Source organism: Typopeltis vanoorti, chromosome 9 (genome assembly GCF_054136105.1).
Source record: "Typopeltis vanoorti isolate ZY-2024b chromosome 9, IOZ_Tvanoo_1.0, whole genome shotgun sequence".
NCBI classification, from domain to species: Eukaryota; Metazoa; Arthropoda; class Arachnida; order Uropygi; family Thelyphonidae; genus Typopeltis; species Typopeltis vanoorti.
Genome location: NC_143557.1, coordinates 21,137,379 through 22,290,811, shown reverse-complemented (window position 1 = coordinate 22,290,811; position 1,153,433 = coordinate 21,137,379). Strand labels below are relative to the sequence as shown.

General features: G+C 36.5%; 3 protein-coding genes and 1 non-coding gene across 11 annotated transcripts; 1 reads left to right on the top strand and 3 right to left on the bottom strand.

Annotated features, from left to right (window-relative positions):
• Positions 1-92,624: 92,624 nt before the first annotated feature.
• On the bottom strand, positions 92,625-92,739 carry TRNAL-CAA (transfer RNA leucine (anticodon CAA)). The gene is made up of 2 exons: positions 92,702-92,739; positions 92,625-92,670 (listed from the first exon to the last, which is right to left on the bottom strand). It is a non-coding gene; the product is annotated as a tRNA-Leu (tRNA).
• Positions 92,740-143,406: 50,667 nt separating this feature from the next.
• Positions 143,407-237,874, bottom strand: Atg12 (Autophagy-related 12). The gene is made up of 4 exons (XM_090398168.1): positions 237,486-237,874; positions 218,318-218,454; positions 194,325-194,387; positions 143,407-143,854 (listed from the first exon to the last, which is right to left on the bottom strand). The coding sequence occupies exons 1-4, from the start codon at positions 237,649-237,651 to the stop codon at positions 143,795-143,797; spliced, it is 426 nt and encodes a 141-aa protein (XP_090254294.1). The 5' UTR covers positions 237,652-237,874; the 3' UTR covers positions 143,407-143,794.
• Positions 237,875-316,562: 78,688 nt separating this feature from the next.
• On the bottom strand, positions 316,563-658,961 carry LOC150102918 (FERRY endosomal RAB5 effector complex subunit 3). Of its 6 annotated transcripts, none has more exons than XM_090398559.1 (13): positions 658,824-658,961; positions 583,520-583,702; positions 573,849-573,991; positions 544,927-545,108; positions 499,220-499,319; positions 484,310-484,434; positions 473,714-473,814; positions 420,697-420,781; positions 413,924-414,045; positions 376,572-376,747; positions 343,780-344,013; positions 330,524-330,649; positions 316,563-317,013 (listed from the first exon to the last, which is right to left on the bottom strand). In XM_090398559.1, the coding sequence occupies exons 2-13, from the start codon at positions 583,677-583,679 to the stop codon at positions 316,924-316,926; spliced, it is 1,644 nt and encodes a 547-aa protein (XP_090254685.1). In that variant the 5' UTR covers positions 583,680-583,702; positions 658,824-658,961; the 3' UTR covers positions 316,563-316,923. The 6 variants fall into 6 exon arrangements, with proteins under 6 accessions (XP_090254685.1, XP_090254682.1, XP_090254681.1 ...); XM_090398556.1 differs by lacking the exon at positions 658,824-658,961 and adding an exon at positions 598,467-598,665; XM_090398555.1 differs by lacking the exon at positions 658,824-658,961 and adding an exon at positions 597,899-598,138.
• Positions 658,962-659,036: 75 nt separating this feature from the next.
• Positions 659,037-1,083,307, top strand: LOC150102917 (UNC93-like protein MFSD11). 3 transcript variants are annotated; one of them, XM_090398563.1, is made up of 13 exons: positions 659,037-659,322; positions 708,075-708,139; positions 724,956-725,063; positions 773,263-773,342; positions 788,249-788,345; positions 808,462-808,638; positions 862,639-862,676; positions 881,045-881,110; positions 914,714-914,839; positions 965,335-965,503; positions 990,211-990,274; positions 1,037,714-1,037,785; positions 1,083,052-1,083,307. In XM_090398563.1, exons 1-13 carry the CDS (start codon positions 659,287-659,289, stop codon positions 1,083,208-1,083,210), a joined length of 1,257 nt encoding a protein of 418 aa, XP_090254689.1. In that variant the 5' UTR covers positions 659,037-659,286; the 3' UTR covers positions 1,083,211-1,083,307. The 3 variants fall into 3 exon arrangements, with proteins under 3 accessions (XP_090254689.1, XP_090254688.1, XP_090254690.1); XM_090398562.1 differs by having other exon boundaries at positions 659,037-659,712; XM_090398564.1 differs by having other exon boundaries at positions 659,041-659,406.
• Positions 1,083,308-1,153,433: the final 70,126 nt, after the last annotated feature.

The window sequence follows — 1,153,433 nt, the reverse complement described above, 5'->3', positions numbered from 1 at the left end:
TTGGAGGGGAGTGATTGACAGTGTCCTTTCGAAAAAATACTTCCCCCAGTTCCTTTCGAATTTGAAAAAACTGCGTGAACTCCCTATTTGAATGAAATGGTGATATAAACTTTCCTAGAAGTGATCATAAACTATTGGTAATAATCTCGTGCATAATTTTAATATCAGATTCTTATACAAGTATTTTAAAGTAAGTTTAATATCAACTTGTAGGTAACATGCCTTTGCGCTCGAAATGTGTTCCACTGTTAAGTTGCTTTCCTATCTGGCATTGAACAGAATTAGATATCATTCAAGTACCACTGGAAAAGATGTGCACCGTTCAGAGGAAGTACTGTGCATGTACAGAGTTCCATACTAGATTTCGTTCAGTCATCGGATCATTTACGATATCGTCCGATTTCAATCGTATTACAGATGCAATATTTATGAAAATAACAGAAGTTAGAGAGGCACAGTGTACAGCTGACATGAAGAGTAATTGGATATCCGAATCATTCTCGACGGATAGCGAGATCACGTTTTCATAAACTTCACCATTAAAAGCTTCTGCAAAGTACTACCTACGTTCCTTTCATTTTGAAACCCTTTTTCTAATGATAATTAGTTTTACAAATAACTTTCAACACACTAAATGAGATATGAGAATACATTCAGCAGTACGAGAGTCATTACTCGTAACAGGGATGACATCCGCAATAGAAAGATATACAATATGGTTGCGAGAGTGGTGTGTGTGTGGGGGGGTGGACGTAGTACTGTACGACACAGCAGGAAAGGATCAAAAATCGGTTCTGTTAATGTTGGATTCATCCACTATCTTGTATATTTGAATGCGGACATTCTGGTAATCGTTGAATAATTTATTTATTTTCTTTCCGTTAGACAGACTAATCTTTTCCATTGTGAAATGGGAATATTCAAGCAAGTCGATAATTAACCAAATTCACAGTCGTACAATGATTACGAAGACGAAAGTTGCTTGCTCTACCGCCATACTTCCGAAGAGTTCCATTAATGAATTTCACCTAAAAGGAAGAAATGCCACCAAGAAAAAGCTTCTTTCTTAATTCTGAGCGACGTAAAAGCCTCGTTATCATTCATTCGCAGTACAGCGCTTTTTACGAAATGGCTAAAATCCATTAGCTGCCTTGCATGCTTTTCCATGTTGCATGGCGATGTTGCCTTGTTATTCCGAACAAGTCATTAAGGCGACTGAAATACTCTGATTGTTCCCTCATAAATTCATAGTAATTGGGATTAAATTAATGCGCACATCATAAAAACGGTGTTAATTTCACGAGTGCAGATTATTACAATATCCCATCGTAGCTTTCGTTAATGCACTTAAGTGTAACGAGCTAAATGGGAACATTGCGAAAACGAAGGAGGAATTAATTGCTAGAATATTTTACAAGTTGTTGGTCTTTCTCATTCGCGAAATTACAAACCGCAAGAGTATAATGGCTTATCAACCCCCAGTATTCACAATTCCCACATATTTTGGGATTCAGCATTGCTGTATTTACATCCTCGTCAACGGTTTTCTTGTATTTGGCTTCAAGTAAGGAGGAAGTTGGTTGCTGTGAATACACTTTGCAGGAATTTGGCTTTCATTGGTACCAAACGGCTTTCCTGTCCTCATCCGTTCCTTAAAATGGATTGATTCCTCCTAATGAGGGGCTTACGACGAATTAATGTAGCCGGCTCATCACTCCTCTGCTGCATCCCCTAAGGGCAAGTATTCATAACTGTAATCCGTGTGTTTAACGGGGCCGATTTATCTGTTCTGGGGAATGAAAAACCAAGTTTCCGGCTGAAAAAACCCTCTACCTCCGTAGGAGACCGGTTAACTCACCTTTAATCGAAAGAGACCAGATAAAGGTTCCTCACGCCAGTAACACTATTAAACAGATTATTCATTCGAATGTCTCGAATTCTCACTTCAACTGGCTTTGTGAATAACAAGCAAAAGGGATTTCTCCGTTTTCCAAAATCACATGAATAGATTTAAGAGGGGGGGGTCTTGGTTAATTAATTTGTTTGATGCATCGAAAGTGGCAAATGAAAAAACATTTCTCATTCTAAACATATCGCATATGTTAGTTGTCCGACTAAGTTCGCGAGCACGTGATTTCTTGAACTTGTTCATTTGCTGTTAATAAAAATAAAAAGCACACTCCGATTTCTCCTTTCGGATCATTTACTCCCTCTTAGCCACTGTTGTTGCCTGGTTTTGCGCCATTAACAAACGAAACCCCCAAACCACTGCAAAAGCCGAATAATAAATGAGAATATTTGCATGCGGGTGAGCAAATTGCATATCGCTAGGCTAACGGAATGTTGTGACAAACGGCAGCCTTCACACGAACGGCATCGCACTGTTGTTACACAAAAGACCCGGTTGTTAACAGATGGGGTGGCAAAAGAAAGTTGGCCTGAAAAGATTACTCCTCTTTCTTAAGAAAGAAACTTGAAATGTATTTTGACAGTAAGAAAATGTCCATTCTCACATACACGATTGATGGCTTCGATAAAAAGAAAACTATAATCAAAACTTGAAGGGGGGGGAGAAACTTTTAGAAGTAGATTATGGAGGGGAATTAATTTTAATAAAATTTATTAGTCCTCGCTATCGCTTTGGAGGAGAAAAACTGCCATCAATAACCCGATGTTATAAATATTCATGAAATTAAAGCACCCCGCACGAGGTTCATTTATCCGATAAGCAAGACGAGATAATACCGCCGAGTAATATTAGCATGATTGGACAGAGCTTAAGTCTGTTCTTCGAAAAAAGCTAATATGGTCGAATAAAGGAGGGGTGATCTAATTGATAAGAGGATTCTCATTGCTGAAAATAACCCAAAAGATGTTTTTAGATTTCAAAAATGTAAGCATTTAGAGCAGAATAAATTGTTGCAAGCAATTCAATACTCATGCTCTTCATTAACGGTATTCTGCTGACACCCTTTGATCCTCCCTAAAAGCGGTCGTTCACTCAAACTGAACTCGACAGTTGTTGGTTACTTTATAGCTTATTTCTATGATTGTTAACAGCGAGAGTTCAGAATTCTGTGAGGAGACCTCGCAGATCCTTAAAAACCAAATGAAAAAAAAAAAAAAACAATTAAAGACAATTTGAATATTTCTGTCATAAAGTTAATGTCAAGTTGTTCATTGAACAAAACTAAATGAACTCTCTTGAGCAAAACTAATTTATTACAGTGTACAAATCGTAGATCTGAGTGGCTTTGACTACTGACGTTGTCTAGAACTAAATCGGGACTTTGCAGTTGCAAAATCCTGTTTTAATTTTGTTTAAAAAAAGTCCAGTTAGTTTCAAGATCTTAGACCAAGGTTCGTTTTATATTTGTTGAACAAATAAGTCATTCGGGTGTATGTTTAACGACGTTAGTTGACCTTTCGCAATGCCATTATTTCATTCTATTTCAAAGCTGGTTTCAGTAACGAGCAGTCGTATCTGTGATTGAACAGAGAAATGCACGAAGTTCAAGCTGCTGCCACACTCAATGCCAGCCAGGAGATGAGTCGCAGGAAACCTTCGCGAACTACATATAACGCAATAAGTAACATGAATGCAGCACGTGTAATTGCAAATATCTTTACAAACCGCCAGATGTGGGGCTTCTCTATCGCGTGTTTTTGAGAGCGCTTTATGATGGTCGTACTTTCGAAACAGTTTAAATATTTCAAGTTAGAACTCAAAGCTCCCTTAAGCACAAACCACAGGGGATGCCAGTAATACTAAATTAACATCCTCCGAATACTTGTTTATTGTATTATGTTTCAATATTGAAAGTTCGCCCCATTTCAGAATATTGACAGCATTGCAAACTTGCAGTAAACACACGTGAACAAACGAAAATAAATATTGAGATGAATCGAATTTTAATTGTAATTAATCATCACGTACATTACTTGTGTATTCTTTTTGCTCTCAGTTTTAAGAGGGGATCCCAAAAGCAGTGGCTTGCAGGAAACTGAAAGTTGACAGACGCAAGGGGGGGGGGGGGAGTAACTATAAAAGTTATGGATTAGCAATATTCAAGTCACATTTTACCATTTCTTAAAACTTGCACTATTACGAAAACCATTAGCTTGTTAATTTAAAAATGGCTAAATCGTTCTTTATACCCAAAAAACAATGTCAAGTTCTATAAATTAAAAGCTAAACGAATGTGTTATCACAAGTCGACTGATTAAATTTAACGCCGACTCAAACGCGGCTTAAATTTGCAACTTCAATAAACCTCTCACTCAAGTGTTGCACCAAACTACTACTAGTTCGGTGTGCTGAAGTTCTATTGACGTAACCGACGTACTCGTTTAAAATATTTACACAAAGTCCAAAACACTATCGCAATTAATTTAACTACAATCAAATTTCCAGACTGTACAGTACCTCGGAGGCGGCAAGCTCGGACTGCCTAGCCATAATAGCCAATCAATCACCAATTCCGAAGCAACCGAAGAGGTCAAGACGACGGCAGTTTCTTCGAATTTCTCTTGATTAGTTGCTTCAGCGAAATAGTGTCAAACAACACACACCGTACAATAAGACTCCACATTTGCCTTTCAAATCAGTAAATAACGCCGGCTGTATTCTACTCAAGCGTACTCCTCGCAAACTGCAGCAATGACTTGCAATGGCCGATTAACTACAGAACTTTCGCAACTCCTTCCTTCCCTCCCTCCACTAAAGCTGCTCAGAAATACATCGACGTGGCAAAAATAAATGTGAAAAAAGTAATAAAATAATAATAAATAGAATAAAGTAGAAAGTACCGGAATAATTGACGGAGCAAATACGTACAGTGAAACGTAAAATAGATTTCTCCGTTTATGTTAATCGTGGTGATGATTAACATAAATAGTTGCAAACGTGGATGTGATGTGTCTGAACTCAAGACTAATCTCTCAAATATTCCTTACAAAAAATTATTCGTACTGGGAAATTTTTCAGACTTTTAAATTTGTAATATGGGTAAAATGTGTAAATCCGTTTACCACGGCTGTACTCAACGAGGACAAGTGGGATGATAAGTCATTCTTGTCATCCCACTTGTCCTCGTAAATCCAGCCCTACCAGGTATCAGCAACAGGTAATATTTGCCCAGAAGAGCGAAAATAATCACTTGTAAGGATTTTTGAAAATTTCTCTGATTTTTGAAAATTTTATGTCCATTTCCTAAATGAAGTACTTCAAATTTTACAGAATCGATAAAAAATTTGATAAATTAAAATAATTTCGATTTATGGGTGCATTTTTTTATTTTACCTAAATCTTTGGGTTGACTGAAGAACACGTGATGATTACTCCACTTAAAGTCCAATGCCAAAGCTTTGTAGTAAACGGCACAATTAATAACCCTTTACTGGAGTCCAGTTCCTCGTGTCTTCCACTAATGTAGTGGAGCTCTGACTGTATTATTTGAAGACATTAGCAGTGGTTCACGGCTAAGCATCATGCCAAGCACTTATCAACCACATTCGCTCAGTATCTATCATACTTTGCTTTGAACTCGTTCACAGTCATGGCACCCACAACAGACTCTGGCAACCTATTCCACTCATTCACTACTCTCAGCAAAAGAACCTGATTTTAACACCCTTGTTAACTACACCTCTTACTCAGTTTCCATGGAGTGGCCCCTTGTTTTCCTCATCACCAAGAAACCCTGGCGCCCAGATCTGCACGCAGCAATCAAGAATGGGTCTTATCAAGGCTCGATAAAGAAGAACACTAACATGCTTGTCTCTGCTCGTCGAAGGATTCTTCAGTAACCAAGTGATCTGATGAGCTGCTTTACCCACTTTTGCTATGTGCCCTTTAAACTTCAAGTCCATATTCACCAACACTCCCAAACATCTGGCTTCGTCAATTTCCTGGAGTACAGTTTCACCAACGGGGTATAAGCTGTAATCCTTTTACCCCAAAATGCATAACCTTACACTTTGCCATATTAAACTGACATTCATTCTCCTTTGCCCAGTCTGCCAATCTCTCCAAATCATCTTGCAAAAGTTTAACGTCATCTGTAATAATTATTTTTCTACCCAACTTCGCATCATCGGCAAATAACTGAACAGTTACTCTCAGATCCTTTGCTACATTATTAATGTACAAATTAAACAGTAGGGCCCAAGAACGGAACCCTGCGGCACACCACTAGTCATGTTACTTCTCATACGCTATCCAGTTTCTGTCTATGCATTCCTGTATTTTGCTCTTGACCAACTTGCTTGACTACGACTCCTGATATGCTGACGGGTCGGTAATTTGCTACATCAGTCTTGAAGTTTCCTTTCTCCTCTTTCCATCTACTCGGACTAGGCCAGAGCGTTGCCTCTCTTGTTACTGCAGTATCTCAACCCTGATGATATATTCTTGAGAAGTGTTCACTTAGTAATTCTGTTATTCATCTGATTCAATAACCTCCCTACCATCGGCATTCATTAAAATCATTCTACCATAAACATTCTTCCTTTTACTTGAAGCATCCAGAAAGAACTCTTTGGGATTATTTTTGGACTTATTTCCTTCTATTTTCCTTTCGTTCTTTGCTTTTGCGTTTCTTATCACACTGGTTACCTTTCTGACCTGTTGTTTGTACTGCTCATGTGCCTAATGGTCACATTTCTCCTTGAATTTCCCTCCAGAAATTTTTCTCTTTTTGTAGCTCAGCTTAATGATGGTATTCATCCGCTTAAATCCCACTTGATTTATTCTCCTGATTCTAGGTGTGCAGTCTGCTATTACCGCTCTCAAACACTCCTTTACCACTTCATATGCACTGTCAATCCAGCTCTTGCAGTTTCACATGCCATGGCACTGATCCAAGCAATCTCCTGAGCTTGTAAGTCCACACACATCCCTCACGTCATAACCGAAAATTCCACACATTTCACAATTTCCCAGGTCAAAACCATTCACTGTTTGCAAAGCAGTCAACGGACACCATAGTGTGAGGAACAGACAACTATGAAACCCATCTTAATAAGATGTACGACCTCCATTTGTTGCAGTGACTGCAGGAATCCTGCGGACATGCTTTTTCCTCAAGTATGCGATAACGATCAGTAAGAATTTAAGAACATTCTTCCTGTAGGCATGTAAGGAGGCCTTGGATTGTGGTGAGACAGACGTCCCTTGACCTCACCTGACCCTTCAGTTCATCCCACAGATGTTCAATAGGATTGAGACCAGGACTCTATGGAGGCCAGTCACATATGATGACGTTCATGTCCACAAACCACGCAGTTACAAAAACAGCCTTATGGGATGATCATGGTCTCTTTCAGCAAGGCAATGCACCAATAATCCGTAGAAACGCCATAATGTAGGATGCATTACATTGTCCAGAATGTCCAGATACTTCCCATAGTTCAATGTTCGTGTTACCACAAACAGAGGTCAGAGGCCAAAACAGGAAAAACAGGACCATAAAATCACACTGCCTCTTACGAATTTCATACATGGGGTTATGGGGGGGGGGTTACGCACTCTGCTAAGAGACATTCATTGGGCATCTGCTACACCCGCTCTTGTCCATCTGCTTGGTACAGGGTGTAGCATGATTTATCTCTCTTTACCGCAGCTTTTCAAGCTTCCACGTCTCAATATACATGCTCTTTACACCACTGAAAACAATGAGGGGGCTTGAATATTGCCGTCCTACAATGGAAAACCATGTTGTGAGCCTTGGTCGTGAATGTTTTTTTGCAGAGTCGTGTTTCAGTCGATGTCCAGAATTCCGCATTCAACGTGTCGGCTGACGAATCGCAGCATTTATATATTGTCTTTCGTAGCATCCTAAGGTCACGTTTATCCTATTCTATTCCCTCATCCATACGGCTGGTGGAGGTAGCTACCAAACAAGGGAGATGATTATGAGAAAGGTGGTTTCCCGTTGTCTTCCTTGCCGTAGTATATTTTATGACGGAAGCGATGTGTGTTCACGGGGACCAGTTTGCCTGTTTTGCGGGATGAAAAACCCGAGTGACTGGGAGAAAAAACCCCACCTTCGTATGAGACCGGTTAACTCACCTTTAGTCGAAATATACGAGATAAAGGTTCCTCACATCTTGGACGGGAATCGAACCCAGTTCTTTCCGACCAAAGGGCTTCATCTATACTGACTGAGATACGGAGGCTCCCTACGGTCACGTTTAGTGAGTGAATTTTCCGATCAGATAGGCCTTCAAGATGGCATTCTGTCACAACGCTACTTTCTAATTCCGTCAGTTCCCTTCTCGCAGCCATTTCACGCGTACGACACAGTTCAGTTGCACCAATTTGGGAGCATCATATTCCTCCTATTTATATCTGCTACAAACAAGTTACATGGCACGATGCACCTTGCGTATCGCGGTGTCCGTTGGATTCTTTCCAAGCAGTGCATGATGACTCTCACCAATTGCCGAGAACGTGGTCATACTGGTTATAGACAAATTCTCTGATTCATTTACTCAATCTAGCACTCTCAAACCCCCTAGTACATTCTATGACATGTGCCTCAGGTAATTATACCTTAGCAACTGCATAAATTCCATTTCCTTCCTTCCATATGTCCTCTCCTCCTTCCAGTCAATGTTCCCATAATAATTAACTGCCTACCATTCATTGAGTGCATTTTCCGATGCATACCATCCCCATCATCTTTTCCATCCACTGGTATATAGCAACATCCAACTGTATATTTTGTTCTGCTGGCTTCAATCTCACAGATAGCCTCAATGTTTAATAATATATTTTCCCCATTCTTTTTTCTCTATCCTCCTTGAACACACTGTACCCTTCACATTCTATCCCACTAACTATATCATCTTCTTTCAGCCAAGTCTCACAAATTCCAATAACCTTTGTCCAAGATGAACTAACCAATACTAAAAACAAATTTCTTTCCCATGTTCCGAATGCTCCTGGCATTAGTGTATATAAAGTGCAAAAACCCCTTAGCCCCCACCAATATCCTGACGCTTTATACTAACTATCCCATTCTGGTTTGTTACCGTTGGTACTAACTTGGGAATTTTATGCACATTCTTACACTCAACTGCTTCACTGATGTCTGCATATTCGCTCAACAGCTTCCCTTCACCTCTAAAAGTTCTATTTTCCCTGATTCTGAACATCCACTTTCACTTCGTTCAACACCTTTTTCCAGACTCTGAACATTAAATCCATTCAGATGCAAAAGGTCCTTCTTGTATAAGTCTGCCAAACTCGAATACGTTTAATAAAAATTAAGTTTAATTGTCTTCAGTCTTCCAATAAACAAACTAATGGGGTTGTACTTGTGATGAAAAGTCACCCATCACCACCACTTAATAAAGAACTAATTAATAAGAATAACAATAATCATTTTTAACTTAGAAGGCTTGACATGTTTTTGTTTCTGCTTGTAAACATCAGCAGGCAACAAAGAAGATATCAGCAACTTTTAAACTGATCTAAATTTTTCCCCAAAAAAAGTGGTTTGTTAAACCACTCTGTAGTAAAGCCAACTCCAGACTCGTTTTTTTTTGTCATTACGGTTGCCTCCTAAATCTCCTCTCCATAACGATGAGAGAAGAAACATTTACATAACACAATCATGACAAAAGTATTTGCAAATTACTTTTGATCTCTGACATGTAATTCCTTCTTCTCTCTTTTAATTTTGGAAAGCATCCAAAGTTCCAATTAAGAGACACTTGCTTGATAATAATATACCGAATACCCTAATTGCGAAAAATTATAAACTTCATTCATTTGTTTAACGAAATGAAATAATAAAAAAAAACTGGAATGAAACCCACCAAACGTCAGATTTATCTGTTTTGAAATGTAATTCTCTCTGATGTGTCTGGAAATAAGGGAATATATCTATTGAATGTTCAAGCCATTACAAGAAGCGGTGGCCCTCCCACCTTACACGCAATAAGACGCTCATATAAATACACAATTAGTGCATTTTTCCATACGTGTTTATGATCACAGGCGAGTATTCCACGGTGGGCAATTTACAATTCATGACAGAGCGAGTTCCTGAACATCACAATTTACGAAATACTAATTATTAAGAGTGTTAATGAAATTACTGTTGGACCTCTGTGTCAACTACAATTTGCTTGTGTGAAGATAAGTGGAATGTTTAATTAACTAAATTATATCATAATTAGTTTACATTAATATGGCGAGCGAAGCATTTATTTACGAACTTTCATTTCTTTGCGATTCTTTTGGACAGTTACTCATTCGGTTTTGTATTTTTTAAATTCTCTGTATTTGCGTTATTTTTTACTGTTTAATTTTGCTTTTCAAGATGTATAAAATATTACAGAAAATATTAATACAAAACGCATCTTTACAAGAAAATGGAGTTCAAAGACATGGAAATCATTGGATAGCCTAATGCAGCTGCTGAATGGAGTATAATGAAGTCGAATTCCTCTCGTATTGAGACTAGATGGGCACAACAAATCTTTTATCTTGCTGACCCTCCTGTGCTTCGAATTGCTTGGGGATCCTCCGGAGAAAGCAACCTCAGTTGACATGTTTTGAATGAGTTGCTTAGCTTTAAGTTATAAAATAATAATAATAATAATAATAATAAACGACAATTGATATGCGGTAATAATACGATATTAATGACCGAAACCGTCAGCAGATTGACTCCAACACTTTTTCAACTCAAATAATAATGATAATGCGGTGATTTGAACCTTCCCATACCTTCTCTTGAGAATACTTCGAAGAGGAAGTTCTTTTACCACAACCGCACCATAAATATACTTTATTATGATTAAGAAGACGGAAGTTTAACGGAGTTTCGCTGATGAAGGCTCGGGGGATAAGAGAAAGCGGATTCTAAATTACAATCAGTGAGGCTTCTTATACTCGGAATGTTAATGGAGTTTCTCTGACTGTCACTTGTCAGCGTTCTTTGTTGTGGTGATCATTAATATTCAGGGCGCGTGCTAGTTGGAGATAAAGTACTCAAATTTTCGCCGACCATATTTACCCGTTTACTTTCTCTTGCATTTTAAGAACACATAAACAACTTGGTAATTTTAGGACCTTCTTCGTATAAAAGTGTTCTTCATCTTCTGATTGAGGAAGAGCCTTCTATTCTCGAATACTTTGAATAAGCTTGAATACTTTTTTGTGATGTGTTTAGTAACTGCTGTGCTTGCAGAAAAATCCATAAAGCTGGCGAAAAGTATGAATAACGTGCGAATGTTACTTCGCATTTTAATTAAATGTGTTATAAATTGGCGAATATGGAAACAGTCATAAAGGATACTTCAAAACAGTGGATGCGCAATCCCAGAGAAAAGTGCTTCCGAATATAAAGTAAGTGTCAGCTAGGTATTCGACATTAATTACATTGTCTTAGAGTTAACCGAAATCACGGTTCACCGAAATTGCAATCAGTGAGGCTTCTTATACTCTGAATGTGAATGGAGTTTCTCTGACTGTCATCACATATCGGCGTTCTTTGTTGTGGTGATCATTAATATTCACGGCCCTTAAACAAAATATTAATATTCATTAATATTTTGTTTAAGGGCCGTTACTGGAGCACTTAACTAAACCATCTACGTAATTCGGCCATTTTTAATGCTTCTCCCTGCTTAGTGCTGTTCAGCTCCATCAGTTGTGCTCGCTTTTCTTTGCTTTTATTAACCGCCTCCGATTGGACAACTGTTTTCATTCTACGAATCTAAACAATTACCTTCGCTCTGATCACGTTTACCGAAATAACTTGTTGGAATGAAACCTTCGTTGCTCTTTTTGTTTCCGTCCTTTTCCTCAACGTTCGTTTTTCACGTGCCACAAATAGTTAACAGCAACTTTTCAAAAAATGTAAAAGGATCCCAAATACAGGATGCGAATACTGTGAAGGGGAAAAAAATAACATTAATTGTTTACTAAAATAAAGAGCCAAAAGGCTTCCCTTCGGCGATGCAAAATTTATAACAATCAAGTGGATATTAAACCTGCAATATTTCAAAGCTGAATGTAGAAACTACGAAAGTTTCATATGAAATTTGACCAAAAAGCTTACGGGAACACTAACGGCCCTCGTAAATGCCGGCGAGTGTATTCCCGTAAGCTGTCTGGTCAAATTTTACACGAAAGTTTCATAGTTTCTACATTCGGCTTTGAAATAATGCTGGTTTAATATCCACTTGATTGTTATAAATTTTGCATCGCCGAAGGGAAGCCTTTTGGCTCTTTATTTTAGTAAATACTTTTACGCACCGACCGAGAGTTTGCTTACGAGAAATACACCTCTCCGACGTTTCAAGTTCCTTAGTACTGAAAAGGGAGTTTTTGCTCTCTTGGGTTTCTTCCGGAATTTCGCTCCCGGTGCTAAATTTCAGGGGGATTTGCCTTGAGCGAGCATTTTGAGTCTCCGACGTGGCCCGTGAGGGGCTATGTCGGTGAATGCTTTTTCCTGGAATGTGGGCGGTTCGGCTCAGTGGTAGGGTGAGCCTGTCAGTGAGTGGAACCAATGCTGAGTTGGACGATCTTTCGGTCACTCGTAGGGAGAGGCCGGAGGATCGCCTAATTTTTAGAGTGGGCTTTACCTAACTATCTTCCTGGACTCTGACGAAAACCAACCAGTTTTAAACATCTGTCAGGCCAATGAAATCTTATCAAAATAGACCAATAGGAAGGGAATATATGGACGTTGGGCACACCGATCATCTCTCCTATAAGGTGCGGCTAGGGCTACTCGTAAATGCCGACGAGTGTATTCCCGTAAGCTCTCTTGTCAAATTTCATAGTTTTTATATTCAGCTTTGAAATAACGCTGGATTTAATACCCACTTGATTTTTACATTAATTATATTTATGTGCAGGTCAAGTATAATTTGTTTAGGAAATACACCTGAAGAGCGGTTACTCAAAGAAAAAGGTGGAGCGGGATGGGGAAAAGAGAGAAATGAATAGAAAGAAAAGTCGTTCGCTTTTGGAATTATACGGTGGCGATCTCCGAAATTTTTTCATCTTTTCTTTAAGAAAAGCGGAAGTGCTGATGCAAATTCTGAAGGACAAAAGCCATTTTAATATTATATGATTGGGTGAATGCTGCGAGTGTGGTGGGTTGATAGTTGTTTCTAAGTAACCTGAAGCCTGCACAGTAAGAAAAAGCTTAGTTCCTTACATCTGAAAGAACGTGATGCACATCATAAATTTATGTCAAGAAAGGCTACGGTTTAAAGATAGGCTGAAGAAGCACATCTAAGAAACTTCTAAGAAAAAAATCATTTATAGCGATTTGACTTATCGGATAGTACGAACAGAATATTCTTTTCTTTTTTTTTTTCAAGAAAGAAAGAAAGTTGGATTGTGTTTTACTAGAATTCAAACTATCGAATGCCTCGCATATTGGAATATCAATATTTAAAGAGTTTCTTCAAGTAAACATTACAAGAATTTTATTATTCTGTTAAAAAGAAGAAATGTGTTATATCTGCACGAGAGTGAAGTGGGTTTGCAGGCAGTTGAAGAAACAGAGAGAAATAGTTGAGAAGAATCTGCTGATACCTCAGTGCCATTTGAGAAGTTCGGGAAAAGATGCGTCCATTGTCACACGAAGTGCGTAGCAATTGGGAGAAAGGGAGAGAGAGAGAGAGAGAGAGAGAGAGAGAGAGAGGTGGGATTCTGCTAACGAACTCATGACCTGGAATTATTAAGTTGGTACTCTTTTATTTTTTGACATTTCCAGAGAGTTTCGATCTCATCTGAACCAAGATTCTGTTCATCCGAATTGAAATTAGTTTCAGATTCTATAAAATTTGTGAATGCACGAGCAGTTAATCGCTATTATATACTTTCCAGGCCAACTTAAAATCTCCCAAACAGGTTTCTTTCGTCCACTCTGTTTGGTTCCTTGTTGTTTCTTCTTCAGAATTTTCCACCATTTACGACCGTAGATTATTGTAGCCAAATGATTAATAAATTTCGGCTGTTTTTAATGTTTTGCTCCACGCATAGCACCAGAGTTTTTTAAACTTCTCTTTGTAGTTATATTAGTGGCGGTAGAAAGAGAGAAAGAGCGAGCGAGAGAGAGAGGGGGGAGAGGTGTAATTACGATTAATAATTTCAGCCTGATTACGGAGCAGTCAAAAATGTCGTTTGAAAAGTCCCCCCCCCCCCCCGATCTTCCCTTTTCGGCATGTATGCATGAACAGTTCAGAAGCTTAGACGAGGGGAACTTATATTTCTCTTGTTTTGATGGACAACTTAATCATTCTCGAAATTAGTTTTCGTTTCACAGATTTCTGTTTCTCGCTGTTTTGAATAATCCTATTTTTTTTTTTTTTTGGAAAAAGGATTATTTTAATGAGTGACCAGTAAAGTACGAAATGCTTCGCTGAGTAACGAGCGGAGATGAAATTTTTCTGCGACTGATATTTAAGCAACGCAATAAAAAAAGCGCAGGGTGGAGGTCGTTTAAATATCAGTTGCAGAAAAATTCCGATGTAAAATATACGCGCACGTGTCAAGTTGAATGATTCATAAACAATGACACGGTTAATGATGAAACGAAAAGCTTCACGAGCCATTAATTCCGTCTTAGCCAAAGCCGAGGGAGTTATGAAAATCGTGTCACCGTCTTAAGTGAAATCGCATAAAAGCGATGTCACCGTTATTAAAACAATCAGAGCGTCTCCGTCGTCTCGACTCGGACTCGCAGGTTGCAATTAAGTCGCAAATATCATCGCGTTTATATGAGCGGGCATTCGGAAGGAGTCCGTTACTGCTGATTCTGTTTATGAACGCATTTTGCAGAATAACGACCGTCCGTCGTTATTCTGCAAAATGCGTTCATTATTCTGCAAAATAAGCGCGCAACAAGAAATGACATCGTAATGTAACGCCAATACAAACATTAAGAAAGTTCTTGCTGAAAGGCTCGCACTTCATTTTGTGAATTTTACGGAGATTCTGTTTTCTTAAGTAATCCCATAAGCGCTGTCATTTTTCATCCATTTTTAAAAGTAAGCACACACATCGAATTAAATATGTATTTTCTTTCGTTGTCTGTATCATTCAGTCACATTCCTGCAAAGATTTCAATTTCATTTTTAAGATTCCTTTATCAATGCAAAGGAAACGCATGTGACAGTTTCATGTTCATCCTTTTGACAGTTTACAAATATTTCGCACATCCTTCTTTTCACTCTTATTGAAGACTAGTGAAATCTAATAAACAGATATTATACCAACGTTCTATTAGCAGTAACATATCAAATGATATAAACAATGATCATTCAGAAGTCTAATCCGGAGCTACTACTCTCCGATAACAGGGAAATTAGTAACAATACGTATGCCACGTGATTGACATCACAGAAGTGATGTTATTGATTGTTTTAAATCGTTTTTTTTTTCAAGAGGCTTTTGATGATGGTGTTTCGAAAACTATGTCGATTGCATTGCATGCGTTTTTCATGATGTTATGTGGAGTGTAATCTTGTTGGTGGTGTTTTTTATGTTTAAACGAAGAGAAACGAAGAATACTTATAGGTGTGCTTAATGCAATGACTGATGGACGACCCATCACAGTGCTGACAATGGGTTAATCGAAGCATAAATTCGATATGCTTATGTTTTCAAAACTGTGAGGCATTCTTTGGGGAAAATGAGCCTTTACTCAGAAAACGCAAGGCAATGTCTACTGCACTGTTTGCTGAACTTTAATATACGTCGCATGCATCATCTTTCGCACATTAATTCGCAAATAAAATTAAAGATTATTTAAACAGAGACCAAATCCTTTAACGCCTTTCCACTTCCCTAAAGGAGTGAATGGTACTCTTCGAGCCATAAGATTTAGAAATCAGCAGGCAATCCATTCCCTTCTCTCATTATCATAAAGGTTCAGCGCAGCCTGATGAAATGTGGTTTTTTGTTTTGTTTTTATGTGAATTTCACTCCCGAAAAATTGCAAACCTTGCGTGCATTTTGTACTACTAGTCGACTAATAACGGATAGACTAGGAAGAATCTTGTCTAGAGACCAAGCGTGGATCTTTAACTTGAGGCTTACAATAATAATAATTATTATTATTATTATTATTATTTGACACCTCCAGGGAGCCCAAAAATTCATCCTACTCTGCAACTCTGTCTCCACCACTCAATCCACAAACTACAACGAACCACAACTACCATCATCATCATCATCTACACCAACGCCATCTACCGCCACCACCACTGGTATTTGCACAGACAATCACAAACATCCATGCCCACGGCGGGATTCGAACCCGTAGCTGGAGAGCCGATACGCTAATAACTCGGCCAACCAGGCCGGCGTGGTTAGCATGGCGAAGCGCTCATACGGAAGATTAAAATATCTCTCGTCTAAAGCATCCACAATAACCGAGCTACAATGGCATTCGAAGAAACAGCATGTGTTTGGACAGAGATGCAACGTTTCCTAATTCTTTAGTGTGTATTTTATGTCGATTTTGCTAAATTAATTAAAATTCCAAATTTCTTTTGGGAAGAACAAATTCTACCTGCTACGTCACTCATCGGATAACTTTTATGATGGGCCCATAAAAAAAAGCTCCTCTTGTTGCTGACTAGAATCGAACCTATAGGGGTTTTTCTTCTTCTAGAGTAACGTCAACGAAGTTTCCATGACGTCACAGCGATATCACTGGAAAATATAAATTCCAGTTTGCCAGAGAATCCAGCCAAGCCGGAATCTGAACCCTCCAGCGTAGGCAGTGAAAATTAAAACGCCAGAAAACTCACGTTTCAGTCTTCAGGTTTCAGCCAAGAAAACTGAACTCTGATGGGCGAATATGGGTCGGTGAAGAAAATGTAATCAAGATGATTTCGATCTACAGGTGTGAAGCTTGGAAATAGAAAAAAAGTTATCTACTCATTACCTCGATGGACCTGTGATTTCAGTCAGGATTTCTCCATGATTGCAGGTCGTAAAGAGTCCAGCTGTTCCTGTCTTGGGTCTTTCTTCTCCATTTTCTTCCGGCTTTCTTAATCATTGGGTCTTCCCACCTTAAGGCTGGTCTTCCAGGTTTCCTTTTGGTATCTCTCGGATACCAGTTTGTAACTCTGACTGTCCATCTGTTGTCTCTCATTCTGGCGAGATGTCCTGTCCATCTTCTTTTGCTGTTGTAGATTGCTTTTATTACATCCGTGAGTCGAGACGTCCTGATTTCTGTGTGTCTTACGTGGTCTGTTTTGTTTATATTACCCATTCTTCTTTCTATTGCACGTTGAGTTGTTATTAAGCTTTGTTCTTCTTTCAAAGTTATTTCACTACCATAAGTTAATGCTGGTAAGATATGACTATCTGCTCATCTAATACAAAAATCTGTGTGAAATCGCCATAAAGAAGTCGATTGTTTGCTCCGAAAGCAAATCCCGTCCCACACACGTGGATTTGATGTGAAAGCGAACGTAGCAAGACGTAGAAATGTGCAGCGATTAAAGTGGTTTAAAATTGGGTTCGCGTTCATATAATGGTGGACACAAATTAGAGCGACATATAATTTAATTAGTTCACGTTTAGACTTGAACTTTTTTTTATTCTCTCCCTCTCAGAAAATGTTAACAGCACTTTTTAATCTTAGCAGCAACTTTGTGTTTTCTTCAGCCTGAAAACAATAAATCGCATTCTACATTAAACGTTAATTAAGCTCGCTCCTAAAAGCCATTCCAATTCGAATTACTCTCCTTAACTATTCTTGTATTTCTCTATTTTAAATCATGTTACCGACAAAGTTTAATTTCTTTCGTTTTTAGCTAATTAAAATTTTATGGCATCTATTACTCTCGCATATTACTCTCTTCGTAAAATTTTAGGCTTTTTTTTTTGGTATTCACTTGTGTGTGTGACGTAGAGAGAGAGAGAGAGAGAGAGAGAGAGAGAGAGTGCATACAAAATGCACGCATCATGGATCTATTAATAGATCCAATAATACGGGTGTACACTGCTAGCACTATTATTACTGCATTAGCATATCAAAGACGTGCGTTTTTTACATCTGCTGAAGGCGAGTTACTTCATCACAGTGTTTACTGCTGCAGCATCCAATGGCGAGATCTGATCTAACAGAAACACATCACCGCGAAAACTCAATGTAGAGCTAAGGCCTCATCATAATACGAATAGAACGAGCAAGATCGCTTCGTGTATGTACTTAAGTTACTCTCAGAAAACACGATAAAAAGAATTTCTGCTCTCTATCGATGTTGACCTCGAAGATTTATTTACCTCATTTAAGTTTTTTTTTTTTTTCCCACATCCAGTAGGCCTTGAGGGTGAAGTTAGTCGCAAGTGATAACACCAGATCGGTTAACTCTTGCAATTCATGACCCCCTGCCCACAATTTAATTACCCCTCAGGAATGACAATCGTATTTGGTCAGTGTAGTTCTGTATTCTGCGTATTTTAGTTCTGTCGGCAAAACCAGCCTTAGAGTACACCCGCTTTGTGGTATTGGAAAACTATTGACTGAACCACTAATATCTATTGATCTGTGATCGGTTTTGAGCAGATGGTCGGAGTGATGATATCCGAGTAAGTGGGGAAAATGTCAGGCTAGAGAAGGCGTATATGCGGAATACCAAAAGCCCACGACAGTTAAAAATATCAGTTGTGCCTGAAGGTGAAAGCAAATAAATACTGTTCAGAAATTTTGCATTTTCTTATTTTATCTCCAGCGAAATCATTAAGGTTCGAAATCATTGAGGTTCGAAATCATTGAGGTTCGAAGTCCTTTAAGGTTTCGATGAAACTTTTTGTACAACATAAACGGTAAAAAACAAAACAACAGCAAAAAAAACCAACCATCGAAAAAGATTAAATGGCTAAAATGACTCCTTTCCACAAACATAGTACCGAAAAATTCCCTCCCCCCCAAAAAAGATGTTAGTAATCTGAAGCTCCACTGTCCAATTCTTTAAGAATTAAACCACTTTCTAAACAGACGTTGAACTGTTTTCTTTAGGGTAAAAGGTTTTAAGGAATTCCAACTGGTTGTGGATCTTTCTAGAATAATCTACGCTGCACGATGTATTTGGATAGTCATCGTTCAAGTCTTAACGATAGCACAGCGCTGACAAGAACAGAAGACGATCACCTTCGCTGACTGGAAAGCAAACATTTTACTGCTGGATGGCAAAAAATAGCCACCTCCCTCCACGACGTTGACGAAATAGTATTTCGAATTTCTGAGCGTCTCCATCGTTCTCTCAGTAGAGGACACATTTTACTGGTAAAAACCGAGGTTCAAATCCCGTCTAAGATGTAAGAACGTTCTTAAAGTCATTTCGCTCGAACATCAGTTAGATCAGTACCTGTGTATAAGTCAGACAGATAAACTGACTCTGTGTGTGTGTGTGTGTGTGTGTGTGTGTGTGTGTGTGTGTGTGTGTGTGTGTGTGTGTGTGTGTGTGTGTGTGTGTGTGTGTGTGTGTGTCAACTGCTTGTACTATCTCTCTCTCAAGTCAGTTTATCTCTCTCACAAGTGGTTTAAGAAGTCTAAAGATTTTTTACCACGGAGGAATTATTGAAATAAGTTTCAAACATCCTGAAACCCCTGCTCAAAAAATACATATACAGTAGAGGTATATACCTGAGCTCCGTAGCTCAGTCGGTATAGACGAAGTCCTTTGGTCGGAAAGACCTGGGTTCGATTCCCCTTCATCTGGTCTCTTTCGACTAAAGGTGAGTTAGCCGGTCTCATACGGGGGTAGTGTTTTTTCTTTCACTCAGAAACTCTGCTTTTTCGTCCCCCAGAACAGGCAAACCGGCCCCAAACACACGCATCTACAGACATAAGACACACACACTGGAAGGCACGGGGCTAACCACCTTATCCTCGGGACGGGTAGGGAGGGTAATGAGCAACAGGCCACTAGGCCTAATACGTAAAAAGGGAGAAGATATATACACTCTGCATGTACTATATGGATGTTTTTATTTTCATTCACGTTCTCTGGTGAAAGCCCTAGCGACATCTCGCAGAACCCAGAAGAAAAACTCTCGACTTAGCAATTGGTGAAAACTGTAATTACTTCTCTTTTAGTCAGTTTGCCCGGTGCTTTGTAGGTATTTTCTCGCCACCCACCCCATTAACTCTGCGGAGGTCGCGGCTGATCTAACAGATACAAACAAATTGTTAAATATAAATATTCTTACACATATCCAGTGTGTAGCTTGGAGGTCATGAGTAGCTGCGCATGCATATATTACGAGTGATATTCCACACTGTTTATGCGGTCAGTTTTGGTTCAACACGTGTTATGTAAAGGTGTGTGATATTTCAAAGTAAATTGTATCTGAGAGATACCGCGACCTCTGATGTCAGTATAGTATTGCTTTAGTTGTTTTTTCTTTGTTCAATAGTTTCTAGATTGTAACTGAAAATAAATAAACCATCATGTATTATATTTGCAGTGTTTTTTTTTTTTTTTAAGTTTTATCGCATTTTAGCACATACTAGTAATGAATGAATCTCTCAGATACACGCGACCTACGCTGCAATTTTTTCGACCGCCACCTCCGCAGGGTTAAACTGTGGTTATAGTAAGTTTTCTAATTACTTCTATCAGCATAAGCTACAGAGGCCTACAATTATCAACGGCGTTAATTATAATTTAAGCTGTCTGATTGAAATATTAAGATCGCACATTCCAAACGGCAAGGTTCTTCACGGTCCGCGTTCTCCAATTTCTCAATTCAGGCTGCTCCTCCCCCCCTCCACCAACGACCACGGAAACAGTTCCCGTTTCGTGCGCGCGCGCGCACACACACACACACACGCACACGCACACACACAAAGTTATAACGCTAAGCTAATTTCAAAAACGAACTCCAGAATAATTGCTTCTGCTCCAACGGGAAAGTGTCGGGAGAAACTGATAATACAGCTCGACTCAAATCTGATTAGTTATGCCCGTCCATGAAAGAGAGATGCATCCGCCATTTATCCACCTGTTTCGCGACAGAATTCTATAAGCAGACGTTGCTGCATAATAATTGAATCCATTGGGAATCCACTTATTACTCGATCAAACCAAAATCATATCGCGCACAATACGTTGCAATTAGAATTAAGTGCTACAAAGCGAAGCGCATGTTCGCTCTTTCTCGCGTTAACAGACTGCTTCGCGTGCTATGCGCAGATTACTTGCAGCAGTCCACGCAGTTTATTACACTTGTAATGTTTGCATTAATTATTAGTGCTTGATTCTCTCGCATTTCAAACTTCGTTTGCATTTTATGTTGGTTTCATTTTTGGAAAAAAAATTCAGAAATTATCCGTTTGAGTTATAATTATTATTACAATTTGAGGAGTTTCTTTCTTCTTTTTTTTTTCTTGACTTTATACTGATGATCGCAATTCATTGATAAGCACAATTTTTTTTTTGACATTAGCATGAATTTTTATAAATTAGTTGTGGTTATGTAAAAACTATATTCGCGATGTTCACTGCAAATAGAATAGCAGAGCACACTGATCACATCCACATCACAATATTGGATAAAACCTCTACGGTCTTACATTTTAGATAAAGATTTTATCTAAAATGATTTTAGATAAAGACTTACGAGCAAAAATCAGTGATTGATTTCTTGTTTGTCATGAAGACTACGGCGGTAATGTGCAGTGAAAAACGAACCACGCCTGCCTGCTAAATTTTCCGAGCTCATCGAGCAGTAGTCCATAACTTGATGTAACGTTAAGCGTGCTTTTGATATTCTTTCACTGCAAGAAATGAAAACCCTCTCACTGGTTGTCGAAAAGAACCCCGTGTGTGTTGTCTTACCACTGGCAACAAGCTACGGTTGAGTAGAGGAAAGACATAATATTCAATAATTCTGAATTCTCTTCACATCACCTCTTCATTGAAACCCACAGAATTTTTCCCGTTCTGCCGCTGATCTAATTCTAATCACTCGAATGATCTAACAAAAAAAAACACTTTTTTTTTATTATTGCATGTTCTTTATGGCTACAGAAATATTAGCAAAAATAAAAGTGTGTGTATGTATGTATATATAGAAGCGGTATAGAGTTATGACGAACAAGAGGGCAAAGCATGCGATTACATTTTTAGCAAAGGGAGTAACGTTGACAAGACTGCGTCGCCCGGTAAGGTGGTATGTATGGACAGAGAATGATTTTTAATGAGCGTCCGGTCCACGACGTTGGCTAAGGGCGAGATAATCCGAAACACTGCTCTAGCGATCAAACATGGAACTTTTTTTAGATGACTTGAGCTCCCCAATAACGGGATGATGGTCCCACATCGGATGATGATATCCATCTCCCACCTAGAGACCCACATTCAGCCACAATAGGATTTGAACCCATGGCTATTGGAGGGAGATCAGAAACCACCCGTTTGGATAATAATGTACGACGAATACCGACCGTGACTGTTAGATTATTTCCTTCTCTAGTTAGTATTTTTAATAATATTAATAAATATTAAATTTTATAATTCATAAATCGAATTTATTTTAATTAATAATTATAATAAAATAACATATGCTATTATTGGTTTCGTGAAATATTTGTGTTTCAAAACGAACAACAACGGAATACGCGCATGTGCAGTGTAGAAACTGACTTCGTGCGCTAAATGTTTTAGGAGAGATGTCCAGACGGTATAATATCACTTCTTGCTTCTTGTTGTGGATAGTTTTACGTTTCAGACAACTCTAATAGCTCTGCAGATGAATTTGTAATCTACGCTGATCTCATTTCATTGACACAATGCTGTTATAATGTAGTGGACTGCGTCATTTGTAATAAGTCTGCGTTCTTATTACACAGCTTTGCTTTATTCGAGAATGGTCGGCTGCCGCCATTTATTTATTTCTACTATATTTTAGTTATTACGCTCTATAGTCTAACAAATTTATTTGTTTTAACGAACTGCGCCAGTTAAAGTATATAATGAGTATGAGAATATAAGATCTTAAATCAAGACTAAGCAGATATCGTTTATATACCCCGCTTATATTATTCTTACTTTAAATTGGTCGTGGGTTAAGTATAAATCCCATATCTTATGCAGGTCCGAATTTTTTGGGATAGTGCATTATAAACAATAGAATCAGAGTTGTTTACAAACCATTTAATTAAGTCAAACAGAAATATGTATAGAATGAACAGAAATATGTTACATTCACACACACACACACACACACACACACACACACACACACACACACACACACACACACACACACACACACACACACACACACACATATATATACAATGTCGTTACAATTCTCTTTCTAATCTTAGTTCTAAGCCAGGGGTGTTCAACCCATCGATCGCGATCGACCGGTCGATCGCGGAGCGCTTTTTCGGTCGATCTCTTGTGCAATCCTCCTTACTTACAAATTTAATTAAAACTGAAAACATATTTTATTTATCATTATTTTGTATTATTTTAATTCGCTTTAAGTGTATTGCTATTGTTTATTTATTTTTCGTTAAAATTGTCAAATCAGTAATTTTCTTATAAGTCCGGGTAAATGAATTAATTTGGATCAGTGGAAGTCAAACAGTGAGCCGAGTGAATACGATTATAAGCAAAGTGTAAAAACTCGATTCTAGCTTAATATTAAATATTCCAAAGCACATTACATCGATTTTTTACTTAGGTGAATATTGTAAAAAAATAAACTTTGTTTGTCTCAGTATAGTTTGTATTAGATGTTTTTTGTAAATAACTCTTTTGAAGCTAACTGTATATACTGCTTTAATAAGGATATGTTAGAGTGTTAAAAACAAAGGCAATGTTTTTATCCCGAAACTGTACATGGCGGCATTAGAAAGATTATTATTGAAACTTGTATATATGAGGAAGGCTTGCAGGCTCTTAAGTGTAAACATCTCCGAAGTCAGTCAGAAAAAGTTCAAACAACTTTCCGATAGCCGACAACTTACAACCAAAAGAAAGCGGAGGAGAACAAAAGTCGTGCCGAACTTGAAACTTAAGATGAAAGACTCATATCGATTCTTTGGGGGTTGCCAGACTTCATGCGAGGTCTCAGAGGAGGCCTAATAAAAAGGGACTGAAGCAAGCAGAAGGGATCCCGGTTCCAGAATTGCTGTCAGTGAGGAGGCCGCCCGATCCAGAGTCGCCATCAGAGAGACTGCCCGGATCCACGTTGCTTTAGAGAGGAGTTTCCCGCTTCCAGAAAGAAGCTTCTCGGTTCGAGACGTCGCTAGAGAGAAACTACTTCTAGGCCGCAGACAAGGTATCAAATTGCCGAAAGGAAGAGTTCCAATTGCCGAAGAAAAGTTTCCAGGCCAGGTTAATGTCAGACATTCACCAGTGTGTTGCGTTTTCATTACAATTCGATGAATCAAACGACTTCGCTGATATTGCTCAGTTAATGGTATTTATTCGCATGGTATTTTAAGATTTCAAGTAAAGAAAACTTTTGAAAATTATACCATTATTGAGAAGGATTAGGGGAGAAGACTTTTTTTGGCATTTGATGAATTTGTGAAACAACACAAACTTCAGCTTTTTAAACTTGTGTTTATTACTACTGATGGTGCTCCTGCAATGATAGCTAATAAATCAAGCTTCATTTCATTATGTAAAAAACCTCATCATCATCATCATACGTATCAAGGATTTAGGCCTAATATGGCCTGTTGGCCTTAGAAGTCATCGTTGAATCGTTTAAGAGGACGTCCTGGTTTTCTTTTTCCTAATGGCTTGTACTTTAAGGCTTGTTTTGGTAATCTTTCTGTTTTCATTCTTTGAACGTGTTCCATCCATCTATGTTTATATTTTTTAATTTTTTCAATTACTGGTTCTTGGTTTAATTCTTTCATAATATCTTCGTTTCTTTTGTGATCAAATAGGGTATACTTTGCAGTTTTTCTCATAAACTTCATTTCTGCTGTTGTTAATCTTTGTTTGTCTTTTTGTTTTATTGTCCAGATTTCGCTTCCATACATTAAGACCGGTAGGGCTAATGTATTGTATACTTTTAGCCTGGTTTGTTTTTGAACTAGGTTTGGTTTAAATATAGAGTTAATTACTCCTGTTATTTTTAAATATTTTGCAATTTTTATGTTTATATCTTTTTCATTTTCATATGTGATCATACATCCTAGGTAGTTAAATGAATTCACCTGTTCTAAGATCTTGTTATCTAATACTATTTTAGTTCTTACTGGATCTTGTCCTTTAAAGGCCATGGTTTTTGATTTTTCCGTTGATATTATCATACCATAATCTTTGGATATCTCATTTAGATTTAAAATAGCTTTCTGTAAGTTATCTTCAGAATTTGTAATTATTATTTGGTCGTCTGCAAAGAGGAGAGTGTTTAAGTTAACTGTAGGTGAAAGTTTAATTCCTTGATGTAAATTTTTACTCCATTTTATTATTATTTCATTTAAGTAGATATTAAAAAGAGTTGCTGAGAGGGGACATCCCTGTCGGACCCCTTGGTTTATCTCTCTTGTATATGATAGCTTATGATTTAATCTTATTTGTATTTGATTATTTTCATATATACTTGTGACAGCTTTTAGGATATTATTTGGTATTTGTCTTTCTTTTAATATGTTAAATAATATGTTTCTTTTAACTTTCTCAAATGCTTTTTCAAAGTCAATAAATGCAATATGTGTTTCTAAATTATATTCTCTTCTTTTCTCTATTATTAATTTTAGGCAAAAGGCTGGGTCTATACATGATCGTCCTTTTCTAAATCCATTTTGTACCTCTAGAATAAAGTTTTCGGAATATTTCATTAGTTTGTTATTTAAGATTCTGCTGTATATTTTGTAACATGAATTTAGTATACTGATACCTCTATAGTTTTTAGGGTCATCTCTATTACCTTTCTTAAAGATAGGAATCACAATTGCTTTTTTCCATTCTATTGGGGGGGATACCAGTTGAGTGAATTTTATTTAAAAATAATAAGAGTCTTCCTTTGAATCTTGTTCCTGCGTATTTATATAGTTCTGAACCTAGCTTATCTTCTCCAGGTGATTTTCCATTTCTTGTTTCTTTCAGGCTGATTTCTAATTCTTCTTCAGTTATTTCCTTTTCATTTTCGTTAATTGTTTGCCAGTTGTCTTTTTTAAAATATTTGTCTGTCCACAGTTCTGTGTAGTAATTTAGAAATTCTTCTAATTTCAATTCAGTGTTTAATTTTATGTTTTCTTTGGTATCTGCATTTAGGTGTTTCAAAATCTTATATACATTGGGTCTTATTTTATATAAATCATGTTCTAAATTAGAAACAAATTTATTCCATGATTCTCTATGTCTTTTTCTGACTTCTCTTTTAGCTATGGCTCTTATTCTTTTATATTCTATTTCATCTTCTAATCTTTTACTGCTTAACCATTGTACATTTGTGTCATTCAATAGTTTAGTTTTATAAACAAATGTTTCAATTTTTCTTTCTGTTCTTGTTACTTGTAGCCATTTAGGTGGTAATCTTAATTTTATTTTAACAAGGAAGTGGTCACTGCTTATTTCATATCCTCTGTGAACTCTAACATCTAGTGAGAATTTTGATGTCTTTTCATTTAATATGAAGTAATCTAATATTGATTTCCATCCTCTTGCTGCCCAAGTATATTTATGTATGTCTTTATGTTTATAGAAGGAATGCATTATTTTTAGGTTATTATAAACTACAAAGTCAATCAATTTTTTACCATTTCTGTTTAGAGTGTGTTCTCCATGTATTCCTATATTATTATTAATTTTCGTGTTTCCAATTCTTGCATTTAAGTCTCCTGCTAAAATTACGTAATCATTTTTATTTATTTTATTATATATGTTTGTAGCTGATTATAAAAATCAATATTATCCTGTTCTCTTCCTTCTTCTGGGGCATATAAACCAATTATTGTTAAATAGCCTCTATCTATTTTTATTCTAGCTTCTATTATTCTTTCATTCCATAATTTATAATGTTTTAACTGTTTTGAAAGGGAGTTATGAATCCAAATCATGACTCCTGCTTGTGCTCTTTGGTCTCTGTCGACTCCACTGTATATCACATTAAAATTTTCAGTTCTCATAGTTCCTTTTAATTTCTTTTTTGTTTCAGTGATTACTGCTATTTTAAAGTTTCTTTCATTTAATAACTGGTCTAATTCTATTTCTTTATATGCTATTCCTCTTACATTCCAGTTTGCTATGTGTATTATATTTTGTCGTTTCCATTTTCGTTTTCCCTTTTCCATTCCAGGGTCGTTTCCCATAGATTCAATCCGATTATCTTTTTCTGTCAGCTTACAAGTATGGTTATGTTCTCCATGTCAGGGGACTAGCCTGACGATGGAATAGTTCAGTGGTAGGGCTGCTACCTTAAGGCTTCTGAACTCGCCTTCTTCCGAATTTAAACCCATAGGAGGAATAGGGTATATTGAAGGGGAAAGGGTAGATTATAGAAGAAATATAATAAGGTTTATAGAGAGGACATAGTTGTAAGGCCAGAAATGAAAAGACCCCATGGCCCTCCAGTACTCTAATAGCACAAGGGTCATAAAGTAAGAAGAGTTGGCTGATAAGGCCTTATAGGAAAGATTAAAGTAAGTGGGTCTTCCTCAAAGTAGAAGAAGGAGAGGATAGATCCAGCTAGGGATCCCTGGAAGTGCCGCTTCCCTTACAATCAAGATGATTGCCCCTTATGGCCCTGTTGGTCCACGAGTCCTTATTCAGTATATTCGGACCACCCCACCATATATATATACACACACACACACACACACACACACACGCGCGCGCATGTACACACACACACATACACACACATGGTGGGCTCCCCTATCCGCCACCCAGGGGACGCGCTCTCTAGGGGTTACAGGGTCCCCTGAGATCTACAAGGGCGGTTATTTAAATAACAGGCAGATGATGATAGGGAACTTCTGTTGTACAATAATGTTCGCTGGCTCAGCAGAAATCAATTTTTAGAAAGATTTCTTGAATTAATTAACGATATAAACATTTTTCTTGATAAAAAAGCAGATATTTATCCACAATTGAGTGATAAAAGATGGTTTTTACACTCATCATTTTTAGTAGATTTCTGTACGAAATTAAGCAATTTAAATTTAGAGTTACAAGGTAGAGATAAAAATTTAATTGGCATGTTACGTTCAAGAAAAACTTTCCAACAATACTAACTTTTATTAAAGAAAAAAATATAAATGACCGCGAATTTAGACATCTCCCATAGTTATTAAAATTTTTTGAACAAAAGCAAGAAATGCTTCGCTATGATTTAAAAGAATTTATTCGTGAAATAGAATTAGTTTAAGAAATAAATTGAAGATTTAAAGATTTTAATAAAACTGAAATGATTGTATCTTTTATCAATAATCCATTTCAAGAAAACCTGAACATCACAGAAATTTCAAATAAAATTAGTGGGCTGTTTGATATAAACCAAGCTGAAGTAGAACTTGAGATAATAAACATTCAGAATAGTTCACATTTAAAATCAATAAACAATGAAGTCATTTGGAAGTATGCACATGAAAAATTCCCAATATTAACGGATATTGCGCGAAAAATTCTGTCGTGTTTCGGATCGACGTACTTGTCAGAATCCGCTTTTTCAAATATGACCGTCATAAAAAATCAATTTTTAAGAAACCAAATTACAAATGATCATTTGGATGATTGCCTGCGGTTGGCCACTTCTTCATATCAACTTGACGATGAAAATATTGCGATTTCCAAACAATGCTAAATTTCACATTCACTTTTTTTTTCTTTTCTTTTTTTTAATCAACCAGCATTTCCTGTAACTTGTGAGTTTGTAATCAATCTGTTTTTTTTTTTTAACTTTGGTTTTCCAAAATAGAGAAATAAATATTTTATTCCAATATATTTGTTTTGTTTTGTTTTTGTTGTATTAAAATAATTAAAAGTGATAAATAAATTTTTAAATACACAAATAAAATTTTTAGTTGGGTATTTTTTTAGTTGTTTATTTGTGCGTAATCAGATATCAGGTTGGGGGAACGTAATCTATATAAGAGAGTAGATCGCCGAATAACTTTTTATAGAAAAGTAGCTCGCGTAGTAAAAAAGGTTGAACACCACTATCTAGCTAATTCACAATCTGGCCTAACATTCTGAATATAAGACATACCTTGTTTAAGCCTAATTCACCATTAGCATAAATTATCTCACAGAGACGCTTGACGAGTACATTCTTGTTCAGCATGATTACTTACAATTCTTTTCAGCAAACAGTCTTTCATATTAACCTTTTGTTCAAACGTAATTTTTTATCTTGTCTTTCTTTCCGTTTGCTAACACGATCCTGTTTTTCCGCTAAAATTCTTCCTTGTTGGGGTTGTCGACTACGATTTGCCTTATAGGACCCTTAACATGGTGGCGATGTACCCAGTTACAGTAGAAGACTCAGACCTTACGACGCTTCTCTTTCAATTTCCGACAGCGAACTTGGCGTGACGGGGACTTTGGTAAGAAAACCCTTAGACAAAATTCCTCGCATAACGTTACTAGCTGGATGGGTGAAGCAAAAATGCTTTTCTTGTTCCCCTTTATCTGTGTAAGTGATACAATGAATGAGGTATTATTGAGCTACCTGCTCGCCCTCTTGGGGCCTGAGGCTAGTTATGTTCGGTATGTAGTAGAATTGATTTTGGTCTTCTGTATTTGCAGTGTATTGCTTCACTGTAGTTGTTGGCTTGTTTGATCAGTGGATTTGAGTGCAGGTTTGCCTTGGAAAAAATTTTTTCAGCTAAGTCGTGGAGACGACAGTGGATATAAGGGATGTTTACTTCTCGGTGGATCTGGGAGTTTCTTATGTACCACGGAGCATCCAGGATCATTCTTTGGCACTTATTCTGGATTCTTTGTAGTTTTTGTATGTTGGTTTCTGAGGTATGACTCCATGCTGGAGAAGCGTAGGTGATAACTGGGCGAATTACAGTTTTGTACAGAGTTAGCTTGTTTCTTATATCTAATTTGCTTTTGCGGTTGATCAGGGAGTAGAGTTGTGCAATTACTCTGGATGTCTTCACTCCTGTTAGTTTAATGTGATTACTAAATAGGAGTTTGCTATCCAGTTTCACCCAAAATACGTAACTTCTGTTACCTGGGATCTTGAGTCTGGGGGCTGGATGTCATCCTTGCTGGTGACTTTTCTTCTAGAGAATAGTACAGCAGAGCTTTTCAGGGGGTTTACCTGGATCCTCCAATCTGTTAGCCAAGTTTCTAGTGTGTTGATGCTGCCTTACAGCCTTCTAATTGCCAGCTGAGGGCTGCGAGATCTTGATAGTATCGCAGTGTCATCTACATATAATGCTGTAATGATAGTTCTCGGGTTTGCGGGGGGGGGTATCAGCTGCAAATCTAGAGAACAGTAGAGGTGCTGAGAGGAAGCCCTGTGGCACGCCTGCACGTATCTTGCGTCTGAATGACACTGTTCAATTTAGTTTGATTTGCATGTGTCTGTCACTTAGGTATGCTTTAATTAGTTTGACTAGTTTTATTGGGGACTTAAATTGTATAAGTTTGTAGAGAAGACCCTGATGCCATACCTGACAAAATTCTTTCCCGACGAATTGCCTTATATAGGCCTGGACCTCCGTTGTGCGCATTTCTCGAAATTGGTCACGTATTTACCTTCGGACATGCGACGTCATTCTTCGGGCGTCTTTGGAATTCTTTATCCACGGCAACTATGGTCACATATTGACCTTTGGTCGGGATGACGTCATTATTCGTGGGTCTTTGGAAATTTCAGTCTATAGCAATTCTCAGAATTCTTCACTAATCTTAGCATTAGACTTACTAATTTAACATTACTTGCATACCTTACATGATGACGTCATGCGTCACATTATTTTAACAAAGGCACAATTCGATATTATTGCAGAAAAGATTATTTCAGTCAAAATAATCAACTCTACTCTACGTGCATTCTCCTAAACAAAAAACATGTAAAAACGAACGTGATAAGTTATGAAGTCACATATCATGACAGATTTTACAATAGTATGTATTTGGATTCCTTTGAATGTGTTGCTTGCCAATCCTATCTGGGTTTTCTTTTTCTTTTTTTTTTTCTCTACTTCCTTAAAGTGTTAGGAAATAGCCTACCCCTGTTTATCTTCCATAACAAATACCGCAAGCACAAGTGATTTGTAAACGCCAGATTTCTTAAGTGGTGGTGGGGGGGGGGCGACTAAAGAGGTTAGAACTTTTGTTGAGAAGGAAGAAGAGACTTTGTTCGATGAGGTTAAATTCCGGCATTACATTTTATTATGTCTTCATATCACAGAAACCTTCTTAATGACATGTTTCTAAGGGAAACGAAGAGCATTTCAAGCCACATGAATGCAAAGATGAAAAAAGGGGGAAATATATATATATATATATATATATATATATATATATATGAGTTAAAATATCTGAGATGCTCTTAAAAGTATCTAAACACCGTAAGAAGATGAGAGGAAGCTACTTTGCGTGTTTATTTTCTTCAGAACAATCGACTTAAATGAATTTCACATCACGGACTAGCTAGTTCTCGCTCCCACTAGCGAGACCTCAATAAAAGTCGGAACCGGTCTGAGTAGTGATTCTTCCCGTAATGGGTTTGCATTATGGGATAGCGAGGCCACTGATGCGAAGTCAACGCCTTCATGCGCAAATAAAGGAGTCGCGATGATATTTCACTCGCAAACTTTGCTTATGCTTTGGAAAAGGATTAAACAAGAATATAATTTCTTGTCAAGTGGAATTTACATTGTAACCAAGTGAAAATACCTTATGTTTGATGTTAACAACAGTATTAATTTTTCCCCAACTAAGTTCCCAACTTAGTTGGGGAAAAATTTGACCAACTAAGTTCCCGCTATCGATACGCACGCATACGCGTATGTTCAAAATGCGCCTAGTAGCATGTCTTTCTAGCGCCAGCACGTGTAATTTAGAAACAGAATTATTATTATTATTATTATTATTATTATTATTATTATTATTATTATTATTATTATTATTATTATTACTACAGAGACAAACTAATCTCTTCACAAAACAACATGAAACAAACCTGGCATTTGATTAATGAGTGCTACATTTTGTTCCCAACACCACCGCCTCCGAAACCATAAAACACAGCTTCATGAAAGATGCAAAACCTATCCAACAACTAGCAAATGACTTTAACCAATACTTTGCAGACTCCATCCAAGAACTGCACAGAAATATTCCCCCAATCACAAAACGAGACCCTCCACTTGGACCGCAATCAAAACAGACATTATGGTTCCCAACCATAAAAGAAGCAGAATTTCTCTCAGCAATACATCAAATCAAACTAAACAAAGGCCCAGGAATAGATAGTATCAGACCTAAAGATATAAAGCAACATGCAACTAGTTTAAGTCCTATCCTACTAAAACTAATAAATAAAATATTTAAAACAGGACAGATACCAAGTATGCTAAAGACCGCCATAATCACACCCATATACAAACAAGGAAAAAGAAATTTAATCAGCAATTACAGACCCATAGCAACATTACCAATTGTCAATCAAATTATGGAGCGGATCATACTGAAGAAACTCACAGCATACACTGAGATCTTTCATATTATCCCCAAAACACAATATGGTTTTCAGAAAAATAAGGGAACAACATCTCTCTCTTGGAAGACTTTACAGATGTAATTAATACGGCCTTAGACAAAAACAAAATTGCCATGGTAGTCTTTATAGATCTAACTAAAGCATTCGATACACTTACACATCAAACCTTGTTAGAAAAGCTGAGGCATGTTGGAATAGATGGGCCTCTTCACAGGTGGTTTACAAACTACCTCCAAAATAGAAAGCATATCACACGTATCGGATCAAACCGAAGCAGAGAGCTACCAGTAACCTGTGGAATGCCACAGGGAGCTGTATTCTTCCCAACTCTATTCAACATTTACACGCACGATATTAATCAGTTACCACTCAAAGGTAAGATATTCCAATATGCAGACGATACAGCAATAATATCCATCCATAATAACGCAAGCATAGCTCAAACAAATATGCAACATGATATAAATCTGATCATAGACTGGCTCACGAAAAATTCCATACACCTAAACTCAGAAAAGACAAAATTAATGATATTCAGAAATCCTCTGACTCGACCAGTTGATAACAAATATATAACCATCCAACATCCACTTTCCAACATAAAAAACACACAGAACAGCAAAACCACTATAATCACTCAGGTTGAAACAATACGATACCTTGGAATTTACTTCGATGCAGATATGAACTGGAATAGCCACATAAACGATCTACACAACAAACTCCGAACAATAAGTGGCAAACTCTACAGGTTAAAAGACATAGTTCCCATACGCCTAAAAACACTAATATACAAAGCGTTATGCCAAAATATACTAAGATACGCTATAACAACGTATGCTTTCTGTGCACCCTACAAATTAAATAGATTAATGTCGCTACAGTACAAAATGACAAAACTGATCTTTTGGGAACAAAGAGAAAATCACGACCTTATAAACATTGCAATGTCAGAACACAAAATACTGACAGCAAAACATTTATGTCACTATGCAGCCTTGCTAAAACATTATTTCGATGCCAACTACCGTATAACAAGACCTCAGACTACTAATTATATCACATATAAATACAATAATCTCTACGGAAAGGCCACGCGAAACTTCTACATCCCAGACATGATAAACAAATTACCTTTTGAATACAGAAACCTTACAAATTACAATAGCCTGAAAAGAGCTCTAAGGACATACTATGAACAAGAAACACGCACCCAAAATACCATACAAACTTAATGAAGCACAATATATTCGCTCAGGTTTCCAGTTCAGCGACGCATCAATGCATTCCAAGTTATTGTGTGTGTGTGTGTGTGTGTGTGTGTGTGTGTGTGTGTGTGTGTGTGTGTGTGTGTGTGTGTGTGTGTGTGTGTGTGTGTGTGTGTGAGAGAGAGAGAGAATTTCTCAATCATAGATTTCGTAGCTTCCCAACACAGCAAAAAAAAAAAAAAATACCTAATAACCAACTGGTGTCATCCTCAGATAAGCTTACATTTAAGCTTCGAGGATGAAAGGAAAAAAAATTAGTTCTCATCCAAGATGTATCATGTAACCAAATGCATGTAATGTACGTATCACATGAAAACCAATGTATGTGATGTATGTATTATATGTAAACCAATGTACGTAATGTAAATATCACATGTAAACAAATATAAGTAATGTAAATATCACATGTAAACAAATGTAAGTAATGTAAATATCACATGTAAACAAATGTAAGTAATGTATCATATATAAACAAATGTATGTAACGTATATAATAACTGTAACAAATGTATGCAATGTAAAAAAAAAAAAATTATTTTAAAAGTAAATCATGAGTTTACACCGTATGTTTGTGAAAATAAGGACACATAATATTCAGATTGCATATGTGTAAATACTGTTGTATAATCACACCTTTTCAAACTTGAAAAAAAAAAATAGTAAACCACAACATGTAATATTATACAACTTATGTAACTCTGAACAATATAATTGTAAATTGTTATTATGATTGTTATTTAAAAAAAAAATCTGTTATCATCATTACTATTTAAATCCCATTATATGTAGCACAAAGTGCTGAACCTTGTAAAATAATAAACTGAATAGATGATCATTGTACATATGCAAATATTTGAAAGAACAATAAAAAAAAATTTTTTTTTAAATTATTACGCTTTGAACAGAATAAGCCAAGCAGTATTTAATAAAGTGAGAGTTTTAATTTATTTTAGAATTGGACATTCTCAGAAACCTTGCTAACCGTTTCCAAATAGATGCATAATTTGGAGGAAGAATATGGATGAAACACAAGACACGTTCTTTGCCAGAAATAGTTCCAGTATTAAGCAGTTCTGAATATTCCCTTTCAGTTACTGAAATGTGAACATTTCGATCACTTCCCAAGCATTTCTTTCCCGCTGAAAGCAGGCACGTCTTTGGGGTGCTTTGATAACACATTTATTGTCAATTCTCGTTACCGAAGCTCCCGCTGATGGCCCATATTCACATAATACTCCGATTTATCCAGTTATTTTAGGGGATCTCTGGTTACAGTGATGCCGGAGGGAAGGGCCAGGTGGCTTGTCAATATTCGCGCAGGTCATATTCCACTGACATCGCATAAATTTTCGCATATTTCGGTCGTAACACTCACAGAGAATCCGCGAGTGTTGCGATCGATAGTGAAAGACAGAGTGACCGGTGGGAAACAATTTATTGGCTGCCAGGTCAGCCCTTTTTATTTCTGTCACACTTTCGGATAGACGCTTCCGAAGTGTTAAACACGTGAGATTTACTTTGCCGTAAAGTTTCTCCCAACTGTCTGCTGGAGGAGTCAATTTTCGCGGAGGAACTTGAGGAATTTCTCAATCATATCATTCGCAATTCGAAAAGTTCTTTTTGCCCTTAGACAGGTGAAAGTGCCTTATTTTAATATCTTCCTAAAGTTTTCTTTCTACGCAAAGAAAGAAAACACGATGGGATGGCGAAATTTATTCGGCAATGTTCTCACTCTTTTCGTTTACTGAGGGAACCAATCGGGAATGCAAAGAGCTCACACAGCATGAAAATGTCTGCAGAGAAAGCTCAGTTAACTATAAACGCAAACCTACTTAACTTGTTTGAAATGAATGAGTAGAAGCAATTTTGAACTCTTTTTAAGTTGTGCCGAGTATCATATTGTTAAGAACGTAAGAAAATTGATATACAAAGGAAACTGTTACGCATATTAAATGCTAAATTCCTTCATTTATAAATATTAATAACTAAGATGTGTTGAACATTTTTTATGTCTGAAATTGGAACGATTTTTAAAAAAATGCCATTTTGCTTACAGGAAAAAAAAAAAAGGTTTATGAGGACATTTTCCCACATCATTTCCGTTCCTTTTCTAACTGCAATACACGAATAAACGCGAATGTCTCGTGACTAACCGAATTCTAGTTGCTACTCGTTTATCGAAAGATCAAGAAGACCATTCCAACTCAGCATGGAATATCAATTTCCTTATAGAATAGATGAGCCTGCAGTTTGACAAAATCGGTTTCGTCATTCAATCTTCAGGTAATATGAGCAAGCAGTTTTCATTATTCAAAGTGCATTTCTGAAATGAGACGAGAAATACAATCCTCGACAAATTCTAATTAAGAATTCTTTTTATTTCTCCATCTAACAAAAGCACCTCCATCTCAGGAGTGTAGTAGTTCAGCTAATGCAAACAGATGGCAGAACTGCTTTAAAAAGTTCGGCGGGCAAACGAAGAAAGAGAATGAAGTGGTGTCAACTCTACAATCTGACAATTAGTCGTTTCGGGGCAAATAATTAAATTCACGAAACACAAAAAATAAAATTTTTAAAAGAAGGATGTCAAACGCCTGCCTATGAAGTAAAATTTAACAATAAAAGGAAGAAATTAGCCTTATTTTTTTAAAAATAACACCTGACTACAACAGCACATCGCTTATCCTCAAATATAGAAAACACAGGAGGGAAGACAGTGAAATGAACGTCTTAGAGTGTACTGTTTCATGCGCTTACGTGAACACTACGTTCATTTCAGCGATGAGACCATCGGGACAGCATTCTCATTGTACGGTTCAGAATTCTGTTAGCATTGGGATGTTACTGTGCATTTCGCATCCTCTTGTTACTTATATTAATCAGTAGCATCGACGATGCTGTCCTTGGTGCAGGATGCGCCACAATAACAGCAATCTACCGTTTCCTGAAACAGCGTAAACAAATCCCTCTACTTCCACTAAACTGCGCAAAGAGATCGCAGTTCTCTGCAAGCTGATCATCAGCATACCACATCAGCAGTGCAATCAATCACATACCTCTTCGTGGACAGTGCAAAGCAATGATTTGAATGGGTTGAGAAGAAGAAACTCTACAGTTGACGACAAAGAATGCTAATTTTGCAAAGATAACAGTGTAATCTAATCATTACATAAAAATTACGCATTTTTCGCTACGATATCCTCCTTTATTTGGCGACAGAGCACAACAGGCAACACTAAACTGGACAGAATTGTTCGGACTCTCCAGAAGTGGAAAGAGTTCATTCGGTCTCATCATCATCCACATAGATGTTGGAAGAGAGAAGAAGAAGAAAAATAAAATTCCTACTTACATTTCTTACATATTATGATTATACATAAAAAATAAACCTCCTGCTGTTCTTGTTCAACATTTACTTTCTTTCAATACGAATACTAATTCGGAATACCTCAGGTTCGCAAACGACCTCTGACTTCTATTCCCCCCCCCCCTGCTTTCACCTCAAGACGTGCTACCACCAGACGTCTTCTGCCACAGACAGAAACAGAACAAAGTATATCTTCAGCCAAGATCAGGTTTCGCACCTCCATCCTTCCCTCACATATAATATCGTATAATTCCCTACTTACGATCCCTTGGGAGTCTCCTGGTGCAGGAGCCACCTTTCCGTTGTAGGCCTGGCGTGAAGAAACAGACCACGATTATTTGAGCAGGTTTCCTAGATATCCAACTCTTAACATCCACATTAGTGATTTGCTGTGTATTTTCAAATTTGAGTGTGTGTGTGGGGGGGGGGGGGGAATTGACATTTACAAACTTTAAAATACTCCCATCTACGAGTTAAGTCTACTATGTCTGTGGAAGCAAACTTCTGGTGCTACCGCGTCTTGAGATGAAAACCAGAGGGGGGGGGGGGAGTCAGAGCTCTTTTGCGAACTTGAGGTATTCCGAATTAGTATTGGTTGGTAGTAGTCATATTGACTAAATTGCTACAGACTGCATAAGCACAGACAGCACTTGTGGAGGTACTCAATTGTAGGGGGAGCAAACAGGCAATTTATTAATAGACATAACGCGCGCATCCCATAGCAGTCTTAGGCATGATTTAGATTGGTGTTCAAATATGTCAAAAATGACTTCGTGTTCGTCATGCACCTCTCTCAACTCTTTTCATGTGTAATTTATAGCTACGATTTTAATTGCTTTTGCACCGCTGCTACTCTTGTTGTATGGCAACATTGGTTGCCAACCGAGAGTTTGTGAGTTCAACGAGTAAGCTGGCATGCAATAATTATGGAAAAAACTCAATTCAATAATCACAGCAAAAACAAATGTTTTGCAGGTTTTATCATTAAAGATGTCCAAAAAATATCCACAACCTCTCATGCCACAATGGAATTCGAATCCAGAATCTGTCGGAAACAGAGACGCTGTCCCCTCGGCGATTCCCTTTTTCATTTGAAGATGAGTTAGCTGCTCTCGTACGGCAGTGAAGGAATTCTTTTCTACCCTAAAGTGGAATTAATTTTTCATCCAAACTGGCTAGAGAATGCACACAATTAAGAGAATCAGAAACCATCATACTTGTCAGTGATTCCCCAAGAAAAGCTGTATTTAATACACAGAAAACTTTCCTTTGGAAAATTACTTGTAATCGCATTTTTTTCCTTTCCAACTTTGAGCAAAATTCTCAGTGTGTGTGCTGAGATGCAGAACAGACACCGCTTTGCAGTATCTGTTCTGCATCGCATGCAGAATGCAGCTTTACGATATCTAAACTTCTGCACTTGAGATAGGTTCGTGAGCAAAACTCAAAAGCAATTGGAAATGCTATTAATCCCCAGAATAAAATAATTCTCATTTTAGCAGGAGCGAAGTGTTAATCGCGTAGAAAATTTGTCGCCGTATAACATCGAGGCAAGCAGTGTGAGCTCTCTGTAAGGAGATCATTTTCATTAGTATGATGATGCGTTGTAGTTTAATTAGAAGCTGCAAAAGGCTAATTTCATCGGAATATTGACTACACTCGTCATAATTATGTATCTTAAACGATAATCGAATGCGATTCAGGACGATTCTCCAGCGGCGAAAGAGGAATGTGGGCCATCAAGAGCGGCGTGAATCAATATCTTGTTACAGATGGGACGGGAAAGGAAGTGACAAAAATGAACAAACAGCAGTTCACAGCAGTGTTTTCGGAGGAAATGGAATATTTCCAAAGCTTATAGGGATAATTATTCAGTGTAAACGAGAACCAAAAGCCATTACTTGCAGATAATGGCTTTTTCTTCTCACTGCCGACAGCATGTGTAAATAGCGGAGCAGATATCTTCACCAAGAGATTGGCTCTTTCTTCATCCAACCGCCTTATGCATGACTTTCTTTATCAAGGCTTACTAATGATTCAAGAGGACGTTTCATGAAGGATAGATGTTTAGTATGCTTAGAAATAATTACAACTTGTAAAATATTTGTAAGTAACTGTAGAATGATGTATAAGCTTAAAACATTACGAGTAATAAACGTTGGTCCTATTCCATTCATTCTAACGAAAAAAAAAAAAAAAAACGAGACTTGCCGTCTCTCTTCGCCGTTTATCATTAGTGATAGTTTTGGGCCGGCTATCTCTGATTGGCTACCGATGGACACTGAATTTCCCCCTCATTCTCAAAAAAGTTAGGGAAAAAACGGCCTCGCCTACTCCCTCGGGGAATAAAAAGCATTAGCAGTTTTTTGTGTGCGTGTTGGAAATAGATTACCGTTCAAACCTAATCTCAAAGCATGCGCAGTGGTGTATGATTTTGTACATCAACTGAAAATCAGAACGCGAAGCTGTTACTCCAGGTTTTGGTTATATCTGATGAGTACGAAATTCCAAAATATCACAACGCATAGTGACAATATTGTTCAATTCTCCAGGGAAGTGTATCCCAATATAAGTTATTACCTCAGGTTGCGGGTTATCTCCTAAGTCGAATAAACTGGCTATCTACTTTGGAGCAACGGGGCAAGTTGGAGAACACCAGTGTGTGTGTGTGTGTGTACGCGTGTATGTGCATTTAGTAAAAATACATTTAAAATTTATTGTGAATTAATTCACAATAAATTATTAATTTTGAATATCAATATACGCTGACGGCAAACTTAAACGAATCAGCGGCTGGGTTTGTTCTTCTGGTATGGTATATAAATGGAAGTGGAATAAATACAACAGAAGTCATCATAAAAAGAATATTGGAAAGCACAGTCGAAGACCCTGTCACAGATGAGAGCGAATGACCTCACCAAGCAGCCAGGTGTACTGGGCACAGGAACACTGACACCGGATGCTTGCAGATGCCAATTCTGGTTGATCCACTAACTGCAACTGGTACAGAAGCAGAAGATGGATCAATGGAGCCATCATGACGGGTAGCAACACTGAAGTAATGATGTGATGGCACGAATATCCTTTTATGCTGTCAGCTTATCCGTCTAGCAATGTCACTTGCAGAAGAACATTGCCAAAAAGCATGCTATTCAGGAATTATTTCATGAATAGGACGTTATTGGTCTGATTACTCACCGATCTCCACCGATTGATCATTTGCAAGATTAAGTATAATGAAATTCGGGCGAGAGAACTCCCACAATTCTCTTTGATTCCAATCGTAGCTAGCCCGGGTGACCTATTGGGCAGTGTTTCCACTCGGAAACTGACAGGCTGTGAGGTGGTTCGTATCCCACCATGGTTACAGATGTTTATAAAGTCTCTAGGTAGACGATTCCATCGTCCCGATGTGGAATTAAGACCTTGCTATTAGAAGCCTGAAATGGCTTGGAGAAGTTTCATGTTTGATTTCTAAGTAGAGATTTGTGATTATCCAACCCTTAGCTTACCAATAATCTATAGTCCATTTCAGTACTTGAGTAAGTTAAGCTAATAATCTTTCGCAGGCCTAATTAACATTAAACGGAGGCAGCTGTGAGACCCGAGCATCCTCTACATGAGCAGGAATTCCTGCAGAACTTTTTCGAGTACTGATTTCATTCACCAGCGAGTCGTGCTGTGACACCTGCTATTCGACATGAGCATGTATGTTTGGCTTACTCGATTAGGGTACAGATCTGAATTCCTCTCCTTCCCCAAACTATATACCACTCTTCCAAAAGATCAGCATACCAGAATGACGATTTTTCGTCTTTATTTTGGCTGCGTTTCGTCCTTTGCACCCACCAAACTATGGTATATACGTCAGTTATAGTGAAAAGATTTTGTTTCCTCACAGGAAAATCCCGCATTCAACACTAATCTAAGCGTAAAAAAAATTACGAGAAACATCGTTAAGCACGAATTCAATAGAGGCATCATCTTCAGTTACTGCATTCAATCTAATGTATGTTTCCTTGTTCAAAGGTTAAGTCTTCTTAATGATGCATAATTACAAGTTCAATCCTATTAATTCACGGCACAAAGCCGTTTAAGAAGGAATGGGTCTTCTTTATCCAAAAAGAAAAGAGCTGGTATGACATCAAGTACTTGTATGAGAGAGAGAGGGAAGGAGGGATTCTTATGTAGGCCATTAACGTAACAATGCTAGTTAGTTAACAAAACGTTTCCATGCAAAATGCTTAATAAAGAGCAATTCTCTTCTTCGAAACGAACGCCACTAGAATCCCATTATTCCGACCGACAGCAATTAGTCTTCAAGCATGATCAGCGGAGGGGCTTTTCCATTGCGCTTTACTTACGGCATGTCAGAAATTTAAGCACTCAGGAAAAGAAACTCATCTAAACTCCTGTACACCCACCGAAAACGTCAATGAATAGTAGTAATAATAACCAAAACAACGTTGCTTTGGAAACTGGTGATTGAATATGCAGTTTTATAATAATACTGGAAAGAATATTCCTAAGATCGACAGATGTCATCCCATTCACTGTTATTACAGTGTAACTGTTGCTACACATACGATCCAGAAATGTTCTCTATGCCATTCATCTTTATTCACCTAATGAATCAATAGAATAAAAGGGAATTGGTTGGCACACTGTTATTTGTCAAAATATCACCAACCCTGAGATCAGTTGAGCTATTTCCAAAGCACCAATTTTTGTCTTCCAACGCTGCAATAAAGTGCAAGGCAAAATTGCTTTGGTGAGATTCTACTGCGCAACAGAGAAACTTGGGCTTATTTTATTTTCTGCGGCTTGGATTAAAGAAGATGAGATTGAATTATATCGCACATTAAAGGAGTTTAAAATGATCTTTCTATGCAGATCTCAAATGTCACGTGATGTTGTGATCCGTTGGAATTTCCGAAACACCAGCAGTTTGTTGGATGGCAGCAATAAAAACCTAATTCATGTTGGGGTACAATCTGAATAGTTACGTTAGTTATTTTAATATGGAACGAAAGGAATGTATGAGTGTAATCCAAGTGGAAATTTAGCTTTTGTAAGCGATGTTAAAGTAAACAAAACATGCTAATAACTTCTTGAGTATAATCACATGCTTTTGATTTGAATAATATGTTAATACAACTACTCGAGTAACAAGAAACTGCTCTAGTTGCCCGGATCATTAAAACAAGGACGATTTTCATACTTGGATGCAGCCATTTTCTGAGACAGAATCATATTCCGAATTAGTTTGAATTACAGAATGTAAATAAAATTAATTTGCAGGCATAATTACTAGTTGGCCGAGTGGTTGGAGTATCTGTTCTCCGACAGGCCACGGCTTTAATCCCGCCGCGGTCATGAATGTCTGTGAATGCCTTTAGGTGGGAGACGAATTTCATTGCCTAATAATGTGATTTCCTTCCGGCTTACTGGGAAGCCCGAAGTGTCTTGAAAAGGTCGTGGTTTGTCTCTGGAGCAAGATATCTAAAAAAAAAAACTGCGCAAAACACCACATAATACGCAATTTGAGCTGTAATAAAAGATGCCGAAAGCAAGATGTGCTCAAATAAATGAACTAGCTGTGAGAATAACACGCGAAAGCAGTGGGAATTTACAAACCGTGAATTTGTGATAACAAAAAGAAACGGTGTGATCTCTCGCTGTTACCATGAAACTGACTGATGGAATGAATTTCACTTTTTATGGGCAGAAGTTCTGACAGTGAAAATAAATGATTCTTTTCTAGATTCTAAAAAAAATCTGCATACTAAAAAGATTGTAACAATGCTAAAGTAAACACAGACATGTTTTCCACATTGGACAAATGTTATCAATTTTGGCATTATTTACAAAGGCGATCGAAAAAATATGAAAAACAGGATTAACTTTTATAAGGAAAACAGGTATTTGGAGGGGGGGGGAATCTTACGCGACTATTGCCTTTCAATAAATAAATAAATAATAATAAATTGTAAAGGGAATCAAAATTTATATGTACAATATTTCAAAATACGTATTTAAACAAACACAAGTCCGATTAATCTTTCCCAGCGATGGATTCCATCACTCGATCAAATACAATTACACAGTTTAAAATTTGCAAAGTGCTTTCCGAAACTTAATCTTTTTTCTCAGTTCTTACCAAGAGTAGTTCAATTACACGTTTTTTTTTGTTTTTTTTTTTCAACTAGAAATTCGGTTCGCTTTATTACCATTCGTACACCATCCACTTCCAGGTAAATTCGAATATTTGCATACAAATAACGCCTGTTCAACGTTCCTTACCGGCAGTTTCTTTGGGTAAGTTGAATAGGAAGAAGATGCCGGTTGATATGTTGGGGGCACCAAACCTCTTGATACAGCGGACGGTAGTTTGAGTGAGATGTTTTGAAATGTGTTAAAGAAACTGAAAATATCGCTTGTCGCATTGTTCAGTAAGAGTTACAGAACCAAGATCCTGAAGGAATGAGAAAAGGCTGAAATGTATTCGCTATACCCGAGCGTATACCAAACTGCGGTTACCCAAATAGAGGCCAGTTCGTTTGATTTTATCGGTGGGTATCGTGGAGAGTTTGTCCGCGAGGTTAGCTGAGTAGTTACGCGTTCCGCTACCCTATACATGGGAAAGGAGTGTCCTGCGTTCGATTCTCGTCGCTGACGTGAGGAGCTTAAGGATCTTTTTCAGACTTAGCCAAGTTAGCGGGACGTGGACAGCAGAGTTTTTCTCCCCAGTTTATCTGGGGTTTTCCCCCAGCAACGCAGGCAAACCGGTTTTAAGAACACAACGATTCACAGACAATTACATATGGTTGATCGTTACCCCTACGCTCATAACCCACCTCGTAGTGAGTTATGAAACCCAAAAATGGGAGGCCAAGGCCCTACACGGGGCTGTAGTGCCGAAGAAGAAGTCATGGAGAATTTTTTTAATGTAATTCCATCCATGAAAGGTTGTAAATACACACATTAATACCTTGTGTGAACTAATGGTTAAATAAATTGCTTGAGAGACCAAACATAGAACTTTCTCAAGCCAGGTCTGGTCTGGTCTGTCTACCAAACATTCATGTTACGGTTGAATTGCGAACCAGGTCACAACTTGTAGTCTAGAGAACGGAGATGTTATCAACCAGGCCATCGGACCGATTATTAATTATATTGATAATGTAAGGAAGGAAATAATGTAATTTCTATTTTATCAGAAGCAAGCTGAATGCTAGTTCAGCACCACCAACGTTTTAAAGGGTCCAATTAGTATTTTCGTACGCGCCACTGCCGCTTCTAAGCGTGGTAAGATTCACGTGTTTCTATGCGGCGTAACTCATGGAACTGGGCGGTTGAATCGTGTGGACATGTAGGAACTGTGGCTATGTCATTCTGAATGGCCTGGGGACCTCCTGCCGTAAATGAGTGGCAGTGAGGGTGTTAATCTATTAGTTTTACATTTTCCAACTGCAGTTCCTCTGCTATATATTGTTTATCTTCAGGATTTCCTTTCGTACATTTTTGAAGTTCCCGTTTTGAAGGTGAGTGGACATCAATACATTTCACTAGCTTCGGCAATAGACATTATTTTGAAACTTTTAAGTAACTGAGAAGGAGATGAAGAGGGAAGAAACTTCATTTGGCCTTTTTAATACAATGCATTAGCAATCTCAGACGGGAGCACTTTCTCTCCCGCAATACAGGATCGTGAATCCCAGCAGTTTCACAGACATAGATTACGGGCGGGAACAACCATCTTATCTTACTAACAGAACATCAAATACCGATAAACTCCACGAACATCTGGCAGATATCACGAGTGTGTCTCGCCTACCAAGAAGAAATTGAAGATTAAATGAAAAAATTACATGAACCTTAAATGTTATCCTAAACATTATAATCTCTCCAAATGAAGTTTTAGTTACTGATCTAAGCACCCCTTAATTACTTGAAAATACTCTTGTACCTTCTAAAAAGAAAACTAAGTCTTTTTCACCTAATCAAATGTGAATCAACTAAGGATCTATTTTTTCTCCCAAAACAGCCAGCATATTTTAAAATTTTTCAGCGTCGCTTTGGGTTCTTTTCAAGTAATTTTCGAAGTTTTTATCTTAGCAAAGACAAAAAAAAAAAAAACCTACAAAAATGGGATAAACGTAGGCGTCTGTCAAGTGAATGTGTCGCAAAATGTAACCGAAAAGGTGTAAAAGAAAAAAACGGCACACTTCATCCACTTTACTCGAAACCACATTAATCACTGCGCTGCTACTTGTCGTGCTAAGTAAATTACATTTCGCGCCCGACGCAGTGCGGTAATTAATAAAATCAGAAAGAGCATCATTAGCCCATGTTTATTTTACTAACGAATAATTACTTAAATATCCTCACTCCTAATCCTCATTTAATGGCGCATGCAACCTCTCTCTCTCTCTCTCTCTCTCTCTCACTCACACACACATCTTGCAGACGATGTTTGTTTTCAAATAGAGCAGCTAATCAAGAAGTGCAAACACCCTTCTTGATAAAGTAATGCCGTGAATGAGAGAGTAAACTGGTGTTTATCTCTCACTTACAGCGGAAGTAATAATTGTCAATCAATTACGTGTTTCCTTTTGACTTTCCTCATTATGAAGCAGTTCGGCATTCACACGGTTACTGATTTCATCCGCAAAAAGTCCCCACCGTCACTCGAACGAATGCGTTTACATCGTGTTGATGGGAGTGCAGGGGTGACCTCCCCCGTTGGATATACATTTGATCTAATATTCATTCCTTTAAAATGATAAGTTTACTATTTTAAAAGAAGGGATATTTTTACGATTTAAAAATGTTTAATGTAAGTGTAGATTCGCTGGGGGATTCGTGAAGCAGGAGAAATTCGGAGGTGCAGAAAATATTCATTCATTCAAAAAAAGTCATTTTTTTACTATTTTTATGCTGGTTCTAAGTATGTATTCATTATTACAGAAGGCTTAATTTACATACATATTTTTTCACTTTCATTTATATTCCTATTTGATTCGTTGAGTAAAGTTCCTAAATCCCCCAGCTTAGACAGCTACACTTAAATTAAAGATTTTTAAAGCATAAAAATATTCCTTCCTTTAAATCTTTGAATTTGTTGTTATTTTTTTCGTATCCAGTACATTCACGTCTGGTTACTGTTGTGGGAAGAATCTAGTTATGTAACTGTCTTCTATTATTTCTGAAGGGAAATCTTATCATCTCCAAGTCGTTTTAAGAATTCTCCAAGGATATCGTTAAATCCCGGTGCCTCGGTAGCTTGTAGTTTCTTTACTGTATACAGAATAAATAAATATTTTTAACTCTTCAGTGGAATGATTTTTTTGTTGTTGTTGGTTCTTCCAGATATATTACCGTTATATAAATACCGGAAGTATTCCCTCCGTACTTGTGTAATATCCTTTAGTCATATCATTTTGACATTATATGTCTACTCCGGTTTTTTAAACCCTTTTTTATCCTACTGTATAATTAATTTTGTTGGTCTAATTACTCAGTTAATCTGCATTTATTATCAAGCCATTTACTTTATTTTTCTGCATTTCTGATAATTCTACCTGGATTATATTTTTCATTTCTATTCTCATATTTTCTTGTTTCATCCGGTGTGAATCCACCACTTCCAGCCTGCGTTCTTACCAAACGTCTGCTAGACACATTACTAGTGCTCTTCGTATACGGTTATGAAGAAGAAGAAGAGGGGGAGAAAAAAAAAGCCACTTGATTTTCAAACTGCCCATTGGAAGATATCCACGTATTGTCTGACGTTTTGTTTTCATTGGTAACAGATGTAGTTTACGATCAATTCATATTTATGAATTGATCGTAAAGAAATGAAAACGTCTCCGTTTTCATTTCTTCTCCATAATCCTTACGATCCAATGTATTTGGTTACTGTTCATTTTCGACTTTGGAATTCCCGTCTTTCGTTATACTAACGACACTGTCTGCTTTTCCTCCATCTTCTTTTGAAGTTAGCTCACTTTCTTCAAGGAAGAACTCTGCCGACATGGACTGCTTCATTTGTTGTCAGTGCACATACTGCTCTCAACAGCATAACGTTTGGATATGCATGAACTTAGGCAGCTGAGTAATATTTTGCCAGTGCTGGATTATATCTATTATAACACCTACACCTCTAGAATCTCCTCTACTTGATCGCTTTGTTATTTCCCCTTTTGGAGTGTCGTTATAAATACTGCTAGCTCAGCTCTTTAGGTAGTTTTTACACAGCCCTAGAAAAGGAAGGGTTGTTCATTCTGTAAACACGGGATTACACTTCATCCCTCAAATAGGCAAGCGTGAAATTAACAAACATAAATATAGTGGCCAATCACATTTACTTGACTCATAATTCAAGACAACGACGCTGGAAGTTTAATTTTTATTGCTGGAACGAAGCACTTTTTTAAAGAATGCATGCAAATTATCGTGAATCTGCAAATTACTAATTCTTCTTTCATTTTTGAGAAAGCCAACTAAAGAAGCATAAGAAAACAGGGATATTCTAAGAAAAATATGACTTCTAATCAAATGACCTGCAAGACAAAGTCATGAAGGTCGTTTGAAGGAGGGGATCGGATTGTCGAGAAATATTATTTTGACATTTGCTGCGTTTAGAAGTGAACTATGGACGCTAAAGCAACATGAAACAGTAATAAAGACAGGAACGAAAATAAAATGCAAACTAAGCAGTGCGACTCGGAAACTGGACTGTTAAATCGAAAGCAATAACTAATTTAATAATTATACAAGAAAAACATGAAACTAGTGTGCATATCAGACAAAGATATAAAATATGCACAAAATAAACTACAAAAAATACAAATACCGGAACGTATAAATTAAATGCAACATATGTTAGTGGAAAACAACATAAACAGTAAAAGCAATATGAGCACTTTGAAACTGATATAAAAAGAATGGGAATATGATCAGAAAGAACACTGCGAATGAAAATAAAAATGCGAAATAAAATTTTAAATGTAATAAGAGCGTAGTCAGAGAAGGAAGAAACTGAAAGCAGAAACAAAACAATTCCAGGAAGCTAACAAAATATTATCTGTTGAACTAATAACACCGACTGGAGACAGAACTGCAAGAATTGTAAGCAAATGTAATAACCAGAAACGTGACATGAGAAAATGATTGAGATACAGAAGATAGAGAAGCTTAATTCAGTTTTATAGGTATAATAAAATTAGAATAAATAATACTTTTCTTTTAATCATAAGAAATCGGCAAACAAAGCAATATGGCGAAATAAAAGAGAATGGATAATATAATTGCTAAGAGAGTATTAAAACGGGGGAATAATCAAAGTTCTTGCAATATGGGAGTGATCGCGGAATACGAAGAGCAAAGATGTCAGTTTCAACAAAATATAAGTAAGTGAAAAATAAGGAAATGAATTGTAGATGGAATTGTTACGAAAATGCGGTATAAGAATGCGGGACCAAAAAGTAATAAAGTGACAATTTAAAAAAATACTAATGCCGAGGAAAATGTGGCTTACTATTGAGAGTTAAAACAAACTTCAAGCAACTAGCTTAAGAAGCATTAAGAAAAATGTAAAGCTAACAGGCATCCTGGTGTGCAGAAGAAATCAAAGAACTATCAAAATATAGACAATATAAAATGTATACAGCTAAATAAAGAAGAATAAGAAATAAACGATAGAGAAAAGTAACCTTGTAAAGCAGAATTACTAGAAAGATTATTCTTAGCCCTCCCTACGCAAAGACCGCTCTCTTTCGCCCTACCTAGCGGAGTACATAAGGGTCTCCGCATTTCAACTGACAGACTGACAGAATCGAACCTTTCTGATTTGGGCGTTTCGAAAAGTCCTGGTGTGGTTTTCGTTGTCCAATGAGATCATCATCCTGCTTATTGGAGGTCTGAAGTGGCTAGAAATATAATGGTATGTTCTCTTTTAGTCTCCAGAGAGATTCCTGAGAAATCTTTAAAAAAAAAAAAATTCAAGGAATACATTTATTGTTTAAAATGTTTTAGTGTAAAGATGAAATTAGATTATTGTAGGATTCCCTAATGGCGATTAGGGAATGATGAAGCGTTTGTTGGAAAACAAATATGACACAAGTAACAAACTAAAATTCATCTGATGTAGAAAAAGCTTTTGTTAAAAACGAATTCTTTTAAACAGAAAAAAAATTAATGTGTAACAGAATATCATAAAAACAAAGACAACGAAAATCCATAAAAGGAAAGGAATCGGACAAAAAGATTCTTTGGGTCCATTTGCCGCTTCGGTCAAGGGGACAGCTCACCCCGCTCTCCCATGAGTATGAAGACAGATTGAGGAAATGCAATTTGCAGAGACTGGCGGATAGGAGGAGAAGGTGTGTGTGTGTGGGGGGGGGGGGGAGATATAAGTGAAACATATAAGTTGCTAAGGGGATATTACCAGATTAATGTGGAAGAGGTTTTACATGGCATGGGGAAATACAGGGGGGGGGGGGACAAGAGGTCATCCCCTTGTGTAAGGAGGGCGTGAGCAAGGGGTTGAAGGACTTTCGGCGATGAAGATTTTGATATCCATGAAAGTCTGATGAAGACGATAATAATAATAATAATAATAATATATTTTACATGAAAAAAATTTTAAAATGTCTATTTACAAGGAATAAACAAATAGTTAATAAAAAAAGAGCAAAAATGTATTAGCATTTAAATAGGAGGGACTGGAAACAAACAAACAGTAAAATTAGCAAGAATGGAAATCAAATACAAAAAATGATCAATTGGCAGTCCGGAAAAAAAAAAAAAAAAAAAAAAAGAGCGAGTAGGCGATGTACATTGAAATATAAAAAACGCAACACGCATCAACTTAAAATGAAAAGTGGCTGCGCATGCTCTTTAATCCAACCTTAAACGGAGCATTTTTAAAGAAATGTTTTAACAGGACAGCTACTGATACTTTGTTCTTACCGTTCAAGCATCACAAAGGAATTTCTATAGAAAAATTTGAATTTCTGCCGTCACTTAGTGCTGTATGGCTCGGAAGATTTTTTATTTATTTATTTATTTTAAAGGGCTACGAAGGGAAGGGAAAGAAACAACAAGTAGGTCCCTGAGGGGTTATTAATAAGGTAGGAAAACTCAAAAACTCTATTTTGGTGAGATTATTGAAAATTTTTTTATTCATGCCAAAATATAGAAATAATAAACAACATGGAAATTTTATGAAAATGCAAGCGCCATCAACACAAGAAAAGACAAAGCCACAAAACATCTCATGGGAAAAGAGCATGTCAAGTTAAGCGCAACTAAATATCATTGATAGATGGATCTGTCTGCTGATGGCGAAAAATGTCATCGTGACAAATGACTGATTTTTGCGGTATTGCAGCTATTACAGCGAAGTCTTATTAACGCAAAAATTTGTCCGTCACAATATGTTTGAAACTTTCATTAGCATTTAAATTCATGCCAATAATGAAAAGAAAGAATAATTAATATCCAATAGAGTTGTCGTTATATTAGCTAAATAGCAAGAATCTTTGCCTTGGAAACTTTAAAATAAAAAACTTCAAAAGTGACCAAGAGTCTCTGAGAACGGGTTGTCTGATATCGCACTACTCAAAAGGCGAAGAACTCTGCTCAAGAGCATTTAACTTTCAAAAATTCCTAAATTTTATAAGTAAACACGAATTAGGCAAAAAGTAATATTGGATACTTATTACTTTCTTTTAACAGCTCTCGTGCCAAAATGAAGCTCTTTCGTCTATTTTTATCAACAGGTTTTACACATTCACTGAGCGTTCACACATAGTCCAGATTCCATGCTGTTGAGAAGAGGGTGGTTTGTCCTCGTAAAGTTTCCGTTGCCTAACTCCAATGAGAAACTAACAGTTGAAAACTAGTTGTCACCTTAATCAAAAAGCAAAGCACTACTAAACGGCAATGCGGAGTCGCATCGTTTTGAATCATTTCGTCAAATTTTGCTAAAGAAAATGTGTCCATTTAAACTAAATTAAATCCCATAGATATCTGTTTTTGCTCCGCGAGGTTAGCGGAGTGCCTGGTTGCTTCGCAACCAAATGCCTGGGAAAGGAATGTACTTGGGTCGATTCTCATCGCTGACGTGAGAAGCTTAGGATCATTTTCAGACATAGCCAAGTCTTGGGCGTGGACTGCAGGGTTTTTCTCCCCGATTTATCTGCGGTTTTTCATCCCGCAAGCAGGCAAACCAGCCTGCTTGCGGGATGAGATTGGATAGGTACACAAGGATAGGGCCAACCACCTTATCCTTGTGTACGGTTTCGGTTAAATGAATAGAAACCGTCGACGCCTTGTTAAGGTAAAAGAGGGAAAAAGGAAGAAGTAGTTCTTTTTTGCTTGCGTTAAAGTCCCAAATTTTATTAAATGACATGCCCCAAAAGTGCGATTATTGTAATCCATAATTTCAATGTATGTTCTTCCTTTATATTCTCTTCCAACAGTTCAACTGAAACAAAACTTACGCTGGCTCAATATTTTCAAAGAATTCCAGACACCAGATTTAACAAAATGCACTCAATCAAAGTTCCCGAATAACTTATTTGTAATACAAACGGAAGGAATCTAATAAGTGCTTACGTATTTTACAAAAACACATAAATTAAATAAATTATCAAACTCCGAAAATTGCTTGTTTCACTTAGAGTCTGGAACATGAGACTCAGTCTATCATCAAACCTGAAATAATCTTATTTCTATGAATCCCGCAAAGAAGCTAAAAACTGAAGCACGTTACTACGGTAGATGATGAGGGTTACAGAAATCCTACACTTTAAAGATCAAACGGAACCTTTCCAAGCCGCATCAAGCAGGGTTATGATCTTATACTGGAAAATTAAAACCGTTTACCACCTAAATAGTCTTTCATGGCATGATGGAATTCGGACCCACAGGATGTTGGCTGAAGAGCAGAATCGCTATCCACTCTGCCAATCAGTCAGAGTGGACAGCATTTCTGCTCTTTAGTATTAATATTCTGTTAACGAAACGTTTGACTCTTGTTACGACAGAGATGTTTGCAAAAGCTTTTTAGATGGCAGATAATTAATTTTCACTCACCCATGATTACGGAAGGCCTAAAATAGCTTAGAAAGGTTCCGATTCTCAGATCATATAATCTTTGGTTATTATATGGACCACAGTACTCATGTGCTATAGGATTCCAATCTTTCATTAGTAGAATTATCATTAAAAATCATAATTAAAACACAAACACATAAATCAGCTCTTAATGGGTTTTTGGATCCTGCACTTAGATTTTTTCACTTAAAAAATCCACGAATTACTTGCATCTTTTTTGAAACGACTTATATGTAAGCGAACTCTCTCTCTCTCTCTCTCTCTCTCTCTCTCTTTCTCTCTCTGTGTGTGTGTGTAATAAAAATAAATTTGCTCTGTATGTTACGTTATGGTTATGTTAATTTCACAGATCCAGCTTCAACCGCCATTTCTGTATGAAACCAAGTAACTCAGCTTCAGTTATAGATTCAGCAAGTATGCTTTAAGTTTAAATAAATAAGTGAAACTCACTGAAGAACAAAATGAATTCACTTAATAGTGCCATGCATTAGTCATAAATGGAACTTTACTCATAGTCCTCGAATATTTTGCTGTTATTCCTTTACATCTTTCAGTCACCGAATTCTTCTTAAACTTGTCTGAATTGTTTCCTTCAAAAGTGTTTTCAAGAGTTTCTCCCCAAATCTATTTGAATTTCTATCTCTTTGCAAGATTAACTAAAGGCTACTTCAAGGTTTTCGCTTTTTCCTTTCCCGATCTGGGGATTTGCGTTTGGAGCAAACGCATTTATTTCGCCTCAATCACATAATCTTAAGCGATGCAAGTTTCGTGAAAATGTTACCGCATGATACGACACCACCGCAGATATGAATTCCACGTATTCAATCTGAGAAGCTCGGCGATTAATATTTCTTTTCTAGCTTTTCTCCACGAAGGTTTCTTTGTCATTCAAATTGGTTCCACCGATCAACATCTTTTTCCTAAATCTTGGTATTCTGTTTCACGCTTTGTGAATGGTAATGAATTATCACCGAAGCATCTCTCATTACATCAGTGCGTCGTGTAAATATTTCCTTTCTTTTACCAAATGCTCGCCAATCGTCCACTTCTGTTGATTTAAATTATTTCTAATTAGTAGTGTATATGCGCCAAATAATTAATTCCCTTTTCTATATTTATTCGTGTCTTCATTGCAACAACAGGAATTTGAACTTCGAATATCGAAAAAAAGACCTGAGCAACGAGAACTACGTATTTCTATTGCCTTGAATTACGTAATAAGGAAATCGCTAATTAAAAAAAAAAAAATCGTGCCGATGCCCTGCATGAGTTCAGAACCGGTGAGATGGAATAAAGCCCACTAAGGTGACAGAGCATGAGGAAAAATGGTGAAATTTGCACAAGCGTAATCACTTTTATATTAAATGTAGGCGAATCCAACACTGAACAGAACTGCCAGATTATTATTATTATTAGGTCCTTGGACTCCTTTGTAGACCCAAAAAATTTGGACACTATACGATTACACACAATTTACCGTCTCGCTTACTCCATCCTCTAACTAAACTACGCCACCTACCGCCCACCACTACCACCACTAATATTTTGGCTATAAACTGCGTATATTCTCTTGGCCGATTTGCCTGTATGCTGGATAAAATTATCCTCCATACACAAATGATCTAATAAACCCGTAAATATACGAAACATTTAAAAATAATTCTGATAAACAGAAATATGCTTAAAACCAACTAACTGCAGAACTTATAATTACAAATCATTACATTTTAATTAGAAATGTCGTTCAACATTTCGCTTGTATAAATTACGTAAACAGAGGTTTGTCGCTTTACTTTAATCAGCTGTTTTAATCTGGTTAATCCCTTCTTCCTGCACTCGGTTTAAACTTCTTCCAAGATGAGTGTTTTGTTGCCAAGATTAATTTCCTCAGTCTTTTCCGCGGCTTTAACTTATTACTGAAAGGAGAGCGCTAATGTGCTTTCATTTTCGTCCCGTCAGTCTGCTACCGCACGCCATAAAGGTGAATAAATATGCTGAAGCAGATTCGGGGATGGGGGAAAGAATGTATCTTCTGCAAACTTGAACATTGATGTAAATGCAAAAACTGTGGAAAACGTAAAGTGATGTGCGGCTGCTCGTATTTAGTTTCCCCTTAGATTTAAAAATCTAATTATACTAAAATGAACCTGCACTGATTCCTGAACACTGAATAAATTAGATGATTCCTTTTTAAGACTGGCACCAGTCGTATTTTACGTATTAACTCTCATTTCTCATATTTGAGAAGAAATATTAGTTTTTTTCAACATGAACCGTTGATTAGAATTGTAAACGTTGAATTGGATTTCAACGGTATTGATGCGAACATACTGTTAAGAAAATAACTATTTATTAACTTAAAATATTTTGCTCTTCAGAGCACACAAATAAAGTTTGTTACAATAGCGAGACAACCACAGTCCGGTGTAATAGTGCGGCTAGTATAAGTAATTGCAGCGTGCAACACAAGACTCAAGTCCTAATTAGGCGCCATATAAGTTATTTAAAAAAAAAAAAAAAACAGTAGCCCAAAGTTTAGAAAAATAAAATAAAATAAATAAATATTAATTTGGTCTTAGGATGACTGTCTCCCAAATCTTTCGTAGATTTATACAGCCATACTTGTTAAGGTTTGGAGTATGTTTTAAGGCTTCTGTTGATTATTCCTGGAACAACCTCTCTGGCTTGTAGAAGCTTCTGTGCAGTAGTTTTTTTTTTGTTTTTTTCCAATTGATCCTGTGTGCCGGGGTATCCAAAGCATGGTCTGCCAGATCCGACTTGCCATAGCGAAAGTGCCGGATATATTTTTGTGTTTTCACTGAGGCGGATGTCCACAGTTCTTCCGTAGTAGGCTCGTTTACATGAACAGGCACTTCATAGACTCCTGAATGTGATAAAGGAGCGAAGCTGTCCTTAGGTGAACGGATGAGAGTTGCCAATATCACATAAGGTTTAAATACGGTGAGCAGTGCTTTTGATGTATGGGATGGTGATAGTTTTGTTGTAGTCTTCTGTGGTAGATAGTGTGTGTGTGAAGGGGGGGGGGGATTTCTGAGGGATTTCATCCTTTCATTTATTCATTCATTCATTCACATTGCTTGCACTCACAACATCCAATGCAATCCATTCCAATCACGCACCACCCTCTGAGAGAAAAATCTAGTCCTCACACCTTTCTTAGCGGCCTTCATTCTCAGCTTCCAAGGATGTCCTCTTCTCCTTTCCCCACCCTCCATAAATTGAAAAATTCCATTAATTGAAATCTTGTATGGCTCTTTCAGAAGATTGTAATTCTCAATCATATCTCCCCTCTTTCTCCTGTTTGCTAGTGTCTGCAGTCTACAAATTCTGAATCTGTCTTCATAATCAGTATTCCACAATCCTGATATCATTTTTAACAATCTCCATTGCACTCTCTCTCTCTCCACTGTATCAGAATCACAACAGAAACCAGGAGACCGGAACTGTACACAATAGTCCAAGTGAGGTCTTATCAAGGCCTTGTAAAGAGGCAAAATAACATCCTTATCTTTACATGTGAAAGTTCATTTCAGCATTGCAATAATTCCTAAAATCTCAGCTGTGGTTAAAACACAATCCGTATAAACAACGAATTCCTCTGGGCCATACGTACCAGTTTAGCTTAATGGAAGCCGTACAAACACTGCCGACTTTGCGAATCTTTTCTGATATTTTTTCATGTACATTTTGAGCTCTGGTTCGCCTTTCGTAATGCCTTTGCAGTATTTTCTTATTTAATAACAAGAGAAAATGCCAGAGTCAGCAATATTATTTATGCATTTCAATACGTACGTAGGAATATCCGCATCAAACCGAAGCGACCAAACAATAATCGGATTACAGACGAAAGAGAGAAGAATGATAATGCAGAATTCTCAAAACAATTCCGAAACTGTTTATCATACATAAAAAGATAAACAAAGCGATTATATAATGTTAGCAGATCTAAATAAAAGAATTAGAAGAAAAAAATCAATAATATTATGGGTATACACAGACAACATATAGGTGGATTTTAATAGTTCATAGCAATCTGAATGGAGTAAGTTTTTTCTATACAATTACTTCAAAAGTTCTGCACTCTGCGCATGCACGGCCGATGGTGGTGGGTGATGTAATAGTTTTCGCCTTCACGTTAATTGTAAACAAGCCTATGAGTAAAAAGATCGTGTGCTAATTTTCTGTTTTTAGTTTTCTAGTTCTGCGAAGTAAGACTTCAAATGGGCGAATGGGCGAATATCTTGCAATGATCCGCTTTTACACATCAAAACTGAATGAAGTTTAGATCAAAATTTAGAATGAAAATTGGAGAAAAGTATGGATGGCAAGTAGTCACCCACCTCCCATCCCCCCTCCATGCTTCGATCTCTTCCAGAAGTTGAAAACCACTCATAGTAAACAATTCACTAGTATGTACAAGGGTTCTACTAAGGTGACCCACTTATCCAATTCACCAACAACAGTCTACTGACCAGAATACAAGCTTTATCCAAATGTTGGGCAGCATCGATAACACAGAATGGAGATTATAATGAAGATCTAAAAATGCGATTTGTTAAATAAAGAGTTGGTTTAACGCACCGAATTCAGAACGTTTCAAATGAACCTGGCAGAAATATAAAGATGTGCCTATAAGTTTAGTTGCTCAGAAAGAGAATGGAAATCAGTTATAGATTATTTTAGATGAAGGAGTTATAAAGAGATGTAATAAATGAAATAATAAAACTGAATGGAAGAAACTATAAGGAATAGAAATATCTTCTAATATGAATTTAACTGCACTACATTTAGCAAATGATCAGGCAATCAATACTGATTCTAAAGATAAGCTTTAGAAAGTTATTCTAAACGGAAAGAAAATAGCCGGAGATTCCGGAATGATAATCTCATCAAAATAATTGAAAACAATGATTAGAGATGGAGATCCTAAAAGTGAAATAGTAAAGATAAATAACAAAGTCTGAGAACGAGTTAATTTTTTATGTATTTTAGGATGTACGATTTAAATGAAGATAAAATTGATATAAAAAAAAACTTCAAAATTTCTGAGAAAAATTGCATAATCCTCCCTATTTGCCAATATATAATCCTCCTTATTTTCTTCCCGAGATTTCAGGGAGAAATTCGTAATTTTCGAACTCTCGATTCTCTGGAATAGTACAAATATTTATCGAGAAATTCGAGATTTCTTGTAAATCTTTTCTGATCTGGAACTTCCTGCTCTCACCGCATAAGAAAGAAAATAACTGGGATATTTATTTCTCGAGTTCGCCGTCATCCTCGGTCCCTTCGTGTGTGGCAAACACATGCAGAGTGAGATCGAAGCTGGTAAAATAGTTATAAATATTTAATTATTAATAATTCTTTTATTGTACTTTATTACTTCCTAAACAGTGAAAATTGGGAATGGTTGCAGCATTTAAAAGAAAAAAATTATCGAATGTGTTCCAAAACATTGCAACGCAAATCCTCATCAAAAAGTGGACTTCGTCGTCTCGAGCATATTCACAGCATGAAAAGAAAGAAACGCAGTGGAGACAATGCGCAAAGCACTTAATGGAAGTAGATGAATTGCTTGCTAAACTTACAACATGGAATTTCTACCAATACAAAGCGATTATTTTGAGAAAGTTTCTCTAAAAGAGGAATGCGGTAACCAATAAATATAACAAAACGTTAATAACAATTCCACGGGACGTGTTCTGTAGCAAGTTACAGATATCTGTTCTTTAGTTAAAGAAAGATCGGTGTCCTTCAAGATTTGTTTTAAACGGGTGCAAAGAGCAGTGATGGCGCTGCAGTTATGAAAAAATTCGGGAAATTACCACTGGTATGTCAACCACGTACTTTATCTTGCTGTGATAAGTATTTTATGTCAAAAAATCGAAAGACAGCAATGAAAGCTATGATGACGTAAACGCAATGATGAAGAAACACAACGGATTACATTCCGATAATATGCTTTGTTTCTTCTTCAGTGCCTTGTATAGGGAGAATTGCTAAATTGTTTAAACACTCTCTAACAAGACGTGATAAACAGTGAAAAAATAGAGTTTCAGGTATACGAGGCTACTGATGATTTTTGTGCTGTGAAAAATAAAAATGATCTGTGAAATCGATAACGGGACGAATTGTTTTGAAAGAAAAGTGTATTTTAATAGAAGCTTGAAAGAGAAAATGATACGAACGAAGAATTGGGAAATTATTATCATGGAGAATTAATTAAGAAACGGAATTAAAAACAGTGAGAGATGCGCAGTCTCGTTGAGACGGAAAATCAAATTCAGTAAGAACATCGTTGAAGCGACATCTACACTAGCACCGAACCCAAGAATTAAGCACATTAATTAAACCTATACACGCACACACACACAGCATCGTGTCGGAATCCTCATTATTACAAAATCCAAGGATATTTGTAAGGTCATGAGCGGCGCTTAAGGACCACTTAGAACAACTAATGATCATATTAGTAATAACTGTGATAAAAAAGTAATATGGCAGTTAGAGAATAAACGTTTAAGCAGATAAATCTTATTAGCAGAACGTTGCGTATGCCTGTGCATGTGGAAAACGTGATAGTTAGGCACACAACAAAATCAAAGCTACTTAAAAAATTGCTCGAAATGCTGTACATTCGCATTAATTACCTTCCCCTCCCCCCTAAGATTCGGCTGTTTGTTGAGGACTTTGTCCAAAAGTGAAGAAAAGCAGATTTCTGCTTAATTATGTGAGAAGTGTTTCCGGTAGGCCATCCGCTATACTGCAAACTGGAGAGGTGCGTCTTTGTTACCGCTGGCAGCAATGGAGACTGAAATGTACACAATAATTCGAACTAAGAATTTTGTATTTACTGTTTGGGATTAATTGGGGTCGTGTTAATTTACTTGTAAGCATTATTCTCAAGCAAGACTCATTTAATCCGGATGAGAACTCGTGTATCAAACCACTTATATAGAGACCTATTAAAAGCTAAAATGATGGTTGAATTGTTTGAATAGGAATGATAATTAGTGCTGACTACAGAAGCGAGAGCAATCGTTAGCAGAGTGCCAAGAAGAGTCAGTTCATGTTGAAGGGGAGAAAGGAATAAGGCAATGAACGAATTCATCACCACTTTAAAAACTAAAATTTTCATAAAGAAAAGCTAATTTTCTGACGTATAATAATAAACACTCATCCCACTAAACGCACTGATTACCCTATTATCCGAATCGATTCTTCTGCCATGCGCAGAAGTGTCGAGGGATATCGCATCTGTGGTCGCACAGTATGTGCTTAATACAGAAGGTCAGTTCCAGCCGTGGTTAATAAGAGGCTCGAGTGGGGATCATTTTAGTTGGCCCCTAATCTAAGATAATTAAGTAACGGGGATATGTGCTATTAAACAATGTTAAAAATTAAATAATATATTTTATTCATTTTATGTTCAACAAAATCTTCCAAAATGTTCTCAAAATTTAAGTTTCTTGCCTCATCACATTGCGCTAGGTCCGACGGGCCAAGGGCTATTTTTTTTTTTTATTTCACTTTCATTCTAACACAGTACAGTAATTGCTAGACAGAAGTTTTACGAAAAGTAATCTAATTATAGGACTGTATACATTTAATGAATGACCATAAGACAATATATGCAACTGGGCGATTATTATATCATGAAGACGCGCACCATATTCTTGTAATTAATCTTCTGCATGTGTTACTTGACTGCACCAGCTACTGGCATATTTTTTTTTAAAAAAAAGTTCTAATTTCAACTGAAAACTCCGAAAAAAAATTTTAAGGTTGAACTTGTTGAAAGCGTTCTCACTTATTACGCTTGAAATGTGTTGGGAATGTCAAGTCATTGAGATGCATTTATTCTACACTATACTATTGCTACCATTTCTTTTTTACTTTCATCCTTATTGATGCCTCAGTAATTATTATGATTATCAACACTCGACCTCCATGGAGTCAGAGCCTCATCATGGGAGGTACTCACTATTGCATGCAATGCTCATCCAACCTCGTCTTAAACTGATTCAATGTGTCCACATCCACAACACACTCAGGCAATGCATTCCACTCACCAGCCACCCTCCATGCAAAGAACCTGCTTCTCACTCCTCTGCTCACACCCTCCCTATACAGTTTTCAGTAATGGCCTCTTGTTCAACTTCTCTCTCCAATTCTATGAAAAACTCTTCCATATCTACCTGATAATAACCCCTGACCAGTTTATATGTGTCAATTATATCCCCCCCCTCTTCCTCCTATTCACGAGGCTCTGCAACTTACATTCCCTCAATCTATCCTCGTACTTCTCATTCCAAAGACCACTGACTACCTTTGTGAATCTTCTCTGTACCCTTTCCAACATATCCTCGTCACCATGAAAATCCGGCGACCAAATCAGTGCACAATAATCCATATGAACCCTGATCAGGGCCTTATACAATGGAATCATAACCTCTCTATTTCTGCATGTCAGGGTTCTCCTCATAATTGCCATTATCCGATGTGATGTCTTCACAACTTGTGCAATGTGGCCCCTGAATTTCAGGTCCTTGACCACCATCACACCTAGATCTCTCATCTCCTCTACTTTTCTTAACGTTTCCCCGCCAAATGTATACTTTACATCCCATCGTTGCTTATCAAAACTCAAAACCTTACACTTGGCAACATTGAACTGATAGTTCCACTTACCTGCCCATTCATGCAATCTATTCAAGTCCTCTAAGGCATTAACATCAGCCTGACCGTGCATTGCTCTCCCCGTTTTGCATCTGCAAACAGCTGGATATCACTAGTTAAACCCAACCCACTATCATTAACATACAAATTGAACAGCAATGCCCCCAAAACTGACCCCTGTGGCACACCACTGGTGACCTTTCTCTTTCGAAATACTGCATCCCCATATACAACTTCTGATAGCTATCTGACAGCCAGTCACTGATCCAACACAGAAGTCTGTTATCCAATCCCATCTATTTCAATTTAATTAAGCGCTTTTCGTGTGGAAGTCTATTAAAAGCCTTTGCAAAATCCAAGTACACCGCTGTATAAGGTGACAAATACATGCAAGGTATTTGTCACCTTGTTTTAGTACATAAGTAAGTTAGTGAAACATGATCTTCCCGTAACAAACCCATGCTGGTAACCACAGAGAATACTGCTGTTGTCAACCCATTTCTGTATCCTACTTCTCACCAATCTCTCCAGGACCTTCACCACAATTCCAGATATACAGACCGGGCTATAATTTGAAGCTACAGCCTTATCACCACCTTTATGCAGTGGAACAATTTTACCCTCCTTCCACTCCCTTGGAACAACCTGTGCTGTTGCAAAACTCTTGTTAAACAGGCATGCCAATGCTATTGCCAGTTCCCTGGAACATTCTCTTAAGACGTGATATTTCATCAAATCCTATCCCCTTATTAACATCAAGGTTAAAGACAAAAAAAAATACATTTTCATACATCTGGTTAGGAAACATTAAGTTACATTGAATAAATGCAACCGAAAAATGAGCGCAAATATAGCGAAAGAACAGAAGCAGTGTGCTACTGAACAGCATATGCACAGAAGTCGGTTATTTCGTTTGGTTTTATCAGTCTACATAATGGTAAACATTTATCTATTGTAATCGCTGAGAATTCTTAACAAACTTGGTCGAGTATTAATTCCATCTGTTGTGTATTACGCATTTGTATTCTTTTGGATGAATGCATTAGCGATGTGAGACGCTCAGACTGAAGAGAATGTCCTACTCAGGTGGGCCAATAAACAGATACTTCTCGATGTAAGATATGTAAGATAACGAGAATGGCTAATTAGATTAATTAGTTATCTAATAATTTGCTGTTTTAGATCTATGGATTACAGATAAGCGGTGCATAATTATCTATCGCTCTTTATGGAAACTACACGAGCACGTTGAATTCACCGTTTGTAAACTGCACATCAACTTACTCGATAGTTAGAAGATAACGGACGAAGATCAGAAAAAAAATGCATTGCGCTTCTTTCAAGCAACCCCCCCCCCCACACACACACACCTATTTTCCTTAGCATTACATCATTGCTTATGAGAATGCTTCTTAGATAACTTATAGGTGAAATTTAAGCTGTGCTAAATGGAAGAAGAATATCCTGTAGGAGATATTTATCAATAATAATAATAAACAGAACTATATGAATTATGGTGGACGCGGTAGCTTTATGCACACTTTACGTTACCCATGCCAGCAGACAGACTGATCACAGTTTGGTTCACTTTGAATTATTTCGCGTGCCTCGAAGTAATTAGCATCGTTTATTTGATCAAGAAATCATTTTTGAACTAGTCGGTCATAATTGACCCATCCATAAGAGTTATTTCTTGGACGAAATAATTTCATCAAATACGTCTTCTTAATGAATAATTTATGAAAACATGAACTATAAAAAATATAATCATTATAAAAAAATTCCATCTGTTTTCAGGAAAACCTTTTAGCACAAAATATATGAGTGGGGCCATTCTATGAAAGCCACAAGTACGCATTTAGAACATTTAGCTCGAGCGTAAATGCACCCATTACGTTTTAATTATACAGTAGAAAGCGCGCATGTGGTGGAAAAGCCAATTCAGTTGTGTTCTTATAGGTGGCATAACCATCGCAAAGGATTGAACAGAACAGAAATGTGCTATCAACGAACTTGATGGTTATTTGCATTAAACTTGGTAATGGGCTATGGTTTTATAGCCTAAAATGTGGCCGTACAGAAATTCTTACTTGACCGCAATTGCTGCTCTCAATCTGTAGATTATTCTGAACGTGGGAAGTAGACAATAGGCAGCATGCTTCGTTCAAACTGATGTAATAATTTCACATATGCAGAATAACAGGAAAATTTAAGGAAATAAATACCAAGTACGGGAAGAAGGCAACTAATTTAAAAAAATTCATTTGTTACATTTCGCTTCAATGTCATAACAGATATGATTCTCCAATTTTGTGATTTTTTTTAAACTACTTGAACGATAAATGAAACTTGTTTGCAGTATTCAGCAAACAGTAACAAACATTTACAACCCAACATCACCTTTACGTGGGTTGTGTATCATGAGAGAGGGAGAGATAGAGAAATAATAATAATAATGGGATCTGTTGGACTTATTTGATATGAACGGTGTGTTGTTTTGCACGTGCTCTTACTCAAACCAGTATAGATTAATAAATGAACAATTAGGTTTACTAAGATATGATCTTATTAGTTTTCATTAGGTCAATTTTTTAAAAAAGTGTAGTTAACACAAACTGAAAACAATAACAGTCCTTTGTAGTTGAAAAGCAAACGAATCACAAAAATGAACACTTAAAAGTTATAATGGCATGAGAATTTGTGTGTGTGTGTGTGTGTGTGTGTGTGTTGCCGCACGTACATTTTATTCTCAAGTAATGTTTTATAGATAAAAATATCTGACGTTCTAAATAAGCGCACGTTGTCTTCCTGGTTCCTGAATATTACAGAATGCTATGAGCGATACCAACGCACTGATTTCCAGTGCGAGTTAAATATAGTCAAGTAATCTTGTTTCGAATATGAACATTTCATGTGGAATACGATGTAGTATGCGATATGACTGCGGGAGAGAAAATGCATTATTAGCCATCTGGTCCCAAAGCATCGGAATTAATAAAGCAGAGTTCAGTTGTAATGAATTAATATTTTATTTTTTTTTTTTTTGTAGGTGAAAATTCTGCGGAAGACCATATCTATTATAAAGTTGTTTCTTCATCTCATCGCCAATCACGTGACAACAGTGACGCATTTGTTTATTTCTCTGATGAATTTACGACCTCGTTCTTTTTAAAGGAATCAATTTTTAAAAAATACTGTTATTCTGGAGTATTTTCAAGCTGAACGTAAATGTGAAGCATTTTTCCGGTTAGCCGCCAATCTACAAAGCGCAAAACAGAAATTGAAGTTTCTCTTATTGCTGCCAATTTTTTTTTCCTGCTGGAAAAAAAAATGGTCTTAATTACTATGAATGCGACACATGAAAAAAGGACCACGTTCCTAGGTAACAATATCATATTACCTTTAAAAGTATAGCTCTCTGTCTTTCTCTCTCTCTCTCTCTCTCTCTCTCGAGACAGGCGAGCCGCTCGCAAGAGTCACCTTAAGATTTGCTCTTGTAAAGTATTGGATCTTGAAAGTTTACTGAGGGCAGCGCGGAGAGGTTAATTTACCTCCCCTTTCAATTTTGCTCGTGACAGGAGATGTTGTACTGACTGACATCGAAATTACCCCGCCAATGCGCGTGACAGAAGTGCTGTTGCTAGTACAACTTTGGAACTTCTAACTGCTTTACTAGCGGTGACACTGAGGTCAATAAATGTGCGCCCAACTACCTTTATTTGATTGATATACGAGGCTCTTCTGGCTCAAAAAATAACTGCGCTGAACTCTATCTAAGGAACTTGTCACCAGTGAGAAGAATGAAGCTCCGATATCCTAATTGTAAGAAGGATGAACGATCTAAAACAAGACCTACGAGTGCAAACGGGGACACCTTCGTTTCTTTAATCATGCATTTCAAACAACATTACGGCTTTCATAACGAGAAAGCATAGGGCAGAGGTCAGATAACTGAGAGAAGTTAAAGAATTAAAAAAAATAATAATAAAAAATTGATGTGACTCCACAAGCGAATATTTCAGAACATCACGAACGTCAACACTCCTACTTAGCCGGTCATGTAATTTTGCCATGTTGGGAGAAAAGCTTGTCTCCGGTTAGCCAAGTCCGAAATCGATCCTGGATGTGATGGAACAAAATGTAGTTCTACTGAAGAATGTCACACTGTTTTTGTTCTTAACTAGCAAAAAGAAAAAAGTCAGGTTGTTTGAGTGGAGGCAGTGCTGTCATCGTGGTAACAAGCTGTCCATCGTAGTTCGGAAAAAAAAAAAAAAAAAGGAAGGAAGAAAAGAAAACGAAGAAAACACACGCGCATATATACACACTAAAGGACATCGTCGAAACAAGACAGCTGCATATCCTTTTTTTCTCTCTCCTATAAATGGCTTGAATAGAAAAAATAAGAACAATAAATAGAAAAACAGAAAAGGAAAACTGTGAAAGCTTTAATAATTGCGTAATGGTTTCAAATGGTAAATATCGATGTAATCAGTCCAACCGTTGTTTTGGCATTTTGTGAAACGCGTCTAAAAATTTTGATATGCATAACTCTTGAAAAAGAAATTATTTTGATGGTTATTAACCAAAATACAACATATTTATTATCATGTACCGTTCCTGCCAGTTTATGATGAGTGCTTTTAATATCTCAACGGAATATCTAAACTGTCGTTCGGTGAAAATGCAGTTTTGCAGATGAACGAAACAGACTGTTTCGTGCCTCGTATTCACGCTGTTTCAATGGTATGTGGATGTCATTTCACTTTCAATGGACACTTCACATGCATGTTTTGACTGGAGTGTCAAGGGTGGTAGGGTAGCATATGAATGTGCCTACCAGATTAACAGTACAGATGTTTCGATCATTTATTTATAGGATCTATTTATATGGAATAACTCGTTTCCATAAAAAAAACTCAACAGATAATTGAATGTAGAAACATTTTTCTACAAATTCCTGCATCATCTGTGTTTGAACACTTCAAAGGCACTGCAAAGTTTTGAAGATGAAAAAAAAAAGTTCAATATTCCAGATACTAAAAGGTCTTTCCGTTGTCATAGTGACAAAAAAGACGTCCTGCATACCTTGCTGATTATGGAAAAGCGAAAGATATGTCGACGTGCATCATGATTTTGTTGGATTATGCTTAACTGTACTTTTCTGGATTACACAAAGTGTTCGGATGACTGGTGTGAGTACCATGTCATGAAATTTCGTAATGGGGGAGGAGCAGTAAGCTTAGCGATCCCAATGAAAGCGCTGGGACGTAACAGCTGTTACGTCTCAGCTATCAGTAAGACTGATGGGTTCGGCGTGTGTGTGTGTGTGTGTGTTGTGTTAAAATAGAAGAAAATGATCCAGAGAAGCATAAAAATGGTTAGCGAGTTTCGTAAGCCTGCTAGTGGTGGTCTTCATATTATAAGAACTGATTTAGGGATAGAAGATCCAGGTTATTGGCTGCCTAAATGTGCGAGATATTTAATGTTATGAAAGTTCATACCTCATATTGAGAGGAAATGCATGAAGTGTGAGAAACCTAAAGACAAATAAAGATCATCAGACATCGCAAAAATTGTTAGCGAAGTCATTTAACCTGACGGGTGTCGCTATGAAATTATTGTTGACATTGCGTAGGAGGTTCAAGCACCAGGAAGAGATTCCGAGGTTAACGGAGATTGTCCTTCATAATTTAATTTTATTTCTACTCATGTACAGCTATATAAAAACAAGCCAGACGCGTGCAGGATGAATGAAACATTTTTAACCCGAACGCACTGACGAAATGATTTTGGCAGAATCGTTCTTGGTGCTCAAATCTCGAGTGAAAATTCATCTTGAGATCTTTCTGTTGATATTTAGTTTCTTTGCTTTTGTTTCAATAGTCAAACCTTTATCTATCGGTAACAGTTGTTTGTTAAAAAGTGCTTCGCAAATTCGCATCAAGAAAACAATCCATGAATATTTTACTTTACACGCCAAAAATATTCAACAAATTACCTTTTTCAATAAAAAAAAATCTGCCCAAACAAACACTAAAATGTGAGCGAAGGAAATTATTTATCCTTCTATGAATTATTTATCCTTCCACCAGTTGGTGAGAGTGACCACGAGGTGATCACGTGCAGGGTGACCAGTCATTCGAGGACGTCTGTTAGAAAGGGATATATGTGGAATTATAAGACTGGTAATTACGAAAAGCTCAGGAAACAGCTTGCGATAATAAATTGGAAAGAGGAACTGGATGGAAAGGATATCAATGCTGCTTGGGCCATACTCAAGAACTATTTGGTGGAGGCAATTTCAGAGTGCATTCCAAGGGTCAAGATGGTAAACAGAGTGGGTGTAAAATGGATGAATCAAGAGATAAGGTATGCAATATGGAAGAAGAGGGTATTATGGAAGAAACACAAAATGAGTATATATAACAACCAGTTGCATGAGAAGTACAAAGAGCAGGCGAGGAAGGTGATTAGCTTGATAAGGGTAGCAAAAATGCAGTATGAGCAGCAGTTAGCTAAAGCGGCCAAAAAAAATCCTAAGGAGTTTTTTCGATATGTCGCTAGTAGAAGAAAGAATGATTATAGTAGAACGGGATTGATTGGTGAAGACGGAGGAATGAAACCCGCTGCGGAGGATATAGTTGAGATATTTAATGAGCAATTTCTAAAGGTATTTCATTCTTGCGAATGTGATATCATGCAGAACTTGAAAGTAGTGGGAGAAGAGGAGGAGGAACTGTTAGTAAGTGAACAGGAGGTATATGAGGAATTGAATAGACTTGATGTAAATAAGGCTGTGGGACTTTATGCTATTTCACCACGTGTCTTGAGGGAATGTGCCAGAGAGTTAACAACAGCTTTTGTATATCTTTTCAACATGATTCTCTCACTGGGTCAAGTTCCAAAAGAGTGGAAAGAGGGTAAAATTGTTCCAATTCATAAGGGAGGTGATAAGAGTAAGGCTTTGAATTATAGACCAGTCTGTGTGTCTGGAGTTGTGGTCAAGGTATTAGAGAAGTTAGTTAGGAATAAAGTTCAGAATTGGGTTGACAACAGAAAAATACTCTTTGGTGGCCAGCATGGATTTACTAAAGGAAAATCATGCTTTAGCAACCTGCTTACTTTTTATAATAAAGTGACAAATGCGTTGGATAAGGGTATTGCATATACAGTGGTATTTAGATTTTGCAAAGGCGTTTGATAAATTGCCACATGACAAGCTGGTAATTAAATTGGAACGGATGGGGCTGAACAGTAGATTGGTTCACTGGATTGGAGATTGGTTGTCTGATAGGTATCAGCGAGTTGTCTATGGAGGAGCGATATCCCAGAAGAGGAAAGTTACTAGTGGTGTACCTCAAGGGTCTGTTTTGGGTCCATTGCTGTTTAATTTGTATGTAAATGATATCTGGAGAGGTTTGAATGGTGATGTGCAGTTGTTTGCAGATGATGCAAAGTTGGGCAGAGCTATCTGGAGTAGTGTGGATGCTGTAGCTTTGCAAGAGGACTTGACTACACTGTCTGAATGGGTAAATAAGTGGGGATATCAATTCAATGTCTCAAAGTGTAAGGTTTTGAAATTTGGGAAGCAGAGATGGGATGTAAAGTACACAAGCGGTACAAATATCTTGGAAGAGGTAGAGGAAATGAGAGATCTGGGAGTGATTGTAGACAAGGACCTAAAATTTCGGGGACATGTTACTAAAATAGTGAAGACAACACAGCGGATAATGGGAATGATGCGGAGGACATTGACTTGTAGAAGTAAGGATGTTATGGTTCCTTTGTATGAGGCTTTGATGAGGCCACATATGAATTACTGTGCACAGATCTGGTCACCTGGTTTTCAAAAAGATGAAATTGAGTTGGAAAAAGTTCAGAGGCGATTGACTAAGGTGGTTTCTGGTCTCTGGAATGTAGAGTATGAAGACAGATTGACAAAATGCAATTTGCAGAAATTGGTGGATAGAAGGAGGAGGAGGGGGTATATGATTGAGACATATAAGCTGTTGAGTGGTTATTACCAGATTAACGTTGGGTAGGTTTTGCACAGAATGGGTGAGGATAGCAGGAGAACAAGAGGTCATTCCTGGAAGCTGTATATGGAGGGTGTGAGCAAGGGAGTGAGGAGCAGGTTTTTTGCATGGAGAGTGGTGAGTGATTGGAATGCTTTGCCCGAGAGTGTGGTGTGTGTGTGCAGAGACAGTGAATATATTTAAGGCACAGTATGATAAACTGTGTGTATAACAGTGGACCTCCCACGATGAGTCTTTGACTCCATGGAGGTTTTTATAGTAATAATAATAATAATAATAATGAAAACAAGAAAAATCCCTCCACAATAATTGTATAAATTGAACGATTAATAAAGATTATGCAATGATACACGTAGAGTGTATACACTTTATGTTAGACTGGATCCTGTAGGAGATGTAAATTCTTTTTGTAACTAAACTAACTTTGCATATCGCATTTATTTCCTGTATATACTGATAATGGATATAGTTTCATTATTATTACATGACACCTCCAAGGACTCATCATTCTACTCCAGACAACTAACCGTGTACACTACATAATCTCCCATCTACACACTATGCCATCTACTATCTGCCAATAGTATTTCTGCATGAAAACTGCGTATGCGTTCTGGCCGATTTTTTCTATGTGTGAGATGAAAAACCCCATCTGCTTTATATTGGATCAGCGGAGTCAACTTCAGTTGAAAATACCCATATAAAGATTTCTCGTCACGCCGAGAACTGAAGTCGGGTATTGTTTTATAAAGATAATTACTATTTTTGATATTCACTAGCATAAAAATTGCACATATTTTTCAAAAAAAAAAAAAAAAAAAAATTTACAAAAATTGATTACATGTGGCGAGTGTGAAATAAAAAAAAGTTGGACAACGCTGTACTGACCACAGCCTCTTCATGTCGAGGTCCACACACGCTGTGAAATCGAGGGAAAGAGTTCTTGTTTGTTTTGAAGTTTATGTAGTCGTCATTTTTCAGTTAATTTTTATGTCTAATTGCAATTATTGTTGTACAGCAAAGTTATTCCGGCACTAATGATATTGTCCTTGTTTTTACTTGTACTCTTAAAAATGGAAAATATGTTATTATATTCAGCAAAAAAAAGACTGTACTATGATATATTTATATCGAAAAAAAATAAAATAAAATAAACTGAAATAATCTTTATGTTCATAGAATATCACTTTTAGAAATGGGAGCACGCCGTGTCAGGGTGGCCGAGGGGTCTTCTATTTCAATTTGTGTTAGTTTTGCTTTGAGTTAACCGAATTCAAGAAAATTATAAAATCTCTATCACTACACAAATCCCCAGGACCCGACGGCCTCACCGTGGAGTTTTACAAAGCGTACTAGCCCCTGTTTGAGACACAATTTGTGAAAATGCTACCCGAAATACACAATTCGGAGAGCATCCCAAAACATTTCAACCTCGGCTACATAGCATTAATACCAAAACAGAAAGACACAACAATCAACGAAGAGACACAATGGAGAGGAATCACACTCCTCAATACAGACCAAAAATTTTAACTAAAAGTATTTCTGAAAGAGTACAGAAACACATAACCCAGATCATATCCAAATCCCAAACCTGCGGAATAAAAGGCCGAAAAATAGAGGACAATATCCTGAAAGTTCGATGTATATACGAGCACTACCAGGCAACACAACAACCATGCTCACTGGTAGGTCTCGACATTGAAAAGACTTTTGACTCAGTGAGTCATCGTTACCTAAATGAAGTCATCAAAGCTGCAGGTTTTGGGGAAAAATTTCAGAATCTGATTTCAAATATTTACACCACAGCAGAGTCGCGCCTAATCATAAACAAGAAACTGTCTGCACCGGTCAAAATTAAATGCTCGGTCAGACAGGGAGACAGCCTCTCTATGATCCTCTTTGCTCTCGCCTTAGAGCCGGTGATACGAGAAATATCAAAACATCCCGGCATAGCGGGCACTCACATAGGAGATGAAGGTATGTCGCATATGCCGACGATGTAACATTAACTGTAACTAGAGCCGAGTCCTTCAAACTCGCATACAACATACTCAAAAAATTTGAAAAAGCGTCAGCACTCAAAGTAAACCTTCACAAGTGCCATGCGATGTTCGTCGGAAGGTGGGTAAAAAGGCCTACCATACCGAACGACATAAAAATAAACAAACACCTACCACTTCTGGGGATCGTCATAGGGAAACAAATCAAACACAACACACAATGGGAGCTTGCACATACAAAAATAACCAAGAAAATTACACAGATGAGACACAGACAACTATCACTAACAAGTAAAGCTAAAATATGCAATCAATACTTACTGTCTAAGATATGGTACCTCATGAACAATATTAACTACAACGGTCAAGAATTAGACAGAATATACAGGGAGTGTGCAAAATTCATCTGGGGTTCCAAATACGAACCCATCAGAAGATCAACAATATTCCATGACATTGAGGCGGGAGGACTCGGCTTAATAAACGTACACCTAAAACATCTAATTGCTAGAGCAAAAATCATAGAGAGAGCTTACACAGAGGAAAAAAGCGTGGAGCGCATATATAATATATTATATGCAGAAGATAAGCCAGACAAAGTAATATGTTCCCTTCCGCATTCGAGTGGCAAAACACGAAGAATGTTCCACGAGATTGCGGAAGGCTACAACTTTATCAATAAATCCATAGGAATAAACGAATTCTTGAAGATGAGACCTAAAGCAGCACACATCAGTAGTAGGGGGTCACTAGTGACCAAATGTTTCCGGTGGGCGTGGCTTCATGAGTTAGGAATGTCAGGAATTTCCCTGAGGGTGTATGTGTCAATGGCTTCGGTTCTTGTGCTTTGGTTCACGTATGGAATTATGGGTGATTTTTTTGGTTGGCGTATGGAATTATGGGTGATGGTAGAGATAAGGAATCGTGTCATGATTGGTGGACACTTCTGACCAGATCAAGATCAAGATAAGATAAGGAATCGTGACGTGAATGTTTGTTGTTATGAGATGTAGATAAGTGACGTCATTTGTTAGTTGTAAATAAGTGACGTTGTTGTTTTGAATGGAAAAGGGAAATATATTAGAGATAAGGAATCGTGCCGTGATTGGTGGACATTTCTGACCAGATAAAGTTCAAGATAAGATAAGGAATCGTGACGTGAATGTTTGTTGTTATGAGATGTAGATAAGTGACGTCATTTGTTAGTTGTAAATAAGTGACGTTGTTGTTTTGAATGGAAAAGGGAGATATATTAGAGATAAGGAATCGTGCCGTGATTGGTGGACATTTCTGAGCAGATAAAGATCAAGATAAGATAAGGAATCGTGACGTGAATGTTTGTTGTTATGAGATGTAGATAAGTGACGTCATTTGTTAGTTGTAAATAAGTGACGTTGTTGTTTTGAATGGAAAAGGGAGATATATTAGAGATAAGGAATCGTGCCGTGATTGGTGGACATTTCTGACCAGATAAAGATCAAGATAAGATAAGGAATCGTGACGTGAATGTTTGTTGTTATTGAGTTTGGAATGATAATTTAATTTAATTATATGTTATGTAACTCAAACATACAGTTTTTTTTTCTTTCTACAGATGGTTGTACTAATTTTCCAACACATTTTGGGGTATTTCTTTACTGTTAATGGGTGGGAATTCTTAGAGTATGTCGTGATGACGGGTGTGATTAGGTTTTCTGAATAATTTTATTATAATAGTGTCCTTAATCACACACACAAACGAACACACACACATATACATTAGACATGAAAAGTCGCTAATGTATCCATGTTGGTACTTTAATATGTATCCTATGATTATTCTTATGAAAAAAAAACTATTCAGTATTAGAATTACGCTTACCAAAAAAACATACGAACAGTGATTATTTTATTATAATTACCAACTGTTATGTTCAAGTTAAAAAAAAACAAAAAACTTACATTTCTTTCCAGAATGGGAACATCTTGGTACTAACTAGGTTTTCTGAATATTCCAAATTGTTGATTAACATATATTCACAGAACACAAACACAAGTCTGAAAAGACAGTTCACTTTTTCATTATAGGTTACTGTGGCTAACACATTCACACCACAAAACACACAAAACATAGGAGATGAAAGATATTTCTGTAAATAACCAGAAAAGCTAGTGTACTACTTAATTTACTTTAGTATCCGATTGGTTCTCTGTATTAATTCTTGCCCACTGTTGCCCAAGCTTGGTGGGAAAGTCTATGCGCCATTTTGTTTAGGGTAAGTGTTATTTCCATTTTCGAATTCCGATTGCTGTTAGAGTATGGAATTCTGACAAGTGAAATTATTATTTTTTTTTTCAAATTGATTGGTTATTTTCTGTATTTTACTTTTAAAGGTCATATTCTAACAGAACAACTGAGCAAAATTAATTCTGAATTTTCCAAATTGTTGATTATTAACATATATTCACAGAACACAAACACAAGAGTCTGAAAATGCAGTTCACTTTTTCATTATAGGTTACTGTGGCTAACACATTCACACCACAAAACACACAAAACATAGGAGTTGAAAGCTATTTCTGTAAATAACCAGAAAAGCTAGTTGATTACTTAATTTAGATTACTATAAGAATCTTTCCCACTGTTGCCCAAGCTTGGTGGGAAAGTCTATGCACCGTTTTGTTTAGGGTAAGTGTTATTTCCAGTTTCGAATTCCGATTGCTGTTAGAGTATGGAATTATGACAAGTGAAATTATTATTATTTTTTTTTTCAAATTCATTGGTTATTTTCTGTATTTTACTTTTAAAGGTCATATTCTAACAGAATAACTGAGCAGAAGAATTAATAAACGTATAAAGTGTATGTGAATTTATTTTCCAACACTGTATATTTCTCATTAAGTTTTATCTTAACGATATCTCTCTTATCCGGTCGCCATTTGTTGTACGTAGGTGAGAAATCGTGTGTTTTGGTTCGAACTCTTGGTTTCCGTTGGGAAATTACCAATATAACTATTAATTTTACCTTCGATTCCTTGTGCTTTTAACCTATTTCTGTAAGTGGAATTTATTTATTTTATTTATTTTTTTCTTTTGCATTAGTAAATTTTAGGTAACTGATATGAGACAAACAAGGTTTTGAACTCTCCGCAGCGTTTTTCTACAGCAATCTTTTTAAGAGTTTTTGTAACATGTCGTTGGTTTTAAATATCTAATGGCTCTGTAAAATAACCAACCTCTAAGAGTATTGTGACTTTTCAGGTGAAAAATCTTCACCACTAAAATTCTAGCTATTAATTTAACACCTGATTATTCCTTTTGCTTCCAAGATTTGTAAGTTTCTTGAAATATTTGAGGGCTTGCATGAACAAATAAGACTTTTAATTCAATGAATCAAAAAAAAATTCTCTGGTTATTTTGTGGCATGAAATTTCACAAGGAAAAAAAAAAGAAAAAAAAATGTTATCCTCCTTCATAAAGTTGTATATAACATATCAACGCCACCCAAGTGTTCATTTAAATTTACACATTTTATTTGAATAAAATATTTTTTACAAATTGTATTAACTGAATCTAACAATACAGAAAATAAATAAATTGAAAAATACATCAAAGGTTCTTCCATGTTTGTGGAATTGCCATCATATGGTTTTGACAATGTGAACCTCATTTGAAAGTTAATTTTTCATTTGGTGAACGTTGGGAATTTATTACTGTAGTAAAATTAAGGGTTGCATATTTATATTTTCGAATCCAATACATATACTTCTGAGAATTATTAAAAGCACAGAATCTTTCGTTATGTTTCCAAAAGCATTTAAAAGTACACGTTATGTTTTAAAGTTTCGGGCATCCAATTTCATTTAAATCAAGAACAGGCCTCCCTATTAACATCGTTAATGTTTTTGATTTTTCTCTTCCTTTCGCAAGTAATATGTGATATTTCCATGTTGATTCTATCATCCAATTTCTTAGTTTGTCCAAAGATAGTGAACCAATTTCCCACTTCAGCCGATGGTTATATTTTATTAACCAAGAATTCTGTTTTTTTAACTCTTTCAGGTAATTTTTTCCAACTGCAAGGTGATTTTGTTAATGCATATCTTACACTAATTCCATCAGAAATACAAATTTCTTTAGGAAATAAATTTGAACTCGTATTCACAAGAAATTGTACATCAATTATAGCAATGATAACTGAAACTTCGTATTTTTCACCCACTGTCGATTTTTCATTATCGTTTTCCTTCATTCTTCTTCTTCTTAGATTACTTCATATAGCACCACAAATAAATAGTTATTTATTATTATTACACTGATTACTAGCTCTGATCGTATACTTTTTGCTAACTTTCGTTTACAAAATTCTAAGCAATTAGAACTTTTCATAAAGAAACTTTCAAAGAATTTGTGACTCACCCATTATTTTTACATTACCAAACACAAATCACAAAACAGCAGCTGCAGTGGATGAATGAAGTCACTTGACTCTATGGTATTTTCTTATAGCTAAACTTTAAAGAAGAGCTAAAGTCACATTTTGTTGGGTTGATTAGGTGCTTCTCTCTCTCTCTCTCTCTCTCGCTGTAAAATAACCAAATTCTAACAGTTCGGATTTTCGATTATGTGAACAAATTGTTTTCAGATAACTCAAATAATGTCAATAGGTAGCATTAGACAATTTCTAAAATAATCAAGACATGGATATTAGTTTTCAACACTTTTTGTTGAAAACTAATGTTCCATCCTGGCATTAATTTCACAATTGTGATTTTTTTTTAAATAATTAAACAGAATTGCATTAAGATATAAAGTTGTGGATTTAAATATCAACTTCTAATCGGAATAACTGAGTAAAAAATTCACTGTGGAAAAACATAACAACAAAAGCACACATCTTTGTTCATTTAAGTTTACAAATGCATATTTTGTTTTGCTGAAATACTATTTACAATTATATTCACTGAGAAAAATTCGAAAACATGTAATTACCTAAAAAAATATTTCACAATATTTAGTTTAGACTCTTAACATTTTCCAAAGAGTTCAATAAATAAAATTTTTGTTACTCACTGTTTCTTGGTTACATTACATCAAAATAGTTGGTCATGCAAAAGAATTTTTAATCAGATACCATGTTAACCACACTTCCATACATTTGATATTGTGTCAGTCTGGATATTAAAGCATGCCTCCCTAAATATTCTGTGTATTCTTTTGTCAGCAAATATACACAAACAGTTTTTGTAAAATGTTCGTAAATGTCCCAAAATAAAGAATCTTTATCAAATTGGATAAAATTTTGAAAGTCTAATTTTACCATTGATGAATTTAAATGATTAGTGATAATTTTCCCCATGATACGGACAGATGGTAATTCAGTTTCCAAAAATAGTAAATGATTATCAATGTCATACATTTTTGGTGAAAATCTCTCAGCTTCTTCACAACTAATAGAAAATACTTTACTTCCTTCAGCTCCTGTATCATCAAGTATTAGTTCCCCATCTTGGCATTTCAGAATATAACACTCACCGAGGTCCATTTCGTAGTCAACTCTTCTTTGCAAGTAGCCGAGGATATCAGACCACTTCCTGCATAATTTTTCCCAAGTGGTCCTGGATAAATACATCACAATGTACGTGTCTTCTAAAATAATAATCGGTTTCCATCCTTTTAGAGCTAGGTGAAGAGTTTTGTCTCGTGCTATTTTCCTGAAGAAAGAAAATTTCAATGACTTTTGTGGCTCACCCATTATTTTACTTTACTTTCCTGGATACCAATCACCACAACACAATATGATAACTTCACAGGATGAACGAATTGTCATAACTGCAAAGACACTTAACTCGTTTATTTTTTTTTATAGTACAGTTTACCTCACCCTTAACCCTGACCATTCCTTCCAAAATGAAATTTTTGCACAGATGATTTATGGACATGTTTCTACATGCTGTTGGATAAAACATGACGACAATGATGGATGTATGTCACCCTGGGATAATTCCAAGATATCTTATCTCAAAAAGATCACCCACAATTCCATAGCCAAATAAAACATGACAACAATGATGTTATGTGTTTGGAAATTTCTGGGGAACATATGTCTCTCTTTCTGTGATATCACAGAGGGTGACAGATGTCTTCCATGCAATGCCCACCATCTAACCACATCACCTAGTCTTTCCCCTCTCCTCCAGAAGATGTCTGCTCAGCCTAGTGGAGATGAGTGAGCTCATCTTTTGCAGATATCTTTTAGTCGTCACCTCCAACTGATACTCATAACTTTTTTGGGAAAAAAAATTTAAAAAATGCGTTTTTTATGATAACTTTTTAGAAAAGAATAAAAAAACGCGTTTTTTTATTTTTTTCCAAAAAAGTTATCATAAAAAATGCTTTTTTAAATTTTTTTCCCAAAAAAGTTATCAGTATCAGTTGGAGGTGATATCACTAAAAGATATCCACAAAAGATGAGCTCACTCATCGCCACTAGGCTGAGCAGACATCTTCTGGAGGAGAGGGGAGAGACTAGGGTGATGGAGTTAGGTGGGAGAGCATTGCAGGAAAGACATCTGTCACCCTCTGTGATATCACAGAAAGAGAGACATATGTTCCACAGAAATTTCCAAACACATAACGTCATTGTTGTCATGTTTTATTTGGCTATGGAATTGTAGGTGATGTTTTTGAGATAAGATATCTTGGAATTTTCCCAGGGTGACACACATCCATCATTGTCGTCATGTTTTATCCAACAGCATGTAGAAACATGTCCGTGAATCATCTGTGCAAAAGTTTCATTTTGGAAGGAACGGCCAGGGTTAAGGGTCAGGTAAACAGTACTATAAGGAAAAATAAACGAGTCAAGTGTCTTTCTAGTTTGACAATTCGTTCATCCTGTGAAGTTATCATATTGTGTTGTGGTGATTGGTATCCAGGAAAGTAAAGTAAAATAATGGGTGAGCCACAAAAGTCATTGAAATTTTCTTTCTTCAGGAAAATAGCACGAGACAAAACTCTTCACCTAGCTCTAAAAGGATGGAAACCGATTATTATTTTAGAAGACACGTACATTGTGATGTATTTATCCAGGATCACTTGGGAAAAATTATGCAGGAAGTGGTCTGATATCCTCGGCTACTTGCAAAGAAGAGTTGACTACGAAATGGACCTCGGTGAGTGTTATATTCTGAAATGCCAAGATGGGGAACTAATACTTGATGATACAGGAGCTGATGGAAGTAAAGTATTTTCTATTAGTTGTGAAGAAGCTGAGAGATTTTCTCCAAAAATGTACGACATTGATAATCATTTACTATTTTTGGAAACTGAATTACCATCTGTCTGTATCATGGGGAAAATTATCACTAATCATTTAAATTCATCAATGGTAAAATTAGACTTTCAAAATTTTATCCAATTCGATAAAGATTCTTTATTTTGGGACATTTACGAACATTTTACAAAAACTGTTTGTGTATATTTGCTGACAAAAGAATACACAGAATGTTCAGGGAGGCATGGTGTCATTTCCAGACTGACACAATATCAAATGTATGGAAGTGTGGTTACCATGGGATCTGATTAAAATTTCTTTTGCGTGACCAACTATTTTGATGTAATGTAACCAAGAAACAGTGAGTAATAAAAATTTTATTCATTGAACTCTTTGGAAAATGTTAAGAGTCTAAACTAAATATTGTGAAATATTTTTTTTAGGTAATTACATGTTTCGAATTTTTCTCAGTGAATATAATTGTAAATAGTATTTCAGCAAAATAAAATATGGATTTGTAAACTTAAATGAACAAAGATGTGTGCTTTTGTTGTTATGTTTTTCCGCAGTGAATTTTTTACTCAGTTATTCTGATTAGAAGTTGATATTTAAATCCACAACTTTATATCTTAATGCAATTCTGTTTAATTATTTAAAAAAAAATCACAACTGTGAAATTAATGCTAGGATGGAACATTAGTTTTCAACAAAAAGTGTTGAAAACTAATATCCATGTCTTGATTATTTTAGAAATTGTCTAATGCTACCTATTGACATTATTTGAGTTATCTGAAAACAATTCGTTCACATAATCGAAAACCCGAACTGTTAGAATTTGGTTATTTTACAGCGAGAGAGAGAAGCACCTAATTAACCCAACAAAATGTGACTTTAGCTCTTCTTTAAAGTTTAGCATAGAGAAAATGTTTGTACTCTCCAGATAACACATATACAAATTTTACCTTTCCCTACATAAAGTAAGATAAAAACACACCAACAGTATATCCAACAGCATGTGAAAACATGTCGTTAAGTCATCTGCGCAAAAGGTTCATTTTGAAGGAACGGTCAGGGTAGGGTATGATAAGTGTAAACAGTACTATAAGAAAATACCATAGAGTCAAGTGACTTTGGACTTAAGGTAATCGTTCATCTACTGCAGCTGCTGTTTTGTGATTTGTGTTTGGTAATGTAAAAATAATTGGTGAGCCACAAATTCTTTGAAAGTTTCTTCGTGAAAAGTTCTAATTGTTTAGATTTTTGTAAACGAAAGTTACCAAAAAGTATACGATCAGAGCTAATAATCAGTGAAATAATAATAAATAACTATTTATTTGTGGTGCTATATGAAGTAATCTAAGAAGAAGAAGAATGAAGGAAAACGATAATGAAAAATCGACAGTGGGTGAAAAATACGAAGTTTCAGTTATCATTGCTATAATTGATGTACAATTTCTTGTGAATAAGAGTTGAAATTTATTTCCTAAAGAAATTTGTATTTCTGATGGAATTAGTGTAAGATATGCATTAACAAAATCACCTTGTAGTTGGAAAGAATTACCTGAAAGAGTTAAAATACAGAATTCTTGGTTAATAAAATATAACCATCAGCTGAAGTGGGAAATTGGTTCACTATCTTTGGACAAACTAAGAAATTGGATGATAGAATCAACATGGAAATATCACATATTACTTGCGAAAGGAAGAGAAAAATCAAAAACATTAACGATGTTAATAGGGAGGCCTGTTCTTGATTTAAATGAAATTGGATGCCCGAAACTTTAAAACATAACTTGTACTTATAAATGCTTTTGGAAACATAACAAAAGATTCTGTGCTTTTAATAATTCTCAGAAGTATATGTATTGGATTCGAAAATATAAATATGCAACCCTTAATTTTACTACAGTAATAAATTCCCAACATTCACCAAATGAAAAATTAACTTTCAGATGAGAGTCACATTGTCAAAACCATATGATGGCAATTCCACAAACATGGAAGAACCTTTGATGTATTTTTCAATTTATTTATTTTCTGTATTGTTAGATTCAGTTAATACAATTTGTAAAAAATATTTTATTCAAATAAAATGTGTAAATTTAAATGAACACTTGGGCATCGTTGATGTGTTATATACAACTTTATGAAGGAGGATAACATTTTTTTTCCTTTCTTTTTTTTCCTTGTGAAATTTCATGCCACAAAATAACCAGAGAATATTGTTTTTGATTCATTGAATTAAAAGTCTTATTTGTTCATGCAAGCCCTCAAATATTTCAAGAAACTGACATATCTTGGAAGCAAAAGGAATAATCGGGTATTAAATTAATAGCTAGAATTTTAGTGGTGATGATGTCACCTGAAAAGTCACAATACTCTTAGAGGTTGGTTATTTTACAAAGCCATTAGATATTTAAAACCAACGACACGTTACAAAAACTCTTAAAAAGATTGCTGTAGAAAAACGCTGCGGAGAGTTCAAAACCTTGTTTGTCTCATATCAGTTACTTAAAATTTACTAATGCAAAAGAAAAAAAAAATAAAATAAATAAATTCCACTTACAGAAATAGGTTAAAAGCACAAGGAATCGAAGGTAAAATTAATAGTTATATTGGTAATTTCCCAACGGAAACCAAGAGTTCGAACCAAAACACACGATTTCTCACCTACGTACAACAAATGGCGACCGGATAAGAGAGATATCGTTAAGATAAAACTTAATGAGAAATATACAGTGTTGGAAAATAAATTCGCATACACTTTATACGTTTATTAATTCTTCTGCTCAGTTATTCTGTTAGAATATGACCTTTAAAAGTAAAATACAGAAAATAACCAATGAATTTGAAAAAAAAATAATAATAATTTCACTTGTCATAATTCCATACTCTAACAGCAATCGGAATTCGAAACCGGAAATAACACTTACCCTAAACAAAACGGCGCATAGACTTTCCCACCAAGCTTGGGCAACAGTGAGAAAGAATTGGATAGTAATCTAAATTAAGTAGTCAACTAGCTTTTCTGGTTATTTACAGAAATACCTTTCAGCTCCTATGTTTTGTGTGTTTTGTGGTGTGAATGTGTTAGCCACAGTAACCTATAATGAAAAAGTGAACGGCATTTTCAGACTTGTGTTTGTGTTCTGTGAATATATGTTAATAATCAACAATTTGGAATATTCAGAATTAATTTTGCTCAGTTATTCTGTTAGAATATGACCTTTCAATGTAAAATACAGAAAATAACCAATCAATTTGAGAAAAAAAAATAATAATTTCACTTGTCAGAATTCCATACTCTAACAGCAATCGGAATTCGAAAACTGGAAATAACACTTACCCTAAACAAAATGGTGCATAGACTTTCCCACCAAGCTTGGGCAACAGTGGGCAAGAATTAATGCAGAGAACCAATCGGATACTAAAGTAAATTAAGTAGTACACTAGCTTTTCTGGTTATTTACAGAAAGATTTTTCATCTCCTATGTTTTGTGTGTTTTGTGGTGTGAATATATGTTAGCCACAGTAACCTATAATGAAAAAGTGAACTGTCTTTTCAGACTTATGTTTGTGTTCTGTGAATATATGTTAATCAACAATTTGGAATATTCAGAAAACCTAGATAGTACCAAGATGTTCCCATTCTGGAAAGAAATGTAAGTTTTTTGGGTTTTTTTAACTTGAACATAACAGTTGGTAATTGTAATGCATAATCCCTGTTCGTATGTTTTTTGATAAGCGTAATTCTAATACTGAATAGTTTGTTTTTCATAAGAATAATCATAGGATACATATTAAAGTACCAACATGGATACATTGGCGACTTTTCATGTCTAATGTGTATGTGTGTGTGTGTTCATTTGTGTGTGTGATTAAGGACACTATTATAATTAAATTATTCAGAAAACCTAATCACACCTGGCATAACGACATACTCTAAGAATTCCCACCCATTAACAGTAAAGAAATACCCCAAAATGTATTGGAAAATTAGTTCAACCATCTGTAGAAGAAGAAAAACTGTATGTTTGAGTTACATAGCATATAATTAAATTATTAAGAAAACCTTGAAAGACTGTCGCCATCATGAGTTTAAAAAAAATGTATGTTTGAGTGACATGGCATATAATTAAATTAAATTATCATTCCAAACTCAATAACAACAAACATTCACGTCATGATTCCTTATCTTGTCTTGATCTTTATCTAGTCAGAAATGTCCACCAATCACGGCACAATTCCTTATCTCTAATATATCTCCCTTTTCCATTCAAAACAACAACATCACTTATTTACAACTAACAAATGATGTCACTTATCTACATCTCATAACAACAAACATTCACGTCACGATTCCTTATCTTATCTTGATCTTGATCTGGTCAGAAGTGTCCACCAATCACGACACGATTCCTTATCTCTACCGTCACCCTTAATTCCATACGCAAACCAAAACACAAGAACTGAAGTCATTGGCACATATGACCTCAGGGAAATTCCTGACATTCCAAACCCATGAAGCCACGCCCACCGGAAGCATTTGGTTTAAAGTGTCCCACCAATCACAACACGAATCCTTATCTCTACCATCACTGATAATTCCATACACGAACCAAAAAAATCACCCATAATTCCATACGTGAACCAAAGCACAAGAACCGAAGCCATCGACACATATACCCTCAGGGAAATTCCTGACATTCCTAACTCATGAAGCCACACCCACCGGAAGCATTTGGTCACTAGTGACCCCTGTACTACTCACATCAAACTCACGTGCACGGTTATATCACCACCACAACACCAGGAGATTGAAAGAGGGATATTAAGACTATCAAACGCACTAAAAAAGCTTTCAATCTGCCCATAAATCCAAAATTAAAAACCTTCTACTAAAAAGTACACCACGCTTGTTTGCCCACCAAGATAAGGTGCACAGCAAAAGGGATACCACTTCAAGACCCTGCCAGATGTCATTTTTCCCCCAACCAGATACACTTCACCACTTAATGATGTACTGTCCTCACACCTCCCAAATATGGAACACGGTTCAAACATTCATAAAACACAAAGAACCCTTAACAGAACATACATTATACTGATTAAACAAAGGTTTAATTAACACAACTAAAGCAATCATCATCATAACAACAATCAATGTACTCGATTTCGACATACAGATGCGACAAAATCTTCGGAAGGGAAACAGGAGCAGACATACTCAGGAAAATAAACAACATATTAAAAGAAACAATCACCGATACCATAAACAGAAACAAAATAACAAAACACCAATGGCGGAAAATAGGTCTCATCTCAGAATTCGAAGAACAACTGAAAATCATAGAAATAAAGGACCCACCATAAATAAATACATAAACAAACCCATACGCGACCGTTTGTAGAACGCGAAAAGATGAAATAGATATACATAAGTGAATGAAAAACATATTTCATTCGCTTATATAATTAGTTGTATTTTTGTGCATAATATTTGTGAACTATAGAGGTTGTAGTTTAGTTTTATGTATCAAAAAATGTCAATGACAGTCTATATAGTGTAAGAGTGTGACGACACTCTACTGATCCGCTGGGTAATCTCAACTCTCTGCCAAAATGTAACCCTCTCTTTTATGTTAAAGCAACACTGCATATGTATATGCAGAGTTGCAATCCAAAAGCGATAATAATGGCGGAATAAACCATGTAATGATGTACTGCAAAAACAAATTTTAAAGTAATTATATGTAAAGAATATGTATGATATGTAGAGTAACTACCCAAAGAATGGTCAAGTAGTCTAGGTGGAAATAGACACTGAGCATGTTATAGTGTTGTATATGAAAATAAAATATCAATGTAAAACCATTGTATATAGAAACAAACATCGTATGTATGTCAATAGCAATTCATTTCCTTAGATAAGATAACAGCATTGTATCAAATCAATATGTAACTTATGCTATATGAAGAAAAATTACTGCTCAAAGAAATGAAAAGGACTTTAGGCGGAAATAGACTCTGAGCATGTTATAGTGTTGTACATGAAAATGCAATATCAATGTAAAACGTTTCCTTTGAAAAGCAAGCTATGTACATATTGTAGAGATCGGTAAATAGTTGTATATATATATTTATTCTGAATGTATACAGATGCTTTGGATTAATAAATATCAGAGTGCCTCTAGCTTTCATAGAGTGCAGACGTGTTTTCTAGTGCTCCCTATTGTTAGTCACCCGCGTGACCCTTGCCCCGACCCCCAAGCTGCAGGCCGCAGAGGAAGACCGAAGATCAACTGTAGCTTCACAGGCTAATGCGAAGGTTAACAAAGAAGGAACTGTAAGTACCTTTTGGTTTCAACCATCTCGTGATATGAATACCATAATGAATAGAAATAACGATATTGAACTTAAAGCAGATAGTGAATAAGAAAATCGGTCTGAAGGTTTTAACTCGCAGGACCTATTAAAATCGCTAAACTTACCACTCGAAATAGACTGGTCTAAAACTGTTATTCTTAAATGTGACGCAAAATGCGGTCCTTACACCAAGGAGGACATAATTAAAAGTCTTACGAAAAACAAAGTTAAAGGAAGTGATGTGTGGCATTTAGGTCATCTAAAATACAATTATCTTTTTCTACTGTCGTTCAAACAACTGACCGTTAAAGAACGATTTGCCAGCATGGGGAACATCCAAGTGAGGAATGGCACCTGTGAAATTATTAATATAAACGCATGTAGAAAATTAGAAATTTTAATACACTGGATGCCACCCCACATACCAAATCACTTGGTTGCTCTCCACTTTGAACGATTCGGAAAAATAGAATTTTTGGATAACATATCAACAATTAAGAATGATGACTGGACTCATGTCCTAAGCAACAAAAAAAATTAGTCATAGAACTCAACGAGGTGCAAACATTGACGATATCCCATATACTATACGAGTGAAAAAGGTTATGGGAATAGTCGTCGTCCCAGGAAGACCGCCATCCTGCTTCCGCTGTAAAAAAATCGGACATCTACGCAGACATTGCAATGAGCCGAAATGTGAAAAGTGCAACCGCATAGGTCATGCAGCAGATCAATTCAAGGGTAGCACGTATGCTTCCATATTGAGGCAAAACAAAGAGTCCCCAGACATAGAAGGCGGAGAAGAGGATGTGCAAGACACAGATGGGCTTAACAAAAGTAAAGAAGAAAATAGGGAGAATAACAAAGGAAGCAACAACTCTTCAACAGACAGGGAAGAAAAAAAAATTAATGTTACAAAAAGGCAACAAAACCACTGCTCCAGAAATGGCTATATCAGACGATAAGAGGGGGGAAAGCAGAGAAAGTGAAATTCCAGAAAGTCGCCCTGAGCCATTACCGAGGGAAGAGATTAGTGGAAAGAACTGTACAGGTGACAAGCAGGAAACCTCAAATGAGTCACAAATAACTTCTAATCCGAAATCCCAAGGGGAAACAAGTAGCAAGTCGCCAGCAACACAAAACGTAGCTCCTAAAACACAGCGAAGAACAAAAATTAAGGTCACGCCAAATACCACCAGAGCAAGAAGCAAAACATAAAACAACCCGAATAATTGTAACAGAACAAATCAGAACCAAAATGAAGTTAAGGAGCCTAAATTGTAACGGGATAAATACCAAAGAATGCCAAAACCTTCTGATCAATGAAATTCACAAAAAATTGCCAGACATCGTAATGCTGCAGGAAACAACAATTCACGCACCAGAGCCAGTAACACGATTAGAAAAAAGACTAGCCCATCACTACATCCTAATCAATGAACTTGCCAGCAGTAGTTCTAGCGGTGGAGTAGTTATCCTTATCAAAAAGGCACCACACATACAACTGCTGTCCCACGAAGTCTCTGTCAGGCACAGAACCCTAGAAGTTGACATACATCTCGACAATAAAATAATAACCTTAATGAATGTGTACGGGCCAACAAAACGTGAAGAAAAAACAACATTTTGGCAGATAATCAAAGAAAATCTGCAACAGAAGAACATAGCAGTAATTGCAGGTGACATGAACTTCGTGGAACAGCCCTTCATTGATCAGGAGAAAGGGTCACAAGCGCCACAGTAAGGACACATCAAGACCTTTGTAGATTGCGGGCTAACAGATGCCTTCAGATTCTTGCATCCAAGAAAAAAGGAGTTCACACATTTCGCTCCAGGGAACGCCTCAAGAATCGACAGGGTTTACGTGTCCCAATACAGAGGCTTCACTGCGAGCAGTGTTGAACATATCCCTGTAACTTTCAGCGATCACTACATGGTAATAGCAGAATTACAACCCCTCACAAGGAAAAAAGAACAAAATTCGACAACAGAAATTTCCCACTGTATAAATTTAATCAGAACTTAACGAAAGATGAAGAATTCAACAAAGAAGTACAAAATATAATATCAGACGTAGAAAAAATATTCAATCCAATCATAGCCTGGGAAACCTTCAAAAGAAAAATTAAAAACGCAGCCATAAAAATTAGCACTAAAAGAAAACACCAGCAAAACCAAGAAAGAGAGACAGATCTAAACGAACTATCCAGCTTGTACTACATGGATCGGACCAAACCAGAAGTTAAACAAGAAATAAACAAATTAGAGAAAAAATTAAAGCGCAACAACTTCAGGAAATAGAAGGAGCATGGCTCCGCTCCCTGATAAGAACCATAGAAAATTAGGGCAAAATATCCACAGCTTGGATTTTCGAAAAAAGGAATTACGAAAGAAAGAGAATAGAATGTTTACACTACTGTGGGAAAATTATTCAAGAAGATGCGGAACTACTGCATGCTATTCACGAATACTTCGCAACACTGTTTTCGGAAAAACAAAGCGAGGAACGGGACAGAAACAAATTCCCTCCCTTCATACCAGATAACCCAGCAGGAGGCGGAAGAAATTGACATCCCGATAACAGCAGCAGAATTCAGGCAAACAGTAAAGCATTTACCAGACAAGAAATCCCCAGGAGAAGACGGTCTTACAAACGAATTTTACAAGCACTACTTCCAAAAATTCGAGCATTTATTTATGAGAATGACGCAAGAAATATACCAAACACAAATAAAACCAGACAGATTCATCACAGGGTACATCACACTTATCCCGAAAACTTCAGATGCAGAGAAATTAAAAGACATAAAGCAATGGAGAGGGATAACTCTTTTAAACACCGATTACAAGATCATCTCAAAAATCCTGTAACCAATAGAATACAGAAGTACCTACAGAAATTAATATCTCCCGCACAGACTTGTGCAATTAAGGGCAGAAACATAGCAGACACAATTACTCATTTAAGATCAGTATATGAGTACTACAATCTGACTGACAAACCCTGTGTCCTACTAGGCTTGGATATAGAAAAGGCGTTTGACACCATAAGCCACGTGTATATATTCAAAGTTGTAGAGGAAATGGGATTTGGGCCAAATTTAGGAACTGGCTGCAAACTTTCTACGAGAATGCAGAAAGTCAAGTAATCGTGAACAGGAAGCTATCCGCATCTTTTAAAATGAAATGCACAGTGAGACAAGGAGACCCCTCTCTATGGCCCTCTTCGTCCTTGCACTAGAACCAGTCATCAGAGCGATCAACTCCAACAAAGAAATCAAGGGAACAAACATTCACGGGGAGAGCCAAGTAAAAATATTGGCATATGCTGACGACATCACATTAACCCTAGAGACGGAAACATCCATTGAAGAGGCAATGAAATTACTAGACGGCTTTGCAAGAGCTTCTGCCCTGAAAGTAAACCTAAATAAATCTCATTACATGCGAATAGGAAAATGGGAAAAGAACCCTGAGATTCCTCAAGGCATAAGAGCTCAGAAATTCTTACCTGTTCTGGGAGTTAAAATAGGCGGCCCAGAAACGTATGAAGAACAGTGGAAAGAACTCCACGCAGCTGTTGCGTGGAAAATAAATACCATGCGCCCAAGACAACTATCTGTAGGAGGAAAAGCGCGAATATGCAACATATATTTATCCTCTCGCATCTGGTACAAAGTGAACAACATCCCGTACCATGGGCAATGGGCAGACAAGATCCACAGGCTGTGCGCCACCTGCTTCTGGTGCTCTTGGTACGAACCGATCAGGAGAACAACGCTCTTTCACGAATTAGAAGCCGGAGGTCTGGGTCTACTTAATATCCACTTAAAAACAGTTATCAACAGAGCGAAGACTGCAGAAACAGCAAACACTAAGTCATACCACGGATATGCAATGCAATAGCATTCCTACAGAAATGCCTTCCACACAGAATAATCAGCACGATGCCAGAGATTCACGGAAGAGTTCCCAGAATGTATACAGAGATGGCGGAAGGATACGTATTTGTAACAGAGCGCATCAACACTGAAACTTTAATATGTCAAAAAACAAAAGCAGCTTACTACAAACTAAGCAGAACAACCATTCCCATACCACAACATAGAGAATTAAGAAGAGGACAAATCACACTCAGTCCGGTATTAAACAATGTCTTCAAGCTCCCAATACATCCAAGGTATAAAACCTTCTTCTTTAAAGTGCACCATGCCTGCCTACCAACCAAGATGTAGATAGTGGCTAAAGGTATACCTATTGAAGGGCATGCAACATGTCAGTTTTGCCAGGAACCGGAAACACTATATGACCTAATGTTATATTGCAAGGAAGCAGAAGTAACTTGGAAAGCCGTTAAAAGATGGCTTCCCGAAATCAAAGTAATAAATGAAAAAATGTTATTCTGGCTAAAAGGAAAACATATAAACAGGGTGCAAACAATTGTTCTAATCCTAACGATGTACGCAATTTTGGCTCGCAGGTGCGACCAAGCGTATGGAAGGGAAGACAGTCCCGGAACAATATCGAAATTACATCACTACATCCAGGAGGAGATCACCAATTCGGTCCAGTCCAGAAGAATGACTACAGAAGAATGGACACACTTAACCTCCAACCTTACATCAGATGAACCCTCCAACCAACAACAGAACGACACCTTCATCACTCCTAGTGGAAATGGATCAAATCGGAAGTAAATTTGGAAGGATACTAACTCTCCACCTCCATCAGAGGAAACAGCGCCTGAGTCACTTGGAACAGATCTCCTACAGCAGGAAAAAAGAGTGCTCTCCTACTTCATTGCATGTGAATGTTATTTCGCTCTACAGATGTATATATGATTTATCTTGTAGAATATATAGATTGTTAAATATATAATAAGTGTGATATATAATTATATATATGGTATGTAAATATAATTAACTGTATATTTAAAAAAAAAAAGCTGAATTATACCTTAATTGATGTAATAGAAAGTAATGTGTAGGTAATGGAAGTTAAGGCATTATAAGAGAACAGTAATGTAACAACTACATTATAACATGATGATATAATATTAAATGAAACTTCGATTGAAATAATGGAATAACAAATGTATATATTGTATATATAATTCATTATGATGTAAATAATTGCAAAAGTTGATAATAAAGTTGTTAAAAAATAAATAAATAAAAAATAATAATAAAACTAAATTAATAAATATCGGTGGCCGATCGGTCTAAGGCGCCAGACTTAAGGAGGATTTCTTTTCGTGTAAGCGACTGTAAATTCTGGTCCACAAATGTGGGGGTGCGTTCGAATCCCACTCCTGGCAGTAATTTGTTTTCCTCTTCATTCATTACTTGAAAATAATTTTGTTGATATTTCTCCGAATACAACTAGGCTTTCTTTTGCGTTTCTCTTTTACATATTTCGAAACATTCTTAAACGAACGAAAGTTCGGTACTTTAAGAAATAAAAAAATAATAATAAACATTAGAAATAGCAATATATTATTCAAATTGCATACATTTTTTACGTGGAAGTTGAATAGCACACAACGCTGACTTCAATAATCATTCTTGTTCTAAAGACGAGCACAATTAATTTTCTTAAAAAAAGTTCAAAAACAATTTTAAAAATTAGCAGTGAAGTCAATGCTTTCTTTACGAAAGCTTTTCATGGTTGTTTGCAACCACCGATAATAAGTTCTGCTGATTAGTAATTAATTAATCTGCTGCCGTAATATGCTTGTGAAAATATAACAACAATGTAGATACGGTGCGTTATTATTATTATTATTTACAACACAATAAACAGAATAATAAACTTTGGATACAAAGTTTATTATTCTCATCACGTATACATAATATTTATAAATATACAGTTCAAGCATTATTATCATATTTTTTGTCTTTTTACATTTATTTTTGGCTGATTATTTTTTTATAGACTAATAAGAATATTTTCCCTATATATACAAAGAGAGTAAGATACATTATCGGATAATGTTCGTAGTTTATAAAAATGTTTAAAATAAGTTAATGTGTTAACAATTTTTTTTTTATGTGCGTAACCAAGGGCCACATCCACACTGGTTACTAGAGAATTAAATTAGCTCGATACAGTCACTGCAAAATCGAGTGAGTGTATCTATGAGCGCTCGCAGAACATGGGATATACTTGTAATATATTAGAATCACAATTGGACATGATATATAAGTTATGCTGATCTCTTATAATATACGTTTAAAATAAAAGTCAACATTACTTAGTCTCATGAGGTAGTTTCTCAATCTTTTTCTGAAAGCATATTCTGAGGTTATTGATTTGATTTCATTGGGAGTTTATTGTAGCTGCTTGTTGCTAGGCATTCAAAGAATTGATGAAAATGTTCTTTGTTTGTCTTGGGTACTACCAGCAAGTTCCAACCACAGCCTAAACCATAGTCTACATTACATAGAGAAAATCTTACAGCGTTCTTTATTACATACAACCATAGAGAGAGAGAGAGAGTTTCTGTAATGGCAAAATATTGTGAATGGCAAAGAGATCGTTGGTTGAATATGCGAAGAAATTCAGTAATGACTATAGCTCTAATTATTCTGCTTTGTATTCGTATCAACGGAAGCAGATTGCTGTAGTAATCAATGTGGTATCATCCCGACAGGTGATACCACATTGCAGTGAGGAATTTACCCAAGAATAGTATAAGCAGCTGCATTTACAAATTTTTTCACGTAACATATTCTGTTAATTATGAACCTCAACTTATTTGTTAAAAATGTAATGTGGGAGTTCCATTTCAGATTGCTATCGATATGAGGAGCTAGAAAATCGGAATAACCATAAAATAGCATGAAACAAATGTAGTGATATCCAAAATTGTAACTTAGTCAAAAAAAAAAAAAATCGGTCAAATATTTGGGTCTCCATATACTTGGATTCCATAGACTACCTCATGGGAATAAATAATGTTGATCTTTATTTTAAACGTATATTATAAGAGATCAGCATAACTTATATATCATGTCCAATTGTGATTCTAATATATTACAAGTATATCCCATGTTCTGCGAGCCCTCATAGATACACTCACTCGATTTTGCAGCGACTGTATCCAGCTAATTTAATTCTCTAGTAACCAGTAAAATAAGTTAACACATTAACTTATTTTAAACATTTTTATAAACTACGAACATCATCTTATAATGTATCTTACTCTCTCTGTATATATAAGGAAAATATTCTTATTTGCCTATAAAAAAAATAATCAGTCAAAAATAAATGTAAAAACCGATAAAATATGATAATAATACTTGAATTGTATATTTATAAATAGTATGTATACGTGAGGAGAATAATAAACTGTGTATTGTATTGTAAATAATAATAATAACGCACCGTATTTACATTGTTCTTATATTTTCATAAGCATATTATGGCAGCAGATTAATTAGTAATGTGTTGATTAAATCAGCAGAACTTATTATCGGTGGTTGCAAACAACCATGAAAAGCTTTTGCAAAGAAAGCATTGACTTCAATACTAATTTTTTTAAATTGTTTTTGAAATTTTTTAAGAAAATTAATTGTGCTAGTCTTTAGAGCAAGAATAGTTATTGAAGTCAGCGTTGTGTGCTATTCAACTTCCACGTAAAAAATGTATGCAGTTTGAATAATATATTGCTATTTCTAATGTTTATTATTATTTTTTATTTCTTAAAGTACCGAACTTTTGTTCGTTTAAGAATGTTTCGAAATATGTAAAAGAGAAACGCAAAAGAAAGCCTAGTTGTATTCGGAGAAATATCAACAAAAATATTTTCGAGTAATGAATATAGAAGAGGAAAAAAAATTAATGTCAGGAGTGGGATTCGAACCCACGCCCACATTCGTGGACCAGAATTCACAGTCGTTTAAACGAAGGAAAATCATCCTTGAGTCTGGCGCCTTAGACCGCTCGGCCACCCTGACACATACAGCCACTTTTCTAAAAGGGATATTCTATGAAAATAGAAATAATTCAGTTTATTTTATTTATTTATTTTTTCGATATAATTATATCATAGTACAGTCTTTTTTTTTTTACTGAATATAATAACATATTTTCCATTTTAAGAGTACAAGTAAAAACAAGGACAATATCATTAGTGCTGGAATAACTTTGCTATACAACAATAATTGCAAGTAGATAAAAAATTAACTGAAAAATGACGACTACATAAACTTCAAAACAAACAAGAACTCTTTCCCTCGATTTCACAGCGTGTATTGATCTCAACATGAAGAGGCTGTGTGGTGAGTACAGCGTTGTCCAAATTTTTTTTTTTTTTTTTTCACATTCACAATTTTTTTTTTTTTTTTTTTTTTTACAGTTGCACCAAGATCTAAGTTATTCATGTGCTCTCTTAAGTCCATTTACTTCATCACTGTTTTTATCCGTATCACTTTTGTGTTGCCGCCCTTTCTCATGAACAACTTACCGTCTCTTACCCATACATACTTGACTGAACCACTTGTTCTCTTTTGCTTTGCTTTGTAAAGAAGTTGCTTATTAAGTTTGGTCAAGTGGTCGTTTATATAGACGAGCACCGGTTTTAACTGTTCATCAAACTGTTGGGCTTTAATCTTGTTGCGTTTTCTTGCCTCCGCTATCCATTTGCTTTTAATAGTTTTGCTCACTAATTGGATAACAACTGGCATGATGTCTGTTTTTCTGCTGGTGGGTATTCTATGGGCGTGCACGATGTCTTCCCTTTTAATTCCAAGTGGATTCACCGATTTTTCAGTTATAAGTATGCATATTTTCATTACGAGCTTCTGGTAAACCGTTTATTTTGATATTATTCAACGTGGTGGAGCACTGCTGAATTTCGTTGACTTCCCATTTCAATTGGTTCATTTGAGCTTTCAGTATTTTCTTTTTCGTTTGTTATTTCTGCGAGTGCACAACTCTTTGATTAGGTTTTCATCGCATTCGACTTTGTTCTTTAAATCCTGAATGCATGCAAAATCCTGTGCTCCAGCAATGACTTCAAATCGTTTATTTCAGCTTTAAATAATTCTTCCAATTCCCTTCTTATCGCGGAGTTATCGCCTTCAATTTCTATTTTAATCCAATCGAAAGAAACAATGTGCTGCCGTTCTTCGAATTGCTCCGCTAAGGCACTAAAGTCGTTGACAACCTTATGCTTGTTGTAACTAATACATTTGATGTTAATTTTCTGCTGTAAATATTTCCCACTCGTATAATTCTTCTCTTTGTTTAATTCTTCGGGTATATTTAAAACTCCGAGTATGTCATTTACTATTTTAATGGTACAAGGAAGCCAACAAGTCATGCAAGTGATTAGTGGCTTCTGCTTAACAAGGATCTTTTACTTTTACGCAATGCTAAAACACGGAAATAAAATTCTCAAAACTTGCCAACAGCATGAAACCAACACGTAATGATTAATTCGTAAATCATGTGACATATCTGTGAAAGTGGATCTATTACAGTTCTAGCACAGTAACTAGAACCTTACAACAGTTGCTTACTTCAGTTGGTAAGCCATTGGATTCGAATCCATCCAGTAGGCCAAGAATCTTCATAAGGGCTTTTCAAATGAAGGTATTCTCTATTTGAATTTTTAATGCGCGAATTAAAAAGAAGTCAAGAGATTTTTGTTTGAAAATGATGTTATCTCCTTGTGCTTGTGATTCTCGTCATTCGCTCATCTGCATAATGGATTAAGAAAGCAAAAAAATCTGAAAAAAATGTTATAACATTAAAACATCGATCGGTCAGCGATACCTCCTTTTTTGTTTCTTGCCACCTGCTCCTTCTCTCTTACTTTTCTGTTGCATTTTCGAAATTTTCAATGCAAGATTAACGGAGTTGGTATTAATTAAGCAAACATTAATTACACTGCCAAGGTTTAAAATGCCGTCAAAGTAATTTTTAAATAATTACACCATCAGTGTATACATCCAGGTGAAAAAATGCACTGAAAAAACGTAAAATGCACACAGCTGTGCTACTCAAAACACTGTGTACAAAGCATCAACTTTGCCAGCTCAAAAATGTGCTAAAGCCACTTTGTTGCGGTCCTACAGCTAAACGTTCCTTCCGGTCTACATATATCTGACATTTTGAAAGTGATTTAATTAAAAGTTACACTGCTTTTCATTGTCATTTCGTCATGCTGTCCATAATTTTAATAGATAGCGAATGATTCACTTTTTTGGCATTGTGCTTACTAAGCTCGAAGTATTTCTGAAAAACTTTAAAATCTGCCACTTCTGTTTCATGACTCCTCTTACGTGGCACAGTCTGAAGTATTCTATGAAAGTCCTTTGATTAGAATGATCCAATCAAGAGAGAGATTGAAAATAATTGTGTTCTCTCACGATTATTTACTGCATTATATAAGAATTATTCTGTTGTTATTGTTGTCTTTCATAACGTGTTATTAATACGAAACCAGTGATTTTTTTCCCGTTTAGACAAAAGCATATAAAATAACTAAACAAACAAACCTTTAAAAATAAGAGTTTTCCGGAAGGTATGCTAAACAGACACCTCCTGTAGTGACAGAACAATAAACAAGAGATTATATGACATTTCCCCTTGATAGTTATGACCTAGAGCAGTGGAGTTCAACCTTTTTTACTACGCGAGCTACTTTTCTATAAAAAGTTATTCGGCGATCTACTCTCTTATATAGATCCCGTCCCCCCAACCTGATATCTGATTACGCACAAATAAACAACTAAAAAAATATACACAGCTAAAAACTTTATTTGTGTATTTATAAACAAAAAACAAACAAATCTATTGGAATAAAATATTTATTTCTCTATTTTGGAAAACCAAAGTTAGAAAAAACAACAGCTTGATTAGAAACTCACAAGTTACAGGAAATGCTGGTTGATTAAAAAAAGAAAAAGTGAATGTGAAATTTGGCATTGTTTGGACCTCGCAATACGTTCATAGTCAAGTTGATATGAAGAAGTGGCCAATCGCAGACAATCATCCAAATGATCATTCGTAATTTGGATGATTTGTATACTTGTAATTTCTATTAATTATTTGTGATGTGTTTACTCTATACTTTATTCTCCGTTATTCTAATTTGCTGTGCGACTTTCTATCTCTCTTGTTTATCTTATTACGTGATATGTTTATCTACTTTTCGCATTACGAGTCTTATGCCCAGAACCGGTGCTAGGGTCTTTGCCGCCCGCATGCAATTTCTATCTAAGCGCCCCTGAAACGATCCGGGCGTGTGTGTGGTTCTTTTACGATAATAAAAATTCAAATTATTTGAAATTTCTTAAATAAATTTTGACAGAACAGTCACACGTTGGTTCGCTAAATGTAACGAACCGGGGGGGGGGGGTGACTAGGCAGGATAATCGTTAAACACCCGAATATTCAAAAAATTCTCAAAAGTTAAAGCAAATTTTGATAAAGCCACTTCACTTTAATCGTTGAATATAATGATACAGGGATTATAGCCTTCTCACCGACCCGAATTGCTAACAAAATTAAAATGAATTTTAATTAAAGTTAAAATTTATTTGAACTAAAGTTTAAAAAATTCTTGCATTTTACAAGTTACTCAATTCTTACTAACTTATAAAATTTTTTAAATGATTTTTATAAGTTGAACTTTTTTTAGGAAAATAAAAGAAACTCAAGATAGATGAGAAAATAAGAAAAGAATTCAGAAATAATTAGAACATTTAATATAAGTATTCAAAAAATAACATCTTTACAGAATAACAGAAAATAAATTAAATTACATAAATATACTTGAAATTTTTTTAATTAAAATTTTAGGGTTTTTGATTTCATATTCACAAAATTAGAAATAACGGTCTTAACGTCTAATTCCGCACATTTATCATTTTCGATTGCTATTAACGCCAAACTAACAAGCTTTTTTGTGACATGCTTGTTCTTAAGTAGGTTTTAATCAATTTCAACTTGGAAAAGGAACGTTCACCGCTCCCTACACTAACAGGTAAGGTTAATAGTATTCTTAAAGCAATTGAAAAGTTAGGGAAAGATAAATTATCGGACACAATAAAATTAAGAATATCGAAAAAGTTTTGAATATTTAAATTATCCTTCCGAAAAATATCCCGGAATGCACATAACTCGTCATATAGTTCTATTGCATTCACATCTTTATTGTCGCCGTCCTTCAAGAGAATATCTAAATCGTCACAATTTTTTCGTAAATCTTCATTATTAATTTGTAGTAATCTATACAAGAAATTGAAATTATCATAATATGTTTTTAGTTGTTCAAAACGTTCTATTAACGAACTCATTGCAACGCCTAGAAGTGTAGCAAACACATTCACTCTAAGTTTATCTTCTGGCGATTGTGGCGTTTCGTCATAAAGCTCGTAGTCAAATTGTCGTGTCTTCTTTCGTCGTCGAACTTCCGTACCAGTTTTAAATTCTTGTTCTCCATCCACCTCTTGACTCAGTTATTTTGCCGTTTTTAGAACGTCTTTAAAATTTGTATCTGATCGATACTCTTGTGAGAATATTTTTAAGTTTTCGATAGATTCTAAAGCAAGTATAATGTTCATATTTTTGTCTTGAAGCATTTTACTCACATGATTTACTTAACATTTCTGTTAAGTAAATCATGCCCAGTTATAAGAGAGCAAATAAATTTGTAGTTCTTTATTTTAGCACATAATGTTTGTGCTTCATGCTGAGTTTCTTTATTAAAATTTTCATTATTTAAAATTTCAAAAAGTGCATCGTAAATTTCGCCTAACGCGGAGTGCATTAATTTTACTTTCCCATCGCGTTTTTGATGGCTGTTTCAATGTTAATTTTTTACGAACTTTAAAAGGATTGCCCAACGTTTGTAAGAGAATGAAAAGAAATTGTATATTTCTTGAATAATTGCAAAGAAACTAATTGTATCTGCATTCACTTTAGCTGCATCGTTGGTTAATGATTAAATTTAGAGTATGAGCAGCACATGGCACGTAAACTGCTCGAGGATTTTGGTTCAAAAGCAAATTTTTGAGCCCATATTTTTTCCCTTTCATATTTGCCCCATTGTCATACCCTTGACCTCACATGTCTTCAAAGGGAATGTTCCATTTTTCCAGTTGTTCCATTATTGTTGCACATAAACCACGTCCTGTGGAATCTGATATATTTACAAAACCTAAAAAGTTTTCCCTGATCTTGAAAATTCGATTGTCACAGGAAACAAAGCGAATAATAATGGTCATTTGTTCTGTTTTACTTGCATCAGGTGGGAAGTCTAAAATTATGGGATAATAATTAGATTTTCGAATTGATAATAAAATTGCATCCCTGATTGATACTTTCCAATATTTCATTTTGACTGTCTTTACTCAAATAGTGTACTCTATTGTTTCGTTGTAGGGCCTTTTCAACATGATTTTCCATAACGGGATCAAACTTCGCAAACAGTTCGACTAATTTTAAAAAAATTGCCGTTATTCTTTTCATATAAATTATCAGATGATCCGCGAAAAGCTAAATTTTGGCTACCAAGGAATTTTATAATTTCAATCGAGCGTTCTAAAACACTCGTCCAATGTTTCTTTTTCATTTCATACATGCTTTGAGTGTGACAGTCAATAGTGGTTTTGTTTTTTAAATTTTAAGAAATTCTTCATGTGAGTTAAACTAGTCTCATGTCTATGCAAAGTTGTACTTACATTTCCCCAATCGTTATAATCTTCTACAAGACCACTTGATTCAGTAGATGCGAAAAGTTTGCAACAAAATCAAAACACAGAATTTAAAGTTTCGGAATAAGTGAGCCATGTTCTTGGCAAGAGCTCCCTGTTTTCAATTTTTCTGTTATAATACGTGTCGCCAAATTTACGACCATATGTACCTCTGGGATAGATTATATTTTTCTTTTGAACAGGTCCCATTTCAATTGAAACAACTCATAATTTTGCATCAATATTTCCCCATTCACCTAGATCTTCTAAATTTACAGAGACTAACGATGTGTTAGTTTCTGTAAATTAATAGCAGGCAAGCATTTAGGCCTCTCGCTGCAAAATTGTAAACAGCCGGCTGATCAAAGAGGCGGCAATATACAATTTTTTTTTTATTCGGTGTATTCGGCTTTTATTTATTTTAATATTGATCATTCTTAGAATTTTTTTGTTTTTATGATAAAAAGTTTGTTTCTTAAAAATAACTTATAAACCATTCCCCGGGCGGCGGCGCCCCCTTCGTAGCGGCGCCCGCATGCAACGCATGCTCTGCATGCCCACTTCCACCAGCCCTGCTTATGCCTAAGATATTAGAAAATTTATTTAAAATGAGACTGCGCCCCTAATATCTTTGATTAGCAAAAAGAACTCAAATATACGGCTGGTAGATTTCTCTCTCTCTCTTTCTCTGACACAAATTCCTACATTAAAACTTTCACAAACAGGCGTGGTCTATTCTTTTTCTTCATTTCACGCTTTGGCCAACTCACTTTGATTCCCGCTCAACAAGTCCGATTTATTTTGGAAACAGTGCAGTTGTAAATAAACAAACATGCAGCACTCTTTTAACAAGGAAATCAAATGGCAATTATTTACATTACTATGAAATATACACAATTTTAACGTTAGGGAGATTGCTTTCTCTACCCATCTATAAAACTCTTTAGCAAAAATTAGAACCTTCTTTCTTCAACATTAAATACTTTCTTTAACACATAAGGTTACCTACTCTCAGTTTACAAAATTTTACTTATTAATCTCTAAGCTTACTCGTAAAGAGGTTACCTAAATCTGTGTTAAGTTATCTTTACACATTTGATATCAACCTGTAACATGCCAGTTAATTCTCTTATGGACATTTCTTAACACTATTAAACATATATCTTAAAAGTCTTTCTTGTATGAACTATAACAGGAATTATATAAAAGTTTTGAACTTACAAAGGCTCTGTATCTCACATTCAGTCAAATGTCTTTCACTAAAAGTTCTATGGCAATTCTTTAGTCTCAGATCTTCTTCAGGAAATTTTGGCTCGGCTGCATCTCATCGGGAAAGTAGCTGGCTGTGGGCTCATTGAGCTCCAGCAAAAGGTTACTCTCCCTCGGCGAAAAGAAAAACTTACGAGCGAAGGTGCTTCGGAAAATTTGCCTGGCCTTTTCTCCTCTGCTTCGGCTCGCCGAAAATGCCTGGACGACTGCCTTCTTTTTCTGCCGTTTCAACAGCTAGAATTGCCGCTAACTTCTAACTGGATCCCTCTCTGGCCTGGAAACTTTTCTCCGGCAATTGGAACTCTTCCTTTCGGCAATTTGAAACCTTGTCTGCGGCCTAGAAGTAGTCTCTCTCTGGCGACGTCTCGAACCGAGAAGCTCCTTTCTGGAAGCGGGAAATTCTTCTCTCAAGCAAACGTGGATCCGGGCAGTCTCTCTGACGGCGACTCTGAACCGGGCGGCTTCCTCTCTGACAGCAATTCTGGAACTGGAACCCCTTCTGCTTGCTTCAGTCCCTTTTTATTAGGTCTCCTCTGAGACCTCACATGAAGTTTGGCAACCCCCCCCAAAGAATCGGTATGAGTCTTTCATCTTAAGCTTCAAGTTTGACACGCCTTTTGTTCTCCTCCGCTTTCTTTTGGTTGTAAGTTGTCAGCCATCGGAAAGATGTTTGAACTCTTTCTGACTGACTTCGGAGATGTTCACACTTAGAGCCTGCAAGCCTTTCTCATACATACAAGTTTCAATAACAAACTTTCTAATGCCTTTGTTTTTAACACTCTAACATATTCTTATTAAAGCAGTATATACAGTTAGCTTCAAAAGAGTTATTTAAAAAACATCTAATACAAACTATACGGAGACAAACAAAGTTTATTTATTTATTTATTTTTTTTTTTACAATATTCACATGGGACTTAACCTAAGTAAAAAATCGATGTAATGTGTTTTGGAATATTTAATATTTAAGCTACAATCGAGTTTTTACACTTTGCTTATAATCGTATTCACTCGGCTCACTGTTTGACTTCCACTGATCCAAATTAATTCATTTCCCCTGACTTATAAGAAAATTACTGATTTGACAATTTTAATGAAAAATAAATAAACAATAGCAATACACTTAAAGCGAATTAAAAATAATAAAAAATAATGATAAATGAAAGTTATGTTTTCAGTTTTAATTAAATTTGTAAGTAAGGAGGAATACACAAGAGATCGACCAAAAATCGCGATCGACTGGCTGATCACCCCTGACCAAGAGAAATATACTCGAACTATTCTAGTAGTAAGCATTGGAAACATTAATTCACAGCATAAAATGGTTGTGCGTGTGTGTTCGCGCGTGTCGTATCCATTACATCCTTTATTGAAGAAAATATTTATTCTTTTAAGTTAAAAAGTTTGACGAGCGAAAAGAAAGGTCAGACATACCGAATCAAGCCATGACTTCCGCAGCTTCTTGAGCTATCAGAGAAGACCAGCCTATTTTAAGCCGTGATTCGTTTAATAAACTTACAAATCTCAAACTCTAAAATGTATAATCAAAAAGTATGGTAAATTTAGGGACAATATTTATTAAGCTCTTAATTTTGACGTCAACATGCATCGCTTTGAAGAAAACTATTAGTGAAGATAATTTTCCAAACCACAAGCATTCTATTGAGACTCAACCAGCTGAGACGGCACCCCTCACCAGCAGGAGATTAAATTGCCTAACAGATAATGGGGGAGGGGATATTTTCAGTTGAATAACGGTAAAATCCTATTTCTGTTAGAACACATTGGATTAAATTAGTCACTTCCTTGTTTTTTCCCCAATGCGTAATTGTTTTATTAATACTACAGTCCGCTTTAATATACTTCTACGTTTTGGCGAGCATTTATAAGGAAGCCGTTCTATTAAATAAATAAATAAATCATCGTAGAAAACCACACGAATACTGTTTATTATCACAACAACTGAACTCTAGATATAATTTTCTTTTAACCAATTGTGTCATCAAAGTGCTTCCATTGCAAAGAAAACCAGCATGACTAAGAATTTAAATAGTAATCGTAAATACCTAATTCATAAAATCACATTTAGCAGGAGGAGGAGGATTTGCTGTTATCATTTAGTCAATAAAAACGTTTTCCAATTATAACGAAGTAGAAAAACATTTAGAAACCATTCTTGAAATCTGTTAGCATTCCTTCCTTTCACGATGCCTGTGACAGAATTTGAGGTGTTCAAAGAGCTCTATTTACTGGTGGTACTTTCGTAAAAATCAATCGAGTGTGTAAAAGTTAGGAGTGTTTATGAATCTGACCATTCTTGGCTTGTGCTGTAAGACAAATAATTACTGTTCCTAGATTGTGTCACTGCAAATCCGGATCAAAACTAAAACTGGCAGTGCCGTAACGAAGGCGTGGCGAAAGAGGCGCCCGCCATGGGCGCAACTAGGTTTGGGGCGCAAAACATAAAAAATTTAAAAAATAAGAATAAATAAATAGATATAAAAGTCTGCTATTTTATATTGTATTTTTAAATTTCGGCAACACGCCCCTTTAGACACATACTTCTGCAAGACACGGAAACTCATTTTGATGGGGTTAATAGTAAGTATTTAACATATTGCATTTAGTAAAATTTAACTTGTTACCGGTATATTTAAATTTTTCAAAATTTTTGTCATTTTTGGGTTAGGGGGGCGCAAGTTAGACACTTGCCACAAGCACTTCATACCTCGTTATTGTACTGAAAACCAGAATGACGTAAGGAATTTTCATAGCGATTTCAAATACAAAATATCATTAAACTACAATCACTGTGGAATTATAATATTCGAAGAAAGACGTTCCCATTGAAACCCAACGTAGACATTCTCATACGTGTACTTAAAACAAATAAAGATAAATCAGCTAACGTCTTTTATTTCCTTACAGGGAGTAAGCGAGGCGTTTATACCCTATCTGGCTTATGGAGGCTGAATGGGCAGTTCAATCTCCATCAGTAACAAATCAGAGATAGCTGGCCCATGTCTATCACTAGTTATAGGCAGCCACTGATGAAGAGACCGGCAAATAAGTGCTGCCATCTTTTGGTATCTAACCCTGACAGAAAGTGTTACTGTCTGAATATGTTACGGTCGATTTTCTTGAGTTTACGGGACGAAAAACCCGAGTTTCCGGGAGAAAAAAATCCGCTTACCCGTGCGAGAGATCGACTAACTCGTAAACGGTCGAAAAAATGTTTAGAAAAAGTTCCTCCAGTGGTCGACTAGGCTTGAACCTAAGCCGAACCTTCGAGCGACCAAGTGCCACTTCCACTGAGCTACATTTTTTTTTTTTTTAATAACTTTATTATCAACTTTTGCAATTATTTACATCATAATGAATTATATATACAATATATACAATTGTTATACCATTATTTCAATCGAAGTTTCATTTTATATTATATCATCATGTTATAATGTAGTTGTTACATTACTTGTGCTCTTAAAATGCCTTGACTTCCTTTACTTATAAACAGCGAATCTCATAACTGGTAGTTACACACATTACTTTCTATTACATCAATTAAGGTATAATTCAGCTTTTTTTTTTTTTAAAGAATATACAGTTAATTATATTTACATACCATATATATATAAATATATATCACACTCATTATATATTTAACAATCTATATATTCTACAAGATAAAGCATATATACATCTGTAAAGCGAAATAACATTCATATGCAATGAAGTAGGAGAGCACTCTTTTTTCCTGCGGTAGGAGATCTGTTCCAAGTGACTCAGGCGCTGTTTCCTCTGATGGAGGTGGAGAGTTAGTATCCTTCCAAATTTACTTCCGGTTTGCCCATTTCCATTATGAGTGATGAAGGTGTCGTTCGGTTGTTGGTTGGAGGGTTCCTCTGATGTAAGGTTGGAGGTTAAGTGTGTCCATTCTTCTGTAGTCATTCTTCTAGACTGGACTGAATTGGTGATCTCCTCCTGGATGCAGTGATGTAATTTCGATATTGTTCCGGGACTGTCTTCTCTTCCATACGCTTGGTCGCACCTGTGGGCCCAAATTGCGTGCATGGTTAGGATTAGAACAATTGTTTGCACCCTGTTTATATGTTTTCCTTTTAGCCAAAATAATATTTCTTCATTGATTAATTTGATTTCAGGAAGTCATCTTTTAACGGCTCTCCAAGTTGCTTCTGCTTCCTTGCAATATATCATTAGGTGGTATAGTGTTTCCGGTTCCTGGCAAAACTGACAAGTTGCATGCCCTTCAATAGGTATACCTTTAGCCACTATCCACATCTTGGTTGGTAGGCAGACATGGTGCACTTTAAAGAAGGTTTTATACCTTGGATGTATTGGGAGCTTGAAGACATTGTTTAATACCGGACTGAGTGTGATTTGTCCTCTTCTTAATTCTCTATGTTGTGGTATGGGAATGGTTGTTCTGCTTAGTTTGTAGTATGTTGCTTTTGTTTTTTGACTTATTAAGGTTTCAGTGTTGATGCGCTTTGTTACAAATACGTATCCCTCCGCCATCTCTGTATACATTCTGGGAACTCTTCTGTGAATCTCTGGCATTGTGCTGATTATTCTGTGTGGAAGGCATTTCTGTAGGAATGCTATTGCATTGCATATCCGTGGTATGACTTAGTGTTTGCTGTTTCTGCAGTCTTCGCTCTGTTGATAACTGTTTTTAAGTGGATATTAAGTAGACCTAGACCTCTGGCTTCTAATTCGTGAAAGAGCGTTGTTCTCCTCATCGGTTCATACCAAGAGCACCAGATGTAGGTGGCGCACAGCCTGTGGATCTTGTCTGCCCATTGCTCATGGTACGGGATGTTGTTCACTTTGTACCAGATGCGAGAGGATAAATATATGTTGCATATTCGCGCTTTTTCTCTTACAAATAGTTGTCTTGGGTGCATAGTATTTATTTTCCACGCAACAGCTGCGTGGAGTTCTTTCCACTGTTCTTCATACGTTTCTGGGTCGCCTATTTTAACTCCCAGAACCGCTAAGTATTCCTGAGCTCTTATGCCTTGGGGAATCTCAGGGTTCTTTTCCCATTTTCCTATTAGCATGCAATGAGATTTATTTAGGTTTACTTTCAGGGCTACTGAGCTACTCAGGTCTTCATACGTGTACTTGAGTGTCAAATTTTATTGAATTCTATCCAACCAGAGAGGATCTATCGCTGTCTAAAATTTCGAAACGTTTTGCACTTTCTTTTGTCTTCGCAAAAGCATGGTTTACAAAATTTATTATTTTAACAAAATTTTCGTCAAGCAATACAGATTCTAAATTCCGCATTTCAATCATATCAATTCAAACGAACCTCGGGAATAATTTGGATGCACAAAACGAATCTAATAGATGTTCACTTATTTTGTGATACACGTTTAATGATGTGTATCACGATGGGAAGGAAGACGCTGGACAGTGATCCCACTGAATGACAGCATCACTTTAAGCCAACCAGGTGGTTACCTATAGGCCTAAGAAAGCATTATGACCAGGGATTCAATGATGAATCAACACCACAGTTTGTAGTTCATACTCCATTGGAACAACTTCTATCAGTGTATGCATGTTGTGTTTCATTTCGTATTTTCACAAACATTTGGCCTCCAGAAGGTTATTTGTGTCTATCCACACTCGAGAATTTTTACAAAAGTACCATTCTTTGATGAGGCTCTTTGAAAAACGCAAGTCTATCGCGGTCATCATGGTAGCTGTCGTGTTGAAAACGACAGAAATGTGGACTTGCGGAAATTCATTAGTTCCAACCTGTATTGAATGAAAACAATTGTAAGCTTTTTAGCGAGATATTTCGTTATACGCGTAAGTTGCAATATAATCATATAGTTTGAAGGGTTTTTTTTTTTTCATTGACTATAAGGTTGGTTTCTATTGGCAACGCTATTTGAAATAATAATTGCTCTCTGGAGTGGTGAAATTTAATCGAATTTAGTATTTTGGATCTCTTTTAAATTTTGTGGTTTTAATTGAATCATTTTAACTCACTCATGCATAAGGGCCTCATATGAGGACATCATTTGCACTGTTCTTCTAGTAATCCAGTGTCTTCATTAATGAATTCAGGGTAATACTGTAAAATTAAATGGTACTGTATCGTCATTATAATTTTTTATAAATGAATATAAAAATTTATGCATGAGAGGGTTAATGTCAAAATGTAGAAAATTATGTAGATATAAGAAAAATATTCTTAGTTCAATTGTTCAGGAATAACGAATTGTGTCTCTATTTACAAGCTATTGCGAAGAGCACATCTTTTTATTATTACTGACTATCATTTCCTCTTTATATATATATATATATATATATATATATATATATATATTCTGCAATCTTCGTGCCTGGAGATGACGAATCGAACGAGACTGCCAACATGATGTACAGGTACACGTAATTATTATGTAGATTAAACAAAACAATCGTGTAAAAAAGCACGCGGGGATGGGTTGAAGTGTCTTCATTAATCCAACAACATACTGAGGTGCTCACTATTTCCCTACTTTACATAAGGGGAATTGTAGTATAATTTTAAAAAATACTTTAAGTAGAGAAACTTAAGTGAAAAATTGTTTTGATTAAAACAAATGTAATTCAATTACATTTGTGCATCAAGAACAGAAACTTGAAATAAATCAGCTTATGGAATAAACATTTATGGTGAACTCTAAGAAAACGGTAAGGACAGCAACAACAGAAGAGGAAGGGGGATGAACAGACAAATTCTGATGAAAATAGAGAAGAAGGCAGTGTAAGCACCCATCAGCTGTGTTCTACTTTTCAATGAATAATAAATATGGGGAGATTTTAGTTATCTTGATATATCGACCACGTGTACTTCAAAGAAACGCAGAGCTAAAGTGATCGTCCCTCGTCAGAGCAGACTTGAGGTGGCCGGGGCCTGTGAATAGTACTGTATTCTAATTCCCGCTCAAGGCAAAGCATTCAAGAAGTGAAAGTTGTTGTTGTTGTTTTCTTTAGCATCTACGTGGTACGGTGGATAATTCACCTTCAAGTTCATCTTCAGTTGAACCCACCTAGTAAATGTTCTCTTGTCGTTTTTGGGATCTGAACCAATGACGTATTTTCTTGCGACAATGATTTCACCTTAGCTTCCGTTATCTTTTATAGTTCGATCCACAGATGAGATAATTTCGCTTCTCAGCCGGGTGTTTACTTTTCCCACGAGATCAAACACGTTTCACATGTTGTAGAAAAGAATGTCAGGAAGCTACTTATTTAACAGAGACATGCGCGTTACACATGCTGTACTTTTTGAATAACGACTTCACACATGTAAGATAATGTCACGATAATTAAGAATCTTTCTTTAATGTCTTCGTTTCCTGAGTGAAAGAGGTGCTTATGCTATTTTTAAATGTACTCCTATGGGAGCTGTTCAGCAGAAGCGATGTTGGTTTAGATATGGCATTTTTATTATTTCTTACCTCTTGAAGCACATAGAATTTTATATTAATTTTTATGTTTATTTGGGTTAAACTGATCCTAAATTCTGACGAGAAAATTTTTATTTTTTTGAGGGGAAGAAAGCAGTATCGGCCTAACCTAAATAATTACAACTGTGTGAAACTCTTCAAGATAATTGGAATCTAATCTTAAAACCCTTCCCTAACAACAAATGCGTTTGACTATTATCCACAGGGTATGCCCTTCCTTGGACTTCAGATTCTAAATCTAATTACTTCTATTCCTTTCGAGTTGCTGGTGTGCAAGCTACAGTTTTTCCCCTCCCCTGATGTTGCACGATGTCTCTGTTACATGAGTAAACAGTGGAAGTATTAAACTGATGATGAATACGATTCCTCAGTGATGTGCTTCCTCCATTTACAATTAAATTATCCAACATAAAGATCGTGTTTAATTGTGCAAGATTAAACACGATCTTACTTAAATAAAAAAAAATAAAAAAAGTCTGCCAATACTTTTCCAATTTCCAAAACACAAAATTGGAATTTAAAGAACTTTAGATAAAACTGCTCGTGTTTCTGACTTATCAAAAAACAAAAAAGCACGCACTACTCTTGTTTGTGAAAAATAAAATCTTCTTACACAGTAGAGCAGTGGCGCACCTAGAGGGGGGGGGGGCAAGGAGCTCTGCCTCCCCAAAGAAAAAGGAATAAAACAATAGAAAATTTTCCAAAAATCTTTTCCTAATTAATAAAATTCACATTTCTTATTTATGTTGTGTCTGGTCTCCTATTTCTATACTACTTATGAATTAGCGATCATCGCAGATGCTCAGTCATAGGTCGTATGCGATGCGTAGTGTGTATTCTCAAATCGTCTACCCAACTCGCCCTCCCCCCCAAGATTAAATCCTGAGTGCGCTACTGCAGTAGAGAAATAGTGGTAGATTCAAGCTTGGTTGGCTCCGGATGATGAGCTCCACTGTTTTAACCGTCTTTTCTACTACAATACACACACAAAGAAAAAAACTACGATCAATGCGGAATTAATCCATCATTAATTGGGGTTCAGCATTTCGTCAACTGAATTCGGTTTTACAGTTGTTGTTTTTTTTCCGTAGTTAGATGTAAATGTTTGCCTGCAAATTCAAGAACCTTCCTACATTAATCATAAGAACAAGGGTTTTTTAAAAGGTAGAACATTTTGAAATGTAACTTACTTTGATGTCTAAATTCTAACGGAGCATATGTGGAACATTTCATTTAATGAAAACTGCATGGAGGTTGGAAACAAATTCAAGAAAATAAACACGAGGCAGAATTGTTATTTAAATAAATATGAACTGACATTTGATACGCCAAGGACCGTAAGCAACATTTGTCCTCTTCGTATTCTGATAAATATTCAGAGAACATATCCGAAAATGAACGCAAATTAAATATTTATTTGCTTGATTTGATTTAGAGCTTTACATTAAGGGCACAAAGAAGAAAATTAAAGTGAATATGAATTCCTTTGATGCTCTGAACTGCTATGCAATATAATTTTAGCCTGAAATATTATTAGCTTTCGTAAGTTCTTTGCTCTTATATTAAATAGGTTTAATATAAGAGTTTTTGCTTTGTTGCTTTTATTGAAGACGTCACCTCCTGAAGTGCACTAGGAACTGCATGCCTGATACTTAAGATGGCCCAATGTGATTAAAACTTCATTACTATTTTTGCATGAACGACTTTCTTCCAAAAATTTCTTGTATTTCTTTCTCCAATTTGGTCAGTCCATTTCTTCTATTTTTCTTAAGAGTTTTGCCATTCTAGATAGCCAATAGCCATTTTCAGTTCTTAATTTATTTGTTCATTTTTTCTCGGTCTACATCTGATCCTTCCCCCCCTCCTTAAGTATCGTGCAAGAGTGCATGGATGTTCTTTGTAATGTCACAATTCCATCTCGACAATTTAGAAACAAGCCTCAGCACATAATGCGTAGACGAAGTATTTGTTGGTGAAGTTAATATAACACACACACACACACACACACACACACACACACATATATATATATATATATATATATATATATAAGCGGCTTTTCCGGGGGGGGCAAAGCTTGGAGACAAATAATTACATCAATAAAATTTTATTATTATTGATTTAATTAAATAATTACATCAATAAACATCTTTTAGCTTTTTTATGTAATTATTTGTCGATGTAAACCACATATGGACAACCCGTGGGCCGGATCCGGCCCTCTGCTTCTTTTGATTCGGCCCTAATCTATTTCAGCGAAGTTTGTCTGATTCATGGTGGGAGAAAACATGGTGTGTTCTACTATAACTCACATTAAGCTGACGTCATATGACGCGCAAAACACACTATGTTTTCTCCAACCGAGGTCTCTTTCTGTCTTTGACTAGCGGCGTGTGTGAACGTGTAACAACGTGTCAGTTCGGTACTTGCGTTGGTGTTGTGCTTTCTTCAGTGCCTGCATTGATGTTATGTTCTGTTCAGTGCCTGCGGTGTAGAAGACAGTTTTGTTTGACAGTTCTGAATACCGCTTATAAATTTGGGACCATGTCAGGGGTTATTGCAAAAAAAAAAAGAAAAGTAGATGCAGAGAATCGTCAATTTTAAGACAACTAGACGGAGGATTATGATTTTATTCTGAATAAAGGTTTGCCTGTATGTTTGCTGTGCAACGAATCCGTATCCGTCATCAAAGAATACAACTTGAAGAGACACTTTACTTCGAGACATGCGGATCACCCAAAAATTGATGGACAACTACGAAAAGATGAAATACAGAAGTTGAAGAAGAACTTGGATACCCAGCAACAAATGTTCAACAAGCAAAGAACGCAGCACCACAGCATTGTCAAAGCCACCTTTGTGGTAAGTGAAAAAATCGCTCTGCATTCTAAGTCATTTGGCGAAGGAGAATTTATCAAAGAATGTCTGCTGGATGTTGCAAGTATAATATGCCCTGAAAAGAAAAAAGATTTCGAGAATATTCGTTTGTCGAGACGTACTGTTGTCCGACGGATAGAAATTATGGCTGATGATATCAAAAAAAGTTTAAAAGAGAAGATTGCTAGATTGGAAGCATTTTCAATTGCTTTGGATGACAGCACCGATGCCTCCGATATAGCACAACTAGCAATAATTATTCGAGGAGTTGATGCGGATTTCAACATCACAGAAGAATTATTGGCGCTTCAGCCATTAAAAGGAACAACTACCGGTGAAGATATATTTGAAACAGCCAACACAGTCTTCGAGAGATTTGGGCTTAAATGGAGTTCACTATCTGGCATATGCACTGATGGAGCCCCTTCGATTAAATTCACAAATGTTATGGAAGTTGTAGTAGCCAGTATTAACTTTATTAAGTCACCTGCACTTAATCACCGCCAATTTAAGGAGTATTTGGCAGACCTATTTTCGGATTATGAAGATGTGTCTGATTATTGTGAAGTGAGGTGGTTGAGTAAAGGTTAAAACGATTTTATGACCTGCGACAAGACATAGCAGATTTAATGGACATAAAAGGAAACACAATTAACCAAGTAAAAGATGACGAGTGGGTGTGTGATTTAGCATTCCTTGTAGATGTCACCGGATACCTAAACGAACTGAATCTTAAATTGCATAAACAAGGACAATTGGTTCATGAACTGCATGGACATGTCAAAGCTTTTTGTAATAAACTAAGATTGTTGCAAAAAGTCAGATAAGAGCTAAGTATTGTTATCATTTTCCTACTCTAGCAACTCATAAAAATATCCCTTATAATTGTTATGGAGATGAATTGAAGGCACTAATAGAGCAATTTGATACAAGGTTTGCCAACTTCAAAAACAAAGACTCCACATTCGTTATATTTGCTCGTCCGATGGATGCTGATGTAAATAATGTGCCAGAAAACTTACAGGTGGAACTTATTGAGCTTCTGACGGATTTAGTGCTAAAATCACAACTTAACAAGATAGCTTTGACGGATTTTTATAAATTTTATTTGGTGGAAGAAAAATGTACAAAACTACGCGCCTTTTCAAGAAAAATCATTTGTCTTTTCGGCAGCACATATATGTGTGAATAGTTTTTTTCGAGGATGAAATACAATAAATCAAAAATTCAGACAAGAATAACGGACGAATACCTCGAAAATTCTATGCGATTATCATTAAGTAATATTAACGTCAATATTGATAGTCTCGTAGTTGACGTACAAGGCCAATCTTCACATTAAATTGTTATCTCATTCATTATATTATAAAATGTATATAGATCTTTATACCAAAGCATTATATTATAAATAAATGAAATATGAAGTAGCAACTTGTTTTAATTCATTTAATATTAATTTATTTTATTTAATAATTTCGTCCGGCCCTTGACTCGGAGACAGAATGATAATTTGTCCCCCGAACTAGGAAAGGTTAGTAGTATACCAGGCGCTTTGAATCAGATCAAGATCAAGACAAGGTAAGGAATCGTGACGTGATTGGTTGTTGAGATGATGACGTCATTGTGTGTATGGCGTCATGAGTTGGGAATGTTTGGAATTTCCCTGTGGGCATATGTGTCAGTGACGTCAGTTCTTGTGTTTTGGTTCGCGTATGGAATTAAGGGTGATGGTAGAGAAAAGGATTCGTGTCTAAATACTGAATCTAACTAAATTACTGAATCTAACATACAGAAAATAAATAAAGTGAAAAATACAATCTCAATTTTTGGTCCTTAATCCTTAATGATAGAATCAACATGCAAATATCAAATATTGCTCGCCAAAGGAAGAGAAAAATCAAAAACATTATCAAGGTTGTTAGAGAGACCTGTTTTTGATTTAAATGAAATTGGATGCCCAAAACGTGAAAACATGAGGTGTACTCTTAAATGCTTTTGGAAACATAGTGAATGTTTCTGTGCTTTTAATAATGCACAAAAATATATGTATTGTTTCAAAATAATAAAAATGTGACCCTTAATTTTACTGCAGTAACAAATTCCCAATGATCTCAAATGAAGAAATGTTCAGATGAGAGTCACATTGTCGAAACCCACATAATGGCAATTCTGCAACCATGGAAGAACTTTTGAACAACAGCGCAAAATTTACAATAAGCAGATTAAGGACCAAAAAATGAGATTGTATTTTTCACTTTATTTATTTTCTGTATGTTAGATTCAGTATTTACATAACATTGTAAATAATATTTTCACTCAAATAAAATGTGTAAATTAGAATGAATAAATTGGGTGTTGTTGATGTGTTATACAAATTTAAGTAAGACATTTTCTTTTGTATGTGAAATATCAAGCCACAAATATCAAGTGAAATATATGAAAGAATATGAAATATCAAGCACTTCTGACCAGATCAAGATCTTGATCTGGTCAGAAGTGCACCACCAATCACGCCACGAATCGTTATCTATACCATCACCCATAATTCCATACGCGAACCAAAACACAAGAACTGATGTCACTGACACATATGCCCACAGGGATATTCCAAACATTCCCAACTCATGATGTTATGCACACAATGCCGTCATCATCTCAACAACCAATCACATCATGATTCCTTATCTTATCTTGATCTTGATCTGGTTCAAAGTGCCAGGTATACTATTAAGGTTGCCCATGCCTGATGTAAACTGTAAATACATTATTTTTATTTTGCATCTTTTTTAATGATCTTTAATTCTTGGGAAAAAATAGGTATTCAGAATTAATAGTTTTTAGCACAATTTCATATATTAAAAAATTGATCAGCATATTTTATTAAAAATCAACTAATTATTTAATCCTAAATTAAATTATTTCAGTTTAAAAGCAAAACAAAAAATCATAAAACTAACAAGTAAAATAATATTAAATTACATACACTTACCTTTTAAAAATGTATTTTTTGTTTAAATTTGTTTTACTATAAATTTACAATTCACACTTCACTCTGTAACTCACTAGAAACAGAGGGCAAACTGACCAGTTACTGTTCACAAATCAGAAAAAGATGAACCATAAAACAGGGGGACGTGTTTTATTTCTGCAATAAAACATGTGTTCTATGGCTACCATGCAACATGCCAACCCATAATAAAATTTTAAGACAAAGCGTTCCCAGGGTCGAGGGTGTAAGATTATATATCTCAATCAATTTTAATTATAATTTGTGGAATTTTTTAATCGATCCCAGGGGGAAGTAATCCCCATTCCCTGCAGACACCCATGACTGTGTGATTGCATTTTATCGATGTATGAAAGTTTTGAGAGAACATAGCGCATCAGCATTAATCTTAATTAGTTCAATGCAATTAATTGCAGGATAACTTTCAATACTTCTGCATAGAGTGGGGGAACAATCTATTTTAGGATTTATTAGAAAACAACAATGAAGGAGAATGCTATATTTGGGCGGTATATTTGAAATACTCAAAGATGAAAATATGTGAACCATCATTTATGAGACATGTGAGAATAGGAAAGAATAAGTGTGAGTAGAAACACTTTCATTAATGGTAAAGAATAATTAATAATTATCATTTGTGATATGTGTGTCCTATAAGTTGCTGAGTAGAGCAAATAGCATGATCCTATAAATTCTAAACATGAATAAGTGAATTTATGATGGCATAATTTAAAAAAAAACTTATGAAGAGAGAGAGTATTGCAGGAATAAATATGGTTTGATGGAGCAGCAAATCATCTCGTAAAATTTGTTGCACATGTTATGTGTATTTCTCTGGTTTGTGTAAATTTCACTCCGTTTTCCAAGAATTTTATTTTGTTTACTGAGACTCAGTGTACATAACATCCGATCATTATCGGAATTATCCACACTTTCAGGAATCTTAAATTCATTAGTTTTTTTTTTAGTATCAGCGGTTCTTCTGTCTTATCAATCTCACATATGCTGGTATTTTGTTGTAGATTAACAACGTCTTATAATATTCAGAATATTAATTTTTATTCAGGAATAGATATTTTTACTGTCTGCTGTTTCTGAAGATTAGAATAAAAATGTCTCTATATACCTTTAAAAACTTTGCAACCTCAACAGATGCTATACTGCACAAACAAAAGAAAAAACAATTAGCATTTTTCTCTTAACATCCACTTTCAAATTTTCAGTTCCAGAAAATATGCATAACAACTGTTTGTAATATACATCAGATACGAAAAGCGCTCAACTCATGACAAGCGACAACGTTCAATTGGATTGGTTGATGCAATAACCAATCACATCCCTAGGTGCTGAGTGAGTTCAAAATTTTAGCTCGCCAGGCCCTGCCTTCTCAGTAGTTTAAAAATATTAGAAAGCAAAGAATTTGACCCGCTGTACCTTCTTTACATCTTTTCGAATGGTTCAAAGGTGTATGCATTTCGAAAGCACACTGGGCTATTAATGCGAATGTGACGCAATGCTTATGCATCAAAAAAGTGCCTTCTTCATAAAGCAATAATGCTTTATTACCCTCCTCTTCAGGAGGGTAATAAAGCAATGAGAGTAATATTATTATTGCTTTATTACCTGGGGGAGTCTTTAATGGGAATAAATGCCAAAATATAATATGAATGATACTGATATTTCGTAGATTTCGTAGATGAGCACTGCACACCTAGCATACCCTGAATATTCGCCCCTGATATATATATATATATATATATACATACAGTATATATATGGGAATAAATTTTTAACTTGGGTATATTGTATATTAGGATTAGGATAACCAAGCAATTTTATGTATGCTTGGTTATTTTAGCTCCTAATCCCAAGTATGCAAACAATTAAGTTTGCGCCTGAAACAAAGTTCAAGTCTAAAGATGGTACAACACCAGGGCAACTCATTGTAAAGGTGATTATATATATATATATATATATATATATATATATATATATATATATATATATATATATATATATATATATATATATATATATATATATATATCTGAAGAACAACAGAATTCCAGGTCACTAGTTATTAGTTTTAAAGGCAAGTGTTTTTGCTGTTATGTAACCCCACCCCACACACACAAAAAATAAAATAAAATAAAATAAAATAAAATAAAAATAGCGTTAAGATGTATACTGTTCGCTTGAATGTGATAAGTTTTCTTGCTATCAGACTCAATCGGATCTCCTCGGGCATGATCCGATTGACAATTAGAGCGAACTCAAAACACACCGAAAGTAGATTTCTGTTTTCGCATAAAAGTTCTTTTTTTTAAAAAATTTTAATGAGCTGTAATTATATTGATCGCATACGTTTTGTACAATGAAGAACAGAGTTTAAAAAATATGGTGTTTATTTGCAAAAATTAAAAAAAAAAAAGTTAAATGCACATTTTACACACAAAAAAATTATATTTATGAGGTTTTAAATAAGCAACATTTTTCTCATTTAAGAAATGCAGAAAAAAAAACGGAAAAGAGCTGGCACTCTTAGTGGAACTGTGCGAGTGCTAGCTTTTCCGCTCATAAGAACGCTTGATTAACAAATATAAATACATTGATCTCGTGGCCTTAGTTGCTTCAACCATAATTCCAAAGCAGGCGAAATTTGGAAACATATTCTACAGTTAAAAGAAAATAAACAGCAGTAAAAGAAGGAGGTAGATAGGCAGAAGTTAGAAACTCTTAGTGGAACTGTGCGAGTGCTAGCTTTTCCGCTCATAAGAACGCTTGATTAACAAATATAAATACATTGATCTCGTGGCCTTAGTTGCTTCAACCATAATTCCAAAGCAGGCGAAATTTGGAAACATATTCTACAGTTAAAAGAAAATAAACAGCAGTAAAAGAAGGAGGTAGATAGGCAGAAGTTAGAAATGTATGGGTGTTCATTCCATGGTGGAGAGCAAAACAGCAAGAATATTGTCATAGGATCTGTACAACAGTTAAGGTAATTCAAGTGTTTTGACTAGGAGTTGATGAAGCGGAATCTGCTAGCTGTATCCGAGAGGGGCGTTTGATCGGAAGAGAAGATCGAAGTTTTCTGTACCATACGACGATCTTGGTACTGCTAGATCTTGGAGTTCTCAGTATAGGATTTACACAGGCCATACTTTTATTAGAAGAGTTCTTGAAGCAAGATGTTAAATTTCAAAGCATATTTGGATTTAGAAATAGCCCTAGTGTTTCGGAAATAAAATATTACGATGATCTAGAAAGGTGATAAGAAAAAAGATATCACTTTGATGTTGCATTTCTCACATATCTAAGTCAACTGTGATTACTTTATTGATATAACGAGGTGGAAAATGAAAACAAAAATGTGGACATAAAAATTAATTTCTTTTTGTGTTGGTAGTTAAAGTGAATTCTGCTAAAAACAAATTTTCGAAAGGAATTTAAAGAAAAATGTAGCTAAAGAACAACCATCCATTTTATTTATTTTTCCCCTTAAGGACTCATTAAAGATAACTGGAGACTTTACATAACAAATTTAATGGCGTGCAGTTCTATTTAATGATTGCTGGCAGTAATGCTCATTATAAAGTGAATGGCTCTGATCACGTTATTTCTCAAATTAAAAATAAACATGTATTCGCTCTCTTTATTGGAGTGTCAGGAGCCTTTTAAATAAATATTTCTTTTGTTAAGGAAGGAAAAATAGATGGAAAGAGAGTCTATTTCATTATGGAGTACAGTGAATTAATATTCTATTTTACCACAATATTTAATATACTTGTATATTAAATATTGTGGTAAAAGATATTATGGTTAAAGCGATATTTGAATTTCAGTTGAAATGGCTTCGATTCGAATTCAGCAATAAGATGCGAGGGACTTTAATCATGGCTTTCATCTGATGGCGAATCATTTGAATTCATGAGGAGATGTCAGTTTTGCCTCCTAGAAAGTCGAATTTTCGTGCCACAGAAAACACCCATGCCGATTGGAGAACACAATAACAGAACTAGCCTTTAGCCCCTTTAGGTAAAGCTAAGCTCGAGCTGTGGTCGTAATTCGTAAGCCACCACAACGTATGCCACCCCCATTTTAACTCAATATCAGGGTTACTTTCCCGATCTTAGTGCAGAACAGTGTTAATTATTGTATGAAAAGTGTCCAGTGGAATATGAAACCCTAATGGATAATCGAATATTGTCTAGCTGAAATAAAATTTTTTTCGAAGATTTTGAAGTCGTTTTCAGAAAACAAGAAAGATAAAACAGACATAGTCTTTGATGAGTATGAATACAAAATAATTTGATTGTGTTTTTGAAAGAATGGAAAGAAAATTATTTTTACAAAAGTTCACATTCCGATTTACACTTAGTTTACGGAAATTAATGGAGAAAATGTGAACTAAAATTGCTCGACAAGGTTCATCAATTTTATTTCCTTCGGAAATGAACTGCTCGATGTTGAGAAACTGTTCTAGAGCATAATGTTAATTAAACCTCAAATACCCCTGAGAAAAAGATTTTTACGTTTACAGATATCTAGTAAGGAAGGAGAATGATCGTTCTTTCAGCAAAAATTAATTCTGAAAAATATTTGAAAAACACTTTACTGAAAACAAGCTTTTAAACTGTGCACAGATAAGAATTCTCTTAAAAGATTTAATTTTTTATGTGATTTCCTTTCATCCTTAATATAAAATAAACATTATTGCAATAATTATGATGATTCAGGACTTCAGTGGGTGGTGAGAATATTCGTCGGAAGTCTGTTGTACTAATATTCCTTAATCTCATCAACCGTCTGCATCGTCGTCACCTTCTCAGACAATACATTTCACTCTACAGCTTAAATGTCTCAGTCGTATCACCCCTTCGTCTTCTATCCACTCAACTCTGAAGATTACATGCGTCTGTCTTCATAATCAACATTCTCAAGTCCTGATATCAGGACTTGATACCTCCTCCTCCTCCCCTCTATTTTTTTTTTCTTCAAGTCCTGGCCACTAGATGTGAACACAGATCTGTTCAGTTCGGATGTGTTCAGGGTGTTACACAACAGAATTGTTACCGTCATTATAGTCTCATTACCGTCTTATCTCTGCTAGTTAATGTGCTTCTATTGCAACAATCCCCCTTGGGCTCTTTTACCAAGAATATCTCTTGAACTTTGGAATTTAGTTTCATTATCACGCCAAGATCGCTTACTTCATCCAGTTTTTCAAATACAGCTTATGCTGCATCACAGAGGCTGCGTATTCTATACCAATACAGCATGCCGCCGCCACCCATCTATGAGTCTCAAAGTCGAAAACTTTACACTTGGCTGTAACTGGTATTATCCCAGTTCATTTACTCGTTTTCTCAGTTTATTGACTTCTTCACGAAGAGCCACATGCACAACTATTAACCCTCCCTTGCTTCGCATTATCAGCAAATAACTGAATATTTCCCCTGCAAGCCAATGGCAATATCGTTAATGCGAAAGGTCAAATAATAGGGTCAGCAGTTGGCACTATAAAAGTAAGTGTCAGTACTTGAGTCCTCCGAAACCCCAAATGTAATCTTCCCTCTCCCAGACGCTGCTCTCCATATCTGAACACACATTTAATATGTTTGTTTGCTTAAAATTTACTGTGTATTGCTTTCGAGGATCTTAATGAGACTTTACCTACAACATCTGAGCAAAATTGCACTGATTAACGATATGTGGGATTTATTGTCGCTCAAATAATACACATCACATTAGTGACATGTTTGGCTACTTAAATTTAGTAGCTTTATCAAGGCAAGATTCCGGGCCGCAATTATAGCCGAGAGATATCCATCCGGAGGGACGCTAACTCTCGCATTCAAATTAGAAAACTGAATTAGTCCTGAAGATAAAGGACACAATAGCCTCGCATCGGAGGTCAATACAAACTCAAAACGTTCCAAAGAATAAATGGTTTGTGAAGTGTACCAATGGGTTTTGTTAACGCTACGCAGTTTACTCCATTTATGGTTAAAACCTTGTATTGCAGAAAATCTCCATTGTAATAACTGAGATTCAGAGATCTCCTCTTTGAATATACTGAGGGGGACATAAAATTTTTTTTATGGAAAAGATTCAAAATGATTTGATTATATTTCTCTAGTCTTAATGAATACCATGAGGATGAAAGTAAATCCAAGAGGTGAAGGAAATATTGCTTGACTGGCATTGTTTCATTAAACTGCGACTTCCTTCCCCACTTCCGCACTAAACAAACTAAGAGGATGAAAATTTCACAGCTATCCCCCAGCTTGTATGAACAATGCCACAGTGTTCGCTCACGACCTCACTCTTGACTCCTACTAAGCGGGAAACAGAAAGACTCGTTTTCTATATAACTAAAGGTGAGTGAGTCGGTCTCCTGTGAAGATTTTTTCCTCCCGAAAGTAACAGGCTTTCTTCCTTCCTTCTGCAAAACTGACAACAAACGGAGAAGAAAGAAATCTTCGCATTTTATAAACTGAGATTATATGAATGGATATCGCTAGTGATTTACTCAAAAAAAAAAAGAAAGGCTGAAGAACATTAATATATGTCAACAGCTGAAATTCAAAAGCCTTCTGTGAATAATCTAAGCCAAAAAAAAAAAAATCTGGTTTGGTTGGTACAGTGGGTAGTGTGTTCCCCCACCTCTCAAAAAGGCTGAAGTTTTGAGAGGGTGTTGAAGTGGTTGGCGTTTTTTTTTTTTTACTATACTATAATCCTAATCTAGTAATTATCCATTCCACTCTCCTTCCACCGTCCTCAACAAACCATTAACCGCCACGATTCCAAAGCGTCCTTGAATTTCCTGTTCCTTCCGGATAGGATGAGTAACACCATGCCTGTCTGGAAATTGTGTCTTCTCCCGCAGCTTTGCTTGTATGCGGAATGAAAAACCTGAGTTTTAAGGAGGAAAACTCTTCCACCTCCATATCAGACCTTCACTGAAAAGCTCTGTCTGATAAAGATTCTTCGCCTCCTAGATGCGATTCGAACTGATATCTTTCCAACCGACGGCATTGTCGAAACTGACTGGAATACGGACACTCATTGCCAATATCCATGCTATTATAAGCTTGAACCTTTCGTGTATGGAATATAAGGAAAAAAAACTGCAGGTTATGTACATGACTGTACACCCTTCCCCAAAGAAAAAAAAAAAAATGTTTGTGCCGGGCACGCGCATATTTCTTTTTTCTTACCATACTTCTTTTTTCTTAACAATATATATATATTGTAATTTATATTGTAATTTAGGTTTCAGTTTCAGGAATGAGAGATAGAACTTATCTGTGATAACTAAAATGTGAGACACACTTGTGATCGCAAATTACAATCTCCGGTGGAAAACTACATTTAGAGAAGTACCGCTTCTTGTCGTATATGGATTACTCGCTAACTTTTTACTTATTTTGGAATCTATGGATTAATGTGGATTTCCAAATCCGTGGTGAAAGGTCTTAATCACCGGTAGGAAAACGATGTAGAGTCCTTTGATGACAAATTGATGTGGTGCTTTTCACATTCGTGCAAAACCGAATCGCAAGACCTCAAGACTTATGAATGGTTATGACGAAAGTCGAAATGAAGAGGAAAGTAATTCTGTTTAGCTAACATTGGTTTATTGATAATCAATACGCACTGGCCATGCGGCGTCCGATCGGAGTAAGGGCGTTACCATGCGATATGATCGACAAAAAGGAAGTCTCCTTTCTTGAGTAGGGAGCCAACACGCTGAGCATTTCGAAATTTGAGCCCAAGTCGTTTAATGTTTAATGTGTATTCTGCAAATTCAGTGCTTTCCACTTGACAAACAACATCACAAATCCACCAGAAACACATTTTTATGTATCTTCTATCTTATGACTTCTTACTCTGGGATTTTGTACCCAGTGATTATGACATGCTCAGCTGAAGCCACCTTGTCTTGATGAGTTAGGCGCTGAGTTATTATAACAATTTACAGAATTTATTTATTTATTCATATGGAGTTTCCTCCCTTTTCTCCCCCGTCCCTATTGAGGTGAGTTGAGCCCCCTCATGGGGGTTAAGTATTTATGGCTGTAGATCCGTGTGTGTTCACGAGGCGGGTTTGCCTGCTTGCGGGATGAAAAACCCTGCTGTCAATGCCCAAGACCGGCTAACTTGGCTATGGCAGATCCTTAAACTTCTCACGTCGGCGACGGGAATCGAACCCAAGACGCTCCTTCCCTGGTTGCGAAGCCCAAAGTCACTAGGCTAACCGCGCGGACACTTTAGAATGAGTACAAAGAAATAGCCTTTGGGGAAAAGTCGATCAACTTTTTCTTTAGTCACGAAACGCGATTCAATCAGTTATCTTTCCGAATCTTCTAACTTGATTCTAGTTAACATGGTGGAGGACTTAAGCAATGTTAGACGGGCTCACCACTATTTAGTTGAGCTGGTAGTCCATGCAGCAGAGTGAGATGGCGATACGCTGCCTAAATAGTAGCTGGTACTGGGGGGAAGTTAATGAAGATCTCCTATTAAATACATATCCTTCCACCCAAAATATATAATGAATATGATCCGTTATTTATTTTAATCTCACAGCAACTTGAGATAACAGCTCGGCAATTTTATTTCTTCGCTTATTTCTCTCATTCGAACGGTTAATTTCTTCGATAAGAGCATTCGAATTTTTTCAAACAAGATTCTTTATTGCTGGACAACGTCGTACGACAGCGGCATGTTCTTGAAGGTCAATTTTTTAAGGCTGTATGCACCGTCGTTAGTGACTGCTGTCTTTTTCGAATCGCAAGTAATTCTCGTTATGTTAATTATTTCATAACTTCTCTCAATGGCGGTAATACCTATCTGGGTTGGAGGGTGCGCAATAAGGAACAATGTTTCCATGTGATTTTCTAGTTCCGATGTTTTGTTCCTGCGCCCATGCAACAATTATACAGTTAGCTCACTTCAACACCCCTTTGATAATCTAATGTATATATTCCGCTACAAAGTAAGTTACCTCTCTTCATTGTACACTGCAGGAGTCTACAAACTACGGCCCTCGAACTAAGGATGGTTTTTTAAATGAATTTCGTGAGAGAATCATGAAATTATTGTTTATGTCAATATTGCGCCGCCTTAGTGCAATCGGAAGAACGATGGTACTTTGCGTCCTTCGGTTGAAAAGGCCTAAATTTACATCGGTAAATATTGGTGTGTGTTTGTACCAATATTCTCCGACTGTCTATGTTAAAAGACATTTTTCTAAGATGAAATACGACTGATTAAGGAGATTTTACGTATTTGGTGAGTTTTTGCAATCGGTTTCGTTGATTGGGAACACCAAATCTGAACCCCAATTAAAACGCAGTGATGTCTCAAAAAAGAATTCCATATTTCTCACTAATTTCTCAATAAGCTATTTGTACACATTAAATTCTGTATTTTTGTTAATAAAAATATTGTGCAAATTTTGTTTACTGTCGTATGTATAAGTCACATGATATCTTCAATTTTATTTCTTGGCCCACTCAACCTACAATATTTACTATCTGTCCCTATTCAGAAAAAAGTTTGCCGAACCCTCGTTAACTGTATCTTCACTAAATCCAGTATGTTAGTCACAGTATGTAGCAAAATGCTTTTATTTTTTCTTGCACGTTTCGATTATTACTGGAGGCTATATTATGTACGCATAAAGCTAAAAATAGTGTAGAATAACAGAGATAGTGTATTATTGACTGGCAGTGAAACAATTTGACGAAAATCGTATAAGTTAAAAGCCAATCACTGAATAATGTATTGCAGCAAGTTGAAGGAGGAAAAGAAACAAGGGAGTAGCTAATAGTATTTTTGTAGAAATATCATTTGAACGTACTGAACTTGCTTAAGAGATGTTTTTTTTTTTTTTCATTAGAGGAAGAAGAGTATGCAGGTGGAAGAGGGACTGCCACTCCATCTAGGCTTGCAATATTGTACTAATAAGAATTTAATATACGCGTGCATGTACACATAGACAGTTTTAACAAGACTTTCGTTGGAGACTTAGTAATACGTAAACTAACACATCTTACTGAGTATTATATGGACACACTTCTTCTTCTTCCTATGGCTCTACAACCTAAACCGAACCTTGGCCTCCTGGATTGGTTGCCTCCAACCCTGTCTTTCCAGAACCTTACTTCTCCAGTTTGGACATTGCAGTATGATGTTGCTATATTGATTAATGACAGCTATCCATCTTGTTCTTGGTTTTCCTTTTGGACTTTTACTACGAATTTCATATTTATAGTCGTCTTAAGAACACTCATTTTTGATTCGAAAAATAGTCTCTGCCAACTGAAACTTTTTGAACTTCATTAAACTACAGGTTCCTTATGGTGTTCATATAAATTATGTTTGTACACTACTTGGAAAGAAGTCAACGGACATCCCAATAGGCAAGGTGTATCGTGCCATGTAACGAATCAAGTGTTTGTAGCCGGTATAAATTGGAGGAATATGATATTCCCAACTCAGTGCAACTGTGTCCGGGTGAAATGGCTGCAAGTAATGAGGTGGATTAGTAGAGGTGTTAAATGAGCAGTTCATTAAAGTATTCCATCCTTGTGATTGTAACATAATACAGAATTTGAGAGCAACGGGAATGGACGAGGAACCACTGATGGTGAATGAGTAGAAGGTATATGAAGAATTAAGTAAACTTGATGTCATCAAGGCCACTGGACTTGATGGTATATCACCACGTTACTTCAGGGAATATTCCAGAGAGTTAACATTTGTACTGTACATTTTTAACATGAGTCTTAGATTAGCCCAGGTCCCAAAGAAATGGAAAGATGACAAAATTGTTCTGCTTCATAAAGGAGGTAAGAAGACTGCGGCTTCGAATTATAGGCTAATCTGCTTGTCTGGAGTTGTGGTCAAGGTGTTGGAGAAGCTAGTGAGGACAAGGATTCAGAATTGGGTGGACAGCAGTAGAATGAACATCATGGGTTTGCTAAAGGAAGATGGTATTTTAGCAATCTGCTTACGTATATAACAAGATGACGAATACATTGGACAAGGGGGATGCATATATAGTAGTATATTTAGATTTTACAAAGGCTTTCGATAGATTGCCACATGACAAACTAGTGACCAGATGGGTTTAGATAGAAAATTAGTGCGTTGTATCAGATTTTGGTTGTATGATAGGTATCAAGAGATTGTGTGGGGAAGTGATATCCAAGAAGAGGAATGTCGATAGTGGCGCATCCCAGGGGCCACTGTTGTTTAATTTGTATCTGAATATCAATTAAAAATGGTCAAATGGCGATATATAGTTATTTGGGGATTGTGTGGTTAGACACTTGAAATTTCGTGGACATTTTGCTAAAATAGTGAGGACGACACAGCAGATTATGGGAATGATGTAGAGAACACTGACATGTAGAAGTAAGGTTGTTTTGATTCTATTGTACAAGACTTTGATCAGACCACATATGGATTACTGTGCACAGATTTGGTTGCCATGTTTTGAAAAGAATGATGAGATGCTGGAGAGGATCCAGAGAATTAGAGGCCATTCATCAAAGTTATATAAGGTTGGTGTAAGGGAAGGTGAGGAGCAAATATTTTGCATGGAGAGTGGTGGGTGATTGGAATGCATTGCCTCAGAGTGTAATGAGCGCAAGGACAGCGAATGCATTGAAGTTGAGGTACGAAGAGCTGTGCATGTGAGAGTGAGACCTCCCACGATGAGACTCTTGACTCCATGAAGTCAAGAGACTCATCGTGGAATAATAATAATAATAATAATAATAATAATAATAATAATAATAATAATAATACCATACTGAGATGAAAGTGCAGGGAGTCAACTGCAAGTGCTACCCACAGTGGACAACCCACCACACTCACTAAAAGTGACCGTAAGTTGCTACGAAGGATAATACATAAAATCCGCCATTCGTCGGCAGAGGGGAGAGGAGAAAGAGAAAGAAAATAGCCTCTGCTCATAGTTCTCATCTCTCCAGTGCAATGCTATCAGACGATGTCTGTGTTCACCATACTCAGACATAGTGCGCAGGATGGAAAGGACCACAGAGGAGGCAACTACCACCCTTTTTGGGCTGACGCCTAGAGTTGGCCTTTGCTGACTGAGTTCTTCTCCGAATTTCGCCCGTGGACTAAGGACTATCATTTCAGCATATTTTCCCTCGCCTTTCAAATCTGGTTATTTATTTAGTAGAATTTGCAGGTAGTTGACTTTTCCTGCCCGAATAGTGGAATGAGGAAAATTCGCAGTCTTCTCCATACAGCCAAGGAATATACACTTATAGAAGGCATGCTCAAGTGTCCAATCCCCAGCAGAGGGAGATAACGGCGCTACAGACCCTCAAGATGTTAAAGTTCACTGGAAGGTCGCTATATACTATCCTCCATGCAGACCGTTTCTCGACAGTAGTCTCCATACCTGACCAGATTACACAACTGGATGTTGTTGGCATTTCCTAAATCCGAGGTGTCGGTACATAAGATATAAGAGGATATTATACCAAGGTTTGCAGCCACAGGTATTGGTACTCAAAGAAGAGAATTTTAAAAGTTGGCAGAGTGGATTGTACTGTTCTGAGACAATTTCTGATTTGGGATATAGTGGTCTGTGATATCGAATAAGGGAAGATAACAGCTTAGAGAAGTATCGTGCAAGATGACTGCTGTGATGGCTAGTTTGCAGTATCCTGTTGAGATGGAATACAGTCTTACTACTCCTATGTGCTTACGACAGGGAGATCAAAGCCACAAACTTTGGCCTCCCTGCATGAAGAATGTGGAAAAGAAATGAGTGAATGATGATGCTGTGAAACGCTTCATTCACTTCGACTGAGAGAAATTCAAATTTATTGATGTTAACCAGACTGAGCAGATCTCTTATGAGAAACAGATTAAATTCTATCGATCGACTTGAAACGCGATTTACTTGGGTGCTCTGCATGATGTATTTCATTCCTAATTGTGGGTGACATGGGTTGGGATCCTGTAGTCTGTCTCAAATCCATCTGGCCCAGGTGCTCTCCTATTAAAGGTTGTTGTAATTTCGGCCGCAGCGATTTTTCGATCAAACCCTGCTTTGATGTGGGCAAGAAAGGCGTTGATGCTCGAAGAAAAAGTCTTGGGAGGTATTACCCTCCTCCTGATAGAGTGGTGAATAGTACCTCCAGAAGGCTTCGGAGATGCCAGGTGTTGTACGATCCAGTTCCTCTCGTTGAATAGATTTGAAAAGGTAGGCATGTTTTTGATCCAATTCAATCATATTTTGTTTAATAATGGTTTTCAGTTGTGCCAACATTGCTTCAATTGGAGTAAAATAGTAAAGTTTGGCAAACAAGAGAGAAAAAGAACCTGGTGCAACTTCCAGATGCCCCAGAGCAATTTCTTCTTCAGGACAGTGATATGTGAGCAAAACTAATGGTCGGAGATAGTATTACTGCTGTATATGTGCTTTACCTTTTAGACTCTAAGGAAACGCGATGATATTAAGTACACATACTAGTCACTGAATTAGAAACGTTTATGTAATATCGTCTTGGACCTCCTTTAGCCCGAATTACAGCACATATGCGGTTTGACATAGATTCCACAAGGTGTTGGAATGCATCTACTTCTACAACATACTAGGCGTTCACCAGTCTTTTAACTGGCTCAGGTTTGATGAAAGATGACTTTACTCCCAGATCAGGCTTCCTAAAATATCCGATACATTCTCATTGGGATTCAGATCCAGGCTTTGTGGTGACCAGAAAAGATGGTGGAAGTCGCCATCATGCTCGCTGAACAATTCTTGCGCGATGGAGAGTAGCATTGTCATTCATGAAACAGCTAAAAGTCAACATTGCAGGATAGATTTGATCAGCAACAATGTTCAGATATTAAATGAAGACACCTAACCTTCTAGCAATATGAGGGGAGCAGTTCCATACCAACACATCATGCCTCACACCATGACATCACTTCCAGAACCTTGAATTGCATTTACAAGGCAAGCTGGATTTATTACTTCATGGACTGCTCCAAATTATGCCTGCCGTCGGTACATAACAAAGTGTACCATTACTTTTTTCCGTCTTCCAGTTTTTAGCCAGTCTTCCTGACACCACTGTAGACGAACTTTTCGGTTCTTCGCAGAAATCAGTCGGTTTCGTAATGCATTCTGCTACCAATATCGATTCTCTTCAATTCCCTGAGCACAGTCGGGAACAGTCTTGGTTAAATGCTCCGGTCAATTGCTGAATAAACTACTTGTCCGTACACGCCTTTTCGGATAACTTTGATCTCGTTCCTGACAAACTGTCTTAGGACTACAGTCGCACCACTTAGGCAAGCAATGTGGGTTTTATCTCATTTTTTGAGAAACCAGTCGGCTTTGCTGTTTTCAAACTCGTGGCTCCAGCAAGGCGGATACCCAAAATAAGTCCTTTATCGAACTCGGAAAGATCCTTTGTTTTTCTCATTGTGATGAACAATTGACGATTGACCAGCAGTATTCTTAAATAGTTGCTTAGAACATATGGTGACGCACGTGACCACGTATTTTGCGATGATGTAAGGTTTTTCTAATTTAGTGGCTGGTATGTGTAGGACATTGATGAGGATATGAAAAGCAGTCCATTACTGACCCTGACTTTTTGATGTTGAATAGAAAGTGATGAAGAACACTGTCAAACCCTCGAGTTCGTATCGATTGAGATCGGTGCTATTGAATATTTCTTGATGTTCACTAAAAGTAGTAGATCTCTTATAAGAAACATTAAACTATACCGTTCGGTGAGGAATAACATTCATTTGAGTGCTTTTGATGAGATATCTCATTTCCACTTTCAATCAGTAATTAATAAGGATGGGCAAGGATTTTGTAATCCATGTTAGTGAAACAGATGGATCTCCAGTTGGTGATGAATGAGAGATCTCTGTTAAGAATGAAGACCGTGTGGCATTCCATGAAATCTGACAATTTTCCAGTGGAACGGATGTTGAACTGTGCCACGAGAATGGCAAAGATGAATCCAAGGCCTCACGATATAATTCTATCCCCATCCCATCTAGTCCAGGAGCTTTTCTGGTCCGAAATGTGCTTAAAGGCTGTTTCAACTTCGGTCACCGTAATGGCTCAAATCTTGCGAGTAATTCTGGCACGGGAACAATTGGTGACCAGGTGTTCTGTTGAGCCGCCTCGCATGCAATGCCTCTGCACTCCGGGACAGTTCATCTTTACCAGAAATGCTCCGATGATGACTAAGTTGGGCACTGGTAAACGCATATCCGTGGTGAATGGTACTTAATCGTACCACGAAGGGTCTTCTTTAGAGACAGTCTTTTTTTTTTTATGTTGCTCACTTTACCTTATTTAATGAATAAGTACATCGTCAAGATATACCACAGAACGCTCTATACTTATTTTCACTTATGAGCCTACCACAATCAGTGCTATTTCCATCTAAAAGTTTATCTCTCGAAGCTACGTTTTTCACAAACTATTACATTTTTTTCCCCACAGTCGGGAGTGAAGGAATAAATGTTCTTCTCTATTATCTTACTTTGATGAGAACTCTGGGTTCCTCGCACTCTGGTATCTGAACTGCTAATGTTCTGATCCTTGCAAGGGGGGGGGGGGATTATCTTGCTCGTATTAAATCTCTGCGTCTGAAAATAAAATAAAATAAATAAATAAATAAAAGTTGGGTCCTGAGACTCGAAATAGATCTCGTAGCGTTTAAACGCTACTAGTAAAACTGAGTAGCGTTCAAATATTAAATAAATAAATATACGGTTAGCTAATGTAGCAAAAATAAACAACGTTAGTAAATTGTGATGAAAAGATATAGGAAGCGACTCCTCGAAGGAAAACACGGAAATGGCCCTGGAATCAGAAGGTATAAGAATATATAATGCTTAATTACATTATGATGATTTACAATATGATTACGAAAACAGTCCAGAACATAGGAAATGCTGCATTCTTTGAAGAGTTTGGAGGTGGGGGAGAGAATGATTACACACGACGGCAAGACAATCGATGAATCAAAAGTTAATGAAAACAGAAACAGAAAAGTGGTATCAAATTATAAAAGTTGTAGCTAACGCAATATTGTTCTCTGTAAAGAAAAATCTCCGTTTGAGAGGTACTACCAACAGAGTACATCCTACATGCGTTTTTTTTTTTTTTTTTTTTTTTTTTTAAATTGAGCTGTCGTCTCAGTCTCCAAAAGTTAGATAGGGCTAAACCGCCTCGCCTACTCCCTATAAAGAAATAAAAGGCGTTAGCGATTTTTTTTTTTATGGGAAATAATTATCACACAATTATTTCAGAACATATTGAAAATATATATATAAACAAAGAAAAGATCAGCCGTTTCCTTATTTTTGCCGACAATTCAGAACGAAATTATTGAACTGATTGGAAATAATTTAAGAAAATAAATGAAAAAAAAAAAAAAAAATCAGCTAACGCCTTTTTATTCCCGTATATACGGGAGTAGGCGAGGCCATTTAGCCCTATCTAACTTTTGGAGACTGAGTGGGCAGTTCAATCTCCACTGGTACCCAATCAGAGACAGATGGCCCAAGGCTATCACTAATTAAGCGGTACGCAGTGAAGAGAGACGGCTCAAATGTGCCGCCATCTCGTGGTCTCTAACCCTAACACAATATATTTAATGTCTGAAATAATGTGGGTTCTACGGTCGATTTTCTTGAGTTTACAGGACGAAAAACCCGAGTTTCCGGGAGGAAAAACCTGCTTGCCCGTGCCAGAGTTCGACTAACTCGGGAACTGGTCGAAAAAAGGATTAGAAAAATTTCCTCTAGTCGCCGACTAGACTCGAAACCAAGACTTCCTTCGTGCGGCCTAGCGCGGTGGTGTGCAAACGCCACATCCACTGAGCTACACAGGCTCTTAAATAAATGAAAATAAATGATTACTAGAATAAGATATGCTAAATATTATCCGATTGTTTTCCCTAATATCGCACATACGGAGCAAATAGCATAAATACAGTATTATATATATATATATATATATATATGTGTGTGTGTGTGTGTGTGTGTGTGTGTGTGTGTGTGTGTGTGTGTGTGTGTGTGTGTGTGTGTGTGTGTGTTTGTTAGCTAATTAGAGTTTGTATCTTTAAATGAAAGTGAGTGAACTTTAGGCCGCTCATAAACAGGATTTAGCTGGTCCAGAATTTTGCTTCGAAATAGAAAATTTTAAGATACAAATACAAACTTTATTCAATAATTCTGATGATCTCATTAATGCTTTCCCACTTGATTTCTTACAAGGTGTACATTTATATATATTAACTCAAGATGCATATCTCAACACAGAAATAGGTTTACCAATATTTTTAAATTTTATATATTTTTGACGGAGCTGTGAGCCCGGCGTCTTCAGTGGCTGGGGCACTTGCACCGTATGGTTCCCGAAAGGACTGTGAGACAAGTGTGGGAGGCCCGACCCTGATCGGGGTCGGGGATCTGCAGGCTGTCGAGCTGGAGACTGGAACGTGGCGAACAGTCGCAGAGGATCGTGCCCAGTGGCGTCAATTGGTGCTTGACGCAAAAAAAAAGTCCCCCCGGGCTGACAGCGCCTAGATAAGTAAGTAGTAATATTTTTAAATAAGGCAAGTATCTGTAGCATCCTGTGAGCGTTAATTAAGTAAACTAGAATTAACCAAACTTATTTTAGACAGTCCATGTCGCGAGGCAGAAATAATTTTATCTATAATTTCAATAGAAAGGAAAACAGCCTCCTCCTCCTCCTGCAAAGGAGCCTGTTAAAACGAGGGGAGTGAACTTTAAAACTGATTTGCATCTAGCCACAATATTTAATTTTGTTATGTGCTATGCTATGTAAATCCTATTGTAATGCATTATTGGTTATCTTTTTCTTATTTCCAAACTTCTTGAGGTCTGACCAATGTAATTTAATCCACATGAACAGGGGATATTTTAGACACCGGCGTATTTGAAGAAGGCATTACTGTCTTTCGGAGATCTTAAAAAGTGGCAGATAGTCTTTAAAGGTTTAAAAGTCACTCGTATTTCATGTTGCTTGAGGAGTGTAGCAATCTTTTTAGAAACTGTCCCAGCATAAGGAATGGCAACGGTGGATTTGTAACGTATTTCCTCAGATTGTTGTTGTGATGGGGTGGGTCGCAGAAAAGTATCTTATGGATCAGGGTTTTTGATATATGGGATAATTCATCTTTGAGATCTTTTTCTTCTGTTGTGATGCGAGTGGCCCTATTTAAGAACACGTCGGAGATGTAAATAACAATAGAGAAGACAACTCTCGGTTAGTCCTTCATTTCTCGAGAACAAACCATACCATCGAATGGGACAAAAGCTCCATGCCCTATTTAGAGGAGGATTTCCGCTAAACATAAAAGAAGCTATAGCAGTCATCCATTCTACACACAACCTCAATAGAAATCAAGGATTAATGCTAGAACTAATCCTTTATTATTTTAATCCTATACATCCAGGGCCGAATTTAGACTTGCCGAGACCCTAAGCTATACAAAACTCAGAGGCCCCACTGTTTTAAATTACATCAGCTGGTCTCAGAAAAATTTAAAATATTTAAAATATATACGGTTTTTTAATATATGAAAATGTATTGTCTTTTAATTTTTATTAAAAAAATAATAAAGTATGCATTTATTTTCTAAATAATGATTTTAAAAATTATTTAGGTATTAAAGATAAAAATTTTAATTAATACGTTTTGGAGAGGGAAAAAAACTTTTTATATTTTGTATATTTAAAATTATTCAGAAATTATAATCGTGATATGTCTGACTTCATTCCAGTGATTTTTCTACGAATATTTTTTTTTATCAAATTTTATATTTTTTTGTTTTTTTATTTGAGGCCCCGGCAGATTGCGAAGCCCTAAGCTGTAGCTTTTTTAGCTTATACGTAAATCCAGCACTGATTCTAGCTGATATTTGGAAAACCCTCATAAGATCATAGCACGCCAAAGTTAAATTTCGCTGTTAATTACAGAACGTTCCTGCATAACAACAGTTGATATCATACATACTCCATGCGTTTGATGTACGCGTTCTTCTGTATTTGCAAAAAATACAACTGTATTCGGTTTATTCCTTCACGAACAGTTTAAGTTGTTTTGTATCTCTTTTATACACCTTGACGAAGCCAGACAGCTAAGCTAAGTTAGCGAAACTTGGTGTTTTTTTTACTTAGTATTAATTATTAAAATCCTTCGGCCAATATACAACCCAGTTTATGTTAATTTCTTGCATTCATTAGATGGTCAAAAATAATATAGAATCGTTAAAAAATCAAGAAGTTTTGACTTAAAACCTATTGAAAACAAGAAGAATTACAAAGAAAAACTCAATCAAAAACTAGACTTAATAAATATATCTGAAGAAGACAAATAAAATAAGCAAAAACATAACGGAAGTAATAATCTCAGTAGCCAATGAATTCAAAAGCCTTACAACTACTAAAAACAGAGGAAACCTTACAACTACTAAAAAAAAAAAGAGACGAAATATGAAACAAGACAAAAACTTAACTTTTAAAATAGAATATGCAGAACTATGTAAAACAATAAGGAAAAAGACGAAAAATGAAATAAGATCTTATAACACTACAAAAATAAAAGAAACAATTGAAAACACTAAGAAAATATTTATCAGTTGGCAAAAGTCAAATAACTGCAATAAAAGATAAGAATGCAACTACAATAAGGAACCAAGAACAAATCCTAAGCAGGCTAGAAGGATTTCATAAAGAACTCTATAGTTATCCTTCAATAGATAAATCAAATATAAATAACTCTTTTTGATTGTTAATATTTGGTCCTCTTTTATACTAAAAGAGCACTTTGGATTTTATTGGACCATGATTCTTTATAAACATATGTAATCGTCTACCAGTTTCGCCAGCTGGAGTCTGTCTGGCTTCTTCAGGAAGAGAGTGGTTACACTAACATTAAATGCTACAATAGAAGAATGCAGTAACGACGTTAAAATCATTTAAAAAATTGAAAAGGACGAGTGACATTAAGAGCATAAAGCGTGGTACTTAATCATTGTTAGTAGATCTCGTTTTATAGTTTTTCGCGTAATTCAGTTCTGTTAAACACAGTGAATTTATTAAGCTTTTCCAAATGTGTTTTAATATCATGCCTTCATTTCTATCGAGATCGTCTCCTGTCCGAGTACCACTGTGGCTTCTTTAAAGTTCCTACATTTCAAATCTTCAATGTACGGCATGGAGCTGTTGTCCCAATCAATGGAATGGTTCGAAATTGAGAAATGATGGGGTAATCCTGAGGTGTCTGTCTGTTCTGTTGACATTTCTGATATGCTCTTTTTTTCGGATTTCTAGGCTTCGTGATGTTTGGCCAACATAATTATTTATTAAATACGAGACATTTTATTGGACCATGATTCTTTATAAATATATGTATGTAATCGTCTACCGGTTTCGCCAGCTGGAGTCTGTCCACAGGAACATGGGATGTTGTATACTCCTGCGTATTTGTAGAAACCGATGGTGTCCTTAGGAGATCTTAACATGTGCTGTGTAGTTAAAATAGGTTTAAAGGCAACCCTGATGTTCAAAGACAATGATTTTTGCTATTTTGGTGGAGACTGAGATTGCATAAGATATGACGATGTGTACTGTGTCACTTCAGGTTGTCGCTATGGGTTGTTTCTACAGAGAATCTTTTGAATTATATTTTGTGGATAACCATTTTTGGATAGCGTTTTTGATATGAGTGAGAGCTCAAGTAGATATTTATTGCTCTGTTTTTGAGCATATGTATGATGCTAAGTTTTTGTGCATAATGAAGTAGATTTAAAATGGAGATAACGTCCAGTGTCTGTAGGTTTGCGGTAGATTGTGAGCTTAATTTGTCCATTATCCTGTTTTTTTTACTAATATGTCCAAAAAAGGCAATTGCTGATTGTTTTCTAACTCTAATGTGAACTTAATTTTTTGGTGGAAACAATTTATTTTTTGAAGGAACTCATGTAAGGCATTTTCCGTGTCTCTCCAAACAATGAACACATCATCTACATATCTCCACCAGACTGATGGTCTTGGAGTTATTTTTGATAGGATGTCATTTTCTATTTTTTCCATGATCAGATCCATGCACGGTGGTGACAGGGGACTGCCCATGGCTAAGCCTTCCAGTTGTTGATACAATAAGTTGTTTACTTTAAAATAGTTTGATTTTAGGCAATGGCGGAAAAGCTGCGTAATGTCGTTTGGAAAAAGATTATGATCTTAATTACTTCTTCGACCAGTACGTTTGTGAATACACTACGTCTAGACTTGCAAATATATCTGTATTTGATATATTGATACTTTTTAGTTTTTTAATGAAATGCTGAGAATTCTTTATGAATGAGGTTGATTTCTTTATCTTCTCTTTCAACAGACTGGCTAGGTGTTTGGCTAGTAGGTATGTAGGAGAATTTCTGCCGTCCATGATCGGTCGAAGCGAACTCTGACTTTATGGACCTTTCGCACACCATATAGGCATGGTGTGGTAATGGATGTAGAAATTTTAAATTTCTTAATTCTTGAGGCCATCTAGTCATATTGCGTATTAAGAGATTGGTCTCTTTGTGGTTTTTCATGGTTGGATCAACATCTAATATATGATAGGTAGACGAGTCAGAATTCATAATAGCTATCCAAAAATGGTTATCCACAAAATATAATTCAAAAGATTCTCTATCTATAGAAACAATCCACGACAGCCTCAAGTAACACAGTACACATCGTAATACTTATGCAGGCTCAGTCTCCACCAAAATAGCAAAAACCATGATGTTAAGTCTTTCAACATCATGGTTGTCTTTAAACCTATTTTAACTACACGGCACCTGTTAAGATCTTCTAAGGACAGCATCGCTTTCTACAAATACACAGGAGTATACAACATCCCATGTTCCTGTGGACAGACTTCAGCTGGTCAGGTAGACGATCACATACATATATTTATAAAGAATCATGATCCAATAAAATGACTCATATTTAATAAATAACTCTTCCCATCGCATATGGAATTCATCCCCCCCCCATTCACTTCAGAAGAAATAAAACAAGCATTAAAACAAATGAAAAATGTCCAGGTGAAGACCTAATTCATACAGAATTAATTAAATGGGGAGTAAACAACATAATTCACCATATCACAAACTTACTAAATATATGCCTAGAAGAGGGGAAGATACCAGAAAACTGGAAAAATGCTACTCTGATACTGTTATTTAAAAAAGAAGACAAAGAAGAAGTAAAGAACTATAGACCAATTAGTATTCTTTCTAATCAGTACAAAATTCTCACAAAAGTAATAACAAACAGGTTAATCCTTCTTCTAGACTCAAATCAACCAGTAGAACAAGCAGGATTCCATAAAGGCTTTAACACAATTGATCATATTCATGCAGTAAAACAAATAATAGAAAACGCAGAAGAAAACCAATTGCCTCTCTGTTTAGCCTTTATTATGAAAAGCATTTGATTCCATCAAAACTAATGCAATAATCAAAGCACTCCAGAATCAGGGATTTCCTGAAGAATATATGGACCTCCTCCTCCAGGAAATATACCACACTGCAACAGCAACAATCCAACTTCACACGAGCAGAAATAAAATATCAATTGAAAAAGGTGTCTGACAAGGAGATGCTCTATCACCCAAAAATCTTTATAGCAGTCCTTCAAGAAATATTTAATAATCTAAACTGGAAAAACCTTGGTATAAAAATTAATAAAAAAACTTAACACACCTAAGATATTGAAGATGATATAATTTTTGCAAACACTCCAGAAGACCTTAATATAATGATAGAAAACCTATATCATGAAAGCAGAAAAGTCAGTCTAAAAATAAACAGAGCAAAAACTAAAATCATGTTTAATCATTTTGTAATACCAAAAAACAATAATAGAAAACAATTTCTTGGAAAGAGTCTCTTCATATACATACTTAACATTACATTGATCTAAACTGTGGACTCCAAAAGGAAATAAATAAAAGAGTTCAACTTGCCTGGAGTGCATTTAGAAAATTGAAAAGCATTTTTCAAAACAATGATGTCCCGCTCTATTTAAAAAGGAAGACATTTAACCAATGTATACTTCCAGTCATTACATTTGGTTGTGAAACTTGTTCTCTAACAAAAGCACTGGCAAATAAACTAGCAACAACTCAAACAAAAATGGAGAGGTTGATGCGAGGCATCATGTTAAAAGATAAGAAGCAAAACACTTGGATAAGAAGACAGACTCATATCACCGACATCATTCTTCACCATAAGCAACTAAAATGGAAATGGGCCGGACATCTATCCAGAAGAGAAAATGAGTGATGAACCACCATACTAATGAACTGAATTCCAAAAGAAGGGAAACAAGGTCAAGGATGTCCTAAAGGAAGATGGAGTGATGAATTGTCAAATTTGATGAATTGGGGAAAATTGGTCAACCACTGCCAAGAACAGAGAAAGATGAAAAGAACTGGAGGAGGCCTTCATCCAGCAGTGGACAGAAAATGGCTGAACAGAAGATGAAGAAAAGTGGTATTAAATCTGATATCAAAATTGGAGATGTTAATCTCAGCTCCTTACTTTATGAAGATGATGAATGGAGACTCTTAGGACAAGTAAAGCAAACATTTCAGCATTTAGACACAATTTTTAACAAAAATGGCAAATTAAATATGAAAATAGATATGAGAATTAGCAAAGCTAATGTTAGGAAGTCAACTAAATAAATTTATATAGAATAAGAGAAATTAGTGAAAACACTAAATTAGCTGTATACAAGACAGTGTTTAAATCAATTTACCGTATGAATCCGAGAGGTGGGTTAGAAATAAAACACTTGATCAAAGACTACAAGCCACAAATATAAGCTACACAGTTGTTGAGATATCATTAAAATTGACAGCTGCATGTAGTCAAAAGTTTCTAGCAGTGCATAAACATTCAACATGTTCCTGCAGTTCATTAACATTTCCCAGCAGCATACAGTATGCCAATGATTTCAAATGGCCAACATAAAAATCCAAAAAGGTGAGGTCACTGAGTAGGCCATGTAATTAGTCAAGTGCACCTAATCTATCTTTCAGGAAACTTTATCAAGATGCCCTTGAGCTTCAGTCATGAAGCAGAAACATGAACTCTATATTTCTCATCTGCACCCAAGGACAGAGAAGGTTTCATCATTAGGCGAGCCTAGGCAATCGCCTAGGGGCGCCAAGACTTCGGGGCACCAGACTTGTACGTGTGATTGTGTGAGTATGACAAAATATATATAACGAGATAATGTATAGGGGCGCCTAAATTTTTATTGCCTGGGGGCATCGGATACTCTCGGACCGCACCTGCCCAAGGAACATCATTGAGCACATCTTGGAAGGTGCTTTCTACCAGGTTTAACAAGAAGTCACAATGAAAAGTCCTGTAAGCCTGTTTGACATGGCATTATTAATCTGTCTCCAAATGTACCTTCCCATATATTGATGTCACAACTGAATAGCTACTTGGGAATTTTGATTGGCCATCATGTGATTAAGAGCACTTGAGAAGTTGTTGATACTGACAAAATACCTACCAACGATTACTATTCTGTATCTGTAGAAGTGCTTGAACCTGCTGAAAATAGTATGGGTAAAGTGAAATTTTCATGCAGAACCTTGAGAGACACCCCTCTTCCAATGTAATCCTCAATGTGTTAGTGTCTGAATTCCATGCCACTATATACACAGTGTTCTTTCCAAGCACTCAGTTTCTAGCACCTTCAGTTTTTCATCCCTCCCTCCATTTCATTATCCAGAAACTGTGCCACACTTACAAAGGCAATGATGAAGATGAATGAGTGTTGAGAACATGGAAATAATGACCAGGAGAAAGCCTTTTGATAGAGCCATTATATTTCATGTATAATGGCTCTATCAAAAGGCTTTCTTTTTTCTGCCATGGAATTTGCCTTCCATGGCAAAAAACCAATGTATAACATAGAAACACTAAAACAAATAGTAACAGTCACTTGATCAAGGCTAATTAGACTTAATTTAACTGCAGCTTTGTCTTGCATATGATTCTAGTTACATGTAATTCATTAAGATTCATCTATCTGTTTTTTGGCATGCTATAAGTAACTACAAAGGGTTGTATCTCAGAAATGTAAGATTATTGGGACCTTTTCTTTAGTTTTGAAGAGCAGAATATGTCTTTAAAGTTTTGTACTTTGACCAGAGAGCTTATGAGAATACAATAAGTCAGCACTGGAGTTACAGTTTGCACTACATAAAAGAACATGACCACTGTCTAAGTATCTGTATATTTGCCTTTTATTAGTGCATTTAAGAAAGGTTTCATTGGCTTGACAGCTGTTTAGCTGTCAATCCAGTGAATGGGAACTTGTCAAGCCAGCGAAAAGTAAAGAACACAGCCACTGTTTACTGGTCGTGTTCTTTTAAGTAGTGTAAGCTGAGGTAACACCAGTGCGAGGATTGTATTCTCATAAGCTCTCTGGTTAAATTACAAAACTTTCATAGTTTCTACATACATTCGGCCACTATTTCAATATAATTCACATCACCAAAATGAAGCCATATGGCTCTTTCCTTATTAATTACCGGATTATCTAATTCTTAGTCACACAATGCAGTAAATGTTTTATATAAATCATGGTACTCAATCTTAAGTGGCTGGATTCACATAAAAAAAGTGGATCATTCTATGAAAAAATCACAGATTAATAAAGCCTTGATCCATTCATTTCCTACACTGTCTTGTTGCAGAAAGAAACATCCAAGGTGACTGAAAGCTTCCCAGATGTCTACACTTCACAGGTGTGTATGTTGGTCACATTCTACTTTATTATGCAAGTTGGCTTGTCTTGTTTCCTGAAGATTAGACTGATCTACTGCCACAAACAGGAATTTACAAAGTGATGCATTGTTGCAATTTTTCTTACTTTAGCCAAATGGAGATCAGTGCATGTTCACATAGAACAATGTGGATCTGTTTAACAGCAATCCAACAAGTTCAATCATCATCAACATATAATCAAAGCCCAAAATAATAATACCATAATTCTCCATAAAGGCAGTCTTCCAATGGAATGAGTATATAAAGAAAACTATGAAGCTATTCTCTGTGGAACATATGTAAAACGTAATGAACTGTGACAATTTTTTTTTAATTTTGGGAAGTGATTCATTATTTTATTTCTTGGTTTCATGTATTACATCATTACTATATAAGTTCACCTTACTGTTCTATTATTTTAACCTAACATGACTATGGAAAAGCAGATAGTGATGGAACTTGGCAAGAAATAATTATCAAAGAAGACCTCCAAGTCAAGAACTCAACAAGGGAGGCTATACAAAACCCACAATAACCATCTCTCTCTTGAACTCATTCACATTAGATACATTACAACTTTAACAGGTAAACTATTCCATTTGCTGACTGTTCTGTGAGAGAAAAATCTACCTTCCTCCTCCTCACTTCCATAGACGCCATCTTGTCCTCTCCCACCTTTGATATAATAAAAAATTCCATCAACCATTACCCAATAACACCCTTTAAGAAGTTTATATGCATCTATCACATCATCCCCCTCTTTCCAAGCAGCATACATGGACTGCTTGGAAAGAAGTCAATGGACAACCCCTACGGGCAAGGTGCATTGTGGAATGCAATGAGGAACGTGTTTATAGCCAGTATAAATTGGAAGAATATGATGCTCTCAAGTCAGTGCAACTGTATCCAGGTGAAATGGCTGCAAAATGGGAACTAACAAAGTTTAATACCTTCTTGACAGCTTCTTCATACCCTTGGACCCTAAGATATCAAATCTGAGCACAGAATCCAGGTATATGGTTGAATCAAGACCTTGTAAGAAAGCAAAATTATTTCATCTTTACATATCAGTGTCTGTTTTGGAGAGTTGCAATTTTCCTCTGGATTGCATCTGCAATTATTGCAATGTGTCCTTTGAACTTCAACTTCCTATTCATCATAAATCCAAGATCCCCAATTACATCAATTTCACCAAGCATAATCTGATCCATATAATATGCTGCTGGAAATCTCTTCATGTAAAAGTGCCATAATTTTATGCTTATTAACACCAATTTCACAGGCATCATTTACCCATAGTTCCATGCTTAAATTCATTATGTAGATGACCTTTCTGTATGTATAGATGCAGTGCATATCAGTAGCATCCATGATTACCTGGCTATCTTTGAATTATCAGTAAATATTTGCTGACATGGTTGGCTGAGTGATTAGCATACCTGCTCGCTAACCTACATGCCGTGGGCAAGGATGTTCATCATTGTCTTTACGTGGGAGATGAATTTGATAACCCTGCTCTAGAGACCAAAGTACCTTTAGTCTCTAGAGCAGGGTTTCCAGACTATGCAAAAAAAAAAAAAAATTAATAAAAGTGTGGAAAAAAATTCTTAGTCCACCCACAATACAAATGTACTATAGGTTTATAAATAAATCTTTCATGGGTGGGACCAACATAACCATAAATAAAATAAAATAAAAACTGAACATTTCCTGGAAATGTCAGGTCATTTCCAGTATCATTAATATATGGACTGAACAACAGTGGGCTAATGCCTGATCCTTGGGGTACACCACAGGTCACTTTAAATCCGGCAGATTAACATCCCCACATAAACCACTTTCTGATACTCCTTAAGTCAACTGCTTATCTAGGTCATTAGTTTATATGACAATTACTATATCCTCATATTTATGCAACAAACCTTTCATGTTGTACCCTATCTAATGCCTTAGAAAGGTCCAACAGTATTATAGTACATCCATTCCCTTTATCCAACTCAGAAATAACATTATCATCAAATAAGAGCAAATTAATCAGAAATGATCTCCATTTAATAAAAGGGATGCTGTTCTTTGCAAAGCATAGGTTGTCTTGCCAACCCATTTTTGTATGCAAGCTCTTATTAACTGCTTTAAAATCTTTACTGCAACAACTTCAGATACTGATAAATGTCTTCTGCACCACTCTTGTACACAGGAATTACCATACATTCTTCCCATTCCTGTGGGATCTTTCCTTAGCTGAAATCACATTATATAAACATTTCAAGGGCCTAACCAGTTCAGTTGAACATTCCTTTAGCCTGAGTGCTGATATCCAATCTGTCTCTATTGCCAAATTCTGATCAAAGTTACACGACTCTAGAACCCTCCTTTTCATGCATATCTCTTCATCCAATGTAGTCATAGCAGTGTCTGCCAAATTGCATATAGCAGGTTGACAGATCTTAGTGAAACGAGCATTATTATTTGAACAACTGCATTTGCTTCTAACACAAGTGGACAATCTGCATTCAATAAAGTTATTCTTCGACATTCATTCTTTTTTATACTTATACTTGAAGCATAAAATTCCTTTGATTTGCCTTTAGCTCGATTTCTTTCATTAATTGGCTTTGCTTTCTACATAACACTCTTAACTTTTCTGGTCTGTACTTTATATATTTTGTAACTCCTGTCATCTTCTCACAATATTCCTTCCACATCATCCTTTAGATATCTTGCTTAATGGGGTTGCACATCCACTGCATTCCAGTCCTATTGTTCTTCAAACTTTAGGACACATTCAGATACTGCATCATTTAAACATCTTTTCAAAGCTTTCCATGTGCATTGCTAATGTCCTTCCATTCAGTAAACGATACCATGGGACCATACACCGTATTCTCGAGTTTGACAAAATTTTCTAGCTTTGTAGTTTGACATGTAACCATTCCTTAATGGAACATCCATATACTTAGCAACTTTCCAGGTCAATACAGCAAGATCACTGTCACATCCTTAACTGAGACCCCCCCCACCACCACCATGATACTTATCAACTTTAACACTCTTTGACCTCACGTTCCAACTTTCACTGCTTGAGAGCGTTTTCTCACAAATGATCAATTAATTCTTCTTCTTTATACTTAAGGATTTTTGCTATCCAATCAATGTTTGGATAGGTTAAGCCACTCCCAATGTTTACTCATTTAGTACTATAAGGAGAATTTGGTGATGCATTTTACTGTCTCAGCAAATGAACAGTCAGATCCATAGCAACATCCCACCACATATTTCATCCTGTTAGTTTCCATTTCTCAATCTCACTACTAAAGTGGAACATAATTACTAATATTGCTTTCACAAGTTTCTATCCTAACCTAACTCAAATGATGTGATATTATTAGTAGAATCCCCCCCTTACCTTCCTGACAATACTATACCCTTATACACTCGATTTCAGTTACTGCATCTGTCCGAGAGAGCCAGGTTACACTAATGCCAACAATCTTAGACTGCAACATATTCACTAAGGCAACAAACTCAAGCCCTCCATTCATGATGCTCCTGGCATTAATGTATACACAAAAGTTACCTCTCAGCTTGTTTTGTATACTTTTATCTGTGGTTTGTTTGCCCTTAATGGGCAACTTTCCCTTCTCCACCCCCCCCCTCCCCATACCAAATCCAAACCCAATGTGTACAGGTTTGGACTTGGTGTGTGTGTGTGTGCTCATGCTCAATGATATTTATATCTATCATTTAGTGACTTCAGTTGAGACTTTTCAGTAATTTGTTATAGTGATTACAATTTCTACAACAGATTCCCTAAAATACAGTTGACTCCCTATAGCAAACATTGTTTACTTAGTGAGTATCAAATGTATTTTAATAATTTATTCTAATTACTTCTAAAGCTTAAAAAATATCATCAAGTATTATCTGATAATCACTGAATTATCTATCAATCCCATCCAAAAATAATGGAGATTTTCAAAACAACTTGTAAATGTTGTTAAGCAATTTATTTCTTCTTCTTTAGCCTCTTTTCATTCACAGCCAGATATAGGCATCTCCTTAACTTTCCAGTCCTTTTTGTCTTTAGTTAATGTCCACTAACTCATGTCAAACCTTTGTAGACCATCCCTTTATCTTGTTCTTTGATCTTTTTTTCTCATTTCATTTTTATTTTATTTTCTTCTCCTGTCATCTACTTCATTTATAAGTAACTATATGACCTTAATAAAGTGGAGTTTATTACTCAGGAATTATTTTTATTACTGTTTTCAAACAAAAGAAATGTATACTTTATGCTGTTAAACTGCAGAGAAAAGTTTTTAACTGTTCTGTATCATAAAAACACTACATTTCAAATAAATAAATAAACTAACAACAATAAAAATTTTATTTTATCCAACAACAGAAAAGGAAAATATCCGAGTAGTTCAAGAAGAAATTATATTATAGTAGTTTCTTTAATGATATTCTTTGCCTTCTTAACAGTATTTTATTAATTTAATATTTTAGTTCATGCTTGATGTAATCAGCTTGTTTGCAAGCCTCTCACTTATAATTAAGTAAGTAGATAACTACTGTGCTAAAACATATCATAATAGCCATATTTTGGGAATTAAAATTCCCAAAATATGTTTCTTTAAATCCAGAATTACAGGGTACAAATATTTACATAAATTTATTAATTAACAGCTGCTCACAGATTTCAGAATACCATACATGACATACTTCTGGAAAACATCTGCTTGAATTCATCCCCATGCCTGTGTTATGGCATAGTGTAACACAAGTTTTTTATCAGATCCAAAGCACTAAAATGAGGACAAATGAGGGGGAAAAAAAATAAAACAAAATAAATTTTACATTTAAATAAGAAAACACTAATCTATTTCTTATTTAATGAAGTAACTGAAATATATATTTTCCAAAAACATGAAGAAAAAATAAATGCTACTTAACCAGTTAATAAAGTAAAACATTTTATCTACATGTGGATAACACTATAATGAGTTTTTCAAAGACAAAAGTCTATATTATTATTATTTGGCAACCTCCATGGAGTCAACAGACTCATTGTGGGAAGCCCACTCAACCATCAACATGTCTATCATAATGAACTTTGAAGTTATTTACACTACCTGCGCTCAGAAATGCATTCCACTTACTAACAACCTTCCACGTAAAAAATCTACACCTCACTTCCTTCACCACATCTTTATACAACTTCCATGGATGGCCTCTCATTCTTATCATCTTAACATCCACTCTTTTTAATAATTTCTTCTGTATTAATCTGATAGAATCCTTTAACTAACTTGAAGGTCTCTATCATATCTCCTCTTTTCCTCCTATTCACCAATCCACCAACCTCTGTAATCCACATTCTCTTGAATGCTCTTCATAACCAACACTCCAGAATTCTAATATCACTTTGGTTATTTGTCTTTAGACCCTCTCTAGTGTTTCCACATCACAATGAAAATTAGGTGACCAAATCTGACACAATAGTCCATATGTGGACTGACCAATGCCTTATATAGATGCCCCACCACCTCCTTATCCCTACATGTCAATGTACTTTTTATCATAGCAGCAATACAATGTTCGCTCTTTGCAACATGTACAATATGCTCTCAGAACGTCCATCCACTGTCCACCATCACTCCAAGATCCCGAATCTCATCCACTTCCTGAAGTACAGCTCCCCCAATACAGTATTGTAGCCTTATATCTCTGTAACCCAAAGTGTAACGCTTTGTATTTATTAACATTAAAACTACAAACCCACTCATTTATCCAAGCTAAAAGTATAATCAAATCTTCCTGCATTATATTAACTCAATGTCTCTCATATTATATTCATAATTTACAATTATAACTAAATAAATTGAGAAGTAGTCAATTTATTTTATTATTATTTGACACCTCCAGGGAGAGTGTGGCAACAGCAACGAACAATTGATCTCCTTCTAACTACTAACTGCACTCAAACTTGTTTAACTTTTTGGTGTGGGCCATTAGTAGCAGAGGCTCTACCAATCGACCAACCATTGCTGGCAAAGGTCAGATATACTTTTTAAACCATCTGAAATGGTTTAAAAGTATTATGTTTGGATATCTATAAGTATGGTCTGAATGATCTAACTCTGGTACCAATGTTTTACAGCTTTACAACCTTTCAAGAGTAGAACAGCCATTTAAAAAAAAAAAAAAAAAAAAAAAATGAGAGAAGAGACATAATGGCACACTGAAGATTGCTTTCTCAACCACAACAATGCTAACACTAACTCTACCATTTCTGTTCAAAAGTTTCTCACCGAGAACAGAACAAGATACACCTTTCTTATTCCCAGTATCTGAATCTTATAACTTTTTGTTTTCTAAAAAGTCTGATGACATTTCCAACTGTGATAATACTATCAAATCCATCTTTACAGAGAATGAGAACATTATCATGCTCAAATAAATAAATAAAACAAATACAAAACACAAATTTCTGAAGCATTTTCAACAACAATGGCATGAATCCTGGGCACTCAAGTTAACTACATGCATGGCAGCTGAAAATGAAAGTAAATAGTATTTTCTTAGAGTTGAAAAATCATTATAATCAATTTTCTCACATATACCTACAATGGTGTACAAGATAACAGTACTACACAATTCAAGTTTACGTTATTACTAATCTTTATCAACATAATGTAATCTGTTGGGACTTTCAATCGAAGATGCTAACAAATTATGCTATGAAATTGTTGCGTCATTCTTCAGAAGCAAATTACCTCCGTGTAATTTATCTACTACTGAATTCCATAAACTTCTTTCATTAAAGCAAAAGAACCATATATCTATTTCAAAATCAGATAGAGGAAAAGCTACTATAGCAGTAATGGATATGGCTGACTATGAGAAGAAAATACACTGTCTTTTACAGGACCTTCACCTATCAAGAAATTAGTTATAACCATACAAAACATGCAGATTCAACAATTAAATAAAATGGGCTCCTTGAGGAAGTTGTTACCTAAGATCAAATTACTTTGTATAAGTTATGCGGTCATTTATATGATCTACAAAAATTTCATAAAGAAGATTGCATGGTAAGATCCATTGTGAATTGTATTGACTCTCCAATACACACTGCTTGGAGAGAAGTTAACGGACACACCAAGGTGCATCTTACCACGTAATGAGTCGTGTGTTTGTAGCCAGTAGGCTGCTGTGTTTGCAAGCCTATCTGTTCAGCAAATTGTTGACAAACTGGATCATCCCGTGGTTAGTGTTTCATCCTTATCCATTGTTAGCATTTATACTAATTTGTCACTAGAGGCTACTATGAGTGCTCAGTGCATCAGCTTGTTTTTATAAAAAAAAAACCATAAGTTTTGCATGCATGTTCTATACTCACTGCTATCATATTCATTGTCATTTTATAACAAGCTGAAGAAGGTAGAAGTTTTTGTTTAATCTGTTTATTAATTTTTTTTTAAATTTTATTTGATAGCTCAAGTATGAAGAAAAGAACAGTTAAGGAGGAAAACAGAATATTTAATGAAGATGGGAACTGCAGTACTACATGCTTGTAGTCAAAGATAAAATGATGCATTTACTTTGTGAAACTGTGACAATGCTCATTAGCATTATGGTACAAAAATATGCAAAGTTGGAAGAAGAACCAAGAATATCTATACTTATAAATATGAAGCTTCAAGAAACCAACAATAATTGTTTAAAGTGATGACAGGACAAAGTAATGAAATTAAAGCACCTTATAAAGTAGAAGGAGAAAAGGTAAGCAATATAATGATGTCGTCATCATCACACGTATCAAGGATTTAGGCCTGTTCCGGCCCTTAGAAGTCATCGTTTAAGAGGATGTCCTGGTTTTCTTTTTCCTAATGGCTTGTACTTTAAAGCTTGTTTTTGGTAATCTTTCTGTTTTTCATTCTTTGAACCTGTTCCATCCATTTATGTTTATATTTTTATTTTTTTCTATTATTGGTTTAATTCTTTTATAATTTCTTCGTTTCTTTTATGATCAAATAGGGTATACTTTGCAATTTTTCTCATAAACTTCATTTCTGCTGTTATTAATCTTTGTTTGTCCTTTTGTTTTATTGTCCAGATTTTGCTTCCATACATTAAGACTGGTAGGGCTAATGTTTAGTCTGGTTTGTTTTTGAACTAGGTTTGGTTTAAATATAGAGTTAATTACACCTGTTATTTTAAAATATTTTGCAATTTTTACATTTATATCTTTTTCATTTTCATATGAGATCATACATCCTAGGTAGTTAAATGAATTCACCTGTTCTAAGATCTTGTTATCTATTACTATTTTAGTTCTTGCTGGATCTTGTCCTTTAAAGGCCATAGTTTTTGATTTTTCTGTTGATATTATCATACCATAATCTTTGGCTATCTCATTTAGATCCAAAATGACTTTCTGTAAGTTATCTTCAGAATTTGTAATTATTATTTGGTCGTCGGCAAAAAAGAGGGTGTTTAAGTTCACTGTAGGAGAAAGTTTAATTCCTTGACGTATATTTTTATTCCATTTTATTATTATTTCATTTAAGTAAATATTAAAAAGAGGCTAAGAGGGAACATCCCTGTCAGACCCCTTGGTTTATCTCTCTCATATATGATAGCTTGTGATTTAATCTTATTTGTATTTATTTTCATATATACTTGTGATAGCTTTTAGGATATTATTTGATATTTGTCTTTCTTTTAATATGTTAAATAAAATGCTTCTTTTAACTTTCTCAAATGCTTTTCAAAGTCAATAAATGCAATATGTATTTCTAAATTGTATTCTCTTCTTTTCTCTATTATTAATTTTAGGCAAAACGCTGGGTCTATACATGATCGTCCTTTTCTAAATCCATTCTGTACTTCTAAAATAAAGTTTTCGGAATATTTCATTAGTTTGCTATTTAAGATTCTGCTATATATTTTGTAACAGGAATTTAGTATACTGATACCGCTTTAATTTTTAGGGTCATTTCTATTACCTTTTTTAAAGATAGGAATCACAATTGCTTTTTTCCATTCTACTGGGGGGGATACCAGTTGAATAAATTTTATTTAAAAATAATAAGTCTTTCTTTGAATCTTGTTCCTGTGTATTTATATAGTTCTGAACCTAGCTTATCTTCTCCTGGTGATTTTCCATTTCTTGTTTCTTTCAGGCTGATCTCTAATTCTTCCTTAGTTATTTTCTTTTCATTTTCATTATTGTTTGCCAGTTGTTTTTTTCAAAATATTTGTCTGTCCACAATTCTGTGTGTAGTAATTTAAAAATTCTTCTAATTTCAATTCGGTGTTTAATTTTTGGTTTTCTTCGGTATCTGCATTTAAGTGTTTCACAATCTTATATACATTGGGTCTTTTTATATAAATCATGTTCTAAATTAGAAACAAATTTGTTCCATGATTCTCTATGTCTTCTTCTGACTTCTATTTTAGCTATGGCTCTTATTCTTTTATATTCTATTTCATCTTCTAATCTTTTACTGCTTAACCATTTGTGATAGGCTTCTTTTTTCATTTTGATTATTTCCTTGATCGTATCATCCCAGATCTTCAGTTTTTTCTTTTTATTGAATTTTTGGTCTTTCCTAAGCTTTCATTTGCTGCTGCATTTAGTATCGTTTTTATATTAAGCCATTCTATTTCTATTTCTTCATTTTGTTTTATTTTATCTAGATATTGGTTATATCTTTGTTCATATAGCATTGTACATTTGTGTCATTCAATAGTCAAGTTTTATGAACAAATGTTTCAAATTTTCTTTCTGTTCTTGTTACTTGTAGCCATTTAGGTGGTAATCTTAATTTTATTTCAACAAGGAAGTGGTCACTGCTTATTTCATATCCTCTGTGAACGCTAACATCTATTGAACATTTTGATGTCTTTTCATTTAATATAAAATAATCTAATATTGATTTCCATCCTCTTGCTGCCCAAGTATATTTATGTATGTCTTTATGTTTATAGAAGGAATTCATTATTTTTAGATTATTATAAACTACAAAGTCAATCAATTTTTTACCATTTCTGTTTAGAGTATGTTCTCCATGTATTCCTATATTATTACTAATTTTTGTGTTTCCAATTCTTGCATTTAAGTCTCCTGCTAAAATTACATAATCATTTTTATTTATTTTATTATATATGTTTTGTAGCTGATTATAAAAATCAATATTATCCTGTTCTCTTCCTTCTTCTGGGACATATAAACCAATTATTGTTAAATAGCCTCTATTTTTATTCTAGCTTCTATTATTCTTTCATTCCATAATTTATAATGTTTTAACTGTTTTGAAAAGGAGTTATGAATCGAAATCATGACTCCTGCTTGTGCTCTTTGGTCTCTGGCTCCACTGTACATCACATTAAAATTTTCAGTTCTCAGAGTTCCTTTTAATTTCTTTTTTGTTTCAGTGATTACTGCTATTTTAAAATTTCTTTCATTTAATAGTTGGTCTAATTCTATTCTTTATATGCTATTCCTCTTACATTCCAGTTTGCTATGTGTATTATATTTTGTCGTTTCCATTTTTGTTTTACCTTTTCCATAGATTCAATCCGATTATTTTTTTCTGTCAGCTTACAAGTAGAAATATGTTCTCCATGTCAGGGGACTAGCCTGACAATGGAATAGTTCAGTGGTAGGGCTGCTACCTTAAGGCTTCTGAACTAGCCTTCTTCCGAATTTAAACCCATAGGAAGAATAGGGTATATTGAAGGGGGAAAGAGTAGATTATAGAAGAATTATAGTAAGATTTATAGAGAGGGCATAGTTGTAAGGTGAGAAATGAAAAGACCCCATGGCCCTCGAGTACTCTAATAGCATAAGGGTCATAAAATAAGAAGAGTTGGCTGATAAGGCCTTATAGGAAAGATTAAAGTAAGTGGATCTTCCTCAAAGTAGAAGAGGATAGATCCAGCTAGGGATCCATGGGAGTGCCACTTCCCTTACAATCAAGATGATTGCCCCTTATGGCCCTGTTGGTCCACGAGTCCTTATTCAGTATATTTGGACCACCCCACCACACACACACACACACACACACACATGCGTGGTGGGCTCCCCTATCCGCCACTCAGGGGACGCGCTCTCTAGGGGTAATGATGTGGAAATCATAAAACAGTGCATTGTCGAAGTTGTATAATGTCTGGATTTAGATCAAGTTAATAAACACAAACAACTTCCTCTTTCATTGAAATTTCCATGTTTTCATTGAAAATGTGAGGATCTGTGTTTGAAACAGGCTTTTATTTTACTATTTTTGAAACTTGTGGTGAACAATGACAAAATAGCAGTACAAACGAGATCAGGAAATCAGGTGGTGCAGAAATCAAATGTAATTAATGGTACGTGAGCAGATGATGCTCCATCTATGAGAGGAAAACATGAAGAATTTGTTGCACTGCTAAAATAAAATACCAAATTCACTCTTTTAAAAGAAACACTAAGGAAAGTTATTGATAATGTTAACTATATTCGAACAAATACTTCAGGGCATCACCAGTTTCATCATGTGCTTCAAACTGACGGGGTACATTAAGTGTGGATCTTCCTTATTACTCTGAAGTGCATAGGTTCCACATGAAAAAATTATAGAAAAAGTACTACAAAAACAAATTACAAATTTTTACACAGAGAAAAATAACCAATTTCATACATAAAATGAACCTTGTGAATTTTCTAAAGAGGATTTCTGCAGAAATGCTGCATTTTTATGTGACTTAATGTCAAAACAAAACCAGTTAAATGTTTGTCTACCAGGCAAAACTAAATCAATGTGAAATGTGGCAGAATATTCAGGCATTTAGGGAGTTGATTTTTTTGCAAAACTCCTGAACTGGCAAAAGCAGTTGAAGACCGGGACACTAATAAAACCTTAAGAAACTGTGATATTAACAAATCAGTGTTTTAGACTCAAAGTTTAAAGATTCTGAGAAAAATGATCTCACGCTAAAATTGGCTTTCCAACCACATCTTCGTTGACGTTTCTAGTGCACTGAAAATTTACAAATGGATCTGACTGAGCTCTCAGAAGATAATATTCTGAAATCTCTATTCAACGTGGGATCTTTCGATGTAAGAAAGATCTCACTGAAATATGGAATAAAATGTTGTTGAGTGCTCAAAAATGCATTGACATTGCTTAACATATGCTGTCTTGTTTCAATATAACCTACTGCTTGGAATCAATGTTTTCCCACATAATTCAAATTAAGATATGTCTGAGATCAACACGTGACAAACACTCACCTGAAGCTAAAGATAACAATGCTGAAATCAAATATCTGCTTCTTATCCAGCAATAAGCAATCTCAAATAAGTCATTAAATTATGTACCACTTAAATAAATTAATGTAAAGCTTATATTCCTAGAATACAATAAAATAAAGTTTTTTATTAACTGCTGAGATGTTCAGTTTGTAGAACTATTCTCAAAGTATTTTTTTTTTTTTTTTTGTAAATAAACACTTTTGAGTTTTAACAGATTCTAATTATTTAAGAGAGAGTGCCACTTAGTGAAAGGCTGGTGGAAGTTACTGCTGAAAAGATTAGTTTTATTTCTGTGGTAAAGTAGTGATATAGATTTGCATTTTGGTGTAGTTTTGTTTATTTTTTATTTAGTGTAATTGAGTGATTACAGAGATTTGTGTATTTGAAACAGGCTTTTATTTTGCTATTTTTGAAGTGAACAACAACAAAATGACAGTACAAACGAGATCAGAAAATCTGGTGGTGCAGAAATCAAAACATAATTAACAGAATGGAATTTTCGAGGACAGTATGCTGTTGTGATTACAACATGGTATAAGTGGCAGAATGTGAAGAGACTGAACACGAGAATATGGGTATGTGTGTGATATTCTTTTGGACCATGAGTTATCGGTAAATGCAAAACTGGCTGACGATGGAATGAAAGAATGCATAATTAGGGAAGCAAATGATCATATGAATCAGGGAACGAAAGGAATTGCAGGAGCGAATGATTGCATAAATTGTATGACTACAGAAATGAAAGAAAGTATAGCTGAAAAAGCAAAAGCCAGTGACATATCCACATCAGTCAGTTTGGTGGATAAGAATGGACAAGTACAAAAGGTTAGAATGAAGGAAAGCAAAGAAAAAGAGGTGACAGACGACACAAGAATAGCAATGTATGGAGATTCCATTGTTAGAGGAGTAGTAAATGAGAGATTTCATAAGGTGTGCTTTCCAGGAGGAAGAATTAGCAGGATTGATAATAGATAAGAGAAGCAGACAAACAAGCAAGATGATGGTGGTGGTGTTTGGAGTAAAGGACATAAAGAGTGTGTAAGAATGTATATCAGAAGATTGTTCAGGAAAGTGAAAGATAACAGTGTAGGTGGAGAGCTGGTCTGAGCATTGCCTAGGTATGATGGTGGCGAGTTGAGATGAAGAACAAGAATCATGAATGGTATGTTGACGGAGCTGTGTGAGGAGAAGGGAGTAGAGTTTTTGAATGTATGGAATGCATTTGAAATGTACTAAATGATGGAAAAGTACAAAAGTGACAGATTGCATATGAATGGATTTGGTGTGAGTTAGTTGGAGTATTGCTGCAAGGAGAAACAAGTGATGTGAACAAAAGAGCAGAAGTAAGAGGTGAAGCAAGAAATCAGGAGAGCAGAAATGGTGAGACTGAAGTAATTGTAAATGAGAATAGTAGTATTGTGAGTGATAATGATAGAAGGAGAACTCAAGATGGACAGGGAAACGGGGAGAGTCAGGGTAAATAAAGAGAGAGACACAGTATAATAAAGAAAGTGGATATTGGAAGTAGTAGTGAACGTATGTATGGGGATGGAATACCCTAAGATGTACAGGATAGATAGGTTAAGTGGTAATAAAGGCAAGTGGGAATGGTTAGGTGTGGGTAAAACATAACCTACATGTGGCATATGCTGAGAGGAATAGAAATGGAGGGGCATGATATTTTTCATGATGATAAAAAGTACAAGAAAGTGGGGTGGGGGTGCTGTTGATGACAGGAGGCAAATTATGTCTACAGAAAGTCGAGATGAGAGATGTAAATAGTCACAATGGTTTTGAGTCAGTATTTCATGAGATGGAGGTTGATAGGAAGAGATTTAGTTGGATTCTGCTGTAGGCCAGGGAATGTGAAGGGGGTGGTGATAAAGAAATGAATAAGCAACTTGGGTTAGTCAACAAGGGAAAGGTGATTATTATGGGTGATTTTAATTAAGGCAATATAGATTTGGAATGAAAAGGTAGCATTCGGGAAAAAGAAAAATGAGTTTGAGTTCTTGAGAGAAAAGCATCTCAGGCAGTATGTAAAGGAGAGCACACAGAGAAAATGTTTTAGATCTGATCACTTCAGAGGATGTGATTGCGAGTGAAGTTTTGCACTTTCCTTCCACTGGTGAGAGTGACCATGAAGTGATCACCTGGGTTGTGACTAGCCATATGAAGACTTCTGTGAGGAAAGGATATACACAGGAGTCCAAAAGCTAAGGGAGAACTACATTTTTACCTGAATATGAAAAAATTTTCATACTATAGCCACATACGACAAATTTATTGCCAGCATACTAATCAATTATATTACACAAAAAAAACTGTTATAAATTTTGTACAAATTAAATTGCAAATATGTTTTTGGCAAACATTACAAATTTCTTAATGATGTAGTTAAGGAATTAATGTATATGTCCACCCTGAACTGTAATGCAGCTCTCACAGTGTTGCACCATGCGTAGCACAAAGTGATTCAGGAGTTCTTGAGGCCAACTGGCCCACTCCTCTTACAGAGCAGCCTTGTTTGTTTTCTGGAGGGGAATTTTAAGCAGCAATGCGTCTCCCTATTGCATCCCAATCATGTTCTATGGGGTTGAGATCTAGGGGGCATTCTGGTCACTGGATTCGATTCTCCTCAGTCTCCAGAAGTATCTCAACTGCTCGTGTACGATGTAGTGTGTGCTGTCATCCATAAAAATGAATTGTTTGCCTACAGCATCACAGAACAATCAAACATGATGTTGAAGAATGTTGCAATATTCTTCAACATCTAAAGGGACTATGACCAATATTGGTCATAGTCCCTTTTTCCAGCACTTGTAGTTCAGTGCATTAAGCATAATGCCTCCCCACAACATGACCCCAGTACCATCAATATGTTCTTGGCAAAAGTTACAAATTTCCTAATGATGTAGTTATGGAATTAATGTACAATGCTTTCAGAAAACTAAGCAGAGGGACATTTCAGTATGGAATATGTCCATCCTGAACTACGATGCAGCTCCCACAATGTTGTACTGTGCTTAGCACCAAGTGATTCAGGCATTCTTGAAGCAAACTGGCCCACTTCTCCTTCAGAGAAAGGATAAGGCCTAGTTTGTTTTCTGGAAGGGAATTTTGAGAAGCAATGCACCTTCCTATTGCATCCCAAACGTTGAGATCTGGGGAGCATGCTGGATACTGGATTCGATTAATACCCTTGGTATCCAGAAGTATGGCCACTGCTCGTGTATGATGTGGTGTGGCACCATCATCCATAAAAATGAATTCTTTGCCTACAGCACCAGCGAACCATCAAACAGGATGCTGAAGAATTTCATTGCAATATCACTCGCCGGTCGTAGTTCCTTTTTCTAGCACTTGTAGCTTGGTGTGTCCATTAAGCATGATACCTCCCTACACCATAACCCAAGCACTACCATATCTATCCCTTTCAAGAATATTCCGACAGTGGTAAGCAGTACCACTGTCACACCATATCAAGTGTCTTCTAGAATCGGAGGAAAGACTACAACAACTCATCTGTGAAGGGTACATTAACCCATTGGTGTCTTGTGCAATTTTATTTTTATGCTCTACAACGAGCTATGAATAAAGGATGCAGACTATACACCTTCAGGAGTATAGGCCTACTTGTCACAGATGTCTTGCCATAGCTTATCAAGCCGACTAACAAGCTGACCTGCCATGGTGCGTCGATAACATTTTGCAGTTATAACCAAAAATCTATCTTCATGTTCCATGGTAGAGAGTAGGAAACCTCTTAGCAAATGTCTGGAACACGTTCCATGGGTTTGAAATGCTGCCCAGAGCCTGGATACAATGCTATATAAGATTCCAAATTCTCTGGAAATATCAGTAATGCTGCTGCTGCCTTCTTCAAGCTTTCTAATAATCTAACAATCATCATCATCATTTTCAATGATTTAGGCATAGTGCCCTGTTCTGGCCTTAGAAGTCATCATTGAATCTCTTAAGAGGACGTCCTGGTTTTCTTTTTCCTAATGATTTGTAATTTCGGACTTGTTGTGGTAATCTTTCTGTTCTCATTCTTTCAACGTGTTCCATCCATTTATGTTTATATTTTTTAATTTTTATTATTACTGATTCCTAGTTTAACCATGGATGCGAAGTGATATTAAAATTGTAATACCATTGATATTACATTAATATATCATGGATACGAAGCATCCGAGGATGCGTATTTGATCCATAATGGCCGGAAAGGTGGTTAATTCTTTCATAATTTCTTCATTTCCTTTGTGATCAAATAGTAATCTAATAATTTGTAATCTAATGATTTGTAATCTAATAATTATTTCCCATGTGAAATCACCTAGTTATGTCTTTGAGGCATTACAAAAGATTCAAGTTTGCAACCTTATTGCTTTTCAAAAACATCTCCCATTTAAACACAATTTGCTTAGTGCAGTCTTTTGCCATTTATCCTGTTGAGTGATTCCATGTGATTCCTTTGCAAGCAATTCTAAAATTTGAATATGTATCTGTTTTATATTCGAAATTGTAATCATCATCAAATTCTTGACATTCACCATCAAGGGGGTGTACGGGATATGATAGTACTACATGAAAAATTTACATCATTACTAACTTCCTATCTACAATATACATGACAATTCCTATGACAATGTTGAAGCAAGGCTTCAACATTGTCACAGGAATATATCTATCTTTTAAGGTATCTTATATTTCTATCGTCTAAGGCACTTTTTACCATATCAATCCACCTATATCTTGGTCTTTCTCTGGGTCTTTTTCCTGCCAACCTGGCAGAGAACACTTGTATTGCTAATCTTTCCTCTCCCATTCTGTTTAAGTGACCATACCACCTGATATTAGCTCTGCTAACCCATTCCTGGATGCCAACAATGTCAAGTTCTTTCCTAATATCCTCATTTTTAATATGATATTACCATTGATGCCATCTGTTTATGCCCCTAATCGTTCTCAGGACTCTCATATCTGCGATCTCTAGTCTTTGGTCAAGTGTTTTACATTTAACCCAGCTCTCAGATCCATAAGTTAAAACAGGTTTGAACACTGTCTTGTATACAGTTAATTTAGCCTTTTGACTAATTTCTCTGAGAGGAGACTTCCACAAAGCCTTTAAACAAATGCAGAGAACCGACCAGGGCTTCTGACCTAATGTCCAATTCTCAACTTCTCGTGGTGCACCCTGTTGGGTATCTACCTGGTTACTGAACGAACATGGATGGGTGGCAATCAGGGATTTAGACGAACAAATTGTATTCTTATTGGCTTAAACCAAATGATGGCACAACATGACAAAATTTCATGCCAGCTGGGGTGTCATCCAGTTCTATCAACATAAGAAGCCTAAATGGCAAAGAAATGAAGATAGCTGAGGAATTGATAAGTACCAGATCGACATAATAGGGGTGACTGAAACAAAAAAGACAAAAACTGGTGAGATCTTTTTGAGCAATAAATACAAAATGTTATATTCAGGCAATAACAATCAAGGAAAAGAAGCAGTAGCCATAGTATTCAATACAAAATACGAGGAAAATCTTCTTGAATGGCAGTCAGTCTCAAGTAGAGTAATGTGGGAAAATATGAGAATGGGGAACTGGACAATGAGACTTATTTGTGCCTATGGTCCCACAGAAGGTTCTACTAAGGTAGAAGTGGAGGAATTTTTTGATGCTTTAGAAAAAGCAACTGACACAATGAAATAGGAAAAGTTGGTCCTTGTTGGGGATCTAAACAGCAGAGTAGGAAATGTTTGTCAGACATACAAAAATATTTTGGGAAAGTTTGGAGAAAAGAGCAAAGCTAATAATAATGGCAAATACCTGTTGGATTTCTGCTCAGGACATGGACTAGTTATTACTAACACCATGTTCCAAGATAAAAATGTGCACAAATTCACATGGAGAGAAGAGGCAAGGAATAAGAAAAGTCTCATTGACTATGTTATTGTTGATAGTGATGTTTTCTCCCTAGTGCAGGACACCAGAGTGTACAGAGGATTTGAAATGGAAGTATTCACTATTTAGTCTTGAGCAGGATAAAACTGAATTTCATATTGAAAAGAATAACATGTAAGAAAGTTCTAAAGCGAATAAAAGTTGAGCAGCTCTCAGATGTGAACTGTAGACTAAAATACACAATGCTTATTGAAGAAAAAATGAAAGAGTTTGAGAACAGGAACTAAACCTTGGAGATTCAGCAGCAAGCCTGGAAGAAAACCCTGATTGATTCAGCCAGAGAGGCATGTGGTGAGGTTGTCTGCAAGGAAAGAAAAATCAGAACTCCATGGTGGACACATGAAGTTAAAGAGGCGGTGAAGGAAAAGAAGAAAGGCATATCTAAAGTTAATGGCAAATAAGTCAGCTTGTGCTCGTAGAGAATACAGACACAAATGTAAGAAAGCTAAACATACTTTGGCAAGAACATAGAAAATAAATATCAAGAAGGTGGCAAAATTTTCTGGAGGTTGTTGAAGAAGCTTAGGAATGGAGGAAAGAATGTGTAAAAGGAGTTAAAGATGACATGAAAACGGGAGAAAAAGATATCCTTGAAGTATGGAGTAATGACTTCGAAAAATTGCTAAATGAAACAAGCAGTTATAGTACAGTGGTAAAAAAATACTCAACAGGCATACAGTCAGGAAGACATATCCATACTTGAAGTAGAAAAAGCCATCAAAGGCTTGAAATCTGGAAAGGAGATGGAGTAGATGATATTCGAGCAGAAATGCTAAAGGTCGGAGGTATAAAAGTCTTACATGTTAAGAATTTGATGTGATGATGATGAATATTAGTTCCGATACTGAATACCAACTTCACTGCTATCTTTCTATCTAGAGTGATTTAGATAAAGAATGAATAAAGAAAGAAATCAGGAACCCTAATTAGGTGTACTACTACAAAATGCACCAAAAAAAAAAAAAAAAAAGAATATGAAACAAGATTACAATAAATAATACATATAAATAGCAAGCATCATTTTAGCAAACTCACTAACAAACTACTGAAAAATCCAGACTGAAGATCTACATGAGTAATTATTTGAAAAATTATTAAACGATGAAACTACTGAAAGAACAACAGTAGAAAACGATCATGAGGAATGCAATGTGGAGTGCACTTCATAAGTAGAAAAATGCATTACTGACCTGAAATATGGAGAGGCAGGAGGTAAAGATGATAATTTATCTGAAATATGCTCACCAAAGAAAGTAGTAAGAAATTTTACAATGGCTGTATTGTATAATTAAGAAAACAAAATTAGAAGGTCTTATCCCAAATGGCTGGAATACTGCCCTTGTTTAAAACATACAAAAAGAAAAATAAATCGATGTGGAGATTAAAAGAGAAATTTATTCACTGCATGTCCCAGACAAGATGTTGGCTCTTGTCCCAATGCTTAGCTAATATAGCTAATTATCCACTATAACAAATTATTTCTGCAAGTTTATTATAGTGAAGTCAATTGTAAAACTGTTTCAATGTAAGCAGACTTGAAAAGTAGCTGAGATAAATAAAGACAGCATCTTAGAGAAGGAAGCTGGTTTTGGGTGCCAAATAAGAGGATAAAGACCAATTTTATTTTAAAACGGCTAAAAAGTGATGCAATTACAACATCATCATCATCAAATTCCTGACATGTACCCTCAAGGGATGTACAGGATATGATAGTACCACATGAAAAATTTACATCATTACTAACTTTCTATCTACAATTCTCTTCCAAATCAGTCTGTTACTTGTCAAGACTCCAACATTATCATATCTTATATCATTTTCCTGCCAACCTGGCAGAGAACACTTGTATTGCTAATCTTTCCTCGTCCATTCTGTTTAAGTGACCATACCACCTAAGATTAGCTCTGCTGACCCATTCCTGGATGCTGACAATGTCAAGTTCTTTCCTAATATCCTCGTTTTTAATATGATATTGCCATTGATGCCATCTGTTCACACCTCTAATCTTTCTCAGGACTCTCATATCTGCGGTCTCTAGTCTTTGGTCAAGTGTTTTACTTCTGACCCAGCTCTCAGATCCATAAGTTAAAATTGGTTTGAACACTGTCTTGTATACAGTTAATTTAGTGTTCCGACTAATTTCTCTCTTATTCCATATGAATTTATTCAATTGACTTCCTACCATACCAGCTTTGTTGATGCTGTTGTCTATTTCCATATTTAATTTACCATCTTCATTAAAAATCGTGCCTAAGTAGCTGAAATGTTTTACTTGTTCCACGGGTTCTCCGTTCACAAAGCAGTTGACATTTTCAATGATTCTACCTATTTTCATTGTCTTTGTCTTTTTATTGCTGACCTTCATACCATATCTATTACAACAGTTATTCAATTTAGTCAGGGAATCTTGCAAACTTGTAGCGGATTTATTTAGAAGTATAACATTGTCCATATAAAACAAAGAGCTGACATTAACATCTCCAATTCTGATATCATTTTTAATACCACTTTCCTTCATAATGTGATCCATATAGATAATGAATAACAGAGGGGATAATGTACATCCTTGTCTCACACCTGATTTAACATTAAACCATCTTCCTGTACTTCCTTCAATTCTAACTGTTGACTTACAATTCAAATAAAGGCTAAGTATTGCTAAGTATAATGGCCCATTGACACCATATATTATTATTATTATTATTGTTCTGGGCAACTCCAAGGAGTCGACAGACTCATCGAGGGAGGCCCTAACATCATGTCAAGAACAACTATTCGACATTCACACAGTATCTATCATACCTTGCCTTGAACTCATTCATGGTCGTAGCACCCACAACAGACTCTGGAAGCTTATTCCACTCATTCACTACTCTCCAAGTAAAAAACCTAGCTCTAACACCCTTGTCAACCACGCTCTTGCCCAGCTTCCATTCATGGCCCCTAGTCCTCCCACCACCAGTCATATTTTCAAAAATATCTTCTGGATTAATCTTATAGAAACCCTTCAGTAATTTGAATGTCTCAATCATATCACCCCCTCCTTCGCCTATCGACCAATTTCTGCAACCTACAAATCTTCAACCTATTCTCATAAGGTTCATTCCACAGACCTGCTATCATCTTGGTCACTCGTCTCTGGATCCTCTCCACTTCCTTCCCATCACGAAGAAACCCTGGTGCCCATAACTGGGCACAGTAGTCCACATGGGGTCTTATCAAGGCTCGATACAGAGGAACAACAACTTGTTCGTCTCTGCATGTTAAAGTATTTTTCAGAAGCCAAGTGATTTGGTGAGCTGTTTTAGTCACTTTTGCAATGTGCCCCCTAAACTTCAATTCCCTATCCACCAACACTCCCAAATCCCTGGCCTCATCAATCTCCTGGAGTACGGTTCCACCAATGCGATATACTGCTGCTATTCTTTTCACCCCAAAGTGCATAACCTTACACTTTGCCACATTAAATTGACATCCATTTTTCCTAGCCCAGTCCTCCAAACTATCCAAATCATCCTGTAAAATTTTGACATCCTGTGCACTCATAATTGCTCTACCCAACTTTGCATAATCAGCAAACAAGTGAACACTTCCTCTCAAATCCTTTCCTATATCATTGATGAACAAATTGAAAAGCAGTGGTGCAAGAACAGAGCCCTGTGGCACTCCACTAGTCACAAGCTGTCTTTTAGACTCCACTCCTGAATAAACCACTTCTGGTATCTCTCCTTCAACCACCCTCCTATCCATCTCACCAACCCTATATCTATCCCCATCTGCTCCAGTTTACTGATTAGGGATCTATGTGGTATCCTATCAAAAGCCTTGGCAAGGTCCAGTAGTATTACTGTAAACCCATTACCCCTATCCAGTTCAGCCGTCACTGTGTTATAAAACGTGAGCAAGTTACTGAGGCATGATCTACCCTTCACAAAACTATGTTGTCCCCCATACAATATCCCATTTTCATTTATCCAATCCTGTATTCTTTTCTTGACTAATTTCTCTAAGACCTTGACAATGATTCCTAATATGCTAATCGGTCGGTAATTTACAACAGTAGTTTTGGAACTACCTTTATGCATTGGAACTATTTTCCCCTCTTTCCACCCCCTCGGGACTAACCCAGACCCGAGACTCAAATTAAACAAAATGGTCAAGGGTACTGACAATTCTTTAGCTGCTTCTCGTACAACACGAGCTGGTATACCATCCAATCCCACAGATGTATTGACATTAAGGTTATGCAATAGACTACTCACCTCCACTTCATTCACCACAATTCCCGTATAATCTACTGGTACATTCGTTTCTGCAATGTCACCACCTGGATGATATATTCTTGCAAAGTGCTCACTCAGTAACTCAACTATATCAACTGATTCAGTTACCTCCCTACCATCGGCATTCTTTAAAATCATTCTGCTATGTACATTTTTCCTTTTACTTGCTACATATCTAAAAAACTGTTTAGGATTCTCTTTAGCCTGCATGGCCAATGTTCTTTCGTAATCCTTTTTTGCTTTTCTTACCACACTCGTTACCCTTCTGGCCTACGCTTTATACCGTTTGTGTGCCTGCCAGTCACCTTTCTCCTTAAATTCCCTCCATAGTTGTTTCTTTTTTTGCAGCTCAAGCTAAATGGTGTTATTCATCCATTTAACCCCTACTTGATTTATTATTCGGACTCTAGGTATACAGTCAGCCATTGCTTCATGCAAACACTTCTTCACTACCTCCCATACACTATCGACTTCTAGTCCTTGCAGTTGTACATGCCATGGCACTGAACCAATCGAACTCCTAAGCTTGTCATACTTTCCAGCCCGATAATTCCACATGTACCCTGTCTTAATTGAAAATTCTACACCTTTAGCCACCTCCCATGTCAAGACCCTATGATCACTCTCACCAATTGGTGGCAATGTGGTCATATTTGTTACAGCCAAATCCTCAGATGTAATTACTAGGTCAAGCACTCTCTGACCCGTAGTATTTTCCATTACATGCTGTCGCAGATAGTTATCCCTTAATAACCGCATAAAATCCAATTCCTTCCTCCCGTGTGTCCTCTCCTCACTCTAATCAATGCGACCATAGTTGAAATCTCCCATAATAATCACCCTCCTTCCACCCATTTCTTCTATTTGCTTGTGCATACTGTCACCACCATCTTTTCCATCACCTGGTCTATAGCAGCACCCAATTGTATATTTAGTTCTGCTTGCCACAATCTCACACCAAATGGCCTCAAATGTGCTCTTTTCTCTATCCTACAATTCAACTTCTATTCTCCTTGGCTGCAGCTCATCAGCTATCATCAACAATACTCCTCCCCCCCATTTATTCTCCCTGTCATTCCTGAACACACTATACCCATCACATTCAATCCCACTAGCTATATCATCTACAGTCAGCCATGTTTCACTAATACCAATAACCTGTGGTCTGGAAGTGCCAACCATGGCCAAAAACTCTTCCTTCTTGTTCCTAATACTCCTAGCATTAGTGTACATGAATTAAAGACCCCCACTAGTCCCAACCCTACCTTGATGCCTTATATTAACTATCCCACTCTGATTTGTTGTCCTTATTTGCTCGGGCATATTATATTCATTCTTACATTTAACTGCCTCCCTAAGGACTGTATATCTACTCCCCCCCGCCTTAATAAATCTAGTTTCCCTGAATTTGCACATCCACCACATTCAGCAACACTTTCTCAAGTCTTCTTACACCGTAACAATTCAAATGCAAGCCATCCATCTTATATAGATCCTTTCGCCCATCGAACTCTCTCCACACGTCCACAAATTCCACACCACTCGTCATACATAACCCACGCATAAAGTCATTCGCAATTATGGCTCTCCTTTTAAACATTTCACTGTCATACCGTGGCAAAAGACTAATCATTCTAACTCTCTCACTCTTTTCTTTTGCTACCTCAAACAATTCATTCAGGTCTTCTATCATTTCCATTTTGTCTCCTTTCAAATCATTGTAGCTTTTCTTCCACAATTCTTCTCAACCGTTTCTCAAGCATGCTTGCATAAATCTTGCCAGGAACATTCAGTAGGGATTCAGTAATATTTCAAATATAACTGTAGCATATTGAATAGCTTCTCTCTTGGCACCTTGTCATATGCCTTTTTCAGATCAACAAAACTTAAATACAGATCTTTGTTATATTCCCATGCTTTCTCAACTATTTGTCGTAAAGTGAAGATCAGATCCTGACAGCCTCTATTTTGCCTGAATCAAGCTTGTTCTTCACCAAGCTTTTCTTCCACAATTCTTCTCAACCGTTTCTCAAGTATACTTGCATAAATCTTGCCAGGAACATTCAGTAGGGAAATACCTCTGTAATTCTCACATTCAGTTTTATTTCCCTTTTTATATATGGGTACTATGAGAGCTCTACTCCAATCATTGGGAATTCATCCGTGTGTTCAAGTCTTTTGAGCTATGCAGTGCAGCCACTGTAAGACTCTTATACCACCATACTTCAGCATTTCTGGTCGAATATCATCTACTCCTGCTGCCTTTCCACATTTCAAGCCTTTGATGGCTTTTTCTACTTCACGTATGGATATGTATTCCTGACTGCATGCCTGGTCAGTGTTTTTTATCACTGTGCTGTCATCACTGCTTGTTTCATTTAGCAGTTTTTCAAAGTAATTACTCCATACTTCAAGGATATCTTTTTCTCCCATTTTCATGTCATCTTTATCATCTCTAACTCCTTTTACAGCACTCTTTCCTCCATTCCTAAGCTTCTTCAACAACCTCCAGCATATTTTGCCACCTTCTTGATATTTATTTTCTATATTCTTGCCAAAGTCCTCCCATGACTTTTGTTTAGCTAGTTTTACACAGTGTTTAGCTTTCTTACATTTGTCTCTGTATTCTCTAAGAGTAGAAGCTGGCTTATTTGCCAGGAACTTTTGATATGCTTTCTTCTTTTCCTTCACCGCCTCTTTAACTTCCTGTGTCCACCATGGAGTTCTGATTTTTCTATCCTTGCAGACAACCTCACCACATGTCTCTCTGGCTGAATCAATCAGAGTTTTCTTCAAGGCTTGCCACTGAATCTCCAAGGTCTGGTTCCTGTTCTCAAACTCTTTCATTTTTTCTTCAATAAGCATTGTGTATTTTAGTCTACAGTTCACATCTGAGAGCTGCTCAACTTTTATTCGCTTTAGAACTTTCTTACATGTTATTCTCTTCAATATGAAATTCAGTTTATCCTGCTCAAGACTAAATAGTGAATACTTCCAATTTCAAATCCTCTGTACACTGAGACTCTGTACTCTGTACACCAGTCCATGTCCTGAGCAGAAATCCAACAGTTATTTGCCATTATTATTATTAGCTTTGCTCTTTTTTCCAAACTTTCCCAAAATATTTTTGTATGTCTGACAAACCTTTCCTACTCTGCTATTTAGATCTCCAACAAGGACCAACTTTTCCTTTTTCATTGTGTCAGTTGCTTTTTCTAAAGCATCAAAAAATTCCTCCACTTCTACCTTAGTAAAACCTTCTGTGGGACCATAGGCACAAATAAGTCTCATTGTCCAGTTCCCCATTCTCATATTTGCCCACATTACTCTACTTGAGACTGACTGCCATTCAAGAAGATTAGCCTCGTATTTTGTGTTGAATACTATGGCTACTCCTTCTTTTCCCTGATTGTTATTGCCTGAATATAACATTTTGTATTTATTGCTCAAAAAGATCTCACCAGTTTTTGTCTTTTTTGTTTCAGTCATCCCTATTATGTCGATCTGGTACTTATCTAATTCCTCAGCTCATTTCTTTGCCATTCAGGCTTCTTATGTTGATAGTACCGATCTTTAACTCTGGTGATGTTGAGGTGGGATGTGTTTTAGGGTTTGTTCCAGTAGCTGACTTTTTGCTGTTTGCCCTGGTTCCCTGGCAAAAACAATGGGGGCCTTGTGTAACCGGACAATGCCCCAGCCGGCATGAAATTTTGTCATGTTGTACCATCATTTTGTATATAGGTTTAAGCCAATAAGAATTCAATTTGGTCGGCTAAATACCAAATTGCCAGCCCATCCTCTTTCATTCAGTATCCAGGTAGATACCCAACAGGGTGCACCACGAGAAGGTGAGGATTGGATATTATGTCAGAAGCCCTGGTCGGTTCTCTACATTTCTTTAAAGGCTATGTGGAGGTCTCCTCTCAGTTATACAGCTTTGACCCTTAAGTATCCCGCAATTACAACAAGGATTTCTTATTCAATATTATAGAAATTGGAAAAAAAAATTTTTTTGATATGCTAAAGAAGAGGAAAGTGCCCAAAACACTAAAAGTACATCAGGCATATGGAACATATAGAACAATACACAGCTTATACCTAAGTTACAGGCAAGAAGTTATCATTATTAACGATGATATCAATAAATTGCCATGAAGAAGATTTTTTGCAGGTCTCATTCAGCCAGCAACATATCAAATTGAATCTTAAACTCCATTATAACAAGCTATTTCTATTGTCCCTATAAATTTGCTATAGTGAGTCGATTGTAAAACAGTTTGGCTATTTAAGAAATTTTTAAAAGACAGTAAATTAAATATGAAAACATAGAATAAACAAGTAATGTGTTGCAACCTAAGAAGGACAGCTGTATTAAACAAACTACTTGATAGAATGACTTGCAATTTCACAGGGATGCTTATGACAGATATACCGACTTAGAAAAAAAAAATCGTGCTGATAGTGTTGCCAACTGTGGTCGAGGTCAAGAACTTTTCAGACCACCCTTGTATGTATCAGGAATTTGATGATGATAAAAAAAAAAAAAAAAATCTTAAATATGAAGAATTCAATATAGTCAAATATAACATACAATTACTTCTAAAATTAATCTGATTTATACAAAAATCAAACACTTGCATAAGAGTAAAATGAATCCTATAATTATTCAACAAGAGAGCAAAACTGCTAACTAAACTTCAAAGTTAATTTCCTGGTTAGTTTTCCTTGAATTCTTTTACTGGTGATCTCAATCAAGTTTCCTTACAATTCCAAACTTGCAACATTCAATGCTTCCTTTGATTTTGTCAGAAAGTAAATATCAAAAGAAACTTGTCAAACTGGATACCAAGAAAGTCTCCTGCTTCCGATGGCATGTCTACAACTGTGTTAGAAGGGTTAATCTCTAGATCTGACTCCTTACATTGCCTTCTTATATTCTTCTGTACCACTGATTTTATTGTGCAGCTTGAAAATCAGCCCATAACCAAACTATTCCTGAGAAAGACAACCAATCTTTATCACCAAATGGGTTTCACTTCAATTCTTTTTGAAGTAATTGAGAAACCCATGAGCTGTCAGTTCCAGCTTCTATGCTGGAACTGACAGCTCATGGGAAAATCTCTCACCTAATAAGCAATCACTAGCATGGATTATGCCACTGTCAATTAACAGGGATCTTCTTGTTTATGTTATGGCATGGAAATTATTATTACTAAGAGAGACCTCCAAGGAGTCACGGAACTCTTCAAAGGAGGCCACATACTACATGCACCAGCTGTCATGCTTGTTCTTGAATTCATTCACACTGCTTGCACACACAACATCCAATAGCAATCCATTCCAATCATGCACCACTCTATGGAAAAAAAAAAAAAAAAACCTTTCTTAGCAGCATTCATTTTCAGCTTCCAAGGGTGCCCTCTCATCCTTTTACCACTCTCCATAAAATAAAAAATTCCATCACCATCATCTGTGGTCTACAAATTCTCAATGTATCTTCATAATCAGTATCCCACAATCCTGATATTTTTAATACTCTCCTTTGCACTCACTCTCCACTGTATCAGAATTGCAATTGAAACCAGGAGACCAGACGTATGTGCAACAGTCAAAGTGAAGTCTTATCAAGGCCTTGTAAAGAGGCAAAATAAAATCCTTATCTTTACATATCAAAGTTTGTTTCAGCATTGCAATTATCTTTTGAGTTGTATTTGTAATCTTTCCTACATGATCCTTGAACTTCAGCTTCCTATTAACCATGCCTATCTTCACATCATCAGCAAATAGTTGTAGCAAATGCTTCAAGTGTCATTAACATACAGATTAAATAACAGTGGACCAAGGAATGATCATTGTGGTACATCACTGGTTACATTAAATCTTGCAGACTCACATCTCCCATATACCACTTTTTGATATGTCAGTTAGCCATTCTCTTATCCATGTTAATATTTTATAATCCAAATCCATATTCTCCAATTTATGCAACAGTCCTCCATGCTGTATTCTGTCAAAAGTCTTAGCAAAATCCAAAAGTATTATGGTATATCCATTCTCCTTGTCTGGCTCACTGGTAACATTATTATGGAATGTGAGCAAGTTGCTAAAACATGACTTTCCCTCAGTAAATCCATGCTGTTCATTGCAAAGTAGAGATTCTCTGTCAACCCATTTCTGAATGTGAGCCCTAATCAACTTTTTCAAAATCTTCACCACTACTCCTAAGATACTGATTGGTCGATAGTTAGATTGCACCACCCTTGTGCAATGGGATTACCATACATGCTTTTCAATCCTTTAGAATCTTCCTTGTTCTGAGACTCAATTTATATAGCCTGGTCATAGGAATAGTAAGTTCAGCTGAACACTCTTTTAGAACCCATGCTAATATCCCATTGGTCCCTATTGCTGAATTCTTATTCAGTTTGTGCAACAGCTCTAACATCTCCTCTTTATACACTTGAGTTTCTTCATCCTCTGACAGTGAAGAGATAGCAGTGAACTCAATGTTGCATACACCAGGTTGATAGCTTTTAGCAAAATGGGTGCTCATTAATCGAACAACTTCTGCATCTGTCACCTTCACACCACTTGCATTCAGTAGAGTTATTCTTTCTTTTACTTGCAGCATATAGATAAAATTCTTGTGGGTTGTCTTTAGCTTGCAGATGTAGTTTCATTTCATACTCAAACTTAGCTCTCTGTACAACAGTTGTGACTTTTCTGGCTTGCTGCTTATAATTTTTATAACAGACATCATTCTTATGCGCACGGTATTCCTTCCACGTCATCCTTTTCCTACGAATCTGTTGCTTGATAAGACTACACATCCATTTGATTCCTACCCAATTTATTCTTCAAACTCTTCGGACACATTCTCATATTGCACCATTTAAGTATTTTTTAAATGCTTTCCATCCACTCTTGATATTCTTCCCATCCAACTACCGAATTGCACTGAACTCAGTATACCCCTTAGTTGGTCATAATTTCCTGCTTTGTAGTTCAGCATGCAACCTTTTCTGAATGGAAGATTCATAAACTTAGTCACTTCCCAAGTGAGTACCACATGATCACTGTCACCAATCAGAGACAGAATGGTTATGTCTTTAACTGAAACACCCTCTGACACTATAATCAAATCTAACACTCTTTGACCTCGAGTTCCTTCTGTCACATGCTGCTTGAGGAAGTTGTCTATCAACAGCTCAATAAATTCAGTTTAATTCTTCTCATGAGATTTTACTGCTACCCAATTAATGTTTTAATAATTAAAATCCCCTATTATGATTACTCATTACATTATCGGTCAGATGAGTCTCGATGCTCTGACTGTAAAGAAAAAAACACGATTGTTATCTGATGCCCTATACGATCAAATGACGGTGGAATACGAGATTGCATTAAAACAGAGTTCATAGTGTGAATTCTAATCACAGATTATAGGAACTTTTTCTAAGTTTATTCAGGCGATTCTGGTTATTTAATCTTTGGCATGACCAAGTATAGCTTTTTCCTCCCTTGAAACTCAGGTTTTAGCTCTGTTTCTCAAAATGTTCACCATATCACTCACTTTTAGAGACAATTTGAGTGATTGAAACTGCTGCTCATCTGTCTTCAGCAAGTTGGTTAGGGCAAAAGAAGCTCTGAACTCCCTCTGAGGAATTAGTCTTTAGAGAATTTATTTATTTTATTTATTCATTTTTCTTATTACCAACCATTACCAGATGGGGTACAAATCGTTGGAGATGACTGTGATGAATGGGATTATCATACATTCTTTCCATTCCTGTGGGATGCTTTTTGAGCTGATACTCAAATTATACAAATGAGTCAAGAGACTAACCGGTTAGACTGAACAGTCCATAAGCACATGTGCTGATATCCAATCTGTTCCAATTATGGAAATGTTATGCAGTAACTCTAGAATGTCCTCATACACCTCTATCGCTTCATCCAATGTAGTGGTAGCACTGTGTAACATGAACCAGGTTTATAGATCTTGGAGAAGTGATCAGTCATTATTCAAACTAACTCATCTGCTTCTAATATAAGGGTACTGTCCGCATTCAGTAAAGTTATTTTTCCGCATTCACCATTTTTTTTTCACTTGCAGGATAATAATAAAATTCTTTTGGGTTGCTTTTAGCATGTACAGTCAATTTCTTTTCATACACCAGTTTAGTTTTCCATACAATACTCGTAATTTTTCTCCCCTGAGCTTTATATAGTTCGTAACTCCTATCACTTTTACTCGCACAATATTATTTCCAATCATCTCCTTCTTGTGTATCTCTTGCTTAATGAGATGCCATCAATTTCCCTACCATTCTATTTGTTCTTCGAACTCTAGGGACACATTCAGATACCACATCATTTAATCATACTTTCAAGGCTAGCTATGCAATGCTGATATCCTTCCTATTCAGTAACAGATACCATGAAACCACCGATAGCAATCTTCTGAATTTTTCATCAGTTGGTGACATGATCCCTGTCACCAACTGGTGGCCAAACAGCCATACTCTCTTTTGTCCTCGAGCTTCTTCTTTCACATGCTGCTTGAGAAAGTTGCAACAGCTCAATAAATTCTCCTCTGTTCTTATTATTAAGTTTCTCTGCTACCCGGTCAATATTCTGATAACTTAAGTCAAATTACTCGTTTAGTACTCCTCAGTGTAATGTGATGATAAAGAAATACATCACCTTTGACGATGTATTTCTTCATCATCAGCATATGAATCGCCATGTTTATAGCAATGCATAGCATATATTTCATCCTGTTAGCCTCCACTTTTCACCATATAGCCTCAAACTCAGTGCTGCACAGAAATTATTGCCATCATTGCTTTCATTCATTTCTATCCTAATTATGGACTCGAGCCATTTGATATTATTCCTTTTCTATCTCTTTCTGTCATTCCTAAAAATACTGTGTCCTTTGCAATAGATTCCAGTTACAACTTCCGACTATGAGTGCCAGGTTTCCCTAATGCCAACAATTAAATTAAGGAGAATACTAGTAGGTATTGCAATATTTTTGTCTCTTTTTGTAGGAGGGGAGTTGTATTTTGTCTCACTCTCTTCAATTTTCATTAGTAGCACTGTTTCTTTGATATTTTACTGATATTTAGTGTTAATAATAAATATTTATGAACCCCATTCCTTCCTTTCCTCAGTGAAGCAAGCATGACTCAGTTAGCCATAACTAACTTTGTGGAAACCAATTGGCAGTCATTCTTCACCAGTTGTCTTCAGAGAGTTGACTCCAAAGCTATTAATGAATTACAATACCTTATACACAAGGTGCCACTATTCCGTAACCCTAAATTCTAAGATTCATATTGTTGCGTGAAACGGTATGAGTTCTATGGTCGATATACTTCCGTGGGATGACTGTGATGAAGATCAACTAATTTGAAACGGGAGGGGAAAAAGGTTTAATCAGAGTTCCTGTAGTCCCAAGCCTGAATAAAGGAGGAGGGTCAGCCAGATGAGTGTCAATGCTCTGACCGTAAAGAAAAAACACAATTGTTATCTGATGCATATACGATCAACCGATAAAACATGCTGGCTCAGACATCGCCTGAATGAACAAGGTCTGCGATACCAATCGAACGATCAGGATTGGATCGAAAAGTGGGATACCGAAAGGAAAGAAAAACAAACTAACATAACTGTTATCAGTAGGGACATGGAATGTACGGACACTTTGGATGTCAGGAAAACTAGAATTACTTCACGAGGAAATGAAGAGATATCGATGTGATGGACATCATCAGGAGAGTTAAATGGATATGAAGTCATATGGTCAGGACATGACACCAAGCATGAAGCAGGAGTTGATTTCCTTCTTAGCAAAAGAGCTAGAGGCACTGTTATGTTACAAACCAGTCAATGAATGAATCATAGTAGCAAGATTTCAAGCAAAACCATTTAATATATCAGTAGTCCAGATATATGCACCCACATCTGACAGCACAGATGAAGATATTGACTTATTCTACAAAGATCTGCCAGAGACAACAGAAACAATACCAAAGCAAGATGTACTAATTATTCAAGGAGATTGGAATGCCAAAGTCGGAATAGATAATGATGGTTGGGAAAGTGTCATGGGAAAATATGGTTTTGGAGAAAGACATGAATGAGGTGAAAAAATGTTAGCATTTGCTGTGGACCACAAGATGATGATCTGTAATACAACATTCCAGCAAAAGGAGTGTAGAAAATGGACATGGCAATCAAATGATGGAAAAACCAAGAACATGATCAATATGATTCCTATTAAAAACATTAGTATAGCAGTGTTGAACTTTTCAAGGAGTGGATATAGACTCGGATCATAGTTTAGTGAATGCCAACATCAGGTTGAAAGTAAAAAGAAAATATAAATCCCATCATCAGAAACGAAGACACATAGCAAGAATAAGTGAAGTAGAAATGGGAAGAAGGTACAGAACAGTGTTAGAAGCAACTTAAAAATGTGGACATAGAAGAAAATTCAAATCTAAAAGTGAAAGGAGTAATGAAGACAATAGAAGACACAGTTGAAGAAACAGTACCAGAAGAGAAGATCAAGAAGAAGTGGATTAGACAAGAAATACTGAAGTTAGTACAGGAGAAGAGAAGAGAATGTTGAAGATAAGAAGGGATACATCAGAACAAATAGAATAGCAGTATAGAAGAAAGTGTAATGAGATGAAAAAAGCAGTCAGAATAAATAAGATGAAATGGTTAGAGGCCCAATGCAATAATATAGAACAGCACTATGGAGAGCATAAAACCAGGGAGGTTTACAAAATGATTAGAATCATTAATAGCAGGTAAAAAAAAAAAAAAAAAAAAAGATCACAATTAAAGATGAAAAAGGCAAAGTATTGATGAATGAAGATAAAATTGTACAGTGGTGGACAAGGTACTGTAGTGAGTTATATGAAGAAAAACGATTTAGATAGCGTTGAGAAACTGATTGCAGAATTGAAGCTGATATCACCACTAGCAAATGAGTATGATGTAAACATTTTAAGAGGAGAGGTAGAGAAAGCAATAGGATGGCTAAAATACAACAAGAGTCCTGGTAATAACATCACCTAGAGAAATGATTAAATAGGGTGGAGAAAGTATGGTTACAGAAATGCACCAACTATGCAATATGGTATGGAAAGAAGGGAAAATGCCAGAGGAGTGGGTGAATTCGATATTAGTGACATTATACAAGAAAGGAAATAAGCTAGAATGTAAAAATTATGGAACAGTTGCTTTGACGAGTCACCTTGGTGAGGTGATGATGACAGTGACAGAAAGATTGAGGACACAATTGGAAGCATATCTTGCAGATGAGCAAGCAGGATTTAGGAAAGATAGAAGTACAATTCAACAGATTTTGACAATGCGGTTAATAGCAGAGAAAGTTAGGAGAAAAAACAAAAACATATATACCTGCTTTGTTGATTTTCAGAAAGCACATGACAGTATTGACCAGAAAGTGACATTAGCAGTGCTAGAATCCTATGGAATTGATAGAAAAACTAATAGCTATATTAAGAGATGTTTGCAAGAATGCAGTTGCAGCAGTTTGAATAGGTGATGATTTGGGGAAATGGTTTAGAGCAAGCATAGGTACTAGACAGGGGGAGGGGGGGGGCAATACCACCAAGCATTTTCATCGCACATTTAAAATGAAGGAAAGTGCAAAAGGAATATCGGTACATGGGATGAGAATTAACAATCTGAGATTTGCAGATGACATTGTTATTATGGAAGAAGAAGAAAGAGAACTACAAAAAAACATTGAAACTGTTAAATGAGGAAGAAAAGAGATTTGGACTTGTTATGAACTTGGAAAAAACAAAGACAATGGTGTTTGGTGAGAAGAACATGAAACAAAGGATACAAGTGGATGCAAATGATATAGAAAATGTAGAACAGTTCACATATTTGGGAAGTAAAATGACATGATTTGGACTGCAAAAAAGAAATAAAGATCAGGATTGCAAAGGGAAGAACAAATCTAAAGCCCATGGATAACATCTGGAAAAGTAAAGTGATCAGCCTGCAAACAAAACTAACAGTGCTGGAAACATGCATCTTTAGTGGTGTACTGTATGGATCTGAAACGTGGGTAATAAATAAGGAATCAAGAAAAGAATTTTGGCATTTGAAAGAACTTGTTACAGGAAGATTCTAAAAATAGGATGGGTACAGAAAATCATAAATGAAGAGCTCTATCGGAAGATACAACCAAAGGAAAATCTAATACAGAAGATTATAAAATGGAAGCTGCAATTATTTGGACACATCAGCAGAATGAGTGAGGACCAGAAGATAAAGACATTCATGTTTGGTATTATGAATGGTGTAAACAGGAGAGGTAGACCATACAGAGAATGGATAGATGACTTAAAGGACTGGCATGGAATGGATGTACAGAAACTGCGACACTGTGCACACTGGACAAAGAAAGGTGGAAGAAGAAAGTGAAGAAGGCATCGGACACCAACGGGCAGTGAGCCCATATTTCATGATGATGATTATGATTACTATTTTCACACTTATCATCTTCATTTGGTGTTGCATTTCTTCATCACTAGCAACTGATCCACGAGGTCTAACAACACCCCACTAGGTATTTGATCTTGTTAGATTCCACCTCACACCAGATAGCATCACACTCACTGCCACATGAAAAACTGTTACTTGTATTATAATCAACTCATCTGATTTCATTAGCAGCACACCCTCCTCTCTCCTATCCTGTCTATCCTTCCTAAAATTACTGTATCCTTTACACTTGATACTAGTTAGTATGTCTGATTTTGATAGCCAGGTCTCACTAATGCCTACAATATGAAGTCCCAATATATTAACCAAGATAACAAACTCTACTCCTTTGTTTCTTATACTCCTAGCATTCATGTACATACATAATAAGTTGTCTTGCAGATCTATGTTCTTCTCTAGTGTATTATATATGCAGACATATTTGCATATGTTGGATGGGTACGAATCAGATGAACACAAAGTTGAAATCGTTCTCTCCTTGTAATCATTTTCATGATAATGCCCATTCCAGTTATTGCTCTTGTACACATATTCTCACCATTCCTCCCATTATGAAATTCAAGTGGTTAATCTAAGTATCTCTAAGGAAGCTGACTAGATATGTACTAATATCTATTAAGTAAGATATCACCTTATAGTCTGTTTTACCTAACTTCTGTGAGTGAATAGTTGTTTTCTCTCTGTGAAGGATGATGGATCTTTACCTCAAGATCTGCTATAATTTATCATAGTGTATAATATCACTGGTGTATCATAGAGCTTCATTTCCCTCCAGCACACATTGCTATATATATATATATATCAATGATCTTTTGTAGTTAATTGCAAATCTAGTCCATAGTTTTGTTCCATTCCTCTTTGTATGTTAAATATCATATTACATAGATCACTAAAATTTCTAAATATCTACTCTGAAAACTCTAAATTCTCCAATTCACATTCTTCATCAGGGTTCTGACAACTACAACTGTATTAACTTCAATTCTTACAAAACTCATGCAAAAAAAGAGTATTAAGACATTACCCGCCTTATTTCTTGCAAACACTTTTCTTTTAATCTTATTTTTGACAACATCCATATGTTGTCAAAACTGTAACTCTGGACAAAAAAGAGAATGCAAAGAACAAACAGACTGATTAATGACCCATTCACCAATTCAGTATACTCATTCACACATGTGTTCAACTGCTGCCTAACTTTTCTACAGATATTTGTGGTCACTATTCATCAAAACAAACATCAATAATTCTCTCACACTTTTTTGTAAATCTGTGAAAACATGCATAACCTACTCAACACCTCTTCACGTTTCAACTCCAAACTTACAAAACAATTTTTTCTTTGTCCATTCCCTCTATTGCTGTCCTCTGGAATAACTTTTGCTCTTGTGCATTTCCTAAAGAGTATACAATCCGCAGATCTTTAAATCCAATGTTAACAAGTTTGTTTCTTCTTTCTCTTCAACTTCCTGCCTATCCATGGTTACTAATAATCAGTTTGCTGAACAAATGGATTGTTTCCACTTTGCTGGCATAAAGTAGATCAACACTTCCATGAATGACAGTGTAGTGTTATAATATGATAACTAATAATTAAGGAATTGACAGCGTACCCAAGAAATATATAAATAAACTTTAATATATACTTTCCGATATTTCGGCAACGTCACGTTGCCATCATCTTGGGAACTTAATACAAAGACAAGTGCATGCAAGTATTACATAACAGCAAAAGGAGAAACTAAGCGAAAAAGATACCGTTTTCCTAAAGTCCTGATCGTGCCCCCTGGCGCGCTATATCGGTCGTTATTGGCCTTCGGGCTGAAGTTCTTCAGATAAATATTTCCCAAATTTGGGGCAGTCCCATGCATCCAAATTTGTTGAGGTCTGGCATGTTTCTAAGGGCTAAGGCTGATTCCAATTTCATATTTGAACTTGCTGCGGTGAATTACTGTGGCTTTCTTCCACCTTATTCTGTGGCGAGTATCCAGAGTGTGGTCTGCAAGCCCAGAGTGGCTGTACTGGTGAAATCGGATGTAATCCTTGTGTTCTGAGATTCTCATATTTGCTGTCCTGCCTGTTTGGCCAAGGTAGGACAATTTACAGCTGCAAGGGACCTGGTATACACCAGGTAGGTCTAGGGGAAGTGGTTGGTCTTTAGTGGAGCAGATAAGGGATGCCAATTTTCTATATGGTCTGTAACAAGTGCTCAAGTCGTGTTTTTTTAGGATTTTGTTGATTTTTTCCAAGGTGCCTCGGATGTAGGGAATGGTGATGGATTTAGAGTAATCTTTTTGGTGAAGGGGGTGGGGGTGGGTTGTAGATAACTGGTTTAAGTATTTTTTGGATTCTTTTGGGGGATAGCCATTGGCTGAGAAAGTGTCAAGGATGTGATTTAGTTCAGTGGTTAGGGCTTGATCATTTGAACAGATTAGTTTTGCCCTGTTGAATAATGTCTTAATAACTCCATATTGTTGTGAGGGGGGGGTGAATGGATTGTCGGTGAATGTATCTACCTGTATGGGTGGGTTTTCTATAAACTGAGAAAACCAAGATTCCATCAGGTTGGCGGGTGACTAGTGTGTGTAGGAAGGGGAGGTTATTGTTTTTGAGAGGAGTGAATCCGGAGAGGAGTGAATCCGGGCCATGTGGCCAAATAGCGAACACATCATCAACGTAGCGAAGCCATATGGTAGGTTTTTGTGTTGCTGAGTTTAAGGCTTTTTCTTCAAAAGTCTCCATAAAGAAGTTGGCCAAGGGTGGGGAAAGTGGTGAACCCATGGCTGTCCCCTCTATCTGTTTGTAGAATTTTTTCCTGCCAAACGAAATAGCCTGAGTTCATTGTGAACTGAAATAGGGCTGAGATATCGGGAGGAAATTTAGCTTAGATGTGCATCTAAGGTTTCTTTGAGGGGGACATTCGTGAATAAGGAGGAGACGTCAAAACTGACCATTATGTCATTATGTTGAAGTGTAAGGTTTTCTATACTGGCTTGGAAGTGGGCTGAGTTTTTTTATGTGTGATGGTGTGTTGCCAGTATAGTGTGAGAGCGCTTTGGCTAAATGCTTAGCTAGTTTGTAAGTGGGGGAATCAGTGCCATCCACTATGGGACGTAATGGCACATTTTCTTTATGTATTTTTGGGAGCCCATATATGCGGGGGGAGGGGCATCAGAGTTATATGGTTTTAGTCTGTTGGTAATCTCCACAGGCCAAGAAGTGACCTTCTTAAGGAGCCTCTGGAGTTTTCTAATTTGTGAGTTGATGGGATTGTATTCAATAGGGAGGTAAGTAGCTCAATCTAATAGTAAAGTCTTAAGCTTACCTGTGTAGTCATTATGATTGAGTAGTACCACAGTGGCGTTCCCCTTATCCACTTTGGTGATAACTATTTCTTTGTTTTTCTTCAATTCTTGTAGTGACTTGTATTCATTAATGGATATATTGGTTTTTGGTGGTTTTGCTTTTGTGAGAACACAGGCTACATCCAATCTAATATCGTTGGCGATGTGGTTTGGAAGGTGGCGAATCCCGCATTCAATCTGGATCATTAATTCCTCGGATGGTAACGCTAGGAGCAGTGGCGAAGTTGTGACCACTTGACAGAGCGTTGAGTGCTTCAGGTTTCAAGATAACTGGAGTGTTGGTTTGTAGTTTAGGTTTGGATGCCGAGTTCTTTATTAATTTATCAAACTTGTTGATATGTCGAATCCGTATATGAAAGACTATTCATGGAATCAGCCTCAGCCATTAGGAACATGCAACCTCGGCTGGTAACGCTAGGAGCAGTGGCGAAGTTGTGACCACTTGACAGAGCGTTGAGTGCTTCAGGTTTCAAGATAACTGGAGTGTTGGTTTGTAGTTTAGGTTTGGATGCCGAGTTCTTTATTAATTTATCAAACTTGTTGATATGTCGAATCCGTATATGAAAGACTATTCATGGAATCAGCCTCAGCCATTAGGAACATGCAACCTCAACAAATTTAGATGCATGAGACTTCTCCAAATTTGGGAAACATTTATCAGAAGAACTTCAGCCCAAAGTCCAAGAACTACCAATATAGCCCACCAAGGGGCACCATCAGGACTTTAGGAAAACGGTATCTTCCTCGCTTTGTTTCTCATTTTGTTGTCATGTAGTACTTGCATGCACTTGTCTTTGTATTATGTTCCCAAGAAGATGGCAACGTGACGTTGCCGAAATATCGGAAAGTATGTATTAAAGTTTATTTAATTTATATTTCTAGTATACGCTGTCAATTCCTTAATTATTAGTTATCATGTTTAACCAGTGTATAAGCCTCTCTACAAGAATTACGATCATCCACGGAGATTTCTTCGCACGCAAGGCCTGCCATTACGGCAAACTGAATCTGAAGTTATCCAGACAACTGAACTGTCTGGCATTCCTAAAACGATGCTGGGATAATCAAGTCATCCCTAATTGTGTTAAATTTAAACACCGCTTCTTTTGACAGAAAGCTCTCCGTATTTACAACTGGGCGAGCCAGGCTTTACTTCGGGAGCAAATTACTGCTACACGTGGTTCCCTAGCCGACATAAACAGAGCTATTTTAGCGCTACAAAATGAGCTTTCAAATACGCTTAATCACGAGCTTTGGTCAGTTCTACATGAAGTCTCGTGTACGGCAGCAAATAAAGAATTCGAAAGAATACGGAGTCGACATATCAACAAGTTTGATAATTTAATAAAGAACTCGGCATCCAAACTTAAACTGCAAACCAACACTGTAGTTAACCTTTCTTCAGTTATATTGAAACCTGAAGCACTCAGTGCTCTGTCACGTGGTCACAACTTCGCCATTGCTCCTAGGAAATTACCGGAAATTACCAATAATCTGGTGAAATCAGATGTAATCCTTGAGTTCTGAGATTCTGATATTTGCTGTCCTGCCTGTTTGGCCAAAGTAGGACAATTTACAGCTGCAAGGGACCTGGTATTCACCAGGTAGGTCTAGGGGAAGTGGTTGGTCTTTAGTGGAGCAGATAAGGGATGCCAATTTTGGCTGAGAAAGTGTCAAGGATGTGATTTAGTTCAGTGGTTAGGGCTTGATCATTTGAACAGATTAGTTTTGCCCTGTTGAATTTACCGCTACAATCTGATTTCACCAGATTGTAGCGCTAAAATAGCTCTGGATACTCGCCACAGAATAAGGTGGAAGAAAGCCACAGTAATTCACCGCAGCAAGTTCAAATATGAAAGGCTATTCATGGAATCAGCCTCAGCCCTTAGGAATATACCAAACCTCAACAAATTTGGACGCATGAGACTGCCCCAAATTTGGGAAACATTTATCAGAAGAACTTCAGCCCAAAGGCCAAGAACTACCAATATAGCCTGCCAGGGGGCACCATCAGGACTTTAGGAGAACAGTATCTTCCTCACTTCGTTTCTCCTTTTGCTGTTATATAGTAGTTGCGTGCACTTGTCTTTGTATTAAGTTCCCAAGAAGATGGCAACGTGACGTTGCCAAAATATTGGAAAGTATATATTAAAGTTTATTTAATTTATATTTCTAGTGTACGCTGTCAATTCCTTAATTATTAGTTATCATGTTTAACCAGCGTATAAGCATCTCTACAAGACAATGTAGAGACGCTTATACGCTGGTTATCTGTAGCAATGGAATACAAATATAGAAATGTGGATATAAACTTTTCTAGGATGAACACATTTGGAAATCCTACTTTATGAATGTTATGATTCACTGACTGGATGGATAGTTGGAATTATAACTAAAGCAAGTAATGCTATGAAGCCAGTGTATTATGTATGTTAATTGCGTGTGTTCTCCAGCTGATGTATAGTTATGCAGATCTTCAAGGAGCTACACCAATTACTACTGTACAATTATCATAAGTACACAGATTAGTAACCTTGTGGTTCAACTCACCTCTTCTTTTAAATAGGTGAAGAGAGCAAGATGCACATGGGTAAGATTATGCTTATGCATGAATATTAGCTGCTGACAGCTACAAAATAAACACTTCTCCACTATGAAGTTTTATAACTCACATTATACTAAACAAGTGAGTCATCTGATTTTGTAAATTTTACCCATAAACTTAAAACTAGTAATAATAAATAAATGATAATAAAAGGTTATACATAAAATACAAAAATAATATACACCAAGAAGAGGCATGAAAAGAAAAACAAAGGAGAAGGACAAAGCTGGAAGTAAGCTGATATGAAGCTAACATATGAAATAACAGTGAAATCAGTCAAAACAACAAACTAGTATCATGTGAGACAGTGTTCAAACTAAGTTGAACACATGGAATTAAGAAGCACTGGTTTGTGGGATAAAAAATGCTGTCATTTTCTTATGAAACTAAGTCGTCTTTGGATGAAAAGCTCTTATGAAGGTTTTTATATTAGGATCCAAATCCAGATGATCAGGGATTAGAGAGAGATATCACATTTCTTAGGAAAATCAAGGGACTAACAGGTAGCTTCAAGAATGAAGCTAGAAATGAAGATGTATGGAGCCAGACATTATTATTTTTATTATCAGATGAGTCACCAAGAAGTCTAAAGACTAATCACAGGTAACCCATACTAGCAAGTGTTTACACAATACCTATCACATATCTCTCCTTAAATTCATTCAATGACTGAGTGCTCAATAACCATTTATTCTCCAAACAAAAAATCTAGTCCTAAAGCCCTTAATCATTTTTACACAACTTCACAGAGTGACCTCTTGTTCTTTCTCCCATTCTTGCCTTGAATTGAATAATTTCTTCTGCATCAATCCTATAAAACTCCTTTAGTAGTGTTCATGTTTCTATCACATCTGCTCCTTTCCACCAACTCAAATTTTGTAAAAACCATAAATCTTTAATCCATCTGCAGGAAAGTATTTCTCAGACCTACTTCCATCAGCAACTCACCTCTCATTTCTCATCACCACTTCCTCATCCCTAAAAACCCAGATGTAGCCATAAAGATGGATAATGATCTTATCACTAACTGTCAATGTGTTCTTTTCAGCCCAAAGAGCACCTTACAGTCTGTCATACTGAACTAGTAACCATTATCCTTTGCCCATACTATCAATGTAGTTATTCGCCTGTAACATCCGTGGGGTTAGCCTAGCGGCTTTGAGCTTCACAACCATATGCCTGGGGAAGGAGTGTCCTAGGTTCGATTCCCGTCAACGATGTGAGGAGCTCAAGGATCTTCCTCAGCCATAGCCAAGTTAGCCAGTCTTGGGCGTGGACAGCAGGGTTTTTTCTGCCAGTTTATCTGGTGTTTTTCATCCCACAAGCAGGCAAACCAGTCCGAGGACACACACAGATTACAGTCAGGAATACTGACCCAGCCATAGGTCTGATTCTTCAGCCTATGCTGGTTCCAGAGCCCGGATAAAATTTGGGGGGACTAGATGGTACCGCGAACTCCCGTAAAAAGGGGGAACGCTGTATCAACACACAGAATTATTATTATTACTACCTGTAACATCTTTCATCACATTTATAGGCTTTCCCAAACTTTGTACCATTAGCAAATAAGTAGATACTACCCTGAAATCATTCCTTATATCATTAATGTAAATTAAATAGTGGTAGACCAAGCACAGAAACCTATGATGTACCACTAGTCACATTCTTCAAAGGAGAATGTTACTAATGGTACATCATAGGGTTCTGTGCTTGGTGTGGACGATTCTACTCTTCCATATACTAAAATTTCATGTCTGTCCATCAACCATACACTTAAGAGGGTGGTTTTGTAAGTTACTAGCCTGACTAACTTTTAGAGGTGATAGAAAGAAAACAACTGTGTCACTTTTAAACATAATCTCCCTTTACTTCAACACACTTTTCACATCTTTGATTAACATTTCTATCATCATCATCATCATCAAATTCCTGCCATGTACCCTCAAGGGGTGTACAGGATATGACAGTACTACATGAAAAAATTACATCATTACTAACTTCCTATCTACAATTTTCCTCCAAATCAGTCTGTTACTTGTCAAGACTCCAACATTATCAGATCTTATATTTCTATCGTCTAAGGCACTTTGTACCGTATCAATCCACCTATATCTTGGTCTTCCTCTGGGTCGTTTTCCTGCCAACCTGGCAGAGAACACTTGTTTTGCTAATCTTTCCTCTCCCATTCTATTTAAGTGACCATACCATCTGAGATTAGCTCTGCTAACGCATTCCTGGATGCTGACAATGTTAAGTTCTTTCCTAATATCCTCATTTTTAATATGATATTGCCATTGATGCCATCTGTTCACGCTTCTAATCTTTCTCAGGACTCTCATATCTGCGGTCTCTAGTCTTTGGTCAAGTGTTTTACTTCTGACCCAGCTCTCAGATCCATAAGTTAAAATTGGTTTGAACACAGTCTTGTATACAGCTAATTTAGTGTTCCGACTAATTTCTTTCTTATTCCATATGAATTTATTCAATTGACTTCCCACGATACCAGCTTTGCTGATTCTGTTGTCTATTTCTATATTTAGTTTACCATCTTCAGTAAAAATTGTGCCTAAGTAGCTGAAATGTTTTACTTGTTCCACAGGTTCTCCAATCACAACACAGTTGACATTTTCAATGATTCTGCCTATTTTCATTGTCTTTGTCTTTTTATTGCTGACCTTCATACCATATCTATTACAACAGCTATTCAATTTAGTCAGAGAATCTTGCAGACTTGTAGCGGATTTATTTAGAAGTATAACATCATCCGCATAAAGCAAAGAGCTGACATTAACATCTCCAATTTTGATATCAGGTTTAATACCACATTCCTTCATAATGTGATCCATATAGATAATGAATAACAGAGGGGATAATGTACATCCTTGTCTCACACCAGATTTAACATTAAACCATCTTCCTGTACTTCCTTCAATTCTAACTGCTGACTCACAACTCAAATAAAGACTAAGTATTGCTTGATATAATGCCCCATTGACACCATATAACTGCAGCGTATTGAATAGCTTCTCTCTTGGCACCTTGTCATATGCCTTTTCCAAATCGACAAAACTTAAATACAGATCTTTGTTATATTCCCATGCTTTCTCGACTATTTGTCGTAAAGTGAAGATCTGATCCTGACAGCCTCTATTTGGCCTGAATACAGCTTGTTCTTCACCAAGCTTTTCTTCCACAATTCTTCTCAACCGTTTCTCAAGTATACTTGCATAGATCTTGCCAGGAACACTCAGTAGGGAAATACCTCTGTAATTCTCACATTCAGTTTTATTTCCCTTTTTATATATGGGTACTATGAGAACTCTACTCCAATCATCGGGAATTCGTCCCTCTGTCCAGGCTTTCTGAACTATGTAGTGCAGCCACTGTAAGACTCTTATACCACCATACTTCAGCATTTCTGGTCGAATATCATCTACTCCTGCTGCCTTTCCACATTTCAAGCCTTTGATGGCTTTTTCTACTTCACGTATGGATATGTATTCCTGACTGCATGCCTGGTCAGTGTTTTTTATCACTGTGCTGTCATCACTGCTTGTTTCATTTAGCAGTTTTTCAAAGTAATTACTCCATACTTCAAGGATATCTTTTTCTCCTGTTTTCATTTCACCTTTATCATCTCTAATTCCTTTTACAGCACTCTTTCCTCCATTCCTAAGCTTCTTCAACAACCTCCAGAATATTTTGCCACCTTCTTGATATTTATTTTCTATATTCTTGCCAAAGTCCTCCCATGACTTTTGTTTAGCTAGTTTTACACACTGTTTAGCTTTCTTACATTTGTCTCTGTATTCTGCAAGAGTAAAAGCTGACTTATTTGCCAGGAACTTTTGATATGCTTTCTTCTTTTCCTTCACTGCCTCTTTAACTTCCTGTGTCCACCATGGAGTTCTGATTTTTTTATCTTTGCACACAACCTCACCACATGCCTCTCTGGCAGAATCAATCAATGTTTCCTTCAGAGTTTGCCACTGAATCTCCAAGGTTTGATTCCTGTTCTCAAACTCTTTCATTTTCTTTTCAATAATATTTCTGTATTTTAGTCTACAGTTTACATCTGAGAGCTGCTCAACTTTTATTCGCTTTAAAACTTTCTTACATGTTATTCTTTTCAATATGAAATTCAATTTTATCCTGCTCAAGACTAAATAGTGATCACTTCCAATTTCAAATCCTCTGTACACTCTGGTGTCCTGCACCAGGGAGAAAACATCACTATCAACAATAACATAGTCAATGAGACTTTTCTTATTCCTAGCCTCTTCTCTCCATGTGAATTTGTGCACATTTTTATGTTGGAACATGGTGTTAGTAATAACCAGTCCATGTCCTGAGCAGAAATCCAACAGATATTTGCCATTATTATTAGCTTTGCTCTTTTCTCCAAATTTTCCCAAAATATTTTTGTATGTCTCACAATCATTTCCTACTCTACTATTTAGATCCCCAACAAGGACCAACTTTTCCTTTTTCATTGTGTCAGTTGCTTTTTCTAAAGCCTCAAAAAATTCCTCCACTTCTACCTTAGTAGAACCTTCTGTGGGACCATAGGCACAAATAAGTCTCATTGTCCAGTTCCCCATTCTCATATTTGCCCACATTACTCTACTTGAGACTGACTGCCATTCAAGAAGATTAGCCTCGTATTTTGTGTTGAATACTATGGCTACTCCTTCTTTTCCTTGATTGTTATTGCCTGAATATAACATTTTGTATTTATTGCTCAGAAAGATCTCACCAGTTTTGGTCTTTTTTGTTTCAGTCACCCCTATTATGTCGATCTGGTACTTATCTAATTCCTCAGCTAGCTCCATTTCTTTGCCATTCAGGCTTCTTACGTTGATAGTACCGATCTTTAACTCTGGTGATGATGAGTTGGGGTTTGTTTTCAGATTTGTTCCAGTAGCTGACTTTTCGCTGTTCGCCCTGGTTCCCTGGCGAAAACAACGGGGGCCTTGTTTAACCGGGCGACGCCCCAGCCGGCATGAAATTTTGTCATGTTGTACCATCATTTTTTATTTTGGTTTAACCAATAAGAATACAGTTTGGTCGGCTAAATCGCAAATTGCCAGCCCATCCTCGTTCGTTCAGTATCAAAGTAGATACCCAACAGGGTGCACCACGAGAAGGTGAGGATTGGACATTAGGTCAGAAGCCCTGGTCGGTTCTCCGCATTCCTTTAAAGGCTATGTGGAGGTCTCCTCTCAGTTATACAGCTTTGACCCTTAAGCACCCCTAACATTTCTATGCCCTTGAAAAATAGTCTGTACTTTTGTCTGCAACATGGCCTAAAACTGCATCTTTCACCTCATTGTCATCTACAAATTTTCTTCCTGGAAGGTCTCTCTTCCATTTCAAGAAGAGGTAGTGTAGTCGATGGGTGTGCTAGATCTGGGCTAGGGTAGGTATTCAATCTCCTGGAAGCCACGGTCCTTCACTGCAGCCTTTGCAACAATAGCCATATGGACTGGAGCATTGTCATGAAGCAGGCGAACACCATGACTTGGCATTCCTCATCTCTTCTCCTCTATGGTGTCGTGCAGTTTGTGCAGGAGCAAAGCATAATATTCTGTATTCATGGTGGTATTCCTTTCCTTGAAGTCAATGAAGAGAATTTCCTGGAAATCCCAAAAGATTGTTGCCATGATCTCTTCTTGGCCGAGAAAATCCAAGTGACCTTGAAGTTATCTGTTTAATCATTCTTCCATCTCCTCACAACTTAACTAAAGAATTCTCTAAGATTTCCTTTGGCTGATCACTAATTTCCTCTAATAATCAGTTTGCACTCCTTAGTCACTTCTAATAAAGGTAATCTGCTTTGTATTGCTCCTACAGATTACCTTTCTCTTTATGTTCAACTCTAACATTTTCTATTTGAAGCTCCTGCTTGATAGAGCTACTTATCCATTTAATTCCCACATCACTTCTCCTCCTAGGCCATAATCTGAATCTGATACTATCTCCCTCAAATACTCCATTGATTAATTACTTGCACACTGACATCCTTCCCTTGCAGCTTCTTATGCAACAAGACTGCTCCAAGCTGCTTTCTAAACAAATTTAGATTATTCAAATGTAGAATACTAAATTAAAATTCAGTATTCTATAATTGAATTATCATTATTATTAGACATTCAGCCACCATAGCTCAACCAGTATCAGCAATAACCTTCGGATGAAAAGATATGAGTTTGAATCCTGTCTAGGATTCAAATAACTTTATCAGGGTTTTAAGTGAAGATTAGTTAGCGTGCATGTAGAGGTGACAGTTTTTTTTTCCTCAAAAGAAACTCAGGTTTTTCATCCTGCGAAACAGGCAAACTGCAATGCAGATGGAATTAACCTATAATCCTGCAGATAGGATTAGCAATAAGCAGAGTTCTATGAAATCAAGTTACTTGGCTGTGACAGGCAGTTAAAACTAAAAAGAAAATGGAAGATGAAATGGGACAGATATCTCCATGGAATCCAAAGACTCATTATGGAAGGACCACACCAACTATCATTGACAATACCTATTAAATCTCTCCTTAAACTTGTAACTGACAAAGCAGTAGTGACTTCTTTGGTATATTGTTCCACTCGTTCATGACTAAGCAAAACATTCCTTACACCTTTGCTAACCACATTTTTACACAACTTCTGAGAGTGACCCCTTGTTCTCTCAAGTGATGTATTAACAGATTTTTCTTTAGCATGTACTCTAGAAACCTCTTTGGTAACTTATATGTTTCTATTATATCCCTCTTTTCTGCTTATCAGTTAAACTTTGTAATTCATAAGCCTTCAGTCTATTCTCACAAGCAGATGGAGATCTTAACATTTTGTTCACTTGCTTCTGAATCCTTTCCATCACATATTCAAGAAACCAAGGTAACCAAATATGCCACAGTCTAGATATGAATGTATTATCAATATCTTATAAAGAGATATTATAACATCTTTTTCTCTTCTTGTCAGCATGTTTCTCCACATCCAAGTGATCCTCTGAGCTAAGCTGCCCACTTTTGCAAAAAACTCTCTGAACTTCAAATCCTCTTCCACCATTACCCCTAATCCCTAGCCTCATTAATTCCTTGCAGTCCAGTTCCATTTATTTAATTATTATTATTATTTGACACCTCCAGGGAGTCCGAAGACTCATCGAGGGAGTGTGCACCAACAGCATCGAATGATTGAGCCCGTTCCAACTACTAACCTCGCTCAAACTTGCTTAACTTTTTGCATGAGCCATTAATAGCAGAGGCTCTACCAATCGACCAACCTTTGCTGGCAATACACTGCCTACTGTTTTTTTTCCATCCCACAGTTCATAACTATAGGCTTTGACACACTGAAATGGCAGCCATTATCATTTGCCCAAACTACTAGTTTATTTAGATCATTCTCACCTATATTAACTACTGTTATTCCCCAGTTCAGCATTATTAGTAAGCAGCTGGATTATCTTTCTCAGATCACTGTGTGCAAAAATGAACAGCAGCAACAGCTCTGTGGCACACCACTGGCGACCTGTCCTCTTCTTTGATTGAATTCCACCATAAACTACTCTGATGCCTGTCCATCAGTCACCCTCTTACCCATATCACTAGTTTCATGTCCATTCCCAAATAGTTCATATTCAAAAATGTGCAGAGCTAATCTCAGGTGGTATGATCATTTAAACAGAATGATTTAAGAATGATAAGCAAAACAGGAGAAGGAAGACATGCTAAATGGACAGATGTAGTTAAAAGTTCCTTAGAAGACAGGAAATTAATAACCATATTAGAACACTACAAACACTTTTATCAACAAAGATGTTTTATTAACGCTAATATTTCGCTGATTTTCAACTCAGCATCATCAGAGCACAACACACATGTAAACGCGATAGTGAGTGAGTGAAACAATATAATTCCAAAAGACAAAAGATCTAAAGTCTATTTTTGGCACCCTCTAACAAAAAAAAAAAAAACAGCAGTTATCCAGGAGTTTTTCTTAGGATAACCGTCTCCCAAATTTTTGGCAAATTAATGCAACCATATTTGTTAAGGTTGGGAGAATTCTCCAAAGCCATTGCTGACTCAAAAAATAATCTTTCAGATCTATAACGACTCCTAAATAGCAAATTCGTTTTCCTCCATCTAATCCTGTGTGAAGGAGTGTCCAAAGCGTTGTCTGCCAGTCCTGACTTGCCATAGTAATAGTAGCGAATGTATCTTTCATATTCTTCCAGGCAGATGTTCACTGATCTTCCTGTTTGCCCATAATAGGCCAAGTCACAGTCACATGGAACTTCATACACTCCTGGGTGTGCTAAATGGTGAAGTTTATCCTTTGGCGAGCAGATCAGAGTTGCCAGCTTGACATGAGGTTTGAAGGTGGTGCGAGGCTAGCTGGTGAACGGACGTGCTATCGGAGAGCTCCTGAGAGATTTGTGATTTTTGTTGATTTATTGATGTTTTGGATTCAATGTAATGGACTTAAGTGTGTAATTTTGGTATATTATTGGAGCTTTATTAGCGTGGTTAGTGTACTAAAGTGTTTTATAAATAATCTATGTCGGGAAGTCGCCGCTAGATGAATTCGTAATGTGTAGTGTTCGTGCAAGCTCCAGATAAGATAAGTAACATTTTCAGTTATCGATACAAATTACATAATATTGTGTAGTTTTGTTTTGTTTGCCTTGCGTATTTTAGTGCGTCTGTTTTTGGTGTGTTATAACGTATAATTTGACAAAACACGTTGCAAATAAGTATGGCACCTGTGCGAAGGAAAATGGCAGCCAGTAATGATGGTTCGCCATCATTATCAAAGAACGGTAGTATAAAAGAAATGAGTCAGTGTACTAGCTGTGAAATGTACGTTTTGCAGAGTGCGGTCGGAGTGTGGTTAGATGATAATAAAGGATTGAATGTGTGTAGAAAATGTAGGGAGAATGAGGAATTGAAGTGTATTTCGGATCGTGAGTGTTATATTTTTGTCAACCTTCAGAATGAAGGAAATAGGGATATGACAAGAAACGGCAAGGTTGTACATGAAAATTGTGAGTGTGAATGATAGTATAAATGGTTTCTCAGAGAATAAAAAAGATGAGATAGATGCATTGAGTGAGATCGCGTTGTTGAATAGTGCAATAGAAAGAGCAAAACAGCAGCTAGAGTGCATGAACAAAAGTAGACTGAATGAACCAACCAATAATAAAAGGTATGACAGGAAAAACAGACGTATGAATGTGAACATGAACAAAATGAAGGATAGAGTGCTGTATGGAGACTCGTTAGTACGAGGTGTGTTAGTAGAGGATTTGACAAAATCGTACCAACCTGGTACTACCATAAAGGACGTAACTGAGTCTATTAGAGAGCAAAAGGAAAGGGTGAAAGAAATGATTGTTGTGGCAGGTACGAATGACTTGAAAGGAGATAAAATGGAAATGATAGAAGACCTGAATGAATTGTTTGAGGTAGCAAAAGAAAAGAGTGAGAGAGTTAGAATGATTAGCATTCTGCCACGGTATGACAGTGAAATGTTTAAAAGGAGGACCATAATTGCGAATGACTTTATGCATGGGTTATGTATGACGAGTGGTGTGGAATTTGTGGACGTGTGGAGAGAGTTTGATGGGCGAAAGGATCTATATAAGATGGATGGCTTGCATTTGAATTGTTACGGTGTAAGAAGACTTGAGAAAGTGTTGCTGAATGTAGTGGATGTGCAAATTCAGGGAAACTAGATTTGTTAAGGGGGGTGAGTAGATATACTGTCCTTATGGAGGCAGTTGAATGTAAGAATGAATATAATATGCCAGAGCAAATAAGGACAACAAATCTGAGTGGGATAGTTAATATAAGGCATCAAGGTAGGGTTGGGGCAAATGGGGGTCTTAAATTCATGTACACTAATACTAGGAGTATTAGGAACAAGAAGGAAGAGTTTTTGGCCATGGTTGGCACTTCCAGACCACAGGTTATAGGTATTAGTGAAACATGGCTGACTGTAGATGAAATAACTAGTGGGATTGAATGTGATGGGTATAGTGTGTTCAGGAATGACAGAGAGAATAAAATGGGGGGAGGAGTATTGTTGATGATAGCTGATGAGCTCCAGCCAAGGAGAATAGAAGTTGAATTGCAGGATAGAGAAAAGAGCACATTTGAGGCCATTTGGTGTGAGATTGTGGCTAGCAGAACTAAATATACAATTGGGTGCTGCTATAGACCAGGTGATGGAAAAGATGGTGGTGACAGTATGCACAAGCAAATAGAAGAAATGGGTGGAAGGAGGGTGATTATTATGGGAGATTTCAACTATGGTCGCATTGATTGGAGTGAGGAGAGGACACACGGAAGGAACTGGATTTTATGCGGTTATTAAGGGATAACTATCTGCGAGAGCATGTAATGGAAAATACTAGGGGTCAGAGAGTGCTTGACCTAGTAATTACATCTGAGGATTTGGCTGTAACAAATATGACCACATTGCCACCAATCGGTGAGAGTGATCATAGGGTCTTAACTTGGGAGGTGGCTAAAGGTGTAGAACTTTCAATTAAGACAGGGTACATGTGGAATTATCGGGCTGGAAAGTATGACAAGCTTAGGAGTTTGATTGGTTCAGTGCCATGGCATGTACAACTGCAAGGACTAGAAGTTGATAGTGCATGGGAGGTAGTTAAGAAGTGCTGGCATGAAGCAATGGCTGACTGTATACCTAGAGTCCGAATAATAAATCAAGTAGGGGTTAAATGGATGAATAACACCATTAAGCTAGAGCTGCAAAAAAAGAAATAACTATGGAAGGGAATTTAAGGAGAAGGGTGACCGGCAGGCACATGAACGGTATAAAGCGCAGGCCAGAAGGGTGACGAGTGTGGTAAGAAAAGCAAAAAAGGATTACGAAAGAACATTGGCCATGCAGGCTAAAGAGAATCCTAAACAGTTTTTTAGATATGTAGCAAGTAAAAGGAAAAATGTACATGGCAGATTGATTTTAAAGAATGCCGATGGTAGGCAGGTAACTGAATCAGTTGAGATAGTTGAGTTACTGAGTGAGCACTTTGCAAGAGTATATCATCCAGGTGGTGACATTGCAGAAACGAATAAACCAGTAGATTATACGGGAAATTGTGGTTAATGAAGTGGAGGTGAGTAGTCTATTGCATAACCTCAATGTCAATACATCTGTGGGATTGGAAGGTATACCAGCTCGTGTTGTACGAGAAGCAGCTAAAGAATTGTCAGTACCCTTGACCATTTTGTTTAATTTGAGTCTCGGGTCTGGGTTAGTCCCGAGCGGGTGGAAAGAGGGGAAAATAGTTCCACTGCATAAAGGTGGTTCCAAGACTACTGTTGTAAATTACCGACCGATTAGCATATTAGGAATCATTGTCAAGGTCTTAGAGAAATTAGTCAAGAAAAGAATACAGGATTGGATAAATGAAAATGGGATATTGTATGGGGGACAACATAGTTTTGTGAAGGGTAGATCATGCCTCAGTAACTTGCTCACGTTTTATAACACAGTGACGGCTGAACTGGATAGGGGTAATGGGTTTACAGCGATACTACTGGACCTTGCCAAGGCCTTTGATAGGATACCACATGGAACCCTAATCAGTAAACTTCAGCAGATGGGTATAGATATAGGGTTGGTGAGATGGATAGGAGGGTGGTTGAAGGAGAGATATCAAAGAGTGGTTTATTCAGGAGTGGAGTCTAAAAGACGTCTTGTGACTAGTGGAGTGCCACAGGGCTCTGTTCTTGGACCACTGCTTTTCAATTTGTTCATCAATGATATAGGAAAGGATTTGAGAGGAAGTGTTCACTTGTTTGCTGATGATGCAAAGTTGGGTAGAGCAATTGTGAGTGCACAGGATGTCAAAATTTTACAGGATGATTTGGATAGTTTGGAGAACTGGGCTAGGAAAAATGGATGTCAATTTAATGTGGCAAAGTGTAAGGTTATGCACTTTGGGGTGAAAAGAATAGCAGCAGTATATCGCATTGGTGGAACCGTACTCCAGGAGATTGATGAGGCCAGGGATTTGGGAGTGTTGGTGGATAGGGAGTTGAAGTTTAGGGGGCACATTGCAAGAGTAACTATAACAGCTCACCAAATCACTTGGCTTCTGAAAAATACTTTAACATGCAGAGACGAACAAGTTGTTGTTCCTCTGTATCGAGCCTTGATAAGACCCCATGTGGACTTGTGCCCAGTTATGGGCACCAGGGTTTCTTCGTGATGGGGAGGAAGTGGAGAGGGTCCAGAGACGAGTGACCAAGATGATAGCAGGTCTGTGGAATGAACCTTATGAGAATAGGTTGAAGATTTGTGGGTTGCAGAAATTGGACGATAGGCGAAGGAGGGGTGATATGATTGAGACATTCAAATTACTGAAGGGTTTTTATAAGATTGATCCAAAAGATATTTTTGAAAATATGACTGGTGGTGGGAGGACTAGGGGCCATGCATGGAAGCTGGGCAAGAGCATGGTTGACAAGGGTGTTAGAGCTAGGTTCTTTACTTGGAGAGTGGTAAATGAGTGGAATAAGCTTCCAGAGTCTGTTGTGGGTGCTACGACCGTGAATGAGTTCAAGGCAAGGTATGATAGATACTGTGCGAATGTTGAATAGTTGTTCTTGACATGATGTTAGGGCTTCCCTCGATGAGTCTGTCGACTCTTTGGAGTTTCCCGGAACAATAATAATAATAATAATAATCTTTTCCGATGTACCTCTGATATAGGGAATAGAAATGGTCATGTTGTATTCTTGTGTATTAGGGGAGGGCAGAGTAATGGGCCTATGTAGTATTTTATCTATTTTGTAGGGATTGTAGCCGTTGGCTAAGAACGTATGGCACAGGTACTGGAGTTCAGTGGTCAGAGCTGTATCATTAGAACAAATGGCTCTGGCTCTGTGTGTAAGTGTTTTTAAAATGCCGTACTGTTGGACTAGATGATGATGTGATTGTTTATGTAGGTATCTTCCTGTGTGTGTAGGCTTTCTGTAAATAGAAAAAGATAGTGATCCATCTGAAAGGCGGGTGACTAATGTGTCAAGAAATGGTAAACAGTTATTTGATTCTTTTTCTACTGTGAAGTGAATTTTGGGGTGTTGGCTGTTTAGGTAGGTGACAAAAGCATCCAAAGTGTCTTGTCCATGGGGCCAGATGGCAAACACATCATCTACATAGCACAACCACACTTGTGGCTTGTATGTAGCTGTGGTAAGTACTTTGTTTTCAAAGTGTTCCATGTAAAAATTTGCTAACGGGGGAGAGAGGGGGGAACCAAGCTGGCAACTCTGATCCACTCGCCAAAGGATAAACTTCACCCTTTAGCACACCCAGGAGTGTATGAAGTTCCATGTGACTGTGACTTGGCCTATTATGGGCAAACAGAAAGATCAGTGAACATCCGCCTGGAAGAACATGAAAGATACATTCGCTACTATTACTATGGCAAGTCAGGACTGGCAGACCACGCTTTGGACACTCCTTCACACAGGATTAGATGGAGGAAAACGAATTTGCTATTTAGGAGTCGTTATAGATCTGAAAGATTATTTTTTGAGTCAGCAATGGCTTTGGAGAATTCTCCCAACCTTAACAAATATGGTTGCATTAATTTGCCAAAAATTTGGGAGACGGTTATCCTAAGAAAAACTCCTGGATAAATGCTTTTTTTTTTTTTTTTTTTTTTTTTTTTTTTTTTTTTTTTTTTCATTAGAGGGTGCCAAAAATAGGACTTTAGATCTTTTGTCTTTTGCAATTATATTGTTTCACTCACTTACTGTCGCGTTTACATGTGTGTTGTGCTCTGATGATGCTGAGTTGAAAATCAACGAAATATTAGCGTTAATAAAACATCTTTGTTGATAAAAGTGTTTGTGGTGTTGTTAATACCATGAAAAATAAGTCATGAATAACCATCAACGCCTAAGCTTATCTGTTAGATTAGAACCATATTAGAAGTAATACTAATTAAAAAAACTATTAAAGGAAATACTAAATAACCTTAATTGTGTTGGGCTACCACAGTATCCCATACATTTCTTTGGACATACACAGAGAAGTGATGTTTTAAAAGAGGGTTTCATTTCTGTCTATCCATAAACTGTGACAGTTTACTCAAACAAACATTATCAATATATGTGTATGTTATTAAAATAATTTTTACCTCATAAAGATTTCTAATTTCTTGATCTGGTGCTGGAGCAAATGCTTGATTGACGTAGAGAAACTAGGGAAGGAAAAAAATGCATATTCATCATCCACAAATTGTAAAGTATTGCAGAACAGAAAATGGTATACACTACAGTATATAAAACACATACATCAACAGTTAAACTTTCATAAACAATACTTCCATTCAAGTACAGTGATGTTAAAAGAAAGGTCAATTCAAAGGACCAGCACTGCAAGAGCACAACAAGAACTATGTTGGATTCTGACTATATAGAGATTGGAGTAATTATTATTTGTTTCAGAATCCAACATGATCATAGGCTAGACTTGTAAATATTATTTAATGTAATTCACTTGTTTATAATTTAATATTCATATAACTACCTTTAATTTTATCTAATATTTAATTAATCAAAGATATATGTATTAATAATGAAAAGACTGTATTAAATATTAAGCTATTTTATTCATTACTATATTAATATAAGAACTTGTATTTGATAATTTAACTGTGCATTAATTAAAATGTAAATATTCTTTATTTATTCCTATTTGTAGAAGTTTAGCATTATGCAATACCTCAATTTTATTATATTTTGTTTGGTTGTCATGGAGACATAAGTGAGCAAGCACGTTTTGAAACAGCACGTGGGGAGAATGTTGAAAATTATTGAAAAGAGTTTTCGTCAAAGAAGTCACGAGAACAATTTAGGCGGGAAGAACGCATATATATAAAGGAGGAACACTGAAAATAAAGGGAGAAAGGAAACAGAGACAGAGAGGACTGGCATTAGGTTGGAATCGAAGCATTCGGCAATCAGAGTGCGATGTTAGAGAGTCGGCAAGTCACTCAAGCAGCTATTTTAAGTCTACTAGTCGAGAAGCAGTTAGCTAATAAGTTGTAGGATAACAATTAACAGCTGAGAGACTATTAAATAGACTAGCGATACTTGAGTTGAGATTTAATTTCAGCGCCGACCTTTCAAGGACATATGGAACCTTGAAGCAAAGTACGAAGTTTCTAGAGAATAGTAGAAGCTGTGAAGTTGAAGTTTACCGTTAGCTGTGTTTAGAATTATAGTGCCTAAAGAATTATTTGAATGCAGGAAGAATGAACAACTGTGCATATAAAACCTCAAGATAAGGAATTATTGTGTATTGCCTTAATTCATGAGTGATCAGTAGTACTTTATGCAAGAATGTCTGATTATGTGTATTGTGACCGTGAATTAATTCAGTTATTGCTTAGAAGATTTATTATAATGAGTGCCGTTTATTGTTTAAAGTGTGTACAGTTATAAAAAGTGTTTGCGCATAAAGGTAGATGAATAAAGAAGATTACTGGTAAGAAAATTCCAACCATTAATATTCCTATACAGAGATATGCAACTTTCATCCTAGAATTTCCTTATATTAACAGTAACTATTGCGGAAATTAGCTGAAGTGTAGATTTAAAAGTGTTTGCTTCAGAAGAAGTGTTACTGAATTTTTATTGTATTTGGAACTTAAGAAACTGTGAGATATTTGTGCAATCGGTTACTGAGGAACTTTGTGACTTTGAGTTTTACCAAGTAATTAATTGAATTTTGTGAGAGCTAAAATGTTTATAATATCTTACTTAGTGATTTGAACTTAAGTGTAAATTGTGATTCTAAATTAAATGTTTGTTTTTGTTAATCAAAAGTGCCTGAATCTCTTTTACTGCACCATTCATAAAATATTCGGACCAAAGCGGGTAAGTTAAGTAAGTTAAATATACTCGGCCAGTATATATAATAACAACATATTAAGGAGAGATAGTTGAGAGTTGGTTTTTCTTCATTTTCTTGAACTAATTCAGATATAAAGTGGCGCAGTCTTTAAATATAAATTTTCTTTATATTTGAATTAGAAATCAACTTGCAACCTATCAACTAGTTAAGAACATCGTAATAACTATATATCGGATCCAAAGTATAGATTGAGAAGAAGTAGGATCCAACAACTACATAGTGGACTTAAGAACAAAAGAATTATCTGAAAATTCTGGGGTCATATTATTATTATTACTTAACACCTACAAGGAGTCCAAGGATTCATCGAGAGAGGGCATCACCTGCTCTACAACTGTCTCCACCATTCAATCACCAACTGACCACAACTACACCAACAGCATCTACCGCCACTGGTGTTTCCACAGACAATCACAAACATCCATGGCCACGGTGGGATTCAAACCCACAGTCTTTGGGCTGGAGAGCAGATACGCTATCCACTCGGCCAACCAGGCCAGCTAAGCAAAGATATGGCTTACATCCAAGAGGAACTTGTCCTTTGCCTAATCAAGATCTATTCATAGCTCAATGCTATAGTCTATTCAAGTATCAGAGAGCATTTGCAAACAAACAAAAACTCAGAACATTTGTAAGACAAACTCAAGAAATCACATAACTACTGTGAGAACTATCAGCTTCTTTCCTTCATGGCAGCTAGTGACAGTCAATGATAGCAGAGTATTTTTCCATTATATGTCATTTAAGTAACTGCCTTTGTTCAGTCCATACTCAGTTGTGTGAACAGAGAATTAACGAAGGATACAACTAGCATGGACCAAACATTGTTCACATAAGGCTGCACACATCCAAACAATGTGAATATTACTGGATACGATTTACAAAATTTCCGTCTATGAGTTAATATTAAATCAATTTCAATATGGTTGGCCATGGCAACACATCTCCTTATCACAGTTATTTTTTGTGGGTGTTTAAATTCCCCAAAATAATCCTCACATATAATTCCTCATACAGCTGAAGAATTACATGCAGAGATGAAAGTCATTTTTGGAACTAGTGATGAAAACATAGTAGGTGCAACAATTCAGTGTTTGTCCTTCACTTGTAGAGAATTACAGAGGTCAAGTGTCAGTGTATCTGCTTCCTATCAACAGGCTGTGGGTTTGAATTCCATTGTGGGCATGGATGTTTGCAATTGTCTTTAGGTGGAGAAAATTTGTGGGGGGGGGATCCACCACTTCTCTTACTGAAGGCTTGAAATAGTTTGAAAAAATCTGATGTTTGGTCTTTAGAAAAGGATTTTTGGACTACACATATAAATAAATAAAAACAAAAAATATATATGAAATTAATAAAAATAGAAAAAAAAATTTAACCCACCCATGGTACTGATGTAAAGGTTTACAACCTTTCATGGGTCGGAGTCGCATTAAAAACCTACTATATACTGAACTAACAACTTTTAACTGAAAACACACTGGTTATTAATTGCTTGATTGATTATGAAAGGAGTGGATTTCGCCACTCTTTCCTGTGGATAGTGACAACACCCACCTTTAAATAATGGTAAAACTGTCTCAAGATTTTAAACCCTCCAGTGAGGAATAACAGTAGATCCTTTCTATCATGTTGAAATTTGGCAATAAATCAGTAGTAATGTTAGGGATTGTTATCACTATTTCTAAGTTTCCATAGAATTACCTTGTTATGAGTTCACACAAACAATCACAAAACCTATCAAGCAAGAAAGAAATGTGAAAGAATAAAAACTGTAGGATTACTACCTAGATAATGATAGTATTGAGTTAAGAAGGAGGGCGATAATGGCAAATGATTTCATGTGGAGGCTATGTAGAAGATATGGATGTAAGTTTTCAGATGTGTGGGGTGTGTTTGGTTGCAGAAAATATTTGTATAAGAATGATGGCCTGCACTTGAACCTGGAGAAATTACTTCTTGGTATGAGACCCAATGCAGAGAGTCAGGGAAACTAGATCATCAAGGGAGGAATGGGAAAAATGTGTGTGAAAGTTCAGCTATGGTATACAAACATGATATGAATACCTTTGAACATGGTTATGTATGTGGCGAAGGAGTGGAAAAATATGCTTTGGGTTTGGACCTTTTAAGTATGTCTGGGGAGGGAAAATTCTAGAACAAGACCAAATAGATTGCATAGCTAATTATAAGAATAGGCTAGGTTGTAATTTATTATGTCTATATATAAATGCCAGGAGCATTAGAAACAAAGGGGTTGAGTTTATTGCTTTATTGAATATGATGTGGCCTAAGATTGTTGGCATTAGTGAAATCTGGCTATCAGAATCAGATATGGTAAGTGGGATCGAGTGTAACGGATATACTATTTTTAGGAATGACAGAAGAGATAGGAGAGGAGGAGGAGGAGTGCTACTAATGATATCAGATGACTTAAGTCCAGTTAGGGTAGAAATACAAGAAAACAATGATGGTAACAATGTCCCATGTAGCAATGAGTTTGAGTCTATCTGGTGTGAAGTGGAGGTTAACAGAATGAAATATATGGTGAGGTGTTGTTATTCCATGAAAACTTTCCCCTGCATATTTCTCTCCAATTAATATCTTTGGATATTAATAGCATGTCATAACAGAGATTTGCTAAAGGGAGGTCATCTTTGAGTAATCTACTTACTTATTACAATAAGGTGGCAGCAACACTGGATGCAGGTGATGTATACACAGTAGTATACTTAGACTTGCAAAGGCTTTTGATAGATTACTGCATGATAAGTTGATAGTCAAACTAGAGCAGATGGGATTGGATATTAGACTAGTGCATTGGTTGTCTGATATGTATTAACAAGTTCTGTATAGTGGAGCAATATCCCAGAAGAAGAAAGTCACTAGTGCGACTCAGGGGTCTGTTTTAGGGCCACTGCTCCTTAACCTTGTGTTAATGATATTGGGGAAGATTTGAATGAGGATACTGTTTGCAGATGGTGCAAAATTGGGACAAACTCTAGGAGTAGAGCAGGTGTTGTGACCTTACAAGGACTTGATGACTAAGTGAGTGGGCACAGGAGTGGGGATGTGAGTTCAATGTCGCAAAATATAAGATTTTAAAATTTAGAAAACAAAGATGGCACGTAGAATTGACTTTTAGTGGAGATATGTTGTTGGAATAGAGGAAATAAGAGATATTGGGGTGTGGCAGATAAGGATCTGAAATTTAGAGAACATACTGCCAAAATCAGATGAGGACAACACAAATTAATTAATGAATTAACAACACAAAGTAAAGAGATTCTGGATCAATTGTATAAGGCTCTGATTAGGCCACATATGGGATTCTGTGCACAGATTTGGTCACTTGATTTTCAAAAGGATGAAGAGATGTTGGAGAGGTCAAGAGGCGATTGACCTAAATAGTTTCTGATCTCTGGAATGTTGAGTATGAAGAAAGATTGAGACAATGCCATTTGCAGAGTCTAGGTACATAGGAGGAAGAGGGACGATATGATAGCGACGTACAAATTGGTAAGGGATTGTTATAATATTAACGTTGAAGAGGTTTTCATAAAATGGTGGGAGATTGGGGAAGAACAAGAGGTCATCCCTGGAAGCTGAATAAGGAAGGTGTGAGCAAGGCAGCGAGAAGGTTTTTTGCATGGGGAGTTGTGAATGATTGGATTGAACTTCCTCGATGAGTCTGTGACTACACGGGGTATTAGGATGATAATAATAATAATTATATAAATTTTATTAAATTGACTTTTTTTTCCCCCCTATTTGACAATGCCTGCAATCTATGCAATCTCTTAATTTATCCTAATAATCAACATGTTCATATTCCTAAAATCCTTTCTTTATACTGTCCTACAAGTGAAATCAAGTAAAACAAATCTGTACATTAAGATTAGTCCTTATATTAGAAACTGTAAGTTATGGTTGTTCCGTTATATGCATACCTAATACCTAACTATGAATCCATTGATTTTTGTTGTTACAATTGACTGAAGTTATATATATATCTGTATGCAATGGAACACCACTTAAGGATTCTCTGCTCCACTTTAACAGTTCTGAGGTCTGTCTTATTTCAGAGCATATACTTGTGACATGTGAAATAAGATATATAAAAGGGAAAATTCCTTCCACCGACCTCCATCTATTACTCCATCTTAAATTGTTACACTATGCTCAAACTATTACAGCACACCACAGATGAGACTAACTATACCTCCACATACTCCACTCCATCCTCCAATTAAGCAATCACCAAAATTGTTTACTGATGGCATCCCCAGGCCACCGAGCTGAAGCACATATAGTTTTCATGTCTCAGGTTGAGACATAGGACAACCATATGAGACCAACTCCTTGGAAACGCATATGATTCAGGCGGCACATGATACTCTCAGTATCATGTGCATATCCAACCCTCACTATCACTGTGACCACCCTCTTCCCCCCACCATTCTCTCCTATACAAGAGTAACCTGCGATGTTACTGCTACTTGCACTGCTGTGTTAGTCAAGCACCACCCTTATCAGTCATGAACACAGAGTGATGTACTCGGGATTCGATAACATCACCAACATACACATTGTAACATACTAAGTCCTTATATATAATGCAACTATTTCTGAGTTGAAACTTGCTAAGGTCCTCTTCCTTATTAGAACCTAATTTTTTGCTACTGTTGCTGTGTGTACCCCGAAGCTTGACTTCCCAACATGCTATCATCTTCAAATCCTTATAACTAACAAGAAATTATGTTCTTGTTCATATCCTTTGCCCAGGTTAGAGCAAGAAAAAATTTGCACTTGAAATAACGTCACGTCCTAACAACCAGACTACCTGCATGCGTACAGAGGCAAATGGTTTCACATCAGAATTGCTCTAGCATCCCCATAATACACACCTTCCTTTCAGACATATATGTACTATGCATTAAGGGAGAGTTGCTGCACAGACTGGTTTCAACCTCGAATGAAGTCTCACTACTGAAAGCTACACCCATAAAAATACTAAGAGATTTTATGTATAAAGTAACAAAACAGTGCATCCAAATATGCTGTATTAGATGAAGTCGTAACAAAGTTTTACTTAGTAAGAAAGTCGATTATACTTCACATTACTGATGTATCAGGAATGATCTTTCCCCTCCACATACACATATTAAGTACAAAGAAAATCCACAGCTGTTTCCCAAGATTTCACTACAAAATGAACAGTTGTCTTGCCAGCTCAGTCATCCAAGTAGTTAACTTATCCACCCTCCAAATGGGTAAGAGATGAATTCCATTGCCAGGTATGATACCATTGCCCTGCTTGTTGGCAGCCTGAAGTAACTTGAAAAGTTCTATGTTTGGGCAGGGTTTAAATATTATCTAAGCTACTAATGGTACTAATATTAATATACTTCATTGGTAGGATGTACATAAAAAAAAGTAGCTGATTAGAACAGATGTGTTCAGTTTCTAAGAGAAGGGGGGAGGGGAATCAGCTAACACCTTTTATTCCCTTATAAGGAGTACGCGAAGCCATGTTAGCCCTGGGAAAAGTTGGTCAATTGGTAGAGCCTCTGCTACTAATGGCTCAGTTATGTAAGTTTGAGCGCGGTTAGTAGTTGGAAGGGGACCAGTCGTTTGATTCTGTTGGCACACTCTCCCTCGATGAATCTTTGGACTCCCTGGAGGTGTCAAATAATAATAATAATCTAACTTTTGGAGACTGAGTGGGCAGTTACAATATTTTTCATCTTATGAGATGCACCATTGCACTGGAAGCAGTACATTTTCATGTCGAATTTTTTTGGGGAAAAAAAAATTCTTCGCAGCATAAGATGCACAAATTATGCATCAAATGTTTCATATAATTTTTTTTTTTTTTAAAACATGTATTATCCATTTATTAGATAAAAAAAATTTATTATTAAAAAATCAAATCATTCAAAAATCTAACATATAATATATATGTTAGATTATATTTATAACATATAACATATAATATATATGTTAGATCTTCTTTTCAAATCTTTATTCATCTTCACTCTCACAATTTTCTGACCTTGATTCTTCATCAGAAACTGAGTCATTGCTGTCTCGAAATAAGTGATTCTCCATACCATCAAGAGAATTACTAATGCCACACTTTTGAAAAGATGTTTTTAAAACTAATTTCTCATCAAATATTACATACTTTGTAACAAAGCAAAAAAAAAAAAAACTTCTACAATTTCTAACATCTATTGGTAAGCTATTGAATATGATCAGGTTTGGAGGCTGTTCTGACTTATCCTCCAGAATACAACTCATTCAGAAATTAGCGACTCTCTGAATACAGAAATTTTATTATTTGAATATTCTAATGATTTTTTTGCTTGGTTCAAATAATGTCAAGACTAATCCTTTTTTAATTCTAGTTTAAGCTGAATTCATACATATTTCCTGAACACAATAGAAACCTAGCAATAATTACAAGGAAAGGAGAATTCTCTTTATTATAATGATGAGTTACACAGAAATAATGAAAATAGAATATGCAATGAATATAAAATTGACAACCATACTGTTTCATCACCTATAATTTGCTTATGAAATTGTTTTTGTTTGGCAGAAGTCTAAGTCAACACTTCTATACATATGCACAAAGATGATATCACATCTTATGACATATGGCAAATGAGAATTTTATTCATATACTGTGATTGCATTACCATGAATAGCAAAAAGCAGAAAAACGTATGCTAACCGCTCTGTGTGACATGTCTGGTTTTATGCCTATATAATTTAGTACTTTCTCTTATCAGTGTTATGCATTTAAAGTAACATTGTGAAGTGCATTTTGGTGTATTTATTCATTTGTTGTTGCAGAAATGGTAGACTGCATAATTTTTTATCACCATCCAAAATTAGTTACAAAAAAAAATCAAAGTATATCAACAATGCAGACTTGTTCTGCTCTGAGTGTAGCAGAGTACTTTAAGTTCACTGAAACCAACATTCACTCCTCTGATCAAAACAGTGAATGCTCCTCTTAGTCAGAGATGCATTCACTCCTCTAAACAGTATAGGTTTATTTTGTAGTTACAAACAAAATACATTTTTCTAATATAAAATAATTTTAGTATATGTACTATGCCTTTTTTTTTTCAAGAGAAATCAGGATCAAATCTGGGCTACCACATACATTGCAGCACATGTGCATGGTTAAGAGGATAGTTAAAGGATATACAATTGTCAATAGTCCACTACTGCTCACTATAAGCAGATCTGTATGCAAATGCCATAGTAATGGTAGCAGACATAAAAGAGAAACTACAAAGATAAATATTTCGTTTCCAAAAGATTTGTCAAAAAATATAATACAAAATATCAATAGAAAAAAAAACAAAATATAATTAGCAGGCAAGCAATTAGGTATAAGTTAGAAATAAACAGAAAAATAAAATAGAGCAAATTCCAATTTTAAATATTACAGAATTCAGATTATCTCAAAAAGAATAACAGAAAATGATGAAGTAAATGAGAAGTCATTTAAGTTAAACAAGATTTATGGGTGTTTACATATAACAATATGGAAATATAAAATTTTAAATAGTATAATATAATAGCACCTCCATAGTGCAATTGGAAGAACAACGATATGCTGCACCCTTCGATTGGAAAAAGGTAAGGTTCGATTTTCGTTATGATGAGAGGAATCTTTATATGGGTTTTTCTTCAGTTAGCTGATCTCATTCGGAGGTAACAGGGTGTTTTCTCCCAGAAACTTGGGTTTCTCATCCTGCAGACAGACAAATTGACCATGAGAACACACAATTTACAGACAAAAAAATACTAGTGGTGATGGTGTGCAGTAGATGACATTGGTGTGGGAGCTGATGGTAGTTCACTGTAGTTGGTGGAATAAGTGGTGGACAGGGATAGTTGTAAAGTAGGTGCCCTCACTCGATGAGTCTTTGAACTCCTTGGAGGTGTCATATAATACTAATAATAATTAAGACAAGTATATATAAAAGTATAGTAAAACCAGTTTTAACTTATAGCTGAAACAGTTACAATCAAACAGCTAAACACCACTTTGGAAAATTATAGGAAAAACAAAATTTGATAAGATCTGAAATGAACAGACATACAAAACTGTGGCTTATAACCAGTAGATGAATGAAGAGCAAAAAAGAAAGAGGAATGGCAAAAGCATGTTAACAGAACATCAAAAATAATAATTAGAAGAATAGAAAAACAGAAACCAGATACAGTACTTGAAGAACAACTAATAAATTGGACTTTTAGTACTCAGTGGAATCACTTTTCACCAAGAATGGTGGAAAGACTGACTGCAGTGTCTTTCTCAATGGTATAGAGGAAGTGTGCAGGTTATGTTTTTGTTTGTGTTCAAGTTATAATTCTCTGGATTTCTTTCTGATAGGGGAAGAATATGGATGACATGAAGTGAGCAGTTCTTCATAAAGTTGGAGGGATAACGGTTGCCCTGATCATCAAGGCATAAAAAAAAAAAAAAAAAAAGAAGAGTGATGCCAATAAGTCAGCCTTGTCTCTGGGTGAAGTGGCTATGGTATCATCTGGATGGGAAAGTGATGGAAACATGGATGTTTCTGTTATTTCTTTAGGTCAAGATGCAACTTTTTTAAATAACTGATACACTTATTTTCCTTTTGAGATTTAGTGAGATCATTATAAGCTGGTAAGCAGAAGTCTTTTGATATTTGTTAATTTTTTTTATTATATTATTCTGTTTCATCTTATTAAGACAGTTGCAGTACTCTTATTTGCATTGGGTATAACAATATTCTGGCTGCTGTGCAAGTGTTTTAGGGCTATTTCTTTTGGTGGAGGATTTATTTCCTCCATTATCATTGCCAGTCTGGTTGGCCGAGTGGTTAGCGTATCTGCTCTCCAGCCAAAAGGCTGCTGGTTTGAATCCTGCTGTGGACATGGATGTTTGTAATTGTGAAAACAGTAGTGGTTGTGGGTGGTAGATGACGTTGGTGTAGTTGTGGTTTGTTGGTGGATTGAGTGGTGGAGACAGAGTTGTAGAGTAGGTGCCCTCCCTTGATGAGTCTTTGGGCTCCTTGGAGGTGTCACGTAATAATAATTATCATTAGTTGTCACATAGACAACACACTATATTAAGAGTCAAAGCTGGATAACCAGAAGGAGACCGCTACATAATCTTTAAGGAATGCAGAGAACGGACTAGAGCTTCTGACCGAACATTCAATCTTGACTTTCACGAGATGTGTCCCATTAGTAGGTATCTGCTGGATACTGAACAAATAAAAATCGGTTGGCAATTTGAGACTTGGCTCACCAAATTGTATTCTGTATTGCCTTAAACCAGAAACAAACATGATGGCATAACATGAACCTTCATGCTGGCTGGGGGACATTGCCCAGTTAAACAATGCTCCTGAAAACAAACAGTAAAAAATCAGCTTCTGGAACAAGTTAAAGTGAAGAGTGATACCTCTTATGTTGATGGTGCCTATGGACAAGAGGAACTGGCAAAAAAATCAGAAAAGTATCATGTGGACATAATTCGTGTTACTGAAATGAAAAAAGATTAAAACAAGTGAGATCCTGCTAAATAATAAATTTTCAGCCGTTTTCGATCCACTGCTGGATGATCTTTCCAAGATTGTCTGTCAATGGCTTTTCTTCCTCATATCACTACTGCAAATCCTATGATTTCTTTGTGATGTTGAACTTCTTTTGTTCATCACTGATTTTAAGTTCATTCAGTACACCCAGCCAATTGCCATTTCAGATGTTTCACACTTTCTATAATGTCAGAGACTTTGGTTTGAGTTCTTATCCTAGCATTCCTTTTGCAATTCAGTGTTATACTAAGCACATATCCTTTCATACTAAACTATGTTGTTCTTGGTTTGAGTTTCATTTGCATTTTAACATCCATGTTTCATAACCATGTGTCAATATAGGAAGAATACAATGGTTAAAAACATTCTTTTTCAGGCATAGTGGCAAGTAACTTTTGCATATCGACTAATTTTCTAAATGCTCTGCACAGAACAATTGTCTTTTGATTTCTTTCATGGTATTTTGATCCACTGATATATATATATATATTGTCCTTAGTATATGCAATGATCCACTTATTTCATTTCATCATCATTGATTTTTATTAATTCTGGTTGTACATAGCTAATGAGCATAACTTGGGTCTTCTTTAGGTTTATCTTTAAGCTAGCTGTGTTGCTAACAATTTATTTACAGATATGAGTCTAATTCATGTGGACTTGAAATAAAGATAAGTATGTCATCTGCAAAATGTAAATGGCTTAGTATCTTCCATTTATCTTCAGACTGTTTGCTTCTCAATCAAGAAATTTGAATATTTCTTTTAGGCATGCTGGGAAAATTTTTAGAGATATTTATCACCTTGTCTTATGCCTTTCTGTATTTCCACAAAGGAGATGTTTCCATTGAAATAAATTGTTGGTGTTGCATTAGTGTTATGCTGATTTAATGGTTTGGTATTATGGATGGTGTAAGCAGAAGAGGTAAACCATACAGAGAATGGATAGACAACATAAAGGACTGGTGTGGAATCGGTGTACAGAAACTGCAACAATGTGCACTGGATAAAGAAAGGTGGAAGAAGATAGTGAAGGAGGCATCAGACACCAACGGGCAGTGAGCCCATGGTTCATGATGATGATTTAATGGTTCCAACATATTAAAGACTTTCTCACAATTAATAAAACCAAGACATAATGAGTAGTTGGTATTCATTACACTGTTCAATAATCTGTTATAAAACTTTGTTCTGAATATGGTCCATTGTGCTAAAGCTTGCCTATTCTTTTGATCAGGAGCTATCCTAAGCCCTTCCAAGCCGTACCCATCCCGAGTGTGTCCTGTGTCTGTAAATACGTGTGCTCACGGGGCCTGTTTGCAGGAGGAAAAACCCAGATAAACTGGGAAGAAAACCCTGCAGTCCATGCCCAAGACTGGCTAACTTGGCTATGTTTAAGAAAGATCCTAAGCTCCTCACATCAATAACAGGAATTGAACTCAGGACACTCCTTTCCCAGGCATATGGCTGCGAAGCACATAGCCACTCGGCTAACCGCGCAGACTTCTTTTGACTGTGAACAGTCTAAAGTTGCACAAAGCCTATGAGCCAAGACTTTTGTAAACACTTTGTAAACCAGTGATAGTAACCTGATGGGTCAATAGTCCAAGTTTCTTACTTCACCTTTCCTGTAAATCAAAATAAGGAGAGCCTTTTTCCATGCTCTTGGGGCATTTTTTCTTCAAACACAGGGTAAAGAGACTTTATTGTACAATGAAACCTGTGGGGAATACATAACTAAACAAACACACATAATAACCACAGGTAATAGGTTTTAATAAGTAAATATTTCATCCTAAGTATCATAGGACATCGTCAGTACAGTTAATTCAAACAACATTAGGAATAACATACAGTTGGGGCACATGATTACAATGGAATCCCAATATGCGTGCAGTAGCATGTTATAGAATTAAAATATATCAAAAAAAAAAAAAATAGATTACATTAAAATAAGATAACATATATAAAAATTATTTTGCAAAATTTTGTATAATAATTTCCTATACATTAAGAAAAGCAGGAACGTCATTACGGTTTAAATTTGGTCTGTGAAGTAGGGCTTCAGCACTTTCTGTACAAGTTTGGTCTTTTTCCAATGGACCCTATGGTTTCGGTTTTCACTTCTGTGTTGTACAAGGCCAGATTTCTGTGGTTTGATAAGACGGATATGGTCTTGATATTCCGAAATGCATTTATGAACAGATCTCCCTGTCTGTCCATAGTAAGACAATTTACAGGAGCATGGAACCTCGTACACACCAGGTAGCATCAGGGATGAGAGTTTGTCTTTAGGAGAAGGTAACAAGCTATAGATCTGGTTGATTGGTTTGTAGTTAGTAGCAAGCTTGTGTTTCTTCATAATTTTTGAAAGACATTTGGAGATGCCTTTGACATAAGGTATGGGAATCCTATGGGCTTGTTATTGTCTAGATTGATGTGTGGGGAAGTGTCTGATGATTTTTTGAGTAGTTTTAACATTGTATCCATTTAGTATGGCTGTATTTTTGATTATTTCCAATTCTTGGTTTAGCGATTCTTCAGAGGAGCAGAATCTGTGTGCTGTGGTTACTAATGATTTAATGATGCCAATTTTTGAGATGGATGATGAACAGAAGAATTGTAAATGTAGCGAACTGAAAATGCTGGCTTGTGATAGACAGAAGTGGAAATGGAACCATCTTTTCTTTGAAGTGTATATCCAGAAAGGAGATACAACTGTGGAGATTCTTTTTCTAGCGTGAATTTGATGTGAGGATGAAGAAGGTTTATTTTATCTAGAAACAGGTGTAGTTCTTGTTCGGAATGACCCCAGACAGCAAAGATGTCATCAACATATTGTAGCCAAATTTTTGGTTTGGGTTTAAATGTGAACATTTTTTCTTCAAGGAATTCTAGAAACAGGTTGGCTAAGTTTGGTGATAAGGGAGACCCCTTTGCTGTTCCTTCCTCTTGCTTGTAAATTTTTCTTTCCAATTGAAGTAACTGGACAAATTATTCAAATTTGTTATCATATCCGGTTACTTCATTTGGAAAGAGAAAATTTACAAACAAGAGGAAGGAACAGCAATGAGGTCTCCCTTATCACCAAACTTAGCCAACCTGTTTCTAGAATACCTTGAAGAAAAAATGTTCACGTTTAAACCCAAACCAAAAATTTGGCCACGATATGTTGATGACGTCTTTGCTGTCTCAGGTCATTCCGAACAAGAACTACACCTGTTTCTAGATACAATAAACCTTCTTAATCCTCACATCAAATTCACGCTAGAAAAATCTCCACTTCTGACTATCGCAAGCCGGCATTTTCAGGTCACTACATTTACAATTCTTCTGCTCATTATCCATCTCAAAAATTTGGCATCATTAAATCATTAGTAACAGAGCACACAGATTCTGCTCCTCTGAAGAATCTCTAAACCAAAAATTGGAAATAATCAAAAATACAGCCATACTAAATGGATACAATCTTAAAACAGCTCAAAAAATCATCAGATAATTCCCCACATATCAACCTAGACAAGAACAAGCCCAGAGGATTCCCATACCTTATGTCAGTGGCATCTCCGAATGTCTTTCAAAAATTATGAAGAAATACAAACTTGCTACTACCTACAAACCAATCAACCAGATTTATAACTTGTTACCTTCTCCTAAAGATAAACTCTCACCCCTGATACTACCTGGTGTGTACGAGGTTCCATGCTCCTGTAAATTGTCTTACTATGGACAGACAGGTAGATCTGTTCATAAACGCATTTCGGAATATTAAGACCATATCCGTCTTATCAAACCACAGAAATCTGGCCTTACACAACACGGAGTTGAAAACCCAAACCATAGGATCCATTTTAAAAAAAGACCAAACTTCTACATAGATCTTTATATAAACATGAACGTTTACATGAAGAAAGTGCTGAAGCCCTATTTCATTTCTCAGACCAAATCTAAACTGAAATGACGTTCTTTCTATTCCTAAAGTATGGAAAATTGTCATACAAAACTGTGTAAAATAATTTTTTATATGTGTTACCTTATTTTAATGTAATCTATTTTTTCCCCTCTCCAGATATATTTTAATTCTATAACATGCTACTGCACACATATTGGAATTCCATTGTAATCATGTGCCCTAACTGTATGTTATTCCTAGTATTGTTTGAATTAACTGTACTGACGATGTCCTATGATACTTAGGATGAAATATTTACTTATTAAAACTTATTACTGTGGTTATTACGTGTGTTTGTTTAGACAGGGCAAAAAGTTTTCCCAAGATTCTGTTAAATAACTTCCCAATCAGCTTTTAGAAATTCAGTTTTGACTCCATCCTCACCTTCAGCTTTGTATGCTCCTCATAACTTATGGTAGAATTTGTGGGACTTCAGGTATTTTATAGTTTTCATTTGCTTTGCCATCTTGATATAATATTGAATAAAATCTTCAATCTTTTTGCTATATATATACGTATTATATACATATTTACAATGGGAAAGAGTTATCGATCTACTGAATGTCCTGTTTGCTGTCAGAGCTTTTGCAGATTGCATGATTGTAGTTGAAAGAGGTAAGCATTGTCCTACTCTTCCAAATTTTACACCTTTGGGACATCCTCTTTCATTACTGTTTCCTAATATATCTTAAAACAAACACTGTACCCTCCCTCGATGCAAGTTTGATTACAATTAATTGATAAAGTATTCAAAGTTATCCTACAATTAAGATCAGCACTGATGCAGTATGCACTCTTAAAACTTTCATACATTGATAAAAATGCAATCATATGATCAATTTGACTTGAATTTTGTAGTGTGGGTTGCATAGGTCACAACAGCACACCCAGCTGAAATGGGCACGCGACACCATTGATATACAGCATATCACTAGTTATGTTCCCTTCTTGCAGTTTGACTGCAACCATTTCCTGAAGATACTTCAAGCACAAACTTTGTTTGCTTACACTTGGATAAAGGATTAAACTAAACTTATTATAGTCTAACCAAGTGGAGAAAAAAAACCCTTCCAACATCTTTAAATCCAGAGTAATTTAATAATAAGTTCGTACACCTTTTGGCAACTCGTAAAGGTAAATATGACTTCTCCATTGCTTCTGCCTTAGTATCAGTTCTGGGTCTGGCTTCCACTGACGAGATCTCAATAAAGGTCGAAACCGGTCTGGGTAGTGGCCCTTCCCTTAATGAATAGCATTATACATGCCCACAAGGAGATGTGCTTTGCATTATGGGAGATACTAAGACAAGGAATGATGAGAGCTCTGTCCACCTTTACCACAAGTTGCCTCAGTCCTGAAGATACTTCAGGTGCAAACTTTGTTTGCTTACACTTGGATAAAGGATTAAACTAAATTTATTATAGCCTAACCAAGTAGGAAAAAATTTCCAACATCTTTCTCTAAATCCAGAGTAATTTAATAATAAGGTGGCACACCTTTTGATAACTCGTAGAGGTGAATATGACTTCTCCATTGCTTCTGCCTTAGTATCACTTCTGGGTCTGGCTCCCACTGACGAGACCTCAATAAAGGTTCGAAACCGGTTGGAAGCTTGGGTGATGAATGGCAATGCTGTAGCCCATGAAGTTTTAACCGAGGCTCGGCTGTTGCTGTCACCCAGGTCTTGGGTGGTGGAGGTAATGAATGGCAATGCTGAAGCCCATGAACTTAACTGAGGCACGGCTCTTACCCCTCGGATGAGATATGAGCAAATGAGTGGCTCTGCTCGGTGGTGAGGTGAGCTTGCTCCACCCTTACCATGAGTTGCCTCAGTGTTGCACTCCCTAAAGGGTCAGTTGTACACTATCCAGGTATTTGCTTACGCTTGGACTCGCCAAACTTTATATATATATATATTTACTATATGCGGCATGCAACTCTTTGAGTTTCTTATTCGGCTATGAAACAATATGGGATGTAATATCCCTTAACTTAAATAAGTTATGTCGCCAAATTGAAGCCTTTGGCTCTTCATATAATTAATAATATATATATATATATATATATATATATGTGTGTGTGTGTGTGTGTGTGTGTGTGTGTGGAAAAAATTTCAATAGTGTGGAGAAAAAACAAAAGCATAGGAATTAAAATAGGAAATAAAGAATTAACCAACCTTCTGTATGCTGACAATCAAGTTATTTTTGATAAATGAAGACCAATTACAGAAAAATCTACATGTATTGAACAAAACAATGAACAGTATGACATGAAAATCTCAATAAATAAAACAAAATCAATAGCATTTCAAGGTAAAGAAATTAAAAGATGCAAACTAGTCATCAAAAAAGTAATAGAACAAGAACAAATTTAAATATCTAGAAAATTACATAAGCCCCAATGGAGAAATCGACATTGCATATAAAAAGCAAAAATTCTTAGCAGTCATTGGAACTTTGAACAGAACTTCAATATACAGATGTCTAGAACAACCCAAATAAAATTATATAAAATAATTGCCAAACCAATTCTGAAATATGGAAGTGAAACATGGACTTGGGGAGAACGAGATAAAAGACAAGTGGAAGCTGCAGAAATGAAGTTCCTAAAACTACTCGCAGGCTATAAAAGAATAGACAAGATAAGAAATGAAGAAATAAAACAATTATCCATAATCAACATAACAGAAGACATCACAAACTATAGAAAGAACTGGAAAAACCATGTAGAAAGAATGAATGAAGACAGATGGCCAAATATTGCCTGGAAATATCAACCAAAGGGACACTGCGATCAAGAGGAAGACCCAGGGGGAGATGGGCAAAAGACTTTTTAAACCGTCGAAAACGTTACAGGCAAACAATTGCCTAACATGTGAAGCCAAGAAGAAGAAATCGTATGTTCCTATTTGTCAAATTATTTCAGAGCTTTACAGACAGCTAGATTCAAATCAATGCAACCACTGTGGAAAACTAATTAAAGTTTCGGTTTACACAAGTGAAATGTGTAAACCAAATTAGATTTCTTAAGAAGTGTAGAGTGGCCCAGGTAATACCTACCTGTTGCAGGTTAAGAGAAACCTTTCAGTCTCCCAAAGCTAAAAAGATTTATGCACAGGTCAGTAGATCACCATTTATCTTACACCTGTCCAAAGTAAAAAAATTAGCCTCATTAAATAATGGAATTAATTATGTTCATGATGAACTGGTTGTGCTGGTTCATCAAGAACATATTTAATTCCATATTTGCCACTATGCAGGAAAAGCTCTTACAAAAATTTATCTTTTTAGTTGTCATCAATCTTCTCTTTCGTCCACCAGAGATCCTAAAAAAGACAGTCATTAATATCTCAGGACAGCCTCTTGCTACTTAAGAATTAAATATAGTTTATTTTGCGTGAGTACCAAAAGTCATTCAGTAATGGATTTTTTTCTGGCAGTTGACAAAGTGCTCCATGATATTTCTTCAGATGTAGCTAACTGGCTTCAGTTCCAAATAGCACAACCACTTTTCAAAGCCAAACATCTCTGAATTTGTCTTATCTAGAAATGAAAGCCTTACTCTCTCTATGAAAGAAAAATAATTTTATTATTACAAAGGCAGTCAAAGGAAAAGCATTAGTTGTTCAAGATCAAAATGAATACTATAGAAAATTAACTTTAATATTACGTGACCACAAGACAAATATTCCATTATATCCCGTTATAAAATCTCGCGAGAAATAATTCTTTAAGAGAATTTTCGCTAGATTTCTAATTTTTTTTGAGCGAATTTTTATGAAAAAAATGTGTTTAGTAAGATGTAAAATTATTAAAGAATAAATTTCTGTTAGAATGCACCTGCACTTTAGACTTGTTTGTAAAAGCTTAATAGGAGTTAAGCCGGATTAGCGCTGAATACCACCAAAATCGTGAGGTCTGGCAGCCAGCGATGACATCAGTTCTTTCATTGCTTCTGGCTAATCCTGGAATACTCCGAATTTAGAACAAAGAACTGAGAATAGAATAAAAGGCAATGCAGCACGTGGTTTGGGGCTTTTTGGTCCTTGACTCTTCACCTACTGTTCTACGGGGTTCTTTCCCGAAATCCAGGAGGTTCGTTTTTCCACTGTTGTCGCCTGATGTTCACTGCTCGCAGCTAGCTCTAGGCTCCCGGTAGCTACGGCAGAACACCAGCGCATTCGAGAAAGAAACTTTCTCGATGATCGACCGGACGAAGGACATTTCAATGTGTATAATGGAATGTATGTCAGACTTTCCTCTCGAGATTGTTAGCAAGTAAGCAATTAATTTGTTGTAGTATGTTATGTGTATGTAACTCGAATTCGTAAAGGATTGAGAGAGGTTACTTGTTAACTAGCAGGAAAAGTGAATGTGAAATAACAGAAAATTATGTATTGTTAAGTATGTCTAATTCACAGGTTGATTGTGACAGTGTCTGAATTAGTGTCATTTAAGTTTTGAATATATTGAAAGAAAGTTGAATGTAATCCCTCCTGGAATACATATGCATACTTGTAAGCCAAGTTGTGTCATAGAAGACACTTTTATATCAAGGCAAGCCAAGGGTTTTTCTGATAGTGAAAGCACTATAGTTTCTGCTGCTCAGATAACAAGTAAATTTGTGTGTTAAAGTGCTTTTGATTAAGTTAATCTTTAATTAACTTTTATGTGCTCTTTTAGTTTGATAATAAATGTTTTGTTTTGTAACTACCTGGTTATCATTCCTTAGCCAATGCACTATCCCAAAGATATTAACGAGCCTGCGGGAATAGAATATAGTAATGAGCCACGACTCGCATATAAAGAATTGTTATAGAAGTGTTAAATTAATTTTGTCATCTTCTCACCCTGACTTTCAAACATAAAAGGATCAATTAAGTGGTGCAGTCGTTAAAGATCAAATAAATTTCTTAATTGATATTGTGCGATTGCTCAGGGACTATTACATTAGTTAGACTTACAACATGAGGTCTAACTAACAACAGAAAAAAAGGGGGGGTGGCCTGAATAAGTATAATAAGTACGCAGATAAATAAGCCAGAACAAGATAATGTCAAGAAAAGGAGATATTTTACACCGTGATGGTCTGCATTGGCTCTCCATGTTACAAAACTGAAAACACCTTTCCAAATTGCTCTCGGCATTCACAGTAAAGTCCTTCATTTATCAAAAATAGTTCTCATTTCAAAGAAACAATATCAGAGCTTTGTCTTTGCTCAGGTGATTTCCTTTTTAGTCTAGATAATGTGCTTATTCACAAATGTTCCTTTAGATCAGTGTTTCCCAACAGGGGGCATACACCCCACAGGGGGACAACTAGAAAATGATGTTGCATTCGTCACCTCATCATCGATATAATAAAAAAAAAATCACCATTGTTGGCGATAAATTATTGATGTTGCAACCCTAACTTTCCGAGAAAAAAAGCTGGCAACACTAGTACAGCAGTCCACATAAATACATGGCAGCATAAGTGTGTTAAGGTTAGCTCACAGCATCTGTCTGAAAAGTTAACGATGCCAGTTTAACTTTGTGCAGTGTTTGTTGTAGAAACAATGAAGCAAGTTTAATTAATTTTATGTATTGTCAATGTTTTTTTTATGCTAGCAAGTGTTGTTTTATGTAAAAATTTTACATGTTGTTAGTTTCTGATTACCCAAAAGTTGCATTACTATCAATTTAAATAAAATGAACACTTTGCCACAATTGTATTAGGTTTGTTTGACAGTTGAAAACATAATCTCTCATATTCCGTTGTTTCTTTTTTCTCTGCTTGTGATGGTAGACTTAAAATTTTACTTTATTATTATTTTAACTTTTTATTTATTATATGTGTTTGTAGTAGTATAAATACATGTTATACGCCATTAATTTCCTTGTATAATCCACACATGCATACAGTATACTTTATAAACCTTTTTTCCCCCTTTGAGTTGTTAACCCGATGGATAAAATGAGTAGGGTAAGCAAGAAAAACGTTCAGCAATTTTCACGAGTATTTGAAATTCAGTTTCATACCTGCTGCTCAGGATGAACAGCCACCATTCTGTCTATTGTGCAAACACTGTTTGACCAACAAATCAATGAAAAAAGGTCATTTCGAAGCGTATTTGAAGCCGAAACATAGTGCTTATGTAAACTATGATTTGAACTAATTTAAGTCTCTAAAGGAGAAGTTTGAGAAAAGATCAACGATAGATTCATTGTTCTCTGTACAAACTGCTACCCAAAATTACTCTTGAAGCTAGTTATGAAATTTCTATGCTCATAGCTAAATCAGGAAAAAAATCATACTATAGAGCAGTGTTTCCCAACCTGTGGTCTGCAGACCCCCAGGGGTCTGCAAGTAATTCAAAGGGGGTCTGCAGGATAGTTTATTTTCATTAAACATTATCTTATCATGTTGCTCACACCTGGGATATTTGCAATGTATATCTCTGGCTCTTGAGGCCCATGGTTTAAGTAAAATTTAACACGAATGTTGGTACCGTTACTTCTTCCCTTTGTAAAGCTGAGGTGAATAACCAACCCTTTGTAATTTAATTTAATTTAATAAATTAAAGGCTAAGATATTTGGCTTTACTGCATTTCTGCAATTATGTCAAAAGAATGTTTCAGCTAAAAAATTTGACCAATTTTATTGGCTAAATAAGTGTCAAGTAAACTGATGCTACTGTATTTGTTATTGCAGAACGCCTAAGGAAAATGGCCTGTGATTTAAATGACAGATTTTCTGATTTAAAAGAAATTGATTTTCCATCTTGGACAACTCAGCCAATGCTAGTGGACTTAGCAAGAAGAACTCTCAGAAATGCAAAATGATGAATCTATTAGAACTTTATTCAACATAAAAGGAACAATGGCATGCTTTGTGATGAGACAGAAATGAAATACCCAAATTCAACTAGTTTTGCAAGAAAATTATTGTTGCCCTTCCCATCATCATATTGAATGTGGCTTTAGTGCTGTAAATGACTTGTTACTGAAAAAAAAGAAATTGTCTGGATATCACAAACCATGGGGATTTGAGACTGAAATTGACTAAATTAGTACCTCAAATAAAACCTCTTTTCAGCAGACATCAGCTCAAGGATCATAAACTTGGATTTTATTTTCCCAAGTTGAGTTCGATTTATATTTTATAATATACAAAGTGTAATATAAAATTTATATTCATTGAATAATGCCAAATTAAAAACAATTTTACCTATGTTGCTTTTTTATTGGAAGTACCTATTTATATTATACTTTTTCATAACTTGGTTGACAAAAAGAAATAGCCAAACTACTTAGATCCATTGGCCTACAAGTGTCCTTCGGTCCTGTCAACAAGATATCTACATTTCTAAGCTAAAGATGAACTTCTGTCTTTAGCCCACCCTGAAGTGTATCAAATTCCTTGCCAGCATGGATTAATGTATTTTAGCCAAACAGGTACATCAGCAGCAGTGTGTCATGATGAACATTTAAACTATGTTACGTTCCATAACCAGAGCAATCCGCCAGGCCAGACCACGTTCTTTAGAAGGAAATTAAGCTTCTCCACAAAAGTAATAATCTCCTGAAATGTCTATACAAAGAGTTGAGACCTTGCCACATCAACCAAATCTAAACAGGAACAATGGACTTAAATTATCTCTCTTATGGGAAATAGTTCACAAATTCCAGAATTAAATTTAACTATGTAATTTTTTTATATTTTTTTATTTATTAAATCTTGTTAAGGTTATTTTTATTGAAAACTTAATCTAATTAGATCATGACACTCTACATCATGTATGTGCAGTTCGTATGAGTCATTATTGAATATACTGGTTTCTATTCTTGTTGTTTAATTGAGAAGTCATACTGAAGATGCTTTTAATATTAGAGAGAAAAGTTTCTACTCAAACAAACAAACACAAACACACAGACACACACACACACACACACACACACACACACACACACACACACACACACACACACACACACACACACACCATAAGTAATCCATTTTATGTTATTTAATAATACACATGTATATACATATAAACTGTAAATGTGTGTTATAATTTACAGGATATACACACACATTTTTATATAGTCATCTATTATTTATCTGACCTTCAAAACAATCCTTCAATTAACTGACACTTGTTGCCTTTCCCATCGCCATATCGTGTGACATTTTGCGTGAATACTGCATGCAAGTCGGTCAACTTCTGGAAGAGCACTATGTATTTGTACTTTATCAGAAGTATTTGTACTTGCCATTCTGATAATTGAAGGGTCAGATAAATGGCAAATTACTGTATATGACACACATGGTGAAAGTTTATACATTATAATTTATATGATAGGGATAGATGAAATTATTCATTATTTGTACGAAAAAAGGAGAAAGTCATCCCTGGAAACCGAGTAGGAGTGCATTTAGAAAGGGTGCAAGAGTTTTTTCGCATGGCAAGTGATCTTCAAGTGTAGCAGGAATCCTAAGTGAGTGCAATAACTACAAGCAACTGTAAGAAAATAGATTCATGCTGTGGAGAACTATTTGCATAATTTATTATAATAATTTTTTGCATAATCTACGAAAGTTTACAACATATATAAAAATGTTTGCCCTTATATATTGGTATTAAAAAACAAACTGAAAAACTGTATACCAAGGATGATGATTCTTCTAGTCTTAAATATTTCCTCAAGAAAGTAATAATCCAACCCACAGTATTTGATGAATCCACAGCCCATTTCTTCTGCTTTATAATTGGTGCATTTCCTGTTGGTTTCAGAAGGATATCAACTAAATACAAGACAGGCAAAAAAAAAAAAAAAAAAAAAAAAAAAAAAAAAAAAAAAAAATCAATGACAGAGATTTAACTTTTGTGAATTAATTTTCTGTCTATATTATTGTCTTTATCTATATGAACTTTTATGTATACTATCTATAATGGAAAAAAGATGCGAATCAATTGTGAATAAAATCTTACTTCAGTATAGTATTACTTATGAGGGTAGAGATTACTATAGTAATTCGAATTTCCTAATAAGAATATCTGAAACAAGAGTAACTGGAATTTTATCCATTTCTAGTTCATCCTCACATCTTGCAACTACTGAATGTAATCTTTGAATATGCTGCAAATATGAAATATACTTATACTGTTCTTTACTCTACGTGAGAAATATTATAAATTATCATTCATGTGTCTTATAACGAACTGGTGGTACTTGAAAAACATATTTGACAAATTATTTGCAATGCGTGGTCCCAGAGTTATAATAAATTACCTAATAAAAAACCACAATTCAAGCTGAATTGATTACAACAATTATTCAATTTAGTCAGGGAATCTTGCAGACTTGTACTGGTTATATTCAGATGTATAACATCTGGATAAAGTTAAAAATTAACACTGCCAATATTTAAATCAGATTTAACACCACATTCCTTCATAATGAGATCCATATACATAATGAATAACAGAGGAGATAGTGCATACCTTTGTCGCACACCTGATATTACCTCAAACCATCTTCCTGTACCTCCATTTTAACTGTTCACTTGCAGCTTAAATACAGACTATGTATTGCTCAATATAATGTCCCATATAACTGTAGCTTTTTGAAGAGATTTTCTCTTGCCACCTTGTCCTTTTCCAGATCAACAAAACTTAAATACAAATCTTGTTATATTCCCAAGATTTCTCAATTATTTGTCTGAAAGTGAAAATCTCAACCTGACAATCTCTATTTAGCCTGAATCCAGCTTCTTCTCCAAGCTTCCATTTCACAATTTTTCTTAGCTGTTTTTTCAAGTATACTTACAGAAATCTTACCATGAACACTCAGTAGGGAAATACCTCTGTAATTCAAATTCACACATTCGATTTTTATTTCTCTTTTTTATAGATGCTTCATGTCCATGCGGTTAGCCTAGTGACTGTGCACTTTGCAACCATATGCCTGGGGAAGGAGTGTCCTAGGTTTGATTCCCGTTGGTGACGTGAGGAGCTGAAAGATCTTCCTCAGTCATAGTCAAGTTAAAGTTCTTGGGTGTGGACAGCAGGGTTCCCCCCCCAGTTTATCCTGGGATTTTTCATCCTGCAAAGCAGGCAAACCAGCCTTGAGAACTCAACACTACAGGACATAGGATACACCAGGGAATAGGGCTGACCACCTTATCCTGTGATCGGTTGAGGTCCGATGATTAATAAACCCTCGACACTGCAAGGTAAAAGAGGGTAAAAGGAAAATGAGATGAGATAGATGCTTCATCATCTGGAATAAGACTCTCTGACCAGGCCTTCTGAATTAAGCAATGCAGCAACTGTAAGACTTTTATACCTCCATATCTGAACATTTCTGGCCGAATTTCATCTACTCCAAATGTGTTTCCACATTTCAGGTTTTTGGTGAATTTATATACTTTAAGTATGGATATGTATTCCTGATTGCATTCCTACTGGGAATTTTCTACCATCGTGCTGACACTGCTTGTTTCCTTTAGCAGCCTTTCAAAGTACTGTAATTACTCCAGGCACCTAGGATAGCTTTATCTTCAGTTTTCATGTCAACTTTATCATCTCTGATTCCTTTTACAGTACTTTTTCCTCCATTTCTAAGCTTTCTCAATAGTCTCATGAATATTTTGCCACCTTCCTGATATTTATTTTCTATATTGTTACCAGAATTTTCATGATTTTTTTTTTTAGCTAATTTTACACAGTACTTTGCTTTCTTACATTTTTCTCTGTATTCACTAAGAGCACAAGCTGACTTACTCGCCACGAACTTTTGATATGCTTTATTCTTTTCTTTAACTTCCTGCATCCACCATAAAGTTCTGATTTTTCTATCCTTACAGACAACCTCCCCACATGCCTCTCTGGCTGAAGCAGTCAATATTTTCTTCAGGATTTGACATTTAATCTCCAAGGTCTGGTTCTTGCTTTCAAATTCTTGCATTTTTTTTTTCTATGATGGTTGCGTATTTGAGTTTACAGTTCATCTCTGAAAGCTGCTCAAATCTTAATTTGTTTTAGAACTTTTCCCTTTTCATTGAACCAGCAGCCTTCTCTACTGACTCAAAAAATTCCTCTATTTCTTCCTTGGTAGAATGTGGTATCATAAGCAAAAATAAATCTTGCTGTCCAGTTCCCATTCTGATATCTGCCCAGATCACTGTACTTGATATTACCTGCCATTCAAGAAGATTATCCTCATATTTTGTGTTGAATTATCTACTGATTTTACCTCTTTTCCCTGGTTGTCACTACCTGAATATAATATTTTGTACTTGTCATTTAGAAAGTCTTACCTGTTTTTGTTTTCTTTGTTTCAGTCACACCTACTATGTCAATCTAGTACTTATCCAATTCTTCTGCTTGTTTCATTTCTTTTCCATTGAGGCATTTCATGTTGATAGTACCAATCTTGAACTCTGCTGATGCTACTAGAACAAATCCCAGGATGTGTTCTGAGATTTGTTCCAGTAGCTGACTTTTCACTGTTCACTCTGGTTCACTGACAAAAACAATGGGGGACTTGTTTAACTGGGTGATGCCCCAGCCATAATGAAATTCTGTCATGTTGTACCATCATTTTACATTGTGGTTTAGGCCAATAAAAATACATTTCATTCTCTAAATCCCAAATTTCTAGCCCATCCTCATAGCAGGGTGCACCACAAGAAGTTGAAGAGTGGACATTACGTCACAAGCTCCAGTTCGGTTCTCTGAATTCCTTAAAAGGTTACGCGATGGTCTCCTCCCAGTTATACAACTTATGAGATTATGTCTCATGAAACTAAATGATGTTGTCATGTGGGATTACCCCAATTTTCCTCATCTATCCCTTAGGACTGGTTGAGCCCTTCAATGAGGGATTTTTTTAAGTATGTATTTGACTGTAGATCCGTGTGTTCACGAGATGGTGTAAAATCTCGCAAGAAATTAATTTTTCAAGAGAATTTTCGCTAAAGATTTTCCAGGTTTTTTTTTGTTTGAATTTATAAAGAAAAAAAATGTGCTTAATAAGATGCTAAAATAAAAATAAAAAAATTGCTCTAAGAATGCACCTGCATTTTGACCTGTTGGTAAAAGCTTAGTGGGAATTAAGCCGGATTAGCGCTGATGAATTCCATCCAAATCATAAGGTCAAACGGCCAGCGATGACATCATTTTTCCTTGCTACTGTCTAATCCTGGGATACTCATAATTAAGAACAAAGGACTGAAAATAGAATAAAAGGGAATGCAGTGCTTGGTTCAAGACTTTTTTTTGGCTCTTCACCTTCGACTTCCACGGGGGCTCCTTCCCGTCGTCCAAGAGGATTGTTCTTCCCACCACTGATGCCAGACGTTTCTCTGCCGCCAGTCCTCTATCTAGGCTCCGGGTAGCTATGGCAGAACCCCAGCTAGTTTGATGTAGGACAACTCTCGAAGACTGACCAGACGGAAGATGCTCCAGTCTCAATGTAGGTTGCTGTGTGTGTAAATTGAACTTTCCACTCGTGATTGTTAGCAAGTAAGCAACTAATTTATTGTATTTTGTAAAGAGAGTGTAACTCGAAATTGTATGTGATTGCGAGAGGTTATTTGTTAACAGGCAGTAAACTGAATCTTAATTGAGGGAAGAATATGTTGTTAAGTGTTTTTATTTCACAGGTTGTATGTGATAATGTCAGAATTAGTGCTAATTAAGTATTGCATGTGGCAGAAGAAAGTTTTTGTTACTATCCTTTTTGGAAGATAAATGTTTGCTTGCAAGCGTATGTGGGAAGAATATGTGTTGTTAAGTGTTTTTATTTAACAGGTTGTATGTGATAATGTCGGAATCAGTGCTAATTAAATATTGTATGTGGCGGAAGAAAGTTTTTGTTACAATCCTTTTTGGAAGATAAATGTTTGCTTGCAAGTGTATGTGTGCTAAGTTGTGTGTTACAGGAGACACTTTTATGTTAAGGTACAATAAGTTTTCTGGTAGTGAACGCACAGTACGTTCTGTTGCTTAGATAGCAAATTGTTTTGTGTGTTAAAACTTTTGAGTGAATTAATCTTTCAGTAATTATTATGTGCTCTGTACCGATTCCATTAGATCGAAAATAAATGTTTTGTTGTAATTACCTGGTTCTTATTCCTTAGCCAATGCACTAGCTCGAAAAAATTAGAGAACCTGTGGGAATAGTAAGAAATGACTAACCACAACTTGCATATAAGGAAATTGTGTAAACGTATTAATTTATTTCTGTTATCTTCTCGCCTTAACTTTCAAGCAATAGAAGGTCAATTAAGTGGTGCCGTTAATAATAAAATATACATTTCTTAATTGACATTGCACAAGTGTTTAGGGACTGCTACGTAAGATAGGCTTGCTACACGAGGTCTAACTAACCACAGAGAAGGGAGGGGGGGATTGGTTACGGTAGGATTAACTTTTGTAGTACAGGTTAAGTGAACATAAGTCTAACCTTGAAAGTTAGTGTTGAAGAAGTTTCTAGTCATGAACTTAGTGAAGCAGAATAAAGTAAATGTTTAAGTAAAGCCACAGTTAATTAAATTTAAATAATTAACAATATTTATACCGGTTTGCCTGTTCTGAGAGGCAAAAAAACCTGAATTTCTGGGTGAAAACCCTCTACCTCTGTATGAGACCAGCTTACTCACCCTTAGTCGAAAGAGAACAGATAAAGGTTCCTCACATCATGGACAGGAATATAACTCAGGTCTTTCTGACCAAAAGGCTTCGTCTATACTGACTGAGCTAAACTAAAGAGGCTCTAAACCAAATGATGAAAGTATAATAAAATACACATGAACACAGTGAAGATATATTTATATATACAGATATTTTGGTTTGTGTGTCAAACCATCAATGCAAAAGAATTGTTAATGTGAAATTCAAAAACAACAACATAGGTACATGAAGAATGGTATCTTTTTCATGTGCAGTTACGAGAGACAGGTAACTAGAATGCTATTTAGGATCTGATAGTGTAGTGTAGATTTGTTTAGGGGTCAAAACCAAATAACTGGGAGGAGACCTTCACATCGCCTTTCAGGAATGTAGAGAACTGACTGGGGCTTCTGACCTAATATCCAATTCTCATCTTCACGTGCTGCACCCTGTTAATAGGTATCTACTGGGTACTGAACAAACGAGGATGGACTGGCAATTTGGGACTTAGCCAACCAAACTGTACTCTCTATTGGCCTAAACCGCATGTGCATATGATGGTACAACATAAGATTTCATGTCAGCTGGGACATCGCCCTAGTTAAACAAGGACTCCGATATTTTTGTCAGGGAACCAAGGCAAACAGTGAAAAGTCAGCTACTGGAATAAGCTCTAACTCAACCTGTAGAAGAAGAAGAAGAAACCCATCAACAGAAGAACTGAAGATGGAAACTATCAATATAAGGAGTATTAATGAAAAGGAAATCGAACTTGCAGAAGAATTGAAAAAGTGCCAAGGACATAATTGGTTACTGAGATAAAGATGACAAAAACTTCAGGTGAAATCTTAATAAATAGTAAGTATAGGATGTTATTTTTAGGCAATAATGATCAAGGAAAGGAAGGAGTAGCAATAGCATTCAACACCAAATATGAAGATAAACTTCTTGATTGAAAGGCAGTTTCAAGTAGTTATGCAGGAAAACTTCAAATTGGAGGACTTCTTCCATGGAAGAAGTGGAGGACTTTTTTGTCATTAGAACGGGCAGCTGACATAGAGAAAATGGAAAAAAGTGGTCCATGTTGGACCACTTTTTCTATCTAAACAGCAGAGTAGGAAATGAATTGGACTAAGTATATAGGAACATTTTTGGAAGATTTTGAGAAAAAGGCAGAGCTGATAATAATGGTAAGGATTTATTGAACTTCTGCTCAGGACACAGACTAGTCATTACTAATACCATGTTTCAACTTAAAGATGTGCACAAATTCACATGGAGAGAAGGCACAAAAAAAATAAGAAAAGCTTCACTGACTACATCATTGTTGATAGTGATATCTTCATGATCATTCAGGAAACAAGAGTGTAGAGGATTTGAATTTGGAAGTGACCATTACATAGTACTAAGCAGGATAAAAATGGATATCACATTAAAAAGAACAGTATGCCACCAAGATTCCAAACCCTTGGAATCTCAGTGGCAAACTCTGAAGAAGACATTGATTGATTCAGCTAGGGAGGTATGTGGTGAAGTCATTTGCAAGGATAGAAAAAAAAAAGAAAAACACCATGGTAGACACAAGAAGTTACAGAAGCAGTCATGGAAAAGAAGAAAGCATATCAAAACTAGCAAATAAGCCAGCAGATGCCCTAAAAGAATACAGAGAAAAATGTAAGAGCTAAGCTGTGTGTAAAAGTAGCTAAACAAACGTCATCGGAAGACTTTTTTGGTAAGAATATAGAAAATAAATATCAGGAAGGTGGCAAAATGTTTTAGAGGCTATTGAAGAAGCTTAGAAAGGAAGGAAAGAGAACTGTAACAGAAATCAAAGATGATAATGGTGACATAAAAACTGAAGATAAGGATATCTATCCTACATGTACAGCGTAATTACTTTGAAAAACTGTTAAATGAACCAAGCAGTGACATCATCAAACTAGAAAATTTTCAAGAGGAATGCAAAGAGTAGCACATGTCAGTACTTGAGGTAGAAAAAGCCATCAAAAACTTAAAATGTGGAAAGGCAGCTGGAGTAGATGAGTAGATGATATTCAACCAGAAATGCTAAGTATGGAGGTATAAAAGTTTTCCAGTGGCTACACAGCATAATTCAGAGGACCTGGTCAGAAGGTAGAATTTCCAATGACTGGAGTAGAGTTGTCATAATACCCATCTATAAAAAAAAAGGGGAATAAAACTGAATGTAAGAATTACAGAAGAATTGCTCTAATAAGTCTTCCAGGTAAGATTTATGCAAGCATACTTGAAAAGAGGTTGAGAAAGATTGCAGACAAGAAACTAGGAGAAGAACAAGCTGGGTTCAGACGAAATAGAGGTTATCAAGATTACATTTTCACTTTAAGACAAATAGTTGAGAAATCGTGGGATTATGATAAGGATCTGAAAAGGCATAAAACACTACAATTATATGGGGATGAATGGAACATTATACAGAGCAATACATAGTCTATATTTAAGTTATCAGTCGGCAGTTAGAACTGAAGGAAATACAGGAAGATATTTTGATGTAAAATCAGGGTTAAGACAAGGATGCACATTATCTCCACTCTTATTCATCATCTATATCAGGCCTGCACAATATGCAGCCTGCAATGCTATTTATTTTGGCCCGTCTGCCTGATTTAAATTAATTAATCATACAGAGGAATATGAAATTAGACGATTTGAATTAAATTTTACGTTCATGCGATTAATGTCACAATCATGTTTCTTTCAACTCGACAATAAATTGCATTTGGAGTTATTCCCACCGTTGTATTTCATAATAAATTATTACAATTGCTTCGAGGTTTTGTTAGCGCTAGTGTCGCTGTGGGGAAATTCAAAGTTACATCTCCGTGATAATGACTTGATATCTACGAATGAGAACGAATCGTATTACACAAAGTTGGCCGTGCCTTGACTGGCTTTGGCAGTATAGTGGTTGGTTGTAGCTGGAATAATACATTACATAACTGTTAACATAACCTGCATTATTGTGAGTTTTTCATCATTAGTTTTTTGTAATTAACATTGTCAATCTCGACACAATGAGCTTAAGTAAAAATCGTAAAATAGATTCGGAATATCAAGCATTTAACTCTGAGAGGTCAAACAATTATTTTTTTACGTTGTTTAAGGATAAAATAGTGTGTATTGTTTGCCGGGAATCTATCGCTGTGCTGAAAGAGTACAACCTGAGACGTCGTTTTGAATCGAAACATCCTAACCTTGACAAGTGGGATGCAGTGAAAAGCAAATAAAAGCAGCAAAGTTATTGAAAGTCCTTAGCGGTGAGTAACAAGCCTTTAAAAAAGTGACATCTGCAAATGAAGTTGCCACAAAGGTAAGCTTAAAAATATCGCAAGAAAGTCTGTGCTGGCAAATCATTTACTGAGGGAGAGTTGATAAAAAAAAGTGTCTGATGATTGCTGTTTCCGAATTGTGTCCTGATAAGAAAAATAATTTTGAAAATATCAGTTTGTCCCGTATGACTGTTCAGTGCAGGGTGGCTGATATTGCCGAGGATCTTAAAGATAACCTGCAAAAATCGGCTAGTGAATTTGTCCATTATTCGCTTGCTATGGATGAAAGTACTGACGTGAAAGATACTGCACAGCTTTTAATATATGTAAGAGGCATTAATAAGAATTTTGGGTGACGGAGGAGCTTGCTGGTTTGTGTTTAATGAAAGGAAGAACAGGAAAGGAGATCGCAGAAAATGTAAAGATGTATGTAACCAAACAACTGTTCTTAAATTTTAAGAATTTAGTAGCAGTTTGCACTGATGGAGCCCCATCTATGTGTGAAAAAAATGTTGGTGCTGTAACATTTATTGAACAGTATGCAGGTAGCCATTGACAAAATTTCGCTGCCTTATTCATCAGCAGGTGTTATGTTCAAAGGTTTTGTAGATTGATCATGTGATTAAAGTAGTATTTGCTCTGGTCAACTATATTCGAGCTCAGGGTTTGAAACACAGAATGTTTCAGGCATTTCTAGAAGAAAATGATGCCGAATATGGGGATCTACCATACCACACTGATGTACGGTGGTTGAGCCACAGTAAAGTTTTGTCATGCTCTGTAGCTCTAAAAAATGAATTAGTTGAATTTTTGGAATCTCAAGAAGATATGGAAAAATTCTCAGAAATAATGGATGAAGAATGGAATCAAGATTTATTTTTCTTGTGTGATTGTGGGTCACTTGAATGGCCTTAACTTACAGCTTCAAGAAAAAATAAGATTGTTTTTCAGTTAATGTCTCTTATAAAGGCATTCAAAATGAAATTAAGTTTGTTTGAAAATCAACTTGCTAAGGAGGATATGTCACATTTCTTAACTTGTCGACAGAATATTCCATTAGAATATCATTCGATGGTGGGTGGAAAATATAAGAAGCACATATCACTTCCAAGTGAAGAGTTTCAGAAAAGAATGCCATTGAGTAATGAAGACGAAGTCCACATAAAAGTGATTGAGGATCCATTTTCTGTCGAAACAGGAAATCTACCTGTCAAACTCCAGATGGCAGTTATTGATCTCCAGTGTTCTGAAAACTATCGGGTCAAGCACAGGGAGAGTACTTTACAAGAGTTTTATTCTATTCTGGATCAGGATAAATTTAAATGTTTGTTGGATACTGCCTACCAGGTATTTTCTATGTTTGGGAGCACATATACTTGTGAACAAAGATTTTCGGTCATGAACTTGAACAAACCTAACAGCGTTCATCTTTAAGTGATATCAATTTAGAGGCCATATTAAGAACGGCCACTTCAAACATGACCAAACTTTGATAAAATAGTGGCAGCAAAGAAATGCAATGTGTCACATTGTGACATTCTGAATGTCACAATGTAACATTCAGTCACTGATATTTCACTGGGAATAAGTGTGATATTCTCAGTGAAATTATTAGTAAACTTTGTGTTTATGTTTAAGTGGTTTTTATTGAGAAATTTTGCAGCTATATCTGTTTGTAAATGATATTGATTATAATTTTAATTGTAACTCTCTAAAAAATTTAAATATGCATATTAATTGGTATTTACTGTAGACCTACTAACAAATTTACTTAAGTTTAGCTGCAGTGGACTAGTCTAAGATTATAGGTCCGAAGTGATCTAGCCCTTGGTCAGGTGGTCCAAGTTGCGTTTGGCCCTCAAAGACAATCAAGTTGTGCAGGCCTGATCTATATGGATCACATTATTAAAGAAAGTGACATCAAGCCTGATATTTAGAATTGGAGATGTCAAATAGCTTTTTGCTTTATGCAGATGATGCACTCCTAAATACATCTAGTGCAAGGCTCCAGGATTGACTAAATTGAATAACAGCTGTAACAAATTTCGCCTGAAAATCAGCAATTAAAAGAACAAAAATATGAAAATAGGCAGGAGTAGCATAGAAAACTGCAGCTGCATTCTGAATGGAGATCCTATAGAACAAGTAAAATATTTCAGCTATTTAGGAACAGTTTTTAGTGAAGTTCGCAGGTTAAATCTGGAAATAGACAACAGAATAAGCAAAGCTGGTGTGGTGGGTAGCCAGCTGAATAAATTTATACAGAATAAGAGAGAAATTAGCCAAAACACCAAACTAGCAGTATACAAGACAGTGTTTAAATCAGTTTTATGTTATGGATCTAAGATATGGGTTAAAATAAAGCACTTGATCAAAGACTGGAGACTACAATATACAGGTTTTGGGAAAAATTAAGAGAGCGAACTGATGGCATCAATGGCAGAATCATGTTAAAAATGAAGATATTAGAAAGGAACTTGAATTATTAGCATTCAAAAATGTGTCAGCAGAGCTAATCTAAGGTGGTATGGCCACATAAATAGAATGGGTAAAGAAAAGTTAGCAAAACAGTTATTTGATTACAAGATGGCAGGAATGAGACCCAGAAGAAAACCAAAGTCTAGGTGGATTGATTCGGTCAGAATGTCTTAGAAGCATAAAATGTTAGATATGACACTATTTGCATGCTCACAAGTAATAAATTGATTTGGAAGAAAATTGGTGATAATAGATTAATAATATATTATTAATCATAGGTACATATCAGGAAATTGATGATGATGATGATAGTGGGGTATATGTAAAAGATTAACTATATAAGAAATTTAAAAAAAAAAATTTTTAAATACAGAAAAACTGAGAAATATAATTGATAATTTTGCACAGTGCAATAAAGTGCAACCTTTACTGCTACCTGGGGTCTATTCAATTACATGCAATTGTAAGTTACCTTAAAGTCAACCAGGCTGATCCTTCACAAAACATATTTCTGAATAAGTCCTGTATGCTTAAACCAAAATATCTCAGAAATCTGGCCTTACTGAACATAAAATTAACAATACTAGCCACAGGAGCCGCTGCAATAACACTAAATTATTGCACAGATGATCCCACAAATTTGAATTTTTTTAAAAAAAGTGCTGAGGTTCTTCAGTGTCCAAACCTCAATCTCAATGATCAACTGTTTAGCCCAAAATTTGGGAAATTTTCAAGTAAACTGTTCCAATGACTGCTCTGTGAGAGAAAAATCAAGTTCACACCTGTTTCTTAACAACAAAGTTTAGTTCCAAGGATGCACTCTTGTCCTCTCTCCACACTATATAGTATTATATTATTATTTATATAAAGATTCATCATGGGGAACCCATTCTATCCATTAACGCAATACCTATCATATATCTTAAACCTATTCACTGTTGGGGAACTTACATCCACCTCTGGCAATCCATTTCAACTCATTCAACACTCTCCATATTACCTCTCTTTCTCTTGTTACCAGTGTCTGCAGTCTACATACTCAGAATCTATCCTCATAATCTACAGTACATAACCCTGATATCTTCTTTGTTACTCTTTGTACCCTTTCCACAGCTTCTTTATCCCCTATGAACTGAAGAGTCCAAATCTGCACATAGTAATCTAGGTTCAGTCGTATCAAGGTCTTGTAAGGAGGCAAAATGATTTACTTATCCTTATATGTTAATTTTCATTTTAAAATCACAATTGTCCTCTGAATTGTATTTGCAATTTTTGCAACGTGTCCTTAGAACTTCAGTTTCCTACTGTACACTCAGAGATGCAAAACCCTTCGACACTTGTGCACGTCAGAAGAAGGAGAATCCATTCCGATAATACAGTAATGAATCCGTCTTGTTGGATGAATTGTTTATTATTACATGTCAGAGAATTAACTTTTCTTTTATGAACATTGTCATTTTTAAAGTGATAACTATTTTGCTTGTATAATAGTTGGAAAATTTTATGCATGAAGCACGTGATTTCACATGTTGGTGACCAATTCGTACATCCTTTATTTCTTTCTCACCTTCAGCATGAATTGCCTATTCTTGGCAATCTGCCAGATTCGGTTCTATGAACTGTGGGCATACAATATCCACCATAACTCAACCCCCCCCTTCTTTCTGAGCCTTCACCCTTGTAGCATAATACTACCACTATAACATACCATTAGGAATCTCATCATACCAAAGTGCATAAATTTACACTTACTAACATTGAATTGACAGCCATTTTCATTAACCGAATGTTCCAAGTTATTCAAATAGTTCTGTAAGCACTGTATAACATTAGCATTCCTGCTTGCCCCACCCATCTTTGCAAACAACTAAACATCTCTAAATAAACACACGTAAAACCACAGTAACAGGTTTTTTTTAATACATAAATATTTCGACCTAAGTGTCTTAGGACATCGTCAGTACAGTTGAGAACAATACTAGGAATAACATACAGGTAGGGTGCATGAATACAATGGAATCCAAATGCGTGCAGCAGCGCTTTCTAGCGTAAAAACGCATTTGGATTCCATTGTATTTATGCGCCCTACCTGTATGTTATTCCTAGTATTGTTCTCAACTGTACTAACGATGTCCTAAGACACTTAGATAGAAATATGTATTAAAAACCTATTATTGTGGCTTTACGTGTGTTCATTTAGTCATGAATTCTCCACAGGTTTCTTTATATAACCAACTAAACATCTGCTGTTGAACGTCAGCAAACAACTGACGTTCAACAGCAGATGTTTGCTGACGTTCCCGATATCATTAAAGTATAAACTGAACAACAGTGGTCAAAGGACTGATTCCTCTGGGAACATCACTGGTCACCTTAAATCTGGTAGATTCACACCCACCATATACCACTTTCCAATGCCTGTCAATTGCCCAGTTATTTGAGTTAGTTTATATCTCAACAACATTCATGTGGTATCCTATCAAATGTCTTCACGAAGTCTAACAGTATCATAGTATATCCAATCACTTTATCCAACTCAGCCATAACATTACAAAATAGGAGAAAACTGGTAAAACATGACCTCCCTTTATTAAACCTATGCTGTTCTTTCCAAAGCATAGTTTGTCTGTCAACCCATTTCTATTTGAGAGTTCTTACCAACATCTCTAAAATCTTCACCATCACTCCAGATATACTGATAGGTCAGGAGTGACAGTTTTTGCACCACCCTTGTACAATGGAACTATCATACATTCTTTCCATTCCTGTGGGTTCTTGCCTGAGCTGAGATTTAAGTCATACAATTATGTCAAAGGCCAAGCTATTTCAGCTAAATATTTCTTTATCATGCTTTCTGATATCTAGCCCTATTGCTAAATTGAGCCTCTGTAGCTCATTCGGTATAGACAAAGCCCTTTGGTTTGAATCCATGACATGAGGAATCTTTACTGGTTTCAAGTTTGGACTCTTTCAAGCAAAGGTGAGTTAGCCAGTATCATACAGAGATAGAGGGTAGGGTTTTTCCACCAGGAAACTCATGTTTTTTGTCACTCAGAACAGCAAACTGTTCTGTGAACACACACACACAGATTTATAAATAAATACGTACTCAATCCCTCATTAGGAGGGCTCAACTAATCCTACAGGATGGATGAGGAATGGGGGGGGGGGGGGAAATCCCATACAAATAAAATAAACTGCTAAATTGATACACAGCAGCTCCTGAACTTCATTTTTATGCACCTCTATATCTTTATCCACTGATGGTTGCATTGTGTACATGTTACATACACCTCGTTGATAGATCATCTCAGCAAAGTGAGTGCTCATTTAAACAATCTCATCTGCTTCTGACATAAGGATACAGTCTGCATTCACTCAAGTTATATTTTCATATTCATATTTTCTTTTCCCTGCATCATTGTGATAAAACAATTTTTTTTTTTTTTTTTTTTTACCATTCTTACAACATTCTAAGCACTGTCCCCTTCAAAGTAGTCCCCTCTACTGGGGATACACCATTCCCAAAGTTTCTTCTATTGTTGGAATGTTTCCTGGAACACACTTTCTGTGACAGTTCTCTTATTACATTTACTTGAATCTCCTCTATGGTTTGGAAATGTCCTTTCAAAGTGTTTTAAGTTTGGGAAACAGGAAACAGTCTGCTAGGATTAAGTCTAGAGAATAGGGTGGATGGGGCACAGCGGATATCTGATGTTTTGCCATATAATTGCGGATGAGGAGTGATGCGCGAGCAGGTGCATTGTCATGGTGCAACATCCAATTCAAGCCTCTTCCTGCACGCAGCATCCTCAAACATGCTAAAACTTCCTGGTACAACTCTTTGTTTAACATTTGACCATGTGGAACAAATTCATAATGGACAATGCCTTTCCAATCAAAAAACACAACCAACATCACCTTAACTCATCCATAGATGCTTAAACCACTCATAGCACTGTGCGGCTCATACAGTCCTCCTTGTATGCTTGGTTAAACAATTGAAATGTCTCTGTAAGATTTTATCAAGTTTGCAGCAAAATTTCACACACACTTTCTTCAAGCTCTTTCATTGTCACTAATCCGACAAACAGCTTGTGCACGTGCTCACTTCAGCGGATGTAACTTGATGACTAATGCTCATTGCAGAACGAGACAAATGGCAGTTTGTTGTCAAAACCTGGCACTAGGTGCACTCAGCAGCAGTGAGCTCTCTGTGCCAGTTGCCACACTATTTAAAAACTTCAGTCTTTTTTTTTTTAGAACATCCCTCGTATATTTCATAACTTCTATCACTCTTATAACAGTTTAATGAAGTGAAACAAACTAGAAAAGGATTAAAAATTGTATTTAATGCTTCCAATATTTCAACTCAGTTACAGAGACATACATCATTAGGGAATACAAAATGATACTTATAACTCACAAAGACAGCACAAAACTGAGATGTGGACAAAAGGCTAGCATCCTAATTAGGTGGTACACCCTATGTGGGCACCTGTCGGCAGTCCAGGATGTAAACTGGGTTCTCGAAGTATTAGCGTTTCCTATATTTTGGGAACTTTTAGGCAACCATATTTATTCAAATTATGGCTGATTTTTAAGAGCAGTAGAAGATTCTAAAAACAGTCTTTCTCTTCAAAATTGACTGTGATGGAGCATAATGATCTTTTTCCAATCGACTCTGTAAGCTGTATCCAAAGCTTGCTCTGCAAGTCCAGCTTGACCATAGTGATGACTGCAGATGTATTTTTTATGTTCTTCCACTTGGATGGTAGCTATGTTAGTGAACAATGAGGTGATGCCAAAGCTCACTAGAATATCAGTGTCATTAACAATTATATTTTCAATGGAGCTTTTAAAATAGGAAGAATTTTTTTTTTATATATGATGTGGTATGGCCAGTAAGGTAGGCAAGAATTTTTGATAACTGTTTGGATAATTTATAGCAGAGAGAATCAGTGGTATCTACTGTCTGCTACTTGGGGGGGGATTAGGTTTATGATCTTAGGCAAGCCATATAACCAGTGTGGGGGAAAGGCAACTGAAGGGTTTGAGTTTTTCTATGATGTCAGGAGACCAGTAGGAAAAGTCTTTGAGTATGCTTTTTAATTTCTTGATTTGCGATTTAGTGGGATCATAATCTAAAAGTCTGTAGGTGAGGCGGTGTCTAAGAATGATATCCATTTTTCTCATTGCATTTACTGGCATTGAGGGTCTGACAAGGGAAATGCATTCTCATTGCATTTCCCTTGTCAGACCCAGTGTTGACTATGCTGCTATTTTTATATAGTTTATTGAAGGCATCAAGCTGACAGTGAGAGATTTCTTTTGAGAAGTGAAGATCTAAAAGATGAACTGACACACATAACCACAATAATATGTTTTTTTATAAGTAAATATTTCGTTTTAAGTATCATAGGACATCATCAGTACAGTTCATTCAAACAATACTAGGAATCACATACAGTTAGGGTGCATGCTTACAATGGAATCCCTCTATGCATGCAGTAGCATGTTAAAGAATTAAATTAAAATGTCTGGGGGGAAAAAAATTACATTAAAATGAGATAACATATATAAAAAAATTATTTTACACAATTTAGAATGACAATTTCCCAGACTTTAGGGATAGTAAAAATGTCATCACGGTTCAAATTATTCAAATTCAATGTCGAATTATTCAAATTTGTTATTACTTCTGGATACTTCACACGGAAAGAGAAAATTTACAAGCAAAAGGAAAGAACAGCAATGGAGTCACCCTTATCACCAAACTTAGCTAACCTTTTTCTAGAACACCTTGAAGAAAAAATTTTCACATTTAATCCTAAACCAAAAATCTGGCTATGATACGTTCATGACGTCTTTGCTGTCTAGGATCATTCTGAACAAGAACTACACTTGTTTCTAGAAAAAAATCAACCTTCTTCATCCTTGCATAAAATTCACTCTAGAAAATGAATATCTCCACAGAGTATCTCCTTCCTCGATGTACACATCCAAAGAAAATAAGATGGTTCCATCTCCACTTCTGTCTATCGAAAGCCAATTTTTCAGGATGCTACATTCACAATGCTTTGACTCATCATCCATCTCAAAAATATGGCATCATTAAATCATTAGATTCTACTCCTCCAAAGAATCTTTAAACCAAGAATTGGAAATAATCAAAAATACAGCCATGCAGAATGGATACAATCCAAAAACAATTCAAAAAATCATCAGTCATGTCCCCACACATCAATCTAGACAAGAACAAACCAATAGGATTCCCATACCTTATGTCAAAGGCATCTCTGAATGTATTTCAAAAATTATGAAATATAAATTGGCTGCTACCTACAAACCAATCAACCAAATCTACAATTAGTTACCTTCTCCTAAAGACAAACTCTCATCTCTGATGCTACCTGGCATGTACAAGGTCCCATGCTCCTGTAAGTTGTCCTACTATGGACAGACAGGCAGATCCATTAGCAAACTCATTTCGGAACAGCAAGACCATATCCATCTTATCAAACCGCAGAAATCTGGCCTCGCGCAGCACAGAATTGAAAACCACAACCATTGGAAGAAGAAGCCCAAACTTCTACATAGATCTTCATATAAAAATGAACGTTAATATAAAGAAAGTGCTGAAGCTCTATATCACAGACCTAATTTGAACCATAAGGATGTTCTTATTATCCCTAAGTCTGAGAAATTGTCATCCTAAATTGTATAAAATAATTTTTTTATATGTTATCTCATTTTAATGTATTTTTTTTTGTTTTTGTTTTTTTTTACCCCAGACATAATTCTCTATCACGCTACTGCACACATAGAGGGATTCCATTGTAAGCATGTGCCCTAATTGTATGCGATTCCTAGTATTGTTCGAATTAACTATATGGACGATGTCCTATGATACTTAGGATGAAATATTTACTTATTAAAAAATCTTATTACTGTGGTTACGTGTGTATGTTTAGTCATGAATGCTCCACAGGTTTCATTATACAACAATAGAAGATGAACTGGCAACATTAAAATACAGTTTCATTTAAGCACTTTTAAAAGTTTCCCATGTACTGCTGATAACATTCCCATTCAGTAAACTGATACCATTAGTAATGTTCATATTTTACTAAGTTTGTCATAATTTCCAGCTTTGTGCTTTAGCATTTTAATTAAAATCTATGCATTAGATGATTATGATAGAGGGATAAACAGGTGCAAGAGACATTTCACACTGCAATCGCCATACCAATAATGCTCCACCGATGATATTTTTAATGTGACAACAGTGAACTAAGACTACCAAATATTTAAGCTTTTTTTTAAATTGTTTTTATTGTAACTGATATTACACTATCTAGTATAGCATTCTATATTTATAAAGTGCCCAGTATAGAATAATCGAAAGCCAAGTAATGAAACTGAAATGCTAGTGAGAATGAACAAGATAAAGAAAATAAATTAGGGAAAAGATTTTAAAAAATATGATGAAAATATGACTGATGCACAACACCAGCACTGCTGAAATACTCCTAGTGTAGTAATTATGACAACTATTTGAGTAAGATTATCAGCAAACTCTTCACTATATTCAAAATGACTGAAACCAAATGAAAGCTGAAATGATACTGCATAGACGTCTAACTTGGAAAGATGGATTCTGCCTAGACTGCTCAGGCAACTAACCCATGTGGGGAGAAAACATCAATGACAACACTGGGCCATCACAAACTGGAACAACTCCAAATGAATCACAAATCATAAAACAATTAGCGATGCTATTCAATTCTTACTCTACTGTTATGTTACAAATCATTAGACAGAATTCTACCTGCATTCCAATTCTAAGTTGAATACCATAAGTCCACCGATTTTATTTGACAGATATTGTGAATTAAAGTATGCGGAGAAATAAAACTCTTTTAAGTGATGGTACTGGGAATCTGCTGTTTGGTATTTAGAAAATCCTGCTCTAGAAATTCTTTGGCCCATGGTGTCATACTGGGCAAAGAATTTTTGTAATGAAGGGGGGAAAGAACGCAAAACTCCTCCACAGACACATCGACAAAAAGTCACATTATCCAATCATTTTAAGTTCTCTAACAATTTCGTTACAACCGAACGAAGTTTCACGTAATGGAGAGGGAAGGTAAGTTATCACTGATAGTGCTGTAGGTTGCATCATTCACGCGATTTCGATCAGGACTTCAGTAGCATTTACCATGTACTATTTCATGACTGCAACGAAATAAACAATGCGCAGGCAAGTATTAGCAAGAGCCAACTATCACCACCACATGATTTCATGCTATCATCCAACCCAACACTAAATAAAGTGTTTATGAATCTTGGATTGCTGTGGTAATACTAACCTTTATGAAGTTTCTCTTTTTCAGGTATACTACAGTCCTTTTTAGTAGTGGGTTCGCCTTCTGCCAACGGGGTTTTCGGGGTTTTCGGAGTTTCCTCACACTCAGCTGTAGATTTCGAAATTTCTTCCTTCACACTTGAATCGCTAACGGTCGTACCATCTTCCATCACTAAGCAACTTCAATTGGCTTTACAGAAGAGAAGAAAAAAAAAGTAATGAAAACCACTGCAATGTAAAATTTGATTCTGCATGCGAAATAAACATTATATCACTTCTGATATTTGAATTTATTCCTCAATAACTTAACCTCCATTCACAATTTCCAACAAATTCAGTTCTTACACATATATCAACGATTACCTCCTCATTGCTTACACGGTTGCTGATGGATATAAGTGCCACACAGCGTCTAAAAATCAAAACTTTTATGAACATGCGAAAAAAAAAAAAATCTTCTTCTTCTTCCTAACATGGATTTTAGGCCAGGTAGCCTGTTCCAGTCTCATACCATCTCCTTCTTGGTCTTCCGATTCTTACATTCGATTTAATTCTATCCATTTTTGTTTATACTGTCTTATGTAGTAATTAAATGGTTTTATACTCAGGGATTGTAAAATTTCTTCATTTGTTTTATGGTCCCACTTGGTATATCCAGCTGTTTTTCTGAGAAATTTCATTCCTGTTATTTGAATTCGTTTTTAATCTTTCCTTTTTATGGTCCATGTTTCACTTTCATATAGTAAAGTTGGTTTTGGCAAGACATTATATAGTCAGAATCTAGTGGTTTTTTTTATTGTTTTATTTTTTATAATAATGTAGTCAATTAGTGAATTGCATCCTCTGACTGATAGAAAAAAAATTAAAAAGTCTAATTTAAACTCGACAGAACTCATAGAGTTCTGTCGAAGAGAGAAAAAAAAATGAAGTTCTGTTCAGGAAGACTGATAATCTATATGCTTTATTAAAAAAGGTGGAAGTTTTTTTCCACTTGTTTTGACTACAATAAATTTTGTTTAATCCTTTATCCAAAGGCCTGTGTAGCGCAGTGGAAGTGGCGCTTGCTTCCTCTGCGCTTGACCGCTCGAAGTTAGATCTAGGTTCTAGTCTAGTCGCTGACTGGAGGAAATTTTTCTAAGCCTATCTTCGAACGGTTCCCGCTTTAGTCGATCTCTGGCACGGGTAAGCAGGCTTTTACTCCCGGGAACTCGGGTTTTTCGTTCCGTAAACTCAAAAAAATCGACCGTAGTACCCACATTATTTCAGACAGCAACATATCTTGTTAGGTATACCAAGAGATGGCAGCACTTGTTTGCCAGCCTCTTCATCGATGGCTGCTATAATTAGTGATAGACATGTGCCAGCTATCTCTGATTTGCTACCGATGGAGATTGAACTATCCACTCAGTCTCCAAAAGCTAGATAGGGTATAAAGGCCTCGCCTACTCCCTATTACCTTTTGAAGCAACTCATGGTAAAGGTGAACTGAGCTCTCATCACTCCTTGTCTTAATATCTCCCATAGTGCAAAGCACATCTCCTTGCAGACATGTATAATACTATGCATTAAGGGAAGGGCCACTACCCAGACCGGTTTCGACTTTTATTGAGGTCTCGTCAGTGGAAGCCAGATCCAGAGATAGTGATACCAAGGCAGAAGCAATGGAGAAGTCATATTTGCCTTCTGGAACTCAAATTGGTTGAATACAGGACAGTTGAATTTATTTATTACTTCTTATGTTTTTATTTTGCCTTTTCATTCCCTTTTATCTAAGAATGCATAAATAAATAAATTCAATAACGACAAGACAAATAATACCATCACCTGTGCCAAGAATTAACACTCCTTGTCCATAATTCTAGATAGCAGAATAAAATTATTATAGGTTCAATACTAGTAGTCGCCTAGAAACCCGCATTTTTTCGCTCTATAAATGAATCTAGCAAATCACTGTTTTTCAGACAATGATCCTTGTTAAGATTTTAAAATACGAGATCACGGTATTCCCTCAATGAGTCCTTGGAGGTGTTATGCAATAATAATAATGATAATAATAATAATAATAATAATAATAATAATAATAATATTCGCTGCAAAAGTCACCCATGTCTTTAAAATAATCGATAGCCATGAACACGCTAGTATTGGTAAAATTTTCTTGTAAAAGTTCTGCTGCTAACATCCCAGCCATGTCTTTAAAAGGGATCAATCATTAAAACAAGTGTAAACCGAACAGAATGCAACAGACTGTTTCTACAGAATCGTTATGAACAGATCAACATTTGGAATAGGAAAATCTGAATATACTAAATTTAGATAAAGAATTTAGTGCTGTGTCACATTAATCACACTGCTCTTCCACACAAATAGTGTTTGGAAAACTTGTGGCTTCCATGCATTGTGGATGGCATCATATCATGGAGATTACTAAACTTAAACCACTCTTATAAATGAAGGATGCAAACTTCACTTCTACAGGTTACAGGTATACTTTTAACACCACCTATGATTATGCTAATGCCTATTTTTCCCTATAAGGGAGTAAATTAAGTTCGTTTAGCTCTGTCTAACTATTGGAGAATGATATGGCTAGTTTAATCTCCACCAAGTAGCGAATGAGAGATTGGCTAACACAATGATATCACTAATTATAAATGGTAACCGGTGGAAAGAGGCAGACAAGTGCTGACATCTCGTGTTCCAGTACTCTAAAGAAGGATATCATCGTCTGAAATAACGGGGGGGGGGTATTGAGGTCTATATTCTTGAGTTAACAGCAGGACATTCCAAGTTTCCTGGAGGAAAAACCACTTAATCGATTCACTCAGGAAGCGATCGAATACAGGATTGGAAAACGTTCATATATCCGGCGACTAGATTCGAACTCAAAACGGTTTTATATTTGGATGGCGAGGGATGCAAACTTCACCTCCACAGGACACAGGTTCGCTTTTTTCGACATCTATTAGAAAATCTATTCCGTTTAATGTATTTTCTTGATTACTATCTGGAACCTTTAAAGATTATTATTTTTCTGTTTTAATAAATGAAAATTTGAAAACATTTTTGAATTTTTAATACTAATGTTACACTAATGTTATTCCTCAAGGGCTCACTTTCGTGAGTTGTTATGGCAAATCCGAGGTACCTGATGCTGGACCATGCCTCACTTCATTTAATATACATCTGTTATATGAAGTGTAGACTGGTTCCTTCCCTTCTTTCTTCTCTACTTGCTCTTTCCCCCAATGCTATCAGAGTATTCGAGGGCTAGGAGTGAATCTTTCCTATTTTGCTATATCATTTCATCTTATGCAGCCACCGAAGTGGGTCAGCTAGTTTCAATAGGTGCCGGTGCCAAGCCCGGATAAATGGCGAAGGTTGACGTCAGGAAGGCATCTGGTCGTAAAACTTCACTGACATCTCCAACTATGATCTAATGAGTCGAAAAGAAAGTGATACAAAGGCTAGTGCATACCCATTAGGCGACACGCAGTGATATCGCCCTACAGCTGCGAGAAGTGGACGAGGGCTACCGCTTCAAGGGTGGAAGCAGTTAAAGAGGCTAGCCGAGCATATGGAGAGAATGTTGCATGTGAGAACATTGAATGTTGGAAGCATGACTGGAAGGGGAAGATAATTGGCAAGACATGATGAGATAGCGAAAGTTGGACATATTATGTGTGCAGAAGACAAGGTGGAAGGGGGGGGAAGGTGAACGAACTGGGAGATGGGTATAAATTGTTCTACTCTGGAGCAAATAAAGATGGAAGAAATGGTGTCAGAATTGGGGTGTGTGTGTGGAAGAATGAAGGGTGGAATACTAAAAGTGGGTAGGAGGAATTTCGTAATCATGTGAATGAAACTGGTTCTTAGAGAAGAGTAAGTGGTCGTCTTATGTGTATACATCCCACAAGTTGGCTGTACAGCAGAGGAGAAAGATGAGTTCTGGAATGTGCTAGATGAAGAAATGAGGGAACTGAAGAAAAGAAGATTGTGATTGTCGGAGGAGACTTGAACGGACAAATAGTAAGAAGACAGAATAGGGACTGTGAAAGGGTGCATGGTGGCCATGGAGTGGGAATGATGAACTAGGAAGGAGAGAAGATTGGGGTCTTCACAGTAGTGTTTGATCTGGAAATTCTGAACTCATTTCTCTAAAAGAGGGAAGAACATTTGATAACATTTAAAAGTGCTAACAACAGTTCACAGATTGACTATATTTTGAGTAGACTAAGGAAGTGACAAATTGTAAGGTAATCGCAACAGATCAAGTGGCGCAGCAGCAGCAACACCATCTGATGTGTGCAGAGTTTAAAATAAGGTCGAAGATAAGAACCTTTGGAAGCCATGGGATGAAGACAATTAAGTGGTTTCATTTAAAAGAAGAGAGTGTGAGGAACCGTTTTAGGAAGAGGGTGTTAGAGAGTATTTCGGATGGACTAAAAAGTGTACAAGATTGGCAGTGACATAATTCAAAAGCAACTCTGAGCTGTGTAATTGAGGTGCTTGGTGAAAGATCTGGAAAGATTAGAGAACAGAAGGAGGGTTGGTGGTGGAATAATAATGTACAAGAAGCCATGATCGCTAAGAGGATGGCAAAGCAGAAGTGGGATGAGCCAAGAATGGAAAAGGGCAGAGAGGAGTAGAGAGAGAGAAAGCCAAGAGAGTTGTGGCGCAGGCGAAGGCCATGGCATGTCAAAATCTTTATGATCGATTAGAAAAAAAGGAAGAACACAGAAAATTTTATCGATTGGCAAAATGTAGATATAAGCCATCAGAGGACATCTTACATGAGAGGCAGATCAAAGACTGGAGGAAGAGTATTAAGGAGGGATGTGGATATAAGAAGCAGATGGAGAATATACTTTGAAGGACTTTTAAATGAGGAAAATGCAAGGTCTCACAGAAGAGATGGGCAGCCTTATGAGGGGATGGCACAGAACATCAGTAGAGTGGAAGTGAAGGAGGCCATGAAGAGGATGAAGAATGAAATATCGGTGGACCCTGACAGGATTCCAGTGGAGGCATGAAAGGCACTGGGGGAAGAGGGAATTGACCTGCTGTGAGACCTGTTCCTAAAAGTTTGCCAACAGGAAAATATACCCGAGGAGTGGAGGGAAAGTACTCCTGTCCCCATCTATAAGAGTAGAGGGGATGCACAAGACTAAGAATTACAGAGGAATAAATTTCATGTCCCACACAATGAAAATTCTTGAAAGAGTTCTTGTTGAAAAATTGAGGAAGAAGGTGGAGATTGTAAAGGAGCAATTTGGCTCTGGCCTGGTCGATCAATGGATGCTATCTTTGGGTTATGGCAGATGATGGAAAAGTTTCGAGAGAAACAACGGGACTACATCTGGTGTTAATTTATCTGGAGAAAGCGTTTGATAGAGTGCCAAGGCAAGAAGTCTGGAGGTGTCTGAGAGAGAGAAGAAAATACCAGAGAAATATGTCAGGTTGATGCATGAGATGTACAAAAATGTGAAGACAAGAGTTCGAACCTGCCTGGGAGAGACAGAAAGTTTTCAAGTGACAGTTGACTTGCATCAAGGCTCAGCTTAGTCCGTTCCTGCTTAATATTGTGATGGAGGTGGTGACGGAGGAGGTGAGAGAAGACGCGCCTTGGAAAATGTTGTATGCAGAAGCCATCTTATTGTGTGCAGAATCAAGAGAAGAAGTGGCAGCTAAACTGGAAAGATGGAGGAAACTACTGGAAAGGAGTTGAATGAAACTAAGCAGAAGTAAGACAGAGTATATGTGTTGCAAAGTGGACGGCTGCCAGGAGACAGATATATAGCTGGAAGGAAATATCATCAGGAAGGTTAGGAACTTTAGATACTTATCTTTAAAGACTTTATAGATACTTTAGATACTGGAACAGGACGGAGCAGCTGAGAAGGACGTGGGATGCAGGATACAAGCGGGACAGAGGAACTGGAGAAATGGCTGGAATGCTATGCGATAAGAGGGAACCAATCAATCGAAAAGGCGAAATCTATAGGAAAGTAGCTATAGAAGCTGTGGCGCAGGATGATCGCAGCAGAGATGAGAATGCTTAGGTGGATTTGCGTTGTGACCAGAAATGATCGTCTGAGAAATGACTACGTGAGAGGAACGATGAATGTTACGAACTGAGGAGCGAAGATACAGGAGAAAAATTCAGAAGGTTTGGTCATGTGATGAGGAGGGAGGACTAAGTGCAGGCGACCAAAGAAAAGATGGAGGGAGCTGGTGGAGGACGACTTAAGGGTGAAGAACTTGGATGTGGACAGCCCAAGACAGGAGGATGTGCAGGAAACTCACCAAAAACAGCAACCCCACTTAATTGGGGAAAGCTGTAGTAGAAGAAAATCAGCTAATGCTTTTTTCCCTTATACGGAGTTGGTGAGGTCGTTTTAGCCTTATCTTACTTTTGAAGACTGAGGGCACAGTTCAGTCTCTACTGACAGCCAAAACATTGTAAATTATATGGTCGATTTTCTTTAAATCACTGGACGAAAAACCAAATTTCGATGAGAAAAACACCCTCTTGCCAGTGTTAGAGATCGAGCAACTCAAGAACCAGTCGAAAGACAGAAATGTTCCTTTTCTCGGTGACTAGAATTGAACTTTGGTCTTTCTTTGGGCAGATACAATCGCTACTTCCACTGAGTTACAGTTCTTTTGAAAAATCAGATCAGCAAACGCCTTTTATTCCGATATAGGATGTAGGCAAGACCATTTCATCCCTGACTTTTGGAGGCTGAGTGGTGAATTCTACCAATAATTGCCCTGATATTTTAGCAATTTACAATTGATACCAGCTGGTTTTGATTGCCACCTGCATCCTTTGAGAGCGGCTTTCCACCAATGTGCAGCAGACATCAGGTGGAATTTTTCTCCATTCCTCCATCAAAGCAGCAACGAGTTCACCAACAGATCGAGGAACATGCTGCTCTCAACATCAATCGGCATTTCAATTCGTCGCACAGGTGTTTGAGGGAGTTGAGGTCAGGACTCTGCACAGGCCAGGGCAAACATTTAACACCCATCTCTTCATAACATTCAATAACAACTGCAACTTTTTGACAGGGGGAATTCTCGTCTTGATAGCAACAATGGTATGATCCATAGAAACTTCACACTGTAAGCAGCATCGGCTTATCCAAATTATCAGGACAGTGAGCTGCCTTCGTGGAACCATGGACAAAGACAAGTAGCCGCACTTCAAACCACCTAAATGTACTCCACACTATTACCCCACCACATCACCCCCAACGTTTACTGTGGGTATAACACGCTGTGGAAACAAGCATTCATAAGGCTGCCTCCACAGTCACAGGCTGCCATCAGAATGGAAACAGGTGAACCTTGATTACTCCAGGGCACCGTTTTCCAGGGGTCAATTGTCCAATTTACCCGCCCTTTTCACCAGGTGAGACGAACCTCCTGTTTCGTTGTTGTAATGTTCGGCTAGTGTGCCACTGCTTTTTTATGAAAATTCAGTAAATGGAGAGTTCTTTTTGAACAGTATTAGTGCTCATAATGGTGTTATTGGCGCTCTGGAATTCATCACGGATAGTTTGTGCCGACTGTAGTCGGATTTTGCGTGGCACCCTCCTGTCCTTGTCAGTCATTTGCGGCTGTCACCCTCGATGTTTTCCTGCAGTAGTGATGTGAGAACGTCTACATTTGTTTATCACATCACTAACTGCTGATTTTGGATGATACAATTGAGCAGCAATGGCACGTATTGACATTCAATTAATGTGACAGCAATCGATGACACATATCTCGAAGTTACTTAGTTCATGCATGTTGCCATACCATCTGTATTCAACTGCTATGATGAAATCCTGCTTCCTACTATTTGTAGAAAGCAGTATTTCAACCACTCGGTACTAGTTATGGAACTAGTACCGAATGGGACCACCTTTAGCTTGAATGACAGCAACTACCATCGAGGAATGCTTTCAACCAATTTCTGATACGTCACATCAGGAATATTCTTCCCTGGTCTGGAGCGAATTCGGTGTTTTAATTCGTCCCAAAGATGTTAAAGCGTTTGAGGTCAGACCTCTAAGTCTGCCAGTCCAACACTTCAACATTGTTTTGTGGAATCCGGTCTCTAAAAAGCAGTGGAGCACTGACGTGTTGGAAACATGCAAGGGCCACTGCCGAAGTACTTCCTCTGCATCCGAAGCATGATGTTGTGAAGGATGTTCAGGTAACCATCATTTCATGGTTTGGGGAACATCCACCAATGAACCAAGTCCCATCCAGCTGAAACACCCCTTACCATTACTGAGCCTTCACAAAAAATTGATAGAACGATGCATTACTGCGAAAACCATTCCCTGGGTTATCTCCAGATCCAAACACTATCATCAAAGTGTAACATTTGGATGCATGATTCGTTACTCCAGAGAACCTTATGCAATCATTTAAGGTCCAGTGTGTGTGAAAGACACCAGTACAAATGTCGTTTGGCATTGGGGACTTGTTTGCAGCTCTACCGAGTAAGCTGCTGAGAGTTCTAGTGATGACAAATGTACCTGTAGCGTTTTCCAGGTTAAATGCGAGGTCTGCCGCTGATAACATGCGGGATGTTCAAACATTCCGCTACAGAGCTCGCTGAACTCGGTCAGTGAATATCGATGTCCTCCCAGGTCATTTTACTGCTGTAGCCGCACCATCAACTTTCCAACCATGAATGACATGAGCAATGGTGGAATTCGGTATAGTTAGATGGGGAACAATGTCACAAACAGAAACACCACTGTTATAACACCCAACAACTACTTTTCCCCTTTAGAATTCTGTCAGTTCAGTTGAATGTTGCATAGTGACATCGGGTACAGCCCAAAACATGCAGCAATCGGATCTTTTATTACCAGACTTAAGCAGACACTCCCTAAATATGTGCATGTTGTAGAATATCCGAAATTTGCATGGCACGTAAGGTGTCCAGATACTTTTGTCAACAGTGTATTTCTCCTAACCATGCTGTGAATTGTTTTCGGGGTGCTGTGTCACCCTGTCCTACACCTCTGTATTTCCATCATCATCATTGGCTTGACAGCCCAGGATGGGCCAAGGCTTTCCTCTGAATATTTCACCGGCTACCTTTATTTCTGCCTTTGGCATGCCATTTTTTTCTCATTCATGGCTTGAAAACCCTTTTCAATGACATTTTCCCATCATAATCTTGGGTCTTCCTTGTTTTGCCTTCCTTGATCTTTTCGCAAGAAATAATTTTTTACAGGATTGTTATCATTCGTTCTTATGAGATGTACTACTCAGTAAAAACGATTAATTGTAAGAAATTTGCTTATGTCTGATTCTTTCAAATATCTATAGAGTTGAAGGTTGAAGCGTTTCTCCACTGATCATTTTCCTTAATACCACCAAGGATGCTGCTGAGTATTTTTCTTTCAAAAACACAATTTGATTTTCCTCGTTCTTTCAATATCAGGTTTCTGAACTATATGTCAACACGGGGCGAATCAAAGTTTGTAGAGTAGGCATTTATTATTTCTTGATATAAACTGCGATTTCATTATTTCCCTTAGACCACAGAAACTTTTATTAGCACCAATAATTATTTTCTTTACTTCTGGCGAAACAGTTCAATTCAGATCTAAGGTAGATAAGGCTAGAAACATTTTCAAATGTAAATGTTCCTATTTCAATAAAGGGTAGATTGTTTTGGCATTCGTTTCTGATGCAAGGCATATATTTAGTTTTATCCTGATTTATTTTCAGATGTGCATATTTTTTGCAGCAGCCTCAAGGGTAAGAAAGGCTTCCTTAAGAGCATTGATTGTCCTTGCAACTAAATCAATATTGTCTGCATAAGTAAAGATTTGTACAGATTTATAGATGTTTCATTCCATATTAATTCCTGAGTCGTTTATGACTTTTTTTTTAGAGAAATACCGCTTTCTCTATTGTAGCCTTAACCTAATGAATTTTGGAGGAATACAAAATTGCATTGCTTCAAGTAGCTTATTCCTATTAATGCTGTCAAAGGCGGCTCTGATGTCTACAAATAGATGATGAGTATCAATACCATATTCAATAGCCTTTTCAAGTATCTGTCTTAATTTGAATAGTTGATCAACTGTAGATTTTCCCCTACGAAAGTCAACTTTACAACTTATCAAATATACTTTTTGAAAGGCTATATTTAATAGCCTTTCAAAAAGTATATTTGAAAAAAAAATATATCTGCAAAATAGGCTAATACTTCTGTAGTTAAAACAAATCATGGGAGCTCTTTTCTTTAGTATTGGACAGATAATGCTTGTGTTCGAGTCTAATGGAGAGGTAGTTTATATTCATTATACCGTATTCAATAACGTATTGTACTACTTGAAGATGGACCGTTGTGCTAAAGCCACTTTGAAAGCCTGTATGTTCTTTTGCTTGTGCTATGTCTAGAGTCGCACAAAGCATATGAGATCTTTGTAAACCACCTACAGTAGACTGAAAGGTCAGTCGCTCGTCAAGTCTTCTACTTTACCTTTCAGAATAAGGGGAAACTTTTTCCATGTTCTTGCTAGATCATTGTTTCAAACATATGGTAAATAATTTTGCCAAGTTTTTGTAGATCATTTCTTCAGCTGCTTTTAGAATTCAGCTATAACTCTATCCTCACCTACAGCTTTTCCATTTTGCAAGGTTTGGATGCTCCACAGAACTTCCTTTGATAGAATCTGTGGCACTGTTTATTTCGTAGTTGTCTTCATTTGATTCGTCATCCTGATATAATCTCACTTTCCTTTTACCTTGTGGTATCGAGAGTTTATTAATCATTAGACCTTAACCGTTCACAGGATAAGGTGGTCAGCCCTGAGCCTAGGTATATCCTATGTCCTGTAGTGTTGAGTTCTCAAGGCTGGTTTGCCTGCTTTGCAGGATGAAAAATCCCAGGATAAACTGGGGAAAAACCCTACTGTCCACGCCCAAGACCGGCTAACTTGCTATGGCTGAGGAAAATCCTTCAGTTCTTCAGGTCACTGACGGGAATCAAACCTAGGACACTCCTTTCCCAGATATATGGTTGCGAAGCGCACAGCGACTAGGTTAACAACATGGACATCCTGATATAACATTGAGTAAAATTCTTCAATTCTTTTTGCTATAGAATATCTATTGCTGGTTATGGTCTCATCTCATAGACTGACTGCAACCATCTGTTTATAGTGGTTGGCTGAGTGGTTAGTGTATCTGCTCTCCAGCCAAAAGGCTGCGGGTTCGAATCAAGCCATGGGCATGAATGTTTGTGATTGTCGGTGAAAATTCTAGTGGTCGTGGTAGGGGGTACATGGCGTTGGTGTAGATGATTATGGTAGATGGAGGTCGTCGTAGTTGGTGGATTGAGTGGCGGAGACGGAGAGTTCTAGATTAGGTGCTAGTGGCTGTCGATGAAAAGTTTATGTGGGGGTAATGCATATACAAAAAAAAAAAAAAAAAATTCTTAATCGGTAACGAATTTTTTAATATAAATAAATTTACATATTAAAAAATTGCTTTATTAAAAATATTTCATCCTCACCACGAACAAACACCAATAATAAAAGTTTTGTATCAATAGCAATGACAAGTGCAAAAACGAATATCGGCGTTATATAATAACGTCGATATTCGTAGTGTCCTAGGTTTGATTCCCGTCAGTGATGTGAAGAGCTGAAGGATCTTCTTCAGCCATAGCAAGTTAGCCGGTCTTGGGCATGGACAGTAGGGTTTCCCCCATTGATCCTGGGGTTTTTCATCCTGTAAAGCAGGCAAACCAGCCTTGAGAACTCAATAATATATGTTATTATAATATATGTTAATTCTTCTTCTTCTGCAGCTTCTCCCACTTAAGTGGGGTCACTGTTTGTAATGAGTCTCTTCCACACCTTCCTGTCTTGGGCTGTCACCACATCCAAGTTCTTCATCTTCAAGTCCTCTTCTACCAGCTCCCTCCATCTCTTCTTTGGCCGCCCACGCTTCCGCCTTCCTTGCACATCCATCTGCATAACACTTCTTCACACATATTCGTCCTCCCTCATCACATGACCAAACCATCTCAACCTTGCCTCCTGTATTTTCGCTCCTAAGTTCGTAACTTTCACTGTTCCCCTGACATAGTCATTTCTCAGACGATCCTTTCTGGTCACACCGCACATCCACCTAAGCATTTTCATCTCTGCTACTTCCATCCTGATGATATTATTTTTCCTCAGGGCCACAGTTTCTATAGCATATGTCATAGCTGGCCTCACTACTGTCCTATAAATTTTGCCTTTCAGATTGATCGGCACCCTCTTATCGCATAACACTCCAGCCATCTCCCTCCAGTTCCTCCAACCCGCTTGTATCCTGCATCCCACTTCCTTCTCAGCTCCTCCATCTTCTTCCACTGTTGAACCTAAGTATCTAAAGTCTCTCACCTTCCTGATGACATTTCCTTCCAGCTCCAGATCTGTCTCCTGGCCGCCGCCCACTGCGCAACACATATACTCTGTCTTACTTCTGCTCAGTCTCATACCTCTCTCTTCCAGTACTTTTCTCCATCTTTCCAGTTTAGTTCCCGCTTCTTCTCTTGAATCTACACACAACAAGATGTCATCTGCATACAACATTGTCCAAGGCGCATCTTCTCTCACCTCCTCTGTTACCACCTCCATCACAATATTAAACAGAAACGGATTTAATGCTGACCCTTGATGCAAACCAACTATTACTTGAAAACTTTCTGTCTGTCCCAAACAGGTCCGAACACTTGTCTTCACATTTCTATACATTTCCCGCACCAACCTGACATATTTCTCCGGCACCTTCTGTGATCTATGTAAATACAAACTTTTTGGCAAAAGATATCCTTTGCTCACGATACGGCTTTAGTATTCACCGAAACAACCCTTGAAGATATAAAAAATCGGATTAATAGCGATATGTTAAAACTAAGTATATGGTTTAACAACAACGGATTTAACATTAATACCGACAAAACGAGATATATGTACTTTACATTAACAGACAAATTAGATCACAGTATAACTATAAAATAGCATGAAAGGAAATGTAGTGATACTCTAAATTGTAAATGTAGCTTAATCAAAAAAACAAAAAAACCGTCAAGTATTTGGGCCTCCATATCGATAGCAATTTGAAGTGGAAGTCCCACACCACTTTCTTAACAAATATAAGTTTAGGTTCATAATTAACAGAATATATTATGCTAAAAAATTTGTAAATCCAGAATTCTTAAGATGTTTATACTATTCCTGCGTAAATTCTTCATTGCAATATGGCATTACCTGTTGGGGAGGAGACTATTACAACAATCTGCTTCCATTATTAAGAATACAAAACAGAATAATTAGAGCCATAACTGCTACCGACTTCGCACATTCAACCAATGATCTGTATATCGTTTATAATATTCTACCATTTCAGAAAAAACTATATCTCTATGGTTGTCTGTTATATGTAAAAATAAACACTGAAAGTTTCTTGGTATATAATGTAGACTATGGATTGCGTTGCGGTCGAAACACGCTGGAAGTACCTAAGGCTAATAAAGAAATTTTTCATAAATCTTTCGAGTACATTGCGACGAGTAGCTATAATAAACTTCCGAATGAAATTAAATCTATAACCTCAGAATATGTATTCAGAAAAAGGTTAAGAAACTACTTCATAGCCAATTAAGGTATTTATTTACAAATTGGTTCATTCAATTAGGAATTAAAATATCAACATGTACATTATTATAACTGGTAAGGGAGCCCTTTTAGATGCGGTCCCCAGACTCTCAGTGTCTGTTTTGAGCTAATTACTTTTCTAGTAACCAGTATGGCTACGGCCCTTGGTTACACATATTTGCATTAACTAACTTACATTACTCTAAAACCAGTTACTTATCATAACTATGAAACCATTCGAAATATATTATATTCTACTTGCATATATGAGATCACAATAAAATAATAGCCAAAATAAGTGTTAGTACCAACAGAATATGATAGTAATCAGTGCCGGATTTACGTATAAGCTAAAAAAAACTACAGCTTAGGGCCTTGCAATCTGCCAGGGCCTCAAATAAAAAAACAAAAAAATATAAAAATTGATAAAAAAATATTCGTAGAAAAATCACTCATTTTATAGAAAACATTTTATTAACCTTAATAAAATAATAGCCAAAATAAGTGTTAGTACCAACAGAATATGATAGTAATCAGTGCCGGATTTACGTATAAGCTAAAAAAGCTACAGCTTAGGGCCTCGCAATCTGCCGGGGCTTCAAATAAAAAAACAAAAAAAATAAATAAAAATTGAAAATGAATATAAAAATAAAAAAATATTCGTAGAAAAATCACTCAAATGAAGTCAGACATATCACGATGATAATTTCTAAATAATTTTAAATATACAAAATATAACAAAATAAGTTTTTTCCCCTCTCAAAAACGTATTAATTAAAATTTTTATCTTTAATACCTAAATAATTTTTAATTATTTTTTAAAATCATTATTTAGAAAATAAATGCATACTTTATTGTTTTAATAAAAATTAAAAGACAATATATTTTCATATATTAAAACGACGTATATATTTTTAAAATTTTTCTGAGATCAGTCGATGTAATTTAAAACAGAAGGGGACCTCTGGGTTTTGTATAGCTTAGGGTTTCAGCAAGTCTAAATCCGGCCCTGACAGTAATACTTGAATTTTATTTTGTAACGTTGTACTGTGAATTGAATTGTATTGTGAAATGTTGTCATAATTATACAAGTTGAATAGTATAATATGTATAATTTGTATACGTGATGTGAATAATAAAAACTGTTATATCGCAGAGCATTTGTTTCGTGTGACGATAATTGAAAAAAATATAATTCTTTTCATATTTTCAACAGTGACGTTCGTCATAATTCAGCCTTGTATAACGCATAACGCATAGCGGTACTGACTTGATGGGTGAAGCATAAATGCTTTTCATATTCCCCTCCATCTGAAAAGGAAAGTTCTTTGGGTGGGGAATTATTGAGCTTTAAGCTCGCCCTGAAAGGGCAGTGAGATTAACTGTGTTCAGCTGAGCATAGAATTGACTTGGGTCGCTTGTACTTGCAGAAATCTGCTTCATTATAGTCTGATACTTGTTTGATCAGTGGGTTCGGATGATTAATTGACTTATTGAAGAACATTTCAGCTAGATCATGAAGAAGAGATGTGATGTAGGGAATGCTGACGTCTCTGTGAATTTGGGAGTTTCTGATGAACCATGGAACATCCAAACTCATTCTCAGACATTTGTTTTGTATTCTCTGCAGCTTTTGAATATTTGTTTTAGAAATATGACTCCAAGCAGGAGATGCATAAGTTATGACTGGGCGTATTACCATCTTGTATATGAGCAGTTTGTTCTGAGTATCGAATTTACTTTTTCTGTTGATCATGGGGTAGAGCTGCGCTATTGCTTTGGATGTCTTTGAACTTATGTGTTCTATATGGTTGGTGAATTGTAGTTTTTTATCCCGAATTAGTCCAAGATATTTGACTGAATTCTGCCATGGGACATTAACACCTAGTAAATGTATATCTTCCTTGATTTGAGGCTTTTTTCTAGTGAACAGTTTGGCTGAGCTCTTCTGTGGATTGGTTTGAATTCTCCAGTCCATAAACCATCTTTCCAGCGTGTGAATGCTGCTTTGAAGTCTCTTAATAGCTAGTTTTGGGCTGAGAAATATTGCTAATAATGCAGTGTCATCAGCATATAATGCTCTGATTGTTCAGCTTGGGTTTTGAGGGATATCAGCAATATAGATAGAAAACAGCATGATTCCTGCGGCACTCCCACCAGAACCTTGCATCTGGTTGATACAATTTCATTTATTTTAACTTACATGTATCTGTCTTTGAGGTATGAGTGAATTATTTTAACTAGATTAATAGGCATATTGAATGTGATGAGTTTGTAGAGAAGACCTTGATGCCACACCTTATCAAAAGCCTTTGCGGCATCTAAAAAGACTGCAGCTGTATGAAGGTTCCGATTGAAGCCTTCGGAAATGTATTCAGTCAGCCTGTGAATCTGCTGAACGGTGGAGTGGTTTTTTCTAAATCCAAATTGCTCATTTGGGATTATATCTAGTTTATCCGTTTGTAATTGAAGTCTTGTGAGGATTACTTTTTCTGCGATCTTTCCAAGGTTAGACAGAAGACTGATAGGTCTATAGTTTTCGGGGAGTTCAGCGTTTTTTCCCATCTTTTTGATTAGTGTGACATCTGCTATTTTCCATGTTAAAGGGAAATACTGGAGTCTGAGGATGGCATTAATTATGTTGACTAGATGTACAATTGCTTTTCTGGGGAGTAGTTTAATTATTTTGTTTGTAATTCCATCTGAGCCTGGAGCTTTATTGTTGTTCAGGTGGGTTATAATGTTTATAACTTCTGTTGGAGAAGTAGGTGTGAGAGGTTCTAGGTCATCTTTTTGTTGTGTTATGGCCTGCCTAATTCGGCGTTGAATCTTGTAGATGAGATTGATGTTCAAATTTTCATATGAGGGTTGCATTGATTTTCCAAGCTGTCAGCCAGAGCCTCTGCCTTTTCCCCATCAGTGTGAGCTACTATACCATTCGAGGTTTGAATTGGGGGTAAAAGTTGTCTTTTGGTGCGGAAGGTTCTCAGAAACTTCCATATGGAGTTGTCTTCAGGGTTTAATTTTGTTAGCTTAGATTCCCATTCTTGGTTTCGATGGTTTTGGAGGGCTTCACGTACATATCTGTTTAATTGATTCAAGTTTGCTTTATCTTGAGGGGGCTCTTGTGTTATGATACCTCTTTCTGGCCTTGTTTTTCAGTCTAATCAAATCCATAATCTCCTCGGGGATCCGTCCACTAGGGTGAAAAACTGTAGTTTAAGTAATTGACTTTATTGTATTTTTGATTTGACTGGTAAGGCTGTTTGCAGCCATTTCTATCTCCTCTTTAGTGTGAATAGTAGGGACTGGACCAATGTGATCAGGTAGGATTCTGGCGAGTTTGCCCCAAGATATGAAAGAGTGGGGAGGGGAGAATTGTTCTTGTGTACCAAGTTGAAGCAGAATAGGGTTATGATCTGATGAAAGTTCATTTATTGTTTCCAGCTGATATTGGTATCTGATGTTTTTGAGGACAACTATGTCAAGTGGATATGAACTTCCAATTGAGCTGTGATGGGTAGGCTCTGTGGGTCCGGTTACAACAATAGAATTTTGCGTTGAGTAATTATTAAGAATTCGACCTTTATCGTTGATTGTGGAGCTATGCCAAGCTGTATGTTTGGCATTCAAATCACCAGCCATGATGATGGAGTCAGTAAAGCCGCAAATGGAGTCCAAGTCAGATACCAGCAATGGAATGCCGGGCGGATTATATACAGCATAGATTTTAATAATGGTTTGGGGATTGGTCAGAACATTGTGGCTTAGGTAGTTTTTAATGTATATAGCTGTTCCTCCTCTGCTTCCAGTTAGTCTATCTGTTTTGTACATAGTATAGTTCCGTAATTTGGGATTATTAGCTGGTCTGAGATGTGTTTCGTTTACCAGTATTATGTCAGGATTATGCCTGTGAGAGAACTCTTGTAGTTCTAGAGTTTTGTTGCTGAGTCCGTTGGCATTCAATGCCGTGATCATGAGAGAGTTAGGATGGAATTTTCTTCTATTCATTGTTGAGGGCTGTCAGAATTGAGTGGGTGCCTTGTAGGAATCTTTTCGTGGAGGACGGCGAAGGATTCATCATACTAATTCTTGTAGCATGGTAGATAGTGAGGCAGTTAGTACTGATGTTAGATTTGAGCTTATATGATCATGAGATGGAGTAGCCTTTGTTCGTGCTGCAGAGGCAGCACGAACAAAGGCTACTTGTTTTAGGCATTTGTTTCCTTTCTTGAGTTGTTGGGCTAGAGATAGTTTGGGCTGAGGTGTGACTGGCACGGCTGTCTTGAGCATCACTGAATTGTGTTGGAAGGGTAGTTTTTTGTAACCCTCGGTTATTTGGGTGTATAATGCATCCCTTGTAGTTTGCAGGGTGAGGTCCTCCACAGTTGGCGCATTTAGCTGGAGTGGATCTTGGTTTTGTACACATGACTGTCTGGTGGTCGCCACATTTTAAACATCTGTAATTTGCCTTGCAAAGTTTTTGGGCATGGCCAAACCTTTGGCAACTATGGCACTGCCTAGCTGTTGACCTCTTCCTTAGTGGTTCAAGTAGAAATTCTGAGGCCACATATCGTTGTTAACTCATAGATCTCTTTTTGTGTCTTATCAATTTCTACAAGTATCAGTGGCATTGGCCGTTTATCTGCACTAAGCATCCTGCTCACTTTCACTGGTGTTAGGTTCTGACTCATAAGGTCAGTGGTGACTTCTTCACAGGTGACACCCTCAGTCACTCCGCGAAGCACAACCTTGAGATTTTTCTCACTGGGTGAAGCAAAAGTATGATATGGGAGACTTTTTTATCCATTAGTCTTGTCCGCTGTCTGTAGTCAGTGACTGAGGCTGGTTGGATTTTGACTCCTTCATCTTGATTTTTTGCCCAGGAATATGCAATTTTGTGTTCCCTAAGGGCTGTTGTGACAGTGGTCTATTTGTCCTTGTCCCTTAGTATTACTGGTGGAACCTTTTCGGTGTTCCTTGGGACTTCTAATGTACATGTGTCTTCATCCATCTGGTCTTCTATGATTCTTCTTCTTTTGTATGAGTGCTCCCCTTGAGAGATGTTTTGACAGGGGATTTTGGTGACAGAGCAGCAATGAGATCCTCTTGTGAAATCTCATTCTCCTCCTCCTCTCCATCATTAGAGTGAATGTACTCTTTAATAAATCCTGGCCAGTCAGTTTCTAATTTGCTTATTATAAGTTTGAACACCTCTAGAGACTGCTCCTTGTTAAAGAAATGGATGTGATGTGATCTTTGATGTTGTCCATCTCAAAGTGGCGATTTCCTGCCAGCAGAGATGGGTTAAAAGCAGTATAATAATTCCGCAGGGCCGGGGGGCCTGCCAGCAAAGTATCCTGTAGACCTAGACGGACTACTAGCAATATATGATCCCGCAGGGCTTGAAGCCTGCCAGCAAATGTCCTGTAGACTGAGTTAGTCTACTAGCAAAGTCTTCTTAGAACATACTAATTTGGGAAAAGGAGTATCAATATCTCACTTGGCCACAGTTAGAAACCTACCTCCCTATAAAACCTTAATACCACCACTGGTCCTCATTGCGGGTGGGGCCTGCCGGCCATTTGACCTCTTGCACTTTTCGTGCAGAGGGGGAGACAGTAGGAATCACACTGTGTTAGCACCAGTGCAATGTGAGATTACTGAGAAACCTTGTATGCAATGTAATCAGGCTCAGTCTAAAGTAACACGTCCGTTCCATTGAAGTTCCTCTAACCGGCGCCCCCTCGGGTCACCCATATAAGTCCAGCCTTGTATCTATAATAAATAAATAATTATATGTTATTTTAACAAAATAAAATAAGATTTACAAAAAATAGTTCACCATGAACACGCACCAATAATAAACGTTTCAGATCTCACAGAAATAACACGCGCCAGCTTATGATACACTGTTCAATCGGCAGTGTATCTAATGACGTAAAGTGTAATGACAAGAACAAACGAATATCAGCGTTAGATCGCATTGCATTTGTTTCGTAATCTAGAGCGTTAATCGAACATTCCAATTAATAACTATTCAATCAATGTCAAAATAAGCTGTAACCTTTAACATGTTGCATTGCATTTATATACTATAGTAAGCAATGTTATTAATTAAAAACACAGACAAATTTTAATTTTTTCATTTTTTCCTTGGGGGATGCTGCAGTGTCGATCGCCACTGGTAGGTGCCCTCCCTCAATGAGTTTTTGGACTCCCTGGAGGTGTCACGTAATAATAATTGCTGTTAATCAATTGTTGTTTGGCTTTTTTCAAATTAGATTTCTGAAATTATTTGTTGTATGAATTTCCAACGGCATTTTTTTTTTATTTCTTCCTTCATACACTGAGTGTTTTGCACAGTTCAGGGTAGCCAGTTTTGTTTCTTCACACAATTTATATTATTTCTGTTCTATTGTACAACTATATAGAGTAAGAATTCCAAAAGATAATAATACTGTAAAAATAACCATATTTCAATTATACATATTTGGTCGTTTTATAATAGAAATAAAATTTTATTAATACAGACAAGTTTACAATAAAACTTATATTCAAACCTAACAGTTTCGACAGCAAACTGTCTGGCTTTTTTCAAGGCGTTTACGGAGATATGAAACCTAGTAAATGCAAATTGAAGGAACATAACGTTGTAAACCAACTAGTAGCTATGGTTACACGTTTCGCGTGACAAAGAGGACATATTGTTCTTATTCATTATCACGCATGTGTTGTAGACGTGTAATGTGATTACTGGCTAGCTGTAGTTCAGATTGATTGAGAGAGAGGATCAAGTTTTCCCACGAACTATTTAGAATTATACCCTGATTTCTGTTGAGGTTTCCGCCGGTTATTGACACTATTGTGGCTTCCTTAAATAAACGATGCCTGTAGTCGTCATCGAGATATGGCATGGAGCTGTTTTGCCAATCTATCGTGTGGTTAGACGTACAGAAATGATGTGCTAAGCCGAAAGAGATGCTTCTATTGTGGTTTACATCACCAACATGTTCTTTTTGTCTAATTTCTAAACTTCGTGAAGTTTGTCCGATGTAGGCAAGACCACAGGAACAGGGAATGTAATATACTCCTGGATATTTGTAGAATGGCACTTTATCTTTTGGGGATCCTAAAACTTGTCTGATGTTGGTGATTGGTTTGAAGACCACTCTGATGTTATGGGCTCTTAGCATTCTTGCTATTTGATAAGAAATTGACTTGATGAAAGGTATCACTACAGTAGAAATGTGCTGACAGTGGAATTCTTCTTGTCTGGGGTTGTCATTGTATAGATATTTTTTGATGATGTTTTGAGGATATCCATTTTGTGATAATGTGTTGGCTATTAGTGAGAGTTTATTCTGTGTATCCTCCTCTTCTGATATAAACTTTTTGGCTCTATGTTTCGACATGTGGATAATGATCAGTTTGTGTGTCTTGTGATGGTTTGAAGTATAGTGAAGATATCTTCAGTATCTGTGGGCTTTCTGTAAATGGATAATTTGACACTGTTAGGTTTTTTTTAATCAAGATATCAAAAAAATGAGTTGGTTGTTGTTTTGCACTTCCAGAGTGAATTTTATCTTGCTATGTATTGAGTTGATTTTATCCCCAAACGATTTTAGGTTATCTAAGCTGTCTTGCCATATGATGAAGATATCGTCAACATATCTCCACCATGTAGATGGTCTCGGAGAGATTGCAGAGAGAATTTCTTTTTCAAGTTTTTCCATGAAAAGGTCTGCACAAGATGGTGATAGTGGGCTTCCCATTGCTAGGCCTTCTAATTGTTGGTATATGGTGTTGTCAACCTTGAAGAAATTAGATTGAAGGCAGTGTCTAAACATCTGTGTGATGTCTAGAGGAAAGAGATCTTGGATGATGTTTATTACCTCTTCTACTGGTACATTGGTGAAAAGGGATACAACATCTAGACTGGCTAGTATGTCTGTTGGTGCAATCTTATGGTTTGGAGTTTATTTACAAAATGTTGACTATTCTTGATATAGGATTCTGTTGATCTTATTTTATTATTTAATAAGTTTGCAAGATGCTTTGCCAAAAGGTAGGTTGGTGATGATCTTTCATCAACTATTGGATGGAGAGGTATATCCTGTTTATGTATATTAGGTGACCCATATAGTCTTGGAGTGATAGGATGTGAGGATTTTAGTGTTCTCTTCACTTCTTCTGGTCAAATGTTACAATTTCTGATTAGTTGGTTTGTTTCATTATGATTTTTTATTGTGGGGTCTCTGTCTAGGATCTTATAAGTGGAGTTGTCTGATAGTAATACGTTTAACTTAATTAGACAAAAAGAACATGTTGGTGAAGTAAACCGCAACAGAAGCATCTCTTCCGGCTTAGCACATTATTTCTATACGTCTATCCACACGATAGATTGGCAAAACAGCTCCATGCCATATCTCGATGACGACTACAGGCATCGTTTATTTAAGGAAGCCACAATAGTGTCAATAACCGGCGGAAACCTCAACAGAAATCAGGGTATAATTCTAAATAGTTCGTGGGAAAACTTGATCCTCTCTCTCAATCAATCTGAACTACAGCTAGCCAGTAATCACATTACACGTCTACAACGCATGCGTGATAATGAATAAGAACAATATGTCCTCTTTGTCACGCGAAACGTGTAACCATAGCTACTAGTTGGTTTACAACGTTTTTTATGTTCCTTTCAATTTGCATTTACTAGTTTTCATATCTCCGTAAGCGCCTTGAAAAAGCCAGACAGTTTGCTGGAGAAACTGGTAGGTTTTAATATAAGTTTTATTGTAAACTGGTTTGTATTAATAAAATTGTATTTCTATTATAAATCGACCAAATATGTATAATTTAAATAGTTTAATGAAACACAAAGTTCGGTGCATGGAAAGAGAAAAATGCAGAAAGGCCAAACTTTTGAACCACCTAACGTTCCTTAAACGTTGCAGGGAATTCTCCATCATTCCAAAGTTCCTCATAGTCAGAGGTCATATCAACTCTATATCCAGGGCCGCATTTATACTTTTGGAGGCCCGGTGCGCAACATCATTATGAGGCCCTCAAAAATAAGCATTTTTTTAGTTTATTGAAAATAAAAGTCAACATTTCCATAATATCTCATTTTAATAACACAATACAACATTGGTATACGTATATTTGCATTTTAAAATAAGTATTAAAATAAATCAGTTCAAATCAAATTTAAATAAAAAAATTAATAACTAAAAGTTTTTTTTTTTCTGGCTTTGGTTTTAGCGAATATATCTATAATGTCATCATAATTGATCGAGTCCATTACATCTGATTCAATGCATAATAACGACAGTTCACTTGTTTTATTTTGGTACAAATTGCTTCTTAAATAATTCTTTATTCGTTTCAACACTGAAAATGAGCGTTCAGCACTTGCATTTGAAATAGGCGTCAAAAATATTTTAAAAATATTTTCTACGTTTGGAAAAGTAGACCTTAACCCATCGTTTATAAATTTGTACATATTTTTAATTGAAGAATTTTCTTCCTTTATCATTATTAAAAATTGCTTAACTTCATCAGTAAATTTTTCTGGATCAATATCAGTCCCATAAGTTTGTAAAATTTTATCAATATTAATCTTGTACTTGTCTTGATCTATATCTCCCTTCAAAAATATGTCAAATATATCTAATGTGTCGAAATAGCTTTTTGTTCTTTCATTAATTTTCAAAATTAGCTTATCGCAAATGACATTAAAAGTGTTCAGAGCGAAATCTTCTTTCTCATGTAATATAATCCCATTGTTAGATTGTGAAACTTCGTCACTCATTTGTTTTTCGTTTTTTAACTCTCTCCTTTTCATCTTTAAATTTTGTCTCATCTGTTAATAAATTCGCTTCTTCATTTACATCAGCAAAACTATTTCTTATATCTAAAGTAAAACCAACTAAAGAGTGTAACAAATAATTAGTTAAAAACAAATCCATATCGGGATCTTGTAGAGATTTACTAGTAGCATTTATTCGTTGTAAAATTTTGTCCCACATAACTGTCAAAATTGCCGTTTCTGGTTTGCCAAAATGTTCAGCCAATGATGAGCTCTCTAATTTGGAAATAGATTTTTCATGAGGAGAAATAGATAGTTCAAGTAATGCGTCTTTAATTTGTTTATATCCACGTTTCAAAGCCAATATAGCGTCAGCTCTTGCGGACCACCTCGTTTCACTTAGTCTTTTAACTGTTAAAGATTTTTTTTCTAAATGAATAAGGAGTATACCCCATCTTCTTGTTGAAGATGAAAAGTAATTATATACATTTTGAATAAAACAAAAATATTGCACTGCTTCCGGACAAGATTCCGCGGCATAGTTGCCAATTAAATTTAAGGAATGACTAGAGCACGGTATATAATGTGCAGAGGGACTACGTTTTTTCAGCCTAGCTTGTTAACCTGTACAGATACCTTTTGTATTGGCAGCGTTATCATAGCTTTGCTCTCTGCACATTTTTATATCGAAAGATAATTCTTCTAATTTTTTTAACACTACCTCTTCTAAATATAAGGAATTATGTTGTGTAATTTTGATGAACCCGATAAATGTTTCTTTAATGTCAGAATTTGCGGCAACATACCTAAATATCGTAGTTAGTTGGTCATTATGGGCAATGTCTGGCGTTGAATCGAGTATTATTGCAAAATAAGCATCTTCCTTAATTTCTGATATTAATATTTCTCTTGTTTTTTTAGCTATTAACGCTATGAATTCATCACAGCTATGGTAAGAAAGATAATCTGATCTGCCAGAACCACAGTTGGCATACATTTTCATGTGATGTTTTCAAAAATCATCAAATTCACTTAAATAATGTAAACACGATAAATAATTTCCGGAAGAATCAGAAAAAATATCGTTTGTATTTCCTCTAAATGCTATCCCTAGTTTACTCAGTTTAAAAGAATAATGGCTATTATTCTTTTAAAAACCTCTCTCTGGTAATTATCTTCAGATTGTATTTGTTTGATCAATTCGACTATTTACAGAACTTGATTTTCTTTTGCAATATATGCACATCGCTCGTATATGCTCAGTAGAATGCTCGTGATCACATAAGGTTCGTGTTATATTTTCTCAGTCATTAAAATCCTTTATTAAGCTATTATTTGACTTAGAAAACAATTTACAAACAAAGCAGTAAATTGATTTGCTGGTTTCTGAAAACCACTCTCGTTTCTCCTTTGTTCCATTCGCCTTTTTACAGTAAAAATGTGATATATTTACATTTCTGACATATATTCTATTGCGTTCTGTGTATTATGTTTTTTTAAAATTTCGATTTTACCAACATTCTGTGGCATATTTATTAAAATATGCTCGATAAACTGTTCATTCATAGTAAGTGGCCACACTGCTATATCGGTAGGATAAGAGATAGCTTGCTTGCTGGTAAGTACAGACTCCAATTGAAAATTTTCTTCAGAATCCTCTTGATTTGTTTCATTTACTTCTTTCTCTCCTTCTATGTTTTCCACATCATTTTGATGTTCTTCATTTTCACTTTTATCTCCTCCTGATAATGAAAGGTTGGTTGATTGGTAGAGCCTCTGCTACTAATGACTCACAAAATGTTAAGCAAGTTTGAGCGCTGTTAGTAGTTGGAAGGTAAAATCGTTCTATGCTGTTGGCACACTCTCCCTCGATGAGTCTTTTCCCTGGAAGTGTCACATAATAATAATAAAATTCCGAGAACTGTGAAGTACAACTTCAAGTCTACGAAATTCTTCATTTTCAGAACGCAAGAAAGACAAAATTGCCCCCTTTTGACTATTTAGCTGTTTTTCATTTTCTCTAAGTCGTTTTCTTTTACTAGCTCCGGATTCAAATTTTCTTGGCATCATTATGTGTATTAATCTATCAAAAGCGAAATAAATATTTATTAAATCCAAAATAAACATATAAATAAAATAAACAATTATTAAAAGCTTAAAAAATACAAAAATAGAAACAGTAGCATCATGGTTTTGTTAAAATAAACGAATAACAGTAAAATAAGAATAATAATTAATTGAATAATATATTCTTACCGACTGCGACAACTACTTTAACCATATAATTAGGTATATACACTTGAATACAGTATACTGCTTTATAAGTACTAGCCAAATAACGCTAACAAACTATCAGTTTAATTACTGTTTTTTGGAATTTCCTTTACTTCTACAATAGTTAACCCTTTTTGGTGCACAATTTATTTATTGTGTCTCTTCCCCAAAATATAAACAAATTTCACATGTATACAATAAATATTAATGTTAAAAAAATCTCGGTAATATTAAACTAGCAACCTTGTAAGTCATTTTATATAAATAAATGACTAACTTATATCGACAGACTATAAATAATTATGCAACTTCTACAATACTTTATATTTAATATTAAATTTTCTAAATAGTTTAAAATCTTTTAATGTAATTCTAAATATATATATATTATTTACACTTTTAATTATTCCATATAAATGAATCATAATTAATTTAAAGAAAGATGTAATTAGAATCTTTCTGTGAAAGATTTCAATTGCAGTGTTGATTATTGATTTTGAGAACGTTGATTTTGTTTGACAAGTTTCGTTGACAAGCATCATAGTTGCTACAAAAATTCTGAATACCAAAAAAATATTAAAAGGTATGGTAATAATTCAGTATAAGGATAAAAGTTTTTTTTTTTTTTAAAAAAAAAAGAATTTAAATGCAATCAAATTAAGCTTGCTAACCAAGGTAAAAATTTGACCTTCATGAACTGTAAAGTTCAGATATTCTCACTAAAAATAAAAATTTTGAATGTACGGTAATAAAAATTATAGCAAAAATCATCATATATATGGAATTACAACATTTATTTATTACAAGATTTATTCAACTCCAGCTTTGATTTTTTTCAAGTTGCAGTAATAAGCATAATAATTCCAGCTTTAGTTAAAACGTAGAGGCAATAAATAGTAATGATAACTTGCTATGCTCGCTAACATCCACTTTTTTACTCGACATTTTACCCTAAAATGACTAGAATCTTGATACACAAAAAAAATGAACTGAAAAATAAACGAATTTAATCACTTAAGTAGAGCATAATAATAAACTTGATATTCAAATGCTCTACTTAAGTGATATAGGAACTTCTCTTACCCAACTAATTAATACGAATAGCAGCAGCACAAAAAAAACCTGTGTTATCTCTGGAACGTATTTCAAAATGATCCCAAAAACTTTCTTTAACTCAAAAACTTATTTACTCTGTTTACAATTTCCACTTATTAAACTTCTAGTATACTTGCAAAGAGGTTAGCTAACTTTCTAATAAGTTACTTTTACAAACTGTATATCAACGTCAAATATGCCAATAGATTCTCTTAATGACACTTCTTGCTACTGGTTAATCTAAATCTTAATTGTTCAACTAAAACACATTATAAGAGGAATTGTACAAAGGTATATAACTTACAAACGCTCTGTATCGCACATTCAGTCAAAGGTCTTGCACAAAAAGTTCTAAGGCAATTCTCTCATCTCAGATCTTGAGCTTCCTTCAGGAAATCTGACTTCAGAAATATCTCATTGGGAAAATAGCGGACTGTGAACTGTGCCCTGCGGTACTCATATACAGCTCCGGCAAAAAGTTATTCTCCCACGATGAAAGAAAAACTTCCGAGCCAAGGTGCTTCAGGTAATTTGTCTCGCCATTTCTCCTCTGCTTGGGCTTGCCAAAAATGCCTGGACAACTGCCTCCTTTTTCTGCCACCTCCACTAACTCGAAATGCCGCCAACCGGGATTCCTCTCTAGCCTGGCAGCTTTTCTCTGGCGATTGGAACATCTCTTTTCGGCAACTCGAAGTTCCAGTTCCAGTCCCTTAAGACTGGAACCAGAAGCTCCTCTCTGGCAACGTCTGGAAACGGGAAGCCCTCTCTCTAGCGACTTCTGGATCTGGGTAGCCCTATATACTTGGCTCTGTCCCCCTTTTATTATGCTTTTCTGAGACCTTGCATGAAGTTTGTAACCCCTGAAGAATTCGGCATGATTCTTTCATCTTAAGTTTCAAGTTTGGCCTGCTCTTTGTTCTCTTCTGTGCCTTCTTTTGATTGTAAGTTGCCGATCATCGGAAAGTTGTTGAACCTTTCTGACTGACTTCGGAGGTGCTACGTGCAAAGCTTGTAAGCCTTTCTCATACACATAAAATTTAATAAACAACCTTTCAAATGCCGCCATGTAGACATACAGCTCCAGCGAAAAACAATATCTTTGTTTTAACACTAACATATTCTTATTAAAGAAGTATATACAGTTAATTTTCAAAGGGCTATTTACAAAAATATCTAATACAAAATATACAGAGACAAACTAGGTTATTTTTTACAACATTTTTATGGGACTTCACCTAAGTAAAAAACCGATGTAATGTGCTTTGGAATATTTAAGCTACAATCGAGTTTTTACAAAATTGATAAGGACAATAGTCTAAAAGTCCAGGTAGTCCAGTGAAAACCATCTGTGACAAAATGAAACTAGTTTATTTATTTAAAAACACAAAATACAAATTTATTAAGTATATCTTTATAGAGTTCATAATTAAAAGGACTCTAATAATAATAGTAATAATAATAATAATAGATTTCTACAGATGTGTCTCATCTTCTATTGGTATTATCAAAATTATCAAGTTAATCTGAAGCATCATGAATTTTGCTATTTTATTATTATGCCCTGTGTAGCTCAGTGAAAGTGGCGCTTACGACCTCTGTGCTTGGCCGCTTGAAGTTAGACCTAGGTTCTAGTCTAGTCGCTGACTGGAGGAACTTTTTCTAAGCCTATCTTCGACCGGTTCCCGAGTTAGTCGATCTCTGGCACAGGCAAGTGGGTTTTTCCTCCCGTAAACTCAAGAAAATCGACCGTACTACCCACATTATTTCAGACAGTGACATCTTTTTAGGGTTAGGTACCAAGAGATGGCAGCACTTGTTTGCCAGCCTCTTCATCGGCGGCTGCTATAATTAGTGATAGACATGGGCCAGCTATCTCTGATTGGCTACCGATGGAGATTGAACTGCCCACTCAGTCTCCAAAAGCTAGATAGGGTATAAAGGCCTCGTCTACTCCCTATTAGGGAATAAAAGGCGTTAGTTGATTTTTTTTTATTATTATGCCGCTAATATTTCTTCAAATGCAGCACTTTTACAACACTAAGTTACGTTGAATATGTCTGTTCGCAAATATACTCAAAATCTCTTTGACCTAATAAAAAAGCAGAATGCTGATGAAACTTCATCAGCATTCTGCTTTTTTATTAGGGGGGGGTATTTGCTCTAAAATGCAAATACCCCCCCCTCCGCCGTTAACGCATTATTGTAGTTATATGCACTGTATTTCTTGGATTGATCCTTTTTTGCTGCACAATTTACTTATTGTCTCTTTCCAAATAAAAACGAATTTCACATGTGCGAAAGTAAATAATCAAAATGTTTGTTTGTATTGGAAATATTATGTCAAATATTTATATTTTTTAAATAATATTTATTGAAATAAATGACATTTTGCTTCCTTTCCTTGCAAAATAAGATTATATGGGTCGCACATTTCAATTTTAGCAACGATTTTTTTATTTATTTTTTTTTATGAACAACAAATGGTGTTAAAATGCATTACTCGGTGTTTTCGATTGCGAGTCTTTTTAATTTATATCCAATGGTATTTTATCAGAGATTCTATGCCTTTCTCTTTTGCTTAAAACTGCAACAGCACAATTACTTTGGAAAAATAAAGAATTCAAACAAAAAAAAGTGTGTCTGTGTGTGTGTGGTGATAATTTTGGGAAAGGGGAGTCAGTCATTAAAGGCAAATTAATTCTGTTATGAAAATTTTGGAAATAAAATTTCATTTTGACGCATGCACCTACACGTTTCAAATGATAAACTGTAGGGAAAATATCGCTACTTCAAAACTGCCACATAATATCGAAATTAGCCAAAAATATATACGTAACAGTTGACTTCATTAATTGCCATTTATTTTGATTTGTAGTGAGTGATAAGGTGGAAAACCAAGAAAGTTGAAATGCAAAAACTTACAGATTACGTTATAAAAATTATGCATTACATGATATGATTAAAGATTTACGTATGATAACTAATCTTTGAACTAAGATTATGAATTAAATAGGAAACTTAATTTGGAACAGATGGAGGCTGTATTCATTTATAGATTGGATTTTCATGAATTTATAAAATAATTGTTTGACAAAATTAATTATCAAGTTCTTGGAGAATTTTAAAATGTATTGGCGAATAAAATAATTAGCAAAAAAATTGATAGTTACATTGATCTTCCAAAGTGATACAATATGAAGTGAAAAAAAGTATGTACGCTGGCATTAAAAACAATAATTATACGATAAAACAAGCAGCAAAATGAATATAACTCATAGGTATTTTGTCTGATATAACTTAGATTCCGGTTACTGAGCAAATGGCAAGCAACTGCGTTTCTTGCTGTAGGCCACAGAACGTAGCTACTACGTACGCCTGGTAATGTAGTTAAGTGTTCTTTTCTACGTGAAGGATTATCGCACCTTCTAATGGACATGACGGTCAAACTACACTTCTTATCCATGTTCTTTCAGCAGATGGACAGAATATTATCCAGGTTTGCTGGACATGTATATACGTCCAGCAAAGAAATGGTATGCACTTACATACATGAATTTTATGGAATACAGAGTTCCTGTTAGTTTTATATTCTATGGAAAGAACAATGTATTTCGAATGGAAGCTGGAAGCCTCATAAATTTCTCAGCAGCCTCTAGTTTTTATATTATGAATTTAATATTTAAAAATAAGTATTTTATTTTGCACCTATAACTACGCTCTTTTTTTATTGTTCTTTGTGAGGAGTGAGGTTTTAAAATGAGGCCGCCCCCCACCAAGGGAGTAAGGCCCCATCTTGCGCCTCATGCACCTAATGGTAATTGCGGCCCTGTCTATATCAGCTAAAAAAATTATCTACGCACTTCATTGGCACATGTAAGAGAAAGGATTCAACACATGAGATAAGAACTTAATAAAAGTGATATTAATTGCCACAAGTTCTTTGATGAAATTTCCAACAATTTAGAATACACCATATGGAATCAATTAGAGCAAATGATACAACGCAGTCACGAAAAAACTTTCAAACTTTATAAGGACAAACAAATTAGGAAATTCAATGAACTATACAAGAAAAAATAGACACAAAACAACCTCCCGGATGACAAATTGATTTTCAATTTGTCAAATCATAGCCTCACAAAAAATGAATCTGACATTCTCAAAAAAAGGTTTTAATTTCGCTAGATATGACATGGAGCTGTTTTGCCAATCTATCATGTGGTTAGACGTACAGAAATGATGTGCTAAACCGGAAGAGATGCTTCTGTTGTGGTTTACATCACCAACATGTTCTTTTTGTCTAATTAAGTTAAACGTATTACTATCAGACAACTCCACTTATAAAATCCTAGACAGAGACCCCAAAATAAAAAATCATAATGAAACAAACCAACTAAACAGAAATTGTAACATTTGGCCAAAAGAAGTGAAGAGAACACTAAAATCCTCACATCCTATCACTCCAAGACTATATGGGACACCTAAAATACATAAACAGGATATACCCCCTCCAATAGTTGATGGAAGATCATCACCAACCTACCTTTTGGCAAAGCATCTTGCAAACTTATTAAATAATAAAATAAGATCAACAGAATCCTATATCAAGAATAGTCAACATTTTGTAAATAAACTCCAAACCATAAGATTGCACCAACACACATACTAGCCAGTCTAGATGTTGTATCCCTTTTCACCAATGTACCAGTAGAAGAGGTAATAAACATCATCCAAGATCTCTTTCCTCTAGACATCACACAGATGTTTAGACACTGCCTTCAATCTAATTTCTTCAAGGTTGACAACACCATATACCAACAATTAGAAGGCCTAGCAATGGGAAGCCACTATCACCATCTTGTGCAGACCTTTTCATGGAAAAACTTGAAAAAGAAATTCTCTGCAATCTCTCCGAGACCATCTATATGGTGGAGATATGTTGACGATATCTTCATCATATGGCAAGACAGCTTAGATAACCTAAATTCGTTTGGGGATAAAATCAACTCAATACATAGCAAGATAAAATTCCTCTGGAAGTGGAAAACAACAACCAACTGCATTTTTTTGATATCTTGATAAAAAAAACCTAACCGTGTCAAATTATCCATTTACAGAAAGCCCACAGATACTGGAAGATATCTTCACTATACTTCAAACCATCACAAGTCCACACAAACTGAGTATTATCCACATGTCGAAACATAGAGCCAAAATGTTTATATCAGAAAAGGAGGATACACAGAATAAACTCTCACTAATAGCCAACACATTATCACAAAATGGATATCCTCAAAACATCATCAAAAAATATCTATACAATGACAACCCCAGACAAGAAGAATCCCACTGTCAGCACATTTCTACTGTAGTGATACCTTTCATCAAGTCAATTTCTTATCAAATAGCAAGAATGCTAAGAGTCCATAACATCAGAGTGGTCTTCAAACCAATCCCCAACATCAGACAAGTTTTAGGATCCCCAAAAGATAAAGTGCCGTTCTACAAATATCCAGGAGTATATTACATTCCCTGTTCCTGTGGTCTTGTCTACATCGGACAAACTTCACAAAGTTTAGAAATTAGACAAAAAGAACATGTTGGTGATGTAAACCACAACAGAAGCATCTCTTCCGGCTTAGCACATTATTTCTGTATGTCTAACCACACGATAGATTGGCAAAACAGCTCCATGCCATATCTCAATGACGACTACAGGCATCGTTTATTTAAGGAAGCCACAATAGGGTCAATAACCGGCGGAAACCTCAACAGAAATCAGGGTGTAATTCTAAACAGTTCGTGGAAAAACGTGATCCTCTCTCTCAATCAATCTGAACTACAGCTAGCCAGTAATCACATTACACATCTACAATGCACGCGTGATAAGGAATAAGAACAAGAAGTCCTCTGTCATGCAAAACGTGTAACCATAGCTACTAGTTGGTTTACAACGTTTTTTATGTTCCTTCAATTTGCATTTACTAGTTTTCATATCTCCGTGAACGCCTTGAAAAAGCCAGACAGTTTGCTGGCGAAACTGGTAGGTTTTAATATATTTTATTGTAAACTGGTCTGTATTAATAATATTGTATTTCTAAAAATTATCATAATTAAAATTCTGAATATTTTTATGAATTACTTATGTTAAAATGTTTATTAGTTTTAGTTTCATAACACGCATTGTCGGCATTTGCGATGCACCCGTTATTGAAATTGTTTTGTCAAAAATGACATGTAAAGAAGTTAAAAAAATTACAAAGCAAGAAAAAGAATGTCAGTCGGAAGAAAATTAATACTGTATTCCAAAAAAGGAATCGTGGAACTATGAAGTTTTAATGTGGAATAAGTATGTGGATAAATAATAGAAAATATTGCTATATGCATTTTAAACAGAATATTGGAGGAAACACTAATTGAAAGATTTATATTCGATTCCGAAAAGGGAATCATAGAACTGTAAGTTTTTTTTAAATGGAAGAGTTAAGACTGTCAATAAGCATTTAGTGAATAAATGAAGAATTTGCTATTTACGTTCTAAAGGAATGTTCGAGAAAACTCTGATTAGGAAGTTTCATCTGTATTAAGGACGCCGGATCTGACTATTATTTCTACTGAAGAAAAAAGACAGAATTAAGTTCGGAAGAATTAATGCGTGCTACATAAGTGATGAGAAAGGATCCTGCAAAAATGAATAAAGTCATATATCTTCGGAAAAGGCCCTTCACAGAGAGAGAGAAACGGAATATGAACATTTTGTCATTGTGCAAACAAAGTGTTTAGTCTTAAGTGTAAGTTTATTTTTAAAAGGCCTTGGATCCAATTAATTTGTAGTTACATAATATTTGTTTGAAGTGTATATATATTGTTTTTGTTATATTAAATGTGTTTATTTTGTATTTTGGTCTTGAATCATGATTATTTGGATTCTGAAAGAGTTAAGATCACTGCACCAACTGGAAGCACCCTTGTGCACATATAGGTACACTCGGAATAAAAAAAAATTGTTAGAAACAGAGATTATCTCTATGGTAGGATTAATATTAAGATAATATCTATGAATATTCTCTATATAAAAATCTACCAATGGCGCAGTGGACAGGATTGGTTGACAACTTTATTTTTCGAATCCAGAAATTAAATCTTGACTCAAGTAAAATGGTTACAGGAGATGGCAATTTTAGTTGTGAAGTTTCAATTAAAGATGAGGAATTTTTTAGGTTAATTAATCCAACACTAGTAATACCTTCTTTCTCAGGAGATAGTAGTGAAAGCATAGAAACATTTTTCAGATATGCAGAAAAAATGAGAGCTTTAGGAAAATGGTCAGATTTTCATTTGTTGATTATACTTCGTAATAAATTATTGGGCAAAGCCAAAACATTCTTAAACACATCTCCTTTATTGAGATACACTGACAATTATGCAACCTTTAAAAGTTTGCTAATATCAGAATTTTCAAGTGTAAGAGAATTAGGGCCTAACATTGGAAAATTCATCAGTGCACTCAAGGTAGTAATGAGTCTGTTTCAGAATATTATCACAGATTTAGGAGCATTGCTCATAAATTTGTTTCATCTGAAGAGAAATCCTCTTTGGAATGGTTGCTGTTTAATCAATTTAGACATGGCCTTAGAGATAAGTTGAAAGAAACAGCATAGAAGAAAAAGGTTAAAAATCTTGAAGTGTTTTGAAATTGTTAAAGAAAAGGAAGAGAGACTTAGAGATATATTTCATTCTGAAAATAATAAGCAGGTAAATTCTTTTCAGTATAATGAAACTCATTCTCCTCGCATTGTGGCTGCAGATAAAGTGAGAGAAGGAAAGTTTCATAAATTAAAAGGTGCTAATAAAAAGAAACAGTCTAAGGAAACTTCTGTGAATTTCACTGAAGATATTCCAGAATCTGATTCCAAGGTACAATTACATTATTTGGGAAAATTAGAGGAACTGAAAACATTTCTTAGTGAAGAAATAGAAAGACAACAGAGACCAATCGTACAAGGACAGGAACTTCTGTTTAAGATGATATCGGATTTAACAATATCCAATAATCTTACAGATAATCAATCTTTCTCTTGTAAATCTAATGGTATTGATAGGAATAAAGCATCTCATAGGAGATATGTTCCAAAATGCTTTAGATGTAATAAACCGAGTCATTTTGCTAAAGACTGTTATGTTAGAGAAAAATATTGTTTTCAACATAAAGAATCACAGAATAAAGAAAAATCTGGAAATAATTATTATTCCAATATTATACTGGCAAGGACAGAAATGTCAAACTACTCATTAGACAATTGGGTAAAGCTAAAGACAGCTCAAAACCCTAAAAGAGAGTTTGATGTATCATTAGCTCCTTATGCTAATGGAGGTAATCCTTTGACAGTTCTACAAGGATTTATTGAAGATGTGCCTTGTGAAATCTTACTTGACACAGGTGCACATATCTCACTCATTTCTTATAGCTTATTTAACAAAATTAAATCTCTAATTCCAATGATATTTCAGTTTTAAGTTGTCCAAGTAAATTAAAGGGAATATTTGAATCAGATTTTTCAGCTGATAAGCAAATAAATGTTCTTATTTCAATTCCGCGCCATTGAAAGTTTGCCATCCATTAATAGTTCTTCCAGAATCATCTAATCCAAATGTACAAGTCATATTCGGAATTGATTTTCTGAAACATCGTGGTTTTGCATGTAATTTTGTTGATAATACAGCGTCCTTGTGTGGACTAGAATGCCGTTTAGACAGGAGACATCAGATGACAATGGAAAATTAGAGCAATCTCCTGAAGTTTTTAAACACCCTGATGATAATGATGAAAAATTTTAAGTGTACACTCTGATAGGTTAAAAAGGTACTTTTAAGGGAGTAGAAATTTAGTTACATTAGGAGACAACATGAATAAAATATTGAAAGATGAGCGTTGTTTTCCTAGTACTAATTGTGCATCTCATTCACAATCAAATAACGGGAAAGGGAATAGTTTTAAAGCTCATAATTCAAATAAGAGCAAAGGAGAAAATTAAATTTTGGTAAAATAAACCCTAATGCAGAAATTTTAGAAATCCCAAGGTACATAATTCAGATAATGTACAATGTAAGAGTGACGATGATCAAATTGACTCTAACATGGATGAAATTATAGCAGAATATCAGTTAGTTAGTATAGAGTTAAATAAGCCAGAGGAATGTGAAAATACCTCTAATTTAGTTAATAAGGATAAAGAATCTCAGAAACCTGTAGAATCTCACACCTGTAGAAATTGATTCTGATAACGATGATTCTGTAGATTTAGAGCATAATTCAAATAGTTTAAATATATCTGAAAAGTATAGAAATGAAATTTATAAATATAATAAATTGAAAGAAAAAATTCTGAATTATCTCTAGCATCAGATGATTCTGAGAGTGTAAATAATGATCAGCAGGAATCACGTTATTTTTTAAGATCTAGGAATAAGCATTAAAAGTTTTGTTTAGATATAGGTTAAATATTTAAAAAAATTGTTTTTCAGAGAAAGACGAAACTGATGTAAAAATAATCATAATTAAAATTCTGAATATTTTTACGAATTGTTTGTTAAAATGTTTATTAGTTTTAGTTTCATTAACACGCAGTGTCGGAACTTGCGATGTGCCCGTTATTGAAATTGTTTTGTCAAAAATGATATGTAAAGAAGTTAAAAAAATTGATGTACTTACTGGATTTGATATTTGTATTACTTACAGGAATTTTATTATAATTTAAAATATTAAGTTTTGCGTTTTATGAAGACATTCTCTTGTAGCTAACGGAAACAACCGTGTCAGCCATTATACAGTATTTAGTTTCTCGCTTGCCATTTTCAAGGAGTGCGCATGTTCGTCGAGAAGTTTGATGTGTGATTGACAGCTGACAATGAAAGCATTCGGTATCTGAGTAACGGCTGTAAACAAGAGAGTGTTCGGAAGGAATTTAGAACACAGGCCGGCAGATATTTAGGTTCGGAGGAACTTCGATTTTTTATGTGACAGTCGGAAGAAAATTAACAGTGTATTCCGAAAAAGGGATCGTGGAACTATGAAGTTTGCGTTTTAAATGGAATATTGGAGGAAACACTAATTGAAATATTTATAGTCGATTCCGAAAAGGGAATCATAGAACTGTAAGTTTTTTTTTAATTGGAAGAGTTAAGACTGTCAATAAGCATTTAGTGAATAAAAGAAGAATTTGCTATTTACGTTCTAAAGGAATGTTCGAGAAAACTCTGATTAGGAAGTTTCATCTGTATTAAGGACGCCGGATCTGACTATTATTTCTACTGAAGAAAAAAGACAGAATTAAGTTCGGAAGAATTAATGCGTGCTACATAAGTGATGAGAAAGGATCCTGTAAAAATGAAGAATAGTCATATATCTTCAGAAAATGGCCTTCACAGAGAGAGAAACTGAATATGAACATTTTGTCATTGTGCAAACAAAGTGTTTAGTCTAGTCTTAAGTGTAAGTTTATTTTTAAAAGGCCTTGGATCCAATTAATTTGTAGTTATGTAATATTTGTTTGAAGTGTATATATATATTGTTTTTGTTGAGTAAATCTATGTTTTACTTTGATTTTCGAAACATTTTCCTGCTTTCTTTGCGGAAATCTATTTGAATATTACTGGGTGCTATGCGATGATAAACAAAGTCCTTTGGTCGAAAAGACCTGGGTCTTTTTGACCAAAGGACTTTGTTTATCATCGCATAGCAAATCAAAGTAAAACATAGATTTACGCAGCATTAAAAAAAGATATATTCCAATGAGAACTAAACATATTTAAAAGTCTCTTCATAGATAACAATGAAAAGACCCAGGTCTTTTCGACCAACATGTTTGTTTTTGAGGTTTTTTGTTCTGGGGAACAAAAAAACCTCAAAAACAAACATGTTAACGATACCAAGCTATTTTATAAAATAGCTTGGTATCTTTAACATTTATTATACCCAAGGTAAAATACTTTCTACATTTATATCTCCTCCTGAGATTTTTATTTAATAAGGTTAAAACACCTCATTGTAACTTGTTTGGGTAAAATACTTATAAGCTCTGTATTACTAAAATCTTGGTATAAGAGATGCACTGAAAGCTCACAGAGACTATGTATGGGATGAAAAGTTATCCTCCATTTCACCTAGTGATCACTCCATCTGGGGACTACTGAAAAATACCAAAAACAAAGGCAGATCCCTTCCCCCAATATTAACTGATCAGGGCCTTGCTCACACAGATGTGGACAAAGCAGAGGTTATAGCGCACAGCTTAGAAGAGCAATGCAGGCCTTCGTATGGAAACCTTGACTTTGACCACATACATAAGATTCACAGCAAGGTCAGACACTCACTCAAACTTCCTATCACCAGCACTGACCATATTGCATCAACATCACCTGCTGAGATATATGACATTATTAAAAATTTAAAGAACAAAAAAGCTCCTGGACCAGACGGCATTACTAATCGTGTGATTAAACTTCTGCCCCGGAGGGCAGTAGTGTACCTGACCAGTATAATAAATGCAATTTTAAGATTTCACTATTTTCCTTCCACCTGGAAACTGGCTGACGTAATTCCCATACATAAGCCAGGCAAAGACTCACACCTACCCCAAAATTATCGTCCAATCAGTCTCATCTCAAATCTGGGTAAGGTTGCAGAGAAGGTCATCCTCTCACGACTTCAAACCTCAATAAATGACCTAAACATCCTTCCAAAAGAACAGTTTGGTTTTAGGCAACACCATAGTACTACCCAGCAAATCCACAGAATTGTTGAATACATCACAACCAGCTACAACTGGCGCCAGTGCACAGGTGCTGTTTTCCTAGATTTATCCAAAGCATTTGACAAAATCTGGCATTTTGGACTCCTGCACAAGCTTATCTCAGCCGGCATCTCACCTAAAATGGTTCATTTAATCCACTCATATCTTCAAAATAGATCAATGCAAGTAAAAATCAACGGTTCTACATCCTCCCAGCGCCACATCTTTGCTGGAGTGCCGCAGGGATCTCTGCTGGCTCCATTGCTGTTCTCTGTATACATGTCAGACATCCCACACAATCCGATGACTTCCATTTTGGCCCTATATGCAGACGATACGGCAATACTAACCAGATCTCTCAGACCCCTTTTCATTACCAGAAAGCTTCAAGAAAACATTCTAAAGCTGGAGGGTTGGTTCTCTAAATGGAGATTGGAAGTCAACCCCCAGAAAAGCTCAGCCGTTCTTTTCTCAAAAAGGCCAATGTCTCCTGTAGGAGATTTGTTACTATTCAATATTAAAATTCCCTGGCAGTCAGAAACAAATTACCTGGGTGTAATTCTCGACAAAAAGCTATCTTTCAATCAACACACCAAGTCTGCATGCACAAAGGCATCTAAAGTCATAGCACAGATCTATCCGCTAATTAATAGAAATAGCAAGCTCAGCAACAGAATCAAATTGCAGCTATACCAGTTGACGATTCGTCCTATAATCACCTATGCCTCTCCGGCCTGGAGCCACACCTCTAATGCTAACATCATCAAAATACAGCGAGTGCAGAACAAGTGCCTGAGAATGATTTTGAATGCTCCGTGGTATGTTAGAAACATTCAACTCCACAGAGACACAAATATTCCCTATATCTTCTCTTTTCTACGATCCTTAGCCACCAAGTTTTTCCTAAAGACGTCCACACATCCCAACGATTTGGTTCAACAAGCTACAGCATACGATCCAACGGACATATTCAAATACAGAAGACCAAAAGCTATATTGGCCTCCTTTAGTGATGCATAATCTCCATGCCCAATCAGGGCGAGCATTCTGCTCATAAATTTTACCTTCACTGCAACCACAACAGATAGCGGGGAATATGAAAAGCATCTTGCTTCACCCCTAAAGACATAAATGTCAATTGTCAAGTCAAATCTTGGTATTTCTAGCCTGGCTCCCACTGATGAGACCGTATTCGCCAAGACGTGAAAGACAGCTCCAGTTCGAAGAAGAAAGAACCTGTGCCTACCAGTCGAAAAGAGGATCCATTTCCCGCGGCTCGAAGAGAGAGCTCCATGCTCACTTTCTACAGAAGTACCTCGGCGTTGGTAAGACCTTTTTTCTTATTATTGGCTCTTTTACCCATTCCTTCTGGTATCTCTTTGCTTGTTGTGAGGGACACCGGGCGTTCCCCGACTTCGCCCTCCTTTACCTCCCTCCCCCCTTCTACAGCCAGTAGTTAGGTCTTCCCCCAACAATGCCGTTATTCTTACCCAGAACTAGAACGCTTGGCATCGAAGTCAAGCGGCTCCCAGATGAGCGGACGTTAGTGAAAGCTCTGATTGATACAGTAGGGGCAGAAAACATATACGGTTTCACACCGTACTCAAAAGAAAGATTCCAAATTGTAGTTAAAAATGACCAAACAAGAAGCAAATTATTAGGTTTTCCCTGTGCGGGACAAACAATTAAACCTTATTTAATAGGGAGTTTACAAAAAACGTTAAGAATAACTAGGTTTCCCTTGGAATACCTGGAGAATGAAGACAACGTCAAGAAATTTTTTAGCCAATGGGGTGATATTATTAATATCAAAGCATTTGAACATCCAGATTACAAAGGCTGGAAAACAGGCGACGTTGAAGTACAGATAGATATGAAAAAGGAAGTTCCCAACTTCATTTTAGTGGGCCAAACAAGAGTCATGGTTAACTACCCGGGTGTTAAAAGATTGTGTTTCCGATGTAACTCTGAGGGTCACCTAGGGGCAGAATGCCCAAAACTACAGTGCAAAAATTGCAAATCAACAGAGCACAAAATAGTAAACTGCACAGAAGCTTGTCTTAAATGTGGGGACTTGACCCATGAAGTGAACATGTGCTCGCACAGAACAACCTCAGAAGTAGCCGGAGAGACCATAATACCGATCAGGGCTATACCCCTCGGTACACCTGAGGTATCATCAGGGAGTGATTTTCCAGAGCTCCGGCAACAGACCGTAAAAGAAACACTAGCAGAAAACACAACCTCCATGAAACCCGTAATGGGTAAGACACCCAGGGCAACCCACCACATCAAGGAAATAACAGCCAACTCCGAAACCCGCAGCAAAGAGGAAGAAGTTGTAACAACCAGCGCCCCAATAAAGCGCACAAGAGAGGCAGAAACAGAAGAGGCAAAAAAGGCTAAACAAAGAAGCCTACTCTCGTCAGAAGATGAAATGGACAACATCCAAACTACAAGCCAACGTGAAGGCACCCAGCCCCTTGAGGAGGCGGTAACAAAGACAGGAAACCTATCCCCAGTAGCGGACCAACCTGCAGAACCCCATTCACATATCTGCAGCACGGACATTTATAGCATCACAGAAATGGAATTTCAAAACGACCTCGTTATGGATATTCCAAACAGCTCCGATAGTGAATCACAGGTGGAACATGTAGAGCAACAAACAGACAACATCCCCCCCTTCCTCCAAATACCAACATGGATTTTAAAATTGCCACTTTTAACACCAACGGTTTGCGCAACCCCTTTGCACAAAGCACTGTCTGGAAGCTAATGTTAAGGTACAAAATTAATATCCTCCTGATTCAAGAAACCCATTTTTATAAGCATTGGGACGTGGAGAACTTCTCGAGAAGCTACCCAGTCACTAGCTACTGGTGCTTTGGGGATGCTCACTCGCGAGGGGTGGGGATACTAATTCGCCCCCCAATCGCGGGGGGTTCTTCAACGTCCAGAAGGACGCCATGGGACGTCTAATAACGGTAGACTGGAAGTACGGTGGCTGTACCATCCGGCTTGTTGCAGTATACGCCCCGAACAGCCCATACCACAGAAGTGGTTTCTTCTCTGCCCTTGAAAACTACCTCTTGGGAGCAGAACACCTAATAGTAGCCGGAGGCTGGAATTGTGTGGAAGACACACGGTTGGACAAAGTAGGCAGGAACGCAAACTCCGGAACCGGCGGAACCGCCACTCTAAAAAGATGCTGTGTAAATTTTGATCTCGTCGATGTCTGGAGGAGGGATAACCAATCGAAGGTAGAAACAACGTGGTGCCGCGGCCAGATATCGATGAGACTAGATAGGGTGTATGTGTCCCAAAACTTGGAACAGTATGTTCAAAGGACACGTCACACCACAGCACACAACATGTCAACAGACCACAAATTGGTCATTTTAAAAATTACACTCCCAGAGGTTATGGAAACAGCCAGAGGTCCCTGGAGGCTTCCTCCTACCTTTCCCAGTCTTTTTAGCGACCAGCTACAGAAACTCTGTGATGAATGGACAAACATCAACTGGGACTGGGAAAACTGGCTGCACTTTAAGTGGCAGGGTAAGGAACTGTTTCAAAATGTGGGCGCGAAGGGGTCTACCAACAACGTAAACGGCTGAGGGATCTCTACAGGGAACTTGGCTGGTACCGGTCAAGGAAACGGAGCGGAGTTCCCTGCGGACATCTTATCAGACAGGTAGAAAGAGATCTGCAGCAAGAGCGGCAGAGTAGAGTCGATGACCTCGACTTTCGCACGAGACTCTATCTCAGAAATTTGGAAACACCCTCCGCCGCATTCTACAATCAACAATGGGTGGCAGCAAACGATGAAAGAACGATTTACCAGATCGAGGAGAAAGGCCAGATTCTAAATTCAACCCATGAAATACTCCGTCACTTTCACCAGCAGTATCTCGGCATCTTCGCTGACCAGCAGGGCACGGATGACTTCAGTGAGTGGGACGTCAAACGTTTTCCCGAGCATCTTAGCGCCCTGCATGACAGGCCGATAACTGCAGCTGAAATAAAAGCCATGTGCAAAGCGATGAAGACAAAAAAGACCCCAGGGCCAGACGGACTGGGGATAGAATTTTATAGATCTATCTGGGACCTTGTACTGCCAGCACTAGTAAAGATCTTTAATGAATTCCTCACTTCGGGAAACATCCCCGAGGAATTCGCTAAGAGCTATACAATCTTTATCCCCAAAAAAGACCGAGATCGGACTTTGTCAAATAACTGGCGTTCCATCTCCTTAACTTAGACTATAAACTTTTCACAAAAATTATCTGTACACGCATTAAGGGCGGAATAGAAAACATAATAACAAGTTCACAGGTCTATGGAATCCCAGGTAGATCTATGGAATTTAATCTCTTCCTGCTAAGAGACCTAATCAGACTGGCCAAGAAAAAAAAATACCCCCTGGCACTTCTCTCCACCGACCTGGAAAAAGCGTTCGACAGCGTCAGCCACACGTACTTACAGGACACCCTAAAAAAAGTGGGTATAGGCCCGAGACTTCGGCGTACAATTAAACATATGTACGCGGAGGCCTCGACACAACTGTCTATTAATGGGTTTCTGACAGAACCAATCCATATAAAGAGAGGGGTTAGGCAAGGCTGCCCACTAAGCCCCCTTCTCTTTTCCCTAGCATTAGAACCCCTCATTAAAAGAATAGAGAACACCCCTGCAATTAATGGTATTCCACTGCCCCAAGTTTCCAAACAGTGCAAAATAGTAGCATATGCAGATGATGTAGTGGCCACACTCAGAGACTCTGAGTCTATCTGCATCTATCTTGACATACTGCAAAACTTCAGCATAGTCAGTGGTCTCCGAGTTAATGCACAAAAAACCAAAATCAAAAATTTTGGAAATTTCCATAACACCGGACTTCCCTACGGTTTAGCTAACAATACTAGGAGTTCCCTTTTCTGAGTCACTAGCTTTACCAGTTAAAAAATTACAGGAAATAAGTACGGAAAAGATAAGTCTATTCAAACCGACCTTTTTCTCCTTTTATGGCAGAGCCACAGTGATAAAAACAATCATTACCCCAATGCTGATGCACACAATCAATATCACAGGCATCACACTGCTACAAGAAAACCAATTATCCAAAAAACTCGTAGATTTCTTCTGGAATGAAAAAAAAACATGAGGTTAAAAAACAATACTTGCAACTAAAACATGAAGAAGGGGGGTACGCTCTGCCTGATCTCAAAAGCTTGCTTTATGCAAATACATTCAAAACCGTACGGAAGGCCTTAAACTCAAACCATATTTCAGGCCTCCTACCCAGTCCTTTATAGGACTTTTCCTCCCCCTCTTTGGAACCACGGACTATGCTGGACCCCGTGCAAGGGTTGTGCCCAAGTGGTACCGCACACTAGTAAAATCACTCACAGTACTTAGAGACAAAGGAACAGAAATCCTCACACACAAACCAAAAGCAGTATACTGGGATTTCTTCCAACTCTCCAGGCGTGATACACCAAACCTCGGGACAAACAATGAAATTCTCTTTAAAAACATCAAGAATAGCTGGGGACAGCCTTTTCATCGGGATCTGGCCTGGCGAATAGCCTATGGGCGGCTCCCGGTGAAACAGGTTAAATCTAGGTACGTACCCAGTCCGTGCGATCCCTTTTGTGATGTCTGCCGGGGCGTGGAAACGGTGAAGCATTTCTTTTATTTTTGCCCACCAGCCCAACGCGTCTGGCAAAGACTGAGCACAGCACTGGGAATCCTGATGCTATCACTAGAAGAGGTCATATACCTGCAATTCCCGCCACCAGTCAACAAGACCCAAAAATTCGCCATTTTTTTAATTAACGTCTTAAAGTATCACATCTGGAAGGTACGGAAAAAATCCCAGGTACGGGACGCAAATTTAATGTACGCAGGAATAAGGAAAGGTTTCTTTTTTTACCTTCCTAAATTTCTTGCGCAAGAGAGACATCTACTAGGCGACTTTAAATTTGTGAACAAATACTGCAAACCACCGAAAATATGCTTTCTTATACAGGGACGCATCAAGCCCTGTATATTTCTTTAGTATCTCCAAAACTCCACCTAACTCTCCCTAGGAAAAGTAACAACCACTCTGTTCTTCCTCGCCACAAAGCTTTCGCTGGCACGGTTTCCTTTACTCCAAATAAGGGGGGTAGATCTGAGAACCCGGGCTGCGAAGGCTTACTGCGAGGCGGTGCTGCTCCTTGTGAGCGGCATCTCCCGGGCCAGTCTTCTACCCCATTCTAAGTCCCAGTGGTATCAAGTTTGCAAGTTCCTTATTTTGTTTCCTTTCAGTTCAACTGACCGGACCTTAAGTCCTTTGATTTTTATGTAATTTAAAAAAAAAAAAAAGTTCTAACTGAAATTATTGTTTTCAAAACAGGTCAATGGATCTCCTTCATAGATAACTGATGAAATTATTAAGGATAAATTTATAACTGAACTATTAGTCAAAATTTTTATGGTTAAATTTTCTTTTTTTTTTAAACAGATAAATTGAGAATATGTGTCACAGACCAATTAGCCATATAAGGCTAAACAGGTTGACTGAGGCCTCTTTTACCTCCTACTGTCCTACTCTATCTTTCATTATTCTCCTCTCTTACTGTTTGCTGACCCTCAGCATGCTTTATTCTCCAAAGGCCGATGATGAGAGACATGAACTCCCATTCGACCTCAATAAAGGTCAAAACCAGTCTGGGTAGTGGCCCCCTTACCTTTAATACAAAGCATCATACATCTCCTCCAGGAGATGTGTTTTGCATTAAGGGTAAATATTAAGATTAGTGATCAGAGCTTATTCTACTTTTATCATGAGTTGCCTTGGTCTTGCACTATGTTCAGGATCAGCTAGACTTGCAACACTTGTAGGCGTAAACTTGACTTGTTTGTCTGTTTGCTTACTTGGGAAAATGGAGTAAAACCAGGTTTAAAATAGCTTGGTATCTTTAACATTTATTATACCCAAGGTAAAATACTTTCTACAGTCAAAATCACCATCCAAGTGATACAGTAAAGGTAGGACACAGGCTGCAACCTCAGTAGGTTAGTAAAATAGAAAATCTGCTTGCCAAAACAGCAGTGATAGCCCAATAAACTAAAATCTGACTTCCCTTTGGCCATAGTAACATAGATATCAGTTTCCACTTTGTGCAGAAAGTGCATCATAAAAATCTATATGATAGGTGACCAATAGACTGTTTTTTTTTTTTTTTTATTTGTCCAGACACAGGTCCCAGTACATATGGTAATTGGTTAGGACAATCACAAACATCCATGCCCTTGGCAGGTGAGTGGATAAGCTAACCACTCAGCCAGCGTAGATTGTGAGAAAACATTTTATACGGGTTAGGTTGCAAATTTGCTCTACAAAGCAATAACTAGTGTGCTCTGATCTATAGAGAACCAGACACATGTTATCTCTCTAATATCTGTGAATAGTACACATTATTATTGTCTACTACATGGAGTCCTTAGACTCATTAAGGGAGGCACCAAACATCATGCCAAGCACTATTCTGCATTTGTGCACTACCTATCATACTTGGCTTTGAATTCATTCACAATCATGGCACATAGAACAGGCTCTGATAACCTATTCCACTCATTTACTATTCTCCAAGCAAAAAAAAAAGTCTAATTTTGACACTTCTGCTAACCATGCCCTTGCTCAATTTAAAACGATGGTCCTAGTTCTCTCACTAGCAAACCTGTTATGGAAAATTTCCTCATTATTATTTGTGTAAAAACTCTTCAGCAATTTGTATGTCTTAATCATATCATCCACTTCCTAACTGTCAACCAATTTCTGCAACCCATCCTCATCCCCAAGAAACCGAGGTGACTAGATCTGCACACAGTAGTCAACATGGGAGTCTTACCAAGGCTCTATAAAGAGGTATAAAACTGCTTGTCTTTGCTATTCAGGGTATTTCTTCAGTAACCAAATAATCTGATGAGCTTCTTTAGCCACTTTTGCAATATGCCCACTAAATTTTAACTCTTTATCCATTAATACCCCAAAAATTTTGGTTTAATCAATTTCCTGGACTACAGTTCCATCAAGGCGGTACACAGCTGGTAATCTTCCATCACAAAATGAAAGACCTTACACTCTACCAGAATAAATTGACTCCCATTCTCCTTTACCTAGACTGCGAGTTTATTGAAATCATCCTGCAGAAGTTTAATATCACCTTTATTAACAATTGCTCTACCTAATTTTGCATCATCAGCAAACAACTGAATAGGTCCTCTCAGACTCCTATATTTTTCAAGTCTAAATAAACAGTAGTGGTCCAAGAATAGAGCTCTGTGGCAGGCCTGCTACTGAACTCTACTCCTGAATAAACTACTCTGATATCTCTCCCCCAACCCCTTTAATCCACTTCACCAACTTCATATCCATCCAAATGTGATGCAATTTTCTGATTATAATTCAATGTAATATCCTGTCAAAAGCCTTTGCAAAGTTCAGCAGTATCAATGTAAAACCATTACCTTTATCCAGTGCAGCTGTCACTGTATTATAAATCATAAGCTAGTTACCGAGGCACGACCTACCCTTCACAAAATCATGTCCCCCATATAGTATCCCATTTGTGTTTATCCATTCCTGTATTTTGCTCTTGATCAAATTCTCCAGTACCTTGACTACAGCTTGTATGTGGATCAGTCAGGAATTTGCTACATCAGTCTTGGAGCTTCCTTTATTCAACAGTACTATTCCCCCCCCCACCTCTTCCCCCACCCCTGGGAATATAACCCAGGGCTGGTATACCATCTAATCCCATAGCCATATTTACATCAGGGTTGTGTAATATGTTATGCCTCTAATTAATTTACCCCAGTTTCCATATAAGCCTTTTCCTCTATTGTTACTGCAATATCTCCATTTGGATGATATACTCTTTCAAAGTATTTTCTCTTGGTAATTCTGTTATTTTGCCTTCAATTACTTCGCTACCATCAGCATTCTTCCTTTTATTTGCAGCACACTGAAATAACTGTCTGGGATTATCTTTGGCCTGCACTGCTAATTTCCTTTCCTATTCTGCTTTGCCTTTCTTACCACACTGGTTACCTTTCTGGACTATGTTTTGTACTGCACAGGAGTCTGTTGGTCACCTTACTCCTTGAAAAAGTTCAAAAGGATATGTGCTTTGCATTATGGGATACCGAGGCAAATGATGAGAAGTCATTGGCTTCTTTACACAAGTTGCCTAGACTTGAAAATAGTTCAGACACAAACCTTGTTTGCTTACACTTGGATAAAGGATTAAACCAAGAATATAATTTCTTGGCATCTTTAATTTATAATATAGCCAAGTGGAAAAACTTCCAACATCCTTCCTCCTTGAATTCCCTTTTCAATTTTTTCTTCTTGTGTAGCTCCAGCTTAATAATGGTATTCATCCATTTAACCTTGATTTATTTACTTAATTCTAGCAGCCCTTGCAGTTTTATATGCTATGGCACTGATCCAAGCAATTTCCTAGGTTTGGCATACTTACCCATAATTCCACATACCCCCCCCCCACCCTCCCTTTACTGAAAATTCTGCACATTTAGGCATCTTCCAGGTCACAATCATATGATCATGTTCACCAATTGGGGGCATGTGTTCCTATTGGTTATGCACAAAAAATTCTTTGATGCAATTACTAGATCTAGCACTCTCCAACCCACAGTACATTCCATCACATGCTGACTCAGGTAATTATTCCTTAGTAACTGTACAGATTACATTTCCATCCTCCTATGTATTCTTTCCAATCCAAGTTTCCATAGTTGATTATCCCAATAATAATTAGACACTCTGCTTATCAAGCTTATTTGCCAATGCATACTATTCTATCATCATCCTTTACATGATGATGAGATAAACAGATGTTATGGACATTAATGATTGCTTCTGTAGATATGTCAGCCATGTCTATAGAAGCAACCAACTGTTTATTTTGTTCTGTGGAGATATGCACAAGAATGGAGATTATGGAAGAAGCATTCGTCCAGTAGGGGACTTAAGGTGTTAATGATGATTCGTGAAAAAAATTTGTGCTGGCTTACCAGTCAGGTATCAGCCTGGCCAGAACTAAGGTTTTGTAATGAGTCGTGAGTTCCATTCTCATACTGTGCCAGTTTATAAGCTTTTATTAATGTTGACTAATTTTTATCATGTGTAGCTACCAGTGTTGAGGTAAATGAATTAACTGATATATTAATGTTTATTAGTTTATAAAGTATGATGAAAAAAATTATACCTTTTTTTTTTTATCAGTAATACATTACCCTATATTATTTATTACTGACACGTGATATTTTCACACGTTTTCAGTTCCAACAATTACAGTATGTTTTGAATCAATCTTTTATGAAAAAAAAAGAAAGAAAAGAAACCAGTTTCTTCTGTGATGTTTACAGCTGCTAAGGATAAAAACATCATTCTTTACATCGCTTGGTCTATAGAAGCAACCAACTGCTTATTTTGTTCTGATGGCCACCGTCTCTGGGGCTCCTCCTCATTGTTTGAGGCCCTAATTGTTTTTTTTTTTTTTTTTTTTTTTTTTGGGAGGGGGACCTCAGCTAGAGCCTTGTGCAACAGTGCAGGCCTGGTTGGCCGAGTGGTTAGCATATCTGCTCTCCAGCCCAAAAGGCTGCGGGTTCGAATCCCACCGTGGGCATGGATGTTTGTAATTGTCTGTGGAAATACTAGTGGTGGCGGTAGGTGGTAGATGCCGTTGATGTAGTTGTGGTTGGTGGAGAGAGTTGTAGAGAAGGTGCCTTCCCTTGATGAGTCTTTGGACTCCCTGGAGATGCTACATAATAATAATAATATAATAATAATCTCACATCAGATGGCATCAAATGTGCTATTTTCACTGGCTTGCAGTTGGACTCCTTTCTTTGGTTCATCTGCTATCATCAATAATAATCCTCCTTATTCTTTCTCTGTATCCTCACTGAACACACTATGCCATTCTATCCCACTAACTATATTATCTTCTGTCAGCCATATCTCACTAATGCCAAAAACTCTTCTCCCACTGTTCTGTATGATCCTGGCATTAGTGTACATAAAGTGCAATAGTTGCATAGGCCCACCACTCTCCTTACACTTTATTCTAACTGCCCCATTTTGGTTTGTTATCAGTGGTACTACTTTAGGCATTTGTTCACATTCTTACTCTCAACTGCCTCACTGGTATCTCTGAACTCTCTCAACAGCTTCCCTCCCTAAAAGTTCTGGTATTCTTGATTTAGCATATCCACTTTCACTTCATTCAAGACATTTTCCAGACTCTGAACACCTAATCCATTCAAATGCAAAACTATCCTTCTTGTATAAGTTTTTTGTCTGTCAAACTCACTCCACAAATTCCATATCATTCCTTCTGCACATAACCTATGCATGCTACTTTCAGTAACTTTTTTCATGTCTTTCCTCATACCATATTTTCTCCTTTCAAATCATTCATTCCAAACAAACCAATCAACTCTTTCACTTTACACTTTGCATTCTAATAGCCTCACTAACATTGTTGATTTTTTTGCACCCAGAAAGCACAATTTTGTCACTCTTTTGCTAATCACATCTCTTATGATATAATCGCTGTCTAAGGTCTATTGACCTTAATCCTGTTGAGTATGTCTGGGATGCTGTAGGTAGATGTAGAGTTCTGCAGGGACAATGGTTTTCATTATCGAGTTCCATTATAAATAGTATGAAACATTGTTATGAACACCATATTGCTGCAAAGGATGACCACATTCCTTACTTAGGCAAGTTTCACAATCTCCATCTTACCTCCTGTTTTTGACCACTGTGTTCATATACCCATTTGTTACTGAATTAAACTATTCATTTCTAAATTTTATGGATGTTTCCTTCCAATATCATATCATACTAAGATATGAGATTGGACAATAATCCAGACAAGAGAATGAGGCATAGAAATCTTGCAATCATCCCACTTGGTGTTTTTATAATGCCAGACAAGTCTTTGTTGAGAATGGCTGTGTGGGTGTTGCTCAGTGGTGGAAGAAATAAGCACCATGTTATGATTTGAATCCTAAGGGAGATGCAATCTTCATGGAATATTTGGAAGGACCACTAGTGAGGAAGAAGGAAGTCCAATGTTTGGAGAGGAGTTGGGGTTATATGGTACTCTGGTGGATATGTGAACAATTTGCATAAGGTAATTTGCGATGGCAAATGTCTCAGTATCTCTACCTGCTTGCAGGGCTGTACTTATTTTTCCCAAGGTGCTAGTGCTCCAGGGGCTCCTCCTCATTGTTTGAGGTCCTTAAATTGGCTCTAATTTTTTGGAGTGCCCCAGCAATATATATAGTTATATTGCTGGGGCACTATATAGCTATATAGTGCCCCAGCGATATAGTTAGCATATGAATTTCACAGAGGTGGAGCAGAGTTCCAAGTGGTTTGTAGCATTGGGAAAGTGCTATAAACAGCATATAAATTTGGTAGAGTGGGGCAGAGAGTTTTATCCATAGCAGATTGTGATTGGAAGATTCTAAGTTGAATAAATGACAAGGATATGATTGTGGGTATGGAAGAGACTGAAGGAATAAAAGTGAATGAATTGCAGGAACAGAAGAGAGCATGAATGGGAAAGAAAGCGTGATTGTGGGAATGAAAGAACATGATTATCAAAACATGATGTTTGGTGGATATGAAAAGGAATGTGTGTGAAAGAATAAAATGAAAGATAGTAGAGAAAAACAGGTGATGAGTGAATGAAGAATAGTAATGTATGGAGACACCATTTAAAGGTGTGGTGGATGGGAAGATGCATATGTCTATTTTCCAGAAGGGAGGATGAACAGGGTGATTGTTGCATTGGATAAAATAAGTAAATGTGAAAAGGAGTGGGAAAAATGATTTGGTTGGATACAGAGAGAATGTAGAATTGTGAAAAAGAGCATGATAGGAAGAGTAATTAATGTATTACCTATCTAGGTATTTTAATGATGAGTTCAGCGAAAATCATGAATGGTATGCTAGTGAAGTAATGAGAAGAAAACCATAGTCTTTTGATGTGTGGAATGCATTTGAGGAATGAATAAAATTGTATAAAAGTGAGCAATTGCATTTTAAATGGATTTGGTGTGAATCAACTGGAGAGACACTGTAATTAGAGAAGAATACTTTATTTTATTTGTGTGGGGTTCCCCCCCCCCCCATTCCTTGACCGACCCTTAGGACTGGTTGAGCCCTCCTGATGAGGGATTAAATACTATATCCTATGACTGTAGCCTGTGTGTTCATGGGGCCAGTTTGCCTGCTTGTGGGATGAAAACTCCCCAGGTAAACTGGGGGGGGGGGGCCATGCTATCCATGCCCAAGACCGGCTAACTTGGCTATGGCTGAGAAAGAAGCTCCTCGCACCACTGATGGAAATCAAACCTAGGACACTCCTTCCCAAGGCATATGGTTTCCAAGTGCATAGTCACTAGGCTAACCATACGGAGAGAAGAATACTGAATTACGCAAACAAGGGGTCAGATGTTATGTGAATGAGCAGGAGAGTGGAGGCAGGTAAGATTAAAGTATCAGTGATGGCGAGTAGCATAAGAGTTGGGAATGTGAGAACAGAATGCAAGATGGATAGTGAAATGAAGAAGGGGGATAGAGAGTTGCAGCATAAGCCAAAATCCATGTAAGAACGGATTTTGGAAACAGTGATAAATGAATGTATGATGGGGATGGTCAGCAAAGAATACATGGTGAGATATATGGGATGGAGCAGGTGTGAAGTCACAGATGATTAGGGAGATATGATTAGAGCTGGTTACAGAATATGAAATTAATGGCCATGCTTATTTATGCATATCAGAAATAAGCAGGATGAAACTGTTTCATTGATGAAGTTTTCATTCAAAAATTGTTGAAATAAGTGACACATGATTGGATGAGGATTATTTTTTTAATGAGAAGAAAGATGGAAAGATATATTTTTCATGAGAAAAGGAAGTGTAAGAAGGGAGTGAGATTGCTGTTGATGATAGTAGATGTAAATTATGTTTATAGAAGGTAGAGATGGAAGGGGAGAAAGAGCAGCAGTGGTTTTGAGGCAGTATGGTGTGAGGTGGAGGTTGATAGGAAGTGACATTTAGTTGAATGCTGCTATAGGCAGAGTAACGTGGAAGGTGGAGACAGTAATGCATTGGCAAATTGGGTTTAGTGAGACAAGACAAGGGTTAAAATTATAGGCAATTTTAATTATGGTAATATATGATGGAACGAAAAATCCCAGATGGAATAGCATCTGCAAATAAAGAGAATGAATTTCCTGAGGCCACGTGCAACAACATCCGCACGGTTAGTGTAGTGGCTTTGTGCTTCACAACCATATGCCTGGGGAAAGAGTCCCAAGTTCGATTCCTGTCAATGACATGAAGAGTTTAAAGATCTTCCTCAGCCATAGTCAAGTTAGCCAATCTTGGGCATGGACAGCCCCCCCCCCCCGTTATATGGGGTTTTTTTCATCCTGCAAGCAGGCAAACCGGCCCCGTGAATGAACGAACGAACACACACACACAGATACAGTCATGAATATCGCCCTTAGGGGATGCAGCAGAGGAGTGGAAAACCAGCTGCATTAATACACCAGTAACCCCTCATTAGGAGGGGACTCTACCTGTCTTAGATAGATAGGATGTGCAACAACTATCTTATACAATATGTAACAGAATGGTCATGAGAATTGTCTTAGATCTGATCACATCATCAGATGATATGATTGTAAATAGGCCAGCTAATCTTCCTTCACTTGGTGAGAGTTGTTGATCACTATGTCAACTGAGTTGTAGCCGGTCATGTGATGACAACTGTGAAGAAAGAATATATGTGGAACTAGAAGGCTGGTGATTATGAAAACTAAGGAGATAACTGGGAACGACAGCATGGAATGGGGAGTTAAGTGAAAAAAAGACAGATGCTGTTCTAACCAAGAGCTGTTTAAAATTATTTTTCCCAATGTTTGAGTGTATTAAGGCTAAATAAGGTAGAAGTAAAATGGATGAAAGAAGAGTTAATGAATTCAATCTGGAAAAGAAGGCTTTATGGAGGAAGGACAAGATGAAAGGTAATAAACTGCATGAAGAGCACAAAGTGCAAGTTAGGAAGGTGACTTGATTGGCAAGGACAACAAACACATTATATGAGTAGAATTTAGCCATTAACCACCGAACCAGCCATGATGTGTATACTCATCAAAGTTACCATTTTAATTATGGTAATATATGATGGAATGAAAAAACCGAGATGGAATAGCATCTGGGAATAAAGAGGATGAATTTCTTGAATTTAATATGTGAAGTGCATGTTAAAACCGAAATACGATATGATAGATATGAAGTGTATGAGGAGTGATGTATTTTATCCATATTGACTTTAATGTGGTTCAGGCCAATAAACCCTACAGGGTTATTTTGATACATGGTAAGTAAGAGAAAGAATGATTATGATAAATTTATGTTAGTCGATAACAATGGTAGATTGGTAATTGTTACTCAGGATATGGTTGAAGTAGTCAATAAGCAATTCATCAGGGTATTTCATTCTCATGAATGTGACATTGCAAGGAGCTTGCAAGGGTATGAGATAGTGAGTGAGCTGGATGAACATGAGGAATTAAGTAAAGCTATTGTAAATAAGGCAGTGGGAATTTACAACATATCACTGCACATCCTAGAAGGAATGTTCTAAGCTCTTAATGGCAACCTTGGTATACCTGTTTTACATGTATCTTGCAACTCGGAAAGATCACTGGTGAAGGTTAGAATTCAGAATTAGGCTGATAATAGCTGTATTCCTCTGTGAGGATCAGCATGGGTTTATTAAAGGAAGAGGTCATGTTTTAGCAACAAGACGCTTATGTACAAGGTGACAAATTCACTGAGATATCTCAAAAGAAAACAGTCACTAGTGTGTGCTACAGATCTGTTTTAAGACCATTATTGTTTAACTTGTATGCTAATGATATAGGAGTAGGCTTAACTGGAGATATGCATATAGTGCAAAGCTAGGAAGAGCTATGAGGAGTAGAGCAGGGTTATAGCAGGATCTGAATATATTGTGTGAGTGGGAAAGTGAGTGAAGCTATTAATTTGATGCTGCAAAGTGTAATAAGGTTCTGAAATTTGGTAGGCAAAGATGGAATACAGATTATCAATTTAACAGGGAAAATTTGAATGAAGTGGAGGAGATGAGAGAAACCTAGGAGTGGTGCACAAAGACGAAGTTTAGGGGTCACATTGTTAAAATTGTGAAGCCATCACAATGAATTATGGCAATGATGAGAAGGACTTGAACATATAGAAGCAAAATGGATATGGTTCCCTTGTATAAGATCTTGATTAGTTCACATATGGACTATTCTATGCACATCTAGCTTTAAAGGGGAATGAGTATATTTTAGAGAGGATCCAGAGAATATTCACTACGGCAGTGTTGGATCTCTGGAATGTGGGAAATGAAGAAATTGAGAGAATGCAATTTTCAGAGCTTTGTGAATAAAAGGTAAGGAGATAAATCGAGACATATAAGTTGATTATGGAGCTGTTACCAGATTAATGAAGAGGGAGATGGATATCATAAACAGTCATCCATGAAAACTCTTGTACAAAGGCTTATATGCTGGTTAAACATGATACCTAAATACTTAAGGAACTGACAGCGTACACTAGAAATATAAATAAAATCAACTTTAATATATACTTTCCGATATTTCGGCAACGTCACGTTGCCATCTTCATGGGAACTTAAGATAAAGACGTGCATGCAAGTACTACATAACAACAAATGAGAAACGAATCGAGGAAGCAACCATTTTCCTAAAGTCCTAATGACTAATGATGCCCCCTGGTGAGCTATAATAGGTGTTCTTGGCCTTTGGGCTGAAGTTCTTCTGATATATGTTTCCCAAATTTGGGGCAGTCTCATGCATCCAAATTTGTTGAGGTTTGGCATGCTCCTAAGGGCTGAGGCTGATTCCATGAATTGTCTTTCATATTTGAACTTGCTGCAGTGTATTACTGTGGCTTTCTTCCACCTTATTCTGTGGCGAGTATCCAGAGCATGGTCTGCAAGCCCAGAGTGGCTCTACTGGTGAAATCGGATGTAGTTCTTGTGTTCGGAGATTCTGATATTTGCTGTCCTGCCTGTTTGGCCAAAGTAGGACAATTTACAGCTGCAAGGGACCTGGTATACACCAGGTAGGTCTAGGGGAATGTTTGATTGTTTCGAGTTCATCTATTGTTTCTGTTAGTTTTGATCCAAGATATATGAAGTTGTCTACTTGTTCTGTTTGTTCTCCATTTAGGGTGGCTGAGATGGTAGTTCTGTTCCACCCTATTTTCATCACTTTTGTATATTTATTGTCATGTCATATGTTTTACAGGTTTCATTTAATTTGTTTATCAACCTCTGTAGTTCATGTGGAGTTCTTGCAATAAAGATGAGATCCGCATATTTGGACACATTATTTATGTTTAAACCATTGAAATTGATTCCAGGCTCATTGTCTACTGACTTCTTTACAACTTTGTTTGGGCATCCTTGCATTACTTATCTGTGTGTTCTGTTGTGAGTGTGTCCTTTTTTAATTATTGCATTTGTCTTAGAGCAGTGTTTCTCAACCTGTGGTCTCCAACGATTGGACAAGTAGTCCTCAGGCAGACTTAAATTAAATAAATATATATATATATATATATTTTAATTATCCAAACAAAACAAATTAAAATTAAATAAGTAAAAATCATTGAAATAAAATGGATACTTAAAAAAATCAACAAATAGGGCCAGAATGTTCATTCCGTGAACATTCTGCTGCTATTTGGCTTAGAAATTTGTTCTAAGTGGCTTAAAACTATGACCTTTAAAAGAAAAGCCAATGAAACAGGTGATGCCCGTAGAAAGACTTATATGTTGATTATACATGATTATTAATTAACTTAAGGAATTCACAACGTACACTAGAATATAAATTAAATTAAACTTTAATATATATTTCCAATATTTCGGCAACGTCATGTTGCCATCTTCAAAGGAACTCAAAATAAAGACACGTGCATGCAGTGACTACACATGATAAATGAGGACGAAGCGAGGAAGCTATTGTTTCTCCTAAAAGTCCTGATGGTGCCCCCTAGCGGGCTATGTGGGTATTCTTGGCCGTTGGACCGAAGGTCTCCTGATGTATGTCTCCCAAATTTGGGGCAGTCTCATGCAACCAAATTTGTTGAGGTTTGGCATGTTTCTTAGGGCTGAGGCTGATTCCATGAAAAGTCTTTCATATTTGAACTTGCTATGGTGTATTATTGTGGCTTTCTTCCACCGTATTCTGTGGCATGTATCCAGAGCATGGTCTGCAAGACCAGAGTGGCTATATTGGTGAAAACGGATGTAGTCCTTGTGTTCTGAAATTCTGATATTCGCTGTCCTGCCTGTTTGGCCAGAGTAGAACAGCTTTCAGCTGCAAGGGACCTGGTATACATCAGGTAGGTCTAGGGGAAGTGGTTGGTCTTTAGTGGAGCAGGTAAGGGATGCCAATTTTCTATATGGTCTGTAATAAGAGGTCAAGTCATGTTTTTTAGGATTTTGTTGATTTTTTTCAAGGTGCCTCGGATGTAGGGAATGGTGATGGATTTAGAGTAATCTATTTTGTGAAAGGGGGGGGGGGTTGGTTGTGGATAACTGGTTTTAGTATTGGGGGGGGGGGGGAAGAAACTATTCAACAGGGCAAAACTAATCTGTTCAAATGACCAAACCCTAACCATTGAACTAAATCACATCCTTAACACTTTCTCAGCCAATGGCTACCCCCCCCCCAAAAAAAATCCAAAAAATACTGAAACCAGTTATCCACAACCCATCTCTCCTCCTTCACGAAAAAGATTACTCTAAATCCATCACCATTCCCTACATCCGATGCACCTCGGAAAAAATCAACAAAATCCTAAAAAAACATGACTTGACCTCTGTTACAGACCATATAGAAAATTGGCATCCATTATCCGCTCCACTAAAGACCAACCACTTCCCCTAGACCTACCTGGTGTATACCAGGTCCCTTGCAGCTGTAAAGTGTCCTACTTTGGCCAAACAGGCAGGACAACAAATATCAAAATCTCAGAACACAAGGACTACATCCGATTTCACCAGTACAGCCACTCTGGGCTTGCAGACCATGCTCTGGATACTCGCCACAGAATAAGGCAGAAGAAAGCCACAGTATTACACCGCAGCAAGTTCAAATATGAAAGACTATTCATGGAATGGAATCAGCCTCAGCCCTTAGGAACATGCCAAACCTCAACAAATTTGGATGCATGAGATTGCCCCAAATTTGGGAAACATATATCAGAAGAACTTCAGCCCAAACGTGAAGAACACCTAATATAGCCCATGGGGGGGGGGCACCATCAGAACTTTAGGAAAACGATAGCTTCCTCGATTCGTTTCGCATTTGTTGTTATGCAGTACTTGCGTGCACGTATCTTTATCTTAAGTTCCCATGAAGATGGTAATGTGATGTTGCCGAAATATCGGAAAGTATATATTAAAGTTGATTTTATTTATATTTCTAGCGTATGCTGTCAATTCGTTAAGTATTTAGTTACCATGAAAACTATATAAGGAGGGTTTTAACAGGTTCTTTGCATGGGGAGTGGTTGGTGAGTGGAATGCACTCCATGAGAGAATGGTAAATGTGGAAACCATTAATAGGTTTAAGACATGGTTTAGCAATCTTTTTGTTTGAGAGTATGGACCTCCAGCAAGAGGCTTTCGACTCCATGGAGATCTGATGTGATTAATTTTAATAATCTCTAATTTTACATGATTTTAAATAATTTGCCTTTAAAATATAAAATAATAAAATAGATCTTATTATATGGATAAAAATTAAAATAACATACTACATATAGTGGCGACTAAATTAGAAACTTTGAATATCATGCTGGACCTCCTTTAGTCCAAATTACAGCACATATGTGGTTTGGCATAGATTTCACAAGGTGTTGGATTGCATCTACAACTTACCAGACATTCACCAGACGGTTCTTTAACTGGCTCAGATTTGATTGAAGAGGACATTGCTCCTCAATCTGTTTTTCTAAAATGTCCCATACAGTCTAAAGAGAGTTTAGATCTGGACTTTTTTTATGAATTGCATCTACAACTTACCAGACATTCACCAGACGGTTCTTTAACTGGCTCAGATTTGATTGAAGAGGACATTGCTCCTCAATCTGTTTTTCTAAAATGTCCCATACAGTCTAAAGAGAGTTTAGATCTGGAACAATTTTTTTATGAATGACAATTCAGTATCATTGTCATCCATGAAACATCGCCCGATGGATAAAAAGTCAACATTGCAGGATGGACTTGATTGGCAACAATGTTTCAGATATTAACTGGAGGACACCTGACACTATCAGGGGAACTATTCCATATGAACAGATAATGCCCCACACCATAACACAACCTCCAGAACCTTGAGTTGTGTTTACAATGCAAGCTAGGTTCATCGTTTCTCCCACAAATATTGGATACTCCAGTGTCTAGTCACAGTATTCCCGACACTACTGTAGACAAACTTTCTGGTTCTTTGCAGAAATCAGTGGGTCCCGTATGAGCATGCAACTGTCAATGCTGATCCTCTTAATTCCCTGTACATAGTTCAGTGAGATATGGGTTGGGAACAGCCTTCATTAAATGCTTCGGTCAAGTGCTGGACACAGGAAATTCTGTTTGTCTGCACAAGTTTTCTGAGATGACAGTGATCTAATTATGCCTCTTAGAGAAGCGATATTTTTCCACTGATTAAACACTCAATATATCTCACTTTTTGACCCAGTCATCTCTGCTGTTTTCAAAATCATGGCTCCAGCCAGATGGGCACCCACCATAAGTCCTTTATCGAACTCCGAAAGATCCTTTGTTTTTCCCATTGTGATCAACACTACTAATGAGTACTGACAAGGACCATTCTTAAATAGTTGCCTAGAACATGGTGATGCATGTGACCAAGTATTTTGCACATATGCTGCGTAAGCAATGTTTATAAATTAAGGATATCAAGAAATTATATATTTGGTTTAATCCTTTATCCAAGTGTAAGCAAACAAAGTTTGCACCTGAAGTATTTTCAGGACTAGGGCAACTCGTATATAGAAGCTAATAACTTCACATCACTTGCCTTAGTATCCCATAATGCAGAGCACATATCATTATGGGTATGTATAATGCTATGCATTATGGGAAGGATCACTACCCAGACCGGTTTCGACCTTTATTGAGGTCTAATCAGTGGGAGCTAGACCCAGAGGTGATACTAAGGTAAAAGTAATGCAGTCCCGAAAATATTTCAGGTGCAAACTTTGTTTTCTTACACTTGGATAAAGGACTAAACCAAGTATATAATTTCTTGGTATTCTTAATTTATAGCATTACCAAGTGGAAAAACTTCCAATAACTATCTGCATAATCCAGAGTATTTTAATAATAAGATGTGACACCTTTTGGCTACTCGCATAGGAAAATATGACTTCAGCATTAATTCTACCATAGTATTACCTCTGGGTCTGGCTCCTACTGATGAGACTTCAATGAAGGTTGAAACTTGTCTGGGTAGTGACCCTTCTCATAATGCACAGCATTATACATACCCATAAGGATGTGTGCTTTGCATTATGGGATACTAAGGCAAGTGATGTGAAGTCATTAGCTTCTATATACGAGTTGCCCCAGTCCTGAAAATACTTCAGGTGCAAACTTTGCTTAGTCTTGGATAAAGAATTAAACCAGGTATACAATTTCTTGGTATCCATAATTGATAGTATTACAAAGTGGAAAAACTTCCAAGTGATGTTTATATACATCTGCATCAAGGTTTTTAATTCAGTGGCGGGTATGTGTATATATAATCACACACACAAAACTTACAGAACTGATTACTAACTCTCAACAAATCAAAGAATCACAATGAGTGATTTCCCACCAGTATTCACTATATAACACAACTACCTGCAATGCAGTACATCTAAAGTTTCATTACAAATTTCATTTCATTTCATTTTATTTTATTTTATGTTAACCATGGGGACAATTTTAATTTATTTGCAGAAAATAAGCCCCCCCCCCCCCAAAAAAAAAAAATTATAATCAATTTATATTGAATAAATTGTCTTCATTTGCATGAATTGTTGTTTACGTACACATTCCAAGATGACAAGCATCAATCGTGACCACATTGTATTTGCCTTTTATTATTTATTAAGACCTCAATGGTCTGGCTGAAACATTTAATCTTATGTCTAAAAGTTGTAGTTTTCAAAAATGATTTAAGAAACTAAAGAAACAAAACAGCTATGGAAACTGTATTTTCATAAGTAAGCATTCAGTTGGTCCAAAAAAATCACTACTGTACAAAAAAAAAAAGGACGACTATAATGAAAATAATCTTTTAGGATCTATTCTGCACAACTGAAGTTTATATACTAACTGAGAGTTATAATTTACAGGCTAACTGAAAGATCACTTATGAGAAATACAACTTTTAAGCATGATTCCAGTGTACAGGAAGGCCTCATTTTACAAAAGGTTAGGTTTCCTGTCCAATGTTCGTGAAGTGAATTTGTAAACTGAGGTAAAATTATAATGTATTGAAAAGAGATTGGTTCCTTCAGTATGAAGAACTTCCACATATGACTGTTTTCCACCAGCTTCTTCATTTATTTCATTAAACAAGGACTATGCCTTGTCCACTGCTTGATTGCTGCTTGAATTACAGGAATGTTTTGATTCATATTTTCAATAAACAGCACTAATAATTTTTCGATATGTTTCATTACTTCACTCTTCAATATGATGCTCTTGACACTTCTTCATTAACAGTTCCTGCATGTGAACTCTTATTTTATCTGCATTGGTTACTGTTGTGGAAACTGTAGAAGGAGTAACTTTATTGCTTTACATCAGAATTATACTCACCTGATTTGATGCATCGAATCACTTCCATTTTTGCCTCAACGGTAAGTGATGATGTTTTAAGTTGAGGAAAATGTAGAATCAACTCTACATTTAGATGACAATTTTAATTTATTGTTTAAATACTAATATTAGTAAAACTTTCACTTTTTTAGCAATTTCCTACACAGTGTCATTCATGGTGGAACAACGTAAATAGTTTTGTAATCTCTACCTACAATACCATAGAATTTAAAACAAATGACAATCCTGAATATTGCCAATATGCTACATTTATTCTTTTGTTTTTTATGTTTTGGATTTTTTGTTGTTAATTTTTAAATGTTTATTAATTTGAATCTTCATAAATAGAGGAAATATAAAATTAGGCCTTCCCATATTGAGTGAGTTTTGTTAGTTTCTGAGTGGCCCTAATTCTTAAATCAATACTTTAAACATCCCCGGTCAGCGGGATCTATAAGCAAAAGCAATGCAGGCTCCTGGGTAGAGTTCATCTATTAAGTAGTGCAATAGATGTGTAGTACATAGATATTTTTTGAGTAATTTGGCCCCAAAACAAAATGTAGTTGCAATGCTCTGTGTGTGTAGATGAGAGAGAAAGAGGGATACCAAAGTTAAATACCTTCAGAATGACTCTAAAAACAAACTGCTGTAACAGTGGAGAAATTTAATAATCATGTAGATGGTAATTAGAATAAATGAAAATAAACAATGAGAAATCTGATATAACTTAGACAATCGCATGATATTGTTCTTGATAATTTATTATTATTATTAGGAGTTTTTTTTCCCCCTACATTTTTGTAGTACTACATTGTTTTTCTGAATACGAGTGTCCGTCAATGGTTGTTTTAGAAGTTAGTTGTTGGCGCTATATTGTGTATTTTGGTTACCGAGAAGACGAGGTCGGAATTGGAAGCTTAACAGTGGAAGACAAGATGAAGAAACACAAGTTTTCATTATTTAGTTTTATTTTATTTATACTTAATACACTTAAATGTTTTGTTTGTAATCGTTTGTACTTTTACTTATACAGTTATACTCCCTTATACATATTTAGTTGCAACAACACTATTTTGAATAATGGTGGCAGTGGCAGTTACAATAGCAAATGGCATATTACCAAGTCCTCCCCCATTTAAGGACTCCATTTTGCATGACATCACACGGGATTTTGAAACATGCGGAATCTGTGGAATGTATGCGTCCCGGCGGTTGTATATGTGGCAGGTGAGAAAAGGGAGAATACACATGTGCACAAAATGCAGGCAATGGGAGGAACTTGGTGAATTAGAGAATACTATAACTGACCTCGCTGAGTCTGAGAGAGGAAATTCTCCACAGAGAGCGATGAGTGGTATGATAGAGGGCGAGAAAAATATGAATAAAATAATGAGAGCAGGGAGTATGGAAAGGTTTGGAGATGGTCTGAATTGGGAGGATGAATGGCAAATGAGAGTGGCTGAACTTGCAGCGAGAGATAGATGAGCTGAAAGAGCAGGTGGAATGTTTAGGGAATGAGATGGGTGAAAGAAGAGATTCGGTAAATGGACGAGATGAATGGAAGGCAAATCAGAGTAGGAGAGAGAGAGAGAGTTATGGGAATGATAGAAGAGGAGAGAATAGGAACAGTAAAAGAGAGGGAATGAGAGTTATGAGAATGGTAGACAAGGAGAGAATAGGAACAGTAGAAGAGAGAGAATGAGAGAGAGAGTTATGTGAATGATAGAAGAGGAGAGAATAGGAACAGTGAAGAGAGGGAATGAGAGACAGTTATAGGAATGAGAGAAGAGAAGAGAGGGAATGAGAGGAATGCAAGAGAGCACTGGAACCAGGGATAGAGTGATGTTAGGAAGGCAGGTAAGTAGGGGAACAAAGAGAGAAAGTGTTAGAGGAGAGAGAGAGAGTGACGGATGCATGTGAGCAATCGAGAAACAGGGTGGTGAGAGGTGTAATGTATGGGGACTCAATGATCCGTGGTGTTCAAGATAGAATGCGTGAGGAGTGTTTGCCTGGAGGAACGATAGAAAGCGTGGCTATGGCAATTAAGAGGGGTGGATGAGATGATTGTGATGGTAGGAACGAATGACTTGACAGGTAATGTAAATTGGGCAGCAAGAAATATGAGATTCTTGCTTGAGGTTGTGTGAAAGAAGATACAGAGAGGAAAGATAGTGTGTGTGTTGCCTAGATATGATAATGAAGAGCTGAGCAGTAATACTGAACAACATAATAGCTAGAATGTGTGAGAAGAGAGGATTGGAATACGTGGATGCTTGAGGACAGAGAGGAATTGTATGCGAGAGACCGCTTGCATTTGAATGAGGATGGACGTAGCCATCTGGAGAGATTGCTGTTCTGAACGAGTCGGTGCATCCCAGGGTGGATGGTAGCAGGGATGGCCTCTTGTGGGAGTAGGTACTTGGGAGAAGTGGGACAACATCAGGTAACGCTGAGCCCAGTAGAGTCTAGAGGGGATAATGCTGGGTATAGAAACAATGGCATTTTTATGCTTTACACCAATGCCAGGAGTATCTGGAATAAAGGAGAGGAATTTGATGGCACTGATAGCATCAGCCTGGCCAAGGATTACTGGGATCACTGAGACGTGTTTGACAGAAGAGGATATAATAACAGGAATAGAAGTAGCAGGGTAGGAAGGGAAAGCATGGTGGTGGAATACTGCTTATGATAAGTGACGACTTATGTCCTCTAAGAGCAGAAGCTTTGGAAGGCAGTGACACTAATGATTTTGAAAGCATATGGTGTGAGGTAGAGGTGGGCAGAACAGGATATTTAGTGGGGTGTTGCTACAGACCAAGGAGCATAGAGGGAGGGGACCAGGAGATGTTTAGAGCTTGGCAAGTGAAAGAAGAATGATTGTTATGAGAGATTTTAACTACAGCAGTATAAATTGGGGAGAGAAAGATACATGTAGCAATAAGGGAATGGAATTTCTAGAATTCTTGAGGGACAAATGTCTTAGGCAACATGTAATAGAGGCAACAAGAGGTTCAAGAGTTTTGGATTTGGTCATAGCATCAGAAGAGTTGATAATAACTGAGATGACATCTCTCCCACCAGTTGGAGACCGTGACCATGTGGTTTTGACTTGGAAGATGAATAGACATGCAGGAGTATCAAAGAGATAGGAACGTACGTGCATGGGCGCGCCGGCAATATGTGCAATGTGTGCGACGCACACAGGCACCAGGATAGTAAAGGCACCAAAGATTCAGGCGAGGAGGAAATACTTAAAAAATATATTATTCATTAATTATATCAAAATAAATTACATTTTTGTTTAAATTTTAATTATATTTTATAGATTTGTCTTAAACTAATTATTAATCACTTATTCCTTAAGATCTTATTTTATTCTGATCCTAGTTTTTACAGGATGACGCGCGTTTGAATTTGTTTAATCTTGTTCACGCTCGCATTTGCTCTAAACATAAATAAGAAAATCTGCTGCAGTTTTTAACTTTATTCTACATTCTCCTGTTATCAGCAGAATATAGGCAACATCTTGCAATGTACCTGAATCGTCATTAGAAAAATTTAAATCATTTGAACAATTACAAAAAATGGACAGAATTAATTACATCCTTAAAAAATAAAACTTGTATTGATCCTTTGCAACAGGCGGTTTTAGGTAATGAAAGGAACCGTTGGTACGAAGTTATAAAAAGAATAATTTTTGTAGTACAGTTTTTAGACAAACAAAATCTAGCTCTTCGTGGTAAAAGTAATAAGCTTTACGATCGCAACAATGCCATTTTTTTTAAAATGCATTGAGATATTAGAAGTGTTTGATCCTTTTATATCGGAACACACGCGACATGTAGCTAATGATCCTGACTTTAAAAATATGCCCTCCTATTTAGGAGATAAAATTCAAAATGAAATACTAATTTTATTGGCATCAAATATCAAAAATAACATTTTTATAAAGTGCTTTTTTATTGGTGGGAGGGGTATAGGGGCACCAACTAAAGTTTTGCACACAGGCGCCAGACACTACTGGTGCACCCCTGCGTATGTGGAATTATAAGGCAGATGATTATAATAGTCTTAGACGTCAACTTGGGGAAGTTCCATGGAGGGAGGAATTGGAGTGATGGGATATCATTAGTGCTTGGGAAATTGTGAAGGAATATTTGTTAGACGCAATAGTAAGCTGTATTCCACGAGTGAAGAAGAGGACACAATTTGGAGTAAAGTGGATGACAAACAATATTAAACAGGAACTGCATGCGAAAAAGAGGTTATGGAAGAGATATAAGGAGAAGGGTGGAGAGCAAATGCATGAAGAATATAAGACACAGGCCAGGAGAGTGACTAGTATGGTAAGGAAGGCGAAACTGGAATATGAGAAGAGATTGGCCCTAAGATCCAAAGAAAATCCTACGGAATTTTTTAGCTATGTGGCCAGTAGGGGGAGAAATGACTGTGGAAGATTGACATTATGGGATTTCAACACGAGTTTTGAGAGAATGTGCTCAAGAACTGACAGTTTCATTGACCTGCCTTTTCAATGAAAGTCTGGCTTCGGCAAAGGTGCCCAGGGAATGAACGGAAGGTAAGATAGTGCCATTGTATAAGGGTGGTAGCAGACTGGAAGTGTCTAATTATAGGCCAGTTTGTGTGTCATCAGTAATTGTTAAGATCTTGGAGAAATTAGTGAGTAACCGTATACAGCATTGAGCAGATGAGGGTAATGTTATCTGTGAGACTCAACATGGATTTGTGAAGGGGTGCTCTTGTTTTAGTAATATGCTAGCCTTTTATAATAAAGTTACAAGAGCGGTAGATGAGGGAAAGGCATATACTGCCATTTTCTTGGATTTAGCGAAGGCATTTGACAGGGTGCCACATGATAAGCTGATATTTAAGTTGCAGCACATGGGTCTGGATGTCAGGTTAGTAAACTGGATTCAGTATTGGCTGTCCGATAGGTAGAGAGAGTTGTGTATGGTGGGGCAGTTTCAAAGAGGCAGAGGGTTCAAGTGGAGTCCCACAGTGCTCAGTACTGGGACCTATACTGTTTAACCTTTATATCAATGATATTGCAAGGGGATATTCAGTTGTTTGCGGATGATGTGAAGCTGGGAAGGGTTATTAGTAATAATGCAGATGTGGTAGCCCTGCAAGAGGATTTGAATAAGCTAGACAGATAGGCAAATGAATGGGGGGTTTTGGTTTAATGCAGCAAAATGTAAGGTCTTGAGGTTTGGGACACAGATGGGATGCTGCATACTTCATTGGAGGAGCTATACTGGAGGAAGTAGGGGAGACAAGAGATCTGGGGTTGATGATTGATAGAAACCTGAAATTTAGAGGACATATTGCAAAGGTGGTGAAAGAAACACAGAGGATTGCTGCAATAATGAAAAGGACACTGACCAGCAGAGATAAAAGAGTTATAATTCTGTTGTATAAGACTCTGATCAGACCACACTTAGACTATTGTTCACAGATTTGGTCCCCAGGATTTGAAAGGGATAAATTAACTGTGGAAAGGGTACAAAGGCAGATAACAAAAATGGTTTCAGGACTGTATAATGTTAGTTATGAGGATCGGCTGAGGGAATGTGGAGTGCAGAGTTTGGTGGATAGAAGGAGAGGTGATATGATTGAGACTTTTAGGCTGTTGAGAGGTGGTTACAGGGCTGACACTGGGGAGTTCTTTGGCTTGGTTGAACATCGTGAAGGAGTGATGACAAGGGGCCTGGAAGTTATGAAAGGAAATGGTGAGCAAAAGGGTGAGGAGTGGTTTCTTTGCATCAAGGGTGGTTGAACCAAGGAATGCATTGCCTGATAGAGTGTGAGAGCAAGAACGGTCAATGAGTTTAGGGAGTGTTATAATAGACTTTTTGTTTTCTAAGAGGGACCTCCCACGATGAGTCTTGATAGACGTTGTGTTTCCTAGGAAGGACCTCCTGCAATGAGTCTTTTGACTCCATGGAGGCCTGAATAATAATAATACAGGAGAAGAAACTTGTTGATATTTTTATCCAGCATGATTTATCTAGCAGGAATTAGAAATTATCCCTTCTGACTGGAAATTTGCAAGGGTTACTTAATCTGAAAGAGATATTCGAGGAACTTTGGACATCAAGAAATCTCAATTCACTGCCATGAGATCAGATAAGACAGTGGCCTTTGTATTTCAAGAACTGCTGTAAAATAAATTGGAGTTGCATCAGACCTGGCTGGTTAATTTAAATTAATTTAAATCTCTTTGCGTGGAGGGTGGTTGAACCATGGAATGCATTGCCTGATAGAGTGGTGAGAGCAAGAATGGTCAATGAGTTTAAGCAGTGTTATGATAGACTTTGTCCATGGAGAATGAAAAGAGGGTAAGATTGCTATATTATAATAAGGGAGGCTCCAAGACAGAGGTTGCAAATTATAACTGCAAACTGTCATTAACACGGAAGTGATGGTGGTTAAGGTTTTGGAACCCTTTTATGACCAGCATGGCTTTGTGAAGAGAAGTAGAATACATGTATTCATAGCAATTTATTCACATTTAAGTTTCAACACATACTTTGTTATAGTGTATGTTAGATTACAGTATTATGATAGTACTGGAATTTGCCAAGGCACTTGATAGAATAATGCACAAAAATATGTCAAGTAAACTGAATCAAATGAGAATAAATATGAAACTCATGATTTGGGAAAAGTGGATCACAGACATGAAAGAAGTATAAGATGGTACAAAATAAGAAGGCAGGTGGCTATTGCTGTGTCACAGGACTCTAAACTTGGTCCACTGTTGTTCATTTTGTAGATTAATGATAGGGGTATTATCAGAATAGAAATATCCAGTTATCTAAATAAATTATAATACTTGAATAAATCATGTAAAATATTATTTTATTAGTATAATTTTTTTAAATTTAATCGTGTGTGTGTGAATGTGTATATATATATATATATATATATATATATATATGTATATATGTGTGTGTGTATATATATATATATATATAGAGAGAGAGAGAGGGAGAGAGACAATTTTTTAGTTCAAGACCTTTTTTAGTTATCTTATATTAGCTACTTAGGTGGTGCCTTTTGAAATTGTCACATAATATTTTATGTGAGTTTATTCTGGTATTATAATTTATTTAAATATGCCAGTTATTTCTCTGGCAGGACAGCAATAATTAAAAGTAATGATAACATGATGGAGGGGGGGGGGGAGAAAGAAGACTAAAACAGGTGGAATAATGCTAAGTAATATCTATATTTGGACAATAGTGACCAGAGAAAGACAGAAGCAGCTGAAGTATTTGACACTAAACACAAAAATGAACTATTCGAATCATAGACAATTTTAAGAAGAGAGATGTGTTGAAAATTTTCAAAATAGAAAATTTGCTTTCCTTTGGTAACATCTTTAATCTTTGCACCTAGGAGACATAATTTCATTGTACTTTCATGCAACATTTTCTCTCTCTCAACCAAGCTGAATAATGTCTATAATTTTTGGTCAAGCTGAAGTAATGAATGCCAAAAACTCCATCTTATATATGATATTTATTATTATCTTCAGACCTCCATAGGGTCAAAGACTCATTGTGGGAGGTCCCTCTATCACACACACACACACACACACACACACACACACACACACACACACACACACACACACACACACACACACACACACAGCACCATACCTTATATTCTCTGCAGTCACTACACTGTCAGGCAATGAATTCCAATCATTCACCACTCTCTTTCTATGCAAAAAACCTGCTTCTTGCTTCCTTTCACACTCTCCTTATGAAACTTCCAGGGATAACTTCATGTTCTCCCCCATTAGCCAACATTCTATGAAAAACCTCTTCAACATTAATCTGATAGAAACTTCTTACTAACTTATGTGCTATCAACTAAACTCTGTAAATTGCATTTTCTCAGCCTGTCTTCATACTCAATAATCAAGAGACCAAAAACCACCCTAGTCAATTGCCTCTGAACCTTCTCCAGTATCTCTTTATACTTCTAAAAACCAAGTGACTAAATCTGTGTACTACAGTAGTTCATATGTGGTAATCAAGCCCTTATACAATGGAACCATAATCTTCTTACTTCCACAAGTCAGCATTCTCCATATCACTACCAGAATTAATTGTGCTGTTCTCATTTTAAAAACGTGTCTTCTAAATTAGGCAAATGACAAGGTGCCAAGAGGAAAGCTGTTCAAAATGATAAAGTTATAGGGTGTAAACGGCACATTATATCAGTTGCTATTTATTTTTGAGCAGGATAAAACTGAATTTCACAGTTTTATGAAAAGAGGAGTCTGTAAGAAAGTTTTAAATCGAATCAAAGTTCAGCAGCTTTCACATGTGAACTGTACACTTAAATACACAAACATCATTCAAGAAAAAATGAAAGAGTTTGAAAACAAGAACCAAACCTTTGAGATTAAGTGGTGAGCCATGAAGAAAACATTGACTGCTTCAGTCAGAGAGGCATATGGCAAGGTTGTCTGTAAGGATAGAAAAATCAGCACTCCATGGCAGACTCAGGAAGATAAAGAGGCAGTCAAGGAAAAGAAGAAAGCATATCAAAAGTTGCTAGAAAAGTAAATCAGCTTGTGCGCATAGAGAATACAGAGAAAAATATAAGAAAGCAAAGCACTGTGTAAAACAAGCTAAACAAGAGGATTGGCTGAGGGAATGTAGACTGCAGAGTATGGCGGATAGAAGGAGAGGTGATATGATTGATACTTTTAAACTGTTGAGAGGTGGTTACAGGGTTGACACTGGGGAGTTCTTTCGCTTGGTTGAACAGCGGGAAGGAATGACGACAAGAGGCCATCCCTGGAAGTTATGAAAGGAAACTGTAAGCAAGAGGGTGAGGAGTGGTTTCTTTGCATGGAGGGTGGTTGAACCATGGAATGCATTGCCTGATGGAGTGGTAAGAGCGAGAACGGTCAATGAGTTTAAGGAGTGGTATGATAGACTTTGTATTTCTTAGGAAGGACCCCCCACGATGAGTCTTTTGACTCCTCCATGGAGGCCTGAATAATAATAATAATAATAATAAGTCATGGGAAGACTTTGGTAAGAACATTGAAAATAAATATCAGGAAGGTGGCAAAATATTCAGGAGTCTATTGAAAAAAGCTTAGAAATGGAGGAAAGTGTACTGTAAAAGGAATCAGAAATGATAAAAGGAGAGATGAAACTGAAGATAAAGATATTCTAGATGTTTGGAGTAATTACTTTGAAAGATTGCTAAATGAAACAAGCAGTGTCAGCAGGGTGGTAGAAAACTCCCCACAGGAATACAGTGGAAATACATTTCTATATTAGAATTAAAAAAATTCATCAAAAACCTGAAATGTGGAAAGGTAGCTGGAGTATATGAAATTCGACTAGAAATACTCAGATATAGAAGTAAAAAGTTTTACAGGCTGCACTGCATAATTCAGAAAGTCTGGTTAGAGGATCGAATTCCAGATCATTGGAGTAGGGGTCTCATAGTACTTATCTACAAAAGGGAAAATTCTTCTGTGAGAATTACAGAAGTATTTCCCTAATGAGTGTTCCAGATAAGATTTATGCAAAATTTAAGATTTATTATGATTTTTTTAGACTTGAATAAATGGCTAAGAAAAATTGTCAAAGGGAAGCTTGGTGAAAAACAACTAGATTCAGGCCAAATAGATGTTATCAGGATCAGATTTTCACTTTAAGACACACAGTTGAGAAATCCTGAAAATATAACAAGGATTTGTATTTAATTTTGTTGATCTGGAAAAGGCATATGACAAGGTGCCAAGAGGAAAGCTCTTTAAAACGCTATAGTTATATGGAGTAAATAAATTATCTCCACTGTTATTCATTATCTATATGGATCACATTATGAAGGAAAGTGATATTTAATATGAGTCTTACATTGGATCAATTTCCAAAGGAGTGGAAGGCAGGCAAGATTGTACTTCTTCATAAAGGAGGTGACAGAATTCAAGCATCAAATTATAAGCCAATCTGTGTGTAAGGTGTTGTGGTTAAAGTTTTGGAAAGACTGGTGAGAATCGGGATCCAGAATTAGGTTGGCAACAATGGTATTATTTTTGATGGACAACACAGATTTGCTAAAGGGAGGTCACGTTTCAGTAATCTGCATACTTATTAAAATAAGGTGACGGCAGCATTGGATTAGATGTAGGAGAACCTCAGGTTTAGACAGTGGATTTAACATCTTATATCCCACAAATGAAATGCACATTCAACTAGAAAATATTAGATTTAAATAAATATGTAATCTTAATCTTATGTTTCAAGTGAATTCTGCAATATGCGAAGTGAGTAGCACCTTCTATTCATATACATATGACAATCTCAGTCTGTCTGGATGAAATTTAATAAGTCATCTCAATTTTAGTTTCGAATACAGGTAAAATTGGTCAAGATGATGAAAAATTACATGTTTAAAATGAAATAAATGAAAGTCGCTGAACATGGCGGTAGATTTGAGCTGTGCTAAAAAAAGTGTTTTTAATCGGTGTATAGTGTGGCATTTGTCGTGAATTGTGTTAAAAATTATTTTCAGTAATACAAGTGTCCTTCAGGGGTGCTGCTTTTGGAGTTTAGTTGTTGTTTATATTGTGCTATTTTTGGTTTATTCTTACCAAGAAGGTGTGGTCAGAGTCGGACACATCTGTGGTGGAAAAGAAGAAGAAGATATGTTTTCAGTGTTTAGTTTAGTATAGTTTATACTAATAGTATTGCATAAGTCAATTAGCTTATAGTAGAGCATTTAGTTGTAGTAGTTCCTCAGCACTATTTGAATAACGGTGGCAGTCGCAGCTCCAATTACGAATGGCATGTCACCAAATCCTTCTCCATTTAAGTACTACATTTTGCATAGTATACTACAGGATTTTGTCATATGTATATGTCCTGGCTGTTGGGTATGTGGTGGATGAGAGAAGGGCGAGTACATATTATGCAAAATTTAGGCAATGGGAAGAACTTAGTAAGTTAGAGATTACCATAACTAACCTCGTTGCATCAGAGATGACAGAATCTTAACCTAAAGAGATGAGTAGTGTGATACAGGGTGAGAATAATGAGCGAAATATGAATGAAAAAGTAAGCGTGGGGAGTGTGGAAAGTTTGAATAATTGTGAAGTTTTTGGAGTTGGTCTTAATTGGGAGGATGAATGGCAAGCAAGAGTAGCTAACTTGCAGAGAGAGAGAGAGAGATGAGCTGAAAGAGGAAGGAGAATGTCTCGGGAATAAGTTGAGAAGTGTGAAAGATGAGATTAGGCAAATGGAAGAGATGAATGCAAGTTGAATCAGAGTAGGAGTGAGAGAGAGTTATGAGAATGATAGATGAGGAGAGAATAGAAACAGTAGAAGAGAGGGAATGAGAGAGAGTTATGGGAATGATAGAAGAGGATCGAAACAGTAGGAGAGAGGGAATGAGAAGAATGCGAGGGAGTGCTGGAACCAGGTATAGAGTGATGGCAGGTAAGTAGGGGAACACAGAGAGAGAAAGTGTTAGAGGAGAGAGAGTGAAGGATACAGATGAGCCATCAAGGAACAGAGTGGTAAGATGTGTGATGAATGGAGACTTGATGATCTGTGGTGTGCAAGATAGGATGCCAGAGGAGTGTTTGCCTAGAAGAATGATAGAAAGTGTGGCTATGACAATTAAGCGGGGTGAAAGGGTGGATGAGATGATTGTGATGGTGGACACGAATGAATTGAGAGGCAATGTAAATCGAGGTGGCCAGAGATCTGAGATTCATGCTTGAGGTTGTACAAAAGAAAACACAGAGAGGAAAGAAGTGTGTGTGTTGCCCAGGTACGATAATGATAAGCTGAGTAGAAGAGCAGTAATAATGAATAGCATGATAGCCAGAATGTACCAGAAGAGAGGACTGGAATACATGGATGCTTGGAGGGCATTTGAGGACAGAAAGGAACTGTATGCGAGAGACCACTTGCATATGAACGAGGAAGGACATAGGCATCTGGGGAGATTTTTGCTGTTTAATGAACAAGTTGGTGTCAATGCAGGGAAACTAGAATTCCCAGAGTGGATGGCAGCAGGGGTGGCCTCTTGTGGGAATGTGGACTCAGGTAATGCTGAGTCCAGTGGAGTCTGAAGGGGATAATGATAGGTATAGAAACAGTGACTTTGTATGCTTTATACTAATGCCAGGAGTATCCGGAATAAAGGAGATGAATTGGTGGCACTGATAGCATCAGCCTGTCCGAAGATTATTGGGATCTCTGAGACGTGGTTGACAGAAAATAATATAATAACAGGAACAGCAGTAGCAGGATACAGCATTTTTCGGCAAGATAGGCAGGGGAAAAAATGCAGTGGTGGAGTACTGCTTATGATAAGTGATGACTCGTCCTCTAAGAGTGGAGGCTTTGTAAGGCAGTGACACTAATGGTTTTGAAAGCACACAACGTGAGGTATAGATGGGCAAGACAGGATATTTAGTGGAGTGCTGTTACAAGCCAAGGGGCACAGAGGGTGAGGAGCAGGAGATGTTTAGGCAGCTGAGCTTGGCAAGTGCAAGAAGAATGATTGTTATGTGAGATTTTAACTATAGCAGTATAAATTAGGAAGAGGAAAATGCATGTAGTAATAAGGGAATGGAATTTCTAGAATTCTTAAGGGACAAATGTCTTAGGCAGCATGTAATAGAGGGAACAAGAGGTTTTTGGATTTGGTCATAGCATAAGAAGAACTGATTATAACTGAGATGACATCTCTTTCCCCATTTGGAGAGAGTGACCATGTGGTTTTGACTTGGAAGATGAATAGATATGCAGGAGTATCAAAGAGAAAGGAACATATGTGGAATTATAAAGCAGGTGATTATAATAGTCTTAGATGTCAACTTCGGGAATTTTCATGGAGGGAGGAATTGGAAGGCCAGGATATTATTAGTGCGTGGGAAATTGTGAAAGAATATTTGTTAGTAGCAATGGTAAGTTGTATATCACGAGTGAAGAAGAGGACACAATTTGGAGTAAAGTTGATGACAAGCAATATTAAACAGGAATTCTATAAACATAGCCTCTTTTTCGCATTTTTCAGATGAGGGTAATGCGAAAAAGAGGCTATGGAAGAGATATAAGGAGAAGGGTGGGGAGCAAATGCATGAAGAATATAAGACACAGGCCAGGAGAGTGACTAGTATGGTAAGGGGGGGGGGGGGGAAGCAGAGATAAGAAATAATGTTTTATGCAAAATCTTCATTTCCAACCCTTACTGTGCAACTGCAAACACAATGAACTTGCTTCACCTTTTCCTCTTTCATTCCATCCACCCATGTCCTCTGGAATAGCCTTCCTCATGAAGTATTCCTAAAGAATTACTTATAGGTTGTTCGACCTCTTTCATGTAGGGGATCAATATAAAAGGCAATTTCAAGTAAAGTTGCATAGAGAAATTTCAAAATAGGGAATTGGAAAATGAAAGTTATTTGTGCCTATGGTCCCCACAGAATGTTCTCCTAGCAAAGACGTGTAGGAATTTTTTGGGTCATTAGAGAAGGCAGATGACATAAAGAAAACAGAAAAGCTGGTTCTTGTTGAAGATTTAAACAGCAGAGTATCCTACCTGGCATATGGAAAAGTTTTTGGAAAAACTGAAGAAAGGGACAATGCTAATAATAATGGAAAGTATTTGCTGGATTTCTATTTATGGACTAGTCTTAACACCATGATCCAACATAAAGATGTGCACATCCACTCTCCAGCCTAAAGGCTGTGGGTTCGAATCCCACCATGGGCATGGATGTTTGCGATTGTCTGTGGAAATACTAGTGGTGATAGTTGTGGTGGGTGATAGATGGCATTGGTGTAGTTGCGGTAAGTTGTAGCTGGTGGAATGAGCTGTAAAATTAGTCGGAGTTGTAGAGTGGGTGTCCTCCCTCAATGAGTCTTGGGACTCCCTGGAGGTGTCATATAATAATAATAATAATAATAATAAAGAAAGCCTCATTGACTATGTTACTGTTTCTAGTGGCTTCAATGATGATTCAGGATACAGGTATGCACAGAGGATGTGAAAATGGAAATGACCATCACTTAGTTTTAAGTAGGATAAAAATGAATATCACATTGAAAAGAACAATATGTAAGAAAAAAAAAAGTTCAGCAGCATTGTAAGTGAACTTGAGACTCAAGTATACAAATATTTATTCAAGACAAAAGGAAAAGTTCAAAAACAATAAACAACCTCATGGCAAACTCTGAAGGAAATATCAACTGATTCCACTAAGGAAGTTGTGGTAAGGAAAGAAAAATCAGAACACCATGATGGGCACAAGAAGTTAAAGATACAGTCTCATCCCCACAAAAAAATTATCAAATGGAAAGTTCTTAGCAAGTAAGTTAGCAAATGTTCTAAGAGAATATACAAAATAATGTAAGAGAGCTGAGCTGAGCTAAGCCAAAAATGGGAAGATTGGCAAGAATACAGGAGATAAATATCTGGAAAGTGTCAAAATGTTCTAAAGGCTATTAAAAAAAAAGCTTCCAAATGGAAGAAAGTGTACTGTAAAAGGAATCTGCAGGTATGGATGATATTCAAATGCTCATATATATATAGAAGTATAAACTGTTTACAATGGTTACACTGTATAATTCAAAAGGCATATTCCAGATGGAGTAGAGCTATTTGTTTTCATCTATATAAACGTTAATCACATTCTGTTTTACTAAAAATTGAATGTGAGAATTCGAAAAATTTCACTATTAAGTGTCCAGGTAAGATTTCTGTAAGCGTATTTGAAAAGAGGAAAAGAGGCCAAGAAAAATTATGGAAGAAAAGCTTGGAGAACAAGCAGGATCGAGGCCTAACAGAAGTTGTCAGGATCAGCTTTACAATTTATGATGAAATATTTGAGAAACCATTGGAATATATCAGGTGATCTGTACTCAAGTTTTTATAGATATGGAAAAATCATATGAGAAGGTGGCAAGAGAAAAACTGCTTGGAACTCTAGAATTATATGGGGTAAATGGAACATCATACACAGCAATATACATGGTCTATATTTATGTTGTAAGTCAGCAGTTAGAAATGAAGGAAGTACAAGAAGGTAGTGTGATATAAAATCAAGTGTAAGACAGAAATGTACTCTATCCCCACTCTCTTCATCATCTATATGGATATTATGAAAGAAAGCGGCATTAAATCTGATATCAAAGTCAGAGATATCCAACTCAGCTTTCGGCAGATGATGTTCCTAAACAAATCAAGTGCAAGTCTTCAGGATTCTTTAATTAAACTGGATAACAACTATACTATTAAGAATTTGGCATGAAAAATAGCAAGAAAAAGACCAAAAGTATGAAAACTATGGCATCAGTCAGGAACATGGAAAACTTCAACTGCATTTTCAATGGAGAGCTTGTAGCACAATTAAAACATTTCAGCTATTAAGCAGAACTTTTATGGTGGAGAGTCAGATGAATAAATTTATATGGAATTAGAAAGAAATTAGCCAAAACACCAAACTAGCAGTACACAAGACAGTGTTCAAACTGATCTTCCTACAGATTTGACAGCTGAGTTAGAAATAAAACAGTTGATCAAAGACTAGAGTCCACAAGTAGAGAGTTTTGAGAAAAATCAGTGGAGTGAACAGATGGCACAAGTGGTAAAGTATTATTAAAAATGAAGATATTGTTAGTATTTAAGAATGTGGTGAGTAGAGCTAATCTCAGGTGATACAGTCATTTAAACAGAATGGAAGAGGATCACTTAGTAAAACAGGCATTTTATGCTAAGATGGTAGGAAAAAGGCCAGAGGAAGACCAAGATCTGGACTGATTTAGTCAGAAGTATTCTATAAGAAAAAAATTTGCATCTGGCAAAATTAGAGTGTTGACAAGCAATAGAATAATTTGGAGGAAAATTGTTGACAGAAAATTAGTAATAATTCAAACTTAATCATGTAGTCCTGTTATAGTATCATGCATGTTACATAAAAATAAAACCTTTGCTTTTTATTTTGCATCTTACAAAAAATGAGCAACATGAAGTATGAGTTCAGAGAAAATATAAATGCACCTTTAGTTATCCAACCCTTCAATTATCTCACCAGCAAATTGCTCTCCCACTGTGGTTGGATAATTGAGGGATTACTATAGTTTCAGGTGATCTGATCAAGGCCTTATACAGTGCCACAACAATCCCTTTATCTTTACTTGTGTTATTCTTGTCACAGCAGCAATATGATGTGAACTTTGTAATCACACTCTGTGAAGTTCTGCCAAATGTAATCTCGAGATAAAATCTCAAATCTCATTCATCTTCCTGAAGCATATTTCCACTCAAAAAGGCAAATCTTAAACTTATTAACATTATTATTAATCCACACTATTTGTTTATGGTAAAAGTTAGTTTAATTTTTTCTGAAGGGACTTGACATTAGTACCCTTCCTGATTCATACTGGCATCATCATCATCATTATAAAACAAATAGATCCTGTCAAACCACACAAAACACATTAACAAACATGTTTTACAGCAATGAGCATTAGTCCAGGAAAGTGTATTCCAGAGATTTCTGGAATACTGCCACATTCCTTCTCCCCCTCATCCAAGTACATAACCACCTGATATTTTTCAGACAATCAATGTGTGTGTGTGTGTGTGTGTGTAGAGAGTTCAATGCAGAAACTATCAACTTATATTCAATGTACACAAAGGTTACTTCAAAATTAATTTTCAAATAAGGTACATCTCATCATCCTTTTATCCTCTTTTATCTTGCAGTGTCGAGAGCTTATTAATTTTTGGACCTGAACCGTTCACAGGATAAGGTGGTCAGCCTTACACCCTGGTGTATCCTATGTCCTGTAGTGTTGAGTTCTCAAGGCCGGTTTGCGGGATGAAAAATCCCAGGATAAACTGGGGAAAAAATCCTACTGTCCACACCCAAGACTGGCTAAGACTGAGGAAGATCCTTCAGCTCCTCACGTCACCGACGGAATCGAACCTAGGACACTCCTTCCTCACGCATATGGTTGTGAAGTGCACAGCCACTAGGCTAACTGCACGGACAAAAATTTGTTCTAGTCGCTGATTCAAAACGAAGTCTTCCTTCGTGCGGTCAAGCGCCATGGTGTGCAAACGCCACATTCACTGAGCTGCAAAGGCGCCATTAATTTACAATTAAATTACAATTAGCTGTCACTATAGCAAACATCATTACATGAACTCACTTACTTAAACTACTGAGCACTTCTGGACAGAGTCCCACACCTGTTTAAAAGAAAATTGCTTTAACAAATTATTTCTTGGATCCTAGGTTTGCTACAGTGAGAAAACCAACTATACACGAAAATGAGTTCATATGATTTCTTAATGAAAATTTGAAGAATTCAGAAATGACAATTTTATTTTTAACTGAATTACCACATCTAATACAAAATTTATTATATATTAGGTAATCCTCCATAAGAACAATTACACATTACTCTTTGGAAACTAGATTAGGTATAATGAGAATCCACTGCGTACAAGTGACATACAAAAAATAAAATAAAATAAAAAATTAAAAAAATAAGCAATGTTTCAATATTCTGAAAATGATTTCATATAATTTCTTAAGGAAATGTGAATTTCCTTAAGAATTTAGAAATGACTATAATTTCTTTGATCTGAATTACTATTTTTAATATGAAATTTATTATGTTAGATTATTTCCATAAGAAGAATCATGCTGACATCTCAACTCATTTTCATTGTGATTTTAGAACTAATGGATTGGAAACTCTGAATATGCCAGGTAACATTATGGAGAGTGCTGAAAAGAGCTCTTCTGAAACACCCTAAAATAAACCAAAGAAAAAGATGCCATCAAAATCTTAAAGATTTTATATTATTATTATTATATACAGTCATACCCTGAAGTTACGCAGTAGGTGGGACCAACAAAAAGCACGTAAGTCGAATTCGTGTAACTCGGGGTATAATTTTGCATCTAATTTATATATACAAACATACAAAATATTAGTTAATTGGGACCAAAGGTTTACAAAAACACCTATATTTTTTAAGAAATATAATCATAATTGTAGGTTTTCGTACATAAAAAAAAGAAAGTTATTTCGATGTCAATGGTTTCATAAGATCTAATAGATTCGTCTGACGGCATAATGTCTTTTTCTTGTCACGCAAAATTTCTTCATAGCAAGCTAATGATTTTTTTATTCCTTACCTTGTGGCTACAATTCATTCCTCGTTAGAATCTATGTCCTCCAAAGTCTGTAAACCTTTCTTTTATGATTGTTCTTACTGTGGATTCCTGTAGATCGAACTTCTTTACTACTCCCAAATTTTCATTCCGCCTTCAAAATCCTTAATAATGTTGAGTTTTGTTTCCAAAGTCAATGTTTTTCTTTTCTTGCTAGCTGTAGAAGAATCGGACTTGCTTCCTTTGGACGACATTATTATTTTTAATGTGATAAAATTTTTAACAAGAACATAACATAATATAGTGTTATCCCACGATGAGTCTTTTGACTTCATGGAGGCCTGAATAATAATAATAACATTAAACAATCGCAAGGTTTGTAGACTATAAAAATCATGTATGAATGGAGACCATGCAAAACACGTCAGTGCTTGTTCACAGCATGTGCGACACTGGCTAATGCGGCTGGCACTGGAAAGATGCCACTAGTGGTGAGGCGTGAAGCGGGATGGGAATACGTACATATAAGAAACTGCGTAACTCCGGATTCGTGTAAGTCGGGGTATGACTGTATCCAGTATACTATTATATCAAGTATACTATTATTATTATTATTATTTTTATTATCTTCAGAGCTCAGTGGAGTCACAGACATATCATGGGAGGCCCCTATATCACACACAATTCATCATACTGTGTCTTACATACATTCACATTATTCATCACTCCCCATCCAAAAAACCTGCTTTCCTTTGCATGACTTCAAAGAATGGAAAATTCTCTGAAAAAAACTCATAAATGTTAATTTGATAAAATCCCTTACCAACTTAAGTCTTTATCATGTCACCCTCTCCACTACTTTGCAAAATGTTTTAAGACCATGGTTTCAAAGATGAAAACCATGGTCTAATCAAGGCAATATAAAATGGAACCATAATTTCCTTACTTCTAAGTCAGTGTCCTCTATATCAGTGCCAGAATTTGTTGTTCTGTTCTCACAATTTTAGCAATGTGCCATTTAAATTTTAGGTCCCTGTTCAGCAGCACCCCCAGACTGTTATCTCCTCTACCTCCTCCAGTAGATCCCTATCAACTGTAAGCTGTGCATTCCAGCTATGTTTTCTGAATTTTAAACCTTGCACTTTTCAAGACTGAACTGGCAACCCCATTGCCATGCTCATCACTCAGTCTGTTCAAGTCCTCTAGTAAAGCTACAACATCTGCTTTATTTCTCATAACTCTTCCCAACTTATCATCATCTACAAATAAGTGACTATCGCTATTCAAACCTTTCCCAATATCAATAACATATGAGTTATATAGCAATGGCCCTAAAACAGACTCTTGAGGCACAACACTAAGGACTTTTTTTCTTCTGGGATACTGCTCCCCCATCCACAACTTGCTGATACATATTAAACAGCTCATCTCCACCAAAATCCCATCTGTTCTAGTTTAATTACAAGCTTTTCATCTTGCTATCTATCTATCAAATACTTTTGCAAAATCTAAATATACCAGTGAATGCACTGTCCTTGTCCAATGCATTTGTCACCTTGTTATAATGAGTAAGTAGACTGCTAAAACACAATCTTCCTTCAGCAAACCCATGCTATCTGACAAAGAGAATACAGCTGTTGTTAATACAATTCTGAATCTTGGTCCTCACCAACTTTACATTCCTTTGAACTCATGCTAAACAAGAACATCAAAGCTGATGTTAACTCTCTGGAACATTCTCTCAAAATGTGTGGTGTTATATCAAGCTCTATGACTTTATTAATATGAAGTATATAATCTCTGACTTTCCCACTGTACTCAAGTTATGCATGATGTCATATTCATGAAGATAAAATATCTTTATGAACTGCTCATTAAATATCTTCCACAATGGTAATGATTCTACTATTTTCACCAATCAATACCATCCTTCCACAATCATTCTTTCTTCTACTGGCCAACTATTGAAAGAATGATTTTTTTTTTTTTTTTTTTTTTTTTTTTTTTTTTTTTTGCCTTATTAGCTAACTGCAGCTCATTACCAACCATGCCACCTTCACTTGCTCTTTATACTCCTCATGCAATTGATTACTACCACTTATCTTGCGTTCCTTTCATAATGCCTTCTTTTTCCAGCTGCATAACCAAACCCTTTCAAATCATCTATTTTGCATCTATGTCATTTAACCTCCTGACCCTTAGAATACATTCAGACAATGCTTCTCCAGACAGTTTTTGAATGAGATCCAAGCAGCATTTATCTCCTTTCCATGATATAGCTGTAAGCTGTCTCCTGAGTATGGCTATACTCCATCAGTCACCTTCTTCCCACCATGGCCAGCTTGGAAAGGTATGGATGTCAGTCCTGTTCTCCGCCATCATCTCTACTGGAGAACGAGCCCTCTGGTGAGCATCTAAAATAACTGCAGTTCCCAAGCCAGGGAAAGACCTCAGCTCTGTTGTAAACCTTCACGTTGTAAACAGTTGCCCTTCTATGCTCAACCTACAAGCTTCTGGAAAGGAATCTCCCTGCTCATCAATGACTTTCCCTAAAGAGCAAGCTGGCTTTAGGCCTGACAGAAACTGCTGTGATCAAGTCTTGGTTTCAACAACTCAAATTGACGCCAGCTCCCAAAAGAAGTTAAAATCTGGAGCAGTCTTCATCGACTGGACATCGGCCTATGGTACAGTATGAATCAGAGGCTTGCTCTCAAAGCTCCGTTTCATCATAAGATGCAAAACAACCTTACACTTCCTAGAATTCATGCTCATAAACAGAAAAATTTGGGTCTATATTGGAAGAAGGAAATGTAGATCCAGATTCTTGCAGAATGGCTTGCCTTAGGATTCTGTTTTGGCTCGAATTCTTTTTAACATCTATATTCCCCCATTTCAGACATTCCTCAAACAAGATCAAGCAAATATATGTACACAGATGACATGGCTATACTCCATTAGTCACCGTCTTTCAATTCCCTGGAGATTGCCCTGAACACAGATTTGGAGACTCTTGAGAAATACTTCAAGCAGTGACACCTAAAGCCAAATCCCACCAAAACAGTGACCACACCTTTCCATCTCACAAACAAGGAGGCAAACCACCAACTCAACCTAATTTTCTGTGGAAGCCCAGTCAAGCATGATCCTCATCTGTAATACCTAGGCGTGAACATGGATAAGTCTGACCTACAAAAATCACATTCATAAAATAAAAAATAAAATAAAAATGAGAAACAACATCATCTCAAGACTAAGTGAACTAGCTAGGGTTGCAGAACTAAGGTACTTAGGATCTCAGGCCTGGCCTTTGTTTACTTTGCTGCAGTGTACTGCATGCCAGTCTGGGAAAGACGTGCTCATACATCATTACTGACTTCCAACTGAAAATGACAGTGTGCACGATTAGGGGGACCCTGAAATCCACCCCTCTGCCATGGCTACCAACCAGTGCTTTCCAACATAGTCTCACTAAATATATGAAGAAGGCAGGCTTCATTAAAAGAACTGCAGAAAATCGCAAATAACTCCCTACTGTCTCTACTCAACCTTTATAAATTCCTCTAGAACCCAGCTGAAGTCAAGGCACCCATTTTGGGACATAACCACAGCCTTTTCTGGTCCAGCACCTTCAACTCACGACATGTAGAACCAACAATGAACAATTATGAACTTGCCAACAAATGGCTCTCATGTGAAAGACCCTTGCAGCTGCCAGCTCAGCTTCGTCCTTCTGAAAAGACTATGGACAACAGAATCAGGATGTGCCAGGGCAGATGTGGCTACCTTCTACATAAATGGAATATGCCAAATAGCCCCTACTGTGACTGCACCCCATATTCTACAAACTACCAAACATATCATCAATGATTGCTCCCTTCACCGTTTCCACAGCAACTTGCAGGAGATACATGAAGTGTCAAAGGGGGCCCTAGAGTGACTTTCAACATTGGACATTGAACTATAGCTGAACTCTGTCATAAACATACATACTTCACTATATATATTAAATTTAAATCTTAAATATTAAGAGAGATAGGCAGGATAAGAGGGGAGAGGACATGCTGTTAATGATATCGGATGACTTGAATTCAGTTAGAGGTGAAACCTATGATTGTACTACTAGTAACAGTATTACATGTGCCAGTGAGTTTGATATCATCTGGTATGCGGTGGAATCTATCAAGATCAAATACATAATGGAGTGTTGTTACAGACCTAGTGAATCGGTTGCTAGTAATGAAGAAATGCAACACCAAATAAAGACGGTAGGCACGAAAAGAGTAATCATAATGGGGGACTTTAATTATCCAAACATTAATTGGGTAGCAGTAAAATCTCATGAGAAGAATTAAACTGAATTTATTGAGCTGTTGCAAGACAACTTCCTAAAGCAGCACGTGACAGAAGAAACTTGATTTCAAAGAGTGTTAGATTTGATTATAGTGTCAGAGGGTGTGTTAGTTAGCATGCGGTACTCACTTGAGAAGTGCCGAAGTTTATGAATGTTCCATTAGAAAAGGTTGCATGTTGAACTACAAACCAGGAAATGATGAACAACTTAGGAGTATACTGAGTTCAGTCCAATTCGGTCATTGGATGGGAAGAATATTGACAGTGGATGGAAAGCATTTAAAAAAATACTTAAATGATGCAATATGAGAATGTGTTCCAAGAATTTGAAAAATAAATTGGGTAGGAGTCGAATGAATGTGTAGTCTTATCAAGCAACAGATTCGTAGGAAAAGGATGATGTGGAAGGAATACCGTGCACACAAGAATGATGTCTGTTATAAAAATTATAAGCAGCAAGCCAGAAAAGTCACAACTGTTGTACAGAGAGCTAAGTCTGAGTACGAAAAAAAACTGCCTCTGCAAGCTAAAGACGACCCACAAAAATTCTATTGATATACTGCAAGTAAAAGAAGGAATGATTATGAAAGAATAACTCTACTGAATGCAGATAATGTGAAGGTGATAGATGCAGAAAACTAATGAGCACCCATTTATTTTGCTAAAAGCTATCAACCTGGTGTATTCAACATTGAGTTCACTGCTACCTCTTCTGAAGAAACTCAGATGTATAAAGAGGAGATATTAGAGCTGTTGCACAAACTGAATAAGAATTCAGCAATATGGACTGATGGGATAGCTTGTGTGCTAAAAGAGTGTGCAGCTGAACTGGCTATTCCTTTGACTAGGCTGTTTAATATCATCATCAAATTCCTGCCATGTACCCTCAAGGGGTGTACAGGATATGACAGTACTACATGAAAAAATTACATCCTTATTAACTTCCTATCTACAATTTTCCTCCAAATCACTCTGTTACTTGTCAAGACTCCAACATTATCAGATCTTATATTTCTATCGTCTAAGGCACTTTGTACCGTACCAATCCACCTATATCTTGGTCTTCCTCTGGGTCGTTTTCCTGCCAACCTGGCAGAGAACACTTGTTTTGCTAATCTTTCCTCTCCCATTCTATTTAAGTGACCATACCACCTGAGATTAGCTCTGCTAACGCATTCCTGGATGCTGACAATGTCAAGTTCTTTCCTAATATCCTCATTTTTAATATGATATTGCCATTGATGCCATCTGTTCAAGCCTCTAATCTTTCTCAGGACTCTCATATCTGCGGTCTCTAGTCTTTGGTCAAGTGTTTTACTTCTGACCCAGCTCTCAGATCCATAAGTTAAAACTGGTTTGAACACTGTCTTGTATACAGCTAATTTAGTGTTCCGACTAATTACTTTCTTATTCCATATGAATTCATTCAATTGACTTCCCACCATACCAGCTTTGCTGATTCTGTTGTCTATTTCTATATTTAATTTACCATCTTCAGTAAAAATCGTGCCTAAGTAGCTGAAATGTTTTACTTGTTCCACAGGTTCTCCATTCACAACACAGTTGACATTTTCAATGATTCTGCCTATTTTCATTGTCTTTGTCTTTTTATTGCTGACCTTCATACCATATCTATTACAACAGCTATTAATTTTAGTCAGAGAATCTTGCAGACTTGTAGCGGATTTATTTAGAAGTATAACATCATCCGCATAAAGCAAAGAGCTGACATTAACATCTCCAATTTTGATATCAGGTTTAATACCATATTCCTTCATAATGTGATCCATATAGATAATAAATAACAGAGGGGATAATGTACATCCTTGTCTCACACCAGATTTAACATTAAACCATCTTCCTGTACTTCCTTCAATTCTAACTGCTGACTTACAACTCAAATAAAGACAAAGTATTGCATGATATAATGCTCCATTGACACCATATAACTGCAGCGTATTGAATAGCTTCTTTCTTGGCACCTTGTCATATGCCTTTTCCAAATCGACAAAACTTAAATACAGATCTTTGTTATATTCCCATGCTTTCTCGACTATTTGTCGTAAAGTGAAGATCTGATCCTGACAGCCTCTATTTGGCCTGAATCCAGCTTGTTCTTCACCAAGCTTTTCTTCCACAATTCTTCTCAACCGTTTCTCAAGTATACTTGCATAGATCTTGCCAGGAACACTCAGTAGGGAAATACCTCTGTAATTCTCACATTCAGTTTTATTTCCCTTTTTATATATGGGTACTATGAGAGCTCTACTCCAATCATCGGGAATTCATCCCTCTGTCCAGGCTTTCTGAACTATGAAGTGCAGCCACTGTAAGACTCTTATACCACCATACTTCAGAATTTCTGGTCGAATTTCATCTACTCCTGCTGCCTTTCCACATTTCAAGCCTTTGATGGCTTTTTCTACTTCAAGTATGGATATGTATTCCTGACTGCATTCCTCGTCAGTGTTTTTTTTATCACTGTGCTGTCATCACTGCTTGTTTCATTTAGCAGTTTTTCAAAGTAATTACTCCATACTTCAAGGATATCTTTTTCTCCTGTTTTCATGTCACCTTTATCATCTCTAATTCCTTTTACAGCACTCTTTCCTCCATTGCTAAGCTTCTTCAATAACCTCCAGAATATTTTGCCACCTTCTTGATATTTATTTTCTATATTCTTGCCAAAGTCCTCCCATGACTTTTGTTTAGCTAGTTTTACACACTGTTTAGCTTTCTTACATTTGTCTCTGTATTCTGTAAGAGTAAAGGCTGACTTATTTGCCAGGAACTTTTGATATGCTTTCTTCTTTTCCTTCACTGCCTCTTTAACTTCCTGTGTCCATCAGGGAGTTCTGATTTTTTTATCCTTGCACACAACCTCACCACATGTCTCTCTGGCAGAATCAATCAATGTTTTCTTCAGAGTTTGCCACTGAATCTCCAAGGTTTGATTCCTGTTCTCAAACTCTTTCATTTTCTTTTAAATAATCTTTCTGTATTTTAGTCTACAGTTCACATCTGACAGCTGCTCAACTTTTATTCGCTTTAAAACTTTCTTACATGTTATTCTTTTCAATATGAAATTCAATTTTATCCTGCTCAAGACTAAATAGTGATCACTTCCAATTTCAAATCTTCTGTACACTCTGGTGTCCTGCACCAGGGAGAAAACATCACTATCAACAATAACATAGTCAATGAGACTTTTCTTATTCCTCCATGTGAATTTGTGCACATTTCTATGTTGGAAAAGTAGTAAAAACCAGTCCATGTCCTGAGCACAAATCCAACATGTATTTGCTGTTATTATTAGCTTTGCTCTTTTCTCCAAATTTTCCCAAAATATTTTATATGTCTGACAATGATTTCCTACTCCTGCTATTTAGATCCCCAACAAGGACCAACTTTTCCTTTTTCATTGTGTCAGTAAAGCCTCAAAAAATTCTCCCACTTCTACCTTAGTAGAACCTTCTGTGGGACCATAGGCACAAATAAGTCTCATTGTCTAATTCCCCATTCTCATATTTGCCCACATTACTCTACTTGAGACTGACTGCCATTCAAGAAGATTAGCCTCGTATTTTGTGTTGAATACTATGGCTACTCCTTCTTTTCCTTGATTGTCATTGCCTGAATATAACATTTTGTATTTATTGCTCAGAAAGATCTCACCAGTTTTGGTCTTTTTTGTTTCAGTCACCCCCATTATGTCGATCTGGTACTTATCTAAATCCTCAGCTAGCTCCATTTCTTTGCGATTCAGGCTTCTCACGTTGATAGTACCAATCTTTAACTCTGGTGATGTTGAGTTGGGGTTTGTTTTCAGATTTGTTCCAGTAGCTGACTTTTCGCTGTTCGCCCTTGTTCCCTGGCAAAAACAACGGGGGCCTTGTTTAACCGGCCGACGCCCCAGCTGACATGAAATTTTGTCATGTTGTACCATCATTTTTTATTTTGGTTTAACCAATAAGAATACAATTTGGTCGGCTAAATCCCAAATTGTCAGCCCATCCTCGTTCGTTCAGTATCAAAGTAGATACCCAACAGGGTGCACCACGAGAAGGTGAGGATTGGACATTAGGTCAGAAGCCCTATTCGGTTCTCCGCATTCCTTTAAAGGCTACGTGGAGGTCTCCTCTCAGTTATACAGCTTTGACCCTTAAGCACCCCACTGTTTAATATCAGTTTCAGAATAGGGAAGATTCCCCAGGAATGGAAAGAATGTATGGTAATTCCAATGTACAAGGGTGGTGCAAAAAGACTTATGTATCCAACTATCAACCAATTAGTATCTCAGGAATGGTGGGGAAGATTTTGGAAAAGTTGGTTAGGGCTCGCATTCAGAAATGGGCCGACAGAGAATTTCTACCCTTTTGTTGAGGTTTAAGTGCTGTGAGGACATCATGTTGCCGGCTTAATGGATTGTATACAGCAATCAGAAAGAATTAAAACAAAATTTAATACTTCCTATATTTCATCTCAGTCACTGAGATATCTTCAGGGATTTCAAAAAAAAAACTAATGTAACATATACACAAATAACACACAATACTCAGCCAGCCACGTGGGTGATTCTAAAGTCCTATCTAGGTGGAGCGCCCTCTATGGGCAGTTGTAGGTGGCCTGGAATATTAGGTGGGATCTCTGATGATAAGCGTTTCCCAAATCTTACGAAGCTTAATGCAACCGTATTTACAAAATATAAGACTTATTGTTAAACTGACCATAGATTTTTAATTCGTATGTATGTTCATACAATATTGCCTATGGTTTCGCTAGTAACTGACTAGCTTTTTCAAGGTTTGCACAGTACAAAAAAATGATAAATGCAAAAAAAGTTAGTAAATGTTAGGTAGCTAAGGTAACACATTCGTGTGACATTTCTACTCAGTATATTGAACATGCGTTACATGCAAACGCGTAATATGATTATTCGCGTACTGCAGTTCTGTTGAACTGAGGGAATTAATTACATTTTTCCAAGTATCGTTCAGCATGGCCCCTTAATTTCTGTTTAGGTTGCTGCCTGTACGTAGCACTACTGCTGCTGCTGCTGCTTCTTTAAATAATCGATGTCTGTAATCTTCGTGTATGTAGGGCATAGAGCTGTTATTCCGGTCTATAGTGTGGTTCGAAGTTGAAAATTGATGTGCTAACCCGGAGGTGATCGTTCTGTTGTGATTTACATTGCAAACATGTTCTTTCTGTCTTATTTCCAGGCTTCTCGAAGTTTGTCCAATGTAGGAAAGACCGCAAGTGCATGGAATATTATACACACCTGGATATTTATAAAATGGAACACTATCTTTAGGAGATCGTAGAACCTGTCTGATGCTAGTAGTTGGTTTAAATACAACCCTAATGCTATGGGCCTTTAACAATCTCGCAATTTTGGTGGAAATTGAACCCATAAAAGGGATGACTGCTGTTGAAATTTTCTGGGAGACTGTTCTTTCTTGTTGGTTATCTTTGTATAGAAATTTGTTGATGATGTTTCAAGGATAACCATTTTGCGATAGTGTTATAGCGATTTGGGACAGTTCTGCTTGAACTTCTTCATCGTCGGAGATAAAGTTTCTAGCTCGATTTCTCAACATGTGGATGATGCTCTGTTTATGTGACCTATGATGGTTTGAAGAGTAATGTAGATATCGTCCAGTGTTTGTAGGTTTTTTTGTAAATGGACAGTTTGAAATTGCTACCTTGTCTTTTAACTAGTATGTCTAAGAAGTGTAGCTGTTCATCGTTTTCTACTTCTAGAGTAAATTTGATTTTATTGTGGAGTGTGTTGATTCTATTGACAAACATATGTAGGTTTTCCACGTTGTCTTGCCATATGATGAAGATATCGTCTCCATATCTCCACCATATTGAAGGTTAGGAATAATGCTGGTGAAGATTTCATTTTCAAATTTCTCCATGAAAAGGGCTGCCCATGGCTAGGCCTTCTAATTGTTTGTATACCTTGTTAACTTTGAAGAAATTTGATTGTAGACAATGCTTGAACATCTTTGTAATATCAGCAGGAAAGAGATCTTTGATAATGTTCATGACTTCTACTGGTACATTCGTGAACAAGGATACTACGTCTAGACTGGCCATTATGTCTGTTTGTGTTATCTTCATGTTTTTGAGTTTGTCAACAAAGTGTTGAGAATTTTTTATGTAGGATTTTGTTTGTCTAATTTTTCCCTTAAGTTCGCTAGGTGCTTAGCCAATAGGTAAGTGGGGGAGGACCTGCCATCCACAATCGGACGAAGTGACACTTCTTCCTTATGCATTTTAGGTGCCCCATACAGTCTAGGAGTAATGGGATGTGAGGATTTAAGCTTTCTTTTTAGTTCTTCAGGCCAAGTATTCATGTTACGGATCAGGAAGTTTGTCTCATTATGGTTCTCCATGGTAGGATTTGTTTAGATTTGGTTGGTTCCTGAGAGCTGCTGCAGATTCTAAAAATAGTCTCTCTCTCTTTTTTGAATTTGCTCTAGTGGAGCATTGTGGTTTTTTCCCATGAAATCCTGTGGGCTGTATCCAAGACATGGTCAGCCAGGCCTGACTGACCATAGTCATGGTTGCAGATGTATGACTTGTGTTCCTATAGGCAGATGGTTGCTGATCTGCCTGTCTGTCCAAAGTATGCCAGCTTACAGGAACAGGGTACTTCATAAACTCCAGGCACTGAGAGAGGAGGGAGCTGATCTTTTGTAGAATGGATGAGGGTAGCAAGTTTGCAGTGGGGCTAAATGCTGTGTGTAGGTTGTACTTTTTTAAAATCTTGGCTATTTTTTCCGATGTGCCACGGATATAGGGTATGGTGATGGCATTTCTAAACTCTTTCTGAAGAGATGGCCAGGGAATGGAGGAGGAAGTGATTATTTTTTTAATATTGTGATCGCTGTAGCCATTGGAGAGGAAGGTGTTGTGTATGTGGTCAAGCTCAGTTGCAAGGGTGGTCCCACTGGAACAAAGATTGCAGGCTCTCTTGGTCAGAGTTTTAATAATGCCATATTGTTGAGTGGGGTGGTGGTGGGAGAGTTTGTGAATGTATCTGCCTGTGTGCATAGATTTTCTATATACAGTGAAGGAAAGTGTACCATTAGGAAGGCGTGTAACTAAGGTGTCTAGGAAAGGTAAACTATTGTTCTTTTCCCTTTCCATCGTAAACTGGATTCTTGGATGTAGGCTGTTGAGGAAGGAATCTAATGTGTCTGGGCCATGAGGCCAAATAGAGAACACATCATCTCGTGAAGGCTATTTATCTGTTGTAGAAAGGTGGACAGCTCATCTTCAGTATGTGACCAAATGGCAAAAATATCATTGACATAACGATACCAAAGAGAAGGCTGAGGGTGAATAGATGAAAACATAGTCTCTTCGATTTGTTTCAAAAAATAGTTAGTCAAAGGTGGAGACAAAGGTCTTCAGTATGTGACCAAATGGTCACATACTGAAGATGAGCTTTCCACCTTTCTAGAACACATAAATAGCCTTCACCCTTGTATCCAATTCACCATGGAAAAGGAAAATTCTGGTACTTGATCATTTTTGGACATCCTGCTTACTCAAACTTCTTCTGGTACCTTATCTACAAGTGTCTCTTGAAAACCCACATTTACTGGCAGATATATTCATTAAAAGTCTGCTCACCACACATCGCAAAAATTTGGCATTCTTAAATCTCTAATTAATACAGCACATGAAGTTTGCTCTTCTCCAGAAATCTTACAACAAGAACTTTTCATCATTAAAAATTAATGGAATCTAATAATTACCACCCTAATCAAATCCAACAGATAATTGAATCTTATGTTCCAATATCTAAGGTTTCTTCAACAGTCTGCAGAGTTCCAATCTCCTACATTCCAGGAATCTCAGAACCTATAGGTAGAATTTTAAAAAAGTACCAATTGATTCCCACATATATTCCTATCAACAAAATTTCTTTCTTATTGCCTTCTACAAAAGATCAACTGTCATCTCTGTCTTTGGCTGGCATTTACCAAATACCATGTGAATGCAATATTTCTTATTTTGGACAAACTGGCAATTATGTGGAAAAAAGAATTAAAGAACATCAATATTATATTGATTACAACAAACCTCAGAAGTCTGGTCTAACACAACACAGTATTACCACTACCCATAATATCCAGTGGGATAAAGCTATTCTCCTTCATAGATGCAGGTTCAAATATGAACGCCTCTTTAAAGAAAGTTGTGAAGCTATTTTATACCAACCGAATTTAAATCGAAATGATTGTCTCTCTCTCTCTCTCTCTCTCTCGAAGATCTGGGAGACTTTTATTTTATGTAATCGTTAAAAAACCAATTATCTTATATTAATTTCTTTCATTTCCTAGCTTGCGACAACAATGTATTTTAATAGGTGATCCACTGAATGTTCGTTACTTGTATTCCATTCCTATCTGTTTGTAACATTGAAGATGTACTATTAGTTTTAGTATGAAATATCTGTACCTTATTTATTAATTAAAAGTTATTACTGTGGACTTACGTGTTCCTCAATAATTATTCATCTCTGCCTTTTTAATAATATTATACCACACTAAAAGAATAAAAAAATGTATTAATCCATTAAATGGCTTGTATTCTGCTGGACTTCAAACCAGCTTCTTTAGAGCACAACTGCTTGTTACAATATGGAAATAATGAGTATAGAAAATCTGTTTATTATATATTGGAGGTGTCACGAATAATAATAATAATAATATAGCATTATTTCACCCCCCCCCCCAAAGTAACTGTTCATTAACTAATATACATTTTCTTACCTTTGGTACCATAAACTGAACTGTTCTTGTTTCATCCCCTGCTAAAGATGCCATTTCAATCATAAAGCCTTTAACACACTTATATACCAGTTCTGCTCGCTTCATGCACCATGGTATTGTCATTTCCTATAAATTGCAATTTTTTTTTTTAATTCAAAAAAATATATACTAAATTTTTAGTAAATAATATTCAACTCAACATTTGTAAAAACTGGCATGGATATCTTGGCCCAGATATCAAATGAACATAATTATGAATAATAACAAAATAATTTATTTATCATGTATGATTATATATTGAGCAAGAAAATATTTTTTTCTGAATAGTAAATAAAAACTGAAAAAAGTAACAGCACTCTGCAACTTGCATCAATCTTTGATTTGACTTTTGTACTAAGGCATGATCATTAGTTGTATGATTCAAAATACTTTAGTACCTTCACTTTATTGTTTACTGTTAAACAAATCCAGTGTGAATACTTAGATGTAGATTGAAGAAACAGACATCTAGGGATAATTAACTAAATTTTATTTAGTTATTAGTTCAATTTCACCTGACTCACTGAGATATCTTCAAAGGCATAAAAATATGAACATGAATATGGGTGCAGACATCCTAGAAGTTATTGAGTAGGAAATGATCATATAATGCTGAATATAGATCCCTAGGCTCTGAATGTAAGATAATGAATGCAAGGTTGAAAGGGGGGGTTTTGCAATTTATATGAGAATGTCTATGATGAATGTTGTATGAGAATGTCTGAAGTATTTAGAATCAGGAAGAGAAATTTCTAGCATTGGTGAGACTTGGCTGATGGAAGATAATATGGTCATAAGGATAAAATACAAGAAATATAATATTTTTAGAAACGACAACAGGATAACAGGAAGAGCTTTTCTAATGAGAGTGCAGAACTGAAGACAACATAAGTAGGAGTACATCAGAAAAACAAGGATACAAAAAACAGTTCATCTAAGATTATCAGGTGTGAGATAGAGGCCAAAGGAAGAAACGTAGTTGCCTGGTTGCTGTGATAGGAAAGAGTAGTACAAGGGACAATGTCGATGGTATGCACTGGCAAAGCAAGTGTAAAATGAATAATCATTATTATTATCATTATCATTAAGAGAGGCCTGCGTGTAGTATGTGCCCTCCCTCATTATTGAGGGAGAGCACATACTACACGCAGAAGCTATCATACTTATTCATGAATTCATTCACACTGCTTGCACTCAACATCCGATCGCAATCCATTCCAATCACGCACCACCTTCGGGGAGAAAAATCTAGCCCTCATCCCCTTAGCAGCATTCCTTCTCAGCTTCCAAGGATGCCCTCTTGTCCTTTCCCCACTCTCCATAAACTGAAAAATTCCATCAATTGAAATCCTATATGAACCTTTCAGAAGTTTGTAAGTCTCAATCATAGAACCTTCTTTCACCTGTTTGCTAGTGTGTGCAGTCTACAAATTCTCAATCTGTCTTCATAATCAGTATTCCATAATCCTGATATCATTTTTAACACTCCCCTTTGCATACTCCCCAATATATCAGAATCGCAATGGAAACCAGGAGACCAGACCTGCACACAATAGTCCAAGTGAGGTCTTATCAAGGCCTTGTAAAGAGGCAAAATAACATCCTTATCTTTACATGTGAAAGTTCATTTCAGCATTGCAATTATCTTTTGAGTTGTATTTGCAATCTTTGCTACATGGCCCCTGAACTTCAATCTCTACTAACACTCCAAGATCCTAGCCTCATCAATTTCTTCAAGCATAATCCCACCAATATAATATGACACTGGAAATATAATCACACTGAAGTGAATGATTTTACATTACTCATCCATTATTCATTAGGGTAATCAGGAATTCTGCTGATAGATATCAGCAGAATTCCTGATTACCCTACCTTTCTTTGCATCATCAGTAATCCTCAGTTCATTTAATGTATAGATTGAATAACAGTGGACCAAGCACTAATCCTTGTGGTACACCACTGGTTATCTTAAATCTTGCAGACTCACATCCCTCATATACCACTTTTTTGATATCTGTTATTCAGTCATCCTCTTATTTACGCTAATATTCTATAATCCAAACCCATATTCTCCAATTTATGCAACAGTCTACCATGCTGTATTCTGTCAATAGCCTTAGCAAAATCTAAAAGTATCATGATGTATCTATTCCCTTTGTCTAGTTCAATGGTAACATTATTATAGAATGTGAGCAAGCTGCTAAAACATGACCCTTCCTTAATAAACTCATGTTGCTCATTGCAAAGTACAGATTCACTGTCAACCCATTTCTGAATGCGAGCCCTAACCAATTTTTCCAAAATCTTCACCACCACTGCTGAGATACTAACTGGTCGATAGATGGATGCACTGGTCTTTGCACCATCCTTGTGCAATGAAATTACTATACATTCTTTCCATACCTGTGCAATATTTTCTTTTCTGGGATTCATATTAAACAGCCTGGTCAAAGGAATAGCCAGTTCAGCTGAGCACTCTTTTAGCACATATGCTGATATCCCTTCAATCCCTATTGCTGGATTCTTATTCAGTTTGTGCAACAGCCCTAATACCTCATCCTCATACATCTGAGTTTTTCATCCAGTGAAGAGGTAGCAGTTAGCTCAACATCGCATACACCAGGTCGATAGCCTTTTAGCAAAATGGGCATTCAGCTGAACAAACTCTTCCGCATCTGTAACCCTCATGCCGTCTGCATTCTGCATTTAGAAGCGTTATTCTTTCATATTCATTCTTTATTTTACTTGCAGCATATCAGTAGAATTCTTGTGGGTTGTCTTTAACATGCAGCACAAGTTTCTTTTCATATTCAGACTTTGCTTTCCATACAACAGTAATAACTGTTCTAGTCTGCTGCTTATAATTATCATAATGCACATCATCCTTATGCACACAGTATTCCTTCCACATCAACATTTTCTTACAAATCTCTTGCTTAATAAGATTACTCATCCATTTGACTCCTACCCTATTTATTCTTAGAACTCTTTGGACATACTGTGATATCATATCGTTTAAGTATTGTTTAAATGCTTTCCATGCACTGTTGATAATCTTTACATCCAGAAACCGATCCCATTCCACTGAACTCAGTATACTGCTCAGTTAGTCATAATTTCCTGCTTTATAGTTCAGCATGTAACCTTTTCAGAATGGAACATTCATAAACTTAGTCACTTTCCAATGAGGCAGAATAGTTATGTGAAAACACCAAACAGAGGCAGAATAGTTATGTCTTTAATTGAAAAGCCCTCTGACACTATAATCAAATCTAACACTCTTTGACTTCAAGTTCCTTCTGTCATATTATGCTTGAGGAAGTTGTCCTGCAACAGCTCAATAAATGCATTTTCATTCCTCTCATAAGATTCTATTGCTATCCAATCAATATTTGGATAATTAAAGTCTCCCATTATAATTACTTTTTTTTTTTTTTTTTTTACATTCAACTTTTCTATTTGGTGATGCATTTCTTCATCTCTAGTAATCGATCCGTCAGGTCTGTAACAACACCCTACTATGTAATTGATCTTGTTAGATTCCACCTCACACCTCACACTTTTAATTAGGGTAATCGCATAAATACTAAATCTATGCTATGCAAAAAAATAATGGATATGCATAGATATAAAAATAACGGATATAACAACACCACCTAACATTGCATTAATACAAGAAAGAAGAAATTGGGGGTCGTCTTATACAACCAATATAAGCTTAAAACCTAAAAAAGCCTAAAATTTAGGCCTCGTCTTATACACCGGTCGTCCTATACGCCAACATGTACGGTATTTGAAACAGTGTGAGCCACATGATGTTATATTTCCAGTAACGTTATGTTCTAACTGAGGAAAAGGTTAATCATAAGAGTAATAATAAAAAAAATACTGTTATGATTAACCTTTTCCTCAGTTAGAATATATGGAAATATAACATCGCGCGACTCACTTATTTCAAATAAATCCGTTGTTTGCATTCTACCTTGTATTAACTGTTTTTTGCCACTGAAGATGGTCTGTAATTTTCAAACGGAAATATATGGCCTAATAAATTATTACCTGCACCTTGTGTTTGTGTGTAAATAACTCATAGATGATGATTCAATCTTTCAGTCGTATCCGAATCTTGGTAACTTTGTAGGCAAGTGTTTTTGCCATAGTGTTTCTGGTGAGATTTTTTACAGGGTAGTTTACCATTGCTTCTTTCCCCACATTTTATCTCAGCTTAGCACCAGAAACATATATATGAAAATATATATACATGTTTTTTTTTTCAGTTAGCATGTAGAGGTGAGTACAAGTACCCAGGGACTACCACTGCATGAGTGTAGTTTGGCATTTGTGAAGGGGGGATTAGATTTGGATATAGCATGTTGGTGTCCTTGTAATGGTGTTTGAGAGGAATTCGTTATAGGTCTGTGTGTGTAATTTCCCTCTAATTTTCAGTCTCACTATAATATCTACATAGTGACTGTTTCAGTCTCTGTAAGTCCCTAGGTTTCTCTCATCTAATGCAGTTTGTTGATCATGTCAGGTATGTAGAGGCTTCAGGTGGCTTTTCTGTAGTTATTATTATATAAATATTGGGATAATGGACATATCAGATAACAAGACTGTGGTCTTGTTATCTGATATGTTGTTCTGATTACTCTGCAGGTTGGTGTAGTATTATAATATTTTGTTATAATATTATATTATATGTCTGCATGGTTAGCCTAGTGGCTATGTGCTTTGCAAGAATATGCCTGGGGAAGGAGTGTCCTAGGTTTGATTCCCGTCGGTGACGTGAGGAGCTGAAGATTCTTCCTTAGCATTAGCCAAGTTAGCCGGTCTTGGGCGTGGACAGTAGGGTTTTCCCCCCAGTTTATCCAGGAGTTTTTCATCTTGCAAAGCAGGCAAACCGGCCTTGAGAACTCAACACTAAAGGACATAGGCTACACCGGGGCGTAGGGCTGACCACCTTATCCCGTGAACGGTTGAGGTCTGATGATTAATAAAACCCTTGACACTGCAAGGTAAAGGAGGGCAAAAAAAGGAAAACGAGATGAGATTATAATATATAATATTACATTTATATAATAACAATACATAATATATTATAATATTTTATATAATAATAATATGTTATAATTATATTATAGTAATATTTTGAATGTCATTTATGTATATATTGAACAGCGTGGTGATAATGTTGCTCCTCGGGGGACTCCATGCTATATCTGGATTCTCTGGCTGTGATGCACGTGTCCATTTTTGTTACTTCCATTCTGTCTGTGAGATAATTTCTAAACTAGGTACGAAGTGTCCCTCTTATTCCAACTTAGTATAGTTTGGTCACCAGGTATTTGATGGTGAAATGTGTTAAAAGGTTTGGTTAGGTCAAGAAGTATGAGGATAGCAAATTTGTTCTTATCAAGAGCTGTATTTAATTTGTTTGTAATGTCCTCTAATAACATGGTTGTGCTGTTCATTTAAATTGCACTGCTGTTGTGAGATGATGTAACATCTCTGTAAATAGTTTGCATGTATTACTTTTCCAATAAGTTTAGAGATGTCAAGCAAATTAGCTGGAGGTCTGTAGTTCTGAATGTTATTTCTTTTTCCCTGTTTGTAAATAGGTATAACTATTGCAGGTTTTAGTTGTTTGGGAATAGTGCCAGTGTCAATTATCATGTTCACAAGTTTCAGAAGTACAGGATTTAGTTGTTCAAAATGATGTTTATATATATCAGCACTTCTTAAATTTTTTACACTTGCAACCCCTTTCACCCGAGAAATTTTTACGTGACCTTGGGTATATTGGTATATAAAATAAGTATACAAATCAAACATTTACTGATAATAAATCATAAAGAAATTTATTTTAAAACAATTCTTTGGTATACATATAATTTTACCATTTACATAAAGAATTACCAATGATCTCGAATCTGAATTAATTTTTAGTTGTTGCGCATTCAGAAACCTTTTACTGTTGCCAAATTTTTTGCGACCCCCACATTTGGTTATGCAACCCTATTTGGGGTTGCGACCCACAGTTTAAGAAGCTCTGGTTTATAACACAGGGCTAAATTAATTAGTTCAGATGCCCTCACTACTGAACTTGATCACCATCTTCACAAAACCTTAGTCAATGGTTACAATTCCTATTATATCCCAAAAACATTAAAACCTTGAACCTACACATCCTCTCCCCCCCCCACCTCTCAAGAACAGAGACTACACTAATGCTATCATTATTCCACATATTCAAGGTCACTCAGCACTTGCTGACCATGCTTTAGACAGCCATCATAGAATATGCTGGGAAAAAAACCACTCTACTCCACTGCAGTAAATATAAATATGAAAGACTTTTCCATGAATCTACTTTGCCTTTTGAAACTATCCTAACCTCAACAAAAATTGATTGTATGAAACTGCCCCAAATTTGGGAAGCTCTTATCCTCTGCACTTCAGTCCAAAAGCTAAGGATGTTCAATTTAGTTGACCTCTCAGTTGACATGCTTCATTATTTAGTATAGTGCCCATGTGCAAGTATATGTTTTTTATTCCCTGATAATGTCAATTTGACTTTGCCAAAAATAATGGAAGTGTTAACTAAATTTATTTTAGTTAATATAGTGGTCTACGTTGTTAATTTCCTAAAAAAATACAGCTGTCATTTAGCCATGTTTCTAATTCTGGAAGGAAGCTGAGTGGATCTGTATCTGGGGGGGGGGGTCTGTATATTGTTTTTACTGTGTTTATTGCATATTTGTGGTTGTTACTCTTTCTCTCTTTTTCTATTGTCATTGTTACTCACTTACTTGAGTCTGCTGTCAGTCATGATTCCACTGGAAGATGTTGTGGCCTTGCAAGAAGACTTGAATAAATTGAGTGATTGGGCAAGCAAATGGGGATATGAGTTCAATGTTGCAAAATGTAAGGTTTTAAAATTTGGAAAACAAAGATAGGATGCAGAATTCATGCTTGGTGAGAATATATTGTGGGAAGTAGAGGAAATAAGAGATCTGGGGGGTGATAGTGAATAAGGATCTAAAATTTAGGGGACACATCGCCAAAATTGTGAAGACAACACAAAGACTTCTGGGAATGATGCGGAGGACACTGACGTGTAGAAGTAGTGAGATTCTTGTTCCATTGTATAAGGCTTTGATTAGGCCACACATGGACTATTGTGCCCAGATTTGGTCACCTGGTTTTCAGAAGGATGAAGAGATGTTGGAAAGGGTCCAAAGGCGAGTGACTATGGTAGTTTCTGACCTCTGGAATGTCGAGTATGAGGAAAGATTGAAAATATGTAATTTGCAGAGTCTAGTGGAGAGAAGGAAGAGGGGAGATATGATAGAGACCTACAAGTTGGTAAGGGGTTGTTATAGGATCAATGGTGGAGAAGTTCAACAGAGAATAGTGGAAGATCAGAGGAGAACCAGAGGTCATTCCTGGAGACTGTATAAAGAGGGTGTGAGTAGGGGAGTGAGAGGCAGGTTTTTTTCGTGCAGAGTTGTGAGTGATTGGAATGCCTTGCCTGAGAGTGTGGTGTCTGCAAGGAGTTTGAATGTGTTTAAGACACGGTATGATGAGATGTGTGTGAGATAAAAGGACCTCCTAGATGAGTCTTTGACTCCATGAGGTCTTGTTTAATAATAATAATAATAATAATAATAATAATGTGTTCAGGAGGGACAGAGAGAAAAGAATGGGGGGAGGAGTGTTACTGATGATAGCGGATGAACTGCAGCCAAGGAGAATTGAAGTTGAACTGCAGGATAGTGAAGAGAGCACATTTAAGGCTATTTGGTGTGTGACTGAGACTAGTGGAACAAAATACAATGGTACTTTGGTTTGCGAGCATAATTTGTTCCGGAAACTTGCTTGTAATCCAAAGCACTCGTATATCAAAGCGAATTTCCCCATAAGAAATAATGGAAACTCAGATGATTCGTTCCAAAACTCAAAAATATTCATATAAAAATGATTAATACAAAATACATATACCTTCGTATACCTTTTTTTATTTTTATTATTGAAATGTAATATACATAAAGTAATCGAATTTATTAATTACATTATAATTACATATTACAGTAATTGTATTGGGTAGGACGACTTTCATTGTCACTAACGGAATCACTGCTATCTGTTGACTCTTTTTCTTTTTGTGCGACTTTAACAAGGAACCTAACTAATGATACTTGCTTTTGCCTCCTTTTGAGGATTAAACGGAAATATGACATTGCATCGTCATTAAACAGATTCATCGCTCGCACTGTCACAGCCTTACTCGGGTGGTGATTTTCTACAAAATTTTGCAGTTTCCCACATTTTACACACCTTCCTAATCTCATTTGAAGAGAGGGATGTCTCCAACTTTTTCTCCTCCTCCTCAGACGAGATCTCCTTCATAACCTCTTGCTGTTGCAGATCCATCAGTTCGTCAGTGGTAAACTACTGGCCATGTTCCTCCACCAGCCTCATTCACCTCTAGTCCCATGGTTTTCCCCAAGGACACAATTTCATCGACAACTGGCAGCTCCTGTTCATGAGCAAACCCCTCGACGCAATCAGACCACAGTTTTCTCCAAGCAGAATTAAGGGTTCTCTTGGTGATCCCATCCTAGGTTTTATCGATGATCTTGATGCAGTTTACGATGTGGAAATGATTTTTCCAAAACTCTCGGAGGGTGAGGTTAGTTCCTTCGGTCACCTCGAAGCATTGCTGAAATAGTGCCTTGTTGTAAAGCTTTTTAAAGTTCGAAATGACCTGCTGATCCATGGGCTGGAGTAATGGAGTAGTGTTGGGAGGAAGGAACTTGACCTTAATGAACTCGAATTCTTCCAGTAAGTCGTCCTCAAGGCCTGAAGGATGAGCAGGAGCATTATCCATAACCAGCAAGATTTGAGTGGCAATTCTTTTTCTAAAAGGTATTTCTTCACTGCAGGACTGAAGACCTCGTTAATCGACTCAATGAACAAGATATGAGTGACACGAGCCTTCAAGAAATGCACATTGCATTTCTTGAAGGCTCGTGGATTCTCAGAATGATATACGAGCAGGGGTTTGACTTTGAAATCACCGTTTGCATTAGCACACAGCAAGAGGGGTGAAACAGACTTTCATGGGCTTGTGAACGAGCAATGCATTCTCTTCTGCTGTAATGTAGGTCCTCTTTGGCATCTTTTTCCAAAAAATCCCCATCTCATTGCAATTAAAAACTTGCTGTGGCAGGTAACACTCAGAAACTATGAGCTTCTGGAACTCAGCAACGAACGCCTCAGCTGCCTTTGCAGCTATACTCGTAGCCTCTCTGTGCCTCACAACACTATGGATGCCACTTCTCCTCTTAAAGTTATCAAACCATCCCCTGCTTGCCTTGTCCTCGTTTTCTGTAGACGTATCTGGCAGTTTACTTACGATGTCAGTGTACAAGGCCTTTGCCTTCTCACAGATCAAGTTCTCGGTCACAGTATCACCTGCTAGTTGCTTCTTGTTTATCCACACCAAAAGCAACTTTTCTACATCTTCCAGAATACGTGGCCATTGCTTTGATACTCTCATGACTCCTTTTGCTACATCTAGTCCCCTTAGTTCTTCTTTCTTCTTTAATGCTGTGCAAATCATTGATGTAGACTTCTTATAAAATCTTGCGATGGTGGCCACTTGCATACTTTGTTCGTGCTTCCCGATGATTTCCTTCTTAACTTCCACCGTAGTCATCTCCTTCTTCTTACTGCCTTCCTTTTCAACCCTTTTCTTCATTGGGGCCATTGTCGTAGTACAGTTAATAAAGAACAGTCACTACATTTGGACACAAAATAAAAAAATGCTTTACGCACACACACGTGGTCACAACGCTAGCACGAATGTTTACTATACGAATGAGGTATGCCGACTGAGACCGAGCATGCGAGAGGATTACCCACAATCCCGAGCGGCTTGTGATCACGTGATGCTCGGCAGACAAAAGCATATAGGTAACACTCGTATGGCAAGACCTCGCTCATTTATCAAGTTAAAATTTATTAAAAATTTTTTGCTCGTCTTGCAAAACACTCGCAGACCAAGTTACTCACAATCCAAAGTACTACTGTATACAGTTGGGTGCTGCTATTAACCAGGTGATGGAATAGATGGTGGAGTTAGTATGCATAGACAAATAGATGCAATGAGTGGAAGGAGGGTAATTATTATGGGGGATTTCAACTATGGTAACATTGATTGGAAGGAGGAGAGGATACATGGGAGGAAGGAATTAGATTTTATGCAGTTATTAAGATATAACTGCCTGAGACCTAGTAATTGCATCTGAGAATTTGACTGTAATGAATATCATGTTGTCACCAACTGGTGAGAGTGATCATAAGGTCTCTGGGAGATGGCTAAATGTGTGGAATTTTCAATTAAGAAAGGATACATGTGAAATTACTGGGCTGGTAAGTATGACAAGCTTAGGAGATTACTTGGTTCAGGGCTATGGCATGTAAAACTGCAAGGGCTGGAGGTTGATAGTGCATGGGAAGTAGTAAAGGAGCGTTTGAAGGAGGTAATGGCTGACTGTATACCTAGAGTCCATATAGTAAATCAAGTAGAGGTTAAATGGATGAATAACACCATTAAGCTTGAGCTGCAAAAAAAGAAACAACTGTAGAGGGAATTTAAGGAGAAAGGTGACCTGCAGGCACATGAACAGTATAAAGCACAGGCCAGGAGTAACGAGTGTGGTAAGAAAAGCAAAAGCGGATTATGAAAAGAAATTAGCCATGCAAGCTAAAGAGAATCCCAAACAGTTTTTTCGATATGCTGCAAGTAAAAGAAAAAATGTATATGGCAGAATGATTTTAAGGAATGCAGATGGTAGGGAGGTAACCGAATTAGTTGATATAGTGGAATTACTGAGCAAGCACTTTGTAAGAGTATATCATCCAGGTGGTGATATTGCAGGAATGAAGGGAACAAATAGCTTATAAGGGAACTGAGGTGAATGAAATGGAGGTGAATAGTATATTACAGAACCTTAATGTGAATACATCTGTGGGATTGGATGGTATTCCAGCTCAGGTCTCATGTGACGCATCAAAAGAATTGTCAGTGCCCTTGACCATTTTGTTTAATTTGAGTCTCGGGTCTGCGTTATTCCCGAGGGGGTGGAAAGAGGGAGAAAATAGTACCACTGCATATCCAAGACTGCTGTTGCAAATTACCAACCGATCAGCATATCAGGAGTCGTTGTCAAGGTTTTGGAGAAAGTAGTCAAGAAAAAAATACAGGAATGGATAGATGATAACGGGATACTGTATGGGGGGACAGCATGGTTTTGTGAAGGGTAGATCATGCCTCAGTAGCTTGCTCACATTTTATAACACATTGACGGCTGGACTGGATAAGGGTAATGGAGGGTGGTTGATGGAGAGATATCAGAGAATAGTTTATTCAGGAGTAGAGTCCAAAAGACGGCCTGTGACTAGTGGTGTGCTGCAGGGTTCTGTTCTTGGACCACTACTATTTAATTTGTTCATTAACGATATAGGGAAGGATCTAAGAGGTTCATTTGTTTGCTAATGATGCAAAGTTGGGTAGAGCAATGGTGAATACGCATGATGTCAAAATTTTTGCAGGATGATTTGGATAGATTGGAGTTCTGGGCTAATGAGAATGGATGTCAATTTAATGTGACAAAATATAAGGTTATGCATTTTGGGGTGAAAAGATTAGCAGCAGTATACCACATTGGTGGAACTGTACTCCAGGAGATTGACAAGGCCAGAGATTTGGGAGTGTTGGTGGATAGGGAGTTGAAGTTTAGGGGGCACATTGCAAAAGTAGCTAAATCAGCTCATCAACTCACTTGGTTACTGAAGAATACCTTGACGAGCAGAGACAAGCAAGTTATTGTTCCTCTGTATCAAGCCTTGATAAGACCCCATCTTGACTACTGTGCCCAGATCTGGGCACCAGGGTTTCTTCTTGATGGGGAGGAGGTAGAGAGGATCCAGAGGCAAGTGACCAAGATGATAGCAGGTCTATGGACTGCATCGCCTTCTACAAGTATGCAGGTGTATATAACATCCCATGTTCCTGTGGACTGAACTATATAGGCCAAACATCATGAAGCCTAGAAATCCGAAAAAAAGAACATATAGGATATGTCAACAACAACAGAACAGACACCTCAGGATTAGCCCACCATTTCTCGATTTCGAACCATTCCATCGATTGGGACAACAGTTCATGCCGTACATAACCATTCTCGTCCTGAAGAAGCCAGACAGACTCAAGCAGGCAAAACTGGTAGATGATTATATACATTTATTTATAAAGAATCATGGTCCAATAAAATCCAAAGAAAATGTGTCTCATATTTACTGAAGGGTTTCTATAAGATTAATTCAGAGGATATTTTTCAGAACAGGTGTGGTGGTGGGAGGACTAGGGGCCATCCATGGAAACTGGGCAAGAGTGTGGTTAGCAAAGGTGTTAGAAGTAGGTTTTTTTATTTGGAGAGTGGTGAATGAATGGAATAAGTTGCTAAAGTCTGTTGTGGGTGCCATGCCTGTAAATGAGTTCAAGGCAAAGTATGACAGATACTGTGTGGAAGCTGAATAGTCGTTCTTGACACGATGTTTAGGGCCTCCCTCGATGAATCTAAGTACTCCTTGAAGTTGCCCGTAATAATAATAATAATAGCATGCAGAAAAAGGGAATTTCCTCTAAACAAAACTGCAAGTCTGTATTTACACATCAACCTGCCTTTATCAGTTATTGAATACTGCAATTATCAAAAAAGTTATAAAGTTCATATAACCAACTATGGTCTGATCAACTAGACGGTTTCTTCTTTACTTGAAATGTAAAGGAAAAACCTATATACACTATAAACATGTTTCTTCCCCTTATCTTAACTTGTTCTGTCTTAACTTAATTTTGCTATTAGCAACCTTTCAACAGAAAGGTTGCTAATAGCAAAATTGAGATTATTATAAACATACTCCAAAACTCCACTGTTCCTAGGCAGTTTCTCAGTGAATGCTCAAATACCACAATGGGAAACTACATACTAAATTTTTGAAATAAGAGAAGAGACTTTTTCCTTCAAAAATCAGTCTCATCTCATTTGCAATAATAAAAAACAAATTCAATTTACAAAACAAAAATTTCTTTGTTGCATAGGCTACTATAAAGCTTATGCAAAAAAACAAACAAACAAACAAACCTCAGACATTTCATGAACTAGGAGCAAAGGTAGTGTAATAGTACAAATATCACGTTCATGAGCCACTCTCAGAATATTTCTTACTCCCAAAATCACTGGATGACGGGAATTGATCTCAGCTGAACGTAAGGAATCATCAGTCACTAAGTGGAATACTGTATGAACATCTGACAAGTTTGAATGACGAGTAATGTAAAAATCTCCTGTTTTTAGAAGAGGCTTTGAAGTGAAAGCCTGAAAAAAAAAGTTTATTAAAATCTGTAAAACCATCATTGCATTAATTTTTGAAAAAACATTTTTCAAAAAGTATTACAATATACCACTCACACTCTGAAAGTAAAACTGAATCCTTATGGAATAAGGACTTCTCCCTTTTCTTTTAAAATAAGAAAGAATTGTGCTCATGAATAAGAAATAATATTGCTTTTCCAAGATTACTGTTACTACTCATTTAATAAATAATGTTAACACTTTACCATACAATGCACAGTCAGTAAAAAAATCAACAGAGATGAAATAGAAAAATTACATTATAACTAAGGTTTCACTAAAATATTTGTGCTCACACTCCACTTACAAAATATAAGCAATCACCAGACCCTGACTATTACAGTATTATATATTTACATTATTATTATTATATTATTATTTTTATTTTTTTATTATTTGACACCTCCAGGGAATCCAAGACTCATTGAGAGAGGGCACCTACTCTACAACTCTCCATCTCCACCACTCAACCTCATCCACCAACTGCCACCACCACTTGTATCTCTTCACAGACAATCGCAAACATCCATGCCCATAGCAGGATTCGAACCCGCAGCCTTTCGGCTGGAGACTACATACGCTAATCACTCAACCAACCAGGCCGGCTAAAACTACTACTTGGTGCACTCACACCACAATTCTCAAATATTCTCACATTGACTATTACAGTATTATATATTTACATAAAACTACTACTTGGTGCACTCACAGCAGAATTCTCAAATATTCTCCATATTCTCTAGAAGAGACAGCCACTGCTAATTTTAAGCTGATCTCAGATTACAGCTTTTGCACTTACCCAAGATGTCAAAAATAACATTCTGGTTTTCTGTAAGTAGCTGCTATTCTCCATGTAGGGTATTTCTAGTACTAAGGACTATATTAGTGTTTTATTTCATGATGATCACTAATATTAAAAATATCAAAAATTGTAGAGTTATATTGCAGTTATGATATTTAACACTCCAATACTTTCCAGAATGTGTTCCAATGATTAACCACTAATGGTGTGGCTTAAAAGGAAACAGACATATCAGGAAATCAAACTAAATGTCAGAAAGGCAAATGATGGGTATATTTACAGAGGTATTATAAAGGAATGTTCCTTAGTATATGGTACCAGCTAAGTAATTTGCCTTGTAATCCTAAAGATTTCATGATTACAGAGGAATAAAGTTGATGTCCCACACAATGAAATTCCTCGAAAGGGTTCTTAACAAAGATTGAAGCAGGAGGTGGAGACTGCAAAGAGCAATTTGGCTTCATGCCTGGTCGATAGACACCAGATGCTATCTTTGGGTTAAGGCAGATGATAGAAAAGTTTCAAGAGAAGCAACAGGAGCTACATCTGGTGTTTATTGATCTGGAGAAAGCATATGATAGAGTGCCAAGGCAAGAAGTCCGGAGGTGTTTGAGGGAGAAGAAGATACTGGAGCAATATATCAGGTTAGTGCAGGAGATATACAGAAATGTGAAGACAAGAGTTCGGACATGCCTGGGAGAGAGAGAAAGTTTTCCAGTGACAAGTGGTTTGCATCAAGGATCAGCGTTAAGTCCATTCCTATTTAATATTGTGATGGAGGTGGTGACAGAGGAGGTGAGAGAAGTGCACCCTGGACAATGTTGTATGCAGATGACATCGTGCTGTGTGCAGAATTAAGAGAAGAAGTGGCAGCTAAACTGGAAAGATGGAGGAAAGTACTGGAAGAGAGGTATGAGAGACTGAGAAGTAAGACAGTATATGTGTTGCAAAGTGGATGGCAGCCAAGAGACAGATCTGGAGCTGGAAGGAATGTCATCAGGAAGGCTAGAAACTTTAGATAACTTAGGTTCAATAGTGAAAGAGGATGGAGAGGATGAGAAGGAAGTGGGATACAGGATACAATCTGGATGGAGGAACTGGAGTGCTATGTGATAAGAGGGTGGCGATCAATCTAAAGGCAAAATCTACAGGACAGTAGCGAGACCAGCTATGACATATGCTACGGAAACTGTGGCCCTGAGGAAAAATAATATCAGCAGGATGGAGGTAGCAGAGATGGGAGTGCTTAGGTGGATGTGCAGTGTGACCAGCAAGGATCATCAGAGAAATTACTATGTAAGGGGAACACAGAAAGTTACGAACTTAGGAGCAAAGATACAGGAAGCAAGGTTGAGATGGTTTGGTCATGTGATGAGGAGGGGGGATGAGTGTGTGGGAAGAAAGGTAATGCAGATGGATGTGCAGAGGAGGAGGAAGCATGGGCAGCCAAAGGAGAGATGGAAAGAGCTGGTGGAGGAGGACTTGAGGATGAAGAACTTGGATGTGGTTACATCCCAAGAGAGGAGGATGTGGAAGAGACTCATTAAAAACAGCAAACCTACTTAAGTTGTATAAGTTGCAGAAGAAGAACACTAAAGATTTCATGATTCTTTCAGATTTTATGGAACAGCAATGCAACTATATTAGTTCAGTTTGAGAATGGTTAAATTATGGGTGAGTCAGTATGGACACAATGCTAGTATATTATTATTACATTATATATTATCCTTAACATATATTATTATCATCGTTTTCTAAGGCAATGCCATCAAAGATTCATTGTGGGAGGTCCAGCAACTATTACCTCCATATATCTCTGATATTTCTTCTTGAACTCATTCATCACTCACCAAGCAAAAATTTCAGTCCTCATGTCCTTGCTAACATTTTCTTACACATAAAACCTAGAATATTTTCCCACTTAACACCTATGGTATTTCACAAAATATCATATAATACCTATGATGTTTCTCCGTGAATTCATTTGCCAAAAAAAAAGCATTCATGAGTGAATCTGTTAATTCCACTCATTACCACTCTCCAAAGCAACAAATTTAGCCCTTGTGTCTTTGCGAACCAGGCTCTTACACAATTTCCAAGGGTAATACCTTGCTTTCTTCCTTCCTGAGCAGAGATTACTCAAAATCTACCATTCCATATATCTGGGAGCACATCCAAAAAATTGACAAAAATCTAAGGAAATATGACCTTATAACCAGTTGCAGAAGACATAAGAAATTAGTATCGCTTATCTGCTCCATTAAAGACCAGCAACATCTCCTAGACCTACCTGGAGTATACCAGGTCCCTTGCAACTGCAAACTGTCCTCCTGTGGCCAAACAGGCAGGATAGCGAATATTAGAATATCCAAACACAAGGACTACATCCGGTTCCATCAATACAGGAACTCATGACTTGCTGACAATGCATTAAACACCCACCACAGGATACGGTGGAAGAAGGCCACTCTATTACACTGCAGCAAATATAAGTTTGAAAGGCTATTCGTCAAATCTGCCTCAACTCTGAAAAACTTTCCAAACCTCAACAAATTTGGGCGCATGAGACTGCCTCAAATTTGGGAAGCATTCATTCTAAAATTGTCAGCCAAATGGCCAAGACTACCCAACTTAGCCCACTGGGGGAGGGGGGGGGGTTGAACTGTAGGCCTGACTTCTGTTGCCTTTTTCAGCCTCATTTACCCAGTGTTAGTGCCTGTGTGCACATATCATTGTTTTTTGTGATCACTGATGATGGCAATGTAACACTGCTGAAATACAGGAAGGGAGTCTTTTTTAATTAATATTCTACTATACATTGTTAATTCCTGAAAAATTAATATTTATGAGTAATCGACATATAAGTCTGTCTACTAGAAAAAACAACTAGATATTTCTATTTAAATCATTTACTGTATAAATTAAATAACAGACAGTGGACCAATATAGAGACCTGTAACAACTACTAGTCACCTACTTTCTATGGGATTCAATATGCCAATATGCTATTCCTTGATGTATGTCCAGCCATCCTCATTTCCATTTGGTTCTTATGTAACAGAGTTCCTTGTCATGTCATATCCTGTCAATTTATTATACAATGAAACCTGTGGTGAATTCATGACTAAACAAACACAAATAATAACCACAGTAATAAGTTTTAATAAGTAAAATTTAATCCTAAGTATCTTAGGACATTGTCAGGACAGATAATTCAAACAATACTAGGAATAGGAATATTGTAAGCAAAGTGAGGAGTTGAAATATGTGTCAGGTTGTGAGACAGTTATGGTTGAAGAAAGCCAGAATGTGAGTGAAAATAGTGGCTAGGAAATTGCGATGTACAAGATGGCAATGATAGCAGTGATCAAAGAAAGAGTGAAAGCAACTATACAGAGAGAGAAAATGGTTTAAATGATAAAAAAAATTAGGAATTATTTGTAGGAAGTGAGATCACTAGGTTGCACGCAGTGATACAAAATGTGCAACGGCAATTAGAGCACCTGCAAAACTCTTTCCAGAGTGATTCGGCTAACGTAAATAAACAATTGTTTGAAAGGAAAAATAAGCGTAAGAGTGGGAGAGCTTCTAAAATGAAGGAAAGATTGTTGTATGGCGACTTGTTGTTAAGAGGAGTGATAGATGGGAGTTTAACCAAATCGTACTTACCGGGTGCGAAATTTAAGGATGTAAGTGAGAGTATTAGAGTGCAAAAACAGAGGGTGAAAGAATTGATAGTTGTGGCGGGTACGAATGAATTGAAAGGAGATAAATTTTTTATGAGAGGACTTGAAAGTATTGTTAAAGGTAGCGAAAGAAAAGAGTGACAGAATTAGAATGGTAAGTCTGTTGCCACGGTATGACAGAGAGGAGTTTAGAAGGAGGGCCATAATCGCAAATGACATTATGTGCAGGTTATGCAGATGGTGTGGTGTGGTGTGGAATTCATGGACGTGTGGAATGAGTTTGATGGGCAAAAGGACTTATACAAGATGGGTGGCCTGTATTTGAATGGATTTGGTGTGCGGAAACTGGAAAAAGTGTTGCTGAATGAAGTAAAAATAGATGTGCAGAACCAGGGAAACTAGAACTACCAAGGAGGGGGGGGGGGGATATACGGACAGTGAGACAGCTGAGTGTAAGAATGTATATAATGTACCCGAGCCAGTACTAAGGACAAAAAATGGGAATGGGATATTTAGAATAACGCATCAAGATAGGAGTGGGACAAAGGGATCACTGCATTTCATGTATACTAATACCAGGAGTATTAGGAACAAGAAGGAAGAATTTTTGGCCTTCACTGGCTCTTCCTGGCCACAGGTTATTGGCATTAGCGAAACATGGCTGATGGAAGATGATATAGTTAGTGGGATAGAATGTGTAGGTTATAGTTTGTTTAGGAGGGACAGAGAGAATAAAATGGGGAGAGGGGCGTTATTGATGATAGCTGATGAACTGCAGCCAAGGAGAATTGAAGTTGTATCGCAGAATTGTGAAAAGAGCTCATTTGAGGCTATTTGGTGTGAGATTGTGACTTGCAGAATAAAATATACAGTTGGGTGCTGCTATAGACCAGGTGATGGAATAGATGGTGGAGATAGTATGCATAAACAAATTGATGAAATGAGTGGAAGGAGAGTAATTATTATGGGGGATTTCAACTATGGTAACATTGATTGGAAGGAGGAGAGGACACATGTGAGGAAGGAAATGGATTTTATTCAATTATTAAGGGATAACTATCTGAGACAGCATGTAATTGAAAATACTAGGGGTGTGAGAGTGCTTGACCTGGTAATAGCATCTGAGAATTTGACTGTAATGAATATGACCATGTTGTCACCTATTGGTGAGAGTGATCAAAAGGTGTGGAATTTTCGATTAAGACAGGGTATATGTGGAATTACCGTGCTGGAAAGTATGACAAGCTTAGCAGATTGCTTGGATCAGTGCCATGGCATGTACAACTGCAAGGGCTGGATGTCGATAGAGCATGGGAAGTGGTCAAGGAGCATTTACAGGAGGTTATGGCTGATTGTATACCTAGGGTCCGAATAGTAAAACAAGTAGGGGTTAAATGGATGAATAACACCATTAAGCTTGAGCTACAAAAAAGGAAACAACTGTGGAGGGAATTTAAACAAAGAGGTGACCTGCAGGCACACGAACGGAATAAAGTGCAGGCCAGAAGGGTAACGAGTGTGGTAAAAAAAGTAAAATCGGATTATGAAAGGAAACTAGCTATGCAAGCTAAAGAGAATCCCAAACAGTTCTTTCAATATGCTGCAAGCAAGAAAAAACTGTACATGGCAAAATGATTTTAAGGAATGTGACGATGGTAAGGATGTCACTGAATCAGTTGATATAGTGGAGTTACTGAGCGAGCACTTTGCAAAAGTATATCATCCAGGTGGTGACATTGAAAAAATGAAGGAACCATTAGTTTATACAGGAATTGTGATGAATGAAGTGGAGGTGAATAGTCTATTACAGAACCTTAATGTGAATACATCTGTGGGAATGGATGGTATACCGGCACGGGTCTTGTGTGAAGCGGCTAAAGAATTATCAGTGCCCTTGACCATGTTGTTTAATCTGAGTCTCGGGTCTGGTTTAGTCCCAAAGGTGTGGGAAGAGGGGGGAAATAGTTCCACTGCATAAAGGAGGATCCAAGACTACGGTTGTAAATTACCGACCGATCAGCATATCAGGAGTTGTTGTCAAGGTCTTGGAGAAAGTAGTCAAGGGAAAAATACAGGAATGGATTGATGAAAATGAGATACTGTATGGGGGACAGCATGGCTTTGTGAAGGATAGATTATGCCTCAGTAACTTGCTCAAGTTTTATAACAAGGTGACGGCTGAACTGGATAAGGGTAATGGGTTTACAGTGATACTGCTGGACCTGGCAAAGGCGTTTGACAGGATACCACATGGAATTCTAATCCGTAAACTACAACATATGGGAATGGATATAGGGTTGGTGAGATGGATAGTGGGTGGTTGATGGAGAGATATCGAAGAGTAGTTTATTCAGGAGTGGAGTCCAAAAGACGGCCTGTGACTAGTGGTGTGTCGCAGGGTTCTGTTCTTGGACCACTGCTGTTTAATTTGTTCCTTAACGATATAGGGAAGGATCTAAGAGGAACAGTTCATTTGTTCGCTGATGATGCAAAGTTAGGTAGTGTGATAGTGAATGCAGAAGATGGCCAAATCTTGCAGGACAACTTGGATAGATTGGAGTTCTGGGCTAAGGAGAATGGATGTCAATTTAATGTGCCAAAATGTAAGGTTATGCATTATTGGGTGAAAAGATTAGCAGCAGTATACCACATTGGTGGAACTGTACTCCAGGAGATTGATGAGACCAGGGACTTGGGAGTGTTGGTGGATAGGGAGATGAAGTTTAGGGGGCACATTGCAAAAGTAGCTAAATCTGCTCATCAACTCACTTGGCTGTTGAAAAATACCTTGACGAGCAGAGACAAGCAAGTTATTGTACCTCTGTACCGAGCCCTGAGAAGACCTCATCTCGACTACTGTGCCCAGATTTGGTCACCCAGGTTCCTTCTTGATGGGGAGGAGGTGGAGAGGATCCAGAGGCGAGTGACTAAGATGATAGCAGGTCTATGGAATGAACCATATGAGAACAGGTTGAAGATTTGTGGGTTGCAGAAATTAGTTGATAGGTGGAAAAGGGGAGATATGATTGAGACATTCAAATTGCTAAAGGGTTTCTATAGGATTAATTCAGAGGATATTTTTGAGATCAGGACTGGTGGTGGGAGAACTAGGGGACACCTATGGAAGCTGGGCAAGAGTGTGGTTAGCAGGGTGTTAGAGCTGGGTTCTTTACTTTTAGAGTGGTAAATGAGTGGAATAAGCTGCCAGAGTCTGTTGTGGGTGCTATGACGGTGAGTTCAAGGCAAGGTATGATAGATACTATGAGAATGTTGTATAGTTGTGTGGACATGGTGTTTAGGCCTTCCTCGATGAGTCTAAGGACTCCCTGGAGTCGCCCATAATAATAATAATAATAATAACAACATACAGTTAGGTCACATGATTACAATGGAATCCCAATATGCGTGCAGTAGTGTGTTATAGAATTAAATTAAAATATAACTGGAGGAAAAAAAATTACATTAAAATAAGATAACATAACAAAAAAAAATTATTTTACACAATTTTGTATGACAATTTCCCATACTTTAGGAATAGCAAGAACATCATTACGGTTTAGATTTGGTCTATGAAGTAGAGAGCTTCAGCACTTTCTTTATATAAACGTTCACTTTCTTAGATGAAGAAACAATAAAAAACTCAGGACATACCATGCTAGATCTCCTAGAATATACGGCTTACGTAAGCTTCACAAGAATAACATTCCACTCAGACCAGTCGTGGATTCTATTAGCAGCCAGACTTACAAGTTATCAAGATTTTTATCTAACCTTCTCCGTCTTCACATAGGCCACTCAGCCTCATCAATTAAAAATTCCACATAGTTTCATGCAAAAATAAAAGACATTCAACTAAACTGACATGCTAATTAGCTTCGACATTGTCTCCCTCTTCACTATTATTCCACATAAGGAAAGGGTAGACTTGTTAACTCAAAACTTTCTGTCTGATATTGTTGAATTATTCAAATTTGTTATTACGTCTGGTTACTTCACTTGGAAAGAAAAAATTTACAGGAAAGAGGAAGGTCTCCCTTATCATCAAACTTAGCCAACCTGTTTCTAGAATACCTTGAAGAAAAAATTGTCATGTTTAAACCCAAACCAAAAATTTGGCTATGACATGTCGCTGACGTCGTCACTGTGGGGTCCCTCCGAACAAGAATTACACCTGTTTCTAGATAAAATAAACCTTCATCCTCGCATCAAATTCATGCTAGAAAAAGAATCTCCACAGAGTATCTCCTTTCTGGATTTACACATCCAAAGAAAAGTAGATGGTTCCCATCTCCACTTCTGTCTATCGCAAGCCGACATTTTCAGGTCGCTACATTTACAATACTTCTGCTCATCATCCATCTCAAAAATTTGGCATCATTAAATCATTAGTAACCAGAGCGCACAGATTCTGCTCCTCTGAAGAATCTCTAAACCAAGAATTGGAAATAATCAAAAATACAGCCATACTAAATGGATATAATCTTAAAAGAACTCAAAAAATCATCAGTCACTTCCCCACACATCAACCTAGACAAGCCCATAGGATTCCCATACCTTATGTCAAAGGCATCCCCGAACTTCTTTCTAAATTTATGAAGAAATACAAGCTTGCTGCTACCTACAAACCCATCAACCAGATCTATAACTTGTTACCTTCTCCTAAAAACAAATTATTACCTCTGATGCTACCTGCCATATACGAGGTTCCATGCTCCTGTAAATTGTCTTACTATGGACAGACAGGTAGATCTGCTCATAAACACATTTCAAAGCATCAAGACCATATCCGTCTTATCAAACTGCAGAAATCTGGCCTCGCTCAACACAGAGTTGAAAATCCAAACCATAGGATCCATTGGGAAATGATCAAACTTTTACATAGATCTTTATATAAACATGAACGCTTATATAAAGAAAGTGGTAAAGCCCTACTTCACAGACCAAATCTAAACCATAATGACTTTCTTGCTATTTCTAAAGTATGGGAAATTGTCATACAAAATTGTGTAAAATAATTTTTTTTATATATGTTATCTTATTTTAATGTAATTTTCTTCCCCCTCCAGTTATATTTTAATTTAATTCTACAACACGCTACTGCACGCATATTGGAATTCCATTGTAATCATGAGCCCTAACTGTATGTTATTCCTAGTATTGTTTGAATTAACTGTACTGACGATGTCTTAAGATACTTAGGATGAAATATTTACTTATTGAAACTTATTACTGTGGTTATTATGTGTGTTTGTTTAGTCAAGAAATATATCCTTGCTATTATATATTTCACTTCATATTTCCAAATGAGGTGAAAGAGGGCAAAATAGTTACATTGCATAGGTACAAAATTCTGCCTCTGCCTCTCCAGTAACTTACCCATAACCACAACACCTGAGATAGTCAATAATTTGGTGCCTCTGTCTTAAAATCTTTTTGCAATGGAACTATTTTGCCCTCTTTCCATTCTTCCAGTGGGACTTTACCAGAGCTGAGACTTATGCAATACACATTTGCTATATATTATGAGCCGAGGAATGAACCAAAAAAAGCCTCTTTGCTTTATATCAACTTCTTTAGTAATTTTTTTATATTTTTTTATTCTTATGCAGTATTCTGTAGTGAAAATCAACAGCATATTCTTCATTGCAAAAGACTCATAAATTAAATTCCTGTCAATATTTTAGCTTTCATGTTTCTGCTGCCTTAAGAGTGTATAGATATTATTATTATTATTTCGGGCTACTCCAGGGAGTCCTTAGACTCATCGAGGGAGGCCCTAAACATCATGTCCACACACCTATTCGACATTCTCACAGTATCTATCATACCTTGCCTTGAACTCGCTCACTGTCATAGCACCCACAACAGACTCTGGCAGCTTATTCCACTCATTTACCACTCCAAAAATAAAGAACCCAGTTCTAACACCCCCCTACTAACCACGCTCTTGCCCAGCTTCCATAGGTGTCCCCTAGTTCTCCCACCACCAGTCCTGATCTCAAAAATATCCTCTGAATTAATCCTATAGAATCCTTTTAGCAATTTGAATGTCTCAATCATATCTCCACTTTTCTGCCTATCAACTAGTTTCTGCAACCCACAAATCTTCAACCTGTTCTCATATGGTTCATTCCATAGACCTGCTATCATCTTAGTCACTTGCATCTGGTTCCTCTCCACCTCCTCCCCATCAAGAAGGAACCGAGGTGACCAAATCTGGGCGCAGTAGTCGAGATGAGGTCTTCTCAGGGCTCGGTACAGAGGTACAATAACTTGCTTGTCTCTGCTCGTCAAGGTATTTTTCAACAACCAAGTGAGTTGATGAGCTGATTTAGCTACTTTTGCAATGTGCCCCCTAAACTTCATCTCCCTATCCACCAACACTCCCAAGTCCCTGGCCTCATCAATCTCTTGGAGTACAGTTCCACCAATGTGGTATACTGCTGCCAATCTTTTCACCCCAAAATGCATAACCTTACATTTTGGCACATTAAATTGACATCCATTCTCTTTAGCCCAGAACTCCAATCTATCTAAGTCATCCTGCAAGACTTTGACATCTTCTGCATTCACTATTGCCCTACCCAACTTTGCATCATCAGTGAACAAATGAACTGTTCCACTTAGATCCTTCCCTATATCGTTAATGAACAGATTAAACAGCAGTGGTCCAAGAACAGAACCCTGCGGCACACCACCAGTCACAGGCCGTCTTTTGGACTCTACTCCTGAATAAAATACTCTTTGATATCTCTCCATCAACCACCCACCTATCCATCTCACCAACCCTATATCAGTGAATATCAATCCCATATGTTGTAGTTTACGGATTAGAATTCCATGTGGTATCCTGTCAAACGCTTTTGCCAGGTCCAGCAGTATCACTGTAAACCCATTTCCCTTATCCAGTTCTGCAGTCACCGTGTTATAAAACTTGAGCAAGTTACTGAGGCATGATCTACTCTTCACAAAACCATGCTGTCCCCTGTACAGTATCTCATTTTCATCAATCCATTCCTGTATTTTTCCCTTGACTACTTTCTCCAAGACCTTGACAACGACTCCTGATATCTGATCGGTCGGTAATTTTCCATCATAGTCTTGGATCCTCCTTTATGTGCAGTGAAACTATTTCCCCCTCTTTCCACGCCTTCAGGACTAAACCAGACCTGAGACTCAGATTAATCAACATGGTCAAGGGCACTGATAATTCCTTAGCCACTTCACGCAAGACCCGTGCCGGTATACCATCCAATGCCACACATGTATTCACATTAAGGTTCTGTAATAGACTATTCACCTCCACTTCATTCATCACAATTCCCGTATAAACTAATGGTTCCTTCATTTTTTCAATGTCACCACCTGGATGATATACTTTTGCAAAGTGCACGCTCAGTAACTCCACTATATCGACTGGTTCAGTGACCTCGTTACCGTCGTTATGTATGTACAGTCAAACATACAAGCTGTATCATGATACTACATGATACAGGATACAATAACACTATATAATATGGTATCACATAATACTATACCCTGGAGGGTACCTACTAGAAATTTGATGATGATAAATATCATTAATGGCAGAATCATACAAAAAATAGATATTAGGAATGAATTTGAAAGTGTTCGTACAAAGATTGGCAAAACGTTCGTATAACTTTTACTTTTAGTATACGTTATCCATTTGTAGATCTTTGATTTCAATGTTCTGATAAATCTTTCTGCAATCAGTGCTTTCATTTCGCTCCTGGTAGAGTAGAAATGAATATTATGATTCTTAAATAATGCACGAATTTTCTTGTTGCAAAACTTTTCCTTGATCTGTGTTTATGTAACAAGGCACTTCTTTAAAAATAGAACTCGAAAATGACCAATAAAAAGTTGTTTGATGGCATGATTGCAGAAAAAAGACTCAGGAGAAGACAGAGATCTAGATGGATTAAGTTAATAGGCCCTTTGAAGACCAAATTAGAAGGTCCAAAAAAATAGAGTCCTACAAATAAAATATTAACATAGAAAAGGAAAACTGTTGACAGGAAGCTATTAATAATGCAAACATGATCATGTAGTACTAGCACAGTATCCAGTACATTCCTTGAGGGGACATATCAGGAGTTTGATAATGATATGGATAAATTTCAAAAGAGAGAACTAGAAGTCAAACTTATTTTTCTTTAGAGAGGATAGCATAAAGGAGCTCATAATTCTTGTTTGTGATGTAAAGGGCATGGCAATGTAGGAAACAAATATCACACATTCAGAGATCATGTGGGTAAATATTGAGAAAAGAGGAAATCTAATAATTATTTCTGTTCCACATTTGGATTATTAACACCATATTCCAGCAGAAAGGATGCACATAAAATAATATGGAGAAAGCATACAAGAAATAAGAATAGTCATATTGACTATGATATTGTTATGTTAGTGATATCTTCAGACTACTTCACAATGAAATGGCATACACACAGGGAAAACTGGAAGCAATGATCATTTGGTTTGAAGCAGGACATAAATAATGAGTACAGCATAGTGGAGGGGGCAGGGGAATGTGCATTGCTTGAGTCAAAGCAGATAACTAGATAGCCAGATAAATCTCCATGTAGCCTAAGGAATATATTCTAAGGAATGCAGAGAAATTAATGGGGTTTTTGATTTCATGTCCAGTGTTCACCTTTATTGTGGTGTGTCCCATTAGTAGCAATACATTGGATGCTAAATGAAACAAACTGCCAAAACTTCATTTTGGCAATTTGTAACTTAGCTGACCAAATTATTTTGTGTTGGCTTGAATAAGATACAAATATGAAGGCACAACAAAATGAAATGGCATGCCACATGGGAGGAGTCATTAAGTTAAACAAGGCCCAGTGTTTTTATCAGGGAATGAGGGGAAAGAATAAAAAGACAGTGACAGGAACAAAATCAATGTCATTATCTTTTAATGATTTTCACCGACCAGATTATCCCTTCTGCAATCATTATTTCTTCTGATGACTACATATTGAATCCCATTATGTGAATCCCATGCACATATATATCAGTGGTTTGGGAAATTCTAGAGGAAAGAGCAAAGCTAATAATAATGATAAGTGCCTGATGGATTTCTGCTCAGGACATGGACTAGTCATCACTAGTATGATACAACATAAAGGTGTATATAAATTCACAAGAAGAGAAACACATAAGAAAAAAAAGAAAAGTCTTATCGACTATTATTGTTGATAGTGATATCTTCTCACTAGTTCAGGATACAACAATATACAGGGAATGTGAGTGAGTAAGTGACGAAAGTATACAATAATGTTTTCCAGGTGCAAAAATAAAGGAAGTTAGTAATACTGTAAGTATACAGACGCATGAAGCGAAGAAGTTAATTGTTTTGACCAGCACAAATGAGAAATATGCAATGAGAGAAGATATGAAAAAGTTGTTAGTGGAAGCAAAAAAAGAAGAATAAGAAAGTAAGGATTGTGAGGCTGCTGCCTCGGCATGATAGAACAGAACTCAGAAGAAGGACCATGATTGCCAATGAGAAGATTGTACAGGAGCAATGATGTTCAATTTATTGATGTCTGGAGTGATTTTGATGAACGAAAGAATTAATATATGCCTGATGGACTACATTTAAATGGTTTTGCAGTTAGATGCTTGGAGAAGGTGTTATTTAGTGAGAGTGTGGTAATACAAAACCAGAGAAACTAGAGATATTAGGAAGGATGAAATCAAGCATGTGTCTGGCCACCCCTGTGATAAACGAGCATGTGTACAGTAATGCTTATGCAATGTCAAATGAGATTTCACAGGTCGCCAATTTTAATGGATTGATAATGACATTACACAAGGGTAACTATGGGTACAAAGGGATGTTGACATGTATGTATGAATGCAAGAAGTATCAGGAATAAGGGTGAGGAGATTTGGGCACTGATAAGCTTGACTTGGCCAAAAATTAAAAGCATCAGTGAAACCTGGTTGAATGAAAATGATATATAGTTACAGGGATTGAATGTATAGAGTATTGTATTTTCAGGGAGGATAGGACCAGAACAGGAGGTGGGGTATTGCTGATGACAGTTGCAGAATTACAACCAACAAAATTAGAAGTTAAAGAGGATTTTAGGTCCGAGGAAGATAGTTCATTTGAGGATGTCTGGTGTGAGACAGAGACAAATAGGACAAAATATGTTGTTGGGTGCTGCTAGACCGGGGGGAGGGGGGGTCCACAGGAAGATGTAGATGCCATGTATCATCAGATTAGTACAATGGGTGTAAGCCGAACAATTATTATGGGAGACTTTAACTATGTGGACAGTGATTGGAAGAAGGAAAGGGGGCATGGCAAGATGGAAGTGGGATTTATACAATTGCTAAGGCATAATTAAATGAAACAACATGTTATAGAGAGGACAAGGGGATTTGAGGGTGTTGGATCTAATAATAACATCAGAAGATGTATCCATAACCAAGGTAGACACTCTGCCTCCATCTGGGGAGAGTTACCATGCAGTCTTGTTCTAGGAAGTTGCCAAATACGTGGAGTTCTCTGTCAAGAAGGGGATAAGCTCATGATTATGAGAGACTCAGGAGTCATCTTGGAACTCTGCCTCTGACGAAGTAATTCAATCAGAGTCTCGGCTCTGGCAGGGTTCCAAGGGAGTAGTAGAAGAGGGTAAAATAGTACTATTTCATAAAAGTGATTCCAAGATAGAGGTAGCAAACTATAGACCAATTAATATATCAGGAGTGGTTGTAAAAGTATTGGAAAACTTGGTGAAAGGTAAAATACAACAGTGGGTGGATAGGAATGTGATACTCTATAGTGGGCAGCATGTTTTTGTAAAAGGAAGATCCTGTCTTAGTAACTTATTCACATTTTATAATAAGGTTACAGCAGAAATGGATAAAGGTAATGGCTACACCATGATACTGCTCAACTTTGCCAAAGCATTTGATACTGCAGATACCACATGGAAAACGATTACCAAAACTGGAGCAAATGGGAATGGATATGAGACTAGTAGCACAGACAGGGAGTGGCTGACAGATGGATACTAGAGAGTACCATATGGTGGAGTGGAATCTAGAAAAAAAGAGGGCAACTAGTGGAGTATTTCAGGATTCTGTACTAGGCCACTACTCTTTAATTTGTATATCAATGATATAGGTAAAGATTTAAGAGGGGATATTCAATTGTTTGCTGATGATGCAAAACTGGGGAGAGCGATAGTTGATAAAATTGATGTAGATATCCTGCAGGATGATTTAAATAAATTTGCATTGTGGAAAAAGGATAATGATTGTCAATTTAAAGTTGCAAAATGTAAGGTTATGCACTTCGGATTGAAAAGGTTGCATATGGTGTATCATATTGATGGTATCAGTTTTCAGGAAGCTGATGGAGTCTAAGGATTTGGGGATAATGGTGAACAAACAGTTGAAGTTCAGAGGGCATATTGCACAAGTTAGTAAAATGGTTCAATGAATTACTTGAAAAACACACTAACAGTGACCAAGATGGTGACAGTTCTGTACTCCCTGCGAGGATAGGTTGAAGGTTTGTGGGTTACAAAGTTTGGTTGATAGGCAGAGGAGAGGGGACATGATAGAAACTTTTAAGATATTAAAGCGGTTTTATAAAATTGATGTAAGTGAAATTTTTCAATATATCACAAATAGTCAAAAAACTAGGGACCATCTGTGGAAGTTGTGTAAAAGTGGTAAGTAGGGGTGTGCAAACCATATTTTTTGCATGGAGAGTGGTCAGTGAGTGGAATGGATTGCCAGAATTGGTTGCAAGTTTCCTGACAATGAATAGATTCAAGGAGAGGAATGATAGGATTTGTGTGTGTGATGGTTGATTTGGGTCTCCTGCAATGAGTCTCTGGACTCCATGGAGATGCTGTAAAATAATAACAATAATAAAGTGATCATTACTTTGTTTTAAGCAGAATAAATATGAGTATCATACTGAAAAAAAAGATACATAAGAATGTTTTAAAATAATCATACTGAAAAAAAAAAGATACATAAGAAAGTTTTAAAATAATCATACTGAAAAAAAAAAAGATACATAAGAAAGTTTTAAAATAATTAAAGTTGAAATGCTCACAGAGATGAACTGTAAACTCAACAACACAAATATTATTCAATAGAAAATGAAAGTTTTTGAAAACAAACTCTGAAAGAAACACTGACTTAGATAGGGGGTATTGTAATGAAGTACAATAAAATAAAACCTCATGGTGGTGGGTGGAAGAAATTAAAAAAGTATTCTTAGAAAAGAATGCATAATGAAAGCTCCTAACAAGTAAGTTGGCATGTGCCTGGAGAGAATACAGTAAATACAGAGAATAAATGTAAGTAAAAATAGTTAAACAAAAGTAATGGGAAGTGGTAAAAGATAAATATCATGAAGGGTAAAATGTTCAGAAGGCTATTGAAAAAGCATTGAAATGCAAGAAACAGTACTGTAAAAAGAATCAGAAATGATAAAGGTTATATAAAAATTGAAGATAGAAATATTCTGGTTATCTGGAATAATTATTCACGTGTTAAGGCTTAAGTGCTGGGAGAAACTCATATTACAGTCCTAATAGTGTGAAACAGCACTGAAAAAGGATTAAAAATAACATTAGTTTTATGTTGCTTTTGTGTGTGTGTGTGTGTGCACGTGCATGTACAAGTCTCATATAACTTTAAATTTTTCAGGAAATGACGACATATACTAAAATATTAATTAAAAAACTTTAATCAATACCTTCCAATATTTCAGCAATATTACATTGCCATTTTCTGGGAACAAAAAAACTATGATATGTGCAAGAAGGCACTAACAATGAGCAAATGAGGCTGAAGAAGGCAACTGGCGTTGGTCCTAGAGTCCTAAAAGTGCACCCTAGTGGGCTAAATTTGGTTGTCTTGGCTGATGATCTAAGGAATGTAAGCTTCCTAAATTTGGGGCAGTCTCATGCACCCAAATTTGTTGAGATTTGGTAAGTTTTTTTAGAGGTGAGGCTGATTACAGGAACAATCTTTCAAATTTATATTTGCTACGGTATAGTAAAGTGACTTTCTTCCAGCATATTCTGTAGTGGGTATCTAGTGCATGGTCTGCACGTCCTGAGTGGCTGTATTGATGAAACTGGATATAGTCTTTGTGTTCAGATATCCTGATATTAGTTGTCCTGCCTGTTTGGCCGTAGTAGGACAGTTTACAGCTGCAAGGGACTAGGAGAAGTGGCTGGTCTTTGGTAGAGTAGATAAGGGTTGCCAATTTCTTATGTGGTTTATAACAGGTAGTCAGGTCATATTTTTTTTTAGGATTTTTGTCAACTTTTCAGAAGTACCCCAGATATATGGAATGGCGATAGATTTAGTGTAATCTCTGTTAAGAAAGGGGGGGGGGAGGGATTGTGGTAAACCAGTTTTAATATTTTCTGGATTTTTTGTGGGTTGTAGCCATTGGCTAAGAAGGTGTTAAGGATATAGTTTAGTTCAGTAGTTAGGGCACTGTTGTCTGAACAGATTAATTTATCCCTGTTATACAGAGTTTTTATAATCCCATATTGTTGTAAGGGGGGGGGATGATTGCTAGTGAATGTATCTACCTGTAGATACATTCTCCAAAAAAGGCCGAAACCGGTCTGGGTAGTGGCCCTTCCCTTAATGCATAGCATTATACATGTCCGCAAGGGAGATGTGCTTTGCATTATGGAAGATACTGAGATAAGGAGTGATGAGAGCTTGGTCCACCTTTACTATGAGTTGCCTCAGTCCTGAAGATACTTCAGGCATAAACTTTGTTTGCTTACACTTGGATGAAGGATTAAACTAAATTTATTATAGTCTAACCAGTGGAAAATAAACTTCCAACATACTTTCTTTCAATTTGTCTTTGGTCTAATGGAAGATTTATAATAATAAGAATATTATTAAACAGGTATGGTAAGTTGATGATGGATTTCTGTTAAGTTTGGAGGAAGAAAAGAGGTGACAAGGCATGGAATTTGTTAAAACACAATGAACACAAGTAATGGACAACTATATACTGAGAGCCAAGTGAATAAAGGGCATAGGAGTGAAACAAGTGAAGAACAAAATTAAACAGTAAAAAATAATTAATTATTAATTTTTATGGCTATTTTGCCTATTTTTGTTTAGGAGTACCCCTTTTATGATGTCACTGGCTTTTTACTCAATTTTTAGGACATTATTGATATTTTAAAGACAGATGCATGAAAAATATAAGAAAGGAATAATTTTGGACATACCTTTGTAGGTAGGATATTCCTGGTTGTCATCTTATTGAGTTGCATCTGGCAATAAACATTTATATTACTGCTGAAGTATGACTGAAAGGAAGGGGTGGTTGGAAATGTGGAGATAGAGAGATGTGGGAGGATTGCAAGTAAGACAAAGGTATGTCAATTTAAAACCTGGGTTTCAAGGGTGAACTGTGAATTCTTTTGGGAAGAAGATGAACAATAGAATTTTTTTGGGAAAAGAGAAGGATAGAATATGATGAAACAAGATTAGGGGTAGGAGTAACAGGGTGTGAGTTGTATTGACCATGTATCGTCTTCAGAGCTCGTGGGAAAAGTGAAGGCTATGTCATGTCAGCTCGGTTTTTGTCTTGGGTGCATCTGTGTTGTTTTCTATTGGTTGGAGTTGTGACTTAATTTTTATGTTTTGGAGCTTCCTACTCTTGGAGATTATATAGGGGCAGTGAACATTTATTGAGTTTTTCTCACATTTTATGGCTATTATTTACAATATTCTAAGTATTGTTTCATTTTCCTGTATGTCTACTACTACGGCTTTGTCGATTTGTGGAGTATGCTTCTGTTCAAGAGCGTGGACTGCTATTTCTCTTTTTCCTGTATTTTGTATTCTGTTTTTCTTTTCGTTATTATGTTTCTTATTGCTTAAATATTCTGGAATTGGTATGTTGCAGTGCCTATAAAGATCTGATTGTGGAACCTGTGTTAGTGACATCACAGTCTTGTTGGCAAGGAAATTTGTATACAACATTGTGATGTTCTAGTATTTCTTTGTATGTGTGAGATTTGGTAGGTTTTAGAAGTGTTGCCAATTTTTGGTTCATGGTGAACACTAATTTATAGTGTGTGTTTAGAAATGTATTTGTAGTTCTGGATGTATGGAAGTTTAATGATTTTTTGTGCTGGGAAGTTTGCTTTGGTTATTGGATAGTTTTGATGGGTTTTCGCTGTTTCGGTTTCTAAAAATCTACATTAATTTCTACGTTGAGATAATTATGTGTAGTTGAAAACTTGTATGCATTTATAAATTGTGCCAGAATGCCTGATTTTTTGATAGAATAAGAACGATATGAGTTAAAGTGGAGGTAATTTTCAATGTGTGTGTGTGGGTGTGTAGAATATTTTTGTGGCTAATTTTTTGTTTCCCCTAATTAATGTCAGGTTTAGAAAATTTATGGATTTTTCATGCTCTGTTTCTATAGTGAACTTCAGTCTGTTGCTCATTAAGTGACGCTTGTAAAGTGGTGATGCATGTTAGTTCTCCAATGCATAGAATATTGTCCACGTATTGACCGTAAAAGGTGATGCCCAGGGGATGTGAAGGGAAGCACTGAGTAGATGTGATTCCATATGTGATAGAAACAATTCAGCTAACCGTCTGCTAATATTTTGGCCCATAGGGAATCCGAAAATTTGGATATAGATGTTATTGTTAAATTTTAAAAAATTTGCTGAGATTAAAAGTTTTATCAGGTTTACGATATCGTTTGGTGTTAATTTCCAACCTTTCATTCCCTTCAATCATACTTCAGCAGTAATATAAATGTTTATCGCCATATGCTAGATGCTGCTCAATAAAAAGACAACTAGGAACATCCTACAAAGGTACGTGCAAAATTATTCCTTCCTTATATTCTTCACATATCTGTCTTCAAAACATCAGTAATGCCCTAAAAATTGAGTAAAAAAGACAATGACATCATAAAAGGGGTACTCCTAAACAAAAATAGGCAAAATAGCAATAAAAAGTATTTATTTAGAGGAGTAACACGGAAAATATTTTCCAGAAAAAATATCTATAGTAAAAAAAGGAAGTCAAATTGTGTGTGTGTGCATGCACACGTGTGTGTTGGATAGAGCTATCATAGTGCCCACATATAAAAAGGGAAATAAAACTCAATGTGAGAATTATAAAGGTATTTCACTACTCAGTGTTCCTGGTAAGATATATGCAATTATATTGAGAAACGGTTGAGAAGGATTGTGGAAAAGAAGCTTGGTGAAGAACAAGCTGGATTTCGGCCAAACAGAGCTTGTCAGGATCAGATTTTCACTTTATAACAGATAGTTGAGAAATCATGGGAATATAACAAAGATCTGTATTTAAGTTTTGTAGATCTGGAAAAGGCATATGACAAGGTGCCAATAGAGAACCTATTCAAAACGTTACAGTTATATGGTGTTAATGGGGCATTATATCAAGCAATACTTAGTCTTTATTTGAGTTGTAAGTCAGCAGTTAGAATTGAAGGAAATACAGGAAGGTGGTTTAATGTTAAATCTGGTGTCAGACAAGGATGTGTATTATCCCCACTTTTATTCATTATCTATATAGATCACATTATGAAGAAAAGTGGTATTAAACCTGATATCAAAATGGAAGATGTTAATCTTAGCTCTTTGCTTTATGTGGATGATGTTATACTTCTAAATAAATCTGCATGATTCCCTGACTAAATTGAATAACTGTTGTAGTAGATATGGTATGACAGTCAGCATTAAAAAGACAAAGACGATGAAAATAGGCAGAAACAGTGCCTTGTGAATGGAGAACCTATAGAACAAGTAAAACATTTCAGCTACTTAGGCACTATTTTTAGTGAATATGGTAAATTAAATATGGAAATAGACAACAGAATCAAAACGGCTGGTATGGTAGGAAGTCAAATGAATAAATTTATATGGAATAAGAGAGAAATTAGCCAAAACACTAAATTCGCTGTATACAAAGACAGTGTTCAAACCAATTTTAACTTATGGATCTGAGAGCTGGGTTAGAAGTAAAACACTTGACCAAAGACTAGAGACCACAGATATGAGTCACAAGAAAGATTAGTAGTGTGAACAGATGGCATCAATGTTAATATCATGTTAAAAAGAAGGATATTAGGAAAGAACTTGACATTGTTAGCATCCAGGAATGTGATAGCAGAGCTAATCTCAGGTGGTATGGTCACCTAAATAGAATGGGAGAGGAAAGCCTAGCAAAACAGATGTTCTCTGCCAGATTGGCAGGAAAAAGACCCGGAGGGAGACCAAGATATAGGTGGATTGATACAGTAAAAAGTGCCTTAGAAGACAGAAATATAAGACCTGATAATATTGGTGTCTTGACAAACTGATTTGGAGGAAAATTGTAGATAAAAAGTTAGTAATGATGTAAATTTTTCATGTAGTCCTATCATATCCTGTACACCACTTGAAGGTATATGTCAGGAATTTGATGATGATGATCACACACTCTGAGTGGTTAAAACTCTTAAATTTAAAATAAAAAGAAAACACTGAAACTAATCTCCTAATTAATCTTGCACACTGGTTCATATCCCAGGATATCTCATATGTAACTAACTTCTTAAATTGACCTATTAACCCATTAAGAAACTGAGTCTTAACACTCTTTTTATAATCTTGCCTCCTAGAGAATTTTTATTCCTTCTTGACTTCACACAGGAGAAAGATTAACAAAAAACAAAGGTGCTCTCTATATGTCAGCAACAAAATAAAAATCTTTAATCTACAAATAACACACATATATCATCATCAAATCAACTACTTTAACTGGTATGCAAGCACTAGTGTATTCTTCAATTTACAACAAGAAAAACACAGATGTATACAACTTTCTTCCAATCATGTACGGCCTGGTTGGCCGAGTGGTTAGCGTATCCGCTCTCCAGCCAAAAGGCTGCGGGTTCGAATCCCACCGTGGGCATGGATGTTTGTGATTGTCTGTGAAAGTACTAGTGGTGGTAGTCAGTGGTAGATGGCATTGGTGTTAGTTGATGAAAGTTGGTGGAGTAGTGAGACTAAGAGTTGTAGAGTAGATGCCCTCCCTCGATGAGTCTTTGGACTCCCTGGAGGTGTGATGTAATAATAATAATGTACCCCAACAGTTATTGTTCTTTTTTGGACAAAACTCCTGGAAACTTAGTCTCTTATCTCCTAGAGAAATTTTATTTCTTGAGTTCACACAGGAGAAAGACTAACACAAACAAAGGTGCTCTCTGTATGTCAGCAACAAAATCTCTATGTGTGATTCTAAGATGCAATTTCTTCTTGCATCTTAAAATCACAGAACACCGAAGAAAACATGTGCTGAGTTGATTCGATGCACTTCTATAACTTGAATTTCTATATGAAAATAAAGACAAACTCCACTGAATAAATTACTAAAACTATCCTAATCCTGTGGCATCTCTTTGAAATGGTTGCAACTGATTACTAGGGAGATACAACATAAGGTAATTTCCCATTGCCTTTCTTGCCACAAGTATTTATGACTGTAGCCATGTGTGTTCAAGGATCGGTGTGTCTGTTTTGAGGGATAAAAAACCTGAGTTATCAGGAGAAAAAACCCTCTACTTCTGGATGAGACCAGATAAAGCTTCCTCACATCATGGACGAGAATCAAACCCAGGTCTTTCCAACCAGAGGGCTTCATCTATACTGACTGAGCTAGGGAAGCTCACTAAAATTATATCACTTTAGAATGAATTAACTTTCTATATGAAAGTCTTAACATTTTTCTTAAAATCTCATCAACATTTCAGGACAACCTTTCCTTTTATATGAAAGCATCTGAAGAAATAACTAAAACTTGCCAAGAGTTAGAAATCATCAATCAGACCGAGAATCCTAAATAAAACAACTTTACTGAGCCCATTCTATATGAACTGGAAATTAATAAAGTTCCTTTCAGCTTCAACTGAAATAAATCCTAAATGGATTAATAACTACTAAAAACTTTGCACTTATCTCTTTATACAAGGATATCCTCTCTCAATATTCTGTTTTTAACTTTTGTTCTAACTTCTATCCAGTTTTCACATATTGAAAACAAAAGAAACTCCACAGCTTTTCTCCTACTGTATTCCTTTTCAACTCTTTGGACAGTTGAATGCCTAGCAATGTTTGATAACATTCTTTTTGCTTCCACACATACTCAGAAATGTAACTGAGAAACTTCCACTCAAGTCTACCGTTGTATGCCACCATTACTGCTTTCTGGCATTGGGCTTGAAATTATGAAGTTCCTTCTTCACTGTGCAGAAAAGTTTATTTGATAACAATTTCAAAATGAAACAGCCAGTATTTATAACAGTTCTTTATTTCACAATCTTCTATTCCATGAGGTAAGTTCATTTGATTGTTCATGCAATGTAAATTATAACGGCAACTTTTGCTTTGCTCGTAATTGACAGCATTTTCATAAATAATGTTTGTTTATATACAAATGGCACCAGTATTACAAAACTTGACGGCTCATACAAAATTATAACAAATCACTGAATATCTAATTTAAACTCATTTATCTTCTAAGCAAGACTTCAGCAGCTAAAAATATTAAAATAGCATTGCAAATGTCTTACTCACAACATACAAAAAAACCCTAACATATGTTTAACTAACAACTTTATAAATACTACATTATTATTAACTTTAATTCATTTTTATATTTTAAAACTTGTGAGATATCTGAATTTCAATACAGATATCCTACAAAGTTGTTATGAGGAGATATAGCAAAAAGCAATAGATGAATAACAAAAATAAAAAGGAAGATAGCAAAAAGCAACAAGTACTGAAAGCAGAGAAACAGAAAAACAATGCAATACAAGAGGAGATTGGCCAGTGATATCAAAGGAAATCTAAGGGGTTCTTCTACTGTATGACAAAGCAAGCAAGGAAACAAAAGAGGAAAAAATAATTACAAAAAGGTGCAATGGTAAACAGTGATATGGCTCAGTGACTACTATAGAGAATGCAGTCAAATTATTTAATTAGTAATTTGTTGGCATCACTCACATCAGCGTGAACAAACTACACATAGATATTGAGGAGGCCAGATATTAATAAGACTGAAAAGTCGGTTTATATGCATATTTTTAAATAATGTGTAAAAAGGTTAACCATGCTATCTCTCTTTTGTTCCTAATGCAAATCTTACAAGAGATGCATTAAAAATGGGAGCGAGACCAGGAGTAGTGGAAGGAGACCAAAATAGTGCCACTGCACAAGGAGTGGCATGGTGCTAAGACATATATTTATGATCATCTGCCAGTTTATTTATCTGCATTTACAGTTAAAGCATTGGAAAGATTAGTTTAGAATAAAAGACAGGACTGAGTTGGTAGATATTGTTATCCAGGATGATCTATATTGTGTTTGTAAAAGATACATCTTACTTTAGCAATCTACTTGCATTTTACGGAAGAGTAATATATATATATTTATGTCAATCCCACTCATGAAAGATCAAAATCGACAGCATTAAGAAAAAATTATTATAATGGAAGAACTGTTTTAAGATTTATGTGAATATACATATTTTTTTAATAAAAAATTATACTTGGATGAAACTTTTATGCAAACAAATATTTAAACATATTCAATTATAATAATTTTTTCATAATATGCCTACTTATGTTCTGGTAGTTCATAAAAATAAATCTACAGCATGTTTTAATGCAATGGATGCAGTAAGGATTAGATAATCCAGAAATTCAGGCTTTAGAGTCTAAACATGAAATTTTTCAAGCCACTTCAATCTTCCCATTGTAGGATGGTAGCTGCACATCAGGTGATAAAAATTGTTTGCTACTTAAAGGCATTCAGAAATATTCATTTCATAATGTTAACCCATATATACAGGTTATAGAGAGAGTATACTAGGAAACTAAGCAAAAATATATGATGATATTTTTGGACTTCTTGAAGGTATCTGACAGATTGTAGCATGGTGAGTTGGAGGTCTATGAGCTCAGGGATATGAGGATGAATAACAGATTAGGTCAAATGGAAAGAGTACTGGCAGTCTGAAAGATGCTAGACAAAACACAGGAGCCAAACAGATCAAGTGATTTGGTAGATCTGACTCCTGTGGTTTTTCATACTTTGGCAGTCTGGCAGATCTGCAGTCACCCATCATGAACAACATAAATCTCATATATCCAGTATCTTTAACGTGTGCAGTCTGGCCTAGCAGAACATGCCATCTTGACAAAACATAGGGTTCTCTGGAAGAAAATTAAACTTTTACACAATAGTAGATTCTAGATTCCTTATACAATGGCTATACAAGGAGAGCTGTGATGTCTTTCTACACTAATTGAATTTAAACAGATCCCCTTTATGGGAAATATTATTGTATTAATTTTATGCAAATTCTTAATTATCATCTTATTACTTCAGAATTTACTGGCCATTTGTTTCCCTACTTACATTGTGTTGACACTTTTTTAAAAATTGATTATTTTATTGTAATTTATTTTGTGTTCCACTGTTATTAATGTACTGAAGATGCCGTTGATATTTAGGCTAAAATTTTATGGCAAATATATTTCACCAAAGTTAAAATTTCTGTCTTTAATTTTTCAAAAATTTAAAATACTTAAGTTGTCAATCAGAAGTTAGAATTGAAGGAAATACAGGAAGATGGTTTGATGTAAAATCAGGGGTAAAACAAGGATGCACATTATCTTCACTCTTTACATCATCTATATGAATTACATTATGAAAGAAAGTAGCATCAAGCCTGATATTAGAATTGGAGACGTCAAACTTAGCTCTTTGCTTTATGTAGATGGTGTTGTACTCCTAAACACATCCAGTGCAAGTCTCCAGGATTCACTAACTAAATTGAATGACAGCTGTAACAAATTTGGCCTGAAAATCAACAATAAAAAGACCAAAACTATGAAAATAGGCAGGAGGAGCCGAGAAAACTTCAGTTGCATTCTGAATGGAGATCCTATAGAACAAATAAAATATTTCAGCTATTTAGGCACAGTTTTTAGTGAAGATGGCAGGTTTCTGGAAATAGACAACATAATAAGCAAAGCTGGATTGGCAGGTAGCCAGCTAAATAAATTTATATGGAATAAGAGAGAAATTAGCCAAAGCACCAAACTAGCAGTATACAAGACGGTGTTTAAACCCGTTTCATGTTATGGATCTGAGAGATGGGTTTGAAATAAAGCACTAGATCAAAGACTACAGACTACAGATATGAGGGTTATGAGAAAAATTAGGGGAGTGGACTGATAGCATCAATGGCAGAATCATGTTAAAAATGAAGATATTAGAAAGGAACTTGACATTATTAGCATTCAAAAATGTCTCAACAGAGGTAATCTATGGTAGTATGGACACTTAAATAGAATGGGTGAAGAAATGTTTGAAAAACAGGTGTTTGATGCCAAGATGGCAGGAAAGATAACCCAGAGGAAGACCAATGTCTAGGTGGATTGATTCAGTCAGAAGTGCCTTAGAACAATGTTAGATATGACAATATTGGAATGCTCACAAGCAATTGATTGATTTGGATGAAACTTATTGATGGGAGATTAATAATAATGTAAACTCAATCGTGTAGGGTTGTCATAGTAATCTGAACACCCCTTGGGGACACATATCAGGAAATTGATGACGATGAAGATGAAATTTTCAAAATATGACAGCTTAGATACCTATATTGAAGCAGTTAAACTGAAATTTGATAATGACACAATCAATTGTTTGATAACACAAAGTTATGAAGAGAGTAATAAGGAGTAATACTTTTCACCAGTATTACCAGTTTCACCAGTATTTCGCAAGCCACTCTGGTCTTGCAGACCATGCTCTGGATACATGCCCTGGATCCGTTTTTACCAGTATAGCCACTCTGGTCTTGCAGACCATGCTCTGGATACACACCACAGAATATGGTGGAAGAAAGCCACAATAATACACCATAGCAAGTTCAAATTTGAAAGACTTTTCATGGAATCAGCCTCCACCCTAAGAAACATGCCAAACCTCAACAAATTTGGTTGCATGAGACTGCCCCAAATTTGGGAGAGTTGCATAAGGAGACCTTCAGCCCAATGGCCAAGAATACCTACATAGCCCGCTAGGGGACACCATCAGGACTTTTAGGAGAAACATTAGCTTCCTCGCTTCGTTCCTCATTTTCTGTGTGTAGTGCCTGCGTGCACGTTGTCTTTATTTTAAGTTCCTTTGAAGATGGCAATGTAACGTTACCGAAATATTGGAAATATATATTAAAGAAGTTTATTTAATTTATATTCTAGCATACATTGTGATTTCCTTAAGTTAATTAATAATAATAAGGAGTAATACTGATGTCAAGCCCCTTCAGAAAGCACTTGTTTTACCCAAGACACATGAAATGGGGATGGTTGCTCTTTTAATGTTATTAAGTGCAAGGTGATGATTATCAACTTTTTAGTAAAAATTAAGCAGGCATAACATATAGTGTACCAATAGGAACTCATCTCTAAGAGGAGAATGAGATTAGGGATCTCAAGAGGTGACAGTCAACAGAGATCTAAAGTTCAAAGGGCACAGTGAAAGAGATTAAAGACTACACAGAACACTGTTGCTTACTTTTCAGTGTCCTCTTCACAGAGGAGGACACTGAAAGTAGTGATAAGGTAGTTGTTATTCTAGTCTAAAAGGCATTAATTAGATGACCCATGAATTTTTGTGTACAGATTTAGCCATCTGGTTTTGACTATGATGAGTAAACTGAAATATTGTTTATGGAGAGCAGGATCGCAGAATTTATTTGATTGGTAGAATGGAAGTCATATGATATGGACATTTATGTTGGTAAGGGATTTTACAGGATTAATATGGAACTACATACAGAAGAGTATACAGAAACTGGAAGTTAATAGGGAGACAACCGTCATCCCTGTAAGTTGTATAAGGATGTGGTGAACAAGGCAGTGAGAAGCAGAAAAAAATCTACTCCTCACTGCATCAATGGCAGAATCATGTTAAAAATGAAAATATTAGAAAGAAACTTTATATTATTAGCATCCAAGGATGTGTCAGGGGAGCTAATCTAAGGTGGTATGGCCACTTAAATAGATAGCTTGTTTAGACACACAGACACACACAAACAGAGAGAGAGAGAGAAGTGAATGGAATACACTATAGAGTATGTGAATTCAATACGATACAGTTACTTCTCACTATGGATAAAGAGGAATAGTCTGTTATAGTGGATACAATTTACTATCATGAATTTTCAGAATAGTAGCACTGTGGTGCCTATGGGGATTTGATTGAGACTTTTCTGCAGCTTGTTAACAGCAAGAAGTTTCTTTTTTAATTATTTTTTAATATATATGTGTGTGTGTGCGACTTCCACCCACAAAAGTTTATAAACCTATAGTATGTTAGTGCCATAAATACACTAAGAATTTTTTTATATTTTTTTACAAAGTTTTAAAAATATTTTATTCATTTTTTTACATACCGTATTTACTCAAAAATAACTAGCCCTCGCATTATATTTCCACTTTATGGAAAAAAGAAATTAAAAAGTTTTGGATGTACTTTGGGCATGAAAAAAAAAGTTTAAAACTTTAAGAAATAGATAATAAATGTATGGCAGTTTCAGATATTTTGGAATTCAGTTGAAGATAATCAGCATTTCAACTCAACAGTAGTTGGCTTGTCTTTGTCACTGACTCACGTAATCTTTTGCTAATACTGCACCACTCATATGCATAGAAATGGATGCAACCAGTAGAGGAAATATGGGAGTGAGAGCATTGAATTTTACTCAATCTTTGACTGCACAGGAGTGGAGCAGTAAATGAAATAAGGTTAAGTTTCTATATGGACTGGATGATTTCACCAGAAATAATTGCAAAGAGTTTTTTAAAAACTGCCATCTCTAATGCCCTGGATGGGAGTGAAGATGATGCTATTTCGGTAGATGACCATTTGTTTTAATTTAATTACAGAAACATTGTCGCTAAAGATTCAAATATATCGCATGAAAGGTAAGCGGACAATTAACATTTAAATGCATTCATTTCATAAACAATGCGAGCAGTTATAAATTATAACGAATACTGAGGATATAAATATAAATGTCGATTTAGTTTTTCCCTGAAAAACTTTAGTTTCCAAAAATCCCCACAATTTTTTAACTTCAATTTTGGGAAAAAAGTGCGAGTTATATTTGAGTAAAGACGGTAAACTAGAAACCCTGCTCTAGAGACTAAAGATAGAACTTTTTCAAGCCACTTCATGCATCAAACAAGCAGGGTAAAGGTCTCATGCTAGGTGATGAAATTCATATCCCACCTACAATAATCACAAACATCCACTCATATGGTAAGATTCAAACCAGCAGCCTGTTTGGTTGGAGAATGAGTACGTCAGACTATAGTTGCCAGTTGAATAAGACTGCTTGCAATGAGTCTGTTGATTCATTGTAGGTTTGTTAATAACATTCATAAGAATATGCAATATGACATGTTTAGATTAGTGATGCATGATACTTTTTTTTTTACATATTCCGGTACTAATTATTTTAGGCAACTAATACAAGCTTTATACAGAATATATGGTGCATCCTCTCCTAATGATCATTATTTTTAAACCAAAAGAAGAAAGAGTTTCTCTCCATGGTATCCTGTGTTGGAACGTATATCCTAGTTCCGAATCCGACATCTTGTTGTAACGTACTCTTATTAATAAAATCAATTAATTGCTAATTGATCACTAATCCAAATGTAAGGAAATTTATATTTATACTGCGCCACCCTATATGTAGATTAGTCTATATAAAATAGTAGAATCAATTTTCAATTAATTTAGCAGTCTCCTTACTCATTCAGGCCGAATTTAATACTTTTCACTTGAGGCTCCCGCAAGATTCGAATTATTTATGAACGGTGCAATAAAAAAGAATCAGGCAAACACATATTGAAATTAACAAAACAAAACATTTAATATAAAGGTATATGACAAATACATGAATTCCACTTCTAAAATAAGACATTACAATTAAGTTAGTACATCAGGTCAAATCATTCATATTAATTCAGTCTTCAAAATCTTCACATACAAGTTTCACAGTTTTCTCTATTACAAGATTCCTTACTCAGATTAATACAACAGAAATTCTTATTTAATTAGTTTGCCCATATCTCTCAGTTATACTCCATACTTAACTCTCAGCAGGCACTTATCATATCATTAAATACGGCAGATATTATTTCAAGGCAAATTATTTTTAACTTCTGACTTCGGCGATATGCCACAGTAAATGTTAGAATAAGCGAAATGGAACTATCACTCAAATCTTCATACACAGAAACAAATAAAATATGACTGTCCTTACCGGAATTTATCTTCAGCACGTCAGATTTAAGGTGAGCACATCTTCAAATTATTTTTATTACACCCATGGAACACATTTAAAAGAATTCTTCAAGGTCATAACTAGATAATTATTTGTCGTGCTTCACAATTCTCGACGGCAACTATAGGGCAGATTGATATCCTTCTTTACTACTTCACAACAAACTAACCTCCATACAATTCTTCCTAAAAGCAATATAGAAGTAAGTAGTAATTCTAAGCTAACTAGGTCTATTCTGAATCCTTCATTAACCTTCCAGTCCTTTAATTATCCAAATACGGCACCAAATTCCTATTAATGCCACTGCTGACTTTACTTTCAGCTATCTATAAGTTTTCACTTCATCTTTGCTCACTTCTAAATACTACTCTCTTGAATTCCTGCCCTTCAAGTCCTTTTTATTTACTTTCACCCCCTTGATTATATCCTTCCTTCTTCCCCTTCAAAAACTCTTTCTTTTCTCTATCTATATTACTACTCATATATATTTTTTCTCTCCTCGTTATCGAAGCTCACGGTCTACCCACGCGCGTTCCATTTTATTTCTCTCTCCATGGCAACGAACAAAACGTAAACATTCGTGTTAGCGTTACATAAGGCTATACTTTTACATTGAGTAATGAAAAACATTAATAAAATATTACAGTTACTTAATTTTCTCTTTCATTTCATTTACAATTAATAATAATAAAATATATGTTACAGTATATATATAAGGTACATTAAATTATATACATATAATTTCTCATAATATTATTGAAGGAATAAAGCAAATAAGATAAATGATATTTATCACTGGGTCCTTCCAATAGTAAAATATACATTAAAATTATTTAATTAATAATAGCTGATGAAATTCAGGAATAATACATGAATAATAATTCTTAAGCAAGGGATTAACAAATAATTTTTAAACAAGTCATGCTTAATATATGATAGGTTATGTTAAATGTGAATGAAAGACAAAATATACATAATAATTTCATTCACAGTTTAACACCTGTAACACATTCTTGAATATGAATGATTTATGCTTATAGTTGTTTCAAATTATTCTAGTAAGAGTAATAATGTTTTCTTTCCATATTTATTGACTTCTTTTAGTCAATAAAAATGCACAGGTGACTTCTAATGCAATAATCTTGCAATTATCTGATCTCGAATAGCAGAGTCCTCACCTAATCCTTGAATTGTTCAGCATCTTAATCAACTTCTGATAGAGTACTATGTAACAATACCTTCAGCTAATCAACACTTAAATTACCTGATGAGAAAACTGACTTCAGTATGGTTAAATAACTGAAGGTCTGTACCTTAATATAATCATTACATTTAGAGCAATGTCGACAAGTCATGTATTATACAATCACTCATAGCAATTGAAAAGAATTCAACATTAATAATAAATTGACTTAAAATTATGTGAATGATTAATGCAAAAAAATCAAACAAATAAGATAGTAAATAAGAATATGCATGAATTCTAAACAAACCAGTTTGGGAATATGAGCGTTGGAGACTAAAATTATATATTGTCATTATAATTAAGTATATGGAAAAATAAATTTTACCTGATGTTCTACTTGATTTTCTGATATGTTATGTCCTTGATTATTGTGTTCCATCCTACAGCGATTAACTAGATGCCACTCAGCTGCTCGTAATGTTTGCTCCCGAATGAGTTCAAGTTGGTCTTCTAGATCACTAAAATGAAATTCTGTGGATTGTTGACAAACACTGGCAAATTCTAAAAAAGAAAATTATAGTACTTGAAATACTTCAGAACAGAATACCATTATATATAAGATAAGCATAATTGCCGGCCTGGTTGGCAGAGTAGTTAGCGTGTCTGCTCTCCAGCCAAAAGACTGTGGATTTGAATCACACCGTGGGCACGAATGTAGAATGATTGAATCCCACCATCGGCATGAATGATTGTCTGTGAAAATACTAGTGGTGATGGTGGGCGGTAGATGGTGTTGGTGTAGATGATAGTTGCAGTTCGTCGTAGTTGGAGAATTAGGTGGAGACAGAGTTGTATAGTAGGTGCCCTCCCTCGATGAGTATTTAGATTCCCTGGACATATCACATAATAATAATGATAATAATAATAAAATAATTTAGTTAACCCCTTAACGCACTCAACCGACTTAACTCAGGTCCAAGAAACTGAATTTTTTCCGTGCACCCAATTTAATATGTGTGACCATGAATTTTGGTTTCACATATAAATACAACCGAATATACACACTAGACAATTTTGTGCCCATTTCCTTTCAGCCGAGAAAAGTTGCCAACAGCGTGTATCAGCTATTTCGTTTGCGTTTGCACATTTTTTGTCCGCTATTGCCTGCTGCATCATCACCTGTGAATGTCAATTCTTTGTTTTGCAATTGCGCATTTGTTCACTAGAGTGCCGTTTACATCGAGGCCATTTATATTTTATAACATTTGTTTGTTATTTATTTTTACGTTATATTTATTACCCTATCATGGATAGTGATCAAGACTGGTTATTTAGTTCAGAAGATGAAACTTTAGAACACAGTGGCAGTGATTCAGAAGTTGATGCTATTTCAGAGGATGAAAGTACTGATGATGAAACTCTTGCTTTAGCCTGACAATGGTATCCAATACAACAAGATGCTCATCCACCTCCACCATTCGCTTTCACAGAAGCTCCCGGTATAAAAAATATTGATGTTAGCGATTATAACTGCCTAAATTTCATCGAGCTTTTTTTTGATGATCAATAGATTCAACGTGCTGTGGATGAAACAAATAGATATGCTTGGAGTCGTACCCTTGGTATGACACAAATCCAAATGAAATCAGAGTATTTTTGGTTGTTGTACTTTTGCAAAGTATAGTAAGAAAACCAGAATACCGTCATTATTGGACAAAAATATCCATTATTATATACACCATTTTTTCCAGATTGTACGAGTGGGAAACACTTCGAGGCCATAAAACAATTTCTACATTTTTCAAATAATGATGAATTTGATCCAGCAAATCGCCCTTGCCTAAAACTCAATAAAATCTGGCCAATTCATGAAGATTTGAATAGAAAATTTGGCAATTCGATTACGCCAGAGAAATTGGTGACTATTGACGAAAGTTTATTGCTTTATAAAAGTTGTCTGGGATGGGTGCAATACATTCCTCTCAAAAGGGCCAGATTCGGCATAAAAACATACTCATTATGTGAATCACAAAGTGGATATGTCTATAATTTTATAATCTATACTGGCAAGAATACCATTTTGGACAGAGATTTTAGCAATCTTCCAATGTCTTTGCAAGTAGTGATGACTTTGATGAAACCTTTATTGAATAAAGGTTATTGTTTGACTATGGACAATTTCTATAAATCACCTGGATTAGCGGATCTATTAATAATAAATAAGACTGATGTTTATGGAACATTACGCGTATCACGAAAAGAAGTACCCAGCGAATTGAAGAATAAAAAATTGAAAACTGGAGAAGTAATTGGTTTTCAGAGAGGGAAAGTGTGTGTAATAAAATGGAAGGCCAAGAAGGATATCTCCTTTATCTCTACCATTCACACTACATCAATGGTAGATATAGAGACGTGCAAAGGAAGAATAAAAAACCGCAACTTGTATTGGATTACAACCATACCATGGGTGGTGTTGATCGCATTGATCGGCACCTGTCTTCGTATGTTGTACCCAGAAAGAGAGGCAAGAAGTATTATAAAAAGATTTTCTTTTATCTCTTAGACCTGGCACTGTGGAACGCTTTCATGCTTTGCCAAAAATCTAGCAGTAAGATGGATTCACTTGATTTTCTCCTCAAAGTAATCAAACTCTCCACTGAAAAATATAAAACTACAAGCATTTCAAGAAGTGGACATCCATCAAATATCCCAACATCACTGAGATTATCTGCACGACATTTTCCATCTTTTATACCACCAACAGAAAAGAAAGAAAATCCAACTCGCCAGTGTTTCCTCTGCTCAAGAAAAAGGAATGAACACAATAAAAGGATTCGCAAAGAAACAAGATATATGTGTACTGACTGTGACGTTCCTCTTTGTGTCATCCCGTGTTTTAGAATTTACCACACAGTGGTAAATTTTGACTATAACATTATTATTTTCAAGATTTTTTTGTTGCCTGAGTTAAGGTTTAGCGAAGTAGATGCAGTTTAGTTAACCTTTTTTTGCAAAAAGAGAACATTTTTTGTGATTTTTTCAAAGATTTGTTAATGTTCTTTTGTGTATGAAGAAAATAAAGAGTAAAAAAATTGGCGGAAAAACGACTGCTTTCTGATTTTTAATTGGTGCATTAAGGGGTTAATTGATGTCAGTATGTTTCTCTGTAGAAAATTACACATTTCAAGGTTTGCTTGATAATGGTAGCAAAAGTGTATGAAGGCAGTCAGGTAATAATAATAATTGTCAGCATGAAGTTCTTTCAGTATGTAGCCAGCTGGAGAAACAATGATTGCAGAAAGAATAAGCTGGTCAGTGAAAATGGTTAAAAGACAATGACTGTGCCAGATTTAGTTGTGATATTAAATGAACAGTTCACAAAAGTCTTTCATCCTCGTGAATGTGACAACATGCAGAGTTTGAGCTCAGTGAAAAGGGAGGAGGAGAGAATGACTGTGAGTGAGCAGGGGGAATTGTTAATAAGGGTGTTAGACTAAATGATATATTATTATTATTATATAATATTTCCATGGAGTCCAAAGACCCATCATGGTGACCCAAAATAAATATTTTACAAACAAAACCAATCATACCTCTCCTTAAACTCATTCATCAGGGAACTCAAAACTAATTTTGGCAATCTATTCCACTAATTCACCTCTCTCTCTCTCTCTCTATGGAAACAATCTAGTCTGCACATCCCTACTAACCACACTCTAACACAACTTCCACAGATGACATCTAGTTCTCTGATTATTTGTCATATATTGAAAAATTTCCTTTGCATCAATTTTATAAATCCCCTTTAATATCTTAAAGTTTTTATCATGTCCCCTCTTTTCCACCTATCAGTTTAGCACAGTAGCTAAACTTTGTAACCTACAAACATTCAACCTATCCTCATAGGGAGCATTCCACAGACCTGTCACCAGCTAGCTTGGTCTCTCATCTCTGAATCTTCTCTACAACCTCGTAGTCCCCCCTCCCCCAAGGAACCCAGGTGACAAAACCTGTGCACGGTAGTCAAGATGTGGCTGAATAGCCTTATAAAAAAAGATAATAAACCTCCCTATTTTTACTTGTCAGCATCTTTTTCAATAATACTTTGAGCTATTTTACCAACTTTTGCAATATGTCCTCTGAACTTTAACTCTCTGTCCACCATTATCTGCAAGTCCCTAGCTTTATCCATTTCCTGCTCTCCAGTAGCATCAATATGACATGCAGCATGTAATGTTTTCAACCAAAAGTGCATACCTTACATTTTGCAATATTAAACTAATAATCAATATCCTTTGCCCACTATGTCAATTTAATTCCCAATTTATTTCAATATATTAATAATAATGATAATTATTATGGGTAATTTTAATTTTGGAGGTATAGATCGGAATGAAGAGATAGCATCTGGTAATAAGGAAAATTAATTTCTCGAGTTCTTGAGAGATTACTATCTCAGGCAGCATGTAAAGGAGGGCACATAAGGATTGAGAGTTTTAGATCTGATCATTTCATCAAAGAATATAATTGTGAGTGGGGTTTCACACTTTCCTCCAGTTAGTGAGAGTGATCATGGATCACCTGGGCTGTGGCTAGCCATATGCAGAATTTTGTGAGGAAAGGATATATGTGGAATTATAAGACTGGTGATTATGACAAACTTAGGAGACAGCTTGAAGCTATAGCATGGAACGAGGAGTTGAGCAGTAAGGAAACAAATGCTGCTTGGGAACTGACAAAGAAATACATAGTAGCAACAATGCCAAAGGCCAAAATGCTGAATAAAGTAGGTGTAAAAATGGAATGAATGAGGAGCTTAAGCATGAAATCTGGAAGAAGGTACTTTGGAGACAGTACAAGATGAATAATGGTAATAATCAGTCACATGAAGAGTATAAACAGCAAGCCAGGAGAGTGACTCAGTAAGGACAACAAAAGCGCATTATAAGCAGAAAGTAGCAAATCAGGCAAAGAAAAACCTAGAGAGTTTTTAAGATATGTGGCAAGTAGAAGGAAGAATGATCATGGTAAGTATGATGTTAATTGATGATGACGGTAGAATGGTAACTGCTGCAGAAGACATTCAGGGATCAATTTATAAGGGTGCTTCATCCAGATCAGGGTAGAATCATGAGGAACTTAAGTGTAGAGGGCATAGGAGAAGATGGATTAATTGTGAGTGAGTAGGAGATATTTTAGGAAATAAATAACCTTGATGTCAATAAGGCAATAGGATTTGATGACATATCACAACATACATATCTTAGGGGAATGTTCCAGGGAATTAGCAGCAGCATTGGCATGCCTGTTTAATAACAGTCTTACAGCAGCACAGGTTTCAAGGGAGTGGAAGGAGGGTAAAATTGTTCCATTGAATAAAGGTGGTGATAAGGCTGTAACTTCAAGTTATAGACCAATCTGTATATCTGGAGTTGTGGTTAAGGTACGGGAGAGATTGGTGAGAAGTAGAATACAGAAATGGGTTGATAACAGCAGTATTCTCTATGGTTATCAGCATGGGTTTGTTAAAGGGAGATCATGTTTTATTAACTTACTATGGACTATAACTAGGTGACAAATACCTTGGACGGCAGTGAAGCATACACAGTGGTGTACTTCGATTTTGCAAAAGCTTTTGATAGACTGCCACATGACAAACTGTTAAATAAATTGAAATAGATGGGACTGGATAACAGACTTCTTAGTTGGATCAGTAACTGGCTGTCAGATATGTATCAGAAAGTTGTATATGGGGGGGCAGTATCTCGAAAGAGCAAGGTCACTAGTGGTGTGCCCAGGGGGAAGGGGGAGGTCAGTTTTGGGATCATTGTTGTTCAATTTGTATGTTGATGATATTGGGATGGGTTTAACTAGTGAAATGCAGCTGTTCGCAGATGATACAAAACTGGTGAGAGCAATGTAGAGTCATGCACATATGGCCTTACAGGAGGACTTGAATAGATTGCATGAATGGGCAGGTAATTGGAACTGTCAGTTCAATGTTGCAAATTGTAAGGTTTTGAGATTTGGTAGGCAATGATGGGATGCATAGTATACACTTGGTGGGGAAACTTTAAAGGAAGTAGAGGAGATGAGAGATCTAGGTGTGATGGTGGACAAGACCCTGAAATTCAGTTGGCACACTGCACAAGTTATGAAGACGTCACATCGGATAATGGCAATAATGCAAAGGACCCTGCCATCCGGAAATACTGAGGTTATGATGCCACTGTATAAGGCCTTGATCAGGTCTCATATGGATTATTGTGCACAGATTTGGTCACTAGGCTTTCATGGTGATGAGAATATGTTAGAAATGGTCCAGAGAGGATTCACAAAAGTGGTCAGTGATCTTTGGAATATGGAGTATGAGGACAGATTGAGAGAATGTAAATTGCAATGTCTCTTGAATAGGTGGAAGAGTGGGAGTAGAACAAGAGACCATCTCTGGAAACTGTACAAGAAGGATGTGAGTAGAGGAGCGAGGAGAAGATTTTTTTGCACGGAGAGAGTGGTTGGTGAGTGGAATGCACTGTCCGAATGTGTTGTGAATGTAAACATATTGAACAAGTTTAAGGAATGGTTGGATAAGGTTTGTGTGCATTAGTGTGTACCTCCCACAATGAGTCTCTGACTCCATGGAGGTCAGATGTTAATAATAATAATGTTGTTGTTGTTTAGAAAGAGTTTTTATTCATGGCACCGATGCACACAAGGAAAATGGCAGCCAGCGCTTCCTTGTTTGCTGAGTTTAGCAAGAGTGTTGTACAATGTAGTGTATGTTGCATGTATTCATTGCCAAGGGTGAATGGGTTATGGTATGAAAGCGAGAATGGATTGAGTGTTTGTGTTTGTTGTAAAAGTTTCGAGTGCAAGTGCAAGAAAGGTGAGTCATGTAGAATGCAGGAAAATGAAGTGATGATTATTAATTATGTAAGGAAAGATAGTCTCAATCTAAATCTCAGGTGGCGAGGTTCTAGGGAAGTGGAAAGAGGGTAAGATCGTTCCATTGTGCAAAGGTGGCCCCAAGACAGACTAGTTCTAGCAAACTACAGACCAATTAGTATATCAGGGGTGGTTGTTTAAAGTACTGGAAAAGTTGTTTGAAGGTAAAATATAACAGTGGGTGGATAAAAACATGATACTGTATAGTGGGCAGCACAGCTTTTCTTAGTAATTTATTCACATTTTATAATAGTGACAGCAGAATTAGATAAAGGAAATGGCTACACCATGAATACCACATAGAAAACCATTACAAAAGTTGGAACAAATGGTAATGGATATGAAGCATGGATGGGAAGGTGTGGGGAGGGGGGTTAGCTGACACACGGACAACAGAAATTAATATATGGTGGAGTAGAATTTACGAGAATGAGGGTGACTAGTGAGATACCTCAGAGTTCTGTACTAAGGCAACTACTGTTTAATTTGTATATCAATGATATAAGGACAGATTTAAAAGGAGCTATTCAGTTGATTGCTGATGATGCAAAACTGAGAATAGCAATAATTGTAAAAGTGATGTAGATATCATAGGATGATTTTAATTATTATTATTAGTTAGGTATTGTTTCTGGGAAAATATCCATGCTACTCCTCTTAAACTCTATTGTTATTATTACGGCTATTATAGCCTGTTTTTGTTTAAGAGTGTCCCTTATTTTAAATACATTGGCCATTTTTACTCAAAAAAATTATATATATATATATTTTAGGGCATTATGGGTGAGTATTGAAGGCAATTATAGCAGAATAAAAGAGGAGGAAAAATTTTGTACATACCTTGTTTTGATACTAGGATGTCTTCAAATTCCATGTTTCTGCTGACGGTTGTTTATAACAAGGGGGAAGGGAACGTGGGGGAGGGGGTGTTTGATGCAGAAGAATAAATTGGAAACCTGGGTTTATTTTAATAATATATATATTATTGTGTTTAAGGTTGCTTTTTTTGGGGGGAGGATATACTCATGGGAAAACTGGGGCAGGGGAGAACGTTAACGGGGTGCAAACCGTTTCGGTCGACTGACCATCATCGGAACATTTTCGGAATGAGTGTAGTGCTATGTCATGACTGCAAGTTGAAACTGCCAAAAAAGGGCATTTGTTGTTGCTAAATGGCTGGAGGCGTGGCCTGATTTGTAAGTTGTGGATCGTTCAACATTCAGAAATAAGGTAGGGTCGGTGGACGTTGATCGAGTTTTTATCACATTTTATGGCAATTGTTTTGGATATTCTAAGCATTGTTTCATTGTCTTGTTTGTCTATGATTATGGCATTACCATAAACATATCCCATAAATCCTTGTCAATTTATGGGATATGTTTCAGTTCAAGGGCGTGAGCTGCAATTTCTGTCTTCCCTGTACTCTGTATTTTATTTTTATTTTTGATATTATGATGTTTTTTTGTGTTTAGATGTTCCAGAAATGGGGATGTTGCAATCCCGGAAGTGCTCTTGTAGTCTAGTCCATAAAGACCTAATGGTAGAGCCAGTGTAAGTGATGTCACAGTCTTTTTGACAAGGAAATTTGTAGACTACGTTGTGGTGTTCGAATATTTCTTTGTGTGTGTGAGAGATTTAGTGGGTTTTAGGAGAGTTGCTAATTTTTGGTTCATGGTGAATACTAGCTTATTGTCCGTGTGTTTGAAAATGTATTTGCAGGCTTTGTATATGTTTTGGATGTATGGCAATTTGATGACTATACGTGTAAGGAAGTCTGTTTTGGTTGTATTGTTGTTATGACGGGCTTTCCGTATTGGTTGTATAATTTAATAATGTGTGGGATAGTTGAGATTTTTAAAAACCTGTGTTAAATACTTTAATTCCGTGTTAAGATAATTACTGTTGGTTGATTGATAAATTGTGACAGGATGACTGCTTTTTTAACAGAATATGGGTGGTATGAATTGAAATGGAGGTAATTTCTGATATGTGTGGGTTTGTGGAATATCTTCGTAGCTATTTTGTTGTTGGTCCTGATTAATGTCAGGTTTAAGAAATTGATGGATTTGTTCTGTTCTGTTTCCATGGTGAATTTTAGTCTGTTGCTATAATCATTGAGGGATGTTTGTAAAGCAGTGATGTGTGAGGGTTTACCAATGCATAGAATATCATCTACGTATCTGCCATAAAAGGTGATGCCGGGGGGGGGGGGGGGAGTAGGAGTGATTCTATGTGTGCTAGGAATAATTCTGCTAGTTGTCCACTGATGTTTTGGCCCACTGGGAGACCAAAAATTTGAATATATATATACGGAGTTGTTGAACTTAAAGAAGTTGGCAGATATTGTGAGTTTGATCAAGTTAATTATGTCATTTGGTGTTAATTTTGTGCATGTGTCTGTAGGGTGTGGTCCTCTGTGAGTAGTGTGTACGATGTCTAATGTTCTGGGGACGTCCACGTTAGTGTATAATGAAGTTGCATCTAGTGAGATGAGGATATTATCTCGGTATGAAGTAATGTTAATTATTTTCTGGAATAGGTCGTCCGTATTTTTAATCCTGCAGTTAGACGTTGTCAATAATGGTTTGATGAGTTTGGCAACAAATTTTGATAAAGGAGCTGTGGTGGTGTTCTTGTAGGAGACTATGGGCTGTATCGGATAACTGTCTTTGTGGGTTTCGATGTTCCCCGAACATATAGGGATGCGTGTAGTGCGGGGGGTTGTGTGTGTCATAGTGGTTTTTGTCTATTTTGTTTTGACTTTTTAAGGTGTGTAGGGTGCTGTTTTGATTTGTTTTATGAGGTCGGGGGTGGGATCATTATGGATTTTTTGGTAGGTGTGTTGGTCGTTTAAGATGGCCATTATTTTGTTATGGTAATCGGTTTTGTTGATGATGATGACTACAGTGTCTCCTTTGTCAGCTTTTGTGATCATGATATCTGGGTTCTTTCTTAAGGATAATAGGGCTTTTTGCAAGTTGGGAGTAATGTTGGGTTTCACTATTATTTTGCTATTTATAATGTTTATTTTTTGGAATATAATATTTCTGTTTGGGTCATTTTTAAGTTTTGCTTGGACTTCAATAATAATGTCTTTTTTCGGTACGTATTTAGGGGATACAGCGAAGTTAAATCCTTTGTTTAGGATGGTGATTTCGTCGGGTGTGAGCATGTGGTGTGACAGATTTATGATGGAGTTGTCATGTGTAGGTCGTGAGGCAAAAACAGGCCATACATGATTCAGAAAGAAAAATCAAGCATATTCATACATCCACAATACAAAACGTAGACTGAAACCTTAATGACCCCAAAAGAATGGGTGGTTTTCTCTGAAAGTACCCAAACACACATCAACGACTATGCGCTGTTAATTGAAGCCCAACATGCATAAAAATGGAATGCCTTAACAGGCACCAAATACACAATACATATAGTCCCCAATCCTTCAGACATCACCGCCTCATGACCCACACATGACAACTCCATCATAAATCTGTCACACCACATGCTCACACCTGACGAAATCACCATCCTAAACAAAGGACTTAACTTTGCTATATCCCCTAAATACGTACCAAAAAAAAAGACATCATTATCGAAGTCCAAGCGAAACTTGAAAATGATCCAAACAGAGATACTATAATCCAAAAAATAAACAACAGTATAAATAGCAAAATAATAGTGAGACCCAACATTACTCCCAACTTGTAAAAAGCCCTATTATTTTTAAGAAAGAACCCAGATATCATGATCACAAAAGCTGACAAAGGAGACACTGTAGTCATCATCAACAAAACTGCTTACCATAACAAAATAACAGCCGTCTTAAACAACCAACACACCTACTAAAAAATCCATAATGATCCCGCCTCCGACCTCATAAAACAAATCAAAACAGCACCCTACACACCTTAAAAAGTCCATAATCATAGATCATAATCATAGACAAACAAGACAACGAAACAATGCTTACAATATCCGAAAAAATTGCCATAAAATGCGATAAAAACTCAATCAATGTCCACCGACCCTACCTAATTTCTGAATGTTGGACAATCCACAACTTACAAATCAGGCCACACCTCCAGCCATTTAGCGACAACAAATGCCCTTTTTTGGCAGATCCAACTTGCAGTCATGACATAGCCCTACGCTCATTCCAAAAATGTTCCGATGATGGTCAGTCGACCAAAACAGTTCGACCCCATTAATGTTCTCCCCTTCCCCAGTTTTCCCATAAGTAAACCCTCCTCTCCCCCCCAAAAAAGCACCCTTAAACACAATAATATATATATATTATTAAAATAAACCCGGGTTTCCAATTTATTCTTCTGCATCAAACACCCCCCCTCCCCCACGTCCCTTCCCTCTTGTTATAAACAACCTTCAGCAGAAACATGGAATTTGAAGACATCCTAGTATCAAAACAAGGTATGTACAAAATTTTTCCTCCTCTTTTATTCTGCTATAATTGCCTTCAATACTCATCCATAATGCCTTAAAATATATAGATAATTTTTTTTGAGCAAAAATAACCAATGTATTTAAAATAAGGGACACTCCTAAACAAAAACAGGCTATAATAGCCGTAATAATAATAATTATTATTATTAGTTTTATTATCATCTGACCTCCATGGAGTTAGAGACTCATCGTAGATACACACAATGCTCATCCAACCGTGCCTTAAACTGATTCAATGTGTACACATTGAATTGAATAATTAATAATCTGTTTACTTATTACAATAAAGTGACAAATGCATTAGACAAGGGACAAGTATATATATACTTGGATTTTTGCAAAGGCTTCTGCTCAGTAATAGATTACTGCAATCAATTGGAGACTGGCTATCTAAGAGGTATCAGGAAGTTGTCTATGGGTGAGCAATATCTTGAATGAGAATGAAAATCGCTAATAGGGCAATTGTTATTTTAAGTACTCTATTGCTATTTTTCTATGTTGATGGCATTGGAGGAGGTTTGAATGGAGATATTCAGTTGCTTTCAGATGATGCAGAGTTGGGAACTATGAGGAGCAGAGCAGATGTGGTCCTCAACAGGACTTAATTGAATGGGCATGGAAGTAGGATAAACAGTTCAGTCTTACAGAGAGTAAGGTTTAAAAATTGGAGAAACAAAGATGGGATGCAGACTATACAATTGATGGAGATATATATGGAACAACGTGGAGGAAAAAAGAGATCAGGGTGATGGATAAGGACCTAGAATTTAGAGGACACGTTACTAAAACTGTGAGCATTGCATAACAAATTCTGGCAATGATGCAGAGGACACTGACTTGTAGAAGTAAGGAGATTGTGGTTCCATTGTATAATGCACTGATCAGACCACATATGGACTACTGCACCAAGTTCCAAAAGGATGAAGGTTCTAGAGGCAATTGACTAAGGTGGTTTCTGACCTTTTCGGAATGCTGAGTATGAAGAATAGTTGAGAAAATGCAATTTGCAAGAGTCTAGTGGATAGGAGGAGTTGACACGATAGAGACTTATAAGTTGTAAGGGGTTTTTATTAGATTAACATGAAGAGGTTTTTCATAGAATGAGAGGTGGGAAAGAACAAGAAGTCATCTCTGAAAGCTGTATAAAGAATGACATGAAGGAAGTGAGAAGCAACTTTTTGCAAGAAGAAACTTTTTTGAGAGAGGTGAACAACTGGAATGTATTGCCTGAGATTGTGGTTACTGCAAAGTATGTGAATGCATTTAAGGCACACTATGATGAGTTGTGTGTGTATGTGTGACATTGGAACCTCTTACAATGAGTCTTTGAAATCCTTGGAGGTGTGAGGATGATGATGATCATAATAAAAATAGTAATAATTAATTTGCCACATGCTCTTTAAAATTATGCTTAAATAGCTAAAATACACTTTTCTGCCTATTTTCATATTCTCTGTCTTTTTACTGTTTATTTTCATACCAAATTTACTATAGCAGCTATTCAATTTAGTTAGTGAATCCTGCACACTTGTTCTAGATTTAAGCATCTGCATAACATAAAGAGCTAAAATTACCATTTGTTCTTCTCATCAAAAATTAGGCATCTGACTGTTCTCACTTCACTGGTTTTTCCATCTTGCAGCTAGTCTTCCTCTCTGTCCTTCCCTCTGGTCTATATCCACTTCTTTTGGTAGCTGATATCTTTCCATCTATACAAATGATCTTTTCCATTTCTCTCTCTTTGCATTCCATCATTGATCATTTCATTTACATTATAAATAACTAGATCCCTCTAATGTCTTCATTTTTATAAGGTCTAATTTTGTGCACACTTTAATTGTCTTTAAAAATCTCATTTCTTCTGCCTGTATTTTACTTTGATATTTCTTTTTAGCAGTTCATATTTCTAAACCATATTCCCATCTTACTCCCACCAACAGAGTGGGCATTGCTTTGTAAAATTTAAGATGGGTTTCTCATCTTGTTTTTTTATTCAGTTTCCTTTTAATTGTTCCACAGATTTTTGTAAATTTCTTTTTCATCTACATCTTTTTCTTTTAAATAAGTTATTATGCAACCTAAATAATAAAACTGTGTCACCTATTTTATTATTTTACATTTTATGACTATTTTTGATCTGATATGATCCCAGCATTTAAATGCCATGACTTTTGTTTTTTTATGGGATGTCAATAAGGAAGTGGGACTAGAAAGAATTTCCCCATGTGTTTTAACAGAATGTAGGGAACTGACAATGCCACTGATCTGTTGTTTAATGAAGATCCAGAAATTTCCTAAGAAATGGAAGAAGAGTAAGAGCTAGTGCATAAAAGTTGGTGCTAGAATGGGAGCATAACACTACAGACCAGTTTGTATTTCTCTTGTAGTTGTTAAGAATTTGGAAGAACTGATAGGCAGTCATATACAGAATTGGACAGATAGGGGTAATATTGTTTATGAAGGCTGGTATAAATTTCTTAAAGGGCAAGGGGACAGACACCCTTGTTTAGTAATAAGGCTGCCTTTTATAATAAAGTAACAAGAACAATAGATGAGAGGAAAGGCACATATGCTGTAAATTTTCTGGATTTTGTAAAGATGTTTATTATGGTAAGTTGATATTTAAGCTGCAATATATCAGTTTGGATAACAGGTTATTGGAGTTGATTGGTATTTGGCTTTCTGATGGATATTAGGAAATTGTGTACTGGGAAACAGTACTCTCTGTGTGTGTGTGTGTGTGTGTGTGTGTGTGCGCGTGCGTGTGGAGGGATTGTATACATGTTTACTTTACTCCCTCCCCACTCTGAGTGATTAAACACTTCATTTTAAAAATAAATAGACAACACTGAAACTAAACTTCTAATTAACTTTATACACAGATTCATATCCCAAGATCTCCCATAAACATCTTGTCTTCTAAATCAATCCAAAACATTTACCCATTAAGAGATTGAGTCTTCATACACCTTATCACTAAAATAAAAATGCTTAATTTACAAAAACCACAAATATATACTACTGAAAATCAATAAATACAAGTTAACTATGCAAGCACCAATGTATTCTTCACATTACAACTTCAAACAATATGAGAAACACTAGTTCCACAGCTTCCCTTCAATTCTAATAAGCCAATCTGGAATTTCAGTTTCTTGCTTCTTACAGAAACTTATATTCCTTCATGAATTCACACAGGAGAAAGACTGTCACAATCAAGACTGCTCTCTATATGACAGCAACATAATCAAATTCTTCTTGCATCTTAATTGTGACAGTCTTTCTCCTGTGCAAATTCATGAAGGAACACTGAAGAAAACATATCTTGTCTTCATCCAATGCATTTCAGTAACTTCACTTTTCTATAGGAAAGTAACAACAGATTCCAAGGAATAAGTTACTAAAAACTATATCAACCATATTGTCACTTAAGAATTAATTAATTTTCTATATGAAAGTCTCAACATTCTTCTTAAAATCTTATTGGATAGCTGACTGGCTGTCAGACAGGTAACAGCAAGTCATATTTGAAGGAGTGGTGTCCTAAAAGAGAAAAGTCACTAGTGAAGTATTACAGGGATCTATTTTGGGATCATTATTGTGTAACTTGTATGTTAATAACATGGGACTAGCTTAACTGGAGATTAGCAGCTATTTGCCGATGATGCAAAGTTGAGAAGGGATAAGAGCAGTACAGTAAATGTTGTGGCCTTGCAGGAGGATATGAATAGACTATGTGAGTGGGCAAATGATTGGAGCTATCAGCTTAATGTTGCAAAGTGCAAGGTCTTGAAATTTGGTAGGCAAGGTTGGGATGCAGAGTATACTATTAACAGAGAAATTTTGGAGGAGGAGGAGATGAGAGATATGGGAGTGATGGTAGACAGACCTGGAGCTAAAATTGTAGAAAAACATCCCAATGGATTATTGTAATAATGAGGAAGACATTGGCATGCAGAAGGAAAGAGGTTATGGTCCCCCTGTACAATGCTTTGATCAAGCCACATATGGACTACTGTGCAGAGATTTGGTCACCTGGTTTTCAGGGGGATGAGAATGTATTGGAAAAGGTCCAGAGAAGGTTTACTAAGTTAGTATCAGGTATATGAATGTCAGATATAAGGAGAGATTGAGGGAATGCAACTCGCATTGCCCTGTGAATAGAAGAAGAGGAGATATAATTGAGACATATAAGTTGGTATTCATCTATATCAGACTGGTGAAAACTTCTAATTAAAAGGAAAACTGATAGCCTTTGGCTATATGATGATATATAGCCAAAGGCTTCCTCCTAATACTATCAGGCTCTCTTGCACCCCTATACTAACTACTCTAGGCCTATGATGAGCAACCTTTTACTTTTTCACCTCAATAAAGGTCGAAACTGGTCTGGGTAGTGATCCTTCCCTTAATGCATAGCATTATGGAAAATACTAAGGCAAGTGATGAGAACTTATACCACCTTTATCATGAGTTGTCCCAGTCCTGGAAGTACTTCAGGTGGAAACTTTGTTTGCTTACATTTGGATAAAGGATAAAACCAAATATATAATTAGTAGCATAGCCAAGTGAAAAAACTTCCATAAAAATGATTACCTTTTCCTATTTTCTTGTCTAATCTGCTTATACATTTCACCTGCCCTTCACATTAAGAGGCATATAGCAACATCTAATTAATTATCCAACTAAGATGAAATTTAAAAAATTTGGGGAAATGGAATCCCTGAGTCATTTGGACTAACTCTGTGTGTGTGAGAGAGGGAGAGCCTTTCATCACACCTTCATTCTTTCCTTTCTGCAGTCTAGTACCACCAGTTCAAGAACTTATATACAATCTTAGAAGACTGTGACATTGAGCAACTTTTATTCTAAAGCCACAGTACTTAAAACTACAATCCTCTCTGCTATGTACATAATTAATGTCACATATATCATAAGAAGCTGAAGATAAACATATACATAGTTCTCTTGTATAATTTTTTTGGGTCCAGTAATATGAAAAAAAAAAAGTCAGAAAGGAATTTCTTCAACTCTATCAGAGAATGATGGAAGCTTCAAGTATTACAATTCTATTATTGGTCTGAAAAAATCTAAAATCTTATATATTATAGATCAATCACATATGCACAGACAATCTCTGATTTTACATCTTCCAGTGTTTGGAATAAATGATTATAATGGCCCAAGAGCTGACACTACTTTAGTATTCTTTATCCAGAAACTGATACATCATTCTGGCATTGATATTCCATCCATTAACAACAGCAAAACCTGATATATATCACTGCGATGACTGCAGCAATTCTACGGGCATACTTTCCATATGCATACGATAGCAATCAATGAGAACTTTGTACCATTCTTCCTGTAGGCATGTAATGAGGTCCTGGACTGTTGTGGGGCTGACATCTCTTGCCCTCACATGATGATCCAGTTCATCCCACAGATGTTCAATATAGTTGAGATCAGGGATCTGTGGAGGCCAGTCAAGTGTGGTGATGTTCATGTCCACAAACCACGCATAATAATAGTAGCAGCCTTATGACATGGTGCATTTTCCTATTGAAAGAGACAATGGTCAGTTCTGTAGAAATGTCACAAAGTAGAAAGCACTGCATTGTCCCGATACCTCCTCAGAGGTCTGAGGCCAAACTAGGAAAAACAGCACATCATCGTCACACTGCTATCTCTGAATTTCATAGTTGGTGTTATGCATTCTGGTAAGAGATGTTCGCTGGGCATCCACCACATCCTTTTATCTGCTCAGTAGATGGTATAGGGTGATTTGTCGCTCCATAACACAGCTTTTCAAGCTTCCATGTCCCACTGTATATGCTCTTTGCACAACTGAAGATGACATGATGGTTCAGTTAATGTGGGGCTAGCATATTGCAGTCCTACAATGGAAACCCATGTTGTGAGCCTTGGTTATGAATGTTTTTATGCAGATTCATGTTCCAATCGATGTCCAGAACTCCACATTCAAGTGTGGGTAGTACTTGCAGTTGACTCCCTGCACTTTCATCTCAGTATGGTATCACTGATTGTTGACCTGAGATGGCTGAATTTGTCAATGATCTTCTGAACCGATAGGCCTGCAACATGACATCCTATCATAATGCCTCTTTTAAACTCTGTCAGTTCCCTTCTCTCAGCCATTTCATCTGGACACAGTTGATTCCTCAATTTATACCAGATACAAACACATGACTCATTACATGGCATGATGCACCTTGCCCATGGGGATGCTCAATGAATTCTTTCTAAGCAGTGTGTTTATATATATATATATATATATATCCGCTTCTGCCATGAATTTCAATGGGTACTAACAACACTTTATTAACTAATCATAATGAAAATTCAAGGATATGCTAACAGAATTGCAAATGGTCAACTTTCAGTAAATGCCATCAAATATAGGTAATTTAACATTGGAGATCCAATTTGTGACTTTGCTACAGATTAGAAATAACAGAACACACATTTTGCAGTTAGCATTTGATCTGCACATCTGGAACAGGTTATGTAATATGTAACAGGGGATTAATGAGGGATGAACTTTATATAGGTGCATGAAATGTCCATGGCTACAGATAGGTAATTTTGACATTAGCTAGAGAGAGAGAGATAAAGAATCATTGGCACAACCTGGGAATTACAGAGACCAGATGGAATAGAGAATGTCATAAGGTAGAATGGTGAGCTAGTTGTTTTGGTGTGGAGAAGATTTAAAGCCCATGGTATTACTGTGGTAATGAGGTCGTAATATTTTTCAATTCATGAAGTTTTTTTTCAATACATGAGGAACAGGGCAAGAGAACAAGGGATCACTTGGAAGTTGTCTAAGAGTGTGGTTAGTAAGAGTGTGCAGACTAGGTTCTTTACTTGGAAAGTGTTGAATATGTGGAATGAATTGGCAGAAGTGGTTTGACGCACCCCAACAGCGAATAAGTTTAAGGAGATGTATGATAGGTATGTCAATAATAATAGTGTGGGTCTCCTGTGATGAGTCTTTTGACTCCATGGAGATACCTGTCTCTTGGTTATAAAACTATAAATGACAAGATACTTTTTTATTTGACTTAAGGCTCACCTATCAACGTGTAAATCATGATGGTTTACGCACTCCACATAAATATGCCCGATGAAAAAGGTTAGATATGCATGATGAAAAAGAGTTCTATGAAAACTTACAGACTGTTTTACACTATTTGCAAAGGAGAGATGCTCTCTTTATTCTGGGAACCTTCAGTGTAAACGTGGGAAAGGGTATGACAATTGGGCTTGTCTGTGATAGGGTTGGTTTGGGTAAATGTAATGTCAATTATGAAAGACTGTTGGAATTTATTCATGCTAACAGATTAGTTATTAATAATGCCTGCTTTCAGAAGTAATGAAACATAATCCACACTTGGACATTGAACACTGATAGGTCAAGGAATCAGACAGATTACATCCTGAAACTCCAATGGTGAAAGACAAGCATAAAATGTTAGAAACCCATTATTATTATTATTAAACAAGACCTCATGGAGTCAAAGACTCATCTAGGAGATGAGTCATCACCCATATACCATTAGTACTGGTGGTATTAGAATAAGAAATTCAGGAATCCAGCTCTAGAAACCAAACAAGGCAATTTTTCAAGCCACTTCAGGCCTCCAATAAGCAAAGTAATGGTCTCACACTGAAAAAAACTACCAGACAAGCTTAGGAGTTGAACATTACTCATAACTTATTTTACCAGTATTACAACACCAAACTAACTAAATTATATATATTAAAAAAAAAAAAAAAAGATGTTTAGTAAGTGGCTTACATTTCTAAATTTTTTATATTTTCTAATTATTATTATTATTATTATTCAGGCCTCCATAGAGTCAAAAGACTCATCGTGGGAGGTCCTTCCTAAGAACATAAAGTCTGTCAAGACTCATCTAGGGGAGGTCCACCCTGCCAAGAAACACAAAGTCTATCAAACCACTCCTTAAACTCATTGACCGTTCTCACTTTCACCACTCCATCAGGCAATGCATTCCACAGTTCAAACACCCTCCATGCAAAGAAACCACTTTTCACCCTCTTGCTCACAGTTTCCTTTCGTAACTTCCAGGGATGGCTTCTTGTCATCACTCCTTCCCACTGTTCAACCAAGCGAAAGAACTCCCCAGTGTCAACCCTGTAACCACCTCTCAACAGTTTAAAACTCTCAATCATATCACCTCTCCTTCTTCTATCCACAAAACTCTGCTGTCCACATTCCCTCAGCCGATCCTCATAACCAAAATTGTACAGTCCTGAAACCATCTTTGTACCCTTTCCACAGTTAATTTATCCCCTTCAAATCCTGGGGACCAAATCTAAGTATGGTCTGATCAGAGACTTATACAACGGAATGATAACCCTTTTATCTCTGCAGGTCAGTGTCCTTCTCATAATTGCAGCAATCCTCTGTGTTACCTTCACCACCTTTGCAATATGTCCTCTAAATTTCAGGTTTCTATCAATCATCAACCCCAGATCTCTTCTCCCCCTACTTCCTCCAGTATAACTCCTCCCATAGAGTATGCAGCATCCCATCGATGTTTCCCAAACCTCAAGACCTTACATTTTGCTGCATTAAACTGACACTCCCATTCATTTGCTCATCTATCTAGCTTATTCAAATCCTCTTGCAGGGCTACCACATCTGCACTATTACTAATAATCTTTCCCAGCTTCGCATCATCTGCAAACAACTGAATATCCCCTTGCAATCCACTGGCAATGTCATTGATATAAAGGTTAAATGATATAGTACTGAGCCCTGTGATACCTATCAACTCTCTGATACCTATCAGACAGCCAATCCTGAATCCACAGTTGACCAATCTGACATCTAGACCCATGTGCTGCAACTTAAATATCAGCTTATCATGTGGCAACCTGTCGAATGCCTTCGCCAAGCCTAAAAAAATTGCAGTATATGCCTTTTCCTCATCTAATGTTCTTGTAACTTTATTATAAAAAGCTAGCATATTACTAAAACAAGAGCACCCTTTCACAAATCCATGTTGACTCTCACAGATAACATTAACCTCATCTGCCCAATGCTGTATACAGTCCCTCACTACTTTCTCCAAGATCTTAACAACTACTGATGACACACAAACTGGCCTATAATTAGACTGTTACACCCTTATGCAATGTCACTATCTCATCTTCCTTTAATTCCCTGGGCACCTTTCCCACAGCCAGGTTAAAGGCACTGTGAGTTCCCTAGCACGTTCTCTCAAAACTCGTGGTGAAATACCATCCAATCCCAAAGCTTTACTGACATCCAGAGTACTCAGTATCTGAAACACACTCTCCTCCTGTACCTCTAAACCTTGAACCTGCCCTATTACTCTAGCATTAAAACTGACCCCTCTAGGATGAAATACTCCAATATAGTGTTCATTGAACAATTCCACTATATCCTCTGCATCAGTCACTCTATTCCCATTTTTATCCCACAATATCATTCTTCCACATCCATTTCTCCTCTTACTGGCCACATAGCTAAAAAATTTCCTAGGATTTTCTTTGGATCTTAGGGCCAATCTCCTCTCATATTCCAGTTTTGCTTTCCTTACCACACTAGTCACTCTTCTGGCCTGTGTCTTATATTCTTCATGCATCTTCTCTTCACCTGTCTCATTATATCTCTTCCATAGCCTCTTTTTCGCATGCAATTCCTGTTTAATATTGTTTGTCATCCACTTTACTCCAAATTGTGTTCCTCTTCTTCACTTGTGGTATACAACTTACCATTGCTGCTAACAAATATTCTTTCACAATTTCCCACGCACTAATATTATCCCGGCCTTCTAATTCCTCCCTCCATGAAACTTCCCAAAGTTGATGTCTAAGACTATTATAATCACCTGCATTATAATTCCACATAAGTTCCAGTCTCTTTGATACTCCTGCATGTCTATTCATTTTCCAAGTCAAAACCATATGGTCACTCTCTCCAACTGGTGGGAGAGATGCCATCTCAGTTATTATCAACTCTTCTGATGATATAACCAAATCCAAAACTCTTGAACCTGTTGTTCCCTCTGTTACATGTTGCTTAAGACATTTGTCCCTCAAAAATTCTAGAAATTCCATTCCCCTATTGCTACATGTATCTTCCTCTCTCCAATTTATACTACTGTAGTTAAAATCTCCCATAACAATCATTCTTCTTGCACTTGCCAAACTTAACTGTCTGAACATCTCCTGGTCCCCATCCTCTGTGCTCCTGGGTCTGTAGCAACACCCCACTAAATATGGTGTCTTGCTCACCTCTACCACACACCATATGCTCTCAAAATCATTTGTCTCACTACCTTCCAAAGCCTCCACTCTTAGAGGACATAGGTCGTCACTTATCATAAGCAGTACCCCACCACCACCACACTTTCCCCTCCTATCCTGCCAAAAAATGCTGTACCCAGCGACTTCTATTCCTGTTATTATATCCTCTTCTGTCAACCACGTCTCAGTGATCCCAATAATTTTGGCCAGGCTGATGCTATCTGCGCCACCAATTCTTCTCCCTTATTCCAGATACTCCTGGCATTAGTATAAAGCATATAAATGCCATTGTTTTTATACCCAGCATTATCCCCTCTAGACTCCACTGGGCTCAGTGTTACCTGATGTTGTCTCCCTTCTCCCAAGTATCCATTCCCACAAGAGGCCACCCCTGGTATCATCCTCCCTGGGACACACTGACTCGTTCAGAACAGCAATCTCTCCAGATGCCTATGTCCTTCCTCATTCAAATGTAAGTGGTCTCTCACATACAATTCCTCTCTTTCCTCAAACGCCCTCCAAGCATCCACATATACCAGTCCTCTCTTAATGGTGTAGCTCTTTCCACCGAACTTAATTATCTTTGCCATACTTTCCTGGCCAACTGCTACAGCTCCTACAAAATAGATAAAATACTACATGGTCCTCTTACTTCCTACTTCCTCAAACACACAAGAACAAAACATAACTATTACTATTCCCTATGTCTGAGGTACATCTGAAAATATGGCCGAAGTACTAATAAAATATAACCTTTGCACCATATGTTAACTTAGCAATTCTGATCTGCTCTCGTAAGGATAAACTCCATCCCCTGGGAGTGTATGAAGTTCCATGTGACTGTGACTTGGCCTACCATGGACAGACAAGAAGATCTGTTAACGTCCACCTTGGAGAACATAAAAAAATACATTCGCTACCATTATTATGGCAAGTCTGGACTGGCAGGCCACACTTTGGACACCCCTTTATAAACGATTAGATAAAAAAAAAACAATGTGCTTTATAGAAGTTGTTACAGATTAGAAAGATTATTTTTAGAGTCAGCCTTGGCTATGAAGCATTCTCCTAACCTGAACAAGTATGGTTGCATTAATTTGCCAAAAATTTGGAAGACTGCTATTTGTGGGGTGCATAGTGGGGTACAAAACCGAAGCCACTCAAAACTACATACACGGCACTCATATGACCCACTGAGAAATATGCCTCCTCAATCTGGGCTCCAGCTTCTACTAGCTCAAAAGAAAAACTTGACAGAGTACAATCAAGAGCAACAAAAATTATCATAGGTGCAGTCTCACCCACAAATAATTTAAAAGCTCTACAAGAGTGCAGACTTCATATACTAGAAGATAGGAGACTCTCCACAGTTAAATTCACTAACAGGATCAGGAGCCACCAACAGGATCACATCTCACTCAGGACTTTCGATGCTGGACAAGAAAATCTAGACTAAAGAGATCATCTATGCTACAATATGATCATGAAATTAGAAAACAGACTGACTTACAGCACCTATCCATTGAAATGAGCAAAGAGCCATTCTTTTCCACTTCTACCAAAAAACACAATGATAAACTTAAATCTCCTAGAACCTTGTTCAAAAAAGGATTCACAGCAAGAAAATAAAAGAAAAGGACTTGACACTATACATCACTTAAACAATCCAAACCATGTCAATGCCTACACTGATGGATAATCTTATGAAGCACTCAACCAAGGAGGTTCAGGGGTTTTTCTAACTCTACCTGGAGACAAGGAAATGCAAATCAAAACCACAGCTGGAAAAATAGCTTCAAACTTCACTTGAAATACAGCTCTCAAATTCTATCTCTCAAATCCAGTAATAAACATTACAGAAGGAATAACCATCTAAACTGACTCAAAATCAGCACTTGAGGCATTAAAAAATGGTAAAACAAATCTCACACAGGAAATTCACGAACTACTAACTACCTTAAATTTGAAAAATAAGAACTGCACACTGCAATGGATACCATCCCATGTAAATATTAAAGGCAATGAAACAGCATACAGACTAGTCAAAGAAGCAAGATACTTACCTCAAAAATTACACCCACTATCACTAACTGATGCTAATGCTGTCACCAAAATAAGACTGATAAAACAAACTGTCAATGAAATCAGTGAAATTAATGAAAATAGAGAAATAACCACAGTCATCACCAGAGAGAACATTTTAAAGGCATGAAAATTCAGCCAGACGGTAGTAGGAGCTATGAAACATACAAAAACTGTCCAGGAGTTGAAATAACACCTGTCCACATTTATTCTTGTCCAGCAATTGCTGCTGCTCTACAGAAAATTGTCAATAACCCTAGAGAAAAGCTCTACTCCATCAAAGTTCAACAGATTGCCGAAGCAGTTCTAGAGATCCACAGTCATATCTAGAAGCTCTTCAATGGACTCAACAACTTCTTGTTTACAACATTAGAGGGTGCCAAATTAGGACTTTAGGTCTTTTGTCTGTTACAATTTGAATTGTTTCACTTACTCATTGTTGCATGTTAATGACATGTACTCTGAAAATGATAGTTTGAAATCCAGCAAAATATAAGCCAGTTAATAAATATCTTTGTTTTTTAATAATTTAATTGGTTTGGTGTTATAATACCACTGAAATAAGTTATGAACCAGTAGAAACTGTTTTTTTTTATTAATTATATATATATTTTTTGTATTTTTTAAAATTTAATTTTTACATAGTCTGGAAACTCTGCTCTAAAAGATGATTGAAGCATTGGATAAAAGGAGTGAGTAAGCATCAAGTGGTAGTTGGCATAAATGATTTGGTTGGTAATAAGAATGTAAGAATTGATGTCATGAGGCAGTTGAAGAGAGTACAATAAAAGATAACGTTGTACATAAGGAAGTCAGTGTGTTGCTCGATTATGATAATAATGATTTGAGAAGGCAAGCAAAGATTATGAATGGTATGCTAGAACAGTTATGTGAGGAGAAAAAAAGTTCATTTTGTGGATATGTGGGATGAATCTGAGAGATGGATGGAGCTGTATAAAAGAGATGAGCTTAACTTAAATGGATTTGGTGTGTCAGCTGGAGAAATTGTTGCTGCATGAGAAAGTAATGACCAAAGTGAATAAAAGACCTGAGGAAGTGTTGTGCAAGAGCATGGGAGCAGGGTAGGAGAGTTTGTGAAAAGAGAGGTGTGTGGCATGAGAGAAGGAGCACAACATAGTGCATGTGTGTGTATGGGGTGTCAGGGTGAACAGGGAGACACTGTGTGAGAAATGTTGATGATGGTTTCAGGAGTAGGTATGCGAGTGTGAAAGAAAGGATTAAGATAGTCAGGGATGTGGGGGATAACATTTAGGTCTGGGTAGAGGTGGTGTAACATGAGTGATAATAGAAAGGAATGGCCTGAGGGGGAAAGAGTATAAAGGAGTCATATTTTAGAAGTGGAGTCAGTGGGACTAGTTATATAACCAGTTTATGAATACCAGAAGTATTTGAAATAAGGGGAATGAAACTGACCGAGTTCATTCACTCCAAAAGTATAGGAATAAGTGAGATGTGGTTGGATGAGGATGACATTCTGATAGAACTAGATATGGAAGGATATATAGTTTTTTGTGAGACAGGACAAAAAGGAAGGAGGAGTGCTGTTAATAATACCAAAGGAATTGTGATGCCCATCTAAGGAGGAGATGCAAGCAGCAAATAGTGAGAGTAGTTTGAAACAGTATGGTGTGAAGTGAAGGTGTTGCTATAGACCGAGTAATGTGGAAAGTGGTGAGAAGAAAATAAATAGGCAAGTTGATCTAGCTTATAAGAAAAGAGTGATCATTATGGGAGATTTCAATTATGGTAATATAGATTGCAATGAACAGTGAGCATCTGAAACCAAAGAGAATGAATTTCTTGAGATTTTGAGAAACAACTATTCTAGGTAGTAAATAACAGAGATTGAGTACATGAGGATCGAGGGCATGAATGTGACTATTATTAATGTTATTATGATTTAACATCTCCAGGGAGTCCAAAGACTCATCGAGGGAGAGTGTGTGCCAACAGCATCGAATGATTGGTCCCCTTCCAACTACTAACCACGCTCAAACTTACTTAACTGAGCCATTAGTATTAGAGGCTCTACTAATCGACCAACCTTTGCCGGCATTATCTCATGAGAGGATGTTATAGTAAATGAAGTCAAATCATTCTTCAGTTGAGAAAGTGACCATGAAGTGTTCACTTGAGCAGTAGCCATCCACATCAGGACTTCTGTGAGAAAGAGTTCTATGTGGAACTATCGTGAGGGTGGTTCATAATAGTGTCTCACAGAATAAACATCAAGAGATAAAAAGCTGAATTAATTTATTGAACATACTAATATTTTGCTGGTTTTCTACCCAGCATCATCAGAGCACAAATTATGACTGTGACAATCACTACACTAAAACATTAGAAACAGTTCAATCTGTAATTGACACAAAAGTAATGTCCTAACAAGGTGTCCTCTATGGACCAGTTAAACATAAAGTTCATTTGGAGAAGTCAGGCACTACACTATTAGTAGTGCTTGTGTGCTTGTCACAGTTATAATTTGTGCTCTGATGATGATGCTAGGTAGAAAACTAGCAAAATATTAATAAGTTTAATAAATTAATTTAGTTTTTCAACTCTTGGTGTTGTTTATACTGTGAAACACTAATATGAATAATAAACAATAACACCTAAGCCTTTTGATATGCAAGGAGGGTGATCATGACAAATTCATGAAGCAGCTTACTGCTATATCACGGAATAAGGAATTGGATGGGAAGGAAATCAATGTTACTTGGTCCCTCTGCAGAAATTATCTTGCAGAGGCAATGTATGTGTATTCCAAAAATCAGGAGTTTAAATAAGGTAGGTATAAAATGGATGACTGAAGAAGTGAAACATGTAATCCAGAAGAAAAAGTCATTGTAATTGTGGAGACAGCACAAGATGAATTACACTAATCAGTTGCATGAGGAGTACAAAGGCAAGCAAAGACAGTGACTCATTTGGTAAGGGTAGTTAAAGTGCAGCATGAGCAGCAGCTAGCAAATGAGACCAAAAGAAATCTTAGGCAATTTTTTCAATAGAAGGAAGGCCAGTAGAAGGAAGAATGATTATGGAAAGATGTTAGTCAGTGATAATGGCAGAATAATAACCACTGAGGAGGATATAGTAGAGATGTTAAATGAGTAATTCATTAAGGTATTCAATCTTAATGAATGTAACATAATTATTATTATTATTATTATGGGCCAGGGTGTTAACAACTTTAACTTACCTCTGTAACATGAGTCTTAGATTAGCCAAAGTTAAAAAGGAGTAGAAAGACGGCAAAATTGTTCCAATTCAAAAAAGGCATGATAAGACTAAGGCTTTGAATTATAGGTCAATCAGCTTGTCTGGAGTTATGGTCAAAGTGCTAGATAGGATAGTAAGAGCTAGGATTCACAACGTGGTTAACAGCAGCAGAATTCTCTTTGATGGACAGCATGAGTTTGCTAAAGAAAGATCGTGTTTTAGCAATCTGCTTACTTATTATAACAAGGCAACAAATGAATGCAGCTTGGTTGGCCGGGTGGTTACGGTATCTGCTCTCCAGTCAAGAGGATGTGGGTTTGAACCCCACCAAGTGCATGGATGTTTACAAGTCCTACTTACTCTGTGTGAAAAGAGCATCTGTGACCCTACCACTTATTCTAGCAGAAGACTTCACTCCCAAAACCCAGTGATGTACAGGAGTTACCATACGGACATCAAATGTGAAAAAAAAAAAAAAAAATTTAGATAAGGGAGATGCGTACAGTCTATCATTTTTGGATTTTGATATAGACTACTACATGATATGCTGGTAATTAAAATGAAGCAGATGGGGTTGAATGATAGAATGATATCCCAGAATAGGAAAGCCATTCTAGTAATGTAATTAGGTTTTTATTTCAGCACTCAAGGCAAATTCTAGGCTAAGCACTTTTTTTTTTGTTTGTTTTGTTTTTAATGTGGTAATTTCAATAATTGATAGGATATTTTAACAATTATCAAGGAATGCTATGGTACTAAGGCATTTGCCACTGAATCATTCTGTATTTAAATGTTTTTTTGTTTTTTTTTTATTAAAACGTATTTAAAATATTAAACTATTATTTTACTTGGGATCATTCCTGGGTATATATATTGACTAAAAAGTTGTTTAAGCATCAACTGTGTTCTGTGAAATACATGATAGTGGTACAAATATGCCACTATCATGTATTTCACAGAACACAACCCAATGTGAGATGATGATAAGCTATGCTTGAACTGGAAGATAAAAAGAACCAATATAGTCATGGCATATACATATGGCCAAATGAATATATATATAAGCATGATTAATCATTCAGAAATGGTATTAACTAAGTAGCAGAAGCATTTTTCTTTAGGACTTTATTTGATGAACTATTTTTATAACATGGGCTCTCACTGTGTGTGAATATTGACTAGAAGCCTATTTAAGCAACTATCAGAAGAAATCTAATATATGTCATGAAGAAAGTAATGTGGAACGTTAATAGACACCTCTTGCAATGAGGAAAAATAAATAACTGACAAAGTCTATAAAGAGATGAATCTGGATATATATATATATATATATATAAAAACTTTACAAAATGCCTTTTTTCCTTTTTTTTTTGATAACAATTCGAACAAACAAAAAGTTTTAGATTTATAGAACATTAGTGCTATTGGTGAGCTAAGGATTAAATAATCTGAAAACCATGGTCTAAAAGATATATATACACACACACACACACACACACATACTGGGGGGGGGGGGGGGGGTCCGGTGCCCAACCCTTGCGAGTTCCGGACTGGTAGGCCAGTTCTCCTTAAATTCTGATGATTGAATTTTGAAAACTCTAAAGGGGGGGGGTCTGTTCCCCTGGTGCCTACTGCACCCAACCCCCTGAGTTCCGGACTGGTAGGCCGGTTCTCCTTGAATTCTGATGACTCGAATTTTGAAAACCTGAAAGGGGGTTCGCCCCCTTTTGGGGCGAATCATGCTGTCCATCAAATATAACACCATTGTTGTTAACCCAACTCTGGATCCTAGTTCTCACAAGCTTCTCCAACAACTTAACCACAACACCTGACACACAGATAGGCCTATAGTTTGATGCTTGAGTTCGATCACCTCCTTTATGAAGTGGCACAATCTTGCTCTCTTTCCACTCCTTAGGAACTTGACCGAGTGCAAGACTCGTATTAAAAAAATATCTCAAGGCAGGTGTCAACTCCCTGGCACATTCCTTCAGAATATGTGGTGATATATTATCAATCCCACAACCTTATTAACATCTAGTTTACTCAACTCCCCAAACACCTCTTGATCACTTACAGTCAGTCACTCCTCCCCATCATTAACTGCTCTCAATCTCTCCATGAAGTCACATTTACAAGATTGAAAGATCTTCGTGAACTGCTCATTAAGTATCTCCACTACACATTCCGAACAGCTGTCTTTATACCATTTTCTCCTATCAACGTAATCCTTCCATAATCATTCTTTCTTTTGCTGGCTACATATCGAAAGAACTCCTTAGGATTCTTTTGGCTTCATTAGCTAACTGCTGTTCATACCTCTTTCAGTTACCCTCACCAACCAAATCACCCTCCTTGCTTAGTCTTTGTAGACCTCATGGAATTGGTTATTTCCACTTCTCTCATGCTGCCTCCACAATGTCCCTTTTCTCTGTATCGCATGCTTAATCTCTTTATTCATTCATCTCACACCTACCTTATTTAACCTTCTCACCCTTGAAATACATTTAGATATTGCGTCTACTAGATAGTTTTTGAAAATCCCCCAAGCTGCATTGATCCCTTTTCCAGCTAACTCCTCATTCCATGCTACACCCGAAAGCTGTCTCCTGAGCTCTTCATAATCACCCCCCCCCCTTGTAGTTCCACATATACCCTTTTCTCACAGAGGTCCTCACACTGCTGGTAACCACCCAGGTAATCACCTCGTCGTCACTCTCAGCAATTGGTGGATGATTTGACATTTCATTTATAATTACAACCTCTGATGAGATGACCAAATCCAAGACCCTCAATCCTCGCACGTCATCTGTTACATACTGTCCGAGGTAGTTATCTCTCAAACACTCAAGAAACTCATTTTCTTTACTTCCAGTTGCTATCTCATCATTCCAGTCTATTATTGCCATAATTAAAATCGCCCATAATGATCACCCTTTTCAAATTTGCTTGCTAATTTGATTATACATTTCATTATCACCACCATCTACATTATCTGGTCTATAAGAACATCCAACCAAGTATTTGAATCCATTCACCTCTATCTCACACAATACTGCCTCAAAACCACTGGCACTATTTCTCTCTTGCATCTCTACTTTGTATGGACATAACTCTTTCTCTATGATCAATAGCACTCCCCCTTCCTTTTTACCCCTTCTATCCTCATGAAACACATCATACCCTTCCATCTCTATTCCTGTCAGGATGCTGTCCTCTTCCAACCATGTCTCACTTACTCAGACAATCTTTGGGTGAACAGACACAATTAGTGCAACCATTTCATCTGCCTTGTTTCTTATACTTCTAGCATTTGTATACAGACACAACAGCTCATTTCTGGATCTACAGCTAGTTCCTGATACCACTCACTGGATGTGATCTCTCCATGCTCAACTAGGGCCATTTCCCTTTCTGCTTATTCATTTTAAAACTCTTCCCAATTCCAACTGTTTCCTCTTGATCCCAGGGCATCCCATTCCTTTCCTGTCTACACATGCTCTCACCTCCTCTCAGAGCATCCACCTTTCTCACGCTGTGTACCCCTGTCCACCCTGAGCTTCCCCGTTTCCCTGCTCCTCTTGCACACCCATTCATTAATTTTCTATACTCACTTCCTCATTCGTAACCACCTCTTCAATCTCTCCTGTCTTACTCTCCTGCTCTTCCACATCGCTTCCCGCTTGATCTGATTCATTCTCTCTCACTCTATTCACTTCTCTACCTTCCAGCAGCAGTCTCTCCAAGAGACTCATACCATAACTACTCAAATGCAATCCATCGCTCCCATATAGTTCACTTCGTCCTTCGCACTCATTCCAGACATTAACAAACTGTACTCCCATCTCTTCACACATTTCAGCCAGCATATCATTCATAATCCTTGCTCTCCGCCTCATCTCACCACATTCATATCTAGGTAACATGCTGACTACCCTTCCTGTCACACTATTCTCTTTTATCCTTCTAAGTAGCCTCTTGATATCCATTCTGACATGCTCTTTATCCACTGTCAGATCATTCGTACCTATTAAAACCATCAACTCCTTTGTTCGCTCCCTCCTCATGTCCAATGCCTCAATTATTCTCTACTCATTTTCATTTTACCACCTAGAAAACATACTTGGTGCATCCTATCATCCAGCACACCTTTAATAATGGAGTCGCCATACAATGTCACTCACTCATCTTTCGTTAACTATTTCATGCCATCATGATTTGTTTTAAGTTTTTACTTGAAATTTCTTAATTTCATTCTGCATCCATTTCATCTCTTTCCTCATCCAATCCAATTCAACTTCCAAATCTCGCATCACATTCTCTCTATCATTCAATCTTTCTAATTTTCTAACTCTCGACCCCCCCTTCTCACTTTCACTCTCATTCATCCTTCTGTGTTTCCGTACTTTCGGTCCAACATGCGTCCAACTTTCGCTATCATTCATTATTTTGATTTTTTTCCACTTTCAATTCCTGCATCATGCCATTTCCAGTTTCACTCATTTTCTCAATTTTGTTTTCTTCTGCCACACTCGCCTCACTTTTGTCCTTTTTAATATCCGTAGCAGTTTTTAAATCACTCTTTTTCTTTTTTACTGACCCTTTTAACATTCTTTCACCTCTCTTGCACACCACCCTTCTCTTTCGAATGTGCACTCATTTTTTCTGCGACATTCTCACTACTAACAATTTCTGTCATCAATTTCATATTAGCATTCATCAATCCTCATTCAGGTCACACTTCACACCCTCATTCCATCTGCCCTGAACATCCACAAATCATTTATGTAATCGAAAGAATACATACAGCACACCTCACACTTAACAAAACGACTGAAATCTAAATTAAAGTCATGGAATGACAAAGTCGCTGCCATGTTTCCTCTGCTGGTTACTACTCTAAGGTCTAATAATAACTAATTCAAAATTAAGTTTAGGCAAAAGCAAATCTCCTGCACTAATAATACTGGTAGCGCACAACTTTTACAGCAGCTCTTACTCAAACAAATACTCATATATACTTAATTATTCCAAGAATAACTTATCTCAATCCGGAGCTCTTCTTACACACGTCCGCCATGCTTGACTCATGAGCACCCTCTCCAAATCATCAGCAAACAACTGAATATTTCTTTTCAAATCATTTTCTATATCATTGATATACAAATTAAACAACAGAGAACCAAGTACTAAGCTCTGAGCTACACCACTAGTCACTTGTCTTCTCCTGGACTCAACTCCTCCAGAAACACAATCTAGTGTTGCAGGAGGAGTTGAATCTAGTGAAATGCTTTGGCAAAGTCTAGCAATATCAGCGAGTAGCCATTTCCCTTATCTAACTACATTGTCACTTGATTTAAAAAGTAAGCAAATTACTAAGGCAGGACCTATCCACCCAGTCATGTATTCTGTCTTTCACTAATTTCTCCAATACCTTAACTACTCTTTCCAAGATGCTGATTGGCCTATATGCTACTTCTGTCTTGGAACCTCTTTTATGCAATGGGATATTTTGCCCTCTTTTCACTCCAATGGCACCATCACAGAAAATTTTGCATGTCTGGCAATCTCCCAGGTCAAGACTACAAGATCACTTTCTCCAAGTGGAGTCAGCAGAGCTAGATTGGTTAGTGTTAAGTTCTTTGATGCAATGCTCAGATTCAGCACTCTTGAACCTCATGCCCCTGCATTACATGCTGCCTCAGGTAATTATCTCACAGCAGCTGTATAAATTCAATTTCTTTCCCTATCTGTGACCATTCTTCCTCCCAATCTATGTCCTCATAGTTAAAACCCCTCATAATAATGATAAAAAGTTATTTTAGACCAAATGAACTATGGAAAAGATAGACTTCAATTGGGTTTATATAGATCAAATTTATTTGAAACTAAGTAAGAAATACTGACAAGTTTCACCAACTTAGCTGTTTGGCTTCTTCAGGGTAAAAAAATAATAGATACAGAACAACTTAAACACAATTGTATATAATTATACAATTGATATATTATACAATTGTGTATAATTGTGTATATACACAAAATACAATTGTATTTGGTTCTTTCCGTCATGAACAGTTTTAGTGTTTAAGTTATTGTTGTGTATCTATTATTTTTTTACCCTGAAGAAGCCAAACAGCTAAGTTGGCGAAACTTGTCAGTATTTCTTACTTAGTTTCAAATAAATCTGACCTATATAAACCCAATTGAAGTCTATCTTTTCCATCCCTCATAATAATTAATTGAACTGCTCATCATGCTAATTTGTGAATGCATGTCATCTACATTCTCCCTTATACCCCCTCAATTATAGCAGCAACCAATTATATATTTGATCCTGGTGGCCTCTACTCACACTAGACAGCATCAAATGAACTGTCCTCTGAATTTCTGTCTCTATGATGTACTTCAACCCTTTCTGGCTTCGATTCCTCTGCTATCATTAGCAAAACCTCATAACTTGAAGACACCATAACCCATGCATTCTGTTCCTATGACCATATCATTCTCAGTCAACCAAGTTGTCTCATTAATGCCAATAACTTGTGGCTAAGCTGTGCTAACCCAAGCCAAACACTACTCAATCTTATTTTGAATACTTCTGGCATTAGCATACATAAACTGTAATACCCTCCTTCATCCCCACAACCTCCCTTACACCTTGTAAACTTAATCCATTAAAGTTAATCTAGGGTGCTACATTTTGCATGTGTGATCATTCTCCCATTTATTAACTCTAGGTTGCCTGTAACCAGTAGTGAGCTATGGAAATTTTAACAAAGGGCATGCATCGTCAGGAAAAAAAAAAAAAGGGGGGGGGGGAGAAGGGTAAAAATAGCACATGTGCTTATTTTATTTTCAAACTTGGGTGCATTCTTTATAGAGGAGTTGAAACAATAATTCCAAATAATCTATACACTGCCGAATAGACAAATTTTTGTTAGGTTACCGTATGAGTTTGTCGCTTAATGTTTCAAAAATAAATTTTTTTTTTTTTTTGAAAAAGTAAACAAGAAGAACAAGAGGTTCGCAAATTTGAGAAAAATTTAACAAAGTGCTCACACGAGCCCCCTATAGCTCACCACCTGCCTGTAACCATGTTCACTTATATCCCCCTAAACATTTTAGTTTTCCTGACATTGCACTTGCTTCAGTGAACAACACTTTCTCAAGACTCCTGACACTAAATCCATTTAGATGGAAGACATTCCTACCTACCATCCAGCATTACAGCCCGTCGCGACCCTTAGCCACCTGTACAACTTTTCTCCACAATCTTCTATCCTTGACTAATCTTTTCCAGCCTTTCACGTTCGCAGTAAAGTCTTGGATTACATTATCAATCCATCTTAATCTTGGTCTTCCTTTTTTCCTTGCTGCATATATCTTCTCTCTCAGCATTCTTCTTGACATATGGAAGTCTTCCATTCTCTCTACATGACCTAACTAACCATTGCAATCTTTGTGCTTTTATGAACCTAACAATATCTTCTTCTTTTAGTATCTGACTAATTTCTTTGTTGTACCGTATATTCTCCATACACTGTTTTCTACAACAGGTCCATAAAGTCTTCTTATAATCCTCCTTTCAAATTTCCTCAAGCTGGCTTAGTCTTTTATCACTAAGGGTTCACGCTTCACTTCTGTATGTAACCACAGGTCTAATAAGTATTTTATATATAAGTATTTTAGTATTTCTGCTTATTAGCTTACATTTAATCATGCACATATTTGCATAGTATGCTTTATTACCAGCTTGAATATGTTCTTTAATTGCTTTGATTGATCGTGCCTCATTCTCAACAATATAGATACTTAAATTTGGTCACCCCTTCAAACATTTTCTGTCCAACCTGTAGATTCTGTGGTTTTCTTCTTATTTCTGAAGTTGACATCACCATACATTTAGTTTTATTTACACTGATCTCTAATCCATATCATTAGTTTTTCTTTCCAGTTCATTATACATCTCAATTAACCATTTCTTAGTCCTTAACACAATGACTATATCATCAGCATAAGCACATAATTGACTTGATTTATTAAAAATTGTCTCTCTTTGATCTAAATCTTTAATTGTATGATATAAAACTATGATAAATAATGTTGTTGATAGTGCATCTCTCTCTCTCTCTCTTGTTTTACACCTTTATTAAATTCGAAGGGAGTCACTAAATTTATTATCTATTTTAACTTTTGCTTTTGTTTTTTTCATCGTCATCTACTAATCTGATTAATTTTGGTGGTATCTCTAATTCTTTCATAGCTTTTTGTAGACTATCTCTGTTTAGACCAGGGGTCGCCAAACTTCTTTGACCATCGACCCCTTCAAGAGTTTCTCGACTTTTTATCGACCCCCTCTATTTTACTATTACGTAATTATATTATGTACTTATAATAGGACAAGCAAAAAAAGATGCTTATGTGAGTTTTTAGATTGTTGTTTATTGTATGTATAATATAGTATATATTATTATATTACTATTACTACTACTATTACTATCACTAGTAATATCACTGGTATTACTAGTGATATTAATATACTGGTATTAATAAACTACTGGTATTACTACCAGCCCTGCTCAACTCTTCAACATTGAGAAGTTTAGTTCATGAATGAATAACGATTGAATTATAATATATATGTTGATGAATTTTAGAACATTAACACACACTTGTATGTCAATGCGCAAAAATGAGACTGGGATCGAATACGTGTAAGTATAAGTAAATAAGCAACGGCACACGTGTTGCAATTTCGCTCCCGCCGCGCTGGCTAGGCGGGAACCACATAAATCCGTTTATTGATAAATACGTCATTTTGGCCTACTTGATTGGCCTCCGTAACTATTTTCATGACCTTGCTCCATCTTACGGTCCTATTCATGTCACTGTTCCCAGGATTCACTCTTAATTGCGTTGTCATTCAGGATGGAGGTAACCCAAGTTAACCGAATTAAGTATTACCCGTACAATGATGTCTTATATTTTTCTATCGACCCCTGAGCCAGAATCGACCCCCTAATAATGTTATATCGACCCCTGGGGGCCGATATCGACCATTTTGGTGACCAAAGGCTTGCTTAAAGTTTATAAATAACATATGTAGATCTATTGCATGTTCAAAACATTTTTCCCATCATCTGTCTGATAATGAAAAGTTGATCAATGGTACTTCTGTTTAATCTAAATCCACATTGATATTCTTCTATTTTCTTTTTGGTAATTTCTTTAAGTCTGTCATTTATTATGGATGTAAGAATTTTACAAACTACATTCAGTAAGTAATACCCCCTGTAGTTACTACAGTCAAATTTATCTCCTTTTTTATAAATAGGACAGATTATGCCAACATTCACCTTATATAAATCCTTCCTTCCATTCGCCTCTAACATACCATGGCAATAGACTCACAACTTTTACTTTCTTACTCTATGTTTTGCATGCACCAGCAACTCTTTCATGTCTTCTTGCATACCACACTTGCCACCTGCTAAATCATTTGTACCAGCCAAAATACATATCTCTTTCACCTTACCTCTCTGCATCTTTACAGCATAACTGACATCCTCTATCTTAAGTATATTTAGACTATATTTAGCAATTCTGTATATCCTATAATGCACAGTCCAATTACAAAATATAAGACTTATTGTTAAACTGACCATAGATTTTTAATTCGTATGTATGTTCATACAATATTGTCTACCGGTTTCGCTAGTAACTGACTAGCTTTTTCAAGACTTGCAAAGTACAAAAAAATTATAAATGCAAAAAAAGGTTTAAGAATACAAAAAAACGTTAGTACCTGTTAGGTAGCTAAGGTAACACGTTGGCGTGACATTTCTACTCAGTATCATGAACACGTGTTACATGCAAACGCGTAATATGATTATTTGCATACTGTAGTTCTGTTGAACTGAGGGAATATCCAGGTGTGTAAAATATTCCATGCACGTGCGGTCTTTCCTAAATTGGACAACCTTCGAGAAGCCTGGAAATAACCAATTAAATTGGTTTAAACAATTTAAACCAATGTAAATCACAACAGAATGATTACCTCCAGGTTAGCACATCACTTTTCAACTTCGAACCACACTATAGACTGGAATAACAGCTCTATGCCCTACGTAGACGAAGATTACAGACATCGATTATTTAAAGAAGCAGCAGTAGTGCTACGTACAGGCAGCAACCTAAACAGAAATCAAGGGGCCATACTGAACGATACTTGGAAAAATCCAATTAATTCCCTCAGTTCAACAGAACTACAGTATGTGAATAATCATATTACGCATTTGCATGTAACGCGTGTTCATAATACTGAGTAGAAATGTCACACGCACGTGTTGCCTTTGCTACCTAACAGGTACTAACGTTTTTTTGTATTCTTAAACTTTTTTTTGCATTTATCATTTTTTTGTACTGTGCAAGCCTTGAAAAAGCTAGTCAGTTACGAGCGAAACCGGTAGGCAATATGTACGAACATACATACGAATTAAAAATCTATGGTTAGTTTAACAATATTTTGTAACATTTTACGACCAAAAACATGTATAATTTACACAGTCCAATTATTAAGGTTCGAACATAAATATAACTTTTATTTACTGAACTATGGTGTTTCAATAATTCTACTAGAAAATATCATATACACTATAACAAATGAAAATGACATAATACCTCTCTTGATTCCTGTATATGTACTGATCCTATTATCCACCAATAAAACAAGGCCACATAAATTATTGGAATAGAGAGAGATGGCAGTCTGAAGACGCTGTGGTTGTGGTGCTATTGTGCCTCTATGAAAACAAATACAGTATAACTGAAGTAGTTATTCAAAAAGTAAAGAAACAATTAAAACCAATTAACCCTTAATTCAGCACTAGGGATAAAAATGGCATCCGCTGTGCAAAGTTAAAAAGCTAACGACATCAGTGACATTTGAATTACTTTGCCCAAGTTTGCAATATATTTTCTGAACTTCAACACGCAGTCAACCATCACTCCCAAGTACCTGGCTTCATCATTTTGCAATTTCTTCTGTACATATGCCACCAGGTCGGCAGTGTATAACATCTCCAATGGTTGTTGTATGGGCTGCAGCAAGATAAGTTCATTTTTTATTAATTGTGCAATGATATGTACTTTTTAGACTGAACACTGCTGTGTGATATTTGTGGTTGAAACATGGTGTTAAGTTAAATTTTATTAGGAAGTATTATTTTAAGTTCTTTGTTTCTTGTTAGTGCTCTGGAATAAAATGGCAGTAAGAGGAAGATCGTTGTGTAGGTTGGTGTGAAAGAGAAATAAAGTGAATGGTGTGGATTTTTTGAGAATAGTACACTGCCATGAGCATAATTTGTATGTGTGGGAAAATATTGCATATGTTTATGTGGAGAGGTTGAATAAGACAAGGGATTGAAAAAGACAAAGAAATGTGGTTATGCAGGAAGTACGATACACTTATGGAGCCTGATGTTTGTTTGAATCAGGGTAGGGAGCATAATATCATAAAAACAGAGTGGAATTAATCAAAGATGGTGAGTAAGATTGGTGGCAGAAAAGGATAAAGGTTTGCAGATGTAAGAACTGCGTTTGTTCTAACCAGATGGATGCTGACCTGCCTGTTTGACCAAAGTAGGCAAGTTTACAGGAACAAGGCACTGAAAGAGGAGGGAGCTGGTCTTTAGTAGAGCGGATAAGGGTAGCAGGTTTATGGTGGGCTTAAAAGCTGTATGGAGGTTGTACTTTTTAAATAATGATCTGACTTTTTTTTCTGAAGTACCGTGGATGTAAGGAATGGTGATGGCATTTCTGAAGTCCTTCTGAAGAAATGGTCGGAGAATGTGGAAAGACGTGATTATTTTTTTAATTCTGTAGTCATTATAGCCATTGGAAAGGAAGGTGTTGTGTATATGTATTCAAAGACTATTCTTTGAATCTGCATCTGCACTCAGGAATCAACCTAATTTAAACAAATACGGTTGCATTAAACTTAGCAAAATTTTGGAAACTTTAATTATCAGAGATCCCTCTTTACATCCAGGCCACCTGCAAATGCTCATAGAGGGCGCACCACCTAGATAAGACTTTAGTTTCACTTTGTATTGTATTTGTGTGTGTGTGTTGTTACAAAAAGTTTTTTGTAATCCCCGAAAATGTCTCTGTGACGGAGACAAAATATTGGAAGTATTAAAATTAGTTTTAATCCTTTCTCAGTGCTGTTAATATTTCATTAAACCTCTAACATGAATTCTTCACAGCACTTAAGCCTCAACATATGTATAACTGTAGTGTATTGAATAGCTTCTCTCTTGGCACCTTGTCATATGCCTTTTCCAGATCGACAAAACTTAAATACAGCCTCTATTTGGTCTGAATCCAGCTTGTCCTTCACCAAGCTTTTCTTCCACAATTCTTCTCAATCGTTTCTCAAGTATACTTGCATAAATCTTACCAGGAACACTCAGTAGAGAAATACTGTAAAATCTCGATGTAGCTTAAAAATATCAAAGCGCTTTACATCGATTTTCTACAGAGGTCAAGTCCCATGAGAACTGAATATTAATATAGTCAACCCTGTGGGAAGTGAATGTATTTACTGTTTTTACATCGAAAACAAAGGCAATGCTTTGCCATCGGAACTTTGTATATAATTATGTGTAAGAGCACAGGAAAGTTGTTTACTAGTTTTGCGTATGAGAGAGGTGCTTACAAGCTCTGCGCTAACACCTTTAAAGTTAGTATCTAAGAGTGCCGCTAGGTTCAGAGAAGTTACCGTGGCCCGAAAGGACAAGAGAAGTATCAAAGAGGTCCGCTAATTTTAGACAAGTTCCGCACCCAGCAAAATACGATCAAAAGAATGCACAGAGGAGAACAAAGAGCAGGTCAAACTTAATGGAAGATGAAAGAGTCATGTCGAATTCTTCGTGGTTTACTACCCTTAGTGCAAAGACTTGTGATCAGAAAATAAAAGGGGACTTGAGATGAGCACAAGGGGCTTCCAGTTGTCAGCAGAGTCATCAGAAGTTGGAACCAGAGGCTATCGGAACCAGAGCGGAGTCCGAACCAGAACAGTGGGGGCAGAGAGAAGAGGTGAGGCAAGACCCCAGATACTGAAGAGGAGAGCCAAGATCCAGGTGCCGAGAGAGCAAAAGGCGAAGCACTGTTACCAAAGAGAGCCAGATCAGTCACCGGCAGTTACAGTCATCGCCGATTAGTAGCAGGTTCGTTCCCGAAGTAAGGATCCAGAGGAGAATTTGCCTGTATGCTGAAACCTATTGTATATATGTGCTATTCGAGTACTGCAGATTGCAGTCAAAAAGCCCGCTAATATCCCAAAGTGATACCGCTGTAGCAAGATACTCCTGAAGGAAGCCTAAAACTCAAGATGAAAGAAAAGCCATAAAGACTTTAGTAAAAGACTCTTGACTAAATGTGCGATATTTAGTCAAGATATCTACATATCTTGACTAAATATCGTATACCATATACAACATATCTCTTATAATCTAGGAGATATGTTGTATATGGACTATTAAGAATTTGTTTAATAGTAGTAAGAAGTGTCATTAAGAGAATCAATTGGCATATTGGAAGTTGATATAAAAATTGTAAAAATAACTTAACAGACAGTTAGCTAACCTCCTTGCGAGTAAACTAGAAGTCTAGTAAGTTTAATTTGTAAGCAGAGAGTAAATAAATTTTTGAGTTAAAGAGATTATTTAATGTTGAAGTAAAAGGGTTCTAATTTTATGCTAAAGATTTTATAGATGGGTAGAGAAAACATTCTCCCTGTCATTTGATTCATGTATATTTCATATTAATGTAAATAAAGGTGTTTTAATTATTTGTTAAAAGAGTGCTTCCTGATCCTTTATTTCACAACTGCACTGTTCCTAAATAAATCGGACTTGTGAGCGGGAAACAACTAAGGCATTAAAGTGCAGTTTAATTACTTAAGAACCACGACTATTTATGTAAACTTTGTCGAAGGAAGTTATGCTGGTAAGAAAGAGAGAGATCTAATGGACGTTTTATTGAGTCTTATGCCGAATATTTGATATACTGATGGCGCAGTCTGACAAATAAATTTTTCAGTGTTCATAGGCATACGACTAATAAATATGGAAGGTGGAGAAACACAATAAGCAGTAGAGTAAGTGAGAAAGGTTACGAGAGAGAAAGCGCACATAGCTAATTAGTAATAGTAGAATAAAGATAGTAATAAGGAATAAAAGAAGATATTACAATAACAAAGCAGACAGATATTTATTTTTATTACAATACCTCTGGAATTCTTGCATTCAGTTTTATTTCCCTTTTTATATATGGGTACTATGAGAGCTCTACTCCAATCATCTGGAATTTGTCCCTCTGTCCAGGCCTTTTGAATATGCAGTGCAGCGACTGTAAGACTTTTATACCACCATACTTCAGCATTTCTAGTCGAATATCATCTACTCCTGCTGCCTTTCCACATTATAAGCCTTTGATTGCTTTTTCTACTTCAAGTATGGATATGCATTCCTGACTGTATTGTTGAGTGTTTTTTTACCACTGTGCTATCACTGCTTGTTTCATTTAGCAATTTTTCGAAATAATTACTCCAAAAGTTCCTTTTGATATGCTTTCTTCTCTTCCTTCACTGCCTCTTTAACTTTCTGTGTCCACCATGGAGTTCTGATTTTTCTATCCTTGCAGACAACCTCACCACATGCATCTCTGGTTGAATCGATCAAGGTTTTCTTCAAGGCTTGCCACTGAATCTCCAAGGTTTGGTTTCTGTTCTCAAACTCTTTCATTTTTTCTTCAATAATCTTTGTGTATTTTAGTCTACAGTTCACATCTGAGAGCTGCTCAACTTTTATTCGCTTTAAAACTTTCTTACATGTTATTCTTTTCAATATGAAATTCAATTTTATCCTGCTCAAGACTAAATAGTGATCACTTCCAATTTCAAATCCTCTGTACACTCTGGTGTCCTGCACCAGGGAGAAAACATCACTATTGACAATAACATAGTCAATGAAACTTTTCTTATTCCTTGCCTCTTCTCTCCATGTGAATTTGTGCACATTTTTATGTTGGAACATGGTGTTAGTAATAACCAGTCCATGTCCTATGGATATCAAGATGGTGATATGGTGACTAGTGGTGTGTATCAAGCTCTATGCTCGAACCACTGCTATTTAATTTGTACATATATGGTACCGGAAATGATCTGAAAGGAAATATATGGTTGTTTGCTGATGATGCAGCATTGGTTAGTGTAATAGTTAATCAAGGTGATGTAGAGAATTTAATTATTGCACATAGCACCTACACATTTGCAATATGAATTCATTTTACAATGGTTTAGTGGAGTTATGTTCAATAATTTTTTTTTTTTTTACTCTCTCGGTGTTGTTTATACCATGAATGCTATTATGTTTAATAAGGACATGGTGGTAAGGTGACAGAAGTACATGAAACAGATGAACCGCTATTTTATAAGGTTATATCACCCAAATGAAGATATTGCAGTGAGAGATATGACAGGAACTAATGTGGGAATAGAAGCTGATGAACTGAAAGTACTTAAAATATTGCAGAAACTCGATGCAAATATGACCATAGGATTAGATGTCATATACACTTGTGTATTACAAAATGTGACAAGAAATTGGTTGCCTCTGACTGGACTATTTAACTTTTAAGTCTCAACTACGGTGAAGTTTCAAGGAAGTGGAAAGCAAGGAAAATAGTTCTACTGCATAAAATAGGCTCCAAGAGTGAAGCTGCAGGTTATTGTCAATTAGGTGGTATAGATATCGAAAAAGCATGGCTTTGTGAGGGATAAGTCATCCTTAAGTAATTTACTTTTTTTTTTTTTAATAATAAAGTGATAAATGAGATGGATAACAGGAATGGCTACATAATGATGACCGGGTATAAAATGAAATAGGGATGAATATCAAGCTGGTGATATGGTGACTAGTGGTGTGTATCAAGCTCTATGCTTGAACCACTGCTTTTTAATTTGTATATATATGGTAAAGGAAATGATCTGAAAGGAAATATATGGTTGTTTGCTGATGATGCAGCATTGGTTAGTGTAATAGTTAATCAAGGTGATGTAGAGAACTTGCAGAATGATTTAAATATGCTGATGGTATGGGCAAAAGATAAACAGGTCCAAGAGTTTGCTGTAGAAAAATGTAACATTATACATTCTGGATGAAAAGATTACAAGTTGTGTGCTACATTTATAAAACTGTATTTCAGGAAATTGATGAAGTGCATGAGCATTTGAAGTTCAGAGGACATAATACTGCAAATGTTGCCTGGGTAGCTCATAGGATTACTTGGTTACTGAAGAACAATCTAACAAGCAGAGATAACGAAGTTATCAATTCCTCTGATAAGACCACATTTGCATTACACATGCTCTCCAAGTCTGAGGGTTTGTAGGTTGCAGATTTTGGTTTACATGCAGAAAAGAGGAGGATGTGATGCAAATGTTTTAAGTTGCTAAAACATTTACTCATTTTTAATGGCTTTTTATAGGATTGATGCAGAGGAATTTTTCAACAGCTGGTTAAAGGGAGCTGAACAAGAGATGATCCCTGGAAATTGAGAAAGATTGTAGTTAGCAAGGATGCGAGGACTAAATTTTTTGCTTGGAGACAGGTAAATGAGTGAAATGAGTAGCCAGGGTCTGTTGTGTATGCTTTATTGGTGAATACAGTCAAAAAGAGGTACATCAGACATATGTGGATAGCATGAGTCTTCCACAATGAGTCTTTGGGCTCCATATAGGTTCGCATGAAATAATAATGATGATGATAATATTGATAAGGTCATTGATAAGACAACTCAGAGGACTGCTGCTGTATTGAGGAGGATGTTGACCTGCAGAGATAAGAGGGTAGCAGTTCATTGTATAAAACCCTGTTCAGACCACATCTGAATTACTGTGCTCAGATCTGGTCACCAAGATCTAAAGGGATGAAGTAATTTTGGAGAGGATACAGAGACAGATAACAAAAATAATATCAGAATATTAATGAAGGATAGATTGAGGGCATGTAATTTGCAGAGTCTGGTGAAAAAGAGATGAAGGAGCAATATAATTGAAACATTTAAACTGCTGAGAAAATTTACTGAAATGACACCTGAGAGATTTTTTGTATAACAGAATGGGAAGAAGGAAGAGGCCATCTGGAAGTTGTGAAATAGTGTAAATGATAAAAAGTTATCATTTACACTACATGTGTAAATGATAACTTTTTCATTCATGTGAAGAGCAGCAAATGTCAATGTAATTGCAGCAAAAGTCTGAGAGGATGGTGAGAGTGCAGACAGTGAACGAGTTCAAAGGAATGGCATGATACAATGTCTTGTCTAAGACTAGAATAATAAAATTTATTAATGAAAAAAAGTGTACAATGTCATTATAAATTCCTTACCCAATTTTGTTGAGCTTATGCCTGCACATATCCAACACACTAGCTGATAAAAGCCGTAAATTATGCATCACCTTTAACTGTGATCCTAGAGGGATAAGGAATGTGACTATCAATTCATTGTTAAAATGCAAGCTACTCAAATTTTATGATGACATAACTTATACAATACAAAATGCAGATATCTAAGAAGTGTTTTCTATCAGAATACTCAAAAGTTATAACAACTTTAAATCATGCTGCATGATACTGAAATGAGTACTAAAAATTTAGATATAACAAAAATCATAGAGAGAAACTTTTCATTATTTTAGTCTCTATAATTTAAAAGAAAACCAAATGCAATCAATTTTATAAATTTATACAATTATACTAGGCCTAAAGAATGTAAAAAAAAAATTATAGCACATCTTATTGAATGCTATATGAATGAGATGGATAAAGATTGAGGGAACATATCAAAAATGTGAACACAATAGTACATGGAATCATCCAGATACTGAAAAGAATACTTGAAAGAAAGAACGTTATTGCCTCTCTTATAGGTGTTTTATCAACCATTATTTATTGTTTACAGCTCTCACTATTTTATCTTCAAAAACATCAGTGCATCAATTCATTTAAATATGTCTTCCAATGGAAAGATTGAGATTTAGATTTTTATGTGGTCCCAACATGAAAGGTTTGAGTAAACATATAATACATTCTTACTGTTGATGGGCTAATTTTTGTTTTAGTAATTATATATATATCTCGGATCTCCTCATGTCTGAGGACTCATGACCTTCCTCATGATGCTTTGCCATTTCTTTCTCCCCTGTGCTTCTCTTATTGCTTGTTAGTCTAAGTCCAGTGATTCTTGATATTTGGTCAATCCACCTGTAGAGGAGGGTTCCTCTTTTTCTTTTCCCACATGGTTTACGTTTATCCTGGATGATTATTTTTTCCAGGCAGTTGCCTTCCCTTCTACATATGTGTCCAAAATATTGCACATGCAGATTGACAAAATAAGTAAATAAATGAATGTAAAAAGGATGAAGTAAAAATCAGGAAAAAAGGGTTCATATTTTTTATGGCTGAGCATTGGTTATATTAATTAAAGTCTTGCAAATAATGATTACATGTTTAGCAGAATTAGTGGTGTTAATGGGTATGATGAATGCCTAATATATCCATAAAATTGTATGAAATATCTTCATGAGCAACTACTTGTATAATGAAAACATAACTTCATTGAAAGATGCCCTTTGATATTCCACAATGGAAAGCTCACTTCGTAATATATATATATATATATATATATATATATATATATATATTCATATTTTTATAAACTGACTTAGATCCGAGAGTTAGAACAAACAATTAAATTTATTCACAACGCAACATGTTTCGTCGGAAGGCCGACTTCTTTAGGCGTTAAGACACACAGAAAGCAAATAAAAAACACTATAAAGAAACATTGTGTCACTGAAATTCGGCTATTATAAACTTCAGTTAACTTTGAACTGGAGCTACAGTTCGTGTTAAAGTTCTATAGTTAGGCATCTGTGCTCGTGTGACTTCACGAGTGCGCCAGAATCTGATAGCAGAGTTGAATGAGTCTGGTAAATTGTAACTAAGGTTACTGTTTATATGCTGAGGGTCCATAACAATTTCCTTAGACTCGACTATGTGGCATTCTACCTCATCGTGGCATATATGAAGGTTTGAAGTTGTTATCCAGTTTATCTCATGTTGGTGGCCTTCATTATTTGTGTCTACTGAAAACAGGACATGGCTTGACAGGGCACTTGCTGTAGTTCTTTTGTAAGCAATGTCGCTCTGGTGTTCTTCGAGACGTAGGAGGATGGATTTCTCAGTCTGCCATAGTATGGCTTACCACAGTTGCACATAATTTTGTACACTCCTGGGAACTGTAGATGGTTGTGAGCTGGTTTGTGTTTGCTTATAATTGATCTTAATTTGGGAAGAGTAGAAGCACGTTTTTATGTTAAACTTTCTTAAAATTCTTTGTAGTTTCTTGGAGAGCAAGCTGATGTATGGTAAGGAGATATAACCTTTGGGGTTGTCCTGTGTTTCTGAGTTGTTTTGATAGTGGCGGTATAGATGCTTGTTAATAGTTTTTGAAGAGTAGCCATTACTCGTGAAGGTTCTTTTTTTTTTTTTTTTTTTTTTTTTTTTTTGTAGTTCATTTTTTAGCTCTTCATCATCTGGCACGATGCGCTAGAGTTGAGATGATACACTTTCTGTGCTGTATAGTGATGTGAAGACACATGCAGGTACCTATCCGTGTGTGTTTTCTAAAGATGGAGATATTTATGGAGTCAGATGTCTTGGTAAGTTTTACATCCAGAAAAGGAAGAGATCCATTTTCTTCAACCTCCATGGTTAATTTGATGTCTTGGTGGAAGGTGTTTAAGTGATCTAAAAAAGTGTGAAGGTTATCAGTACTGTGTTCCCAGATAAGGAATATGTCATCTACATATCTCAGCCAGACTTTTGGCTTAAGAGTAGATGAGGAGATTGCTTATTGTTCATAGTCTTCAAAAAAGATGTTGGCTAGTATTGGGGATGGGGGGGGGGGGCTGCCAATTTCTAATTCTTTATTTTGTTTGTAAATTTTTCCTTCAAATTGAAAGTAGCCGGAGTTTACACAATGTGATAGCAGGGAAAACGTGTAAACTCTGGCTACTTTCAATTTGAAACAATTATAATTCATTGATTATAATCCTCTAATGTGATGAATACAAGACCATATATGAAAGCATCATATAACCATGAATGTCTTACTGAAAGGTTATGATCATTTTTATTCCAGTTATCCTGGAATAAAAATGATATTTCTGAATTTATTAGAAATTTTTGTAACATTTCATAACAGTACATTAGTCTAGTTATAATCCTTTTCTTCACAAAATTATATAAAAGTCACATGTCAATCTGTTTAGGTTCAAAACTTTGCACTTCATGTGACTTACCCCATATTTTTTAGTGCATAGTATTAATAATAGTATAAATATTGAAATATTTATACTATGAAATATTTATACTATTATTTTAATTTATATTAAAAATATAAATATAATTTATATTTTTAATAAATAAAAATACAAATAAATAAAAAATTCTCAGTTAAACAATACATATTTATCAAAACCACTCTAGAAAATTCTAAATATGTCTACTGGCTGCCCATTTTAACATTCACTCGAATATGGCTTTGCCATATTCAAGTAAATGTTAAAATAATATCAAGAATGCTAGAATCATATCAAGATGGCAGCAGACACTTACGGGCATTGGACCCATCGTTGTTGATGATGATGATGAAGTGAATCATCCATCCCACATCCATCTTTCTTCTTTTCAGCCATTTTCTGTCTGCTGCTGGACAAAGGCCTCCTCCAGTTCCTTCCACCTTTATTTGTTCTTGACATTGACCACATAGTACTAAAATGCATTATATTAACCAACTCAATCTAAATATCCACAATTAACTATATATGAAGAAGCAGTAAAACCTTCCCATCAAGTCTCTTTCAAATCATCTCTTATCAAATCACTCACTCCACTGTCTATCCACTAAGTTCTGTAATTTACATTTCCTCAACTTCTGCTCATACATGAATTGACTCTAAACCAATAAAGTCTCCATACATGATACTGTGCGACCACAGATGCGAGACCCCCTCGACAATTCTGCATATGACAGAAGAAGGCGAATTCATTTCAATAATAGGGTAATTAATGCATTTCATGGGATGAGTGTTTATTATTATACATCAGAAAATTAGCTTTTCTTTTATGAAAATTCTAGTTTTTAAAGTGGTAACTATTTTGCTTGTACAACAGTTGGAAAATTTTATGTATAAAGCACATGATTTTGCGTGAAGAATTTGTACATTGCCTTATTTCTTTCTCCCCTTCAACATGAACTGACTCTTCTTGGCACATTGTCAGCTGTGGGTCTTGTATCTGTGGTTGGGCAGTAACTATTCCCAAACACTATGGAAAAGGAAAGTGATTAGCTGCCTTAAGTCTCCAATCCCTTGGTAAACAATGGACACAGATGAGATTAAAAATGATATGTAAAGTTGCTGAGGACCTAGAACAGTTACATGGAAGGAAAATAACTTATACTTTTAATTGCAATATTTGACGTACTATACTGTTTTTAATGGAAATGACAGTATTGTTTCACTTGCCACAATGACCAATGGGCTATGGTTCATAAGTAATTAAGTGAAATATAATATTCTCCTACATCAGGACAGCTACAGATAATAAATACTTCATCTATAAAACCACTGATATCCCAATTTCTGGATCACCATGACATAATGACTTACAGACAATTCTTTCAACCAAACATTTCAATTGTTAAGCCTATTATGACTAGAATCATCAACTTGATGTATAGCACTTCTAACTCTGCCTGAGTTATCTTAGCTATTGCATCACTCCTGAATGGAGATGGCTATCTTTTAACAAAGATGCCAGCACAGGTTTACAACTCAGAATGCTGACAGTAAAAAAACAATTCCAATATGTATTATTATTTATTATTATTATTATTCAGGCCTCCATGGAGTCAAAAGACTCATCGTGGGAGGTCCTTCCTAAGAAACACAAAGTCTATCAAGACTCATCTAGGGGGAGGTCCCCCCTAAGAAACACAAAGTCTATCATACCACTCCTTAAACTCATTGACCGTTCTCGCTCTCACCACTCCATCAGGCAATGCATTCCATGGTTCAACCACCCTCCATGCAAAGAAACCACTCCTCACCCTCTTGCTCACAGATTCCTTTCGTAACTTCCAGGGATGGCCTCTTGTCATCACTCCTTCCCACTGTTCAACCAAGCGAAAGAACTCCCCAGTGTCAACCCTGTAACAACCACCTCTCAACAGTTTAAAAGTCTCAATCATATCACCTCTCTTTCTTCTATCCACCAAGCTCTGCAGTCCACATTCCTTCAGCCGATCCTCATAACTATCATTGTACAGTCCTGAAACCATCTTTGTCACCCGTCTTTGTATCCTTTCCACAGTTAATTTATCCCCTTCAAATCCTGGGAATCAAATCTGAGAACAATAGTCTAAGTGTGGTCTGATCAGGGTCTTATACAACAGAATGATAACTGTTTTATCTCTGCAGGTCAGCATCCTTCTCATTATTGCAGCAATTCTCTATTACCTTCACCACCTTTGCAATATGTCCCCTAAATTTCAGGTTTCTATCAATCATCAACCCTAGATCTCTTGTCCCCACTACTTGCTCCAGTATAACTCCTCCCATAGAGTATGCAGCATCCCATCGATGTGTCCCAAACCTCAAGACCTTACATTTTGCTGCATTAAACTGACACCCCCAAACTTCATTTGCCCATCTATCTAGCTTATTCAAATCCTCTTGCAGGGCTGCCGCATCTGCACTATTACTAATAATCCTTCCCAGCTTTGCATTATCTGCAAACAACTGAATATCCCCTTGCAATCCACTGACAATGTCATTGATATAAAGGTTAAACAATATAGGTCCCAGTACTGAGCCCTGTGCTTCCTTGAAACTGCCCCACCATACACAATTCTCTGATACCTATCGGACAGCCAATCCTGAATCCAGTTGACCAATCTGACATCCAGACCCATGTGCTGCAACTTAAATATCAGCTTATCATGTGGCACCCTGTCAAATGCCTTCACTAAGTCTAAGAAAATGGCAGTATATGCCTTTCCCTCATCTAATGCTCTTGTAACTTTATCATAAAAGACTAGCATATTGCTAAAACAAGAGTGCCCCTTCACAAATCCATGTTGACTCTCACAGATAACATTACTCACATCTGCCCAATGCTGTATACAATACCTCACTACTTTCTCCAAGATCTTAACAACTACTGATGACACACAATCTGGCCTATAATTAGACTGTTACACCCTTATGCAATGGCACTATCTCACCTTCCTTTAATTCCCTGGGCACCTTTCCCACAGCCAGACTTTCATTGAAAAGCCAGGTTAAAGGCACTGTCAGTTCCCTAGCACGTTCTCTCAAAACTCGTGGTGAAATATCATCCAGTCCCACAGGTTTACTGACATCCAGAGTACTTAGTATTTGAAACACACTCTCCTCCTGTACCTCTAAACCTCGAACCTGCCCAATCCCTCTGGCATTAAAACTGACTCCTCCAGGATGAAATACTCCAATGAAGTGTTCATTGAATAATTCCACTATGTCCTCTGCATCAGTCACTCTATTCCCATTTTTATCCCACAATATCATTCTTCCACAGTCATTTCTCCTCCTACTGGCCACATATCTAAAAAAATATTTATGAACTAAATGACAATGTTTATTATCATTATCAAACCACATCTGTGAATATTAATATACAGTAATAATTCAAGCTCAAAATGCAAAACTTAAAATGATTTTTAAATGAATTACTATTTGCTAAATTAAAAGTTAGTTTGACAGACAAGGGAGAGGCTGGAGGTGTCATGAATTCTCAACATTACGCTGTTCTCTACAGTTTCATAATCCTGCTTAGTCAATTCTGATGCCAATCAACTTATTCAAGATCCATCTTAACCATGACTTCAGAAACATGAATTGTCTATAATTCAGCACAACCCTTGTCTAAAAGGAGTTTATGCCACAAATAAGATTTGTTACATTAACTCTTTATTTTAACCAATTTCTTCTACATTTGGAGAAAGTGATTGCACTTGCTGATGTGCACAATTTTGTTTTCCTATGGGAAAAAACAAAATTGCAGACTCTGAACAAAGATTAGTTAACCACAAATAAAATATTTGGATAATTACTTTATGATTTCAGAAAAAATTATCTTTAGAATTCATCAGAAATTAATTAAACATGTATTATTATTATTATATGACACTTCCATGGAGTCAAAAGAACTTGTCATAGCTGGGAAATCCACCATCTACATTAATCTACTATCTCCATCCACACTTCATTATCCACTAGTCATTACCAGTGATCAATTTATAAGGGCATTTCATCCTGATCAGGGTGAAATCATGAGGAACATAAGTGTAGAGGACATATGAGAGTATAGCTTAATTGTGAGTGAGCAGGAGTTATTTGAGGAAATAAATAACCTTCATGTCAATAAGGCAATAGGATTTGATGATATATCACCACACATCTCAAGGGAATGTTTCTGGGAACTAAAGGGATGCATCAGTTTCTATATACTACTGCCAGAAGTATCAGGAACAGGAGAGAGAGGAGTTTTTGGCATTAGTTAGTGCAACCTTTAGGCATTAGTGAAACTTGGCTAACAGAAGATGATGCAGTTACAGGGACTGAATGTGAAGGGTTTAGTATTTTGAGAGAAGATAGAAAAGACAGGATTGGGTGAGGAGTACTGCTGAGGAGAGCAGATGTATTGCAACCAAAAAGAATAGGAGACAGGTGGGAGAGTGGCTGTTCATTTGAAGCAATCTGGTGTGAGATTAAGGCCCGTAAGACAAAATATACAGTTAGCTGTTGCTATACGCCAGGGAGTTCCACAGATGATCTGGAAGACATGCATCAGCAAATTACTACAATGAGTATGGATTGGGTGATTATTATGGGGGGGGGGGACTTCAACTATGGAGACACAGACTGGAAGGAAGAAAGATCACATGGCAAGAAGGAAATATAATTTATACACCTGTTGAGAGATAACTACTTAAGGCAGCATGTGATGGATGGTATGACTAGGGATAGGAGAATATTGGACATGGTCATACATAGGATTAGAAGAGCCATCCATAACTAAGCTGAAAACATTGCCTCCAGTTGGTGAGAGTAACCATGTAGTCTTGACTTGGAAGATTATAAAACATCAGGAGTGTTCTATCAAGAAGGGGTACTTGTGGAACTACAAGGCAGGTGATTATGACATGCTTAGGAAGATACTAAAATCTGTACCATGGCATAAAACATGGCAGGGTAAAGATGTTAGTAGTGCATGAGATATAGTTAAGGGCCATCTAGAGGAAGCAGTATTAAATTCCATACCTAGGATAAGGAGGGTTAATCAGGTAGGAGTTGGATGAGTAATATCATTAAGCATGAGCTGCAGAAGAAGAAAATACTATGGAGGGTATATAAAGAGAAAGGTGACCAGCAAACTAATGAACAGTGCAAGGCTAAGGGAAAGAAAGGTGAAAGGAAGGCAAAATCAAATGGTGAGAAGAATCTAGCCAAGCAGGTCAAAGGAAATCCCAAAGAGTTCTTTCATTATGTGGCAAGTAGGAGGAATTATGAATATGGAAGATTAACCTTAATGAGTGATGATGGTCACATGGAGACAGAAATGGATAAATTGGAGGTTCTGTGAATGAAATTATTATGTATATTTTGTTCATCATTCACATTTAACATAACCTATCATATATTAAGCATGACCTGTTTAAAAATTATTTGTTAATCCCTTGCTTAAGAATTATTTTTCATGTATTATTCCTGAATTTCATCAGTTATTATTTGATTAAATAATTTTAATGTATATTTTACTATTGGAAGGACCCAGTGATAAATATCATTTATCTTATTTACTTTATTCCTTCAATAATATTATGAGAAATTATATGTATATAATTTAATGTACCTTATATATATACTGTAACATATATTTTATTATTATTAATTGTAAATGAAATGAAAGAGAAAATTAAGTAACTAATATTTTATTAATATTTTTCATTACTCAATGTAAAAGTATAGCCTTATGTAACATCAACGCAAATGTTTATGCTTTGTTCGTTGCCATGGAGAGAGAAATAAAATGGAACGCGCGTGGATAGACCGTGAGCTTCGATAACGAGGAGAGAAGAAAAATATATGAGTGGTAATATAAGAGTAAAAAAAGAGAGAGTTTTTGAAGCTGGAAAAAGGAAGGATATAAGCAAGGGGGTGAAAGTAAATAAAAAGGACTCAAGGGCAGGAATTCAAGAGAGTAGTTTTTAAAAGTGTGCTAAGACGAAGTGAAAACTTATAGATAGCTGAAAGTAAAGTCAGCAGTGGCATTAATAGGGATTTGGTGCCGTAATTGGATAATTAAAGGACTGGAAGGTTAATGAAGGATTCAGAATAGATCCAGTTAGCTTAGAATTACTACTTATTTCTATATTGCTTTTAGGAAGAATTGTACGGAACTTAATTTGTTGTGAAGTAGTAAACAAGGATGTCAATCTGCCCTATAGTTGCCATCGAGAATTGTGAAGCGCGACAAATAATAATCTAGTTATGACCTTGAAGAATTCTTTTTAAATGTGTTCCATAGGTGTAATAAACATAATTTGAAGATGTGCTCACATTAAATCTGACGTGCTGAAGATTAATTCCGGTAAGGACAGTCATATTTTATTTATTTCTGTGTATGAAGACTTGAGTGATAGTTCCATTTTGCTCATTCTAACATTTACTGTGGCATATCGCCGAAGTTAGAAGTTAAAAATAATTTGCCTTGAAATAATATCTGCCGTGTTTAATGATATGATAAGTGCCAGCTGAGAGTTAAGTGTGGAGTATAACTGAGAAATATGAGCAAACTAATTAAACAAGAAGTTCTGTTGTATTAATCTGAGTAAGGAATCTTGTAATTGAGAAAGCTGCGAAACTTGTATGTGAAAATTTTGAAGACTGAATTAATATGAATGATTTGACCCGATGTACTAACTTAATTGTAATGTGTCATTTTAGAAGTGGAATTCATGTATTTGTCATATAACCTTGTATTAAATGTTTTGTTTTATTAATTTCAATACTGTGTTTGCCTGATTCTTTTTTATTGCACCGTTCATAAATAATTCGAATCTAGCGGGAGCCTCAAGTGAAAAATATTAAATTCGGCCTGAATGAGTAAGGAGACTGCTAATTTAATTGAAAATTGATTCTACTATTTTATATAGACTAATCTAAATATAGGGTGGCGCAGTATAAATATAAATTTCTCTATATTTGTATTAGTGATCAATTGGTAATCAATAGATTTTTTTAATAAGAGTACGTTACAACAAAATGGCGGATTCGAAACTAGAATGTACGTTCCAACAACCTGTAGGCAAGGATATATCATCCTAGTGAGGTTACTGTTTTAACCTCTGTAAGAGATACTAATGTGGGAACAGAGATGGATGAATTGGAGGTTCTTAGGATATTGCAGAATCTCAAAGTAAATACAGCCGTGGGATTAGATGGGGATATCAACTAGAGTTTGGCAAGAATGTGCAAAGGAAATGGCAATGCTTCTGACCAGCATCTTTAAGTCTCAGTTCTGGTAGAGTACAAAGGGAGTGGAAAGAGGGTAAAATGATTCCCTTGCATAAGAGAGGTTCTAAGATTGCAGTAGCAAATTATAGACCAATCAGTATCTCAAGCATGGTGATAAAAGTACTAGAAAAATTAGTCAAAAAGAGAATTCAAGAATGGGTAGATAAAAATATGATACTGTATGAAGGTCAACATGACTTTGTAAAGGGTCAGTCATGCCTTAGTAATTTACTAAATTTTTATAATAGAGTAACAGCGGAGTTGGATAAAGGAAATGTCTACATGATTTTGTTGAATTTTGCAATGACATTTGACAGAATACCACAAGGAACTCTGTTATGCAAATTAGAACAAATGAAGATGGTATGGCACTGGATAAGAGGGTGGCTGTTCTACAGATATCAAAAAGTGGTATATGGAGGGGCAGAATCGAGACGAAAACAAGTGGTATGCCGTAATGTTCAGTGCTGGGACCACTGCTGTTTAATTTGTTCATAAATGATATAGGAAATAACCTGAAAGGAAGTATTCAGTTGTTTGCTGATGATGCAAAATTATGTAGAGTAATAATTAATCAAAGAGATGTGGAGAGCTTGCAGGATGATTTAAATAGGCTGTCGATATGGCCAAAAGTTAATAGGTGTCAGTTTAATGTCGAAATATGTAAAGTTATGCATTCTGGGATAAACAGATTACAAGCCGTGTATTCCAGGAAATAGAGGAAGCTAGGGATTTTGGGTGGTGGTAGACAGAGAGTCTACATCAAGTTTAGAGGACATATTGCAAAGGATGCTAAGGTAGCCCATAAGATTACTTGGTTATTGAAGAACACATTAACAAGTAGAGATAAGGAAGTTGTTATTCCTCTTTATAAGGACTTGATATGCCCACATCTGGATTACTGTGCTCAAGTGTAGTCCCTTGGATTTCTTGGGGAAGAAGAAGCAGTGGAGAGGATTCAGAGGTGAATGACCAAGATGGTGAGTGTCCTGTGAAATGTTCCCTATGAGGATAGATTGAAGGTGTGTGGATTGCAGAAGTTGGTTGATAGGAGTAAAACAGGGAATATGACAGAAACATTTAAGTTGCTTAAAGGGTTTTATGGGATAGATGCAGGGGAATGTTTCAGCACTTGACTAGAGGGACCAGAACAAGGGGTCTTCCCTGGAAGTTAAATAAAGTTATGGTTAGTAGGGTATGTGAGGACTAGATTTTTTGCTTGGAGAATGGTGAATGCATGGAAATTGCCAGAGTCAGTTGTGAGTGCTTTGATTGTTAATGTGTTCAAGGAGATGTATGATAGATTGTGTGGATATATTAGGTCTCCCACGATGAGTCTTAGCACTTTGTGGAGGTGCCTGTATAATAATAATAATAACAATAATATGTGTCATGGGAAAGTTAACATTTTGTGGAATATGCTTCCATCATTGTTAAAGGCTGAGGAGTTGTTAAAAATTAAAGATTTTTTGAAAGTTGCTAGTAAGTACTATGATACTGTGGAAGACACACAGCAGGGAGCCTCAGGTAATGATCATTAGGAAGGAGGAAACTGAATATGAACAGTCATATTGTGTCTGGCCAAAGAAAGCTGCAATTAATTATGAAGACACAGATAAGTAATAGTTGACAAGATAAATCGTCAAAAAGACCTGTGATGGATTTAGATCACAATGTTATGAAAAGCCAAATGCCATGAAGAATTGAACTGTCTAATTCATTGTTTGATATAGGTGATGTTAGGCAGAATTTGTCAGGGGTTAAGCATCTTGAAGTGCTGGTTACCCCACTTAGAAGAATTAAACTACGTGAATATTTAAAAACATCATTTGACAACTCAAGCGACAGTATCATAGATGAATTGGTGTTATTAAAGTATAAGAAGTCAGACTTGCCTAGTGAGTATGGTCATCTACATCAACTTTCTGAATCAATACATACCTGTGCATTGTCCCTTCCAGTTTCTGATGCTTCAGTCAATACTCACTGCCAATCAAAATACTGGGTCCTGATGACAATAACCATTTATTTTCTAGTTTTGAACAGTCATCAGAATCTAGCATTTCTTCTGTAGTTACTGTAGATGTCCTGATTATTTAGCATCTTTATCATCCTGTGTATATCACCTCCTGTACCTGATATGAAGGCAAAATGGTCTACAAAAGATTATGTAGACCATTTTGCATCTTCTACTGTGTCTACTGTTTTTTCCTGTTTTATTTGACTCATATAAACACCGAAGTATTCGTGAGATATATGATGATACATCTGGTTTGTCTACTGTTTCAAATTTAAGTGAACATCGAGATTTCACATTTAAATGCAATTAGTCCTATAGGAAGCATGCCTTCTTTATACAACAATAACCCAATGTAACTAATACAGGCAATGTGGAGTAAATTGTGCTGACCAGGTTCTCCTGGGACAAAGGAACTGACATTTTTAAATGACTGGAATATATTTATGATTTTGAATTGATCAATTTGTATAGCTTATCTTGTACCATTCCAATCTGTCTGGATGTTTTATATGGAGCAGGAAGTATGGGAATATTGAGAATAATAAGTGCAGAAACACATATACAGAGGATACTACGCAATGTACAAAGGAATGTGCGAGAAGAACAGGGACAAAAACAAGAAGCAGTGGGTGTAAGGGGTGTGAAGATTAAAAGGAAGAAAAAAGATATATGTTGTATGGGGATTCGGTAATTAAGGGTGTGAAAGATAGTAGAATCATTAAAGCATGTAATCCAGGGTAAAAGCTTAGGGAGATAACTGAGGCTGTGAAGTTGCAGTGGGATACAATGAGTGAGATTATTGTAGTTGTGGGAATGAATGATCTACGAGGTAGCAAAAGATTTTCTGAGACAGGATTTGAAAGACTTACTCATAATTATTATTATTACTGTGCCCGACAGGGGATAAGCAGACTCATCATGGGAGGTTCATTCAACTGACAACATTTATCATATCAAATCTTAAAATCCTTAGCACTCCTTGCATTAACAACACAATTATAGTAATGCATTCCATTCACTGACAATTCTCCATATAAAAAATTTACTCCTCATACCACTCTTCACCACATTCTTACATAACTTCCAGGGATGACTTCTGGTTTTTCCCCTCTCGTCTTCTAATCTTTTTATAATCTCATCTGGATTAATCCAATAAAATCCTCTCACTAACTTAAATGCCGCTATCAAATCACCTCTTTTCCGCCTATCCACTTAACTCTGCAATCTACATTATTTCAACCTCTCTCCACAGCCAGCAGTCTAAAGTCCTGATGTTGTCTTAGTTACTCACCTCTGGACCCTCCCTCTCCACATCACACTGAAAACCAGGTGACCAGCTTTGAGCACTACAATTCAAGTATAGTGTGACCAGTGTTATATACACTCGAACAACTACTTCCTTATCTCTACATGTTAGTGTACTTCTTATCATAGCAGCACACTGATGTGCTGCTATGCTAAAATCCTCTCACTAACTTAAATGCCGCTATCAAATCACCTCTTTTCCGCCTATCCACTTAACTCTGCAATCTACATTATTTCAACCTCTCTCCACAGCCAGCAGTCTAAAGTCCTGATGTTGTCTTAGTTACTCACCTCTGGACCCTCCCTCTCCACATCACACTGAAAACCAGGTGACCAGCTTTGAGCACTACAATTCAAGTATAGTGTGACCAGTGTTATATACACTCGAACAACTACTTCCTTATCTCTACATGTTAGTGTACTTCTTATCATAGCAGCACACTGATGTGCAGTTTTTGCAATACCTGCAATATGCCCTCTAAACTTCAGTCTACTATCAACCATCATCTCAAATCTCGAATCTCATCCACTTCCTGCAGTACAGCACCATCAATATAATACACAGCCGTATATTTCTGCACTCCAAAATGCAATAACTTGCTCTTATTAATGTTAAAACTACATCCACATTGCTTGGTCCAAGTCAAAAAGTCTATTTTAATCTTTCTGAAGGGAACTAACATCAGCCGTGCTACTTATAATTCTTCCCAACTGAAGATCCCAAGTCAGTGCACATTATATATTGTTTACAAACAAGTTAAACAGCAGGGAGTCCAAAAACAGAATCCTGGTGCATGCCACTGGTTACCCTCCTTTTTTGTGACACTGCTCCATCACACATAACCTGCTGGTATCATGTGGAAATCTATCAAATGCTTTTGCAAAGTCCAAGAATATCACTGTATATGATTCTCCCTTATCTAATACACTGACTACCCTATCATAAAATTCAAGTAAATTGCGAAAACAGGAACTAACCTTTACAAATCAACATAATAAAGAATGTTATGTCCATCAGCCCAATCCTGTATTCTATTCCTAATCAATCTCTCCAATACCTTGACCACAACAGCAGTTATATAGACTAGTCTAAATTTGGAAATTTCTGTCCTAGAACCATGCTTGTGGAGTGGTACTATTTTGCCTTCTTTCCACTCCTTAGGAACCCTACCCACTGCAAGATTTTCATTAAATAACTAGGTCAAAGGTATAAGCCAAACTGTGGTGCACATTCCTTAAAAATACGTGGTAATATGCCATTTATGCCTTTCAATATGCTGCAAGTAAAAGAAAAAATGTGTGTGTACGGCAGAATGATTTTAAAGAATGCCGATGGCATGTATGTAACTGAATCAGTCGAAATAGTAGAATTACTAAGTGAACAATTTGCAAGAGTATATCAACCTGGCGGTGACATTGCAGGAATGAGGGAACCGATGGCTTATACAGGTGAATGAAATGGAGGTGAATAGTATATTACAGAATCTGAATGTGAACACGTGGGATTGGATGGTATACCATGTCGAGTCTTACGTGAAGCGACAAAGGAATTGTCAGTGCCCTTGACCATATTGTTTAATTTAAATCTGATTAGCTGTCTGATAGGTATCAGAGAGTTGTGTATGATGGGGCAATATCAAGGAGCAGAAAGTTACAAGTGCAGTTCCACAGGGCTCAGTACTGGAACCTGTATTGTTTAACCTTTATATCAATAACATAGTTAATTGATTGCAAGAGGATATTCAGTTGTTTGCAGATGATGTGAAGTTGGCAGAATTATTAGTAATAGTGCAGAAGTGGCAGCCCTGTAAGAGGATTTGAATAAACTGCACAGACGGGCAAATAAATGGGGGTGTCGGTTTAATGCAGCGAAATGTAAAGTCTTGACGTTCGGGATACATCGATGGGAGGCTGCATACTCTATAGGAGAAGCTGTACTGGAGGAAGTAGGGAAGACAAGAGATCTGGGGGGGGAGTGATGACTGAGAGAAAACTGAAATTCAGGGAGCATGTTGCAAAGGTGGTGAAGGTAACCAGAGGATTGCTACAATACTGAAAAGGACGCTGACCTGCAGAGATAAAAGATTTATCATTCCATTGTATAAGACTGATTATACCACAATCAGACTACTGTTCTCAAATTTGATCCCCCGGATTTGAAGGGGATAAATTAACTGTGGAAAGGGTACAGAGGCAGATAACAAAGATGGTTTCAAGACTGTACAATGTTAGTTATAAAGATGGGCTGAAGGAATGTGGATTGCAGAGTTTGGTGGATAGAAGAAGGAGATATGATATGATCGAAACCTTTAAACTGTTGAGAGGCAGTTACAGGGTTGACACTGGGGGAGTTAATTCACTTAGTGGAACATGGGGAAGGAACGATGACAAGGGGCCATCCCTGGAAGTTACGAAAGGAAGCTGTGAGCAAGAGGGTGAGGAGTGGTTTCTTTTTGTGGATGGTGATTGGACCATGGAATGCATTGCTGAGTTTGGGCAACAAACTCAGCTCTCTTGTTTCAAGTGCTCCTTACATTTGTGTACAAACATAATAAGCCTTGTGTCTTTGAGGCCATTCTACCAGCACCGACATTCTCTATTCTAGCTGCTATACCACACCTCTCTCTTTGGTCTGAGCACTGCTGTTTCCCTGATCATGAACTCTGATTTCCATTCCGACCCATCTCATTGCACCTTAATGCATTCTATCATCTTGTGCTGCTGCAACCACATCTTCAACCTCAGAGAGCTTGATCGACCTTTGCTATGAGTTGCCTAGGGATGTACCACCTTTCCTGTCCTGAAGATATTTTCAGGTGCAAACTTTGTTTGCTTACACTTGGATAAAGGATTAAACTAAATTTATCATATCCATCTTCCTCTTGTCATACAATCCATTTAGTGTGTTATCTTGCTTCACAAGTAGATTGATCATTTACTACATTAACTTCTTGAATCTGTGCCTTCTTAGAAGACAATAGCCTTTCTAAATGCCCAACACCAAACTCGTTCAAATGCAATCCATCCATTTTAAACCATTCCAACTTTTCTTCAAATTCACTTCACAGATTTTCAAATTGAACCCCCTTTGCCTCACACAACTCAGCCATCTTACTATTTATTATCTCTGCTATCCTTCTTAATTCACTGTTGTGATATGTGGGCAACAGGCCTACAACTTTCCCAACAACACTATTCTTCTTTACCTGCAGCAACAACTTTCTCAAGCCTCCATCAACATTCTTTTTTTCCCCAACTAAGTAATTTGTGCCCACGACTACCACTAATTTGGGTGCCTGGTCTTTCCTTTTCTGCTACACATCAGTTATTTGCTCCATTGTTCAACCAGGAAAGCATGTTTTGTGCACTTGATTAGTCATCACACCTGTAATGATCGAGTCCCCAAACAATGATATACGACTATTCTCTTATTCTTTCTTCGTAATACCAACTTCCTTCTTCTCATTAGCCAATTTCTTCTTTAGATGTTTAATATCCTCTTCTAGATAGCTGATTTTGCTTATCATTTTCACTAACTCTTGCCTAAGCTCTTCTACTACAGTCCTGATGACTGCTTCCATTTCTAGTCACTCTAATCTATCAAGATGCTTTTTTACATACATTAATGCTTTCCTTCTTTTCATTTACCCAAATTAACAGCCCACAAATCTTTCACATTTTTTGGTGCATGCATATGGCAATTTTTTCAAAGCATCCACTGCAAAAAATCCAAGGCAGAGCTAGACCTTCACACAGAAGTCTTTTGTGCTGCAGACGTATGTTTTTTTATGGATGCCACTTTCAGAAGCAGTACGAACAAACAAGTAGCAAAACACAATATAAACAACAAAAAATTTCAACACCACCACCACTGAAGGAAACTTGTATCAAAACTGAAAAAATGCAGCACAATTTGTGATAAAAAGCCAGACTATATACTAATTAAAAATGCTCGCTACTTCACTAGCATCAGCAATGAATGAAAAAAGTGAGAGTGGAAAGATCATGAGTGTGCTACCAAGATTCAACAGTGATAACAGAAGAGTGATTATAAAATATGGAATGATATCTAGATTGTCTAAAACCTTTTTAAAGAAATGAAACTGAATATTCATTTTATGAATGTCTGATATGAGTTTGATAAAAGGAAGGAGCTTTTTAAGAGTGATGGCTTGTACTTAAACAGAGTGAGCATGGCATTTAGAACATTTATTGATAAAGGATAGAGTGAGTAGAGTAAATGATCAAAAACAGGGAAATGGGATTTGCTAGGGAGGCAGGTGATAGAGTTGTTAATAATAGTAAGGTCAATAATCACTGTGAATACGGGATTAAATGTTCTCAGAAAATAAAATGTATACAGAGTGGGCTAATTCACACACAGGAGGTTATGGGAGGAAGGGAGTATTGCAGCTGATGTATACTAATGCCAGAAGTATTCAGAACAAGTGTGAAGAATTTTTGGCAATAGTCACTACAACATGGCTAAAAATTATAGGAATCGGTGAGATTTGGTTGACTAAGAATTATATAGTTACAGGGATAGAATGTGAGGGATGCAGTATATTCAGGGAAAATAGAGGGGACAGAATGGAGGGAAGGGAGTATTGTTGAAGCCAAAAAGAGTAGAAATGACTCGTGATAACAAGTATGCAGAGGGCAGTTCATTTGAGGCTATTTGGTGTGAGAGAAATCAACAAGATGAAATATGTAATTAGTTGCTGCTATAATTCAGGGGGTATATAAGGGAGAATGTATATGGGATTCATTGGCAAATTTGCTTGATGAGTGAAGGTCGAGTAATTACGATGGGGGATTTTAACTATGAGGACATAGACTGGGAGAAGGAATGGTCACAAGGAAGGAAGGAAATGGAGTGTATACAGTTGTTAAGAAATAATTATCTAAGACAGCATGTAACGGAAGGGACTAGAGGTTTGAGAGTGTTGGATCTGGTCATAACATCGGAGAACATATCAATAACCAATTTAAGTCACACTGTCTCCACTTGGGAAAGTGATCACGTGGTCTTGACCTGGACTGTAAGAAGTGCTGAATTTTCTGTTAAGAATAGATATGTGTGGAATTACAAGGCTGGTGATTATGACAAGCTGAGAAATCAGCTTTCAATAGTGCTATGGCATGAGAATTTGAAGGGGAAAGATGTTGATGGTGCATGAAAGATTGTCAAAGAGTGTTTAAGAAAAGCTTAAACACCTTTAAAGACTGGGTGTTTGAGGAGAAATCAAGTAGGAGTAAGATGGATGAATAGTATTATTAATCAGGAGTTGCAGATAAAGAAATGGTTGTGGAGGAAGTATAAAGAAAAATGCGATCAGCATACCCATGAACAGTATAAGGTACAGGAAAGGGGGTAACCTCTATGGAAAGGAAGGCCAAAGCTACTTATGAGAGGAAGGTTATAATATTGCAATGCTGAATGTGTCACTGACTGTTGAGAGTCTACAGACAGAAGAAATAGAGATGCTTAGAATATATTACAGAATCTTAATGCTAACAATACCATAGGATTAGATAGCATAACGCCCATGTGTTATGAGAATGTGCAAGAGAATTAGCACCTCTTCTGACTAAGCTGTTTAATTTAAGCCTTAGTTTCTGGCAAAGTTCCAAAGAAGAAGTTCCAGTGGAAAGAGGGGGAATATAGTAGTTCCATTGCATAAGGGAAGCTCCAAGACAGAAGTAGCAAATTACAGGCCAATTAGGTTTATCAGAAGTGGTGGTTAAGGTTTTGGAGAAATCGATAAATATTAGAATTCAAGACTAGGTAGAGAGAAATATGATAATAAGGGGCAACATGGTTTTGTGAAGGGTAGGTCTTGCCTTAGTAACTTACTTTCTCTGCACCCAATGCACAAAACATTAGACATACCTACCTAATAGCATGTCAGTAATCCTCGTGCAAATAACAGCCTGTACTCTCTGAGGCATTGACTCCATCAGATGCCAGAGGTAGTTCCAGCCGTGCCTATTGTAGCATTGTCCACAACCGCGCCTTAGATGTCAGTACCATATACATGGATCTGATGTCTTGCTCTACAGCAGGCATGTCAAACATGTGGCCCGTGGGCCGCATGAGGCCAAACTTTGTAACCAATATGGTAATTTAACTTTTGTCAACACTGAATTAAATAAACATATTTAAAAAAATTAACATTTCCACTTAAGATTATTTTATATGTCAAACTACTCTGCAATTTCTAAAGGAAATAATGTTCTATTTGTCATTTCAAAAAATTTTGTTACATCACTGCATAAATATTGAATTTTACCGAATTTTAACGAGCAAGTCTAAATACACGTCTATATCAGAAAGAAGGTACAGCCATGGGCTCACCACTATCCCCTCCAGTCACTAACTTCTACATGGAAACATTTCAGCAAAGGGCTCTTGATTCTGCCACGCTAAGACCGACAGTCTGGCTTAGATATGTTGACGTGTTCGCGATCTGGCCTCACGGGCGACAAGCGCTAAATACATTTCTCCTTAGCCACCTGAACAAACAACACAAACGCATACAATTTACCATCGAAATCGAAAATCAAAATTCGCTCCCGTTCCTAGACACACTAGTCACATGTCTTCCTTCAGGCAGTCTATCCTTCCCGGTCTACCGAAAACCGACACACACTGGCCAATACACGCTTGCTAATTCATACCACCACCCATCACAAAAATATGGAGTCATTAACACCCTTAAAAACAGAGCTACAACAATTTGCTATAACCAGCAAGCCCTGAAAAATACTATTAATAAAATACACCATAAAACAACAACAAAAATGAATCTAGATTACAGTAAAACCATAGCCATCCCATACATTAAAGGATTATCAGAAAAAATCAACAGAATCCTACAACATTATAACCTCAATACCACCTTTAAACCACCCACTAAACTTAAAACCATATTCAACTCCTCTAAGGATCCTCTCCTCCCATTAGCACATCCTGGAGTCTATTGCATCCACTGCACCTGTAACTTACCATACATTGGTGAAACAGGACGGACAATCCCTATAAGCAAGAAAGAACACATTAGACACATTAAATATAACCATTATGGTGAAGCAGGCCTCTCAGACCACGTGCTCAACACCTTACACCAAATCAACTATCAACTGGAAAAGCACCTGCTCTTTACACCACACAAAAACCTGGTATGAAAGGATATTTAAGGAAGCCTGCAAAATCCTGATAAACCACCCAAATATCAACAACAAAGATGGCATGAAAATTCCAAGGATCTGGATGGCACACATTCAGTCTACCTAATATACAGGGTGTTCGGGATAAATTTGACATATTTATAATTAATTATATTTTTCCGTAAGTTACATGTATTAACACACACTTCTCTTCATTTAAAAGTTTGGACCCTTCTTCATTCATATACAAGATGTCAGAAAGGATGGATAGCTGGAACCCACCTGAATCATGGAAGAGAATAACTTGTATCATGATGATTCGTGCCCGCCATCAAAATAAGGATATTACGACTGCTGCCCAATGCTCCCTGAATACAGCAAAAACAATCAGGCATGAACTAGAGACTTGCAATGGTGACTACGAGGATGTAGCAAGAAGAAAGATCCCTAGCAGACGATCTGATTGCGTTCGTACAGCAGAATTCCTCGCAAATCTGCAGGAACAGGTGTTGAAGAACCCTGGCATTGGAATTCGGGCTTTGTTCGTGGAGTTGCTAACTGTAGTCAAGCCCTGGATAACAAGGGTAGCCAATGGTAGGCCGTATGTATGGCAGCAGGATTCGGCCCCTTGCCACACCTCTGGGAAAAGTCAAAAATGGTTGTCTGAAAATTTCTACGACTTCACCAGTCCAAATGTTTGGCCTCCAAACTCCCCAGACCTTAACCCCATGGATTATTTTGTATGGGGCGCAGTTGAAAAAGACACCAATCGCACTTCCAGTAATACAAAAGCCCAGTTAATGGATAAAATTAAAACAGTTTTTGCAGCCCTTCCCAGGGAGACTGTAGCATCAGCTTGTTCGAGGTTCCGAAGCAGAATTGAAGCTGTGATCGATGCTAATGGTGGTTATTTTGAGTAAATCTTGTTGATAGTATTGTAATTAACTCTGCCTGTAATGTTTTTTTGTCAATTCATTAAATTTAATAGATACAAAGAAGATTTTCTTTTTCCTTACGAAACTGTCAAATTTATCCCGAACACCCTGTATAAGATCCAGCATAAGTCAGGACTCTAGCCAATCTTCAGCTAGTATTAGAAACCATTCCATACCAACTGGCTGGAATGTACAAGTATAATCATGATGTTAAGATATGTATATAGATAGATACTTGTTGTTACGCCCAATGTATTTCTACAACCAACAGATAACACTAATAATAGGACTCTAGTGTTGATGTATAATTTTTTTTTTTTTTTTTCACCAGAGGTCAGGCCAACAATTGTTGCAGCAGTTGGTCAGTATCTTTAACAAACCAGTTTGATTGTAGTGTAGCTTGATTTCTGTGTATAGTTGTATGCTCCAGAAGATGACCTTGACATAAAGGTCAAAATGTCGAATGTAGATTTTAGTTATATTAAACTAAAGTTTTTATTCAAACACGGTAGTTGTCTCCATAATTTTCAAAAATGCATTCGGATTACCGTGAGCTTAAAAGAAACAATATTTTTGTATTTAAGGAAAAAAAAAATTTATGCCTGATATGTAGAAACTCTATTGCAGTTTGCAAAGAATATAATATTGAAAGGCATTATGATACAAATCATAAAGAAAACTATGATAAATATGTTGCGAAACTTCGTGAAGATAAATTGTCAGAATTAAAGTTGACACTTCAAATTAACAAAGCGTATTTACCAAACCTATTGAATATCATAGAGCTAAGGAAAAAACCAGTTATTTGTTATCACATTTAACTGCAAGCAAGTCGAAACCATTCACTGAAGGTGAATTTATTCACGAATGTATTATTAAAGCAGTTGAAGTGTTGTGTCCTGATCAATTAAAGAAATTTAAAAAAATATGCTTATCTCGAAATACCATTGCTAGTAGAATTGATGATATAGTCGGGAATTAAGGAATCAACTAAAATCAATAATTCCAACATTTCAGTCAGACCTATTCCCTTGCAATTGATGAAAGTACAGATATACGGGATATCGCTCAGCTGGCTGTTTTTATTCATGGATGTGAGATGAACAAAAGTAAGCGAAGAACTTCTAGAAATCTATGCACGATACAACCACTGAAGTTGATATTTTTGATGCCCTTATGGAAGTCTTGTATGAATACAATTTACTGTTAAAAAAGCTAGTTTGTCTTGCAACTGATGGTACTCCTGCCATGACTGGTGTTGTGAAAGGAATTGCTACAAATTTAAAAGAAAATGCAAAGAACAAGGTAATAATAATTTTCAACATTTTCATTGCATTATTCATCAGCAAACACTATGCTCCAAAGTTTTAAATATTGGACATGTCCTAAAAATGTCAGTAAAATTATAAATTACATTCGTGCACATGGGCTTAATCATCGCCAATTTAGTAACTTTCTAGAAGATATAGAAAGTGAATATAGTCCACATAGTTTTAAAACCGAATAAGAAACTCAAAGATCGGAATCAGAGAGTTTCTTGCCGAATATAGTATAGTAAACTATAAAGTATCGGCGACACTAGCGTTAGCCAATGCAAGTGATCCTAGTACGTAGTACAATATCAGGCAACTCGTTGCAAAGGTGGAGGGAGAAGTTCAGATCGCTATTCTTAGGTATTTTCCATAATGTAAAAACACATTTCCTAGGAAATGTGGATTTAATATCCCCTTAATTTAAGTAATGTTTTCATTGCCGAAATGAAGCTTATTAGCTCTTTATACTTAAATAATTTAATGGTTGCACCTGTTTGGAAAACTCGTTCGCAGAGTACATAAGTTCTTTTCGCTATACACTTTGGTATTAGGTCTAGCTACTCACTGATGAAGCCTCAAAAAAGGCTGAAACTGGTCTGGGTAGTGACCTCCCTCCATAATGTAACAACAGCATACATTTCCTAGGAAATGTGTTTTTACATTATGGAAAATACCTAAGAATAGCGATCTGAACTTCTCCCTCCACCTTTGCAACGAGTTGCCCGATATTGTACTACGTACTAGGATCACTTGCATTGGCTAACGCTAGTGTCGCCGATACTTTATAGTTTACTATACTATATTCGGCAAGAAACTCTCCGATTCCGATCTTTGAGTTTCTTATTCGGTTTTAAAACTATGTGGGATTTAATATCAACTTAATTTAAGTAATGTTTTCATTGCCGAAATGAAGCTTATTAGCTCTTTATACTTAAGTGAATATAGTGATCTACCTTATTATACAGAAATTAGAATTTCTGTATAATAAGGAAGAACTAAAGGACAAAGAAGAACTAAAACTGGTGAGATCCTACTGAATAATAAATATATGATGTTATGATTGAGTAATAGGAGAGGAAGAATATTGATGGCATTTTTTTACAATTGAAAAATTATGAATGTGAAATATTAAAAAATGATCAATGGATAAAGGACCTGGCTTTTTCAGTTGACAATACAAGTCAACTTAATCTTAAGCTACAAGGCAAACATCAAGTAGTTACCATGCTATTTGACAATAGTAACATTTTCAAACAGAAATTATTACTTTGGGCAAAAACAAAGTCAAAAAGAAAATTTATCCCATTTTGAATGTTGTTAATCATTATTATAAAACTGTTCCACGTGGTTAGCCTAGTGGCTTTGCGCTTCGCAACCATATGCCTGGGGAAGGAGTGTCCTAGGTTCGATTCCCTTCAACGACGTGAGGAGCTCAAGGATCTTCCTCAGCCATAGCCAAGTTAGCTGGTCTTGGGCGTGGACAGCAGAGTTTATTCTGCCAGTTTATCTGGTGTTTTTCATTCCGCAAGCTGGCAAACTGGTCTGAGGACACACACAGATTACAGTCAGGAATACTGACCCAGCTATATGTCTGATTCATCAGCCTATGCTGGTTCCAGAGCCCGGATAAAATTTGGGGGGACTAGATGGTAGCGTGAACTCCCCTATAAAGGGGGAATGCTGTATCATCACACAGAATTTATTTATTTATTACAAAAATCAACAAAATTGAAATTTTCAGAATATGCCAATCAAATTAAGTTAAAAGAAAATTAATTCGAAAGAAGATTTTTACATTTTAAAAATATGAAAATCAGTTTCACCTATTTACTTCTCCTCTATCGATTGATGTTGAAACTGTTGATGACAATTTATAGTTGGAATTAATTGAAATTCAGTGCGATTCCATATTGAAACAAAAATATATGGATGTTGGAATTCCAAAGTTCAATAATTATTTATCAGTCGATCGATACCCCAATGTGTTATATGCAATTAGGTGTATTTTTTATTATTATTATTATTTGACACCTCAAGGGAGTCTAAAGACTCATCGTTTTATCTATGTTCAGTAGCACATATTTATGAGAACAACTATTTTCAACTTTAAAGAATAATAAAACTGAGGAAAGATCAAGATTAATAGACCAGCATGTGCAAGCAATATTGAAAATAATTATAGCCCAACAAATTCAACCAAATTTTGAAGATTTCGTTAATAAAAAACATTGTCAAGTTTCTTCAAAATAATAATATGTATAATTTTATTTAAATATGTAAACTTTATATTTTATATAAAGTTTATATAGCCAGGAATTAAAGAATCAACTAAATCAATAATTCCAACATTTCAGACCTATTCCCTTGCAATTATTCATTTTTGTAACATGGTTGTATTTTGTACTTATATACTCTAATGTTAATATTAAAAAATCTGTTTCCTCTTTATTTCGAGATTTTTTTTTCTGTTGCGGCCTGCAGCTTGATGTAGCCAGGAATTAAGGAATCAACTAAAATCAATGATTCCAACATTTCAGACCTATTCCCTTGCAATTATTCATTTTTGTAACATGGTTGTATTTTGTACTTATATACTCTAATGTTAATATTAAAAAATCTGTTTCCTCTTTATTTCGAGATTTTTTTTTCTGTTGCGGCCTGCAGCTTGATGTAGCCAGGAATTAAGGAATCAACTAAAATCAATAATTCCAACATTTCAGACCTATTCCCTTGCAATTATTCATTTTTGTATTTTGGTTGTATTTTGTACTTATATACTCTAATGTTAATATTAAAAAATCTGTTTCCTCTTTATTTCGAGATTTTTTTTTCTGTTGCAGCCCGCAGCTTGATGTATAATTCTTAATTGGCCCTTGGAGGTAAGCGAGTTTGACATGCTGCTCTACAGCATCTCAGAGAGATTCGATCAGATTTAAATCCAGGGACCTTGGGGCCACTGGATGGTCACAAACTCAGATAAGTGTTCCTCAAGCCATGCTTCAGTGATTGTGGCCTAGTGGGGTGGTGCACTGTCCTGCTGAAACAGACCATCATCTGCAGGATGCGTGAAGGCTCATGAAGGCCATGAAAGTGTGCAAGTGATCAGCCAGCACTTTCTGGTAGTTCAGAGCATTTAAGGATCTCTTCAGACACACACACAAAGGGACCTAATGTGTCACATGAAAAGGCTCCTTAAACCATGACAGAGCCACCACCTCTTTGAACAGAGCTGACCTGGCACAATGGGAATCCATGGACTCATGCTGTCGACACCACACTAGCATCCTCCTGTCAGCTCAAGTACAACTGATAACAAGATTCATCAGACCACATGACTATGGTCTACTCTGCAGAGGTCTGGTTTTGATGGTCTCAACACCAGGCGATGCCCAATGATGAGCTGTCAACATTGGTACATGATTAGGGCATTGGCTCCCATAGCACATGGTATGTAGGGCACAGCATACTGTTTGCTCACTGATGCTGCTCTGACCTCCAACATCGAAATTAGATGTAATTTGTGCTGCCGTTGGTCTGTACGAGTCTGGACAGTCTATGTCAATCCCAGTCATCAATGGTGTGTGGTTGGCCACCACTTGCTTTACTGAGCACTGGTATGTCCATTGATGGCATACTCATGGTGGACCCTTCATATGGTTGCCCTCAAAAACCTTAGGGTTCTTACCACTTGGGCAATAGAATGATCCATCTGTTTTGTGCCAATAATACGTCCACAATCCAAGTCGCTAAGATTGCCACATTTACCTATGTTTGTAGATTTCAATATACTGTTGGGAACTCCGATATCTGCCTTTTTACCATTATTTGGTTTGGGTACATTTCACTATGTGCAGGGGATGCCAGTGTCAACTTCCGATCACCTCTATCTCTAATGTTTTGTTCACTGAGTGTATAAGAAAGTAAATGGAATTGAAAAAAGGAAATCCTTAGTCAGTGATACTGTCAAACTATACAAAGGAATTTGACAGGATTCCACTTTTTTCTGTTGCATAAATTGGGGCAAATGGGAATAGATCCAAAGCTGGTGATTTGGATTAGAGATTAGCTGATGGACAGATATGAAAGAGTGATTTATGGAGGAGCTGAGTCCAGGAGAAGACAGTGATGTACCTCAGGGCTCAATACTTGGTCCTCTGTTGTTTAATTCATACATTAATGATATTGGAAATAATCTGACAGAAAATATCCACTTCTTTGCTGATGATACAAAATTGGGAAGAGTGATAGTCAATGAAGGTGATGGAGATATCTTACAGGATGACATAAATATGTTATCAGTATGGGCAGAGGTAATTGGCTATTAGTTTAGCATGGCTAAGTGTTAAAGTGATGCACTTTAGAAGGACAAGATCACATGCTGTGTACTATATTAATGGAACTGAACTGCAAGAAATTGCTGAGGCAAGGGACTTGGGGGTTACTTTTGACAGAGAACTTAGAGGGTATGTTGCAAAGGTTGGCAAAATAGCACATCAAACTATATGGTTGTTGAAGAATACACTGACAAGCAGGATAGAGTAGTTATTGTTCTACTTCACAAGGCATGAATAAAGCCATATCTGGTCACCTGGATTCCTTGGTGATGAAGAAGTGGTGGAGCGGATCCAGAGGAGAGTGACAAAGATTGCTGCAGTTCTGTGGAATGGTTCCTATGAAAAAAGATTGAAGGTCTGTGGGCTCCAAAAACTAGCTGATAGGCGTAAGAGAGGAGATATGATAGAAACATATAAGTTATTAAAGGGATTTTATAGGGTTGATACTGATGACTTTTTTCTGTATAGTGCAGGAAGACAGAGAAAGAGAGGTAATTCCTGGAAATGGTGTACGAGTGTGGTTAAAAAGAGTGTTAGGACTAGATATTTTGCTTGGAGTGTGGGGAATGTGCGGAATGTGATGCCAGATGTGGTTGCGAGTGCTTCATCTGTGAATGACAGTTACTCCTGTCAATAATTTTCCTCCAAATTATTCTCTGACTTGTCAGCAGTCCAGAACAGTCATATATCCATCTAGCACTTGTGACTCCAGCAGTCCATTTAGATCTTGGTCTTCCAGTGTTTCTTTTTTTCCTACCATCTTGGAATCAAATTTATTTACCATACCACCTTAGACATTCCTGAATTCTATAAATTCCAGGACCCTTCCCTATAATAACTTGATTTTTAATATGATTCTTCCAGTGATGTCATCTGCTCACTTACCTAATATTTTTCAGAACTTTCAATGTATGTAGTCTCTCATCTTTGATAACATGTTTATTTCTAAACCAACTCTTACACCTATAAGTTAAAATTGGTTTGAACACTGTTGATGCTCCTCATTTTGATAGTTAGACACCAACAATGTAACGAGTGTCAAGAGAAAGGAAATTGAACTGGTAGAAGACCCACATTGACAAAATTGGTGTTGCTGGGACAAAGAAGAACTAAAACAGGTGAGATCCTACTGAATAATAAATATACGATGTTATGATTGAGCAATAATAATCAAGGAGAGGAAGAATAGTGATGGCAATGGCATTCAACACAAAACATGAAGATAAATTTCTTGATTGGAAGACAATTTCCAACAGCGTTGTGTGCGCAAGTTTAAAAATGGGAGACTGGACAATCAAATTTATTTGTGTCTATGGTCCCATGCAAAAGGTTATCCAATGGAAGAAGTGAAGGAATATTTATTACTATTATTATTATCCTAAGACCACATGGAGTCAAAGACTCATCTAGGAGGTCCCTTTGTCATACACACAGCTCATCATACTGCATCTTAAACACATTCAAATTCTCTGTTCAAATTCAAAGATGATGTCTGTCCATAGTAAGCCTGGTCATGGGCTGACAGGAAGAACTGTTGATATCCTACTTTGTGAACATAAAAAATGCATCCGGCACTAGAGTTATAGCAAGTCAGGTCTAGCAAACCATGCCTTGGATACCACTTCACAGAGGATCAATTGGAAGAAAACAAAAGTGCTACACAGAAGTTGTTATAAGTCAGAAAGAGAGATTGTTTTTGGAATCAAAAGAAGCTTTAAAACATACTCCAAAACTCAACAAGTATAGCTGTATAAATTTAACAAAAATCTGGAGACCAAGGAGACAGTTATTTTAAGATTTTTTGTTTTTTAATGTCGGGCCCATACACGAGAGGTTGGTTGATCAACCTATAGTACAATAGCACTGTACATGGGTAGTGGGTTTGGGTTGGGAAAAGAGAAACTTGTTACATTTGATTTAAAAGTCTGTATATTGTATTCCTTAGAAAATAGGGAAACATCTACCACAACACAGTGTGCATCTAGACAGAAAACTGGCAATCCAACTGCAGATATCCTGAGACAGTCCAGATGATGGAAGTTTGCTTAGTAAGCCCATCAGGGGGAACACTGTTCCACAGTACAGCAGTAGAAGGGAAGGAGGAGGAAAAGAAACTTGTTCTGTGGGTTTCAAGGTGTACTGTGAAAGGATGTTGGGTGGCAGCTGTACATGTTCCAATGGGATTTGTGATGGAAAAATTTGTAGAATACACAAATTGCAGAGACCAAACATCTATGTGAAAGTGAAGAGAGTGAGTTGGTAAGAGATGGGTCATTTACCAACCTAATTGCTCTCCACTGTATTGAGTCAAGCATTTTGAGGAAGCTATTAAGAGTCCCACTCCAAATGTAAGAGCAGTATTTGATAGCTGAGCAGGTTTGTGACTTGTATAAGGTTAACAGCTGCTTGGAGGTGAAGTGACGTCTTTAGCAAAAGAGACATTCTAGTTTAAAGGAAGACGAGGATGCAATGGTTGTGACATATTTATGCAAGGAGAGGCCTGATGTCAGGGTAATTCCAAGAAGAGAAATCTCATCTTTTCTGGAAATTTGAGTGTTATCAAAAACAATATTGAGGGGGAAAATGGTTTGTTTTTGTGAGAAATAAGACAGGAATGGGATTTACTAGCATTGAAGTTGATGAGGTTATCTGAGTCCCATTGAAGGATAGCTTGGAGGTCAGAATTGAGGGCAGTGGTGGTTGATGTCCTGTAGGTTGAAGTGAGTTGTGTAGAGTAAGGTTTGTCAAACAAAAGGGAGGAGTACAATGTGCTGTCAACTGCAAAACTGTGTATTGGGTTGGAGGTCAATTGAAGTAGGTCATTGATATACAGAAGGAAGAGAGTTGGTGAGAGAACAGAACCTAATGGAACTCCAGCATTAGTTGAATGGTGAGAGGATAAGGAACCATCTGCCATCACACATAGTGTGCATCCAGACAGAAAACTGGCAATCAACTGCAGAAGTCCTGAGACAGTCCAAATGATGGAAGTTTGCTTAGTAAGCCTTTGTGCCTTTGAGATTTGTCAAATTTCTCCATGGCATTTGTCCAGAAATGGGTGATATATGAGAGTAAATCTCCTGTTTATCGGCAGCGACGGATTCCATACTGATGGTCGATTAACAGCTGGGTGCCTTCAAGGTAGTGTAGGAGTTGAGAATTGATGGTTTTCTCCATTGCTTTAAATAGGACTGAGGTGAGTGAGATAAGGCAGTAGTCAGATGGCAGTGATTTGTCACCCTTCTTAAGAATGGGGAAAGTATTTTTAACTTGGGTATAGTTATGTTAAAGATACCAAGCAATTTTAAACCTGGTTTTACTCCATTTTTTCCAAGTAAGCAAACAGACAAAATGTCAAGTTTGCACCTGCAATTTATGCAAGACTAGCTGATCCAACAGGTAGTGCAAGACCAAGGCAACTCGTGGTAGAGGTGGAGCAAGCTCTGATCACTAATCTTAATATTTACCCTTAATGCCAAAACACATCTCCAAGAAGGGGATGTATGATGTTTTGTATTAAAGGCAAGGGGCCACTACCCAGACCGGTTTCGACCTTTATTGAGGTCTCATCAGTGGGGAGCCAGGCTAGAAATACCAAGATTTAGTAATGCAGAGCTTGTAAGTATTTTACCAAAACGAGTTACCATAAGGTGTTATAACCTTATTAAATAAAAATCTCAGGAGGAGATATAGATGTAGAAAGTATTTTTAACTTCAGTATAGTTATGTTAAAGATACCAAGCAATTTTAAACCTGGTTTTACTCCATTTTTTCCAAGTAAGCAAACAGACCTGTGGGATCAGCTAGTCTTGCATTGCATAAATTGCAGGCGCAAACTTGACATTTTGTCTGTTTGCTTACTTGGAAAAAATGGAGTAAAACCAGGTTTAAAATTGCTTGGTATCTTTAACATTCTTAAGAATGGGTTGAATATAGGCCAATTTCCAGGCTTTGGGATATATACCAGTGGAGTAAGAGAGTATGTACAGGCAGCATAGGATAGGAGTCAGTTCTGGTGCACAGACCTTCAGGACAATTGGAGGAATACCATCAGAGCCAGGAGATTTTTTTGTTTAAACAATAAGTTTCTCATCTCTTTCTTGCAAAAGGATATAGGAGACATTGTCAATCCAATTACCCAATGGACTTAATACTGACTTTTTCTGTGAGTGATGATGCAATTGAGCCATCTGGGTATGATAGGGTGGGAATTGTGTAATGCAAAAGTTATGGCCAATTGCTTTTGCAAGAGACCAAAAGGCATGGCTGCCATTTGGACAGGCTGCAAGTTTCCTGCTTTTGGCCCATTCAAATTTTGTTTTGGAAGCATCGATAGTTTTCTTGCATCGGTTTCGGTATAAGCACTGAAGGTGGATGGATTTGATTTAAGCCAGTTGGAGTATGCTTGATTTTACATTTGAAGAGCCTTGGCACATCTTTTGGAGAACCAGAGTTCACATAGGGGATGGCAATTCAGATTGTGTGGGGAATGTATGTTTTCATGCCAATGAGGATTACTTTGGTGATACATTCGGTGCATATGTTTGGATTGGAAGACTGGAAACAACAGTCCAACCATGGAAATGAAGCATAGTAGTCTCGGAGGCTGTCCCACTTGTCACTTTTATAATGCCAAACTACTCTTGTTGGGAGTGATTGTGTGAGCGTTGTTGTATGGGGGAGGAGATGAGCACTAGGTGTGGTCAAAATTACCCAGGGTACCCACTACTCATCATCATCAAATTCCTGCCATGTACCCTCACTAGAGGTGTACAGGATATGATAGTACTACATGAAATATTTACATCATTACTAACTTCCTATCTACAATTTTCCTCCAAATCAGTCTGTTACTTGTCACGATTGAAACATTATCAGGTCTTATATTTCTATCTTCTACTGTATCTTTTTACTGTATCAATACACCTATATTTTGGTCTTCTTCTGGGTCATTTTCCTGCCAACCAGGTAGAGAAAACTTGTTTTGTAATCTTTTCTCGCCATTCTATTTAAGTGACCATATCACCTGAGATTAGCTCTGCTAACGGATTCCTGGATAATATCAATGTCAAGTTATTTCCTAATATCCTCGTTTTTAATATGATAATGCCATTGATGCCATCAGCTCATGCCACTAATCTTTCTCAGGACTCTCATATCTGCTGTCTCTAGTCTTTGGTCAAGTGTTTTATTTCTGACCCAGCTCTCAGATCCATAAGATAAAACTGGTTTGAACACTGTCCTGTATACAGCTAATTTAGTGTTCTGACTAATTTCTCTCTTATTCCATATGAATTTATTCAATTGGCTTCCTACCATGCCAGCTTTGTTGATTCTGTTGTCTATTTCCATATTTAATTTACCATCTTTACTAAAAATCAGCATAAGTAGTGGCTGAAATGTTTTACTTCTTCCACACGTTCCCCTTTCACAATGCAGTTGACATTTTCAATGATTCTGCCTATTTTCATTGTCTTTGTCTTGTTATTGCTGACCTTCGTACCATATCTATTACAACAGCTATTCAATTTAGTTTGGGAATCTTGCAGACTTGTAGCGGATTTATTTAGAAGTATAACATTGTTGGCATAAAGCAAAGAGCTAAGATTAACATCTCAAAATTTTGATATCAGGTTTAATACCACTTTCCTACATAATGCGATCCATATAGATAATAAATAACAGAGGGGATAATGTACATCCTTGTCTAATACCAGATTTAACATTAAACCATCTTCCTGTACTTCCTTCAATTCTAACTGCTGACTTACAACTCAAATAAAGACTAAGTATTGCTTGATATAATGCTCTATCGACACCAAATAACTGTAGCATTCTGAATAGCTTCTCTCTTGAAACCTTGTCATATGCCTTTTCCAGATCGACAAAGCTTAAATACAGATCTTTGTTATATTCCCATGCTTTCTCAACTATTTGTCATAAAGTGAAGATCTGATCCTGACAGCCTCTATTTGGCATGAATCCGGCTTGTTCTTCACCAACTGTTTCTCAAGTATACTGGCATAAATCTTGCCAGGAACACTCAGTAGTCAAATACCTCTGTAATTGTGACATTCAGTTTTATTTCCCTTTTTATATATGGGTACTATTACAGCTCTATTCCAATCATCATTAATTCATCCCTCTGTCCAGGGCTTCTGAACTATGCAGTGCAGTCACTGTAAGACTTTTATACCACCATACTTCAGCATTTCTTGTCGAATATCATCTACTCCTGCTGCCTTTCCACATTTCAAGCCTTTGATGGCTTTTTCTACTTCAAGTATGGATATGTATTCCTGACTGCATGCCTGTTGAGTGTTTTTTTACCACTGTGCTATCACTGCTTGTAGGTTACAGGGTTGACACTGGGGAGTTCTTTTGCTTGGTTGAACAGCGGGAAGGAGTCATGACAAGGGGCCATCCCTGGAAGTTACGAAAGGAACTGTGAGAAAGAGGGTGAGGAGTGGTTTCTTTGCATGGAGGGTGGTTGAACCATGGAATGCATTGCCTGATGGAGTGGTGAGAGCAAGAACGGTCAATGCATTTAAGGAGTGGTATGATAGACTTTGTGTTTCGTAGGAGGGACCTCCCTCGATGAGTCTTGATAGACTTGTGTTTCTTAGAAAGGGCATCCCACAATGAGTCTTGTGACTCCATGGAGGCCTGAATAATAATAATAATAATAATTTAGCAATTTTTCTAAGTAATTACTCCATACATCAGGGACATCTTTTTCTCCAGTTTTCATGTCACCTTCATCATCTCTAATTCCTTTTACAACACTCTTTCCTCCATTTCTGAGCTTCTTCAACAACCTCTAGAATATCTTGCCACCTTCTTGATATTTATTTTCTATGTTCTTTCCAAATTCTTTCCATGACTTTTGTTTAGCTAGTTTTATACAGTGTTTAACTTTCTTACATTTGCCTCTGTATTCTCTAAGAGCACAAGCTGACTTATTAGCCAGGAACTTTTGATATGCTTTAGTCTTTTCCTTCACTGCCTCTTTAACTTCCTGTGTCCACCATCTAGTTCTGATTTTTCTATCCTTGCAGACAACTTCACCAAATGCCTCTGTGGCTGAATCAATCAGGGCTTTCTTCAAGGCTTGCCACTGAATCTCCAGGGTTTGATTCCTGTTCTCAAACTCTTTCGTTTTTTCTTCAATAATCTTTGTGTATTTTAGTCTACAGTTCACATCTGAGAGCTGCTCAACTTTTATTTGCTTTAAAACTTTCTTACATGTTATTCTTTCCAATATGAAATTCAATTTTATCCAGCTCAATACTAAATAGTGATCACTTCCAATTTCAAATCCTCTGTACGCTCTGGTGTCCTGCACCAGGGAGAAAACATCACTATCGACAATAATATAGTCAATGAGACTTTTTTTTTATTCCTTGCCTCTTCTCTCCATGTGAATTTGTGCACATTTTTATGTTGGAACATGGTGTTAGTAATAACCAGTCCATCCTGAGCAGAAATCCAACAGGTATTTGCCATTACTATTAGCTTTGCTCTTTTCTCCAAATTTTCCCAAAATATTTTTGTGTCTGATAATCATTTCCTACTCTGCTATTTAGATCCCCAACAAGGACCAACTTTTCCTTTTTCATTGTGTCAGCTGCTTTTTCTAAAGCATCAAAAAAATTCCTCCACTTCTACCTTAGTAGAACCTTCTGTGGGACCATAGGCACAAATGAGTCTCATTGTCCAGTTCCACATTCTCATATTTGCGCACATTACTCTACTTGAGACTGACTGCCATTCAAAAAGATTAGCCTAGTATTTTGTGTTGAATACTATGGCTACTCCTTCTTTTCCATGATTGTCATTGCCTGAATATAACATTTTGTATTTATTGCTCAGAAAGATCTCACCAGTTTTTGTTTTTTTTTTGTTTCGGTCACCCTATTATGTCGATCTGGTACTTATCTATTGTAATTCCTCAGCTAGCTCCATTTCTTTGCTATTCAGGCTTCTTTTGTTGATAGTACTGATCTTTTACTCTAGTGATGTTGAGTTGGGGTGTGTTTTCAGATTTGTTCCAGTAGCTGACTTTTCACTGTTTGTCCTGGTTCCGTGGCAAAAACTTGTTTAACTGGGCGATGCCCCAGCCGGCATGAAATTCTGTCATGTTGTACCATCATCTTGTATTTTGGTTTAATCCAATAAGAATACAATTTGGTTGGCTAAATCCCAAATTTCCAGCCCATCATCGTTCATTCAGTATCCAGGTAGATACCTAACAGGGTGCACCAAGAGAAGGTGAGATTTGACATTAGGTCAGAAGCCCTGGTCAATTCTCCGCATTCCTTTAAAGGCTATATGGCGGTCTCCTCTCAGTTATACAGCTTTGACCCTTAAGTATCCCGTACTCACTAGTTTCACTACATATCTGGGAGGGTCATTTGTAAGGAAGACAACGGGTTATCTGGTATTCTTGTTAGCATGTGAACAATTTGTGTAAGGTTGTTAGTGATGGAAAATGTTTCAGCATCTCTGTCTGCAAGATCTGTATAACTGGAGGAGGACAGCCAGTTGGTGTTATAGACATTAAATCTCCTAGGATTTTGCTGTTAGGTGAGTGGGACTGGTGAAAATCAATTTTTAAGGAGAGGAAATTAAAGAGCTCAGAATGGTTATGGCATTAGGAGAGCAATAGAGACAGCAGATGAATTTGACTGAGTAGGAAAGGGATGTTTTCAATCAAAGAAGGTCAAAGTTGGGCGATTCTAGGTTAGGTGCTCTCTGTTAGGGTATGTCAGAGCAGATATATTCACAGACACCACCCTTAGGTCAATAGGAGCTAAACAGTGTATAGTTTGGAAGGTTGAGATGGATAGTGCTGGGCAGAGGTGATATTTGAGTTTCTACTAAAAAGAGTAAGTGGAGTTTGGTGGACTGCAGATGACAGTGGACACTACTAAGGTTGGAGTTGAGGCCATGGATGTTGGCGAAGTGGATATGCAATGTTCTGTGAGACATGTATTTGACCACAAGGGTCTTGCACATTTCCTATGCAGTGCCTGTATACTTGTCTCCTTGATGGCTACTAGTGGTGTCACTTGATTTTTGCACTAGTTTGGCTTGTTTGTAGTCTATGGTCCAACTGTTGTTTCCATTTTGGCATTTTTCTTCAAGTTGTTTTCGAAGTTGGTGTTTTTGTTCCCAAATTGTTCTCAAATTAATAACGGTTTATCACCGTTATTAATTTGGACTTGGGGAGACCACATACTTACCTGGCATGTCCCCCAGGTGGCAGATGGGGGAAACCTAAATGGTTGCTCTGAATAAAGAGTCGTGGAGCAAAAGTTGTAGCAGAGGCATGGCAAGCTGGCTACATTATTATGCCAGTAACTTCCATGAGCTGGGGAAAGTCTACAAACCGAGATAGTGCTCCTGCATATGGGGCAGCCGACGTGCCTACTCAAAGACCACATAGAGTAGGTGAGAAATCAGCAATGTGGTCAGCCAAGTAGCCACCCTCAACACAGGATCATTACACCGACCTGGAAAATTGCAATTAGTGCAGGAAAATTTAAAAAGACTGAAATGGGGTATTTTAAGTTTATCAGAGACACATTGGTGTGAAGATAGATGCATGGATTTACCAGAAGGAAGACTATACTTCTCGAAAAGGAAATATAACATACACAGAGGAGTTGCATTATTAATTGAGAAGAAACTTACACACTCAGTAATTGAAATAAAACCAGTGTCTCCTAGAATAACTACAGCCAAACTTCAAGCAAAAGAAAAAGGCCAAACAATTAAAATAATCCAAATACATGCAGACAAAAAAGATGTGATAGGGAAATTTGGATACGGAGAGCTTAACGACAGCGGAGCACAATTACTCCACTTCTGTAAAGCAAACGATCTAATGATTGCAAACACATTGTTCTATCAACACCCTAATAATAAATATACATGAACATCGTCAGATGTAATATAAAGAATTTCATAGACTATATCATCATAAACAAACAATGGAAAAGATCAGTAAATAATGTACGAACATAAAGAAGCTTTGATTTCAACACTGACTGAAATATTAACTGCCTAAGTGAAGATAAAATTCAACAGGGAAAACAATATCAGCCTATCAAAACTAAAATATAGCTCAAGCAGAAGTCGATTTTTAGAACAGATGTGCTTGAAATTAAAACCCTCCATCTTCTAGAATAGTGGAAAATACTGGGAAGAAGGAAAAGAAACAGTGTTATCAATTGCAAAAGACACTCTAGGTAAAACCCAAAATAAACAAACAGTGGATAACCCAAGAAATCCTAGCTACAATAGAAGAAAAAAGAGAGGGCAAGATACTTGTAAACCAACAAAACAATGAAGAGAATAGAGAAAAATACAGAGCACTAAAAAAATAAAGCTGATAACATGTGCAAAAAAGCCAAAGAAAAATGGTTAGAAGAAAAAGCTAAGAAATGCCAAGAAGCATACCAACAAAACAACCTAAAAGTTTTCCACGACACTATAAGAGAAATTACAAAGGAATTCTCAGCAAAACCAAAACAATGATAAACAACAAGATGACTGAAACCAGGAATATTGAAGATATAAGAAAAATCTGGTCAAACCATTTTAAAACTATCTTTCACCAAGGAAACAAAACAACAATGCCAACAATAGAAGAAAATAATGACCACCCAAAAATTTTACAAGAAGAAGTTAGATATACAATAAAACAGATGAAAAACAATAAAGCACCAAGCATTGATACTATCCCTACTAAACTGTAGTCATATGGAGACAGCACATCAACAGAATATTTAACAACCCTATTCAATAAAATACTACAAACAGGAGAGATCCCAGATGAATGGAGAACTGGAAAGATCACCGAAATATTCAAGAAAGGAAACAAAAGAAACTGCAGAAATTACAGACCAATCAATTTACTCTCCCACACCTATAAAATATTCGTAAGAATTATACAAAATAGATTAAAAAACACCTATGAAGAACTGATAGGCACAGAACAAGCTCGTTTCCAGGGAAACTATTCAACAATAGACCAGATTTTCACATTACACCAACTAGCAGAGGTCAGCTGGGAAGACCATAAGGAACTATATTGTTGATTTGTGGACTTGAAACAAGCTTTCAATAGCATCAATAGAGAAATCCTTCTTAAAGTTCTACTAGAAAAAGCAATAGACAAATATATAATACAGTTTCTGATAAAATATTACTCTAAGACAGCGTTTCTCAACCTTTCTAAGCCCAAGAACTAGTAAAATGCCTAAAACAAGTCTACAGACCATTGTTATGTAATTTAAAAAAAAAAAAACTATGTGGGGATTACTAACATTTGGGAAAATGTTTGACATTTATAACGTAATAAATCTAAAAGAATGTTTGAATACATATGGAAACAGAATTAAATTGGAAGTAAACGATTAAAAGTGTATCATCATTGAAAAAAGTTGCAATTTTTATTAAACAACTAAATAATATGATATAATTATGTTACTAGCTACTTTTAATGAGATGGTTAAACTTCTGGGCCCTTGCAGAGTTGCTGGATATCTGGCTCAATATTGGTCAAGTTCAGTCAAAGACCGGCACACACACCCTAAGACGATTTCTGTATTTTGTTTTTATTTGAAGGAGCAATGAAAATCCTTTCTCACAAAGATAAGTTGCAGAAAACTGCATGACGATTTTCAATGCTTCTTCAGATAATTCAGGAAATTCACTTCTCACTGAAGGCGAGATCCAGAATTGAGCCAAACCAAAATCATGGAATTGCATTTTAAGCCCACTGTCACTTCGAAGCTCAATTAACTGTTCTGTTTTCAATAACGAAAGGTCGTTCTCGTGACTGTAAGCCTGAAATGGATCGTGAACTCGCAGAAATTTCTTATAAAACTTATTCAGAAAATATGTTTCCAAATTTTGTTTCTGAATTTTGAGGCGGTCACAAACCCTTTTCAGAAACTCAGAATCAACAAAAATATCATTTTCCACTAAAAAGCATTCCAACATTGGAAAAGGTGCAAATTGTCTGTCTTTTACATAATTAATCCATAACACCAGTTTTTTCTCAAATGCCTTTATTTTGTCATAGGCATCAAGAAGAGTTAAAGAATTTCCCTGAAGGGAAAGATTTAGTTCATTTAATTTCAAAAAAATGTCTCAAAGATAGGATAGTGTTGATAACCATGTTTCATCAACAAGGAGTGATGCAAAATTAGAATTACTTTCATTTACAAATAATAAAACTTCGTGCCTTAATTGAAATAACCATTGTTAGTACTTTGTCCCTGGAAAGCCAGCGAATTTTGGAATGAAGGAAAAGTTGTATATATTCACTGCCCATTTCATCGCAGAGCAATGAAAATAACCAGTTATTTAACGATCAAGACTTAATAAAATTCTATCTTTACAGCATTGTATAGCATAGTTTTAAATTCTAGTGGTATTCCTTTGAGGCTAACGCTTCCCTATGTATGAAACAATGTACCCAATTCATATTCAGAGCTACATCCTTGACCTTAGAAACAACCCCACTATGCCTGCCTGTTAGGCCACGAGCTCCATCCGAACAGAAGCCATACATATTTCCCACTGGATCCCTTTGTGTATTATGTAATTATTGAGAGTGTGAAATATTTCTTCTCTAGTTGTTCAGGATGACAAAGTTCTAAAAAACAGAATATCGTCATGAATGTTGTTATCCTGTGCATATCTTATGTAACATATTAACTGCGCATCATTTGCAACATCAGTAGTCTCATCTATTTGTTACGCATAATAAGGGCTCTTAACTCTTTCGATTAACTGAGATTCTACGTTACCTGCCATATCATTAATTCTGCAACTGACAGTGTCATTCGAAAGAGGAATCAAATCAACATCTTTTAGTAACTTGTTGCCAAACATAGTTTTTACCACATCTTTTGTCTGTCTTTTACATAATTAATCCAATTATGAAAAACAGGGAAAACAAGTGTCCATGTTTTCTCTATGCACAAACTTCAGAGATAGGATGCTTCCAGTGCCTTGGTATTAATCAAACCGATGGCTGAAACTATATCTTTCCCATGATTTAATATCCCTAAGCATCACTGAAAAAATTCAATTGGCTTATTTTTCACACCACAATGTTTAGTTTCTAAATGTCGTTGGAGTTTCGCAGGTTTAATGCATTCATTCAACAACACTTCATAACACAAAACACATTGAGGTTTCTGTTCACTTTCATCTCCACACCAAGTAAACCCGAATTCCAAATACGAACTATATTTCCTACTGTATTTTTTCTTTGAAGTGCTTGTTTATTCTACTTTAATAGGATCAGATTTACTCGCCGTTACAACACGTGTATCAAAATTAGGATTAGCATCACCTGTTTCTGATTATTAATTAACTTAAGGAATTCACAACATACACTAGAATATAAATTAAATTAAACTTTAATATATATTTCCAATATTTCGGCAAAGTTGCCATCTTCAAAGGAACTCAAAATAAAGAACCATGCAAGCGGGCACTACACAGTAAATGAGAACGAAGCGAGGAAGCTATTGTTTCTCCTAAAAGTCCTGATGGTGCCCCCCTAGCGAGCTATGTGGGTATTCTTGGCTGTTGGGACAGAAAGTCTCCTGATGTATGTCTCCCAAATTTGGGGCAGTCTCATGCAACCAAATTTGTTGAGGTTTGGCATATTTCTTAGGGCTGAGGCTAATTCCATGAAAAGTCTTTCAAATTTGAACTTGCTAGTGTATTATTGTGGCTTTCTTCCACTGTATTCTGTGGCGTGTATCCATAACATGGTCCACAAGATCAAAGTGGCTATACTGGTGAAAACGGATGTAGTCCTTGTGTTCTGAAATTCTGATATTCGCTGTCCTGCCTGATTGGCCAAAGTAGAACAGCTTACAGCTGCAAGGGACCTGGTATACACCAGGTAGGTCTAGGAGAAGTGGTTGGTCTTTAGTGGAGCAGATAAGGAATGCCAATTTTCTATATAGTCTGTAACAAGAGATAAAGTTATGTTTTTTTAAGATTTTGGTAATTTTTTTCCGAGGTGCCTCGGATGTAGGGAATGGTGATGAATTTAGAGTAATCCTTGTTGTGAGGGGGGGGAAGGTTATGGCTTACCAATATTTTTTGGATTTTTTTTTGGGGGGGGGGGTAGCCATTGGCTGAGAAAGTGTTGAGTTCAGTGGTTATGGTATTGTCATTTGAACAGATTAGTTTAGTCCTGTTATTATAGTATGAAGTTATTAGTGTCTTAATAACTCCATATTGTTATGAGGGAGGGGGGGTTTGTTGGTGAATGTATCTGCCTGTATGGGTGGTTTTCTATAAACTGAGAAAACCAAGGTTCCATCAGGCTGGTGAGTGACCAGTGTGTCTAGGAAAGGGAGGCTGTTATTTTCCTCTTTTTCCAGGGTGAACTTGATTCTGGGGTGTTGGTTGTTTAAGTGTGTTAAGAAGGAGAGGAGTGTATCAGAGCCATGTGGCCAAATAGCAAACACATCATCAACGTAGGGAAGCCAAATGGTTGGTTTTTGTGGGGCAGAGTTTAAGGCTTTCTCTTCAAAAGTCTCCATAAAGAAGTTGGCCAAAGGTGGGGAGAGTGGTGAACCCATGTCTGTCCCCTCTATTTGGACTCCCAAAAATGCATAAAGAAAATGTGCCATTATGTCCCATAGTGGATGGCATTGATTCCCACACATACAAATAAGCTAAACATTTGGCCAAAGCGCTCACACACACTATACTGGCAACACACCATCACACATAAAAAAACTCGGCCCACTTCAAAGCCAGCATAGAAAACCTTACACTCCAACATACTGACATAATGGTCAGTTTTGACGTCTCCTCCTTATTCACAAATGTCCCACTCAAGGAAACCTTAGAGATAATCCAAGCTAAATTTCCTCCCGATATCTCAGCCCTATTTCAGTTCACAATGAACTCAGGCTATTTCGTTTGGCAGGAAAAATTCTACAAACAGATAGAGGGGACAGCCATGGGTTCACCACTTTCCCCACCCTTGGCCAACTTCTTTATGGAGACTTTTGAAGAGAAAGCTTTAAACTCTGCCCCACAAAAACCAACCATATGGTTTCCCTACGTTGATGATGTGTTCGCTATTTGGCCACATGGCTCTGATACACTCCTCTCCTTCTTAACACACTTAAACCACCAACACCCCAGAATCAAGTTCACCCTGGAAAAAGAGAAAAACAACAGCCTCCCTTTCCTAGACACACTAGTCACCAACCAGCCTGATGGAACCTTGGTTTTCTCAGTTTATAGAAAACCCACCCATACAGGCAGATACATTCACCAACAATCCCCCCCCCGCCCTTTAACAACAATATAGAGTTATTAAGACACTATACAACAGGGCTAAACTAATCTGTTCAAATGACAATGCCCTAACCTCTGAACTAAATCACATCCTCAACACTTTCTAACAATGGCTACCCCCCATTAAAAAAAAAATCCAAAACTATTGAAACCAGTAAACCACAACCCTCCTTCCTTTCAAAACAAGGATTATTCTAATCCATCACCATTCCCTACATCGGAAAAAAATCACCAAAATCTTAAAAAAACATGACTTGACCTCATGTTATATAGAAAATTGGCATCGCTCATCTGCTCCACTAAAGCCCAACCACTTCCTCTAGACCTACCTGATGTATACCAGGTCCCTTGCAGCTGTAAGCTGTTCTACTTTGGCCAAACAGGCAGGACAGCCAATATCAGTATTTCAGAACACAAGGACTACATCCATTTTCACCAGTATGGCCCCTCTGGCCTTGCAGACCATGGTCTGGATACACGCCACAGAATACAGTGGAAGAAAGCCACAATAATACACCATAGCAAGTTCAAATTTGAAAGACTTTTCATGGAATCAGCCTCAGCCCTAAGAAACATGCCAAACCTCAACAAATTTGGTTGCATGAGACTGCCCCAAATTTGGGAGACATACATCAGGGGACCTTCGGCCCACCGGCCAAGAATACCCACATAGCCCGCTAGGGGGCACCATCAGGACTTTTAGGAGAAACAATAGCTTCCTCGCTTCGTCCTCATTTATTGTGTGTAGTGACTGCATGCACGTGTCTTTATTTTGAGTTCCTTTGAAGATGGCAACGGGACATTGCCGAAATATTGGAAATATATATTAAAGTTTAATTTAATTTATATTCTAGTGTATGTTGTGAATTCCTTAAGTTAATTAATAATCATGTATAATCAATGTATAAGCCTTTCTACGAGCATCACCTGTTTCATTGCTTTTCTTTTAAAGGTCGTAGTTTTAAGCCACTTAGTACAAAGTTCTAAGCCAAATAGCAGCAGAATGTTCACAGAATGAACATTCTGGCCCTGTTTGTTGATTTTTTTAAGTATCCATTTTATTTCAATAATTTTTACTTATTTAATTTTAATTTGTTTTGTTTGGATAATTAAAATATATATATATTTATTTATTTAAGTCTGCCTGAGGACTACTTGTCCAATTGTCGGGGACCACAAGTTGAGAAACACTGCTCTAAGACAAATGCAATAATTAAAAAAGGGCACACTCACAACAGAACACAGAGGAGTAATGCAAAGATGCCCAAACGAAGTTGTAAAGAAGTCAATAGACAATGCGCCTGGAATCAATTTCAATGGTTTAAACATAAATAATATGCGTCCAAATATGCAGATCTCATCTTTATTGCAAGAACCCCAAATGAACTACAAAGGTTGATAAACAAGTTAAACGAAACCTGTAAAACATATGACATGACATGACAATAAATCTACAAAAGACAAAAGTGATGAAAATAGGGTGGAACAGAACTACACCATCTCAGCCACCCTAAATGGAGAACAAACAGAACAAGTAGACAACTTCATATATCTTGGATCAAAACTAACAGAAACAATAGATGAACTCGAAACAATCAAACACAGAATAGCGATAGGATGGTCCACCATGGGAAAATGAAAGAAAATCTGGAAAACAAACAATATATCTAAGAAAGCCAAAATCAAATTATATGAATCAATAATTATACAACAGTCATCTATGGAGCAGAAGCATGGACAGTTAAGAAAAGAGAGGAGAAAAAACTGCTGGCATTTGAAATGAAATGTTTAAGAAAAATAAATAGAACAAGTTGGATAGAAAAGAAAACAAACAGCACAGTCAGACAAGAATTATTGTATAAAAAGACAATAATAGAAAAAATCAGAAAACAATTGAGATGGTTTGGCCACACTACGCATGGACGCAAACATATTTCCTAATGTCCTAATCAATACTTTTCCAACTGAAAAAAGAAGACTCAGAAGACCATGAATTACTGGCTGAAATTAATAAAGAACATTTCAGGATGCAGAACATATAAAGAACTTTTTTGAACAGCAAGGAATAGAGAAGACTGGAATATGCTGCTCAAGGGAAGACTCAACTCATCTTAGACGGAAGAGAAAAAGAAGATTAATTTGGATGCACTTATTGGTATGTCACAGGTCACTTTCAGCAGACGATGTTTCTGGGATCGAAGTTGCATTCTCTTGTTAATTTGCTGACATCTTCTTTTAATGATTTACCATTTTCTGTTGGAAAGTTCAAATTAATATTTGTTTTCTCTCTTTTTCCAACATTGATGGTGCCTAATATTAGGACTTTAGTTCCTTGTGTTGTCCATTACAATTTTTTAAACTAGTCCCCTGCTATACCAAATTGTTGCTGTTTCATGTACTGTGACTGTTTTTGTGTACCCTGAAGATGCTGGATATAATACCAGCGAAATATCAGCAAATAAGTTAATAAATATTATTTTTTTATCATTTTGTGTTGTCATCAATACCGTGAAAATAAATAACGTACTGTGAACACATAAACCTTTCCATGCGTTTAATAAAATATGGTGGTGGATATTGCATCAAGTTAAAGTGCATAATTCTATATTTACAACATTGAAAACCATTACCCTTTGCCCACAATTCCAGCCTATTCAAATCACCCTATAAATGCTGCAAATCAGTTGTACCTCTGATTATTATTATTACAGGTATCTCCATGGAATCAGTAGACTCATCGCAGGAGACCTAAACTATCAAAACAACATCTATCATATCTCTTCTTGAATTCATTTACAGATGAAGCCCTCACAACTGAGTCAGGCAATGCATTCCACTCGTTCATCACCCTGGAGGGAAAAAAATTTGTTTTCACACCCTTGTTAACCACACTTTTCCTTAATTTCCAGGGATGACTTCCTGTTCTTTCATCACTATCACACAGCTGAAACATTTCCCCTGCATCAATCTTATAAAAACCTTTTAGTAACTTAATTGTTTCCATCATATCCCCTCTTCTTTGCCTATCAACCAACCTCTGCAATCCACAATCTCTCAATCTATCAATGTAGGGAGCATTTTTTAACATCACTCACCAACTTGGTCACTCTCCTCTGAACCCTCTCCACAACCTCCTCATCTCCAAGGAATCCAGGTGACCAGACCTGAGCACAGTAATCCAAATGTGGAAGTATCAACGCTTTATAAAGGTGAATAATAACCTCATTATCGCTGGATGTTAGTGTGTTCCTCAATAACCAAGTAATCCTATGTGCAATCTTGGACACCTTAGCAATGTGTCCCCCTGAACTTCATCTCCCTATCCATCAACACCCCTAAGTCCCTAGTCTCATCAATCTCTTGGAGTACTGTTCCATCAATATAGTACACAGCTGGTAATCTTTTAATCCCAAAAGGCATAACGTTACACTTTTCCACATTGAACTGACATCCATTACCTTTTGCCTATTTTGCCAGCTTATTTAAATCATCCTGCAAACTCCTCTCAACATCAGCTTGATTTTTTATTGCACTACCCAACTTTGCATCATCAGCAAACAACTGAATATCTCCCTTTAAGCCATTTACTATATCATTTATGTACAAATTAAACAACAATGGCCCAAGCACAGAGCCCTGAGGCACACCACTGGTCACCTGCCTCATCCTGGACTCTGCTCCTCCATACACCACCTTCTGGTATCTCTCCCTGAGCCATTCTCCTATCCATATCACCAGTTTAGTATCTATTCCCATCTGCTCCAACTTACGCAAGTGTTCCGTGGGGTATCCTGTCAAAAGCCTTAGCAAAATCCAGAAGTACCACTGTGTAGCCATTCCCTTTGTGCAACTCAGATGTCATTCTATTATAAAAAGTTAGTAAATTGCTAAGGCAGGATCGACTTTTAACAAAACCATGTTGGTCCCTACAGAGTATCATATCCTGATCCACCCATTCTTGAATTTTGTCTTTAACACTTTTCCAATACTTTTACCACCACTCCCAAGATGGTGATTGGTCTGTAATTAACTACTGCAGTTTTGGAGCCACCTTTATGCAAAGGAACTACTGTGCCTTCCTTCCTTCCACTCCCTAGGGACCATACCAGAGTTCAAACGAGGCGTTGATAATTCCTTTGCACATTCATGCAACACCCGAGCTGATATTCCAGCTAAACCTACAGCAATGTTTGCATTTAAATTTTGCAATATACTAAGTATTCTGATTTCTTAACTTCAATTCTCACATTAGTTATTGCTACAGGTACAGAGATATCCTCACTTGGGTGATAGACGTTTGAAAAGTAATCACTCACAGCTGATTGCCCTACCTATCTTTGCATCATCAGAAAACAACTGTCAGCCCTTTTCCAATATCATTAATGTATAGATTAAACAACAATCGTTCAAGTACTGATCACTGGGGCATACTACTGGTCACCATAAATTTGGAAGATACACAATTCCACATATACTACTTTCTGATACCTGTCCATTAGCCACCCACTTATCCAAGATAATAGTTTATGTTCCAATCCCATATCCTCTAGTTTATGCAACAGCTTTTTATGTGGTATCCTATCAAAGACCTTAGCAAAATCCAACAGTATCATAGTGTATATATTCTCTTTATCCAACTCAGCCATAACATTATTATAAAATATAAGCAAACTCTTCAGACACGACTGCTCTTTAGTAAACCCATGCTGTTCCTTGCAAAGTACATCTCGTTTGTCCACCCATTTCTGTATACAACTTCTTATCAACTTCTCTAAAATCTTTACAATTACTCCAGAGATACTGATAGGTTGATAGACACGTCAGTCTTTGCACTACCCTTGTGCAATGGGATTATCATACATTCTTTCCATTCCTGTAGGATCTTTCCTGGGCTAAGACTCAAATTATACAAATATGTCAAGGGTCTAGCCAGTTTAGCTGAACATTCCTTTAGTAGAAGTTCTGATGTCCCATCTGCCCTTGTACATTGTTTCTTTTACTTTCAGCATAACAATAAACTTCTTTTGGATCTTTTGACTGTGCAGCCAATTTCTTTTCATATTCCAATATAATGTAGCTTGCTGTACAACCCGCATAACTTTTCTGGCTTTATATATTCTTTATTTTCTGAGCTTTACATATTTTGTAACTTTTCTCACGCTTATTCTCATGATACTTGCTATTATGGACCTCTTGTTTAATGAGATTGAACATCCATTTCACTCCCATTCTATTTGGCTTTCAAATTATAGGTACACATTCAGATACTGCATCATTTAAGCATGTTTTCAAAGCTTCCCATGCACTGTTGATATCCTTACCATTCAACAACTGATAACATAGAAGCAAAGATAGCATTCTCCTGACTTTTTCATAATTTCCAGATTGTAGTTCAGCATGATCACTGTTACCAACTGGTTGCAAAATAGTCACATCCGTAACTTAGACACCTTCTGATGCTATGATCAAATCTAACACTCTTTGTATTCGAGTTGCTTCTTTCACGTGCTGCTTGAGAAAGATGTCACGTAAATAGTAAGAAATTCTCCTTTGTTCTTATCATGAGTTTTCTCAGCTACCCAATCAATATTCAGATAATTTAAGTCACTCATAATAATTATTCATTTAGTGCTCATCAGGGTAATTTGGCAGTACATTTCTTCATCCCCAGCAATTGAGCTTCCAGGTCTGTAGCAAAATCTTCACTTGTATTTCATCCTGTTACCGTCCACCTCATTCCATATAGTCTCAAACTCAGTGCTACAAGGGACATTATTACCATTACTGCTTTCATGTGTTTCTATCCTAACTGGATCTGGACTCAAGTCATCCGATATCATTAATAGTAGTCCCTTTCCTCCTGTATCTCTTCGACCATTCCTATAAATACTGTATCCCTTGCACTCGATTCTCGTTACAACATTATTATTATTATATGACACCTCCAGGGAGTCCAAAGACTTACTGAGGGAGGGCAACTACTCTACAGCTCATTCTAACTGCAACTACACCAATGCCATCTACTGTCCACCTCCACTAGTATTTACAGACAATCACAAACATCCATGCCCACAGCAGGATTTGAACCTGCAGCCTTTTGGCTGGAGAACGGATATGCTAATCACTTGGTCAACCAGGCTGGCAACTCTGAAAGACAGGTTTCACTAATGTCAACAATTTTAAGCCACAATGTATTCACCAAAGCAACAAACTCAACCACTTTGTTTATAATTATGCTGGTATTTGTATATACATATAACAAGTTACCTCCTCACTTTTTCTTATACTTAAATCTACAGTCTGCTTGGCTCTGTTAGGCAACTTTCTCTTTTCCTTCCAACAAATACTAAAATGCTCAAACCCAAAGTGTAGTCCATTTACACTTTGGGTTTGTAGTCCATCTACTCAGCAGATTCATAATCATGCTCACTGATATTCATAACACTATTATATCTACAAATCCCAGCTACACTTACATACACATCCTTAATGTTCATCCCATGATGATCTAGTTTCTCTGACTCTCTGCATTGGGTTTCATTCCGATAAATAATTTCTCTTAGGCACTTGGTACCAAATCCATTCAAGTGCAGACCATCCCTCTTATACAAACCTTTTCTACCATCAAACTCACTCCAGACATCCAAATTTACACCCATCATCTACATTGCTTGCCTGCACATTTAATCATTTGCTATCATTGCCATCCTTCTCAACTAATTACTATACTATCTGGGTAATAAACTAACTATTTTTAACTCCTCAGTTTTCTTTCTCACTTTAGGTGTTAGATAATTTTTGTCAACAAATGAGAACCACCACTGTGATAGATGTGAATAGGACTGGTTTGAAAAAGTTCTTGCTTGGGATGTCACTTTTCATTGGATAACTTTTAACCCAACACCTGCAACACTAATATACTTCAGGATTACAACCTTTCATGGTAGGATTGCCATTAAAACAAAAACAGTTTAAATGTCACTGTATTTTATTTAAGATGCCAACGAAAGGATTAATGCACATACATGAATCTCCCAACTTGTGACAGTGCTAATGTCATGATGAACTTTCATTTTGCTGTATGCCTAATAAATAAAATTTTAATGAATATACAAATTTATATGAATCAACACATTCATATAAATCTGGTAGAACATCTGAAAATCAGAGATTCAAATAATAATTTCAATCATAATCTTGAAACAACATATTTAGTTTCAAGATTATAGCAGTTCCAAGAGTTTTCCTGCCAAATTCAGTAAGTTGCAGTCTTTTTGTTGTTTTTATGTGTCATCTGGTCATTTTCAACTCTTGATGACCTTGTGAAAAAAAGCCCTCCAATCTCACTCAACCTCTTGCCTTTCTTTCAGCAATTGTAGGTTCAAGTTGGTAAGTTCTTTTATGTTGTCCATCCAACTCTTTTGTGATCTTCCTCTTCTTCTCATTCTCTCAATCTTTCCCAGCATAATTGTCTTTTCCTATGATTCATCAGCTCACATAATATGTCCAACGTACAGGGTGGCCATAAAATAACTTTCCCTCTTTGGAGGCATCTGCAGCTAAAACTAATAAACAGAATGAGACCAAATTTTATATCGAGACATTTGAAGGCATGGGGAGATGATTTCTGCAGAAAAAAGATTTAGTACCAAAAGTCGCCGATAGGGGAAATTCTGGCGCTGGAGGAACTGAAAACACGTGGATAATTACATTAAAAGCAGATAAAATGGAATAATAACATTTCAACGTTGTAAGCGACAGCCGCATCGCTCATTCCAGCTGGATATGTGGTGCGTTACAAAGATAATAATAATAATAATTAAACTAACACAACAACTTGCGAGAGAAACAGAAATTAATGCAGTGATTGAACTCACAGGAAATAATGTTTTAGTCATCAGAATCGGGATACCCTGGACCACATACACGATTTTCAATGTGCTGCCCTTTCTTGTGTACAGCAAATTGCATCCGGTGTGCGATATGCTCTACAGCTGAGCGTAAGGAGTCGGGTTGGATGTTCATAACAGCCCATTTTATGTTCTCTTTCAAGACATGCAAGTTGGGAATGCCCCCAACATACACAACGGATTTCAAATACCCCCTCAGCCAAAAGTCACATGGAGTGATGTACGGGATCGAGGCGGCCATGCCGTCGGAAAGAACTGACTGATAACCCTCTCATTACTGAAATGCTGCCATAAAAGGTGCTGTACTGAACGTTCAATGTGTGGCCATGCTCCATTCTGCATAAAAATTATGGAGTCCAAACATTGTCTTTGTTGCAATGCAGGAATGACAACATTTTGCAGCATTCGTCGATAAATCTCTCCAGTAATGGAGCAGGTTACACGACCTGTACGTGTAATACGCTCAAAAAAGTATGGTCCTATTATGAAATTGGCTGTGAAGCCACACCACACGGTTACTTTTGGAGAATGCAGTGGTACTTTCTGGATCGCTTGAGGACGTTCAGATGCCCAAATTCTGCAGTTGACCCATTCAGATAAAAATGAGCCTCATCACCCCACAATATTCTCCAAGGCCAGTCGTTGTCAACCTCCATTCAGGCAAGAAATATTAGCACGACGGTCATGCGCTTGTCATAATCTGTGGTAGTTAGTGCTTGCACATGACTGAACTTATATGGATGGAAGTGAAGCATTTTCCGTAAGATTTTCCAGACTGTACCATAAGCCATATCAAGTTTGTGAGCTATGGTATGAGCGCTTGGACCAGTACTGCTCCCTGTGTCGTCGAACACCGCAGTAGCAATGTCTGTTACTGTCTGTTACTTTCCATCCTCTGCCAGGTCTAACCCCTAGTGATCCAGTTTCTTCAAACTTCTTAATCATAGCTCTTAGTGCTACAGTTGACATAATCTGTAGCATTATGTCAACTGTAGTTTACATACCTACAGTTGACATAATACACAGGTCCTATGCCAACTGTAGTTAATCATAGCTCTTAGTGCTACAGTTGACATAGGACCTGTACACAGGTTATGAAGCCTAAATTCCCGAAGGGCCACTATGGCATTGCACTGTTTAAGGTAAAACAACTTAACAAGTAAAGCACTCTGAGGCAAGGTAGGACACACATTGAGCACAATTCATCAGTCATTCGAATAACAGACTGAACGTTCCCAATCCCTTTTTAAGTGGAATTGGTGGTGCTGCTGTCATGTATGCACAGTAAAATTTGCATAATCCTTTTTACCTGTGTTTACTGCAAATATTTGACTGCTTTCGGCTCCACCAGCACCAAAATTTCCCCTACCGGCAACTTTTGGTACTAAATCTTTTTTTTGCGGAATTCATCTCCCCATACCTTCAAAAGTCTGAATAGAAAATATGGTCTCATTCTGTGTATTAGTTTTAGCTACAGATACCTTCAAAGAGGGAAAGTTAATTTATGGCTACCCCTGTACATCAACTTCTGTTCAGCAATCATCACCTTCAAGGAGCATTCTGTCTTTATACTCTCTAAAACCTTCTTATTGGAGTCCATCAGATTCATTCTTGAAGTCCATCAGATTCTTAATTCAAATGAATCAATTCGCTTTCTATCTTTCTTCTTAATAATCCAGCTTTCACATCCATACATTACTGGAAATACCACTGCTTTGACAATTCTAACTTTAGTGGACTTACTCACACCTCTACCTTTCATAATTTTTGTCAGATTTAACATAGTTTTTCCCATGACTATCCTTCTTTTAATTTCATCTTCACATTTACCATCATTTCTGACTCTGGACCTCAGTAAATCTTAACTTAAAACAATTTCTATTTTATCTCCCTCTATTAAAAATTCATTTAAATTGCCAGAGGCCATCACTTGTTTTGCTGATGTTTAAATTAAGTTCGGATTCATTACTTTCTCTCTTAACCAATAGAATCAGCTGCTCCAGATCTTTGTTAGTTTTTGCTACTATGAGGACTGCATCATCTGCATATCTTAAATTATTTATTTTCCTGCCACCAATCTTAATTCCATTGGGAACTTTGTCTTTACATGTATCTTAATATGAAAAAGGTAAAAGACATTATACTACAAAAAAATTGCAAATACTGACAAATGTTGATTTACAGAATATAATAAATAATGAAATTAATATAGAACAATGATTAAGATATGATTTGAGCAGGAATGGAGCCCTCTAATAATAAAAATAACCTTATACTAACTTCCAATCTATCCTTATTATAAGTAATACAATAACAGAATTTTCTGAATATCAATATCTGATTTTATTTTTCAAATATTAATCATTTTATTAACATACCAAGATGAATTGTAAAACTTTCTTCCATATGATATGGCTGTGGTGTCCAACCTGAATCAGCAGTCATTGGAACAGCATCAGAAATACCCCGAAGACGCTGCCTAGATTTGAAAGTCTTAACATCAATGGCCAAATTATTTTCAGAATCTGCTTATAAATTTATAAATCAGTGAAACTTATGATATGAGGGTCATTTCAAAGAAAGGTGTTTTCACCCTTCAAATAGAATAAAATGTCTTGATCAAAAGTACTTGAAATTTTGATTATCAAAGCCAAGGCTCTAGTCTATAGATGCTCTGAGAATGATTTTATATGAAATGTTATAAGCAATGACAAGAATTCCTGATCACCCTACCCAGTCTATCAACATATGAACTTTTTCTCACTAATATCCCCCCCCCCATATTGTTAACAAGTTCTGCAAAAGGTAATTAAAATCACAATTTAATACAGTCACTGCATTATTATTGTGATTTTGCTAAAATTTGCTTTTACAGGAACGTTACAAAAAAATATATAAAGAGGAAAAATAATAAGCAAAATAAAAAAAAATGAATATTCATTTGCCCAATATTTATAAATAAACATTGAAAGTTTTTCACTTTCCTTTTCACTTCCTTTCATGGTTTCAAGATAGCAGTGATAAATTACTTTTGCCAAGAATCAAGAAACTCTTCCCCTGCAAGTATTCTGTTGTATATTAAGAGGAGATCCATTGATAATGGTAGATGTTTTATCATTTCATGATGGATGTCATCAGGCCCTACTACACTAGATCTCTATTTAGTTCCTCCTTAAAAATAGCTGATTGTATGGCTCAAGCCTATTGGCAGAAAAATTTAGCCTTTGTTTCTCTTGCTGCTCTTTCAATATTACAAATTCAGGAGGATATGAAGCTCTTGCTGAGATTCTGGCAAAATTTTCTCCCAAAGTGCAATAGCTTTGGGATCATCAACGACATATCCATTGTAGTCTAGGTAGACAAATAGTGTGTTCTATATCTACCTTTCATTTTCCAGATTTTATCCCACACAGTTTTTACAGTGATCATTTGATTAATTTACAAGGATTGTTTTTGATTCTGATGTCTCACATAATGCGCTTTGGCCTGAGCACATTTAAAAGGTATAAAGTTTGATGTGGTGGGGTACCTGCGAAATATACCCAATGCTCTGTGTTGATTTTTTTGGCTGCCTTGCATTCTGGGTTCCATCAAAGCTTTGGATAAAGTGGAAATCAAGATGATGTTCTTGGAATGGAGGCCATAGCTGCCTAGAAAATGTAGTCTATTACATACTGTACCGCTTCATTAATAGGTGTGTGATTAATTGTATCAGTATTAAATTTTGCGAGATGGGAAAAAGTGTTCCAGTCAGCCTGATCCGTTTTCCATATGGGCATCCCTGTAGGAGGACAATGTTTCTGTGAAGACATTGTGCAAAGACCAGGAAACAGATCGCTCCTACATATGTTCTCTTCAACATCCCATGTGAGCAGTGGAAGAATGGAAAGGTAGCAGATTGTAAGATTGATTGCGGAATGGAAAAAAGTACTGAGTCTATTATTCAAAAGGGAGAGGTCGTTATTGTCAAGGATTTGTTCAATGATATGACCTCATCTATTTGTGTTGGCACTACCCCCCCACAGAGTATTGTAACCATTAAAGTCACCCATAAGAAGTATCATACTTCTTATGGGTGACTTTAATGGTTACTCGGTGGTAAATAAATTGAACGTACTGTCATAAGAAATCCCATGGATAGTCAAATCACTACAGCTTTCAAAGCAGTATTAAACTGGACATGATGGAAAGGAGCATGACTGTCCATTAGGATAGCCATTCTGCCATGAGCAGGACAACCTCTAGTTCTGTCCTTGCATACAACAGTGAAATTCCTTAAGGTAGGGTCCTGGTGGGTCTTAAGTATATTTTATATTTCCTGTAGACAGAAACATAGATGTTTGTGTTTCAGCAGCCTAATCTTGATATCATCAATTTATATTTATCAACTGTTTTTATTAAGTATGGAGAGCAAGTATCCATCTGTGTGAGGGTCAGTTGGCAAGTTTAATTTACTTTCTGAAAATTTTTTCTTTGTTATACTATAAATTAAAGATGCCAAGAAATTATATTCTTGGTTTCATCCTTTATCTGAGTGCAAGCAAACAAAGTTTGTGTGTGAAGTCACTTCATGGACTGGGCTACTTATATATAGAGACTAATGACTTCGCATTAATTGTTTTAGTATCCCATAATATTTGGGATATTATGGGATATAATAAAGAATATTTGTTCATAACCAAGGTAATGACTATCTCCAACTAGCAAGAGGTCTTGACCTGGGAGGTAGCTAAGCATGTGGAATTTTCAATTGACATATTCATGCTGGGCTATGTTTCACATGTGTCACACATCTAATGGGAGGTTATCTGATTTTGTAACGTGTCTCTTCTGAATCAGGTGGGCAGACACATTTTTACACAGTCAGCAAAACAAAACAATTTCAAGTTTTTTTTTCAGTACAATTTTCATAAATCTAATACAGTCATCCCTTGACTTAGGTCGAGGTTCCATTCCATCCAGCAGGATGTAACTCGATCGGACATAAGTTGATACATTAAATCAACATAGTTATAGGGGTTAGGGACTTAACCATGATAAGTATACCATTTTAATTTTTAAACCTTACTATGCATTACTTACTGCCACTATAAAACAGGAGAATAATCACCCAAATCTTCCTCCACAATCACATCTTCATTACCTTCCCTATGTGAAGGACAAGGCTACGGTTCTTCTGGTATAACCTTTGCTTTTTTTGATGAAAAGGTCTTCATTTTTTTCAAAACTTCCAAAATCGTGCACAAACCTTTTTAATATCTTTTTCCATATGCAACTCATACATTGAGAGGTCACTTTGTCCCAAGCCACAGCAATATTTTTAATAGCATGATAAATATTGAATGCTTTTAGAATTGCATCAGAGTCTGATTATTTCCTTCAGTGGCAGAAATGGCTTGTGAAAATGTTTTCCATAGATAATAAGCCTTAAACACTGCAAGAACTCCCTGATTCATCAGTTGGATCAATGAAGTAGTGTTTGGAGGGAGACACATGACTCTTCATCCCAAGATCACCTTACATCGGTCACTCTAGGGATGACCTGGAGCATTATCTAGAATTAATAAAATTTTACATTCTACATTTTTTTTGCACAATATAGCTTTTCCATGTCACTTGCATAACAGTTGATTAAAGGCATCCTGAAACAATTTTTGAGTCATCCACAAAGTCTTATTGCTCCGATAATGAACTGGAAGAGTATGCTTCTTAATGTTTTTGAAGTCTCATAGATTCTCGCTGTGGCATATCACAAATGGTTTCAGTTTATACCCAGCCACATTACCCCCTCCCCCCAACAGAATCATAATATGGTCTTTAAGAGCCTTTGAAACCAGGCATAGATTTCAGCTTTTTTTGTGGATGAACATCTGCTCAGGGATTTTTTTCCAAAACAAGGAGGTCTCATCCATATTAAATATTTGCTGTGGCGAATAATTTTCCTCCATAATAATTTTATCCAATTTCTTCACACAAACACCTTGGCAGCTAGGTTTTTTATGTTGAATCTCATGAACCAACCATTAGAAGCATTGAATTCATAGTCATAATCGGGCCCTGCTTTCTCCTTCAACATGTTGAAGAGACTTAATGCCTTAGTGGTTATGGTCACAGTGATAAGGGGTATGCACTTTTGGTTCAGGTCCTCTATCCATGATACACGTAGCTTTTCCATATTACCGATAGGACTTTGTCGTTGCTTCTTCACTACTGTCAATTTAATTAAAGCAGATCCTTTCACAGCCTCTATGATTTTATCCTTATTTTTCAAAATGGTCATCACAGTAGAATGAGATCATCCAAAGTCATGTGCAATCACACAGACAGGCTTACCAGCTTCATGTTGCTTTATAACTTGCAACTTCATTTCAAGATCCATTGCTCACCTCTTTTTCTGTGATTCTTCACTAGGTTTTTTGATTGGGCGTGTAGGAACCATGTTGCAAAATATCATGAAATATTTAACAACAGATAAAATTCTGAGAAATAACCTATTTCTCAAACACAAAATCAACAGAGGAACTGTTGAATACATGTGCCGATTGCTGAGGGAGGTTGCAGCTGAATGTGCTCTTGCCACTGCGCATGATGCATTGTTGCTAAATAGAAACCTTTTTTACTTTATGATCACTTGCATCTTATTCAAAAGGACAGTCATAAATGTCATTTATTCCCTTATGGATCACGGACATACCTTCGAGCAGATGTAACTCGAGGGATGACTGTACTTGTAAACTATTCTCACAGCATACCTACACCTTTAGAAATTTTAAAATACAAACAATTATAGAATTTTTTTTAATTATCAGTGGATTACATAAGCAAAAACCCTTTTCCCTTCAAAGATAACTTTGGTATCACTGGAAAGCACACAATAATACCTGACAGATAGCAAACTGGAAGTACACAATGATTTATCCCACGAGCAAGTGCCAAATGACATAATTTGTGTTGTGCCTGGTGTGAATGTGTTAAGAAGGTTATGTATATCTGGAACTGGTGATCATGACAAACTTTGAAGAAAGTTTGGAGCAATGGAATGATGTAAGAAACTGCAAAGGAAAGATGCTAGTAACACATGGGAAATGGTCAAGCAGTAATTAAGGAAAGCAGTTTTGGACTTCATATCTAGGATATAGAAGATAAATTAGGAAAGAGTTGAATGGATAAACAGCACATTACATACAAAAAAAAAAAAAAGTGTGTGTGTGTGTGTGTGTGTGTGTATATATATATATATATATATATATATATGTCCTGTCAGGTGTCTTCTCCCTCCAGGAGATCAACTACCATGTGTCACCACTATGTCCTATTCTGCACCTCTCTGCTGCATTCCTCATATGAGAAATAGCTCAAGTCTTCTATATTTTTCATCTGCTCCACTCCAGTCTTTGTCTTCCTCTCCTTCTCTTTCCCTCAACAGTTCCTTCCATAAGTGCCATTTGTAGGCAGTTATGTCTCAAAATAGCTGACTTTTCTCTTTTTAATTTCTTTCATCAGGTTCGTGTTTACTCTACCATCTCTATTACCTCTTAATTTGTCTTTTTGTCTTTCCATGGTATCCCCATAATTCTTTGCAGTATCCATATTTCAAAGGCCTCCAGTTTTTTCACACTCAGATTGGAGAGTGTCCATGTCTCTACTCTGTATAATAATGTGGACAATATGTAACATTTGGAGATGCTTAGTCTTGTTTTTAGATTTAATTCTCCAGATGTCAGTAAATTTTTCACACTGTTGAAAGCTGACCTTGCAATTTCAATCCTTTTTCTAATTTCACTTTCAATTCTCTGTGATCAAGTGTCTGAGGTATATGTATGTTTGCACCTGTTCTAATTTATTTCCTTTTATGTTGATGCATATTTTTAGTATTTCCTTTTCTCTTGAAATTATCATGATTTTTGTCTTTTTAAAGTCGAAACTGAGGCTATTCTGTTCGCTGCACTTGAGGGTTTCATCTATAATATACGAGGGCTGTTCAATAAGTAATAAGACTAATTTTACTGTCGCAAAACCACTCATCACAATATTAATTTCTGTGGAATAAAGAAATCTTACTGTCTGTATTAACAAAAGAGGTTGATAGATGGCGTATATATGGGCTGATGTGCCAGAGTGTCACGTGACTAAACGCAAGCTTATTTCGGCGCGCCTATGAGTCGCGACCAGTTGTCAAAATGGAAGCGTCCTTGGAACAGCGTTATGCGAATAAATTTTGTGTGAGTTTGTAAAAATCGGCATCGGACACTTTTAACATGATACGCAAAGATTTCCACAATGAAGCAATGTCGAGGGCAAGTGTTTTTCACTGGCATAAACCTTTTAAGGAAGGAAGGCAAAATGTGGAAGATCTTGAACGTGAGGGAAGACCTTCAACGTCCATCACAGAGACAATGATCAACACAGCAGCGATTATCATCAAGGAGGATCGCAGAATTACAGTACGCCAGCTGCATGTTGTCCTGAATATTTCTGTGGGAAGTGTTCACTCAATCATGGCTGAACATTTGGGACTGAAACGTGTTTGTGCCTTATGGATTCCCAAACTCTTGACACCAGAGCAAATGCAGCATTGAGTGGATGTGTGCACAGAATGGAAAGAAAGATTGGAACAAGAAGGCGACAACTTCTTAAAATGCATCATTACAGCAGATGAAGCTTGGTTGTATCACTATGACCCTACAATGAAACAACGAAGCAGTGAATGGAAGCATCCATCTTCGCCTACCCCCAAGAAAGCAAAAACTGTAAAATCGGCTGGTAAAGTTATGACCATAATGTTTTTTGACTACAAAGGCATTGTTTACCAACAAGCTGTAGAACCCGGGAATACTGTAAATGGCTCATACTATGCGGATGTGTTTACAGACAATGGTACAGCACGTCAAAAGGAAGCGTCCATTGCTGAAGAATGGCTTCTTATTGCACCACGATAATGCAAGGCCACATATTGCTGGTGGTGTAGTGGACGTTTTGCAGAAGAACAACATAGATATCCTACCACACCCTCCATACAGTCCTGATCTCACACCGTGCGATTTCTGGCTGTTTCCTCAGCTCAAGAAACCACTAAGAGGCTGCCATTTCGAAAACAACAAAGCATGTGTAAAAGCTGTGGAGGCGGTTTTGAAAGAACTCTCAAAAAACGGACTTTCACATGTGTTTAAGAAGTGGACGCAATGTTGGGACAAATGCATCGTGTCTCACGGTAGTTACTTCGAAAAAGACCATGTAAATGATGACGATTAAAGGTAATCTGTTTTCTGTATAAATATAGTCTTATAACTTATTGAACAGCCTACGTATATATATGTAGAAAGTATTTTTACCTTGGGTAAAATTATGTTAAAGATACCAAGCAATTTTAAACTTGGTTTTACTCCATTTCCCAAGTAAGCAAACAGACAAAAAGTCAAGTTTGCGCCTGCAATTGATGCAAGTCTAACTGATCCTACAGGTAGTGCAAGACCAAGGCAACTCGTGGTAAAGGTGGGGCAAGCTCTGATCACTAATCTTAATATTTACCCTTAATGCCAAAACACATCTCCAAGAAGGGGATGTATGATGTTTTGTATTAAAGGCAAGGGGCCACTACCCAGACCGGTTTCGACCTTTATTGAGGCCTCATCAGTGGGAGCTAGGCTAGAATACCAAGATTTAGTAATACAGAGCTTGTAAGTATTTTACCAAAACAAGTTACCATAAGGTGTTTTAACCTTATTAAACAAAAATCTCTGGAGGAGATATAAATGTAGAAAGTATTTTTACCTTGGGTAAAATTATGTTGCCTCAATAAAGGTCGAAACCGGTCTGGGTAGTGGCCCCTTGCCTTTAATACAAAACATCATACATCCCCTTCTTGGAGATGTGTTTTGGCATTAAGGGTAAATATTAAGATTAGTGATCAGAGCTTGCCCCACCTTTACCACGAGTTGCCCTGGTCTTGCACTACCTGTAGGATCAGTTAGACTTGCATTAATTGCAGGCACAAACTTGACTTTTTGTCTGTTTGCTTACTTGGGAAATGGAGTAAAACCAAGTTTAAAATTGCTTGGTATCTTTAACATAATTTTACCCAAGGTAAAAATACTTTCTACATTTATATCTCCTCCAGAGATTTTTGTTTAATAAGGTTAAAACACCCTATGGTAACTTGTTTTGGTAAAATACTTACAAGCTCTGTATTACTAAATCTTGGTATTCTAGCCTAGCTCCCACTGATGAGGCCTCAATAAAGGTCGAAACCGGTCTGGATAGTGGCCCCTTGCCTTTAATACAAAACATCATACATCCCCTTCTTGGAGATGTGTTTTGGCATTAAGGGTAAATATTAAGATTAGTGATCAGAGCTTGCCCCACCTTTACCACGAGTTGCCCTGGTCTTGCACTACCTGTAGGATCAGTTAGACTTGCATCAATTGCAGGTGCAAACTTGACTTTTTGTCTGTTTGCTTACTTGGGAAATGGAGTAAAACCAAGTTTAAAATTGCTTGGTATCTTTAACATATATATATATATATTCACTCACTCACTCACACACACACTGCTTGGAAAGAAGTCAATGGACATCCCCATGGGCAACAATGTGTAGCAATATATATTTGAAAGGAAGTGTGCTTGCAATCTGGAATATTAAGGCAATTGCTGTTCACACATTTGGGATGGGACACCTAAAATATCCCTAAAAATTCTTGATGCTGTTCAAAGGAGACCAATTCAGCTCATAAACAACCTTTAACTTGCAAACTCACTTCAAACTCTTTCACAGATGTGAAAGAGTTTGAAGTGACCACAGTGTGATCTGTGACAACAAGTGTGAACATGTTGTCACAGATCTTAACAAATGTTAAGAAGAGCAACATGTTCAATGTGCTTGCAGTTGTACTAAAAAAGGATATTGAGAAGCTGCTGGTCATTTCTTCCATGAACGGGCAAACTTCATTTGTCTGCTTTCTGTTGTGAAGGTTAAAACAAGAGCAGCAGCTTCTCAATATCCTTTTTCAGTACAACTGCAAGCACATTGAACATGTTGCTCTTCTTAACATTTGTTGCATCTACCTTTGTCCTCTGGAACAACCTTCTTCAAAATGTGTTTTCCAACTTCAAACTCAGCTCTTTAAGAAAAATGTCAATAGATTTTCTTCATTCTCAGTCCTTGCCTGAACTTCACACACAACACTGATGTGCTACTGGTTATTTTATCTCTCATATGGGGGATAAAAAAAAAAAGATGTGAAGTCAATAGTTTTTATATACAAGGTGGTTTAGTCATGATGATACTTCACATGTAAACTTTGCTTGCACCTGGATAAAGGATTAAAAAAGAAAAACTTACCAAGAATAATCTATTTGTAACTAAGGGAAAACACTTTCTACAAAAGTGCTAACAGTGGCAATGAAAAGAAGTTTTGTCTGCTTAAAATAAAAAGTATAAAGATGTGACATAATGCAATGAATATGTTCTTGAATCAATAGTTTTACTTCTTTCCTCCTGCATATTCAACAACATATTCATCACATCTGAATTATGTTTTCAATTCTTTCAAGTAAATAAGTAAAATATTTATTCCTGTTTTGTCTATATTGATAAGAAAACTGGAAACAATGCTTTGCCACTGTAGGTTCACATGGTACAAGTCGCATTCATTTGTGGTTCGTGGTTGCAGAGATATATAATGTTCAAACCAGAACATTCTTTATGAAACACCCTGTATTTTAAAAACTAAATAAGTAAGTGAGAAAAGCAGCTAACAGAAAAAGTAATACTGGAGTGAAACTTGTTATTTTTCAATATTAAATAATCATATCATCATTTACAGGTGGAAATGATGATATGAAATGGTATGATGAGAATGATGAGATGATAAGGCAATGCACTCCATGCTCCCAGCATTCTCCATGCAAAAAACTTACTTCTTACCCTTTTACTTGCCACTCCCTTTTGCAACTTCTAGGGATGGCCCTCTTGTCCTACTCTTTTCCCTCATTCTACCATATGAAAAATCTCCTCAGTGTTAACACAATAATAACTCTTCGATAGCTTAAATATCTTAATCATATTGACCCTTTGTCTTCTATACACCAAGCACTGCCATCTGCCTACCCTCAGTCTATCCACATAATCAACATTGTGCAGTCCTCATATCATTTTAGTTATCCACCTTTGTAACCCTCTCCAAAGTTACTTCATCCCCCTTCAAATCCCAGTGACCACATCTGAGAACAGAAATCCAGATGTGGTCTGATCAAGGCTTTATCTCTTGTGGTCAATGTCCCATCTCAGCACTGCAGCAATTCTCTGAAATGTCTTCACAACCTTTGCAGTATATCTTTGGAACTTCAAATCTCTATCCATAATCAACCCAAGATGTCTTGTTTCCTCCACTTCTTCCAGTATAACTTCACCAAGTCAGATGTGGTCTGATCAAAGCTATAATGGGACCATTACACTTTTCTCTCTCGTGGTCAATGTCTTCCTCATATAGATATAAAATACAGGCATAAAATATTTTCAGATGGATCATAAATAGATCATGACAAAGTGGCATCGTTGAAAATGAAACAATGACAGTTTTTAGTTTTAAATGAAAATATCATAAAAAAAACAAAAAAAAAATTACATTTAAGATCAAAAGCTTACACGAAATGCTTCACATCAGTCTTCATGCCTTTGACCTTATTCCAATTTAGTTTAATTGGAGTACTCTTATTTCAGAGATGGAAATTACAAACAAATTGTGTTAAAAAAATAGTGAAGAGTTGCAATTATCAAGTTGTTTTTAAACAACTACGTACACAAAACAAATTAAAAGAGAGAGACAATCACATCTTAGATGGGAACATTACACTTCTTTGGTAACAAAACTCCAAAGTAAACAGCTTTGAAAATTTGTAATTCAGTAATAAAAGTTGGCATAAATACATTAAATACATTATATAATATATGACTCACTGTATTATAAAATACTTACGAATAAGTGGGTGCATATGAGCCACTCTTATAATCTTCATGTACAGTTTTCACCCACTCTTGAAATTCAGACTGCTGAATATTTTTTGTTTCATTAATTTTGTTTTCCCATGTTTCTGAAATATTCTAAAAAAAGATAAAACAAATGATCAAACATTAAAAACGAAATTAAAAATATTGTGTACCTTAAAGCTAAAATTTTAGCTCTTTACAGATACAAGGCATTAAAAACATCGTTTTGGGGTAACAGGTTAATATTTAAAAAATCTCTATACGTTTTATATGAAATGTGAAATTAGAATATCTTCATTAAATGCTATTAAATATCTTACACTTGAATGATTTAAGTTTAAATAATTATAATCACAGCATAACATGTTCAATATAAAGCATTCCATTCCATACATTCTTTAATTCAAGGTAGATGGATGCTAACAGATCTGCTAGACTGTCTGAGTTACAGGCACAGAGAACTTTACAAGCTCCAGCACATGCAAGAGAATGAAGATGATCCTTAGGAAAACAGATGAAGGTAGCTAGCAGAATACAGTAATCTACAGTTAGTCTAACTGTCAATTAGCTGTCCCTTGGATGTTAAATGGCTTTTGGTAGAACACTGTAATTGTACTCCAATTATCTGATCTTTCAGTTATCAGAACAATGAATTTTCATAACTGAAGGCTTAGATAAACAGTATATTACTGTTATATGTAAGATGAAGATGGTATAAAGATTACACTTGTGGAGAATGTTAGGTCTCTTTTCAGATGTATTGTACCTTGAACATAAGAGATGAGAATAGCATTATTGTGATTGTGTGCATTGCTTGTAGGAGGAATGGCAGGGGTAGGTAGTATTTTTATTATTATTATTATTCAGGCCTCCATGGAGTCAAAAGACTCATTGTGGGAGGTCCTTCCTAAGAAACACAAAGTCTATTAAGACTCATCGAGGGGAGGTCCCCCCTGAGAAACACAGTCTATCATACCACTCCTTAAACTCATTGACTGTTCTCACTCTCACTACTCCATCAGGTAATGCATTCCATGGTTCAACCACCCTTTCTTTGTTTAAAAAAATCCTGTGAAGGTACTCAAGTTCAGTTTCTAGAGCTGTGTCATGCATCATTCAAATAAGTAGTACTGTCATTGTAAGTAAGTGTTTCAAGTATGTCATACTGTTGGGATGGGTAGTGGTGTGATTGCTTATATAATTATATAAGTAACCCATATATGTGGGTTAGCCATAAACAGAGAAGGATATTGGGCCATTTGGTAGTCAATGTCACAATCAATACCATTAGTAAAGGAGATCATTTTGTCATCATTCCCAAGAAAGTACCTATTTTGGAAATCATGAGAGTGAAAAACATTATGCCTATGATTTTTCTGACAAAATCAAAACCACCTAAGAGCAACACTCCACCTAAAGAAATAACCTTTAAATAACTTATACAAAAATGAGAACAATTATTATAACAAAAGCCAATAAGGATAATGTCACTGTCATTTCAAAATTACATGGACAAACTGATAACAGAAAAATGAGCAACCAATTCTTGAAGACTTCTCCAGATATCAGATTATAGTTTAGGATCTTACCATATCTCAAAAGTAAAGATTATGTATATTTTTATTAAAAAAAAGTTACAGATTGGCCTAAAGAAATTACCAAAAATCAAATACCTTATCATGTTAAAAAAAAAAAAAAAAAAAAACTTGGGATATATGGAATCACAAAAATTCACCAATCCAATTCCCCCCCCCCCCTTTCATGCATCAAATGACAGCATAGACAGGCCACCTGAAAAACTTGCTAAATAATCTGCAAAATCACTTTCTCCACTCATGAGCAACTTGCCTTTCTTTACTAAAAATTCTATTCACTTTAAAACCATAACAGAAAATCTTAACCTCAAAGATTCAGACATCGTTTTGACATTACTTCGCTGTCATCAGACAGCGAAGTAATGGACCAACATGATGACAGTGAAGTAATGTCTGTTCCTTTAACAGAGATCCTTTTCCTTATTAAGCCACATTTCTCCTCTGACATTTAAGAATTATTCAAATTCACCATTTATTTGGGTTATTTTTCAAGGAATGGAGAAGTACACAAACAGCTAAAATGGGACTGATATGGGATGAAAGTACCTATAGAAAAGACACAGTACAGAAATGGAGCGTACATGGGAAAAGTGATTGAAGGTCTCACAGACTCCATTCAGAATAAGAGTCACCTATTAAGTAGGTCAACTTCTGTATATCATCAAGAATTCTTAGGAAAGTCCTGGGTACACACCACTCCAAATATGGGAACAATATTCCAAGGTTGGTCAGATCTGAGACTTATAAAGTGTTAGGAGTTGAGCAGAGTTTACTGGCCTGGTTGGTCAAGTGGTTAGGGGACCTGCTATCCAGCCAACTAGAGGTGGGTTCAAATCCTGCAATGGGCAGGATTGTCTTCAGGTGGCAGATGAATCTCACTGCCCAGTATGGGACCACCTCACCACTTATTGGAGGCCTGAAGTGGCTCCTGAAGTACTCCTCTGGCTCTGTACTCTGCATACTCCAAATCATCAAATCTCCATACATGATGCTCTGAACAGATTCCTGGCTTGCAATCTCTCTATCCCTTGTTTCCACATTCCCTTGTTGTTCTGAAATTTACTCTTGTCAACTGTCTCTTCATTCTCTCCCTTCCTCTTTCTCTTGCTCTCTCTGATGCTATTCTCTTACACCTATTCTTATTCCTTTCACACTAGCCAACCTTTCTATCCTCCCAAGATTTTCATTCATCCTCCTCAAATCAGTCTTCATTCCTTCCATCTCCTTTCTTAGTAGTTCTATTTTTCTTTTAGTTGCCATTCACACACACAATCATGGCCACCAGAAAAGCCATCACCTTCTGCTAAAATACCCAAGGCTAAATCTATATGTAGGTGTTAAACATTCTCTCCATCTTCCAACACATTACTGGCATCCACAAACTGAAAATCACCCACTTCTGAAGCTCTATCTATGCTGCCGATAAATCCCAAGATCAAGACACTCATGTGTCTTGTTAAAATTGAAGTTAAAATTGGTTTGAACACTGTCTTGTATATAGTGTTTTGACTAATTTCTTTCTTATTCCATATAAATTTATTGCTCAATATAATGTCCCATGTACTCCAACGAGCTTAGTACTGAGTGGAGGAATTACTGATGTTATTTCAGATGAGCATTTCCCATGGAAATATTTGTAAAATATACATACTGCAAAAACCAAATGTCTGTGCAAACGTGGGGAGAGCGAGTTGGTAAGAGATGGGTCATTAATAAGTCTAATTGCTCTCCTCTGTATTGAGTCAAGCATTTTGGGGGAGCTTTTAGGGAACACCCCATATGTGGGAGCAGTATTCAATAGCTGGACAGATTTGTGATTTGTATAATGTTAACAGCTGTTCAGGGGTGAAGTAACATCTTGAGCAAAAGAGAAATCCTAGTTTTTTTGAAGCTGAGGATGCAATGGTTGTGATGTGTTTATGCCAGGAAAGGTTTGATGTGAGGGTAATTCAAGGAAGAGAAATCTCAAACTGTCTGAAAATTTGGGTATCATCAAAAAGAATACTGGGAAGAAATGGTTCTTTTTTTATGAGAAATAGGACAGAACTGGCTTCTATGAGCACTGAAATTGATGAGGTTATCCAAACCCCACTGGAGGATGGCTTGGAGATCGGAAATGAGGGTGGTGGTGGTTGATGTTCTGTAGATTGAGGTGAGTTGTGTAGGGTAGGGTTTATCAAATGAAAGCGAGGAGTGTAATGTGCTGTCGTCTGCAAAACTTTGTATTGGGTTGGAGGTCAACTGAAGTATGTCATTGATATATATAGCAGGAAGAGGGCTGGTAAGAGGATAGAACTTTGTGGAACTCCAGTTAGTTGAATGGTGAGAGGATAGGGAACCATCCACCATCACACTCAGTGATGCATCCAGACAGAAAGCTGGCAATCCAACTACAGAAGTCCTAGGACAGACCAAATGATGGTAGTTTGCTTAGTAAGCCTTTGTGCGAGACCCGGTCAAACGCTTTGGAGATATCAAGTGCAACCACTTAAGAATCGCCAAACTTCTCCAAGTCATTTGTCCAGAGATGGGTGACATGTGTGAGCAGATCTCTTGTTGATCAGCAGCAACGGAATCCATACTAGCAGTCATTTATTAGGTAGGTGCCTTCAAGGTAGTGTAGGAGTTGAGAACTGATGATTTTTTTCCATTACTTTAGACAAACTAGTCCAACGACCTCCCTATCTTGCTTACTTGGGGTAAGCAAGATAGGGAGGTAGTTGGACGGCAGTGACTTATCACCCTTCTTGGGAATGGGTTGAATATAGGCCAATTTCCAGTTTGTGGGATAGATTCCAATGGAGTGAGAGAGTATATACAGGCAACATATGGTGGAGCACTGTCTCAAAAATGGAGGATAACCATTTCTAAATGAACCTTAATCAGCAACCTCAACACTTACAGCCCACCTCAACTATTACAACCAGTGTCGGATTAAGGGGTGGGCTAACCGGGAACCTGCCTGGAGCATCAAAAGTAAGGCTGGCACTAGGGCCTTAGAGCCTGCACTCCTTCCAAAAATAATGAAAATAACGATTTGCAAATTTCAAATTCAAAAATGACAGTTTATACAGAAAACATCAATTCGCCGTTAGAAACTTTACAATTTTTAGAAACAAGCAATTTGCAGAATATAGTTCCAAATACGTGGGTTGCATTGAGAATTTTGCTGGCAATTGCTATAATGGTAGCAACAGTTGCCATTTAATTTTAATTTTAGCAAATTAAAACTTAACTTAAATTTAAAGCTTTTGCAGATTTAAAATCAAGAAAAAATATATATCTAAATTATGATTGATTAAATTAAAATTACAGTGTAAAATCAACAATTTGTGTTTGTAATCATTTTTTTCTGTTTTTTTTTATGTAATATATCTGAGTGAATAAAAATTATAAGTAGAAATAATGAAGTATGAAGTTAGTTATGAAATTAATAATTTGAAAAATACTTATAATTAGAAAGTACTTATGTATATATATATATATATATATATATATATATATATATATATATATATATATATATATATATATATATATAAATCTAACACATGGAGTCTGCCCAGGGCATGAAATTATCTTGGTCTGTCACTGATTACAACTATGTCTTTCATGACTTCCATAAAATAGGAGGAATAGGTGATTTTGTCAAGTCAGAAATTCTTTGCAAAGGCTAACAAAACCTGGAATTTTCACTTTGCAATCTGCTCTTACTCAGGATTTCCTTATCCATAGCCAGAGGGCCACTTTCCTAATTGTAGAAGTCTCCAGGAAGATAATCCATGTCTAACTTCACAGATAGACAGACAGAGAAGCTGAATCATTGCCTATCAGCATGATCCAACACAAACTGTTAACCTGCCAACCTCAATACCAGATAATCCTCATCACTTCCAGATCTTTTCTTACCAGCTTTCCTACTAAATATGTCACAGATATTTGTTTTCCTCTTAGCAACTCTGACCATATTCTTATCAATGTCTCCTTTTCAACAGATTTATTTCCTCTTAGTCTCATATCCTATGGCACTGTAACGTGTCAAGTGGGATGACACCTGGAATTTCTATGCCTCTTTCCAATGGCCAGATTACTGTTTCCACACTCCCAATCCAAACACCAAATAAATGAAATGATCCTTAATGAAATAGGGGCTTCATTCTGAATTTTACTACAGATCCCCATCATCTATTCAAGCCTTGTTCTCTAAAAAATTTGCCTTTGTTGTCCATGATAAAAATTCAGTACATATTCAATGGCTCAAATCAAAAACTCCAGATCTGACACAGCCTATATTAACAATCTGAAAGAAGCACAAAAAATTATCAACAAATCCAAAGCAGACGTCATAAGTGCCAAATGCAACAAGCTTGCCTGCTGCTCCACTGACAGTCAAGCTTTCTAGTACCCAGATGTTGTTGGACATAACTTCTGCCCTTCCTTCTTTCAGCCTCTCTCTCGTCTCTCTCACATCCTGATAGTACCATAGTCATATCACCCAAAGATAAGGCAGACCTCTTGAAATCAGTCTTGTTCTCCAACTCATATACAGAACCAAAAAAATCATCTTCAACAATGCCACAAACTGCTCATAGCATGCCTTCTCTGATCAATCAACAGAAGGGCACCAAAAATCCTTATTAGTCTTGAATTAACAACTTCCCTGTATCACCTATATAAGATGTCATACTCAACTGGTATCTACTCAACAACATGGAGGCAAGCCATTATACAACTTGTTTTTAGAAAAAGAAATAAGTCAGTCATTAAACCATTATCTCATTGCCTCTTCACTACTCTTAACTTCAAATTCTATTCATATTTTGATAATGACAGTGCTCTTCATTCAAGGACTTGTAGCACTCGAATGACTCAAGTTTCAAAGTCTGTAACCACTGTTTAAACATTGACTGCCTCACTATTCTTAAGTAAGTGAAGATAATCTAATGAATTTCAATGCTATCAAAGTAATTTAGTCATATATCTCGGAAGAAAACTTTGTTCCTGCTTCTTCTTCTTCCATGGTCCTTAAGCATCTATAACCATCTAACACATAATGGATTTTCCAAATTACATACCCAGATAGAACATGCCTTTAGCACATATTTTGTTATAAATTGTGTTTCCTCCTGGCCAGTCTGCCTGTATGTGGGATGAAAATCCCATGTTTTGAGGAGAAAAAACCCTGACACCTCCATATAACGCCAGATAACTCACCTTCATTTGAAAAGCCTTTATAAAAGTTCTTCATATCCTAAACAAGACTCAAACTCAGGTCTTTCCAACTGAAGGGCATCATTAAAACCATCTGAGCTATGGAGGCTTCTCACTTTGCTGGTAATGTTTTGGTCTCCAGGAAAAATAAATTTTCTCTTCTTGGGCTAACTTACACATCTAGCTAATCCTAACATAAAACATAATGCATCCATAATTATGGAGCCGAGTGGATTATAATCCACTCAGCCTCCAAAGAACTTAGTATTCTCTCCTGATCAACCTGGTAACAATTTGTAAATACCAAATATGACCATCCTCAGAATACTGTTCTCACATTTGGGGATAGTTTCATTTAATCCCGTAAGAATGCAAGCAATTACTGGTTAAAATTTGTATGCAGTCCAAGCATAGAGCCTCCATAGCTCAGTTGTTTCAATGATGATGCTCTTTGGTTGGAAAAACCTACATTTTAATCCTGTCTAGGAACATGAAAAACCTTATCAGGTATTTTCAAGTGAACATGAATTACTCCCACAGAAACTCAGGTTTTCATCCTGCATAGATGCAAACTGTCGAGGAGAACATGCAATTTACATACAAAATATATTTATAGGAATTTTGCCTTACCACCTTATTCTGGAATCACGGTTATGAAATACAAGAATACCTTGGACACTTTATTTTAATTAATTTAATTATTAATTAAATTATTTAATTAATTTTTTCTTATTAAATTAAATTATTAATTTAATAAGAAAAAAGAAGAAAATATAGTTCAAACATATCAAACTGACTTCTCTCTTCTTCCTTCATTCAATCTATCTCTCTGCTTCAAGACATCAAGACAGTCTTTTCAATAAATTTTTTTCTCAATGAATGCAATCCTCAGATTTTTAAAAAAACTTGAAAACTAAAACAGAGATGCCTTCTCTCTCTCTTTAACTACTCGCTCACACATGGCAATGCTGTGTTGACAATCTTGTGACCTCTTTTGCTCGAAATAAATATTCCCAGAACCATTAACTATACAAGGAGTGCAATGACTCTTGCATCCAGCAATGTGAGTTTCTTCGTTTTCTAGATAATTTAAATTTCTCTCTTAGTTTAGGAGTGTCAGATGCCTAGATAATACTAGTTTGAACTAAACACTACCATGTAAATATTTAGTTTAGTTATTAAATTATTTCTTTCCATGTTTCATGTAGTTTTACTTCCAGTAATCTTAAATATGAATAATACTTGCTTATCTCTATCAGACAGCCAATCATCTTTCCAACCAACTAATCTATATCTAGCCCAATCTTCCTCAATTTAAATATAAACTTGTAATTCAATAATCTACAAGAGTCCTTACAAAACTTAGATATATCACCATATACTTTGTTCAATGCATTTCTCACCATGTTATAATATATAAGTCAATTGCTTATACACAACTTTCTCCTAACAAACTAGTGCCTTATAAAGAATCATATGCCTAACAATTCAATCCTAGATCCTTATCTCGCTAACCTAACCTCTCAGCAGTTTATCTGCCACTCCAAATACAAAATCTGGCCTAAAAATGGAACTTAAGTTTTGGCATCACTTTTGTACTATGGTACTATTTGATCTTTCTTCAGCTTGGGACCTTTCCTGTTTCAAGGTTCTCATTAAACAAGGAAGTCAAGGATACCTGTTAGCTCCAATTAACATTTCTTAAAAAATGCACACTTTATAAATATTGAGTTTACTTATCAACTCTCTTATTTACTGATGATGCAAAACTGGAAGAATGATAGTAAATGAAGGTGATGAGAAGATCCTGCAGGATGATTTAAACAGACTAGCATTACTTTGGCATTCACTCCATTGAAACAAATATCTAGTCATCACAAAAGTGACAATAGAGCTGATAAGGGAAAATGGCTACTTAGTGCTGCTGTACAGGATTAGACATAGAAAGAATGCTGTTGCATAAATTGGAGAAAATGGGGATGGATATGAATCTAGTGATATGGATTACAGGATGGTTGATGGAGAGATATCAAATAAGGGTTTACAAAGAAGTTACATCCAGAAGAAGGTAGAATAGTGGTGTACCACAGGGCTCAGCATTTTGTCTTCTGTTGTTTCATTGTTTAATTTATACATGATGGGAAATATTCAGTTATTGATTGATGATGCAAAAGTGGAAAGGCAATAGTAAATGAGGTGATGTAGAGATCCTGCAGGATGACTTAAACAGACTGCCAGTTTAATGTGGCTGTGCTTTGAGAAGAAATTGCAAGCTGTGTACTATATTGATGGAAATGAACTGCAGGAAATTGATGAGGTCAGGAGCTTAGGGATTATTGTGAACAGGGAGTTGAAGTTTCGAGGGCATATTGCAAAGGTAGCAAAAACAGCACATCAGATTATGTGGCTGTTGAAGAACACATTAACAAGCAGGGATAGACAGGTTATTGTTCCCCTATATATGGCTTTAATAAGACCACACCTGAACTTCTGTGTGTGGATCTGGTCACCCGGATTCCATGGGAAGGAAGTAGTGGAGAGGATCCAGAGGTGAGTGACAAAGATTCTGTGGCAGGTCTGTGAAATGCTCCCTATGAGAAAAAAGTGACAGTCTGTGGACTTCAAAAACTAGCAGACAGGTGAAAAAGAGAAGGCATGATAGAAACAAATAAGTTATTAAAAGGGTTTTATAGAATTGACACTGAATCCTTTTTTCAGTACATGGCAGGAAGGGAGAGAACAAGGGGTCACCCATGGAAAGGTGGTGGATAGGTGGAATGGGTTGCCAGAGGTGGTGGTTGTGAATGATGGATCTCCTGTGATGAGTCTTCTAACTCCATGGAAATAAATGTACAATAATAACGCAATACAAAATTACAGTCTCATTTCTATTATGTTCAGCAGAGTCATTTCACTTGGTTTAGTATGATTATATATATCAAATAAAGTTTATAATAGAATATTTTACCAATCAGTTTATTTGCACCTAGTAAATAGGAACCAGTACCATAACAGAGCAACTCTGTGTGTGTGTGTGTGTGTGTGTGTGTGTGTGTGTGTGTGTGTGTGTGTGTGTGTGTGTGTGTGTGTGTGTGTGTGTGTGTGCACGTGCGCGTGCATGCATGCGCAAAAATAAAATTACATTTTGATATTTAATATGACATTAGACTGTCTAGCTCAGGATTCCTGACCACTACTTTGACTTGAGCAAGGCTGTATACCATATCATTTCCATATCTCTGAAAATTTAAAGTGTATAAAGCCTGTAAATTTATTAAATTCACTCTACAGCTATATGAAAAAAAACAATAAGCATAAAAAAAAGGCAAGAACAGAACCAAAACATTTGAAGTCATAAGAGATCTTAGACAAGGATGCTCCTTTCTCCAATATTATTTGAAATATGGGATCACTCAAGGGTCTAAGCCAAATAACTGGGAGAAGGACTCCATATTGCCTTCAAGGAATGCAGAGAACCGACTGAGCCTTCTGAGCTAATGTCAAATCCTCACCTTCACGTGCCGAACACAAATGAGGATGAACCGGCATCTGGGACTTAGCAGACTAATTTGTTCTCTCTATTGGCTTAAATTAAATACACACAATGATACCACATGATGAGATTTCACGAAGGCTTGGGGGGGGGGGGGGCATTTAAACAACACAGTTCATGGACAATTCATTGCGGAGAAAAATTATCGCAGGAACTATTCATCATGGAAAAAAATTGCTGAAAACATCATTCGCTAGAAAACTGAAATGATATTGCATTGATACCAATATATGAAAAAGAATTGCAATGTAAGATAAATTTCAAAAAATATAGCTTATGTTATGTATTATTTGTGTATTTCATTGTATAAGAATTTTTATTTATACAATGAAAGTAATATAGTTAGTGATCTTTGAAGTTTTTCCCACACTTGGTTAGACTATAAATTATATCTTTAGTCTTCTCATAATTCTATGCATTATGGGAAGGGTCACTACCCAGATCGATTACGACCTTTACTGAGGTCTCTTCAGTGGGAGGATACCCAGACCCAGAGGATACCAAGGTTGCAATGCAGAAGTCATATCTACCTATACGAGTTGCCAAAAGCTGTCACACCTTATTATTAAATTACTCTGAATTAGAGAAAGATGTTGGAAGTTTTTTCCCGCTTGATTAGATGTAAAAACAGATAATTTAAAGTTATGAATATTTTTACGAATTGTTTATGTTAGTACAGTATTAGTTTTGGTTTCATGATACGCGTATTGTCGGCACTTGCGATGTGCATGTTATTGATGTTATTTTGTTAAAATGAAATGTGAAGCATTTAAAAAAAATTTATGTACTTACTGGATTTGGATAGTTGTGTTACTTTCAAAGATTTTATTGTGGTTTAAAATCATTAAGTGCTGTAAAGACATTCTCATAACGCTAATGGAGACAACACTTCAGCCATTATACATAACTTCTTGCTTGCCACTTTCATGGAGTGCACATGCTTGCCGAGGAGTCTGATGGTGATTGACAGCTGACAGAGAGAGAGTTCAGCATCGAGGTAACAGAAACAATAAATCGGTTTTTATGTTGTATTATGTAATATGTATGTAATATCCTGAGACCTGTACATCATAAGCTAATAATAATTAAATAACTAGGTCAAGGGCACAAGCCAACTGTGGTGCACATTCTTTAAGTATATGTGATAATATGTCATCTATTCCCATAGCCCTTATTAACATCTAACCCCACCCACAACTGATACACCTCTGATTCTCTCCCAATTCTTCTAATGCCTACCTTCTATATATATTGCACTGCATCATTTACACTAGTATGACATATGCTGATAAAGTTCTTGTTCAATAATTCTACTATAACCTTTGCAACTGTTATTCTGCTGCCATGACTATTAACCAGTGTCAAACTCCATTAATTTTTCTTTCTCTTGACCTTGGCTTGACCAGCCAATCTCCTTTCATGCACCTTTTCTTTCTTCACCATGCTCATCACCTTTCTAGCCTGCACTTTATAATCTTCATGGATTCGATTACCAGTAACTGTCTTGTATCTTCTCCACAGAATTTTATTTTCTGCACAGCTTGCTTGATTTCACTGTTAATCCAATTCACTCCTACTCTATTTACTCGCTTAACCTTTGGTATACAGTATATTATACATATTATATGTATATTATACATATAATATGCATTTTTGGCAGTAACCTTTTCTTGTTTCATCACTTTCCAAACAAGTACCTAATGTTCACTTTCGCCAACCAGCAGCAGTTTTAACAGCTTGTAAACAATTATATCTTGTGAAGTTATCACCAAAACATTAAAGTCTCTAGTTGCTTCGGTTACATGCTGCTTAAGATATTTATCTTTCAGAAATTCAACAAACTCACTCTCCTTATTCCAATACACTATCTCCTCCTTCCCTTCTATATTCCTATAATTAAAGTCTCCCATCAGGATCACCTTCTTTTCACATGCCCAACGAATTTGTCTAAACATTTCATAATCATTATTCTCTGCTAAACTATGCATAAAAGTAACAAACAAAAGTCTCCAAAATGTTCTGGAGGCTATTGAAAAAGCTTACAAATGAAGGAAAGAGTAATGTAAACAAAAGTGATAAAAGTGACACAAAAACTGAAAATATGGATATCCTAGATGTCTGGAGTAATTACTTTGAAAGACTTTGAAATGAACCAAGCAGTGATAAATTTTCAAGAAGAATTTAAAGAAGAGTACATATCAATACTTGAGGTAGAAAAGATATCAAAAACTTGAAATGTGGAAAGGCAGCTAGAGAGGATGATAATCAACCAGAAATGCTTAAATATGGAGGAATAAGTTTTGCAGTGGCTACATAGTATAATTCAGACTGACTGATTTTCCCTTTCAGTCATTTCGACCATAGGTGACTTTGTCGGTATTGCTCACAAAGTATGGTGAGATTTTTACAGGGTAGTTCACCATTGCTTCCCCCCCCCCCATTTTATCTGGGCTCAGGACTGGTATATGGCTGGGACGTATTCATGAATGTAATCCATGTGTGTTCACGGGGCCGGTTTGCCTGTTCTGGGTATAGAAAAACCCGAGTTTTGGGTGAAAAACTCCCTACCTCTGTATGAGACCGGCTAACTCACCTTTGGTCAAAAGAGACCAGATAGTTCCTCACGTCACTGATGGGAATCGAACCTAGGTCTTTCAGACCAAAGGGCTTCATCTATACTGACTGAGCGACAGAAGCTCTGTATAATTCAGAAAGCTTATTCATTGGGTTGATTTACAGATCACTGGAGTAAGGTTCATAGTTTCCATCTATAAAAAAGGAAATAAAACTGAATGTGAGAATTACAGAGAAAGTTCTCTATTGAGTGTTCCAGGTAAGATTTATGCAAGCATACTTGAAAAGAGGCTGAGAAAAACTGTGAAATAGAAACTTGGAGGAGAAGAACAAGTTGGGTTCAGGCCAAAGAGAGGTTGGTGAGATCAGATTTTCACTTTATGACAAATAGTTGAGAAATTATGGGAATATGACAAGGATTTGTACTTAAGATTTGTGCACAAGGTGCACAGATGAAATCTTTTCAACACACTACAATTATACAGGGGAAATGTAACATTCTACAAAACAATACATAATCAATATTTAAGGTCAGCAATTGAATCGAAGGAAATACAGGAAGATGGTTTGATATGAAATGAGTGGTAAAATAAGGATGCACATTATCTCCACACTTATTCACCATCTACATGGAGTGCATTATGAAAGAAAGTAACATTACTGATATTAAAATCAATGATATCGAATGTAACTCTTTACTTTATGCAGATGGCGCTGCAATCTTAAAAACATCTAATGCCAGTCTCCAGGGTTCTCTAACTAAATTGCATAGGCTGTAACAAATCTGACAGGAAAATCAGCAAAGAAAAAAAGCCCAAAAACTATGCAAATAGGCAGGAACATAGAAACTTCAGTCTCAATGGAGAACCCATAGAAGAAGTAAAATATTTCAGGTATTTAGTATTTAGGCATAGTTTTTAGTGAAGGTGGCTAAATAAATTTGGAAATAGACAACAAAATAAGCAAAGCTGGTATGGGCAGAGGGATGCGAAAGTCAGTTGAATAAATTTATATGGAATAAGAAAGAAATTAGACAAAACACCAAACTAGCAGTATTTTGAACAAGACAGTGTTCAAACCAGTTTTAAGTCACTGAACTGAGAGCTGGGTTAGAAATAAAGAACTTGATCAATGACCAGAACCACAGTTATGAGAGTTTTGAGAAAAATTGTGAGCCTAAACAGATGGCGACAGAGGGTTCTGTTGATTTTGTAAAGTGGGAGAGCCAATGACTAAAAAAGTGTCCCATATGAAACTAGTTTCAGCAGAGAGGCTAGTATATTATTAACACCAGACCTCCAAAGAGTCAAAGGACTCACTGCAAGAGGCGAAGACTGTTACAAACAAGCCCATCAAACCATGTTTTAAAGTAATTCAATGTATCTGCCTTCACCATAATGTCGGGCAATACATTCCACTGGCCAACCACACTCCATGCAAAAAACCTACTTCTTATCCCCCTATATGGTCCAAGCAGATGGTTCTAATTCTGTTTGAAGTTTGATAACTGAAACTACTGAGAACAGTAATGATGTGTTTGAGGATGAATGAACCTAACAGTGCAGGAAGGTTTCTTGTAGACAGAAAAAGATAAGTATCTGTTTGGTTAATAGGACTGAAATACGAAAAATCAGAGTGACACATAAGAAAGAGAAGAACTTAGCAGAAAGTCACATGGTCCAATTTTATAATGTAGAAATAGGAAGGAGAGAAAAAGAATAAGAGGAACCAGAAAATGAATAAAAGTGCAGTAAACAAGGGAGTAAATAGCAGATTCTTGATACAGAAAACTATAAGTAGGTACAACATATTGACAGAAAAGATAATAGATAGTAATGCACCTATGTAAAATAAACTTAGAAAAGTTATGACAAGAATAGTGCACAGCAGTTCAGCTAAAGTAAAACTTCCTTTATAAGTCTTATAAACAACATGGAGGCTAGGTGATAATGATAATTTGACAAACCTGAGTTTCTTCAAAATGCTTAGTGGCCATCTCATTTATGTCCTGATCAGTAAATACTATTCCAACTTTCTGTACTGCTTTTTCCATTTCTTCCGACTGCCTGAATTTAGACAAGTATTATTACTGCATGAAAATAACATAATTATTTATATATATATATATATATATATATATATATATAATAATTAATATGACTGATCAGTTTTAACATAATTAACCCTTATATTTTTCTTAAATACATTCATTTAGTTAACTTATAATAAATTCATTTTAATATATTGTGAGTCAACCACCATGTTAACAATTTACACATCCTGTTATTCATAATACAGTAGAATCCACTTATTGTGATCACGGATAATATTATCAATCAGCTATTGTTATCAAAATCGGTTGCTCCCAAAACACTCCATTTAAAATGAATTAAAAATAATCCATCTATTATAATCAAAGTTCTTCCAGTTATTGTTATCAGAATCCTCAAATGTTTAGCCTTTTGCATCTCAGAATTCTAAGAAATAAAGGTTAATCAGGAGAAAATTTGACAAAGAACATTTGTCAAAACCTGACTTTTTTTGTTAATCTTCCTTTAATCTTATATCTTCCAGGCAAATGCAGGTGGGTAATCTTAATCTTCCGTAAAACTTAAATCTTCCAAGCAAATGCGGGGGAGGGGTATAAATACAGTCTAATTTCGATTTTTTGAGTTTATTTTCGTGCTCTCTTTCAGTGAGTGAATTTGACTTTAAGTGCTCATTAAAACAGCCCTTAGAATTATAGCAAAAGCAAATGAAACACGTAAGGATTTATCTTTTCAAGAAAAGCAAAGAATTTTGGAGTGCTATGATAAGTTGCCCAAAATGAGTCAGAGTAGTGTGGCTGTACATTTAAACATTTCACAACCACTCTTGAGTAAGATCTTAAAAACAGATCAAATACTGAAACTTCAACTCTTACTTACTAATGAGAACATGGATCAGAAGAGAGCTCGATCTTGTAAGGATACTCAAGTGGAATCAGCATTAAAAATTTGGTTTAGTAATGTACTTGAAAAGAATGCTTTGATTAATTGGCCTTTGATGTTTCAAAAAGCAGAACTTTCAAAAACAACTGGCAAAGAAAATTTCACCACAACTGATGGATGGTTTAACAGGTGGAAAAAATGAGAGAATATTGTGTACAAGTGTATTCATGGTGAAGAAAAAAGTGCTGAATATTCTCCCGAGAAGATTTACAATGCACACAAAACAGGACTGTATTTTTGCGCAATGCCTGAGCATACTTATTTGTTTAAAAATGAAAGTACTAAAGGATTTAAATTTTCAAAAGAGCGAGTGACAGTTCTTTGTTGTGCTAATATGAAAGGTGAGAAATTAGAACTCCTAGTAATTGGAAAAAGAACTCCTCGGTGTTTTAAAGGTGTCAAAAGTTTGACTGTTGACTACTGTTCTAGTGTAAATGCTTGGATGACTAATGACATTTTCAACAATTGGTTAGTTAAGTGGGATCTAAAATTAAAATGAAAACATTTCTTGTTAGTAGATAACTGCACTGCAGACACAAACAATTTATCATTAAAAACATCAAAGTAATTTTCTCACCTTCTAACACTACATCGTTAATTCAACCATGTGACCAAGGAATCATACGAGTTTTTAAAGCTTATTATCGCAGGGAAGTTTTCATGCGAGAATTCTAGCTGAACTCGATTATATAAAAATCAATCTGCAAAAAAGATTTCCCTTCTTGATGCATTGCAATTGGTAGCAATGTCATGGAAGCAAGTCTCAGAGAACACTATTGCAAACTGCTTCCAAACAGGTGGATTTTTTAAGACAAACTCTGAAACTCCTTCTTCCAAAGAATTTGAATATCTTAAAAATTAAATTTTTGATAAAACCCCAGACGGTATGTCAAAAGAAGAATTTGAAAATTGGTTGGATATTGATAACAACGTCGAAATGGTGGCTACAATGACAGTGTCAGAAATATATCTAGCTGCTTCCGATGAGAACTTCAAACTAATAGAAGAAAGTGAATCTCCTCCACAACAGCTGTCAGGCCAGTGAAAACATAAAAAAATGGACCAAATTAGAAACTGCATACATGATTTAATTAGAAGTCTGGGCAGCGTCCGTGTTTTCTTAGGTGGTCTGCGCTAGGCCGACTCGTAAATGCCGGAGGGAGTATTCCCGTAAGCTCTCTGGTCAACTTATTTATACAAAACTTTCAGAGTGTCAACATTCGGCTTTGAAATAATGCTGGATCTAATATCCACTTGACTTTTATAAATTTTGCATTGCCGAACTGAAGCCTTTTGGCTCTTTATTTTATTAAATAAAAAAATAATTTTAAAAAAAAAACGCAAGATAAGTGTCCTATCATCCAATGGCAACATACAAAAGTTTGTGTTGCACTTGCCAGCTTAACAAATCTCTGAAATACAGCAGTACTATAGAGCAGCGATTTTCAACCGATGTGTTGCAGCACATTGGTGTACACAAATTAATTGAAAGAAATAATGTCATAATTTACGCATTTATTTATTAGTGTCTGGTCTTCCATCCGCACCTGAAGCTCCCTTATTTATATTTTATGAAACTTCAGTGGATATTAGATCCAGCATTATTTTAAAATTGTGTGTTAATTAGCTGTAATATTTTGATAAGTGTGTTCACAAATAACTTCATTTAATTCTCTTATTTGTAAGGTAACTAGTAAGAGTTCTTTTATTGTTTTTTTCATTCAGTAATTTTATTCAATAGTATTTCTTTAACATGGATAAATTTGTAATAAAAAAAAAAAAACGAAGATTTGAAGACAGTGAAGAAAGTGAAGCTAGAACATCAAAAGAAAAAAAAAGAAAGAAGAAAGTGAAGCTAGTTTTGCCTACATCAGCAGCTGATACCATATCTAGTACTGGTTCTTCTAAAACTAAATTAAAATTAACAGGAAATAAAGTTGGCTTTATTTCCAGTCAAGAAGATCCACCATGTCCTACATGCGTAGTTTGTGGCAAAAAATGAGCATACAATGCTGTGGTTCCAAGTAAATTAAAACAACATTTACAATCTAAACATTCTCACTTGGGCGAAAAACCAGCTGAATATTTTAAAAAACTTGTACCGGATAAAATTATTCAAGCAAAAGGATGGGCTAAATGTGTAACTGTGTCCGAAAAAGCTCAAGAAGCCAGTTACGCAATCACAGAAATTGTTGCTAAAAAAATGAAATCTCACACAATTGCAGAATCTGTAATTCTGCCAGCATGCTGTAGAATTGCTAATATCTAATAAATTGTGAAGGATATGAAAAGGAGATTTCAAAAATTCCTATGTCAGATAACATCATTTATCGATGTAATCAGGATTTGGCCAAAGATGTTGAGTTGCAAGTGGCATCTCACATTAAAGAAGCAGATATGTTTGCTATTCAGTTGGATCAATCAACTGATGTAACTGGTAAAGCTCAACTTCTAGCCTTCAGTAGATTTATTTATAAGGAAAATATTATAGAACAGTTTTTATTTTGTCTACCACTCCCGAAAACAACAAGGGGCCAAGATATTTTTGATAATTACTTTAATTGCCATAACTCGTCTTGGGATTCTTGCATCAGTGTTTGCACAGATGGTGCCCGCCAGCTCGATGTCAGGAAATGTAAAAAGATTTGTTACGCTGGCTCAAACTAAGAATCCTAGAATTATTTTTACACATTGTTTTCTCCACAGAGAAGTACTAGCATCAAAATCATTGGTACCTGAGCTTCTCTTCTAGTACTTAAAAAAGTACTAAAAGAGACTATCAAAATTGTCAATTATATAAAAGCCAGGCTGTTACAATTGAGATTGTTTGCAGCACTATGTTTTCCACTCTTCAATGGAAGCTTCTTACACGTAGGTGTTAATACATACAGAAGTGAGATGGTTATCTCGTGGACGAGTTTTATCAAGATTTTATGAACTAGAAGAGGAAATTCTAAGTTTTTTGACAACTCAACAATCTGAGGTATCAGATTTTCTTTGCGACAAGCTTTGGTGCAGTAAGGTTGCATTTCTTGCTGATTTATTTCAATCTTTAAATACACTTAATAAAAGTATGCAGGAAGACTGTGAAAACATTCTTACTTCCACTGAAAATTAACATTCAAGGAAAAACTAATGCTTTGGGAAGAAAGAATCAGAAAAGAAAATGCAGTAAATATGTTTGAACTAACGAAAAAGTACAAACTGAATGAAAATCTAATAGATCTAATTTCACAAACCTTAAGATTACTAAATACAAATATTGAAAAATATTTTCTCTCACTTGACATATCATCTTTCGATTGGATAAGAGATCTGTTTGTCTTAAGCACGTGTAAATTAGGAAATTTAAAGTTTACAGAAGAGGACGAATTAACAGATATAAGAAATGACAGAGGTTTAAAACTAAAACATTCAACAATAGATACTACTTCGTTTTGGTTATCTCTGAGAAGTGAATTTCCCAATATTACCAAAAAAGCAATAGAAGTACTTCTTCCATTCACGTCATTGTGCTCGGAAAAAGCTTGATTGTGTGAATCGAGCTTTTTCCGCAATAAATATTTTATTATTATTATTATTATTTGTCACCTCCAGGGAGTCCAAAGACTCATCGAGGGAGGGCATCTGCTCTACAACTCTGCTTCCACCACTCACAATCCACCAATTGACCGCAACTACACCAATGCAATCTACCGCCACCACTATTTTTTCCACAGACAATCACAAACGTCCATGCCCACGGTGGAATTCAAACCCACAGCCTCTTGACTGGAGAGTGAACACGCTAACCACTCGGCCAGCCAGGCTAGCCGAGTGGTTAGCGTGTTATTTTTGTTCTTAATATTATTAAGAACAAAAATAGATCACGGCTGGAAGCCTTGGATGATGATTTAAGAGTATACCTATCTAAAACTCGACCCCACAAAAGACATTCTGAAACCACATCAAGCCCAGATATCTCATTAAAATTAACTGTATGTATGTATATTATTTAATACATTTAATATTCATTTGAAAAAATCAATAAAAAGTTTTAAAAATAATTTTGAGCATTGTTTTTCTTACTCAAAATGTCAAAAATATAGTTTATATATTTGGAGTAAAAAGGATAAGTAAGTACTATTATTAATATTTTGTGTGTGTAAATCAATTCAAAATTATGTATATTTTTTGCCAGATCATCAAAAAAATTAAAAGAATATATTTTTAGTGTGCCGCAGAATTTTAATAATTAGTCTAGGTGTGCCATATTATGAAAAAGGTTGAAAATCACTGTTACAGAGTGATGTATTGATCCACTAATACAGTATTTAATGGAGTTCTATGTTTTTATTTTTTATTTTTTTTTTTTTTTGTTTAATATTAACCCACCCCCACACACATTAGGTTACAAACCCTATAACACACAGCAATTTTGTGTGTGATTAGGGAGAAAGAATCTGTTAATAAGTTTGTTGAATAGTTCTAGTTTGAGTCCTCGATGAAAATGGTATGGGAAAGGCTGCTCTAAAGAGCAGAGGTAGATTGAATGAAAGGAATAGATGAGAAGTTAGTTTGATAATTTTCAGGCTGAATGTCTATAGATGTTGATTGGAATCTACTGATGTTTTTCCATAGTGCTCATAATACACATAGAAAAGACAGAAACAGTCTCTATCAAAAAGTGATTGGAATGAGTCTTTGTGATGGGGAGGGTCATCTAATAAGTAAACTGTTATCTTCTGGACAGCACCAATTCTTAGAAAGATTTCTGCTACAGTTCCAAGGACACAAGATGAGATGGGTTGCATGAAAGGTCATCTGTATATCTTGATGGGATTTTTATAATCGATTTGAGATTTATTCAGTATTAGGAGTTATACAGGCATGAAGCAGCATCTTGAACTAAAGAGGATACTTAGTTTGTTGGAATCTAAGTGATTTATTACATCACATAAGTTTCTCCAAAGTTTTACCAGTATGAATTTTCTGTAGAGCAAGAGTCACAGAAATCATACCGGTAATCATTTAACTGATGAGCCTCCAGCTATTGATAAACTTCTACACTTTTATTTATTTACTAGGAGCTTCACCCCCTGACGCCTACAGTGCCCAACCCCCCGTGTTCCAGACTGGTAGGCCAGTTCTCCTTGAATTCTGATGACTTGAATTTTGAAGACTCGACACTCAGGGGCTACCCTGAGTGTCGAGTCTTCAAAAGGGGGGGGCTCCTACCCCCAGCATCTACGGCACCCCCCCCCCCCATGTTCCGGACTGGTAGGCCAGTTCTCCTTGAATTCCGATGACTCAAATTTTGAAGACTCGGCACTCAAGGTAGCCCCTGAGTTTCAAAACGTTTCAAATAACTTGATAAAAATGTTACACAAAAAACTTTACATAAAAACGTTACAGCTTACATACATTTCCAATTTCAGCTTACCCTTTTATAGTATAGAGTAGATTTATTTTTGACAGAGTTCAGGACAATGAAAACAATAGCTTGATGACTGACTTTTATCTCCTTTTTAAATGGATGGACTGAATTTAGCTTATTTTAATTCTGCTGAGTAGATGGCAAGCAAGAATGACAAGCTTGAACTAGTGATATAGGGCGGGTGTTAATGACATACAAATTTTGACTACTGGGTGGAGGGAGGGATCTCCCCATCTGCATCATAGATTTTTATCCAGAATAATGAAGATTTTTTTCATTTTCTTTCTGTAAAATGACTAAATAAGATATGTAGTAAGCTGTCTGTGATTTTCCTAAGATGTCTATAGAGGGCTACTGATGCCATGATACTGACGCTTGTCAAAGAGATAGTCACTAACAGCCTTGGCTGCAATTTGAGAAGGGGGGAGATGTTTTTATCAACTGGCTCTTTAAAAGACTGATATATATATATATATATATATATATATATATATATACACACACAGTGGTGCACCCAGGGAGGGAGCCAAGGGGGCCCTGGCCCCCCCAAAAGAAAAAGGAAAAAACACTAGAAAATTTTCCAAAAATCGTTTCCTAATTAAATTTTTTTTTTATTTTATTTATATTGTCGTGTCTTCTATTTCTATACTACTTATGAATTAGTGGTCACATGAGGTGGGAATACCCTAAAACTCTCAGGAACTACAGCCACTGTTGAACGTGAGGTGAACGAAGTATTGCTCTGTCGGACCGAGCGCTACTTCATTTGCCCGAGCCGGGCCAAAGGAGATCATGGGTATCATGTATTGGCAATCACTGCAGATGCTTAGTCATAGGTCGTTTGCAATGCGTAGTGTGTAATTCTCAAATCGTATACTTAACTCCCCCCCCCTCTCTTCAAGATTAAATCCTCAGTGCAGTTCAAGATTAAATCCAGACCCTGATATATATATACAGGGTGTTCGGGATAAATTTGACAGTTTCGTAAGGAAAAAGAAAATCTTCTTTGTATCTATTAAATTTAATGAATTGACAAAAAAACATTACAGGCAGAGTTAATTACAATACTATCAACAAGATTTACTCAAAATAACCACCATTAGCATCGATCACAGCTTCAATTCTGCTTCGGAACCTCGAACAAGCTGATGCTACAGTCTCCCTGGGAAGGGCCGCAAAAACTGTTTTAATTTTATCCATTAACTGGGCTTTTGTATTACTGGAAGTGCGATTGGTGTCTTTTTCAACTGCGCCCCATACAAAATAATCCATGGGGTTAAGGTCTGGGGAGTTTGGAGGCCAAACATTTGGACTGGTGAAGTCGTAGAAATTTTCAGACAACCATTTTTGACTTTTCCCAGAGGTGTGGCAAGGGGCCGAATCCTGCTGCCATACATACGCCTACCATTGGCTACCCTTGTTATCCAGGGCTTGACTACAGTTAGCAACTCCACGAACAAAGCCCGAATTCCAATGCCAGGGTTCTTCAACACCTGTTCCTGCAGATTTGCGAGGAATTCTGCTGTACGAACGCAATCAGATCGTCTGCTAGGGATCTTTCTTCTTGCTACATCCTCGTAGTCACCATTGCAAGTCTCTAGTTCATGCCTGATTGTTTTTGCTGTATTCAGGGAGCATTGGGCAGCAGTCGTAATATCCTTATTTTGATGGCGGGCACGAATCATCATGATACAAGTTATTCTCTTCCATGATTCAGGTGGGTTCCAGCTATCCATCCTTTCTGACATCTTGTATATGAATGAAGAAGGGTCCAAACTTTTAAATGAAGAGAAGTGTGTGTTAATACATGTAACTTACGGAAAAATATAATTAATTATAAATATGTCAAATTTATCCCGAACACCCTGTATATATCAGGGTCTGGCTCCCACTGATGAGATTTCAATAAAGGTCGAAACCAGTCTGGGTAGTGGTCCTTCCCTTAATGGATAGCATCATATATGTCCGCAAGGAGATGTGCTTTGCATTATGGGAGAATACTAAGGAAAGTGATCAGAGCTTACTCCACCTTTACCACGAGTTGCCTCAGACCTGAAAATACTTCAGGGGCAAACTTGACTTACCAGCTTGTTTGCTTACTTCTGAAAAAGGATTAAAACCAAGTTTATAAAATTGCTGTATCTTCAACATATATATCTACTCTATAATATAAAATGATAAGCGTTTTTTGTAACGTTTTTTGTGTCACGTTTTTTGTCAAGTTGATAAAGAAATTGCCGATAAATTGCAAGTGATCTTTAACAATATGCTAAAGATTGAAAAGATAACCAGACAGTGGAAAGAAGCAATGATCAGTATAATTCTAAAGAAAAGAGATCCCCTAGATGTGAAAATTGGAGGGGAATTAGTCTACTGTCAGTACTTGCAAAATTTTTCTGTAAAATATTGATAAATATGTTTGAAAGTGAAAAGATATTCAAGTAGAGCAAGTTGTTTTCAGAATAGGTGGGAGTACTACAGATCATATTTTCACCTTTGAACTACCATGTTAGAGTAAAACTTTAGTTGATATAAAACAAAATAAACACTCACTTGACATTTCAACCTTCACATTAAGATCATCATCTGGAATATACACATATATATATATATAAAGAAACAAGCTGCACTACAATCTATATGGTATGCTAAAGTTGCTGATCAACTGTTAAAACTATTGGCCTGACCTCTAGTGGGAGAAAAAAAAACTTACTACATCAAAGCTAGAGTCCTGTTATTATTATTAGGTTACAAAATTAAATTAAGTTGGAGAGTAACATGTTCATACAGAAAAATAATAAATAAAAATAAATTACTTATATAAGATTGCAACAAACTGGCATGGATAGTAGCCATTAAAAATAAAAACTGAAAATTGCTTAGAGTCCTAAAGTCAGGGTTTGCTGGAAAACTAAGTGGACTGAATGTATGCCATCCAAATTCTTGGGATTTTTGTGCCATCATTATTGTTAAGATTAGGGTGGTTAATCAAAATTTCACAGGCTTCTTTAAATTTCCACTCATACCAAGTTTTTGTATTATGTAAAGAACAAGTACTTTTCCAATCAATTTGGTGTAGGGTGTTAAGAGCATGATCTGAGAGGCCTGCTTCACCAAAATTATTAAATTTAATGTATCGTTTGTGTTCTTTTTTTATGAATAGGGATTGTACGTCCAGTTTCCCCAATTTAAGGTAAGTTACAGGTGCAATAGATGCAATGAATTCCAGGGTGTGCCAATGGGTGGGGGGGTGGGGGGGAAGGGATCCGTAGAGAAGTTGAATATGTTTTTTAATTTTAAAGGTGGTTTAAAAGTGGCATTAAGATTACAATGGTGTAGGATTCTATTATTTTTTTCTGATAACCCTTTAATGGTTTTACTGTAATCTATATTATTTTTTGATGAAGTTTTATGAAGAACTTTATTAATATTATTTTTGCTATAGCCATTATTTATAAATGTATTGCTAATAATTTTTAATTCTTGTTTAAGAGCTTGTTCATTAGAGCAAATTGTTATAGCTGTTTTTGAGGGTATTAATTGACTCCAAATTTTTGCAAAGGGTGGTGATATGAGTTAGCATGTATATACTGGCTGGTAGGTGCAAGTCTGTGGTAAACAGTGAAGGAGAAACTGCCTGAGGGAAGGTGTGTGACCATTGTATCCAGGAAAGGGAACGAATTCTGATTTTCAATTTCAATGGTAAATTGTATGAGCTCGTTGTTTGTTCAGGTGACTAAGGAATGTGTTTAATGTTTGTCAGCTGTGTGGTCAGATAATGAAAACATTGTCAATGTATCTAAGCCACACTGTAGGTTTTAGAGTAAAGGAATCAAGAGCACATTGCTCAAAAGCTTCCATATAAAAGTTAGCAACTGGTGGGGAGGGGGGTAGTGTTGAGCACATGGGGGTAGTGTTGAGCACATGGCTGTACCTTCTTTTTGTAAGTAAAATTTATTTTGGCACACAAACATAGTACGTGGACAAAGAGAACCATAATATCGGCTAGAAATTTGTTCTGTAGGAGAAGAATTGTGCCATTGATTGGGACATATGTGAAAAGGGCAGAAACGTCAAAACTGACTAATAAATCATCTTTGCCGAGTGTTATGGTTTAAACTTTGTTTATGAAGCGCTGGGTGTTCTTTATACAGGAAGGGGGAACGACCTACCAACTCCTTGAGTGTTGATGTTAATTTCTTGGCTAGGTGATAATTAGGGCTGTGTATTCCCTCAACTATCAGACAAAGCGGAATGTTATGTTTGTGTAGCTTGGGAACACCATATATTCTGGGAGAACAGGCGTAATGGGGTATTAGTTTTTTTAACAGTGTCTGACAACCAAGAAGTGACAGACTTAAGTAATTTCACAGTTTTTTCTTTATCCTGTTAGTCGGATTATAGTTCACAAGCTGATAGGTGCTGTTATCTGAGACTAGTTGATTCATCTGATGAATGTAAGTTGATCTCTCAAGGACAACCATGGCATTACCTTTGTCCAATTTTGTTATAATTATATCTTGATTAGCTTTTAATGGCGTGATTGCTTCTAGTTCTGTTTTTGTAAGATTGCTACATATGGTTTTCTTTTTATTCAAAGCATTGCTGGTTTCTAAACTAATTTTATCAGCTATATTATTTGGAAGAGACTTAATGCCTCTTTCTATGTGATATACCCAGTTTATTAACAGTTCTAGGTGCTACTGCGAAGTTTAGACCTTTATTAAGTAATGCAAGTTGACCATTATTTAAGGTGTGGCTAGATAGGTTGATCACATGAACACTGTTTGCATGTGATTGGTCGTTCCTTGTGGAGTTATTTGCCAGGGAAGAGATATCCTGATTGGTTAGATTTGTATGATTGGCATTCAAATTTTGGCATTGTTTTAAAATATGAAATTTGGTCTTAAGTTTTTCTTTATTACTTTCCAGATGAATTATCAGAGATTCCTTCAAGCACATTCATAATATCTGGATTCATATAACTACAGAGTTCAGATTGTAAATTAAAACTTGATTTTGGGTCACTGCTAGATTTTAGCAGGCTGTTTGAATTTGTTTCTAAGAATTGCTTTCTCTGTACGTGCAGAGATAGGAAGTGCTGTAGCTGAAGCAAATTTCTCTATCAGCTTGATGCAGTTAAGAATAAGATTGATCTCTCTGCATCTCTTAAAAAAAAAAAAAAAAAAAAAAAGCCAGCTGATTGATCAAAAGATCAATCAGTTAGATTGATCTTGAGTGTTGGTTTATATTAAACTAAAGTTTTACTCTAACATGGTAGTTGTTTCCATAATTTTCATGATGTATTCTGATCACCGTGCAAGCATCAAAGAAAGGATACCAAAATTTTGTACATTTTGCCAAAACATATGACAATATTGAAAGAAAAACATTATGGAAAATTATTGGAAGCTACAGAATTCATGAGAGATATGTGAAAAGTAATAAAAGAAATGCATAAAAGTAAAAGTTCTGTTATTGCACAGATCTTTAAGATAATTGGTTTTTTATTGATTACATAAAATAAAAGTCTCCCAGATTTTTCAGAGAGAGAGAGACAATGATTTCGATTTAAATTCGGTCGGTGTAAAATAGCTTCACAACTTTCTTTAAAAAGGTGTTCATGTTTGAACCTGCATCTATGGAGGAGAATAGCTTTATCCCATTGGATATTGTAGTGTTAATACTGTGTTGTGCTAGACCAGACTTCTGAGGTTTGTTGTATTCAATATAATATTGATGTTCTTTAATTCGTTTTTCCACAGAATGGCCAGTTTGTCCAAAATAAGAAACATCGCATTCACATGGTATTTGGTAAACACCAGCCAAAGATAGAGATGACAGTTTATCCTTTGTAGAAGGCAATAAAGAAGAAATTTTGTTGATAGGAACATACGTGGGAATCAATTGGTACTTTTTCAAAATTCTACCTATAGGTTCTGAGATTCCTGGAATGTAAGGGATTGGAACTCTGCAGACTGTTGAAGAAACCTTAGGTATAACATAAGCTTCAATTATCTGATGGATTTGATTGGAGTTGTAATTATTCGATTCCATTAACCTTTTAATGATGGAACGTTCTTGTTGCAAGATTACTGGAGAAGAGCAAACTTTATGTGCTCTATTAATTAGAGATTTAAGAATGCCAAATTTTTGAGATGTGTGGTGAGCAGACTTTTTATGACTGTAACTGCCAGTAAATGTGGGCTATGGCAAAGATTTTCGAATTTGTTATCATTCAGGTTATTTCAGCTGGAAAAACAAGATCTACAAACAAGTTGAAGGTACTGTCATGGGTAGCCCTCTGTCTCCACCTTTGGCAAACTACTTTTTGAAACAATTCGAAGACACTATGTTTTCATCCATTCATCCTCAACCATCTCTTTGGTATCGTTATGTCGATGATGTTTTTGCTATTTGGTCACGTACTGAAGATGAGCTTTCTACATTTCTACAACAGATAAATAGCCTTCACCCACGTATTCAATTCACCATGGAAAAAGAAAATTCTAGTACTTTACCATTCTTGGACATCCTCCTTACTCAAACTTCTTCTGGTACCTTATCTACAAGCGTCTTTCAAAAGTCCACATTTACTGGCAGATGCATTCAGGCCATCCCTGGAAGTTACAAAAGGAAACTGTGAGCAAGAAGGTGAGGAATGGTTTCTTTGCATGGAGGCTGGTTGAACTGTGAAATGCATTGTCTGATAGAGTGGTGAGAGCGAGAACAGTCAATGAGTTTAAGGAGTGGTATGATAGACTTTGTGTTTCCTAGGAGGGACCTCCCATGATGAGTCTTGATAGACTTGTGTTTCCTAGGAAGGACCTCCCGAGATGAGTCTTTTGACTCCTTGGAGGCCTAAATAATAATAATAATATAATAATAAATATTATTGGAGAAAAAATAAGTTCTTGAAAGCAAAAACTCAGAGAACCAGAAAAAACAAAATCTATTGAAAACATTGATTCATTCAGGAAGGCATGTGCTCTGCAAAAAATCTAACCCATGATAGATTGAAAAAGATAGAGAGGCAGTCTTGGAAAAGAAGAAATCATATTGAAAGTTTTTAAAAAGTAAGTCAACAGGTGCCTGAAGAATATACAAAGAAAAACATAAGGAAATCTACGCTTTGTATAAAAGAAGTTAAAAGTCATGGGAAGACTGTGGAAAGAATAATGGAAGAGAAGGATGCAGACTGCAAAATGTTCTGGAGGCAAATGAAAAAGATTAAAAATGAAGCAAAAAAAAAAAAAAAAATCAGGGTTGATAAAGAAGAACAAACAAGAAGAATATAATTATGAATATCTGGAGTTATTATTTTGAAAGAGTGGTAAATGAAGCAAGGAGTAACAGAACAGTTGTAGAAAATATCATTATTATTATTAATGCATCCTCCATGGAGCGGACAGACTCATCGTGGGAGGTTCATTTGATTGACAACATATTTATCATACCGATTCTTAAAATCCTTAACACTAATTGTATTAACAACACATTTTAATAATATGTTCGATTCACTGACAATTCACCATTTAAAAATCTACTCCTCACTCTTCACCATACTCTTACATAACTTCCAGGGATTACCTCTAGTTTTTCCCCTCTCACCGTCTAATCTTTTTATAATCTCATCTGGATGAATCCAATAAAATCCTATCACTAACTTAAATGTCTCTATCATATCGCCTCTTTTCCTCTTATCCATTAAACTCTGCAATCCACATTTTTTCACCTCTCTCCATAGCCATCAGTTCAAAGTCCTCATATTGTGTTAGTCATTCACCTCTGGACCCTCTCCAATGTCTCCACATCAAGCTGAAAAACCAGGTCACCAGATCTGAGAACAATAATCCATGTGTGGTCTGACCAGCACAATCACTTCCTTATCCCTACATGTTAGAGTATTTCGTATCATAATAGCACTAAGATGTGCACCCTTTGCAACACTAGCAATATGCCCTCTAAACTTCATCAATTGTCAACCACCACTCCCAAATCTCTAATCTCATCCACTTCCTCCAGTACAGCACCATCGATATAGTACACAGCCTTATATTTCTGCACTTCAAAATGCAACACCTTGTACTTATTGATATTAAAACTACAACCCCACTAATTTGTCCAAGTCAAAAGTCTATTCAAATCTTCCTGGAGGAAATTAACATCAGTAGTGCTACTTATAATTGTCCACGCGGTTAGTCTAGTGGCTTTGTGCTTCGCAACCATATGCCTGGGGAAGGAGTGTCCCAGGTTCGATTCCCATCGAAACGTGAGGAACTTCAGGATCTTCCTCAGACATAGCCAAGTTAGCCAGTCTTGGGCACGGGTAGTAGGGTTTTTTCTGCCAGTTTATCTGGCGTTTTTCATCCCGCAAGCAGGCAAACCGGCCCTGTGAACATGCGTCTCTACAGCCAAAAATATATCCCCCCCAGCAGCAGACTAGGCGACAGGTCAGTTGGGAGTGGTACTAACAAGAAGTCACATCTAAGTAACATGTGGACCCTGCATAGGAAGCGGGAATAACGCATAGTGAAAGAAGAAGTGCTACTTATAATTCTTCCAAACTTTGCATCATCAACAAACAACTGAAGATCCCCAGCTAGTTCACATGATATATCGTTTAAAAACAAGTTACACAGCAGAGGCCCTGGGGGCACTACACTGGTTACCCTCCTTTTTTGCAACACTGCTACATCATACATAACATTCTGGTATTGTTCAGAAAGCCAATCTTCGATCCATCTAACTAATATACTATCTGTTCCCAACCTCTACAACTTGTACAACTTATTCATGGGGAAATCTATCAAATGTGTTTGCAAAGTCCAAGAATATTGCTGTATATGATTCTCCCCTATCAAATACATCCATTACTCTATCATATAATTCAAGTAAATTGCTAAAAGAGGACCTACCCTTTACAAATCCATGCTGACCAGTATAAAGAATGCTATACCCATCAACCCCAATCCTGCATTCAATTCCTAAACAATCTCTCAACACCATGACCCAACTGCAGTTATACAGACTGATCTATAATTGGTAACTTCTGTCCTAGAACTTGCTTGTGGGTGGTGCTATTTTGCCTTCTTTCCACTCCTTAGGAACTCTACCCACTGCAAGATTTTCATTAAATAACTATGTCAAAGGCATAAGCCAACTGTGGTGCACATTCCTTAAGAATATGTGGTGATATGTCATCCATTCCCACCTGATACACCTCCTTTTCTTTCACTTCCAATTCTCCTAATACTTTTACAGTATTAGGAGATTTTTAAAGATCATTTATACCAGTATGATATATGCTGATAAAGTGCTCATTCAATATCCACTATATCCTTACGTGAAGCGGCTAAAGAACTGTCAGTGCTCTTGGCCATATTATTCAATCTGAGTCTCGGGTCTGGTTTAGTCCCTAGGGAGTGGAAAGAGGGGAAAATAATTCCACTGCATAAAGGAGGATCCAAGAAACCTGTTGCAAATTACCGACCGATCAGCATATCACGAGTCGTTGTCAAGGTCTTGGAGAAAGTAGTCAAGTAAAATACAGGAATGGATTGATGAGAATGAGATACTGTATGGGGGACAGCATGCTTTTGTGAAGCGTAGATCATGCCTCAATAACTTGCTCAAATTTTATAATACAGTGACGGCTGAACTGGATAGCGGTAATGGGTTTACAGTGATTGTGCTGGACCTGGCTAAGGCCTTTGTTGCAAATTACCGACCGATCAGCATATCACGAGTCGTTGTCAAGGTCTTGGAGAAAGTAGTCAAGTAAAATACAGGAATGGATTGATGAGAATGAGATACTGTATGGGGGACAGCATGCTTTTGTGAAGCGTAGATCATGCCTCAATAACTTGCTCAAATTTTATAATACAGTGACGGCTGAACTGGATAGCGGTAATGGGTTTACAGTGATTGTGCTGGACCTGGCTAAGGCCTTTGACAGGATAACACATGGAATTCTAATTTGTAAACTGTAACATATGGGGATGGATAGGAGGGTGGTTGATGGAGAAATATCAGAGAGTAGTTTATTCAGGAGTAGAGTCCAAAAGACGGCCTGTGACTAGTGGTGTGCCGCAAAGTTCTGTTCTTGAACCGCTACTATTTAATTTGTTCATTAATGATATAGGAAAGGATCTGAGAGGAACAGTTCATTTGTTTGCTGATGATGCAAAGTTGGGTAGGGTAATAGTGAATGCAGATGATGTCAGAATTTTGCAGGATGATTTGGATAGATTGGAGGACTGGGCTCAGGAGAATGGATGTCAATTTAATGTGGCAAAATGTAAGGTTATGCATTTTGGGGTGAAAAGATTAGCAGCAGTATACCACACTGGTGGAACGGTACTCCAGGAGATTGATGAGGCCAGGGATTTGGGAGTATTGATGGACAAGGAGTTGAAGTTTAAGGGGGCACATTGCAAAAGTGGCTAAATCAGCCCATAAGCCCATCGAGCCTTGATAAGACCCCATCTCAACTACTGTGCCCAGATTTGGTTGCCTGGGTTTCTTCTAGATTGGGAGGAGGTGGAGAGGATCCAGAGGTGAGTGACCAAGATGATAGCAGGTCTATGGAATGAACCTTATGAGAAGAGGTTGAAGATTTGTGGGTTGCAGAAATTGGTTGAAAGGCAGAAGGGGGGGGGGTACGATTGAGACATTCAAATTACTGAAGGGTTTCTATAGGATTAATTCAGAGGATATTTTTGAGAATAGGACTGGTGGTGGGAGAACTAGGGGCCATCCATGGAAGCTGGGCAAGAGTGTGGTTAGTAAGGGTGTTAGAGCTAGGTTTTTTACTTTTAGAGTGGTGAATGAGTGGAATAAGCTGCCAGAGTCTGTTATGGGTGCTATGACTGTGAATAAGTTCCAGGCAAATTATAATAGATACTGTGTGAATGTTGAATAGTTGATGAACATGATGTTCAGGGCCTCCCTTGATGAGTCTAAGATGAGTCTGGATTTGCTCGTAATAATAATAATAGTAATCCTTTACAACTGTTATTTTGCTGCTGTGACTATCCACTAGTGTCACTCGGCAATATAATTATTCTTCCTCTTGCTTGCCAAACAGCAGAAAAATTCCCTTGCGTTAACCTTGGCCTGACCACCCAATCTCCTCTCATACTGCACCTTATCTTTCTTTACCATGTTCATCACCTTTCTTGCCTGCACTTTATACTATTCATCAATCCAATCACCACCTGTCTTTTACCTCCTCCATTTTCCAGCACAGCTTGCTTGATTTCACTGTTCATCCATTTCACTCTTTATTTACTCGCTTAACTCTTTTTATGCAGTTATACATTGCTTTTATCCGATACTGCCTTGTGAGTTTCCATGCACTGTCAACATCTTTTATGCTCAGCTAATCATCCGCTTTATATGCCACGTATCTCAATTTTTGGCAGTAGAATTAATTTGGCAGTTTATTTATTTATTTAGCGAATGGCTCACACATGAAAAGTTATATATATTAAGGATTAAGGTAATGTAACTTTTCATGTGTGAGCCATTCGCTAAATAAATAAATAAACTGCCAAATTAATTCTACTTAATTAGCTTAATTCTACTTAATTAGCCAAATTAATAGAATAAATAAATTAATTCTAGACATATGTACAATAAGAAGACATAATACAGTGATAAAAGAGACACTCAAGAATCAAGAATAGGCTAAAACTGAATCTAAGTTGATTATCCAGTCAACTGCACTTGGTGTAGCACAGATGAAGTCTGACCGATTTCCACTGTATGCACGTTGGACACATTCTGCTGTAATATGATTAATTGTCTGGCGCGGTGATCCACAGTCGCATCTGGGTGAGGCAAGACCTCATGGAGTCGAAGACTCATCTGGGAGGTCCTTTTATCACACACACATCTCATCATACCGAGCCTTAAACACATTCAAACTCCGTGCAGCCACCACACTCTCAGGCAAGGTATTCCAATCATTCACAACTCTGCACGAAAAAAAACCTGCCTCTCACTCCCCTACTCACACCCTCTTTATACAGTTTCCAGGGATGACCTCTGGTTCTCCGCTGATCTCTCACTATTCTCTGTAGAACTTTTCCACCACTGATCCTATAACAACCCCTTATCAACTTGTAGGTCTCTATCATATCTCCCCTCTTCCTGCTGTCCACCAGACTCTGCAAATTACATCTTTTCATTCTTTCCTCATACCCGACATTCCAGAGGTCAGAAACTACCTTAGTCAGTAGCCTTTGGACTCTTTCCAACATCTCTTCATCCTTCTGAAAACCCAGTGACCAAATCTGGGCATAATAGTCCATGTGTGGCCTAATCAAAGCCTTATACAACGGAACAAGAATCTCCCTACTTCTACACGTCAGTGTCCTCCACATCATTCCCAGAAGCCTTTGTGTTGTCTTCACAATTTTGGCGATGTGTCCCCTAAATTTTAGATCCTTATCCACTACCACCTCCAGATCTCTTATTTCCTCTACCTCCAACAATATATTCTCACCAAGCATAAATGCTGCATCCAATCTTTGTTTTCCAAATTTTCAAACCTTACATTTTGCAACATTGAACTCACATCCCCATTTGCTTGCCCAATCACTCAATTTATTCAAGTCTTCTTGCAAGGCCACAACATCTTCACTACTCTTTATGGTTCGTCCCAACTTTGCATTATCTGCAAACAACTGAATATTTCCATCCAAATCTTCACCAATATCATTAATACAAGTTAAATAGTAATGGCCCTAAAACAGACCCCCTGAGGCACTCCACTAGTGACTTTCCTTTTCCTGGATATCGCACCCCCATACACAACTTGTTGATACCTATCAGATAGCCAGTCTCCAATCCAATGCACTAATCTAATATCCAACCCCATCTGCTCTAGTTTGACTGTCAACTTATCATGAGGTACTCTATCAAAAGCTTTTGTGAAATCGAAGTATATTACTGTGAATCCTTCTCCTCTGTCCAAGGAAGCAGTCACTTTATTGTAATAAGTAAGTAGATTACAAAAACATGACCTCCCTTTAGCAAATCCATGCTGTCCATCAAAGATTTTCTTTGTTTTCCATTGTTGTCTACCCAACTCTGGATCCTAGTTCTCACAAGCTTCTCCAACAACTTAACCACAACACGTGACACACTGATAGGCCTATAGTTTGATGCTTGAGTTCGATCACCTTCTTAATGAAGTGGCACAATCTTGCCCTCCTTCCACTCCTTAGGAACTTGACCAAGTGCAAGACTCATATTAAAAAAATATGTCAAGGCAGGTGTCAACTCTCTGGCACTTTCCTTCAGAATATGCGTGATATATTATCAAGTCCCACAGCCTTTACATCTAGTTTACTCAACTCTCCAAACACCTCTTGATCACTTACAGTCAGTCTCTCTTTCCCATCATCAACTGCTCTCAATCTCTCCATGAAGTCACATTCACAAGATTGAAAGATCTTTATGAACTGCTCATTAAGTATCTCCACCACACATTCTGCAACAGCTGCCTTTATACCATTTTCTCCAATCAATGTCATCCTTCCATAATCACTCTTTCTTTTGCTGGCTACATATCGAAAGAACTCCCTAGGATTCTTTTTGGCTTCATTAACTAACTGCTGTTCATACCTCTCTTTAGCTACTCTCACCAACCAAGTCACCCTCCTTGCCTGGTCTTTGAAGACCTCATGAAATTGGTTATTTCCACTTCTCTTATGCTGCCTCCACAATGCCCTTTTTCTTTGTATCGCATGCTTGATCTCTTTATTCATCCATCTCACACCTACCTTATTTAACCTTCTCACCCTTGGAATACATTTAGACATTGCATCTGCTAGATAGTTTTTTGAAAATCCCCCAAGCTGCATTGATCTCTTTTCCAGCTTTTTCATTGATCTCTTTTCCATCATGCCCTATTTGTAAATGTGGTCTGCACATCTGCCATGGTTGGTGCGGATTGGGTTAAGGGCAGACTAATTTTTCCGAGGTAGGTCAAAAGCTGAAGGTATCTGTGTTGGGTCCACTAATTCATGGAAGACCCCCTGCTGATGTGTTACATCAAGACTCTTTCCATTCATGTTGAAATTTGTCTCTGCAAGATTCTTTGCTTAATATTGGAGGGTGCCTTGACTTTAGCTTGTTTATTTCTAGGGGTGGGATGTCTTCGTGGATTGGAAAATTTTGGATTTCCATGATTTTGTTGTATTCATGTAGAAGAAAGTTGGATCTGCAGATGTGTGGAGGTAGAATGTTGCTTAGCAAAGGGAGCCAGTAGGTTGGGGTTGATTTTACAGTTCCAGAAATAAGGCGCATAGTGGAGTTAAGCTGAGCATCAACCAAATACACATGGGTGCTGTTCAGCAATACGGGCAAGCAGTATTCAGCTGTAGAGTAAACGAGGCCAAGGGCAGTACAGTGAAACATTGTTGTTGAGGCGCCCCAAGTTGTTCCACATAGTTTTTGCAGTATATTGTTTCTTGTTTTTAGCTTGGATGCCGTGTTAATGAGATGTGGTTTAAAAGATAGTGTTCTATCCAGAGTGACACCCAGATATTTTGGGAATCTGTTGTAGTAGCAGTTTGTGGTTGAAGTAGACCATGAGCTCTTTGTTAGCCTGGTTACTGTTCAGGTGGAAGCATGAAACTTCTATTTTGCTAGGATTTGGGTGCAATCTCCATTTACTGAAGTATTCATCTAGGACTGCAAGATCATTTGTTAGTGTATCTTCCATTGCAGTAAAATTGGTGTGTCTGGTGGCTAGAGCAATGTCATCAGTGTAGCAAAACCTCTTGGAGGCTGTTAAACAAATCTGCGATGTATAAGTTAAAAAGGAGGGGAGCCAGAACTGACCCTTGTGGTAGTCCATTAGTCCATTATCCAGTGTTCTTTGTTTACTTTTGTTCTCGTCCATACATACTTGGAACAGGCGGTTGCTTAGCATGTCATTGATTAGTTTTGCTATTGTTCTACATGGGACTGTCCGAAGCAACTTGCATACTGCACCATGCCTCCAGACTGTATCATAAGCTGTGGTAAGATCTACAAAAGCTACAGCTGTTTTCCGGCATTGTTGGTAGCCTGCCTCTATATGTGTGGTGAGTGACAGAACCTGATCACAGCAGCTTTGTTTATGTCTGATTCCAAATTTGGCAGTAAAATTAATATTCAAGAAGAATCAGAAATCCGCATCAATACTTGAAGTATTAAAAAACATCAGAAAGCTGAAATGTGGAGAGAACTTCAGTAGATTATAATCAGCTAGAAATGCACACAAATTGAAGTATAAACATTTTACACTGGTTATGCCAATGTAATTCAAAAGAACAAACCTGGTATATTCCACCTATAGAAATGAAAATAGAACTGAATGTGAGAATTCATCACTGTTATCATCATCATCATCATTCATTTTCTGCCTAGTGCTGCATGAAGGCCTCCAAAGTCCTCCATTCATTCCTATCTTGAGCCATCCTATGCCATTGAGTTCCTGCCATCTCTTTAATCTCATCCACCCACCATAATTTTGGTTTTCCTGTTGCTCTGTTTCCATCTATAGGATAGCATTCTAATATCAACTTTGTCCATTTTTGAATGTTACTTCTTGCAATATGACCCACCAATCGGATCTTTTCATGACGTATAATGTGTCTCTCACCCTAGCCTGAACTCTGACCAAAGTATTATAATTTCTATCTATTTTTCTTTCCAATTTTCTCTGGGTAAACTTGTCACTTAATTTTTAGTAAGAGTCCATGTTTCACTTCCACATGTCATGACCGAAAGTATACAACTGTCAAATATACAAGGGTGGTCTAAAAAGTTCTCAGCGCCTAACAAAGAAAAAATGATTTTATAATTTCAAAATTATTTTTATTTTTTAACATAATCTCTCTTAAGACTAATACATTTATTCCAGCAATGCTCCAGCACCATCATCCTGTCCCTGTAGTGGTTCTCAGTAAGATCTGCAAAATATTCCTCTACAGCTGTAGAGGAATCACCTCTTGATTCGAAGTAAAACACTGACCAGCAAGGAAGAGTTTAAGTTTTGGGAAGAGATAGAAGCCAGAGGGAACTAAATCTGGGGAAAAGGGTGGATGTTCCAACAATTCGTAGTGCAGATCCCTTAATTTTCCCATTGCCAAAACACCTTTGTTGGCACGTGCATTGTCCTGATGAAAGATGATTTTTTTTCTTCTGCAAACTGGGTCTTTTCTCACAAATTTTTTCATCTAGTCTCCAAGCACTGTTCAGAGATTTTCATGCGTGTTTTTGATCTGCTGTGAGCAAGCATGGCACCCATCTTGCACAAAGCTTTTTCATTAGCAATTCTTCATGCAAAACATATCCTACACATTCTTTTTGAAATGCCTATAGTCTCAGCAATTTCAAGCACTTTGACTTGCCGGTCATCCAATACCATATCATGCACTTGATCATTGATTTCGGGTGTTGTTACACTTTTTGGACGTTCTTCATGTGGAACATCTTCAAGGCTGGTATGGCCACGTTTAAACTTGGCAGCCCATTTCTTAATTGTCGAAAATGAAGGAGAAGAGTGCCCATAAACTTTTATAAACTTCAAATGAATTTCTTTTGAAGTTAAACCTTCTTTTACAAAGAATTTTATAACCGCATGATACTCAAATTTTATCTATTTCAAGGGATACAGACAGCTGTATAAAACAAACTACTTGATAGAATGACTAGCAATTTCGCATGGATGCGTATGACAGATGTACCAACTTAGAAAAAAAAAAAAATCTTGCCAATAGCATTGCCATCTATGATTGAGGCCAAGAACTTTTCAGACCACCCTCGTATATATATATATATATATATATATATATATATATATATATATATAAGGCTGATTGGGATGTTTCCCTTGAGTGCTTAATGGTGTTTTCCAAAGGATATCCAATGAAAGTGAATTCTACATATAATTTCTTCTTTACATTCACCCTATACTGTGATCGTCTGTCTTAGTGTGCAAGTATATACAAAGAGCCAAGAAAAATTGTGTATGAAAAACCTGAAGAAAAAAAAAAAAAAAAAATAATAATATATATATATATATGTGATAAAAATATAAAAAAAAATCCTTAGCCCACCCATGGTCAAAATGTACTATGAGTTTGCAAATAATCTTTCATGGGTGGGAGCAACATAAAAAACACAGCCTGTCAAGACCAGATTTTTAGTTTAAGACAAACAGACAATTTGGGACTTAGCCAACCAAACTGTAATCTCAACTGACTTAAACCAGAAATAGCATGATACTACAACATGATAAGATTTCATGCAGGGTGAGATGATGCCCAGTTAAACAAGGGCCCCCACTCTTTTTGTCATGAAACCAGGGCAAACAGTGAAAAGCCCGTTATTGGAGCAAACTCCAACTCAACATCCAGAAGAACAAGGCCAAACCCAATGTCAGAAGCATCTGCACAGGAACAATCAAAATAAGGAGTATTAATGGAAAGGAAAGGAAAATGAACTTACAAAGCAACTATAAAAGAAAATCATGTGGACATAACAGTGTCACTGAGACAAAGATGACAAAAATATAAAATCCTATACTCAGGGAAACCAGGTGCATATGAGCTGCCTTTGTGCAAACTTTAAAAAACTGCTCCTTTTAAAGTCATTGAAAGTAAGGAAACATTTCTATAATTATAATATATATATATATATATTGCCATAATAAATACAAGAGTAAGCAAACAAAAGAATACAAGGAAATCACATAGGAAAAGAAAAGTATATAATTAAATGTATAACAAAATAATTTTGGATCATATCTTCTTCTTTTCAGCCATTTTCGGGTTATCTCTGATGAAATCACACAATTTTTGGATGTTAACTTCACTCAGTCCAGTTTTTGGACGGCCCGGCTTTTCGTCATCCTAAAGTGGCTCACGACTACTTTGAAATCGCTTAAACCACTTGTAAACTTGAGTACAGAATAAGCATTCTTCATTGTATGCTTTTTGAAACATTTGATGCATTCCGGTAAAAATTTTACCAAGTTTAACACAAAAGTCAATCGCAGCTCTCTGTTTGAAAGTCATTTTCCGACTGTTCGTCAAAACACACTGTCACTCTTGGCACTATAACTCAGCTTCTAATGAAACAAATCTCATAACAGTTGACACAAACACTAAAGAAGGTTGTCGCTTTCGACAACAAAAAGATACAACAGGTAGATCCACTAGTTTTTTCTATTTTCGAAAAGTTCAGTTTCTTTTTGGACAGAGGGTGTATATAATCTATTTCATTTTTTATTTCTCCATTTGGACTTCTCCATGTCCATTTTCTTTTGAGGGCTTTCTTAAAAAATGTATTCATAATGTAAAAGCTTGTTACTGATAGAGAATTCTTCATGTTGGAGGCTTAATGGAATGTATACAGCACTCAGAAAGGATTAACATAGGTTTAATACTTCCTATATTTTGTCCACAGTCACTAGGACATCTTCGGGGATTACAAAACACAAATATTATACAATACTAAGCCCAACGACATGGGTGACACTAAACTCCTATCTAGGTGGAGCACCCTCTAAGGGCGGTTGTAGGTGGCCTGGAAAGGTGGTAAGGTGGGACCTCTGGTGATGAGTGTTTCCCAAATCTTTGGAAGCTTAATGCAACCATATTTATTGAGATTTGGTTGATTTCTGAGAGCTGCTGCTTCTAAGAATAGTCTCTCTTTCTTGAATTTGCTGTGGTGGAACATGGTGGTTTTCTTCCAAGAGACCCTGTGGGTGGTGTCCAAGACATGGTCAGCCAAGCCTGACTGACCCATAGTTGTGTTTACAGATTAAGACTTGTGTTCCTCCAGGCGGATAGATACTGATCTGCCTGTCTGTCCAAAGTATGCCAGTTTAAAGGAACTGGGTACTTTGTAACTCCAGGCAGAGAGAGAGAGGAGGGAGCTGATCTTTAGTAGAACGGATAAGGGTAGCAAGTTTGTGGTGGGCTTATATGCTGTGTGTAGGTTGTACTTTTTTAGAACTTTGGGCAAACAGGCAGATCAGCATCCATCCGCCTGGAAGAACACAAGTCTTACATCTGAAAACACAACTATGGGTCAGTCAGGCTTGGCTGGATATGTCTTGGACACCACCCACTGGGTCTCGTGGAAGAAAACCACCATGTTCCACCACAGCAAATTCAAGAAAGAATGACTATTCTCAGAAGCAGCAGCTCTCAGAAATCAACCAAATCTCAATAAATACGGTTGCATTAAGCTTCCGAAGATTTGGGAAGCACTCATCACCAGAGATCCCACCTTACATTCCAGGCCACCTACAACCGCCCTTAGAGGGCGCTCCACCTAGATAGGAGTTTAGTGTCGCCCACGTGGTTGGGCTTAGTATTGTATAATATTTGTGTTCATGTTACATTAGTTGTTTTTGTAATCCCCAAAGATGTCCTAGTGACTAGGACGAAATATAGGAAGTATTAAACCTATGTTAATCCTTTCGGAGTGCTGTATACATTCCATTAAGCCTCCAACATGATGTCCTCACAGCACTTAAGCCTCTACACACGGATAGAGAATTCTGTAAGAGCCAAAACTGAGTTGCTGCTTGTACTATATACGTATGGTCCTATTGTGTCTATTTGGTGAATGGGATAACCTAATTTGGCATTAAAATTGCCCATTACTATAGTAAAGTTTTGATTGCTATTTCTTTTTTTTTTGTCTAGAGTGTGCTATAGTAAGTCATAAAATGTTTCTATCTCTTCATCAGTGTGGGATGAGGTGAGAGCACATATTTGGATGATCCTGATTTTAAGTGTGATTTCCATTATTCTTTCATCTGTATAGTTAAATTCTTCTATAAGGTGTGCAACTGTTTTCTTAATTAAGAAATCCAATTCCATATTGTCCTTTAATTTTCCCATAATAGTATAAGTAGTCTCCATTTTTTAGTTTTATTAAATGTTCATCTTGTCAGCAAACTTCACTTAAACCTATGGTGTCCCATTTAATATGTTTTAGTTCTTGATGTAAGATGGTCTTCCTCTTCTTTAAGTGTTCGACAATTAAATGTTCCTATATAGAGGAAAAGAGGATGGTATTGATTACTGTTATATTTATGAATTCTTTGGGCTATTCCAGTATCACTTATTATCTGGGAAAGCTTAACCACTGCATCATGCTCTGGTCTCCATAAATGGTTTCAGAGTAATCATATAGTTGGGGAAATTTAGTCACATCCAGTGTTTGCCCATTCTGGCCATGGGCTTTACGGCCTTTCTTTTTTCTTCTTGGCATTGCAGTGGAGGGGTTGTGGCCTAATCTCCCATGCTGGCCACAATGTCTTGGGAGATGCATTTTATAGCTTTCTTCCAACTCTTTGCTCAGTATCAACTTTGCCATGATTCATTACAACGTTTCGTGGGGAAGGGGGGGGGGTCCACGTGGAGGCGTGATACTAAGACTTCCTGGCTATGGCCCTCCGGGCTTTACCGAAATATTGGCATTGCAATCTATATCAGCTCCATCAGGGTTTTTGACCGTGTTGTAGGTTGCCAGCCCACCACGAAAATCCATCCCAGGCTTAACTGTGCTCAACATGCTACAAACATGACTGATGGCTAGGAGAACACAGCTAATCCTCCCCCATATGGATCATATATACATTATATATGATCCATATGGGGGAGGATTATCATAAGCAGTGTTACCTGACATCGTCTCCCTTCTCCTAAGTATCCATTCCCACAAGAGGCAACCCCTGCTATCATCCTCCCTGGGACACACTGACTCATTCAGAACAGCAATCTCTCCAGATGCCTACGTCCTTCTTCATTCAAATGTAAGCGGTCTCTTGCATACAATTCCTCTCTTTCCTCAAACGCACTCCAAGCATTCACATATACCAGTACTCTCTTGTCACACATTCTCGCTATTATGCCATTCAATATCACCGCTCTTCTGCTCAGCTCATCATTATCATACCTAGGCAACACGCACACTATTTTTCCTCTCTCTGTCTTCTTCCGTACAGCCTCAAGCAAAAATCTCATATCTCTTGCTGCCCGACTTACATTACCACTCAAGTCATTTGTTCCTACCCTCACAATCGTCCACCCTTTCACCTCTCTTAATTGCCATAGCCACCCTTTCTATTGTTTCTCCTGGCAAACACTCCTCACGCATCCTATCTTGAACACCACGGATCATTAAGTCGCCATACGTTATACCGCTTACCATTCCCTCTCTCCTATTGTTTCCATTCTCTCCTCTTCTTTCATTCCCATAGGTCTCTCTCATTCCCTCACCTCTACTGCTATTCTCTCTCTTCTAGCATTCCCATACCTCTCTGTCCTACTGTTTCCATACTCTCCTCGTTCTTCTGAGAGTAGATTGTTTGCAATATTTCTGTTTTTTATTCAGGATTTCATTGTCTGTATTTAATAAACTTATTCCTCTGTAATTTCCACAATCATCTCTGTCTCCTTTCTTAAATATAGATATAATCTTAGCTTTTAACCAATCTGATGGAATCCTCACATTTCTTTAACAGTTATCAATTTTAAGAATCGGTGAGGTACACCAGCATGCCATCTAATCCAGTCGACTGTCTATTTTTTGATATCTTTACTGCTTCTTTTAGTTCTTCCATTTTATTGGTTCTATATCAGTGCTGATTTCTTCATTAATATTTTCTGTTATTAACTTTGGGAAATACCATAAATTCTTATAATGTTCTATCTATTGTTCTCTTGTATTATGTTGATTTGTGCTATATTTCTTTTTTAATTGTTTAATTTCCTTCATATTTTGTAGGTTATATCTTGTCTTCCATGTATGTCTTCTTCAATTTTATTAAGAAATCTGTCCCAAGAATCTTAGTGAGCTTTCTGTACTATGGTTGTAGTTATTTTTTTTTTTTGTATATTTCTTCTGTTTCCTTTGTATGTTTTTGAAGGAGTGATTTGCATTCCATTTGTTTTCCTTTTATTGAATTTTCTATATTTGTGTTCCAGATTTTTAATGCTTTTCTTTTTAATATTTTATATTTCTTTCCAAGCACTTCAGAGGCTGCTTTATAGATCATCTTTATTAAAGTTTTCCATCCTTCTTCTATATCTTCACTGATCTGGGCTTCGTTTAGGTAATCTGTTAATTGTGATTGGTATAGCATTCTAATGCTTTCCTTTTGTAATAGATATACTTTGTATGCTTGTTCTATTTCTTGTTTTTTTTTATTTACTTCTTTTCTCCATTTTGCTAGTGTTTCTATTTTAGAGACTACTAAATAATGATCTGAAAAAATTTAACTTCCTCTGTAAACATGTAGATCTCTCGCACATGGAGCTAGTTTCTGATTAGTAATGATATAATCAATTATAGATCTTGTTCCTCTGCCATTCCAAGTATATTTATTTATATTCTTTTTTTTTAAAAAAAAAAATATTGGCTATTTTAAATTATTGAAAGTACAGAAGTCTAATAGTTCTTGACCATTGTTATTCATGCAAATTTCTCCATATTTTCCTAAGATATTCGGGATCGGATTATTTCCAACTTTAGCATTAAGTTCAAGTGCTTATATAGTCATTTTTATTATTTGATTTAACTGTTTTTGTAGTTCTTCATAAAATAGTTTAAAATACTATTTCCTACCTTCTTCAGGGGCATATACTCCTGTGATAATTAAGTAACTTCTATTTGTTTTTAATTTAACTGTTATAACACTATCATTTACAAAATTGTGTTATTTTTTTCCATTTATCGATTAAAATAGCCACACCACTAGAAGCTCTGATATGTTGGTCCACTCTACTATATAGCATAATAAAACCATCTATCTTTCGTTCCCTTTAATTTCTTTTTTGTTTCTGTTATCAAGACTATATTAATATAGCCTTGAGAGTTGTAGAGTAGATACCCTCCCTCGATGAGCTATGGACTCCCTGGGGTTGTTACGTAATAATAATAATAATATTTTTAGTTTTTAGTTGTTTTATCAATACTAATTCCTTTATGCTTTATATTACCAAAATGCTAAATGTAACTACTTTGAGACCTAAACTAACAGACAAATTAATTTGAAAGAAACTCATTAAAAGGAATAATAATAAATTTAGTTTAATCCTTTATCCAAGTGTGAGCAAACAAAGTTTGCGCCTGAAAGTATCTTCAGGACTGGGGTAAGGTGGTACAACACCGGGCAACTCGTTGCAAAGGTGGAGCAAGCGCACAACACTCCTATCTCAGTATCTCCCATAATGCAAAACATCTCCTTTCGGATATGTATAATGTTATGCATTAAGGGGAGGGCAACTACCCAGACTAGTTTCGACCTTTATTGAGGTCTCTTCAGTGGGAGCCAGGCCCGAGTGGAGATACCAGGCAGAAGCATTAGTAAGGTTATCTCTACCTATAGGAGTTGCCAAACGGTGTGTCATCTTTATATTAAATTACTCTGGATTTAGAGAAAGATGTTGAAAGTTTATTATTCACTTGGTTAACCTATAATAAATTTAGTTTAATACTTTACCCCAGTCCTGAAGATACTTTCAGGCACAAACTTTGTTTGCTCACACTTGGATAAAGGATTAAACTAAATTTATTATAGTCTAACCAAGTGAAAAATGAAATGAAAGGTTATTAAAAGGAAGCTGATAATGATGCAAAACTTAATTCTGTAGTGCTATCATTATACTCCATGAGGGTCACATCAGGTACTTTATGACAATGATCATGATTTGTTTAAATTTTTATGACTTGTTTTCTTTTAATTTTTAATAACATATTTGTACACAAGTACACAATAATATCAACATGTTCTGCACTGCAAACTTATAACTGTATTTTTTAAGGAAATTACAACATAAACTAATATTAACTAAAATAAAATTTAATTAATACTTCCAATATTTTGACAAAGTCAAATTGCCATTGTCAGGGAACAAAATATAATAAGATACATGCATGAAGGCACTACACTACTTTTAATTTTTAATAACATATTTGTACACAAGTACACAATAATATCAACATGTTCTGCACTGCCAACTTATAACTGTATTTTTTAAGGAAATTACAACATAAACTAATATTAACTAAAATAAAATTTAATTAATACTTCCAATATTTTGGAAAAGTCAAATTGCCATTGTCAGGGAACAAAATATAATAAGATACATGCATGAAGGCACTACACTAAGTAATGAAGATGAAGCATTTCAACTGAAAACAGGCCTAAAGTCCTAAATAGTGCCCTTTAGTGGGCTAAATAAACTGATGGAATAAAGTGGCTTTCTTCCAGCGATTCTATGGCGGGTATCCAAAGCATGCCCAACAACTCTTGAGTGGATGTAGTGATGGAAACAGATATAGTCTTTATGGTCAGCAATTCTGATCTTGGCTGTTCTAACTGTCTGGCCATAGTAGGATAGTTTACAACTACAAGGAACCTGATAAACACCTGGCAGGTCTAGGAACTGTGGCTGGTCTTTGGTGGAACTGATAAGGGATGCTAATTTTTTATATCGTCTGTAAGTGGTTGAAAGGTTGTATTTTTTTTAAAATTTTTGTTAGTTTTTCAAATGTGCCTTGGATATAAAAATGGCAATAGCTTTGGTGTAGTCTCTGTTCTAGAGGGGGAGAAAGGGTGGTTTGGAGTTTTAATATTTTTGGATTATGGTAGGAATAGTAGCCATTGGCTAAGAAGATTTTGGGAATATGGTCAAGTTCATCTGAACTAATTAATTTAGATCTGTTATATAAAGTTTTAATAATTCCATACTGTTGAGAAAAGGAGGCTGATGTGACTGGTCATGAATGTATCTACTGCCATGTGTGGGTTTTCTGTAAACAGAGGATGACAGGGATCCATCAAGTTGGGTTGTAATTAAAGTGTTCTCCAGGAAGCAGAGACTCACTGAGATGTTGATTGTTTAGGTATGTTAAAAATATGTTGAAAGCATCCAGGCCATACAGCCAAATGGATGACACACCATCAATAAAGTATAGCCAAACAGTGGATCTATATGGGGGTAGAGTTTAGAGCTTTCTCTTCATATATTTCCATGAAGAAATTAGCCAGGGAGAAGGCAGAGAGTCCATGACTGTCTCCTCTATTTGTTTGTAGAATTTTCCTTCCCAAGTGAAATAGTCAGAATTAATAGTGAACTTAAACATGGCTGAAATATTGCAAGAAAGTTCAGTTTGAATAAGACCTAGAGCATTTTTAAGTGGGACATACGTTAATAGAGGAAAAAATCAAAACTGACAGTAATGTCAGTGTGTTGAGTGTGAGGTTAGAAAACCTCATACTCAACATACTGACTAGTAGATTATGAGACCACTTTGGCCAAATGTTTGGTTAATTTGTATGTGGGTGAATCAATGGCTTCTACATTTGGGGGGGGGGGGATCTAGAATTATATGGTTTTAGTTTATTAGTTACTAAATTTCAACAGTGATATTTTTAATGAGATTGTGAAGTGATCAGATCTGTGTATTAGTAGGGTCATATTCTAAGGGATAGTAGGTTGAGCAATAGTGTGTAATCATTGTAGTTAGAACTATTGTAGCATTTCTTTCATCAGATTTATAATTATTATTTTATTATTATTCTTGATTTCCAATAGTGCTTCATATTCTTTATAGGAGAGGTTACTTTCTGAAGGTTTTGCTTGAAGGTTTGTTGGTGCAAGAACAGAAAACTCATACTGCACCATAAAAAAAGGTTACAGCAGCACACAAGATCAAAGGTTATGACAATACATAAATAGTCAAAGATAAATTAGTAAATAATACATATGTACAAAAATTAAGTTAAACAATGCAGTATCTAGATATGAATAAAATTACAGCAAAGGTTACAGCAGTATAAAAATAGTCAAAGATAAATTAGTAAATAATATGTACATAAAAAAAATTAAGTTAAGCAATACAGTATCTACATATAAATAAAATTACAGTCAAATGTGTTTGTACAAATTAATTGTTTGTAAAAGGTTAAAAACATCATGCAATCTGCCTGATTCTGATAAAATCTGTTTGAGTGCATTATAACTAGGCTAGATAGGTAAAAATTTCATTCCTCTCCCATGAAAAGTGCTGGCACTTCACCAGAATATGACAAATAGTAAGATACAGGTTGCATTTTTCACACACACACAGTCAATTATCAGCCCTCAGTAAATAATAATGTGTACAATGACTGTGACCTATATGGATGCTAGCAAGAGCAGCTTCCTCTCTTTTCTTTCTACATTGACTAGAATGCCAATGCTTAATTTCAGGTTTAAGGTCATGTAATTTGTTTGTCAATGTTTGCAATGATGACTGCCACTGGGCAATTTACTCTGATCTTATAAACTGCCTGTAGTTTGTATATGATACTGTCAAACAGTACATGGAGAAAGTATCAGCTGATCTAGCAGCTCATACATTGTTGTCGACCCAGAATTGGATCGACAACAATGGTATTATCTGTGATAGACAGCATGGAATTGCTAAAGGGAGGTCATGTTTTAGTAATATACTTACTTATTACAATAAGGTGACAGCTTCTTTGAACAGAGGAGAGGGATACACAGTAGTATACTTAGATTTTGCAAAGGCTTTTGATAGATTACCACATGATAAGCTGATAGTCAAACTAGAGCAGATGGGGTTGGATATTAGATTAGTGCATTGAATTGGAGACTGACTATCTGAGAGGTATCAAGGTTGTGTATGGGGGGAGCCATGTCTAGGAAGAGGAAAGTCACTAGTGGCGTGCCTCAGGGATCTGTTTTAGGGCCATTGCAGATGATGCAAAGTTGGAATGAACTATGAAAAGTAGAAAAGATACTGTGGTCTTACAAGAAGACTTGAACAACTGAGCGAATGAGCATGGAAATGGGGATGCAAGTTCAATGTTACAAAATGTAAGGTTTTAAAATTTGGGGAACAAAGATGGAATGTAGAATTTACGCTTGATGGGGGATATATTGTTGGAGGTGGAGGAAATAAAGGATCTTGGGGTGATTGTGGATAAGGATCTGAAATTTAGGAGACAAATTGCCAAAATTGTGAGAACAACACAAAGAATTCTGGGAATGATGTGAAGGATACTGACTTGCAGAAGTAATGAGATTCTTGTTCCTCTTTAAAAGGCTTTGATTAGGCCACACATGGGACTACTCTGCCCAAATTTGTTCACCTGGTTTTTAAAAGGATGAAGAGATGTTAGAAAGGGTCCAGAGGCGACTTACTAAGGTAGTTTCTGATCTCTGGAATGTCGAATAAGAGAAAAGGTTGAGAAGATCAAATTACAGAGTCTGGTAGATAGGAGGAAGAAGGGGTGATATGATAGAGACCTACAAGTTAGTTAGGGATTGTTATAGGATCAATGTTGGAGAGGTATTACAGCAAAAGGAGATCATGGGAGAACCAGAGTCATCCCTTGAAACTGTATAAGGAGGGTGGGAGCAGGGGAATGAGAAGCAGGGTTTTTGCATGCACAGTTGTGAATGATTGGAATGCCTTGCCTGAGAGTGTGGTGTCTACAGAGAATTTGTGTGTGTTTAAGGTGCAGTATAATGAGCTGTTGTATGACAAAAGGACTTCCTGGATGAGTCTTTGACTCCATCGGGTATTGGAATAATAATAATAATATTCTTGGTTTTATCCTTTATCCAAGCATAAGCAAACAAAGTTTGCACAAAGTGAAGTCACTTTGTGACTGCGCTGCTTGTGTATAGAGGCTAATGACTTCACATCAATTGCCTTATTATCCCATAATGCAATGCATATATACTTACAGACATGTATAATGCTATGCATTATGGAAAGCATCACTACCTAAACTGGTTTTGATCTTTATTGAGGTCTCATCAGTGGGAGCCAGAACCAGAAGTGATACCAGCGCTTTTGACCAGTGGTTCTCATCGAATGGAATCAATTTTTGGAGTTGTTTCTGGAGTAAGACTGTAGGCCATGCAATTGATGCGCTCAACAGAGAAGCACTCATGATCATAAAATGCAGGTATGGTGAAATTATTAGATGATGGAATAAACATACATGTGTGAGATGTTGTTGACTTTCTTAGCTACCTTCTCAACACAAGAGGATCTCAAAACAGGTGTAGAGGTGGTGTCCTTTTTTAAATCTTGATATGATATAATTTATTCTGTTTTAATTTTTTGTATTTCTTTTTCTTCATCTTTCCACTTCTGACATGCACAAGAGTAAGCTAAATGATCTCCCAAATAGCTGACACATTTAGCTTTTTTTTTGCAGAGCAGAGCATGACAGGCAGTTGGGGTCATGCATGTATTTCTGATGTTTAAAGCATTTTAGTGGATTAGAGATGTGTGCTCTAATAGGACAGTTGAGATCACCTGCTTATACAGATATTGGAGGTTTAGGTGTATTTAAAGTAAGGATGATGTTCCTGGCTGGGACCAGGTGACCATCCCTATGTATCAGAATGCACCTCACACCTGTCACTCCATGATTTTTAAGCTCTCAACATATCTCTGCATCAGGAGCATCAAGGAGATCCCATTCTGATATCTTTCCTCTACAAGAATTGAATGTTTTATGAGGCATTACTATGATTAGTATTCCACCCACTGATAATACACTCAGTAGTTTCTTGGAATGTTGTGAACATGATGTTTCCGCAAGGATATCACCAGAACAAAATTTCTTAATAGTTTTTGGAGAGCCTGCCAGTCCTTCTAAATCCTTTTAAATAAAGAAGGGTGATACTTTAGAAGGACTGGCAGGCTCTTCAAAAACTGTTAAGGAATCATGTTCTGGTGATATCCTTACGGAAACATCATGTTCACAACATTCCGAGAACCTATTGAGAACAATATGTTTTTACGTGTTGCGTGGATGATCAAAAACACTGGTATGTTTATACTACTATCGTATATCTTTTGTTTCTTACTTCTGTTACCAAATGTTGTATCTATGTTATCAGCGTTTGGTTGGAACTTTATTAAGGCCTCTGAAATGTTTGAGAATCAAGAATTCACGAAGAAGGGATTTTTGGATTGCCACCAAAGCTCCCCCACCACAGAGCCACGCATGGATGCCCACTCACCAGTAAGCAATAACTCAGCTCAGGAATGGAATGCCAGGGCTACCCCAGACACTATACCAGCACCACAGCAAGTCTTAGATCCTGACCCCTGACAATGGAGTGAGTGACTAACTGCAACACCGATGATCCTTGCAGTCAAGCTCACTAGCCAAATGATCCTGGTCAGGCCTTCTGGGACAATCCATCTTGCTGAAGCAGAGGCCAAAGTAGTGCAGGACTACTAGGATCCCCTTTACGGATGTCCACAGGTTGCACTGCACGGCAAACACAGCAGCAAGGCATTGGATCCTAGCAATGGTAGTCTGGAAGAAAGGATAGTAAAAAGACTCAGGAAAAAGTAGTGTAAAGAATACGGGAAGAATGAAAAGGGCCAGTATCATCACTAGGAGGTCCCTCCCACCAAGAACAGGTGCCCACAGAGAGGAGCTTGCTTGAAAGTGATGAAATAACCTTGTAGAGAGTGCACAGAAGACAGATAATGAGAATGATTTCAGGACTATACAATGCTAGTTTTATGAAGAAAGTCTGAAGGCATACAAACAACAGAGTTTACTAAATGGAAGACAAAGTGGGGAATATGAATAAATTGAAGCTGTTGAAGATATTTTCAGAATGAATGAAGAGATTTTCCATATGGTAGAATAAGAGGCCATCCCTGAAAGTTGCAAAAGGAAGTAGTATGCATGGAGAGAAGTAGGAGGATAGAATACATTGCTGAACAGTGGGTGAGTTTAAGGAATAGACAATACTTGGTGGTGTCTAAGGAGGGGGACCTCCCACAGTGAGCTGTATGACTCCCCTCATACAGCTCACTGTATGACTCCCCTCATAATATTATATTTTAAACCTCACTTCCCTGTCCATTCTTTCAATCTATCTTCCTAAAAAGAACTTAGGTCTTTCAAATAATCAAATTACTCCACCCAACTTCACATCACCAGGATAGAGAGTAATTTTGTTTTCATTCTTTACCGCAACATTAATCACAGATAGCACACATACACACACACACACACAGAGAGAGAGAGAGAGAGAGAAATAAGTTTCAGCATGTCTCCTAGAAGTCTGACTCTTAAAGCATTTCAATGTTTTTGTGATGTACAGCAGTTAAGATATACACATACTGGCCATTGAATTAGAAACCTTTATGCAGATGTAAGTAAGCATTACTTACACAGAATATATGCAAAATACTTGATCAAGTATATCACCACATGTTCTAAGCAACTATTTAAGAATGCTGCGGTAATCATCAATAGTGCTGATCACAATAGGAAAAACAAAGAGTCTTTTGGAGTTCAATAAAGGGCTTATTGTGGATGCCTATCTGGCTGAAGCTATGATTCTGAAAACAGCAGAGCTCACTAGTTTCTCAAAACGTGAGATATCCTAGGTGTTTATACAATGGAAAAATAACCTTTCTTGCTTGTCTAGGAAGTGTAACTGTGATACTAAGATAGTATGTCAAGAAAAAGATCAAAGTCATCTGAGAATGCTTGTACAGACAAACAGAACTTGCTGTGTTCAGCAACTTACCAAAGCATTTACTGAAGACTGTTCCCAATCCATATCTCATTAAACTATGCAGAGGGAATTAAATAGGATCAATATTGATCCTTTACGGAAATCAATGATTTCTGCGAAGAACCATAAAGTTCATCTACAGCTCTGTCCATCATGACTGGACACTGGAAGAGTGAAAAAAAATCATGCTCACGGTACACCTTGTTTTGTAGCGATAGTAGGCAGAGTTTGGCCGGAACCTCATGAAGCAACGAACTCAGGTTGCCTTGTAAACACAACTCAAGCTTCTGGAGGTGGTGTCATGATGTGAGGCATGTGTTGTGTTGGTACGGAATCGGTCCCCTGTTATTATTGGAAGTGCGGGTGTCCTCCAAGGAATATCTGAACACTGTTACTGATGAAGTCCATTCTGTAATGTTGACTTTTTATCCTGTAGTGAAGATTGTTTCACGGATGACAATGCTATTGTCCAATGTGAAAGACTTGTTCAGCATTGGTTCAGCAAGTATGACAGCAACTTCCACCATCTTCCCTGGCTCTCACAAAGCCTGGATCTGAACCCCATTCAGAATGTATGGGATATGTTAGAAAAACAGGTCCAGGAGCAGATTCCTCTTCCATCAAATCTGAGCCAGTTAAAGGATCATCTGGTGAACACTTGGTATGTCATAAACATAAAGGCAATCCAACAGCTTGTGGAATCTATGCCAAACCATATATATATATGCTGCAGTTTGGGCTAAAGGAAGTCCAACACGGTATTCAGTATGTCTATTACTTTTACAGAAGTTGGAGGCTTGGATGCGTTGAAGGTAAGAATGATATCATCAGGACCAGAATACCAACCCCTGTCTATGAGGGGTTGCATCTTATATTTGACACTAGGGTTTCTTCCTGATAATTCTTAAGAAAATTCATTATTTTAAAAAAATTCCAAATAATGGAAATAATAAAAAATATTTCCCAAGAAATTTGAGTTATTTTAATATCCTCAGAAAAACTTCAACATTTTTTAAATAATTTCCTCCGATTATTAAAAATAATCCCATCTGATCTCATCTGAATTCACTGCATTCCAAGTCTCTTTGTGAGTGTGAATATGTGTGAAATTGAGATTAAAATAATTATAATTATTTTTTAATAAAAACTAATTTCACTTCCTTTATCACAGTTACCCTAACAATGAGTAAAATATGCAAGGAATGTTGGCACTAAGTTTTAAAAAATGGCAAAAATCAGACAGCTTTTAAAGCTAAGTTAAAAAAAAAAAATTAGCTCATCATCATCAAATTCCTGCCATAGCAAGAAAAAAATTAGCTTTAAAATGTAAATATGAAAAAATGAGCATTTCTGTAGATGAATGGACCAGTAATAGGCAACGAATATACACAAACTAACATATATATTACAAGGAAGGTTCATTAAAATTTGGTATAATAAGAATTCTGCAGAAAAGGGCGATTCTTTAGTTAAAGAAAGACTGCTCTCATTCGAAATTTGTTTTGAAACAGATGTAATTGCAACTACTATTGATGGCACTGCAGTTATGAAAAAAATCAGAAAATTTATCGTTACATTTTCAACAAATATTTAAACCAAGCACCCTATCGATGTGCTAGAAGTGTTTTATGTCGAAAAATTGAACAATAGCAGAAGTCATAATGAGGATGAAGCTGAATTTAAAATACAATGATATGAAAAAAAACAAATCAGTCTGATAATGCTTTACAGGATGTTCCTGCATCAATATCTCGTATAAGAAAAATTGTTAAAATTGTTCAAATATTATTGAAGAAATTGTGTTTTGCAAAAAGACATAACAAAGAGTGAAAAATAGAATTGCAAATCATTTCAGAATTCAAAGCACATTGGAATGCATTAGAAAGTATGGCTGACAGATTTTTAAGGATTTTAAAACTGGTAATGATTGTTTTGTAAGAATTAAAGCACTGTTATTTAGTGAAGAACAAATGTTCAAAAAATGATGAAAATTCTAATTGTTTAAAATATGTAAAAGTTGCAGATGAAGCACTAAGCAATCGAGACACAAATTTAAATAAAAAAAAAAAGGAATGGAGTTAGTAGATTCCTCTTTTGCAATTTGAAAGAAAAAATTCTACTAGAGTAATACACTTTTGAAAGAAGTAGACAGCAACTTTTTAAATGCAAATTTAAAGTTTAAGTATCAGTAATTAAACATATGAATAACCTATTATTAAGAGGTAAATAATGAGTTTTTTGTTACAGGAAATAAAAATGTAAACTGCAAAACTAACGATGAAATAAATTTTCAAAAAAAGGTATACTTAAGTAGAAGTTTGAAACAGAAAATAATACAAACTAGCAAAATACAAAATTATGAACTTGAAGAATTAAAAGTGAATCTAAAAAGGAAAAGTGATATATTTATTCATTTTGACTGCAAAATCAATGTCAATAGAATCAGACAAGGTTCAATGCGGATGGTGTGAGACCTAGTTCATGTCCTATGGCCATTAGTTAATCTTTGCCACCTTCATAGAAGACATGGTCCTTGTTGGGGATCTAAATAGCAGGAGTAGGAAATCATTGTCAGACATATAAAATATTTTGGGAAAATTTGGAGAAAAGAGCAAAGCTAATAATAATAGCAAATACATGGATTTCTGCTCAGGATATGGACTGGTTTTTACTAGTTGAGCCGTGGAATGCATTGCCTGATGGAGTGGTGGGAGCGAGAACGGTCAGTGAGTTTAAAGAGTGGTATGATAGACTTTGTGTTTCTCAGTGGGGGGGACCTCTCCTCGATGAGTCTTGACAGACTTTATGTCTTAGGAAGAACCTCCCTTGATGAGTCTTTTGACTCCTTGGAGGCCTGAATCAATATATTTCTCTATAATTTTCATTTTCTTCTCTAGATAGTTTAGATAGTTTTATTCAGGCAATGACGATCAAGAAAAAGAAGGAGCAGCCATACAATTCAACATTAAATATATGGCTAATCATCTTGAATAATAGGAAGGCTCAAGTAGAGTGATGTCGGCAAATATCAAAACGGGGAATTAGACAATGAGACTTATTTGTGCCTATGGTCCCACAGAAGGTTCTACTAAGGTAGAAGTGGGGGAATTTTTTGAGGCTTTACTGACACAATGAAAAAGGAAAAGTTGGTCCTTGTTGGGGATCTAAATAGCAGGAGTAGGAAATCATTGTCAGACATATAAAATATTTTGGGAAAATTTGGAGAAAAGAGCAAAGCTAATAATAACAGCAAATACATGTCGGATTTGGGCTCAGGACATGGACTGGTTTTTACTAGCACGCTGTTCCAACATAGAAATGTGCACAAATTCACATGGAGAGAAGAGGCAAGGAATAAGAAAAGTCTTGTTGACTATGTTACTGTTGATAGTGATGTTTTCTCCCTGGTGCAGGACACCAAAGTGTACAAAGGATTTGAAATTGGAAGTGATCACTATTTAGTCTTGAGCAGGATAAAATTGAATTTCATACTGCACAGAAGACATGTAAGAAAGTTTTAAAGTTAATAAAAGTTTAGAAGCTCTCAGATATAAACTGAAGGGTCAAAGCTGTATAACTGAGAGGAGACCTCCACATAGCCTTTAAAGGAATGCGGAGAACCGACCAGGGCTTCTGACCTAATGTCCAATCCTCACCTTCTCGTGGTGCACCATGTTGGGTATCTACTTTGATACTGAACGAACGAGGATGGGCTGGCAATTTGGGATTTAGCCGACCAAATTGTATTCTTATTGGTTAAACCAAAATAAAAAATGATGGTACAACATGACAAAATTTCATGCCGGCTGGGACGTCGCCCGGTTAAACAAGGCCCCCGTTGTTTTCGCCAGGGAACCAGGGTGAACAGCGAAAAGTCAGCTACTGGAACAAATCTGAAAACAAACCCCAACTCAACATCACCAGAGTTAAAGATCGGTACTATCAACGTAAGAAGCCTGAATGGCAAAGAAATGGAGCTAGCTGAGGAATTAGATAAGTACCAGATCGACATAATAGGGGTGACTGAAACAAAAAAGACCAAAACTGGTGAGATCTTTCTGAGCAATAAATACAAAATGTTATATTCAGGCAATAACAATCAAGGAAAAGAAGGAGTAGCCATAGTATTCAACACAAAATACGAGGCTAATCTTCTTGAATGGCAGTCAGTCTCAAGTAGAGTAATGTGGGCAAATATGAGAATGGGGAACTGGACAATGAGACTTATTTGTGCCTATGGTCCCACAGAAGGTTCTACTAAGGTAGAAGTGGAGGAATTTTTTGAGGCTTTAGAAAAAGCAACTGACACAATGAAAAAGGAAAAGTTGGTCCTTGTTGGGGATCTAAATAGTAGAGTAGGAAATGATTGTGAGACATACAAAAATATTTTGGGAAAATTTGGAGAAAAGAGCAAAGCTAATAATAATGGCAAATATCTGTTGGATTTCTGCTCAGGACATGGACTGGTTATTACTAACACCATGTTCCAACATAAAAATGTGCACAAATTCACATGGAGAGAAGAGGCTAGGAATAAGAAAAGTCTCATTGACTATGTTATTGTTGATAGTGATGTTTTCTCCCTGGTGCAGGACACCAGAGTGTACAGAGGATTTGAAATTGGAAGTGATCACTATTTAGTCTTGAGCAGGATAAAATTGAATTTCATATTGAAAAGAATAACATGTAAGAAAGTTTTAAAGCGAATAAAAGTTGAGCAGCTCTCAGATGTAAACTGTAGACTAAAATACAGAAATATTATTGAAAAGAAAATGAAAGAGTTTGAGAACAGGAATCAAACCTTGGAGATTCAGTGGCAAACTCTGAAGGAAACATTGATTGATTCTGCCAGAGAGGCATGTGGTGAGGTTGTGTGCAAAGATAAAAAAATCAGAACTCCCTGGTGGACACAGGAAGTTAAAGAGGCAGTGAAGGAAAAGAAGAAAGCATATCAAAAGTTCCTGGCAAATAAGTCAGCTTTTACTCTTACAGAATACAGAGACAAATGTAAGAAAGCTAAGCAGTGTGTAAAACTAGCTAAACAAAAGTCATGGGAGGACTTTGGCAAGAATATAGAAAATAAATATCAAGAAGGTGGCAAAATATTCTGGAGGTTGTTGAAGAAGCTTAGGAATGGAGGAAAGAGTGCTGTAAAAGGAATTAGAGATGATAAAGGTGAAATGAAAACAGGAGAAAAAGATATCCTTGAAGTATGGAGTAATTACTTTGAAAAACTGCTAAATGAAACAAGCAGTGATGACAGCACAGTGATAAGAAACACTGACCAGGCATGCAGTCAGGAATACATATCCATACTTGAAGTAGAAAAAGCCATCAAAGGCTTGAAATGTGGAAAGGCAGCAGGAGTAGATGATATTCGACCAGAAATGCTGAAGTATGGTGGTATAAGAGTCTTACAGTGGCTGCACTGCATAGTTCAGAAAGCCTGGACAGAGGGATGAATTCCCGATGATTGGAGTAGAGCTCTCATAGTACCCATATATAAAAAGGGAAATAAAACTGAATGTGAGAATTACAGAGGTATTTCCCTACTGAGTGTTCCTGGCAAGATCTATGCAAGTATACTTGAGAAACGGTTGAGAAGAATTGTGGAAGAAAAGCTTGGTGAAGAACAAGTTGGATTCAGGCCAAATAGAGGCTGTCAGGATCAGATCTTCACTTTACGACAAATAGTCGAGAAAGCATGGGAATGTAACAAAGATCTGTATTTAAGTTTTGTCGATTTGGAAAAGGCATATGACAAGGTGCCAAGAGAGAAGCTATTCAATACGCTGCAGTTATATGGTGTCAATGGGGCATTATATCAAGCAATACTTAGTCTTTATTTGAGTTGTGAGTCAGCAGTTAGAATTGAAGGAAGTACAGGAAGATGGTTTAATGTTAAATCTGGTGTGAGACAAGGATGTACATTATCCCCTCTGTTATTCATTATCTATATGGATCACATTATGAAGGAATGTGGTATTAAACCTGATATCAAAATTGGAGATGTTAATGTCAGCTCTTTGCTTTATGCGGATGATGTTATACTTCTAAATAAATCGAATACAAGTCTGCAAGATTCTCTGACTAAATTGAATAGCTGTTGTAATAGATATGGTATGAAGGTCAGCAATAAAAAGACAAAGACAATGAAAATAGGCAGAATCATTGAAAATGTCAACTGTGTTGTGAATGGAGAACCTGTGGAACAAGTAAAACATTTCAGCTACTTAGGCACAATTTTTAGTGAAGATGGTAAACTAAATATAGAAATAGACAACAGAATCAGCAAAGCTGGTATCGTGGGAAGTCAATTGAATAAATTCATATGGAATAAGAAAGAAATTAGTCGGAACACTAAATTAGCTGTATACAAGACTGTGTTCAAACCAATTTTAACTTTTGGATCTGAGAGCTGGGTCAGAAGTAAAACACTTGACCAAAGACTAGAGACCGCAGATATGAGAGTCCTGAGAAAGATTAGAGGCGTGAACAGATGGCATCAATGGCAATATCATATTAAAAATGAGGATATTAGGAAAGAACTTGACATTGTCAGCATCCAGGAATGCGTTAGCAGAGCTAATCTCAGATGGTATGGTCACTTAAATAGAATGGGAGAGGAAAGATTAGCAAAACAAGTGTTCTCTGCCAGGTTTGCAGGAAAACGACCCAGAGGAAGACCAAGATATAGGTGGATTGATACGGTACAAAGTGCCTTAGACGATAGAAATATAAGATCTGATAATGTTGGAGTCTTGACAAGTAACAGACTGATTTGGAGGAAAATTGTAGATAGGAAGTTAGTAATGATGTAATTTTTTCATGTAGTACTGTCATATCCTGTACACCCCTTGAGGGTACATGGCAGGAATTTGATGATGATGATGATGAGATATAAACTGTAGATTAAAATACACAAATATTATTCAAGAAAAAATGAAAGAGTTTGAGAACAGGAACTAAACCTTAGAGATTCAGTGGCAAGCCCTTAAGAAAACATTAATTGATTCAGCCAGAGAGGTGTGTGGTGAAGTTCCATTTGCTATAGAACTTTTTAGTGAAAATGGTAAATTAAATATAGAAATAGACAACAGAATCAACAAAGCTGGCATGGTAGGAACTCAACTGAATAAATTTATATGGAATAAGAGAGAAATTAATCAAAACACTAAATTAGCTGTATACAAGACAGTGTTCAAACCAATTTTAACTTATGGATCTGAGAGCTGGGTCAGAAATAAAATACTTGACCAAAGACTATAGAACGTAGATATGAGAGCCCTGAGAAAGATTAGAGGCATGAATAGATGGCATCAATGGAAATATCATATTAAAAACAAGGATATTATTATTATTATTATTACCCCAAGACCTCATGGAGGCAAATACTCATCTGGGAGGTCCTTTTATCACACACACACATCGCATCATACCGTGTCTTAAACACACTCAAACTCCTTGCAGACACCACACTCTCAGACAAGGCATTCCAATCATTCACAACTCTGCACGAAAAAAAACCTGCTTCTCATTCCCGTACTCACACCCTCTTTATACAGTTTCAGGGATGACCTCTGATTCTCCCCTGATCTCCCACTATTCTCAGTAGAACTTCTCCACCATTGATCCTATAACAACCCCTTATCAACTTGTAGGTCTCTATCATATCTCCCCTCTTCTTGCTGTCCACCAGACTCTGCAAATTACATCTTTTCAATCTTTCCTCATACCCGATATTCCAGAGGTCAGAAACTACCTTAGTCAGTAGCCTTTGGACCCTTTCCAACATCTCTTCATCCTTCTGATAACCCGGTGACCAAATCTGGGGACAATAGTCCATGTATGGCCTAATCAAAACCTTATACAATGGAACAAGAATCTCCCTACTTCTACACGTCAGTGTCCTCCACATCATTCCCAGAAGCCTTTGTGTTGTCTTCACAATTTTGGCGATGTGCCCGCTAAATTTTAGATCCTTATCCACTATCACCCCCAGATCTCTTATTTCCTCTACCTCCAACAATATATTCTCACCAAGCATAAATTCTGCATCCCATCTTCGTTTTCCAAATTTTCAAACCTTACATTCTTCTGCAAAATGCATTCCCAAACAGTTTCAACCTACAACTCTTCGAAAAAAAAAGTCAATAAACTATCTCTGTCCTGACCTGCACTTCCCCCACACCCACCACTAATGTGATTACAGGTTCTTCGATCTCTCTCGTGTATGGAATCAATATAACACACACACGCACACACACACACACAATTCTAAACATGCAGATAGCATTAACTGCCCTATCATAAGTATATTTACTTATGATAGGGCAGTTAATTTTACCAAGTTACTTTTTTTGTGACAAGCCACAATGCCAAACATGAAATGGTATTATGGGAATTCCACAATATAAGCATAATTATGAACATATCATTCAGTGTCATTACTTTCTTATGGATCTACTATGAGTTGGTCAGTTTACATAAAGGAAGTTTCTAAATTTGGAATATTATAAATTCTGAACGGTTTGATAATTACAGAGACTAGTCTGTATTGAGCACTTGTAAATTTTTTTACAAGATGCAGTTTTATCAAGTTTCATACTTCGTATTAAAAAAAAGAGAAAGATAGAATATTTATAAGCAAAAATCTGCACACCTTTTCTGCACTTCAGCAAGAATTTTATCCCTCTCTTCTATTAGCTTCCCTGTTGCAATAGCATAAGAATGCTCCAAGTTAAGCATGGTCTCCAAAGCAGGGGAATGAATTAATGTATGATACATTTCAAAAAAGGCAGGTTGCTTTTGTGCTTCTTCTGGTTTTGAATATTCCATGAGTTCCTACAAATATCATGATAATACAAAATACGAGTATTTTAAATATAAAGTACTAACTATAGATCAGTAGCCAAGAATTTAATATTCACAAAGATGTACAAGTTGAGAATTTACAATTCCTCTTACACTCTAAACATGTTAGAAGCCAATTAACTATCAGAAACAACAATTCACATAAAAAAAATTCGTTATCAATAAAATTTATAATACAAGAAAAAGCACTGTTTTCAAAAAAATATGAATTAAATCTTTAAATCATATTTATCAATTTCAAGATAATTGTCAAACCAATGTATACTATGATATTTTGCAAGCTTTAGATAGTGCACATATAATTATAATAATTAATTATTCAAATTATCATGTTACAAAGCTTCTGTGTTGTGTCTACCAACACTGTCTGCAAGATTAACCAATCAAGACATGAAATAAATAATTTGCCATGATAACTTTTTCAACTTCTTTGTTCCTTGAATACTTTCTGAGACAAACTCCCTTTATTACAGTAAACAACTTTCTATGTTTGAGATCACGATTAAACAAAAAAAAAGGAATAAACTGGATGGTTATGTGCTTGCAGGTATATGTATCTATATATATATGTGTGAGATTTGATGGTTTACCAGCTTGAGTTTTACATGAAGCAGCGAAAGAATTGTCAGTGCCCTTGACCATATTGTTTAATCTAAGCCTCAGCTTTCGGTTAGTCCCAAGAGGATGGAAAGAGAGAAAAATAGTTCAACTGCATAAAGGAGGCTCCAAGACTATGTAGCAAATTATCAACCAATCAGCATATCAGGAATTGTTGTCAAAGTATTAGAGAAGTTGGTCAAGAGCAAAATATAGGAATGAGTATATGGAAATGGGATACTTTATGGGGGGGCAGCATGGTTTTGCGAAGGGTGAGCCATACCTCAGTACTCTGGATAGTATTTCAGCACGGGTTTTGAGAGAATGTGCTAAAGAACTGACAGCTCCATTGACCTGGCTCTTCAATAAAAGTCTGGCTGCAGGAAAAGTAACCAAGGAATGGAAGGAAGGTAAGATAGTGCCACTGCATAATGGCTGCAGACTGGAAGTGTCTAATTATAGGCAAGTTTGTGTGTCAGTAGTTGTTAAAGTCTTGGAGAAATTACTGAGGAACTATATAGTGTTGGACAGATGAGGGTAATGTTATCTGTGAGAATCAACATGGATTTGTTAAGGGGCACTGTTGCTTTAGTAATATGATTGTCTTTTATAATAAAGTGACAAGAGCAGTTGATGAGGGAAAGGCATATACTGCCATTTTTTTGGATTTTGCAAAGCCATTTGACAGGGTACCACATGATGAGCTGATATTTAAGTTGCAGCACATTGGTTTAAATGTCGGGTTAGTCACATGGATTCAGGATTGGCTGTCTGATAGGTATCAGAGAGTTGTGTGGGGCAATATCAAGGAGGCAGAAGGTTACAAGTGGTGTTCCACAGGGCTCAGTACTGGGACCTGTATTGTTCAACCTTTATATCAATGACATTGGTAATTGACTGCAAGGGGATATTCAGTTGTTTGCAGATGATGTGAAGCTGAGAAAGGTTATCAGTAAGAGTGCAGATGTGGCAGCATTGCAAGAGGATTTGAATAAACTAGACAGATTGGCAAATGAATGGGGATGTGGTTTAATTCAGCAAAATGTAAAGTCTTGAAGTTTGGGATCCATCGATGGGAGACAAGAGATCTGGGGGTGATGATTGATAAAAAAAAACTGAAATTTAGGGAACATATTGCAAAGGTGGTGAAGGTAATACAGAGGATTGCTGCAATACTGAGAAAGACACTGACCTGCAGAGTTTTCATTCCGTTGTATAAGACCCTGTTCAGACCACACTTAGACTACTGTTCTCAAATTTGGTCCCCAGGATTTGAAGGGAATAAATTAATTGTGGAAAGGGTACAGAGGCAGATAACAAAGATGGTTTCAGGACTGTACAATATCAGTTATGAGGATCAACTGAGGGAATGTGGACTGCAGAGTTTGGTAGATAGAAGAAAGAGAGGTGACATGATTGAGACTTTTAAACTGTTGAGAGACAGTTACAGGGTAGAAATTATGGGGTTCTTTCACTTGGTGGAATGGCAGGAAGGAGTGATGACAAGGGGCCATCCCTGGAAATTACGAAAGGAAGCTGTGAGCAAGAGGGTGAGGAGTGGTTTCTTTTTGTGGATGGTGATTGGACCATGGAATGCATTGCCTGTGAGAATGGTTAGAGCAAGAATGGTCAATGAGTTCAAGGAGTGGTATGATAAACTTTGTGTTTCCTAAAAACGACCTCCATGGAGGCTTGGATAATAATAATAATTTCTTGGTATCTTTAATTTATAGTATAACCAAGTGGAAAAACTTCCAATAAGTATAGGGATGTCTGGCGGTTTATCATTAGGTGAGATCACTGCCATAATCTTCTTGACAAGTTGGTTCTCATCTAATGGGATCAGTTTTGGAGTCATTTCAGGAAAGCAGACCATGCAACTGATGCGCTCCACAGAGAAGCATTCAGAGACATAATCTAGTTGTGAATATAGACACATTGAATCAGTTTAAAGCACAGCTGGATGAGCATTGTGTGCAACAGTGTGTACCTCCCACGATGAGTGGGGGGTTATACACTAATGAGGTCATGAAGGAGGTCAGATGTTAATCTGACCTCCATCACGACCTCATCCTTAACATCTGACCTCCATGTACACTCCGTGAAGTTGAGATGTTAATAATAATAATAAAGTTCATATATGGGAAATTATTAGATGGTGGAATAGACATACATGTTTGAATTGGTACTGATATTTTCTTAGCTATCACTTTTCAGCATAAGAAAATTTCAGGATGTGTGTGGTGTTGGCTAGCTTCCTCTTTGCATCCTGATATGATATATTTTGTTCTGTTTTTAACTTTTGTATTTCTACAATCTCTGACATGCACAGGGGTAGGCTGGATGATCTCCTTGACAGTTGACATATTTAGATTTCTTTGAAGAACAAGATTTATTATTATTATGCTCTTTACTACCACACTAGGCACAGCAGAGCCACGACAGGCAGTTTGGCATGCTTGTATTTCTGACATTTAAAGTACCACAGTGGATAAGGGATGTAGAGCCTAAGAGGACAAATGAGGTCCCTGCTTTTATAGATGCTGAAGGTTTAGGTGTATCAAAAGTAAGGATGATGTTTGTAGTCAGAACGAATCAGATGATCATCCTTATGTATCAGGATGCACCTCACATCTGTCACTCTTTGACCTTTAAGGTCTGAACATATCCCTTCATCTGGGACATCAAGGAGATCCCATTCTGATATTACTCCTCTAGAAGAGTTTAGCAATTTATGAGATGTTACTGTAATTGGTATTCCATCCATTGATGTTGCACTAAGTAGTTTTTCTGTATGTTGCTACTGACATGATGTTGCAACAAGGATATCACTAGATCATGGTTTCTTCACTGTTCTGGGAAATCTTGCCAATCCTAAACCTTTTGAATAAAGAAGGGTGGCATTTTCATGACCTCCATGTACACTCCGTGAAGTTGAGATGTTAATAATAATAATAAAGTTCATATATGGGAAATTATTAGATGGTGGAATATGGGAAATTATTAGATGGTTTTATTAGAACAAATTATTAGATTATTAGAACAAGGATATCACTAGATCATCTAATGGGATCAGTTTTGGAGTCATTTCAGGAAAGCAGACCATGCAACTGATGCGCTCCACAGAGAAGCATTCAGAGACATAATCTAGTTGTGAATATAGACACATTGAATCAGTTTAAAGCACAGCTGGATGAGCATTGTGTGCAACAGTGTGTACCTCCCACGATGAGTGGGGGGTTATACACTAATGAGGTCATGAAGGAGGTCAGATGTTAATCTGACCTCCATCACGACCTCATCCTTAACATCTGACCTCCATGTACACTCCGTGAAGTTGAGATGTTAATAATAATAATAAAGTTCATATATGGGAAATTATTAGATGGTGGAATAGACATACATGTTTGAATTGGTACTGATATTTTCTTAGCTATCACTTTTCAGCATAAGAAAATTTCAGGATGTGTGTGGTGTTGGCTAGCTTCCTCTTTGCATCCTGATATGATATATTTTGTTCTGTTTTTAACTTTTGTATTTCTACAATCTCTGACATGCACAGGGGTAGGCTGGATGATCTCCTTGACAGTTGACATATTTAGATTTCTTTGAAGAACAAGATTTATTATTATTATGCTCTTTACTACCACACCAGGCACAGCAGAGCCACGACAGGCAGTTTGGCATGCTTGTATTTCTGACATTTAAAGTACCACAGTGGATAAGGGATGTAGAGCCTAAGAGGACAAATGAGGTCCCTGCTTTTATAGATGCTGAAGGTTTAGGTGTATCAAAAGTAAGGATGATGTTTGTAGTCAGAACGAATCAGATGATCATCCTTATGTATCAGGATGCACCTCACATCTGTCACTCTTTGACCTTTAAGGTCTGAACATATCCCTTCATCTGGGACATCAAGGAGATCCCATTCTGATATTACTCCTCTAGAAGAGTTTAGCAATTTATGAGATGTTACTGTAATTGGTATTCCATCCATTGATGTTGCACTAAGTAGTTTTTCTGTATGTTGCTACTGACATAATGTTGCAACAAGGATATCACTAGATCATGGTTTCTTCACTGTTCTGGGAAATCTTGCCAATCCTAAACCTTTTGAATAAAGAAGGGTGGCATTTTCATTATAAGCTTTCACCTGTTGCATCGAAGAGAAAAATGAGTACATTTATAACTGTTATGTTTTTTTTTTTGTTTTTTACTTCTGTAATCAAATGATGTATCTACAGTATCTGTAGGTTGGGAACTTGCGAGAGCCTCTGAAAAATTCATGCTCAAAGAATTTTTTTTATTCAGCACCAAAGATTCCTACCTACTATGGAACCACACCACACATGGATACCCACTGACACTCGCAACAGGGGCACGCCGGCAATATGTGCAATGTGTGCGACGCATACAGGCGCCAGGATAGTAAAGGCGCCAAAGATTTCAGGCAAGGAGGAAATGCTTTAAAAAATATTATTCATTAATTATATCAAAATAAATTACATTTTTGTTTAAATTTTAATTATATTTTAAAGCTTTGTCTTAAACAAATGATTTTTATAATCACTTATTTATTATTATTCCTTAAGATCTTATTTTATTTTGATCTTAGTTCTAACAAGCAGTTTAGCGTAAACAAGTAAAAACTTGAACTTGCGTGAGTTTACTGTTTACAGGATGACGTGCATTTGAATTTGTTTAATCTTGTTCGTACTCGCATTTGCTCTAAACATATATAAGAAAATCTGCTGCAGTTTTTAACTTCATTCTATATTCTGCTGTTATCAGAAGAATATAGACAACATCTTGCAATGTACCTGAATCGTCATGAGAAAAATTTAAATCATTTGAACAATTACAAGAAATGGACAGAATTAAATTACATCCTTAAAAAGTAAAACTTGTATTGATCATTTGTAGCAAACAGCATGAGATAATGAAAGGAAACATTGGTATGAAGTTATAAAAAGAATAATTTTTGTATTACAGTTTTTAGGCAAACAAAATCTAGCTCTTCGTGGTAAAAGTAATAAACTTTACAATTGCAATTTTTTAAAATGCATTGAGATGTTAGAAAAGTTTGATCCTTTTATATCGGAACACACGCGACGTGTAGCTAATGATCCTGACTTTAAAAATATATCCTATATAGGAGATAAAATTCAAAATGAAATACTCACTTTACTGGCATCAAATATTAAAAATAACGTTTTTATAAAGTGTTTTTTTTTATTGGGAGGAGGGGTATAGGGGTGCCAACTAAAGTTTTGCACACAGGTGCCAGACACTACTGGTGCACCCCTGGCTAGCAATGACTGCACTTTGGAGAGGAATGCCAGGGGTCGGAAACTTACTGCAACACCACTGACGTTTGCAGGCAAGCCAACTGGCCCAGGCTGGGACAACCAGGACCACCCATCTTGCTGAAACAGAGGCCAAAGTAATGCAAGGCTATCCGGATTCCCCTTTCCAGATGTCCTTCGGTTTCACCACATGGCAAACCTAGTGATAGGGCATTGGATCCCAGTAATGCCTGGAAGACAGGAGGACACATAAGACGCAGGAGAAGTGGAGCAAAGAATATGGGAAGAATGAAAAAAGCCAGTACCATTACTGAGAAGTCCCGTCCATCATGAACAGGTGCCCAGTGAGGAGGGGATGCACCCAAGAACTTCTAAAGAATAATAAGAATATTGAAGACTTATTTTCAGCTACTACAAATGATGAAAATCTGCACACAATGTCATTTTATTATTATATAGTTTAAGTAATGGAATTCTTTAAACTCAACAGAATGAAGCATATAATTAGTAAAGATTTGCATCTATGATATACCAAATGGTGACCATTTGTATAATTCAATGTCACATATTATTTAGTTAGATTTATTACAGTTATTTAATTGCTTGATAATTTATACTTCTAACAAATATGTCTTAGTATATTTATACTGTATAAAAATATAATTAATAAATTTCTGCCTTGAAATTATACAATGTGTAATTTACTGAAAGCTCTGACATTTCAATGAATAATAATTTCATTACAATGTAGAACAAAAAATATTATTAGTGATACTAAAGTATGTGGCTCAAAAGTTTCAATTTGGTATAAACAACATATTGAAATGGTGGATATTATGGATCCATCCATATTTTACAACCAACTATAGAAGAAACAAAAGTTCAAAATTTAGAGAGCTTTAAAGATTTCAAGAACTTTGGCATTCAAGTTACCTTTTAAGTAGTTGCACTATTAAAAGATTTGAAATGTGCCTATTTTGTTAGTGTATTTCATGTAGGGAGGTTAAGACTGGTGTTGAGCAGAAACAGGGAGGACAGAGGACTGACAGTTCAAGAATAAAAAGTGTTTAAGATATTAAGTGACCTTGATGTTAATAAGGTTGTAAGACTGGATGGAATATTATTATTAATATTGTTATTATTATTATTGCACCCTCCATGAAATTGGCAGACTCATCATGGGAGGTTCACTCAACTGACAACATCTTTATCATACCGAAACTTAAAATCCTTAACACTCCTTGCACTTCAGTACAAATTCAGCTGGATTTGAAATCAAGTTCCTCTGGTTATCAAGTACGTGCCATTGACACTACGCCAACAAAGGTTGATAGAGTCTCTATTACTAATGGTTCATGCAAAAAGTTAAGCAAGTCTGAATGCAGTTAGTAGTTGGAAGGTTCAATCGTTTGATGCTGTTGGCACTCTGCTGGGGAGTGGCCACTCACACAGGATTAATTTTGGCCTGTAAACTCACGTATGTCAGACCTCTGTATCCTTGGGGCATGGGGATATGATGAAGAACACTCCTTGCACTAATAACACATTCTTTTAATGCATTCCATTCAATGACAATTCTCCATGTAAAAAATCTACTCCTCACACCCCTCTTCACCACACTCTTAGACAACTTCCAGGGATGACCTCTAGTTTTTCTCCTCTCACCTTCTCTTTTTATAATTTCATCTGGATTAATCTGACAAAATCCTCTCTAACTTAAATGTTTCTATCATATCACCTCTTTTCCTCCTATCCACTAAACTCTACAATCCACATTTCCTCAACCTCTCTCCATAGCCAGCAGTCCAAAGTCCTCATATTGTCTTAGTCACTTACCTCTGGACCCTCTCTAATGTCTCCACTTCCTTATCCCTACATGTTAGAGAACTTCTTATTATTGCAGCACTACAATGTGCAGCCTTGCCAACACTAGCAATATGCTTTCTAAACTTCAGTTTCAGTCAACCATCACTCCCAAATCTCTAATCTCATCCACTCCCTGCAGTAGGCACCATCGATATAGTACACAGCCTTATATTTCTGCACTTCAAAATGCAACACCTTGCACTTATTGATATTAAAACTACAACCTCACTCCTCTGGCCAAGTCAAAAGCCTATTCAAATCTTCCCGAAGGGAATTAACATCAGTTAATTCCCTTCGGGAAGATTAATAACTTTGCATCATCAGCAAGCAACTGAAGATCCCTAGTCAGCCCACACGATATATCGTTTACAAGCAAGTTAAGCAGGAGGGGCCCAACAACAGAACTCTAGGGCACCCCCACTGGTTATCCTCCTTTTATATAACCACATATACTATGCAAATGTGCAAAAGAACTGGCAGTGCTCTTGACTTGGTTGTTCCAAGATGTCTGGCAGCAGGAAGAGTCCCAGTGAAAAACAGTGCCACTGCATAAGGGAGAATGAAAGTCAGTTGTATCTAACTATAGGCTAGCGTGTATACTGTTAAATTGTGAATGAAACTATGTTGTGTAATTTATTTTTTTCATTCACATTTAACATTGCTTATTATATATTAATCATAATTTGTATAAAGATTATTTATTGTTCCTTAATTAAGAATTACTATTTAAATATTTATTCTAAACTTAACCTACTATTAATTCATTAAATAATAATATGTGTAGAAATTTATGATAACTAAAATATATATATGTAAAGTAACGAAAAGTGTTATTATAAATAATTGTATACGTAATGAAAGAACTGATTAAGTAGCTCAAATATTCTGTTTATTCTTATTTGTAAAAATTTAACGTTATGTAATCACTTATGTAGTAGTAGAGCATTATATTACATTAGCGAAATGTTTGCGTTCATGCGTTGTCATGGAGACGCATGAAATAAACAAGCACGAGTCGAAGAGTGCGTGACCTTGGAACCAGAAAGGAGAAAGGGAGGCAATAAGAATTTTATAGAAAGAAAAGGGAAGAGTTTTGCGGAGCCTGAAGGAAAGTAGGATATAAGCAAGGAAGTGAAAGAAAATTGTAAATTCTTTAGGGCAGAAATTCAAGAGCATAGTGTTTAGAAGTAACCAAGAAACGTAGTGAATCTTATACTCAGCTGCAAGTGAAATCAGCTGTTGTTATAGAGGAAAATTGATGTCGTAATCGGATAAATAAAGAACTGGACATTCAATGGGAAATTCTGATTAGTTCCAGTTAATTTAGGATTACGTCTTAATTCTATGTTGCCCTGAGAAGAATTATAATGAATTTAACTAGTTGCAGGAAAGTAAACAAGGAAGGATATCAGTACCTTATTGCTGTTTTTTTAGAGTAGTGAAGCGCGATTAACAGTAGTTCAGTTAAAGCGTTGGAGAATTTTAATTAATGTGTTCCGCTAGCTCAAATAAGTTAATTCATAAGTGTGCTCGCAATAAATTGATTTATTGAAGATTGTATCTGGTAAGAGTAGTCATACATGTTTGTTTATTCTAACATTAACTATAGCGTATCTTCGAAGTTCAAGGTCCGAAATAAGATTGGTTGGAATAATGTCTACCTTGATTAGTGCCTGCTGTGAATTTAAACATTAAGTACAACTGATAGATGTGTGCAGACTGATCAAATGAGAAGTTTTGTTTTATTAACTTGAATTAAGAAAATTTATAATTTTGAAGCAGTGAATTGTATGTTAAAGTTTAGAACATTGAATTGGAATGAGTGACTTAGCAAGATGTATTAAGTTATTTGTATTGTTTCATTTAAAAGTAGAATTCATGTATTTGCTATATATCGTATATTAAATGTTTTATTTTGTTAATCTAAATATTGTGTTTGCCTGAACTCCCTTTTATTGCGCTGTTCATAAAAAATTTGAATCTTGCGGGTGCCCCAAGTAGAATAATAATAAATGATTCGGCCTAATGAGAAGACTGCTAACTTAAATAAGAATTGATCCTACTATTTTATATAGACTAATCTAAAAATAGGGTGGCGCAGTATAATTATAAATTTCCCTACTTTTGGATCGGTGATCAATTCGCAATTAGTTGTTTTATTTATAAGAGTGACTTGAACCAAGATGGTGGATTTAGAACATAACATGAAAATAGAACGTCACGACAATACCAAGTGTAATGGTTTATAGTCTTAGAGAGGATTGTTAGAGACAGAATGCAAAAAAGGATAGATGAGAATGGAAATCTTACAAGAGAGCAGCATGAATCTACTAAGGAGAGATCATGCTTTAGTAACTACCATATATTATCGCGTATAATGTGAACTAGAAATTTTGTTTGAAAACTAGCCCTAAAATGCCATGTCCACGTATAATGCAATCTGTTAATCTTGTTCTATAACATTATAAATAATACAATATGAATTAATGAAAGAAATATTTATTTAAACACAAAATGTCAAAATACAAGACGAATTAATGAAAGAAATATTTTAAAACAAAATGTCAAAATACAAGACGAATTAATGAAAGAAATATTTATTTTAAAACAAAATGTCAAAATACAATACGAATTAATGAAAGAAATATTTATTTTAAAACAAAATGTCAAAATCCTTTAAATTCTTCATCTTTTCAGTCGTCAAACATTTCATTTATAAATTCATCTGTAGGGATTGCATCATCAGTGTAGCAGTTGTCATCGTCTTCATGCTCTCCAATTTGTTGTGCATCATCCTCGCTTTCATATATGACATGATCTTCGGATCCATCCAGTGAATTACTTATTCCACATTTAAGAAATGAGCGTTGAATCATTTCAGATGGTATCGAATCCCATGCTTCTTTAACCCAGCTGGTGACTAGGGTGATCTCAGGCTTCTGAAAATTCCCACCCTTTGTCATCTTCACCAAACCAGATGACATCCATTCTCTCCATTTTTCACATAAGTGATCTTTAAATGGCTTATTCAAGCTGACATCGAGCGGCAGCAAAACGGAAGTTAGACCACCCGGTATGACTGCTAGGTCTGTACGTAGCTCACGTGTTTTCTCTTTGCTTGCCTCTATTAAATGTGCCCGGAACATATCCCAGACTAGCATGCTTTGTTGACAAAACAAGCTACCTGGACGTATGTTCCATACTTGATCCAGCCACAATTGTACACCTTCTTCATCCATCCAACCTTTCTGATTGGCGCGAACAATTACACGTGGTGGAAATTTCATATGCTTCGAAATTTTCTTTCTTTTAAATATCACTGTTGGCTTTAATTTGGTTCCGTCTGCCATGCATGCTAGAACAACGGTAAAATGCGTTTTTTCATGTCCCGTTGTTTTTATGAAGACACCCTTTTCAACAACTGAGTTTACTGTTCGATTCCCAGGCATATCAAAGAACATAGGTGTCTCATCCATATTGCCAATTTGGGAAAGTTCATATCCGTGACACTTCTGTAATTTTATGATAAATTTATGGAAGGACTGCACTTTTTCTTCAAGCTGCTTTGGTAACTTCTGCGCAATTTCTGTTCAGTGTCGTAATGTTAATGCTTTGCATTCCACAAATCTGTTGCACCGCCCAGGCAAAGCAAGAAAGGATGAAATACCTGGTGTGTCCTTGAATTTACCATTCTTGAGTTGTAGAGCTCGAAAACGAATTGCATTTCTTGTTACTATAATGCCATTTTGTCGTATCAAAATCCATTCATTTAGCTCTTCTTTGAGTTCTGAAAAGGATGCTACATCTCCACGACGGGCATGTTTCATTTTGGGGGTTTTTTCAAGACTGTCTTTTTGCTTACGCCAAAGTCTAATATTACTCTCTGCTACACCAAATTCTCTCATAGCAATACTGTTATTATGTTCTTCTGCAAACTGCACGACACACAATTTAAATCCTGCTTCAAAAGATGAACGTTTACGTTTCTGTTGGCTCATTTTCAGGCTAGGTTTGTTTAATGAATAATATTTAAAATGAACTGTGGTTAAACCAATATACTTAACTGTGCTCTATCTATCTCACTGTGCTCTATCATTCAGCGACGGAGAGCGCATGCGCAGATACGATGCGCGCTCGGTCGCCGAATGCGAGTGGGTCAAGTAGATTTGGTTGCATAGGCATTAGGTAGTATATATTGTGTGTGCAAGTCTAATAAGATGTTATATTTTTTTAGGATCCGCATATAATGTGAACCCCTAACTTTAAGTAGTATTTTTTACCATAAATTTTTCGCATTATACACGATAATATACGGTAGGTTACATTTTATGATAGGGAGACTAGTTCAATGGACAGAGAAGATGCTTATATCATAATTTACCTGGATTTCACTAAAGCATTTGACAGAGTACCACATGATAAATTGCTGTTGAAATTGAGCACGATGGGAATGGGTAGTCATCTGATAGCTTGCTTGAAAATAGGAGCCAACAAAAAAAAAGTAAGGTGACAAGTGGGATACCACAGTGTTCTGTTCTGGGACCACTATTGTTTATCTTATGTATCAATCACAGTGTGAAAAGAATCAGGAAGTTCTGATGTGTTGTTGTTATAAGCTGATTTGAATAGGTTGATTGAATTATCATCATCCAATTCCTGATATATATCCTCAAGGGGTGTACAGGATATGATAGTACTACATGAAAAATTTACACCATTACTAACTTCCTATCTACAAATTTCCTCCAAATCAGCCTGTTACCTGTAAAGACTCCAATATTATCAGGTCTTATATTTCTGTCTTCTAAGGCACTTTTTACTGTATCAATCCACCTATATCTTGGTCTTCCTCTAGTTCAGGGGTTCCCAACCTTTTTGGTCCCCGTTAATTATCCGGTACCCCCTATTCATTATAATAAGAAATAAATTCTTAAGTTTACCATACAGATTCAAAGAATATAAGAAATAAACAATAATTAAGTTCTTAAAATCTTTATTAAACTGCAGCAAAATCGACTAGTGAGACTCTTAATTCTGTTTCTTATTCACCAACAGTTTTATTCTTGGTACAGTTTTTGAAATAGATACCCACATATCATGTTCAGGCTCCAGTTTGTTTCTTGTTTTGGACTTGATTGAAAACAGAACTGAGAATCCTGATTCACATAGATAAGTTATAAATGGAATTATAGCCATGTAAGCACGTTTGGTGATAATGGGATATGCTTCTCCAAGTGTCACCAAAAATTTTGTAACTTCATTGATTGGAATTCAATTCGGAGTTTCTTGTTATTGCGGAGATCAATTAGCTCGTCTTTCACTGGGTCGTTGTCACTGATTTTTTCTAAATCAATATGAAAAGGGTTATGTATCCAGACTTCATTCATTTGATCAGGTGGAATTATTCTTGCAAGTGCCTCTTTCAAAGTTTTTAAATGCAATATAATGCTATCACGAACTTCCTGTTTTAGTTCATATGCCAGATCTGAAGTGATTTCATCAAGAGATTTGAAATTGGCAAAGTTACCTAAACTCCACCCTTCTTCTCCAGAGAGTCAGTTTTTCTTGAAATGATTATATCTTTTCTTCAGCCTCTGTGAGAATGACATCTGTACCTTGCAGTGAAATGTTCATAGAATTAAGAATTCCAAATACATCAGAAAGATAAGCCAGAGAAATCTCAAAGTTTGGATCTTTGAAATATGAAGCAAAAGTAGATTATTTTTCGACTAAAAAATTTCAATTAAAATTTCTAAGTTCAAAAACCATTCCTAAAACATTTCCTCTGGATAACCATCTTACTTCTGTATGAAGCAGCAGTACGATATGATCTGCTCCAACCTCTTCACACAAAGATTTAAACACATGATGATTCAATGCTTTTGCTTTGATAAAATTCACAACTTGAACAACATCCAAATGGCTTTCAAATTATGTAGAAGTGTTTTAGATGCTAAAGCATACCGGTGAAGGATGCAATGGCTTGTAAAAATATTTGGATTGATTTCTTTAACTAAAGCGGTGAAACCTGATTTTTTCCCAACATAGCGGGAGAACCATCAGTACAAATAGATTCTACTAATTCCCATGAAAGGCCATTTGAATCAAAAATATCATTCACCAAATTCATAATGTCCACTGCCTTTGCTGTTTCTTTCAAGGTTTTTACAAAAAACGAAATTCTCTTTTATTTCATTCTGATGTATATATCTAGTAAAAAACAAGAAGCTGCGTGCAGTTAGAGACATCAGTTGATTCATCCAATTGTAAACTAATTCTTGGAGGACTTTTCTTGATTTCCTCCACTACCTGTACACGTATGTCTTCTGACATTTCTTGAATCCGATCACAAATTGTATTATTTGATAATGGTATTTGTGCAATTTTCTTTTTTGCTTCTTTACCACACATCAACTCAACTATGTCCATAGCATACGTCTTCGCTAATGTCTCAGCAATTGTATGTGGTTTCTTTTCTTTGGTGACCTGAATGTGACGCAATAACTGGCCTCCAGTGCTGGCTTCTTTGGGGTAATAAATCCATGGTCATGAAGCGTGATATTCGTACCAAATTGTGTTCACTTTATTCTAAATGAGGACTCTGACTCATTAGAATGCTCAGGATGAACATTCTGAAGATGCTCTCTCAATTTTGATGGCTTCATACTGCCATTGCTGAATATCTTGGAACAAATGAAGCACTGCAGCTTTTGCATACCTTCTTTGTCAAGCACAAAAGTAAAACCATATTGCACATATGAATTTTGGTAACTACGTTTCTTTGGCGTGGTCATTCCTTGGGTCTTCAAAAATATTTTTTTTATATATAAATCCTGATCTAACCTTTCATTTTAAAAATAAGCTAAAAAATAAATAACATTTTAATGTATTTAAATCTTGATCTATCCTTTCATTTTTAGAATAGGCTAAAAATAAACTATAAGCTACTTACGATTAGATTAAAATTTAGTCAGCAAAAGTAATTTAGCTAACCTATGTTTATCACTAAAATGTGTGCACTGTGAGCATGTCGAAATGAAGCAGTTGGAGTGTGTACCATACGGTACGTCATGTGCATGCGCAGGGGGTGCAGATGCCGCGGAGGTGAGCCTCGAGGGAGTGCCGATCTGGCAACATCACTAGCTATCTTAACCGGGCATTTTGATTTATCGGACCCTGCAGTGAGAAAAAAGTCTATGCAACCTCACTGTGTCTGTGTCAGAAAAGAGATCTTAAATGTTGCTTATGGCTGACAGAAAGTACCAACATGGAATAGCCTGGAAATGTTGATAACATAACTATTTTTGGAATATATTAATAGCACGATATATACTTATTTACATGCTATTCACCGTACCCCCTGGACAAGCTAGGTTGGGAACCTCTGCTCTAGGTCTTTTTCCTGCCAACCTGGCAGAAAACACTTGTTTTGCTAATCGGGGTTGATTGAATGGGGATGTTATTTCAATGTTGAAAAGTTATACAGTTTAGCCAAAGAAGATGGAATGAGGTTTGCCGTATTGGAGGAGCATTGCTTCAGGAGGTGGCAGAGGCAAGGGATCTGGGGCAGAGAACTGAAATTCAAGATACACATGAAAACTGTAAGGGTTACACAGAAATTTGCTGCTATAATATGAAGAATTAGGCCTCGTCTGCATTTCTGTGCACAGATCTGGTTGCATGGCTATTCATATCACTTGCCTTAGTATCCCATAATGCAAAGCACATATCCTTACGGATATGTATAATGCTATGCATTATGGGAAGGGTCACTACCCAGACCGGTTTTGACCTTTATCGAGATCTTGTCAGTGGGAGCCAGATCTAGAGGTGATACTTCAACAGAAGAAAAACATTTAGTTCTAGTTCTCACAACCAAGGTATGATAGTTATTGTTACAGCTATTTGTGATAAGGAAGTGCAGAAGCAAATAACTATCTCAGGACTCTGAAATATTGAGTATCAGGAAAGACTGAAGGAATGTAGTCTTCAGAGCTTGGCAGATAGGAGGAGGGATCATATCATTGAGATGTGCAAGTTGTTTAGTGGTGTCTATCAAATACAGGAGAATTACTACATAGGATAATGGGTGATGATGGCTAGCAAATGAAGGCATTGCAGAGTGGGCTGTGAGTGCTAATACTGAAGGTATTCAAGGCAAGGTATAAAGTTATTGTTACAGCTATTGATGAGTTGTTGGAAGTTAAAAAAAACTTTCAGGTGAATTGATTTTGATTATATTTCAGGTGAAATATAATCAGGATTAGGGCAACTCATATATAGAAGCTAATGGCTTCACATCACTTGCCTTAGTATCCCATAATGCAAAGCACATATCCTTATGGGTATGTATAATGCTATGCATTATGGGAAGGGTCACTACCCAGACAGGTTTTGACCTTTATTGAGATCTTGTCAGTGTTAGCCAGAACCAGAGGTGATACTTCGACAGAAGAAAAACATTTAGTTCTAGTCCTCACACCCAAGGTATGATAGTTATTGTTACAGCTATTGATGAGACTTCATGGAGGCTTAGAAGTAATACCAGTACTTAAAAAAAAAAACTCTGTTCACAGTTATCCTATGTTAGAAAACTAAATTTAACATAGCGAATGCTCAGTGGGTGCATAAATACTAAATACTGAAGTATATTATTATTATATGGGCATCTTCATGGAGTCCTTAAAGTCAGTGAGGGAGGCCCTAAACATTATGTCAAACACTATTCAATATTCGCATAATATCTATCATATTTTGCTTTGAGCTCATTCACAGTCAAGCCACACAACAGACTGACAACCTATTCAACCCATTCACCACTATCCAAGCAAAACATCTAGTTCTAGTCCTCACACCCACTGACTAACTCATTCTTGCTCAATTTCTAAGGATGGCCCTGTTCTGAAAAATTTCTCTGCATTAATCTTGTAAACACCCTTCAGCAATTTGTACATCTCAATCATATCACCCCTTTTCCACTTATCAATCAACTGCTGTAACCCACAAACCTTCAAAAAGTTCAATGTTCAAATCTTCAACCAACCTTGTATCTTCATAAGGTGCATTCCATAAATCTGCTACCATCTTGGTTACTCACCTCTGGATTCTCTTCACCTCCTTCTCATTCCCAAGAAATACAGGTAACTGGATTTGCACACAGTAGTCAACATGGGACCTTACTAGAGTACTATAAAGATGTATAATAACCTGCTCTTTTCTGCTCATCACAGTGTTCTTCAGTAACCAATTAATCCAATCATTTCTTTTAGCCACTTTTTGCAATATGTCCCTTAAACTTCAATTCCCTATTCACCAACACTCCCAAATCCCTGGCTTCATCAATTTATTGGAGTAAAGTGCCATCAATGTGGTACACACCTGGTAATATCTTTTCACCTCAAAATGCATAACTTTATACTTTGCACACATTAAACATCCATTCTCTCCCATACTGCCAGTCTATTCAAATCACCCTGCAAAATTTTGACATCATCTTTAGTGACTATTGTTCTACCCAATTTTGCATCAGCAGAAAACTACCGAATAGTTCCTCTCAAATCCTTTCCTATATCATTAATGTAAAATTAAATAGTAGCAGCCCAAGGACAAAGCCCTGGATAGAGTCCAGGTGAAGGCCTGTGACCTGTGGCATACCACTAGTCACAGGCCTTCACCTGGACTCTATCCAGAAAAAACTACTCTGATAATCAACTACCCTCTTATTCACTTTACCAGCTTTATATCCATCCTCATGTGCTACAATTTATTACTTAGAATTCCATGCATAATCCTGTCAAAAGCCTTTGCGAAGTCCAGCAGTATCACTTTAAACATATTACCTTCATCCAATGCAGCTATCAACTGTATTATAAAACAAGAGCAAGTTATTGAGGCATGACATATACTTCACAAAACTATGTTGTCCCCTATACAGTATCCCATTCCTGTATTCTACTCTTAATCAACTTTTCCAATAGCTTGACCACGACTTCTGAGATGCTGATAAATTAGTAATTTGCTACCTCAGTCTTGGAGCCTCCTATATGCTTTGGAACTATTTTTCCCTTTTTCCATCCCCTTGGAACTAATCCACAGAAGCTGAGATTTAAATGGGCCAATTCACTAGCACATTCTTATAAAACTCAAGCTAGCATATTATCTAATCCCATAGATGTATTCACATCAAGGTTGTATAATATTCTATTCACCTTCACTTCATTTACCTCTTGTTGCTGCAATATTTTCACTTCTACTCTTGCAACGTGTTCACTCAGTAATTCAACTATTTAATCTGATTCAGTTACCTTCCTACCATCAACATTCATTCAAATTATTCTTCCATAATCATTCTTTCTTTTACTTGAAACAAATTCCAAATAATTCTTTCAGTAGAAAGAACTCTTTTTTGGGATTATCTTTGGCCTGTACTGCTAATTTTCTCTGCTACTCTGATTTTACCTTTTGTTACCATACTTGTTATCCATCTGGCCTGTGCTTCATACTGCTCATGTGTCTGCTTGTCACCTTTCTCATTGAATTACCTCCACAAATTTTTCATTTTTTTTAGCTACTGCTTAATGATAGTATTCATCCATATACCTTCCCATTTGATTTATCTTCCTTACTCTAGGTATGCAATCTACTATTACTTTTCTCAAACTCTCTTTTACCTCATCACATGCAGTATCAACATCGAGTCCTTGCAGTTTCTCATGCCATGCCACTGCTCCAAAGAATATCCTAAGGTTGTCATACTTACAAGCCTAGTAATTCCCCAAACACTCTCTTAACAGAAAATTCCACACATTTAACCACCTCACAAGGCAAGACTATACTGATCACTCTCACCAGTTGGTGGCAATGTGGTCATAGTGGTTACAAGCAAATTCTCTGATGCAATTAATAGATCTAGCACTCTCAAACCCCTAGTATATTCCATCACATGCTGCCTCAGGTAATTATTCCTCAGTAGCTAGAAAAATTCCATTTCCTTCTTCCCATGTGTCCTTTCCTTCCTCCTATGCCTCCTTGGGAAAAGGATTAAAACCAAGTATATAATTTTTTGGTATCTTTAACGTATAATATACCCAAGGTAAAAAAAAACTTTTACATCTTTCTCTCATCCAGAGATTTTTATTAATAAGGTCAAGCACCTTTTGGCTACTTGTATTATGGATCCATAATATCCAATGGATGGTGAATGCAACCTTCAGCATCTGAGTTGCCTTTGCATTATATTTAAAATACCATTTAAAAGACCTGAACTCAGTCCAGAGCTCACATATATATATTTGCCTAAGTAGTGCTTAGATTAAGTTTCGGTAGCCTGACAGCTGTTTTGAACTATTGGTTCTCATCGGCGACCAGGGAGAAACCTAAACACAGAAACCTTCTGTTCATAGTGCAGTATGAAAAAAAAAGGTAAATGTATTGTTTTCAACTGCTCCATGGTGATCCAATCAGAAGGAGTTAGTGAAGAAGACTACTTTTCAGACACTGAAATGTAGGATCCTGAAAAGTCCTGCTAAGTCACAGCTGCCAAACACTTGACTGCTTCAATTCGAAACTTGACGAATGAATTAAACACCCACCTCCTATGTACTGCTCTGTGACCAAGAACTTCCAGATTCATGGTGCTATTCCCATTACCACTTACTGATCTCTGGAAGACTTTTGTAGATGGTGTGTATGAATGGTGGTAGTTCCTATTTGGAAGATGACTATACATTACTTCAATGTGGAAGTGTTAGCACACGACAACAGACACCTTACTTAACAGCTTGAAGATCTTATGCCAGCAGCATGGAGACAAAGATGATTGAGAATGCCCATTCTGCTGAAGCTTTATACTGCCATTTGGCTACTAAATATAAGATTTTCTTTTGGATAATCAAATGCTGTAGTCCTCTTGGACTGCACTAAGCGTGACCCACCCCAATCATTCCTCCAAAGGTGGTCCTGAAGTACAAAACCCAAAAGCATCATTCTCAGAATCATAGGAACCATGACAGTGTGGAAAGGTTTGCATGGAGAGGTGCTGTTATATATAATATAACATCATATAACTCACTAAATTCATATAATATAATGAATTTAGTGAGTTTGTGTGAATAATACTTTTTTGAGACCAGTATTTATGATTTGAATCCATCGTTATTTTTAAGTAGATGATAATCCTAATGAGAAAAAGAAAAACTTGCTTATTTATTTAGAATGTTACATTTTTTTCAAGTCGAGTACTTCACACCAATCACAATAACAAGAACTTATAATCTCTGGCTATACAAAAATTGTGATGTGCACTTGAGTGACAAAGAAACAAAAAAAGAAACATGATAATCTAAAACTAGTTCATTCAACTATCAATATTCAAATCATACATTTTTCTTTTAAAGTGGATGAAATAACGGCAATATCTGAAAGACAAAATTTTACTAATGTTTATTCAAAACAGATTTATTATGCTGTCTGAATTTAATGATCTTCAGCTACCAACTTCTCTGCTGCATCTTTGATGAAGTCTTAAAAACAAGAACTTCAAAGAGTTAAAAAAACTGAACATATTTCATGAGTCTGATAATTCATGTATTATCATTGTATACATGAATTTTTCTGATTTATTCACCTGAAGGTCCCAATTATCAGTCAGAGACATAAAACCTCAGATATAATTCTGAATTTTCTTCTCAAGGTCTAAGAAATGTTGACATGTCTGAGTCATGATTCTGAGGTGTATATTGTCACTTTATAGAGGAGATTTTCTCTGAAAACTGCCAGTCATATATTATTTTATTATTATTAAACAGTGATCACAACAAAATCTGAATGCACACTGGAGGAGGCCCATAATTTTAAAATGTGATTGATAAGTATTATTCACACAATACTTATCATTCTCTTTAAAATCATCTTCTAACAAAGCACTTCACCACCACTTCAGGAGCCAGTCTACTCATTCATCACTCTTCAAACAAAATATCTGGTTCTCATACCTACCAAAGAAGAATAATAAAACCTTCCTACAGTGCTTGTCAATGTATTCTTCAAAATATCCAAGTATTTGAGCTAGTTTGTTCACTTTTGTGATATAGCCTCTGAACATCAACTTTCTGTCCACCATCATCCCTGATTTTCTACCTCACCTGGCAAGTAGTTTTTTTCATCTCAAAATGCACATTCTTACACTTTGCACATTAAAAAGATAAAATTCATTCCATTTTTGCTACGTAGCAAGCAAGAGAAAGAATGATTATGGAAAGATAACTTTACTCAGTGCTGATGGCAGGAAAGTGACAAAAGCAGAAGAAATAGTTCAGTGACTAAGTAATCACTTTGTAAAAATATCATCTAGTTGGTGACTATGAAGTTGTTGAGGTGAAAGACTGATGTGATCACTGAGGTAGATGAACTGGAGGTACTCAGTATATTCAAAAATATCAATGCAAATACAGCAGTGGGCATGGACATTATGTCTACTCGTGTGCTACGAGAATGTGCGAGTGAACTAGCATTGCATCTGATGAAGTTCATTGCATCTAAATCTCAGCTCTGGCAAGGTTCCAAGGAAGTGGAAAGATGGGTAAAATAGTTCCATTACATAAAGGTGGATCCAAACTCCAGAGATACTGGGGTATCTCTGGAGTCTAGATCCAATTAGTATCCAGAGATACTAACTGGTCTGTATGCTCCTTCTGTCAAGACAGAAGGAGCAATTAGTATTCTGGAATGGATGGATAGGAATATGACAGTCTATAGTAATATGAAGACAGCACAGCTTTGTAAAAGGTAGGTCCTGCCTCAGTAATTTATTGTTTTATAATAAGGTGACAGCAGAATTGGATAAAAGAAATAGCTACATCATGATACTGCTGAACTTTGCAAAGACATCTGACAGAATACTGCATAGAAAACTATTACATAAGTTGGAGCAAATGGGAATGGATATGAAGCTGGTGGCATGAATGGAGGGGTAGCTGATAGACATCAGAGGGTGGTGTATGGTGGAGTAGAACTGAGACGAATGAGGGTGACTAGTGGAGTGACCCAGGGCTCTGTACTAACCACTACTCTTTAATTTGTATATTAATGATATACCAGAAGATTTGAAGGGAGACATTCAGGTGTTTACCAATAATGCAAAACTAGGTGGGGGGGGGGCAATAGTTGATAAAGATATCTTAGAAGATGATTAAATAAATTGGCAGTGTGGGCAAAAGACCATGGTTATCATTTCAATGTTGTAAAATGTAATGTAATGCACTTCAGGATGAAAAAATTGCATACTTAATATCCTACTGAAGATACCGGTTTACGGAAAATTGATGAGGTTAGGGATCTGGGGTAATGGTGGATAAAGATTTGAAATTCAGAGGACATATTGCAAGAGTTGGCAAAACAGCTCAGAGGATTATTTGGATGCTGAAGAGCACACTGACAAGTAAAGATGGAGGTTATTATCCCTCTTTAAAAGGCTATGATTCAGCCACATGTTGATCTGTGCATAGATTTGTCACCTGCATTTCTTGGGGATTGGGAAGTGGTGGAGAAGATTCAGAAATGAGTGACCAAGCTGGTGACAGATCTGTTGAATGTTCCCTATGAGGAGAGATTGAGGATGCACAGGCCACAGTTTAGCTGAAAGGTGGAGGAGAAGGGATATGATAGAAACTTAAAAGTTACTAAAGGAAAGAAGACTGCGATGCTTTGGCTATGTGACCAGAATGGGAACAGAAAGACTACCAACTAAAGCCCTGAATACAATGATGAAAGGTAAAAGATCCAAAGGACGGTCCAGAATTAGATGGATAGACAAAATAAAAGAAGACCCTGAAAACCAAATCACAACAAGCGACACCAAACTGGACAGAATTGTTCGGACTCTCCCGGGACAGACAGAAGTGGAAAGAGTTCATTCGGCCTCATCATCATCCACATAGATGATGGGAGAGAGAAGAAGAAGAAGAAAGGGATACTATAAGATTGACACAGAAGAAATTTTTCAATACATGGAGAGTAGGGGGAAAACAAGGGGAGGGGTCACATTTGGAAGCTGTCTAAAAGTGTGGTTAGTAAAGCTGTGTGGACTATGTTCTTTTCTTGCAGAGTGGTGAATGAGTGGAATTGAGTGCTAGAGGTGGTTGAGAGCACCCCAACAGTGATTAGGTTTAAGGAGATGTATGATAGATATTGTGATAGAGCGGGTCTCTTGCAATGAGTCTTTTGACTCCAGAGAGTGCCCGTATAAATCATAATAATATAAAGCATTTTTTTTTCTTATGGAAATCCCACTCATGATAGGCTGTAAACCTATAGTACATTGGTTTAGTGCTGTGAAGGTAAGATAATATGAAAACTTGCTCTACAAACCAAACATGGTATACTTTCTTAGGTTATTTCAATAATTATGGTGACTGCCTCATACCAGTCAACCCAAAGACATTCCACAAAACATATATATATATATATATCTATGATGTGATTGCCACAGTAGTTTTTTTTTTTTTTTTTTTTGAAGAATGCATATGCTAATCACTTGACCAACCAGGCCAATAAAAGTGAAGCGCATTCATATTTGATGAAAAACTGTTTCTTTTGTAATTGTAAATGGTAGAGTAAATGTTATGTTAGCTCATCACGGTAAGACTCAATAAGTTTCTGAATGTCTGTTGTTGCTATGTTTTCATTTCCCTTTGCAATTGTTATGACATTGGCCCACATTTTTTTTTTTTTTTTTTTTATGTTTATGGTATTTAAGTTTATAGTGTTTAAGTACCGTATATGGGTGATGGGTTGTGAAAGGAGAAACTTGTTTACATTTGATTTGAACGCCTGTATATTGTATTCCTTGGGAAATACGTCAGGGAGAAGACCTGTTCCACAGTAGCAGGGATGAATGAGGAGGAGAAGAAACTTGTTCTGTGGGTTTCGAAGTGTACTGTAAAAGGATGTTGGGCGGCAGCTGTACTTGTTCCAGTGGGCTTAGTACAGGGTGGGAGAATTATTGATGCTGTTGCAGATGAACCTTTCCAGTGAAAGGTTAAATCTCCAATATGAATAATTCATATTGGAGATTTTTCTATGGTTAACTACTTCAACCACAATTTCTGCCAACAGATGTTAATGAGTATATTCCTTTACCTCTTTTGCCAGCCTGGTTGGCCAAGCGGTTAGCATATCCGCTCTCCAGCCAAGATTCGAACCTGCAGAAAACGCTGCATGTTCGAATCTTGCCATGAGCTTGAATGTTTGTGATTGTCTGTGAAAATACTAGTGGTGGTGTTAGGCATTGTTGAAACTTTCAACAATTAACTATCTCTAATCCAGAGTATTTTAATAATAAGGTGTGACACCATTTGGCAACTTGTATATGAAAATATGACTTCTGCATTACTTCAACCTTGGTATCACCTCTGGGTCTGGCTCCCACTGATGAGATCTTAATAAAGGTCGAAACCAGTCTGGATAGTGACCCTTCCCATAATGCATAGCATTATACATGTCTGCAAGGAAATGTGTGCTTTGCATTATGGGATACTAAGGCAAGTGATGTGAAGTCATACCACCTTTACTACGAGTTGCCCTAGTCCCGAAAATACTTCAGGTGTTTACACTTGGATAAAGGATTAAACCAAGTATATAATTTCTTGGTATCTTTAATTTATTTGTGGTGTTAGGCAGTAGATGGCATTGGTGGAGAGTTGTAGAGTAGGTGCCCTCCCTTGATGAGTCTTTGGAGGTGTTATGTAATAATAATTATTTTTCCTAGGAGGTGTTATGTAATAATAATAAATTTTTCAAACTTCAGCTTACAGTTAAGCTTGACTCCTTTTCCATTTTATTTATGGGACCAGTGAAGGTCCTCCTAACATAAAAGGTTTTAAACTCAACCAAGTGTTCTACAACCTTTGCAATGTGTCCTCTGAACTTCATATTTCCATCTACAATCACTCCAAGATCCCTCTCCTTGCTTCTTCAACTTCTTTCAGTATAAATCCACCAAATCTATGAATCCCAAACTTAAAAAAAACCTTACAATTAGTTATAAATTAAAGATGCCAAGAAATTATATTCTTGGTTTAATCCTTTATCCAAGTGTAAGCAAACAAAGTTTGCACGTGAAGAAACTTCATGACTGGGCAACTCGTATATAGAAGCTAATGACGTCACATCACTTGCCTTAGTATTCCATAATGCAAAGCACATATCGTTACAAACATATTTAATGCTATGCATAATGGGAGGGGTCACTACTCAAAATGGTTTCAACCTTCATTTCAGGTCTCATCAGTGGGAGCCAGATCCAGAAGTGATACCAAGGTTGAAGTAATGCAGAAGTCATATTATATACAAGTAGCCAAAAGGTGTCACAACTTAATACTAAAATGAAAACTTTCAACAACTATCTCTGAATTAGAGATAGTTGTTGAAAGTTTTCCACTTGGTTATACTATAAATTAAAGATGCCAAGAAATTATATTCTCTAAATTATATATGATTTGCTCAGTAGTAAAGTTACTTCACACGCAAACTTTGTGTGCTTTCACTTGGATAAAGGATTAAACCAAGAATATCATTTCTTGGCATCTTTATTTTATATTATAACCTAGTTGGAAAACACTTTCAAAACTTAAAAATACTTAACAGATATTCACATTAATTTACCCACTTATTCAAATCTCATGAAAAGCCAAAAAACATCAGCACTATTACTAATAGTCCTCCCAAGTTTCACATCATCTGCAAACAACTGAATATCTCCCTGCAAATAAATTAATACAGTGGTGCCTTGGTTAACGATGGTAATCCGTTCCAGGATTACCATCGTTAACCAAAACCGTCGTTATCCAAGGCGCGATTCCCCACAAGATTTAATTGAAAATCGATTAATTTGTTCCGGCTCCTCCCCACAACCATAGTACATATTAAAAATGATGCAGATAAAACTCATTTAAAATGTCATAAAAATATGGTAAATATCACTTATTTATTATACAGTTGGGGTGTAATGTATTTGCTACAAAAAAAATAAACATTAATAAAATGAATTGTTCATGAAAACAGTTTTTAATTATCAATTTTGACCAGAAGGACAATTGGGCTCACTTAGGAGTTTTTTGACAAATGGACCTGTAAAAAACATGTCTAGGGTTGTTTGCTTCTGCCTCTTTTTTAAAATGTTTCTGAAAAACTTCATGGACTTTTCATTAAATAGATCTGCAGTTCTGATAACCTCAGATTTGTTTGGATTCCATTTCATAACAACATTTTGAACTTCCTCCCACTTTGCCAAAACATTTTTGATTTCAGCAGTCATAATTTGTTCTTTCTCTCCATCCTCATCTTCAGATGAAATTTCCATTTCCTTTTCTTCACACTGCTGCTTGAAAAGCTCTTTTAGCTCGTCGGTAGTCAGTTCTCGGTCATGCATCTCCAATAATTCTTCAACATCTTCTTCCTCTACTTCCAAGTTTCATGAGCAGTTGCCACAATATCCTTTACCGATTGTGTCCTTCATCTGAAGTTTCTTCATCACCAAAGGAAGGACACAGTTTCCTCCATGCTGCTTTGAGACATTTCATTGTTACTTCTTGCCAAGCCTTTACAATTAGCCTAATTGCTATGACAATGTTGAATTCTTCCTTCCAAAATTTTCTTAGGGTTATGTTGGCAGCTTCACACATTTCAAAGCACCTGGTAAAAAGTGCCCTTGTGTAAAGTTTTTTAAAATTTGCAATTTTCAGCTGATTCATAGGTTGAATCAGAGATGTAGTCTTGGGAGGAAGAAAAATCACCCTGATAAAATCTAATTCCTCTGGTAGCTCTTCTTGTATGCCTGTTGGATGGCCAGGTGCGTTATCCAAGGTTAAAATGGCTTTCAGAGGCAGATTGTTTTGCTCAAGATAGGCTTTGACAGTTGGTCCAAACACTTCACGAATCCAGTCTCTAAATTCTATTCTTGTGACCCAGGCTTTGCGGTTAGACTTCCACAAAACACTGAGATTGGATTTAGAGACATTGAACTTTTTGAATGCGTGGGGATTCTCTGAGTGGTAGATTAACATTGGTTTTACCTTGCAGTCTCCACTTGCATTTGCTGCTAAAAGCAATGTTAACCTATCATTCGTTGGTTTATGCCCAGGAAGTGTTTTTTCTTCTTTTGTGATAAATATCCTGTTGGGCATTTTCTTCCAAAATAACCCAGTCTCATCACAATTGAAGACTTGTTGAGGTAGGTATTCTCCTTCTTCTATAATTCTTGTAAAGCTATTGACAAATTTATCTGCTGCTGCTTTGTCAGCACTAGCTGCCTCTCCGTGTCTGACCACAGTATGAATTCCTGTTCTTTTTTTAAAGTTGTCAAACCAACCTCTGCTACCTTTGAAATCATCATCTACCTCAGAACTTGATCCTGAAGTCTTCTTTTTCAAATCTCGATAAATCTGTTTAGCTTTCTGACAGATTGCATTTTGAGATGTAGTATCGCCCACCATTTCTTTCTTTGATCCAAATTAGTAATAGATTTTCCACTTGCTCAAAAAGAAACCCTCTGACATTCAACCTTGAAGTTCCCTTAGCAACCTTAGCTACCATAAGTTCTTCTTTCTTAGCCAAAATGGTTGATGTTGTAGAATGACTGGTTTCATATATTCGAAAATTCGAAAAATCATAAATTTGAAACCTGCAATTTTTGACTTAGTGCATTTTGCTTGTAAGGTGACGATATTAGATACAGCACTTACCGTAACATACACTGATTAGTAACTTATAGATACAATGATTATTATGCAGATGAGATATGATTTTGCCTTTTGATGGCGAACGAACAGTGACATGCACCCGCCAATTTATTGTCTATATGAACCAACACATAAAAAATAAATGCTTAAATACTCATTTTTATCATAAAACGCATTTATAACCACAAATTTTAAAATAAAGCACAGTACACTACAAGAAAAGAAACAATAAACAGAAAACGTAAACAGCTGGCTATGATGGGTCAAACATATCTGAGCTTCACAGCTATGCTGCGTGGCTATTCTCTATTTGACAATGTCTTCCCATGCGTGGCTGAGTGCAATAAGAAAATTCCAGTTTTTTAGATCGGATAGAGGTTCACATAATAGAGAGTTGTTAACCAAGGCCTATGTCATTAACCAAGAGATTTTTTTCTTATAGCCACTCATCGTTAACCAAGTACGTCATTAACGAAGGCACTACTGTGTATCCAGAGACAATATCACTGACAAACATTGAACAGTAATGGTCACAGCTCTGAACTCTGTAAAACTTTACTTTTAACCACCCAACTGGCCAGGATGTATATATACGTCAGTTACCATGGATTCGAAGTGCATATTAAAATTGTAATACATTGAAATATGTGATGGATGTCAAGTGTAGAGGAGTGATGTATTTTATCCATATTGACGGTAACGTGGTTAACTCTCTTATTCTGTGATACTACATATAACTCTGATTTCTATCTGAAAGCCAATGACCAATCCAATCACCTAATCTGATTTCCAATTCAATGCTGCAACTTAAATACCAACTTGTCATGTGATACCCTGTCATGTGTTTGCAAAATCTCTTCGGAATAAAATGTCAAATGCCTTTGTAATAAAAAATGAGTGTGTGCCTTCCTCCATTACTGTTATTAATCTACCTTTGTTATTAATTTACAAAAAAAATTATTATTGCAAATACATCTCACCACATTAGATAATTCTACTGTTATACTGGGAGCTCAAGAGAATTTTTATGCTTGTTATCTTTCACATTCAATGCCTTTTCTAATGTTTCAGTTTATGTCACTTATTACAAAATATACTGAAAATAAAAAATCTCTGAATAGTGAGGAATTATTATATATGCACATATGCATGCATGCACATGCACACACACACAATTTAAATACAATACACATAAACAAACATACCTCTTTAAAAGCACGACTCCATTTTTTTACCAATTTCTCTACATCACTTTTAGTTTTATAAATTTTTAAAGCTCCAAATGCCTTCTCACAGAAGTGTAAGTTTGTTTCTTTAACTATAAATTCTGTCAGTGCTGATAAAAAATCTGCAAGATTATTGAAAATATAATCTGTAGAAAAAATGTTAAAATTTTCTCTCAACAAACTTAAAATGCTTCTTGACAATGAAGGATTAAGATACTGACATATTACACCGCTAAAGAAGATTTTATTTAAGTTTCATATGACACCTACTTATCAGTTGATCATGGAGGTAGAGAAAGAATGATTAAGGAATTAATCATTCTTTCACAGAATATCATTCATATCTTAAATAAATTGGAGTAAAAAAGGCCAATGATGTAATACAAGGAGTAGTCCTTAAGAAAATAGTTAAAATAGCCATAAACATTAATATTAGAGGAGTAACATGTAAAATTTCCAGAAATAATATTTACAGAAAAAAATGTGTTTGTAACACAAATGTATTTTCTGAAATTAGCAGTCATTTTCAAGTAGATTTAATAGATTTCTTAATTATATTTGGTGTTTGTGAAGAGTTTTTTTCCCCTCTGAAGAGGGCCATCAGAAAGTGTCTCTCTGAAAGGTATTTAAAGCATAATCAACTGAAACAGGTCAGGTCAGACTACAAAATGTTTGCAATTCAAATGCCATTATAGTTCAACATATGAAAACAAATAAGCATATGCCAGCTTGGTTGGCTGAGTGGTTAGCATATCTGCTCTCCAGCCAAAAGGCTGCGGGTTCGAATCCCGCCATGAGCATGGATGTTTGCGACTGTCTGTGAAAATACTAGTGGTGGTGATCGGCAGTAGATGGCAATGGTGTAGATGATGAAAGTAGTTGGTGGATTGAGTGGTGGAGATGGAGAGTTGTGGAGTAGGTGCCTCCCTCGATGAGTCTTTGGACTCTGTGGAGATGTTATGTAGTAATAATAATAATGCCTCTTTTCACACTGATTATTTTTACTATTACGTTATTCATTTGTATTCACTAAAGTAAACATCATATTCTTTATTTTGTGCCAGGGAGTTGGCAAACAACATGGACCTCCCGTGTCATTTGACAGATGCCAACCATCCAGTGTATTAAACAAGTATGACATTTGACATACTTCAATATGAGTCTTTAATCCCATAAGTTCCAAAGAAGTGGAAGGAAGGCATGATCGTACTGGTTAATAAGGGAGGTAACAGAATTCAAGCCTCAAATTAAAGGTCAATCTATGTGTCAGATATTGTGGTTGGAGTGGATATTGAGAAACAGGATCCAGAATTGGGTTGACAATAGTGGTATTCTCTTTGATAGACAGCATATGGATTTGCTAATGAGTTGAGATGGGTTGTCTAACAGGTGTTAGCAAGTTGTATATGGGAGAGCAATATCCTAGAAGAAGAAAGTCATTAGTAGTATGCCTCAGAGGCCTGCATGTTAATGATATTGGGTTAGATTTGAATGGGAATATTCAGTTGTTTGCAGATTATGCAAAGTTGGGAAGAACTATGAGGAGTAGAGATGCTGTGGCCTTAGAAGAAGAAGACATGAATAGACTGAGTGAATGGGTACATGAATAGCTATCAGTTTAATGTTGCAAAGTGTAAGGTTTGAAAATTTGGAAAACAGGAATGGTATGTAGAGTATATACACTTGGTGGAAATATATTGGAGGAGGTGAAAGAAATAAGAGATCTAGGTGTGAGAGAAGATACAGATCGAAAATTTAGAGGAGAGATTGCTAAAATTGCAAGGAGAATGCTGGCAATGATAAAGGGAACACTGACTCATATAAGTAAGGAAATTCTGGTTCCATTGTATAAGGTGTTGATTAGGCCTCACATGGACTATTGTGCCTAGATTTGGTCACCTGGTTTTCAAAAGGATGAAGACGTATTTGGAAAGGATTTACAGGCAAATGACTAAAGTAGTTTCTGATCTCTCGAATGTATGAAGAATGGTTGAGAAGATGCAATTTATGGAGCCTAATTGATAGGAGAGGTGATATGACAGAGATGTATAAGTTAGTCAAGGGTTCTTTTATCAGATTACGGTTGAAGAGGTTTATCATAAAATGGTGGGAGATGGGAGGAGAACAAGAGATCATCCTTGGAAGCTCTATAAGGAGAGTGTGAGCAAGAGAGCGAGAAAGAGATTTTATGCATGAAGAGTGGTGAATGATTGGAAATAATATCTGAGAACGTGGTGTCTCCTCTATTAATTAAGACAAGGTACTACAGGGTGTCCCAAAATTTATGCAAGAAGTAATTTTGATAGAAAACACAGGTTTTTTATTTAAAAATTGTAATTTCTTATTGATTCATAAAGTATACAGTATAGGGTTATGCATGGAATAGCATATCGGGTAAATGGCCTCCACGGCTTTGCTGGCACATATGCACTCTTTTGTCGAAATTTTCCATGACCATTTTGCATAAATGTGGCTGAATTTCGTTGATACAGCACTCAATTTCCTCCTTCAAGGCGTGGGTGGTCGTGGGCTTGTTGGCATAAACCTTAGACTTCAAAAAACCCCAAAGAAAAAAGTCCAACGGCGTTAAGTCACATGATCTGGGCGGCCAATTCTGATCACTAAAACGGGAAATTACACGACCAGGAAATGACTCATGCAGTAACTGAATTGTTTCTCGGGCTCTATGGCATGTGGCACCATCTTGTTGAAACCACAAGTCGTCCACACCCATATCTTGCAATTTAGGCACAAAAAACTGGATTATCATGTCGCGATAGCAAGCACCATTAACTGTTATTGCCTTACCAGCCGCATTTTCGAAGAAGAATGGATCGATGATGCCTCCAGCCCAAAATCCGCACCAAACAGTGACACATTGTGGATGCATTTGTTTCTCAACAATCACTCGTGGATTTTCTGAACCTCAAATACGACAATTTTGTCGATTAACGAAGCCATCAAGATGAAAATGAGCCTCATCGCTGAAGATGATTTTGTTCGAAAAATAAGCATCCACTTGTTGTTGTTCCATAATCCATTCAACGAACTCTCTTCGCTGTGTGTGGTCAGTAGGCTTCAGTTCTTGAGTCAATTGAACTTTGTAAGCATAAAGATGCAAATCTTTCGTGAGAATACGCTGTAGAGAGCTTCTCGAAATGCCCCCAATTCAAGACCACGGTGCCGAATTGATATTCCTGGACTCTCAGCAACACTCTCACGAACTACTTCAATGTTTTCTGTTGAACGACGGCCAGAGTGTATAAGATCACTAATTGATCCAGTTTCCTTGAATTTTTTAATTAATCTTTTCACAGTTGATGAAGTTAAATCACTATTCCGACCATATTTTGTACGAAAATTGCGAACTGTAGCTGCCAAACCTTCATTATTTTTAAAATATTGCTCAACAAGGAAAATGCGTTGTTCTTTCATGTAGCGCTCCATTTTTAATAACCCTGAACTGTCAGCTGTTACGCTGTCTTTTTTTCTCGTTGGCAACACTTTACCGCACAAATGGCACTAAATTTAAATCTTGCGTGAATTTTGGGGCACCCTGTATAAGCAGTGTGTATGACAGAGGGGCCTCCCATGATTAGTGTTTGAATCCACAGAGGTCTGATGATGATGATTATGATAATAATAATTACTTTGATTACCTTGATGAACCTGTGTTTCACTCAGGATTTCTCCATGAGTGCAGGTCACAAAGATGCCTCCAACGATCTCAATCTTGAGCCTCTCTCCTCCATGCATTTCACTATAGATTTCACTAGTGGATCTTCCCATCTTGTAGGTGGTCTTCCTGGTTTTCTCTTTATTCTTGGTTGCCAGGTGAGTATTCTATATGTCCATCTGTTATCCCTGAGTCTGGCTATGTGACCTGCCCATCTCATCTTGCTTTCATATGCTACAGTTACCACATCTTTTATGCCTGATCTCTTTCTTAGTTCCATGTTTCTAACATGTTCCATTTTGCTGATGTTACAAATCCCGAGTTCTATTACACACGGAGTTATTCTGAGAGTCTCTTCTTCTTTTCTTGTCATGTTCCATGTTTCTGATCCATATGTGAGTGATGGAACAATGTTACTATTAAATAGTTTTGCCTTTGCAGAGATGTCAAGATTTAGATCAGTAAGCATTTCTTTTAGTCTGTTGAATGAATAGCTATGCAGCTTTCTTTCTTTTTGCTAGTTCTTCAGATAAATCGTTATTCATTTTTATTGTTTGTCCTAAGTAATTGTAGGAGTCAACTTGTTCTATAGGGATGCTATCAATACATAGGTGACTGTCATTTGTGTAGATGCTTTTGATTCATTTTGCTTTTTCTAGATTCATTTCTAAGACTATCTTACTGCTATTTGTGTATATTTTTTCGCTCATTTCTTCTAGGTCTTTTGAGTTGTGGGATATCAGTATACTAGATCATTGGCAAACATAAGGATTTGTAGTTTTTCACCATCTATGCTTATTCCTCCGTTTAGGTCTACTTTTTTCAGAATGTACTCTAAAGTGCTGCTAAATAGATTTGGGGAGATCACATCACCTTGGTGGACATCTCTCTTTATATCTGTATTTATAGGTTGATCAAATAGGGCTATTTGTGTGGTCTGATTTTTGTTAATTTCTTTTATCATGTGGAAGTAAGTAGGGTCCACATTTATTTCCAGTAAGGCATTAATGACTGCATTGTGTTCTATGGTATCAAATGCTTTTTTAAAATCAATAAAGAGGAAATATAGAGGGACTCGGTATTCTCTGCATTTTTCTGTTAGTTGTGAAATGATCTGGATATGATCTATTGGGGAGAAGCCTCTTCTGAATCCTGCCTGCTCTCTACTGGAGTTGTCTTCGATAGTGTTTTGGATTCTGTTCAGTATTACTCTGTTCATGATTTTATATATGTGAGAGAGTAGACAGATTATGTCTTCCTTGTTCCCTTTTTTGAATAGAAGTATGGTTTTTGAAATCTTCCATTCCTCTGGAATCTTTCTTTCTTTGAAGTACCATGTGAATCTGGAGGCCAAGGATTTGAAAATAATTGTCCTCCTTGTTGGATTTCTTCACCCTTAACATGATCAAGTCCTGAGGCTTTACTTTTACTCATTTTCTTAATGGCATGTTCTATTTCTTCTGGAAGTACATCTGGTATATTGCTTAGTTTTGGAATGATAGGTTCTGAAACTTGACACTTAATTGAATAGAGATCATTATAAAAATTCTGCACAATTTCTTCTATCATTTTTCTATTAGTATGTTTTTCTCCATTTTGACCCTGTAAAGCAGATGGAATTGACTGTTTAAAATTTAAGTCTTTCTCTATTTTTTTTCAGGCTGGTTTTTGCCTGCACTGCTTCTCTTAGTTTTTGTATCTTGAAAGCTTTGTAGTCTTCTGGAATTCTTTTCCTTAATAACTTACAGATAATTTTGTATTCTAGAAAATTTTCTTTGGATTTCTTCAGTTCTTTTCTCTTTTTCAGTAATTCTATAGTTTGAGGTGAGAGTCGTTCTCCTATGTTTTGTTTCACAGAAATTTCTGATTTTTTTCTTGCACTCGTTGAATTTATTAATAAAGTCAATATAGTCATCATTTATGTAACAGTTCTTAATAGTCCATTCGGTCTCTTCTATGTACTTCCTGAACTTGTGGTAGTCTATTTGTTTGAGTTGTCTTTTGTGGTTTAATGTTGCCTTGATATGTTGTTCTTTTTTGTGGTCTATTCTTATAATGGCTCTGAGGAGTCTGTGGTTCAGAATCCATGTTGAAGTATGTTTTGCCTATTGTACCATCATTTTGTACCAGTCTTTTACAGTCTGTTAAAATGTAGTCAATTTCATATTTTGTGTCTCCATTCAGTGATTGCCAAGTCCATCTTCTTCCTGGGCATTTGTTGAAAAAAGTGTTCATAATAAAGAGTTGTTCAGCTGCAGCAAATTCAACTAATCTCTCTCCTCTTCTATTTCTTTCTCCCAGGCCACGTGGTCCTATAAACTTTTCGTTTTCTTTTCCACATTCTATTTTGACATTAAAGTCACTACCAACGAATGTGCATGTTGACTTGGAATTTAATGCCTGTTCAAGATTCATTTAAAAATTTTCTATTTCTTGATTATCAGCTACAGATGTTGGAGCATAGCAGGATATTAATTTTATTGTTATATTGTTCTCTATTCCAATTAAGAGTACACCTATTCTTTCAGATATAATGTTACAAGAAAGGATCGACTTGGTGAACTTAGATTTAACAATGAAGCCCACTCTGCCTTGGTTGCCATTGTTTGAGGATGCTCCGAGGAGTATCTGTGAGCCATTGTACCATCTTGCTGTCAGTTCTTTCAATCTTTTTGTTTCGTTCACTAGCAGGATATCCAAGTTGATATTGGTTAGTTCTTTGATTAATAAATCTATTCTGTAGTCTCTCGCCAAAGTTTGAGTATTGAGGGTACCAATTGCTATTTTCATAGATTTAAGAGGTGGCCTGTTTTCATCTGCGAGATTCTTAGCACTCCTGGCCTCACTCGGTGCCTTACCACCACTGTAGAAAGGTGAGTGTGGGCTGCACAGGACTCCGGGCCGTTTCTGTTGTTGTAGTGGCATCTTTACTGTGGTCACATATACACTCTTCTCCTGACCAGGGTTCTGAAGTGTTCGCCAGAGCTCTGTTAGTGGTACTGGGTCCAGGTGCGATAATGGTTAGGATTCCCAACACCCCAGGGTGCACCATGGGGAAGTAAGGTTGTAACATTTTGCAACAAATAATTATTTTTAGAGATAGGATGATCAAAGAATTAAATAGACACTATAAAAAATAACAGGAAATACAAATGTATTTCTAGCTTTTTTTTAAAGCATCTAAGCAGAAAAGAAAAGTGGAAAAAAAAAATGTATTTCTAAAGCAAATAGTCAAGTAGATTTAATAGATTTTTCAATCACATCTGATTGAAACTTAAACTAGAACTACTTAGTTATTCTATACAACACCTAGGTATTTCATAAATTGCTCAGTTAAAGTATGAAATAAAATTCTTTCCTTCATGCTTGCAAGGTGATCAAAGTACATCATGAAAATTATGGAAACAACTACCATGTTAGAGTAAAACTTTAGTTTAATATAAATGAAAATAAACACTCGACATTTCAACCTTCACATTAAAGTCATCATCTGAAGTATACATTCCATTCATGTGTCATCTCCTATCTAGGAAGTTGATTACCATGATGTGACTCATGGTTAACTACGGGCGTAACGAGCTGCACTACATGCGAAGAGGACCCCATCTCTTCCACATATTGTCGTAAGTATTCATGACTGTAATCCGTGTGTGTGTTCACAGAGCCGGTGCTGTGAACACACACACAGAAAAAACTCTCTACCTCCGTATGAAACCAGCTAACTCACCTTTAGTCGAAAGAGACCAGATAAAGGTTCTTCATGTCATAGACAGGAATCGAACCGAGGTCTTTCTGACCAAAGGGCTTCATCTAAACCAACTGATCAACCGTTAAAACTATTGGCCTGACCTTTGGTGAAAAAAAAAAAAACTTACTACATCAAAGCTAGAATCCTGTTATTCTTATCTACAGCTTAATTTAATTAGCAAAATTAAATTAAGCTATAGAGCAACATGTTAATTTTGTAACCTAATAGATAATAATAATAACAGAACTCTAGCTCTGATGTAGTAAGTTTTTTTCTCCCACCAGAGGTCAGGCCAATAGGTTTAACAGTTGATCAGTAACTTTAGCATACCATGTAGATTGTAGTGCAGCTTGTTTCTTTGTATATATGTGTATACTCCAGATGATGACCTTAATGTGAAGATCAAAATGTTGAGTGTTTATTTTGGTTTATATTAAACTAAAGTTTTACTCTAACACAGGAGTTGTTATTTCCCATAATTTTCATGATGTATGAAATAAAATTGTTTATTATTTCATACTTGAACTAAACCAATCCATTATTCTATAAAATAACTGAATTATATATTTTAATGGTAACAAAAACATTAATGGTAACAAAAACATCAATAAGCAACGCTGGAGGCAAAAGATCTTGTGGTGATGGTGACTAGAAATCAGAAGTTGAGGAGACAATGGCCAAAGGGAGGTGAAGGACAATCTAAAGGATTGCTGCAATACTGAGAAGGATTCTAATTAGCAGAGATAAGGAAATAGGACCCTGAACAAGCCACATCTAGATTACCCTTCAAACTTAGTGAAGTGTGACAGATTAGATTACATCACCAGGATTTGAAGGGATTGAAGAAATTTAAGAAAGGATACAAAGACAGGTAACAAAAATTATCAGACATGTAAAGCACACTGTCTATGATGAATTCACTAAAGTTTTTTTTTTTTTTAAATGAATTCTGCCAATGAAAAGTTGTAAACTTATAGCACATTATTATTAGTACTGTTGTTAAGCTAATGGTAAGATAATCTGGAAACTCTGATATGGGAATCAACCATAAAACTTTTTACATGCCAATTTAGTAAGTAGGGTGATAGTTGTTTGATGTCTAGCAATAAAATTCATCTATCACCTACAGGCATTCATAAACATTGATGCCTACAATTGCATTCAAATGCACAGCATCTGAACAGCAAAAATGCTAATACTTTTGCAGTATCTATTGCAAAAGTAGAATATGGTGATGTATAATATTACTATACATGTGAAAACATTAATAACCGAGGGAACAGCTTCAGTTAACCATTTCTAGACTACTTTGCATGGATTTGGTTATTTGGATTTCAAGGTGGGAGGTTCTGGAAAAGGTGTAAAACCAAACAACAAAAGGAATATCAGAACTGTAGAATATTATGTATAAAAATATTGCAGGCTAAGAGGACATAAAGAAATAAAAATAAATAAATAAACAATGGGTTGTTTAGAATTAACAATGAAGAAACTCAGGCTATGAAGCTTGTTCATTACATCCGTCAAATGTATGTGTTTATCAAGAGTTTGCCTATTTTATGGAATTAAAAATCTTGCTGTTTCTCCCATATACTTGATAAATAAGGTTCAATCAATAAGCTTAGAAAATGCCTTATATCTTTGATATGATCCAAATACTGACATTTTTCCACCACAAAGCATTTGTCATGCTTCCAAATGAATGTGGAGATGTCCAGCTTCAGAGCTTTAAGGAAATATGAATTAGACAGATTTCTCAAAAATGCAGAATGAGGAGTGGAGATCAAAACAAACAGACAAGCTGAAAATTGTATGAAAGGTCACAGGGTGAAGAAGGTAGATATAAATGTTTTGCATGAAGAGCATCAGATCGCATGATAGGTAAGCAAAGAAATAACTGTCTTGCAGCACAATGTGAAAGGCACCAGTCATGTTACACATGCATTATACTAGATATTTCTCCAGCCATATTTATCTTACGTAGTAAATGCACCAACTCTAGCCCTGAGTAGAATGTGTTGAATAACTGGTAGTGGGATACCAAGATGGTACCTGAATTTATGGTAGTGAAAGAGTCCAAACATATATAAACATACTGTAAACACTGGGACAAGCCTATCAGAATGAATTATGACTCGATAAGTTCATATGATGATAGTATAATATTAATATATACAAAAGTATAATGCCATATTATTTTACTGAAAAATAAAAATGAAGTCTTACCTTTTTCTAAATAGCATGGCAGTTTTGTTTCAACAATTCTTTGATATCCAAATTCATGTGGATTCACATTTACAGGAATAGGAACAGTGAATTTTATCGAACATGTTGTTGATCCACAATTGTACTCAAAAACAAATTCTTTAGTATTAGAAGCAGTCATCTTATTTACCCGGGTGTAGAAACCTTGGAAAAAAAGAATTACTCTAATTACACACATGGAATCTATTTATTTGGTAATAAACAAATATTCAAATTCATTTATATGTCACTGAAAATTTAAGTTCCATATTAAAGGTGATATTTGTTATGAGTCAAGATATGAAAAAGTTGCAGACACAAGCAAATAAACAAAATGAGAGAGTAAAGACTGTAAATCTATTTCCATGATACAACAATGAGTCAAGAAGACGAGACATGAATGCATTTAAATGCGTCAATGTGTAGGTTGTTCAGACAGAACGAATAGTGTGAATTTGGCGATGCGAAAAGTGAGTTTGATGGGAAAAAATGTGTATAATGCTGATGATTTTCATATGAATGGATTAGGAATAAGGAGTCTTGAAAAAAAGTGTGGTTCAATTCATGGATGCTAATATATCACAATTGATTAGTTCAACTTGGCCAAAAGTTATTTTTATTATTATTAACATTTGACCTCCACAGAGTCAGAGACTCATTGTGGGAGGTACACACTATCACACACAAAGCTCACCTAACCGTGACTTAAAGTGATTCAATGTGTCTACATTCACAACACACTCAAACACTGCATTCCACTCACCAACCACTCTTCATGTAAAAAACCTTCTCCTTGCTCCTCTGCTCACACCCTCCTTTAACAGTTTCCAAGGGATGGTATCTGGTTCTACCCCCGCCTCCTCACCCATTATCTCCTCCATGTCAACCTGACTAGCTTACAGTAACAAACAAACTAATCTGAACAAGCCAAATATTTGTTAAGTTTTTGGTTTGGTTTCACTTCACAATAATTTTGGTTTCGGTTTACTATTTTCAGTTTTAGTTCACTATTTTGGTTGAGTACTGCATGTTTTAACTGTCTTCATGATGCTTATTAATAATGTTGTGCATTTTTAATAGTGTAAACAAGTTGACATTTGTAGTGTTTTATTCATTTTGTGTAGCTATAAAATGAATGCATCTCCAAGAAAGCATTCCAAAATACAGTCCGTCAAAAAAATGAATACGCACTTCAGCAAAAGAAAAACCTGTATAAGAATTGTAATACTAAATTTATACAGACATCAAGGGATGAATACAAGTTACCTCAGACTTCTACGATTACACGAGGTGCTCAAAGTAGTTACCATTAGCGTCCAGACACTTATTATGATGAACTACTGCTTGGGAAACATTGGCCAAAGTGCGCAGTGGGATCGCTGCGTATGCTGTTTCAATTTCTTTCCAAAGGGCCACCAGTGTAGCTGGTTTTCTATGATACACTACATCCTTTGGAGTCCCCCATAGGTAGAAGTTCAAGGGTGTCAAATCAAGAGAACGTGGGGGGAACTCAACTGCACCTATTCATCCTATCCACTGTCCCTGCAGATTCTCATTGAAGCAAGCTCTCACATCTCAGTGGTAGTGTGGTGGTGGTGTACCATCTTGTTGGAAGAGAAATTTATCATTCCCATAAAGTGCATATATGGCAGGTAACATGGGTGTGCATAGCATGTCTAGGTACACTTGAACAATAACAGTAACTTCAGAGAAGAATAGTTCTATTAAACCACTAGAGGACAATCCACACCAGACATTGAGCCCTGGTAAACTGATTGCCTTGTCCACAATGAATGACTGGATTTTCTGGAGCCCAGTAAACAAAATTATGCCGATTCACTGTTCCATTAAGCTTAAATTGTGCTTCATCAGACCAAACCATCTTCCTCACAAACTCCTCATCCACCATGTGTTGAAACCACTCACAATACTGCATTCTTCGATCAGGATTGTCTTCATTCATTGCATGTAATAATCTTGAGATGTAACCTTTCCATTTAGCTGCTTTAAGAATGCACCGTATGCTTGCACTGCTAACTCCTGTCTCACGTGCACCTTGTGTGGTATACTTCTGTACGAGTGTGTAAACTGTTTCAACACCACAGTCGAGGAAGCAGGACTTGTTGCTGTGTGAGGCCTCCCGGATCTTCCCTTCTCACATCACACATGGTATCATGGGTCTCAAATGTATCACGAGCACTTGCCATTGTTAGGCATGTTGGAGGTTGTGTTGCAAACTCATGCCTCCATTGTCATTGAACTTCAACAACATTCTCAAATTTGAAATACTACTTTAAAATGGTCTTGCATTCCTTGAACGACAATCATGCCTCAGCCATTTTGTTTGACTGTCCTACTGGTCACATGTTGATACTAGTATTCCTGTAAGTAATGACATCTTTTTGAGAGAACATCATACTACACATTGCTACCGTAATTCGATCCAACTTCAACAAAAAGTCCATAGATGACAACTGTTAAAGTGTGTATACATTTTTTTTGATGGACTTTGTATGTACTCTTTCTCAGCACACTAGTGGGATTAAAGTTTCTGACATGACAGTCCATCAAAAGTCTATGGGCAGTCCTAAAAAGAAACAACTGTTGACAAAGGCTTTGCAGAAAAAGAGGCTTCAGGGGAAAAGTGTACAAAGATTAGACTGTTGGGAAGAAGATCGTATTCTCAAATGAGAGCCATTTCTTTGTCCAAGAAGAGTGAGAACCCCCTACGTTTGCAAATCAGTAGCTGATAAGGCTTCCCCTACCCACCTTCAACAAGCTCCTAAACACCAAGCAAAAACGATGTTCTGAGGTTGTTTTACACATGACAGTCCAGGATCACTTGTGCCTGTTGATGGAAAGTGGCCAATACATAAAGATACTAGAGAAAAGAGTGTTCCCACAGATTCAAAAAGACAAAGAACTCATCTTCCGATAGGTTCTCACTCCATGCCACACATTAAAAAAAAAAAGTGAGAGTTCCTCAAAAATCACAACATCCAATTGCTTCAGTGGCCAGGTAACTCTCCTGACATTAACCCAACAGAAAATTTGTGGGCCATAGTGAAAAAGAGACTTGAAAAATGAAATTGTGATACAAAGGATAACTTAATACAATCCATTATAAAAGTATTGTTTCAAGATGCAGAAATAAGAAAAATGTGTCCTACGTTGCTAGTCATATCTAAGCAAATTAATCAACTTATTAGGAACAGAGGAGCACATATAAATTATTAGATAAAATTGGAATTTAATTTTTGTATTTATTTTCCTTTCTTTAAACTATGAGTATTCAGATTAATTTGTTCGCTAGTGTATGTCTCAATCATGCCCCCCCCCACCCTCCAATCTTTTCTGAACCCTTTCTAACATATCCTCATTGCCTTTCTAACATAATCTCATTGCCATTGAAAACCTGGTGACCAAAGTGCGAAACGCTACCCACGATTACACCCTCTGATGAAATGATTGAATCTAAAACTCTTGATCCTTGCGTGCCCTCCTTTACATGCTGTATCTGAGATAGTTGTCCCTCAAGAAATTTATTTTCCTTATTCCCAAATGCTATCTCTTCATTCCAATCTATACTACCATAACTGTTAATTTTAAGGAAAGACAATGTATACTATTATATTAATTAAGTAACTTTAATTAATGCTTCCTATATTTCGGTAATGTTACATTATCATCTTCAGGGAACATAAAAATTAATGAAATGTGCACGCAAGCACTAACACTGAACAAATATGGCTGAAGACAACAACTGAAGTCAGTCCTAGAGTCCTAAAGAGTGCCACCTAGGGCTAAATTGGGTATTAATCTTGGCTGTTGGGCTGATGTTCTAAGAATGCAAGCCTCCGATATTTGAGGCAGTCTCATGCATCCAAATTTATTGAGGTTTGGGGAGTTTCTTAAAGCTGAGGCTGATTCTAAGAATAATCTCTCATATTTAAACTTGCTGTGGTGTAGTAAGGAGGCTTTCTTCCAATGTATTTTATGGCGGGTGTCCAAAGCATGGTCAGCAAGTCCTGAGTGGCTGTAATGGTGGAAACAGATATAATCCTTATGTTCAGATATCCTGATATTAGCTGTCCTGCCTGTTTGGCTGTAGTAAGACGGTTTGCAACTACAAGGGACCTGGTAAACTCCAAGTAGGTCTAGAGGAAGTGGCTGGTCCTTGGGAGAGCGGATAAGAGATGCCAATTTTTTATATGGTTTGTAACATTACCGAAATATAGGAAGTATTAATTAAAGTTATTTAATTAATATAATAGTATACGTTGTCTTTCTTTAAAATTAACAGTTATGTATCACCAACGTATAAGTCTATCTAAAAGAATATACCACCATAATTAAAATCGTCCATGATAATCACCCTTCCTTTGGTTGCTAACTCAAGTTGTTCATACACTTCTTCATCACCACCCTCCACATTCCCCTGGCCTATAGCAAAATATGTCTTCCTGTCAATCCTCACACCATTTTGCCTTATAACTATTACCACTATTTCCCTCTTTTATGTCTACCTAATGTGGGCATAATTCCACTGCTATCATCATCAGCACTCCCCCTCCTTTCTTGTCCTTTCTATCTTTGTTAGAAATGCAGCAATCCCTCGATTAATGCATCTCCGATTAGTGCATCATTTTTTTCTACACCCAAATGCAATTAATGCAGCTCTAAAATTCAATTAGTGTACTTATACATCTTAAAAATAAATGTTACCGATTTTAAAAATTTTCTATCTATACATTTTTTATGGCTAACTATTTTAAAAAAAATCACTCACCAGGATGAAATAACTTGGCTACTGATTTAAAACATTTTACAAAGTTATTTTTTAATGGCATACTACACTATTTTCACACACACTATGATTCCAAATTTAACGCCACATTTTTTTTTTATTTTAAAGTATTTTCCCAACCTTTAATCATGAGTAAAAGAATTAATGAGCCAAAAAGTGGAAGTATGAAAAAGATTCAAAAGTAATCTCATTGGAAGAAAAACTTGAAATAATAAAGAGAAATGAATGAGTTCAGAGCAAAGATAGAACAAGAACACAAAATGGGTGAATCAACTATAAGAGCAATTTTAAGCAAAGCTGCTGAATATAAAGAGAAAGGTAAGGCTGCTTCAAGTTCATCATGCATGAAGACCACTTGAAATTAAAGTATTATAATGATTGAATTAAAGATACTTCTTTCTACATGGCTTGAATATTGTAACCAAAAACAGATCCCACTAAGCACTGACCATATTAAATCAAAAGCATTAAGTCTCCTTGCAACCTTGAAAGAAAGGGCTATCAATGATGCTGGGTGGTTTGAGGATTTCAAAAAGAGAAATAGCCAACATAATGTTCGAATCACAGCAGCAAGTGCAGATAAGGAGGTGGCCACAAATTATTCATAGATTTTAAAGAAAATTGTGGAAAAGGGAGATTATTGTGACCAACAAATATTTAATGTTGATGAAACCGGCCTTTTTTTGGGAAGGAATGCCTTCCATGACTTTTCTTGCCAAATCCGAGAAATCTCAGTCTGCTTATAAAATCGCAAAGTCGAATGAAATTACTGCTAGCAATATGCAACCCGTTTGAAAGCACATTCTTCCACATTGTGCAAATGATTTTAGAGGCTTTTCAAATGAAATGGATAATGTTGTTGAGGAAACTGCCAACATCAGTCGTGAACTGGGTTTTGATGAGATTGACAATGATAATGTTCAAGAATTAATTAAATCTTATTCTGAGGAATTGAGTGATTCCGACCTGCTAAATTTAGATGCACAGCAGGAAGGGAAGATCCTGAAAGAATATGAAGAAAATTTAACCACTGACAGTCAGCCAAAGGAGATTTCACAGAAACAATTTGAAAACCTTTTTCATACAATCTAAGTTTTTAAACAGCAATGCTTACAGGCTGACCTTGATGAAGATAGAAGCAGTAAAATTTGCAGAAGAGTAGAAAAGGCAATAGGACCATAGCATCAGTTGTATATAAAAAAATAAACAAAATGCTTGCCAAACTACATTAGCTCAATTCTTTGTTAAGAAGTAGAATAATAAATTTATATTCTGAATATGTTTTATTGTCTTTCTTTCAGCTTCATGGTTTTCCTTTAACTAGGTATTATTTTTTTATTAAAAAAATTAAGGGTCAAAAAAGAAATTTGAAGAACGAATTATACCTTTACGCATAGGTTATTATATTTGATTAGTATGTTTTAGATTAATATGCCCATTTTAAAGAATGCATTAGGTGCATTAATCGAGGGATTGCTGTACTGTATCCTTCCATTTCTATTCCCATTAGGACATCATCTTCATTCAATTATGTTTCACTTAATCCAACGATTTTGGGACAAATAAACTCATTCGTGAAACTCTTTCATCTCCCTTATTTCTGATATTTCTAGCATTGGTAAATAAACACAGCAGTTTACATTTAGGTATATAACCAGTCCTAGCCAAGCCACTTGTTGGTTGTGATTTCCCCACCACACCTGGCCTTGCCCAATCACCTTTATCACTGCTTACCACCACATACATCCGCTCAGTCTCAACTTCCCCACTCGCATCCCAATCTATTCCATTTCTATGCTGATCTTCCCCATGCATACATGTGCTACTACTGCCAACATCCACTCTCCCCATATCATGTCTCTCTGTCCACCCAGGCTCTCCCTGCCCCCCGTTTCACTGTTCCTCTTGAATTCCCATTCTCTCTTCATCTCTCACACTAGTACCGTTTCCATTGCAAAGCACTTCAGTCTCTTCAGTACCACTCGCCTATTCTTTCACTTCAGTCTCTTCAATACTACTCTCCTGTTCTTTCGCTTCCTCTCATACTTCTGATCTCTTGCTTGCATCAGACACTGCACTTCCATCTAGCAAGAGTTTCTACAGTTCAATCACTCCAAAACCATTCAAATGCAATCCATCACATCTGTATAATTCTATTATTCCCTCTTATACATGCCATTCATCAACAAATTGCACTCCATTCTCCTCGCATGTTTTCGCTAACATGCCGCTCATGATTCTGGCTCTGCATCTTAACTCATCATTGGCATACCTCAGCAACACACTGATAACCTTTCCCACTATACTGTTATCCTTCACTCTTCTCAATAACTCAATATTTACCTTACATTCTCCTTATGCCCACTTAAATCATTTGTACCCAACAACCACCATTAAATTCGATTGCTCATTTCCTCCTCATGACCAAAGCATGAATTATCATGTTCATTCTCCCTCCTGGATGGCAGACCTTATGGACTCTCTGATTAACAAATTCTCCAACAATGGAATCTCCACACACTGCTACTCTCAAATCATTCATCATCCATTTTCTTTAATTTTATGGATGAATACTTCCATTTATTTTCACCAAACATCTATCATCACTCCCCATATTCTTCATTTCATTTTTTATTTCTAATAATTCTTTCCTCTGATCTTGTATTCTGGCAATTTCATTCTCTGTCCCTCATGTAGTCTCACTTCCTCTTGTTCTGCTGCACCTTTCTTCTGTTTCCACATTCATATCTCCTTTCACTCCCTTATACACTTATTTTTTGTTTCTTCATTCTTGAATTCTTTCACTCCAACAGGCTCACTAGTTTTTGTTTCCATTACTTTCATTCCTTCAATCTGTTAGGCATTCATTAACTCATAGTCTAACAAAATATCATACCTTCTATAAACCCATACTCGTCTTCTGTTCAGCCTCTTCACATACACATCCCTCATATTCAGCCACACATACATGTTACGCTCACAACATTGAGCCATTTTTGAAAAATCTATATCGTTAAACACAGTGACACACTCGGGAATTAATCTGTGTGTGGGGGGGGGGGAGCACTCAAGATTTAATCTTGTGTGGGGGACCGAGTCGATGATTTGAGAATACACACTATACATTGCATACGATATATGACTGAGCATCTGCAGTGATCACCAATACATGATACCCGTGACCTCTTCTGGCCTGGCTCGGGCAAACGAAGTAGTTCTCAGTCTGCCCAATCACTACTTTGTTCGCCATGCATTCACAGTGGCCGTGATTCCCGAGAGCTACAGTGTATTCCCACCTTATGTGACCGCTAATTCATAAGTAGTATAGAAATAGAAGACAGGACACAACATAAATAAAAAAAATGAATTTTAATTAGAAAAAGATTTTTGGAAATGTTTCTAGTGTGGTTTTTTTTTCGTTTTTTTTTTTGGGGGGGGGAGGTCTCCCCAGGGTGTGCCCCACTGGTTAAACAGCATTTGTTGATTTTTACACTGCTCACCTAGTCACACTGGTCAATGCCCGCATGGTTAATCTTATGAGTACCAACATTGTGTTTTGTTCAAAGAAGACAAGATTCAACATTTCAATTAATAAATTCAGTAACAATTCCCCAATAATTGCATAGACACACTAAATTATCAAAAATAAACAACAGCATATGAAAATTCAAGGAATGTCTTTTCCAGCTCTTTACTAACATTATGCCAGTTATAGGCATTAGTGAGACTTTGTTTATTTTTGATAATTTAGTGTGTCTATGCAATTAATGGGGAATTGTTACTGACTTTATTAATTGAAATGATGAATCTTGTCGTCTTTGAACGGAACACAATGGTGGTACTCATGAGATCAACCATGCAGGAATTGACCAGTGTGAGTAGGCAAGTGGTGTGAAAATCAAATGCTGTTTAATGATGTCGATTTTTCAAAAATGGCTCAATGTTGTGAGTGCAACATGTATGTGTGGCAGAATGTGAAGGATGTGTATGCGGAGAGACTGAACAGAAGAAGAGAAAAAGTATGGGTTTATAGAAAGTGAGATTTTTTTTAAATTACGAGTTAATGAGCATAACAGATTCAAGGAATGAAAGTAATGGAAAAGAAAGCTAGTGAGACTGTTAGAGGGACAGGAATAGAATGTAAAGAGTATATCATTTTCGGAGATGACAGAGGGAAGAGGAAGGTGCAGACAAGAATATGATATTTTATGGAGAAGAGCAGGATTTTGTGAAGATAGGTCTTGCCTAAGTAATCTTGTAATAATAAATTGACAATTCAACTGGATCAAGGAAATGGATAAAGTATACTATTATTATTATTATTATTACTGGTATTTCTATGGAGTCAGTAGACTCATCGTGGGAGAGCCAAACTATCAAAACAATATCTTTCATACCTCTTCTTGAATTCATTTACAGATGAAGAACTCGCAACTGAGTCAGGCAATGAATTACAATCGTTCACCACCACCCCAGTCAAAAAATTTAGTTCTCACACCCTTGCTAACCACACTTTTCCTTAATTTCCAGATGACCTGTTGTTCTTCCATCACTATCACACAGCTGAAATATTTCCCCTGCATCAATCTTATAAAAAAAATTTTTTTTTTAATTAGTAATTTAAACGTTTCTATTATATACCCTCTTCTCCACCTATCAATCAACCTCTGCAACCCACAAGCTCTCAATCTATCAATGTAGGGAGCATTTTTTACATCACTCACCAACTTAGTCACTCTCCTCTGAGCCCTCTCCACAATCTCCTCATCTCCAAAGAATCCAGATGACCAGACTTGAGAACAGTAATCCAAATGGGGAAGTATCAATGCCTTATAAAGGGGAATAATTACCTCTTTATCTCTGGATGTTAGTGTATTCTTCAATAACTTTAATTTATTGCAGAGAAAATAAGCAGTTTCGTCTTAAGCACCCATGATTTAAAACCCAATTTGTGAAGTTATCTCAATGTTGTAGATTTAGACACATTCATATCTAGTTCTTTCCATCTCCTGTGAAAATATCTTACACTATGGAAGAGTGGTTTTTCTTCATGATATTCTTCAATCTCCTCTCATCTCTTGATGTAGTTATTACCTTTCGACTGCTACTGCAGCGATTATTTTGTAAACTCCAGTTACTAGAATATTGTCTCAATACTCTATTCATGCTTGCTTAAGAACATTTCAATTCTTTAGCTAAAAACCATTAAATTTTGGCCTTCTCTGTATAGAGAGTCACCTACAAAACTTCTTAGCTTCCAATCTGTCACTTGTTCGACCCATGTTTAGCAAATGATTAACTGAAATTCACACGCAAACAATTCCTCACACACGAGTCAGTACCACAGCTACTAAAATATATGCTATTTCTATGCCTTCCTCTAAACCAATCAAAAAAATTTGGAATATTCTAATATTTTGAACAACGTTGCAAATTATTCTAATTTTGCGAATGTTTTCAAATAACAATTTTCATATAATTTATTATTATTATTCAAGCCTCCATGGACTCTTCGTGGGAGGTCCTTCCTAAGAACATAAAGTCTGTCAAGACTCATCGAGAGGAGGTCCCCCCCTAAGAAACGCAAAGTCTATCATACCACTCCTTAAACCTCATTGACCGTTCTCGCCCTCACCACTCCATCAGGCAATGCATTCCATGGCTCAACCACCCTCCATGCAAAGAAACCACTCCTCACCCTCTTGCTCACAGTTTCCTATCATAACTTCCAGGGATAGCCTCTTGTCATCACTCCTTCCTGCTATTCAACCAAGCGAAAGAAGAACTCCGCAGTATCAACCCTGTAACCACCTCTCAACAGTTTAAAAGTCTCAATCATATCACCTCTCCTTCTTCCATCCACCAAACTCTGCAGTCCACATTCCTTCAGCCGATCCTCATAACTATCCTTGTACAGTCCTGAAACCATCTTTGTCTTCCATCTTTGTATCCTTTCCACAGTTAATTTATCCCCTTCAAATCCTGGGGACCAAATCTGAGAACAATAGTCCAAGTGTGGTCTGATCAGAGACTTATACAACGGAATGATAACCCTCTTATCTCTGCAGGTCAGTGTCCTTCTCATAATTGCAGCAATCCTCTGTGTTACCTTCACCACCTTTGCAATATGTCCCCTAAACTTCAGGTTTCTGTCATATCATCAACCCCAGATCTCTTGTCTCCCCTACTTCCTCCAGTATAACTCCTCCCATAGAGTATGCAGCATCCCATCGATGTTTCCCAAACCTCAAGACCTTACATTTTGCTCCATTAAACTGACACCCCCATTCATTTGCCCATCTATCTAGCTTATTCAAATCCTCTTGCAGGGCTGCCGCATCTGCACTATTACTAATAATCCTTCCCAGCTTCGCATCATCCGCAAACAACTGAATATTCCCTTGCAATCCACTGGCAATGTCATTGATATAAAGGTTAAACAATATAGGTCCTAGTACTGAGCCCTGTAGGACCCCACTTATAACCCTCTGTCTCCTTGAATCTGCTCCACCATATACAACTCTCTGATACCTATCAGACAGCCAATCCTGAATCCAGTTGACCAATTGACATCCACACCCATGTGCTGCAACTAAAATATCAGCTTACCATGTGGCACCCTTTCAAATGCCTTTGCTAAGTCTAAGAAAATTGCAGTAGATGACTTTCCCTCATCTAATGTTCTTGTAACTTTATTATAAAAGGCCAGCACATTGCTAAAACAAGAGCGCCCTTTCACAAATCCATGTTGCCTCTCACAGATAACATTAACTTCATCTGCCCAATGCCGTATACGGTCCCTCAGTACTTTCTCCAAGATCTTAACTATTGATGACACACAGACTGGCCTATAACTAGACACTTCCAGTCTGTTACCACCCTTATGCAATGGCACTATCTTACCTTCCTTCCATTCCCTGGGCACCTTTGCCGAAGCCAGACTTTCACTGAAAAGCCAGGTTAAAGGCACTGTCAGTTCCCTAGCACATTCTCTCAAAACTCGTGGTGAAATACCATCCATTCCCAAAGCTTTACTGACATCCAGAGTACTCAGTATCTGAAACACACTCTCCTCCTGTACCTCTAAACCTCGAACCAGCCCTATCCTTCTAGCATTAAAACTGACTCCTCTAGGATGAAATACTCCAATAAAGTGTTCATTAAACAATTCCACTATGTCCTCTGCATCAGTCACCCTATTCCCATTTTTATCCCACAATATCATTCTTCCACAGTCATTTCTCCTCCTACTGGCCACATAGCTAAAAAATTTCCTAGGATTTTCTTTGGATCTTAGGGCCAATCTTCTTTCATATTCCAGTTTTGCTTTCCTTACCACACTAGTCACTCTTCTGGCCTGTGTCTTATATTCTTCATGCATCCTCTCTTCACCTGTCTCCTTATATCTCTTCCATAGCCTCTATTTCGCATGCAATTCCTGTTTAATATTGTTTGTCATCCACTTTACTCCAAATTGTGTCCTCTTCTTCACTCGTGGTATACAACTTACCATTGCTGCTAACAAATATTCTTTCACAATTTCCCATGCACTAATGATATCCTGGCCTTCCAATTCCTCCCTCCATGAAACTTCCCGAAGTTGACGTCTAAGACTATTATAATCACCTGCATTATAATTCCACATAAGTTCCCGCCTCTTTGATACTCCTGCATGTCTATTCATTTTCCAAGTCAAAACCATATGGTCACTCTCTCCAACTGGTGGGAGAGATGTCATCTCAGTTATTATCAACTCTTCTGATACTATAACCAAATCCAAAACTCTTGAACTGTAATATATAATATAATATAACATATAATATAATGAAAATGTAATATAATTTATATTACATTTTTATGTGTTTACATGGTATATAATCTACAAAGTATGCAGATTTAGATGATGCTAATTCATATTTGGTAATAATTATTTTCTATGCAATAAATAAGAATTGCAAATCATTCAAAACATTTTTTTATTATTATTCTAATTTTTTGATTCAGAGGTAAATTAACCTTGGAAAGAGTGCAGAGACAGATCACAAAAAAGGATATCAGGAATGTACAATATTAGTTATGAGAATATACTGAGGTAATGTGGAATGCAAAATTTGGCAGACAGAATAAGTGGTGATATGATTGAGACATTTAAACTATTGAGCAATAGTTACAGGGTTGACACTGGAGTTCTTTCATTTGGTGGAAAGGGGAAAAAGGAGCGAGGACAAGGGACATCTCTGGAAGTTGCGAAAGGAGGTCATGAGGAAGAGAATGAGAAATGGTTTCTTTGCACGGAGGTGATTGAACTGTGGAATGCGCTGCCTGACGATAGGGTAGTGTGAGCACGAATGGTGAATGAGTTCAAGGAGTAGTACGATAGATATGTTTTCCAGGGGAGGCCTCCCAGATGAGTCTTGTGACTTCATAGATGTCCTGAATCATAATAATTATAATAATATACCCCCTTTCTTTCAACTATTCACTAAATTGAACCATGAAGAGAATAATAAGCATTCATAGTTCCCTTGGGTTTTAAAAAATCTCACTTAAAAAAAAAAGTAAGGTCATTTAAAAAGAGGCCAAAAATTTACAAAGATGAAACAAAATCTCCTACCAAACAAAAATCATTTCTGCATCCACTTCATCAACACATTATGAACAAATATAAATAATGTACATTACTACCATTTCTGGCAAAACTTAAAATATCAGTCACAACAATAACTGTATATCTGTAAAGAAAAAACAAAGTTGTTATCAGCAATGTTAGACTGTAAACCTCCAGTGAAAAATCAGTTTCCTTACTATGTGCTGCCCTCTCTGACAAGTGTATACTGCTATAGTTGAAGTCCCCCCCCCCCTTAATGATCACTCGCTTTGCACTTTACAAAACATTTCCTGCTCACCACCACCTATATTCCCTAGTCTAGCAACATTCCAATAAATATCCTGTCTCATAAATGCCTATATCACACCATATACTTTCAAATCTATTAATATGAGGGGGGAGGGGCCTCTGAAAAGTTCTGATAAACACCTAGAACAAAATAATATTAATGCCACTGATATAGCCACAAGAGAGAACATACTAGTAGCAAAAGGTAACTTATGTTTTATATTCTTATACCTCATATATTCTATCTTGTAGTTATATCAGTTGCTTTAATATTATTTTTATGCTAGGTGTTTACAAAACTTTCCAGACCCCCTTCCCACCTCATTATTTCCCATGTGACTCTTCACACTGAGATGGCAGACGGTTACTATTGACAATAAATGTGTCCGCTGCGGTCTCCCATAGGCTACCATGTTAAAGAACCAGCCGTTTGAAAGAAACGAGTCCGATTTTCGAAATGGATTAATTTCCAAACCTGAAATGAGCCCCAATTTTAGTAAGTTGCGCTATTCTCACTGAAAGGTAACAAACATAACATGCTAATATCGGAATTTAGATTCGATACGATCTTTCTCACGTTTAGTCAAACAATTTATATTAACAGTATAGATCAGCAGGCCATAATGCAACTAGGAGGCGTGATAATTGGTTGGCATACCCCAAACTAAGAATTTCGTCTCAATGAGCTGCCGATTTAAACATAAACTTGCATTCACATAAAGAGGAAGGCGTATGGATTTGAAAACTATAACATTCTTCATTCAGAGCAAAGAGATTAGGTTGAACGCATACGCTACCATACTTCTTGAACGCATAACTAACTATAATTCTATAACTGCTATTTGAAAATATTTCTTATTTCACAAAATTACATAAACGGTTTCAAAGATTTCACTGATATTACGACTTAAAGCGCTAGAAACGCATATGCTACCATACTTCTTGAACGTATAACTAACTATAATTCTGTAACTGCTATTTGAAAATATTACTTATTTCACAAAGTTACGTATCAACGGTTTCAAAGATTTCACCGATATTACGACTTAAAGCGCTTGAGACGCAAAAAACCGCAAAACAGTTGTTATTATTATTATTATTACTTTATTGGAGACCTCTCGAGGGGAAAGAATAAATCACTCAAACCAGCTGTCATACCTTCTCTTAAATTCATTCACACTAGATGCCTCACTTATAAAGAGGCAAAATGACTTCTTTATCCTTACATGTAAAGGTTCGCTTCAACATCGCATAATCTTCTGAGGTGTATTTGAAACTTGGCTATGTAAACCTTTGAACTTCAAATTCCTATCCATCATTATTCCAAGATCACCAGTTTCTTGTATCATAACTCCGCTGATATAATAAAGGACGACGATACATTACGCCCTTCGATTGGAAAAAGGCTTAAGTTCGATTCTCGTCGTGACGGGAGGGATCTTTATGTGGTCTTTTTCAATCGAAGGTGAGTTAGCCAATCTCATACGGAAGAAGCAAGGTTTTTTCCATGAAACTCGGGTTTTTCATCCCTCACAGACAACTCGGCCCTTCAGAACACACGCAATTTACACACAAAAAATACTACTTGTGGTGGGCGGTAGATGGCGTTGATGGAGATGATTGGTAGTAGAGGGTCGGTGTAGTGGTGGAGACAGTTTTATAATAGGTGTCCTCCGGCGATGAGTCTCCAGACTCCCAGGTGTCACGAATAATAATAATGATGATAATAATAATAATAATATGCCGCTGGAAATCTCATCACACCAAAGTGCATACCTTTACACTTACTAACATTAAACTGATAGCCATTTTCTTTTGGCTCAATTTTCAGCCTATTCAAATCATTTTGTAAGTGCTGCGTATCAGTATCATCCCTGATTGCCTTGCCTAATCTTCGCATCATCGGCAAACAATTGCACAACTTCAGTTAAACCCGTCCTGATCTCATTAATCTATAGATTGAACAACAACAACAATGACCAGAGGACTGAATCCTGAGGTACACCTTAAATCTGGCAGATTCAGTTGAATTAAAAGGTAGTTGCTGTGTATACTTTGTGTTTGTGTGTGGGGTTGGTGGGTGGGTGGGTGGGTGAGTGATTAAAATTACTTCTATAGTTAGCATTATTAATAAGTGTAGAGGGATAAAGCTGATAAAACTCGCGACGGGCCAAACTCACAAACCTCAATGCAATGTTTTTCATCCCCTCCAGGACACTGCTAAATACAATGCAACATGGCTCTTTTAAGGAGAAAGACATTTCTCAGTAAAAATTGTTTTTGTCCCGAAAACACATACGTCTGCAAAGAACACTCATGTAGCAGATAGAAAGAGTATGTACACAACAGTTGTGTACATATATAGTGTGGTGCTGGCCGTGGATCATATAGGGTGGTGTGTCCATCAGCGATGAGTGCTCAAACTCCATGGAAGTTTACTGCATAATAATAATTTCAAAATCCTCTAACGCATTTTATACCCCAGGGCAAGTAGTCAAAGTTTTTTTAGCTTTAACTTTAGCTTTTAATTTTGTTTGGCTCCCTTAGCCGAACAAACTTTTTGTAAAAAGCAGACAGTCTTCAGACTTCAGTGATATTGAGCTCAAGCTATCAATGAATAAAAGCTATTTAAGAAGAGAGAGAGAGAGAGAGAGAGAGAGCACAACTGCAGCCATTTTATTAATCTAAGCCCTAACATTCGTATTATGTCTGCAATGGTGTGAGTTTTAAGATCAATAATATATCTATAAAAGATTGAAAACCTGAATTCTGCGAGGAAATCTATACATTCTCATACCAGGGATCATCTAACCTGGAAAATGGTCAAAGAAAGGACTAGAAAAAGTTCTGCTAAGTGGCCTAATTGATTTAAACATATAACACACTTTTTCAGGAATCCTAACAGTAACCAAGCAAATATAATTTATACAGGACTGCAGGCATTCATGTTCTTAGAGACTCCATACATCAGTTCAGGTTCGATGAGGTCCTTTGATCAGAAAGATCTTCGCTAGAACAAGTAGAATCTTTATGAGATCCTTTTAACTAAAATGGAGGTAGTGGGTCTCACACGGAGGTGCGATTATTTGATTCTCACTGAGAAACTGGAATTTTTAATTCAGCAGCTGAAATAAACAGTCAGAAGAACATACGCCATTTAGATAAAAAATAAATATATTTAGAAAACTAATTACTAATTCTGAAATAATGGCTACAAAAGCCAATCTTGACACTTATTGAGTCATTAAAGGCCTAATAGTACCACAATATTTCATCATCACCACCATCATCATCATCATCATAGAATCTGTGTGGGTCAGTGGAGGATACACTTCCATCCTCTGTGCTAGGCTACCCAAAGATAGACTTATAGCTCAAGTCTAGTCGTCGCTAGCAACTTTTTCTAAGAATTTCTTCGACTCGTTCCCAAATCAATCGATCTTTGGCACATTCAAGCAGGTTTATTTTTTCATAAACTAGGGTTATTCATCCCATAAACCCAAGAAAATCGACCGCAGAACCCACATTATTTCAGACAACATCATATCCTGTTAGGGTTAGGTACTAAGAGATGGCAGCACTTGTTTGCTGGTCAGTGGTTGCCTATAATTAGTGAGAGACATATGATGGCCCAGCTATCTGTGATTGGCTACCAGTGGAGACTGAACTGCCCACTCAGTCTCCAAAACCAAGATAAGGTTTAAAGGCCTCACCTACTCCCTATAAGGGAATAAAATACCTTAATATTATTGATATTATCATCATCAACTACATCAATACTAATTATATCACATATAAATACAATAATCACTACGAAAAGACCACGCAAAACTTCTACATCCCAGACATGATAAACAAATTACCTTTTGAATACAGAAACCTTACAAACTACAATAGCCTGAAAAGAGCTCTAAGGACATACTACGAACAAGAAACACGCACCCAAAATACCATACAAACTTAATGAAACACAATATATTCGCTCAGGTTTCCAGTTCAGCGACGCATCAATACATTCCAAGTTATTGTGTGTGTGTGTGTGTGTGTGTGTGTGTGTGTGTGTGTGTGTGTGTGTGTGTGTGTGTGTGTGTGTGTGTGTGTGTGTGTGTGTGTGTGTGTGTGTGTGTGTGTGTGTGTGTGTGTGTGTGTGTGTGTGTGTGTGTGTGCGTGCGCGCGTGCGTGCGTGCGTGTGCCTGTGAGTGCGCGCGCGCGAATTTCTCAATCATAGATTTCGTAGCTTCCCAACACAGTAAAAAAAAAAAACAATACATAATGACCAACTGGTGTCATCCTCAGATAAGCTTACATATAAGCTTCGAGGATGAAAGCAAAAAAATTAGTTCTCATCCAAGATGTATCATATGTAACCAAATGCATGTAATGTACGTATCACATGAAAACCAATGTATGTAATGTATGTATTATATGTAAACCAATGTACGTAATATAAATATCACATGTAAACAAATGTAAGTAATATATCATGTAAACAAATATATGTAATGTATATAATAATTGTAACAAATGTATGAAATGTATATAATAACTGTAACAAATGTATGAAATGTATACAATATCTGTAACTGTATGCAATGTATATAAAAAAATTCTTTTAAAAGTAAATTATGAGTTTACACCGTATGTTTGTGAAAATAAGGAAACATAATATTTAGATTGCATATGTGTAAATACTGTTGTATAATCACACCTTTTCAAACTTGAAAAAAAAAATAGTAAACCACAACATGTAATATTATACAACTTATGTAACTCTGAACAATATAATTGTAAATTATTATTAGGATTGTTATATATAAAAAAAAACTGTTATCATCATTACTATTTAAATCTCATTATATGTAGCACAAAGTGCTGAACCTTGTAAAAATAATATAATGAATAGATGATCATTGTACATATGTAAATATTTGAAAGAACAATAAAAAATAATAATAATAAAAAAATTATTTCTTTAAAAAAAAAAATTAATGAGCCTGTGTAGCTCAGTGGATGTGGCGTTTGCACACCACCGCGGTAGGCCGCACGAAGGAAGTCTTGGTTTCGAGTCTAGTCGGCGACTAGAGGAAATTTCTCTAAGCCTTTTTTCGACCGGTTCCCGAGTTAGTCGATCTCTGGCACGGGCAAGCAGGTTTTTCCTCCCGGAAACTCGGGTTTTTCGTCCTGTAAACTCAAGAAAATCGACCGTAGAACCCACATTATTTCAGACATTAAATATATTTATTGTGTTAGGGTTAGAGACCACGAGATGGCGGCACATTTGAGCCGTCTCTCTTCACTGCGTACCGCTTAATTAGCGATAGCCTTGGGCCATCTGTCTCTGATTGGGTACCAGTGGAGATTGAACTGCCCACTCAGTCTCCAAAAGTTAGATAGGGCTAAATGGCCTCGCCTACTCCCGTATATACGGGACTAAAAAGGCGTTAGCTGATTTTTTAGCTTAGCTGAAAAAAAAAATTAAAAAAAAAAAAAAAAAATCAAGAGCCTGTGTAGCTCAGCGGATGTGGCGTTTGCCAGCCACGGCGCTTGGCCGCATGAAGGAAGTCTTGGTTTCGAGTCTAGTCGGCGACTAGAGGAAATTTTTCTAAGCCTTTTTTCGACCGGTTCCCGAGTTAGTCGATCTCTGGCACGGGCAAGGAGGTTTTTCCTCCCGGAAACTCGGGTTTTTCGTCCTGTAAACTCAAGAAAATCGACCGTAGAACCCACATTATTTCAGACATTAAATATATTGTGTTAGGGTTAGGGACCACGAGATGGCGGCACATTTGAGCCGTCTCTCTTCACTGAGTACCGCTTAATTAGTGATAGCCTTGGGCCATCTATCTCTGATTGGTACCAGTGGAGATTGAACTGCCCACTCAGTCTCCAAATGTTAGATAGGGCTAAATGGCCTCGCCTACTCCCGTATACGGGAATAAAAAGGCGTTAGCTGATTTTTTTTTTTTTTTTTTTTTTAAATCATCAAACTACTAGCTGCTGGGCCCCTATATGATTATCTAAAGCATTACTTATAATAACTATTAAATAGACACAAGTTCCATATTATTACTATTATGATTATTATTTTTTTTTGGCAAAGGCGACAAAGTTTATATCATCTTCACATACAAATTATTCACAAATGTACAATTGAAGAATTATTATTACATTTGTTTTTCATTACAAAATTCAGTACTTAATGTTAAATGAATATCTTATTTAAATGTGCATAAATAACGATACTGACAATGTATTTTACATTTTTTTCAAAGATTCGTTTAATGTGTTAAGAGAGAGAGAGATATTTAATGATATTCGATGTGGAATAATATTATATAAATATAAAATTATTAATGTTTACAAAATTCTTTTTCTCATTTGCATTTATATTTCAATCTGAAGGTCATTTTAATTCAAATATTATATTTACAGTTTATTGTTATTATTGTTGTTGTTATCAGTGGGAAATGCTGCATGGATTTATTTCACTTTTTTAACATTGCCATTTTTTGAATCAATAATAATAATATAATAATAATTATTATTATTATTTTTATTATTATTATTATTATTATTTTAGGGGAGCCTGTGTAGCTCAGTGGATGTGGCGTTTGTACACCACGGCGCTTGGTTGCACGAAGGAAGACTTGGTTTCGAGTCTAGTCGTCGACTAGAGGAAATTTTTTCTAAGCCTTTTTTCGACCGGTTCCCGAGTTAGTCGATCTCTGGCACGGGCAAGCGGGTTTTTCCTCCGGGAAACTCGGGTTTTTCGTCCCGTAAACTCAAGAAAATCGACCATAGAACTCACGTTATTTCAGACATTAAATATATTGTGTTAGGGTTAGGGACCACGAGATGGCGGCACATTTGAGCAGTATCTCTTCACTGTGTACCGCTTAATTAGTGATAGCCTTGGGCCATCTATCTCTGATTGGTACCGGTGGAGAATGAACTGCCCACTCAGTCTCCAAAAGTTAGATAGGGCTAAATGGCCTCGCCTACTCCCGTATACGGGAATAAAAAGGCGTTAGCTGATTTTTTTTTATTAATTTAGCAGCAAGTGGTCGCAAGCACGCTATTTCGATGCTCCCATATTTTAAGTTGCAAAGTAGATTTTTTTCTTGTGAACTAAAATTTAAAGTATATCAGTGAATTCCGTTCTTCAAACAGAGAAACATGGATTTTCTATGTTCGGGATTGTCCGAGGCCACTTGGCAGCGAAAATCAAACAAAAATCGTGATGAGTGGAAGTGTCCCCATTGCAGAGACAACAAATGAATGTTGCCTTCAACTGCAAGTGGATAACAGCTAATGCAGAAAACAACCGCAGGCTGTAAACAGCTATCAACAGCAGAGGGAATTAAAAACAAAGAAAACAACAACGGAAACCCAGGTGAGCCAACTTTAAATGCATTACTTGAAAATAGATTGCAAAACCTAAAAGACTGTTTAATCTATTTTGTTGGAGAACTATTTCAAAAACATATCTTACAGATTACCGAAAAATTCAACCAATATGAGGAATTTATTAAATTTAATAATAACTCAGTAGAAGATGTATTACAGACAGTTAGAGAAATTAAAAACTGCGTTAAAGAGCTAATCGAAAGACAGCATAATCTAATAAAAGAGACAACGGAACTACGACAAGAACTAGACTCTTTAAAGCAACAGCACGAGCTCTTAAACCAACAGTACAAAAATGATCTAATCATAGATGGTCTCACAGAAATCGCAACGGAACATCTAAGAGACATCGTAATACAACTAAGCCAAAAATTTGGCGCTCCCATTGAATCAAAAGATATCCAGTCGGTACATCGGTTACCACAAAAAAGGAAAAGAGAAAATAATTCACGTCCTCCTCCGATCATGGTGTGACTCACCAACAGTCCAACAAAAACTACACTTATAAAAGCTAGCAAGATTAAAACACCAATAGTCAAGGATCTTAAAGGAGACCACTACAATATCCAAATATTCTTGTCCGAATACTTAACGCCATATTATGTAGCTCAGTAAATGTGACGTTTGCAAACCACGGCGCTTGGCCGCACGAAGGGAGACTTTGATTCGAATCTAGTCGTCGACTAGAGGAAATTTTTTCTAAGCCTTTTTTCGACCGGTTCCCGAGTTAGTCGATCTCTGGCACGGGCAAGCGGGTTTTTTCTCCCGGAAACTCGGGTTTTCGTCCCGTAAGCTCAAGAAAATCGACCGTAGAATCCACATTATTTCAGACATTAAATACGAGTGTTAGGGACCACGAGATGACGGCACCTGTAGTGCCGTCTCTCTTCACTGCGTGCCGCTTAATTAGTGATAGTCTTGGGCTAGCTATCTCTGATTGGGTACCAGTGGAGATTGAACTGCCCACTCAGTCTCCAAAAGTTAGATAGGGCGAAAAACGGCCTCGCCTACTCCCTGTATATACGGGAATAAAAAGGCGTTAGCTGATTTTTTTTTTTTTTCAGAAACTATTCTCCCAAGCAAGGAAAGTAAAAACAGAAAAAAATTACCAGTTTATATGGATAAGAGACAGCCAACTACTCCTTAGAAAGACACAAGACGCAAAACCAATCGAAATAAAATCCGTAGAAGACCTCAACAGGCTGCCACATTGAAAGGAATATTGACAACTCATAAAGAAGGAGCAGCACACCAAACCAAAATGAATGCAGACAATCAAGCAGACGTAATCACCCTGGAACATGATAATTACCACATTCGAAATCAATAACAGAATGGAAACAAGTGACAATCCCCAAAAAAGGACTATCTATTCTCCACATCAACATCAGAAGCATTCAAAAATATTGGCTGACCCTGCAAGCTTATCTGAAGGAAGATATAGACGACATAGACATTTTAATCCTGACTGAAGTATCTAAGACAAACGAAGAGGAATCCACCTACCAAATGCCACACTTCCAACAACACAGACACTGCAGACAAACAAGACGAGGCGATGGTATAATAATATTTACCAAACATAAACTAGAAGTAACGGAAATAAACTATAAATTAGAATATGCAGAAAACATATGCATCGAAATTAAAAATATTAAACAAGAAAACTCCTTGATATTAAACGCAATATACAGACCACTCAAGTTAAGCACCACAAAATTTCTAGATGAACTAAACAGATGGCTTTTAGCCACGGAAGTAGGCACCTGAGAATACTTGATAATAATAGGAGACATGAATATAAACATTAGGAACATAAATAACAAAACAGAACAATACCTAGACCTCTTATCGGCATATAACATAACCCCATCCATACAGTCGTATACACGAGAAGAGACAGTCGTAAATACAACAACCGCATTCTGCATTGATCATATAAATATAAGGGTCCATCCAAACAGCCACAGTCGTCATAACACGCAAACTGGCAGACCATTATTTCACAGCATTACAGTTACACACTGAACCAGAACCCATAAAACTCACTGAGACTACAAAACAGCATTATAGCATTCTAAACGAAGCAATAGTAAACGATGAAATAAGAAAAACAGACTGGATGCAGATAGCATCTTTAGACTCTGCTGAAGCTGTATATAATAATCTTAAACTTGCATTTAACAAAATATATAATAAAGCATTAACAAAAATAAAAATACGCCCCCAAACGAAACAAAATCCATGGATAACAGACAACATATTAACAGACATACAAAGAAAAGATGCCCTATGGAAATAACTTAAGAAGTCGCCAAACAATATCACTTTACAAGCTGAATACAAAAGAAAACAGAATCTCCTAACAACACAGATTAGAACGGAAAAAAGAAACTATTACAGCAACAAATTAACAACAGCTCAGAATGACATAAAGGAAACCTAGCACCTGATTAATGAAATGCTGGCCAATATACACAGAAACACTGCCTCAGAAACAATAAAACACATAAAACACAGCTTTGCCTGCGATCCCAAATCCCTCAAACAGTTGGCAAACAACTTTAATCGGCACTTCGTGAACTCTGTCCAAAAACTACGAGAAACAACCTTTCCTAACACAAACGAACATTCTCCACTAGGTCCACGAGCAACCCAGTCGATGTGGTTCCCCACAGTAACAAAAGAAGAACTATCACTGGCAAGTCAACAAATTAACCCTAACAAAGGACCGGGGATAGACGGAATCAGACCAAAAGACATCAAGAAACATTCAACCAACCTACTTCCAGTTATACAAAAACTATTAAACAAAATCTTCAAAACGGGACACACACCTGAAACATTAAAGACTGCATTAATCACACCCATACACAAACATGGAAAAAGAAACATTATAAGTAATTACAGACCCATCGCCACGTTGTCTGTAATCAACCAAATCATGGAGCGCATCGTGCATCACAAACTCTCCACATACACAGAAAAATTTCAAATCATACCCAAAACACAATATGGCTTCCGAAAAAATAAAAAAACAGCAATACTCCTTGAATATTGCTGTTCTTTTATTTTTTCCATCACAAACCTAATAAACGCTGCTTGGATAAAAACAGAATAACATTAGTGGTATTTATTGACCTAACAAAAGAATTTGACACACTAACACACAAAACCTTGTTAACGAAACTAACGCATATCGGAATTGAAGGTCGTCTAATCCAGTGGTTTAAAACATACATGAAAAACAGAAAGCACACAACACGTATAGGATCAGCGTATAGCAAAGAGGTACAGGTAACCTGTGGAATACCTCAAGATGCTGTTTTATCTCCCATTCTGTTTAACATATACACACACGACATAAGCCACCTTCCCCTAAAAAGTAAAATCTTCCAGTACGCAGACGACACGGCCATAGTATCCATTCACGATAACGCAAATATCGCTTACACAAATATGCAACACGACATCAATCAAATCACTAACTGGTTAACTGAAAACGGCATATATATAAACCCTTGAAAAACAAAGCTAATGATATTCAAAAACCCTCAAACCCTGCCCATAGAAACTAAATATCTCATTATCCAACATCATCCTCCTATACACAAAGCGCAGAACCTAAAATCGCAACCATCACACAGGTGAAAACAACACGCTACCTTGGACTTCACTTCGATGCTGATCAAAGTTGGAATAGCCATACAAACTACCTACACACCAAGCTTAGGATAATAGCAAGCAAACTATACCGATTAAAAGACATTGCCCCAACACACATAAAAATACTAATCTATAAAGCATTATGTGAAAACATTTTAATATATGCAATTACATCATATGCATTCTGCACAGACTAGAGACTTAACAGGCTTACAATGGTTGCAAGATAAAATGGTAAAACTGATATTCTGGGAACAACCCACACTTATGCAGGAAGCACGGACACAACACAAAATATTTAAGGTGAAACACTTATGGCACTACACAGTCATGTTAAAACATTACTACAGCCCAACATATAGAGTAACCAGAACAATATATCAAATAACAAGACCACAGTCAACAAACTACATAACATATACGTACAACAATCAAAACCGAAAAGCCACTCGAAACTTCTACGTACCTGACATGATAAACAAACTGCCATTCGATGACAGAAACCTAGGAACATACAGAGAGCTGAAACAGGCGCTATATAAATATTATAGCGAGAATGAAAATTAGAGCAATTCCTGTTTCTCTCTCCCACCCCCACACACAACCTATGACAAACTCCCGCTCAAAAACCCATCACTACAAGAACAAACAAACAAACACACCATGTCTAAACCCAACCCTACTTGCAAAAAAAAAAAAAAAAGAAGAAAGAAAAAAAAATTAAACTGTAATAGCAGTTGAAGTCTTTCACGCACGTACCAACAAACAGTAAAATCAGCACCTGGCTTGCGACCAGTATAGAAACATAACCATGAAATCACCGCTGTCTATTATCTTCCTCAAATAAGGTCTACTAAGCATCGAGGAAGAAATCCGAAATTCCTCCGAAAGAAAGAATATAATATATTATTATTATTATTATTATTATTATTATTATTATTATTATTATTATTATTATTATTATTATTATTATTATTATTTTAACGGTGTCTCCATGGAGTCAAAAGACTCATCGCGGGAGACCCGACATTGACACACTAACCATTATTTACACAATACCTGTCATACCTCTCCTTAAATTCATTCACAGTTGAAGCATTCACAACCAGTTCTGGCAAAGCATTCCACCCATTCACAACCCTCCAAGTAAAAAATCTAGTCCTAACACCCTTGTTAACCACACTCTTACACAATCTCCAGGGATGGCCCCTCGTTCTCTCACATCCTGCATTGGTCTTAAGAATATCATTAGTATCAATCCTGTAAAATCCCTTTAACAATTTAAATACCTCTATCATATCTCCTCTCCCACGTCTATCAGCTAGTTTTTGGAGCCCACAGATCATCAATCTATCCTCATAGGGAACATCCCACAGACCTGCAACAATCTTTGTAACCCGCCTCTGAATCCTCTCTACCACTTCCGCATCACCAAGAAATCCTGGCGACCAGATCTGTGCACAATAGTCCAAATGCGGCCTTATTAATGCTTTATAGAGTGGGACAATAACTTCCCTATCCCTGCTTGTTAGTGTGTTCCTCAACAACCATGTAATTTGATGTGATGTTTTGGCAATCTTGGCAATATGCCCTTTAAACTTAAGTTCTCTGTACACAATAACTCCCAAGTCTCTTGTCTCATCAACTTCCTGCAGTTCAGTTCCGTTAATATAGTAAACAGCATGCGATGTCATCCTCCCGAAGTGCATCACCTTGCACTTAGCCACGTTGAACGTTATATATATATAATATAATGCTTACAGCATTATATTATACAGAAAATAAATAGATAAATAAAATAAAATAAAATAAAATAAAAAAAACCTGTTGTAAATATGTAAGCAGAATATACAATCATAATTTCAACAATAATAATAATAGTAACAAAAAATAAAACAAAAGGATTGAATTTAAAAAAAAAACATTATTTAAAAATATTATTAACTTGCAAGTATCTGTTATTCACAATTGTAATGTATTATAAACATTATATATATATATACACTCACGTGAATATATACAATTATTATTGTATCTATGTATGTAATTTATCTAAGAAATAATAATAATAATAATAAATAAAAAATTAGGGCCTTGCCTACTCCCTATATGTGGGAATAAAAAGGCGTTAGCTGATTTTTATAATAATAATAATAATAATAATAATAATAATAATAATAATAATAATAATTTTGTTTGTATGTTTGTTTGGGTGGTATTTCTTTCTTCCTCGAAGTTTCTCAGATGCCGGCGGTTTTGTTTTGTTGCCCGTCACAATCCAGGTGTTGATGAACTGTTTATGTGCTTGTGTATGAATGAATATGAATGAAACTTATGTATGAATATATATATATATATATATATATATATATATATATATATATATATATATATATATATATATAGTGTAGGCACCAGGGGGGGTCTTCCCCCCCTGGTGCCTAATCCCCGAGTTTCGGCTGGTAAGCCGGTTCTCCATTGTTTTGAAACAGCCAACAAATCGTTGTCAAACACATTGTTGGACGTGAAACATTTCAAATTTCGGCTAATCAGCTTAATCGGCCTATCGCCTTAACTGGCTCAAAACAATGAAGATACAAAAAACGTAACATAAAAGCGTTTGAAATTTCGGCTTATCTTTTTATATACAGAGAGTAGATATATATACGATGCGCTGGTGTCCTTAATGATGTTTGAGAGGTTTGTTATAGGTGTGTGTGTGTGTGTGGTGGCGCCTGTACATAAGCACTGTGACACTGCAGCACCCCCAAGGAAAAAATAAAAAAATAAAATTTTGTTTGTGTTTATAAATAATAATAATGCTTACAGCATTATATAAATTCAATACAACATGTTAAAAGTTATAGCTTATGTTTTGACATTGATTGAATAGTTAATAATTGGAATTGTTCAATTAACGCTTTAGAATACGAAACAAATGCACTGCGATCTAACGCCAAATTGCACGTGTCCACGCTGCCACGGTACCGTACCTGTGTGTGTGTGTGTGTGTGTGTGTGTGTGTGTGTGTGTGTGTGTGTGTGTGTGTGTGTGTGTGTGTGTGTGTGTGTGTGTGTGTGTGTGTGTGTGTGTGTGTGTGTGTGTGTGTGTGTGTGTGTGTGTGTGTGTGTGTGTGTGTGTGTGTGAGTGAGTGAGAGAGAGAGAGAGTAATTTCCATCTCATTTTCAGTCTCACTATATAAAATTTATATAGCAACTGATTCAGCTCTCTGTAGGTCGCTAGGTTTCTGTCGTCGAATGGAAGTTTGTTTGTCATGTCAGGCATGTTGAAGTTTTGGGTGGCTTCTGTAGTGATTATTATACTTCTATGTTATGTAGTTTGTTGACTATGGTGGTCTTTTTATCTGATATGTTGTTCTAATTACTCTGTAGGTTGGACTGAAGTAATGTTTTAATATGACTGTGCAGTGGCATACGTGTTTCACATTAAATACCTTATGGTCTGTCCTTGCTGCCCTTATTAGAGTGGATTGTTCTCTTTGTTCTCAGAATATCAGTTTTAACATTTTATTTTGCAACGATTTCAATCTAGGTTTTTAAATTTAAGATTTTTAATTCTAAAATTTTAATCTAAATATCATTGCGGGTACCGGCAATAATAAAACACGCCAGTAAATACGAGGGGCCCCGCAAAACCTCGAGCTAGCCCTGGTCGGAGTAATGTCATTTAATCGATATAGTTTTCTTGCTATTATCCTAAGCTTGGTGTGTAGATGTATGGCTATTCCAACTTTGATCAGCATCGAAGTGAAGTCCGAGATAACGTGTTTTTTTACTTGTATGATGGTTGTGGTTTTAGATCAGCGCTTTGTTTATAGGAGGGTGGATTGCATAGTGAGATATTTACTTTCTATGAGCAGGGTTTGGGGGTTTTTTGAATATCATTAGCTTTCTGTTTTCAGGGTTTATATATATGCCGTTTTCAGTCAGCCAGTTAGTATTTTGACTGACGTCGTGTTGCATATTTGTAAGCGATATATGCGTCGCTGTGAATGTAACTAGAGCCGTGTCGTCTGCGTATTGGAAGATTTTACTTTTTAGGGGAAGATGACTAATATCGTCTGTGTGTATATATGTTAAACATAATGGGAGATAGAACAGCTCTTTGTGGTATTCCACAGATTACCGGTACGTCTTTCCTGTGGGTGATTCTATACGTGTGATGTGCTTTCTATTTTTCATGTATGCTTTGAACTACTGAAGTAAAAATCCAATCTAGGTCAGTGATGGATTATCGAAGGTTAACTGGTGAATTAAATGCCAAAGGTATACAGTACCACACCTTTTTAGTAGGATCAGAGAACAACCTCAATGTAGTGATTAGAGGTGTTTCGGAAGACCTATCCACAGAAGAAGTCGCTGCGAATCTACACCAGCAAGACCTACCACCCGTTAAGGTCAGCAGAATGACCAAAAAAGACAAGACCCCAATGCCACTGGTTCTAGTAGAGATCAGTCAAGCTCATAAGCACATATATGACCTGACATCCATCTGTGGATTGAAAATTACTATAGAACCATTAAGAAAAAGGGCATCAACAGGGCAGTGCCATAGATTTCAAAGGTTTCGCCACGCCCAGAAAATGTGCAAGGCTGAATTCAATTGTTTAAGATGTGGGGTCGGCCACCCAACAAATTAATGCACTAAACCAAAATCTACCCCGGCTAAATGTGCCAATTGTGGCGGTCTTCACACTGCCAACTACAAAGGATGCGCTCACAATCCAAGAAATAGAAAAACAGAAGTAGAAACATTTTCTTCCTCACTCAGCACACCTACGTCAGAGATTACTTCACAGCCTCCTGAAAATTAACATAAAGGGTCAGACGCCCATCTGCCAGAGCCAGAGGTTCCCAAAAGAGTAACTCTGCAACAATAGTCTAGGACGTATGCTGATATAACTCATCCTAAACAGTCATCCCGGGAACAGCCAACACCACATACAAATCAGTTATCATTACCTCTTCTCTCGCAAATATGCTGTTGGATTTTAGCAGATCCAACCCTTCACTAAGTTCTGCTAATATATTTCTAAAGGATACACAAGCCATTATCTCAGCACTCACCAATGAACAGAAATAAATTAAAACCAGATTCTTTGCAGATCATAGCATGGAATGAGAACGGTCTAAGGGGTAATGTCTTAGAGCTTCAGGAGTTTGCCCAAATACATCAGCCGGATCTACTCTTGCTAAGTGAAACCCATCTGCGACATCAGGTAATCCCAAAATTAGTGGATACCAGCTGTATAGAACAGGCAGCTTATCCTGCAGAGGCGGTGGCACTGCTATTTACATAAAGAATTACATCAATCATCACTTTATAAATATTCCATCCACCACTATTTTGAGATTACAGGCATTAAATTTCCTACGTGTTCAGCGGGTAATCTAAAAATCTTTGCAGTTTACAATCCTCTGCAAAATACATTACTGTTCTCAGATCTGAACGCCGTACTCGACAACAGGGAGCCTGTCATCAAGGCCGGCGACTTTTAAGCATCCTGACTGGAACAGCCGTTCTATCAATAACAATGGACAAATTCTAGCCAACTACTCAGAATTCAACAACGTGGTTGTGGCAGGCCCCACCGAGCCTACCCATCACAACACATACGGTCGGGCTGATGTTTTAGACATAGCTATCATACAAAATATAAGACTACAGTACAGTATAATGACACTCAATGATCTACCATCCGACCACAATCCCATTCTATTAAAGCTGGGAAAACAAGACAATTTGTTTCCCCCCACACATTCATTCATACCCTGGGACAAGCTAGCTATCCAAGGTCCTTCCAAAATATATTGGTCTTGTGCCGATAATAAAATCAACAGATGAAATTGAAATAGCTGTAAAGGATCTAACTAAACAAATTAACACAGCCGTTGCAGCAGTTACTGTTTCCACAACTAACCGCAGACCAAATCACTTGCCAGAAGACATCATGAACTTGATCAGAGAGAAACACAGGGCTAGAAAGAGATAAGCGAATATTGAATAGATTCAACTCCTCAGTAAAAGATGCCCTCACAGTGCATAGAAGTCAAATTTGGGAGGAAAAATTGACTTCTATCTCTCCTGATAACCAGTCCATATGGAATCTATTCAGAAAGATCAAGAACAAAAAAAAAACAAACCTCTTCCACCTCTTTAAACAGATGTTGGCCTCATCCATACTGATGCAGATAAAGCTGAGGCAATAGCAAGAAATCTAGAGAGCCAATGTAAACCCTTTTATGATCACCTCGACTTCAATCACATCTACAAGATCCAGCGACACATCAGATCTACGCTCAAATCTTCTATCACATACTCTAGTCAAATTGCACCCACATCACCTGCAGAAATATATGACATAATTAAGAAGTTACAGAATAAAAAGGCTCCTGGACCTGACGAAATCACCAACAAGGTGATAAAACTACTACCTCGAACAGCTATTGTACATCGGACTAATATAATAAACTCCATCCTACACTACAAATATTTCTCTTCCCACTGGAAGCATAGATATAATCCCAATCCATAAAACAAGATTGGGATTATATTCACAGGATTGAGGTCATCGCACATCAAAGATTTGCGATACCCCAATGTTACAGACCTATCAGCCTTATATCTAATCTGGGCAAAATTGATGAGAAAGTTATTTTCACCAGACTATTCTTGGAGAATCAGCTTGAATACTGATTCTTCAAGAATCAATATGCAAGCTAAACATTCTTCCTGAGGAGCAGTTTGGGTTCCGTCAATTGCACAGCACCACACAACAGATTTTCAGATTAGTGGAATATGTCACCACGGGATATAACTGGTGTCAATGCACTGGGGCTGTTTTCCTTGACATAGCCACTGCGTTTGACCAAGTTTGGCATTATGGCTTGCTATACAAAATGATAACATCTGGAATACCATTGGAAGTGGTTCAACTGATCAGATCACACCTCCATGATAGGCGCATGCAAGTTAAATGGCACACTCTCAACTGAAAAACGCATCATAGCTGGAGTCCCACAAGGATCCCTACTGGCGCCGACACTCTTCTTCTCCATATATATGTGTGATATCCCGCACAACCCTCTGCCATCTATCAAAGCCCTAGATGACACAGCGATATTAACCAAATCTTTAAAACCGCACCTAGCAATAAAAAAACTGCAGGAAAATCTGTTGTTTTTTTATTGAAGTCGGGATTTACTTGAAGTCGCCAAAGGGAGACTTCAAGTAAATCCCGAGAAGAGCGTAGCCGTGTTATTCGCTAGAAGAACAATGCTTCCTACTGGAGACGTCCTCTTGTTCAACACAAAAATCCCATGGCAAACCGAGATCAAATATCTTGGCGTATTGTTGGACAGAAATTTGAGCTTCAGCTCCCATATCAAAACTCTATGTCTAAAGACGTCAAAAAGCATTGCACAGCTTGAGCACCAGAGTCAAGCTTCTTATATGCAAAATGATGATTCGTCCTATACTCACATATGCTTCTCCGGCTTGGAGCCATACTGCTGATACCAATATCCTAAAATTACAACGTGTGCAAAATAAATGTCTCATAATGATCCTGAACGCACCATAGCTCGTACGCACTGTGCAACTTCACCGGGACATAAATATCCCCTATATTTACACCTTCATGCAGGCTATAGCAACTAAGATTTTCTCAAAAGCATCTGTGCATCCTAATAATCTAATTCAACTAGGGGCAAATTATGACGCAACGGACTACTCCAAGCACAAACGTCCAAAAGCTATTTTAAACAATAACTTCAATGACTAATACTCAAGCCCACTCAGGGAGAGCTACAGTCTCATATATCTTTTCCCACTCATAGTTTTCCATATCAGATAGTGGGGAATAAGAAAAGCATCTGCTTCACCCTTTAGGCCAGTAATGTTTACAGTTGACAATAGACGACCTCCGATTCCGATTTGTGTTTGTTGAACAAGGTTTTGTATGCTAGTGTGTCAAACGCTTTTGTTAGAGCAATCAAAACAACTAATACTATTCTTTTTTTTTATCTAATGCGGCGTTTATTCGTTCTGTGAAATCTTCCAAGAGTGTTGGTGTTCCATTACATTTTTGAAAGCCATTGTGTTTTTGGGATGATTTGGAATTTTTCAATGTATGTGGAGTGTTTGCAGTACAGAATGCGCTCCATGGTTTGTTTGCTTACAGACAATGTGGCGCTGGGTCTGTGATTACTTGTTTCACTTTTAATGTTTATTTTTCAATGTTTATATATGGGTATGATTAATGGAGTCTTCAGTGTTTCATGTAGGTGCCCCGTTTCGAAGGTTTTATTTAATAGTTTTAGTATTTTAGTATAACTGGACATAGGTTAGTTGAGTATTTTTATGCCTTTTATTGTAATGCTGTCTATTCCTGGTCTTTTGTTAAAGTTAATTTGTTGAAATGCAAGTGACAGTTCTTTTGTAACTGTGTAGAACCACATTGACTGGGTTTCATTGGTCAGGTGCAATTTCATTGATCACGTCCCATTTTCCTTTATGTCGTCTGAGCTGTTGTTAATTTGTTTCTACTGTATAATCGTTTATTTTTGCAGGTCTAATCCGTATTGTTAAGAGATTCCGTTTTCTTTTGTATTCAGCTACTAAATCAGCATTGTTAGGTGACTTCTTAAGTTGTTTTCATAGAGCACCTTTTCTTTGAATGTCTATTAATATGTTGTCTTTTATCCATGGATTCTGTCTGCTTTGGGAGCGTATTTTTATTTTTGTTAATGCCTTGTTATATATTTTATTAAATGTAAGTTTACGATTATTAGATACAGCGTCAGCAGAGTCTAACGATTCTATCTGCATCCAGTTTACTTTTCTGATTTCATCGTTTACAATTGTTTCGTTTAGAATGCTATAATACTGTGTTGTAGTCTCAGTGAGTTTTATGGGTTCTAGTTCAATGTGTAACTGTAATGCTGTGAAAGAATGGTCTGCCAGTTTGCGTGTTATGACGGCTGCTGTGTGGCTGTTTGGAGGGGCCCTTATATTTATATGATCAATGCAGGATGCGGTTGTTGTATTTCCGACTATCTCTTCTCGTGTATACAACTGTATCGATGGAGTTATATTATATGCCGATTAGTGGTCTATGTATCATGCTGTGTTGCTATTTATTATTTATGTTCCAAATGCTTATATTCATGTCGCCTATTATTATCAGGTTTTCTGAGGTACCTTCTTCTGTGGCAGAAAGCCGTCTGTTTAATTCATGTTGAAATTTTGTGATGGATAAGTTGGTTGATCTGTATATTGCGTTTAATATCAAGGAGTTCTCTTGTTTGATATTTTTTTTTTACTTCGATGTATGTATTTTCTACAAATTCTAATTTATAGTGTATTTCTCTTACTCTTTCTATTTCTATTACACCCACAGATGCACAATCCTTCGACAATGTGCGCGTGTCAGAGGAAGGAGAATCCATTCCGATAATAGGGTAATCAATCCGTTTTATGGGATCAGTTATTCGTAATTACATGTCGGAAAATTGACTCTTCTTTTATGAACGTTGTAGTTTTTAAAGTGGTAACTATTTTGCTTGTATAATAGTATGAAAATTTTACGTGTAAAGCACGTGATTTTGCGTTTTTTGACCGATTTATACATCCTTTATTTCTTTCCTTCAACCTTTCAGCATGAATTGACTCTTCTAGATAATCTGCTAGACCCGGTTATGTGAACCGGGGGCGTACCAGTGGCGGCCCGTACATAAGCACGGCAACATTGCAGCATCCCCAAGGAAAAATGAAAAATTTTAATTTTGTTTGTGTTTATAAATAATAGCAATGCTTACAACATTATATAAATGCAATACAACATGTTAAAGGTTACAGCTTATGTTTTGACATTGATTAAATAGTTAATAATTGGAACTGTTTGATTAACGCTTTAGATTACGATATATATGCACTGCCATCTAACTCCGATATTCGTTTTCGCTTGTCATCGCACGTTATGCCATTCCCACACTGCTCAAACGGCAGTGTATCTTTAGTATGCTTCCGCGCGTTATTTCTGTGAGATATGAAACGTTTATTATTGGTGCATGTGTGTGTGGTGAACTATTTTTTGTAAATCTTATTTTATTTTGTTAAAATAACATATAATTATTTATTTATTATAGATACAAGGCTGAATTATGACGAGTGTCACTGTTGACAATATTAAAAGAGTTATATTTTTTCAATTATCGTTACAGGAAGCAAATGCTTCTTGTAATGATAATTGAAATATTAACGATATTAAACGATAATTGAAATAACTGCGATCTAATGCCGATATTCATTTGCACTTGTCATTGCTATTGATAAGAAACTTTTATTATTGCTGTTTGTGCGTGGTGAGGATGAATTTTAATAAAGCAATTTTAATATGTAAATTTATTTATTAATAAATTCGTTACTGATTACAGAAAAAAAGTTTTTTTTTTTTTTTTTTTTTTTTTTGTACTATGCAGTACCCCTACTTTAGATTTTCACCGGCCGGCCGCCACTGGTGCGTACAATACTTATAATTTATGTTTGCTAAATATCATTACACCACCGCCTTGTTTAGTTTGTCTGCAGTGTTAGTGTTGTTGAAAGTTTGGCATTTGGTATATGGCTGCCTATTTGTTTGTTGTGGATACTTCTGTTAGTATTAAAATATCTATAATTATAATTATAATAAACTAACGCCTTTTATTCCCTAAGAGTAGGCGAGGCCTTTATACCCTATCTAGCTTTTGAAGACTGAGTGGGCAAGTCAATCTCCACCGGTAGCCAATCAGAGATAGCTGGCCCATGTCTATCACCAATTATAGCAGCCGCCGATGAAGAGGCTGGCAAACAAGTGCTGCCATCTCTTGGTACCTAACCCTAACAAGATATGTCACTGTCTGAAATAATGTGGGTAATCTATGTTGTCTATAACTTCCTTGAGATAAGCTTGCAGGGTCAGCCAGCCAGTATTTGTGAATGTTCTTGATGCTGATATGGAGAAGAGATAGTAATCGAAATACAATTTTATTAATACAGACCAGTATTTTACAATAAAAACATTTATTCAAACCTACCAGTTTCGCCAGCAAACTGTCTGGCTTTTTCAAGGCATTACGGAGATATGAAAGTTAGTAAATGCAAATTAAATGGAACATAAAAAACGTTGTAAACCAAACTAGTTTCTACGGTTACACGTTTCGCGTGACAGAGATGACTTATTGTTCTTATTCATTATCATGCATGCGTGTTTGTTGTAGACTTGTAATGTGATTACTGGCTAGCTGTAGTTCAGATTGATTGAGAGAGAGGATCAAGTTTTTCCACGAACTGTTTAGAATTACACCCTGATTTCTGTTGAGGTTTCCGCCGGTTATTAGTACTATTGTGGCTTCCTTAAATATACGATGTCTGTAGTCGTCATCGAGATATGGCATGGAGCTGTTTTGCCAATCTATCGTGTGGTTAGACGTGCAGAAATGATGTGCTAAGCCGGAAGAGATGCTTCTGTTGTGGTTTACATCACCAACATGTTCTTTTTGTCTAATTTCTAAACTTCGTGAAGTTTGTACGATGTAGGCAAGACCACAGGAACAGGGAATGTAATATACTCCTGGATATTTGTAGAACGGAACTTTATCTTTTGGAGGTCCTAAAACTTGTCTGATGTTGGTGGTTGGTTTGAAGACCACTCTGATGTTGTGGGCTCTTAGTATTCTTGCTATTTGATAAGAACTTGACTTGATGATCAACACGTCTCCTTATGATAGAAAGGCAATTCTCAACTTGAAGAAAAATAGAGATATCATTATTACAAAAGCTGATAAAGGAAATTCTACAGTTATCCTCAACTCTAAAGATTATTATGATAAGTTAAACGTATTACTATCAGACACCTCAACTTATAAAATCCTAGACAGAGACCCCACAATAAAAAATCATAATGAAAGAAACCAACTAATCAGAAATTATAACAATTGGCCAGAAGAAGTGAAGAGAACACTTAAATCCTCACATCCTATCACTCCAAGACTATATGGGGCACCTAAAATACATAAACAGGATATACCTCTCCGTCCAATAGTTGATGGAAGATCACCAACCTACCTTTTGGCAAAGCATCTTGCAAACTTATTAAATAATAAAATAAGATCGACAGAATCCTATATCAAGAATAGTCAACATTTTGTAAATAAATTCCAAGCCATTAAGATTGCACCAACTGACATGCTAGCCAGCCTAGATGTTGTATCCCTTTTCACCAATGTTCCATTAGAAGAGGTAATAAACATCATCCAAGACCTCTTTCCTCTAGACATCACACAGATGTTTAGACACTGCCTTCAATCTAATTTCTTCAAGGTTAACAACACCATATACCAAAAATTAGAAGGCCTAGCAATGGGATGCCCACTATCACCATCTTGTGCAGACCTTTTCATGGAAAAACTTGAAAAATAAATTTTCTCTACAATCTCTCCGAGACCATCTACATGGTGGAGATATGTGGATGATATATTCATCATATGGCAAGACAGCTTAGACAACCTAAAATCGTTTGTGGATAAAATCAACTCAATACATAGCAAGATAAAATTCACTCTGGAAGTAGAAAACAACAACGAACTGCATTTTTTAGATATCTTGATAAAAAACAACCTAACAGTGTCAAATTATCCATTTACAGAAAGCCCACAGATACTGGAAGATATCTTCATTATACTTCAAACCATCACAAGTCACACAAACTGAGTATTATCCACATGTTGAAACATAGAGCCAAGAAGTTTATATCAGAAGAGGAGGATACACAGAATGAACTCTCACTAATAGCCAACACATTATCATAAAATGGATATCCTCAAAACATTATCACAAAATGGATATCCTCAAAACATCATCAAAAAATATCTATACAATGACAACCCCAGACAAGAAGAATCCCATTGTCAGCACATTTCTACTGTAGTGATACCTTTCATCAAGTCAATTTCTTATCAAATAGCAAGAATACTAAGAGCGCACAACATCAGAGTGGTCTTCAAACCAACCACCAACATCAGACAAGTTTTAGGATCTCCAAAAGATAAAGTTCCGTTCTACAAATATCCAGGAGTATATTACATTCCCTGTTCCTGTGGTCTTGCCTACATCGTACAAACTTCACGAAGTTTAGAAATTAGACAAAAAGAACATGTTGGTGATGTAAACCACAACAGAAGCATCTCTTCCAGCTTAGCACATCATTCCTGCACGTCTAGCCACACGATAGATTGGCAAAACAGCTCCATGCCATATCTCGATGACGGCTACAGACATCGCGTATTTAAGGAAGCCACAATAGTACTAATAACCGGCGGAAACCTCAACAGAAATCAGGGTGTAATTCTAAACAGTTCGTGGAAAAACTTGATCCTCTCCCTCAATCAATCTGAACTACAGCTAGCCAGTAATCACATTACAAGTCTACAACAAACATGCATGCGTGATAATGAATAAGAACAATAAGTAATCTCTGTCACGCGAAACGTGTAACCATAGATACTAGTTTGGTTTACAAGTTTTTTATGTTCCATTTAATTTGCATTTACTAACTTTCATATCTCCGTAATGCCTTGAAAAAGCCAGACAGTTTGCTGGCGAAACTGGTAGGTTTGAATAAATGTTTTTATTGTAAAAGACTGGTCTGTATTAATAAAATTGTATTTCTATTAACGGCCAAAAATGTATAATTTAGATACTAATCGAGTTCATTGTCAGATCTGCTGGGTGTTGTGCACTCATGTAGGTTGGCAGGTTTTTTCCTTCCTTACGACTCGCCAGCGTTCCTTTTAATGTGGCAGCTGCCTGTTGAGGTCTTATACGGATTTTATGTGGTACCTAACTTTAACAGGATATGTTAAAGTTAGGTACCAAGAGATGGCAGCACACGTTTGTCAGCCTCTTCATCGGTGGCTCCTATAATTAGTGATAGACATGGGCCAATCTATATCTGATTGGCTACCGGTGGAGATTGCACTGCCCACTCAGCACCAAAAAGCTACATAGGATATAAGCGCCTCGCATATTCCCTATAACGGAATAAAAGGCATTAGCTGATTTATTTTATTTATTTATTATTTGTTCAATTTTTCGGTAATTTGTACAGTATGTTTTTCGAATAGTTCACCAACAAAATTGATTAAAATTAAACAACCTTTTAAGTTGTCTAATAATTTTCGGGAAATACATTTATAATCGGCTCGCTTGAGTTTCTGTTATTGTACTGCTTGTTTTTAATTTCCTCTACTGTTGATTACCAGGTTAGCTGTTCTCCGCCTGATGTTGAAGGTGACATTCCTTTGTTTTCGCCATAATGTGGACACTTCCACTCGTCACGTGTTGATGTCGAGCTTTTTTAAAATTCTAGCCAGTTTGGGGGACAGGGAAAAAAGTTCGACATCGAAACGTGTCACTTTGCTTTACGTAAACTTCGATCTATCCTTAGTCAGCCAAAAGAAAAACATCACCATCTTCAGTTCCCAGGAGTATACATATTTATTTGTAGTTGTGGTATGCCTTGCTATGGGCAGACTGATAAATCAATCTTTCTTCTCCGTCTTGTAGAGCACAAAAGAGACATCTCTTATAATAGAATCCGAGTCCGTGTCCTCGCCAGCCATGTCGTGTTCTCTGTAAACTCTGATGAAGGCCACCAACACCAAATAGATTGGAATCAAACGTCTAATATTCACAAATGTTATGATGAGCTTGAAAGACGTATCCTAGAGTCAAAAGAAATCACCCTCGATTCTACCCACATGAATAACATCCTTAGCTACAATTTGCCATATTCGCATAGCTCTGCTGTTCATGTTCAGTGCTGGCGTTCTCGCGAGATCACACGTACGCGTATAAATGAAACTGGAACTGAAGAGCGGACTCCAATTTGAACTTAACTGTAGATTTTTGGATAGCTCTGTTGTTGCTAGTGTGTAATGTTTCTGTCAGTCTTTTTTGTATATATATATATATATTTGTACTTTGACTTTTATTCTTAATTATGTCTGTGTTTAAGTCATTAAAATTATTAACATGTTCATAAACCGTGTCAATCTGTTACAAATAATATATATATATATATGTGTTAAATAATCCTTTTTCCCAAGTAAGCAAACAGACAAGTAAGTCAAGTTTGCGGCTGCACGTAGCGAAACACTGGGCAACTTGTTGTAAAGATGGAGTACACTCTGATCACTTTCCTTAGAAGTTTCCTCTAATGCAAAGCACATTCCCTTACAATAAGGTAATGGTCACTACCCATACCGGTTTCGACCTTTATTGAGGTCTCGTCAGTGGGAGCCAGCCCTAATGCATAGCATCATACATCTCTGCAAGGAAATGTGCTTTGCATTAGGGGAAAATTCTAAGGAAAGTGATCAGAGCTTACTCCACCTTTACAACGAGTTGCCTAGTGCTGCACTGTGTGCAGCCGCAAACTTGACTTACTTGTCTGTTTGCTTACTTGGGAAAAAGGATTAAAAACCTAGCTTATAAAATTGCTTGGTATCTTAATATATACCCAAGGTAAAAAACTTTCTACATCTTACTCTCATCCGGAGATTTTTATTTAATGAGGTCAAAGCACCTTATGGCAACTTGTTTAGGTAAAATATTTATAAGCTCTGTATTACTTTACCCTTGGCAATTTTTAGATGTGGGTGTTTATGGGTTTATGTGGGTGTTTAGTTATGGGTGGTAACCATTACCGGAATGCATAGAATCATACATCTCTGTAAGGAAATGTGCTTTGCTTACTCCACCTTTACAACGAGTTGCCTAGTGTTGCACTACGTGCAGCTGGAAACCTGACTTACTTGTCTGTTTGCTTACTTGGAAGAAAGGGTTAAAAACCTAGCTTATAAAATTGCTTGGTATCTTTAACACAATATATACCCAAGGTAAAAAAAACTTTCTATATATGTATATATAGAAGGTTTATATATATTTCCTCTAAATTTTCTATATATATATATAGAAAATTTAGAGGAAAAAAACAACGATAGTTCCAATTATTGTGCAGAGAACACGAAGAGCATTTATGAAATATGTTGAAAAGTTGAGTCTTGAAGATCTCAGCTGCAGAAAACAGGACGTTCAAGGGATCACATGTTTTATGATGATATCTGGATAATTCCTTGGCCGTTGATAACACTTTAAAATTTGGGAAATAAATATATGATACTAAAGAGATAGTGCAGCTCAGTGGAAGTAGTTTGGCCCCTTCTATTGGGAAAGGCAATAAAGTAAAGGATTCTACAATGAAATCTCCAGAAACGTCGCCAAGTACTTCTAAGGATAACGGAATATCTTGAATTCGCTAAACCTACCCGAAGAACTTAACTGGACAAAACTCTGTATATTGAAATGCAATCCTGTCGGTGCCCCATACACAGGGGAGGATGTAATACAAGGTTTAATATCAAAAGTAAGAGGTTCTGAGGTATGGCACCTAGGTGCGTTAAAATATAATAATGCGTTCCTAATATCTTTTAAATACGTATCTGTGAAAGATGGATTTTTAATTTGAGAGAAATTATTGTCCGTAATTTAAAATGTGAAATAATATCCATAAGTAAATGCCGTAAAACTGACATTGTCATACACTGGTTAACCCCTTCCCCCCAAATACCAAACAGATTGGTAGCTATGCTCCTTGAAAAATTCGGGAAAATTGAAATTTTAGAAAATATCACGAGTTGTAAAGATAAAGAGTGGGCCCATGTTCTCTCTAATGACAAAAAATTAACTATAACTCTGAACGAAGATACAAAAGTAGAAGAAATACCCTACGTAATCAAGGTTCAAAAAATGACTGGAATTGTCATAATTCCAGGACGACCCCCGGCATGTTTCCGATACAGGAAAATTGGACATTTGCGGAAGCAGTGTACGGCACCTAAGTGTGATAAATGTAAAAGAATCAGACATGATACGAAGACTGTAAGGGGCAAACTTATGCATCAATGTTGATTAAAAACGTCGAGCATTGAATCAGCCTAACCAATACATAGAGCTCGAGTCAGTAGACGATGGACAAGAAAATAATTCTGTACATCATATAGAAGAAAATAACTAAATAGGCACCAACCGTTAAGGAAGTTTGCCACTTGCCACCGACTTTTAGTGACCACTACATAGTGAAAGGCATACTTTTCCATGAGGCTAACGACAGAATCACGCACACCAACAGAAACTACCCAATCTGGAAGTTAAACAACAGTATAATCAACACAGATACATTTACAACAGAAATAAAAAGAATATTAGACAACATAACTGAAATAGAAAATCCAGTATATGCCTGGAACCAATTCAAAATACAAGTAAAAAAGGCTGCTATTCTCTGCTATAAGAAATACACAACAAACCAAGAAAAAAAAGAAATATAATCAAAGAACTAACACGACAATACAACACAAACAGAACCCTCCCAGAAAATATAATAGCCATCAACGCTCTTAAAGCAAAATTAAAACAAATAGAAATAAAAGAGACTGAAGGGGCCTGGATACGTGCAAAAATCAGAACAATGGAACATGATGAAGGGAAGTCCAAAGCAGCTTGGCTCTTTGAAGAGCAGAGAAAACAAAAAACCAGTCATAAAATAAAACATGGGGGAAACAAAGGTCGAGGGAGATGCAAACCTCCTCCGATTCTTCCACTCACAATACACAAGTACCTTCTCCCAAAAAGAAGATGACTAAACAGAAACACAAAACTTACTAAGAAGCTTATCCAAAATTAACAAAGACTAAAGCTGAAACTGTATGTAGATTCACCAATTACGAAAACTGAATGCAAAAATACTATAACGTCCCTGCCACAACACAAATCTCCAAGACCTGACGGCCTCACTGGTAAATTTTCTAAAGCTTACTACCCCCTGTTTGAGACACTATTTGTGAAAATGCGAAACGAAATACAGAATTCGGAAAGCATCCCAGAATATTTCAACCCCAGTTACATAACACTCCTACCAAAAAATAAAGACACCACAAACAATGCAAACATACAATGGAGAGGCATTACACTCCTCAACACAGACTATAAAATCTTATCCAAGATCATATCACAACGAATTCAAAAACACACACACAAAATAATATCAGAACCCCAAACCTGCGGCATAAGAATAATATTCTGACAGTTAGATGTATATACGAACACCACCACCAATCGAAAAGGCTTTCGATTCGGTTAGTCACCACTACCTGAAGGAAGTCATTAAAGCTGCAGGTTTCGGGAAGAAATTCCAAAAGTTAATGTCAAACATATACAAAACAGCAAAATCAAGACTAATAATAAATAAGAAACAGTCTGAGCCAGTAAGAGTTGATTTCTCCGTAAGACAGGGAGTCAGTCTATCAATGATCCCATTGGCTCTTGCCTTAGAGCCGGTGATACGAGCGATAACGGGAAATCCCGTCATAGCGGATACTCATATAGGACATGAAGGTAAAACAAAAGTTCTAGCCTATGCCAACGATGTTACGTTAACTGTGTGATGTTTGCGGTGCGTGATGTCATGAATTTTCAATGTTTGGAATTTCCCTGGGGCAAATGTGTTATTGATGTCAGGTCATGTGTTTTGGTTCGCGTATGGAATTGTGGTTATATATATTAGAGGTAAGGATTCATGACGTCGTGTCTAGAATGTTTGCAATTTTTACTGGGAACCATATGTGGCAGGGACATCGCATGGTGTGTTGGTTTATCTATGGAATTGTGGGTGATGTTTAGAGATAAGATCGAGTATGTAATCCTTGAAATTTCCCAGGGTGACAACTATCCATCATTGACGTCACATGGTGTAAGGTACTCCATACGTGGCAGCACGACGTTTCCAATAAGCGTGTGATATTTCTTTCCTGTTAACGACTATGGGAATTTAGTTAGAGTCAAGAGAGGGGGGGGGAGAATTTAGCCATTTTCTAAATAATTAATCACAGCCTATCATTACTGTCCCCTTCAAACACCCCCCCCCACACACACACACAGATGTTTTTCTTGTCAATAGATGAGTATCGGAATTTATAGTTTCGACTCTCGAGATGGTGGCAGCCTTTAGAGATAAAAATTGGTTCTTTTTTGAATGAAAAACGAAACGGCATTTATAAAAAAAAAAAAAAACGGAGATTTAAATTGATTTCAAGAACTTTTGTATGTATTCTAGAAAAATTCTAATGATAATTTAGATAAACTTTATGGCTCTTCTGAATGCAAATAGATATTCCAAAATAGTTGAATTATAACCATGTATTCACAGTACAACACACACACACACACACACACACACACACACACACACACACACACACACACACACACACACACACACACACACACACACACACACACACACACACACACACACACACACACACACACACACGCACACAAAGGTTGAAAGAACGAAATTTCTGTAAATAACCTGAAAATCTAATTGACATTTGTTCCTTTAGATTTCTGTTCGTTTCGAACTCTTCGTTAATTTCCATCACACTGGGGGTCATGCTATGTTTTTCCCACGCTTTCTCTCCAAAGTGACATCATATAGTTGAAATGGAAACGCAATTTTGTTGTGCCTATGTGAGACATCGTGTGTTTGGGTTGGAACTCTTCGTTAGCGTTTTTTATATTTCAAATGAATATAATCTCTGTAGTATGCTTTGTTAATTTCTATGTGACATTTTATTTGACTGAAATATTATTTACAATATTGTATTTCTGAATCTCATATATACAGAAATTAAATAAAGTGAAAAAGACACTCTATTTTTGTTTCTTACTCTTCTTATTTAACATTTGCGCTGATGTTCAAAGGGTTTGATTTCCCAGGGTTTCGCAGGTTTCCCACTGGTGCGTACGTGGCATTCACGTGATTTTCTCCATGTGACATTTCAAAACAAGTTAACTACGATTTTACAGGACAGGCAACAGTTTGCCATCAAATACGCACAAATGCAAAGAATGAAAGGTGTCAACTCCCTTGTTTGACTCATTTCCGTTAGGCCCAATTGGCTGTTGTCCTCTCAGATAAGTATGAATATATCTTGTTTGAAAGTAGTAGCAGAGGATTTAACATAAAACGTATTGTATCAGAAGTAATGCTCAGTTAAAATACGAAAATGAGTTAGCATTATAACTTTGCCAGCGAAGTTGCTCGATTGGAAGAGCCTCTGCTTTTAATCGCTCGCAAAAACTTAATAAAGTTTGGGCGCGGTTAGTAGTTGGAGTGGGACCAATCGTTCGATAGTGTTGACACACTCTCCCTCGACTAGCCTTTGGACTCCCTGGAGGTGTCACATAATAATAATAATAATAATAATAATAATAATAATGAAGACTCAAATTTATTTCATAAAGAGATTTGTATATAGCCTGTGTATCTCAGCGGATGTGGCGTTTGCACACCGCCGCGCTTGGCCGCACGAAGGAAGACTTGGTTTCGAGTTTAGTCGGCGACTAGAGGAAATTTTTCTAAGCCTTTTTTTGACCGGTAAACTCAAGAAAATCGACCGTAGAACCCACATTATTTCAGACATTAAATATATTGTGTTAGGGTTAGGGACCACGAGATGGCGGCACATTTCAGCCGTCTCTCTTCACTGTGTACCGCTTAATCAGTGATAGCCTTGGGCCATCTGTCTCTGATTGGGTACCAGTGTGGATTGAACTGCCCACTCAGTCTCCAAAAGTTAGATAGGGCTAAATGGTCTCGCCTACTCCAGCATATGGGTTTAAAAAGGCGTTAGCTGATTTTTTTTTTTTTTTTTAGAGATTTGTATTTCAGATAGAACAATATTTCTCAAATTTTAGTTTTGCAACCTGAAATTCGCATCATTCGATGCGGGCTTTCGATATGCTTCTATATATATATATATATATATATATTTTTTTTTTTTTTTTTCCAATCTGATTGGTTGTTTTTCTCTATTTTACTTTAAATCTTGCAGTATAATTTTAATAACAGAAATGTTAGCAAAAATATTGCGTGTTTCAGCAATTTATTTTTCAGAACTCGAGATATGGAATTAACAAATTCTGTGGATGCATCACATCTGTTCACTGAAGCTCAAAATCCAGACTTCCTTGTATTTATGAAAACTGCTCTGTAGCTTTGAGCCTGCTTTCCCTCATTTCTTACTAAGAGCTACATTTCTCATAAAATTAAAATATGCTTTTCAAAATCTACTTTTTATGTATTCTTCGTTGACATACACAAACTACTTTTTGCACTCGTAATTTTTTTTCAGATTCATAGCTAAACAGAAATTAAAACTTTACACTTAATAAGTATCTGAAAGTAGGGTTACCATATTTCTTGAAATCAATATACGATATGAATGTCAACCATCAAAAATAAAAAATATATATAAAAAAATAAAATGTAAAGAAAAATAAAATGTTTACATTCAAATAAATATTTATGATCACAGCAAGCAAGAAATTCATCAGCTTTTCAACGTTTTGAAATTCTTACTTTGTGACATCACAGGGCAAAGATTATCGGGCTAGAATGGTTTTCTATATTATTTATTCTTATTATGTTAAGTCCCATATTTTTAAAAGTTTGTCGTGTACAAGTGTGTGAAAAGAAAAGAAAAATGTACCTTCTCTTTATTTTTTAAAACAGCATAAATATTTTTTGCCTATTTCTTATTGCTACATTGTATGAACATTAATTTATCCTGTCTTCTCACTCCCCAAAATTTGTACTTGCATTATCTGCACAGTACAATACCTTTTTATTTTCTACACCAAACTTTTTAAGAGTTTTAGTAACGTGATGAGTTAAAATATCTACTGTTTCATTGCAAACTAACCAATTTCTAATAGTCATACTGTTAGAATTTGGTACGACTGTTATATTCTAGTATGGTGGAGGTATCTAGAGATACAGTAACAAAATTGTCAATTTTCAGTTCATTTGTTCATAATAATATGGGTGGAAAAAGTTGTGAAGTAAGTTTCGACTTGCAGTCATTTGATTTTAACTTTTATCATGTACAATTGTGTGAAGAGAAAAGAAAAAAATGTACTTTCTCTTTATTTTAGAAAGCAGCATTGAAGTTTTCTGCATATTTCTTCTTGTCACATTGTATGAACATTTGTTTATCCTGTCTTCATACTCCCCAAGATTTGTATGCTATTTGCTATGTTTAAATATGCTATTGTTTCCCTATCTCAAGAACGTTGGACATATGAGTGACATAACTAGTCACATGCCCTTACATCAAAAATGCTGTTTGAGGTTAAAAATACTTAACATCATAAGGATGAATAATATAGAATACCACTCGATCCACAGAGATACGGTTTGTCCCATTATGTCACAAAGTAAGATAAAAGCACATCAATATCATATACAGCAGCATCCAAAAACATGTTCGTGAGTCATCTATGCGAAAGTGTCAGTTTTGAAGGAATTGTACCAGCTATTTGTACCAGGGTAGAGTGTGGTAAACAGTACTATAAGGAAAAAAAAATTCGAGTCTAAGGCATTTTCAGTTATTGCAAGTGTTCATTCCGTCAGCTATCGTATTGTTTTGTGGTGTTTTGTGTCCAGTAAAGTAAAATAATGAGTAAACCATAAGAGTCTATATAGAATTTTCTTTCTTCAAGAAAATAGCACAAAACAAAACTACTCACATAGCTCTAAAAGGATAGAAACTGATTATTATTTTAGCGACACATACATTGTGATGTATTTATCCAGGACCATTTGGGAAGGGTATGCAGGAAGTGGTCTGATATCCTCGGCTACTTGCAAAGAAGAGTTGACTACGAAATGGACTTCAGTGAGTGTTATATTCTGAAATGCCGAGATGGGGATCAAATACTTTACTTCCACTAACCAGGAGTTAGTGGAAGTAAAGTTTTCTCTATTAGTTATGAAGAAGCTGAGAGATTTTCACCAAAACCGTAAGGCATTGATAATAATTTACTATTTTTTGAAACTGAATTACCAGCTATTTGTACCATGGGTAAAATTTTCACTAATCATCTAAAATCATCAGTGTTAATTTTGACTTTCATGATTTTATTCAGTTCGATAAATATTATTTATTTTGGGATATTTACGAACATGTTATGAAAACTTCTTGGGTATATTTGGTGACAAAAGAAGTCATGGAAAGTTTAGGGAGGCATGGTGTCATTTCCAGTCTGATGTAATATCAAATGTATGGAGCTGTTCTTACTATGGTATCTGCTCTTAAAATTATTTTGCATGACCAGCAATTTTCATGTAATGTAGCCAAGAAACAGTGAGTAACGAAAATTTTCTTAATTGAACAATTTGGAAAATGTTAAGTGTGTAAACTAAATATTGTGAAATATTTTTAGGTAATTACATGTTACGGATTTGTTTCTCTGTAAATAATAATATTTCAGAAAAATAAAATATGCATTTGTAAACTTACATGAAAAAAGATGTGTTGTTGTTGTTGTTGTGTTTTCCAGAGTGAAATTTTTACTCAGTTATTTTGTATACAATGTGATATATAAATCTATAGCTTTATACACCTTAGTGCATTCTGTTTAATTATTCTAAAAAAAATCACTACTGTGAAATTAATGCCAGGAATGGGGGAAAAAGTGGGCATAACTGATATTATTATTATTATTATTATTATTAGACATATCTAAGGAGTCCAATGACTCATCAAGGGAGGGCACCTACTCTACAGCTCTCGTTTTCCATCACTCAATCTACCAACTGACCGAAGCTACACCAATGTTATCTACCGCTGACCACCACCACCACTACTAGTTTTTCCACCGACAATCACAAACATCCATGCCCACGACGGGATTCGAACTCGCAGACTTTTGGCTGAAGAGCAGATACGCTAACCCCCTCAGCCAACCAGGCCGGCTTATATCCTATAATTAACTATTTTAGAAAATTATCTAACGCTACCTATAGACATTATTTGTGTTATCTGTAAACATTTCGTTCACATACTCGAAAACCTGAACTGATAATCTTAAATAGAATTTTGTTTAGATTCTTAAATCTAAAACTCTGTGACAATTTTGTTACTATATCTGTAGATTATTAAACATTATTATTAAACAAGACCTCATTTAGACAAAGAGTCATCTGTTGGAGATACCTCCAGCAGACTAGAATATGATAGTCGTACCAAATTCTAACAGTGCAACTGTTAGAAATTGGTTATTTTAGAGTGAGACAGTAGATATTTTAACTCATCATGTTACTAAAACTCTTGAAAAGTTTGGTGTAGAAAATAAAAAGGTATCGTACTGTGCAGATAACACAAATACAAATTTTTGGTAGTCAGAAGACAGGATGAATAAATCATGTGGAGTTTTCTATGGTTAAAAAGTTCAATCGAATTCTTAATTTTTTTTATTTTTATTTATCCACATTTTTATTAAAAAAAGACTATTTTTTAAAACTAAACGACTAATAAAAAACAAACCCGACATGTTTCGTTAGTTATCAGACGAGCATCTTCAGGGCTAAAAATAACAATCAGTTTAAAGCACAAACTATAAGAAATTACGAAAAAACAGTTTCATTTATTGGTATTATGAATATCAAAAAATTGGTTATAAAACTAATTAACAGATCTATACAACCGTTACATGTTAGCTGGAAACAATGCTATTTGATGTCACATACTGTGGTTCACTTTCACTCTGACCAAGGTCTGAACTGGGTAAATTTTTGATAAACGCTGACCAAACTTGATCTAAAATCAAACCTTTATTTTTGTTTCATTACGCAGGAATTTTGATCATATTTGCTGCCTCTTTGAATTTTCTTGTGAAACAGTTTTTATCAATTTAGGTCATGTTTGTTCTGTCCCAGAATACATCATGAACAGTAGAAGTTGTGTGAAATGCCAAACCAGACTTATGTTCTCTCTTTCTTTGTACGACCTTTTGATTTTTGCTGATGTGGATTTCTGCAGACCTCCCCGTCTGGCCTACGTAGCAGATGCAACAGGAACAGTGAATATTGTAAACTCCTGATTTTTGCACTGGATGATGTGGAGGTTTCGGAGGATGAAGAGATTTTGATATCTTTTCAAGTGGTAGGAAAGTCACTTTTACGTTGTACTTGTAGAGAAGCTTGGCTAACTTATCTGTGACATTCTTGATATAAGAAAGAGTGACTGCATTCTTGAAATCTTGTTTATCTAAGTCTCTTGTAGGTGCGGAATTGAGAATTTCTTAATTAATTTAGTTTTGAAACCATTCAGTTGTAGGGTCTGTGTTAAATATCGTATTTCTTCTTTCTGTGTTTCTTCTGTACTGGGGATGATGTATGCTTTATCTCTTAAGGTTTTTATGAGGCCTATTTTTTGCTTGGGGTGGTGGTGTAAGGTAGCTTGACAGAATCTTCCTGCGTTTGTCAGCTTTCGATAAATGGAAAATAATAATCTGTCTTTTAAGGATGTCTAGGAAAGGAAATTTTTTTAAATTTTTTTTCTTGTTCCAGAGTAAATTTTATGTTAGGATGTAAGTTATCAAGATACTCTTTAAATGCAGTCACTTCTAGTGCTCTTCCTGGCCAAATGATGAAGATGTTGTCCACATAGCTGAGCCAAATTTTTGGTCTGATGTGCCAGTTTTGTAGAGCATTATTTTCAAATTTTTCCATGTAGTGGTTTGCTAGAGCTGGTGAGAGGGGTGAACCCATTGCTCGTCCTTTTTGTTCCCAGAGTTTGTCTTGGTAAAGGAAGAACGTGTCTTTTATGCAATGTTCGTAGAGCTGTACAATGTATGGTGGGAAGAGACTTTCTAGGATGTTTACTGTTTCATTACTTGGAATCTTTGTGAAAAGACTGACCACATCTAAACTCGCTAATATGTCTGAAATATCGATGTGTATAACTTTTACGTTCTCTATGAAGTGTGTGCTGTTCTTAATGAACAATGACTTTCCTACCACTTGAAAAGATATCAAAATCTCTTCATCCTCCGAATCCTCCACATTACCCAATAAAAAAAAACGCGCAGTTTAAAATATTCACGTTCCTGTGGCATCTGCTACATAGGCCAGACTGGGAAAAATCCGCATGAGCGAACATCAAAAGGACGTAGAAAAAATGAGAGCACATAAGTGTGGTTTGGCATTTCACACAACTTCTACTGATCATGATGTATTCTGAGACAGAACAAACATGTCTACGTTGACAAAACTGTTTCTCAAGAAAATTCAAAGAGGCAGCAAATATGATCAAAATTCCTATGCAATGCAACAAAAATCAAGGTTTGATTTTAAATCAAGTTTGGTCTGCTTTTATCAAAATTTACCCAGTTGAGACCTTGGACAAAGTGAAAGAGAATCACAAAATATGACATCAAATAGCATTTTTTCCAGCTAACACGTATTAACGGTGGTATAGATCTGTTATTCGGTATTTTATCGAACGTTTTTGATGTTCATAACACCAACAAATGGACTTGTTTTTTTTTCGTAATTTCTTATAATTTGTGCTTAAAGCTGCTATTATCTTATCTTTACCCCTGAAGATGTTATGCTGACGACTAACGAAACTTGTCGGGCTTGTTTTTTAGTACTTGTTTAGTTTTAAAAAATAGTCTTTTGTTCATAAAAATATGGTCAAAAAATCGAGGATAAATTAATATTCATACATTGTAACAAGAAGAAATAGGCAGAAAACGTTTATGCTGTTTTAAAAATAAAGAGAAGGTACATATTTCTTTTCTTTTCACACATTTGTACATGATAAAAATTTAAAAATATGTCACTTAACATAATAAGGATAAATAATATAGAAAACCGTTGAGCCAGATAATTTTTGCCCTATGATGTCAGAAAGTAAGAATTTGAAAACTTTGAAAAGCTGATGAATTTCTTGCTTGCTGTGATCATAAATATTTATTTGAAGGTAAACATTTTATTTTTGTTTACATTTTATTTTTTTATTTTTGATGGTTGGCAATCATGTCGCATATTGTTTTCAAGAAATATGTTAACTCTAATTTCAGATACTTGTTAAGTTTAAAGTCTTAATTTCTGTTTAGTTATGAATGTGAAAAAAATTAAAATAATACGAGTGTAAAAAACAGTTTCTGCATGTAATCGACGGATTCATAAAAAGTAGATTTTGAAAAGCACATTTGAATATTATATGAAATGTATCTCTTATTAAGAAATGTGGGAACACAGGCTCAGTAGTAGTAATCCGGTCACTTCTGACAAGATCAAATGCAAGATAAGATAAGGAATCGTGACGTGATAGGTTGTGGAGATGATGACATCATTGTGCGTGTAATGTCATGAGTTTAGAATATTAGGAATTTTTCTGGGGACCATCTGTGTGTGTGTGTGACGTTACATTGGTTTTGTTCACGTAGGGAATTATGGGTGGTGATTAGAGATAAGGATTCGTGTCCTGATTGGTGGGCACTTTGAACAAGATTAATATCAAGATAAGGAAAGGAATCGTGTCATGAATGTTTGTTATTATCAGAAGTAGATAAGTGATATTATTTGTTATTTGTAAATAAGTGACGTTATTGTGTTGAATGGAAAAGGGAGATATATTAATGGATGCGTATTCGTGTCGCTACTGGTGGGATACTATGAACAAAATAGGGGTAGGGTGAATGGTGGGGAAGCGATGTTAATGTCTTGGGTGTGTATTGTTATGAGTTGTAGATAAGTAAATGGTTTGTGTATGGAATTATGGGTGATGGACAGTGATAAGATAAATTTTGGAATGTTTGAAATTTTTCTGCCCCCCCCTCCTTCTGTCAGGGACATTACGTTGTGTGTTGGGTTCGCGTTTTCCATTGTGGGTTTTAGAGATAAGCAATCGTGACGTTATGTGTTTGGAAATTTCTGGGGATCATATGTCTCTCTGTGATATCACATGGTGTTTTGGTTTGCCTATGGAATTGTGGGTGATGTTTTTGAGATAAGATATCTTGGAATTTTCCCAGGGTGATACACATCCTTCATTCTCATCATGTATTGTCTTTGGTTGTCTATAGATGGATGTACTAATTTTCCAATACATTTTGGAGTATTTCTTTCCTGTTAAAGGGTGGGAAATCTTAGAGTAGATTTCTTAGAATTCTTAGATATGGCGGCAGCGTTATGAAAAAAAAAACTATCCAGTATTAGAATTGCACTTACCCAAATATACAACCAGCAGTTATTGTAATTAGAAATCACTTGTTATGTTTAAGTTTAAAAAAAAAAGATTAGCTTTCCAGAATGGGACATCTTGAAACTATTGAGGTTTTCTGAATATTCCAAATTGCTGATTTTAGCATATATTCACAGCACAAAACACACAAACACAAGATCTGAAATGCAGTTGACTGTTTTTTCATTATAGGTTACCTGGGCTAACATATATTCACAGCACAAAAACACACAAAACATAGTAGTTGAAAGATATTTCAGTAAATAACCAGAAAAAATGTTGACTACTTAATTTAGATTACTATCCCATTGGTTCTCTGTATTAATTCCTTCCCACAGTTGCTCATGCTATGTTTTCCAAAGTTTGGTGGGAAAGTCTATGCACCGTTTTTTCATGGTATGTGTTATTTCCTGTTTGGAATTCAAAGTGCTATTAGAGTATGGAATTCTGACAAGTGAAATGATTTATTTATTTTTTTTCAAATTAATTGGTCATTTTCTCTATTTTACTTTTAAAATTCAGTTTAACTACATATTCTAACAGTATAACTGAGCAAAATTAATAAATAAATAAAATGTTTGTGAATTTATTTTCCAACACTGTAGATTTCTCATTAAGTCTTATCTTAAAGATATCTCTCTTATCCGGTTGCCAATTTGTTGTACGTAGGTGGAAATCATGTGTTTAGGTTGGAACTCTTCGTACCTGTGGGAAATTATTACTGTAGTAAATTAATGCTTACATTTATTTTTTTTAAACTAATATGACTATTAATTTTCCCTTCGATTCCTTGTGCTCTTAACCTATTTCTGTAACTGAAATTTATTTATTTTATTTATTTTTTTCTTTAGCATTAGTAATTTTAAGTAACGCATATGAGACAAACAAGGTTTTGAACTTTCTGTAGAGTTTTCTTTTAGAAACTTCTTTTGCCAGCACAACAAATAAATAATTATTTCTTATTATTTCAAATAAATATTAGCTCTGTAATATATGCTTTGTTAATTTCTACGTTACCTTTTATTTGACTGTAATATTAGTAACAAATTGTATTTACTGATTCTAACATACAGAAATTAAATAAAATGAAAAATACAGTATTTTTTTTCTTATTCTTCTGATTTAACATTTTTGCTGATGTTCATAGTGTATGATTTGCCACTGGTGTTTATGTGTAATCCACATGATTTTTCTCCATGTGACATTTCAAAACAAGTTGAATTATGGTTTTTACATAGCCTATGTAAAACTCATTTCCGTTAGTCCCGATTGACTGTTTTCCACTGAGCACAACATTTATTTCACAGTAGGGATATTTATATATATATTTTAACACAATTATTATATTAGATATTCTTTCCAATACAAATAAATAATTATATATTCTTATTTGAAATGAAAATTAGCTCAGAAAGAAAGAAAGAAAAAAAATGTTTACACTCAAATAAATATTTATGACCACAGTAGAAGTGGCGTTTGCACTCTATGGTGCTTGACTGCATGAAGAAAGTATTTGGTGGTTCAAATCTAGTCGCAAACTAAGCCTTTTTTCAACCAGTTCCCGAGTTAATCGATCTCTGGCATGGGCTAGTGGGTATTTTCTCCCGGAAACTCGGGTTTTTCATCCCGTAAACTCAAGAAAATAGACCGTCCAACCCACACTATTTTCAGACATTAAAAATATTGTGTTAGGGTTAGGGACCACGAGATGGCGGTACTAGCTTGCCGCCTTCTTCACTGCATACCGATGAATCAGTGATAGTTTTTGGGCCAGATATCTCTCTGATTGGCTACTAGTGGAGATTGAACTGCCCACTCAGTCTCCAAAAGTGTGTTTTTGTGTTTTTATCTTACTTTGTGTGAGAAAGTAAAATTTTTATTTGTGTTATCTGGAGAGTACAAACATTTTTGCTGTACCAAACTTTAAGAGTTTAAGTCACGTTTTTGGATTAAATTATCAGCTGTCTCTCTCTGTAAAACCACCAAATTCTAACAGTTCGGATTTTCCACTATGTGAACGAAAGGTTTTCAGATAACTCAAATAATGTCAATAGATAGCATTAGACAATTTCTAAAATATTCAATTACATTGATATCAGTTTTCACCATTTCGTTTTTCATTCTTGGCATTAATATCACATTAGTGATTTTTTTTACAAAAACTAAACAGATTAGCATTAAGGTATGAAGTTGAGTTGTGGATTTAAATATCAATTTCTAATCAGAATAACTGGGTAAAAAATTCACTGTGGAAAAAGACAACAACAAAAGCACACATCTTTGTTCATTTATGTTTACAAATGCATATTTTATTTGCCTCAAATACTATTTACAAGTATATTCACAGAGAAAAATTCGAAACATGTAATTACCTAAAAATATTTCACAATATTTAGTTTACACTCAACATTTTCCAAAGAGTTCAATGAATAAAATTTTTGTTACTCACTGTTTATTGGTTGCATTACATCAAAATAGCTGGTCATGCAAAAGAGTTTTTAAATCAGATACCATTATTATGGTAACCACACTTCCATACATTTTATATTGTGTCAGTCTGGAAATGACACCATGCCTCCCTATACATTCTGTGTATTCTTTTGTCACCAAATATACACAAACAGTTTTCGTAAAATGTTCGTAAATGTCCCAAAATACAGAATATTTATCGAATTGGATAAAATCTTGAAAGTCTAATTTTACTATTGATGAATTTAAATGATTAGCGATAATTTTCCACATGATATGAATAGCTGGTAATTAAGTTTCCAAAAATAGTAAATGATTATCAATGTCGTACATTTTTGGTGAAAATCTCTCAGCTTCTTCACAACTAATAGAAAAAGTGTTACTTCCATCAGCTCCTGTCTCATCAAGTATTAGTTCCCAATCTTGGGATTTCAAAATATAACACTCACCGAGGTCCATTTCGTAGTCAACTCTTCTTTGAAAGTAGCCGAGGATATCAGACCACTTCTTGTGTAACTTTTCCCAAATGGTCCTGGATAAATACATCACAATGTATGTGTCTTCTAAAATAATAATCGGTGTCCATCCTTTTAGAGCTATGTGAAGAGTTTTGTCTCGCGCTATTTTCCTGAAGAAAGAAAATTTCAATGACTTTTGTGGCTCCCACATAATTTTACTTTACTTCAGTGGACACAAAAAGCCACTACACAATATGATAGCTGCTTTGGGTGAACGAATTGCCATTACTGCAAAGACACTTGACTCTTTTGTTTTTTCTTACAGTATTGTTTACCTTACATTAACAATGACCGTTTTTTCCAAAATGAAACTTTTGCGCAGATGATCCACGGATATGTTTCTACATGCTGTTGGATATGAAGTTGATGTGAGATTATCTTACTTTGTGACATCATTGGGCAAACCTTATCTCTGTGGCTCGAAGGGTATTCTATTTTATTTGTCCTTATTATGTTAAGTACATTATCCTCAAACAGCGTTTTTGATGTTAGACTATGTGACTAGTTCTCTCACTCATATGTCCGAAATTGTTGGGATGAGAAAAAAAATAGCATTAGGAGGTGGAAGTGAAAGGGTAGTCAAGAGGGTGATAAGGGTCTTCCCTGCAATGCTCCAGCCTCATCCCCCTTTTCTCCTCCCCTTTCCTTCAGAGGATGTCTGCTCAGGCTAGTGGAGATGAGCGAGCTCAGCATTCGCGGATATCTTTTAGTGATGTCACCTCCAATAGATACTGATAATTTTGGAGGGATAAAAAACGCGTTTTTTTGTGAGAAGTGACTGGACTACTACTACTGAGCCTGCATTCCCACATTTCTTAATAAGACATACATTTCATATAAAATTCAAATGTGCTTTTCAAAATCTATTTTTTTATGTATCCTTCAATGACATACAGAAACTGTTTTTTACACTCGTAATTTTTTTTTCACATTCATAACTAAACAGAAATTAAGACTTTAAACTTAACAAGTATCTGAAATTAGAGTTACCATATTTCTTGAAAAAATATGCAACATGAATGTCAACCATCAAAAATAAAAATAAAAATATAAAAAAATAAAATGTTTACCTTCAAATAAATATTTATGATCACAGCAAGCAAGAAATTCATCAGCTTTTCAAAGTTTTCAAATTCTTACTTTCTGACATCATAGGGCAAAAATTATCTGGCTCAAAGGTTTTCTATATTATTTATCCTTATTATGTTAAGTCACATATTTTTAAATTTTTATCATGTACAAATGTGTGAAAAGAAAAGAAATATGTACCTTCTCTTTATTTTTAAAACAGCATAAACGTTTTCTGCTTATTTCTTCTTGTTACAATGTATGAATATTAATTTATCCTCGATTTTTTGACCATATTTTTATGAACAAAAGACTATTTTTTAAAACTAAACAAGTACTAAAAAACAAGCCCGACAAGTTTCGTTAGTCGTCAGCATAACATCTTCAGGGGTAAAGATAAGATAATAGCAGTTTTAAGCACAAATTATAAGAAATTACGAAAACAAAACAAGTCCATTTGTTGGTGTTATGAACATCAAAAACGTTCGATAAAATACCGAATAACAGATCTATACCACCGTTAATACGTGTTAGCTGGAAAAAATGCTATTTGATGTCATATTTTGTGATTCTCTTTCACTTTGTCCAAGGTCTCAACTGGGTAAATTTTGATAAACGCAGACCAAACTTGATTTAAAATCAAACCTTGATTTTTGTTGCATTGCATAGGAATTTTGATCATATTTGCTGCCTCTTTGAATTTTCTTGAGAAACAGTTTTGTCAACGTAGACATGTTTGTTCTGTCCCAGAATACATCATGATCAGTAGAAGTTGTGTGAAATGCCAAACCACACTTATGTGCTCTCATTTTTTCTACGTCCTTTTGATGTTCGCTCATGGGGATTTCTCCCAGTCTGGCCTATGTAGCAGATGCCAGAGGAACGTGAATATTGTAAACTGCGCGTTTTTTTTTATTGGGTAATGTGGAGGATTCGGAGGATGAAGAGATTTTGATATCTTTTCAAGTGGTAGGAAAGTCATTGTTCATTAAGAACAGCACACACTTCATAGAGAACGTAAAAGTTATACACATCGATATTTCAGACATATTAGCGAGTTTAGATGTGGTCAGTCTTTTCACAAAGATTCCAAGTAATGAAACAGTAAACATCCTAGAAAGTCTCTTCCCACCATACATTGTACAGCTCTACGAACATTGCATAAAAGACACGTTCTTCCTTTACCAAGACAAACTCTGGGAACAAAAAGGACGAGCAATGGGTTCACCCCTCTCACCAGCTCTAGCAAACCTCTACATGGAAAAATTTGAAAATAATGCTCTACAAAACTGGCACATCAGACCAAAAATTTGGCTCAGCTATGTGGACAACATCTTCATCATTTGGCCAGGAAGAGCACTAGAAGTGACTGCATTTAAAGAGTATCTTGATAACTTACATCCTAACATAAAATTTACTCTGGAACAAGAAGAAAATTAAAAAAAAATTTCCTTTCCTAGACATCCTTAAAAGACAGATTATCATTTTCCATTTATGGAAAGCTGACAAACGCAGGAAGATTCTGTCAAGCTACCTTACACCACCACCCCAAGCAAAAAATAGGCCTCATAAAAACCTTAAGCGATAATGCATACATCATCCCCAGTACAGAAGAAACACAGAAAGAAGAAATACGATATTTAACACAGACCCTACAACTGAATGGTTTCAAAACTAAATTAATTAAGAAATTCTCAATTCCGCACCTACAAGAGACTTAGATAAACAAGATTTCAAGAATGCAGTCACCCTTTCTTATATCAAGAATGTCAGAGATAAGTTAGCCAAGCTTCTCTACAAGTACAACGTAAAAGTGACTTTCCTACCACTTGAAAAGATATCAAAATCTCTTCATCCTCCGAAACCTCCACATCATCCAGTGCAAAAATCAAGAGTTTACAATATTCACTGTTCCTGTTGCATCTGCTACGTAGGCCAAACGGGGAGGTCTGCAGAAATCCACATCAGCGAAAATCAAAAGGACGTACAAAAAAAGAGAGAACATAAGTCTGGTTTGGCATTTCACACAACGTCTACTTTTCATGATGTATTCTGGGACAGAACAAACATGTCCTAAATTGGTAAAAACTGTTTCACAAGAAAATTCAAAGAGGAAGCAAATATGATCAAAATTCCTGCGTAATGAAACAAAAATAAAGGTTTGATTTTAGATCAAGTTTAGTCAGCGTTTATCAAAATTTTACCCAGTTCAGACCTTGGACAGTGTAAACGTAAACCAGACTGTGACATCAAAAAGTATTGTTTCTAGCTAACACGTGACGGTTGTATAGATCTGTTATGTGGTTTTTTAAAAGAACTTTTTTGGTTTCCATTATACCAAAAAATGAACTTTTTTAAAGTAATATCTTATAGTTTGTTCTTTAAACTGTTTGTTATCCTTACCCCTGAAAATGCAAAGTCTGATGACTAACGAAACGTGTCGGGTTTGTTTTTCAGTAGTTGTTTAGTTTTAAAAAACAGTCTTTTTTTAATAAAAATGTGGTCACAAAACCGAAATAATTCGATTGAACTTCTTAACCACAGAAACCTCCATGTGATTAATTTATCCTGTCTTCTCACTCCCCAAAATTTGTATTTGCTTTATCTGCACAGTAGGAACGTTTTTATTTTCTACAACAAACTTTTCAAGAGTTTTTGTAACATGATGAGTTAAAATATCTACTGTCTCACTCTAAAATAACCAATTTCCAACTGTCGTACTGTTAGAAATATCCAATAACAAATAACTAAAATAACCAATTTCTAACAGTTGTACTGTTAGAATTTGGTACGACTATCGTATTGATTTTAACTTTTATCATGTGTGAAAAGAAAAGAAAAATGTACCTTCTCTTTATTTTTGAGAGCAGCATAAATGTTTTCTGCCTATTTCTTCTTCTGACTTTGTACGAACATTTTTTATCCTGTCTTCACACTCCCCAAAATTTGTATCTGTGTTACAGTGTTAGAACGTACATCCTAGTTTCGAATCCGCCATTTTGTTGTAACGTACTCTTATTAATAAAATCTATTAATTGCCAATTGATCACTAATACAAATATAGAGAAATTTATATTTATACTGCGCCACCCTGTATTTAGATTAGTCTATATAAAATAGTAGAATCAATTTTCAATTATATTAGCAGTCTCCTTACTCATTCAGGCCGAATTCAATATTTTTCACTTGAGGCTCCCGCTAGATTCGAATTATTTATGAACGGTGCAATAAAAAAGAATCAGGCAAACACAGTATTGAAATTAATAAAACAAAACATTTAATATAAGGTTATATGATAAATATATGAATTCCACTTCTAAAATGAGACATTACAATTAAGTTAGTACATCAGGTCAAATCATTTATATTAATTCAGTTTTCAAAATCTTCATATACAAGATTCACAGTTTTCTCAATTACAAGATTCCCTACTCAGATTAATACAACAGAATTTCTTGTTTAATTAGTTTGCTCATATTTTTCAGTTATACTCCACACTTAACTCTCAGCTGGCACTTATCATATCATTAAACACGGCAGATATTATTTCAAGGCAATTATTTTTAACTTCTAACTTCGGCGATATGCCACAGTAAATGTTCGAATGAGCAAAATGGAACTATCACTCAAGTCTTCATACACAGAAACAAATAAAATATGACTGTCCAATTAATCTTCAGCACGTCAGATTTAATGTGAGCACATCTTCAAATTATATTTATTACACCTATGGAACACATTTGAAAAGAAAATCTTCAAGGTCAAAACTAGATTATTATTTGTCGCGCTTCACAATTCTCGACGGCGACTATAGGGCAGATTGATATCCTTGTTTACTACTTCACAACAAATTAAGCTCCGTACAATTCTTCCAAAAAGCAATATAGAAATAAGTAGTAATTCTAAGCTAACTGGATCTATTCTGAATCCTTCATTAACCTTCCAGTCCTTTAATTATCCAAATACGGCACCAAATTCCTATTAATGCCACTGCTGACTTTACTTTCAGCTATCTATAAGTTTTCACTTCGTCTTAGCACACTTTTAAATACTACCCTCTTGAATTCCTGCCCTTCAGTCCTTTTTATTTACTTTCACTCCCTTGCTAATATCCTTCCTTTTTCCCGCTTCAAAAACTCTCTCCTCTTTACTCTTATATTACCACTCATATATTTTTCTTCTCTCCTAGTTATCGAAGCTCCGGTCTACCCACGCGCGTTCCATTTTATTTCTCTCTCCATGGCAACGAACAAAACGTAAACATTCGCGTTAATGTTACATAAGGCTATACTTTTACATTGAGTAATGAAAAAGATTAATAAAATATTACAGTTACTTAATTTTCTCTTTCATTTCATAAAATATTACAGTTACTTAATTTTCTCTTTCATTTCATTTACAATTAATAATAATAAAATATATGTTACAGTATATATATATATAAGGTATGTTAAATTATATACATATAATTTCTCATAATATTATTGAAGGAATAAAGTAAATAAGATAAATCATATTTATCACTGGGTCCTTCTAATAGTAAAATATACATTAAAATTATTTAATCAAATAATAGCTGATGAAATTCAGGAATAATACATGAAAAATAATTCTTAAGTAAGGGATTAACAAATAATTTTTAAACAAGTCATGCTTAATATATGATAGGTTATGTTAAATGTGAATGAAGAACAAAATATACATAAAAATTTCATTCACAGTTTAACAACAGCATAGTACGATACCTTTTTTTTTCTACACCACCCTTTTTAAAAGTGTTAGTAACGTGATGGGTTAAAATTCTTTTGATTTTTCTATTCTAAACTGATGGACACATCTAATATAGTAACAAAATTGTCACTATTTAATACGTTTTGCACTTTATCCATTAAAAAACTCACAATTACATTATTTGGTAGGTTCCTTAAAAGTTCCAAACATTTAAAACTTTAATAGTAGTGATATGTTCAGGTGAGTATAAAAACCCAAAGCGTCTTTTCATGACTCATATCCATGCTTTTGATATTTTTGCATGGTCGTTCTGTGTTCTAATGACAACAAAATTCTATTTAAGATTTTCAGTTCAGGTTTTCGAGTATGTGAACGAAATGTTACAGATAACAAAAATAATGTCAATAGGTAGGATAAGACAATTTTCTAAAATAATTATTTATAGTATATAAGCCTGCCTGGCTCGCTTAGTGATTAGCGTATCTGCTGTCCAAAAGGCTGCCGGTTCGAATACCTCCGTGGGCATGGATTTTTTGATTGTCCATGGAAAAACTAGTGGTTGTGGTGGTGGTTAGCAGTAGATGGTGTCGGTGTAGTTGCAGTTTGTTGGTGCATTGAGTGATGGAAATGGAGAGCTGTAGAGTAGGTGCCCTCCCTCGATGAGGCTTTGGACTCCCTGGAGGTGTCTAATAATAATAATAATAATAATAATAATAATAATAATAATAATAATAATAATAATAATAACATCAGTTGTGACCACTGTTTTCCCCCATTCCTGGCATTAATTTCACAGTAGTGATTTTTTTTTAGAATAATTAAACAGAATTGCATTAAGGTATATAAAGCAATGGATTTATATATCATATTGTATACAGAATAACTGAGTAAAATTTCATTGTTGTTGTGTTTTCCACAGTGAAATTTTTTTCACTGTGGAAAACACAACTTTTTTCATGTAAACTTGACATGTAAACATTTTTTTCACTAAGAAAAACACAACACATCTTTTTTCATGTAAGTTTACAAATGCATATTTTATTTTTATGAAATATTATTATTTACAAAGACACAAATTCGTAACATGTAATTACCTAAAAATATTTAACAATATTAGGTTTACACACTTAAATTTTTCCAAATTGTTCAATAAAGAAAATGTTCATTACTCACTGTTTCTTCGTTATATTACATCAAAATAGCTGGTCATGCAAAATAGTCTTAAGAGAGTTACCATAGTAAGAACAGCTCCATACATTTGATATTACATCAGACTGGAAATGACACCATGCCTCCCTAAACTTTCCATGTCTTCTTTTGTCACCATATATACCCAAGAAGTTTTCATAACATGTTCGTAAATATCCCAAAATAAATAATATTTATCGAACTGAATAAAATCATGAAAGTCAAAATTAACACTGATGATTTTAGATGATTAGCGAAAATTTTACCCATGGTACAAATAGCTGGTAATTCAGTTTCCAAAAATAGTAAATTATTATCAATGCCTTACGGTTTTGGTGAAAATCTCTCAGCTTCTTCACAACTAATAGAGAAAACTTTACTTCCACCAACTCCTGTATCATGGAGTATTTGATCGGCATTTCAGAATATAACACTCACCGAGGTCCATTTCGTAGTCAACTCTTCTTTGCAAGTAGCCTAGGATATCAGACCACTTCCTGCATACCCTTCCCAAGTAGTCCTGGATAAATACATCACAATGTATGTGTCGTCTAAAATAATAATCAGTTTCAATCCTTTTAGAGCTATGTGAGTAGTTTTGTTTTGTGCTATTTTCTTAAAGAAAGAAAATTTTATAGACTTATGGTTTACTCATTATTTTACTTTACTGGACACAAAACACCACAAAACAATATTATAGCTGCACGGGATGAACTCTTGCAATAACTGAAAATGCCCTCGACTCGAATGTATTTTCCTTATAGTACTGTTTACCACACCCTACCCTGACCATTCCTTTAAAAATGAAACTTTCGAGCAGATTACTCATGGACATGTTTTTGCATGCTGCTGGATATGATATTGATGTGATTTTGTCTTACTTTTTCACATCATGGGACAAACCTTATATCTGTCGCTCGAATGGTATTCTATATTATTAATCCTTATGATGTTAAGTATTTTTATCCTCAAACACTGATGATTTTTTGATGTAAGAGCACGTGACTAGTTCTGTCACTCATATGTCCAACATTGTTGGGATGGGAAAAAAATAGCATATTTAAACGTAGCAAATATCATACAAGTTTTGGGGAGTGTGAAGACAGGATAAATAAATGTTCATGCAATTTGAGAAGAAGAAATATGCAGAAAACGTTCATGCTGCTTTCAAAAATAAAGAGAAGGTACATTTTTCTTTTCTCTTCACACAATTGTACATGATAAAAGTTAAAATCCAATGACTGTGAGTCGAAACTTATTTCACAACTTTTCACCCATATTATTATGAATAAAAATACAAATGAACTGAAAAGTGACAATTTTGTTACTGTATCTCTAGATACCTCCACGAGACGAGAATATAACAGTCGTACCAATTTCTAACAGTACAGTATGACTGTTAGAAATTGATTGTTTTGCAGTGAAACAGTAGATATTTTAAGTCATCACTTTACTAAAACTCTTAAAAACGTTTGGTGCAGAAAATAAAAAAGGTATTGTACTGTGCAGATAACGCAAATACAAATTTTGGGGAGTGAGAAGACAGGATAAATTAATGTTCATACAATGTAGCAATAAGAAATAGGCAGAAAACCTTTATGCTGTTTTAAAAAATAAAGAGAAGGTACATTTTTCTTTTCATCACTTTGTACATGATAAAATTTTAAAATATGGGACTTAACATAATAAGAATAAATAATATAGAAAACCATTCTAGCCCGATAATCTTTGCCCTGTGAGGTCACAAAGTAAGAATTTCAAAACGTTGAAAAGCTGATGAATTTCTTGCTTGCTGTGATCATAAATATTTATCTGAATGTAAACATTTTATTTTTCTTTACATTTTATTTTTTTATATATATTTTTTATTTTTGATGGTTGACATTCATATCGTATATTGATTTCAAGAAATATGGTAACCCTACTTTCAGATACTTATTATGTGTAAAGTTTTAATTTCTGTTTAGCTATGAATCTGAAAAAAAATTACGAGTGCAAAAAGTAGTTTGTGTATGTCAACGAAGGATACATAAAAAGTAGATTTTGAAAAGCATATTTTAATTTTATGAGAAATGTATCTCTTACTAAGAAATGTGGGAAAGCAGGCTCAAAGCTACAGAGCAGTTTTCATAAATACAAGGAAGTCTGGATTTTGAGCTTCAGTGAACAGATGTGATGCATCCTCAGAATTTGTTAATTCCATATCTCGTGTTCTGAAAAATCAATTGCTGAAACACACAATATCTTTGCTAACTTTTCTGTTATTAAAATACTGCTGCAAGATTTAAAGTGAAAAAGAGAAAAACAACCAATCAAATTGAAATATATATATATATATATATATATATATATATATATATATCGAATACACAATTTTTCTCCTACATATACATAACACATCCTACATATACATAACAAACGTTATGTATATGTTTTATGTATATGTTTCTCCTACATATACATAACAAACGTTATTTATATATATATATATATATATATATATATAACGGAAATGAGTCAAACAAGGGAGTTGACACCTTTCATTCTTTGCATTTGTGCGTATTTGATGGCAAACTGTTGCCTGTCCTGTAAAATCATAGTTAACTTGTTTTGAAATGTCACATGGAGAAAATCACGTGAATGCCACGTACGCACCAGTGGGAAACCTGCGAAACCCTGGAAAATCATACCCTTTGAACATCAGCGCAAATGTTAAATAAGAAGAGTAAGAAACAAAAATAGAGTATCTTTTTCACTTTATTTAATTTCTGTATATTAGATTCAGAAATACAATATTGTAAATAATATTTCAGTCAAATAAAATGTAACATAGAAATTAACAAAGCATACTACAGAGATTATATTCATTTGAAATATAAAAAACGCTAACGAAGAGTTCCAACCCAAACACACGATGTCTCACATAGGCACGACAAAATTGCGTTTCCATTTCAACTATATGATGTCACTTTGGAGAGAAAGCGTGGGAAAAACATAGCATGACCCCCAGTGTGATGGAAATTAACGAAGAGTTCGAAACGAACAGAAATCTAAAGGAACAAATGTCAATTAGATTTTCAGGTTATTTACAGAAATTTCGTTCTTTCAACCTTTGTGTGCGTGTGTGTGTGTGTGTGTGTGTGTGTGTGTGTGTGTGTGTGTGTGTGTGTGTGTGTGTGTGTGTGTGTGTGTGTGTGTGTGTGTGTGTGTGTGTGTGTGTGTGTGTGTGTGTTGTACTGTGAATACATGGTTATAATTCAACTATTTTGGAATATCTATTTGCATTCAGAAGAGCCATTCTGGAGAGAATGAAAGTTAATCTAAATTGTCAGTAGAAATTTTCTAGAATACATACAAAAGTTCTTGAAATCAATTTAAATCTCCGTTTATTATTTTTTTTATAAACGCTATTTGGTTTTTCATTCCAAAAGAACTCATTTTTATCTCTAAAGGCTCTTGCCTCTAAACTAAAAATTCCAAAAACTTTTGTAATAAAGATAACAATAATTAGAAAAAGTAATGAAGTTTAAGATATTAAAATATTAGACAATCAAAATATTCGGATGTGTTATGTATATGTAGGAGAAATATTGTGTATTCGAGGGGACAGCCATTATAGTCTATAATTAATTAATTAGAAAATGTCTAAATGCTGCCGCCATCTCTTGACTCATTGAAAAAAAAAATCAGCTAAGGCCTATTTATTCCCGTATATAGGGAGGAGGCGAGGACGTTTTTAGCCCTATCTAACTTTTTGGAGACTGAGTATGCAGTTCAATCTCGACTGGTAGCAATCAGAGATAGCTGGCCCAAGGCTATCACTAATTAAGCGGCACAGTGAAGAGAGACGGCTCTGCAGCTGCCGCCATCTCGTGGTCCCTTACCCTAACACTCGTATTTAATGTCTGAAATGATGTGGGTTCTACGGTCGATTTTCTTGAGTTTACGGGAGAAAAAACCCGCTTGCCCGTGCCACAGATCGACTAACTCGGGAACCGGTCGAAGAAAGGCTAAGAAAAATCTCCTCTAGTCGCCAACTAGACTCGAAACCAAGTCTTCCTTCATGCGGCCAAACGCCTTGTTGTGCGAACGCCACATCCATTGAGCTACTTGACTCTGAACTAAGAATTCCCATACTCATCTATTGACAAGAAAAACGTATGTGTGTGTGTGTGTGTGTGTGCGTGTGTGAGGGAGACAGCAATGATAGTCTATATTAATTATTCAGAAAATATCTAAAGCCTGTCCCCATCTCGAGACTTGAAACTATAATTTCCGATACTCATCTATTGACAATAAAAACGCGCGCGCGCGCGGGTGTGTGTGTTGGTGTGTGTGTTTGAGGGGGGGACAGTAATGATAGGCTGTGATTAATTATTTAGAAAATGTCTAAATGCTGCCTCCCTCTCTCGACTCTAGCTAAATTCCCATAGTCGTTAAGAGGATAGAAATATCACACCCTTATTGGAAAAGTCTTGCTGCCACTTATAGAGAACCTTACACTGCATGACGTCAATGATGGATAGTTGTGACCTTGGGAAATTCCAAGGATTACATACTCGATCTTATCTCTAAACATCACTCCCAATTCCATAGACAAACCACACACCCCACGTGAGGTCACTACCACATATGTTCCCCAGTAAAAATTGCAAATATTCCAGACACGATGTCACGAATCCTTATCTCTAATATCAACCACAATTCCATACGCGAACCAAAACACAAGACCTGACATCAATAACACATTTGTCCCAGGGAAATTCCAATCATTCCAAACTCATGACATCACGCACCGCATCACACACAAAAACGTCACAGATCTTATCAGCCAATGACGTCACGATTTCTTATCTTATCTTATCTTGATCTTGATCTGGTTTAAAGAGACCCCCATACTACTGTGATGCAGTGTCGGAGTGCTTATGTAAAAGCCCCCACTGCTCTGAGCATAAAGCATGGAGTACATATATCATACACTACCTGCAATGAATAATGCCCAATGCCCCACCAAATAATTTGTTCCCTACCACAATCGAATGGAAAAATACCAAAAATGTTTCATGAAATTGCGGAAGGATACAACTTCATTAATAACCGTATGGCAATAAAAGAGTTCCTCAACATGATACCACAAATAGCTCATATCACTCTCACGCGAGTAGTAGTAACACCACCACAACACCGAGAGATTGAAATGGGTAAATTGAAATTATCCATTGTACTCAAAAAGACATTTAGATTACCTATAAACTCGAAATTGAAAACATTTTACTATAAAGTTCACCACGCTTGCCTACCCACCATAATACGGTGCACATACAAAAGTAATAAGGTGTAACTTATGCCACTTCAATGCCCAGCCAAATGCTACTTCTGCCCTGAACCAGAAACACTATACCACATAATGTTATACTGCCCCCATACCTCTCCAATATGGAACACTGTTCAGAAATTCATAAAACACAAAGAACCAGTCACAGAACACACACAATTCAGGCTAAAGGACTGAAATATAACAATAACCGAAGCAATTGTAATTATAACAACAATGTATTCCATCTGGACATGCAGAAGTGACAGAATTTATGAAAGAGAAACAGGGCCAGATATACTCAAAAAACTCAACAAATAACTAAATAGACGCAATAAACAGAAAAAAAAAAGATAACAAAACGCTAATGATGGAAGATAGGCCTTATCTCTTAAGAATATGAAGAAAACATTCAAATCATGGAAATAAAAGACCCACCATAAAAATAAAAAAAAAAATTTTTAAATGCAAACAAGTCCAATACAACTCACACTGAAAGGCAAAAAATCACGTAATAGAAAACTGAAAACTAAACATATAATGTACATATGCATATATAGGTGTAGAATTATTGTGTAGTAATGCATATCTATTTGTATAAGAGGAAGTATGTATCGTATGATATATTGAGAAAAATGTATCTATCTGTATATAAGGAAGAGAAAAATGTATATATGTTAACAGTAATTCTCACTTAGGATATCTTAAAAATCTAGCTATAATTTAATATGTAACATATGATATATTGAAAATTACATGTATATTTATTTGTACATACGAAAACAGTAATTTAATCTTTAAGATAAATTACTGATATAAAACTGTAACAAAATGTATATTATGAAATTCTGCCAAATATATGTATATATATTTGGCAGAATATATATACATATATTTGTGTATATATATGAAAAAGTTTGTGTATATATAAATAGCAACTTATCTCTTCAGATAAGTAAAAATATAGACTTATTTCAAGGTGTAGCTTATGCTAAATGGCAAAATAACTACTCAAAAGATTGTTCAGGACTCTAGGTGGAAACAGACAGTGGGCATGTTATCACATTGTAAATTAAAATGAAATGTCAAAAATAATGTTAAGTGAAATAAGCATGCTATGTACTTATTGTATATATGTAAATAGTTCGTCCGAATGTACATGGATGCTTTTGAGAAAATAAAATATAGTGGAAGTTGTGTGTCTCCACAGAGCTATAGCTCCGAAAGAAGGGTGACTTCAGTTCTATTCTATTCGCCGACTAGGATAACTTTTTACTAATCCTTTTTTGATTTTTTTTTCTAGGAAATCTTGATTTTCGTCCGTAAACTCAAAAAATGCGATCCTAGAATCCACACTAGATTAGATAATAAATGTAATGTTAGGACTAGTAACCTCAAGATGGCGGCACTTGTCAACAGTTAGTATTCACCGGATGACAAGTACAACAAGTAATGGTGTTGGCCAGCTATCTCTCTCAAGACAACCTTTCAGTCTTGAAACGTTAGATAGGGCTAAAAATGGACTCGCCTACTGCAGAAGTTAGCGGATTTGTTTTTTTATGAGGCAAAAATCAAATAATATGTAAAAAATATTTAATATCAACCGAACCAATATCACTTCTTTCAATCTTCACACAGAATACAAATGCAAACATTTATATTGGAAGTCATTCTGCAAATTTCCATTTACATAATAAAAATGCCTCATGGATTAAGGAAATAAAATTAGAAATGAAATAAAAACAAATGCATATGTCGTTATTTTATCCTATCCTTCCCATCAGTCCCTTAGGATAGGTCGAGTCCCCTCATGAGGTGGTTTTGACGAATTAATGTAGCCGGTTCGTCACTCCTCTGCTGCATCCCCTAAGGGAAATCGATCGCAGAACCTACACTATTTTCAGACAATAAACTATAGGGTTTTATTGTCTACGAGATGGCGGCACTTCTCAGCCGCCACTCTTTACTGCAGTCCATGTATAATTAGTGATAGTCTTGGGCTAGCTCTCTCTGATTGGCTACTGGTGGAGATTGAACTGCCTACCAGGGTGACCACATCTAGTACTTTCTTACCAGATCTAGTACGTTTTATAAATTTTTAGTGCTCTAGGACGTTCATCAACAGATCTAGTACTTTTTCCCTTATGAACAACAACAACAACAACAACAACATGAGAGTTAGACATATGAGTTGAATATTTTTCTCTTCTCTTCTCTTCTCCCAGCTCCCCATATGTCACATTCAATGATACAGGAGTATGATTTCTCTTTTTTTCCTTCTCTTCTCACTGTTCGCTAGTCTTCTCTCTCCCCCACGATCCCGTACTCATGCAATCCGACTGGCATTAGCCAATGAAAATATATTCTTTGCTGTTCAAACACACCTCGCGCGTTATAAGAAGTCCAGTGTTTTTATTAATTTTATTAACGTATAGTTGAATAAGGTACAGCCTTTGGAGTTGATTGACGAACTGAACCAGGCCGAGTGTTTGGAGTTTAGGTCTCCTGCTATAATTATGGAATTCGTGGAGCCGAGGATGGAGTCTAAGTCTGCTGTTAATAGTGGAATACTGGGAGGGTTGTACGCTGCGTATATTTTGAGTTTGCTTGCGTTATTAGCGTGCACCTCCGCACCCGTCACCTCAAGGTTTAGAGTTTGGGGGTTAGTCAGTGCGTTATGGCTTAAATAATTTTTGATAAAAATAGCTGTGCCTCCACCACTAGAGTTAAGTCTGTCTGTCCTGTATAAAATATAGCCTCTTAGTTTTGGATTGTTTGATGGTCATTCGTCAATTAACTCCAAAGGCCGTACCTTATTCAACTATACGTTACTCAACTCATCAATAGTAGCTGGACCCATTGAGCCCACTCACTACAGCCCATCAGGAAGTTCTGATGTATTAGACATAGTTATCCTAAGAAACATCAAATATCAATACCAGCTGGAGACAGTAGAAGAGCTTAACTCAGATCATAATCCCATCCTACTCAGGTTAGGACTTCAAGATCAGCTCTCTCCCCATCATTCTTTCATACCATGGGACAAGCTCTCTAAGGTTCTCCCAGTCCACATCGGTCCGCCCCCTGTCATTCGTAAAAAAAGAAGAAATAGATCAAGTTGTAAACAATTTAACTAGGCAAATCAACTCAGCAATAGCATCAGTCACTCAAACCACTGTCTTCCACGCTTCTAACTGGATCCCAGAAGAGATAATGGACCTGATCAGGGCCAAAAATAAGGCCAGAAAGCGATATCACAATAGTAGAGCCCCGCATGACAAAGCAACCTTAAACACTTTGAACAGACAGGTTCGAGAAGCCCTCCAGATCCACAGGAACTCAAAATGGGAAACCAAACTCAAAGAAATCAACCCAGAAGATAACTTCATGTGGAATTTTGTAAAATCTCTTCGTACCAAAAGACAACCACTTCCCCCTTTAAAGACCAATCTTGGAATTGCACACACAGATGAAGAAAAAGTAGAAGCCCTAATTGACAATCTGGAAAATCAATGCAGCCCATCTTATGCAAATTTAAATGTCAATCTTATTTACAAAGTTCATCGTAAAGTTAGAAATGCACTAAGTCAGCCTAAGGATGATTCAGAAACCAGAAACCATCACCCCCACATCACCAACAGAAATAATAAATATCACTAAAGTATAAAGAGCTAATAAGCTTCATTTCGGCAATGAAAACATTACTTAAATTAAGGGGATATTGAATCCCACATAGTTTTAAAACCGAATAAGAAACTCAAAGATTGGAATCAGAGAGTTTCTTGCCGAATATAGTAAATAGTAAACTATAAATAAAGAATCGGCGGACACTAGCGTTAGCCAATGCAAGTGATCCTAGTACATAGTACATTACTGGGCAACTCGTTGCAAAGGTGGAGGAAGAAGTTCAGATCGCTATTCTTAGGTATTTTCCATAATGTAAAAACATAAAAACACATTTCTTAGGAAATGTATGCTGTTATTACATTATGGAGGGAGGTCACTACCCAGACCGGTTTCAGCCTTTTTTGAGGCTTCATCAGTGAGCAGCTAGACCTAATACCATAGTGTATAGCGAAAAGAACTTATGTACTTTGCGAACGAGTTTTCCAAACAGGTGCAACCATTAAGTTACTAAAGTATAAAGAGCTAATAAGCTTCATTTCGGCAATGAAAACATTACTTAAATTAAGGGGATATTGAATCCCACATAGTTTTAAAACCGAATAAGAAACTCAAAGATTGGAATCAGAGAGTTTCTTGCCGAATATAGTAAATAGTAAACTATAAAGTATCGGCGGACACTTTATAGGGAGTTGCCCAGTAATGTACTATTATTATTATTATTATTATTCCTGATACCTCCAAGGAGTCCGAAGACTCATCGCGGGAGGACATCTTCAACTATCTCTACACCTTACCTCTACTACGAATCAACGCCATCTACTGCCCACCTCCAACACCACCACAACTAGTAATTTTTGTCTGTAAATTGCGTGTGTTCTGAAGGGCCGATTTGTATGTATGCGGGATGAAAAACCCGAGTTTCCGGGAGAAAAAACCCTGCTACCTCCGTATGAGATCGGCTAACTCACCATCGATTGAAATCGCCCAGATAAAGATTCCTCCCGTCGCGACGAGAATCTAACTTAGGCCTATTCCAATCGAAGGGCGCAATGTACCGTCGTTCTTCCAATTGCGCTACGGAGGCGCTTATATACTAGGATCTATGTACTAGGATCACTTGCATTGGCTAACGCTAGTGTCCGCCGATACTTTATAGTTTACTATTTACTATATTCGGCAAGAAACTCTCTGATTCCAATCTTTGAGTTTCTTATTCGGTTTTAAAACTATGTGGGATTCAATATCCCCTTAATTTAAGTAATGTTTTCATTGCCGAAATGAAGCTTATTAGCTCTTTATACTTTAGTAACTTAATGGTTGCACCTGTTTGGAAAACTCGTTCGCAAAGTACATAAGTTCTTTTCGCTACACACTATGGTATTAGGTCTAGCTGCTCACTGATGAAGCCTCAAAAAAGGCTGAAACCGGTCTGGGTAGTGACCTCCCTCCATAATGTAATAACAGCATACATTTCCTAAGAAATGTGTTTTTATGTTTTTACATTATGGAAAATACCTAAGAATAGCAATCTGAACTTCTTCCTCCACCTTTGCAACGAGTTGCCCAGTAATGTACTATGTACTAGGATCACTTGCATTGGCTAACGCTAGTGTCCGCCGATACTTTATAGTTTACTATTTACTATATTCGGCAAGAAACTCTCTGATTCCAATCTTTGAGTTTCTTATTCGGTTTTAAAACTATGTGGGATTCAATATCCCCTTAATTTAAGTAATAAATATCATTTCCCATCTGAAGAATAAAAAGGCCCCCGGCTCTGACGGCATTACTAATAGAATAATAAAGCTACTCCCACGGAAAGCCATAATTCATCTAGTTAATATTACGAATTCCATTTTAAGATTCCAGTACTTTCCCACAGATTGGAAAATTGCGGACTGTGAGTCTCTTCTTCTTTTATTATTATTATTCCTGATACCTCCAAGGAGTCCGAAGACTCATCGCGGGAGGACACCTACAACTGTCTTAACCACTACTGCGAATCATCTCGATCAACGTCATCTACCGCCCACCTTCACCACCACGATAACTAGTATTTTATGTCTGTAAATTGCGTGTGTTCTGAAGGGCCGATTTGTCTGTATGCTTGTCTTTTTCTTGTCGTGTTCCATGTTACATTATAGGAGTATGTTTGTTTATTATATAAAAATAAGGTTTCTTTACTATTTGTGTTTTTTCTTTATTTTAATATACATTCCTCTTAATGTGCAGTATAATAAAAATGATTCGTAACGTTTTTTTGTACTTCGGGATCCTTTAATTTTTAATAGAAAGGGGGGGGCACAAAAATTTTGCACTCAGGAGGTACAAACCAAAGGAACGGCCCTGGATGACGAATATAATCTGCTTTTGTGGCTTATGGATACTCTTCCACCTCTATTGAAAACAATTGCTCCTGATAGTGACATTGCTAAGAAAATACAGTGTGGACACACTAAATGTAACTATCTTATAAAAAATGCTTTGGCTGTAGATTCACGGAATAAAATCTCAAAAAAAAAAAACCTCCTTTGATGAATGGACTCCTTTTTGACAAAAGAAAAATTGAAACCATCAGCTACATATTTTACTATTTCTGAAGAGTTAATTAATTTAGCAAAATCTGATAAAAATAAGGAATAAATACTTCCAGTGTTTTTCTTGCTGGTGTGAACCCGTGTATATATGTAAATCGCGTAATAAATAACTGAAGATTTAATGTTGCATTATTTTAAAACACTAAAATGAGACTAAAAATTTTATGGTAAATTGATACACATGTGAAGTGCTAGAGTTACAATTGGGACTTCTATTATGATGATTGACAACTGCAGCTCTTGGACTCATATATGACTACAGTGAAGTGAGTTTTGACTTTTTTTCTTTTCATATTTGTTGTACATGTGTTAATTTAGCGGTTTTACATTGAGTTCATCTATGATAAGATAGTAATATCGTAAAATGTCTTAAATTGAGTGAAACGAAAGCAAATGAAAATTTAGTACTTTTTTTTTCAGATCTAGTACCTTTTTTCCGCATAAGTTAGTAAGAAATATTTTTGCTGGGTAGTCACCATACTGCCTACCCTTAGTTTCCAAAGTTAGATAAGGCTAATATGGCCTCGCTTACTCTCTTTACAGTAATAAAAGGCCTTAGCTGAGCTGAGCTGATTTATTATTATTATTATTATTAGATGACACCTCCAAGCAGTCTAAAGACTTGACGCGGGAGGGCATCCTCACATATACACTCACACACACCACCGTCACCTTTACCATTTAATTCTCCCGCTACGGATAACTACCATTTTCTACTTTCCATCGCGATTACCAACGACAATAATAATATTATTTCAAAGTATGAAAAATATCTTACGTCAAGAAGGGAGTGTATCAGTGATCCGCTTTTCAGACAAAAATTGTTCACATTATTCATAAATCAACTCTAATTTAATAAGATAAGTATATCAGTACATATCACTACGCCCATTCAATCCACAATTTCGAACAGTTTACGAGTTTCCAACTCATCGAATAAGAATGACACTACCTGCGTGTAGCGTATCGTCTTGTTTCTAACATTTTGTTCTCTTGCCAGTATTGTGTAGTGTTTTAATTCTTGTGTTACTAGCATTGCATAGTGTTCCAATTTTACGAGATATAAAATCTACATTATCTCTGTCTTTAACGAGATTAGATAATACAAAATTTTGTTTCGGTAATCTGTGGGGCGTTTCGACGAAAGCATTTCACAAGGAAGGATCATATGATAATTGTCTGATATTTGCAAATGAAGCGTGTTTGCTAGATTGCCAGCAGCATGTGACTTGAAAAACTTTATGACGTTGTTGAGAATGGGAACAATTATTATTAAGGTCTTATACCTGATAAGTATTAATAAAAAAGAGGAATTAAAAAAAAGATAAAAAGATATTTCTGCCATGTATTAACTGTCATAGGTGAATATGAAACTTGACTTCCGCATGTGATTGTGCTCTGTTTGCTTAATAAGAATAACAGGTTTGACGCTTGTAAACTAGTACAAAGCGATAATTTTGTATAGTTGTGCCGTTTTAAGATTTACTGTGTACTCGGTACAGTTCTAAGAGTTATATAATTGACTTGTTAAGAATTAAGTCAATTGTTTCGTATTTTTAGCTTAATAACAACATAAAATCATGGATAAAGCATTTCTGAATGTTATCCTTTTGGGATTTGCGTTTATGTTCATTTTTACATCCTTCCAAACATGTGGTATGATACAGGTAAGAAAACTCTTAATTCCCTTGTGCACTTAAAAACACCGAAGTAACTGTACTGTAATGTTAATATCACGGACCCACACCTTTACGCCTGTGTGTATAACTGTACATACATATGTATATATATATATTTATATATATATACATACATACTCACTGCAGACACATAGTTTTAATGATAATTTAATTCTTTCACTACGTATACAGACAATGGTTCCATTTGAACATTATTATACTTTCTGTTAGCTCATATAGTGATGTCAGACCAGCCTGCTATTATAACATAACCTATTTTGAATGAGAGAGCATGCAAGATTTGTTTTCCAGGAAGGATAATGAGCAGAGTGATTGAGGCTTTTCGATATACGAGGAGTAAGCAAGCAAGTTGGCACTTATAGTAGGAACAGATTATTTTATGGGAAACAAGGTTTTGTAAGAATAGATGTCAAGAGGTTATTTGGAAGAGTGAGATATAATAGCATTGTCACAAAGATTGCCCATGCATGATAGTAATGAGTTGAGAGAATGAGCAGTGATTTTGAAAAAAACAGTATTATCATGGCTGTATGAAGAGAAAGCAGTTCAGTTTATGAATCTGTAGAATGAGTTTGTGGGACGGATAGAATTCTATATGAGTGATTTATTTATTTATTCATATGTAGTTTCCTCCCTTTTCTTCCCTGTCCCTATTGGAGCGAGTTCAGCTCTCCTCATGTGAGGTTAAGCATTTATGGCTGTAGATCCGTGTGTGTTCACGGGGACGGTTTGCCTTCTTGCGGGATGAAAAACCCCAGATAAACTGGGGAGAAAAACCCTGCTGTCCACGCCCAAGACCGGCTAACTTGGCTATGGCTGACAAAGATCCTTAAGCTCCTCACATTGGCGATGGGAATCAAACCCAGGACGCTCCTTCCCCAGGGATATGGTTGCAAAGCGCAAAGCCACTAGGCTAACCGCGTGGACTTATGAGTGATGATGACTGCATTTAAATGATTTTGGTTTGAATCAAATGGAGAGCCTCTTGCTGGAAGAGAGTAATGACAGCAGTGAGGAGGAGGTGACAAGAAGAGTAGGAGAGAGAGAGATTAAAGAGGTGCTTGTAAAGGGAGTGATGAGGAATGTGAGTGAGAAGAATGAGAGAACTCCATGCATGACAGAAAGCGAAATGAGAGGAATCAAAGATGGATGCTTGAAAGTAGATAACCAAGGAATGAAATGGCCTGGGATACAAGGGAAGTATTTGAATCTGGAGAAAATTATGGTATGATGGTGGTAGCGAGAAGTGACCAAGAGCAGAATAATGAATTATATCTGAGAAGTATCAGTAGGACTTTCTATTGACCCAGAAGTGACTGCTGTGTTTGTTTATGAATGTCAGGAGTAAGGGGTATCAGAAATGAGGGGAGTGCACTTGTTTCACCGATTGATTACACTTGTCCAAAAATTGTTGGAATAAGTGAGACATAGTTTGCTGAGGATGACAGGAATAGAACAGGAAGTATATGATGTTTTTCAGAAAGACAAGAAAAAAAAAAGGGGGGAAGGCTAGAATAGAATGGGCAGTTCTGTTGGTAGTAGCAAAAGAATTGAGCCTGTGCAAAGCAGAATGAAGGGATACATCAGAACATAGAAGAGCAATATAGAAGAAAGTGTAATGAGATGAAAAAAGCAGTCAGAATGGATAAGATGAAATGGTTAGAAGCCCAATGCAACAATATAGAACAGTACTATGGAGAGCATAAAACAAGGGAGGTATACAAAATGATCAGAACCATTAATAGAAAGTGGCAACCGAAACAGACCACAATTAAAGATGAAAAAGGCAAAGTATTGATGAATAAAGAAAAAATTGTACAGCATTGAACAAGATACTGTAGTGAGTTATATGAAGAAAAACTAGATTCAGATAGCGTTGGGAAACTGACTGAAGAATTGAAGCAGATATCACCACCAGGTAATGAGTATGATATGGACATTTTAAGAGGAGAGGTAGAGAAAGCAATAGGACGGCTAAAACACAACAAGAGTCCTGGTAACGATAACATTGGAGAAATGATTAAATATGGTGGTGAAAGTATGGTTACAGAAATGCACCAACTATGTAATATGGTATGGAAAGAAGGGAAAATGTCAGAGGAGTGGGTGAAATCAATATTAGTAACATTATACAAGAAAGGAAATAAGCTAGAATGTAAAAATTATAGAACAGTTGCCTTGATAAGTCACCTTGGTAAAGTGAAGATGATCATATTGACAGAAAGATTGAGAACACAATTGGAAGCATACCTTGCAGACAAGCAAGCAGGATTTAGGAAGGATAGAACTACAATTCAACAGATTTTGACAATGAGGTTAATAGCAGAGAAAGCTAGGAGAAAAAACAAAAACATATATACTTGCTTTGTTGATTTTCAGAAAGCATTTGACAGTATTGACCAGAAAGTTAAATTAACAGTTCTGGAATCCTATGGAATTGATAAAAAAACTAATAACTATATTAAAAGATGTTTATCAGAATGCAGTTGCAGCAGTTAGAATAGGTGATGATTTGGGGAAATGTTTTAAAACAAGCAGCGGTACTAGACAGGGAGACCCAATATCACCAAGCATTTTCATCGCACATTTAGAAAGAGCAATGGATAAAATAAAAGAAGATGCCAAAGGAATATCTGTATGAGAATTAACAATCTGAGATTTGTAGATGACATTGTTATTATTGAAGAAGACGAAAGAGAACTACAAAAAACACTGAAACTGTTAAATGAGGAAGGGAAGAGATTTGGACTTGTTATGAACTTTGAAAACACAAAGACAATGGTATTTGGTGAGAACATAAAACAAAAGATACAAGTGGATGGAACTGATATAGAAAATGTAGAACACTTCACATATTTGGGAAGTAAACTGACATATGACTTGGACTGTAAAAAAGAAATAAAGATCAGGATTGCAAAGGGAAGAACAAATCTGAAGGCCAAGGATAACATCTGGAAAAGTAAAGTGATCAGTCTGCAAACAAAACTAAGAGTATTGGAAACATGCATCTTCAGCGGTGTACTATACGTATCTGAAACGTAGGATAAATAAGGAATCAAGAAAAAGAATTTTGGCATTTGAAAGAACTTGTTACAGGAAGATTCTAAGAGTATGATGGATACAGAAAATCACCAGTGAAGAGCTCTATCAGAAGATACAACCAAAACAGAATCTAATGCAGAAGATTATAAAACGGAAGCTGCAATTATTTGGACACATCTGTAGAATGAGTGAGGACTGGAAGATAAAGACATTTATGTTTGGTATTTTGGATGGTTTAAACAGAAGAGGTAGCCCATACAGAGAATGGATAGATGATATAAAAGACTGGTGTGGAATGGGTGTACAAAAACTGCGACACTGTGCACTGGACAAAGAAAGGTGGAAGAAGATAGTGAAACAGGCATCAGACATCAACAGGCAGTGAGCCCATGGTTCGTGATGGTGATGATGAAAGCAGAGATGCAAGGGAGAAATAGTGGCATTGGTTTTCTACCTCTATCCACCTCTACCTCACTAAATACCATTGGTGAGGTAGAGGTGGATAGCATGAAATACTTAGTTGAATGCTACTATAGAATGGGCAAAGGAGAGGGCAGTGAAAAGGAAATATATAGTAAATTAGCCTATAAGAAAAGGATGATCATTATGGGATTTTAATTATGTAATATAGAAAGAATGATTATGGAATATTGATAGGTGAAAATGGTAGAAAGATAATCACTGCAGAGGATCTTCTTTTCAGCCATTTTCTGTCCACTGCTGAACGACGAAGGCCTCCTCCAGTTCTTTCCACCCTTCTCTGTTCTTCACAATGGTTGACCAATTTTTCCTAAATAAATTTGACAGTTCATCACTCCACCTTCTTTTAGGACTTCTTCGGCTTCGTTTCCCTTTTGGAATCCGGTTCATTAGTATGATGGTCCATCGCTTATCTTCTCTTCTGAATTGATATCCGGCCCATTTCCATATTAGTTGCTTATGGTGAAGAATGATGTCAGTGATATGAGTCTCGCTTCTTATCCAGGTGTTTTGCTTATCTTTTAATGTGATGCCTAGCATCAACCTCTCAATTTTTCTTTGAGTTGTTGTAGTTTATTTGCCAGTCCTTTTGTTAGCGACCAAGTTTCACAACCATATGTGATGACTGGAAGTATACACTGGTTAAATGTCTTTATTTTTAAACAGAGTAGGACATCATTGTTTTGAAAAATGCTTTTCAATTTTAAAATGAACTCCAAACTAGAAATCAGGATCATCCAAATATATGCTCCCACCTCATCCCACACTGATGAAGAGATAGAAGCATTTTATGACTCACTGCAGCACACTCTAGACAAAAAAAAAGAAATGGCAATCAAAACTTTACTTAGTAATGGCCAAAGTAGGTCATCCCATTCACCAAATAGACACATTAGGAATATGTATATGGTACAAGGCAACTCAGGAATGCCTCTTACAGAATTCTCTATCAGTAACAAGCTTTATATTATGAATACATTTTTTAAGAAAGCCCTCAAAAGAAAATGGACATGGAGAAGTCCAAATGGAGAAATAAAAAAAAAAAAATTAAATTAATTATTATTATTCAGGCCTCCATGGATCAAAAGACTCATCGTGGGAGGTCCTTCCTAAGAACATAAAGTCTGTCAAGACTCATCGAGGAGAGCCCCCCCCCCCTAAGAAACACAAAGTCTATCATACCACTCCTTAAACTCATAGTACTAAATCAAGTAAAAACAGGAAGTAACCACCTACTGGCGAGAGCCAAAATTAAAATAAACCCCAAATTGGAAAGAATAAAATGGCTAAACAACAAAAAAGGGGGTGCTTAAGGATCAAAGCTGTATAACTGAGAGGAGACCTCCACATAGCCTTTAAAGGAATGCGGAGAACCGACCAGGGCTTCTGACTTAATGTCCAATCCTCACCTTCTCGTGGTGCACCCTGTTGGGTATCTACTTTGATACTGAACGAACGAGGATGGGCTGGCAATTTGGGATTTAGCCGACCAAATTGTATTCTTATTGGTTAAACCAAAATAAAAAATGATGGTACAACATGGCAAAATTTCATGCTGGCTGGGCCGTCGCCCAGTTAAACAAGGCACCCGTTGTTTTTGCCAGGGAACCAGGGCGAACAGCGAAAAGTCAGCTACTGGAACAAATCTGAAAACAAACCCCAACTCAACATCACCAGAGTTAAAGAACGGTACTATTAACATAAGGTGGTGTTTTGCCCATCCATGAAACTTCCCCAATCAGATTTCTAATATTATTATAATCACCTGCTTTATAATTCCACATAAATTCCTTTTTCATAACTACTTCTGTATGTCTATTCATCCTCCAAGTCAAGACTACATGATCACGCCTTTAACTCTGGGACAGGGATATTATCTCAGTACAGTCAGATCCTCTGATGCTTGTACCTAATCCAAAACTCTTGAGCCTTGTGTTCCTTCTACTACATGTTGCCTAAGACATTTGTTCTTCAAGAATTCCAGAATTTCCATTCCCTTTCTACTACATGCTGTTTCCTCTTCCCATTTTATACTGCTGTATTAAAATCACCCATAACGGTAACTCCTTTTGCACTTACCTTGACTGCCTAAACATCTCCTGCTCTTAGCCTATGTGGTCCTTGTTGATATCAACATTTCACTGAATATCCTGCTGCCCTGTCCTGCCCACATTCATTCACATTTTATGCTTTAAACCATTTGTGTCATTTCCTGCTGAAATATGCCATAGCCCACTACTTCTACTCCTGTCAACATATCTTTCATGAACAATGTTTCAGATCCCAATAATCTTTGGGCAGGCAGAAGCTATCAGTGCTGTCAGTTCATATTTGTTCGTAATACTCCTAGCATTTGTATAAAGAAATATCAATGCATTGTAATTGTTTCTGTTTGTATTATTATTATTCCTTCCAGCCGACATTTGACTCTGAACTACACCATGTGTTCCTCCTTCTCTCAAGTGACCTTACTCACAGGTTCTCCACCATCTGGAGAAAATGTTGTTCTCTGGAAAAGTTAGTGCAGGAACAATATTTTCTCCAGATGCATATATCCTTCCTCATTCAAATGCAGTTCATCTCTGCATACAGTTCTTTTCTGTCCTAAAATGCACTCCAGGCAGGCTTTCACATAATCCAAGCCTCTCTTTTCACACATTTTGCCATTCATTATGGATGCTGTCCTCAACTCTGCATCATCATCATACTTGGGTAACATGTTGACTATTCTCCCTCTTGCAGTCTTCCACTGTATAACTTCAAGCATTATCATCAGATCTCTCACCACCTGCTTCATGCTACCTCTCAGGTCATTCGTATTCATCATAACAGTCACCTCATCCACACTTTCACCTCATTTAATTGCCAGTAGTCACATTTTGGGCAGGCTCTGTTGTTCCTCCAGGTAAGGATTCGTGTAGCATTCGTTTTTGCACTCCACGAATCATTGAATTTCGATGCATCACACATTTATCTGCTCCATTCCTTCCCTAGCTCCTGTGCTATCTTATCTTTCCTTCATTCCCTCACTTCTTTTAGTTCTTCTGTTCTGTGTCCTAATTTTGCATTTTAAATGGGAAGTATTTCAAAATATATGATCAATTCCAGATCTGTACCCTTGTGGAGGGTATATGATACTATGGTAGTACTAAAGTTCACATTATTATTATTGCATTCAACTCTCTCTCTATAGCAGACATTATTGTAACAAATTCACTCATTATAGCAAATATCATAAAAGATTTGCTCACCATAACAAACTAACAAAAAGTCTTAAATTCCCCCACAGTTACAGTAGTGTTCTAGAAGATATTCCCAGTGGCATCTATTCACTATGACAAACATTTCGTGTGGTCCCTACAAGTTTGTTGTTGCGAAAGTCATTTGTATTATTTTTATTACTTTTTCAGACCTCTGAAGTAAGATGACTCATCCTGAGAGGTCTATTTTAGAAAACACAAAGTCTATCATACCTTTAAACTCATTCACTGTTTCTTTTCTCATCACCTTCTCAGGCAATGCATCTTGTGCTCTTTACAACTAACACTCCTTCTACAATCACCCAAAATCCCTTGCTGCTTCCTTCAGTATAGCTTCAATGGAGAGAGAGAGAGAGAGAAAGAAAGAATGCAGCCCCATATCTTTGGATCCCAAATTTTCAAACCTGACACATCCCAGTCATCTCTCTATTCATTTGTAGACCTTTCTGGCTTATTCAAATCCTCCAGAAGAGACACGGCATTGGCACTATTACTAATAACTCTCCCAAACTTCATCTACAAACAGCTGAATATCTCTGTATAATCCAGCAACATTAGCATTGACATAAATGGTCAGTAGTAATAACACTGCCATTATTGAATCTTGTGGAACTCCTTTTGTGAACTGCCCTTCTCACTGATAGTCCTTTCTCATTGATATTGCTTCTTCTATATTCAACTCTGATATTTATCAGAAAGCTAGTTTGCAATGTAATCCACTAACCAGATATCTGAACTCTAAAAATCTATTACTGCTTCTTATTTCCTTATAGGGAGTAGGCAAGGCTGTTCTAACTTTTGGAGCTTGGGTGACAGTTCAGTCTTCACCAGTAGCCAATTTGAGATAACTGATCCAAGATTATCACTCATTATAAATGGCATCCAGTGAAGAGAGGTAGACAAGTGCTGCCATCTCACGGTCTCTAACCCTAATGCAGTATATTATTGTCTGAGATAGTGTAGGTTCTATGGTCAATTTTTTTGAGTTTACAGGATGAAAAACCCAAGTTTCCAAGAGACAAAAAACACTTGCTTGCCTGTGCCTACAATTGATTAACTTGGGAACGGGTTGAAGAAAGGGTTAGAAAAAGTTCCTGTAGTTGGTGACAAGATTCAAATTCAGAATGACTTTCCTGTGGTGGCCTAGTGCTGTGGGCAGCACTTCCAGAGGACTATGCAGACCTTCATCTAAACCCATTATGTTAATTTAAATATCAAGTTATCATGTGGCATCTTATGAAATACCTTTTGCAAAATCTGAAAAAAAAAAAGAAAAAAGGCCACTGTACTTACTTCATTATTTTAAAAGACAGTTTAAATTACTGATATCAGAGTATCCCTTAAATCCATGCTGTCCATCATCAATAGTATCACTCTCAACTGTCCAATTCTATACATAAACTCTTCTTAGTTTTTTCAAAATCTTAATGACCATAGGAGAAATAGCAGAAGCTGCAGTTTTTTTTTTATTTGATAAAGAAGTTTATTCCTGTTCATGACAAATCAACAGATGAAGAAATTCACAAAACGCAGACAAAAGAGGATAACAACAACAGACCAACAGGAATGGTAGAATGGTTCCTATATACTGTCTGGAGCAATCATTGGCTTAAAAACACTCGTAAAAGAAATAAGTTTAAATTTCTGGGAAGAAGAATGGAAAACATCTAAACATGGATCAGCCATAAAGGAATTCATACCAATTGTCAAAAGCAGACCACAGCTGAAAGTATCTCTCCAGGTTTAACTACACTATTAACAGGACATGGAAAATTAAGATATTACCTACATAAATTCCATATTCTGGAGTCACCATTTTGCATTTGTTGTTCACATGTTCTGTCGATCACCTACTCTATACCTGTCAGCTTCTAGACTCCATCCAGATGTCTGTAATACAACACATCATCACTTCAGGAGACAAGTGGCCAGTGTCAAAACAGAGACTTGTCCAAATATATTATTCAAAATTATTTAATTTGGTGAATAGGATCAATTTCCAATCATTGTAATGCAATTTATATTGCATTACAAATGAGTACTTTATACTACTCATTGTAACAGATCAATATGGTCTATATCTGTATTTATACAAACCTTATTGATCTGTCTCATTTTCATCTAGCACTCTCTTTTAAGGTCTACCTGGCCTTCTCTCCCTAGTTGATTTATATTTTATTAACAGTAGCATGTAGGAGAGTGCAGTTGCAAGTAGCATGTGCAGAGTAAAAGGAGTGCAAGAGTTATTATTATTATTCAGGCCTCCATGGAGTCAAAAGACTCATCGTGGGAGGTCCTTCCTAAGAACATAAAGTCTGTCAAGACTCATCGAGGGGAGGTCCCCCCTAAGAAACACAAAGTCTATCATACCACCCCTTAAACTCATTGACCGTTCTCGCTCTCACCACTCCATCAGACAATGCATTCCACGGTTCAACCACCCTCCATGCAAAGAAACCACTCCTCATCCTCTTGCTCACAGTTTCCTTTCGTAACTTCCAGGGATGGCCTCTTGTCATCACTCCCCGCTGTTCAACCAAGTGAAAGAACTCCCCAATGTCAACCCTGTAACCACCTCTCAACAGTTTAAAAGTCTCAATCATATCACCTCTCCTTCTTCTATCCACCAAACTCTGCATTTCACATTCCCTCAGCCGATCCTCATAACCAAAATTGTACAGTCCTGAAAACCATCTTTGTCATCCGTCTTTGTACCCTTTCCACAGCTAATTTATCCCCTTCAAATCCTGGGGACCAAATCTGAGAACAATAGTCTAAGTGTGGTCTGATCAGAGACTTATACAACGGAATGATAACCCTCTTATCTCTGCAGGTCAATATCCTTCTCATAATTGCAGCAATCCTCTGTGTTACCTTCACCACCTTTGCAATATGTCCCCTAAATTTCAGGTTTCTATCAATCATCAACCCCAGATCTCTTGTCTCCCCTACTTCCTCCAGTATAACTCCTCCCATAGAGTATGCAGCATCCAATCGATGTTTCCCAAACCTCAAAACCTTACATTTTGCTGCATTAAACTGACCCCCATTCATTTGCCCATCTATCTAGCTTATTCAAATCCTCTTGCAGGGCTACCACATCTGCACTATTACTAATAATCCTTCCCAGCTTCGCATCATCTGCAAACAACTGAATATCCCCTTGCAATCCACTGGCAATGTCATTGATATAAAGGTTTGATCAATATGAGAAGCAAGATGCAGTATGTGCACAGTGAGATTAGATGTTTCATCGATATGAATGAAAAGGTGTGCAGGAATAGATTGAAGGAAAGTAGAGAAAAAGAAGTGACAGATGTCTTGAAATGGTGATGTATGGAGATTCCATTATTAAAGGTGTGGTAGATGGGGGAATGTACAAGGCCTGTTTTCTAGAAGTGAAGATGAACAGGATGATTAATGGTTTGAATATGAGAGATAAATGAGCAAGAGAGTAGGTAGCTGCAATTCCTCCAATTGAGGAGAGCAATCTTTGTGGAATTCGTCAAATGTGAAATTTTCAGTTAAGGAGTATATGTGGAACTATAGGACAGGTGATTGATTATGACCAACATAGGAGGTAGGTTGAAGCATTTGTCACGGTACAAGAATCTGCATGGGAAGGTTGTTAGTAGTGCATGAGAGAAGCGGTATTAGACTGTATATCTAATGTGAGGAGGATCAGTGAGGTAGGAGTTAAATGAATGAGTATTATTATTGTATGGAAACCTCCAGTTCCATTACCTTGAAACTCTACTACAACTGAGAATTTAATTAAATAGCGTAGTCAGAGGCATTGCCAGTACCTTTGCACATTCTCGCTAAACATGAGTTGATATCCTATCTTATTTCATGGCTATATTTACATTGAGATTCTGCAATATCCTAAGAACCTTCAATTTTTCACCTCTGTTCCCAAATCAGTCTTTGTCACATATATCACAGGATTAACCTCACTTGGATGATGCAAAGTGGTCACTCAATAATACAACAATTTTATCTGCTTTTGTCACCTCATTAGCACACATTAAATTATTCTTCCATAGTCATTCTTTCTCTTACTTGCTATGTAAGGAAAGAACTCTTTGGGATTTCCGTTGCCTTTCTTATCATGCTGGTCACCTTTCTTGCCTGACCCCCTTGTACAGTTCGTGAGCTTGGCAGTCACCTTTCTCCTTCTATACCCGCTACAAGAATTTCATTTTTGCCACTCATGCGTAATGTATTACTCATCCATCTAACTCCTACCTGATTAACTTTCCTAACCTTAGGCATATGATTTAATATTGCTTCCTCTAGATGTCCCTTAACTATTTCCCATGCACTATTAATATTTTTGTCTTGCAAGGCTTTATACCATAGCAGAGCTCCAAGCTTCCTCCTAAGTTTGTCATAATGACCTGCCTTGTAGTTCCATATATATATACACACACACACACACACACTAGGGGGCTCTGCCCCCTAGTGCCTAAGGTGCCACCTTCCCCTGGTGTTTTGGACTGGTAGGCCGGTTCTTCTTCTGACTCGAATTTTGAAAACTCGAAAGGGTTCCCCCCCCCCACCACCTACAGCTTCCCCCGCCTTTGAGTTCCACACTGGTAGGCCGATTCTCCTTGAATTCTCATGACTCGAATTTTGAAAACTCGAAAGGGTCCCCCCCCCCCCAATTCCTACAGCGTCCAACCCCTCGAGTTCCACACTGGTAGGCCGATTCTCCTTGAATTCTGATGACTCGAATTTTGAAAACTTGAAAGGGGTACCCCCCCCCCCCCAATTCCTACAGCGTCCAACCCCTGAGTTCCATGCTGGTAGGTCGGTTCTTCTTGAATTCTGATGACTTGAATTTTGAAGACTCAACACTCAGGGAAGCTCCTGAGTTTCAAAACGTTTCAATAAATTGACAAAAACATGACACAAAAACATTACATAAAAAGGCTTATCATTTTATATATATAGGGTAGATATATCCATTCTTGACAGTATTTCTCATTGTTTCCCCTTATGGTATATCTCAGAATACCATGTATCGTTAAGAAGGAGCTAAAAAATGTCATATATAGGTATTATTATTATTATTATTCAGGCCTCCATGGATTCAAAAGACTCATCGCAGGAGGTCCTTTCTAAGAAACACAAGTCTATCAAGACTAATCGAAGGAGGTCTCTCCTAGGAAACACAAAGTCTATCATACCACTCCTTAAATGCATTGACCATTCTCGCTCTCACCACTCCATCAAACAATGCATTCCATGGTTCAGCCACCCTCCATGCAAAGAAACCACTCCTCACCCCTCACAGTTTCCTTTCCTAACTTCCAGGGGTGGCCCCCTTATCATGAGTTACCTGGGGAGTTATTTTGCTTCAACTAAGCGAAAGAACTTCCCAGTGTCAACCCTGTAGCACCTCTCAACAGTTTAAAAGTCTCAATCATATGACCTCTCCTTCTATCCACCAAACTCTGCAGTCCACACTCCCTCGGTTGATCCTCATAACTAACATTGTACAGTCCCGACACCATCTTTGTTATCCCCCTTTGTACCCTTTCACAGTTAATTTATCCCTTTCAAATCATGGGGGACCAGATCTGAGAACAATAATCTAAGTGTGGTCTGATCAGAGTTCTTATACAACGGAATGATAACCATTTTTTCTCTGCAGGTAATTGCCCTTCTCATTATTGCAGCAATCCTCTGTGTTACCGTCACTACCTTTGCAATATGTAACCTAAATTTCAGGTTTCTATCAATCAATCAGCAAGCTCATGAGCAGCATATAGTACAGACAAGAAGAGTGACCAGAATGATAAGGCAAAATCATGTATGAGAGATTCTTTAACTATGTGGCAAATTAAATGGAGAATAACTATGAATAACCTTAGTGAGGGTTGATGGTAGGGAGGTGACAGAAACAAACAAAAAAATTAAATTAAATAATTGATTATTATTTTTATGGCTATTTTGCCTGTTTTTGTTTAGGAGTGCCCCTTTTTTTAATGTCATTGACTTTTTACTCAAGAATTCTTAGGGCATTGCAGATGTATTTTAGAGACAAATATATGGAGCATAATATAAGAGAATTTGCACATACCTTTTCTTGGATGTTGTTGCCTGTCTTCTTTCTGCGGTGTGCATACTTCTGCTGTTGTGGTGTTGAAAGGGGAGGGAGGGGGGGGGGGGCTTAGGCAACGTGGGAGAATTAATTTGAAAAAACCTGTTTTTTTTTTATATAATATATACATATATTATTTTTAAGGGTGGGCAGAGTGCTTTTTTGTATGATGGGAAAAAGATGAAAAAGGGGACTGAAAATAGAAACTGTTTTTTGACGACCCACGCGAACGAGATTTCTACCGCATGGGTTGTCGTCTGAACTCATGGAGGAAGTGGACGCTATGTCATTGTCGGCTTGGTGTTTCTGCCTTTGAAGTGTTTGTGTGATTGCCTGTTGGCCGGAGTTGTGACCTAATTTTTATATTGTGGAGCTTCCAACACTTGGAGATTATGTAGGGTCGGTGGATGTTGATTGATCTCTCGTCACATTTTATGGCTATCGTTTCTGATATTCTAAGCATTATTTCGTTGTCTTGTGTGTCTATTATGATTGCCGTGTCAGTTTGAAGGGTATGTTTCTGTTCAAGGGCGTGAACTGTTATTTCTGTTTCCCTGTACTTTGTACTCTATTTTTCTTTTTGATGTTGGGTTTTTAGTGTTTAAATGTTTTTTTTTAAATATTTGGAATAGGGATGTTACAGTCACGGAAGTGTTCTTGTAGTCTTCCCATTAAAGACCTGATAGTAGAAAGTATGTAGGTGATACACAGTCTTTTTGACAGGGAAATTTGTAGACTACGTTGTGGTGTTCTAATATTTCTTTGTGTGTGTGAGATTTAGTGGGGTTTAGAAGAATTCCCAATTTTTGGTTTCTGGTGAATATCAATTTGTAGTCAGTATGTTTGAAAATGTATTTTGTAGGCTTTGTATGTGTTCTGCATGTATGGCAGTTTGATAACTGACTCTTAATAGTTACAGCAACAGATTAAAATTCACCATAGAAACCGAACAGAACAAATCCATTAATTTCTTAAACTTGACATTAATCAGAAAAAAACAACAAAATAGCCACAAAAATATACCACAAACCCACATATATCGGAAACTACCTCCATTTCTACTCATACCATCCATATTTTGTTAAAAAATCGGTTATCCTATCACAATTCATAAATGCTTACAAGTTTTCAACTAACCATAATTATCTCAACACAGAAATAGAAAAACTAGCACCAATTTTTAAAAATTGCAACTATCCCACACAACTAATAAATTATGCAAACAGGACAGTAAAAACACATCAAAACAACCCAACAACCAGAACAATCTTTCCAACACAAATAGTTATCAAACTGCCATACATCCAGAACGCATACAAAGCCTACAAATACATTTTCAAGTATTTGTAGGCTTTGTATGCATTTTCGAGTATTCACCACAAACCAAAAATTGGGAAATCTTCTAAAACCCACTAAATCTCTAACACACACAAAAAGAAATATTAGAACACCACAACGTAGTCTACAAATTTCCCTGTCAAAAAGACTGTGTATCACCTACACACTTTCTACTATCAGGTCTTTATGGGCAAGACTACAAGAACACTTCCGTGACTGTAACATCCCTATTCCAAATATTTAAAAAAAAATATTTGAACACTAAAAAATGCAACATCAAAAAGAAAAATAGAGTGCAAAGTACAGGGAAAACAGAAATAGCAGTTCATGCCCTTGAACAGAAACATATCCTTCAAATTGACAAAGCCATCATAATAAATCACACAACGAAATAATGCTTAGAATATCGGAAACGATAGCCATAAAATGTGACGAGAACTCGATCAACATCCACCGACCCTACATAATCTCCGAGTGTTGGAAGCTCCACAACATAAAAATTAGGTCACAACTCCAACCAATAGGTGATAACACAAACACTTCAAAGGCAGAAACACCAAGCCGACACGACATAGCATCCACTTCCTCCATGAGTTCAGATGACGACCCACACGGTCGAAACAGCTCGCAGCCTGTCAACCCTCTCCCCAGCCCCCTTTTTCCATAAACCCTTCCTCTAAAAAACAGTTTTTATTTTCAGCCCCCTTTTTCATCTTTTTCCCACCCTACAAAAAAAAAGCGCTCCGCCTACCCTTAAAAATAATATATGTATATATTATATAAAAAAACCCGTTTTTTTCAACTTAATTCTCCCACATTGCCTAAGCCCCCCCCCCCCAACGCCCCCTTTCAACACCATAACAGCAGAAGTAAGCACACTGCAGAAAGAAGACAGGCAAGAACATCCAAGAAAAGGTATGTGCGAATTTTCTTCTATTATGCTCCATATAATTGTCTCTAAAATACATCTGCAATGCCCTAAGAATTCTTGAGTAAAAAGCTAATGACAATAAAAAAAGGGGCATTCCTAAACAAAAGCAGGCAAAATAGCCATGAAAATAATAGTTTTTAAGAGGAGTAACATGGGAGTTTTCCCAGAAATAATACCAATAATAATTGAGTTCCTTAGTGACTTTTATGAGGTACTTAAGGAGACCTCAATATAGCCTTTAAAGGAATGCAGAGAACTGACCAGGGCTTCTGACCTAATGTCCAATCCTCACCTTCTCGTGGTGCACCCTGTTGGGTATCTACCTGGATACTGAGCAAACGAGGATGGGCTGGCAATTTGTGATTTAGCCGACCAAATTGTATTCTTATTGGCTTAAACCAAAATAAAAAATGATGGTACAACATAACAGAATTTCATGCCGGCGGCTGGGATGTCGCCCGGTTAAACAAGGCCACCGTTGTTTTCGCCAGGGAACTAGGGCAAACAGCAAAAAGTCAGCTACTGGAACTAATCTGAAAACACACCCCAACTCAACATCACCAGAGTTAAAGAACGGTACTATTAACATAAGAAGCCTGAATAGCAAAGAAATGGAGCTAGCTGACTATATAATACTAGATCGACATAATTGGGGTGACTGAAACAAAAAAGACAAAATGTTATATCCAGGCAATGACAATCAAAGAAAAGAAGGAGTAGCCATAGTATTCAACACTAAATACGAGGCTAATCTTCTTGAATGGCAGGCAGTCTCAAGTAGAGTAATGTGGGCAAATATGAGAATGGGGAACTGGACAATGAGATTTATTTGTGCCTATGGTCCCACAGAAGGTTCTACTAAGGTAGAAGTGGAGGAATTTTTTCATGCTTTAGAGAAAGCAACTGACACAATAAAAAAGGAAAAGTTGGTCCTTGTTGGGGATCTAAATAGCAGAGTAGACAATGATTGTCAGACATACAACAATATATTGGGAAAGTTTGGAGAAAAGAGATAAGCTAATCATAATGGCAAATACATGTTGGATTTCTGCTTAGAACATGGACTGGTTATTACTAACACCATGTTCCATCACAGAAATGTGCACAAATTCACATGGAGAGAAGAGGAAAGGAATAAGAAAAGTCTCATTGACTATGTTATTGTTGATAGTGATGTTTTCTCCCTGGTGCAGGACACCAGGAAATAAACATGTACAGAGGATTTGAAAATTGGAAGTGATCACTATTTAGTCTTGAGCAGGATAAAATTGAATTTCATATTGAAAAGAATAGCATGTAAGAAAGTTTTAAAGCAAATAAAAGTTGAGCAGCTCTCAGATGTGAACTGTAGACTAAAATACACAAGGATTATTGAAGAAAAAACGAAAGAGTTTGAGAACAGGAATCAAACCTTGAAGATTCAGTTGCAAGTCTTGAAGAAAACCCTGATTGATTCAGCCAGAGAGGCATGTGGTGAGTTTGTCTGCAAGGATAGAAAAATCAGAACAACATGGTGGACACAGTAAGTTAAAGAAGCAGTGAAGGAAAAGAAGAAAGCATCTAAACACCGTGTAAAATTAGCTAAACAAAAGTTATTGGAGGACTTTGACAAGAACATAGAAAATAAATATCAAGAAGGTGGTAAGATATTCTGGAGGTGTTGAAGAAGCTTAGAAATGGAGGAAAGAGTGTTGTAAAAGAAGTTAGAGATGATAAAGGGACTTGAAAATGGGAGAAAAAGATATCCTTGAAGTATGGAGTAATTACTTTGTAAAATTGCTAAATGAAACAAGCAGTGATGACAGCACAGTGATAAAAAACACTGACCAGGCATATAGTCAGGAATACATATCCATACTTAAAGTAGAAAAAGCCATCAAAGGCCTGAAATGTGGAAAGGCAGCAGGAGTAGATGATATTTGGCCAGAAATGCTGAAAAATCTGGGTATAAATGTGTTACAGTGGCTGCACTGCATAGTTCAGAAAGCCTGACAGAGGGATGAATTCCCGATGATTGGAGTAGAGCTTTCATAGTATCCATATATAAAAGGGGAAATAAAACTGAATATGAGAATTACAGAGGCATTTCATTACTGAGTGTTCCTGATAAGATATATGCAAGTATACTTGAGAAACGGTTGAGAAGAATTGTGGAAGAGAAGCTTCGTGAAGAACAAGCCGGATTCAGGCCAAATAGAGGCTGTCAGGATCAGATCTTCACTTTACGACAAATAGTTGAGGAAGCATGGGAATATAACAAAGATCTATACTTAAGTTCTGTTGATCTGAAAAAGGCATATGACAAGGTACAAAGAGAGAAGCTATTCAATATGCTACAGTTATATGGTGTCAATGGGGCATTATATTAAGCAATACTTAGTCTTTATTTGAGTTCTAAGTCAGCAGTTAGAATTGAAGGAAGTACAGGAAGACAGTTTAATGTTAAATCTGGTGTGAGACAAGGCTGTACATTATCCCCTCTATTATTCGTTATCTATATGGATCACATTATGAAGGAAAGTGGTATTAAACATGATATCAAAATTGGAGATGTTAATGTCAGGCCTTTGCTTTATACAGATGATGTTATACTCCTAAATAAATCTGTTACAAGTCTGCAAGATTCCCTGACTAAATTGAATAACTGTTGTAATAGATATCGTATGAAGGTCAGCAATAAAAAGATGAAAACATTGAAAATAGGCAGAATCGTTGAAAATGTCAACTGCGTTTTGAACGGAGAACCTGTGGAACAAGTAAAACATTTCAGCTACTTAGGCATGATTTTTAGTGAAGATGGTAAATTAAATATGGAATTAGACAACAGAATCAACAAAGCTGGTATGGTAGGAAGTCAATTGAATAAATTCATATGGAATAAAAGAGAAATTAGTCGGAATACTAAATTAGCTGTATACAAGACAGTGTTCAAACCAGTCTTAAGTTATGGATCTGAGAGAAGTAAAACACTTGACCACAGACTTGAGACTGCAGATATGAGAGTCCTGAGAATGATTAGAGGCGTGAACAGATGGCAATATCATATTAAAAACTAGGATATTAGGAAAGAACTTGACATTGTCAGCATCCAGGAATGTATTAGTAGAGCTAATCTCAGGTGGTATGGTCACTTAAATAGAATGGGTGAGGACAGATTAGCAAAACAAGTGTTCTCTGCAAGGTTTGCAGGAAAATAACCCAGAGGAAGACCAAGATATAGGTGGATTGATACTGTACAAAGTGTCTTAGACGATAGAAATATAAGATCTGATCATGTTGGAGTCTTGGCAAGTAACAGACTGATTTGGAGGAAAATTGTAGATAGGAAGTTAGTAATGATGTAAATCTTTTATGTAGTACTATAATATCCTGTACATCCCTTGAGGGTATGTGGCAGGAATTTGATGATGAGTGACCTTTATAAGAATCTTTCATCCAGTTGAATATATTGTAGTAACAAACATTATATTGACTGATCTGAGAATAGAGGTTGGTGAAATGGAAGTACTTAGGATTTTGCAGAACTCATTTCAGATATTAGATGAGATATCAGCCCACATTTATGAGAATGTGCAAAGGAATGTGTATTATATGTATAAGATGTTGCAGAACTCATTTCAGATACAGCTATTAGATGAGATATCAGCCCACATTTACGAGAATGTGCAAAGGAATGTGTATTGCCTCTTACTAGTTTAACTTAAACCTCAGCTCTGGTCAACTCCCACGAGAGAGGAAAGAGGGCAAAACAGTTCCATTGCATATAGGGAGCTCAAATATGATACTGCATGGGGAACAGAATTGCTTTTTGAAGGGTAAGTCATGTATTATTAATTTACTAATATTATTACTGCATTCCCATGCAGTCTTCTTCTTCTTTCATTATGCCTTATCCCATGTTAAACGGGGTCGGCGCACTGATCTTTAACCTTCTTCTTCCAAGTTCTCCGGTCCAGAGCATCCTTCGGACTCCATCCTTTCTCCCTAAGATCCTTTGTCACCTTATCCCTCCACCTGAGCTTGGGCCTGCCTCTTTTCCTCCTTCCCCCCAACTCCATATACTCCACTTGTTTACCAACATACTCCTCACCCTTCCTCTCTACATGTCTGAACCACCTCAGCCTACTTTCTTGTATCTTCTTGCCAATTGGTCCCACCTTAACCGTCCCTCTGATGTAGTCATTCCTTATCCTGTCCTTCTTTGTCACACCACTCACATGTTATTCGGTGCTGTATTTCCTCATCCAGGTCACCATTCCTCTCGACGACCAACCCAAGGTACTTGAATTTCTTCCCTGAAATTAGCCTTTCATCCTGAAATCATATGATCATATCCTCGTCACTCCCCGTTGACATATATTCAGTCTTCTCCCGGTTAATTTTCATGCCTCTCTCCTCCAATACCTTTCTCCACTCTTCCAGGGTATTTTCAAGCTTCTCTCGGGATGATTCGCATAGAATAATGTCGTCGGCAAACAGCATGCTCCATGGTGCCTCCTTTCTGACATCCTCCACTAGTACATCCATGACCAGGTCAAAGAGGTAGGGGCTCAGAACTAACCCTTGGTTAGCCTTACGACAATGGGGAACTCTTCTGCCATGACGACACTAGACTTGACCTGAGTTTCTGTTTTCTCATACATCTCCTTCACCAACCTCATGTACTTCTCCGATACCCCCCCCCCCCTTCCTCATACACCTCCATACCTCCTGCCTGGCCACTCTGTCATATGCCTTTTCCAGGTCTATAAACAGCATGTGCTGCTCCACTTGCATCTCTCTATATTTCTCCATCAATCGCCTTAACGCAAATATCGCATCTGTTGTCCCTTTTCCTGGCAAAAATCGAAACTGCTCCTCACCAATTTTCATTTCCTGCCATATCCTTCCTTCAATTACTCTTTCCCATATCTTCAATGTGTGTGTGACATCAGTTTGATCCCTCTATAGTTGCCACAGTCTTGAACAACTCCTCTTCCTTTGTAGATTGGGACGAGAATACTTTTCCTCCATTCCTCTGGTATCTTTTCCTGTTGGGCTATTTTCCTCATCAGATCCCATAACATATCCACGCTTTCACTGCCCAAACTTTTCCACACTTCCCCAGGTATTTGGTCTGCCCCCACAGCCTTTCCATTCTTCATTTTTGTCAGTACCCAATCCACTTCCTCTCTACTTATGTCTTTCACCAGTCTCTCGTTTGCCTCTCCATCCTCACAGCTCTCTCGGATTCTCCTCATTTAGTAGTTTATGGAAATATTCTTTCCATCTTCCTCTGATTTTGTCCTCCTCTTGTAATACCACTCCTGAGGCATCCTTTATCTGCTTGACTGATGTTATGTCTTTCAAGGCCTTATCTCTGGCTTTCGCTATTCTCAACAACTGAGCTTCACCACCGTTTCTCTCCAGTTCTTCATAAACTCATCAACTGCCCTCACTTTTGCCTGGGCCACAGCTCTCTTTGCATTTTTCTTCGCTAATCTATATGCCTCCTTGTCGGCTCTAGTACCAGTCATGTCCCATTTTTTCTTGCCTCTTTCTTTTCCTTGATCTCCAACTGCACCTTCTCATTCCACCACCATGCCTCCTTATCCTCAGGTGGTTCCTTTTCTGATGTTATACCAAGCACATCTGGGTTTTTCAATGATATTTAAATGAATGCTACATATGAAGTTGTTATATAAGTTAATCTGTGGTGGTGGATAATAGACTGTTTAGTAGCTCAGGTAGGAAAGTGATTGACCATTAGATAAATTAAGGGTATACAGGGGAAGCATTACTCTGTTGGTAAGCCTGTATGGAAGTGGAGGGAACAAGAGAAGTTGGGATGATTGTGAATAGAAATTTGAAGTTAAGGGAACATATTGTAAAGGTGTAAGGACAACTTAGAGGATTTATTGCATTACTAAGAAGGATCTATACCAACAGAGATAAGGTACAGCTTTAGTTGTATAAGGCTCTGATGAAATATCTGGACTATTACTGAAACGTTTTGTCATTGAGATTTGCAGAAGAAAGGAGTGATTCCTAGGGTTATTCTTAGTCATATTAACAAGCCAGTGGTAAGAGAGTGAGTAGTAGTTATTTTTTATTATTTATTTATTTATTTTTTTTTTGTATGGAATGCATTATCTGATAGGATGGTGAGTGTACAGCTAGGTAAGTCATTCTCTTATTTTATAAGACTTTGATTAGATCACATCTGGATTTGACCATCTTGATTTTCAGAGGATCAGAAAAGTGTGGATTTAGAGAAAGATCAATAACAAAATACCAGAATTAGGCAAAACTGATTATTATTATTATTATAATAGACCTCCATGGAGTCACCAGACTTATTAAGGTAGGTATCATTCAGTAAACAGGATTCTTAAACTTATTCACACCCCATAGCATTTGCAACACATTCTGGTGCATTCCACTCACTCATCACTCTTAATGTCAAAAAAAAAAATTACTCGTTACTCCTTTGGTGCTGATCACCTTTATGCAACTTTCAGGAATGATTTCTTGTTCTTACCTCCTGCTCTATGTGTAGTCCTTTCTTTATTAATCTGGAAAAATCCCTTCATCAACTTTTAAATGTCTCTGCCATATCACTTCTTTTTCTTGTGGTTGCTTGATCCTACAGTTTACATTTTTTTATCTTCCTCATAACCATCATTTTAGAATGATAAAGCCATTTTAGCTTTTTTAGCAAAATTTGAGCATAATAGTCCATGTATGGTTTAATCAGTGCCTGATACTGTGGCTTATTCACTTTATCTCTACTGTTGGTGGTGCTCCTTTCATAGCAGTGATAGACTGTGTGGCTATTGCAGCACCTTCAGTGTGTTTATTCCCCCCCCCCACCACCAAAAAAAAAACCAAAAAAACTCATCCACCTTAAGTACATTACACTTTTACTAATACAGTCCTATACCTCTATCAATGTAGCCTCTGTTGCTCAGTTGGTATAGACGAAACCCTTGGTCAGAAAGACTTGGGTTCAATTCCCATCCATGACATGAACCTTTATCTGGTCTCTTTCAACTAAAAGTGAGTTAGCTGGTCTCATAAGGAGGTAGAGGGTTTTTTACCCAGAAACTCGGGTTTTTTGTCCCTCAGAACAGGCAAACCGGTCCTGTGAACATGGATATGCAGTCATAAAATACATTCTTAATTCCTCATTAGGAGAGCTCAACCAGTCTTAAGGGACTGTGGAGGATAGGGGGAACCCCACATGAATGAATAAATAACCTCTACCAATACACTTACTACACAACCCCCCCCCCCCCCTTGCCACCTTTGCAATCCAAAGTATGTTATTTCATGCTTCTTGACATAAAAACTCTAACCCCATTCATTCGTCCAAGCTGTCTATATATTCTTCCTACTAGCCATGACATGTATCTATTGACCGATATGTGGATGTGATATGTAACTACTAAAATTGCAATACCACTGAGACATTAAAATAACATAGATATAGAATGTAAGATGATTGATATATTTCATCTATCACTTTGACTGACTGGTGTTAAAATTCCTAAAGGAGGTTAACATCAGCATCATTCCTTATAATTCTCCTTAACTTTGCATCATCACCAAAGAGTTGAATATCTTCTGTCAGTCCACATGAGAATTTTTTTTCAGTAAAAAATACAGTAGAGCCCCAATACAGAATCCTGCAACACATTACTATTATTTTGTTCTTTCCCGTGAGTTGTGTACAACTCAGGGTCATTAAGAAAGCCAATCTCCTATCTATCTGACCAGTATATTATCCATCTAATTAAAAGAAACACATGTATTAACCACAGTGAAAATTATTTAATTGTAAATATTTCATCCTAAGTATCTTAGGACATCATCAGTACAGTAGTTTTAAATAATAATAGGAATAACATACAGTTAGGGCACATGATTACAATAGAATCTCATTAAATGTGCATAACGTGCTACAGAAGTAAAAAAAAAAAAAAAAAAAAAAAAAATCATCAGTCACTTCTCCACACCTCAAACCAGACAGGAAGAAGTCCATAGGATTCCCATACCTTACGTTAAAGGCATCTCAGAACGTCTTTCTAAAATTATGAAGAAATACAATTTTGCCACTACTTACAAACCTATCAACCAAATTTACAACTTGTTACCTTCTCCTAAGGACAAACTCTCACCTTTGATGTTGCTTGGCGTTTATGAGATTCCATGCTCATGCAAATTATCTTACTTTGGACAGACAGGTAGGTCTGTTCAGAAACACATCTCGGAACACCAAGACCACATTTGTCTTTTTAAACCGCAGAAATCTGGCCTCTCTCAACACTGAATTGAAAATCCAAACCATAGGATCCATTGGGAAAAGTCTAAACTTTTACATAGATCTTTATATAAACATGAAAGTTTATACAAAGAAAGTTCTGAAGCCCTACTACACAGACCAAACTTAAACCACAACGACATTCTTACTATTCCTAAAGTAATTGTCATACAAAATTGTGTTAAATAATTTTTTTTTTTTTACTTCTGTAGCACGTTATGCACGTTTAATGAGATTCTATTGTAAACATGCGCCCTAACTGTATGTTATTCCTATTATTGTTTAAAACTACTGTACTGATGATGTCCTAAGATACTTAGGATGAAATATTTACGATTAAATAATTTTCACTGTGGTTAATACGTGTTTCTTTTAATTATAATCACACCACAGGTTTCGTTATTTAAAAAAAAAAAAAAAAAAAAATATCCATCTACATGTTCTCTCACTCGTAGACTAACTTGTTATTAGTAATTTAAGATAAACTTTTCAAAGACATTTGAAAAGCTTATCATAAAATGCATGTAGATTGCTAAAGTATGACATAACTTTCACATACCCATCATACAGAATCTTATATCCCTTGACCAAATCTTTCCAATAATACATTGAGTACAATTGCAAACTGTTCTGTAATTGGAAACATCTGCCCTAGCACCATTCATGTTCAGGGTCCTTAAGGACCAATCCAATTAAATATTCTTTTTAAACAACCAGGTCAAAGACATGCTGACTCTTTTGCACTTCCTTAAACATATTATTATTATTATTATGCTGCTCTGTTTGGCTGAGTGGATAGTGTATTCGCTCTCCAGCCAAAAGACTGCAGGTTCGAATCCTGCCGTTGGGCATGGATGTTTGTGATTGCCTGTGGAAATACCAGTGGTGGCTGGCGGTAGAGGGCGTTGGTGTAGTTGCGGTGATTTGGTGATTGGGTGGTGTAGACGGAGTTGTACAGAAGGTGCCCTCCCTCAATGAGTCCTTGGATCCTGGAGGTGTCAAATAATAATAATAATTATCTTAAGACACCATGGAGTCAAAGACTCATCTAGGAGATCCTTTTGTCATACACACACACAGCTCATTATATTCAAATTCTCTGCCCAAACAAACCAAAAAAGTATCTGTAAAAGAGACAGAGAACCGAAGCACTGCATATGTGAGATAGAAGTTGAAGTAAGTCTATGAGGGAAAGGTCATCTATGAGTTAAATTGCTCTCTTCTCATCTGGACATCATCTGGAATTTTCAGGGAGGTTTTAGGTGCACCACAGCAAATAAAGAATACTGTTCTAAGGATTGATGGATTTAGGACTTATATAAAGTGAGTAGCTGGGTCTGAGTAAAGTAAAATAACAACTGGAGTGATAAAGTATGCGTAGTTTTTGAGAGACTGAGGCAGCTATTGATGTAATGTATTTTGCCTGGAGAGGTTGGAAGTAAATGTCAATCCAAGGAGAGAGATCAGATCCTGTTTGCTTATTTGTGTATTAATGAAGGAAAGGAATGGTAATCTGAAATCTCTTTTGTGAGACAAAAGGTAGGACTGTGTTTTGATGACATTGAAGATGACCAGGTTATCCTTGCCTCACTGAAGGATAGAATGGATAACAATGTTTAAGGCACTGGTTGCAAATGATCTTGTAGCCAAGAAGGTCTGCAAACTGCATTATTGGTCGAAAAAGTAGGATGAATGGAGTGTGCTATGGTCAGCAAAGTGATAGGTAGGATTAGTGGTGATTGAGTGGTCATTATATATATAAGAAAAAGAAGCTAAGTGATAGAGCAGAGCCTGAAGCACTTCTACATTGGTGGCAAAGCTCAAAGAGAGAATGCTGTCCACCATGATGCATAGCGAACAATCAGAGAGAAAGCTGGCTATCCAGTTGAATAAGATGGCAGGCAGATCAAAGGAAAGCAGCTTACAAAGCAAACTCAAATCCATACTGGTTGTTCTCTGATTAATTGGTGATTTTCTAGGTAGTGGAGAAGTTGATTGTTGATAACTTTCTTCATTATTTTGGAGAGGATTGAGGTTGTGACCAGTGGTTAAATTCAGCCTGGGTCCTCTGGGGCCTGGTCCTAGAACTTTTTTATTCACTGGGTACAGACCCAGAACATTTTTCTGTTTTGTGACTTTTCTCCCTTTATGGTAATTATGCCTACATTACTGTGTTATATTCAACAATTGTTTACAGTTTTGAATGTGTATTTAAAGTCAGTATCAATAGTCACCTGATTACAAACAATTACGATTAATATGTTAGAAGTATTATATTAATTTGTAATTTTGTATTTAATGTTTCTGGTGGTGTGGAAGAGAACGCCTGATGGCTTTAACTCTACCAGAATAAATAAATAAATTAAATTTTAAATAAATGCACAATAGTCTAGCAATAATCTCACATTTATGATCCTTACTTTAAGGGCCCTGGAGCTTATTCGTTTAGAATTTAACCACTGGTCGTTACTACTGGTTATTAGTTGGGATAGACTTTTATGTCCCTTTTTTTGGAATGTGTTGGATATATGCTTGCTTCCATGTGTTAGGATAAGTGTCAGCTCTGTGTAGAAGATTGAAAATACAATAGAGGACAGTTATTAATCACTTGGGACTACAGATTTTCAGTTACTGGCATAGAAGCAGGTGATTTGCATTCATCATGTGTTAAGGAGTTGTAGGAAAAGAGTGATGCCAGTAGGTCAGCTTTATCATTAGGTTAGATGCCGAAACAGTAGTGCCATCTGCAGAGAGAGCGAGAGGTGGAAGTGCAAGTGAGCAGTTCTGTCCAGTGGCCTTTGTGTGGGTCCAGAAGGCAGCTTCCATTTAGATAAGAGATGAATTTTGTTGCTATTAGTCTTCATGAAGTTGAATTTGGATCTCCTAATAATTGTTTTACATATATTGCATGCTTCAGTATAGTATGAGCATGAAGCTAGGGTTCTTGTTGCAAGCCGCCTGTGGTAAGCCGAATTTTTTCCTTCGACTGTTTTCGTACATCTTCTTGAAAATCATGGCTTGGGCAGTAGATGAGAATTTTTTGTAGTATTGGGGATGAAGGCCCAATGAGGATAATTTCTGTGACTCACTCAGTGCATGGTCAGAACAGTGGAAGCAATTAGACCATGGAAAGGAAGAGTAGTAGTCCCAGAGATCATCCCACTTGGTATCTTTGCAGTGTCAAAGAACATGAATGAGGTTGGGTGTGGCGAGAGTGGAAACGTGCACATGATTGTGATTGGAGTTGCCAAGAGGAGAGGTGACTTTTAAAGTGTATACTGAAGGAGAACTGGTTAAAAATAGATCAGGGATCATGAAAATAGATCCTGCTTGCTTTCCACTGGAGAGTGGTGAATGAATGGAAATGGTTGCCTGAGTCAGTTGTTAGTGCTTTGTCTGTTAATGGTTTCAAGGAGAGGTCTCCCACGATGAGTCTTAGGACTTCATAGAGATGCCTGTGCAGTAATAGTAATAGCATTTCCTCAACAGTGCCTCCTATATACTGCCTCTTTGATTCCCTTTTCAAGCACAACCTCACAGAGTATGTGGTGGCAGGATTATGCCCCAGCTGACTGGGAAGCCTACTGGCTTATTACCTTTATACTATCTGGTGACTGACATGTGGTACCACCAGTTTTACTGATGTACTCATGGAGAAGGTTTTTGGTCACTAAGTAAGTTTGGCATGCCCCCTTTAAGTGTATTATTCACTGTATGGAGAAGAGGAGGAGGTTCAGAGACTGGAATCCATGTTCTGGAGGCCAAAACATTGCTGTTGCCATTTCAGGCCTCCCACCTTATCTACCTTTCTTATTTAAGGAAATGTATCCTTTTGCAATGGGAATGCTTGCTTGGTTGTGCCAGAGCCTCTTTTGTGGAAACAGGACAGGGAGAGGCCGTATATGGTGCATCCCTGCCTGATTTAAAGAAAGACTTGATTTTTCTTTACCATGGCTGTCAGTTTTGTTAGCCTGCATTTTATGTTACTTATTATATATCAGTACTTGATTGAAAACATGACTTTGTTTAAATCATAATTTGGATGCTAAAATCCTTTATGAGGAATTTTCAACTGAAGGCAAGTTAGCAGGTCTTATATAGAGGTGTCAGGATTTTTTTTTTTTCTCTCACAAACTTAGGTATTTCACCCACATAATAAATAGACTTAGGAGGAAGCTTGAAGCTATGCCCATATCATAAAGTCCTGCAAAGGAATAGTAGTGCATGGGAGACAGTTAAGAGACATCTAGAGGAAACATTATTAAATTGTATACCTAAGGTAAGGAGGGTAAATCAGGTAGGATTAAATGGATCAGTAGTATCATTAAGCATGAGCTGCAAAAAAAAAAAAAAAGATATTCTGGAAGGTATATAAGTAGAAAGATGATGAGCAAGCTCATGAACAGTCAGTTAAGAAAGACAAAATCATATTACAAGATGAAACTAGCTGAGAAAACAAAAAGAAATTTCAAACAGTTCTTTTGCTATTTGGCAAGTAAAAGGAAGAATGACTGTGGAAGAATTACCTTAATGGATGTTGATGGTCATGAGATGACAGAAGCAAATAAAATACTTGAGTTACTGAGTGACCACTTTGCAAGGGCATATCATCTAAGTGAGGTTAATGCTGTGACACAGACTGATGAGAACAGATGTTGATGATTTGGAGATTCTTAGAATATTGCAGAATCTCAATATAAATAAAGCTGTGGAATTAGATGGAATATAGCTCACGTTTTGCAAGAATGAAATACGCAAGGGAGATGGAAATACCTCTGACAGGTTATTTAAGTCTCAGTTGTGGAAGTTCTAAGGTATTGGAAAGAGGACAAAATAATTCCTTTGGATAAGGGAGGTTCTAAGACTGCAGTAACAAATTACAGACCAATCAGTATCTCAGCAGTGGTTGTAAAAGTACTGCAAAAATTGTTCAAAAAGAGAATATGATACGATATTCTCAACATGACTTTGTGAAGGATCAGTCATGCCTTTGTAATTTATTTACTTTTTTTAATATAGTGACTGCTGAGTTGGATAAAGGAAATGGCCTTATGATGATTCTGCTGGATTTTTAGCAAAGGCATTTGACCGAATACTAGATGGTACTTTGTTATGCAAATTACAACAAATAGGGATGGACATAATATTGGTTATGTGGGCAAGAGGGTAGCTGCTCGACAGATATTAAAAAGTGGTATATGCAGAAGCACAATACAGGAGAATGTCGATGACTAGTGGTGTGCTGCAAGGTTTTGTGCTAGGACCACTACTGTTTAATTTTTACATAAATGAGATAGGAAATTGTTAAATAGTAATATCTATTGTTAAATAGTAATGTCTATTGTTAAATCTTCAGTTTAATCTTATACATTAATTTACTGATTCTTGAATCTATCCTTTTGCTTACTTAAAACCTTATACAATCAAAATCCTACCGGCTGCTCTATTGTTATGTCGCTGCTTACCCTTGATTATATCTTATTCTACCTCTATAATAATCCTCCTTCTAATCTACTGTCGTGCCCTTAAGATATTAATTCAGATCTATCTCCTCTTCGGATATTGGCAAAATTTATATTTTGCTGCGCCAGCCAATATCCTATAACAGAAGAGACTCTTGTTCAGGGAAATATTTCTAAATTCTAAAGGGATACATACAGTTATTTTATCTCACCCTAGCACTGTGCAGATTCAGTTAGCAGTCGTAGACCGAATCTCACTTAAGCAATTATATCTAAATTCCTTCCCGCCAAAAAGGTTCTATTTCATAAGTGGTGGTTTGAATTCGTAATCAGGCATAACTCAGGTATAAGGTACAAAGCATGTTTATTGGAAAAACATAAAACATTTACAGTTATGTAAGTTTAAATACTCAGAAGATCAATATTCACTCTAAGTTAAGGGTTATACTAAATCACAATGAATCAGAGCAAGTTAAATCCTTCAATTATGAAAGGATAAGATTAGGTTTAAGCATAATACTACTACTATATAATTTCTTTCACAAGTTATTCACAGAATATGCATAGGCCATCATTAATACTCTATCAATAATTATCGTAATTCTAAATTTCATTTTAAGCAAGTCTAGCCATTCACAAATTACTGCCTATTAACAACTCTTCTTTGTTCCACAAGGGCTTAATTAATTCAGTCAAATTCTCACTAAAAGTTCTCTACTAGTGTCCTTTAGTTACAATGCACACAAATTTCTTGTTCTTCTAAAACGAATCTTAACATAGAACGAAAACTTTTACATTACCGGATCTTTTCAGATTTCATGCTGCCATCTCATGTAGGTCTGGATTACCTTACTGCATATTCTTCGGCCATCTTTGCGCCTGGCGATGTACTACGCTTTTTCTTCTAATCGTTTCCGACTGTTACATGCTGTCTACCGCTCCGCAGGAAACTTTCTCCAATGGGACATTCTGCTAAGGCTCAATTCCACATAGGCCGTCATATCGCGATCAGCTCCACTTGAAGATCTTCAAGCATTTTCAAGAAAAGAACCTGCCGTCCATCATTATCATAGTCGGCCCACCGGTCTCTCACGAATCCTCTGACCAACTCCCCCTAAAACTCTAATCCGGCACCCGAAGATCAAAAGATCAAAAAGCCTCCTAAAACGGTGTGCTTCATCTTTTATTCGCCCTATTCGGCTGCCTCTATTCGATGTGGTTTTCACCCACGAACCCCATCGTTCATGTCCTTTGGGTGATCCTGCACTCTCCCTAACTTGTCAGGTTACATTATTCTAGGTAGCCGCTCTGACGTCATTTTTCCGCATTGCATAGGTATAGTCTCCATCGCTGCGCTTGACTCGTACAGATTAAATGGATTATTCCGGATTACTACTTTCTCAGAATATCGCTATGTACTAGACAACTTACGTGGGAATTACAAATAACCTAACAATAACTCTCACTATATATCACACATGGACTACACATTATTACAAAACATAAAACAATACTTCATAATTATTAGCTGATGTGTAGATATCTCCTTAGTCAGTAGTAGTTATCATGTTAAATCCTGAATAAAGAATTTACTTGTAAAGCTCTCCATTCAGGATCTAACAAAATAATCTGAAAGGAAATATTCAGTCATTTGCTGATAATGCAAAATTAGGTCGAGTAATAGCTAATCAAGTTGATGTGGAGCTTAGAGGATGATTTAAATAGGCTGTTAGTATTGGCAAAAACAGATAATGACTGTCATTTTAATGTGGGGAAATGTAAAATTATGCATTTTGGGATTAATTGATTACAAGCTGTGTATCATATTGATGAAAATTGTTACGTCTCTATATTTTTTTCCTTATTAGAGTACGTATTTAAGTATGATCCAAATTGATCCAGTCTTCTCTATATCCTTCTACCTTAATTTTATATCTTTCTCCTTAATATATAACCTGGTTTGACTCCTAGGGATATTTCCTCTTCAGAAACTGGCAAATTTATATTTTAACTGTGCCAGCCAGCTTCCTATAACAAGAATATAATTCAGGCTCAGGGAAATATTCCTAGGTTTTAGGCATATACGTTAATCTAGAATTCACACACGAGTATATAGATCTCGGTACCTTGCAGTCATGACCTAAATTATCTAAACTCTAAACTTATAATATATAAACTTATAATTATCTAAACTCCTTCCCGCTATTTGGTTTTGTTTTCACAAGTGGTAGTTTGACACCTCGAATTCAGGCAAGACTCAGGTTCAAGTAACAAAACATGTTTATTAATGCTAAAAGACAGGTACATTAAATCTTGTATTAAGTTATCAAAACTTCTGAATTGCTAGCTAAGTGAGTGCCTTATGCTGAGCTATACAAACTGTTAATACTAATCTAAACTTCTTACATAAACTGACATGCAAAATCATGTAATACAAATGCATAATTAAACAATGTCACACTCAAGTCGAGTTCCTTCATTCACATTTTACTTTAAATAGATATTTCACAACTGATTTCTCTCTTAGTTAAATTTACTCAGTTAACAAACGGTTTTCACTACTTCAATCATATACAAGTTAGAGATTTATCCTATACAATTCTTTGTCTAATAGAATTGGCTGTATTAATTACTCTATCCTGTCAAAGTTCTCTAAAATGTCCTCAGTCTTACTTTATCAAGACACAAATTCTATCCTCAAACAATCTCAAGATATAAAGCAAAAGGATCTTTACTTTTCCAAGCCCCTCCGAAGGTCTATTAGCTGCCACATGTTGCTCGGGTCATCCTTCGTCTTGGCTGGTTCTGGGTCAGGTCTCATGGCTGAGCTGTTCCATTCTCTGCTACTGGACACAAATCAGGAAATGGCTGGAACTACGAGCCTTCTCCGCTCGCTCGGGTGGGTCATTCAGCGCTTGGATCATTCTGCATGAGCTGTTGATTCTCGTACAGGTCTCCGCGGAATGCCTCTCAGTGCAAGTCATGAATATGGCCAGCTGACATAGCACCCTCGGCTTGTCCTATCTCCGATCACTCGTCGAGAGTCGTCGATCTCCAAAATCCCAGAAGAAACAGAAAAAAAGCCGAGAGCTTGACGCGTATTGCCTTAAATATTCTTTCTCAGCGCCCTCTTTTTCTGTATTGTTTTTTCACACGATCCATCTTACATCTTACATCTTACATCTCCCTTAGGTTGATCCCTTGCTATCCCTCCTTGCTATTAGGTATTGTTTTTGAGGAAAGGTGCTTACGTCAGCCTTCCCCCGTGAGCTGCAGCCTTCGGCATTACGACAGGCACTTGCGGCTTAGACGTGACCGTTGATCCTATTAGTCATTTCTTACCTGGTGACTTACGATTTTTTGATATCTTAATAATACATAAATTAAGCCATTATTCCTTTACATGAATTACTAATCTGACATAATTCATGATTTTAGCTTTCCGTTTGACAATAAATAACTCCAATACATTACACATACTGATATACACTTTCGCATACAACAACTTAGGTGTTTCTCACTTTCCACTGGTAATCAGGTATTATGCAAATTTATTTGTTATTTTGTAAAGCTTACCTGTTAGATCCTGAATGAATAACTTGTTAAGAAGTTCTCCATTCAGTATCTAACAAAATGTACTCCAGGAAATAGATGAAGCTGGGAATTTGGGGTGGTGATAGACAGTGAGTCAAAGTTTAGAGGACATATTGCTAAGGTAACTCATAAGATTACTTGGCTATTGAAGAACACACAAATAGAGATAAGTTGTTATTCATCTTTATAAGGCCTTAATACTCTACATCTGCATTACTCTGCTCAATCCTGATCTCCTGGAGATCAGGATTGAGCTATGGTAATGAGGAAGTGGTGGAAAGGATTCACAGGCGAACTACCAAGATAGTTCATTCACCATCTTGGTAGTTTGTTTGCCTGTGAACTATGGAATGTTCCCTATGTGGATAGATGGAGGGTGTGTGGATTGCAGAAGTTAGTTAATAGGCGAAAAAGATGGGATATGATAGAAATATTCATGTTACTTAAAGTCTTTTATATGATAGATGCAGGGGAATTGTTTCACAACTTGGCTAGAGGATGCAGAACAAGAGGCCATGCCTGAAAGTTGCAGAAAGGTGTAGTTAGTAGGGGTGTGAGGACTAGATTTTTTGTTTGGAGAGTGGTTATTGGATTGAACTGGTTGTCATTGTTAGTTGTGAGCTCTTTGTCTGTTAATGGGTTCAAGGAGAGGTTGTGTGGGTAGTTTGGATATCCTGTGATGAGTGTTTGGACTTCATGGTAATGCCTGTAGATCATAACAATTATTATAATATATAATAATTAATAGGCAAACTGAACATCAATAACATTATATTTCTTTCATAATAAGCTCTTTTCTCACACTGCATGCCTAATTTTACTATTTCCATTTCACTCCTGCTTTATACTACTGCTGTATACCTGACTCTTGATATCCATTGTGCATTGTTTTTGAGATGTGACTAGTGCTTTTTCTCTAGAAAAAAAGGAACCGGAATTCATATCTTGTTAAGCTTTTTATTAAAGAAAATGATATTCAAATCTTAATTTAAATGAAATATAAAGCAGCTTTTGCTGTCATGGAGTCGCATAAATGAATTAAATATAATTTATCTTCAGTATTTTTTTATTTTAGACATGATCAAATGTAAAATTAAACAAACAAATTAAAATATACACCCAAAGACCAAATATAAAAGCAAAAGTAAATTTGTAAAAACATTTTATAATTTAAGAGAAGTTCATAGTGTTTTCTAAAGTTTTCTCGTCGAACAAATTGTCTCGACTCCTTTCTTTGCTCTTAGTATCTAAGGCCGAATGTTGTCCTCTAAGTAACCATAGGTCAACATACTTTGAAGCATTGAAAAGTCTTAAAGGTGGTCCAACGAGTTTGAATAAAAGTGCTGAAACTGTTTTATTCTTCAACGAAGTTCTTGTTGAGCTGATAATTAAATTAATCTGCGAAAATCTGCATTCACATTCACTTGATGAAATGGGAATGGTATTCAGAGCATCTATCAAATGCAATAGTTTTTCTGGGTATGTCTTATTGAGAATGTATTCATGGAATCCACGAATCATTTCTCTTTCATTTAGTTGCAGTCTGATTGACAAATTTCTAATTTCCGCTTCTCTGAATGTTAGCTGAGTATCAATATCTTCGGGCCAATCTTTTTGGTCAAGCACGCAAGCCCAAAACTCAACATCTTTGCTATCAAGCCAACTTTTTTCAATTGACTGTTTCAATTTGGTATAAAATGTTTTTGAGTCAATAGGAGGATTATTTTTTGGAGCTTTTTTCATGAAGTAAAACTCCACAAAAGCGCAGATCGTGTACAGCAGCACATCTATAATAGGGTCCACAATTCTGTTTTCTTTCTTCAAAAACTTGTACAAGTGCATTTATTTTTTGATTTGCCTTGTAAAGGTTCATGTCACTGGCTTACAGGTCCAAACTTAATTCAGACAATTCTTGGAGAGCGTCACACATCAATCCTAGATCCAATAGAAAGTCTGTAGATGTTATTTTTCTTCTTAAGCCATCATAAGTACATTTATCATTTTTATCTCTCCTAGGATCACATCACATCTCCAAAATGATGCACTAGAGATTCAAAATTATTCCATACAGCTAAAACTGAACAGAAACTAGATGACACCCATTGAGCACTTAAAATTCTTCCAATTTTCAGCAGCTTAACCTCTAGTGATTCTGTACATAAATGCAACTCTCTACTGTTTTTTGGCAAAGCATGATTGATTTGAATGATTTGAATCTATTGATTCCTGAAATTTCCTTCACAGCATCACTTACTGATAATTCTAGTCTGTGATTAGCAAAATGGCAAACTATAATAGAAGGAAATTTTTCTGACAGCATTTTTTTCACTCCACTTTTACACCCTTATATTACAGCAGTGCCATCACATGCCAGAGAAACTAAATATTTTTTTTAAAAAATAATCTTCTGTCATCCCATAATAGTTAAGACATTGGAATAAGGAATCAAATTTACTTTTTGCCGTTACGTTTTCAAGTTTGATCAAGTCCAAAAATAAATTTATCAGTGAATTAATTCCAACACCTTCGATACAGCATCGAATATACACTTTGAGAGTGGTTTTAATGCTAATTGTTGTTGATTCATCAGTTATCAATGAAATTATATTTTTGGATTGAACGATTTCTATAAACACATTTTTTCTCATTCCTTCACTTACATTCATAATATTAATACATGCATGTATTCTTCATTTGTTGAATAAAGAATCTGACCCATTTCAATTCCGTTCAGCTCTTGCAGACCAATTTGACTTTCAAAATTATGGAATGATTGGTCTTTTGCTACTTTATGTGCAGTTCGACAACTTTTTGCGATTATTTCTTTTTTACGAGATAATGATTTTAAAAAACCTTTTCAAGGGTCCTTTTTTCGGCTTCAAAAACAATTTTTAACGCTGCTTCGTGTGCAGCAGATTCTCTGTGATTGAACATTTGTTTTTCGAAGTGAGCTGATCTATAGCTTCCTATCTTTGCCAGAATATGTAATCTCATTGTTGGCCCATTCTTTGGAAATTTTCATTCCCATCTTTGTTTCAATTCCAAGAGTTCTAACTTTTCTGCAAGGCGTACAGCCAAGTTTCTTTCAGATATACATCCATTCATTTTTTGAGCAAAAATAATTTTTTTGATCTAATATCCAGCAATTCAGCCAAACATTTTCAGTTTGGCCTTGCTCCTCGAGATTAGCTTGAGATGATTCGAAAACATCAACAGGCATTATTATTTCCATATTTTTTTAAGTTGTATCTGTTATTATTCTGGGCTTTTTATTAATGGGACTGGTGGTTGAGAAGTAATTGAAAATCTTTTTCATTTTCAAACTTGGGGTCAGACTTTTACACTAAAAACTAAAAAAAAAAAAAAAATGCTAAAAAGGATATGAAAATAATGATGTTAATTTTACATCAATTCAATAAAGATATTTTTAGATAAGTCTTTAACTGAAAATCTTTCACATGTTGTCAATCACACGTCCATACAGCCACAAACGTAGATGCTAATGGCATGCACATCCGTGTTATATACGCATGAACATTATTTCAAAAATTACTTGAAAATTGAAAAAAAACTAAAAAAAATAGGTGCCAGAATGCCGTTCCGGTGCGTTACGCCAGAAAAAAAGCACTGGATGTGACTAATTGAATTTTCATGCTCTCTCCTGTTTTTTATGTCTGATCATCCTGTGTTGCTGATGTTTGTTAGCTTCCTGTATTGTATTACTGTATGGTGTTGTATTATTTGGAAAATATTTCCTTTATGCGAGAACAGTAACAACAATAACATGGATTTTTTGGAAAATATTATTACTAGGGTTTGTCGGTTTTTAAAAACCTTGTTGAAAAAACGTTTTTTTTTTTGGATAAATTTGAAAACCAGTTTTAAATTTTAAGAAAAATGGTTTTAGATACTAGAATTATTATGTAAAAATTAATTATTTAATTAAAAACATTAACATTTTGACTTGAAATCGCTTAATCAACTATGCTATTCACATGCCATATACTTAGCAGTTACTGATGTGTTATGTAAAAATAAAGAAATTGCTGAAACCAATGTATATGTTTACAAATGAGGAATCGGAAGATGACAGAGTGTGAAAATGACTATGCCAAGGATTTTTTAAATTCTCTTGATCTAGATAAGGACTGCGGATTTCCTATGTTGTCTGACAATTACAAACAGTCATTTTCCCAATTTAGAAAAATTTGTAAATTTTTTAGAATATCTCCCATAAGAGATAGCATCCTTCAGAATTATGTAAAACAAGAAAAAGAAAAGGAATCAAGTCTGATTCTTGACTGCCAAACGGGATGGAATAGTTTAGAGGCCATGATTGAAAAGTTTCTAACATTAAAATAATGTATTGTTTTAGCTTTAAACGATTGGTCATTCTCATGTGGAATGAAGCTCAATATCCTAAAATCATGGAGCTTCTTAAAGTGTTAGGACCAGTACGTCTAGCAACTTGAGGCCTTAGGGCGTCGAGATGCCAATTTATTAACAAGTGAAGGCATATTTGAATTTCTGTTAAATGAACTAAAAAATTTAAATACTGAAATTAGTTCCAAATTATTAAATGCTTTAGAAGTACGAATTCAAGAAAGAAGACAATTTGGATTGGTAGCTCTTTTGCTATATTTGCAAAATCCACAAAACATTTCAACAAAGAAATCTAATGTATTTCCACTAGCTTCAAAACTCGATATTATTATGTTATCTAAATAAGTATTGTCTAGAATATATCCAAATTCTTGTATGGAAACAGATTCCGATGATGAATATATCGGAGATGGAGAAACTATTAATCAGGACAGTGCTCTAAAAGAAGCCATGGAAAAATCAATTCATAGGTTTCTTGAGGAACCTGAAGAAATAATATCAAATCCGAAGCTACTGAAGGCTGAATTTTCAGTATTTGAGGCAACCAATAAAAGAACAAAAAATTTAGATTTATTATTTGATGCCTTAAAAATGATAAAACCAAGTTCAGTAGCCAGTGAGAGAGTATTTTCTATTTCAGGGAATTTTGTATATAGAATAAGAACAAGATTAAGTAATTATTCAGTGGACATTATACTTTTTGAAATCATATTGAAGAAAAATACTAAATGAAATTAAAATTTATAATTTATATTTTGTATGGATTTTAATTATTTTAGTTTTTTTTTTTTAATTTGGTTTTGTTTGGAGTATATTTTATTTTGTTATATTTTTTTAGTTCTATAAATATTAAATAAACTGAAAAAATTTTAAATAAGTATTTTTTAATATACTTTTTTACTATTTTAATTATATAAATATATTTATTGTTATTTTTTTTTTTAAATAAAAATTCGAAAACCATTTTTTTCAAAAGTCTGTTTTTGTATAAACCCTAATTATTACGTAACACCTTCAGGGAATCCAAAGACTCATCGAGGAAGGACCTACTCTATAATTCTCTATCTCCACTACTCATTCCACCAACTACAATGAACTGCAACTACCATCATCATCTACACCATAGGTTCCCAAAGTGGGCGGTACCCTAACTAGTAGTATGTCAGTCAACTATTGCATAGGTAATTCACTCAATTCAGCATGTTTTGACAGGAATATGGGTGCTTGCAGTGACTTATTCAAAGCACGAGTACGATAGTATCGCAAACAAGTCGATTCAGGCTAGATTTCAAATCTATAAATACCAGTGGTTTAGGAATAAGTTTCATTATTTTTTGTGTGCTTTGCCAACAATCATCAGTCGAAAGTGTGATAGATAAGTGGAGTCATACAAAGTGTAAATTAAATCTTTTATTTTGCAAATATTTTTGCAAATTTTATTACTTCATTATGTCTGAATATAAAAAGAAATGTGGACAGTACAGTATTGAGTATTTGAAATATGGTTTTATTCAGTCTCAAATATTTGAAATATGGTTTTATTCAAACTGTTATAATGGGGGGCAGTACAAAATTTATGTCTTGCAAAATGGGAAGTGGCCCAAAAATGTTTGGCAACCTATGATCTACACCAATACCATGTACTACCAATCATCACCACTAGTATTTTCACACACCATCACAAACGTCCATGCCCATGGCAGGATTTTTGAACCCGAAGCCTGGAGAGCAGATACACCGACCACTCGGCCAACCAGGCCAGCAGGTCTTCCCTGTTTCTTAAAGTTTGAAAATGATTTTGTTTTGAACAGTTTTTTTTTTTTTATTAAATAAAAATTATCATATTTTGTTCAGTCTGCAGCTACTCACCAAGCCAGCTGGCAAAATTTGCTTACCCCAGGAAGTGGATGAAATTATTTGTCGAAGCCTGCTTTATAATTCCACACGTATCCCATCTTGACTGACCAACTGCCATGTCATTGGCAGTTGGTCAGTCAAGAGGGGATACGTGTGGAAATAAACAGCCATGCCATGCCTGTTAATTTCGTTATATTCGCACATCCTTTCAGGATATCGTCACATCAATATTATAACCGCACATTGGTTTCATTACATGCTGCATAAGATAGATGTTATTATGAGCACCAGACTTACATGTGTAAATGATGGAAATGGAGAGTTGTAGAGTAGGTACCCTCCCTCGATAAGTGTTTGGACATTTTGGAGGTTTTTATGGGGACTCCGGCAATAGACTCATTGCCGGAGTCCCCACTGTTATACAAAGTGCACATGGCATTCCCTCACTCCATGTTTATATTCCACAGACAGGAAACCACCCTAATCAGTTCTTTTCTGGAACCTTTCCAATATATCCTCAACAGTGAGAAAACAAGAGGCCTTATTAAAACCTTTTCCACTAGATCCATAATGTATTTGCTTCTGTAAGTCAAGGTCTTCCTCATTATTTCTGTAATTCGATGTGATGATTTCACAACTTGAGCAGTATGACCTATAAACTTCAGGTCCTTGTCCAGCTCCACCCATAGATCTCTCATCTCCTCCACCTGTTTCAAAATTTCTTCACAGTTTTATTATTATTATTATTATTATTATTGTTTTGTGATACCTAAGTGTCCAAACACTTATTGAGGGAGAGCACCTACTCTACAACTCTCCATTTCCATCATTTACACAATGTCATCTACTGCTCACCACTAGTAATTTTTATCTGTAAATTGCATATTTACTAAAGGCCTGTATGTGGGATGAAAAACCCGAGTTTCTAGGGGAAAAAACCCTGCTATCTCTGTATGAGATTGGCTAACTCACCTTCAGTTGAAAAATTCCCATATAAAGATCCTTGGATCCTCTCATCACGACGAGAATCAAACTTAGGCCTTTTCCAATCGAATTGCGCAATGTACTGACATTCTTCCAATTGCACTATGGAGGCACTGTAATTTGTTTTATAATTTGCATCCCATCCTCGATTACTACATTTCAGAACTTTACACTTTGCCACATTGAAGTGGTATTTCTGTTTACTTTCCCACTTATACAGTCTATTCAGATCCTCTTGTGGTGCCACAATGCATCTGCCTGAATCTTCATTGTTTCAATTTAGTTATCAGCTTGTGTGGCAATTTGTCACTTGGCCTTTGCAAAATCTAAGTATTCTGCCGTATATGCATCATTCATGTTCCATGTGTTCTTCACCTTGCTGTAGTATATAAGTAAATTGGTAAAACATGACCTCCCTTTAACAAAACCATATTGTCCATCACAGAAAATGCTGCTATTAAACCATAATAGTAGTGTTAAGATACAGAACTCAATTCTGTATCCTAGTTTATCACTTAACTAATACTCCAGAAACAAAGATTGACCTGAATTTATAGGCTGATCTCTGTGTCTACAGAGAAAGAGAGAGAGAGAGAGAGAGAGATTGAAGCATAATTTGTAGTCTCAGTTTTATCACCATCTTATTTAAGTGGAACAGTTTTACCCTGTTTCAACTCCTTTGGTACTTGCTCTTTTGCAAGACACTTGCAGGAATGCCAAGGCTTCCATTAACTCTGTGCAATGTTAAAACACAGTGATATGTCATCAACTCCTATTGATTTATTGCATCATTAACATCAAGTAACCTTGATGTCAATAATGTAGTAAGACTTGATGAGTTTATTCCTCAAAAAACTACAAAATCATTCTCTTTGCTTCTATACACTATTTTCATATTCCAGTCCACATTTCATTAATTAAAATTTTATGGTTAAGTGGAGAGACTGAGAAGATTGGAGATTTTTCATGGCATGCTTAGAATGATGGAAGTAATGATGTGAAAAAACTAGACCATCCAGTAAAGTTGAATGAAATCTATCTTCATTTCCTTTTTTGGTTAATGGGGGAGTGAAGAGTGTCAGAACACTGCAGTAGAGAATGGTGAGTATTAACAAATACTCACCATTCTCTATGGTGAGTATTAACAAATTTATATTTGTTAATTGAGTAAACTTCTCGTTTATCCAAACAACGTTTGTGTGGATAAACGAGAAGAAGGAAAGTGTTAACACTGTGAAAAGTGCCTGGATAGATTAGAGCGATTAGAAATGGCTGGGCTGCAAACATCGGGACCGTAGTAGAAGATCTTCGGCAGGAGTTAGTGAAAATGAAAAACAAAATTAAACATCTGGAAGAGGATATTAAACAGATAAAGGAGAGACTGGCTGATAAGGAGAAGGAGGAAGTTAATGTTGTAAAGAAAGAATCAAAGGATAGTCGTATATCAGTGTATTGGGACTCGATCATTAGAGGTGTGACTACTAATAAAGTGCACAAAACATGCTTTCCTGTGGAACAAAAAAAGCAAATCAATCATGTGTTGCAGAAAAGGAAATACTGGGCGTCAAAATTGGTGGTAGTTGTGGACACAAATGACGTAGTTCGAGAGAAGAAGAATGTTGATAGAAACTTGAGGAAGTTGTTGCAGCAGGTAAAGAAAAATAGTGTTGTTGGGAAAGTCATTGGCGTGTTGCCCAGATATAAGTGAATTGGAAAGGAGAGCGGAGATAATGAATAGTAAGATGGCTGAGTTGTGAGGCAAAGGGGGTTCAATTTGTAAATCTGTGGAGTGAATTTGAAGGGAAGTTCAAATGGTATAAAGCTGATGGATTACATTTAAACGGGTTTGGTATTGGACACTTAGAAATGCTATTGTTTTCTGAGAAGGCACAGAGTCAAGAAGTTAATGTAACAAATGATCAGAGTCTATCTGTGAAACAGGATAGAACAAATCAACAAGATTGTTCAGCAGGTGGAAGATGGATGTGAGATTGAAGATGTGGTTGCAGCAGCACAAGGTGATGGAATGGATAAAAGTGAGGATGAGACAGGTAAGAATGGAAATTACAGCCAGGATCAGAGAAACAGGATTTGTCAAACCAAAGAGAGAAGTGTAATATAGTAGCTAGAATAGAGAATGTTGGCCTGAAACACACAGCAAATGTTATGTTTATACACAAGTGTAAGCAGTGTTCGAAACAAGAGAGCTGAGTTTGTGGCATTGATTGAGACGGTATGCCCAAAAGTAATTGGAATAAGTAAAACTTGGTTGTCTGAGGAGGATGTGATGTTGAGAATAGAATTAGAAGGAGATATAATTTTCCAGAAGGATACAGATGTGAAAAGAGGAGGGGGAGTGCTGTTAATGATTGCAGAGGAATTGTGTTCACAATGTGTGGAAGTTGATAGTGCATGCACTGATTTTGAATCTATGTGGTGTGAAGTTGAAATAAACAGGTTAGTATATCTGATAGGATGCTGTTATAGGCTAGGGAATGCAGAAAATACGTGAAATGTTTAGGCAAATTAGTTGGGAATGCAAAAAGAAGGTGATCCTGATGGGAGACTTTAATTACAGGAATATAGACTGAAAGGAGGATATAGGGTATGGGAACAAGGAGAGCGAGTTTGTTGATTTTCTGAGAGATAAGTATCTTAAGCAGCACATGATCGAAGCAACTAGAGGAGTTAATGTTTTGGATTTGGTGATAACTTCACAAGCTGTAGTTGTTAATGAAGTGTTGACACTGCTGCCAGTTGGTGAGAGTGATCATACGATACTTGTTTGGGAAGTGATGAAACAAGAAAAGGTCACTGCCAAAAATGGATACATGTGGAAGTATAAAGCAGGTGATTATAGGAAGCTCTGTAGTCGGTTGGCATCAGTACATTGGGTAGATGAGCTGAGCGTAAAAGATGTTGACAATGCTTGAAAACTCACAAGGCAGTACCTGACAAAAGCATTGCATGACTGCATACCAAGGGTTAAGCGAGTAAATAGAGTGGGAGTGAAATGGATGAATGAAATCAAGAGGGTACAAGACAGTTAGTGGTGAGTATAAAGTGTAGTTTAGAAATGTGATAAGCATGGTAAAGAAAGAAAAGGTGCAGTTTGAGAGGAGATTGGCTGGTCAGGCCAAGGTTAGCTCAAGGGAATTTTTCCATTACATAGCAAGCAAGAGAAAAATAATTATGGCTGATTAACAGTGGTGGATAGTCATGGCAGCAGAATAACAGCTGCAAAGGATATAGTGAAATTATTGAACAAGCACTTTATCAGCGTATATCATACTGGTATTAATGATCCGGTACGATATATAAAAGAGAGCCAAGTATTAGGAGAATTGGAAGTGAAAGAAGCAGAGGTGTATGAAATGTTGGTTGGGTTAGATGTGACTAAAGCTGTGGGAATGGATGACATATAACCACTTATTCATAAGGAATGTGCACCACAGTTGACTTGTGCTCTCGACCTAGTTATTTAATGAAAGTCTTGCAGTTCATCAGGTTCCTAAGGATTGGAAAGAAGGCAAAATAGTACCACTCCATAAGCATGGTTCTAAGACAAAAGTCTCCAACTGTAGGCCAGTCTGTATAATAGCAGTTGTGGTCAAGGTGTTGGAGAGATTGGTAAGGAATAGAATACAGAATTGGGTTGATGGACATAGCATTCTTTATGATGGTCAGCACGGATTTGTAAAGGGTAGGTCCTGTTTTAGTAATTTACTTGCATTTTATGATAAGGTGATAAGTGTGTTAGATAAGGGAAAATCATATACAGTGATATTCTTAGACTTTGCAAAAGCATTTAATAGATTACCACAGGGGTGGGGAATCTTTTTTCTGCCAAGGGCCATTTGGATATTTATAACATTATTTGCGGGCTATACAAAATTATCAACTTAAAAAAATTAGCCTGCTATATTTGGTCAAACATTTAATTAACTCACCTCTAATGTGATGGGTGGAACTGCTTTTCTTTGGTGATGCATGCGATGTTAGCTTGTGTTGATGATGTTGCTACTCGCAACTGCTTTTCCAGGTTTGCGTCGGTCAGTCTGGAGCGCAGTAGACTCTTTGCGATGGTAAGTTTTGAAAAGAACTGCTTGCAGCAGTAAGTTGTTCTGAACACAGATGCATATTTCAATGCATGGCTTCTCAAAGTGGGAAATTCATCATTGCTTATGTAACGTTTATAGAACTCGAGCAGTGGGAGGTTTTTGTACCTAGCTTTCAGCTCATCATTGCTTTGCAGTTGAATGATTTTGTGTTGTAGGTTATCAGGCACATCAGTTAGTTCCACATTGAATGGTGTAGCAAAGATGTTCAATTCCATTCGTTTACTTTTCACGTCCTTGAATCTTTCATTAAATGCCTCAATTAGTTTTGCACATTCACCAGAATATTCAAGTGTCATAGAAGGCTTTTGTCCTTCCGGAGTGGGGAAATGCACCGTGTTTTTCCTTTCGAGTTGCACTTTCCACAGCCTTAATTTAGCTTCAAATGATTTCAGATTTGAAAGCAGGGAGCTGAGAAGCTGGTTGGGGTCCTTCAGCTTGACATTCAGCTCTGAGAGGTACTTGGTAATGTCTGCCATGAACACTAGATCACACAGCTACTTGTTATCATTGAGTTCCCTGACAGGTTTTCCCTTCACCTCCATGAACTGCTTGACTTCATCTCTCAGTTTGTAAAACCTCATGAGCATGATCTCACGACTCAGCCACTGCACTTCACAGTGATAAACGAGATCACCGTACTCAGACTGAAGAGCATTTAGTAACTCCTTAAACTCGCGGCTGTTAAACCTTCTGCTTTTGACAAAATTTATGCATGACACTACTGTTGACATCGCATTGTTGAGCCGCAATGACTGTTCACAGAGATTTTCTTGGTGTATGATGCAGTGGCATATAATTAAATCACTTGGATCAAGACTGAGACGATTCAGTATTTTCTTCACAAATGAAATTAACCCTTTTTGCCAGCCAACCACGACTGGAGCTCCATCTGTAGTAAGGCCACTTAACTTTTCAAATGTTAGCTCAAGTTTTTTCATTGATAAAACAAGTCCTCACCTCTTGTAGTGCCATGCATGGCTTCCAGTGACAGCAGTTCCTCTCGTGTGTCAAACTCTGCAGTTATCCCATGAATGAAAACAGCTGGTTGAGCAGAATTTGTTATGCCTGTTGTCTCGTCCCAAGCCAGAGAGAAAAATCCGAAATCTCCTGTAGAATCCTTCAATATTTTATCAATATCTTGTGCTGAGTCAGTAATCCGATCTGAGATGGTTCTCCGAGACAAACTAACACTCTGAAACAATTTTACTTTCTCTTGTGCTAACAACTCCGCAGCAGCCACCATGCACTCTTTCACAAACTCTCCCTCTACATGAGGCATCAGCTTCTTTGCGATTAACTCGCTCACTACATAACTCATCTGAATAACGTATCTGTCACGAGGCCTAGTGAAAGCAGCTTGTTGTGATTCCAAACTTCGCTGAAGAGCCTGGATTTTATCCAGTTGCATTTGGCCTCCCAATTTATTGAGTTTAGCATGTTTTGAGCTCTAATGATGCTCCAGATTGGCTTTTTTCATTACTGCTAATGCATCGCCACAAACTATGCAACCAGGATTGCCTTTGACTTCAACAAATAAATAATCATTTGTCCATCTCTCTTGGAAAGATCGACACTCTGCATCAACTTTTTTTTTCTTTGTAGTCTCCATTTGTAGGATGTCACACCACTTAAGTTTTAATACCTATCCAGTGTATGTGTCGCTAGCGATGCAATTATTTTGCTTTCATCGCTATTCTAATCCTGCATCTTGGATTTGAAACATATACAATGTCCATACCGTCGACTCTCGAGGTCTTTTCATCGGATGTCACGGCAGCTGATGAGAAGACCTTGTGTCTTTCCTGTCATGTCTATCCTGTAATGGACATTCCTTGCTTGTCTCTCAAAATTTAAGTCATTATTATGATTCATTTAATATAAATTTATGTTGCTATGAAAAAAGCTCCTAGATTTATTGGATTTTGAGTCCTGCCTGCAGTTGCCTTGGCAAAGCCTGACCAAATGATTTCGCAGGCCTTATATGGACCGCGGACCAGACGTTCCCCACCTCTGGATTACCACATGATAAGTTGGTGTACAAGCTGCAAAGGATGGAAATAGATAGTACATTGGTTAGATGGATCAGAGATTGTCTCTCTGAACGATACCAGCAGGTTATGTATGATGGAGCAGTATCTCAAAAAAGAAGGGTAATAACCAGTAGTGTGCCCCAGGGTTCTGTTCTTGGGTCCTCCTGTTTAACTTGTTTGTAAATGATATACGAGGTGGTATCAAAACGTTTCGAGACTAGCTCTGTTTACGAGAAATTACTTTATATATCTACGTTTACACACTATCACCTTCAAAATAGTCCCCTTACATATCAATACAGCCCTCCCAGCGTTTTTGCCACTTCTGGAATGTGTCCTGGAAGTCTTCTTTTCGAAGCATGTTAGGCACTTTTTGCGATCTCCACAATAGTGTCAAAACGGTGACCTTTGAGCTGGATCTTCATCTTCGGGAAGTGGGTGAAGTCTGCAGGAGCCAAATCTGGTGAGTAGGGTGGGTACGGATGTGAGATCATGTTGTTTCTGGCAAGAAACTCACGTGTGAGGAGAGCTCGGTGACAGGGTGCATTGTCGTCTTGGAGCATCCAGTTTTTTGCATGCCACAGATCTGGTCGCTTTCGCCGAATGTCCTCCCTCAGACGCCTTAAAACCTGGCAGTAGAACTCGCTATTGATGGTCTGGCCCCTGAGGATGAATCTCGATGCACAATGCCGCGAATGTTGAAAAAGAAGAGCATGCACTTGGTCAAGCTGCGGACCTGCCTCGCTTTTTTTGGTCATGGAGATGATGGGCTCTTCCACTGTGAAGACTGTTCCTTCGTCTTGGGGTCGTATACCTAAGTTTCGTCACTGGTAATGATCCTCGACATGAAGGATGGGTCATCCACGGCATGCTGACGGAGTTCTTGGTAGACTCCAACGTGGTCTTCCTTCTGCTCCTGGGTCAGCAGCCTGGGGACGAACTTGGCAGCAACACGGCACATGTTAAATCACACATGAGGATTGCCTGGACTGTTCTGTATGACACACCGACAATGGCAGCATTGTTGTGGAGTGTTCTCCTACGATCCTCATGCACAAGTTGCTGAATGGTTTCGAAATTTTTGGGGTTTGAGCTCGTTGAAGGTCTTCCTGATTTCTCATCATCTTCCAGTGATGTTCTTCTGCTCTTGAAGCATGCATGCCACTCAAAACACCTCGAACGACCTATTGCAGCATCGCCGTAAACTTGCTGCATCATGTCAAACGTCTCTGTGGTAGATTTGCCCAGTTTCATGCAGAATTTCACGTTTGCTCTTTGTTCTAACTTGCTGTCCATGATGAAATTGCAGATGTGGTAACGCAGGTGGTCAGAATAGCATCAGTTGCACAGCTCCCGATGTATTTTGGCACACTGACGTACGAAGGTAGGTGCTCCCTGTGACTCTGCGTGCAGCCATCTGTTGGCATGTTACAAACCTCGTCTCAAAACCTTTTGATTCCACCTCGTATCGTGTGGACTGACTGGGGATCTTCAGTTATTTGCTGATGATGCAAAGTTGGGAAGAATTATAAGTAGCACTGCTGATGCTGAATCCCTTCAGGAAGATTTGAATAGACTTTTTACTTGGACAAAAGAGTGGAGTTGTAGTTTTAATATCAATCAATGCAAGGTGTTTCATTTTGGAGTGCAGAAATATAAGACTGTGTACTATATTGATGGTGCTGTACTGCAGGAAGCGAATGAGATTAGAGATTTGGGAGTGATGATTGACAGTAGACTGAAGTTTAGAGGGCATATAGCTAGTGTTGCAAAGGTTGCACATTGTAGTGCTGCTATGATAAGAAGTACTCTAACATGCATGGATAAGGAAGTGGTTGTGCCACTGTATAAGGCACTGGTCAGACCACACTTGGACTATTGTGCTCAGTTCTGGTCACCTGGTTTTCAATCTAATGTGGAGACATTGGAGAGGGTCCAGATTCGAGTGACTAAGACAACATGAGGACTTTGGAATGCTGGCTATGGAGAGATGTTGAAGAAATGTGGATTGCAGAGTTTTGTAGATAGGAGGAAGAGAGGTGATATGATAGAGACTTTTAAGTTAGTGAGAGGATTTTATCAGATTAATCCAGAGGGGATTATAAAAAAAGTAGAAGGTGAGAGAGGAAGAACAAGAGGTCATTCCTGGAAGTTATGTAAAAGTGTGGTGAAGAAGGGTGTGTGGAGTAGATATTTTACATGGAAAATTGTCAGTGAATGGAATGCATTACCACAATGTGTTGTTAATGCAATGAGTGTTAAGGAATTTAAGATTTTATATGATAAATATGTTGTCAGTTGAATGAACCTCCTACGATGAGTCTGTCGACTCCATGAAGGTTGTAATAATAATAATAATATGAATTTAGACATAGGTATGAAAAGGACATAGACTAGCTTTAGTAATCTGCAGAACTTCTTAATTTTTTGTTTCAGAAAAATGTTCTTGATGCAATTCATAATGAAACAAATGGAACATATGCAGGAGATGGCTATACTAGGTAGGAATAATTTAAAATTCTTTGTTTTTATAATTTAAACTTTGTGTTTAAAATGTTGCTGAGACTGTCCTTAATGGGTCTGTTGATTTCAATGAAGCATGTTAATAATAATCATAATTTCATTTTTATTCAAATAAGAACCTCTATATCACCATCACAAGAATGGAGCATTTTGTCTTTGATGAGTTAGCCAATCTCATACAGAGGTAATAACCATGGTTTTCATCCTACAAACAGGCAAACTGGCTAGAAAATTGATGGAATTAACAGATATAATAACCTGACCTCAGAGCCTTAGTTGCTTTGACTGTAATTTCAATCAAATCAAACTTTATAAAACTAAATAGCAGCTTTTGAAAACCTCAGTGAAAACTTCAGTGCAAAAAATTTTGTTAATGGAATATTCTTAACTTATTAACTAATGAGAAATAATTAACTATTTTGATATTTCTTTCCAGGAATTGGAGTGGTATTAATGTGTTAATGCAACTAAGCACATTATCATTAAGATGCATTTGTTGTTAATTGGACAATATTCTGCATCCTTTTGCTACTCATCTGTTGATGCAAACACTATGAAGCTCCTTTTCATTATTCTATGAGACTATATTTAAAGCAAATCCAGGTCACATTTTTTTATATATATAATTTGTTGCTTAGGGGTCAAAGCCAAGTAACGTGGAGGAGACCTCCACATCACCTTTCGGGAATGCAGAGAACCGACTGGGGCTTCTGTCCAATTCTTACCTTCACGTGGTGCACCTGGTTAGTTGGGTATCTACTGGATACTGAACGAACAAGGATGGGCTGGCAATTTGGGATTTAGCAAACCAAATTGTATTCTTTGGGCTTGAACCACAATGTAAAATAGTGGTACAATATGACAGGATTTCATGCTAGCTGGGGCATTGTCCGGTGGCATCAAATGCAGAATCATGTTAAAAATGAGGATATTAGAAAGGAACCTGACACTATTAGCATTCAAGAGTGTATAAGCAGAGCTAATCTAAGGTGGTATTGCCACTTAAATAGAATGGGTAAGGAAAGGTTATCAAAGCAGGTATTTAATGCCAGGATGGCAGGAAAGAGACCCAGAGGAAGATCAAGGTTTAGGTGGATTGATTCAGTTAGAACTGTCGTAGAAGAATGAAATACTAGATATTACAATATTGGAGTGGTTACAGTAATAGACTAATTTGGAGGAAAATTGTGAAAACAGGAGATTAATAATAATGTAAACTTAATCTTATAGTGTTGTCATAGTAACCTGAACACCTGTTGGGGATATATATCAGAAAAATTGATGATGATGATAATTTGTTGCATGTGAGAATGGAAATAAAATTATTATATAAAGAGAAGAAAATACAAGTTTAAATTTAAAATAAGATTTTCTAGTATTGTGTTTTGTGATATTTCTTGGATGGAATGTAAGGACTTGAAACTGTTGGCAACAAATGTTTAGCAACATCGAAAAAATATATGTATAAAAGGAAATGAGACATTATTGAGATGTTTCTGCAGACTTACTGTATCACAGAATTACTTTCACGAACATTCTTTCATTAAATGTTTTATTAAATAATCTTTGAATAACTTAGCTTTAACATTGACTTAACTGTAGTTCTTGCGATAAAAATGATGAAAATATCGGCACTTAAAACTTCAGCTGTGATTGATTGATATAATACTGTATTGCATCATCGACCCCCCCCCCCCCCCAATTTGAGAATACACTTTATGCATTGCATATGGCCTATGACTGAGCATCTGCAGTGATTGCCAATACATGATACCTGCTCGGGCAAACGAAGTGGCGCTTGGTCCTCCTGAGCACTACTTCATTTGCCTTGTGTTCACAGCGGCCGTGATTCCCAAGAGCTATGGGTATTCCCACCTCATGTGACTGCTAATTCATAAGTAGTATAGAAATAGAAACATGACACAACATAAATAAAAAAATGAATTTTAATTAGAAAAAGATTTTTGGAAAATTTTCCATTTTCTTTTTTTGGGGAGGACAGGGACCCCTTGGCCCCTCCTTGGGTGTGCCACTGCATCATTATAACAGACAAAAAGCTTAATGTCATCATAGAGGAGTAAATAGTGTTTAGAGAAGGGATTATTAATCGCCATTTGTTATGAGATTATCTCTATGAAGATATTTTTTTTATTCTGAGTGTTTATTATTATTTACAGAAGGGTTTAATTCCGATTGATGCAATGACCTTTAACTGTTTCTTTTAGAATCCGGAAAAATCAGTGACTCAAGACCAAATACAAAAAAATACACATTTAATAAAACTAAAACAATATATACATTAAAATAAAATTACATGAATACAAAATACTGGATCCAAAGCCTTCTAAAATAAATTTATACCTTAGAGATTTTCTTATCCAAAAATATTAAAATCACTCATTCTTTGACTCAATCTATTTCTGGATTGCTTAACATATACTTAATCACATCTACCAGACTAAACATGTTTTCACAACAACAAAAAATGTTAGTCAGTTTCTCTGTTAAGGTCTCTTTCCGAAAATATAAAATTTTCTACTCCCTTTCCATTAGGATCCTTTTTTATTATCCTTATGTAGTATACGATATTATTCCTCACCGACTCACTGAAGGATAAATACTCTTACCTCTTGCGGTTCAGTTTGACGCACAATTTACTAATATTTGTACCACAGAAAAAAAAGTTTCTTCTACTACTTTATAAACAAGATATCTAAGTTGCTAATTCCAGTAGAAATAACGAATGAATCTTTCCAGTCAGCGTTTCCTCGAACATTCCTTTAGAACGTCAATTGCAATGACTTCTTTTATTTACCAATACTTATTGATAATCTCAATTCCTCCAGTTTAAAGACTCACAGTTCTACAATTCCTTTTTGGAATCTTCTATTAATATTCTTCCGACTGCCACATAAAACTTAACTTCCTAAGAACAAAATTTCTCTGGTCTGCGTTGTTGAACTTCCATTTGCTCTCTACTTTTTTTCCATTACTTCGATACTGAAAGCTCTGTGTTTCAGCTGTCAATCATCCATTAAACTCCTCGGCATACATGTAAATTGTAACGGGCATATTGCAAGTGCTGACAATATGTGTTATGAAACCAAAACTAATAATGTACTAACAAACAATTTGTAAAAATATTCATAATTATGATTATTTTTACATCAATTTCTTTTTAAAAATTTTTCTAAATATTTAACCTATATCTAACAACACGTTTAATGATTATTCCTAGATCTTAAATAATAACGCGATTCTTGTTGATCATTTACAATCTCTGAATGGATACTAGTTTTAGAATCATTTAATGCCAGAGATAATTGGGAATTTACATCTTCCAAATTCATTATATTTACAAATTTCATTTCTGTACTTTTTAAATATTTCACTTAGATTATTTGAATTATGTCCTAAATTTACAGAATCATCACTATCAGAATTAAATTCTACAGGTTTCTGAGATTCTTTATCTTCACTAATTAAATTAGAGGTATTTTTACATTTTTCTGCTTTATTAACTCTAAGTTAACTGACCTATGATACTCTGCCACTATTTCATCCATATTAGAGCCTTATAATTATCACTCTGATGTACATTATCTGAATTATGTACCCTGATGTTTCTGGAATTTCTTGCATTAGGTTTTGTTTTACCAGAATTTAACTTTCTCCTTTGCTGTGTATTCAAATTACGAGGTTTGAAACTATTCCCTTTCCTACAATCTGATTGTGAATGAGATGCACAATTAGTATCAGGGAAAACAACCCTCATCTTTCAATATTTTATATCCTGTTGACTGCACTATTTGTTTAGAGAAGAGATGATTAATCGCCATTTGTTATGAGATTATCTCTATTAACCACCTTACCGGCCATTATGGATCAAATATGCATCCTCATACGCTTCGTATCCATCATATATTTCAATGGTATTACAATTTTAATATGCACTTCGCATCCATGATAACCTTGACGTCTATAGACGTCTTGGCTGGTAGCACAGTTAAGATAATTTTTTATTCCGAATGTTTATTATTATTTACATAAACGTTCAATTCCGATTGGTGCAATGACCTTTAGCTGTTTCTTTTAGATTCTGGAAAAATCACTGACTCAAGACCAAATACAAAAAATAGACACATTTAATAAAACTAAAACAATATATACACTTCAGATAAAATTACATAACTACAAAATACTGGATCCAAGGTCTTCTAAAATAAATCTACACTTTAGAGATTTTCTTATCCAAAAATATTAAAATCACCCATTCTCTGACTCATTCTATTACTGGATTGTATAACATATACTTAATCACGTATACCAGACTAAACACCTTCTTTTCACAACAACAAAAATGTTCATAGAATAAGTTTCTTTGTTAGGGCCTTTTTCCAAAAACACAAAATTCTCTTATTTTCCATGGGATCCTTTCTTCACTAACTGGTAGTATACAGTATTTATTATTTCTACTGGACAGGGCGACGGAATTAGCTCAACTTAGATATGTTGTTTTTGAAGTAGTAAAAGAAACTTTTTTCCATTCCAGTACAAAAATTAGTAAATTGTGCATCAAGCTGAACTGCAAGAGGTAAGAGAATTTATACTTTAATGAGGAATAATATTGTATACTACATAAGTGTAATAAGACAGGATCCCATGGAAAAGAAGAAGAGAATTTTATATATTTTTGGAAAAAAGGCCCTAACAAAGAAACTGACTATGAACATTTTTGTTGTTCTGAAAAAAAAAAAGGTGTTTCGTCTGGTAGACATGATTAAGTATATGTTATACAATCCAGTAATAGAATGAGAAATCTGTTGATATTTTTCTTAAGGAGCTGGAGGTTGAAGTTGTTGGCAAACACATTATGGAGAAAGCTGTTCCAGATGACAGAGGCAGATGGAATAAATGAGAAAGAGGAGAAGCCATATCTGTGTGTTTGCAGTTGTACTGAAAAGGGATGTTAGGCAGCTGTTGCCCTTGTTTTAACATGCCCAACAGCAAGTGTTGAAATGATGCTTGCCAGTTCACTGAAGCAGAGACCATGGAAGTACCTGTAGAAGAGACACATCTGAAACTCTGCATCTCTGAGATTATTATTATTATTTCGTAACCCCCATGCGGTCATCAGGCTTATCGTGGGAGGCCCATTTAACTAGCAACATGTCTATCATAATGAGCTTTGAAGTTATTTACACTACCTACACTCACAATGCACTTGAGTAATGCATTCCACTCACTACCAATTCTCCATGTAAAAAAAATCTACTCATCACACTTTTCTTCACCACATCTTTATACAACTTCAAGGGATGACCTCTTGTTCTTCCTATCTTAATATCCACTCTTTTTATAATTTCTTCTCTATTAATCTGGTACAATTCCTTAACTAACTTGAAGGTCTCTATCATATCTCCTCTTTTCCTCCTATCCACCAACCTCTGTTATCCACATTCTCTCTTAAACGCTCTTCATAACCAACACTTCCAAGTCCTGATATCACTTTGGTTATTTGTCTTTGGACCTTCTCTAGTGTTTCCAAATCACAATGAAAACTATGTGACCAAATCTGAGCACAATAGTCCATATGTGGTCTCACCAATGCCTTATATAGATGCACCACCACTTCCTCATTCCTGTGTGTCAGTGTATGTACTTTTTATCATAGCAGCTATACGATGTGCAGTCTTTTCAACATATGCAATGTACCCTCCGAACTTCAATCCACTGTCCACCATCATTCCAAGATCCTGAATCTCATCCACTTCCTGAAATACAGCTCCACCAATACAGTATATAGCCTTTATATCTTTGTATACCAAAGTGTATATATACCTTATATATACCAAAATGTAAATACCTTGCATTTATTAACATTAATATTGGAACCCCACTCATTTGTCCAAGCTAAAAATTCTCTACAAGAAGATTTGAATAGAATTAACGTCAGCACTACTCTTGATAATTCTACCTAACTTTGCATCATCAGCAAACATTTGAAGATTCCCAACCAATTCACATGAAATATCATTAACAAACAAATTAAACAGTAGGGGTCAAGAACAGAACTCTGAGGCACACCACTGGTCACTTTCCTTTTCTGAGACACAGCTCTATCATACACAACTTGCTGGTATTGTTCATAGAGCCGATCTCCAATCCATCTAACCCATATACTGTCTATTCCTATCCTGTGCAGCTTGTACAGCAACTTATGTGGTAATCTATTGAATGCTTTTGCAAAGTCCAAGAATATCACTGTATATGATTCTCCCTTATCCAACACATTTGTCAACTCTTTATCATAAAACGTAAGCAGATTGCTAAAACAAGACCTGCCCTTTGCTGACCTGTGCTGACCATCATAGAGAATCCTATGTATATCAACCCAATCCTGGATTCTGTTTCTAATTTTTCCAACACTTTGATCACAACTGCAGATATGCAGACCGGTCTGTAATTGGAAACTTCTGTTCTCAAACCATGCTTCTGGAATGGTATTATTTTGCCCTCTTTCCACACCTTATGCACCTTATTCACTGCAAGACTCTCATTAAATAACCAGGACAAGGGCATGGCTTCCTCTTTTGCACATTCTTTAAAAATAGGTGGTGATATATCATGCATTTCCACAGCCTTATTAATATCTAATCCAAGCAACACTTGATACATCTGATTCTTTCACCTTTATTTCTCCTAATTCTTGCCTACCTTCTACATGAGGTTGAAGTGAGTCAATGAAGGTAAGGTCATCTGAATTATTCTCCTCTGCACAGCATCTGGAATTTTCAGGGAGGTTTTAGGTTTACCACCCTGAATACCGTGAACAGTATTCTAGGAATTGGGAGGCTTTGGGATTTATATGGTGTTAATATCTGGACAGGTGTAAAATAGTTTCTTGTGAGGAAAAGAATGCCTAATTTCTTAAAGACTGAGGAAGCTATTGTTGTGATGTGTTTGTATCTGGAGAGGCTTAGAGGTAAATGTCAGTTTAAGGAGAGAGAGATCCGATCCTGTTTGGTGATTTGTGTATTTATGAGTGAAGGAATGGTGAACTGAGATCCTGTGTTTGAAAGAAAACGCAGAACTGCATTTTGATGGCATTGAAGGCAACCAGGTTATGCTTGTACCATGAAGGAAGTATGGAGATCATTGTTTAAAGCACTCGTTGCAAATTACTTGGATGTTAGCGAATAAGAGAAATTTATGTATAAGAGAAATTTATGATATATAATAAAGTGAAATATATAACAAGTAGATGATAGAATGGAGCCCTGAGGCACTCTTGGTGGAATAGCTGAAAGAGTTGGTACCTTGCACTATCAAGTGCAAGGTACCAACTTGATATTGACTTGATTTATAAATTTTGCTATATATCATTGGAAAGTAAGGAAATTTTTAAATTATATGAGTTGGTTTCTCAGAGAATAGTAAGTTAGCTTTTTTGAATAGCTGTTATGAAGAAATTGGTGAAATAAAAGATTAAGTTCATATTTATTAATTATTTGTTTTTTTGCTTCAGTATTAATTATTCTTTGAAGTTGTGATATTTCCCAACTTTTGGTGAGGATGATGAAAAAATCCAATTATGAATTAATTATGAATTAATTTTTGATTATGACATCTGGAAAGTACATAAAAATCTAGAAGAAGAAGAATAAATTTAACATCAGAAGAACTGAAGATGGGAACCATCAATATGAGGAGTATTAATGGAAAGGAAATCGAAAACTTGCAGAAGAATTGGAAAAGTACCATGTGGACATAATTAGCATTACTGAAACAAAGAAGACAAAAACAGGTGAGATATTACTAAATAAGTATAAGATGCTATTTTTAAGCAATAATGATCGAGGAAAGGAAGGTGTAGCGATAGCATTCAACACTAAACATGAAGATAAACTTTTTGATTGGAAGGCAGTTTCAAGTAGAGTGGGCAAACTTCAAAAGTGAAGGAATTTTTTGAATCATTGGAACAGGCAGCTGACATAAAGAAAATGGAAAAAAGTGTTCTTTGTTGGGGATTTGAACAGCAAAGTAGGAAATGAATCCCACTAGGCATATAGAAACATTTTGGGAAAATTTGGAGAAAAAGAACAAAGCTAATAATAATGGAATGTTAAGTATTTACTGGACTTCTGCTCAGGACATGGACTAGTCATTACTAACACCATATTTCAACATAAAGATGTTTACATGGACAGAAGATACAAGAAATAAGAACAGCATCATTGTTGATTGTGATGCATGCTGGTTCAGGATACAATAGTGTACAGAGGATTTGAAATTGGAAGTGATGATTACTTAGTACTCAGCAGGATAAAAGACAAAAATGGATATCACGTTGAAAAGAACAGTATGTAAGAAAGTTTTAAAAAGAGTTAAAGCTGGGCAGCTGTTACAGGTAAATTGTAGACTCGACTATACAAACATTATTGAAGAAAAAATGAAATAAACTGAAAACAAGAACCAAACCTTGGAGTCTCAGTGGCAAACTCTGAAGAAGACATTGATTGATTCAGCTAGGGAGGTATGTGGTGAAGTTGTCTGCAAGGATAGAAAAATAAGAACACCAAGCTGGATACAAGATGTTAAAGAAGCAGTCTTTAGAAAAGAAGAAAGCATACCAAAAGTTCTTTCAAATAAGTTGGCAGATGTTCTAAGAATACAAAGAAAATTGCAAGAGAGCTAAGCTATGTAAAAGTAGCTAAATAAAAGTCATGGAAAGACTTTGGTAAGAGTATGGAAAATAAATATTCAGGAAGGGGGCAAAATGTTCTAGAGGCTACTGAAAAAGCATAAAAATGGAGAAAAGAGTACTGTAAAAGGAATCAAAGATGATAAAGATACATGAAAATTGAAGATAAGGATATCCTAGATGTCAGGATATCTTTGAAAGACTGCTGAACAAACGAAGCAATGATAGAACTGCACCAAAAATTTTCAAGAGGAATACATATCAATATTTGAGGTAAATAAATTTTTGCATCCACCAAAACCATCATCTTCTTCATAAAATTGGCCTACAAAATTTGGTGTTCTTGCATCTTCTGCTGTGCAAGACAAACAGGCTGATCTGGAGAGATCTTTGTGTCTGAGCATATTAACGATGTTAGGAAGAAAGAAAATGCGTATCAGACTAACTTTCTATACAAATGAAAATTTTCAAGTATTTTGGATGCAAACAGAAATACCATATACCAATCACAACATTTTTGTCAGAAAATTCAAAGAAGATTCCAGAATGTTCCATGCAGTGTAATAAAAACCAAGGAACTATCTTTCATCAAGTCTGGTTGTCATTCTTCAAAAACCTCAAGTTTGGTGATCTCAGATATATGTTACCACATGGCTGTGCTAAACTATTTAACCATTAATTTCATTATAGTGGAATATCATGTAACTTGAATTTTGGATGCATCTCTTTCTAGTCATTTTATGCAAATTACTGTAACTTTCCTGATGTATACTGCAAAATATATGAAACTATTTGAAATTTTGCAGTTCATAGTTAAGTTTTAGCTGTAGTCATTATGTGGGTTGTTTACTGACAGTTATATGAATTGTATCTGATCCATAGATGTTTCAAAAATAAACGACTTTTTTCTTATGCTGTGGGCGTGTTCTGTATCTTCTCTTTGTGGGTATTATAGTTCTTTATGTTGGAATATGATGTTAATGATGAATAGTCTTTATCCAAAGATAAATCTTGCAACTACTTGTATTATTATTAACCCTACCTTTTTCCAAATTTTATATAACGTTTGTGTTTGGTTTGTCATTTGAAGAGCTGGTTATTGTGGTTAGAATTCCAACAATAACTAGCTTTTTAGTGTGTGTGTGTGTGTGTAGACATAAATAAGTCTCACTTTCCAGTTTTTCATTTTGATATTTTCCTACATCACTCAATGAATTTGCCAGTCATTCCAGGGTTTATTATCTGAATGCTGATACTATGATTATGTTTTCTTTTCGATGATCGTAATTCTGAATAAATCAGGACATCTGTCAATTGTTTTAGTTTTCTTAGTCTCAGCAAATCAGTTATATGGATATGATCTTTCTATAATTATTATGTTAACTCCACTCTTCTCTCCCTCTTTTTTAATTCTTACATTAATGGTGTAAATTTCCAGTTCTGTTGAGAATGAGGGTGGTTTCAGTAACTACTGTTTTTTTGAACACAAAAAGTTAGCTACTGGAAGTTTTGTGTGTCAGGTTCCCTAACAGAAATATTGAGGAAACCTTCTATGATATAACTGGGTGATGTTTCACCAGGCATGATATCTGATTATGCAATACCACTGTAATTATTATGTAGTTTTACTCAGTATAGAATAGAATTTAGTCACTTAAATTCCAAATTGGCAGCTTGTATTTGTTCATTCTGTATCCAAATGGGAGTGTCTTGGGAAGGAGCAGATACGACATTACGGTCAGAAGCCCTGGTCACTTCTCTATGTTCCTTAATGGAGATGTCACAGTTATCTAGCTTTGACCATTAAGTAACTCTAAAGTTGAATACTCGCATCTCCAACTTATACTACCACTTAAAAGATACTGCATTCTGCTTCTTAAAAATGATTATGGAGTAAAATACAAGAGAAAAATGGAAAGTTGATATTGAAGGAATGACAAAAGGAAAATTAGCAAGAGAAGCTATTTTCTAAAGCTTGTAAGAAAACAAGTACAGGTAACCCTTATATAACGCGGTACTCATACAACACGGTTTCAATATAAGACGGTCTACAAACTGTAGTAACCCTTTATCTTTTCATATATCGGCCGGTCTGGTTGGCCGAGTGGTTAGCGTATCCGCTCTCCAGCCAAAAGGTTGCGGGTTCGAATCGTGCCGTGGGCATGGATGTTTGTGATTGTCTGTGAAAATACTAGGGGTGGTGGTCAGCGGCAGATGGCGCTGGTGTAGATGATTAAGGTAGTTGCGGTTGGTGGATTGGTAGAGATGGAGAGTTGTGGAGTAGGTGCCCTCCCTCGATGAGTCTTTGGACTCCCTGGAGGTGTTAAGTAATAATAATAATAATAAAATATATTTTTCAACACGCGACTTAAAAATCAAATTTTGTCTTCGTTTAATTTGCGTCTGCCGGTATCATGCACGTAATTATAAGTAGCGAATTTATATTAGGGGAAATACCCTTAGCACGCATGTACGTCAATTGTTTACCATATAAATTATTTATTGTTGAAAATTGTCTTCTTTTTCTGCCAGGAAAGCGCATTAAAAATCATAAGTGTGTTAATCTCAAGCTGAGCACTTTATTTTTTGGTGAGTTACATACAAGATGTAATGCTTTTTTTTATGTAAAAAAAAATTTTTTATAGTAATGATGGAGAAATAGATTTAAATGAGGAGAAACTGGTACATTTGATAGATGACGTCGAACCAAATGGCGGGGAAAGTTCTGCCGAAGATTCTGATTGTGATGAATCCGCTAAAGAATTCAGTTTAAAAAAATTAGCAGAAGGATTGGAATTGGCAAGTAAGTTATTTTATGGATAATGATCTCCTAGTGGAGTGCTCCGGAAAATTTACGAGACAATTGGATATTTGTTTAGCTCCGCATTATGAACTTAATAAAAAATTGCAGCATAGTGGTAAACAAGATCTTATTGCTGACTTCTTGATAACTAAACCAACCGAAGTATGCAATGAGAATTATACAAATCATGTCCAAGAGATTTCAAGTGATGATGATGTCCGGCCACTCGTAAATAAAGAACATCTACAAAATGTTAGTTTTGAAGAGAGTGATGACGATTAAAATATACACTTTATTTTTTTTTGCCTAAAACATTTATGTATTATGTGCAATGAAGTTTACATACAATTTATAATTTTTTTATAATTTTATACTATGTATTTGTTTTATAGTTTATTTGTTATCTTAACTTACATGAATTACCTGAATTAAATAAAAATATTTTTTTGTTGGATATGTCATTGTTTATATAGTCTTTATAAAAATGATTTTGGAAATTAATCCTACTTTTTCTATGTGATCTGAGTCTGGCATAACGCGGCATGCTTGTGGAACCTAACATCTGTGATATACAAGAGTTACCTGTATATGAAACAGGTATATGAGAGTTGGAGTAAAATACAAGAGAAAAATGAAAAGTTGATATTGAAAGAATGACAAAAGGAAAATTAGCAAGAGAAGCTATTTTCTAAAGCTTGTAAGAAAACAAGTATATGAAAGATGTAATGATCACTGTGAAACTGAAACAAGCAGTCTATTTTTAAACAAGGTCTATTTTTGGTGTGTTATAACGTATAATTTGACAAAACACGTTGCAAATAAGGATGGCACCTGTGCGAAGGAAAATGGCGGCCAGTAATGAAGGTTCGCCATCGTTATCAAAGAACGGTAGCATAAAAGAAATGAGTCAGTGTACTAGCTGTGAAATGTACGCTTTGCGGAGTGCGGTCGGAGTGTGGATAGATGATAATAAAGGATTGAATGTGTGTAGAAAATGTAGGGAGAATGAGGAATTGAAGTGTATTTCGGATCGTGAGTGTGATATTTTTGTCAACCTTCAGAATGAAGGAAATAGGGATATGACAAGAAACGGCAAGGTTGTACATGAAAATTGTGAGAGTGTGAATGTAGAAAGTGTGAATGATAGTATAAATGGTTTCTCAGAGAACAAAAAAGATGAGATAGATGCATTGAATGAGATCGCGTTGTTGAATAGTGCGATAGAAAGAGCAAAACAGTAGCTAGAGTGCATGAACAAAAGTAGACTGAATGAACCAACCAATAATAAAAGGTATGACAGGAAAAATAGGCGTATGAATGTGAACATGAACAAAATGAAGGATAGAGTGCTGTATGGAGACTCGTTAATACGAGGTGTGTTAATAGAGGATTTGACAAAATCATACCAACCTGGTGCGACCATAAAGGATGTAACTGCGTCTATTAGAGAGCAAAAGGAAAGGGTGAAAGAAATGATTGTTGTGGCAGGTACGAATGATTTGAAAGGAGATAAAATGGAAATGATAGAAGACCTGAATGAATTGTTTGAGGTAGCAAAAGAAAAGAGTGAGAGAGTTAGAATGATGAGTCTTTTGTCACGGTATGACAGTGAAATGTTTAAAAGGAGGGCTATAATTGCGAATGACTTTATGCGTGGGTTATGTATGACGAGTGGTGTGGAATTTATGGATGTGTGGAGTGAGTTTGATGGGCGAAAGGATCTATATAAGATGGATGGCTTGCATTTGAATGGATACGGTGTAAGAAGACTTGAGAAAGTGTTGCTGAATGTAGTGGATGTGCAAATTCAGCGAAACTAGATTTGTTAGGGGGGGGGGAGTAGAGATACAGTCCTTATGGAGGCAGTTGAATGTAAGAATGAATATAATATGCCAGAGCAAATAAGGACAACAAATCTGAGTGGGATAGTTAATATAAGGCATCAAGGTAGGGTTGGGGCTAATGGGGGTCTTAAATTCATGTACACTAATACTAGGAGTATTAGGAACAAGAAGGAAGAGTTTTTGGCCATGGTTGGCACTTCCAGACCACAGGTTATAGGTATTAGTGAAACATGGCTGACTGTAGATGATATCTAGTGGGATTGAATGTGATGGGTATAGTGTGTTCAGGAATGACAGAGAGAATAAAATGGGGGGAGGAATATTGTTGATGATAGCTGATGAGCTACAGCCAAGGAGAATAGAAGTTCAATTGCAGGATAGAGAAAAGAGCACATTTGAGGCCATTTGGTGTGAGATTGTGGCTAGCAGAACTAAATATACAATTGGGTGCTGCTATAGACCAGGTGATGGAAAAGATGGTGGTGACAGTATGCACAAGCAAATAGAAGAAATGGGTGGAAGGAGGGTGATTATTGTGGGAGATTTCAACTATGGTCGCATTGATTGGAGTGAGGAGAGGACACACGGGAGGAAGGAACTGGATTTTATGCGGTTATTAAGGGATAACTATCTGCGACAGCATGTAATGGAAAATACTAGGGGTCAGAGAGTGCTTGATCTAGTAATTACATCTGAGGATTTAGCTGTAACAAATATGACCACATTGCCACCAATCGGTGAGAGTGATCATAGGGTCTTAACTTGGGAGGTGGCTAAAGGTGTAGAATTTTCAATTAAGACAGGGTACATGTGGAATTATCGGGCTGGAAAGTATGACATGCTTAGGAGTTTGATTGGTTCAGTGCCATGGCATGTACAACTGCAAGGACTAGAAGTTGATAGTGCATGGGAGGTAGTTAAGAAGTGCTTGCATGAAGCAATGGCTGACTGTATACCTAGAGTCCGAATAATAAATCAAGTAGGGGTTAAATGGATGAATAACACCATTAAGCTTGAGTTGCAAAAAAAGAAACAACTATGGAGGGAATTTAAGGAGAAGGGTGACCGGCAGGCACATGAACGGTATAAAGCGCAGGCCAGAAGGGTGACGAGTGTGGTAAGAAAAGCAAAAAAGGATTACGAAAGAACATTGGCCATGCAGGCTAAAGAGAATCCTAAACAGTTTTTTAGATATGTAGCAAGTAAAAGGAAAAATGTACATGGCAGATTGATTTTAAAGAATGCTGATGGTAGGGAGGTAACTGAATCAGTTGAGATAGTTGAGTTACTGAGTGAGCACTTTGCAAAAGTATATCATCCAGGTGGTGACATTGGAGAAACGAATAAACCAGTAGATTATATGGGAATTGTGGTGAATGAAGTGGAGGTGAGTAGTCTATTGCATAACCTCAATGTCAATACATCTGTGGGATTGGATGGTATACCAGCTCGTGTTGTACGAGAAGCAGCTAAAGAATTGTCAGTACTCTTGATCATTTTGTTTAATTTGAGTCTCGGGTCTGGGTTAGTCCCGAGCGGGTGGAAAGAGGGGAAAATAGTTCCACTGCATAAAGGTGGTTCCAAGACTGCTGTTGTAAATTACCGACCGATTAGCATATCAGGAATCATTGTCAAGGTCTTAGAGAAATTAGTCAAGAAAAGAATACAGGATTGGATAGATGAAAATGGGATATTGTATGGGGGACAACATGGTTTTGTGAAGGGTAGATCATGCCTCAGTAACTTGCTCACGTTTTATAACACAGTGACGGCTGAACTGGATAGGGGTAATGGGTTTACAGTGATACTACTGGACCTTGCCAAGGCCTTTGATAGGATACCACATGGAACCCTAATCAGTAAACTGGAGCAGATGGGTATGGATATAGGGTTGGTGAGATGGATAAGAGGGTGGTTGAAGGAGAGATATCAAAGAGTGGTTTATTCAGGAGTGGAGTCTAAAAGACGTCTTGTGACTAGTAGAGTGCCACAGGGCTCTGTTCTTGGACCACTGCTTTTCAATTTATTCATCAATGATATTGGAAAGAATCTGAGAGGAAGTGTTCACTTGTTTGCTGATGATGCAAAGTTGGGTAGAGCAATTGTGAGTGCACAAGATGTCAAAATTTTACAGGATGATTTGGATAGTTTGGAGGACTGGCCTAGGAAAAATGGATGTGAATTTAATGTGGCAAAGTGTAAGGTTATGCACTTTGGGGTGAAAAGAATAGCAGCAGTATATCGCATTGGTGGAATCATACTCCAGGAGATTGATGAGGCCAGGGATTTGGGAGTGTTGGTGGGTAGGGAGTTGAAGTTTAGGGGGCACATTGCAAAAGTAACTAAAACAGCTCACCAAATCACTTGGCTTCTGAAAAATACTTTAACATGCAGAGACGAACAAGTTGTTGTTCCTCTGTATCGAGCCTTGATAAGACCCCATCTGGACTTCTGTGCCCAGCTATGGGCACCAAAGTTTCTTCGTGATGGGGAGGAAGTGGAGAGGGTCCAGAGACGAGTGACCAAGATGATAGCAGGTCTGTGGAATGAACCTTATGAGAACAGGTTGAAGATTTGTGGGTTGCAGAAATTGGACGATAGGCGAAGGAGGGGTGATATGATTGAGACATTCAAGTTACTGAAGGGTTTTTATAAGATTGATCCAGAAGATATTTTTGAAAATATGACTGGTGGTGGGAGGACTAGGGGCCATGCATGGAAGCTGGGCAAGAGCGTGGTTGACAAGGGTGTTAGAGCTAGGTTCTTTACTTGGAGAGTGGTAAATGAGTGGAATAAGCTTCCAGAGTCTGTTGTGGGTGCTACGACTGTGAATGAGTTCAAGGCAAGGTATGATAGATACTGTGTGAATGTTGAATAGTTGTTCTTGACATGATGTTAGGGCCTCCCTCGATGAGTCTGTCGACTCCTTGGAGTTTCCCGGAACAATAATAATAATAATAATAATAATAAGCATGTTACTGATTTGTGAAAGAAGACCAGTAATAACGATGATGCCTTTTTATGATATCATAAATTTAGTTATATACACAATGTTTGATCTCCTTATATCCAAAAACTCAGATTGTTAGTAATGTAAACAAATATTTATTTAAGAATTATGTCTGTATTTTATTTATTTATTTTTTTAGATGTTAACATAATCTTTGTCTTGTATTTTCAACTGGATAATAACGGGGCAGGGACATCTGCATTTATTGTATTTGCAGTTCTAAATTATGTAATGGTCATTGTTTAAATTAATATAAATTAGTAACAGTTATAATTAAATATATTATTACTAGTAATTGTGATTTACTTTTTAGTTGCTGTGTGAATTTATGCATTGCAAAATTCAGCATAACAAAAATATATTTATAGAACTTTTCATGTTATATATGTATGTATGTTTATATATTTCTTTTTTCTTTCTGTTTTTTAAATAGTTTGGCTGTTATCTATGCTGTGTTTTCAGTTTTCAATTGGGTAGCACCTGCATTAATTGCATATACAGGCCCAAAATATGCAATGCTCATTGGAGGTCTTGCATATGGGTAAATAATTATTTATATTTACTTAATTTTTTCTTTCTAGATCCGGGTTTTCCAGCTTTTTTCTATATTATTATTATTATTATTATACATACATCTCGACAGGGTGAAGACTCATCACAGGAAATGCACACTAACCATGATTTCGTACAGTGCTTGTTATACTTCAACTTTTTCACTGACAGAACACTCGTGATTGCCTCTGGCTACCCACTTTACTCGTATAACTACTCTCCAAGCAAATAATCTAGCCATTGATGCACTTGTTAACTACACTCTTAATGTAGTTACCAGGGGTGACCCCTTTTTCACTCCCTTCTTGTCATGTATCAACATTTTTTTTCTGCATCACTCCTATAAAACTCCTTAGTAACAGAAGTTTTTATCCTCTCTTTTCTGCATTTCAGGCAACTTTTGTAACCCACTTGCCATCTTGTTTGTCTATGAACATCTTCACCATTCTCTATTTCCCAAAAATTCAAAAACCAAACCCCTGAGCACTGGAATCAAAATGGAGATTATCAGGGCCTTTTAAAGAGAGACTCTAAATTCCCTACCTCTACTTGTCAGCATGTTTTATTTCTACATTCAAGTGATCCTTTATGATGTTTTGCTTCAGCATGTTATTATTATTATCATTATTATTTGGGACCTTCAGGGAGTCAGGGGTTTCAAGGAATGCCATATGTCACCAGCTGTCATACCTTCTCTTAAACTCATTTACACTAGATGAACTCGCCACTTCAACAGGCAAACTGTTCCATTCACTCACTGCTCTGTGAGAGAAAAATCTAGCACTTACACATTTCACTTGCAAACTTAACTCACATGGATGTCCTTGTGTTCTCTCTCCTCGCTACCCATATAACAAAATATTTCATCAGATGATATCCTGTTGCACTCTTTCAGAATTTTGTAGACTTCTGTAGTATCATTCTTCTTTCTCCTGTTTACCATGGTCCACATACTCTCAATCTGTCCTTGTGTTTAGGCTTAAGTACTGGGGGTTTAATGGAATATTTACAGCTAGGAAAGGATTAAAAACTAATTTTAATGCTTCCAATATTTCATCTTCAGGGATTACAAATAACTCTTGTAACACACACACACACACACACACACACACACAAAGACAACACAGTACAGCAATCCCTCGATTAATGTGCCCCCAATTAGTGCATCATTTTTTTTGACACACCTCTAAAATTCGATTAGTGCGCCCATATACATCTTAAAAATAAATGTTACAAATTTTAAAAATTTTCGATCTATACATTTTTTGTAGCTAACTATTTTAAAAAATCACTCGCCAGGATGAAATAATTTAGTTGCCAATTTGAAACATTTTACAAAGTTATTTTTTAATGGCATACTACACTATTTCAATGTACACTCTGTTCCAAATTTACTGCCAAAATTTATGTCGTCTGCTTTACATAGCATTTTGCTGATCATATCACGTGCAATTGTTTTCCTTACTTTTTTTAAAAAATTATTTTCCTAACCAAATCATGAGTAAAAGAATTAGTGAGCAAAAAATAGAAGTGGGAAAATGATTCGAAAAGTAACCTGATTGGAATAAAAACTTGAAATAATAAAGAAAAATGAACAAGGCGAGTCCAGAACAAAGATAGGACAAGAAGACAAAAATGGATGAATCAACTGCTGAATACAAAGAGAAAGGTAAGGCTGCTTCAAGTTCATCATGCATGCACTCGAAATCAAAGTATTATAATGATTGAATTAGAGAGACTTCTTTTTACATCGATCGAAGATTGTAACCAAAAACGGATCCCCCTAAACAAAGCCTTATTAAATCAAAAGCATTGTCTCTTTGTAACTTGGAGAGAGCGCTATGAATGATGGAAAAGTAGAAGAATTCCATGCTAGTGCTGGGTGATTTGAGCATTTCAAAAAGAGAAATATCCTATATAATGTTCTAATCACACACGAGGCTGCAAGTGCAGATAAGGAAATATCCAGAGATTTTGAAGAAAATTGTGTAAGAAGGGGATGATTGTGATTAACAAATATTTAATATCGATGAAACCAGCCTTTTTTTTTGAAGCGAATGCCAATGCCTTCCAAGACTTTTCTAGCCAAATCAGAGAAATCTTAGCCTGGTTATAAAGTCACAAAGTCGAATGAAATTACTGCTAGCAATATGTGAGCAGTTTGGTAGCACATTCTTCCACACTGTGCAAATGATTTTAGAGGCTTTTCAAATGAATCTAAGTTAATTAAATCTCATTCTGAAAGGTTGAATGATTCTGACCTGCTAAATTTAGATGCACAGCTGGAAGATCCTGAAGAATATGAAGAAAATTTAATCACTGACAAGCCTAAAGAGGTTTCACAGAAACAATTTGAAAATAATTTTTGTTCAATCGAAGTTTTTAAGCAGCAATGCTTAGAGACTGACCCTAGTGAAGAGAGAACCAGTAAAATTTGCAGAAGAGGCAATAGGGCCATACCGTCAGTGTATGAAAAAAAGAAACAGAATGCCTGCCAAACTATGTTAGTTCAATTCTCTGTTAAGAAGCAGAATAATAAATTTATATTCTGAATATGTTTTATTGTCTTTCAGCTTCATGGTTTTCCTTTAACTAGGCCCTGAGATATACCCTAATTCTTTTATAAAAAAAAAAACTTAAAGATCAAAAAAGAAATCTGAGGAACGAATTATGCATTTTCCCATAGGTTACTATATTCCATTAGTGTATTTTCAATTAATGCGCCTGTTTTAAAGAATGCATTTGGCTCATTAATCAAGGGATTGCTGTACTAAATGAAGCATCTGAGTGACTCTAAAGCCTTATCTAGATGGTGCATCCTCTATGGGCATTTGTAGTTGGCCAAGGATATGAATTAAGACCTGTGACATTTATTGTTTCCCAAATTTTGGGAAGGTTTATGTATCCATATTTATTTAAATGTGGTTGATTTCTGAGTGTTGTTGCAGAGTCTAAAAATGGCTTTTCCTTTTTGAATTTACTGTGGTGGAGCATGGGTGGCTTTCTACCAAGAGATCCTGTGAATTGTATCCAATACATGGTCTGCAAGGCCAGATGAACCATGGTTGTGATTGCAAATGTATGATTTGTGTTCCTCTAAATGGATGATTGCTAATCTACCCTGTCTTTCTGAAGTAAGCCAGCTTGTAGGAACAGGGTACTTTATATACTCCGGTCACTGAGAGAGGAGGGAGCTGATCTTTGGTAGAACAGGTAAGGATAGCAAGTTTATGATGGAGCTTAAAAGCTGTGTAGAGATTTTACTTTTTTAAAGACCTGGCTTTTTTTCTGATGTGCCGTGGATGTAGGGGATGGTGATGGCATTTCTGAAATCCTTCTGAAGGAATAGCCGAGGAATTGTGGAGGAACTTATTATTCTTTTAATTCTGTAATCACTCTAGTTATTGGAAAGGAAGGTGTTGTGTATTTGGTTGAGTTCGGTTTGAAAGAGAGGTTCCACTGGAACAGTGATTATGGGCTCTATTAGGGTCTATTATGGCCTCTACATAGCTTTTAAGTCCCACTGGAAACTTGCTACTCTTATCCATTCTACCAAAGATCAGCTCCCTCTAAAATTTAATTTTAATGCTTCCAACATTTTGTCTCAGTCACTGAGACATCTTTGGGGATTACAAATAACTCTTGTAACACACACACACAAAGGCAACAACACAATACTAAATATACTCGCAAGTATCCTTAAAACAACAAATACTAAATGAAACACATGGGTGACTCTATAGCTCTATCTGGGTTGTGCGCACTCTGTGGGTGTTTGTAGGTGGCCTAGGATGTAAAGTGGGACCTCTGACAATTATTGTTTTCTAAATTTTGAGAAGTTTTATCATCCATATTTATTTAAATTTGGTTGATTTCTGAGTGCTGCCTCAGATTCTAAAAACAGTCTTAGCATTTTGAATTTACCATGGTGAAGCATGGTGGCTTTCTTCGAAGAGAGATCATGTGGATTGTATCCAATACATGCTCTTCAAGGCCACATAGACCATAGTCGTGATTGCAGATGTATGATTTGTGTTCCACTAAACGGATGGTCACTGATCTACCCTGTCTGTCCAAAGTAAGCTAGCTCACAGGAACAGGGTACTTTTTATACTCCTGATAAGAGTAGCAAGTTTCCAGTGGGACTTAAAAGCTATGAGGAGGCCATAATAGAGCTAATAGAGCCCATAATCTTTGTTCCAGTGGAACCTCTCTTTCAACCGAACTCAACCAAATACACAACACCTTCCTTTCCAATGGCTATAGTGATTACAGAATTAAAAAATAATCAGTTCCTCCTCAATTCCTCGGCTGTTGCTTCAGAAGGATTTCAGAAATGCCATCACTATCCCCTACATTCATGGTACATCAGAAAAAAAGCCAGGTCTTTAAAAAAGTATAACCTCTACACAGCTTTTAAGCCCCACTGTAAACTTGCTATCCTTATCCGTTCTACCAAAGATCAGCTCCCTCCTCTCTCAGTGCCTGGAGTATATAAAGTACTCGGTTCCTACAAGTTGGCTTACTTCAGAAAGACTTTAGAGGAACACAAATCATACATCTGCAATTACAACTATGGTCCATCTGGCCTTGCAGACCATGTATTGGATACAATCCACAGGATCTCTTGGAAGAAAGCCACCATGCTCCACCACAGTAAATTCAAAAAGGAAAAGCCATTTTTAGGCTCTGCGGCAGCACTCAGAAATCAACCACATTTAAATAAATATGGATACATAAACCTTCCCAAAATTTGGGAAACAATAAATGTCACAGGTTTTGATTCACATCCTTGGCCACCTACAAATGCCCATAGAGGACGCACCACCTAGATAAGTCTTTAGAGTCATCCACTTGCTTCATTTAGTATTGTGTTGTCTTTGTGTGTGTGTGTGTTACAAGAGTTATTTGTAATCCCTGAAGATGAAATATTGGAAGCATTAAAATTAGTTTTTAATCCTTTCCTAGTGCTGTAAATATTCCATTAAACCTGCAACATGATCTCAATCTGTCTTCATATCTACATTCCATAATCCTGATATCATATTTGTAACTCTTCTTTGCACCTCTTTCCACAGCTTTTATTTCCTGTCTGAGCCAGGAGGCCAAATTTGCACACAGTAATTCAGCTGTGTTCGTCTTATCAAAGAGGCAAAATGGCTTCCTTATTCTTACATGTTAGTGTTCATTTCAACATTACAATTGTCTTCTGAGTTGTATTTGCAATTTTTGGTATATGACCGTTGAACTTCAAATTCTTATCCACGATCCCTAGCTTCATAAATTTCTTGTATCATAAACCCTTAAGTAAAATATGCATGTGGAAATATCATTATGTCAATGTGCATAATTTTACTTTTACTATCATTGAATTGATAGTCAATATCGTTTACCCACATTTTCAACCTATTTGAATTATTCCATAAATGCTTGATATCAGTAGCATCCCTGAATATACTGCCTATCTTTGCATCATCATCAGCAAACAATTGAATCTCTCCTATCAAGTTCTTTCTAGTATCATTAATGTATAGATTGAATAATAATAGTTCAAGGATTCCTGAGGTACACATGCCACTGGACACCTTAAATCTGGAAGAATTTAAGGTGTCACACTCACCATATACCATTTGCTGATACTTGTTTGTTACCATCATCAACTTATCCAAGTTAAGAGTTTATATTCCAATCCCATATTCTCCAGTTTATGCAACAGCCATTCATGTTCCATCAGATACCTTAGCAAAGTCCAGCAGTATTATAGTATATCCAGTTTGACCATAACATTGTTATAAAATATGAGTAAATTGCTAAAACATGACCTCCCTTTATTAAACCTGCATTGTTCCTTGCAGAGTATGGCATTATCTGACAACCCATTTCTGTATGTGAGTTCTTATTAACTTCTCAAAAATTTTCCATTTTAAAATCAGTTTTTGCACAACTCTTGTACAACAGAACTATCGTACATTCTTGTGGTATCTTTCCTGAGTTGAGACTTAAGTTATGCAAACATGTCAACTGCCTAGAAAAGTGATATCAGTAATAACCAATTACTAACAAGAGCTGTTATTGTTATCACTGACTTGTGGTTGGCTGTTTTCATTTAATGAGGAGAAATTCATATTTGGCTGTTGAGATAGTATCTGAACATTGTTGATCTTTAAGTCTGAAATTTGGATATAAGTTTTACTTTCTTTGTTTCAAGGATATGTTTAGTGGAGTTGTAAGTAATTTTCTCAAGGATATCCAAAATATCTGGATTTAAACAACTTATAAGTTCTGATTTTAAATTTCGAACCTGATTTTGAGAAAATCCTAAGTTTTTGCAAGTAGATTGAATCTGCTCCCTGAGCATTGCTTTCTCCATACAGTTATTATATATTCTTAGTGCCTTTGCTTGGTAATTTTCTTTAACCAGAATTAAGTGATACAAGAGCCACCAACTGCCTTCAATGAACAGTCATGTGATCATCCTTTCTGATCATTCACTGAACAATAGTGAACTCTCGCTACTTAATAAAGTCTTAAACTTTGCTGTGGCACCTAGGACTATTATCAAATTAGACTATATACCATATTGAAAGAAGCTTAAGATTTCTCTCAACCACCATAGCTGATAAAATACGGTTTGGAAACTCCGAACATTTTAAATAATACGAAAACAATAATGAGCAACCTAACCAAATCTGAATTGGCAACTGTGAAATCATTAAAATCAAATCAGGACATTATAATCACTAGAGCTGATAAAGGCCACTGTTATTTTAAACCAAACAAACATACCTCGAAAAAATGAATCAATTAGTCTCAGACAACAGCACCTATCAACTTGTTAACTATAACCCAACTAATCTTATAAAAAAAAAGAAAACAGAAAAATTACTTAAATCAGTCACTTCTTGACATAAGGATACTGTTAGAAAACTATTTCCATACGCTTGTTCCCCAAGAATTTACAGTTTGCCCAAGATTCACAAGCAGAACGCGCTGCTCCGGCCAATAGTTGAAGGTATAGACAGCCCCAGTTATCATCTAGCCAAGAGACTAGTGTCAACACTCAATTAGTTGGTAGGCCATTCCCCTTCCTATATTAAAACACACAACACTGTAAACAAAATTAAAGACATCACACTGGAAAAAAGTGATTTATTAGTCAGTTTTGACGTCTCTCCCCTTTTCAGAAATTTCCCAATCAATGACACAATTCTTCTTTTATAGGACAAATTCCTTCTGATATCACAGTGCTCTTTACACATGTACTACTTTATATGTGCAAAGTTCTGGTTATTTTCTGTGGCAGAACACTTTCTACCTATAAAAAGAAGGCACAGCCATTGGCTCACTGTTATCCTCCCCCCCCCCCCAATTGCTGACTTTTATATGGAAGCTTTTGAGCGATGTTCTCTAGATTCTGTTACTTTAAAACCCAAAGTCTTTCTTAGATACGTAGATGATGTTTTCGCTATCTGGTCCTGTGGCCGCCAGACATTAGATACATTCTTCAGCCACCTAAACAACACAAAGCATACAATTCACAATTCAGATTGAAAGTCAGCACATACTTCCTTTTCTAGATACTTGTTACATTTCTTCCTTCTGACAGTCTTTCCTTTTACCAGAAGCCTACACATATTGGCCAATATATACACATAAACTCCTACCACCACCATCACCACCAAACACAAAAGCTAAGTGTCATTAACACACTAAAAAATAGGGCTTTGAAAATTTGCTCCAATGAACAAGCACTTACAGATGAATTAAAAGTTATCAACAATACCTTCCTGAAAAATGACTACCTCGAATACTATCAACAAGATTCTTCAGAAGATCTCACTTAAAAACAAAAATAAACTAGATTACAATAAAACTGTAACCATTTCATACATTAAAGGGATATCAGATAAAAAAAAAAACAGAATACTACAGAAATACAACCTTAATGCCACCTTTAAACCTCCTGTAAAATTAAAGAACTTATTCAACTCATCTAGGGGTCAACTTCCTCTGCTGGCCCACCCTGGGGTATTCAGTATACCCCAGGTATAGGTGAAATAGGACACAATTCCTATCAGAAAAAAGGAACAGAAACAGCACATTAAATTTAATAACAATGGTAAATCTGGCCTTTCTGATGATGTTCTTACTACCTTAACTGAATTGACTGGAAAGGCACCTGTTGTTTACATCATACCAAAATGTAGTATGAATGTAAATTTAAGGAGGCCTGTGAAATTCTTATCAACCACCCTAATCTTAGCAATAATGATGGTCTGAAAGTCCCAAAAATAACGAAGTCACATATTCTGCCCACATAACCTTTTTGCCCAAGAGTTAATTATAAATATAACTGTAAGTAATCCAGGATCTTAACTCTAATATAACAACACTCATGTGAAATTAGGACACAACTTTTGCTGTAATAAAACAATCTATATGAATTTGTTCTCTGATGATGTTATAAGTAGAATATAGCTTTGATGTTTTTTTTTCCACTAGAGGTCAGGCCAGTAGAATAACAGTTGTTCCAATCATTGCCTCTTTGGCTACTGTTTGAAATGTAATATAGCTTGTCTCTGTATATATATATGTGTATACTTCACATGATGACCTTAATATGAAGGTCGAAATGTCATGAAATTAAAGTAATCATTACTAACATGGTTGTAATTTCCATTATTGGTCCAAAATTAATTTCCCTGACCACTGTTGCCTGAATATAACATGTATTTATTATTTAGAAGAATATCACCTATTTTGTCTTCTTTTTTTGGTAAGACCATTATATCATTGCATTACTTCTTAAATTCTTCTTCCAATTCAACTTGTTTTTTTTTGTGGATACTTCTTGTGTTAATGTTGTACACTTTAATTTTGCTAATGTTCATTTGGTGTTTGTTCCAGTACCTGACTTTTTGCTGTTCATTCTGTTTTCCTGCAAAAAAACAGTGGGATTTGTTTAATTGGACAACATATTCCATCATATTGTATCATTATTTTGTTTTACTTTAATACAAAGAATACAATTTGGTTGGCTAAATCCCAAATTGCCTACTTGTCCTCATTCAGTGCTATCAAGGTGAAAATGGAGATACACCACAAGAAGGTAAGATTAGATTATTGGGTCAGAAGTCCCAGTTATTTCATAAATAAAAAATTTACATCACCACTAACTTCCTATCTATAATTTTCCTCCAAATCTATCTGTTATCTGTAAAGACTCCAACTTTATCAGATCTTATATTTCTGTCTTCTAAGTAGGCTGACCATACATACTGTTTTGAACAGGACAGTACTATTTTTTTCATATAGTACTGTCCCAGCCATGCCATCGTTTTAATAAAAATGTCAGTTTTGTCTGTTTTTATAAAAACTATAAATTGGTCAATCATAAATTATTATTCACAAACTATAATCATATATCAATATCATGGATACCAGTAATTAGTATAACCATGGAGTCACATTGTTCGATACTAAATATCAATATCTGTAGTGATTTATTCAGAGAAAATAAAAAATACATAGAGGTCCGTGTAGTTCATGGGAAGTGGTGCTTTCATCCTTTGCACTAGGTCGCTTGAAGTTAGACATAGGTTTAAGTCTGATCGCCAACTAGAGGAACTTTTACTAAGCCTATCTTCGACCGGTTTACCGAGTTAGTTGATCTCTGGCATGGGAAAGCAGGTTTTTTCCTTCAGAAACTCTGGTTTTTCATCCCGTAAACTCGAGAAAATCAACCATAGACCCCACATTATTTCAGACAGTAACATATCCTGTTAGGGTTAGGTACCAAGAGATGGCAGCACTTGTTTGCTGGGCTCTTCATCGGTAGCCGATTACAATTATTGATTAATCATGGGCCAGATATCTTTGATTGGCTACCGGTGGAGATTGAATTGCCCACTCATTCTCCGAAAGCCTCGCCTACTCCCTATAAGGGAATTTATTTATTTTTAAATAAAAAATACATGGGCCAGATATCTTTGATTGGCTACCGGTGGAGATTGAATTGCCCACTCATTCTCCGAAAGCCTCGCCTACTCCCTATAAGGGAATTTATTTATTTTTAAATAAAAAATACATGTTGGCAACACTTTTGCCTCTCAGATGCAGTGTCTGTTCTGCTATAGCATTAGTTTTTGTTTTCCTGTATGCTAACCAGTGGCTTTGTTGCTCAATGCCGGTGGTTTAAATTTCATATTTTTTAAAATTTTAAGTCTTATTTTTTAAAACTTGAAGTCTATCCTTGCAATGTCAAAGAGGCAAAACTATAGTTTTAATGATGATCTCCAGAAAAAATTTAAATTTATTAAACTGGACAAGCTGTGTAGTGATGGAACAGAAGTGGTATGCCAACATTGTAATGTCCATTTTTTCATTGCTCATGCAGGCAGAAGTGACATCAGCCAACATCTATGTAGCCAGAAACATAAGGATGCTGAAAAGACTCTCACTTCAGTTAAAAACATCAGCTCGTTTATTGTGAGACATGATGGTGATAGTGAAAGCCATAAAAATTGCAGCAAGTGAAGTTCTTGCTGCTTATCAAACTGTGCTTCATTGCGAAAGTGTTCATGCAAATGACTGCTTGTTGACATTGATAAATAAAATTTATGAACCAAAATTTCTTCATGTACCAAATCAGAAGCAATAATTACGAACGTTTTATCACCGTACATATGGGGCAAAGTAATAGAAGATTTGAAAAGCATTACAGTCAGTTTAGATGCATCAAACAAAAAAGACATCAAACTTTTTCCAGTCATTGTGTGGTACTTTTTGTCAAATTGTGGTGTTCAAGACAAAATTATAGACTTTATTTCCTTACCTGGTGAAACACCCGACCTACAGTGTGCTATGTTAAAAGAAGTAAGTGACAAATTTGCATTACAAAACAAAATTGTTGCTTTCTGTGTAGATAACACGAACGCCAATTTTGGTGGTTGTAAAAGACGGCAAAAATAATGTGTGGCCAAAACTTGAAATTGAACTGAAGAGGCAGATTATCAGTATTAGTTGTGGTGCACACATTATACACAATTGTCTCCAGTTTGCTGTTTACCAATTGATATTGAATATTTAGCAGTGAAATTATACAAGTACTTTGATATATACACACAGTCAGAGTTAAAGAACTGAAAAACTTTTGTAATTTTGCAGGAAACAATTATGCTAAATTGTTAGAGCATTGAAATACAAGATTTGTGTTCTTGGATCCATTGATTGACAGAATTTTAAGCATGTTCGATGGGCTTCGTACTTACTTTATTTCTTAAGAAAAATGCCCTGTTATGTTGCAAAAATTGTTTGAAGTCTCTGTTTGAAATGGTGGTTGTCATTTGCAAGCGATCAAGTGTCTATGTTCCAAACATACATTAGCTTAATTGAAAAAAAGATAATATTTCAGTCCACGAACATTGAAAATCTTGTAAGCAATTTAGAGTCCAGAAAAAGTGTTTGTAACTACTGATGTCAAAAAAAACAGCAACTGAAAATGTTAGTAGATTCAGGAGAAATTAATGAGGCTAAGTTTTTTGTGGTAGTTGAGAATTTCTATGAAACCAGCTTAGAATATGTCAACAAGTTGAAGTGAATTTTCACTGATCTCAGAAAAAGCAGTAAAATATCTTTTGGTGTTTGCAACTACTTACCTTTGTGAATGTGGGTTTTCTTCTCTCATTTATATCAAAAACAAGTACAGAAATAAGTTGAATGTTGAACCCAATTTAAGACTCAAATTAAGTGAATTGAAACCAGACATTAAGAAGCTGTGTTTAGCCAAACAAGCAGAACCTTTACACTGAAACAAGAATGTGAGTTATGCAATTAAAAATATGTTATATTTATAGCTTGTACTGATTGTAAGTTTATTTGAGAACTGGAGTATCATTATCAGGAATATGTGTTTGTCAAAATTTGTTTATGTATTCACTCATTATTATTTTAAAATTTAAAAATTGCACATTTTTCAGAACAGTTCATTGAATAGATTCAAAGAGTATCTATTTCTCCAATAAATATCTGAATAAAATAATAAATAACTAAATAAATCACTAGTATTGTAGTAAAATGATTATTTTGCCGCTGGGACCAGCAAATCACACTTTTCCAGAATAAATTTACTTACTGGTACATCTAATATCCTGGGTAAAGGTTGAGAATCCCTGATCTAGATGATGCCTTTGAGACATTACAAGACACTAAAGTTTGCAACTTTATTACTTCATGAAAAGAGCTTCCTTCAAACACAATTCTTAGAGAGCAGCCTTTTGCCTTTTATTCTATGAGTGCTACTGCGTTACCCCTTTGCACATGATTCAAAAATTGGATCATGTGCAAAGGGGAATTTTTGCAATGTGCAAAAATTGCGTTACCCCTTTGCACAAAAATTCAAAAATTGCCACAAATTCATCTGAATTTGTTTGTCCTTAGGTGTTTGACCCCAGTTAGTTTTGCAGCTGAGACAGTGAACCCCTCACCCCCTTTTTTTTTTTTTTGACAAGTTTGCTGGTACTGATCAGTGGCCTTTAAGAGGTCACCTGTTCCAAATTTTTGCAACTTGAGGGGTTTGAACATTTGGCTCCTGCTTGGTCTCTGATGAGAATCAACAGTTCAAAACAGTTGTCGGTCCAGTGAAATCTAATCATCATCACATCGTAAGTTTTTCATGTAGTACTATCATATCCTCTACACCCTTTTAAGAGTGTAGAGGATATGATAGTACTACATGAAAAACTTACATCATTACTAACTTCCTATCTACAATTTTTCTCCAAATCAATCTGTTCCCTGTCAAGACTCTAACATTATCAGATCTTATATTTCTATCTTCTAAGGCACTTTTTACTGTATCAATCCACCTATATTTTGGTCTTCCTCTGAATCTTTTCCCTGCCAACCCGGCAGAGAACACTTGTTTTGCTAATCTTCCTCTCCCATTCTGTTTAAGTGACAGTACTACCTGAGATTAGTTCTGCTAACACATTTCTGGATGCTAACGATGTTAAGTGCTTTCCAAATATCCTCGTTTTTAATAAGATATTGCACTGATGCCATCTGTTCATGACCTAACCTTTCTCAAGACTCTCATATTTGTGGTCTCCAGTCTTTTGGCAAGTGTTTTATTTCTAACCCAGCTGTCAGATCCATAAGTTAAAATTGGTTTGAACACTGTCTTGTATACAGCTAATTTAGTATTTTGACTAATTTCTCTCTTATTCCATAAAAATTTATTCAGTTGACTTCCTACCATACCAGATTTGTTGATTCTGTTTTCTATTTCCATATTTAATTTGCCATTTTCACGAAGCATCGTGCACAAGTAGCTGAAATGTTTTACTTATTCTATAGGTTCTCCATTCACATTGCAGTTGATATTTCAATGTTTCTGCTTACTTTCATTGTCTTTGTCTTGTTATTGCTGATCTTCATACCAATTCTATTACAACAGTTATTCAATTTAGTCAGGGAATCTTGCATACTTGTACTGGATTTATTTAGAAGTATAACATCATTTGCATAAAGTAAAGAGCAGAGATTAACATCTTTAATTTTGATATTAGGTTTAATACTACTTTCCTTCAACCTCTCATGTGTGGGCTCAACATAAAATATATATATATATATATTATGTTGGTTTTAATTTTATAAATAAAGATATTTATAAAATTAAAATTTAACTGACTAGAACCTGAGAAAGTATAACAAAAAACTTTAATAAATCACGACTAGTTTCATCGGTGTTCCGACTTCTTCAGGAGAGTAAGAAATAACATAAGATTTATAAAAAATAACAAGATAAAAAACATGGACTTTCCAGCTTAATAAAAAGAAGCAGAATAGTAACTCATATTTGAATAGGTGAATGCGTGCTACTGTTGGCATGAGTTGAATGTGTGTGACAGCTAATTTTAGAGCGCCAGTATTGGATTACTGCGCTATGGGAATCAGGCAAATTGTAGCTTAGATTGTTGTTCAAGTGTGAAGGGTCCAGAACTATTTCTTTGGATTCCATAATTCGTCTTTCAAATTCATCCTTGCATATATATAAATTGGTTGTGCGGTCCCAATCAACTTGGTGTGGCTGTTCTTCGAGGTTAGAGTTTGCAGAGAAGAGAACATGACTGGAAAGGGTGCTCACTCATATTCTACTGTAGGAGATATCACGGTTGTGTTCCTGAAGACGAAGTGAAATAGATTTATCTGTCTGGCCAAAATAAGGTCGACCGCAGTCACACATAACTTTATAAACACCAGGAAAATGCATTTGGTTGTGTTTTGGTTTTAGTCGACTCAGAAAAGAACGAAGTTTTGGCAGAGTAGTATAGTCGGTCTTTATGTTGAATTTCTTCATAATCCTAGATAGTTTTCGGGTAAGAGAGCTGATAAATGGTAACTGTATATGAGTGATAGGGTTGGATTCATCTTCTTGTCGAGGTTGTTGGCATGGTCTCAAACATTTAGTGATGTTACGAGATGAATATCCATTATTTAAGAAGGTGTTTTTCAGGAAGTTAAGCTCTGTTTGAAGGTCTTCTTCTGTGGAAGTGAGACATCTTGCTAGATGGGCAAGGGTGAAGATGATACCCAGTTTCTGAGGAGAGAAGTGCTGAGAAGAGGCATGCAAATATCTATCAGTGTGGGTGGTTTTTCAAAAAATTGAAAATTTAAGACAATCAGGTAATCTACTGATCTTTAGATCCAAGAAGGGGAGAACGCCGTTAATCTCTACTTCCGATGTGAATTTAATGTTCTGATGTTTATTATTTAAATGGTTTAGGAAGTTTTGAAGTTCCTCTAAACCATGTTCCCAGATAAGGAAGACGTCATCAATGTAGCGTAACCACAGTTTAGGTTTTAAAGTAGCTATAGAAATAGCTCTCTCTTCAAAATCTTCTAAAAAAATGTTAGCTAAGACTGGGGATAGAGGGCTGCCCATAGATAACCTGCTTGTTTGTTTATATATTTTATCTTCATAGCAGAAATAGCTGGAATTGATGCAGTGAGTTAGAAGAGCAAATATTTTCTTAGAAACCTTGTCCTTAAGAAGAGTCAGAACTTCATCTGTAGGTACATTTGTAAAAAGAGACATGATGTCAAAACTCACCATTCTGTCAGAGTCTATGAGATTTAAATTTTTTATTTTTGAGATGAAATCTTCAGAGTTTTTGATGAAGGAGGAGGAATTGCCAACTAGATGTTTTAAAGAAGCTGAAAGATATTTAGACAGATTGTACGTAGGTGAGTCAATACCTTCCACAATAGGTCTTAAAGGAGTGTCAGCCTTGTGGATCTTAGGCAGGCCATACAAACGAGGAATGAGGGGATGGAGAGAGCGGAGAGATAGTCTAGTGTGTCCAGGAAGTTCAGAAGTAGATTTCAGAAGATTGTTTGTACGGTTATGAAGTTCTCTTGTGAAATCACTTTCTAAAATAGAATAGGTATCAGAACTTAATATGTTGTTAATCTTTAAATGGTAGTCAGATTTGTCTAAGATTACAGTTGCATTCCCTTTATCAGCAGGTAAGATGATAATGTCATTGTTGTTACGAAGCTGGTGGATTGCTTTTCTTTCTGTCGGAGATAATTACACTGGCCAACAAAAAAAAAAAAAATTTTTTTTTCTGCTGATTATGATCTGACACTTGTTTTTTACTAATTTGGGTGCACTGATTTCAAATATCAAACCCAATTTTCTCTGTCACGTCAGGTTTTTCCGTTATGGCATTTTCTTTTTGCTAATTTGTAAGTTTTTGATAGTTTTAAGGAGGCAGTACTATTTAGAGAATCAAAAAAATCGATTTTTTAATATAATTTTCTGAAAGTATGTACTTTTAAAAATCTGTTCCTAACTTTTTATCAAGAAATTCGAAAAATTCCAGAAGATATAGCCTATTATTCAAAGCGGTGTGCAGATCAGAATCGGAGTGCTCACCGGTCTCGCTTGTTAGTAAATGAATAAATGCGTAAGAACCTGCAACGGCACGTACTGGTACTTTGAATACGAGAGAGGCCGATAACAGACCTAATACTAATGGCGATGAAAAGTAGGCGATGACAACTGCCTAAAACAAATGAATGCTATATGCGTCATAGCAGACAAAGAACGATCGAAATCAGTCAATCGTTAATCGATCGTGAAAGTATGATGAGCGCTTATAACGTTTCAATAAAGTCTCTGGTTTTTTTTGTCTTGTTAATTGCATGTTAGTTAGCAGTGAAGAAAATACATCATGTCTACTACTCGAAAATGTGTCAATAGTGTAGATTCCTTCTGCTACATTTGTGGCAGCTTTACTGTTCCCAGTCAAAGGACAAATATCACTGATTTCGTTAAGAAAGTGTACTTTGCATACTTTGACGTAAAACTTGCAGATCAGGACAATTCATGGGCTCCAAATAAAGTGTGTAAGTCATGTGTAGAAAATTTACGACAGTGGAGCAAGGGAAAACGCCAAAAATTAGCTTTTGGCATTCCAATGATTTGGCGTGAACCGAAAAATCACGTAGATGATTGCTATTTTTGTTTAGTTCAGACTTCTGGTTATAATAAGAAGAATAAGAAAAAAATTGTGTATCCAAATCTCGACTCAGCAATTCGGCCAGTTGCTCATTCCAATGAAATAGCTGTGCCAATTTATAAAGGACTTCCTTTACTTGAGAACGAGCATGATTGGGATATGCTAGATGTTCTTGAGGAGCAAGACACGGATATTGATTTAGACAATGAAAATTTAATTTCTAGTTCTGGACCGCAACGTTTTACTCAAGCGGAATTGAATGACTTAGTAAGAGATTGGGCCTATCAAAGGAATCATCGGAATTGTTAGCTTCAAGATTAAATGAAAAAAACTTACTGGAGCAAGATACGAAGATAACTTTTTATCGTAGCAGGGAAAGTGATCTTGTACAATATTTTAAACATGAGTGTGGGTTTGTTTACTGTAACAACGTGTCAGGTTTACTAACTGAAATGAGTGTTGTACAATATCATCCGAATGAGTGGCGTTTATTTATCGACAGTTCAAGCAGAAGTTTCAAGTGTGTCTTACTACACAATGGGAATGTATATGGCTCAATTCCTATTGGTTATTCAGTCCACTTAAAGGAAACATATGAGGACATTAAAAAGTTTCTGAAGTTATTAAAATATACAGACCATAACTAGATCATCTGTGTGGATCTTAAAATGGTGAACTTTTTACTTGGCTTTCAAAGAGGATATACAAAGTTTCCGTGTTTTTATGCTTCTGGAATAGTCGAGCTAGAAACTAACACTGGAGTCATAAACATTGGCCTCTTAGAATATCCTTAAATATTGGAGAACAGAATGTTATAAATCAACCTTTAATCGACAGAGAAAAAATCATTTTTCCACCTCTACACATCAAACTAGGTCTTACGAAGCAGTATGTTAAAGCTTTAGATTTACAAGGTGACTGTTTCCAAGACATATGTGAAAAATTTCCACGACTTAGTTATGAAAAAATTAAAGCCGGTGTATTTGATGAACCGCAAATTAGAACTTTAATGAGAGACCCAAATTTCATCAACTCTATGAACGAAATTGAGAAAGAGGCCTGGACTTCATTTATGATGGTTGTGAATAATTTTCTTGGAAACAAAAAAAGCGTGCAATTACAAAGATCTAGTGGAAACAATGCTTGAAATTTTCTAGCCCCTAGATTGCAACACGAGCATAAAGCTTCATTTCCTATACATTCATCTTGATAGATTTCCTGAGAATTTAGGTGCTGTAAGCGATGAACAAGGCGAAAGATTTCATCAAGACTTAAAAACTATGGAAGATCGGTGCCAAGGAAGATGGGATTCTCACATGATGGCCGACTACTGTTGGAGTATTCAAAGGGATTGCCAAAACAGAACACACAGCAGAAATTGCTACAAACAAAAATTTATTCCCTGAAACTCATGTGTAAGTAAAATTGTTATTTTTTTATAAATATTCTTGTAATTTTTAATTAATATTGTTAAGTAGTTATGTATCTAATTATCGGCCTCTCTCGCATTCAAAGCACCAGTACGTGCCATTGCAGGTTCTTACGCATTTATTCGTTTACTAACAAGCGAGAGCGGTGAGAGCTCCGATTCTGATCTGTGCACCGCTTTGAATAATAGGCTATATCTTCGGGAATTTTTCGAATTTCTTGATAAAAAGTTAGGAACAGATTTTTAAAAGTACATACTTTCAGAAAATAATATTAAAAAATCGATTTTTTTGATCCTCTAAATAGTACTGCCTCCTTAAAACTATCAAAAAGTTACAAATTAGCAAAAAGAAAATGCCATAGAGGTAAAACCTGACGTGATAGAGAAAAATGGGTTTGATATTTGAAATCAGCACACCCAAATTAGTAAAAAAACAAGTTTCATATAAAAGTCAGCAAAAATTGTGTTGGACTGTGTTATCTGTAGGACAACGACTGTTGTTTAAGTAAAGATGGCATCGATCCTAAGTAGATTCGCAGTTAGTTTTGGTAACTGCCCAGCTGCCTTTTCAACTTTTGTAAGAAAGAGTATTTACAAAAGTTCTTAACAAATCCTCACACACACTTTCTCCTGCAGAACTTAGTGTGCTCTCAAAAGGTCTTAACTTCGTTCCTTCTCCGACCTCTATTCCTAAAGAACTCTTTCTTACAAAAGTTGAAAAGGCAGCTCCGCAGTTACCAAAACAAATCTATTTCCCTTTTTTATATGTGGGTACTATGAGAGCTCTACTCCAATCATCTGGAATTTGTCCCTCTAGAGATCCAGGCCTTCTGAACTATGCAGTGCAGCCACTGTAAGACTTTTATACCTCCATACTTGAGCATTTCTGGTCGAATATCATCTACTGCAGCAGCCTTTCTGCATTTCAGGCTTTTGATGGCTTTTTCTACTTCAAGTATGGGTATGTATTCCTGTTTTTCAATTTCAAGTATGGGTATGTATTGCATGCCTGTTGAGTGTTTTTTACTACTGTGCTATCACCGATTGTTTCGTTTAGCAATTTTTCGAAGTAATTACTGCATACATCAAGGATATCTTTTTTGCAAGTTTTCATGTCACCTTTATCATCCCTAATTTCTTTTACAGCACTCTTTCCTCCATTTCTGAGCTTTTTCAACAGCCTCCAGAATATTTTGCCACTTTCTTGATATTTATTTTTTGTGTTCTTACCAAAGTCTTCCCATGACTTTTGTTGAGCTAGTTTTACACAGTTTTTTGCTTTCTTACATTCTTTTGATATTTTCTTTTCCTTCACTGCCTCTTTAACTTCCTGTGTCCGCCATGGAGTTCTGGTTTTCCTATCCTTGCAGACAACCTCACCACATGCCTCGCTGGCTAAATCAATCGATGTTTTTTTCAGGATTTGTCACTGAATCTGGTTCCTATTCTCAATCTCTTTCATTTTTTCTTGAATAATGTTTGTGTGTTTTAATCTACAGTTCACATCTGAGAACTGCTCAACTTTTATTCACTTTAAAACTTTCTTACATGTTCTTCTTTTCAATATGAAATTCAATTTTATCCTGCTCAAGACTAATCAGTGCACTAATCCGAAACCTAATCCATGTACTAATAAAAGGCGACTATATGGGTGCCTGAACAGAGTCCATTTTTTAATAGTGCAAGCAAGGCAACTCCTGTGCTGAAAGTTTTTTCTCACGAACTCTGTATTCTATGTTGCTCTGCTACATAAATTAATAACTCATATCACCAATTATGAAACATAATTAAAAATTATTTTTCATGATATTAAATGTTATACTTACATTTCATAATATTAAGTTATGGTTCATAACATAACATTTCAAAACATTAAAAATAATTTTTGCAATGTGGACCATCAAAAAATATCACACACACATACAGAAGGGGAAAAAATTACAAGTTGAAATTTTGTTCTTCAAGAAAAATAACTGGAGTTGATTTCAAAGGAAACTGGATTTAAGATAGGAAAAACGTTTTTAAGAATGTTGGTAAATAGTTTGGTAATGCAAAACTTACCAACGCATCTGTTTTATTTAAAGTTAGATTTTCAGTCAAGGTTTTGAAATGGGTAGTCTTTTATATAAGATGTGGTAAATCTTTTATATATAAGATGTGGGAGATCAGAGAGTTTTCCAGATGTTTTGACAGTTTGTAGCATGGAGCATCAGTGGAAGAGAACCAAAGGGTTTGAGTTTCTTTGTAATGTCGAACAGCCAGGAAGATACTTTTTTAACTAAGCTTTTTCATTTTTTAACTTGCGTTTTTGTCATGTGATCTGGTGGGATGTAGGTAGTGCGATCTCAGAGAATAATGTCCATTTTCCTGTTATATTCTGTGGCATTACTTTTATCTGCTCTGATGATGACAATACTTTTTTCTTTTCATAACTTTCTGAGAGCAGTAAGTCGATCAGAAGATAGATTATTTTTAGGAGGCAACAACAAACGTTGAGGATATTGGTGACATCAAGTCTGATGTTGTTGGCTATTTCTGGAGTTAAGTGATAGATTCCACATTCTACATTGCATTTGATCTAACAACGGCATTTCTTTCAGTGTGATGACAAAATGGTGGCTGAGGCTTAGGGTGCTGACAGTATCCTTGTCAGCTATGCCGGTTCCGAGCCCGGATAAAATTTGGGAGAACTGAGATGGTGCCTTACATCCTTGTAAGGCACCATCTCAACAGTAAAGGGGACTCACGGCTGCTGTATCATCATACGATAATTAATTAAAAAAGTATCCTCATTGAGCCTTTCAAAGATAGATACATTACAGTATGGAGAGGTTGACTTTGTGGGTCACAGAATATTATACTTTTTGCTGTGCTTACTTTTTATTTTTAGGAATTCTTTTTGTGTGGATACTTCTGAGATGTCCAAAAGAATGGACCAAGCTCAGAATTAAGGATTGCTGAGAGTCAGTGATGGTGTTCGTTGCGGTGAGGCTGGCACGTGTTGCTGCGATCTGTTCTTGCAATAGTGCAAGAGTGGCATGTTTCTTTATACGGAGGTTTTTTTTTATTGTAATTTCATTTTTATTTTAAATCAAGTAGGCATCACTCTTGTATCCCATCATCTTTTAATACAGGCCAGCCGATTTAATTGTCTAGATGAACGTAGTTTTGACTTACCATATTGTCTTTACTTCGATGCTATTTTTTCATCATGAAAAACTAGTACCTGCATGTTAAGGCTTAAGTGCTGAGAGGACATAATTTTTGAGGTTTAATGGAGTATTGACACACTAAGAAAGGATTAAAAACTAATTTTAATGCTTCCATTGCTTCCAAACCTTGATTGAAAATCTAACTTTAAATAATACAGATATATTGGTAATCCTTGACATCACCTCACTGTTTACCAGTATTCCCTTAAATGACACCTTAACACTCTTAAAAAACGTTTTTCCTGTTGATATCTTCGATCTCTTTTTCTTTGCCATCAATTCTGGTTATTTTTCTTAGAAGAACAAAACTTACAGACTGATAGACTTATTTACAAGCCATAGACTCAGTCCCTCTCAAACCTTCTAATCTGGCTAAGATACATAGATGATGTGTTCTGTGTTTTGCCTCATGATCCATACACATTAGACTCCTTCCTCAGTCACCTCAATAGTCTACGTCCAAGAATCCAGTTTACGATGGAAAAGGAAAATAACAATAGTTTACCCTTCCTTAGACACCTTAGTGACACTCCTTCCTAATGGTAATCTCTTCTTCACCGTATATATAGAAAACCCACTTACACAGGCTCTTGTCTCAAGTCACTTGTGGTATGCTTTTTTCTTGGACTGCTATTGCACATTTGTTTGTTAAACTCTGGTTTAGATAATGGTTAAGCAGTTTTGAATGGGGAATGAAGGCCATCATTCCATCTCAAATTGTTTCTGTAATTTTCCAATGGCAAGTGTGTATTATATCAGGAGAGTGGTAGCTTTAATCTGATAGTGAAAAGGAACAGAATATTCTGGAAGTCCCTCTTGGTAGCAGTTTGGCTCAAAGACAAGGTTGAGAGGTGTTCAGTGGAAGGGCATCTACACAAGAGGAAACTTGAACCAGGTTATGTCATGGGTTTTTGAAAGGAGTGGTAAGTTCTGTTGTATGCCTGGATGAGAACTGAACATGAACAGTCAGTTAAATCATTACTTAGAGTGAACACTTCTGCATTTCTTCCAGCTCGGTTAGTAAAATTGGAAAATGGAAGTCAGAGTTCTTGGGTTGGGTTATTTTTGAATCACTGACAATCACTACTCAGACCAGTTGAAACCGGTCTGGGTAGTGACCCTATCCATAATGCATAGCATTATACATCTCCATAAGGATATGTATAATTAACCACTATATACAAGTTGCTCAGTCGTGAAGTTACTTCACGTGCAAACTTTGTTTATTGATTAAGATGTATATTATAACTTTGTACATTAGAAAGAACTGAAATGAGAGAAATTGGATGGTATGGTAAAGATTTGCTGCCTTTGTTAAGAATGGATTGAATATGGGCTAATTCCCATTCTGGAAGATAGATACCTATAGAAGAGGAGAGAGTGAAAGAGGAGTCAACTCTAGAGCACAGCTTTCAAAATTATTTTGAAGGCTGTGCTCAGAATATTTTGAATACCTACAAAATATTCTGAGAAATGCTTTCACGAACATGAGACTTTTTGTTGTTATCCAATTTGGATAGGATTCTTCTGATCTCTTGCTGGTGAAATATCAAAGGGACATTGAATGTTTCTCTCTCTCTCTCTCTCTGTGTGTGTGTGTGCGTGCATGCGCGGAACTGTAGGTAGGCATTTATGAAGATCATTTGTATAAGAATTTGACGAAAAGTAAAATGCTAAGAGCTTAGCTTTTATGTAATTAGCAATGTAATATAACCATCTGAGTGCAAAAAAAGTGTAAGAGTGACACAATTAAAGTGGAATCGGGCTAGTCATGTATGAGCCCTTACTACATTTTGGATTCCAAGAGAAAAAGCAACAGATTAAGAGGAAGACAGAGAATGAAATGGAAAGATGTAATTGTATAAATAGCAGATTTCAGGAACCAGATGAGGAATGGCCTGTGAGAGGGACATTGGAAAATTGGGAGAGGCTTTATTTTATAATTTTTATGTTGACTTCACACACACACACACACACACACATGAGATATCATAAGGCCTATAACTCGACAATGCAATATGTGGACGAGTGACTAAGAAAAAGAAAGAAAGAATCTTTTAATATCTGTTAACATCTTGAAAAGCTTGAGGTTGTCTTCATTGGGAAGATGGTGCAGGGGAACATTCAGAAAAAAATTCATTGAGAAGGTTGCTCCAAAGAACAGAGGTAAATAGAATGAAGAAAAAAGATGATGAGAAGTTGGTTCTATAGGTTTGGACTGTGACCAGTGTTTGCTTGTATTCTGACCTGAGTAGAGGAAAGTGGAGTAATTGTAGTTGCCTTTTCAGTGGAGCATTTCCCATAATGCAGACCGGAGTGCCACTGAGAAAGTGATCGGAGGAAGGGAGAGAGAGAGATACAGTTGCTTATTAGGTGGATTTCTCCTTTTGTATACATTCAAAAATTCTTATGGATGTTTTGAGAACAGTATTCTAAGGATGGTCAGATTTGGGATTTATAAAATGTTAGGAGTGGAGCAGGAGAGAAATAGGGTTTTAAATGAAGAAAAGAGTATAAAGTTTTTTAGAAGCTGCAGAGGCTGTTGGTGATTATAATACACTCATGCAAGGATAAGCTGGATGTGTAATTTAGCCTAAGGCTTTCTCACCAAGATAATATTTTATGGTCTCCCTCTTGCCCTTTGTTGAGTGGATTGACAGATTCCTCTCTAGTCATTAACTGTTTGTCAAGGTGGGTGGTTGCCTTACTCTCATCAGAGTAACTTAGCCAAAAAATTTATCATTTCTAGAGAGTGGAACATTATCAAAAGTAAGCAGTAATGAAGTAAGATCTTTCTTTCGAGAAATAAGACAGAATTGTGGTTTGATAGCATTGAAATTCATTAGAATGAAAATGCTAGAGCAATCAGTATTTAAAGCAGTGATTATAGACCTTGAAGCTTGAATCATTTGAGTACCACAAAAATTATCAAATGAAGAAGAAGAAGAGGAATGGAGAGTACTTTCATTAGCAACAATACATATATGATTTGAAGCTAGAGAGAGAGGGATCGTCATCGACATATAGGAGAAAGAGGATGACTGGAGAAATTAAGAAACAAGGTTTATCAAATGAAGAGAAGAGGAATGGAGAGTACTGTCATCAGCATACTATGTATAGGATTTAACGCTAGAGAGAGAGAGAGAGAAATCTGATGAGAGTAAACCAGCTAACCCAACTTGACAAGCAGTTAATGACTAGAGAGGAATCTCTCAATTCACTCACAAAGGACAAGAGAGAGACCATAAAATATTATCTTGGTGAGAAAGCCTTGATGCCAGATATGATCACATGCCTTGGAAATATCAAGAACAACCACGTGAGTTTCTCCAAATCTTTCTGTAGCTTGTTTCCAAAGGTCTGTAAGGTTAGCAAGGAGCTCTGCTGTAGAAGAAATGGCAGAATCTATATTGGTGATCATTAATCCAGATAGTGAAGAAGCAAGTTGTTGATGATCTTTTTCATTGAGGTGAAGGCAGTGAGTTGGTCATTCAATGACTGACTTTTATCTTCCTTTTGAGGATACACTGGTTAAAGGCTTATGTTCAATCTATTGGGTAGATGCCAGATGAATATGACACAGAATGGGTATTAGTTCGGGAAACCATCTCTACCAGGAAATAAATATTCAGACTAATGAAGATTTTTCTAATGTTCTTCTAGTGAAGGCATGCTGTGAGGAATTTGGCATTGTAGGAAGTGATTTATGTGGTTTCCACTCACAAAAGCTTATTAGTAAACCTATAGTAAATTTGTACCTTGAGTGGGCTAAGGATTTTTTCCATTTTTACCAATTTTATATATATATTTTTGTAATTTTTTATTTATTTTTACATAGTCCATTTCTATTCTAGACATCAAACATGGAACTTTTTCAAGCCACTTAAGGCCTCTAATAAGTGTGGCAGTGGTCTCACATAGAGGATGAAATTCATCTCCCACATAAAAACAATTACACATATCCAAACCTACATTGCGATTCAAAACTGTGACCTGTTGGTTGGAGGGTGAGTATGCCAACCACTCAGCCAACCAGGACAGCAAGGATTTACATTGGTTGTCTATACCAGTGCTTCCCAAATTTCTAGATGTCAGGGCCCCCTTTGCAAAAATTAAAATATTTCACGGCCCCCTCGAAAAAAATCGTAATAGAGAGATATATTATTATAATATTTATTGTATTTATATTCAATACAAAACATACACAGCGAATATTGCAAAAATCAAATGCATATATTACATTTTTTGCTTCTTACCGTTTCGTTCTGAAGGCGATGCGGGCTGTTCTGGTAAAATATGAAATACTGTCCTTTTTTTTGAGTCTGTTTCTGCTTCTTCTGATTGTTCGCGGGAATTTTTTTTTATTTTTTTATCAGCCACTTATCCATCTCAGGGTTAAATTTTTTAACGTAGAATAGATCAAATACCAATACTGGCACACCATAGACTGATAACATGAAATTAGTGAATATTACCAGAATAAGGCATCCCTGGACCAGGAACATTTTTCTCTTTTGTGACTTTTCTCCCTTTAAGGTAATTAAGCCTAACGCAAAACAGACAGCAAACGCAGGTTATTAAAACGTGCATATGATTGGTGCGGTATTAACAAAAGATCGCGCAACTGAAAGATAAAAGCATAGCTGACAATTGAGTTGAAATGCTAACGCTCTTCAACCGAATTTCATATGTGAAACTGCCATAGCATTCATTATATATATATATATATATATATATATTACTTAGTTTTCACACTTTTACGAATTTTAACACGTTTGGTTGAATTTTATTGCTGCCTTGGGAAATCGAACTCACACACATCTAATTAATAACAATGGTTTTTAGTTAGATACTGTGTTTGCCCATGCAACATATGGTTTTGTTTCAGTCTATACAGCATAGTTTCTGTATGAGGGGACATGTGATTCATTAATTAGTGTGTGTTTTTATCCCAGTTGTCTCTAATTGCACTATTTGTTGAGAAATATATTACACAGACTCCTCATACCTTATTCACTGGCATAATAAAAGTACTTGTTTTTATTGCCTCTGCTGTTAGGGAGGGCGTGTTGTTTACCACTGCAAGCGAGTTACTATCTCCCCACATGTACTTGTTTAAGCTATTTTTTATGTGTGAAGTATATGTAAAACTTTTATTGGTAACAGAAAACTAGCGCGGATGACAGTGATAATATAAAACGAGTTTTGATATGTATATAAAGTCAGTATCAACAGTCCCTTACGAATGCAGGATGAAAGGGACAGGAAAATTTGGAGCTTCCCTGGAGAGCATTCAAAGTAAATACAATTAACCACTACTTTGAAATGAAACATATGAATAAGCAATATTTACTAATATTCATTAAGCGCCAAAATATGCAGGAAGCAAAGTTTGTGAACCAACACCAATGAGTGAATTTTTCCATTAAAATATAAAAAATAACAAAAAAGAAATAATAAATAATAAAAGTTAAATACGTTTCTTTTAAAATAAAAAAAATTGACTTAGTCTTAAAACATTTTAAATTTATTTTCATTATTTCACGGCTCCCCTCAACGAAACCTATGTCCCCCAAGGGGGCCGCGGCCCACAGTTTGGGAACTGCTGGTCTATACAATAGTTGGAGAAAAGGACTGCCTTATATTGGGTGATGTTATCATGATGCCTTCAAGATATGCAAGAGAGAGAGATGGCAACAAGGAAGGACAGAAGCTATGGCCAACAGCCTTATTTGAGAGAACTAAAAAAACTCACCTGCCAGATGAGCAGGAGGCAAACTTATTTGGCCCTTTCAAAGTCTGCTTTTGGAATTGATGATTTAATTTCACTTGTTTGGGAGATAGTGTAGGCTGAATCAGAAGCTGGAATTTTTGACTTGAGTATTTAATATGTTGCTTTATTTTATATCACTGGACTGCAAAAGCACATTTTTTAGAAACTAAAGCTTGGATAGAGGGCCAGGGATGCATCTGAGCAATAACAACATGTCCTTTTCAAAAGGCTTCCAAAATACTAGATGTTCTTGTTCATTCAGAACAACACTTTTCAGCTGTATTACTGCTAGCATTATTATGAATCTTTGTTCTACCTTGAATACTGTACCCACATTGCATGAACTACCCTGCCCTCTTAATGCTACCTAGAAGAATGAAGTTCATGAGATTACTTTTTCAAACACACACACACATACACGCTCTAATCACTTTCTCATAAACATTCTGTTTCTTCTTTGTGATTATGATTATGCATATATACATTGAAAGTTTATTTTTCACTTGGTTAGACTATAATAAATTTAATTTAATCCTTTATCCAAGTGTGAGCAAACAAAATTTGTGTCTGAAAATATCTTCAGGACTGGGGTAAGGTAGTACAACACCGGGAAACTCGTAGCAAAGGTGGACCAAGCTAACATCACTCCTATCTCAGTATCTCCCATAATGCAAAACACATCTCCTTGCAGATATGTATAATGTTATGCATTAAGGAAAGGGCCACAACCCAGACCACTTTCGACCTTTATCGAAGTCTCTTCAGTGGGAGCCAGGAGTGATGTTAGCTTGGTCCACCTTTGCTATGAGTTGCTCAGTGTTTTACTATCTTACCCCAGTCCTGAAGATATTTTCAGGCACAAACTTTGTTTGCTCACACTTGGATAAAGGATTAAACTAAATTTATTATAGTCTAACCAAGTGAAAAATAAACTTTCAACATCTTTCTCTAAATCCAGAGTAATTTAAAAAGGTGGCACACCGTTTGGCAACTCCTATAGGTAAAGATGACCTACCATTGCTTCTGCCTGGTATCTCCACCTCTGGGCCTGGCTCCCACTGAAGAGACCTCACTAAAGGTTGAACCAGGTTTGGGTAGTGGCCCTTCCCTTAATGCATAACATTATAGATATCTGCAAGGAGATGTGTTTTGCATTATGGGAGATACTGAGATAGGAGTGATGTTAGCTTGGTCCACCTTTGCTACTAGTTGCCCGGTGTTGTATTACCTTACCCCAGTCCTGAAGATATTTTCAGGCTGTGTTTGCTCACACTTGGATAAAGGATTAAACTAAATTTATTATAGTCTAACCAAGTGAAAAATAAACTTTCAACATCTTTCTCTAAATCCAGAGTAATTTAATTAAAAGGTGGCGCACCGTTTGGCAACACCTATAGGTAAAAATAGCCTGCCATTGCTTCTGCCTGGTATCTCCACCTCTGGGCCTGGCTCCCACTGAAGAGACCTCAATAAATCAAAACTATTCTAGGTTGTGGCCCTTCCCTTAATGCATAACATTATACATATCCGCAAGGAGATGTGTTTTGCATTATGGGAGATACTGAGATAGGAGTGATGTTAGTTTGGTCCACCTCTGCTACGAGTTGCCCGATGTTGTACTACCTTACCCCAGTCCTGAAGATATTTTCAGGCGCAAACTTTGTTTGCTCACACTTGGATAAAGGATTAAACTAAATTTATTATGCATATATATACATAATCATAATAAAACATAATATAATAATTAACAGCTTATGAAGAAACGAAGAGAAATGAAACAATCAATTAATCTACAGAATAAAATCGAATACACAGAATTGTGCAAAACAATCAGAAAATGTATCACAGAAGAAATAAGAAAATTCAATTGTAAATGCATACAGGAAACAATTGAAAACAACCACAGTCTCAAAAAAGCCAAACAGCAAACAGATGGTTGCAGTCAAACTACAAGACGGGACCATCACCAGTGATAGATATGCTATAGCAAAAAGAATTGAAGAATTCTACTCAATATTATACTAGGATGATGAATTAAATGAAGAAGAAGACAACTAGAACACAGCTGAAGTACCACAGATTCTACCAGAAGAAGTTATGCAGAGCATCCAAAGCTTCCAAAATGGGAAAGCTGCAGGTGAGGATGGAGTTATAGCTGAACTTCTAAAAACAGGCGGAGAAATAATCTACGAACTCTTAGCAAAACTATTTACTTTATGCCAGAAGAAAAATGATGTACTAACAACATGGAAGAAGGCTACCCTAATTCCTACCCTAGATACATAAAAAAGGCGAGATAGAAGACTTGACGAACTACCGACCTATCAGTCTACTATCAGTGGTCTACAGAGTGTTTACAAAAGTCTTAGCTAATAGACTCTGTGTGACTCTGGACCTAGCACAACCAAAAAAACAGGCAGGCTTTCGAAGGGGCTTTAGTACAATGGACCATATTCATGTTGTACAGCAGATTATTGAACAGTGTAATGAATATCAATTACCACTATGTCTTGGTTTTATTGACTATGAGAAAGCCTTTGATTCACTTAAAACTTGTGCAATACTTAAAGCATTACGAAACCAACAAGTGGAGGAGCAGCCCTACATCAGAACCATCAAATCAGCATACACCAATGCCACAGCAGCAATTCATTTCAATAGAAACATCCCTACTGTGGGAATACAGAAAGGTATAAGACAGGGTGACACAATATCTTCATAATTATTCACAGCCTGCCTAGAAGAAATATTCAAACTTCTTGATTGGGAAGGGAAAGGTCTGAAGATAAATGGAAGATATTTAAGCCATTTACGCTTTGCAGATGACATAGTTATCTTTACTTCAACTGTACTTGAATTACAGACTCGTATCCATGAGCTCCAAATTGCTAGCAGAACAGCAGGCCTAAAGATAAACCTAAAGAAGACCCAAGTTATGTTCAATAGTTATGTCCAACCAGAAATAATAAAAATCAATAATGAGGAAATTAAGCAAGTAGATCATTACATATTCTTAGGACAACAGATAGCAATGGAACAAAATATCATGGATGAAATTAAAAGGCATGCGATGCTTGGGTGGAAAGCATTTGGAAAATTACATTCAATATTCAAAAGCCAACTACCATTATGCCTGAAGAAAAACTACTCCCCTAGTTTTTCTAAGAACTCTCATATCTGTGGTCTTTGATCTTTGATCTAGTGCTTTATTTCTAACCCAGCTGTCAAATCCATAAGTTAAAACAGGTTTGAGTACTATCTTTCTTGTATACTGCTAGTGTAGTGTTTTAGATAATTTCTCTCTTATTCCATATAAATTTATTCAGCTCCCCCACCAGAATAAGTAAAGATACCAACTTTACTTATTCTGTTGTCTCTTTCCAGATTTTAAACTTACCATCTTCACGAAAAAACGGTGCCTAAATAGTTGAAATATTTTACTTGTTCTATCTATAGTCTCTTCATTCAGAATGCAACTGAAAACTTGAGTTCACCGTGCACGTGAGCTCGGTTCAACTGACTCTCTTTGAAATAATGAACTGTACTTTATCAGAACTAATTTCATCTCTAATTGTTATAATACAAAAATAATTAATAAAATAATTAATAATTTTGACTTTCATCCTAATTCTCCTCGAGAAGAAGTTTCTAGAATTTCAATACCATATGTAAAATTACTGTCAGAGAAAATTTCAAGATTTCTTTGATAGATTGATCTACAAGTTTCATTCCATCCAATTTATTATTATTATTATTATTCAAGCCTCCATGGAGTCAAAAGACTCAACATGGGAGGTCCTTCCTAAGAACATAAAGTCTGTCAAGACTCATCGAGAGGAGGTCCCCTCCCCCCTAAGAAACACAAAGTCTATCATACCACTCCTTAAACTCATTGACCATGCTCTCACCACTCCATCAGGCAATGCATTCCACGGTTCAACCACCCTCCATGCAAAGAAACCACTCCTCACCCTCTTGCTCACAGTTTCCTTTCGTAACTTCCAGGGATGGCCTCTTGTCATCACTCCTTCCCGCTGTTCAACCAAATTGTAACCAATTTGTAGACTAAATTCCTTCTTAGCCTCTCCAAAAGACAAATATCCCAGAATTTACAAGTGTGGTCTTTCATATTATGGGCATATGGGTCATTATACTCAGATTTGAATAGAAGAACATCAAGAGTATATTTTACTTTTAGTCTGATAAGTCTGTTTTAACTAACCATGTCTTATCCACTAGACATTTAATTCGTTGGAACAAAACTAAAGTCCTACATAAAAGTTAAATTCTTCTTGAAAAATTAAGTAAAAAAAAGTTGGGAAACTCATTCACAGTCCAAACCTCAACAAAAATGATTGCCTTAAACTTTCCAATTTTGAGAAGTCATCCTAAGGAACACTCCTCATTTCTGTGTTTCTTAATATTGTAATTATTTAAATTTATTTCTCTGAATTTTGATAGTTTATAGATGGAGTTATCCTCCTGCAGTGGATAGCATATACTCTCATCACTTGCAGTTTTAAGTGTTGTTCTTATGGTGTTTATCTCTTTTGAACTGTATTAACAATGGCTAGGACCTTGGCCCAAAATTCTACAAACAATAAATAGTTTCCTGACATTAGTGTTATTCCATTACCATATAATAATGTGTCTTGCTAAGGTTGTTGGGGGTATTTTCTGCCTTTCCCTATTTCCATCTCTCTCACATCCAGATAATACCATGGGGATCTCACCGAAGGATAAACCAGAAACCTCTTGGTATGAGTATTTTCCTCTTTTCCTCCAGCTCTTGTTTAGATGACCAAGCCAGATCACATCCTGCATTATCACAAACTGGTCATGTATGTCTCTTCTTATCTTTTGCCAGCAGGACATCAGGAAAATCCTGATTAATCTTGCTAATTATAAGGCTACTGGTCCAGATAGTTTTCTCCAGTTATGCTCAATATTTATGCTCCAGAATTAACACCCCTGCCTATATAAGCTTCTGTACTCATCTGGCATCTACCAATACAATGGAAGCAAGCCTTTATTCAACTTGTACCTAAAAAGTAAGATAAGTTAGCCATCAAACTATTGTCCTATTGCCCTCAACTCAGTACTCTTGAAAGTGATGGAAAGGGCCAACAACAACAATCCACTTTTTCACTACTTGGAGCCTCATCAATTATTTAGTGGTCACCAGTGTGGATTCTGCCATTCTCATTTTACAGCAAACCTCCTCACTAACCTTATCTACATGTGGACATACATAAGCCAGGGAAAAGATTTGGAGAATCCCAAGTAGTCACACTCAATATTTCAAAGGCATTTGATCATCTCTAGCACCAAGTCTCCTGAACAAGCTACTGTTATATGGTCTCCCTCTTGTATTTTGTGTCTCACATGGAGGTGGCAGGGTTTTCTTCCTGGAACTCGAATATTAAATTATTTTATCGTAAATGAAAAGACATCAAAGTTTTCGTTAGATGTTAGAGTTTACAGAGGATATGAAATAAGCAGTGACCACTTCCTCATTAAAATAAAATTTAGATTACCATCTAAATGGCTACAAGTAACAAGAACAGAAAGAAAATTTAAACCATTTGTATATAAAACTAGACTATTAAATGACACAAATATATAATGGCTATATGAACAAAGAATTAACCAATATCTAGATAAAATAAAACAAAATGTAGAAATAGAATGGCTTAATATAAAAACAATACTAAATGCAGCAGCAAATGAAAGCTTAGGAAAGACCAAAAAATTCAATAAAAGGAAAAAACTGAATATATGGGATGATACAACCAAAGAAATAATCAAAATGAAAAAAGAAGCCTATCATAAATGGTTAAGCAGTAAAAGATTAGAAGATGAAATAGAATATAAAAGAATAAGAGCCATAGCTAAAAGAGAAGTCAGAAAAAGACAGAGAATCACGGAACAAATTAGTTTCTAATTTAGAACACGATTTATATAAAATAAGACCCAATGTATATAAGATTTTGAAAAGCCTAAATGCAGATACTAAAGAAAACATAAAATTAAACACCGAATTGAAATTAGAAGAATTTCTACACAGAATTGTGGACAGATAAATATTTTAAAAAAGACAACTGGCAAACACTTAATGAAAAGGAAATAACTAAAGAAGAATTAGAAATCAGCCTGAAAGAAACAAGAAATGGAAAATCACCTGGAGAAGATAAGCTAGGTTCAGAACTGTATAAATATGCAGGATCAAGATTCAAAGAAAGACTTCTATTATTTTTAAATAAAATTTATACAACTTGGTAACCTCCCAATAGAATGGAAAAAAGCAATTATGATTCCTGTCTTTAAAAAAGGTAATAGAGATGACCCTAAAAACTATAGAGGTATAAGCATACTAAATTCCTGTTAGAAAATATATAGAAGAATATTAAATAGCAAACTAATGAACTATTCCGAAAAATTTATTTTAGAAGTACAGAATGGGATTAGAAAAGGACAATCATGTGTACACCCAGCCTTTTGCCTAAAATTAATAATAGAGAAAAGAAGAGAATATAATTTAGAAACACATATTGCATTTATTGACTTTGAAAAAGCATTTGACAAAGTTAAAAGAAGCATTTTATTCAACATATTAAATGAAAGACAATCCTTTAACCTTTGTGGCTGGATGGATCTCAATCCCTTGGATTATAATCCCTTCATCTCTATGAAAAATGGCTTAAATTAATGAGAATTTATCAAGCACCTGACTCACCCATTTTAGGGTGGTGTGGGAGCGTCTGTACCGATGAGCAGAGCCACTTTTGGACACTTGTGTTTCCACCTATCATTTTCATCTTAGTTAGATGACTCTCGAATGAGTTGATTGGGATGACTAGCTGCTTTGGTGAAATATGTAATGGCAGTATAGCGGAGAAACATGTGAATATCAAGAATGTCACTGTCTCGGTAGAGGAGAGTATTCCTGACAAACCATGGAGCATTGAATATCATACGGAGACGTTTGTTCTGGATGACCTGTAGCTTTTTTGATGTTGCCAGGGGAGGTGTGACCCCAAGTCGGTGATCCATAGGTCAATGTGGGTCTAACGATTGCTTTATAGATTCGTAGTTTATTTTCAGTGCTGACATGGCTTCTTCGGTTGAGAAAAGAGTAAAGTTGTATAATTGCGGAGTTTGCCTTGCTGCAGGCATAATCGATGTGAGAGTTAGAGGCGGTTATCTAGTTGAATACCAAAATATTTGGTGCTGGATTTCCATGGAATAGTTGTGTTGAAAAGTTTGACTTCTCCGCAGTGGGATGCCTTCCATCTTGTGAAGAGAATGGCAGTACTTTTGTCAGCATTCACAGCTATTCTCCATTTCCTGAGTCATTTTTCTAGGTTTGTTGCTGCGGTTTGTAAGCGCTGCATAGCTAAGTTCGGCCTGAGAGATCTACTCAAAATTGCCATGTCATCCGCATAACAAGCTGTGGTGGTTGATGTCGTGTTAGGGACGTCAGCAACGAAGATGTTAAAAAGCAGCGGAGAGAGCAATGAGCCTTGAGGAACACCTGCAGTGATTCTTTTCAAAGAGGATTTGAGTCCTCTCAACTTGACCTGAAATTTCTGGTTTTTTAGAAAGGAGTCGATAAGTTTGATAAGGTAGAGTGGAATGTTGGCCATAAATAATTTATAGATGAGGCCTTTGTGCCAAACCTTATCAAAGGCTTTTGCTACATCCAGAAAAACAGCTCCTGTATGTTGTCGCCAATTGAATCCAGTAGTGATGAATTCAACCAGTCTGTGAACTTGTTGTGTAGTACTGTGCCCGATTCGAAACCCAAACTGCTCTTTCAGTATTGTATTGTTTTTGTTCACCACATCTTGAAGTCGATTGAGGATGATTTTTTCTGCAATTTTTTTCAAGCATGAAAGGAGACTGATGGGTCTGTAACTTTGCGGTAACTGAGGCGCTTTTCCCGGCTTATGAATGAGGATTATATCTGCTTGTTTCCGTCGGGTTGGAAAGTAGTTTAGTTTACCAAATAATATCCTAAAAGCTATCATGAGTATATATGAAAATAATCAGATACAAATAAGATTAAATCATGAGCTATCATATACTAGAGAGATAAACCAAGGGGTCCCCTCTCAGCAATTCTTTTTAATATTTATCTAAATGAAATAATAATAAAATGGAATAAAAATTTCCATCAAGGTATTAAACTTTCTCCTACTGTGAACTTAAACACTCTCCTTTTTGCCGACGACCAAATAATAATTACAAATTCTGAAGATAACTTACAGAAAGCTATTTTAGATCTAAATGAGATAGCCAAAGATTATGGTATGATAATATCAACAGAAAAATCAAAAACTATGACCTTTAAAGGACAAGATCCAGCAAGAACTAAGATAGTAATAGATAACAAGATCTTAGAACAGGTGAATTCATTTAACTACCTAGGATGTATGATCACATATGAAAATGAAAAAGATAGAAACATAAAAATTGCAGAATATTTAAAAATAACAGGTGTAATTAACTCTATATTTAAACCAAACCTAGTTCAAAAACAAACCAGACTAAAAGTATGCAATACATTAGCCCTACCAGTCTTATTGTATGGAAGTGAAATCTGGACAATAAGACAAAGATTAATAACAGCAGAAATTAAGTTTATGAGAAATGCAAAGTATACTCTATTTGATCACAAAAGAAATGGAGAAATTATGAAAGAATTAAACCAATAATAGAAAAAAATAAAAATATAAACATAAATGGATGGAACACATTCAAAGAATGAAAATAGAAAGATTACCAAAACAAGCCTTAAAGTACAAGCCATTAGGAAAAAGAAAACCAGGACGTCCTCTTAAACAATTCAACAATGACTTCTAAGGCCGGAAGAGGCCACGCCAGGCCTAAATCCTTGATATGCATGATGATGTTGATGATGAACTCGAATTTTTCATCCCACAAAGCAAGCAAACTGGCCATTCGAACACATGCAGTTAACATACATAATACACTGCATCATAGCCTGAGTTGCTTCTCAGGCTATGAGGCATAAATCTAAATAAACCAAACCTTGTGCTTTATAATTGGATTCCTTCTTCTCTGGTCATTCATTACATGTCATGGTAGATCACTTCCTCTCATCAGATTTCTTTATCACTGTTGGAGTACCCGAAAGTACTGTACTTTCATGCATGCTCTTTCTCCTTTACACCATGACCTCCCCCCCTCCCCAATTTCTCTCTATGACATGAAATTCTCATAGTTTTGTTGATGATGGTACTCTCTGTTTCTTTTCTTCATTCTGAAAACCCTGTATCTCAAATGATTGCAGCATCAAGATCTTCCATAAACATTGATTTAAATATTGATCTCACCATTCTCAAATGGGGTGAAGACAACTTAGTGAATTTCAGTGCTATTAAATCTCAGGCTTGTCTTATTATCCACAAGAAAGTTCCTTCTTTGCTCCCACTTATTTTTAATAATGTTCCCATATCCTTTCAAGATCAGTTTCACCTCCTGTTAGACTGTCACATTCAACTTATCCTGGCACAAACTTATTACATTAATAGCCTCCTCAACTTCTAAAGAATTGGTGTTGTTGAACTCGGTTGAACACCAAGTTCAACTTTAGAAGTTAAACTTAGTGTTCAACTTCTAAAGAACATTTTCATTCTAAACATCATCTTCTATTAGCTCCTAACATTTTATAAGCCTCAGATCTGAGCAGTCTTAGAATACTGTTTTCACATTTGGAGTGGTGCACCCAACATTTCCCTAAGAATTTTGGATGATATGCAGAAGAGGGAATTCCATTTAATATCTGACTCTTCCCTCATTAAACTCTCTTCAGTCACTTTTCTTTACAAACACACACTCCATATTATGCCTTTTCTGTAGGTACTTTCATGAGCATTGCTCTGCTGAACTGGTCACTGCTATTCCTTACATAATATCGAATGAATGAACTTATCTTCCTTCATCCATCCACCTCACATTTGTTCTCGATGTTTTATAGAAATGTGTGGTAGACATAAGATATTTTAAAAAATGGTTAACATATGTAAAGAATATTAGAATTTAATATCAACCTCTATATATTTCACTCTCTAACATGAACAGCATTCAGAGAGAATGCAAAAAAGGTTGCAACAAAGATGAGTCATATAGCATGAGTGTGCAGCTTTGTATTTCAGTCCCAGCTGAGTAAACACAAGAAAGAAAGCACTATTAAAGTTCCACAGAACCAACTATAATTCTGTAATTTAAAGTTAACTAAAAAAAAATATTATGAACAGCTTACGGCAATTACTTCTTAAGACTTTGAGATAGGCATGCATCCTGATTGAATAAGATTAGATCTAAGATGCAGAGTTTTGTAGGAATCAAGGAATAAACAAATTTAAATCTACTGTAATGCAAAATTCTGGTTTAATTCCAGTGAACTCTCTGTCTAGCATCTGTGGCATGAAAAGTAAGGCCAGAACCATCCAATTCTAAAAATCATATGTAATTCTTGGTGTCTTGGATTCTTTGTCCTGTTCTTGTCACTTTTGCTACTTTGGACATGATGGAAATTCTGCTAAGGTTAGAATCCAAGAACACCAAGACTACATGAGATTTTTAGAATCAAAGGGTTCTGGCCTTGCTTTTCATACTATAAACAGAATTCATAGAATTAAACCAGGATTTTGCACTACAATAGATTTAAATTTGATTGTCTCTTCCTTGAAATTTGTGAAACTCTCCACCATTGCCCTAATCTTAATTAATCAGACTGCATGCTTATTTCAAAGTTTTGGAAAGTAATTGCAATAAACGGTCCACTTTTTAGAATTTTGAATTATAGAATTATTTGTGTGACAACTCACTTTGTGAGTCAAATATATAGGAGTCCATATTAAATTCTAATTTTCTTTACATGTGTTAACCATTTTTTTAAAATATATTACAATATCCACATCTGTTCTTTTGAACAGTCTTCCAAATGCTGTTTTTCCCACCAATCACCAACTCTTTAAGAAACATATTGATTACTTACATTGAAATGTATTGACTCACCACCATTTATTAATCAGTACTATTAAGATCCCAAACCAGAGAAATAGAAACAATACAAGAACACAAAAACAAAAACAGGAGCAATTTTAGATGGAACTGTTAGAGCAAGATAGTATCAAAGAACTATATCAAAGAAGATTTACAAATCATACAAAGAAAATAAATGAAGATATAGAAAATGAAATGGCAAAACATTAAACAAATAGTAAAACAGGCAGCATATGAAACCATAGGAACAAAACTGTGAAGAAAAATGGAAGGACTAAGAACCTGAAACCTAGAAATAGAATCTTAATAAGAAAAAAGAAAAAAAAGAAATCTATCTGAAATGGTTAAGTGACAGAACCATAGGAAATGAAATAGAATATAAAAGAATCAGAGCAATAACAAGAAGAGAAACTAGGAAAATCAGAAAACAAGACTGGGAAAAATTTCTGTCAAGATTAGAGCATGACATAAATGGACCTTAACTATCATCATCATCATCAACTTCCTGATATATACCTCTCAAGGGGTGTACAGTATATGATACTACTACATGAAAAATTTACATCATTACTAGCTTCCTATCTACAATTTTCCTCCAAATCAGTCTGTTACCTGTCATGACTCCAACATTATCAGATCTTATATTTCCATCTTCTAAGGCACTTTTTACTGTATCAATCCACTTATATCTTGGTCTTCCTCTGGGTCTTTTTCATGCAAACATGGAAGAGAACACTTGTTTTGCTAATCTTTCTTCTCCCATTCTGTTTAAGTGACCATACCACCTGAGATTAGCTCTGCTAACACATTCCTGGATGCTAACAGTTGCAAGTTCTTTCTTGATATCCTCATTTTTAATATGATATTGCCATTGATGCCATCTGTTCATGCCCCTAATCTTTCTCAGGACTCTCATATCTGCAGTCTCTAGTCTTTGGTCAAGTGTTTTACTTCTGACCCAGCTCTCAGATCCATAAGTTAATTTGTTTGAACAGTGTTCAAACCACAAATTGGTTTGAACACTGTTTTGTATACAGCTAATTTAGTGTTTTGACTAATTTCTCTCTTATTCCATATAAATTTATTCAGTTGACTTCCTACCATATCAGCTTTGTTGATTCTGTTGCCTATTTTCATATTTAATTTACCATCTTCACTAAAAATCGTGCCTAAGTAGCCAAAATGTTTTACTTGTTCTATAAGTTCTCCATTCACAATGCAGTTGATATTTTCAATGTTTCTGCCTAAATTCATTGTCTTTGTCTTTTTAATGCTGACCTTCATACCATATCTATTACAACAGTTATTCAATTTAATCAGGGAATCTTGCAGAACTGTAGCAGATTTATTTAGTAGTATAAAGCAAAGAGCTGACATTAACATTTCTAATTTTGATATCTGGTTTAATACCACTTTCTTTCATAATGTGATCCATATATATATATATATATATATATATATATATGTGTGTGTGTGTGTGTGTGTGTGTGTGGATCACATATATATAATGAATAACAGTGAGGCTAATGTACATCCTTGTCTGACACCAGATTTAACATTCAATTCTAACTGCTGACTTGCAACTCAAATAAAGACTAAGTATTGCTTGATATAAAGGCCCATTGACACCACATGACTGATAGCGTTTTGAATAGCTTCTCTCTCTTGGCACCTTGCCATATGCCTTTTCCAGATCTACAAAACTTAAATACAGATCTTTGTTATATTTCCATGATTTCTCAACTATCTGTCGTAAAGTGAAAATCTGATCCTGACAGTCCCTATTTGGCCTGAATCCAGCTTGTTCTTCACCAAGCTTTTCTTCCACAATCCTTCTCAACCATTTCTCAAGTATACTTGCATATATCTTACCAGGAACACTCAGTAATGAAATGCCTCTGTAATTCTCACATTCAGTTTTATTTCCCTTTTTATATATGAGTACTATGAGAGCTCTACTCCACTCATCTGGATTTGTCCCTCTGTCCAGGCCTTCTGAAATATGCTTTGCAGCCACTGTAAGACTTTTATACATCCATGCTTGAGCATTTCTGGTCGAATATCATCTACTCCAGCCACCTATCCACATTTCAGGCTATTGATGGTTTTTTTTTACTTCAAGTATGGATATGTATTCCTGACTGCATGCCTGGTCATTGTTTTTTTTTTTTTTTTACCACTGTGCTATCATCACTGCTTGTTTCATTTAGCAATTTTTCAAAGTAATTACTCCATACTTCAAGGATATTTCTCCTGTTTTCATGTCACCTTTATTATCTCTAATTCCTTTTACAGCACTCTTTTCTCCATTTCTGCGTTTCTTTAACAACCTCCAGAATATTTTGCCAGCTTCTTGATGTTTATTTTCTATGTTCTTACCAAAGTCCTCCCATGACTTTTGTTTAGCTAAAGTGTTTAGTGTTTAGTTTTTTTTAGTTACACAGCGTTTAGCTTTCTTACATTTGTCTCTGTATTCTCTAAGAGCACAAGATAACTTATTTGCCAGGAACTTTTGGTATGCTTTCTTCTTTTCCTTCACTGTCTCTTTAACTTCCTGTGTCCAACATGGAGTTCTGATTTTTCTATCCTTATAGACAACCTCACAACATGCCTCTCTGGCTGAATCAATCAGTGTTTTCTTCAGGGCTTGCCACTGAATCTCCAAGGTTTGGTTCCTGCTATCAAACTTTTTCATTTTTTCTTCAATTATGTTTGTATTTAGTCAACAGTTCACATCTGAGAGCTGCTCAACTTTTATTCACTTTAAAACTTTCTTACATGTTATTCTTTTCAATGTGAAATTCAATTTTTTCCTGCTCAAGACTGAATAGTGATCACTTCCAATTTCAATGCTCTGTACACTCTGGTGTCCTGCACCAGGAAGAAAACATCACTATCAACAATAACATAGTAATTGAGACTTTTCTTATTTCTTGCTTCTTCTGTCCATGTGAATTTGTGCACATTTTTATGTTGGAACATTGTGTTAGTAATCACCATTCTATTCCTGAGCAGAAATCCACCAGGTATTTGCCATTATTATTAGCTTTGCTCTTTTCTTCAAATTTTCCCAAAATATTTTTGTATGTCTTCCAATCATTTCCTACTCTGCTATTTAGATCCACAACAAAGACCAACTTTTTCTTTCTGTCAGTTGCTTTCTTTAAAGCCTCAAAAAATTCCTCCACTTCTACCTTAGTAGAACCTTCTTTGGGATCATAGGCACAAATAAGTCTCATTTTCCAGTTCCCCATTCTCATATTTGCCCACATCACTCTACTTGAGACTGCCTGCCATTCAAGAAGACTAGCCTCGTATTTAATGTTGAATACTATGGCTAACTCCATCTTTTCTTTGATTGTCATTGCCTGAATATAACATTTTGTATTTATTGCTCTGAAAGATCTCACCAGGTTTTGCCTTTTTTGTTTCAGTCACCCCTATTATGTCAATCTGGTACTTATTCAGTTTTTCAGCTAGCTTTATTTCTTTGCCATTCAGGCTTCTTATGTTGATAGTACTGATCTTGAACTCTGATGATATCGAGTTTTTGTTCATTTTTCGATTTGTTCCAGTAGCTGACTTTTTTGCTGTTTGCCCTGTTTCCCTGGTGAAAACAATGGGAGTCTTATTTAACCGGGCGACTCCGCAGCCGTCATGAAATTCTGTCATGTTGTACCATCATTTTTTATTTTGGTTTAAACCAATAAGAATACAATTTGGTTGGGTAAATCCCAAATTGCCAGCCCATCCTCGTTCTTTCGGTATCCAGGTAGATACCTAATAGAGTCCACCACGATGAGGATTGGACATTAGGTCAGAAGCCCTGATTGGTTCTCTGCATTCCTTTAAAGGCTATGTGGAGGTCTCCTCTCAGTTATATAGCTTTGACCTTTAAGCACCCCTGGACCTCAACTAAAGAGCTATAAAGTCATTAAAAAAATGACTGAAACAAAGGATAATCTACAATTAGAAGGCCCTTCCACAAAAGAATGGACCAATCACTACACCCAGCTTCTAAACAATAATAATTAAATTGAAATAAAACAAGTAATAAGTCAAGAAACAAATGAAGAACCAATACAGCTAAATGATCTAAAGAAAATATTGGAAAAACTAAAAAATAGAAAAAAGCTACAGGAGAAAATGGAATAAATTCAGAACTATACAAATACAGCTCTAAACCATTTCAATTATGATTAATTAAATTTCTAAACAGAATGTGGGAAGAAGGAAACATCCTACAAGTATGAAAGACAGCAATAGTCATAAACATATTCAAAAAAGGAAACAGAAAGGACTGCAGAAACTACTGAGGAATATACTTATTAAATACATGCTATAAAATATATCTAGATATAATTAAAAGTAAATTAACACCATTTCCCAAGGAAATTATTGGAGAAGAACAATGTGGCTTTAAAAAAGGAAGATCCTGCATAGATCCCACATTTACACTCAAATAAATTATTATTATTATTATTATTATTGTTCCGGGAAACTCCAAGGAGTCGATAGACTCATCGAGGGAGGCCCTAACATCATGTCTGGAACAACTATTCAACATTCACACAGTATCTATCATATCTTGCCTTGAACTCATTCACGGTCGTAGCACCCACAACAGACTCTGGAAGCTTATTCCACTCATTCACCACTCTCCAAGTAAAAAACCTAGCTCTAACACCCTTGTCAACCACGCTCTTGCCCAGCTTCCATGCATGGCCCCTAGTCCTCCCACCACCAGTCATATTTTCAAAAATATCTTCTGGATCAATCTTATAAAAACCCTTCAGTAATTTGAATGTCTCAATCATATCACCCCTCCTTGGCCTATCGTCCAATGTCTGCAACCCACAAATCCTCAACCTATTCTCATAAGGTTCATTCCACAGACCTGCTATCATCTTGGTCACTCGTCTCTGGACCCTCTCCACTTCCTCCCCATCACGAAGAAACCCTGGTGCCCATAACTGGGCACAGAAGTCCAGATGGGGTGTTATCAAGGCTCGATACAGAGGAACAACAACTTGTTTGTCTCTGCATGTTAAAGTATTTTTCATAAGCCAAGTGATTTGGTGAGCTGTTTTAGTTACTTTTGCAATGTGCCCCCTAAACTTCAACTCCCTATCCACCAGCACTCCCAAATCCCTGGCCTCATCAATCTCCTGGAGTACGGTTCCACCAATGCGATATACTGCTGCTATTCTTTTCACCCCAAAGTGCATAACCTTACACTTTGCCACATTAAACTGACATCCATTTTTCCTAGCCCAGTCCTCCAAACTATCCAAATCATCCTGTAATATTTTGACACCCTGTGCACTCACAATTGCTCTACCCAACTTTGCATCATCAGCAAACAAGTGAACACTTCCTCTCAAATCCTTTCCAATATCATTGATGAACAAATTGAAAAGCAGTGGTCCAAGAACAGAGCCCTGCGGCACTCCACTAGTCACAAGACGTCTTTTTGACTCCACTCCTGAATAAACCACTCTCTGGTATCTCTCCTTCAACCACCCTCCTATCCATCTTACCAACCCTATATCTATCCCCATCTGCTCCAGTTTACTAATTAGGGTTCCATGTGGTATCCTGTCAAAGGCCTTGGCAAGGTCCAGTAGTATCACTGTAAACCCATTACCCCTATCCAGTTCAGCCGTCACTGTGTTATAAAACGTGAGCAAGTTACTGAGGCATGATCTACCCTTCACAAAACCATGTTGTCCCCCATACAATATCTCATTTTCATCTATCCAATCCTGTATTCTTTTCTTGACTAATTTCTCTAAGACCTTCACAATGATTCCTGATATGCTAATCGGTCAGTAATTTACAACAGCAGTCTTGGAATCACCTTTATGCAGTGGAACTATTTTCCGCTCCTTCCACCCGCTCGGCACTAACCCAGACCCGAGACTCAAATTAAACAAAATGGTCATGGGGCCTGACAATTCTTTAGCTGTTTCTCGTACTACACGAGCTGGTATACCATCCAATCCCACAGATGTATTGACATTGAGGTTATGCAATAGACTACTCACCTCCACTTCATTCACCACAATTCCCGTATAATCTACTGGTTTATTCGTTTCTGCAATGTCACCACCTGGATGATATATTCTTGCAAAGTGCTCACTCAGTAACTCAGCTACCTCAACTGATTCAGTTACCTCCCTATCATCGGCATTCTTTAAAATCATTCTGCCATGTACATTTTTCCTTTTACTTGCTATATATCTAAAAAACTGTTTAGGATTCTCTTTAGCCTGCATGGCCAATGTTCTTTCGTAATCCTTTTTTGCTTTTCTTACCACACTCGTCACCCTTCTGGCCTGCGCTTTATACCGTTCATGTGCCTGCCGGTCACCTTTCTCCTTAAATTCCCTCCATAGTTGTTTCTTTTTTTGCAGCTCAAGCTTAATGGTGTTATTCATCCATTTAACCCCTACTTGATTTATTATTCGGACTCTAGGTATACAGTCAGCCATTGCTTCATGCAAGCACTTCTTAACTACCTCCCATGCACTATCAACTTCTAGTCCTGGCAGTTGTACATGCCATGGCACTGAGCCAATCAAACTCCTAAGCTTGTCATACTTTCCAGCCCGATAATTCTGCATGTACCCTGTCGTAATTGAAAATTCTACACCTTTAGCCACCTCCCAAGTCAAGACCCTATGATCACTCTCACCGATTGGTGGCAATGTGGTCATATTTGTTACAGCCAAATCCTTGGATGTAATTACTAGGTCAAGCACTCTCTGACCCCTAGTATTTTCCATTACATGCTGTCGCAGATAGTTATCCCTTAATAACAGCATAAAATCCAATTCCTTCCTCCCGTGTGTCCTCTCCTCACTCCAATCAATGCGACCATAGTTGAAATCTCCCATAATAATCACCCTCCTTCCACTCATTTCTTCTATTTGCTTGTGCATACTGTCACCACCATCTTTTCCATCACCTGGTCTATAGCAGCACCCAATTGTATATTTAGTTCTGCTAGCCACAATCTCACACCAAATGGCCTCAAATGTGCTCTTTTCTCTATCCTGCAATTCAATTTCTATTCTCCTTGGCTGTAGCTCATCAGCTATCATCAACAATATTCCTCCCCCCATTTTATTCTCTCTGTCATTCCTGAACACACTATACCCATCACATTCAATCCCACTAACTATATCATCTGCAGTCAGCCATGTTTCACTAATACCAATAACCTGTGGTCTGGAAGTGCCAACCATGGCCAAAAACTCTTCCTTCTTGTTCCTAATACTCCTAGTATTAGTGTACATGAATTTATGACCCCCATTAGCCCCAACCCTACCTTGATGCCTTATATTAACTATCCCACTCTGGTTTGTTGTCCTTATTTGCTCTAGCATATTATATGCATTCTTACATTCAACTGCCTCCCTAAGGACTGTATATCTACTCCCCCCCCCCCTTAACAAATCTAGTTTCCCTGAATTTGCACATCCACTACATTCAGCAACACTTTCTCAAGTCTTCTTACACCATAACCATTCAAATGCAAGCCATCCATCTTATATAGATCCTTTCGCCCATCAAACTCACTCCACACATCCACAAATTCCACACCACTCGTCATACATAACCCACGCATAAAGTCATTCGCAATTATGGCCCTCCTTCCTTTTAAACATTTCACTGTCATACCATGGTAAAAGACTAATCATTCTAACTCTCTCACTCTTTTCTTTTGCTACCTCAAACAATTCATTCAGGTCTTCTATCATTTCCATTTTATCTCCTTTCAAATCATTCGTACCTGCCACAACAATCATTTCTTTCACCCTTTCCTTTTGCTCTCTAATAGACTCAGTTACATCCTTTATGGTCGCACTAGGTTGGTACGATTTTGTCAAATCCTCTACTAACACACCTCGTACTAACGAGTCTCCATACAGGACTCTATCCTTCATTTTGTTCATGTTCACATTCATATGCCTATTTTTCCTGTCATACCTTTTATTATTGGTTGGTTCATTCAGTCGACTTTTGTTCATGCACTCTAGCTGCTGTTTTGCCCTTTCTATCGCACCATTCAACAACGCGATCTCACTATAAATTATAAATTATAGAAGAAAGAATAGAATTTAACCTACCAACATATATGGCCTTCCTAGATTATGAGAAAGCATGTGATCAAATCAACAGAACAAAATTAATCAATATACTGTATGAATTGAAAACTCCAACTGAAACCACAAAAGCAGTAGCAAATATAATGGAAGAAAGCTATATTAAAATTAAAATTAATAATGAAACAACCGAAAAAATTAAAACCAATAGAGGTCTCATTAAAGGAAGTGGATTATCACCAATACTCTTCAATATATATATATATATATATATATTGAAACTTTTTTCCATATATATATATATATATATATATGGAAAAAAGTTTCAAAAGAATGGAGGAAAAACAAAAATCATAGGAATTAAAATAAGAAATAAAGAATTAACCAGCATTTTGTATGCTGACGATCAAGTTATTTTTGCTGAAAATGAAGACGAATTAAGAAAAATCTAATCATATTGAACAAAACAATAGAGCAATATGATATGAAAATCTCAATAAATAAAACAAAATCAATAGCATTTCATGGTAAAGAAAGTAAAAGATGCAAACTGGTCATCCACAATGAAGTAATAGAACAAGTGTACAAATTTAAATATCTAGGAAATTACATAAGTCCCAGTGGAGAAATTGACATTGCATATAAAAAGCAAAAATTCCTAGCACTCATTGGAACTTTGAATAGATACTTCAGTAAACAGATGTCTAGAACAACCCAAAGAAAACTATATAAAATAATAGCCAAACCAATTCTGAAATATGGCAGTGAAACATGGACTTGGCGAGAACAAGATAAAAGACAAGTGAAAGCCTGCAGAAATGAAGTTGCTAAGACTGCTCGCAGGCTATAAAAGAATAGACAAGATAAGAAATAAGAAAACAGTTATCCATAATTAACATAACAGAAGACATCACAAACTATAGAAAGAACTGGAAAAACCACATAGAAAGAATGAATGAGGACAGATGGCCAAATATTGCTTGGAAATATAAACCAAAGGGACACCGATCAAGAGGAAGATCCAGGAGGAGATGGGCAGAAGACTTCTTAAACCCTTGAAAATGTTACAGGCAAACAATTGCCTAATACGGGAAGTCAAGAAGAAGAAGATTGATTATTTCTTTTTCCTTAATCACTTACCCACTGATGGTACTGTTGTGTTATAGGTGTGACTTTTTTATGTATAGTGTCATTATAAAAAAAAAATGCATGTACAACACAAACAATTTGTAATACAATCTGCTGAAAAAACATAAATGAAAGATGCTGACATCAGACAGCACTCTTAGCAAACATCTGAAACCTTTTGGATTAGAACATTTCTGATAATTGTCTGGTAACTGTAAGTATTGTAGTAATAATTGTAATATTTTATGGATAGGGATTTGAAGTTCCAAGGACATATTGCAAAGGTTGTGAAGACATCTCAGAGGATTGTGGCAATGTTGCGGAGAACATTGACCATGAGAAATAAAAGTGTGCTGGTCCCATTGTATAAAGCTTTGATCAGACCCCATCTGGATTTCTGTGCTCAGATCTGGTCACTGGGATTTGAAGGAGATGACGTTACCTTGGAGAGGGTGCAGAGACGAATAGCAAAAAATGATATTAGCACTGTACAATGTTGAATGAAGATAGATTGAGGGCATGCAGACTGAGTTTGATGAATGGAAGGCAAAGGGGTGGGTATGATCAAGACATTTAAGCTGTTGAAGGGTTGTTATTGTATTAACACTGAGGAGATTTTTCATATTGTAGAATGAGGGAAAGGAGCAAGGACAAGGGACCATCCCTGGAAGTTACAAAAGAAGGCAATGAGTAAAAGAGTAAGAAGTAAGTTTTTTGCATGGAGAGTGATAGGAGTTTGGAATGCATTGCCCGAGAGTGCAATGAATGTGCAGATTGGATGATTTTAAGGAGTGGTGATAAACTTTGTGTTGACTATGTTGACCTCTCACAATGAGTCTTGTGACTCCATGGAGGTCAGGAAATTAATAATAATATAATAACATTAGATTATTTCTAGTTGAGAGATTAAGTCTTTGTCTAAATATTTGTATTTGTCTAAGTATTTGTGTAAATATATATATATTTTTGTTCCAGAATCTTTATTTCCAATTTCCTGTATCCAGTGACTTGGGTTCTGTATTTTGTATCTGTGCTTATAGGAATGGGAGCTGCTAGTAAGCATTTTTCTCTTTTATTTTCATGTAAAAAGTATCTCAAAAAACAAATACTTTATATATATATATATATATATATATATATATATATATATATATATATATATATATATATAAATTATAATTATATATAATTATAATTTTTTTCCCAGCACTGATGGTAAAGTGTTTAGTGTTCTGCAATGTACGGTGAGAGAGAAAAATGTCAGTTTGATATTAATTATTAGTGATTTATTATAACTCTAGCTTAATTTTTAATCTGAGTTTGTTGTGATTGAGTGTGATATGTTTGCATTTGGAAGTTTTTGAGTTTCAAGTACTTTTCCAATATATTACTTTGTGTATTGTATATTTTCTTTCTGTCAATTATGGCAACTTCTGTAACTCTGCTTATTGATTTGTTGTCACCCAGCCTGCCACTGCCACCATAAAGATTATTGCAAAGTATAATACATGATTTTATAGCATGCTTCGTTTGTTTCATTTACGCTTCCTGTCATTTAAAAATATGGCAGATCAGATACAGGGAAGTGCATTTTTGCATGAAATGTAGACAATGGGAGGGGAGGAGTTGAGTGATCTTGATGTTAGTATTTCAAGTTTCAGTGACAGCAGTCGTATTAAGGAAATGAATGTTTGCCAGGAGGGAGTTATGCATAGTGTGATTTAGGCAGAGGAAGACAAGCATCATGTAGTGAGGGTCTTGATATCGGGTAGTGTGACTGGAGATATGGATGATCTGAAGGATGGTGCTAGCTATGTCATTGAATCTCTAGTGATGATAGGAATCTTGGAAACGGAGATGTGTATTGAGAGAGGAAGTGGAAGGTATGAAAACTTGTGAAGGGAGAGATTAGAAGACTTGAAAGGCTGACTGATGCAAGGAAAACAAAAGGCATGGGAGATAGTTATGGAAATGAGAGAGAAATGGATAACCAGGGAAAGAGAGAGATTACAGAAAGTACTGGAGCAAGGAAAAGTGAGATGATAAGAAGGCAAATGAAAAGTGTGAGAGCAAGGAGGAAGAAGCAAGGAATGAATGGTTCTGTGAGGAGAGTGATATATGAAGATTCATTGATTCATGGTATGCAGAATAGAATGGCTGTTATGTTGATTAGAATAGAATATGGTCTGAAGGTTGGAATTTAGGGGAGAAATATAGTTTAAGGAATTAAGCCAAAAATGTGGACAGGAGCATTATGAGAGAAACAAACGGCTAACAGATGAATTTCTTCTAAGGAGGCTAAGTTGCGGTTTAAATAAAAGTGATGTTTCTCCCAAAGCAATGGACAGTTCCTTTTGCTACGTTATGTAGCAAATGTATTATAGTTAAATGTTGCAAAATCTAAAGTGGCAAACTTTTTATACTCCAGGATAAGGAAGAAGTTACACAAGGAAAACATCACTTTAAAATTATATTTGCATTTCAAAGAAATAGAAAAAGGAATTGATATTATAGAGAAGATATGAAAAAAGAAATATGTTCTGTCTTAAGAAAAGATGCACGCAAATTATCTTTTCACTTTCAAAATAAAACTGGTATTAATTAGATTTCAATGGATTAACAGTGAAAGAAATTGTGCTTTATGAGTTTGAAGTTAGCTATTTTTGCTAATGTGTTCTCATCAAATCCAGTAATCTTGAAGAGAAGAAACAGGAAATCTTGTGTGATGTTTATGTTCTTTGTGTCTGATGTTAAGTTTATATGCCCTTTTCTCTTTAGATGATAAGTTTTATTTATAATTCAGATTTGAATATAGCACTTGTGAAACAAACATTACACACACACACTAAACCCATGTAATACTGAGAGAGGAAGTTTTCACTGATAATATTTGTTTCTAAATAAAGATATAATTTTGAATTTTCTTTTTCTCTCACTCAATCTCTTAAGTTTACTTATTTTATAATAAAATCCTGGATCCGAATCTGCAATATTAACTGAAAAGTTAATGAATCACTCTGGTATACAAGTATGAAAAAACACTCACTATTTTCTCTGTCCCACTTTCTTGCTGCACAAATCCTAACAATAACTTCAAATCTCTCACTAACCAATTCACACTAACTCTCATATCATTTGTATCAACCATCAATATCATATCATTCACATGATATTGAAAGTTGATACAAATTCACTTGACATGATGGGGGGTGGGATGTATGAATCTGCCAGATTTAAGGTGACCAGTGGTGTACCCCAGGGATCAGTCCTTGGACCATTGTTGTTCGATCTATACATTAATGATACTGGGAAAGACCTGACAGGAGACCGTCACTTGTTTGCTAATGATTCAAAGATTGGCAGGGGAATTAGTGATGCTGTCAGGTCTTTCCTGACAGCATCACTAATTCTCCTGCTATTTCCTGATATACAGTATTTATAGAATGATTTGAATAAGCTGCAATGGTGGGCAAATGATAATGGCTGTTATTTCAATGTTATTAAGTTTACGCTTATGTGCTTTGGTGTGATTAGTATGTTGGTAGGATTATGTTAGAAGTAATTGATGAGAATAGGGATCTTGGTGTTATGCTGGATAGTAAACTGAACTTCAAAGATCATATTGCTGCTGCTTCTTCCTATCTTGGATTTTAGGCCAAGTGGCCTGTTCTGATCTCATGCCATCACTTTCTTTATCTTCCATTTCTTCTATATCCGTATAGTATTTTTGGCCGTCTGCTATGGTCAGCTCGATTTAGATGTACTAACCATTTTTATTTATATTTACTTATATAGTAGTTAATTGGTTTTATATTCAGGGGTTGTAAAATTTCTTCATTTGTTTTATGATCCCACTTAGTATATCCAGCTGATTTTTTTTGAGAAATTTCATTTCTTCTGTTTGAATCCATTTTTCATTCTCCTTTTTCATAGTTCATGTTTCACTTCCATATAATTAAGTTGGTTTAGATAGCACATAATGTATTCTGATTTTGGTGTGGTCTTGTACCAGGAATGGCTTAAATGTATTGTTTATTATGCCATGTACTTGAAAAAAAAAATTTATACTTTTTATTGTTTATATCTTTTTCATCTTCATATGATATGTCTCATCCCAGGTATTTGAAAGAATTTACTTGTTCTAATATCATCTATCGCTATTTTACTTATTATTGGGTTTTCTGCTCTGAAAGCTATTATTTTTGTTTTTGCTTTTGATATTCTCATATTATATTTTTCTGAAATTTTATTTAATGATTTCAAGATGATCTACAGAGATCACTCTGTAGATCATCTTCTGATGTAGCTAATACCATTTGATCATTTGAAAATAGTCCACATGGTTAGCCTAGTGGCTTTGCACTTCGCAACCATATGCCTGGGGAAGGAGTGTCCTAGGTTCGATTCCCGTCAACGATGTGAGGAGCTCAAGGATCTTCCTCAGCCATAGCCAAGTTAACCGGTCTTGGGCGTGGACAGCAAGGTTTTTTCCACCAGTTTATCTGGTGTTTTTCATCTCGCAAGCAGGCAAACCAAGGACACACACACAGATTATAGTCAGGAATACTGACCCAGCCATAGGTTTGATTCGTCAGCCTATGCCGGTTCCGGAGCCCGGATAAAATTTGGGGGGACTAGATGGCACCATGAACTCCCGGATAAAGGGGGAACGCTGTATTATCACATGGAATTTATTTATTTATCTGAAAATAGTGGTGTATCTATCTTTATTTCTGTGTTTATTTGTACACTAAATGGGTTATGCTATTTCCAGATTGTTATAATTATATATATATATATATATATATATATATATTAAAAAGCAGAGGTGATAAGGTACACCCTTGCCATACTCCTCTTGATATCTCTTTCCATTCTGATATTTGTTCTAATTTGACTTCTATTTTATTTCCTGTATATATTTCTTGAATAGACTGTATGAGATGGTTTGGTATATTTAGATCAGTTAATATTTTTTTGTCAGTTAATTTTATCAAAGTTTTTTTTTTCATAATCAATGAAGCCCACTTGTGTTTCTTTTTGAAATTCTTTTCTTTTCAATTGATATTTTTAGAATGAAAAGTCTACGAGTCTCTGCACTATCGGCCTTTTGGAATCGATTCTGTTCTTCTAGTTGTTTTCTACAATATCATTCAGTTTCTCTTTTGATATTACTGCATATATTTTGTACCTGCATTTAGCAGAGTAATTCTCTTGTAATTATTGCAGTCATCTTTTTTAAATTTTATAAATTGGGATACCAGTGCTGTTTTCCAAGTGTTGGGAGTTTTTCCAGAAATTCAAACCATGTTAAAGAATTTCAGAAGTCCTTCATTAAATTTTTTGCCTGCACCTTTTACAGTTCCATGTTGTTTATATTGTCTTCTCCTCATGTTTTCTTATTTTTCATCTTGTTTGTTTTATTTTTTTAATTCTGACAATTTTTTCTATTAGATCATTCTTTATTATCATCAATCCAGAGATTTTGAAAATAAGTTATCCATTTTTCTAAATCTGTTGTTTGTATTTTTATCTTTTCTTTTATTTCTTTGTTCATGTATTTTTTTATTTTATATGTTTTTGGTTGTGGCTTAGATATATCCTTGCTCTGTTACAAAATTGTTCCATCTCTCTCTCTATATATATATTACTGATGGAAGCTGGTCAAGAATGTGGTTAGCAGGGGTATTAGAGCTAGGTTTTTTACTTGGAGAGTGGTGAATGAGTGGAATAAGCTGCCAGAGTCTGTTGTGGGTGCTATGACCATGAATGAGTTCAAGGTGAGGTATGATAGATGCTGTGTGAATGTTGAATAGTTGTTCTTGACATGATGTTAGGGCCTCCCTCAATGAGTCTGTCGACTCCTTGGAGTTGCCCGGAACAATAATAATAATAATAATAATAATAATAATAATATATCCCCCCCCCACACACTTATTTCTTGTTTTGCAATTGTACTTATTCTTCTGTAGTGTATTTTTGCTTCTACTGTCTTGGAATTTAGCTATTTCTGGCAACTCTCCTCTCTCTTTCTCTCTTTAATTACATTTTTCCATTTCTTTGTCCCAGTTTCATAGTCCTCTTTTTCTGTTCTATTTACTCTTTATTCCTAAGCGCTTTCTGTTGCTGCTTTTTATAAGAATTTGTTTCAGATTTACCCATTCCTCTTCTATGTCATTTGATTCATGTATGGTTTGTTTTTAAATCAGTGCATTTCTGATATTGTTGCCTAGTAAAGAAGTTTTTCAACTCAGTTGATGATTATTTCCACCTTTATTTATTTTTAGCAATTTTGGTTTGAATTGAATTTTTGCCAATACCATATAATAATCAGAGTTTAATTCAAAGCCTCGATCATCTAGGATTAACTCAGCTGATTTAAAATTTGTGATAATGTAGTTAATAACTGACTTACATTGTCTGGCTTATCATTGTATTTATGTATTTCTTTATGTTCAAATACCAAGTTTGTTATTCTCATATCATTATAAATGACAAAATCTCACATTTTGTGTCCATTTCAATTACACATATCTTCACCAAATCTTCCTATCTTTGTTTTGCATTTTCTGTTTCCTATTCTGGTATTTAAATTCCTTACTAATAGTAAATAGTCTGTTTTGTTTGTTTTATATATGACTTTCTGTGCAGTTTTTGTAAAAGGTTTTACCATCTTCTTCTTTCCCCTTGTCTGGTGCATGTGTTCCAATTATTGTTATGTGACCTCTTAATGTTTTGCATCTAATTTCTATTAATCTTTCAGTTGAGTAGTCATAATTTACAATGAAAACAGAAAGATTACCAAAACAAGCCTTAAAGTACAAGCCATTAGGAAAAAGAAAACCAAGACGTCCTCTTAAACGATTCAATGATGACTTCTAAGGCCGGAACAGGCCATCATGCTAGGCATAAATCCTTGATACGCATGATTATGATGATGATAAATTTATGTATCATTATCATTATACCTGCTTTTGCTCTTTATTCTTTTTTTTTTTTTTTTTTTTTACTCTGCTATAGATTTATAAATAGTTATTTGTTTCTTTTGATTTTTCTTTATTTTAGTTGCTATACATTGCAATTGTACAGTGGCTTGGTTTCGTTCTTCATCAAGTTCCCCTTCTTTGTATGCAGTGCTCCTTACATTCCAAGTTGCGGTTTTCATTATATGTTTCTTCTTCTTCCAGTTTCGTTCTTCTGCCTTTTCTTGAATCATGGTCATTTCCATGGTAGTCTGTCTGGATTTTCTTTAGCTGAGACTTGAAAGTATATCAAATTTTTCCAGGACAAGTTACTAGCCTTTAGCTAGCTAAGTCCAGTGGTAGGGTTGCTACCTAATGCCTATGAACAGGCAGTTCTAATAGCATTTGCTCTATACCGCCCATACCCAGTCACCAGTGCCTTGTTTGTACTTTTAGAACAAGGTGAACCACGAGAAGGTCATTTTGGCATTTGAGTGAGAGAGACTGTGTATTGCACTTTGCCACCCCTTCACACTTTGGTCACATTGCAAAAATTGCAAATTCAACTCAGAGTACAATTGCAATTTTGAAATGAACATCGGAATATAAGGATAAGGAAGTCATTTTGCCTCTTTACAAGACCTTGATGTAACCACACCTGGACTACTGTGGGCAGATTTGGTCTCCTGGATTTGTAGGCAATGGAAGCTGTGGAAAGGGTACAAAGAAGAGTAACAAAGATAATATCAGAATTATGGAATGTAGATTATGAGGACAGATTGAGAGTATGTGGACTGCAGAAACTAGTAAAGAGGAATGATATGATAGAGGCTTATCAACTTCTGGAAGGGTATTATAGGTTATCAGCTGGTGAAAATTTTCATTATATGGAATGTGGAGAGAGGACAAGGGAGCATCTGTAGGTGCTAAGTTTATATGCAGTTAGGAAAGGGAGAGAGTTAGGTTTTTACCTCACAGAGCAGTGAGTGAGTAAGTGGAATAGTTTGCCTTTTGAAGTAGTGAGTGCATCTAGTCTGAATGAGTTTAAGAGAATATATGACAGCTATTGTGGGTGATATGTGGCTTCTCTTGATGAGTTCTTGACTTCCTGGCATTAGTAATGATAGTAATAATAATAGTAATAATATCAGCAGTGCATGGGACTAGTGAAGAAATATTTACCAACGGCAATGGCAAATATTATTTTTCAAGTGAAGAATATACAGTAATATGATTTGATATTAAGTGGACAGCTAATGAAATCATGAAAACATTAACTGCAAACGGAAAAGTATAAAGCGAGGTGGAGATCAGTTGCCCTGAAGCATGTAAGACTCAGGCCATAAAGTGACTAGTATAGTAAGGAAACCCGAAATGGAATACCAAAGGAGAGATTAGCATTAAAGGAAAATCCTAAGGAATTCTTTCATTATGTGGCCAACCAGAAGAGAAATGATTGTGGATGAATAATCCTGTTAGTGGAAAAAGAGTGACCAATACAGGTGATAATGGAGCTATTTAATGATTACTTTATTCAGCAATTCATTTTGGAGAAATGGGTTTTATTCCTGCATGGATGGGAAAGGTTGAAGGCATAGAAGTGCATGAGAAGAATGTGTTTCAAATACTAAGTACTCTGAAAGTCAATAGGACACTGGGACTCAATGGGATTTTACTGTTGTTTTAAGAGAATGTGCTAAGGAATTAATGGCTTCATTTACCTGGCTGTTCGGTGAAAGTTTAGCTGTTAGGAAAATGTGTGGAAGGAGCTTAAGATAGTGCCATTGTACAAGGTTTATGATTGAATGCATTTTATATTTCCTTTGTTGGTGTTAAGATCTTATTTACTTACTGTACTTACAATTTTCCCAAGGCACTAGAGTGCTGCAGGCATTTTTTGCGGCCCCCAGCTAGAGTCTCGTGTGCCTATGCATAAGTACAACCCTTGTTAAGATTTTTGCAAAATTAATGGAAGATCATATACAAAATTGGGCAGATGAGGGTAATATTATCTGTGAGGGTTAGCATGGATTTGTCAAAGGGGTGCTCTTGTTTCAGCAATTTACTTGCTGTTTATAATTAAGTTATAAGGGTGGTTGATGAGGGAAAGGCATATACTATCATTTTTCTGGATTTTTCAAAGGCATTTAATAATATACAAAAGGTTAAGTTGATATTTAAGTACTTTGGGTTACATATCGAGTTAATGAATTGGAAATTAGTTTTCTGATAAATATCAGAGTTTTATGTGGGGGCTGTATCAAGGAAGAGCAGGTCACAAGTGTGTTTCCATAAGAATCAGTACTGAGACCTTTGTGATTTTAACCTTTTTGTTAATGATATTGGGTTGCAGGGAGATATTCAGTTATTTGTAGATGATGTAAGCTTGAGAGTGTTATTAATAATAGTGATGATGTTTTGGCTTCAGGAGTATTTGAATAAGCTGGAGAGGTAGGCCAATCAGTGGGAATGTCAGTTAGATGCAATTTAAATGTAAGGTTTTGAAATTTGGGAGCCACAAATGGGAGTCTATATATTCTTGCTTAGTTGATCTATACTAGAGATATAGATAAGGCAACAGATCTTTGTGCAAAAGTCTATAAAAATTTGAAGTTTTGGGACACATATTGCAAAAGAGTGAAGGTAACCCAGAAAATTCTTGCAGTACTGAGAACCTTGACCACTAGAGATAAGAGTGATGATTTCATTATATAAAGCCCTGGTTAGCCACATCTGGATTTATTCTTCTATCTAGTTGCTATGATTTGAAGATAAGTTAACCTTTAGAGAATACAGAGGCTGATAACCAAAATGGTATCAGGACTGTACAGCGTTAATATTGACAATACCGTAAGTTTAGAGAGATTTTTCAAATAGTAGAAAAGGGGGAGATTCAAGGACAAGAGGCCATCCCTGGAAGTTGTGAAAGGAGGTAGTGAGTAGGACAGTGAGAAATTCTTTTTTTTGTATGGGAGGTGTTTGGACTATGGAATTCATTGCCTGATAGGGTGGTGAATGGGTTTATGTGGTATGATAGATATGTCTAAGAATGGCAGGCTATTAGTAGTTAAAAACTTAACTGCTAATAGTTAACTTAACTGTTGACTTTGTAAGCCTTAACATGAACTGTCAATAACACATATTTTGTGCATGTGTTATGACCTCTCTTGTGTTATGTTTTGTGCTTGTTGAGATTTGGAGTATGTTTCAGGGCTTCTGTTGATTCCAGGAACAGCCTCTCTGACTTGTAAAAGCTTCTGTGCAGCACTTTTGTTTTTTTTTCAATCGATCCTGTCAGGAGCATCTAAAGCATGGTCTGCTACACCTAACTTGCCATAGTGATAGTGCCAGATATATTTTTTATGTTCACTGAGGCGGATGTCCACAATTGTTCCTGTCTGTCCATAGTAGGCTCAATGACATGAACTGGGCATTTCATTGATATCTTAGATGTAATAAAGTAGAGATTCTGTCTTGGTGAATGGATGAGAACTGCCAATTTCACATATGGTTTGAATACGGCGTGTAGTTGGTGTTTGTTAAGCACTCTAGATAACTTTTTAGATGTGACTTTAATGTAAGGGATGGTGATAGTTTTGTTGTAGTCTTCTGTGGTAGATAGTGGGAGGGGTTCTTGGGAGCATTTAGTATTTTGTCTATCTTATGGGGATTATAGCCATTGGCCAAGAAAGTGTGATGTAAGCGAGTGAGTTCACAAGTGAGAGCAATGTCATCAGAACAAATCGCTCTAGCTCTGTGGCTAGTGTTTTTAGAATACCATATCGCCAGCCTGGTTGGCCGAGCGGTTAGCGTATCCGCTCTCCAGCCAAAAGGCTGTGGGTTCAAATCTTGCTGTGGGCATGGATGTTTGTGATTGTCTGTGAAAATACTAGTGGTGGTGGGCAGTAGATGGCGTTGGAGTAGATAATGGTAGTTGTGGTTCGTTGTAGTTGATGGATTGAGTGGTGGAGATAGACCTGTAGAGTAGGTGCCCTTCCTCGATGAGTCTTTGGACTCCCTGGAGGGATCACATAATACTACTACTACTAATAATAATGTTGAGATGGGTGATGATGTGATTGTTTGTGTAAATATCTCCCTGTATGTGTGGGTTTTCTATACACCGAGAATGATGAGGAACCATCTGAAAGAGGTGTGATTATGTATCCAGGAAGAGCAGACAGTCATTACTTTCTAGTTCCATTGTAAAGTGGATTTTTGGGTGCTGGCTATTTAAATGCACTAAGAATGTATCCAATTCATCTGGGCCAAATGGAAATCACATCATTAACATAGCGTAGCCAAAGCCTTGGTTTTGAGCGTGGCTGTGTTGATAGCTAGCTTTTCCAAGTGTTTTATGTAGAAGTTGACTATGGGGGGGTGAAAAGGGGAAGCCCATGGCTATCCCATCTAATTGTTAGATGGGACAGCCATTGTTCTTATGTTGCATGTTACAGTTGTTCAAACTAGTCCCATTGTTATACCGGATTGTGATGTCTTGCATACTGTGACAAACTGTTTTTGTGCTCTGAAGATGCTGGATAGAATACCAGCAAAATATCAGCAATAAGTTAATAAATAGTTATTTTCTTATCAGTCTGTGTTTTCATATATACTGATAAAATCAATCAACATTGATTCTGATGTCTTATATTTCTCTCTTTTTAGAATTTTCTTCAGCCTTTTTAAGAAATTATTAATAGAAGCTGTCCTTGAACCTTTATTAGAGATTCAAATTTTACATCCATTTTCTTTTTCTCTGAATCCTCTCTAAGTCTTGATATTTCCTTCTTAATTAAAGCAGATGCTGAAATATTCATGTTTTCTAGTTTTTTTGAAGGTTTAGATTGGCTTTGACCAATACTTCTTACATTGTATCAACATCCTTTTTATGGACATTCCTTTGCAATTCAGATTTAAATTGAAAAAAAAAGGACATTCTTTCTAAGGAATCATTATAAGAAGCCTTTATATAAAATCCATATGCAATGTCAGTGAGCCTGTCAACATAAAACTGAGAGACAGTTTCCTTTGCTTCCTGAACACATTCATGAATTTTCCAGAGGTCAGGACCAATTCAACCTAAGAGTAAATTAATGTTGTCAATACTTGTTGAGATTAGAATGCATTTATTGTTGATGCTGACTCAGACATTACAAGCTGAATGACTATTTAGTGTTATTGTTTTCTTCCATGAAAATTGGTGTGAAGGAGTGTCCAAAGGGTCTCTAAAGGGTCATCAGCCACTCAGGACTTGCTGACCATGCTTTGGACACCTGCCTCAAAATACGTTGGAAGAAAGCTACCCTACTACACTGCAGTAAGTATAGATATGACAGATTATTCCTGGAATCAGCCTCAGCTCTACAAAATTCCCCAAACCTCAACAAATATGGACATATTTGTTGAGTGCACATCTGTGCACATATCATTAATTTTATGTTTCCTGAAGATGGTAATGTAACATTACCGAAGTAATGAATTCCGTAAATTAATTACCAGTTATGTCTAACCAACGTATAAGTCTTACCACTAGAAACATTACCATATAATATAGGAAGTATTAATTAAAGTTTTTTAATTAATATAACAGTATACGTTGTCTTTCCCTAAAAATTGAAAGTCATGTAATTCTATTATGTAAATTGAAGCAAATAAGATTGAATATGAATTTGGACATGAATGGGATAGTGACTTGTAGACAGATATCAAAGAGTGGTATATGGCAATAATATATACAGAGTAGTATATGGCAGAGTAGAGCCCAAAAGAAAGTTAAGGACCAATACTGTGTTCCACAGGGCTCTGTACTTTTGCTCTTGTTATTAAATTTGCACATTAATGAAAGAAGAAATATTGAGTAAATATCAAGTTGTTTAGTTTGTTGATGATGCATAACTGGAGAACAAAAAAAGTTAATAATATGTAAAGATCCTCAAAAACTTCTTGAGGATCTTTTTTTTTTTTTTTTCACTTACCCACTTATTAACTCTATATAAATCCACCCTTTATCCTTAGCAGGGTTTTTTCTCCCAGAAACTCAGGTTTTTCATCCCTCATACGGACAAATCGGCCCTTCAGAACACACACAATTTACAGATAAAAAATACTTGTTGTGGTGGTGTGCAGTGGATGGCTCTGGTGTGGTTGATTGGTAGTAGAGGAGACGGAGAGTTGTGCAGTGGGTGTCCTCCCGCGATGAGTCTTCGGACTCCTTGGAGGTGTCACGAATAATAATAATAATAATACTCGTCACACTTGGGTGGTGAATCTAAAACTTCATAAAATATTCTTGATGCCATCCAGAGGAAAGTATTTTGGCTCATAGATGATCCTTCCCACACAGACTCACTTCACCCTCTATGTTGCAGATATACTGTTTCATTACTTTGTCTCTAATGCAGGTACCACAATCACTACTCGAGTGAACTGGCAAGCATCATTACTCTGCTATCTGTTGGGCCTGTTAAAATAAGAGCAGCAGCTGCCCATCAATTTTATACAAATGCAAAAAAAATTAAATCTGCTTCTCCTCTTTCTCATTTATTCCATCTACCTCCCATAGATGGAATAAATGAGAGTCTGTCCTCTGGAACAGACTCTCTCATGATGTGTTTCCCAACAACTTCATCCTCTAGTTCAGTGCTTCTCAAACTTCTGGATGTCAGGGCCCCCTTTGCAAAAATTAAAATATTTCATGGCCCCCCCCTCGAAAAAAAATCATAATAGAGACATATATTATTATAATATTTATTGTATTTATATTCAATACAAAACATACACAGTGAATATTGCAAAAATCAAATGCACATATTAAATTTTTTGCCTCTTACCGTTTGGTTCTGAAGACGATGCGGGCTGTTCTGGTAAAATATGAAATACTGTCCTTTTTTTTTTTGAGTCTGTTTCTGCTTCTTCTGATTGTTCGTGGGATTTTTTTTTTTATCAGCCACTTATCCATCTCAGGGTTAAATTTTTTAACATAGAATAGATCAAATAATAGCACCACTTACCGATACCGGCACACCACAGACTAACAACATGAAATTAGTGAATGTTACCTGAATAAGGGAATCCCCTTACCAGGAACATTTTTCTCTTTTGTGACTTTTCTCCCTTTACAGTAATTAAGCCTAACGCAAAACAGACAGCAATGACAGGTTATTAAGAAGTGCATATGATTGGTGCGGTATTAACAAAAGATCGTGCAACCAAAAGATAAAAGCATAGCTGACAATTGAGTTGAAATGCTAACTCTCTTCAACTGAATTCCATATCTGAAACTGCCATAACATTCATTATGTATATATATTACATAGTTTTAAAACTTTTACGAATTTTAACACGTTTACAATTTTAACATGTTCGGTTGAATTTTATTGCTGCCTTGGGAAATTGAACTCACACACGTTTAATTAATAACAATAGTTTTTAGTTAGAGACTGTGTTTGCCCATGCAACATATGGTTTTGTTTCAATCTATATAGCATAGTTTCTGTATGAGGGGACATGTGATTCATTAATTAGTGTGTTTTTATCCCTGTTGCCTCTAATTGCACTATTTCTTGAGAAATATATTACACAGACTCCTCACACCTTATTCACTGGCATAATAAAAGTACTTGTTTTTATTGCCTCTGCAGTATAGTGGCTGTTAGGGAGGGTGTGTTGTTTACCACTGCAAACGAGTTACTGTCTCCCCACATGAACTTGTTTAAGCTTTTTTTCATGTGTGAAGTATATGCGAAACTCTTATTGGTAACAGAAAATTAGCTCGGATGATAGTGATAATATAAAACGTATATAAAGTCAATATATGAACAGTCCCTGATTATGAACGCGTGATGAAAGGGACAGGAAGATTTGGAGCTTCCCTGGAGAGCATTCGAAGTAAATACAATTAACCACTGCTTTGAATGAAACATATGAATAAGCAATATTTACTAATATTCATTAAATGCCGAAATTTTTCCATTAAAATATAAAAAATAACAAAAAAGAAATAATAAATAATAAAAGTTAAATACGTTTCTTTTAAAATAAAAAAATCTACTTAGTCTTAAAACATTTTAAATTTATTTTCATTATTTCACGGCCCCCTCAACAAAACCTACGGCCCCAAGGGGGCCGTGGCCCACAGTTTGGGAAGCGCTGCTCTAGTTCATCAAGCAGAATGCCAATAGATATCTTCTTTCTCAATCCTTGCCTTCACTTCACATACAGTACTCATATAACTTTGCAAAAAAAAAAAAAAGGTTCTCAAATATCTAATTTTTTTTCAAATTCTCAGTTCAAGTTCAAGTTCTCAAATATTTCATTTTTACATAGTCTGGAAATCCTGCTATGGAGATCAAACATGAAACTTTTTCAAGCCAATTAAGACTTTCCAGTAAGCAGGGTAGTGGACTTTCACTAGGCAATGAAATTCATCTCCCTCCTAAAGATGTTCACAAACCATTCATGCCCACAGCAAGATTTGAACCCGTGACCTTGGTTGGAGAGTGGATACACTAAATGCTTGGACAACCAGGCTCACTTTTTCCAGAAGATTTCAGAATACTTCTGAAAGCTAAAAGTTTTCAAAAAACACACGTATAGTTCATGTCCTTTTTATCCCATCTGTTTGACTTCCCGTACCTCCTGCATAAGCATAGTTAATTTAAGATGGTATAATTACTTAAACAGAATAGAGTGGAGAGTTGAAAACATGCATTTGACATAAGAATGGGCAGAAAGAAGACCCAGAAAAATAAAGATGGATTGATTTAATTAACAGAACAGTTTTTAGAAGACCAAAATATAAAAGATGCTAATGTGTTGGAGATCTAGCAAACTCTTTTGGCAATATCTGAATGAACTAATTAATTTGTGAGAAAATTGTTGATAAGAAACTAAAACTTATTTTTGTTATGACTGTAATAGCATCACAATTGATAAGATGATAATTATACATTAGAAAGTTTAATTGTACATATGTTGTTTTTCTTTTCTTTTCACAGTTATTTGGACTGGTCAAGGAAATTTTTTAACAATAAATTCCAATTCAGAAACTATGTCTCGAAATAGTGGTATATTTTGGGCTATGATGCAGTGTAGGTGAGTATAATTCCTATGCAGAGCATGCCTGTGAAAAATAGTTTATAGAACTGACCCTACATTAAAGAAATGCTGATTTTTATTGACATATTTTAGTCTTGGGTAGTACAACAAATAAGACAAAGCTATATACTTGTGAATGTAGATAATTTTATTATTATTTTGTTGTGATTTGACTAGTAACTTTATTAGGTCTGAATATCTATACATGATCTTCTTCTTCTTCTACCACGCATTATTCCCGCTTCCCATGCAGGGTCCGCGTGTTACTTTAGATGCGACTTCTTGTTAGTACTACTCCCAACCGACTCGTCGCCTGGTCAGCCACTGGGGGGGATATATTTTTGACTGTAGAGGTGTGTGTTCATGGGGCCGGTTTGCCTGTTTGCGGGATGAAAAATGCCAGATAAACTGGCAGAAAAAACCCTACTGACCGCACCCAAGACCGGCTAACTTGGCTATGCCTGAGGAAAATCCTCAAATTCCTCACATCTACAACGGGAATCGAACCTGGGACACTCCCTCCCCAGGCATATGGTTGCGAAGCGCAAAGCCACTAGGCTAACCGCGCGGTCTGAATATCTATACATGATGTTTTTCAAAAAATATATCCAAAAAAAAAGTGATAGTTTCAAAAGCATTTGTAGAGAGAGAATGAAAGAGCAAAAGAAAGAAAGAAACAGACAGATAAACAAACATCAGTCTTAAAACTAACGTTTTAAGACTAAAAAAACTTAAAGTAGTTTTTGAGGCAAATACTTTCATCATTGGTTTTTTTTTTTTTTTTTTCTAACATGGATCAGATCACTGTTGGATGTAGATTTTCTCCACATCACGGTTCTTTCAGCTCTTTTAGTCTGTTGCACTTGGCAACTCTTTGGTCTTCCCTTCCATTAGTTACCATTCATAGGTTCATGCTGTTAAAAATTTAGTCTATATAGCATTTCTAATTTTTATATCTTGCAGTTTGCTTGATCCATCTCCACTTTTGAATGCATGATATACTGGATGGTGTCCGATAAATTATTGTCAGGATTTCCGTGGCCTATAATTTTCAAACCAGAAAGAACAAAATAAAACTGCTTACAGAATATGAAAGTGTAACTCAAAAAGTTTTATTAATACTGTACTCACAGCATTAATGTCTGGGAGATAATATGATATCATACTTCAAAATGGCGACCGTTCAAGAGAAAGCAATGTGTGCACTTTGGTTTTTTGCAACAGTCAGTTATCACAATGCAACATCGTTACAGAACTCAGTATGGGAAAACATCCACCTTCAGATAATGCTATCCAATGTTGGTTAAAGCAATTTCAAGAGAATGGAAGCGTTCGGCACCAAAAAGGAGTGGGAAGATGTAACACTTTGCAGGAAGATGTTGATCGAATCTAGGAAGCATTTTATTGAAGCCCACAAAAAAAAATTCTTTGCAGTTAGGTATACCACATAATTGCCTTCATCTCTCTCCATGCCTACAAACTGCATGTGCAGGCTTTACAGCCAGACGATAAACTCTGCTGTTTCCAATTTGCCCAAGACATTTTGTCAAAAGTCAAAGCTGATGAAAATTACCTTCAGAGATACATATTTAGTGATGAAGCAATGTTTTGCATATCAGGGAGGGTAAATCTTCATGATTACAGAATATGGGGATCAGAAAACCCTCACACCATTCGAGTATTTGAATGAGGTAGTCCAGAGATGAATGTCTGGTATGCTTTGTCATGTTCGGAAGTTTTTTTTGGGTGGGGGGGGCTTTGCAGAAAAAACAGATAGCAGATAACAGATATCCAGATAGCAGTGAGCTATCTGGATATGCTACAGCTGTATCTCTTATTACCCCAGTTGGAAGATCATCAGCCAAATGTGGTGTTCCAGCATATGGAGCACTGCCCTATTGGGCTCTTATTGACTGAGAATCTCTTGACATGCATTTACCTGGTGCTGGGTTGGGTCTGGTGGACCGATTCCTGGGTGTAATATTGGGTGAGTGACCTCCACACTCACCCAATATTACGCCTCCATGATTTCTTCCTGTGGGGATACGTGAAGGACATTGTTTACCAGCCTGATAACCAAGAATGTAAAAATTTCAGTTATCATGGTGTAACAAGAAAATAAAAATATAAAATCCTATGTAAGTAGCTAATACAAGATATTTAAAGACAGAAAATATGCTTGCATCCAAGAAAATTAATAATAGCAGAAATTGTTTGTTTAACTAAATAATAAAAAAGGGATTCTTATTACAAAAAAAAAAACGATATGGAAAAAATAGGTTAAGTAAGACAAAGAAGATTAGAGATAAGAATTTGTATGTGAGAGGCTAGCTTAAAACAAATGGTGATTGCTCAAGGTCAACTCCCAAAGTGAGACATTGTCACGTGAGAGTCGCGTGCAAGGAACCGTAGCATGTTTTGGGCAGAAAAACACGACTTTAATTGGTGACTGAGATCAACTCCAGTAGGGGGGGGGGAGAAGAAAAGAAATTGAAGAAGGTGCCGATAGGGGCCATGCAGATAAAAGGGTTAGGTGAAACCCCCCCACAAGGCTTTTTTTTTTCAGAGTTTCTTCACGAAATTCTTGTATAGGTAACACAGGTTTTCCTGAGTGACGGTGTAGGAGTTATCTCCGTCCGACGCAACAAGGAAACAAAGTGCACAGGAATTTGATCCCGTATTCCTATTGCAAGAGACAAGGAACACCATATGGTTACAAGAAGGAAGGAATTGTCTAAGTATCTCATCATCCAGTACTCGTATCGAGGGAAAGAAAATCCATACAGAAATCTGTGCCCACATGAGGAGTTCCGTAATGATAGAATTGAAGATCCTGTGTGTGTCCTTTATTCAAGCACGAAAGGTATAGATCGTGAAAACCAGGGTTCGTCCTAGAAAGGTACTGTAAAATCTTGTATCAATTGAAATCACATATAGTTGCAATCATTGTTAATTACCGGACAGTCGAAGATATACTAGGATTTCAGTACTAATCAGAATAGAATGAGAGTAAACTAGTTTATATTATTTGATAAGCATTCATGTGCGAGAGATTTATGTATGTACATGGTATTTCAAATGAGAGTGTCTTAAAGGTCAAATGTATGTATGGGCATAGCGAAAGGATAGTTTAACCTATATTGTTTTGTTTTGTAAGTTAGATAAGGTAAACTAATATAAACATTAATGTCCATGGTGTTATAGCAATATAGAGCATTCTGACTAGTATAAGGTTAAGTTAAGTGTTAATTTGTTCCAGGATTATATGTGTATATTTATATGTATAAAGTCTGATATGACAGCATGATCGCAAATTCCCATATAGGATTTTGCCCTAATACTTGTATTTTGCTTGTGTAATTTGTAATTTTATTCTTAGTATTGAATTGTGTTTTATATAACAGAAATTGAATTATACCATGTTTAAGATTTTAAATAAACTTTTGTTCATTAATAATACAGTTGTCTGAAATTGCTGCCTAATGCACCACTTGAAAAACGTACGAACCTAATCACGTGGGAAATTAATGTGTTAAGTTACGAGATAGAGGGTCACGACTGCTTAATTGTTTCACACTCAGACATATTTTTGTAATTGCTCCTTGTTTTCGAATTATGTATCTTAAACTAAATGTCCTGAAAGGCGCAGTATAATATAAATATTAGGGACACTAAGGGAAGAAAAAGCTTAAATATTTAAATTTTGTAATATCTCATGCATAGTTAAGTTTTGAATAAAGAAAATATAGAGATTCACTTGAAAGAATAAAAGAAAGTTTAATAATCGTAAATGGGGACACAACACCAGACCTCTGTGACCTCTCTCATTGAACTGAAGACCAGAATTGCTGCTGCTATAGAAGCAGTTATACTGCAAAAGAAGGAGAACACTTGGAGGGAAAATGATTATCACACTTGCACATCTTATGTGTCATGAAAGGTGCACATGTTGAAGTTGTTTAGCATTCTGCAGTATTGATTTTATTAATAATAAAACTTTTTGAGTTACACTTTCATATTCTGTAAGCAGTTTTATTTTGTTGTTTCTGGTTTGAAATTTATAGGTCACAGGAACCCCAATAATAATTTAGAATCACCCTGTATATTTGTAACTCTCCATTCCTCTTTGCATGGCTTTCACTTAGTGAACATATCTTTAGTTTTCAGAGTTTCACTACCATTTGTTATAGGTAAGCTACGGTAGTAGAAAACTTTCTTTTCAAATTCATTTGGATCATCATCAACAGCTTTCTTCAGTCTGCTGCTGGATGAATTACCTCTCGATGCTTTTCCATTTTGGCCAGTCTTGTGCATCTCTCCACCATAAATGTCCATAATATTTTGTTACTTCATCATCCCATCTTACCACTGGTCTACCTGGTTGTCGATAACCAATTCTTGATGTCCATTTTGTTGTTCTCTTTGTCCATCTGCTGTCAGACATTTTCATTACATGAGAGCCTGTCTGGTGTTATTTGTTTTCTTTTATTACTAATGCAATGTCCATTACCTTACTTTACTTCCTTATTCAAGTATTACTCTTTTTCTCTAACTGGGTTATTCCCAGAATTGCTCTTTCCATGTTTCTTTGTGTTGTTTTCAGTTTCTCTAGGTGTTTTTTAGTCAGACTCCAAGTTTCACTAACATAGGTCATTGTTGGGAGTACACCCTGGTTGTAGATCTTTCTTTTTAGACAGCTTTGTAAACTGCTTTTAAATATCTCTCTATAATGGTTAAAACATTTCCATTCTGATGCTGTTCTAGCCGAATTTTAATCTTTAAACTTAACACATATAAAACCAACAGTAATAACTTTAATGAATTAAATTAAATTTAATTTAATGTATTCCATTCCTTTAGCTGTTTGTTCTACACTGATGATGTACTGTTACTTTCAGTACAAAATATTTGTACCTTTAATTCATTAAAGTTATTACTGTTGGTTTTATACATGTTAAGTTATTAATTGTTCTTGCTGAAATTTCCTTATTATCAAGCCATTGAGATATCACTTCTGAAAATATCATTCATCTTCCCGAAAGCAATCCATCATAGCTGTAGCATATTTTTTTATTTTCTGTTTATTTGTCTTTGATTCCTATATCTAATGCCACATAAATATGGGTCTATTTGCTCCACTTCTAAGTTGGCTATTATGAACAAACACACACACAAAAAAATGTTTTTTTCTTTTTTCATCATTACTATCATCATCATAATGAAATTTCTGATATGTACTGCCCCAAGGGATTTATATTATTATTATTATATCACACCTCCAAGGAGTCCAAAGACTTATCAAGGGAGGGCATCTATTCTGCAACTCTTCGTCTCACTACTCCACCAACCTTCATCATCTAACACCAATGCCATCTACTGCCACTAGTACTTTCACAGACAATCACAAACATCCATGCCCATGGTGGGATTTGAACCCGCAGCCTTTTGGCTGGAGAGCGGATACGCTAACCAATTGGCCAACCAGGATGCATATGATACTATGATAGTATTACATGAGATGTTTAAATTATTATTAATGTCCTGTTAACAATTTTTCTACAAATTAATTTGTTATCTATCAGGATTCCAGTGTTGTCAGATCTTATTTTCAGACTTCTAGGGCACTTCTTACTATTTCAATCCACCTAGGCTTAATCTGGATCGTTTTCCTCCCATCTTGACATCAAACACTTGTTTTGCTATCTTTCCTTTTCTTCCTTTTCCATTCTTTTTAAATAATCATGCCACCAGAGATTAGGTGTTCACACATTCCTGGATGCTGACAAAGTCAAGTTTTTTCTTCATGTCTTCATTTTTAATATGATTCTGCGATCAATGGCATATGTTCACTCTCCTTCTTTTTCTCAGATCTCTCTCTCTCTTTCTATATATACGAGGTGGTATCAAAAAGTTTCGAGATTAGGTTTGTAACATGCCAACAGATGGCAGCACAAGGCTGCATGCACAGTCACAGGGAGCACCTACATTCATAAGTCAGCCTGCCAAATGACATCATCCTGTGTACATCGGGAGCTGTGCAACAAATGCTATTCTGACCACCTGCATTACCACATCTGCGATTTCATCATGGACAGCAAGTTAGAACAAAGAGCAAACGTGAAATTCACGTTTGAAAAAACAAGAAATTCGAGGATCATTACCGGCGACGAAACTTGGGTGTACGGGTACGACCCTGAGCGACAGTGGAAGAGCCCATCTCCACTACCAAAAAAGGCGAGGCAGGTTAGGTTAAATCATTTTCATGTTTTTAACTGAATTCTCGATGCGGCATTTTGCATCGAGAATTCGTCCTCATAGGCCAGACCATTCGGCAAAAGCGATCAGATCTGTGGCACGCGAAAAACTGGATGCTGCACAACGACAATGAACCCTGTCACCGAGCTCTCCTCACATGTGAGTTTCTCGCCAGAAATAACATGATCTCACTTCTGCACCCACCCTACTCGCCAGATTTGGCTCCTGCAGACTTCACCCTCTTTCCGAAGATGAAGATTCAGCTCGAAGGTCATCGTTTTGACACCATTGCGGAGATCCAGCGCGAATCGCAGAAGGTGCTTGACATGCTTCGAAAAGAAGACTTCCTAGGACACATTCCAGAAGTGGCAAGAACGCTGGGAGCGCTGTATTGATATGCAAGGGGACTATTTTGAAGGTGATAGTGTGCAAACATATTTGAAGGTGATAGTCTGCAAGATTCTCTGACTAAATTGAATAGCTGTTGCAATAGATATGGTATGAAGGTCAGCAATAAAAAGACCAAGACAATGAAAATAGGCAGAATCATTGAAAATGTCAACTGTGTTGTGAATGGAGAACCTGTGGAACAAGTAAAACATTTCAGCTACTTAGGCACAATTTTTACTGAAGATGGTAAACTAAATATAGAAATAGACAACAGAATCAGCAAAGCTGGTATCGTGGGAAGTCAATTGAATAAATTCATATGGAATAAGAAAGAAATTAGTCGGAACACTAAATTAGCTGTATACAAGACTGTGTTCAAACCAATTTTAACTTATGGATCTGAGAGCTGGGTCAGAAGTAAAACACTTGACCAAAGACTAGAGACCGCAGATATGAGAGTCCTGAGAAAGATTAGAGGCGTGAACAGATGGCATCAATGGCAATATCATATTAAAAATGAGGATATTAGGAAAGAACTTGACATTGTCAGCATCCAGGAATGCGCTAGCAGAGCTAATCTCAGATGGTATGGTCACTTAAATAGAATGGGAGAGGAAAGATTAGCAAAACAAGTGTTCTCTGCCAGGTTGGCAGGAAAACGACCCAGAGGAAGACCAAGATATAGGTGGATTGATACGGTACAAAGTGCCTTAGACGATAGAAATATAAGATCTGATAATGTTGGAGTCTTGACAAGTAACAGACTGATTTGGAGGAAAATTGTAGATAGGAAGTTAGTAATGATGTAATTTTTTCATGTAGTACTGTCATATCCTGTACACCCCTTGAGGGTACATGGCAGGAATTTGATGATGATGATGATAGTGTGCAAACGTAGATTAATAAAGTAATTTCTCGTAAACAGAGCTAGTCCCGAAACGTTTTGATACCACCTCGTATATATATTAGTGGCATTGCATACCCATTTAAGTTGGGAGGTGTGGCTTATGAAAATCACGCTACAAAATTCATGTCAATTTGATCATATGATTGCATTTTTATTGATGTATGAAAATTTTAAGGGTGCATAGCACATCAGTGCTCATTTTAACAGGTTATTAATCCAATGTAATTAATTGTAGGATAATTTTGAATACTTTAAGTTATCAATTAATTTAATTTTAAATATGGAAAGAATAAAGATCAAATGCACAATAGTTATGCTTCATACTCGCCAGTTATGTGAGAAGCACAAAGGGTTTATACGTCCTGGTGGGATTAGATTATCATTTACAAATACTAGAGTAAGACATGGATAATTTTAATTTTGATACAATTTTTAAATACAGCCACATAATGCACACAGAAATTGGAAAAAGTAATCACTTGGGAAATTATTATTTTTCCAGATTAAACCAAAAGAAAGGTGGAAATAAATCATTTTACTTACTCCTTTATACACAAGTTCCAACCTCTGTCTGCTATAATCATTCAGTCCGTGAAAGCTCTGACAGAAAATGGGACATTCAGTAGATCGTCAATTCCCAATGTAAATATGGGCAAAAAGTTACAAATTATTTATAGAAAATTATGCATTGGAAACTTGTCAATATCAGTGTCCTAAACACATCAGTTCACACTTTATGCACACAAAACAGATGAAACTCAGAAAACAAAAACAGCTACTCTTAACAAATGACAACATTCAATTGGATTGTTAAAAGTTTATTTTTCACTTGGTCAGACTATAATAAATTTAGTCTAATCCTTTATCCAAGTGTGTGCAAACAAAGTTTGTGCCTGAAAGTATCTTCAGGACTGGAGTAAAGTGGTACAACATCGGGCAACTCCTTGCAAAGGTGGAACAAGCTACCAACACTCCTATCTCAGTATCTCCCATAATGCAAAACACATCTCCTTGCGGATATGTATAATGTTATGGAAGGGCCACTACCCAGACTAGTTTCGACCTATATTAATGTCTCTTCAGTGGGAGCCAGGCCCAAGTGGAGATACCAGGCAGCAGCATTAGCAAGGTCAGGTTACACCGCTTGGCACCTCCTATAGGAGCTGCCAAACGGTGTGCCACCTTCTTATTAAATTACTCTGGATTTAGAGAAAGATGTTGAAAGTTTATTTTACACTTGGTCAGACTATAATAAATTTAGTTTAATCCTTTATCAAGTGTGTGCAAACAAAGTTTGCTCCTGAAAGTATTTTCAGGACTGGAGTAAAGTGGTACAACATCGGGCAACTCCTTGCAGAGGTGGAGCAAGCTACCAACACTCCTATCTCAGTATCTCCCATAATGCAAAACACATCTCCTTGCGGTTGAGCAAATGATTTTCGTAGCCTCGGTACATTCTTTCCTTGGTGAAACAAGGAAATCCGCAAGGAGATGTGTTTTGCATTATGGGAGATACTGAGATAGGAGTGATGTTAGCTTGCTCCACCTTTGCAACGAGTTGCCCGGTGTTGTATCACCTTACCCCAGTCCTGAAGATACTTTCAGGTGCAAACTTTGTTTGCTCACACTTGGATAAAGGATTAAAGTAAATTTATTATAGTCTAACCAAGTGAAAAATAAACTTTCAACATCTTTCTCTAAATCCAGAGTAATTTAATAAAAAGGTGGCACACCGTTTGGCAGCTCCTATAGGAGGAGATGACCTTGCTAATGCTTCTGCCTGGTATCTCCGCTTGGGCCTGGCTCCTACTGAAGAGATCTCAATAAAGGTCGAACTAGTCTAACTAGTCTGGGTAGTGGCCCTTCCTTTAATGCATAACATTATACATATCTGCAAGGAGATGTGTTTTGCATTATGGGTGATACTTAGATAGGAGTGTTGGTAGCTTGCTCCACCTTTGCAAGGAGTTGCCCAGTGTTGTACCACTTTACCCCAGTCCTGAAGATACTTTCAGGTGCAAACTTTGTTTGCACACACTTGGATAAAGGATTGAACTAAATTTATTATATTCAATTGGATTGGTTGATGAAATAACCAATCACAGCCATTGATTCTTGGGTGCTGTTGTCTTAGCACACACACACACACACACCCTTTATCACCTTCTGTGTGGTTTAAAACCACTGGAACGCTAAGAATTTGACCTACTTCCTCACATGTATGTCTCTTCAAAGGTGTCCATATTTGTGACTGCACACCCAATCTATTAATGTGATGCAATGTTTACTTGTCAAAAAGTCCTCTTCATGAAGCATTTGTGTATGGTGTTTAATTTTTAGGAATCATGCAAATCCAGGAAACAATTAGGAGAGTCTTTAACAGCAATAAATGCCAAAATATAATATCAGTGATAATGCTATTCAGTGGGTATGCACCGCACACCTAGCACACTTCGAATATACACCCTTGATCAGTCCCAGACACGAGAAGCCCTATGACCCAGCAATGCCATGTGTGAGGACAAATAAATGGTTAGAGAGAAGAAAGGAATTTGTTGATGTATTTCTTGAAGGGCTGAGAATTGTAATCATTGGGGAAAAACAGTATGAGGAAAAGAACAGATGGAACGGATAGGAGGAGATGAAGGATGAGAAATTGATTTGCTAAGTTTGTATATGGATGAACTGAACTGTATATTGATGTTGATTAGGAACTGTTTGTTTATAATTCAAGGATAGTGGAGGATTGGTAATGGTGCAATTCAGTGAAGCAGTTTCCATGGAAATACTTTAAAAGACATAACACAGCAACAGAGCATCTATTTGAAAGCAACTGGTGGGGGTCATTCAAGTAGTAGAGAGAGAAAACGGTTAGCTATTAACCCTTTCATTGCTGAAAAACTAGAAGCCAGCCAAATTTTTTTCTGACTTATTTGCAAGTTTTCTTTTACAATTTATATAAAAAATTATGTACAAAACTTTAGGCTATTTGTTTTCAAGTCAGAGTTAACCAAAATTGTATCACTTATAAATTATGTGTGACAATGCCACATTTGTCACACATATGTCTGCTTTCTCTCTCCCTCTCTTTTTTTCTTCAAGTGACAATATGTATGGGATTTATCTTAACAGGCAGTGCCTTCCTTTCAATCTGAGGGGATGCTGACTAGATGGGATGCATATTCCATTTTACTGGTTGCTTTCAATGCTTTGAGGTTTTGTGAAATTTCTGTTATGAGAGTCATTTGAAAATTTGCAAGTTTTTTCCTGTTTTTTCTTTGTACATTGACTGAAAATTTGGAACTATTATGTGTAGGAGGACCACTTCAAAGCCTGATGCAAGCATTCATTAGAAATATTAATCATGACTGATCTGTCAACTGCTTCGTTATTCTTATTATATTCTCTCAAATAACGAAGTCTCATTATTGACTGATTGACCTAACTCTCTCTCTCTCTCTCTCTCTCTCTTTCCTGATGATTTCATGCAATTTTCATTACTTATGGTCAGAAGGTGCACTTCCTACTAGTTTTACTATCCTTTGGAAGACACAAACCATGTGACACACTGGCTGGGAGATTTTTCTCTTCTTTGTGCACAGCACAAATATATTCTTTCAGATAGCAGATTTTAAACAGAGAAGTGCTTGAACTGAATTGCATTCATAATAGATGTCATGCCCACAAAAATGAAATGTGATAAGTTAATTCTTTTAAAGGGATTTTTATAATGCAAAAGCATGCTCAAGAACTCTGAAACTCAGCAGATGTTATTTTTAAACTGCTCAAGATAATTCTAACTTAGCAGGAGAAAAAGTTATGCAAATAGTTCTCTTCTGAAAATAGTCAACATTCTGGGGAAATTCCTAGGTGCAACACCCAAAATTTGAGAATAATATTCTAAGGTCATGCTGATATGAGATTTATGAAATGTCAGAAGTTGAGCAAAAGAGAAGTATTGTTTAGAAGAAAGCACACTGAACTTTCTGAAGGCTATAGATGTTATGCATATGATGTTTTTGTGCCAGTTAAGCATGTGAAAATCAATTTAAGAAGAAAATATGATCCTAAGTTGGTGAGCAGAATATCGTCAAAGATGAGAGAAAGAATGGCACTGTAAACTATAGTGTTTTTAATCTATATCTATTTTGTTTATCCTTTATTTTATCTCTCTTATTTTATTTCTTATATACTTATTTTATTTATTTCTATATCTCTCTTCTATATCTTCTATATTATATCGTCACTACCCATTTCTTTAACTTATGTCTCTGTTCTCTTATACAACTCCATTAACTTTAAACTTATATCCTCCTGTTCTTTATTTCTACTTCCAGTATTCCTATTTTTATTATACCAAGGATCTCTAGATATTTATTTGAATTAGTGACTGCGCCTCAGGAAACCCTTTTATGGCATTAAATATTACTACTTTCGGTAGATATCATTCCTTACTCTTATATACAGTCGTGGCTATCCCTTTATCTAAATCTCATATTAATTATCTATCTTCCCCGCTCACAAGCTAAGTTGTTTTTTAGAACAATGCATCAAAGAATTAAATCATCAGGCAACACTCTATTAATATTTAAACAACAAAATTTTAATTCACATAAGACACATTTTTACACTGCATTTTCAATAATAAAGGGAAACATCACAATTTAAATCTGCATAAATAGACTAATTAAGTTCCTGCATTATCTCATGCAAAATCATGTCACATATTTAACTAATTTTCTTAATGCAACATAAGTCATTTATACTGAGCAATGATACTTGTTACTAAATTATTAAATCTTACTCATTGAACACATAATATCTTTTACACTCAATTGCTCTTTCCTTTCTATGCTGGGAATATTCTATAGGCAAGTTTCAGCAAACAGTTACTATGACTTAATTCAAACTACAAATTCCTGACACTTAATTACTTTATAATTCTTTAACTGTTAGATTTGCCTATTTAGATCAGCCTCTACTTACAGTCCATTAATAAATGTTCTCTTAAAAGCTCAAGGAAATTTAACAAACGGGCCAACTCACTTTATAGTTGCTACCCCTCTGTATACTTGGCTTCGAACTGGATTTCCGTTCCGTGTCAGGTTTTCAATCCCTCTTTATGCCAGTGATGGGTCACTGATGTTTCCATGGGACGCTGTACTGCTGCACTTTGGGCGAAGATCATCGGCTTGTGGAATGCTTGCATGCGCGTTGGATTAACAGAGCAATTTCTTCCCTCTGACAATAGCTCCCGGCGAAGACTCGTCAATTCGTCAGCGACTATCAGTTTTGCCTGGTGGATCGGCTCCTTGTTATCTTTCTTTCAGATCACTGGCATGATTTCTCCCGATGTCGCGTCCTCAATGGCCTACATCAGCCAGACAACCGTTGGTGACATCTCAATCCTGACCTCTGGATCTCTGACGAAAATTTCTCGAACCGATGATGCGATCTTTTCGCCTACGCCTTTTATTCGGTCACTTCCAAATCCTTGTGCGGAGATATGTGAACCCCGAACATTTTGGCAAAATCCCTTGATCCTTTTCTCTGACTGACCCTTCCTTTGTTTTTCTTCTACACTCCCTAAATCCTATTCGTTCTGGCAGTGGACATTCGTTTGAAGATTTTGTCGGTCCACCTAGCACTGACCTTGAACTTTCCATGTAGAACACACACACACAAAGTTTGGTGTCTTTACAAGAATCTAAAAATATATTGCTTTACTATTGGCAAGGTATTGCCTTAATACTACACCTTCTAGAATATTTCCTTATTTGGCATAGAGCACATTCAAATTCCCATTGGGATTATTTACATATAACATACAACTATTTACAAGTTACAGGTCTTACTGGGCTCGACCTTGGTAAACTTTATGTAAAAATATTTAGACTTGTTATAGCTACATAAATATTTTTACAGCACACAGGCTTTCTTCTGGGAAATAAGACAGGATTGCATTTCGGTGGTATTAAACTCACCAGGTTTTCCTCATCCCCCCTATACTTGAAAACAAGGAGTTCAGAGTTTAAGACATAGAAGAAATATCTGTAGTCTCTAATCTTTCATCAACTGTTTTATTTCTAATTCACTTCTCAGATCAATAAGTTAACATTGGTTTGAACACTGTCTTGTATAGGTACTTTATTGTTTTGTCTAATTCCTCTCTTATTGCATATAAATTTTATTCAGGTAACTCCCTAACAGACCATATTTGCTACTTGTGTTGTCTGTTTTCATATTTAATTTGTCGTTTCTGCTAATAATTTTGCCTAAATAGTTGAACTGTTTAACTTATTTGGTAGTTCCAACATTCAGTGTTCCTATCTATTTTCTTTGACTTCATTGTACTTTTTTTGCAGATTTTCATAACAAATTTATTACAATAGTGATTCGGTTTCATTATGAACCACTGCTGACTTATATTAGATTTATTTAAGTGCATATCTTATCTGTCCAAAGAAGCGAATTGAATATCTCCAAATTTTATATCTAATGCTACTTTCTTTCCTAATGGGATCCATGTATGTATGTATGTATGTATATATATTTATATATATATATATATATATATGAGGGTAGTCAGAAAAGGTTTTGGCCTAACAATGAAAAAACGAATTTATAATTTCAAAATTATTTTTATTTTTCAACATAATCTCCCTAAAGATTGATACATTTATTCCAGCAATGCTCCAGCTCCATTATCGCGTCCCTGTAGTGGTTCCCAGGGACCGCAAAATACCCTTCTACAGCTGCAATCACCCCTTGATTTGAAGAAAAACTTTGACCTACGGGGAAGAGTTTTAGTTTTGGGAAGAGATAGAGGTCAGAGGGAGCTAAATCTGGGGAATAGGGGTGGATGTTTCAACAATTCATAGTGCAGTACTTAATTTTCCCATTGCCAAAACACCTTTGTGGGCTGGTGTATTGTCCTGATGAAAGATGATTTTTTTTTTCTTGCAGACGAGCGCTTTTCTCACGAATTTTTTTCTAGTCTGGTTAAAAGATCGGAATAATACTCCTCGGTTATTGTTTTACCCTTTTCAAGATAAGTAATAAACAAAATATTATGTCAAAACACCGATGCCATGACCTTGTCTTCCTTGGCACTAAACAGCTGGCTTCTGTCCATTGTTTTGACTACTGTTTGTATTCTGGTGTGTACTAGTGAATCCAAGTCTCGTCCATAGTAATAAATCAATACACAAAATCAGTTTTATTCTTGTTAAAATGCTCCAAGCACTGTTCAGAGATTTTCATGCCAGTGCGTTTTTGATCTGCTGTGAGAAAGTGCAGTACCCATCTTATGCAAAGCTTTTTCATATGCAATTCTTCATGCAAAATATATCCAATGCCTTCTTTTGAAATGCCTGTAGTCTCAGCAATTTCATGCACTTTGACTCGCCGGTCATTCAATACCATAATGTGCACTTGATCAATGATTTCTGGTATTGTTACACTTTTCGGATGTCCTTCACGTGGATCATCTTCAAGGCTGGTACGGCCATGTTTAAACTCGGCAGCTCATTTCTTAATTGTTGAAAATGAAGGAATAGAGTGCCCATAAACTTTTATGAACTTCGAATGAATTTCTTTTGGCATTAAACCGTCTTTTACAAAGAATTTTATAACCATACGATACTCAATTTTATACATTTCAAGGGATACATACAGCTGTATAAAACAAACTGCTTGATAGAATGACTTGCAATTTCACATGGATGCTTATGACAGATGTGCCAACTTAGGAAAAAAAAAATCTTGCCAAAAATGTTGCCATCTATGGTTGAAGCCAAGAACTTTTCAAACCACCCTCTTACACACGCACGCGCACGCACGCGCGCACACACACACGCACACACACACACACACAGGGTGTCCCATAAGGTCCTAGATATTTTAATAATTCATAAAAATGAGAATAATTGGTATATTTAAGTGGTGTTTGCACGAAAGTGAATCTCAATAAGGGGAATTTTTTTGGCAGGGAGAAATAATTTACATCAAATTTTCAGCGATAGAGGGAGCTGTAAATGTACCACATGCATCATTTGCAAATACGTGCAAATGAGAGTTCTATAAAATGCATGGTGCACTGCTGACAGCTCGTAATGAATGCGTGCAAATTCCCAGTCATTGGAGTAAACAGAATTGTTTTTGTGAAAAGAAATATTTGCTGTTGTGATGCTTACTTTGGTGGTGTGATGCTTATGTACCATGAATTATGCGGAATACTGACATTTTCCTTATGCCTGTGATTCTTGCAGCTTCCCATACACTGCTTACACCCCTTGTTGATTGTGCCACTAGGGTTCATTTGCAATACCACAACGCTGGTAGGCTTTGGATAACACTGGTCTGCATGTTCGAGGATGATTTGACAAATTTCCAGTTTTCTTGAAATGTCGTATTAGAGACTGTATTTTAGCAGGAGTGATAGGACTTCAACATTTCTTCATTGTTTTCTCAGTTCGAAACTTTCATAAAACGTTTGCTGCTGATTTCCCCTTATGTAAGCCAACTTCACTAACAATATCTTATCCACCAAAGTAAGCATTACAGCAACAAATTTTTCTTTTCACAAAAACAATTCTTTTCATTTCAGTGACTGGGAATTCGTACGCATTCATTACGAGCTGTCAGCAGTACACCTGCATTTTATAGAACTCTCATTTGCATGGATTTGCAAATGATGCATGTGGTACAGCACCCTCTATCGGTAAAAATTTAAATTTAAAAATTTAAATTTTTTCTCTCCACCAAAAAAAAAAAAAATCCCCTTCATTGCGATTTACTTTCGTGTAAACCGTACTCTAATATACCAATTTTTCTAATTTTTATGAATCATTGAAATATCTAGAAACTTATGGGACACCAGCTAGGGCCTTTTATTCCCATATAGGGAGGAGGCAAAGCTGATTTAGCCCTATCTAAATTTTGGACTCTGAGGAGCAGTTCGATCTTCACCAGTAACCAATCAGAGATATGTGGCCTAAGGCTATAAGTAATTACACCTAGCATCCTATGAAGATAGGCGGCTGAAAAATGCTACCATCTCGTGGTCCCAACACTATGTATACTGTCTGAAAATATTGTAGGTTCTACAGTTGATTTTCTTGAGTTTATAGGAGAACAAACTCAAGTTTCTGAGAGAAAGAAACCTACTTGCCCATGCCAGAGATTGACTAATTCTGAATAGTGGGGAAAAAAGCTTAATAAAAGTCCTTCTAGTTGGTGACTAGAATTGAAAGCGACGCTCTTTCTTATCGCTGTCTAGCACCATAGATGGCACACGACACTTACACTGAGCTATAGCCTTTTTGAGCAACCTTGTCGCAAGAAATAATTAGAATCGGTAGTGTCTCTTCGTTATCTCTACAAAGTCAGCATTTGCTATCATTATGGATCTTTTTAATCTTTGCCTTTATTGCATTCGTTATAGTGCTTGCTCTTGAGCAGGCACTATAACGAATAACAGTAATACCACACATTCTGTCTCTTAATTGAAGTGGTCATGAAACCTTTACCAAAATAAGCAAATATTAACATCACCTTCAATATCTTTGAAATAATGTTGGTCATGGAGTGCTTTACCTTTTCCAACCTTCTGATCTATTTTTGCTATTTCTTTCTTCTTGTGCTGCTTTTTTGAATTTACTACATACACTATGTTTACTTTGTAAATTTTAATTTCCATATTTTCTATCCTTTCCTTCATATAATCATTCAATGCTCACTTCTCTTCTTATGCTGTTTACTTGACTTTTAAAAGGATACATAATCCACTTTTCCTGGCTATGTATATCCGAAACACATCAATGGATGTGTGCAACACATGACTCATGGTCATTAATTTTTGTGTTTTACGATTAAGTACATTCTGTCCATAAACAACACAGGCTGCTCAGATTCATCTTGAAGAACATGAAGAATATGAAAAATATTACTCCATTAGTCTGATAAATGTAGTTTAGTTAGCAGTGCCTTGTCTTTGTATGCATTACATTCATTGAAATAATACTAAAGTTCTACATAAAAGATCTTTTCTTCTGGAAAGATAACATAAAAAAAGCTGTGAAGCACACATTCACAATCCTAATCTCAACAAAAATGATTACCTTAAACTTTCTCAATTTTGGGAAGTTATCCTAAATAATATTTCCTCACTTGTTTCATAAAAATTTTAATTTTGTCGGCCTGGTTGGCCGAGTGCTTAGTGTATCTGCTCTCCAGCCAAAAAGCTGTGGGTTCGAATCCTGCAGCCTTTTAGATGTTTGTGATTGCATGTGGAAATACTAGTGGTGGTGGTGGTGAGCGGTAAATGGTGTTGGTGTAGTTGCAGTTAGTTGTAGTTTGTGGATTGAGTGGTGGAGACAGAGTTGTAGAGTAAGCCCTCCCTCGATGAGTCTTTGGACTCCCTAGAGGTGTCACGTAATAATAATAAAAATTTTAATTAATTATTTAAATTGAAAAATAAAATTATTTTATTTTATTCAGTTTCTAATAATGAAGATGGAATTATCTTCCTGCAGTTGATAGCGCTTATAATGTCACATGCTTTCAATTTAATTGTTGTTTGTTTTTATGTAAACACTTTCTGCTGTATTGAAAATGGCTATGATACATAGCCAAAAATTCTACAAAAATAAATGATAAGTTATTATAAGTGGCATCTGTATTTATTTATTGTTATTCTAATATCTTCTACTTATGTCTTGATTTTCAAATCTGTCTGCAGGAGGTGACGAGTCTAGATGGAATTTTGCCATAAGTTTAAAGGAATGTGCTGTGCCATAAATTTGACTGTTTAATGAAAGTCTTGCAACAATTGTAGAAAATTTTTCAAGTTCCTGGAGAGTGTAAGGAGGATAAGATAGTGGTGGAATAGAGGTATCAAATGTAGGCCTGTTTGTATTTCTTCTGTAGTTGTTAAGATTTTGGAGAAAATTGGTGAGAAGTATCATACAGAATTGGGCTGATGAGGATAATATTATTGATTCAGGCCAGCATGGATTTGTTAAGGGATAATCTTGTTTCACCAATCTGATTACCTTTTACAATAGAGTAACTAGAGCAGTGAATGAGGATAAGGCATACACTATCATCCTTTTGGATTTTGTAAAGGCATTTGACAGGGTTGCACATGACGAGTTGGTTTTTAAGTTATGTCATATGGGTTTGAGATATCAGGTTGGTGAATTAGATTGGTCATTGATGGATATTAGAGAGTTGTATATTAGGGAACAGTGTCAGGAAGTAGGAAGGTTATAAGTGAATTTCACAGGGTTCAGTACTGGGACCATTTCTGTTCAATCTTTATGTCAGTGATATGTTCATGGGACTTCAGGAAATTATTTAGTTGTTTGCAGATGATGTGAAGCTTGGGAAGGTCATTAGTAATGGTATTGATGTTTTGGCTCTTCCAGAGGATTTGAATAAGCTGGAAAGCAGAACAAATGAAATGGAGATGTCAGGTTAATGCAACTAAATGTAAGGTTTTGAAATTTGCAATCCACAGATGGGTTGTTTCCTACTCACTTGGTGAAGTCATGCTGGAAGAAGTGAAGGAAGTAAGGGAAGTAAGATGATTGTAGATAGAAATTTAAATTTCAGAGGATGTATTTCAAAGGTCATGAAGATATTTGAGAAAATTGCTGCAATATTGAGGAAGCCAATATTGGCCACGAAAGAAGAAAGGGTGATGGTCCCATTGTATAAAGCTTTGATGAAATCAGATTTGGATTTCTGTGCTCAGATCTGTTCACTTGGATTTGAAGGGGATGAAGTAACTTTGAAGAGGGTGCAGAGACGGATAATGAAAATGATATCAGGACTGTGCAAAGTTGATTATGATGATAGACTGAGTTCCTGCAGACTGCAGAGTTTGGTGAATTTTGGTGGGTATGATTGAGACATTTAAGCCATAGAAGGGTTATTATCTGGTTAACGTTGGGAATATTTTTTATATGGTAGAAGAAGAGAAGGAAAAAGAAATGGTGGCCATCCCTATAAGTTTCAGAAGGAAGGGGTGAATAAAAGGGCAAGAAGTAAGTTTTTTTTTGCATTGAGAGTGGTTGGAGCATGGGATGCTTTGCCTGAGAGGATAGTGAAAGTGCAAATGGCAGATGAATTTAAGGAGTGACATGATAGACTTCGTATTGATGAGCATTGATCTCCCACAGTGAGCCTTGTCACTGTGGGAGATTTACTACTGAATTCCAATGAGTTCAGTAGTAAATGATAAATGCTAATTATCTGGACTGGAGCCTATTTAGATCATTTATAAAGAAAAGAAATCATCCACTCATCAAAATTGAATTATTTTTTTTACAATTATGGCAGTTTCTCATAGAGATTATTATTAGAATGAGCAATACACAATACTTATAAAATAAAAAGAAGTAAAATGACAAAATGATGAGTTATTATCATTGAATTATAAGTTGATTTTTTTTATATTCAGTATATTAAGAGTTATTTAGAATTCTGTTTTTACTTAATTAATTAATATATATATATATTTTTTTTTTCTTTAAAGATGTTCTGTTTCTTTTTCAGTCTGTTGTTTGGAAACCTCTTTGTTTTTTGGGAATTTAAAGGGAAAGACCAAATAGATAAGCAAACAAGATTAACAGTATTTGGAGTTTTACTTGGTATTTGTACGGCTGGACTAATAATATTATTTTTTTTGCGTCATGAAAGAAAAAAGGATATAGATTCATATTCTATAACAAGGTGAGGCCATTTTTTATTAGTCATTAATACAGTTTTTTGTTTATCCTCCTTGTTCTATAAAATTTTATTATTTTGATGAAAAAGCAACTACTTAGCCTGTAGTAGTATTTGCTGGATAATGGAGATCATATTAAAATTAATATCATATTAATTAAAATATTCCCAATGTTAAAAGAATCAAACAGTTATGTAAAAGATTGAAATAAAACTGGATAAACAGGCAGTGCACTGAGATAGAAGAATTAAAAAATAAGAACAAAACCAGAGAACCATTCCTGAAAGTGAAAGAACTTAATGGAAAAGCAAAACATACAGAGTCTAATAACATCAAGGACAAAGATGGAAACATACTCATTAATAAGGAAAAGATAAATGGAAGATGGGTGGAGTACTTTTCAGACCTCTATGATGATGATGATAATGGTAACATGTTAGATGATTCACGACACCTTAAGTTAAGCGTAACAACAGATACCACTCTACCCACAAGAAAGGAAGTAGAACACACAATCAAGAATCTTCCTAATAATAAATCCCCTGGGTGTGATAATATTCCTGCTGAGCTGTTGAAAGCTTTGACTGGCAATAATTACTATTTAGTGGAATCCGTTCAAGGACATCTATAAAACAATACAAGTACCTGAAGTTTTTACATCTATCTGCATACCAATTCCAAAGAAACATAACGCACAATATTGTGAGGATTACAGAATTGTGAGCCTAATATCCCATGCATCTAAAATTATTTTAACCATTGTTAACAAACAAATTGAAAGAGCCATAAGCAGTGAATTGAGTGAACAACAGAAAGGCTTCAGAAAATAAATGGGAACCATTAATGCTATCCTGGAACTAAAAATACTAATAGAAATATCACTTGAAAGAAATAGGAACATTTATATATGCTTCAGAGACTTTCAGAAGGCCTTCAACCCAGTAAAACATAATAAAATATTCAATATATTAGATAAATGAGACATAGAAGATCATATACTTAAGATTATAAAAATAATTTACACCAAACAGAAAATGTAGCTGTTTAACTCTGAGACTTCTGAAGTGAGAATGAAAATGAGGAGTTAGACAAGGTTGTGTCCTTTTGCCAAATTTATTTAATATCTAGAATGAGACAGTGATGAAAAAGATTGAAAAACAAAAAATAGGAATTAGTATCAATGGTATAAAATACAACAATCTTAGATATGCTGGTGATACCATTCTAATAGCAGTAAACAGAAACAAATTAATCAAATTACTACAACTAGTAATCGAAGAAGGTAAAGAGTTTGGATTAGGTATAAATGCAAAAAAAGACCAAATTTATGAACATCTCAAAAGAAAACAGATCTTAGCCAGAAATATTCATAAACATTATGAAAATTGAACATACAACAGAATACAAATATTTAGGCACCTACTTTACTGAAGATGGAAAGCAAGATAAAGAAATAACAATAAGAACAGCCACAGCTAAAGATGCCTTCTGGAAAAATAAAGATCTGCTCAGAAGTTCTGTGGGTATCGAGACAAAGAAAAGAATGATAAGAACATTAGTATGGTCAGTTTTCAGATATGGAAGTAAGACCTGGGTATTCAAGAAGAGAGTAAGACAGCAAATAGTGGCCTTTGAAATGTGGTGCTATAGGAGAGCTCTGCAAATCCCATGGACCGAACATGTGACAAATACAGATGTCCTACAGAGAATGAGAACACAGAGATCTTTATTACAGGAAATGATCCAGAGAAAGATGAGATTGGCAGGATATGTATACTAAGAGGTTCAGCAGGACAGAGGATACTAACAGTTTTAGAAGAAAAAATTATGGGAAACTGATCAAGAGGTAAAAAATGAAGGACATGGTTTGAAGGATCATGGACAGGATCACATGGCTATGCAGAAACAAAAAGGAAAGCCACCAACAGAGAACTGGAAGGACATGGTGCTGCACCCTCTCACTGAGGAAGCTACATGAAGAAGAAGATGAACCAGGAAAAAAAAAAACATTGTGTTTGTGTGGCTAGCACACAAAGATATCAGGTCAACATGAACTGTTAAATAAATAAATAATAAGTAATAGCAGAAAGGAAGGATTTTATTTAAATCATTACCAATACTAGTTTTCAAGTTTGCAGTATTAAAATTCACAGTTTTGTATAACAAGAGTGTCTTTTGTTAAGATATTATTGTCTCTGTATCTTATCCAATTGCACATATCGTAGCCGAGTCCACTACCATGAGACTACAATACTCATAGCATAGCTGATAAGATTTTTTATTATTTTATACCATGGTTTAAAAATGTAACAGGTGAGGAATGAGAATGTGTTCTATCAGTGGCGGCCCTAACAGGCACTTAAGCACCCAAGACCTTTCCAAGTATTCTTGGACTTTGCAACCGTAACTCGAGGATAAGGTGGTTAGCCCTATGCCTCCTGGTGTGTCTCATATTTATGGATGAGTGTTCACACGGCCAGTTTGCCTGGTCTGGGGGACAAAAAAACATGAGTTTCTGGGGGGGAGGGGGGAACCCTACCTTCGTATGAGACCGGCTAAAAGGTAAAGAGTTTGGATTAGGCATAAATGCAAAAAAGTCCAAATTTATGAAAATCTCAAAAGAAAACAGATCCGAGCCAGAAATATTCATGAACATTATGAAAATTGAACATACAACAGAATACAAATATTTAGGCTACTACTTTACTGAAGATGGAAAGCAAGATAAAGAAATAACAATAAGAACAGCCACAGCTAAAGATGCCTTTTGAAAAATAAAGATCTGTTCAGACGTTCTGTGAGTATCGAGACAAAGTAAAGAATGATAAGAACATTAGTGTGGCCAGTTTTCACATATGGAAGTGAGACTTGGATATTCAAGAAGAGAGTAAGGCAACAAATAGTGGCCTTTGAAATGTGGTGCTATAGGAGAGCTCTGCAAATCCCATGGACAGAACATGTGACAAATACTACTTTACTGAAGATGGAAAGCAAGATAAAGAAATAACAATAAGAACAGCCACAGCTAAAGATGCCTTTTGAAAAATAAAGATCTGCTTAGACGTTCTGTGAGTATTGAGACAAAGTAAAGAATGATAAGAACATTAGTGTGGCCAGTTTTCACATATGGAAGTGAGACTTGGATATTCAAGAAGAGAGTAAGGCAACAAATAGTGGCCTTTGAAATGTGGTGCTATAGGAGAGCTCTGCAAATCCCATGGACAGAACATGTGACAAATACAGATGTCCTACAGAGAATGAGAACACAGAGATCTTTATTACAGGAAATGATCCAGAAAAAGATGAGATTGGCAGAACATGTACTGAGAGATTCAGCAGGGCAGAGGATACCAACGGTTTTAGAAGGAAAAATTATGGGAAAAGGATCAAGAGGCAAAAAGCGAAGGACATGGCTTGAAGATAGATCATGGACAAGATCACATATCTATGCAGAAACAAAAAGGAAAGCCACCAACTGAGAGAACTGGAAGGACATGGTGCTGCACCCTCTCACTGAGGAAACTACATGAAGAAGAAGAATGGAGAGCATGTGGCTTTATTAAGTCTAAAAATCTTATATAGAGGAGGAGGACTGTAAAAAGATAAATTTATTTATTACATGGCAGTCTTGATAGTTTTTAATTGAATTTATTGTGTGATAGCTGAGATTTGTATTTGATTTGTCAGTGTTCAGTTGATTCTTGTAGATAGGCTTATACATTGGTAACACATGACTATTAAATTAGTTAAGGAATTTACATCGTATACTGGAATATTAATTAAAAGAAACTTTAATAAATACCTCCTATATTTCAACAACATCACATTGCCATGTTCATGGAACATACAACTATGATACGTGCACACAGGCACTACAAAAATCAAATGAAGCAGAAGGGAGAAAACTACTGTTGTTCCTAGCATCCTAAAGGTGCCCCATAGCGGGCTATATTGGGTTGTCTTGGCTTTTGGTCTGAAGTTCTCAAGATGCAAACTTCCCAAATTTGTTGAGGGTTGGAAAAATTTTTAGAGCTGAGGCTGATTCCATGAAACCTTTTTAAGGAGCCTCCGAAGACTCCTTAAGAAGGTCACTTCTTGGCCTGTGGAAGTTACCAACAAACTAAAACCTTTTAACTCTAGACCCCCCCCTCCTGAATATATGGACTTCCAAAAATACATAAACAAAATGAGCCATTACGGCCCATAGTGGATGACATTGATTCCCCCCCCACATACTAATTAGCCAAACATTTAGCCAAAATGCTCACACACTATACTGGCAATACACCATCACACATAAAAAAACTCAACCCACTTCAAAGCCAGTATAAAAAACCTCTCACTCCAATATACTGACATAATGGTCAGTTTTGATGTCTCCTCCCTATTCACAAATGTTCCACTCAAGGAAACCTTAGAGCTTATCCAAACCAAATTTCCTCCTGATATCTCAGCCCTATTTCAGTTCACAATGAACTCAGGCTATATTCTTTGGCAAGGAAAATTCTACAAACAGATAGAGGGGACAGCCATGGGTTCACCACTCACCCCACTCCTAGCCAACTTCTTTATGGAGACTTTTGAAGAGAAAGCCTTAAACTCAGCCCCACAAAAACCCACTGTTTGGCTTCACTACATTGATGATGTGTTCGCTATATGGCCACTTGGCTCAGATACACTCTACTCCTTCTTAACACACTTAAACAACCAACACGCCAGAATCCAGTTCACCTTGGAAAAAGAGGAAAACAACAGTCTCCCTTTCCTGGTCACTCTAATCACTCATCAGCCTGATGCATCCTTGGTTTTCTCTATTTACAGAAAACCAAGGATGCAAGGAAAACAAGAATGTACAGGCAGATACATTCACCAGCAATCCCCCACCTCACAACAATATGGGGTTATAAAAACACCCTATAACAGGGAAAAATTAATCTGTTTAGATGATAATGCCCTAACCACTGAACCCACATCCTGAACACTTTCTTAACCAATTGCTACAACCCCCAAAAAATATTAAAACCAGTTAACCATAACCCTCCCCCCATTCATAACAAAGATTACATTAAATCCTTCACCATTCCCTATATCTGGGGCACCTCTGGAAAGTTGACCAACAGGTTAAAAAAATATGACCTTACTTCTTGTTACAAACCATATAAAAAATTGGCATCCCTTATCCACTCCACCGAAGACCAACCACTTCCCCTAGACCTACCTGGGGTGTACCAGGTCCCTTGCAGCTGTAGACTGTCTTACTTTGGCCAAACAGGCAGGACAGCAAATGTCAGGATTTCGGAACACAATGACTACATCTGGTTTCACCAGTACAGCCACTCTGGGCTTGCAGACCATGCTCTGGATATCCGCCACAGAATACATTGGAAGAAAGTCACGTTAATACACCACAGAAAATTTAAATATGAAAGATTATTTATAGAATCAGCCTAGGCTCTAAAAAACTTTCCAAACCTCAACAAAATTTGGGTGAATGAGACTGCACCAAATTTGGGAAGCTTGCATCTTGAGAACTTCAGCCCAACAGCCAAGACAACCCAATATAGCCCATTACGGGGCACCTTTAGGATTCTAGGAACAACAGTAGTTTTCTCCCTTCTGCTCTATTTGCTTTTTTTGTAGTGCCTTCGTGCATGTGTCATAGTTGTATGTTCCCATGAAGATGGCAGTGTGACATTGCTGAAATAAAGGTATTTATTAAAGTTTCTTTTAATTAATATTCCAGTATACGTTGTAAATTCCTTAATTTATTTAATAGTCAGTGTTCAGTCGAGTATTGTATAGTGATTGATTTCCGTGGTTTTTTTTATCCAATACAAAATGGAAGTGAAAATAAGGTCAGTATCTAGATCAGAGAAAAAGATCAAATAATGTAAGTCGTGGATTTTTCAAGAATGATGTGATTCTCTGAATATTATGGTGGGAAAGATGATGAGGATATTTATGTGAACTGGTTGAATAAATAAGTAAGCAAATATGATATGCAGGAAGTGTGACATGCTCATGGAATGTGAGGTTTCTTTGAATGAATGGTAGCAGACAAAAGGGAGTATACATATGAAAGGAAGTGAAACTGACAGTAGGACATCATGCAAGACTGATGGTGAGAAATGAACAAGACTAATGGTGAGAAAGAGGTGCAACAAATGGCAACAAAGAGAGTTTAACTGACAAGATGGCAAGAGAGAATGATAGCAAGAAAGAGACTGATGTCAGGCTTATTATATATGTATATTAGTCTGCCCAAGACACAGAAGGGCCAGATGTGGACTAGTCAGTAAAATTAGAGGAAATCGTTATAGGGGCAAAGGGCTCATATTCAGCAGTATTATGTAGGATGTGCTCAGATTCCACTGCAGACATGATCTTGGACATTATCCCCTACAATAGTGCTTTCCAGGAGCAATCTGGCAGGCACTGTTGTAGACAGTGAGAAGCAGCAGCAGTATTATTTGCCAGTTTGGAAGCTTCCCCAAGTGTTACCAATATGTTCAGTCCTATATGCTGCTTGGCAGATGGGACCATGAAGAGTCTTTTGACTTCATGGAATTCTGATGATAATATTAATAATAATATTGTAATATTCTTCTGACAAAACCATTGCCCTGATCACAAATAGCAAAGATGAACGAGGAGGATGAGCAGATAGTACATTGAGTTAGAAGTTGAAACTTAACTTGGAACTTCGAAATGTTCTGAAATACGAGTGTCATGTCGCTCTCAGTTTGTAAGATTATAAATAAATAAAAGCTAGCTTTATTGTTTAAGGAGCTACCTCTTTAATTACCAACCGGGCTGTTATGCTAATGGATTATTTATTAATTAAAATTTAAGTTTGAAAAAATAACTAATCAGGCATACCTGGATAATATGAAGCTCAGGATGATGGTGATGTTTAGATGAAATTCTTAAAGATGACCTAAAAATGATAAGAGTTGGAAAACAATGTGGAAAATGAAAACCAAATTCATAAAGATATATCAAAAGGTAAAAAAAAAAAAAAATAATGAAGTCAGTGGATTTAAAGATTATAAAATTTTAAAGTTTGAGCTAACCACAAAAGACAAAACAGTGCTAAAGAAAACCAGCCAGCGTGATGATAATGGTGTGTTGGCCATTTCAGTGGATTGTTGTCTGATAAAGGATATTTATGGCTAGTTATGAGTTTAGCCCATGGCTTCGTAGATATTAGAGCTAGGTTGGTTTGGAAGTAAGGGGTTGTAGATAATGTCATTTTTATTTTCTTGGAAATCAATAATGAGGACCTTCCCAATATCTTGGATGTGTTTTAATTGTATAGCAAGTAAATATATTTTCATAGTGGAATTTTTGTTAATATTGCTAGTGTTCTTTTGCTTGTATTTTTTGTGGAGGATATAGATAGTCAGATATCGGGATATTGCAGTTTTGGTAATGTTCAGTTAGATACAATTTTACAGAACAGATGGTAGATCCAATGTAACAGATATTGCATCCAGACTAGCAGTTAAATTTATAAACAACATTCTGCAATAGTAATATATTGCTCTGTGTTATTGTGATTTTATACTTTAGTGAGATTTGTAGTTTATTGGTAGTGGTAAAAACAGTTTTGTGATTTGAATATTTAAAGATATGTTAGATGGCTTTGTAGATGTTGTGAATATATGGGAATTTCGTATGACTATTGGATTTTTCATTATGGAATGAGGGCATACAATTTTTTTACTGAATGAATTGCATAACCTGTTAGATAAGAAAGGCTTATGTGTTCGCTCTGCATGTTAATTTATTTTTGATGGTATTGATGAGAACACAGACTTATAAGAAAATATTTATTGACTTATTTGCTGATATTTCGCTGGTATTACATCCAGCATCTTCAGAGCACAAAAACGGTTTGTCACAGTATGCAAAATAACAACAATCTGGTAAAACAATGGGACTAGTTTAAACAATTGCAAGGGGCAATACAAAGATTGAAGTCCTAATTAGGCAGCATCTATGTTGAAAAAAAAACAATAGAGAAAGCAGGTATAAATTAGGTCTTAAGATGACTGTCTCACAAATTTTTGGTAAATTTATACAGCCATACTTATTGAGGTTTGGAGTATGTTTCAAGGCTTCTGTTGATTCCCAGAACATTCTCTTTCTGACTTATAACGACTTCTCTGTAGCACTTTTGTTTTTTTTCCAATTGATCCTATGTGCAGAAGTATTTAAGGCATGGTTTGCTAGACCTGACTTGCCATAATGACAGTGCTGGATGGATTCACTGAGGCAGATGTCCACAGTTCTTCCTGTCTGTCAAGAGTAAGCTCGATCACACAAATAGAGCACTTCATAGACTCCTGTAAGTGATAAAGAAGAGATTCTGTCCTTGATCAATGGATTAAAGTTGCCAATTTGATAAAAAGTTTAAATACGGTGTGTAGCTGATGTTTATTTAGCACTTTAGATATCTTTTCAGATGTGCCTTGAATGTATGGGATGGTGAATTTGCTGTAGTTGTTGTTGTTTCGCATACTGTGACAAACTGTTTTTGTGCTCTGAAGATGCTGGATATAATACCAGCAAAATATCAGCAATTAAGTTAATAAATATCTTATTGGAGGCTTAATGGATTTTTTACAGCACTCAAAAAGAATTAAAATAGAATTTAATACTCCCTATATTTTGTCCTAGTCACTAGGACATCTACGGGGATTACAAAGACAATTAATGTAACATGCACACAAAAATCTTACAATACTAAGCCCAACCACATGGGTGACACTAAAGTCCAATCTAGGTGGAATGCCCTCTAAGGGCGGTAGTAGGTGGCCTGGAATGTAAGGTGGGACCTCTGGTGATGAGTGTTTCCCAAATCTTCGGAAGCTTAATGCAACCGTATTTATTAAGATTTGGTTGGTTTCTGAGAGCTGCTGCTGCTTCTAAGAAAAGTCTCTATTTCTTGAATTTGCTGTGGTGGAGCATGGTGGTTTTCTTCCATCATACTCTGTGGGTGGTGTCCAAAACATGGTCAGCCAAGCCTGAATGGCCATAGTTGTGTTTACAGATGTAAGACTTGTGTTCCTCCAGGCAGATGGATGCTGATCTGCCTGTCTGTCCAAAGTACGCCAGCTTACAGGAACAGGGTACTTTGTAAACTCCAGGCAGAGAGAGAGGAGGGAGCTGATCTTTCGTAGAACGAATAAGGGTAGCAAGTTTGCGGTAGGGCTTATATACTGTGTGTAGGTTGTTCTTTTTTAGAATCTTAGCTATTTTTTCGGATGTGCCACGGATGTAAGGTATGGTGATGGCATTTTTAAAATCTTGTTGATGAGAAGGACGGGGAATAGGGGAGGAACCGATTATTTTTTTGATACTGTATTCGTTGTAGCCATTGGAGAGGAAAGTGCTGTGTATGTGGTTAAGCTCAGTAGTAAGGGACAGTTCCACTGAAACAAAGATTGTGGGCTCTCTTGGTAAGAGTTTTAACGATGCCGTATTGTTGCGAAGGGTGGTGGTGGGAGAGTTTGTGAATGTATCTGCCTGTGTGTGTGTGTGGGTTTTCTGTATACAGTGAAGGCAAGTGTATCATTAGGCAGGCATGTGACTAAGATGTCTAGGAAGGGTAAACAATTGTTCTTTTCCTTTTCCATAGTAAACTGGATTCTTGGATGTAGGCTATTGAGATGACTGAGGAAGGAGTCTAACGTGTCTGGGCCATGAGGCCAAATAGAGAACACATCATCTACATATCTTAGCCAGATAGAAGGTTTGAGTGGGGCTGAGTCTATGGCTCGTTTTTAGAAATCTTCATATTGAAATTGGCAAGGGGGGGTGAGAGGGGGGAACCCATGGCAGTTTCCTCTATCTGCTTATAGATTTTGTTCTTCCAAGAGAAATACCTAGAGTTAATGGCAAAGGAAAAGAGATCTAAGATGTCAGAGGGAAAAACGTTTTCTAAGAGAGATAAGGTGTCAGTTAAGGGAATATTGGTAAACAAAGAGGAGATATCAAAGCTTACCAATATGTCTCCATTATTCAAGGTTAAATTTTCTGTGAGGGCTTTAAAGTGGGTCGAGTTTTTTATATAGGAAGTGGACCTTCCGGTGAGGGGAGTCAGAGAGTTGGCCAGCTGTTTAGACAGTCTGTAGCAAGGTGCATTGGTAGCATCTACTATAGGCCTGAGTGGGGAATTAGGTTTGTGGATTTTTGGTAAACCGTATATTCGGGGGGGGGGGACAGGAGCAGAAAGGTTTAAGTTTTTTCGTGACATCAGGGGGCCAGGATGTTACTTTTTTAAGTAAGATTTTTAATTTCTTAACTTGTGTATTTGTGGGGTCATGTTCTAGCGGGATGTAGGTAGTGCGATCGCTGAGGATAATGTTCAATTTACGGTTGTATTCACTGGTATTAAGAACGACTGTGGCATTACCCTTATCCGCTCTGGTGATGACGATACTTTTTTTTTTCTTTGCGTAGTTTCAGGAGAGCCATGCGTTGGGCATACGATAAATTGCTTTTTGGAGGCGAAGAATGAGCGAGGATGTTGGCTACGTCAAGTCTGATGTTGTTGGCTATCTCCAACGGTAAGTGACCGATCCCCTGTTCGATGTTAACCATTACATCGAGCACCGGCACTTCCTTCGGAGCGACGGCAAAATTATGGCCGAGGCAAATTGCGCTGATGGCATCGTCGTTGAGCCCTTTGGAAGAGAAGTTTACTACTGTCTGGAGCGGTTGAATTTGTGGTTGTGATTTGTCTTTAACCAGGTTGCTATATTTCTTGATGTGCTTATTTTTTATTTTTTGAAATTCTCTCTGTGCGGAAGTTTCCGAAATGCCAGAGAGAATCGACCAAAGTTGTGAGTTAAGAACGGTGGAGAGCTCTGAATGTAAGGAGCCAATGGCGGCGTTCGTCACTGAGAGGGTGGCACGAGTAGAGGCGATTTGCTCACGTAGTAATGCCAGGCTGGCACGGTTATATATACGGAGTGCTTTTTTGGAATACCACAGTCGTTCTTAATACCAGTGAATACAATCATAAAATTAACATTATCTTCTGCGACTGCGCTACCTACATCCCGCTAGAACACGACCCCACAAAAACACAAGTTAAGAAATTAAAAATCTTACTTAAAAAAGTAACCTCCTGGCCCCCTGATGTCACGAAAAAACTTAAACCTTTCCACTCCCGTCTCCCCCCGAATATATGGTTTACCAAAAATCCACAAACCCATTTCCTCACTCAGGGTTATAGCAGATGCCACCAATGCACCTTGCTATAGACTGTCTAAACAGCTGGCCAACTCTCTGACCCCTCACCAGATGGTCCACGTTCTATATAAAAAATTCGACCCACTTTAAAGTCCTCACAGAAAATTTAACCTTGAATAATGGAGACATATTGGTAAGCTTTGATATCTCCTCTTTGTTTACCAATATTCCCTTAACTGACACCTTATCTCTCTTAGAAAACGTTTTTCCCTCTGACATCTTAGATCTCTTTTCCTTTGCCATTAACTCTAGGTATTTCTCTTGGAAGAACAAAATCTACAAGCAGATACAGGGAACAGCCATGGGTTCCACCCCCCTCTCACCCCCTTGCCAATTTTTATATGGAAGATTTCAAAAAACGAGCCATAGACTCAGCCCCACTCAAACCTTCTATCTGGCTAAGATATGTAGATGATGTGTTCTCTATTTGGCCTCATGGCCCAGACACATTAGACTCCTTCCTCATTCATCTCAATAGCCTACATCCAAGAATCCAGTTTACTATGGAAAAGGAAAAGAACAATTGTTTACCCTTCCTAGACACCTTAGTCACATGCCTGCCTAATGATACACTTGCCTTCACTGTATACAGAAAACCCCCCCACACACACACACACAAGCAGATACATTCACAAACTCTCCCACCATCACCCCTCGCAACAATATGGCATCATTAAAACTCTTACCAAGAGAGCCCACAATCTTTGTTCTAGTGGAACTGCCCCTTACTACTGAGCTTAACCACATACACAGCACTTTTCTCTCCAATGGCTACAGCAAACACAGTATCAAAAAAATAATCAGTTCCTCCCCCATTCCCCGTCCTTCTCGTCAACAAGATTTTAAAAATGCCATCACCATTCCCTACATCCATGGCACATCCGAAAAAATAGCCAAGATACTAAAAAAGTACAACCTACACACAGCATATAAGCCCTACCACAAATTTGCTACCCTTATCTGTTCTACGAAAGATCAGCTCCCTCTTCTCTCTCTGCCTGGAGTTTACAAAGTACCCTGTTCCTGTAAGCTGGCATACTTTGGACATTCAGGCTTGGCTGACCATGTTTTGGACACCACCCACAGAGTATGATGGAAGAAAACCACCATGCTCCACCACAGCAAATTCAAGAAAGAGAGACTTTTCTTAGAAGCAGCAGCAGCTCTCAGAAACCAACCAAATCTTAATAAATACGGTTGCATTAAGCTTCCGAAGATTTGGGAAACACTCATCACCAGAGGTCCCACCTTACATTCCAGGCCACCTACTACTGCCCTTAGAGGGTGCTCCACCTAGATAGGACTTTAGTGTCACTCACGTGGTTGGGCTTAGTATTGTAAGATTTTTGTGTGCATGTTACATTAATTGTCTTTGTAATCCCCGTAGATGTCCTAGTGACTAGCACGAAATATAGGAAGTATTAAATTCTATTTTAATTCTTTTTTGAGTGTTGTAAAAAATCCATTAAGCCTCCAACATGATGTCCTCACAGCACTTAAGCCTCTACACATGAAGTTAATAAATAGTAATTATTTTCTTATAAGTCTGTGTTCTCATTAATACTGTTAAAAATAAATTAACGTAGTAGCTGTTGAGAATAATGCTGGAAAAAGAAGATATTTATAAGGCATGTAAATTCTTGATTTCAGAATGAGTATTTGTACTCATTAATGAACTATTATATTTCATAACATTTAGGATGGTAACAACAGTTCACAAATTGACTACATTTTGACTAGAAGAAAACATCTTAAGGTTGTGACAAATTGTAAAGCAATTCCAACAGATCAAGCGGCACAGCAACACCGACTGCTGTGTGCAGACTTTAAAATAAGATCGAAGATAAGAATCTCTGGAAGCCATGGGATGAAGACAATTAAGTGGTTTCACTTAAATAAAGAGAGGGTGAGGAATCGTTTTAGGGAAAGGGTGTTAGAGAGGATTTGGATGGACTGGAAAGTGTACAAGATTGGTGGTAACATAATTCAAAAGTAATCCTGAGCTGTGCAATCGAGGTGCTTGGTGAGACATCTGGAAAGATTAGAGAGCAGAAGGAGGGTTAGTGGTGGAATAATAATGTACAAGTGGCAGTGACAGCTAAGAGGAAGGCAAAGCAGAAGTGGGATGAGTCGAGAGTGGAAGAGGACAGAGAGGTGTACAGAGAGAGAAAGCATGAAACCAAGAGAGTTGTGGCACAGGTGAAGGCCATGGCATATCAAGATCTGTATGATCAATTAGAAACAAAGGAAGGACAGAGAAAAATTTACCAACTAGCGAAATGTAGAAATAAAGCAACAAAGGACATCTTACATGTGAGGCAGATCAAAGACGCTGAAGGAAGAGTATTATGGAGGGATGTGGACATAAGAAACAGATGGAGAATATACTTTGAGAGACATTTGAATGAGGAAAATGCAAGGACTCACAGAGAAGATGGGCAGCCTTCTGAGGGGATGGTGCAGAACATCAGTAGAGTGGAAGTGACGGAGGCCAGAAGAGGATGAGAAATGGAAAAATCAGTGGCCCCTGACAGATTTCCAGTGGAGGCATGGAAGGCACTGGGGGAAGAGGGAATTGACCTGCTGTGGGACCTGTTCATGAAAGTTTGCCAACAGGTAAATATACCCAAGGAATGGAGGGAGAGTACTCTTGTCCCCATCTACAAGGGTAAAGGGGATGCACAAGACTGTAAAATTTACAACAGAGGAATAAAGTTGATGTCCCACACAATGAAAATCCTAGAAAGGGTTCTTGATAGAAGATTGAGGAAGGAGGTGGAGATTGTAAAGGAACAATTTGGCTTCATGCCTGGTAGATCAACAACAGATGCTATCTTTGGGTTACGGTAGATGACGGAGAAGTTTCGAGAGAAACAACGGGAGCTACATCTGGCATTTATTGATCTGGAGAAAGCATAGAGTGCCAAGGCAAGAAGTCTGGAGTCTAGGGAGAAGAAGGTTCTGGAGAAATATGTCAGGTTGGTGTGGGAGATGTACAGAAATGTGAAGACAGGTGTTCGGACCTGTTTTCAAGGGTCAGCATTAAGTCTGTTTCTGTTTAATATTGTGATGTAGGTGGTGACAGAGAAGGTGAGAGAAGATGCACCTTGGACAATGTCGTATGCAGATGACAACTTGCTCTGTGTGCAGATTCAAGAGAAGAAGCGGGAACTAAACTGGAAAGATGGAGAAAAGTACTGGAAGAAAGAGGTATGAACTGAGCAGAAGTAAGACAGAGATATGTGTTGCACAGTGGGTGGTGGCCAGGAGACAGATCTGGAAGGAAATGTCATCAGGAAGGTGAGGGACTTTAGATACTTAGGTTCAACAGTGGAAGAAGATGGAGGAGCTGAGAAGGAAGTGGGATGCAGGATACAAGCGGGTTGGAGGAACTGGAGGGAGATGGCTGGAGTGTTATGCGATAAGAGTCTACCTACTCACTGATGAGACCTCAAAAAAGGTTGAAGCCTGTCTGGGTAGTGACCTCTCCTCATAATGTAATGACAGTATTACATCTCCTAGGAGCTGTGTTTTACATTATGAGAGAATATCAAGAATAGTGAGGGAGCTTGCTCCACCTTTGCTTCGAATTGCCTTCGCCGATAGTTTTTCGGCATTGAAACTCATAGATCGTAGTTCTCGATCTTGAGTTTCATTTACTGGCTATATAACAACATAGGATTTTTATCCCTTTAATATCTATTAAGTTGCCAGAAAACTAGCCATTTGGCTTTTCATTTTAATTACAAAATAGCTTAGCTTTATTTATTTATAATCTTGATATTATTTTCTGCTCAAATATTAACAAGTTTTGAAGAGCAGAGGAATTAGGTACTAGAGCATGAGTGATTTCCATTTAAATATCCATAAATGTTAGAAAGGCACAAATCTATATTCCAAGAAGTGAAGTGAAATGGTAAATGTGGATCATTAATCAAAGTGATCTCTTTCTTTCTGACAAATGGAATCTAGAAATTTTGAGGAGGTTTGGAGAGAATTACTAGTTATAAGATCAGGATAGATCACATTTGTTTCATCCATTCAACATTAGATCAGAGAATAATCAGATATTAGATGAGAAATAGCTTTTAAAGTGAAAGCTCAACTTTTTGATAGATACAGTTATATATATATATATATATATGATATGGTTGTACTAGTAGCACTATGTCAGATATAATTTGAATCTCGCTTGTTTTTGAAAATAGAGTATTATTATTATTATTATTATTATTACAGGCAACTCCAAGGAGTCGACAGACTCGAAGGAGGCCCTAACATCATGTCAAGAACAACTATTCGACATTCACACAGTATCTATCATACCTCGCCTTGAACTCATTCACAGTCATGGCACCCACAACAGACTCTGGCAGCTTATTCCACTCATTCACCACTCTCCAAGCTCTAACACCCTTGCTAACCACACTCTTGCCCAGCTTCCATGTATGGCCCCTAGTCCTCCCACCACCAGTCCTATTCTCAAAAATATCTTCTGAATTAATCTTATAGAAACCCTTCAGTAATTTGAATGTTTCAATCATATCACCCCTTTTCCACCTATCAACCAATTTCTACAACCCACAAATCTTCAACCTGTTCTCAAGGTTCATTCCATAGACCTGCTATCATCTTGGTCACTCATCTCTGGATCCTCTCTACCTCCTCCCCATCAAGAAGAAATCCTGGTGCCCATATCTGGGCACAGTAGTCTAGATGGGGTCTTATCAAGGTTCGATACAGAGGAACAATAACCTGTTTGTCTGTGCTTGTTAAATTATTTTTCAGCATCCAAGTGATATGATGAGCTGATTTGGCCACTTTTGCGATGTGCCCCCTAAACTTCAACTCCCTATCCACCAACATTCCCAAATCCCTGGCCTCGTCAATCTCCCGAAGTACAGTTCCACCAATGTGATATACTGCTGCTAATCTTTTCACCCCAAAATGCATAAACTTACACTTTGCTACATTAAATTGACATCCATTCTCCTTAGCCCAGTCCTCCAAACTATCCAAATCATCTTGCAAAAGTTTGACATCCTGTGCACTCACTATTGCTCTACTCAACTTTGCATCATCAGCAAACAAATGAACACTTCCTCTCAGATCCTTTCCTATATAATTAATGAACAAATTGAAAGAATGGTCCAAGAACAGAACCCTGCGGCACACCACTAGTCACAGGCCGTCTTTTGGACTCTACTCCTGAATTAACCACTCTCTGATATCTCTCCATCAACCACCCTCCTATCCATCTCACCAGCCCTATATCCATCCTCATATGCTGCAGTTTACTGATTAGAATTCCATGTGGTTTCTTGTCAAAGGCCTTAGCAAGGTCCAGTAGAATCAGTGTAAACCCATTACCCTTATCCAGTTCAGCCGTCACTGTTATAAAACGTGAGCAAGTTACTGAGGCTTGATGTACCCTTCACAAAACCATGCTGTCCCCTATACAGTATCCCATTTACATCTATCCAATCCTGTATTTTTCTCTTGACTAATTTCTCCAAGACCTTGACAACGATTCCTGATATGCTGATCGGTTGGTAATTTACAACAGCAGTCTTGGAACCTCCTTTATGCAGTGGAACTATTTTCCCCTCTCTCCACCCCCCCTCAGGACTAACCCAGCCCTGAGACTCAAATTAAACAAAATGGTCAAGGGCACTGATAATTCTTTAGCCGCTTCACGTACGACATGAGCTGGTATACCATCCAATCCCACAGATGTATTGACATGGAGGTTTTGTAATAGACTATTCACCTCCACTTCATTCACCACAATTCTCGTATAAGCTATTGGTTCATTCATTCCTGCGATGTTACCACCTGAATGATTTACTCTTGCAAAGTGCTCGCTTAATAATTTAACTATATCAACTGATTCGGTTACCTCCCTACCATCGGCATTCTTTAAAATTATTCTGCCATATACATTTTTTCTTTTACTTGCCATATATCGAAAAAACTATTTGGGATTCTTTTTAGCCTGCATGGCTAATGTTCTTTCATAATCCGCTTTTGCTTTTCTTATCACACTCGTTATCCTTCTGGCCTGCGCTTTATACCGTTCATGTTCCTGCCTGTCACCTTTCTCCTTAAATTCCCTCCATAGTTGTTTCTTTTTTTGCAGTTCAAGCTTGATGGTGTTATTCATCCATTTAATCCCTACTTGATTTATTATTCGGACTCTAGGTATACAGTCAGCCATTGCCTCATGCAAATACTTCTTAACCGCCTCTCATGCACTATCACATCAAGCCCTTGCAGTTTTACATGCCATGGCACTGAACCAATCAAACTCCTAAGCTTGTCATACTTACCAATCTGATAATTCCACATGTACTCTGTCTTAATTAAATTCTTATCTACAAATTCTTATCGTATTCTTATCTGCAAAGCTCTAAGTAGAGTTTTTGTGGTCACAGAGTCTTGAAGTGTTTTTCTTGCATTGAATCAGCACTAAGAGGATGCGTTGTCAATTTCTCTCTCTTTCTCATGCAGGGAAGAATCTGGAGAAATATGAGTTTTTCAGCATATCTCTCCATAGCTTTTTTCCATTTTTTTTCCAATACATCTTGCTTATGTTGGGTAACATAAGCAAGATGTATCGGAATAGGCATGGTAGACCTGATGTACCAAGTTTCGAAGTGCTACAGACAGTGATTATTGATGGATTTCTCCATTATTTCAAAAAGACTGTTGCAAGACACTTGATCCGTAAATAGATTGCATAGATTTATATACCATTTTTAGGACATGTAGGAAACTGCAACTTAGTTTCTAAGTTACATTTTCCTGTATATCATATACGATATCCTGTATATCATATATGATATAGAAGAAGAACAGGGGAGAAAGAGTAAACATGAAACATAACATTTCTTTTTATGGTAATCAATCTCACATTCAGTTTGTTTAACTTGTAGTATCGTGTGAATGGAGAATGTTAAGGAGAAATACAAAACTTGTTAATGCTCTATTTGAAGAGTAGTGTAGCTTTAGAATTTATATGTATATGTTACAGTAAAAACCAGTAGCTCCAAACCATATTATTGCTACAGAACCAGTATTGCTAGTAAGAACTAGAGTACTGAAATCTAACAATTTTTTTTTTCAGATAATTGAAATCGAAAGAAGAGTAATGGTAAAAATTTATCTGGGAGCAATGAGTGTGCTGCTATTGATACTGGACGATTTGAGTCCAGTTAGAGTAGAAAGGTATGACTGCAATGCTAGTAACAATTTTACATGTGGCAGTGAATTTGAATCCACCTAGTGCGAGATGAGGTCTAATAATATCAAACACATAGTGTTGATGAATTTCTCCATTATTTTGAAAAGACCGTTGCAAAAATATTTGATCCATAAATGGATGGCATAGATTTATATACCATTTTTAAGACATACAGGAAAATGTAACTTAGTTTCTAAGCTGCATGACACATCCTATATATCATATATGATATAGAAGAAGAACAGTATTGCTAGTAAGAACTAGAGTACTGAAATCTAACAATTTTTTTTTTCAGATAATTGAAATCGAAAGAAGAGTAATGGTAAAAATTTATCTGGGAGCAGTGAGTGTGTGCTGCTATTGATACTGGACGATTTGAGTCCAGTTAGAGTAGAAAGGTATGACTGCAATGCTAGTAACAATTTTACATGTGGCAGTGAATTTGAATCCACCTAGTGCGAGATGAGGTCTAATAATATCAAACACATAGTGTTGATGAATTTCTCCATTATTTTGAAAAGGCCGTTGCAAAAATACTTGATCCATAAATGGATGGCATAGATTTATATACCATTTTTAAGACATACAGGAAAATGTAACTTAGTTTCTAAGCTGCATGACACATCCTATGTATCATATATGATATAGAAGAAGAACAGAGGAGAAAGAGTAAACACGAGACCTATTGCATCAGTTTGGTGACAATGAAATGCACGACCAAATAAACATGATACTGCAAAACAAGTAATCATCATGAATGACCTAAATTACACAGGCCTGTGATGGAAAAGTTGTCTGAGAAGTAATAATTGATTCTTATAGATTTTTAGATGCTGATTTCAGAAAAAAATAGTAAAAAAATTCCACCACTCACCAATTTTCCCCAATTTCTAATTTTATCATTTTCATTAGTAGTATTTGGATTTAAATTCAGTGCATTGGTATTTATTTTCATTATTTACAGCTAAGTTGTGTAAATGCTTTTTTGAAGTGCCTTTTTTTTGATAAATAAAGAAATTTCCATGAAACTTCTCATTTTTAAGATAGGAAGGGTGGGAGCAATGCAGATAAAAGTGCAGGTGGCTACTTTGAATCTGATTCGCCAAGATAACGGATGACTTTCCTTGTCACAGATTCTTACATTTTCTTGTGTGATTCTTTAGTTGAGCTTTAGTCGTTGACTACTAAGGTTATCATATTTTCTAAGTTAGTGTGAAGATTTAATTTAATGTGTTTTTTTTAATGTTTCTGCGTAGTGTCGTGTAATAGTGTTGATGTCATTCGTTAAAATTCATTTAACTGTGTTTTAAGTGGTGTTTGTAATGGCTTCATCTAACAAAGATTCACCTAACAAAGAGGATTCACCAAATGCCCGTGCTTTTTGTGCAAGTGGGACAGCTGAGATCGAGAGCAACATTGGATCCAGAAAGAGTCACATTAGAACCTGGAAGTAAAAATGCGTAACATGAAACTTTGGCTGCTTGGGAAAAAATCCTTTTACCTCTGCTTCACATAAAGCTGGGATTGATGAAGCAATTTGTCAATGCTTTGTCGAAAGAAGGAGAGTGTTTTAAATACATCTGTGCAAAATTTCCGGGTATATCTACAGCAAAATTGAAAGAAGGTATTTTTATCGGTCCAGACATCAAGAAACTTAGGAAGGATAAACTGTTTGAAGAAAAAATGGCAACTGTTGAAAAAGAAGCATGGAAAGCTTAGAAAGAGGTGGTGACCAAATTTTTAGGAAATCACAAGGACTCCAACTACAAAATGATTGTGGAAGCTATGCTACAGAAATTCAAGGATTTGGGATGCTCCATGAGCTTAAAAGTGCACTTTATCAACTCTCATTTAGATTACTTTCCTAAGAATCTGGGAACTGTCAGCAAATAACAGTTCCCAGAAATGTCAGGGCAGGTGGAATGTCAACATGATGGTGGACTATTGCTGGATGTTGCACAGAGATGATCCAGGAAAAGAATTTCATAGAAAAAGTTCAAAAAAAAGAAGCTTTGAAGGAAAAAGAAAAAAACACGACAATGAAATAGAAAGTATGTACTAAAGATTAATCTTTAATTACTTTAATTAAAAAAATGTTTTCCAATACTTACGTTCCAAAAATGTTTACGGAAAATTTTAAATACTGTTATTTTACTACTTAATATAATGCGTTTTAAAGCTGTTTTACTGTAATATTGAGATCCATTTTGTGAAAAATTCTTATGTGATAGAGAAAAATGGAAGAGAGATTTGAAATCAGTGGTCAAAAATAAATCAGAAACAGTTCATAGTTTCCAGACAACTTTTCATGACTCGAATTTTGCAGGCTTATGTTATCCAAACATTGATTAGATAGCACTGAAATCTCATGAGCTGAATGAAACTGAATTTTTTGAGTTGTGTGACAACACTTTGAGGTAGCATGTGACTGAAGGAACTTTAAGTCAGAGAGTGTTAGATGTGATATAGTGTCAGCAGGAATTTTTAGTTAAAGATTTGACTGTTGTACCTTCAGTTGGTAACAGTGATCATGCTGTACTGATTTGGGAAGTGGTTAAATTTATCAATATTTCATTCAGAAAAGGTTACATGATACATGGCAAAGCAGGATCTTATGACCAGCTGAGAAGTATACTTGGTGAGAAGGATTTCAGCAGTGCATAGGAATCATTTAAAAAATTCTTAAATGGTTCGGTATTGGAATGTGTCTGTAAAGTTAAAAGAATTCATAGGGTAAGAGTAATATGGATGTATAACCTTATTAAGCAAGACATTTATAAGAAAAAGGTGATGAGGAAGGAATACTGCCTGCATAAGGATGATGTAAATTATATATTAAATTGTATATAAAGCTAAATCTGAGTATGAAAAGAAACTGGGCTCTGCAAGCTAAAACCCAGAAGAATTCTATTGTTATGCTGCAAGTAAAAGAAAGAGTGAGTATGAAAGAATAGCTCTGCTGAATGTGGATGGTATGTGCATAACGGAATGCAGAAAAGATTGTTCAACTAATGAGTGCCCATTTTTCTAGAAGCTACCAACATTGTGTGCAACATTGAGCTCACCACCTTTTCACTCGATGAAAAAAGCTCAGGTATATGAGAAGAAAGTACTAGAGCTATTGCACATACCGAATAAACATTTAGCAATAGAGACTGATTGGAAATTAGCACATATGCTAAAACAGTGTTCAGGTGGACTGACTGTTCCTTTAAGCAAGCTATATAATTTGAGCCTTGGAACAGGGCTGATGGGAGATTAATGCAGATGCAAAAACAGTGTTCAGAATTTAGAACTGGCTGTTCCTTTGAGTAGGCCATATAATTTGAGCTTCAGAACAGGGGAGATTGCACAGGAGTGGAAAGAATATATTATTATTCAGACCTCCATGGAGTCAAAAAGACTCATCATGGGGAAAAAAGGCTTAGAAAACGGTCCTCTGGTCACCGACTAGATTCGAACCTAAGTCTTCCTTTGTGCAATCAAGCACCGTGAAGTGTAAACGCTACTTCCACTGAGCTACACAGGCTCTCTAATATGATAATCTCGTTGCACAAGGGTGGTTCAAAGACGGATGTATTCAACTATCGACTTATCAGTATATGGAGTGGTGGTTAAGATTTTGGAAAAGTTGGTTAGGACTCACATACAGAAATGGGTTTCTGAGAATCTATAGTATAGAATCTGTACTTTCCAATGAACAGCATAGATTTACTAAGGGAAACTCATGTTTGAGCAACTTGCTTACATTTTATAATAATGTTACTATTCTCCTTGTCAAACTGTTGAGTTAGACAAGGAGAATAGATACACCATGATACTTTAGTAAGGCTTTTGACAGAATACAGCATGGAAGACTTGCATAAATTGGAGGATATAGAATTATTATTATTATAACCCCGAGACCTCATGGAGTCAAAGACTCATCTGGGAGGTCCTTTTATCACACACACACAGCTCATCATACAGTGCCTTGAACACATTCAAACTCCTTGCAGACACCACACTCTCAGGCAAGGCATTCCAATCAATTACAACTCTGCACGAAAAAAACCTGCCTCTCACTCTCCTACTCACACTCTCTTTATACAGTTTCCAGGGATGACCTCTGGTTCTGCCCCGATCTCCCACTGTTTTCTGTAGAACTTCTCCAGCATTGATCCTATAATAACCCGTTACCAACTTGTAGGTCTCTATCATATCTCCCCTCTTCCTCCTGTTCATCAGACTCTGCAAATTACATCTTCTCAATCTTTCCTCATACTCGACATTCCAGAGGTCAGAAACTACCTTAGTCAATCGCCTTTGGACTCTTTCCAACATCCTTCTGAAAACCAGGTGACCAAATCTGGGCACAATAGTCCATGTGTGGCCTAATCAAAGCCTTATTCAACGGAACAAGAATCTCCATACTTCTACACGTCAGTGTCCTCCACATCATTCCTGGAAGCTTTTGTGTTGTCTTCACAATTCTGGCTATGTGTCCCATAAATTTCAGATCCTTATCCACTATCACCCCAAGATCTCTTATTTCTTCCACCTCCAACAATATATCCTCACCAAGCATAAATTCTGCATCCCATCTTTGTTTTCCAAATTTTAAAACCTTACATTTTGCCACATTGAACTCACATTTCTGTGCCCAATCACTCAATTTATTCAAGTCTTCTTGTAAGGCCACAACATTTTCACTACTCTTCATCGTTCGTCCCAACTTTGCATCATCTGCAAACAACTTAATATCTCCATCCAAATCTTCACCTATATCGTTAATATATAAGTTAAACAGTAATGGCCCTAAAACAGACCCCTGAGGCACTCCATTAGTGACTTTCCTTTTCCTGGATATTGCTCCCCCATACACAACTTGTTGATACCTATCAGATAGCCAGTCTCCAATCCAATGCACTAATCTAATATCCAACCCCATTTGCTCTAGTTTGACTATCCATTTATCATGAGGTATTCTATCAAAAGCCTTTGCAAAATCTAAGTATATTACTTTGTATCCTTCTCCTCTGTCCAAGAAAGCAGTCACTTTATTGTAATAAGTAAGTAGATTACTAAAACATGACCTCCCTTTAGCAAATACATGCTGTCCATCAAAGATAATACCATTGTTGTCAACTCAACTCTGGATCCTAGTTCTCACAAGCTTCTTCAACAACTTAACCACAACACCTGACACATATAGACCTATAGTTTGATGCTTGAGTTCGATCACCTCCTTTATGAAGTGGCACAATCTTGCCCTCCTTCCACTCCTTAGGGACTTGACCGAGTGCAAGACTCATATTAAAAAAATATGTCAAGACAGGTGTCAACTCCCTGGCACATTCCTTCAGAATACATGGTGATATATTATCAAGTCCCACAGCTTTATTTATATCTAGTTTACTCAACTCCCCAAACACCGCTTGCTCACTTACAGTCAGTCTCTCCTCCCCATCATCAACTGCTCTCAATCTCTCCATGAAGTCACATTCGCAAGATTGAAAGATCTTTATGAACTGCTCATTAAGTATCTCCACCACACATTCTGCAACAGCTGTCTTTATACCATTTCCTCCAATCAATGTCATCCTTCCATAATCATTCTTTCTTTTGCTGGCTACATCTCGAAAGAACTCCCTAGGATTCTTTTTGGCTTCATTAGCTAACTGCTGTTTATACCTCTCTTTAGCTACTCTCACCAACCAAGTCACCCTCCTTGCCTGGTGTTTGTAGACATCATGAAATTGGTTACTTCCACTACTCTTATGCTGCCTCCACAATGCCCTTTTTCTCTGTATCGCATGCTTAATCTCTTTATTCATCCATCTCTCACCTACCTTATTTAACCTTCTTGGAATACATTTAGACATTACATCTACTAGATAGTTTTTGAAAATTCCCCAAGCTGCATTGATCTCTTTCCCAGCTAATTCTTCATTCCATGCTACACTCGCAAGCTGTCTCCTGAGCTCTTCATAATCACCCCTTTGTAGTTCCACATTTACCTTTTTCTCACAGAATTGGATTATAAAATTCTAGCATGGATAAGAGGATGGCTGACTGACAGATATAAAAAAAAGTGGTATGTTGGGGATGTGCAAGATTTAAGTTGACAGTGGTCCATTGTTATCCATTCTTTACATTAATGACATTGGGAAGGATTTGTCAGGTAATATTATTATTATCATTCAAGACTTTCACAGATTCATAAGATGCATTGTGAGAGGTCTATCCTAGGCAACACAAAGTCTATCATACCATTCCTTGAACTCATTCACCATTCATGCTCACATCATCCCATCAGGCAATGCATTCCACATTCTAATATACAGCTATTTGCTGATGATGTAAAAGGTAATCAATAATACTGGCAGTATGCAGTATTATTTGCAGAAAGATTTGAATAGGTTCATTTATTCTCTTTGATGTAATGAGATATCCGATGTCATATTATATTGGTGATATTATGCTAGAAGAAACTGGTCAGGCCAAGGATCTTGGAATTTTAGTAGACAGGAAATTCAAGTTCAAGGGCCATATAGTAAACATCACAAATATAACTCAGAGGATAATTGCAATACTGAAACAAATATTAAAATGTAAGGATAAAGAAGTCTATTTTGCCTCATTATGAGGCAAAATAGACTTCTTTAGATCAATCTTTCCTCATAATCTACATTCCACTGGGACTGTGGAATGTAGATTATGAGGAAAGATTGAAAATTTGTGGATGGAGTGAAGACACTAGCAAACAGAAGAAAGCTATAATATCCAATATTATGGGTGAAGCATGGACAATGAAAGAAAGAGATAAGAAAGGATCATCACAGCAGAAATGAAATATATGAGAACAGCAGGTTATACAAGACTAGATTAATAGAGAAAGGAAGACCTGCTGAATGACTTAAATCAAACACTAATAACGAGGACTATAGAAAAATACAGAACCAAATGTAAAGACCATCTAGAAGGATTGGCATATGATAGAATACCCAGGAAGATGATACACTACAAACCAAAAGGTCATAGAAACATAGGCAGATCAATGAAATACCTGGCTGAGACCAAAACAGGCCACCTGGCCTAGATTTTGTAATGTATGGAAGAAAACTAATATTTGTCAACTGCTTTCATGGTATAGAAAATATCATAAAAGTAATGTTTTCTTGTTTTGTGTTTATATAAATATGATATCGTATTATTTTAAAAATTTCTGGTTGTACCTCATGCATTACCTACAAAAGCATCAAAAGAAAAACAAAGGCAATCATTGCAATCAGTCATTCCTCCATCCACTCACCCACACATACACACCACCTTATCTCTAGAAATATATAAAATAATTGCATTTATTTTATATACTGGTGATGAATATTACTGTTTACATAGATGTGATATTCATTCTTATTTCCCTCCAGTACAGTCTTCAGCAATAAATCAAACACTTGTAAAGAAAACCGCAGTGATTGTTTCTTTCATAAAATAATCAGGTAGTTTCTTTTTATATCATATCAGAAAAAAATTCAACATTGTCTAATATGATATTTTTCATATTTCTGTCTCAAGTAAAGTCTGATCCTTTATCAGGTTTGTATAAATGCAGATTTTGCAGTTCTTCATTCCTCATTTCATTTCCAAAAACAAGGTAAGCCTTGCTGATCTTTTAGGATTAGACAAACATACAATACAAAAGAAACGAAAGAAAATACAACAAAAAGAAACAACAAAAGAAAATACAAACAGTTATAGAATTTCTCTTATTATTGGTGAATTATATAACTGGAAAGCTAAAATTTTTTTTTTACAATGTAACTGATTTCCGTAGAAAGCACACATAATGATTTGTCACTCCCTTGCAACCTTTCCAGAACTGAAGACTTAGATTGAACAACTTTGTCAGAAACACTAGTTTTGTCACATCTTATCTCATGGGTCAGTACTGAGGACATAGTTTTTGTGATACCTATGTTAAATCATCCTGCAGGATATTTATCGCCTTTGCCAACTGTTGCTCTACCCAGTTTGCACTGCTGGCAATGTTTTTTGTGTTTCCCATCCATGAAAGGTTATTAGTAAACCTATAGTACATTTGTAGAATGGGTGGGCTAAGAATGTTTTTTTCTTATTTTTTATCTCAATTTTATATACATATGTTTTGTAATTTTTTTATTTATTTTTGTGTAGTTCAGAAACCTTGCTCTAGAGACCAAGATAACCTTGGTCTCTAGAGCAAGGCACTTCACTAATCACTCTCACTCACCAAGATTCCACTCTACCTATATTACTCTCTGATGTCAGCCATTCCACTATCCATGCCACCAGTTTCATATTCCTTCCCATTTGCTCCAACTTATGTAATAGTTTTACTTACAGTATCAGATATCTTTATAAAATCCATAAGTGTCATGCTGTAGCCATTTCCTTTATCCAATTCCACTGCCACTTTATTATATTAAATTGTGAATAAATTACTACGGTAGGACTCCTTTTACAAAAATGTGCTGCTCAGCACAGAAAATCATATTTCTATCCACCTGTTCTTAAATTTTACATCTAACCACTTTTCCAGTGCATTAACTGCCACTCCTAACATACTTTTTTTCTACTTGATTATACTATAAATTAAAGATGCCAAGAAATTATATTCTTGGTTTAATCCTTTAACCAAGTGTAAGCAAACCAATTTTGCACATGAAGTAACTTTATGACTGGGCAACTTTTATATAGAGGCTAATGACTTCACAGCACTTGCCTTAGTATCCCACAGTGCAAAGCATATATTCTTATGGACATGTATAATGCTATGCATTATGGGAAGGGTCACTACCAAGACCAGTTTCGACCTTTATTGAGGTCTGTAAGGATATGTACTTTGCATTGTGTGATACTAAGGCAAGTGATGTGAAGTCATTAACCTCTGTATACGAGTTGCCCAGTCATGAAGTCATGAGTACGAGTTTGTGCATGAAGTCACTTCATGCACAAACCTTGTTTGCTTACACTTGGATAAAGGATTAAACCAAGAATACAATTTCTTGGCATCTTTAATTTATAATGGTTTATAATTTGTTACTTCTGTCTTTTATCTATTATTATTATGCAGTGGAACTATATTTTCCTTTTTTCACTCCCTTGGAACTTTTCCAGAGCTGTGACTCTGATTGAACAACTTTGTCAGAGGCACTATCATTTTTCTTGCACATTCTTGTATCACATGGGCCAACATACCATCCAGTGCTGCTGTATTCATATTGATCATTCACATTCATCAATTCTCTCACATAAAATCTCTCGAATAGTGGGAGGTTTAGAGTCCAATTAGTATAGCATATCCATGAAGCTGTCAATTACGTGAGATGTAAGAATCGAAAGGGAGGGCATAAAGTAGAAATCATGATATGTGGATCAACCATGAATCACCACCTGCTTCATGCCTCCAGTAAACAGTGCAGTAGGTTTCACCAAGCAATGACAGATAGCTTTCACTATTCAATGAAACACCACTGCTTAGCTTATTAGAATTCTGAGAGGCTGTTATGTAAATAAGCCACACCCATGGGAAAGTGTGGGTGGCTTGGATGGGAGAGGCTATATGTTGTGCATCACCAGCCCATTAGTGGCCCGAGTATAGATCAGTGTTATTTTTTATTTTTATTTATTTTTATTTTTTGTAAGATGTGTACATTGCTTGTTGGAACTTTAACCCCCCAACCGGCCATGACATCTATAGATGTCCAGCTAAATCTGGATACAATTCTGTAACACCTGTTAAATAACATGGATTAAGAAGTGCAATTTGGTCTCACTATTTCATCTACCTCAGCTGGTAGGGGGGTTAAAGGGGCAAAGGAATATGTGTTAATAAAAAAGAAAAGAAACTAAAAAGCTAGTAATGATAAAAAGGTTATTTTTGACCACAAGAACTATAGGAGAGATTGACTTCTATTTTGGTTTATATGGGTCAAATTTATTTCAAACTAAGTTAGAAAATACCGACAAGTTTCGCCAACTTTAGCTGTTTGGCTTCGTCAGAATAAAAAATAGATGTAAGACAACTTAAACGCTAAAACTGTTACACTAAAACTATAAATGAAGGAAGAACTGAATACAATCGTATTTTTACAAAAAACAGAAGAACGCGCAAATCACGCGCATGTGGCGTGTATGATCTCACTTGTCGTTATTTAGGAATGTTCTGTAATTGACAGCAAGATTTAATTCTGACAAGCTTAAAGATCTTATGAGGGTCTTCCAAATTAAAGCGAAATTAAAAAATCTAACGTTCTTTATGAAAAAAGTTTTCAGTCAAAACCTAATCTGCCGGATAACACAGTTATCTTCAATTTCTCCAATCATGTTTTAACAAAACCAGAAGTTAGTATACTTAAAAATGGTTTCAACTTTGCTATTACCCCTGACCAAATTCCTAAAGTTGACATCATATGCAACATAGAAAAGGCAGTTTCGTCATTACCGGACCCATAGCTAATGATCTCAGACTAAAAAGCACTATCATTCTCTCTTCTTCAAGAGCTCCCAACAAAAATATCACCCCTCTATAGAAAAAGCTATGTTTTGGTTGAAGAAAAATAAAGAAATCATCTTAAAAGCCGATAAAGGAAACTCTACAGTGATCTTAAACACCAGAGATTACAAAGAAAAGACCAATAACTTACTCTCTGATACATCTACCTACTGTGTTTTAGATTCAGACCCCACATTAAAGAATCACGATGATACCAACAACTTGTTATGTAATATGGATAGCTGGCCAACAGACTTAAAACTAAGATTCAAGTTAATGCATCCACTAACGCCGAGACTATATGGCTCTCCCAAAGTTCACAAAAATGGAATACCGCTATGCCCTATTGTTGATGGAATTAATTCGTCCACTTATTTATTATTGAAACACCTCGCAGGTCTCCTTAAGGCACACATCCGCAATTCGGATACCTCCATACGAAATTCACAACATTTCGTTGAGAAATTAAGTAACTGCTCGATCTCCAATACAGACCTTCTGGTAAGCCTGAATGTTACATCTTTATTCACCAATATTCCAGTAGATGAAGTAATCGACATTTTAAGAAACCTCTTCCCTCAAGACATTACTTCTCTGTTCCATCATTACTTAAAATCTAATTTCTTCCTATGGAACAAAACGATTTATCAACAATTAACAGGCCTTGCAATGAGCAGCCCTCTTTCATCCCCTTGTGCGGATCTCTTCATGGAGAAACTTGAAAGTAAAATTTTATCTCAACTAGACCCTAAACCCACAGCGATGGAGATATGTGGACGACATTTTTATTGTTTGGAAAAACAGAAAAGGATCTGTTCGATTTTCTCAGCAAGATCAACTCATTGCATCACAAAATTAAATTCACCTTAGAACTTGAGAAAGAAAAACAATTACCATTTCTGGACACTTTAATTAAGAAACAAATAGGTGGACGCATCAGCCTTACAGTCTATCACAAACCAACCAACACAGGTTGATACTTGCACTTCACTTCTTCACACCACATTTCTCAGAAACTTAGCATCGTACACATGCTAAAAAATAGAGCCTCTCTCATCACTACAGATGATAAAGACCTCAAAGATGAACTATCCCTGATATCAAATAACCTTATAAACAATGGTTATCCTAGAAAATTGATCCACAAGATACTTTTCTGTGACCCTCCACAAAGACTGCCTGAAGATATACATTATAATTCCGCTATCGTGATTCCGTATACAGGGACAACTTCCAATAAGATTGCTACACTCCTCAAGCCACATGGAATATGAGTGGCTTTTAAACCTTCAAAGACCATCTGCCAATTCTTAAGATCTCCAAAAGACAGTCATCCTTTTTTCAAATATGCCGGAGTCTGCAACATCCTCTGTTCATGCCGCTTAAACTATATTGGTCAGACCTCTAGAAGTTTTGAAATCAGAAAAAAGGAACATGTAGGAGACGTAAACAATAATAGAGAAGACAAATTGGGGTTAGCTTTTCATTTCTCCAGGACAAACCATACCATAGAATGGGCAAAAGCTCCATGCCCTACTTAGAGGAGGATTTCCGCTCCCGAATCATAAAAAAAGCCACAACAGTGTTCCGTTCAAAACAAAACCTAAATAGAAACCAAGTATTAATTCTGCCTGAGATTTGGAAGCCCCTCATAAAATCTTGAAGCTTGCCAGAATTAAATTTTGCTGCCAATTACAGAACGTTCCTACATAACAAGTGAGATCATACATGCTCCATGCGTGTGATGTACACTTTCTTCTGTTTTTTGTAAAAATACAATTGTATTCAGTTCTTCCTTCATTTATAGTTTTAGCTTTTAAGTTGTCTTATATCTATTTTTTACCCTGACGAAGCCAAACAGCTAAAGTTGGCAAAACTTGTCCATATTTTCTAACTTAGTTTGAAATAAATTTGACCTATATAAACCCAAATAGAAGTCAATCTCTCCTAAAAAGTCAGTATTCGAGAGAATGATGAGCAATTAGACCTGGGTATTGGATTTGGCTTTTGTTCACCATGTCAGAATCAGCAGAGTCTCATCTCTGAGTTGGTAGTGCATACAAGCATAATGATATTACATTCCATTGGCTTTGTGTAGTGCCATTGGTGAGAGATCATGTTAAGTATGAAGTGAGTATTCCCCCTGAAGATTTTGTTTTTCTCATACGGTATGAAAATTTCATTAAGATAATTAAAGTAACACAAGAGGTTCCATAACTTTGCAGTAGCTTCCAAAATTCCTAAAATGAGAATTATATTCAATGATTACAACAGAATTGTAATTGTGTTAATATTTGCTTATTCATGTAATAAATAAAATTGTCTCAATCAAAAATTGTGCCTATATAGCTGAAATTTTTACTTGTTTTATAGGCCCTTCATTCAAGATGTAGTTGATATTGTTTCTGTTCCTATTCATAGTTTTTTTTTTTTTGTCTTTTATTATTGATTTTCATGCAAAACATTTTACTGTGGTCTCAGAATTATTGCAGCTTCTAATGTTCAGTCTTGGAGTAAAACTGGTAATGTTTTATTTTCTAATTTTGACTTCAAACTAAGTGAACATTCAATCATTTCATGAGGTAGATTCGGTATTGCTCTCCCAAAATCCTTGTTGTGTCATTAACATGTAATGCTTTTGTGGACCTTATGATAGAATGTATAATTATTTGATAATTAGTATTACGTTATGCAGTTGGAATCTGAGTTTGATGGTTTTCTTAGTTATTTTTCGTGCATTTTTTAAATTATTTTTCTTTTGTAAATTGATGTGAGTTAAATGAAGCTAAGTTAAGTGTGATTTATTTGCTCTACCTATCACATGGTGTAAAATTAATCTCACTAGGAAAAGCATTTTTGGACCTAGTTCTGAACTAATGACAAATGAACATATTGGAGATGATTTGAAAGTGAGGTTTAAATTACTGTTGCATCTATATTATCTTCTGGGTATAACTTTATTCAATATTTAATATATCATACAATCAATAGATTGTATGGAATGGATTTTGAATGTCCTCCCTTCATACTCTTTATAACAGTGAAGAAATTAAAAAAAAAAAAGATATTATAGAGGAAATTAAAACAGATGGGAAGATTGCCAGTAGTTTAAGATGCACAAGTGATACAGTATTATAGGATGTTGACAGCCCTCGGTTTACGCCTCACTTCCGTTCCTGAAAAAACGGGTGTAAACCGAATCGGCGTAAAACGAACCCAATTTTAATGGGAGGTGCAAAGTTATGTTCCGCGCAGTCAAAAAATATGCGTGTGAAGTATGTGTGACATTTATCTTATTTAAAGCTTTGATAATACATACATATATATTTGTTAAAATAAAATTATTAATAACAAAAACAAAACAAAATTACAGGTATCCCTTGATATATGCGGCTTTGATTAATGCGGTTTTGATTAGTCCACAGAAAATTATCATGACCATAAACTTGATATATGCAGTATCAAATTTGATTAGTGTGACCCAAAAAGTTTGAAAATAAGCAAAGCGTTAAACTTGGTCATTGAAACCGATCAGATCATGTGGTACGAGTCATGCTCCAGCGTTAGTAACTCACTCTCGGCCTCAGTGCTTCAATTTATCAGCAGAACGTGGCACGTACAGACGTATATGTGTATGTATTACAGTGTATGCTTACGGCCTATCTGCATATCATGTAATTTTCAAATTATGTAAAGCATTACCCTTCGTATGAGACTGTATGAGAGCAGTCTGGAAGAATCTTTTGCCTGAATCTACAAATAATTTTAGTAGTACTATTAATCCCGTCAACGAAGTTATCGATAATATTGTTTTGATTGGAAGTGCTCTTAGCTTTGAGAATGTCGATTCAGAAAATATTCAGGAATTGTTGGAATCGCATTCGAAAGACCTAAGTAACGAAGATCTTCTTGAAATCAGGCATACGAAGAGGAAGAAGAAAAGTAAACTGAAGAAATGGAAGATGTATCTAAAGAAATCACTATCAAAGAACTTGAAGAATTGTTTAGGACAATTGAGAAGGAAAAAGAACTTATACTAGAGATAGATCCAAATGTAGAGAAAAGCATGAATGTTAGTCATGGTTTAGATAAACAAATTGATTTTTATTGCAATATCATGGAGGGAAAAAAAACTACCACTGTTCAAATTACGTTAGATAATTTTTTTATAAAAAATAAATATTTAGATAAGTTTTTATGTAACAAATATGTATAAATAAAATATATAAATACATGTCACCTTAAAAAATAAACGATGTTTAAATTTTTATATTTTGCAGGATTCATTATAATTATTCCCATTAATTCTTAACATTGAATAATGCGATTTTGATATATGCAGTGTTCATTGAGGATTAAGTAACCGCGTATATCAAGGAGTACTTGTATATGCAAAAAATATGAAACTTCGAAAAGATATTACATATTTCTATGTTGAAGTCCTGGTTTCGGATCACCTGCATTTTTTTTTTTTTTTTTGAAAAAAGTATCCAGTGTTAACTGCCTAGATTTTCTAAGACTTCTGTCAAATCTTCAGCTGTAATATTGTCCAATCCCACCTCTCGCGCAAGCTTGGTAACATATTCATTAGCATTCTCCTCTTGATCTAATTCCTCGAGGTCTTGCATAAATGCTGGAAGAAGTTTCGCCATGCTCCTTTTATACACTTTGCTAACACTTCGTGCCGAGCTGCCTTGATGTTGTTAATGCCCTTCAAAATATTGAATGACTGCCAGTAGTCTTTAATAGTTTTTCCTGAAGTGTCCAAGACTCTTACCATTTCCAGAAATGTTATATGGAGGTAATAGGTTTTGAAGATTGATATAATCCCCTGATCCATCAGTTGCAAAAGTGATGTGGTGTTTGAAGGCATGTAAACAACCATGACATCCAATGCTGTTTTAACTTCAGCAAGGTTTTGAGGATGTCCAGGGGCATTATCCGAGAGAAGCAATGCCTTGGCTGGCAAATCATTTTCTTTGCAGAAGCGAAGCACGGTAGGACAAAAATAATTTGTGTACCTATCTATAATCATGTCTTGTGTAACCCAAGCTTTCTTGTTCCATTTCCAAAAGACTGGCAGCATGGCTTTTAGACCCTTGAAGGCGCATGGTGTCTATGAATGTTACACCAACATTGGTTTAAGCTTCAAAGTTCCGAAGACATTTGCACCCAACAAAAGTGTAAGTCTATCTTTTGCAGCTTTAAAACCTGGAGCGGAACGTTCTTCACAGGAAATGAAGATGCGTGATGGCAATTTTTTCCAGTAGAGCCCAGTCTCATCAACATTAAAAATGAGATCAGGAGGAAAACTTCCATGTTCTACACAGTCTTGAAATTCTTTTGGAAAAGCAGCCACTGCTGCAACATCTGCACTTGTTGCCTCACCACATAATTTGACACTATGGCACTTACTTTGAGACTTAAATCTCATGAATCAACTTTTGCTTCCTAAAAATGTTTCTTCTCCTCCATCTGTCTTTTTAAGATCCTCAAAAATTGTTTTTTGCTTTCTCAGTTATAACAGCCTGCATCAGAGGAATATTTTTCTGATTCAAGTCATCCACCCATAATGATAATAATTTTTCCATATTTTCATGAAGTTTACCCCTGCTATAACTTACATGTTTTGCATTTAGCACTGCCATAGATTGTTTGCACAGACTGTTTTATTCTATCTGCATTTTTCATAATTACAGGAACAGTCAATGGAGGTAAGTTCATACCTCTACAGACATTAGCACGTGTCTGTCCATCATCCTTTCTTCTAATCACCTCCATCTTCTTTCAAGTGTGATTTATTTCCGTGCCTTCTTAACACCAAGTTCTGCTAACTTTTCTGCACTTCTTTTATCAGACATGGTATGTAATTACGTACTTTATCAATTCAAATATGTATGTATGTAAAAAAAATTAAATAGAATAATTAGGTAGATTCAACAGTAAAACTAGGTTTGATACATATACATCGTAGTAGCTTGGTAAACACTCAAACACTAGAGTGCCTGCTAGTGTCGTTTCTTAGTCAGACCACACTACTGTAAGAAAGCACGCTCAGGCATCCAGCATTATTGTGAATCGGTGTAAATTGAACCGTTATAAACCAAGGGCTGCCTGTATTTAATAATAATGAAGATGGAAAATAGAAAACTAAAAAGAAATTAAAAATATCTTCTTCTCATTCGGTCTCCTCATGTCTGAAGACTCGTGACCCTAGCCACAATGTCTCTCCATTTCTTTCTGTCTTTTGTTGCAGCAATGGCCAAATCCAGAGTAAGTCCAGTGATCTTTTTAATCTGGTTCAACCATCTTGGTCTTTGGCATCCTCTTTTTTCTTTGTCCTTCCACTTTGCCCTGGATGATAAGTTCCAGGTTTTCATTTTCACGTCTTGAAATGTGACTGAAATATTTGAGAATTCTTTCATTTACAATGTCACATAGCTACCTCTTGATTTTTGACTTTTATTATTATTATTATTATTATTATTATTATTATTCAGGCCTCCAAGGAGTCAAAAGACTCATCGAGGGAGGTCCTTCTTAAGACATAAAGTCTGTCAAGACTCATTGAGGGGAGGTCCCCCCCCTGAGAAACACAAAGTCTATCATACCACTCTTTAAACTCACTGACCGTTCTCGCTCCCACCACTCCATCAGGCAATGCATTCCACGGCTCAACCACCCTCCACACAAAGAAACCACTCCTTACCCTCTTGCTCACAGTTTCCTTTCGTAACTTCCAGGGATGGCCTCTTGTCATCACTCCTTCCTGCTGTTCAACCAAGCGAAAGAACTCCCCAGTGTCAACCCTGTAACCACCTCTCAACAGTTTAAAAGTCTCAATCATATCACCTCTCCTTCTTCTATCCACCAAACTCTGCAGTCCACATTCTCTCAGCCGATCCTCATAAATATCCTTGTACAGTCCTGAAACCATCTTTGTCATCCGTCTTTGTATCCTTTCCACAGTTAATTTATTCCCTTCAAATCCTGAGGACCAAATCTGAGAACAATAGTCCAAGTGTGGTCTGATCAGAGACTTATACAACGGAATGATAACCCTCTTATCTCTGCAGGTCAGTGTCCTTCTCATAATAGCAGCAATCCTCTGTGTTACCTTCACCACCTTTGCAATATGTCCCCTAAACTTCAGGTTTCTATCAGTCATCAACCCCAGATCTCTTGTCTCCCCTACTTCCTCCAGTATAACTCCTCCCATAGAGTATGCAGCATCCCATCGATGTTTCCCAAACCTCAAGACCTTACATTTTGCCGCATTAAACTGACACCCCCATTCATTTGCCCATCTATCTAGCTTATTTAAATCCTCTTGCAGGGCTACCACATCTGCACTATTACTAATAATCTTTCCCAGCTTCACATCATCCGCAAACAACTGAATATCCCCCTGCAATCCACTTGCTATGTCATTGATATAAAGGTTAAACAATATAGGTCCTAGTACTGAGCCCTGTGGGGCCCCACTTGTAACCCTCTGCCTCCTGGAAACTGCTCCATCATACACAACTCTCTGATACCTAACAACCAATCCTGAATCCAGTTGACCAATCTGACATCCAGACCCATGTGCTGCAACTTAAATATCAGCTTATCGTGTGGCACCCTGTCAAATGCCTTCGCCAAGTCTAAGAAAATTGCAGTATATGCCTTTCCCTCATCTAATGTTCTTGTAACTTTATTATAAAAGGCTAGCATAAAACAAGAGCGTCCTTTCACAAATCCATGTTGATTCTCACAGATAACATTACCCTCATCTGCCCAATGCTGTATGCGGTCCCTCACTACTTTCTCCAAGATCTTAACAACTACTGATGACACACAAACTGGCCTATAATTAGACACTTCCAGTCTGTTACCACCCTTATGCAATGGCACTATCTTACCTTCCTTCCATTCCCTGGGCACCTTTGCCAAATCCAGACTTTCATTGAAAAGCCACGTTAAAGGCACTGTCAATTCCCTAGCACATTCTCTCAAAACTCGTGGTGAAATACCATCCAGTCCCACAGCTTTACTGACATCCAGAGTACTCAGTATCTGAAACACACTCTCCTCCTGTACCTCCAGACCTCGAACCAGTCCTATCCCTCTAGCATTAAAACTGACTCCTCTAGGATGAAATACTCCAATAAAGTGTTCATTGAACAATTCCACTATGTCCTCTGAATCAATCACTCTATTCCCATTTTTATCCACAATATCATTCTTCCACAGTCATTTCTCCTCCTACTGGCCACATAGCTAAAAAATTCCCTAGGATTTTCTTTGGATATTAGTGCCAATCTCCTCTCATATTCCAGTTTCGCTTTCCTTACACACTAGTCACTCTTCTGGCCTGTGTCTTATATTCCTCATGCATCTCTTCACCTGTCTCCTTTGTCCAAGTGTGGTCTGAATGCCTCTTTTTCGCATGCAATTCCTGTTTAATATTGTTTGTCATCCACTTTACTCTAAATTGCGTCCTCTTCTTCACTCGTGGTATACAACTTACCATTGCTGATAACAAATATTCTTTCACAATTTCCCACGCACTGGTGATATCCCGGCCTTCCAATTCCTCCCTCCATGAAACTTCCCGAAGTTGACGTCTAAGACTATTATAATCACCTGCCTTATAATTCCATATAAGTTCCCGTCTCTTTGATACTCCTGCATGTCTATTCATTTTCCAAGTCAACACCATATGGTCACTCTCTCCAACTGGTGGGAGAGACGTCAACTCAGTTATTATCAACTCTTCTGATGCTATAACCAAATCAAAAACTTTTGAACCTCTTGTTCCCTCTGTTACATGTTGCCTAAGACATTTGTCCCTCAAGAATTCTAGAAATTCCATTCCCCTATTACTACATGCACGTCCTCTCTCCAATTTATACTACTGAAGTTAAAATCTCCCATAACAATCATTCTTCTTGCACTTGTCAAACTTAGCTGTCTGAACATCTCCTGGTCCCCATCCTCTGTGCTCCTGGGTCTGTAGCAACACCCCACTAAATATCCTGTCTTGCCTACCTCTACCTCACACCATACGCTCTCAAAATCATTTGTCTCACTTCCTTCCAAATTCTCCACTCTTAGAGGACATAGGTCATCACTTATCATAAGCAGTACCCCACCACCACGCTTTCCCCTCCTATCCTGACGAAAAATGCTATACCCAGCGACTTCTATTCCTGTTGTTATATCCCCTTCTGTCAACCACGTTTCAGTGATCGCATTAATTTTTGGCCAGGCTAATGCTATCTGTGCCACCAATTCCTCTCCCTTATTCCGGATACTCCTGGCATTAGTATAAAGCATATAAATGCCATTGTTTCTATACCCAGCATTATCCCTTTTAGACTCCATTGAGCTCAGTGTTACCTGACGTTGTCTCCCTTCTCCCAAGTATCCATTCCCACAAGAGGCCACCCCTGCTATCATCCTCCCTGGGACACACTGACTCGTTCAGAACAGCAATCTCTCCAGATGCCTACGTCCTTCCTCATTCAAATGTAAACGGTCTCTAGCATACAATTCCTCTCTTTCCTCAAATGCACTCCAATCATCCACATATACCAGTCCTCTCTTGTCACACATTCTCGCTATTATGCCATTCAATATCACCGCTCTTCTGCTCAGCTCATCATTATTATACCTAGGCAACACGCACACTATTTTTCCTCTCTCTGTCTTCTTCCGTACAGTCTCGAGCAAAAATCTAATATCTCTTGCTGCCCGACTTACATTACCACTCAAGTCATTCGTTCCTACCATCACAATCATCTCTTCCACCCTTTCACCTCTCTTAATTGCCATAGCCACCCTTTCTATTGTTCCTCCTGGCAAACACTCCTCACGCATCCTATCTTGAACACCACGGATCATTGAGTCGCCATACATTATACCTCTTACCATTCCCTCGCTCCTATTGTTTCCATTCTCTCCTCTTCTTTCATTCCCATACCTCTCTCTTCTACTGTTTCCATTCTCTCCTCTTCTACTCTTTCCATTCTCTCCTCTTCTAGCACTCTCATACATCTCTCTTATTCTCTCTCTCCTAATGTTTCCATTTTCTCCACTTCTAGCACTTCCATATCCCTCTCTCATTCTGTCTCTCCTACTGTTTCCATCCTCTCGTCTTCTAGCATTCCCATACCTCTCTCTCATTCCATCTCTCCTACCGTTTCCATTCTCTCCTCTTCTAGCACTTCCATATCTCTCTCTCATTCCGTCTCTCCTGCTGTTTCCATCCTCTCGTCTGCTAGCATTCCCATACGTCTCTCTCATTCCCTCTCTTCTACTGTTTCCATTCTCTCCTCTTCTAGCACCCCCATACTTCTCACTCAACTCATACTCCCTAAATTCTATCTCTCTCCTACTCTGATTCGCCTTGCATTTATCTCTTCCATTCTCCTAATCTTATATTTCATACTTCTGCTCTCATTCACAAGACATTCCACCTCCTCTTTCAACTCATCTATCTCCCTCTGCAGGTCAGTCACTCTTAATCTAAATTCACTCTCCCAAACAAAACCATCTCCTAAACTTTCACAGTCACTCACACCTTCCACAATATCAACTATTATTTTCTCATTCTATCCTATCACACTACTTGTCTCCCTACATTCAATCCCCGTTCCTGGAGCAACAAAGTCGGATATCGATATATCTATTGTACTTATTTCCTCCAACTGCCTGCATTTTGCGCACATACGCTCTCCACTCTCATTAACAAGCCACATGTAATTCCCGAGACGCATACATGCCGCAAGTACTGCATGCCACAAAGTCCCTTATGATATTGCTAATAATTGAGTTCTTAAATGGCGGAGGACTTGGCGTTACGCCACTTGCGACTGCTGCTGAATCCACCATCATTCCTTACTGCTGAGTAGCGTAATCTTTAATAATTATTCAATTAATAAATAAGAGGAAAAAAAAAGTACAAACATCAGAACATTTAAGTACTAAATATAATTAAATAAAATGAAATATAACTAAATACAGTAACTTAGCTTTGTTTTGTCTTCCACTGTTACGCATTAGATTCCGACGGTACCAAAATATATTATATCGCGACAGCAACTAACTTCCAAAAAATAACCACTGAAGTACACTCGTATTCAGAGAAACAATTTAGCATTCAAAAACGTAAAAAAACAGGGAAAAAAGCGGACTATTCACCAATTAAAAATCACTTTCTTCTGCACAGCTCAAATTCACTGCCACGTGCTACGGCGACGCTAGCGCCACTCCTCTTATACTTTCATTAGACCTTTTGTCCATCCAGGAGACTCTCAATATCCTCCTCCAGCACCACATTTTGAAGCTGTTTATTCTGTCCATATCTTTCTTTCTGAGTGTCCAAGTTTCAGCATAGATGAAAATCGAAAACACCAAGCTATTGGTGTTTTCGAAAGGGGTTTTATAGGATTTATACAGAGGAAATTTTTCAGTTAAGTCTGGAGGAGAAATAAGGAGTGAATATGGGTGTGAACATAAGATTTTTTGCTTGGAGAGTGGTGAATGAGTGGAATAGGTTGCCAGATTCTGTTGTGATCATCGCATTGGTGAATGTGTTGAAGTATGAGAGATATTGGTTAGTACTTGCCATTATGTTTTGGGCCTTCCTGTGGACTCCATGGAACTGCCTGTGTAATAATAATAATAATGTTGTGGTAATAAATGGGATTTTAATATTGAGAGATATTAGTTGGGGACAGTAGGAAAAAAATTCATTAAATACTACATCTAGTTGACTTTGCTTTATTATTATTTATATGGATACTCCATGGACTCAAAGGACTCATCGTGGAGACCCACTCTATCTATTAACACAATACCTATCATACATCTCCTTAAACCTATTCAGTGTTGGGGTGCTCACAACCACCGCTGGCAATTCATCCCATTCATTCACCAAGTAAAGGCCCTAGTCTCCACCCTTACTAACCAAACTCTTAGATGACTCCCAAGTGTGACCCTTTGTTTTCCCTCTACTCCCCATATTGAAAAATTTCTTCTTTGTTAATATTATAAAATCATTTTAGTAACTTATAAGTTTCTATCATATCCCCTCTCCTATCAACTAAATTCTGCAACACACACCCTCAATCTATCCTCAAAATAAAGAATATTCCACAGACCTGTCACTAGCTTGATTACTCGTCTTCTCTGAATCCTCTTATAAAGCTGAGAAATGGGCCATATGCAAAGCTTTTGTTAAAAATAAATAAGTAAAACAAAAATAGATGCTTTTGAAATGCAGTTTCCATTAACATTAACTGAATCCATTAACTTAAAAAAGGAAGTATTAAATATGGCAAAGATGAAAAGAGAGAATTCATCATTATCAAATTTCTGTAAATACCCTCAAGAGGCATACAGTAGATACTTGTGATAATACAGCATGAAAAGTTTACCTTATTAATTCCTGTTGACAGTGTGCCTCTAAATTAGTCTGCTGTCTGTCAGATCATCAATCCACTTAGAACTTCATCATCCTCTGGATCTTTTTTTTCTGGCATCAAACACATATTTTACTAACCTTTACTCGTCCATTCTGTTTAAGTAGCTATATTACCTGAGATTAGCTCTATTGACACATTCTAGAACATGCTGATTTGTACTGAGTACATTTAAGAGTATAACATTATCTGAATATAGTAAAGAGCTGAGTTGAATATCTCCAATTTTAATATCAGGCATAATACCACTCCATAATGTGATCCACATAGATGATGAATAACAATGGAAATAATGTGCACTTTTTTCTTTTTTTTTTTTTAAATCCAAGTTTAACATGAAACATCTTCTTGTACCTCATTCAGTTCTAACTGCTGACTTACAGCTCAAATAGTGACACTATATTGCATGATTTACACCATCTAACTAGCATTTTGAACAACTTTTCTCTTTGCAACTTGTCTTATGCATTCCTGGATCTACAAAACTTTAATGCAAATCCGTATTATATTCCTATGATTGCCATTATGTTTTGGGCCTTCCTGTGGACTCCATGGAACTGCCTGTGTAATAATAATAATAATGTTGTGGTAATAAATGGGATTTTAATATTGAGAGATATTAAGTGGGGACAGTAGGAAAAAATCTCCTCCAGATTCCAATTAATTGGTCCACTGGTTAATCGGAGCAGCCCTTTTATTTGGAAAAAGTCTGGAAGAACAAAAACAAAATAAGAATATAATAAGAATCTTCTTCATTTCTTTGAGACACAATGCCATTTAATTAGGCCATCCAATAAACTCTACCACATGATGAGTTAGAAAAATGATGTAATCTTCCTTCAAAAATTTAGCGATGATGACATCTTCAATGCTGGCAAAACACGACTATTTTATCATGTCACATTGGATGGTTCCCAGTGTTATAAACATGCTACCCTCTTTGAATCAGTGGCATTACACAATAGATTGTGTAACAGTGTGCATTCAACTATGTACGGAACTGATAAAAGAAAGCTGTTAGTTATTGAGGAAGGGCTAGGCCTTGATGCTTTAAAGTGATTAGAATGTAGAGTTTACCAGTTCAGTACCATGTGAATAAAAATGTGTGAATGACATCTGAATTTTTTAAGAATTGATTTATGAGTTGGGATGTGGAGTCGTGGAGTTACAATGAAAATCAAGACAAATTTTAGTGGTTCCTGACAACTGCTAAGGAGGTCAGTGCAAAAGATAAAATCTTTTGTGAGAAATACAGCTGATAGTTGGTGAGACATAAGCTAGACTGTTCAAAACTGTTTTGCTCACTGTGGTTTTAAGCATTCGGTCATGGATATGCAAGGTAATGCCAGTAGTAAAAATGAATCCTCATAGATGCCACATCGGATACTATGAAAAGTTGGCATCCATTGACTGCAATCTTCAATATTATAATGAAAATGAAGATTTTGAGAAGGAAATTGCAGCAAAACATTAGAAGAGCAAGAAAGTGGAAAAGATAACATTCATGAGCTTGAACAATTGACTACCCAGAATGCTATAAAACTTATTATTAGATTGCAACTGTTTCACATAGGAAGACAGTGAAGGCAGTGCTATATCTGCACTAGATACCCATGCCAATGTTGTTTATTTGCAATCAATCAAAAAATAAAGAAAGAAAGAAAGAAGACAGGCTACAATCACTTCTTATAGTGTCATTAACTGCTATGAGCTGCATGTGTATTTAATAGGAGGAAGGTCTGAAAATTTCTCGGCCTTGACCATAGATAGCGTCACTATCAGCAAGATTTTTTTTTTCTAAGTTGGTACATCTGTCATAAGCATCCATGTGAAATTGCAAGTCATTCTATCAAGTAGTTTGTTTTATACAGCTGTCTGAAGCAAAAGTGTTGTCTGCATCCCTTGAAATGGATAAAATTGAGTATCATGCGTTATAAAATTTTTTGTAAAAGAAAGTTTAATGGCAAAAGAAATTCATTTGAAGTTTATAAACGTTTATGGGCACTCTTCTCCTTAGTTTTCGACAATTAAGAAATGGACTGCCGAGTTTAAACGTGGCCATACCAGCCTTGAAGATGATCCACGTGAAGGATATCACGTGGATTATCTTCATGACCCAGAAATCATCGATCAAGTGCACAATGTGGTATTGGATGATCTTTACTGAAATTTACTGAAATTCTCTCTTTACTGAAATTTGCCGAAAATATTTCTATATGGTATTCAAGAATGTTTCAGACCACCCACGTGTATATACCCTTTTTTTATGAACCAGCATGGTATCACAGACAATAATAACATAGTGAATGATACTTTTCTTATTTCTTGTGTTTTCTTTCCATGCAAAGTTTCACACATGTTTCTGTTGATTTCACACATGTTCCATCTGTTGTGTTAGTAGTAACTAGTCTGTGTACTGAACAGAAATCCAGCAGGCACTCAACATTATCATTAGCTTTTCTCTTTACTAAAATTTTCCCAAAATATTTCTATATGGTATTTAGATCTCCATCAAGGACCAACTTTTTCTTTGTCAGCTGTCCTCTGTAAGAACAAAAAATTCCCCCACTTCTTCATTAGTAGAACCTGTCTCATAAATAGGTCTCTTTGACCAGTTCCATATTCTGATGTTTGCTAGCATACTCTGCTTGATATTGCCTGCTATTCAAGAAGATCTTTGTGTTATTCCTTCTTTTTTCTCATCATCATTATTGCCTGAATAGAACACCTTGTATTTTGAAGAATCTCACCTGTCAATGTGGTCTTGTTCTTCTTTCAGTTCAACTTCTTATATGCCTGTCTTGAATTTTTCTAATGTTAAGTTACAGTTTGTTCCAGTAGGTGATTTTTCATTTATTATTATTATTATGGGTATCTCCATGGAGTCAATAGACTCATCGTAGGAGACCCAAACTAGCAAAACAATTTCTGCCATATCTCTTCTTGAATTCATTTACAGACGAAGAGCTCACAACTAAGTCAAGCAATGAATTCCACTCATTCACCACCCTCCAGGCAAAAAACCTTGTTCTGTGACACACACTCTTCTTTAATTTCCAGGAATGACCTCTTGTTCCTCCATCACTATCACACAGCCTACTCATCTCCAAGGAATCCAGGTGACCAGACCTGAGCACAGTAATCCAAATGTGGAAGTATCAATGCTTTACAAAGGGGAATAATAACCTATTTATCTCTGGATGTCAGTGTGTTCCTCAACAACCAAGTAATCCTATGTGCAATCTTGGACACCTTAGCAATGTGTCTCCTGAACTTCATCTCCCTATCTACCAACACCTCTAAGTCCCTAGCCTCATCAATCACTTGGAGTACTGTTCCATCGATGTAGTACACAGCTGGTAATCTTTTAATCCCAAAATGCATGACTTTACACTTTTCCACATTGAACTGACATCCATTATCTTTTGGCGATTCTACCAGCTTATTTAAATCATCCTGCAAACGTTCAACATCAGCTTGATTTTTTATTGCGCTGCCCAACTTTGCATCATCAGCAAACAACTGAATATATTCCTATAAGTCATTCTATCTTTTACTTGCTACATAGCGGAAGAACTCTTTGGGATTACCCTTGATCTCTTTGGCTAAGGTCTTCTCATAATCTGATTTAGCTTTTCTTACTACGCTGGTAACCTTCCTAGCTTGAGCCTTGTACTGCTCATGGGTGTACTGATCGCCTTTCTCCTTGTAAATTCTCCATAACATTTTCTTTTTTTGCAGATCAAGCTTGATACTACTGCTCATCCATCTAACACCTGCCTTATTTGACTTCCTGACCATGGGGACATAATTTGATATTGCTTTCCTCAGATACCTGCTGATTTTATCCCATGCACTGCTAACATCTTTCCCCTGCAATATGTTCTGCCATGGGATGGCTGCAAGCTCACTCCGAAGCTTATTATAATTGCCTAACCTGTAGTTCCATATATACCCCCTTCTTAACAGAAAAATCCACAGATTTTGCAACCTCCCAAGTCAATACCACATTGTTGGATCCTACTTGTTCTTAATCTATACTTTGGATCCGACATGTTAATCACTATGATGTTCTTAAACAATTGATAAGTTGTAAGTTGATTTCTAATTCAAATATAAAGAAAATTTATATTTAAAGACTGCGCCGTTTATATCTGAATTAGTTCAAGAATTGAAGATAAACCAACTCACAACTATCTCTCCTTTTAGGTGTTAATATTATATATACTGGCTGAATATATTTGACTTATTTATCACTCCCGCTTTGGTTCGAATATTTTATGAATGGTGCAGTAAAAGAGATTCAGGCAAAATACAACTTTAGATTAACAAAAACTAACATTTAATTTAGAATCACAAATTTTGCACTTAAGATTCTTCTTCTTCTACACGTTATTCCCGCTTCCTGTGCAGGGTCTGCGTGTTATTTAGATGCGACTTCTTGTTAGTACTACTCCCAACCGACCGGTCGCCTGGTCTGCCGCTGGGGGGGGGGAGGATATATTTTTGACTGTAGAGGCGTATGTTCACGGGGCCGGTTTGCCTGCTTGCGGGATGAAAAACGCCAGATAAACTGGCGGAAAAAACCCTACTGACCGCGCCCAAGACCGGCTAACTTGGCTATGCCTGAGGAAGATCCTCAAATTCCTCACGTTTAGAACGGGAATCGAACCTGGGACACTCCTTCCCCAGGCATATGGTTGCGAAGCGCAAAGCCACTAGGCTAATCGCGCAGTCTACAAATTTTTCACTTACTTAAGATCAAATCACTAAATAAGTTATTATAAGCACTTCAGCCTTTCTGATGATAAAGTCATACAAGCTCAGACATTGGTAATTCTGTTATCTGTAATACAGTCTTCTCACAGTTCCTTTTAACTATTTAATAAAATTCCTTAATGATCATTCACATCAATATCTCATAGTTCTTTAAGTTTCAAATACAATAAAAATTGCAGCAATACCTCTTTACAAGCAAACACTTATAAATACACTTTAGCTAATTTCCACAATAGTTACTGTTATTATAAGGAAATTCTAGGATGAAACTCCCACACTTCTCTGCAAAGGAATATTAATGGTTGGAATAATCTTACCGATAATCTTCTTTGTTCATGAACTTACAAACATTTTTTTTTAACTGTAAACACTTTTAACAATAATCAGCACTCATTAAAATAAATCTTCAAAGCATTAACTGAATTAATTCACGGTTACTAAACACATAAACAAACGTTCTTGCATGAAGTACTACTGATCACTCATGAAATAAGGCAACACACAATAATTCCTTAACTTGAGGTTTTATATGCACAGTTGTTCACTGTTCCGGCATTCAATTAATTCTTTAGACACTACAATTCTAAACACAGCTAACGGTAAACTTCAATTTTACAGCCTCTACTATTCTAGTAACTCCGTGCTTCATTTCAAGATTCTATGTGTCCTTGACAGGTCGGCCCTGAAATTAAATATCAACTCAAGTATTGCTAGTCTATTTAGTAGTCACTCAGCTGTGTTCCATAGCTATAATTGTTATTCTACAATTTATTAGCTAATCGCCTCTCGACTAGTAGACTTTATTAGCTGCTTGAGTGATTTGCCAACTCGCTGTTATCACACTGTGATTCCCTAATGCCGAATGCTCTGATTCCAACCTAATGCCAATCCTCTCTTTTTTCTCTCTCTTAAATTAATATAATTTCAGCGTTCATCGCTTTTTATATCTGTTCTTCCTGCCTAAATTATTCTCGTGATTTTCTTTCTAAAACTCTTTTCAATAAACCCTCTCTTCACGTGGTGTTCCAAAAACGTGCTCGTTCACTTACATACGTCTTCATGACAACAAAACAAAACATAATAAAATTGAGCTATTACATAACGTTAAATTTCTACAAATAGGAATAAATAGAGAATATTAACATTTCAAATATGTGCAGTTAAATTATCAAATACAAGTTCTTATAATATTAACATAGTAATAATTAAAATAGCTTAATAATATTTAATACAGTCTTTTCATTATTAATACATATATCTTGATTAAATAATTAAATATTAGACAAAATTAAGGTAGTTATATGAATATTAAATTATAAACAAGTGATTTACATTAAATAATATTTACAAATGTAGCCTTTGCCATGGTGGATTATGTTGGATTCTGAGGAGAGTATTAATAATTTAAATTTCTCTTCATTCAGAATCCAACAACATGATCGCTTTCACCAATTGGAGGTAACGAGGACACCTTACATATAACCTCTGAACCAATAACTAGGTCCAACACTCTCACACCACGTGTCCCTTCAGTTGTATGCTGTTTCAAGTAATTATCTTGTAGAAGATGTATGAACTCCATTTTCTTTTTGCTATGTGATATTTCCTCCTTCCAATTGATATCACTGTAATTAAAATCCCCCTTAATAATCCCTAAACCTGCACTCATTGCACTAATTTGCTGATGCATGAATTCAATATCTCCCCCTGTACTCCCTGGCCTATAGCAGCATCCAACTGTTTATTTGGTTGCATTGGTCACTATTTCGCACCAGACAGCCTCAAATGAACTCTCATTCAAGTCTATCATCTTGATATACTACTTTCTCTGGCTGTAACACATCAGCTATCATCAACAGTACAACTTCACCTGTTCTAACTTCTCTATCCTCCCTGAAAATACTGTACCCATCACATTCAATTCCAGTGACCACATCTTCTGCTGACAGCCAAGTTTCACTAATGCCTATAACTTTTGGTGAGATTGCACTGACTAATGCCAAAAATTCTTCTCTCTTATTTCGAATGCGTCTTGCATTGGTATACAAAAATTGCAGATTCCCTCTAGATCTTGTACTGGCTTTAGAACTGATATATAAGTCACTAATTTCAGTAGTCCCATGCCAATTTTTATCCCCTCTCTTCTGCAATTTATTTTGCGTATAAGGATCAATAAATATACAATCAGTGCTAAAGTTTCTCTCTCTTACACTCAACCTTTTCAATATTAGTTTCTCTGCCCAATTACTTCAATTTGTTTAGAAAACAGTGACTTCTTCAATCGCTTATGTCCTTCAATGTTCAGATGCAGTCCATCTCTAGCATACAACTGTCTTTTTCCTTCAAACACACTCCAAACATCAACAAATTCCAAACTTTTTTTTTTGCACATTCTTGCAATCATATCATTCATTATCATCACTCGTAATAGTCAAAACGAGGCAGCACACACACTATCCTCCCATTGACACTTTTCCTCTTCACAATATCTAACAATGTTCTTAAATCTTTTCCTACCTGATTTATACCACCACTCAGGTCATTTGTACCCACCATAACTATCATCTTTTCTGCTTCATGCCCTCTCTTTATTGCAAAAGCCAATCTTTCTATTGTCCCACCAGCCTAGCACTCCTCATGCATACCACTCTCCATACCCTTAATCATAGAATCACCATATATATCTTACTACTCTTAACTTCATTCAAGTCCACACAAGCGTCACTCATGGACTCATTTTCTGCACTATTCACCATGACTCTTCCAATGAAATGTGAGAGTGGGGGAAAGTAATTCTATTACTCTCCCCCCCCCCCACTCTCACGACATCTCATTTCTTCTAGGCCACTTGTGATTTTATTTTGTTGACTCTCAGTCACTCCCATACTATTTATTACTGCATCATTCAAAGACTCACCCATACGTAATCCTGTTCTAGTTACTTCAGCTAAAGTAATCTCTATAGGCCTAATTTCTCTGTTTAACACATTTAACTCAGTTTTAACTTCCAGTATCTCCTTACTGAGCACTTCCAATTCCTCATGCAGAAGATGAAGGTCATTTTTCATTTTGATGAACTCCCGCCGAATTTCTTCCGCTACGGTCCCAATGTCAGCTTCCATTCCTAAACGCTCCAGCCTATCCCGACACTTCTCATATACGTCGACATTTTCGTTCTTCTCATTTAGCCAGACCAACCACAGATCCTTCACATTCTTCGGCGCATACATATAGCAGTTTCTGCAACGCATCCATTGTGAAAAATCTAACGCTGAGCCAGCCTTTCATGTAGAAGTAGAAGTCCTGCGTGCCGCTGATGTACGTTTCTTGTTGGACGCCATCTTTACACATTGAAGTAGTGAAACAAACGGCAGTGAAAACACAATGTATACAACACAGTTCCGAACAGTAACACCACTGAAGGACACTTGTATATAACCGATGCATAACTGCAGCACAATTTGAGACAAAAAGCTACACTATATTTAAATTTAAAAACACGTTTTCTAGACTAACTAAACACGATCGCCACATGGTTTTCTGACAAAAACAGTGGGAACTTTCTTTAACTAGGTAGCTTCCCAATCAACATGACATTCCATCATTTTGTTTTGATTTAAGCCAATAAGAATACAATTTACTTGGCTAAATCTCAAATTGCCAATCATTCTTCATTCAGTATTCAGGTAGATATTAAATATTCAGGTCCAATCCTCATCTTCTCATGGTATACCATGAGAAGATGAGGATTGGACATTAGGTCAAGAGCCCCAGTTTTCTCCACTATAAAAGGTTATGTGGAAGTCTTCCCTCAATTCCTAAATAATTAAATCATGGAAAACCAGATGTCCTGAACATTAATTTGATAACAGAGACATTTCAAAAATTACTTATGGAAGAATAAAAAAATAGGAAAAATGAAGGAAAATAGGGAAGATAAAGGATAACATGGTTTCCTGATGGTTTCATATTATTAGACTGAAATAAATAGTTAAATTTGTTTTAGAATTTATACAGGAAAAAATACTTAAATCTATTAGTTTCTACTTTGGATATGAGAAGGAAATTCAGTTAAAAATGCACAACTGAATTCCTATAAATTTATGGTTCGGTAGTATAGCTATACTTAATAAACTAACATACAGAGACTCATTGATCACGGGAGTACTTAATAAAAATGTGACCAACTCATGCTTTTGGGCAAAAATTCACGAAATTCGCCATGCCATCCAGATACAAAAAAGGTAAGTCAAGGAAATTGTGACATGGTTGGTAAAAATGATTTGAGAGGCAAGAAGTATTCTATGAGAGAGGATGTAAAGGAGTTATTAGAAGAGGCAAAACTGAAGAGCAAGAAGGCGAAGATTGTAAGTCTCCTACCATGCTATGATAGAGGAGAACTGAGGAGGAGGGCATTGATAGCCAATGAGTCTGTATGTAGATTGTGCAGAAGGAATGATATAGTATTTGTGGAGAAAGATGGATTTGTACAGTGCTGATGGACTGCACTGTTAGGTGTGTAGAGAGCTTTGTTCACTGAGCATGCTGAAGCGCAAATTCAGGGAAACTTAAGCAAATTGGGTAGAAGCAAATGAGTTTGTCTGAAGGCACAGATGAAGTGAGTGGGTGTAAGAATAAACAAGTGAGGAATCTAGTATCTCAAGCAAAATTATTGAATAGGGTAGTTAATTCAGAAAGTCAAGGTAGGTGTGGAGCCTAAAGAGATGCTGCTGTTTCTATATGCTAATGCCAGAAGTATCAGGAACAACAAGGAGGAGTTTTTGGCATTGGTTAGTACAATCTTGCCAAAAGGTATAAGCAATAGTGAGACTTAGCTAACAGCAGATGATGTAGTTACATGAATAGAATATTAAGGGTTTAGTATTTTCATTAGAACTGAGGAGGAGGAGGGCAATGATAGCCAATGAGTCTGTACGTAGATTGTGCAGAAGGAATGATGTAGTATTTATGGATTTGTGGAGAAAGATGGATTTGTACAGTGGATTTGTACTGCTGATGATAGCAGATGAATTACAGCCAAAAAAGAATAGGAGATGGACAGGAGGGTGGCTGTTCATTTGAAGCAATCTGGTGTGAGATTAAGGCCAGTAAGACAAAATATACAGTTAGTTGTTTTTATAAGCCAGAGAATTCCACAGATGATCTGGAAGACGATGCATTGCTAAATTAGTACAATGAGTACAGGTTGAGTGATTATTATGGGGACTTCAACTATGCAGATATAGGCTGGAAGGAAGAAAGATCATATGGCAGGAAGGAAATTGAATTTATACACCTACTAAGAGTTAATTACTAAAAGCAGTATGCAATGGAGAGGACTAGAGATGGGAGAGTATTGGACCTGTTCATAGGATCAGAAGAGCTATCCATAACCAAAGCGACCACATTGCCTTTGATTGGTGAAAGTGACCATGTGGTCTTGACTTGGGAGATTGTAAAACATGAGGAATGTTCTGTCAAAAAGGAGTATATGTGGAAATACAAGGCAGACGATTATGACAAGCTTAGGAAGTAGCTTAAATCTTTGCCATGGCATAAAACACTGCAGGATTAAGATGTTAGTAGTGCATGAGATATAGTGAAAGGTCATCTAGAGAAAGCAGTATCAAATTGTATACCTAAGTGTAAGGAGAGTTATTCAGATAGGAGTTAGATGGATGAGTAATATCATTAATCACGAGCTGCAGAAGAAGAAAATGCTGTGGAGGATATATAAGGAGAAAGGTGATCAAAAAACTCATGACCAGCACTGACTCAGAGGCAAGAAAGGTGACAAGCATGACAAAGAAGGCAAAATCAAATTATGAGAAGAATCTAGCAAAGAAGGTAAAAGGAAATCCTAAAGCCTTCTTTCATTATGTGGCAAGTAAGAGGAAGAATGCCTATGGAAGATTAACCTTAATGAGTGATGATGGTTACGAGGAGACAGAAGTGGATAAAATAATTAAGTTACTGAGTAACCACTTTTGTAAGGGTATATCAACCTAATAAGGTTACTGCTTTAACCTATGTGACACACACTAATGCAGGAACAGAGATTGATGAATTGGTATTTCTTCGGATATTGCAGATTCTCCATTTAAATATAGCTGTGGGATTAGATGGGATATCAGCTAGAGATTTGCAAGAATGTGCAAGGGAACTGGCAATGCTTCTGACTAGAATCCTTAATTTAAGTCTCAGCTCTGGTAGAGGACCAAAGGAGTGGAAAGAGGACAAAATGATTCCCTTACATAAGAGAGGTTCCAGAATTGCAGTAGCAAATTATAGATCAATCAGTATCTCAAGCATGGTAGTAAAAGTACTAGAAAAATTGGTCAAAATGATAATTTGAGGATGGGTGGATGAAAATATGATACTGTATGAGGATCAGCATGGTTCAGAAATTCAGAGGATCAGAATCGAGGATTGAGGATCAGAAATTCAGCAAAATCATCGTTTACACGATGATTTTGCTGAATTTTGCAAAGGCATTTGAAGATTAGCACACTGAACTCTGTTATGCAAATTAGAACAAATGGGAATGGATATGCTGGCAAACTAATATATGGAGAGGCAGAATCGAAGCAAAAGCAGGTGACTAGTAGTGTGCCGCGGAGTTCAGTGCTGGGACCATTTTTTGTTTAATTTCTTCATAAATGATATAGAAAATAACCTGGAAGGAAATATTCAGTTTTTGCTGATGCAAAATTAGGTAGAGTAATAGTTAATTAAGTGATGTGGAGAGCTTGCAGGGCGATTTAAATAGGCTGTCAATGTAGCCAAAAGTTAATAGGTGTCAGTTTAATGTTGAAAAATGTAAAGTTATGCATTCTGGTATAAACAGATTACAAGCCATTTATCACATGGCACTGTACTCCAGGAAATAGAGGAAGCTAGAGATTTAGGGGTGGTGGTAGACAGATAGTTAAAGTTTAGAGGACATATTGCTAAGAATGCGAAGGTAGCCCATAAGATTACTTGATTATTGAAGAACACATTAACAAGTAGAGATAAGGAAGTTATCATTCCTCTTTATAACGCCTTGATATGCCCACATTTGGATTACTGTGCCCAAGTCTGGTCCCCTGAATTTCTTGGGGATGAGTTAGCACTGGAGAGTATTCAGTGGCAATGAATATTCCTCAGCATCCTGTGGAATGTTCCCTATGAGGATAGATTGAAGGTGTGTGGATTGCAGAAATTGGTTGATAGGAAGAAAACAGGGGATATGACAGAAACATTTAAGTTGCTCAAAGGATTTTATAGAAATGATGCAGGGGAAATGTTTCAGCACTAAGCTAGAGGGACCAGAACAAGAGGTCATCCCTGGAAGTTGTATAAAGATGTAGTTAGTAGGGGTGTGAGGACTAGATTTTTTGCTTGAGAGTTGTGAATGAATGGAATGAGTTGCCACAGTCACTTGTAAGTGCTTTTTCTGTTAATGGGTTCAAGAAGAGGTATAGATTGGGTCTCTCGCAATGAGTCTTCAGACTCCATAGAGGTTCCTGTATTATAATAATAATAATAATAATATAGGTTGCTATATATGAACATAGGTCAAGACGGAGCAATGTAATGTGTGGGCGTGACATTTAAAGCATTTATCGTGAATCCTTACCGTCAGCAGTTATACTGCCTTTTACTATATTTTGTTAATGGTTGTTTGAAATAATCTATATCTATTTGAAAAACAAATAGATAAAGAATGATATTCTTTCTGATTTTTCAGTGAGATGAAGATTGATATGGGACCCAAAGAGGCGGTTGGTAAGAATTATTACAGTTTAATTGATGTCATTTGAATACTTATTTTTTTATTTGTTATAGAAAAATTTTATGTGTAGTATTGTACCATGGTAAGTAATAAAAAGCTGTTTAGTAAAATAATATTGTCACTAATCTTTTGGTATGATTTTGACTGTTATCTTCAAAGAATAACATGATTTAGTAACATGAAATAACATTCTGTTAAATAAAAAAAACAGTGAAATATTATTATTATTATTCAAACCTCCATGGAGTGAAGAGACTCATCGCAGGAGGTCCTTCCTAGGAACACAAAGTCTATCATACCACTCCTTGAACTCATTGACCGTTCTTGCTCTCACCACTCTATCAGGCGATGCATTCCACAGTTCCAACACCCTCCACGCAAAGACCGAGCACACTCCTTACCCTCTTGCTCACAGCTTCCTTTTGTACTTTCCAGGAATGGCTCCTTGTCATCGCTCCTTCCTGCTGCTCCACCAAGTGAAAGAACTCCCCAGTGTCCACCCTGTAACTGCCTCTCAGCAGTTTAAAAGTCTCAATGATATCATCTCTCCTTCTATCTACCAAACTCTGCAGTCCACATTCCCTCAGCCAGTCCTCACAATTAACATTGTACAGTCCTGAAACCATCTTTGTTATCTGCCTCTGCACCCTTTCAGCAGTTAATATATCCCCTTCAAATCCTAGGGACTGAATATTTGAGAACAGTAGTCTAAGTGCTGTCTGATCAGGGTCTTATACAACTGAATGATAACTCTTCTATCTCTGCAGGTCAGCATCCTTCTAAGTATTGCAGCAATATGTCCCCTGAATTTCAGTTGTCTATCAATCATCATCCCCAGATCTCTTGTCTCCCCTACTTCCTCCAGTACAGTTCCTCCCATCGATGTATCCCAAACTTCAAGACCTTACATTTTGCTGCATTAAACCGAGACCCCCATTCATTTGCCCATCTGTCTAGTTTATTCAAACATCATTTGCAAGAGGACATGAAGCTGGGAAGGGCTATTAGTAACAGTACAGATGTGATGGACCTGCAATAGGATTTAAATAAACTAGACAGATGGGCAAATGAACTGGGTATCGGTTTAATGCAGAAAAATGTAAGATCTTGAAGTTTGGGATACATCGATGGGAGGCTGCATACTCGATTGGAGGAACTATACAGCAGGAAGTAGGGGAGACGAGTTTAAACAATACAGGTCCAGTACTGAGCCCTGTGGAATCCCACTTGTAACCTTCTGCTTCCTTGATATTGCCCCACCATACACAACTCTCTTTCATACCTAACAGACAGCCAATCCTGAATCCATTGGGCTAACCCAACATCTAAACCCATGTGCTGTAATTAAATATCAGCTTATCATGTGGCACCCTGTCAAATGCCTTTGCAAAATCAAAAAAAAAAAAAAAAAAATGGCAGTGTGTACCTTTCCCTCATCAACTGCTCTTGTCACTTTATTATAAAAGGCAATCATATTGCTTAAGCAAGAGCGCCCCTTAACAAATCCATGTTGATTCTCACAGATAACATTATTCTCATCTGCCCAATGCTGTATATAGTCTCTCGCTAATTTCTCCAAGACCTTAACAACTACTGATCACACACACAAACTGGCCTATGATTTAACAAATCCATGGATGGAAGGTAAGATAGTGCCATTGCATAAGGATAGTAGCAGGCCAGAAGTGTCTAATTATAGACCAGTTTGTGTGTCACCAGTAGTTGTTAAGATCCTGGAGAACTTAGTGATGGACTATACACAGCATTTGGCAGATGAGATGTATAGTCCCGCACTAATTTCTCCAAGATCTTAACAACTACTGGTGACACACAAACTGGTCTATAATTAGACACTTCTGGCCTGCTACTACCCTTATGCAATGGCACTATCTTACCTTCCATCCATTCCTTGGGTACCTTTCCCATAGCCAGACTTTCATTGAATAGCCAGGTCAAAGGAGCTGTCAGTTCTTTGGCACTTTCTCTCAAAACTCATGGTGAAATACCATCCAGTCCCACTGCTTTACTGACATTCAGAGTACTCGGTATTTGGAACACACTCTCCTCTTGCACCTCTATACCTCAAACCTGCCCCCCCCCCCCAGTATTAAAACCTTCTTCTCCAGGATGAAATACTCCAATAAAGTGTTTATTGAACAATTCCACTATGTCCTATGCATCAGTCACTCTATTCCCATTTTTATCCCAGAATGTCATTCTTCCACAATCATTTCTCCTCCTCCAGGCTGTATAGCTAAAAAATTCCCTAGGATTTCTTTGGATCTTAGTACCAATCTCTTCTCATATTCCAGTTTTATCTTCCTCACCATACTAGTCATTCTCCTGGCCTGAGTCTTATATTCTTCGTGCGTCTGCTCTCCACCCCCCTCTCCTTATATCTCTTCCATAATCACTTTTTCATCTGCAGTTCCGATTTGATATTGTTTGTCATCCACTTTGCACCAAATTGTGTCCGCTTCTTCACTTGTGGAATACAGATTACTACTGCTTCTTCTTCTTCTTCTTCTGCAGCTTCTCCCACTTAGGTGGGGTCACTGTTGATGATGAGTCTCCTCCACATCCTCCTGTCTTGGGCTGTCACCACATCCAAGTTCTTCATCCTCAAGTCCTCTTCTACCAGCTCCCTCCATCTCTTATTTGGCCGCCCATGCTTCCTCCTTTCTTGCACATCCATCTGCATGACCCTTCTTCCCACATATTCGTCCTCCCTTCTCATCACATGACCAAACCATCTCAACCTTGCCTCCTGTATCTTCGCTGCTAAGTTCGTAACTTTCACTGTTCCCCTCACATAGTCATTTCTCAGACGATCCTTTCTGGTCACGCCGCACATCCACCTAAGCATTGTCATCTCTGCTACTTCCATCCTGCTGATGTTATTTTTCCTCAGGGCCACAGTTTCTATAGCATACGTCATAGCTGGCCTCACTACTGTCCTATAGATTTTGCCTTTCAGATTGATCGGCACCCTCTTATCGCATAGATAAACACTCCAGCCATCTCTCTCCAGTTCCTCCAACCCGCTTGTATCTTACTTCTCACTTCCTTCTCAGCCCTGTAACTTCTTCCACTGTTGAACCTAGGTATCTAAAGTCCCTCACCTTCCTGATGACATTTCCTTCCAGCTCCAGATCTGTCTCCTGGCTGCCGTCCACTTTGCAACACATATACTCTGTCTTACCTCTGCTCAGTCTCATACCTCTCTCTTCCAGTTCTTTCCTCCATCTTTCCAGTTTAGCTGCCACTTCTTCTCTTGAATCTGCACACAGCAAGATGTCATCTGCATACAACATTGTCCAAGGTGCATCTTCTCTCACCTCCTCTGTCACCACCTCCATCACAATATTAAACAGAAACAGACTTAATGCTGACACTTGATGCAAGCCAACTGTTACTTGAAAACTTTCTATCTGTCCTAGACAGGTCTGAACACTTTTCTTCACATTTCTGTACATCTCCCGCACCAACCTGACATATTTCTCTGGAACCTTCTTCACCTCCAGACTTCTTGCTTTGGCACTCTATCGTATGCTTTCTCCAGATCAATAAATGCCAGATGTAGCTCCCGTTGTTTCTCTCGAAACTTTTCCATCATCTGCCGTAACCCAAAGATAGCATCTGTTGTTGATCTACCAGGCATGACGCCAAATATAGCTTACTATTGCTGCTAACAAATATTCCTTCACCATTTCCCAAGCACTAATGATATCCTGGCCTTCCATTTCCACCCTCCATGGAATTGCCCCAAGTTGCTATCTGAGACTATTATAATCATGTACCTTATAATTCCACATATGTTCCATTTTCTTTGATACTCCTGCATGTCTATTCATTTTCCATGTCAAAACCACATGGTCACTCTTCCCAACTGGGGGGGGGGGGTCATCTCAGTTATTATCAGCTCTTCTGATGCTATGACCAAATCCAAAACCCTTGAACCTCTTGTTTCCTCTATTACATGTTGCCTAAAACATTTGTCCCTCAAGAATTCAAAAATTCCATTCCCTTATTACTGCATACATTTTCCTCTTCCCAGCTTATACTGCTGTATTAAAATCTCCCATAACAATCTTTCTTCTTGTACTTGCCAAGCTCAACTGCCTAAACATATCCTGCTCCTCGCTCTGTGCTCCTTGGCTTGTAGCCACACACCACTAAATATGCTGTCTTACCCACCTCTACCTCACACTGTATGCTTTCAAAACTATTAGTGTCTCTGCCTTACAAAGCCTCCACTCTTAGAGGACATGAGTCATTGTTTATCATAAGCAGTACTCCATCACTGCATTTTTCCTTCCTATCTTGCCGTAAAATGCTGTACCCTGATACTTCTATTCCTATTATTATTATCATCTTCCATCAACCATGTCTCAGTGATCCCAATAATCTTTGGCCAGGCTGATGCTATCAGCACTACCATTTCATCTCCTTTATTCCGGATACTCCTGGCATTAGTATAAAGCATAACAATGTTACTGCTTCTATACTTATCATTATCCCTTCCAAACCCCACTAGATTCAGAGTTACCTGATGTCATCATCCTCCCCCAAGCACCCATTCTCACAAGAGGCCACCCCTGCTACCATCCACCCTGGGAACTCTAGTTTCCCTGCATTGACACACCAACTTATTCAGAAGACAGCAATCTCTCCAGATGTGTATGTCCTTCCTCATTCAAATGCAAGCGGTCTCTCGCATATAGTTCATTTCTGTCCTCAAATGTCCTCCAAGCATCCACATATTCCAGTCCTTTCTTCGGACAAATTCTGGCTATTATGCTATTCATTATTACTGCTCTTCTGCTAAGCTCCTCATCTTCATGCCTGGGTAACACACACACTATCTTTCCTCTCTGCGTTTTATTTTGTACAACCACAGGCATGAATCTCAGATTTCTTGCCACTCGATTTACACTGCCCCCATCACAGTCATTTCATCCACCATTTCATCTCGCTTAATTGCCATAGCCACACTTTCTGTCGTTCCTCCAAGCAAACACTCCTCTGGATCCTATCTTGCACACCACGGATCATCGAGTCTCCATACATCATACCTCTTACCACTCTGTTCATTGATTGCTCACCTGCATTCCTCACTCCGTCTCCTCTAACCCTTTCTCTCAGTGTTTCCCTACTTACCTGTTTGTCCTGACATCACTTTATCCCTGGTTCCAGCACTCCCTTGCATTCTTCTCACTTCCTCTGACTGTTTCCATTCTCTCTTCTTCTATCATTCCCATAACTCTTTCTCTCATTCCCTCTCTTCTACTGATTCTATTCTCTCCTCTTCTATCATTCCCATAACTCTCTCTCTCACTCTTCCTCTGATTCGCCTTGCATTCATCTCTTCCATTTGCCTACTCTCATCTTTCATACTTCTCATCTCATTTCCAAGACAAATCCACCTCCTGTTTTAACTCATCTATCTCTCTCTCTCTCTGCAAGTTAGTCACTCTTATTCGCCATTCAACCTCCCAATCAAGACCTTCTCCGAAAACTTCACAATCATTCCAATTTTCCACGCTTCCCACTCTTATTTTTTCATTCATAATTTGCTTGTTATTCTCATCTATCACACTACTTGTCTCTCAAGATTCTCTTGACACAACGAGGTTGGATATCGTAACATCTAACTCACTGAATTCCTCCCATTGCTTACATTTTACACATATACACACACTCCCCCTTCTCTCACCAGCCACATATCTAACTGCTGGGACACATGCCACAAATCCTGCATGCCACAAAATCCTGTATTATGTTACACAAAATAGAGTCCTTGAATGGGGGAGGATTTAGTGAAATGTCATTTGTAATTGGAGCTGTGGCTGCTGCCATCCTTAACTTAGTGCCGAGGAACTACTACCTAATGCATTTTATTTTACATAAATATATGAGTTATATTTCACTGCCTTTTTATCTAACAGCATCCTTCAGCATGAATAATTGTAGGAAACACTAGAAAGGACCAATTCAAAAATATGCTTTGCAGTCATATAAAAACATCAGTTTTATGCTAATAACTTCATCAGTTTTATGAAAAGTATAATACTTTAGTAATATACTTTTCAATCTATAATTGTGGAAAAACTAACTTAAAAGGCTTATTGTGTTTCATTACAAACTGACAGACATGCCTATTTTCAAATTCTGTGACCTTCGAATAATATGAGAGAGTTGTTTGAAAAGTTCGGTAAATTTCCAAAGGAGAAATTTCCAATAAAAATGGAGAAAAATGAGTTTCGTGCAGTGATAAAACACTTTTATTTGAAGAAGTGGACAGCTGTGCAGATCAAAGCCGAGTTAGATGCAGTTCATGGGGACTCTACACCAGCATTAAAGACTTTATTTTTGGATAAATGAGTTTAAATGTGGTCATAAATCCATTGAAGATGAAACGTGCTTTGGATTCCCAACTGAGGTCACTACAAAGGAAATGATTGACAAAATCCATGGTATCGTTATGGAAGACTGCCGAGTGAAAGTGTGCAAGATTGCTGCGATTGCAGGCATCTCAACTGAACGGGTGTATCCTGCACAAAAAATTGCACACGAAAAAGCTGTATGCGTAATTGGTGCCACGATTGTTGACTGTCAATCAAAAATGCATGCAAAAAGACATTTCAACATAGTGTTTGGCGATGTTTAATTGCAATTTGCAGGATTTTTTGCGTCGATTCGTGACTGTAGATGAAACTTGGATCCATACTACACATCTGAGTCCAAGAAGCTGTCAAAACAGTGGACAGTGCCCGGTGTAAAAGCACTGAAAAAAGCAAAGACTGTTTTGTTAGCTGGGAAGGTGACGGCCACTGTTTTTTTTTGGGATTCCCAAGGAATTATCATGATAGAACTATTTGGAAAAGAGTAAGACAATAACAGGAGTCTATTATGCATCATTGTTGGACCGTTTAAAAGAACTGAAGAAAAAATTGGCACACAAAAAAGTACTCTTTCATCCATTGCAACATCCCACACATTGGCCATTGCAATGGCAAAATTGAGGTTCGAATCGGTTCCTTATTTTCCGGAATTGGCCCCATGTGATGACTTCTTGTTCCCCCAACTTAAATATTTGGCTCGGTGGGAAAAAAATTTTCTTCAAACAAGGATGGCATCAAGGCTGTCAATGACTATTTTGCACATTTTGACAAATCCTACTTTTTAGATGGGATGGAAAAATTGGAAATTCGCTGGATCAAATGTGTTGATCGCGATGGAAATTATGTTGAGAAATAAATGTGATTTTTTCCAAAAAAAATTTTAACAACCTTTTCAAACAACCCTTGTATATAACTGTTTTGGAAAGTAGAGACCTCAGAAGACTATAGCATAATACAAATATTGCTGTTCTTAAATCTTGAAAGAATAACATTATATAGTGAACTTTCACTGTAGCAAACCGCTGTAACAATCTTGCTCACTGTGACAAATTATTGTTGTTTGAGACTTGATTAGACCATCTAATTTAAATTAGAATGAGTGCCTCTCACTCCTGAAATTATGGGATATTCTCATCCTTAGTAAATAGCAAAATTACAAGACTGTTTAATTGATTGATAACTTGCAGCACTTGCTTTTATAATTTAACTGACTGTTGTGTTTTTTATTTTTTCATTTAAATTATTTATTTCATTCTACACTGCAATGTTCTGTTCTTTTCAGTATGTAATACTTTTTTTTTTTTTTTCTGCATTTGTTTGTTTTCATACTCTTACACGATAGCTTATTAATTACTTGGCTGAGTTGCCAGTATACCAGTAAGTTAAAAAAAAAAAAAAAAATTCTGATGCTGATCCTTCCTAGGGAGTCAGTAATTATGAAGCATAGTGAGTACATGTCAGATTATGATGCTTAAATTAATGCTCCTCTGAATACTTGTTACTCAGAGAGAGAATGATTTTGCTTGCTCATAGCAAAACAACGTAATTAAGAACGTACTTGCTTTTTTTGCAATAAAAAAAAACAAAAAAACTTGGCACCTTCTTATGCCTGTATTGTGCGCATTTTGCTAAAAATGTACTAAATGAGTATGCTCCCATCCCGTAACAGACAAACATTAGCTTTCAAAATACATAGATAAACTTCTGAAGAATTGCACCAGCCATTTTGATTCTTTAATTATTATTTTGTTTCATTTCCTATAAACACTGTCAGATATATCAGATATATTGATTAAAAAGATATGATATTTTTAAATGGTCTGGATGCAATACTGGTCGAAGAGCCAATTTCTCTTTGAAGATCTGTAACCATCAGATAGAATGTAATTTTTTAGACATTTTATTATTATTATTATTATCCTAAGACCTTCATGGAGTCACACAGACTCATCTAGGTCCCTTTTGTCGTACACACAGGTTCATACTTTTCTTTAAACACATTCAAATTCTCTGCAGACCATGCTCTCAGGCAATGCATTCCAATCATTTGCAACTCTCCATGCAAACAACCTGATTCTCACTCCCCTACTCACACCTTCCTTATACAACTTCCAGAGATGTCCTCTTCTTCTCCCCCAATCTCCCACCATGTTATGAAAAATCTTCAGTGTCAATCCTATAACAACCTCTTACTAACTTGTACATCTCTTTCATATCACCCCTCTTCCTCTTATCCACTAGACTGCAAATTGTATCGTCTCAACCTGTCTTCATATTCAACATTCCAGGTACCAGAAACTACTTTAGTCAATCATCTCTGGACCTTTTCCACTATTTCTGCATCCTTTTGAAAACTAGATGACCAAATAGGTGCACGGTATTCCATATTTGACCTAATCAGAACCTTATACAGTGGAACTAGAATCTCTTAACTTCTGCAAGTCAGTGTCCTATGTCCTATACATTGCCAGAATTCACTGTGTTGTCATCACAAATATGGCAATATGTTCCCTAAATTTTATCCACCATCACCCAAGATCTCTTATTTCCTCCACCTCCAAAAAATATATCCCCACCAAGCATAAATTTTACATCCCATATTTGTTTTGTTTTCCAAATTTTAAAACTTTACATTTCGTAACATTGAACTGGTATTTCCACGGGAGTGGAAATACCAGTTCACTCAGTCTAATCAAGTCTTCTTGTAAGGCCACAACATCTGCTCTACTCCTTATAGTTGTCATAACTTTGCATCATCTGCAAACAACTGAATATCTCCATTCAAATCTTCCTCAATATCATTAACATACAGGATAAGCAGCATTAGCCCTAAAACAGACCTCTGAGGTACACCACTAGTGACTTTCCTCTTCTGGGATATTGCTACCTCTACATAACTTAATACCTTTTTTTAAGGCAGCCAATCTCCAATCCAATGCACTAGTTGAAAACCCAACCCCATCTGCTCTAGTTTGACTGTCAACTTATCATGTGGCTATCTATCAAAAGCGTTTGCAATGTCTAAGTATACTACTGTGTATCCATCTCCAACATCCAATGATGCTGTCACATTATTGTAATAAGTAAGTAGATTATTAACACACGACCTCCCTTTAACAAATCCGTGCTGCCCATCAAAGATAATGCCAATATTGTCAACCCAATTCTGGATCTTGAGTCTCACCAGTCTTTTCAACACTTTAGCCACAAGACCACACACATATTGGACTATAAGTTGATGTTTGACTTCTATCACCTCCTTTATGAAGTGATACAATCTTGCCTTCCTTCTCCTACTTAGGACTTGACCTAGTGTAAGACCCATATTAAACAACTATGTCAAGAAGATGTCTACTCCCTGGCACATTACTTCAAAATACTCAGTGGTATATCATCAAGTTTCACAGCCTTTTTAATATCAAGGTTGCTTAATTCCCCATATACCTCTTCTTCACTTGCTGTCAGTCTCTATAGCAACATCTAATGAAGTATTTCATTCTCTTCATCTCTATCTTGCACCATACTGCCTGAAAACCACTATTTCCCCCCTTTCATCTCTACCCTCTATGGACATAACTCTTTTTCTATCGTCACCAGCACTCCATCTCCCTTTTTATCCTTTCCATCTTCACAAAATACATCATAGCCTTCCATCTCTATTCCTGTCAGGATGTCGTCCCCATCCAGTGATGACTCACTTATACCAACAATATTTGGGTGAATGAACTCGATCACTGTAACTCTTTTATTTCCCTTGTTCTGATACTTCTGGTATTTATATACAGTCATAAGAGCTCATTCCTGAATCTATAACAAATTTTACTGATACCACTTATTAGATATGACTTCTCCACACTTTCCTCAAGCCAATTTTTATTCTCCTTACTCACCCCAGAACCTTCTTCAAATCCAACTGTTTTCCCTACATCCCAAGTCATCCCCTTCCCTTTTTTTTGTCTACACATGCATTCACATCCTCTTGGAGGATTAACCTTTCTCACGCTGTGTTCCCCTGTCCACCCTGAGTCTCCTTGTTTCCCTGTTTTTCCTGCACCCTTGTTCTCTCAATCTCTACACTCATGCTAACCACTTCTTAATTCGTAAGCAACACTTCAATCTCTCCTTTCTTACTCTCCCAGTCTTTCATATTGTGTCTTACTTGATCACACTCTCCCTTCCAGCATTAGTCTCTCCAAATGAGTCATACCAAAATCTTCCACACATTAACAAACTGCACTCTTTTCTCTTCACAAATTTCTGCTAAAATATCATTTATAATTCTTGCTCTCCGCCTCATCTCATCACTGTCAGACCTGGGCAACACACTGACTACCTTTTCCATTGCACTATTTCCTCTTATCCTTCTCAACAACCTCCTGATATCTAATCTTATATTCTCAGATGTCTATTCTCTTTGTTTCCAGTTAAGTCATTTGTCCCTACTACCTCTACCAACTCCTTTGTTCACTTTCTCCTGATATCCAACGCCTCAATTGCTCCATTCGTTTTACCTCCAGGAAAACAAACTTTTGTCCAACTTCTCTTTCACCACACCTCTAATAATTGAATCACCGTACAACACCACTCGCTGGTCTTTTGTTACCTTTTTTCATACTGACATCATTTGTTTTCATCTACTTCACTCTTCCATACATATCTACAATTCTCTTCACTTTACTCTGCATCTGCCTCATCTTAACCAACTCAGCTTTTAAATCTTGCATCCTTTTTTTTTTTTTTGCTATTCTCCACTCTTGCTGTGTTATTGCCAGTCACACACGCTTGTTCGCCATCAGTCCCACTCATCCCTTACCATTAACTGCAATCTGTTTATCAGTGTCATTATTGCACACTTTGTTATCTTATTAATGACTCCATTCTTTGCAAATGATTTACTCCAGATATTTGGAGAAGCAGCATTTTTTTCATGCTTTTTGAAATTGGCTGTTTGGTGACAGTATAAAAATGATATATTCATAGTATGGCATATAATTTGGAAGATCTGATACTGTTCAAGAAAGAACAAAATGACTAATGCCTTTTTCTAGATGTATTGAGAGGATTTGAAATATTTTGTACTGGATCACCTGTCAAGTGAATATCCCATTAGTTAGGTGTCATCCTGTATGTAGTATCACTGCATCCCTAATAATAATAATATATCATAGCTGTGTGTGTTCAATACTGATATGAATAATTTATAAGCGTTTATTAATAATATGGCTACTTTTTATCCTGTGTAATTACACTAACCATTGTTGAAGCAGATGTTTTAATTACTTACATAGTAGTGTATTTATCAGGCTATGATTCAAAAACTCATAATTTATTATTGAAATATATTATTGCAGTGGCTAAAAAATTCTATGTTTGATTCTCTGTTTCTGGATTATGTATATAAACCATATTTATATAAAGAAAGATAAATACAGGGACCCTTTTTGCTTTAAGAATGGCCTGTATTCTCTACAGCATTAATTCAACTAAGTATCTAAAACGTTCTTCTGGGATATTTGTTCATGCTGTCACAATGGCATCACCCAATTGTTGCAGATGGAATGGTGGTACAACTGGGAACTGCTCATTCAGCATCATCTTAGAGATTCATTATGGGGTTGAGGTCTGGGGACTGAACTGGTCACTGAAGTAAAGGAAACTCGCTGTCATGCTCCTTGAACTACTTCATCACACTATGCACCTTGTGGCATGTTGCATTATCTTGCCTAGAAGTATCTATTTGATAATGAGCAAACTGCAGCCATGAATGGGTGAACATGATAAACAACAATGTTAAGATAGGCAATATTCATCTGGTATCACGAGACCTAATGTGTGCCAAGAAAACATTCCTCACACTATTACACCCTCCCCACCAGCCTGAGCTATTGCTACTTGGCAGGAAGGTTTCACAGTGTCATGTTCTTGCCACCTTATTCTTTCTGGTTCTGCCATCGGCATGATACTGGGACTCGTCAAACCAGGCATCATTTTTCCAGTTTTCATCTGTTCAGTGTTGGTGATCACATGCCTACTGAAGTTGCATTTTCCTGTTCTTAGCTAACAGCATTGGTACCAGGGCTGGTCATCTGCTCCTGTTCCCCATCCATGATAGTGTATGATGAACTGTGCACTGTGAGATGATGTACTGCTACCACTGTTGTATTGGTCTGTGATTTGAGGTGTTGTTGTGGCCCTCCTGTTACCTTTCACAATGCTTGCCATTCTTCTCTGATCTTGTGCATCAATGAGTTGTTTGCATCCACTGGATTGCCATTGGTTTTGAAATTGTCTAGTTATTGGGTGTAATAGTTATTATGTACTCCCTAAAGAATGTTGTTTAAAAAGTAGAGTAGAAGTTTATGAGATACTGGCACCAACAATCATACGATGCTCATAGTCACTTAAGCATACCTTTACTCATTCTGATGCATAAATACAAAAATAAAAAGAACCATTGGATTCCTGTCGACCTGATTTATATAGTAAATTGCAGCCATGTGACTCAGCATCTTCAGGAACAGTCTACTTTCCTAAATGGAGAGGTTTTCCTAATAAAGTGGCCACTCAGTGTATATATTATTATTGTTGCAGTATCTTTCATGAAGTTATTAGATTCATTGTGGGAGGCCTGCTAAACCTGCAAGATCTATCACAATGAACTTTAAAGTTATTTACATTCTCTGCATTCAAAGCATGCTCCAGCAATGCATTCCATTCATCGACAGTTCTCCATGTAAAAAATCTACTCCTCATACCTTTCTTCATCACAGGAATCCAGTGGTTCTGTTTTCTTGTGTTTATGCATCTTTATACAACTTCCAGGAATGACCTCTTGTTCTTCCCAACTTAACATCCACTCTTTTTATAATTCCTTTGTATTAATCTGATAAAATCCCTTAATTTGAAGGTCTCTGTCATATCTCCTCTTTTCCTCCACCAACTCTGTAAATCCACATTCCCTCAAACACTCTTCATAACAAACACTCCAGAGGTCCTAATATTACTTTGGTCATTTCTTTGGACCCTCTTTAGTGTTTCCACATCACAATGAAAATGAGATTACCAAATTTGAGTGGAATAGTCCATATGTAGTCCGACCAATGCCTTATATAGAGACACCACCACCACCTAATCCCTATATTTCAATGTACTTTTTATCATAGCAGCAATACGATGTGCAATTTTTGTGATACTTGCTACATGCCCTTGCAACTTCAGTCCACTGTCTACCATCACTCCAAGATCCCAAATCTCATCCACTTCTGGAAGTACAGGTCCGCCAATGCAGTCATAGTTTTATATCTCTGTATCCCAAAGTATATTTGGGATATAGAGAAATACCTTGCATTTATTAATATTAAAACTGCAACCACCACTCATTTGTCTAAGCAAGGGGTGGCCAACCTTTCATAGTTCATGCATCAATTTTTTAATTTTTTAGTTAAGATGTGCCATACAAACTTATATCACTTTTCAGTCCTTTTAAAATATGGCAATATGGATATATTTAACAATTATGCATAAAATGATTTATTATATATATATATATATATGGTAATATAGCACTTTTAGCAGTTTTAAATAAAAGGATTTCATATAAAGACAAGATAAACATTAATTATTTTATTGAGACTTTTGAAATTGCTTTGCTTTTGCTAAGCTTGTAATGTTTGGAGTTAAATCAGTTACAGAAAGCATCAAACCGTTTTTAAAATTTGAATCAGTCAGTCGCCACCGTAGTTTGTTCTTAATCATTTTCATTGATGAAAATGCTTGTTTGCATCTGTATGTAGTTCCAAAACGATAGATATAATTCTGAGCAAATTTTCTCAGTTCTGGAAAATGTTCACAGGGCAACGATCACCAGAAATTAATTATATCAGAAGCATCTGGAAGTGATGGAAGTTCATTAAATTTCATTTTCAATAAAGAATTGGTTTTGAGATCAATAAGTTCCATCTGTATGTTACTAGGCATCATCAAGATTTTTTGTTCAGTAAGTGAAAAGGGATTTATTTATAAATGCAAGTATGCGGTCTTCTTCGTCAGCAAAATCGCTAAAACGACTGTTAAAGGACTCTTGCAATAATCCGAGTTTCTCAGTATATTATGTAAAGTTGCCATTATCTTCAACAGCTTCACTATGTTCTTTTAAATGTGGAAATTGACTTAAATCCCAGTTTTCTAACTGGGAGATGAACAGTTTTAATTTCATTTTGAATGCACTGATGTCATATACTAAGCTAGGAAACAATTTGTTCTTGCTTTGCAGTTTCAAATTTAAATCATTGAGGTGGCTGGTAACATCAACTAAAAATGCTAAATCAAATAGCCATTTCTCATCAACATTCTCATTTTCATCAACATTCTCATCAAAATTTCTCATCATCTCATTTCTCAACAGGGCTTTTTCTTCATGCAGCTCATCCATCTCTTCCAGAAAATTACAAACACTTCCTTTCAGCTTCCAAAATCTACTGAGAACTTGTCCTTTAGAAAGCCAGCACCTCACAATGAAGGATGAGACATCATATTCCATATCTAGCAGTTCACAATATTTTCTGAATTCTCTTCTGTTTAACCCTCTTGTTCTAATTTTATTCACACACTTTACAACTGGTATCATAACATGCTTCAAATTTAGAGTTTTTCCACACAGAGATTCTTCATGTATAATACAGTGATACTTTAGCAGAGAACGACCTAAAAACCTTTCAAGTAAAGTTACAGTTCCAGAAACTCTACCTACCATTGACAGTACTCCATCAGTGCAAACACTGATGAGCTTACTAGAATCTAGTTGTTGATTTTCTAGACATGACTTTACTTTGTCAAATATGTCTGACCCTCTGGTTTTTCCATGAAGTGACTCAAGACCGATAAGTTCTTCAAAAATGTTAAAATTACCATCAATTCCTCTTATAAAAATGCTTAATTGGGCTACATCACATATGTCAGCGGATTCGTCCAGGGTTAAAGAAAAGAATGAACAAGCATGAACATGGTCTTTCAATTGCTCAATAACATCATGGGAAAGTTCTTCGATGCGTAATTGTTTACTTGTACAGAGCAATTTGGTCTACTTTTCTTTCAACATTGTTATCACCCATTTTGCAAATTTTTTGAGACAGGGCTTAACAACTTCCTCTCCATCAGAGAAAGGCTTATGTTTTTTAGCCAGCACAAATACAATTTCATAAGACGCCTCCAGCATTGCCACACTTTCACAACTTCATTTCACAAATATATTTTGTCTCTTTTTTATTTCTTCCTTTTTCTTAACCACATATTCTTTCCTCAACTTAGACCCAGGAACTAACTTCAGCTTTTCTTCTAATTCAGCTTGATGTTTTCTATAGTCTCTATTAAGATCATGTCTTCTATTATCTGAGAGAGTTCTTTCACAAACAATGCACAATGGTTTTCCTGAAGGTTCCGCAATAAATAAGAACTCATTTTCTCACAGTTCATTAAACTGGCACTTGCTATCACCTTCTGCTTCTCTTCTGCTCATTTTCTTTTGCAAAGTAATGGGTAACTGACTGTAAAAAAAAATTATTTCAAAAACTAAAGCTTATTATTAAATAATTTATTTAAATTATTTTATCGTTTTAAATATTATGAACATTCAAAAACAGTTCTACAAGTTTAAGATAAGATTCCTGTTTTCGTGAAGGCCTAATACAGTTCTATAAGTTTAAAAATCGTATATATATATATATTTTTTTCATAGAGAGTTTTCGTCTCTCTTGTAATATATTATGTCCAATGAAATACGAGATCGCTTCCTGCCATAAAACAGTCGATCAGCTGGCAATCACACACACACACACACAACCCAAACATCCTCATTATGAAAGCTTTGCTAATGATCATTTAAATTTTAGGAATAAACCTACTTCAGTAATCAGCAAATTAGGGGAGTGGGCACTAACTTGACATACGCGTTCAAAATGAAAAAATTTATTTTTAAATTTACAGAACTATATTACGTTTTCATGAAAACAGAAATGTTATCTTAAACTTAAAGAACAATTAATAAAAACATATAAGTTTGAAAACACAGAATTGTTCACACATCGAATCAGAAGTTCATCGAACGTTATGATACTAGAGTCAGCTGTAAACTGATTGAGTGACTGGCGATGCATGTCAGCATTTGCCGGTGCCTGTTGCTTCAAGATCAAACAACTATAATAAGTGCACACTCAAGAATTCAATGGTAAGTTAATTGTGTGTTTATATATATATATATATATATATATAAATTGTATACAAAATTTTTCTCTGGGGTTCAGTGCGCCACTTCTAATCATGCAATGCGCCACTTTTGGCGCATGCGCCGTAGGCTGGCCACTCCTGGTCTAAGCTAAAAGTCTATTCATATCTTCCTGTAGAGAACATCAGCACTACTCCTGACAAACATTTGACAAACATCATCGGCAAACATTTGAAGATCTCCCACTGACGAGACCTCAATGCAGGTCAAAACTGGTCTGGGTAGTGGCTATTCCCTTAATGCATAGCATTATAAATGTTCACAAGGAGATGTGCTTTGCATTATGGAAGATACTAAGACAAATGATGAGAGCTTAATCCACCTTTACCACGAGTTGCCTCAGTCCTAAAGATACTTCAGGTGCAAACTTTGTTTGCTTACACTTGGAAAATTTATAGTAGTCTAACCAACTGGGGAAAAACTTCCAACATCTTTCTCTAACCCAGAGTAATTTAATAATAAGGTGAGACAACTTTTGGCAACTCATATAGGTAAATATGTCTTCTCCATTACTTCCACCTTAGTATCAGCCGGTCTCATACAAAGGTAGAGTTTTTTTCACCTGGAAACTTGGGTTTTTTGATCCCCAGAACAGGCAAACTGACCCTGTGAACATGCTCATCTACAGACATAGGACACACCTCCTGGTGTGTCCTATGTCTGTAGATGAACAATTAGGAGAATGAACAAGTCATTCTCCTAATTGGACAGAGACCCAGTGATAGACTGCTGGCATAAATTGATACGATTCTCTTAGAATTGTAAGTTAAAGAAATTTGGTACAGTATACAGTATTTCTTTAATTTAGAGTTTAATTGAAATCTGTGGAGTTCATGTGAGTAGCAGCTCATTTTGTCTTTGAAAGATGCTTTATCCATAAAATTAAAAAACAATTGCTATAGAATTTTTGCTTTAAATTTTTAATTTTAGTGATAGCAGCTGCACATATTTAGTTCACTATGAAAATTTCAAGTGAGTGACATTAATTTAATCTAATATAACATTCTGAAATTTAAATATTTATTCTGCATTTTCATTTTTATATTTCATTCTCTTCTAATTCTTTTTTTATATGCCTCCCAATACATAATGTTTGCATTTGTACTTTATGTGAAGTGTTTTGTGTTCTTTATGTTTGGTTCCTGATTAGGTTGTATACAGTTTTCTACTATTTCCTTTCTTCTGTTCCTCCCCCCCCCCCCCCATTTCCTTTGTTTTTCTATGGTTCTTACCATACGTTGTTCTGTTGTCAGTACATGATTTCCTGCAATTTCTTTGCCTTCTGATTGTGACATCATTTTTTAGGAAACTCAGTCTCTATCATGAAGATTTTGAGCTTTTACTGTTTTTGTAATGAGCTTAAAACAGTATTGTTTCTGCATGCTTAAGCAAGAACTTTTCTGTAGTTCATTATGACATAACACTACAACTGCATTGTTACAGCAGTGTTCACTATATTGCACATCCAGTGTAATACCAGAATAGTTGTAAAGCATGTTTCTCAAAGAAACACATTAAAAAAATTGAACTGCCCTTCTGTTTATTTTTTTTATTACTTTACTATAATTAATTGTTTTTAATCCATTTTTTTAATTTATATTATCACAGTGATAAGAAAGTTAAATGTAGCAAAGTGCTGTTCTTCTAATTATATAATCAAGGTTACTTTTTTGTTTAGTGAAAGCCCTACAACTTATAAAAACCAAAGATATTATTCTTCTTAGTTTTACATTTTTCTATACAGGTAAGGAAATTTCTAAATTAAAATTTTCAGTTAAAAAATTGATACATTTAGAATTATAAACCTTATAGCACATTATATCTGCTTTTCCGAATTATTTGTTAATGTCCATAATTTGTTAAATTATTTAATTTAAATCTTATTTACATAAACAACATTTTTCGAACAAGTATTTTACAGTTCAGTATTATTTTATTTTCCAAAATAAAATTTAATTTTGATAATTACTAAATTTAATTTTGATAATTAAATTTAGTATAGCTATTATGGTATTGAGTTACATGTTGTTACTTATGTTGCAATTATATATTTGCCAGCAATGGTTGGTCGATTAGTTGGAAGGAAATCAATCGTTTGATGCTGTTGGCACACTCTCCCTCGATGAGTCTTTCGACTCCCTGGAGGTGTCAAATAATAATAATAATATATTAATAATATATTCCAAGACTGCTACAAAGAGATTGGTATTAGGGGCTTGGGTAAGGCCTGTGTAGTGGTGGCTAACAGTTACATAGTTTTTGAACTTCTCTTCTTTGATCTGCAAATATAAGCAAACTGAGGTAATCTTGTGCGAGTTAACTACACTGAGAGCAGTTAACAATTACACAACCTGACCTAAATATCCTCCACAATATAAAACACATACCACAAGAATACCCTGTAGCCACACTCATCTCCAAAATGTGTTTCAAGGCAATTATCTAGCACTGGTTCTGTGAACCAGTGCTAGATAACTGTCATGAATACCCATCCCACTCCACTTTAATCTGAAGTGGAATGTATCAGTAGTGCATAGTTCATATAAGTATAAACTGTCATTAGAGGATTGTTTTTTAGTTATCTATATATTAATTTATTTTTCTTCATATTATTTCTTGACCTCCATCAAATCGCAAGACTCATTGTGGGAGGTTAGCATCACTGCTTCTTTTTGCATAATAATTTGCTTAAACATTTTGTACTCATTACCACTTATCTATATTCCCTGGTATATAACAACATCTCTCTAAATATCTTGTCTTATAAATTTCTATCTCACACCACATACTCTCAAGCTATTAGTGTTATTTCCACTGTAACTCTCTATCCTGAGAGAGCACAATTATCACAAGCAACATTTCTACCAAAATTTGCTTTATCTGATTTCTATCTGTTAGAAGACCTTTTCCCAGTTAACCAAGTTTCAATGATTACATCAATGTTTGGAAAGAGTGAGTCAGTTAATGCCACACACTCAGCCCCTTTATTTCTACTACTTCTATCATTTGTATACAGAAAAATCAGTGTATTGCCAGTATTCATATAGCTCTTATTTCTCTCCCCACATTCCACCTATCTCTGCAATATAGTGTATCCTGTCATTTGTCATTCTACTATGCCTGAATGAGGCCATCCCTGTTAACTTTTTCCAATTTCTTTTTTTCTCCTGTCTCTCACTTTCCTCTTTTCCTTGCTCTCTCTCATGCCTTTTCTCACACCTACTGTCATTCTTCTTGCACTAACCTCTGCAGCCTCCTAATCTCTTCATTCATCCACTTAACTCAGTCTTCATACCTTTCATCTCCTTTCTCAGCCTTTCTGTTTTTCTCGCCACACATCCTTCTTTCAACTGACATTCACTCACAGTTATGGCCATCAAATAAACCATCTCCCCTCTGCTACATTATCCAGGGTCAAATTCATATCATCTTTTACATTCTCTTCACTCACTAACATGCTACTGATATCCACAAATTAGCACTCACTCATTTCTGAAGCATTATCTCTACTGCTGAATTCCAAGATCAAAATATTGATGTCTCTCAGTGCTTCCTGCTGCCTGCATTTCTTAGTACAGCTTTTCAAAATGCAAAATCATATATCAATTTGCCTATTTCTGTCCATCCAGATATATACCCAAGTTATTCCTGGACTCAAGTTAGATGAATTATGTTGAAAATGGGAATTTGGACTAAGATACTGTAATGTGGCATTTATCTGACCTTCTGTGCAGAGATCCTTCAAAGTTTCAAATTGATAGTCAATGGACCTCTAATGTGGAATTGCACTTTCCTATGATATGTGAGTGTTTTTGTGCAGTCAGGCAAAATTCTGTTGCCTTTCTCCAACCAAGCCCTGGCTATTGCTCTATATGTTTGTAGAAGCATGCTAAACTATAACATAACACAAGAGCGTCACCATCCTGGGGATGAAAATTAAAGATACGACAAGCATAATTGAAAAAAAAAAAAGATAAAAGAGATGGTAGTTCTGGTAGGTACTAATAATTTAAGTAGCGACAAATATAGTATGAGAGAAGATATGAAAGGTCTGTTGGAAGAAGCAAGAAAGAAATGTCAGAGAGTAAAAATTGTAGGTTTGCTACCCAGATACGATAGTATCAAGTTAAGAAGGAGCGCGATGATAGCAAACAATTTCATGTGTAGGCTGAGTAGAAGAAATGGATGCAAGTGTTGAGATGTTTAGAGTGAATTTGATTGCAGAAAAAACGTATAAGAGGGATGGCCTGCACTTGAATTCATTTGTCATCAGGAGCCTGGGAAAATTACTTCTTGGTATGAGACCTAATGCAGAGAGTCAGAGAAACTAAACCATCAAGGGAGGAATGGGAAAAATGTGTGTGAATATTCAGCTGTTTTAAGAAAACATGATATGAATATGAATGTCGGGGTACTTAAGGGTCAAAGCTGTATAACTGAGAGGAGACCTCCACATAGCCTTTAAAGGAATGCGGAGAACTGACCAGGGCTTCTGACTTAACGTTCGATCCTCACCTTCTCGTGGTGCACCCTGTTTGCTATCTACCTGGATACAACGAATGAGGATGGGCTGGCAATTTGGGATTTACCCGACCAAATTGTATTCTTATTGACTTAAACCAATATACAAAATGATGGTACAACATGACAAAATTTCATGCCGGCTGGGGCGTCACCCAGATCAACAAGGCCCCCGTTGTTTTCGCCAGGGAACCAGGGTGAACAGCGAAAAGTCAGCTACTGGAACAAATCTGAACGCACACCCCAACTCAACATCACCAGATTTAAAGATCGGTACTATCAACATGAGAAGCCTGAATGGCAAAGAAATGGAGGTGGCTGAGGAATTAGATAAGTACCAGATCGACATAATAGGGGTGACTGAAACAAAAAAAGACAAAAACTGGTGAGATCTTTCTGAGCAATAAATACAAAATGTTATATTCAGGAAATGACAATCAAGGAAAAGAAGGAGTAGCCATAGTATTCAACACAAAATACGAGGCTAATCTTCTTGAATGGCAGGCAGTCTCGAGTAGAGTGATGTGGGCTAATATCAGAATGGAAAATTGGACAATGAGACTTATTTGTGCCTATGATCCCACAGAAGGTTCTACTAAGCTAGAAGTGGAGGAATTTTTTGATGCTTTAGAAAAAGCAACTGACACAGTGAAAAAGGAAAAGTTGGTCTTTGTTGAGGATCTAAATAGCAGAGTAGGAAATGATTGTCAGACATACCAAAATGTTTTGGGAAAATTTGGAGAAAAGAGTAAAGCTAATAATAATAATGGCAAATACCTGTTGGATTTCTGCTCAGGACATGGACTGGTTATTACTAACACCATGTTCCAATATAGTGAAGGTCAGCAATAAAAAGACAAAGACAATGAAAATAGGCAGAATCATTGAAAATGTCAACTGTGTTGTGAATGGAGAACCTGTGGAACAAGTAAAACATTCCAGCTACTTAGGCACAATTTTTACCGAAGATGGTAAATTAAATATAGAAATAGACAACAGAATCAGCAAAGCTGGTACGAATATGATATGGTGGGAAGTCAATTGAATAAATTCATATTGAATAAGAGAGAAATTAGTCGGAACACTAAATTAGCTGTATACAAGACAGTGTTCAAACCAGTTTTAACTTATGGATCTGAGAGCTGGATCAGAAGTAAAACACTTGACCAAAGACTAGAGACCGCAGATATGAGAGTCCTGAGAAAGATTAGAGGCGTGAACAGATGGCATCAATGGCAATATCATATTAAAAATGAGGATATTAGGAAAGAACTTGACATTGTCAGCATCCAGGAATGCATTAGCAGAGCTAATCTCAGGTGGTATGGTCACTTAAATAGAATGGGAGAGGAAAGATTAGCAAAACAAGTGTTCTCTGCCAGGTTGACAGGAAAACGACCCAGAGGAAGACCAAGATATAGGTGGATTGATACGGTACAAAGTGCCTTAGACGATACAAATATAAGATCTGATAATGTTGGAGTTTTGACAAGTAACAGACTGATTTGGAGGAAAATTGTAGATAGGAAATTAGTAATGATGTAATTTTTTCATGTAGTACTGTCATATCCTGTACACCCCTTGAGGGTACATGGCAGGAATTTGATGATGATGACGATGTTCCAATATAAAAATGTGCACAAATTCACTTGGAGAGAAGAAGCAAGGAATAAGAAGAAAAGTCTCATTGACTATGTTATTGTTGATAGTGATGTTTTCTCCCTGGTGCAGGACACCAGAGTGTGCAGAGGATTTGAAATTGGAAGTGACCACTATTTAGTCTTGAGCAGGATAAAATTGAATTTTATATTGAAAAAAATAACATGTAAGAAAGTTTTAAAGCAAATAAAAGCTGAGCAGCTCTCAGATGTGATGTGAACTGTAGACTAAAATACACAAAGATTATTGAAGAAAAAATGAAAGAGTTTGAGAACAGGAACCATATCTTGGAGATTCATTGGCAAGCCTTTAAGAAAACCCTGATTGATTCAGCCAGAGAGTCATGTGGTGAGGTTGTCTGCAAGGATAGAAAAATGAGAACTTCCTGGTGGACACAGGAAGTTAAAGAGGCAGTGAAGGAAAAGAAGAAAGCACATGAAAAGTTCCTGGCAAGTAAGTCAGCTTTTGCTCTTAGAGAATACAGAGACAAATGTAAGAAAGCGAAATTCTGTGTAAAACTAGCTAAACAAAAGTCATGGGAGGACTTCAGCAAGAATATAGAAAATAAATATCAAGTAAGATATTCTGGAGATTGTTGAAGGAGCTTAGAAATAGAGGAAAGAGTGCTGTAAAAGGAATTAGAGATGATAAAGGTGACATGAAAACAGAGAAAAAGATATCCTTGATGTATGGAGTAATTACTTCAAAAAATTGCTAAATGAAACAAGCAGTGATAGCACAGTAGTAAAAAACACTCAACAGGCATACAGTCAGGAATACATATCCATACTTGAAGTAGAAAAAGCCATCAAAGGCTTGAAATGTGGAAAGGCAGCAGGAATAGATGATATTCGACTAGAAATGATAAAGTATGGTGGTATAAAAGTCATAAAGTGGCTGCACTGCATAGTTCATAAAGCCTGGACAGAGGGACGAATTTCCGATGATTGGAGTAGAGCTCTAATAGTACCCGTATATAAAAATGGAAATAAAACTGAATATGAGAATTACAGAGGTATTTCCCTACGGAGTGTTCTGGGCAAGATTTATGCCAGTATACTTGAGAAACGGTTGAGAAGAATTGTGGAAGAAAAGTTTGGTGAAGAACAAGCGGGATTGAGGCCAAATAGAGGCTGTCAGGATCAGATCTTCACTTTATGACAAATAGTTGAGAAAGCATGGGAATATAACAAAGATCTGTATTTAAGTTTTGTTGATCTGGAAAAGGCATATGACACGGTGCCAAGAGAGAGAGAGAAGCTATTCAATATGCAACAGTTATGTGGTGTCAATGGGGCATTATATCAAGCAATACTTAGTCTTTATTTGAGTTGTAAGTCAGCAGTTAGAATTGAAGGAAGTACAGGAAGATGGTTTAATGTTAAATCTGGTGTGAGACAAGGATGTACATTATCCCCTCTGTTATTCGTTATTCAGATGCCAGGAGCATCAGAAACAAAGGGGTTCAGTTCGTTGCCTTATTGAATATGATTTGGCCTATGATTGTTGGCATTAATGAAACCTGGCTATCAGAATCGGATATGGTAACTGGGATCGAGTGTAATCGGTATACTATTTTTAGGAATGACAGAAGAGATGGGATAGGAGGAGTACTATTAATGATATCAGATGACTTAAGTCCAGTTAGGGTAGAAACACAAGAAAACAATGATGGTAACAAAGTTCCATGTAGTGGTGAGTTTGAGTGTGAAGTGGAGGCTAACAAAATGAAATATCTAGTGAGATGTTGCTACAGACCTGGCAGCTCATTTGCAGCAGATGAAGAAATACATTGCCAATTTAGCCTTATGGGTACCAAACGAGTGATTATTTTGGGTGACTTTAATTTTCCAAACATTGATTGGGTAGATGAGAAATCTCGTAAGAAAGAAGAGGAATTTATTGAATTGTTGTGAGACAACTTTCTCAAACTGCATGTGAGAGAAGGAATTCAAGATCAAAGAGTGTTGGATTTGGCATCAGAAGGAGTCTATTAAGAATATGGCTATTTTGGCACCCGTTGGTGACAGTGATCATGCTGCTTCCTTGGGAAGTATTTAATTCTGTTGATGCTCCAATTAGAACAGGTTACATGTTGAAGTATAAAGCTGGAAATTATGAGCAACTTAGGAGAATGCTATCTTTGGTCCTATGGTATCAGTTACTGAATGGGAAAAAAGTCAGTAATACATGGGAATCTTTGAAAAAGTGCTTAAATGAGACAGTATCTGAATGTATCCCTAGTATTCAAAAAATAAATAGGTTGGGAGTGAAATGGATGTGCAACCTTATTAAGCAAGAGATCCACAAGAAGAAGATGATATCGAAAGAAAATTGTGAGAATAAAAGTGAGAGGAGTTGCAAAATATATAAAGCTCAGGCCAGATAAGTAATGAGTATTGTGCAGAAAGCTAAATTGGAGTATGAAAAGAAATTGACCATGCAATCTAAAAGCAATCCAAAAGAATTTTATTATCCAAATGCTGCAAGCAAAAGAAAGAATGAATGTGAAAGAATAACTTTATTGAAAGTAGATGATACTCTAGTGTCAGACGCTATCGAGATTGTTCAATTAATGAGCGCTCACTTTGCTAAGATATATCAACCAGGTGTATATAACATGGTGCAGTGCTACTACTACATTGGATGAAGTGGTAGAGGATAAGAATTTGTCAATACGGACAGATGGAATATCAACCCATTTGCTAAAGGAACGCTCAGCTGAATTGCTAAACCTTTCGCATGTTTGTTTAACTTGAGTCTCAGCTCAGGAATGATACCACAGGAATTGAAGGAATGATAGTTCCATTTTACAAGAGTGATGCAAAAACTAATGTGTCTAACCACCAACCTATCAGTATCTCTGGTGTGTTAGTGAAGATTTTAGAGAAGTTGGTAAGAACTCACATACAGAAATAGACAAACATGCTATACTCTGCCAGGAACAGCATGGGTTTACTAAAGGAAGGTCATGTTTTAGCAATTTGCTCATTTTTTATAACAATGTTTTGGCCGAGTTGGATAAAAGGAATGGATATACTATGATAATGTTGGATTTTTCTAAGGCATTTGATAAGATACCACATAAAAGACTGTTGCATAAACTGGAGAATATGTGATTGAAATATTAACTCTTCACTTGGATCAGGGGATGGTTGATAGACAGATATCAAAAAGTGGTATACGGTCGGTGTGAATCTGCCAGATTTAATGTGACCAGTGGTGTACCTCAGGGTTCAGTCCTTGGACCATTGTTGTTCAATCTATACATTAACGACATTAGGAAAGGCCAGAAGATCTGCAAATGTTTGCCGATAATGCAAAGATAAGCAGGGAAATCAGGGATGCTACTGATATTCAGCACTTACAAAATGTTTAAATAGGCGAAATTTGGGCAAACAAAATGACTGTCAGTTTAATGTTAGTAAGTGTGAAGTTATGCACTTTGACATGAAGAAATTTCCACTGGTATATTATATCAGTGGAATTATGCTACAAGAAACTGGATAGGAATTTGAAGTTCAAAGGTCACATAGCAAAAATGGCAAATGCAACTCAGAGGATAACTGTGATGCTGAAGTGAACTTGACATGTAAGGATAAGGAAGTCGTTTTACCTCTTTATAAGGCTTTGATAAGACCATACCTGGATTAATGTGCACAGATTTGATCTCCCCAATTCCAAGGTGATAAAGAAGCTGTGGAAGGGGTGCAAAGAAGAGTTACAAAGATTACATCCGGATTATGGGATTTAGCTTATGAGGAAAGATTGTGAGTATGTGCATTATAGACTCTGGTTAACAGGAGAAAGAGGGGTGATGTGACAGAGGTCTATAAACTTTTGAATGGGTATTAGAGGATAGTGTGTGATAAAAGTTTACATTATATGAAGGTGGGGAGAGAGAACACAAGGGCATCAATGGAAGTTTTGTTTGTTCACAGTCAAGAAAGGGGGTCAGAGCTAGGTTTTTCTTTCACAGAGCAATGAGTGAGTGATATAGTTTGCCTTTAGGGATAGTGAGTACATCTAGTGTGAATGAATTCAAAGGAAGGTATGACAGCTGGTTGGGTGATTTATAGCCTCCCTCAATGAGTCCTTGACTCCCTTGAAGTTTCAGATAATAATAATAATAATGACCACTCTTTTATCTCTACTCATGAGTCTTTCTGAGAGTATTGCAGTAATTCTCTGAGTTACCTTTGCAATATTTGCCCTAAAATTCAAGTTTTTATTGACATTCACCTGAAGATTTCTTGCCTCATCCACTTCCTTTAGTATAGATCCACAAATAGAGAATACAACCTCCCATTGTGGATCCCAAATTTCAAGACCTTGCATTGAACTGACATCCCTATTTCATATGTCCACCTTTCTAGCTTATTCAAATCCTCTTGATGAGCCAAAACATCAGAACTATTACTATTCGTGACTTATTTTTAACACTATTAATAACACCAAATGAATTATTTTATAAAAAAAAGATGTTTCATTAGCATCTTTTTTTAATGCTTATATTAAGCCTGAATTTAAAATCGGCATCTTCAGAGCACAACACAGCATGTATACGTGACAGTGAGTAAGTGAAACAATACTTACTCATTGGACAAAAGATCTCAAGTCCTAATTTGATTCCCTGTAATGTTGTAAAAATAAAAATAAAAAGTACTCTATAGCTATGTGGGAGTTGCACAGTCTCCCAGTTTTGAGGCAAATTAATGCAGCCATATTTGTTCAGGTTAGGAGAATTATTCATAGCCATGGCTGACTCAAAAAAAATAGTATTTCAGATCTGTAATGACTTCCAAATAGCACATTAGTTTTCTTCTATCTAATTTTGTGTGAAGAGGTTTCCAAATCATGATCTGCTAGTCCTGACTTGCCATAATAATGGAGTGAATGTATTTTTTATGTTCTTCCAGATGGATGTTAACAGATCTGCCTGTCTGCCCATAGTAGGCCTAGTCACAGTTACAAGAAACTTCATTCACTCCGGGGTATACTAGATGGTAAATTTTATCCTTAGGAGAGTGGATCCGAGTTGTTAATTTAACATGAGGTTTGAATGTGGTGCAGAGGCCATGTTTTATTAGTACTTTGGCTATCTTTCCTGATGTACCTTTGACATAAGGAATATAAATGGTATTATTGTGTTCCTGTGTAGTAGAGGAGGGAGAATTAATGGGGATACATAGTATTTTATCTATTTTCTAGGAATTGTAGCTGTTGGCCAAGAAAGTATGTCACAGATATTTGAGTTTAGTGGCCAGAACTGTATTTTTAGAACAAATGGCTCTGGCTCAGTGCCTAAGTGTTTTTAAAATACTGTACTGTTGGGCTGGATCATGATGATGATGTTGTTGTTTATGTAGTTATCTTCCTATGTATATGTTGGCTTTCTGTAAATGGAAAAAGATAGTGATCCATCTGAAAGACAGGTGACTAATGTGTCAAGAAAAGATAAACAATTATTGGATTCTTTTTCTACTGTGAAGTCTGTTTTGGGGTGTTAGCAGTTTAGATAGGTGACAAAAGCATTCAAAATGTCTTGTCAATGATGCCAAATGGCAAACACAACATAAACAAAGCATAACCACACCAGGGGTTTGCATGTAGCTGTGTAAGTATTTTATTTTCAAAGTGTTCCGTGTAAAAGTTTGCTAAAGCTGGGGGGGGGGGTGCATAGCAGTACCATTGAGCTGTTGGTAGATTTTTCCTCCCCATGTAAAGTAACCTGCATACATAGTAAATTTAAATAATTCAAAGATATCAGGGGAGAGAGATATGAGATAACAAAGATATCAGTTTGAAATTCAGAAAAATATAAGCAAGTTAAAACATCTATTTTATAAAATTGTTTGTTTGGTTTTGTTAATACTGTTAAAAATAAGTCATAAATAACCTTCAACACCTAAGCTTATCGGATAGAACTATTACTAATAACTCTCATGCTTCACATCATACACAAATAATTGAATATCTCCCTTAAACCCAGTGACAATATCATTAACATAAAGATTAAAAAAAAGCAAGGGTACTAGTATAATGAACCCTGTGGAACCCCACTGCTGTTCCTCCTCTTCCTTGAATACTTCTCCCCATACATTACTCTCTGATATCTATCAGACATCCAATTTCTTATCCATTTTAGAAATCTGATATCCAGTCCTATGCATTCCAACTTTAATTTTTATTAACATATCATGTGGCACCTTATCAAATACTTTTGCAAAATCCAAAAAGGGGCAGGTACATGCATTTCTCTTCTCACCCGCTCGTCTCACTTTATTACAAAACACAAACACATTACTGAAACAAGATCTTCCTTTAATAAATCCATGCTGACCTTCACAGGTAACTGTGAACCATCATCCCCCCCCAATTATTTTGTTTATGATCTCTCACTAATGTTTTCAAATCTTAATGATCACAGAAGAAATACAAACTGGTCTGTTGTTTGATGCCTGCATTCTACCACTACATATTCTACTGCATCATGTCAGATGTGAGATGATCACATGTAAGTTGGTAGGGCTATGTAAACAGAACAAGAGAGGAAATAGTTTTTATTTTTTTTATGGTGAACCATCCACAAGAGATTTGTCAACCTGTAGTACACTAATACTGTGGGTGGACATGAAAAAACTTGTTAACATTTATCTTGAAAAGCTGTGGATTGTATTCCTTGGGAAACACTTAAGATGGTAGAGGGTAGCAGTGGAAGAGAACAATGAGGAGAACTTTATTCTGTGAGTTTGGAGATGCACTGTGAGGGAGTGATGATTAGTTAATGCATGCATTTAAAATTTAAACCAATTTGACAGAGAATGAGGGGTATTATTGGCACTAATTCGGATTAACAGTGGCCATAGAAGTATTTGTAGAAGATGCAAGCAGCAGAAACCGAGTACCAATGTAAAAGTGAGTGAGGCATCATGGATCAGTATGACTCCCTTTTTCTGTACTAAGTCCAGTATCTTTAGGGAGTGCTTAGAGGCACCACCCCCAGATATGGGAGAATATTCAATGGTTGGATGGATTTGTGATTTCTATAAAGTTAGAAGTTGTTTGGAATCAAAGTAATACCTCAGGTGAAAAACAAAACCTAATATTTTGGAGGCAGAGGAGGCAATATTTGTAATTATTTATTATTTTAGCATATGGCTCACACATGAAAAGTTACATTACATTAATCCTTAATATATATAAACATAATAATAGACATATGTACTATAATAATACATAATGCAGTCATAAAAGAGACACCTAAAAATAAACTACAACTGTATGTCTAGATTGATTATCCAGTCAACTGCACTTGGTGTAGCGTGGATAAAGCCCGACAGGTTTCCATTGTATGCACGTTAGGCATTTCTACTAATATGATTAATTGTCTGGCAGGGTGATCCACAGTCACACCTGGATGAGACAGTCATGTTCCATTTGTCAAGGTGGTCTGCAATTCTGCAATGATTGGTGTGGATTCTGTTAAGGGTAGACCAAGTTTTCTGAGGTAGGTCAAAACCCGAAGGTATCTGTGTTGGATCCATTAATTCATGAAAGTCTGCTGTTGAAGTGTTACACCAGGACTCTTTCCACTTCTCCTTCATGTTAAAATTTGTCTCCACAAGATGTTTTGCTGTTAAGATTGGAGGGTGCCTTGACTTTAGCCTATTTAATTCTAAGGGTGGGATGTCTTCGTGGATTGGGAGATCTTGGATTTCCATGATTTTGCTGGATTCATGTAGAAGAAAGATTTGCAGAGGTGTGGAGGTGGGATGTTGCTTAGCACTGGGAGCCAGTAGGTTGGGGTTGATTTCACAATTCCAGAAATAAGGCATATAGTGGTGTTAAGCTGGGCATCAACCAAGTACACATGGGTGCTGTTCAGCTATACAGGTGAGCAGTATTCAGCTGCAGAGTAAACGAGAGCAGTGCAGCGAAGTGTTGCTGCTGAAGCACCCCAAGTGCAATCTTTGGTGTGCAGTTCTAGCTCGCCTCCACGTGGTGCACCCTGGATAACGCTAAAGAGCTATAGCAACTTGGCAACCAGACTATCTTCTTGATCTCCTGATTACGGAACACATGAACTCAAATATTTGTAATATGTTTGTGCCAAGAGAGATTTGAAGTTAGTATTATTCCAAGAAGATAAATCCCCATGTATGATGAGAGTAAAACACAACTTTATCTTATTTCACACAAAAATTGTGTGAAATAAGATAGAGTTGTGTTTTGCTGTTTTGCATGCATTGAAATTGACAAGATTATTGCAAACCTCACTGGTGAATATTTTGGAGATCTGTATTTAAGGTGGTAGTGATCAAGGCTCTGGAGATTGTAGTGATTTGTGCATTGCCAAGTTTGTGAAATGAAAGTGAGGAATGCAATGTGCTCTGGCAGCAAAACTGGAAAGGAAAGAAAAGCTTGGTAAAATAAAACAGGTATCAGATGCCAGGATAGTAGGAAAAAGACAGAGATTGATGTTGATGGATTGATGTAGAAAGGCCAAAATATAAAATTTTGCAATATCAGAAACATGATGTGAAAAATCTGTTGGGACAAATCTAATATTCATCATCATCATCATCATACGTATCAAGGATTTAGGCCTAGCATGGCCTGTTCTGGCCTTAGAAGTCATCGTTGAATCGTTTAAGAGGACGTCCTGGTTTTCTTTTTCCTAATGGCTTGTACTTTAAGGCTTGTGTTGGTAATCTTTCTGTTTTCATTCTTTGAACGTGTTCCATCCATCTATGTTTATATTTTTTAATTTTTTCAATTACTGGTTCTTGGTTTAATTCTTTCATAATATCTTCGTTTCTTTGTGATCAAATAGGGTATACTTTGCAGTTTTTCTCATAAACTTCATTTCTGCTGTTGTTAATCTTTGTTTGTCTTTTTGTTTTATTGTCCAGATTTCGCTTCCATACATTAAGACGGTAGGGCTAATGTATTGTATACTTTTAGCCTGGTTTGTTTTTGAACTAGGTTTGGTTTAAATATAGAGTTAATTACTCCTGTTATTTTTAAATATTTTGCAATTTTTATGTTTATATCTTTTTCATTTTCATAAGTGATCATACATCCTAGGTAGTTAAATGAATTCACCTGTTCTAAGATCTTGTTATCTAATACTATTTTAGTTCTTGCTGGATCTTGTCCTTTAAAGGCCATAGTTTTTGATTTTTCTGTTGATATTATCATACCATAATCTTTGGATATCTCATTTAGATTTAAAATAGCTTTCTGTAAGTTATCTTCAGAATTTGTAATTATTATTTGGTCGTCTGCAAAGAGGAGAGTGTTTAAGTTAACTGTAGGTGAAAGTTTAATTCCTTGATGTAAATTTTTACTCCATTTTATTATTATTTCATTTAAGTAGATATTAAAAAGAGTTGCTGAGAGGGGACATCCCTGTCGGACCCCTTGGTTTATCTCTCTTGTATATGATAGCTCATGATTTAATCTTATTTGTATTTGATTATTTTCATATATACTTGTGACAGCTTTTAGGATATTATTTGGTATTTGTCTTTCTTTTAATATGTTAAATAATATGTTTCTTTTAACTTTGTCAAATGCTTTTTCAAAGTCAATAAATGCAATATGTGTTTCTAAATTATATTCTCTTCTTTTCTCTATTATTAATTTTAGGCAGAAGGCTGGGTCTATACATGATCGTCCTTTTCTAAATCCATTTTGTACCTCTAGAATAAAGTTTTCGGAATATTTCATTAGTTTGTTATTTAAGATTCTGCTGTATATTTTGTAACATGAATTTAGTATACTGATACCTCTATAGTTTTTAGGGTCATCTCTATTACCTTTCTTAAAGGTAGGAATCACAATTGCTTTTTTCCATTCTATTGGGGGGATACCAGTTGAGTAAATTTTATTTAAAAATAATAAGAGTCTTCCTTTGAATCTTGTTCCTGCATATTTATATAGTTCTGAACCTAGCTTATCTTCTCCAGGTGATTTTCCGTTTCTTGTTTCTTTCAGGCTGATTTCTAATTCTTCTTCAGTTATTTCCTTTTCATTTTCGTTAATTGTTTGCCAGTTGTCTTTTTTATCTAATATTATTACCTTAATTAAACTTAATTATGTAGTTATGTCATAGTGTTGTATACTGATTGAGAATTACATATCAGGAATTAATGATGATAACTGAATTTTTTGGAACTTAATAATGCTTAAAAAGGATAATTATAATTTTATTAATTATATTACAGCTTATCATTTCATCATGGTTTAATGCCAATTAGCATGATTCATGCTTATCAAGCTATTACTTGTCAGATGTACAAGTCCATGCATAAGATTCATTTCTTGTATCATAAAATTTCTTTCCCTGCCTTCTTGTTGGGTGTATATTTTTATAATTATGTTTTTGCTAAAAGAAATTTATTAATAAAAAGGTGGTTGTAATAAATATGGTTGCTACAGAAAACCCAAGTTTCTGATGGGGAACTCCTCAAATGACTTGCAAAGATTGACTAATTTAGGAACAGGCTGAAAAATGCGTTGAAAAAGTTCCCCCTAGTTTCCAACTATAATGTTGTTTTTTTTTAATGTCACTTTCACCGACACACACACACACACACACACACACATGAGAGGCCACAAGGCCTATAACAAATAAATGCTGTGTGTGGACTCAGTTTAGAAGCCAAGCAATCTTGGGAAATGCTTCATGGAGAATGCTGTTCCACAGAACTGAGATAGCTGGAATAAAAAAAAATTAAAAAAACCATGCTCTACTAAGCCGGCCTGGTTGGCCGAGTGGTTAACGTATCTACTCTCCAGCCAAAAGGCTGCAGGTTCGAATCATAAACATCCATGCCTGCCATGGGCATGGATGTTTGTGAAAATACTAGTGGTGGTCTTGGGAAGTAATGATGTTTGTGTAGATAATGCAGTTCGCTGTAGTTGGTGGATTGAGTGGTAGAGATGGAGAGTTGTAGAGTAGGTGCCCTCCCTCACTGAGTCTTTGGACTCCTTGGAGGTGTCACATAATATAATAAAAAGATTACTGAACAGCTTCAGCTGTAAAAAAGGATGTTGTGCAGCAACTTCTCATGTTCCTGTAGGTTATAGAAACAGGGAGTTATAATGGATTCTCGTTCTGCTGAATAGTAACCATGAATATATCTGGGACACAGTGTAAAAAATTACTATCTATGTGAGAGAGACTGAAGATTTGTGAAAGAGGTTCTTTGATCAATGAAACTGTTCTCTTCTGGAGTACATCAAGAATTTTTAGATTAGTTTTAGGTGCATCATTCCAACTGTGAAAGCAGTATTCCAAAGTTGGACAGATTTGTGCAGAGTAAGTAACTGGGCAGGTGAGAAGTAAAAAAAAAGCATGCCAAGTTTTCTGGAAGACAAAGATGGTATAAAAGTTAAGCTATCATGCCAGGAACAACTAGGTGTGAGACCATATCAAGAAGAGAAATTTGGTCTTGGCTATTAAGTTGAGCAGTGTCAAAAGTAAGTGGAGACAAACATAGTTCTTTTTTGTGAGAAAAAAGACAGAACATTATTTTGGAAGCATTGAAGGTAACTAAGTTGTTGTTTCTCCATTGCAGGATGATGTGAAGATCAGTGGTTAAATTGCTCATTGTAGATGATCTTGAAGTCTAAATTGTTTGAGAACTGCAAAGTTTATCATATGAGTAGGATGAGTGGAGAATTCTATCATCATCAAAACTGTAAATTGGGTTTGAGGTCAGTGAGAGCAGATCATTTCTGTATGTAAGGGTGAGTGTTGGTGAAATAAAAGAACACTCAAAGAACACCTGCATTAACAGAGAGAGAGAGAGAGATTTGCACTAAATGTGTAGCCTATAGAAATCAGTGATTGCTTCCATAGTGATAAGCTACAAAAAGTTTCATGCTTTGTGTACGTTATCACATGGAAGTAATCACTGTTTTCCATGGGCTACACAGACACCAATTTGATATATTATTTTACTTTTTTTGTATGAAAATGCATAGGGATGTCAGGGTAGTGGCACATGATCATGATTTTTATACTTAATGTTTAAAGTGAAATCATGATGTAATATTATGGTTATAATGAGATAGTAAATGCAGATGTGGCTCATAACATATCATCACTATACAAGAATCGAACTTTACATAAAACATTATGTAAAGCATAATTGCACAAATCATAAAATATAGACTTAGCCATTTAAAGATGAAATACTTAAGTTCAAATGTTCTCTAACAGAATGAAAAGACATAAAAGTTAACCAAAATGTGTGACAAAAAGAAGTTATTCATGCTGAATTGAACTCTTCTGTTGGAAAAAAAAGAAATGTTACATGTACTTTATTTAGTCAGATATCTTCTTCAATTCAGAATCTAGATATCCATGAATCTCTGACTCAAACAGTGAAACTTGATCATTGACAAAAGTGGAAGAAAAGGAAGTATGTGATATGAGAGAACGTTTTCACTCTAGAAGAGCTAAACAAATATATTTCAAAACATCTTTAGCATTAATAAGCAAAAGGATACAATGCACTAAGTTTACCCTGAGCCAGGTGGATTCGTCATGTTTTCATTTATACGACGTGATTTTTAACAACATAGAGGCTAACCTATGGTTCCATTTAGACAGCATGATTAATGATAGTTTTAATCGGACATTTTTAATTAGCAAGAATAGACAGATAAAAAAATTCAACGCTTTATATGAAAAAAAATTGTAATTCAAGACCAAACTTTCCATATAACAGTTTTTTTTCAACCTCTCGGACCACATCTTAACACCTACAGAAGTCGCTATCCTTAAGAAAGGTTTTAACTTTGCAGTCGCTTCAGAGTTTATTCTGAAAGTAGATATTATATGCAGCATGGAGAGGGAACTTCATTCTTTACCTGAACCGGTTGCTAATGATTTGAGATTGAAGACTGCTATTATCCTCTCATTTTCACGACCACCAAACAAGAACATCACCCCTTCAGAAAAGAGCACTAACCAATCTAAAGAAAAATGAGGAAATAATTATCCTCAAGGCAGACAAAGGAAACTCTACCTTCATTTTAAATACCACAGATTATACATCAAAGATCTCTGTGATGCTCTCAGACACACATCCACTTATTGCAAATTAGACTCAGACCCCCACTTGAATGAACCATATAGAAACAAACAACTTTCTATGCAATATGGAGAATTGCCAGACAGATCTTAAAAAGAAATTGAAGTCATTACATCCGTTGTGACCATTTTAATTAACATTCAAATTAACTCTACTATTATATGGTTTGCTGAAAGTTCATAAAACAGGGATACCTCTTCATCCAATAGTGGATGGGATAAATTCCCCTACTTACTTACTTTCAAAATATCTAGCTTATCTTCAAAGCTCATGTTCATAATAAGACACATGTATCAGAAATACACAACATTTCATTGAAAAGCCAAGGAGCATTGCAATATCAGGAACAGACATCTCGCTAGCTTAGATGTAGTGTCTTTGTTTACCAATGTCCCAGTAAATGAAGTTATAACCATCATAGACAATCTATTTCCTCAAGACATTGCTCAACTTTATAGACATTGCCTCAATTCAGATTACTTCAAATGGAATGGAAAAATTTATAAACAACTATCAGGTCTTGCGATGGGTAGTCCTCTATCTCCTCCATGTGCAGACTTATTTATAGAAAGATTTGAAAAAGACATCTTGTCTAGGGATCCCAGACATCCCATAAAATATGGGATCATCCTGTTTTTGGCTAATGCATCCTGTTGTCCTGAGAAAACTCTTTGGGATAGCTTTTTGTCCTATATTTTAGAGTTCAAGACTGAATAACAAAATCGATGAGTTACAATTTCTATTCTATTACAAACATCGCTCTCCGTCATTACAGGGAACTATAGATGCACTGTTATTTTCTGAAGGCAAGTGATGGCAACACTGCAACAATGATAAGTTCGTCCCATGAAACAAGATAAGTGTGCATGTGCATTGACATTTTGGCATGTGCCGTGATATTGGCTCAGGTTTAAATAGCACGGAACGTTCCGCTTGACCCACGCCATTTTAGAAGCTTGCTCCAAGAGAAACAGGTTGGTGAAGTCTGGGCGGATCTCTTAAAAAATGCTGAAGGAGAACTATCAAATTTAAAGAAAGTAGTGGAGTTCGTTATGTGTATCCCTGGAACAAATGCATATGTCGAAAGATTATTTTCTTGCATGAATGTACTGTGGACTGATGAGAAAATCAAATTGTCTGTAAAAGCTGTAAAATTAATGTAAAATTATTGTAAAATCATTCTTCAGTGAGGATCGCATAGCTTTTCGTGACATGATTCTTAAAAACAAACAATTGTTGAGTGAAATTCATTCTTCAGAAGAGTATTGCAAGAGTGAGCAAGACTGATTGATTAATAAGAATATTGTCAGTTGAGAAGAGCATTACTGTATTAACAATCTATTTTGTATCTATAATAGTAAGTAAAAAACCATTTGAAGGCAACTGAAAGTGGCTTAATGAAAATATGCAGTCCTAACAGTTTTTTATTTGTTTGCTTATACTTAGTAAAGTGTATGCATAGTAAACCTTATCACGCACACACTTGAAAAGTTAGAATCATTTTGTAAGACTGGCATATGTGGCGGATGCGCATACTAAACTTTCACCCTCAGTCATTAGTGTCCCGTATTTTTTTCCAATGTATCTGGGATCCCTAATCTTGTCATATATGGATCCAAAACCATCAATATAGTGGAGATACATTGATGACATTTTCATTATATGGAAACATAGTGAAACAGATCTATTTGATTTCCTAACTACAATAAACTTGTTTCATCAAAAAGTCAAGTTTACCTTAGAACTTGAAAGGGAAAGAAAATTACCATTTCTAAACACATTTATAACAAAACAAATGGATGGCAATATTGATTTAAAGGTTTACCGCAAGCCAACCCACACTGGCCTTTACTTACATTTTTCTTCATCACACCATATTTTGCAAAAGTTGAGTACTATTAATATGCTGAAAAACAGGGCAGTTTGTATCATAAGAGATGACAAAGTTTTAACAGACGAATTAGATCTCATCTTCAAAACTTTAGCAAACAATGATTATCCAAAAAATTGATAAATAAGATTCTTTTCTCCAATCCCTCCCTACATCAAACCCAAGAAACTAACTACAGGTCTTCCATATCCATTCCTTTTGCTGACACAGTTTCACAGAAAATTGCAAACATGTTAAGACCTCGTGAGATCCCAGTGGCCTTCAAACCAATAAAGACAATTTGCAACTTGTTATGGTCACCTAAGGACAAGATTGCTTTCTATAAACATCCTGGAGTATACAACATCCTCTGCTCTTGCAGTTTAAATTACATAGGACAAACATCTAGAAGTTTAGAGATAAGGAAAAAAGAACACTTTGGGATGTCAACAACAACAGAGAAGACAATTCCGGTTTAGCTCTCCATTTTTCTAATACCAATCACAACATTGAATGGGATAAAAATACTATGTCGTACTTAGAAGAAGACTTTCATACCCGTAACATCAAAGAAGCTGCAGTAGTGATCTGTTCAAGAGGCAGCCTTAACAGAAACCAAGGAATGGTCCTTGGTGACATCTCGAAATCACTCATAAGATCACTCAACACATCGGAGTTCAACTTTGCAGCCAATTACACAACGCACCTGTATAACAATGACTGCTAACATACACGCTCCATGCGTCTGATGTAATGTTTCATTTCAATTTTGATAATATTTAGCATTCAGTTATGTTTTAACCTGATACTTTAGCTCCTTTCTGTTTTAAACTGTTTTGTTGCTTTTTGTGTGCCCTGACGAAGCCAACAGTTGACAAAACTAGTAGGCTATATCTCTGTACATATCTCTGACCAATTAAACCCAGTTTTATATGTTTACTTGTAGAAGTATGTGATATCAGTCACAAAAGGATGATCAAAACTAATCCATCATAGAATCCTAACAGAAATTAATCATACAGCAAAATGTTATAAGAGATGTCTGTATTGAACAGGATGTATATGAAATGAGATGAAGTATTGCTGTCATCAGGTGAATGTATCCATTCACATAATTGATAAACTTCTGAAAAGTTGGAAAAGTTTAGTTGCAAAGCTATATGGCAAGACACAAAGGGGGGGGGGGTTGTAAACTGTGTTGTGAGTAACCAAACTTCAGGAAAACTACATAAAATAATAAAACTTTAGAGAGAAAATGGTTTGAATGATAAAAAAAATGAGGAATTATTTGTAGGAAGTGAGATCGCTAGGTTGCGCGCAGTGATACAAAATGCGCAGCGGCAATTAGAGCACCTGCAAAACTCTTTCCAGAGTGATTCGGCTAACGTAAATAACCAGCGTAAGAATGGGTGAGTTTCTGAAATGAAGGAAAGAGTGTTGTATGGTGACTCGTTATTAAGAGGAGTGATAGATGGGAGTGTAACTATATCGTATTTACCGGGTGCGAAATTTAAGGATGTAAGTGAGAGTATTAGAGTGCAAAAACAGAGGGTGAAAGAATTAATAATTGTGGCGGGTACGAATGAATTGAAAGGTGATAAATTTTTTATGAGAGAGGACTTGAAAGTATTGTTAAAGGTAGCGAAAGAAAAGAGTGACAGAGTTAGAATGGTGAGTCTGTTGCCGCGATATGACAGAGAGGAGTTTAGAAGGAAGGCCATAATCGCAAATGACATTATGCGCAAGTTATGCAGACGGTGTGGTGTGGAATGAGTTTGAAGGGCGAAAGGACTTATACAAGATGGATGGCCTGCATTTGAATGGACTTGGTGTGCGAAGACTGGAAAAAGTGTTGCTGAACGAAGTGAAAATGGATGTGCAGAACCAGGGAAACTAGAACTACCAAGGATGGGGGGGGGAGTGGATATGCAGACATCAGTGAGACAGTTGAGTGTAAAAATGTATGTAATGTACCTGAGCCAGCACTAAGGACAAAAAAAAAATGGGAATGGGACATTTAGAATAACGCATCAAGATAGGGGTGGGACAAAGGGATCACTGCATTTCATGTATACTAATGCCAGGAGTATTAGAAACAAGAATGAAGAATTTTTGGCCTTGATTGGCTCTTCCTGGCCACAGGTTATTGGCATTAGTGAAACATGGCTGACGAAAGATGATATAGTTAGTGGGATAGAATGTGTAGGTTATAGTGTGTTTAGGAGGGACAGAGAGAATAAAATGGGGGGAGGGATGTTATTGATGATAGTTGATGAACTGCAGCTAAGGAGAATTGAAGTTGTATTGCAAGAGATAGCGAAAGGAGCTAATTTGAGGCTATTTGGTGTGAGATTGAGACTGGCAGAATAAAATATACAGTTGGGTGCTGCTATAGACCAGGTGATGGAATAGATGGTGGAGATAGTATGCATAAACAAATTGATGAAATGAGTGGAAGGAGGGTAATTATTATGGGGGATTTTAATTATGGTAACATTGATTGGAAGGAGGAGAGGACACATGTGAGTAAGGAAATGGATTTTATTCAACTATTAAGGGATAACTATCTGAGACAGCATGTAATTGAAAATATTAGGGGTGTGAGAGTGCTTGACCTGGTAATAGCATCTCACAATTTGACTGTAATGAATATGACCATGTTGCCACCTATTGGTGAGAGTGAACATAAGGTCTTGACCTGGGAGGTGGCTAAAGGTGGAATTTTTGATTAAGACAGGGTATATGTGGAATTACCGTGCTGGCAAGTATGACAAGCTTAGGAGATTGCATTGATCAGTGCCATGGCATGTACAACTGCAAGGGCTGGATGTCAATAGAGCATGGGAAGTGGTCAAGGAGCATTTACAGGAGGTTATGGCTGATTGTATACCTAGGGTCCGAATAGTAGCACAAGTAGGGGTTAAATGGATGAATAACACCATTAAGCTTGAGCTGCAAAAAAAGAAACAACTGTGGAGGGAATTTAAAGAAAGGGGTGACCTGCAGGCACACGAACGGTATAAAGTGCAGGCCAGAAGGGTAACGAGTGTGATAAAAACAGCAAAAGCCGATTATGAAAGGAAACTAGCTATGCAAGCTAAAGAGAATCCCAAACAGTTCTTTCAATATGCTGCAAGCAAGAAAAAAACTGTACATGGCAAAATGATTTTAAGGAATGACAATGGTAAGGAGGTCACTGAACCGGTCGATATAGTGGACTTACTGAGCGTGCACTTTGCAAAAGTATATCATCCAGGTGGTGACATTGAAAAAATGAAGGAGCCATTAGTTTATATGGGAATTGTGATGAATGAAGTGGAGGTGAATAGTCTATTACAGAACCTTAATGTGAATACATCTGTGGGATTGGATGGTATACCGGCACGGGTCTTGCGTGAAGCGGCTAAGGAATTATCAGTGCCCTTGACCATGTTGTTTAATCTGAGTCTCGGGTCTGGTTTAGTCCCGAAGGCGTGGAAAGAGGGGAAAATAGTTTCACTTCATAAAGGAGGATCCAAGACTATGGTTGCAAATTACCGACCAGTCAGCATATCAGGAGTTGTTGTCAAGGTCTTGGAGAGAGTAGTCAAGAGAAAAATACAGGAATGGATTGGTGAAAATGAGATACTGTACAGGGGACAGCATGACTTTGTAAAGGGTAGATCATGCCTGTGTAACTTGCTCAAGTTTTATAACAAGGTGACGGCTGAACTGGATAAGGGAAATGGGTTTACAGTGATACTGCTGGACCTGGCAAAGGCGTTTGACAGGATATCACATGGAATTCTAATCCGTAAACTACAACATATGGGAATGGATATAGGGTTGGTGAGATGGATAGGTGGGTGGTTGATAGAGAGATATCAAAGAGTGGTTTATTCAGGAGTGGAGTCCAAAAGACGGCCTGTGACTAGTGGGGTGCCGCAGGGTTCTGTTCTTGGACCACTGCTGTTTAATCTGTTCATTAACGATATAGGGAAGGATCTAAATGGAACAGTTCATTTGTTCGCTGATGATGCAAAGTTGGGGAGGGCGATAGTGAATGCAGACGATGTCAAAGTCTTGCAGGATGATTTAGATAGATTGGAGTTCTGGGCTAAGGAGAATGGATGTCAATTTAATGTGACAAAATGTAAACTTATGCATTTTGGGGTGAAAAGATTAGCAGCAGTATACCACATGGGTGGAACTGTACTCCAAGAGATTGATGAGACCAGGGACTTAGAAGTGTTGGTGGATAGGGAGATGAAGTTTAGGGGGCACATTGCAAAAGTAGCTAAATCAGCTCATCAACTCACTTGGTTGTTGAAAAATACCTTAACGAGCAGAGACAAGCAAGTTATTGTACCTCTGTACCGAGCCTTGATAAGACTCCATCTCGACTACTGTGTCCAGATATGGGTGCCAGGGTTTCTTCTTGATGGGGAGGAGGTGGAGAGGATCCAGAGACAAGTGACTAAGATGATAGCAGGTCTATGGAATGAACCATATGAGAACAGGTTGAAGATTTGTGGGTTGCAGAAACTGGTTGATAGGCAGAAAAGGGGAGATATGATTGAGACATTCAAATTGCTAAAAGGATTCTATAAGATTAATTCAGAGGATATTTTTGAGATCAGGACTGGTGGTAGGAGAACTAGGGGACACCTATGGAAGCTGGGCAAGCGTGTGGTTAGCAGTGGTGTTAGAGCTGGGTTCTTTACTTTTAGAGTGGTAAATGAGTGGAATAAGCTGCCAGAGTCTGTTGTGGGTGCTACGACAGTGAGTGAGTTCAAGGCAAAGTATGATACTGTGAGAATGTCGTATAGTTGTATGGACATGATGTTTAGGGCCTCTCTCGATGAGTCTAAGGACTCCCTGGAGTAGCCCAAAAATAATAATAATAATAATGTAGCCTATTAAAGAAGTTAGGTGGAAGTAACCCAGTCACTTGTAAAGATCCTTTGGTGACTCCAGATCTAATTGCTTGTCAAATAACCTCTTGATAAAAATACCATATACTTCTACTTATATAAATAATTATATAAGTAGTAGTATATGGTAAAACTTGCACATGGAAGTTGTCATGATCTAAATTTTTTTTATTCATTAGTTTTGCTTTCATAATTCATAACTGTGGTATGAACCATTGCAATAAAAATACTATAGCTTGCTATTCATATTTCAGAATACAGTAACTCCTCTGTCTACACATGTTCAGTTTATGTAGATTCAAACTTATACAACCCAATATTTAGACATTTTCATTTTATTTACATTATATTTTCATTTTACATTATGTTTTCTGTATTTAATGATAATAATTAATTTAAGGTGTATTATTATTATTATTACTTAATTGCACATATAATACAAATTAAATAGCTTAAGCAAAGTCATATGTTAAGTGTTTTATATATATATATATATATATATATATATATATATATATATATATAGATAGATTTTCCACAGTGTGAGAATGCATTCCCCCCCCCTTGCTTATATACTTTTAAATGGAGAAATTTCTACAGCAGTAAAATGATTACTGCTGTAGTCATTTTTGACTACAGGTCTCAGTAATGCATATATTACATAAACAGACTTACTTTAATTTGAACATATGCATGAACAGTGTTCATTTAATATTAGCTAAATTTAAAAGCATTTCATTTGAATACTAATTACTCTGGAAGTCAATAAGACAGTGGGACTGGATAAGATTTTACATGTATTTTGAGAGAATGTGCTATGGAACTGACAGATCCATTGACTAAGCTGGTCTGTGAAAGTCTAGCTACTGGGAAAATACCCAATGAATAAAAGGAAAACGTAAGATAGTGCTGTTGCACAAAGCTGGTGGTGGAATGCAGGCATCAAACTATAGACTAGTTTGTATTTCTTCTGTGGTTGTTAATATTTTGGAGAAATTAATAAGAGATCATATATAAAATTGGGAAGAGGAGAGTAATATTTTCTTTGAAAATCAACTTGAATTTGATGAAGGGCACTTTTGTTTCAGTAATTTGCTTATCTTTTAATAACAAAGTGACAAGAGCAGTTGATGATGGTAAAGCATATACTGCCCTTTTTTTGGATTTTGCAAAGGCATTTGATAGGGTGCTACATGATAAGTTGAAATTTAAGTTGCAATATATGAGGTTAGATATCAGATTAGTGAAATAGATTGGAAACTCGATGACTGATATATATCAGAAAGTTGTGTACAGGGAAGCTATGTCAAGGATGAGGAGGTTCACGAGTGTAATTTCACAGGAATCAGTATTTGGATCCTTGTTTTTAACCTTTATGTCAATGGTATTGTCTGGGATCAGATGGATATATTTAGTTAATTGCAGATGATGCAAAGCTTTGGAGGGGATATATTAATAATAGTGCTGATGTTTCGGCTCTTCAAGAGGACATGAATAAGCTGGAAAGGTGTGTGAATGAATGGGGATGCCAGTTTAGTGCAACTAAGGTCTTGCCGTTTGGGATCTACAGATGGGAGGCTGCATAATCTGTTGATGGATCTATACTACATGAAGTGGATCGGGCAAGGAATCTTCAGGTAATTGTTGATAAAAATTTGAAGCTTATTATTGCAGCAATCCTCTCGATCACCTGAAGGAAACCTGGAGATTGCTGTAATACTAAGAAGGACACTGATCATTAGAGAAAAGAGTAGTGATTTCATATAAAGTCCTGATCAGATGACATCTGAACTGTTCTGTCATATCTGGATACTGGGACTTGAAGAGGATACAGAGGTGGATAGATAATCAAAATGATATCAAGACTCTACTATGTTAGTTATGAGGATAGACTAGGGTCATGAAACAGTGTTTGGTAGAAGACAAAGGGGTGACATGTTTGACACATTACACTGTTGAAAGGTATTTACAAGATTGCCATGAGGGAGATTTTTGATATGGTAGAACAAGGGAAAGGAAAACATTCTTAGCTTAATATTTGATGCAAAGGACAAAGGAACCTTTAAGGCTGCAGGGTGACATTGTTTGACACATTACACTGTTGAAAGGTATTTACAAGATTGTCATGAGGGAGATTTTTGATATGGTAGAACAAGGGAAAGGAAAACATTCTTAGCTTTGATGCAAAGGACAAAGGAACCTTTAAGGCTGCAGCATGGAAGAGGGAATACCTGCTTTGTTACCCAAAATTTGCAAAATCAGCCGCTAAACACAACAAGATGAGTCCTTGAAGATTTTTCACACAGCCAACATCGCTCAGTATCGGTAGAAGTAGGAATGCAAATACCAATAATACAGTCCATTCCATGACCAAGATGGAATTTTAGGAAAGCAAACTGGAATGATTTTTCACAAGAACTGGATAAAATGGTAAGATGGATACCACCTATGAGTGAAAACTACAACAGATTCATTGGAGCAGTCGTATCAACAGCAAAGAAGTATATTCCATGGGGTTTCTGAAAAGAATACATACTTGGCTGGAATAAAGACTGTGAAGAGCTATACCAAGTCTATTTAGAATCTGGTGACTCTGACAGCTGATGAATTACTCCAGAAGCTTGATAACGAGCACAGAGAAAAATGGATAAAAAGTACAGAGGACAGACTTTAAAAAATCAAGTAGAAAAGCATGGAGCCTATTAAAGACGTTAGGTGGAAGTAACCCAGTCACTTGTAAAGATCCTTTGGTGACTCCAGATCAAATTGCCTGTCAAATAACCTCTCTGTCTAGAGCCTTCAAGATCATCAACACACACGGAAGGTTAAAAGATCACTCAGAAACTTACAACAAGGTGCAGCTGATAGTTCCCAATTTTCAAGAGAATTTACCACAGACAAAATAACCAAGGCCTTAAAGGAAGTTAAAACTGGCAAAGCATCAGGTTTGATGGTATTCATCCTGAATTCTTGGTTAACTGATGGAAAAAATGCTCATCAGTGGATAACAAGATTCTTTTCTCACATTTTAAGGACAGGAAACCTTCCAACAGCCTTTAAGAGAACCAAAATAATAGCCATATTAAAATCCAACAAGCCTGAAGATCAAGCAGATAGCTATTGCCCAATTGCACTCCTCAGTTGCTGTTATAAGCTCCTTAAAAGACTCCTCCTTAACAGAATTGGGCCAAAAATATCTGAAGTTATCCCTGTTGAGAAAGCAGACTTCAGGGCTCAGCATAGTTGTACGGACCAGGTACTAAGCCTTACTACCCATATCGAGGCAGGCTTTCAGAGATGTTTGAAAACTTCTGTTGTTTTTGTTGATCTTACTGCCACAAATGATGCCGTATGTAAAGAGGGGTTGCTATATAAGCTGGTACAAGTCATACCATGCCAATCCATTGTACGACTTATTGGTAACATGCTTTCTGACAGGTTCTTTCATGTGGTCCTAGGAAACAAAATGAGCAAACTGAAAAAGCTCGACAACCTCCCATAGCGCTCAGTATTAGTACCAATCTTATTCAACTTATATACATCTGATCTACTGACAACTAGGTCAAGAAAATTTGCTTATGCTGATAATATATCGCCCTCACCACCCAACATAAGATTTCTCACAGATGACCTTAGAACCATTGGGGAGGAATACTTTCATAAATGGAGGCTAACACCAAACCTCAATAAGACCGAGGTTTACTCTTTTCACCTAAACACCAAACTGGCAAATGGGAAACTTCAGGTCAGCTTTAACAACACAATGCTGCATCGCCAAGATTTTGCTAACTATCTGGGTGTTACCGTGGATAGAACACTATCTTTCAAAAGACATCTGGATAATATCTCTTTAAAGATCAGAACCTGTGATAACATCATACAAAAACTGTGTAAGTTCTACATGGGGTTTCTTCTGTTACTGCACTGCAATGCTCCATGTTGGGCCTAGTCTACTCTGCAGCAGAATATTGTTCACCAGTATGGCTAAACAGTCCTCATATGAAGAAAATTGACATGCAAATAAATGCAGCGATGAGGACAATAACAGGCTGTGTCAAATCCACTTCCCTTTACTGGCTTTCAACTTTGAGCAACATTGCACAACCAAATCTGCACAGACAAGATGCTCTCATAAAAGAGTACAAAAAAAATAAACAGCAATTCCCTGTTACCAATACATGAAGATCTCCCACATGTAAGTATAAATTGCCTTAAATCCTGAAAACCACCACTAATACTGGCTGAAGAACTAGTAAATAGCGATTTCAACATTAATTCAAAATGACTAGAAACTTGGAAAGAAAAATCGCCACCAGACTTAAACTAGTATATCCTTCCCAACCAAAATCCAAAAGCGATTGAGTTTCCACGTCATCTATGGAAAAGCTTAAATAGGATATGCAAAGGACATGGTATCTGTGCAGACAGCTTGCACAAGTGGGGAAGATCACCTACACCCCCCAATGTGGGGCCATAAACCAAACTATCTGGCACATTGTGAAGACTGCAGCATAAGAGCCTACCCTAGTGACCTGAGAGACTTTTTTGAGGCAGATCTGTCAGCTCTTGAATGACTACCTGAACTAATTTAAAATTTTAGTGACTTTATTAAGTGTTATTTGTATATGTACACTACCTGTCTCATTTTTATTGTCTGCACAAATATGTATTTATATTTTTTGATGTCACGTGTTTTTTTTTTTTTCTATTATATACAATCAATAAATAAATAACAAGGGAAAGGAAGAATGACAAGAGGCCATCTCTGGAAGTTGAGATGGCCCCCTTGTAATGGAAGTAGGGTGAGAAGTAGCTTTTTTGTATCTGTGGAGTGTGGTTGGACCATGGAATTCATTGCGTGATAAAGTGGTCAGCGTGCACATGGTGAAATGAGTCTAAGGTGTGGTATGTTACATTATGTATTGTCTAAGCTGGGTCTTCCATGATGAGTCCTACGATTCCTTGGAGGTCCTGAATAATAATAATAATGGTGAAATGGAAGAAAAAAAGTAATCCATACTGGATCAGTTGTCCCCCAGGCCAAGGACCACATTTGATTCTATAGCTCCTGTGCATCAGGCAATCAATGGGCTTCAGACTCCTTTTTCTATATCAAAGAACTGAAATTCAGCTGGAAGAAAGAACAATTAAAATGAAAGAAATAGACTTTGAAAATGATGTTTGTGCAGTCTTATTATCAATCAAATGCAGCATCAGGAGGATACCAAAAGAGAATGTATGAAACCTGGAAACAGAAATTCCTTGATACCAGAGTCACAGCAACAATTGATGATCTTTCTACAAAGATCTTTTGTAAGAAACAAAGTTCTCAGTGATGTTCGACTTGAAGAATTGCAAAGACATTGTCATGGAATACTAGAAAACACTTGAGGCAGCTGCACGGCCCATGGAAGAAATAGTTCAGGTAAATTTCCAATACAGATAATCCAAATGATAACCAACAGGATCGTTTAAATGCTAGACAATAAGAACTGAAACTTGTGATTGTAGAACAAATAGCACAAAAGAAAGCAGCGACTGTTGACACCAAACCGAAGCCATAGAGATGATCTTGCTGCAATATTGTGCAACACCAAGTTGCTAATAGAAACAATACCTACAAAAACAGTTGGAGAAGCAAATCAGCTGATGTACAGTGTTGTAGTTAAAAAAGAACTTGACTATACAATAAAACAGACAAATAAACCAAAACAAGTCACTCCAAAATGGAAATTACATTTAGAATTATAAATAAACAAGCTTTGAACAGATGTTAGCAATTTAAAGAATTTAAAACAAGGAAAACTTAAACAGGAAAATATCAAGAGCAGTCTAGTAAAGTGATACAACCTTGAAACAAAATCAATAATCCAAAGTATCAGAAAAATTAAAACAAAGAATTGTGGCCACAGCAAAATAAGATCATTCTCTGTGAAAGCAGAATGAACAGGCAAAACATTTAGTACATGATTAACCAGCATTAGTTTTACCAAAAGATTGATAGGAAATTTAAAAATAATGTTGAACACCTGAATGCAGAGGAAACACTCAAGTTCTGAAAACATTTCCAGAATAATCCAACAGAATATAATAATGCTAACTGGATAAAAGATGTTGATAAACAATTGAACAACATCTGGATGGAAGACTTTCATAACCACAGAAATGATCCAAAGGCAAGCAGAGAAAGTGAAGAACTGGACTGCACCAGACAAAGATGAATTGCATAGGTTTTGGTTCAAACAATTACCCAGTAGTCATGATCGATTGGCTCAATAATTTAGCAACCTATTGCCAACAGTTAAAATGGAAGAGTGGATGACAACTTGAAGGACAATTCTGATTTTCAAAAATAAGAAAAATAAACAATTCCAAGTAATTACCACCCTGTGCTTGCCTGCTAATAACATTTAAGTTATTCACTGGACTTCTAGCAACATTGATTAGTCAGTATTTATCATGACACCAACTTCTACCTGGTGAACATAAGGGATGTTGCAGAAACTCTAGAGGACCAAAAAACCAGTTAATTGACAAAACGATTTTGAAAAATTAAGAAAGATCAAAACCTAACTTATATGTTGCAAAGTTTGATTCCAAGAAAGCATTCAACTCTTTGCTGCATACTTGGATAAGAAACTGTCTAGAAATTTTTAAAGTGAGCAAAAACATCAGAAAATTCTTAACAGCCATGAGTACATATAAATCTCAGCCGATAGTCAATGGAGACAATCTGGGTACAGCGAATAATCAAAAGAAGAATTTCTAAGGTCACTCCCTATCATCTCTATTGTTCTTCCTAGCAATGATTCCTCTAACATTAATTCTAAAGAAAACCAGCTTTGAATATCAAACATCAAAGCAATCAGGAAAAATACCAGCTCTGTTATGCTTGGATGATCTTAAACTGTATGGAAATTCATCAAGACACTCAATACAGTCTGAATCTTCATGAAATTTGGACTTGAGAAATGCACAACACTCTCCATAGTTTAAGTTTACAGGCAGCAAAGAAATCACATTTGCAGGTGGAAAGTAAATTGAAAAATTGCCCCAGATTGAATCTTACAAATTCCTAGAAATCCTAGAGGTAGATCACATTTTTTTGAGTTCAGAATTGAAAATGAAAACAGAGTCTGAATATCTGAAAAGAGTTACAAAAGTTCTAAAGCCTAAACTGAATGGAGGCAGTATTGTGAGAGCAATCAATACATAGGCCATCCCTGTAATCAGATACTCAAAGGGATATTTGATTGGACACAAGTTGATTTGGATGTATTTAATCATAAAACACAAAAATTCATGGCAGTGAATCATGCATTGCACCCATGCAGTGATATGGATTGGATATACATAGCAGAGGATGTGGCAAATTGTGTGTGTTCTCATAGCTGATTTACATGTATGCAGGATGAAAAACCTCAGTAGTTTCTGGGAGAAAAAAATTTGCTACCTCCATATGAGATCAGCTAACTTACCATCAATTGAAAAAAGCCCATGCTATTCAACCACTACATGCATCTACTACTAAGCAAAATAAAATAAAATAAAAACAGTGATTTGCTACGACAGCAGTCTGGAACCTAATGTGACTTGAGTATGCCTTCAGATATATCTGGAGATTGAAATTCATAAACATTTGGAACAGTAAGGCAAAGCAACAGCAGTACCAATTGTCATAGGAGTGCTAAGACCAACACCGAGAGAATATGTGGAAAACATCTAGAAAAGTTGAGCCTAGATATAACACTGTTTGAACTTCAGAAAGTGGCACTTTTAGGGACATCTCACTTTTTATGAAAATATGTAGTTAATTCCTAGGCCATTGGATAAAGCCCAAAAAAGAAGTCAATGGACAGCTCCGGCAAGATACGGTACATTAAGCCATAACAAGTCATGTTTGTAGTTGGTATGAATTGGAGGAGAATGATGTTCCTAAGTCAGTGCAACTGTGTCCAAGTGAAATACCTGTGAGAAGGGAAATGACAGAGTTTGAAAGAGGCATGATAGGATGCCATGTTGCAGGCCAACCTGTTTGGCAAATTGTTGACATTGGCCATCCCAGGAAAACATTCATTGATGCCATAATGAGATAGAAGCACAGGCAGTCAACTGAAATTGCTATCTACAGTGGATAACCCACCACTCTCACCGAACATGAGTATAAGGTGCTACAAAGGATAATATGTGAAAACCACCATTTTTCAGCCAAGCGGAATGTAGAGTTCTGGGCATTGACTGTAACACAAATCTGCACAAAAAAATTCAGAACGAAGGCTCACAATATGGGTTTCGATGGTAGGACTGCAGTATGCAAGCCCCACATTACTGGAACCAACTTACATCACCATCTTTAGTGGTTCAAAGAATGTGAACAATGGGACATGGAAGGTTGGAAAGCTGTGTTATGGAGGAACAAATTACGCTACACCCTCTACTGAGTGGACAGTTATGGCAGATGCCCCGGTGAATGTCTCTTACTAGAGAGCATAACCCCAACTATGAAATTCAGAGGTGGCAGTGTGATGGTATGGTCCTGTTACCTGGTTTTGCCTCAGACCTCTGTGGTGCTGCGAACATAGAACTTCGAGAGGTATCTGAGCATTCTGGATAATCAATTGCTTCCTACTTTGTGGCTTTTCTATGGAGCCAGCCATTGTCTCTTTCAGCAAGACATTGCACTGTGTCATAAGGCTGCTACCATAACTGTATGGTTTATGGACATTAACGTCACCTTACTTAACTGGCCTCCATGGATTCCTGATCTCAACTCTGTTGAACATCTGTGGGATGAAATGAAGCATTGGGTCATGTCAAGGGATGTCTGCCTCACAACAGTCCAGGACCTCCTTACATGCCTTTAGGAAGAATGGTCCAAAATTCCCATTGATTGCTACAGTATACTTGTGGAAGTATGTCCTATAGGATTGCTGCAGTCATCGCAATGAAAAGAGGGCCTACATCTTAAGGTGGGTGCCATGGCTGTTTGGTCCTTGCACTCTGATGTTCGTTGATTTCTTTCCAAGCAGTGTAGAAATAATAACACCCAATGTGTTCCACTACACAGTTAAATTTATACCTCATTTTGAGTATTCTGCAAAATTTCTTTTATAAACACACAAAGAATGTCATGATTATTTCAAGAATATCTATTCTGGAAGAACTTCAAAATGTATCTATTTTCTTGCAAAATTTCAAATATCATATGACGTATAACTTCTTAAAAAATACATCCTTAATATATTTTAAACATTTCTTGTGTTGTGAATTAGGACTTGAATTATCCTTCTTCAGTGGTGTATATGGAGCAAGTCTTGGATTTACTCGGAAACTTGGAGATGATGCTACAAAATATGCAGCCCTGTCTGGAATATTAATTGGAGTTGGAGAAATATTAGGTATAATAAAAATATATATATCATATTGTAGTTTTTAATAGTACTGAAACATTTTTGATTCAAACTTGCAAGAACTTTTAAATCATCTTCTCATTATGACTCTGCAGCCCAAATTGGGTCTTGGTCTCCTGGATTTGTTGCCTATAACTCTGTCTTTTCAAAACTTTAGTTCTCCAGTTATAACATTGTAATATAATGTTGCAGTTTGGCTTAATGGTGTATATCCATCGTTTTCTAGGTTTTCCTTTTGGTCTTTTACCAAGAATTTTACTATTTATTGTCTTCTTAAGAATATTGTCATTTTCCATAAGAAAAACATCTCCTGTCCATTGGAGTGTTTTGAACTTGATTATATTAGATATTGTGGATTTTTTATAAAGTTGATATCACTCATGGTTTATCTGATCCTCCAGAGATTATCATCATTCATTGGGCCAAATATTTTTCTAAGAATTTTCCTTTCAAAAGCTGAAATCAAATTACTCCACCCTTTCTGTAAATATCCAGGTTTCACATCCATATGTAACAATTGGGTGAATTATCAATTTATACATTTTTATTTTAGTCTTCCAATGAATATCTTTTGAACTTTGAGTACACATGAGAGAAAAGAAAGTCTGATTACCTATTTTCATTCGAATCTGCATTTCCACCGACTCATTTGGTTGGCTAGTAATCACTATGCCTAAACATTTGATTTGTCACTTTTTTTTTTTTTTCTATTTCAAGGTTTCCCATTTTCAGATTCTTCCTAGTATTAATCATAAATTTTTATCCCTATCTCTTGCATTGATTTTTCTAGTTCCAGATACATTTCTTCAGCTTTCTGTTTGGTCATCCATAGGTCATGCTCATTACTAATTTTTATATAGTTCACTCACTATAGAAAATGCTGTTAATACAAACTCACTCATTATAGCAAACATCTAAAAATAAAAAAATCCCAAGATCTCCATAGGCAAAAAGAAATTTGAAATTCAACTTCTTGTGCGAGACTCCTGACAAATTAAAGTTCATTAATAAAATCTCAAAAATTAACTGGAATATTTACTTCTTAAATTTTTTAAGAAGTAAATATTCTTAAAGAAATTTGGGGTGGAGGTGGTGTGAATTCCTCAAATTTTCTATTTTCTGTTTTGCATACTGAAACAAACATAAAGCTACAACTTAATTTCCTTCATTTCCAGTATGGAGACTTCATGTTTCTAGCTCAAAATAGATTTTCTTGCAATAAACAATATAATCCAACAAATTTTTATAATTTCCTGGACTAACTTAGTCAAGAGTACAATACTTGTATAAAACAGATTAGAAAATATTGATTACACTTAACGGATGTTGTGAGAACTTCAGTATACTAGTACATATAAACAGAGTAAAAAAAAAAAAAAGGTTGGATTAAATAATATCCAAGAGATTTGAACAATGCTAGTTGTTGATATCACATTCTGTGCATAAATCATGTCATATCCCAGTTCCACGATTGTTGGATTTGCTCAAAATCCAACAATCAAAATCCAAATTTGGTCTGATGAATGTAGACCAAATTTGGTGTAATATTAAACCTTGGTTTTTGTTACACTGTGTGGGGTATGGAGCATTTCTGAAGCTTCTATAAATTTTCTATTAAAACAGTTATCAATATACAGCATTTTTGTTTTTTGCCAAAATATTTGGTGGCCTATATTTGTTGTGTGGAATGCTAATTCCAATCTGTGCTTTCTTTTCTTGCCAAACATCCTTTACATGTTCAGACATGAGCATCTCTAGACAATCCTGTCTGGCTTACATAGCAAATACCACAGAAGCAATGAATTTTTTATATAGTCATGGTTTCTTTATAGGAAATGTGAAGGTTTTGATGGATGTAGGAACCTTGAAATCTTATACACTGGGAAAGAAGCCACTTTAGCATTGTAATTACAAAGTAACACTGTATTCATAGTATTCAATGTAAAGTAAAGTAATGCCATTTTTAAAATATTTATTTATTATTATTATTATTATTATTATTATTAAACAAGACCTCATGGAGTCAAAGACTCATCTAGGAGGTCCTTTTATCTCACACACATCTCATCATACCGGGTCTTAAACACATTCAAACTCCTTGCAGACACCACACTCTCAGGCAAGGCATTCCAATCATTCACAACTCTGCATGAAAAAAACCTGCCTCTCACTCCCCTACTCACACCCTCTTTATACAGTTTCCAGGGATGACCTCTGGTTCTCCAATGATCTCCCACTATTCGCTGTAGAACTTCTCCACCATTGATCCTATAGCAACCCCTTACCAACTTGTAGGTCTCTATCATATCTCCCCTCTTCCTTCTCTCCACTAGTCTCTGCAAATTACATCTTTTCAATCTTTCCTCATACTCGACATTCCAGAGGTCAGAAACTACCTTAGTCAGTCGCCTTTGGACCCTTTCCAACATCTCTTCATCCTTCTGAAAACCAGGTGACCAAATCTGGGCACAATAGTCCATGTGTGGCCTAATCAAAGCCTTATACAATGGAACAAGAATCTCACTACTTCTACACGTCAGTGTCCTCCTCATCATTCCCAGAAGTCTTTGTGTTGTCTTCACAATTTTGGCGATGTGACCCCTAAATTTTAGATCCTTATCCACTATCGCTCCCAGATCTCTTATTTCCTCTACTTCCAACAATATATTCTCACCAAGCATAAATTCTGCATCCCATCTTTGTTTTCCAAATTTTAAAACCTTACATTTTGCAACATTGAACTCACATCCCCATTTGCTTGCCCAATCACTCAATTTATTCAAGTCTTCTTGCAAGGCCACAACATCTTCACTACTCTTTATGGTTCGTCCCAACTTTGCATCATCTGCAAACAACTGAATATCTCCATCCAAATCTTTGCCAATATCATTAATATACAAGTTAAATAGTAATGGCCCTAAAACAGATCCCTGAGGCACTCCACTAGTGACTTTCCTTTTCCTGGATATTGCACCCCCATACACAACTTGTTGATACTTATCAGACAGCCAGTCTCCAATCCAATGCACTAATCTAATATCCAACCCCATCTGCTCTAGTTTGACTGTCAACTTATCATGAGGTACTCTATCAAAAGCTTTTGCGAAATCCAAGTATATTACTGTGTATCCTTCTCCTCTGTCCAAGGAAGCAGTCACTTTATTGTAATAAGTAAGTAGATTACTAAAACACGACCTCCCTTTAGCAAATCCATGCTGTCCATCAAAGATTATACCATTGTTGTCAACCCAACTCTGGATCCTAGTTCTCACAAGCTTCTCCAACAACTTAACCACAACACCTGACACACAGATAGGCCTATAGTTTGATGCTTGAGTTCGATCACCTCCTTTATGAAGTGGCACAATCTTGCCCTCCTTCCACTCTTTAGGGACTTGACCAAGTGCAAGACTCATATTAAAAAAATATGTCAAGGCAGGTGTCAACTCTCTGGCACATTCCTTCAGAATACGCGGTGATATATTATCAAGTCCCACAGCCTTATTTACATCTAGTTTACTCAACTCCCCAAACACCTCTTGCTCACTTACAGTCAGTCTCTCCTCCCCATCATCAACTGCTCTTAATCTCTCCATGAAGTCACATTCACAAGATTGAAAGATCTTTATGAACTGCTCATTAAGTATCTCCACCACACATTCTGCAACAGCTGTCTTTATACCATTTCCTCCAATCAATGTCATCCTTCCATAATCATTCTTTCTTTTGCTGGCTACATATCGAAAAAACTCCCTAGGATTCTTTTTAGCTTCATTAGCTAACTGCTGTTCATACCTCTCTTTAGCTACTCTCACCAACCAAGTCACTCTCCTTGCCTGGTCTTTGTAGAACTCATGAAATTGGTTACTTCCACTTCTCTTATGCTGCCTCCACAATGCCCTTTTTCTCTGTATTGCATGCTTAATCTCTTTATTCATCCATCTCACACCTAACTTATTTAACCTTCTCACCCGTGGTATACATTTAGACATTGCATCCACTAAATATTTTTTGAAAATCCCCCAAGCTGCATTGATCTCTTTTCCAGCTAACTCCTCATTCCATGCTACACCTGCAAGCTGTCTCCTGAGCTCTTCATAATCACCCCCCTTGTAGTTCCACATATACCCTTTTTTCACAGGGGTCCTTGCACTGCTGGCAACCACCCAAGTAATCACCTCATGGTCACTTTCACCAATTGGTGGATGATTTGATACCTCATTGATAATTACATCCTCCGATGAGATGACCAAATCCAAGACCCTTAATCCTCTTGTGCCCTCTGTTACATACTGTCTGAGGTAGTTATCCCTCAAAAACTCAAGAAACTCATTTTCTTTACTTCCAGTTGCTATCTCTTCATTCCAGTCTATATTGCCATAATTAAAATCACCCATAATGATCACCCTTTTCTTGAAGGAACTGTTAGAACTGTGTCAGGAATTTAAAATTGTTATCATTTTATTTTGGTGTTCTGCCTTATAAATTCTTTCTTTTATACACACATACATACATACATACTGCTTGGAAAGAAATCAACTGACCCACCCCCATGGACAAAGTGCATCATGCCATATAGTCAGGTATTTTTAGCTGGTATAAATTGAAGGAATATGATGCTCCCAAATCAGTGCAACTGTGTTCAGGTGAAATGACTGCATGAAGGGAACTGATGGAGTTTGTTTCAGGGCTATCTGTTTGCAAATTGTTGACAAATTCGCCATCCCAGATCAACAATCAGTCATACCATACTGAGATGGAAGTGCAGAGATTCAACCACAAGTGCTACTCACAGTGAATGACCTACAACACTCACTGAATGTGACCATAGGATGCTACGAAGGATAATATGTAAAATCTGTCATTCATCAGCTGACATGTTGAATGTGGAGTTCTGGGGCATTGACTGGAACATGAATCTACACAAAAACATTCGGAACTGAGGCTCGCAATCTGAGTTTCCATGGCAGGACCTCGTTATGCAAGCCATTACCCAAACCAAAATGCAGTATTGTCTTTAGTGGTGTAAAGATTGTGTACAGTGGGATGTGAAAGCTTGGAAAATGTTACGGAATGACAAATCATGCTATACCCTCTACTGAGTAGATGGATGAGTGTAGTGAATGCCCAGTGAAAGTCACCCAGATTGCTTAACCCCCAACTATTTAATTCAGAGGTGGCTATGTAATTGTATGGTCCCATTTTTCCTTGTTTTGTGTCTGACCTCTGTTTGTGGTGCTACAAACATTGAAATCCGAGAGGTATCTGAGCATTGTGACAATTGAATGTTTCCTATTTTGTGGCATTTCTATGGAACTGACTATTGTCTCCACGTTGCACCATGTCAAACATCTCTGCACTTGACTGGCCTCCACAGAGTCCTGATCTCAACATTATTGAACATCTGGGAATGAACTGGATCGCCAAGTGAGATCAAGAAACATCCAACTAAAACAGTCAAAGACCTCATTACATGCCTATAGGAAGAATGGTCCAATATTCTGATTGATCACTATCGTACACATGTGGAAGGCATGTGCCATAGAACTGCTGCAGCCATCGCAGTGAAAGGAGATCCTACATCTTAAGGTGGTACCATGGCTGGTTGTTTTTCACGCTATGGTGTCCATTGATATATTTCTAGGTCAGAGAAAAAAATTATTATTATTATTAAGAGAGACCTCCAGGGAGTCATTGAGGGAGGCCACATACTACACACACCAGCTATCATACTTATTCTTGAATTCATTCACACTGCTTTCACTCACAACATCCAATGGCAATCCATTTCAATCACACACCTCCCTATGAGAGAAAAATTTAACCCTCACTGCCCCCCCCCCTCTTCTTAGCGGCATTCATTCTCAGTTTCCAAGAATGCCTTCTTGTCCTTTCCTCACCCTCCAAAAATTGAAAAATTCCATCAATTGAAATCCTGTATGACCCTTTCAGAAGTTTGTAAGTCTCAGTCATATCACCCCTCTTTCTCCTGTTTGCAGTCTACAAATTCTCAATCTCTTCATAATTAGTATTCCACAATCCTGATATCATTTTTAACACTGTCATTTGCACTGTCTCCACTGTATCAGAATCACAATGGAAACCAGGAGACCAGACCTGCACACAATAGTCCAACTGAGGTCTTATCAAGGCCCGGTAAAGAGCCAAAATAACCACCTTATCTTTACATGTCAGTTTGTTTCGGCATTATAATTATCTTTTGAATTGTATTTGCAATCTTTGCTACATGGTCTCTGAAATTCAACTTCCTATCTACTAATACTCCTGGATCCCTAGCCTGATCAGCTTCTTCTAGCATAATCCCACCAATATAATATGACACTGGGTATCTAATCAAACCAAAGTGCATGCCTTTACATTTAGAGACATTGAACTGGCGTCCATTTTCCTGTGCCCATAATTCCAGCCTATTCAAATCATTCTGCAAGTACTGCATATCAGTATGCATTACCTTACATTACCTGATTACCTTACATATAATACCATCATCGTGAAATGACTCTATGCTGCATGTCAAATCCTTCCCAATATCATTATTAATGTAGAGATTGAATAACAATTTGCCAAGGATTGATCCTAGAGGCACATTGCTGGTTACCTTGAATCTTGCAGATTCACAGTTTTCTTTTCTTACACCTGAAGAAGTTTGATGTAAGCAGATGAAACATTGTACCTTTTAATAAACTAATTATTTCTTGCAAGTCCTGTTTACTGCCTTAATATATAAGGTTGATATGATATATATAAGATGATATGATATGATGTATATCAGGTCATCTCAAAAGTAATGTCGTTCAAACCTGCCTCGACCTGTCTAAACATGAATTTTTAAAGCTTTATAAGTACTACTAAGCTGAGGCGGCCTCATTCTAAGGAATTCCACCTTGCAAGAGCATCATACAGAAGTTATTTAAATAACCCTGTATTACTCTATTGAGGTCACTGAAGAGCACGTTAGGCATATAATGCTTTATAAGTTCAAAAAAGGCAACAGTGCTGCTAACACTGGAAAAAATGTGCAAGTGGGCTTTGGTGATAATGTTTTGTATGTGCGAAAGTGCCAGTGATGGTTCCAGAAATTTCAACAAGGGAACTTTAGCTTGAAAGACTCCCCACACTCTGGGTGCCCTGTCTCTCTCTCTCTCGATAATGATTTGCTGGAAGCTGCTATTGCAGCTTCCATTATTGCAACTGTAGAAGATATAGCACAACACTGTTGAAGATTTAGCAAAATATCTTAATTCATTATCCATCACCATTTGCAAGAACTTGGAATAGAGTCTAAACTTGGCAAGTGGGTTCCTTACAAAGTGATGAACAACAGTCAAAGAGAGCACATTAACATCTGCCGTGCTCTTCATTCTCAAGAGGTTCAATCTCCATTTTTCAGTCGTATAGTCACCAGTAATGAAAAGTGGACCCTTTACAAGACTGTTAAGCACCAAATGCAATGGGTTCACTCAGGGGAACAGGCTAAACCTCAGCCAAAACAAGACCTTCACCCTCAGAAGGTTTCGTTTCATAAGATATCCCAACATTTGTTGGGATATCTCTTGTATTATACACTTTGAACTCTTGCCACAAAACCAAAATATATTGTGAATGACTCGATCGATTGAATCAAAAACTAAAAGATAAGAGGTGCTCTCTAGTCACTCAAAAGGGTGTTATTCTTCATCATGATAACGCACGCCTTCATAATGCAAGAATCATCTATATCAAGATTGAGGAACTTGGCTGGGAAAAGCTTCCACATTTTCCATATTCTCCTGATCTTGCACCTTCAGATTACCAGTAATTTCAAAGTTTGCAACATTTCATTAATGAAAAACAATACGATACATTAGAGCACTAATTCTTAACATTTTTTTGCATGGCGCCCCTTTTAACTATTTGTATGGCCTGGCGTCTCCTGCTCAGTTTTGCACTAGGTTAATGACTCAATAAGATAATTATAATATACTTTTAGGCAAACCTAAATTACCATCAAAATATTTGAACTGATATTTAATTAAAAATTAACGACTTTGTTACAAATTCATTTTTACTCAAAAAAGATGTAAACTTACTGTATTTAATAAGCCAATCATTAATGGCTACCCTGAGCCTGATGAGATCCTGCTAATTTTTCAATATCAGGTTCAATGTTTGACAAATGTAGTCTCAAATCTCCTCTTTCACTTATTTGTAATCTATTTCACTGTTTAACTAACAATTGCAACATGATGCTGAATCCTTTCTCGACCAAGTATGAAGAAGGTAAAGCAATGAGCAGTAATTTATTTCTTGCCAAAGCTTGAGAATATTTGTATTGCATGTTTGGCAGAATCTTTCGTACCCGCGTCATTGAAGGTGTACTTGACTTCAAAATAATTTTTTAAGTCAATAAATTCTTCACACAAATTTGGATGAACAGAAGTGGAATCAGAAAGAAATGGATTCATGACCCAATTGGGTATTTTAAGCTCATCAAAGCTTTTGAATCTGATCAAGTTTTCTTTCAGTGTCAGAAGATGGGAACTATAACAATCCAAATCTGTATCTAATATTAAATCATCATCTATTATTTGTAGACTTGGGAACTGCAGAAAATTCGTCTTGCAATGCTCTGCTTGTAGAATGTTAATTTGCTGATGAAAGCATTTATAATTCCCTTTGTTTTAATAAGACTCACGTTGCTTTCCTGAAATTTGATGTTAAACTCGTTTAATTTGGTGAAAATATCGGAGAGATATGTGATGTTCAACCTTTTCCTTTTTTAGAACATTACACATATTCTCATCATGTGAATTAAGAAATTCCAAAACAGTATCACAGAGATCATCAAAGCGTCACAGACAGTTTCCATTTGAGAGCCATCTAACGTCAGTGTAAAGCAAATGATGCTCAAATTCTTCTTCGGTTTCATGGCAAAGTTCCTGAAAAATATGGATATTCAATGACTGGGCTTTTATTTTATTCACTGCTTTAATAACATCATCCAAAGTCTTATCTAGTTTACTGCTAAGATGTTGTCTATGAAGAATGCAGTGAATTGTAAAAATATTTGGAACTACTTCTTTTAAAAAATGTGCTATAAATCCATGGTGACAACCAATCATTGTTGGTGCTCCATCAGTTGCACATGCAATAATATTTGTGAGAGGAATGTATTTAGTGTTAAAAAAGTCTTTAACAACCTTAAAAATTGTAGAACCCTTTGTGTCAATTTTCAGTTATTCAGTAGATAGAAACTATAATGCGCATAGGCCATTAACAAAGCTTCATTGTCATGCAAATTGTCTTATCGAGTTGCAAAAAAAATATTCTATTATTTTAAAATCATCAAAGTTTTTTTTTTCAATGTCCTCTGCCATTCTGAACTATTGCTGAGAGGAGTTAATGACGTCATATTACTTTTACCATATTACAATCATCATATCTAAAACTTCATTTATAGCCAGAAAGATGAGAGTTTTACCAATAGTCCGTGGCTTTCCACATTTGACAATTAACTTTGAAAGTTTGCAAGACACAACAAGTTCCTTCTCTTGTTAGTTACTTGGTTTTGCAACCAACCCTTTAAGTCCAGGACGATTTTTAAATTTAGACTTTAATTTGCAAAAGTACTCCACATCCTTTTTTTTGCTTTATTTGAATGCTTTGTTCTTAAATGCTCAATCATTCTTGAAGGCTTCACTCATTTTGAGAAAGTGTTTTCACATATTAAGCACATTGGTAACTGCTCATTATTTATAGACGGAATAACTTCATATTTTAAATATTCACTTGAATATTGACGACACTTTCTTTTTCACTCATTTTAATGGGCTACCAGTGTGCCACATGTTACCATGGGCCAGTTGTAAACTGCAAACCAGGGTTGTCAGATAGGCGTTAAGAAAAGTAACAGATAAAGCTTATAAAAGTAGTGGATTATGCTAAAAATAGCCCAAATTAATTATTTTCAATGTAGAAAATTCAGACCAAAATGTAGCCCAATTACTTAACTTTCAATATCAAAATTCTTAAAAATAAGTAGCGAATAAATTTGAACAGTATTGCCAGACATACAATATTCTGAACACTGTTACCAAACATACAGTATAAATAGGGATGCTAGATTAAATACAGCATTTTTTACTTTTATTATGTTAGTAGTATTATAACACTTACTGCCTCCCCTCAGCACCCCTAATGCTTACCACTCCCCTCAGTGTTCACAGTATCCCCAGGGGGAGTTTGGGGTCACTACCACCCAGGTTAAGAACTACTGTATTAGAGGCATTGAAATTGAGCCTATGCGACTTCTTTGCCTGCAAACCTCCTGAATTCTATAGAAATAGCATTATGAAGCTTTTACAACACTGGAAGAGTGTTATTGATTCAAATGGAGAATATATATATATATCTATATCATTAAATTATCAAGTGATTATTTTATGCTAAAAACTTAATGCTAAAAACGACATTACTTATGGGATGACTTTATATATCATGTCATGTCATGTCGTGTCGTTTTTAGCATTAAGTTTTGAAAGGATATGAACAATAAATCACTTCATAATTTAATCAAGATTAAATTATCAAGTGATTATTTTATGCTAAAAACGACATTACTTATGGGATGACTTTACACATCACATCGCATCGCATCACAATCCCAATTCTGCATGCAAGAGTTCACAAAACCTAAAACACAAAAGTACTCTTTGTGTAATTGCAAAAATGAAGGAATCTGTCAGTGAAGAGCTAGGGATTGTATTCATTTGAGAAAACAATATGGGCAAGGCTGTTCCACTGAAGAAATGTAGATGGAATTGATGAGAATAAATGGTTGGTTTGATAAGTTAGGAATGCAACGGTGTATGGATGTTAACTGGTCGCTGTGTTCTTGCATGGCTAGAGGAAAGCAGAAATCGTTTCCTCTAGCCATGCAAGAAACACATTGAAGAAACAGTGCATCTACAAAAAAAGAGATTGGTGGGGAGAGTTCATCTGTTAAGCAGATTGTTCTCTTGCAGATATGATTAAGAAATTTAGTTCAAGAAGTTTTAAGTGGGCTGCCTCAGATATGTAAAGACTTTTCTAACATAAGGCAGATTTGTAAGTTATATTGTGTTCGGAGTTCTGTAAGAGATAAAATAGTATTATGAACAAGTATATCAAAATTTTTGGAGGCCAAGGAGTTATGGATGTAATTGTGTTTATGCCAGGATATGCTAGATGTGAAAGTTAACCCAAGGAGTAACACAAGTCTCTTCTGCAGATCAGAAGAGTGAAGTAAGATCTTTCTTCTGAAAAATAGAAGAAGATTGCATGTTGATGGCATTGAAATGTACTAGATTATCTTTACCTCAGTTGAGAATGGTGAGGAGCTCAGTGTTTAAGACATTAGTTATAGAAGATCTGGAAGTTTAAATGATTTCAGTACGACAAGGTTTCCTCGAATGAAGAAGAGTTAAAAAATGTATTTTCATCAGCATAACTATGGATTGGATTTGATGAGAGAAAGTCATTGATGTATAAGATGAAGAATGTGGTTGAAAATATAGAGCCCAGAAGTACTCCTACATTGATACAGAAAGCTGTCCACCATGAAATAGATTAAACAACTGAGAGGAAGCTAATACAATCATGAAGGATAAGAGGAGAAACTACAAATTGGCTTCAATCCCAGAATCTTAATGCCTTAGAAATATCAAGAGCAACCAAACTTATCCATTACTTGTGTCCATAAGTAGTATCTACTACTAGGTTAGGCTAAGAGACCAGCCATGGAATATGAGGATTTGATGAGTGCAAATATGGTGATGGCAGAAAGTGTTAGTAGCAAGAATGCTGCGAGAAGAATGAGTGCTCATCTGATAGAGAAGGATGGTGTGAAAGAACAGCAAAAAAATGTTAAAAAATTATTGAAAAAGAAAACGAGTGATCTGAAAAACTTAATGGATGATAAGAAGGATGAAAGTGAAGCAAATGTGGCAGAAGGCAATGAAATTGAGAGAATGAATGAAAGTGGAAATAGTGTGATGCAAGGTTGGAAAGCTCAATAAATCTAAAGAATGAATGACAGTGAAAGTTTGATGCAAGGATCGAAAGCATGAAAACGCAAAAGGGTGAATGAGAGTGAAAGTGTGACACAGGGTTCGAGAGTTTGAAATTCGAAAGAATGAATGACAGAGAAAATGTGACGCAAGATTCGAAAGTTGAGTTGATTAGGATGAGGCAAGAGATGAAATGGATGCAGAATGAAGTTAAGAAAATTCGGGAAATGTATGGGAGAGTGAAAATGATGGAAACAACTCATGTTGGAAGAGGTAACAAAAGACCCATGAGTGGCTTTGTATGGTGACTCAATTATTAAAGGTATGCTGGATAAGGGGATGCACATGGTATGTTTTACTGGAGGTAGAATGAGTAGAGTGATTGAGGCATTGATATGAGAAGGAAGCGAGCAAAAGAGTTAGTAGTTTTAATAGCCACAAATGACTTTTTTATTTTTTAAGTTATGCCCATACACAAGAGGTTGGTTGAATAACCTATAGTACAATACTACCGTGTATGAGTAGTGAGTTGGGAAAGGAGGAACTTGTTTACATTTGATTTTAATGACTGTAAATTGTACTCCTTGGGAAACACAACAGGTGGGAGACTGTTCCACAGTGCAGAAGTTGCAGGGATGAAGGAGGAAAAGAAACTTGTTCTGTTTGTTTCTAGGTGTACAGTGAAGGGATGTTGAGCAGTAGCTGCACATGTTCCAGCGAGCTTAGTACTGAGTGGAGGAATTATTGATGTTATTTCAGATTAGCATTTCCCAAAATATTTGTAGAATATACATACTGCAGAAAAACCATACGTCTGTACGAAAGTGGAGGAATTATTGATGTTATTTCAGATTAGCATTTCCCAAAATATTTGTAGAATATACATACTGCAGAAAAACCATATGTCTGTACGAAAGTGGAGGGAGAATTGGTAAGAGATGGGTCATTAATAAGTCTAATTGCTATCCTCTGTATTGAGTCAAGCATTTTGAGAGAGCTTTTAGGGGCCCCATCCCATATGTGGAGCAGTATTCAATAGCTGGGTGGATTTGTGATTTGTATAATGTTAACAGCTGTTCAGGGATGAAGTAACGTCTTGAGCAAAAGAGAAATCCTATTTTTTTTTGAAGCTGAGGATGCAACGGTTGTGATGTGTTTTTGCCAGGAGAAGTTTGATGTGAGGGTAATTCCAAGAAGAGAGAGATCTCAAACTGTCTGGAAATTTGGGTATCATCAAAAAGGATACTGAGAAAAATGTTTCTTTTTTATGGGAAATAGTACAGAACTGGGTTTTATTAGCATTGAAGTTGATGAGGTTATCCGAACCCCATTGTAGGATGGCTTGGAGATCGGAATTGGTGGTGGTGATTGATGTTCTGTAGGTTGAGATGAGTTGTGTAGGGTAAGGTTTATCAAATGAAAGCAAGGAGTGTAGTGTGCTGTCGTCTGCAAAACTGTGTATATACAGCAGGAAGAGGGTTGGTGAGAGGACATAATCTTGTGGAACCCCAGTATTAATTGAATGGTGAGAGGATAGGAAGCCATCCACCATCACACACACAGTGTGCATCCAGACAGAAAGACTTGACTTGACTCTTGACTGAGAACAAAGAGAACTTCAGATTGGATATCAGGAGGTTGCTTAGATGGACGAAAGAGAATAGTGTGATAGGAAAGGTAGTAAGTGTGTTGCCTAGGTATGACAGTGGTGAGATGAGGCAGAGAGCAAGGATTATGAATGATATGTTAGCTGAAATGTGTGAGGAGAAAGAAGTGCAGTTTGTTAATGTGTGGAATGAGTTTGAATGACAAAGTGAACTATATAAGAGTGATGGACTGCATTTGAGTGGTTTTGGTGTGAGTCGCTTGGAGAGACTGCTGCTGGACGGTAGAGAAGTGAGTACAGAGAATGAATCAGATCAAGTGAGAAGTGATGCGGAAGAGCAGGAGAGATTGAAGATGTGATTATGAATGAGGAAGTGAGTAGCATGACTATAGAAAATGAGAGAATGGGTGTGCAAAGTGGACAGGGAAATGGGGAGGCTCAGGGTGGACAGGGGAGCCCAACGTGAAAAACATGGATACTCCAACAGGATGTGAATGCATGTGTAGAAAGGAAAGGAATGACTTGGGATCAAGAGGAAACAGTTGGATTTGAAAAGAGTTCTAAAATGAATAAGCAGAAAGAGAAATGGCTTTAGTTGAGCAAGGAGGAATCCCATTGAATAAGTGGTATCAGGGGAACTAGCTGTCGATCCAGGAATGAGCTGTTTTGTTTGTATACAAATGCTAGAAATGTAAGAAACAAGGCAGATGAAATGGTTGCATTAATTGAGTCTGTTCACCCAAAAATTGTTGGAATAAGTGAGACATAGTTGGACGAGGACGATATCCTGACAGGAATAGAGATGGAAGGGTATGATGTATTTCGTGAGGGTAAAAAGGGAGGGGTAGTGCTATTGATGATTGAAAGAGTTATGTCAGGAAGGGAAATAGTGCCAGTGATTTTGAGGCAGTATGGTATGAGATAGAGGTGAATAGAATAAAATACTTAGTTGGTTGTTGTTATTATAGACCTGGTAATGTGGATGGTAGTGACTATGAAATGTATAATCAAATTAGACAAGCAAATAAAAGGGTAATTATTATGGGCAATTTTAACTATGACAGTATAGACTGAGATGATGAGATAGCAACTGGAAGTAAAGAGAATGAGTTTCTTGAGTTTTTGAGGGACGACTACCTCAGACAGCATGTAACAGAGGGCACACAAGGATTAAGGGTCTTGGATTTAATCATCTTATCAGAGGATGTAATTATAATTGAGGTGTCCAATCACCCACCAATTGGTGAGAGTGACCATGAAGTCATTACCTGGGTGGTTGCTAGCAGTGTGAAAAATTTTCTCTGGGAGAAAATGGTATATGTGGAACTACGAGGAGGGGGGGGATTATGAAGAGCTCAGGAGACAGCATGAGTGTGTAGCATGGAATAAGGAGTTAACTGGAAAAGAGATCAATACAACTTGGGAGATTTTCAAGAATTATCTAGCAGAAGTAATGTCTGAATGTATTCCAAGAGTTAGAAGGTTAAATAAGGTAAGTGTGAAATGGATGAATAAAAAGATTAACTATGCTACTGGCCAAGACGTCTATAGATGTCAAGATTATCATGGATGCAAAGTGTATATTAAAATTGTAATACCATTGATATTACATTGAAATATTTGATGGATACGAAGCGTTTGAGAATGCGTGTTTGATCCATAATGGCCGGTAAGGTGGTTAAGCATGCGATACAGAGAAAAAGGACATTATGGAAGCAGCATAAGAGAAGTGGTAATAACCAATTCCATGAGGATTACAAAGACCAGGCAAGGTGGGTGATTGGTTAGTAACGGTAGCAAAAGTGAGGTATGAGCGACAGTTAGCTAATGAAGCCAAAAATAATCCATGGGAGTTATTTCGATACGTAGCCAGAGAAATAAGAATGATTATGGAAGGATGACATTGATTGGAGAAAATGGTATGAAGATAGCTGTTGTGGAAGATATAGTGGAGATACTTAATATGAGCAGTTCATAAAGGTCTTGCAATCTTGCGAATGTGACTTCATGGAGAGATTGAGATCCATTGATGATGGGGAGGAGAGACTGACTGTAAGTGAGCAAGAGGTGTATGGGGAGTTGAGCAAACTAGATGTTAATAAGGGTGGGACTTGATAACATATCATCATGTTTTTTAAAGGAATGTGCCAGGGAGTTTACATTTGCCTTTACATATTTTTTTAATATGAGTCTTGCACTGGAAGGAGGGCAAGATTGTGCCACTTCATAAAGGAGGTGATAGAACTCAAGCATCAAATTATAGGCCTATCTGTGTGTCGTGTTGTGATTAAGTTGTTGGAAAAGCTTGTGAGAAGAACCAGAATTGGGTTCACAACAATGGTATTATCTTTGATGGACAGCATGGATTTGCTAAAGGGAGGTCATGTTTTAGTAATCTACTTATAATAAATTTAGTTTAATCCTTTCAACATCAGTAATCTACTTAGTTATTACACTAAGGTGACAGCTTCCTTGGACAGAGGAGAGGGATACACAGTAATATACTTAGATTTTGCAAAGGCTTTTGATAGATTACCGCATGATAAGTTGATAGTCAAACTAGAGCAGATGGGGTTGGATATTAGATTAGTGCATTGGATTGGAGACTGGCTATCTGATAGGTATCAACAAGTTGTGTATGGGGGAGCCATATCCAGGAAGAGGAAAGTCACTAGTGGTGTGCCTCAGAGGTCTGTTTTAGGGCCATTGCTGTTTAATGTTTGACTTGTATGTTAATGATATTGGCAAAGATTTGGATGAAGATATTCAATTGTTTGCAGATGATACAAAGTTGGGAAGAACTATGAAGAGTAGAGAAGATGTGGCCCTACAAGAAGACTTGAATAAATTGAGTGATTGGGCATGGAAATGGGGATGTGAGTTCAGTGTTGCAAAATGTAAGGTTTTAAAATTTGGGAAAGAAAGATAAGATACTGAATTTATGCTTGTTGGTGATATATTGTTGGAGGTGGAGGAAATAAGAGATCTTGGGGTTGATAGTGGATAAGGTTCTAAAATTTAGGGGACACATTGTTGCAAAAATTGTGAAGACAAGACAAAGACTTCTGGGAATGATGCAGAGGACACTGACCTGTAGAAGTTGGGAGATTCTGTTCCATTGTATAAGGCTTTGATTAGGCCACACATGGACTACTATGCCAAAATTTGGTCACCTGGTTTTCAAAAGGACGAAGAAGAAGAGATGTTGGAAAGGGTCCGGAGGCGACTGACTAAGATAGTTTCTAACCTCTGAAATGTCAAATATGAAGAAAGATTGAGAATATGCAATTTTCAAAGTCTAGTGGATAGGAGGAAGAGGGTAGATATGATAGACATCTACCTCTATCATATCAATGTTGGAATAGTTCTACAGAAAACAGTGAGATCAAGGGAGAACCAGAGGTCATCCCTGGAAACTATTTTGCCTTAAACATTTATGCATTATATGCAATGAAGTTTACAATTTATAATTTTTTATAATTTTATACTATGCATTTGTTTCATAGTATATTTGTTTCATTTTTTTTTAATTCAGGTAATTTACATGAATTACCTGAATAAAATAAAAATATACTTTCGTTGGATATGTCATTGTTTATATAATCTTTAAATAAAAAACGATTTCGGAACCTAGCCTTACTTTTCTTTGTGATCTGAGTCTCGCATAACAAGATTTATATAACGTGGCATTTCTATGGGGAGTTGAGCAAACTAGATGTTAATAAGGGTGGGACTTGATAATATATCATCAAGTTTGAGAGAAATATAAACAAACATAAAGATGCAGTATTAAATTATAACTGCATAAAATTAACTGTTATTAATTAGTTTAATTAATTAGCATAAATTAAAAAATTTTTATAATGACACATTCATTAGTGTATAGGCTAGTAATCGATATGACTACCGTGAAGTAGTCATATTGATTGCACTAGTCTACCATAAAGCAATCATATTTCTGCTTCTTTGTTATCAAAGCATGAATCGTTATACCTGTAAATAAATATGAATTTCTTTTTCACATTATCTTTTCATTTTTGATGTTAGTATTAGTAATATGTATAACACCTACAGTGTTTTTTTTATCTATTAAGACAATATTGATGTATGTACTGACAGACATAGGATTCATCTGGCAAACAGATGTAAACTTACGGTATCACTTTATAAGTTTAAATACAGTACGATACTGTAAATTATTTTCTCTTCATTATGAATTTCTTAATAAAATTTTCTTTTCTTTAGCTTGCTTTATTCTAAGAATACAGTATATGATACATATAACATACTAAATATGTGTTAATTGAATGTTTATGCTATCAGTATGGCTTCTGGTCAAGAGTAGACTATTAGTAGTCAAAAATTATATGCGGATTTTTGAATAATGCAGGGATTGGCACCCCTAACTCCTGTGTTGTTTAAAGGTCAACTTTCCATTATATGGATCATTACACTTCAGTTTTAGAAACGTGTTTTTCTGTTTTTATGAACAACAAATGATGATAAACAGCATCACTCTTTTTTTCAAATTGTGAGATCGTCTCCTTGAAACTGCAGTCGATGAATTTTTTCTTTACTTTTTTGTATGATGCATATTTTTATAATATCTAGTGCTTAATGACTGTAGATATGGTGAAAATATATGCCATACAGATTAATTCAAACTTTATACTCATTTTGAAGGTTTACAATTACATCCCCTCCCCCTCTCTCTCTCTCTCTCTCTCTGCTTCTGGAACTGAAAACAACATGTACAACGAACACATAAGCCTTTCTACACATTTGTGAATTATAAATAATTACTCGTATTTCTAATGGTTTGAAAATTTTCCTAGACAGTATTCAAAATCTATACTTGATTTTACAGTTTTGACAAAAGAAATAAGAAAATAATATTGTGGTATCTGTCCAAGCAGGTACTTCTAATTCTGGACTATTTCTTTGCAATCTACAATCATTTGTTCAGCTGTCTGTTGTTGTTGTTGTCTAGTCCATTGAAGAGCTTCTAGATATATGACTGTGGGCCTGTAGAACTGTTTTGGCAATCTGTTGAACTTTGATGGAGTAGAGCTATTCTATAGGGTTATTGTCAATTTTCTTTAGAGCAGTGGCAATTGCTGGAGAAGAAAAATGTTTCATCCTTAGCCTGGTGATGATTGTGGTTATTTCTTATTTTGGCAACAGGGTTAGCATCAGTTAGTGAGTGGGTGTAATTTTTGAGGTAAGTATCTTGCTTCTTTGGCTAGTCTGTCTGCTCTCTCATTATGTTCAATATTTACATGGGCTGGTATCCATTGCAGTGTACTGTTCTTATTTTTCAAATTTAAAGTTGTTAGCTGTTCATGAATTTCCTGTGTGAGTTTTGTTTTTCCATTTTTTAATGCCTCAAGTACAGATTTTGAGTCACTGTAATGTTTATTACTGGATTAGAGAGATAGAACTTGATAACTGCTTGTATGGCTGTTAATTCACAAGTGAAGTTTGGAGCTATTTTGCCAGCTGTGGTTTTGATTTGCGTTTCATTGTCTCCAGGTAGTCAGTAAACCACTGATCCTCCTTGGTCGAGTGCTTCATCAGATGATCCATCAGTGTAGTCAATGACATGGTTTAGATTATTTAAATGAGGTATAGTGTCAAGTCCTTTTCTTTTATTTTCTTGCTGTAAATCCTTTTTTTGAACAAGGTTCTAAGCGATTTAAGTTTATCATTGTGTTGTTTGGTAGAATAGTGGAAAAGAATGGCTCTTTGCTTATTTCAATAAGCTGTCTGTTAATATTATTTTAAGTTTTAAAAATACTATTCTATATTTTCACCATATAAAAAATGTTTACGTGTATGCCACAAAAAGGAAAGTTCAGTAGTGTTAGTTTTTTTTTTTTCTTAAATTCAATTATGACAACTTTAAGCTTCATTTTAGAAATACCAGATGATAATCTCAGCTGGAGGAAAAGACTAAAAGCTTAGATTATTCTCAATGCTATTGAAAAAGAAAGAACACTTCTTCAGAAGTTACACTAAAGAGCCTCAAACAGTAGTGCAAAATACACCAGCAACATCTTGTTTCATTTTCAATTATATCCTAAATAGAAATAACAATATTTCTTTTACAGGCTGATAGATGATAGAGTATTTATGTTGAAATAATTTATTAATTTCTGGTAATTGCAATTTCACTTTTATTATCGAAAACTTATAAATCATTTGATGCAATTATTTATGAAAGAAAGAAATATCTGAATTTAAAATTGAGTTTTATATTGTGATTTTCTTTTCTTGACTACTTGTATAATAAACTATAACACATTTTATTCACATTAACACATTAACTTCCATTCCTAGACATCCTAATAAAGAAACAAACCAATAACAGTATCAACCTGCCTGCGTATAGAAAACTTACGAATACTGGACGTTACCTCCATTTCAACTCATCACATCATATATCCCAGAAACTTAGCATTATCCATATGCTTAAGAAAAGAGCTATGCAGTACACCACAGACCAGGATGACTTACAAAAAGAATAAACTACAATATCCAGAGAGCTATCCTTAAATGGTTATCCTAAAAGACTCTGCAACAAGATTCTCTTTTTGGATATACCACAAAGACAACGTGATGACACCCAATACATCAGTACTCTAACTATTCCATTTGTCAGCAGCATTTACAAAAAAAAAATTGGCTATTCTAAAACCACACAGTATTAGAGTAGCATTCAAGCCGATCAATACTATTCGGAAATTTTTAAGATCACTGAAAGACCCTCATCCTTTCTACAAATACTCTGGAGTATATAATATAGCTTGCTCCTGTGGTGTTAGTTACGTTGGTCAGATCTCTAGAAGCTTCGAAACGAGACAGAAGGAGCACATAGGCTATGTTAGAAACAACAGATAAGATATTTCAGGCCTTGCTTCCCACTTTATTAATTTTACCTCTACCAACCATCTTATTGAGTGGGATAAGAGTCATATGCCCTATATAGAAGAGAACTACCATTCCAGAACCTTCAAGGAGGCTGCTATGGTAGCCCGTTCAACAGGAAACCTAAATAAGAATCAAGGTCTAATCCTACTGGAAATTTGGAAAACTTTAATTAGATCACTAAACATCAAAGAAATGAACTTTCACACCAATTACATTATGTCTCGTAACAAATAAATCATGTTCCCGAGACACGCGCATTGTCTCGCACAATACTAATTTTGTATGAATTAGAACTGTCAGCTAAAACCTAGTCTGTTACCTTCATGTCACTTACCAATTGTATCCCTGAAGATGCCGATAGCAAAAATCAGTGAAACTAGTAGGATAAAAATTAAAACTCACTTGACTAACATTCATAAAAAGTGTTATAGTTTGAGTTTTATATTCTTTAAAATTGAATTTAAAATTGAGTTTAGCTACTTAAAAAATCCCACATATATAAACTAATAGTAAATGTCTTTTCAAATATCAATGATGTCTTTTTTTTTACTACAGATAATAATAATAAGAAAAAAATATGTAGTATTTTCTTTTTCATTGAGTGGAAATTTCAGAATGAAATATGATTTATAATGGACCATCCCTGGAAGTTACGGAAGGAAGCTGTGAACAAGAGGATGAGGAGTGGTTTCTTTGTGTGGAGGGTGGTTGAACCGTGGAATGCATTGCCTGATAGATTGGTGAGAGTAAGAACAGTCAATAAGTAGTATAATAGACTTAGTGTTTCTTAAGAAGGACCTCCCATGATCAGGCTCTTGACTCCATGGAGGCTTGAATAATAATAATAATGTTCTTTAAATTACAGATAACAAGAAATTATATTCTTGGTTTAATCTTTTATCCAAGTGGGTTTTTTCATGTGCAAACTTTTTTTGTGCATGAAGTAACTTCACAACTGGGCAACTCATGTGGAGGCTAATGACTTCACATCACTTGCCTTAGTATCCTATAATGCAGAGCACATATCATTACATTAATGTGTAATGTTCTGTATTATGGAAAGGGTCACTACCCAGACTAGTTTTGGCATTTATTGAGGACCCATCAGTGGAAGCCAGACCCAGAAGTGATGCCAAGGTTAAAGTAATGCAGAAGTCATATTTCCATATACAAGTAGCCAAAAGGTGTCCCACCTTATTACTAAAATTCTCTATTTAAAGAAAGATGTCGAAAGTGTTTCCATTTGATTATACTATAAATTAAAGATGCCAAGAAATTATTCTTGGTTTAATCCTTTATCCAAGTGTAAGTAAACACAGTTTGTGCTTGAAGTAACTTCATGACACTGGACAAATCTGGGCATCTTTAATTATACTATAACCAAGTGGAAAAACTTTCAGCATCTATCTCTAATCCAGGGTATTTTAGTAATGAGGTGTGACACCTTTTGGCTACTTGTATATGAAAATATGACTTCTACATTATTTTGACCTTGGTATCACTTCTGGGTCTGGCTCCCACTGATAGACCTCAATAAAAGTCAAAACCAGTCTGGGTAGTGTTCCCTTCTCATAATGAATACTATACTATACTAGGGCAAGTAATATGAAGTCATTAGCTTCTATATACAAGTTGCTCCAGTCCTGAAAATACTCTAGGTTCAAACTTTGTTTGCTTACACTTGGATAAAGGATTAAACCAAGAGTATAATTTCTTGACATCTTTAATTTATAGTATAAACAAGTGGGAAAACTTTTATAATGTTCTTTCTTTGTGTGTTTTTTCAAAGAAAGTGCACGATTATTTTAATTATGACAACCTTAAGCTATGTCTTAGAAAATACTAGAAATATTAGATTAGAGATCTCAGCTGAAATTGCAGGTAACACAGGTTGACTCTTCTAAATCAAGAGGTCATAAAGTATTAGTGCTAATTTGAAAATTTCTCATCAGTGAAACACTACTATGAAAATTTAAAAGATAAAGTTTCACTATCGGTGAACTGCACTTTTATTTACAAAAAACGATCTTATAATAGGCAAATTTACAACCAATTGCATTAGGCAGGATTATATTAAACAGAATGTTTGAAAAATTGAAAAAAATAATCTCTGAAGATGATTTAGCCCACTATTCAGAAGGGTCATCATCAAATTCTTGATGTGTACCCTCTGGGGGTATACAGGATAATTATGATAGTACTACATGAAAAAGTTACATCATTACTAACTTCTGATCAACAATTTTCCTCCAAATTAATCTTATCTGTCAATGTTTATCAGATCTTATATTTATCTTCTAAGGTAGTGCTTCCCAAACTGTGGGCCATGGCCACCTTGGGGACTGTTAGTTTTGTTGAGGGGGGGCTGTGAAAACAAATTTAACATTTGTACTGCAAATGTACAATAACAATATATCTATCTATATTCATTCATTTCGTATAGTGATTCAATGGCTGTGAGCCCCTTTTACGGGGAGGTACAGCACCACCTCAATCCCCTCTTGTTTTGCTAATCTTTACTCTCCCATTCTTTTTAAGTTGTCATACCACCTGAGATTAGCTCTGCTAACATATTCCTGAATGCTAACAATGTCAAGTTATTTCCTAATATTAATTGTCGGTTATCCGAGTGGTTAGCACATCCACTCTCCAGCCAAAAGGCTGCGGGTTCGAATCTCGCCATGGGCATGGATGTTTGTGATTGCCTGTGGAAATACTAGTAGTGGTAGTGGGCAGTAGATGGCGTTGGTGTGGTTGTGGTTCATTGTGGTTGGTGGATTGAGTGGTGGAGGCAGAGTTGTAGAGTAGGTGTCCTCCCTCAATGAGTCTTTGGACTCCCTGGAGGTGCCATGTAATAATAATAATATCCTCATTTTTAATGTGATACTACCATCTGTTGCCATATCACATAACTGCTGTGTGGGGACAAGTGAAAAAAGTTCACATTAAAGTTTTTTGTGAAGCAGGAATTTACTTTTCAAATCTAGCATGTTTTCCACTGATAAAAACTGGGATTCATGCAGAACAGAAATTTGAATATTGTGATATAACATAAGTATCTTCTGTTGAGGATTGCTCTGTAGTTGGTATGAAAATTACATGTCTGAAAATAGTAGTAGTTTTTTTTTTCTTCAATTAGAAATGAAATTTGATAATAAAAGTAATAACTAATCTTACTTTTATTCAGTGAATAATAAGAGAATATTATATTATTATTATGTAACCATTGTTATTATAGAATTCAATTTCCGTTATGATAACACAATAAGTTATCTGATATAAATTGTTATCTACATGAAAGTGTCCATTTTATTATTATTATTATTAATCAGGCCTCCATTGAGTCAAAAGACTCATTGCAGGAGGTCCTTTCTAAGAAACACAAGTCCATCAAGACTCATCAAGGGAGGTCCCTCCTAGGAAACACAAAGTCTATCATACCACTCATTCTCGCTCTCACCACTCCATCAGGCAATGCATTCCATGGTTCAACCACCTTCCATGCAAAGAAACCATGCCACACCCTCTTTCTCACAGTTTTCTTCCTTGTCATGACTCCTGCTTGCTGTTCAGCTGAGCGAAAGAACTCCCCAGTGTCAACCCTGTAACCACCTCTCAACAGTTTAAAAGTCTCAATCATATCACCTCTCCTTCTTCTATCCACCAAACTCTGCAGTCCACATTCCCTCAGCCGATCCTCATAACTATCATTGTACAGTCCTGAAACCATCTTTGTTACCACCTTTGTACCCTTTCCACAGTTAATTTATCCCTTTCAAATCATGGGGACCAAATCTGAGAACAGTAGTCTAAGTGTGGTCTGATCAGGGTCTTATATAACGGAATGATAACTGTTTTATCTCTGCATGTCAGTGTCCTTCTCATTATTGCAGCAATTCTCTGTGTTATCTTTACAATATGTCTTCCCTAAATTTCAGGTTTCTATCAATCATCTCACTTTATCTCACTTTTATTAAAATATTATTAGTACTACTGCTACTAACAACAATAATAATAATAATAACAAACCTATTTTCAATGTTCTGTATTCTGAAGGTTGCCATATTTTTTGTTTTTCATTTCAAGTATTGTAAAACCTGGAATTTGGTGTGTGATTCTAGACGAACAGTGGAAGCTTTTCCAAATATTACTTTTAGATTTGCTAGCTGTGGAAAACTGAGGATTTCAAGTTCTTGCAAAAAAATTTGCTCAGTAAGCAACTGTGACCATAACACACACACACACGTATATATACAGTGGTGAGCTATAAGGGGCTCACGCGAGCCCTTTGTTAACTTTTTCTCAAATTTGTGAGCCCCTTATTCTTCTTGTTTACTTTTTTATTTTTTCAAAAAAAAAATTTTTTTTGAAACATATTAAACGTCAAACTCATACGGTAACCTGACAAAAATTAGTCTATTCGGCAGTGTATAGATTATTTGGAATTATTGTTTCAACTCCTATATAATGAATGCCCCCAAGTTTGAAAATAAATTTAGTGCATTTACTATCTATACCCTTCTGGTAGCCAATCGTATGGTAAAACCAGTTGCAAATCAAATGTTTTATAAAAGATTATAAAAGATTTCATTCTTATTACATTTTGATAGTTAAAAAATGTTTTTCTTATGTAAGATAAATTAACACAGTTGATTGTGTGCAAATATTTCATGTTTAGGCCATGAAATATTTGTTTAAAAATGATAGCCTTTAGAGGTTGATTGTCCTCTCATACTTTTTGATTGGAATTTGTACACAAGCTGTATTAAAAGTTTGTGTGAAATAAGTGTTTTTTTTTTTGTTTTTTTTTTCTTTTTTTTTTGCTCCACAATGTAAACCCTTTGTTAAAATTTCCATAGCCCACCACTGTGTGTATATATATATATAATCAGTTTTTCTTGGAGAAGAGAAGAATCATTCCAATTTTATTCAATTCTAGAGGGATAGGGTTTATTGGATGTATTGGATGTTAGTAAAGCTGTGGGACTGGATGGTATTTCACCACGAGTTTTGAGAGAATGTGCTAAGGAACTGACAGTGCCTTTGACCTGGCTTTTCAATGAAAGTCTGGCTGTGGGAAAGGTGCCCATGGAATGGAAGGAAGGTAAGATAATGCCATTGCATAAGGGCGATAACAGACTGGAAGTGTCTAATTATAGGCCAGTTTGTGAGTCATCAGTAGTTAGTAAGATCTTGGAGAAAGTAGTGAGGGACTTTATACAGCATTGGGCAGATGAGGGTAATGTTATCAGTGAGAGTCATCATGGATTTGTGAAGGAGTGCTCTTGTTTTAGCAATATGCTAGCCTTTTATGATAAAGTTACAAGAGCATTAGATGAGGGAAAGGCATATACTGCCATTTTCGTAGACTTAGCAAAGGCATTTGACAGGGTGTCACACGATAGCTGATATTTAAGTTGCAGCACATGGGTCTGGATGTCAGATTGGTCAAAATAGATTCAGGATTTGCTGTCCGATAGGTATCAGAGAATTGTCTATGGTGGAGCAATATCAAAGAGGCTAAAGGTTACAAGTGGGATTTCCACAGGGCTCAGTACTGGTACCTATATTGCTTAACCTTTATATCAATGACATTATCCATGGATTGCAAGGGGATATTTAGTTGTTTGTGGATGATGCGAAGCTGGGAAGGGTTATTAGTATTAGTGCAGATGTGGTAACCCTGCAAGAGGATTTGAATAAGCTAGATAGATGGGCAAATGAATGGGAGTATCACTTTAATGCAGCAAAATGTAAGGTCTTGAGGTTTGGGACACATCGATGGGATGCTGCATACTCTATGGGAGGAGTTAAAGAGGAAGTAGGAGAGACAAGAGATCTTGGTTTGATGATTGTTAGAAACCTGAAATTTAGGGGACATATTGCAAAGATAGTGAAGGATTGCTGCAATAATGAGAAGGACACTGACCTGCAGAGATAAAATGGTTATCATTCCATTGTATAAGCCTCTGATCAGACCACACTTGTTCTCAGATCTGGTCCCCAGGATTTGAAGGGGATAAATTAGCTGTGGAAAGGGTACAAACACAGATAACAAAGATGGTGTCAGGACTGTACAATGTAAGTTATGAGGATCGGCTGAGGGAGTGTGGACTGCAGAATTTGGTGGATAGAAGAAGGAGAGATGATATGATTGAGACTTTTAAACTGTTGAGAGGTGGTTACAGGGTTGATACTGGGGAGTTCTTTCGCTTGGTTGAACAGCGGGAAGGAGTCATGACAAGGGACAATCCCTGGAAGTTACGAAAGGAAACTGTGAGAAAGAGGGTTAGACATGGTTTCTTTGCGTGGAGGGTGGTTGAACCATGGAATGCATTGCCTGATGGAGTGTGAGAGTGAGAACTGTCAATGCGTTTAAGGAGTGGTATGATAGACTGTGTTTTTCCTAGGAGGGACCTCTCTCGATGAGTCTTGATAGACGTGTTTCTTAGAAAGGACCTCCTGCAATGAGTCTTTTGACTCCATGGAGGCCTGAATAATAATAATAATAATAATAATACCTTTTTAGATTTAAGGGATCTTCCCCATGCAAAACAAACATCCAGCAAATATGGGTTTCATAGATATTTTATTGAGACCTACAGGTTGATGAAGGGTAGTTATAGGATCAATGTTGAAGAGGTTTTTCATAAAATAGTGGGAAATCAGAGGAGAACAAGAGGTCATCCCTGGAAGATGTATAAGTAGGGTGTGAACAAGGAAGTGAGAAACAGGTTTTATACATGTAGAGTTTTGAATGATTTGAGTGCCTTACCTAAGAGTGGTGTCTGCATGGAATTTGAATGTGCTTAATGCAAGGTTTAATGAGCTGTGTGTATGAGAAAGGGGCCTAAATGAGTCTCCGAATCCATGAGTCTTAGGATAGTAATAATAATAATATAAGATATGTGATCTATAGTGTATATGAGGACCACATAGTGCACTATGTGGTCATTAGTGTATGAGGATGGAAGACTATAAGAACATAAGTTACCTTCATAACTCTGCTGCTATGTTCTTTAAACCAGATGTGAGAAGAGTGCAACAGTTTTCTTTGATTAGAAAAACCTGGGTTCGAAACCTATCTGGTATTATGAGAACCGTCATCAGGGCTTTTCGACTGAAAATTAAGTTAGCCAGTCTCATATTAAGTTTTTCCTTACCAGAAGTTGAATTTTTCATCATGCAAAGAGGTAGACAGTTGGAAAATATCATACATGCAATTCACTTGCCTCATAGTTGCATCTAGCATAATTCCAATCAAAACTAAATTGTGGCCTTAGTCATCTCAGTCATTTTCCTGATTGAGACATCTAAGCTTGAGTAGCCAACTTGAGAGTATTGCTGCTATTTTACTAATCTGCTGTGGATTAGAATCCCCCATCCTTGCACAAATGCTTACGAAAATATTTAGGTGGTAGATGAATTTGGTTTTACAATAAATCATAGTGCAAGATCATCACTCAGTTTACTGGATACTTGAAAAAACACATTTGGTCTTATCTCTGATGTCAATTATCCTACATATAGTATTAATGCATTATATATTTTCCAGCTTTTGTGGTTGTTAACATAAAAGAGAAAAACACAAGTATTTGCACAGTGAAGGCATAAGTGTCCTGATGGTTCTCCCTATTTTTATTTTATTCCCTCAAAAATGTATTATTAGCCATTCAAGGAAACAATATATTTTTCAGTATGTTATAAAAATAACTTTAAAAATTCCTCTTGAAGAGGAATTAGAAACAGTCAGGCATCTCTGTATTAATATTTGTAGTCCTGAAAAGGACTGTTTTGATGGACCTGAAAAGGAACATTTTTGATTTCATACTGTTCAAAATTTATATATCTTGAACAGTTTGGAACACCCTAAAACAAGGGTGAATGCACAAAACAGTTTTACATTCAACCTCAGAAGTCTGTATGGATTACTTGTTTTTCTGCTTGCTGAAAGAGCACATGCTTATAGCAAAACTTTCATGATTTCTACTCTGTAATTGTAGATATGTTATAGTAGCCATTCTTTTTTCTTGTACAGAAAGAAACTGTTCCAAATAATAAAATCCAATATCTGTCCAAACACTTTTTTGTAATATTTTTATGTTACTCCCTCATTACAGAGTAAAATGATAGCTGCTAATCACACCTGTTGACATCACTCATAGTGTTGTTGTTGTATACATATACAGCAATGGGTTTGTCTTTCTTGAAACCATGTTTCTCCATGGATTCCATTAATGGGTTGTGCAGAGAAGACAGCAGAAAAACTTTGTCTTTCCAGCATAGTACAAAGACTTTCCCTCACTGATAAGCTCCCATTTCCCACTTCAATAGCATGTCTTGCTTTTTTTTTTTTTTTTTTTTTTTTGCATTTATAGTACCATAACTATCTGCACGATGCTGTAAAAGCAAATTGATGAGTTCAAGACACATATAGTAGTTATTTGTTAATGCAGTAATCTTTCTCCAATAAAGGGTCTAGTAACTGTATTACTAGATGCATCGACAAGATGAGATCTGAATATTTATCATGCTCGAGTACAGTCTACTTTCCCATATAAGTTTGAAATCCCAAAGATATCCACATTGCTTTCACAAAGCATAAAAAATTTTACTCCATGCTTTGCTTCATTTTGGGGAATATACTGTTACACTTCACTCTACCTTTAAATGGCATAAGGTTGACATCAACACACAGAGAATGTATAGTGATCTAAATTTCTGAAGGATTTTTATCAGAAAAATCATAAATTTTGTTGAGGACTGGTCAAGGATGTGTTGCCTGATTGTATTCCTCATTATTCTGAAAATGCAAATACTTCATAATGAGACTGAATTGTATTTTAGTCATAACATGAAGAAATATTGGCATGTTCAGAATCCATTATGTAGATCAATACACCTCAAGAGTGGGCTTTTTCACAATACCTTTCACAATCAAGAGTACTATAAATGTACGTAGCACATTGATATCTATTGGACTACAAAGGTGAATGTGACAATGAGGACTGTAGAACCAAGTACTCAACTGGCTAATATTATTGGAGTCAAAGTCTTCAGTAATTCTTGGCTTGAACAAGCTGGTGTGCTTTCAGTGGTGTTCACCCATCTTTTGCATGAAGGCAAAAGATGGGTGAACTACAGGCAGAATTGCTATCTTCATACCTGGAAACATTTCCCTCATCATCGATAGAGCAAGAGCCATTCAAAAGAAAAAGACTTCAACTTTTCTGCATCACCCAAACTTTCCTTCTCTTATCCTGAATTTTACTGCTGCAGCTATTTTCCATCTCAGAAATGAGTTGTGTCTTGAATATATTACCTAATATTCCTTTCTGCCCGAGTAACAGGTTGTAAGATAACAGCAATTACTGACCCCCACCCCCATTGAGAAACAAAAGAAAGAACATGTCTCAGTAGTCAGCACACTAAAAAATCTCAAGCAATAGCTGAATATCTTACATGCCAATATTGCTTTTGTAGGATGACACAATGTGTTTTAAATATTAATTTCCCCAATTACCCAATATCATATAATTTTCTGATTTATAATAATAATCACAACTTATATAAATCAAGTGGATATTAAATCCAGCATTATTTCAAAGCTGAATGTAGAAACTATGAAAGTGTTGTAGAAAAAAAGATGATCAGAGAGCTTATAGGATTACACTCACCAGTATTTATGAGTTTCCCTGGTGAAAATGATTGCTTGCCCAAGCATCCATATCCTTTTATTGGTCCATTTTGATAAGCTTTCACTGACATGACAGCTGTTTTGTCAAACTGATTGGTTCTCTTCAGAGACACTGTTTAAGTAAAGGTCTCTCTAAAAAATTAGGCAATCCCCTGGACCACTCGCTACAATTGACTAGTAGATTGTCCAACTCAGCATTGGTTCTACTCAGTGATAGGCTCACCCCACCACTGAGCAGAACCGTTCATATTCCATGGAAAAGCACCAACCAACACAGCCCCACATGGACCATGCTGGAAAGCACCCTCCACGGAGACTCAAAATGCTCTCTCAGGGCAACCCCACCAAAATCCGAACTTCCCTTAGAGGAAGTCGGACTAACTTACTTCAGTTTGGCAATGCAAAATTATATAAATCAAGTGAATATTAAATCCAGCATTATTTCAAAGCCAAATGTAGAAACTATGAAAGTTTCATAAAAAAGTTGACCAGAGAGCTTACGGGAATACATTTGCCAATAAAAGGCTAATATATGGACACTTCGACAAGCAATCATGTCTTCGGCGAGTATATTCCCGTAAGCTCTCTGGTCAACTTGTTTTAAGAAAGTTTCATAGTTTCTACATTTGGCTTTGAAATAATGCTGGATTTAATATCCACTTAATTTATATAATTTTGCATCGCCAAACTGAAGCCTTTTGGCTCTTTATTTTAATAACTAACTAACTTACTTAATCCTCTTCACTCCACCTGGGAGCATAGGTCTTCCACCACCATTTTCCACTGGACTCTGTTTTTTGCTTCTGCTTTTATTTGGTTCCAATTTTTATTAATATTTGTTTTTTCTTTCAGTATTGTTCTTTTCCATGTTTCTCTTGGCCTTCCTTGTCTTCTTTTACCCTGTGGGTTCCAATCTAGAGCCTGTTTTACTATTATTTTATCTTCTTTCCTCAACACATGCCCCAATCATCTCCATTTCCTTTCCTGTATCTGTTGCAACATGGGTTTCTGGTTTGTTCTCTGCCATAGTTCTTTGTTTGATGTTTGTTTTGGCCAACATATTCCCAGTATCATTCTTAAACACTTATTTAAGAAGACCTGGACATTGTTAACTATCTTTTTGTTTAACATCCACGTTTCTGATCCATACATTAGTATTGCCTTTACATTTGAGTTAAATATTCTCATTTTAGTTTTTATAGACAAATTCTTGTTTTTCCAAATATTTCTAAGTTGGTTGAAAGTTGAATAAACCAGCTGTTTCCTTCTATTTATATCTTCAGTAGTTCTTCCTTTTATTGATACTATTGAACCAAGGTATATAAATTATTCTACTTCTTTAAGCGGTATTTCTTCTATTGTTATTTGTTTATTTTGCTTTTCATTTATTTTCATGAACATTGTTTTACTTTTATTTATCCTAAGACCAACTTTTTTGGCTGTTTCTACAAGTATTGTTGTTTTTTGTTCTATATGTTGGTGCTTCTGTGAAAGTAAGCAGATCGTGGAGATGGTTTTGAAGTAACCATTGTAATCCTGTATTTCCATGAGATACTTTTCTCATCACCCAGCTATGACAATTAAAAAGCAGGGGAGAGTATACAACCTTGTTTTACTCCTGTCTTTGTTTTAAATAGTTCTGAGAGAGTATTTCCATGTATTACTTTAATTTCAAAATCTTCATACATTTTTAAAAATTTTTTTTTTTTTTTTCTGGGAATCCATAATTTCTAAGTAATTTCCATAGGGAAGATCTGTTTATACTGTCGAAAGCTTGTTCAAAATGGATAAAATTTAAATATAAGCTTGCCTGCCATTCCAATGATTGTTCTGTGATAATTCGTAAAGTAGCAATGTGGTCGGTGCATGATCTATTGGCTCTAAATTATTTTAATAAATTGCAACTTAATTTCTGTATTGAAAAATGAAAAGTTACCTGGAACAATTACTGTGGAAAAATAACAAATTAAAAAAAAAAAAAAATTGCAGCTTTGTTTCATAGCAGTTTGTGTGTGGTAGCATTGTAGGAGAGGGGAGTTTAGCCAACAGAGTCAAAATACAGTTTCACTTCTGTTGTAAAAAATGTGGAAACGAAGAGAATTTGTCGCTTACTTTACAATTGCTGCATAATATCTAAACTAGCAGAAATATATTCATATCAATTTACTTCATTACCGTTTATTTTAGTGTGTAATGAGCGATTATACAGGGAAACCAAGAAGGTTGAATTGCAAAGAACTGCAGATTATGATATAAAGAATACAGGAAAACCTCGCTTAATGCAATTAATTAATCCATCAATTAATGTGCGCTAAGCAAATAAAATAAACAATAGGAATAATTATAATTCATCCATCAGTTTGAATCAATTTGTAAAAAAATTAGTGCCTAAGCTATATTAGAGGATAAAATCAAAGTTTAATAAAAATCAATTGCTTAAATTTTTATTTAATGTATAAAAATTTGATTGAGCTGCTTTTTTCAGAAAAAAAATAAGTAAAGATGTTCAAATCGTGCTAAACTTTTTCATCTTGTCATAAGCTTTATCAAGAATTCGGTGGACTTCGAAGCTTCATTCCCTATCAGGATCAGCATCAAACAAAATTTCATTAGCATACTCAATGTGATTGAAAACTAGCTGAAGTTCTTTGCAGTCATGTTCTTAGTTGTAACATTCTTTTCTTGTTTGCACTCGTTATCATCTTCATATGCATGCTGTTCTTCCTGTTGAAGGAGATCATTCTCACTTAGCTGTTCTGAATGGGAATCGAGCAAGCTTCTCACATCTTCATTATCCAATTCATTAAATCCAAGTTCTTTTCCAATTGTGATGATTTCTTCAATAATGTTAGATTTTGATTTTGCGCACGATAAACTAACATAGGCTTGAGTTTAAAGTCGCCTTCTGCATTGCCTCCCAGTAAAAGCGTATGACGATCTTTTGATACTTTGTATCCTGGTTGAGATGCTTCAGCATATGCCAACAAAAACTAGGAAAGTTTTTGTTGGCATATGCTTCCAAAAGAGACCAATTTTGTTGATATTGAATATTTGCTCATCGTCATAATCACCCTCCTGAATTGTGCTTTGTAATTCTTCAGGAAACATGACTGCAGAATCTTTATCAGCACTAGCAGTTTCCCCAGTTATTCTTCCATTATGTAGTCCAGTTCTATTTTTAAAATGGTCAAACCACCCTAAACTTGCAGTAAAGCTTTCACATTCCTCTTGAAATATGGTCTCTTTCAGTGAGGTAAAAATATTGAGAAATTTTGCCTGAATATTTCCTGTACTAAGAAGTATTCTTTTTAGGTTATAATTTGGTTGACCATATTTCCTTGAGAGAAAAACGGGACTAGTGTTATGTAATATTCTGTATTCATGAAAAAGTAAGACAACAAAAAAATTTTTATTACATAAACATATTGAGCTTACCATTATTCTTCAGTGACAGAACGTATGCAAAAATTTAGGTAGATGTAGAGGGGAACTGTATTTCACCACGACTGTACCATGAATATTTCTCTGATGAAGTGATCTTACACAGCAAATTTTTGTATTTCAACACCTTATCATAAAACTTTTCACACTCCATGGCACAATTTTTGTTTTACAACTAACATAGCCACATTGTCTCAACATTTAATCTAGATTTCTCCTTTGACCACATACTGTTCATTAACAGAATATTCTATCAACAGGTGCTGTACTTCCTGGAAGACAAAGAATAAACTCTAGAATATTACAAAAGCTCATTTCAGAAAAAATCTGTACCCATTTATCAGATACAGGAATGTTTCCTTTATTCCATGTATCCAACTGCCTCACAATTATAGATATTATGAGGGTCCACTGATCGAATATGAGTTTCTTTTGTTTCTGTGCATGTGATCAGTTCCTCGTTCAGGCTGTCCTATATTTCTTTCCAATCAGGTGTCATCCTTTGTAGCACCCACTTGAACTTCTTAGTGTTTCCTAAATTATTATTATTATTCAGGCATCCAGGGAGTCAAAAGACTCATCATGGGAGGTCCTTTCTAAGAAACAAAAGTCTATCATACCACTCCTTAAACGCATTGACCATTCTCGCTCTCACTACTCGATCAGGCAATGCATTCCATGGTTCAACCACCCTCCATGCAAAGAAACCACTCCTCACTCTCTTTCTCACAGTTTCCTTTCATAACTTCCAGGAATGGCCCCTTGTCATGACTCCTTCCCGCTGTTCAACCAAGTGAAAGAACTCCCCGGTGTCACCCCTGTAAACATCTCTCAACAGTTTAAAAGGCTCAATCATATCACCTCTCCTTCTTCTATCCACCAAACTCTGCAGTCCACACAGCCAATCCTCATAACTAGCATTGTACAGTCCCGACACCATCTTTGTTATCCGCCTTTGCACCCTTTCCACAGTTAATTTATCCCCTTCAAATCCTGGGGACCAGATCTGAGAACAATAGTCTAAGTGTGGTCTGATCAGAGTCTTATACAACGGAATGATAACCATTTCATCTCTGCAGGTTAGTGTCCTTCTCATTATTGCAGCTATCCTCTGGGTTACCTTCCCCAGCTTTGCAATATGCTCCCTGGATTTCAGTTTTCTATCAATCATCACTCACAGATCTCTTGTCTCTCCTACTTCCTTCAGTTTAACTCCTCCCATAGAGTATGCAGCATCCCATCGATGTGTCCCAAACCTCAAGACCTTATATTTTGCTGCATTAAACTGATACTCCCATTCATTTGCCCATCTATCTAGCTTATTCAAATCCTCTTGCAGGGCTACCACATCTGCACTATTACTAATAACCCTTCCCAGCTTTGCATCATCTGCAAACAACCGAATATCCTCTTGCAATCCACAGACAATGTCATTGATATAAAGGTTAAACAATATAGGTCCCAGTACTGAGCCCTGTGGAACCCCACCTGTAACCTTCTGCTCTTTGATATTGCTCCACCATACACAACTCTGATACTTATTGGACAGCCAATCCTGAATCCAGTTGACCAATCTGACATCCAGACCCATGTGCTGCAACTTGAATATCAGCTTATCATGTGGCACCCTGTCAAATGCCTTTGCTAAGTCTAGGAAAATGGCAGTATATGCCTATCCCTCATCTAATGCTCTTGTAACTTAATCATAAAAGGCTAGCATATTGCTAAAGCAAGAGCGCCTTCGCAAATCCATGTTGACTCTCACTGATAACATTACTCTCATCTGCCTAATGCTGTATATGGTCCCTCACTACTTTCTCCAAGATCTTACTAACTACCGATGACACACAAACTGGCCTATAATTAGACACTTCTAGTCTGTTACCGCCCTTATGCAATGGCACTATCTTACCTTCCTTCCATTCCATGGGCACCTTTCCCACAGCAAGACTTTCATTGAAAAGCCAGGTCAAAGGCACTGTCAGTTCCTTAGCACATTCTCTCAAAACTAGTGGTGAAATACCATCCAGTGCCACAGCTTTACTTGCATCCAGAGTACTCAGTATGTGGAACACACTCTCCTCCTGCACCCCTAAACCTCGAACCTGCTCTGTCCCTCTAGTATTTAAATTGACTCCTCCAGGATGAAATATTCCAATAAAGTGTTCATTGAACAAGTCCACTATGTCCTTGGTCACTCTATTCCGATTTTTATCCCACAATGTCATTCTTCCACAGTCATTTCTCCTCGTACTGGCCACATAGCAAAAAAAATTCCCTAGGATTTTTTTTCCTTGGATCTAAGGGCTAATCTTCTCATATTCCAGTTTCGCCTTCCTTACCATACTAGTCACTCTTCTGGCCTGTGTCTTATATTCTTCATGCATCTTCTCTTCACCTGTCTGCTTATATCTCTTCCACAGCCTCTTTTTTGTATGTAGCTCCTGTTTGGTATTGTTTGTCATCCACTTTACTCCAAATTGTGTCCGCTTCTTCACTCATGGAATACAGCTTACTATTGCTGCTAACAAATATTCCTTCACAATTTCTCAAGCACTAATGATATCCTGGCCTTCCAATTCCTCCCTCCATGAAACTTCCCCAAGTTGACGTCTAAGACTATTATAATCACCTGCTTCATAATTCCACATACGTTCCCGTCTCTTTGATACTCCTGCATGTCTAGTCATTTTCCAAGTCAAAACCATATGGTCACTCTCTCGAACTGGTGGGAGGGATGTCATCTCAGTTATTATCAGCTCTTCTGATGTTATAACCCAATCCAAAACTCTTGAACCTCTTGTTCCCTCTGTTAAATGTTGCCTAAGACATTGTCCCTTAAGAATTCTAGAAATTCCATTCCCTTATTGCTACATGCATCTTCCTTTCCCCAATCTATACTGCTGTAGTTAAAGTCTCCCATAACAATCGTTCTTCTTGCACTTGCCATGCTCAACTGTCTCAACATCTCCTGGTCCCCACCCTCTGTGCTCCTTGGTCTGTAACAACACCCCACTAATATCCTGTCTTGCCCACCTCCACCTCACTCCAAAAGAATTAATAAGAATGCAGCCGACAATTGCATTTCCATTTGTTGACATATTCTAAGCTATTTCATAGAAATTCTCAACTACCTCAACAAAACATAGCCTCATTAATTTCTCCTGAATCTGCTAACATTTTCAGTTGTTTTTTGATATCATTAGTTACAAACACTTCACTTTTTCTGGACTATAAATTGTTTACTAGATTTTCAATGTTCATGGCTACTTCTCTGAAATATTATCTTTTTTTCAATTAAGCTAATGTATGTTTGGAAAGTAGACATTTGATCTCTTGTAATGGCAACCACAATTTCAAACAGGGATCCTCAAACAATTTTTGCAACATAACAGGACATTTTTCTTGAGAAAGAAGTAAGAACGAAGCCCATCAAACCCTAAAATTCTGTCAATTGATGGAACCAAGGACAAAAACCTTGTATTTCCATGCTCTAACAATTTAGTGTAATTGTTTCCTGCAAAGTCACAAAAGTTTTTCAGTTCTTCAACTCTGTTTATATATATTGAAGTATTTGTCTACCTTCACTGCAAAACATTTCAATATCAATTCGTAAACAGTCAACAGCACACTGGAGACAATTGTGTATAATGTGTGCCCCACAACTAATACTGATAATCTGCCTCTTTAGTTCAGTTTCAAGTTTTTGCAACACATTATTTTTGCCAAGTCTTTTGCAACCACCAAAATTGGTGTTCGTGTTATCTGCACAGAAAGCAATAATTTTGTTTTGTAATGCAGATTTGTCACTTACTTCCTTTAACATAGCACACTATAGGTCAGGTGTTTTCCAGGTATTTCCGGGTAAGGAAATAAAGTCTATAATTTTGTCTTGAACACCACAATTTGACAAAAAGTACCACACAATGACTGGGAAAAGTTTGATGTCTTTGTTGTTTGATGCATCTAAACTGACTGTGATGCTTTTTGTATTATTCAAATCCTCTATTACTTTGTCCAGTACGTATGGTGATAAAACGTTGGAAATTATTGCTTCTGATTTGGTATGTGTTGAAGAAAATTTTGGTTCATAAATTTTATTTATGAATGTTGACAAGTAGTTATTTGTGCGAAAACTTTAGCCGTGGCGCACAGTATGATAAGCAACAAGAACTTCACTTGCTGCAATTTTATCACTATCACCATCACATCTTATCATAAACGAGCTGATACTTTTAACTGAAGCCAGTCTTTTCAGTATCCTTTTTTCTGGCTACGTAAATGTTGGTTAATGTCACTTCTGCCTCCACGAGCAACAGAAAATGGACATTGTGTTGGACTACCACTTTTGTTCTATTACTACACAGCTTATCCAGCTTAATAAATTTGAATTTTTTCTGGAGATCGTCATTAAAATTGGGTTTCGCCTCTTTGACATTGCAAAGATAGACTTAAATCTTTAAAAAAGTATGAAATCTAAATTACTGGCATTGAATAACAAAGACCACCGGTTAGCATACAGGCAAAACAAAAACTAACGCTACAGCAGAACAGACGGCACTTTTGAGATGCGCAAATATTGCCAACATGTTATTTTTTTTCCCTCTCTCTCTCTCTGAATAAATCATTGCAGATATCGATATTTAGTATCGAACAATGCGACGACTCCATGGTTATACAAATTATTTATATCCATGATATTGATATGCGATTATAGGTTATGAATAATAATTTGATTGACCAATATTAAAGTATATTTATAGTTTTTATTAAAAACAGGACAAAATTGACATTTTTATTAAAACGATGGGACAGCTGGGAAATATGAAAAAAAAAAACGGCACATATGGTCAGCCTAGTTATAATCCTCAATTCAGAGTGATAGAAGACACTCCATCTCGATCATTAAATGGCTTTTATTTTGGGTGATCCGCATGTTTAAAGAAGCAGTAGCAACTTTTCTTTGTATTCTTTGCTCTTATTTAATATAGGCCAAACTGTAGAATCTCTGGCCTATTTATTACTTTTTAGAGATTGGCAACAAAAAACTCACATAATGTAAAAAAAAGCACTTTAACTGATTAATCACTTTTTTAAAGCCGGAAATAGTATCATTTCAATCAATCGTGCTAACTGACATTCGCACATATCGAATTCTCATTAAGCGAGGTTTTCCTGTATAACTTTAGTGATATGATTAAAGATTTTTATATTATTCCCTATAAAGCAAAGTCAAAGTGCAGACCTTCACACAATATATGAAGTATTCTTCAAAATAAAAGAAAAACATTAAAAACTCTTAATCTGGAATATATGCAGCCCTGTTTATTTATTTATTTATTTTAAAATTTTTTTTTAAGATTTGCATTTTCATTAATTTATAAAATAACTGTTTGACAAAATCATTATCTTCAATTAAACTCAATTGAGAACAAATAAAATATATTTTTAAGTGATTAGACAAAATTAGCACAAAAACTTCATGACATTGGTTTTCCAAGGTGATGCATTTAAGTGAAGAAAGTATGCAGAGGATTTTTGTCATGGCATTAGAATATTATACGATAAAAGAAGTGGAAAAAGAAAAATCTTTATTTTTAGTCTATCCATTGTAATTAAGATTCCTATTACCCACCATAGAGCATGGAACTGCATTTCATGCTATAGGTAACTGAGATGCAGCTATAAATGTGAGTTAATCTGGTTAAGTGTTCTCTTCTGCATGATGGATTATCGCAGCTTGCAATGGAGATGACACTGGACTTGCACTTCATCTTCTTTCAACAGATACTATGCATCGTATCCAGACTTTCCTGGGGCATATATATATATATATATATATATATATATATATATGTCCTGGCTAGTATGGAGATGAAAGGGGATATATAAAATCGATTCAAAGGAAATTTTTCAATATTTGAAAAATAGTCAGCGAAATAGGGGCCATCTGTGGAAGTTGTATTAGAGTGTGGTTAATAATGGAGTGCAGACCAGATTTTTTGCTTGGTGATTGATGAGTGAGTGGAATGGATTGCCAGAATAAGTTTGCGAGTTTGCAGACAATGAATGAGATTAAGGAGAGGTACAATAGGTTTTGTGTATATAATAGTTAGTTTTGATCTCCCACAATGAGTATCCTGACATCATGGAGATACTGTATAATAATAATAAAGAGATCGGCTAATGAGAAGAAGAAAATGAGTATTATGAAAAAAGTCAATGGATAGTCATATATCATCGTGTGGAAACTTGATCATTAGAGGTGTGATTACTAATAAAGTGCACAAAACATGCTTTCTTGGCGGAACAGTGAAACAAATAACTGATGTATTGAAGAAAAGAAAAACCAGGATTGGCTTCAAAATGAATGGTAGTGGTGGGCACAAATTACTTAGTTGGGGAAAAAAAGAATGTTGATAGAGACTTGAGGAAGTTGTTGCAGTAGGTAAAGAAGAATAGTGTTGTTGGGAAAGATGTAAACATGTTGCCCAGATATGACAACAGTGATTTGAGAAGGAGAGCAGAGATGATGAATAGTAAGATGGCTGAGTTGTGTGAGGCAAAGAGGGTTCAATTTATAAATCTGTGGAGTGAATTTAAAGGAAAGTTGAAATGGTGTAAAGTTGATGGATTACATTTGAATAGGTTTGGTGTTGAGCTTTAGAAATTGTTGTTTGCTCTGAAGGTACGGAATCAACAGGTTAATATAGCAAGGTACTAGTGAAGCAGGATAGCACAGCTAAACTGGTTGTATGACAAGAGGAAGACGAGGTTGAAGATGTAGTTGTAACAGCACAAGTGGCAAGACCGAAGAGAGAGGTGTGGTATAGCAGCTCGAATAGAGAATTTTGGTGCTGGCAGAATAGCCTCAAAGACACAGGGATTGTTATCTTTGTACACAAATGTAAGGAGTATTCAAAATGAGAGATGAGTTTATTGCATTCATTGAGTCAGTATGCCCAAAGATAATTGGAATAATTGAAACTTGGTTGACTGAGGAGGTTGTCATGTCAGGAATAGAAATAGAAGGATATATAATTATCTGAAAGGATAGAAATGTGAAAGGAGGGGAGAATGCTGTTAATGCTTGCAGAGGAATTGTGTCCACATAGTGTGGAAGTTGATAGTGCATGCACAGGTTTTGAATCTGTGTGGTGTGAAGTTGAAATAAACAGGCTAGTATATCTAATGGGATGCTGTTATAGGCCAGCGAATGCAGAGAAGAGAATGCTGATTGTGAAATGTTTTGACAAATTAGTTGGGCATGTAAATGTAAAAAGAAGATGATCCTGATGGGAGACTTTAATTACAGGAATACAGACTGGAAGGAGGAGTAGTGTATGAGAACAAGGAGAGCGAGTTTGTGTAATTTCTGAGGGACAAATGTCTTAAGCAGCACGTGATTGAATCAACTAGAGGCTTTAATTTTTTTGATTTGGTGATAACTTCAGAAGATGTAGTTGTAAATGAAGTGTTGACAATGCTGCCAGTTTGTGAGAGGTACCATGAGGTACTTGTTTGGGAAGTGATAAAACAAGAAAAAGTTACTGCCAAAAATGGATATATGTGGAAGAATAATGCAGGTGATTATAGGAAGCTCTGTGATCAGCATTGGTTCGTTGAATAGATGAGCTGAGCAGAAAAGATGTTGACAGTGCATGGAAAGGCAGTACCTGACAAAAGCAATGCATAACTGATTTCAAGGGATAAGCAAGCAAATAGAGTAAGTGAAATGGATGAACAGTGAAATCAAGCAAGCTGTGCTGGAAAAGAAAATGTTATGTTGGAGGATCAAAACAGTTGGTAGTGATTGGATTCATGAAGAGTATAAAGTGCAGGCTAGAAAGGTGACAAGCATGGTAAAGAAAGTACAGGTGCAGTACAAGAGGAGATTGGCTGGTTGAGCCAGGATTAACTGATGGGAATTTTTCCTCTATATGGCAAGCAAGAGAAAAAATAATTATGGCCCTTGATCTGGTTATTTAATGAAAGTCTTACAGTGGGTAGAGTTCCTAAGGAGTGGAAAAAAGGCAAAATAGTACCACCCACAAGCAAGGTTCTAGGACAGAAGTTACCAATTATAGATCAGTCTGTATAGCTGCAGTTGGATCATGGTGTTGAGAGATTGGTTAGGAATTGAATACAGGATTGGGGTTGATGGGTATAGCATTCTTTATATTGGTCAGCATAGATTTGTAAAGGGTAGGTCCTGTTTCAGTAATTTACTTACATTTTATGATATGGTAAATGGTATGTTCAATAAGGGAGAATCATATGCAGTGATATTCTTTGACTCTGCAAAAGCATTTGATAGATTACCAAATGATAAGTTGATGTACAACTACAGAAGATGGGAATAGATAGTATATTAGTTAGATGGATCAGCAATTGGCTCTCTGAATGGCACCAGCAGAAAGGAGGGTAACCAGTGGTGTGCCCCAGGTTTCTGTTCTTTGGCCCCTGCTGTTTAACTTGTTTATAAACAATATATCATGTAGACTGACTGGGGATCTTCAGTAGTTTGCTGATGATGCAAATTTGGGAAGAATTATAAGTATCACTGCTGATGTTAATGCCCTTCAGGAAGATTAGAGCAGACATTTTTACTTGGACAAAGGAGTGGCATTATTGTATTTCTGGGCTCCATAATGCAAGGTGTTGCATTTTGGAGTGTATAAATATAAGGATGTGTACTGTATCAATGGTGCTGGACTGCAAGAAGTGGATGAGATTAGAGATTTGATTATGATGGTTGACAGTAGACTGAGGTTTAGAACGCATATTGGTAGCATTGCACAGACTGCACATCATAGTGCTGCTATGATAAGAAGTACTCTAACATGTAGGGATAAGGAAGTGGTTGTGCCACTGTATAAAGCACTTGTCAGACCACACTTGGATTGTTGTACTCAGATTTGGTCACCTGGTTTTCATTGTGATGTGGAAACAGTGGAGAGGGTCCAGAGACAAATGACTTAGACAATATCAGGACTTTGGACTGCTGGCTATGGAAAGAGGTTGAAACAAATGTACCATACAGATTTTGGTGGATAGGAAAGTAGGTGATATGATAGAGACGTTTAAGTTAGAGAGAGGATGTTATCAGATTATTCCAGATGAGATTATAAGAAGAGTAGAAGGCAAGAGGGGAAAAACCAGAGGTAATCCCTGGAAGTTATGTAAGCATGTGGTGAAGTGGATGAGATTTTTTTACATGGAGAATTGTCAGTGAATGGAATGCATTACCAGAATTTGTTGTTAATGCAAGGAGTGTTAATGATTTTAAGATTCGGTATAATAAATATGTTGTCAGTTGAATGAACCTCCCATGATAAGTCTGCCATCTCCATGGAGGGTGCAATAATAATAATGAAAATAAGCTGAATAATAATAATTACCTGAGATAGCATGTAATGGGGAGGGGGGGGAGGAACATGAGGTTCAAGAATGCAGGAACTGATCATTGCATCAGAGAACTTAACAGTAATCAGTCTTGCTACAATTCTTCTGCTTGGGGAAAGTGATCATGTAGTCTTGATCTGGGAAATTGCCAGACATCCAGAATTTTCTGTTAAGAAGGGATATATGTGGAATTGCAAAGCAGGTGATTTTGACAAGCTTAGGAGTCATCTTTCAACAATGTGATGGCATAAGAATTTGGAAGGGAGAGATGTTGAGGTGCATGAGAAGTGGGCAAGTGATGTTTGACGAAAGCAGTATCAGACTCTATACCCAGAGTCAGAAAGATAAATCACTTACGAGTTATATGGATGAATATCATCATTAAGCATGAGCTGCAAACAAAGAAAAGAAGTTGTGAGGGAGAGTAAAGAAAAAGGCAATCAGCATACCCATGATCACTAGAAGACACAAGCAAGTATGATGTGAATGGTAAGGAAGGCCAAAGCTAATTATGAAAAAAGCTAGAAAACTTTTTCATAATTAGCTAGCTGATGAAGCCAAAAAAATCTTAAAGAGTTCTTTTACTATGTGGCAAATAAAAGAAGGAACAACTAAGGAAAGATGACTTCAACAAGTGCTGATTAGGAGGTAACAGAACAAAACAATTGAGTTACTGAGTGATAATTTTTCAAAAGTGTACCATGTAAAATCTTTGTAAACTTTAAATATACATATGTATATTTAGATTTTACAAAGGCTTTTGATAATTTGCCACACAACAAGATGGTAACTATTTAAATTTGGATTGGCTGTTAGATTAATAAGTTGATTAGGTGAATGACTGTCAGATAGGTATCAGCAAGTTTTTTAGTGTTGGTGTAGTATCACAAAAGAGAAATATCACTAGTAGTCTGCTGTAGGGATCTGCTTTGAGACCATTGTTGTTTAACTTGTATATTAATGATATTGGGATGGATTTAACTATAGATATAGAGTTATATCTCAATACCTCATCATTCTCCCCAACATTGGAAATGATGTAAAATTGGAAGAATGATGGCAAATGAAGCAGGATTCCTTGGATAGAGTGCATGAGTAGGCATTTGAGTGGAACCGTCAGTTCAGTGTTTCATAGTGTAAGGTCCTGAAATTTTGTAGGCAGTGATAGAATGCAAAATAAACACATGGTTGGGAAAGTTTGAAGGAGCTTAAGGAGACAAGAGGTCATAGAATGGTGATGGTAGACAATGACATGAAGTTCAAGGGCTTATCGCACAAGTTGTGAAGTAATCACATCAGATTATGGCAACAATGCAGAGGACATTAACCTATAGAAATAAAATGGTTATGTTACTATTATTTTTCAGGAAATCACAATGTATAATCAGTATTAATTATGATAATTTTAATTAATACTTAATAAAGTATCATAAAATACTTAATTAATACTTATTATAATTAAGAGGCTAAGGTTCTACTGTATAAGGCCATGATCGGGCCTCATATTGATTATCATCACCTGATTTGGTCACCTCATTTTCATAGTGATGAAGATATGTTAGAAAGGATCCAGAGAAGATTGGTTAAGGTAGTAACTGTTCAGATAATGGCATTGCTATCACATGAAGATGGATGGAAAAGCGACATGAGCTGTTTAAAAAACATAAGTAGTTTGTTTATTTGTTCCCTTACTAATGAGGGATTAAGTATGTATTTTATGATGATCCGTGTGTGTTCATGGGCCGGTTTGCCCATGAACACACACGGAAGGAATGAAGACTGAGTTGAGGAAAGTGAATGAAAACCTTAGGAGGATAGAGAGATTGGCTAGTGTTAAAGTAATGAGAGTAGGTGTAAAATAACAGCATCAGAGAGCAAGGGGGAGAGAGAGAGGAAGGCAAGAGAATGAGAGATAATGGAAGAGAGGAAACTGCAGAAAGATGAGAGAGTGTGGAAGCAAGGGATAGAGAGGGGAGGAGGAGGAGGGCGAGTGGGAGAGAAAGAATAGAGAGAGATTGGAAGCCATAAGAGTCAGGGATGCCACTGAGAGAAGGATGAATGAATCTTTGAATGAGGCTAGTATTGTAAGGAGAGAAAAAGTAAGAATATGAGAGGTGACTGGCACAACAATCCAAGGAAAATCCCCAGGAGTTTTTTGCTATGTGGCATGTGGGAAGGAAAATGATAGAGGACAGATTATCTTGCTCTGTGGGGATGCGAATCAGGTGATCAAAGCAGATGACATAGTTGAGTTATTTAATGATCACTTTATTAGAATGTTCCATCCTGGTGCTACAGGCTTTATTCGTAGAAGGATAATGAGTGGTGAATTGTTCGAAATGTATGAAGAGGATGTATTTTGAATACTGAGTATGCTGACTGTCAATAAGGTAGGAGACTATATGGAATTTTGTCACATGTTTTAAGGGAATGTGCTGTGGAACCTACCATGCCATTAACTTAGTTGCTTAATGAAAATCTTGCAATGGGACAAGTTCTTGGAGAGTGGAAGGAGGGTGAAATAGTGCAATCGAATAAAGGTGGGTGGTAGAAATGGAAGTATCAAACTATAGGCCAGTTTCTGTAGTTTTGGAGAAATTGGTCAGATCTTGTGTGTAGAATTGGGCACTGAGGGCAATATTATTTATGCAGGCTAGCATGGATTACTAGTATTACTAACAACTACATTATTTGTAATAGTACTGATTTGGTTTTTTAGCAGTATTACTAATAACTCTCACAAACAATTTGAATAAGCTGGAAGGGTAGGTAGGTTTTGAAATTTGGGATGCTTCGTACTCACTTGGTGGAGATATACTGGAAGAAGTGGAGGAAGCAAGGAATCTTGGGATGATTGTTGATAAAAATATGATGTTCAGAGAACATATTGCTAAGATTGTGAAGACATTTCAAATAATTGCTGCAATATTGAGGAGGACATTGACTGCTATAGATGGTTGTACCATTGTATAGACCTTTGATCAGACCTCATCTGGATTTCTCTGCTCAGATCTGGTCACTTGGATTTGAAGGGTATGAAGTAACCTTGCTGTGAGGGTACAGAGATGAATAGTAAAAATGATGTCAGGTCAGTGCAGTGTTGGTTATCAGGGTAGTCTGAGGGCATGCAGCCTGCAGAATTTGGTAGACAGAAGACAATGAGGCAATGATAGAAGACAGTTATTATCAATTAACACTGGAGAGAGAGAGATTTTCATATGGTAGAATGAGGAGCAGGAACAAGAACAATGGATCATCCATGGAAGTTGCAAAAGAAGTAGTGAATAAAACAGTAAGAATAAGTAGAGGCATGGAATGCATTGCTTGATGGGATGGTGAAAGTGCATACTGTGAATGTGTTTAAGGAGTGGTACAATAGATATTGTGTTGACCTACCACAATGAATCTTGTGACTCCATGGAGGTGAAAAAAAAAAAAATAATGAAATTGTTTTTGAGTAATACTTATACACCATTTGAACATGGTAGCTTGCACTGACTTTTGTTTCTTTTCATGTGTATACAGTAACAGCTCATGTGTATTACGTCTTGCAGTAACAGCTCATAGCTTTGTCTGCATTCTTGTGAGCTTCATTCTATGATCAAGGTTAAAGTCAATATCCATTAGTCATTGCTTTAAAGCATATCATCGGCACTCACTATTTCACTGTTCCTTTTATCCATAGTCATGTTGAAGGATGATAGTTTAATATAAAAATGTTTATTGGTCAGTTGATTAACACGTACTTATTTAATGGTGGCTTGAACCACAATGCTGACTACTCTCATAGTATGTATATGCTCATTCACTTTGATGACATGATAATCAGAGCTGAGTCAGTCTGCTTATGTACAAAGTCCTGTATTTCCTTTGAAATTATAAAGCAACTTTCTGCAAAAAACACCATATTAAGTGAATTTTTATTCAGTGTTAAAAAAATCGTGGTATCATTTATTAAGCATGTTAATTCAAAAAGCATATTATGCTGTTGATTATTGGTCAATTTTTTGCAGGGATGAAATTTCTCTTTATACATTTTCTGTTCTTTCAAGGTATAAGTGCACATGTGATATGGTTGATTAGTGCACAACTCACCCCCCCCCTACTTAATCCTCCAATTACTACTACAATCTACTATTACTACTACTATAAGGGTCTTGGATTTGGTCATCTCATCAGAGGATGTAATTATAAATGAGGTGTCAAATCATCCACCAATTGGTGAGAGTGACCATGAAGTGATTACCTGGGTGGTTGCCAGCAGTGCGAGGACCCCTGTGAGAAAAGAGTATATCTGGAACTACAAGGGGGGGGGAGGGGGTGATCATGAAGAGCTCAGGAGACAGCTTGCGGATGTGGCGTGGAATGAGGAGTTAGCTGGAAAAGAGATCAATGCAGCTTGGAGAATTTTCAAAAACTATCTAGTAGATGTAATGTCTAAATGTATTCCAAGGGTGAGAAGGTTAAATAAGGTAGGTGAGAGATGGATGAATAAAGAGATTAAACATGCGATACAGAGAAAAAGGGCATTGTGAGGACCAATTTCATGAGGTCTACAAAGACCAGGCAAGGAGGGTGACTTGGTTGGTGAGAGTAGCTAAAGAGAGGTATGAACAGCAGTTAGCTAATGAAGCCAAAAAGAATCCTAGGGAGTTCTTTTGATATGTAGTCAGCAAAAGAAAGAATGATTATGGAAGGATGACATTGATTGGAGAAAATTGTATAAAGACAGCTGTTGCAGAATGTGTGGTGCAGATACTTAATGGGCAGTTCATAAAGATCTTTCAATCTTGTGAATGTGACTTCATGGAGAGATTGAGAGCAGTTGATGATGGGGAGGAGAGACTGACTGTAAGTGAGCAAGGTGTATGGAGAGTTGAGTAAACTAGATGTAAATAAGGCTGTGGGACTTGATAATATATCACCATGTATTCTGAAGGAATGTGCCAGGGAGTTGACACCTGCCTTGACATATTTTTTTAATACGAGTCTTGCACTCGGTCAAGTTCCTAAGGAGTGGAAGGAGGGCAAGATTGTGGCACTTCATAAAGAAGGTGATCGAACTCAAGCATCAAACTATAGGCCTATCTGTGTGTCAGGTGTTGTGGTTAAGTTGTTGGAGAAGCTTGTGAGAACTAGGATCTGAGATTTGGGTTGACAACAGTGGTATTAGCTTTGATGGACAGCATCTATTTGCTAAAGGGAGGTCATGTTTTAGTAATCTCCTTACTTATTACAATAAAGTGACTGCTTCCTTGGACAGAGGAGGATACACAGTAATATACTTGGATTTCGCAATGGCTTTTGATAGAGTACCTCATGATAAGTTGACAGTCAAACTAGAGCAGATGGGGTTGGATATTAGATTAGTGCATTGGATTGGAGACTGGCTATCTGATAGGTATCAACAAGTTGTGTATGGGGGAGCGATATCCAGGAAAAGGAAAGTCACTAGTGGAGTGCCTCAAGGGTCCCTTTTTGGGCCATTACTGTTTAACTTGTATATTAATGATATTGGTGAAGATTTGGATGGAGATATTCAGTTGTTTGCAGATGATGCAAAGTTGGGACGAACCATAAAGAGTAGTGAAGATGTTGTGGCCTTGCAAGAAGACTTGAATAAATTGAGTGATTGGGCACGGAAATGGGGATGCGAGTTCAATGTTGCAAAATATAAGGTTTTAAAATTTGGAAAACAAAGATGGGATTCAGAATTTATGCTTGGTGAGAATATATTGTTGGAGGTGAAGGAAATAAGAGATCTGGGGGTGATAGTGGATAAGGATCTAAATTTAGGGGCCACATAGCCCCAAAATTGTGAAGACAACACAAAGGCTTCTGGGAATGATGCGGAGGACACTGACATGTAGAAGTAGGGAGATTCTTGTTCCGTTGTATAAGGCTTTGATTAGGCCACACATGCACTATTGTGCCCAGATTTGGCCACCAGGTTTTCAGAAGGATGAAGAGATGTTGGAAAGGGTCCAGAGGCGACTGACTAAGGTAGTTTCTGACCTCTGGAATGTTGAGTATGAGGAAAGATTGAGAAGATTTAATTTGCAGAGTCTGGTGGAGAGGAGAAAGAGGGGAGATATGATAGAGACCTACAAGTTGGTAAGGGGTTGTTATAAGATCAATGGTGGAGAAGTTCTACAGAGAATAGTGGGAGAACCAGAGGTCATCCCTGGAAACTGTATAAAGAGGGTGTGAGAGGCAGGTTTTTTTCGTGCAGAGTTGTGAATGATTGGAATGCTTTGCCTGAGAGTGTGGTGTCTGCAAGGAGTTTGAGTGTGTTTAAGACACGGTATGATGCGATGTGTGTGATAAAAGGACCTCTCAGATGAGTCTTTGACTCTCTGAGGTCTTTGGGTAATAATAATAATCAACACACATCACCATCTACTGCCTACTACCACAACAACAGTATTTATCATTTGTAAATTGTGTGTTTTCATGGCTGATTTTCTACCCTCATATGACATCAGTTAACTCACTGTCATTTGAAAAAGCCCATATGAAGATTCCTCTCATCATGATAAGACTCAAACTCGGGACTTTTTCAATTGTAGAGTGCAATGTGCACTCTACAATTGTGCTATAGAGGCACTATATTATCTGATATTATTATTAACACCAGACCTCTATGGAGTCATAAGATTCATTGCAGGAGGTATACACCATTACACACACACAAAGCCCATCAAATGTGCTTTAAACCCATTCAATGTATCCACATTCTCCATACAGTCAGACAATGCATTCCACTCACAAACCACTCTCCATGCAAAGAACCTGCTCTTTATGCCCTTCTCATTACAGGGAGTAGAACAAGGAGGGATGTCTCCTTGTTCTACTCCCCTCTCCCATTCTATGAAAAATTTCTTCCACATTAACCTGGTAATGACCATTCACCCACTTAAACATTTGCCACATCCCTCCACTTCCTCCTATTTACAAGGCTTTGCAAATTGCATTCTCTCAATCTGACTTCATATTCCACAACCTAAAAAACCAGCTACCACCTTAGTCAGTCTCTTCTGGACTCTTTCTAATCATCACTACCATGAAAACCAGGGAACCAAACCTGTGCAAAATAATCTATATGAGACCTTATAGAATGGAACCATAACTTCCATAACTGCCTAAAGGGATACCATTAGATCCCATGATCGTCCATATGGTGGAGAGGATCTTTAGGTGAGTGGATAAATGTAGCTAGTTTTTGGTAAGTCTTAGGGGCATATCTATGTTATACTTGAGGCCTTTTTTGACACATGTGAAAAGTCTAGTTCAGTATGACTGCATATTTTTGTCTACTGAGTGTTTCAATTTATTGTTTTCTACTTCATAATTAAAGGTGGTGCTACTTTTGGCATTCTTGGTAAGAAGACTAATCAGCATGGAAGAGACCCTATTGTTTTACTTGGATATATTGTTCATAATTTGGCATTCTTCTTAATTTTTATCAATCTTCCTGAAGATTCACCACTTCATGTCACTGATAAGCCAGCATATATATCAACGAAGTATGTAACAAGTATATTTTCACATATAGTCACATAATGAAATTTTAAAAGCTCCGAATTGATATATTTCATTTCATGAAAAGTTAAATGTTTAATAATTTGCTATTTCATATATATATATATATATATATATATATATATATATATTTTTTTTTTTTTAATTGTGAGTAAATTTCAGATTTTTTTTTTTAGTTTGCAGTCAGAATACAGTCAACTCTCACTATAACTAACAAAAAAAATCCCAACCAGTGTACCATAGGCACAATGCTCATCTGATAAAGTTTGCTTTTGCAAGAGTGAACTGCATTCTGCTCTTGAGTTTGAAGAAAGAACAGAACAGTATCTTTATTTATTATATGGGTGTTAAAATAAGTTATCATCTAAAAGAAAGTAAAGTGGCCATATCAGTTAAAATTCTTAGTTGCCACCATATGCATTTCAGAGGTTTGGAAAAGGAATACAAAATTAAGCATTGGTACCAAAGGTAAAAGACTCTACAAATGATTACATTTTGGTGCAATCGAAATGTATCACTCAACATGATGTGCATGTTGATTCACTTCCATAACACATATCTTCTTCTGTCGCTTTTCCCACTTAAGTAGGATCACTGTTTGTAGTGAGTCTCCTCCACAACCTCCTGTCTTGGGCTGTAGCCACATCCAAGTTCTTCATCCTCAAGTCCTCCTCCACCATCTCTCTCCATCTCTTCTTTGGCCACCCATGCTTCCTCCTCCCCTGCACATTCATCTGCATGACCTTTCTTCCCACATACTCTTCCTCCCTCCCTCCTCATCACATGACCCAACCATCTCAACCTTGCCTCCTGTATCTTTGCTCCTAAGTTTGTAACTTTCACCGTTCCCCTTACATAGTCATTTCTCAGACGATCCTTTCTGGTCACACTGCACATCCATCTAAGCATTCTCATCTCCGCTACCTCCATCCTGCTGATGTTATTTTTCCTTGGAGCCACAGTTTCCATAGCATACGTCATAACTGGTCTCACTACTGTCCTGTAGATTTTGCCTTTTAGATTGATCAGCACCATCTTATCGTATAGCACTCCAGTCCATCTCTCTCCAGTTCCTCCATCCTGCTTGTATCCTGCATCCCACTTCTTTCTCAGCCTCGCCATCCTCTTTCATTGTTGAACCTAAGTATCTAAAGTCACTGACCTGCCTGATGACATTTCGTTCCAGCTCCAGATCTGTGTCCTGGCTGCCATACACTGTGCAGCACATATACTCTGTCTTACTTCTGCTCAGTCTCATACTGCTCTTTTCCAGTACTTTCCTCCAACTTTCCAGTTTAGCTGCCACTTCTTCTCTTGATTCTGCACACAGCACAATGTCATCTGCACATAACGTAGTCCAAGGCGCATCTTCTCTCACCTCCTCCGTCACAATATTAAACAGGAACCGACTGAATACTGACCCTTGTCACACATGGAAATGCAAATATCCATTCAAGTCAGCATGATCCTTTTAAGTTGAACCAGAATATTTTGAATATCACAACATTGAACACTAAAGAAATATGTAACTATTTCTAAGCAAACAGAACTTTTGAAGGCATTATGAATTTGGATCATAGAATATATATATTTTGTAGACTAGTCTCTAAAGCAGTTCATAACTCCTCTGTTGATATATTCTGTAATAATATATGTGGTGGTCTCTGGTAAGCCCATATCAGCCACACCAGCTGTTATATGTATTCTTGAATTTATTCACAATGCTTGCACTCACCACTTGCAAAGAAAACCATTCCTGTCATGCACCACTTGATGAGAAAAAAAGATAACTTCTTCACTGCATTCATTCTCAATTTCCATGGATGCCTCTCGTTCTCTCTCTGCCCTCCATAAAATGAAAAATTCCTTCTACTGGTATCCTGTATGATCTCTTTCTTCTGTTTGCTAGTATCTACAGCCCACAAATTCTCAATCTATCATTATAATCTGCTTTCCACAGTTAATACTCTACTTTGCACTCTCTCTCTCTTTCCACTTTATTTGCACCACCTTCAATACCAGGAAACTAGATCTGCACACAGTAGTCCAGGTGAGGTAGTTAGTGTCAAAGCATTGTAAAGAGGCAAAATGGCTTCTTTTATTCTTACATATCAGTGTTTGTTTCAGCATTGCAATTATCCCCTGAGTCATATTTACAATCTTTGCCATATGGCCCTCGAACTTCAACTTCCTGTCTACTAAATCTCCAAGATCACTAGCCTGATCAGTTCCTTCTAGCATAATCTCACCAATATAATATACCATTTGATATCTCATTACATCAAAGTGCATAACTTTACCTTGACAGTTATGCACAATGACAGTTTGACAGCCATTTTCACATGACCACAATTCCAGTATATTCAAATTATTCTGTGTTACATATCCATTGCATTCCTTATGACCTATCTTGGCATCATCAGGAAACTGCTGTATGTCACCTGACAGATCCTTCCCAATGTCATTACTGTAAGAATTCAATAACAAGTGGACAAAGTACTGGTCCTATGGTCATCTTAAATCTTACAGACTCACGCCCTTTGTTTTTTTTGATATCGGTCAGTCAGCCATTTTATCTCAGCTAAGAGTTTGTAATCCAATCCTATATCTTCCTATTATGCAACAGCCTTCTGTGATGTATCCATTCCCCTTGTCTAACTCAACTGTAACATTATTATAAAATGTGAGCAAGTTCCTCAAACATGACCTTCCCCTAATCCATGCTGATTTGCGCAATTATGGATTCACTGTCAACACATTTCTATATCCAAGTTTGTGGATAATTAGACACATCGGTCTTTGCACCATCCTAGTACAGTGGGATTATCATACATTCTTTCTACCCTTGTGAAATCATTTCTGTTCTATGACCCAAATTATAGTCTGGTCAAAGGCACTATTTCAACTGACTTTCACACATCATATAAACTCAAGGAGCCATACAAGCTCATCCAGAGATGCCTTTATAAATATCCATGCTCATGGTGAGAGTTGAACCCACAGCCTGGTTTGAGAGCATATCTGCTAATGGAAGATGGAGTAATATTGGAGTAGTATGTAGAAATGTTGGAGTAATATATGAAGCTACAGTTTTACTGTATCAGAGTGTAGGATGATGTGCATTATGCAGGGAAATGTATATATTCTACTTTACCAAGTAGCAAGAAAAGGTACATACTTTTGAAATGATTTGAAGTGTCTATCAACTGCTTTAGAATTAATTTCTGAACTGAAAATTATGCTATTTAGTAAATTTAAAGTATGGATATTTATTATCCTTCCTTTTAATAAAGATTCAGTGCCAATTTGAAGGGCTTTTAGACTATGCTTTTCCATTTATAAAGAATAATAATTAAAACCGGTGGCAGATTTTTAATTATCAGTTCTAAGAAATGTCAAAATCTGTTCTATTTTCTTTACCTACTGGGACCTCAAACTAGTCAGTAGTAGTAGAATGCCAAAGTTTAAATTTTGCTTACGAGTCAGAAAGAGAAAACATGTTCTTGTGCTTTTCTAATACAAATCAGTCAGAAATTTTCTTAGAATTTGTTTCGCATCACAAAATTTCTTTTCATAAACTTTTAAAAAACATCTGATTTATATTGTCATAAATTGTATTTATATTTCTCCTTCAAAATTTGTGTTAAAAAGTTCTGATGTCATGAAATGTCAATGTTGTCTCATAATAAAAGTTGTCAAGTTTGATTAATATTGTTATAACCATATTGCTATTCTAAATGTAGTTTCTGTATCAAATACACAACACTTTTCTATATATGTAGCCAAAAGTGTCCTTCGAGCAAATGTTTGTATTTCTTGTCACTACATCTTTGTTGTCAATATGAGGTTGGACCTCCTTTTGCTGCTGTTACAGTCATTATCCTTCTGGGTAGGCTCTCCACTAAGTTCTGGTAAACTGCTGCTGGAATTCATTTCCATTCTTCCTGTAGTCTGACAAACAGCTGATATGAGTGTTAGTTGGGTGAGTAGATCTGGCATGCAACCTTTGCTCCAGCTTATCCCAAAGATGTTCAGTAGGGTTGAGGCTTTGTGCTGGCCAGTTTAGTTTTCTGTCTTCAAGAGCCACATAGCTAGGGTCATTGCCTTGTACAGATATAGGAAATGGCCTATTCCAAACTGTTGCCACAGTGTGGGAAAAGCGGAATTCTCCAAAATGTCATGGCAGGCATCAGTGTTTAACGATCCAGACATAGAAACCAATGGGCCCAGTCCAAACCAGGAAAATTGGCCCCAGATCATTATGCTACCACCTCCAAATTTTACAGTCAATACAAGACCTTCTTGTAAGTATCGTTCACCAGGCATCTGCCAGGTCTGGACACATCAGAAATCTGGTAATCTCATCAGATTACTAGATTGTGTACTGCAATTCGTTGCTTCACAAGAACTTCTTCCATTAATCTACAGTCCGGTGATGGTGTTTGCATCATTCCAGATGATGCCAGTCATTTTCAGGTGTAATGAAGGGCTTGTGAGTTGCAGTAGAACCATGAAGCCCAAGAGCAAACACATTCAGGTGAATTCTCTCACTGGCATCATTCCAGAGCTCATGCAGAAGTCGTTTGTGATGGTTGCTAAGGCTGACTGATGATTTACTGTGACAACACACTTGAGAATTCACTGGTCATGATTTGTCAGTTTCTTGATCCTACTAGTTGCGGGGGGGGGGATTTGGGAGTTACATCACATTTCTACTTCACAATACTGCACTGACAGTAGACTGGGGCACATGCAATGTGGCAGAAATCTCTTAGACCAAACGACTGAACTTGTGGGTTCTGGATATCATGTCTACACTGCTAATGTCCATGTGTGTGTATGCTTATATAACATTGCGGATGTGTATCTGTGTTCATACAGGCGAGGGAACGTGGCCAAACTATGGGGTGTCTGAATGCTTTTGGCAGTACAGTGCATATATATATATATATATATATATATATATATATTATTATTATTATTATTATTAGACACCTCCAGGGAGTTAAAAGACTCATTGAGGGAGGGCACCTGCTCCACAACTCTCTCTCTGCCACTCAATCCACCAACTGACTGCAACTACACCAATGCCATCTACCATTACCCACCACTACTAGTAGTTCCAAGGACAATCACAAACATCCATGTCCACGGCAGGATTCCAACCTGCAGCCTTTTGGCTGGAGAGTGGATATGCTAACCACTCGGCCAGCCTGGCTGGCCGGGTGGTTATATATATATAACGAATTTGTAATATATCCTTGTGGAGGTACTAATAAGTCTGATTAGTGCAAGGTAACATGAACAACAACAACAACAAAAAAAAAGAGGTGTTTATGTTCAGGAATACCATGCAAGTTATCTTTGCTATACTGTAAAACTGTAATACTAGCTAGAAGCTAGTCTAACTTTTCAAGCTTCTTTCTCACAATTGGTCTCTCTCCCTAAATCATGGGAATAGAAACAATGCAAGTGAATATTATGAAATCAGAATATTTTGAAAGCTCTTTATTTCATCTCTCCACCATGATAAATAGAACATTATTGCAGTTAACAAAAAATAATTAAAATGGTAAGTGCCTCTGTAGTGCAATGGGAAGAATGACAGTACATTGTGCTCTTCGATTGGAAAAGGCCCAAGTTCGATTTTCGTCATGATGAGAGGAATCTTTATAAATGGATTTTTTCAATTGAAGGTGAGTTAGCCAATCTCATATGGAAGTAGCAGGGTTTTTTCTCCCAGAAACTCAGGTTTTTCATCTTAACACACAGATAAATCGGCCTTCTGCCCACATGCAATTTACAGACAAAAAATACTAGTGGTGGTGAGCAGTAGATGGCGTCGATGTAGATAATGGTAGTAGTGGTTTGGTTTAGTTAGTTGGTGGATGAAGTGGTGAAGAGTAGGTACATGCCCTCACTCGATGAGTCTTTGGACTCCTTGGAGGTATCACAAAATAATAAACTCAGAAAGACTTACCAAATAAAAAAATAAAAGGGAGTAAATCTCTTTCATATCCACTTGGCAACCTTCATGGAACCAACTTAAATCATGCACACCATCTACAAACATTCAAATCTGACATCCTATTTTTGAATGATCCCAGAATTCCATCTAAAATAACCACAGTCTGTCTTAATGTTTAATTTATACTCAGTAAGATTCCATCTGCTGCACATTGCTTTTGTGTGGTCTGATATTTCTTTGACGAGATCTTGAATATCTTCTTTTTGACCTTCTCTCTCAAAGTTTTCTCACCTTATATCATTTATCTGCTATTTTGACCACTCCCCTAATTCTGAAAATTGCTCTGATCTTATTAACTTCTTATTCTTGAAGCTTAATTCAATCTTCATAATTAGAGCTGACTATTATAGCTTCTCTTTCCTTCCCCTGAACACTGTTGCCATAATGTAACATCTTATAGTTATTATTTAGCAGCATTTCATTTGTTTCAGTCTTCTTAATGGGGTGCTTAAGGGTCAAAGCTGTATAACTGAGAGGAGACTTCCACACAGCCTTTAAAGGGATGAAGAGAACCGATTGGTTTTCCAATCACCTAATATCCAGTTATATATTTGGTTTAATCCTTTATCCAAGTGTAAGCAAACGAAGTCTGCACCTGAAGTATTTTCAGGACTGGGGCAACTCATGGTAAAGGTGATATAAGTTCTGATCACTTCCCTTAGTATCCCATAATGCAAAGCACATCTCCTTGTGGACATGTATAATGCTATGCATTAAGGGAAGGGTCACTGCCCAGACCGGTTTCGACCTTTGAGGTCTTGTCAACGGGAGCCAGACCCAGAGGTGGTGATACCATGGTGGAAGTAATGCAGAAGTCATATCACTATATACCAGTTGTCAAAAGTGTCAACACCTTATTATTAAAATTCTTTGGATTAGAGATAATTGATGGAAGTTTTTTCACTTGGCTATCTACCAATTATATGTTTGGTTTAATCCTTTATCCAAGTGTAGGCAAACGAAGTATTTTCAGGACTGGGGCAACTCATGGTAAAGGTAGCATAAGTTCTGATCACCTGCCTTAGTATCCATTAATGCAAAACACATCTTCTTGCAGACATGTATAATGCTATGCATTAAGTGAAGGGTCACTACCCAGACCAGTTTCGACCTTTATTGAGGTCTCGTCAGTGGGAGCCAGATCCAGAGGTGACTTCTGCATTACTTCCACCTTGGTATCCCAACCTATAATAAATACAAAATGTTATATTCAGGCAATAATAATCAGGGAAAATAAGGAGTAGCTATACTATTCAATACTAAATATGAGGCTAATTTTCTGGAATGGCAGACAATATCAAGTAGAGTGATGTTGGAAAATATCAGAATTGGGAACTGGACAATTAGACTTATTTGTACCTATGATCCCACAGAAGGTTCTACTAGGGTAGAAGTGGAGGAATTTTTTGAGGCTTTAGAGAAAACAACTGATACAATGAAAAAAAAAAGTTGGTCCTTGTTGGGATATAAATAGCAACGTAGGAAATGACTGTCAGATATACAAAAATACTTAGGGAAAATTTCGAGAAAAGAGCAAAGCTAATAATAATGGCAAATACTTGTTGGATTTCTGCTCAGGACATGGACTGGTTATTACTAACACCATGTTCCAACATAAAAATGTGCTCAAATTCACATGGACAAAAGAGGCAAGGAATAAGAAAAGTCTCATTGACTATGTTATTGTTGATAGTGATGTTTTCTCCCTGGTGCAGGACACCAGAGTGTACAGAGGATTTGAAATTGGAAGTGATCACTATTTAGTCTTGAGCAGGATAAAATTGAATTTCATATTGAAAAGAATAACATGTAAGAAAGTTTTAAAGCGAATAAAAGTTGAGCAGCTATCAGATGTGAACTGTAGACTAAAATACACAAAGATTATTGAAGAAAAAATGAAAGAGCTTGAGAACAGGAACCAAACCTTGGAGATTCAGTTGGAAGCCCTGAAAAAAACACCGATTCATGCATGTGGTGAAGTTATCTGCAAGGATAGAAAGATCAGAACTCCACTGTGGACACAGAAGTTAAGTTAAAGAGGTAGTGAAGGCAAGGAGAAAGTATGTCGACAGTTCCTGACAAATAAGTCAGCTTGTGCTCTTAGAGAATGCAGAGACAAACGTAACAAAGGTGACTACTATGTAAAACTAGCTAAACAAAAGTCATGAGAAGACTTTGGCAAGAACATAGAAAATGAATATCAGGAAGGTGGCAAAATATTCTGGAGGCTGTTGAAAAATCTCAAAAATGGAGGAAGGAGTGCTGTAGAAAGATAAAGGCGACATGAAAACTGGAGAAAAAAGATATCCTTGATGTATGGAGTAATTACTTCGAAATTGCTAAATGAAAAAAAAACAGTCAACAGGCATGCGGTCAGAAATACATATCGATACTTGAAGTAGAAAAAGCCATCACAAGCCTGAAATGTGGAAAGGCAGCAGTAGTATATGATATTTGGCCAGAAATTGTCAAGTATGGAGGTATAAAAGTCTTACAGTGGCTGCACTGCATAGTTCAGAAGGCCTGGACAGAGGGATGAATTCCAGATGATTGGAGTAGAGCTATTATAGTACCCATATATAAAAAGGGAAATAAAATCGCATGTGAGAATTTTACAGAGGTATTTCCCTACTGAGTGTTCCTGGTAAGATTTATGTAAGTATACTTGAGAAACGGTTGAGAATAATTGTGGAAGAGAGGCTTGGCGAAGAACAAACAGGATTCCGGCCAAATAAAGGCTGTCAGGAGCAGATTTTCACTTTATGACAAATAGTTGAAATCATGGGAATATAACAAAGATCTGTGTTTGAGTTTTGTAGACCTGCAAAGGGCATATGACAAGGTGCCAAGAAAAAAGCTATTTAAAATGTTACAGTTGTATGGTGTCATTGGGGCATTATATCAAGCAATACTTAGTCTTTATCTGAATTGTAAATCAGCAGTTATAAGTCAAATCTGATGTCAGACAACGTTGTACATTATCCCCTCTGTTATTCTTTATCTATATGGATCACATTATGAAGGAAAGCAGTATTAAACCTGATATCAAAATTGGAGATGTTAATCTCAGCTCTTTATTATTATTATTATTATTACACCATCCATGGAGTCATACTCATCGTGGGAGGTTCATTCAACTGACAACATATTTATCATATAGAATCATAAAACTGTTAACATTCCTTGCATTAACAACACATTCTGGTAATGCATTCCATTCACTGACAATTCTGCATGTAAAAAATCTGCTCCTCACACCCTTCTTCACTACACTTTTACATAACTTCCAGGAATGACCTCTGGTTCTTCCCCTCTCACCTTCTACTCTTTTTATAATCTGATAAAATCCTCTCTAACTTAAAAGTATCACCACTTCTCCTCCTATACACCAAACTCTGCAATCCACATTTCTTCATCCTCTCTCTATAGCCAGCATTTGAAAGTCCTGATATTGTCTTAATCACTTGCTTCTGCACCCTCACCAGTGTCTCCACATCACACTGAAAACAAGGTGACCAGATCTGAGCACAATAGTCCAATTTTGGTCTGACCAATGCCTTATACAGTGACTCAACCACTTCCTTATCCCTGCATGTTAGTACATCTTATCATAGCAGCACTACAATGTGCAACACTAGCAGAGAACTTCAGTCTACTGTCAACTAACACTTCCAAATCTCTGATCTCATCCACTTCCTGCAGCATGTCACCATCTATATAGTACTCTCTTTTCTCCTGTAGTCCTAAATGGATTGTTGGGTCACTCATGGCTGGTAGGCGATATTCTTTGTTAGCCTCCTTCAATCATCTCGGTCTTTTGTTCTTGGTGTCAGTTGAGAAAGGGAGGAATTTGTCCATCTTTTGATGTTATCAGTCTATTTTAATCTAGGTCAGCCCCTAACCCTTGATTCTGGAACAATTCCTTCTAGTGCTTGCTTTGGAATGCCATTAGCCCTCTCCACATGTCCAAACCATTTCATCTGTCTTCTTCTGATGACTGTCAGAATATTTTCCCTTTTTCTCCCATCTATTGAATCAATCAGTTTTTGGACATTTTCATTGGTTTCATGAGTGGTATGGGGAAATACTCAAAAGTCTTCTGTAAGTTTATATTTCAAAAGACAGTAGTCTCCCCTCAATAAAGTCCAGGCCTCACAACCATACAAGAGGATAGAATTCACAAAAAGGTCAGTTAGTCTTAGTTTGGTTGTGATTGCTATTCTGTTATCTCTCCACAATAGTTTTAACTTGTGTAGGGCAACGGTTGCCTTAGCAATTTGGTATTTAATTTCGGTTTTTAAGCGACCATCTTGACTCAACTTGTGTCCTAGATAAGTGAACTTGTTTACATCCTCAATTTGTTTATTGCCAATTTGTATCTGTAATAGTTCTGTCTGATTTTTAGGTTATCATTGTTTTTGTTTTTTTGCAAGTTTATGTATAATCCATACTTTTTTAATGTTCCGGAAATGTGGCTGGTAATCTCTTGTAATTCTTCTTCACTTTCTGCCAGAAGATCGTATCGTCTTCCAAACGTAAGTTGTTTATTCTTAGTCCGCCAACTACTATTCCAGTGTCATATTCATGAAGAGCTTCATCTATGACAAATTCCAGAAAACAATTAAAAAGAAGAGGGGACAAGTTGTTACCCCGCCTTACCCCTCGTTCTGCCCGGAAAGGTTCACTACTATAATTTTTAATTTCAATTCTCATATCAGATGATGAATAAAGAGATTTAATAATCCTAATGATTTTGTTGTCAATACCATAATGTTCTAAAATTTTCCATAATGCCTCGTGCTATATTGAGTCAAAAGCTTTTTGAAGGTCTAAAAAGTTGCGACAGATTATTTTGTTATGTTCTATGTATTTTTCACCTAGTATGTGTATTGTAAAAATATGGTCAATTGTACTTCTGGACTTCCGGAAATCTGCTTGTTCATCTGATAGTCTGCTTTCTATTTTCCTTTTGATTCTTGACAATAATATTTTTAACTGGATTTTGCTTGAATGGCTAATAAAGCTTATTGTTCTATAGTTGCTACATTTATTGCTGTTTCCCTTTTTAGGAATAGGTACAAAGACAGAAGTCTGCCATTCAGAAGGCCAAGTCTCTGTGTTCCATACGTCCTGGAATAAATTTAGCAAGGTGTCTATGATGATGTCATCTCCTTCGCTTATCAGTTCCAATATGGTACACAACCTCATATTTCTGCACTCCAAAATGCAAGGCCTTGCACATATTGATATTAAGACTACAACCCCACTCTTTTATCCAAGTAAAAAGTATATTCAAATCTTCCTGAAGGGATTCAACATCAGCAGTGCTACTTATAACTGTTTCCAACTTTGCATCATCAATAAATAACTGAAGATCCCCAGTCAGATCCACAGGATATATTGTTTACAAACAAGTTAAACAGCAGGAGCCAAAGAACAGAACCCTGGGGCATGGTACTGGTTACCGTTCTTTTTTGAGACATTGCTCCATCATACACAACCTGCTGTATCATTCAGAGAGCCAATCTTTGATCCATTTAACCAATACACTATTTATTCCCATCCTCAGCAGCTTGTACACTAACTTATCATGGTGTAATCTATCAAATGCATTTGCAAAGTCCATGAATATCACAGTATGATTCTCTTTTATTGAACACATCATTTACCATATCATAAAATGTAAGTAAATTACTGAAACAGGACCTACCCTTTACAAATCCATGCTGAACATCATAAAGAATGCGATGTCCATCAATCCAATCATGTATTCTATTCCTTACTAATCTCTCCAACACCTTGACTATAACTGCAGTTATACAGACTAGCCTATAGTTGGAGACTTCTCTCTTAGAATCATGCTTGTGGAGTGGTACTATGTTGCCTTCTTTGCACTCCTTAGGAACCCTACCCACTGCAAGACTTTCATTAAATAACCAGGTCCAGGGCATAGCCAACGGTGGTGCACATTCCTTAAGAATACGTGTTGATATAAGTGATCCATTCCCACAGCCTTAATAGCATCTTACCCAACCAATACACTTCTGATTCTTTCACTTCCAATTTTCCTAATACTTGCTTCCCTTTTATATATTGCACGGCATCGTTTACTCCTTTATGATATATGCTTAGAAAATACTCGTTCAATAATTCCAGTATATCCTTAGCAACTGTTATTCTGCTGCCAGGATTATAAACACTGGTGGATAATTATCCACCAGTGTCAGCCTGCCATAATCATTCTTTCTCTTGCTTGCCATATAGCAGAAAGATTCCCATCAGTTAACCTTGGCGACCAGCCAGTCTTCTCTCATAGTGCACGTTTTCTCTCTTTACCATGCTCAAAACCTTTCTAGCCTGCACTTTTTACTCTTCATGGAGATCCGATCACCACCAACTGTCCTGTACTTTTTCCATAACATTTTCTTTTCCACACAAATTGTGTGATTTCACTGTTCATCTATTTCACTCTTGCTCTGTTACTTGCTTAACCCTTGGTATGCAGTTATACATATCTTTTGTCAGATACTCCCTTGTGAGTTTACATGCATTGTCAACGTCTTTTACACTGAGCTCATCTACCCAACATACTGATGCTGACTGACTACAGAACTTCCTATGATCACCGCTTTATACCTCAACATATATCCATTTTTGGCAGTGAACTTTTTTGTTTCATCATTTCCCAAACAAGTATCACATAATGCATAACATTATACACTTCTGTAAAGATGTGTGTTTTGCATTATGGGATCCTAAGGCAATTGATGTGAAATCATTAGCCTCTGTATACAAGTAGCTAGCTGTAAATTTACTTCATATACAAACACTATTTGCTTAAACTCAAATAAAGGATTAAACAAGGAATACAATTTCTTGGCATTTATAATTTATAGCATAACTACAGGGTGTCCCAAAATTCATGCAAGATTTAAATTTAGCGCCATTTGTGCGGCAAAGTGTTGCCAACGAGAAAAAAAAGACAGCGTGACAGCTGACAGTTCAGAGTCATTAAAAATGGAGCGCTACACGAAAGAACAGCGCATTTTCATTGTTGAGCAATATTTTAAAAATAATGAAGGTTTGGCAGCTACAGTTCGCAATTTTCTTACAAAATATGGTCGGAATAGTGATTTAACTTCATCAACTGTGAGAAGATTAATTAAAAAATTCAAGGAAACTGGATCAATTAGTGATCTTATACACTCTGGCCATCCTTCAACATCGTTCAACAGAAAACATCGAAGCAGTTCGTGAGAGTGTTGCTGAGAGTCTTGTTTTGCTAATCTTTCCTCTCCCATTCTATTTAAGTGACCATACCATCTGAGATTAGCTCTGCTAACGCATTCCTGGATGCTGACAATGTCAAGTTCTTTCTTAATATCCTCGTTTTTAATATGATATTGCCATTGATGCCATCTGTTCACGCCTCTAATCTTTCTCAGGACTCTCATATCTGCGGTCTCTAGTCTTTGGTCAAGTGTTTTACTTCTGACCCAGCTCTCAGATCCATAAGTTAAAATTGGTTTGAACACTGTCTTGTATACAGCTAATTTAGTGTTCCGACTAATTTCTTTCTTATTCCATATGAATTTATTCAATTGACTTCCCACCATACCAGCTTTGCTGATTCTGTTGTCTATTTCCATATTTAGTTTACCATCTTCAGTAAAAATTGTGCCTAAGTAGCAGAAATGTTTTACTTGTTCCACAGGTTCTCCATTCACAACACAGTTGACATTTTCAATGATTCTGCCTATTTTCATTGTCTTTGTCTTTTTATTGCTGACCTTCATACCATATCTATTACAACAGCTATTCAATTTAGTCAGAGAATCTTGCAGACTTGTAGCGGATTTATTTAGAAGTATAACATCATCCGCATAAAGCAAAGAGCTGACATTAACATCTCCAATTTTGATATCAGGTTTAATACCACATTCCTTCATAATGTGATCCATATAGATAATGAATAACAGAGGGGATAATGTACATCCTTGTCTCACACCAGATTTAACATTAAACCATCTTCCTGTACTTCCTTCAATTCTAACTGCTGACTCACAACTCAAATAAAGACTAAGTATCGCTTGATATAATGCCCCATTGACACCATATAACTGCAGCGTATTGAATAGCTTCTCTCTTGGCACCTTGTCATATGCCTTTTCCAAATCGACAAAACTTAAATACAGATCTGTGTTATATTCCCATGCTTTCTCGACTATTTGTCGTAAAGTGAAGATCTGATCCTGACAGCCTCTATTTGGCCTGAATCCAGCTTGTTCTTCACCAAGCTTTTCTTCCACAATTCTTCTCAACCGTTTCTCAAGTATACTTGCATAGATCTTGCCAGGAACACTCAGTAGGGAAATACCTCTGTAATTCTCACATTCAGTTTTATTTCCCTTTTTATATATGGGTACTATGAGAGCTCTACTCCAATCATCGGGAATTCGTCCCTCTGTCCAGGCTTTCTGAACTATGCAGTGCAGCCACTGTAAGACTCTTATACCACCATACTTCAGCATTTCTGGTCGAATATCATCTACTCCTGCTGCCTTTCCACATTTCAAGCCTTTGATGGCTTTTTCTACTTCAAGTATGGATATGTATTCCTGACTGCATGCCTGGTCAGTGTTTTTTATCACTGTGCTGTCATCACTGCTTGTTTCATTTAGCAGTTTTTCAAAGTAATTACTCCATACTTCAAGGATATCTTTTTCTCCTGTTTTCATTTCACCTTTATCATCTGTAATTCCTTTTACAGCACTCTTTCCTCCATTTCTAAGCTTCTTCAACAACCTCCAGAATATTTTGCCACCTTCTTGATATTTATTTTCTATATTCTTGCCAAAGTCCTCCCATGACTTTTGTTTAGCAAGTTTTACACACTGTTTAGCTTTCTTACATTTGTCTCTGTATTCTGTAAGAGTAAAAGCTGACTTATTTGCCAGGAACTTTTGATATGCTTTCTTCTTTTCCTTCACTGCCTCTTTAACTTCCTGTGTCCACCAGGGAGTTCTGATTTTTTTATCCTTGCACACAACCTCACCACATGCCTCTCTGGCAGAATCAATCAATGTTTCCTTCAGAGTTTGCCTCTGAATCTCCAAGGTTTGATTCCTGTTCTCAAACTCTTTCATTTTCTTTTCAATAATATTTCTGTATTTTAGTCTACAGTTCACATCTGAGAGCTGCTCAACTTTTATTCGCTTTAAAACTTTCTTACGTGTTATTCTTTTCAATATGAAATTCAATTTTATCCTGCTCAAGACTAAATAGTGATCACTTCCAATTTCAAATCCTCTGTACACTCTGGTGTCCTGCACCAGGGAGAAAACATCACTATCAACAATAACATAGTCAATGAGACTTTTCTTATTCCTAGCCTCTTCTCTCCATGTGAATTTGTGCACATTTTTATGTTGGAACATGGTGTTAGTAATAACCAGTCCATGTCCTGAAGCAGAAATCCAACAGATATTTGCCATTATTATTAGCTTTGCTCTTTTCTCCAAATTTTCCCAAAATATTTTTGTATGTCTCACAATCATTTCCTACTCTGCTATTTAGATCCCCAACAAGGACCAACTTTTCCTTTTTCATTGTGTCAGTTGCTTTTTCTAAAGCCTCAAAAAATTCCTCCACTTCTACCTTAGTAGAACCTTCTGTGGGACCATAGGCACAAATAAGTCTCATTGTCCAGTTCCCCATTCTCATATTTGCCCACATTACTCTACTTGAGACTGACTGCCATTCAAGAAGATTAGCCTCGTATTTTGTGTTGAATACTATGGCTACTCCTTCTTTTCCTTGATTGTCATTGCCTGAATATAACATTTTGTATTTATTGCTCAGAAAGATCTCACCAGTTTTGGTCTTTTTTGTTTCAGTCACCCCTATTATGTCGATCTGGTACTTATCTATTTCCTCAGCTAGCTCCATTTCTTTGCCATTCAGGCTTCTTACGTTGATAGTACCGATCTTTAACTGTGGTGATGTTGAGTTGGGGTTTGTTTTCAGATTTGTTCCAGTAGCTGACTTTTCGCTGTTCGCCCTGGTTCCCTGGCGAAAACAACGGGGGCCTTGTTTAACCGGGCGACGCCCCAGCCGGCATGAAATTTTGTCATGTTGTACCATCATTTTTTATTTTGGTTTAACCAATAAGAATACAATTTGGTCGGCTAAATCCCAAATTGCCAGCCCATCCTCGTTCGTTCAGTATCAAAGTAGATACCCAACAGGGTGCACCACGAGAAGGTGAGGATTGGACATTAGGTCAGAAGCCCTGGTCGGTTCTCCGCATTCCTTTAAAGGCTATGTGGAGGTCTCCTCTCAGTTATATAGCTTTGACCCTTAAGCACCCCTTGGATTGATGTGATGTCCAGTATATTGGATGTGATGAACATTGATGTGATGATTGACAATTAACATTGAAAGAACATTGGATGTGATGTCCAGTATAGTACTGGAAGTATAACTCGTGTTGTATGCTGGGAGAACTCATGAAAAAAGTAAACTAGCTTGTTTTGATTTAAATTAGCTTGTTTATTCACTCTCACACTGTAGAACTTTGTTGTAAAAAAAGCACACTCATTGAGTCCTATATCATTTGCCTAAATAACAATCTTTAAGCTCAAAGAATGTGAAAGCATAAGATTCAGTTTTCTTCAAATGGTTATAATACATGTGCTGTTTAAAAAAAGCTAGAAAAATTTGTTAGGGTTAATATTCCCTGAAAACAAATTGAATAGCCATTTTCACATAAAAAATATGTTTCTAGGGGAAAAGTGCAAGTCTCAACGAAATTCAATTATTATTCAATAGAAACTCTCCTCCATTTTATCTTCCATGAAAGAAAAATGCATCTTTTTTTTTTCTTTCTGAACTACACGGAATTACTTGCTGGCATAATAATAATTATTAACAATTGACCTCCATGGAGCCAAAAGATTCATTGCAAGAGGTCCATGCTCTCATGGAAAGAGATCATCTATGCCTTACTCATTTTTCACAGTTTCTGCACTCACCACAATTTCAGGCAATGCATTCCACTCACCAACCATTGTCCACCCAAAGAATCTTCTCACTCCTTTGCTCACATCCTCTTTATAGCTTGCAGGGATAGCCTCTTTTTCTACTATTATGTCTCTCTACTCTGTGAAAAATCTTGTCCACATTAATCTGTTTAAAAACCCACTCATCAACTTATGTATTTTGATCATATTCTTTCTCCTTTTTCTCTTCACAAGGCTCTACAAGTTGCATTCCATCAGTCTGTCCTCATACTACACAATGCTTGTGTAATATCCCACAGTGATTTCAGTAAAATTATGGAGACTACAACCAGTTAGGAATAATTACGTGAATTTCCCGATGTTTCGACCTTCATATTACAGTCTACATCTGGAGCGCGCGCGCACGCACACACACACACACACACACACACACACACAGTAATACCTCAATCAGGATGCATTCCTAGAAGACAAAGCACTAAATGAAACACAGTTGAATGGGGTTATTTTAATACATAGTAAATAGGGATAGGGGAACATGCAACCAAGAATAAACAACTTTTACTTTAATTTTTGTTATTTTTATATTAACTTTCTTTTCATGGCTCTTGGTCTTTTGGAATGATACACAAGCAATGGTTTTAATTTGAAATCACTACTGGTTGCCACCCAGAAGAAGGGTTAAACGATCTTTTGCAGGTTTAAATCCTGATGCTTGCTTTTATTCGTGCAATATAAATGTGCACTTTGGTATTCTCTTCCAGAAAAGTCCCGTTTCATCAACATTAAAAACTAGTTTGGTAGGATAATTTCCTCTTTCGATTATGGCTCTTAAAGTTGATGGAAAGGCCAAAGCAGCTTCAGTATTCTCTGGTAATTCGAATGCTGTAGAGGTTGCTTCTTTTGTTAAATCTATCAAACCAAACTCTGTTAGCTGCAAATTTTTTGCTCATATTCTCTTTGTTTTTGAATATGATTAAAATACTTCTGGCCTTTTCCAGGATTATTGCCTGACTTAATGGCATGTTGCATTCGGTTTCATCATCAATCCAGATGGAAGGACGTTTCTCCATTTCCTCTAAAACATTGCTTCTGGATTGAGTTACCTTTGTTGCAGAAGCGGTTGTGGTTATGGTTGCTGAACACTTAATTTTGTCCTTATTTTTTTAAATCATTCATATAGTAGAAGTAGATAAATTTAAAGCAACTCTGATGTCAACTTGACACTCACCTTTTTCTAATCGCCTCAACACCTGCATTGTAATGTCGAGCAAAATGCTTTTTCATATCAATTTCGTTTTGTTTTAACCTTTCGCTGATTGGTTTGGGTTCTGGAATAATCGTATTATATACGAATCAAGGAAAATACAGCAACAAATTGATTCAGTGTAGATTTCACACTTATTTTAAGGTATGGAAAAAACCACGTTATAGTGAATTAGTATTAATCGGGGTAGCATTAAAGGGTCTTACTGTAGAGGGTAGTCTGAAAAGTTCTCGGCCTAACAATAAAAAATGAATTTATAATTTCAAAATTATTTTTTATTTTTCAACATAAACTGCATTAAGACTAATACATTTATTCCAGCGATGCTCCAGCACAATTATCCCATCCTATCTATAGTGGTTCACAGTAGGATCTGAAAAATACCCCTCTATATATGCCCGCCTGGTTGGCCAAGTGGATAGTGTATCCACTCTCCAGCCAAAAGCCTGCAGGTTCGCATCCCATCATGGGCATGGATGTTTGCGATTGCTGTATAACAGATGCCGTTGGTGTAGTTGCTGTCAGATGGTGATTGAATGGTGGAGACAGAGTTATAGAGCAGTTGCCCTCCCATGATGAGATCTTGGACTTCTGGAGGTGTCAAATAATAATAATAGCTGCAATCACCTCTTGATTCAAAGAAAAACGCTGACCAGCGAGGAAGAGTTTTAGTTTTGGGAAGAGATAGAAGTCAGAGGGAGCCAAATGTGGTGAATATAGTGATTGTTCCAACAATTCATAGTGCAGATCTCTTAATTTTCCCATTGCCAAAACGCCTTTGTGGGCAAGTGCATTGTCCTGATGAAAGATGATGTTTTTCTTCTAAAAACCGGGTCTTTTCTCACAAATTTTTTTGTCCAGCCTGGTTAAAAGATCGGAATAATATTTCCCATTTATTGTTTTACCCTTCTCAAGATAATTAACAAACAAAATGCCTTTACCATCCCGAAACACTGATACCATAACCTTTCCTGCTGATGGAACTGACTTTGTCTTCTTTGATGTTGAACAACTGGCTTCTGTCCACTGTTTTGACTGCTGTTTGGATTCTGGTGTGTAATGGTGAATCCGAGTCTCATCCATAGTAATAAATCGATGCACAAAATCAGTTTTATTCTTGTTAAAATGCTCCAAATACTGTTAAGAGATTTTCATGCGAGTGCATTTTTGACCTGCTGTGAGAAAGCTCAGCACCCATCTTGCGCAAAGCTTTTTCATTTACAATTTTTCATGCAAAATATATCCTACACGTTCTTTTGAAATGCCTATAGTCTCAGCAATTTCACTCATTTCGATTCGTCAGTTATCCAATACCATATCGTGCACTGATCGATGATTTCTGGTGTTGTTACACTTTTTGGATGTCCTTCACGTGGATCATTTTCAAGGCTGGTACAGCCATGTTTAAACTCGGCAACCCATTTCTTAATTGTCAAAAACGAAGGAGAAGAGTGCCCATAAACTTTTATGAACTTCAAATGAATTTCTTTTGGCATTAAACCTTCTTTTACAAACAATTTTTAACTGCATGATACTCAATTTTATCCCTTTCAAAGGATACAAACAACACTTCTGCTTCAGATAGCTATATAAAACAAACTACTTGATAGAATGACTTGCAATTTCACATGAATGCTTATGACAAATGTCCCAACTTAGAAAAAAAAAAAAAATCTTGCAAATAGCGTTGCCATCTATGGTTGAGGCTGAGATCCTTTCAGACCATCCTCATAAGAAGTGATTTGAAGGGATATATTGAGTTGCTTGTTGATGATGCAAAATTGGTGTAATAGTTAATCAATGCAATGTAGAACAGTTTAAACAGGCTGACAGTATGGACAAAGGCTATTGGAGCTAACTTAATGTGGAAAAGTACAAAGTTAGACATGAAAAGATTTCATTTTGGAATGAAACGATTACAAAGTTTATGTTAATTGATGGAACTATACTCCAGGAAATTGATTAAGTTAGAGATTTGGGGATGTTGGCAGACAGGAAGTTGAATTTCCTAGGGCACACTGAGAAGTACTCAAACAAGTAGAAAGGCTTATATGTTGGCAATAGATGCTAGTTTATTGAACAATGTTGATTCACAACACAGAATGATAATAAAATAAGTAATATTTATTAACTTATTTCCTGATATTTTGCTTGTACAGTGGCATCTTGCTAATCTGAACCTCTTTAGTCCGAACCCTCCAGTAATCCGAACTCGGGTTTGAAAGAAAAAAAGTTTTATTTATCACGTATTATTATATTGTGTACTATTATTTTTATTTAATAATTATTATTTTAACTAATATTATTTATTTTATTATTATTACGGTAGAGTATTTTTTCATGTTGTCGATTGTATGGTTATACTGTAGGTCTATTTTGATTTATTGTGTGTTCACGTTTGCCTGGGAAGCCGTCGAACCTGAAGCAATTGAGCGTCATGGAAAAAATGGTGGCCTTCTTGAATTTACCAAGATAACTATGGTGATGCACAAAAAGAGGAAATTCAAAACATGCATGATTTGGTTAAAAAATATAAATCCAGATGTTGAAGTTTCACAAAGAGATGTTACGAAATGGAAAAAGAGTAACACATAAAGAGGCAGTTGACAGTTTTAATATGTGTATAGAATGGGCTAAGCAGAATGATATGCCATTCCACAAAATTTTATTGCTAATGCAGCTCCGAGAAGAAGCATTCAAAAAAAGTTTAGCTTCCAAGAAGCAAAAGAAAATCTGTGACTTTTTTTACAAAGAAATAAAAAAAAACTTTGTGTTATTTTGTGAAACTTTTTTTTTTTGTGGGTTGTGTACAAGAAAGTAATATTTTTTACACAAATTAAGTTATGTACTGATAGTTTTTTATTGCAGTTTTATTAAATCAGAATCCTCAACAATACAGGTACATACATACTAAATTTTTTACTAAAATAAACTTGTGTACAGTATTATTTTTTAAGTTTTACGTTACAGTATAGTAGCTTTTTTCTATCAGATACTACATTTATTTACAGAATTCAGTTGATATACCATTAGAATCTGATTATTTTTGTCTTAAACGCTAGTTATTGTTGTCTCTTGGGCGAAAATTCGCTAATCCGAACTTTTTGTTAATCCGAACGAGCACGGTTTTTATTAGTTCGGATTAGCGAGATACCACTGTATTATATCCAGCATCTTTAGAGCACAAGAACTGTTTTTGTGCAGTGAAGATCTGATTGAGAAACTAGCAAGAAGTAATCAAGTTCACAAGATTACTTAGTTAATGAGAAATACAGTGATATGCAGAGATAAGGTAAAAAAATTGCCATTCTTCTTTATAAGGCATTGATATGACTGCATATGGATTACTGCACACAGGTCTAGTTATGTGGATTTCTTGGGATGAGGAAGCAATAGCGTGGATCCAGAAGTGAATGACTAAGATGGTGAGTGGTCTGTGGAATGCTATATATGAGGATAGAGTTTGGGGGTTGCAAAAGTTGATTGATAGGTTGAAAATAGGGGATATAATAGAAACATTTAAGTTACTAAGAGGATTTTATAGGATTGATTCAGAGGAAATTTTTCAGCACTTAGCTGAGAGACAGAATGAGAGGAGGATGGTATCCTAGGGAATTGAGTAAGAGGGCAGTTAATAAAGACCTCAGGACTAGATTGTTGCTTGGAGAGCAGTGAATGAGTAGAATCAGTTACCGGAGTCTGTTGTGAGTGCCTTGTCAGTAACTGGTCAAGGATACCATCAGTGCTTTTTTTCTGGAAAAAAAGGTGCCGGTACTCACCATGAAGATGTTATTACAGCAACTTCCACACTTTTAACATATCCTCCAATATACCCTCGTCATCTCTAGATCACTTCTTGCTTTTGGTATCAACTGCAAAATGACGACCTCGGAGCAGACATGAGTCCACATATTTGCTAGGGTTGAATTGAGTGAGAAGAGGTCCTACTATCTTGATGAACATCAGTGCAGAAGTTGTCCGTACAAGCAAAGATGACCTAGATAAAGTTACTGTAGGATTCATCTGAGAGAAACCCCTAACACATTCACTGGAAGATATTGCAATTATGCCCAAAGTGTGCTTTAGAGGAAGTAGTATGTCCGAGACTTTATTTTCTTGAAGATATTTATGGAAACCACGAACTGCTTCTCTTTCATTTAAGCGAAATTTGCATGCTAACTTTTAATTTCAGCTTCACCAAATGTCAGATGCTTCCCAGGATTTTCTGGCCAATACTTGGAATCTAAAATCTTAGCACATTCAGGCAAATCAGCATCATCTCCTTCAAGCAGAAGCTTTCCAACAGCTTCTTTCAGACTTTTATAGAAAGCAGGTGAACTTATTGTAGGACTGTGTCTTTCATTTTTGTGGAGCTCAATCCCTTTGAACTTCATTTTCTTCTGACTTTGAATAGAAATACTGTAGTATGGACCAGGATTTTCAATTCTTTCTTCAAAAAGTTGAACTGTATTCTTTATCTTCCTGTCTGCTTTGTACAAGTTAAGATTTCTCTCTTGTAGATCTAGACTTAGTTAACTAAATTCTTGGAGAGCATCACATATAAGGCCCAAATCAAAAACAAACTTGCATGACAGTGCAAAAGCTAGATGCAACCCAGCGAGTGCTTAAAAGTCTGCCTATTTTAAGAAGTTGAAATTCTAGAGTCACTGCACATTCCTGTAGTTCCCTAGCATTCTTAGATGAAGCATGAATAAGTCACAAAGTTTGTCCATGAAACTCTTAAAGCGATTCACTCCTGGCACATTGTTCACTGTGTCACTAACAGACAATTCAACGCAATGGCTAGCACAATGCCAGAAAATAACACTAGGAAACTTCTCTTGCATTAGCCTTCTTACACCATTACGCACACCAAACAACACGGCTGCACCATCACAAGTTACAGACAATAAATACTCCTTTAAGTAATCTTCAGATAATCCTAAACACTCAAGATGACTAAATAAAGAGTTTAGAATTCCTCTAATACATCTGATAATTCGATCAAATCTAGGAAAAGACTCACAGGAGCCGAAAGTTCAGGAAGAACTACACGAACAATCACAATCAATGTTGTTGTGTTACTCACAATTGTTGATTCATCAATAAGTAACGATATTTTGTTCTTGGAGTTCACTATATTGTCTATTAATGTTTTTCTCATGTCATTTGCAATAAGGTTCACAATGTTAATGCAAGCATTTGCAGAATGAAGAATATATCCAATGTCTAGGCCATTAAGTTCCTGTAAATTTATTTCGTCTTCGAAGTTATGTTAAATGATTGATTTCTCCTTGCAGCTTTGTAAGCGGTTCGAAACACTTTTCCTGCTACGTCTTTATTATGAGTCAAAGTATTTAGGAAAACTTTCCCTAATGTTCTACAAGTTTTTTTGCACGCTTTGTGAGCTGCACTCCCCTTATGATCATAAATCTTTTTTCTTAATGACATTAACTGTTGTTTGCGAGATTCTCCAAAATGACCGATTTTACCATTTGCCCACTCCGCTGAAATTTTCGTTTCCATGTGTTTATCGACAGCAAGACTTCCAACATCATGACACACTTTACAGCCCAACATTTTATTCTTGACATACAACCGCTCGTTTCTCACGCCAAAGTCATTTTTCTGCAAAAGAGTCCAACATTCGGGCCAATCATTATCAGAATCTGCTTCCTTTTGACCACGTGGATCTTCGGTCTTGCTTTAGCGATCCTCTTCACCAAGTGTGTTTTCGGTGTTAGTTTTCTCTTTTACAGGAACACAAGTAGATTCAACAATTTCTGCTTCTTCAGCCTTCCTGTTTTTTTTACTCATTAGCATAAAGTAACTACTTATTTTACTCATTTTGAACAATGTTTGTACTGATTTAACTTAGATTAATTCAAAACTCATGTGAACACCTGCCTGTTGCAGAGTGAATATAGAACTGATAAACTGATATTGGAAGCAATCGAAAGTGAATGTACTAAAGTTTCCGGTTGCGTACCAACCTATTAAACAGGAAAGCAGGGTACTAACTTACAATTAATCAAAACTGAAAATTCATTTCATAAACACAGTACCATCTACCAGAATATTTATAATGCATTTTGCTGTCAGTAAATCGCAAATTTTTAAAAACATCATTGTCTAATTTCATTCAGTTTAAAGTGCATGTGTTCTGTTTACCAGAGGCATTATAATCACATCTGTGTTTCATTCCTTTTAAGAAGTGATAAGTGAAATATATTTGTTTGGATTGTAACAACATATTAGTTAACATTGCTGTATTAAATAGTGATGAACCCATGTTTAATATTCCCATGATAAATTCACAAATGTTATGTTATCTCACTGCTGCATGAGTAATATTCCTATTTTTTTTTTTTTCAGCATATACTTAGCACTCTTTTGCAGCTTTTTACTTGGATTTGGTGATTCCTGCTTTAATACCCAGGTGAGTGTATTTTTGTACTATATTAACCTTTTCACTGATTAAAAAATAGAAGCTAGCCAAACTCTCCTTGCTTATTTTCAAATTTTATTTTATAATTTAAATTTAAAACAAAAACAAAACTTTAGACCATTTGTTTTCAAATTAAGGTTAACAGAACTAAAGATTGTTTTTTTGACAATTCATTGTTTTTAAACAGTACAGTAGTCCTCCCCCCTATTGGGAGATACGTTCCAAGACCCTCAGTGGATAGCTGAAACCACAGATAGTACCAAACTCTATATATACTATAATAAATTTAGTTTAATCCTTTATCCAAGTGTAAGGAAACAAAGTTTGCACCTGAAGTATCTTCAGGACTGAGGCAACTCGTGGTCTCCATTGCTTCTGCCTCAGTATCACTATCTCTGGTTCTGGTTCCTGACGAGACCTCAATAAAGGTCGAAACCGGTCTGGATAGTGGCCCTTCCTTAATGCATAGCATTATACAGGTCTGCAAGGAGATGTGCTTTGCATTATGGGAGATACTGAGACAAGGAGTGATGAGAGCTTGGTCCACCTTTACCACGAGTTGCCTCAGTCCTGAAGATACTTCAGGCACAAACTTTGTTTGCTTACACTTGAATAAAGGATTAAACTAAATTTATTATAGTCTAACCAAGTGGGAAAAAAAAAATAAAAAATACTTCCAACATCTTTCTCTAAATCCAGAGTAATTTAATAATAAGGTGGTATACCTTTTGGCAACTCGTATAGGTAAATATGACTTCTCCATTGCTTCTGCCTCAGTATCAGTATCTCTGGGTCTGGCTCCCACTGACGAGACCTCAATGAAGGTCGAAACTGGTCTGGGTAGTGGCCCTTCCTTAATGAATAGCATTATACAGGTCTGCAAGGAGATGTGCTTTGCATTATGGGAGATACTGAGATAAGGAGTGATGAGAGCTTACTCCACCTTTACCACAAGCTGCCTTAGTTCTGAAAGATACTTCAGGTGCAAACTTTGTTTGCTTACACTTGGATAAAGGATTAAACCAGCATTACTACTCTTGTTCTTTGTGGGCTTTTATTTTAAGTAAAATAATTACTTGAACACAAGCACTGCGATACCATTACAGTCTAGCTGATAACCGGCATGACTGCTAAGTGACTAATGGGTGGATAGTATATACAGTAAAGCATAGATACGCTGGAAAAAGGGATGAATCACGTTTTGGGCAGGATAGCATGAGATTTCATCATGCTACTCAGAATGGCACATAATTTAAAACTTGTGAATTGTTTATTTCTGAAATTTTCCATTTAATATTTTCAGACCAGGGTTGACCTTGGGTAACTGAAACCACAGAATGTGAACCTGCAGATGGGGGGGGGGGGGGAACTACTGTACAAAATATTCTGCATCACTTAAATTATCTTTTCAAAATTTAGCCATGGATGATATTTTTCAAAACAGGAAACACACAGATAGGGCAATGCAACATTTGTCACACATATCTGCTCTCTCTCCTTCTCCCCCCCCCCCTTCACTTCAAAGCAATACTTAGTGAGTTTTTTTTTTTTTTTTTTTTTTGGTGGGGGGGGGGGGATGAACCAGGGTTGTTGTTGTTTTTATTATTATTATACAGGTATCCCAAGGAGTCAGAAGACTCATCGAGAGAGATCCATTATTCACACAATATCTACCACACCTCTTCTTAAATTCATTCACTGATGAAGCACTTACCACCTCTGGCAACCCATTCCATGTATTCACCTTTCACACAAAAAATATAGTCCTAACACCCTTGCTAACCAATCTTATAACTGTTTCCACTAGTGATCCCTCATTCTCTCACTTCCTGCCATGTACTAGAAAAGATCAGTGTCAATCTTGTCACGTCTCCTCTTTTATGCCATCAGCTGGGTTTTGAAGCCCACAGACCATCAATCTGTTTTCTTAGGGAGCACTTCATAGACCAACAACAATCATTGTCACTCTCACCTGGATTATCTCCACCACTTCTTCATCCATATGAAATCTGGGTGTCCAGATCTGTGCACAGTAGTCCAGATGTGGCTTTGCTAGAATCATATAAGTGAACAATAACTTCTCTTCTGCTTGTTAGTGTGTTCTTTAACAACCATGTAATTTGATGTGCTGTTTTTGCCACCTTCATAATATTCCCTCAAAACTTCAAATCCCTCTCCACAGTTACCCCAAAGTCCCTGGCCTAATCAGTTTCCTGCAGTTACTACATCAATATAGTATACAGATTGTGATCTCTTCTTCCCAAAGATCCTACCTTACACTTGGCCACTTGAAACTGGTAGCCATTTACCTTTACCCATACTGCTAGTCTATTTAAGTCATCCTACAGGATCTGTACATCACCTTCATTTACCATTGCTCTTCATAGTTTAGCATCACCAGCAAATAACTGAATATTTCCTGTCAAATGATTTCATTGATATACAAATTAAATGACAGAGAACAAAGTACTGAGACGTGGTACATCATGGTCACCTGCCTTCTCCTGGTCCAATTCCTCCATAAACCACTCTGACATCTGTCCATCAGTCACCCTCTAATTCAAATCACCAGATTCATATCCATCCCCATTTGCTCCAAATTGTGCAACAGAGTTCTGTGTGGAAGCCTGCAAATGCATTTGCAAAATCTAGAAATATCATTGCATTGCTTTTATCCTCTTCCATTGGCACTTTATTATAAAAATTAACCATATTATTAAGGCAAGACCTACACTTCACAAAACCATGTTGTTCCTTAAAAAGTATCACATTCCTATCCACCCAATCCTGAATTCTATCTTTCACCAATTTCTCCAGTACCCTAACCACTACTCCTGAGATGCTGACTAGTCTATAATTTGCTGGTTCTGTCTTGGAGCTTCCTTTATGCAGTAGGATTATTTTGCACTCTTTCCACTCCACTGATACCTTCCTTTTATTGAGGCTTAAATTAAACAGTCAGAGGAGTAGATAATCCCATAATTGGGATTATCAACTCCTCTGACTGTTTCACATTGAGGTTCTGCAATGTTTTAAGCACTCCCATTTCTTCAACCTCTATTCTCCCATCAGTAAATGTCATGCATCACTACCTAGAAAGTAAACCTTTCCAAAATGTTCACTCAGTAATTTAACTATTTGGTTTGCTTCAGTTACCTTTTCACTGTCAGGACTTTTTAAAGTCATTCTTCTATAATCATTCCTCCATTTACTCTCCACATGGCAAAAGAACCCTTTAGGCCTCATCAGCTAGCTTTCTTTCATAATTAGCTTGGACGTCCTTATTATTAGCATCACCCTTTTTGTCTGTGCCTTGAAATGATTATGGGTATGCTGATCACATTTTTCTTTATAATCCGTTCACAACCTTTTTTTTCATATGCAACTCCTATTTAATGCAGCTATTTGTCCTTCTGACTCTGGGTATACATTCAGATATACTGCTTTCTTCAAACATCTCTTGATCCTAAATTCTTATGCCATGACACTGTTGAAAGCTGATTCCTCAGCTTGTCATAATTACTAGCTTTGTAATACCATATATTATTATTTAAGACCTCCATGGAGTCAAGGACTCATTGAGGGAGGCTATAAATCATCCAAATCAGCTGTCATACCTTCCCTTAAATTCATTCACACTAGATGCACTCAGTATCCCTAAAGGCAAACTATTCCACTCATTCACTGCTCTGAGAGAAAAACCTAGCTCTTAACTGTAAACAAACATAATTTCCATGGATGCCCCATGTTCTCTCCCCCACCTTCCATATAAAACTTTACGTTATATCCAGTCTATCAGACACTATTCTATAATACCCATTCAAAAGTTTTATAGACCTCTATCACATCATCCCTCTTTCTTCTGTCAACCAGAGTCTGTAATTCCCATAATCCGGATATAATCTTTGTAACTCTTCTTTGTACCCTTTTTACAACTTCTTTATGCTCTTGGAATTTGGGAGACCAAATCTGTGCACAATAATCCAGGTGTGGTCTTATCAATGCCTTATAAAGAGGCAAAATGACTTCCTTACATGTCAATGTTCACATCAACATCCCAATTATCCACTGAGTTATATTTGCAAGTTTTGCTATGTGACTTTTAAACTTCAGATTCCTATCCACCAATACACCAAAGTCCCTTGACTCCTCAGTTTCTTGTAGCATAACCCTGCTAATATAATATGCTGCTGGAAATCCAATCACGCCAAAGTGCATAACTTTACATTTATTAACAGCAGCATATTATATTAGTGGTGTCATTCCAGCCTATTCAAATCATTTTATAAGTGCTGAATATTAGTAGCAGCCCTGATTGCCCTGCCTATCTTTGCATCATCGGCAAACAGTTGCTCATCTGATGTCAGATCCTGTGTGATGTCATTAATGTATAGATTGAACAATAATGGCCCAAGGACTGAACCCTGAGATACACCACTGGTTACCTTAAATCTGACAGAATTGCACCCACTGTATATCACATTTTGATATCTGTCTATCAACCATCCCCTGACTCAAGTCAAGAGTTTATATTACAATCTCATATTCTCCAGTTTATGCAACAGTCATTCATGTAGTATCCTATTAAATGCCTTGGAAAAATCCAACATTATCATAGTGTATCCATTTCCTTTGCACCAACTCGGCAGCAACATTGTTCTAAAATATGAGCAAATTGCTAAAACATGACCTTCCTTTAGTAAACCCAAGCTGCTGCTTTCAGAGTATAGCCTGCTTGTCTACTCTTTTCTGTATGCAAAATAAGACTTGTCCAATGATGACTTATCCAAAGTGGAGGCAGTGTACCTAATTGGTTACTATTAAGGTCTCTGATGCTACAGTCAGATCTATCACTCTCAGACCTCGTGTCCCCACCCTTACATGCTGCTTCAGGTGGTATCTCTCTCTCTCAGCAGATGTATAAATTCCATTTCCTTACCTCCTTGTGACCATCCCTCCTCCCAGTCTGTGTCCCGATAGTGGAAATCCCATAATAATTACTCCACCTGCACTCGATACACATACCATTTACATGATTGCCCTCAATGGATGAAAGTTGAAAGTTTGCAGGAAGTGAAAAAGAACTTTGTGTATCACTTGCAGCATTATACAGACATTCAGAACTACTCATCATGTCTGACCTGTCATCTGTTTCCATATTCGTATTGGATTCTATTTTCTTACGCATGAAAATTTCATTATAGACTGATTGGTCTAACCATCTCTCCTTCCTGATGATTTCATGCAGTTTTCATTATGTGTGGTCAACATAAGCACTTCTATTTTTGCAATCCATGGGAGGACACAAATCACATGATACATCAGCCTGGAGATTTCTTTTGCTCTGTACACCAGTACAAATATTTTCCTATAGACAGCAGATGTAGATAGAAGTGTTTGAGTTGAACTTAATTATATGCATAATAGTTGTCACTATATGCCCACAAAATTCAAGCATATTTAAAATCATATTTGTGGAGTTTTCTTAATGCAGAAGTGATCTTGAAAATACTTGAGCTTAACAGTGAAAAGGTTAAAAGAAGTTTGTGCAGCTTATGTTCAGTAAAGTTTTAGCATCTCATGAGAGGTGATGGATTATTTTTAATGTGTTATATACTTTTAAAATATTTTTGGGTATTGTTAGTGCTTATAATTTATACTATTGACCAAACTTTATGTCGGAGATGAATTTCATTGTCTGATGGTGGTCTTCACCGTCCCACTTATTGGAGGCTTAAAGTGGCTTGAAAAAGTTCCATGTTTGGGGTTTCTGAACTATGTAAAAAAAATAAATTTAAAATACAAAAAATATATATATATATAATTGATAATAATGGAAAAATAAATCCTTAGCCAACCCATGGTAAAAATGTGCTATAGGTTCACTAATAACCTTTCATGGATGGGAACTAAAAAAAAAAAAAAAAAAAAAAAAAAAAAAAAAAAAAAAAAAAATTGTCATTGCTAATTTGTATTTCATTATTATTATTATTATTATTATTATTATTGTTCCGGGAAACTCCAAGGAGTCGACAGACTCATCGAGGGAGGCCCTAACATCATGTCAAGAACAACTATTCAACATTCACACAGTATCTATCATACCTTGCCTTGAACTCATTCACGGTCGTAGCACCCACAACAGACTCTGGAAGCTTATTCCACTCATTTACCACTCTCCAAGTAAAGAACCTAGCTCTAACACCCTTGTCAACCACGCTCTTGCCCAGCTTCCATGCATGGCCCCTAGTCCTCCCACCACCAGTCATATTTTCAAAAATATCTTCTAGATCAATCTTATAAAAACCCTTCAGTAATTTGAACGTCTCAATCATATCACCCCTCCTTCGCCTATCGTCCAATTTCTGCAACCCACAAATCTTCAACCTATTCTCATAAGGTTCATTCCACAGACCTGCTATCATCTTGGTCACTCGTCTCTGGACCCTCTCCACTTCCTCCCCATCACGAAGAAACCCTGGTGCCCATAGCTGGGCACAGAAGTCCAGATGGGGTCTTATCAAGGCTCGATACAGAGGAACAACAACTTGTTCGTCTCTGCATGTTAAAGTATTTTTCAGAAGCCAAGTGATTTGGTGAGCTGTTTTAGTTACTTTTGCAATGTGCCCCCTAAACTTCAACTCCCTATCCACCAACACTCCCAAATCCCTGGCCTCATCAATCTCCTGGAGTATGATTCCACCAATGCGATATACTGCTGCTATTATTTTCACCCCAAAGTGCATAACCTTACACTTTGCCACATTAAATTCACATCCATTTTTCCTAGCCCAGTCCTCCAAACTATCCAAATCATCCTGTAAAATCTTGACATCTTGTGCACTCACAATTGCTCTACCCAACTTTGCATCATCAGCAAACAAGTGAACACTTCCTCTCAAATCCTTTCCAATATCATTGATGAACAAATTGAAAAGCAGTGGTCCAAGAACAGAGCCCTGTGGCACTCCACTAGTCACAAGACGTCTTTTAGACTCCACTCCTGAATAAACCACTCTTTGATATCTCTCCTTCAACCACCCTCTTATCCATCTCACCAACCCTATATCTATACCCATCTGCTCCAGTTTACTGATTAGGGTTCCATGGGGTATCCTATCAAAGGCCTTGGCAAGGTCCAGTAGTATCACTGTAAACCCATTACCCCTATCCAGTTCAGCCGTCACTGTGTTATAAAACGTGAGCAAGTTACTGAGGCATGATCTACCCTTCACAAAACCATGTTGTCCCCCATACAATATCCTATTTTCATCTATCCAATCCTGTATTCTTTTCTTGACTAATTTCTCTAAGACTTTGACAATGATTCCTGATATGCTAATCGGTCGGTAATTTACAACAGCAGTCTTGGAACGACCTTTATGCAGTGGAACTATTTTCCCCTCTTTCCACCCGCTCGGGACTAACCCAGACCCGAGACTCAAATTAAACAAAATGGTCAAGGGTACTGACAATTCTTTAGCTGCTTCTCGTACAACACGAGCTGGTATACCATCCAATCCCACAGATGTATTGAAATTGAGGTTATGCAATAGACTACTCACCTCCACTTCATTCACCACAATTCCCGTATAATCTACTGGTTTATTCGTTTCTGCAATGTCACCACCTGGATGATATACTTTTGCAAAGTGCTCACTCAGTAACTCAACTATCTCAACTGATTCAGTTAGCTCCCTACCATCGGCATTCTTTAAAATCAATCTGCCATGTACATTTTTCCTTTTACTTGCTACATATCTAAAAAACTGTTTAGGATTCTCTTTAGCCTGCATGGCCAATGTTCTTTCATAATCCTTTTTTGCTTTTCTTACCACACTCGTCACCCTTCTGGCCTGCGCTTTATACCGTTCATGTGCCTGCCGGTCACCCTTCTCCTTAAATACCCTCCATAGTTGTTTCTTTTTTTGCAACTCAAGCTTAATGGTGTTATTCATCCATTTAACCCTTACTTGATTTATTATTCGGACTCTAGGTATACAGTCAGCCATTGCTTCATGCAAGCATTTCTTAACTACCTCCCATACACTATCAACTTCTAGTCCTTGCAGTTGTACATGCCATGGCACTGAATCAATCAAACTCCTAAGCTTGTCATACTTTCCAGCCCGATAATTCCACATGTACCCTGTCTTAATTGAAAATTCTACACCTTTAGCCACCTCCCAAGTTAAGACCGTATGATCACTCTCACCGATTGGTGGCAATGTGGTCATATTTGTTACAGCCAAATCCTCAGATGTAATTACTAGGTCAAGCACTCTCTGACCCCTAGTATTTTCCATTACATGCTGTCGCAGATAGTTATCCCTTAATAACCGCATAAAATCCAGTTCTTTCCTCCCGTGTGTCCTCTCCTCGCTCCAATCAATGCGACCATAGTTGAAATCTCCCATAATAATCACCCTCCTTCCACCCGTTTCTACTATTTGCTTGTGCATACTGTCACCACCATCTTTTCCATCACCTGGTCTATAGCAGCACCCAATTGTATATTTAGTTCTGCTAGCCACAATCTCACACCAAATGGCCTCAAATGTGCTCTTTTCTCTATCCTGCAATTCAACTTCTATTCTCCTTGGCTGGAGCTCATCAGCTATCATCAACAATACTCCTCCCCCCATTTTATTCTCTCTGTCATTCCTGAACACACTATACCCATCACATTCAATCCCAGTAGTTATATCATCTACAGTCAGCCATGTTTCACTAATACCTATAACCTGTGGTCTGGAAGTGCCAACCATGGCCAAAAATTTTTCCTTCTTGTTCCTAATACTCCTAGTATTAGTGTACATGAATTTAAGACCCCCATTAGCCCCAACCCTACCTTGATGCCTTATATTAACTATCCCACTCAGATTTGTTGTCCGTATTTGCTCTGGCATATTATATTCATTCTTACATTCAACTGCCTCCATAAGGACTGTATCTCTACTCCCCCCCCCAACAAATCTAGTTTCCCTGAATTTGCACATCCACTACATTCAGCAACACTTTCTCAAGTCTTCTTACACCGTAACCATTCAAATGCAAGCCATCCATCTTATATAGATCCTTTCGCCCATCAAACTCACTCCACACATCCACAAATTCCACACCACTCGTCATACATAACCCACGCATAAAGTCATTCGCAATTATAGCCCTCCTTTTAAACATTTCACTGTCATACCGTGGCAAAAGACTAATCATTCTAACTCTCTCACTCTTTTCTTTTGCTACCTCAAACAATTCATTCAGGTCTTCTATCATTTCCATTTTATCTCCTTTCAAATCATTCATATTTATATTACGTTACGCCTCCAAGGAGACAAAGACTCATCGATGGGGTGCAATCTACTTTACAATGTCTCCACCATTTAATCCACCAACTACACAGAACCGCTAATACTAACATAATCATTTACACACCATCTACTGCCCACCATCACCACTAGTATTTTTTGTCTGTAAATTGCGTGTGTACTCATGGCCGATTTGTCTGTGCATGTTACACTTCTTGCATATGATTACTGCAGGCATTTATTATATTAGACAACATATATGTAACTATGAAAATGAATACGGTATGAAATGGGAGGGAAATTTCAATATCAGAGAATGCAGAATATATAGGAAGGAATAAAAATGAGAATACATCAAATGTGGTTGGATATAACTGGAAAAGAAAGCCAAATATAGCTAATATGGTAGTAGTGATGCCATTTGGTTGGAAAGACCTAGATTTGTACTAGGAATGTGCCAAATATTGTTTTGCTTCAGTATTCAGCCTATTGTGACTGTTTTTCAGGTATTTGACTTCAGCTGAATCAGTAGCAAGATTCGGTATTTGACTGGTCAAAGCAGAAAAATTCCAGTTACATGTGTAACATTCGCAACCATTCGGGAAAAGCCTACCCTTGTGTGACCTTCTTTCAATAGTATTTCCAAGGCAAATGAGTAAATTTATTCTGTTGTACAGTGTTACGTCTTCGCCTTCTTTTGTTTTGTTTTACTATCTTTCTCTTGTTTCTTTCTTTGTCTTTATTTCTATCTTTAGTTTTATACCTTAAGGTTATTTGTACCAGAAGTTAGCTTCCGACAAATTTATTTATTTTAGATCGACTGCGCCAGCCGGTAACTATTTCCTGATACTTAAGCTTACTCTACTAACTATTTCGACAATATGACAATATTATTTAGGATTGGGAACACGTGGTGTGCAGTCGCAGCTCTCCTCTTTATCTTACATCAAATGTCCCCCCCCCCACTTACACAGGTTCGAACATTTATAAGTGGTAAGTCAGTCTCAAACAGAACATACAAACTTTGATTTAAAATAATGCATTTTAATATAATACTAAAAATCATATACAGGAAATTATGTAATAATAATATAAAAGAAATAAGTTCATGAACAAATGCTCACGCAACTGCAATAAGCTCACTCAATCCCTCTCACATACTTCTTAATATGCAGGCTCATACAATTATATTCCAAGAGCATCAGTTAATCAATCTTATTTCCGTAGTTTGCTTTAAGATTAAATGATACTCCAGTGGTTATGCAAGCTTTGGTAATACAAAGTTAACTAGATTACACATGATATGTTCACTCAATTTTATCAATTACTGTTTTTGTTAAAATAAACTCCTTGCTATAAATCTCATACAAGTCACAGGCTTAATGTACAGAGCATTGCCTTCACTCATTGTATCTCATAATAAATCATCTCTTAACTGTCCCACTATAGTATCACTCAAACACAAAATTACTTATTACAACAGGAAGGTCCTATCAAGTCGTTCAGTCCAAAAAAATGGATCTTCTAGTTGGGTCGAGAAGGGCTATGCTTTAAGTTCTCCTCCTTTTTGCTTTCTCTGGTTTTTACAGCACTTGATATATATATATATATATATATATATATATATATATATATATATAGGGTAAAAGATATGCACCTTACCGGCTATTTTCCTTAACGAGATGGTTCCTTTGTTTTAGATCTGGTCCTTCTTCGGACGTGGCAAGATTTCCTTGTCGCTCTGCTGTCTATCTTTATTCATTCTTTTCGAAATGTGGCTCCTTCGCTATCGTCACCCTGTCTGCTGTTTCCCTGCTGTTCAGTTGGACGTCCTGTACACACTGGGTCCCACAGCAACGTGGAAAGTTGCTGGATACCGGCAACAAGCTTTCTCAGCCCTCAGAGCATTTGACAATTGACATTTATGTCTTTAGGGGTGAAGCAAAATGCTTTTCATATTCCCCGCTATCTGTTGTGGTTACAGTGAGGGTAAAATTTACGAGCAGTTTGCTCACCCTGAATGGGAAATATTATGCATCGTTATAGGACGCTAATATAGCTTTTGGTCTTCTATATTTGAATATGTCCGTTGCCTCGTATGCTGCAGCTTGCCGAACCAAATCGTTGGGATGTGTGGTTGTCTTTAGGAAAACTTGGATGCTATGGATTGTAGAAAAGAGAAAATATAGAGAATATTTGTGTCTCTATGGAGTTGATTGTTTCTAACATACCACGGGACGTTCAGAATCATTCTCAAGCACTTGTTCTGCACTCGCTGTATTTTGATAATGTTAGCATTAGAGGTGTGACTCCAGGCCGGAGAGGCATAAGTGATTATAGGACGAATCGTCATTTGGTATAGTTGCAATTTGATTCTGTTGCTGAGCTTGCTATTTCTATTAATTAGCAGATAGATCTGAGCTATGGCTTTAGATGCCTTTGCACATGCAGACTTGATGTGTTGGTTGAAAGATAGCTTTTTGTCGAGAATTACACCCAGGTAATTGTTTCTATCTGCCAGGGAATTTTAGTATTGAATAGTAACGCATCTCCTGCAGGAGACATTGGCCTTTTTGAGAAAAGAACGGCTGAGCTTTTCAGGGGGTTGACTTCCAATCTCCACTCAGAGAACCAACCCTCCAGCTTTAGAAGGTTTTCTTGAAGCTTTCTGGTAATGAAATGGGGTCTGAGAGATCTGGTTAATATTGCCATATCATCCACATACAAATGGAGGTCATCGGATTGTGTGGGATGTCTGACTGGCTCTATTGCTGTATACAGAAAACAGCAATGGAGCCAGTAGAGATCCCTGTGGCACTCCAGCAAAGATATGGCGCTGGGACGATGCAGAACCGTTGATTTTAACTTGCATTGATCTATTTTGAAGAAATTAATGGATTAGATGAACCATTTTTAGTGAGGTACTGGCTGAGATAAGTTTGTGCAGGAGTCCAAAATGCCAGATTTTGTCAAATGCTTTGGATAGGTCTAGGAAAACAGCTCCTGTGCACTTGCGCCAGTTGTAACTGGCGGGGATTTATTCGACAATTCTGTGTATTTGCTGGGTATAGTTCGCCCACCATTTATAGATCCCTTCTTGGCTTGGTGCCAAGAATAGTCGATTCATGCTGAAGGGGAGAAAGAAATGAAGGATGTACGAATTGGTCGCCAACATGCGAAATCACGCGCTTTCTTGTCTGTCGCTGTACTAGTACTAGCTTGATTTTTGTTGTTCCTTTTTTGCATTATTTTTTTATTATTAATTTGTATGATGGATCCAGTACAGTCAACAAGTTCTATTGTTACACGTTTCAGTAGCTCTTGCAAAAGAATATTGAATAATGTGCTGACATTCTGCGAAAAAGAATCGTCAGAAGGCCGTCTTCTTGTTCCCCTTTCTCAAGTCATAAAATGTGCAAGTGCAATTGCGGGCATATCCGCAAGTGCAATTGCGGGAATGATTTTGATGTAGACGTTATAAGAAGAACTATTCACAGTTTTTATGTGGTCGAGAAAAGAGTGCCAACTGTTCCAAAATTGATTCCTGTGCTTAAAGAAAAAATTAATTTTCTTTGGAAAAGAGAAACTTTAAGGAAAATACTTCATGAAATCGGATTTTGTTTTAAAAAGTCCCAGAATAAAAGGAAACTTATCATGGAGCGAAGTGACATTGTTTTATGTAGAACGCAGTATTTGAGAGCAATAAGACATTTCAGGGAGGAGACCGATTGTGTATCTAGATGAAACTTGGATTGATAGTAATTTAACTTATGGAAAATCTTGGCAGTCTAAAGAAGAATGTGGAGTGCTACAACACCGGAAATGCCTCGCGGCGCATAATAATTTTGTGTGCGGGTGGAGAAATGGGTTTTTTAGCGAATTCAAACTTACTATACAAAGCCAATTCAACTATTGGAGATTACCATGGGCAAATGAATTCTACGATCTTCGAAAAGTGGGCACAAGAAAAACTGATTCCAAATCTTCCTAAAAATGTTGTTGTTATAATTGATAATGCTTCATATCACTCTATTCGATTAAACAAAGTTCCAAATTGGTCTAATAAGAAGCAAGTTCTTATGGATTGACTCTCTGTAAATAACATTTCTCATTCCCCAGATATGCGAAAAATTAAATTGTTTAATTTGGTCAAAAGAAACTCGCCCACAACTAAACTATTTAAATTCGACACAATGCTCAAAGAGCATTGATTTCTAGCTTTGAGGCTACCACCATATCATTGCAATATTAATGCTATTGAGTATGTTTGGGTAGAAGTGAAAAGTTTCATTCGCCATCGCAACGTAACTGGGGATATTGACATGTCGAAACTTTTTAAGCTTTCAGAACAGGCGACTGAAAGTATTACAGTTCAAAAGTGGGGAAAATATTGCTCTCATGTTACTTCATTGGAAAATATATATCGGGATAGAGACAATATAGACGATATAGAATAATAAACAAACTCAGTTTGTTTATTATTACATCTCAGAAGACAGACTGATTATCCTATTATCGGAATGGATTCTCCTTTTTCTGACATGCGCAGAAGTGTCGAGGGACCTCTAATCAGTGGGCAAACTTAGTACTATGGTGTTGCCAAAAACCAAACTGTTCTTTAGGGAGGATGTTTAGGTCATTTACTGAGGTTTGGAGTTGTGAGAGGATGACTTTCTCCGCAACCTTACCCAGATTGGAGATGAGACTGATCGGACGATAATTTTGCCTGGTCTTTGCCTGGCTTATGTATAGGAATTACATCAGCCAGTTTCGAGGTGGAAGGAAAATAGTGAAGTCTTGAGATTGCATTTATTATATTGGTCAGGTGCACTACAGCTTTTCGAGGCAGCAGCTTGATCACCCTGTTTGAGATGCCGTCTGGTCCAGGAGCTTTATTGTTCTTAAGTTTTTTAATAATATCATTTAATTCAACAGGTGATACAGGTGCAATATGGTCAATACTGGTATCTGGGAGATTTAATGCATGCCTGACCTGTCTGTGGATTTTGTACAAGTGATTGAAATTGAAGTTGTTATAAGAAGGCTTGCACTGCTCCTCGAGATTCTTTAGTATGGCTTCTCCTTGTCTGCATCTGTGTGGACTAGGCCCTGGTTTGAGATTATGGGGGGGAAGGATCTGTTTTTATTTTTGATGTTTCTCAGTAATCCCCAGATAGAGTGATCAATAGGTGAGATAGAGGCTAACCTTTTATCCCAAACTTGGTTTCTGTTAGTTTTAAATGCATCTCTTACTGCTCCATTCAATCTATTAAGCACTGTCTTGTCCTGAGGAGCAAGTGTTACGAAAGTGCGCGCCGCTCCTTATATCTCAATGGCAAGCGCCCTCACTCTCTGTCTATGTCACTGACTCAGCCGTCTTTGATTCTTCAGATAACGATGAGGTCATGTCCTTTTCTTGGCGGCCTTCTCGACGGAACTGTTACTGCAGGGGTTACCGGATGACTTTTCAGGTTTTCTGCTGTGTCATGGATTATTGCGTAGTGATCAGACCTTCTGCTGATTGGTTAACATAATTTTCCCTGTATTGGGTATGATTCTAAACAGTATTTGGATTACACTACAAGAATATTATCAATTAAGTTAATATACCTTTCAATTACACGTTATTTATTACCTCTCTGCCTCTGTTCTTGAGAATTTAAGTATGTCTTTATGTTAAGATACTATTTTCTCATGTTGTGTTTGAAACAAATGGCCAACTTTTAGTGGGCCAGTTATTTCCGGCACAACAACAGTTTCAAAAAGTGCTACCAGCTTATTCCTTGAGTTTTTTTTTTTTTTTTAACAATAGTTGGAAATTATTATTATTATTTTATTCACATATTTGATACACAGTCAAAACAAAATAAGAGTTAAACAACAATTTGACTGGTGATACGGAACAATTCAGATTCTACCCAAGAATCTAAGAATAGTCTGTCAGGTAACATCATAAAATATGGACTGTTCCAAGTAATGCTGTTTTTTTTAGGTCATATGGGTGTCACTTCGTTGATGTTTAATTGCTGTAAATAGTTGGATATCTTCTTTGAAGTTGCACCAAGTGCACCGATAACTGTTGGAATGACTTTGGTGTTTTTAAGCCATAGCCGGCCAGCTTCAATTGCCAGATCTTGATATTTATTAATTTTTTCCAGTTCTTTGCTGTTAATGTTATCACTGTGATATCAATAATCCAAACCTGTTGATGTTCGATTATGATGTCAGGTCTACTGTGTTCCAAATGCCGATCAATTTGTATCCTAAAGTCCCAGAAAATTTTTGCTGTTTCATTTTCCAACGTTGTCTCTATTTTATGATGCCACCAGTTATCAGATGTAGGAAAACCATATTTTTTGCATACATGGCAATGAATTATTTTGGCCACTTGATCATGGTAGTATTTATAGTCAGTTTGAGCTATCTTGCTGCAGGCACTGATTAGATGTTCTACAATCTCATCTTTCTGATCGCATAATCTGCATTTTCTGTTATTATTGATGTTCAAAATTTTTGTTTTCATTGCATTAGTTTGTAATGCCTGTTCTTGAGCTGCTAGAATAAATCCTTCTGTTTCATTTTTAATATACCCATATTGTAGCCATTTCCACGTCTTATTTATGTCAATTTTGTCCTCAGTATCTTGAAGAAATTGGCCATAGAAGGATTTATTTTTCCAGTGCACATATCGGTTATTTTGTTGTTCCTTTTTGTAATCAGATTTGTTTCCTGTTGCTTTTAGAAAGCCCTCTTGTGTGATTGCTTGAAGCATTGGCTTAGAGCTAATGTTGATGTAACTTCTTGAGCTAATTTATTCTTCTTCCACAATCTGTCTCACTTGCAGTAGACCCATCTGCCTATTCTCCTTGGGAGGTAAAACCAGTCAACATCACTTCGTAGATGTAATGCATGATGCTGGTCATATTCGGCGCTGGTCAAAGCAGAAAAATTCCAGTTACATGTGTAGCATTCGCAACCATTCAGGAAAAGCCCACCCTTATCTTGTGTGACCTTTCAAATAGAAGGATTTCCAATGCTAATGAGTAAACTTATTCTGCTGTACAGTTTCTCAGAAAATTGCTTCTGACACTAGCTACCAGCTTATTCCTTGAGGGGTTTTTTTTTTTCAATAGTCGGAAATTATTATTATTATTAAGAGAGACCTCCAGGGAGTCCTCAGGGACTCATTAAGGGAGGCCACATACTACATGCACCGACTATCATACTTATTCTTGAATTCATTCACACTGCTTGCGCTCACAACATCCAATGGCAATCCATTCCAATCATGCACCACCCTATGAGAGAAAAATGTAGCCCTCGCCACCTTCTTAGGAACATTCATTCTTAGCTTTCAAGGATACCCTCTTGTCCTTTCCCTACCCTCCATAAATTGAAAAATTCCATCAGTTGAAATCCTGTGTGACCATATCAGAATTTGTAAGTCTTAATTATATCACCTCTCTTTCTCCTGTTTGCTAGTGTCTGCATTCTACAAATTCTCAATCTGTCTTCATAATCAGTATTCCACAATCCTGATATCATTTTTAATACCCTCCTTTGCACTTTCCACTATATCAGAATCACGACGGAAACCAGGAGACCAGACCCGCATACAGTAGTCCAAGTGAGGTCTTATCAAGGCCTTGTAAATAGACAAAATTATATCCTTATCTCCACATGTGAATGTTTGTTTCAGCATTGCAATTATCTTTTGAGTTGTATTTGCAATCTTTGACATGGCTCCTGAACTTCAACTTCCTGTCTACTAACACTCCAAGATCTCTAGCCTCATCAGTTTCTTCAAGCATAATCCCATCAATATAATACAACATTGAGTATCTAGTCACGCTGAAGTGATTGACTTTACATTTACTGAACTGCATCCATTTTCTCATGCCCACAATTCCAGCCTATTCAAATCGTTCTGCAAGTACTTCATATCAGCAGTATTCCTGATTACCCTACTTATCTTTGCATCATCAGCAAATAGATGTATGTCACTTGTCAAATACTTCCCAATACCATTAATGTACAGATTGAATAACAGTGGACCAAGCACTGATCCTTGTGGTACATCACTGGTTACCTTAAATCTTGCATACTCACATCCCCCATAGTCTCCAATTTATGCAACAGTCTACCATGCTGTATTCTGTCAGAAGCCTTAGCAAAATCCAAAGGTATCATGGTGTATCCATTCCCCTTGTCTAGTTCAATGGTAACATTGTTATAGATCGTGAGCAAGTTGCTAAAACATGACCTTCCGTTAGTAAACCCATGTTGTTCATTACAAAGTAGAGATTCACTGTCATCCCATTTCTGAATGTGAGCCCTAACCAACATTTCAAAAATCTTCACCACCACCACCACTCCTGAGATACTATTTTTGGTCAATTGTTGGATACATCGGTCTTTGAACCACCCTTGTGCAATGCGATTACCATACATTCTTTCCATTCCTGTGGAATCTTCCATCTGAGACTCATAACAAAAAGCCTAGTCAAAGGAATAGCCAGTTCAGCTGAACACTCTTTTAGCACATATGCTGATATCCCATCAGTCCCTTTTGCTAAATTCTTATTCAGTTTGTGCAACAGCTCTAATACCTTGTCCTCATACACCCAAGTTTCTTCATTCTATGAAGAGGTAGCAGTAAGCTTGATGTCACATAAACTAGGTTAATAGCTTTTAACAAAATGGGCACTCATTAGTTGAACAACCGTTTCTGCATTTGTAATCCTCACACCATCTGCATTTAGAAGAGGTATTCTTTCATATTCAATCTTTCTTTTACTTGCAGCATATTGATAGAATTCTTGTGAGTTGTTCTTTTCATACTTAGACTTTGCTTTCCTACTGCTTATGATTTTCATAATGTACACGGTATTCCTTCAACATCTATCCATATTCTATCTAGCCTACTGCTTATGATTTTCATAATGTACACGGTATTCCTTCTATATCATCCTTTTCCTATGAATCTCTTGCTTAATAAGATTACACATCCATTTGACTCCTACTCTATTTTATAAACTCTCAGGACACACTCTGATATCGCATCATTTAAGTATTGTATAAATGCTTCCCATGCACTGTCGATATTCTTCCAATCCATCAACCGATCCTTTTCCACTGAACTCAGTATACTCCTCAGTTGGTCATAATTTCCTGCTTCGTAGTTCAGCATGTAACCTTTTCTGAATGAAACATTTATAGACTTAGTCACTTCCCAAGTGAGTACCACATAATTACTGTCACCAACCGGAGACAGAATAGTTATGTCTTTAACTGAAATGCCCTTTGACACTATAATCAAATCTAACACTCTTTGACCTCAAGTTCCTTCTGTCAGATACTGATTGAGAAAGTTGTCTCACAATGGCTCAATAAATGCATTGCCATTCTTCTCATGAGATTCTACTGCTACCCAATCAATATTTGAATAATATGTCTCCCATTATGCACTCTTTCTGCACTCATCTTGTCTATTTGGTGATGCATTTCTTCATCACTAACAACCAATCCACCAGGTCTGTATTATATAACAACAATATTTATGAAATACTGGTGGATATTACAGATCCATCTATATTTTATAGCTCAATGTAGTAGTTTTGAAATTTTACCATCAAGCTTATGTGAACAAGACTGGAATCAGAGTTGCCTTGGCTGTATTATTTAAACATCATAAAGACTATCCACAGCCCATATATTTTCTTTTCATTAATGCATTAAGTAAGATTAACTAGCCTGAAACACCAGGCTTTAAATTGACCAAATAAAAATAAAAAAGCAGAAAAAAAAAAACCTCATTCAATCCTAGAAGTAAGCTTTGTCTAAAAGCTAAATTCATCATAAGTGATCTCTTGGTGGGTGAATAATAAAATATTAAATTATAGAGCTGGGGGTGCTTAAGAGTCAAAGCTGTGTAACTGAGAGGAGACACCCACATAGCCTTTAAAGGAATGTGGAGAACCGACTAGGGCTTCTAACCTAACGTCCAGTCTTCACCTTCTCGTCGTTCACCCTGTTGGGTATCTACCAGGATACTAAACGAACGAGGATGGACTGGCAATTTGGGGTTTAGCCGACCAAATTGTATTCTTATTGGCTTAAACCAAAATACAAAACAATAGTACAACATGACAAAATTTCATTCTGGCTGTGGCATCGCCTGGTTAAACAAGGCTCCTTGTTTTTGCCAGGGAACCAGGGCAAACAGTGAAAAGTCAGCTACTGGAACAAATCTGAAAAACCACCCCAACTCAACATCACCAGAGTTAAAGATCGGTAATTTCAACATAAGAAGCCTGAATGGCAAAGAAATGGGCTCATTCCAATGAAATAGCCGTGCCAATTTATAAAGGACTTCCTTTATGTGAGAACGAGCATGATCGGGATATGTCAGATGTTCTTGAGGAGCAAGACCCGGATGTTAATTTAAACAATGAAAATTTAATTTCTACTTCTGGACCGCAACGTTTTACTCAAGCGGAATTGAATGACTTAGTAAGAGATTTGATCTGAAAACAAACCCCAACCCAACATCACCAGAGTTAAAGATCGCTACAACATAAGAAGCCTGAATGGCAAAGAAATGGAGCTAGCTGAGGAATTAGATAAGTACCAGATCAACATAATAGGGATGACTGAAACAAAAAAGACAAAAACTGGCAAGATCTTTTTGAGCAACAAATACAAAATATTATATTCAGGAAATGACAATCAAGGAAAAGAAAGGGTAGCCATAGTATTCAACACTAAATACAAGGCTAATCTACTTGAATGGCAGGCAGTCTCAAGTAGAGTAATGTGGGCAAATATGAGAATGGGGAACTGGACAATGAGACTTATTTGTGCCTATGGTCCCACAGAAGGTTCTACTAAGGTAGAAGTGGAGGAATTTTTTGATGTTTTAGAAAAAGCAACTGACACAATGAAAAAGGAAAAGTTGATCCTTGTTGGAGATCTAAATAGCAGAGTAGGAAATGATTGTGAGACATACAAAAATATTTTGGAAAAATTTGGAGAAAAGAGCAAAGCTAATAATAATGGCAAATATCTGTTGGATTTCTGCTCAGGACATGGACTGGTTATTACTAACACCATGTTCCAACATAAAAATGTGCACAAATTCACATGGAGAGAAGAGGCTAGGAATAAGAAAAGTCTCATTGACTATGTTATTGTTGATAGTGATGTTTTCTCCCTGGTGCAGGACACCAGAGTGTACAGAGGATTTGAAATTGGAAGTGATCACTATTTAGTCTTGAGCAGGATAAAATTGAATTTCATATTGAAAAGAATGACATGTAAGAAAGTTTTAAAGCAAATAAAAGTTGAGCAGCTCTCAGATGTGAACTGTAGACTAAAATACACAAAGGTTATTGAAGAAAAAATTAAAGAGTTTGAGAACAGGAATCAAACTTTGAAGATTCAGTGGCAAGCCTTGAAGAAAGCCCTGATTGATTCAGCTAGAGTGGCATGTGGTGAAGTTGTCTGCAAGGATAGAATAATTAAAACTCCATGGTGGACACAGGAAGTTAAAGAGGCAGTGAAGGAAAAGAAAAAAGCATATCAAAAGTTCCTGGCAAATAAATCAGCTTTTGCTCTTAGAGAATACAGAGACAAATGTAAGAAAGCGAAACACTGTGTAAAACTAGCTAAACAAAAGTCATGGGAGGACTTTGGCAAGAACATAGAAAATAAATATCAAGAAGGTGGTAAGATAAATTCAAGACTTAATTCTGTATGTTAGTCAAGTAAATAATAGTTTAATATCCAACATGTTTCACTGACTGATATCTGTCAGCATTTTCATGGATACACTGGTAAGCAATGGAAAGTAACAAAAACTAGAAAACTAACCGACAATTCTAAAAATTATATAAAGTTATCACTGTGCGTGATACAATAAGCGTGTTGCTAGTACGTTTTATTTGTTGAGATATTTATTGTAATTTTCATGAAAGTTCATTTATTTTTGGTTAAATGATCTGATTAGAGTTTTCCATATATTTGGTAGGATTAGGCCTTGATTCTATTTAAGTTACCTGTTGAATGGGCAACTGTAGCAGCTTCTTTGAATGTTCTAGAGTGGTTGTTCTCTTCTATGTAGGGCATATGACTCATATCCCATTCAATATTATGGTTGGTAGAGGCGAAGTGGGAAGAAAAGCCTGATATATCTTTTCTGTTATTCCTTACATAACCTATGTGTTCTTTCTTTCTTGTTTCAAAACTTTTAGATGTCTGTCCGATGTTATTGATACTGCATGAACAGGGTATGCTGTAAACTCCAGAGTATTTGTAGAAAGGATAGCTATCTTTCGAAGATCTTATAAACTTTTGAACAGTCTCAATAGGTTTCTAGGTTACTCTGATATTATATGGTTTTAGAAGAAGAGCTAATTTTTTGGATATGGTACTAACAAATGGAATTGTTATATGCTGATGTACAGTTGCCCATTCAACAGGTAACTTAAAGAAGAATCAAGGCCTAATCATACCAGATATATGGAAAACTCTAATCAGACCATTTAACCAAAAAGAAATGAATTTTCACGAAAATTACAATAAATATCTCAACAAATAAAACATTGTACATGCGACACGCTTATTGTATCACGCACAGTGATAACTTTATATAATTTTTAGAATTGTCGGTTGGTTTCCCAGTTTTTGTTACTTTCCATTGCTTACCAGTGTATCCTTGAAAATGCTGACAGATATTAGTCAATGAAACATGTCGGATATTAAACTATTATTTACTTGACTAACATAGAGAATTAAGTCTTTAATTTATTAATACTAGTGGTCAAGAAAAAAGGTCATGATAAAGTGGTAAGATATTCTGGAGGTTGTTGAAGAAGCTTAGAAATGGAGGAGAAAAAACTGTAAAAGAAGTTAGAGATGATAAAGGCGACATGAAAACAGGAGAAAAAGATATCTTTGGAGTATGGAGTAATTACTTCGAAAAATTGCTAAATGAAACAAGCAATGATCGCACACTGGTAAAAAAACACTCAACAGGCATACAGTCAGAAATACATATCCATACTTGAAGTAGAAAAAGCCATCAAAGGCTTGAAATGTGGAAAGGCAGAAGGAGTAAATGATATTCGACCAGAAATGCTGAAGTATTGTGGTATAAAAGTCTTACAGTGGCTGCACTGCATAGTTCAGAAGGCCTGGACAGAGGGACGAATTCCTGATGATTGGAGTAGAGCTGTAATAGTACCCATATATAAAAAGGGAAATAAAACTGAATGTGAGAATTACAAAGTATTTCTCTATTGAGTGTTCTGGGCAAGATTTATGCCAGTATACTGGCATAAATCTTGGTTGAGAAGAATTGTGGAAGAAAAGCTTGGTGAAGAACAAGCTGGATTTAGGCCAAATAGAGGCTGTCAGGATCAGATCTTCACTTTATGTCAAATAGTCGAGAAAGCATGGAAATATAACAAAGATCTGTATTTCAGCTTTGTCGATCTGGAAAAGGCATATGACAAGGTGCCAAGAGAGAAGCTATTCAATACACTACAGTTATGTGGTGTCAATGGGGCATTATATCAAGCAATACTTAGTCTTTATTTGAGTTGCAAGTCAACAGTTAGAATTGAAGGAAGTACAGGAAGATGGTTTAATGTTAAATCTGGTGTGAGACAAGGATGTACATTATCCCCTCTGTTATTCATTATCTATATGGATCACATTACGAAGGAAAGTAGTATTAAACCAGATATCAAAATTAGTGCTGTTAATGTCAGCTCTTTGCTTTATGCAGATGATATTATACTTCTAAATAAATCTGCTACAGGTCTGCAAGATTCCCTGACTAAAATGAATAACTGTTGTAATAGATATGGTATGAAGGTCAGCATTAAAAAGACAAAGACAATGAATTTAGGCAGAAACATTGAAAATATCAACTGCATTGTGAATGGAGAACTTTCAGAACAAGTAAAACATTTCAGCTACTTAGGCACGATTTTTAGTGAAGATGGTAAATTAAATATGGAAATAGAAAACAGAATCAACAAAACTGGTATGGTAGGAAGTCAACTGAATAAATTTATATAGAATGAGAGAGAAATTAGCCAAAACACTAAATTAGCTGTATATAAGACAGTGTTCAAACCAATTTTAACTTATGGATCTGAGAGCTGGGTCAGAAGCAAAACACTTGACCATAGACTAGAGACTACAGATATGAGAGTCCTGAGAAAGATTAGAGGCATGAACAGATGGCATCAATGGCAATATCATATTAAAAACGAGGATATTAGGAAAGAACTTGACATTGTCAGCATCCAGGAATGCGTTAGCAGAGCTAATCTCAGGTGGTATGGTCACTTGAACAGAATGGGCAAGGAAAGATTAGCAAAAACGTGTTCTCTGCCAGGCTGGCAGGAAGACCAAGATATAGGTGGATTGATACGGTACAAAGTGCCTTAGATGATAGAAATATAAGATCTGATAATGTTGGAGTCTTGACAAGTAACAGACTGATTTGGAGGAAAATTGTAGATAGGAAGTTAGTAATGATGTAAATTTTTCATGTAGTACTATTATATCCTGTACACCCCTTGAGGGTACATGTCAGGAATTTGATGATGATTATGATGATTATAGAGCTGAGAATCTTATACAGATTCATCTATATTTTAAAACAAAATATGGAAATAAGCAGAAATAAGAAATGTAGAAAAATTTTCTTTTAAAAATTTACTACAAAGCTTATGAGAAAGTAATGTTCTTACAAACTCTGTAAATTTTTGAAAGTTTTAAATTACTTTCTACATTTGGCTATAAAATATGGATGCCTTCATAATATATTCCATTACAGTATCTCCTTTATTTCAAATTGGAGCATCTCGGCTCTATACTTTAAAATTTGACATTTATTATATTTAGGGAAAGAAAATTTGATTTTCCCTTTTTATCAAAGAATATCCTTAAAAGTCCTCATTTTGGCAATAGAAAATAAAACAGAAATAAGAGATATTTGAAGGGGTATTGTGAAGGAGGGGACTAAGATTGGGAGAGTATTCGACGTGGGCCGAATGGATAGGTTATGGATAGCTCTTCTAGGATCAGAAGAGCTATCCATAACCAAGTTGACAACATTGCCTCCAATTGGTGAAAGTGAATTTTACAATCTCCCAAGTCAAGCCCACATGGACTTGACTTGGGAGATTGTAAAATTCATGAGGAATATTCCTTCAAGAAGGGGGGGGGGGGGTATTTGTAGAACTACAAGGCAGGTGATTATAACATGCTTAGGAAAAAGCTTAAACCTGTACCATGGCATGAAACACTGCAGGGTAAGAAAATTAGTAGTGCATGAAATATGGTTAAGGGTCATCTAGAGAAAGCAGCATTAAATTGTATATCTAGAGTAAGAAGGGTTAATCGGGTAGGAGTTAGATGGATGAGGAATATCATTAAACATGAGCTGCAGAAGAAGAAAATGCTGTGGAGGGATACATAAACAGAAAGGTGAACTGCACGGCAAGGAAGGCAAAATCAGATTATGAGAATAATCTAGCCAAGCAGGCCAAAGGAAATCCCAAAGAGTTCTTTCATTATGTGGCAAGTAAGAGGAAGAATAACTATGGAAGATTAATCTTAATGAGTGATGATGATCATGAGGAGAAAGAAGCAGATAAAATAGTTGAGTTACTGAGTGACCACATTGCAAGAGTATATCATCCTAATGAGGTTATTACTTGAACCTATGCGACAGACACTAATGTGGGAACAGAGGTGGATGAATTGGTGGTTCTTAGGATATTGCAGAATCTCAATGTAAATACAGCTGTGGAATTAGATGGGATTTCAGCTAGAGTTTTGTGAGAATGTACAAGGGAACTGGCAATGCCTTTGACTAGGTTTCTAGGCTCTTTAATTAAAATCACATCTCTGTTAGTTCCAAGGGAGTGGAAAGAGGGCAAAATAATTCCTTTGCATAAGGGAGGCTTCTAAGGCTTCAGTAGCAAATTATAGACCAATCAGTATCTCAGGCATGGTGATGGCAACCATTCTTGAATTCATCAAGAAGAGAATTCAAGAATGGTAGATAAAAATATGATATTGTATGATGGTCAGCATGGCTTTGTGAAGAGTCAGACATGGTTTAGTAATTTACTAAGTTTTTATAATAGGGTAACATTTGAAATTGGATAAATTAAATGGTTACACGATGATTTATTATTATTATTCTTGATACCTCCGAAGAGTCCAAAGACACATCGCAGGAGGATACGTACAACTGTCTCACCCACTACACCGAACCTCTACTACGAATCAACGCCATCTACCGCCCACCTCTACCACCACAACTAGTATTTTTTGTCTGTAAATGCGTGTGTTCTGAAGGGCCGATTTGTCTGTATGTGGGATGAAAAACCTGAGTTTCCGGGAGAAAAAGCCCTGCTACCTCCGTATGAGATCGGCTAACTCACCTTCAATTGAAATCATCCAGATAAAGATTCCTCCCCTCGCGACGAGAATTGAGCAGGCCTATTCCAATCGAAGGGCGTAATGTACTGTTGTTCTTCCAATTGCGCTATGGAGGATTTTGCAAAGGTTTGACAGAATACCACATGGCACTCTGTTATGCAGATTGGAACAAATGGGGATGGATATGACACCAATTAAGTGGATAAGAGGGTGGCTGTTGGACAGATAACACAAACTGGTATATGGAGAGGAAGAATTGAGGCAAAAACAATTGGTGTGCCTCAAGGTTCAGTGATGGGATCATTACTGTATAATTTGTACATAAATGATACAGGAAATAGCAAGGTTCAGTGATGGGACTGTTACTGTATAATTTGTACCTAAATGATATAGGAAATAACTTGAAAGGAAATATTCAGTTGTTTGCTGCTGAGTGAAATTAGGAGTAATAGTTAATCAAGGCGATGTTGAGAGAGCTTGCAGGATGATTTAAATAGGCTCTCAATGTGGGCAAAAGTTAATGGGTATCAGTTTAAAGTCGAGAAATGTAGAGTTATGCATTTGGGATAAATAGATTGCAATCCGTATATCACATTGATGGCACTGTACTCCGGGAAATAGATGAAGCTAGAGATTTATGGGTAGTGGTAGACAAAGAATTAAAGATTAGAGGACATATTGCTAAGGTTGCTCATAAGATTATTTGGCTATTGAAGAACACATTAACAAGTAGAGATAATGAAGTTGTTATTCCTCTTTATAATGCTTTGATACGCCCATGTCTGGATTACTGTGCAGGTCTGATTCCCTGGCTTTCTTGGGGATGAGAAAGCAGTGGGGAGGATTCAGAGGTTGTCACCAAGATCGTGAGTGGCCCGTGGAATGTTCCCTATGAGGATAGATTGAAGGTGTGGATTACAGAAGTCGGTTGATAGGAGAAAAAGAGGGGATATGATAGAAACATTTAAGTCGCTTAAAGGGTTTTATAGGGAGTGCTTTTTCTGTTAATGTGTTCAAGGAGATGTATGATAGATTGTGTGGATAGATTGGGTCTCCCGTGATGAGTCTTTGGACTTGATGGATGTGCCTGTATAATAATAATAATAATAATAAAGATACATGTTTATTTTGTAGCCGAATGTACAGAGAGTTGCAAATAAAGAAGAGACAGAGCATATGAGAAGGCAATCCTCTGCATCAAAGTTGCCATCGCTTACACTACTTACAAAAGTTTTTTACATAGTGCATGAAATATGGATTGATCTGTTTATTTTGCAATGCCAAAATGAATACATTTTGGCCCTTATTTGATAATTACTCTTAAGCAGTGGCTGCTGTTCGTTTATGAAAAATACAGTTGTTTGAAACAGAATCGCTTTGGTATTGACTGGGAATTCATGTTAATTTAAGATTTCTGCCGGACCTCCGACGAGAACCAACAGTTCAAAACAGCTGTCAGGCTTGTGAAACCTTAATCAAAAAAACTAATTAAAGACAAATAAATGGATGCCTCTACATTGCTCATGTCTTTTAAGTAGTACAAGCTAAGGCAACTCCGATGCCAAAGAGTCAAGCTCTCCAGTCTGTTGTTTACACTTTCAAAGTTTCTATCTGTGTGTGTTTGTTTGTGTATTGTCATTTATTTTCATATGGTCACATGATTAGATGAAGTATAATTACACATCTTTAATCTTCTTTCATATGTACCTGTGTAGCGCAATTGGAAGAATCACGGCATATTGCACCCTTCAATTGGAAAAGGGGTTTCTAAGGGATGGTGATTGCATAATATTATGAAATCCTTGACTTCATGATATATAACATATAGCCCCTCCCACTCATATACCACCCTCATCTTCTCATGCTAGAACCTGTTATCACAAACAAGGCTCTGGTGACCGGGTATCGGAAGTATAACTGAAACATCCACGTGAGTAAATGCTTGTGTATAAAATGCCTGTCTGGATGCTGAGGTAGCAGCTCTACCATCAGAAGAGGAACTGTGTGGACTAACAACCCATAAGTCTCTGAAAATTCAAATATTGTTTTCAAGTTGGATAAATGTAGAAATCTGACAGACTCCTTGGTATCGACTAAAGCTTGGAAAATCAGGACACGAATTGGCCAATGGAATGTTGAAATACTCAGTCAAATACTGAATTATTAGGAGTTAACATGGAATGGTAGAATAAATTTTCTCAGTGGGAATGTGTCTCTTTATTCATGGACACCTAATATAACTGATATACATCAATATGTAATTGGAATCCTCATGAGCAACAGATTTAGTTAAGCAATGATGGGGTGGGAACCAATTTCAGAATGAATAATAACAGTAAATCTTAAAACTAAATTTGGAAAACTAAGAGTTGTTCATTGCTATGCCCTAACTGAGAATCCATCCTTTGAAGAAAAAGAAAAATTTTACAGTCTGCTTGATAAGACCTTGATATGACACATAGTAACGAGAGCATAGTTCTCATGGGTGAACTATGCTAAAGTTGGTACAAATAATAAGGGGCTGGAGAATGTAATGGACAAGCATGGTGTGGGAGAGAGAAATGTAAATGGTGAACTGTTGGTGGAACTGTGTGGTAAATATAACTTAGTAATAGGTAGCACAATCTTCCAGCATTAGAAAATACATAAAGTAACCTGGGTGTCATCAGATGGCAGAACACAGAATCAAATAGATCATATTGCCATCAGCCAAAGGTGCAGCTAAATGTAATTAGATGTCCGAAATAAAAGAAGTGCTGATATTGGCTGAGATCGTCACCTAATAATAGGATCTATGTGGTTATATATTCGAAAAAATTATCAGGGGAAAATGTTTAATAGGCCTAAATTTGATATTGCTAAATTGCAAAATGCTGAAGTCTGCAATGAGTTTAAAGTTAAGGGAAAATATGGATATTAATTTGGAGGAGGAGGAGAGGATATAAGGAATGATGATGTAGAGGCTAAATGGAAAAAGATAAAAAATGTCCTTAATGATACAGCTGAACATGTTTTACGATATGCTAAAAGAAAGAAAGAAGAATGTCATCGATCAAAACTTCTAGACTAGTGAATGAAAGGGAAAAGAATAAAGCTAAAATTATGTGCAAGAAAAAATATCACCAAAAGGGAAATGAACTTAAAGACAAATATAAGATTTTAAATAAAAAAAATTAAGAGAAATGCTAGAAAAGATAAACGGCAATGGTTTGAAGAATTGGCATTGAGGGCACAACAAGCTGCAGACAAGTATAATAGTAGAGAGTTACAAAGTATTATAAGAAGACTTTCTGGCAAAGCCATGCAAAAGAATATCCCAGTGAAGGATCTCAATGGAAAAATTCTAGTTTCAACAGAAGAACAATTGAAAAGGTGGAGACGACATTTTAGTCAAATTTTGAACAATAACAGTGATAGAGTAAAAAACAGAAATAAATAAAAATGAATAAATGAATTAAAAATTGATACCAGCCCAACATCTAATTAATGGAGATAAAAAAAACTATTAAAGAAATTAAAAATGGGAGAGCAGCAGGACATGGCAGAGGTTCTAAAATCTGACACGAAAACAATCATAGATATGCTCTACCCACTATTCCAAGATATCTGGGAAAAGGATACATTCCCTAGGGATTGGAATACAGTAATAATAGTAAAAATACCAAAGAAAGGAGATTTGGGAAACTAATAATTGGAGGGACATAAACCTGCTGTGTCATTAGCAAAATTTTGTGCAAAATTATTCTTTCAAGAATTTTTAATATTTTACATGCGGGCATGAGAAGAGCAGTCTGGTTTTAGGCCAAACAGATCATGTATAGACCACTTTAACACCTTAAGAATAATAACACTGGCCAACAAAAAAAAAATTTTTTTCTGCTGATTATGATCTGACACTTGTTTTTTTACCAATTTGGGTGTGTTGATTTCAAATATCAAACCCATTTTTCTCTATCACTTAAGGTTTTTCCTCTATGGCATTTTCTTTTTGCTAATTTGTAAGTTTTTGATAGTTTTAAGGAGGCAGTACTATTTAGAGGATCAAAAAAATCGATTTTTTAATATTATTTTCTGAAAGTATGTACTTTTAAAAATCTGTTCCTAACTTTTTATCAAGAAATTCAAAAAATTCCCGAAGATATAGCCTATTATTCAAAGCGGTGCACAAATCAGAATCGGAGTGCTCACCACTCTTGCCTGTTAGTAAACGAATAACTGCGTAAGAACTTGTAACGGCAAGTACTGGCGCTTTGAATGCGAGAGAGGCCGATAACCGACCTAATACATTTAGGTGATGAAAAGTAGGCGATGACAACTGCCTAAAACAAATGAATGCTATGTGCATCATAGCGGACAAAGAACGATCGAAATCAGTCAATTTAATTGATCATGAAAGTATGATGAGTGCTTATAACATTTCAATAAAGTCTCTGTTTTTTTTTGTCTTGTTAATTGCATGTTAGTCGGCAGTGAAGAAAATACATCATGTCTACTACTCGAAAATGTGTCAATAGTGTAGATTCCTTCTGCTACATTTGTGGCAGCTTTTTTACTGTTCCCTGTCAAAGAACAAATATCACTGCTTTCGTTAAGAAAGTGTACTTTGCATACTTTGACATAAAACTTGCAGATTAGGAAAATTCATGGGCTCCAAATAAAGTGTGTAAGTCATGTGTAGAAAATTTACGACAGTGGAGCAAGGGAAAAAGCCAAAAATTAGCTTTTGGCATTTCAGTGATTTGGCGTGAACCGAAAAATCACGTAGATGATTGCTATTTTTGTTTAGTTCAGACTCCTGGTTATAATAAGAAGAATAAGAAAAAAATTGTGTATCCAAATCTCGACTCAGCAATTCGGCCAGTTGCTCATTCCAATGAAAAAGCCGTGCCAATTTATAAAGGACTTCCTTTACTTGAGAACGAGCATGATCAGGATATGTCAGATGTTCTTGAGAAGCAAGACCTGGATGTTGATTTAAACAATGAAAATTTAATTTCTAGTTCTGGACCGCAAGGTTTTACTCAAGCGGAATTGAATGACTTAGTAAGAGATTTGATCTGAAAACAAACCCCAACTCCAAATCACCAGAGTTAAAGATCGGTACTATCATTCTAAGAAGCCTGAATGACAAAGAAATGGAGCTAGCTGAGGAATTAGATAAGTACCAGATCGACATAATAGGGGTGACTGAAACAAAAAAGACAAAAACTGGTGAGATTTTTCTGAGCAATAAATACAAAATGTTATATTCAGGCAATGACAATCAAGGAAAAGAAGGAGTAGCCATAGTATTCAACACAAAATACGAGGCTAATCTTCTTGAATGGCAGTAAGTCTCAAGTAGAGTAATGTGGGCAAATATGAGAATGGGGAACTGGACAATGAGACTTATTTGTGCCTATGGTCCCACAGAAGGTTCTACTAAGGTAGAAGTGGAGGAATTTTTTGATGTTTTAGAAAAAGCAACTGACACAATGAAAAAGGAAAAGTTGATCCTTGTTGGAGATCTAAATAGCAGAGTAGGAAATGATTGTGAGACATACAAAAATATTTTGGAAAAATTTGGAGAAAAGAGCAAAGCTAATAATAATGGCAAATATCTGTTGGATTTCTGCTCAGGACATGGACTGGTTATTACTAACACCATGTTCCAACATAAAAATGTGCACAAATTCACATGGAGAGAAGAGGCTAGGAATAAGAAAAGTCTCATTGAATATGTTATTGTTGATAGTGATGTTTTCTCCCTGGTGCAGGACACCAGAGTGTACAGAGGATTTGAAATTGGAAGTGATCACTATTTAGTCTTGAGCAGGATAAAATTGAATTTCATATTGAAATGAATGACATGTAAGAAAGTTTTAAAGCAAATAAAAGTTGAGCAGCTCTCAGATGTGAACTGTAGACTAAAATATTCAAAGATTATTGAACAAAAAATGAAGAGTTTGAGAACAGGAATTAAACCTTGGAGATTCAGTGGCAAACTCTGAAGAAAACATTGATTGATTCTGCCAGAGAGGCATGTGGTGAGGTTGTCTGCAAGGATAAAAAAATCAGGACTTCCTGGTGGACACAGGAAGTTAAAGAGGCAGTAAGGGAAAAGAAGAAAGCATACCAAAAGTTCCTGTCAAATAAGTCAGCTTGTGCTCTTAGAGAATATAGAGACAAATGCAAGAATGCTAAACACTGTGTAAAACTAGCTGAACAAAAGTCATGGGAGGACTTTGACAAGAATATAGAAAATAAATATTAAGAAGGTGGCAAAATATTCTGGAGGTTGTTAAAGAAGCTTAGGAATGGAGGAAAGCGTGCTGTAAAAGGAGTTAGAGATGATAAAGGTGACATGAAAATGGGAGAAAAAGATATCCTTGAAGTATGGAGTAATTACTTTGAAAAACTGCTAAATGAAACAAGCAGTGATGACAGCACAGTGGTAAAAAACACTGACCAGGCATGCAGTCAGGAATACATATCCATACTTGAAGTAGAAAAAGCCATCAAAGGCTTGAAATGTGGAAAGGCAGCAGGAGTAGATGATATTCGACCAGAAATGTTGAAGTATAGTGGAATAAGAGTCTTACAGTGGCTGCACTGCATAGTTCAGAAAGCCTGGACAGAGGGACGAATTCCCGATGATTGGAATAGAGCTCTCATAGTACCCATATATATAAAAAGGGAAATAAAACTGCATGTGAGAATTACAGAGGTATTTCCCTACCGAGTGTTCCTGGCAAGATCTATGCAAGTATACTTGAGAAACGGTTGAGAAGAATTGTGGAAGAAAAGCTTGGTGAAGAACAAGCTGGATTCAGGCGAAATAGAGGCTGTCAGGATCAAATCTTCACTTTACGACAAATAGTCGAGAAAGCATGGGAATATAACAAAGATCTGTATTTAAGTTTTGTCGATTTGGAAAAGGCATATGACAAGGTGCCAAGAGAGAAGCTATTCAATACGCTGCAATTATATGGTGTCAATGGGTCATTATATCAAGCAATACTTAGTTTTTATTTGAGTTGTAAGTCAGCAGTTAGAATTGAAGGAAGTACAGGAAGATGGTTTAATGTTAAATCTGGTGTGAGACAAGGATGTACATTATCCCCTCTGTTATTCATTATCTATATGGATCACGTTATGAAGGAAAGTGGTATTAAACATGATATCAAAATTGGAGATGTTAATGTTAGCTCTTTGCTTTATGCGGATGATGTTATACTTCTAAATAAATCCACTAAAAGTCTGCAAGATTCTCTGACTAAATTAAATAGCTGTTGTAATAGATATGGTATGAAGGTCAGCAATAAAAAGACAAAGACAATGAAAATAGGCAGAATCATTGAAAATGTCAACTGTGTTGTGAATGGAGAACCTGTGGAACAAGTAAAACATTTCTGCTACTTAGGCACGATTTTTAGTGAAGATGGTAAATTCAATATAGAAATAGACAACAGAATCAGCAAAGCTGGTATCTTGGGAAGTCAATTTTAAAAATTCATATCGAATAAGAGAGAAATTAGTCAGAACACTAAATTAGCTGTATACAAGACAGTGTTCAAACCAGTTTTAACTTATGGATCTGAGAGTCCTGAGAAAGATTAGAGGTCTGAACAGATGGCATCAATGGCAATATAATATTAAAAACGAGGATATTAGGAAAGAACTTGATATTGTCAGCATCCAGGAATGTGTTAGCCGAGCTAATCTCAGGTGGTATGGTCACTTAAACAGAATGGGCGAAGAAAGATTAGCAAAACAAGTGTTCTCTGCCAGGTTGGCAGCAAAACGACCCAGAAGAAGACCAAGATATAGGTGGATTGATACGGTACAAAGTGCCTTAGACGATAGAAATATAAGATCTGATGTTGGAGTCTTGACAAGTAACAGACTGATTTGGAGGAAAATTGTAGATAGGAAGTTAGTAATGATGTAATTTTTTTTCTTGTAGTACTATCATATCCTGTACACCCCTTGAGGGTACATGGCAGGAATTTGATGATGATGATGAGTAAGAGATTTGGGCCTATCAAAGGAATCATCGGAATTGTTAGCTTCAAGATTAAATGAAAAAAACTTACTTGAGCAAGATACGAAGATAACTTTTTATCGTAGCAGGGAAAGTAATCTTGTACAATATTTTAAACACGAGTGTTCAAACACGAGTGTGGGTTTGTTTACTGTAAACAATGTGTCAGGTTTACTAACTGAAATGAGTGTTGTACAATATCATCCAAATGAGTGGCATTTATTTATCGACAGTTCAAGCAGAAGTCTTACTACACAATGAATCTTACTACTCAAGTGTGTCTTACTACACAATGAATCTTACTACTCAAGTGTGTCTTACTGCACAATGGGAATGTATATGGCTCAATTCCTATTGGCTATTCAGTCCACTTAAAGGAAACATATGAGGACATTAAAAAGGTTCTGAAGTTATTAAAATATACAGACCATAACTGAATCATCTGTGTGGATCTTAAAATGGTGAACTTTTTACTTGGCTTTCAAAGAGGATATACAAAGTTTCCGTGTTTTCTATGCTTCTGGGATAGTCGAGCTAGAAACCAACACTGGATCAGAAACATTGGCCTGTTAGAATATCCTTAAATGTTGGAGAACAGAATGTTATAAATCAACCTTTAATCGACAGAGAAAAAATAATTTTTCCACCTCTACACATCAAACTAGGTCTTATGAAGCAGTATGTTAAAGCTTTAGATTTACAAGATGACTGTTTCCAATATATATGTGAAAAATTTCGACGACTTAGTTATGAAAAAATTAAAGCCTGTGTATTTGATGAACCACAAATTAGAACTTTAATGAGAGACCCAAATTTCATCAACTCTATGAATGAAATTGAGAAAGAAGCCTGGACTTCATTTACGATGGTTGCGAATAATTTTCTTGGAAACAAAAAAGCGTGCAATTACAAAGATCTAGTGAAACAATGCTTGAAAATTTCCAGCGCCTAGGTTGCAACATGAGCATAAAGCTTCATTTCCTATACAGTCATCTTGATAGATTTCCCGAGAATTTAGGTGCTGTAAGCGATGAACAAGGCGAAAGATTTCATCAAGACTTAAAAACTATGTAAGATCGGTACCAAGGAAGATGGGATTCTCACATGATGGCCGACTACTGTTGGAGTATTCAAAGGGATTGCCAAAACAGAACACACAGCAGAAATTGCTACAAACAAAAATTTATTCCCAGAAACTCATGTGTAAGTAAAATTGTTATTTTTTTATAAATATTCTTGTAATTTTTAATGAATATTGTTAAGTAGTTATGTATCTAATTATCGGCCTCTCTCACATTCAAAGCGCCAGTACGTGCCGTTGCAGGTTCTTACGCATTTATTCATTTACTAACAAGCGAGAGCGGTGAGCGCTCCGATTCTGATCTGCGCACCGCTTTGAATAATAGGCTATATCTTCGGGAATTTTTCGAATTTCTTGATAAAAAGTTAGGAACAGATTTTTAAAATTACATACTTTCAGAAAATAATATTAAAAAATCGATTTTTTTGATCCTCTAAATAGTACTACCTCCTTAAAACTATCAAAAACTTACAAATTAGCAAAAGGAAAATGCCATAGAGGAAAAACCTGACGTGATAGAGAAAAATGGGTTTGATATTTGAAATCAGCGCACCCAAATTCGTAAAAAGCAAGTCTCATATAAAAGTCAGCAAAAATTGTGTTGGACTGTGTAATCGAACAGTTGAGTGAATTTAACTCCTCTTTATATTTGCTGTTTGTAGATTATGAAAAAAAGCATTCATTTCCATTGATAGAGATTGTGTGTGGAATTTGCTTCAAAACAAAGGTATGCCACAGAATATAATAAACCTTATACAGGAAGAATATAATAAATTCCACTGCCAGGTGCTTCATGATGGATATCTGACAGAGCCCTTTCAAACTCTATCTGGAGTGCGACAAGGATGTCTGCTATCTCTCTTATTATTTATACGGGTGCTAGATCAAGCTATGCAACAGACAGCAATGAAACATGCGAAAGGAACATGGAAAATAAATAAAACTTTGGATGATCTAGACCAGTGGTGGCGAACCTATGACACGCGTGTCAGCACTGACACACCTTGGATGTTGATAGATATTGTTATTCTGATGAAAAAAACTGTGATAAATCATGTGAGATCACGCTCAGTTAAGGCGAAGGTAGGTTTCGGTTCATTGAAAGAATTATATTTTATAGTTAGCCTATTTCTATTTTATTTTGAAGTTAGCTTATTTCTGTTTTAGTTTGTAACTAGCCTATAAACAACAAGCGTTTTAAGTTTACTGTTTCTTTCTTAATCATTATAATTTCTGCATAGTCATATGATATTATAAAAACTTATAAATACGTGCTTTATATATTATAAACTTATAGTTTTCATTTGATTTCTGTGTGAAATTTGTTCACGCATGCATTCCAAGTCTCTCGACTTAGTAATACTAGTGGTTTTAAATATCTAAAGATATTTAAAACCACTTTAACAGAAAATATAATTTGCAGCCAGTTTAATTGCTTTTGACTGGTGGTGGGAGAACTAGGGGACACCTATGGAAGCTGGGCAAGAGTGTGGTTAGCAGGGGTGTTAGAGCTGGGTTCTTTACTTTTAGAGTGTTAAATGAGTGGAATAAGCTGCCAGAGTCTGTTGTGGGTGCTATGACGGTGCACGAGTTCAAGGCAAGGTATGATAGATACTGTGAGAATGTAATCGCATGGTTGTGTGGACATGATGTTTAGGGCCTCCCTCGATGAGTCTAAGGACTCCTGGAGTTGCCCGAAATAATAATAATAATAATAATAATTTATCTGAGTAAATAATGAAAACATTTTTATAGTTGCAATAAATTCAGTAAATTTTGTTTAAATAATGCAAATAGTAACAACTTACAATGACGTCACAACAAAACCTACTAAATAGCTGCTATTTAGTAGCATGATAGAGAGTAAAACATAACAAGGTTGCTACAAACATACTGCTAATAAATCTGGCAACCCTGCTAAAAGAAGTAGTGGTAGTCTTGCATGGTCTGCCACTTAAGTAATTTGAGTTGCTGGTTGTATAATTCATTTCCAGTAATTGTTAGTTCTTATTAATTATTACTGCTTAATTACCACTGTATATAATTATGCTCGTTTTTAATTTGTGAACCCTTTTACAATGGTAGCTAGCACTAATAAAAAACTAAAATTATCACAGAAAGGAAGTGGAAGAAATTTCCAAGATGCCTGGACTGAACAATATGGTGTTATTGATAGAGGTGATAAAGTTCTCCGTAAATTGTGTGTTGAGCTATCTGTAAGTAGAACTTGGAATGTAAGAAGACATTTTAAAACTAAGCACAAATGGCTCCTAGAAAAAAACTTTTGAAGAATGCAAAGAATACATATTGCAACATCTAAAACTGGCAGAATCACAATCAGGGACTTTAATTAAATTTGTGTCAGGACCTTCAAATTTAGTAGCCACAAGTTACAGTATTTCACATACTATTGTTGCACATGGGAAACCACTTAGTGATGGTGATTTTATTAAAGAAGCTTTCGTAAAGTGTGCACCATTTTTATTTGAGGACTTTCATAATACGGAAGCTATTGTAAAGTGCATGAAAGAGTTACCATTAAGTAGGAATACTATTAAAGACAGAGTTATATCAATGAATGCTGGTATAGAAAATCAAATACAGCAAGACTTGAACTCGTGCCATTGTTTTTCCATTTGTCTCGACAAAACTACAGATATTACATCATCGGCTTGATTGGCTATTATTGCAAGGTATGTTCATGGTGATTCTATGCATGAGGAATTAATAAAGTTAGAAAATTTATCTCAAAACACAACAGGTAAAGACATATGCGACTGTGTTGTTAAAGTGTTCCATGAGAAACAGATTTATAGAAAGTATCTTCGATTGCAACTGATGGCACGACTAATATGGTTGGCCGTAATGTCGGTTTTATCAAACACTTTACAGAATATGTTGGTCATCCCCTGGTTTGTTTCCATTGTATTATACATCAGGAGACGTTGTGTGTGAAATCAGGCTTAAAGGATTTGGATGATGTGATGAGAATTGTGACAAAGGTAACTAATTGTATTGCTGCCAGGGCTTTAAACAAATGAGAATTTAATTCACTTTTAAGCGAAGTTGAATCAGTGTACAATGGTCTATTAATGTACAATAATATTTGATGGTTGAGTTGTGGCCAAGTACTTGAACGGTTTGTTGAATGTTTAAATGAAATTAAATTATATTTAAATACGAAGGGCATGGAGCACAAATTTTCTCAGTTGAACGATTCTGCTTGGCTCAGTAAGCTGATGTTTTTCATAGATTAAGTTCCTTCAGCACCTGAATGAACTTAATATACAATTGCAAGGTTTCAGAAAATCTGTCGATGTTATGTTTGGCACGATTAAGAGTTTTGAAAATAAACTCAAAATATTTCAACGTGATTTAGAAAGTAACAATATTTCCCAAAAGTGAAAATTTTTTTTAACGAAACCAGCCCCAAAAATCGTGAACAATCTATCGAAGTTCTAAAATCAGTAACTGAGCAGTTTTCTTCTAGATTTGAGCAATTTCGAATGTTGGAACAAACAATCCAATTCATAAAGTATTCTGATGAAACAGAATTCATGGATCTTAAATTAGATGGCTTTGAGCGGTTGGATTTAAAAGATCTAGAAATGCAACTAGCCGACTTCCAGTGTAATCCTATCTGGAAAAGAAAGTTTGTTGCCCTTAGAAATGAATTAGAAGAACTTGAGCAGGAACGTCTGCATGGTACCACGTGTAAAAATTCAGACTGTGAAATTCCAAGCGTGTGGAATAGCCTTCCTGAAAACTTTCATGCTCTTAAAATCTTTGCTAAAGCTCTTGTAACAATTTTCTCTTTTACATACTCTTGTGAAACTCTATTTTCTTAAATAATATTAAATTGAAAGGGAGAAATAGATTGAGCAATGATTTGAGCGCTGCCTATGTAGCATTAAAATGTACACACTATAGCCCTTCTATAAAGCAACTTTCTACCAGTACTCAGCAACAGAAAAGTCATTAAATGTGATGTAAATTTGTAATTTCACTTTATTAAATTAATTGTATAATATGAATTCATAGATTTTATATCAATGTCCTATTAAATAAATAGCCTAATATGATATGTATAAGTCACCATCTATGATTGTGTAGTTAAATTTATAATGCATGTATGCAAGTGGCACATCAACAACGTCAATATTTAAAAAAAAAAAGATGTGCGACACACTTGGGTAAAAAAGTTCGCAATCACTGATCTAGACTATTCAGATGATGTATGTCTAATTGCTCACAGACATGCAGATATCCAATACAAACTAACCATATTACAAGAAGAATCACTGAAAGTTGGTTTGAAAATAAATACAAACAAAACAAAAGAAATGAGAATCAATGTGAACAACAAGACACCAAGTACAATTGAAAATGTAAAAATTGAAACTTTCACATTTTACATATCTCAGCAGTGTTTTATCTGCAGATGGTGGAGCAACTAGAGATGTTGACATAAGGATTCAAAAGGCAAGAAGTGCATGTGCTAAACTTAGTAGAGTATGGAAAATGAAAAATATTCACACAGATACAAAATTAAAAATATTTAATGCATGTATTCAGTCAGTTCTTTTATATGGATGTGAAACATGGATGGTTTCAAAGGAAATACAAAGAAAACTACAGACATTCATAAACTGATGTCTGCGGAGCATACTTCGAATTTGGTGGCCACAAATCATTACCAATGGAGACCTCTGGTAAAGGACAAATCAGCAAAAAGTCAACATGGAAATCAGAAAACGAAAATTTACATGAATTGGACATACTTTTAGGAAAGATCATGAAGAAATCTGTCACACAGTCCTGGAATGGAATCCACAAGGAAAGGGAAAGCGTGGCCATCCTAAAAATAGATGGAAGAGATTGACTTTAATAGAGTGTTAGAAGAAGAGTTTTGCTGAACTAAGACCAATAGCAAGGATAAGAAATCAATGGAAAGCATTTATAGATCCCTGATGTTCCTGATGGAAACTAGGAACAAAGAAGAAGAAATTGGAAAGGGCCTAAAATCGATTTCATTGTCATGAGAGAAATCTTTATATGGGTGTTTTCATTTGAAAATGTTAGTTATCTGATCTTATATGGAGGTAGCAGGATTTTTTCCTCTCAGAAAATCAGGTTTTTCAGACAAATCGGCTTTCATAACACATGCAATTTACAAACAGAAAATGCCGTCAGTGGTAGATGGCATTGATAGTAGTTGTATGTGGTAGGAGAAGTAAGTAGTATGGGAGACTGTTAGATGTGTGTGTAGCAGAGTGGAGTTAGAGTGCCTTCCTGCAATGAGTCCCTGGACTCCTTGGAGGTGTCGCTTAATAATAATTCTGCAATTTGGCTGAAGCATAATTAATTAAATTTTAAACATTGAAAATTAAATGTTATAAACAAATATTTTGAACAAAAAAATGCGCTCATTAAAAATTTTTATTAATTTTTAATGTGTGTGTGTTTTGAAAACATTTGTTTATGAAACTTAATTCAGTATTATTATTATTATTTCACAACACCTCCAAGGAGTACAAGGACTCATCCACGGAGGGCACCTGCTCTACAACTCTCCATCTCCATCATTTACACCAATGTCATCTATTGTTCACCCCCACTAGTAGGATTTTTTGTAAGTAAATTGCATGTCTTAAAGGCCAGTTTGTCTTCTATGTGTGATGAAAAATCTGAGTTTATGGGAGAATAAACTCTGCTTCATCCATACGAGATTGGCTAATTCATCTTCAGTTGAATTCCATATAAAGATTTCTCCCGCCACGAAGAGAATTGAACTTAGGTCTTTTCCAATTGAAGGGCACAACATACCATTGTTCTTCCAATTGCGCTACAGAGGCACTTAATATGGATTTTTCCTCTCAGAAACTTTGGCTTCTTTTGGAATCACTTAAGGATCGAGGGATTGCTTAAGGGTCAAAATTGGACCTTCACATAGCATTTTAAGGAATAAAGAATTGATTGGGACTTATGATGTAATGTCCAATCCACACGTTATGGTATCCCATCAGTAGGTTCTTCCTGGATACTGAATGAACATAGACTTTCATAGACTTTTGTTTGTAACTCTTCAACTGTAAAAGTTGTAACTTGTATTCTCAAGTGATGGATTTTTCTGGATTTATGTCTATGGTATGAATAATTCTTTTTACCACAGTTTCTTCTTCCATTCAAGGAGATACTTCATACTGTATTTTTTTTTTCTTGCTTCCATCATTCTTTATTCCACTCATCACATTTCTCTTAGATTCTCTCTCATCATATTGCTAGTCTTTCTACCAGAAATTACTCATGGCTTCATTCTATTCTGGCTTTCTCTCTCTCTCTCTCCCAAATTTTCTCCTCCCCATTGTTTTCTTTCACTTCTGAGAAGCTTTCAAGTTGCATACTCCTGATTTGCATTCAAATTTCATATGAAAATAGCAGTAATAAAGACCCTAAAAATAAACAAGAAAATTGAAAGCATCAGCTGCATACTGATGGAAACCTATTGAACAAGTAAAACACATCAACTATTAAGGCACAAATTTTAATTATGATAAATTAAATATGGATATAGACAATGGAATAAGCAAGCTTGATATGGTAAGTAGTCAACTGAATAAATTTATATGAAGTAAGAGTGTGAAATTAGACAAAACACTTAAAAAGATAGTGTTCAGAGCAATTTTGACTGGTGGATATGAGAACTGGACTGGAAGTAAAACAGTTGATCTAACACTAATGTTAATACCCATGAACATGGGCATCTGCAACTTTCAAAGCCTATTTTCTTAAAAAGACATTCTCAAAGGTAGTAGAAACAAGAATTTTGGAAAAATTTTAACATTAAGCATGCAATTGAAAACATTCATGACTCGTGGGAGCAAGTGTCTTCTAGTTGCATGAGAGCTGTTTGAATAAACCTTTTGTCAGAATGCGCTAATAACTTAGGCGGTTTTCAAAATCCTATGAACAATGTGGTTGAAGAAATCGTTGCAATTGGTGAAGGCCTCGGGTTTGATAATGTTGAGAATTATCGGATTCAAATTCAAAAGATTTCAGCGACAACGATCTTCTTAAAATTGAACAACAATATGCATATGAATACAACGAACAAATGGAATGTGAAGATGAAGTTCCATAGGAGATAACAATCAAAGAACTAGATGGAATATTTCACAGTTTAGAATCACTTAAGCATCAAGTAATGGATATGAATCCAAATGTTAATCGAAGAATGCTTGTTTGCCGAGGTCTGGAGAGTCATTTTGCTTGTTATCGTAGAATTTATGCTGATAAGTAAAAAACAAAAGCTGTTCAGTCGACTCTTGATAATTTTTTTTGATAAAAAATTGCAGTAACTAATGTCCATACAAGCATTTATTAAATATTTACATTGCATTCATTTTTTCTTTCCTAAAAGAGTACCATATAAAACAAATTATTAATACAGTAATCGATCATGGATGAATTGTAATTTTTAGCATTGAGTTTTAGATTTGATTAATGTGATTTTGATATACATGGTAACATCGAGAGATTAATTAATCACATTAATCAAAGGGATACCTGTATCATGCATTAGGTGAACTAGAAAAGTTCCTTCCCTCCAGTGAATCAACTTCCTGGAGAAGCCTGTATAATGATAATAAAATTAAAATTTCTGATGAAATTAATATTTGGATCAAGCTAATATTTAATTAATATTTTAAAATAATAAATTTAGGATTCATATAAAAAAAATGATTTAAATACAAAAATTACAAAATACCTAAAAAATAGCCAGCGTAATAAATTCTATGCTTAAAGTTAAGCTGTTATAAATACAGACTAAAATACAATATACAATGCCAGTTTATATAATGGTATTAATTCAACAACACAGAATAATAAGAAAATAATATTTATTAACTTATTAGTTGTTATTTCACTGGTTTTATATCCAGCATCTTCAGGTATGCTGTATTCTGAAGATTCTGGATATAATACCAGTGAAATATCAGTTAGTAAGTTAATAAATATTATTTTCTTATTATTCTGTGTTGTGAATCAATACTGTTAAATAAACTAACATGTACTACCAACATGTTAGTTTATTGTTGTTTTTGTTGTTTTGCAATATACTAGTTATAGCAGCACTGTGTTATGGAAACAAAGTCTGACAAAAGCTTTTGATAGACTGCTACACAACAAACTGTTAAATAAATTGAAACACATGGGATTGGATAATAGACTTAAGAGTTGCATCAGCGACTGGCTGTCAGATAGGTTTCAGAAAGTTGTATATGGGGGTGCAGTATCCCGAATGAAGAAGGTCACAGTGTTGTACTGCAGGGGTCAATTTTTGGACCACTGTTGTTCAATTTGTATGTCAATGATGGGTTTAAATAGTGATATGCAAATGATGCAAAATGGAGAGAGAAATGCAGAGTCAAGCAGATGTTATGGCCTTACAAGAGGACTTGAATAGATTGCATGAATAGGCAGGTAAGTGGAACTGTCAGTTCAGTGTTGCAGAGTGTAAAGTTTTGAGATTTGGTAAGCACTGATGGGATGCAAAGTATACACTTGGTGGGGAAACTTTAAAGGAAGTAGAGAAGATGAGAGATCTAGTAGTGATGGTGGACATGGACCTGAAATTCAGGGACCACATTGCATAAGTTGTGAAGACATCATGTCGGATAATGGCAGTGTTGCAGAGGACTCTGACATGCAGAAATACAGAGGTTATGATGCCATTTTATAAAGCCTTGACCAGGCCTCATATGGATTATTGTGTACAGATTTGGTCATCGGGTTTTCGTGGTAATAAGGATATGTTGAAAAGAGTCCAGAGAAGATTCACAAAGATGGTCAGTGGTCTTTGGAATGTGGAGTACAAGAACAGATTGAGAGAATGCAAGTTGCAAAGCTTCATGAGTAGTAGGAAGAGGGGGGGGGGGCTATGATTGAGACATATAAGCTAGTCGGGGGTTGTTATCAGGTTGACATGGAAGAGATTTTTCATAGAATGATGGGGGGGGGGATAGAACGAGAGGCCATCACTGGAAACTGTATAAGGAGGGTGTGAACAGAGGAGTGAGGCGAAGGTTCTTTGCATGGAGAGTGGGTGAGTGGAATGCATTGCCTGAGTGTGTTGTGAATGTAGACACATTGAATCTGTTTAAGGCATGGTTGGATAAGCATTGTGTGCAATAGTGTGTACCTCCCATGATGAGTCTCTACTCCATGGAGGACATGATGATAATAATAATAAATATCAGATTTGATCATAAAGAAATGAAGATATAATAAAAGAATTAAACCAGAAACTAGTAATAGAAAATATAAACAAATATAACTGCAGTTGCATTCTTTTGAATTCAAACAAAAAAAATTGCCCATACAAGAATCTCTTTGTAAACTACAGGAACAATGAGACTAGGATGTCCATTTATCAGACATTATGATAACTTCTAAAGCTAGAAAAAGCCACAGTAGACTTAAATTCTTCAGGCCTACTGTGGTTTCAAAAATAATTTCTGAAAAGTTCATGTATTATTTTGTACATAATAGTGAGTATTCATATGCACATGCAAATATCCACATGTATATAAAAAAATGATACTTTGCTTACAAAGAAACACATCATCAGTACTTACAATTATAATAATGGAATTAAGAATATTTTACTCACTTAAAATATTCTTTATTAGTGGAATTTTTGCCTCAGTATCACAGGCATCATCAGTACAAGTACAAAGGCTAATTAAACAATAACTGACATATTCACAAAGTGCCACCTGAGTAGCTAATGTAAGATAACTAAAAAAAGTCATTAAATTTCCTGAACTTATTTTTAAAAAAAACAATATATATATATATATATATGTGTGTGTGTGTGTGTGTGTGTGTGTGTGTGTGTGTGTGTATACAATTACAAAAAAGTTAGGAAAGATTGGCTGATTTATAGAGTGCTATCTCCCACAAAGGGGATAGACGTTGACCATCAGATCTATTTAAGTTAGTGGAGTGACGTAACATTTCACGTTTCTTTGTAAAGCTGTTCCATGAGGAACCGACTTTTGTGAATGACTTTTGTCTTGTTCCAATGAACTCTATGTCTAGTGTTGATGGCATGCTCTGTTCAGGTTCGAGCTGCTGAATATACGACTTGTGCTTTTCTAACCAGATAAAAGCAGATCTTTCTGTTTGTCCAAAATATGATAACCCACAAGAGCAGGGAATTTGGTAGACACCTGGATAGCTCAGATGTGGAAGCTTGTCCTTTAGAGATGTGAGGAATGTAGAGATTTTTCTGATGGGTCGAAAGGCAACACAAATATTTAGTGGTTTTAACACTCTAGCTATGTGTTCGCCTTAAACATAGGGGATAGGTATATGCGTTATTTCTTCTGTATTTGAAGAGGATGCTGAAAAATGACTACTCAATGCTCTTTTTATGAAGGAATTCTTATATCCATTAGATAAGGAGGAATTAATATATTGCAATTCTTTCTGTAATAAGATTGCAATTCTTTCTGTAAGGGCCCACTCCTTTTGTTCTGAAGAACAAAAGGAGTGGGCTTGACGAACCGGTGTTTTTATAGTACCTGCCTTTTGACTGAGATGGTGATGTGATTCAACATGTATGTAATGGCCGGTATGAATGTCCTTCCTATAGACTGTGAATTGTAGGTTACCATCTGGTTAGCAAAGAATTAAGAGATCTAGAAAGGCTAACTGCTTATTTACTTCTACTTCTTGGGTGAACTGAATCCTTGGATGAAGTGCATTTATTTTTGAGAGAAACTGTCAATACTTCAGAAGTGCCCTTCCATATAGCAAAATTTTTCATCCATATATGTGAACCAATGGTTAGGTCTAGGTGAAATGTTGTCAAAAATACATTGTTCAAAATGCTCCATGAAGAAGTGCAATAGCAGGAAATGTAGGATTACCCATTGCTGTTCCTTTTATTTGTTGGTATAACTGGTTTTTGAAGGAAAAATAACCGGATTTTATTACAAATTCAAATAATTTGACTATGTCTGGAGGAAAGTCTTAGTGCAGTAATTCAAAGCTGTCTGCTAAATTTAACATTCGTAAATTGAGAAACAACATCTAGACTAATCATAATATCCAAATCGTCTAGATGAAGATCCGAAATTTTATTTCTGAAATCCAAAGAATTTTTTATATACGTAGCAGTTCTTCTGGTTGAAGAAGCAAGTAAATTTGACAGAAATTTTGTAAGTGGGACAACTTATACAGTCTACAACAAGTCTTAATGGAATTCCTGGCTTATGTAGTTTTGGAAGACCATATAATCTAGGTGGTTGCCCGAAGGAGGTTTTTAGTGTGTGTTTTTTTATCTTCATCCCATATCAATACATTATCTATAAGAGCATTAAGTCTTTTTATTTGATTACCAGTAGGATCCGAAGTGAGGCGGCTGTAAGTTGAATAGTCATGGAGTAACAGTGACATTTTCTTCTCGTATTTTCTTCTGTCTTGAATAACTAGGCTTTCCCTTTGTCAGCTTTCGTAATAATTAGGTTCTTATTATTCTTCAGTGATTTAGTGCTTTTAGTTCAGAGTGAGACAGATTTGGCCAAGGAGGCTTGGCATTAAAAAGAATTTTTGCACATTCAAATCTGTTTTTTGGGGTAAGGATCGAATACCTCTGTCTATACTATGAAAAAAATCTATTATGGGTACCTAAATTCAGGAAATTTAATGACCTTTTTTAGTATCTTACATTAGCTACTTAGGTGGTACTGTGTGAATATGTCAGTTATTGTTTAATTAGCCTTACTGAAACTTACATCATCAGTACACATGATATACCACTACCACGATATGAATTATATATTCAGTTTAATCCATTATCCAAGTGTAAGCAAACAAAGTTTGAACCTGAAGTATCTTCAGGCATGGGGCAACTTGTGGCAAAGGTGGACTAAGTTCTCATTACTTTCCTTAGTATCCCATAATGTAAAGCACATCTCCTTGTGGACAAGTATAATGTTATGCGTTATGGGAAGGGTCACTACACAACCGGTTTCGACCTTTATTCAGGTCTCTTCGATGGGGGCCAGATCCAGAGGTGATACCAAGGTTGAAGCAATGCAGAACTCATATTTCCATATGCCAGAGGCCAAAAGGTGTCACACCTTATTAAATTACTCTGGATTAAAGAAAGATGTTGGAAGTTTTTTTCACTTTTCTCAATAAAGGTCGAAACCGGGATGTGCTTTACATTATGGGATACTAAGGAAAGCGATGGGAACTTAGTCCACCTTTACCACGAGTTGAAGTCCACCTTTACCCAGTCCTAAAGATACTTCAGGCACAAACTTTGTTTGCCTACACTTGGATAATGGATTAAACTAAATATATAATTCATAGTCTAACCAAGTGAAAAAAAACTTCCAACACTACCACAATATATCACCAATATCAAGAAATGAAAGTTAAAAAAAAAATATATTTATTTCAGAAAATGCTATTATCTTGAATAATTATATAACTATTTGATATAATACTAATAGTATTTATCATTAACCATTTAGATATACTCTATTCTTGGTGTTATGTATCCTGAAGAAAGTGTTCCAGCATTTGCTTTATTTAAATTTGTACAGGTATGCATCTTATTATTATTATTAATTATTATTTTCCTGACATCCATGAAGTCACAAGATTCATTGTGGGAGGTTAACATATAGTCTGTCATATCACTTACCCTTTTGCTCACCACTTTCTATTGCAACTTTCCACACATTTCTTTCTCCCAATGATAATGAATTAAAATTCAGCAGCATGACTGAATTTAGATAATATCTTCTCTCCTCCACTTATTAGTTGGTGGGTAGCATGGGCTGTTGATAGTGGGCTTCTGTTTAGTGCTGTCCATTTGACTGTTTGGTAACTTTGTCTATTTTTGATGTCACTCATGTATTGGGTTCTTGGTCTTCCACTACCAGATCTTTCCTCCATCATTTCTTCAATCAAATTTTAGTCCAGTCTGAGTGTCTTAATAGGTGTACTGTGATGTTATTTCTCCTTTTTTTCTAATGTATGTATGTATGTCTTTTTTTCTTTTGCTTTTCTTAATACTTCTTCATTTGTAACTCTTTTAGCCCATTTGATCTTCAGCATCTGACACCAACACTGCATTCTCGACTGCTAGCAGTCTTGATTTGTCTCTTTTTTTAGAGAGTGCTTGTCTCTGATCTGTAGAGTGCCACACTCCAGACAAAGCTTTTAATAAAGTACAGTTTGATTTTTATATACTGTAGTTGATAAATTCTCAAAGACATATTTCTTGATACTAATAGTGTTCTTTTCTTGTTACATGTCCTTTTTTTCTTGTGCTATTCTTGCTCTCACATCTCCTCCACTTCTCCTATCTTTTGTGACATTTACGATTTGCTCTCCATCCCTGGTACATTTCATTACTTTTGTTTTTTTATTCATTGATTTCCATCTTGCATCTTTCATTTAGAATTTTATTCGTCTTTGTAAGTGATTCTTTTTCATTTTCATTAAGGCTATGTCGCAGCAAAATTGCATTGTAGTATAAAGCCTGTCATTGATTTTTATTCCACTATTAATTTTTTCCTTAAATTTCTTCATAATTATGTAATGTAAATATTAAATGAAATTCGATGTAAATATTAAAAAGTAATGGCAAGAGTCCACAACCCTGTCTAATGCACTTTCTTATTTTAGCTTCTTTCCCTTGTTTTCCTATGACTGCAGTTTGACTTTTATATACGCAGGTGGTCTTAAAAGTTCTCGGCCTAATGATGAAAAAAAAAAAAGAATTTATAATTTCAAAATTATTTTTATTTTTCAACATAATCTCCCTTAAAACTAATACATTTAGTACAGTGATTCTCCAGTGCCATTATCCTGTCCCTGTAGTGGTTCTCAGTAAGATCTGCAAAATATTCCTCTACAGTTGCAATCACCTCTTTATTTGAAGAAAAATGCTGACCAGCAAGGAAAAGTTTTAGTTTTGGGAAGAGATAGAAGTCAGAGGGAGCCAAATCTAGGTAGTATGGTGGATGTTCCAACAATTCATAGTGCAGATCCGTTAATTTTCAAATTGCCAAAACACCTTTGTGGGCAGGTGCATTGTCCTGATGAAAGATGATTTTTTTTCTTCTGCAAACCGGGTCTTTTCTCATGAATTTTTTCATCTAGTCTGGTTAAAAGATCAGAATAATATTACCCTTTTCAAGATAATTAATAAACAAAATGCCTTTATATATAATAAATTTAGTTTAATCCTTTATCCAAGTGTGAGCAAACAAAGTTTGCGCCTGAAAGTATCTTCAGGACTGGGTTAAGGTGGTACACACCAGGGCAACTCGTTGCAAAGGTGGAGCAAGCTACCAACACTCCTATCCTAGTATCTCCTATAATGCAAAACACATCTCCTTGCGGATATGTCTATTGTTATGCATTAAGGGAAGGGCCACTACCCAGACCGGTTTCGACCTTTATTGAGGTCTCTTCAGTGGGAGCCAGGCCCAAGTCGAGATATCAGGCAGAAGCATTAGCAGGTCATCTCCACCTATAGGAATTGCCAATTGGTGTGCCACCCTTTTTTAATAAATTACTCTGGATTTAGAGAAAGATGTTGAAAGTTTATTTTCCACTTGGTTAGAGTATAATAAATTTAGTTTAATCCTATAAAGGATTAAATTTAATCCTATAAAGGATTAAACTAAATTTATTATACTCTAACCAAGTGGAAAATAAACTTTCAACATCTTTCTCTAAATCCAGAGTAATTTATTAAAAAAGGGTGGCACACCAATTGGCAATTCCTATAGGTGGAGATGACCTGCTAATGCTTCTGCCTGATATCTCGACTTGGGCCTGGCTCCCACTGAAGAGACCTCAATAAAGGTCGAAACCGGTCTGGGTAGTGGCCCTTCCCTTAATGCATAACAATAGACATATCCGCAAGGAGATGTGTTTTGCATTATAGGAGATACTAGGATAGGAGTGTTGGTAGCTTGCTCCACCTTTGCAACGAGTTGCCCTGGTGTGTACCACCTTAACCCAGTCCTGAAGATACTTTCAGGCGCAAACTTTGTTTGCTCACACTTGGATAAAGGATTAAACTAAATTTATTATACTCTAACCAAGTGGAAAATAAACTTTCAAAATGCCTTTAGTATCCCAAAACACCAATGCCATGACCTTTCCTGCTGATGGAGCCAACTTTGTCTTCTTTGGGGCTGAACAACCAGCTTCTGTCCACTGTTTTGACTGTTGTTTGAATTCTGGTGTGTAATGGTGAATCCAAGTCTCATCTATAGTAATAATCAACACACACAATCAGTTTTATTCTTGTTAAAATGCTCCAAGCACTGTTCAGAGATTTTCATGCGAGTGTGTTTTTGATCTGCTGTGAGCAAGCGCAGCACCCATCTTGTGCAAAGCTTTTTCATTTGCAATTCTTCATGCAAAATATATTATTATTATTAAACAAGACCTCATGGAGTCAAAGACTCATCTAGGAGGTCCTTTTATCTCACACACATCTCATCATACCCGGTCTTAAACACATTCAAACTCCTTGCAGACACCACACTCTCAGGCAAGGCATTCCAATCATTCACAACTCTGCACGAAAAAAACCTGTCTCTCACTCCCCTACTCACACTCTCTTTATACAGTTTCCAGTGATGACCTCTGGTTCTCCCCTGATCTCCCACTATTCTCTGTAGAACTTCTCCACCATTGATCCTATAACAACCCCTTACCAACTTGTAGGTCTCTATCATATCTCCCCTCTTCCTTCTCTCCACTAGACTCTGCAAATTACATATTTTCAATCTTTCCTCATACTCGACATTCCAGAGGTCAGAAACTACCTTAGTCAGTCGCCTTTGGACCCTTTCCAACATCTCTTCATCCTTCTGAAAACCAGTTGACCAAATCTGGGCACAATAGTCCATGTGTGGCCTAATCAAAGCCTTATACAATGGAACAAGAATCTCCCTACTTCTACACGTCAGTGTCCTCCTCATCATTCCCAGAAGTCTTTGTGTTGTCTTCACAGTTTTGGCGATGTGTCCCCTAAATTTTAGATCCTTATCCACTATCACTCCCAGATCTCTTATTTCCTCTATATATATATCCTACACATTCTTTTGAAATGCCTGTAGTCTCAGCAATTTCATGCACTTTGAATCGCCGGTTATCCAATACCATATTTTGATCAATGATTTCTAGTGTTTTTACACTTTTTGGAAGTCTTTCTTCGTCCGCACGGTTAGCCTAGTGGCTATGCGCTTCGCAACCATATGCCTGGGGAAGGAGTGTCCTAGGTTCGATTCCCGTCGGTGACGTGAGGAGCTGAAGGATCTTCCTTAGCCCTAGCCAAGTTAGCCAGTCTTGGGTATGGACAGCAGGGTTTTTTCCCCAGTTTATTCTGGGGTTTTTCATCCCGCAAGGCAGGCAAACTGGCCTTGAGAACTCAACACTACAGGCCATAGGATACACCGGGGCATAAGGCTGACCACCTTATCCTGTAAACGGAGTGAGGTCCGATGATCAATGGACCCTCGACACCGCAAGGTAAAAGAGGGTATAAGGAAGATGACATGATATGACATGGAAGTCTTTCATGTGGATCATCTTCAAGGCTGGTATGGCCACATTTAAACTCGCAGCCCATTTCTTAATTGTCAAAAATGAAGGAGAAGAGTGCCCATAAACTTTTATTAATTTCGAATGAATTTCTTTTGGTGTTAAACTTTATTTTACAAAGAATTTTATAACCACACAATACTCAATTTTATCCATTTCAAGGGATACAAACAACACTTCTGCTTCAGACAGCTATATAAAACAAACTACTTGATAGAATGGCTTGCAATTTCACATGGATGCTTATGACCACTTTTTAGACCACCCTTGTAGTTGATAAATTAGTCTTCTGTCATTGTAATCTATCTTCAGGTTTTTAAGGAATTTGAACATCATATTCCAGTCAATGTTTTCACAAGCTTTCTCTATATAAATGAATGCTATGAGTGTGGGTATGTTTTTTCTAAGTGGTAACACTGATGAGCATGGGGAGAGTTAGTTTAGCATCTCTTCTCGCTCTGTTCCTTCTGAAGTGAAATTGGTCATCAGGTAAGTGTTCTTCTATTTTTCTTTCAATATGGTACTGCTGTAATATGTGTGTTGCTATTACTTATTTATAAAGCCTGCTTGGTTACTGCGCCTTTTGAAATACTGTAATTTCTAATTAGCAGTGCACACTTTCTCTCTCGTAACCTTTCTTGCTTATACTATGTTTATCTACCTTTCGCACTATGAATCTTATGCCTATGGATACAAGAAAATTTATTTTTATTGAGACTGTGCCACTAATATCTTTTAATTGGCATAAAACTCAGTAATACAGCCGGTTGATTTCTCTCTCTCTCTTTCTCTAACACAAATTCTTTCAGTAAAACTTGACACAAACAGTTGTGGTCTGTTTGCACTTAACTATATGCTTCGGCTATCTCACTTGGTTTCCCACTCACAAGTTCGCATTTTGTTTTTAGGAACAGTGCATTGAAAAATAAACAATCAGGCAGCACTCTGTTGACATATAATTAAAACACATTTATTTACAATAAAAACATGAAGTATATTAAATAAGTGATAGGGAAATTACTCTCTCTTATATACTTTTGGTATATAAGAGAGAGTAAAAAAACAAACTTTCCCTTTTCAATATTAATTGACTATACAATATGATTACTCTATTACTTCTCTGCTTAAAAAATTAAACTGCTGAGACTAAATTACTCATAAAGAGATTAGCTAGCTATGGCAAGTTATCTTACAACTTATATTCCAGTTAACAACAAATCAGAGCACTCTCTTATAGATATTTCTTATTACTATTTCTTATCAGTCCATCTGTGACATATCTTCTAGATTACAACAAGAATGTACATAAAAAGATGTAATACACCTACAGAGGCTGTGACGACGAGTAATAGAGTAATCATATTGTGCTTTGTCACGACAACTTCCAAAGGTCCTGTATCAAAGTCACTATGGTTTTTCTATCATCACAGGCCTTAGGTTTCCGTCTGGAGAGTCTTGTTTCAGGGGGCGCTTCACCGGAATATTTGGCTGGTCTTGAACTGCAATCTTCCTGGTACTCGAAAGTTCAGGCAAAAAGTTTCAGCATTCAGGCTTGAAGATCGTTCGACGGCTTTTGGCTTCCGTTGACTTCCCACAGCACTAAGACATCCGACCAGTACTTGGCATCGGCTGTTCTCCCAATTATTCTCTGGCTCTCTTCAGTAACAACGCTTCACCTCTTCTCTCTCAGCAACTAGATCTCGGCTCTCCTCTGTCAGCAACTGGACCTGAACTCTCCTCACAATGATCGGCTCAGTCCCCCTTTTATTTACACCTTCTCGGGACCTTGCGCCAAGGGTTGTAAACCCTGAAGAAATCGACAGTTCTCCTTGATCCTTTTGTTAAGGCCGGCCCGTTCTTTTTTCTCCTTCATGCGCTCTTTTTCCTTGTCTTGTCAGGCAGCGGAAACTTCTCTGAGTAGACCTCTTTGATACTAGCTTTGAAGATGTTCATGCGCAGAACTTACAAACAACTTTCTCACACACTTCATCGTAAACAACTTTTTTGTGCTCTTATACATAGCTATTATACAAAGTTCTGATGTCAAAGCATTGCCTTTGTTTTTGACATTCTAGAAACTTTAGTTAAAACAGTAAATACAATCAATTCCCATAGGGTTATTTACATTAATCTTTAACATAAAATGCATAGAGACAAACAAGGTTATTTTTGTAACAGTTCTCATGAGACTTGACCTCTGTAAAAATCAATGTAAAGTGCTTTGATATTTTTAAGCTACAATTGAGTTTTACAAAGGCCCACCCCTTAATGAAAAATTTTTCCATACGGTGTATTATATATTCTCTGGGTCAGACAATACTCAGATTTGTCTTTTAATTTTGAGCATGGAATGCCGTCAGCCTAACCTGTGGGCTCTTCTTGGTGCGACTGATGTTGTGATTCTTGCTTGTCACTAATGAAAAAATTTTTCCATACAGTGTTTCTATGTCATGGGTTGTATTCTCTGGGTCGGACAATACTCAGATTTGTCTTTTAGTTTTGAGCATGGAATGCCGTCAGCCTGACCTGTGGGCTCTTCTTGGTGTGACTGATGTTGTGATTCTTGTTTGTCACTATCCCCTGGGCGTCTAATTCCCTTCCGATCCCTTGCTCTCTTTCTATTTCTCCCGTTACCTGGGTGGTGACCTCCACTATCATTTATTTCTAATGTGTTTACTTCTATTCCATACTTCGAATTTTTATTTGTGGCCACCTTGACACTGAAGATGTGTAAGGTCTCTCCCCATTTTACCTGTTCGGTATCTTTAACATTTGGGGGACCAGGCAAAGAATTCTCCCTGTCTTTCTTATCAACAATTCTATTTTCCTTTGCCCCCCCCCCCTTTTTTAGCTGGGAGCGGTCGCTCCATGTTATTTTCTCACTAATCTCTCCATTAGCACGAAGTTTTTGAGTATCCTTCTTCCAGATAATCTGCTTAATCCCCATTATTGAAATTTCCTTTTTAGAGAAATCGCAGGAGAACCTGTGTTTCTCTAAAAAGTCAGTTCCAAGTACTATCTTTTCCATAGTTTTAGAGGTTTCTGGGAGAATTATTAACTTTGGTGAGATGGTCAACTCAAAACCAGGCAGCCACATGTTTACTTTTAATTTCTCTGAGACGTGAACAGAGGAGTTTGTAATTCCGTTTAATATGATCAGCCTTTTTAGCATAGTGATACAGTCGGGCACCGGGGAATTAAGCTTCCTGAATAATGACCTGGTAATCACTGAAACTAGGGAACCAGTGTCTAGCAAAACTTTGCACTGTATCCCTCTTATTTTTCCCTGTATCACTGTCATAGATCCTTCATGCTGATTCTTAATGTTTCTTGGCCACTTCTTAGTCTTCCATGTGGGATGATAGTGAGTAATTATCACATTAGATTCCCAATGAATCCTTCTATCGGAGTCTCTTCTACCGCTATAGCGATTTTTTGCAATGTGCCTAAATTTATTGCATTTATAGCACTGAGGTACTTTCCTCCTGTTTTCCCTTTCAGTACACTCTTGTTCAGATCCCAGCTGATCTTTGGAGGTTTTTGCTTTGAACTCCCCTAACTGATATAGAATGGAGTCAAGTTTTTCCATCAAGGGCTGCTGTAGTTTCTTTTCCTCCTTTTTGATATAAGAGTGTAGTTCTTTCATGTTAATAGACTCTGCAACACTCTGTGGCCTTATTTTCCTCTTTTTCTGCCTTCAGTTTGTCTTTACTTTTTTTAGGATTGCCTGGATTTTTCTCTTTCTTAACCTCTCTCTTTTGATCTGACACTTCAGTAATGTTGTGTATCTGGCTGGCACTGGATTCGGGATGAAGATCGCCTAGCCTTTCTTCTTTTTCTTTTATGGCCTGATAGCATTCTTCTGAGGCAGTGTTTCTCAACCGGCAATCCGTGACGATGGGACAGGTGGTCTGCAGGCAGACTTAAATTAATTAAATAAATATATATTTTTTAATTATCCAAACAAAACAAATTAAAATTGAATAAGTAAGTAAAAATTATTGAAATCAAACGGAGCCTTCAAAAATCCAACAAATAGCATCAGAATGTTCAAAGGCGGAAGCAATAAAACTATTGTTTTTCACTTCACCCCCTCTTTTATTATTCATCATTCTGCCGCTAAATTTGTAGATGCAGAATGATGAATAATAAAAGAGGGGTAAAGTGAAAAACAATATAGTTTTATTGCTTCTGCCTTCCCTTGCTGTTTTGTCAGATTTGAAGTGAACATGTGTTATCAACATTTCAACCAATTGCTTGTTGTGAATAGATTTTTATTATTGAAGGTTTCCTTCAACCAAGGCTCAATATATCTTCAGAAGTGCTAAGTGATACTTGAACAAAGTGTGTTGTGAGTTAACCCCGGTATTTATATATTTTTCGGAAACATTTTTTTAATAATGTAAAAGTGGCTTAGAACTAGGACTTTGAAAAGAAGAGCAAATGGAACAGGTAATGCTAACCCTAATTGTAATGCACGTGTTGTAATGGCCTGTAAATCTGATACTATTAAAGTAGAAGAAATAAGCAGTTCAAAGAAAAGATACAGTAGGAAATATAACAGTTCATATTTGGAATTCGGGTTTACTTGGTGTGGAGATGAAAGTGAACAGAAACCTCAATGTGTTATGAAGTGTTGTCGAATGAGTGCATGAAACCTGCGAAACTCCGATGACATTTAGAAACTAAACATTGTGATGTGAAAAATAAGTTAATTGAATTTTTTCAATGATGCTTAGGGACATTAAATCATGGGAAAGATATAGTTTCGGCCATGGGTTCCATTAATAGCAAAGCACTAGAAGCATCCTATCTCTTAAGTTTGCGCATAGCGAAAACAGGTAAATTTTCCCCTCATTCTATTGGGGAAAATTTACTACTTCCAGCTATAAAAGATGTGGTAAAAACAATGTTTGGCAGCAAGTTACTAAAAGATGTTGATTTGATTCCTCTTTCAAATGACACTGTCGGTCGCAGACTTAATCATATGGCAGGTGACATAGAATCTCAGTTAATTGAAAGAGTTAAGAAGAGCCCTTATTATGTGTTACAAATAGACGAGACTACTGATGTTACAAACGATGTGCAGTTAATATGCTACGTAAGATATGCGCATGATAACAACATTCATGATGATATTCTGTTTTGTAGAACTTTGTCATCATGAACAACTGGAGAAGAAATATTTCACACTCTCAGTAATTACATAGTACACAAAGAGATCCAGTTGGAAAAATGTATAGGCTTCTGTTCGGATGGAGCTCGCGCTCTTACAAGCAGGCATAGTGGGGTTGCTTCTAAGGTTAAAGAAGTAGCTCCGGATATGAATTGGGTGCATTGTTTCATACATAGGGAAGTGTTAGCTTCCAAAGGAATGCCACCAGAATTTATAACTGTGCTATACAACGCATGAAGCTAGTTAATTTTATTAAAACTTGACCGTTAAATAACAGATTATTTTTAGTACTCTGTGATGAAATGAAATATACACAACTTTTGCTTCATTCTGAAATTCACTGGCTTTCCAGGGGCAAATTACTAACAAGGTTATTTCAATTAAGGCACGAAGTTTTATTATTTGTAAATGAACGTAATTCTAATTTTGCATCACTCCTTGTTGCAAAGCATGGTTATCAACACTATCCTATCGTTCAGACATTTTTTTGAAATTAAATGAACTAAATCTCTCCCTTCAGGGAAATTTTTTTAACTGTTCTTGATGCCTACGACAAAATAAAGGCATTCAAGAAAAAACTGGTTTTATGGATTAATTATGTAAAAGACAGACAATTTGCACCTTTTTCCAACATTGGAATCCTTTTTAGTGAAAATTATATTTTTGTTGATTCTGAGTTTGTGGAAAGGGTTTGTGACCACTTCAAAAATCTGAAATGGAATTTTGAAACATATTTTCTGAATAACTTTTATAAGAAATTTCTGTGGGTTCACGATCCATTTCAGGCTTGCAGTCACGAGAACGACCTTTCGTTATCGAAAAAAGAACAGTTATTTGAGCTTTCAAGTGACAGTGGGCTTAAAATGCAATTCCGTGATCTTGGTTTTGCTCGATTTTGGATCTCGTCTTCAGTGAGAAGTGAATTTCTGGAATTATCTGAAGAAGCATTGAAAATCATCCTGCAGTTTTCTACAACCTATCTTTGTGAGAAAGGATTTTCATCGCTCCTTCAAATAAAAACAAAATACAGAAATCGTCTTAGTGTGTGTGCCGATCTTCGACTGAAGTTGACCAATATTGAGCCAGATACCCAGCAACTCTGCAAGGGCTGAGAAGCTCAACCATCTCATTAAAAGTAAGTAGTAACATAATTATATCATCTTATTTATTTGTTTAATAAAAATTAAAACTTTGTTCAATGATGATACACTTTTAATCGTTTACTTCCAATTTAATTAATTATGTTACCATATCTTTCAAAACATGCTTTTAGATTTATTATGTTATAAATGGCACAGTTTTTCCAAAGTGTTGGTAATTCCTACATAGGTTTTTTTAAAAAAATACAAAAAATCAAAGTGACATATAGGGGAATAAATTAAAAAAATAGTATGTTTATTTTTGAAGTAAAACTTTAATTCCAACATTCTAAAATGTTATTTTTCTTGCTTTTCTGTTCGCAAAATCGTCGATCGCATTGTCGAAGTTTATTTCATCACTCAGTTGCTGTTTTATAGACAGTAAGGCAAGATTTCATAAACGCCAAAAAAAGGTGCTGCCAGGGGCGGATCTCCCCCCCCCCCCCCCTTAGCTATGCCTGTGTAACTTAGTGGTCCGCAGAATTGTTTTAGGCATTTTACTGGTCCTTGGGCTTAGAAAGTTTGAGAAACGCTGTTCTAAGGTGTTTATTTTCCTTTTGTAAGTTGTCTCTTTATATTCTTCTCTTACTCCTAACCTGAATTGGTTGAAGACAGCCCAATCAAAATGGCTTTTTTCATCACTGGACATGCTCAGGCTATTAGCTAAGGTGAGCAACCTATTGTAATAATCAGTGATAGATTCCTTTTTCTCTTATCTACATTTTTGCAGCCTCCACAGGTTCAGACCCATGCTTCTAACTTTGGAAAACTGAGATATCAGGGTATCCTTGAATTTATTGTATTCCAAAGTGTCTCTCAGTATGGGAGAGGAATACAAAAAATTCTTGGCCCTTCCAATTAGTTTATTTCTTAAGATTATTAGAAGCTGGAAATCCGACCAGTTTTCCAACATTCTTTAGTTCCTCTACAAACTTGAAGAAAGACAACACATCATCGTGGGCCTCTCCAGAGAATTGAGGGATTATGAGGTGAGGATTTACTGTCCTAAAGAATTCTACATCCCCCATTGTGTTAGTACTAGTGGCTTCCGACCAGTTTTCCAACATTCTTTAGTTCCTCTACAAACTTGAAGAAAGACAACACATCATCGTGGGCCTCTCCAGAGAATTGAGGGATTATGAGGTGAGGATTTACTGTCCTAAAGAATTCTACATCCCCCATTGTGTTAGTACTAGTGGCTTCCGAGTTACCACTGTTCACATTCATGGTTCTTAAAAAATTTTCTTACACTATATATATATATATATATATACACTTTCTATTTATTTGCCTGTTCTTTATTAACAAAACTGTTCCAATTTACTATTTCTTATTTCAACTACTGTGGATTTTATCCTGTCACTGCTGCACCATTGTAATATTTGTGCTATTTTTTCTTGTCTTGTTGGGCAGTGGAAACTTCTCTGAAACTAGTGGACCTCTTTGGTACTAGCTTTGAAGGTGTTCTTGCACAGAACTTACAAACAACTTTCTCACACACTTCATCATAAACAACTTTGTTGTGCTCTTGTACATAGCTATTATACATTATACAAAGTTCCAATGGCAAAGCATTGCCTTTGTTTTTGACATTCTAGAAACTTTAGTTAAAACAGTAAATATAATCAATTTCCATAGGATTATTTGTATTAATCTTTAACATAAAATACATAGAGACAAAGAAGGTTATTTTTGTAACAGTTCTCATGAGACTTGACCTCTGTAAAAATTGATGTAAAGTGCTTTGATATTTTTAAGCTACAATCGAGTTTTACACTACATAATTGAGATGGAGAATATCCAGAGACGAGTGACCAAGATGATAGCAGGTCTATGGAATGAACCTTATGAGAACAGGTTGAAGATTTGTGGGTTGCAGAAATTGGTTGATAGGCAGTAAAGGGGTGATATGATTGAGACATTCAAATTACTGAAGGGTTTCTATAAGATTAATTCAGAAGATATTTTTGAGAATAGGACTAGTGGTGGGAGAACTAGGGGCCGTACATGGAAGCTGGGCAACAAGGTGGTTAGCAAGGATGTTAGAGCTAGGTTTTTTACTTGGAGAGTGGTGAATGAGTGGAATAAGCTGCCAGAGTCTGTTGTGGGTGCTATGACTGTGAATGACTTCAAGGCAAGGTATGATAGATACTGTGTGAATGTCGAATAGTTGTTCTTGACATGATATTAGGGCCCCCCCCCCCTTGATGAGTCTGTCGACTCCTTGGAGTTACCCATAATAATAATAATAATTCTAGTTAGGATTTTAAGACTGTGGGGTAATAGGCTTAACATTCAGTGAACTTTGCATGCTTGTGCTCAGGATTTTTTTGGAATTGCTAACTTAATGCTTTTCTCCTGTTGGGATTTCTCCAGTTGTGTACGTTTAATTGATCATTTTATATAGTTCTCATTTTGCTTCATCGCCCAGTGCTTGTAAAATTTCTCCTGGGATTTGGTCTCTATTCCTGGTGCAGTAGACTGTTTTAGTGCTTTAAGAACCTTATAAAATAGTGCCTTTCAGAGAAGTGGTCCTTTCTCATCTTCCTCTAGGAGCAGTTAATCTAATTTCTCTCCTCTATAAAGTTCTTCAATGTATTACACCCATCTTTGCATTGTTTCATCATCTTCAATTAGCACTTTTCCTTACCCTTGATTGTGCTCAGTGTCTATGTTTTCTCTGAATTGTTTCTGTATATCACTATATGCTCTTTCAGTGTTACCTCTAATCATGTTTATATCAATTGACTTGGTCTGGCAAGAACTAAAATTGTAATAGATAACAAGATCTTAGAACAGGTGAATTCATTTAACTACCTAGGATGTATGATCACATATGAAGTAAAAATTGCAAAATATTTAAAAATAACAGGTGTAATTAACTCTATATTTAAACCAAACCTAGTTCAAAAACAAACCAGACTAAAAGTATACAATACATTAGCCCTACCAGTTTTAATGTATGGAAGCGAAATCTGGACAATAAAACAAAAAAGACAAACAAAGATTGACAACAGCAGAAATGAAGTTTATGAGAAAAATTGCAAAGTATACCCTATTTGATTACAAAAGAAATGAAGAAATTATGCAAGAATTAAACCAAGAACCAGTAATAGAAAAAATTTAAAAATATAAACATAAATGGATGGAACACGTTCAAAGAATGAAAACAGAAAGATTACCAAAACAAGCCTTAAAGTACAAGCCATTAGGAAAAATGAAACTAGGGCGTCCTCTTAAACGATTCACTGATGACTTCTAAGACCGGAACAGGCCATGCTAGGCCTAAATCCTTGATACGCATGATGATGATGTCGTTCAATTATTTTTTCTTTTGCTCGCTTGGCTTGTCTGTTCACCATCTTTCTGTATTTTCTATACTCCTCTTGTTGTTTTACATTTTTGAGCTTTCTTCTTTGTGTCATTAGATCTAATATCTCTCTAGGGATTAGGATTACCACATTTCATTAATTTGTTTTCCATGTGGCTTCTGGCATTTAAAATTTGTCTGTTTCTTCTCTAAAGTCCTTGTAGGCATTTATATCATTATTCATTTTAGCTATATTCGATTTTTTGTATATTTGTTTATGCATGATTTCTTCAGTCATAAATGACTAGTCATGATGACTAGGATATAGTCAATGTTCACATCTACTCTAGTGTAACTTTTACATATTTTCGCCTGGTTACAATATGTTTTTAGATGATTACATAGTCTAATTGGTATTGATTAATGTTATCTGGTGCAATTTGTGTGTATCTTCTTTTTGGCTGTTCAAATAGTGTATTTGCTATGGTTAGGTTGTAGCTTTTACAGACTTCAATGAGTCTTTCTCCTCTGCCATTACATTGGCCTAGTCCAAATTTGCCAGTGATCTTCTCTTCTCCCTCTCCAACAACTGCATTCCAATCTCCCATCAAGATTAAGTTTTCTTGATCATTTATTCTCATCTGTACTTCTTCAGTCTGTTCATATAGTTCTATTTCCTCATTGCCATATCTTGTTGTTGTTGGCATGTATATCTGTATAAGGTATACTAGGTCTGTTTGAATCTTACTGCTGGCTTGGCTGGCTGAGTGGTTAGCGTATCTGCTCTCCAGCCAAAAGGCTGCGGGTTCGAATCTTGCCATGGGCATGGATATTTGTGAAAAATACTAATGGCGTTGGTGTAGATGATGAACTTAGTGGTGATGATGGAGAGTTGTGGAGTAGGTGCCCTCCCTCGATGAGTCCTTGAACTCCCTGGAGGTGCTATGTAATAAAATTTAATATTTTTAATAAGGATTAATCTTTCATTATTATTATTATTATTATTAGACACCTCCAGGAAGTTCAAAGACTCATTGAGGGAGGGTACCTGTTCTACAACTCTCTCTACACCACTCAATCCACCAACTGACCTCAACTACACCAACACCATCTACTGCCTACTACTAGTATTTCCACCAATCATAAACATCCATGCCCACGGTGGGATTTGAACCCACAGCCTTTTGGCTGGAGAGCATGTTATAATGACTCTTTCTTTTAAGGTTACATGGTGATCAACACTCATATTTATGAATTTAGGGACACAAAACACACATGTTGAAAAGATTATTTTACTGATTAATAATAAAATAATAACTTGACATTTCGACCCCTGTATTGAGGTCATCATCAGAAGGATACATGTGTATAAGAACCAAGCTACATGCTGTTGCACTCTATACAGGTAAATTACATCTATGTTGTTAACTAATCTTTTTTCTTAGCCTACCCTCTAGTAATTAAAAAAAATAAAAAAAAAACAATAAAAACTACAATAAACTGCTAAAGTCCTCACGTACTAGGATTCTTCTGGAATTATACAGTTTATATTGTTATATTACGATTATCTTCTGGATTTGTACAGTATAGGTTGCTAGGTGTGGCAGGGGATCCTTGGAAGAACTGAGTAGGTGTCTTAATTTTGTTGGGGGTTTAAAGGTGGTTTTGATGTTGTATTTGTGTAGTGTTCTGTCTGTTTTTTCTGAAATGCCTCTAACATATGGTATAGCAATAGCATTCTTGAAATCTTTTTTGTTATTAGCGGTATCTTTGTGGAGGATCTTGTGAATGGTTTTTATACTGTATCCATTTTTTATAAAGGTATGTTTGATGGTCTCATATTCATGGTTAAGAGCTTGTTCATTTGAACAAATGGTTTGAGCTCTGTGTTTAAGGGTGCTTATGACCCCCTAGTTTTTGTGTTGGGTGGTGATAAGAAGTTTTGTGTATGTACTGGCCTGTGTGTGTAGGTTTGCGGTAAACTGAGAAAGAGAGACAGCATGAAGGAAGGTGTGTCACAAGTGTGTCTAGGAACGGAAGAGAGTTGTTTTTATCTCGAACATTCCTATAGAACTTCAATCGCAATATTTTCGTTTATTTACCAGTACTTATTTACAGTCTTAACTTCTCAATTCTACGATTCCTTTTTCGGAATCTTCTATTAATATGCCCCCGACTGTCACATAAAAACTTAATTTCCTAAGAATAAAATTTTGCCGAACTGCATTCTTAAACTTCCATTAGCTCTCTTTTGTTTATCCTCTGTTCTTTGATACCGAATGCTCTCTTGTTGTTTCCATTATCTCGATACTGAACGCTCTCTCTCTGTCGGCTGTCAATCACCCATCAAACTCCTCAGTGAGCATGCGCATGCCATGAAAGTGGCAAGCAAGAAGTTATGTGTAATGGCTAACGTGTCTTCTCTGTTAGCTTAAGAGAATGCCTTTACAAAACACAGCACTTAATAATTTTAAACCACAATAAAATTTTTGAAAGTAACACAACTATCCAAATCCAGTAAGCACATAAATTTTTTTAAATGCTTCACATTTCATTTTGACAAAATAACATTAATAACGTGCACATCGCAAGTGCCGACAATACGTATTATGAAACCAAAACTAATAATGTACTAATATAAACAATTTGTAAAAATATTCAGAATTTTAAATGTATGACTATTTTTACAAGCGGATATGCTGACTCCAAGTGGGTCAGCATTATATCCTCAAATGGTTTTAGTCTTGTGTCCTAATTTCTTATTTACCAAGAATCCAACACCTGCTGTGTCATTTGGCAAACCTGATCCAGAAATATCCAATGTCTGGCCACCTTACCTCACTAACTCCAAAAATGTCAATGTTCAATCGGCTCATTTTTATCTTAAAATTTTCTAGTTTTCCACATTGCTTCATAGATCTCACGTTCCAAGTACCTATTTTGCAGGGATTTTGTAGTGGGTTCCTGTGTCCAAGAGCCTTGCAGTGATGCAGCCAGTGCCAGATTTACGTATAAGCTAAAAAAGCTACAGCTTAGAGCCTCACAATCTGCCGGGGCCTCAAATAAAAAAAAACAAAAAGACCAGCTGATGTAATTTAAAACAGTAGGGGGGGGCCTCTGGGTTTTGTATAGCTTAGGGCCTCAGCAAGTCTAAATCCAGCCCTGGCTGCAGCCATTAAAGACTTTCATTGTCCATACCTACATTTGTCTGGTCTTGAGTCTTGCCAAATTATTCTTCTTCAGCCTCAATCCATATTGGTAGCACTGCTGTTCACTACTAGATACTTAAATAATAAACTCAATACTTTGATAATATAATAACCTATTAATTATTTCTGTATTAATTATTTTCATTCCTAATTATTCATGTATAATTGAAAAAAATATATATATCAAATTCCAAATGCTTTCACATTTGAACGGCCATTTTATGTATAATTAACAATGAGTAACTTGCATTCCTTGTTGGGAGGAGAAAAAATTATAGATAATTCATCCTTCAGAAATATTCAGACATCTACTCCGAGGCCAAAGATTCATTTTGAGTGGGAGTTTATACAAACCATCATACATACAATTCTGTCATAGCTCTTTAATCTTACTCACTGACCAGGCACTCACAATTACATCTCTAGTAACTGATTCCACTTGCCCACCACTTTCAAAAACAAAAATTCTAGCTCTCAAAACCTTGCTAACCACACTCATAAAAACTTTAGGAAGATCTTCTTTCCTGCCATAGTGAAAAATTTCTTCTGAATTTATCCTATAAAACTCCCTTTGTAATTGCAGGTGTAGACTTTGTAACTATAAAACTCCCTTTTTAATTTGCATTCTTCTATCATATCCTCTTTTTCATGACAACCAAATTTTGTAACCACAAACCTTCAATATAATTTGATAAGGAGCATTCCATAAATTTATTGCCTTCTCTTGGTTACTCACCCTCTTGATTCTCACCACTACTTGTTTCCATCCCAGATTCATTGAAAGACTATTGCTAAGGTGCTCATATCAACCCTGAATAAAAACAGAAAGGAAAGATGGATCTCAACCATCAGTGAACTCAATTTCGTCACATCTAGTCGGAGAAGCTGGTCACTTCTGAGATAATTAGGTGGAGCAGAGCCAACAACACACAAAACAACAGAGATAACTCCTGATCAAATGACTAACCATTTATTGAAAACTTCCAAGATTTATCCCAGCTCTACCAGGAAAATTGCTGTACAGGCTTCCACCAGATAAATCCTGAAGACGGAACCCGAGCTTCCTGAACTCGTACACCCAGTATCTCGAGAAGAGGTGCAAATAGCCTTAAAACTTACCAAGAATGGCAAAGCTGCAGGAATGGATGGTATATTCCCTGAGTATACCTAAAACATCTTGGTCAACATGGCCAAACATGGCTGGCTGCCCTTTTCTCAGAAATCATCATGACTGGTAAACTACCAAAGCTGTGTCGGAAAGCCAAAATAATTGCCATGCCCAAACCAGTGTAAGATCCAAATGATGTGAAAAACCTGTGACCTATCTCCTTGCTTTGCACCATCTTTAAGCTCTTTGAAAGAGTTGAAAGAGCACTCCCGACTGAACAAGCTGGCTTCAGGCCAGGAAGAAGTTGCTGTGATCATGTGCTGGCCCTGACAACTCAAATTGAAGCAGGCTTCCAGAAGAAACTTAAATCTGGAGCCACTTTCATTGACCTAACATCTGCTTATGACACTCTTTGGATCAGGGGCCTCCTCCTAAAACTAGGAAATATTATAAAGTGTAAAAAAACTTTCTAACTTTTTGATTCTATTCTCTCCAACAGAAAGATCCTGGTCCATATTGGTGGAAAAAGGAGCAGGCCCAGATTCCTTCACAGTGATCTTCCTCAGGGCTCTGTGTTATCCCCTATACTTTTTAACTTAACATCTACGTGTATGATCTACCTCATACCAGATCAAGCAAGTATATGTATGCCGATGACCTAGCAATCTTACATCAATCCACCTCCTTTACCAACCTAGAATCAACCTTGAATACAGACCTGAACATCCTGGAAGAGTACTTTAAGCAGTGGCACTTGAAGCCAAATCCAACGAAAACAGTGTCCTCAGTATTCCACCTGTACAATGCAGAGGCAAATCGACAACTCAACCTTTCTTTCTGTGGAAAAATGGTAGAACATGAGCCTCACCCAAAATACCTTGGGGTAAGCCTGGACAGAAGCCTAACCTATAAAAGGCACATCATCAACCGCTCCATTAAAATTAAAACCAGAAATAATATCATTTCAAAGCTTGCTGGAACAACCTGGGGTTGTGGTGCAGAAGTCCTAAGGTCGTCTGCACTAGCCCTCGCATTCTCTGCAGCAGAATATTGTACCCCTGTCTGGGAAAGAAGTACACACACACTAACATTATAGACACCCAGCTAAACTCTACCATGCACATAATTAGTGGAACAGTGAGAAGCACCCTCTCTCCTGGCTGCCTGTTCTATCTAACATTGCTCCACCACACATACGGAGAAGACAAGCCTCGATTAAGGAATTTAATAAAGCAATGAGCAACCCACTCCTGCCCCTACATCAGGCTCTCATAAACCCACCTAGTCTATGCCTCAAATGTAGAAAGCCTTTCTGGTCCATGGACGAACTCTCTTCAGCTGCACTGCCATCAATATCTGACATATGGAGAGAACACTGGTCCAACAATTTACCAACAAATGGCTTCCTGATAGGAAGCCATTTGTTGGTAATTTACCAATTACCAACAATTTACCAACAAATGGCAGAGCACAGGGATAGAATATCCCTGTGCTCTGCAGCCTGGTTTTGATCGTTCTAGGAAGATTTGGTCATCAATAAACAGGATCAGAACTAGTCAGGGCAGATGTGGCTACCTTCTACATAAATGGGGGCGGTCAGATCACCCTTATTGTGATTGTTCTCCCGTGGCTCAGACGATTACTCGTATTGTGTATGACTGCCCAAGGCGCCAATTTCACGGTTGTGGCCTACAGGACATCCACAAAGTGATGGATGGCTTTCCAGCCTGGACCTTGACCTGTAGTTGGTGTGGTGGTGGTTATGGAGGAAACAGAAAATCACGGCCCTGTCTCACCACGAAGGCGTTATTCTCGTAGTCACTCTCATAGTCCTCGTCATGGTATCAACAGAACTCCTCATGTTAGAAGATGATGATGTAATGTGAAATGGGCCGCCTCTAATGAATCAAGTTTTCTCATACAAGATACAACTGCTCTCTAATTAAACCTAGGATACAGCTACATTTATGTTGTGAAGTGTTGTGAGAATATGCATACTTGTCATACTTGTTACAGTAGGACGATAATTGTCCCTGGCTTGATTATGACAAGTTACTTTTGCTTTATTTAAAAAAAAAAAAATAGCCATAAGCATAAATAAATAAATTGAAAGACTAAAGTAAAAAGATATAAATTGATAATTCATCCAGTTGTTATCTATGGATGTGGAAGCTGGATATTTTGGCAAGGGTGGAGAATCTGTTCTCAGCATTTGAAAGGAAAATCCATAGAAAAATATTATGACCAGTGAATGATAATGATCTCTGGAGGATCCGATACAACCATGAGTTATCTTCTTGACCTACATGGAATCACAAGACTCATCATGGGAGGTCAGTGCTAGTCAATACAAGTCTATGATACCACTCCTTAAACTCACCTACTGAGTGCACTTTCACCACCCTCTCAGGCACTGCATTCCATACTCCTACCACACTACATGCAAAAAGCTTACTTCTTACTCTTTTATTCACCATTTTCTTTTGTATCTTCCAGGGAGGGTTCCTTATCCTTGTTCCTTCCCCTCATTTTACCATAAGAAATATCTCCTCAGTGTTAATATATGATAATAACCTTTAAACAAGTCAAATGTTTCACTCATATCCCCCCCCCCTTTGTCTTCTTATCCACCAAACTCTGCAGTCTGTGTGCCCTCGGTCCATCCTCGTAATCAACATTGTACAGTTCTGATATTATTTTTGTTATCTGTCTCTGCACCATCTACAAGATTACTTCATCCCCTTCAAATCCTGGTGACCAGATCTGAGCACAGATGTGCTTTGATCAAAGCTTTATACAATGGGAACACTACATTTATATCCCTCGTGTTCATTGTCCTCTTCAATGTTGCAGCAATTTTCTGAGATGTCTTCACAACCTTTGAAGTATGTGCCCTGAACTTCAATTTTCTGTCTACAATTACCCCAAGATCCCTTGCTTCCTCCACTTCTTCCAGTATAATTTCATCCACTGAGTATGAAGCATCCCATCTGTGGATTTTAAATTTTAAAATCATACATTTAGTTGCATTGAACTGATATCCCCTTCCATTTGCTCACTTATATCAACTTTATGAAGAAACCACAATATCTAGTATAATCATGTTCAACAATTTGCAATAAATTGGACATGTTTTTTTATGGAAAATGACAGTACTCTTAAGATAATAAATGGTAAAATTATTGTAAAAGACCAAAAGGAAAACCTAGAACAAGATGAATAGACACCGTTAATGTCAAGATGACATCATATTACAGTGTCGAAACTAGAGAAGTAGTTTTGAACAGACAGGGTGGAGACAGCAAATCCAGGAGCCCAAAGCTTGATTTTAGCTGTAGAGCCATAATAATAATAAGTTGTCTAGTTTGTTAAAAATAACAAAATTAATGATAACAGTTTTTTTTTTTTTTTTTACATTGATATTGGTTTCTTATTTCTGTAGTGCAGTGTCACGTAATTGAATGCTCTTTCAGTGATGTCAGTAAATTGACATAACTAGATACAGCCATGAGTTGTATCTGATAGGTAGATGACAAGGTTTTGTTGATTTGTGAGTTATCGGAAAGTAGTAGTTTTTGTAAAGTTGTACCTTATAAATGCTAAACAACACACATCTTAGATTCAGTTTGCAGCTTAAAAACTTATGTTTTAATTATATGTCATAGTGAAGCACTAAATACATTGGCCTGGAGAAAGAACCTGTCTGATTACTTGAAAAGGAGAAAACATTTATTTCAAAAAAATGGTATAGAGTACAATAGGATTGTATCAGCACTTGATCTCTTTAGAAGAGAGCAGTTAGATTGATTAAGGACTCATTCATTCCACACTTTCACACAGCTATTTGGTTTCTTATGTTTGCAATTTTTAACAAATATTTCCATGGACACTGTTCACCAGAATCAGTATCAACAATTCTGCACTGCCTTCTAAATCTGTTAAAAATGCATGCAGCAACTGTTCATCACCTCCTTCACAGATAATTTTCAAACTCACTTAAAAGTTTTTCTTAATCTTCATTCATTCCTTTATTGCTGTCTTTTGGAATAGTTTTGTTTTTTTCTTAATATATATTGAAGTCCAATATTAACAAGCTTCTTGTTTCTTTTGACCTCTCTGTCCATCTATGGCAACAGTGTACTATAGGTTTAACAACATTTAATCCTGCCTGTCCAATGTGATCTGCTAGTCCTATTTACTTACACTACTATAATAATGATGGTAGTTGATATAAACAGTTCTTCCTGTCTGTCCCTTGTAAGTCAAGATGCATGGCTTGTTATACTGATTCAGACTCCTTATATCCCAGGCCATTCCATTCCTATGCTGACTATCCTCATACACACATTCACTACTACTTCCAACATCCACTCTTCTTATACTTTCTCTCCCTGTTTACTCTGACTCCCTTGCCCTTTCTCTGCCCATCTTGCATTCTTGTTCTCTCATTATGATATTTCATACTACTACTATTCTCATTTACAACCACTTCAGTCTCACCAGTTCCTCTCTCCTAATCTGTTGTTTTGCCTCTTGCTTTCTTGCTCAAAACACTCTTTGTTCCTCTTTGAGGCAGCAGTCTTTCCAGTTGACCCACACCAAATCCATTTAAATGCATCTTATCACTTTTATACAAATTCATCTTTCCTTCAAATGGATCCCACACATTTACAGACTCCACTCCCTTCTCCTTGCACAACTCTGCCAACATACTATTCAAGATCACTCGTCACAGTAATCCCTCGGAAAACCACTGACCATTTTTTCAACCACACTCTTATCTTTCACTCTCCTCAACAACCTCCTAATATCCATCTTCACATTTTTTTTTATGTCCAACCAAGTCACTTGTTCTGACAATAACCACCACCAACCGAAAGCAGATGAGCAAGTGAAAACTCACTTGCTCATCTGCTTTGTAATATCTAATGCATGAATTATCCTGATAAGTCTACCTCCTGGAAAACATACTTTATGGAATCTCCAACAACACTTCTGGAGTGATTTTTCACTTCTTTTTCTCTGCTTTCTTTCTTATCCACCATGTCACTTATCAGCATGGTGGATAAGAATGAAATAAAACTGTGCATCTCACTATGCATATGCCATGCCGACCTGGTTGGCCGAGTGGTTAGCGTATCCGCTCTCTAGCCAAAAAGGCTACAGGTTCGAGTCCTGTTGTGGGCATGGATGTTTGTGATTGTCTGTCAAAATACTAGTGGTTGCAGAAGGCGGTAGATGGCATTGATGTAGTTGTAGTTGGTGGATTGAGTGGTGGAGACAGAGAGCTGTAGCGTAGGTGCCCAACCTCAATGAGTCTTTGGACTCCCTGGCGGCATCACGTAATAATAATATTTCTCATCTCACTTCTTGTTCTGATCAGCTCATTTCTCTAGTCTTGCATCCTTGCATTTTCTTTGGTTTTTTTCATTCCTGCTTTCCTTCTCTTCCACAATGTCACTCACTTTTATTTCATCAGCAATACTTTCTTTCACTTCCATAGTCTTGCTTCATGCATTCCATGATTCACACAGTCATTTCTTCTTCATCTTCAGTTATGTTCTCTTTCATTCCATCAATCGATTTCACATTTACCAATAACTAGTAGTCCAGTGGAATATCACACTTTCGACATCTCCATAAACACATTCTCCACATTCCACCACGTATACATGTACTCACAACAATTACCCATTCTCAAAAAGTCCATGCTGTTAATTTCATTTGATTTTCACACTGCATAACATGCAGATCTCATTCATACCACCATTTTGTTGTCGTTGACCACAAACTTCAAAAAGTAATAAATGAAATGTCTGTTTCAAACACAAAAAGCTGTTTCAAACACAACCACTCAGTTATGCTAAGCTATTGAAATTAAATAAAAGTACACCAAAATGCAAATCCTAATTACTAATTTACTTGGATAAAGGATTTAACCAAGAATATAATTCCTTGGAATCTTTAATTTATAGTATACCATCAAAAATAAAACATTGTTTCAACAGGTGAACTTTCAACGGTCTTTCACTAAGTGGTCCTATAGTGGCTCTTACTGACAGGAGAAATTACAGGGGAATTTCTCTCAAAGTGTTTCCAGTAAAATTTATGCAAGCATAGAGAAGAGAAACTTGGAGAAAAACAAGCTTGGTTCTGGCCAAATAGATGTTAACTTTTTTTTTTTTTTTGCTTGATCGAAGATTAGAGAACATTGTTATCATTCAAGAATGTGTGAGCATGGCTAATCTGAAGGTGTTATGATCATTTAAACAGAATGGAAGAGGAAAGGTTAGCAAAACAGATGTTTGATGCGAAGATGCAAAAAAAAAGACCAAGATCTAGTGTAGATTGGTACTGTAAGAAGTGCATTAGGAGGCCAAAATGTAGCTATGAGAGTATTGGAGTGCTCACAAGTAATAACGACAACTGGAGCGTATGGGAAACGACAACTGGAGCATATGGAAAAATGTGTGTTGAAAGTACCGACAAATAACCGGCGGAAGTCTGCGACGGCAAAAAATAGAATGTTTGCAAACGTCAATAAAATGAAGGAGCGAGTGCTGTATGGGGATTCGCTATTAAGAGGCGTAATAATTGAGAATTTAACGAAGTCGTACCAGCCGGGTGCGATCATAAAGGACGTCATTGAATCTATTCGACTGCAAAAACAGAGGGTGAAAGAGATGATAATCGTGGCAGGAACGAATGATTTGAAACAGGACAAAATGGAAATGATAGAGGATGTGAGGGAGTTGTTTGAGGTAGCAAAAGAGAAGAGTGAGAGAGTTAGGATGGTGAGTATCTTACCGCGGTATGACAGTAGAAGTGTTTAGAAGGAGGGCCATAATTGCCAATGACTTCATGCGTGGGTTATGCATGGAGAGTGGTGTGGAATTTGTGGATGTGTGGAATGAGTTCGATGGGCGAAAGGACTTATATAAGATGGATGGATTGCATTTGAATGGAGTTGGTGTACGGAGACTTGAAAGAGTGTTGATGAATGAAGTGGAAGTGGATGTACAGACTCAGGGAAACTAGATTTATTAAGAGGGGGGGGAGTAGATATGCTGACTTTAGGGGGGCAGTTAAGTGTATGAATGAGTATATTATGCCCGAGCGAGTACGACGGACAACAAATCAGAATGGGATAGTTAGTATAAGGCATCAAAGTAAGGATGGGACAAATGGGCTTCTGCAATTCATGTACACTAATGCCAGGAGTATTAGGAACAAGAAGGAAGAGTTTTTGGCCATGGTTGGCACTTCCAGGCCAGAGGTTGTCGGTATTAGTGAAACATGGCTGACAGAAGATGATAAAGCTAGTGGGATTGAATGCGACGGGTATAGCGTGTTCAGGAGTGACAGGGTGAATAAAAAGGGGGGAGGAGTGTTATTGATGATTGCTGATGATCTTCAGCCAAGGAGTATAGAAGTTGAACTGCATGATGGGGAAAAAAGCGCATTTGAGGCTGTTTGGTGTGAGATACAATCCAGCAGAACAAAATATACAATTGGGTGCTGCTATAGACCGGGTGATGGAGTGGATGGTGGGGATAGTATGCATAAGCAAATAGAAGAAATGAGTGGAAGAAGGGTAATTATTATGGGTGATTTCAATTATGGTAACATTGACTGGAAAGAGGAGAGGGCACATGGGAGGAAGGAATTGGATTTTATGCGGTTATTAAGGGACAACTATCTACGGCAACATGTATTGGAAAATACCAGGGGACAGAGAGTGCTGGACCTAGTAATTGCAACCGAGAATGTGGCTGTAATGAACATGACCATGTTGCCACCAATTGATGAGAGTGACCATAAAGTCATGACTTGGGAGGTGGCTAAAAGAGTCGAATTTACAATTAAGACAGGGTACATGTGGAATTACCGGGCTGGTAAGTATGACAAGCTTAGGTGTGTGCTTGGCTCAATGCCATGGCATGTAAAACTGCAAGGGCTGGATGTTGATAGTGCATGGGAGGTGGTTAAGAACTGTTTGCAGGAGGCAATGGTTGACTGTATACCAAGAGTCCGAATAATAAATCAATTAGGGGTTAAATGGATGAATAACACTATTAAGCTTGAGCTGCAAAAAAAGAAACAATTGTGGAGGAATTTTAAGGAGAAGGGTGACCATCAGGCGCAGGAACAGTATAAAGCTCAGGCCAGGATGGTAACAAGGGTGGTAAGAAAAGCAAAAGCAGATTACGAAAGGAAATTTGCCACGCAGGCTAAAGAGAATCCCAAACAGTTTTTTCAATATGTTGCAAGTAAAAGGAAAAATGCTCATGGTAGAATGATCTTAAAAAATGCTGAGGGTAGGGAGGTAACTGAATCAGTTGATATTGTGGAATTACTGAGCGAGCACTTTGCAAGAGTATATCACCCAGGTGGTGACTTTGCAGGAATGGAAGAACCAACAGCTTATACTGGAATTGTGATGAATGAAGTAGAGGTAACTAGTCTATTACAGAACCTCAATGTCAATACATCTGTGGGATTGGATGGTATACCAGCTCGTGTCGTACGTGAAGCGGCCAAAGAATTGTCAGTGCCCTTGACCATTTTGTTTAATTTGAGCCTGAGGACTGGGTCAGTCCCAAGGGGGTGGAAAGAGGGGAAAATAGTTCCACTGCACAAAGGTGGTTCCAAGGCTGCTGTTGAAAATTACCGGCCAATCAGCATAACAGGAATCATTATCAAGGTCTTAGAGAAAATAGTCAAGAGGAAAATACAAGATTGGATAGAAGAAAATGGGATACTGTATCGGGGACAGCATGGTTTTGTGAAGGGTAGGTCATGCCTCAGTAACTTGCTCACATATTATAACACAGTGACGGCTGAACTGGATAAGGGTAATGGTTTTACGGTGATTCTACTGGACCTTGCCAAGGCCTTTGACAGGATACCACATGGAATTCTAATCAGTAAATTGGGGCATATGGGGATGGACATAGGGTTGGTGAGATGGATAGGAGGGTGGTTGACGGAGAGATATCAGAGAGTGGTTTACTCAGGAGTAGAGTCCACAAGACGGCCTGTGACTAGTGGTGTGCCACAAGGATCTGTTCTTGGACCACTGCTGTTTAATTTGTTCATAAATGATATAGGAAAGGATCTGAGAGGAACAGTTCATTTGTTTGCGGATGATGCGAAGTTGGGTAGGGCAATAGTGAATGCAGATGACGTCAAATTTTTGCAGGATGATTTGGATAGATTGGAGGTCTGGGCTAAGGAGAATGGATGTCAGTTTAATGTGGCAAAATGTAAGGTTATGCATTTTGGGGTGAAAAGATTGGAGGCAGTTTACAGCATTGGTGGAACCGTGCTCCAGGAAATTGATGAGGCACGAGATTTAGGAGTGTTGGTAGATAAGGAATTGAAATTTAGGGGACACATTGCAAAAGTGGCCAAATCAGCTCATCATATCACTTGGTTGCTGAAGAATACGTTGACAAGCAGAGACAAGCAGGTTATTGTTCCTCTGTATCGAGCCTTGATAAGACCCCATCTAGACTACTGTGCTCAGATTTGGTCACCTAGGTTTCTTCTTGATGGGGAGGAGGTGGAGAGGATCCAGAGCCGAGTGACCAAGATGATAGTAGGTCTGTGGAATGAACCGTATGAGAACAGGTTGAGGATTTGTGGGTTGCAAAAATTGGTTGATAGGCGGAGGAGGGGAGATATGATTGAGACATTCAAATTACTGAAGGGTTTCTATAAAATTAATTCAGAAGATATTTTTGAGAACAGGGCTGGTTGTGGGAGGACTAGGGGACATCCATGGAAACTGGGCAAAAGTGTGGTTAGTAAAGGTGTTAGAGCTGGGTTCTTTACTTTTAGAGTAGTGAATGAGTGGAATGCGCTCCCTGAGTCTGTGGTGGATGCTGTGACAGTGAATGAGTTTAAGGCGAGGTATGATAGATACTGTATGAATGTCAAATAGTTGTGATGAATATGATTTGGGGCCTCCCTCGATGAGTCTAATGACTCCCTGGAGTTGCCCGTAATAATAGTAATAGTAATAAACTAATTTGGAGGAAGTTGAAAGTTTTTTCACTTTGTTATACTTTAAATTAAAGATTCTAAGGAATTATATCCTTAGTTTAATCCTTTATCCAAATGTAAGTAAACAATGTTTGCACATGAAATATCTTCACACCTTCGCTACAATTGATGAAGTCATTAGTCTCTATGTATAAATAGCCCAGTCAGTCATGAAGATACTTCACATGCAAACATTGTTTGCTTACACTTGGATAAAGGATTAAACCAAGAATATAATTCCTTGGAATTTTTAATTTATAGTATAACCAAGTGAAAAAAGTTTAAATGTTCATTTCTAATCCAGAGTATTTGATAATAAGGTGTGGCACCTTTTGACTACTTGTATAGGGATAATATATGACTTCTACCTTGGTATCTTTTCTGGATCTGACTCCCACCGATGAGATCTCAATAATGGTCAAAATCAGTCTGGGCAAGTGACCCTTCCCATGATGAATAGTATTATACGTGTCTGAAAGAGAACAAAGTGCATATTATTATTATTCTAAGGCCCATGGAGTCATAGACTTGTCTAGGAGGTCTCTTTGGCATACATGTAGCTCATCATACCTTGCCTTAAATACGTTCAACTCTCTATGCTTCCTCGTTCTGCAGTCGTTCAACTGCAGAAAGTTTGACTTTCTGCAGTCGAAATACTCCAATAGTGAGCCCATTCTTCTTGGGGACTTAAATGTCCACAACTCATGTTGGCTCCCCTTCTCCACTTTCACTGATCAAGCAGCAGGGATGCTGAGGTGTTTGCCATTAGCAATGATCTATCTCAGATCATTAACCTATATCAGAATACCTGATAACACCCTCCAATTTGCCAATGCACTTGACCTCTTCCTAACAAGCTCGTCTTCCAGGTATATTGTGGTGGTCAGTTCTCCTCTTGGTTACTCAGACCACAACCTCATACAAGTTCATTTTGCCACAAAACAACCTTCAACCTGGTTAATTAATGATTCCTCTTTCACGGATGTTCAGTTTCTGCCTTCTGCCTCTTCTACTGCTGAATTGGCAACTATTATTTCTCCAGTCTCCTCCAAAATCATCAAGCAAGAGCCATTGCTAACCATCACCCTTTTATAGTCCATCTCAAAACTCACTAAACCAACTTCACAGTCTCCTCTTTCATTCCAGCTACTTCTGTCCTTTGGAACTGTTTTCTCCGCTCTGCCTTCCCCATAGATTACAGCTCTCAGCAAATTTCTGTTCAAGCAAAATGTGAACAGATTCCTCCTTTCTGCTATTTCTCTTACCTATACATAGCACTGATGTCCTTATAGGTCTTGTGGCCTTTCATGTGTGTATCAGATATAAAAAAAAATCAAATTCTCTGCAGACACCACACACACACTGGCAGTGCATTCGAATCATTCACAGCTTCCAGGGATGACCTCTTGTTTTCCCCCGATTTCTCACCATTTTATGAAAAATTCTCTTCAATGTTCATCCTATAACAACCCTTTACCAATCATACATCTCTATCATATCACTCCTCTTCTTCCTATCCACTAGACTCTGTAAATTGCATCTTTTCAACCTTTCTTCATATTCAACATTACAGAGATCAGAAACTACCATAGTCATCGACTTCTGGACCCTTTCCAACATCTCTTCGTCCTTTTCAAAACCAGGTGACCAAATTTGGGCACAGTAGTCCATGTGTGGCCTAATCAAAGCCTTATACAATGGAACAAGAATCTCCTTGCTTCTACAAGTCAATGCTATCCACATCATTCCAAGAATTGTTTGTGTTTCCTCACAATTTTTGCAGTGTGTCCCCTAAATTTCAGATCCTTATCCACTATCACCCAAAGATCTCTTATTTTCTCCACCTCCAACAATATATCTCCACAAAGTATAAATTCTACATCTCATCTTTATTTCCCAAATTTTAAAACCTTACATTGCACAACATTGAACTGGGATTCCCACCCATGTGTCCATTCACCCAATATATTCAAGTCTTCTTGTAAGGCCAGAACATCTGCTCTGTCCTCATAGTTTGTCCCAACTTTGCATCATCTGCAAATAACTGAATATCCCCATCCAAACAACACATTATACGTGTGCCTTGCATTATGGGATGCTAAGGCAGTTAATGTGAAGTCGTTAGCTTCTATATACAAGTAACCCAGTCGTAAAGATACTTCACACATGAACATTGTTTGCTTACATTTGGATAAAGGATTAAACCAAAATATAATTTCTTGGCATCTTTAATTTATAATTTGGAGAAAAATTGATAGGAGATTAGTAATAATGTTAATCTAATTATGAAGTTGTTGTTATGTTCCATCGAGTCGTTTTCGACTCCTGGTGATTCTATGAACATACACTCTCCATTCAGATCTGTTCCTGACAATATTATTATTATTATTTAGGCCTACAAGGAGTCAAAAGACTCAACATGGATAGTTCCTCCTAGGAAACACAAAGTATACAAGGTATATCATACCACTCCTTAAACTCATTGACTGTTCTCACTCTCACCACTCTATCAGGTAATGCATTCCACGATTCAACCATCTTCCATGCAAAGAAACCACTCCTCACCCTATTGCTCACAGTTTCCTTTTGTAACATCCAGAGATGGCCCCTTGTCATCACTCCTTCCCGCTGTTCAACCAAGTGAAAGAACTCACCAGCGTCTCAACAGTTTAAAAGTCTCAATCATACCCCCTCTCCTTCTATCCACCAAACTCTGCAGTCCATATTCCCTCAACCGATCCTCATAACTAACATTGTACAGTCCTGAAACTGTCTTTGTTATCTGCCTCTGTACCCTTTCCACAGTTAATTTATCCCCTTCAAATCCTGAGGACCAAATCTGAGAACAATAGTCTAAGTGTGGTCTGATCAGGGTCTTATACAGCTGAATGATAACTGTTTTATCTCTGCATGTCAGCGTCCTTCTCATTATTGCAGCAATCCTTTGTGTTACCTTCACCACCCTTGCAATATGTCCCATGAATTTCAAGTTTCTATCAATCATCAATCCCAGATCTCTTGTCTCCCCTACTTCCTCCAGTATTGATAGAAACCTACAAGTTGGTAAGGGGTTGTTACAGGATCAATGCTGGAGAAGTTTTACAGAGAATAGTGGGAGATCAGGGGAGAACCAGAGGTCATCCCTGGAAACTGTATAAAGAGGATGTGAGTAGGGGAGTGAGAAGCAGGTTTTTTTTTTTGTGCAGAGTTGTGAATGATTGGAATGCCTTGCCTGAGAATGTGGTGTCTGCAAAGAGTTTGAATGTGTTTAAAACACAGTATGATGAGCTGTGTGTGATGAAAGGACCTCCCAGATGAGTCTTTGACTCCATGAGGTCTTGGGGTGGTAATAATAATAATAATATCTCCTCCAATAGAGTATGCAGCATACCATCAATGTGTCCCAAACCTCAAGACCTTACATTTTGCTGTATCAAACCGATATCCCCATTTATTTGCCCGTCTCTCCATCTTATTCAAATCCTCTGGCATGACTCCCAGCTTTACATAATCTTCAAACAACTGAACATCTCCCTGCAATCCACTGACAATGTCATTGATATAAAGATTAAACAATATAGGTCCCAGTACTGAGCCCTGTGGGACCCCACTTGTAACCCTCTGCCTCCTTGAAACTGCCCCACCATACACAACTCTCTGATACCTATCGGGCAGCCAATCCTGAATCCAGTTGACCAACCTGACATCCAAACCCATGTGCTGCAACTTGAATATCAGCTTATCTTGTGGGACCCTGTCAAATTCCTTCACTAAATCCAACAAAATTGCTGTATATGCCTCTCCCTCATCTACTGCTCTTGTAACTTTATTATAAAAGGCTAGCATATTACTAAAACAAGAGCGCCCCCTCACAAACCCATGGTGATTCTCACAGATAACATTATCTTCATCTACCCAATGTTGTATATGGTCCCTAACTAATTTCTCCAAGATCTTAACAACTATTGATGACACATAAACTGGCCTATAATTAGACACTTCCAATCTGCTACTGTCCTTATGCAATGGCACTATCTTACCTTCCTTCCATTCCTGTAGCCAAACTTTCATTAAAAAGCCAGGTCGAAGGAGCTATCAGTTCCTTTCCACATTCTCTCAAAACTCGTGGTGAAATACCACGAGTTTTGAGAGAATGTAGGATGGAATACACAAAGTGGTCAGTGAACAATTCCAGTATGTCCTCGGCATCAGTCACTCTATTTCCATTTTTATCCCACAATATCATTCTTCCACAATCATTTCTCCTCCTACTGGCCACATAGCTAAAAAATTCCCTAGTTTCTTTGGATCTTAAGGCCAATCTTTTTTTCTCATATTCCAGTTTTACCTTCCTTACTATACTAGTTACTCTCCTGGCCTGTGTTTTATATTCTTCATACATCTTCTCTTCACCTGTCTCTTTATATCTCTTCCATAGCCTCTTTTTCACATGCAGCTCCTGTATATTATTGTTTGTCATCCACTTTACACCAAAGTGTATAATACAGCTCACTATTGCTGCTAATAAATATTACTTCACAATTTCCCAAGCACTAATGATATCCTGGCCTTCCAATTCCTCCCTCCATGAAACTTACCCAAGTTGATGTCTAAGAATATTCTAATCACCTGCCTTATTATTATTACGGGCGACTCCAGGGAGTCCTTAGACTCATCGAGGGAGGCCCTAAACATTATGTCTGCACAACTATATGACATTCTCACAGTATCTATCATACCTTGCCTTGAACTTACTCACCGTCATAGCACCCACAACAGACTCTGGCAGCTTATTCCATTCATTTACCACTCTAAAAGTAAAGAACCCAGCTCTAACACCCCTGTTAACCACACTTGCCCAGCTTCCATAGGTGTCCCCTAGTTCTCCCACCACCAGTCCTGATCTCAAAAATATCCTCTGAATTAATCCAGAAACCCTTTAGCAATTTGAATGCCTCAATCATATCTCCCCTTTTCCACCTATCAACTAATTTCTGCAACCCACAAATCTTCAACCTGTTCTCATATGGTTCATTCCATAGACCTGCTATCATCTTAGTCACTAACCTCTGGATCCTCTCCACCTCCTCCCCATCAAGAAGGAACCTAGGTGACCAAATCTGGGCAGAGTAGTCGAGATGAGGTCTTATCAAGGCTTGGTACAGAGGCACAATAACTTGCTTGTCTCTGCTGGTCAAGGTATTTTTCAACAACCAAGTGAGTTGATGAGCTGATTTCGCTACATTTGCAATGTGCCCCCTAAACTTCATCTGCCTATCCACCAACACTCCCAAGTCCCTGGCCTCATCAATCTCCTGGAGTACAGTTCCACCAATGTGGTATACTGCTGCTAATCTTTTCATCCCAAAATGCATGACCTTACATTTTGTCACATTAAATTGACATCCATTCTCCTTAGCCCAGAACTCCAATCTATCCAAGTCGGCCTGCAAGATTTTGACATCTTCTGCATTCGCTATCGCCCTACCCAACTTTGCATCATCAGCGACCAAATGAACTGTTCCTCTTAGATCCTTCCCTATATCGTTAATGAACAAATTAAACAGCAGTGGTCCAAGAACAGAACCCTGCAGCACACCACTAGTCTCAGGCCATCTTTTGGACTCTACTCCTGAATAAACCACTATTTGATATCTCTCCATCAACCACCCACCTATCCATCTCACCAACCCTATATCCATTCCCATATGTTGTAGTTTACGGATTAAAAATTCCATGTGGTATCCTGTCAAACACCTTTGCCAAGTCCAGCAGTATCACTGTAAACCCATTTCCCTTATCCAGTTCAGCCATCACCTTGTTATAAAACTTGAGCAAGTTACTGAGGCATGATTTACCTTTCACAAAGCCATGCTGTCCCCTGTACAGTATCTCATTTTCATCAATCCATTCCTGTATTTTTCCCTTGACTACTTTCTCCAAGACCTTGACAACGACTCCTGATATGCTGATCAGTCGGTAATTTGCAACCGTAGTCTTGGATCCTCCTTTATGCAGTGGAACTATTTTCCCCTCTTTCCACACCTTCGGGACTAAACCAGACCCGAGACTCAGATTAAACAACATGGTCAAGGGCACTGATAATTCTTTAGCCGCTTCACGCAAGACACCCGTGCAGTATACCATCCAATCCCACAGATGTATTCACATTAAGGTTCTGTAATAGACTATTCACCTCCACTTCATTCATCACAATTCCCGTATAAACTAATGGTTCCTTCATTTTTTCAATGTCACCACCTGTATGATATACTTTTGCAAAGTGCTCGCTCAGTAACTCACTATATCGACTGATTCAGTGACCACCTTACCATCGTCATTCCTTAAAATCATTTTGCCATGTACAATTTTTTTCTTGCTTGCAGCATATTGAAAGAACTGTTTGGGATTCTCTTTAGCTTGCATAGCTAGTTTCCTTTCATAATCGGCTTTTGCTTTTTTTACCACACTCGTCACCCTTCTGGCCTGCACTTTATACCGTTCGTGTGTCTGCAGGTCACCTCTTTCTTTAAATTCCCTCCACAGTTGTTTCTTTTTTTTGCAGTTCAAGCTTAATGGTATTATTCATCCATTTAACCCCTACTTGTTTTACTATTCGGACCCTAGGTATACAATCAGCCATAATCTCCTGTAAATGCTCCTTGACCACTTCCCATGCTCTATCGACATCCAGCCCTTGCAGTTGTACATGCCATGGCACTGATCCAAGCAATCTCCTAAGCTTGTCATACTTACCAGCACTGTAATTCCACATATACCCTGTCTTAATTGAAAATTCTACACCTTTAGCCACCTCCCAGGTCAAGACCTTATGATCACTCTCACCAATGGGTGGCAACATGGTCATATTCATTAAAGTCAAATTCTCAGATGCTATTACCAGGTCAAGCACTCTCACACCCCTAGTATTTTCAATTACATGCTGTCTCAGATAGTTATCCCTTAATAATTGAATAAAATCCATTTCCTTCCTCACATGTGTCCTCTCCTCCTTCCAATCAATGTCACCATAGTTGAAATCTCACATAATAATTACCCTCCTTCCATCAATTTGTTTATGCATACTATCCCCACCATCTATTCCATCACCTGGTCAATAGCAGCACCCAACTGTATATTTTATTCTGCCAGTCTCAATCTCACACCAAATAGCCTCAAATGAGCTCTTTTCACTATCCTGCAATACAACTTCAATTCTCCTTGGCTGCAGTTCATCAGCTATCATCAATAACACTCCTCCCCCCATTTTATTCTATCTGTCTCTCCTAAACTCACTATAACCTACACATTCTATCCCACTAACTATATCATCTTCCGTCAGCCATGTTTCACTAATGCCAATAACCTGTGGCCAGGAAGAGCCAATCAAGGCTCAGATCAAATGCAGTGATCCCTTTGTCCCTCCCCTATCTTGATGCGTTATTCTAAATATCCCATTCCCATTTTTTGTCCTTAGTACTGGCTCGTGGTACATTCTTCCACTCAACTGTCTCACTGATTCCACATTATTCCCGTCTGTTTGATACTCCTGCATGTCTATTCATCTTCCCTTTTCATATCTTTCAGAATTTCCAGTGCTTCTTTAACTCCATCCACCCATCGAATTCTTGGTCTTCCTCTTCTCCTACCTCCATCACTTTAGCAATCATAATCATCTTCTCCAAACTGTCATTTGCTCGCATAATATGTCCAAAGTCTGACAAGTTTTGCTTGATGATCATAGTTTTGAGGGAGCAATCTGGATTTATTCTGTCTATCACTGATTTATTGGTTTGCTTTGCAGTCCATGGTATTCTTAATAAGCTTTTCCAAACCCATAATTCAAATGCATCTATCTTCCTTCTTTCACTCTTTCTCAAGGTCCAACTTTCACATCCATACAGTACCACAGGGAATACTTTTGCTTTCACGATTCTGATTTTTGTTGCGAGGCTAATATCTTTATCTTTGACGTACGTAAAGATAATATCTTTATCTTTATCTGTATGACGAGTGGTGTGGAATTTGTGGATGTGTGGAGTGAGTTTGATGGGCGAAAGGATCTATATAAGATGGATGGCTTGCATTTGAATGGTTACGGTGTAAGAAGACTTGAGAAAGTGTTGCTGAATGTAGTGGATGTGCAAATTCAGGGAAACTAGATTTGTTAGGGGGGGGGAGTAGAGATACAGTCCTTATGGAGGCAGGTGAATGTAAGAATCAATATAATATGCCAGAGCAAATAAGGACAACAAATCTGAGTGGGATAGTTAATATAAGGCATCAAGGTAGGGTTGGGGCTAATGGGGGTCTTAAATTCATGTACACTAATACTAGGAGTATTAGGAACAAGAAGGAAGAGTTTTTGGCCATGGTTGGCACTTCCAGACCACAGGTTATAGGTATTAGTGAAACATGGCTGACTGTAGATGATATAACTAGTGGGATTGAATGTGATGGGTATAGTGTATTCAGGAATGACAGAGTGAATAAAATGGGGGGAGGAGTATTGTTGATGATAGCTGATGAGCTCCACCCAAGGAGAATAGAAGTTGAATTGCAGGATAGAGAAAAGAGCACATTTGAAGCCATTTGGTGTGAGATTGTGGCTAGCAGAACTAAATATACAATTGGGTGCTGCTATAGACCAGGTGATGGAAAAGATGGTGGTGACAGTATACACAAGCAAATAGAAGAAATGGGTGGAAGGAGGGTGATTATTATGGGAGATTTCAACTATGGTCACATTGATTGGAGTGAGGAGAGGACACACGGGAGGAAGGAACTGGATTTTATGCGGTTATTAAGGGATAACTATCTGCGACAGCATGTAATGGAAAATACTAGGGGTCAGAGAGTGCTTGACCTAGTAATTACATCTGAGGATTTGACTGTAACAAATATGACCACATTCTCACCAATCGGTGAGAGTGATCATAGGGTCTTAACTTGGGAGGTGGCTAAAGGTGTAGACTTTTCAATTAAGACAGGGTACATGTGGAATTATCGGGCTGGAAAGTATGACAAGCTTAGGAGTTTGATTGGTTCAGTGCCATGGCATGTACAACTGCAAGGACTAGAAGTTGATTGTGCATGGGAGGTAGTTAAGAAGTGCTTGTATGACGCAATGGCTGACTGTATACCTAGAGTCCGAATAATAAATCAAGTAGGGGTTAAATGGATGAATAACACCATTAAGCTTGAGTTGCAAAAAAAAGAAACAACTATGGAGGGAATTTAAGGAGAAGGGTGACCGGCAGGCACATGAACGGTATAAAGCACAGGCCAGAAGGGTGACGAGTGTGGTAAGAAAAGCAAAAAAGGATTACGAAAGAACATTGGCCATGCAGGCTAAAGAGAATCCTAAACAGTTTTTTAGATATGTAGCAAGTAAAAGGAAAAATGTACATGGCAGATTGATTTTAAAGAATGCCGATGGTAGGGAGGTAACTGAATCAGTTGAGATAGTTACTGAGTGAGCACTTTGCAAAAGTATATCATCCAGGTGGTGCCATTGGAGAAACGAATAAACCAGTAGATTATATGGGAATTGTGGTGAATGAAGTGGAGGTGAGTAGTCTATTGCATAACCTCAATGTCAATACATCTGTGGGATTGGATGGTATACCAGCTCGTGTTGTACGAGAAGCAGCTAAAGAATTGTCAGTACCCTTGACCATTTTGTTTAATTTGAGTCTCGGGTCTGGGTTAGTCCCGAGCGGGTGGAAAGAGGGGAAAATAGTTCCACTGCATAAAGGTGGTTCCAAGACTGCTGTAGTAAATTACCGACCGATTAGCATATCAGGAATCATTGTCAAGGTCTTAGAGAAAATAGTCAAGAGGAAAATACAAGATTGGATAGAAGAAAATGGGATACTGTATCGGGGACAGCATGGTTTTGTGAAGGGTAGGTCATGCCTCAGTAACTTGCTCACGTATTATAACACAGTGACGGCTGAACTGGATAAGGGTAATGGGTTTACGGTGATTCTACTGGACCTTGCCAAGGCCTTTGACAGGATTCCACATGGAATTCTAATCAGTAAATTGCAGCATATGGGAATGGACATAGGGTTGGTGAGATGGATAGGAGGGTGGTTGACGGAGAGATATCAGAGAGTGGTTTACTCGGGAGTAGAGTCCACAAGACGGCCTGTGACTAGTGGTGTGCCACAAGGATCTGTTCTTGGACCACTGCTGTTTAATTTGTTCATAAATGATATAGGAAGTGATCTGAGAGGAACAGTTCATTTGTTTGCGGATGATGCAAAGTTGGGTAGGGCAATAGTGAATGCACATGACGTCAAAATTTTACAGGATGATTTGGATAGATTGGAGGTCTGGGCTAAGGAGAATGGATGTCAGTTTAATGTGGCAAAATGTAAGGTTATGCATTTTGGGGAGAAAAGATTGGAGGCAGTTTACTGCATTGGTGGAACCGTGCTCCAGGAAATTGATGAGGCACGAGATTTAGGAGTGTTGGTAGATAAGGAATTGAAATTTAGGGGACACATTGCAAAAGTGACCAAAACAGCTCATCAACTCACTTGGTTGCTGAAGAATACGATGACAAGCAGAGACAAGCAGGTTATTGTTCCTCTGTATCGAGCCTTGATAAGACCCCATCTAGACTACTGTGCTCAGATTTGGTCACCTAAGTTTCTTCTTGATGGGGAGGAAGTGGAGAGGATCCAGAGGCGAGTGACCAAGTTGATAGCAGGTCTGTGGAATGAACTGTATGAGAACAGGTTGAGGATTTGTGGGTTGCAAAAATTGGTTGATAGGCAGAGGAGGGGAGATATGATTGAGACATTCAAATTACTGAAGGGTTTCTATAAAATTAATTCAGAAGATATTTTTGAGAACAGGGCTGGTTGTGGGAGGACTAGGGGACATCCATGGAAACTGGGCAAAAGTGTGGTTAGTAAAGGTGTTAGAGCTGGGTTCTTTACTTTTAGAGTAGTGAATGAGTGGAATGTGCTCCCTGAGTCTGTGGTGGATGCTGTGACAGTGAATGAGTTTAAGGCGAGGTATGATAGATACTGTATGAATGTCAAATAGTTGTGATGAATATGATTTGGGGCCTCCCTCGATGAGTCCAATGACTCCCTGGAGTTGCCCGTAATAATAATAATAATAATAATAATCTTTAAAGATCTTCCTTAAATTCGTCATTGCTTTCTTTTCGAGTAATAATCTTCTAACTTCTTCAGTACAATGCCCATCTTTATCAGTTCAGGATCCTAGGAGCACGAAATTGTTAACTATTTCCATTTTCCTCCCATCCACTTCAAAATCATTAAGTTCATATGCTGCCATATCTTTTGTCTTTTTGAGTTTAAGTTTAAGGCCATATTTAGCACTTTCTTCTTTAATTTTCATGATAAGTTTCTCCAAATCTTCTTTGCATTCTACTAGCAAGGTGGTATCATCTGCATACCTCAAATTATTAATATTTCTTCCACCAGTTTTAATTCCAACTGAAGACTCCTCCAGCCCTGCCATTTTCTTAAAATGTATTCGCTGTACAAGTTAAACAGGTATGGAGATAAAATACATCTTTGTCGCACCCCTTTACCTATTGTAAAATATTCAGTTTCTCCAAGATCTGTTTGGACAGTAGTTTCTTGTTCATAATAAAGATTCCTCAGAAGGATAATGAAATGCTCTGGTACTCCCATTGTTCTTAACACATCCGTTTCACATGATCTACAGAGTCAAAAGCCTTACTATAGTCAAGGAAACAAAAGTAGATGTTCTTTTGATATTCCTGTACTCTTTCTATTATCCATCTCACATTGGCAATCTGATCTCTTGTTCCTCTGCCTTTTTGAAATTCTGCCTGTTCATCTCGCATTTTTCTCTTCATGAATGGTCTTTTCTGAATGATCATAAGTAAGACTTCTTTACTTGCATGCAAAATCAGTGCTATATTTCTGTAATTTTCGCACTGCTTGCATTGCCTTTCTTCAATAAAGGTATATAAACTGCTTTTTTCCATTCCCTAGGCCATGTAGTTGTGATCCAAATTCGCTGACATAAAGCTGTTAAAATTTTATCTGCCTCTTCTCCCAGGGCTTTGAGCAGCTCAATAGGTATTCCATCCTCTACTGGTGCTTTCTTACTGGATAGCTGTTGCAATGCCTACTTCACTTCACTCTCCAGTGGTACTTGTTCCTGTGTATAATCCTGCTCTTCAAATTTCTCAATAATTTTGGGGTCCTTTCTGTAAAGGGCTTCTGTATACTCTTTCCGTCGTTCTTCGATGTCTGCAGCTTCTGTAACATATCCTTTGTGTTTACTTTTCAATATTGTCACCTTGGCACAAAACTTCCCTGTTAGTTCCCTAATCTTTTTGAAAAGATCTCTTGCTTTTCCTCTCCTGTTTTGGTATTCTATTTGTTGGCATTCCTGGTTAAAGTATTTTTTTTTGTCTTTATTAATTATGAATTACAGTCATAATAACCTGTAGATGCCTTGAGTTAGTGCCAGGAAATTGGTGGATGAACTACAAAAATAGTAATTTCTGAAATATTAATTCTTGTGTGCTATAGAAAATAATACAGTTTTTGTACTAAATGTGGTTTGTGCAAAACCTAAATTTGAGACTGTTATATATCTTTATTTTACAGTGAAATTATCATATCTATAAAGAAAATACCATACACCATTTTGTAGAGAAGTTTTTACTCTTTCACAATAAATGTTTTGAGTATACTACTCATTTGAAAGGAATATTTGCAAAAATCACTTTTTTGGAGTTAGGACCTAAAGATCTTGTGTCCTTCAGGACTTTTTTCTGTTTTAATGAGAGTTAATAAATATAATAGATGATGCATGTATATATATATATATTTTTTTTTTAATTAACTTGCAGAATTGCTTAATCTGGTATGGATGATTAAGAGAATTATCACTGATGTTTAGTGGAGAAAACACAAACAGATCCAGAGATAATTAACTAAATTTATTCAGCTAATTAGGCTATGTTGCCATAATAATATTCTAATTAGCTGAATAAATTTAGTTAATTATTATCTGTAGATGTGTGCTTTTACCATTAAACATCAACATTAGTTGTTGATTAAAGATGTTGTATTCCTGTTTAATCTTTTATCCAAGTAAGCAAACAAAGTGTGCATGTGAAGTATCTTCACGACTAGGCTACTTGCATATAGAGGCTAATGTTTTCACATTAATTGCATCGGTATCCCATAGTGTAAAGCACTCATCCTCTTAGGTCTGTATAATGCTATACATTATGAGAAGGGCCACTACCCATGCCAGTTTCAACCTTTATTGAGGTCTCATCAGTGGGAGCCAGATCCAGAAGAGATACCAAGGTGGAAGTAATGCAGAAGTCATATGTTTCTCAAATAGAAGTAGTGAAATTATTTCAACCTTGGTATCTCTTCTGGATCTGCCTCCACTGGACTGGCTAACTTGGCTATGGCTGAGAAAGATCCTTAAGCTCCTCACGTCATCGACGGGAATCGAGCCTAGGTCACTCCTTCCCCAGGCATATGGTTGCGAAGCACATAGCCACTAGGCTAACTGCACGGACAGCCTAGTCATGAAGATACTTAATGTGCAAGCTTTGCTTATGCTTGGATAAAGGATTAAAGAACAATATGCAGTAGGGGGTCTGGAAAGTTCTGATAAATGCTAAGAATAAAAATTATATTAAAGCAACTGATATAACCAGAAGAAAGAACGTTGTTGAAAGTTTTCAGGCGCAAACTTTGTTTGCTCACACTTGGATAAAGGATTAAACTAATTTTATTATACAGAAGAAAGAACATGTGAGGATATAAGAACTCTGCTGGCAGTATGTTCTTTCTTGGGACTATATCAGTTGCTTTAATATCATTTTTGTTCTAAGTGGTTATCAGAACTATCCAGACCCCCCCCCCCCCCTGTAATTTCTTGACATCTTGAATTTAATTTATAACCAAGTGAAAAAGCTTTCAACAAGTTGCAAAATTGTTTGTTAGAGCATCAGTATGATAATTTTTGAGTGCATCTGTAGCATAGTAGAGAGGATGGCTTGACATTTGCCCTTTGGTTGGAAAAACTGTTCATCTGAATCTAGTCTGGATAACAAGTGTACCTTTATATAGGCTCTTCAGCTGAAGGTGGGTCATCTCATCTTTTATGAAAGCTACAGCATTTCTTCTCCCAGAAACTTGGTTCAATGTAATTCAGTTTGTCATTGAACATGCACAATAGCCTCAGCTGCTTCAGTTTATTATTATGTGACACCTCCAGGGAGTCCAAAGACTTATCAAGGGAGGGCAAAAAACTTTGGATTCATCCAGGATTTGAACCCGGGACCTTTCATGCCCTAAGGGAGAATCATACCCCTAGACCAAAGAGCCAAATTATCCCAGTTCTTATCCCAACTAACCTAACATAGCTCTGTTAATTTATAATGCAAACTGTGCCACAGAAGAAAACACATATAAACATAGTGCAGGGATTAGGCATTAGATGGATGAGCAGTAGTATCAAGCTTGAACTACAAAAAAAGAAAATGTTATGGAGAACTTACAAGGAGAAGGGTGATCAGGACACCCATGAGCAGTACAAGGCTCAAGCTAGGAAGGTTACCAGCATAGTAAGAAAAGCTAAATCAGATTATGAGAAGACCTTAGCCAAAGAGATCAAGGGTAATCCCAAAGAGTTCTTCCGCTATGTGGCAAGTAAGAGGAAGAATGACTTCGGAAGGATAACCTTAGTGGGTGCTGATGGTATTGAGGTGACAAAATCAGATGTAATAGTCGAGTTACTGAGTGATCACTTCTCAAAAGTCTATCACCCAAGTGAGGATATCTCTATACCTATAGCAATACCTAATGTGAGAATTGAAGCTAAAGAATCAGAGGTATTAAATATATTGCGGAACTTAAATGCAAACACTGCGGTAGGCTTAGATGGAATATCAGCTCGGGTGTTGCGTGAATGTGCAAATGAATTGTCAACCCCTCTTACCTGGATATTTAATTTAAGTTTGAACTCTGGTATGGTCCCTAGGGAGTGGAAGTTAGGCAAAGTGGTTCCTTTGCATAAGGGTGGCTCTAAAACTGCAGTATTGAATTACAGACCAATCACCATCTCAGGAGTAGTGGTAAAAGTATTGGAAAAGTTGGTTAAAGACAAAATTCAAGAATGGGTGGATCAGGATATGATACTCTATAGAGGCCAACATGGTTTTGTTAAAGGTAGATCCTGCCTTAGCAATCTATTAACTATCCATAACAGAATAACATCAGAGTTGGACAAAGGAACTAGCTACACAGTGGTACTTCTGGATTTTGCTAAGGCTTTTGACAGGATACCCCATAGAACACTGTTACGCAAATTGGAGCAGATGGGAATGGATATTAAATTGGTGATATGGATAAGAGAATGGCTCAGGGAGAGATACCATAAGGTGGTGTATGGAGGAGCCGAGTCCAGAATGAGGCAGGTGACCAGTGGTGTGCCTCAGGGCTCTGTGCTTGGGCCAATGTTGTTTAATTTGTATATAAATGATATAGGAAACGGCTTAAAGGGAGATATTCAGTTGTTTGCTTATGATGCAAAGTTGTGTAGTGCAATAAAAAATCAAGCTGATGTTGAAAGTTTGCAGGAGGATTTAAATAAGCTGGTAAAATGGGCAAAAGAAAATGGATGTCAGTTCAATGTGGAAAAGTGTAAAGTCTTGCATTTTGGGATTAAAAGATTACCAGCTGTGTACTACATAGATGGAAAGGTACTCCAAGAGATTGATGAGGCTAGGGACTTAGGGGTATTGGTAGATAAGGAGATGAAGTTCAGAGGACACATTGCTAAGGTGTCCAAGATTGCACATAGGATTACTTGGTTGTTGAGGAACACACTGACATCCAGAGATAAAGAGGTTATTATTCCCTTTTATAAAGCATTGATACTTCCACATTTGGATTACTGTGCTCAGGTCTGGTCACCTGGATTCCTTGGAGATGAGGAGGCTGTGGAGAGGGTTCAGAGAAGAGTGACCAAGTTGGTGAGTGATATAAAAAATGCTCCCTACATTGAAAGATTGAGAGCTTGTGGATTGCAGAGATTGGTTGATAGGCGAAGAAGAGGGGATATGATAGAAACATTCAAATTACTAAAAGGTTTTTATAGGATTGATGCAGGGGAAATGTTTCAGCTGTGTGATAGTGATGGAAGAACAAGAGGTCATCTCTGGAAATTAAAGAAGAGTGTGGTTAACAAAGGTGTCAGAACAAGGTTTTTTGCCTGGAGGGTGGTGAATGAGTGGAATTCATTGCCTGACTTTGTTGTGAGCTCTTCATCTGTAAATGAATTCAAGAAGAGATATGACAGATATTGTTTTGCTAGTTTGGGTCTCCCGCGATGAGTCTACTGACTCCATGGAGATACCCGTAATAATAATAATAATAATAATAATAATAATAATAGTGTAAAATTATGCAAACCTTCAGCTATCGCAAGGATAACTTTTCCAGTATAGTCCCACCATATGATGCCAACCCAGTTACCCCTTTCTTGAATAAATAAATTCCAACCAGATGGACTGGAAGGTTATATTCCATCCAGTGGTCTCCTAGGTCACCAGACCCCCCCCTTTTTTTTTATATGTGTGTGTGTGTGTGTGTGTGTGTGCGTGCATGCGCATAAAACACATCGTATACCAGAAGAAGGATGTGTCTGAGCTACATCAGCAGTTGCAATGCTGCCATTCTGTCATGATAGACATGCTTCAAAACATCTGGAAAGAGATAGCATAGAATCTTCATTTTGATTGGGATTACCAAAGTTGCATTGCACATATGTAGATCTGCTGAAAGCCACAAAAAACACTGTATTTTAATCTAGGTTAGCGATTCTCATGTGTTTTTTTGTTCTCCAACATTCATTCTCTTCCATAGTCACATCATAATGTGAAGAATGGCCTACTTGATTGATCACTCTTCATTCTAAGTAACTGCTTTTTGAATCAAATAATTCAAAATATGGAGGAACTCATGCATAAAAATCAGTATGTATATATGCTTGCACACCCTTGTGTATCTTAGTTTTTTTTTACGTGAGTGGTTATAATAGAGACATAATAAACATTTTAGCTAATATGAGAGAAAGATGTTAATTTAAACCTTTTACTTTGTTGACTTTGACTTTATTTTTTCTTTTTTTTTTAAATTTGTATTACAAAGAACCTAATTATTTCATATGCTTTTTCTTTCCAATTTCTTGTAGTCTGTTGCAGCAGCCATTGCCTTTTTCTATTCCCAAACTCTGATTTTGGCATACCAGTTACTACTACTGTTATTATTTGGAACAGCAGGCAGTTTTTCATTTTGGATTGTAGAATGGAATTTATTTGTATCTAGTCATACAAATGCCGCCAATAGTTAACTGGAAAATGAAATGCATAAACCTTTAATGAACTAAAAATTAAGTTAAATGTTAACATTTAAAATGTTAAAATAAATATTCCCATACAAACATTACAGTCATCTGTTTTTAATGTATGTATTAAGGTTTCTTTCACTGTTCTAGCAGATAAATACACACAGATATTGAGGACTGTGGCACCTAAGTTGAATGGAGGTCATTATATGGCTTTTCAAGGATTAAGGCAAAGGGAGTGGGGGGGGGAGTTCTAACTTTGTGCTTCTGTAATACAGGACTGTATTATATGCCAGTAACTCTAGTGATAAATGAAGAATTTCAGTATAGTGAAAACCAAAAAGATAACGATAAATTGTCATTCTGGTGCGTCGTAGAAAAAATAGTTTTTTGTTTGGAAAATGTTCATAGAAAAGAAATGGTTCTTATTTTGGTCTTTTACCCAATCATAAGCAAAGAAAGTTTGTGTGTCTTCATACCTAGATTACTTGTATGTAGAGACTTCACACAACTACCTCAGTATCCCATAATACAAAACACTCTTAATTTCAGACTGTGTATTTCTGTGTATTATGGGAAGTCACCACCCAGACCAGTTTTGATATTTATTGATATCTCATCAGTGGAAGCTAGACCCAGAGATACTGAATTCAGATAAATCAATGCAGAAGTTATGTATTTCATATTCAAGTAGCAAAATGGTGTTTATCACCATGTTATTAAGATTTGCTGGATTAGAGATTATCGTAGGGATTTTTTTTTTTTTTTTTTTTTTTTTTTTTTTTTTTTTTACTTCATTAAATATTGAGATTTCATCTAGACAGGAAAGCCAGGTCTGGCTCCCACTGATGAGACCTCAGTAATGGTCAAAACAAGTCTGGGCAGTGACCTTCCCATAATATTTTTGGATTGTGAAGTTGACAGTCTCTGCACATAAGTAGACTTGCAAAGCTACTTCATGGTTTCTTATGCTCACTTTTAAAGGTGCAGGATTAAAACAAGAACATAATTTCTTGTCAGGTATAATATTTATAGGCAACATATTCAGACACGTGTACAGTGAATGTCATGTATGTTAACTATAGTCAGTGAATAACAAGAATATCTTTTGAATAACTCAGAAAATCTAGTTCAGACATAATTTGAAATATCAAAAATATAACATTACACTGCCATATGATTCAGACTTATGCTTGAAATTTTTAATGCATTAAACTTCCTTGATGATGTGAGAATTAATTGAACTGTATTCTAAACCAACTTCACATCTTTTGAAGTATCAGATTATGATTGGAACAATTCTTTTGTTTTCTTAATTCACTTTGTAACATTTAAGTGTAATGTTGTTGTTCAATTTCAAATTGTTATGTGGCAGTATTTGTAAGCCAAGTACATGGCTTACAAATACTGCTTCCATTAATTGGAGTTGTGAAATATTTTTTGGATTCAAGAGAATGGTGCTCAGATGTGATGTTCAGAACATGAAAAAAGAGTTATTATAGGTGATAACCAATATTCATTGAGCCTCCGTAGGCTCCGACAAACTCAGGCGATATAGACGAAGCCCTTTGGTCAGAAAGATCTGGGTTCGATTTCTGTCCATGACATGAGGAACCTCTATCTGGTCTCTTTCGAGTAATGGTGAGTTAGCCAATCTCATACGGAGGTAGAGGGTTTTTCACCCATAAACGCGGGTTTTTTGTCCCTCAGAACAAACAAACCTGCTTGTGAACACACACGGATTTACAGTCATAAATACAAACTTACTCCTCATTATGAGGGCTGAACCAGGAATGGGGGAACCCCATATAAATAAATGAATAAATCAATATTCATAATTTTCTGTTAAAATGTAAATTGACAAATAATTGCAAGAAAATGATTACATATACACACTGGCTTTACTGACACTGAGTGAGTCAGTTATGCTTTGAAGTCCAGAAGTGAACTATCAGTATGTTGTTCCTGATTCACTGCCTCTGAACTCTGCAAAATTGATACTACGCAGGACACACTTACCTTGAAATTAAAAGTATTCATTGCTGTGAAAGAAGCATGGTAATGCTATCAGTGATTTTTTTTTTTTTAAATCCCAATAAAGCTGTAAACATAAGCATACTTTTAGTACTGGCAGTGGACTAAATATGGTTTTCTTATTTCAGGAGACAAAATGACTTAAGTCATTTTGTCTCTGATTTCATACTAGGTAGTGATAATCATTCATTCCCCTTCATTCCCCTTCCATGTAAATAATAAAGTGGAATGTGCCACTTTATTATTTACATGGAAGGGGAATGAAGAGAATTTGAGATATGTATGGAAGAGTGAAATTGATGCAAACAAATAATGTTGGTATAAAAGAGGTGACGAAATATTCGTGAGTGGCGTTGTATGGTGATTCAGTCACATGCTTGCAAAATTCGAGTCATGAAAAGTTGTGTGGAAACTATTAACTGTTTCTGATTTATTTTTGACTGCTGATTTCAAATATTTCTTCCATTTTTCTTTATCATGTAAGGATTTTTCACAAAATGGATCTCAATATTACAGTAAAATAGCTTTAAAATGCATTATATTAAGTAAAATAACAGTATTTAAAATTTTCCGTAAACATTTTTGGAATGAAAGTATTGGAAAAAAAAATTTTAATTAAAGTAATTAACGATTAATCTTTAGTACATACTTTATATTTCGCTGTGGTGTCTTTCTTTTTCCTTCAAAGCTTCTTTTTGAACTTTTTCTGTGAAATTCTTTGCCCAGGTCGTCACTGTGCAACATCCAGCAACAGTCTGCCATCATGTTGACATTCCACCTGCCCTGATACCTTCTTTCCATCTCCTTGATGTCTTGGTAGAATCACTCTCCTTGCTCTTCACTGACAGTTCCCAGATTCTCAGGAAAGTAATCTAAATGAGAGTTGAGAAAATGCACTTTTAAGCTCATGGAGCATCCCAAATCCTTGAATTTCTGTAGCATGTCTTCCACAATCATTTTGTAGTTGGAGTCCTTGTGATTTCCTAAAAATTTGGTCACCACCTCTTTCTAAGCTTTCCACGCTTCTTTTTCAACAGTTGCCATTTTTTCTTCAAACAGTTTATCGTTCATAAGTTTCCTTATGTCCTGACCGATAAAAATACCTTCTTTCAGTTTTGCTGTAGATAATCCCAGAAATTTTGCACAGATGTATTTAAAACACTCGCCTTCTTTCGACAAAGCTTTGACAAATTGCTTCATCAATCCCAGCTTTATATGAAGCAGAGGTAAAAGGATTTTTTCCCGAGCAAAAAAAGTTTCGTGTACGACATTTTTACTGTCTGGTTCTAATGTGACTCTTTCTGGCCATTCCTTCTTGATCCAATGTTGTTCTTGATCTCGGCTGTCCCACTTGCACAAAAAAGCACGGGTATTTGATGTATCCTCTTTGTTGTTCCAAAATCATAGATATGACTTTGAGATCATCGCCAACTGTCCATCCATGATCATTGTACTTAAGTTTTTTTGCTGAGAATGAAGGCTAAACTTTTGTATTGTTCTTTCAAATACACGGAATGTGCTACTGGTACTGAAGCATATATTGTAATTATGGAGAAACACAGCTTTGAGGCTTCTTTTTGAGGAATCGATAAACAACCTCCAATCGATGACTTCATATTTTATGTTGAATTTGCTTATCAGTCCGGGAATATCGCTACAGTAAACTAAATCACCTTCCTCTGAAAAGTATCTCTTTTCAGAAAATCTCTTTCCCTATATCTAAACCATGAGAAAGAAGTGCCAGAGGCTAACAAATTCTTTTCGTTTAGTCTCGAGCCCAGCAGTTCTGCACATTCCTTAGGAAGACCCAAATCGCTGACCAAGTTGTTTAAATCAGTCTGTGAAAAAAGTTCAGGTGGGCCACTATCTTTGTATTCATCGTCATTGAAATCTTCAACTTCTTCATTTGAATCGCTGCTGAGTGGTTCTTCTAAAATTTCTTGAGGTGTTGGCACGGGTATTTCAGGACCATTTTCCACTAGGCGTATTGCAGATGGTAAAGTTGGATAGGAAATGTCTTTTATTTTTCACATTAAAACCTCAAACATTCAAAGAACAGAAGTAACAGTCATCGGTATGGTTGCGGGGTTCCTGCCATACCATGGGAATTCTGAAACGGAAAGATTTTTGTTCTCCCTTCAACCACCTAAGTTCTTCTACACAAATGAAACATACTATATGCGATGCCCATGGCTTATCTAAGTCATCAAGTTTCATTCCAAAATACGCATAGCACACTTTTTTCACGAAATCTGTAATGTTTCTTCGTTGTTTTTTTACCACTAACTCCTTACAAATGTAGCAGAAAATGTTAGGTGAATTTTTGCAACCTCTTGAAGCCATTACAAACACCAGTTAAACGAATTTTAATGAATGACATCAACACTATTACATGACACTACGTAAAAACATTAAAAAACTGCAGACACATTAAATTAAATCTTCACACTAACTTAGAAAATATGCCACCTTTCAGAAATATGATAACCTTAGTAGTTGATGACTAAAGCTGAACTAAAGAATCACACAAGAACATATAAGTGTCTGTGACAACAGGAAAGTCATCCGTTATCTCGGACAATCGGTTTTAAAGTAGCCACCTGCATTTTATCTGCATTCCTACCTCCCTCTCCTATCTTAAGAATGAGAAGCTTCTTGGAAATTTCTTTATTTATCATAAAAAGGCACTTCAAAAAAGCACTTATACAACTAATTAACCGTAAATAAAGGAGAATGAAAATAAATAGCAATGCGCTGAATTTAAATCCAAATACTACTAATAAAATCGTAGTAAAATCGTAGTAAAATTGGTGTGTGATGGAATTTTTTTACTATTTTTTCTGACCTCGGCATCTAAAAATCTATACAAATCAATTATTACTTCTCAGTCAACTTTTCCATCGCATGCATGTGTTATTAAAGGCGTGCTGGACGAGGAGATGCATAAATTACGTTTTACAGGAGGTAGAATAAGTAGAGTGATTGAGGCATTAGATATGAGAAGTAAGCGAGCAAAAGAGTTGATAGTTAGGGACAAATAACTTGACTGTAAACAAAACACATTAAATTGAATATCAGGAGGTTGTTGAGATGGATAAAAGAGAATAGTATGATAGGAAAGGCAGTCAGTGTGTTGCCCAGCTGTGACAGTGGTGAGATGAGGCAGAGAGCAAGAATTATGAATGACATGTTAGTGAAAGTGTGAGGAGAAACGGATGCAATTTTTTAATGTGTGGAATGAGTTTGAAGGACAAAGTGAACTGTATAGGAGCAATGGACTGCAAAAGTGGTTTTGGTGTGAGTCGCTTGGAGAGAATGCTGCTGGAAGGTAGAGAAGTGAGGGCAGAGAATGAATCTGATTAAGCGGTAAGCGATGCAGAAGAACGGGAGAGTAAGACCGAAGAGATTAAAGAGGTGGTTGTGAATGAAGAAGTGAGCGGCACAAATATAGAGAATGAGAGAACAGATGTGCAATACAGACAGGGAAACTGGGTGGCTCAGGGAGGACAGAGGGACATGGCATGAGAAAGGTATATGCTCCAAGAGGATGTGAATGCATGTGTAGACAAAAAGGGAAGGGGATGACCTTGGATCAAGTGAGAACAGTTGGATCTGAAGAAGGTTCAAAGATGAATAAGGTGAAAAAGAAATGGCTCGTGTTAAGCATGGAGAAGTCACATCAAACAAGTGGTGTTAGTGGAACTAGCTATAGATCCAGAAATAAGCTGCTGTGTTTTTTCTAAATCACTTAGGGAATTGAACAACGTAGATCCGAATATAAATTAAATTATACTTTAATAAATATCTCCGATATTTTGGCAACGTCACGTTGCCATTTTCAAAAGGAACTTACAAAAAAGGCATGTGCATGCAAGCACTACAACACAGTAACTGAGAATGAAGATATAAAGCTAAGTAGGTGTTCTTGGCCGTTGGGCTGATGTATGCCTCCCAAATTTGGGGCAGTCACATACAACCAAATTTGTTGAGGTTTGGAGAGTTTCTTAGGGCTGAGGCTGATTCCATAAATAGTCTTTCGAATTTGTATTTGCTACAGTGTATTATTGTAGCTTTCTTCCACCGTATTCTGTGGCATGTATCCAGAGCATGGTCTGCAAGACCAGAATGGCTGTACTTGTGAAACCGAATGTAGTCCTTGTGTTCAGAAATTCTGATATTCGCTGTCCTGCCTGTTTGGCCAGAGTACGACAGTTTACAACTGCAAGGGATCTGGTATACACCAGGTAGGTCTAGGGGAAGTGGTTGGTCTTTGGTGGAGCAGATAAGGGATACCAAGTTTCTGTAAGGCCTGTAACAGGAGGTGAGGTTTTTTTTAATAAATTTTGGTAATTTTTTCCGAGGTGCCTCGGATGTAGGGAATGGTGATGGATATTAAAATCTACAAACCACAGCCCCCCCCCCCCCTCCACAACAAAGATTACTCTAAATCCTGTTACAGGCCTTACAGAAAATTGGCATCCCTTATCCACTTCCCCTAGACTACCTGGTGTATACCAAGTCCCTTGCAGTTGTAAACTGTCGTACTTTGGCCAAACAGGCAGGACAGCGAATATCAGAATTTCTGAACACAAGGACTACATTCGGTTTCACAAGTACAGCCATTCTGGTCTTGCAGACCATGCTCTGGATACATGCCACAGAATACAGTGGAAGAAAGCTACAGTAATACACCGTAGCAAATACAAATTCAAAAGACTTTATGGAATCAGCCTCAGCCCTAAGAAACTCCCCAAACCTCAACAAATTTGGTTGTATGCGACTGCCCCAAATTTGGGAGGCATACATCAGCAGACCTTCAGCCCAATGGCCAAGAACATTTACTTAGCCCACTAGAGGGCACCATCAGGACTTCTAGGAGAACGATAGCTTCATATCTTCATTCTCAGTTACTGTGTTGTAGTGCCTACATGCACATGCCTTTTTTGTAAGTTCCTTTTGAAAATGGCAACGTGACGTTGCTGAAATATCAGAGATATTTATTAAAGTATAATTTAATTTATATTCGGATCCACGTTGTTCAATTCCCTAAGTGATTTAGAATTGCATAACAACGTATAAGCCTGTCTACGAGAAGCTGCTGTGTTTGTATACAAATGCTGAAAGTGTAAGAAACATGGCAAATGAAATGGTTGCATCAATTGAGTCTGTTCATCCAAAAATTGTTGCAATAAGTGAATCATGGTTGGATGAGAACGACATCCTGACAGAAATAGAGATGGAAGGGTATGATGTGTTTCATGATGATAGAAAGGGTAAAAAGGGAGGGGGGTGGAGTGCTATTGATGATAGAGAAAGAGATAAGTCCATACAAATTACAGCAAAAGGGAAATAATGCCAGTAGTTTTGAGGCAGTATGGTGTGTGAGATAGAGGTGAATAGAATGAAATACTTAGTTGGATGTTGTTATAGACCTGGTAATGTGGTTGGTAGTGACTGTGAAATGTATAATTAAATTAGACAAGCAAATAAAATGTTGATTATTATGGGCGATTTTAACTATGGCGGTATAGACTGGGATGATGAAATAGCAACTGGAAGTAAAGAAAATGAGTTTCTCTAGTTTTTGAGGGACAACTACCTCAGACAGTATGTAACAAAGAGCACACAAGGATTTGAGGGTCTTGGATTTGATTATCTCATCAGCGGATGTAATTATAAATGAGGTGACAAATCATCCTCCAGTTGGTGAGAGTGACATGAAGTGAATTACCTGGGTGGTTGCTAGCAGTGTGAGGAACTCTGTGAGAAAAGGATATATGTGGAACTACAAGGCTGGTGATTATGAAGAGCTCAGAAGACAGCTTGCAGGTGTAGAATGGAATGAGGATTTAGCTGGAAGAAAGAGATCAATGCAGTTTGGAGGATATTCAAGAACTATCTAGTAGAATCAATATCTAAATATATTCCAAGCATCAGAAGGTTAAATAAGGTAGGCATGAAATGGATGAAGGAAGAGATTAAGCATGTGATGTAGTGAAAAAAAGGCATCATGCAGGCAGCATAAGAGAAGTGATAATAACCAGTTCCATGAGAATTACAAAGACCAGGCAAGGGTGACTTGGTTGATAAGGGGTAGCAAAAGTGAAGTATGAGCAACAGTTAGCTAATGAAGCAAAAAAAAAAAAAAAAGAATTCTAGGGAGTTCTTTCGATATGTAGCCAGAAAAAAAAAAATTATGGAAAAATGACTGATTGGAGAAACTGGTATGAGGACAACTACTGCAGAAGATATAGTGGAGATATTTAATAGGCAGTTCATAAGTCTTCCATTCTTGTGAATGTGACAACATGGAGAGATTGAGAGCAGTTGATGATGGAAAGGAGAGACTGACTGTGAGCAAGAAGCTCACAGGGGAATTTAATAAGGTTGTGGAACTTGATAATATATCACCCCATATCCTGAAGGAATGTGCCAGGGGGTTGGCATCTGCCTGACATATTTTTTTTTTAATATGAGTCTTAAACTAGGTCGAGTTCCAGAGGAGTGGAAGGAGGGCAAGATTGTGATGCTTCATAAGGAGGTGATAGAATTCAGGCATCAAATTATAGGCCTATCTATCTGTGTGTGTGTCAGGTGTTGTGGTTAAGTTGTTAGAGAAGCTTTTGAGAACTAGGATCAAGAATTGGGTTGACAACAATGATATTATCTTTGATGGACAGCATGGATTTGCTAAAGGGAGGTTATATTTTAGTAATCTACTTATTACAATAAGGTGACAGCTTCCTTGAACTGAGGAGAGGGATACTACAGTATACTTAGATTTTGCAAAGGCTTTTGATAGATTACCACATGATAAGTTGATAGTCAAACTAGAGCGGATGGGGTTGGATATTAGATTAGTGCATTGGATTGGAGACTGGCTATTTGATAGGTATCTTAGGGTGATAATGGATAAGGATCTGAAATTTATGGAACACTTTGCCAAAATTGTGAGGACAACACAAACAATACTTGGAATGATGCGGAGGACCCTGACTTGTAGAAGTAAAGAGATTCTACTGTGCCCAGCTTTATTCACCTGGTTTTCAAAAGGACGAAGAGATGTTGGAAAGGGTCCAGAGGTGACTTACTAAGGTAGTTTCTGATCTCTGGAATGGTGAATATGAAGAAAGGTTGAGAATATTCAATTTACAGAGTCTAGTGGATAGGAGGAAGAGAGGTGATATGATAGCGACCTACAAGTTAGTCTTGGTTTGTTATAGGATCAATGTTGGAGAAGTTTTACAGCAAACGGTGGGAGAACCAGAGGTCATCTCTGGAAGCTGTATAAGGAGGATGTGAGCAGGGGAGTGGGAAGCAGGCATGCAGAGTTGTGAATGATTGCAATGACTTGCCTGAAGAGAATTTGAGTGTGTTTAAGGCATGGTATGATGAGCTGTGTGTATGACAAAAGGACCTCCTAGATGAGTCATTGATTCCATGGTTTCTTGTGATAATAATGAATAGGGCGAGTTCTCCAGTCATTTTTCTTGGTTTATAGACTAAAAACCTGAATTTCTGGGTGAAATTCAAAAAGTGACTCTCCAGTTTTATCTATGGTTTCATTGTACACATATGGACATGTACTCTTTTTTTTATTATGTGATTCTGACCATGAGACTTTGATAAACTTATGGTGCATTAGTAGAATATAACTGTCTGGATGAAGTTTACATTCATACCTCTGAACACCCTCCCCCCCCCCCCAAAAAAAAAAGACTAACGAGTATGAACGTAGTCACTGACTAGAGAACATTTCCTAACATTTTTGTTAAACCCTAAGACAATCGCTAGAATGAGCAAGTAGGGTTTTCTCCTGAAAGGTTTTTAATCCCGTAACTCAAGAAAATCGACCCTAAATCAGCTAGTTCAGAAATTAATATATAATGTTAGGCTTACGAACCACAAGATGGCGTCAATTGTCTGTCATCTCTTTCTGGATGAAGATCACTCCTCCCTCCCTCTCCCAGTTTCCTACTAGGATTGGGATTTTATTTTTTTAATTATATATATATATATAAAATCAGCCAACGTTTTTTTTTTTTTGTTCCCGTATAGGGAGTAGGAGGCCATTTAAGCCCTATCTAACTTTTTGGAGACTAAGTGGGCAGATCAATAATAGCCAATCAGAGGTAGCTCGCCCAAGGCTCTATCACTAATTAATCGGTACGCAGTGAAGAAGGCTGCTAGCAAGTGCCGGCATCTCGTGGTCCCTAACCATATAAAATCCACTCTTGGGTACTATACAATATGCTAATTCATCTTTCAAGCCATTTTCTTGAGTTTACGGGACAAAAATCCCAAGTTTCCGGGAGAAAAAAAAAGAATCTCTTGCCCGTGCCAGAGATCGACTAACTTGGGAACTGGTCGGAAAAATTTCCTCCAGTTGGCGAGTAGACTCAAACATTAAAAATTTTAAAAAACATTAAACAAAACTCAGACAGTAATTTTATGTATTTTCATTTATTTTTATGCAGTTAAGAAATCCTGTGACAGAGACCAAACATGGAATTTTATCAAACCGTTTCGTGTCTCCAGAAAGAAGAATGGCGTTTTCTCTACTGGGTGATGAAATGCATCTCCCACCATAGACAAACATAAAAAGCCCGTGGCAGCATTCAAAGCCTTTAGTTAGAGGAATGCAAATATGTATGAATAATAAAGTTTAATTGATTGAATAAAAATATTTCTCATAAAGTTAAAGATTAAATTTATTTATTAAATTATCAATAAAATTCCTAATCAAAACAATCTATATTTATTGTATAAATCTATTTTAGTAGCCTGTGTAGTAACCTCTGTATAACCACTCTTTTGCTTATCAACTAGATTTAATAATAGTTGCACATTAATATGGAAGAGTGTATGATCATGCATTTTGGGATGAAAGGATTACAAATTGTGTGTACTGCATTGATTCCCATAAATTAAGGAATAAAGAAAAAGTGCAACAACTTGAGAAGAAAGGGGAAAAACATTTCCTTCATCTCATGCCTAAGCTCTTTCTTTACAACTAAAAATTCACTTTTGGGTACAATATGATATGCTTATTCATCTTTCAAATCCAGATTTAAAATTAAATCACCATTAGCACACCCTCTTGAAAACATTTTGCAATCCTTTCCTTTTATATTTGCAGGTCTAAAATGGCATCCTAATTAGATATCTTGTCTTATTTATACGAACTTCATACCTCTAAATTCAGATTTAGGGGCTGTTCTTTTACAGTACATGTACTGTAAAAGAACAGGGTGAACAAAATTAAAGTATCCCTGTGAAAGGCCTCGTGGAGCACACCCAGTGATCCAAATGCTTCAAACTTTGCAGAAATGCATTGTGCGTCATGATGAAGTGATATATGAAAAAAACACCACAACGGGTGCTACATGTAAATGTAGATGCAAGTTTTGCTGGTTGTGTGAAGCGCGCACATCCTGCAAAACTTCCTGGTGTGCCACAAACTGCATCCTTTGAACGGCATGCTCAATGGCAGAACGCGGATGGAATGGATGTTGTTGCTCACATGCTGCGTTTCAGCACTGGCAAGTTATCAGGTTGATCCCAATAAACCTGTCTTTGATAAATACCCAGAACTAGAAGTGGGTAAGATCAGGTGAACAATGTGGCCCGACAGCGAGAAACACACTGTTCATAACTCTGGGTTCTATAAAATGGCTTCTGTAGAACCTGCTGTACTGATCGACCAATACATGGATTGCTGGATTCCTGCATGAAAACGTCTGAATTCAATTGAGGCACTGCTGCTGTGGCACAACAAAATTGTTTATCATATCGCGATACCTCTCGGCAGTAACTGAGCAGGTCATAGTCCTGACTGGAAATGTTCTCAAAGAAGATTGGTCCAATGACAAACGATGCTACAAACACACGCCAGACAATAACCGTAGGTGAATTCAAAGGAATATATTGCATTTCATTTGGGTTTTGCATACCCCAAGACCCGAAATTGTGACTGTTCCTTTCAAGTGAAACCGAGCCTCGTCTCCCCACAAAATCTCCATGGCCATTCAGTGTCCAACTCCATTTGAGAGACGAATGTTAAAGCGAATGTCAGTCAACTTTCAAAGTCATGCAGGCACAACTCCTGTGTCAGAGTTATCTTGAATGAGTAGAAAAGCAGGATCTTCTGTAGAATTTTCCTGACAGTTGTGTAAAGCATGTCCATATATCTTGATACAGCATCTGTACTACATGATGCCAAAGCTGTTATTCATGACCTCCACAACGGCAGTAGCAACTTCATCTGTTGTTAATTGATTGGTCTGCGACATCTGCCAGGTTTAACTCCCAACGATCCCGTTTCTTCTAAACGAAATAATCGTTTGTCGCAGAGGACATGGAGAGACTAGTCTTCGTCGACATTCTTTCAGGCGGAATTCGCAAAATTCAGCAACAGCTTTGCAATTGTTTAGGTAGTACAACTTCAGGAGCAAATTCGTTTTGGTAAGGTTAGTCCCATTATTCTTGACAGCAGTAAACAAAATGAAGTAAAAAATGCCAGATCCATCTTTTTAAACCCTTCTGGTACCTGCGAATTGTGTGATATGCAAATTCCATGCATCTGATGTTTACAGCGCCTCTAGTGGTGAACTTTGAAACTAGTTTTTTTTTTTTTTTTTTTTTTTTTTTTTTTATTTCCTCAGATCTGGCTTCCTCGCAACACAAATTATTTTCTTACCACTGGATGGCATCCCAAAAGGCCTTAAACAGGGATTCTTTAATTTTAATCATCCTTTACATGCGTAACTACAAATCGAGACCATTATGGCACTACTGATAGTAATACGCTAGTGTTCAAATCTTAAGGAAGAACAATATTTCTGAAGAGATACGACCGAAGATAAATCAGCTTGCACAAATTTGTATAACTCATGATTTTGAGAAGAAAACAAGTATTCACATTTTTGAATCGCACCCAAAGGGGGTCACGTGGCAGCACTCAACAGGATAAAAAGACAACGCTAAGAGTTTTTTTTTGAAGTAAGTTCTTTTTGAATACGTAAAAAGTTGCAAACTTGGATATCTTGCAATGTCTCAAAGACATCATCTAGATGATTTCACGCGAGGGAGTATTCAAAGGCTTGAATCACGTCACAGAATTACTGATATTACCAGAGAGAGAGTTTGGAATCTCACATTGCATTGTATCCAGGCTCTAGGCATGCTTCAAGTCAATGAAATGTGTTCCGTTGCCTCGTTCTACCAAGGAGCATGAAGAGAGATTTTTGCTTATAACAGCAAAACGTAATCGACACACCTCGGCAAGTCAGCTTGTAAGTCGGCTCCATTCAGGCACAGGCACGCAGATATTTCAACATATTGTGGCAAGTCATCTGCGACAAGTAGGCCTATATGCCCGAACCTATATCCATAGCTCATCGTAGAGCTTGTTTTCAGTGGTGGTGTATCTATAAAAATTGGACAAGACACCAAAGGACTGATATGCTCTTTATGCGAGAGTCGTTTTTGTCTTTCCTCTAATTCTATACAACACTTGATCTGGCATGAAAGTGATATTTCTTGTCATCGCGAGAATGTTCTTGAAAGGGATAGGTATGGCAGTGCTAGGGTTTTGGTGTTGGGAGATAGTGTGCTTAATGGATGCACCAAGCAGCAGTTGCTGGAAATAAGGACTATGACTGGTGAGTGATATTGCAATGAAGTTCTTCATAATGGTCGATTGTTCTTTGGTTCTGTAGGCAAATTCATTTTCATGGATGAGAGTGGCACACCATATTGAACACGAACAGTGGCGATACTTCTGGATACTGAGGGTATTAATCGAATGGAGTGGCCCGCATGCTCCCCAGATCTCATCCCCATAGAACACCTTTGGGACGTAATATTGAAATCTATTATTGCTTGAAAATCTCCTCCAGAAAAGAAACGAGGCCTTATCCTTGCTCGGAATGAGGAGTGGGCCAAATTTCCACAAGAACTTCAAAATCATTTGGTGCTAAGCAGGGTACGACGTTTTGAGAATTGCTTCGCAGTTCGGGATGGATATATTCTATACTACAATGTCTGTGCATACTTTTCTGGAAGCACTATACATTAATTCCTTAACTATGTCCTTATGAAATTTGCAACTTTTGCCAAAAACTTATTGCAGTTTACTTGGTTTGAAATTTATAATACATTTTTGTGTAATATAATTTATTATTATGCTGGCAATAAATTTATGTCCACATTTGGCTGTAGTCATGAAAATTTTTTCATATCCAGGTAAAAATGTATTCGTCCTTAGCTTTTAAACACCAGTATATGTTCAGATTATTATTTTTTTAATTTTAGGAACACATTTTTGAAATCATATTTTAATAAGGAAGAATCTAGATGCAGTCTTGTCAAAGCTTGGCTGACTGTAGATGATATAGCTAGTGGGATTGAATGTGATGGGTATAGTGTGTTCAGAAAAGACCGGGAGAATAAAATTGGGGGAGGAGTATTGTTGATGATAGCTGATGAGCTACAGCCAAGGAGAATAGAAGTTGAATTGCAGGATAGAGAAAAGGGCACATTTGAGGCCATTTGGTGTGAGATTGTGGCTAGCAGAACTAAATATACAATTGGGTGCTGCTATAGACCAGGTGATGGAAAAGATGGTGGTGACAGTATGCACAAGCAAATAGAAGAAATGGGTGAAAGGAGGGTGATTATTATGGGAGATTTCAACTATGGTCGCATTGATTGGAGTGAGGAGAGGACACACGGGAGGAAGGAATTGGATTTTATGCGGTTATTAAAGGGTAACTATCTACGACAGCATGTAATAGAAAATACTAGGGGTCAGAGAGTGCTTGACCTAGTAATTACATCTGAGGATTTGGCTGTAACAAATATGACCACATTGCCACCAATAGGTGAGAGTGATCATAGGGTCTTGACTTGGGAGGTGGCTGAAGGTGTGGAATTTTCAATTAAGACAGGGTACATGTGGAATTATCGGGCTGGAAAGTATGACAAGCTTAGGAGTTTGATTGGTTCAGTGCCATGGCATGTACAACTGCAACGACTAGAAGTTGATAGTGCATGGGAGGCAGTTAAGAAGTGTTTGCATGAAGCAATGGCTGACTGTATACCTAGAGTCCGAATAATAAATCAAGTAGGGGTTAAATGGATGAATAACACCATTAAGCTTGAGCTGCAAAAAAAAAAAAACTATGGAGGGAATTTAAGAAGAAAGGTGACCAGCAGGCATATGAACGGTATAAAGCGCAGGCCAGAAGCGTAACGAGTGTGGTAAGAAAAGCAAAAAAGGATTACGAAAGAACATTGGCAATGCAGGCTAAAGAGAATCCTAAACAGTTTTTTAGATATGTAGCAAATAAAAGGAAAAATGTACATGGCAGAATGATTTTAAAGAATGCCGATGGTAGGGAGGTAACTGAATCAGTTGAAATAGTTGAGTTGCTGAGTGAGCACTTTGCAAGTATATATCATCCAGGTGGTGACATTGCAGAAACGAATAAACCAGTAGAATATACGGGAATTGTGGTGAATGATGTGGAGGTGAGTAGTCTATTGCATAACCTCAATGTCAATACATCAGTGGGATTGGATGGTATACCAGCTTGTGTCGTACGAGAAGCAGCTAAAGAATTGTCAGTACCGTTGACCATTTTGTTTAATTTGAGTCTCGGGTCTGGGTTAGTCCCGAGGGGGTGGAAAGAGTGGAAAATAGTTCCACTGCATAAAGGTGGTTCCAAGACTGCTGTTGTAAATTACCGACCAATTAGCATATCAGGAATCATTGTGAAGGTCTTAGAGAAATTAGTCAAGAAAAGAATACAGGATTGGATAGATGAAAATGGGATATTGTATGGGGGACAACATGGTTTTGTGAAGGGTAGATTATGCCTCAGTAACTTGTTCACGTTCTATAACACAGTGACGGCTGAACTGGATAGGGGTAATGGGTTTACAGTGAACTGTAAACCCTTATCCTAATCAGTAAACTGGAGCAGATGGGGATAGATATAGGGTTGGTGAGATGGATAGGAGGGTGGTTGAAGGAGAGATACCAGAGAGTAGTTTATGCAGGAGTGGAGTCTAAAAGACGGTTTGTGACTAGTGGTGTGCTGCAGGGCTCTGTTCTTGGACCACTGCTTTTCAATTTGTTCATCGATGATATAGGAAAGGATTTGAGAGGAAGTGTTCACTTGTTTGCTGATGATGCAAAGTTGGGTAGAGCAATTGTGAGTGCACAGGATGTCAAAATGTTACAGGATGGATTGGAGGTTTGGGCTAAGGAGAATGGATGTCAATTTAATGTGACAAAATGTAAGATTATGCACTTTGCGGTGAAAAGAGTAGTAGCAGTATATCGTATTGGTGGAACCGTACTCCAGGAGATTGATGAGGCCAGGGATTTGGGAGTGTTGGTGGATAGAGAATTGAAGTTTAGGGGGCATATTGCAAAAGTGACTAAATCAGCTCATCAAATCACTTGGCTTCTGAAAAATACTTTAACATGCAGAGACAAACAAGTTGTTGTTCCTCTGTATCGAGCCTTGATAAGACCCCATCTGGACTACTGTGCCAGTTATGGGCACCAGGGTTTCTTCGTAATGGGGAGGAAGTGGAGAGGATCCAGAGACGAGTGACCAAGATGATAGAAGGTCTGTGGAATGAACCTTATGAGAATAGGTTGAAGATTTGTGGATTGCAGAGATTGGACGATAGGAGAAGGAGGGGTGATATGATTGAGACATTCAAATTACTGAAAGGTTTCTACAAGATTGATCGAGAAGATATTTTTGAAAATATGACTGGTGGTGGGAGGACTAGGGGCCATGCATGGAAGCTGAGCAAGAGCGTGATTGACAAGGGTGTTAGAGCTAGGTTTTTTACTTGGAGAGTAGTGAATGAGTGGAATAAGCTTCCAGAGTCTGTTGTGGGTGCTACGACCGTGAATGAGTTCAAGGCAAGGTATGATAGATACTGTGTCAGTGTCGAATAGTTGTTCTTGACATGATGTTATGGCCTCTCTCGATGAGTCTGTCGACTCCTTGGAGTTGCCCGGAACAATAATAATAATAAAAGCTTATACATCCATATACAAGAGTGACATCTGTATTTTTATAGCACTTGTGCTAATGCATTAATCCTTCATTAGATATTGCATTGCCATCACTTTCTCCAAAATTATCATATTAAGAAAAGCATACGGCCTTCCCTATGTGGTTTGTAAAATTTACATTCATCTACACTCAAGATCCTAGAAACCACATCACCTAACATGGATAGGCTGACCATATTTCCTTGAGACAAAAACGGGATGGGTGTTATGTAATATTCTGTATTCATGAAAAAGTAAGACGATAAAAAAAAAAGTTCTATTACATAAACATATTGAGCTTACCATTTTTCACTGACAGAACTCATACAAAAATTTAGTTAGACGTAGAGGGGTGGGAGATTGTATTTCACCACGATCGTACCATGAATATTTCTTCGATGAAGTGATCTTACGCAGCAAATTTCGGTCTTTCAACACCTTGTTCTCACACTCCACTACACCGTTTTGTCTTACAACTAACATAGCCCTCATTATCTCAACACTTAATCTAGATTTCTCCTTTGACCACATACTGTTCATTAACAGAAAATATTCTGTCAACAGGTGCTATACCCATCTATCAGATACAGGAATGTTTCCTTTATTCAATATATCCAACTGCCTCACAGTTATAAATTTTATGAGGTTCCACTGATCAAATACATGAGTTTCTTCTGTTTCTGTGCATGTGATAAGTTCCTCATTCAGGCTGTCCTGTATTTCTTTCCAGTCAGGTGTCTTCCTTAGTAGCACCAACTAACTTCTTGGTGTTTCCTAAACTGTGCTTTTTCTGGACTCTAAATTGTTTACAAGAATTTCAATATTCGTTGCTACTTCTGTAGCTGAAATATCTTTTTCAATTAAACTAATGTATGTTTGGAAAGTAGACACTTGATCTCTTTCAAATGACAACGACAATTTCAAATAGGGAAATTCAAATAATTTTTCGCAATATAACGGCATTTTTCTTGAGAAAAGAAATAAGAACGAAACCCATCAAACATGCTTAAATTTCTATCAATTGATGGACCCAAGGACATAAATCTAGGGCCTGTGTAGCTCAGTGGATGTGGCGTTTGCACACCATGGTGCTTGACCGCACGAATGAAGACTTGGTGTTTGGGATCTAGTCGGTGACTAGAGGAAATTTTTCTAAGCCTTTTTTCGACCTGTTTCCGCGTTAGCCGATCTCTTGCATGGGAAAGCGGTTTTTTTCTCTCGGAAACTGATTTTTCATCTCATAAACTCAAGGAAATCTACCATAGAACCCACACTATTTCAGACATTAAATATATTGTGTTAGGTTTAGGGACCACGAGATGGCGGCACTTGTTGAGCCATCTCTTCACTGTGTGCCGCTTAATTAGTGATAGCCTTGAGCCAGCTATCTCTGATTGGGTACCAATGGAGATTGAACTGCCCACTCAGTCTCGAAAAGTTAGATAGGGCTAAACGGCCTTGCCTACTCCTTATACGGGAATAAAAAGGGGTTAGCTGAAGGACATAAATCTTGTATTTCCATGCTCTAACAATTTAGTGTAATTGTTTGCTGCAAAAATCACAAAAGTATTTAAGTTCTTAAACTCTGACTGTGTATATATGAAGTATTCGTATACTTTCACTGCAAAACATTTTATATCAATTGACAAACATTCGACAGCACTGGAGACAATTGTATATAAGGAATGCCCAAAAACATTACCGATAATCTGCCTCTACAGTTCAGTTTCAAGTTTTTGCAACACATCGGGTTTTTCGTACCGTAAACTCAAAAAAAATCGACTGTAAAACCCACACTATATTTAGACATTAAAAATATTGTGTTAGGATTGGGGACCACGATATGGCGCACTTGTTGAGCCGTATTCTCACTGTGAGCTGCTTAATTAGTGATAGCCTTGGGCGAGCTATCTCTGGGTACCAGCGAAGATTGATCTGCTCACTCAATCTTCCAAGTTAGGTAGGACTGAAACGGCCTCGCCTATTCCCTATATGGGAATAAAAATGGCGTTAGCTGATTTTTTTAAAAAAAACGACGGGACGGCCGTGAAATATGAAAAAAAAAAAAAAAAAAAACGATACGCATGTTCAGCCTATACATAAATATGTTTTTTTCATTGCTTTATTATTAGATATTTCGTTGTATTCCATCAACTATCATTCCCAGGTTTCAGTATAATGGAACAGTTGCTATTGCGTCAAATTTTTTTATGCTATAAATAGACAGCATGAGATAGATTTTGCATTTTCCTGCTGAGATCGCTATGGCTAGTTATCTACAGTTAACACCCTCCAAAAGTGTGATTCAGGCTTTGAACAAAGAAGGCTATTCCTCTCGTGAAATAACTAAAAGAGTGTCCTGTAGTTAATCCACTGTGGTACGGCTGCTGTCGAAAGTGAAGAAAACCGGATCTGCTGAAGGGAAGTAAGCAACTGTCTACACCATGGTGTAGAAGTGACCCTGCTCCACCAAAGAAAAAGGGAAAAAAAACAGAAAAATTTCCAAAAGTCTTTTCCTAATTAATAAAATTCAGTTTTTTATTTATGTTGTGTCGTGTCTTCTATTTCTATACTACTTATGAATTAGCGATCATTGCAGATGCTCAGTTATAGGTCGTATGCGATGCGTGGTGTGTATTCTCAAATCGTCTAATCAACTCCCTCCCCAAGATTAAATGCTGAGTGCGCTACTGGTCTACGCCATGTTCTGAAGCGGCTCTTTCTCAAAAATTGCCGTGAGTCGTTTGGAGAACTTAAACGGGACTGAGAAGAACAAACGTGGATCGTAGTAAATACTGCAACTGTAAGAGGATTGATAGCCATTCATCCCCCTAAAAAGAAGCCCATGTTTACCTAAAAAGGAGATTGATTCGGTTAAACTGGTGCAAAGAGAATGCCAAATGGACCCGTTATAAGTGGAAAAGGGTAATTAAAAGTTTAACCTGCAGGCCGCCGCTGGAAGACAGACAGTTCGAAGACAATCAGGGAGTAAATTCAACCCTGACTGTCTGGGTATCAATAATCAAATTCCCAGCCAGTCAGATCTGGGGCTGCATGTCGTATCATGATGTTGGTCGCTTGTATTTCACAAAAGGTGAAGTGAATGCACCAGTATACCAGAGAATTTCAGAATTGCTGCCTACTATCAGAAATCACTATGCCATAACGACGATCTGCATCTTTAAGAATGACTCTGTCCCTTGTCATAGGGCAGCAATTTTAAGTTTGCTATTATAATCCTAAAATATACCATACAAATTGAGTTTAGTATTTAAAGCTTTAGTTTTTGTTGAAGGTTAATAAGTGGCTCGATGAACAAACACATGGTTTAGCAACAACCATGGCCAGGAAACCATTGAAAAATTGTGGTAACAAACGAAGACTGAAATACACAAGAAGAAGCCAAAAACACTTCGTGAGCTCCAGGAAGGTAAGGAACCAAGAATTGACAGTTGCATTTATCAGGATATTGATTTTGTCAATGCCATGCTGTAATAAAAGCAGGAGGATGACCCACGAAACACTAAACAGCAAAAAGTGAATTTTTAGCTTTGAACGTTATTAAAACTATGTAGTTGAACAAAATTTTAATACCGGTATTTGTATTTCCAGTGAAAATATCACCGTTTACTCCACTTTGAAATATTTGCAAATTTGTTGTCATTTCCTAATTATGTCATCTTTTACTGAGAGCCAAATATTAATCAAAAATAAAAATGTTACATTAACTTCTAAATTATTTGTGATAGAAAAAGCATTCAAATTTAATAGAAAAGAAAAAAATAGTTACAGCAGGTGATGCGGTTTCTATGAACTTGAAATGATTTTCCATCATTTCAGACTACTGAAAGCCTTCTGAAGAAGCAATACATCAGCATTGTTTAATAACACTTTTCTACTCCCACTATCTGCAAACAGCTCTTTTTTTCTGTGGTTAATTCCTAATGCTAATGACCCAAAGATTAAATACCACCAACAGGAGTCTCGTGAAAACAATTAAAGTTTCTCCTCTTAGTCTCCGTCATATGTTACCTATCAGATTGCCATGTTGGACAATATAATACACTAACATAGAAATTGACTTCTCATAAGGCAACCTGTTACATGCTTCTGCTAATACCAGTCAAAGCTGGAATTTGTATACATTTGTTACCTTCATCGACTACTTTCTAAGCCTTGATAATATGATCAAGTTAGTAATGCAATAGACGTAATTTGATAAATCTGTGCTGGTAGTCATAAATAACCAATTCTGTACTTTGATATTCTAATTTTTCCAGTCTTAATGTCCGAAACGTCTGAATACATGAGGCCAAAATTTATGTTTAAACAGATCACGAGGGGAATTAGGGCACATTTGTCAGAGGAAAAAATAAGCTACGAGAAAGATATACAAAGAAGTATCATGTTAATTTTTCCACATCGCCTTCATTTTTTTTAATCCATTTCTGGTACATGTTAAAATTCATCCATGTATTGCCTTTCTGAAATTTTGACTTTTGCAGCCCAACTTTACCAATACTAAAGTATCTTCTTTGAGGACGATAATATTCACACGATAATTTTCATTTCCAAGTAAAGTTATCAGCAGACAGATACGCTAAAAGGCACTGTTATCATCAGCGCTTGATTTGCAAAACAATAGGTGTGGGTGTGCATTTTTTGCCAGCAGGAAAATATGAAAAATTAAAACGATATGAGGTCATTGCTCGTAAATGTGCTGGTACGCCGTACTGTCCCCCCAAAATCATTGGTTAGCACTAATAATCTCCACATGGTAACAAGATAACAATGCCTACATCGTAACAAGAATATCTGTCACACTTCACCACTCTTGATCTGAGTTTGTGTGCCTCAGTAGGCATTAAGTATTTATTATTATTTTTTTTTATTTATTATTACTACGGGCTACTCCAGGAGTCCTTAGACTCATCGAGGGAGGCCCTAAACATCATGTTCACACAACTGTTCAACATTCTCACAGTATCTATCATACCTTGCCTTGAACTCGCTCACTGTCATAGCACCCACAACAGACTCTGGCAGCTTATTCCATTCATTTACCACTCTAAAAGTAAAGAAACCAGCTCTAACACCCCTGATAACCACGCTCTTGCCCAGCTTCCATGGGTGTCCCCTAGTTCTCCCACCACCAGTCCTGATCTCAAAAATATCATCTGAATTAATCCTATAGAATCCTTTTAGCAATTTGAATGTCTCAATCATATCTCCCCTTTTCAGCCTATCAACTAGTTTCTGCAACCCACAAATCTTCAACCTGTTCTCATATGGTTCATTCCATAGACCTGCTATCATCTTAGTCACTCGTCTCTGGATCCTCTCCACCTCCTCCCCATCAAGAAGGAACCGAGGTGACCAAATCTGGGCACAGTAGTCGAGATGAGGTCTTATCAGGGCTCGGTACAGAGGTACAATAACTTGCTTTTCTCTGCTCGTCAAGGTATTTTTCAACAACCAAGTGAGTTGATGAACTGATTTAGCTACTTTCGCAATGTGCCCCCTAAACTTCATCTCCCTATCCACCAACATTCCCAAGTCCCTGGCCTCATCAATCTCTTGGAGTACAGTTCCACCAATGTGGTATACTACTGCTAATCTTTTCACTTCGAAATGCATAACCTTACATTTTGTCACATTAAATTGACATCCATTCTCCTTAGTCCAGAACTCCAATCTATCTAAGTCATCTTGCAAGACTTTGACATCTTCTGCGTTCACTATCGCCCTACCCAACTTTGCATCATCAGCGAACAAATGAAATGTCCCACTTAGGCCCTTCGCTATATCGTTAATGAACAGATTAAACAGCAGTGGTCCAAGAACAGGACAATTTCCAACTGGAATATCCGCGTTACCCAAAGGATAAACCCTTCCACTGCCCATATATGGCAATGGAAGAGTCTATTATCCGGGTAACACGTGTTTCATCTCAAAAAATGAGAAACTTGCATTAACCGTCAATTAACAGACCTGGCTTCGTACTCTTAGCTGCATTGCTCATAACACCAGTCAACTCTTGAATTGTACTTTGATCATCTACAGTATGTATACCCAGAAGCCTGTCTTGTAGACAATCCAGGCAACTGAGCTGCAACATTTCTGCAGTCGCTTTCATTCATATGTTGACTGGCTTTGTGAGCATGTCAAATGGTATTCTTATGCTTTGGTTGTCTTGGCCAAAGGAGCTAAGGCTATGAAGTGATCGTATGTTAATTCCAAAGCAGTAGAACAGAATCAATTGTACAGTAACTGACGTGCAACAAAATCTCTCTTCCTTTTCTGTTTATACTAAAGTCCAAAATAATCATAAGCAAATTATCAAGGCAATGCAAAACTGATTTTGAGGACTAAATAAAGGAGGAAACTTGCATTATATCAGACACACCGGAATTGCAAGCATGCCTTATTCCTTACAAATGCTACTGCTCATAACTTTTGTACAACCACGCTCTCCCATTTTTCATTTTTTTCACAATCAACAGAAAAACCATTCTGCAAGCTCGTAACACCAGACAATTTTTGCAGTAACGTTATTAGCGAATGTCCTAACATTCCAAATATCTACCATTCAACGTCCACTTTGATTTTTCGCCAAAATGTGGATTAGATGGATCTTACTAAATGGGATATTAACATTCTGATATTTCCCAATTACGTTGCTATTCTTCTCACCCTCTTGATATCTAGCCTTACATTTCTCCTTATTATTCCTGATACCTCCAAGGAGTCCGAAGACTCATCGCGGGATCACACCTACAACTGTCTCAACCACTACACCGAACCTCTATTACAAATCAACGCCATCTACCGCCCATCTCCACCAGTATTTGTTGTCTGTAAATTGCGTGTGTTTTCTGAAGGGCCGATTTGTCTGTATGCGGGATGAAAAACCCGAGTTTCCGGGAGAAAATACACTGCTAACCCCGTATGAGATCAGCTAACCCACCTTCGATTGAAATCATCCAGATAAAGATTCCTCCGTCGCGACGAGAATCGAACTTAGGCCTATTCCAATCGAAGGGCGCAGTGTATCGTCGTTCTTCCAATTGCGCTACGGAGGCTCCTTGTCACGTCATTTGTTCATACTACCATCTCTTAATCTTAATAATGTATCTTCTCTTTCACCACATCTTAGTATTCCAATCCTCATACAACGCCACTTGCAAGTCTTTCATTACCTCTTTCATTTGGATATCATTCCAGTTTTCATTACTCTTCCATACATATCTACAATCTCTTCATCTCACTCCACACCCGCCTCATTTCTTACCTCAGCTTTCAAATCTGGGATAATTTTATCACTATCATTCTCTCTCTCTCTCTCTCGCGCTATTTTACTGTCCATCGCACGTACTTTTATTCTACCATCCCAGCTCGTCATCTTATCATTACTTGTACACCACTGTTTCACCGTCATTCTTACATTTTCTAATGGTCACTCAGTTTATTTTGCCATCAATTTTGCATGCTTTCTTAACATTGGCAAAATCTGCATCGATGGTGCTTCACTCATGCTGCCTCATGGTCCATCAGCATATCACACCTCCTGCATATCCATATCTGCTAATTACTCTTATTTAACTTCCCCATTATGGATATATATTATACTCAAGGCACCGTACTATTTCTGGAAACATCCATGCCATTCACTTTGTCTTTCGTGTCAACTTATGCAACGATCTCCATCACAAGCATTAAACAAGAAATAATTTAAAATAAAACTGTGTAAAATATTTAATCCAACCCACACTCCAATCACAAATATCACACAACATTTCTAACTAAATATATCATCGCACAATAAAAAATTATCTTGCTGCATCCCATATGATGACCGACACATCACACTCGCCTGGTGGCAATATTTTCTTCACGGTTCCCTCCCTCTTCCTGACCATTGCCTAAGCACCCATCAGAACATACATCAATGTTTTCTCGAATTTCATGCATTGTGATATAATTGTTTATGCAGTTGAATATTTCTTCCGATATTATCAAATCAATATCGGGCAAATGTTAATAGCACAGCAAGTTCGGAAATGTCAGAGTTTTCATCTTTTTCAGTGAATATGCACTGCAAGGCTTCAACTGACACAAACCATATCTTTTTTTTCTGTCGTCAGAAAGATCTTTCATATGGCATACAACACTACTATATGATCAATGTACTGCATCAACTTTTGAGACGACTGCACATTTAATATACAATATCTTTCGTGCAATAAATGCTTGATAAACGTTTCTCCAATAATGTGCAGCGTTAGGCGAATTACGGTAACTTACACGGCAAAATGCTTTTGTCGCATTTTCGTCGTCTGTTTCATCAAGTACTGAAAATTTAAAATTTTTCAGTGACTCCCCAAAACCTCTTAAACACATGTTAAGAATTTTAAGATGTGTTTAATTTAATATACAGGATAACTGTATACAAAAGCATACTGTTTCCAAAGGCCAACGAAGCTCAGCGGAGCAAAAAATAAAATATAAATAAATAAATAAAATAAACTGTTAATATTTTGTTACATATGACGTACCGTGCATCAGGAGTATCCTTATTTTTTAATTCATGTAAAGCTGAAATTGAAATAACTGTAATCATTCTTTCGTTTTGCACCTTTATTAATTGGACAAGGATGGTGAAGAGCTACCCTGTTCAGCATGGGGCCCGACAACTCCATCTTGTAAAAAATCAACTAATCACAAATAATGGTTTTCAAATATGTTCATGGAATGTGATAAGCTCAAAGAGCTGGAGCATTTCAAGAAATTATACATGAATTAAATATATATAAAATTATATAGTAACAATACAAGAGAAATGATGGACAGGAGAAGATAATGTGAAGAAAGAAAATCTTTTGATACTTTATGGGAGGAATAACTGTTAAATATGAATCAGGAAAAGGTTTCATTATTAGGAAAAAAAATAATGGTGATCTCTGATTGAAATTGAATCTTTTAATGGAAGAACAAGCAAGCTAAGAATACAAGCAAAATGGTTCAAGATAATCTTTATAATTGTACTTACACCTACAAAAGAGGAACTAAAAGATTAAATCTATGAATAACCGGAACTAATCCTCGGAAAAAATTACACGACAGGTTATACAGGATATAATCACTTTATTCGGAGGTTTCAATGCAAATATTGGAAAAGAAGAAATATATAAAAAATATTGGAAATCAAAGCCTTTATGAAGAGACACATATTAATGGAGAAAGATTAATAAATTTGGCCGTATCCCAAAATTTAATAATAAGCAGCACTATATTTATGAGGAACACACAAAAAACATGGAAGTCGCCTGATGGACATATATTCAAATCAAACAGACAATATCAAAAATCAGTAAAAGACAGAAATTGTATTCAGAATATCCGGAGCTTCAGTGGAGCTCCGGATATTCTGAATGCAATTGGTGCTATGCTTAAGGTTAAAATAAACTGTAAATATTTTTCGGCACACGCAAATCAAATGAGATAATGTTAACCAACCATATAAAACAGAAGAGAGAAGATAATAGTGTGAAGCAAAACAAAAATTAAAAAAATATGCAGCTGGAAGAGAATGAAAATATTGAAAACATCTGAATTCGTATTAAGGATAAAAGCATAAAAGTATTAAAAAAATAAATAAAGTATAAAAAGTAAAAGTAATAGCATAAAAGTAGCAGCAGAAAACTCAACTGGAATTCACAGATTCAGCATAAAAAAATGGTTTAATGAAGAATATGAAATGGCAATAAAGGGGGAAAAGGAGCATTTCAATTAATTCAACTTATATTCATGCTGTTCAGAAATACAGAGGAAGTCAAATAAAAAAATCAGACAAAAGAAAAGAAAATATTTACGTGAGCAGATTGAAGAAATTCAGAAACACTACAATAAATAATAATAGAAAAGGTTTCCATGAAATTAAAAATAAAATAAAAAAAAACAGGCACACATATGAAAACAATAATCAACAACAGTAATGGACAACACTAGCCAGCAGAGATAAAATAGCAAACAGGTGAAGAGAGTGCTTTAACAAACTCCTAAACTGTGATGAACCTGCTAAAACTCCTAAACAGAATACTTATTCTCGTTATCCAGAAATATTTAAACCTTCCCTAGTTGGAGTAGAAGAAAGTATAAAGCAGATCAAATATACCAAGGCACCAGGCACTGATGAAAGAGTAGTCGAACTCATCAAATATGGTGGAAGTGGATAAACCACTCATATGTTGGTAAATTTATTATGGGAAAAAGGAGAGATACCCGCAGAATGATAAGTCACTAAACCATTCCAGTATAGAAAACGAATTTTCATCTGGTTTAAACCAGATGAAAATCATATAGCATTCACAGAGCAAGGCTAAGGGCTCTGGGGAGCACAGCGTGCTCGTTAAGTAATGAAACAATTATTATATCAAAATAGGAAACTATATTTGGAATTGTCAATTAACACAGATTCAAAATAATCTCCAACTACACACAAGGTTTACATCTGAAGCACAGGTGACCCAGAGAGTGAAGTACTCCTTCAGTCTCTGGGTCACACCACGTTGGATATTCTCAATGTCGCTGAAGCGCTCCCCATGTCAGGCTCACTTCATCTTTAAGAAGAGGAAAAGTCTGTGGGAACCAAATCTGGCGAATGGGCGGGGGAAGTTGGATCACACAGATCAATTTTGAAGCCAGAAACTGCTTCACGAGCAGCACCCAGTGCGCGGTGTCGTGCAACAGAAACCAATGTTGTTGTTGTGGAACAATTCATTCCTGACAAGTCGCATGCGGGCCTGCAGACGTTGCAATACTCCTAAATAATACTGACCGTTCACTGTGGTACCCTCAGGAACAAATTCACGGTAAAGAATTCCAGCAGCGTCGAAAAAAAAAAAAAAAAAGAAAAAAAAAAGACCATTTTTTCTTTTTGCAAAAATTTCAGGTTGCATAAATGACATGATTTTTTGCAGCCTTTTCCTGCCTTTCTTCTGCCAGGGAGAAGACATTCGATCTGACGTTTTGTTTCCGGATCAAACTAAAAACTTTCATCACCGGTGACAATTCTTTGAAACACAACACGATCTTGATCAACTACATGGATGAAATTTTGACATGCATCCCAGTACTTTTTCTGGTTCGTGTCGATGTGTGCATAAAACTTGAACAAATCTTCCTCTTGTGCAAATCTTTAAGATGAATCTGGCTCCTTACCAGCACCAGCAAGCAGCCTATTGTTTAATCACATATCATTGTCAACAATGTGGCTTCACCATATTTTCATTTGTCCATGCAGAAACTGGTCACCCACAGAGTGGTTCATCTCCAGGGACTCCCTCCCGTCTTGAAACTTTGAAAACCAGCGGAAAACCTGTGCATGGCTCAGACAGTCATCGCCGTAAACTTTTTTTTTTTTCTTGGTGCACTTCTGTACTAGATTTTTTCTAATTTACAGTAAAATTTTATCAAAATTTTTGTTCCATAATGCAACTTGACACGCTCCACTCACACACTTTTACTTCAATGGTTGCCACACGAAAACTGCTGCATCACGTCACCTGACTCGAAAGGTATACCTGCAATTATAACACACACCAACGGTCAAAACTATAAACACGTTTGTTACTTTTATTAAAAGGGCTGTTATGTAAAAAATCAATCCATTACATAATGGGCACATGGTGTAGATGAACTAGGAATACCTCAATATTTGCATCAGTGACATGGGAAGCACGATAATTGCTAATGCAATTGGATCTAAACCTTTTGATATTAAGACAGGATTGAAGCAAGATGCTCTTTTGCCCATCCTTTTAAATCTAGAATTAGAAACATATTAGAGGAACTGTAAAATATAACCCAAAGGGAAGTGTACTATGAGGACATGCAGATGATATGTGTTTTGTTGGAGAAAATGCCAAAGACAAATAATGCTTAAAAAACTCAAAACTGCTGCTGAAAAACTAGGATAAAACTGAATATGTAAATACATGCGGAAATTTCAATCAAGGGGAAATGGCCAGTTAACCATTGATAATGTGAAATTTAAAAACGCCACATCCTTCAAATATCTTGGAACCTTGATTACTCCAGATACAACTTCCGCAAATCTCCACAGAACTGCGCGATCCTGGTTGCGTTAGTGGCGCTATGCGCAGCCAACAGTGGCGTGTTTATCAGTAGAGTAGAGTTGTCCAGCTGTACGAGTTAACATGCAGTAGGGAAATTATGAGAACAGTGTAGGCTGTAATAGTACTTAAAAGATTGGAATGCAGCCACCGTTATTTTCAAAACGCTAAAAAGACTTGCGATCAGTAGGGTTTGTGTATCGGACTGTTAACAGCTATAACAATATAGAAGACGTATCTGATTGTCCAAGGAATAGGTCGACCAGGCTGCGTTAGGCTGCAACAGCTTGTGATGGCAGTGAAGGAACGCCTACGCCGTAATCCGGTGAGGATTCAGAAAGTAATGTCCCGAGAGATAAACGTATTGAAGAGAACGATGTCACGTGCACTAACTGATGACCTGTAGGTGAGAGCCTACAGTCGTTCTACTGGAGCTATCTAACACCAAAACGTATGCAGGAGAGGGTAATAAAATAACAGGCACTTCTTTGGCAGTACACGAACAGACACAGATGAGATTTCCACCAATGAAGAGGCGTTTAACAGCCACATCCATTGGGTATATGCCCTGGATGGTCACACAGCACGTCATAGTACCCAGGATTCAGAGGTCATCACCCTGTGTTAGTAATGGATGGTTTGTTGGGATGACGTATCAGAGGGTACTGAAGTTAGATTTCTCTAAAAAAAGGGTCAAAAGCTCTGCCGAAGTGTATCAAGACACTATGCTGGAACCAGTGTTACAGCCCTTGAACACCTTATTTCACAGTATGGAGTGGACCTTCGAACAGGACTCAGCCCCTGCACACAACGTGAAGACCACATAATAGTGGTTGGATATAAATGTGCTCCACATATTACTACTTGACTGACCATCTGGAAGTCACGATGTGAATGTGCTGGACATCAGATTGTGGTGAGCTTAAGGGAGTAGCTTGCAAGAAACAGCAGCCCACCCTGAAAGTAAATTTGGAGCAAGCAGTAGCAGCGCTTCCGTTGGATGCGTGCATGCCCTCACTACTGATGGGTGTGTCCTTACAGACTTCGGGCATGTGTGAAGACAAAATACGGACATTTTGAACGTGCTGCTATATGCAAGTGATACACGTAGTTTTTATTTGCTGAAAGCTGCAAATAATTTACTAACAGATTAAAGGTTTAAGTGCTGTTCAAGTTGTAACAGTATTTATGGCTAGACTAGATACTGTATTATATGGGGATACCAGAACAGGATGCAAAAGCATTCAGATGTTTGAAAATAAAATCCTCAGATAAGTCTATGGACCTATAAGAGATAGTACAAAACAGGTAAACAGAAAATACGTAACTATATGAACTCTATAGATCCCCGCTTTTACTTAATGAAATCACAATCTGCAGAGCGACATGCTTTCATGTGTGGAGAGAATGGCTAGATAATCATTCAAGATGAAGTCATGAAAGGCGAGCTATTGAAGTTACATATCTCTATAACAGGGGTTAAAAGTTCTGCCAAAGTGTAGCAAGACACTATGCTGGAACCAGTAGTACAGCCTCAGAGAGAGAGAGAGTTGTCAAGTTGTACAGGTTAACATGTAGTGAGGAAATTATGAGGACAGTGTAGCTGTAATACAGTAGTACTTCAAAAGATTGGAATGCAGTCACTGTTAAACCAAAGAAGCTGGTGCTGCAGCAGATTCTTCAGCTTGTTGCACCTTAAAGGTGCAACGAGCTGAAGATTAGTTGTTTCCTATTTTTTAACTTTGGTTTTTTTTAGAGAACAAAAGGCTGCAGTTGTCATCCTGACTTTGAATTGTGACAGTGTGTTCAGTTTTGACCAGAGTTGCATTACTAAACTTGCTTTCTTGTTTTAATGTATTTTTAAAACCATAAATCCATGGTCATTTATATTAATAATGATATTCTGAAATAGTCATCCCTCGACTTACAGCGGGGTTCCATTCAATCCGGCAGGACGTATGTCAATATATTAAATCGGAGTTATAGGGGTTAGGAACTTAAATGTAATAAGTATACTGTAATTTTAATTTTCAAACCTCATTATAAAACTGTAGTGTGCGTTACTACCACCATAAAACGGGAGAATAATTACCTCTTCCTCCACAATCGCATCTTGATTATCTTCCCTATATGTAGTACCAGGTTGCAGCTCTTCTGGTGTAACCTTTTTTTTTTTTTTTGATGAAAATGTCCAATGTGCTTTGCTTATTCCTCTTCTTTTCTTCATAAATTTGCTTATAGCAAGGAAACGCATCGTGTACTTTCCTTTCTTCTAATAAGTAGCGTTCAACATTTGGGTCAATGACTTCAGTCATTTTGAGAACATGGCCAACTGCAGAGATCATTTCTGCAAGGACTCTTCGCTGTAAACTCTTTAACTACCTCTTCTTGTTTCTCTTTTCCCTCTTCCTTTTCTCATTCTTCCTCTTCTGTAACATTTTGTTCCTCCAGTTCAAGCAATTCTTCGTTTGTCAACTCCTCAGTGGTACTTTCTGAGTTGTCAGAAAGTACCACTGAAGTCATCAATTACTTACAGATTCAGATTGTTTGCTAGGCCCACTATTTCTTCACTCAATTTACAAAAGGTCTTCGTGTCTTTCAAAAATTCCAAAATCGTGCACAAACTTTTTTAATGTATTTTTCGATATGCCACTCATACAATGAGAGTTCACTTCATCCCAAGCCACATCAACATTTTTAATAGAATGATAAATATTGAATGCTTTCCAGAATTACACGAGAGTTCGGTCAAGGTTGGTCGATTGGTACAGCCTCTGCTACTAATGGCTCAGTTAAGTAAGTTTGAGCGCGGTTAGTAGTTGGAAGGGGGCCAATCGTTCGATGCTGTTGGCACACTCTCCCTCGATGAGTCTTTGGACTCCCTGGAGGTGTCAAATAATAATAATAATAATAATAATAATTTCCTTCAATGCAGAAATGGCTTGTGAAAAAGTTCTCCACAGATAATAAGCCTTAAACTTGCAAGAACTCCCTGATCCATCGGTTGAATCAATGAAGTAGTGTTTAGAGGGAGAAACATGACCTTGAACATCACCGATGTAAGGGGGATGATCTGGAGCATTATCTAGAATTAATAAAATTTTAAATTCTACATTTCCTTTCACACAACAGCTTCCCATTTTACTCGTATAACAGTTTATTAAGGCAGCGCTTCCCAAACTGTGGGCCGCTGCCCCCTTGGGGGCCGTGAAATAAAAATGTTTTAAGACTAAGTGGATATTTTTTTTATCTTAAAAGAAAGGTATTTCATTTTTATTATTTCTTTTTTATATTTTAATGGAAAAAAATCACACATTGGTGTTGGTTCACAAATTTTGCTTCCTGCGTATTTCGGCGCTTAATGAATATTAGTAAATATATGCTTATTCATATAAGTTTCATTTCAAAATATATCTAACTATGTAAAAATATAAGATAATGTGCCATGTCAAATGTGTATGTAAGATGCTAAAAATGTAATATTTGCATTTGATTTTTGCAATACTCGCTGTGTATGTTTTGTATTGAATATATAGACAATAAATATTATAATAATATATGTCGGTATTACGATTTTTTTCTGATGGGGGCCGTGAAATATTTTAATTTTTCCAAAGGGACCTTTACGTAAATCCATAAGTATGCAAAGCAGTGGATTAAGGCATCCACAAACAATTTTTGAGTCATCCACGACTTATTTCTCCGATAATGAACTGGAAGAGTATTCTTCCCAATGTTTTTGAAGGATTGTGGATTCTCATCGAGCCATATCACAAACGGTTTCAGTTTATATCCAGTCACATTATCCCCTAAAAGAATCGTAATACGGTCTTTAAGAGCTTTGAAACAAGGAACAGAGTTTAGCTTTTTTTGTCGATGAATGTCTGCTCAGGTATTTTGTTCCGAAACAAGGTGGTCTCATCCACATTAAATATTTGCTGTGGCAAATGATTTTCTTCCGTAATTATTTAATCCACTTTTTCCAGAAATACCTTGGCTGTCTTCTCATCAGCAGTTGCAGATTCACCATACATTTTCGCATTATGCAGCGTAAAATGCTGCATGAATCGCATGAACTGACCAAAAGAAGCGCTGAATTCACTGTCGTAATCAGGTCCTGCTTTCTCCTTCAACATGTTGAAGAGACTTAGTCCATTAGCGGTTATGTTCCTAGTGCAAAGGGGTATGCGCTTTGGGTTAAGGAACTCCATGATGCAAGTAACTCTTCCATATCACTGATAACACCTTTTCGTTGCTTTGTCACTATTGTCGATTTAATGGAGAAAGATTCTTTCACAGCCTTTACGAATTTGTACTTATTTTTCAAAATAGTCGTCACTGTAAAATGAGACAATCCGAAGTCAATGACGGGTTTACCAGCGTCTTCTTGCTTTATTATTATTATTAAACAAGACCTCATGGAGTCAAAGACTCATCTGGGTTCTTTTATCACACATCTCATCATACCGTGTCTTAAACACACTGAAACTCCTTGCAGACACCACACTCTCAGGCAAGGCATTCCAATCATTCACAACTCTGCACGAAAAAACCTGCCTCTCACACCCTCTTTATAGTTTCCAGGATGACCTCTGGTTCTCCCCTGATCTCCCACTATTCTCTGTAAAACTTCTCCAGCATTGATCCTATAACAACCCCTTACCAACTTGTAGGTCTCTATCAAATCTCCTCTCTTCCTTCTCTCCACCAGACTCTGCAAATTACATCTTCTCAATCTTTCCTCATACTCAACATTCCAGAGGTCAGAAACTTAGTCAGTCGCCTTTGGACCCTTTCCAACATCTCGTCATCCTTCTGAAAACCTAGTATAAATCTGGGCACAATAGTCCATGTGTGGCCTAATCAAAACCTTATACAATGGAACAAGAATCTCCCTACTTCTACACGTCAGTGTCCTCCACATCATTCACAGAAGTCTTTGTTGTCTTCACAATTTTGGCGATGTGTTCCCTAAATTTTAGATCCTTATCCACTACCACCCCCAGATATCTTATTTCCTCTACCTCCAACAATATATTCTCACCAAGCATAAATTCTGCATCCCATCTTTGTTTTTCAAATTTTAAAACCTTACATTTTGCAACATTGAACTCACATCCCCATTTGCTTTCCCAATCACTCAATTTATTCAAGTCTTCTTGCAAGGCCACAACATCTTCACTACTCTTTATGGTTCGTCCCAGCTGTGCATATGCAAACAAGAGAATATCTCCATCCAAATCTTCACCAATATCATTAATATACAAGTTAAATAGTAATGGCCCTAAAACAGACACTGAGGCACTCCACTAGTGACTTTCCTTTTCCTGGATATCACACCACCATACACAACTTGTTGATACCTATCAGATAGCCAGGCTCCAATCCAATGCACTAATCTAATATCCAACCCCATCTGCTCTAGTTTGACTGTCAACTTATCATGAAGTACTCTACCAAAAGCTTTTGCAAAATCCAAGTATATTACTGTGTATCCTTCTCATCGGTCCAAGAAAGCAGTCACTTTATTGTAATAAGTAGATTACTAAAACATGACCTCCCTTTAGCAAATCCATCAAAGATTATACCATTGTTGTCAACCCAACTCTGGATCCGATTTCTCACAAGCTTCTCCAACAACTTAACCACAACACCTGACACAGAGATAGGCCTATAGTTTGATGCTTGAGTTCAATTACCTCCTTTATGAAGTAGCACAATCTTGCCCTCCTTCCACTCTTTAGGAACTTGACCAAGTGCGAGACTCGTATTAAAAAAATATGTCAAGGCAAGTGTCAACTCTCTGGCACATTCCTTCAGAATACGCGGTGATATATTATCAAGTCCCACAGCCTTATTTATATATATCTAGTTTACTCAACTCCCCAAACACCTCTTGCTCACTTACAGTCAGTCTCTCCTCCCCATCATCAACTGCTCTCAATCTCTCCATGAAGTCACATTCACAAGATTGAAAGATCTTTATGAACTGCTCATCAAGTATCTCCACCACACATTCTGCAACAGCTGTCTTTATACCATTTCCTCCAATCAATGTCATCCTTCCATAATCATTCTTTCTTTTGCTGGCTACATCTCGAAAGAACTCCCTAGGATTCTTTTTGCTTCATTAGCTAACTGCTGCTCATACCTCTCTTTAGCTACTCTCACCAACCAAGTCACCCTCCTTGCCTGGTCTTTGTAGACATCATGAAATTGGTTACTTCCACTTCTCTTATGCTGCCTCCACAATGCCCTTTTTCTCTGTATCGCATGCTTAATCTCTTTATTCATCCATCTCACATCTACCTTATTTAACCTTCTCACCCGTGAAATACATTTAGACATTGCATCTACTAAATAGTTTTTGAAAATCCCCCAAGCTGCATTGATCTCTTTTCCATCTAACTCCTCCTTCCATGCTACACCTGTAAGCTGTCTCCTGATCTCTTTTTTATATCTTGCAACTTCGTTTCAAGATCACTTGCTCGCCTCTTTTTCTGTGATTCTTCACTAGGTTTTTTGATGGAATTGTAGGGGTCATGTCGCACAAAATATCGCGATATATTCAACGATAAATATACAAATAGCCAAGGCTGGCAGAAGCGGGTATGCAGAGCATGCGGCGCCACTACGAAGGGGGCACCGGCGGCGGCGAACGGTTCATAAGTTCATTTTTAAGAAACAAAATTTTTATCATAAAAACAAAAAATTCTTAGAATGATCAACTTTAAAATAAATAACTCCGGATACACCGAATAAAAATTAAAAAAAATTGTATATTGCCGCCTCTTTGATCAGCCTACTGTTTACAATTTTGCAGAGAGCAGGCTAAACTTGCCTGCAGAACATTGTGTCTACTGCACTCTATCTAAAGTGAAATGGTGAACGGTTTTTATGGGCAGAAACGAATTTTCGTAGAAAACATTTGTTGCTAGTTAGCCAGTCATATGGTACGCAACTCAGTAGGCTACTGACAGCAGTGCAGACTATTATTTCGTCTGTGTCGTGTAATAATTTCTTGTGGGTATAAAATAGAAATGGAATAAAAAATTAAAAAAAGTTATCCGATGCACAAAATCGTAAACATCATGCTGCGAAAGAAGCAGTTATTAAGAAACAAACTGGGGCTTTTAATAAATTTGTTAACATATTAAAATGTTATTATGCAGATTGTAACCAACTCGATACATCAGAAATCAGAGTTGAAGAACCATGCATATCATCCAGTTTGCATTAAAGTACTATTGCATCTATTGAACAAGATAACAAGATGCATGATTTAAGTGAAAAACAGAAGATTTAGTTGTAGTTGACCACGAAACTAACTCAATGTTAGTCTCTGTAAATTTAGAAGATCCAGGTGAATGGGGAAATATTGATGAAAAATTACAAGTTGTTTTAATTGAAATGGGACCTGTTCAAAAGGGAAAAAAAAATATCCCAGAGATACATATGGTCATAAATTTGGCAACACGTATTATAATAGAAAAAATGGAAAACGGGGACCGTGCCAAGGACATGGCTAATTTATTCCGAAACTTTAATTGTTTTTTGCTTTTCTTGCAAACTTTTTGCACCTACTGAATCAAGTAGTCTTGTAGGATATAATGATTGGAGAAATGTAAGTACAACTTTGCATAGACACGAGACTAGTTTAACTCACATGAAAAATTTCTTAAAATGGAAGGAACTTGATAAAAATTTAATAATCAAAACGTTTCCATTTCGTACAAAGCTTGTACGAAATGGAAAAGAAACATTGGACGAGTGTTTTAGAACGCTTAATTGGCTACACTTTATCGAGAGTGAGCTGAAAAGTGCTCTGTCTAACAATGAAAAAACGAATTTATAATTTCAAAATTATTTAATTTTCAACATAAATATCCCTTAAGACAAATACATTTATTCCAGCGATGCTCCAGTGCCATTATCCTGTCCCTGTAGTGGTTCTCAGTAAGATCTGCAAAAATATTACCTCTACAGCTGCAAACACCTCTTGATTTGAAGAAAAATGTTGACCAGCAAGGAAGAGTTGTTTAGAAGTGAGGGAGCCAAATCTGGGGATAGGGTGGATGTTCCAATAATTCATAGTGCAGATCCCTTAATTTGTGGGCAGGTGCATTGTCCTGATGAAAGATGATTTTTTTCTCTTCTGCAAACCGGGTCTTTTCTCATGAATTTTTTCATCTAGTCTGGTTAAAATATTGGAATATTCCCCAGTTATTGTTTTATCCTTTTCAAGATAATTAACAAACAAAATGCCTTTAGCATCCCAAAACACTGAAGCCATGACCTTTCCTGCTGATGGAACCGACATTGTCCTCTTTGTCACTGAACAATCTGCTTCTGTCCACTGTTTTGACTGCTGTTTGGATTCTGGTGTGTAATGGTGAATCCAAGTTTCATCTGTAGTAATAAACTGACACACAAAATCACGCTTTATTCTTGTTAAAACACTCTAAGCACTTTTCAGAGATTTTCATGCGAATGAGTTTTTGATCTACTGTGAGCAGGTGCGGCACTCATCTTGCTCAAAGCTTTTTCATTTGAAATTCTTCTTCCAAATCATATCCTACACATTCTTTTGAAATGTTTATAGGCTCAACAATTTCATGCACATTGACTTGCCAGTCACCCTATACCATATCGTGCACTTACTTGATGATTTCTGGTGTTGTTACAATTTTTGGACGTCCTTCACTTGGATCATATTCAAGACTGCCACTGGTATGGCCAGGTTTAAACTCGGCAGCGATTTCTTAATTGTCAGAAATGAAAGAGAAGAGTGTCCATAAACTTTTATGAACTTCTTTCGGCATTAAACCTTCTTTTACAAAGAATTTTATAACTACACAATCAATTTTATCCATTTCAAGGGATACAGACAACATTTTTGCTTCAGACAGCTGTATAAAACAAACTACTTGATAGAATGACTTACAATTTCACATGGATGCTTATGACAGATGTATCAACTTAGATAAAAAAAAAATTTGCTGATAGTGTTGTAATCTATAACCAAGAACTTTTCAGACCACCCTCGTATATCTAGTATCTCTATACACACACATTCCCACTAGACACAGAAACCCTATAATTCATGTTCATCCATGTCACATAATTTCAAAACTTAAAAAAAAAAAAAAAAAAAAAAAAAAAAAAAAAATTAAACAGTATTTTAATTCTCATGTTGTACCAGCATGTTTATGTGAGAATTAAAATATGGTCTTTTTTCAAGTTTTTTTAAAAAAATTATTATACAAAGGAAGATGCCACAAATCCTCAGCAGAGCACAGTGCTCTGCTAAGAATTTGTGGCATCTTCCTATGGGTGTTGACAAGTAATATACTAATTTAAAGAAAACTGTGGATAGGAAATTAATAATTATGTAAATTTAATCATATAGTGCTATCATAGTAGCCTGAACACCCACTGAGGGTATATATCAGGAAACTGGGGATGTATTTTAATTCTTCAGAAAGGATAACATTACATTTGTGTGATGCTGTTCTATGTGAAAGCAAACTTGGACAGTTCACATACTCTTTTTACATGAAACCTCTATAAAACTGATGCAAAAGAAAGATCCAAAGCAGTTTTTAGTTTACTGCATAAACCGTTATCTTATACTCGTTACTTTTCTTATGTGGTGACTATTCCAATGTTAAGAAACATTGTTCAAATTATTATCATTATCCTAATTCTTATCAATCTTTCGGAGAATGCTAAGTTAGAGAGAATATATGAAGCTAGCAATAACAAATCCATGAAGGCAGATTTAAATGTTACACATTTGATGTATTTGTTAGTGTCGCATACTTCGTTACGTGGAGTGGAGAAGCAGAATGATATGGCATGTTAGTGCATCTGGGATGTAATTAACAGGAAAGAGTAAAGATGACAACTTGCTGCACATATAATAAGAAAAGGAGGCTGACAAACAGGTAGCGGTTGAATTGTATAACGATACAGTCCTTGATTTAAGCTGGACACTTGGTTTCATTGTAGTGGGTCAAGCAATGAGTAGTCAAAACAATAATGGTTTCTCTGAAATATCAGTAAAGATAAAGTAGAAGATATGCAAATTGCATGTTACTACTACTAATATATTTTATTTTTTTACCTATGCACTGAAATCAGTACTACATACTAGGCTGCACATGTAAGGTCAAAGGAGGCCTAAACCCAACAACATCCTGTGCTCAAAAAATTTCATACAACACTATTGTGTACATCTTCAGATTGATACAAACAAACACAAAAGGTATTAACATAGATTTCTAAATAACAGGTCATTTTTTAATTCACTCAACACATGACAGACATTGAATGTATGAATAAGATATCATGAGCAGGGGTTATTGTTACAGGATATGACATTTTGTCTCATAGCCTAGTTATTGTAACAATGATCCACACTCCTGATCTCGTTCCTACATTCAATCTGTTGCATGTTGAATTAATTAAGAAAAGTACCGGTTATTTAGAAATCAATATGTTAATACTTCTATATTTGTGTTCATTGTATCAGTCTGAGGGGTGCATAAGAGTCAAAGCTGTATAACTGGTAGGAGGCTTCCAAGTGGTCTTTAAAGAATGTGGAAAATCAACTGGGGCTTCTGACCTAATGCCCAATTTCTCAAGGTGCATCCTGTTTATTAGGTATCTATCCGGATACTGAACGAGCGAGTATGGGCTGGCAGTTTGGGATTTAGCTGATCAAATTGTATTCTCACTTGGCTTATGTTGGTACCATCAGCATAAGAAGTATCAATGGAAAAAAAATGAAACTAGTAGAAGAATTAGATAAGAACCAGATTGACATAATACGCATGACTGAAACAAAGCAGACAAAACAGGTGAGGTCTTTCTAAGTGATAAATACAAAATTTTATATTCAGGCAATAACAATCAGGAAAAAGAGGAAGTAGTCATAGTATTCAACACTAAATATGAGAATAATCTTCTAGAATGGCAGGCAATATCAAGTAGTGATGTGGGAAAATATCAGAATGGGGAACTAAACAAGGAGACTTATTTGTGCTTATGGTCCCACAGAAGGTTCTAGCAAGAAGGAAATGGAACAATTTTTGAGGCATTCGATAAGGAAGTTGGCACAATCAAAAAGGAAAAGTTGGTCCTTGTAAGAGATCTAGACAGCAGAGTAAGAAATGATTACTCAGACAAATGTTTTGGGAAAATTTGGAGAAAAGTGCAAAGCTATTAATAATGGTAAATGCCAGCTGGATTTCTGTTCAGGATATGGATTAATTATGAATAATACCATGTTCCAACATAAAAAAATTTGAACAAATTCATATGGAGAGAAGATACAAGAAATAAGAAGTCTCACTATGTTATAGTTGATAGTGATGCTTTCCCATTGGTTCAGGACACAAAAGTATACAGAAAATTTGAAAATGGAAGTGATCACTATTAAATTTTGAGAAAAACAGAATTATATTTTATATTGAAAAGAAGAGCATATAAAGTTTTAAACAAACCAGAGTTGAGCAGCTTTCAGAAGTGAACATACTCAGATATACAAACATCACTGAAGAAAAAAAAATGAAAGAATTTGAAAACAAGAACTAAACGTTGGAGATTCAATGTCAAATTCTGAAGAAAACATTAACTCAGCAAGAGAGATATGTGGTGAGGTGTCTGTAAGGCTAGAAAAATCAGAACTCCATGGAGGACTCAGGAAGTTAAAGAGGCAATCAAGGAAAATAAGAAAGCATATCAAAAGTTCATGGCAAGTAAGTTAACTTGTGTTCTTAGGGAATACAGAGAAAAATGAACAGAAGCAAAATACTATGTAAAACTAGCTAAACCAGTCATGGGAAGACTTTGGTAAGTACCTAGAAAATAAATATCAGGAACATACAAAAAGTTTAGAAATGGAGAAAAAAGTACTGTAAAAGGAATCAGAAATGATAATGGTGACATGAAAACTGAAGACAAATATATTCTAGATGCCTGGAGTAATTACTTTGAAAGACTGCGAAATGAAAAATGCAGTGTCAGCACAATGGTAGAAAACTCCCAACAGGAATGCAGTCAAAATACATATCCATACTTGAAGTTGAAAAGGCATCCAAAATCTGAAATGTGGTAAGGCAGCTGGAGTAGATGATATTCAGCCCAGAAATGCTATAATAGGGAGGTATAGAAGTTTTATAGTAGCTGCATTGCATAATTCCGAAGGCTGGACAGAGGGTCGAATTCCAGATGACTGGAGCAGAGCTCTCACAGTACCATCTATAAAAAGGAAAATAAAACTGAATGTGAAAATTAACACAGGTATTTCCCTACTGAGTGTTTCTGGTAAGATTTCTGCAAGTATACTTGAAAAAATAGCTAAGAAAAATTGTGAAAGATAAGCCTAGTGAAGAACAAGCTAGATTCAAGCCAAACAGAGGTTGTCAGGATCAGATTTTCAATTTAAGACAAATAGTTCAGAAATTTTGAGAATACAAGGATTTATATTTAAATATTGTTGATCTGGAAAAGGCATATGACAAGGTGCCAAGAGGAAAGCTTCAAAATGCTACAGTTATATGGTGTAAATGGGACAGGACATTATATCAAGCAATACATAGTTTCTATACAAGCTAGAAACTATGTATTGCTTTATTTCCTTCAATTCTAACTACTTCAGTAGTTAGAATTGAAGGAAATAAAGGAAGTTGGTTTGAGGTAAAGTGTGTGACAAGGGTGCACATTATCTCCACTGTTATTCATTATCTATATGGATCACATTATGAAGGAAAGTGGTATTAAATCCGATATCAAAATTGGTAAAGCTTGATGTTATACTTCTGAATAAATCCAGTACAAGCCTGCAAGATTCCTGACTAAATTGAATAACTGTTGTAATAAATTTGGTCTGAAAATAAGTTATAAAAAGACAATGAAAAAAGGTGAAACATTGAAAATGTTAACTGTATCCTGAATGGTGAACCTATAGAACAAATAAAATATTTCAGATATTTAGACACAATTTTAGCAAAGATAGTAAATTAAATATGGAAATAGACAACAAAATTAGTAAAGCTGGTATGGTAGAAAGTCAACTGAATAAGAAAGAAATTAGTCAAAACACTTAATTAGCTGTATACAAGACAGTGTTCAAACCAAATTTAACATATAGATCTGAGAGTTGGGTTAGAAATAAAACACTTGATGAAAGACTGGAGACCTCTGATATGAGAGTTCTGACAAAGATTAGTTGGGTGAACAGATGGCATCAATGACAATATCATATTAAAAATAAGGATATTAGGAAAGAACTTGCCATTGTTAGCATTCAAGAATGTATTAGTACAGCTAATCAGGCAGTATAATCACTTAAACAGAATGGGAAATGAAAGAATAACAAAAGTACTTCTAGATTATGTTATCTTTGTTCAAAATCATATTTCGAAGAATAATTCACAGATTGTGAATTATTCTTCGGCGACTTTGCTTTATAGAGAACAATATGCAATTCTTTAATCATATCACTATTTTTTTTTCAAAATATCGTAATCTACTGTTCTTTGCACTTTCACCTTGTTGGTTTCCTTGTATAATTGGTCTTTACAAAATCAAATAAACGGTTATTATTTAAATTGATATGTATATATTTTCTGCTAGTTTATATATTTTGCTCCGATTTTAAAGTAAGCAATACTTTTGCGTATATTCTCTCATACCAAATATGTACATGTGCATGCATCAAATGTGAAATTTCATATTTTCACAATAGAATTGAACTTTATTTTGACTTTGATAGTTTTACCTCTCCTTCCCTCCCATTGCAACACTACCACTCCCCCCCCCCAAACTGTTATGAAACATAGGTACAGTTTTTATTTAATTCATTATTTTGCCATAGTAATTGTTCCACATAACGTTTAGTTTTTCGACAGAAACTAGGTTTTGATTATTATAAATCAGAAAATATACATATTATTTCCTGATTACTATAAATCAAGAATTTATGTGATATTGGGTAATAGAGGAAATTAATATTTAAAAACACTGTCATCCTACAAATGCAATATCAGAATAATATGTTTCAAATGTCTGCTAATCAATCAGAAAGATGGAAAAACAAAACAGAATTTCTGTCTGTAAAATATTTAGTTATTACACGAGGCGCTTTAATGTGCTGCCTGCTGGGCATGTTCTTTTGATCCATTTCCCAGTGGGGGTGGGTTAGTAATCTCCATTAACTTACAGCTTATTATTGGGCAGAAAGGAATATTAGAAAGTGTACCCAATACACAATTCATTTGTGAGATGCCTGACTATACTGTTTCCATTTCATCTTTCAAGTAAATTATTTCACCAAAAAATGAAAAATATAAATAAAATATAATAAATAATAACGTGAACATTTCCTCCTTGCCAACATACTACTACACACAGCATTGATGTGATATAAGTTCCAAATTTCTTGTGGGATATATATATATATATATATATATATATATATATATATATAAATCATACCTTAATTATATTCCAAACAATTTTGAATAGTAAGGTAAATCATTCTCTGAGATGTTTTATTTCTTAATTTCTGAAACATTCTGTGTACCACAATCTGATGCAACTGTTTTTCAAATATGCCTATTATAAGATTGTTTTTTTTTTTTGTAAATAAGAATACAGTTTGCCAAAACTTTGTCTATTAAATTTTCATAGCAGTGTGTGCCACAGATTAGAAATTTTCAAAGTAGCACAAATAATATATTTTTTTTTTTACAAATCAGCAAAGTTTGATAATAAAAATTTCTGCTACACTAAAGTTAGACAGATTGAACAATATTATTGCCTTATTTTTTTCTCTTGTGGGAGAAAAACAGTAAAATGTCACTCGTATAATTATAGCAGATTTTCTATTGGCAAAAATGGAAAGAAAATAATCATTTGCACTTTCATTTCAAAACACAAAGAAAGAACATTGTAAATTCACCCAATGAAAAAGAAAATACTAAATATTTTTCTTCTGTTATTATCTTGTTTTTTCTTGTAGTAGAAAGAAGAAATTACTGCACATATTTCTTTTGTCAATACAAGAGTTCAAAAATCTGTAAATTGATTACATTATAGCTGATAGAGAATTCATGCCAGAAAAAATATTTATGTAAAAGTTCTAACATCAGCAGATATAACGACATTTTCTTCTAGTTTAGATACGTGACATTATTGAAGTAGTTAAACTTTTGTTACTATTTTACACTAAACTGCATGAACATGTTCCTGAAGTGATTTACGTTTGTAACAGTTACCTGCAGATTGAATAGGTCTATAAGCCCCCCCCAACCCAAAAAATAAATGATTATGTAACACATGTGTCTTTTCTCTTAAAAAAATTCAAATCCTTTTTTCCGGATAATTGTATCAAATAATTTAGAATTTTTTGATAATAAAATTGAAACTGATCACTATAAATAAAGAAATCATTTTTGGCATAAATACTGCATCAGCCTGTAAAAGATATGTCAGTTTTTCTGTGTTAGGATTTCTGCAAATCAACAAATGAAAATGAAACAAGACATTCTTGCTTGAGGTAATTTAGTGTGACTTCTGGGGAAACTTTCTCTCTTGTATTTCTCAACAGCAGTAAGAGTAACCTAAGACTTTAGCTTTTCCTCCAGCCAAGAGGATTATTGTCGAGCATTTCTAAGTTGTATTTTAGAAATAGCAACCAGCAGCAGCAGTAGTAATATTTAGAATTAAAAAAAAATAAATAAATAACACAACTGAACTTTCTTTTGTGTAGTATGCATAAACAGTTTTACATATTGAAAATATAGCATAGTATTTCTAAATCTTAGAATAATTTCAGCAGACCGCTGAACAGCTGATTTCAGATGCAAAGAAGTACAGAATTAGAAGCTTTGATATACAACAATCTTATTGCTTTATTTCTATTATCAAAACGGTAAACTGAAACAAGAGATTGAAAGTTTATTTTGCACTTGGTTACACTATAATAAAGTTAGTTTGATTCTTTGTCCAAGTGTAGGCAAGCAGAGTTTGCGCCTGGGGGTGTCTTCGGGACTGAGTTAAGGTGGCGCAACTCCGAGCAAAGGTGGACCAAGCTCTCATCACTGAAACAGAGAGATAGTGAGACAAGGCGTGATGAGAGCTTGGTACACCTTTGCTCGGAGTTGCTTGGTGTTGCACCACCTTACCTCGGTCCTGAAGATATTTTCAGGTGCGGGCTTTGTTTGCTTGCACTTGGATGGAGGATTGAACTAACGTTATTATAGTCTAACCAAGTGCAAAATAAACTTTCAACATCTTTCTCTAAATCCAGAGTAATTTAATAATAAGGTGGCACACCTTATGGCAAAAAAGGGGATGCTTAAGGGTCAAAGCTGTATAACTGAGAGGCGACCTCCACATAGCCTTTAAAAGAATGCGGAGAACCGACCAGGGCTTCTGACCTAATGTCCAATCCTCACCTTCTCGTGGTGCACCCTGTTGGGTATCTACTTGGATACTGAACGGACGAGGATGGGCTGGCAATTTGGGATTTAGCCGACCAAATTGTATTCTTATTGGTTAAACCAAAATATAGAATGATGGTACAACATGACAAAATTTCATGCCGGCTGGGGCGTCGCCCGGTTAAATAAGGCCCCCATTGTTTTCCCCAGGGAACCAGGGCAAACAGCAAAAAGTCAGCTACTGCAACAAATCTGAAAATAAACCACAACTCAACATCACCAGAGTTAAAGATCGGTACTATCAACGTAAGAAGCCTGAATGGCAAAGAAATGGAGCTAGCTGAGGAATTAGATAAGTACCAGATCGACATAATAGGGGTGACTGAAACAAAAAAGACCAAAACTGGTGAGATCTTTCTGAGCAATAAATACAAAATGTTATATTCAGGCAATGACAATCAAGGAAAAGAAGGAGTAGCCATAGTATTCAACACAAAATATGAGGCTAATCTTCTTGAATGGCAGTCAGTCTCAAGTAGAGTAATGTGGGCAAATATGAGAATGGGGAACTGGACAATGAGACTTATTTGTGCCTATGGTCCCACAGAAGGTTCTACTAATGTAGAAGTGGAGGAATTTTTTGAGGCTTTAGAAAAAGCAACTGACACAATGAAAAATGAAAAGTTGATCCTTGTTGGGGATCTAAATAGCAGAGTAGGAAATGATTGTGAGACATACAAAAATATTTTGGGAAAATTTCGAGAAAAGAGCAAAGCTAATAATAATGGCAAATATCTGTTGGATTTCTGCTCAGGACATGGACCTGGTTATTACTAACACCATGTTCCAACATAAAAATGTGCACAAATTCACATGGAGAGAAGAGGCTAGGAATAAGAAAAGTCTCATTGACTATGTTATTGTTGATAGTGATGTTTTATCCCTGGTGCAGGACACCAGAGTGTACAGAGGATTTGAAATTGGAAGTGATCACTATTTAGTCTTGAGCAGGATAAAATTGAATTTCATATTGAAAAGAATAACATGTAAGAAAGTTTTAAAGCGAATAAAAGTTGAATAGCTCTCAGATATGAGCTGTAGACTAAAATACACAAAGATTATTGAAGAAAAAATGAAAGAGTTTGAGAACATGAATCACACCTTGGAGATTCTGGCAAACTCTGAAGAAAACATTGATTGATTCTGCCAGAGAGGCATGTGGTGAGGTTGTCTGTAAGGATAAAAAAATCAGAACTCCCTGGTGGACACAGGAAGTTAAAGAGGCAGTGAAGGAAAAGAAGAAAGCATAACAAAAGTTCCTGTCAAATAAGTCAGCTTGTGCTCTTAGAGAATATAGAGACAAATGTAAGAATGCTAAACACTGTGTAAAACCAGCTAAACAAAAGTCATGGGAGGACTTTGGCAAGAATATAGAAAATAAATATCAAGAAGGTGGCAAAATATTCTGGAGGTTGTTGAAGAAGCTGAAGAATGGAGGAAAGAGTGCTGTAAAAGGAATTAGAGATGATAAATGTGACATGAAACGGGAGAAAAAGATATCCTTGAAGTATGGAGTAATTACTTTGAAAAACTGCTAAATGAAACAAGCAGTGATGACAGCACAGTGGTAAAAAACACTGACCAGGCATGCAGTCAGGAATACATATCTATACTTGAAGTAGAAAAAGCCATCAAAGGCTTGAAATGTGGAAAGGCAGCAGGAGTAGATGATATTCGATCAGAAATGCTGAAGTATGGTGGCATAAGAGTCTTACTGTGGCTGCACTGCATAGTTCAGAAAGCCTGGACAGAGAGACGAATTCCCGATGATTGGATTAGAGCTCTCATAGTACCCATATATAAAAAGGGAAATAAAACTGCATGTGAGAATTACAGAGGTATTTCCCTACTGAGTGTTCCTGGCAAGATCTATGCAAGTATACTTGAGAAACGGTTGAGAAGAATTGTGGAAGAAAAGCTTGGTGAAGAACAAGCTGGATTCGGGCCAAATAGAGGCTGTCAGGATCAGATCTTCACTTTACGACAAATAGTCGAGAAAGCATGGGAATATAACAAAGATTTGTATTTTAGTTTTGTCGATCTGGAAAAGGCATATGACAAGGTGCCAAGAGAGAGAGAAGCTATTCAATACGCTGCAGTTATATGGTGTCAATGGGGCATTATATCAAGCAATACTTAGTCTTTATTTGAGTTGTAAGTCAGCAGTTAGAATTGAAGTACAGGAAGATGGTTTAATGTTAAATCTGGTGTGAGACAAGGATGTACATTATCCCCTCTGTTATTCATTATCTATATGGATCACATTATGAAGGAAAGTGGTATTAAACATGATATTAAAATTGGAGATGTTAATGTCAGCTCTTTGTTTTATGCAGATGATGTTATACTTCTAAATAAATCTGCTACAAGTCTGCAAGATTCTCTGAATAAATTGAATAGCTGTTGTAATAGATATGGTATGAAGGTCAGCAATAAAAAGATAAAGACAATGAAAATAGGCAGAATCATTGAAAATGTCAACTGTGTTGTGAATGGAGAACCTGTGGAACAAGTAAAACATTTCAGCTATTTAGGCACGATTTTTACTGAAGATGGTAAATTAAATATAGAAATAGACAACAGAATCAGCAAAGCTGGTATGGTGGGAAGTCAATTGAATAAATTCATATGGCACAAGAGATAAATTAGTCAGAACAATAAATTAGCTGTATACAAGACAGTGTTCAAACCAGTTTTAATTTATGGATTTGAGAGCTGGGTCAGAAGTAAAACACTTGACCAAAGACTAGAGACCACAGATATGAGAGTCATGAGAAAGATTATAGGCGTGAACAGATGGCATCAATGGCAGTATCATATTAAAAACGAGGATATTAGGAAAGAAAACTTGACATTGTCAGCATCCAGGAATGCATTAGCAGAGCTAATCTCAGGTGGTATGGTCACTTAAACAGAATGGGCGAGGAAAGATTAGCAAAACAAGTGTTCTCTGCCAGGTTGGCAGCAAAACGACCCAGAGGTAGACCAAGATATAGGTGGATTGATACGGTACAAAGTGCTTTAGACAATAGAAATATAGGATCTGATAATGTTGGAGTCTTGACAAGTAACAGACTAATTTGGAGGAAAACTGTAGATAGGAAATTAATAATGATGTAATTTTTTTCATGTAGTACTATCATATCCTGTACACCCCTTGAGGGTACATGGCAGGAATTTGATGATGATGATGACTCTTTCCCCAGGCTGGCAGGAAAAGACCCAGAGGAAGACTAACATGTAGATAATTATTATTATGTGACACCTCCAAGGATTCATTGAGGGAGGGCACCTACTAGAGTAGGTGCCCTCCCCTACAACTCTGTCTCCACCATTCAATCTACTAACTATAGCAAACCGCATCATCTACACCAAAGGCATCTACTGTTCCCCCCCCTCCCCAACATTTTCAGAGACAAATGCAATCTATGCCCACGGCAGGATTCAAACCCATAGCCTTTTGGCTGGAGAGTGGATACGCTAACCACTCAGCCAACCAGGCCAGAAAAAAACTAATTCAGTACTCGCCAGTGTTTGAACCTTCCGCATGTTAGGTAGATGTGATAACCACTAAACCACAAGCGCAATTTGAGAAAGTAGAAAGTGCTTTAAAAGACAGAAATATAAGATCTGATAATGTTGGAGTTTTGACAGAATAATTTGGAGAAAAATTGATGAGAAGTTAGTAATGGCATAACTTTTTCATGTAGTATTATCCCATACATCCCTGAGGGTACATATAAGGAATTTGATGACAATGACGTATCAATCTGAAGATGCATACATGTTATGCAATAGTGTTGTATGAAACTAGTCACTGATTAATTAAATTGTTTTACTTTCTTTTGTAGATATAAATTTAAAAATTATGAATACTACAAGCCATGGGAATATAAACAGGATTCGACTCCAGGTCTGGAGTTGAATCCTGTGCTATTCGACTCCAGACCTGGGAAATCGAGGTCATTCTCTGGCAAGTTCCCCATTTGCTTATGTGTCTTGTAAGGCAAACCAAGAACGTATCTAAAATCAGCCCAGAGTCCAAAGCTTAATAAATTTATGTAAATTTGATCACACCATACATCTATAAAGATGTACAAGTGGCAGAGATGAATTTTGGTACAACATAGCATTCTTTATGAATGCATGAACCAAATCTTTGTTTTTAACATAATAGGCAATTTTCTCACAATGGCTAGTAGTGAGTTGTTACAAACACCCATACCCTCTACAATTCATAACTAATTCATCTCTTTTCTTCACTACAGATTAATATTTGTACTGAATGGAGTAAGGGTTAGATAATCTGGAACTTTTAAGCTATTTCAGATCTTCAATAGTGTTGTGGTTTTATGCTGGTCATTGAAATTCATATCCCAAATATATTCACAAAGCAATTTTGGTACAACATGGCATTCTCTTTATGAAGCATCAACCAAATCTTTGTTTTTAACATAACATAATAGGCGATTTTCTCACAATGGCTAGTAGTGAGTTGTCACAAACACCCATACCCTCTACAATGCATAACTAATTCATCTCTTTTCTTCACTACAGATTAATATTTGTACTGAATGGAGTAAGGGTTACATAATCTGGAACTTTTAAGCTATTTCAGATCTTCAATAGTGTTGTGGTTTTATGCTGGTCATCGAAATTCATATCCCAGATATATTCACAAAGCAATCATGCCCACAGTGGGATTCAACCATATCATGCTAGTTGGAGAGTGAATATACCAATCACTTTTCTAAACGGGTTGGTAATGTGATAAAGTAAAATAAAACAGAATAAGTACCAGCAGAAGAGAACCGAGGTGTGCGGTTTTGAACTGTACAATGGAAAATGACATATGTTAAATACTTTTTGGTGAATGATGATTTATTGCTTTGAGCAAGATAAACACCTGCTTACTGAAGTCACATGTTTACTGATATTATTTGCAAAATCTTATATGACCTTCAGAGCATGGTATCCAAATTACTGACCTTCTAAGGCACATCCCAGTGATGATCCTAAAAAAAAGTAAGTTTAAAAAATTGTCATAGCTCATACATTTGAAAAAGTTTAGGTGTCCCTGATTATTCATAACAGTGTGTACATTTTTTTAAAAATTTCGATTCAGTGTATCTGACCTTATTAATTTTAATATTGATCATTCTAAGAATTTTTTTGTTTTTATGATAAAAATTTTGTTTCTTAAAAATTAACTTATGAACCGTTCCCTGGCGGCGGCGGCGCCCGTATGCCTGCTTCCGCTGGCCCTGCACCTTTACTACTACCAGGATGTACTCTGTTTTCTATACAGGATGTATTCTGTGCAACTGCCAGTTATTTTTCTGTTTATGAACACCAAACCTAAATTATTATTATACAGGCATATCAATGGAGTCTGACGACTCATTGCTGGAGATCCATTATTCACACAACACTTACCATACTTCTCCTTAAACTCCTTCACTGAAGAAATACTCAACTACCTCTAGCAACGCATTCACCACCCTCCAAGCAAATAAATCAAATTATAACATCCTTGCTAACCACACTCACAATTTCCACTAGTGACTCCCATTTTCTCCCTCTCCTCTGCTGTGTACTGGAACGTATTCAGTGTTAATACTATAAAACTGTTTAACATAAAGTAACAGCTACAATGTTACTTTATTATAAAATTTAGGCAAATTACTAAGGTAAGATTTACCCTACACAAAACTATGTCGCTTATAGAGTATCTATCACATTCCTATCCACCCAGTCCTGAATTTCTTTCAGCAATTTCTCTAATACTTTAATCACCTTTCTTGAGACAGTGATTGGCCTGTAAATTGCTACTTCTGTCTTGGGATTTCCTTTGTGCACTGGGACTATTTTGCCCTCTTTCCACTTTTACTGAAGGTGGAAACCACCTTCTTTCCACTCAGTACTGAAGCTTGAATTAAACAGCTTGGTCAGAGGAGCTGAAAATTCCCTTGTACATTCTTGTAATACATCAGCCAATATGCCTCTAATCCCATAGTTGTGTTCATATTGAGGTTCTGCAAAATTTTAAGCACCTCGATTTCTTCAACCTCTATTCTCCCATCAGTTAATGTCATACCTAGCATTGCAATGCCACCACCTAGATGGAACACGCAAAATGCTCACTTAGTAATTTATTTAACTATTTGGTTTTGGTTATGATCAAATCCAGATTGATTCGGAAGTGGCATTAGGCCTGATATTAGAATTGGACATGTCAAACTTAGCTCTCTTTATGCAGATGATATATTCCTAAACATATCTAGAGCAAGTCTTCAGGATTCTCTAACTAATTGAATAACAGCTATAACAATTTTTGCCATGAAACCAAGCAATAAAAAAGCTCAAAACTATGAAAATATGCAGGAACATGAAAACTTCAGCTGCATTCTGAATGGAGATCCTATATAACAAGTAAAATATTTCAGCTATTTAGGCAGTTTTCAGTGAAGATGGCAGGTTCAATCTGGAAATAGACAACAAAATAAGCAAAGCTGGTATGGTAGGCAGCCAGCTGAATAAATTCGTATAGAATAAGGGAGAAATTAGCCAAAACACCACACTTGCAATATACAAGACAGTGTTCAAACCAGTTTTAAGTTATGGATCTGAGAGTTGGGTTAGAAATAAAGTACTAGATCAAAGATTAGCGACCACAGATATGAAGGTTCTGAAAAAAATTAGAGGAGTCAACAGATGGCATCAATGTCAAAATCATATTAAAAATGAAGATATTAGAAAGGAACTTTATATTAGTATTCAAGAATGTGTCAACAGAGCTAATTTAAGATGGTATAGCTACTTAAATAGAATGGGTGAGGAAAGGTTAGCAAAACAGGTATTTGATGCCAAAATCTAAGAAAGAAACTCAGAGAAAGACCAAGGTCTAGCAGATTCAGAGGTGCCTTAGAAGCACAAAATTTTAGATACGACATTATTGGAGTTCCCACAAGTAATACACTGATTTGGAGGAATACTGTTATTAGGAGATGAATAATACTGTAGTAACCTGAACACCCCTTGGGAGTACATGAGGAAACTGATGATGGTTTGGTTTTGTTATCTTTGTTTATACTCATCCATCCAACTCCTACCTAATTTATTCTTCTGACTCAACAGCCAGGTTAGCTGAGTGGTTAGAGTACCACTCTCCAAACAACAGACAGTGAGTTCAAATCCTGCTGAGTGGATGTTTGTAACTGTCCTACTGTGTGTACTGTTATAATCTTTGATATGGCACAATATGAAATTTGCTGTCCTTGCACCATTGAAACCATAAATCACCATCGCCTTCTGACTCTGGATATACATTCTGACATTGCTTCTTGAAACACCCTTTGACCACATCCTCCCATGTACCACAAATATCTCCTATTATCTCCATATTCTTATCTTCAAATTCTTGTTTCAGCATTGTTGAAAGTTGACTCCTCAGCTAGAAATAATTGCCTGCTTTGTAATTCCACATATATATCCATTCTTACCAGAAAATTCTGCACATCTGGCAATCTGCTAAGTCGGAACAGCATGATCATGTTCTTCACATGGAGGCAGCATAGCTAGATTGGTTAGCACCCTCTGATGTTATAATGAGATTTAGCGAACTCATTCCTCTTGTTCTCTCCATTACATACTGCCTCAAGCAATGCAGTAATAAAATAAAATGCAGTAATATAATCACAGTAATAAACTTTAATGAAAGTACAGATATTTCCTACTAAAAATAATAGTACATCAATTTGTAGAAACAACAAGCAAATCAAATAACAGGAATGCAAGGTATATAAAACAATTAGTTTACAAAGATGAAAAGCCAAACGGCTATTTTTTTCTGACGAGGTTGATAAGTTAAGGGGATAAAAAGTTAAGTGGTGTGGCACTACCAAGTGGTCACTTATGCTTGGATACGCTGACAGTTCGTCGGCATGAAACGTTACAGATGGTAGTTTTCGATCTTAGTTTCGCTTACTGGCTGAAAAACAATAAGGGATTTTTATCCCTTAACTAATTAGTTTACAAATTATAAACAGTTGCCACATGCTAGAAATTATTAATAATAAATAATGTTAAAACTATTTTTGATGTTTACATAAAATGAGAATCTCCTAAACTTTTGGAAGAGAGACAATTGTATCGATTCAGATTAGGCAATTGTAAAAGGTTTTCAATTTAAGGGGCTAATTAAATGGTATTATGCAGACAGGCCATACTGTGGGCAAAAAAAAATTAATGAACATCACTACTACATTGAATACTTTCACTTAATCAGTGTAGTATCCTGTGGGATGAAACTTGTCTTTTCCCTAGAAGCAGTTTTAAATATGAATACCTTTTTAAAAAAAGATGTAAAGCCCTTTTAGACTGGAACTATTGTTTCTCTCTCTCTCAAAAGTTTGGGAAATTCTCATTTTGTGTAGAAAGGCTTATGTCTTCGTCGTACACAGGCCCGGCAGAAGCGGGCATGCGGGTGCCACTACAAAGAGGGCGGTGCCGCACAGTTCATAAGTTCATTTTTAAGAGAAAAAAAATGTTATCATAAAAACAAAAAATTCTTAGAATGATCAATATTAAAATAAATAAGGCCGGATATAAAACTGAATAAAAATTAAAAAAAAATTGTATATTGCCACCTCTTTGATCAGCTGGCTGTTCACAATTTTGAAGCAAGAGAAGGCTAAATGCTTGCCTGCAGAATGTTGTGTCTATTGCAGTTTATCAAAAGTGAAACAGTGAATGGTTTTTATGCGCAGAAACGAATTTTCGTACAAAACATTTGTTCCTAGTTAACCAGTCATATGGTACGCATCTCAGTAGGCTACTGACAGTAGCGCAGTGTGGACTATTATTTCGTCTCTGTGTCGTGATGTGTAATAATTTCTTGTGGGTATAAAATAGAAATGGAATCAAAAATTTAAAAAAAAGTTATCTGCTGTGCACAAAATCATAAGCGTCATGCTGCGAAAGAAGCAGATATTAAGAAACAAAGTGGGGCTCTTAATAAATTTTTTAAAATATTCTGATGCTGATTGTAACCAACTCAATACATCAGAAATCAAAGTTGAAGAACCGTGCACATCATCCAGTTTGCATGAAAGTACTATTGCAACTATTGAACAAGATAACAAGATGCATGATTTAAGTGAAAAACAGTTAGAAGATTTAGTTATAGTTGACCACGAAACTAACTCAATGTTAGTCTCTGTAAATTTAGAAGATCCAGGTGAATGGGGTTACGAGTTGTTTTAATTGAAATGGTGCCCGTTCAAAAGAAAAATATAATATATCCTAGAGATACATATGGTCGTATATTTGTCGACATGTATTATAATAGAAAAATTAAAAACCGGGAGGTCATGCCAAGAACATGGCTAATTTATTCCGAAACTTTAAATTCTGTTTTTTGCTTTTCTTGCAAACTTTTCGCACCTACTGAATCAAGTAGTCTTGTAGAAGGTTATAACGATTGGAGAAATGCAAGTACAACTTTGCATAAACATGAGATTAGTTTAACTCGCATGAAAAATTTCTTAAAATGGAAGGAACTTGATAAAAATTTAAAAAACAAAACTACTATTGATTGCCATAATCAAAGCATGTATGAAATTGAAAAGAAACATTGGACAAGTGTTTTAGAATGCTTGATTGAAATTATAAAATGCCTTGGTAGCCAAAATTTAGCTTTTTGCAGATCATCTGATACATTATATGAAAGGAATAACGGCAATTTTTAAAAATTAGTTGAACTGTTTGCAAAGTTTGATCCCGTTATGGAAAATCATGTTGAAAGGGCCCTACAACGAAACAATAGAGTACACTAATTTGAGTAAAGACAGTCAAAATGAAATATTGGAAACTTTAAGTAACGCAATCAGGGATACAATTTTATTATTAATTCGAAAATCTAAATATTATTCCATAATTTTAGACTGCACACCTGATGCAAGTAAAACAGAACAAATGACAATTATTATTCGCTTTGTTTCCTGTGACAATGGAATTGTCAAGATCAGGAAAACATTTTTAGGTTTTGCAGATATATCAGATTCCACAGGATGTGGTTTATGTGCAACAATAATGGAACAACTGGAAAAATGGAACAGTCTTTAAGACATGTGAGGTCAAGGGTATGACAATGGGGCAAATGTGAAAGGGAAAAAATATGGGCTCCAAAATTTGTTTTTGAACAAAAATCCTTGAGCTTTTTACGTGCCATGTGCTGCACATACTCTAAATTTAATCATTAACGATGCAGCCAAAGTGAATGCAGATACAATTAGTTTCTTTGCAATTATTCAAGAAATATACAATTCTTTTCATTCTCTTACAAACATTGGGCAATCCTTTTAAAGTTCGTAAAAAAATTAACATTGAAACAGCCATCAAAAACGCGAAGAGAAAGTAAAATTAATGCAATCCACCCTTTACGATATCAGTTAGGAGAAATTTATGATGCACTTTTTGAAATTTTAAATAATGAAAATTTTAATAAAGAAACTCAGCATGTAGCACAAACATTATGTGATTAAAGGACTACAAATTTATTTGCTCTCTTATAACTTGGCATGATTTACTAAACAGAATAAATCCTGTAAGTAAAATGCTTCAAGACAAAAATATGAACATTACACTTGCTTTAGAATCTATTGAAAACTTAAAAATATTCTTACAAGAGTATCGATCAGATACAAATTTTAAAGAAGTTCTATAAACGGCAAAAGAACTGAGTGAAGAGGTGGACGGAGAACAAGAATTTAAAACTGATACGGAAGTTCGACGACGAAAGAAGACAAGACAATTTGACTACGAGCATCTTGACGAAATGCCACAATCGCCAGAAAATATATTTAGAGTGAATATGTTTTATACACTTCTAGACATTGCAATGTGTTCGTTAAAAGAAAGTTTTAAACAACTAAAAACACATTATGATAATTTCAATTTCTTGTATAGATTACTACAAATTAATAACGAAGATTTACAAAAACTTTTGCTTTGACTTTTGAGAATATTTTGAATATTCGGGTTTTTAATGATTATCCAACACCCCCCGGTCCGTTACATTTAGTGGTCAACGTTTGGCTGTTCTGTCAAAATGTATTTAAGAAATTTCAAATAAGTTTAAATTTTTATTATCATAAAAGAACCACAGATGCCCGGATCATTACAGGGGTGCTTAGATAGAAATTGCATGCGGGCGGCAAAGACCCTAGCGACGGCACTAGTGGTACATGTTGATTAATTTTAATGGTATAGAAGAGAACACAGACTGATAAGAAAAATAACTATTTATTAACTTATTGCCAATATTTTGCTTGTATTCTATCCAGAATCTTCGGAGCAAAAAACAGTTTGTTACAATATGCAAAACAATAACACTACTTCGAACAATTGTAAAGTAAAACTCAAAGACTAAAGTCCTAATTAGGCACCATCTATGTTTAGGTCTTAAGATGACTGTCTCCCAGATCTTTGGCAAATCTGTACAGCCATACATGTTAAGGTTTGGAGTATGTTTCGAGGCTTCTGTTTATTCCAAGAACAATCTCTCCGGCTTATAACTCCTGTGCAGCACTTTTGTTTTTTTCAAATTGATCCTGTGTACAGGGGTATCCAAGGCATGGTCTGCTAGACCCAACCTGCTATAGCGATAGTGCCAGATGCATTTTTTGTGTTCACTCAAGGACAGAAAATCTCTTCTTTATCACATCCAGGAGTCTATGAAGTGCCCTGATAGAGCTTACTATGGTCAGACAGGAAGAAGTGTGGACATCCACCTCAGTGAACATAAAAAATACATCCGACATTATTGCTATGGCAAATCAGATCTAGCAGACCATGGCTTGGATACTCCTGGATACACAGGATCCAATTGATCCTGGATACACAGGATCAATTGGAAAAAAAAAAGTGCTGCACAGAAGTTGTAAAAAGTAAGAGAAATTGTTCTTGGAATCAACAGAAGCCTTGAGACAGTCATCTTAAGACCTTTCTCTCTCTCTCTTTTTTTATTTTCTGATGTAGATGGTGCCTAATTTCCCTCAAGGGCTCACTCTAGTGAGTACGGGCATGGCAAACCCAAGGTACCTGATGCTGGACCATGCCTTCATTCATGTAATATACATCTGTTATATTTATCTGTAGACTAGTCCCTCCCTTTCTTTCTTTGCCTCTTGCTCCTTCTCTCCAATGTTATTAAAGTATTCAAGGGATAGGGGTGAATCTTTCCTATCTTGCTAAGTCATTTCGTCTTATGCAGCCACTGAAGGAGGCAAGCTAGCCTCAATAGGTGCTGGTCAAGCCCGAATAAATGGCGAGGGTTGACATCAGGAAGGGTATCCGGTAATAAAACTTCACTGCCAGCTCTAGCTATGATCTAATGAGTCCAAGAGAAAGTGATATAAGGGCTAGGGCATACCCCTTAAGCGACACACAGCAACATCGCCCTGCACCTGCGAGAAGTGAATAAGAGCTACCACATCAAGGGCGGGTGCGGTTAAAGAAGCGAGCCCAGCAAGTGGAGAGGATATTGTAAGTGGGAACACTGAATGTTGGAAGGGGAAGAGAGGTGGCAGACATGATGAGGAAGAGGAAGTTGGACATTTTATGTGCGCAGGAGACAAGGTGGAAGGGGGAAAAGGTCAAGGAACTGGGAGATGGATATAAATTGTTCTACTCTGGAGCGAATAAAGAGGGAAGAAATGGTGTCGGAATTGTGGTGTGTGGCAGAATGAAGGGCAAAGTACTGGAAGTGGGTAGAAGGAATGACAGGATCATGCAAATGAAATTGGGTCTCGGAGAAGAGCAAGTGGTCGTCTTATGTGTATATGTCCCGCAAGTTGGCTGTACAGTAGACGAGAAAGATGAGTTCTGGAACATGCTAGATGAAGAAATGAGGGAACTGGAAGAAAACGAGATGGTGATTGTCGGAGGAGACGACTGGACACAAACAGAGACACAGAATAGCCTGTGAAAGGGTGCATGGTGGCTATGGAGTGGGAATGATGAACCAGGAAGGAGAGAGGATTGTGGACTTTGCAATAGAGTTTGATCTGGCAATTGTGAACTTGTTTTTCTACAAGAGGGAAGAACATTTGATAACATTTAGAAGTGGTAACAACAATTCACAAATTGATTACATTTTGACTAGAAGAAAACATCTTAAGGTTGTGACAAATTGTAAGGTAATTCCAGCAGATCAAGTGGCAGAGCAACACCGACTGCTGTGCACAGACTTTAAAATAAGATTGAAGATAAGAAACTCTGGAAGCCACGGGATGAAGACAATTAAGTGGTTTCGCTTAAAAGAAAAGAGTGTGAGGAATCGTTTTAGAGATAGGATGTTAGGATTTCGGATGGAACAGAAAGTGTACAAGATTGGTGGAAACATAATTCAAAAGTAATCCGGAGCTGTGCAATCGAGGTGCTTGGTGAGACATCTGGAAAGATTAGAGAGCAGAAAGAGGGTTGGTAGTGGAATAATAATGTTCAAGAAGCAGTGACAGCTAAGAGGAAGGCAAAAGCAGAAGTGGAATGAGCCAAGAATGGAAGAGGACGGAGAGGTTTACAGAGAGAAAAAGGAAGAAGCCAAGAGCGTTGCGGCACAGGCAAAGGCCATGGCATATCAAGATCTGTATGATCAATTAGAAACAAAGGAAGGATAGTGAAAAATTTACCAACTAGCAAAAGGTAGAAATAAAGCAGCAAAGGACATCTTACATGTGAGGCAGATCAAAGATGCCGAAGGAAGAGTATTATGGAGGCATGTGGACATAAGAAACAGATGGAGAATATATTTTGAGGGACTTTTGAATGAGGAAAATGCAAGGACTCACAGAGAAGATGGACAGCCTGCTGAGGGGATGGTGCAGAACGTCACTAGAGTGGAAGTGAAGGAGGCCATGAAGGGGATGAAGAATGGAAAATCGGTGGGCCCAGACAGGATTCCAGTGGAGGCATGGAAGGCACTGGGGGAAGAGGGAATTGACCTGCCGTGGGACCTGTTCATGAAAGTTTGCCATATACCCGAGGAATGGAGGGAGAGTACTCTTGTCCCCATCTACAAGGGTAAAGGGGATCCACCAGATTGTAAGAATTACAGAGGAATAAAGTTGATGTCCCACACAATGAAAATCCTAGAAAGTGTTCTTGATGGAAGATTGAGGAAGGAAGTGAAGATTGCAAAGGAACAATTTGTCTTCATTGCTGATAGCTCAACGACAGATGCTATCTTTTGGTTATGGCAGATGATGGAAAAGTTTCAATAGAAACAACGGGAACTACATCTGGTGTTTTTTGATCTGGAGAAAGCATACGACAGAGTGCCAAGGCAAGAGGTGTCTGAGGGAGAAGAAGGTATCAGAGAAATATGTCAGGTTGGTTCAGGAGATGTACAGAAATGTGAAGACAAGAGTTCGGACCTCCCTGGGAGAGATAAAGTTTTCAAGTAACAGTTGGCTTGCATCAGGGGTCAGTATTAAGTCCATTTCTGTTTAATATTGTGATGGAGGAGGTGAGAGAAGACGCACCTTGTGCTCTGCTGAATTGGACACTATTATTCCTCAACTCTCTACCAAAATCATTAAAACACGAGCCACTGCTAACCCACATCCTTTTACAGTCCATCTTGAAACTCACTGAACCAACTTCGCTGCCTCCTCTTTCATTACATCTAGTTCTGTTCTTTGGAACAGTCTCCATCACTGTCTTCTCCAAATACAACTTCAACTATTCAAACAAAATGTGAACTCTATTGGTGCTCATGCACGGCACTAATGTACCAGGTTCTGTGGACTTTCATATGCAATTCAAATAAAAAATAAAATAAAATAAAACTAATTGGACAGAGCTATTTTTTAAGGAGAGTGCAAGCAAGGGAATGAGGTGGGATTTTGCTTGGCGAATGGTGAGTGTGATGAAACCTGAACTGTTATTATAACAAATTTTGGAATGATTTGTTTATTTTGTAAAAGTTATATCTCAACCAAAATAAGGGTTGGCCAACCTAAAGTACATTAGTACTATGGATGAGCAAGAAGGAACTTGTTGACATTTATCTTGAAAAGCTATGGATTGTATTCCCTGGGAAACAAATAAGATGGCAGATTGTTTCAGAGGGTAGCAATAGAACGGATGAATGAAGAGAAATTTGTTCTGCGAGTTTGAAGATGCAATGTGAGGGAGTGCTGGTTAGTTATGGCATGCATTTGAACTGGTTTGACAGAGAATGAGGGTATTACTGATGCTAATTCTGATGAACAGCAACCATAGAAATATTTGTAGAAGATGCAAGCTGTGGAAACTGAGCACCTGAGTGAAAGTGAGTGGAGTGACATATGGGAGCAATATTCAATGGTTGGAAGGATTTCTATAAAGTTAGTTGTTTAGAGTAACAGTAATGATTTGTAAAAGTAACCTATTTTCCAGGTAGAAGAGGCAATATTTGTAATTGTTTGTGCCAAGAGACACAGAGAGAGATTTGATGTTTGAGTGTTATCCCAAGAAGATGAATCCTTACTATGCATGCGGATTTGGGTGTTGTTAAGAGTGAGGCTGGAAGAGAAAGATTATTTTTTTGTAAGATATAAGAGATGTATTTTGCTTATATTGAAATTGAGCAGATTATCCAAATCCCACTGATGAAGGTTTTGCAGATCTGTATTTAAGGTGGTAGTGGTTAGGGCACTGGAGTTCGTGGTCATTAGTGCATTCCTGGGTTTCTCAAATGAAAGGGAGGACTGCAATGAGAAAGGAAAAGAAGGAGTAGCTATAGTATTCAATACTAAATATGAGGCTAATCTTCTGGAATGGTAGGCAATATCAAGTAGAGTGATATTGGAAAATATCAGAATGGGGAATTGGACAATAAGACTTATTTATAGCTATGATCCCACAGAAGGTTCTACTCAGGTAGACGTTTTTGGGGAATTTGAGGAATTTTTTGAGGCCTTAGAGAAAACAACTGATACAATGAAGAAAGGAAAGTTGGTCCTTGTTGAGATCTCAATAGCAAAGTAGGAAATGACTGTCAGACGTACAAAAATACTTTGGGATAATTTGGAGAAAAGAGCAAAGCTAATAATAATGGCAAATACCTGTTCAATTTCTGCTCAGGACATGGACTGGTTATTACTAACACAACGTTCCAACATAAAAATGCACACACATTCACATGGAGAGAAGATGCAAGGAATAAGAAAAGTCTCATTGACTATGTTATTTTTTGATAGTGATGTTTTCTCACTGGTGCAGGACGCCAGAGTTTACAGAGAATTTGAAATTGGAAGTGACTGTCATTTAGTCTTGAGTAGAATAAAACTGAATTTCATATTGAAGAAAAGAACATGTAAGAAAGTTTTAAAGGAATAAAAGTTAAGCAGCTCTCGGATGTGAACTGTACATTAAAATATACAAACATTATTCAAGAAAAAATTAAAGAGCCTGAGAGCAGGAACCAAACCTTGAATTAGTGGCACGCCCTGAAATAAACATTGATTGATTCAGGCAGAGAGGCATATGGTGAGGTTGTCTGCAAGGAGAGAAAAATCAGAACTCAATCATGGACATAGAAAGTTAAAGAGGCAATGAAGGAAAAGAAGAAAGCATATCAAAAGTTCCTGGCGAATAAGTCAGCTTGTTCTCTTAGAGAATACAGAGACAAATGTAAGACAGCTAAACAAAAGCCATGGGAAGAGTCAGGAAGGTGGCAAAATATTCAGAAGGCTGTTGAAAAAGCTCAGAAAGGGAGGAAAGAGTGCTGTAAAAGGAATTAGGGATGATCAAGGTGCCATGAAAACTGGAGAAAAAGATATCCTTGATGTATGGAGTAATTACTTTGAAAAATTGCTAAATGAAACAAGCAGTGATAACATAGTGGTAAAAACAGTCAACAGGCATGTAATCAGGAATAGTCATACTTGAAGTAGAAAAAAGCCATCAGAAGCCCAAAATGTGGAAAGGTAGCAGGAGTAGACGATATTCGACCAGAAAAGCTCAAGCATGGAGGTATAAAAGTCTTGCAGTGGCTGCACCTTCACTGCATAGGTCAGAAGGCCTGGACAGAGGGACAAATGCCAAGTGATTGGAGTAGAGTTCTCATAGTACCCATATATATATAAAAAGGGAAATAAATAATAAATTAATAGTAAATAATAAATTACAGAAGTATTTCCTACTGAGTGTTCCTGGTAAGATTTATGCAAGTATACTTGAGAAACAGTTGAGAAGAATTGTGGAAGGGAAACTTGGTGAAGAAGCTGGATTCAGGCCAAATTTGTTATATTCGTGGGAATATAACAAAGTTCTAAGTTTCGTGGATCTGGAAAAGGTGCCAAGAGAAAAGCTGTTCAAAATGCAACAGTTACATGGTATCAGTGGGATAGTATATCAAGCAATGCTTAGTCTTTATTTGCATTGTAAGTCAGCAGTTAGAAATGAAGTATAGGAAGATGGTTTGATATTAAATCTGGTGTCAGACAAAGACGTACATTATCCCTTCTATTATTCATTATCTATATGAATCACATTATGAAGGAAAGCAGTATTAAATCAAATTTAACTTAGGGATCTGAGAGCTGGGTTACAAATATAACTCTTGATGAAAGACTGGAGACCTCTGATATGAGAGTTCTGAAAAAGATTAGTGGAGTGAACAGATAGCATAAATAGCAATATCATATTAAAAATGAGGATATTAGGAAAGAACTTACTATTGTTAGTATTGAAGAATGTATTAGTACAGCTAATCTCAGGTGGCATGGTCACTTAAAACAGAATGGGAGGGGAAGGATTAGCAAAACAAGTCCTCTCGGCCAGATTGGCAGGAAAATGACCCACAGGAAATTCAGATATAGGTTAATTGATACAGTAAAAAGTGCCTTAGAAGAAAGATATATAAGATCTGATAAGGTTGGAGTCTTGACAGATAACAGATTGATTTGGAAGAAAACTGTTGATAGGAAGTTAGTAATGATGTAAGTTTTTCATGTAGTACTATCATAACATCCTGTACACCACTTGAGTTGTAGATGTCTGGAATTTGATTATGATGAAAGAACAGCCTTGTGGAATTCCTGCATTGGTTGTATACTTAGAAGACAAGCGCCTGTCCACCATCACCCAAAGTTAGCATACAGTCAGAAAGCTGGTAATCCAAGCACAAAAGTCAGGGGATACTAAATGATGGAAGTTTGCTTAACAGGCCTTTGTACCAGACCTGGTCAAAGCTCTTGGATATATAACTGGCAACCACTCTCCAAACTTTTCCATGGTATCTCTCTCCAAATGTGGGTGATTCAAGTAGATCACCCATTGACAGACAGTGACAGAACCTATATTGGTAGTTATTTATTAGTTGATTCTTCAAGATAGCATAGTAGCTAGGTGTTGATAGCTCTGTCCATTACTTTGGAAAGAAATGGAGTAAGAGAAATTGGATGGTAGTTTGAGTGTATTGATTTGTCTCCATTTTTTAGGGATAGATTGAATATGAGCTAATCTCCATCCTGCTTGGTGGATACCAGAGAATAAGAAAATACCAGGAATAAGAGGGTAAAAAGATGACATAATGGGAGTCAACTCTGGAGCATAAACCTTTATCACAATTAAAGAAATGTCATCGGGATCAGGAGACTTTTTAGTATCCAATTTGAGTAAAATTCTACTGCTTTCTTTTCGCCAAATGGACAGACTGGATACTGAGTACAGAGTGCATGGAATGGTTGGGGGGGGACATTGTTGGATTCTGATTATATAGAGATTGAAGTAATTATTTGTTTCAGAATCCAACATGATCTTCCATCACATAGGCAAAACTTGTAAATATTATTTAATGTAAATCACTTATTTTACAATTAAATATTCATATAACTACCTTAATTTTGTCTAATATTAAATTAATTAATCAAAGATATATGTATTAATAATGAAAATACTGTATTAAATATTATTAAGTTATTTTATTTATTACTATGTTAATATTATAGAATTTGTACTTGATAATTTTAACTGCGTATTAATTGAAATGTAAATATCCTCTATTTATTTCTGTTATAGAAGTTTAGAGTTATGCAATAGCTCAATTTTATTTGTTGTCATGGAGACGCATGAAGAAGCGAGCGCGAGTGGAACAGAGCGTGAGCTAGGACAAGGATAATAAAAAAATTATATAGAGGTAACAAGAGGGTGTTGGAACGGAAATTTTGAAGTGAAAGGAAGCAAGGGTATAAACTAGAGAGGTGGAAGTAAATAAAAAGTTCAAGGGCAGAAGTTAAAGGGGATAATAATTATAAGCGAAAAAAGACGAAGTGAATTTTATAGTTAGCTGAAAGTAAAGTCAGCAGTGATAATTAAAGGAATTTAATGCCGCAATCAGATAATATGAAGAAACTGGACGTTCAGTGAAGAATTCTGATTAAACCCAGTTAATCTAGAATTGCGACTTAATTCTAAATCGCCCTAAGCAGAACTGCACAGTGTTTAATTATTTAATGAGTGGTAACAAGGATAATCAAAGTACCTTACAGTTGATATCCATAGTCGTGAAGCGTGATTAATAGTGTTTTAGTTATAACTGCGGAGAAGTCTTATAAATGTGTTCTTAAGTGCAACAAATATATTTTGAAAGTTATTCGCAACGTAATTGATGTACTAGGAACTGTTTCTGGTAAGCACTGACATATTGATCATTTTCAATGTATGAAGAATTGAATGTTAGTTACGCTACGTTTAACCTAACTTTAACTGTGGAAATTCTTTGCGAATGAGAATTTGAAAATAAGAATTGTTGAGAGATATTTACAGCAATTAGTGCCTGCGGTGTTCTTTAAGCGTATAGCATAGCTGAGAACTGTGTGGAAATCATTCAGATGGGAAGTTCTATTGTATTTAATTAAGTGTAGGAATTTTGTGACTCAGAAACTGAGAAAGTGTATGTAATGTTTGGAAGATTGAACTAATGTGATTGACTTGACTTAATATTTAACTTTATTCTATTGTTTAAAATTAGAGGTAGAATTTATGTATGTGTCATATAGCTTATATTAAATGTTTTATTTTGTTAATCTAATTATTGTGTTTGCCTGAATTCCTTTTTATTGCACCGTTCATAAAAATTCGAATCTTGCGGGAATCCCAAGTGGAAAATAAAATACCTCGGCCAGAATGAATGAGGAGACTGCTAACTAACCATGAATTGATCCTGCTATTTTATATAGACTAATCTAAGGATAGAGTGGCGCAGTATAACAGAAATTTCTCTACCCTTGGATTGGTGATCAATTTACAATTAGTTGTTTTTTTTTATGAAAGTGAATTGTAACAAGATGGCGGATTCGAACATGAAGAGAACACGTCACAACAACATTTACCAAAATCAGCATTATAAGAATTGGAGAAGTAGGTACCTAGGAAATTAGCTTTTTCTGTGGATGATGCAACTGTGATGGGAGCAGTGTTGAGCAAAAGTTGTAACCAACGGCTTTGGGTCACCAGAATGCATGGTGGTCATGATTCAAGTTTCCTGCTTTTAACTCTTTCAAAGTCATTTTTTGACACATGGATAGTTTTCTCAACTATTCTGAGCTTTGGTATAGATGGTATATTATAAAAATTACTTTAAGTATTTTCAGTTCTCTCCACTGTTACAGAAAAAAATAACTGAAAACAACTTTATCAGTCAGGAATGTAATGAGAGACATGCCACGCATATCGAGATTTAGAAGAGACCTTTCATAAGTCTCCAGCAATTTTACAAAGAATTAACGAGAACTACCTAATATTTATCAGAGATAACAATGAATGAATTCACAAGCTTCCTTCCTTTAAGCTGGTGTCAATATCTGTTCATTCCTAAGAAATTTTCAATTTCATTGATTATCTTCTGTGCCTTTTCTTTTATGAATACAAGCTGAATGGATGCATAAAAATTTCTGAAAAAATAAAATGAACCTTACAAGAGAAATTTTTACACTATGCCCAAAATACATTCGAAGCTACATGCATAACATCTTAAAAAAGTCAGGTAAAGAAATTTCATTTGATCTAATATTTCAATCCAGAGAGAGAGAGAGAACTTGTGTTGCATTAAATTTGACAAAGAAAAAAAACAAAAACCCATATTTAATTCTTGTCTGTAATAAGTGGAATGTTTATGGACTTGCTGAATGCCATAGCAAAACTGTTGGTCAACTGGTGTTAGACATACAATGCAGGCTTTACCTACTATAAACCCAAATTCAGCCTGAAAGCAGATTTCCAGATACAAAAAATTGAGCTTAGAACTGGTGATGCATTAAAATGGGATTGAATTTAATGAATTATTCAATGCCATTATAATATACTTTTTCCCCTTCAAGGAATCACAACAAATGGCCAAGCTAAATATGAGCTAATCTCCATAACATAAATGTTAATACCATTTCAATGGAAGAAGAAATCTGCATGTCTAAGATCAACCGACTTAAGCAGGCTTAGAAAAATTCTTATCACACTGTCTGAATTCAGGTGGCTTTCTGAATTAACTAAATAACAGAAACATCATCTTGTTTAAATAGACTCAAATATTGTAGAAGTGAAATCCACAATACTTACAACTTTTTTTTAAAAAAAAAAAAGATACAGTACTATAAATGCTAGAAAATCGCCATGCACTATGGCACAACATTTCAGTAATGAACATCTCAGCCAATGAATGCCTCCCATTAATCATTAGTTTTTCCAATACATTCATGAAGCAGAATATACTGATTGGAAAAACTAATGGTCATACTCACTCTTTCATTCAGATTGGGCACAGGAATGGGGATGCAAGTTCAATGTTGCAAAATGTAAGGTTTTAAAATTTGGAAAACAAAAATGGGATGCAGAATTTATGGTTGGTGAGGATATATTGTCAGAGGTGAAGGAAACAAGAGATCTGGGGGTGATAGTGGATAAGGATCTAAATTTAGGGGCCACATTGCCCCAAAATTGTGAAGACAACACAAAGGCTTCTGAGAATGATGCAGAGGACACTGACTTGTAGAAGTAGAGAGATTCTTGTTCCATTGTATAAGGCTTTGATTAGGCCACACATAGACTATTGTGCCCAGATTTGGTCACCTAGTTTTCAGAAGGACGAAGAGATGTTGGAGAGGGTCCAGAGGCGACTGATTAAGGTAGTTTATAACCTCTGGAATGTTGAGTATGAGGAAAGATTGAGAAGATGCAACTTGCAGAGTCTGGTGGACAGGAGGAGGAGGAGAGGAGATATGATAGAAACCTACAAGTTATTAAGGGGTTGTTATAGGATCAATGCTGGCCTGGTTGGCCGAGTGGTTAGCATATCCGCTCTCCAGCCAATAGGCTGTGGGTTCGAATCCCACGTAGGAATGGATGTTTGTGATTGTGAAAGACAATCACAATGGATGTTTGTGATTGTCTTCCACCTTCATACACTCCTTCACCTAAGTATAGATACATTCTCCCAATATGGATTGGGTCACCATGGGAGTAGTAGACCCAAAACCTCCCACAATGGGAGAGGCTTTCACCCTACAGTGGGTAGAAAAATAGGCTGTTCATCATCATCATAGGATCAGTGCTGGAGAGGTTCTATACAAAATAGTGGGAGATCAGATCTGAAATTTAGGGGACACATAGCCAACATTGTGTAGACAACATAAAGGCTTCTGGAAATGATGTGGGGGACACTGACCAGAGGTCATCCCTGGAAGCTGTATAAGGAGGGTGTGAGAAGCAGGTGTTTTTCATGCAGAGTTGTGAATGATTGAAATGCCTTGCCTGAGAGTGTGGTGTCTCCAGAGAATTTGAGAGTGATGAGCTGTGTGTTTGATAAAAGGATCTTTTAAACGAGTCTTTGACTCCATGGGGTCTTGGGTAATAATAATAACTAATGAATTTTATCCATTCAGTGTATAAGAATTAGCTAATACACACACACATTAAAAAAAAATAGAAGAAAACAATGAATGACACCCTGACGTATGAATCCTCAACACACTAATCTGACTACAAAATTCCATGCATTGAGGATGGATGCATTTTGCAAGTGGAACTATTTATTATTACAAAACAAAATGAATCATTTTAGAAATCTGTAATGTAAACACTTTTTTATTTATTAATACTCTCCAAAAAAAAATTATTCAATGAAGTTACCTCACATATTTCAATAGCAATCTAAATACTAGATTTCATTATTTATCTTAGAGAATTATGATCATCACTTGGAAGCATTTCGCCACTAATAATTATATGATTCAAAGAAACACAGATGCAGAGAAAATTACTGGTTACAGTTTAAATCACAAATTTTATTACATTCCTCCTATTCAGAGGAAGGTAGTGCTATATATATACACCGTATTTGCCGGCGTATAAGAGGCACTGGCCTATAAGACGCACCCAATTTTTTTTTGTACACATTTTTTAGGGGGAAAAAAAAAACTTTATCACTGAAATTATAATGAATTTACAGTATTTCAAATATAAAGTAATAAGTAGGTCTACTTTCAACAAATACCTAATCTAACTAGGAAAGAGTACCCACATTTTAATCTTCTTCAAAACCGCAAGCAAGCAAGAAAGAAATCGCATAACTCGAAACAGAGAAAATTTCCAGAAATGAAAGTGATGAGTATCGGCATATAAGACACACCCTGTTTTTCAGACCTATTTTCAAAGAAAAAAAGTGCGTCTTATATGCCGGCAAATACGGTAATTAAAAAACTGAGTTTGATGAAAACATGAATATCCAACTGCACGGTTATCCCTTTATCATCACCTTGTGGCACATCCTGTTAGGTATCTACCTGGATACTGAACAAACGAAGATGGGCTGGAAATTGGGGATTTAGCCGACCAATTGTACATGCTTTGAGGGTAAATGTCAGAAGTTTGAGGATTTATTTTCTGAATAGAAAATTACTATTCAGAGGAAGGTATTGAGTGCTATATATATATATAATTGATTAATTATATATAATTAACAAAACTGAGTTAGATGAAAATATGAATATCCAACTGCATGTAACTATTTTCTGATGAATAGTTATAGGTTATCCCTTCATCATCAAGCAATACATAATTTAAAGAATTTTGTTTCTTTGTATGGTTATTTGAAACAAATTGATATAACTTGTAATTTTTCAGTAAGTGTTCAATCAATAAACATCCAAAAATAACTTGTGGATGATGGGCAAAAATTAATTGGTGCTTTTGTGAAACATATGCTTGTGCGAACACACACACTAAAGGAAAAAATTCCATTCATGCATTCACATTTTTAATATAAAAATATGTTTGATGATAGTTTCTTCATAGCTACTGAATGTAATTAAAAACAATACTTCTGTAAGAAGGAAATAAATATATCACAGGCGTTTGTTGATCATAGCTTCTCAGTCCAGTCAGCATGACCAAACCACCAAAGATTGTTCCACACAACAGATGAAG

What these genes read in the sequence shown, in the direction of transcription:
- LOC150102917 (XM_090398562.1), top strand. Translation starts at nt 659,626, where the DNA reads ATGGATAAAGCATTTCTGAATGTTATCCTTTTGGGATTTGCGTTTATG. An exon ending in ATTGGAGGTCTTGCATATGG is followed by an intron (nt 725,064 to 773,262) that starts GTAAATAATTAT and finishes TTTTTGTTCCAG; the next exon opens with AATCTTTATTTCCAATTTCC. An exon ending in ATTCCTGCTTTAATACCCAG is followed by an intron (nt 990,275 to 1,037,713) that starts GTGAGTGTATTT and finishes TTAACCATTTAG; the next exon opens with ATATACTCTATTCTTGGTGT.
- LOC150102918 (XM_090398555.1), bottom strand. Translation starts at nt 598,001, where the DNA reads ATGAAGAATGTTATAGTTTTCAAATCCATACGCCTTCCTCTTTATGTG. An exon ending in GCCATGCTATTTAGAAAAAG is followed by an intron (nt 573,992 to 583,519) that starts GTAAGACTTCAT and finishes ATAATCTTGCAG; the next exon opens with ATTTTTTATCAGCACTGACA. An exon ending in TCATATGCACCCACTTATTC is followed by an intron (nt 473,815 to 484,309) that starts GTAAGTATTTTA and finishes TTTCAAATCTAG; the next exon opens with GCAGCGTCTTCGGGGTATTT.
- Atg12 (XM_090398168.1), bottom strand. Translation starts at nt 237,651, where the DNA reads ATGGAAGATGGTACGACCGTTAGCGATTCAAGTGTGAAGGAAGAAATT. An exon ending in TAGAAGAATCATCATCCTTG is followed by an intron (nt 194,388 to 218,317) that starts GTATACAGTTTT and finishes TTCCTTCCCTAG; the next exon opens with TTTCTCTACGTCAATCAAGC. An exon ending in AAATTAGAAATCTTTATGAG is followed by an intron (nt 143,855 to 194,324) that starts GTAAAAATTATT and finishes TCCTCATTTTAG; the next exon opens with TGCTTTGGATCTGATAAAAA.